At 45.8% G+C, this 1,141,424-nt stretch overlaps 37 protein-coding genes, 8 long non-coding RNA genes, 2 other non-coding genes and 7 pseudogenes across 120 annotated transcripts; 25 read left to right on the top strand and 29 right to left on the bottom strand.

The window, feature by feature from the left end:
- Positions 1-24,243: 24,243 nt before the first annotated feature.
- LOC123579506 lies at positions 24,244-24,364 on the bottom strand. The gene has a single exon (XR_006702808.1). It is a non-coding gene; the product is annotated as a U5 spliceosomal RNA (small nuclear RNA).
- Positions 24,365-66,178: 41,814 nt separating this feature from the next.
- On the bottom strand, positions 66,179-81,864 carry DUXA (double homeobox A). The gene is made up of 5 exons (XM_045441321.1): positions 81,840-81,864; positions 72,219-72,373; positions 71,623-71,725; positions 71,055-71,200; positions 66,179-66,280 (listed from the first exon to the last, which is right to left on the bottom strand). Exons 1-5 carry the CDS (start codon positions 81,862-81,864, stop codon positions 66,179-66,181), a joined length of 531 nt encoding a protein of 176 aa, XP_045297277.1.
- LOC123578431 lies at positions 68,907-69,582 on the top strand (annotated as a pseudogene).
- Positions 81,865-92,412: 10,548 nt separating the features above from the next.
- LOC123577971 lies at positions 92,413-96,731 on the bottom strand. The gene is made up of 3 exons (XR_006702182.1): positions 96,369-96,731; positions 92,600-92,711; positions 92,413-92,502 (listed from the first exon to the last, which is right to left on the bottom strand). It is a non-coding gene; the product is annotated as an uncharacterized LOC123577971 (long non-coding RNA).
- On the top strand, positions 96,704-115,907 carry LOC123577878 (zinc finger protein 264-like). Of its 2 annotated transcripts, none has more exons than XM_045440240.1 (4): positions 96,704-97,062; positions 98,661-98,787; positions 108,374-108,469; positions 113,480-115,907. In XM_045440240.1, exons 1-4 carry the CDS (start codon positions 97,033-97,035, stop codon positions 115,111-115,113), a joined length of 1,887 nt encoding a protein of 628 aa, XP_045296196.1. In that variant the 5' UTR covers positions 96,704-97,032; the 3' UTR covers positions 115,114-115,907. The 2 variants fall into 2 exon arrangements, with proteins under 2 accessions (XP_045296196.1, XP_045296195.1); XM_045440239.1 differs by lacking the exon at positions 96,704-97,062 and adding an exon at positions 98,160-98,337.
- Positions 115,908-128,617: 12,710 nt separating this feature from the next.
- On the top strand, positions 128,618-132,241 carry AURKC (aurora kinase C). 2 transcript variants are annotated; one of them, XM_045440372.1, is made up of 7 exons: positions 128,618-128,930; positions 129,012-129,051; positions 129,262-129,453; positions 129,803-129,941; positions 130,885-131,033; positions 131,600-131,774; positions 131,948-132,241. In XM_045440372.1, the coding sequence occupies exons 1-7, from the start codon at positions 128,867-128,869 to the stop codon at positions 132,116-132,118; spliced, it is 930 nt and encodes a 309-aa protein (XP_045296328.1). In that variant the 5' UTR covers positions 128,618-128,866; the 3' UTR covers positions 132,119-132,241. The 2 variants fall into 2 exon arrangements, with proteins under 2 accessions (XP_045296328.1, XP_045296329.1); XM_045440373.1 differs by having other exon boundaries at positions 128,619-128,930; positions 129,015-129,051.
- A 3,115-nt stretch (positions 132,242-135,356) lies between these two features.
- Positions 135,357-154,618, top strand: LOC123577879 (zinc finger protein 805). Of its 3 annotated transcripts, none has more exons than XM_045440243.1 (4): positions 135,357-136,021; positions 137,909-138,035; positions 142,865-142,960; positions 151,397-154,618. In XM_045440243.1, the coding sequence occupies exons 1-4, from the start codon at positions 135,989-135,991 to the stop codon at positions 153,013-153,015; spliced, it is 1,875 nt and encodes a 624-aa protein (XP_045296199.1). In that variant the 5' UTR covers positions 135,357-135,988; the 3' UTR covers positions 153,016-154,618. The 3 variants fall into 3 exon arrangements, with proteins under 3 accessions (XP_045296199.1, XP_045296200.1, XP_045296197.1); XM_045440244.1 differs by lacking the exon at positions 135,357-136,021 and adding an exon at positions 137,152-137,276; XM_045440241.1 differs by lacking the exon at positions 135,357-136,021 and adding an exon at positions 137,548-137,585.
- A 17,548-nt stretch (positions 154,619-172,166) lies between these two features.
- LOC123577867 (zinc finger protein 543-like) lies at positions 172,167-191,318 on the top strand. 8 transcript variants are annotated; one of them, XM_045440197.1, is made up of 6 exons: positions 172,167-172,536; positions 172,685-172,776; positions 173,753-174,161; positions 174,996-175,122; positions 181,419-181,514; positions 186,988-191,318. In XM_045440197.1, the coding sequence occupies exons 3-6, from the start codon at positions 173,973-173,975 to the stop codon at positions 188,832-188,834; spliced, it is 2,259 nt and encodes a 752-aa protein (XP_045296153.1). In that variant the 5' UTR covers positions 172,167-172,536; positions 172,685-172,776; positions 173,753-173,972; the 3' UTR covers positions 188,835-191,318. The 8 variants fall into 8 exon arrangements, with proteins under 8 accessions (XP_045296153.1, XP_045296155.1, XP_045296157.1 ...); XM_045440199.1 differs by lacking the exon at positions 172,685-172,776; XM_045440201.1 differs by lacking the exon at positions 181,419-181,514.
- Positions 191,319-204,457: 13,139 nt separating this feature from the next.
- Positions 204,458-778,340, top strand: LOC123577872 (zinc finger protein 304-like). 6 transcript variants are annotated; one of them, XM_045440217.1, is made up of 3 exons: positions 204,458-204,643; positions 774,509-774,635; positions 775,929-778,340. In XM_045440217.1, exons 1-3 carry the CDS (start codon positions 204,629-204,631, stop codon positions 777,419-777,421), a joined length of 1,635 nt encoding a protein of 544 aa, XP_045296173.1. In that variant the 5' UTR covers positions 204,458-204,628; the 3' UTR covers positions 777,422-778,340. The 6 variants fall into 6 exon arrangements, with proteins under 6 accessions (XP_045296173.1, XP_045296169.1, XP_045296167.1 ...); XM_045440213.1 differs by lacking the exons at positions 204,458-204,643; positions 774,509-774,635; positions 775,929-778,340 and adding exons at positions 223,022-223,457; positions 225,101-225,227; positions 227,299-230,751; XM_045440216.1 differs by lacking the exon at positions 204,458-204,643 and adding an exon at positions 223,303-223,457.
- LOC123577942 lies at positions 205,385-210,203 on the top strand. 2 transcript variants are annotated; one of them, XR_006702131.1, is made up of 3 exons: positions 205,385-205,511; positions 206,545-206,666; positions 207,331-210,203. It is a non-coding gene; the product is annotated as an uncharacterized LOC123577942 (long non-coding RNA). The 2 variants fall into 2 exon arrangements; XR_006702130.1 differs by having other exon boundaries at positions 206,545-210,203.
- Positions 242,686-256,919, top strand: LOC123577893 (zinc finger protein 547-like). Of its 3 annotated transcripts, none has more exons than XM_045440288.1 (5): positions 242,686-242,945; positions 244,663-244,911; positions 246,762-246,888; positions 248,039-249,515; positions 256,192-256,919. In XM_045440288.1, exons 2-4 carry the CDS (start codon positions 244,879-244,881, stop codon positions 249,484-249,486), a joined length of 1,608 nt encoding a protein of 535 aa, XP_045296244.1. In that variant the 5' UTR covers positions 242,686-242,945; positions 244,663-244,878; the 3' UTR covers positions 249,487-249,515; positions 256,192-256,919. The 3 variants fall into 3 exon arrangements, with proteins under 3 accessions (XP_045296244.1, XP_045296243.1, XP_045296245.1); XM_045440287.1 differs by having other exon boundaries at positions 242,687-242,945; positions 248,039-249,511; positions 256,188-256,919; XM_045440289.1 differs by lacking the exons at positions 242,686-242,945; positions 244,663-244,911 and adding an exon at positions 247,310-247,439 and having other exon boundaries at positions 246,784-246,888; positions 248,039-249,511; positions 256,188-256,919.
- On the bottom strand, positions 242,895-250,777 carry LOC123577968. Its single transcript, XR_006702179.1, has 3 exons — positions 250,311-250,777; positions 247,286-247,294; positions 242,895-242,905 (listed from the first exon to the last, which is right to left on the bottom strand). It is a non-coding gene; the product is annotated as an uncharacterized LOC123577968 (long non-coding RNA).
- LOC123577875 (zinc finger protein 548-like) lies at positions 274,018-283,434 on the top strand. 3 transcript variants are annotated; one of them, XM_045440226.1, is made up of 5 exons: positions 274,018-274,390; positions 276,595-276,636; positions 279,163-279,289; positions 281,108-282,173; positions 283,006-283,434. In XM_045440226.1, the coding sequence occupies exons 1-5, from the start codon at positions 274,100-274,102 to the stop codon at positions 283,019-283,021; spliced, it is 1,542 nt and encodes a 513-aa protein (XP_045296182.1). In that variant the 5' UTR covers positions 274,018-274,099; the 3' UTR covers positions 283,022-283,434. The 3 variants fall into 3 exon arrangements, with proteins under 3 accessions (XP_045296182.1, XP_045296180.1, XP_045296181.1); XM_045440225.1 differs by lacking the exon at positions 283,006-283,434 and adding an exon at positions 275,441-275,576 and having other exon boundaries at positions 274,279-274,390; positions 281,108-282,794; XM_045440224.1 differs by lacking the exon at positions 283,006-283,434 and having other exon boundaries at positions 274,021-274,390; positions 281,108-282,794.
- LOC123577896 (zinc finger protein 501-like) lies at positions 287,881-308,355 on the top strand. 9 transcript variants are annotated; one of them, XM_045440294.1, is made up of 7 exons: positions 287,881-288,107; positions 294,512-295,029; positions 298,175-298,608; positions 302,610-302,778; positions 304,036-304,192; positions 304,410-304,536; positions 305,304-308,355. In XM_045440294.1, exons 5-7 carry the CDS (start codon positions 304,076-304,078, stop codon positions 306,614-306,616), a joined length of 1,557 nt encoding a protein of 518 aa, XP_045296250.1. In that variant the 5' UTR covers positions 287,881-288,107; positions 294,512-295,029; positions 298,175-298,608; positions 302,610-302,778; positions 304,036-304,075; the 3' UTR covers positions 306,617-308,355. The 9 variants fall into 9 exon arrangements, with proteins under 9 accessions (XP_045296250.1, XP_045296256.1, XP_045296253.1 ...); XM_045440297.1 differs by lacking the exons at positions 287,881-288,107; positions 294,512-295,029 and adding an exon at positions 297,017-297,920; XM_045440298.1 differs by lacking the exons at positions 287,881-288,107; positions 294,512-295,029 and adding an exon at positions 297,017-297,920 and having other exon boundaries at positions 298,172-298,608.
- LOC123577947 lies at positions 307,910-309,685 on the bottom strand. The gene is made up of 2 exons (XR_006702153.1): positions 309,561-309,685; positions 307,910-308,569 (listed from the first exon to the last, which is right to left on the bottom strand). It is a non-coding gene; the product is annotated as an uncharacterized LOC123577947 (long non-coding RNA).
- Positions 322,177-329,498, bottom strand: ZNF772 (zinc finger protein 772). 5 transcript variants are annotated; one of them, XM_045440327.1, is made up of 5 exons: positions 329,399-329,498; positions 328,560-328,598; positions 327,086-327,212; positions 326,622-326,729; positions 322,177-326,029 (listed from the first exon to the last, which is right to left on the bottom strand). In XM_045440327.1, the coding sequence occupies exons 2-5, from the start codon at positions 328,572-328,574 to the stop codon at positions 324,822-324,824; spliced, it is 1,458 nt and encodes a 485-aa protein (XP_045296283.1). In that variant the 5' UTR covers positions 328,575-328,598; positions 329,399-329,498; the 3' UTR covers positions 322,177-324,821. The 5 variants fall into 5 exon arrangements, with proteins under 5 accessions (XP_045296283.1, XP_045296279.1, XP_045296280.1 ...); XM_045440323.1 differs by having other exon boundaries at positions 329,209-329,449; XM_045440324.1 differs by having other exon boundaries at positions 327,086-327,206; positions 329,209-329,449.
- On the top strand, positions 334,283-347,127 carry LOC123577911 (zinc finger protein 773-like). Its single transcript, XM_045440346.1, has 4 exons — positions 334,283-334,540; positions 338,558-338,684; positions 339,189-339,287; positions 344,904-347,127. The coding sequence occupies exons 1-4, from the start codon at positions 334,508-334,510 to the stop codon at positions 345,998-346,000; spliced, it is 1,356 nt and encodes a 451-aa protein (XP_045296302.1). The 5' UTR covers positions 334,283-334,507; the 3' UTR covers positions 346,001-347,127.
- Positions 355,237-369,387, bottom strand: LOC123577912 (zinc finger protein 805-like). The gene is made up of 3 exons (XM_045440347.1): positions 369,177-369,387; positions 364,780-364,906; positions 355,237-358,535 (listed from the first exon to the last, which is right to left on the bottom strand). Exons 1-3 carry the CDS (start codon positions 369,324-369,326, stop codon positions 357,499-357,501), a joined length of 1,314 nt encoding a protein of 437 aa, XP_045296303.1. The 5' UTR covers positions 369,327-369,387; the 3' UTR covers positions 355,237-357,498.
- Positions 370,967-371,140, top strand: LOC123579502 (annotated as a pseudogene).
- Positions 377,403-379,707, bottom strand: LOC123578430 (vomeronasal type-1 receptor 1-like). Its single transcript, XM_045441313.1, is given in 2 exon segments — positions 377,403-378,295; positions 379,698-379,707. Coding segments are annotated over 2 exon segments (903 nt in total).
- LOC123577972 lies at positions 395,210-399,627 on the bottom strand. Its single transcript, XR_006702184.1, has 3 exons — positions 399,456-399,627; positions 397,314-397,464; positions 395,210-395,314 (listed from the first exon to the last, which is right to left on the bottom strand). It is a non-coding gene; the product is annotated as an uncharacterized LOC123577972 (long non-coding RNA).
- LOC123577888 (zinc finger protein 211-like) lies at positions 404,238-429,016 on the top strand. 5 transcript variants are annotated; one of them, XR_006702111.1, is made up of 5 exons: positions 409,868-410,208; positions 411,027-411,065; positions 413,779-413,905; positions 415,339-417,003; positions 428,871-429,016. XR_006702111.1 is itself a non-coding variant. In XM_045440272.1 (4 exons), exons 2-4 carry the CDS (start codon positions 411,045-411,047, stop codon positions 416,700-416,702), a joined length of 1,512 nt encoding a protein of 503 aa, XP_045296228.1. In that variant the 5' UTR covers positions 404,238-404,357; positions 411,027-411,044; the 3' UTR covers positions 416,703-418,041. The 5 variants fall into 5 exon arrangements, 3 of the variants coding, with proteins under 3 accessions (XP_045296228.1, XP_045296229.1, XP_045296227.1); XR_006702110.1 differs by having other exon boundaries at positions 428,868-429,016; XM_045440272.1 differs by lacking the exons at positions 409,868-410,208; positions 428,871-429,016 and adding an exon at positions 404,238-404,357 and having other exon boundaries at positions 415,339-418,041.
- On the top strand, positions 439,867-443,574 carry LOC123577952. 3 transcript variants are annotated; one of them, XR_006702161.1, is made up of 3 exons: positions 439,867-440,375; positions 440,540-440,649; positions 442,765-443,574. It is a non-coding gene; the product is annotated as an uncharacterized LOC123577952 (long non-coding RNA). The 3 variants fall into 3 exon arrangements; XR_006702162.1 differs by lacking the exon at positions 440,540-440,649; XR_006702160.1 differs by lacking the exon at positions 439,867-440,375 and having other exon boundaries at positions 440,382-440,649.
- Positions 445,176-454,719, bottom strand: ZNF550 (zinc finger protein 550). 13 transcript variants are annotated; one of them, XM_045440338.1, is made up of 6 exons: positions 454,476-454,719; positions 453,430-453,519; positions 452,761-452,858; positions 452,189-452,315; positions 449,982-450,077; positions 445,176-446,471 (listed from the first exon to the last, which is right to left on the bottom strand). In XM_045440338.1, the coding sequence occupies exons 3-6, from the start codon at positions 452,782-452,784 to the stop codon at positions 445,459-445,461; spliced, it is 1,260 nt and encodes a 419-aa protein (XP_045296294.1). In that variant the 5' UTR covers positions 452,785-452,858; positions 453,430-453,519; positions 454,476-454,719; the 3' UTR covers positions 445,176-445,458. The 13 variants fall into 13 exon arrangements, with proteins under 13 accessions (XP_045296294.1, XP_045296293.1, XP_045296290.1 ...); XM_045440337.1 differs by having other exon boundaries at positions 453,430-453,507; XM_045440334.1 differs by having other exon boundaries at positions 452,761-453,549.
- Positions 465,827-475,320, bottom strand: LOC123577933 (zinc finger protein 416-like). Its single transcript, XM_045440383.1, is given in 4 exon segments — positions 465,827-467,018; positions 467,021-467,419; positions 472,236-472,362; positions 475,066-475,320. Coding segments are annotated over 4 exon segments (819 nt in total). The 5' UTR covers positions 475,099-475,320; the 3' UTR covers positions 465,827-466,758.
- LOC123577929 (vomeronasal type-1 receptor 1-like) lies at positions 478,597-479,848 on the bottom strand. Its single transcript, XM_045440374.1, has one exon. The coding sequence runs from the start codon at positions 479,727-479,729 to the stop codon at positions 478,812-478,814; it is 918 nt and encodes a 305-aa protein (XP_045296330.1). The 5' UTR covers positions 479,730-479,848; the 3' UTR covers positions 478,597-478,811.
- Positions 545,837-547,858, top strand: LOC123577913 (zinc finger and SCAN domain-containing protein 4-like). Its single transcript, XM_045440348.1, has 3 exons — positions 545,837-546,298; positions 546,734-546,899; positions 546,991-547,858. Exons 1-3 carry the CDS (start codon positions 545,903-545,905, stop codon positions 547,731-547,733), a joined length of 1,305 nt encoding a protein of 434 aa, XP_045296304.1. The 5' UTR covers positions 545,837-545,902; the 3' UTR covers positions 547,734-547,858.
- Positions 563,083-567,385, top strand: LOC123578429 (vomeronasal type-1 receptor 1-like). The gene is made up of 2 exons (XM_045441312.1): positions 563,083-564,109; positions 566,941-567,385. Exons 1-2 carry the CDS (start codon positions 563,226-563,228, stop codon positions 567,383-567,385), a joined length of 1,329 nt encoding a protein of 442 aa, XP_045297268.1. The 5' UTR covers positions 563,083-563,225.
- ZNF530 (zinc finger protein 530) lies at positions 572,646-592,071 on the top strand. Of its 4 annotated transcripts, none has more exons than XM_045440291.1 (6): positions 572,663-572,915; positions 573,531-573,569; positions 575,512-575,638; positions 577,102-579,685; positions 580,869-580,908; positions 590,947-592,071. In XM_045440291.1, exons 1-4 carry the CDS (start codon positions 572,883-572,885, stop codon positions 578,484-578,486), a joined length of 1,584 nt encoding a protein of 527 aa, XP_045296247.1. In that variant the 5' UTR covers positions 572,663-572,882; the 3' UTR covers positions 578,487-579,685; positions 580,869-580,908; positions 590,947-592,071. The 4 variants fall into 4 exon arrangements, with proteins under 4 accessions (XP_045296249.1, XP_045296247.1, XP_045296246.1 ...); XM_045440290.1 differs by having other exon boundaries at positions 580,866-580,908; XM_045440293.1 differs by lacking the exon at positions 573,531-573,569 and having other exon boundaries at positions 572,646-572,915; positions 580,866-580,908.
- Positions 601,906-602,091, bottom strand: LOC123579500. Its single transcript, XR_006702804.1, has one exon. It is a non-coding gene; the product is annotated as a U2 spliceosomal RNA (small nuclear RNA).
- LOC123577921 lies at positions 603,296-609,721 on the top strand (annotated as a pseudogene).
- LOC123577932 (vomeronasal type-1 receptor 1-like) lies at positions 613,438-622,049 on the top strand. Its single transcript, XM_045440381.1, is given in 4 exon segments — positions 613,438-614,712; positions 615,975-616,155; positions 621,188-621,490; positions 621,493-622,049. Coding segments are annotated over 3 exon segments (834 nt in total). The 5' UTR covers positions 613,438-614,712; positions 615,975-616,049; the 3' UTR covers positions 621,918-622,049.
- On the top strand, positions 628,254-635,312 carry ZNF134 (zinc finger protein 134). Of its 6 annotated transcripts, none has more exons than XM_045440354.1 (4): positions 628,272-628,535; positions 630,766-630,847; positions 632,803-632,902; positions 633,536-635,312. In XM_045440354.1, the coding sequence occupies exons 3-4, from the start codon at positions 632,863-632,865 to the stop codon at positions 634,768-634,770; spliced, it is 1,275 nt and encodes a 424-aa protein (XP_045296310.1). In that variant the 5' UTR covers positions 628,272-628,535; positions 630,766-630,847; positions 632,803-632,862; the 3' UTR covers positions 634,771-635,312. The 6 variants fall into 6 exon arrangements, with proteins under 6 accessions (XP_045296307.1, XP_045296310.1, XP_045296309.1 ...); XM_045440355.1 differs by lacking the exon at positions 628,272-628,535 and adding an exon at positions 630,065-630,371; XM_045440353.1 differs by lacking the exon at positions 630,766-630,847.
- Positions 648,504-650,293, bottom strand: LOC123577924 (annotated as a pseudogene).
- LOC123577889 (zinc finger protein 211-like) lies at positions 667,639-699,575 on the top strand. Of its 2 annotated transcripts, none has more exons than XM_045440274.1 (4): positions 667,639-668,223; positions 668,800-668,838; positions 669,438-669,564; positions 677,204-680,677. In XM_045440274.1, exons 1-4 carry the CDS (start codon positions 668,191-668,193, stop codon positions 678,670-678,672), a joined length of 1,668 nt encoding a protein of 555 aa, XP_045296230.1. In that variant the 5' UTR covers positions 667,639-668,190; the 3' UTR covers positions 678,673-680,677. The 2 variants fall into 2 exon arrangements, with proteins under 2 accessions (XP_045296230.1, XP_045296231.1); XM_045440275.1 differs by lacking the exon at positions 677,204-680,677 and adding an exon at positions 699,470-699,575 and having other exon boundaries at positions 667,940-668,223.
- LOC123577914 (zinc finger and SCAN domain-containing protein 4-like) lies at positions 699,577-701,513 on the top strand. Of its 2 annotated transcripts, none has more exons than XM_045440350.1 (3): positions 699,577-699,969; positions 700,574-700,655; positions 700,747-701,513. In XM_045440350.1, the coding sequence occupies exons 1-3, from the start codon at positions 699,577-699,579 to the stop codon at positions 701,487-701,489; spliced, it is 1,218 nt and encodes a 405-aa protein (XP_045296306.1). In that variant the 3' UTR covers positions 701,490-701,513. The 2 variants fall into 2 exon arrangements, with proteins under 2 accessions (XP_045296306.1, XP_045296305.1); XM_045440349.1 differs by having other exon boundaries at positions 700,490-700,655.
- On the bottom strand, positions 701,957-712,090 carry LOC123577970. Its single transcript, XR_006702181.1, has 3 exons — positions 711,986-712,090; positions 705,066-705,157; positions 701,957-702,104 (listed from the first exon to the last, which is right to left on the bottom strand). It is a non-coding gene; the product is annotated as an uncharacterized LOC123577970 (long non-coding RNA).
- LOC123577900 (zinc finger protein 154-like) lies at positions 711,932-718,436 on the top strand. The gene is made up of 3 exons (XM_045440307.1): positions 711,932-712,199; positions 714,835-714,961; positions 716,284-718,436. Exons 1-3 carry the CDS (start codon positions 712,167-712,169, stop codon positions 717,654-717,656), a joined length of 1,533 nt encoding a protein of 510 aa, XP_045296263.1. The 5' UTR covers positions 711,932-712,166; the 3' UTR covers positions 717,657-718,436.
- Positions 736,147-745,389, top strand: LOC123577883 (zinc finger protein 551-like). Its single transcript, XM_045440252.1, has 3 exons — positions 736,147-736,382; positions 739,156-739,279; positions 740,814-745,389. The coding sequence occupies exons 1-3, from the start codon at positions 736,350-736,352 to the stop codon at positions 742,481-742,483; spliced, it is 1,827 nt and encodes a 608-aa protein (XP_045296208.1). The 5' UTR covers positions 736,147-736,349; the 3' UTR covers positions 742,484-745,389.
- On the bottom strand, positions 753,633-760,356 carry LOC123577899 (zinc finger protein 154-like). 2 transcript variants are annotated; one of them, XM_045440305.1, is made up of 3 exons: positions 760,110-760,356; positions 757,108-757,234; positions 753,633-755,785 (listed from the first exon to the last, which is right to left on the bottom strand). In XM_045440305.1, the coding sequence occupies exons 1-3, from the start codon at positions 760,140-760,142 to the stop codon at positions 754,413-754,415; spliced, it is 1,533 nt and encodes a 510-aa protein (XP_045296261.1). In that variant the 5' UTR covers positions 760,143-760,356; the 3' UTR covers positions 753,633-754,412. The 2 variants fall into 2 exon arrangements, with proteins under 2 accessions (XP_045296261.1, XP_045296262.1); XM_045440306.1 differs by having other exon boundaries at positions 757,108-757,229; positions 760,110-760,335.
- Positions 774,535-795,210, bottom strand: LOC123577973. Its single transcript, XR_006702185.1, has 3 exons — positions 795,198-795,210; positions 791,572-791,577; positions 774,535-774,642 (listed from the first exon to the last, which is right to left on the bottom strand). It is a non-coding gene; the product is annotated as an uncharacterized LOC123577973 (long non-coding RNA).
- Positions 795,211-812,132: 16,922 nt separating this feature from the next.
- Positions 812,133-837,660, bottom strand: LOC123577907 (zinc finger protein 530-like). 2 transcript variants are annotated; one of them, XM_045440329.1, is made up of 6 exons: positions 837,397-837,660; positions 837,002-837,215; positions 822,474-822,555; positions 817,349-817,791; positions 815,659-815,785; positions 812,133-814,797 (listed from the first exon to the last, which is right to left on the bottom strand). In XM_045440329.1, the coding sequence occupies exons 4-6, from the start codon at positions 817,379-817,381 to the stop codon at positions 813,512-813,514; spliced, it is 1,446 nt and encodes a 481-aa protein (XP_045296285.1). In that variant the 5' UTR covers positions 817,382-817,791; positions 822,474-822,555; positions 837,002-837,215; positions 837,397-837,660; the 3' UTR covers positions 812,133-813,511. The 2 variants fall into 2 exon arrangements, with proteins under 2 accessions (XP_045296285.1, XP_045296284.1); XM_045440328.1 differs by lacking the exon at positions 837,002-837,215.
- Positions 837,661-843,588: 5,928 nt separating this feature from the next.
- Positions 843,589-858,393, bottom strand: LOC123577936 (zinc finger protein 211-like). Of its 4 annotated transcripts, XM_045440393.1 has the most exons (6): positions 858,033-858,393; positions 857,399-857,437; positions 854,184-854,271; positions 853,452-853,613; positions 851,896-853,069; positions 843,589-845,176 (listed from the first exon to the last, which is right to left on the bottom strand). In XM_045440393.1, exons 1-5 carry the CDS (start codon positions 858,188-858,190, stop codon positions 852,851-852,853), a joined length of 666 nt encoding a protein of 221 aa, XP_045296349.1. In that variant the 5' UTR covers positions 858,191-858,393; the 3' UTR covers positions 843,589-845,176; positions 851,896-852,850. The 4 variants fall into 4 exon arrangements, with proteins under 4 accessions (XP_045296349.1, XP_045296352.1, XP_045296351.1 ...); XM_045440396.1 differs by lacking the exons at positions 843,589-845,176; positions 853,452-853,613; positions 854,184-854,271 and adding an exon at positions 854,333-854,459 and having other exon boundaries at positions 852,353-853,069; XM_045440395.1 differs by lacking the exons at positions 843,589-845,176; positions 853,452-853,613 and having other exon boundaries at positions 852,353-853,069.
- Positions 858,394-887,395: 29,002 nt separating this feature from the next.
- LOC123577857 (zinc finger protein 418-like) lies at positions 887,396-909,344 on the bottom strand. 2 transcript variants are annotated; one of them, XM_045440163.1, is made up of 3 exons: positions 908,759-908,990; positions 905,077-905,203; positions 887,396-891,660 (listed from the first exon to the last, which is right to left on the bottom strand). In XM_045440163.1, the coding sequence occupies exons 1-3, from the start codon at positions 908,789-908,791 to the stop codon at positions 888,857-888,859; spliced, it is 2,964 nt and encodes a 987-aa protein (XP_045296119.1). In that variant the 5' UTR covers positions 908,792-908,990; the 3' UTR covers positions 887,396-888,856. The 2 variants fall into 2 exon arrangements, with proteins under 2 accessions (XP_045296119.1, XP_045296118.1); XM_045440162.1 differs by lacking the exon at positions 905,077-905,203 and having other exon boundaries at positions 908,759-909,344.
- Positions 909,345-911,430: 2,086 nt separating this feature from the next.
- Positions 911,431-919,061, bottom strand: LOC123578446 (annotated as a pseudogene).
- A 2,380-nt stretch (positions 919,062-921,441) lies between these two features.
- Positions 921,442-950,535, bottom strand: LOC123577861 (zinc finger protein 256-like). Of its 2 annotated transcripts, none has more exons than XM_045440174.1 (3): positions 950,262-950,535; positions 932,677-932,803; positions 921,442-926,478 (listed from the first exon to the last, which is right to left on the bottom strand). In XM_045440174.1, exons 1-3 carry the CDS (start codon positions 950,292-950,294, stop codon positions 924,161-924,163), a joined length of 2,478 nt encoding a protein of 825 aa, XP_045296130.1. In that variant the 5' UTR covers positions 950,295-950,535; the 3' UTR covers positions 921,442-924,160. The 2 variants fall into 2 exon arrangements, with proteins under 2 accessions (XP_045296130.1, XP_045296129.1); XM_045440173.1 differs by lacking the exon at positions 950,262-950,535 and adding an exon at positions 934,685-935,265.
- On the top strand, positions 929,596-930,377 carry LOC123578329 (annotated as a pseudogene).
- Positions 950,536-959,016: 8,481 nt separating the features above from the next.
- Positions 959,017-960,808, bottom strand: LOC123577926 (annotated as a pseudogene).
- Positions 960,809-974,369: 13,561 nt separating this feature from the next.
- Positions 974,370-986,640, bottom strand: LOC123577856 (zinc finger protein 814-like). Its single transcript, XM_045440161.1, has 3 exons — positions 986,403-986,640; positions 983,836-983,962; positions 974,370-980,093 (listed from the first exon to the last, which is right to left on the bottom strand). The coding sequence occupies exons 1-3, from the start codon at positions 986,433-986,435 to the stop codon at positions 976,933-976,935; spliced, it is 3,321 nt and encodes a 1,106-aa protein (XP_045296117.1). The 5' UTR covers positions 986,436-986,640; the 3' UTR covers positions 974,370-976,932.
- A 16,928-nt stretch (positions 986,641-1,003,568) lies between these two features.
- LOC123577863 (zinc finger protein 345-like) lies at positions 1,003,569-1,013,182 on the bottom strand. Its single transcript, XM_045440175.1, has 3 exons — positions 1,012,960-1,013,182; positions 1,010,393-1,010,519; positions 1,003,569-1,007,129 (listed from the first exon to the last, which is right to left on the bottom strand). Exons 1-3 carry the CDS (start codon positions 1,012,990-1,012,992, stop codon positions 1,004,893-1,004,895), a joined length of 2,397 nt encoding a protein of 798 aa, XP_045296131.1. The 5' UTR covers positions 1,012,993-1,013,182; the 3' UTR covers positions 1,003,569-1,004,892.
- Positions 1,013,183-1,013,421: 239 nt separating this feature from the next.
- LOC123577859 (zinc finger protein 814-like) lies at positions 1,013,422-1,046,478 on the bottom strand. Of its 3 annotated transcripts, XM_045440170.1 has the most exons (4): positions 1,043,864-1,044,384; positions 1,043,631-1,043,757; positions 1,014,835-1,014,913; positions 1,013,422-1,013,689 (listed from the first exon to the last, which is right to left on the bottom strand). In XM_045440170.1, exons 1-4 carry the CDS (start codon positions 1,044,029-1,044,031, stop codon positions 1,013,656-1,013,658), a joined length of 408 nt encoding a protein of 135 aa, XP_045296126.1. In that variant the 5' UTR covers positions 1,044,032-1,044,384; the 3' UTR covers positions 1,013,422-1,013,655. The 3 variants fall into 3 exon arrangements, with proteins under 3 accessions (XP_045296126.1, XP_045296125.1, XP_045296124.1); XM_045440169.1 differs by lacking the exons at positions 1,013,422-1,013,689; positions 1,014,835-1,014,913; positions 1,043,864-1,044,384 and adding exons at positions 1,035,430-1,039,187; positions 1,046,198-1,046,478; XM_045440168.1 differs by lacking the exons at positions 1,013,422-1,013,689; positions 1,014,835-1,014,913 and adding an exon at positions 1,035,430-1,039,187.
- Positions 1,046,479-1,064,603: 18,125 nt separating this feature from the next.
- Positions 1,064,604-1,073,132, bottom strand: LOC123577864 (zinc finger protein 345-like). The gene is made up of 3 exons (XM_045440176.1): positions 1,072,717-1,073,132; positions 1,070,150-1,070,276; positions 1,064,604-1,066,881 (listed from the first exon to the last, which is right to left on the bottom strand). Exons 1-3 carry the CDS (start codon positions 1,072,747-1,072,749, stop codon positions 1,064,645-1,064,647), a joined length of 2,397 nt encoding a protein of 798 aa, XP_045296132.1. The 5' UTR covers positions 1,072,750-1,073,132; the 3' UTR covers positions 1,064,604-1,064,644.
- A 69-nt stretch (positions 1,073,133-1,073,201) lies between these two features.
- Positions 1,073,202-1,106,363, bottom strand: LOC123577858 (zinc finger protein 814-like). Of its 3 annotated transcripts, XM_045440167.1 has the most exons (4): positions 1,103,881-1,104,401; positions 1,103,648-1,103,774; positions 1,074,595-1,074,673; positions 1,073,202-1,073,446 (listed from the first exon to the last, which is right to left on the bottom strand). In XM_045440167.1, the coding sequence occupies exons 1-4, from the start codon at positions 1,104,046-1,104,048 to the stop codon at positions 1,073,413-1,073,415; spliced, it is 408 nt and encodes a 135-aa protein (XP_045296123.1). In that variant the 5' UTR covers positions 1,104,049-1,104,401; the 3' UTR covers positions 1,073,202-1,073,412. The 3 variants fall into 3 exon arrangements, with proteins under 3 accessions (XP_045296123.1, XP_045296122.1, XP_045296121.1); XM_045440166.1 differs by lacking the exons at positions 1,073,202-1,073,446; positions 1,074,595-1,074,673; positions 1,103,881-1,104,401 and adding exons at positions 1,095,447-1,099,204; positions 1,106,241-1,106,363; XM_045440165.1 differs by lacking the exons at positions 1,073,202-1,073,446; positions 1,074,595-1,074,673 and adding an exon at positions 1,095,447-1,099,204.
- A 542-nt stretch (positions 1,106,364-1,106,905) lies between these two features.
- Positions 1,106,906-1,140,801, bottom strand: LOC123577860 (zinc finger protein 256-like). 2 transcript variants are annotated; one of them, XM_045440172.1, is made up of 4 exons: positions 1,140,319-1,140,796; positions 1,137,751-1,137,877; positions 1,108,128-1,108,206; positions 1,106,906-1,107,008 (listed from the first exon to the last, which is right to left on the bottom strand). In XM_045440172.1, exons 1-4 carry the CDS (start codon positions 1,140,349-1,140,351, stop codon positions 1,106,975-1,106,977), a joined length of 273 nt encoding a protein of 90 aa, XP_045296128.1. In that variant the 5' UTR covers positions 1,140,352-1,140,796; the 3' UTR covers positions 1,106,906-1,106,974. The 2 variants fall into 2 exon arrangements, with proteins under 2 accessions (XP_045296128.1, XP_045296127.1); XM_045440171.1 differs by lacking the exons at positions 1,106,906-1,107,008; positions 1,108,128-1,108,206 and adding an exon at positions 1,129,715-1,133,543 and having other exon boundaries at positions 1,140,319-1,140,801.
- Between the last annotated feature and the right edge of the window lie 623 nt (positions 1,140,802-1,141,424).

The raw sequence follows: 1,141,424 nt of genomic DNA, 5'->3' as shown, positions 1-1,141,424 counted from the left end.
TCCATCCAGTACAGATGTGTCCTAAGCTCTGAGCCACAAGTTTACTCATTAGCCTTTGAGAAGAACAGTACCCACAAGGTTGCCCTGGAGATTCACTGAGATGTGCTTGAAAAACCCACAGGAGTTTAGAATCCTGGTTGACGGTGCTGCTCGGAAAAACACATTTGGCTGCCGTCTGATTTTCACCGACAGGATTCTTCTGATAAATAGAAATGAAGATGTTTCTATTCTGGTACAGAGACGAGCGACCTTACACTTTTTTGCCCCGAGACTGGGGCAGATTTTCTGTGCTCTGATAATGTCGTGTGGTAGAAATTTATCAGGGTCGTTCTTTGGGGTGCAGGCATGAAGTCAGCATTTATGAAGGGCCTACTGCGCGCTGGGCCCTGATCTCACGCCCACGCCCCTGAGAACCTGAGGTAGGGGAGGAAAGATGCTTCCCTCGCCCCCGGTGGTCAGCATTAGTGATGGCTAATGACAACGTGATAAAACCCGAAGCTTCACCTGAGCCAGGAGGCTCTCCCCTGTCCCGGCCGGTCCTGGGCCTGGAGTGACAGACGCTCATGGCTCACCTGCTCCTGTGGTTTGCCGTGACGTGCATGCACACCGCGCCCTGAAGCACCGCCCAGGAGAGGCCCTGCGTGACCCCCAGCCCACTCGGATAGCCAGCAGTGCAGACCCCAAGCTCCCACCCCGACCTAGTTTACTACCTCATGCCCCGCACGTGTGACTCCTGGGAGAAAGCAGGGAGGAGCGGCTCAGACCTGTCAGAATCTGGGGTCTCCACACCTCACTTGGGGCGGGGTGGGGGGACTGACCGCAGAGCACCCAGTGCTTGGACAGAGAAGCAGGCCCCGGGGAGAAGAGATGGGGTGTGACCACTGCGGCCTTGTTGGGGCGCCTCCCGCCTCCCACGAGGTCCAGCCGCTCTGGGGATGGGTAAGGACACATGAGTACCTTCTGGAGGCTCTGCTTCTGGGCGGATCAGGGACGTCAGGAACTCAAATGCCTTCAGCTGGTGTCAAACTGGCATATTTTGGGAGTGGGGTCCCCAGCCCCAGGGGGTCTGGGGGTTTGGGTCCCCAGCCCCAGGTATCTGCTTGACACCTACTGGGTGTCAGGCACAGTGCTGGGCCCTGGAGTTGCTCACGGGACCCGTCTCTGCCTCATGGGGCTGGTGAGCTGTTTCGAGATAGATGTCATGGACGGCGGGTGGGAACAGGAAACGGGAAGCAGGGGCTAGAGCCCACGTTTGCACATCGCGTTCAGAGTAGTAACCGGGGGTAATGGGGGCCAGAGGGGCGGTGGCCAGAGCAGCGGTATCCACAGGGGCCAGAGGGGGCAGTGACCCAGCCGTCCATCAGCAGGTGAGCCCACAAAACCCCGACACATCAAGACAGAGCAATGTTATTCGGCTGTACAAAGGAGTGAGGTTCTGGGGCACCTGGGTGGCTCAGTCAGTTAAGGGTCCAACTTTGGCTCAGGTCATGATCTCACAGCTCATGAGTTCGAGCCCCACGTCGGGCTCTGTGTTGACAGAGCCTGGAGCCTGGAGCCCGCTTCGGATTCTGGGTCTCTCTCTCTCTCTCTCTCTCTCTGCCCCTCCCCTGCTCATCCTCTGTCTCTCTTTCCTTCAAAGATAAATAAACATTAAAAAAAAAAAAAAAAAAAAAAGAGAGAGAGAGGAGTGAGGTTCTGATACAGGGCACTAGGAACCTTGAAAACGTTGTTAGTGAACAGGCCAGGCACAAAATGACACGTGTTGGCTCAGTGGATTTTCACGTGGTCTCTACAGCAGGAAGAAGGTCCAGAGAGACAGGAAATGAACAGTGGTTACCAGGAGTCAGGCACGGGAAATAGGGACTCATTGCTTCTGTTTGGGATGATGCAAAATTTGAAAACGGAGAGTAGCAGGGCACCCGGGTAGCTCAGCGGGTTGAACGTCCAACTCTTGATTTCAGCTCAGGTCAGGGTCTCACGGTTGGTGAGTTCGAGCCTGCATCGGGCTCTGTGCTGACAGCGTGGAGCATGCTTGGGATTCTCTCTCTCTCTCTCTCTCTCTCTCTCTCTCTCTCTCTCCCTGCCCCTCCTGCATTCACTATCTCTCTCTCAAAATATAAGTAAATAAATATTAAAAAATTACAAAAAAGAAGAAAATGGGTAGTAGTGATGGTTACACAATGTCCCGAATGTACTTAACCTGCTACAGTGTATGCTTAAAACTGGCTAAGACGGTAACTTTTGTGATGTGTCTTTTACCACAATAGAAAATTCGTAATTTCAATGTGAATTTAAATAAATTAAGTAATATAAATAAAATTTAAATAAATAAAATTAAATAAATAAAATAAAATAAATAAATAAAATAAATAAAATTTAATTTTAATGTAAAATGTAAAAAAATGTAATATAAAAAATGTAAACAATAATGTGGAACTTCTCATTCATCCATATGAATTTCATTCATCCAGATGCTAGTCATTCATTCATATGAATGAGAAATGCCACATTACTTTTTACATTAAAAATTTTTGAAGGGCACTTGGGTGGCTCAGTCGGTTAAGTGTCCAACTTTGGCTCGGGTCATGATCTCATAGTCTGTGAGTTCGAGCCCTGCGTCGGGCTCTGTGCTGACAGCTCAGAGCCTAGAGCCTGCTTTAGATACTGTGTCTCCCTCTCTCTCTGCCCCTCCCTCTCTCTCTCTCTCTAAAATGAATAAAATAAATAAATAAATAAATAAATAAATAAATAAATAAATAAATAGAAATAGAAAAATAAATAAATCACATGGCAACACATCATCAAAAAAAATGAATAAACATTAAAAACCTTTTTTTAAATTTTCTATCGTGGTAAAATATACATCTATATATATTAACGTAAGCTCTACTGCACCCAACGTGGGGCTTAAACTCACAACCTGGAGATCAAGAGTCACATGCTCTATTGACTGAGCCAGCCAGGCACCCCATAATTTTGCATATTGATCAGATATTAAAAGGACAATATTTAGTATACGGTGGGTTAAATAAAGAATATTATTGGGGCGCCTGGGTGGCTCAGTCGTTTTAAGCATCCGACTTTGGTTCAGGTATGATCTCACGGTTCGTGGGTTCGAGCCCCGCATGGGGTTCTGTGCCGACAGCTCGGAGCCTGGAGCCTGCTTTGGATTCTGTGTCTCCCTCTCTCTGCCCCTCCCCGGCTCGTGCATTTAAAAAGAAATTTTAAAAAAGCTGTATAAAAAAAGATCATTACTTAAAGAAGTTTTGAAACCTATACATGAATGCCTACACAGCAGCTCTATTTATAATAGACGAAAAAACAACCCAGATGCCCTATAACTGGTAAATTGGTCGCTAAACCTTAGTGTGTCACTGGACCGCTACTTGGCAATAAAAAAACCCGGCAGATTATCGGAAGAATCTCCAGGGTGTTATGCTGAGTGAAAGAAGCCAGACTCAAAAGGTTACACACTGATTTCATTTACATCACTTCTTGAAAAGATAAAACTATGGTGACAGAGAACAGAATGGTGGCTCCTAGGGGCTGGCGTAGGGGACATGAAACTGAAAATGGGCACCATGAGGGGCTTCTTAGGAGACAGGAAACTGTCCCATGTCTGGATTGTGCTCCTGGCTACATGAATCTGTGGCCGGGTTAAAACTCAGAACTGCACTCTCAAAAGAGGTAATTTGTACTGTGCTTTAATTTTAAAAATGAAACAAGAGCTTGGGAGACTCAGGGACCCTTGGTTCTTCCGCGGGTTGAGAGGACAGGACAGCCGTGCGGTGCAGCTGTGGGGCACAGACTCCACAGGCTGAGGGCACAGGACCGCCCTCACTTCAGAGGTCAAAAATAAAATACGAAACCCACGGGAGATCCAGGAGCTCCCTTCTGCTCTTGAACTAAATCTCCCCATGGAGGTAGGCTTTGACTCATCTGCTGGCCACAGGCTTCCCCTATCACCTCCTGCTCCACTGCCCCCCTTTCACTCTTGAACCCTCGGGCTCGCTCCTGCCCCAGGGCCTTTGCACTCCCTCTGCCCACAACTGTCTTTCACCCGGACTCCCTACTGATTCAGAGCTCCCAGGGCTGGAACATTCCGCATGTCAGGTAGTGTGCATTTATGCATCCTCAGAGCGGAAGTGCCAAGCAATTACAGTGGGAGTCCCCTCATGGACACAAGGAGCACTTTGGGGTACACACCATATGCATCAGTTCCTCATTTCGCATCTGCCTGGCTCAGAGAGCTGCTCCGAAGATGTGCTTATATGGAGGACATGGGGAGGGACAGGCCGCACAGACCACTGGTGTTTACAGCACAAACATGGCTTGGAGACATCTCCAGAGCTCTGAACAGGGCTCGTGGCTTCGGAGAGAACCGGCCTCCTCCCCGCTTGGAGGCCGTGTCCGTGGCGGGGCATCCAGTGTGTGGCTGGAGGTCAGAGGCCACGGTCAAATTCCACATCTGCTTCTCCTCAGGCACAAGAAAGCCCCCCCCCCGCCCCCCGCATCTCCCTCTTCTTGACAACTTATTTCCGCTGCTGGCTTCCTCCCTGCTCCTCGGCTAACCCGCCTCCTCTCTGCCACCCCCTTGGCCCCAGCAGCACTGGCTCCTGCCTGGCTGTGGGCCCCAGCCTCCCCTCAGTGCCCCCTTTCCCCTTGAGAGCGAATACGAGGTTTTCAATTGCATTGTTCTGCTGTTTAGTGGATCATTCCCACAATAGACACCCTCCCCTGGCAGGGCCCACACGGGGTCTGACCTTCTGGCCTGGGCTGACACCGCACCCCACCCCACCCCCCGCCCCAGCCATGATCGGCACTCTGAGGGCCAGAGGGCAGAGGGCAGCAAGGGTTTGGGGAACGGGGGACAGGGGAACCAGTGGCCCAGAACCTGCCCCAGGGAGGCAGGACGGCTCTGGAGGTGATGCCCCAAACAATACTCCCTGCACTGTTGACTCCACTTCTAAACAGAAATCCAGAGATAAAATGAAGACTCTTATGATGATGACTGCAGAGCAATAACCCCCCAGCACAGGGTCCCCTTGGGGGGCCCAGTCACCCTGGTTTTCAGCTCCCTGCTGTCCCCTTCCTCCCACGCACTGCTCCAGGAGGAGCCTCCGGCCTTCGCTGCCTGTTTTGCTTTGCACATGCTGTTCCCTCTGCCGGGAACAGCCTCACTGAGGTGTTCACTGAGTCCTCAGACGCCTGGGTGCTGGGTCCCGGCAAGGGCCCCGGGTGAGATCAAAAAGTAACAGAAGTTGGGGCGCCTGGGTGGCTCAGTCAGTTAAGCATCTGACTCTCGATTCGGCTCAGGCCATGATCTCACGATTCGTGAGTTCGACCTCCCATCTGGCTCTGCACTAATGCACAGAGACTGCTGGAGATTCTGTCTCCTCCTCTCTCTGCCCCTCACCTGCTCCTGCTTTCTCAGTCTCTCAAAATAAATAAACTTAAAAAAAAAAAAAGGAATTTATGTTAAAAAAAATAAGAGAAAGTAATAGTGGAATTTGTATCATCGCTTATTTTGTGCATTCTGGCCACGGTTCCCAGCCTCAGATGGTTTCCCCCCGCAGGGAGACAGAGGCGATATCTGGGAGTATTTTCTGTTGTCAGACCTGGGGAGGGAGTCTGGGCTCCTGACAGCAAGCTGGGGGGAGACCAGGAACACTGCAGGGCACAGGACAGCCCCCACAGCAAGGTAGGGTCCTGTTTGACGTGTCAACAGGGCTGAGGCTGAGAAAACCCATGTATGGCATTTCCCTCACCCAGCACATCTCAGGGTAGGTCTGCAGCAGGGCACAGGTGAGGCCAGCTGCGTGCCAAGGCCCCTCCAGGCAGGTAGGACCAGAATCCTTGCCGTCAGATCCTGAGGACAAAAGACAGCTGACCCCAGGAAATCAGGGGCGAGGTGGCTGCGGACAGCGTCGGGGGACGCAGTCTGCGGGGCAGACAGCTGCAGTTTGCCCTGGCCCTGACAGGCCCTCTGCCTGGCTGGCGGGCCTCTGCCTGGAGCTGTGGAAACACAGACAGCCCCTGGCCCTCCGCCTCACTTGCAGCTCACGACCCTGGGAGAATCCAGTGGGGGGGGGGGGGGGGGCGCGGTCCCCGAGCACAGCCTTTGTCTTTGTCTGAGCCTGGGTGTTCTACCTTAGCATTCTGGGTCAGAGAGCCTCAGGGCACCTGGGGGCTCGGGTCATGATCTCACCATTCCCATTCGTGAGTTCAAGCCCCACGTCGGGCTCGGTGCTGACAGCTCAGAGCCTGGAGCCTACTTCGGATTCTGTGTCTCCCTCTCTCTCTGCCCCTCCCCTGCTCACGCTGTGTCTCTCAAAAACAAATGAACATTAAAAAATTTAAAAAAAAAAAAAAAAAGGAAGAAAAGAAAATGTATGTTCCAGATGAGGTGCAAGGGCAGGGAGGGACCCGCCATAATCAAGGCTGGTGGTGAGCTTTTCTCAAGGGCTGTCTGACCATGTGATCACCCAGCACAAAACCCCCAGTGGGTTCCCAATGTTCATGCAACAAAGAGGAAGATCGTGTCTTGTGGGTGGTGGGGGCTACAGAATTTCCTCTGGGGTGGGAGGACGTGGGGGAGGCCACATTTTGGAAGAAGTGGGGAGTTGGGAACATATCTTGATGTTTCATTTGCTTTACCTTTTCGACTCCTGCCGCATTATTGTAAAAAAGCAAACGGATGATTTTATTACTGTGTGTGTATCTGTGAAAAATGAAATATTCCCATTGTTTTATACTTTTCATTTAAGTGGGGGATATTTTTCAGGAAACCATAGCAAAGAACATGTAGGGATCACTAGTTACGTGCTGGACATTGTCATCAGCGTCCAGGATCCCAAGCCATTGCATTAAAAATGAAAGGGCAGATTTTCAGCCTCGGAAAAATCGAGGAATAATTACAGCCAGTGGTACCCATGGAAACAATCGGAAAAACAATCTTAATGGATTCGGACACCTTTCTCTCTTTCTTTTTTAACCATGATATGGTAAAAGGCATCTCTTGCATACAGAGTATATTGTGCCGTATCTGAGAAACCCACCTTGTTTTCCTGTTAATGAAATAGCAATGCATACGCAGGGACAGACTGGGTCCCCCAATAGGCATTAATCGTGAATTTGGGGAGCGTTTCATGTCACAGCTTGGGTCAAGGTCCCCTGTGTACACGCTTGACCTGGGGCAATGTTGTACTCAGGAAGGGATTTCAGCCCGCAAATTCTGCTTTATTTGGAACCTCTGTGATCCCGGATCATCTGTGTCTCACTGAAATCCACCAATGAGGGCTGTTTCCATGGCAACCCTGTGCAGTCTCAGGCCATCTTCCCTCTCCAGGCGACTCGCGTGGCCCCCAGGGCATCTCCCTCGTGGAATCCTGCCATGTCCCCTCCTCTGCACGCACACAGCAGCCTGTCGGCCGTGCCCCTGCCCTGCTCTCCGTCCTCAGACCCTGCCCTCAGCCCGCGTGTCTAGCCAACTAACAAAATGGACAATTTTCTCTTGCTTCTGATGCGGTCCCTCCTCTTAGGAGATAAACACATTTGCAGGACGTCTCTTGAATAGGAATCCCATTTCAGTTACTTCTTACTTAACAAAAGCAGGAGGTTTTTCTGTTGAAATAACTCATTTGCCCCACTCGGACCCACTGCCCTGGACTTCACACTGTCTTCACCGGGACTGGGCCGTGAAGTGAAGCCGCAAAGCCCCCGGGGGTCTGTGAGGTGTGCGTTCAGAAAGCTGTGGTTCTTCCCTCTCTGGCTGTGTGATCTTCCTTCCTGGCTGTCCTGTCTCTTACCCTCCATGCGTGTGCTGACATCCAGACTTTCGATCCCCCCTCACCATAACGTGACGTGCCTGGAGACAGCCAGCTCGGTCCCTTTCGCTGTTTCGCCCTCAGTTTTCATCGCAAAATTACTTTGAGCAAGTACCATCTTTATTTTTGTAAAAGCCAAACAACACTGCTTTGTGTTAAAAAAAGGGGGGAAAAGGAAAATCCTTTATCGTGGCAGAATGGAAGCAGTATTGTAAAGAATATTTTCAATATTTTCCCTAGAGACCACTCTTTTGGAATCACTCGGGCAGGAGAAGCAGCTGGCTAACGCCACAGGAGGCCCATGGAGGCGGGACGTCCCTGGCTCGATGGCCCCCTTCCTCTCCTGTCCACGGTTCTCTTTCCCTTTGCCTCATTTCCTGACTTTCGTTGCAGCCATCAGTGTCAGAATGTGTATTCATTTGCTTGTGTGTGTGCACTGGCCTCCTGTCAGGGCCCCAGGGTCAGCATCAGGCCCCGGGCACCGAGATCCTTGCCTGTCCAGTTCACGTCTGCCTTTCCCAGACCCGAATGATGCTGATCTTTCCCGATGCTACTTCTAGAATAGATCTCGGATATATGCCAAATACTGTAACAGATGAAGTGATTTTCTGTGGCTTTTCTGGAACCAGAAAGCAGTGGAAAAAACTTGGTTGTCCATCGCAGGGGAACTGCTTACGTCAGTCTTGGTGTCTTCATACTGTGGGAGATTCTGCGACAGTCCAAAGAGAATGAAGGTGATCTTGACGTACGGATGGGGAACACGGCCCAAGGTGTTTTGTCACAGGAAGAGGACACGTGCCCAATTGCATAGACTATAATTTTGTGTATTATGCAAATATGGGAATATAATCATGCATAACAACATATGAGTGATAATTTTGCATAAATATATGTAAAACTTGGCTTTGAGGTGAGGCATAAGAAATTAGTCTTACGCGGGGCGCTTGGGTGGCGCAGTCGGTTAAGCGTCCGACTTCAGCCAGGTCACGATCTCGCGGTCCGTGAGTTCGAGCCCCGCGTCGGGCTCTGGGCTGATGGCTCAGAGTCTGGAGCCTGTTTCCGATTCTGTGTCTCCCTCTCTCTCTGCCCCTCCCCCGTTCATGCTCTGTCTCTCTCTGTCCCAAAAATAAATAAACGTTGAAAAAAAAAAAATTAAAAAAAAAAAAAAAAGAAATTAGTCTTACGGGACTTGCCACCAGAGAGGCAGAGGTGGGAGAGGGATTTCTTTCTGTTCTGTCCATTTAGCATTTTCGTGCTTGCCTTCAAAATGAATTGTCAATAGCAGGCATAATTGAAGACATAACTGATGACCTCTGTTTTATAAGCTGGGCCAGAGGTTAACATTTATATGATATGTGCAGTAAGGCTTTCCAAACGATTGCAACAGAGCCAGGAAAGGAAAAAAAAAAAAGATCAATAAATGGGGTGCCTGGGTGGCTCGGTTGGTTGAGCGTCTGACTTGGGCTCACGTCATGCTCTCGTGGTTTGCCAGTTTGAGCCCCATGTGGGGCTCTGTGCTAACAGTGCGGAGCCTGCTTAGGATTCTTTCTCTCTCCCTCTCTCTTTCTGCCCCTCCCCTGCTTGCTCTGTCTCTCTCAAAATAAATAAAAATTTTTTTTAACTTTTAAAAAATAAAATAACAAGGTAAAAATAAGCTTTTATTTATTTTTTTTAATGTGATTTGTTTTTAAGGTTCTAAGTAATCTCTACACCCGATGTGGGGCTTGAACTTACAACCCTAAGATCAAGAGTCACATGCTCCAAGGACTGAACCAGTCAGGTGCCCCAAAAGTCACCTTTTATTTATTTTTAGATTACGTTAAAAATTTTTTTTAATGTTTATTCATTTTTAGAGAGAGAGAGAGAGAGAGAGAGAGAGAGAGAGACAGAATCCCAAGCAGGCTCCAGGCTCTGAGCTGTCAGCACAGAGCCAGACTTGGGGCTCGAACTCATGAACCATGAGATCATGACCTGAGCCGATGTCGGTTGCTTAACCGACTAAACCACCCAGGCACCCCTTAAATTACATTTTTTTAAAGTCGCATTTTAAAATAACATTGTTCCCTGGGATAAAATAGTCACAGGGGTTGATATCCCTAATGTACAGAGAATCCTTAAAAGCTGTGAAGCAGAAGACCAACCACTCAAAGACGTGGACAGATAGTTCACCGAAAAACGTATGAAAATGATATAAAAATAAACAAAACTAAAACTGAAAATAAAAGTAATGAATAAAATAAAAAATACATCAAAATGAATGTAAAATGCTCAAACTCTCAACGAGAAAAATGCAAATTGAAGCAATCCTGAGATGCCTGTCCTCACCTATCAGACCAAAACCCCTTTATAACATATAGCTATATGGACAAAACAAATATATGGACAACCAAGCATATAAATATATATGTGTGTTGGTGAGGAAACAGGTCTCTCTTTTTTTAAGTTTATTTATTTATTTTTGAGTTGGGGGGGAAAGGGCAGAGAGAATCGCAAGCAGGCTGCACGCTCAGTACAGAGCCCGACTCTGGACTCGATCCCACAACCGTGAGATCATGACCTGAGCCGACATCAAGGGTTGGACGTTCAACCAACTGAGCCATCCAGGCACCCCGGAAACAGGTTCTCTTATCTGCTGGGAATGCAAAGTGGTACAATCCTTCAGAGGGAAAGGACACATGTGTGTTTTCCTTTCAACTCAGCCACTTCTGGAAACCTACCCTGAAGGGACAGCCCCAACAGCAAGAAAATGACATTGGCACAAAGTAATTCCTCGTAGGATAGTTTGCAATTGTAAACGATCAGAAACTCCTTAAACACCCCACTTTGGGGGGGGGCAGGGGAAGCAAACCCCCAAACTCAAAGGGGTTCCATTGATAAAGTCAGAATTATCCATTCTGCCCCATGGCAAATTATCTCAGAGCTACTGGCTCTAAGGGTGACCTATAAACACCCTCCTTGGCAGGGGGGAGGGGGACCCGACAGTCATTCAATATCACAATATTCACGATATCATTTGTGAGGTATTGATCTGTCTCCAACTATATGCCAGGCGCTGTTTATTGCCCACACCCCATGGGACAAATAGAGCCAATGGATTTTGCATTGTTGGACTGTCTAAATCTTAATTTTTTGAATAGTTAATACACTGAGTTAATACGTAATAGGAAACCCGAATAATGTAAAAGGATAATTATTGCAAAGTTTCCTTCCCGTCCTTCATACCCCCAACTACCGAATCCCCCTCTTTTGAGGCTGCCAGAGTTACCATATTTTTGGTGTATCCTTACAGACATTCCATGTGTGCAAAACAAATGTTTTCTATTTCTTCTCTCCTTAACACAAAACATGATGTTATGTTTGTCAAGATTTGTGTTTTACTCCGCCCGCCCACAGTGATGCAGAGAAATTGACTTCCTTTCTTTTCACAGCTGTATAGTATTCCACCACTTCCTACGCCACAATTTATTGGATTTGTCACCTGTGCCTGGATGTTTAGGTTGTGTCTAATGTTGCTGCAAATTCTGCTGGTGTGAATAAGCTTGTTGGTGAAGGTTTAGGTGTGGGCATAGCTGTGCAGAGAGATGCTCGCCCATGGCATCCTGTCGCCTTGTACCCAGAGAGTGTGGGCACCGCACACCCAGGCCATCTCAGGAATTCCTGGATATGTCCGGATCTCTGCCTTCTGCTTTCTGTCAATCTCTCAACTGCCCCTAAAGCTCCTCGACTCCCTTTTGAGATAATCTATCTGATCTGCTCAGGGCTACAACATTTTAGATCCAGAATGTGACGAACATTGCCCTGATTCTGGACTGTTTATTTAAATAAATGAAAGCCTATTCAGTATATTGAGAATATATACTATTTGATAAGGCAGATGTTTGCAACCCCATGTACTGTTCCCATCCACCTCTTTCCTGATTTTGTAGGTGGTGGGCATTTTCCATCCCAGTAATTGTTTTACTGTGCCTTCCTGTCTCAGGGGCTGACATTTAAGTGATAAATGTCATGTCTCAAAATCCAGCATGAAAACACATTTCTGCAGCACGGCTAAGAGCTGTTTTCACTTGCAAATTTCCAACCTGAGCTGATCTCTCCCAGTGCTCTCATTACTCATACAATTTGGGAAATGACTCATCAGCAGGGAGTCGTGATTCTCTGCAGGGCGCGATCTCTAACGTTGCTGCAAAACAGAAGCTCTCTACATCTTTCCAACAAGGCAAATATTCACCTTTTTCATTTTCTTTCGGGTATTACAGGATTGTCTTTTCTTACAGCAAGGGACCACTCAGTAATTTTTAAAACTTTCCACAGTATTTTTCATGGTGAGTTACACAATACAGAAAAAAGGTTCATCTAGTGTATTTGTACAGATTAACATATGATTGGAGCCATTTCCCGGGTTAATGAGGCAGAGCTGGCTTCCCAGAAACCCACCCCCCTCCAGAGATAACCACTATCCCTGCCTTTCCTAATAATAATTTCGTTGCTGTCCTTGATGGTTTCACTGCTTGGGTAACCCATTGCTTATTTTCGTCTTTAAACTAGCAATCTTTTTATTTGTTAGGATTTGGGTGATTTTTGTTTCCTTTTCTTTTTTTCCCCCCTACTTCTCCACATCTCCTCCCTCCCATTTATGGCCCATGAAACTGGTTTGTTTTCCAGTCTTTTGTGGGGATGTGAGAGTTTCTCCTTCTCGATTTTTAAAAAAAATTAACTGCAGAGGCACCTGGGTGGCTCAGCCAGTTAGGCATCCGACTTTGCTTAAGCTCAGGTCATGATCTCGTGGTCCATGAGTTCGAGCCCTGCGTCAGGCTCTGTCCTGACAGCTCAGAGCCTGGAGCCTGCTTCAGATTCCGTGTCTCCCTCTCTCTCTGCCCCTCCCCAACTCGTGTTTGCTCTCTCTCTCTCTCTCTCTCTCTCAAAAATAAATGAAAATAAATAAACACTACAAAAAATAAAAGTTGAATTGTGGCAAAACACACGTAAGTAGAATTTACCTTCATAAACACTTCAAGGGTACGTTCTGGGGGCATTCAGTACATCCATATCGTGGTACAACCATCCCCACCTGCATCCATAGTGCTCTTCACCTTCCCCAGCTGAAACTCTGTCCCCATTAAACACCATGTCCCCATCCCCCACCCCCAGTGCACGGCCCCACCATCTTTCTGTCTCTATGAATCCGACAACTCTAGGGACCTCGTAGAAGTAGAACCATATCACGTCCTCAGGGCTCAGCCACGTTGGGATGCGTGTCTGTGTGAAGGCTGATAATACCCCGCCGCGCGGACACTCAGTTTGTTTATCTGGTCATCCGTTGACGGACACCGGGCTGCTTCCCCCTTTTGGCTACTGGGAACAAGGGGCCACTCGCAGCTGGTTCCTGGGACACATGAGTGCAGAGCCCACAGGAAGCCGTCAACCGATATTTGTATGATGACAGAAAGAATGAAGGAGTACATCAGTGCAGGGCAGGGGACAACTGTCGAGCCTCGACACTCGTACAGCTGCCGGCGGCTGTGACCCTCGAGCCTGCGAGGCCAGACTAGCTCCGACTCTGCCCTTCTGTGAGGCTCTTGTCCAAAGACAGGATTCAGCATGCAGGAAACACAAGCCCAAGCCAGCGATTGAAGTCCAAGTGAGTGCCTCTCCTCTGCCCGCGCCACCCCCCCCCCACCAACCGTCAGGCCACTTTGGGGTCCCTTTTTCCAGCGCCCACATCCCTCCAGAGCTCTCAGAGCTGTCGGTGATGGGAGCAGACTCAGGTGGTTGCCATGGAAACTAGCATCCTAGGGAGCTGAAGTGTAAAAGCCAGGTCTTAAATAGTAGATGTGATGATGCTATTACTTGCTGTAGAAAGTACAAAGAAGTGTGGTTGGAGATTCTCTCTTTCTCTCTCTCTACACAAAGAGGTCTGGAATGGCAGACAGACAAAAAATTGTCGGTGGGGATGAGTGGGAAGGAAGGCAGTAGAAGGAAAAGTGCGCAGGTGTGGGAGTAGATTCGTTCCCACCCCTTCTCTCCTGTTAGTGTGCAAATGCACCATTTTCCCTGAACACTAAAAATGACACAAGCAAGAACATCCAGAAAATTTTAGCCACTGACATAAAATCCAGTTACAGCCAGTTTTCAGCTTACACCGACATTACTTCCAAATGAATTAAAGGCAGACACTGTGGCCATTAAAACAACAAATCAACCAAAACAAAACAAAAAAAGTTTTAATTCTTGGGGCACCTGGGTGGCTCAGTCGGTTGAGTGTCTGACTTCAGCTCAGGTCATGATCTCACCTCACAGTCTGTGGGTTCAAGGCCCATGTTAGGCTCTGTGCTGACAGCTCAGAGCCTGGAGCCTGCTTGGGATTCTGTGCCTCCCTCTCTCTCTGCCCCTCCCCCGCTTGCACTCTCTCTCTCTCAAACAAAAATAAACATTAAAAAAAAAAAAAAAAAAACAGGGTGCCTGGGTGGTTCAGTCGGTTAAGCGGCTGACTTTGGCTGTCGTGATCTCGCAGTTGGAGAGTTCCAACCCCGTGTCAGTCTCTGTGCTGACAGATCAGAGCCTGGAGCCTGCTTCAGATTCTGTGTCTCCCTCCCTCTCTGTCTTTCCCCTGCTTGTGCTCTGTCTCTCTCTCTCTCTCTCTCTCTCTCTCTCTCTCAAGAAAAAATAAATAAATAAATAAAATTAAAATTAAAATTAAAAAAAAGTTTTAATTCTTGGAAAAAATAAACCAGGGAGAAACCTGATCAACATACTTAAAATATCCATTGTAAAACATATAAGAAACAATTAATTGCCTTAATATATAAGGAACTCTAAAAAATCAACTATGTCCATATATCTGTCAAGAGAAGAAAGGGGCGCCTGGGTGGCTCAGTTGGTTAAGTGTCCCACTTCGGCCCAGGTCATGATCTCGCGGTCTGTGGGTTCGAGCCCCGCGTCGGGCTCTGTGCTGACAGAGAGCCTGGAGCCTGTTTCAGATTGTATGTCTCCCTCTCCCTCTTCCTCTGACCCTCCCCTGTTCATGCTGTCTCTCTCTCTGTCTCAAAAATAAATAAATGTTAAAAAAAAAATTTTTTTTTTTTAAAGAGAAGAAAAAAACTATGTCCATATATCTGTCAACAAGTTAATCCTAGGAGAAATGCAAACACAGTGGAAACCCCCGTGAGCAATGGACATAATAAAAATGTGTGTGTTCTGTCCCCACCCCCCTGCCAAATTCATATGTTGAAACTCCAGAAACCCCAATGTGATGGTTTTCAGAGGCGGGATCTTTGGGAGGAAATTAGGTTTAGATGACATCATTAGGATTGGGTCGCCATGATAGGATTAGTATCCTTGTAAGTAGAGATGACAGAGAGCAAGCTTTCCTCCTCTCTCTCTCCACCTTGTGAGGACACACCAGAAGGAAGACAGTCTGCCAACACCTCGATCTTGGATGTCCAGCCTCAAAACCACAAGAAATACTGTTTGCGCTGCCCAGCATGTAGTATCTGGTTACAGCAGCCCAAACTGGAGGGTCAGGGGAGACAAAACGGGGTGCTCATGTATTTCCATGGAGGTCCACTGGGGTAGCCCCCACTGAGCGGTGATTTAGTAGACGGACCAACTGCGCCCAACGAGAAAATGATTTTGTGCAATATGACTCAGCATTTTTTCCTCAGGAAAGAACCATCTGCGTGCACAAAGATGTTCGTTGTGTCTCCAGTAACATAGAAAGGAATTGGAAAGAACTCTGTGGCTGGCAGAACGACCACCCACACTGATGTCCACATCCTAATCTCTGAAACCTGGAAATACGGTGCCCCCCAGGGGAGAAGGGGTTCTGCAGGGTAGTTCAATTATTTGGAGGTGGGGACAGGATCCTGGATCATAAGGATCCCCAGGGAGGCAAGAGGAGATGGGACACGGGATTGGAGGTTGGATGGACAGGGGGTCACAGCCCAGGGATGCGGTGCCTGCAGAAGCCTGAAAAGACAGGGACGGATCTCCCCTAGATCCTCCGGGAGGAACGCAGCCATGGAACATGCTGATTTTAGTCAAGGGACCCATTCAGACCGGTGACTTCTGGGGCTGTAAGATAATAAAGGTGTGTTTTAGAGCCACCGAGTTTGTGGTACTCGGTGACAGCAGCCTCGGGACATTTGTACAAGCCCAAGTACCCGTGAATGGAGAAAAGGGTCACTACCTTCAGGGATGTTTTCCATGTATGTTTACTGATATGGAAGCAGGCCTGTAAATACAACATAAGTATGGAAACTATTGTGGAAATAAATAGGTAATATACGCAGTTTGTTTTCAAGCCTCCTTGAGTGGCGGGGGTAGAGTGGGCTCAGAAGGTGCCATGGGAATGGCAACCAGGGGCAGGGAGGGGCTGAGGAAGGGGCAGAGAGAGCCCTGGTGGCGACCGGAAGATTCCGGGGGCTCCAAGGTCAGACAGGACACGGAGGGTTCATGTTGGGACTGCATGAGCAGACGCACGTGCATTGTGCATTCGTGCACGGCCTCTGGCCTCCTTTACTGCCGCGTCTCAGGTTGGGGGAGTGACCTTTTCTGGCTCGTTGTGTTGTTTCGAGAAATCTGATGCTGTGTGCAGAGTTTGTGGCCCTTTTGTGGGATTTCCATCGTGACAGGTAGAAACACACAGCATGTGAGTCACCTGTGTGGGAGGAGGGCTGGGTAAAAGTGCAGATTCCTGGGGCTTAGCTCAATCCCGTGAAGAAAGTCTCTTAGTTAGAAACCTGCACATCCTCTCCCAACACAACAGGAATCTGTTGGAAGTGATGAATCAATAAATTCTGCTCCTGAAAACCAAGATCACACTATATGTTAACTAACTAGAATTTAAATGAAAACTTGAAACATGAAAAAAAAAAAAAATAATAACAGGAATCTGTTAGTCTGCTCCTTCCTTCCTTCCTTCCTTCCTTCCTTCCTTCCATTACACCCATCCCTCTATTATCTAGACATCCATCCATCCATCCATCCCTCTTTCTGTCATGTCTCTTTCCATCCATCCGTCCATCATCTGTCCAGCTTCCTTCCTTCCTTCCCTTCTTCTGCTTTCTTTCTTTTGCTTCCTTCCTTCCTTTCTTTCTTTCCATCCATCCCATTATCTAGCTAGCCATCCATTCATCCATCCATCCATCCCTCTTTCTATCCATCGTTCATCTTTCTTTCTTTTTTTCTTCCCTTCCTTTCCCTTTTCTTTTCTTTCTATGTATCTATCTAGGTATCTATGTATCTGTCTGAATACATACAGGGATTCTTTCATTCTCTATTATTAGCTGAATTACCTTTCTTCTCTCCTGTTAACTGCCACTCTCCATCTACTCCAACACGTCCCCTGAAAGCAGAGATCTTTCCATTGTCTACATTCCTTTAATTGATGGAAAATTGTTACTCTGGTTGAGTTGCACCTCCCCCCAAATGCACATACTGAAGCCCTAACCCCCAGCACCTCAGAATGTGATTATCTTCACAGACAGAGTCTTTAAAGAGGTGATGAGGGTAGACTGAGGTCATCGGGGTGACCTTAATTCTATGTGACCAGTGTCCCCATTAGAAGGAGATCAGGACACAGACACGCACACAGGGAGGTCTACCTGAGGACATGGGGACAAGCGGAGGAGAGAGGCCTCAGGAGGAACCAGCCTGCCCACACCAGATCTCAGACCTCCAACCGGCAGGACAGGGAGAGAGTAAGTGTCTGCTGTTCAAGCCGCCCAGGCGGGGGTGTTCTGTCATAGCAGCCCCAGCAAACTCACACAGTCACCTGTTTGGTTTTGGTTTTTGTTTCTTACGTTACATTTAAAAAGCAAGAAACAGTCTGGAAACATGTGCCTGTGATCGTTACAAAATGACTAATTAGTTAACGTATTAGAAACTCTTTTTAAAAAAGAAAGAAAACGTGGGGCGCCTGGGTGGCGCAGTCGGTTAAGCGTCCGACTTCGGCTCAGGTCACGATCTCGCGGTCCGTGAGTTCGAGCCCCGCGTCTTGCTCTGGGCTGATGGCTCAGAGCCTGGAGCCTGTTTCCGATTCTGTGTCTCCCTCTCTCTCTGCCCCTCCCCCGTTCATGCTCTGTCTCTCTCTGTCCCAAAAATAAATAAACATTGAAAAAAATAAAATAAAAAAATAAAAAAGAAAGAAAACAGACACCAGAAGTGATTAAATGTGACCCTGGAGAGCAGCAGGGAAATCCTGAAACACAAGCTAGGGATTGCGTTCATCATTCTTGGTTTTTAGTGAAAATCTACCCAAAACTCCTGGGACATTCAGCTGTCCCTCAGGGGTGTGGGCAGAGACTCAGAAGAATGAAAGTGTGGGGCAACCCGGGTGGCTCAGTCAGTTGAGGGTCCGACTTCGGCTCAGGTCATGATCTCACGGTTCATGAGTTCGAGCCCCACACCCAGCTCTGTGGTGACAGCTCAGAACCTGGACTCTGCTTTGGATTCTGTGTCTCCCTCTCTCTCTGCCCCTCCCCTGCTTCTGCTCCGTCTCTCTCTGTCTCTCAAAAAGTAAATAAACGTTAGAAAAAAATTTTAAGTGCCACCTGGGTGGCTCAGTCAGTTAAGCGCCCGACTTCAGCTCAGGTCATGATCGAACACTCCGTGAGTTCGAGCCCCGCGTCGGGCTCTGTGCTGACAGCTCGGAGCCTGGAGCCTGCTTCGGATTCTGTGTCTCCCTCTCTCTCTGCCCCTCCCCCACTCTTTCTCTCTCTCAAAAATAAGACATTAAAGAAGAAAAAGGAGGAGGAAAGTGTCTGGCACTGGGGGGGTGGGTGGGAATGCACCATCGCACCTGCCCCATTCTCCCCTGCGGCACCTGAGCCTCCCGCGCTGCCTACAGGAGAGGGAGGGAGATTTTAAGTCGTCCGTCCCCTGCCACTGGACTTCCCAGTTCCCGGTGGCCTCCGCTGGACTCCGAACGAAATCCAAAATCTTCACGACAACCCCCAGGAGAAGGGATTGACAAACATCTGGAAAATTCACACAGGGCAGCCCAAGGCTTAACCCAAATGCGAACACATAACCTCGAATCTGCAGCGACACCCACACGTGAGAGCAGGACTCAGGTGAAGTGACCCGTGTGTGAGGACACCGCTCACCGCACCACGGGCCCGACTGTTCTTACTGTGGAACAGAAACACAGCAGAAGCTCATCAGGGACCCGGTCTGTGAAATCGTGGGGAATCTGCACACCAGCGGCCCGTGACCACATCCATAGGAATGCGCGGTGTCTGTGTGCGTTAGTGTGGGGTCATCAGCAGGCCGCGGCGTCTGGGAGGAAAAGCAGAGCAAGAGACAATGGCGTGCGGGGGGAAGAGCAGACCCAGGCCGGCGGACTCCATCTCGTTCTGTATCCTCCATAGTGAGTGACTATGTCCCCAACGTGGCGGCAGAATGCAGTTCCCGCTCAAACCTCAGACCACGCCTCCTCCCCTTGAGTAACTTCCGGCTCACCCGTTCAACATGAGTTGGGGCCTAGGCCTAGATCTGTGGTCAGGGAGCCATCCTGAGGATGCACAACAGGTGGAGGAAAGCCTTGAGTTTCCTTGTTTCACCTGGGGGTGGGCTGGGATGAGTCACTGGGGAAAGGAGAGCTCAGATGAAGGTGGAAAGATGGCAAGATGGCAAGAGAACCCTACAACCCAGCACTTACTCTCTCTGCACCCCGGAGAAAGAGGCTGGGGGACCTGAGGGCCTGACTCTTCCGATTTGGGGGGGCAGGCCCAAGACCACTGACACTGTGAGAGCAGGAGCTCAAGGACAGGAGGGGGATGGGCTTTCCTCTTTGTAATCACTCTTCTTTAAACCTTTCAAACCACGCTCGGCAACCTGCCTGACGGGACTCTGATCCTTCCCCAGGCAACTGGCTGAGGCCACGACCCTTCCCCAGCCAACTGCTAAGGCCATGATCCCTATATAACCTTTGTGCTCTTGAAACCCACTCTCTCTCTTTCCAGTATCTCACCACTGAGTAGGTGCAGGTTGGGGATTGAGCTCGAGCTAGCTCGAATAAAGGCTCTTTGCTTTTGCATCGGACTCGGCTCCCTGGTAGTCTTTGGGGATGACGAATTCTGGCCATAACACGGGCTACTCCCGTCTGTAAAAGGGACAGGAGTGGAGGGAAGGATGTGTATTGGGGCCGATCCACCTGTCCAGTAGCTCTGCAAGGATCCAGAGGACTCGGGAATGGGGTTTGCCTCTAGAGCCAGAGTAGGGAAAATGTTTCTCTACCCAGCCCTGCCACCGGGGGATTGGAAGGAGCCTCAGACAGTTCGTGAGGAACGGGCATGGCTGTGTCCCAGCAGAGGTTCATTTATAAACACAGGCAAGCCGGAAGTGGCCAGTAGGGAGGACCGTTTTCTGATCCCTGCTCCACGGCGTGGATCTGGGGGGGATGAGGCTCAAGCCTGAGAAAGACTCATCGCCTCCGTTCCCTTTCGCAGATTTCATCGAGTCCTCCAACAACACCTATGTGAGAGCGACTGTTTTTATCCCCAATCCACACATTTAGACGCCACTCTTCACAAAATCGCACGGGAAGCCAACCAGGACACGGAAGAGCCAAAATGCACACCCCCACGTCCAGTGGCTGCCGCGTGTTATCACACCACCTTCAGAGAGGGACTGTTCCTTCGCTTTTACCCAGGAGGGGAGCAAAGCACAGAGAGGTTGAGTAAGCATCTCCAGGAGGCACAGCCAGTAGGGCGTCACACCCGGCTCTCCCTTCAAAACATGGACATCAGTCGCCGTGTTTTTCCTCTATTTCTGTCGATAGCACCTGGTTATGTCCTCAGGTATCCCCCCCCCCCCCCATCTTGACTGACTTGTCCCTGTTCAGTCATTTTACACCCACCGTCCGCCTGGGGCCAGACACAGCAGCATCCCCTGCAAACACAAGGACCTCACACGATGATCCTGCTCCGTGTCCCTCTCTATCCCGCCTGCCACCACAGCCTGTGGGCTCCATCTCCAGAACACCCCAGATACATCGGTCCCCCGGCCAGGCCTCCGTGGACATACCAACATCTGCTCCCGTACCAGCCTCTTAACTATCTTCTTTCTTTTAAAAAACAGGGGCGCCTGGGTGGCTCAGTCGGTTGAGCGTCCGACTTCAGCCAGGTCACCATCTCGCGGTCTGTGAGTTCGAGCCCCGCGTCAGGCTCTGGGCTGATGGCTCGGAGCCTGGAGCCTGCTTCCGATTCTGTGTCTCCCTCTCTCTCTGCCCTTCCCCCGTTCATGCTCTGTCCCTCTCTGTCCCAAAAATAAAACGGTAAAAAAAAAATTTTTTTTTTAAATAAAAATCATCTATCTCACACCGTCATTTAACCGAAGACACCCAAGTACGGTAAAACCTTGTTTTGCGAGACACCCAAGTACGGTAAAACCTTGGTTTGCGAGCATAATGCGTTCCGAAACACGCTTGCCATCGCACTCGTACTCGCATATCAAGGCACTCGCATATCACTCACTTTGCTATCACTCACTTTTATAGCACTCGCATATCAAAGCACTCGCATATCAAGGCGAATTTCAAGAGCCATTGGTTGTGTTGTGATCATGTGCCGTTGGGCGTCTCGCGCGACTGGTATCACAAGACCAGTCGCTCGTTGATCAAGTTAAAATGGATTAGAAATGTTGGCTCGTCTCGCGGAACCCTCCCTCTCCGAAGAGGTAACTCGCAATCCAAGGTTTTGCTGTATCACCTTTTCGAGACCTAATCCACGTCGCGGTGATGAACAGCAGAAATTACATTGTCTGCTTCCTTCTGTGTTTCCAAGCCTAGTGTGTGTTTCACGGCTGCAGCTCAGAGTTAATTTCACCAGATATGCTTGGCGTCCGTGAAGCTTTCGTGGGATGTATGGTTTCACACCTTGGAGCATCCCTGTAACCAGCCGAGTGTCCCCTGCACTGGTGACCTCCTCTCTGCTCCCTGGGTGTTCGGACTCCTGCAGATTCCACACCCTGCTGGGACGATGCGCCGGGTTCCCTGTGTGCCCGGCGTGCCCGCTGAGCAGCGTGTCCTCTGGGTTCATCCCTGCCACCTCGGAGGGAAGGATCCGCTTTGTAGCGGCTGAATCACATTCCCTAATACTTACACCCCACAGTTTTTTTATCTAGTTATCCGTCTGTGTGTACCCTTGGGTTGTTCGAGTCTTTTGCCTGTTTCCTGACTGTGTCATTTGTCTTTACCGCGGGTGTTTAAGTCCCTATCCCACTGCTGATTCTACAAAGGGAGGTAGCAGAAGCACAGAGAGGTTAGGTGACTTGCCCAAGAATGCACAGCTGGTAACTGGAAGAGCCAGAAAACAGGAACCCAGGCCATCTCATTGGTGGAAAGGAAGCAGAGAGGCCCTCGCCCCTTTGGACTGATATTTAAGCACCTACAGTCATTCTGGGTTCTGAGAAACAGCTCCAGACCGCGTTCCAGAATCTGATCATTTAAGGATCTCCAAGTGGCCTGGCTTGTACCCATCTCTGGGCCTCTGCACCCACTGTTGCCCCAAACAGGACAGTCCTTCCCCGAGACGAGGTCCCAGCCCTAAAACCCTCGCCTCAGAGGGCCATTTCCACAGTCGCTCTCTGAAATCATGCCTGTGGTTTGCTAACTTGTTGGCTGCCTCTTCCTGCCAGGGGGATTTAAGCTCTGGGGATCAGCTGGCTTTTCTGTGCTGGGGTGGGCCTCCACCGCACCCCCCACGCCCAAGCCAGCCCCGGCTCCCACACCCGCCTGAGCCCTCTCTCTGGCCCCTGAACACTTCTCACGTCTGCAAACGTACCACTGTCCCTCTGTCACTGTGCCGCCAGCACAAGGGATAAGCAACACACACTCATTGAAGGAAATAATGAAAACAGCAAAAGCAGGAATCTGGAGATGGACTGCTTTTTAAAAAAAAAATTGGCAGCCCGCAGATTAGAATCATGGAAATTGTCTTCTCCTGAGAAAACAGATGTTCTTTCTTCTTGCTCACGTTCTTATTCTTCTCTGGTTCCAGGAAAAAATTCCCTGTACAATATCAGGTAAGTGAGAGGCTTCCTGCACCCCGACAAGGAGTTGGGGTACAGGGACCAACCCCCAGGATGGTCCCCTAAGACCCTGGCCAACGGGTGCTCATGCCCTTATAGTTCCTCCCACATTGAAGGGGGGGGGGTGCTGTGTGACCAACAAAATGGCAGAAAGGACCGTGTGTGAGCCATCCTCTCTTTTGGGCCACCTGCTCAGAAGGAACCCAGCTGCCAAGCTGGGGAGCCTTCACCCTAGAGCCAGCAGTGACTCACCAGCCATGTGCGTGCGCCATCTTAGATGTGGATCCTCCGTCACCAGACGAGCTTTCAGATGACCACAGTCCCAGCCTACATCTTAACTGGAACCTTATGAGAGACCCTGAGCCGGAACCACCCAGCTGAGCCACTTTCGTATTGCTGATGCGCAGAAACTAAGATCACGTTTGTTGTTGTTCAAGCTGCTAAATTTTGAGGAGCTTGTTATTCGTGGCGGGCACCAACATGCTGGGCTACCTCAGTAACCTCCAGTATTGCTCTTCTAAGCCTCCAGCGAGTCTGCATCACTGGAATAAAAAGCAAAGTCCTTCCGTGGCCAGCAGGACTTTCCATGACCCCAATCCCTGCTACCTCTCCCCTTGCATAGTCTACCCTCCTCCCCACACCTGTGTGAACATCCAGGCATGCTCCCCTGAGAGGACTGGACTTTGCCGTGCTCCCAGCTTGGAGCACCATCCCTGAGATGGCCTCATTTCTAGCCCCTGACTCCCTTAAAGACTCTCTGCTCAAACTCCCCTTCCCCAGACAGACTTGCCTCCCCCAGCCCCTCTGTCCCCCACCTCACTCTATTCCGCCTTCTTCCTGATCAGTACCCCATGTGGCACACGCATTTGTTTACAAGCCACAAAAAGGCATGAAGATTGCCTATGGGCTTCACTGCCAACACACAACAGCCTGAACAGTGCCTGGCACACTGAAAAATTATTGGCTGAATGTTGTGGAGGAAGAAAGGCCACACATTTCTGACTGCTCAAGGAGTGGCATCTGTTTACGTGGCCTTAAGATACCTTGCAGCTTCCTTTTTGCTCTTTGAGAGCCCCTGAGGCCGCCATGCCGTGAGGAAGCCAATCTAGCCCGCGGAGGAGGAGAACTAAGACCCCAGCAGAGAGCCAGCACTGTGGCCAAACACGAAGGGAAGCTGTCTGGGACCTCCTACCCCAGGGGATTCCCCAGCCAAACGAGGCCACACAGGTGCAAAACCCAACCACAGAACTCATGGAACTGTGAGAAACAATGAGCTGTTGTTTCTTTCTGCCCTTTCTTTCTTTTGTTTTCTTTCTTTCTTTCTTTCCCTCTCTCTCATTCTCTCTCTCTCTCTCTCTCTCTCTCTCTCTCTCTCTCTTTATCTCTTTCCCTTGCAAACACAAGGTCTCAAGAATTTGGGTAAATGCTCAGAATTGTTCCTCTCCATGGAAATCTTTATTTTAGTAGAAGGCAAAAAATGTATACAATCTGAAGAGAAACCAGAGGATTATAAACTGTTGTTTCTGTACAAGATTGGGGGCAGCTCGTTACTCAGTGATAGGTAACTGATACACTCAGTAAAGCACCAGCTCCCTAGCAGACCCTCTTCCCTCTACCCTTGGCCCCTGTAGCCCCTCTGCACACAGCAGCTGGAACCATATCCTGGAAAACACAGCTGCTAGTGTCACCCCTCACCTCACTTAAAGCAATTCCCTGTCACTTTTAGGATAAAGAGAAACAGCCAGAGATGATGAGGCTTTGCGGGCTCCAGCCTCTCCCATTGCATCCGACCTCATCACCTTCCACCCCACACTCCAGGCCCTCTGGAGTGTAATTAGCTTCCTAATTTTTTTTCACATGCCACTCATGTGCCTCGAATGCCCTTCCCCATGCCCATCCCTGGTAACACCACCCATGCAATCTTGAGATACCAGCTCCAGCATCATTTGCGCAGGAATGCCCTCCTTGATTTCTCCGAGACCATCCTGCTCTGAGCTCTCAGAGCTCTTCCCTCTGTTAACACTTGCCATAGGCTATGATTTTTTCTGATGCACGTATTAGTCAGGGGTCACCAGAGAAACAGCGACCACAGGATTATGGAGTCTGGCAGGTCCAAAATCTGCAGGATGGGGCCAGCAGGCTGAAGACTGAAGGTACAGCTCATGTTGTGGTTCAGGTCTGAGAGTCATCTGCTGGCAGAACCCCCTCTTGCTTGGGGAAGGGAGGTTAGTCTCTGTTCTGTTCAGGCCTTTAACTGATTGGGTGAGGCCCAACCACATTAGGGAGGATGATGTGTTTGACTCAAAGTCCACCAATTTGAATATCAGTCTCATACCAAAAACAACAACAACAAAAACCAAAACAACAGCAACAACAACAACAACGAAAAAACACCCTCAGAGAAACATCCCGAACGACGTTGGAGCAGATGTCCGGGCACTTTGGCCCAGCCAAGCTGACACATCAAGTTAACCATCACAACCTCTATCTCCCTTGCCAAGAGGTAAGTCCCATGAGGGCTGGACCGTATCTGTATTTTCTCTCTCTGCACCCCAGCACTGGAGGCCAGGATGGTGACTGACACATAGCAGGTACTCGGTCAATGCTTGTCATGTAAAACTGATGATACCCCTGCCACTTCCTCCTCTCAGGGTCTCAGCAACCTCTTCCCACACCCGGGATTCCTGTAGCATCTCCTTTGGGGTCTCATAGCCGCCATATTCCTCTTTTCTAGTCTAACCTCCAAGGTGGTTTTCCAAAACAGAAACGTCAGCAGCAGCAACAGTTGATCTGACCGTGAACGTCTTTTACTTAAACACTCATGCCAGATCCCACACTGTCTACAGAATGAAGCTTAGCTCGGCCCAGAAATCGCTCTCATTCTGTGGATTCTACGATGGTCCCCAAAATTCTCACTCACTGTGTACACACCCTGTGTAATCCTCCTCAGTGGGGCCATGAGATCTTGTTCCTGTGATTCCATTATGTTCTACAGCAGTAGGGAGATCACCCTGGGTGGGCCTGACCTAATCAGGTGGGCCTTTAAAGGACAAGCAGAGGACGCCAGAAAGATATGTGACATGTTGTGACTTGCCCACGGGAGGCATGGGGCAAGGAATGGGGGCAGCCTCTGGGAGCTGAAAGCGGACCCCCGCTGACAGCCCATGAGAAAATGGGGTGGTTTCAGCCATACCATCGAAAGGAAATGGGCCCTGCCAACAGTCTTGCTGTGTGTGTGTGTGTGTGTGTGTGTGTGTGTGTGTGTGGTGTGTGCACGCACGCGCACACACCACACACACACACGCGAGTGCTTGGAAGAGTTCCCTGAGCCTCAGATAAGACCACAGACCTGGATAACACCTCGATTTCAGCCTGAGGAGACCCTGAGCAGAAGGTCCAGCCTGAATTTCTGAGAAGAAAAACTGTGAGATAATAGGTTTGAGCTGCAGAGAAGGGGGATTTGTTACACAGGAGCAGAAAACAAATACGCCTTCCACTGGTGGCTCCGAAATGTGTCAGATGCTGGCACAGGCCGGGCCCAAGGACCACCGCGCCAGGATGGAAACGGAAGGTCCAGTGGTCTGGGACACAGCCCTCTCGCCCGCAGACCCTCGCAATGGAGGCTCCAGCTAGAACACCCATTCGGGGGCCTTCTAGCAATGTTGGTGTCCCAAGGACCTGCCAGGGCCGAGCTGTGCATCTTCTGGCTGGTGTCAGAACCTCTCTGATCCCAAGCTATTCGACCGTAAAGTAGGGATGAGCACCCTATGAGGGTTTCAGAATTGAATGATCGGATTCCCACCTAAAGTACTTGGCACAGGACCCGGAAGCCGTGTGCACGAGCACCAGACAGGCCATCTGGACTCATTGTAGCCGGTCTGTGACCGTGTGCGTAAGGGCACACACACACAGTGGGGCTCCCACACAGACAGAAGCCCTTCCTGTCCTCATACCTGTACCAGTGGAATTTGTTCAGTAAGCATTTAATGGACACCAGCTGGCTTCACAACACCACGAAGGGTCCCCAGGACAGAAAGCTGCTTCCTTAGAAAACAACGTTGCAAAACAACCAGTTCTCAGAATTGCAGAGGGGGAAGCTGGTTAGAGAGGGAACGTGGTGACAGCAGTTTGCCAAACAGATGGTCAGTATTACTCTTTCCTTCGTGTTTTGGAAAGGGGTGTCTCCCCTGTGCTGTCTGTACCGAGCACGGTCCAAGACGGCCATTCCTGCCCTTAGTTACATGGACGTGTCTGCTGCTTGGAATCCAGCCTGGCCCTTAGCTCGATGGAAATTCCATGGGATTCTGGAAAGCGGAGGGTCCGTCTTGGCTACTCGGCCTCGTGTGAAAATTCTAACAGCCTCTCACCGGAAAGCATTTCTTGCATCTGTCCCCATTCACCAGGGCCAGGACTGAGGTGAAGCGGGGGTGGGGAGGCTCTCAGCTCCAGTACATAATCGAAGCGTGGGATTTCAGGAGGCGCCAACATCGCATTAAGAGAAACAATATTTTAATGCAACGTTTCTTTAAAATTCAAAGTTAATGCAGAACAATCGGCCGTGAACAAAAAAAAAAAATCAACATTTTAACTAAACACAGGATCTGATGGGATCGGGAGGGGGGTCGGGGTGGGGTGAGGGAGCTGAGCCGCACAAATTGCACAGTCAGGTCCCGTCTTGAGTAAGAATTTAGGTGTTGGGTCCATCGTGGGTTATTTCTGCATTTTTATCTTAAAACGTATTGCATTTTGGGGGCTCCTGGGTGTCTCAGTATGTGAAGCATCTGACTGTTGATTTTGGCTCACATCATGACCTCAAAGTTTGTGGGATTGAACCCCACATCGGGCTCTGTGCTGACAGCTCAGAGCCTGCTTGGGATTCTCTCTCTCTCCCTCTCTCTGCCCCTCCCCTGCTCGCTCGCTCTCAAAATAAATAAACAAACATGAGGAAAATACCACATTCACATTTTATCTTGATTATCGGGCCCCAGGTGGATGCCTCCCCTGGTTACTCTGCATTGTTTCCTTTGAAACTACTTTGGGGACACCTGGGTGGTTCTGTCAGTTATGCATCCAACTCTTGATTTCAGCTCAGGTCATGATCTTACAGTTTGTGGGACCGAGCCCCACATTGGGCTCTGTGCTGACAGCTCAGAGCCTGCTTGGGATTCTCTCTCTCCCACTTTCTCTGTCCCTTCCCCATGTCTCTCTCTCTCTCTCTCTCTCTCTCTCTCTCTCTCAAATAAATAAGCATTTTTAAAAGATGAAACAATGTTTTGGTTTTAGTCATTTTATTGCCATACTTTTTTCACTTTTTAATGTAAATTTGTATTGACTCCAGAATAACATGATGTGACTGCAGTTGCCTTAAGACTGAACATTTCTGAAAGCTAAAAACACTGAGAATAAAAACAGGCAAACATAAAACAAATACAAAAATAAATAAACGGCTCTCAAATCTTTCCCCCTTCCCCAGTGCCACCACCCTTCGTCCTCGCTGCCATCACATGAAGCTTGAACAAGTGTACCAACCTCCAAACCATCCTGTCCGGTTCTGGGGCTTGTCCACCTCTGAAATGTCACCATCACTTCCCAAGGCGCTCAAGCTAAAATTTGGGATTAAGTCTTCCTTCATGCCTTTCCCCCATCCACATTCCCTCCAGCCACGAGTCCTGCTGATCCCACCTGTGTCCCCCACTGTCTAGAAATCTCTAAATGCTGCCCCCTGTCCCCACGCCGTCACCTTTGGCTTGGGTTATGACAACTGACTTCGAACTATTTTCTTGCCTGCCTTACTCTCCCCGCCCAGAGTCTCCCAGGATGTGGGATGGATTGCCCCTCTGTGATGTCATGTGATGTGATGATTCAGCTTCGGTCACGATTGAATTTCACCGTCAGTGCTGTGGACACAGCCTTGTGGTGGGACCGTCTTATGTACTATGCCTGGTCTCTGCCCACCCCCCCCCCCCAGATGCTAGTCGTGTATGCCCCTCCCTATGTTGTGACCATTGAGGTCGTCCCCAAGCAATGCCGGCTGTCCCGTGGTGGACAAAGTCACCCCTGGTTGAGAACCACTGATTTAGCCACACTCATTCACATTGTTTTGTTGCCATTGCGTTTCCTTTAAAAAACAAAACAAAAAAACCTTCTTTTTTGTAAACATTTTTTAACGTTTTATTTATTTTTGATAGAGTGCGAGCAGGGGAGGGACAGGGGATCCCAAGCAGGCTCTGCGCTGAGAGCAGCAAGCCCGATGCAAGGCTTGAGCTCATGAACTGTGAGATCATGACCTGAGCTGAAATCAAGAGTCAGACACTCAACCCACTGAGCCCCCCAGGTGCCCCTAAAAAACCTTCCTTTTTAAAGGACAGTTTCAGGCCACAGTAAGATTGAAAGGAAGGTACACAGATTTCCCGTGTGCCCCCTGCCCCCACTCACGCACAGACTCCCCATCATCACATCCCCCATCTGAGGGCACGCCTGTTACCGCGGATGAGGCTGCACAGACACGTCATCACCACCTGGAGTCCACACGTCACATCGGGGCCACTCGTGCTGCCTCGTGCCTTCTCTGGGTTCGGACAGATGTATAGTGAGCTGCGTCCCACCTTGGAGATCACATCAAGCATTTTCACTGCCCTAAAAGTCCTCTGTGCTCCGTCTCCACTGCTCCCCCACCGCAGCCCCTGTAACACCCCACACACATGGGACACAGACACGACACAGACCCTCGTGTGCTCACACACACCCACTCAGGCCCTCGCACACTTTGAGACCCAGAGCCGTGGGCTGTTTGCTGAGCACCTCCTGGTCCTCATTTAGCTCTGGAGGTGGGGACCACGCTTTCCTGTCTGAGGTGAAGACACGGGGGCCCCGAAAGTCAGCGAGCGTGGCTGAATTCCTCACGCGTGTTTCCGATGTGGCATACGGACATTTAGGCACGGATGGGACGTTAGCATGAACGGTGAGTGGGGCACAGCGGCTGGAAGAACACGCAAAGAGAGAAAAATCTGTTCTTCCACCATGAGCCATTCTCGGTGCCGAACTCCTGCAGACTTTCGATCTTGTTTCGTTTGGACTTTTTTTTAAGTTTGGTTTGAGAGAAAGAAAGAGCACGAGTAGGGGAGGTGCAAAGAGAGAGAAAGAGAAGCCCAAGCAGGCTCCACACTGTCAGCAAAGAGCCCAACGTGGGGCTTGACCCGACGGACCATGAGAGGAGCCGAAGTCAAGAGTCAGAGACGACTACTGAGCCACCCAGGTGCCCGCGGATTTTGTTTCTTTTGTTGTGTTCTGCTCAGACACCTTCGGTCCTGCAGAAAGGACACCTAGAGGCTTCAGTCGAGTCCTAGGACTCGCTATTCAGAACCTGAACCATGTCCCGTTTTAGGAAAACCCAGGTGTGTGCTGTAAAGCCATCGTGGCAGATGGGACAGTTGGGTACAGGGCACGTTGGAGGGCGATCAATGGCTCTCAAACTCTTGCTCCCCACGGGAGTGCCTCTCAGAGTCATGCGACAGGGTGTGTGGCCACCGCGTCCACCTGTGACCCATTCGGTGTAGCTCAAGGTTACAAACAGCAGCCCCTCGGCAGTTCGGCCGCAGCTGCTGGTGGTCAAGGCACTCAGGCCGCCCTCGGCCTCCTCCGCTGGGCCCCACGTGCTGCTCAGAGTCAAGGGCCAGAGCAGCTGTCGGGGGGATTAGCTGTCAGGAAAGCCGATCCCATGACAAACGTTTCAGGTATGTCCGCCCCTGGGAGGCGCGAGCTCCAAGGTCTGTACTATAGAACTCGCTGGCGTCGGAAGACGGAGAACATGTTTGTTTTCTGAGTCCTCAGAGGCCCGTGATGGGGACATCCCTGAACATACCCAGAGGATCGGAACATGCAGGCTGCACACACCATAAAGAAGGGGCCATTTGGGGGTCTCCGCATGGAGCCCCCTTTCGGTGGTTTGCTCAGAATATGTTGCTGTTGTTTTCTGAGATGTTATGTTTCTTGCTCCTGATTCCAAAGGGGGGCGCTTTGCGGTGAAAGGATTATAGGAGGGAGTGCCCTGTGCTCCTCACCGAGGGAAACATGGGGCCAGAGGCTTTATCAATATTTCATTTTCTCCCTGGGAAACGGATAAGCCCCAAAGCCCTGGGTGTGGTGGGAATGAGGCAAAATTAAGAGTAAAGATTATTGGGGCGCCTGGGTGGCTCAGTCGGTTGACTGTCTGACTCTTTTTATTTTAAGCTTATTTACTTATTTTGAGGGACAGAGAGAGAGAAGAGGAGGGGCATGGAAGAGAGGAGAGAGAGAATCCCAAGCAGGCTCGGCACTGTCAGCGTAGAGCCCCACACAGGGCCCCAACTCACAAGATCATGAGGCCATGAGATCCTGATCTGAGCTGAAAGCTGAAATCAAGAGTCAGATGCTCAATGGACCGAGCCCCCCGCCCCCTCCCCAGGCACCCCAAGTGCCCAACTCTTGGTTTCGGCTCAGGTCATGATCGCGTGTTTCATGGGATCAAGCCAAGCCTCAAGTCGGGCTCTGCATTGACAGCATGGAGCCTGCTTGGGACTCTCTTCCTCTCTCTGCCCCTCCCCTGCTTGTGCGTGCCTGCTCCCTCTCAAAATAAATAAATAAACATTAAAAAATAATTTTATTTTTATTTATTTATTTATTTATGTATTTATTTTTCAACGTTTATTTATTTTTGGGACAGAGAGAGACAGAGCATGAACGGGTGAGGGGAAGAGAGAGAGGGAGACACAGAATCGGAAACAGGCTCCAGGCTCTGAGCCATCAGCCCAGAGCCCGACGCGGGGCTCGAACTCACGGACCGCGAGGTCGTGACCTGGCTGAAGTCGGACGCTTAACCGACTGCGCCACCCAGGCGCCCCAAAAAATAATTTTAAAAAGATTAAAGATTATTAGTCTGTAAAATTAAAGAGCACCTCTTTTCCGACTCTTTTCAGGAGGGCAGTGGGGTTGGAAACAGGACAGTGAAATGGTCAAATACGTGGTTCAGAAAGACCCGTTTGGCTCTGAATTTGGGATGTGGCGGGGGGAGGGGGGGCGGTGGGCAGCGTGTTGAAAAGCTTGAGAATAAACAAAAGTGGACAAAAGAGCAGTGTTTCCTCTTACGCTCGTGGTTTCATAGATGATCAGCTCACACCCCCCAGCCTCCCATCACACCACCTGCAATACTTTTAAAGCAACTCCCAGACACGATATCATTTCATCCATAAATAGTTTAGTGTCTGGGTCCTCAGGAGAAGCCCTCCTGCATACAACTGACTTTTGAACCCACGCAGGGTGATTTTCACTAAATACGGGGAATGCGTTTTACAGACGCGTGTTAAGGTTTGCATTTTCGTCGGGATAACTCCTGCTGGTCTCCATGGTTCACATTTCATTTGAGGGGTCTGGGGTTTTGTTTTTGTTTGGCTTTTTTTTTTTTTTTTTTTTAGAGTTTCGTATATGTTAAATAATCAGTTGTTTTCATATCAATTATTTTTTAAATTTTTTTTAACGTTTATTTTTGAGAGAGAGAGAGAGACAGAGCATGAACAGGGGAGGGCCAGAGAGAGGGAGACACAGAATCTGAAGCAGGCTCCAGGCTCTGAGCTGTCAGCACAGAGCCCCACGCGGGGTCAGACTCATGAACCAGGAGATCATGACCTGAGCCGAAGCCGGACGCTTAACAAACTGAGCCAAACCCTGTTTTCACATCAATTATATAGGAGTGTTTCCAGAATGTATTTTTGCTTTAATTTTTTTTTAATTTTCCTTTTTATTTTTTTAAGAAAAAAATATTTTTTAAATTTTTAAAAAAATTTTTTTTAATTTTCCTTTTTATTTTTTTAAGAAAAAAAATTTTTTTTTTTTATTTTCAAGAAAGAGAGCGAGTGAAAGGACACACGTGTATGGGCGAGTGGGGAAAGGGCAGAGGGAGAGAGAGAACCTTAAGAGAGAGAATCTCTAGGCTCAGCATAGAGCCCGACTCAGGGCTCCATCCCATGACCCTGGGATCATGACCTGAGCTGAAATCAAGAGTCAGACGCTCAACCAACTGACTGACTGAGCCACCCAGGTGCCCCTATTTTTGCTTTTTAAATGTAACTTTTTTTGGTTGAGTGAATGATTGTATGAGTTTGCTATGGCTGCCATAACAAAGCAGGACAGCCTGGGAAGCTTCCCAGACAGACGATTATTTTCTGACGATTTCCCGGAGGCCTTTCTCCTTGGCTTGTACACGGCTGCCTGCTCCCTGTGTCCTCACATGATTTCCTTCTGTGCATGTCTATGTCCTGATCTCTTCTTCTTCCTCTTCTCTTTTTTAAGATGTTACTTTAAGTAGGCTCTACACCCAACATGGGGCTCGAACTCACGACCTCAAGATCAAGAGTCACGCATGCTTTTCCGACTGAGCCAGCCAGGACCCACCCTAACCCTTCATTTGAACTTAATCACCTTTTAAAGACCCTGTCCTCGAATACAGTCGCATTCTGAGGCCTTGGGAGTTAGGACTCCAGCACAGGAATTTTGGGAAGACACCACTTGGCCTATGAAAGCTGGAGCCCAGGTGGACGGGCAGTGGGGAGATGGGCCTGGAGGGCTTGCTAAGGGCCGGATCTGGGGATGTGTTTTAGACCTAGGTCAGCGACTTGGATTTCACCCAGGTTTCAGGAGGGAGCCCCTGACAGACATCGGGCAAAGGAGGGCCACGGTCCGACGTGCATGTGAATAATATGACCCTGGCTGCCTGTGGGGCACTGGGGCTGGAGACCGTGGGGAGACCCAGGCAGAGAAACTGGACACCTCTGGGGTCGGGGGGCCGGACAGGCACGGGCAGAGGGAAGAGATTTGGATCCAGGTCATTAGGCGTGAATGTTCTCAGCAGCTCCCACCTCCCCAGCAAGAGGAGACACAGACACAACAGAAGGCCGAGGCCGGGCTTCTCCTTTCTGCTGCCTCTTCACCCTCCACAGAGGAGGGTTGACGGAGCCTGTGGCCAGAAGCCTCTTTCTTTCTCGGGCTCGGCCAATTCCTTCCATTTGGGTAGTTTTAAAGGGACTCCGTGATATTCTCGGACGCCCTCTGCTGCCCATTTTCCTCAGCACATGATAACGGTCTGCCCCGGGCAGTGCGATGGGGGTGGGGGAGGGGGGCACCAGCCGTGGGTGACTACAGAGCGCTGGAGGTGTGGCCAGAGCGAACCAGTGTGTAAAACCCACAGTGGATTGTGAAGATTATGTGTACGAGAAAAGGAGGGTGAAATACCTCGTTGACAATGTCTTCTACTGATTCCATGTTGATTATGCGATAACATTTTGAATATATTGCATTAAATAGATACGATTTTAAAATCAATCTTAGGGGCGCCTGGGTGGCTCAGTCGGTTAAGCGTCCGACTTCGGCTCAGGTCATGATCTCACGGTCCGTGAGTTTGAGCCCCGCGTCGGGCTCTGGGCTGACAGCTCAGAGCCTGGAGCCTGTTTCAGATTCTGTGTCTCGCTCTCTCTCTGACCCTCCCCCGTTCATGCTCTGTCTCTCTCTGTCTCAAAAATAAATAAACATTAAAAAAAAAATTTTTTTTAAATCGATCTTAGAAAAAATTGTTTCTTTTTCTGTCTTTTCAATGAGGATGCTATGAAGTTTTAAATTACATATGTGGTTTGTGTTCTATTTCTTTATTTCTCACTGGTGTGCACTATTATGCATGTATGGGGATATCAAGCAGGTTTTCTCAGCCTTGGTACCACTGACATTTGGGGCTAGGTCATTCTTTGTGTGGGGGCCATCCTGTGCTCTGTAAAAGGTTGAGTGGCATCCCCGGCCCCCGCCGTCTAGATGGTGGTAGAGCCCCCTCCCAGCCGTGACAACCAAAAATGTCTCCAGACATTGCCAAATTGTCCCCTGAGGGACAGAATCACCCTCAGTTAAGAACTATTTATGTATGATTCCACATATATGTATGTGTATGTATATATCTGTATACGTAATCATTTAGAGAGAAATATGTTGATATTAATTACATTATTATATATGAACGTATATGTATTTATGGAGTAAAAAGTATGTATGAAATTTACCTACATGTGATACTTTCTGAGCCCCCACTATATGCAAACTTTGTGTGGAGCGCTCACACACATTTTCCCTTTTGATCCTCACAATGACCTCACCAGACGGGCATTATTAGTGTTCCCGTTTTTCAGGCGAAGAAGCTGAGGCACAGGATGGTTAAGTGACTGCCCCTGAGGTGCACAGCTAATTAACCTGGATTCCAGTCCAGGCATCCCATTGGTGGAAGGGAAGTAGGAGTGAGCCCCACACCCATGGGTTGACCTATAGGAATCCAGAATCTGCATCTGACATACAGCAACATGACTGTAGTTAGCAACGCTGAGTTGTGTATTTGCTAAGAGGGTAGATCCCAAGTGTTCTCATCATACACAAAGAAAAGAAAAAAGAAGGAAGGGAAAGAAAGGGGGAAGGGAGGGAGGGAGGGAGGGAGGGAGGATGGAAGGAAGGAAGGGAGGGAGGAAAAGAGAAGAGAAGGAGGGAGGAAAGAAGTTAGAAAAGAGGAGGGAGGAAGGAAGTTAGAAAAGAGAAGGAGGGAGGAAGGAAGGGAGGAAGGGAACTACGTGAGGAGGCAGACACTTGACCGTGATGATTGTTTCACCAGGTACATGTCTATCATATCAGCACATTGTACACCTTAAATGTATACAATTTTAACTCGTCAATTATACTTCAACAAAACTGGAACGACAACAAAAATAATTCTGGGTCTGCATCCGGTGCTCCATGGGCCCCATCCCTGTCCTGGAATCAGTCCTCCCATTGGAGGGGGCGTTAAGGAGGTGAGAGCCAGGACTACAACATGCGCCCCCACCCTGCCCCAGGAGGCCAGAAGAATCCAGAACATAGGCTCCAACGCAGTCACCCCCATGAGACTGTGGTGTAACAAGACAGCACAGATTCACACATTCATCCGTCGTCCAGGCGGGGTCACCTGAGCTGCAGGCCTACTATGCGCCCCCCAAAGGCAGGGGGTCCGGAGGTAACTCACCGCCGGGGTGAGCTCGCAGGGATGCACTCTTCCTGAGCGGCACAGGGACCACACAGTAGGAGCAGACAAAGAATAAGATTGCAGACGAAGGCGATATGGGGAAATCAGACAGGAAGATGATTGGGGCGAGGTCAGTGGGAGATTCTAGAAAGTGGTTTTCTAAGGTGGAGCCCACAGGCCTGCATGGGGAGCCCCCTAGGGAAACACCTGCCAGGACTCTGGCCAGGGTGGGAGTGGGTCTGAGGTGGTTCTCTCCTGCCCCTGACCCCAGGATCCTCTGCACCAGGCAAGGGGGTGCAGGCTGCAGGGAGAGAAGCCACCTGCCCGCCCCCCCTCTCAGTGACCCCTCCACCAGCTCCGCGGGGCCCCTCCTGGAGTCTGGGCTGGGATTTGAATGTGCCGGTGCCCACAGTCTAAGTCCCGAGCATGGAATTTTCCAGGCTCCTCATCCCTCCCTGGACCCCTGAGCAGCCCCCTCCTCATGCCCAGCTGGCTGCCGTTTCTACGGTTCCACGTTTCCACGGCAGCAGTGGTCGTAGTCGCCAGGTGGGAGGTGGGGTGCAGGCGCCAGCCTGCAGGGGGGCCGGGTTCCCATTAGCAGTCAGCTAGCAACTTCTGTGTAATTAAAATGCATCCTCAGACTGGGTCGTTGCAGAAGGGGAAAAACAGGTCTCTGCAGCTCGGTTGGAAATCCCAAAGCGCCCCAAAGAGCAGGTGATATAAACCTTATCCGTCCTCCAACTCATTCATTGATTCACCAAACCACTAGTTTAGTTCACAAACATTTACTCCTTTAAATAGACGATGAACATAGATGACTCTATGAATATACTAAATCCACGCCTATTTTAAGCTCCAGGCTTTGTTCTAGAGATGAAGGAAAAGCCTAAAGGGCCTCCTTTCCTGATGCTTATTCTGTGCCCACACGGAAATAAGCATATAATATGATGGCAGGCACTGGTAAGTTTTGAAAGACAAAGCCATCAATATTGCTTTCAATTTCGGGGTGCCTGGGTGGCGCAGTCGGTTAAGCGTCCGACTTCAGCCAGGTCACGATCTCGCGGTCCGTGAATTCGAGCCCCGCGTCAGGCTCTGGGCTGATGGCTCAGAGCCTGGAGCCTGTTTCCGATTCTGTGTCTCCCTCTCTCTCTGCCCCTCCCCCGTTCATGCTCTGTCTCTCTCTGTCCCAAAAATAAATAAACGTTGAAAAAAAAATTTTTTTTAAAAATATTGCTTTCAATTTCATTTTCTCCCTTTTTAAACCGTAGCATATTTTGAGTGGTGGTTACATCTTTTTTTTTTTTTTAATTTTTTTTTTTTTAACGTTTATTTATTTTTGGGACAGAGAGAGACAGAGCATGAACGGGAGAGGGGCAGAGAGAGAGGGAGACACAGAATCGGAAGCAGGCTCCAGGCTCTGAGCCATCAGCCCAGAGCCCGACGCGGGGGTCAAACTCACGAACCGTGAGATCGTGACCTGAGCTGAGCCGAAGTCGGTCGCTCAACCGACTGAGCCATCCCGGCGCCCCCTGTGGTGGTTACATCTTAACTCAGTGAACATAATAATCGTATGGGGGATGTTGTGCAGTAAAAATTCCACCTTCACATCTGTTACACATTCTTTTTTTTTTTAATGTTTATTTTATATTTAGAGACAGAGAGAGCACAGCAGGGGAGGGGCAAAGAGAGAGGGGGACAGAGGATCCAAAGGGGACTCTGAACTGTCAGCAAAGAGCCTGACATGGGGCTCAAACCCACAACGCCGTGACATCATGACCTGAGCTGAGACCAAGAGTCGGATGCTTAACCGACTGAGCCACCCAGGCGCCCCACACGTTCTTTAATGTGTAATTCCAAGCACAAGGCATTGTCAACCCCCACTTTTTTTTTTAACAGAATAGTAATTTTTGCCATTTTTCTCCAACTTCCTATTTTCCGCTTCATGTGAAGACAGCATGGCATGGTGGGTAAAAGCGTGGATTGAACCCACTTATCCACTTGCTATCTCGGGGCTCTGCCTGGCTCCTCAGCTCTAAAGTGGGGATTGTCCCGGGGAGAGCATGGGTAGAGGGTGTCTACTAAGATACATGTACAAGTTAAATAAAGTAGATAAATCACGGAGATCATTCCATACGGCACGGAAGCAACTTACTCCTTATTCGTATAGATTCGGAGTATCCGGTGACATGGGTGTTTTCTGGCTGATTTAACACGTCCCCTCCTCATGGAGACTGAGGTTGTGTCCAGTCCTTTGTGATAACCGATGCTGCCGTGAGATCCAGTGTGCACACGCGTGTGAGGGCAGCTGTGCGATATAGTCCTCGAAGTGGGATTTCTGGCTCAGAGGGTGCAGCGTTCCGGTCTGACCTCGAGAATGCCCAGTAGCCGCCATAAAGGTTGTGTCCGTTTCCACACCCGCCAATAACGGATGAGCGCCGAGGAGGGTCCAACATGAAAAGACGGTTTTCCAATTTCTCCGGGAAATCCGGAAGGGCTGAACAATGTTGGGTTCAACTTCACGCATGGGAGCCATTGCACGGGTCTGGAGGCCCTGTCCATTTCAGAAAAACAGTCTCTCCTCTTTACCACACTCCCCACCATGCTCTATTACCCCAGCGTCCAGATGCCCTCAGTGTCCAGTTTGCTTTGTGCTGGAGGCAGTGGTTCCCTTTCCAGAGGAGACATTCCTGGGTGCCCTTGAGGGTCCTTGAGGACACCGAGGCCAGACTGACAGGATCACTTATTTTTGAGAAAATGCCAGACCTTTTCCAAAGCGGTTGTGCCGTTTTACGCTCCCACCAACAGCACACGAACCTTTCCGTTCATGGTTCCACATCCTCACCCGCACTTGATGTTGTCAGTCTCTTTCTTTTCCCCCATTCTGGCGAGTGTGAGGTGGTGGTCATGTTTTCGTTTTTGTTTTACGAGTCGGGGAAGGGAGGACTCATCTTTACAGAAAAGGAAGAGTATTCCAAGCTGCTAGATGTGCTCGAGCCACGTCTGCTTCCCTCCCTCTGTGGCCTGGAGAGCGTTTGACGTGGAGGCTCCACTGTGGACGTCAGAGGTGCCTGAGAGCTCGGGAGGGAAGCACCAACCCGATATCCATGCTCCGTGGATTGGTCTCCCCGCTCCACCGCTCCCTTCTCTCGATTCTCCTCCTGCCCCAATACTGAACGCCAGCCTCGCCCCCTCGCCCGGCCTGCCTTCCTCCGTGGTGTTCCCTCCACAGAAGCATCCTCTGTCCCACCCCCCCTCCATTTCCAGGTCATTCTGCCTCTCATAAACCTTTCCTCCCTCCAAACAAGTCACGGACGCTCCCACAGATTTACAAACATTCATGCGTGAAGCACCTACTGTGTGCCAGGCCCTGAGCCGGGCTGGGGGTGCAGGAGGAGACCAAGAAAGGCAGAATCCCCCTTCTTCTGGAACAGAACTTACTCCAAAGTGAGGGAAAGACAGTGGAAAAGAAACGGGGGTGCGGAAAATGGGGAGATGTTGGTCAAAGAGCACAAAGTTTCGGTCGTGCGGGTTGAGTGAGTTCCGGGATCTGATACGCAGCATGAGTGACTCCAGTTAACAGTACTGTATTGTGTCCTTGACTTTTGCTACGTACACACGCGCTCATGCACGAATCATCATCACGTGAGCTGATTGGTATGCAGCAATTAGCTTCATTGTGGTGATTGGTTCGCCGGGTATATGTGTGTCCAAACATGTATCGAAACACTGTAAATGGACATACAATTTTTATTTGTCAGTTATACCTCAGTAAAGCCGGGAAGGGGGAGAAACAGGCTAATTTCCGGTGCTGAGATGACAGGCATTAAATAAAGCCAGTGGGGGTAGAGTAGAAGTGAGGGCGGGGAGAAGGGGGATGGGTTCTTCTGCTATTGCTGGTCTGGAGGGCAGCCCAGGACTCTGCATTTTTAATCATGTGCCCGTCCCCTACCCATACACACACACACACACACACACACACACACACACGTATTCTGATGCAGAGCAAGTCTGCAACACAGGTTTTAAAAATCCCAGCCACATCATGACAGGCACGCTGCCACATAATTAACAAGCAGCCCCTATTATAACCCTCAGCCCTGTCCAGGGCTCCGGGCAGGACAAAACTCCCCACTTTTAGAAGAGGAAACTGAGTCCCAGAAAGGTGAAGTCTCTTTCCCACGACCCTGTGTTTTCATCCAACCCCCACCCCTCACAAATATTCACTGAGAGCCATTAGTATGGCAGGCTGGGATTCTAACCCACACACAGTCTAGAAAGTTCCATTCTCTGAGTGTCTTTTAGCCTCCTCCCCATCACCACTCTGGCTGCGGTTTCCATGGCGACAGGCAGAGCCTGCCCGCATCATCGAGGCCTGGCGAATTCTCTTAAGGGCCAGGGCAGAGCACTGGATGCCAGAAGAGTTGAGTTGGTGGGTTGGGGGGGAGGTGGGCACAGACCTGAGGTACCCCCATCTGGGTACATCTGGGATTGGAGCACGTCTTTGGGGCACATCACAATTTGAAAATGGGCACCTTTAAAATGGTGTCTTTGCAGAAGGGGGCAAAACGAATCTGGCTGTGTGCGCCTTTGCAGATAGAAATCACAGGTGTCTGTTCCCTGGCAGCTCCCGGCACTGATGTAAACGGCCTTTGTTCTTACCAATACTAATTCGTTATTTGACTGATTTGTTCATTCAACAAGAATTTAGATTTTCCGGGACCCAAAGTTAGCAAATCGGATGAGATCCAGGTTTAGCCAGCAGAAGAATGCCAGAAAAAAAGAGGCCCCTTTTGTTGGAGGAAAACACCCCCCCCCCACCCCCCAGCTGATCAATGGAGGAGAGTTTTCTTCCGTGACTTTCTGTCAGGTATCAGCCCTCTTCCCAAACATCTACTTGATCTCTCAAGCAGTCATTAAACAGATACATATCGGGGACTAGTTATGTGCATTTAATTGTCCTAAGCTCTGGGAATGCAGGATAAACAAGATAGAGAGAGAAGGTCTTTACTTTCATGGAATGTTCACCATCATGTGGGATGCAGAAAGCAAACGAGTAAGAAATAAATATAGCGAGACCATTTCGCACTCTGAAGCAGGTTCTAAAACCGTGCCATGGAAATATAATGCGAGCCTTGAATGCACACCGTGCATTTTTCACTTAAAATTTTCCAGGAGCCATGTTTAAAAAGGTAAGAAGACAGCGATGGAATTAATCTTAACAGGTTTTACTAATCTTAACAGGTTTTATTTAACCCAGTATATGCAAAATATTACTGTTTAAACCAATGATACCAATGCAATAAAGTGATCAATGAGATATCCATTTTTTATTAGATTTTCCAAATCTGGTGTTTAGGGGCGCCTGGGTGGCTCAGTCGGTTGAACGTCCAACTCTTGATTTCAGCTCGGGTCATGATCCCAGGGCTGGGATCCTGGGATCCCATGATCCCCTGGGATCGAGCCCCATGTTGGGCTCTGTGCTGAGCATACAGCCTGCTTGAGATTCTCTCTCTCTCTCTCTCTCTCTCTCCCTCTGCCCCTCTCCTCTGCTTGCACTCTCATTTTCTCTATATATAAAAGAAAAGAAAAAATTTAACCTGGTGTTAATTTCACATGTGCAACATTTCTCAATGAGACGAGCCACATTTCAAGCACTCGGTAGCCAGAGGTTGTGGCTACTGTATTGGAAGGCACAGATGTACACACCGCTGTGAGGAAGTCATCAGGGTAAAGAGGAATAGAGTGATGGGTTTGAAGGCGGATGGATACTTTGGACAAAATCCTTCGCCTCAGGAAGTCTAGAGAGGAGCCCGGGAATTTGCAACTCCGCACGCCTGCACCTGCCCAGGTGATTCTGAGCCAGGTGGTCCCCAGGGCACACATGGGTAGGAAAGGCTGGGTAGGCCGGAAGTGACGGAATCCCGCCAACAACAGTCCTTAGGAGGAAGAATGATGATTATGCCCGTTTGTGAAGAACAGACTGAGGCTTCAGAGAGGTGAAGTTATTACCATGTCTTTCACAAATAGTAAATACGGATGTCTATCGACCACCTGCTCTGTGCTGAGACAGGATCTCGCATCCACACACCGTGTGTCTTGCAGGACCGGAAAATTCCAGTCTCCGAGTCCCTCACTGTATCTTGCTCACACCCCTGCCTCCCCCTCCAACGGTGGTTTCCACGGCAATGGGCTGTGCCTAACATCAGCTAAGTACCCTTGAGGGAATGGGCGACGTCGCAACAGCCTGGGCTGGGGATGGTGTGGCTGGTGGGGGGATGGGGGGCGGTTAAATCCCGCAATCCGTACCCCACCCCACATTACTGGTCACTCAAGCCTTTGGTGCTCATTAAAAGGTCTCTTTAGATGGGGTCACTGCAGAAAGAAAGAAAGAGAGAAAGAAAGAAAGGAAGGAAGGAAGGAAGGAAGGAAGGAAGGAAGGAAGGAAGGAAGGAGGAAGGAAGGAAGGAAGGAAAGAAAGAAAGAAGGAAAGAAAGAAGGAAAAGAAAGAAAGAAAGAAAGAAAGAAAGAAAGAAAGAAAGAAAGAAAAGAAGGAAGGAAAAAATTGGCCAAGCAAGTTGCTGCTTCGTCTTGAAGAGATCACAGGTCTGCAGCAGCTGTGGGTGTTAGCAACATACCCATTACCTGTTCTCCCCGCTCAACAGCATCTCATTCTTCCTTCCACACGAGTTGATTGAGTGCCCGGAGCACTGTAGACACTTGAATATAGTTACACACACAAAAAAGTGAGGAATGGAAACAGAGCTACAAAAGCTTCAAGGATCTTTCTCTCCTTGAGAGAAAGGGCGAGGGTTCCATTTATCCTCCTTTCAAAGGACGCTGGGCCCATTTTCTAGCACTGCCAGCACACAATCGCCCCTGAGAAACAGTAGCTTGAATAAAACCGAAGAAGCAACCACAACTCAAAACCCAAATGACATTACTTTCAAGGTCAGTGGAAGGGGAGGGGGTGGGGGGCTTGCGATGGAGATTGTTTGGGGCAGGGCTTTCAGAAATTGATTGCTCCTGAGGTGCCTGGCCGGCTCTGTCCGTGGAGCGTGTGACTCTTGATCTCAGGGTTGTAAGTTCGAGCCCCATGTTGGGTGTGGAGATTACTTAAAACTAAAACCTGTCAATTAAAAAATAAATAAATAAATAAATAAATAAATAAATAAATAAATAAATGCTATTAATTTCAAGATGCTGCTCTTATGTTATAGGCATGATTTAAAATCTCAGGACAAAATGAAATAAAATAGAATAAAATCTCAGGACAGGGGCTTCTCAGTGGCGCTTTGGGTGGCTGGGAAATTCTCAGTAAATTCGTGCCTCAGGAAGGGAAGCAGACGGCTGAGGGACAAAGCCTTGAACATCTGCTTGAGCTAGTGTTGGCTTGTTTTTGGCCGTGAAACTATAGAAACTGCTAGTGTTTTCTTCTAATAATTATGGGTCTTTTCACAGATGTTGTTTGTTTCAAAAGCATGGCCATTCGGGCTCTGAAGTATCATGGTCCTCAGTAAATGACGGCAGTTTAGAAGGAAGGATAAACTTAAAGTGTTTATCTTCACGATCCTAAGCAGAAGGGACAGAGAACGAAGAATTTGGAGATTATGGCAAACACCCCTGCAGGCAGATATCCTGAAATACACAGAGAAAGAGGGAGTTGGTGTTAGCCAGAGACACTGAAGCATGTTAATTATTCCTGTGGGCATCCTCTGCTTGGCCATCCACAAACTCAAGTTTTTACCAACTCCAGTTTGCGTTGTAGCATAGCTGGTAATAACGCACTTTGGAAACAAGCAAATTCAGTGTTCTTCAAGAAGGGACTGGCTAAATTCTCCTTCTTCTTTCTCCTCCTCCTCCTCCTTCTCCTTCTGTAGGCTCCACACCCAACACAGGGCTTGAACTCATGGCCCTGAGATCAAGACCTGCCATCAAGAGTTGGATCCTCCATGGGAGCCACCCAGGCGCGCCCTGGCTAAATTGTAATGAACGCGTTCAATGGAATTCTATGCAGCTGTGTAAAATTCTAAGGATATTCTTTATGGACTAAAGAGCAAAATACACAGTGAAGGGAAAGCAAGGTGTGTAATAATGGGAAGGGTGGCCACCATTGTGTAGAAAAGGGGGAAAGGAACATATATAAAAAAAAATATATATATATATATATATATATATAATGCAACACAATGTATTGAATATGCATATGTATATGCATTGTATATGTATTGCAATACATAAAATATATGGAATAGAGATGCCTGGGTGGCTCAGTCAGTTGAGCATCCAACTCTTGATTTTGGCTCAGGTCATGATCTCACGGTTCAGGAGTTCTAGCCCCATGTCAGGTTCTACGCTGTCTCCCTTTCTCTCTGCCCCTCCCCTGCTGGTGCCTCTCTCTCTCTCTCTCTCAAAAATAAACATTTATATAAAATATAAATATAAAATAAAAATAAAATATGTGTAATAAATAATGTATAAAACATGCATTATATAATAATATACAAAATATATAAAAATAAGTATATGCATAGACTATGTTTGTCACACCATGTGGAAGGCACTGGGTAGCTGGTGGACCAGGGTGATGTCCTTGGTTGATGGGATAGACTGAACGCTGTATCCTCCCAAAATTCATATGTTGAAAGCTAATCCCCAGTGTGATGGTATTTGAGGGTGGGCATTTGGGAGGTGATGAGGCTGTGAGGGTGGAGCCCTCACTCACGGGGTCGGTGCCCTTGTAAGAGGTGAGGATAGTTAATAACACCACATTACATATTTGAAAGTTAATAAGAGAATAGATCTTAAATGTTCTCATCACAAGGAAAAAAAAGTGGTGACCCTGTGTGGTGACAGATGTTAGCCAGACATATTGTGGTGATCTTCCCACAGCATAAGAAAATAGGAAAGCATTATGTTGTACACCTGAAAGTAATATAAGGTGATATGTCAACTATACCTCAATGGAAAACAACCAAGAGGGGTGCCTGGGTGGCTCAGTCGGTTGGTTAAGTGTTCGACTCTTGCTTTCAGTTCAGGTCATGATCTCAAGGTTTGTGAGTTCAAGCCCCGTGTTGGGCTCTGTGCTGACACCATTGAGCCTCTTGGGATTCTCTCTCTCTCGCCCTCTCTCTCTCTCTCTCTCCCCTTCCCCTGCTCACACCCATGTTCTCTCTCTCTCTCAAAATAAATAAATGAACTTTAAAAAGAAAACAACAGAGAAGTCCCAGAGAGCCTCCTCACGCCCTCTGTCATGTGATGGCGAGAAGATGGCCGACTGGGAGCCAGGACGAGGGCTCTCCCCAGACACCAAATCTGCCGGTGGCTTGATCTTGGACTTCCAGCCTCAGATGGTGAGAAACTAGTTACTGTTGTGTATAAGCCACCCCGTGTGTGTGGCTCTGACACAGCAGCCTAGATGGACCAAGACGGCTGGACTCCCCAGAAAGAGCTTCAGATCTGTGCGTGATTCTGAGACAGGAAGAAGACGGATGCATCAAACTCTTTTTATTTTTCTTTTTTTCCTGTCTGGTAAGTCAGCTAGGACATGATGTGCATCCTTTTATATACTGTTGGGTATATAAATTTGTTTAGAACTTTTATGTATCTATGGTGAGACAGGCCTGCCATTTGCCTCTCTAATGACATCTCTGACAGAGCAAAAATATACATTTTGTTTCTAATGGGATGACGCCCAAATGAATGATCTCGATGGGACCAAAAGAGACTGATTAATGCAAAAGTGGCCATGTTGGGAGGCCCGAAGCAAGGGTGCCAGCCTGGTTCCCAGGCCCGAATTGCTGGCGATCTGGTCTAGGGGTGAGAAACACATTCGCAGTACATTGATGGGGTGTGCAGGCAACGGGGGAGGGTGCTGGCTCAGCGGGGCCGGCAGGTGGCTTGGCCAAAGGGGTCCCGGAGAAGGAGACCAACGGGGGATTTCTTCTGGGTTTTCATCCTGAGAGGCTTGGTGGATGTCAATGGCTCTTGCCAGGGGGGGCCAGCCTGCAACACAGGAGGGAGAGATGGGGGTAGGTAGGCCAGTCATTGAGGATATAGGGAGGCTGGGGGCAGTGGGAATGGGGAGAGCATTGGAGGGACATTAGAGAGAGACAGCGGGAGAAGGATAAAGGCATTGAGGGCTCGCGCTCGGGGAGAAAAGATAGCGAGGACGTTTACTGCCTCTCCCACAGCCAGATGACAATCATCAACAGAATTTTCCATTGAGCTAAAGGCCAGGCGGGATTCCAAGAATTAAATGCATCCCATGTAATCAAGGATGGGGAAGGTTTCTCTTAGACACAAAACAGTGTGGACGGCATTCTGGAGACATCTGTTTAAAATCACATGTGTCTGAATACCCACTTTGTTGAGCAAATTACCCCCGGATTCCGTCCTCCAGCAGCTTTCATCCAAATGTTAGGAACTGACAACCCTGGGCTTTGTGTTCTGAGCGCTTTATTTATTTGGAAGAGTTTACCATGGTGTCTGGCACCCAGTCAGTGCTCGACGAAGCTCTTCTGGAATCAATTTCTCCAACGCAGTCAGAAAGCATGGAACGTTCCACGAGAACCTAACGTGTCCGCTCTTTTTAAAAACCTGGAGATATAATTTGTATTTACCCAAGTACATGTCTATATGGGCGTATATAGAGGCATATCCATAAAGAAGATTGAATTGGTAAATTCAGGTGGAAGTTGACTCCACGGTTTGGGGTCTATACCCGATGTGATGACAAATGCTTGATCCAGCGCAACTCACTTCCCCTCCCAAAGAGCCCAAGGGGCGGCATGAGTGTAATCTCCACTTTAACAGATGGGAAACTGAGGCACAGAGAGACATAGCTGTCACACAGCAGGAATGCTGCCAACCACTTTGCCCCAACAGGGAACATCCAGACACCCCCCGCTGGCCGTGGCCCCACCTCCTGCTTGTTAACCGCGCTCGCTTCCTTCGCAAACATGCCAAGGGCACCAGAATCCATATCTGGGTTAGAGAGAACGGAACAGAGTTACCAGAGTTCACAGATGAAAATACAGGACGCCCAGTTAAATATGAATTTCGGACAAACAACAAGTAATTTTTTAATGTTTTATTTATTTTGAAGGAGACAGAGACAGAGCATGAGCCGAGGAAGAACAGAGAGAGAGGTGGACACAGAATCCGAAGCAGGCTCCAGGCTCCCAGCTGTCAGCACAGAGCCCGACATGGGGTTTGAACTCACAACCCGTGAGATCATGACCTGAGCCGAAGTTGGATCCTTAGCCAACTGAGCCACCCAGGCACCCCAACAAGTAGTCTTTAATACGTGTGTTTGTTTTAGAAAAGATTTAGATTGGGAGAAACGTTACAAGCTAGCACCAAGATTTCCCGCTATACCCCACACCTGGTTTCCTCTATTCTTAGCCCCTTAAATTAGTGTGATTTGTCGCAATTAATGAATTAGTGGCAGTATCTTGTTGCTTGAACGAGGATGGGCCGTGATCTTCTGACTGGCAATGAGAAGTGAGAGGAGTCAGCATCCTCCCAGGTGCTGGGGCCTGGGCAGCCGAGGAGCGAGATGCCTTTCTGGGAATCCTGCGGGAGTGGCTGGCTGGGTGGGTGAGGGTGCATACCAGTGGCTTAGATTTTGGTTTGTTATTTTGAGATGCCTATTGGACGTCCAATATTGGGGACGTCAAAAATGCCTATAGATAAATGGGGCTGGGGCATGGTTGCCAAATGAAATGCAGGATTTCATTTAAGTTCGATTTCAGATAAACAACATGTAACTTTTTCGGGTAAGTTTGGCTCAGACATTACATAAAACATGGTTATACTTAAAAACAGTTCTTAAATTTTTTTAAACATTTATTTATTTTTGAGACAGAGAGAGACAGAGCATGAACGGGGGAGGGTCAGAGAGAGGGAGACACAGAATCCGAAACAGGCTCCAGGCTCTGAGCTGTCAGCACAGAGCCCGACACAGGGCTCGAACTCACGGAGTGCGAGATCATGACCTGAGGTGAAGTCGGCCGCTTAACCGACTGAGCCACCCAGGCGCCCCTACTTAAAAACAATTCTTAGTGGGGTGCCTGGCTGCCTTGGTCAGTAGAGCATGTGACTCTTGACCTTGGGGTCATGAGCTCAAGCCCCACGTTGGGCCTAGAGCTTCCTTAAAAATAAATAAATAAATAAATAAATAAATAAATAAATAAATAAATAAATAAAATAAAATAAAACAATTATTAGTTTTGCAGGGGGAAACGAGAAATTTCCCATACAGAAAAGCTCCAAGCAATTTTTTTTAGATTCTCCGCCCTCAAGTAGCTGGAGCGTAACTTTACTCTCAGGTGTGGGCTGTGCCTGGTGGGCCCCGTCTATAGAGTACGAGTGGGAAGGGGAAAAAAGAGTAATTTTATGGGAGAGAAACCTGATAAACAGTATCTCTCTCCCTCTCTCTCCCTCTCTCCCTCTCTCTCTCTCTGCCCTTCCCCTCTCTCTGCCCTTCCCGCACAATCTCTCTCTCTCAAGTAAATAAACTTAAAATAGATATATATTCAGGGCACCTGGGTGGCTCAGTCAGTTAAGCATCTGACTCTTGGTTTCTGCTCGGGTCACGATCTCACGGTTTTGTGAGTTTGAGCCCCACGTTGGGCTCTGCGCTGGCAGCACGGAGCCTGCTTGGGATTCTCTGTCTCCCTCTCTCTCTGTGCCTCCCCCACTTGTGCTGTCTCTGTCTCTCTCAAAATAAATAAACTTAAAAAATACATATGAAACTTCAACAACCTCGCACCGTGCCCATGGTGCATGCCATCAACAGCCCTCAACGGAGTGATTGCGATCCGTTCGCCCAAGCCCCGTCCTTGCCCCCGAGACTAGTCTCCACACAGCATCGTTATCCCTACTCTCCTAAACGTAAATCAGAGCACGTCCTTCCTGGTTAAGATGCTCCCATGGTTCCCGTCTTGCTCACAGTGAAGGTTGCTGCCCTGAGGGCTGAGACCTCTGCCTTCCGTGCCCCCCCATGTGGGCTCTCCACACGCCGCCCTCTCCTCCTCTCCACGGGCCTCCGGCAGGGTGGGCACCACCTCGCGCCCCTCCCCTTCCTCTCCCAGGAGCACAGCGAGGCTCCCCGCCTTCCCTAGACCCCCACCTGCAGTGTCATCCCCCCTGCACCCCAGGTCCCCCTTCCGTGCTTTCCATTCATTGCTCCTGGGGAGGAGGAACGCAGCCCTGACTCCAGGAGGAGCCGGCGGGCCCGTCCGCGAGCCCAGAAAGCCCAGCCTCCGCGTCCTGTCACACGTCAACCCTTAATAGTGTCCTCGCAGAACGTCCGCCTCGGAAGAGGCCACTCAGTGATCCCGAAGGGTCGGGACAAGAACACACCCACTGCTGGAAGCCGAGCTATCCCAGCCTGAGTGGCAGGGCCCGGGCTGAGGACGGATTGGTGACTGCAGGGAGGCCCGCCGACAGTGAAGCTTCTCCCGCTTTTGGGTAATTCAGCCTTAAAACTACCTGGGGTATTGTCTGTTGGGGAATTGCCCTCGGCAGGCCCCCTGGGAAAAGAACCATTAGGGAGGAAAATAAGGCTCCGCAAGAAATTGAGCGGCCTTCCGTTTAGCCCTTGCCATCCCCTATGGAGACTCCTCTACCTACAGGAAGGATAGCCTCATGCCTTTGCCAGCAAAGAGGGCCTGTAAAGGAGAGACATATGGATTTGAAAGCCCCACTCCGGCAACTAAGGAGTGTATCTCTGGGCACAGGTGACTTCAGCCCCTAGGCCCACCTGGCCCCCCGGAGGCATTCCAGATGATGACTGAACCTAGTCGCTTAGGCTACGGAATGGTTCATTGGTTCCTAGGTGCATGCACCTAGGAGAATGTGTCTCTCTGAGAATGTGTGAGGCATGGTTTCTAAAGGCTTTTTCGGCCCCTTTGTCGCACCTCCGACCGAGGCAGACACATTGTTCTTCTGGCCTCATGTGGTTAGGAGGTCATGTCCCCGTAACTCTCCCACTTGAGGTGTTGAGAAACGGAGGGCCTTTCACGAGAACAGCAAAGCAATTGCTTTGTAGGTTATAGATAAACTCAGATGCATAATGGAATAATGTAAGAAATTAATCTCTAATCAAAGGGTATGCGGGAAAGTTAGGGGAAAATCACCATGTCATTTTTTTTTTTTTCAACGTTTGTTTATTTTTGGGACAGAGAGAGACAGAGCATGAACGGGGGAGGGGCAGAGAGAGAGGGAGACACAGAATCGGAAACAGGCTCCAGGCTCTGAGCCGTCAGCCCAGAGCCCGACGCGGGGCTCGAACTCACGGACCGCGAGATCGTGACCTGGCTGAAGTCGGACGCTTAACCGACTGCGCCACCCAGGCGCCCCTCACCATGTCATTTCTTAAAGGTCGTTTATACATAGGAACATTTTCAAAATTAGGTGATGTGAGAAAAACATGGATGACGTATGTTACAAGGAAATCACCAGCAAATATAATGCCACGTTTACTGCAATCAATCGGCCAGTTCAACACACCGCTGCTGTCTGTGTCCATTTTTATTTTAGTTTTAGTTTTTTATTTTAGTTTTATTTTCTTTTCACCGACGCCGTTCTTCCTTCGGGAACCCCCGCACCTGCTGAAGCTGGACTCCGGCAACCCACTTTCTAACCGGGTCCGAACCCAGACCTGAACGTCGCCCGAGACTCAAAAGCGGACAAGAAGTCCCCTGTCCTGGCCAGCGCTCTTCGCCAGTCCCAGCTTCAGCCCTGCTCCTGCTCCGGATGATGGACAGGGACTCTCGGTCACCGCATCACCCTCCGTTCCTGGTCACATCCAACCTAGAACAAAGCCCGGCTTCCTGAGACTCTTCCCCAGAAACCCCCAGAGCAAATCCAGATTCTAGAATAGGTTTTTCCCAAAGCCAGTTTCTTTTTTTTTTTAATTTTTTTTTTAATTTTTTGATTTTTTTAATTAATTTTTTTAATTTTAATTTAAAAATTTTTAATTTTAATTTTTAAATTTTAATTAAATTTTTTTATTTTTTTAATTTAATTAATTTTTAATTTTTTTAATTTTAATTTTTTTTTAATCCGAGCCATCAGCACAGAGCCCGACGCGGGGCCCGAACCCACGGACCGCGAGATCATGACCTGAGCCGCAGTCGGCCGCCCAACCGACTGAGCCACCCAGGCGCCCCTCCCAACGCCAGTTTCTACCGCACCTTCCTCCGCGCTGGCCTCCTGCTATGTGTCTTCTCCCGCATTTCAAACCAAACCGTTCTATTTAACCCAAGGTGTCTTCCTGGACACCCCTTAGTATTTGACACTAACACCCTATATATTTTACCCTGTCACCACGTTCACCGTCTGTCGCCCCATCAGGACGCAAATTCTTAGAGGGCAGAAATTCTGCCTGGCACCGTGACCGGCTTGACGAGCGCATCTGGGCAAGGGCACACGGTCACTACGCCGTGGAGCCGGTTGTGAAGCCGACTTTGGGAGCCCTTGCTCCCGAGCCCGGCTGCTGGGTTGGGACCAGGACGCTGGGGCGTGGGTGCAGTTTGCTCCCCTGCCTTCCCCCTCTCCAAATTCACCCGTTTCCCCTCTGGGGAGGTAGTTCCCTCTTTGGGGAAAAAAGTGGATTGAAATGAATCTGAAGCAACGAGAGCCTTCGTTTTCTTCCCCGACTGAGGACGTTTTAGACAATATTCCAGTAGCGCCATCTTTTGACAACTGGCCTCAATCGCTGGCGAGCGTCTGGCACCCGTGTGCGAGGTCTTAACCCAAAGCAACTGAACCAAGAGATGGGGAGAGGGCAGTTCTGTCTGTGAGCTGCCAGCCCCCGGGCCTTTTGACACGTAGTTCCTGCCCCGCCCCCCAGAAGTAACCGACAATCTGTGAGCTCACCCCACAGAGGACGGCACCTCCAATGGTCCGTCTCCCCACCTGCTGTCCCCACCGGCTAGTTCCGGTTTGGATGGAGACATTCTGTCAACAGGAGGCTCCGTCCCCTCCCTCTTTGCTGCAGATCTCCAGCCTCTCCGCGCCTCCCCCTCCCCTCCTTTGACTTTGGCATCCCATGGATCCGCCCTCCTTAGAGGGACAGACCCAGAGAGAGGTCACACCACAGGGCAGAGGGACAGACCCAGAGAGAGCTCACACGACAGGACAGAGGGGCAGATCATTAGCAGATTTTAAAAAATCATTACGGATATGGACACACACACACTCTGAAGAAAACGAGGCAGGGTGATGTTTCAGAGTGAACTGAAGTCCAAAGGTTTTGCTTCCTTAGTTTCGGGGGCCCCGAGATTCTGTGTTTTTAACAAGACCCTCCAGCCGGGCACTCCGAGGCGTGCGGTCTCTGGGCCCCACTTTGAGAAACACAGGCCGAAAGAAGTCAGATCTGGTGCTGAGCACTTTACAGGGCAATGTGCTTTACGTCCTCGCCCACCCTGGGGTCCGGGAGTGCTTATAACTGGTGTTCTAGAAGAGACTGGGGCGTGAGGAGGAGAGATCACCGGCCCAGGTTCCACGTTTTTTCCTGTGCGGCTGGGTCGGAATCTGGATCCCACACACGGGCCAACTGCAAAGCCTGGGAGAGCTCGGCCTCTGGGCACCGTCCCTTCTCCAGCCACCCCCGCCCCCCCCCCCCCCCCGCCCTGCACACACCCCGCCCTGCCCCCCCCTCCGTTTCCATGGCAACAGCCTGAGCCGCCTCCTTCCTCACACAGGTGGGAGTCCCTGTGAAGGGAAGAAGGGCGAGGGTGTCTTTGTCACCGGGCTGCTGTCACAGAATTACACAGATGGGGCGGTTTGCATCTCGCAGTCTTGAGGCTGAAGTCCAAGAACAAGGCGCTGGCAGATGTGGTGTTTAGTGAGAACCTGCTTTCCGGTTCACAGACTGCGTCTTCTCTGTGTTCTCGCGTGGGGGACAGGGGGAGGGGGCCCCCTGGGGTCCCTTTAATGAGGGCACTGGTCCCCGTGTGAGGGCTCACCTTCGAGAGCCATCACCTGCGGGTTAGAGTTCAACAAATGAGTACGGGACACACAGACATTCTATCCGTTGCAGGCACGGATGCCAGACCAGTGTGGCTGGCAAAGGAAGGGCTGAGCGAGGGCTCCAACCTCCAGTTGCCCCAAGAAGTCTGTCAGGTACGTTTTTTGCCGGGATTAAAGTGGAAACTTGAGAGTCCTTATACAAGGACAAAGAAAGAGAATGGCTCTGTGGTCTTTTGCAGGTGCCTAAAGAAACCCCAGGTTCTAGGCAGCCCTGTTGAAAGAGCCAGTGGCTGAAGGTATAATTATTTATATGATTAAAAATAAAGCATATGATGGGATACTAGGAGAAAGGAGAGAGTCTTGCCATTTGTAGCAACGCAGAAGAACTTAGTGTTATGCTAAGTGAGAAAAGTCAGAGAAAGACAAATACCACAAAATCTCACTTATGTGGAATATTTAAAAAGAAGAAGCCGGGAGGAAGAGGAGGAGGGGAAGGAAGGGGGGAGGAAGGAGAGGAGAGGCAGGAGGGAGAGGAGGGGAGGAGGAGGAAGGAGAAGGAGAAGAAGAAGAAAGAGTCAAACTCACAGATTGGTGGTTACCAGGGGCTGGAGGTGGGGGAAACGGGCAGATGTTGGTCAAAGGGTAAGAGCCTTCAGTCTTAAGGTGAATAAGCTCTGGGGATCTAATGTACAGCATGGTGATATTGGGGAAGAAAATTTTTTTCTACCCTTCAAGATTCTTCCAGCTGGTTTAAGAATGGAATTGACGGGGCGCCTGGGTGGCTCAGTCGGTTAAGCGGCCGACTTCGGCTCAGGTCACGATCTCACGGTCCGTGAGTTCGAGCCCCGCGTCGGACTCTGTGCTGACTGCTCAGAGCCTGGAGCCTGTTTCGGATTCTGTGTCTCCCTCTCTCTGACCCTCCCCCGTTCATGCTTTGTCTCTCGCTGTCTCAAAAATAAATAAAAGTTAAAAAAAAAAAAAAAGAATGGAATTGACATGAGTCAAAGGAGGAAAAAACACCAAGTTTAATTATGTGCACACAGAGGAGGCCCAGTAATGAAACTGAGACCTCCCCCCAAAATGACCAAAACAAGCGGTTTTTATGCCTTTTAGGCAAAGTGACAATAAATCTGTGGGGAATCGGCAGGACCGAGAAAACTTATGTTTGGGAGTTTCAATTAGTAAAGGATTCTAAACAGGATTTGAGCTGAGGTAGTAAATTAGTAAAAAGTAATAAGGGAGGTTTATATACAGACTTCTTGGCTCTACGTTTTCTAACTCTGGTGATAAGGATGTCTCTTTACCCCCTGGCAGACGGAGGGTACCTTTCACATGAGAGATTTATTTCCTGTTTTCTGGAGATAGAGGGAGGTCGGAGTGTTTGGGCTTTTTTTGTTTTTTACACCTGCTGTTGCTTAAGAACTTTTAACTTGGAATAATCAATATGCCGGGCACCTGGGCAGTCAGTCAATTAAGCGTCTGGCTTCGCGGGGGTAATGATCTCATGGTGTGTAAGTTTCAGCGCTGCCCTGGGCTCTCTGCCGACAGCCTGGGGCCTGCTTCGGACTCTGTGAGTGTGTGTATGTGTGGTGTCTGCCCCTCCCTCACTCGCACTCCCTCGGTGTCTCAAAATAAATGAAACCATTAAAATAAAACAAAACTATAAATCTAGAGGGAAAATTACTATAAATCAGAGCATCTGACTGGCTCAGTCGGAAGAGCGTGTGACTCTCGGTCCTGGGGTTGTAAGTTCAAGCCCCACGCTGGGTATAGACGTCACAAAAAAATAAATAGATACACTTGAAACAATGACCATGATAAAATTATCAGTCTGAGACCGGCTCGCAATTGAGCGAGAGCTGCAAAGGCCCGGGGGTTGGGCGTCTGGGCAGCAAGAGCTCTTAGAGCAGCGGTACCAACCGCTCCCAGCTGGAGCCCAGGTCATTGGTCAGGGTCTCCTTGGGATTGGCCGGCGCCCTGTCAGTGAAATATTCGGAATATCTACCGTGCCTGTCAGAGTTGGGCACAGGGAGCAGGAGCACAGGGACGAGTCAGGCTGGAGGAGGGAAGGGGCGGTTGGAGGGCAGTGGGGGAAATGCCAGACTGTAACGTGGGGTTTCTCAGCTTGGCCACAACTGGCATTTGAAGGTTGGTAATTCCTTGTTGTAGCCGGATGTTCTGTGTCCTGGCTTCTACCCACTAGATGCCAATAGCACCACCTCCTACCACGCACCCGCACCAGTCGTGACAACCAAAATGTCTCAGGACATTTGCAAACGTCCACTAGGAGGCAGAGTCACCTCTGGTTGAGAACCCCTGCTCTAAACGGAAGGACTCAGCCTTGAGCCTGCGACAGAATCCCAGGGAGGTGGTGGGGGAAGGGGGGGGGCGCGTCTGGGCCCCACCTCTCGAGTTTCTGGTTTAGGAGGTCTGGGAGCCATACCTGGAGAAGCCCCTGCTCTAAATAAGCAAGATTTCTCTGACTCCTCTTTGGCTTTTCTTCCCCTTCCCCTCCTCCTCCTCCTCCTCCTCCCCCTCCTCCCTCCCCTCCTCCCTCTCCTCCTCCTCCCCCCTCCTCCCCCTCCTCTTTTTTTTTTTTTTTGACGTAAAGATTTATTTCACGTTGCAGGGAAATATTAACGCCATCAACACACATGGGAGTGAGTGGCGAGCCCAGCGGGACGTTTGCATTGTGTTAAGCCTTAAGGTACGTGCAGCCCATGAGGGAGCAATGACTCTGCATTCCTAGGGACACAAAGGCGTCCTTGGGTTTGTTTCGGGACTTTGCTGTGCACCTGCGAGCCTGTGCCTGTAAATTCCTGTGGCAGTTGCTACGTGTAGCCACTAGATGGCGCTGGAAGCCAAGTAATAAAATGGTCGCTCCCGCTCCATCTCCGCAGAAACTAGATTCTGGCGGGGGGCGGGGGGGGGGGTGCCTTTTTAAGGAGACATTCCCCGTTTAAATCAAGAACACCCAGTACTGAGACACTCCAGTTCCACCGCCGCAAGGTTTTCCACATTATCCAGCTCTGCCTGACAGCTTTTCTTTAAATAGATTTTTTAAAGACTTTATCTTTTAAGTAATCTCTACACTCAGTGCGCGGCTTGAACTCACAACCCCGAGATCAAAGGTCGCGACTGAGCCAGCCAGGCGCCCCTCTTTAAGTAGATTTCAATGCATTTTCAAATATAGACATTTTAATGCAAGTTGTACATCACTTTCAGTGGGGAGCTGACAGCGCCTCTGAGAAACGCAAGATTAAAGCCAGAAAGAGGGGGTGAGGAAGGGAGGGGGAGGGGGAGGGGGAGGGGAGCATGCTATTAGAAGATTCCCAGAAAGGGGCCTTGAAAGGGAATAATAACAAGTAAATGGAAAATAATACTAAGTGGGTAATTATTAGACATTTTAACAACATACCGACACCAACTTGAGCCTTCTTTTTGATGCAGTTAATATGATTTAATAATACTATATGGTTTGTCCGTATATGGCCTTAAGCTGGCTTTCATGCTGGGGCGCCTGAGTGGCTCAGTTGGTCGAGCGTCTGACTCTTGATTTCAGCTCAGGTCATGATCCCATGGTTCCTGGGTTTGAGCCTTATGTCAGGCTCTGCACCGACAGTGTGGAGCCTGCTTGGGATTCTCTCTCTCTCTCTCTCTCTCTCTCTCTCTCTCCCTCTCCCTCTCCCTCCCTCCCTCTCCTCCTCCTCCTCCTCCTCCTCCCCTGCTTGTGCTCACGCTCTCTCTTTCTCTCTCAAATAAATAAACTGAAAAGGTCCATACAAGAGATGATCGGAACTTGGTAATGGAAAGCGAGAGGGGGTGACTAACGAGAGAGGAGCTTGGAGGGAGAATAACCAGCACTTTCTGGCAGTGAGGAAGTAGCGTGTGGGAGAAGCCAAGGTTAAGGCGCAGGGTCCTATCCCCGGCCTCGGGTACGATGGACAGAACGGGGACCCTGCAGGTTATAGGGTGTGCACTAGGGGTGTTCTGTGGTATCAGAACTAGTCTGCTTTTTTAATGTTCTGGAACATTTCTATTTTTTTTTTTTTTTAATTTTTTTTTTCAACGTTTATTTATTTTGGGGACAGAGAGAGACAGAGCATGAACGGGGGAGGGGCAGAGAGAGAGGGAGACACAGAATCGGAAGCAGGCTCCAGGCTCTGAGCCATCATCAGCCCAGAGCCTGACGCGGGGCTCGAACTCCCGGACCGCGAGATCGTGACCTGGCTGAAGTCGGACGCTTAACCTCCTGCGCCACCCAGGCGCCCCTGGAACATTTCTATTAACTACACGTTTCTCAAGTATTTGAAAATTTTACCCAAAGAACTCTGCTCAGCCTTTGCTAGAAAAGCACTCATCTGAGGTTTTCAAAGACATTACCATAAATTAGCATACACTGTCTCACCCTGGGAACCTGATGCGTATATGTGGCTGCTTCTGGGTCATTTAAGACTCTGATCCTGTGCGTGTTCTGTCTTTTTTCCCTCGTTAGGCTTGCCGACCGCTGGACTACTTTCGAGGTTCAGTCTCTGATATTTGTATATCCATGCCTGTTCCTTTCTATCTTCTGCTTACCTGATTGCTGCTTTTATACTTATTGGTGATGTTTGCCTTATATTTTCTTCCTAGATTTAAAAAAACTTTTACAAGCTTAAAAAGTTGACCTACAACAGATGAGTCATACTTAAAGCAAACAGTTTGATGCTTTGTGAGAGATGTATACCTGTGAAACCGTCCCCGCCATCAAGACAGTGAACCTATCCATCACTTCCAAACGTTTCCTTCTGCCCCTTTTTAAAAGTCCCCCACCATGGGCCCTGTTGCTACAGATTCATTTGCATTGTCTAAAGTATCATATAAGTGCGATCATCCAATATTTACATTTTTGTGTCTGGCTTCTTTTCTGCATCCTATGATTTTGAGATTCATCCATGTTGCTGTAAGTAACACTGGTTCATTCCTTTTTTTGCTGAAGGAGTATTTCCTTGATGGCTATCCCACAATTTAGTTGTCCATTCGCCAGTTGATTGCCATTGGGTTTGTTTCCAGTTTCTTGTAACTGTTCTGGGTCTGTAAGGGGGAAAAGGTGGATGTAGTAAGACTTGTGTAAAATCCAAGGGAGAGAAAATTGCAGTGTGGAAAAGTGATCAGATTCTGGATATATTGAAAACGGAGCCACTGGATTGCTGACCAGTTCAAGGAGCATATAAGATTGCGCAAATTTTCCATTAGAACTCCTTTCTCTTTGGATAGGATACAATTGGATAGAACTGAACCTACACCTAAGAATGTTCTTTTCTCCAGGCGCCTGGGTGGCGCAGTCGGTTAAGCGTCCGACTTCAGCCAGGTCACAATCTCGTGGTCCGTGAGTTCGAGCCCCGCGTCGGGCTCTGGGCTGATGGCTCAGAGCCTGGAGCCTGTTTCCGATTCTGTGTCTCCCTCTCTCTCTGCCCCTCCCCCGTTCATGCTCTGTCTCTCTCTGTCCCCAAAATAAATAAACGTTGAAAAAAAAAATTAAAAAAAAAAAAATGTTCTTTTCTCTTTTTGATTTTTAAAAACTTATTTAGGGGCGCCTGGGTGGCGCAGTCGGTTGGGTGTCCGACTTCAGCCAGGTCACGATCTCGCACTCCGTGAGTTCGAGCCCCGCGTCGGGCTCTGGGCTGATGGCTCAGAGCCTGGAGCCTGTTTCCGATTCTGTGTCTCCCTCTCTCTCTGCCCCTCCCCCGTTCATGCTCTGTCTCTCTCTGTCCCAAAAATAAATAAACGTTGAAAAAAAAAATAAATAAATAAAAAAAATAAAAACTTATTTAAATTCAAGTTAGTTAACATAAAGTGTAGTATTGGTTTCGGGAGTAGAACCCAGTGATTCCTCTGTTACGTGTAACACCCAGCGCTCATCCCAACGAGTGCCCTCCTTAACGCCCATCATCCATTTAGCCCATCCCCCCTCCACCTGCCCTCCAGCAACCCCCAGTTTTTTCTCTGCATTTAAGAGTCTCTTATGGTTTGCCTCCCTCTCTGATTAACTCTAAGAATGTTCTTGTGTCTAACTAGTCAGTGCAACCCCCACCCCCCTCCATTGCAACCACCAAAGTTGGTACATATCCCACGCAGAGCCAGTGAGAACACAGGAGACATTTACTAGGGTTTCTGGAAAATAGATGCTTGCTCTCTTGTCCCCTAGATAATATGGTATGTTGCTGCTCGGAAGACAGAGCCTGGGGCACATGGGAGACCACCAGGTAGAGACTGAGGATCAAGTGAACACACTGAAAGTAGCATGGACGGATAGAGAAACTGGGTTACTGTCAACATTATTTAAGCTGCTGGATAGAGCCTCGCCTGATTCCCACGTGTCAGCCCTCCCTCTGACATCTCTATTACGTGCACCCATGAATTCCTATTATTGTTTGTTTTTTTTTTTTTTTCGTTTATTTATTTTTGGGACAGAGAGAGACAGAGCATGAACGGGGGAGGGGCAGAGAGAGAGGGAGACACAGAATCTGAAGCAGGCTCCAGGCTCTGAGCCATCAGCCCAGAGCCTGACGCGGGGCTCGAACTCACAGACCGCGAGATTGTGACCTGGCTGAAGTCGGACGCTTAACTGACTGCGCCACCCAGGCGCCCCCCTATTATTGTTTAAGCCAGTCTGAGCTCACTTAGGAGACACTGAACAAAGGAGGTGGTGCTCTGGATGAGCAGTGTGTCCTGAGGTGATAGAGTTGCAGGCCAGGCCAGCAGCTGTTCACGGGTGATGCGAGAGAAGGGGGATCCATGAGAGTGCTCCCAGCTATCTGGTTTTACAACCCACTGAAGGGAAGAGGAGACAGGAGAGTCCTGCGGTAAATATTGGATTCTTGAAATTTAGGTGCCGCTCAAATAGCCGGAGAGATGTGGTATTTGAACGCATGGGTGTGTATGTGTGTATTATGCGCTCAAACAGCACATCTCTCTGGCTATTGGGGGTATTTTGGCTTCAAATCTCTATCTGTCTATGAGATATATTATATTATATATATTATATATTATATATTATATATAAATGTGTATATATTATATATATTATATATAAATATAAATTATATTATATATCATATATATATCATATATATATATTACATATAAAATGTGACATTTTAATCACAGATATATATATATAGAATTTTATATACATAGGAGCACCTGCGTGGCTCAGTCTGTTGAGCGTCCGACTTTGGCTCAGGTCGTGATCTCGCGGTCTGTGAGTTTGAGCCCCACGTCAGGTTGTGTGCTGTCTGTGAAGAACCTGCTTCAGATCCTGTCTCCCTCTTTCTGCCCCTCCTCCACTTGCACACTCTCTCTCCCAAAAATAAACAGTAAAAGAACTTATTTATGTATATATTATATATAAAATTATATATATAATATGCGTTATATAAATTGTGCATGTGTGTATGTGTATGGGGGGCGTAAAAATTGCCAAAAGCTGTTTTCTTATTTTTTTTTTTAACGTTTTTATTTATTTTTGAGACAGAGAGAGACAGAGCATGAACGGGGGAGGGGCAGAGAGAGACGGAGACACAGAATCGGAAACAGGCTGCAGGCTCTGAGCCATCAGCCCAGAGCCTGATGCGGGGCTCGAACTCACAGACTGCGAGATCGTGACCTGGCTGAAGTCGGACGCTTAACCGACTGCGCCACCCAGGCGCCCCGACTCAATTATTTTAAGGAGGCCCTGCCTCCAAACCACCCAGGTTGTTTGATCTTTATTAAGTGTTTATGCTTTTGCTTTATTTAGTTAGTTCGTTTTCTGACTTCTGGGTTCTATGCCAGCCCCACCGTCCCTAATATTCATGTCCTCTTTTTAGGTGCCTTAGTGCAATATTTTAGGTTTTTTTCATTTGGGTCATGTACACTTTATTTTATTTTTTTTCACCTTGTAATCCCATAGGTTTTTAAAAATTTTTATTTTGGGGCGCCTGGGTGGCTCAGTCGGTTAAGCGTCCGACTTCAGCTCAGGTCACGATCTCACGGTCCGTGAGTTCGAGCCCCTCGTCGGGCTCTGGGCTGATGGCTCAGAGCCTGGAGCCTGCTTCCGATTCTGTGTCTCCCTCTCTCTCTGCCCCTCCCCCGTTCATGCTCTGTCTCTCTCTGTCTCAAAAATAAATAAACATTAAAAAAAAAATTTAAAAATTTTTATTTAACTTATTTTTTTTAATTTACATCCAAGTTAGTTGGCATATAAGTGCAACGATGATTTCAGGAGTAGGTTCCTTAGCCCATCCCCCCTCCCACAACCTCTCCAGTAACCCTCTGTTGTTCTCCACACTTAAGAGTCTCTTATGTTTTTGCCCCCCTCCTGTTTTTATATTATCTTTGCTTCCCTTCCCTTGTGTTCATCTGTTTTGTGTCTTAAAGTCCCCGTATGAGTGAAGTCATATGATGTTTGTCTTTCTCTGACTGACTAATTTCACTTAGCATAGTACCCTTTAGTTCCATCCACGTAGCTGCAAATGGCAAGGTTTCATTCTTTTTGATTGCTGAGTAATACTCCATTGTATATATATACCACATCTTTTCTTTTAAATTTTTTTTAATGTTTATTTATTTTTGAGAGAGAGAGAGAGACAGAGTGTGATCCGGGGAGGGGCAGAGAGAGAGGGAGACACAGAATCTGAAGCAGGCTCCAGGCTCTGAGCCGTCAGCCCAGATCCCGATGCGGGGCTCGAACTCACGGACTGCGAGATCATGACCTGAGCTGAAGTCGGATGCTTAACCGACTGAGCCACCCAGGCACCCCTAAACCACATCTTCTTTATCCATTCATCCATCGATGGAGTTTTGGGCTCTTTCCATACTTTGGCTATTGTTGATAGCGCCGCTGTAAACATTGGGGTGCATGTGCCCCTTCAAAGCAGCATACCTGTATCCCTTGGCTAAATACCTAGTAGTGCAATTGCTGGGCCGTAGATTACATTTTCTTAAAATGTATCCTTATAGTTTGGGTTCTGTAACTGAACCCAAGTCTGTCTGCCTGGTGTGCAGCAAGTTACCGAGACACCAGGCTTGGAAGCAAGGCAAGACACCAGGCAGCAAGGAAAGGGTTTATTCCAGACACAGTGAGATAGACAAGGAGGCAAGAGGGCAAGCCTCAAATCTGCCTCCCACAAGGGGAGAGAACAAGGTTTTTTATAATCACGGGGTGAGGTCACGTACATATTGATGGAAAGGGTGGGGAAACATGACTTTTCATGAGGAAAGATGGAGTGTGTGTACCGAGCAAACATATACAGCACATACATCCCATGTTCATTTCTTAGTAAAGACTCAACACCGGAACGAAGCAAAACCCAGCACGTGATGTCAGGTGTATCTTAGGATAAGGGGAGGCAGCTGTGGGCATGCTCCAGGAGCTGGCATAAACTGGATGGGACTTTGGGCTCGTTTTCTTGAGTGAGGAACACAGGGCCTTGCTTGTTCCCAGGCTAGATCCATATCGGTTGACCCTGAGCCCAGGCTTCTGTAGAAACAACTAGTGATTTGTGAGTAGGGTCTGAAAAGGCTCAATAGCTGACTGGGGGGGGGAACGTTCCCTAAAAACCAAGATTAACACTTTCTTCTAGTTTTAGCCTCATTAACCCATGGGGCATAGTTTCAGTTTTGCTGTGATAAAGACAGTTTTACATTATTATACTTTCTAACCTACAATACTGTCAAATAAACAGGTGCTACTTTTGGAGGAGCACATCTTTAAAGTTGAAAAGATGCTACCAATGTCATGTTGAGTGAAATAGGTAACAAAACACTTTCTAGATCTGCACCATTCAATAGGGTAACTGCTAGCCACATGTGACTATATACATTTGAATTAAAATAAATTAAATTTAAAAGGCAGTTCCTCTGGGGCACCTGGGTGGCTCAATCAGTTGGGCGTCTGACTTCAGCTCAGGTCATGATCTCACGGTCCATGGGTTCGAGCCCCACATCCGGCTCTGTGCTGACAGCTCAGAGCCTGGAGACTCCTTCGGATTCTGTGTGTGTGTCTCTCCCTCCCCCTCCCCCACTTGTGCTCTGTCTCTGTCTCAAAAATAAGTAAACATTAAAAAAAATTTTTTTTAAAGCAGTTCCTCTGTCGTACTGGCCATACCATATTTCTACTACTCAGTAGTCAACTGTGGCCTGTGGCTGTTATATTGGACAACGCCAATGTAGAATATTTCCATCAGTGCAGAAATTTCTATTGGATTGTACTGACCTAGGACGTGAACTTATTTAAAAATAAAGTACAGCCAACATCTTCATGTGTATGTGTATACATCAATTAAAGATTTTCCATCTAGTATATAAGTTCTTTACTTTTAATTTTTATGGAATGCAACTATTCACTGGGCATGAAATTTTAGAATATTTAAAATTACCACACTGGGGCGCCTGGGTGGCTCAGTTGGTTAAGCGTCCGACTTCGGCTCAGGTCATGATCTTGCAGTTTGTGAGTTTGAGCCCCGCATGTGGCTCTGTGCTGACAGCTTAGAGCCTGGAAACTGCTTCCAATTCTGTGTCTCCCTCTCTCACTGTTCCTCCCCCACTCATGCTCTGTCTGTCTGTCTCTCTCTCTCCTTCAAAAATAAATAAAAACATTAGAAGACATTTAAAAAAAGAATGAAATCTTACCATTTGCAACAACATGATGAATCTGGAGAGTATAATGCTAAGTATAATAAATCAAAGGGTGCCTGGCTGTCTCAATCAGTAGGGTATGCAACTCTTACTTAGTTATTGATTCATTCATTCATTTATGAGAGAGCAGGAGAGGGGCAGAGAGAAATGGGGACAGAAGATCTGAAGCAGGCTCTGTGCAGACAACAGAGACCCCAACGTGGGGCTTGAACTCACGAACCTGAGCTGAAGGCAGCCACTTAAACAACTGAACCACCCAGACGTCCCATGTTGGTGCATATCTTGATCTTGGGGTTGTGAGTTCCAAACCCATGTTGGGGGTAGAGACTCCTAAAATAAATTTTTAAAAAATCACATGCAGGGGTGCCTGGGGGGCTTAGTCAGTTAAGCACCCAACTTTGGCTCAGGTCATGATCTCACAGTTCTGGGTTCAAGCCCCGCGTGGGGCTCTGTGCTGACAGTTCAGAGCCTGGAGCCTGCTTTAGATTCTGTGTCTCCCTCTCTCTGCCCCTCCCCTGCTTGTGCTCTCTCTCTCTCTCTCTCTCTCAAAAATAAACATTATTTTTTTTTTTTATCACATGTTAAAATGTGACTCAGTAGGGGCGCCTGGGTGGCGCAGTCGGTTGAGCGTCCGACTTCAGCCAGGTCACGATCTCACGGTCCGTGAGTTCGAGCCCCGCGTCAGGCTCTGGGCTGATGGCTCATGATGGCTCAGAGCCTGGAGCCTGTTTCCGATTCTGTGTCTCCCTCTCTCTCTGCCCCTCCCCCGTTCATGCTCTGTCTCTCTCTGTCCCAAAAATAAATAAACGTTGAAAAAAAAAATTAAAAAAAAAATGTGACTCAGTCAGTTGAGTGTCCGACTTCAGTTCAGGTCATGATCTCATGGTTCGTGGGTTCGAGCCCCGTGTCAGGCTCTGTGCTGACAGCTCAGAGCCTGGAGCCTGCTTCAGATTCTGTGTCTCCCTCTCTCTCTCTGTCCCTCCCCCACTCTTGCTGTGTCTCTCTTGCTCCCAAAAATAAACATTAAAAAAATTAAAAATAAGTAAAAAATAAAGCAGAGAAAGACAAATCCCATGATTTCACTCATACGTAGAATTTAAGAAACAAAACAAATGAACAAAGGGAAAAAGGCAAGCCAAGAAACAACAGACTCTTAAATATAGGGAACAAACTGTTTATTACCAGAGGGGAGGCAGCGGGGGGAGGGGGGATGAAATAGGGGAAGGGGATTAAGAGCATACTTCTTATGAGCACTGAATAATGTAAAGAATTGATGAATCGCTGAATTGTACCCCTGAAACTAATAACACTGTATGTTAACTATAATGGAATTAAAAAATAAATAAATCATTGGCCATTGGCAATTGACTCAACTTTCATCCCCTCTCTCCTTCTTAGAGGTTCAGGAGGATTGAAAATGCCAATCCTCTCATTTCTGTCATCACAGGAAACTCCAAAAGTTTCAGAAGCTCTGTGCTGGGAATGGGGATGAAGACAAAGTAAATGTCTCTTATTAAAAAGCACAACTGGGACGCCCAGCTGGTTCCGTTAGTGGAGCGTGCGACTCTTGATCTCGGAGTTGTGAGTTCAAGCCCCATGTTGAGTGTAGAGATTACTTAAAAACAAAATCTTTCTTAAAAATCACAATGACTATGATGCTTGAAAAATGATATTAATAAGCTTATTCTCGTTGTCCTCAAGATCCGCTGAACTCTGGATCCAGGACCGGTCGGTAGGGTGTGGCACCATGTGTCTGTCTCCGCCTCCTAAAGTCCTGTTGAGTGTCTCCGGCAGGCTCAGCTCTGGAAAAGCTGAAGGTATATTTAGGAAAACATGTTTCCAAGACAAGTGAGAGAAATGTAGAGCCCAGGCTGAAGATATCAAATACACTGAATGTCTCTGTCTATCTTGCTCTGGCTCTGGAGAAATAAGACAGCTGATAGAAAGACTGGGGCCATTTTGTGTAGCTTCTATGCCTAAGGAGGAAAGAAAAATGGAAGAAGCCAGTTTGTACATTCAAACATGGAAGTAAACTCGTTCCCGCCTTTCTAGTCTGGTGTAGAACTTACTACCTCCTGGGAAAGCCATGCGCTAGCCGGCCTTTGGCAGAACAAACCTAAGGACTGATTCCTCCATTATTTCAACCATACCTTCCACAAAGTCAACAGATTGTTTACTATGTACCAGGTACCGGGAAGACATCGATTAAAAAGAGAGAGAGAGAGAATGTGAATTTTGTTCAAGTAGTCTTCATGCCCAGCACAGAACCCAATGTGGGGCTTGAACTCATGACCCTGAGATCAAGACCTGAGCTGAGTTCAAGAGTTGGAGGCTCAACTGAGCCACTCAGACACCCCCCTCCAAATTCACATTCTAATGGGGTTTATGGGCTCCAGCTAGAAAGTGGCCAGTGGAATTCTTTTGGGTGACCACTGACTTGGGAAGAGTCTTCAGGAACTATAACTAATCCCCTTACTCCATGGAGTCTGATAAGGCACTTGAGTAGGAGGTATCCCAAGAGATGGTTGGAGTTGACTCCATCATGTGGAAGGACTGGGCACTCAGGAGGCTCTGCTCTGTGAGCCAACATGAGAACAACAGAGTGATTACCTTGAACTCTCTCATCTCAGAGATCCTGTTCCTGGTCTTGTCTCTGTTCTAAGTCTCCATCATCAGGTTCTCTTTTTCTCTGGGCATGGAATCTGGATCTCCGATTTTGAAACCAAATCTAAGTGGGTAAAACATCAAGAATTAATTCAATCAAATGATGTCATGCAAGCTTCACCATTGCTTTCACAAGGCAAAAGGAAGAGAGAGGGGGTTGGTTCTAGGCCTAATTCCAAAATCACCAGCCTTCCATATGACAGCTAGGACGGTCTATCAAGTCTGAAGATAAAGCCCCAAATTCGGAACCTCACACCTAGTGCCTTCATGATGGGTTTCATATCCTTAAGTCCCCACGGTCGCCTCATTACCAGTGCTGGTTTTCCCTAAAGTGCCATGCCTATACTGACACTCTTACCTCTGCCTGGAATTCTTTTCCCATCTTTCTTTTCCTTCCTCTTCAAAATGCTTATGTTTCTTCCATGACCCAGGATAGTATATTGTCTGTCTAGGGAGATATTTTTCATCCCACAAGACATAATTGTTACCCCTTGCCTCTGCCCATAAGTTACACACATACATGCACATTATATGTATATATATATATATCAAGTTTATGTATATATTATTTATAATAACATAACTTCAGAAAAACGTATATGTATTTATATACTACGTACACACACACACACACACACACACACACACACACTCACATTCCACAACTACTACGTTTGGTTTTCACAGAGGTTGCAAATAGAATAGGCACAGATCTGGAGTCCAAAAACCAGGCTTTGGAAAAGTCACGTAATACCATGAAAACGTTCATGTCCTTCCTGAAGGTATAGACCACCCTGCAGGTGAATGATTGTTTTGGGGAACTGCACATATGCAACCCTGTGTTCGGTTTCTACACCTGAATCATACATTTTCTCCATCTGCCTTGCTTGTGGTACCTATGAGAACCAGTGCCCTGTTGATAAAGTCATTCAGAGATTCCTCATTATTTCTGCACCTACCAAGATCTATTTTTTATAAATGTTTATTTTGAGAGAGAGAGAGAGCAGGGGAGGGGCAGAGAGAGAGGGAGAGAGAAAATCCTAAGCGGGTGCCCCTCTGTCAGTGCAGAGCCCTACACGGGGCTTGATCTCACAAACCACGAGATCATGACCTGAGCCAAAATCAAGAGTCGGACACTTAGCCGACTGAGGCACCCAGGTGCCCCACAATATCTTGAATTTAAGGAAAAATATATTCAGCTTTGAATTCTGAGGAGAAAACTAGCCCAAAGAATGTTGGGATGGCTACATTAGGACAAGATTAGCTTCGTACTTCATCACCAGCTTCTGTTTTCTTCTCTTCCAACTCACACGCTCCTTCAGAATCACACCAAACCATTTACTCAAAAAAATCAGTCTTCCATTTATATCCATCCTCCCCATAGAATCTCCCAGCCCTCACCGAGGCACATCCTCCTCTAGAACCCAATCCTCCTGCTGGATAACACCAAGATTCGCCATCCATCCAAGCTAGACCCACCACGTCTTCCTGGTTATCTCATCTCTTTCCCTCTCCACGCCACCCCTGTCCTCCACACCCCATCCATGCATTGCTATCAGTCTGTGTCCGTGCTGTTTCTCACACAGCACTCATTTCCATGTCTCAGCCTCCTTGACCTCTCACTGATTGTCAAACTTACTTCCTGTTTCCATAGTGGAGTCCATTCTTCACTGGAGGAAGAGGAGCTATTTCAAACTGTAACTAGAGCATGCTTTCTCCTCTGTCTTAATTCTTTGAGCATGTCTCTACCACACAAAGGATAAAATATAAACTCTTATAGCAACTATTTCCAAGTGTCTTATCCACTTGAAGACTTTTGAGCTCTGTTGAGCATACAGGGGTTAATCAGAGATGGGCCCCCTATCACAGCTCACAGGCTAATGGAAGATGGTGTCCACAAACCCTGAACACAACAGCTTAATCAACTGGTCACAATTGGTCTAGACTTGAGGCCTCCTTAAGTATATTTATGTCACCCTAGTTCACCAGCCCATAGACAATTCACAATGTTCTGGAAGCCACAGGACTGCTGCTAGGAATCCAGTCTACCACAACTGCGGCCCTTATTAACCCCCTCTCTTCTGGTCTTCCTCCATGGGATCTCTCTCTGCTTTGCAAGCCCCAGGTCAAGTTTTCCTCTGTGAAACTGTTTCTGACCAAACACCAAACACATTGTTTGCTCCTATTTGTCTAGGAGGTAAATTTGTGTGACATTTAATCATACTATTGGAATTATCAGATTACTGGAAAGAACACTGTTGTTTTTTTTTTTTTTTTAGTATTATTTTGAGAGAGAAAGAGAATGAGTGGGGGAGGGGCAGAGGGAGAGAGAGAATCCCAAGCAGGTTCCTTGCTGTCAGCACAGAGTCAACCTGGGCTCGATCTCATGACCCAAGGCAAAATCAAGACTCAGATGCTTAACCGACTGAGCCACCCAGGCACCCAAGGAGCACTGGTCTAAATGCACACACAGAGCACACCACTCTGACAGAATTCTGTTCCATCTGGATCCTACATTTCTCTGAATTAAATGTTAAATCTCTAAATTAGACATAATAATTCCAACCTCATGGGATAATTAGGAAGACTGAAAACTGTAATAGATGTAAAGACTTTAGGCAAATGCCTGGCTCATATTGCATGTAAAGAAACATTCCTTCCTTCATTCAACAAATTATTCCTTGTGTCAGGCGCTATTCAGAAGACAAAGGTAGAAAACAAGCCCTTCCTCAGTCACTGCTCTCCAAATCCCACCGCAGCCATTGCCGCCATAATGCCAAAGCGCAAGATGCAGAATCCCAAGCAACAGCTCCCCCTGCCAGAGCAGGAGGAAAGAGACCAGAAATGAGAAGGATGGGAGTCCCTTTAGACCACCTGGCCTTCTGATCAATGGAAAGCTTGATGACCCCAATCAGCTCTTCATGGAGGTCCTCCAGAATCAAGAAGACCAATGACTCCACAATGCTGAGTGCCCCACCTCCTCCCCTGGGCAGAGGCCCAATTCGGGGAGGCCCAGGCCCCAGATGAGGCCCAAATAGTTGTGGTTGGTTGGGGGAGGGCGTGGGCAATGCTGAACCCTGTTCTCCCAGACCAGGCCATGGGAGTCCCTCCAGGGGAGGCTTCCAACAAAGAGCAGAGAAACTCTTGAAGCTCAGAAGCTGGTCTCTTATCAAGAATACCTCCCTGCCCAAGGATGGACTCCAGGTTATGGAAGACAAATCCAACTGTCCTGTATGCAGACACTTTGCCAAAAAGGGCCAGTGTCAATATGAGGACCTCTCTGTCTTCTATCACCCAGGTATCAACAGACCACCCTGTGAGACTGTATCTTCCCATCCAGGCGGGGAGGAGCCTCCTGTGACCTGAAGGCCACATAGTCCCCTGTGGCTCTGTGATGGCTACTTTGAAGCTGTTCCACCCACCACCCTCCGTCAGTGACACCCACCCCCCATTTTGGTCCAGAGTTGTGTGTCATCACGGGTGCCCAGTACGTGGTCTTTCTTCTGATCCAGCCTCCAGAGACTCATGTTCAGGACCCCATCTTTGTTCCCTTCATCTGCCTCCTGGGTCATCATCCCCTGTGCCAGCTGGCTGCTATACAGGAAACCTCTTTGGTTCTGTTGCTTGGGCACCTGTCCACCCAGCCCCCAGTACTGCCCTCGATTCCCTGGAGCAGTTTCCGATCATTCCCTCCTTCCAGCTGCTTGTTTTAAGTCCTTTTTACGTGACACCCTCTGCCCCCAGTGTCGCCAGCGGCTCTGCGAAATTCACCAGGTTGTGTGACCTGGGGTCAAGTCTGAATGACAGGTGGAGTTACCTCTGAAAGGCCATTCCTGTGCTTATGAAACTGTGCATCCCTCTGTAGCCTTTTTCAATGTGGTTGGTTTCTTTTTGATGTCCTAACGCTAGAGTTGAGTTTCTCTGCCAAAATGAGTGAGGCTCTTGGTGACCTCTAGACTTCCTGTAACCTCCCAACATGGGAGAATTGTGGAACTTTCCACAAGACTGCCCCCCTGGTCCTCCCCATTCTTCTCCTGGTGTCAGTTCTTCTGGGTTTGACACAAGATTTTGAGGTGTTCTCTAAAGCCTCTGGTGGGCTACCCTATTCTCCTCTCCAGCCCACTTTATTTGGACTAAGTCACTGCAAGGCCACCAGACTTTTTGACTGAATTCTGTGAATCTCCACCCAGCCAACCTTAGGATGGAACCTGGACAGTACTGTTGCCTTCTTACAACCTTCTTCCCTGACATCCCTGGCACTGGTTGCTTTCTGTGAAAATAACAGCAGACAGGTTCGGTTTTCAACCTGTCCTGAGGAAATGCATGAGGAGTGTGGGCAAGAAGGAGGGAAGAGGGCCATTGCAGAACTGAGAAAGAATTTTTTTTTAATATTTTTAATATTAGTATTAAATGCAGTGAAAATAAAGAAAGAAAACAAAAAATAAAACACTGGTTACAGCAAGAAAGAACTGAAGGGGGTGAGATAGCTGGCCCTAGGGCAACCAGATGGAGGGCCGCCTGGGTGGCTCAGGTGGTTACGCGTCTGACTCTCGGTTTCAGCTCAGGTCATGATCTCATGGTTCGTGGGATCAAGGCCCACATCAGGCTCTGTGCTGTCTGCAGGGGGCCTGCTTGGGATTCTCTCTCCCTCTCTCTCTGCCTCTCCTCTACTCGTGTTCACTCTCTCTCTAAATAAATAAGCCTCAATAACCTACTAGATGGAGAGAATAGCTCATGAGAGGCCCTGGGGTGGGAATGTGCCTCACATGTCTGTCCACAGGGCTCCCCATCTCCCAAATCTCCATCCTAGGAGATGGGGCAAATTCTTTATCACTTACTTGGACTCTTGACTCGGGAACACCAATTTCTTTAGCAAGTTGCTCTCTGGAATCAAAGCCAGGATAAGGATTGTTCGAAAATGCCTCAATGAGGGCGTGTAATTGCAAGGACGTATAGTTGGTACGACTCCGTCTGTCTTCTCTACCTAGGATAGGTATAAGACTGAGGGTCATGGAACATTTCAGAGGTCAGTTGACATATTCCCAAACAAGGAACCCAAACCTGTCCTACACTGTCTCCATCTAATACATTGCATCTCCTTAAGAGGGACTTGCCCTGGCTTATTCCAGGCAGAAGGTTCTAGAAGAGACACAGTATATGGCTAGGTTGCTGGTTCTTTCCAGTAGAAAGCAGGTAAGCAGAGCAAAGTCTCAAAAGGTCCATGAACCATGCAGGAAAGAATTTCCAGGGGCCATATTGGACCCATTGCTACCAGAAGACCTTGAACAGGAGGCCCTGAGAGAAAGAACATTCCTCTCCCACTCAGAGTAGTAGTTAGCTCCAAGTAGAGAGGACCTTGTGTACCCAAGGAGCTCTTTTGTGGAAGGACTGGAACAGACTATTTACTTTGAATCTCCTCTTCAAGGTGATCTTGGTCTTGGCTTGATTCTAAGTCCTCATCTGGTTCTGATTTCTTCTGGTGCCTAGCTCTTCGATTCTGAAACCAAATCTTGAGTGAGGAAAAGAAAATGAGAGAATTAAGTATGTCTAGGTCATCTCACCCTATTACTGCCTGTCTTCAAAGGGTGTGATTCTTTTACGTCTAAGCTCAGTACTGTTACAGATACCTGTCACATTCGACTAAGTCTTAGGTCAAGGTTTGGCATTTAGCATCTTCACAATCTGGTCCCAACATGACTATAGTAATCTTTTTAAGTTAATAAATAGATGCTGCAATTATTATGCATTTACCAACCAGCTCAAGTATTTCGTCTTCTCTGAAGAAGCACCTGCACATGCCGTTGCCACTCCTAGACACTCTTTCACCCTCAGTACTCACATTTGTGAAGTGAGACAAAGAGCAGCATCCTTGTGACTTCATTCTGGGTGTCAAGTTACTTCACGCAAAGCCCTTAGCACACTGGCACATAATGTGCTCGATTAACAGTTTCCTTGCCTCCTTGTCTACTTTTAGTCTTGGAGATACAGAATTTGTAACTTACCTGGATTCGAGACTCTTCAGTATTGACTTCTAAAGCAAGTTTTTGTTTGGTAGCGTAACCTGGGTAAGGGTTTTTATCAAATGCTTTGATGAGGATTTTCAATTGATCTTGTGTGAATTTGGTGCGGCTGCGTCTGTGATTCACTGGTGTGGTCTCTGTGGAAAGATTAAGAGAGACGAAGCATTTAATAGGCCAGCTTATAAATTTCAAACTTCAGGCTCAAGCTAGTGTTTGATTTCCTCTTTTCCTTTGTAATCCACCAGAATCCAGTAGGAAAGACCTCTGACACAATTATAAAGCCCTTAAATACACAAGGGTGATTCTTTTTTTTTTAAACATTTATTTATTTTTGAGACAGAGAGAGAGCATGAACGGGGGAGGGTCAGAGAGAGAGGGAGACACAGAATCTGAAACAGGCTCCAGGTTCTGAGCTATCAGCACAGAGCCTGACATGGGGCTCGAACTCATGGACCACGAGATCATGGCCTGAGCCGAAGTTGGACGCTTAACCGACTGAGCCACCCAGGCGCCCCGCACAAAGGTGATTCTTGAACTTCTCTATTTTATCTGAATGCCATGCCTGGGAGTCGAGGTCTTCTATTTTTCAAAAACCATGAAAAATGTATGTGTTCTGTTCATATGGATTAAGAAGAATGAGTCAAGAAAAGGCATGTAATAATAGGTCATTACAATCGTGAATACTCGAAACCATAGAAATGAAGAGCAAATGAAGTACCATTAAGTCCCTTTCAGTTTTTCTGGTTTAATTTCCGGGTAAAATCCATTGCCCTCAATAGCAGATAAACAGGATCACTTTCCAAAATGTTTTGAAAAACACTATGGGGAGGATCATTTGGTTCTTATAGCAACATGCAGAAGAATGAACCCGGACCACTTTCTTACACCATACGCAAAAATACTCAAAGTGGATGAAAGACCTAAACATAAGACAGGAAACCATCAAAATCCTAGAGGAGAAAACAGGCAATAACCTCTTTGACCGTGGCTGCAGCAACTTCTTACTAGACTTCTTGTCTCCAGAGGCAAGAGAAACAAAAGCAAGAATGAACTATTGGGACCTCATCAAAATAAAGAAGTGTCTGCACAGCGAAGGAAACAATCAACAAAACTAAAAGGCAACCGACAGAATGGGAGAAGATATTTGCAAGTAACATATCGGATAAAGGGTTAGTATCCAAAATATATAAAGAACTTATCAAACTCAACACCCAAAAGACAAATAATCCAGTGAAGAAATGGGCAAAAGACATGAATAGATACTTTTCCAAAGAAGACATCCAGATGGCCAACAGACACATGAAAAGATGCTCAGCATCACTCATCATCAGGGAAATACAAATCAAAACCACATTGAGATACCGCCTCACACAGGTCTTAGTGACTAAAATTAACAACTAAGGAAACAACAAGACTCAAAAAAGTCAAACTCCACATTTATGCAAAAAAAAAAAAATCCAGTCAAAACTCTTAACTACGGCAAAATAAAGAATTCATTGGGATTCCCAGACCACAGGGATGCTTTTTTTTCTTTGATCCTTGAATGTTTGTCCCTCCTACAAGTTTAAATCTTCATTTGCATACCAGTCTACTACCTCCTGGTCTGTTGTACTTCATTGAAAGAAGGCTAACATTTTATTTATTTATTTATTTATTTATTTATTTATTTATTTTATAAATTTTTTATTTTTTTAATGTTTATTTTTCAGAGAGAGAAAGAGAGAGTGTGTGCATGTGCCTGAGCAGCACAGGGACAGAGAGACAGAGACAGAGGATCTAAAGCGGGCTCTGTGCTGACAGCAGCAAGCCCGATGCAAGGCTCAAACTCACGAACTGTGAGATTATGACCTGAGCCAAAGCCAGAAGCTTGACTGACTGAGCCACCCAGGTGTCCCTAGAGTTCTAAATTTTTTTAAGTAATCTCTACACCCAACTTGGAGGCCAGCTTACAACCCTGAGGTCAAGAGTCACATAATCTACCAACTGAGAGAGCCAGGCACCCTGAAAGGAGAAGATTAACTTTACTATCATTCTCAAGTCCTCTTGAATCTTACCATGTTGATCAGGCCCTCACCAATATTTTTGACCTAGTCACATATAATGACTTCCTTGGCCTTATACCTTGGAATAAATGTGTCCCTCTAGCCACTACCACCAACTTTCTGTCCCACAACCAGGCCAACTTCCTTCTACTCCAGAACTTGGTACTTGTTCTTCTCTTCCTGCGATGCCCTTCATGTGATGAGGGACTAGATTGCTCCTTTATGACAGGTTCCAGCTTGAGCACCACCTTCTCAGAGTCCTTCCCTGACCCTCCAGTCTAAGGCCCACACTCTGTGCTCCAAATAGTCATGACTGAATTTTTCTGATGGCAAAGTAATCTTCTCTGAGGTTGGCCTTAGGTTAAAAAGCCCTCACAGGACCCTACCCACCTTATACCTTCAAGTAGGTTCTTCTCTGTGCACGGATCCTTGACTGCATACATTCTTAAAAGGAAAAATCCTTGGGGCGCCTGGGTGGCGCCGTCGGTTAAGCGTCCGACTTCAGCCAGGTCACGATCTCGCGGTCCGTGAGTTCGAGCCCCGCGTCGGGCTCTGGGCTGATGGCTCAGAGCCTGGAGCCTGCTTCCAATTCTGTGTCTCCCTCTCTCTCTGCCCCTCCCCCGTTCATGCTCTGTCTCTCTCTGTCCCAAAAATAAATAAACGTTGAAAAAAAAAAAAATTTTTTTTTAAATAAAAAAAAAAAAAAAAAGGAAAAATCCTTTACAGTAAAAAGCTCAAAGGAAAGCTTAAGCCCTGAAGTAGATATAGAGGAACTTCTAACTAACCCAGATCAACTCCCTAGGGAATGAGGGGGGCGGGGATAAGCAAATTAGGGCCTCCTGCCTAATTCCTACACTGACAGGTAGAGGGTGGGCAGGGAGGAACAGGAGACGAAGAGCTAAAGTAAGATGAAGGATAAGAAAGGAGGAAAGCAAAGAGAAAAATCTGAGGAAGATCTCTTTTATCAACCTAGGAGCATGTTATAGCCCAATAAGCTAATGGTTCCTAGAGATCAGTATCAAGATGGTTCATCTCTGACTCTGGGGGGCACAAAGCTCCAGACCGTTACAGCTTGGAAATTCCCTTCCTGAGTCTCTATCCTAGAGGAACGGACACGTGTATGTCTGGGTAACACACATGAATATTCACTGCCATTTTGTTGGTAGTAGTGAACATTCTGTGTATTAACAGGGAATTAATTGCATTTCCAAACAAAAATACCAACAGGATATTTGAAGTAAACCTTATTTTAGGATGTTCAGATTTACAGAGAAGTTACAAAGCTGGTATGAGGAGTTCCCATATCTTCCATTCCCAGTTTCCCCTATTATTCATTGTATTTTTTTCTAGGTAATCTCTACACCCAAGGTGGGGCTCGAGCTCATGACCCAGAGATCAGGAATCACATGTTTGGGGCACCTGGGTGGCTCAGTCAGTTAAGAATCCACCTTTCAGCTCGGGTCATGATCTCACAGTTGCTGAATTCGAGCCCCACATCAGGCTCTGCACAGACAGTGTAGAGCCTGCTTAGGATTCTGTCTTTTTCCCACTCTCTGCCCCTCCCCACTTGTGCTCTCTCTCTCTCTCAAAATAAATAAGCTTAAAAAAAAAAAAAAAAAAAGAGCCACATACTCAGGGGCGCCTGGGTGGCTCAGTTGGTTGAGCATTGTACTCTTGATTTCAGTTCAGGTCATGATCATAGGGTCATGGGATTGAGCCCTACAGAGGGCTCCGTGCCCCCGCCAAGGGGGAGTGGGGCATGGAGCACGGAGCCTGCTTAAGATTGCTCAATCTCCCACTTTCTCTCTATCCCTCAGCCCCTCTCCCCAGTTCTCAGAAAAAAAAGAGTCACATGCTCTCCCAACTGAGCCAACTAGGTACCCCTCCCCTATTATTAACATATTACCACAGTACATTTCTCACAATGAAGGAATTGATACTGATACATTGTTGGTAAATAAAGCCCATACTTTATTCATATTTTCCAAGTTTTTATCTAAAATTTTTTTTATCTAATATCCTTTTTCTGTTCTCGGATGCTATCTAAGGTACCATATTACAATGGGTCCTCAGATCTCCTTAGGCTCCCTTTGGCCCTGACAGTTTCTTAGACTTTAGTTTTTCATGATATAGACAGTTCTAAGGAGTACTGAGCAAGTGTTTTGTAGAACCTCATTGGAGTTTATCTGATGTTTTTCTCATGATGAGAATATGGCTGTTTTCTGAGAAGAGACCAAACAGGATTTTGAGGGCCACCTAAAACACTACGGGGAGAATACAAGCCCACAAAGTAGATTATACATTTTGTTTAAAAAGGATAAAGATGATGCATTTAATTATCCAGATAAAATAGAGTAGTAAAAGCTTTTTCTTACCGTACTCATGCAGAAACAGAACAGTAGACAAATGGAACCCAACAGGAAGCCGAGGAACAGAAAGCCTGTTCTATATAGAACTTGGGACAGCCAGAGCCTCCAAAATCAGTGGGAAAGGGTAGTGTTGGGTAAAGAAAATGGCTTGCTGTATGAAGAAAAATGAAGTTGAGCCATGATACACAGTATATTTCAAAATGCCAAATTAAAGACCTGTGAAATGTAAAAGTAAATGGAAAATCATGTACGAAAGAATCCGTGTCACATTGAGATAGAAAAGAGTTAAATAAGTTATTTAATCTTCCCAAAACACAATGGGAAATTTTTCTGGAACCAAAGACATAACTGAAAACTGCAGTTCAAAAGTTAGAAAATCAGATAAAGTCAGATGCTTGCAATGATGGGGGTGGGGTGGGGAGATGGAAACCCTTCTGGAGAGCTGGTTGGAATGTACTTTATTCTAGATCGTGGGTGGGGCAATTGGGCTATGCTTGTTTAAATTATGTGCAGTAATTATAATGCCGTCATTTATTTCCCACTCAAATCTCCATGACATATTTTTCAGAATGCTGTTCATATTAACAGTTGGAGCAACCTAAATGCCCATGGCTACACGAATGGGTAAGTAAAATGTAAGTAATATCCCCGTGATGGAATTTTATGCCTTAAGACCAAAATAATGAGAAAAAAAAAAATGACAAGGGAAACAAGATCGATAGGTCTCAAAGGCACAGAATTAAGTCAAGAAAGGAAGGCACAAAATGGAGTTTATACAGAGCAATATTTCTATGTAGCAATTATGTATATACCTACATGGGTGTACACATAAATTAATCAAATTGTACACATATGATTTGCATTTTACCATGTGCAGTTGTACTTCAATAAAAAGCTGGAGAGAAACAAGTGATTCCAGTAAAGATCAACTAATCTAAATAAGTTACGTTCCACCAAAACAATGTTGTGTATTTGTGAAGGATATACACATATCACAAGACACCTGTCTCTAAATGGCATGAAATGCACTGGATGGAATAGATGGATGGCTGTGCACGGGGAGGGGAAGCAAGTGTGTGTTGCCGAGGAGCAGTAACCTATCAATTGTGCGTTACTAAGAAGACAAGAAAAAGAAAAAAAAATCTTGAAAATTATTGCACAATTTTTTTTCTCTAGAAAGTATTCCTAGATCACTACATCCCAATGTTTTTGGGTTCAGGACCCATTTGCACTTTTAAAACTGGATATCCAAAGACCGTTTGTTTTACCTTATTAAAAATTAAAAGTGTGGGGCGCCTGGGTGGCTTAGTCGGTTGAGCGTCCGACTTCGGCTCAGGTCACGATCTCGTGGTCTGTGAGTTCGAGCCCCGCGTGGGGCTCTGGGCTGATGGCTCAGAGCCTGGAGCCTGTTTCCGATTCTGTGTCTCCCTCTCTCTCTGACCCTCCCCCGTTCATGCTCTGTCTCCCTCTGTCTCAAAAATAAATAATAAAACATTTAAAAAAATTAAAAAAAAAATTAAAAGTGAGAACATTGGTTAATCCATTTTATTTAAATTTTTTTGTTTATTTATTTTTGAGAGAGAGAGATAGAGTGTGAGCAGGGGAGGGGCAGAGAGAGAGGGAGACACAGATTCTGAAGCAGCTCCAGGCTCTGAGCTGAGCTGTCAGCACAGAGCCTGACATGGGGCTCAAACCCACAAACCCCAAGATCATGACCTGAGCTGAAGTCAGATGCTTAACCGACTGAGCCACCCAGGCACCCCTTGATTAGTCCATTTTCAAATGTCAACAAACCCATTACATTTTAACAAAACTAACATTTTTATTAAAAAATTATCACCTTGGAATAAAAATGATTACTGAGGTAAGTGGCATTGCTTTACATTTACGGAAATTACTTTCATGTCTATACTTAGCCATATAGGAGAGAGCTGGATTCTTTTTTTTTTTTTTTTTTTTTTTAATTTTTTTTTTCAACGTTTATTTATTTTTGGGACAGAGAGAGACAGAGCATGAATGGGGGAGGGGCAGAGAGAGAGGGAGACACAGAATTGGAAACAGGCTCCAGGCTCTGAGCCACCAGCCCAGAGCCTGACGCGGGGCTCGAACTCACGGACCGCGAGATCGTGACCTGGCTGAAGTCGGACGCTTAACCGACTGCGCCACCCAGGCGCCCCGAGAGCTGGATTCTTATAGCTGCATCTGATCTCTTGTGATACGTTCTTTTTAGCTCAATCATGACATATACAGCCTCAGACAGGTGTATACAGTTGGGCGCAGAGTTGTACTTTAATAGCCTTTCAGATAATTAAAACTCCACCGAATTAAAAACCCGCTATAACAAGTGGCATAAACTTTCTTAGATATTAGCTGCCACGAGGAGTCTGAAACCATTTCAGTGAACTGTGTTGTATGCTGTATTATACTAAGAGACACATGTCAATTGGATTTTTTAAACTTTTTAAAAAATGTTTATTTGTTTTTGAGAGAGGGGGCAGCAGTGGGGGAGAGGCAGAGAAGAGAGGGAGACAGAGAATCCGAAGGGGCTCTGTGCTAACAGCTCAGCTCAGAGCCTGGAGCCTGCTTGGGATTCTGTGTCTGCCTCCCTCTCTGCCCCTCCCCCACTTACGTGCGCGTGGGCTCTCTCTCTCAAAAATACATAAACATAAAAATTTCTTTTTAATTTTTTTAATTAATGTTTTTTATTTATATTTGAGACAGAGAGTGACAGAGTATGAGGGAAGGAAAGGCAGAGAGAGAGGGAGACACAGAATCCGAAGCAGGCTCCAGGCTCCAAGCTGACAGCACAGAGCCCGACGCGGGGCTCGAACTCATGAACCGAGATCATGACCTGAGCCGAAGTCGATGCTTAACCGACTGAGCCACCCAGGCGCCCCTAAACATAAAAATTTTTTTTTAAATACAGGAGGAGGGAAAAGAAAGAATACATGGGATGAAGTCACAATTTTAAGCGAAGTAATTAGGGAAGACTTCACGTAGAAAATGACTTGATTCGGGGCTCCCGGGTGGCTCAGTCGGTGGCGCTTCTGACTCTTGGTTTTCGGTTCAGGTCACGTTCTTGCAGTTCGTGAGTTCCAGCCCTGCATTGGGCTCTCTCTGTCAGCCTGTCAGCACAGAGCCGGCTTTGGATCCACTGTCCCCCTCTCTCTGACCCGCCCACCCCCACTTGCACTGTCTCGAAAATAAACAAAACAGGGGCGCCTGGGTGGCTCAGTCGGTTGAGCGTCCGACTTCGGCTCAGGTCACGATCTCGCCGTCTGTGGGTTCGAGCCCCGCGTCAGGCTCTGGGCTGATGGCTCAGAGCCTGGAGCCTGTTTCCGACTCTGTGTCTCCCTCTCTCTCTGCCCCTCCCCCGTTCATGCTCTGTCTCTCTCTGTCTCAAAAATAAATAAACATTAAAAAAAAAAAATAAGCAAAACATTGAAAATGTTGAAAGGAAGAAAACAAATGACTTAAGCAAAGACTTGAAGCAAATGAGAGAGGGACCCATGCTGACGTGAGGAGACCCACCTTGCAGGGACTGGGGATGGCAGTTGGAGCCTGCCTGGCCTCTTTAAGAGAGAGCAGAGGGCTACACAGTCTGGAACAAAGCAGAAACAGGTGAGGTCCCAGATCTTGGTGGGGGGGGGGGGTAGAAGACAGATTGTATAGGGCCTTGCAGGGCCGTGTGGGGATGGACCAAGAAATGGTCAGATTCCTAAAATATTTTGAAGTTAAAATCAACAGAACTGCCAGGCTGATTAGATATAGGTCATGAGAGAAAAGTAGGTCAAGGATGTTCCCTAGAGTTTTTAGCATGAACAGCTGACATGTCCTCAGTGAGGATAAACTCTGGGGGGGAGAGTTTGGGTGTAAACATGGAGTCCAGTTTGGGACACGCTGAGTTTGGGACACTTGTTAGACAAACAAGTGAGACCGATGAATCCAAAGTTCAAGAGTAAAGTTCAGTCTTGAGAAAGAAGTCCGGAAGTTTCTTTCCTTCCAAAGATATTCTGGTCTATGAAATTTCTCATGCCTCCCATTGTTTTTTTCTTAAACAATTTTTTTTTATTAATGTTTATTCATTTTTGAGCAGGGGAGAGGCAGAGAGAGAGGGAGACACAGAATCAGAAGCAGGCTCCGGGCTCTGAGCCGTCAGCACAGAGCCCGACACGGAGCTCGAACCCACGAACCGTGAGATCATGACCTGAGCTGAAGTCAGACACTTAACCGACTAAACCACCCAGGTGCCCCAATTTGTTGTTGTTGTTGTTTTAAGTTTATTTATTTATTTTGAGAGAGAAAGCGGGGCGCCTGGGTGGTTCAGTCGGTTAAGCGGCCGACTTCAGCTCAGGTCATGATCTCCAGGTCCGTGAGTTCAAGCCCCGAGTCGGGCTCTGTGCTGACAGCTCAGAGCCCGGAGCCTGTTTCAGATTCTGTGTCTCCCTCTCTCTGACCCTCCCCCGTTCATGCTCTGTCTCTCTCTGTCTCAAAAATAAATAAACGTTAAAAAAAATTAAAAAAAAAAAAAAACAAGAGAGAGAAAGCACACAGAGGAAGGGCAGAGAAGGAGAGTGAATCCCAAGCAGGCTCTGTACCAGCAGCTTGGAGCTCGATGTGGGGCTCAAACTCACTTACTGTGAGATCATGACCTGAGCTGAAATCAAGAATCGGATGCTTAACCAACTGAACCACTCAGGTGCCCCCCCTCTTTTTTTTTTTTTTTTTTTACCACAGTTCCTTTAAGTGTATCTCTCTCTCTCTCCTTCCTGAAGCAAAAATCTTCTATTTTGTTTAATTCATGATTGCCTGTATCTTTCTGAAATTCCCAATGCACAATACACAGAAAACAGCATATTTTCATATCATATGAGAGAAAATTTTTCCCAATCCTAATACAGTTATTTTAAAATTTAAAAATGGGGCTCAGTTAAGCATCTGACTCCTGATTTCGGCTCAGGTCATGATCTCACAATTAGTAAGATTGAACCCCAAGTTGGGCTCTGTGCTGGCAGCCTGAAGCCTGCTTGCGATTCTCTCTCCTCCACCCCCCTCTTAAAAATAAATAAACGTTAAAAAAAAAAAGGTTTAAAATGGAACTCCCACAAGTTGTGGCAAGCCCATAAGTTTGTAGTCAATTTCCTCCCAAACCAACGAAACAGAAACCTCAGTCAGGTGTGCGGGGAACTTACTGTTTGGAGAATTATCTTGAGCCATGTTGGTGGAGTCCTGAGGTTTTAGGGTTAATTCGGGAAACAGTCTGCCTCAAGGACAGTTTTATATCATCAGCCTGGATGGCCCCACCTGTTTGTTTAATCTTTCGTGCTTCTGAAGTTTTATCTTTACCAATTGCATCACTTCTTACAAACAGACCCTCCTGATCTAGGAAGGGCTAGATAAGCCCCCCATTCTTCCATTGATAGATTTAATAATTTCTACTAATCTCTACCGCAAAACCATCACAAGAGCACTTCTGAGTGCTACTGTATTCACACATCTTCTTGTTTTCAGTGTTTATTCTATACCTATGTATTTTTTTAACTGCTTTTTTTTTTTTTTTTTTAATGCTCTACACTTATCTTTTGAAGTGGTGACCTTTACTTATATTAAAAGGGTTCTTGGGAAGCACCTGGCTGGCTCAGTCGGTAGAGCGTGCGACTCTTCGGTGTTGTGAGTTCAAGCCCCATGTTGGGCGTAGAGCTTACTTTAAACAACAAACAAGCAAAAACAAACAAAAATCAAAAGAGTTCTTTTTAATTAGTTCCAGGATTAGGGTGAGGAAGATGTAGCTGTCACCACGGGAGCTATTTAAGGGGGTGCAAAAACTGCTGTGATCAAAATAAATAATATTTGAATGCAATGTTTAAACAAATAAAAATTAACTGCAAAAAGTCCACATTTATAAAGATACAAAAATGTAACTAAAAACAAGATCCTGCCCCCACACTGGCAGGAGCAGTTTCAGGTGACGTTTCACGTGCAGTGACTCTCGGGGTCTCTCCCTGGCAATTTCCTCTCGGGGTCATTAATCAGCCTTGATGGAAGTTGACAGATTCTTTTAATTGTTCACAGCTGTAATCCACAGTACTACAGGATAAAAGTGAAAGTTTTGCTGCTTTTTTAAAGTTTTTTTTTTAATCTCTATTTTTGACAGAGAGAGAAAGAGAAAGAGAGAGAGAGGAAGCGGGAGAGGAACAGAGAGAGGGAGACACAGAATCCGAAGCAGGCTCCACACTCTGAGCTATCAGCACAGAGGCCTACGTGGGGCTCAAACCTGCGAACCGTGAGATCATGACCTGAGCCGAAGTTGGACACTTAACCAACTGAGCCACTCAGGCGCCCCTAGGAAAGTTTTGTTTTGTTACCCATATATGTTTGTGTGATCTTAAAAGATTTTTAAGGAGGGGGGGGTCCCTGGGTATGATTAGATTTAAATTCACTAAGGACTATATTTCCAGTAGTAAAGGGAGCAGATAGTCTATGGGGTGAACTGTTTAGTAGATATGCAAAACATTGGTTGCTGGTACTCAACCACCTAGAGGAAGCGAGGAGCTAAGTGATCCTGCATATGATACTTCCAAACATTTTTGGAAAATTAAGGACCATGGTGATGTTGGTTGGTTGTTCCTAATGTTGCTTGACAAAGTGGTGAAAGAAAAGGGGGGGCTCAGGAATTTGATTTCCCGGCTCACACATCACATAAATGACCCAAGGCCTTCCACGTGTGCCCTGTGGGAGACCCTTATCTCCTGCAGATACAGGGCTAAAATTGCCAAAAAATCAAATACAAAACCTCATCCTGTGATTGGCTGAGTTACAACACAAATTGAACTCCCAGCCTCACAGGGCGTCTTCTGTCAAACCGAGGGCACTGAGAGGGAAAGAATGGGATCCTGTAAGTTGGGATGGGATGTGTGGGAAGACCTTGATGAAAATGCTATCACTGAGATCCTAAATTCGGATGAGTCTTCTTTGCCAGTGGTAGAGGTCTTTTCTTCTCTAGAGGAAGTGGCAGGGGCAGTGGCATCCCCACCCCCAGTGGCATCCACCTTTGAGGGAATTAACAGCATTGCCTAAGGAAATGGTGATGGCCTTCCCTGAGGCCGTTGCCATGCGAGCCAACGGCTGACTCTCCTCAGGACCCACCTCTCTGCTTTTAGACTCGTAATTAGACTCAAATGTCAGCAGGCTCCTAAAGGTAAGATGACAAAATGTCACCCAAGAGGAGGTGTATTACATTCCAAGAGAACTGCTTGAGTTTTCTAAATTACACAAGTGGAAATCAAGGGAACGTGTGTGGGAATGAAAACTAAGGGTGTGGAATAACGGTGGAGGGATCACAAATTTGTGTCAGGTAGAATTTTTAGATATGGGCCCATAAAACAGAGATTCTACATCTAATTGCTTCTGAGTTGCATCTGTAACTCAAGGAGTTAGCCCTCTAACAATTTGGTTGGTTGGTTGGTTGGTTGGCTGGTGGCTGAACCTTGGACCAAAAGGTGGCCTACCGGGAAAGAACTGGGAAAGCCCAACTTCCCATGGTTTACTGTAGAGCAAGGGATTCAAAAGCTTAGGGAGATTTGGATGTTAGAGAGTGTTTGTCATTTAAGATCTATTTACCCACACTAGGCAGAGGGGCCGTAAGATAACCTTTCACCAATACTTTGGGAAATACAGTTGTAAGAGAGGCCCCAGTATCCTTGAAGGGCTCCATGATCGTTCTTCTCTGTCAGCCACACCTTACAGGGGGAACTGTAGTCACTCAATTGGAAAACTTAAATGCAAGGAGAGTAATTGGATCTTGGGGTGGCAGGGGCCAAGCTGAGCCGGGAGGAGCAGGAAGGGCTCAAGTAGAACAGGGAAGTGAAAAATTACAATTTGTCAGGCGCTGTGTCTGATAGCTGGCAGTTATCAAAGTTAGAATTCTGTCCTTCCACAGAGACTGGAAGACGGAGGCCCTAAGCTTCCTGAAGATGACATTTCAAAGAAATGGCTTTTATTTTATTTGTTTTGATACGTCAATATCATTACTTTTTTCTTTTTTTTTTTAATGTTTAGTAATTTATTTTTGAGAGAGAGAGAGAGAGAGCGAGCACAAGCAGGGGAGGGGCAGAGAAAGAGGGAGACACAGAATCCAAAGCAGACTCCAGGCTCTGAGCTGTCAGCACAGGGTCCAAAGAGGGGCTCGAACCCACAAACTGTGAGATCATGACCTGAGCTGAAGTCAGACAATTAACCAACTGAGCCACCCAGGTGCCCCCAAGAAATGGCTTTTAGATCCTTAAGAAAGACACCCCAGGGGCGCCTGGGTGGCTCAGTCGGTTAAGCAGCCGACCTCAGTTCGGGCCATGATCTCACGGTTCGTGGGTTCGAGCCCCACATCAGGCTCTGTGCTGACCAGCTTGGAGCCTGGAGCTGCTTCAGATTCTGTGTCTCCTTCTCTCTCTGCCCCTCCCCCACTTGTGCTCTGTCTCTCTCTGTCTCTCAAAAAATAAATAAATGTTAAAAAAAATTAAAAAAAAAGAAAGACACCCCAGAGTTGTAGGAAATACATACACATCTCAAAGGGACAGAGGAAGAATTCAAAATTATAAGCCCTTTTTAGTAAATACTCAAAGAAAGGGAGGTTAGGGACCTGTCTCAGGTATTGGCAAGTAAGTTCTCCTAGGAGTGTTGACCTTTGCCAGGCAGGCATTTTAAGGGGGGAACTGGGATCATGCTGAGGACACAGGTCTTATCTACCAGAAGCTAAGCTAAGAGTTTGGTCAAGTCTCTTGGTGCAGGGGTTTGTTTGCTGGGAGTTCTGTAGTTCTCACTAGATAGGTATATAGTTTGCTAAGCTATTTTTCATATATCAATATATTGAACACTCTTATTATCAATAAATATATGTACAATATTAATAGCTTTCTTACAATAATATATACGTATTTCTACAATATTAATAGCTTTCTCATAAAACTAGCTCACAATATATCACATAAAAACAGATCACATCCATATCAGTAATAAAGTTTTTTAAATCCTTGGAATTTAAAGATAAAAATAAAATATTTTATAATTATGGGAAAATATTTGTAACACTAGGGAGACAATATAGTAAAGTGGTTATGAATATAGATCCTGGAGCCAGACACAAGGTTCTGAATATTAGCTTTACTACTTAAGTTCTGTATGACTTTGGAAAAATTACTGAACTTTTCTGATAGCCTTCTGAAAAGCATCACTGATTAAATGGTCAATTTGAATGCATTAAAAAATTTTTTAATGTTTATTTATTATTTTGAGAGGGAGAGAGAGAGGCAGAGAGAGGGAGACACGGAATCCGAAACAGGCTCCAGGCCCTGAGCCATCGGCACAGAGCCCGAAGCGGGGCTCGAGCTCACAAACCTTGAGATCATGACTGAGCCGAAGTCGGACGCTTAACGCACTGAGCCACCCAGGTGCTCAGTATATTTTTAAAAAACACTTATTTTATTTTTTTATTTTAAAAACATGTTTATTTATTTTTGGGACAGAGAGAGACAGAGCATGAACGGGGGAGGGGCAGAGAGAGAGGGAGACACAGAATCAGAAACAGGCTCCAGGCCCTGAGCCATCAGCCCAGAGCCCGACGCGGGGCTCGAACTCACGGACCGCGAGATCGTGACCTGGCTGAAGTCGGACGCTTAACCGACTGCGCCACCCAGGCGCCCCCATGTTTATTTATTTTGAGAGAGAGAGAGAGCAGGCAAGGATCAGGGAGAGAGAATCCCAGGCAGGCTCTGTACTCAGTGTATCATGTATCAATCAGATACATAATCAATGATTATGATTAATCAAATTCTATGTCCCTGTGGCTATATTAAAAGCATAATATTATTACCGCTTATAAGAAGGATTTCTTTCTTGCATTCTCATAGAATGCCTCTTTGCCAGTATTTTAACTTTTTATTGAAGTATAATGTAAATGTTGAAAAGTACACATAGTGTGAGTATAAAGCTTGATAAATTTTTACAAACTGAACCACCCTATCACCTGGCCCCAGATCAGTATATTTTTCTTTCAACAAATTGTCATATTCATTGTTTTTAGATTTTAATTTAAAAATTTCCCATTTAATTTCAGGAAAAATGTAATAGGCAACTTCCATTTTGTTCATATTTTCTCTCTTTTTCTCATACCTGCTCACACACTACGTTATCAGTCTTCCAATCACTGTAAATCTTAGAGTTGGAAACAATAGTATCTCGTTGCTTTATTTGTAACTTGTTTGAGAACTAGTGTGTTTGAACACTTTTAACTAAATGTTTTGGCTCTATTTTTAATAAATTTTTTTTTCAACGTTTATTTATTTTTGGGACAGAGAGAGACAGAGCATGAACAGGGGAGGGGCAGAGAGAGAGGGAGACACAGAATCGGAAACAGGCTCCAGGCTCTGAGTCATCAGCCCAGAGCCCGACGCGGGGCTCGAACTCACGGACCGCGAGATCGTGACCTGGCTGAAGTCGGACGCTTAACCGACTGCGCCACCCAGGCGCCCCTATTTTTAATAAATTTTTATAAATTGGCCATATTTTTCTTTTTTTTCCTTGATGATCTTTTCAGATTCTTGGTTTATGCAGAAGAGGCAAAATTTTACCTTTACCCTCTTAGGAGCTCTGGCTGGGCTTGAGAATTAAATTGATATAAAACAGATTACCAGGATAGAAGTTTATAAATTTATTTAATGTAAGTTTTGCCTGATACACGAAGCTTCATAAGGAAATGAAGACCCAAAAAAGTAGCAAAACCTAAGTGCTTATATGTTAGATTGAACGAAGAGAGGTGATTTTAGAAAAGTAACTAAAATACATGTGGAAACTAAAGGAAGATAAAAGTTATCTTAACAAGGTTTGCTTGCACAGAATTTTTTTCTTAGTTTTGGCTCCTCATCTCCAGCGATAAGAATGTTTCTTTCCTCCTAGTGTAGAAAGGGCATCTTTGATATGGGAGGTTTGTTTTTTTTTTTTTAAGTTTATTATTTTCAGAGAGAGACAGAGTGTGAGTGGGGGAGGGGCAGAGAGAGAGAGAGAGAGAGAGAGAGAGGGAGACACAGAATCCAAAGCAGGCTCCAGGCTCTGAGCTGTCAGCACAGAGCCCCACATGGGGCTCGAACCCACGAACTGTGAGATCATGACCTGAGCTTGGTTGGTTAACTGACTGAGCCCCCCAGGTGACCTTTTCATATGGGAGTTTTACCTTCTATTTTCCGGGAGTAAAAGGGGATGTCAGTGGGCCTTTCTTGTCCCTTTATCTCAAAACAATCCTTATGCCAAAGTGGCATATGTTGGGGGGGGGGGGGCTGTTCTGAGCTCCTTTGCGTCTTAGGTACAACATTTTTTCTTAATAACTTGTACATTAAGCTACATTTGTCCTATGTCTTGCAAGTACATTTTCTGAATTCATTACTTTAAACTAATCCTTTTGTTTTATATCTATATACTGTCCTCAATTGGTTCTTTTTCCAATTTAATTTTCTAACTGGTCAAGGTACTGGTCATGGTCAAAGTATTGATGCTGGTTAATGACAAGGAAGAAGTATAATTTTTGAAAATGGAGAAGATGCAATGAGTTTTATTTTATTTATTTATAAGATGCAATGAGTTTTAATCAAGAAACACCGTTATGATCCCATTTTCCACTATATACTGGGAATTCTTAATACTTATACCTAAAAATGTGGATTCAGTCGTGGGGCGCCTGGGTGGCGCAGTCAGTTGAGCGACCGACTTCTGCTCAGGTCTTGATCTCATGTTTCATGGATTCAGGCCCCATGTCGGGCACTGTGCTGACAGCTCAGAGCCTGGATCCTGTTTGGATTCTGTGTCTCCCTCTCTCTCTCTGCCCTTCTCCCCCCTCGTGCTCTGTCTCTCTCTTTCTCAAAAATAAAAAAATAAGCATTAAAAAAAATGTGGATTAAGCCGCGAGGAACGGCGTAGCGCGTGAAAAGTGGTCACCTCCAGAGGCAGCAATCAGAAGTAATAAAGTTTTAAATTCCTGCTCTCCATTTTCTGACATTCGTACAATTCATGAATATACCTGTGTTGGACAAGTCAAGGATACAAACAAACTCTGCCGGTGTTCCCCGCCCCGGGATTTATTTATTATTTTTTTTTTTTCTTCCTCTTAATGACTAGCGGGATTCCGTTTTCTCGCTTTCAACTTTTCAACACAGACGGTTTCCCGCGGTCTTTGCCCTGTTTCCCGCCTCTTCTCCGGGCCCCTCGGGGGCCCCCGCGCGGCCGTCTCCAGACACTCAGAGCGCAGCCTCCTCTGCGCACGCGTTCTGCGCCGCCGCCGTAGCCACGGTTTTGCAAACTTCAGCGCTCGCTGGGGCGGATCCGGCCTTGGAGCGGGCGCGGCGGCGCGTGCACAGTAGGGTGTACGAGGCAGACGCCTGGGCAGGGCCTTTCCGAGGGCCCGCGTTCCCCGTGGGCGTCCTGGGCGGGAGGGAACGCGTCCGAGATGCTTAAGGGGCAAGCTGGTGCTCGGGTTGGGGGGCCACGGACGTCGGGGACCTCCTCCCGTGGCTGTGACCCGTCTGTGCGGCATGGCCTGAAACTGGCCGGCAGGGCGGGAATAGCCGCATCCCAGGTGGCCCCGGGCCGCGACGTCGTCTCCTGGTGGTCTCCCGATGTTGATGCGGAGGAGGGCGCCGACCTCCTGGGTCTGGTTCCGTGCCTTTCTCACGCCTTCACTTTTTCTCCGCGTCTCTTCCCAATGAATCACAGAGCTCCAATCTTAGGCCCCTCAGTGGGTCAGCTGGGTGGAGCCTGGTGCCCCAGGAAGGACCGCAGGGTAATTCTCTGGGCCAGAATCTGTCCGTGACCCTGGTGCCCAAACACAGGAAGACTTCAGTGATGTCTCCACCTCCTGAGAGCATGAGCGACTGTGTAAGGATGGGGGGATTTGACCCAAATGTTGGTTGGGCTGAGTAAGGATAACGCAGGACTGGAGTAGGTAACGAGCACTGGTCCTTCCAGGAAAAAGAAGAGGCAACAGCCACAGCTAAGAAAATTATCTGAACCCCCTCCATCACTGGGCCAGCTTTCCCCTTTACACATTCACCCTCCCATGTCTAATTCCTCCTTGTCCCCCTCCCTCTGTCAGTGTGGCCAGGATAATAATGAAATACACATCCAGACTCTTATCCAAAACCGTGGCATGAAAAATATCCTGTGATCGAACATGTTAGTGTTTTCCTCAGGCCTTTGTATCTTCATGCTAGCCAGGTGAAGAGAGACCTTATGTAGCTGCTGGTTAGTTCATTCTACCAAAACGCTTTATTCCAAATTTATGAGGAAACTTTCAGCTCTCGCACCATTTTTCCTTTGGAATTGCAGGTAAATTGTCGTGGGTTTGTAATAGCTAACATTTATTGAGCCCTGATTATACCTTCGGAACTGAACTAAGTTATTAACTGTATATTCTCATTTTGTATTTGTTACAACTGAGTAGGGCAGGTACTAGTATTCTTCCCAGATTTTTAACGTTTTAGGAAACAGACCCAGAAAGATAGGTAATTTGCACAAGGTCAGACAGTCAATACATTGGAGTTTGGGGGGCCATGTTTTGAATTTAACAAACTTTATACCTATTCCAGAGTTTCAACAACAGCTCGGGGAACACACATTAACTTTCCCCCAGAATCATTACTATTTGGATTATTATTATTTAGATTTATTATTTAGATTTTGCCACATTTAATTTTTAATCTCTTATCTGTGCGTGTTTGTATGTCTCTCAATTTTGGATTGTCTGACGTTTCCTCATTTGATTCTGGTTACACAGTTTGGCAGAAGCCCCATAGCAGTGATGTTGCGCCTTCCTATCAGGAGGCACCTGAATATCGGTTCTTCACATTTGGAGACTCTGAACTTTGCTTGGTTGAGGCGGTACCTGCCGGATCTCTCCACCTTTCCCTCTCTGCAATTAATGCGGAGCCATTCTTGGAGATAGCTCCATAATACCCAGTTCCCCCACCACACTTCAACTACTGGCTTCAGCCTCCACTGAATTACAGACTCTTGCCTGAATCTACACTTGGTATGATGTGAACGTTCTATTTCTGTCATTCTACTCCCTTGCACATTTCTGAGTGGGTCCTCTTTTGTAAAGAACTTTTCCCGCCCTGCCCTTTTGAAATTGGTTAATTCACTTGGATGACATATGGACTCAAGGACCCATGTTTTATCTAACGTGTTGTAATCCATTTCTGTCATCATTTTGGTGCTCATTATTCAGAGTTAGTCTCTCCAGGCTGAAGTGGGCTTGGCTATGGCAGCGGTAAGTCAGACCAGGCATTAAGAGGAGAGAGGCATGAATAATAGGTAGAACACAGATGTTTGGTTTTTTGTGTTTGTGTTTGTTTTTGTGTTTGTGTTTGTTTTTGTTTTTTTGTTTGTGTTTGTGTTTGTTTTTGTTTTTTTGTTCCGTTTCATTTTGTTTAGGGCAATGTAACTATTCTGTATGATATAACGGTGGATACATGTTATTAAACATTTATTAAACCCATGGAATGTACACCAAGAGTAAACCCTATTGTAAGCTGTGGACTTTGGATGATAATGACATGATGTATAGTCTTCAGTTATAGCCTGTACCAGCGTGGTGTGGGTATGTTAGTGGGAGGGGTTTTGAACGTGTGGGGATGGGATACATGGGAATATTACTTTCCATTCATGCTGTGAACCCAACGTTGCTCTAAAAAAACCAAGTTAGATGTTTCCGATTCTGTGTCTCCCTCTCTCTCTGCCCCTCCCCCGTTCATGCTCTGTCTCTCTCTGTCCCAAAAATAAATAAAAACGTTGAAAAAAAAAATGTAAAAAAAAAAAAAAAACCAAGTTAGCTATTTTTTTTGAAAAAAGGAATTGAAGGTCTAGCAAAAAGAAAGATCATGGCAAATTGTAAAACCCAAAAGATATTTGCTGTTCACTTAAATGAACAATAATGGTCATGGTCTTTGTTTACCTGAGCAGTCTTTAGAATCCTTTTTCATAGTGGCCGTGTACAGGTAGAACTCCCTGGATGCACTTCTGGCTAACAGATTTATTAAGGCTTTGGGTTTTTTATATAAGTTTTTTTTTTACATTTATTTATTTTTGAGAGACAGACTGAGACAGAGCACCAGTGGGGGAGGGGCAGAGAGAGGAGACACAGAATCTGAAGCAGGCCCCAGGCTCTGAGCAAGCGTTCAGCTCAGAGCCTGATGTGGGGCTCAGACCCACAAAGCATGAGATTGTGACCTGAGCCAAAGCCAGTCTCTTAACCGACTGAGCCATCCAGGCACCCCAATGTATTAGGGCTTTATACCTATGAGAAAAGAAAAACAATTAAATACTGTTACCATAGTCATGCATATTAAATAGAGAAATCAATCAGAACAACAGACTTTTCAGAGGTCAGGCATTATTTTTCCAGTTCATATGTAACTCTTTTCTAAACATTTGCTTCTACAAAGTTAGCTATGACTACATCTGCTTCCCTTGCAGCTGCGGGAAACCAGAGAATATTGTCTGCTTCTTATCTTGCAGACTCCTTCTGCAGAAGTTTAAAGGGCTTATAGCTTTTAAGAACAATGTAGACACCCTTCATATACTGGCATGGAACTATCTCTGGGATATAGTGTTAGGCAAAAATACATAAAGCCCAAGACTGGATATGTCATGCTACCCTTTGGCTAATAAATGGGGAAAACTCTGATGTACATTTGTCTTTGTCTAAAGCAAAGCCATTCAATTGCTTACTTGTGAATCAAGGAATAGGTAGGAATAAAGCTTCTCACTGCTAATCTTGTCCTATCATTTTGGTTTTGTGCCATATGCATCCATTTCCTATTCAAAAACAAATTGTAGTTTAAAAAACCAACTGCATTGCTTTAAAAAAACATAACTTTTCAAGATTATGATTCAATGTTCCATTATATCTTACTGAAACGTCTATGATGTGTCTGCTTTGTGCTAGACATTTTTAGAAGTTGGGGGAGGGGATACAGCAGTGAGCAGTGAAGAAAACGAAGACCTTTGCACTCATGGAGCAACAGCTAGAGGGAAAAATAGTAAATAAACAATAGTTAAAATAAACAAAGTATCAGAAGTTAATCAGTGACACACACAGAAACATATATACTTTTATTTGTAAATAATTTCAAAAGTACAGAAAAGTTGCAAGAGTAGCATGAAGAAACTCTGTATACTCTTCACACAGAAATTACCAATTCCCATTTTTGTCACATTTGGTTTATCATTCATCCTTTTCCCTGCCCGCTATCCATCAATTTATACTTTTCTGAACCATTTGAGAGCTTCATGTCTCATATTTGTATTTTCTGAGAACAAAGATATTATCTTACACAACCAGAAGACAATTTCTAATGTCAGAGAAGTTAACATTAGATCAATACAGGGGTACCTGGGTGGCTCAGTTGGTTGAGCGTCTGACTCTTTGATTTTGATTCAGGTCATTGTCCCAGGGTTGTGGGTTCGAGCCCCATATTGGGCTCCACACTCAGTGTGGAGCCTGCTTAAGATTCTACCTCTCTCCCCCACAACCACCTCTCTCTCTCTGTCCCCTGCTCATGCTTTCTCTCCCCCCTACGTCTCATATACACAAACACACAAATTAGATCAATAGATTAATTTAGATCATATTGCATTCATCATATAAAATCCAATGGACCAATACCAGATTTGATCTAGTTAGACAGAAGTATGTCTTTTTTTTTTTTTTCACCATTTTTATTTGGAAATTATGTATGGTTTAAGGAGATGCATCTGGGTGCCAAGTTGACAAGAAGTAGAATGTGATGGCTAGTTGTTTTTTTTTTAATTTTTTTTTTCAACGTTTATTTATTTTTGGGACAGAGAGAGACAGAGCATGAACGGGGGAGGGGCAGAGAGAGAGGGAGACACAGAATCGGAAACAGGCTCCAGGCTCTGAGCCATCAGCCCAGAGCCCGATGCGGGGCTCGAACTCACGGACCGTGAGATCGTGACCTGGCTGAAGTCGGACGCTTAACCGACTGCGCCACCCAGGCGCCCCTGTGATGGCTAGTTTTATGTGTAAACTTAGCTAGGCTATACTAGCCAGTCATTATTGGATCAAACACTAATTTGGTGTTGCTGTAAAGGTATTTTATAGATGTGCTTAATATCTACAACCAATTGGCTTATTTAAGCAAAGGATTTTATTTTCATAATGTGGGTGGGTCTTACCCGATCAGTGAAAAGGCCTTAAGGATTTAAGTAAGAGTTCCCTGAGGAAGAGGTTCAGCCTCCGGGAGCCTCCGGGAGTGGCTCAGTGGGTTGAGCATCCAACTCTTGATTTCAGCTCAGGTCGTGGTCCGAGGGTCATGGGATGGAGCCCTGCTGCTGGCTCTGCACTGGGTGTGGAGCCTGCTTGAGATTCTCTCTCTCCCTCGCTGGGCCCCTACCCTGCTCTCATGTGTGCATAAGTGCTCTCTCGTTCTCTCTCGAAATAAATAAATATGAAAAAATTTTAAAAGGAAAGACATTAGCCTCAAGACTGCAGCATTAGCTCTGGCTGGAGAGTTTCCAGGCCACTCACTAGCCTACCCTCTGCCCTCTGGATTTGAAACTTGCTATGCCCCACAATCACATAAGCAAATTTCTTGAAATAAATCTCATATATACATATTACAACTACATATGTATATGCGATACACACATATACACCATACACATAGTTATAAAAGATGTATACATGTCAATATTTATAAAACATATCTTACTAGTTCTCCATAGAACTCTTCATACGTTCTTCATTCCTTGACCTAATTAACTTATTGCTATGCTTTTGTCTCATCTTAGAAATATTAAATCTGAAGTGCATTTCTTTTTTTTTTAATTTTTTTTTTTAACGTTTATTTATTTTTGGGACAGAGAGAGACAGAGCATGAACGGGGGAGGGGCAAAGAGAGAGGGAGACACAGAATCGGAAGCAGGCTCCAGGCTCCGAGCCATCAGCCCAGAGCCTGACGCGGGGCTCGAACTCACGGACCGTGAGATCGTGACCTGAGCTGAAGTCGGATGCTTAACCGACTGAGCCACCCAGGCGCCCCCTGAAGGGCATTTCTACACTCTCTCATTCCAGTTCTGAATCTGTACCCATCCTCAAATCATCAAAGATGCATTTGATTCTCTCAGCTCCACAGTTATGAAAAAAAAGTCACCAATGGTGACTTCTTAGATTGCTTAACGTACCTCTAGGTGGACATTAGAACCCCTAATGTGAGTTTGTTGGTTTCTTGACATCAACAACTTAACAAAGTCAGGTTGGCCCAGGGTTCATGCTCTGTCCATTCTCTTCTTCAATCTACACTCATTCCTCTGTTGGTCTTACCTAGCGTCATGACTTGGAATAGCAGTGTAAGCTAACAACTCTCAAATACATGGGAGTGTCCACAAAAATGAACAAACCTTTTTTAAAATTTTAAAGAGAAAGGAAGAGGGTTTTATTTGAGCTCATGTTAAGACAGCTACCTAGGATACACAATCTTCACAAAGCAAAGAAGAGGGTGCTCTGGGGAAGGAACGGTTGGTACAGTGCTACACACACACACACACACAATGAATTGTAACTCTTTATTAATTAACATTATGACCCAGGACATTCCAAAAATTCAGACTTTGTCTTACGTTTTTAGTATGTGCAAATACATATGACTAATCTTAGGGGAACCAGGGAGGTTTTTTTCTTTTTCTTATATTTATGTTTGGAATGCTACATTCTCGTTCTTTTTCTTTTCTAAGTTTATTTATTTATCTTGAGAGAAGAGAGAGAGAGAGAGAGAGAGAGAGAGAGAGAACACGAGTGGGCAAGGGGCAGAGAGAGAGAGGGAGGGAGAGAGAATTCCCAAGAAGGCTCTGCACTGTTAGTGCAGAGCTGGATGTGGGACTCAAACCCACGAACCATGAGATCTTGACCTGAGCTGAAATCAAGAGTCAGGTGCTTAACCGATTGAGCCACCCAGGTGCCCCTGTTATTTTTATTTTTATTTTCAGTGAAGCAGATGTACAACATGTGCTTGGGGCAGAAACAGAGCCCATGCCAAGCCATTTTGACCTTGGTAAATGTTAAAGTATAATTTCCCCAGAAGCCCAAGAGCAAAGCCCACAAACGTGAAAAGCTGAAAATTTCCTTTATATTATCAAAGCTGAACTCTTTTCCAATGTTGTCATTGAACTGCCTATGTAACACATGCCTCGTGGTCTCATGGACATTTCAAATTGACCATGCTGGAAACTGGAGTTCTAAATTTCCCTCTAAGCCTCCTCTGTCTGCTCCTCCCCACCTCACAGGATGCCAAATCCATTCTTCCGTAATCTGGGCCAACTACACGACTCAGAAGTTCATTCATCTTATGAAAAAGGCCCTAGGCTAAATAAGTCCCTGGAGAGTGTGCAATCTGTGAATCCTCCTTGGGAGGAGGTCCTCCTTGGGAGGTTCAGTGGTGGTTGTTTTTTCCTTTTTTGAGACAGCACGAGTGGGGACTGGGCAAAGAGCAAGGGAAAATCCTAAGCAGGCTCTACACTGTCGGCAGAGTGTGAAATCATCACCTGAGCCTACATCAAGAGTCAGATGGTTAACCAACTGAGCTGATCAGGCGCCCCCTCCTTGGGAGGATTTTTAAGCTACTTTTTGGTCTTTTCCCCTAGAAGAGGATCGAGGAAGGTGGTACCGAAAAAAGGAAGTCACCAGGCCAGCTGGGGCAGAAGGCCAGTTCTTCGCCTTTTCATATGCCTCCACCCTGACAAATGTCCGTCGCCGGAGCCTCAACTTCCCAGGCACAGAGTGGAGGCTTCACCCCTGCCCCTTGGTCCTCCGAGTTGTGGCCACTTAAAAAGGCAGATCGGTTGCTCGCTTGCTTGTGCTCCCTCCCCTCGGAGGAAGACGCCTGGTTAAGTCCATCCTGCCCGGTTGGATTCAGAGGAGGGAAACCACATTACCCAGAAGGCATCTGAGGCCAATGCCTGCCAAGAACAGGGGCGCTTCCTGCGGCTCACGTACGTGGGCGGGGCTTCCGGGGTTTTCACCGCCGCCGCCATTTGCCTCAGCCGTTTGCCCTGGGACGGCCTTGACCTGCCGCGGGCTGTGCCTGCGCCGCTCCTTAGGCCTTTCGTGGGGACCAAACAGGGAAGGAGGCTAGGCTTCACCTTCGCGCTTCGCAGGGGCCGCGACTCCCTGCAGCGGGTGTGCCCCCTGGCCGCTCGCCGGGCCGCGGCCTCTCGGCCGCCCTCATCCCCTCGGTCGCCGAGGGCGGCGCCCCGAGTCGTGGTGTCTTTTACGCCGAGGCCGCCCGGGCGCTCGCCTCTTTTCGCCTTGCTCTACCCGCGGGGCCCACGATGGCGGCGCCGCCGACCGGCCCGACCCAGGTCAGTGGACGTTGGCGTCGGAGTTGCTGCGTCTGTGCGAGGGCGGAGACGGGCCCCCGGTGGGCCGGGAGCCCCGACGTCCGCTGGACCGATCTCCGCACTCGCGGGGTGTGGAGGGTGGGGCTGGCTTGCGGCTTAACTGACCCCCGGTTCCGCGGAGTGCTTGGTCTCGGGCTCGCCAGTAAGTTGTGGAAAGAACGAATGATGCTTCCGCCTGGGACTCCCGTCAGTCTTAGGGTAAATCCCGCCCCCAACGGGACCTGGGAGGACCCACGCTGCCCCACCTGCCGTCTTCTAACAGGGGACCTTGGGCGTCGGGCGGAGGGGGCCCGCTTTCCGGGCAGAGACAAGTTCAGGGGCCCGGGCGGGGCAGTGAGGTTGCGGTGGTCCCAGCGGCTGGAGTGGGGGGCGGGATGCTCCACCCCTCCTCCGCCGGCACCGACTTGGCGGCCAGTCAGAGGCTCTTCTTCCCGTGGCCAAAGCCTGTGTTCTCCGTAGCCATTTGTGCTCCCTGGTCCCGAAGTGTCCTGGCCTCGGGGCAAGTGCTGTCAGAGCTCAGGAAGAAGGAGGCTCATGGTTCCTGGTGGAATCTCCCCGGGAGTGAGGTGCGGAGCGGGCGGCGCAGGTCCGGTCCCTGCCGGTTACCCAGGGAGGCGCCAGCCCTCCAGGTGCCGTTCTTGTGAGGTCAGTGCCGAGGGCTCTGCTCCTCTGCCCACGTTCACGAAAATAGTTTCAGGATTGATGGAAATGTATTTAAGGACAAAAGTTGGGGCACATGCTTCCCAATGTCAGTACGTTGTAATCACTGTGATTACGGAGGAATTCCCGATGCCCTCTCTTCCTCCCAGTACAAGAGTAAGCAGCGGTTAACATGTTGCCTCTGGTTTGTGAGAGGCAAGGCTTCGGGTGAATTGGGGGAACTCCCTTAGCCTTTCGGGGACTGGTTGGAGGTGATGAGATGTTCCCCCCGCCCCCGCCCGGGGAGGGGGGCTGTGGGAGAAACGAGAACCCAAAGAGGCTGAGCTGAGTCATTTCCATGTAAGTCTCACGGCTGTGACCAGTGAAGCGGGAACTATTATTGTATTGATCCAGAAACAGACGCTCAGAGAAATGAAGTGATGTCTTCAAGGTTAACACAGCTGGCAAGTGTCGGCTTTCAAGAGTTTGGATTCCAGCCACAGGAGACTGACTTACGGACTGGGGACTTGTAGTCGCTTTAACCAGGATGTGCCCCTCAGCATGGGGCAGGCAGCGAGCAGGACCAGTGAGGCTCAGGTACTGCCGTTGTCACCAATGCTGTTATTGTCATTATTCACTCATTCCTCTGACGTCCTGGGGCCCATGGTGTCTGCATCTCCCAGTCCACCCGTCGCTTCCATTGTCTTGTGTGACCTTCCGGTGGCTCCCGTGGAGGAGGCTTCTCCCTTACACTGCTGTGTCCGCCCCCACCTTGAGCCCGGCACGGAGCTTGGCGCTCACGAGGTTCTTGGCGATTCGAGCCTTGATCACTCTGTGCCTTTATCAGGGATGTAGGGATGAGGCCCGATCCCATCCAACACCCCGACACCAACACGCTGCTACCTCTGTTTGACATCCAGGTATCTGTGACCTTCGACGATGTGGCCGTGACTTTTACCCAGGAGGAGTGGGGGCAGCTGGACCCGGCCCAGAGGACCCTGTACCAGGAGGTGATGCTGGAAAACTGTGGACTTCTGGTGTCTCTGGGTAAGTGCTCCCCACTCCACCCTAGGGGGGGGACCTGCCACCTCGTTGTCAGAGGACCTTCTGTCTCCAGGCGTGGCCCCCAGGTTTCGCACCTCTGCGTCTTTGCCTGTTTCTGTTGTTTCTCTTCCTTACTCTGCTGCGGGGCTGTGTGGGGTGTCCTTGAGGCAGAAATGGCCACCTGAGCCCGAGCTCCTCTGGACCTCTGACCCCAGTGCCCGGGACAGACTGGTCTCCATCCGAGGTCCTCATTTCACATTCCAGAGGGGGAGCTGACGGGCTGAGCCTGGTTGGCTCAAGTGTCCTCAGCAGGGCCAGCAGGGCAGGGAGTGATGGGAAGTTCTCCGGGAAGGGAGGGAGTCGGGCCCCCCGGAGGCCTTTGCCTTCAGCACCGACAGGTATTGTTGTAAACGAGGTGATCCCAGTGACGGGGCTTCTCTGTGCTCACGTGCCCTCGTGGCTGTCACTTGTTTCCAGGGCCGGGATCGTCTGCCGGGACGAGAGAGGCGGTTAGAGTAGTGCCTCTCGGCGGGTGGCAGTTTTGCCCCCAGGAGCCATTTGGCAACGTCCGCGGGCACTCTGGGTTGTCGCGCCTTGGGTGTGGGTGGAACTGGCCTCTGGTGGTTAGAGTCCGGAGATGCTGGAGACCTCCTTCGATGGACACGACGGGCCCCTCAACAAGAATGGTCCCGCCTGCAGAATCCAGGGTGCCCAGTTGAGAAACGCCAGCTTAGATGTTTCTCTGCTTGAGGTTAGTCACCACGAGGCCATTCGATCTGAGACCCCAGAGCTTAGGGGAAGACGTGCCGATTTTTGGAGAACTGGAGTTAGGTCTCAGTAAGAAGAGGCAAAAACAAAATTAGAGAAGTTTGATACATTAAATATTTTGTAACAAAACGTTTACAAATAGAAAGTGCAGGGGTGCCTGGGTGGCGCAGTCGGTTAAGCGTCCGACTTCAGCCAGGTCACCATCTCGCGGTCCGTGAGTTCGAGCCCCGCGTCGGGCTCTGGGCTGATGGCTCAGAGCCTGGAGCCTGTTTCCGATTCTGTGTCTCCCTCTCTCTCGGCCCCTCCTCCGTTCGTGCTCTGTCTCTCTCTGTCCCAAAAATAAGTAAACGTTGAAAAAAAAAAAATTAAGGGGCGCCTGGGTGGCGCAGTCGGTTGGGCGTCCGACTTCAGCCAGGTCACCATCTCGCGGTCCGTGAGTTCGAGCCCCGCGTCGGGCTCTGGGCTGATGGCTCAGAGCCTGGAGCCTGTTTCCGATTCTGTGTCTCCCTCTCTCTCTGCCCCTCCCCCGTTCATGCTCTGTCTGTCTCTGTCCCCAAAATAAGTAAACGTTGAAAAAAAAAATTAAGAAAAAAAAAAAAAAAAAACAAATAGAAAGTGCCTTTTGGCCCTGCTGAGCTCTTCTCTCCCCTTCCGTGCTCTCCCTGAGCTCCCCCTGCTCTGGCTGTGCGGGGCGTCTGGTGGTTTCCTGCGCACACACCTGGCTCGGGCCTCAACTTGCTGTTGTGTCTGCCTGGTGAGTGTTCGTGGACATTTCAGCTTCTCAGACGGTGACCCTTCTGTGCGCGGTCCCCGCCTCCTCGCCAGCAGTGTCCTGACCACCAGATCTTATGCAGGGCCCTCCCCCATCCCTGTCGCTTTCTCTCATCATCCCGGTTATGGCCTTCTAGGTTAGCGGTCTCAAGCAGGGACGATGTCGTCCCCGAGGGACACTGGGCAGTGTTTGTAGACATTTTGGTTGTCGCCCTGGGATGGGGCTGAGACAGGCACCTGGTGGGTGGAGACCTGGAGTGCTGCCAAACATTCTTGTAACGCACAGGACAGTTTCCTCCCTGTCTTCCCTGCAAAGAAGTGTCTTGACCTAAATAATCATGCCCGTAACCCACATAATTATGTCAGGTTGAGAAACCTTATTTCAGAGAGTGTAAGAACATGAACTGGCCTTGAGAGACACCCTGATATGATGATTGCGTTATTTCTTCTCTTTTCCTGCCTCTGATTGCTTTTGATGGCAAGTCTGGATTTAGTGCTGAATCTTTTTTTTTTTTTTCTTCTCAAGTGTTTACTCATTTATCTTGAGAGAGGGGGTTAGAAATAGAGGAGGAGAGAGAAAGAATACAAGCAGGGGAGGGGCAAAGAAAGAGGGAGAGAGAATCCCAAGCAGGCTTCCCACTGTCAGCACAGAGCCCATCCTGGGCTCAATCCCACGAACCCCAGGATGATGGCTTGAGCTGAAACCAAGAGTTGGATGCTTGACCCACTGAGCCACCCGGGTGCCCCTAGTGCTGAACCTTAATACATCTTCTTTACTACCCCCACCCTCCAGTTGTTGGCACTTTTCCCTTTAAAACAGAAGGAGCCTTGAGCCCACAGCCATGAATAGGCAGCATGAGCTTACTGGGACTTAACAGCATTTTGATGGCATTGCTGAGTTTTTGTGGTGATCTTCCACTAAGGGTAGACTCTAGGTTTCTCATTTACCAGAATGATGCAGGATTCTTTCTTTGAAGAAAATAAGAAAAATTCAAAATGGGTCACGTTTGGGGCGCCTGGGTGGCTCAGTCGGTTGAGCGTCTGACTTCGGCTCAGGCCATGATCTCATGGTCTGTGAGTTCGAGCCCCGCGTCGGGCTCTGTGCTGATATCTCAGAGCCCGGAGCCTGCTTTGGATTCTGTGTCTCCCTCTCTCTCTGCTCCTCCCCTGGTCATGCTCTGTCTCTCTCTGTGTCAAAAATAAATAAAACATTAAAAAAAAATTAAAAAAAAATGGGTCATGTTCAAAAGCAGTTAACAATCACAGATCCCCTGAGCACTGACTGCGTGGGGCTGTTCAGGCTTATTCATGCTCCACTCATGTAAATTGTCACAGCATTCCCCCCCCCCCCCCCACCGTATGAATTTGCACCTGCAAGATTTGCATTTGTAGAGGTGACTTAGTGACAGATGATGTAGAGAGCTTAATGCTGTCATGTATTTTACATGTTTCTATGTGTGCATTTACATACATATGTACACGCCTGTGCACGTCTGTACATACACGCCCATGTGTGTGCTAGTTGTGTGTAAACGAAAAGAATCTCTTTTTCCTCTACTCAGTAACACTTCTGACACAAAAATCTTGTTTTCGACCCCACGCAATTCTGCCACACACTAACTGGAGTTCGCACAGATCCCGCAGGTTAAAACGGGCTCAGTCTCTTAGGACAGCCCCTCCCCCTCCCACACATCCACTTCAGGTGCCAGTCACAAGTCCAGGTCGTCACCTGTCTGGATCACCTGGCTATAACTCAGGTATGACCCCCTCCTCAGGTTTGATAATTTGCTAGGGTGGCTCACAGAACTTAGGAAAGCACCTTACTTAATATTACCCAGTTATTGTAAAGGATCAAATTCAGGAACAGCCAAATGGAAGAGACGCAGAGGACGAGGTGTGTAGGACAGGCCACTGAGCTCCCATGCCCCCTGTGTAGGCTTGCCACCCTTCCTGCACCTCGATGTGTTCACCAGCCTGGAAACTCACTGAACCACGTTAGCTAGGGCTGCTGATGAAAGCTTCATGACACCGGCATCATGGAGGAAATCACTGGCTATTGGTGATTGAACTCCATCTCCAGCCCCTGTTGCCTGCTCAGAGGTTGGGGGGTGGAACTGAACGTTCCAGTGCTATAAGCACGTGTTTGGTTCCCCTGGCCCCTCCTTAGGAGTGTTCCAAAAAGTCACCTCAAGAACATAATAGAACTCCTAATAGAAGAAAGCAAAAAGGTTCTGTGTCTACTTTCGGTCTTAGGAGAGGCAGTCTGGACACATGCTGGGGCGAAGGTTTTAGTGTTGGCGTGGAGTTGTCGTTGTTGGAGTGTTGGTCTGGGTCGGTGTTGTCCACGTGTGGGACTGGGGTATCCTTTGCGAGTGAATGCCCGCTCAAGTTGATGGGCACCTCCTGTGTTTGCCGCGTTTGGTTGAAACAGTGGTGTTAGTGTGGGGTGTTAGGCCAAGAGGCCTTTTGTAAGGCAAGCTAGAGACCCACTTGGGTTTATTTGTCACACTGGGATTTGAAAAGGAGTTATTCAAAGTGATAGTTATGTCTTCTACTTAAGCCAGCAATTTTGGGCATGTTTGGGCCGCGAAAGCTCTTGAATGTCCCTCTCTTCCCAGAGCCCAGCATTGTGTAATTGGAGAAGTGAGGTGTGTGTCCATTACGAGTATCGCCTGCAGCTCTGAAGGGAACGAGGAATGCCTGGCCATGCCTTGTATCGTGGCCCTTGTATGTGTAGAGATGCGTGGTTTTGACTTATTTTGGGGGTGTCTGTGAGACGGGAGGGTCTTGTTCTTTCCCCTGAAGGAGTCCATTTTTGGGCAGTGGCCCAGCAGTTTATAATGAATGTGGAGATGGGACCGTTTGTTGATCTGGGCATCTGGTGTGAAAATAACCCCCTGAAGTTTGGCCAAGCGATGTTTCTTAGGTCCCGTTTTTATTTAGAACGTTCTGGCTAAGGGCTAGAAAGCAGCAACACTCCACTGAGACCCCTCGGGTGTGATGGAAAGCAGTCTCTCTTTTACAATCCCCAAACTCCCCTAACTATTGCCTCTGTTACTCCCAGGGGTTTTCTGGGGGCCTGGGGACAGGTGACCTCCTCCAGCAGCAGAGCATGTGGCTGGGAACTGCAGACAGGAGAAGCCGCCCCACAAGGGGAGGATGCCACGGGGCCCAGGCTGGGCTCCAGCCTGTCTCAGGGAGTCGTCGGTGGCGGTGCCAAGCTTGTGCCATGCTGTTTCTGTGACCCAGGGCACGGTGGGCAGCTGGGCGTGGAGGTTGCAGGCTCCTGTCTGTGAGAGCGGCTGTTTTCAGGAGGGTCTAGTGTGTGGTCAGTCACTGTGGTTTTAACAGTGTATTGCTCAAGGCTGGAACTGGGGACGGTTTGTCCCATCAGAAGCCCTTGTGGCCATCGTTGGTCATTCAGAGACTCCAGGAGGCTTGAGGAGAAAGAGGTTGTCCAAAGCCTCTGTAGTGAAGGGGTCTCTGAGGGCGCCCACCGGAGCGTCTGTTAACAGTATTGTGAACAGATCTTGGAGTCTTGGTTGGAGGAAGCCTCATTTAAGGTGGGCTGACCTGTAACTGTCAACACCGGTGAGGTTAAATAAAATGTGTAAATGAAGAATGTAGTAACCAGATCCCAGATAATGCTGAGTAGTGTTATTATCTAAAACTAATCCCCCAGGGGCGCCTGGGTGGCTCAGTCGTTTGAGTGTCAGACTCTTGGTTTCGGCTCAGGTCATGATCTCACGGTTTGTGTGGGTTTGAGCACCACATTGGGCTCCGAGCTGACAGCTCAGAACCTGCTTGGGATTTTCTCTCTACCCCCCTCCCACTTACCTGTGCTTGCGTGCACGTGTGTGCGTGCTCTCTCTCTTTATAGTTACATAAATAAACTATAATATAACTAATCCCACAAAGGGACTAAAAGATGTTGGGTTGTGTTTATCCATAACCGAGTGTGTCAGATGGCCTTCCGTGGTCAAGGTCGTCCTCGATGTACCGTCACACGTGTGCTCCTGGAGAAAGTGGGGGCACTTAAAATCTCGTCTGCAGAGATGGGTGCGGGTCAGAGTTGTTGAGCCACCCTCCCCGGCAGCCCAGGAGAGAAGAAGGGTTTCCCTGCGGGGGAAAGGCAGGCTGGCAGAGAAGGGGCAGAGCAGGCACCGGGCAGCACGGTTAGCCAGAGCTCTCAGCCCAGAATCAGCGGGGTGTGGATTGAATGATGTCCTTGATTTCTGTTGGATGTTGGGTGTGTGGATCGTGTGAGTCCGCTCTGGCTGCCACACTGTGTGGCTGAAACAACAGCTTTATTTCCACATCATTCTGGAGGCTGGACGTTCCAGACCCGAGGTGCCGGCAGAGAGGTGTCTGATGGCAATCTCTTCCCAGCTGCCACTTCATGCTGTGTCCTCATGTGTCCTTTCCTCAGGCTCAGAAAGGCTGTCTCTTCCTCTTCTTTAAAGGACACCAGTCCTACCAGATTGGGGCCCATCCCCTGACCTCATTTAACCTTAATTCCCTCCTTAAAGATCCTATCTGGAATTCCAGATACGATCACATTGGGAATTTGGGCATAATGACATTGAGGGGAGGACACGCTGCATTCCTAGCAGGGACCCTCAGTGGTGGACCAGAGTATTAAGATTGTAGTCACCCCCATGAGGTGCCCTTCATTTGTCCCAGGTTCAGGCACAGACACAACTGGGCTGTCAGGTGGAGCAGCAGTGGGACGGTCATTCCTTTATTGATCGGCTTTTATGTGATAAAAGGCTCCTTTTCAGCTTCTACTGGGCTGTATTAACTATTTTAATTGGGGTCTGCGGGCCCCACTTTACCAAGCCAGTTTGTAAGCGCCAAAAATGTATTTTAATTCTGTGATGTGTCAGGGCACCCGTGCCCATAGGGCATAATTTAGGACAGTGGGCGCTGGGACGCAGGGAGTTGTAGGCAAATCTGCAGTTAAAGTGAGACATACCTGTTCTTCCCCTGTACTAGCTACTGAAGTTTGGGCAGCGCTGTGTTTAAATTTAGAAGAATTTCCAGGTATAACTAGGATTTGAGCCCCAGTATTGGTTAAATTTAAGAAGTTTTGTCAATTGGTGCATTTTAGCAAATCCTGAAGTTAATTCAGAACCTATATTGTAGAGTCAGAAAAACCAGTCAGTGCCCGGTTTTGTTTTGGTAATATAATTTTTTTGGAATATAAATTTTGTTATGCTATACAGAATTATTATACAGAATAATTATGCTATACATTATTATTATAATTTGTTATCTTAACTTTTAGCATATAAATTTTGCATTTCTAATCGCACCAAACTGTAGGCAGTGTTTTAGTTGTATACTGTGCATTTAGTTATTTTTTATTTTCTTCCTGTGTATCTAGGGGTTTCTTTTTGTTACTGGTTTTAAATCAGTATGTAGTTTAGGATGAGTGTTGTTTTCTAAACCTGGTATTCGCTTGGTACATGAGTTTTAAAGCACCCCTCCTACTCCTGCTTCATTTTCTTGGGCTTTTAGCTGCCTGCAGCCCCGTATTGAATTTGTCTCCTGCTGGTGAGAGGGGTGGGGAGGGCGTGGGGTCTCTGGGCAGCAGCCTCCCTGGGATAGCCCTGGTCCCCAGCATAATTGTTTGTTGTCACCTCTCTGTCCCTGGTCATTTTCCTTTTCTTTGGGTATTTACCTGATGAGCTCCCGGCAGTCCCAGGTGGCCCCTGTTGAGTGGCAGTCTCGTCTGTAGGGTGCCCTGACAGCCGCAGAGGGCCGGGGCTTACGTCTAGGGCAGCATGGTGGCGGCATCGGCATTCTGATTGGGTCAGTGTGATTTTAAGGAGGAGACTCTGGCATGCTGCTGGGCAGCTGCGGTCGGGGGAGCCCGGATGCACTGGCCGGTGCCCTGACATTGGTTGTGCAATCTGGCGTAAGGGGAGATGCGTCCTGAGGTGTCCTCGCAGGAACAAGATACCCCATACACTTTTTTTTCTCCCTTATACATTGAACCATGGGTCTCCAAGAATGGGCTGTCCCATCCCTGCTGGGTTGGGGGACGGACTACGACAGTAAGGCCGGCAACAATGGCGGGATTTGCCGTCGAAGCAGTTGAAGCCTCTTGTGCCACATCATCTGAGGAGGGCGCCCCACGCTGTGTGGCCAGTAGATCCCTCATATCACACAGGGGACCAGTGCTGGGACTGGTCTTGATGCGCCTTGAAAAGGGCGATCCTGTGCGATCAGTCCCTCGGGGAACCTGGCTGAGCAGCCCAGCACTGAGTGTTGCTGGCCCACTGGGCATACCTGCACCCCAGCACGGTAGTCTGGGGGGACCTTGGCCTTGCACGACAGCCACTTACCCTAGTTGTCCCTGGGGCACGCACCCAGAGACTTGACCATGGAAAAACAGATGAATGAGATGGGTTTTTGCCGATACAGGGGCAACTAGGGAATTAGCCCTTGCAGACCTAGGTTATCACACCTGTAAACTACAGAAGGATTTTGCTTAGGATCTAAAAAAAGACTCAGGTCAGTAAAGATGCAAACTTTGTTTTGAATGGAGAGAGTCAGTGTTTTAAATATATCAGTTCTTTAAATTATCCCATAAATTTATTTCCACTTTAAACATAACGTATTTGAGGGGTGCCTGGGTGGCTCAGTCTGTTGAGCGTCTGACTTAGGCTCAGGTCATGATCTCGTGGTTGATGAGTTCGAGCCCCGTGTTGGGCTCTGTGCTGACAGCTCAGAGCCTGGAGCCTTCTTCAGATTCTGAGTCTCCCTCTCTCTCTCTGCCCCTTCCCTGCTCATGCTCTGTCTCTCTCTGTCTCAAAAATAAACATTAAAAAAAATTAAAAAAAAAAAAACAAAAACCATAACGTATTTGAATTGCTTGCCGCAGTCCCTGGGATATGGTTATACCCTATAAATGCTAGTTTTTCATTTATTGTTAGGATGAGAAACTCCACAACAACGTGGCAGATTAATGAAGCCATGCTTCAGCGAAGTCCTGTCGGGAAGTAACGTGGGAGCCGAGACCGGAAGAGTTAGAGTTCTCTAGAGGCACAAGGTGGGAAGAGAGAACAGCCTGCTAGGTAGTAGGGCCAACACATGCAAAGGCCCTGGGGTCACAGGACGCATGGCTCCTGAGAGCTGAAGGGAAGTCTTACTCCCGTTTTGACACCCGAGCTGAGCCTGCAGCAGATGCAAGTGAGGTTTGCGTAGTGACCACTGATACTCTCCGTCTGTGGCTCTGTATCTGTCAGCACAGCCTTCCGTGGGTCCTGGTGCCTCTGCCATTGACTTCTCTGCAGTCCTGTGTCTTTTCCCTGCGTCTGTGAGTAGCTACATGACAGAGCAGCTCAGTCTTCACCCTGAGGGACGTTCATTCTCTCGTCTCGTAAGTTCAGAGGTGATCCCAGCTCCCCGCTTGGCGAGTGACAGCCCAGCTGTGTGTTTCTTTATCCCCTTTCTGGTCTAGGGCTTTGAGGCAGGTTCCCTCATAAAAGTCCCAGGATGCCACCCACACAGCCGTCCTGGCTCCTACCAGGTTGTGTACTTATGTACCTCTAATGATTGGTGATGGGGCATAGGCACTTGCAGGTTGGTAGAGAGTGGTTTTTCGACCTTCCTTTGATGCCAGAATCCGCTGGGAAGGTTTTTAAATCTCCCGATACCCAGGCCTCGCCTACAGAGGTTTGCGTTCGTTGGATGTGAGGCGGACGTGCCGGGAGGTGTGGATGGATGCACACGTGGGTGAGACTCACTTGCTCGGAATAACGAGAAAACACTCTCTGGAAGGAGGGGATCCTCTTCCCTGGGATTCTGTGAGCTGGAAGTCAAAGGAAACAGGTGCTGTCTACACAGCCAGCACTACTGTCTCAAGTCTTTGGATCCCAGCAGTGGTGTTTGTGCCAGTTTGCAAGTGACGAGTCAGTGTCCGTGTGGATGGGAGCAGCTTCGTTCTGAAGTCATATCCATATCCGGAAGTCCCACACTAGATTGAGAGGTTTAATTTGTTTTCCCAAAAATCCCAGTGTCTTATTTCTTTCTCCGTGACCAGGGTGTCCCGTCCCCAGACCGGAGCTCATCTGCCAGCTGGAGCGCGGGCAGGAGCCGTGGACGGCGAAGAGAGGCCTCTCCCAGAACACCTGTCCAGGTAGGAGCCAGGATGCGGGCGCGCGGGAGACCCTCCAGGCTGGAGACCAGGAGGGGACCGCGGGCCCTGGTTCCCCGGGAAGCTTCTCGTTCTGGCCTCTCTGGTGGTTCGGAAGCCGGGGAACCCTTTGACCCAGAGTCCGCGTGCCCGGCCAGGGACCCGTAATGTCTCTCCCTCCGTCCACCTGCCAAGTTTCGGTGGCAGGTTGGGGACCGGACACGGCCTCAGAGAGCCGCTCAAGCCTCCCCCCGCCCTCAGTGCCTCTCTCTGGCCGGCGTCCCCAGGTCCTGTGCAGCCGTGTCCCGCCCGGTGCATCTCCCGACTCGGTTCCCGTATGCCACCGCCTCCATCAGCCCCGCCCCCACGCTCCCTGCTCACTCCCATCATCTTCCCTGGGGGGGCCGCTGGCCTCCCCACCGCTCTCCACGTCTGCGTGGTGCCTCTGGTCGGCTCGGCTCCAGGTCCTGCCTGCGCTTCCCCAGGTGCTCAGACTCTGTTCCAGACGGCTAGCACTTCCCCAGCCACGGACGTGTCCCCGTGTGACCGAGGCGTTGACAGTGCATTGCGCCTCCTCCCCCGCTTGAGCCTCGACCCTTCCACACCCACTCGGGCGCTCGAGTCTGCAGCTGCGCCTTCCGTCCAGCGGAGGGGGTCTTGCCCTTGGCCCTGGGGCCGCTTCCTGAACCGGAGTCCAGAGCACCTTTCCAGGGGAATTATTTCCTCCTTCGTTTTGTTTGTTGTGTAGCGTAACTTCATCCTTTTTGTACTCAACATAAAAATATGCTCAAGGTGCATAAAAATATGCTCAATACACCTGGGTGGCTCAGTCAGTTGAGTATCCAACTTCAGTTCAGGTCATGATCTCACAGGTCATGAGTTCAAGCCCCGCATCAGGCTCTGTACTGACAGCTCGGAGCCTGGAGCCTGTTTCAGATTCTGTGTCTCCCTCTCTCTCTCTCTGCCCCTCCCCTGCTCACACTCATATTCTGTCTCTTTCTGAAAAATAAATAAACATAAAAAATATATATATCAAGCTCCTTATGGTTAAAGAAGGTCAGTAAGTTCCCAGCTCACGTAGCCCCCATCCGCTCCCCGTGCACTCACGTACTCACTGCTCAGGCAGGCGCTGCCCGGAGCCGCCCCGAAGGTCATCCTGCATGTGGTTACAGCGTCTTTGATGTTTCTTGGAGTGAGGTAGATGGATTCCAGGCTATGCAAACTTTAAAGTTTTTTACTGGGTCGTTGCCACTGTGTTCTTTTTTTTTTATTTAAAAATATTTTTTTTTTTGTTTTTTTGTTTTTATAAAAAAAAATTTTTTTTTTTTTAACGTTCATTTATTTTTGAGACAGAGAGACAGAGCATGAACGGGGCAGGGTCAGAGAGAGGGAGACACAGAATCTGAAACAGGCTCCAGGCTCTGAGCAGTCAGCACAGAGCCCGATGCGGGGCTTGAATTCACAGACCGCGAGATCGTGACCTGAGCCGAAGTCGGACGCTTAACCGACTGAGCCACCCAGGCGCCCCTGAAAAAATGTTTTTAATGTTTGTTGCTTATTTTGAGAGAGAGACATTTGACATTTAACCTTTCGATCCAAGGTGGAACTGGAGTCTGTTGTGAGATACGAGTACAGTTTTGCATTTCCAGTGCGACACCAGTCTTTCTGGCTCCGTTTACTGTGTTTCCCCTTCTTCAGCCCCCCAGCTTCTCTGCCCTCTCTGCCGTCCGCCAAAGCTCCCTGCGTGTGTTTCCCAAAGTCTCTTCTTTTTCCATTGCTCATTTGTCTTCTCTGTGTGCCGGTACCACAGTGTGTGAGCCTGTGATTCCGTGGCAGTACTGTCATCTGGGATGGTAGGTGTCCTTCTCTTTATTGTTGCCTGTTTGACCCTTCATACAAGTCCTACCATCAGACTGTGAAGTTCCTTGATGGCCCAGTTGGCATTTTATGGGGAATTGTATTGAATTTTTTTTTTTACTCATTTGGGTAGAATTGTCAGTTTTATGTGATTAAGTTTTATTCCCCTGGTTTTGTCAAGTAGTAATGGACCCACATCACCGTACGGGTTTCCCCACCATGTGAAAGTAGAATGTTCCTGTGAAACTTTTCATTAGCCAAAACGGCATTTATTTATATGGGATTTTTTTTTTTTTTTTTTTTTTTTTTACTATTTCTATACTTAAAAATCATCTCTCTCAGGGTTTTCTGATGCCCTAGGACACATCTTGCTGACAGATGCCCAAAATAAGTGGAGAGAAAGCACAGGTGCTCGCAGACACAGTTCAGAGCTGTGGCGGCTCAATGTCAGGGACTGTTCTGGTGAAGGAGCTCGGTGGGCCACCTCTGCCACCCAGGGGGCCCACTGCCTCTGTGACGGCTCGATGCGACAGACGCTGAACACCATTTTTTGCTTTTTGTGGTTTTCGTACGAGTGAAAATCTTTGAATTTCTTTCAGTTAGTGGAAACAGGTCCTGATGTCAGTGTAAGTAAAGGAAGGAGGAAAATTAAAAAGGAAAGAAGGTTTCTTCTTGTGGTGAGAACTGTTGCAATTTACTCTCTCATCTCTGCTCTGTGTCACGGCAGGCAGGAGTAGCCAGGGCCCTCGTGTGGTACGTCCCGTTCCTAGCCCTTGACCTTGGAACTGGAAGTTTGTCCCTTTCAACACACCTTCCTCTGACTCTTCTGACCCCCACATCGTACTCTTCATTGACCCAGCTCTTCCTTCATGTCTTCAAGTAAAGTATTATCATTTTCTCCTCTAGATCCATGTGTATTTTGCTGGTCTCTTCCCCAGACTCAGTACGTGCAGCCCAGTCCTGCTCACTTCCTGCCGTGTCCTGGGAGTCTTCACTGTCCCCTTCCCGCCCACTCCCCCCCGCCCCAAGAACCTTGGGAATCCTGTTCCCTTGTCTCCTTTCTGTCCCTGCGTCCTCATCAACACCATCCTCAAACTCTTGGTCCCCTGTACATTCTGTCCCCCGAGGCTACTGTACCCTCGGTACTTCCTCTCTGGGGCGACTCCTGTGCTGCCAGTGGGACCCCCATCGTGGGCACCTCCTACTGGAAAACTCTCTTGATGTCTTTCTGAACCCAGCCAAGCTCAAGGCTAAGAACACAGAACTCCCGAGAATGCCAAGTCTTCCCAGGTCATCCGAAACCAGTGGGAGTTCAGAGATTTCCCACAACTATCCTTAGATTTGACACACTGTTAGAAAGACTAGAAAAACTTCCTAAAATCTGTTCTTACTCTGCCCTCAGTGTTTTTTTGTTTGTTTAGGTTTTTGTTGTTGTTTTAATTTACATCTAAGCTAGCATACAGTGCAACAATGATTTCAGGAGTAGATTCCTTAATGCCTCTTACCCATTTAGCCCATCCCCCCTCCCACAACCTCTCCAGCAACCCTCTGTTTATACTCCACATTTAAGAGTCTCCTTTGTTTTGTCCCCCTCCCTGTTTTTATATTATTTTTGTTTCCCTTCCCTTATGTTCATCTGTTTTGTCTCTTAAAGTCCTCATATGAGTGAAGTCCTATGATATTTGTCTTTTTCTGACTAATGTTGCTTAGCATAATACCCTCGAGTTCCATCCACGTAGTTGCACATGGCAAGATTTCATTCTTTTTGATTGCCATGTAATACTCCGTTATATATATGTGTGTGTGTATGTGTGTGTGTGTGTGTACATATACACACATGTATATACATATGTATATATACATACATATATACACGTACACATAACATATACGTACACCACATCTTCTTTATCCATTCATCCATCGATGGACATTTGGGCTCTTTCCATACTTTGGCTATTGTTGATAGTGCTGCTACAAACATGGGATTACATGTGTCCCTTTGAAACAGCACACCTGTATCCTGTGGATAAATGCCTAGTAGTGCAATTGCTGGGTCATAGGATAGTTCTATTTTTAGTTTTTTGAGGAACCACCATACTGTTTTCCAGAGTGGCTGCACCAGTTTGCATTGCTACCAGCAGTGCAAAAGATCCTCTCTCTCTGCATCCTCGCCAATATCTGTTGTTGCCTGTTTTTTTTTCTGTTTTTTTTTTTTTAAAGTTTATTTTTGAGAGAGAGGGAGAGAGTGAGAGAGAGTTTGAGCAGGGGAGGGGCAGAGAGGGAGGGGGACAGAATCCAAAGCAGGCTCCTGGCTCTGAGCTGTCAGCACAGAGCCCTACGCGGGGCTTGAACTCACAAACCTCGAGATCATGACCTGAGCCAAAGTCGGGAGCTTAACCGACTGAGCCACCCAGGCGCCCCTGCCTTCAGTGTTTGTTACAGATTAAGGGTACAGCTTACAAGCAGGGCCAGAGGTGTTCAGACACAAAACTTCCATGTCTTCAGTGACTTGTTCCCTCCTGGCATCCGTGTATGACAATAACGTGCACAGATATGGCCAACTTGGGAGATTGGCCAGAGCGTCACTATTTCTATTTTTATTGAGCCTTCGTTACATACGCGCAATTGAGTTACTCTCCGTGGGACTCAGGCTCTAGCTCTTTTTCCTTTTCCAGAGGTCCAGCTGGTATCTTGTGGCTCAAAGTCCCAACTTTCTAATTTCAGGGTAGGATTTTCTTATGTGGCGGGACACCTTGCCTCGAGTTATCTCTTTAGCACAAACTGGAGGCCTGTAATGAGTTACCTGCCGTCCCAAACTAAGGGATACATTCCTAGGTGCCCATGCGGGATGTCCACGCATAGAGGTATCTTGAAGCACACAGCACCATAATTAGACTGCAGACGCATGCACAATGGGATTGTTGTAGTATTTCCCCTCAGACCTCCTGTCCCCTCGCCTGGCTTCTCCTGGGTCTCCCTTTCAAAAAGGCAACATTCCAAGATCCACGGGTAAAAATCCTGAGATTCAGAGGTAGTAAAACATAACAGAGATGGGCCCTGTTTTCATCTTCATTTCTTTCGCTGAAACGCTAGTTTTATTTTTCCCATGTTGTCATTATTCACAGGGCTTTTTGTGTATTGGGTTTCTTTCAGGTGACAAGGACAAACCCAAGACCATGGAACCCACCACTTGTGATCCAGCCCTGCCTAAGGGGGCCTCGTTCCAGGAACTAAGACGTGGTGACCCAGGGAACTGTCAGCTGGGCCAAACCAAGGATCAGCATGGACCGTCAGAAATGCAGGAAGGACACTCGAGACCAGGGTTCGAAGCCCAGAGGGAGAAGCTCCCTGAGAAAATGACCCCTGAACATGGTGGTTTAGGGACAGCTGATGGACCGTGTTCGCGGATTGCACAGGACCTGGTCCCCCTAGGCGGTGCCATCCGTGACCGTGACTCATGTGGATCAGGTAAAGATCCCATGATTCAAGAAGAGGAAAATGCCTTTAAGTGCAATGAATGCGGGAAAACTTTTAATAAGAAGCACCTTCTTGCTGGACATGAAAAGATTCACTCTGGAGTGAAGCCCTATGAATGCACTGAGTGCGGGAAAACCTTCATTAAGAGCACACACCTCCTCCAGCACCACATGATCCACACGGGGGAGAGGCCCTACGAATGCATGGAGTGTGGGAAGGCCTTCAACCGCAAGTCCTACCTTACACAGCACCAGCGCATTCACAGCGGGGAGAAGCCTTATAAGTGCAATGAGTGTGGAAAGGCCTTCACCCACCGCTCCAATTTTGTCCTGCATAAGAGGAGACACACTGGTGAGAAATCCTTTGTGTGCAAAGAGTGTGGGCAGGTCTTTCGACACAGGCCGGGTTTCCTTCGACATCACATCATCCACACTGGCGAGAATCCCTACGAATGCTTCGAGTGTGGCAAGGTCTTCAAACACAGGTCCTACCTCATGTGGCACCAGCAGACTCACACTGGGGAGAAGCCCTACGAGTGCAGCGAGTGCGGGAAGGCCTTCTGTGAGAGCGCGGCCCTCATTCACCACTACGTCATCCACACGGGGGAGAAGCCCTTCGAGTGCCTGGAGTGCGGGAAGGCCTTCAACCACAGGTCCTACCTCAAGAGGCACCAGAGGATCCACACCGGGGAGAAGCCTTTCGTGTGCACCGAGTGTGGAAGGGCCTTCACCCACTGCTCCACTTTCATCTTGCACAAAAGGGCCCACACTGGAGAAAAACCTTTTGAGTGCAAAGAATGTGGGAAAGCCTTTAGCACTAGGAAGGACCTCATCCGACACTTCAGCATCCACACCGGGGAGAAGCCCTTCGAGTGCTCTGAGTGTGGGAAGGCCTTCAACCGCCGCTCGGGGCTCACGAGGCACCAGCGGATTCACAGTGGAGAGAAGCCCTATGAGTGCATGGAGTGTGGGAAATCCTTCTGCTGGAGCACAAACCTCATCAGGCACGCCATCATCCACACCGGGGAGAAGCCCTATAAGTGCAGCGAGTGTGGAAAGGCCTTCAGTCGTAGCTCCTCCCTCACTCAGCATCAGAGGATTCATACTGGGAGACACCCCGTCAGGGGCAGCGCAGCAGAAGTGGGGAGACCCTTCACGAGCGGGCAGTCCTCGGTCACCCTGCGAGAACTCCTTCTGGGGAAAGACTTCTTGAATGTAACCACCGAGGAAAACCTTTTGCCAGAGAAAACATCTACCATGGCGTCTGATCGAACATACCAAAGAGAGACCCCCCAGGTATCTTCGCTGTGAGAAAACCATCCATCCCAGGCCATCAGGAGTCGTGTAGAGATGCAGTTAGAGATTGACCCGGCCCAGAGCCTTACTGTGCATCTGAGAGTTCATCCGGGAGAGACCGGTGTTGATTATGCAGGAAGTAAAATGTTCAGCTACTTTTTTCTTAGTTTACACTGCAGCGTTATCTCAGGAATTTTTATAAAAAGAAGGTGGAGATTAGAAGGGCAAATGAAATGAAAAGTTTGTGAGGCTTCTCTGTCAAGCTTTGTCAAGCACTTTGTCATGGATTCCTTTGTTTACTTGGGGCAGGGGGCGTGTTTCAGAGGCCATGGGCCTTGATCCTTTATGTGTCTCGTATATACATTCATTACTGTTCAGTGGCAGGAGAGTTAGACAGATGAGGTAAATACACACATAAGAATGGGCACATTGTCTTGCACCACTTAAGACGTTAAGACTTAACAGTTTTAGAAAACAAACTTTTTTATTTGGTTTTAAACCCCAAACACCCAGACTTTTTCTTGATCCCATCTATTTACTTAGTTTCCGTAGCTATACGGTAAACCTCAAAATTAGGTAAAAGTGATTTCTATTACTTAAATTGATTTAGTTTTCCTAGTTCCTTTGACTTTTCATATAAATCTTAGGGTGCAGAAAATCGTGTTTGCATTTTATAGGAATTGGTTTGTAGATCTGTTGAAAAGCAGCATCATGAACATCGTACATGCTATGATACTTCACTTATTTAATTCTTGGTATTTCATTACTGTTTTATAATTTTCAATACAGGCTCTGTATATTTTTGTTAAGATTTGCAAGTAGGTGTTTTGTTTTTTGAGTGTAAATGGCGTTGATTTTTACACTTTGATTTTCCATATGATCTTCAGTAGTATGCAGAATGATCATTGGTTTGGGGGATGATATTTTGGTAACCTGCACCCTTGCTGAACTCATCACATTATTTGTAGCCATTTCTCTGGGTAGAATCCTTAGGATTTTCTGCAAAGGTACATCAGCTGCAGATAGAGTTTTATTTCTTCCTTCCCATCTGTTTATCTATGACTTTATTTTCTTACTGCTCTAGGTGTACTTCCAATGTGATGTCAGATAGGAGTAGTAAGAAAGGATGCCCTTGACTGATTCCTCAAATGAGGCGGGAAACTTTCAGTTTTTCATCAAATACAATGTTAAAAGTTCTTTTTGGAGTTTTCTTATCAAGTTTAGAAAATTTCCATCTATTCCTAATTTACTGAGTTTTGTTTTTTTTTTAATTATGAGTAAGCGTTGGATTTTGCCAAATGCTTTGCCTCCATCAATTGATGTGATTATCTGATTTTTCTTTTATAGTTTATGGATATATTGTGTATTAACTGATTAGTTTTGAATATTGAACCAGTCTTGCATCCTTGGAATAAATCCCACTTGGTTGTGGAGTATAATTTTTTTTTACATATTATGTATTGAAACATTCCATTTGATTATATTTTGTGGAGGAAATTTTCCTCTAATTTCTTGAATTCAGAATAATTTTTATATTGGATACATCGGATAGTTTTAAGATTGGCATTTTCAAGGAATTGTTCCGTTTTATCTAAATTTTCTAACTTGTAGACTTGTAGTATTTCCTTATTACCATTTTAATGGCAGCAAGATCTATACTTCTGCCCCATTTGATACCTGATTTTGGAAATAGGTCCACTCTCTCTATCTTTGTCCGTCTTCTTAGGTATTTATCAGTTTTATTGATCGTTTGGAAGAACCATCACTTAATTTCATTTGTTTCTATTGTTTATATAATTTCACTAACATCTGTTCTGATCTTTATTATATCCTTTCTTCTACTTGCTTTGGTTGTCTTTTGCTCCTCATTTCTTTTCTGATTTAAGCACTTAGTACTATAAAGTTCCCTTATAGCATTGTGACAGCTTCATCCCACAAGTGTTTTTTTTTTTTAGTTTATTTATTTATTTTGTGTGAGGAAGAGAGAGAACGCGCATATGTGTGCCCAGGAGAGGGGCAGAGAGAGAGGGGGAGAGAGAGAGCATTCCAATTCTGCTGTCAGTGCAGAGCCCGATGTGGGGCTGGAACTCACCAACCATGAGATTATGACCTGAGCTGAAATCAAGAGTTGGATGCTTAACTGAGCTGCCCAGGCATCCCCCACCGCAGCTAATTTTAATTCCAGTTTCTTCAGCTCCTTAAGAGACTACTAGGTTCATGGATTATTGTTTAGTTTTCTAGTAGAGTATTTTCTTTATCTTTTGTTACTGGATTTCTAGTTTGTTTCACATTTGGCCTGTTTAAATGTATTGTGTGTTTATGACCCAGTCTGTCTTCTTGAATGTTCTAAAAGGCCGCTTGAAAAGAATGTGTTCTGTCATTGGGTGGAATTTCTGTGAATGCCTGCACAATCCTCTTGGTTGGTAGTAGTATTCAAATTTTCTGTATCCTTACTGACCTTCTGTTTAGTGTTTCTGTCAATTGCACAGAGAGGATGGTGAAGTCCTGAAGCATTATTGTCTGTTCATCTTTAAATTCTATTATTTTCTGCTTCAGGTATTTTAAAGCTCTTTTGTTTGGTGCATTCACATTTAGTATAGATATGTTATCTTGGTTATTGACCCTTTAATTATTTAATGTCCCTTTTTGCCCATGTTCATTTTCTTGACTTTGAAGCATACTTCAGTAATATTAATATAGTCCCTACTGCATGTTTTTTTTTAATGTTTATTTTTAAGAGAGAGTGGGGAAGGGGCAGAAAGAAGACAGAGGATCCCAGGCAGGCTCTGCACTGACAGCGGAGAGGCCAACACAGGGAACTCACGAACCTTGAGATCATGACCTGAGCCGAAGTCAGACAACTGAGCCCACCAGGCGTTCCTCCCTATTGCATGTTTTGATTAATGTTTGCATGGTTTATATTTTTCCATAGTTTTATTTTGAACCTTATCTGTGTCACTACATTTGAAAGAAGTTTCTTATAACAGCATATAGTTAGGTCATGCTTTTTTATCCCTTCTACTTTCTGTCTTTTAATTGGTAGAGTCACATCACTTAAATTGAAAGTAATTACTGGTGTGTTAGGGCTTAAGTGTTCCATTTTTTAATTTTTTGCTGTGTTCCCTTCACATTGTTTCTCATTTTCTGGTTGTTTTTGTTATTTTCTTGTTCTGTTTTGTGTTGTTTTGCATTCCTGTGGGTTACTCCCAACAATTTTTAGAATTCCATTTGATACACCTATGATGTTTTGAGTGTTGTCTTAATTTTTGTACTGTAGGCATTGTATATACATAACTTATCAGTCTGATATTATCAGCATTTTAAGCACTTTGATGTATACAAACCTTGGGGCGCCTGGGTGGCGCAGTCGGTTAAGCGTCCGACTTCAGCCAGGTCACGATCTCGCGGTCCGTGAGTTCGAGCCCCGCGTCAGGCTCTGGGCTGATGGCTCAGAGCCTGGAGCCTGTTTCCGATTCTGTGTCTCCCTCTCTCTCTGCCCCTCCCCCGTTCATGCTCTGTCTCTCTCTGTCCCAAAAAAATAAATAAACGTTGATGTATACAAACCTTAATTCCATTAGGTTCCTTTGCATTTTCCATTTTAAATCTAATTAGGTATTTCCCTTCTTACACCAAGCACTATGTTGGATGTTGTAATTTGTGCCTCAGCTGTCAAACATTTTTTTAAACAAAACTCACGAAAAGAGTGGTCTGTTTATCTCTACTTTTACTCATTCCATCTCCATTGTTCTTTCTCCTTTCTTGAAGTTCCAGACCTTATGTTAACATATGCCTTCTGTTTGGTAAAGTTCCTGTAGTCTTTCTTCTGGGGTAGGTGTGCTGTTGACAAATGATTTTGGTTTCCTTCATCTAAAAGTGTTTCTCTGTCCCCTTCATTCCTGAAGGATGGTCTCATGGGATAAAAGATTTGAGGTTTACGGTTCTTTTAGTACAAGAAAAACATATACCTCTTTGTGTCCTCCATGGTTTCAGATGAGAAACCTACTTACTGCCGTTCAACCCATTGTTGCCCTGTCTGTAGTTTTTCCTTTCCGTGAAGGGTGTTTTTATCTATAGTATTTGTAAGTTTGATTACAATGTGTCCTGGCGCAGAATTTTTGGAGTTTTCCTGTTTGGTATTTGTTTAACATTTTAAAGACCTACGTCTTTTGCCAAATCTGAGGATTCAGTAATTATGTTCTCAAATAGTTTTTCAGTCCTACTCTTTCTCATCTCATTCAGGGACTCGAATTAAATGAGTTCCTCGGATTTTTTTGTTTATCTAGTCTGTATTCTCTCTGTTACTTAGATTTATCAATTTCTGTTGATCTTTGAGCTCACTGATTGTTTTGTCTCTCATCTCATCTCCTGTTGAGCTTACTCAGTGAGTTATCGCTTTGGCTTTTGTGGTGTTGGGGTTTTGGGGTTGTTTTGTGTTTTTCCAGTTTAATTTCTACTGGCTCCTTTTTTACGTTTTCTAATTCCTTGCCTAGTTTATAATACCAAAGAAGGACTCTTAGAAATAAAACAGGCAAAACTATGTAGTCCAAAGTCCTGGTACTCTGGTGGCTTATCTTGATATTGGAATAAAAAGCCTAAAGTATCTAGAGAAATGGAAGTCCTGTTATCCACAGATATTTCTAAAAATGGATCTTAAAACCGAAGATCTGCAGATTATTCAGGGTTATAGTCTCCAAGATTCGTGTGTAAAAGTTCCCAGCTCTGTAAACCTTGTTAGATAGAGCCCCAGAGGAGAAGGGGTCCCTCCTCTCCAGGGGTCACTCTTGGTCTTCGTGGTTGGACACATCCTCCAATCCCCAGCTCGTCTAGGACCTGTTCGAATTTAGACCCTCACCGCTTGGTCTTTAACTTCTCCCTCCCAATCCCTTTCTATCCTCTTAATCCATGCCTGTGTTCCAGTCTCTAGTCTCACCCCCCCCCCCCCCACACCCACTTCCTGCCCCACGCGCCCGGTGAGCTCCGCCCTTCTCCTCTCTCCCAGACACACCCCGTGCAACAGTTCTGTCCGCTGTCTGGCCTCCACCACTGGCACCTGACTGAAGCAAGTCTCACAGGGTTCCCTCTTGTGCTCCCACGCTTCCCCCCGCCCCCAGTCTGTTATTGGGCCTTTTACTGCTGCCCACCTCTTTGACTTGAAGGCACTTTCCTGGTTTCTGTGACTGCCTGCCCTTCTTCAGAGGCCCTTTGTCTTCTTCCGTCTATTAAACGGTTGTGCTTCTCAGGATCCGTGCGTCGCCATTGCTTTCTCGCTTGTGAGGGGATCCCTGAGTGAGTGAACCCCCCGCCCCCGAGGCATTTTACTCTCAGTGATCACAGAGTTCCCCCCACGTCCTTGTCTCCAGGTTGAATGTTTCTCTCTGGTCATCGTTCCACACCTTGTCGGTATTCCTACCTACTGAGCCGGTGTGCGTGTGTCACGCGGCCGTGACCGTCACCACGAGGATGCACCCATAATGATCCTGACGGCAAGCAGACATGGTGTGTTCCCGTGTATCAGTCATCGTTTGCAGTGTTTGACACACAGCAACTCTTAGCCTTTGCAACAGGTCCGTGGTAGGTGATGTTCTCCCCATTTTGCAGATCAGAAAACTGAGGCACAGAAGGGTTAAAACATCTGCCAAGGCTTCACAGTTGATCAGGAAGTGCGGGACTGGGGATTGGAGCCAGGTGGGCTGGCTGCAGAAGCCATGCCCTGAGCACCTCGCCGCCTCCCATAGGCCGGTCTGTGCACCACTGCGCCATAGAGCGGACCATTACCGTTTGTCTGCAAGTCACCTTCTCATGTGACCGTTCAGGAGACAAACCACACTCACTTTTTAACGGCTGTATAATCTGTTGCAACTGTGCGGAGAGTACAGACAAGGGGGTTGAGGTGGCGCAGAGGTAGACAACGGCCGAGGCAGGGGTTGGGGCTTGGGGTGGTGTGTGTGAGGTGCCCCACATCTCCCTGAAGGTCACTGTCGTCTGCCTTCTTGCCCACGTCAGACACCTTGCAGCCATTTTGTTCATTTCTCCTTTCTCTCCCCCTTACAGATCCTCAGTATATGTGTGTCTTCTAGTTCGGGCCCCTCTCAGAGTGCTCACACAGAGCTGTTTATGCGGGGGACACAGTGTGTGGCATGTGGCTCTTGAAGAGAATCTGCACAGGCCTGTATGGCCAGATGGTTAAGGGCGTCAGGACCATCCTGTTTCAGTGTTTTGCTAGCAAGACTCACAGGACTCCACATTTTGTCATACTCGGGGGCAGGCTGTGATTGATCGCAGCACACGCAGTCGAGGAGAGGCACCAGGAATGGAGAAAGCCAGAGGCCGTCAGAGACCAGCTTCAAGGGTCCTGCTTCCGGGAAGGCACACAGGACACATTTAACTTAAGCTCCGTTAAGGAGTTAAGACCGTGATTTTCAAAGTTCACTAGGGGACGCCCGGGTGGCTCCGTTGCTTAAGCGTCTGACCCTTGATTTCGGTCAGGTCATGATTTCCCGATTCCGGAGTTCAAGCCCCACACTGGGCTCTGCGCTGACAGCACAGACTGCTTGGGATTCTCTCCCTCCCTCTGTCCTACCCCCACTTGCTCGCTCTCTCAAAATAAGTAAACAAACACATTTTAAAAAATCCTAGGGAAGTTCATCAGAGACCCTTGGTCTTTTGGAGAGAGAATATGTATGTGCAAAAGCACACACCAAGTTCTAGATTTCCAGAAGGATAGCAGGTTCAGTGTGAGCCACATTGTTTACACAAGAAACTTAGGCACTCTGAGCCATTTGTTCCTGGAAGTGGTGGGAAACCTGCCATCATCCGAGGTCACAAACCCCGGCCACGGGCAAACCCTGCAAGCTCAAAGGATGGGAGTTCCCAGGCCTGCTGTGTAACTTCCTTACAGTGACTGAAAGGTACTAAAATGCTGGTTAAATTTCTGTACATAAAGCAAATACAGTTACTTTAAGAGTCACAACTTTGAAGGCTTATATAAGCAGAACCACTGTAACCAAAAAAAATCACCAAGTCACAGTAGAACTTAGAAACTAGCCAGGATTTGGGACACCTGGGTGGCTCAGTTGGTTAAGCGTCCGACTTCGGCTCAGGTCATGATCTCACGGTTCGTGGGTTCGAGCCCCGCATCAAGCTCTGTGCTGACAGCTCGGAGCCTGGAGCCTGCTTTGGATTCTGTGTCTCCCTCTCTCTCTGCCCCTGCCCTGCTCGTGCTCTGTCTCTGCCTCTCAAAAATGAATAAACGTTAAAAAAAAAAAATACGAAGAAACTAGCCAGGATTTAATTTAGTGATGACAAGGTTCAGAGATGCTGGTGAGAAAGGACTTTGCTTCTTCCAAACACTGGTGTTTTGTGTGTGTGTATGCGTACATGTACACATCACTTAGGACTCTCTCCACGTGTATGTATATGCCTAATAGAGGTACGTGTGTTACCTATACGTGTGTGTCAGGATATATGCCTTCCAGTGGTCTGACTTGCACATGTACCACTTACTTACCTCTGTCTATAAAAACGTGAGGGCCAGATTGACGTGTGTTTCTGCAGTACACATCAACAGTTTTTAATCTCGTTATTCCTGCTGTTCATACCTCTGGCTTCAACAAACAAAACTAAGCGCATCATTCAGTGCACTTAACTTGAAATTAGCGGCTTCGTCAAGGTGACGTATGTGTCCGTGTGAGTGGGAGGCGCTGGGAGCCTCGGGCTCCAGCTGGGAGGGCGCCCTACAGGCCTGATGCTGGAGACCTTGGGAAGCTGGCCTCGGGGGCCTGTGCGGCTCCCTCTGTTCTCACAGGCGGCCTTTCCTGTCTCCGCTGTGGGATGCGGGGCGGGGGTGCCTCTGGAATGCTCCACGATGTCACCCTTGAGTTGTGAGGGCCAACGACCTGCTTGCTCACAGGTAGGTTACACGTGTCACAACTGAAGGGTCTGCGCTAGACTGTGAACGGGCGAGTCGTTTTGTCCTCTTGGGGCGGAGTCCAGGGCCTGGGCCCTCTAGCAGGACTGCCTGCTGCGCCTCCTGACCTCGCTCTTGGCGCTGGGTGACTAGTTTCGAGGCCCTATTTATTCCGCTTCCGTTTCTGGTATCCGTGTGTCGAGCGCGTGTCTGCGCTGTGAAGTCTTCCCGCCGGGGAGCTCGTGGCTCTGCGATCCGCTGCCTGCAGCCTGCTCCCGGCAGACGTCACCTGACCCCTCGGCTCCTGCTTTTCCAGCTGGGTCCACCTGTGTCCTCGGCGATCCGTTGTCCACACTGACGCCAGAGATCCGGCTCCGATTTGGTCACGGGCTGCTCCCCCGCCCCCTCCCCCGAAAACGTTCCGCGACTCCCCTCCACTCCTGGGGTAAACCCCGAATCCTTCGCGTGGCCCATCCACGGGGCCTTCCCTGGTGGGGGACGGGCCTCATTTACTACCTCTTGCACGACGCTGGCCTCTTTTCACTCCCTGTCTCCCTTCACTCCTCCGCCTGCCATGGGCTCTCCCTCCCCACTTTGCCCAGTGAGGGCACGCCTATCCCTCACCTCTCCTCTCAAATAGCATTTCCTCGCGAGCCTTGACCGGAACGTGCTTCTAGATCATGGCACGGGTCCACACTGTTCTCTGCTCCCCAGAGCCACCTTCAGGCTTGATGGCGTGCTAGGAGGATGTGCTTCACTCAGAACAGCTGTAACACGGGTCCTGCCTGTGACAGCGCGGGACACAGGCCAAGGTCACTAAAGGGTAAGGTCCAGGGAGACTGAGCACCAGCGTTCAGGTGTCCCGTCCCGGCACAGTCACACAAGGCTTAATTCTTTCGGCAGAGGTGTGACAGTATGTTCAGGCATCGCCAATGAGGGAAGCTCACCGAAGCTTTAGTGTCGGGGTTTCTTACCGAGGCACGCCGCACCTTCGCGACTGACCGTGGGTACTCCGGGGGTCCGCAGAAGGCAGAGATACAGTGTGTCCCAGAGCCTCAGGCCTACAAAAGCCACCATTCCCCGTGAGTCGCACCGTCCGCATCAATCATCTGGTCCAACGGATGCAGCGAGCGGGGCCTGCAGATTCAGGCGTAAGGTCACTTCCCAGGCCGGATGTTAAGCACTTCGATTGTCTTCCCAGAGCTGGTCAGGGGCCGGTCCTTTGGGATGTGTAGCACTTGAGCAGCCAAAGCCTGTTCAGCTGGCGCATTTCTGCTCAGTCCGCCCTGCTGGCCCCTGGCCTAGGCTCTGTGACAGCAAAACGGTGCTATCAGCCTGAGCATCTCTATGTAGTAAAGTATTTCTGTGACAGGAAAACGGTAGTGTCATCAGAAATGTGCTAACCTCTTGGGGCGCCTGGGTGGCGCAGTCGGTTAAGCATCCGACTTCAGCCAGGTCACGATCTCGTGGTCCGTGAGTTCGAGCCCCGCGTCAGGCTCTGGGCTGACGGCTCAGAGCCTGGAGCCTGTTTCCGATTCTGTGTCTCCCTCTCTCTCTGCCCCTCCCCCGTTCATGCTCTGTCTCTCTCTGTCCCAAAAATAAATAAACGTTGAAAAAAAAAAATTAAAAAAAAAAAAAGAAATGTGCTAACCTCTTAAGGGGCGCCTGGGTGGCTCAGTGAAGCGTCCCACTTTGGCTCAGGTCATTATTTCACAGTTCGTGGTTTCAGGCCCCACCTCAGACTCTGTGCTGACAGCTTAGAGCCTGGAACCTGCTTCAGATTCTGTGTCTTCCTCTCTCTCTCTCTCTATCTCTCAAAAAAAAAAAAAAAATCTGGTTACCATTTAAATGAGGCAGAGTGGGTTATGGGTTGATTAAAATAACAACTCATATTGTGAAACCATTATATTCATGTTCATATTTTTGTACTAATTTGATTACTGTCCCTTCTGATCAATTGTTTGTACTTTGTGATAAACCACTTTCCTCTGTCACTAAGTTTAAGTCCGTGTCCTCCGCCATCTGGAAAACAGTCGAATAGATCTTCTGTCTTGCCCCTCCTATAGTCTAATTTCCACACACTACTCAGATTGATCCTTTTAATTCACAAATCAGATTACATTACCATTCACCTGAAAACCTCCCCAGGTGGTCGTCTATTTCACAGTTCACTAACTATATATTTTTAATTTTCTGTGTCCTGGCATTTGGAGTCTTGCTGACTGGGGAGATTCTGCCCCTCCCAGGACCAGCCAGTTATTAGAGACCAACCACTAACAACTTCCCCGGGACCTCGCTTTTCACATGCAAACGACCCACCTGTCTGTCTTCTTAAAGCTCTAGGGCCCCGTACTAGAAGGGAGTGACACTTAATGCTCCAAAGCCCTACCTTATTATTCAAACCAGTCAATCGTAAACTGTTTACCTGTCCCGCCTTGCCTTCTCCTGCCGTAGACACGACACACGTGGTGGGCGGTGCTTTCTCCGTCACTGCTGCCTCCGACCCACCCTGGTGCTTCCCCCGCTCCTCCGCTCCGCCGTGTACGTCTGGGAGAACAGGCGGTTCGGAGCTGGAGGCTAGGGTGCTGATAACTAGGTTACACATTAGCAGCCTCGGGTCACACATGCTGACCGCCTTCCAACACGCCGGGGCTGACAGACCAGGAGCCCCGGCGCGGAACACGCATGCTCCCGCCTGTGCCGCAGGGCCATCCATGCCCAAGGTCATGCCTGTGCGCTGCAGCGTTGCCCCCTCCCCCGTGGGAAGGCTGCCAAGATGGTTCCGGTAGGAACACGGTGGGCTTGATCAGAGACTCCCCTCCCGACCAGTGACTGGAAGGAGCCTCTATGAGAGACCACCCCGTCTATGACCCATGAAGAGAAAAGAGCCCTGTAGCTTCAGGGCAGTGCCTCGCTTTCCCACCTTGAGAACGGCCTGTCCTTAAAGGGCTTTGTGCTTTGCTACCTTCCTTCTGGCTGCCTTTCCCCGGGAGCCGGTCCTCACGTAAACCTTCTGTGGGGAGTCCGAGAACCGAGACCTCCATCCACACGGCGCAGAGTCTCCCACGGGTAAATTACAGCCTCCTTACAAGGGCTGACAGGGTTCTACGCAATTTGTCTCCATTTATCTAACTCCCCTGGTCCCGCTTGAACCCCTGCCACACAGTTGTAGCTCCACTAGCCTTCTCCTCAGGCCCCCGGTGCGCTCCGACACCCCCCCCCCCCCAGGAATGTCTTAAAAGACTCAGGAGCCATCTCTTTGAAATGCAGAAATCAAGGGAGATGTTATCTCTATCACTCAGCTTCTCTGGGAAGACAGCCTCTCTGGTGGGCATCTGGCTCCAAGTTGCAAAAGGGAAGATTCACGAAGGAAGCCTCGTTAATTTACAACAGAGTTGGGAGGCCAGAAGGCAGAACTCTCACGAAACCACTCCAAGGCAATCACAGGAAGAATCGTGAATTCCAGGCCCCAACTGGAAAAGATGGACCCTACATCTCCTGCAAGAAATCAAGCATCCCTGCAACTCAACCAATGAGAGACTTCCTTCATCTTGAACTGTTGCTTTCCTCCAATGGAATTTGTTGAAAACGACCCTGCCAACTCCCTCCTCCTCCATAAAATAACTTTTGTTTGTTGGATTTGTCTGTGGCTTTATTGTAGTTTGCGTGTCTCTATGGCAATTCTGTGCTATTTCCAAATAACACTTTTTTGTGGGTAAAATAACTTTTATTTTTAAGGTTAACACCGCTTTCTATCCTCAAGAAATGAGACGTTTGTTTTCCTTTATGGAAAGCCAATGTAGGAGCAGACAGCCACCCCAATTACCAGGTAGATTTAGGATGACTCTGTGTAACAAATGGTGCTGTCATGTTTTCTTATGTGAGGACTAATTATTGTTTGTGATGAAGCTATGTAATGGGAGACACTGGGAAAGCCAATGTCTGCTTGGCTTTACGAAATGGCATCTTTCTCACTTTCCATCTCTTAGCAATTATCTGTGATACGGCATTGCATTCAGTTTAAGGTTTATTCAGTAATAAACTTTTATTTATGTTTTTACTATCTTTGTGAGGAGGTTTTCTGAGTTGGGAAAAGATTTTTTTCTTTCTAAATTACATTCCTCCAAGAATTTATATTGTTACTGTGGTAGGGTCCCCTCCATGAGGAATGAAAAAAAAAAAAAAAAAACAAAAACACAAAAAACCTCAAGCAACCTGGCTATACATGTGACAACATCCCTCTCGACCTTGTAACATGAGACCACTTAATCAGACTCCGTTTGTGTGTTATCATTATATGGGAGACAAAGAAATAGAAAATGTATTAAAAACTATGCCACGTGGCATTTGTTCAGGGCTCAATTCTTCAGGTAGGAACCCAACTGAGCCGTGCTGGCAAGAATAAAGTTGCTTCCTGGAAAGAAAAGCCTCAGTGTCAGACTCTCTGCAAGAATCCTGCTGCATTACCTGTCTAAAAGAATGCAATTTAAATTTTTGGTAACGCCTGTATATGCCACACAAACAGACATGTGGGCTGAGTTTACTATTTGAGACCCCCAAATGCAAAATGCAGACAGTGTCTGTGAAAATTAATTAAAGGAAGCTTCAGTAAAATGGAGCCAGGAGGCCAGACGGGGGCTGTCACATCCTGACTAGGGATGTCAATTGCAGACGCTGGCAGAAGAATGCTCAACAGTAAAGAATCATCAATTATAGGCCCTAAGGAGAAAAGATATACATTGCGTTTCCTACAAGAAATTGACCACCCCGGCAACTCAACCAATGAGAAGGTGTCTTTTACTAAACTGTTGCTTTTCTCCAATGGACTTTCCTTCGAAACAAGCCCTCCCAAACTTCCTTCTCCATAAAACAGCGTTTTTGCTGCATCTTCCTTGTCCCTATATTGTAATTCTCTATTTCCAAATAAGCCCTTTTTTCTTTTTTTTTTTTTTTTTTGCTGGTTAAAAATAACCGAATGTTAAACACAATGAATGTATTATTGTATTTTTAAGGTCAAGAGTCCAGCAAATACACAGCTCATGGAGGCAAAGGGCGAGCGGTCCGTGCCATTGCGCCGAATGGGCCTACAGTCCCAGGCTGGGGGAGGCTGCAAGGGCTGTGGGGTGGAGTGGAGAGAGCAGGGGCTGCAGGACACCCCAGGACAGAGGCAGAAACTTCGGGAAGCAAGACGAAGGACACCCCTGGGGAGTGGCCTGAACGGGACACGACCTCCCAGCGGGGGCCGGTTTGGTGCGCAAACCGGTTTGGTGCGTAGCTTGGGAGTTTGCCGACCTTAGAGCCACCCCCACCCCCGGCAGCTTCCTGTGGTTGGTGTCTCATCATTCACAAGCACACGGTGTCAGTTCATTAATGCATTCGCGCACTCTCGGAGACTCAGGCAGGAATTGGTTCACCGAGACCCTTTGCTTCGCCTCCCATTCCCCCAGGTTCCCCCAGCTCACGGGGGCCCCCCGAGTCTGCCCCGCCGCAGCGCCCGGGTCTCCGCGCCCTGCCACCTCATTGGCTCAGCGTGGGCGGAAGCTCCCACTTCTGTCTTTTCTATTGGACACGCTGCCTGCGCGCCCAGAAGATCCAACCAATGGGAGCCGGTCAGGAACTGTGGCTCAGCCAACGAGGGGGCGCAGACATAAAGGCCCCAGCGCTGGCTTCCCGGGAGTTCCTTGATCTCCGGGGGTGCAGCTCCGCGCGCGGCGCTGAGGGTTCGTGGGGGGCCGTCGGCGTCCGAGGCGCCTCAGCCTGGTTGTTGCCTACCCTCACCCCTTTTGAGGACAGTTCCAAAGGGCTCGGGAAGGCGTCCTGTCGCCGCCGTGCCGTCTCCTGGGGAGCCACCCAAACGCTGCGATGCAGTCGGGCAGCGTGCAGCCCGCAGACGAAGAAGAGGAGCAGACCCGAGACCAGGGAACAGGTGGAGAAGGACTGGCGTCAGTTGCTGGGGGCGGGGGTGGGGTGCAAGAAGCGCGTGTTGACCTCTGCCTGTCTGTCTAAGAAGCTGCAGCAGGCCTCGTGGAGCTCGGCATGCCCCCCGTGTGAGTGTCTCTGGAAGGAAGCGGAGCGGGACGAGAAATGAAGACCAGCTGCACGTGGGAAGTGTTGGCTCGTGGGCCAACCAAACAGCCCGGCTGCGCCCTTGACCAGGGGAAGGGGCACGGGGGCGGGAGGCGAGAGGTGAGGGAGGTTCGAGTCCGTCACTGCCCGCCATCTTCTTCCCCAAACTGAGGCTCTGTTCTAACTTTCAGGAGGCGCCTCACGATTGAGGACTTTGAAATCGGGCGTCCTCTGGGCAAGGGAAAATTTGGGAACGTGTACCTGGCTCGGCTCAAGGAAAGCCATTTCCTTGTGGCCCTGAAAGTCATCTTCAAGTCCCAGATAGAAAAGGAAGGACTGGAGCACCAGCTGCGCCGGGAAATTGAGATCCAGGCGCATCTACAGTAAGGACGGGCTGCAGGAGCATCCCGCGCCAGCTTCTTCCTCTTCATCTGTTTCCTCTTCCATCCCTGGCATCTGAACCCAGCACTCCCCCCAAATGACCCTCCAGCAGGCCACCTTGAGTCCACCTTGAAGACTTTTTCTGCAGTTCACTCCACTTACACCGTGTAAACCTCCTCCCTGTTTCAGACCCCCCAATCCTGATGCCTCCTCTTGCTCTCCCCTCACACACTCCAGTATCAGACCATTATTCTGGTCCCAGCGCAATTTGTCCTTTGTCCCACCGATCACTTTTAGTAGCATTGGGAGTTGGGTCTCATGAGTCTGACCCTTCCTCCGTCTTTTCTCCAGGCACCCCAATATCCTACGCCTATACAACTACTTCCATGATGCACGCCGGGTGTACCTGATTCTGGAATATGCTCCAAGGGGTGAGCTCTACAAGAAGCTGCAAAAGAGCACCACTTTGGATGAACAGCACACAGCCACGGTGAGGTGGGAGGGCTGGCGGCTTTGGGCCTGTGAGTTTACTCTGGGCTGGTGGGGATCACTGCTTGTGGCTATCATTAGTGTCCAGCTTCTTTTTTCTTTATTTCTGAATTCTGTTACCTTTTATGTAGTGACACATACATCCTATAACTTCACGTGTTGATACCCTAGTTACCCAGAATATTAATAATTAGTGTGTATGAATTTGGATTCTTTGGTTGTAAGCAACAGAATCTCCACTACCTTATGTGAAGAAGCATGTTGAAAGCCTATGAGTAGAACTGGCTTAGAAATAGAAAGCAAGAGATTCTACAGAGCCTCAGATGGGGAATCAGAGCCTCAGTTATCCCAGCAGGAAGGGCTGGGTCATCTTGCTGTCAGAATGAGTGATCTTCCAATTTTCCTCCTATTTTTGAATCATTTCTTCAGGACTCCAGTCCTGTGGGCGATCCTCTGATTGGCTCAGCATGGGCCCTGGTCCAGCTCCTTGCTGTGCTAGGGCAAAAGAGAGGCTCCGTCCACTTTAGCATCCCTCCTTTAAGACCACATAAAATGGGGAGAGGCATTCCTCCCCCACCAGTAATTAATTGTGCCATTAAGGAAGTAATGGGGTTGGTAACTAGGACATAAAAGATTCCACTACAGGGGCGCCTGGGTAGCTCAGTCAGTTAAGGGTCCTACTCTTGGTTTCCGCTCAGATCATGATCTCTCCGTTTGTGAGTTGGAGCCCTGCATCAGGCTCTGCACTGACAGTACAGAGCCTGCTTGGGATTCTCTCCTTTTTCTCTGCCCCTCTCCTGCTTGTGTGCTGTCTCTTTCAAATTAAAAAAAAAAAAAAAAAAAAAAGATTCCACTACAATGATAAAAATGTATGAGGAGTATTTTATCTCACATGGAAAACTGGCTGGCTTCATTTCCAGACTGCTTTTTCTCTGCTCACTCAGATAATGGAGGAATTAGCAGATGCTCTGACATACTGCCATGAGAAAAAGGTGATTCACAGGGATATCAAGCCGGAGAATCTGCTGCTGGGGTTCAGGGGTGAGGTGAAGATTGCAGACTTTGGCTGGTCTGTGCACACCCCATCTCTGAGGTAGGTCACGTGGTGGTGGCATGGGCCCTGGGTGCCAGTAAGGAATGATCCAATTTAACCCATTGCACGTGTAAGACTGGGATAAAACCCCGGGTTTGTATTTGAGCACTGTCTTTTTTCATATGTATATATTTAATGTGCATCTGTAGATGGAAAGAATGGCTGAACCACATCTTTTATCTTTTGATCTCTGTTAACATATAACTTTCCCCAGTAAGTTTCCATGTAAATAAGAATCATTGCTCCATAATTCCGGAAATTTTACTTGGTCTCTGTTGACGCACCTTCAGTTGGTTCCAAATCTCTATTGATGCCCAGAATATTATGAAAACATCCTGGATCGTGAGCTAAATGTATAAGTAATTCCAAAGTATGGAATTGGTGGGTCCCAGGACTTGCCTTCCCTAAACCTCGATCCTTATTAAAACTTGGTGTTCCCAGACTTCCAGGCTTGGGAGGGGACTGCTCAGGCCTTTCTAGCATCTCTCATCTCACTGGAATCTAGAAAAGGAGGGTTGCCCTGTGTGGGGCCTCTACACAGGCCTCCCTTCTCTGCTGTCCTCTAGGAGAAAGACCATGTGTGGGACTCTGGACTACTTGCCCCCAGAAATGATAGAAAGGAGAACATATAATGAGACGGTTGATCTGTGGTGCATTGGAGTGCTCTGCTATGAGCTGCTGGTGGGAAATCCACCCTTTGAGAGCCATTCCCATAATGAGACGTACAGACGTATCCTCAAGGTGGGATGGTCACATTCTGGGAATTCGTGGGGGCGGGGTGCTACAGAGCCTGGGCTGCACATAAAGGTTGTCGAATAAGATCCAGAAGAGTGCCTGGAAGGGACTCAAGGAACATAAAACATGGAGCGCAGAAATTAACCATCCTTTTCTTTTTTCTTGTCTGGCCTCATCAGGTGGACATCAGGTTTCCTCCGTCAATACCTTTGGGGGCCCGGGACTTGATCTCCAAGCTTCTCAGATACCAGCCTTCGGAGCGGCTGCCTTTGTCACAGATCCTGGAGCACCCCTGGGTCCGGGCCCACTCTCGGAGGGTGCTGCCTCCATCTGTTCAGATGGATTCTTGAGCCCTGTCCGCACCTGTTTCATTGCATTTGTCCAGGGAGCTCTCCTGGCTCTACTAACTTGTCTGTCTTTTGTTTCTTCTAAGATGCAAGATACTAATGAATAAAAGCTGAGTCATTTTTTTTTTACCAGGTCTTTATGGTTCTGTGAGTTGGTGTCTGATGGGGTAGAATCTTTATTTCTTGTAGAAACTCTTTCCCATGAGAGCGTCCCAAGATGATGTCCCTCCGGGTCCCCGGGGTGGTGACTCAACCACTCACCGTCAAAACTAGTTCCTATTTTCATTCAGATAACCGCCTTGGTGCATACCCTATCCCCCATCACAGTTGCTTCTAGACTCAATTTACTATTTCCCATCTTCTCAGGAGCATGGATCTATAAAACAGTACACAGGTCAACCCAGAGGTCCACCGTCTTTATACTGACACGAGCATGCTACCGTCTGATAACATGTCTCACTGAACATCAACTGCCGCTCAATTCTCAAATGGATTCACCAGTATCTCTGTGATGTGTCATATTCTGATTGCATCAACTAAATCACCCCTAATAATAGACGGACCGTCACCTCTTCTGAAATCACATCCTCCACTTGGAGCAATTTAGGGCTCTTCCAACCTTCCCCTGTATCCTTCTGTCCCACTGTCATGTGTCAGCCACTCCCTCTATCCACAATAAGCTGACTGACCCAGAATAAACATCTAGACACAGCTGGGAGCTCAAAACATGGTTTTTGCTCATTTTTGCAGGCATCGCTTTCCCCGCTGCGTCACCTGACTTACAAACACTACGTATGGAGCTTGCCTCGTTCATGTTACTCCCTTCACCGTATTCTAGGCAGTCTCCTCATGTGAAATGTCCCGCACGTGTAGGACCACGGCTCCATGTGTGACCAGACCCATTATACAAGGAACTCGGCTACTCAGACGGACAGCCCGCAACCCCTGCTGCAGATGTATGATTTAAAGGCTCCAAGATACTGGCTTGTGGCTTTTCATCTGCACCTCCAGTGCCCACATCTCTGTGCTTTCTAGCTTTGTCCTATCAGTGCTCTTGAAGTAATACTTCAATTAAACACCTTGAAATTCCTAATAAACTAACTGGTTTGTACATAGGAACCCTGCAATATTACTCGGTTCTGGTGCTAGACAAATTCACATCACCGGGTGCATTTTGGGGGAAGTAGGTAAGATAAGCATAGGAAAGGAAACTAGGGCGTCCACGTTGACTACCCGGGGATATGTGTCTAAATCATGCAAACTCTCTGACATGCTTTGCAGCAGGGATTTCCAATAGCTATATAGCTTTCCCCACCACTGATTCCAGACATTCTGCCTCTCGTGACAAAGAGAATATAAAAATCTTTAATATCTGACTGACATTCTAGCCTCAAATCACTTAATTTAACTGTGTCAACTACATGTGAAGAGAAATACGCTGTTTCCAATTTGGTCAAGTTATTATGGCCAATGATGGATCACACGCTAATTTAGCCATATTTCTCCACAATCTTCTTTTAAATTTTTAAAAAATTTTTTCCTTAGTTTTGGGAGAGCACAAGCGGGGAGGGGCAGCAGGAGAGGACAGAGGATCTGAAGCAGGCTCTGTGCTGACAGGCTGACAGCAGTGAGCCTGATGTGGGGCTTAAACTCAGGAACCATGATATCATGACCTGAGCTGAAGGTGGACACTCAACCAACTGAACCACTCAGGTGCCCCCGCCCTTTTTTTTTTAATATGAATTTTTATTTATTTTGTTTCAGGGAGAGGGAAAGGGGCAGAGGGATCCCAAGCAGTATCCCCTGCTCAGCATGGAGCATGATGTGGGGCTTGATCCCAGGATCCTGAGACCATGATCTGGGCCAAAATCAAGAGTCGATGCTCAACCAGCTGAGCCACCCAAGCACCCTTCCACAACCTTTTATAAAAAACATCTTCCTCTAGAAAATTAACTCCACCTTAATCCTTGATTCCATTAACATCCTGTTACTATGCTTTTCTCCACTTTTAAAATTAAATCTCTCTTTTTCTTTTTAGTTTTTATTTAAAACCCAGTCAACATACCATGTAATATTAGTTTCAGGTGTACAATACAGTGATTCAACACTTCATACAACACCTGGTGCTTATCACAAGTGATCCCTTATTTAACGCCCCCCTCCACCTTCCCTCTGGTAACCATAAGTGTGTTCTCCATAGTTAAGAGTCTGTTTCTTAGTTTTCTTCTCCCTCCACCCCCGCACAATCATTTGTTTTGTTTCATAAATTCCACATATGAGTTAAATCATATGGTATTTGTGTTTTTTTCTGACTGACTTATTTTGCTTAGGATAATACTCTCTAGCTCCATCCGAATTGTTGCAGGTGGCAAGATTTCATTCTTTTTTATGGCTGAGTAATATACCATAAAACTAAATCTTTTGAGGGCATTTTCTGCACACTACATTCCCATTTGCATAACCATATGTATTCTGAACTCATTAGAAACGAGATCTTATTCTCTTACACTCACAGTTATGAGAAGAAAACAAAAGTCACTGATGGTGACTTGTGAGACTTTATGTAATAGAATTCTAAAAAGATTGTGAGGATTCTCAATACGACTGTTGGTTTCTTGTCTGAACCTATTTTTTTTTTTAAAGGTTTATTTATTTTTGAAAGAGAGAGACAGAGATAGAGCGAGGGGAGGGGCAGAGAAAGGCAGACACAGAATCCGAAGCAGGCTCTAGGCTCTGAGCTGTCGGCACAGAGCCCGATGTGGGGCTTGAACTCACGAACCTCGAGATCATGACCTGAGCCGAAGTTGGCCATTTAACCAACAGACCCACCCAGGTGCCCCTTGTCTGCACCTATTTAACGCCGGGTTGTTCAGGGTTCGCCCCTGCCCATTCCTTTCTCCATCTATTCTCAGGCTTCTCTTCAGACTGGAGATAACCCCGTTCGCGAACAACTCCCCAACATGCAGATCCACGCAGGACCCCTAGTCCGGCAATCAGACACAGGATGCAGCGCCCGTGCTCCACCCCGGAGTCCCGACCTCCCCCAGCCTCGCTCACCAGCGGGCGTCAAGGCCTGGCAGCACGTGCAGCTGATGCTGGAATAGAGCCCGCGAGGGGCCGGGCGGTGCGCATGCGCCGCGTGGGAGGGAGGGCTTCCGGCGTCCGTGTCCTGGCGCTCGCTCTCCCTACCGCTCGTGTGCCCAGCTCCCTCCAGGAAGATCGCGAGGAGGTGAGACGCACGGGGAAGTCGCGAGCCCAGCCTAGGGCCTGACCCTAGGCGGACAGGTGACGCGTGCCCCGACCCCAGGCGGACGCTCCCGCCTTCGGAGCCTCGATTTCCCGGGGCATGTGATGGGCATCCATTCTCCTCGGCCCCCCTAGGTTGTGTTCACGGTGAAGAGGCGGGCCTGACAGGGGAATCTGGGCCTAATCAGTGTTTTACCACGAGGAAGACTGGCTCTGGAACGCGTTCTTCTGGGACTCGTTTTTAGAGGAAAAACTACATTACCCAGAAGGCTGTGCACGGGGGTGTCCGCGGCAGTATCGGGGCCACTGAGTGACAGGACAGGGGCATTTCCTGCGGCTCGTTGACATGGGGGCGGGGCTTCCGGCCTCCTGGAGGCATACGTCATTTGTGTGCGACGATTCCGTCCACGCCAGCTGTGGGGAGGGGTCGCTGTTCTGTGGCCGCTTCCAGTGCAGCTCATCCAAAAAGGAGAAGGGGGGTTGCGACTCACCTCCGCGCATTTGAACGGGCCGTGAGCCGCGCGGTGACCGGGGAGTGCGAAAGTCAGCCGAGGTCACCCCTCCCAGGACAGGGAAGAGGTGGCGGTCGGCCGAGCCCGCGGGACCCGTCTCTGTCCACGGGGTCCCATGATGGCGGCGGCGTGGATGGACCCTGCGCAGGTGAGTGGACGATGTTTTGGGCATTGCTGCCTCTCTGCTGCGGAGAGGGCTCCTGGGCAGCTGGAAGTGGAGGGAGAACTCGATTTCTGTTTGCAGCTGTGTTTGTGTAGGACGAGTGGAGAGGGCTTGTCACTCACTTGATCTCCAGCCTTGTAACATGGGAGACAATATACAGAGGGACAAGTGGCAGAACGTACGTAAAAGTAGAACTTTGACCCAAACTTGCAGCCACCTGCCCAGGGAACTAACCCCGTATCCATCGTAAACAACCCAGGAAACCGGCCCGCTCCAAGTCACACTCGCCGGAAGCCAGATTACTAGCTCTAGTGACCATCCAGAAAGCTGAACAATGACTTCTGTAACTGTCGGCCCTAAATGGCCAGGATGTGACTAATAAGTGACGCTCTCTAATTTTTTTCTGCATTTCCAACTTCAGACCGACCAGAAAAACCATATATTTGCCTCTCACCAACCATATATATACGTACGTTATGTGATTGCATGTCGGAAAGTTTTCATAACTCACGCATATATCACCTGGGAATCAATGTGGAGGCCGTAGTTAACCCTTCTGTGCGTGTCTACCTGCCCAACAGGCTCCCAATGATGTGAGTTTATCCAGCACCGGAACCGAGTCATGATGCAGGGTTCCTGTGTGCCAACCAATTAGTTCATTAGGACTTTCCAGATGTTTAATTGAATATTAATTCAAGAGCACTGATAGAGTGGACAAAGCTAGAAAGCACAGAGATGTGGTCTCTGGAGGTGCAGATGGAAAACCATAAGCCAAGGTCTTGGAGCGTTTAAATTACAGACCTACAGCTGTGGGGCTGTCCATCCGAGAGTGGAGTAGCTGTGTTACTTATATTTAATTTGTGGATCTGATCTGGTCACACGCAGAAAGGTGGTCTTGTATGTGTTGAATGTCTCAGAAGACTGTAGAATATGGTGATGGAAGTAACATTAACAAGGCAAACTACATATGCAGTGTTTTTTGTTTCTTTTTTTTTAGATTTATTTATTTTTGAGAGACAGAGCACTAGTGGGGGAGGGACAGAGAGAGAGAGAAAGAGACAGAATCCAAAGCAGGCTCAAGGCTCTGAGCTGTCAGCACAGAGCCCTACGCGGGACTTGAACTCACGAACTGTGAGATCATAACCTGAGCTGAAGTTGGACACTTTAACTGACTGAGCTACCCAGGCGTCCCTCCATATACAGTGTTTTTAAGTCACAAGACCACATTAGTGGAAACAAGGTGAGTTAAGAAGTGGGGACTTGAAAAAAATTTTTTTTAAAAAGGTGGGGCAGTTGGGTGGCTTAGTAGGTTAAGTGTCTGACTCCTGATATCAGATGTGAACTCACAGTCGTGGAATTGAGCCCAGTGTTGGGCTCCTCGCTGAACAGGAAACCAGCTTGGAATTCTCTCTCTCTCTTTGCCACTCCCCCCCTCCCCCGCCCCAATAAATAAACATTAAAAAAAAGAACTGGGTACTTACAGTCACCTTAACGAAGATGTGAAGCCCTCAGCATGGGGCACGCAGCGAGCAGGACCAGTGAGGCTCAGGTACTGCCGTTGTCACCAATGCTGTTATTGTCATTATTCACTCATTCCTCTGACGTCCTGGGGCCCATGGTGTCTGCATCTCCCAGTCCACCCGTCGCTTCCATTGTCTTGTGTGACCTTCCGGTGGCTCCCGTGGAGGAGGCTTCTCCCTTACACTGCTGTGTCCGCCCCCACCTTGAGCCCGGCACGGAGCTTGGCGCTCACGAGGTTCTTGGCGATTCGAGCCTTGATCACTCTGTGCCTTTATCAGGGATGTAGGGATGAGGCCCGATCCCATCCAACACCCCGACACCAACACGCTGCTACCTCTGTTTGACATCCAGGTATCTGTGACCTTCGACGATGTGGCCGTGACTTTTACCCAGGAGGAGTGGGGGCAGCTGGACCCGGCCCAGAGGACCCTGTACCAGGAGGTGATGCTGGAAAACTGTGGACTTCTGGTGTCTCTGGGTAAGTGCTCCCCACTCCACCCTAGGGGGGGACCTGCCACCTCGTTGTCAGAGGACCTTCTGTCTCCAGGCGTGGCCCCCAGGTTTCGCACCTCTGCGTCTTTGCCTGTTTCTGTTGTTTCTCTTCCTTACTCTGCTGCGGGGCTGTGTGGGGTGTCCTTGAGGCAGAAATGGCCACCTGAGCCCGAGCTCCTCTGGACCTCTGACCCCAGTGCCCGGGACAGACTGGTCTCCATCCGAGGTCCTCATTTCACATTCCAGAGGGGGAGCTGACGGGCTGAGCCTGGTTGGCTCAAGTGTCCTCAGCAGGGCCAGCAGGGCAGGGAGTGATGGGAAGTTCTCCGGGAAGGGAGGGAGTCGGGCCCCCCGGAGGCCTTTGCCTTCAGCACCGACAGGTATTGTTGTAAACGAGGTGATCCCAGTGACGGGGCTTCTCTGTGCTCACGTGCCCTCGTGGCTGTCACTTGTTTCCAGGGCCGGGATCGTCTGCCGGGACGAGAGAGGCGGTTAGAGTAGTGCCTCTCGGCGGGTGGCAGTTTTGCCCCCAGGAGCCATTTGGCAACGTCCGCGGGCACTCTGGGTTGTCGCGCCTTGGGTGTGGGTGGAACTGGCCTCTGGTGGTTAGAGTCCGGAGATGCTGGAGACCTCCTTCGATGGACACGACGGGCCCCTCAACAAGAATGGTCCCGCCTGCAGAATCCAGGGTGCCCAGTTGAGAAACGCCAGCTTAGATGTTTCTCTGCTTGAGGTTAGTCACCACGAGGCCATTCGATCTGAGACCCCAGAGCTTAGGGGAAGACGTGCCGATTTTTGGAGAACTGGAGTTAGGTCTCAGTAAGAAGAGGCAAAAACAAAATTAGAGAAGTTTGATACATTAAATATTTTGTAACAAAACGTTTACAAATAGAAAGTGCAGGGGCGCCTGGGTGGCGCAGTCGGTTAAGCGTCCGACTTCAGCCAGGTCACGATCTCGCGGTCCGGGAGTTCGAGCCCCGCGTCGGGCTCTGGGCTGATGGCTCAGAGCCTGGAGCCTGTTTCCGATTCTGTGTCTCCCTCTCTCTCGGCCCCTCCTCCGTTCGTGCTCTGTCTCTCTCTGTCCCAAAAATAAGTAAACGTTGAAAAAAAAAAAATTAAGAAAAAAAAAAAAACAAATAGAAAGTGCCTTTTGGCCCTGCTGAGCTCTTCTCTCCCCTTCCGTGCTCTCCCTGAGCTCCCCCTGCTCTGGCTGTGCGGGGCGTCTGGTGGTTTCCTGCGCACACACCTGGCTCGGGCCTCAACTTGCTGTTGTGTCTGCCTGGTGAGTGTTCGTGGACATTTCAGCTTCTCAGACGGTGACCCTTCTGTGCGCGGTCCCCGCCTCCTCGCCAGCAGTGTCCTGACCACCAGATCTTATGCAGGGCCCTCCCCCATCCCTGTCGCTTTCTCTCATCATCCCGGTTATGGCCTTCTAGGTTAGCGGTCTCAAGCAGGGACGATGTCGTCCCCGAGGGACACTGGGCAGTGTTTGTAGACATTTTGGTTGTCGCCCTGGGATGGGGCTGAGACAGGCACCTGGTGGGTGGAGACCTGGAGTGCTGCCAAACATTCTTGTAACGCACAGGACAGTTTCCTCCCTGTCTTCCCTGCAAAGAAGTGTCTTGACCTGGGGTGCCTGGGTGGCTCAGTTGATTAAGTAGCCAACTCTTGTTTCCGGCTCAGGTCATGATCTCGCAGTTCATGAGTTCGAGCCCCACATCGGGCTCTGCACTGACAGCGCAGAGCCTGTTTGGGATTCTCTCTCTCTCTCTCTCTCTCTCTCTCTCTCACTCTCACTCTCCCTCCCTCCCACCCTCCCTCTCTCCCTCCCTCTCTCATGCTCATGCTTTCTCTCTCAAAATAAATAAACTAAAAAAAAAAAAAAAAAGTATCTTGACCTAAATGTCCATTGTATAGAGGTGGAAAAACCATGTGGTTACAGGGTGCATGGACACTTCATCAGCTGACATTGAGGGACACCCTGACATAATCATTTCATGGAATGATTAATGCCTCCTGATTATTGTTGAGGAAAAATCTGGGTTCAGTGCTGAATCTTAATGCCTTACCTGCAATTGTTGCTCATTTCCCTTTTCAACAGAGTGAGCACGCAGCCTCGAGTAGGCAGCATGAGCTCACTGGGAATTAAGATGGTTTTGGTTTCATTGCTGCGTCTTCAGGGTGACCTGCCTTCAAGGCCAGTGACTCCGGTTTCCCACTTACTAGAGTGATACAGATTCCCTTGTTGAAGGAATCTAAGCAAAATAAAAAGTGGGTCACTTTTAGGAAAAGTGAATAATAATAGTCACAGCCTGTTCAGGTCCTTGGAGCGCTGTCCCAGGCACTGTTCCTGCTTCACCCACACAATCTTATGGCATCGCAGTCCTCTGGAAGTCTTGGCCACTACAGTGAGTCCCTCAGACAGCTTAATTTACTCAGTCTGGAACGAACTTCATTTTATGAAGCTGTTCTCTATTTTTTTTTTAATTTCTTAAAATTTACATCCAAATTAGTTAGCATATAGTGCAACAATGATTTCAGGAGTAGATTCCTTAATGCCCCTTACCCATTTAGCCCATCTCCCTTCCCACAACCCCTCCAGTAGCCCTCAGTTTGTTCTCCATATTTATGAGTCTCTTATGTTTTTGCCCCCCTCCTTTTTTTATATTATTTTTGCTTCCTTTCCCTTATGTTCATCTGTTGTGTGTCTTAAAGTCCTCATATGAGTGAAGTCATACGATATTTGTCTTTCTTTGACTAATTTCGCTTAGCATAATACCCTCCAGTTCCATCCACGTAGTTGCAAATGGCAAGATTTCATTCTTTTTGATTGCCAAGTAATACTCCAGTGTGTGTGTGTGTGTGTGTGTGTGTGTGTGTGTGTGTGTGTGTATAACACATCTTCTTTATCCATTCATCCATCGATGGACATTTGGGCTCTTTCCATACTTTGCCTATTGTTGATAGTGCTGCTATAAATATGGGGGTGCATGTGTACCTTTGAAACAGCACACCTGGATCCCGTGGATAAATGCCTAGTAGGGCAATTGCTGGGTCATAGGGTAGTTCTATTTTTAGTTTTTTGAGGCACCGCCATACTGTTTTCCAGCGTGGCTGCACCAGTTCGCATTCTCACCAGCAATGCAAAAGAGATCCTCTTTCTCTGCATCCTCGTCACATCTGTTGTTGCCGGAGTTGTTCATGTTAGTCATTCTGACAGTTGTGAGGTGGTGTCTCATGGTGGTTTTGATTTGTGTTTCCCTGATGATGAGTAATGTTGAGCATTTTTTCATGTGTCGGTTGGCCATCTGGATGTCTTCCTTGGAGAAGTGTCTAGTCATGTCTTTTGCCCATTTCTTCCCTGGATTATTTGTTTTTCGGGTGTTGAGTTTGATAAGTTCTTTATAGATTTTGGATACTAACCCTTTATCTGTTATGTCATTTGCGAATATCTTCTCCCATTCTGTCGGTTGCCCTTTAGTTTTGCTGATTGTTTCCTTCGCTGTGCAGAAACTTTTTATTTTGATGGGGTCCCAGTAGTTGATTTTTGAGCTGTTCTCCATTTTTTGTTGTTGTTGTTGTTGTTTTCTGTAGTAAAAATCCTTTTTGCGTTTAATGTCGATGACAGTGTATGATATTTGATGTTTCTGTAAAGGTCATATGTGATAGTATCACTGCGTAGGATTTTCAGTTTTATTATTTTTGAGTAGTTCATGTAATGTTGAAGTCTAGAGTCCCTGAGTCTGTCCTTCCCTTGGCCCCAGTTCTCTGAGGACGACCTCACCTCCACCCCCATTTGGTCTGGGGCTGCTGGCCACACACAAGGGTGTTGCCGTTTCCTCCTTAGTGTTGTGTTTAGGAGACAAAGGCCCAGAACCAGACCCCTGATGTTCAATCCTAGCTCTGCCCCTTAAAGCTGTGGCTGCAGGCACATTACTGCACCTGGGTGTGCTCGCTGGTAACATGTACATACTTCCCCAGATACTCACGTATGTACTTCCCCGGACTGTAGCAAGGATGAATGGGTAACTTGTGAACAGAGCTCAGAACAATGCCTGGTGTGAGCAGGTGGTGTGCAGGTTAGCAGTTAAGAACCCCTCTGACAGTGTCATATCTCTCGTGATCCTCATCATCCTCACACGGGGACTCAGCACTTCCGGAACGGTGTTGTGTAGCTTTGTGGTAAAACGGCATAGAGAGCGGATATGGCTGGACTTGGGTGTCCGTTTTGGCCCAGCCATTCACCATGATTTGCCACCAAATCCCATGATTTGCCTGAGCGTTAGTTTCTTCATCTACAAAGTGGTGCTGGTTGCAATTTGTACTTGCTGAGAATGCTGTGAGGAAATCCTGAGATAGAATCCTCATATGGTCCGTGGCCTATAGGAAGAACAATACAAAACTTTGCTTAGGATTTAGAAAAAGACCTAGATCAATGAAGAAAAATAGCTTGTTTTGAATAAATAAGTCAATATTTTAAATATGTCAGTTGTTTCAATTACTCCGTAAATTTATTTCAGTTTTGAAATGACATAATGCATTTGAGATGCTTGACACAGCCCCTTATGATTATGTTTATGATTACACTTTATATTTTGACATTTATGATTAAACTCTATATATTGGTTTTTGACTTACTGTGAGGGAAAGAAATCTCCCTGGCAGTATGGCCTGCTTTTGGTTTCTGGGTTTGCATGTTAGCGTTTTGTATGGATGGAAGGAGCTTTATTCTAAGGTCTTCTTTACAGACTAGATTGAGAGGTTTAATTTGTTTTCCCAAAAATCCCAGTGTCTTATTTCTTTCTCCGTGACCAGGGTGTCCCGTCCCCAGACCGGAGCTCATCTGCCAGCTGGAGCGCGGGCAGGAGCCGTGGACGGCGAAGAGAGGCCTCTCCCAGAACACCTGTCCAGGTAGGAGCCAGGATGCGGGCGCGCGGGAGACCCTCCAGGCTGGAGACCAGGAGGGGACCGCGGGCCCTGGTTCCCCGGGAAGCTTCTCGTTCTGGCCTCTCTGGTGGTTCGGAAGCCGGGGAACCCTTTGACCCAGAGTCCGCGTGCCCGGCCAGGGACCCGTAATGTCTCTCCCTCCGTCCACCTGCCAAGTTTCGGTGGCAGGTTGGGGACCGGACACGGCCTCAGAGAGCCGCTCAAGCCTCCCCCCGCCCTCAGTGCCTCTCTCTGGCCGGCGTCCCCAGGTCCTGTGCAGCCGTGTCCCGCCCGGTGCATCTCCCGACTCGGTTCCGTATGCCACCGCCTCCATCAGCCCCGCCCCCACGCTCCCTGCTCACTCCCATCATCTTCCCTGGGGGGGCCGCTGGCCTCCCCACCGCTCTCCACGTCTGCGTGGTGCCTCTGGTCGGCTCGGCTCCAGGTCCTGCCTGCGCTTCCCCACGTGCTCAGACTCTGTTCCAGACGGCTAGCACTTCCCCAGCCACGGACGTGTCCCCTTGTCCCCTTGGCGACCATGGCGTTGACAGTGCATTGCGCCTCCTCCCCTGCTTGAGCCTCGACCCTTCCACACCCACTCGGGCGCTCGAGTCTGCAGCTGCGCCTTCCGTCCAGCAGAGGGGGTCTTGCCCTTGGCCCTGGGGCCGCTTCCTGAACCGGAGTCCAGAGCACCTTTTCAGGGGAATTATTTCCTCCTTCGTTTTGTTTGTTGTGTAACGTAACTTCATCCTTTCTGTACTCCGTGTAAAAATAGACCCAAGCTCCTTACCGTTGAAGAAGGTCAGTAAGTTCCCGGCTCACTTGGCTCCCATCCGCTCCCCGCGCGCTCACGTGCTCACTGCTCACACAGGCGCTGTCCAGAGCCGTCCAGGTCCCCGGAGTCGTCCCCGCAGCGGTCCTCCTGCCTGTGGTTACGGCATCTTTGATGTCTGCTGGAGTGAGGTTGATGGATTCCGGGCTATGCAACTTCCACGTTTTTCCTGGATAATTGCCAGTGTGTTCTAAAGGGCACGCACCAGTTTACACTTCCACCGGGAACGCATGGAAGCTCCTTCCACCCATACCTTGCCCAGGACCCGATTCTCTAAGGCTCCTCAATTTTTGACACTCAGATGAGTGCAAAACTGTGTCTCCCGTGGTCTCCATTTATTTCTCTTTCATTGCGGAGGAACTTTAGCACCCGATCATAGGATTATTGGTCAATCTGTATTTTTTTTGAAATGTCCTTTCATGATAAATACCTATTTTTCTATTAACTTGTTTGCATTTTCTTTTTGATTTGTAGGGATTTTTTGTATATTTCTCATTTTATCCTTTTTTTGTAGTAAAATATCCATAGCGTAAAACTTAACATTTTATCATTTTTAAATATACAGTGGTGGCATTAAGCACGTTCATAATGTGGTGCAACATCACCACCTCTATCTCCAAAGCTCTTCGTTGTGTAAAATTGAAAGTCCTTCCCCATCACACAATAACCGCCCCCAACCTCTCTGCCCTAGCCCCCGGCAACCACAATTTTACTTTCTGTGTCTGATTTTGACTACTGTAGGTACTTCATATCAGTGGAGTGATACAGTGTGTGTGTGTCTTTATGACTGGTTTATTTCACTTAGCGTAACGTCCTCAAATCTCATCCATGTTGTAGCGTGTGTCACAATTTCCTTCCTTTCTAAGGCTCGGTGACATTCCACATCCCACACTTTGCTTATCCATTTATCACTCGTTGGACACTTGGTGGCTTCCATATTTTAGCTATTGTGAATAATTCTGCTGTGACATGGGTGTACAAGTATCTTTGAGAACCTGATTTTAATTCTTTTGGCAGATGTCAAGAAAAATCGCTGGATTGTCTCGTAATTCCACTGTTTAACTTTTGGAGGAGCTACCGTACCGTTTCCACAGAAACTATGTGATTTTACATTTCCACCAACATTGCGCAAGAGTCCCCATGGCTCTACACGCTCCAGTATTTGTTATTTTCTGATGTTTTGATAACCATCCTAATGAAGTCGAGATGATAACTTATTGTAGTTTTGATTTGCATTTCTCTAATGATTAGTGATGTTGAACATCTTTTGTGCTTACTGACCGTGTGTGTATCTTCTTTGGGGAAATGTCTAGTTCAGGTCCTTTGCCCATTTCTGTCCTTGGGATTTTTTTGTTTTTGAGTTTTAGTTCTCTGTATATTCTGGATATTAATCCCTTGTCAGATATATGATATTAATCCCTTATCAGATATATGATGAGCAAATATGTTCTCTCATTCTTTGGGTTATCTTGCTCTGTTGATAATATCTTGATGCAGTTTTTTAATTTTTATGAGCTCGAATTTGTTTCTTCTTTTGTTGCCTACCCCTTTGGTGTCATATCTGAGAAATCATTGCCAAATCTAGTGCCATGGAGGTTTTGCTCTATGTTCTCTAAGAATTTTATAGTTGTAGGTCTCACATTTAAGTCTCTGATCGATTTTGAGTTCATTTTTGTATATGATGTTAGGTAAGGGTTCAATTTCATTCTTTGGCATGTAGATACTTAGTTTTCCAAGCACCGTTTGTTGTAAACAGTGTCTTTTTCTCCATTGAATGGTTTTGACACCCTTAATCAAAAATGATTTGATGATATATACTAGCGTTCGTTACTGGCATCTTGATTCTGTTCCCTTGGTCTATGTCTGTCTTCATGCCAGTACCATACTGTTTTGATTACTGTAGTTTTGTAGTAAGTTTTGAAATCAGGAATTTAGAGTCCTTCAGGTTTGTTCTTTTTCAAGATTGTTTTGGCTATTCAGGGTCCATTCTGATACTATATAGATGTTATGATGGATTTTTCTGTTTCTGCCAAAAATGCCTGGGATTTTGGTAGGGATTGCATTGAATCTGTAGATCCCTTTGGATTATATCAATATCTTTAAAAAAATTTTTTTTTAATATTTGTTTTTGAGAGAGAGAGAGGGAGACAGTGTGAGCAGGGGAGGGGAGAGAGGGAAACACAGAATCTAAAGCAGGCTCCAAGCTCTGAGTTGTCAGCACAGAACCTGACGTGAGGCTCAAACCCACGGACTGTGAGATCATGACCTGAGCCGAGTCAGACACTTATATCCATATCTTAACAATACTAAGACTTCCAGTCCAAGAATATGGTATGCGTTTCCATTTATTTACATCTTTAATTCATTTTAGCAACATTTTGTAGTTTTCATTGTATCTCTTTTACTTTGTCGTTTAGATTAACTCCTAAGTATTTCATTCTTTTTGATGCAGTTGTAAGCAGGCCTTTTTTGTAATTTCGTTTTCAGATAGTTTGTTATTAGTATATAAAAATGCAGCTGATTTTTCTGTGTTGACTTTGTATCCTGCTACTTTGGTGAGCTCATTCTCACAGTTACTGTGTGCGGCATCTTTATAGTTTTCTACATATGAGATCATATTATTTGCAAACAAAGATAATTTTGCTTTTTCCTTTCCAATTTTGCTGCCTTTTATTTCTCTTTCTTGACTAATTCCTCTGCCTAGAACTTCCAGTTACGTTGAATAGAAGTGGTGATAGCGTACATCCTTGCCCTGTTCCTGATCTTAGTAGAGGAAAAGCTTTCAGTCTTTCACCATTGTGTATCATGTTTGCTATGAGTCTTTCATTTATGACTTTCATTGTATTGAGAAAGTTTCCTTGTATTCCTAGTTTGTTGAGTGTTTTTATCATGAAAGGAAGTTGAATTTGTCAAAGGCTTTTCAGCATCGAGATGATTGTTTGGGCTTTTCCCTTCATTATATTAATGTGGTGTATTCACATTTATCAGTTTTCATATGTCAAATTGCTCTTGCATTACAGGAATAAACCCCACTTGGTCATGGTGTGCAGTCCTTTTAATATACTGCAGTTTGTTGATATTTTGTTGAGGAATTTTTGCATCATTGTTCATAAGGGATATTAGTTTGTAGTTTTCTTGTAATGTCTTTGGCTTTGGTGTCAGGGTACTAATGGCCTTAATGAGTTAAGAAGTGTTTCTTTCTCTTTAATATTTTCGAGGAGTTTGAGGATTGCTATTCATTCTTCTTTTAAAATGTTTGGTAGAATTCATCAGGGTAGCCATCAGGGCCAGGGTTTTTCTTTGTTGGTAGATTTTTTTTACTACTAATTCGGCCTCCTTACTAGTTATAGGTTTATTCAGATCTTATGTTTCTTCCTGATTTAGTCTTCATGGCTTTTGTGTTTCTAGGAACTTGTCCATTTCATGTAGGTTAAACAGTTTGTTGATGTACAGTTCATAGTACTCTCTTATAATCTTTTTCAAAAATACTTCTGCAGGGCACCTCAATGGCTCAGTCAGTTAAGCGTCCGACTTTGGCTCAGGTCATGATCTCAAGGTTTGTGGGTTCAAGCTCCACTTTGGGCTCTGTGCTGACAGCTCAGAACCTGGGGCCCACTTCAGATTCTCTATCTCCCTCTCTCTCTGCCCCTCCCATGTTCTCTTTGTGTCTCAAAAATAAATAAACATTAAAAAAAACTAAACATTTCTGCAGAATTGATAGTAATGTCCCCAGTTCCATTTCTGATTTAGTACTCTGAATCTTTTTTTTTTTTTTTCAGTAGCCAAAAGTTTGCCAATTTTGTTATCTTTTCAAAGAACCAACTTTTTGTTTCATGGATTTTCTCTATTTTCCTATTCCCTATATCAGTTCTCTTTAATCTTTACTATTTCCTTCCTTCCCCTAGCTGTGGTTTCAGTTTGTTCTTTTCCTACATCCTTAAGTTGTCTTTAGTTTGATTTGAGATCTCTTTTGTTATTTAGCATTTATAAGCTATCAATTTGTAAGCATTTATGGCTATAAATTTCCCAGTTAATGCTGCTTTCATTGCATCCCATAAGTTTTGATATGTTAAATTTTCATTTTCAGTAGAAATGAATCATAGTTTATGTGTTATCTTTTTAAACCTATTGAGACTTAATTTGTGGCCTAACATGGTCTGTCCTGGAAAATGTTGCATGTACACTTGAGAAGAATGTGTATGCTATTGTTGTGGGGTAGAATATTCTGTATATGTCTGTTAGCTCTAGTTAGCTTATTATGTTAAGTCCTCTATTTCCTTACTTCTAGTTTGTCTGGTTGTGCTATCCATTATTGAGAATGGGGTATTGAAGTTTCCATGTATTACCGTAGGATTGTCTCTTTCTTCCTTCATTGTGTTGCTTTTTGCTTCATACGTTTTGATGGTTTGACATTAAGTATATGTCTACAATTGTTATAGCTTCTTGCTATATTATACTTTTTATTAAAATATAATGTCCTTTATTGTCTTTTGTAATCTTTTCTGATTTAAAGTCTATTTTGTTTGATAATAACATAGCCACTTCTGCTTGCTTTTGGTTTGTATTTCCATGTAATATCGTTTTCCGTTCTTTCACTTTTAATCTATTTGTGTCTTTAGATCTAAAGTAAGTCTCTTGTAGACACATGTACTTGGATCACGTGTTTTATCAATTCTGCCAATCTCTGTTTTTTATTATTATTTAAAAACTTTTTTAAATGTTTAATTTTTTTCAGAGAGTGCATGAGTGCGGAAGGGGTAGAGTGGGGGGGGACAGAGGATCTGAAGCAAACTCTGCCCTGACAGCAGCGAGCCTGATGTGGGGCACAGACTCACAAACCGTGAGATCGTGACCTGAGTTGAAGTTGGACACTCAACTGACTGAGCCACCCAGGCACCCCCAATCTCTGTTTTTTAATTGGAGAGTTTAATGCGTTTACATTTAAAGTAATTACTAATACAGAGAGGCTTCTGTCATTTTGATATTGGCTTTTTATATGCATTATAGATTTTTTTTGTTTCTCATTACTGTCTTCTCTTGTGTTCAGTTGACTTTCTGTAGTGAAATGTTTAAATTCCTTTCTCATTTCCTTTGTGTATATTATCCCTAGCTGATTATTTGTGGTTTCCATGAGGATTACATTTAATATCTTAAATTTATAACACTAATTTGATTTTATATCAGGAGAAGTTCTCCTTTACAGTTCTGTTCTCACCTCTTTTAGTTGGTCATGTTACCACATTACGTCTTTATATATTGTATGCCCTCAATCTTAATAACTCTTTTAAACCCATTAGTCTCTTGAATTATGTAGGAAACTAAATGTGGAGTTATAAACTGAAGTTATAGTAACACTACCTTTTAGATTAATACAGTTTTTTTTAAACTAGTCTCCTAAATCATGTAAAAAACAAAAAGTGTAGTTATAAACCCTTGTTAAAATAATAGTAGCTTTTATAATTGTTCATATATTTACCTTTATTGAGATCTTTATTTTTTAATATGGCTTTGAATTGCTGTCTAGTGTCCTTTCATTTCTTTCTTTCTTTTTTTTTTTTTTTAAACGTTTATTTATTTTTGAGACAGGGAGAGACAGCATGAACAGGGGAGGGTCAGAGAGAGAGGGAGACACACAGAATTTGAAACAGGCTCCAGGCTCAGAGCTGTCAGCACAGAGCCTGATGCGGGGCTTGAACTCACAGACCGAGAGATCATGACCTGAGCTGAAGTCATATGCTTAACCGACTGAGCCACCCAGGCGCCCCGTAGTGTCCTTTCATTTCACCCTGCAGGATTTCCTTGAGAATTTCTTGCAAGACAGATCTAGTGATAACAGACTTCCTCAGATTTTATATATGGGAATGACTTAATTTCTTTCATCACTGTTAAAAGAGTTTTGCCAGGGGGCGCCTGGGTGGCGCAGTCAGTTAAGCGTCGGACTTCAGCCAGGTCACGATCTCGCGGTCCGTGAGTTCGAGCCCCGTGTCGGGCTCTGGGCTGATGGCTCAGAGCCTGGAGCCTGTTTCCGATTCTGTGTCTCCCTCTCTCTCTGCCCCTCCCCCGTTCATGCTCTGTCTCTCTCTGTCCCAAAATAAATAAACGTTGAAAAAAAAAATTAAAAAAAAAAAAAGAGTTTTGCCAGATATATGATTTTTTTTTTAAGTTCATTTATTCATTTCGAGAGAGAGGGAGAGCAGGGAAAGGTCAGAGGGAGAGAAGGAGAATGAGCATTCCCAAGTAGGCTTCATGAGATCATGACCTGAGCTGAAATCAAGAGTCGGTTGCTTAACTGACTGAGCCATACAGGTGCCCCTGGATATAGGATTTTCGGTTGACAGATTTTTTTCTGTTTTCTGGCCTCCCGAGTTTCTGATGAGAACTCTGCTGATAATCTTATTGAGAATTTCTTGTATGTGACAAGTTTCTTCAAGCTTGCTATCAAGATACTCTGTCTTTGGCTTTCACAAGTTTGATTGTTTTATTGGTGTGAGTCTATTTTAGTTCATTTTTCTTGGAGTGCATTGATCTTTTTGGATATTTAAATTGATGTCTTTCATCAAATTTGGGACATTTTCAGCCATTTATTCAAATATTTTCTTTCACTATTTACTGGGAATCCCACAGTGAGTGTATTGGTTCCCTTAGTGGTTTATCACAGTTCCATTAGGGTATTTTCACTTTTCTTAAATGTTTTTCTTTTTTATTTCTGTGTTTGGACATAATTTCCATTGTCCTATATGCTGATTCTTTCTTCATCCTACTGTAATCTTCCTTTGAATCCCGGTAGTGAAGTTTTCATTTCAGTTATTGTATGTTTTGGTTTCTATTTAGGTTTCTTGCTCTTTGCTGATACTTCCATTTTGTTTATATATGGTTTTCTTGACTTTCTCTATATCTTACTTTAGCTCTTTGAGCTTCTTTAACATAGTTGTTGTAAATCATGTCCAGTACATCTGCATCAGGTGTATTTTAGGACCAGTTTGGGGAGGGGTTCCAAACATGAGCTACTATGTCCTCGGGGACTTGTTACCCTTCTGGCATTGATGTAGAGCAATACATGCATGAAGTATTGGCAGCCTAGGAATTTCACTTGGCTTGAGGGTCCAGAGTTTTATTCACTGCCATTACATAAACATAATTGATTGGATCATTTCCTACCTGACTCCTGCCCCTCCCCATCTCTTTCCAGAGGCCTAGCTGCTATCTTCTAGCCCAAAACACAAATCCTCTAATTACATGGTTGGACTTTTCTCGTGTGGTCAAGCATTGCCCTGAATCATCTCTTAAGCGAACTATCTGAGGTCCTATATAAGTTATCCATTTGCATAAATATCCAATCTGGAATTGACTGTGTCTCCCCTCCAGCACTTTGTCTTCTAATCCAGCCATTCCCCTGGGTCTCTCTCCCTTTCATGGTGTCAACAGTCCGAGGACCAGGAAAGAAATTGTTATCCTGGGATTCAGAGGTGGCAAGACACAGAGACACTATTTTCATCTTCATTTTTTTTCTGTTCATTTCACTGAAATGCTTGTTTTTCTCCTATGTTGGCATTACCAACAGACCTATTTGTGTATTGGATTTCTTTCAGGTGACAAAGGAAAACCCAAGGCCACAGTATCTGCCATTGGTGAGCCAGCCCTGTCTGAGGGCGCCCCCGTCCAGGAACAACTAATACAAGGAATTGCAGGAGACTCCCAGAAGCGCCAAACCAAGGATCAGGATGGGTCATTGGAAATGCAAGAAGGACATTTGAGACCAGAGATAGATCCCCAGAAGGAGAAACTCCCTGGGAAATCAAGCTCTGAAGATGGCACCATAGGGACAGCTGATAATGTGTGTTCAAGAATTGTACAGGAGCCAGTCCCTCTGCGAGGTGCTGTCCATGACCATGACTCGTGTGGATCAGGTAAAGATCCCATGATTCAAGAAGAAGAAAATATCTTTAAATGCAACGAATGTGGGAAAATTTTTAACAAGAAACGCCTCCTTGCTCGACACGAGAGAATTCACTCTGGAGTGAAGCCCTATGAATGCACTGAGTGTGGGAAAACCTTTAGTAAAAGCACTTACCTCCTCCAGCACCACATGGTCCACACCGGGGAGAAACCCTATAAGTGCATGGAGTGCGGGAAGGCCTTCAACCGCAAGTCACACCTTACACAGCACCAGCGGATTCACAGCGGGGAGAAGCCTTATAAGTGCAACGAGTGTGGAAAGGCCTTCACCCACCGCTCCACTTTTGTCTTGCATAACAGGAGCCACACTGGAGAGAAACCCTTTGTGTGCAAAGAGTGTGGAAAAGCCTTCCGAGATAGGCCAGGTTTCATACGTCACTACATAATCCACAGTGGTGAGAATCCCTACGAATGCTTCGAGTGTGGCAAGGTCTTCAAACACAGGTCCTACCTCATGTGGCACCAGCAGACTCACACTGGGGAGAAGCCCTACGAGTGCAGCGAGTGCGGGAAGGCCTTCTGTGAGAGCGCGGCCCTCATTCACCACTACGTCATCCACACGGGGGAGAAGCCCTTCGAGTGCCTGGAGTGCGGGAAGGCCTTCAACCACAGGTCCTACCTCAAGAGGCACCAGAGGATCCACACCGGGGAGAAGCCCTATGTGTGCACGGAGTGTGGAAAGGCCTTCACCCACTGCTCCACTTTCATCTTGCACAAAAGGGCCCACACTGGAGAAAAACCTTTTGAGTGCAAAGAATGTGGGAAAGCCTTTAGCAATCGTGCAGACCTCATCCGACACTTCAGCATCCACACCGGGGAGAAGCCCTACGAGTGCATGGAGTGCGGGAAGGCCTTCAACCGCCGCTCGGGGCTCACGAGGCACCAGCGGATTCACAGTGGAGAGAAACCCTATGAATGTGTCGAGTGTGGGAAAACCTTCTGCTGGAGCACAAACCTTATTCGACACTCCATCATCCACACCGGGGAGAAGCCCTATGAATGCAGCGAGTGTGGAAAGGCCTTCAGTCGTAGCTCCTCCCTCACTCAGCATCAGAGGATTCATACCGGGAGACACCCCGTCAGGGGCAGCGCAGCAGAAGTGGGGAGACCCTTCACGAGCGGGCAGTCCTCGGTCAACCTCCAAGAGCTCCTGTTGGGGAAAGACTTTTTGAATGTAGCCACTGAGGAAACCTCTTACTCAGAATCTGATCATTCATACCAAAGAGAAACCCCTCAGTTTTCTTCCCTGTGAGAAACCCTTCTGTTGCAGGATATCTGCTGTCATCTAATGAGTCATACTGGAAATTCATCCAGCCTAGAGCCTTATTCTACAACTGAGAACTCGTCCAGGGAGAGACCCAGCGGTTATATGCATGTAGGAAACCCTTCAGCTGTATCTTTTCCTTAATTTACACTGCAGTGTTATCTCAGGAATTTTTTTTTCCTTTTTCTTTTTTTTAAGGAGACTTAGACAATGAACTGCAAACACATTTTCTTTCAGACTTCCTTGCCAAGCCTTTGGCACTTTGTCATGGATTCCTTAGTTTACTTGGCAGGAGGAGGGTTTTGTTGAGAGGGAAAGGACTTAGACTTTTTATATGTCTTGTATATACATTCATTGCTGTTCAGTGTCAAGAGAATTAGTTGAGGGCAGGTTTGGAAACTTTCATGAATGTCTTCTCTGTTCTAAAACATTGTCTCTGTTCATAAGGAGCTTAATTTTTGTGAGAAATGTAATGGCTAAAGCCATCAAACACTTTTATATTTGAGGAGATAAGAATACACCTATGAATGGGCAGATTTTATTTTACCAGTTAAGACTGTTTAAGGCTTTGATTTTTAAAAAACAAACATTTTCTTCATGTGGCTTTAAGGAGCTGATACTCAGACATTTTCTTGGTCCTGTACTATTAGTTTACTTGATTGCTGTAATTAGGTGGTAAATATTTTAGTTGCATAAAATGATCTCTCTTTATTCTTCTTATTTAAAACTGATTTAGCACTCTCATTACTCTGAATTTTCACATAAAGTTTTGGAGAAGCTTGTCTATTTATGAAAAAAAGTATCAAATTTTGATAGAAATTGAGTTAAATTGTCAGATTAGTTTGTTAAGAATTGTCTTCTTTATGGTGTTGTATCTTCCAGTTTATGAACATGGTATGTCTGTACACTTATTTAAGTATTGCTTGATTTATTTCATCACTGTTTTATAAATTTCAATAATAGGTCCTGAATGATTTTTATAAAGATTATATCTAGGTGGTCTTTTTTCTTTATGATAAATGGATTGATTTTTAACTTGAAGTTTCCACCCAAGTTTTGGTAGTATACAGAATTGTAATTAATTTTTAGATGTCAGTTTGGTATCCTACAATCTTTCTGAACTGTAGGCATTTATTTGTTCTGATAGACTGCTTGGGTTTTTTTACCTAGAAATACCATCTGCAAATAGAGGTAGTTTTATTTCTTCCTAACCATCTGTCTACTTCATTTTCTTTTCCTGGACTAGCTAGGGTTTCCAATACAATGTTGAATACTAGTAGTAAGAAAGGCTATCCTTGTCTGGTTTCTGATATTAGGGGGGAAACATTCAGTATTTTGTCAAGTATGATGTTAGTATAAGGTTTTCTTCATAGAAGTTTCTTAATCAAGTTTAGAAATTTTCCCGTATTCCTAATTTGCTGTGGGGTTTTTTTGTTGTTGTTATTGTGAATGGTGTTGAATTTTGTCATACGCTTTTTCTCTGCCAATTGATACAATCATATGTTTTTTTCTTCAGCTTGTTGATATGATGTATTACATTGATTTGAGTTTTGAATGTTGAAGCAGCTTTGTATTCTTGAAACAAGTCCTACTTGATTGTAGAGTGTAATTATTTTTATATATTGTATTGCAGTATTCAATATGCTAGTATGTTGAGAAAGTTTTCCTCTAATTTCATGAGTGATAATGATATGTAGTTTTCTTTCTTTTGTTCATTTTTGTTTCTTTGGTTTTTGTCTATGTTTGGTACTGTCATTGGTTTTGGTGTCTAGATGATAGTGGCTTCCCAGTATGTATTGGGAGTGTTCTTTCTTCTGTTATGTGGAAGATAGTGCATAGAATTGGTTTTATTTCTTCCTTTAATGTTTAGTAGCATTCTCCAGTGAACCATTTACGCCTGGAGATTTTTCTTTTGGATGCTTTTTAATTATGTATTTATTTTATTTAATATGTATAGAGTTGTTCAGAATATCTATTTCACATTGGATGAATTTTTTTAGTTGTCTTTTTCTAGGAATTGTTCCATTTCATCTAAATTTTCTTTTTTGTTTCAAGTATTCCTTTATTATATTGTTTATGATGGAAGAATCTGTACTTATATCTCCTGTTATATTCCTGATATTGAAAATGTGCCGGTTATTGTTATTTTTGTTAATCTCAGATGTTTATCAAATTTTTTTAATCTTTTTAAAGAAGCAGCACTTTATACCACTGTTTTTTCTCTATTATCTTTTTGTTCCTAATTTCACTGATACCTCTGTATCGATCTTTATTATATCTGTTCTTCCACCTGCTTTGGTGGTATTTTCCTCTGTAGTTTCTTGAGACGGATGTTTTGAATACTGATTTGAGATTTTTTACTTTTCTAATGTAAGCATTACATTCTATAAAGTTCCCTCACAGCACTTTCCTTACAAGTTTTAATATATTTTAATATCATTTCATTTGGTTCTAAGAATTTCTTTAGTCAAGACTTCCTCTCTAACCCATAAATAATTTAGAAGTATGTTGTTTAATTTCCTAGCGTTTGAAGTATTTCATGCTCTCTTTGTTAATCACATCTAGTTTGTTTTATATTTGATTTGGCTGTTTAAATTTGTTGAGGTTTGCTTTATGACCCAAAATATGGTTTATCTTGGTGAATGTTATATAAGTTGGCTTGAAAAGAATGTGTATTCTACTGTTGTTAGGTGGAGTTTGTATAAATGTCCACATGATCCTGTTGGTTGATGATGTTATTCAGATTTTCTAGGTCCCCGCTCATTTCTGTTTAGTATTTCTATCAAGAGCTGAGAGAGGGATGTTGGCAGTCCTGCAGTATAATTCTGGAATTGTCTTTCTCCTTTTAAGTTCTATCAGTTTTTGCTGTATTTGAAAGGTCTGTTGTAGGTGCATACACATTTAGGATTGCTAAATCATCTTAGTGTATTGACCCTTTTATCATTATGTAATGTCTCTTTTTGCCCCTGTAACTTTTCTTTGGAATATACTTTATCTGATTTAATATAGTCACTGTTGCATTTTTGGGTTAATATTTTGCATTTTTTGGTTTATATTTTTCCATAATTTTATTTTCAACCTTGTCTATATCATTACATTTGAAGTGAGCCTCTGTGAATAGCACGTATTTGGGTAACGCTTTCTTTTTACCCATTTTCCTGACTTCTTTTTTTAATTGCTATATTTAGACCATTTAAATTTAAAAGGATTATTGATATGTTAGGGCATAAGTCGGCTAGTTTATGATTTGGTTTTTCTTTGTTGCCTGTTTACTGTTCCTCTGTTGTTTTGGGGTTATTTTTTGTTTTGTTTTTTGCTTTGCCTTCCTGTGGGTTACTTTAATTTTTAGAATTCTAATAGATATATCCGTGATGACTTTGAGTATAAGTCTTTGTATTTTACTGTTTTTTTAGGTATTGTTTCATATATATGTAATTTATCACAGCCTACAGTATCAACATCTTAGCACTTTGATTGTAGAAACCTTAACTTTCATTGGGTCCTTTTACAGAAGTATTTCCTCTTCATACACTGAGCATCATATTGGATGATGTTCGTTTTTGCTTCAACTATCAAACAATTTTTACACAACCCATGAGAAGTGTAACGTGTTTACCTATATTTTTATCCATTCCATTGTTCTTCTTGAAATCTCAAGGTATTTTTTTTCCTGTTAAATTTCTTTTTTTGCAAACTCCTATACGGATCTTCCTTGACTTATGATGGAGTTACATGTCAGTAAACCCATCGTAAGTTGAAAATACCATGGTTAAAAATGCATTTAGTACACCTAACCCACTAAGCATCACAGTTTAGCCCAGCCTTTGTTAAACATACTCAGAATGCTTACGTTGGCCTACAGCTGGGCAAATCATTTCACACAAAACCTATTTTATACTAAAGTGTTGAATATCTCATGTAATTTATTGAATACTATACTGAAAGTGAAAAACAGTGATTGTATGGGTACTTAACATACACAGCCCAAAGTACACCAGGCCTAAAGAATGTGTGAAATGAGGAACTAAAATTAATTGCTGGGTAATGGGGGTGCTAAGGTGACGGGATCATCAGTCTCTTTTTCTTTTTTTTTTTTTTTTTTTAATTTTTTTTTTTTCAACGTTTATTTATTTTTGGGACAGAGAGAGACAGAGCATGAATGGGGGAGGGGCAGAGAGAGAGGGAGACACAGAATCGGAAACAGGCTCCAGGCTCTGAGCCATCAGCCCAGAGCCCGACGCGGGGCTCGAACTCACGCTCTGAGCCATCAGCCCAGAGCCCGACGCGGGGCTCGAACTCACGGACCGCGAGATCGTGACCTGGCTGAAGTCGGACGCTTAACCGACTGCGCCACCCAGGCGCCCCAATCAGTCTCTTTTTCTTATGAAAGAGAGTAGCTGGTAGAAGGCACCAGGGCATCAGCGTTTGTTGATGGTGTAGCCAGTATCATGTTCCTTAGGAAGATAGCAGGTTTTGACTGTGCAGTTTGTTTCTTCTTTTCATTATATATTTCTCTGTAGCAAGCAAGACTACCCTGTATCAGCCTGTCAGCTCTTGTTAATGTCTTGTAACTGACATCCATTTCTTCTAATATCCCTACCCACTGCTGATAGTAGCAGTTACCTCTATCCGTTTGTTTGCTGTGAACTTTCTTGGTGCTTCATGCGTAACTTATTCGGCCTAAACTTCTTTCTTTCTTCCCCCAGTCTGATTAGCTTCTCAATAGAAAGCTTTTCAGCCTTGAGGCGCCTGGGTGGCTCGTTAGTTAAGCGTCTGACTTCATCTCAGGTCATGATCTCACCTTGCGTGAGTTCGAGCCCCACGTCGGGCTCTGTGCTGACACCTCAGAGCCTGGAGCCTTCTTCAGATTCTGTGTCTCCCTCCCCCCCTGCCCCTCCCCTGCTCACGCTCTTCTTCAAAAATAAATAAACATTAAAAAAAAGTTTAAAAAAAGAATAGAAAGCTTTTCAGCCTCAATGCCAACAAGCTCAGGAATATCCTCATTATCAGTGTCCAATTCTGGCTGTTACCCAAGCACTAATATCTTGTTACTTATTATTTCTTCAACAGCAGAATCTTTAAAGTCTTTGAATGTGTTCACATATCTTCAAAACTTTCTTCTTTCGTGCATTGCTATGTGACTCTTCCTGTAGTGATGTTCTGGATAGCATTTAGAATGTGAAAAACCTTCCCCAAACTTGGCTAGATTCAGTCACTCAACAGCCAGCATAAATGACATAAATAGTATACTTTGAACATAGCTGTTTAACCTTGGTTCATTGATTGACTGCAGTTGTGTTTGGTGGCAGATACACAACCTTTATACCAGGATGCATGTCCCTGAAATATCGGGGATGACCTCAAGTATTAGATCAGAAGAATCTTGAATGGGAGCGATGTTGTCTTGCCTACAATATTCTCTTGACTGTGGAATAAAGCAGTTCAAAAACCAGTCTTTAAACACTGCTAATGTGATCCAGATTTTCTTGTTATGGTGATAATAAATGGGAAGCATATACTTGCTCACATTCTTGAATACTCTAGGGTTCTCTGAGTGGTAGAGTAGAAAAGGCTTTTAATTTGAAATCTGCAACATTAACACCCGAAAGCAGCATTACATGGCCTTGCAGTGCCTTGAATCCCAGCACTGTCTCGGGCTTTTGACGAATGTATGTGTGCCCCAGCACATACTTCCAGAACAAGCTCGTTTTACTGACATCAAATATTTGTTCTGGCAAGTATTTCTTATCCACAAGTATCTTATGCAACTCTTTCTTAAAAGCTTCAGCACCGTGAGTAGTGGCGCTTGCTGCCTCACTGCTGACCTAAATATTATGAAAATTATGGTGACTCTTGAAGCATTGGAACTCTTATGACTTTCTGTGAACATGTGCATGTGTAGGACCATTAGCATGCTCTTCTAGTGGATTGAAAAGACTTCTTGCATTAGCCTGGATTGGCAGTGTCAGCAGTTTGCGCTTCTGTATTTGGTCTTCTATCCATGTGACAAGTAATTTCTCCATGTTACCAGTTGGCCCCTCTCTTTTCTTTGTGATGACAATGGATTTAACCAATACTGACCATTAGCATGGCTGACTGTTGATTGAGAAAGTCCTAACACATACGAAGACTTGCTTCATGCTAGGCAATTATATGGAGTTTCATCTCAAGAGTAATTGCCTTCCTCTTCTCGTAGAGTAATTGCCTCCCAGAAGCGGGAGACACAGATGGGTGTTTTGTAGACATGATGGGATGCGAAAACACAAAACACGATGTCCCCAAACGCCGGCAACACAGTATGATGTAGAGTTTCATTAGTTTACCCTTGTGATTGTAGGGCTGACTGGGAGATGTGGCTGCTCCCAGCACCAAAAGAAAGTATCACACTGCATTTTGTTAATCAGAAAAAAATCAAAATTTGGATTTGGAAGTACAGTTTCTGCTGAATGCGTATTACTTTCACAATATCATAAGGTCAAAAAATCATGAAACCATTGTAAGTCAGGGATCATCTGTAATCAGGTAGGTCTTCTAATGACAAATGTTTTTGTTTTCCTTTTTCTATAAATGTCTCAGTCTCCTTCATTCTAGTAGGATATTTTTGTGGGATATAGTATTTGGAGTCAGCACTTTTTTAGTACTTGAAAAACATGTTATTTCCTTCTGTTCTTGGTTGCAGATGAGAAGTCTGCCATTTTGACCCATTGTTCTGTCTGTAATGCATCTTTCTGTCAAGCTGTTTTCAGAGTGGTTTTTTATTGCATATAGAGTTCAGAAGTTTGATTATGATATGACCTGGCATGAAATTTTGAGGGGTTTATTCTGTTTGGTGTTTGCTTAGCTCTTTGAATCCAATGACGTATATGCCCTTTGCCAGTTGGCAAGATTTTTAGGTATTAATTCTTCAAACATTTTTTCAGCCACACACTTTCTCCTCTCTTTTAGGACTCTAATAACATGAGTGGTAGATCTTTTATTCTTGTCCCAGAAGGTCCTCGGACTCCTACTCCCTCACCGCACTCTGCTTTCTCCTTGTTGCTTAGGTTGATTAATTTCCATTGATCTTTTTGAGCTCACTGAATCTTTCCTCTCTCCTATCTAATGTACTATTGAGCTCACCCAGTGAATTTTCATTTTGGTTTTTGAATTTTTCAATTGTTTTCATTTCTCTTTGTTTCTTTTATACGTCTTCTATTTCTCTGCCTAGTTTATAGTACCAAAGAAGGACTCTGAGAAAATAGGCAAAATTGTGTAGTCCAAAGTCATATTTTCTGGTGGTTTATCTTGAGTTGGGATAGAAATCCCGAACTGTATGGAGGAAGGAAAGGCCTGCAGTCTTCTGTGCTGGTTTCCATAAATATTTCTGAGAACAGACACTGAAACATAAGAGTGAGTGATCTGTATAATGTGAAGAAGCAATTACCATTAATTTATATGGAAAAACATTTTTAGCATTCCCAGACCCCAAAAATAACTCCTCTTAGGCTTTTCTTAGGACATCTTGGTCACAGATGCACAAAATAAATCGAGATAAAGCCGGGATGCTCACAGACACAGTTCACAGCTATGGTGGCTGAATGCTGAGATGGCATAGTTCCTGGGGAAGGAGCTTGGTGGTTCCAGTCTTGCTGCTCGGGGTGTGTGCTGCCTCTACAAAACGAATGCTTTTTACCTTTTCCGGTAAAAGTGAAAGTCCTTGTTGGGTTTCTTTCGCTTAGTGAAAACAGGTTGCTAATGTAGGTCTTTTGTAAAAGCAATGCAGTGTAAGTGAACTTCTGAAAAGCAGGAGATACCTGCATAGCCTCAAAGGGGAAAGAGGTCTCTTCTCTCCAGGGGTCACTCTTGCTCTTCGTGGTTGGACACATCCCCCAATCCCCAGCTCGTCTAGGACCTGTTCGAATTTAGACCCTCACCGCTTGGTCTTTAACTTCTCCCTCCCAATCCCTTTCTATCCTCTTAATCCATGCCTGTGTTCCAGTCTCTAGTCTCACCCCCCCCCCACACACCCACTTCCTGCCCCACGTGCCCGGTGAGCTCCGCCCTTCTCCTCTCTCCCAGACACACCCCGTGCAACAGTTCTGTCCGCTGTCTGGCCTCCACCACTGGCACCTGACTGAAGCAAGTCTCACAGAGTTCCCTCTTGTGCTCCCACGCTTCCCCCCGCCCCCAGTCTGTTATTGGGCCTTTTACTGCTGCCCACCTCTTTGACTTGAAGGCACTTTCCTGGTTTCTGTGACTGCCTGCCCTTCTTCAGAGGCCCTTTGTCTTCTTCCGTCTATTAAACGGTTGTGCTTCTCAGGATCCGTGCGTCGCCATTGCTTTCTCGCTTGTGAGGGGATCCCTGAGTGAGTGAACCCCCCGCCCCCGAGGCATTTTACTCTCAGTGATCACAGAGTTCCCCCACGTCCTTGTCTCCAGGTTGAATGTTTCTCTCTGGTCATCGTTCCACACCTTGTCGGTATTCCTACCTACTGAGCCCGTGTGCGTGTGTCACGCGGCCGTGACCGTCACCACGAGGATGCACCCGTAATGATCCTGACGGCAAGCAGACATGGTGTGTTCCCGTGTATCAGTCATCGTTTGCAGTGTTTGACACACAGCAACTCTTAGCCTTTGCAACAGGTCCGTGGTAGGTGATGTTCTCCCCATTTTACAGATCAGAAAACTAAGGCACAGAAAGGTGAAGGAATTTACCCAGAGTTCTACATTCAGCTAGGAAGTATGAGATTAGAGATTTGAGGTCAGTTAGGGTGTCTGTAGGGTCCATGTCCATATCCTTTCCTATATTCCTTCTTACAGGATAAGTCTTTGTTTTCCTGGTCATCATTTTTACTAAATGGATCAAATTATGCTCAAAATCCCCTTTTCTCTTTTGACTGTACACCTTGGCCATCCCTTCAGGTTGAGTGAGATAAACCAAACTTATTCTTATCGGCTGCATAGTCTATCATAGGAAATGACAGAAAACCTCTGGGTTTGCGGTGGCAGGGACGTCGAAGAGGGCTACGGGAGGCACTTCGTTTTGCACATCGTGTTTCAGGTGCCTGAGAAAGATCTCTGTGAATCCCACTGTGTTCTGTCCTCTTGCCCGAGCCGCTTACATTGTAGCCATTTCCCTTTCATCATCCCGGTGTCCAGCCACTGTCTCGTTTTGTTGTCTTTACCTCTTATTTTCCTTAGTAGACACTTAATGTACGTGTGTCTTAGTGAATGGTCACACACAGCAGTGTATCTTTATTTCAGTGTTTGGGTCCCTCACACAGTGTTGATACAAAGCTGTGTGTATAGTTGGCACAATATATAGCATACGTTGACCTCGGAGAGAACCCACATGGGCCTTTACGGCCAGATCTCTAAGACTTGAAAAGTCTGAATGAATGGCGGTGCTGAAAGTCCTGCGGACTACCCCGGGGGTGATGATTTATTAGGAAGGACTCAGCATATACTCAACGGCTACAGTTTATTACAGCAAAAGGATATACAGCAAACTCAGACAAGGGAGAAGGACTAAAGTTCCTCGGGAGTTCCAGTGCACTCACGTTCCATCAATGAGTTATGACAGCATCTGTGAAATGTCTACTAGGGAAGCACATTAGAAAGTCCATGCCTAGGGTTTTCATTGGGCACTCTTTCTCTAAAATGTAGCCCAAATTCTAGACCTGCAGAAGGATAGCAGTTCACCAGCATAAGCCACATTGTTTACACCAACCACAGGCACACTGAGCCACCTGTCATTTCTGTGAATTCTAGGAAACCTGAAATACAAGGTCCCAAGCTCCAGTCAAGGGCAAACTTTGGCAAAGTTGTCCTTTGACAAAGTTTTCCTTTGACTAAAGGACAGTGGCCTTGGGCCTGTTCTATTAACTCTTCTTCACAGTGATATGAATGGTACTAAAAAGCTGAGTAAACTCAAATACCTTTTATAAGCATTAAATACAGTGTGCTGCAATGAAGTCCTAGCTTTGAGTTGAAGGCTTATATACATATAAACGAAGTCACAGTGGATATTCTCACAAAGGAGGGTTTAATTTAGTGATTACAAAGTACAGAGACTGGTGAGAAAGGCTCTTGTCTCCGTATAGATATGGTCTCAGGTGATATGACTTACAAATATTCCCTCTTTTGCCTTGATTTCAACAAAGACCTGATGGCCAGGTCAATGCTATGTATTTCTATTGCACATACGTCAGTGATTTCATATTTATTCTTTGTTCCCGCTGTTGAAACTTGTAGCCTTTGGCTTCAAAAAGCAAATCAACTATGTGGTCATGAATTTCTGCATCATTAAATGTGCATAACTTGAGATTAAAGACTGTGGTGTTGGCAGGCTTCGTCAAGGTGACGTATGTGTCCGTGTGAGTGGGAGGCGCTGGGAGCCTCGGGCTCCAGCTGGGAGGGCGCCCTACAGGCCTGATGCTGGAGACCTTGGGAAGCTGGCCTCGGGGGCCTGTGCGGCTCCCTCTGTTCTCACAGGCGGCCTTTCCTGTCTCCGCTGTGGGATGCGGGGCGGGGGTGCCTCTGGAATGCTCCACGATGTCACCCTTGAGTTGTGAGGGCCAACGACCTGCTTGCTCACAGGTAGGTTACACGTGTCACAACTGAAGGGTCTGCGCTAGACTGTGAACGGGCGAGTCGTTTTGTCCTCTTGGGGCGGAGTCCAGAGCCTGGGCCCTCTAGCAGGACTGCCTGCTGCACCTCCTGACCTCGCTCTTGGCGCTGGGTGACTAGTTTCGAGGCCCTATTTATTCCGCTTCCGTTTCTGGTATCCGTGTGTCGAGCGCGTGTCTGCGCTGTGAAGTCTTCCCGCCGGGGAGCTCGTGGCTCTGCGATCCGCTGCCTGCAGCCTGCTCCCGGCAGACGTCACCTGACCCCTCGGCTCCTGCTTTTCCAGCTGGGTCCACCTGTGTCCTCGGCGATCCGTTGTCCACACTGACGCCAGAGATCCGGCTCCGATTTGGTCACGGGCTGCTCCCCCGCCCCCTCCCCCGAAAACGTTCCGCGACTCCCCTCCACTCCTGGGGTAAACCCCGAATCCTTCGCGTGGCCCATCCACGGGGCCTTCCCTGGTGGGGGACGGGCCTCATTTACTACCTCTTGCACGACGCTGGCCTCTTTTCACTCCCTGTCTCCCTTCACTCCTCCGCCTGCCATGGGCTCTCCCTCCCCACTTTGCCCAGTGAGGGCACGCCTATCCCTCACCTCTCATCTCAAATAGCATTTCCTCGCGAGCCTTGACCGGAACGTGCTTCTAGATCATGGCACGGGTCCACACTGTTCTCTGCTCCCCAGAGCCACCTTCAGGCTTGATGGCGTGCTAGGAGGATGTGCTTCACTCAGAACAGCTGTAACACGGGTCCTGCCTGTGACAGCGCGGGACACAGGCCAAGGTCACTAAAGGGTAAGGTCCAGGGAGACTGAGCACCAGCGTTCAGGTGTCCCGTCCCGGCACAGTCACACAAGGCTTAATTCTTTCGGCAGAGGTGTGACAGTATGTTCAGGCATCGCCAATGAGGGAAGCTCACCGAAGCTTTAGTGTCGGGGTTTCTTACCGAGGCACGCCGCACCTTCGCGACTGACCGTGGGTACTCCGGGGGTCCGCAGAAGGCAGAGATACAGTGTGTCCCAGAGCCTCAGGCCTACAAAAGCCACCATTCCCCGTGAGTCGCACCGTCCGCATCAATCATCTGGTCCAGCGGATGCAGCGAGCGGGGCCTGCAGATTCAGGCGTAAGGTCACTTCCCAGGCCGGATGTTAAGCACTTCGATTGTCTTCCCAGAGCTGGTCAGGGGCCGGTCCTTTGGGATGTGTAGCACTTGAGCAGCCAAAGCCTGTTCAGCTGGCGCATTTCTGCTCAGTCCGCCCTGCTGGCCCCTGGCCTAGGCTCTGTGACAGCAAAACGGTGCTATCAGCCTGAGCATCTCTATGTAGTAAAGTATTTCTGTGACAGGAAAACGGTAGTGTCATCAGAAATGTACTAATAACCATCTGAAGGAGGCAGTGTAGGGTATGGATGGGTTAAAATAACAATCCATACTGTGAAACCATTATGTTCATGTCCATATTTTTAAAAAGTGTTTTTAATTTACATCCAAATTAGCATATAGTGCAACAGTTATTTCAGGAGTAGATTCCTTAATGCTCCTTACCTATTTAGCCCATCCCCCCTCCCACAACCCCTCCAGTAACCCTCTGTTTGTTCTCCATACTTAAGAGTCTTTTATGTTTTGTCCCCCTCCCTGTTTTTATATTATTTTTCTTCCCTTGTGTTCATCTGTTCTGTGTCTTAAAGTCCTCATATGAGTGAAGTCATATATTTGTCTTTTTCTGACTAATTTCGCTTAGCATAATACCCTTTAGTTCCATCCATGTAGTAGCAAATGGCAAGATTTCATTCCTTTGATTGCCGAGTAATACTCCATTGTATATATATATACCACATCTTCTTTATCCATTCATCCATCGATGGACATTTGGGCTCTTTCCATACTTGGGCTATTGTTGATAGTGATGCTATAAACATTGGGGTGCATGTGTCTCTTTGAAACAGCATACATGTGTCCTTTGAATAAATACCTAGTAGTGCAATTGCTGGGTCATAGGGTGGTTCTATTTTTAATTTTTTCAGGAACTCCATACCGTTTTCCATAGTGGCTGCACCAGTTTGCATTCCCACCAGCAGTACAAAAGAGATCTACTCTGTCCGCATCTTTGCCAACATCTGTTGTTTCCTGGATTGTTAATGTTAGCCATTCTGACAGGTATGAGGTGGTATCTCCATGTGGTTTTGATTTGTATTTCCCTGATGATGAGTGATGTTGAGCATTTTTTCATGTGTCGGTTGGCCATCTGGATGTCTTCGTTGGAGAAGTGTCTATTCATGTCTTTTGCCCATTTCTTCCCTGGATTTTTTGTTTTTTGGGTGTTTGATACATTCCTTATAGATTTTGGATACTAACCCTTTATCTGATATGTCATTTGCAAATATCTCTTCTCATTCTGTCGGTTGCCTTTTAGTTTTGTTGATTGTTTCCTTCGCTGTGCAGAAGCTTTTTATTTTGATGAGGTCCCAATAGTTCATTTTTGCTTTTGTTTCCCTTGCCTCTGGAGACATGTTGGGTAAGAAGTTGCTGTGGCCAAGATCAAAGAGGTTTTTGCCTGCTTTCTCCTCGAGGATTTTGATGGCTTCCTGTCTTCCATTTAGGTCTTTCATCCATTTTGAGTTTATTTTTTCTGTATGGCGTAAGAAAGTGGTTCAGTTTCATTCTTCTGCATGTTGCTGTCCCGTTTTCCCAGCACCACTTGCTGAAGAGACTGTCTTTATTCCATTGGATATTCTTTCCTGCTTTGTCAAAGATGAGTTGCCCATATGTTTGTGAGTCCATTTTTGGATTCTCTATTCAGTTCCATTAATCTGAGTGTCTGTTTTTGTGCCAGTACCATACTATCTTGATGATGACAGCTTTGTAATACATCTTGAAGTCCAGGATTGTGATGACTCCTGCTTTGGTTTTCTTTCTCAAGATTGCTTTGGCTATTCGGGGTCTTTTCTGGTTCCATACAAATTTTAGAATTGTTTGTTCTAGCTCTGTGAAGAATGCTGGTGTTATTTTGATAGGGATTGCATTGAATACGTAGATTGTTTTGGGTAGTTTTGTCATGTCCATATTTTTGTACTAATTTGGTTACTTTTCCTTTCTGATCAAGTGTGTGTGATAAACAACCCCCGCTGTCACTACCTTACATCATCATCCTTACCCACGGGGAATGCAGTGAGAACTTAACCAACAGATCTTCCCCCTCTCCTCCCCTTTCCATAGCCTAACTCCCATGCAGCACCCAGAGTAATCTTTTTGCAACATGAATCAGATGACATCAATACTTTACTTAAAACCCTGCCATAACTACCCATTTCACAGCGGGGATTTGCTTGTCTGTATTCTTGATGCTCTAAATTTGGGGCCTTGCTCATGGCAGGCAGGCGGCCTCCTCCCAGGATAACCAGTCCTCAGAGGTAGCAAACTACGGGTGTGGACTTGTCTTTCATACGCAAATTAGACAATACAAAGATACTAAGGGGAACCACCTCCTCCTGGCTCTTTCACTTCAGGAAACAGTATTCTGTGTGGACCATCCCAGATCCTGGGACCAGACAAATCAGGACAGCCCTCCTGCTCTAAAGCCTACTAATAGTATTCAAACTAGCCAATCCTAAGCTGTCTCCCCTGCCCTGCCTTGCCTTTGTGCAAAATACAAAAGCTCGGAACCACATTTTGTCCTCCACTTCTGCCTCCTGACCCATCCTGGTCTCCAGGAGACCCTGAATCGTGTGCCCTGCATCCTGAGCCTATGGATCTGTAGGAATAAACTTCCTTCATGATAATCATTTTCAGGTCTGTGTATGCTACTGCACGAGATCAACCAGTCCCTGGGTACATTCTAGAGCACGCAGGAAGTGTATTCCAACCTCCTGTGTAGTCCAAGGCACCACAGGGTCTCCATTTCTCTCTCTGGCTCCTCTCCTCTCACTCGAACCCCTGCAGGTGCAGCTCTGGCCACATTCTTGCCCCTCTTCAGGCTCCCAGGGCTCTCCCCCTTCAATTTCCTTGTCGTAGGTGTTCTCTTTGTAACACCCTGTTTCTTCAGATAAGGGCTCCTTCCCTCCTCAGAGTCTGTGCTTAGATAATAAATGTCTCATTAGACTTGTCCCAACCATGTTACTTAGTGCTGCAAAACTGCTTTCATTCTACTCTCCCACGATTTCTCATCTGCTCTACACTTTCCTGTTTCCACAGCACTCCCCCCGTCCAACCTATATTGTTTAGGTTTTTCATTGTTCTTGTTTTTAAACTATTAGTGGTTACGATGAAAGATCCTCTAGAACAGGAATGCATTATTTTTTGGTATATATGTGTCCCCATTGTGTAGGGCAGTGCCTGTCCAAAAAATGGGCACTCAATAAATATTGATCAAATATATGTCTATATATATATATTTTTTTTTTTTCCAAATCGTTATGAGGGACAAGAGAGAGAGAAGAGTGATGTTGGGGTGGAGGACTAATTTAAAATTGAGAGATATGGAGAAACCTCTGGGAGGAGGTAATGGTTGACATGAACTGAGTCTCATCACCCTAGACCATCTGTCTACAATCCAGGGGTGAGTGACTCAACACTATATCCTTCACAGCATTTTGCAAAGTGCCTTCTCTCAGCTTCTCTTGGAAGTATCTGTAGAGCAAATGTTGAGTGGATTTTACCATTAGGCTACTAAATGCCCCTGGTCCCTTGGCACCATTGTTAGGACTATTGGTTGTTGATCTACTCGTTCCCTTTCTATGCTCCCAGGAACTAGCCTGTGACTCACAGGGAACTGTAGTCCCTGGGTAAGAGTCATTGTTTGAGAGTAAGGTATGTGTGTGCTCCTGGGGCACCTAGCTGGCTCAGTCAGTTAAGCGTCCAACTTCAGCTCAGGTCATGATCTCGCAGTTTGTGAGTTCAAGCCCCACATTGGGCTCTGCCGACAGCTCAGAGCCTGGAGCCTGCTTTGGATTCTGTGTCTCCCTCTCTCTCTGTCCCTCTCTCAAAAATAAATAAACATTGGGGAAAAAAAGATATGTTTGTGCTCCTGGTTTCAAGAGAACAGGAGAGATTCTACAAGGAATGGAAGGAAGAGCTGACTGGAGTGGACACCTGTTAGAGGACTATTCCCCCTAAAATGACAGGGGGCGAACATGAAGCAGATTACAGAATTCCAGGGTCATGGCACATAACACATTCCTGGCCAGGAAAAATCTGGGAGTTGGTGAGTTTTTTCACCGACAGAGAGCTAGAGAGACCATTCACGGGGTTCAAGGACAGAGTTCCAGAACTGCTTTCAGCAAAGTTCTGGGGGAAATTGCTCTACAGCCTGAACCAAAAGTATTCAAGCTTCTTGGGTTCCTATGTTGTTGGATATTTGTTCTTCCCCAGGCTGGCTACTCCCAAATTTCTCTTCCCAGGTTCTCTGCTTCCCCAGAGCAAAATGACTGAGTCAGCACTCTTGAACTGGGAGTGGGGACAATGTCCCACTTCTGTCTGACATCCCCATTTGAGGTGGGGTGCGTGGGAAGTAGCCTCAAGTCTTTCCAGCTGCCGTCTTGAGTGTGGAAATCCTTCCGTTCAGCTGGCGCAAAAATGAGAGTGGACCAGTGTTCTCAGAAGCATGGTGCCCAAGGCGGAACCTCCAGCCTAGAAGCGGTGACCTGCTAAAAGAGACCTCTGGGGACCATAGTGGCCAGGAACTTCACCTTAACAACAAGTAGCTGGGGGCAGGATGAGAGATGCTGACCTCCTGGCCCTCCTGGCAGATAGCTCTCCGAGTGGGAGTTGGGAGTGAGGGATCCCTGCACTCTCATCTGCACCACTGTCGTGGATTTTCTGTCTCCCTGAACTGGGAAGGTTGAAGGAGATTAAATGTCTCATTTCAAAAACCGCAAACACGGGGCGCCTGGGTGGCGCAGTCGGTTAAGCGTCCGACTTCAGCCAGGTCACGATCTCGCGGTGTCCGTGAGTTCGAGCCCCGCGTCGGGCTCTGGGCTGATGGCTCAGAGCCTGGAGCCTGTTTCCGATTCTGTGTCTCCCTCTCTCTCTGCCCCTCCCCCGTTCATGCTGTCTCTCTCTGTCCCAAAAATAAATAAACGTTGAAAAAAAAAATTAAAAAAAAAAAACAAAAACCGCAAACTCGCACTGTTTTTACAGAATTACAGATCATCTTGAATAAATGTTCTTCATTCATCGTATAACCTTGTTGTTGTACATCCATTTCCAGAGATATTAAATCTTGTATGTTTTGGTTTTTGTTCACTTAAATTTTTTCCACCAGTTTCACTAGGGAATGAGTCCACATAACTACTCCTGTTGTCAAGCTAGAAGTCCCTCCTTGCTCTTTTTTATTTTTAAATTTTTATTTTTAAATAATTTTAGATTTACTGTAAAGTGACAAGTATGTATTTCCCATTATATATAACTTTCACCCCAGCTTCACCTCATGTATTAGGCAGATATATGGTACATTTGTCAAAGCTAAGAAATTGACATTGATATAACATTGTTTACAAATTATTTGGATTTTACCATTTTTTTTCCTCCACTAATGTCCTTGTGTTGCAAGATCCCATTCCAGGACACCAGGTTGCACTTAATCAAGTTACTTTGTTACACTTGTTCTTCATGATCCCAACACTTTTGATGAGTTTTCATTGGATATTTTATACAATGTTCCTCAATTTGCACTTATCTGATTTTTTTATGAGTAAAGTGGTGAGTCTGGGGGAAGGACATCACAGTAGTGAACAGTTTTGTTGCATCATACTATGTAGTACATGGTGTCAGCAGGACATCACTAATGCTGCTAACCTTGCTCACTCGGTAAGGGCGGTGTCTACCCATTTCCTCTGCTGTCAACTTACCCTTTTCTTCTTTTCATCCTTAGTCACTAAGTCCAGCCAATTCAAGGGAATCAAACTCCACCATCTGAAATAAGGCGATCTACATGTTACTCGGAATTCTGTAGGAAGCTTTCTCTTATCTCCCTGTACCCATTTCTGTAAGAGCACTACTGATTCTTGTTTCTTTAAAAAACAAATAAGGGGCGCCTGGGTGGCGCAGTCGGTTAAGCGTCCGACTTCAGCCAGGTCACGATCTCGCGGTCCGTGAGTTCGAGCCCCGCATCAGGCTCTGGGCTGATGGCTCAGAGCCTGGAGCCTGTTTCCGATTCTGTGTCTCCCTCTCTCTCTGCCCCTCCCCCGTTCATGCTCTGTCTCTCTCTGTCCCAAAAATAAATAAACGTTGAAAAAAAAATTAAAACAAACAAACAAACATAAGTACTTACAAGAAATATGTGTGTTGGGGTGCCGGGGTAGCTCAGTCGGTTAAGTCTCTGGCTGGATTTCGGCTCAGGTCACGATCTCTTGGTTCGTGAGATCAAGCCCCGCACCGGGCTAACAGCACAGAGGGTGCTTGGGATTCTCTCTCTCTCTTTCTGCCCCTCCCTTGCTTGCTCTGTCTCTCTCTCTCTCTCTCTCAAAAGTAAACAAGCATTTAAAAAGAAAGAAATCTGTGTGTTGTGATTCCCTTTTTTACACATGGAGGAAAAATAATGTGGAGGTCTACTCCTTGGTGATGTGTTTAGTAATTGTGACAGAACAGCAGGGTCAAATACACACCCTGTTTCCATTTTTATAACTGTGTGTATATTCATTGGAAGCTTCGTTTTATTTTCTCACCTTGTCACGAGAAAACACACACACACACACACACACACACACACACAAATAAGTAACCAACGATGACTTTTAAGTTTTTTGTAATATATCCTCGCAGGATTGTTAGCATTCCTACATGACTGTTGGTTTCTTGTCTGCACCTATTTAATGCCGGGTTGGTTCTGGGTTCGCCCCTGCCCATTCCTTTCTCTATTCTCAGGCTTTTCTTGAGACTGGAGATAACCCTGTTCGCTAACAACTCCCGAATTTGCAGATCCGTGCACGACCCCTGGGCCAGCGATGAGACACAGGTCAAAGTGCCGGTGCTCGACCCCTGCGTCCACCTCCGGCCTCGCTCACCAGCGGGCGTCAGGCCCCACAGCACGTGCAGCTGGTGCTGGACAGAGCCCGCGAGGGGCCAGGCGATGCGCATGCGCCGCGTGGGAGGGAGGGCTTCTGGCGTCCGCGTCCTGGCGCTCGCTACTCTTAAGGCTTGTGTCCCCGGCTCCCTCCAGGAGGATCGCGAGGAGGTGAGGAGCACGGGGAAGTCCAGAGCTGAGCCGAAGACCTCGGTCCCCGACGTGTCACGTGCCCCGACCCCCGGGCGGACGTCCCGGCCCCCGGAGCCTCGATTTCCCCGGGCACGTGAGGGACCGTTTCGCGCCCGTCCCTCGGCCCCACTGTGAAGATGCAGGTCCGAGGCGGTCCTCGGCCTCGCGCACTCTTCCACTGGAGGAGACAGGCTCGGGAAGCTCCCCACCGCCGCTGCTTTCAGGGACAAAACCACAATTCCCAGAAGGCTGTACACCGCGAGTCCGCGCGCGCGCTGGGCCAATGACAGCCCAGGACAGGGGCGTTTCCTGCGGCCCGCCCCGGCGGGGGCGGGACTTCCTGCTCCGTGGAGGCGAACGTCATCCGCCGGTGCCGGGTGGGTCGTACCGGTCTGTGCGGCTTCGAGCAGTGGTGGGCAGGGCGCCTTTATGAGGCGCGAGCGGAGAAGGCGGTGTGGAGCGTGGGTCTTACCTCCGCGTCCTTGTACGAGCCTGATACCCGCCCCTCATTCTCTATAACGGGGTGTCACGTGAGCGCCTGCTGTCCCTGCAGCCCTGGACCTCGAGCGCGCTTCAGAGCGGGGAAACTGAGGCTGGGAGTGAGACCGTCAGCCGAGGTCGCCCCGCTCTGGGGCCCCTCGGCCGCCACCCCCTCCCCGGGCCCCGCTCTGTGCACAGGGTTCCACGATGGCGGCGGCGTGGATGGCCCCTGCGCGGGTGAGTGGGCGACGCTGTGGGTATTGCAGCCTGTCTGCTGCGGAGAGGGCTCCTGGGCAGCCGGAGGCTAGGAAGCCGTTCGCTTGCCTTTTCTCCCTGTCGTTTGTGTACAGCGCGCGTCGCTAGCTTGTCGTTTTATTGTCCGTAGTCCTGCGGCAGTGCCGGAGTTCCGACAAGTGTTTGGTCAGTGCCGGGCGGGCGTCCGTCACTCACAGATCCAGCCCGCCCGGGGACCTGCAGGTGCCCACCCGGCCCTCCCGCCGACCTCCTCGACCTTGCCTTCTTCCCCGGGGGCGCGGTTCTCCGGACACACCAGCCTGACCATGCTGAATTCATCCCCCAGCCCTTGTCCTTGCCCTGCCCTGTGCCCGCGATTCTGCCCCTTTGACTCTGGCGGGAGGGAGGGGGGGTCTTCCTCTCACATCCTTCTGGCCTCTGCTCAGATGTCACGCATTTGGACAGAACTGTCCCAGCAGTTCAGGCCGAAGTGGCCCCTTCCCTGCTTGCCCATCATCTGGCATTTTTGTGTAGGAAACCTGGCAAAATTAAATAAGGGTTCCTGGTTGAATATGTCTGGGATGTTGTGGGAGCAAAGAGAAAACAGTGGCAGAGGAACCATAATCGCTGGCCTTGGTTAATTTTTGCTGTGGGTTGAAGGGCAGACCTAACATTTCACCTCTTTTAATCCTCACCTCCTCTGTGTTAAGTTCTGTTATTATTGCTGTTTTGCATGAAAACAACTTGAGGCTTAGAGAGTTCAGTTATCTGCCCAAATTCACTGCAGCTCTTTTTTCTTTTTAATGTTTTACTTATGTTTGAGAGAGAGAGAGAGAGAGAGAGTGCGAGCCAGGGAGGGGCAGAGAGGGGGACAGAGGATTCGAAGTGGGGTCCGCGCTGACAGCAGCAAGCCAGATGTGGGGCTCAAACTCACAAACATTGAGATCATGACCTGAGTTGAAGTCAGACACTCAACCGGCAGACACCCAGGCGCCCCTCACTGCTGCTCTTAAGTAGCAGAAACAATCAGTGTGTCAGCCACCACAGCCTGTATTTGTGCCCCCTTCTGTACAAAACGCATATAGGGATACCTGGCAGTGACACGGAAACATTGCAAGCCAAGCAGGCTTCCTTGGAGTAGGCAGTTTGGGCAGAAGGTGGGAATATGGCACTTCAGCAGGTGGAAGCGTGTGGACAAAAAAAGGTATATTTGTTTCAGGAGTCCCCAGAAGACCTGTGTGATTTCCATGGCCCCCCGTCCCCATCTGTCGAGACCTACCCTGGGAGGGCCAGCCTCTGTGATCATTTGCTGACTGTTCCATCATACACTCTGCCAGGACAGACAGTAGTATATCGGAGGCTGTTCTCATGGCCGCAGCCTGCTTGCATCGTCCTCAGCAGCTTCCGTTCTCCGGGCCTGAAGTAGTCTTTCCTCAGGGATGGGCGCCGTGAGGACCCAGGCAGGCGGGTTTGAGTTCCGGCAGAGTCGCCAAAGGAAAGGAAAGAAGACTCCAGTAGGAAAAAGAAACAGTGGCTCATTGTGGATTCTCCCTGGCAGTCTGAGGAGCAGAAGGCATTGGCACCTGATCCAGGCCCTGCCACTTCCCAAGCAGGTGCCACCACCTCAGGTGACTGTCCTGTAAGGTGGCTGATGATGAGCTCGCTCCTCTGCCCTTGTCCACAGAAATTATGTTCAATGTTTGCCGAAATGAGTGTGACTGGGTATTTATGTGAAATGCTTCACATCTGCATTAACTCCTTTGCTAATGGAGGAGTGTCAAGATTGTGCAGTTAGACCCTAGACCAGAGGGACCTCAGTTCAAATCCTGCCTCTGCTCATACCACGTGTAAACTTAGGGCCCCGACTGGCATGAGGGTGATAATGATACGACCTCAGGCTGTGGTCAGTCGTCCAGTGCTTCTTTTACGAATATCTTTTTTTCATTAATTTTCAAAACTACTACCACCGAGTGATAATTACTGTATTGACCCAGGAATTGAGGCTCCCAAGTTCACATGCCAGGCAAGTGTTGATTTTAAGAGGATTCACACCTCAGGAGTATGACCTGTCCTTTAAGGAGACAGGCAGAGCGTCTGCACGAGGCAGGCACACTGTGGAGACCAGTGAGTCTCGGGGATTATTCTGTAACTATCATTGCTGCTGTTTTCAGTGCTCTCTCCCATTCGTCTGGCGTCTCGGAGCCCTTGCCATGCTGTGTCTCACAGTCCACACAGGAAGGTCCTGACCTTGCGTCATTCTCCCTGGGCTCCCACGTGGGAGGCTCCTGGCTCCCGCGCTGCTGTAATCAAGGCAAAGCAGCATCTCGGAGTCCTTGAGGCCAGCACAGAGCTCAACCCTCAGCGGCCGTTTGGTCTCTCTGCTCCCTTGCCATCAAGAGATGGGCTCTGGTTCCCGTCAGCAGCCGTAGGACAAACACAGCTGCCTCTATTTGACTTTTCAGATGCTGGTGACCTTCGATGATGTGGCCGTGACTTTTACCCAGGAGGAGTGGGGGCAGCTGGACCCGGCCCAGAGGACCCTGTACCAGGAGGTGATGCTGGAAACCTGCAGGCTCCTGGTCTCTCTGGGTGAGGCCTCCCTCCTCCTGCCGTGTGGGAGACCCATCACCTCCTTCCCTCCACTCTCTGGCTCTAGGCCTGGCTGGTCGAGAAGGCCTCTGTAGCCTGCCTCCCTCCTCCCCACAGCTTCGGTGATTTTCTAGACTCCCCTCTTCCTGCCTGCTCTTCTGTGTGGGAGGGAGGGTGAGGCGAGAACATAGTTGGCTTTTGGTCACAGCCAAAGAATGGTGTGTTGGGAGGAAATGGGGCTGTCTCACGGAACCCACAGGAAGGAATGCCAGCTGGGCCCCTTGAGGGACTGATCCAGCAACCTCAAGAAGCACAATTATGCCCTGGCTTCCGGGGCTTTCGTCCTGACCTCTCCGTGGGTCTGCTTGTGTCTCTGTCTTTTCACGGTGGTTTTTTTCTGCCACAGCTGTTTGGCAGCAGGAAGCGGTCGCCCAGTCCTTGCGGTGTGAGGCCCCATGTTCCGTGTCTCTGCTCTTCTTGTATGCGGATACTGTTCCTCTTCATTCGTTTAATTCTCCCGACATGCCATCTTCGGCAAGTGAGGAAAATAGGGCCACTGCAACGAGTCCCTCTAAAGCTTAATCTGTTCAGTTTAAAAGACCCCTCTTTGTTGCGAAAAGCTCTCCTGCAGTTTTTGGTGGCACAGGTTCTTTCTTTTGTGAAATGTTGAGGAAAATAGATGCCGTTTATGTCTGTGCAAGCGTCCCTATTTGACCACACGACTGAGTGGGAGTCCCAATTTTTTGTTTTTAGTGGTTCCTGAAGCGCTGTCTAGCGTCATCAAGTCTGTCTCTCTCTCTGGCCCGTGTTTCCTGAGGATTGAGGCCTCCTGCTCACATCCCCCTGTCACTGTTTCAGCCTCTTTGGGCTGAGGTTGCTGGCCCCACACGGCTGCTTCCTTCTTCGTATAGTGCTTAGGAGACCAGGGTCTGGTGCCAGACCCTTACTGTTCAGTCCCCGCTCTGTGGCTTATGAGCTCTGTGTTTCTGGACCGGGTACTGAACCGCTCTGTGCCTCGTAATCTCAGCTGAAATGAAGTAATATAGCACCTCTGCTTCACAGGGCTGTCGTGAAGGTCAAATGGCTCAGAACAGTGTCTGGTGGTATCTTGCGATGTGCGGCTTTAGCGATCGTGACCCTCGCTGCCGCCAGTACTGTTCTCGTGTCATCATCGTTCCCCTTGTCTGGTCTTCACCCTCATACTTGGACTCGGCATCTTCTGGAACAGTGTTGTATAGCTTTGTGGTCAAAGAGGCCAGATGCCAGACATGACTACACAGACCCTGATCCATGTTGGCTCAGCCATTTACCAGTTCCACGGTTTCAGCAAATCTGCCTGGGCTCGGTCTCTTCATGTATAAATGGTGCCAGTCGCAGTGTTACTTCCTGTGGAGGCTGTAAGGAAACCCTAAATTAGCGTTTTTTATGTTCGCTGGAAGAACAACAGAATCCTTTGCTTAGGACCTAAAAAAGACTTCGCTCAATGAAGACACTTTTGAGTGAAAAGCCTCAATATTTTGTTCTATCTTTTTGTGAAGTTTATTCATTTATTTTGAGAAAGAGAGAGAGCACAGGAGGGGCAGAGAGAGAGAGGGAGAGAGAGAGAACCCTAAGCAGGTTGGAGCCCGACGTGGAGCTCAAACTCACGACTGGTGAGATCATGACCTGAGCCGAAATCAAGAGTCAGACATCCAACTGACTGAGCCACCCAGGGACCCAAGGCTCAATATTTTAAATATGTCATTTATTTTCTAAGTTAGTACATAAATTTAATTCTCTGTTTTAAGACATACTGCATTTAAATTGCTCGGCACAGTCCCTTGGGATATGGTTACATCCTATAAATATTAGCGTTTTGTTTTAAGTTTATTTTGGAGAGAGTTGGGGAGGGGCAGAGAGAGGGAGAGAGAGAGAATCCCAAGCAGGCTTCACACTGTCAGCATGGAGCATGATTTGGGGCTCAAACTTGAAAACCGTGAGATCATGACCTGAGCCACAATCCAAAGTCAGACACTTAGCTGACTGAGCCACCCAGGTGCCCCTAGTTGGTTTTTTTTTTTTTTTTTAAGACTTTTTAAAGAGCAATTTCAGGTTCATAGCAAAATTGAGAGATTCCCCATAAACCCCCTTCCTCCACACCTGCACAGCCTCCCACATTATCAACATTTCTCCCAGAGTGGTGCTTTTGTTACAGTCAGTGAACCTACACTGACCTCATAGTCCCTGAAAGTCCATAGTTTACATTAGGGGTCACTCCTTGTGTTGTGCATTCTGTGGGTTTGGACAAATGTGAAATGACACGTTTCCATCATTATAGTATCATGCAGAGTATTTTCACTGTGCTAAAAATCCTCTTTGCTCTGCCTATTCGTCCCTTCTCCTGCTCCCCTTCATTAACCCCTGATCTTTTTACTGTCCCCATTTGTGTTTTCCAGAATGTCTTGTAGTTGGAATCATACAGTATGTAGCCTTTTCAGATTGACTTCTTTCATTTAGTAATGTGCATTTAAGGTTTCTCAGTGTCTTTCTATGGCTTGACAGCTCATTTATTTTTAGTGCTGCATACTCCATTTTCTAGATGTACCACAGTGTATCCATTTACCTGCTGGAGAAAGTCTCAGTTGCTTCCAAATTTTGGCAATTAACTATAAAGCTGTTGTAAATATCCATGTGTAAGCTTTTATGTGGACTTTTGGGGAAATACCAAGGAGTGCAATTGCTGGATCTTATGGTAAAGTTATGTGTACCTTTTTTTTTTTGTCTTACTACATTTTCTTGTCACATTACCTAATACTTCCAGTATTTTTGTAGATGTTTATCAAGTTGAGGAAATTTCCCTCCATTCCACTTTTGCTTAGAGTTCTTTTTTTTTCTTACGTATTTTTTAAAATTTATTTATTCATTTCGAGAGAGAGAGAGAGCACGAGTGGGGGAGAGAGACAGAGAATCCCAAGCAGACTCTGTGTTGTCAGCACAGAGCCAGATGCAGGGCTCGATCCCACTAACTGAGATCATGATCTGAGCCAAAGTCAGGAGTCAGACACTTAACCAGCTGAGTCACACAGCCTCCCCAGAGGTGTTTTTTTGTTTTTTTTAACTCTGAAACATGAATGGATGTTGGATTTTATCAAATGCTTTTCTGCATTATCAATATGATTGTGTGATTTTTCTTCTTTAGCCTGTTGCTGTGATGGATCATGTTAATTGACTTTTAAATTTTGAGTCGGGTTTGTATATCTGGGATAAATCCCACTTGGTTGTGATATATCATCTCTTTATACACTGTTGGGTTTGCTTTGTTAATATTTTGTGGAGGATTTTTTTTTTTCATCTATGTTCATGAGACATATTGTGTATACTTTTCTGTGATGTCTTTATTTGATATTAGGTAATGCTGGCCTTACCTATTGAATTAGGAAATATTCCCTCTGCTTCTGTCTCTGGGAGAGATTGTAGGGAATTGGTATAATTTCTTCTTTCAGGTTTTGGTAGAAGTCACCAGTGAACCCAACTGGGCCTCGTGCTTTGTTTTTTGGAAGGTTATTAACTTTTGATTCAATTTCCTTAATATATTATACACCTACTCGGATTGTCTGTTTCTTCTTGTGTGAGTTTTAGCAGATTGTGTCTTTCAAGTGATTGGTGCATTCATCTCAGTTATTGAATTTGTGAGCATAGAGTGGTTGATGGTATTCTTTTAAAGTCCTTTAAAAAAATTTTTTTTCATGTTTGTTTATTTTTGAGAGACAGAGACAGAGCATAAGCAGGGGAGGGACAGAGAGAGAGGGAGACACAGAATCTGAAGCAGGCTCCAGGCTCCAAGCTGTTAGCAGAGCCCAATGTGGGGCTCGAACTCACAAAGCACAAGATCATGACCTGAACTGAAGTCAGACGCTTAACTAACTGAGCCACCCAGGCACCCCTTTTAATATCCTATTAATGTCCATAGGATCTGTAATTTGTGTTCTGTCTCATTTTTTTTTTTTTTTTTTCAGTTAGCCTGGCTAGAGGCTTATCCATTTTAATGATCTTTTTAGAGAGCCAGATTTTTGTTTTGTTGATTTTCTCTATTTTCTGTTTCATTAATTTCCGCTCTAATTCTTATTTCTTTTGTAGTGTTTACTTAGCACTTAATTTGTTCTTCTAGTTTCCTAAGGTGGAAATTTATATAATTAACTTTAGATCTTTCTTTCTTTCTTTTTTTTTTTTTTCAACGTTTTATTTATATTTGGGACAGAGAGAGACAGAGCATGAACGGGGGAGGGGCAGAGAGAGAGGGAGACACAGAATCGGAAACAGGCTCCAGGCTCTGAGCCATCAGCCCAGAGCCTGAGACGGGGCTCGAACTCCCGGACCGCGAGATCGTGACCTGGCTGAAGTCGGACGCTTAACCGACTGCGCCACCCAGGCGCCCCTAGATCTTTCTTTAAAAAAGATATTTCTATGTTATAAATTTACTGCTAAGCACTGCATTGCTACGTTCCACAATTTTGCTAAGTTGTATTTTTTATTTTTTTATGTTTATTTGGTTTGAAGTTTTTTGTTGTTTTTTTTTTTCTTCAGTAATCTCTACACTCAACATGGGGCTCAAATTCATGACCCCAAGATCAAGAGTCACATGCCCTTCCAACTGAGCCACAGAGGCATCCTCTATTTTGGTTTTCATTTAGTTCAAAATATTTTTTACTTTCTTGAGATTGCTTCTTAGACCCACATGTTATTTGAAAATGTGCTGTTTAATCTTTACCTATTTGGGGGTTTTCCAGTTATCTTTCTGTTATTAATTTCTAGTTAATTACTTTGTGGTCTGAGAGCAGACATTATATGATTTCTGTTCTTTTTAAATTTTGGTTAAGGTGTGTTTTATGGCCCACAATATGATCTGTTATGGTGAATGTCCCATGTGAGAGAAGAATGTGTATTCTGTTTTGGGATGCAGTAGTCTACCGATGTCGTTATATCCAGGTAATTGATGGGATTGTTCAGTTCAACTATGGCATTATTAATTGTCTGCCTGCTGGATCTGTCCATTACTTTTTTTTTTTTTTAAGTTTATGTATTATTTACTTTGGGAGAGAGACAGCGGGGCAGAGAGAGAGGGAGAGAGAGAGAATCTGAAGCAGGCTTCACACTGGCAACGCAGAGCCTGACACGGGGCTCAAAATCATGAAACTGCGAGATCATGACCTGAGCAGAAACCAAGAGTCGGACACTCAACCAACTAAGTCACCCAGGCGCCCTGGATCTGTCCATTTCTGGTAGAGGAGTAGTGTAGTCTCCAGCTTTGATAGGGGATTCATCTATTTCTCCTTGTCATTCTATCAGTTTTTGCCTCATATAGTTTGATGGCAGACACATACAGATTAAGGAATTTTATGTCTTCTTAGCAAACTAACCTGTTTATCATTACATAATGCTTTCTTCATCCCTGGTAATTTTCCTTGCTTTGAGGTCTGCCCTGTCTGAAATTAATACAGGTCTGCCTGCTTTCTTTTGACTAGTGTTAGTGTATTCTGATAACGTATTAGTATATTTTCCTCCATCCATTTACTTTCAACATGTATCTTTTTATTTACAGTGGGTTTTTTATAGACGATCTATAGTTGGGTCTTATTTTTTTATCCATTCTGACCATCTCTGTCTTATAATTGGAGCATTTAGAAAAAAAACAGACGTTCCAAGTGATATTGATACAGAGGGGTTGATATTTACCATATTTGTCACTGTATTCTATTTGTTATCCTTGTTCCTGTATTTGCATTCTAGTCTTTCTGCCTGGAATAACCTATCTCTCTGCTCAGAGTACCCAGCCACTCTGCCTACCTGACTGTCTATGATCAGAGATGCCACTGGTGAAATGAACCTACTAGGTGGGGTGCCATCATCCTGGGAAGTGTTTAAAATCTCCTGATGCCCAGGCCTCACCCCAGATATTTTGTGTAAATTAGGTAGTAGTAGCAGCGAAGCTCACCAGGTATTGGCTGACGCACAGGGAGGTCGAGGCCCCTGACTGGATTAATTAGAAAGCACCTTCAGGAGATAGGTCTAAACAGCGTTGCGATTCTACAGGATGGGGATCAAAGGGAATCGGTGCATTCTGTGGAGCCGATGCTAATGTCTCCAGTCTTTGGGGCCCAATGACAGTGTTTTATGCAGCTGGTTTCCAGGTCACATCGTTTTATTTGCATGGATGGGAGCAGCTTCATTCTGAGGCCTTCTCCAAATTCTGATGTCCCAGTCTAGATTTATTTCTTCTCACCAGAATCTCCACGTCCTCTTTCTTTCTCCGTAAACAGGCTGTCCTCTACCCAAACCAGAGCAGATCTACCCACTGGAGCGGAGCCCAGAGTTATGGACACTGCAGAGAGGCCTCTCCTCTAGCAACTGCCCAGGTGGGTGCCAACAGCTGGCCAAGTGGGGGTCCTGGCAGCTTGTAGACGGCAGAGTAGACTCCCTGGAGTTTGTGGAAGTTTTACTGTTGTGGCCTCTCTCAAGGCTTAGGATGCACGGAGCCTTGTAACCTGAGGTCTTTCCACCCGTTCCCGGCACCCCATCACAATGTCCAGCACTCCTGGGGAGGTGTGGGGCCTATTAAGTCAGAAGTTCGGGCTCTTGGCTCTGGTTGCTTGGGCTTAAAAACTAGCTGTGACACGCCACGACCCTGTGGCCGCAAGAAAGGTGCGTCATCTCACAGTGCCTTCGTGTAAGTTCAGCCACTGTAACCCAGCTGCTCTAACAGGTGTATTCCAGAATCTTGGGGGCTCGGCATATGAAAAGTACTTTTCTCACTGAAGGACTGTGTGGGTCCACCTGTAGCTGTGTGCCGCACGGATACTCAGGGACCCAGCTACCTCCTGTCGTCAACATGAGACTTGCGGGTTGTCCTGCCTCCTTCCAGCTAGCAGAGGGGAAATCAGAGAAGAAAGGGAGGTGTCATACCCACTATTTCTCCTCACATTCGGTCTGGCTGCACTTCGGTGCCTGGCTCTGGGAAATGAGGCTGAGCTGTGTGTCCGTGGAGAGGAGCCAATGGTTTGGTGAGTGTAGTCTGCTCCTGAAAACTGCTAGCAATAATAGTTTCTATATCACTGGATTGTTTGAGGACGTACCAGATTGCATGTGACGCTGGTTCACACTGGCCCTGACCTACAGGGCACGAATGGCTCAGCAAAGGTAAGCTGTTAGTGCTACTTATGTCACAGTATGAGTCCTCGTGAATAATGATAGTAGTTCAAGTTGCCTTCTGAAGTGCAAGGAGACGAGCTGTCCTCTGCGTCTCACCCTTTCCCACCTTCTCCACCATTCTCCAAGGGTCCGTTAGACACTCAGAAGCACTCCTGGGCTCCATATCTTAGCACCCCTCCTGTTCGCTTAAGCTTCAAGGTAACACTTCACCAACACTTCACCTTCTCTTCCCCAAATGTGGGCCGCCGAGGCCCTCGGGACATCAGGTGTGCTGACTGGTGCCACCGCAGAGCCAGGCTCTCCCCTCTCGTGGTCCCTCGGTCTATTCAGCCCTTCAGAGTCTGTTCCACACCTTCGCCCTTGTCCCCGGTCTCACGTCTGCGAATGTGCAAAAGACACTTCAGCTCACCATGCCTGAGAGGGAGCTCGTGATTTTTCCCTCTCCTCCCACCTCCCGTGCAGGTCAGAAGGCTGGGTGCCACTTTAAGTCACTCCTCAACCCTTCCGTCTCCACCAGCCCCCACATCCAGACATCCTGTCCATTTCACGCACGCGTCTCCACTGCCTCCCCTGCTACCCCTGACCTGTCCCCACACACCTAAGTCCAGCCGGTCTCCCTGCGTCTGCTGCATGCCTCTGATCTGTGCTGCCTCCCACACTGGCTCCCCCAGCCGCTTGGACCTTGTTCTAGACCTTCGCCGGCCCCCCCACCCACCAGTGATGTCTCAGCACATTTTCATGGTGAAAGTCGTCTGTGTTCTTCTGTTGCTTGATCTCCAACCCTTATACGTGGATAGAAATCTCTGTGTGAACCTCCCCATCCAGCCCCCTCGTGGAGCTCGACCTTAGTTCCTGCACTAAGTCCAGATCACACCTTTTTAGGGCACTTGCTTCTTCACATATTTTCTGCCTCTTCAACTTTATCTAATCTCTGCTCAACATAAAAATATGCTCGGTTGCCTCACACTTAGGGAAAGTAAATTACAAAGGCTTATGCCTCTCCCGTGTCTGCACACTGGCATCAACTTCACTTTCCCTGTATAACCAATCTTGGAAAAGTTGTCTCATTCTTTTTTTTTTTTTTTTAATGTTTATTCATTTTTTGAGAGAGAGAGAGACAGAGCACGAGCGGGGGAAGGGGCAGAGAGAGAGGGAGACACAGAGTCTGAAGCAGACTCCAGGCTCTGAGCTGTCAGCACAGAGCCTGACATGGGGCTCGAACCCATGAACAGTGAGATCGTGACCTGAGCCAAAGTCGGATGCTTAACCAACTGAGCCACCCAGGTGCCCCAAAGTTGTCTCATTCTTGCGAGAGATGTCTACATTTTTGTTCCGTACCTCCCATTAATGATTATTTTCTTGAACTTTTTGAATGAGATATAACTCATATGCTGTGTTGCTTAAAAGCCTTAAGAGGTCAGCTTGACGAATCTTTGTATATGTATAAACCCACATCACCACTGTTACGTTAATATATACCACAGTGCCCCTGATCTGTGGTTTTGCTTTCTGCGGTTTCAGTTACCCGTGGGCAGCCACGGTCCAAAAGCAGGTGATGGTCCTTCTGATATATCAGCAGAAGGTCAATAGTAGCCTAATGCTGTGTCACACACCTGCGTCATTCACCTCCCTTCGTCTCCTCATGTGGGCGTTTTATCATCTCACAGCACCACAAGAAGGGTGAGTGGCATACAATAAGATATTTTCGGATAGAGACCACATTCGTGTAACTTTTATTCCAGCGTTTGTTAAAATTGTTCTATTTTATTATTAGTTTTTTTGTTAATCTCTTATGTGCCAAATGTATAAATTAAACTTTAGGTATGTATGCACAGGGACAAAACATAGTATATACAGGATTGATACTACCCGTCATTTCAGGGACCCACGGGGGGTCTTGGTACAAATCCCCCGCAGATAAGGGGGGCCACTGTAGAATATCTCCAGCACCTTGTCAGGGTCTCATGCCCTCGACAGCCCCTTCCGTGAGGTAGCCCCTGTTAGACCATCAGCATAGATTTATTTTGAGTGTTGAACCCACTCTGTGCTGTCGGTATATCTGTCTCTTGATCATCATTATGTCTGTGAGATTCTTTTCATGTGGTTGCATATAGTTGGAGTTTTTCACAGTCGATACAGTGTGATGTCTCACTGTGTGAAAAACTGCCGTTGATTTATCCCTTCCCCTCTTGACAGGCATTGCTGTTGTTTTCAACTTCCTGCTGCCGAGGATATTCTTGTCATGTGTTTCGGTGCCGAGAGGCACTGATTTCTGTGAGGAACGGACTCTGGTATGTTTCTGGGTCAGGTTGGCTCAATTGGAAACTGCCAGGCAGTTCTGCAGAATGGTGCCCCCTTTCATGTTCCCGCCATTCGCGTATGAAAGTGCCGACATTGTCCTCTTCGCTCTTTGAGGCCCCGTGGGGGGTTCCTCTGAACCACAGCACAGGAAAATGTTCCTTAGGAAAATATTCCTTACACGGTCACTGCTTTGCTCCCAGTTTCCAAATACGGCAGCGACCATCAGGATAATGGGTAACGGCCCGCAGTTTACTGAACGCCCCGCAGGGGCCGGCATTTTGCCCAGCGTTTTACAGGTCTTGTCTCAATTCAGCCTTCAGGGCGGACTTTGAGGCAGAAGCTGAGCCTGTCAGTGCTTTAGACGAGATTGAGATGGGAGCAGCTAAGTAACTTGTGCCGTATCTGCTCACTTGGTGCAGGCAGGACGTGAGCCAGGATGTGAGCCAGGCGTTCCGGCTCCAGAGCAGACACTTAAACTCCATACCGTGTGAGCTCGTCGTGTGGCACAGTTTTGTGATTGTGTCGTGGGCATCCGGCCTTCTTGGGGTCTCTGCCCCTGATCTCCCGGGACCTCTCTTGTCTCCTTACTCTGGTGGCCTCTTTAACGTTGGCTCATTACGCCTCTCATGGACCGTGCTCCCCGCACCCCCAAGTGGGGAAGGGACAGAGAGAGGGGGGGACAGAGAGCTAAAGCAGGCTCTGTGCTGATAGCAGAGGGCCCAGTGCAGGGCTCGAACTCACAAACAAGATCATGACCTGGGCCCAAGTCAGACACTTAACTGACTGAGCCACCCGGGTGACCCATGGACCGTTCTTTTTATTCTTCAATATCCTCCAGGGTTAACATGTACATTCTTACACTGTCAGTTTACATACTTCCTAGTTAGGTCCCAGATGAATGTTATGGGACTAACCCATGATAAACAATTAGAGCTAACGGGGGTTACGTTTTGCTCAGTGTCTGGCACCAGACTGAACACGGTCCACATAGCAAACATGGCAAATGCAGGATTTCACTCCATCCTCATGGAGTCCTACAGTCCAGGCTCTTTTTTTAGCTTTATTCTTGAGAAGACAAAATGAGGGCTGAAGGAATTTGAGTGCCGTGGGAGGTACCACGGAGCTAATACTGAGTTCCTGTGGGGCTTGGGCCTAGGGTTTCTGTGGTCCAAGACCATGATCTTTTTTTTTTTTTTTTTTTAATGTTTATTTATTTTTGAGAGAGAGAGCATGAGTGGGGGGAGGGCGGGCAGAGAGAGAGAGAGGGAGACACAGAATCCGAAGTAGGCTCCAGGCTCTGAGCTGTCAGCACACAGCCCAGTGCGGGGCTGGAACCCACGAACTGAGATCATGACCTGAGCCAAACAAAGTCAGATGCCCAACCGACTGAGCCACCCAGGCGCCCCCCCAAGACCATGATCTTAACCGTAATATTGCTGTGATCTCTAACTTTTGTTAAAGTGGACCTCAGGTACAAATTGCAATTAATCCTAAACCTTGGCTTATGACACACTGTCCTCACTGATTCATGAATGACCTTGATTAATTGATGTATTACCCAAGGTATTTGCTCATTCATTTCTTTTTGAAAATAACGTACTTAACATCACTGAACTGAAGAACGAGAACATTGCTCACACCTGCTGTCTAGGCGGTCTGCACTGCTGTAACGAGAATGCCACAGACTGGCAGCTTTAACAACAAACGTTTGTTATCCACGGTTCTGGAGGCCGGAAGTTTAAGATCCCGGTGCTGGCAGGTCTGATGTGTGGTGAGGGCCCTCTTCCTGGTTTGCAGATGGCGGTCTCTCTGTCCTCACACGGTAGACGCTCTTGTGTCTCCCCTTGAGAGGACACCAATCCCGTGTCGGGGGCTGTACTCTCACAGGCCCCTCTCTGGGCCTGCTGCACTCCCTGAGTCTCGGAACACTCTGCCTTTGTTCATTCTGTTAACCGAGGCCGAAATGGTGTTCCCACTCGCTCTGTCCAGCAGCTTCTAGCTCTCCCTGTGCAGGAAGCTTCCCTGACCTCTTCCTGGCTGCTGCATGGGCTGCCTCAGGTGCTCCTATCCTGGCCCCTTATAGCACCTGCAGACGTTCTTGCTTGGAGCAAACCCAGCACACACGCGACATTCCTCTGTCTGCCCGTCCCTAGTCTCCAGACACTCTGTCCCCCATCGGTTCTCTCCCTCTGGATTTCCTCTCAAAGGTTTCAAGAGTTCAGGATCCAAAAAGAAAAATTGTAAACGGGGTTTCCAAGATTGGAAAACATGGGAGGTGCTGAGCCACTGTTTCCATTTTCTTATTCCCACTGAAATGGCAATTTTGCTTTTCTGTGTTGCCATCTCTAATAGGCCCTTCTGTGTATTGTATTCCCTTAGGTGACAATAGAAAACCTGAGACCACCGAGCCTTCCCCTTCTCACCTTGCCTTGTCTGAGGAAACCTCACCACGGGAGCAAATGACTTCACGAGCCCCAGGGTACTCCCAGCTTGGGCAAGGCAAGAGTCAGGATAGGCCATCAGAAATGCTGGAAGGCCAGTTGGAACCAGGATCAGACCCCCTGATGGAAAAGCTCCCTGGAAACATGAAGCCCGAACATGATGGTTTAGGGACAGATGATAGTCTACACTCAAGGATTGTACAGGAGCTGATCCCTGTGGGACATGTCCTCCATGAACGTGACTCACGGGGACCACTGAAAGATCCCTTGATTCGTGAAGGGAGACGTCCCTACAAGTGTGCGGAATGCGGGAAAGTGTTTACCAAGAACTGCTTTCTTGTTCGACATGAGCAGGTTCACACTGGAGTGAAGCCCTATGAATGCACCGAGTGCGGGAAAACTTTTAGCAAGAGCACACACCTCCTCCAGCACCACATGATCCACACGGGGGAGAGGCCCTACGAGTGCATGGAGTGCGGGAAGGCCTTCAACCGCAGGTCGCACCTCACGAGGCACCAGCGGATTCACACTGGGGAGAAGCCTTATAAGTGCAGTGAGTGTGGAAAGGCCTTCACCCACCGCTCCAATTTAGTCTTGCATAACAGGAGCCACACTGGAGAGAAACCCTTTGTGTGCAAAGAATGTGGAAAAGCCTTCCGAGATAAGACAGGTTTCCTTCGACACTACATCATCCACACAGGAGAGAAGCCCTTCGAGTGCCTGGAGTGCGGGAGGGCCTTCAACCGCCGCTCACACCTCACGTGGCACCAGCAGATTCACAGTGGAGTGAGGCCCTTTGAATGCAACGAATGTGGGAAAGCCTTTTGCGACAGCACAGACCTCATTCAGCACTATGTCATCCACACGGGGGAGAAGCCCTACAAGTGCCTGGAGTGTGGGAAGGCCTTCTACCGCAGGTCACACCTCAAGCAGCACCAGCGGAGTCACACCGGCGAGAAGCCCTATGTGTGCACGGAGTGTGGAAAGGCCTTCACCCACTGCTCCACTTTCATCTTGCACAAAAGGGCCCACACCGGAGAAAAACCCTACGAGTGCAAAGAATGTGGGAAAGCCTTTAGCAATCGGTCAGACCTCATCCGACACTTCAGCATCCACACTGAGGAGAAGCCCTACGAGTGCATGGAGTGCGGGAAGGCCTTCAACCGCCGCTCATACCTCACGAGGCACCAGCGGATTCACAGTGGAGAGAAGCCCTATGAGTGCGTGCAGTGTGGCAAAGCCTTTTGCCAGAGGGCAAACCTCATTCGACACGCCATCATCCACACCGGGGAGAAGCCCTATGAGTGCAGTGAGTGTGGAAAGGCCTTCACCTACTGCTACACTTTCATCTTGCACAAAAGGGCCCACATTGGAGAAAAACCTTTTGAGTGCAAACAATGTGGGAAAGCCTTTAGCACTAGGAAGGACCTCATCCGACATGTCAGCATTCACGCCGGGGAGAAGCCCTTCGCGTGCTCTGAGTGCGGGAAGGCCTTCAACCGCCGCTCGGGGCTCACGAGGCACCAGCGGATTCACAGTGGAGAGAAACCCTATGAATGTGTCGAGTGTGGGAAATCCTTCTGCTGGAGCACAAGCCTCATCCGACACTCCGTCATCCACACCGGGGAGAAGCCCTATGAATGCAGCGAGTGTGGAAAGGCCTTCAGTCGTAGCTCCTCCCTCACTCAGCATCAGAGGATTCATACTGGGAGACACCCCGTCAGGGGCAGCGCAGCAGAAGTGGGGAGACCCTTCACGAGCGGGCAGTCCTCGGTCACCCTCTAAGCGCTCCACAGGGGAAAGACTTTTGAATGTAGCCACTGAGGAAACCTCTCATTCAGAATCCGATCGTTCATACCAAAGAGAAACCCTTCTGTTGGAGGATATCGGTTGTCATCTGAGGAGTCATACTGGAAAGCCACCCAGCCTAGAGCCTTATTCTACATCTGAGAACTCCTCCAAGAGCATGATCCAGTCATTCTCGTGCACTTAGCATAACCATTGGCCCCATCGTCTCAGTTTACACTGCAAAATTATCTCAGGGATATTTAAACAAAGGAGGAGGAGATACAAGAGAAACACAAGCACACTTTCTTTCATATTTCTGTGACAAGCCTATGGCAGCTTCTTGTTCCTTATCTTATGGGGGGGGGGGGTTTCAGAGATCAGAGAGCCTTGTCCCCTTGCCTTGTATGTACCTTCACTGCTGCCCATTGTCAGGACAGTTGGGACGGTTGAGGGTGTATTGAAAACCTTTATTTTTTTTATTTTTATGTGTATGTTTTTTCACACTCACAGATGGCTTTATTCAGCCGTCGCCCATAGGACAGAGTGCCTCCCAGACCCCACAGTCCCTTGAAAACCCTTATTGAAGGCCTTTGTTCTACAGCATCATCCCTACCTTTGAGTAGCATAAGTCTTAACAAGAAATATGAAAACTTGAGTTATGAAAGACTCATATTTCAGGAGATAAAAATGTACATATGAATGGGCCCACTGTAGCACATTCTTAAGACTTTGATTTTTTAAAAAGCAAAAAATTTTTTTCAGGTGTACTTAACCATCCGTTTATACGTGCTCTTGATCTACTTGTCTGTTGTTTTTTTTTTTGTATTTTTCTGTACGACGAGGATGGCAGTGTAGCTGCGTTACCTTCTCAGATGAATCCTCTGATTGTGGTTCCTGAGCTTCTCCAATCCTATTTAGAGAGGCTTCTCCCCAGTCCACCTCACTTGTTTTCTATGGGTCAAATTAGAGCCAAAACAAAAGAAAACACATAGCTAAATTAAGCTAAAAAAATAAAGAGAAACTCCAAAAAGCAGAGAGAAAGAATCCCATTTTTAATCCTAGGAAAGGTGGTGTGAGGGTTCACTGTTGAGGAAATTGACTAGAATATTAACAGATGAAATGGGCATGTGCACATGCAGGGGTGTGTGAGTTTCACTGTGGTTTCCATGGCCTTGGTTTCCATTGTAGTAACAGTACCTTTATCAGCGTCTTTTGGAATTCCTTCTTTGTTTTTTTGTGGGTTTTTTTTTTTTTTATTTGCTTTGCTTTGCTTTGACCTACCTGTGATAGTATTACCTCACATTAAGAAATATGCTGTACAGAAAGATGTAAAAATAATCACGCATTCACTTTGAACCCTCCTCAGGGCCTCCTAAATCACCGCAGGTGTACTTTTGTATTGCCATTATAGACCAAGCCATTTTTGTTACATTGATTCATGGCATTATTGTGAAGGCACCTCTTAATCCTTTTCGGGTCATGTCTAAGAAGTCTTAAGGAAGCTCTCTGTCCTGAATACTTTCTCCTGTGTTTTCTCCTAAAAGTGTTATCGTTTTTGCATATAAATCTCTGATCCATGTCAAGTTAATTTTTGTATTACCACGTGAGGTTTAGGTTGAGTTTCTTTCTTGTATTTTTGCTTAAGGATGTTCAGTTGACTGGCACCATTGGTTGAAAACTAGACTACAGTACTATGCCTCCACTGAATCATGTTTATTCCTTAATCAAAAACCTGCTGGGCATATTTATGTTGGTCTATTTCTGAGTCTCTGTGTTATCCCACTGATTTGTACATCTAAACTTCTGCCAGTACCAAACTATCTTGATTACTGCAGCTTTTAGTAAATCTTAAAATTGGGTGAAGTGATTTCTCCTTTATTCTTTTTTAAAATTGATTTAGCTTTCCATATCAAATTTTTTCCCTTGGCTTTCTGTAAACACTTTATCATGTGCTTGTCTGTATGTAGGAAACATCTTGCTGGGAATTTGATAGACACTACATTAGTCTATGGATCATTTCTGTGAGATTTGGCATCTTTATTATTTTGGCTCTCACACCACGAACATGGTATGTCTCTTCATTTATTTAGATCTTTTTTGGTTTATTTCACTAGCGTTTTGTAATTTTCCACTTGTAAATCCTGAACATATTTTGTTAGATTTTTACTTTGGCACTTTTTTTGGAGTCACTGTATGTTATTTGGAGGTTTTAATTCCAGTTTGTACATGATCATTACTGTTACAGAGAAATATGACTAATTTTGATACGTTGACCTTGTCTCCTGCGACCTTGCTGAATACTTTTTCTAGCAGAATTTTGTGTAGATTCCTCAGGATTTTCTTCATAAACAATAATGTTATCAGCAAATTGCAAATATCTTTTGTCTTCTTCGCAATCTGTATCCCTTTCATTTCCTTTTCTGTCTTTATTGTACTAGCTAGAACTTGCAGTACAATGTCAAATAAAAGGGTGAAAGAGGACATACTTGCCTAGTTTGTAATGTTAAGAAGAAAGCATTCAGTGTTGATTATTAAATATGATGGCTGTGGGTTTTTTGTTGTTTTACTTTTTAAAAAATTTTTATTCCAGTGCAGTTAACAAACAGCAGTATATTGGGGCGCCAGGGTGGCTCAGTCAGTTGAGCGTCCAACTTCGCCTCAGGTCATGATCTCACGGCTTGTAAGTTCAAGCCCCACGTTGGGCTCTGTGTTGACAGCTCAGAGCCTGGAGCCTGCTTCGGATTCTGCTTCAGATCCCACTCTCTGCTCCTAACCCACTCACATTCTGTCTCTGTCTCTCTCGAAAATAAATAAACATTAAAAAAAACCCAAAAACAAACAGCATTATATTAGTTTCAGGCGTACAGTATAGTGACTCAGCAGTTCCGTATATTACCCATTCCTGGAGATAAGTGTACTCTTAATCCCCTTCACCTAATACATCCTTCCCAACCACCTTCCCTCTGTTAACTATCTGTTTGTTGTCTATAATTAAGAGTCTATTTTTCGGTTTGTCTCATATATATATATATATATATATATATATATATAGGTGTTCTCTGTCTAGTTTGGAAAGACATCCTCTTAATTTACTAAGAGCTTTCATTGAAAGGGTATTGAATTTTGCCAAATGTTTTTTCTCCTTTGGCTGATGTGACCATGTGATTTTTCTTCTGTAGCCTGTTGATATGACAGATTGCTTTGACTGGTTTTGAATGTTGAACTGGCCTTGCCTCCTTGCTTCCTTGCAGTAAACTGCACCAGGTCATGGAATATAAATATAGTGTAGCAGCATTCTGTTTGCTAATCTTTTATTGGGGAATTTTGTGTCTAAAATCATAAGCATATTGGTGTATAATTTTTTTGTACTAATATCGGTGTCTGCGGATTACGTGCCTCCCAAAATGAACTAGGAAGTGTTCCTCCTCTTCTTTTCTTTTTCTTTTCTTTCTTTTCTTTCCTGGATGAGATTTCATAAAATTGGTGTTATTTCTTACTTAAATATCTGGTAGAATTCTCCAGTGAAATCATCTGGGCCTGGAGATTTCTCTTTGGGATACTTTTTTTTTTTAAAGAATTTTTTTTTAATGTTTATTTATTTTTGAGAGAGAGAGAGAGACAGAGACAGAGCACGAGCAGGGGAGTGGCAAAGAGAGAGGGAGACACAGAATCCGAAGCAGGGCTCCAGGCTCCGAGCTGTCAGCACAGAGCCCGACACGGGGCTTGAACCCACAAGCTGTGAGAGTATGACCCGAGTCGATGTGGGATGCTCAACCGACTGAGCCACCCAGGTGCCCCATCTTTGGGATACTTTTAATAACACATTCATTCAACTTAATTGGTAGAGGACTATTGAGAGTTGTTATTTTATATCAGGTGGGTTTTGATAGAACTCTGGAGTTGTTCCATTTCATCTAAGTCTTCTAACTAAATTGTGGAATTGTTTGCAGTATTCCTTTATTATTATTTTCATGATAGGAAGACCTATGATTATATCTCCTGTTTTATTCCTGATATTAGAAATGGATATTTGTTCTACTTATCTTCTTAGATTTTATCAATTTTATTATTTCAAAAAACTAGCTTTTTATATCACTGATTTTTTTCTATTTCTATTCTCAGTTTCTTCTCTGGTGTTTATTATTCTACTCTTTCTGGTTTTATTTAGCTCTATGTAGTTTTTTGAGATGGTAGGGTTTGTTTTTTCTTTTTTAATGTAAGAAGCCTTTGGTTCTGTGAATTTCCTGCATCACTGTTGGGAGTTTCAGCCCAGAAATTTTCATATGTTTTGAATTCACTTTCATTCAGTTTAAATAATTCTTGATTCTATTGGATACTTCCTCTGTGACCCATGGATTATTTAGAAGGGTGCTCGTTAATACCCAAGTGTTTGGAATATTTTATTATTTTTCTGTTATTTCTAGTTTCATATGTGGTCTGAGTGATTTCAGAACATTTACATTTGTTGAGGTGTATTTTATGACCCACAAACAGATGAGCCATAAACAACATTCTTGTTAAATGTTCCATGGGTGCTTGAAAAAGATAGATCTATATCTATAGGTAGCTATAGATATAGATACAGATATAGATATATTCTGCTGTTGTTGGGTGGAGTGTTCTATAAATGTGAGATTCTGCTGGTTATTGGTGTTACTCAGATTTTCCATATCCTTGCTGATTTTGTGCCTAGTGTTTCTATCAGTCACTGAACAAGGAGCATTGAAATCCTCAACTATAACTGTGGAATTGTCTCTTTCTTTCTGTTCTGTTACCTTTTGCTTTGTGTGTTGGAATGTTTTCTTGTTTGGTGCATATACATTTATGATGGCTCTATCTTTTTTGGTATGTTGACCCTTGTATCATTATGTAACTTATATCCCTCTTTGTCCCTGTTAATTTTCATGGCTGTGAAGTATACTTTATCTGGTATTAACATGGCCACTGCTGGACTTTTATGACTATTTATATGGTTTATATTTGTGCATCTCTTTTATTTTAACGTACCTATATTGTTACATTTACAATGATTACATTGTAAATTTTTTGTGGGTAGCATACGAGGGATCCTGCATTTTTTCCCCTACCACTTTGACAGTGTGTCTTTTAATTGGCATGTTAGACCATTTATACTTGAAGTCGTTACTGACATGTTGGGACTAAATGTCATTTTTCTTCTTCGATTTTTAATTTTTCCCGTTTCTTGTTCCTGTTTTGCTGTTTTGGTATTTGTGGGGGTGGGCAAAGGGTTCCTTGCCTTCTTTTAGGTCCCTGGACATATTTTAGAATTCAGCTTTGATTCACATATAGTGGTTTGGGGGTATATTTCTTTTTTCCTTTTTATTTTTAAGTCGTTGCTCTAGGTGTTAAAATGTACATGTGCAATTTATCACAGTCTCCTCTCAACAACATTTACCAGTTAAGTGCAACGTAGAAACCTTAGTTCTATTAGGTCCCTTTACGCTCACTATTCTTTTAGTTGTCTTGGGTGTTTACTCTTCCCATGTTGAGGACCATATTGAATGATGTTACAATTTTTGTTTCAGTTGTCAAACATTTTTATTTTAATATTTTAATTTTAGTTTTTCAGTTAATTCATTTATTATTTCCGTGAGAGAGAGAACGCATACGCGCACACAAGTGGAGGGGGAGGGGGGGAGAGACACAGACAGAATCTGAAGCAGGCTCCAGGCTCTGAGCTGTCAGCACAAAGCCCCACACGGGGCTTGAACTCAAAAACCGCGAGATCATGACCTGAACCCAAGTCCAATGCTCAACTGACAGCCACCCAGGGGCACCTGTCAAAGATTTTTAAAAGCTCATGAGTAGGGTAGTCAGTTTACCTGTTTCTTACCCTTTCGTTAAAGTTTCATTTCCTTTCTGTTTGGAGAATTTCCTGTAGCCATTCTTTCAGGGTAGGTCTCCTGGTGACACACGTTCTTTGTTTTCTTTCATCTGAGAATGGCTTTATTTCCTCATCCTTGACGGAAATTTTGATGTAATATAGGGTTCATGGTTGGCAATTCTTAGTCCTTGAAAAATGTTACTTCACTACCTTCAGACCTCCAGTGGTTTCAGGTGAGAAATCTGCCATTCTGTTCCCCTACAGATAATATGTCATTTCCCTCTAGCTGCTTTTAAACTGTTTGTCTGTCTTTAGTTTTGAGAAATTTAATTATTTTGTGTCCTGGTGTAGACATTTTTTGTTCATCCTGTTTGGGGTTTCTTTAGGTTTTTGAAATTGCCTTTTGCCAATTTGAGGGGATTTTCAACCTTTATTTATTCCAGTATTATGTTTAGCTCCACACTCTTTCTGCTTCCTTTCTGGGACGTCAGCAATATGAATGTTACTTTTTTTCATTATCCCCACAGGTCCCTGAGGCTCTGTTGTTTTTAAATTTGTTTTATCCAGTCGTTTTATGTCTGTTGGGCTTGAGTAATTTGTCGACCCGTCTTTGGGGAGGGGGCAGGGAATGAAGTGCCAGCCACTCTCATTGCTTCCGGATGCAGTTGGAAGATTAGCTCCTCCCCTGGGTTTGCATGACACTATCCTGGATGTGGAAGCAGAACCCCACCTCGGATCACCTCCTTGGGCTTTGGTACTAGGTGAGGGTGCGCATTTAGCCCCCCCCCCCCCCCCCGCACAAAGGGAAGGAGCCTATGGGCTTTTTTATCAGGTTCCCCAAACTGGGGGGGGGGGGCGGGGGTGCAGAAGGGGACAGTGGGGATCAAAAGTGGGCAACAACCAAACATCAAAAGTGGAACTAGACTCTTGCCCCTTTGGTTGGCTAGTTGATTAGGAAAAGCCCAGGCCTTGGTTACAAATGGATCTGCTTCCTCTTTGGGGGCGAGTGGGAGGTCGGCTGCAAAGGAACTGGTGATCACATCTCACTTAGAGTGGCCCCGAAGGATACTGGTGTGGAGAAGTCCTCTCTGTGGCCAGATCTTGGACCAGGACAATTGGGTATCATTTTGCATTAGGACAGGTGGCCTGAAGTAAGGCAATATGTGTACTTTTGTGGCAGATGGCTTGTCTGGTTGTTGAGCAGCACTGAAGAATCAAGAGTAGCAGACAAGTGATATGTTTGTACGGAACAGGAGCACGCAGTTACTAGAGGGGGTGCAGTGAAGGGATACGTGTGTTCCCCATCAGCGCCTGCAGGCACCCATTGCAGAGTAGTCGAGGTTAGCCAGGCTCAGCCCTCAGCCTTCCCAGTCTTTGCACCTTGGGGTGGCGGAAATGGAGCTTTTAGGTGAGCCCTGCAGCATGGCGTCCGCCTCCCCACAACTGAAATAGCCACTTCACTAACTGAACCTCTGACGTGCCAGTTACAAAGACCGACGCTAAGATCATGATACGATACGTTCTCTAGGAGACCAAACTGCCACTTGGTGGCAGATTGCTTACATCAGGTCTGTTTCTTACTGTGGGGAAGTGATTCGTCCTTACTGGGGTTGATAGTTATTTCTGGGTATGGTATTAACTTCTCTGCCAAAAGGGCCTCTGCAGATACCGTTATAAAGGTGTATTGATTACTTGATCTGCCAACACCAGCTGGCCATCACACTGAAGATGCGATCCCAGTGTAGACACAAATGGACTGAGGTCTTGCAAGGGAGTTTCTGTAGCCAACACTGTTGGTTCCCCCGTTCCCTATATAACCCACTTTCCCACAAGTCTTACCAGAGGGTCCCCGCAGGAAGGAGCCACACTTGCCCATGACGTCAGCCCCCTCACTAATGGAAACCGTAGGGCCTTCCCCCTTGTCCGTCTCCCTGCCTGCCCTCACTCCTGTGCATTCCAAGCTCATGTCTCAGGTATACCCCCAGGCCCCAGTAATCCTCTCACGGTTTTCTGCCATAAAATATCTAAAGGAACAAGTTCTGTTTCCACATTTGCTGTCCTCCCCCCGTTTTCGTTTTCCCACTCTCACGTGTAGATACTACTCCACACTCCCCCAAAGGCCCCCTGATTGCCCCATTCTGTGGCAGCAGCCATACCAGACCCTAGACCCAGGGTAATTGTAAGCCCCACATTTTGAGCTGCTTCAGGCTGTGGGGGAATTCTGGAAAAGCCTGGATCCCCATATGCCCCACCCCACAAACCTCTGCCTACTCCTCACTTCCAAGTGTGTTCATGTTTTTCAGCATCATTTTAGCCTTCTCTCGGGGTTCCAATTTTTATATTTACTGCTTGAACATACTTGCTTTCTCCACCAAATACCTGCCCTTATCATCATCTTTTCTGACCCATTTTCTTCGAGCAGCTCTTCTCTACACGGGTGAAATCCTAGATGTTCGTAAAGTAAGCTAAAATATCTGAAGAATTCAGCTATTCAGATGAACACTATTTTCTGGCTTTGTTATCACCATTTCTGGACCTCCACTCCACTGCTTCTCACTGATGAAAGGAACCTCAGGTGAAATTTTGTGTTATTCTTCCTACAACATGGCAACCCCAGTGTGCACTTCCCCGTGGGTTCTGTGCTACCTGCCCCCACACCATGGCTCTCTGCAGCTTTCCCCTTGTGATGTTAATATGTTCAGCCTATAAAATGATATGCCATTTTCTTTTCTTTCTTTTTTTTTTTTTTCTTGCCATTCTCTTTTCTAAGTCTTTCTCCCAAAATTTTCACCTACCATAGAACAAAATTTGTACTGCTTTCTTGCATACTTTCTTTACATTCCTTCCTTGTTCTTTTGGACAAGTCTAGGGAAGTATCTGAACTGAATCATGTTATCTTAAACTTTAAATATCCCTTATTTATTTAAAAAATGTATTGAAGTATAATTTGCATTTAATCATCTCACTTTTAAGAATATATCTTGGGGCGCCTGGGTGGCTCAGTTGGTTAAGCATCCATCTCTTGGTTTTGGCTCAGGTCATGATCTCACAGTTTGTTGAGTTGGAGCCCCACATCAGGCTCTGTGCTGACAGCTCAGAGCCTGGAGCCTGCTTTGGATTCTGTGTCTTCCTCTTTATCTCGATTCAGCCGTGTTGTTTCTATTTCTTTTACGTAAAACCGAGTAGTCTCTTGTTTTCTGTATGTGCTATAATTTCTTCACCCATTTCCAGTTTATGGAAAACATTTCCATGTTTTGGACTATTGTGAACAAAACTTCCCTGAATATTTCAACAGATGTTTGGAAGGAGACATTTTCACTTGCATAACTGGAGGAGTACAGTGTCCTGTAGCACGTGTACAGCTGTCTGTGTAGGGAACTGCCAGTCGTTCTCTGAAATGGCCGTCCCAGTCGGCGTTCTCGCCAACAGTGTATGGGAATGCTAGCTGTTCTGCATCCTCAGCAGCACTTGGTATTGTCGGTCTTTTTAATTTTAGCAATTCTAGCAGGTGCTTCATTACTGTAGTATAGTTTTAGGTGGCATTGCCAGAATGACTCATGATACTGAGCACCTGTTCAATGATCATTCTAGATCTTTGGTTGCTTGATCAAATCCTTTCTTTGCCCATTAGAAAATTTTTTCCAGGGGCGCCTGGGTGGCTCAGTCGGTTAAGCATCCGACTTTGGCTCAGGTCACGGTCCCACGGTTCATGGGTTCAAGCCCCACATCAGGCTCTGTGCTGACAGCTCGGAGTGTGGAGCCTGCTTCTGATTCTATGTCTCCCTCTCTCTCTGCCCCTCCCCTGCTCAGGTGCGCACGCTCTCTCTCTCTCTCTCAAAAATAAATAAATGTAAAAAAAAAATTTTTTTTTAAATAAAATTTTTTTCCAGGGCACCTGGATGGCTCAGTCAGTTACGCGTCCGACTTCGGCTCAGGTCACGATCTCACGGTTCATGGGTTCAAGCCCCACGTCAGGCTCTGTGCTGACAGCTCAGAGCCTGGAGCCTGCTTCAGATTTTGTGTGTCTCTCTCTGTCTCTGCCCCTCCCCTACTTGTGCTCTGTCGCTCTCTGTCTCTCAAAAGTAAGCAAACGTTAAATTTTTTTTTTTTTCTAACATGGTTTGTCAGAATTTGTTTTAATATTCTGGATGCTACTCCTTTATCAGATGTGTGTTTTGCAAGTAGTTTCTCTCAATTGTTGGCTTATCTCTTTGTTTTAGTAGTGTCTTTTGATGAACAGATGTTTTTAACATTAATGTAATCAATAATTCATTGTTTTTTGTTTGTTTGATGTGTCCTTTTTGTGTCAAACTCTCTAATTTTAGGAGCTTGTCCAATGCAAGGTTGCAAAACTTTGAGTTATGCTTTCTTCTAGACATCTTATGGTTTTCATAATTACGTTATGGTCTAGGCCCATTTTGAGTTAATACTTATATATGGTCTGAGGTAAAGATTTTACAATACTTTTAAACATTTTATAACCAAGCTAATCACTTTGGGGCATACCCATTAGGAACAAGTGCTTTTTACACCAAAATGCCTATACACAAAAATTTGTAACAATTTCATAATCACGAACTGGAAATAATTCAGATGACAGTTATCTCTAAGGAGCTTAATTTCTCCCATTCATTCATTGGAGGGAAGCACAGAGATTAAGACTGCTGCATCCACGCAACAATGCTCGGAGGGGAGATGCACATTGGACACGAGGTAGTAATCCTGCAGAATTCTGTAGATGGGTTCATGACCAGGAAAACCTAATCCATGGTGACAACATACTAGCGGTCATGTTTGTGTAGTCTTAGGTGAGGCCAATACGTGCTGAGAAGTTACGGGGCATGCTCTCTCTGCCCCAGGGTGCACCAGGGGCTGCACATGAAACACAAATGAGACTTCAAACTACACTTTAAGGTTTGCCCATTTAATCTCATTGAATTACACATGTATGAAAAAGAGGAAAAAATATCAATGCAATAAATTAATACTAATGCATCCCCTCCCCCCAGTGAAAAATGGAACATGGCAATCTTCGCATGCCAGGTATGAACCCACGAGATTGCAAATCCTGTCCTTCATTTCAGAGAACACCATCCGGAATTTTGCTTTACTCATTCTCTTTTCTTTGTAGTTTGACAACTTAAATGTGTATTGCAAATGGTGTTTGTTTTTGTCTGACTTTGAAATGTATATGAATGGAATAATGCTTTACAGATGCTTTTTTGTATTACCTGGATATATTATTCTTTTATTTTTAAAGATTTGGGGGATGAATGTATATCTGTCTCATCATCCTTTCATTATACACATTAAATGGTGTTCCTTTTAATGGAATTCATTAATTGCACCTCATGAGAACATGTAGGAATGTCATCATTTTTGGTATACTGTAAAGTAAAGCTTCGAGTTGAATATTCTATACTAATTTTATATTTTTTAATATTGATTTTTGAGAGAGTGCAAGTGGGGGAGGGGCAGAGAGACAGCGAGAATCCCAAACAGGCTCTTGTGCTGTCAGTGCAGAGCCCAATGTGGGGCTTGATCTCATAAACCTGAGCCAAAACCAAGAGTTGGCTGCTTAACTGACTGAGCCATCCAGGTGCCCTCTGTTCTATAAAAATTTGAAAACAAAAGTATGCTTTGAATAATAGACATTGAGCATCTTAAAGAACCATAGAGACCCCTTCCACGTGATAAGAAAACTTAAGTGCAGAGAAGTCCACTGACTAACCCAAACCCATACTCAAGGGTAGACCCCATCTATTTCTCCTAACTTGTCTGAATACTGTTCATCAGACTACTTACAAAAGTTCTGTCAAGATGGCACTGGGGATGTCCTTATTTTCAAAAAATATAGTTCTGTTTGTATTATCTTTCCACTCTTTAGGCATGGGGTTATTTAGTATTTTGGAACTTAATTTTCCAAGCACATGTTTAAATTTTTTCAGATATTTTCTACCCTGATTGCATTCTTTATTTCACTCCATGCAAGTTGAAGAGATTTTTTTTTTAATTACGCTATATAGTCAGTTGGTTTTTCTCTTAATTTGCAATAGAGAGTGTGTGCACAAGTGGGGAACGGGCAGAGGGAGAGAGAATCTCCCAGTGTAGGGCCCCACGTGGGGCTCGATCTCACGACTGTGAGATCATGACCTGAGCCTAAATCCAGAGTTGGATGCTTAACCAACTGAGCTACCCAGGGGCCCCTGTATCGTCAGTTTTATACACCCTTACTTTGTGCTAAAAAGCAAACATCCTGTAGTCTGTGTCTGCAGTTCTTTATGTATCCATCAGGCCAGATTTGTCCACCTTGGTGTGTAAATCTAAGGCAAACTTACAATGTTACGCCTGCCTTTTAAAAATCAGTTACTGAGATAACGTAGGAGAATATCCAAGATTTAACTCTATTCTTACAGTACGATTGTTGTTTCAAACTATGTAGTTTGAAATGATGTTAAGAATTGTATACAGGGGCGCCTGGGTGACTCAGTCAGTTAAGCGTCCAACTTCAGCTCAGGTCATGATCTCATGGTTCATGAGTTCGAGCCCCACATCAGGCTCTATGTTGACAGTGCAGAGCCTGCTTGGGATTCTCTCTCTCTCCCTCACTCTCTGCCCCTCCCCCCCTCACTTGCGCTCTCAAAAATAAACTTAATAAGAAAAATTTTAAATAATTTAAAGTATGTCTCCCAGTTGACGTTTTTTTCTTTGTATCTATTTTTCAGATACAAACACATTTTTTGTATGTTTTTAACTTAATAATTGTAAGGTATATATTTCCAAACTTTTATTTCACCTATCTCTATAACATCTTATCTTACAAGTATGACTTATAAACTGAATATTGCCAGATATTTCAACCCACTAAAATTACTAATTCAAACATTTATTCCATACTCCTTTCATGTGATAGCTGGTATGTTTGGGTTCAAATTCATCTTCCTATTTTGTGCTTATCTTTGCTTCAGTTCTGTTACTTATACTTTCTTTTAAAAATTTGTACAGACTATTTGCATTCTAAACTTTGCTTTAAATTTTTTTTTAATGTTTGTTTATTTTTGAAGGAGAGAGAGTGAATGGGGGAGGGGCAGAGAGAGAGGGAGACACAGAATCCAAAGCAGGCTCCAGGCTCTGAACTGTCAGCATAGAGCCTGACGCAGGGCTCGAACTCACAGACTGTGAGATCATGACCTGAGCCGAAGGTGGACACTCAACCGACTGAGCCACCCAGGTGCCCCTAAACTTTGCTTTCAGTTGGGAATGTATCTGGTCCTATTTTATTCGTCTTTAAGCTAAAAATTATAAAACACGTCTGTAACAACAGAATATAGCATTAATACATTTCCCCTTCTCTTGCACAATATAAAGGATATTATTGAGGATTGCATTGTCATTCTATCATTTTACTCAAAAAGGAGATGTTGTTCATGTGTTATACAGTTAGTGAGTAATTGTATTAATTCACAGATCATCTTTCTCCTGGATCTTCATTCCTTTTGTCAGTTCACACCTTTCACCTGGCATCACTTTCCTTTGATCAAACTTTAATGTTTCTTTTTTTTTTAAGAGTTTATTTTGAGACAGAGAACAAGAAAGCAGGGAGAGGGCAGAGAGAGAAGGGGGCTCTGAAGCAGATTTCGCACTGTCAGTGAGAGCCAGATGCAGGGCTCGAACTCAAGAACTGTGAGATCATTCTTGGTTGGGATTCTCTTTCTCCCTCCCTCCGTTCCTCTCTCTCTCTGCCCCTCCCCACCTTGTGTGCCATCTCTCTCTCTCTCTCTCAAAATAATAAACTTTAACAACAACAACAACAAAAAAACCTGTGAGATCATGACCTGAGCCAAAACCAAGAGTTGGATGCTTAACTGATTGAGCTACTCAGGTGCCCCCTTTGATCAAATTTTAAATGTAAACTTCAAGATTCATTTTGTGTGGGTTAGTTTTCTATTAAATTTTTCATTTTAGGCCTCATACAGTCTTATTTCAGGCTCTTTCTTGAAAAACACTATTGGGAGTATAAAAATCTATGTGGATGATTGTTTTTGGCACCTTCACTGTGTCTTTCCATGTGTTCCTGACCCACCATACACTGGATGTGAGTGGAAGTAATTTACTTTGTGTGGATAGTTTCCTGGTGTTAAGGAATAGTGTTTGAAACTGATGCAAAGAACAACACACAGTAGAGAGTGTATCAGTGAGATGGTTTCAGTATTTAGATGGGGTTTGAGTTGTTGGAATAATAAAAGAGTGACAGTATAGAATGCATAGGAGCAATATAAAAATATGTATCTGGTGACCAAACTGATGGGTTGTGACAGAAGGCGGCTGGATGCTGACTAATCCCATTTTTTCTGCCTGGACACCTGGGATGTATCTTAGCTTTCCTTACACTTATGTTGGGACCATGTGAATGAGCTGTGACCAACTGAATATACACAGAAGCGACTGTGAAATCGTTCTCACATTTGTGCACAATTCTGGGGATATCCTCAGGGGTCTTATATTTCACACCTCCCCAGGATTTAGTGCTCCTTTGGGAACTGCAAGTTCAGGTGATGGGCTGCTGGTGAGGATGTTTTGATAAGGACCTGAAGCCTTTGAGCTTCATAATCATATCTGTACCTGGGCCTACCTGCCCTGAGTGTCGGAAGGGCACAACGGGGGAGAGACAGAGGTCCTGGGTACTGTGAACTAGATGAAAGTCACGCCACAAACGTGAGACCATGTCATCTCCGCCCTCCACTTAGGCCTGACAGCAGTGGGTCATGATGTTCCCTAGATCTGAATCATGAGACCTGTAATAATGCGCGTCTTGGGCAACGTGCCTCCCTGTAGTTTACGAAACCCTCCTGCCGCGTTCTTTAAAAAATAACGAAATAAGCCAAATAGTTCAAATCTGTGCTTTTATGTAAAATTTGTCATCAGGACCTGTGAGGCTGCTTTGCGAGTCAAGAAGTCCTTCTATTTTCTGTTTCCATGAGCAATGCCAAGGATCCTACGAAGAGGCGACCCCGACCGCGCCTCCCTCTGCAGCGTGTTAATGGTAACGACAATGACAATACTAAGTACTTACTGAGCACTAACCGCGTGACAGGCACTTCAAGTTCCGAGAGACTTAGTGCCCAGTCTCGTCACGGTAGAGCTGTGGTTCTCAAATCTGGGCACCGCGGCAGGATCCTTAAGACAAAGCTGATCCCCGTTCGCAGTTTCTGACACATCGGGTCGCGGCGGGCCACAGAGAGGTCCCCTGGTCCCGCGACGCCAGTTCCTGGGGACGAGGCTTCGCCCCTCGCCCACAGGAATTGGTGCGCTTTTCTTTACTGGGAAACCTGGGGCTCTATTCCCGGCGCGTTCCTGCAGGCCCTTGTCGTTGCCGTGGGGACAGGAAGTGGCGCGCGCGCGCAAACTACGTTACCCAGAAATGGGTGCTGCGCGCTTCCGCCCTGGGAAAGGGGCCGCAGAAGCCCGGGAGGGGCGTTTCCTGCGGGGTCGGGGCGGGACTTCCGGTCGCGCCGCAGGAGCGCATCCCTTAGTGAGCGGCGGCTGGTCGGCCCACGACCACGTGGACTGGGGTGCACGCCGGGCCACTCGGGGCCGCGCCGGGCGGTAGAGTGACGTTGCGGGGACCGCCCCCGCGCCCTGTGCGAGTCGTGACGCCCGGGCGTCGGCTCCATCTCCCCTAGACTGTGCCCGGCTGTGGGACGGGCGCCGCAGGGACTGCGCCTTCTCCGGCCCCCGCCCCCGCGCTCCGTCGCCGAGGTCCCCGAAGGCGGCGGCCCGAGCCTTGCGAGCACTTACACCGTCGTCTAGCGAGGCTCGGAGCGCCACAAGCAGCTGCAGGTGACCCCGCCCAGGCTAAGCCTTCGGGACCCGCACTGGTCACCCGCCTCTCAGGGTCCCGCTTGGCCCACTCGGTCCCCCGGTGGTGTCAGGGGCGGCAGCACGGATGAATCCGGCGCAGGTGAGTGAAGGGTCACCCTCACGGTCACCGCTCCTCCTTGTGGCCGATGGTGGCGGTGAGGCTCTGCCTTATCTCCCCCGGTTCTCGGTCGTGGAGTCCCTGGAGGAGGGCCCTCTGGCCCAGGATCCTGATCTAGGGCGCGTGTGTTCCGGTTACGGACGGCCCAGGGAATAACACTGGAAGGGCGACCCAGTTACGGGAGCAGGCGCAAGGGAACGGGGAACTTGGACGTGGGGTTGAGCTGGGAGTGAACAGAGCCTCCGTTGTGTCTTTTGGGATCAGAGAGTAGTGGAATGGCAGGCCGGGAGGCTGCGCCTCTCTGCTGCAAGTTTGGAGCTGAGGAGAGGGGGGCTGACGCAGACGTCACTCGATGGTGGAGACTGGAAGTGAGAGAAGAAATGAACTGAGAGCCCTGAGGCCCTAGTAGTGGGGGCTTCTGGGAGAAGGCTGAGCCCAAGTTTGGTTGTGTCTGGGAGGCATGGTCTGGAGGACACCGGGAGAACCGGCCAGCACGAGTGTTTGGCGTCCAGAGCTTGCCCAGTACCCACCTGCCCACCTGCCTGGCTCTGCTCTGCACCCAGTGCTCAGAGGGACGTGAGAAGAGAGCAGGCACTAGTGGCGCCAAGACCTGGTGTCTCCTCTGAGTCGGGAGCTGGGAGGAGAGGGACCGGGGTGGTCGTGTGAGTGGATTGACTGGGGAGTCCTCTTGCCTGTGGCTCAACTGTCCCCCCATCACGACAGGGCTGTGTGACCTTTGAGGATGTGTTCGTGTACTTCTCCCGGGAGGAGTGGGAGCTCCTTGAGGAGGCTCAGAGACTCCTGTACCGTGATGTGATGCTGGAGAACTTTGCACTTGTGTCCTCACTGGGTAAGGTCCTGCTGTGGTTATCTGTTGCTATGTGGCAAATTATCCCAGAGGTTAGTGGGATGACGACAAATGTGTATTATCTCACAGTTTCTGTGAGTCAGAAATCAGGCATATCTCACGTGGGTATCTTTAGCTCAAGGTCTTTCATAACCTTGTTGTCAGACTCTCCAGGGCTGCTGTCTCATCTGAAGGCTCAACTGGAGATGAACCTCCTGTCAAGGTCATGCACACGAGCAGGAGGCTGTTGGACTAATTAGTCATTTTCTTGTTGGCTTTTGTCCCGAACCCTCCCTCAGTCTCTTGCTATGATGTCTTCTCCATAAGTAGATCACCACAGAGCAGCTGATTCCCATGAGCAAGAGACAGCATCCAATATAGAGGCTGGTATTTTTGTAACTTATTCTCGGAAGTGACATCCTATCATTTTTGCCATAATCTGTTCATTAAAAAGGAATTTTTAGGTTCAGCCCCTGCTCGGCTAGAAAGACTTAACAGGGACGTGGATACCTGGGGGTAGGTATGATTCCCAATTTCCTGGGCTGAGTTTTGCTCTTCCCTTTTTCCCCAGAGGGCAGCTTTCTGTCTGACAGTACCATCATGGCATGATCCCTTTCCTTAGCTCCCTGGACTAGGTGGTATGGGTACCAGAGCTGGGCAATGAACACTGTTTCCTCTTCTCTTCGAGCAGCCCCAGCCTCTTCTGTCCCAAAGCTTTGAAATGAAGGATTTGGGGGTGAGGAGTCTTGTATTCTGCCCAACAAATATGGCCTGGCCACACCTTGGCCGGGTGATTACCCAAATCCCTGATCTCTCAGGGTCTGCCCAGAGTCTGCCCGCTTCCTCTAATTGACATATCCTGGGGCCTGACTCTTCAAGAATCGCAGGCCCCGTGTGGTCACTCCTTGTGAAGAACAGTGAGCTGTTCCTGCAAGACTGTGTCGAAGCTTGTTTTTTAAATACTTAATTTTCTTCCTTCTGGAGAGGGTCACCGTGGGTACTGCTAGCCACTCAACCAGCTCTTCTTTCCCCGTAGGGCTTGCAGTTTCCAGAACCCATGTTGTTTCCCAAATGCAGCCGGAGGGGAACGCAGGGTGCCTGAGAAGGTAGACGCAGTGGCAACTACAGCAGAGAAGACCTGAAGGAGGCCCGGCCCCGGTGAGTGGAAGCCACGGGAATGGTCGCGTGAGGGCTGGCTTCGCCTTCTACCAGCAACCTGTGCTGTCTCTCCTAGCGTCCTGATGCCACAACCAGCGGCTGACCTCATCCCACTTTTTCTTCCCCGTTTGTGACACTTTGCCCACTTATCACTTTTACTCTGTCCTCAGTCACCTGTTGGTCCCCCGCCCTTCCCATCTCCACACCTTTTCCCCTCTTGGTGCTCCATGCAGTGCTTTGCGGCATTGGCTCTTTTTTAACAGGTCGTGAGTTGTGCTCATATCCTTCAGTTTTCCTTGAAAACAAAGTATTCCATTCCAACCAGAATTTTCTGGCCCGGGACAGACCCTTTTGCACGGCACTCACCGTCACAAGGAACAAGGCCTTGCCGGACGACCACTGGCAGGGGAGTGGTTTGGAGCCCCTGCCTCTCCTTATCCTATACTCCATCCATCCTTGTCCCCTCTCCCTGTGTGGTCTCCTTCATTCTCTGACCTTTAGAGACCCGCGGCACACAGCTGCCCTTCCTGATCCTGATTCTGGCTCCCCTGTCGTGCCAGCGGCCCCATGGACTACTTCCTGGTTGCATCAGACACACATTTGTTATGGGGTGCCACAGGCCACCCATTAAACCTGCACTTCACCGGCATTTATCTTCCATCAGGCTGTCGGCATGCAGTGAAGGATGAGGCTGCACCTTCTGATGCTCCCCATCAGTGGGTGTCACAGATGAGAACTCCCCAGGCAGGTCCTTCCCCCCGAAAGGCTCACCCCTGTGACACACGTGGCCCATTCTTGACAGACATCTTTGCACCTGGCTGAGCCACGGGGAACACCATCTGGGCAACACGGCAACACCAGCGCAAGAGTCCCTGTAGGAGAGACTTCTGGGTAGTATAAATCTTGACCAGATGCAGAAGCAGTGGAGTGGAGAAAATTTTTTTAGAAAGTAAGGAGCCTGGCCTGATTTGTGAAGGTCAGCAGATGCCATGGGGCGAAGAAGGCCCGTACCTGCAGGGAGGGTGGGAGGACCTCTGTGGTCAGCTGTGGACTTGTCCAGCACCAGGCCCTTCACGGTGGGGAGAAACCACACTAGGCCCTGAGCGTGGGGGTCCTTTTGTGTATCCGATTTCCTTTAGGCAAGAAAGCACAACCTGAGACCATAAAGCCTTCCGCTTGTGGGAGGCAGCCTCTCTCCAGGCTTGGTTGACTCAGAGCATCTCATGGGGCTCATGGTTGGGGTGAACCGGGAACAACGAGGGCCAGCGGAGAGGTACTTGAGCCACACGGAGAGTCTCCCGGGGAAGGTGAGCTCCGAGCACAGCTGATCTGCCTTTGAGGCTTTCACGGGAGCAAGTCTCAGTGGGGCGCCTTCCGTGAACCACTCACACAGTCCACGTAAACCATCGGTGGTCTATGGGAAGAATCTACGAGAGGAAGGTTCAACAGATGGTGGCGTGTTGTTTGGCAACAGCAGTTGTGCTGAAGGGAAGCCCGGGACTGCCCTGAACGTGAGAAAGCCTTTCTCGAGAAGGCAGGCCTCAGTGAGCACGTGAGGGTTTACCTCAAGTGAAGCCATGGGAGAGTTTCCAAGTGCAGTAGGGCTTTCGGCTGCGGGCCAGACCTCCCGTGGCACAGGCAGATTCACGCTGGGAGAAGCCTTACGAATGCCAGGAACGGAGGAGAATCGGGGACAGCTCCGCCTTTGTCCAGAATAGTTTTGCCCACCCAAGAGAAAGTGTCTTCGAGTACAAAGTGAGGGGGTAAGCCTCTTGTGACCGCTGTTCTCTTGCTGATCGCATAAGTGTTTTCCCAGGAGAGAAGCCCTGAATGCAGTGCTGTGGAAAGGCCTCCAGTCACCGCTTTTATTTCTGGCATGATAGAGTCCACACTGCAGGAGAACCCTTGGAATGAGAAGAAGATCCGAGAGCCTTCTGTGACCTCTTTTCCCGAAGTCAGCACAAGGAGTCACAGTGGGGAAAACCTTGTGAACACAGTGAATGTGGATGCACGCTCAGCCTTCATTCATCGCTCCCCCCGCCCCCTAAGTATTCGTATTGGGGAGAAACCCTGTGAGCGTCAGACATGTGGGAAAGCCTTTTGCAAATGGACTTCCCTCAGTCAGCACCAGAGAACTCATACTGAGGAGAAGCCTTTTGAATGTAAGTCCTGAGGAAACTTTGCCAGAGGAAACCTCCTGCCAAGCATCTGAAAAATTATACCAAAGAGAAACCCCGTAAGTGTCATCGTTGTGAGAAGATCTTCTGAAGCGGTTCATCTCTTACTGTTGTATGATCCACCCGGCTAGGACCATACTCTATGAATAAGAACTTACAAAGGAGAGAAAACCAGCAGTTGCTGTGTAATTACAAAGCCTTCAGCCCTAGCTTGGTTTCAGTATGCCCTGAAGAGTGATTCCAGAGTATTTTAAAAAAGAGAGCAAAGGCATAAGGGAAGAGGAAGAAAAGAGGTAGATGTGACAGAAAAAGGAGTACATGTGGTTTCTTTCAGGTTTCCCTGCCAAACCCATGACAATTCGTTAGCAGTTTAAGGGGGGGGGGGGCAGGTGGGAGCAGTATGGGCGAGGTGAAGGGGCCTCCCCCCGCCACCTGACTTAATACATTCCCGGCCATTCCGTGTCAGGAGAGCTGGACACTTGGTGCAGCTCTGCAAATATTTACTGAAATCCTTTTTTGTTAAAAAAACAAAACAAAAAAAAAAACCCTACTTAATCATTAAGGGTCATAAGTCTTTGTGATAAATGTGAAGTCTTGATTTATGAAGCACTTAAAAACTTAAAAGAAATTAGAATACTAAAAATATTGTTACCTAAAATTATCTCATATCTAAGGAGCTAAGAACAAATATATGAATGGGTACATTTTACTGCACCATTTAAGACCATTTAAGGTTATTTTTTCATTTATTCTGTATTGAGATATAATTGACAGATCACATAATTGGCATATAACATGTAAGTTTAAGGTGTTCAACATTGATCTTGTTGAATTTATATTGCGACGTGATTGCCATTGTAACATTAACCTCTGTATCCTGGTGGTATCCTGTATCCTGTGTTCCTAGTGGTGGGAGCAGTTCACATCTAGTCTCTTGCCAAGTTTAATGTTTGTAATACAGTTTTGTTCCTTGTAACCCCTGTACCGTGTGTTAAATCTCCAGGAGTTACTTAGTAGCTGCAATTATGTGCCCTTAAACAACATCTCCCTGTCCCCTGCCAAGCCTTTGGTAACCCATCATTCCACTCTCTTATTTGAGTTCAGAGTTTTTTGTTTTTCTTTTAAGAATCTTCGTATAAAAAATACAGTATTTGTCTTCCTGTGTTTGACTTATCTCACCTAGCGTAACGTCCCCAAGGCCCATCTGTATTGTCAGAAATGGCAGCATTTCCTTTTTTCTAATGGCTGAATAACATTCCACTGTGAATAGATACCACATCTTCATCCTTTGATGGACACTTAAGCTGTCACTACACCTTGTCTCTCGTGTACAATGTTAATAAACATGGGAGTACAGATATCTCTGAGATCTTGTTTTCATTTCCCTTCGTTATGTATATACCCAGAAGTGGGACTGTTGGACCCTATGGTGGGTCTGTTTTTAAAGTTTTGAAGAAGCTTCGTACTGTTCTCCAAAGTGACCAGACCAGTTTACAGTCCCACCAACGGTGCACAAATGTTCCCTTCTCTCCACATCTTTGCTGACATTTAATCTCTTGTCCTCGTGATACTAGCCTTTCTGACAGGTGTGAGGTGATACCACATTCTGGTTTTGATTTGCGTTTCCCTGATGATTAGTGATAACGGGCACCTTTTCCTGTACCTGTTGGCCATTTGGATGTCTTTGCAAAAATGTCTGTGTGGTTCCTCTGCCCACGGTTTAATCAGATTTTTTTTGTTACTGAGTTGTAGGAGTTCTTTTTTTTAATGTGTTTATTTTTGAGAGAGAGACAGATACAGAGCACAAGCAGGAGAGGGCCAGAGAGAGACACACACAGAATCTGAAGCAGACTCCAGGCTCTGAGCCATCAGTACAGAGCCCGACATGAGGCTCAAACCCACTAACTGTGAGATCATGACCTGAGCCTAAGTCAGACGCTTAACCAACTGAGCCATCCAGGTGCCCCAAGTTATATGAATTCTTTGTAAAATTTTGGACATTAACCCCTTGTCTGTACATGGTTTGCAAATATTCTCTCCCATTCCATAGGTTGTCTTTCTTGTCTTTCTTTATTTTTTTAGATACTTCTTTTGCGATGTAGAAGCTTTTAAATTTTTTTTTTTTTTTTTAATTTTTTTTTTCAACGTTTATTTATTTTTGGGACAGAGAGAGACAGAGCATGAACGGGGGAGGGGCAGAGAGAGAGGGAGACACAGAATCGGAAGCAGGCTCCAGGCTCCGAGCCATCAGCCCAGAGCCCGACGCGGGGCTCGAACCCACGGACCGCGAGATCGTGACCTGGCTGAAGTCGGACGCTTAACCGACTGCGCCACCCAGGCACCCCGAAGCTTTTAAATTTGATGTAGTCCCACTTGTTGCTTTTTTCTTTTCTTTGTGCTTTTGGTGTCATAGCCAAAAAAATCACTGCCAGAACCACCGTTTTGGAGCTTCCTTTTTCTTCTCAGAATCTTGTAGCATCAGGTCTTATGTTTAGGTCTTCGATCCATTTCAAGTTAATTTTTGTGAGTGGGGTAAGGAGTCCAATTTCATTTTTCTGCATGGAGTTATCCAGTTTTCCAATACCGTTTGCTGGAAAGACTCTCTTTTCCCTATTGGATGTTCTTGGCTCTCCTCAAATATTAGTTGACCACATCTGTGGGATTTTGAATCTCTTCTGTTCCGTTGGGGTGGGTCTGTTTTTCATGCCAATTCCATACTGTTCTGGTTACTATAGCTTTGTAGTATAGTTTGAAATCAGGAAACGTGATGCCACCTGCTCTTTCTCGTGATTGCCTTGGTTATTAGGAACTTTTGTGGTTCCATACAAATTTTAAGGTTGTTTCTTCTGTTCCTGGGAAAGGTGCCATTGGAATTTTGATAGGGATTGAGTTGAATCTATAGATAGCTTTTGGGTAACATGGACATTTTAGCAGTATTCTTCCAGTCTCTGAACACTGTCTTTCCATTGGGTCTTACTTCTTCCAATAGAATCTCATAGTTTGGTTGTACAGATCTTTCATTTCCATGGTTAAACTTATTCCTAGGTATTTTATTGTTTTTGATGCCATTTAGAATGAGACAGCTTTTTATTTCCCGAGATGTTTCACTGTTATCATATAAAAAATGCAACTGATCTGTATGTGTTGATCACATCCTGCAACTTTACACTGATTAGATCCAACAGTTTTTAGTTGAGTCTCTGGGATTTTCAGTGTATAAGAATCTATCATCTGGGGGCGTGAGTCGGTTAAGTGTTGGTCTTGATCCCATCATATATATATATATATGTGTGTGTGTGTGTGTATGTATGTATATGATGACAGTTTTATTTTCTTTTCACTTGGATACCTGTTAATTTCTTTGTGTTGCCTAATTGCTCTAACTAGGACGTCCAGTACTATGTTGAGTAAGAGTGGTGAGAGAAGATTCAGTTTAAAGAAAAAAAAGCCTTTTCTTCATGTCATTTTATTTTTTTTAGTGATTTTTTTTTTCCACGTTTATTCATTTTTGGGACAGAGAGAGACAGAGCATGAACGGGGGAGGGGCAGAGAGAGAGGGAGACACAGAATCGGAAACAGGTTCCAGGCCCTGAGCCATCAGCCCAGAGCCTGACGCGGGGCTCGAACTCACGGACCGCGAGATCGTGACCTGGCTGAAGTCGGACGCCCAACCGACTGCACCACCCAGGCGCTCCTAGTGATTTATTTTTGACAGAGAGAGAGACAGACAGACAGAGAGAGAGAGAGAGAAAGAGAGTATGAGTGGGGGAGGGGCAGAGAGAGAGGGAGACACAGAATCCGAAGCAGGTTCCAGGCACCGAGCTGTCAGCACAGAGCCCAATGTGGGGCTCGACCTCACAGACTGCAAGATCATGACCTGAGCCGAAGTCATACGCTCAACCGACTGAGCCACCCAGGCGCTCCTTCTTCATGTCATTTTAGACATCTATTCTGCTCACTTTCCCTTGATCCCCATCTGTTTTACTTTATTTTCTCTGAGGCACGATGGGGATCATACAGCTGTGCGGTCTTCCCAGGTGAGTCTTAATCGTTTCCTCTGACTGGGTTTTTCACTTTTTTAAAAAATCTCTTTGAGGGCCTTCTCCAGGTCCACCTCAGCAGTTTTCTAAGGGTTGGCTTAGGTCTAAAACAAACAGGAAAGCCACACGTTCAAGTTAAGCTCATGACAAACTGAAAAAACAAACATGGTTAAGGAATCTTACTGTTTAATGTTAGGAGAATGTGCCCAGCATTGTTATAAAGAAAAGTGGGTGGAATTTACCAAAGGGATGAAGATGTATTCATGCAGGCACGTGTAATTTCACATCCTGCCCGTGGACTGACTTCCACTGTGCTCTCATCAGGTGGGGCACTTTGGACAATCTCCTTCCTTCGGGATTGTCCTTGAGGACAAATGTTGAACTATAGGAGATGATCATTGCTACCTCATTAAAAAAATTGTGCAGTTTTTAATACAAATACAACCATATTCTCCCTTTAAGCCCTCCTCAAAACCTCTGCAATGACCACAGGCCTAAGTTTGCATCTCCACTGAGGGCTGAAACCATTATGCCATGCTTTACCGCGTTTCTCAGTCATGCCCTTTGCAATGAGTCAGCAGTCACAATGCTTACAATTTTTTTAAATGCTTATTTTTGAGAAAGAGAGACTGTGAGCGGGAAAAGAGAAGAGAGAAAGGGGGATAGAGGATCCAAAGCAGGCTCTGCTGACAGCAGTGAGCCTGATGTGGGGCTCGAGCTCATGGACTGTGACATCATGACCCAAGCTGAAGCCAGATCCCCAACTGACCGAGCCACTGTGGTGCCTCAATAGTTATAATTTTTTTTTTAATGTTTATTTTTGAGAGAGAGAGAGAGAGTGAGTGGGGAAGGGAAGAGAGAGAAAGAGACACAGAATCTGAACCAGGCTCTGAGCTGTCAGCACAGAGCCCAACACGGGGCTGGAACTCAGAAACCATGAGATCATGACCTGAGCTGAAGTCAGACGCTTAACCGACTGAGTCACCCAGGTTCTCTGGTTATAATTTTGTAATGACAGCATGTATAGTTTTCTATGACTTGGGAAAGAGAGTTGCCTCCCAAGGGCCCCTTCCTCCTCTGGCCTCTCTTAGGGGAGCTTATCTGCACAGTGGCTGTGGCTGTGTCTATAGCTGAGCTCCTGGGTCTGTAAGGGTCGACGAAATACAGAGAATTTGTCCCCCCCCCCCCCCCCCGGAAGCTCTGGTACCATGCAGTACATTCAGACACCTGGGCCCACGTTCGTCCCAAAGCTGTGGTGACTTGCCGTCTCAGTGATGAAGGACTGAGGTTTATCCCCTCGTCTCCCATTTCTTCCCATCTGGCCTTCACTTCCACGCTCCATCAGCCCAGCTGCAACCTTACTACCATGTGGACAAGAATGACGGGACCGCATGCTTCAGTCGTGGCACGTCCTGTGGAGTTAGGACACGTGGGTGACTGAGACATGGGCCCTTCCCTTGAGCTCAGGTGAAAAGTATATTAAACAGGTGGAGTAAAGTAACTCTGGCTGTGACACCAAAGTGTCTGGGAGCCCCGGAAGCATGCGAGAGGGACTGAAACATGGGGGTGAGAGGACAGGTGTGGAGGGGCAGGGTGGCACACGGGCTCAGAGCTTAGAGTTGTGATGGTTGGGATTCCAGCCTGTCTGCACCGTGACCATCGCCAGCCACATGACTTTGGTCCCGCTCCTTGTCCTTGGAGTTCCTTGTCTTTGTGTATAAAATGCGAAGGTGGACGTCGAACTAAAGTGCGCAGAGCCGAGCAGGCCCTGGAACGATGCAGGACCCTCAGGCGGGGTTGGAGTTGGAGGGCGTCTACAGAGGTGACAGCGTGTGTCAAGGCGCAAGACTGAGAGGTGTGGGTCTGGAGGAGGGCTGCTGTGGCTGCGGTGGGAAGGGTGGAGGTCAGTGAGGTGGAGTGGGCGGGGCGACATGAGGCACTGGCTTTGTGCCCGCTCATTTTGAACTGTCCATCAGACATCTAAGCGGGGACATCGGTATCTCACTGGATGTGCGCGCCTGGAGCTCAGGGGAGCATTTGGTCTACGGATACGTGGTGCCGGTGCCCGCCGGCACCGGAAGTGCCCACAGTGAGGCCTACTGGTGCGCTGCCACATGGGCTGTTGCATGCTGGGAAATGTGCGACACTCAGGAAGTGGGTTGGGGGGATGTCTTCTGCGCTCTGGGCGTGTGCTCAGTGATTTGTAGGAGGTTTAAGAAAGTGGAAATTTGATCTGAATTGGATGTTATCAGGAAATGGGGTTGGTCCTATGATTGGATATCCTGAAATTTAAAAAAATTTTAAAAATATTTATTTAAATATTTTTGAGAGAGAGAGACAGAGAGTGCAAGCAGGGGAGGGGCAAAGACAGAGGGAGACACAGAATCCGAGGCAGGCTCCAGGCTTGGAGCTGTCAGCACAGACCCCCAGGCGGGGCTCGAACCCATGAACTGCGAGATCATGACCTAAGCAAACGGAGGACGCTTAACCAACTGAGCCATCCAGGCACCGCCTCACTACAATTTTTTTAATGCTTATTTATTTTGAGAGAATGTGAGCAAGGGTGGAGCAGAGAGAGAGGGAGAGAAAGTCCCAAGTAGGCTCCAAGCTGTCAGCACAGAGCCGGGCGCAGGGCTGGAACTCACGAACCATGAGATCATGACCTGAGCCAAAATCAAGAGTTTGGATGCTTAACTGAGTGAGCCAGCCAGGCGCCCCTGAAATATTTTATCTTCAAGGCGGGGGACGGGAGTGGCACTACAGCAGCTGGTGGACAGTGTAGCTGTCACTCAGGTCACACAGGAGAGGGTGGGCACCTGGTCATTTCCATTGTTTGCACAGGGTTCTTGTTTTTTGTCCATGCTCTGACATGGTGACGGCGTGGTTTTTGACCTTATCTCAGTCTGTCATGGTCACTGAGGTCAGTGTTCGTGAACTTGCTCATGTCCAACAGGAGAATCCCAGAGTCTAGAGCGGAATGCCAGACCAGCTACTGAGAACACCGTAGCCTGGCCCCCAGGCCTATCCCTTTCCAATCATGACCCCTCCCGCGGCCAATTTCAACCTGTAATACAGATAGAAATTAGCCCCACACAGAGAGATCTAGGCAGAGGGAACATTACACACAAAGCTGTGAGCGTGTGAGGATCCTGGGCACTGGAGGGAGTGGAAGTTCAGGGTGGGAGATCTGAGGCCAGGGCTTGGGGACTGGCCCCCCTGAGGGGCTAGTCAGAGAGGCCTCGCACAGGAGGGAAGTTCTGAATGGGAACAGGCTGAGGGCACAGATATCCCGGTGGGGACATTGTTCTCAAGAGCCCGGCTGCTGGTGGGGCCTTAGTGGCACTCAGAGGGCCCCTAGACGTGACTGGGCTAGAGTGGAGCAAGGGACTTGGGGCCGGTGTGGGCGGTTGGTCAGGGGCACCCAGAGGCAGATGCAGGCAGGGCGCTCACACCACGGAACCTACACAGTTTGAGCAGACTCCACAGCATCATCACACACACTACCCAAAAGTGTATTGACAGATGTGCACACCCAGGGACACACACGCAGGACACAACATCCTGTGCAGGTGCACACACAGATACCCACCAGGACACAGACACAGGCATATACCCAAAGGTAGACTTATTTATACAGCCACATTGATAGACACACGTGTCCAAATGGTCACACATGTACAGATGTAGCCATCCAGACAGAGGCACGCACACACGATCTCACTCACTCACTCAGACACACAGTCGCACAGACCTTCCCTAATGATAATCAGATCCACATCCATAGGGATGTGGTCGTAAATGTGTAACATCTGCTTCTGCGAGAAAAGGGCATTTGGACTATATAAGTTCATTACAGACTTTACGGATATAAAGGATGTGCGATTTACAGATGATAATATATACAGTGGTCTCTATTGTAAGCCTCACATAGCCAATGGATTCTCAAAGAATGCTTCTGTTAATTTTTGCTCTAACTCCTTGATGTGTCAAGATCTGTACAAAGCTTCAACATATTTATGTATTGTAACCAAGCAAATCCAATTCTGCGTGTATACCCAATAGAAATGAGGGCATTTTTCCTCCAAAATATACACAGTTGACCATTGAACGCCACAGATTTGAACTACATGGGTCCATTTATACACGGGGTTGTTGTATGAAACAGTACCGTACTATGAATGTATTTTCTCTTCTTTATGATTTTCTTAATATCATTTTCATTTCTCTAGCCATGTAAAATATGTGCTAACCAACTGTTTATGTTCTCAGTAAGGCTTCCTGTCCGTAGCAGACTATTATTTTAGTTAAGCTTTTGGAGAGTCCAAAGTTATATGCGGATTTTCAACGGACCAAGTGTCAGCACACCCAGCCCCCGTGTCGTTCAACGGTCAGCTGTAGGATTATAGGCTTATAAGCAACTTGATTGATCATAACCAAGAACCCAAAACAACCCACAGAGCTATCAGTGGGGACATGCCTAAATAAATTACACGGTCACAGAATGGAAGAAAACACAGCAATGAAAACTGCTGCTTCATGCAACGTGGATGAATCTCTTAGAAAAAGAAGTGGGTGACACTGATACAAGTCAGAGACAAATCAGTATGGGCTGTAACCTCAGCTAGAAGGGTTAAAAAAAAAACAAAAAACAGTGAACCTAATATATAGTGAAAAAGGACAGTAATGGTTACCTTTGTGCAGGGCTTTGTTCTAGGACACGTATGGGTGAGGTTTAATGGATGTTGACAGGCAAATACTCATGAAGCCATGCTCTTAACATTTGTCCGCTTCATCTTATTGACATTACACATATAGAAAAAAAGATAAATAAAATAAGTACCAGTGCACACCCCACAGAATAAAAAAGCACAGCAAAATTAGAATTCCTATATGAACCTCACAGATTGCAAATCCCACTTTACAGCTCAGAGGAATCCTTTACCCAGAAATTTTGCTTTACTAATTCTCTTTCTTTTTAATTCATGGTTTGACACCTTACAAATGTCACTAATCACAGATACATTTTATGCTTGTTGTGAAATCCATATGAATGAAATCATTAGTGTGCTTTTCTCTACTACGGATTTTTTTTTCTTTTAGTATTTGCAAGATGAATGTATCACTTGTTAATTATCCTTTATTTATAATATATGTATTTTAAACTATTCATGTACCTATAGAATTTTATTAAACACATCACTCAAGAATATGAATGTATCACTTGTGAATCATCCGAATGTATCACTTGTTAATTATCCTTTATTTATAATATATGTATTTTAAACTATTCATGTACCTATAGAATTTTATTAAACACATCACTCAAGAATATGTGGGGATGTCATTTAGTCAAAATATTTACACTTTTTATTATCTTTATGTTACATGGTTATTTAGTATTTTATAACTTAATTTCCAAACATGCCTTTTAATATTTTCCATTTACCTCTGTTGTTGATTGATGTCTTGATTGTTTCCTTGTCTTATTTCACTCCATACAAATCAAAGATATTTTTCATGGTTGTCTATACTGTAAACATTCAGTTTGTACTAAATATAAACATCCTTTACTTGTATGTAAATGTATGTGTCAGGCCAGATTTGTCACTCTTGATGTGTGGATCCATGAGAACCTTAACAATTTTATATTGGCTGTTTCTACTAATTTCTGAGATGGCTGATATAAAAATGCCTGATATATTTGTGGACTGGCATCTTTATCCTTGCTGTTCTCAAACTGGCTTTATGTAATTTAAGTCAGTATCATAAGTTACATACATATTCTGTTATATCTTCTTGGTGATGCTTTCTCACTGTAAATTATTTCTTTCTGATATAAATACATGTTAAGCATGTGTTCGTGTCTTATTTAATAATTATAACAGGTATATTTTTCAAAACCTGTTTCATATATTTATATTTTAGATGTGTCCCTTGTATCCATGTTATTGTTGAATATTTTTAATATATCAAAAATTACTGGCTGATGATCTGAGCATTTACTCCATACTCATTTCATGAGATGGCTCATATATATTTAGGTTTAAATACATTCTCCGTGGATATGTGTGTGCTTTTCTTTGCCTCACTTGTTCTGTACATTTCCTTTTAAAAACTTTCTATTGAGGGACACCTGGGTGGCTCAGTCAGCTAAGCCTCCAACTTTGGCTCAGGTCATGATCTCACAGTTTGTGAGTTCAAGCCCTACATCAAGCCCTCCCTGCTTGGGAATCTCTCTCTCTGCCCTGCCCAACTTGCACGCACGCATGTGCGTGCACTCTCTCTTTCTCTCTCAAAATAAATTAATTAATTAAAAAATAAAAACTTGCTATTGGTTATTTCTGTACATTTCAATTTTTCCTTCTTAATATTTGTGGGTTGTATACACTGATTCTGTTTATTAGTATTTAAGCTGAAAATGACAATGCACTTATTTAACACAATAAAGTAGAGATAAAATCTTTGCTCTCCTGAAAAATATAAGATTTAAATATTAATTTGCTTATCTCAGTTTATGTGCTATTGAGTCTATACATGGTAATCCATCACTCTGTCTTCAAAAAGGAAATATTAATGTCTTATACAGAGAATGTTTGTATTAATCTACAAACACACCCCTCTCGTAGATCCTCATTCCTTCTACCATCACAGACCATCTGGGATCACTTTCCTTCAACCTTAAATAGAATCTTTAAAGTGTTCTTTATGTCAGTTTTTTTTTTTTCATTAAATTTCTCATGTTTGGTCTCAAATAGTCTTATACTGTTTCTTTGAAGATGCATTTGTTGTATATAGAAACTTGGTGGTGGTTATCTCTCCCACAGTTTCAGTATGTCCTTCTATTGTGTTCTGGACACTAATATTATACTGGGTGTAAGTGGAGACATTGTGTGTATAAGCCATATATAAACATATATAGCTCTGAGAGACAGTATTTGGACCTGAGTTGCATAAGACTTCACCCAACGATCCTAACATTGAGATGCAATCAGTGAATGGATGAGGTTTTAATTTTGGTTGTCACATTAACAAGGGCGTAAGAGGGTAAAATGTAGATGATGGATAATAAAATGGGTATCGGTGATCAAATTGATGGATTGTGCTAGAAATGGTCTAGGTGTTCACCAATACTATTCTTTTGGACTCCTGAGAGGAAAAGAATGTCCTCGCTTCCCTTACACTTAACTTAGGACCATGTTAGTGCTAGGTATGCCATTCAACTTGTTTTGAAGTCAATGAGGAAGCACCTTCACCTTTGGCTACTTGAGCTCAACAGGCCAGCTGCTCTGTTTATTATTAAATTTCCTGGACATTCCGGACTCAACTCCCTGGAGGCCAAAGTAATCCACCTCACTGATATTTCTGCCAAATGGTTCTCTCAAGGAGACCCAAGAGCCAAACCTCTGTCATCGTCAAAAAGAATGTTCTCGCACATGATAATTTGGAAGAATTGACCAGAGACACCCAACAATTGACCCCCCCAAAGTAAAAACAACACTGGAAATTTAATAATTGTTGATCTGATAAAAAGAGAGAATTCTTATTTGGACTAAATGACAATATGGCCCTACCAGAAATTCTAAAATTCCCACCATTTACCAATGTACAACTATTGGTCTACTGACAAAATGATAGTGTTTATGAACCAATATTGGTGAGGAAAATATTAATGAGGCCACAAAAGTGCCTACTTCACTTGTCCTGTTTGTCCAGTGGTAAAAGGAAACGTGTTCATACTGCTCCCAGACACTTTGAACTGCCCAATGGAACATTTGAGGTTTGGCAAATGAATTTCATACAGCTTTCCCTGTCTCATGGATATAAATGTGTTTTAGTCATGGTTTATACGTTGTCTCACTGGACTAAAGCTTTCCCTTGTAGACAGGCCACTGCTTCTTCTGTGGCTAAAACTCTGTTAGAAAAGATTATCCCTACCTGAGAAACACCTCTCAAACATCATGGTGGTTGGGTAACCCATTTTACCCATAACATGCTTCAACAGTTCTGTTTGGCTGGTTTTATACTTTGATTGTGTGTGTCATCCTCAGTCCTCAGGGTTAGTTGAACACACTAATGGCACTGGTAAGACTCAATAGGCAAAATGTGTAGAGATCTTCTATATACATTGTTCAAAAATATTGCCATCAGTCTTAATTCTCAGATCTCCCACTGTCCATAGATTCTCACCCTTTGAGATAGTCACGGGACTTCTAGTGCACTTGGCCCTGCCTCCTCCGACCCACAGTTGATAAAGTAGATAATCCTTCAAAATTGTAAAGGCCTAATTGCTCAGTAAAGGCACCGAGGGACAAAAGGCCACTGAATTAAGAAAAAACTGACTCTTGATCAGCAATGCTTTCCGAGAAGGATCCTGATCAAAAGGGAGGAATGGGAAAATGAATAAAGGACAACCTCACTAAAATGGAGTTGGGAGGCCAAAAGGAAGAACTCTCACCCAGTACTACTGGAAATCAAGAATTTCCAATTACCAAGACCAACAGAAGAATCAACAGGGAAGAATCATTAACTACAGACCCTAACAGGAAAAGATGTGCACTGCATTTCCTACAAGAAATTGACCATCCCAGCAACTCAAACAAAGAGAAACCACGTTCACCCTGAACTCTTGCTTTTCTCCAGTGGACTTGCGTTCAAAACAATCCTTCCCAACTTCCTCTTTCTTCTCCATAAATAAGTTCCTTACTTTTGTTTGCTGAACTAGTCTATGGTTTTTGCAATAGATTACTTGTCCTGAATTGCAATTCTCTGCTCTTTCAGAAGAAACCCATTTTTGCTAGCAAAATAACTGATTTGTTTTTAAGGTCTGCCATATGAAACCATGTTAAGTCCCCACCTACTTAAGCCTAAGAGCAATTAGTCTTGATAGTCCTAACTTTTGAATCATATGGCCTGTAGGAATGTGTCCGTTGCACAACAGACCTACCTGTGCTTTGTGAAACCTTCCTATATAAGATTTTTTTTTTTTTTTTAATAAAATGCACCTCAGGGCACCTGGATCGCTCAGTCGGTTAAGCGTTGGACTTCGGCTCAGGTCACGATCTCCTGGTTCATGAATTCAAGCCCCATGTTGGGCTCTGTACTGACAGCTTGGAGCCTGGAGCCTGCTTCAGATCTGCGTCTCCCTCTCTCTCTGCCCCTCCCCTACTCGTACTCTGTCTCTCTCAAGAATAAATAAGCATTAAAAAAAATTTAAAAATTTAAAAATTAAATGCACCTAATGGTATACACATGTGCTTTATGCAAAAATTGTCACCGTTATTTATGATGCTGCTTGCTGACTCAGAGTGGTTGTATTTTGTGTTTGAAAACAAATCACCAGTGATTCTGCAGAGGGGTCCCTGACACCCTCCTACATCAGTATATGTACCAACCTTGTGATGATAACAATAGTAACAATAAGAGCCTATATTTAACGCTAGGCCCTGTGTTAAGCACTTACCATCTCATTTTCCATGAAGTAGGTTGTAGTACGTTCCCATTTTAGTTATTAAATCTTGGGGGAAGGAGGGAGGTCATAAAAAGAGTTCCACTTCTCCAGGTTACGCTAGGGCCCCTCCCCCAGGTATTATATATCAGAAGGTGTCTTTTGGGTCCGATAACTTTGATTTTCAGTAAATTCACAGGTGATGATGTCACCGCCGTCTCAGGGATTTAAATTTGGGAATTAACGAATTGGAGTAACATTTAATGGTACTACACAAAGTCCCCACCAGCGGGACATATTCACTGTTCAATTTAAATCTCAGTCCCCAAAGCTGAGAGGTGAAACAGCTCCCCCAGTATTAAAGACTGGATCACGCGCTGGAGACCTCTGAGGACATGACTTTGCCCCAGGTGACCACAGAAATATGGGTGCGTCGCCTTTAAGAGGAGCTTTGGCACTCCAAGACCCTCTTTCCCCCGCATCTTTCTCCTCCTCGAGGCCTCCGCCCCCGGCGGCCAGGCGGTTGCCAGGAAGACCAGGAAAGATGCCCACTGCCTGGTTGGATGCAGGGCTCCAACTACATTACCCAGAAGTATGTGCCGCCGCATCGGCGTTGTGCTCAAGACAGCCCAGAAGATGGGCGTTTCCCGCCGCCCGGAGCGGCTGAGGCGGGACTTCCGGCGTCGCCAGCGTGACGTCATTTGCCTGTGCCGGGATTCTCCACACGGGCCGTTGAGGCCCCGAGTCTGGGGCGGGGCGAGCTTCCTGCGCGGTTCTTCGGAACCGAACCCGGAAGGACGGTACTGTACGCGCCTTTGTTACTCTCCATGAGCCCCATCGTGGGACCGGCGGCCTTGCGCGGAGGTGTCGGCTGGAGCTGCGCCCTTCCCGGGGCCTTCGCACATGCGCGCTGCCCTCGGACGCCCCGGCCGCGGTACCCTGAGCTGTGCGCGTTTGTACCCGGGGGAGACGGGCTGGGAGCGCGACAGTCGGCCCGCGGGCATCGTGCCTAGTGGAGCTTTGGGGTTCCGGCTGAGCCCGCAGGGCCTGCCCGCTTTGCCCGCTTCTCACCACCCGGTTCTGCTCACGGGATCCCATGGAGGCTGCGGCGCGGACGGACAGGGCTCAGGTGAGCGGAGGGGCGGCTTGTTCTAGGACCTTCCTCACTTGGCCTTCATCGCTCCCTCTGAGTGCAAAGGCGGCGGAGGGCACTCACTCCCCGCGGGTATGTGCCGAGGTTCCGGGTATCAGTATCGGCGGGATGAGGTGTGCAAGGGTTTCCAAGGCGCTGGCACAAATACTTGGAGGTGGAAATGAGTTAGAAGTGCCCCGGGAACCGTTGGTCCCTCTTAATCGGGTCAGAGCAGACGGCAGGTGGTCAGGGGTCGAGCCTGGAGTGGCCGCCTGAGGAGCTGGGCCTCTGTTCCAAGGGTGGTGAAAGACGTGGCAGATTTGGAGTAGGAGAGGTGACCCGACCCAGATCTTAACGGGCTCTCTCTTTGGCTGCTGCCTGGCTGAGAACAGAGCATGGGCATGAGTGGGGAGCCTGCCAGTAGTCTGTGAGTGTTGACGGCAGCTGGCCCAGAGAGGAGGCTGTGGAAGTGAGAGATGGTGGTGGATTTTGTATCTGGGCGTTTTGTTTTAGGTAAATATATATTTTTGAGAGAGAGATTGAATGCACAAGCAGGGGAGGGACAGAGAGAGAGAATCCCAAGGAGGAGCAGGCTCCTCGGTCTCTGTGGTCTCAGCACAGAGCCCGATCTCACAAGCCGTGAGATAGTGACCTGAGCCGAAATCGGGAGTCTGTCACTTAACTGCCTGAGCCACCCAGGCACCCGTTATATCTGTTTTTTTAACCAGAGTGACCGGATTTTCTTGTGTGAAGGGTGAATAAGAGAAAGGAACGAATTGTGGATTACTCTAAGGTTTTTGTTTTTGTTTTGGGCTTTCTTTACCTGGTAGAATGACGGAGATGCCATCAACTGAGATAGGGAAGCTGATAGCAGGAGTAATTTTCAGTGGTAATATTGGGAGTTAGGCTGTTGTCATGTTTAGCTTAAGAAGTCCCAGAAACTCCTTAGTTGAGACCTCGAGCTGGATGTGGGTCTTAGTTCTGGGGAAGGGTACTGGTTGAAGAAGTTCAAAAGGTGGTGGCCGGTATGTTGAATGCGGCGGAGCTACGGGTTAAGTTTAGGAGGGAGTATCTTCAGGTCATGGTGGCAATGCAGTTAATGACAAGAAAAGTTGAAACTTGGGACTGAGGACTGGGTCTCTCGCTTAGGCACCGGGTGACAGTGTACCTGTCACAAAGATACATGAGCACTTCCTGGACACCACGTGCAGAGCAGCATGGGGTGGGAGGTGGTTTGCCCTGTGGGTGCATATGGTGTGATCCAGAAAGTTGGTAGTGGAAGTGGCAGTCCCAGATGGGGAGGAGGGGTGGTTCAAAGAGTGATGTACATGCGAGGAGAAGTGTGAAGTGATGGCGTTAAGGTTGTGTCTGGGAGGCATGGTCTGGAGGACACCGGGAGAACTGGCCAGCACGAGTGTTTGGCGTCCAGAGCTTGCCCAGTACCCACCTGCCCACCTGCCTGGCTCTGCTCTGCACCCAGTGCTCAGAGGGACGTGAGAAGAGAGCAGGCACTAGTGGCGCCAAGACCTGGTGTCTCCTCTGAGTCGGGAGCTGGGAGGAGAGGGACCGGGGTGGTCGTGTGAGTGGATTGACTGGGGAGTCCTCTTGCCTGTGGCTCAACTGTCCCCCCATCACGACAGGGCTGTGTGACCTTTGAGGATGTGTTCGTGTACTTCTCCCGGGAGGAGTGGGAGCTCCTTGAGGAGGCTCAGAGACTCCTGTACCGTGATGTGATGCTGGAGAACTTTGCACTTGTGGCCTCACTGGGTAAGTCCCTGTTTTATCTGTGAGTATATAGCAAATTACCCCAAAACTTAGTGTCTTAAAACAGTAAAAATTCACTATTTCAGTTTCAGTGCATCAGGAATCTGGTCACAGCTTTCCTGGATGCTTTTTGCTTAGGCTCTCTTACGAGGTTTCAGTGAAGGAGTCAGCCAGGGCTGTGTTCTCATCCGAAAGCCAGTCTCTCGAAGAAGCCACTTACAGGCTCACTCATGTGATTGTTCCCAAGAATTAGTTTCTTGTGGCTTACTGAACGTGGGAATTAGGTCCTCTCTGGCTGTTGACCTACAGCCTCCCTCAGTTCTCTGTCCTGGTAGCCTTTCTGTGCTGTGCCTCGTAACGTGGAAGCTGCCTCCTCTCTGAGCAAGTGAGCAGAGAGTACCCAAGATGGAATCCAGCCTTTTCCCAACCTGACCTTGAAAGTGACATCCCCTTTTTCTGTTCCTTAGAAAATGGGTCGGTCAGTCTAACCTACAGTCCAAGGAAGAGGCTCACACAGGAGGCAGGCATTCTTAGGGTCATCTTAGAGGCTGCCTTCCACAGGCCCTCACATTCACTCCGGTGTCCCTGGGGTTTGGTTCCCCTGTTTCCTAGAGGCATCTCTTTCTGTCCAGCCACCTCAGTGACTCCCTCCCCTGTTTGGGTCCCAGAATAGGTGCTGTGGGTGCCGGGGCTGGGTCATGTGCAGTGTCCCCTCCCCTGCTGAACACTTCCAACACTTTTTGCTCAAAGTCTTGCAGGAACAGGTTAGAGGTTCAGGGCCTTTTTAGTCTGCTCAACAGATTCAACATGGCTGTGCGCTTCCTGGCCAGGTATCTGTCCAGATCGACGGTACCTTGGTGTCCCAGGCTCTGCCCTCGCCATCCAGCTGACATTTCCTGGGGCCTGAGTATGCCAGGAATTACAGGCACTGACATGGTCACCGCTCATGAATGTCTCAGGGCTGCTCTGGCAAATCTTTCTTCAAGGATTTCCATTTTTAACGTTCCATTTTCTTTCTTTTTTTTCTTTTTTTTTAAAGTTTATTTTTATTTTTTGAGAGAGAGATAGAGAACAGGCAGGGGAGGGGCAGAGAGAAAGAGAGGGAGACAGAATCCCAAGCAGGGTCTACACTGTCAGCACAGAGCCAAATGCAGGGCGCAAACTCATGAACCACGAGATCGTGACCCTAGCTGAAATCAAGAGCCAAAGGCTCAACTGACTGAGCCACCCAGGCACCCCTAACGTTTCATTTTCTTCTCTGTGAGGTGGGTCTACCTGGGCCACTCTTGTGCCCTGGGTTTTCTTTACAACTTCATCTTCCAGATCCCATGTAGTTGCCCGTGGGGGGAGGGGGAGAAAGCCCTGCTGTCTGACGGGGCTGACCTGACTCTAGCCACAGTGAGTGAGAGCCGCAGAGGGCCTGGCCCTGCAGACTGAGGACCGGAGGAGAGCCGTGTCAGTGCTGGGTTCCGGTCAGGCTTGCAGCCTACTCTGTGTTCACCAGTGTTTTCTTGCCAGGGCCTACAGCGCGACCTCCTTCCTGCCTTGCCTTCCCCACTCCTGGCGCTCCGTGCACTTGTCTCTTCTCTTCCGTCTTCCAGCCCGGACCGTTTCCTCCTTTCTCTGGTGTCCTTGTCTCATTCTTCTCTGTCCCCTCTGCCACACTCCGCAACACCGGCTGCTTTAATGTGCAGTGAGTTGTGCACATCTCCTTAAACAGCCCTTAAGAAGCAGCTACTCACCGCAGTCAGATTTTCCTGGGTCTGGACCCAGCCTTCTGCGCAGAGCCCTCCTGGAACCAGCCGCCGAGGCCCTGCTCCGTGGAGGAGTGAGCTGGAGACCTCTCCTCTGCTCCCTTTACCGTGCACCACCGTCACGCCTGCTACCCATTCTTTCTCCTTACTGTGACTGCTAGAGGCCCAGGACCGACACTGGGCCTGCTGGCTCCCTTGTGCCAGCGGCAAGTCAGGGCACTTGTTCTTTGGTGCGTCACACACATGGATGTGATGCGGCCGCTGCTGTCCACCACAGCCCACGTGTACCTCACCTCTTTTCGGCCTCTTTTCGCTTTCAGATTGTTGGCGTGAAGCAGACAACGAGGACACGCCTGAGCAGAACGTTTTTGTCGGCGTGTCGCAGCTCAGGACTCCCGAGTCAGGTCCGTTCATCCAGAAAGCCCACCCGTGTGAGGTGTGTGATCCACTCTTAAGAGACATTTTGAACTTGGTGGAACGCCAGGGATCACCCCCCTTGCAGAAGCCGTACACACGTGGCCCGTGTGGGAGAGGATTCTTACTCAGTGAGGACTTTAACCGGCACCAGAAGCGATGCAGTGGAGAGGATCTCTTCGGAGGGGACGCTGATGGGGCCTCATACGTGAAGAGCTATGCAGTCCACGTGCCAGGGAAACCCTGTACTTGCAGGGAGGAGGGGATGGACTTTCTGGGCAGCTCTGGCCTCTTCCAGTGCCCTACCACCAGCAATGGGATGATTCCGTACAAAAGGACTGAGTGCATGGAATCTTTCCCAGCCGGCTCCAGTGTCGGCCGGCAGCAGACAGACCATGATGGACTGGTGCTCTTCAGTTGCACCGACAGCGAGAAAGCCTTCCTGAACACCTTTACTCTCCTCGGCAGCCAGGGAAGTCAGACTGAAGTAAGACCCTTTCGATGCCCGCCATGTGGAAATATGTCCAAGGAGAAATCAGCTCTTATCAATTACAGAAAAATTCACAGCGGAGAAGCATCGCATGTGTGTAAAGAGTGTGGAAAGGCCTTCATTCACCTGTCTCACCTAAAAATGCACCAGAAATTTCACACTGGAAAAAGACATTACACATGCAGTGAATGCGGGAAGGCCTTCAGCCGCAAAGACACACTTGTTCAGCACCAGAGAGTCCACACTGGAGAAAGGTCTTACGACTGCAGTGAGTGTGGAAAAGCCTATAGCAGAAGCTCCCACCTTGTTCAGCACCAGAGAATTCACACCGGAGAAAGACCTTACAAGTGCAGTGAGTGCGGAAAAGCCTTCAGCCGGAAAGACACACTTGTGCAACACCAGAGGTTTCACACTGGAGAGAGGCCTTACGAGTGCAGTGAGTGTGGGAAGTTCTTTAGCCAAAGCTCCCACCTTATCGAGCACTGGAGAATTCACACTGGGGCGAGGCCTTATGAATGCATTGAATGTGGAAAGTTTTTTAGCCATAACTCAAGCCTCATCAAACATCGGAGAGTCCACACGGGAGCAAGGTCTTACGTGTGCAGCAAATGCGGGAAAGCTTTCAGCTGCAAAGACACACTTGTTCAGCACCAGATAATTCACACTGGAGCCAGGCCTTATGAGTGCAGCGAGTGTGGGAAAGCCTTCAGCCGTAAAGACACACTCGTGCAGCACCAGAAAATCCACACCGGAGAAAGGCCTTATGAGTGCGGTGAATGTGGGAAATTTTTTAGCCATAGCTCCAACCTTATCGTACACCAGAGAATCCACACTGGAGCGAAGCCTTATGAGTGCACAGAATGTGGAAAATGCTTCAGCCACAATTCCAGCCTCATTCTGCACCAGAGAGTTCACACCGGCGCAAGGCCTTACGTGTGCAGCGAATGTGGAAAAGCCTACATCAGCAGCTCCCACCTTGTTCAGCACAAGAAAGTTCACACTGGAGCCAGACCTTACGAGTGCAGCGAATGTGGGAAATTCTTCAGCCGAAACTCTAGCCTCATTCTCCACCAGAGGGTTCACACTGGAGAAAAGCCTTACGTGTGCAGCGAATGCGGGAAAGCCTACAGCAGAAGTTCCCATCTTGTCCGGCACCAGAGGGTTCACACTGGAGAAAAGCCTCACGAGTGCAACAGTTTCGGTGCTCCTTCAGCTACACCTCTTAAACTTGTTTAGCGTGAGAAAGTTCACGCTGGAGAAAGGCCTTATGAATGCAGAAGATGTGCTGTCTCCTTGTTCGACCTAATAGGACTCACACCAGAGAAAATCTCTGTGAGTACCCTTTGGGAGGGAACCATCAGCCATCGTTCGTACATGTGTCATGAGGACGTTCCCGGTAAGAAGCATGGAGGTGGGAAGCTGTCATGAGGTACACTGCCCTTTGTAGACTACCCAGGGCTCTTGACGGAGTTCTGTCACTGCCAGTGCCTGTGGCAGAAGCCACCTCTCTGCTGCCAGCTGTCAAGGTCCCACAGCGAGTGCCAGTCACTCTGATATGCTCAGGGAACGCAGACGCCTGGGCTCTCTCTCCTGTTCCCTGGAGGGAATCATGAGTGTTCTGAGCCCTGGGAGGTGCTCACTTCCTCCCCCACGGCTGGATTCTGAGTGGACGTGATCCAGCTCTGGCGAAAAGGGTTTGCACTGGAGTCTGCTGGGGATTTCCAGACAGGATTTCTCTTCATGAGCAATGTTGACTGTAAACACAATAACCAGGACCCCTTCGTCCTGCTTCCACATCACCTGACTTGAGAACTGCTTGCCTCACGCTGGTCTCATCTGCAGTGATACTCGTATGTGTGTGTGTTGGGGGAGGGGGGGTCTCTTTACCGTGTGCGAGGGACTGAGAAAAAGTTGGGTTCTTCCAACATGAAGGGAGGAACACCTTTTGTCGGCACCAACTTTATGTGCCTCAGAAGGGTCAACAGGATGGCAGAGAAAAATCTCAGTCTCGGCCTAATTTCCATTGTTGCTCAAGGCTTTGCTAGAAAAGAGTGAAGAGCTTTGGGTGCCTCATCTTGTGGTCTGGAAGGCAAGTTTCCTGTGAGCCCAGAGTTCATTTTGAGGAGGGCATAGTTGGTGTGATAATCCCCAGGGCTTCTGGAAACCATACGAAGTGGGTCTCTTGTTTCTAGGGAATTTCGCATATTCCCCAGGACTTTTCAGGGATTTCTGTCTCCTGGATCAGCCAGTCCCTGATGTCCCTGATATCCAGAATCCCACAGGCAAAGTGTTCTTGCCTGGAAGGCCCACAGGGCAAGGCGGGGATCAAAACAGGTACAGAAACACTGAGATAATGGAGTGGAGGTGAATGTGGCAAATGAGAGGATATGCATCTCTTCTCCAGGAGGCATCTACAGATGCCCATATGATTGTTGAGGGATGAGAGTATATAGAACTTCTTAGGATCTTCAGACATCTGTATCTCCTGTGGCCGAGGCTACGGTCAGTGTCTAAAGGTTTGTGGATTCCTGTACCTCCCTGGGCTGTTGAGGTTGTGGCCATCACTACACAGGCAGGAACCTCAGCACTGACAAAGGAGAGCTCCAAGCATAGGGCTTCTCTGACTCAGCTGGCACTTCTAGTGCCTGAAGTGGGACATGGATTTCACTGCTCTCCAGTTTTTGCTGACATTGAGGCAGGTCTCATCCCCCTAAACCGGGGAGAGGGATGTGGTAGAACCAAAATAGTTGGCAGATGTGACTTTCCGAGAGGGACAGTCAATATGAACTTTATGGGGAACACTTAATTCTCAAAAACTTTGTTGAGGTATGATTGACATGAAATAAACTGCACATATTAAAGTATGAAATGTGTTTCAGCATGTGTATATACCTGTGAAACCATCACCGCAGTCAAGATAATGAACATACGCAACACAACCCCAACATCCCTTGTATCCCTTTATAATCCTTTTATCGCAGTCTTTTTAATACCCTTTTCCACAATTCATAGGGAACAGCAAGCATTTTCTAGAATTTTATCCTATCCTATGGTATATACTTCCTGGGAGTGGGGACTCTAGCCCTTGTCACTATCCATAACTATTTTGGGATTAATCCATCTCATTGTGTGTATCAATAGTTCGTTCATTTGTATTCAGTATTATTCCACTGTATGCATATACCACAGTTGGTTTTTATCCATTCAGCTAGTAATGGGTGTTTGGGTTGTTTCCAGTTTGGGGCCGTTACAAATAAAGCTGCTCTAAGATGTGTACAAGTTATCGGTTAATAACATTTCATTAGATAGATATAGCACAGTTTACTCACCTACCGAAGGACTTCCTGGTTGCTTCCAAGTTTGACAATTATGAGAAGCCTGCAATATGTATTTGTGTGTAGGTTTTGTGTGGATGTAAGTTTCCAGTTCTTGGGTTCAAGCCAAGGAGTGTGATTTCCTGGATCATACAATAAGAGTATGTTTAGATTTGTAAGAAACAGTCTTCCAAAGTGGCTGCCCCATTTTGCACCCCCACCAGCAGTGAATGAGAGTTTCTGTTGCTCCGCGTCCTCATCAGCATCTGGTGGTGTCAGTGTTTTGGAATTCATCCATTCTAGCAGGTGTGTAATGGTGTGGCGTTGTTGCTTTCATGTGGAATTCCTTAATGACGTGTAAGTATCATTTTCATATTCCTTTAACACTGTTTTTTGCCGAGCAGAATTTTAATTTTAATCAAGTCCAAATCACCCAGTTTTTCTTTCAAGGATTGTCTTGTTAGTGTTGTATAAAAAGGCATTGCCAAATCCAAGATTCAGTGTCCAGTGTTATCATCCTATAGGTGTTCTGTGGTTTTGTGTTTTGCAGTTAGGTCTCTTATCCATTTTGAGAAAATATTTGTGCAAGTATAAATTCTATATCTCGATCATTTTCTTAACCATCAGGATGTCTAGGGGCTCCTGGGTGGCTCGGTCGGTTAAGCATCCCACTTTGGCTCGGGTCATGATTTCGCAGTTCATGGGGTCAGGCCCTGCGTCGGGCTCTGTGCTGACAGCTCAGAGCCTGGAGCCTGCTTCCTATTCTGTCTCTGTCTCTTTCTCTGCCCCCTTTAACTATTTGCTAGAACTCCTTAGTGAAGGCACTTGAGCCTGCAGTTTTCTTTTGGGAAGACTTTAAATCGATTTCAGTCAGAATTTACTTAGTATAGTCCTATATAGATTTTCTACTTGTGTCAGTTTGGGATAATTGGTGTCCTTTTAGGAATTCTTCCATTTCAACTAAATTGTCATAATTTGGGAGGATAACGGTTTTTATAATATTCCCTTAGGATACTTTTAATGTCCGTAGGGTCAGTAGTGTCTTCAGTCCCACTGTAGTTAATTTTTCTCTTTGCCTATCTAAAGTTTTGTCAATTTCATTGATCTTTTGAACCAATTTTTTGTTTCATTTTTAAAAAATTAAAAAAAAAAATTTTTTTTTAACGTTTTATTTATTTTTGAGACCGGGAGAGACAGAGCATGAACAGGGGAGGGTCAGAGAGAGGGAGACACAGAATCTGAAACAGGCTCCAGGCTCTGAGCTGTCAGCACAGAGCCCGACGCAGAGCTCGAACTCATGGACCACGAGATCATGACCTGAGCCGAAGTCAGCCGCTTAACCGACTGAGCCACCCAGGCGCCCTAAAAAAAATTTTTTTTAATGTTTATTTATTTTTGAGAGACAGACAGTGTGAGCTGGAGAGGGGCGGAGAGAGAGGGAGACAGAATTTGCAGCAGGTTCCAGGCTCTGAGCTGTCAGCACAGAGCCTGATGTGGGGCTCGAACTCACAGACCGTGAGATCATGACCTGAGCCAAAGTAGGACACTTAACTAACTGAGCCACTCAGGCGCCCCTCATTTATTTTTTTAATTGAAGAGTAATTGACATACAATATATTAGTTTCAGGTGTACAATATACTTATTCAGTATTCATATACATTACAAAATGGTCACCACAAGTGTAGTTACAAATGTCATTGTACAATGTTGTTAAAATGCTACTGACTGTATTCCCTATGCTCTAGATTGCATCCTGTGTTTATTTGTTTTATAGCAGGAAGAAGATTGTACCTCTTAATCCTCTTGCCTGTTTCATCTGTCCTCACCCCCTTTCTGTCTGACAGCCATCAGTTTGTTCTCTGTATCTATGAGTCTCTTTCTGTTTTGTTTGTTCATTTGTTTTGATTTTTAGATTCCACATATAAGTGAAATACGGTATTTTTCTTTGTGTGACTTATGTCACTTAGCATAGTACTGTCTAGGTCCATCGTGTCACAGATGGCAAGATTTCATTCTTTTTTATGGCTGAGTAATAATGTATTTCTCTCCATATAGATAGGTGGATAGATATAGATATTCATATAGGGAGATCATTAGAGAGATAGTGATAGATAGATGTATATCTTCACACACATACCACATCTTTATCCATTTGTCCATCAGTGGACATCCAGTGTGCCTCCATACCTTGGCTATTGTAAACAATGTTGTGATGAACGTAGGGAAGCATATGTCTTTGAAGTCGTGCTTTCACTTTCTTCAGATAACCTAGAAGAGGAATTGCCAGACTTTATGGTATTTCTGTTTATGATTTTTTAAGGAAGTTTCATACAGTTTTCCATAGTGGCTGTACCAATGTGCATTCCCAGTAGTGCACGAGTGTTCCCTTTTCTCCACATCCTTGCCAATACTTCTTTCTTATCTTTTTGATAATAGGTATTCTGACAGTGTGAGTTGATCTCATTGTGGTTTTGATTTGCATTTCCCGGGTGGTTAGTGGTGTTGAGCATCTTTTTATATGCCTGTTGTCTGTCATCTTTGGAAAAACGTCTTCAGGTCCTCTGCCCATTTGTAAATCAGGTTGTCGTTGTTGTTTGATAGTGAATTTTATGAGTTCTTCGTGTGTTTTGGATGTTAACCCCTTATTAGATATATAATTTGTAAATATCTTCTCCCACTCCGTAGGTTACCTTTTTGTTGTTGATGGTTTCCTTTGCTGTGCAAAAGCTTTTTAGTTTGGTCTCTCTCTTTTTTTTATATTTTTTAATGTGTATTTATTTTTGAGAGAGACAAAGCCAGAGCGCGAGCTGGGAGAGGCAGAGAGCACAGGAGACACAGAATCCGAAGGACACTCCAGGCTGTGAGCTGTCAGCACAGAGCCCGACCCGGGCTCACAAACCGTGAGATCATGACCTGAGCTAAACTCAGATGCTTAACTGACTGAGCCACCCAGGTGCCCCAAGTTTGGTGTCTTATTGATATTTGCTTTTGTTGTCCTTGCTTGAGGAGACATTGAAAAACATACCACTAAGACCAGTGTCAGCAAGCTCACTGCCTATGTTTTCTTCAAAGAGTTTTATAGTTTCAGGTCTTATATTTAAGTCTTTAGCCCATTTTGAGTTTAGTTTTGTATACAGTATAATAAGGTGGCCCAATTTCATTCTTTTTCATGTAGCTGTCCAGTTTTCCCAACACCATTTATTAAATAGGCTGTCTTGTCTTCATTCTCTGTTCTTGTCTTCTTTGTCATAGATTGACTATATAAGTGTGGGTTTACTTCTGTGGTCTCTATTCTGTTTCATTGACCGATGTGTCTGTTGTTGTGTCAGTACCATATTATTTTGACCACTTTAGCTTTGTACTATAGTTTGAAGTTTGGGAACATCGTATCTCCAGCTTGGGTCTTTTTCAAGATTGCTTGGCTATTTGGGGTCTTTTATGGTTCCATGCAAGTTTGAGGATTCTGTGAAAAATACCATTGGTATTTTGATACAGATTGCATTGAATCTGTAGATTGCTTTGAGTAGTATGGACATTTTAACAATGTTAATTCTTCTAATCCATGAGCATGGATTATCTTTCCATTTATTTGTATTGTCTTTAACTTCTTTTATCGGTGTCTTGATAGTTTTTAGAGTATAGGCTTTTCATCTCCTTGGTTAAATTTATTATTTTATTCTTTTTGATGCAATTGTAAATGAGATTATTTTCTTTCTGATAGTTTTTATTAGTGTATACAAATGCAATGCAACATATTTCCGTATATTGATTATGTATCTTGCAAGTTTACCGATTTCATTTATTAGTTTACTAGTTTTTGGGTGGAGGTTTTGCGGTTTTCTGTATGCAGTTTGCCATCTGACATACTGACAGATTTACTTTCTTTCCAATTTTCATGCCTCTTATTTCTTTTTCTTGTGCAATTGCTGTGGCTAGGACTTCCAATACTACTTGACTAAAAGTGGCAAGAGTGGACATCCTTGTCTAGTGCCTGATCTTAGAGAAAAAGCTTTCAACTTTTTACTGTTCAGTATGATGTTAGCTGTGGGTTTGTCATCTATAGCCTTTAATATGTTGAGGTACATTTCCTCTACATTTACTTAGTTGAGAGTTTTTGTCATAAATAGATGCTGAACTTTGTAAAAAGCTTTTTCTGCACCTATGAGATGATCATAGAATTTCTGTCCCTTATTTTGTTAATGTGGTGTATCATGTTGATTGATTTGCTGATACTAAACCCTCCTTGCATCCCACTTGATCATGGTGCATGATCCTTTTAAGTTATTGTTGAATTTGGTTTGTTTTTTGTTGAGGACTTTTGCATGTATGATCATCAGGGATATTGGCCTATAATTGTCTTTTTTGTAGTGTTTTTGTCTGTTTTAGTTATCAGGGTTTTGTGTGTCTGTGTTTCTATTTTCTATTTTCAGTGGATTTTGTTCTCATCTTTATTATTTTCTTTTTTATCTTTGGTTTGGGGTTAGTTTGGTCTTATTTTCTTATTTTTTTTTTTTTTTTAACATAGAAGCTTAGGTTATTGACATCTTTTTTTTTTTAATTTTTTTTTTTTTTTTTAACGTTTATTTATTTTTGGGACAGAGAGAGACAGAGCATGAACGGGGGAGGGGCAGAGAGAGAGGGAGACACAGAATCGGAAGCAGGCTCCAGGCTCTGAGCCATCAGCCCAGAGCCTGACGTGGGGCTCGAACTCACGGACCGCGAGATCGTGACCTGGCTGAAGTCGGACGCTTAACCGACTGCGCCACCCAGGCGCCCCTTTGTAATAAGCTTCTTTTCTTCTTTTGTAATAAGCTGCTTAAAGTTACACATTTACCTCTAATCATTTACTTTAGCTGTGTCACATTGATTTTTATATGTAGCATTTTTACCTTTATCTAGCTCAGGATATTTATGTCTTTTAAAAATCCCTTGTAGGGGCTCCTGGGTGGCGCAGTCGGTTAAGGGTCCGACTTCAGCCAGGTCACGATCTCACGGTCCGTGAGTTCGAGCCCCGCGTCGGGCTCTGGGCTGATGGCTCAGAGCCTGGAGCCTGTTTCCGATTCTGTGTCTCCCTCTCTCTCTGCCCGTCCCCCGTTCATGCTCTGTCTCTCTCTGTCCCAAAAATAAATAAAAAAAAAAAAAAAAAAAAAAACGTTGAAAAAAAATAAAATAAATAAATAAAAATCCCTTGTAATTTCTCCATTTACTGATAGGATATTTGATAATATATGGTTTAAGAAGTTCCTATTAAATTTGTAGGGCTGCTATCACAGAGCAGAAAGAATGCTTTTAATTTTTCAGTCAAGGGCCCAAGTGTTATAATTAAGGTTTGAAATGGGGGAAATCTATTGGCTATTTTAGATATCTTACATTCTGAGGAAGAGACCAAGCAAAGCTGTCAGTGTTTAATGTAGAAGGAGTAACCCCCATTATCAGTCAGGAATTGGTGAGGATGCCCATTGGTATGAGTGCTTAAGGCAGGCTCTCAGGCACTTTTTCCTTCCTCAGAGCACCCTCATTGACAGTGCTGACTTGAGGGCATTTTCTTTGTCTTGGGTTTTGTTTCATAAGATAGGACAACCTTTTTTTCCAGTGTTCATTCTATTTACGGTATCTACAAGTGACTTTGTCAGTAGATGGTTGATTGGGAAGTGGGCCATCAGCTGTTTGACCCACAGAGACACGATTTACATCAGGTCCTGTCTTGTTTTTATTCTAAAGCCCTTTCAAAATGGACTGTTGTAGTTCAGCTAAAGGGACTATTTATTATTCTAATTTCTGTTTTCAGATTAGGTCTCTAACTTTAAGTTTAATGCCATTGATAAAATGACATCGTTTTACATTAGCTGTTACGTCACCACCGTAACTCCCAAATGTTGTAAGAAGGTATTTTTCTAGTCTGTATTGAAAATCTATAGCTTCATCTTTTTCAAATAATTTTGGCTCGATGATTAAATTACTGTATCATCGACTTTTGTTATAAATACTTCAGGTATGGGTTTTAGGAGACTTGGACCTCCTTTTCTGGCCATTTCATGACCCTTTGAAACAGGACTCCTGTTACTCCTTATACACCGTATAAGTTAGGTGACCTTGGTTTCTAAGCACTGTGAAGAATTCTAAGTTCTAAAAAAAAAAAAAAAAAAAAAAAAAGCTAAATTATTTTATGAATAGTTGGTGGTCTTATTTGGGTCGGAGGGAATCTTTAGTTTTACCTAATTCCGCTCAAGTCCAAGGCTTAAATTTTATAGTTTCCTGCACGCCTGACTCATGGGAAGGGTGGATGTTTAGCAGTAGCTGGCATTTGGGGTTTTCAGGGAGTTGTTGGGAAAATGTGTGGGCCCTGGACAAAGGGGACAGGAGGGGGAAGAGGTGCCAAAGGAGAGAAATCAGAAGGATAAGGGGGAAGGGAGAGCTGGATATGGGGAAGCAACTGGAGGACAAGGAGGGAGGATTTACGAAGGGAATGAGTCTCCTTTGCTACTGCTGAAGTTCAGCAAATTGCTCATTAGTTTTGCCCAGAATCTTTTAGTGATGCAACTTTTGAGTCAGATTTTATTTGGAGGCATCTGCGTACTCATAAAAACAACACAGTCCGTTGGGCCTGAGAAGTGTTCTTAACACATCAAATGTCCCCCCACAGTGACCACTGAAGGCCCAAATTCCCCATGGTGCAGTTATAGTATTTAGAAAGATAGGCTCAAGAATTAGGATTGGAACGGGAATGCATATAAAATGCAGGGGTTTTTCATGGCAGAGGAGAGGATTTAGACCTAGAGCACCCTATGAGAGCAGACAATGGCTGGTAGGAATAGAATACTTGTGGACCTCTAACCCTCAACCTAATGATTGGCTGCTTTAAGCCACAGGCTCACAACCTGTGCCCCTGGCATGTGGATAACCAGAGAGAATTCTTTCTCTAGATTATAGTCCAGCTCTCAATACCAAAAAAAAAAAAAAAAAAAAAAAAAAAAAAAGGTGTAAGGAGACCGCACTTGCTTTATTGGTTACCCACAGCAAAGTTTGTCTAGCTAGTTGCCAGTACAGTGGGATCTGCAAACACACTGCACACTGGTCTGTGAGGCTGGCTTGAAGCACAGGCTTGCCAACAATATGGCAATGCCTGTATTCTACCCTATGATTCAACTTATTAGGATAACAGACTTTTAGCACAGAATTTAAAAAATCGCTCAAAAGACAGCAAAAAGGTATGAAGAGGAATGGCCTGATCCACCAAGGATCCCAAACCGCTGGGAACTAACAACAAAACCCAGGTATCAAACAGAATGAAAAGCCCAGAAACTCAACCCAAAGAGAGCAGATTTCCCAAATCTTCAAGGACTTGACTTGCCCTTAACAAGGTGCAAGGGACAAATATGTGGTATGGCACTGGGTAGGAGGCTGGGATCTGCTAGGGCCAGCAACGCAGAGCAGATCTCAGCAGGACTTTCATGATAAACATCCTAGATGAAACAGCTTCTGCAGTGAGCACATCCAGTTTACCCTGTTCCTCTGTCCATCAAATATTGACTAGTGAGACACATGTTCCGCAGAAGTGTGAGCTGGGGGACTAATCACAATATACAATGTGGAAGCTCTTACAACCTCTCCTGTAGTTGTTTTCTTAATCTGAATTTCTCTGAAAAATTTTTCACTCACTTTGATATTAGTTGAACTCACACCCCTCATGCTTAACTGTGAATAATGTTGATTTACATCTATCCATTTTCCATATTAAATGAACAATTGCATATCACACAAAGACCTTGAAGAGGCTTCTCACCACATTTAATACATATCCGCTCTTCAGGAAATTCATCACAAAATTTATGCTTCCATTTGGGCATTTTTGTATTCAGTATACACCCAAAAGTGGGTAATAGCAACTTGGGTAAGAATAGAAAACCTTGCCTTCTCAATCTCAAAGTCCGTGCCAATTTGTTTGTCGTTCATAAGTCCAAACTCATAACGAAGTGTATGTTACAAACAGGCTGAACCCTTGAAAGGTTTGCAAACCTGTGAATTAACAATGAATTTCACTCGGTATGCAATGCAAAAAAAAAAAAAAAAGAAAAAGAATTTTCTATGTGCCTGCAAGGGAGAGCTTCTAGTCACCTCAAAGAAAACCAGAGCTGCTCTCATCTAGTTTTTGGTAAGTCTGGCATTCAGGAATTGGTAGACTTTCAGAAACAGGCGTGTTTAAGAACTGATGGGCTCTTCAGTTGTGACTGTGGTACCTACTGTTGACCAACTTTCAGAAGCAGGGTCACTGAAGGGAGGCCCTTGCTGATGGACTGCTGCCCATGCCGGGGGCTGTCACAGATTGGCTGTCTTTCAGGACTGGGGCTTGAACGGATTGACTGAATTTTGGAAGCTCAGGATGATCAATGATCTACTAATTTTCAGAAGCTGAGTTGCTGGGGTGAGGCTGTTGTTGACTGGCTGGCATTCAGAGGTCATCTGAAGTTATTTCTAATAAACTTTGGTTTCTTGTTCACGACTTTGGAATTTGGCCAAAGAACACTCTTTTCCTTCCCTGAATATGAAAAATAAGCACTCCAAATCTTAGTCCCCTCTTTGGTTCTTCCTCAGCTAAACCAGCAGGAGAGACCATAAGCCATTTTCCAGAAGGTCACTTATGGGGCTCTGATTTTGAGCTAAGGTTGCCACTAAGTAATTTAACTGCCAATTACAGTGCGAAAAATAGCTATAACTGCTGACTTTTTGTAACGTATTGTAAAAAAGCTAAGTACGGAATATGTATGGCATCCTGACAGCATTGACACAGGACAAAGGACGTGTGCTGTATACACAGCCGCAGGCAACTCTATCCCTTTTGTGTGCCACACACTATGGTACCTGCAACCCTTTATGTGCTCGTTGAACATTTGCAGATCAGTAAATACACAACAGCACAACTTCCCCATTCCTTTTTACCTTTGTGGCAACTCTTTTTCAATATTGTGTTTTCCTCTCCCCACAGGCTGTAAATGCACAATATTTTCAAATATTAAAAATCGGGGCACCTGGGAAGTTCATTTGGTTAAGTATCCGACCTGGGCTCAGGTCATGATTGTGGGGAATATGCTTAGGAATCCCCTGAGCCTGCACTGATGGGTTAACAAGGCATAAAGAATTACAAAGCCAAAGGATGCTCACACCCAAGTTTGGGTAAACGAGATTAAGTAAATAGGTATAGAGGGGGCAGGGCAAAGGCTCCAGTATAGAACAAAGGTATAGGAGGTAAACAAGACCAGGTATTCAGGGTGAAAACACCACCCCCCCCCCCCCATTTAGTACTATAGCAGAAAGCTGCTTTCACAGGAAGGAAGTAGCAAATTAGGTGAGCAGGTAAATAGGGCTATAGACCACTGCAGGGCAAAGTTGTCCAGAGCGGAGCTAATTAATAAAAGAAAGGTACCTTGTTAACCCAGAGGTTACACATTCTATCTGTCTTATCCCCTAGGCTACCTAAGATAAACAGACACAGCGTCTCGTGTCTGCGGTTAACAACCATCTGCCCGTTGTGAGGATTTTGTTTTATATTGACCCAAACCCCTAACACCATATATCTTCAAACCCCCCTTTCCCTCATGCCCATATGTTAATGTTCACAGATTTATTGTCTCTTTGCGCACGTCCATCACCATATTTGTAAGCCTTCTGATCCTAATAAAAATGAAGCAAGGACCCTTAATCAGGGCTCTTGTCTTCTCCTGGACATTAGCCATCTCTCACATTTTAATCCTGCATCCTGCTTTCTTGCTGGCCAAGAAAGAACTCTAGACCCAGAGTCTAAGACACATGATCTCACGGTTCGTAAGTTCAAGCCGTATGTCAGGCTGGGTGCTGACAGTCTGGTGCCTGCTTAGGATTCTCCATCCATCCTTTATCTCTGCCCCTCCCCCACTCGTGCTTTCTCTCTCACAATAAATAAATAAACTTTAAAAAAATCACATTTTGGAGCCAAACCATGAATGTAGCCAACGTTTCAGCAAGCTACAGTCTCAGCTTCATTCTCTGACCTCTCAACTCAGTGTCTCCTGCTCAAACTTCACTGAGATCTTAACTTTCTCCCCCACTTGTCACAGATATATTTCTCTAGAATGATTTTTGCCACTCTCCTTGAAAAATTACAAAACCATTTTTAATAGCATTCAGTAATATCCATTTCACAAGTGTTTTTCCAGAGGTAATATCAACCCCCTGTGCATTCACTACTGCTGCAATTACAGATGAAATGATACTCACTTCCCAGCAAATAGATGAGATTGTGGATACTCAAATCTTCATCTCAGGGATAAGATGCCCCTTTGCACGCACGATCAACTTGTCAAGAAGGCACACACTGTTCAGGCAGAAGTTGGCACGTGGTAAGTCTTTCTCTTTTCAGATAGGTTTCAGATCTTAAAAGAAATGTAACATATCTCAGAAATACAATAATAAATATCTGAATGAAAGTACTGGAACACCATCACTGACTATACAGGCAGGACAAATGCCTTCTGTGGGAATTAGAGGCACATCGCCCTCCTTTCTTTAATTTTTTTTTTTTAATTTTTTTTTCAACGTTTATTTATTTTTGGGACAGAGAGAGACAGAGCATGAACGGGGGAGGGGCAGAGAGAGAGGGAGACACAGAATTGGAAACAGGCTCCAGGCTCTGAGCCATCAGCCCAGAGCCCGACGCGGGGCTCGAACTCACAGACCGCGAGATCGTGACCTGGCTGAAGTCGGACGCTTAACCGACTGCGCCACCCAGGCGCCCCTTTAATTTTTTTTTTAATGCTTATTCATTTTTGACAGAGAGAGACAGAGCATGAGTGGGGGGAGGGGCAGAGAGAGAGGGAGACAGAATCTGAAGCAGGCTCCAGGTTCTGAGCTGTCAGCACAGAACCCCACGTGGGGCTCAAACCCACAAACAGTGAGAGCATGACCAGAGCCGAGGTCGGACGCTTAACCGACTGAGCCACCCAGGCGCCCCCATCGTCACTCTTTCTAACTACCTTAGTGCCTCCTGACACCCCTCCTCCAACTTCCCCATCACAGTCCTGTCTGAAAGCTTTCTTATTGAAACTGTTAAAGGCTATAAAAGGAACTCCAAAGAGTCAGTGTACACGTCCCTTGAAAGCAACAAGATAACTGAGAGGTACGAGGGGACGCCGAGGAACTTTACGGCATGCTGTGTCCCTTCCTATGTGCAGCCTTTTGGGAATGTGCTGTGATTCACGGAGTCTGAAACAACAGGCCCCTGGACATTTCTGAGTCGCCCCACGCTGCACTCCGGGGACAGTTGGGTATCGCCCTTTAAGAAGCAGCAAGCCCCATCCCCTGAAGAACACGGAACTCCATTTCCCAGAGCTCCTCATAGTCTTTCAGGGCCTTTAATCTGTCAGGAACGACCTACGTCCTGAATCCGCGCAATAACGGCGTTGAAACTACATTACCCGGAAGCCCGTGCGGCGTAGCCAAGGGCCGTTTTAGAGAGTGCGCGTCTCGTGGGGGCGGGACTTCCGGGGGCGCCTTGGTGGTGTTTGAGTTCTCTGTCGTTCCCGGGACTGTTCCGTGGCTTAGTGCGTCCGGAATCCTCAGTCCCGACCGACGTGAATGGAAAGCGCGAAAAGAGGGCCTGTTCCCGCCGCAGTGGCGGCTGCGAGGTGCCCTCGCCCCCGCCCGGTCGCCCGCCGCGTCCCGCCCCGCTCTTCCCACTGGTCGGAGACGGAGGCCGCGCCGGTGAAGCCGGCGCAGGTGGGTGCTGCGACCCCCGGGCCCTCGGCCGCCCGCCCCGCCCCTCCTCTCCCCGCCCGCTCGGCTCCCCGCAGTCAGGCCTCCGGGGCGGGAGCAGAGGGCGTCCTGGTTCGGGGTCCCGGTCCCGCCCCTGCGGTGGGGCGTAGGAGGGCCCGCAGGGGCTCCTGAGTCGGGGCCGGGGGCCCAGGGGTCGGGGCGGAGTGTCGCCTGCAGGGTTGGCGTGCGCGGTTGGGATCTTCCGGGGTCAGGGGTCCAGGGCGGGGGTGGGAGGTGCGGGCCCAGAGATAGGTTAGGATAGGGGAGAGCAGGACGGGAGGCTGCTGAGGAACCACCCCGGGCAGTCATGGTGGAGGTTGGGCCAGGGCGGTGGCCGTGGAGGGAGATGCGAGGAGATTCTGCAGAGTCGGGCAACAGAGCCGACGGGGTTTCCTGCTGCGTCGCCTGTGGCTGTGAGCACAAGTGGGGAGTGAAGGACCAGGTCAGGGCTTCCTTGCCTGAACATCTGAGAGAACGGAGGTGGGGAAGCGAGCCCAGCGGGCAGGTTTCGGGGAGATCATGAGTTCGGTTTGGACATGTTGGTGCTGAGATATCTGAGGGTGGAGACATGACGTGGGTCTGTAGAAGTGAGGGTCTGGAGGACGGGGAAGGGAGCTGGGCTGGAGCTGTCCGAGGTGTGGAGGGTGTACACTGCTCCAGAGCCTGGCCTGAGGACCCGACCAAGGAGGGGGTCTTAAGGTCGTTATTACTGGTGGGCTCCGCAGTGAGCGTCAGGAGGGCTGAGGTGTGGAGTGCCCCGGGGGATTCAGCATCCCTGATGCTCCCTCCCTAAAGGAGCGTACCTGATGTAGAAGGTATTCTGACCTGGGTCTAGAAAAGAATGCCTGGATGTGGTAAGTTTGTTGGCCTGGGTGGAGACGGAGGTAGAGACTCCCAGTCCTGCAGGTCAGGCGATCGTGGGAGACAGTCCCTGTGGGACAAAGAAATAGCCAGACTTTGGAGCCGTTGGGTCCCAGATGAGGCCACTGCTCTCTCACCACCTCCACCCTTGGGGGCAAGAGGAAGGCAGGAGTGCTCTAGTGAAGGGGTCCTGCCAGCGCCCTGCAGGGGGCCACGCAGCAGGTAGGCTTGTTTGCTGAAAGGAAGAGTAGCTGAGCTGCCCGCTCAGACTCTCCCTACAACTCATTAAATTCGGAACGTATGAAACACTTATTGAGACATCAGCTAACCAACATTTATGTAAATACGTACACATGGAAACTAGAAATGAATGCATTCGATAAATGAAGAGCAACAACACTTAATGAAAATTGCAAAGTTAACTTATGTGTGGTATTTGCTAACAACAGAACGTTGTATAGCACATCTTTTGAAAATCGTAAGCAGAAATAACACTAATCCAAATTTTATGAACCCTGTCCTTTATTTGCAATGGAAACGTACAGGCTTCTTAACTCTGTGGGTAGTGTGCATCAGTTCTGTTTAATACTGTTATCAGCTCTGTGAGGTGGGGGCCAGGAATTGAGGCTCGAGACGTTCATTCCTCCTACAGAACCACATCGCTGGTAAGAGCAGCACTGACGTCAGAGGGGCTGAGAGCTTAGGTTATCAGGCTGGGAGCACTTTGCTCCAGGGCAGGGCAGGGGTAGTGGGGGTCCAGTTCAGTCTGTTGGTTGCCTACCATGGTTGCCCCTTTCTCATGGCCTCCCTCTTCCCACAGGTTCCCATGGCATTTGCAGAAATGCTTATGGACCCTGTACAGGGGCATGGAGGATGTGACAGTTGGAGGACACCCCAGTTGTCCCCCTGATGGTTTTGCCACTCCCATATAAAGGATGATGGTGTCCTGAGATTGCTCACCTGTTCTCCCTCCCTTGGGTCTAAAGTCCCTGTGGTCTCATCAAAGCCCAGGGTCTTGAACTCGTCCCTGGATTCTATGGAGCATTGCCCATGTGTGACAACCAATGGGGTAAGATGTGGAAGGGTGTTCTGGGCACAGGATCCAGAATGTTCAAGTGATGGGGGTGAGAGTGAGTTGGAATGATCAGGGAACTGCGAGGCTCTTACCTACAGTGGGAATATGGGGCAGCGGGGGGAGTGTTGGGGGGCACATAGTTACCAGGTCCACAGTTACAGCCCGAGGTGGTGAGCCTTTAATCTGAAGGAAGTAGGAGAAGGTTCTGAGCTGAGGAGCCAGGTGACCTGATCTTCACAGGCTGTGTGCAGCTGCAGTGTGCGGGAGAGCCTCGACGAAGGTGGGGGTAGTGGGGGGCCTCCTGGGACTGCGCAGGTGACCTCTGCTGATGGCTGCACAGGGCTGGTGGCTGTGGAGGTGGAGGACCAGCTGCCTTCTGGATGTGTTCCAGACGGAGTAGCCCATGTTCAGTGATGTGGCGAGCAAGGGTGTGGGGGGACGAGATGGAAGGGGGCGTCAGGGGCAGCCCCAAGGATCTTGGCTTTCTCTGGAAGAATGGATGTCCTGTCAGTTGAGACGGGGAAGTCAGTAGTCAGTTGGAATAGGAAGTCAGGTTTCGCCACTGATGTCACATGGTCCAGAGACTCCCGACTAGAGGCACCCACTTAGCAGTTGGACGCACAGGTCTGGAGTTCAGGGGAGGCTTCCAGGTTGCAGACAGCCAGAGACCGTGGCCGGCATGTGCACTGCGGTATAGCCGGGCATTAGTTTCCAGAGGGGCCATCGTTAGGTTGTGGAGGCAGGAAGGGGAAGAAGGCGATTCGAATCTCTTCTCGGAGCCTGGTTGGTGGTGGTGGACGTCACAAAGGCAGATGAAAACGCAGAGTAGCTGTGGGGGGCGTGCCCGTGTGGGATACAGGTGAGGAGTCTGAAGGCTTCCGAGGGGTCAGGGGTGTGCAGTGGGTGTTGAAGCATCTCCACGAAGGAGGTCAGGTGTTAGTAAGCTCAGGCCAGGGCGCATGATCTTTCCATGGAGTCCTCAGTGTTTGGTGGTGACATTGGGTCAGGCCCGTGTTGCTTCGTTGAGGCTGATAGACCTGGTAGGTTAGTTGAGGCTAAAACAAAGCAGCCAGGAGCATTGCTGGGCCTTGGGTGCGGAGTTCAGTGTCGCTGGGCTTCACATGCGGGTCAGGTAAAGGCAGGCTGTGACTGCTTGTAGGACAGCAGGGTAGTGATGATGCAGCAGAGGGCTGGGAGTCTGTGAGGTGCTCACGTTAGGTTTGGGAGGGGGAGTATGACACGGGTGGCACGTGGGGAGAACCACAAAAGGACCCTGGCACCCGGGAACTTGGGTTTCTGGGGCAAGATGGGGCAAAATAGGATGCTGATTCCACTTGCACACTCCTGCCTGGATTCTATGTGCAACAGCGGTGTGTTGGGAAGGCACAGAAATTACCCGCAGAGTGGGCTGCAGTCTCAGTAACCAAGTTGCAGAAGTGGAGGGACCAGATATGGAGAGAGGTTCAGACCAAGAATGATGGGCAGGTGAGGAGGAGGAGGGGCGCTTATGTGGGAGAGGTAAGTTCAAGTTGTGTTGGCCGGGACGTAGGATCTGGGGGACCTCAGCATAATTTACTGCTGAAAGAGACAGAGAGCCCCCACTGCGGGCCCAGAGCCTGGGTGGGGCTTTCCTGCACCCTCCTCACTTCTTTTACCCAGTTCTGGACACAGCAGTCAGTGGCAGTGAGGAGAAGGGAGGCGCCAGTGCCACCAGACCCTGTATCTCCTCCACACTGGGAAGTCGGGGTGGAGGGCAAGGGCAAGGAGGGGATGGGAGGAGGTGGCAGTATGAACATTCCGGAAAGAGAAGCTGCACATCGATTGAAGCCTCCCTGTTTTGGCAGGGGTTTGTGGTTTTTACAGACGTGGCCGTGCGCTTCTCCCAGGAGGAGTGGGGGCTCCTCGATGAGGCTCAGAGACGCCTGTACCACAGTGTGATGCTGGAGACCTTTGCACTTTTGTCATCACTAGGTAAGGCCCTCGCATCCACTCCAGCGTCCAGGGCTTAGCTCCGGCTTTCCCCTTCCCTCGGGGTCAGGAGCTCTGGCTTTCCCACAACCACAGGTTTAAGGGGGCCAGGTCCGGGCTGCGTGCCCCTCTGCTCCAAGCTTGTCTGAGAAATCCCAGTGGCCTTGCTTGTCCCTGGTCAGGTTATTCTGTTCAGAAGCACGGAGCCTCTGTGCTCAAGGCCTTCCCCTCCTTGCTGACGTTTCTTAGGGGCACCCCTGTGTTGGAACTTCCAGCCACCAACGTGCTCTCTACTCGTAGAGACCACTGGTTCTGTGAGACCCTCCTCTGAGGTTCTTTTGGTTTTAGAATGTGGGATGTCATGTGTTGGATCACTGACTCTGGGGGCCATGCAGTCTACTCTGTCTTCCTGTGTTTCATCTAGGGGGACCCGTTCCAGGTCCCATGTAAGTGCTCATCTTGAAGAGGTGGAGGGGCCTTGGTGCCTGACAGCATGGACCTTACTCCATCACCAGCTACAGGAAATGGCCCTGGGGCTGCAGAGTTGGGAATGGGTGTGTTGTCACAGCTGGCTTTACCATCGTGTGATGCCAGGGAGCGTGGTCATACCTTATTTCTACCTGTTCTTTCCCGTCATCATGTCTAACCTTGCACTTCCCAGCTCCCCCACTTTTGTGGCTTCCCTCTATTATCCTTTCACTTCTGCTCCCTTTGCAGTACACTTGAGATATGACCTACCCTTGAGGTATTGTGATGGCTGCACCTATCTTTAAGTAGTCTCTAAACACCAGCTGCTGTGTTGCAAGCACACATTTCTAGGTGTGAACTCAGTCTTCCTACCCAGTGCTCACCAGTCATCGGCAGCCGTGGCCTTGTTGAAAGTCATTTGCAGAGGAGAGAGTTGGGGAACCCCCCTGTCCTCCCTGAACTCACCCTGCCCTGGTATCCTTCCCCAGAGGCAGGGCTGTCCCATCATGGGTGCCGGCCAGGGTGAGCTCTGCATAGAAGGCCTTCCTTTCACCGTCTCAAGTTCCCCTGGCCTGTGAGCAGTCCCCTGGCCTCATCCGTGGGCGTGTCCGACACACATTCCCGAGGAGGCTGCCTCGTCCCAACAAGGTCAGCGTGCACTTGACCAGCATTTCTCTGTTTACAGGTTGCTGGCATGGAGCCCGGGACGAGGAGGCCCCTTCAGGGCACAGTGTTTCTGTAGGAGCATCACAGGTCAGGACTCCAAAGCCAGGCCCATCCGTCCAGGAGGCCCAGCCCTGTGAGACGTGTAGCTCACTCTTGAAAGACCTCTTGTGCTTGGCTGAACAGGACGGTATACACCCCGAGCAAGGCCTGTACGTCTGTGGGGGAGAGTGTTGCCAGCACCAAAAGCATCAGATTAGAGCGGAACTTTCCAGGAGTGATGAGGGGAGGTCTTCATTTGTGAAGAACTGCAGAGGTCACATGGCAGAGACGACCGTTACATGCAGTGAAGATGGGAAGGACTTCCCAGCCAACTCAGGCCTTCTCCAACAGCAGGTTCCTCAGCTTGTAGGACGGCCACACTGGGGCACAGCTGGTGGAGAGGACTTTCAAAACGAACAGAATTATTATAAATGTACTCAGTGTGGGAAAATCTTCAGTCATAAACATATACTTGTTGACCATGAGAAAATCCACACTGGAGAAAAGCGTCATGAGTACAGAGAGTGTGGGAAGGCCTTCCTTAGAAAGTCCCACCTCCATCAGCACCAGAAAGGCCACGATGAAGGTCAGTTTTATGAGAACCCAAAATGTGGAGGATGTCTTACACGCATACCTGGCCTTGGTGACCACCAGGGTATTCACGCCAGGCCGAGGCCTTTTGAGTGCAGCCAGTGTGGGAAGGCTTTCCTTAGACTGTCCCAACTTGTTGGTCACCAGAAAATCCACACAGGAGAAAGGCCTTATGGTTGCAGTGAATGTGGAAAATTTTTTAGGAATCGCTCTACACTCATTAGACATCAGAGAGTTCACACTGGAGAGAGGCCATATGAGTGCCTTGAATGTGGGAAAGCCTTTACCCGCAAACATAAACTTGTTGAGCATCAGAAAATCCACAGCGGTGAAAAGCCTTATGAATGCAGAGAATGTGGGAAAGCCTTCAGCCGCAAAGACAAAGTTGTTGAACACCAGAAAATCCACACCGGAGAGCGGCCTTATAAGTGCAGTGAATGTGGGAAAGCTTTCAGCCGCAAACATAAACTTGTTGAGCACCAGAAAATCCACACTGGAATAAGGGCTTATGAGTGCAGAGAATGTGGCAAATTCTTTATGGACAGCTCCTCGCTCATTATTCATCAGAGAGTCCACACTGGAGAGAGGCCTTATGAGTGTGGCAAATGTGGGAAGTTCTTTAGGTACCGCTTCACACTCATTAGACACCAGAGAACTCACACTAGAGAAAGGCCTGATGAGTGCAGCAACGTAGGAAATCCTTTAGTTGCAACTCCAAACTCATTAGACGTCAGACAAATCACAGCAGAGAAAGGCCTTATTAGTGCAGCTAATGTGGGAAATTTTTGTGTTACAACTCCAGTCTCATTACACAACAGAGAGTTCACACTGATGTGAGTCCTTATGAGAACTGGGAATGTGGGGACTGTTATGCCCAGAATTCGTGATCCCCAAAGACCACCAGGGAGCCGAGTCCGATGCAAAAGCAAAAGAGCCTTTATTCGAGCTAGCTCGAGCTCAGTCCCCTACCTGCACCGATGCAGCAGTGAGATACCAGGGAGGTGAGATACCAGGGAGAGAGAGCGAGTTTCAAAAGCACAAAGGTTTTATAGGGGTTTAGGGGCAGCCGATTGGCTGGGGAAGGGGCGTGGCCTCGGCCGATTGGCTGGGGAAGGGTCAGAGTCCTGTTATGCAGGTCGCTGGGCGCGTTTTGATCAGGAAGTTTGAATGGGTGAGCAGGAGGTTACTCAAGGGGAGGAGGCAGTGGTCTAGGTGAAGGACACAGAACAAGATGGAGTCGGCCGGCGTAGGCCTGCCCTTTCATTACCCCCTTGTCATGTAGCTTACGGACCCAATCATGGGACCGGCTGCATTTATGGTGACAAGGGGAACAGAGTTTGGAGGTTTTACGCTAAGTTCTGGGAAGCATGTGTCCCTGGGGTGGCTCTGGGAGGTCTGATTAAGTATTGTCCCCGAGCTGGTGTCTGTGATCTGCCAGGCGATGCTCTGGGGGGCGTGGGGACTCCCGGCAGCATGAGCAATGACAAGCAGAGTTGACAGAGTTACCAATATTAGGTGGGTCGAATTCGCTGTAGCTTGAGCTTGAGCGGGTTGTGTTGGTCCTGACTGATGGCCCATCGCGTGATGAAGTCCTTCCGGATCGAGGAGGGGTCCGCTGGCCAAACGTGGGTGTGATGGACCCAGGTCGTGATGCCGTCTACTTTGAGAGCGGTGGGGGTTGTCAGCACCACGATGTAGGGTCCCTTCCAGCGCGGCTCGAGGGTCTCTCGGTGGTGCCTCTTGACATAGACCCAGTCTCCCAGCCTGTACCGATGAGGTGTCGGGGTCGGGCCAGCCTCGAAGATGGCACGGAGGCGCAGCCAAATGTCCTCATGCGCCCTCTGGAGCCCTCTCAAGGAAAGAAAAAGTTCTTGATCTTTAAACTCAGCAATAAGTTCAGCTCGAAGGCTGGGAATAACAGGGGGTGGCCTGCCAAACATGATCTTGTAGGGAGTAAAACCCAGAGTGTAAGGGGTGTTTCTAACCGGTAAAGGGCGTATGGTAGGAGAGTCACCCAGTCCCCACCAGTCTCCATGGTTAATTTGGTAAGGGTCTCTTTTAGGGTTCTATTCATTCTTTCTACCTGTCCTGAGCTCTGGGGCCTATAAGCACAATGTAATTTCCAGTTTCCCCCCACCGCCTTGGCTACTGCCTGTGTTACCTGCGAGATAAAAGCTGGTCCATTGTCTGATCCTACCATGGCAGGAAAACCATACCTGGGTAAGATGTCTTCTAGTAGCTTCTTAGCCACCGTCTGAGCTGTTTCATGCTTGGTTGGGTATGCCTCCACCCAGCCAGAGAAGGTGTCTGTAAATACTAAAAGATATTTATAACCATACTTTCCTGATTTGACTTCAGTGAAGTCGACTTCCCATTGGGCTCCCGGTCTGGTGCCTCTGAGCCTGGTTCCTTTTTTATTTGATGTGGCTCTTGCGTTGGTGAGTTGGCAGGTCTTGCAGGCAGACACAACTTGCTCTATTTTGGTGTCCTGTTGGTGAATCTTGATTCCGGCATGTCGGATTAAGTCTTTTAATTTTCGGGCCCCCATGTGAGTAGACCAATGCATGTGCTCTAATATTGAGACTCCGAGCTGGTCTGGCAGCACGAGCTCCTTGTTAGGTGTATACCACCATCCCTTTATCTCCTGGGCCATGGGGAGTTTCTTGATCCGCTGTAACTCCTCCTGGGAGTACTTGGGCTGGTCTGGTAAAACTGGGTCTCCCGGGTCTGGTAGTTGTATGGTCATGGTGGGGACTGGAGTAAGGGCTACTGCCTTGGCTGCCTGGTCAGCCTTTTGATTACCTCTAGCTACTGGGTTATCAGCTTTTTGGTGCCCTTGGCAGTGGATAATGGCTAGCTTGGCAGGAAGCCATAAGGCCGTAAGCAGGTTAAGTATCTCCTGCTTATTTTTTATAGCCCATCCTTCTGCCGTCAGTAACCCCCTCTCCTGATAAATTGCCCCATGAATATGAGCTGTGGCAAATGCATAACGGCTGTCTGTGTAGATGTTAAGCCGTTTTCCAGCTCCCAGCATCAGCGCCTTGGTGAGGGCTATGAGCTCTGCTCGCTGGGCTGACGTTCCAGAGGGTAGAGCCTCCGCCCATACGGTGTCCGTTTCGGTGACCACCGCTGCACCCGCATACCTGTGTCCGTCTTGCACAAAGCTGCTGCCATCAGTGAACCAAGTAGCCTCGGCATCGGGGAGGGGCCGGTCGGTCAGGTCCGTCCAGAATCCATGTACTTGTTCCAGGATTCCTGCACAGTCATGTAGTGGAGCACCTAGGTCAGGGTCGGGCAGCAGGGTTGTAGGATTGAGGGCTGCACTGGGGTGGAACCGCACTCGTGGAGGGTTGAGTAGGAGGCTCTGGTAATGAGTCATACGTGTATTGCTCATCCATCTATCCGGAGGCTGTTTCAGGACCCCTTCAATGGCGTGTGGGGTCATGATCCAGATCTCCTGTCCTAGGGTCAGTTTGTCTGCATCCTTGACTAGGAGTGCTGTCTCCGCAATAATTCTTAGGCATGGCGGCCAGCCGGCAGCCACTGGGTCTAGTTTCTTAGACAGGTAAGCCACTGGGCGGTTCCAGGGGCCTAAGACTTGAGTTAGAACCCCTTTTGCTATTCCCTTATGTTCGTCTACAAAGAGGTGGAAGGGTTTCATAATGTCTGGTAGACCCAGGGCTGGGGCACTTAAGAGGGCCTTTTTTAACTGATTAAAGGCAATTTCTTCTTTTTCAGTCCTTTTAAATGTTTTCCCCTCTTTGGTAGCTTCATATAGGGGCTTGGCAATCTCAGCAAAACCTGGAACGCAGAGGCGGCAGTAGCCAGCTGATCCTAGGAATTCCCTCACTTCTCTTCGGGAGGTGGGAGTAGGGATCTTTAGGACAGTTTCTTTTCTGGCATCTGACAACCGCCGCTGTCCACCCTCCAGGATATATCCCAGGTAACTCACCCTCTCCCTGCACATCTGAGCCTTCTTCGCGGATGCCCGGTACCCCAAGGCCCCCAGGGTAGCCAGCAGGTCCTGGGTCCCTCGCTCACAGTCTTGGCTGTGTCGGCAGCAATCAGGATGTCATCTACGTACTGTAGGAGGGTGTGGCCAGGGTGCTCCCTTCTGTACTCACCCAGGTCCTCGTGTAGTGCCTCGTCGAAGATGGTGGGTGAATTTTTGAATCCCTGAGGTAGCCGTGTCCAGGTGAGTTGCCCACTGTAGCCCTCCTCCGGATCATGCCACTCAAAGGCGAACAAGGGTTGGCTCTGGGTGCCAGCGGCAGACTGAAGAAGGCATCCTTTAAATCTAGTACAGTATACCAGAACCTGGAGGGTGCCAAGGAGCTCAAGAGAGTATATGGGTTGGGAACAGTTGGGTGTATGTCCGCGACCCTCTTATTTACTTCCCGGAGGTCTTGTACCGGTCGATAGTCGTTTGTGTGAGGCTTTTTGACCAGCAGTAGGGGGGTGTTCCAGGCAGACTGGCAAGGAACTAGTACTCCTAGGCTTCGTAGTCTCTGGATGTGTGGCTGGATCCCCTTCCGGGCCTCCTGAGACATGGGGTATTGTTTGATCCTTACCGGACTCTCTCCTGGCTTGAGCTCTACCAGGACTGGGGTCCTGTGAGCGGCTAGTCCTATCCCCCCCCCCCCCCCGTCTCTGCCCAAACCGAGGGGAATTCTTGTAGCCATCTGTCTATATTATCCTCTCTCGGGAGCGCCTCCTGGTGGAGGAGGTATTCATCCTCCAGTTTCACGGTCAGTACCTGGATGGGGTGGCCCTTGCCATCGGTGACCTGAGGCCCCCCGTGTCTGAAAGTTATCTGAGCTCCAATCTTGGTCAGTAAATCCCGTCCTAACAGCGGGTAGGGGCATTCTGGCATTACCATAAAGGAGTGGGATACCTGGCCCATTCCCAAATCTACTGTTCTTCGGGTAGTCCATGAATACTGGCTCATACCAGTTGCCCCTTGTACCCAGGACTTCTTGTTGGCTAGTTTTCCTTGTGGGGTGCGGAGGACCGAATGTTGTGCTCTGGTGTCGACAAGGAAGTCAATAGGGGTCCCCTCCACTTTAAGAGTTACCCTGGGTTCGGGGAGAGGGTCCGAACCCTGACTCCCCTAATCACTTAGTTCATCTAGCTCTAGGACTTTTACTTGATCAGTCTTGCTTCCCTTCCTGCCGGCCCTTTTTGGACAATCTCGGGCCCAATGCCCTATCTCCTTGCAGTATGCACACTGATCCTTTTGCAGCCTCTGTTTCCCCCCCTTGGTGGTTCCTTTACCTTTTCTTGCGTCGTCTGCCAGCTGCCGGAGACGGCGGTCTCGTTCCTCGGGGAAGTCAGCAGTGGTAGCTAGTAGTATTCTGGCCAGGTCTCAAGTCTGCTTACTGCTGGCAGCCGCCATGGCGTGAGCCTGCTTGTCCTCAGGAGGCTCCCGGTTATTATGTACCTTTTCGGCTACCACCAGTAAGTCCTGCAGACTTTTTTCTCCTAGTCTATCTATTTTCTGTAATTTTCTCCTAATGTCTATGGCCGATTGGTTTACAAAGGCCATGATAACAGCTGCCTTGCTTTCCGGAGCCTCTGGATCCATGGGGGTATAGGTATGGAATGCCTCCATGATCCGTTCTAAAATGGCAGCCGGAGATTCATCTTTTCCCTGCTGTACATTTCCTACCTTGGCCAAATTGGTTGGCTTTCTAGCAGCCATTCGGAGACCCCCCATTAGAGTCTGGCGGTAGATCCGGAGCCTCTTCTTACCTTCTGCCGTGTTGAAATCCCAGTGGGGCCGAGTTAAGGGGAAGAAGGCATCTATCTGAGCCTGGTTGGTGGTGGGATTCCCGTCTGCGCCCAGAACTAGTTTTCGGGCCTCATTGAGGATTCTTTCTCTTTCTTCAGTCGTGAACAGGACCTGCAAAAGCTGCTGGCAATCATCCCACGTGGGCTGATGGGTAAAAAGAACAGAGTCGAATAAATCAATAAGCCCTGCCAGTTTCTCGGAAAACTTCGGATTCTGAGCTTTCTAATTGTAGAGGTCACTAGTGGCGAAAGGCCAATAGTGATGGGGCTGATTCCCCTCCGCGTCTGGGGGTCCGGTGGCTCGCAGGGGCAGAAGAGTGGAGTCGGCGGTGGAGGCGGATTGCTCCCTCTGAGCCCTTTGTCTGGTAAAGGGCGGGCTTCCCACTGGAGCGTTTCCGCCTCCCGCTCTCGGAACAGCGTCTGCCTCCCCCGGAGGGGGAGGATGGTGTTCTTCCGGCATCCTAGAGGGGTTATACGGGGGAAGAAAAATTAATTCTTCTTCAGTACCCCCCTGTAAGACAGGGTAGAGGGGTGCTGAAAGCTGGATAAGACTTTTCTTCTTCTTTGTCCCCTGCAAAGCAAGAATGGGTTTTGGCTCCGGAGGGAGCGGGGCTAGGAAGGGCTTAAGCCAAGAGGGTGGGTCTTCTACGAGGTCCTGCCAAGTGATAATGTAAGGGAGCTGATCAAGATGACCCGTCTTAGGCCGAGAGATGATACTCCTGACTCGATGGATGGCAGGGAGGTCGAAGGTCCCCTCTGGTGGCCATCCGACATTGAAAGTTGGCCACTCGCTAGAACAAAAAAAACTGCAACCAACCCTTTCGGACTTCCACACTGAAGTTGTTAGCTCTTCCCCTCACATCCTTAAAGTGATCATTCATAATACTTAGAGGAGTAGTCTGAGTCTTTCCCATAACGTCCGTCCAGTAAGTCCACAGAACAAAACAGAGAAACACAAAAACAGACAAACAGAGGGCCCCTAGAAAGTCTTCCAATTCCATGGAAGCAAAACTGCAAGCTAGCTTAGACCTTTGAGGGGATTCCATGTCCCTCCAAAACCGATGAGGGGATTCCACGTCCCTCCGAAACCGATGAGGGGATTCCACGTCCCTCCAAAGACGACGGCCTCACGCCGACCAGCGGGAGCGACCCGCCTCGTCTCAGACCTTTGAGGAGATTCCACGTCCCTCCAGAAGGGAGAATCGGAACATCTTCCGAAACTCCCGGCCCGTGGTCCTCCAGTGCATCCACTTAGACCGCGTCGGGCACTACCAGAATTCCAGAAATGAGCTCACACAGAAAAGACAGAACAAATGGACAGACACTAACCGTGGCCAGTCAGGCTCTCCGGGTCGGGGGTCCCTCGGGGGTCTTGGGGATCCCGGACGAGCCCCCAAACGTTATGCCCAGAATTCGTGATCCCCAAAGACCACCAGGGAGCCGAGTCCGATGCAAAAGCAAAAGAGCCTTTATTCGAGCTAGCTCGAGCTCAGTCCCCTACCTGCACCAACGCAGCGGTGAGATACCAGGGAGAGAGAGCGAGTTTCAAAAGCACAAAGGTTTTATAGGGGTCTAGGGGCAGCCGATTGGCTGGGGAAGGGTCAGAGTCCTGTTATGCAGGTCGCTGGGCGCGTTTTGATCAGGAAGTTTGAATGGGTGAGCAGGAGGTTACTCAAGGGGAGGAGGCGTGGTCTAGGTGAAGGACACAGAACAAGATGGAGTCGGCCTGCGTAGGCCTGCCCTTTCAGGGACATCTCTACCTACGTCTCTGGCCTTGTTAAACATTGGCAGATTTCCAACAATGGAGAAATGCCTTATGAGTGCAATGAATGCGGGAGAATCTGTTAATTTGATTTATGTCATTATATACTAATTTGCATTTCTTTAATTTTTATGTTCTTGGAATCCTGCAGTATACTGTTATGTGACTGCTTTTCCTTACATTTTTACATAAAAATCCCAAAGTATATCCTTGTGTGGCTGTTTAGAGATTTATCCCTATTGTATTCATTCCTCTTTATTGCTGAGTCATATTCCATTGGGTATATGTGCCACAGTGTGTTTATTAATGGACATGTAGGTTGCTTCCAGTGTTTCCAATTACCAAAAGAACTGTGAACATTCATATATAAGTAAATACCTGAGAGTGGAGTGTTGATCACTGATGAATGTTTAACTTTTTACGAATTGGCCAAACTGATTTCCAATATGAGAGAGATTGCAAGCGGGGGAGGGGCAGAGAGAGAGAGGGAGAGAGAATCCCAAGCAGGCTCCACACTGTCAGTGCAGAGCCAGACATGGGACCCAATCTCACAAAACGTGAGATCATGACCTGAGTCAGACGAAATCAAGAGTTGGACACTTAACAGACTAAGCCACCCAGGTGCCTCTATAGTTATTTCGAGTTGAAATCCTCATTAATTTCTATGGCTCTACTGTTGTCCTTCTTATTTTTGAATAAAATTTATATGCATACCTTATAACTTTTAATCAATTCTAAAAAATACTTTTAAGTGGTTTATATTGTAAATTTTATAATGGATTTATAATGGATTTACTTCTTTGGTTCCTACAATCCTTCTTCTATGATCCACTGGGGGAATATCTGTCCAGTCATATGCTGAGGATAAGATTGAGTTCAGGCCTTAATTTTTGCCCCTTGAGTACGGTTGAAGCTGGCAAGAATAAATCCCTCACAAACCAACACTTTTGGTAACAGCACTCACTTCCATCTTCTACTTCCAGGCAGAACTTTCTCTGTTCAATTAAATTTTTTTTAATGTTTATTTTTGAGAGACAGAGTATGAGCAGCAGAGGGTCAGAGAGAGAAGGAAACACAGAATCTGAAGCAGGCTCCAGGCTCTGAACTGTCAGCACAAAGCCCAGTGCGGGGTTCCAACTCAAGAACCGTGAGATCATAACCTGAGTCGAAGTTGGACGCTTAACTGACTGAGCCACCCAGGTGCCCCTCTCTGTTCAATTAAAACATTTTTTTAAAAAATTCCAGTGTAGTTAACATACAGTGTTAGTTTCAGGGGTACAATATAGCAATTCAACAACTCAGGCAGAAGTTTCTCTTAACTTTAAATATTTGGAGACTAATGAATATAAATGCAGAACTCCTCAACAAAATCCTAGCAAACCAAATTCAGCAGCACCTTAAAAGAATTACACATTATGATTAAATTGGATTTATCCCTGGGGTACAAGGATGCCTCAACTTATATAAAGCAGTAAATGTAATACTCCACATTAACAAAGGATAAAAATCATAGGCTCATCTCAATGCAGAAAGAGCTTTTGACAAACTTCAGCCTTTCATGATAAAAATTTGTGACAAATTAAGTAGATAAGAAATTTACCTTAATATAAAAAAAAAAGACAGGGGCGCCTGGGTGGCGCAGTCGGTTGAGCGTCCGACTTCAGCCAGGTCACGATCTCGCGGTCCGTGAGTTCGAGCCCCGCGTCGGGCTCTGGGCTGATGGCTCAGGGCCTGGAGCCTGTTTCCGATTCTGTGTCTCCCTCTCTCTCTGCCCCTCCCCCGTTCATGCTCTGTCTCTCTCTGTCCCAAAAATAAATAAACGTTGAAAAAAAAAAATTAAAAAAAAAAAAAAAAGACATATACTAAAAACACATAGGTAACATCATACTCCATGTTGAAAAGCCAAAAGCTTTTCCCTTAAGATTACAAACAAGACACTCTCTACTTTTATTTAGCATTGTGCTGCAAGTCCTAACCAGAGCAATTAGGCAAGAAAAATAATTGAAAGGCATCCAAAATGGAAAGGAAGGAATAATGTCTCTGTTTGCAGATGAACTGATCTTAAATGTAGAAAACTTGAAAGGCTGTACCAAAACAAACTGTAAAAACTAATAAATGAATTCAGTAAAGTTTAGGAATACAAAATCAACATACAAAATCTGCATTTTTAACTCTAACAATAAATTATCTAGAAAAGATATTAAAACAATCCCCTTCACAATAGCAACACAAAGAATAAAATATTTCAGAATAAATTTAACAAAAGAGGTGAAAGATCTGAACACTGAAAACTATAAAATATTGATGAAAGAAGCCACAGGCACAAATATATGGAAAGATATCCCATGTTTGTTGATTGGAAGAATCAATTCGTTAAAATGTCCATTCTACCCAGAGTAATCTACAGATTGAATGCAATCCCTATCAAAATTCCAATGACACTCTTCACAGAAATTTTTTTAAAAATCCTAAAATTTTTATGGAACCACAAAAGACACTCACCTCAATTTGAGAAAGGAGAACAAAGCTACAGGCTATAAACTTCCTGCCTTCTACTACACTACAAAGTTATACTAATCAAACCAATAAAGCACTGGCATAAAAACAGACGCATAGACCAGTGAAACAGAGGAGAGAGTCCAGAAGTAAACCCACACAAATGAAGTCAACTAATTTTTGACAGGCACCAAGAATATCCAGTGGGGGAAAGGATAGTCTCTTTATTAAATGATGTTGGAAAAATTGGATATCCACATGAAAAAATTAAATTGGACCCATGTCTTACACCATATCCAGAATCAATTCAACATGAATTAAAGACTTAGAAGATCTGAAACAGTAAAGCTATAAGAAAACATAAAGAGAAAGCTCCATGGTGTGTGTGTGTGTGTGTGTGTGTGTGTGTGTGTGTGTGTGTGTGTGTATTTATGTATTTCTAATACCAATCAACATCAAAAACACAGGAAACAAAAGCAAAAATAAGTGGGACTACATTAAACTAAAAAGTTTCTGCACAACAAAGGAAACAAAAAGGCAACCTATGGACTGAGAGAAAATATTTGCCACACACACACACACACACACACACACACACACACGAGTTAATATCCAAAATATATAAAGAACCATAAGACTGGTGTCCTTTATTTGTGGGGGGTTGATTTTCAACAAGTGCTGTCATTTTGTGTTTTCATTGCTAAGTAGAGTAGGAGAGACATAGCTCTAAATGCCACTTCTTGTATTAAAAAAAAAAAACAAAACCAAATATAGGATTTATGATCTCTTTACAAGATAAATACAGGACCCAGAACAAAGTCATTTAATACAGGACATGCACAGTATACACAGAGCAATCCTATTCCCCACGTCCTATGTATCTGCTCTTGTGTCTAAAACCCAAATGGTGATTATTGAATATTTGTTAGAGCAGCACATGACAATACAGCTTCCCTATTCATTTTTATATTTCCAGAAACCGTAATTATTTCTACTACCAAGCTGTTCATGTTTTCAAATTTCAAAAAGAGCCGCATTTTGGAGATCAAACCCTGAGTGTGGTCCAGGTTTCAGCACAGCTGTGGGTTCAGCTTCATTCTCTGACTTCTCCAACTTCACTGCCTCTGGCTCAATCTTCACTGAGATCCTAACATTTTTCCCCTGTTACAGATCATTTTCTCTATAACTATTTATACTAGATTTCTTTGAAAAGTAATCATTATTAATAGCTTTCAGTAACTACTATATCACAGGTGTTTTGCGGAGATCATCTCAACTCCCATTGCTGATACTGGGGCAGCAATTACATCGGAAATGATAAATCTCTTACCAACAGGGATAAAGGATCATGGATTCCTCAACCTTTACAACGGTAATAAGTTGCTCCCTTTGCCATATGGTTGGACTATTAGAATAGAACACCCCGTCCTGGCAAGAAATGTAGTATGATAAGTCGCTTTTCTCTTCAGATAAGTTTTAGACTTTATTATTTTTTTTTTAATGTTTATTCTTGGGACAGAGACAGAGCATGAGCAGGGGAAGGGCAGAAAGAGAGAGACAGACAGACAGACAGAATCTGAAGCAGGCTCCAGGGTCGGAGGCTGCCGCGGGGCTGGAACTCAAAGAATGCGAGATCATGACCCGAACCGAAGTCAGACACAACCGGACTGAGCCACCCAGGCGCCCCTAGCTTTAGACTTTAAAAGGAGAGAAACATATTCCACATACGGAGTAATAAGTATTATATGAATAATAATGTTTCTTACTATCTTGGAACACTATCACTGATATACAGGTAGGAAAGATGTTTTCAGTGGAAAGGAGGTACAGCGTCACCCTTTCTAACCAGTGCCTCTCCTGATATCTCTCTTCTCACTTTCCTGTCATGACCATGTCTGGGGTCTTTTCTTATTGTCCCTGACCAAACCTACTGAAGGCCATAGACATGACTCCAAAGTTTCAGTCTACGTGTATTGACAAGAGAACTGACCAGGATGAGCGGACGCCAAGTGACACGATGGTATACGGTGTCCACTGTGTGTATACCCTTTGGAAATTTGCTCCGATTCACACAATTGGAAAGAATGGGTTTGTAAACATATCTGTGACGTCCTAGACTGCATCCCAAGGACATCCGGTAGGGCTCCTTACAGCCCCATTGCCGCCCTTCCCAGTTTACAGCCCCGGAGCTCCATTTCCCGGCGCCGCTCATGTTCTGGCTCTTCATCCCCGAAGTCTGGGAAGACCTTCATTCTGAGGCAGCGCGCTCCACGGGCTCCCAAACTACACTACCCAGAAGGCGCCGCGCGGTGGCGACCAAGTGAGCCAATGAATGCGGACACGCTTGTGCGCGTGCGCACTGCCTGGGGCGGGACTTCCGGCGGCGTCCTCGTGGTGCTGGGTATCCGGATGAGGAGGGTGAGTGTTAGGGTTCCGAAGGGCCCTGGGGAGGGAGGGAGGGGCTGACACTGGATGAGACGAAGGAGTTGGGCCTCCATGCGTTCTTCACGAGGGAGCGGATTTGCCCTAGGAGGAATTCTGGACTGTGTCTGTAGTAGGTGGGGTGGTTCAGAAGTTGTGTGTGTAGACACAAAAGTGTGAGCTTGTGTAGACTCTGCCCTGCAGGTCACCATACCCTCCGGGTCACTTCCTGTGGAATGAAAGCTAGGTTAGCGGAGCTGGGGCAGGGGGCGGGCCCTCCCCTCCCCCTGCCGGGCCGCCCTCGCCTGTCCAGGCAAGAGGAATGGTCCACTGCTACAGCCGAGGACCCCCCGTCAAGTTCATCCCTGAGAGGATTAGGGAGCAGGCAGGTGGTTTACGTGCCTGCTTAGCTCCTCCAGACAACTCATTCAGGTAAGTTGCTATTGATTTAGCTATTGAAATAGCTATTGATTTAGACACCAGGTAACCAGTATCCCCCTGTAAGATGTCCATAGAGGGCCGCTTAGAAACGTATTCATATGCATATTTGGATGTGCAAACCGTTTATGATTGGCTGAAATGTTCGTTTATGTGTATTTGCTTACAGTGGAAAACTATATGTGGCGTCCTCTTGAAACCTTTAAAAGTAGGAGCATTTACAGTTTCAAACCCGGGGCACCTGGGTGGCTCAATCCATTAAGCGTCTGACTCTTGATATCTGCTCAGGTCATGAGCTCCTGGTTCATGAGTTTGAGCCCTGTGTCAGGCTCTGCGCTAACAGTGAGGAGCCTGCTTGGGATTCATTTCTCTCTCTCTCTCTCTCTCTCTCTCTCTCTCTCTCTCTCTCAAAAAATAAATGAACATTTAAAATACATTTAAAGGGGTGCCTGGGTGGCGCAGTCGGTTAAGCGTCTGACTTCAGCCAGGTCACGATCTCGCGGTCCGTGAGTTCGAGCCCCGCGTGGGGCTCTGGGCTGATGGCTCAGAGCCTGGAGCCTGTTTCGGATTCTGTGTCTCCCTCTCTCTCTGCCCCTCCCCCGTTCATGCTCTGTCTCTCTCTGTCCCAAAAATAAATAAACGTTGAAAAAAAAAAATACATTTAAAGTTAAAAAAAAATTTTTTTAATGTTTATTTTTGAGAGAGAGAGAGAGAGTGTGAGCAGGGGAGGGGCAGAGAGAGAGGGAGACACAGAATCTGAAGCAGGCTCCAGGCTCTGATCTGTCAGCATGGAGCCTGACGTGGGACTGGAACCCACAAACTGTGAGATCATGACCTGAGCTGAAGTCCGATGCTTAACCGACTGAGCCACCCAGGTGTCCCTAAAAAATATTTTTAAAAACGTTTCAAACCCTGCTTCCTCATTTGTACTGGACACGCGTCCAAAACTTTATCATGTAGCCCATACAGTTCATACATAGCATGTATTACCTATATTTGATACCAACATCAGCCCTTTTCTTATCCACGTCTTACAGATAAAGTGTTGAGATTTAAGGAGGTTCAGTTCTTCCTCAGATTCACAGAGCAGGTAAGAGACAGCTTTTAGCTGCCAGGAGCTGCATTTAGACCCTCTGGCTCAGGTCAGCTTGCTCCAGGGCAGGGCAGAGGCTGCAGTGTAACCCAGGCTGTAGAATCCTGTCCTGTTTACCTCTTACCCTTGGCCTCCCTCTCCTAGGGCCCTGTGGCATCGACAGGAATGCTTCTGGCACCTGCAGAGGTATGTGAGGGGTGTCCCAGCCTTCATGGTCTCTAGTTGGCACCATGATGTATGATTGGTGTGTCCTTAAGAAATTTGCTGTGATTCACACATTTTGAAAGAATGGGTTTGTAAACATTTCTTTAATTTTTTTTAATGTTTATTTATTTTGAAGAGAGAGACACACACACAGAGCATGAGCAGGGGTGGGGCAAAGAGAGAGGGAGACACAGAATCTGAAGCAGTCTCCAGGCTCTGAGCTGTCAGCACAGGAGCTCGAACTCACCACAAGATCATGACCTGAGCTGAAGTCGGACTCTTAACTGACTGAGTCCCCCAGGCGCCCCTGTGAACATTTCTGTGACATCCTAGACTGCTCCTCAAGGAAGTCCGGTAGGGTTCCTTTTGGACCCATCACAGCCCCTCCTAGTTTGGAGCCCAGGAACCCCACTTCCCAGCGCCACTCCCGTTCTCCTGAGACTCTGCCCCTACTGTTCTGCTTCCCTGGGTCTGGAAAGCCTGTGGTTTCACCAGACTCAGGGTCTAAATTCGGTGCTGGAGTATATGGATCACTTCCTGTCTGAGGACAGATGGGGTAGGATTTGGAGGGGTGTCCTGGCACAGAATCCAGAATGTTGAAACGATCAGGGCGAAGGTCTCCGCATAGCTGGGCTCTGAGTGGAGAGAATGGACAGCATTTGCGGCACAGAAGGATGAGAGGCCGAGGGTCTGTGAGGTCCTCGTGTAGACTTCGGAGGGTGAGGGTGAAGCAAGGAGCAGGGCCAGGTGCTTTCTGGTCCTAGGAGACTGGTGATCTGGGGAAGAAAACTGCTGAGTGCGTTTGTCGTGCATTGTCTGGATGTCACGTGCCGAGTGGCCTCTTAACCATAGCATGGAAATGCATGGAGCGCCAGCCGGAGCGCGTGGGAATAGGTACAGCAGGGGAGGGACGGGAGACGTGCGGGAGGTACAGTCCATACAGTGACGAGCAGCCTAGGAGGAGTGTGAGTGGTTGGCTCTAGGTCCCGTGCTGGTCATTTATGGCAGACAGATGACTCGGACTTTGGCTGTCTGCGAGGCCAGATCTGCGAGACCCCCAAGGGGTGGGGCTCCCCCGTGCTTGGCCCAGAGCTTAGCACTTGCTTTCCTGTTCCCTTTCCAGCTGTTTACTTTGTGCCAGACACAGTGGGAGGGAGTGAGCAGGCCCAGTGCCAGCCGGCCCGGCACCTCTTCCGCTTTGGGACGGTGGGGGGAGGGTGCGGAGGGGGGAGGACTGAAGACCCTAGACGCAGAGGTTGCATGGACTGAACTGGCGCGATTGCCGAGGGCTGTGTGGTCTCTGCCGGATGTTTCTCCCAGGGGGAGTGGGGCCTCCTCGATGAGACTCTGATGCCTGTACTGCTGTGTGATGCTGGAGAGCTTTGCACTTCGCACATGACTAGGTAAGGCCCTCAGATGTGCTCCTGAGCTGGGCATTGCTCTGTCCCCCTCTCCCTCCAGGGCTCATCGGGGCTTATCTTGTCAAGGCTGTGGGTACTGTTTCCTTTCCTGGCACGTTTGTTGTGGGTGCAGGGCTGGGCTGTGAGCCCTGTACCACCTTTCCCCACGTGCCCCGTTCTCCGCTGCCCTGAAGCCTCAAAAAGTATGGCTTAGGAGTCAGAAATCATAAAGTCTGTCAGGGACACTGCCGTGGCCTCTCCTGTCCCTTGTCTCGTTACTCTCTCGAGATGAGTGCAACTTCTGTGCCCGAGGTCATCCCCTCTCTTTATGATTCTGGGGGCCTCCGTGTGCCAGGAATCTCAGCCACAAATACGGTCATTACTTGTGCAGACCCCTGGCTTGATTCTGCACGACCCTCTTCTGAAGCTCTGGTAATTCTGGAATGTAGGAAGGCATGGATTGGGTCATGTGCCGTCTTTCCCCAAGCTCTGATCTCTGCCGGGTCGCACGTAGCTGGTCACCTTCAGTAAGAGGGATGGCCCTGTGTGCCTGAGGGCCGGACAGGACACGCTCAGCCAGACGTGGGCCTTGTGCATCAGAGCTGTGAGGGTATATGTTGAAGCTGGATTCAAATCACATTGGGAAGCTGTCTGGTGTCCCCCACTTTTTTTTTTTCAACGTTTTTTTTTTTAATTTTTTATTTTTTTTATTTTTGGGACAGAGAGAGACAGAGCATGAACGGGGGAGGGGCAGAGAGAGAGGGAGACACAGAATCGGAAACAGGCTCCAGGCTCTGAGCCATCAGCCCAGAGCCTGACGCGGGGCTCGAACTCCCGGACCGCGAGATCGTGACCTGGCTGAAGTCGGACGCTTAACCGACTGCGCCACCCAGGCGCCCCATGGTGTCCCCCACTTTTGATCCAGGGTCAGTGTCCACACCTCATGTACACCCTTTCTTCCACATTGTTATTTCTACTCTGACTTCCAGCTCTTGGTGTCCCCCATTTGCTCCTTTCTGTGTCCTCCACCTGTCACGCATCCCCTTCTGTTGCCTCCTCGAAGGGCTCTCCAAGACTTCAACTATGCTTAAGATGGCCTGCAAGTCTGCACATACCCTTAAATGGTCCTTGAACATTTCTGGGTGTGGACACAGTCTTCTGCCCAGGGCTCACCAGTCACCGGCAGCCATGGCCTTGTTGAAAGTCATTTGCAGAGGGAGAGTTAGGGAGTCCGCCTCTCCTCCCTGCACTCACCTCTCCCTGGTGTCCTTGCCCAGAGTCAGGGCTGTCCCTTCATGGGCGTTGGCCAGGGTGAGCTCTGCACAGAAGGCCTCACTGTCTCGAGTCCCCCTGGCCCGTGAGCAGTCCCCTGGCCTCATCCGTGGGCGTGTCCGACACACATTCCCGAGGAGGCTGCCTCGTCCCAACAAGGTCAGCGTGCACTTGACCAGCATTTCTCTGTTTACAGGTTGCTGGCATGGAGCCCGGGACGAGGAGGCCCCTTCAGGGCACAGTGTTTCTGTAGGAGCATCACAGGTCAGGACTCCAAAGCCAGGCCCATCCGTCCAGGAGGCCCAGCCCTGGGAGACGTGTAGCTCACTCTTGAAAGACCTTTTGCGCTTGGCTGAACAGGACGGTATACACCCCGAGCAAGGCCTGTACGTCTGTGGGGGAGAGTGTTGCCAGCACCAAAAGCATCAGATTAGAGCGGAACTTTCCAGGAGTGATGAGGGGAAGCCTTCATTTGTGAAGAACTGTAGAAGTTACATGACAGAATCTGTATCTGCATTGAAAATGTGAAGGGATCTAGGCAGCCCAGGTGGGCTCCAAGAGCAGGCCCTTCATAATGAGTGGGAACAACACAGGGACTCGGTGGGTGCAGAGAACTTTAGGAGGGAACAAAATTGGGGCACCGGGTTGGCTCAGTCAGTAAGGCATGCAACTCTTTTTTTTTTTTTTTTTTAAGTTTATTTTGAGAGCGAGCGTGTGCTCACGAGCATGTGTGCGATTGAGCCTGGGAAGGGCAGAGAGAGAGGGAGGGAGGGAGAATCCCAAGCAGGCTCCACACTGTTAGCACAGGGCCTGACACGGGGCTTGATCCCATGAACCATGAGGGAAATCAATAGTCAAATACCGACTGAGCCACCCAGGCGCCCCAGAGCATGTAACTCTTTTTTTTTTTTTTTTTTTTTTTAAGTTTATGTATTTATTTTGAGAGAGAGAGAGAGAGCATGGGAGGAGCGGAGAGAGAGGGAGAGAGAGAAAACCCAAAGCAGGCTCTGAACTGTCAGTGCAGAGCCTGAAGTGGGGCTTGAACCCATGAACCATGAGATCATGAGCTGAAATCAAGACTCGGACGCTTAAGTGACTGAGCCACCCAGGTGCCCTGAGCTTACAAGTATAAAAAAAACTTTTTTTTTTTAATGTTTATTTATTCTTGAGAGAGAGAGAGAGAGAGAGGGAGGGAGACGCAGAATCCGAAGCAGGCTCCAGGCTCCGAGCTGTCAGCACAGAGCCCAACGCTGGGCTTGAACCCATGAACCATGATATCGTGACCTGAGCTGAAATCAGACACTTAACTGATTGAACCACCCAGGCGCCCCCCCCAAGTGTGCAGCTCTTGATCTCAGGGTTGGGACTTCAATCCCCACCTTAGGCATGGAGCTTATTTAAAAAAAAAAAAAAAAAGTGGACAAAATTCTTAGAAATGTGAATGTGGGAAAAGCTTCAGCTACAAATGTATGTTTGTTGATTGTGAGAAAACCCACACTGGGGAATGGCTGTATGAGTGCAGTGACTATAGGAACGCCTTCTTCCTCAAACATAAACTTGTTTGAGGAAGTCAAACTGGATAAAGGCCTTAGGTGGAAAATTCCATGGGTGCATGCCAATCTCATTAAACAGGAGAGTTTCCCTGGAAAAAGGCCTTCTGAGTGCCCCAAATGTGGGAATGCTTTTAAGTATAGCTCTAACCTCAGTGTGCGTGAGTTTACACCGGGGAATGGCCTTAGGCGTGTTGGAGATTCCTTGGGTGTTCACATTCACTAGACCCTGGGGAATTCACACTGAACAAAGAAAGTCCTTTGGAGTTTAGCCATCCTGGGAAGTTCTTGAGATGCAGCTCCACGCTCCTGGGCATTGAAGAGTTCATACTGGAAAAGAACTTACCGCAGTAATTGACTGTTACGTATAATATTATGAGCGTGAGTGTACCAAGGTCCCTTTGAGACCGTTTGAGACTCTTCCATTCTTTATAGGTAAATACTCAGAAGTGAAAGTGCTGGTTCGGTGTAAATATTTTGCAGAACTGTTACATATTTCTGTACCCATTTCATATGCCCACCAGGAGTACGCAGGATTCCAGTTTCTCCAAGTCTTCGGATTTATACTTTTATTATTGTTATTAGTATTATTATTATGACTTTGATATCCACTATGGTAACTCTGTTTTTAGTTTTTCTGAGGAACATCCATCATGTACTCCATAGCAGCTGGACCACTTTGTGGTCCCACCGACAGTGTACAAGGGTTCCGCTTTCCCACGTCATTGGCAAGACTGTGTTTTGCTCTGTTGCTAATAGTTGTCCTGTCACATGTGAGGCGATAGCTCATTGCAGTTTTGATTTGCATTTACTCGATGATCAGTGGTGAGGAGCATTTTCTCACGTACCTGTTGACCATTTGTATGTCTTTGGAGAAATGTGTGTTCAAGTCCTTTGCCCATTGAAAAAATCCAGTTATTAGGGGCGCTGGGTGGCTCAGTCGGTTAAGCCTCCGACTTAGGCTCAGGTCATGATCTTCTTCATGGGTTCAAGCCCTGCGTGGAGCTCTGTGCTGACAGTTCAGAGCCTGGAGCCTGCTTGCACTCTGTCTGTCTCTCTCAAAAATAAATGAATATTAAAAAAAATTTTTTTGGGGGGCGCCTGGGTGGCGCAGTCGGTTAAGCGTCCGACTTCAGCCAGGTCACGATCTCGCGGTCCGTGAGTTCGAGCCCCGCGTCAGGCTCTGGGCTGATGGCTCAGAGCCTGGAGCCTGTTTCCGATTCTGTGTCTCCCTCTCTCTCTGCCCCTCCCCCGTTCATGCTCTGTCTCTCTCTGTCCCAAAAATAAATAAACGTTGAAAAAAAAAAATTAAAAAAAAATTTTTTTTAATCCAGTTGTTAGCTTTTTATCATTGAGTTGTAGGAGTTTTACAGATTTTGGAGACTAACCCTGCAGCAGATGGATATATAGGTTGCAAATATTTGTTCCCATCCTGGGTTGTCTGTTCCCTCTGTAACCACTGATCTTTTTTATTATCCACAGTTTTGCCTTTTCTGGAATGTCCTGCAGTTGGAATCATCTGCTCCACGTAGCCTTTCCAGTTGGCTTCTTTCATTTAGTATTATGCATTTAAATTTCCTCTGTGTATTTTCAAATTAACAGCATATTTTCTTTAATCACTGAATAATCTTGCTTGTATGAATGTACCAAAATTTGTTTATTTATTTCCTTTGTAAAGACATCTTGATTACAGGTTTGGGCATTTATGCATAAACATGTTGTACATCCAAGTGGCGGTATTGTGTGAACGTAACTTCTCAGCTCATTTGTGTATATGCCAAGAAGCATGATTCCCGCATTCCATGGTCACAGTATATTAGGTTTATGAGAAACTGCCAAGCTGCACTCCGGAAGTGCTGTGCTATTACTGTTTTCCACAAGCAAGAATAAGAGTTTTTGTTTCCAGGCATTGATGATGTCATTATTTTCGATTTTAGCCATTCAAGTAGATACATAATGGAATGTAATTTTTAAAATTTTTTTGTTTTTTATCTCATTTTTCTTTTTCTTTTTTTTAATGTTTTTATTTTATTTTAAGATAGAGATAGAGCATAAGTGGGGATGAGGCAGAGAGAGAGGGATACACAGACTCAGAAGCAGGCGCCAGGCTCTGAACTGTCAGCACAGAGCCCGATGCGGGGCTCATACTCATGAACTGTGAGATCACGACCTGAGCCGAAGTCGGACGCTCAACTGACTGAGCCACCCAGGCGCCCCATCTCATTTTTCTAATGACAAATGTTGAGCATTTTTTCATATTCCCCTAACTTTGTCTTTTATGGAGAAGACTTTTTTTTTTTGAGAGGGAGGGAGAGAGAGGGAGCGCACTAGCAGGGTAGGGTAGAGGGAGAGAGAATCTTAAACTGGTTCCACACACAGTACGGAGCCTGAAGCCAGGCTCCATTGAGGTCCATCTGATGACCCTGGGATCGCCACCTCAGCCGAAATCAAGAGTTGGATGTTCAACCAACTGAGCCACCCAAGCGCCCCATGAAGACATTTTTTTTAATCAACTGCAGCTTATCCCATTTTTGTTAATAAATTGTGATTTTGGTGTCGTATCTCAAAATTTACCACCAAGCATAAGGGCACGTGTTTTCTCCTATGGTATCTTCTAGGGGTCATAAAGTTTTGTATTTTAAACTTAGATCTATAACCCATTTTGAGTGAAATTTTGTGAAAAGTGAAAGTTCTGTATATGGATTCATTGTTTTTACTTGTGGCTTTTCACTTCTAGCACCACACTTTGAAAAGATTATCCTTTCTCCATGGAGTTGTCCTTGCTTCTTTGTCAGAGATAGGTGGATGGTATTTGTGTTGACCTATTTCTGGGCTCTGAGTTTCAATTTTTGCATCTGTGGAGATGATCATGTATGTGGTGGGTTTTTTTTTTTTTTTTGTCTCTTATTCTCTTCATATGGTGTATTCCATTGATTAATTTTAATTTTCAGATGTTAAATCAACCCATCTTGCATTCCCCAGACAAATCCCACTTGCTCATGATGTATTATTCTCAAGATATGCCTCAAAATCAGATTTTCTGATAATTTTCATACATTTTTTAATGTTTATTTATTTTGAGAGAGAAAGAGAATGTATGAGCAGAGTAGGATGAGAGAGAGAGGGAGAGAATCCCAAGCAGTCTCCAAGCCCAGCATGGAGTCTAGTGCAGGGCCTAATCTCATGACTGTGAGAGCGTGACCTGAGCCGAAATCAAGAGTCAGATGCTTAACCTACTGAGCCACCCAGATGCCCTTTTCTGATAATTTTCATGTATCTGATATCTTTATAGATAAGGGTTAATTGGTCTGTAGTTTTTTGTGTTGTCTCTATCTCACTTTGAGATCAAAAGAATCTTAACCTCATAGAATGAGTTGGGAAATGTTTCTTCTTTATTTTCTGGAAGGATTTGTGAAGACTAGTGTGGGGGGCCGGGCCCCGGTGCCAGGCTGAGACCGGGTCGAGCAATATTCCCCGTTGACTCAAGCTAACCTGGTGGTTCCCCCTCCCATTCATGTGGGAGGCCGGCCGCGGCGTCAGGCTGAGACCGGGTCGAGCAACGTTCCCTGTTGACTCAAGCCAACCCGGTGGTTCCCCCTTCCATTCCCCCACTTTCAAGGGCATACGAAAACCTTGTCAAGGCTGAGAAAGTTAATTCCTGAAGACTGTGGTCTGCAGGTGTTGGCAGCAATGCTACCTCCCTTTTTCTACCCCGAGTCAGATAGAAACAAACATGGGAATTGTGTTTTGCTAGCAATCTTATCAACAAGGCCCGTCTAGAAAATGCACAAGAAACATAGAACTAAATGTTTTGGTTGGCAGCAATTATGTGAAACCTGTTTATTCTTAGAATGACCTAACCCATAAGAGTCTGGTTATAAAAGATTGTGTACAGCAACAATAAAGCCGTCACTTGGGCCATCAGCCCAGGGGACCCTCCTGTTCCCAAACTTTCTCTTCTCTCTTTTTTTCTTGCATTCCCCTACCCTCAGGACCCTGACCTCGGTGTTTGTTGCGCCGGCCGCGACAACTAGTGGCATTTCTTGTTTTAAATGGTAGAATTCCCTACTGAAGGCATCTGGGCTTGGGATTTCCTTGTGGGAAGATTTTCAATTACTATTATTTTGTGTAGTTCTTTTTAGATTTTCCTCTTATGTCATATTTAATCATCTTTTAAGGAATTTGTACATTTCCTGTAAATTGTTTAAATTTGATGGGTAAAGTTGCCCATGATATTTCCTTATGATGCTCTTAATCTCTGCAGGGTCAGTAATCATATTTCCCCTTCATACCTGGTTTTCTTAGTTGCTCTTATGTTCTTGACCTACCTAAAGTTATCAATTTCAATAATTTTTTGAAAGAACCATCTTTTTATTTTCATCAATTTTTATAGTGTTTTTTTTCTTTTTTTTTTTTAGTTAAAAAAGTTTTTTTTTAAGTGTTTATTTTTGAGAGAGAGAGACAGAGTGGGAGTAGGAGACGGGTAGAGAGAGAGGGAGACACAGAATCCGAAGCAGGCTCCAGGCTCTGAGCCGTCAGCACAGAGCCCAACCCGGGGCTCCAACTCACAAACCGTGAGATCATGACCTGAGCCGAAGTCGGACGCTTAACTGACTGAGCCACCCAGGTGCCCCTCTAGTGTTTTTCTTTTTTCTATTCCAGTGACTTTTGTTCTAATCTTTATAAATAATATCTGTGTGTTTACCATCTCCTGCTTTTGGGAGAAAGTTAGAGGCACACAGAAGAGGGGGAATGCTCTGTAATGGAAAAAAGGTAAGGTTTCAGGAGTGCCCTGGTTGTAGGATGCTGGTGTGAGGGTGCAGTGGCAGGGTGGGGGTGGGGTAAGTAGAAGTGGGGATCCTGTGTGATTTGTTAAGTGTACATATTTGACTTTCTCTGGTTGCTCTTAAGTGGGAAGTTTGAGCAAAAATTACAGAAGATGCTAGTAACTAATCAAGTTCCTAACTACTGACTTTTTTAGTAACGTATTGTAAAAACCTGAATACAGGATATTTAGGGTGTCCTGACAAAATCAGTATAGGAATCAAGACCAAATCATTAAACACAGGACATGTCTTTGAATTGCGCCAGGGTCTTTATTTATAAAGGTGACTGAGTGCAACATGGAGAGGTCGATGCCATTGGAAGGCAAGTTGTGCTACTCAACAGTCTCCTGTGTTGTGACTGGTAGATTAACATTTATTAAGTACCGCACAGGGTGCTGAATGGTGGGGTCATTACAAGGGCCTTTGGGAAGTCCTGTCAGGAACTTACATTTGCTTGTGACTCTTCAGGCTGTAATCTAGGGCATGTACTTCCATGAGGAAGTGGATGTCAGTGTAAAGTCCCCTGCAGGCCGCTTGGCCAAACAAAATGGATGCTGAGACAGTGACACCAGGAAGTAGCTTAGCTACACTCTACATGCCCAGAAATAAGAGGCCTGGCACACCTCGGAGGTCCGCACAAAACCATGTCACCTGCAGGAAGGGCGGGAGGGGGCACTGAGATTATGCCTTTATGACTGATGTGTCAGGGAGTCCCCAGGTGGGGACATGCTTTGTGGGGCAGGAAGCAGAAACACACATTAGGGCTGGTTCTTGAGCTGTTTGTAATAGGAGCTCTGCAAGCCTGTAAAACTGACTAGGAAGAGAGGAGTACACACCTTTGTTAGTTTGGCCTTCAGATGAACGCTAAAGAGACCGGGATACAGAGAGCGGCTGGCAGCTCTCTCCCCGATGTGTCCTGTGCACCTACTGGAGAGCCTGAAACCCAGTGGGCGCATACTGTGCATCTCAGATACGTAAATACACCCCCCACAGCACAGTTTCCCTGTTCATTTTCACCATCTAGGCAAGCCTTTCAAAATAGTGTCTCTCTCTCTCTCTCCAAGCAGTTAATAGCCTCGTTTTCAAGTATAAAAAAGACAAAAACCTGAGTGTGGCCAGATTCAAGCAGAGCCATAAGCGTAGCTTCATTCTCTGGCTTTTCAGATTTCACGTTCTGCAAACTTCCTTAAGATCTCAACTTTCCTTTTTTTTTTTTTTTTTTTTTTTTTTAATGTGAACAAGTTATGTCTCCCCAGCTGTGTTTCTGCTACTCTCTTTGAATAACTGATCATTATTAATACCTTTCAGTAATTTCCGTTTCACAAGTGTTTTTCGCAGATGATTTCGACGTCCTGTAAGGACACCAGTGGTAGAATTTCAGGTGAAATGAGAATCACTTCCCAGCAAGGACAGGAGAGTGGATTCGTCACCTTTGTCTGTAGGACAGGCTGCTCCTTTCTTACAGGTGCCTCGACTTACGGAAGGGGACACACCGTCCTGGCAGAAGATGGCGTGTATTAAGTTACTATTCTTTCCAGATTTCAGATTCTTAATCTGAAATTGAAAAATGTCTCAGAAGCAGTAGTATTTGAAGAACTGTGTTACTCACTGGGTTCAAACACAACCAGTGACTGACTGCACAGGCAGGAAAGAGGTTTTTCCAGGAAACCGAGGCAGAGCTTGGCCCTTTCTCCCCACCTGGGCGCTGCCCCATCATGCTGCCCCCACCTTCCCCTCCATGGCTCTGTCCGAAGCCTTTTCTTTCTTGTCCTGGGACAAATACAAGGCTCATTAAAACAGACTCCAGAGATTCAGCCTGTATTTGAAAAGCGACGAGGTAGTTGGCAGCGCTGAATGGATCCGTTGTCCTGATGTGGTGTGTCCCTTTGCATTGTAGCTTTTGGGAACCTCTCTTGCATCGTAGCATATGAAGTAACAGGTCCCTAACCTTTCTGTGACTGCCGGACTGTGCGCCGAGAAATCTGGGTCCGTCCCCTTTAAAAGCAGGCGAACACACCTTCCCCCTTCCCCCGCCTTCGGAGCAGCGGAACTCCATTTCCCAGCGCCCCCCACTAGCCTCCGGCACTTGGTCCGCTAGCAGGGAGGAGGGCGTTAGTCTGCGCGGTGGGAGTTGGTGGTGGCGGCGGATAACCACATTACCCATAAGTCTGCGGTGCGCGGCGGCGGCGGCTGAGCCAATGAAGACACGAGAGGGTGACGTTGGCATGCGTGCGCACTGGGTGGGGGGCGAGACTTCCGGCGTCCACTCTCAGTGTCGTTTTAGTTGCTCTCGGTGTCACGGGTTCAGGGATTCTCAGGCGCGCTTGGTTGGCGCAGAGGTGACGGAGTGGGAGAGCGCGGAGAGAGTCGCTGTCCTCATCGCTGAGGCCACTGCGAGGCGCCCTTGCCCCCGTCCGGTCGCCCGCCGCGTCCCGCCCCGCTCTTCCCACTGGTCGGAGGCCGAGGCCGCGCCGGTGAAGCCGGCGCAGGTGGGTGTTGCGACTCCCGGGCCCTCGGCCGCCCGCCCCGCCCCTCCTCTCCCCGCCCGCTCGGCTCCCCGCAGTCAGGCCTCCGGGGCGGGAGCAGAGGGCGTCCTGGTTCGGGGTCCCGGTCCCGCCCCTGCGGTGGGGCGTAGGAGGGCCCGCAGGGGCTCCTGAGTCGGGGCCGGGGGCCCAGGGGTCGGGGCGGAGTGTCGCCTGCAGGGGCGGCGTGCGCGGTTGGGATCTTCCGGGGTCAGGGGTCCAGGGCGGGGGTGGGAGGTGCGGGCCCAGAGATAGGTTAGGATAGGGGAGAGCAGGACGGGAGGCTGCTGAGGAACCACCCCGGGCAGTCATGGTGGAGGTTGGGCCAGGGCGGTGGCCGTGGAGGGAGATGCGAGGAGATTCTGCAGAGTCGGGCAACAGAGCCGACGGGGTTTCCTGCTGCGTCGCCTGTGGCTGTGAGCACAAGTGGGGAGTGAAGGACCAGGTCAGGGCTTCCTTGCCTGAACATCTGAGAGAACGAAGGTGGGGAAGCGAGCCCAGCGGGCAGGTTTCGGGGAGATCATGAGTTCGGTTTGGACATGTTGGTGCTGAGATATCTGAGGGTGGAGACATGACGTGGGTCTGTAGATGTGAGGGTCTGGAGAACGGGGAATGGGGCTGAGTTGGAGCTGTCCGAGGTGTGGAGGGTGTGCACTGCTCCAGAGCCTGGCTTGAGGACCCGACCAAGGAGGGGGTCTTAAGATGATTTCAGATGATGAGGGAGTTGAGGGCTGAGAGTTGGCGGGTAGGGCATGGGAAGCAGGCGTTGGCATCCCTGATGCTTCCTCCGGAAAAGAGATTTGCTGTAGGAGAGATCCTTCTGCATCACTAGGAAGGGACGCCTTGGTGGGGTGAGGAACTGCCCTTCGTGGGGCAGTGTGTGTACTGGTGTAGACTCTACACCTGTGGGCTCAGCCGACCCTCAGGACCACTCTCTGTGGAGTAAGGGAAATGTCCTCCAGGCTGATGGAGTGGCGGGGTCCCACACAGGGCATGCTTGTCACCCCTACCCCTCAGGGCCAGTGGGATGAGCCGCTGTCCGGTCCAGGGCCTCCAACAAGCCCCCTTCTGAGGATTAAGTAGCAGCAGTTCTTGTCGCTGTGTGGACCAGCAGCTTGTCTGCGTACCCAACCTTTTCCTACAACCGGCCAACGTAAGAATGTATAAAAAATTTGTTGACTTAAGCACTAATTAGTATTCTTCTAAATATGTATGGGGCACTTGGGTGGCTCAGTCGGTTAAGCATCCAACTTCGGCTCACGTCATGATCTCGCGGTTTGTAAGTTCCAGCCCCCTGTCGGGATCTGTACTGACAGCTCGGACCCTGCAGCCTGCTTTGGATTGTGTCTCGCTCTCTCTCCTCCCCTCCCCTGCTCACTCTCTCTCTCTGTCTCTAAATAAAACATTAAAAAAATTCTTCTAAATATGTATACATGGGTAGATAATTAGAAATGAACCTATTCAACAAGTTAAACTTATGCAAACACTTCGTAATTTATTTGAGATTAATTTTAATTTGTTTACAATATAAAGTTTGATGTACATTTGCTGAAATCGTAAAAAGCAGTAAACATAAAGACCTTAAATTTCAAAATCCTAGCACTTCATACTGGATTCTACGGACAGTAAGATCTGTTATAGTATGTACTCCTGATGTTTCGGTACCAATATGAACCCAATGAGGTTGAAAGCATTCTTTTTTTTTTCTTTTTTTTTTTTTTTTCAACGTTTATTTATTTTTGGGACAGAGAGAGACAGAGCATGAACGGGGGAGGGGCAGAGAGAGAGGGAGACACAGAATCGGAAACAGGCTCCAGGCTCTGAGCCATCAGCCCAGAGCCTGACGCGGGGCTCGAACTCACGGACCGTGAGATCGTGACCTGGCTGAAGTCGGACGCTTAACCGACTGCGCCACCCAGGCGCCCCGAGGTTGAAAGCATTCTTATCCCCATAAGCACTTTTCCCCCTTAGGCTCAGGGATGCTCAGGGTTTCCCGTGGATGCTCAGTTACCCCATCCATAAGAGGCAACCTGTTTTTTGAGGAGCTGAACTTAGACCATGAGGCTGAGATCACTTTGCTCCAGGGCAGGGCACAGCTGGTGGTCCAGCTCAGTTCATAAGATCCTTCCACAGTTACCCATTTTTCATGGTCTCCTGTCTCCTTCCCATAGGGTCCCATGGCAGTGGCAGAAATGCTTATGGACCCCGTGCAGGTGAGTGGAGGGTGTCGCACCTTTCAGCCATCCCGATTGTCACCCAGGTAGTTTTGGCATGCTGTGTATATGCCCCCAGGGAGGGGCAGTGTCCTGTCACAGGAGCCTTCTCCTCTCCTCGCTCTCTTGAGCCTGAGGACCATGTGCTTCCCTCAGACCCGGGATCCTACATTTGGTATTAGATTGTATGTGGAGGGGTTCCCGTTTCTAACAAGTGATGTGGTAAGACGTGGCAGGGAATCCTGGCCGCAGGATTCAGAATGTTCCTATGCCTGTAGGTGCGACTTAGCTGGGATGTTGGGGAAACTACAGGTCTCTCATATCTGGTAAGAATGGGAAGCCAGGTTGGGGGTAGGTAGGGGTGCACGGGTACCAGACCTTCAGTGACAGCCTGGGGTTTGGGGTCTCCAATCTGAGGTTGGTGGGAAGCAGGGAAGGTTTGAAACAGAAGAGGACGGTGGTGTGACCCCAATTTTAACAGGCTCCCTTTGCGGAGTGGAAAACACAGGGGGGAGGGGGTGTGGGTGAAGGTAGGGAGGCCCGGGCGACAGTGCGGGTGAGTGTTGTGGCTACATGGGAGCGGTGGCTGTGGAAGTAGAGGAGTCGCTGGTTTCTGGGTGTATTTTGAATCAGGGCGGCTCATATTTTGTGATGGAGAGACTCGGGGAGATGAGGAGGTGGGATAGAGGGAAGGGTTGGGGTGCCCCGGGTTTTTGGCCTTGTTTGCAAGGATGGGTGCTTCAACTAAAATGGAGGAAGTCAGCTGTATGAGGACTTTCCAGGTGGAATGTGAGGACTCCGTTTTTCTCTAGTCTCAGATATTCCAGGGGCCCCAAGGGGAGGGGTCATGTGGGCACTTGGACACGGAGGTCTGGAGCTCCAGGGATAGATTCAGGTTGGAGGCAGCCGCAGTGTGGGGGCTGGGTGTGGGCTCGGAGGAGCTGTGGACCAGCTCCGGGAGGTAGCATCACTAGGTCGTGGGGGCGATGCCATTAGGGGAGCAGGGATGGGACAAAGGGTGTGGCCTGAGTACGGGGTTCCTTGATTGGGCACCTGGGTGGGGTTCCAGGCCCCCTAAAGCTGAGGAATCCGAGTGTCTGTGTGTGAGTGTGTGTGAGAGACAGAGACAGAACAGAGAGGGAGAGATGGTGGGGTAGGAGCGAGAAAGTCTTCTGAGACCGGCGTGCACATGAGCTAGATGTTAAGGGGGCGGTGGATCAGCTTGAAGAGCTGCCAGACCTAAAGTGGATGGGTGTGTGGGTGCGACATGAGTGTCCCTGGCCTTCAAAGGAGACGGGGAGGTTCTGATTGCTTATGGGACAGTTGGTTATGGGGCGGTGGGTGGAATAGAGAAGGTGCAGGGGCTGAAGGTATGTGAGGTCCTGACGTGGGCAGGGTGGCTGAGGATGAAGCAAGAAGCAGGGCCTGGCAGGGGGACCTTCAAAGCAAGGCTGGAGGCTGGCCTGGCGCTGGGGGACCTGGGGACTCCCTGTGTTCAGGGGCAGAACTGGGCCTGAATTGGATCCTGGATGCATCTCCATGCACTGCCTGGGTTCCATGTGCAGAATGGCCTCTGGCGAAGTGAAGGAAATGCCAGCGTGGGCCCGGGGTGTCTGTGGGGTGTCTGTGCAGGGGTCAGCGTCGGGAGGGAGAGGAGTCCCAGGAGCGATATGCAGGTAAAGAGGAGTGTGGATAGCTCCAGGTGCTTAAGGGAAAGGGGCGAGTCCGAGTTCACTGGAGAGTCAGACCCGGGGAGCCCCAGGGAAACTGGCCAGCGGGAGATGGGGAGAGGCCCACATTGCTGAGCCCACAGGCTACGTGGGGTCTTCCTCCCTTCATGCTGTGCTCTGAACACAGCGATCAGTGGTAGCGAGAGCAGGCGCCAGTGCCGCCAGCAGTTGGTGAGTCTTCGACGTTGGGAAGTCGGGGAGGAGGGTGAGCAGGGATGGATGTGTCGGGGGTGGACCGCAGGTCCAGGGGAGAGAAGTGTATCAGGAATGGCACTCACAGGATTTCAGTTCACGAAAGCGGGCGAGCGATGATGTGGAGACCGATGACGCTGAAAGGTTTTTTATTCTATTTGTCGAGGAGGTGGGAGCACACCGTGTAACACAGGGCCACACGGGAGCATCAGATTTGGTTAGGAGGCATAACCACCAGCAAAGGGAATCATTTTAGCAGAGTTTATTTGACTTTGTGGGAGAAATGCAGGAAGGGTTGGGCGAAAAGCTTAGGGATGGCTATTCTGTATAATTTTAGTGTATCTGGGGTAGAAGAGATGGCCCTGGTTGTCTGGTACCTGGCCCTGGTTGATTTAGGGCGGGGGGCAGGGGTGGTGTTGACTTGTGTGAGTCAGTGAAGGAGGTGTTTCAGAGCGTGGGCTCTGGGTATCAGAGGAGGTCCAAACAGATTTGACCGTCAGTTTAGCCCTGTAATTAGTGGATGGCCAATAGATAAATACAGAATTCTCAGGACACAGTCAACATAAGAAGCTGTTCATGAGCCAAACCGATCCAATTCTGGCAGAGCCGCGTGGTCTTTGAGGACGTGGCCATACACTTCTCCCAGGAAGAGTGGGGCCTCCTTGATGGAGCTCAGAGACTCCTGTACCGTGCTGTGATGATGGAGAACTTGGCGCTTCTGTCCTCCCTAGGTAAGGCCCTCACACTGAGCCCCGCGTCTTGGGCTGGGCTCTGTTCTGCCCCTTTTCCCCAGGGGTAGCTCTGTCCCTCCCACAAGACCAAGGGTCCTTCTTCCTCTCCTGGTCTCCTGGCAGGACTGGGCTGTGTGCCCTGCACCCGCTCCTCCCCAGCAGGTCCCAGGGCTCAGAAGTCAGAGATGTTCACGTTTGTCTGAGAGATCCCTCAGACCTGGCTTGTCCCTGATGTGGTCACTTAGTCTAGATGCTTGGAACCGCGGTGCCCCAGGCTTTCCCCCTTCCTCCTGCTGACGTTTCTTGGGTCCTCCTGCCTGTGCCAGGAATGGCAGGCACCAACCTAGCTACTAATTTGAGGGCACACTGGGTTGTTTCTACAGTGTCTCCTGTGAAGTTCTTGGAATTTTAAGATGTCACATGTCCTGTGTTGAGTTGCTCTGGTCGTGTGCTGGCCATTCCTTTTCCTTTCTTTCACTGAGGCCTGGCCTGTTTCAGGTGCCACATCAGTGCTCACCTTGAGCCATGGGGAGGACCCTGGGTACCTAATAGGCCGGCATTACTACATCAGTGGCAAGAGGCACTCAAAAGCACGTGGCCCTGGTGCCATGGGGCTGGGGAAAGATGTGTGTCAGAGCTGGGAATCTGTCCTTTGTCCACCATCGTTTGGTGTCAGGACAGGCCAGACTTCATTTCTTTTCTTTTCTTTTCTTTTTTTAACATTTATTTATTTTTGAGAGAGAGAGAAACAGAGTGAGAGCAGGGCAGGGAGAGGGGGAGACAGAATCCGAAGCAGGGTCCAGGCTCTGAGCTGTCAGCACAGAGCCCGACACTGGCTCAAACCCATGAAGTGCAAAATCATGAACTGAACTGAAGTTGAACACTTAGCCAACTGAGCCAACCAGGCGCCCCACCAGACCTCATTTCTACCTTTTCTTTCCCATTTTCACTTCTACTCTGAATTCTGATCCCCTTTCTGCCACAATCCAACACCTGTTAGCCTTCACCTCTAATTCTGTCTCATCACTGCCTTCACAGGCTCTCCAACATCTGACTGTTCGTAGGATATTGTGAGGTCTGTGTGTATCCTTAAATAGTGTTGAATTACAGTGTCTCTGTTGTGGTTAGGTAGGTATTTCTAGTCTGTCTACCGTTTCCTACACGGTGCTCACCAGTCACCAGCAGACATAGCCCTTTGCCCAGGAGTGACCTGAATCCCTGCCTCCCCTCCCTACACACCACCTGCTGTGTTTTAAGTGTTTGTGCTCTCACCCCCCAACCACTGATTCCTGTGTTGCAAACCTCGTGCCCAGCGTGGTGGTGCTAGGAGATGGCGCCCTGGTTGTGAGGGCAGAGCTCTCGTGGGTGGAGTTAGTGCCCTTGTAGAAGAGACCCCACCGACCCCTCAGCCCCTTGAGCTATGTGAGGACACAGTGAGAAGTTGGCAGCCCGGAAGAGGACCCTCACCCCACCATGCTGGCACCCTGATCCAGCCTCCAGGACTGCGAGAAATAAATCGCTATTGTTTATAATAAGCCACCCAGTCTGTGGTGTTTTGTCACAGTAGCCCACATGGACTGAGACAGCGCCCCCCCCCCCCCCCCCCCGTTGTGTCCTTCCCCAGAGTCAGGGCTGTCCCATCGTGGGCGCTGGCCAGGCTGAGCTCTGCACAGCGGGCCTTCGTCTCACCGTCTCGAGGCCCCTTGGCCCATGAGCAGTCCCATGGCTTCATTCGTGGGTGTGTCCGACACGAATTCCCGATGAGGCTGTCTTGTCCCAAAGTTGGCCTGCGATTGACCAGCATTTCTCTGCTTACAGGTTGTTGGCATGGAGCACAGGACGAGGAGGCATCACAGGTCAGGACTCCAAAGCCAGACTCTTCCGTCCAGGAGGCCCAGTGTGAGAAAGACATGTTGCCCTCGGCTGAGCAGGGTGGAATGTACTCTGATCAGGAACTATATATTTGTGGGGCAAACCAAAAGGAATGGATTGAAGACCAGTTTTCTAGAAGGGAGGAGGGGAGGCCTTCCTCTGCAACGAACGACAGTGTTCACGTGGCAGAGAGTAGCTGCACGTGTTGCAAAGACGGAAAGGACTTTCCGGCCGGCACGGGCCTGCCCCAGCCCCTGACCCCTCGCAGTGCATTGAAACCACACAGGGACCCCGAGTGCGGGGAGGCCTTTGAAAGCGGACAGAGTGATTACAAGTGCATTCAGTGCGGGAAGGCCTTCAGGCAAAAACAGGTACTTGGTGAGCACCAGAAAATCCACACTGGAGTAAGACCTTACGAGTGCAGCAAATGTGGGATGGCCTTCATTAGAAAGTTCCACCTTGTTCAGCACCAGAAAATCCACACTGGAGAAAGGCCTTTTAAGTGCAGTGAATGTGGGAAATTCTTTCGGTACAACTCCACACTCGTTAGTCACCAGAGAGTTCACACTGGATTAAGCCCTTATGAATGTAGCAAATGTGGGGAATTCTTTAAGTACAATGCCAACTTCATGAAACATCAGAAACTTCACAATGGAGAAAGGCCTTATGAATGTAGAGAATGTGGAAAATTCTTTAGGTACAACTATAGACTCATACGACACGAGAGGGTTCATACTGGAGAAAGGCCTTATGAATGCAGCGAGTGTGGGAAATTTTTCAGGTACAGCTCCACGTTCATTAGGCATCAGAGAGTTCACACTGCAGAAAAGCCTTATGAGTGCAATGAATGTGGCAAGTTCTTTAGGTACAATTCCACACTCGTTAAACATCAGAGGGTTCACACTGGAGAAAGGCCTTATGAGTGCAGGGAATGTGGGAAATTCTTTAGGTACACCTCTACGCTCATTAGACATCAAAGAGTTCACACTGGAGAAAGGCCTTATGAGTGCAGCTTGTGTGGGGAATTCTTTAGGTACAAGTCCAAACTCATGAAACATTGGCAAAATCACACTGGAGAAAGGCCTTATGAGTGCAGCGAATGTGGGAAATCCTTTAGGTACCACTGCAGACTCATTAGACATAAGAGAGTTCACACTGGAGAAAGGCCTTATGAGTGCAGCGTGTGTGGGAAGTTCTTTCGGTACAACTCCAACCTTATTAAACACTGGAGAAATCACACTGGAGAGAGGCCTTATGAGTGCAGTGAATGCGGGAAAGCCTTTAGCCACAAGCATATACTTGTTGAGCATCAGAAAATCCACACTGGAGAAAGGCCGTATGAGTGTGGCAAATGTCAGAAGGCCTTCATTAGAAAGTCCCACCTCGTTCATCACCAGAAAATCCACAATGAAGACAGATCTATGAGCACCATAAATGTGGAGAAGGCTTTAGATACAACTCCAACCCATTAGTGGAGAATTACACTCAAAGCAACTTGTAAATGCAGCGAATATGGTGAATCTTTTAGGTACCACTTTAAGCTCATAACCCTGGAGAAGCACCTTAGAAGTACAGTAAAACCTTGGTTTGAGAGTATAATTCCTTCCAGAAACATGCTTGCAATCCGGAGCACCCGTATATCAAAGCGAATTTCTTTCTTTTTTTTTATTTTTTTTTATTTTTTTTTTAACGTTTTTATTTTATTTTTGAGATAGAGACAGAGCATGAACGGGGGAGGGTCAGAGAGAGAGGGAGACACAGAATCGGAAGCTGGCTCCAGGCTCAGCCATCAGCCCAGAGCCTGATGCGGGGCTCGAACTCACGGACCGCGAGATCGTGACCTTGGAGTGTGGTCTTTAGGTGCAACTCCAGCCCCATTCCACTTCAGAGAATTCACAATGGAAGAACACCTTATCTGTGCAACAAATACGGGTGTTTGTTCATCTAAAAGTCCAACCTCTTTTGGCCCCAAAAAGTTAGAAAACATTGCAAAGGGGGAAAGACTTCAGCCAAATACCGGCTCTCATTTATCCCTGGGAACCACTGTAATATAGTTCTTTATTTTACATGTGTGTTGTGCACACCTAGCACAGCTTCCCCTCTCTCTGTGCACTTAGTAGTGTTAAAAATTTCACACATTTGTGCAACCTATTTCCAGAATTCCTTTCATCTGGCAAAATTGAAACTAGACCCACGAGACAAGCTTCCACCCGCCACCCACCACATCTGGCAGCTCTGTTTTTATACTGTGTCTCTATGGATTTGACTGCTCTGGAGACCTCATGTAAGTGGAATCATACGGTATTTGTCTTTTCGTGACTGGCTTATTTTGCTTAGCATCGTTTCCTCATTTGTCAGCATTTCCTTCTGTTTGGAGAAAGAGTCCGAGTTAATAAGATATTGGGAAGGGTGTCAATGAAGTCAGTACAGCTTTGCCAGATTTGATATTTCGAGAGGAAGAGGAGATCCAGATTTTATGTGGTGTCTTTATTTCTTAACAGCTTTATGGAGGTATTGGCATACGTTAAACTGCATTTATTGAAGGTGTAGGATAGATTTTCATATGTGTATGCACAATGGGAACATTGCCAGAGCCATGATAATGAATAATCCATAGCCCCTATATATAGTTTCCTTCGGCCCCTTGTACTCTCTCCCAGTCCTACGCAACTTGCTATCGCCAGGTGGGCACTGTCATTTGCATTTTCTAGAACTTTATATAAATAGAATCCTACGCTTACTCTTGTATAGCTGTGTTTACTAAGCGCATATACGTATTTTTAGTATTGTCCATGTTGTGTGTGCAGAAGCATGGCACTGGATAACCAGCAAGGCTCTGTGTCGTGTATTAGAGCTGCACTGTTCATAAACAACAAAGGTGCTAATGATCACTGAGCGTAAGAGTTGTTTAGAATGGAAAATGAAGTTTAGATAAAATAAATTTAAATTCCGTTTCATATGAATTCATTATCAATAAAACATCTTGAACCATCTGAAACACCTTTCTTGGAAAATTCTTGTTTGCCTTCTTTTTTTCTAGTAGTGTCTTTAAGCTGTATCTTTGTATCATAAAAGTTTCTAAAGCACTTAAAAATTTTTTTGTGTAAAGTACACATAAAATTTACTATCTTGCCATTTTTAAGTGTTCAGTTCTGTGGTGTATTGGGCTCTCCAGAGAAGCATCAGGGTGTGTGTGTAGAGAGAGGTGTTGGGGGGGCTGGGAGTGGATATGTGTTTTAAAGAATTAGCTAAAGCATTTGTGATGGCCCGGCAAGTGGAAAATCTACGGAGCAGGCCAACAGGCTGGGGACCACGGAAGAGTTGCAGTTCAGGTCCAAAGGCAGTCTGCTGGTAGGATTTCTTGCTTGAGGTCATCTTTTCATCATGTAATCTTCAAACCAGGTGGCTCAATGAGAAATTTGAAGTTTACAAAGGGTAACAAGCATTATAGAATAGGAAACAAAGAAAACAGTTTGGGAGTGATACGTGGGAAGGAAATGATTCAAGACTCCACTCTGTATCTTTCAAACCTCACCATGTACAAAAGAATGCAAAAATTAACGTAATTATATATAAATTTATGTTTACATTGAAAACTTTGTTTCGTAAAGCTCACGACTATGGAACAACTGAAAAAGTGTGACAGGTACATAATGACGATGCCAGAAGGAAAGAAAGACCGAAAGGAATGGAAGTAATGCTTGAAACAATAGCGACTGATAATTTCCCCCAATTTTACCCAAATTTAGACATCCAGGTACAGATCCAGGAAGCTAAGAGAACACCAAGCAGGAAAGATGCTAAAAGAAAAAACTACACCCAGAAATAGTATTTTCCAACAACAGATAATAGAGATAGAAAACAAAAAACAAAACTCTGAAACAAGTCAGAGAAAGGAAACACTTTATTTCTAGAGGAGCAAAGATAACGACATCCAGTTTCTCAGAAACCATGTAAGAGTGGAGTGCAGTATTTAAAGTGTTGAGAGAGAAAAAAACCGCAAATCTAGAATTTTGTACCCTGTGAAGTTATCCTTCAAAAGTGGAGAAATAAAGAATTTCTCAAGCGAAAATGGAGAGTTTATTGCTAGTAGACCTGCCTTGAAAGAAATGTTAAAAGTTCTTTAGAGAGAAGGAAAATGGTATATAGCTCAGAATCTCAGATCTACAAAGAAAGGAAGAGCATCAGAAAAGGAAGGAGTGAAGGTAAAATAAGAATTGTCTTGGGACACCTGGGTGGCTCAATTGGTTGGGCGTCACTTCAACTCGGGTCATGATCTCAGTCTGTGAGTTCGAGCCCCACATCGGGCTCTGTGCTGACAGCCCATAGCCTGGAGCCTGCTTCAGATTCTGTGTCTCTCTCTCTCTCTCTCTCTCTCTCTCTCTCTGCCCCTCCCCTGCTCATGCTCTGTTTCTGTCTCAAAAATAGATAAAAACATTTTAAAAAATTAAAAAAAGAATTGTCTTATTAATTATCTAACATTACAATTTGTCAAAAAATAGCAACAATGTATTAGAGTATATATGTGTGTGAATATATTAAAATGAGTAACAGGAACGATGCAAGGAAGGAGACAGAGGAATTAGTATTATTTTGTTATATTGAGGCACACACACTCCCTGTGAAATGGTAGTGTTATCTGAAAGTGGATTTAGATTAGCTGTAGATGTATACTGTAAGCTCTAGGGCAACCACCTAAGTAAACAAGTACAACTGTTAAGAGAGGAGAGAAAATGGAATGCATAAAATGCTCAATTAAAACTACAAAAGGGAGGGGTACCTGGGTGCCTTAGTTGGTTAAGCACCTCACTCTTGATTTCAGCTCAAGTCATGATCTCACGTGTGGTGAGTTCAAGCTCTGAGTCGGGCTCTGTGCTGAGCCTGCTTGGATTCTCTGTCTCCCTCCCTCTGCCCCTCCTCTGCTTGCTCTTTATTTCTCTCCCTCTCTCAAAACAGATAAACTTTTTTTTTTTTAACTACAAAAGGGAGAAAATGGGTGGAAGGCAAAAATAGGAACAAAGTACAAGGGCAACAAACAGAAAACAATAACCAATGTGACAGATTATTAATCCAACTATATCAAGACTTACTTTGAATGTCAAAATGCACCAATCAAGAGAAAGATTGTCAGAGTGGATCAAAACCCAAGACTCAACAATATGTTGTTTACAAGAAACCCACTTTAAATATAAAGACATATCTGTACAGATTAAAAGTATATGGATGAATGAGGCGCCTGGGTGTCTCAGTCGGTTAAGCATTCGACTTCAGCCCAGGCCATGATCTCACAGTTAGTGAGTTCGAGCCCCGCTCTCACTCTCACCACTAGTAAACTCACACCCAACAAGAAGAGTAAAGGTGGATCCTGCAAGTCCAGTCCTCTTTACTATCCCATCAGGCAGAAGAAAGATTTCTTCCTCTACTCCCACCCTCAACAGCCCAGCCAATGAGAGGCAGTCATAGCTCAGATAATGAGAGGCCATTACATTTATAACTCCCAGTTTACTCCGATGGACTTTTAGTTTATAACGTCTCCGCCCAGCTCCCTTCCTCTGTAAAAGAGAGGTTTCCTTCTTTGTTCTCCAGACTTGCCTATGGCTTTGCCAAATCTTGCTTGTACCAGGTTACAATTCTCAGCTGGTCTCAAACCCATCTTTTGCTGGCAAAATAATTGGCACTTTTAAGGTTAACAAAAGAAATGGAACATATCTAAGAAATGAAGTATTAAGTATTATCTCAATAAAAGTGTTACTTGCTAGGTTGGAACACAGTCTGAACACTGATTATCCAGGCCAGAGAAATATCCCTTCTCCAACTCCCCATCATGCCCTGTCTAGGGTTTTTTTCTTTCTCGTCCCTCACCTTGCATATTGAAGGTCATAAAACAGTTGACATGTATTTGGCAATCAATATGAGTGGCTGCTGATTATTATGAAGTTAAAAAGAAAATCACAGACCCAAAATGGTGCACGTAGGCTGAGTCCCCAAACTGGGGCTTAATACCTAATCTAATTGCAATTTCAACCTCCTCCAGAAATGTAGACTTAACCAGTCAGGAATTTTCTGATCAGTGCTGATGTAGTAATCCGCTACATGGGCCCTCATCCATGCTGCAAGGAAGATGAAAGTCATCTGCATGCTGTCCCCCTAAGGAAAAGCAACCTTGCCTGAAAATCCTTTTGCTAATAACTTTCTGCCCCCAACCTCCTCCCTATAAAATCTTCCATTTTGTACAACTCCTCGGAGATCCCCTCTACTTGCTAGATGGGACGCAGCCTGTTGATGAGGTATTTAGTAAAGCCAATTAGATTTGCAAAATTACTCGTTGAATTTTATTTTTTAACAATAGTCTGGTGTGTCCCTTTGGTGGTGTAGCCTTTGGGAATTTCCTGTGCTTCTCAGAGTCTGTAGTAACAGACCTCTATTTGGGACACTTGGCCTAGACTGCACTCAGAGGAAATCTGGGTATACGCTGTAAGAGTCAGCGACCCCATGCTGCATCACAGGAATCCAGGAACTCCATTTCCCCGGGCAGGCTCACGTTGTCCCGCGGCGTCCATCCCGAAATCAGGAAGGACCTCATTCCCCACGACTGGGCGGGGAGCCGCCAGGGAACCACACGCTACCCAGAAGCCTCCGCGGCAGGCCATCGTGAGAGCCGAGCCAATGAAAACGCAGCATGGATTCCGGTAGCGGCGCCTGTGGGCGGGACTTCCGGTGGCGTTCCCCTGGTGTTGCGCGTCTTCGAGTTCTTGGGCCGTTTGACTGGTGCAGGGTCTTGGGGACGCTGGGTTCCTTCGAAGCGGATGCAAGGTTCCAGAGGAGGTGATGTTCCCACCGCTGAGGCGGCTACGAGGCGCCCTCGTCCCCTGCCGTCGCCTGCCGCGTTCCGCCCCGCTCTTCCCACTGGTCGGAGGAGGAGGCCGCGCGCGTGAAGCCAGTGCAGGTGGGTGCTGCGACCCCGGGGCCCACGGCCGCCCGCCCCCGCCCGGAGGGCCGAGGCCAGAATGGAGGAGCGCCCGGTTAGCTCCCCGCAGTCAGGCCCCCAGGGCGCGAGCAGAGGGCGTTCTTGTTCTGGTCCCGGTCCCGCCCGCCCGTAGGGGCTGCTGAGTCGGGACCCGGGGCCGAGGGGTGAGGGGGAGGGTCGCTGGCAGGGACCGTGAGCTGCTGAAATCCGTGAAGGGGCGGGGATGGGAGGGGCTGCGATTTGCTGACTTAAAGAAATACGTATTTGTTAAGGTGACCAAAATGTATTTCTGCTATATATCTGGTCTTAGTGCATAGTTCCTGGCTCATAGCTTCCAAAACTGTTGGAATTTCCTAAGTTTTGACAGTGGTAAAGTTGTGTTTTGTCCTACGAATGGGGTGAGTTTTGGAAGCACCTAAGCTGGTTGCCTGGAGAACCAACCTGGTGATTAGAGGGTTGTAACTTTAAGTCCCTCCCCTCCCCCCAACCTGACCCCACCCCACCCGACCCGACCCGACCCTACCCGACCCCACCCGACCCTATCCGACCCTACCCGACCCTACCCTACCCTACTCCTTGGTAGAAGGGAGATGGGCTGGAGGTGGAACCAATAGCCAGTGGCCAGTGATTGAATGAGCCATGGTTATATGATGCAGCCTCCAAAGTACCCTTAAAGGACAGGGTTCAGAGAGCTTCCGGGTTGGTAAGCACCTGGAGATTTGAGGAGAGTGGTGCACCTGGAGACTGCAAGGATACTCTGTGCCCTGTTTTCGTACCTTGCCGTGTGCGTCTCTTCCATTTGGGCTGTTTCTGAGTTAATACCCTTTTGTAATAAATCGGTGATCTAGGAAGAAAAATGTTTCTCTGAGTTTTGTGAACCATTCTAGCAAATCAGTTAAACCTGAGGAGAAGGGGTCTTGGGAACCTCTGATTTATAACCAGTCAGTGGGAAGCACCAGTAACAGCCTGGGCTTGCAGCTGGCATCTGAAACGGCAGGGGGTTGAGGGTGGGGGTACCGTCCTGTAGGACTGAACCCTTAACCTGTGAATCTGATGCTAATTCCTGATACATTGTGTCAGAATTGAATTCTTGGACATCCTTCTGGCTTGTAAGAATTGATGTTGTGTGAGGAACCCCAGGGACCTCCCCCCAACTCCACACACACACACACACACACACACACACACACACACACTTGTTGGCATTGGTTCCAGGGACCTAATTTAGGGGCATATCCATATTTGAAGTTTAAAATTATTGAAAAGGGAATGGGAAACTAGCGAGGAGGACAACCCGGCAATAGACTCCAGGAGATTATATGGTGGGGGCTGGACCAGAGGAGCGGCAGTAGAGGAGAGATGTGGTAAGAATTTGGATAGATCAGGGACACCTGGGTGGCTCAGTTGGTTAAGCATTCGACGCTTGGTTTCGGCTCAGGTTATGATCTCATGGTTCTGAGTTTAAGAACCACACGGACAGTGTGGAGCCTATTTGGATTGATTCTCTCTCCCCCTCTGTACTCTGTCTCTCTCAAAATAAATTAATTAATTAAATAAAAGAATTTGGGGGGCGCCTGGGTGGCGCAGTCGGTTAAGCCTCCGACTTCAGCCAGGTCACGATCTCGCGGTCCGGGAGTTCGAGCCCCGCGTCGGGCTCTGGGCTGATGGCTCAGAGCCTGGAGCCTGTTTCCGATTCTGTGTCTCCCTCTCTCTCTGCCCCTCCCCCGTTCATGCTCTGTCTCTCTCTGTCCCAAAAATAAATAAACGTTGGGAAAAAAAAAAAATTAAAAAAAAAAAAAAAGAATTTGGGTAGATCATAAAGTTAGAGTCAACAGGATTTCCTGCTCCATCCAGCATGTCTGTGAATAAAAGGGAGTGAAAGACCATCCAGTTTTTATTTTTGCCTGGACATTTGAAAGAAAGGAGGTGGGGAAGTCCGTGCAGGGAGCAGGTTTCACAGAGATTTTGAGTTACATCTTAGACATGTGATTCTGAGAGCTCTCAAGATGGAGATGAGACTTCTCATGATAGGTGGGCTTGAAGGTTTAGAGGTGAGGGAAGAGGGCTGGAGATAAATGTTAGATGGTGGGGACCTCGGACTGGATCAGGTCAGAGCCTGGGGATCAGATTGAAGAAGGAGGGTTTTGAGGCTCTTTCAGATGGGTCCTGCGGTGGGGTAGGGAAGGCCTGGGACCCATGTGTATCGCTGATTCTCTTTCAGAGATGAGGTGAATTCTGGCCTGTGTGTGGAGAGAGGGCAGTCCAGATGAGGTGAAGTGTTGGCAGGATGACTGAGGTGTGAATTGGTGTGGCTCCTCCCCTGCAGGCTAAGCAGCCACTCGAGACCACTCCCTGTGGAACAAAGCCAAGGTCAGCTGAGCCCCAGACCAGGGCACTGCTGCCTCCCCTCCCCTCTGCTGTGCAGTCCAGGGCTCCCCACATACTGTCTTCCGAGATGATGGCACGAGAATTAGTAGTTTTCAGCGCTCCCCTTAACTTTAGAACGTATGAAACAGCTACTGATTTGAATACTAACAAAGCAGCATCCTTCCAAATACATAGGCATAGGCAGGCAACTAGAAATGAGCGCAGTGAATTACTTAAATTTATCCACACACTTATGATGTAAGTTTCATGCATCACATCCTCTTAAAAACTTACAAAGTGGGAAAAATACACTCCCAAACTTTTAAAGTCCTACCACTTCCTTTGTACTGAAAACAGACAAAACCCTGGATGCTGTGGACTGTAAGCTGATACATAGTGTGCTACTGATGTGTGATATCAGTATCACCCTGTGAGGGGGGAATAGTCTTATTCCCATTGTATGGGATAAGGACACAGACCTCCCTGAGGGTCAGTCTTTCTCCAGAGTCACATGGCTAGTAAGAGGCAGCAGTGAGCCCTGAGGAGCTCGGTTTGGACCAGCAGACTGACATTGCTTTGCCGGAGGGCAGAGCAGGCCTGGTGGTTCAGCTCAACTTGTAGGACCTTAACCGTGGTTACCCATTTCTCATGGCTTCCCTCCTTCTGCACCTGCACCAATGGAGGGAGGCGTGTGGACCCCAGTAAAGCTGTGCTTCTGGTTTCGTACGGGGCATCTTTGTGTTATGGTGGCAGTGCCATTGGGGATCAGGTAGGGGAAGGAGGGGCTAAATCTGTGTCTCAGGTGGGTGCCAGGCTGGTGGGGGTGGGGATCACAAACACGGGAGGAACTGGAGGGCTGTTGGGGGGGGGTGTGCATGTGAGGTGGAGGGTCGTAAAGCCTTCTGAGGAGGCAGTGGACATAAGACGGTTGTTGAGGTGCCCACAGTGAAGGTCAGACACCAGGGCGGGCGGGCCTGTTACCCCTCTGTGGCCTCGGCAAGGTTTTCTGGTGACCCTCACCTGGATTGTTTATTTGGGCTGGTAGATTAGTTGGGTGGGGGAAATGGGATCGGCCAGATTCATTGCAAGTCTGGGGCTTTGAACGAGAGGTGGTGAGAGGTCAGGATCGCTTCTGAGATTGTGAGACCCTCACACAGGTCTCTGTGGCTAAGCTAAAGCAAGAAACAGTTGGGCGAGGATACTTTGGTGTTATGATAGAAGACTCTGGCAGATTAGGAGGCCGGCTGCATTTGCACTGCCTGGGTTCCGTGTGCGGACTGGGCATGTTGGAGGGTCAAAGAAATGCCTACCGTGTGGTCCTGGGGGCTACGGCGGCATTGTCTTCCCTGTCCGAGGTCAGGTACCCCAGGCCTTCCTGTCCTCTTGCTCACGTACATGGGGCCTGCCTATGCCAGCAACTTCAGGCACTGATCGTGTCATCACCACTTGTAGGGACCATTGGGTTTAAGACTTTCCTCTGAAGGTCTCATAAATTTAGAAGGTGGGATGTTGATGTGGTGTGGGTCACTCTGGGTGGATGTCCGGTACTCTCTTTCTCTGTCTTTTCCCCTGGACACGCCTCTTCCAGGCCCCGGTGGTTGCTCGCACTAAGCAATAGTAGAGCCCCAGGCATCTGACCGAGGAACGTTACTTCCGCAACATCAAGAGATGCTCAAAAAAAGGTGGCCCTCACAGGGAGCATCTGTTCTGTGTCCATCACTGTATGATGCCTGGGGCAGTGGCCGCCTTATTTATACCTTTTCTTTCCCACTAACATTTCAGTTCTGACTTTCGGCTCTCATCCTTTCCCTTCCACTGCTTCCTTGGAGGACTAACGTTTCAGATGGTGTGAAGTCTGCACATATCCTTAAATGGTCCTTGAACACGAGCTACTGTAATGCAATCTTTATTTCTTTTAATTTATATCCAAGTTAGTTAGCATATAGTGCAACAGTGATTTCAGGAGTAGATTCCTTAATGCCCCTGACCCATTTAGCCCATCCCCCCTCCAGTAACCCTCTGTTCTTCATATTTAAGAGTCTCTTCTCTTTTGTCCCCTCCCTCTTTTTATATTATTTTTGCTTATGTTCATCTGTTTTGTCTCTTATGCTATTGGTCTTTCTCTAATTTCGCTTAGCATAATACCCTCCAGTTCTTCCCATGTAGTTGCAAATGGCAAGATTTCATTCCTTTTTTTTTTTTTTTCAACGTTTATTTATTTTTGGGACAGAGAGAGACAGAGCATGAACGGGGGAGGGGCAGAGAGAGAGGGAGACACAGAATCGGAAACAGGTTCCAGGCTCTGAGCCATCAGCCCAGAGCCCGACGCGGGGCTCGAACTCACGGACTGCGAGATCGTGACCTGGCTGAAGTCGGACGCTTAACCGACTGCGCCACCCAGGCGCCCCATGATTTCATTCCTTTTGATTGCCAAGTAATACTCCATTGTATATATATATATACCACATCTACATTATCCATTCATCCATTGATGAACAGGGCTCTTTCCATACTTTGGCTATTGTTGATAGTGCTGCTGTCAACATTGGGGTTCATGTGTCTCTTCGAAACAGCACACCTATATCCTGTGGATAAGTGCCTAGTAGTGCAATTGCTGGGCCGTAGGGTAGTTCTATTTTTAATTTTTTGAGGAACCTCCATACTGTTTTCCAGAGTGGCTGCACCCGTTTGCATTCCCACCAGCAGTGCAAAAGGGACCTTCTCTCTCTGCATCCTCGCCAACATCTGTCGTTGCCTGAGTTGTTAATGTTAGCCCTTCTGACAGGTGTGAGGTGGTATCTCATGGTGGTTTTGCTTTGTATTTCCCTGATGATGAGTGATGTTGAGCATTTTTTCATGTGTCGGTTGGCCATCTGGATGTCTTCCTTGGAGAAGTGTCTAGTCATGTCTTTTGCCCATTTCTTCCCTGGATTATTTGTTTTTTGGGTGTTGAGTTTGATAAGTTCTTTATAAATTTTGGATACTAACCCTTTATCTGATAGGTGTTTTGCAAATATCTTCTCCCCTTCCGTAGGCTGTGTTTTAGTTTTGCTGATTGTTTCCTTCACTGTGCAGAAGCTTTTTATTTTGATGAGGTCCCAAGAGTTCATTTTTGCTTTGGTTTCCCTTGCCTCTGGAGACATATTGAGTAAGAAATTGCCATGGCCGAGGTCAAAGAGGTTGTTGCCTGTTTTCTCCTCGAGGATTTTGATGGCTTCCTCTCTGCATTTAGGTCTTTCACCTATTTGGAGTTTATTTTTGTGTATGGTATAGGAGAGTGGTCCAGGTTCATTTCTCTTCATATCGCTCTCCCGTTTTCCCAGCACCATTTGCTGATGAGCCTGTCTTCTTTATTCCATTGGATATTCTTTCCTGCTTTGTCAATCTTGATGATTACAGCTTTGTAATTCATCTTGAAGCCTGGAATTGTGATGCCTTCAGCTTTGGTTTTCTTTTTCAACATTTCTTTGGCTATTCGGGGTCTTTTCTGGTTCCATACAAATTTTAGGATTGTTTGTTCTAGCTCTGTGAAGAATGCTGGTGTGATTTTGATAGGGATTGCATTGAAAAATAGATTGCTTTGGGTAGTATTGGCATTTAAAAAATATTTGTTCTTCCAGTCCATGAGTATGGAATCTTTTTCCATTTCTTTGTGTCTTCTTCCATTTCTTATAAGCTTTCTATAATTTCCAGTGTGCAAGCACACATTTCTGGGTCTGGACTCAGTCTTCTACCCAGCGCACACCAGTCACCAGCAGCCGTGGCCTTGTTGAAAGTCATTTGCAGAGGACACTTGGGGAGCCCACCTCTCCTCCCTGCCCTCACCCCTTTCTCATTTCCTTGCCCAGAGTCCCATCGTGGGCGCTGGCCAGGCTGAGCTCTGCGCAGAAGGCCTTCCTCTCACCGTCTTGAGTCCCCCAGACTTGTCAGCAGTCCCCTGGCCTTATCCGTGGGTGTGTCTGACAGGCATTCCGGACAAGGCTGCCTATGCTTGACCAGCATTTCTCTGCCTACAGGTTGCTGGCATGGAGCCCGGGACGAGGAGGCCCCTTCAGAGCAAGGTGTCTATAGGAGCGTCACGGGTCAGGACTCCAAAGCCAGGTCCGTCAGTCCACGAGGCCCAGCCCTGTGAGATGTGTGTCCTGCTCTGGAGAGACACTTTGCACTCGGCTGAGCAGGGTGGAACCTACCCTGAGCATGGCCTGTACACTCGTGGGGCAGACCTACACCTGCATCAGACGAAGCAGAATAGAGATAAGCTTGGCATAAAGGACGAGCCGAGCCCTTCATTTGTTAGGGGCCACACAGTTCATCTGACCTTGGCCTGGAGGGAGGGTGGGAAGGACTTCGCAGTCTTTCTCCTGCCCCCGGCCACGCAGTGGGTAGCCACACGGGGACACTGATGCAGGGAGGCCTTTGAAAGTGGACAGAATGGGTGTCTGTGCACTAAGCATGGGAAGCCTCAGCCACAGCACATACTGTGGAGCAGCCACAAGTCCACCCTGGATGAGACCAAGGAGACCAGCGAGTGAAGGTAGGACGCTTTGTAGGCGCAACTCCAACTTTCACACAGATTTCTTCGACACCTTGCTTTCAATTCCTTTTGCACCTACCCCAAAAAAGTAGAATCGTTGATTCATGTGATATTATGGTCATGTTTTGAGCAATTGTTTTCCATAATACTGGTACCATTTTATGTTCCTGTGCACCTGCCCACCGTGTGTGAAGTTTCTAGTTTCTCTTCATCCTTTGCAACATATAGATTTTTTTTAATATATATATAATAGCTATTCTAGGGATATATTTTGTAGTTTTAGTTTTCATTTCTCTAATGATTAATTTGTGGTCGTTGAGCATATTTGTTTTGGAGAAATATCTATTCAAGTCCTTTGCTCATGTTTTAATTGGATAATGTATTTTCTTTGTTATTGAATTAGGAGTTCTTTATACAAGTCCTTTGTATATTCTGGATATTAATCCCCTATCAGATTTGCAAATATTTTCTCCCCTTCCCCCATTCCGCATGTTGCATTTTCACTCATACGTGCATTTCCCATATGTTGATTGTTTTCTTTGGTGCACAGGCATTTTAAATTTTGATATAGTCCACTTTATCAATTTTTATCTTTCATTGTATGTGTGCTATATGTCTAGGAAATCATTGTCAAGTCCAGTGTGAGAAAGCTTTCTTCCCTTCTAAGTTACATGGTTTGAGAACCGTGTGTAAGTCTTTAATCCGTGTTGAGTTCATTTTTGTATAACGCTATAATGTAGCCCCAGTTTTCACATGTGGTATGTCCAGTTTTCCCTGCGCCTTTTCAAATGACTGGACTTTCCCTATTGAAGTCCTTTACGGCCGTGTCCAAATCATTTGACCATCTGTGAGAATTTATTTCTATGCTCTGAATTCTATTTCATAGGTGTATGTGTATCACTGTCTCACACCAGAATCACAGTGTTTTGATATATACTTTTATAAAATACTGTCTTAATTCCACTTTGAGGCCTGGCATGAAGCCAGTCAGCTCCCCTTTTGGAGTATCTGATTAATTCCACACCCCCAAATACTCCCCCTATCAGGCTCTCACCCATACCAGTCCTGATGGCCTTAACACCTCAGAACCAGGTACCGGACAGCTAAGGATGCCCCTGTGCCCTGGAGTCTAAGAAATTATTCAGCCCACACGGATCCTGGGAAACCTACCTTGCTATGCATACACTGCCCTTCCAGCTCCAGCTTGCTGTCACGCTGCCCCTCACTACAAGCCTCTGTTGGGTTCTGTCTGACCTTCTCTTGTTCCCAGCTGTAAGTTACAAAGAGCTTTGCCTTTTATCTATGTGAGTGGTATTTGTTCTCACCTGCCATCATCATCCTCAACAACACAAAAATTTTTTTAAAGACCTTTCAGTCTTACACAACACCTACACACCCAGAAGAGTACTCTGTGTGTGGTGAATGTTGTAAAGTTTTCAGCCAGTAGCCTGTCTTCTTTGTGCAGCAGGAAGTTCACAATGTCAGCATCGTGAGAGGTTAGTCAGCCAGAATTGCACCTCCCGGGCTAAATATGTGGGTTGGTTTCATGAACTCTTCCACCTTCAGAGCTGCTTGGGGTGGCACTGCCACCGTCTATCCGAGAAGCCATCCCTCTTCTACCAGGTGTCAGGGAGCCCAGCAGATTGCTGTGCTCTCTTCATCTGGAGTAGTCACCAGGGTTGGGGAGGCCTCATTCCTTACACCTTACCTCCTATCAGTTTGGGGGGGGGGACATCACCCAACTTCAGACAAGGGGACTTGAGCTGGCTTCACCTCCCAGCTCACAGAGGTTTCCCAGCGTTTCCCTTCTTTGGGGGCATTGTCTCTGTCTCATGAGACTTGTAATGGATTTTTCTAGCCACTAGGTTACCCCACACAGGAACTCCCTGGTCACCCCACTGGCTTTTGTGATAATAAGTGTTTTTTTTTTTTTTTTTTTTTTTTAAACGTTTATTTACTCTTGAGAAAGAGCAAGACACAGAATCCGAAGCAGGCTCCAGGCTCTGAGCTACACCACAAGATCATGACCTGAGCCAAAGTCAGACACTTAACCAACTGAGCCAACCAGGTGCCCCTAAAAGTATTCTTTAAACTATATTTACTGTATTCGCTGTGGGTGAGAACAGAATTGGACTCGGATGGAATGAAAGAATGAACGGGTTTTGGGGGGCCTCTCCTTTGTGTGTTTCAGAGGAAATAGGAGGATAAAGAAGAACTCTCAGTCCAGATTTGGTTCAGTTTGCATTGCTACATGATGCATCCCGGGAAAGTTTATAGGACTTCTGTACTCGGGGTGCAAAGAATATCTGTAGTAATCCAGTCTGCTAGTCTACTCGAGGGTGGGGTAGGGCAGTCGCCCTGGCAATCCTTGCATTCAGCAGCAGCATGAGTTGGGTCATTTGTACTCAGAGGCTGTCCCATATTCCAGGCATTGCTGAGGAATATAGCTCCTCAGTCTCCCCTGACGTACAGGCACTTACGGGGTATTTGTTATGATGTACAGAACCTCAAGTGCAAAGCTATGTCTTCACAGCTTCATTGAAGCTGGTATTTCTCAGTGATTTTTAAATACGATAAAAAGAAGTCCCAGTTTAGTCATAACCTCTGATTTCCTTTGTAAGCCTGTGCTCACCTTAATTCCCTCACTTCTCAGACTTCAGTGAGATCTAACCTCGTGCAGATGGCCAAGAGCTATTTTGGCCACGGGTGAATAGCTACATCATCATTGATTTCAGTAGTTTCATTTCTTCTGGGATAGTCTCAAGTGCCCATGCATTGTCACTGCAGTCGCACGTGGAATTATATTTACTTCCCAGTAAGGAAAAAAGATCACAAAATCCAATCCTGCCGCTTCTCTGTCTCCCTGTTCAGAAGCCCGCTGTCCCAATGTGGTAAGTCGCTCCCACTTTTGAGATAGGGTGTTAAATTCTTAAAAAGAATGGAATGCATGGAGTTAAGAGTCGGACATCACTAGCCCTTTTTTCTAACAGTGAAACTCCTACAATTGATTCCAAAGTTTCAGTCTAACATGAAAAGCAGTAAGATGGTATTTTAGATCCCAGCTCTGGGTGGACGTACTTTATGTCTGAGTGACAATTGCGTTTGCACTTTGGGGAACATCTGAAATAATTTCTGTGATCAGCAGACATTCCATGAAAATCTGGGTGTGACCCCCTCCAAGAAGCCGGAGCCCCCCTCAGAACGTTCAGACACCCCTTCCCAGCACCCCTCCTGGTGCTGCGGGACAGCTGCCGGAGGTCAGGATGGAGACCCGTGCGGAGGTTGGCGTCTCCATCAGGACTACGTTACCCAGAAGGCAGTGCGCCACACTGGGCCAGTGAGGGCTCAAGGAGCGAGGCACTTCCGCCCAGCGGACGGCATGTAGGCGGGCCTTCCGGCGTCGGCCTCCAGCGACATCTTGTAAATTTGGTTCTGTCCAGCGCTCGGAAGCTCAGGTTGCTGGGACTGCCCAAGGTGACGGAGCGGGGACGCGCAGGGCCGGCTGCTCGGAGACTCAGCGTGGCTGTCGTGCGGGCTGAGCACTGCGGTGCCACGGTCGCCGTGGCGGTTCCCATCCAGGTAAATGCTGCGTTTCTCTGGGCCCTCACCCCCTCAGCTCTTATTGATTGAAATTTCATATTTTTGTTCTTACGACGGTCCTGTTTACCTTGGTCTTCCGAATTCTGGAATGTCGCCTGCCCGAGGAGAGTGGCACAGAATACGTGTGCAGCTGAATAGCCGGCTGTAAGATTAGTGCTAACCTCCTGCACACGGCCAGGAGCTTATTGCTTGTACTCGTTGCTGTTAACCTCTTACCTTTGGGTTTCTTCCCGAGTAGCACGAGCGTCGCGGTGCAGCTGCGCTCGCCAAAGCCTGATCCGTTCCAGGGAGAGGGAAGCCGTCAAGGGCTGTTCTAAACATTAGCCCGCTGGGGCAAATGGAGTGGCTGCTCGTGGGCCGGGCTGGGGCTGAGGGTGGTAGCTCTGGTCGCGGCCACCGTCTTCCTGCGAATTGGAGGACAAGGTGAGCGAGGGTGTGAGCGCGCCCCCTGCCGGCCGACCGCTCCGTTCTCGCGTTCCCACTGGCCGGGGAAGAGCTGGGGTCTAGACAGCACCCCGGCACCCAGCTCCGCGGTTCTTCCGCGGCCACCATGGCCCTCTCCAAGGTTAAGCTGTTGTCTGATGTCTCAAGCAAGCACCCTTTATTGTTCGAGAGCTTCAGCATCTCTGTGGGAAGTCCTCAGCATCGTAGTTTAGATGAAAGATTGATGGGTTACTGCAGTCACAGCACCGTACAGTAACAGACTGTACTGTTACTGTACAGTTTCTGCCCGTGGTTTTCTACATTTATAAACACTGGTACTGTAGCCACATGTTTTGGGCTATACAAGCATACAGTTGTCTAACATTCTGTATTAAAGATAGCCCACTTTCCACAAGTAGTCGTAGGTTTAAATTTATGATTCCAGGGGCACCTGGGTGGCTCAGTTGGTTGTGCATCTGACTTCGGTGCAGGTCATGATCTCGCGGTTTGTGAGTTTGAGCCCCACATCGGGCTCTGTGCTGATAGCTGGGAGCCTGCTTCAGATTCTGTGTCTCCCTCTCTCTAAAAGAATGTAAAAAAAAATTTTTTTAATTTATGATGCCAGACTGGTTTTCAAAACATTGCCAATGTACATACATATAATAGTTTACAATATTTAGCTAATTTCTATAGTGTTACTAGCAGTGGGCAACGTCAGGCTTGTGATGTCAGCCTTACTGAGTTGGGTTTTTGGGTTTTTTTTTTAACATTTATTTATTTTTGAGACAGAGACAGAGCACGATGGGGGAGGGGCAGAGAGAGAAGGAGACACAGAATCTGAGGCAGGCTCTGAGCTGTCAGCCACAGTCTGACCAGGCACCCCACGCCTTACTGAGTTTTGCTTTATTTTTGTTCGTTACTGTTAACTTTACATTTGCATTTTTATTATTTTTTTTTTTATTTTTTTTTTATTTTTAACGTTTATTTATTTTTGAGACAGAGAGAGACAGAGCATGAACGGGGGAGGGGCAGAGAGAGAGGGAGACACAGAATCGGAAACAGGCTCCAGGCTCCGAGCCATCAGCCCAGAGCCTGACGCGGGGCTCGAACTCACGGACCGCGAGATCGTGACCTGGCTGAAGTCGGACGCTTAACCGACTGCGCCACCCAGGCGCCCCTACATTTGCATTTTTAAAAAGTGCTTACTGGAATTCTCACTTACATACACAAGATTTTTTAATTCACTAAGTATTAAAATTTTAAATAATTTAACGATTACGGAGGGTTCACGAATTTGTGTAATTTTTGCTCAACTGTGTAACTGGTCATTTCAGTTTTTATGACAAAATGTAACAGGAGCCCCCAGGAGCCCTTTGGTTTGAGAAATCTGTTCTTCTGTTAACTTGTAAGAGACATAATTTTTTGTCTTCCAAGTTAAGCCTATCCAGCTGAAATACGTCATTTTTTAAAAAAGATTATTAGGCTCCATACCCAACTTGGGGCTTGAACTCAAAGAGTCACACCCAACTGAGCCAGCCAGGTGTCTCTGTGTGCATTGTTTAAAGTAGAGGTGTAAATTTTTATGTTGCCACACAACAATTTATAAGCTGCTACTATTTTAATGCTCTGTAGCACCGCTAAAGCATGCAGATCCATGCACATATGCATGACCCGCTTCATGATCTCTGTAGTTTTTCCAATCTAAATCCTATGACAATTGTTTTCTTACTAGAACAGCTTTTTAATGTGCTAATCTCTTTTGGAACAATTACTCTTGTATGTTAAAGTGATGTTTAATGTTTATTCTTATTTACGACAATCTTGTCACTTTAAAAAAAATTTTTTTGAGAGAGAATGAGAGCTCAGGAGGGCAGACAGGGACACAAAGGATCCGAAGGAGGCTGTCGGCACAGAGCCTGACAGTAGGGCTCTAGCTCACGAACTGCGAGATCATGATCTACCAGCTGAGTCACCCAGGCGCCCCAGCCTTGTCACTTTTTGGAAATAGCTTCTCACGTTCTAAAACACTTGGGATTTTTATGTTTGCAGCTATGACTTGGTCTGCTCCCAGGAAAACTCAAGGATTTTAGCAAAACTGTGTAGTCCTTTTGTATTTGCAGTAACACCAAGCATGTGTTTATAACATGCGTACTATCAAGGTTTTGGCTTTGCTCTGAATCTTTTAGTACTATTGGGTTTGCAGTTGTAATGAAATCTAGGGGTGTTGTCTTTTCTCCACATTTTCTTTCTTTTTCTTAGATGCACATTGTCCAGATTTATTCTTCCCTCATCATTGATCTCACCCTTTATGGGGCATCTGGGTGGCTCCGTCAGTTATGCGTCCGACTTGGGCTCAGATCATGATCTCGCGATTCATGAGTTCAACCCCCGTGTCAGGCTCTGTGCTGACAACTCAGAACATGGAGCCTGCTTCGGATTCTGTGTCTCTTTCCCTGTCTGCTCCTCCCCTACCCATGCTCTGTCTCCTTCAAAAGTAAACATTAGGGGAAAAAATTTAGTGTTACTCTTTAAGCATATAGTCATTTCTTTTGTTTGTAGTTTTTGAGATTCTGTCTCATGATATAGTTTTCTTAAATTGTGATTTATATTTGTTAAAATTAATATAAAATTATTGTTCTTAAACTAACATGTTCACTTTCTGATCTTATTTTGTGCCCCATTACTAGTTTTACATTAACATTCCATAAACCTTTTAGAGGCTACATGCCCACAAGGTTTGTGGTCTTTTGATTGGTTATCCTCCTGTACCATCTTCTGGTAGTATAGGAGGGAAAATGATAGGATGTTTCAAGTAAGATACTTTGCTAAAGTAGGCAGGAATTCGTCATTGTAAGGATAAAAGGTAACGTTTCAGCGTCAGCAGTTTTATAGAATGGGGATGGAACAAAAACTAGGCCTTAGCTTCTTTCCTTTCTCTTAAGTTGAAACGGTCAGAAATGCAGTTACCCCAGCCTACTGGAGGCCGAGCACCCTTACTGGGTTCCCAGCACCAATTCCTTTATCAGAGCTTCATTTTGGACACACAATCACGTAAGCGGTGGTTTGATATGTTACCTTACCCAGTGGAGAGAATATATCTGCACCATTTGTTTCTGAACATTTATGGAAAAACTGGAAAAGGAAGTGTAAAGAGTCACATTCGTGACCAGCTATTAGGGCTAAACCAAACTACAAGATACAGGAAGAGAAGAGTGTATTTTGGGCCCAGGAAGAAGCAGAATACGAAGGAATAAAATGGAAGGGTCGGAAACACACTGAGACACGGACATAATTTATCCCTTATTCTTCCTGCTCGCTGGCCTGAGGGCAGCTACTCCAACACAACACGACCCCATCGGCCCTTTCACTCCTTTCTTCCCTCTCCTGGAAAGTCAAGATGCACGTGCTTTGGGCACAACCGAACACTCTCTGCCTTTTTTTATAAAGGCTGGATTTTCCCCCTTTGGCTTTCCTCCGTACCTAAAAATACTGTGTTTCACTTTTCTGTCTACACCCGCGATGGGACTTAAACTAACGTGGCCCTGCTCTTCCTGCAGGTTCTGCTTTCAGCAGAAGCACTTATGGACCCTGCACTGGTGAGTGTCAGGTGTCCTGGAACTCCTGCTGCCACCCTTCCTGCCCTTGGTGTCTAGAGCCTCTAGCTAAGCCCTCAGTCCAGGTCAGAGGTTCTATGCAGAGGGATCCCCCCTTGTGGCAAGTCATGGGGTGAGTGTGACAGGGTGTCTTAGGTTTAGGAATCGGTGCCATGGCTTTGGAGGACAGACAGAGATGAGAGTGGTTGGGGGAATGTTCTAGGTCTGCTAGGACTGTTACATCTGGTGAGAACAGAGGACAAGGAGGCTAGAGTCAGGCCTGGGGTGTAGCGTAGCCTGAGCGGGGGTTCTGTTCTGAGAGTGAGGGTGATGGCCACACAGTTCTGGAGTAGAGGAGAAAAGCAGCTGGCTCAGGTCTTCAGAAGCTGCCCCTGGCTAGAGTGCACTCCACAGCAGGGGAGAGGGAGACAAGGAGACGATGAACAAAGCTCATGTAGTCAAAGCTCTAGATCGGCCAGTACTGGTTGTAGCTGGGCCAAATAGCTGGCAGATGCAGAGGTAGGAGGTAGGAGAAGGATTTGGCTTCACCTAGGGCTGACCAGGGGCACCTGGGTGGCTCGCGTTGGTTAAGCATCCGACTCTGGCTCTGTCGTGATCTCACGGGTTGTGGGTTTAAGCCTTGTGTCGCGCCCTGTGCTAACAGCTCAGAGCCTGGAGTCTGCTTTGGGTTCTGTGTCTCCCTCTCTCTCTGCCCCTCCCGCACTTGCATGCACCGTCCCCCTCTCTCTCTCTCAAAAATAAACATTAAAAAAAGTTGTAAGTAAAGTAGGGCTGATCAGATTTTCTTTTTAAAAATATATTTATTTATTTTAAGAGAGAGAGAACACAAGCTGGCCCTACACACCCAGTGGGGAGTCCATCGTGAGGCTTGAACCCACAAACTGCAATGCAAGATCATGACCTGAGCAGATTTTCTCATGTGGAGGGGTCACAGATGACTCCATGGTTTTTTGTAGGAGTAGCTTTTGTAAGAATATGAGGAATTCTCTTTTGGCCATGTTGATTCTCAAATGTTTCAGAGACTTCCACGTATACGTTGACCACTGGAGAGCTGGTCCCCCACTTCTCAGGACATCCACACCAAGGCTGAACTCTGGATCTGATATGGTGGGGGCATGTTGCAGTCATAGTGGCATTGCCCTTGGGGAACAAGGGAGGAGAGCTGTGGACAGTGCATAGACAAGACAGCGTAACAGTTGTTACCAGGAATGTAGAAGGAGGTATGGGGAGGGGAACAACAGGTGGCCAGATTTTCATGGGGGTGGATATGAGATCAGAGCAATAATGGGGGTGAGTTGACAGAGTAGACTGGTACTTGTTCACCTGTGTACGCACCCCTCCAACCAGGCTCTTGTGGTGGTTCTCTCAGAGGGTCATCACATGAACTTACAGGACCTCCCAGGACCTAAATGACTGCCGAAGAGACACAACATAACTATAGAAGCAGAATGTTACCAAGGGTATTTAGATCTGCATGTGATCTAAACCAGCACCAAGGTCAAGTGGGGAAGGCCCTTCCCTTGGAGGTTAGGATCTATGATGCTGCTTCCATCTGGGAGGCAGGATGCTGGGGACTCAGACGTCTTGCAGGAAAGGGATGGGAGTCCTGCATCTCAGTGTGGGGGAGGGGGAGTGGGGGGTCAGGAGCAGGGAGTGAGTGAATCTGGAGGTCGGGGTTTGGGGCAGTTACCGGGTCCCGCCGGGAGAGGCTGCTTATGGACGCAACTGTCCCCATCATCACAGGGCTCCATGACCTTTGAGGACGTGGCCGTGTACTTTTCCCAGGAGGAGTGGAGGCTTCTTGACGAGGCTCAGCGACGCCTGTACCGGGACGTGATGCTGGAGGTCTTTGCCCTTGTTGTGTCATTGGGTAAGGCCCTCCCCCCAACCCCCACATCCTGGGCTGGCCCCTGGCTTTCCTCTTCATTCTGGGCACAGAGGCTGGGGCGTGGAGATAACCTCACAAGCAGCCCCAACACCAGCTGTTCAGAGGGGCCCTCGGTCAAGGTTTCTGGGACATTTTTGTTTCCTGAGGTGGTTTGGGGGCTGGTTGCCTTGGGCCTGCTGACCACTTAGCTGTCCCAAGTTTGCCTTAAGGACTTGCATCTTCTAGGTCCCCTGTTATCCAGCTGGAGCTGGGAGAACACGGGGTACATGACCAAGTGGGTACGCCTCCCAGTGGGGGACACTTGCACGTGGACGTTGGCGACAGGGAGAGGATGTGAAATGGCTGGGGATCCTGACAGGAACATGTCCCGGGCTCACAACACTGCTCTGATGCCAAGGTCAGAGGCTCTCCTGTCTTCCCTGCCCTTCCGTGACACTCTGCCCCCTTCCCTCACCTGTCTTCTACCCTTCATTGGGATCTCCCCCAGATCACTGCTCTTTCTGCTGTGCTCACCACCCCCGGCCTGTCTGTGCCCATATCCTCAAAATAATACTTGAACGCCAGTCGCCAAGGCCCTGGTGAAAACACACTCCCCGCCAGAAGTGAGTTGTGGACCCAGCCTCTCCTCCCTGCACCACACACCGTCCTCGTCCTCGTGTCTTCACCTGCTGAGTCCCCTCTGCCGTGTGAAGCACAGAACTGCCTCCTCCGGCTGCCGGAGCTGCTCAGCGTTTCTTCTCTGCTTTCAGGCTGCTGGCACACAGCAGGGGCTGAGGAGGCACCTTCAGAGCAGAGTGTCCCCAGAGGAGTGTCACAGGTCAGCATCCCGAAGGCAGATCTGTCCCCCAACGAGGTGCACAGCCCAGACTCCGAAGGGGATTTGCATCCGGCCAAGAGCCTGGGAGCAAGCCCTGGGCAGAAAGTGTGTGGGACAGGGGGGAAGCCTCAGGAGCGGCGGGAGCAGCACAGTAGAGAAAGACGCCCACGAAGGAGCACGAAGGGCCATGCCACCCACCCCCTACCACAGAAGCCCGTCCCTGCTGGCCCAGGCCTTCTCCCCCAGCTCGCTCACAGTCGGGGGACACCCACTGAGGACACCAGCTGTCCAGAGCCCTTTCACCACAGACAGAGGCGCTACAAGTGCGGTGACTGTGGGAAAGCCTTCTGCCGGAAATACAGACTCACCCAGCATCAGAGAGTCCACACGGGAGAAAGGCCGTACGAGTGCAGCGAGTGTGGGAAAACCTTCAGCTACAAACACATACTCGTCCAGCACCGGAGAGTCCACACGGGAGAGAGGCCTTATGAGTGCGGCGCGTGTGGGAAAGCCTTCAGTAACAAACCCACACTCGTTCGGCACCAGCGAACTCACACTGGAGAGAGGCCTTATGAATGCGGTGAGTGCGGGAAATTCTTCAGCCAAAGCTCCAGCCTTAGTGAACATCAGAGGATTCACACTGGGGCACGGCCTTATAAATGTGGTGAGTGTGGAAAATTCTTCACCTCCAACTCCAACCTGATTAAACACCGGAGAGTCCACACCGGAACAAGGCCTTATGAGTGCAGCCAATGTGGGAAATTCTTTAACCAAAGCCCCAGCCTCATTAAACACCAGAGAATTCACACTGGCGAAAAGCCTTACGCATGTAGCGAATGTGGGAAACTCTTTAGCCAAAGCTCCACCCTCATTAAGCACCAGAGAGTTCACACCGGGGCAAGGCCTTACAAGTGCAACGAATGTGGGAAACTTTTTAGCCAGAGCTTTGGCCTCACTCAACACCACAGAGTCCACACAGGAGAAAAGCCCTACGCGTGCCGTGCCTGTGGGGAATCCTTTAGCCACAGCACCCAACTTACTCAGCACCGGAAAGTTCACACCGCGGAGAGCCCTCCCCAGTGCAGGAGCTGTGGAGAAGTCTTCCGCCACCGGTCGGCTCTCATCGACCACCAGAAACTCCACAGCCCCGCTCGACCTCATGAGTGCACTGAATGTGGGAAAGCCTTCAGCCGCAGGTCTAACCTCCTGCGACACCAGAAAGTTCACAGGGGAGGAGGGCCTTAGAATGGGCGGGGGCTGCACCATGTCAAGAGCCCGTGGGGCATAGGGGGCTAGGCTGTACTTTCTAACCTGTCCAGAACCCTCGTGTTGGTCAGTGCAGGTTTCTCCCACGTGTGTCCCAAACACTGTATGTACCTCAGTGTGGATGGTTTCATGGCACAGGGTAGCTCTCCCTCTAGAGGCCTCCTACGATAGAATGAAGGGCAGTCCCAATTTTTGGGGACTAATCTTGTGTCCCAGATGTACGGGTTTGTGGTTGAGTCTGGAGGTTTCCCTGAGAGGAACCGTGTGGGTTTCTTTTTTTTTTTTTTTAATGTTTATTTTTGAGAGAGGGCATGAGCGGGGGAGGGGCAGAGAGAGGGAGACACGGGATCTGAGCTGTCAGCACAGAGCCCCATGTGGGCCTCAAACCCATGGACCATGGGATCCTGACCTGAAGCCAGACGCTTACCCAACTGAGCCCCCCGGCGCCCCAAGGCTCAGCTTCTCTTTCTCACACAGGATGTCACAGTGCCCCAGCGCTGTTGAGAAGTAGTGCTCTAGGGCCCAATGCAGAGCCCTGTGGCCTCGCATCTGCTGGGCTGGTATCATGGATTCCGGGCACCAGGTAGGAGCCATCTGTGCGGTACAGACACACTGAGCCAAATGGTGGGGGACTTGCAAAGTGGAGGGGCTGCGCTGCCTACGCCAATGCCCTGGGGGCTGTGGCCAATTTCAGGTAAGGGCCTTGTGGACGACATTCTGAGGCCCTATAGAGCTGACAGTGCTCCTGTGGCCGGGGTTCTATTGCGCTACAGTTAAGGTGTTGGGGGCAGGGGGAGGGTTGAAAACCAAACTCCTGGAAATGCAGACACGAAGGCAGCAGGCACAGGGTCTTTCTGACCCACGGAGCGTAGCTTGTAAACTCCGGTGCGGTTGCTGGCCAGCAGGATGCGGAGCTGTGTCCTGTGGGGTGGCCAGATTTCAATTTTCCAAGGTTTTCCCGATGTCCAGATTTTTCCGCAAAAGCATTTCCACTCAGCCTGCGATAGACTTCAAGTGTACTTGAAAACCGAAAACTGCTGCTGGTAGACTTTACTGGATGTGCGCTCATGGAACCATCGTACTCCACCACAGGTCCTTTGTCTTGTAACCTCTGCCTGGATTCCCACACAGACCGTCACTTTCTTTCGTACCTTCGCTAGTGTTCTCTAGAATTTTACATGTTGGAATCTTACTGTGGCTCCTTTTTACGGGTACATAATAGTACATAATTACTTCGACAATCACCAGTGAATACTTGGAATTTTTTTTTTCTTTAAACAAGTGGAAGACACCATTATTCACTCATCTACTCATCTAACAAAAAGGACGACGAGGGTTCGGGGGTTGTTGCCAGCCTGGCCGTCACAAGGCACAGTTGTGCCAGATGTACATCTCCATCCCCCTGGCAGTGCGAGGCCTGAGTCCCAGCGAACTGAAACAGGCCAAGCTCTCCCCAGGGGAATATGGTTGCTCTGAGTTCTGCCGGCATCCTCACCAGTAGGAGCCTGGTCAGATTTGTTCCGTCTTTTCCACGAGTGTTTTTCAAAGGTGTGTGAGTGCAATCTCCCCCTGCTCGAATCGTGCATTTCCCCTCAGAACTGTGTGCCACCCGTATATGTGTGTATTTGCCAAGTCTACTTGCTGTGGGTGCTGATGAAAAGTAAAGCATTGGGACCTCACGCTAGTGCAATAAAAATATTAAATGAAAACGTTTAAAATGTTCTTACACGCATTTCCTCCCTCGTTTGTGCTGTTGACCGTGTGTTGGCCACGTACACCCTGCACTTGAGGGTGTGGTTCTCTGTTGAAAGGAGCATTAGTCCGGCCATCGTAACCTTTCCCCGCCGCTAGCTGCAGACATGAAAGTTGCCAACCAGATGTGCTGCCTTTGAGAAGAGAGGCAGTAAAGGTCTGTTTTCCCAGCAATACTCACTGTACAGGAATAGGAAAGGACACGTTTTAAATATTACTACTACCCTGCAGTAAAAGAGTAAATCAGTTTAAACTTCAAAATCAGTTTAGTTCTCCCCCTTCCACAGCACTGCCTGATAAACACTGCCTTTGTCTACTTGGGGCCTGGGGCCCCCTATCAGATTGTGCTAAATAATGTGACTTCCAGGTGGTGGAACAGCTGGAGACTAATGTCAGCCCCACAAGGGCTCCTTGCCCCAGGATACCGATAAACAACAAAAACCCAGAGAATTAAGCACTTTGCCACATACTTCCTATTCTAAGCAAGATTTTGTCCTTAAAACTTAATTATGTAAGTTTATTTAAATATATAATTACATATGATGTAAAACCCCTAAATCAATATTCCATCCTTGTTTTCTTCTTGGGTCTTTTCTATCCACCCCACCTCCACCCACAGCCAACATACATAGATGGATCCTGAGGGACATCCTATCAATGTCACTGAATTCTTAAAATTGGAATGTTTTTCAAAATGCATTTCATGGGGCCCACGTAGGTGGCTCAGGCTCTTGACTTCAGCTCAGGTCACATGGTCTGAGGGTTTGTGAGTTCAAGCCCCACAATCAACCCTGGGCTGACAGCACAGAGCCTTCTGGGGATTTTTTCTCTCTGCCCCCCCTCAACATAAATAAGCAAACCTAAAGAAAACAAAAACATGCATTTCATTATTCCATCACCAAAACAAGTATAAATTGTATTACTTCTCTATCTAGAAGCTGCTGAAAACAGTTACTGCAGCTTTTTGGTGGTATAAGACCATCATTACCTGGTCTTAATGATTCCAAAGGTCAGAACAGTCTGTTCACATAAGGGCAAATCTACACATCCCTCCCTCCCTATGGGGGCACAGGCCTGAACACAGTTTTGGGGTTGAATGCTCATCCTCTACCTTTCCCCCAAGACCTGCCTCCTTTCCTGCTCCTTGACCGAAGATCACTTCTGCACTTACCTTCATAGGCAGCAAGGCATCCGTGGAGCATCTTTGTCTCGGGTCATCAAATAGAACTTCCTTATATGGCAGTAATCTCCCCCTCCTCTTCCTACAACTTGTAGAAGGACGCCTCTCTCTGCTTCACCGGCATAAAGAGAGAAAAAGCTCATCTCATCCAAAAAAAAAAAAATTCCACATTTGCCAAAACGTGTGTCAAAGGGAACACTTAGGTGTGGTCAAGGAATGAGGACACACCTTCCAGGGGCCGTTAGAACAGCTGCCACCACCTCACAGTGTTTTTAGGCCTAAGAAGGTCCTTAAAACGTTCACCTATATGTAAGATATAATAAGTATATATAATATAAAAAATAAAACATATATATGTAATATATATAAAGCTTGGTCATTCTAATTTGAAGTTACTGCCAAATTATCTACGATGTCCCCCATTCTAAAACTCACTCATTGCAACTCTGCCGATAGTGTTAGGGGTGCTAACCCTTGTGGGTTCTACCACCTCAGAAACTTCCCCCATACACCGAGGTAGTCAGAGGGAACCACTTTATTATTCTAGAACTACAGCAGACAATAGAGACGGCCTATTGGCTCTATGGTAGACAATATGATAGACTACGCACGCGTTCTCAAGATCAGCAGCAAAACCTGGGTCTTCGCAGCGAGACCCCTTCTCCTTGCCCCTCGATCCACCCTTGCTTCACAGCGTTTACCCTGTGATCGCACCTGGTAATCTGGGTCCCCTCTGGGGTTGGCCCTTCACCACTTCTATCCGAAGGAATGGAACCCTTCCTCGGTCTGCAACTGGGCAAGTTACAACTTACAGCCAGACGCCACATTAAGCCGCTCAGAGACGAGGGGTTCCGCCGCTTCTCCGAGGCTTAGTTTTCATGGAAATGGCACCAGGCTTTGAACAGCTTTCTTGGCGTTGTTTTTCATTCCTTAGCGGCCGCTCGGCTTGCCACTCCCACCACCTTCTTGTCTCCGGACTCCCAGAGCGAAAACCAGGCCAAAATCGTTGGTTTCCCAGCAGATGGGTTCCTCGAGTGGTAGCGGGAAGCTGGGCGCGCGGGAGGAGGCACCATGTCTGCGCTTGCCCGGGGATGACCACCACCCTGTGGCACGACCATCCACCAACAGGAGTGCGGGGTGCACAAAGCGGCAGAACGGCGGGTCCCAGGGAGCCCCTGGCGAGCACCCTGAGGCACCTGCCTGGAGGACTGATCACCAATCACCTGGAGGATTACGCAGTCCAGGGCCGGAAGTTCGCCTGAGGTGTCAAGGAGGATTGGGGCGCGCCTGGGTGGCTCAGTCGCTTAAGCGTCCAAACTTCAGCTTCAGCTCCGGTTACGATCTCAGGATTTGTGAGCTGCCAAGAGGCACCCACAGGGGGCTCGGGGTGCTGGAGACGGCCCCTAGGTCTCAGAAAAGAGCCCGCATGCGTGCCCGCGCCCATCGCCGGACCGCTGTCGGACCCGCCCCTGCCTCGGAGGCTATCGCACGGCTCACGACGCGGGAAGCGGTGCTCGGCCCCACGGAGAGACCAGGGGGCTCCACGCCGAGGGGAGGGCGCTGGGACGCCTGGCAAGGGCTACTCCGCTCGAGAAATGAGTGGCGGCAGGGCCGTCGGGGGAGAGCCTTGATCGCAGAAGTTCGTTCCCCCAATCCTGGCCCGCCGGGGTTGCAGAGATGCCCGACACGCGGGCAGTGGCTTGGAGACGAAGGGAAGCACAAGGCTCCTTGAGCAGCCACTGGTCGGCCTGGGAGTCTGCGCTGCTCCGGGACGCACCGCTGCGATGCATCACAGGTTCAAACCCCCACCGTCGCTGTCGGGCGCGCCTCCCTCCCCCATCCGACTCCTCACTCCACCCGGGCTCCTCGGGCGCACTTGGGTGGACGGACGCTCAGGGGCCAAGGCGAACCCGCTCTTGGGGGCTGACCTCGAGTGGTCCGGGGGCGCACAGCGCGGAGGGACGGCCTCTCCACTGCGGGGAGAACCGCTTACGAGGCCGCGGAGAAGGAAGGAGGGTCCGCTGGGCCAGCGGCCCCGGCCCAAACGGAGCCGTGGAGCAGGGCGAGGCCAGGCGGGTTCCGCATCCCTGCCTGCGCACCGCGCACCCGCCTGCAGGGAAGGAGCTAGTGGAGTGGGAGGAGCGGCTCCCCGCACCGGAACATCCGTCTTGGGTCTGGTTGCAGCCGAGCCCAGCGCGGGAGAGCGGGCTCACCACGAAGTTCGGCTCAAGGAGCTCCAAGGGGAGCCTGCACGGACAACACCTCCGGGCCTGCTTTGGACCCCCGGCCTCGGCCGCTGCCTGGTCCCTGCGGCGGGGGTCACACGGGCCAGAGGACGCCCTTAGGCGCCGGAGGATTGAAGCAGCCTCGAGGTCGGGGCTCGCGCGTGCGCGGTTACTGCCGCAGAGACCCAGGGTTCCAAGCGAAGGAAATTGCGTTACCGTCCACAAAGCAACCTTCTGAGCTAATCCGCACGCCCACTTCAAAGCACGGGGGTTGGAAACCTTGCCAGCCCTTTCCTGGCAGCAAAAATAAATAAAATAATTAAAATTAAAAAAAGGCTAGCCTTCGAGTGAAAAAATTACGGGTCCGGATAAGGACTCTATCTACGGATCATGGGAGCCTCCTGGGTTCGACTACCGGCCCCCCAACACGATCCCATCGCTGCCACCCCGGAGCTCCTGGGGCCACCTGGCCGACTCAACGGTCGTGTCTGCGCGGCGCTCGGAACGCGCGGGGGCCGCCGCGGGCCGGCTACGTCCTCCCGTCTGTCCGCACGCGCAGCTGCCCGTCCGGGACAGAAGACTGGGGCTTGTTAGAAACTTCCGTGGAGTCATCTCCGACCGCCGGGCCCCGTGGGGAACCGCGGCCAGGCCCTGAGCACCTTATCCCCGCCCCCCTGCACGTTCCGTGACGCTCCTCACCTCCGGAGCAGGATTCCGAAAAATCGAGCGCAAGAAACCACGGAAACACAAGTGCAGCCGGGGTCCGCCCTCCCCGGCCCCCCGGGCGCGGCCGGTGCATCCACGTCTATCGTTTGGGACTTGGGAGAACTTCGGCGGAGGCGCCTCCGACCACCGGACCCCACGAGGAGCCGCGGCCGGCCCGAGCACCTTACCCCGGCCTCCCCGCACGTCCCGGGCCGGCCTGCCCCTCCGGAGCGGGCCGGCTTCTAGGCGCGGGGGCACCCTCTCCCTTTCCCCCGCGGCGCCACACTGGGTTCCCGCAGGCAGAGACGCACCAGCGGGTGCCGGTCGACCGTTCCCCCTTCCCTGGGAGGGCCTACGAGCCACTCCCTAGTAGAACGGCGCATTCAATCTCCAGCGAACTGATGCGCGGCGACGCGCCGGCGACCCCGGGATGATCCCGCCAGCGCCCCCGGCCTCCTGGAACCCTTCCTCGGGTACCGCCGCCAAATCCCACCCCTTGTCGATTTCGCCGGAGCTCCGGAGGGAGGAACGTCTAAGAGGAGCCACCAGATGGCGCCCGACAACCGGCGCGAACGTCCCCAGACTCATCTGGATCGCGGCCGTCGAGGGCGCGCTGCCTGCCGCCTCGACGTCCAGGCTTCGCCCTCCCCACCTCGGACTCGCAGACTGTGCGATGTGAGATTTTGCCTCCTGCCAAGTAGGGGGCATTCCCGCCTACCTCCTTCCCGAGCACCGCGTCTTGGCCTAGTCCCAGCTCCTCTCTTTCTGCTTCCGCATCCTGCATGTGACCGGCTTCGTGCGCCCTGGATGGCGTGGAAGTGCACCTCCTTTCCAGGGGGTCTGCGAGTAGTAAGAGGTTAAGGCATTAGCCTTTCTTGTCACTCCGTTACCTCCGTAAATTAAAATCCCGCGGGCACATTTTTACACACTGGTAAGGCTGGCAAGAAGCTTACTTAGCTTTTCAGAAGACTTACCATTAGAAGTTCGCCAAGGGAAATGCTGTTGCATCCACACGACTCTTGACACAGAATGCTACGGGCACCGGTGACAGTCACAACAAAGTTTACTGCAATGAGAGTCAAGGCCGACATATCGGGACCAACACTCTTGATAAGAGTGCGGCCTCGAACAGCTGGCGTACAGAGTTTTTATGGCCGATCACATCGTTTTATCATCACCTGGGAACAGAACAGAGAAACAGTTCCCAGATGAGTTAGAAACAGTTGCCAGATGAGTTAGAAACAGTTGCCGGATGATATGATTATTTTAGACAGTCTGCCCCCAAGTTGCAACCAGTGGATCTCCTTGACCTTGCCTCTGATGCTCTTTTCTTTGAGCTTTTGTTTCCTTCGTTGGTGAAGCCTGATTTACAAGAGTATGAAGCATAATTTACAAGAGTAAAGCAAGGCTGTTATCTCTTGACCTTCAGTGTCAGAACAAAGCTGTTATTTTACAAGCTAGGTGTTAGCCCTACACTACACTTTAATCCTTACGTTTCTCCCTTTTCTTGTCAGTGAATCAATCCCTTGATTCATCATTAGGAACTAAGGGGACGTAGTTGGACCTAATCATCATAATTTTTATTTCACCAACTCGCCTCTTGACATACTGTACTAACCAATTGATAATGCATGGGCCGATAGTTAACCCGAGAAGTAACAATAGCAGTGGCCCAGCTATGGTGGTGAGCAGTGATGTGAGCCAGGGGGACCAAGAGAATAAATTCTGATACCAATTATTACCGGCCTTTTCCTTCACATTCGACCTTTCTATTTGCAGGGCAACTGTATAACCCTGGTATGTTAGCCAATTTTTGTTCTTGATCCCTGTGTCCACATCCATAGGTAACCATACAGGGGTTTTCGGGGACCGGAGGAGCGAAGCCCGTTGGCTGTTTATAATTAGTAATTAAAAGTCCCCCATGAGTCCCTCACCAAGTCGCATAAATCAAACAAAAAACAAGGCACAGTGGAAGAGGTATTAGATGCTATCACCTTCCCCGTGACAGTGTCCCTGAGTTCCCATTGGTATGGCCAAAAAGATAGGGGATGCAATTCCGTACAGTCCCCCACGCTTATCATTATACAAACCCAGACAATTATTATTATTATGCCCGCATCAGTCTTACCTTTAAAGGATCCTCTGAGTGCCTTCGGACCTTCCATTGCTGTTCATTATCTGGTTCCGTATCAGTCTGGGGTGTTCCTGCCTTCACACAGTTTTTTTTTTTTTTAACCTGAGAGTGATGAATCCAGATTCGGACACCATCTACCTTCACGGCCGTGGGTGTAGTCAGGATCACGGCATGTGGTCCTTTCCAGAGCGGCTCCAGGGTTTTAAGCTCGTGCCTCTTGACCCAGACTAAATCTCCTGGTTGAAAGGGGTGGGGAAGAACAGGAGGATGAGCGAAGGATTCTTTTAAGGCCCTGGTTATTTCCTTTTGTACATGTTGCAGGGCCACGAGTGAAGCCAGCAAGCGGTCCTGTTCCAACTGTTCCATTACGTCGCCTCCTAGCCTCGGCAGGATAGGTGGAGGTCTGCCAAATAAAATTTCATAAGGGGGAAATCCCTTGACAAATGGAGTACAACGCGCTCGCAAAAGGGCAAAAGGCAGGACGTCAACCCAATTTTCGCCCGTCTCAAGGGACAATTTGGTTAAGGTCTCTTTTAGGGTCCGATTCATCCTTTCTACCTGACCCGAGTTCTGAGGTCTATACGTACAATGTAATTTCCAATCTATTCCCAATGTCCGGGCTAGACCCTGGGACACCTGCGCCGTGAAGGTCGGGCCATTGTCCGATCCTATGCTCAGAGGCAGCCCGAATCTAGGAATTATTTCATTTAATAATTTCTTAACTGTCGCCTGAGCCGTTTCTGATTTAGTGGGGAACGCCTCGACCCACCCAGAGAAGGTGTCTACAAAAACAAGCAGGTATTTGTATCCGTATTTCCCTGGTTTAATTTCAGTAAAATCTACTTCCCAAAACCGGCCTGGCTCAGTTCCTCTGTCTCTTTTAGCTTCTGAAACCTTCCTACTTGCACCCTGATTTACTTGGGCGCAACTTGCACACCTTTCAACCACCTCTTCAATCTCTTTTCCCAGCCCTTGCGCCCGGAACTTCTTCCGCACTAATTCCGCCATCTTCGTTTTTCCCAGATGAGTCCCTTGGTGGAGCTGACACACCATGCGCCGCCCGAGTGCCGCGGGTAAGAGGATCTTACCTTCAGGATCCTGAGACCACTTTTGTCCCGGCATCACACTTCCCCCTTTTCTTGAAACCCACTCCAAATCTTTAGGAGTGTAACTGGGCTCCCTCGGTCAAGATCGGTAGCTCCAAGGCACTTTTACTTTTAGTTGGGTCAGCTTCTTGGGCTGCTGCATCAGCCAGGCGGTTTCCGACTGCTTCCAGGGAGTCGCCTTTCTGATGTCCCGGGCAGTGAATGATTGCCCGCCTCGCAGGTTCCCAGATGGCTGCTAGAAGATCTAAAATTTCAGCTTTAGTTTTGATGGCCTTGCCTTCCGCCGTGAGGAGACCGCGCTCTTGATAAATGGATCCGTATACACGCGCGGTTGCAAAAGCATAGCGGCTGTCTGTATAAATATGAACTGCTTGTTTCTTCCGAGTTGGAGGGCTTTTGTTAGAGTGATGAGCTCTGCGTGCTGGGCTGAAGTTCCCGGGGGAAGGGTCTGTTGCCATAAAACCTCGCGGTCCGTCGTCACTGCAGCGCCGGCGTGCCTTTGCCCTTGAAACACAAAACCACTGCCGCCTGAAAACATGCTGATATCAGGGTCCTGTAAGGGAATGTCCGTAAGAGTGGAGCGGAGGGACGAGATCGTCGCCAAGGTTTCTGGGCAGGAGTGCAGAGGGGGACCTTGTCCTTCGGGCAGCAGAGTGGCTGGGTTTAAGGCTGCGGGGGCACAAAAACGTATTCGGGTCTGGTCGAGTAGCAACGCTTGATATTGGGTAATCCAAGCATTTGACAGCCGTCGCTCTGGGGGAGCCCGCAGTAAAGCCTCCACTTCGTGGGGCCTGGTGACAGACAGTGCCTGCCTCAAGGTTAGTTTGTCTGCGTCTTCAACTAAGAGCACGGTGGTGGCAATTTGTCGAATGCGTGGGGGCCACCCGGAAGCAACTGGGTCCAGCCACATGGATAAATAGGCCACCGGTCGGCACCAAGGTCCCAGGCGCCGAGTCAGAACTCCCTCGGCTACCCCCCCCCCCCCCCCCTTTCGGCTACAAACAAATGGAATGGCTTGGTGGGATCTGGCAGGGCCGAGGCTGGTGGGGTCATGAGAGCCTCTCGTAAGGCTTGGAAGGCTTTAGTTTGAGTCTCCCCCCACGTGAAGGACTCCGGAGACCCCTTGAGAGTGGCGTACAAAGGGGCTGCCAGTTCAGCAAAACCAGGTATCCATACTCTGCAGTAGCCTGCTGCCCCCAGAACTCGCAAACTTGTTTGCGAGTTTTAGGCTGAGGAATATCGAGTATAGCCCGAATTCTTTTTTCACCAAGATAGCACTTCCCTTTTTAAGGTTGTAACTTAAATAGGTCACTGCAGTATGACAGATCTGCGCTTTTCTGGCTGACACTCGGTACCCCAGTTTTTGCAGAAGACTCAAGGGTTCTCTGGTGGCACTCAGGCATTCTAAATGAGAGGGGGCCGCCAACAAGATATCCTCGACACATTGCAATAGGGTTACCTGCGGGTTGGAGATTCAAAATGGCTCTAAATCCTGGTGCAAGGCATCATTAAAAAGAGGAGAATTTTTAAATCTTTGGGGGAGTTGCCTCCAGGTGAGCTGTCCCTTTTCAGGATCAGTCCATTCAAATGCAAATAGTGGCTGGCTTTGTGGGGCCAGCGGGATGGCAAAGAAGGCATCTTTTAAGTCCAGAACTGTATAATACGCCTGAGAAGGGGGAAGCAAACTAAGCAGAGTATAAGGGTTGGGTACAGTGGGATGAATGTCCATTTATAAGTCTGGGGCTGCCTGTGAGACGAAGGCCAGATTTAATGCCCTTCTATTTTTAGGTACCTCAGGGTCTACAGGGGTAAAGGTGCGGTACACCTCTATGAGCCTTTCTAAGAAGGCTGAGGGGCTTTCCTCGGTCCCCTGAATTACTTCTGTTACCTTAGACATGTTTGTGGGCCGGCGGGCGGCCGCTCGGAGACCTTCCGGTAGAGTCTGGTGAAATAGGGTCAATGATCGCCTACCGTGAGGAGCGTTTGGGTCCCAATTTTCAGGATGCGAGGAAGGAAAAACTTCCTTGAATCCAGCGGGATCCTCGGTGGGTTGCCCGTTTGGCCCCATCACTAATTTCCGGGCCTCGCGACGGATCTTATCCGGCTCCTCAGTGGTGAAGAGAACCTGCGAGAGCTGCTGGCAGTCATCCCAGGTTGGCTGATGGGTCACAAATAGAGTTCCAAGAAGAGAAATTAATGCTTGGGGTTTCTCTGAGAACGAGGGGTTTTGAAGCTTCCAGTTATAAAGGTCACTAGTGGAGGAAGGGTACATAAGTCATAAAGGGTCAGACATCACCCTGCAGGGGTGGCCCTGGAAGAAGGGATAGGGCAGCGGGAGGGGGATGGAAGGGAGTCCCTGACCGGGTGTGAGACGGGCTCAGGGGAGTGTCCCGACTCGGGCTTGTCTCCAGATCTGAAGCATCTTGACCTGTATTCTTTGGGGAGAACTATAGGGCAGTGGGTGGTAAGTTCCTTTTTTTTTTTTTTACCCCCCTCCTGTGCAGGTGATAGAGGGGGTGGCCGCTTAGTCTCGTCAAGATTCTTATTCTGAGCTCCAGATGGACGACCTTTGAGTGGCAAAGCCTGTACTTTAGGGAGGCGAGGGGGAAGGGGAAGAAGTTTTAACCAATCTGGAGGGTTTTTGATGAGGGTTCGCCTTGCCCCAATGTAGGGGATTTGGTCTTCGTGCCTAGAAAAGACAGTATCACGAACCTTATATACCAAAGTAAGGTCAAAGGTCCCCTGTGGAGGTCATTCGACCTGAAAGCTGGTCCATTCCACCTCGCAGAGTTCGAAGGACTGGCTTCTTAACGTGGAGGCCGAAAACTGAGGCAGCTCTCCTATAGTCCTGGAAATGGGTTAGTATGAGACTCAGCGGGGTGGGGGTAGTCTGAATCTGACCGATGACAAAGATAGGCAAAACTGACAAGGACGCACAGCCAGTCAACAGGAAGAAGACAATTAAGACACGAAGACAACACAAGTTCGAGATCTCAAGGCCAGTAGGCCGTCGCAGCCACCTGAAAATAGGATCCTTCTTGACAAAAACCAATCTAATGGGGTCCACCGGCGTCCCGGTAGGATGCCTGACTCTGGTTCTATAGCTGCGTCCGGCAGACCCTCCTGAGTCATTCAAATGGCGCGCCCCAAGAATTCCTTACCTCTCCCAATCCCGAGCTTCCTCCCAGGGGTTGGCGGAGCAATCCGAGGAAAGGGCCCTGTTTCAGATCTTTAACTTTCCCAATCAATGCACCAAATGTTGCATCCACCCGACTCCTGAAAGAGAATGCTACGGGCACCAGTGACAGTCACAACAAAGGTTACTGCAATGAGAGGCAAGGCCGACCGATCGGGACCAACACTCTTGATGAGAGTGCAGCCTCGAACAGCCGGGGTACAGAGTTTTTATGGCCGATCACATCGTTTTATCATCACCTGGGAACAGAACAGAAAAACAGTTCCCAGATGAGTTAGAAATAGTTCCCAGATAAGTTAGAAACAGTTGCCGGATGAGGTGATTATTTTAGACTTTCTGCCGCCAAGTTGCAACCAGTGGATCTCCTTGACTTTGCCGCTGATGCTCTTTTCTTTGAGCTTTTGTTTCCTTGGTTGGTGAAGCCTGATTTACAAGAGTATGAAGCATAATTTACAAGAGTAAAGGAAGGCTGTTATCTCTTGACCCTCAGTGTCAGAACAAAGCTGTTATTTTTCAAGCTAGGTGTTAGCCCTACACTACAGTTTAACCCTTACAATGCTCTAAGGGAAGACTAGGGAAGTCTCTTCCCTTTTTTTGTACCAAGGAGAATTGGTTTCTTTTTTTTTTTCTAAATTTTAATATTTATTTATTTACTTTTGAGAGAGGGAGGGAGAGGTGCACAAGCAGGGGAGGCACAGAGAGAGGGGGAAACAGCATCGGAAGCAGGCTCCAGACTCTGAGCTGTCAGCACAGAACCTGATGAGAGGCTCGAACCCGTGCACTATGATACCATGACCTGAGCGAAGTCCCACACTCAACCTACTGAGCCACCCAGGCGCCCAGGGTTTCTTCTTAATTTGCTTTTACTCCTACACACCTTCCTCTGTATTTCTTGTAAAGTAGGTATTTGTGAGACGGGTATTTCAGGTCTACGCCAGGTGGACAGTTGTGCAATGTGACACTCCCGGAGATACGTGGAGTGTGACACGTGTGAGATTAGGACACCCCTCAGCAGAACCCGGAAGCCCCTACATACATCCCAGGGACCCTGTACGACCAGCGAGGAGTGCTGGTGCCCTTCAACAAGCCCACACACACGCATTATACCGTGCCCTGGCAGAAAACAGGTGCAGTAGACAAGGGACACACAGCCGGCTTGTGGAGTTTGCACCAGGGGCTTGTGCCCCAGAGGGCGGTGCCAACGCGCCCTCGCAGATATGAGGACACGAATGCACAAATACTCTGGGGAGACTTGTGAGACAGCCACGGCACAGGGACACCCAAAAGCCTGGTATGCAGATACACACGCACAATCACACAATCCCCATGGGCTGAGGGTGACGAGGTGATTTCCACCTGGCTTGGAGAGAGTCCCTCGTCCCCCCCCCCCCCCCCACCCATCCTGGCCCCATCCCCGCAGGTTTGATGATGCTTTGCTGCTGGTCAGAACGGGGAGCTGGATGAACACCTTGGCACAACGTGGAGACTCACCCAGGTTTGAATCCTGAATGTGAACACGGAAGGATACATGATGGGAGCAAATCAGCCCGAGTGCAGGTGGCAGAAAACCTAACTTGGAAATGCCGCCAAGAAGGCCCAGGAGTCAGTGCGAAGCTGGCAGGGGGCAGGGGTAGAGCGAGGGGCGGGGGGTGGTTACAGACTCTGCTGGAGGGGTCGGCGTGCCTGAGTTGGCTTCAGGGACAGTGGACCTAGAGTGGTTTGGGGAGGGGGCCATTTTGGTGGATGCTTAGCTATTGTTTGGGTGATTTGCATTTCCCCCAGAGTCTTGGGGAGGACCCTGCAGTTCCAGCCTTGCCAGGCAAGTCAGGATTCTTTCCTCCTCCTGGTGTTTCTGAGGTGCTTTACTCCTGAGTACACGGGGGGCTTCTAAGTCAACCTCAGCAGTTTTCCAGCTGTCAAATCACAGCTACAACCACCACAATGAAACACATAGCTGAGCAAGGTTCCCGATAAACTCAAAACACAAACATGGAGAAGAAATCTCATCGCTTCATTTCATCAACTTTTTGTGAAGTGTTGCGAAGCTCCTGGGACTCTCACAGGCAAACCACTGTGCGTGGCCACAGCTAAGCGTGGGCTTCCCAGGTACCACCATACACTTATTCTCAAGATGCTATCATTGGGGTGCTTCGAAAGTCCTCCTGGGGAGCCTGGGGCGGGGGGGGGGGGGGCTCAGTTAAGCATCCGACTCTTGATTTCAGCTCAACTCATGATCTGGTGGTTTGTGAGTTCAGGCCCGAGTCTAGCTCTGTGCTGACAGCTCAGAGCCTGGAGCCTGCTTTAGATTCTGTCTCCCTCTCTCTCTGCCCCTCCCCCACTCATGCTCTCCCTCAAAAATAAAGTAAAACATTAGAAAATATTTTTTAAAAAGGCAAAATCTTAAAAAAAAAAAAAAGACCCCCGTCCTTTCTCCCCATCAAGCACTGTGTTCTGGAGAGCGGGAGGATGTGGACAGAGCTCTGGGTCCTACATTGCCTGGGGAAGGGCTCATCGTTAAGTGTGGTAAACATACATGAAAACACAGGGGCACGATGAAACAATTCTGCTGCTCTGAACATATCCAGAGTTCATGAGAGAGAGAAGGGTCAGATCTTGGGGTCATGGTACAGGTAAGCAAAGGTAGTGTTCCCTGGTGTCTGAGAGCTTTGATCCTGGAGGGAGAGAGGGGAATTTGGACACTTTTAAGCACTGCTGATAATCGGGGGTGGGTGGGTGCCATGAACTCTTAGTTGTGCTTCAAAAAAAAAATAAAGACTGCTACAAATTCAAGTACCCCAGGTGCCTTCAGCCCTCAGTCAGCCTTTCCAATATCTTCCTAATTCTCAGTGATGGGGGTCTGAGAAACCACAGGGGCTCTTCCCAACTGTCCCTCTCAATCAGCTTGGAGAAACCCCTCTCCAGGTTGGAAATGAAGCTCTGCCAATGACATGAGCTAGATTTGCAGTGTTTGGACCCACTGTTACAAAGCAGTCCTTGCGTCAGAATACTAGAGCGGCTCAAGCAGTAGGCGTCTCTAGTAAACTCCAATTGGTCCCTGGGTCTGAACCTATTCCCGTTTGTCTAGGCCCTTTGAGATACTCACTCTTTTTCTCCTTACTCTGCCCCTATTCATTTATTGGGTTGAGATTTCTTAGAGAAGAATCATGCCAGACTTTCTCCCAAAAAGGGGTGAATCTTTCTAGAATTTTACAGCAATAATCACAAGAGCCAACCAGGGGAATTAAGAGACCATGTGACATCTTTTATTCGTTGTCTCTGACAGCACTATAGCAGACTACGGAGAGCTAATCGTTTTGTTCCTATTGTATCAGCTACCATCCTCTTTATGGGCAAGATCCTCAACTGATATTGGCAAAATCCACTACGCTTGAGCCCACGCGACTTCGTGATCTCAGCAGGCGGAAGATCTCTTCCTCCCCTGGCAACAACCCAGCCAATGAGAGATGGCAACAGCTCAGCCAGTGAGAAGCCACTATACTTACAACTTGCAGTTTACTCCAATGGTCTTTCAGTGTATAAAAGCTCTTCCCAACTTCCCCTTTCCTCAAAAAAAAAAAACATTTCTCATCTCTGTTCTCTAGACTTGCCCATGGTTTTGCTGAAACTTGCTCGTCCTGGATTGCAATTCTGAGTTATTCCTAAATAAACCCATTTTCTGCTGGTAAAATAACTAGAAGTTTTATTTTTAAGGTTAACATAGGAGTAAGACAGGTGGCATCACTTAAGATTCTATAGGTACTAAAATAATGAGAATAGTTTGAAAGTTTTGACTACTTGAATAAACTGAATTCCTTGAATGACACAAATCACTAATGCTCACTCTAGGGGCAAAAAGGTAACGTCTATAGATCTATATCCACTATGAAAATTAAATTTGTAGTTGTAAATCTTCCCATAAACTCCAGGCCCAGTTAATTCTCTGGTGAATTCTACAAAAGAAAGAAACAATACCAATTCTTCAAAAACTGTTCCAGAAAATTAAAAATCAGGGAATACTTAACCAACTTAATGTGTAAAGGCAGCATTATGGTGATACCAACTAAACCCAGGCATTAGGGAAAATTAGAGACTAACATCCCTCATGAGCATAGATGCAAAAATCCTTAGGAAGAGAAACACAACAAATAAATGCAACAATACATAAAAAGAATACATTGTGACCAAATGGGGCTCACTGTAGAAATGTAAAGTGGGTTCAGCTTTTGAAAATTAGTCAATGTAATTAATCATTAAAAGACTAAAAATGTAAAGAAAAAAAAAAACTTTGATTGTGGTAACCAACATACAAGAGACTCTGAAATCCCTACCTCCTTGTATTGTCAAGGGGCCCCCTTCTACTTATACCAGGATTAGTCTGTGTTACCTAGAGAATAAGTCATTTCCTGAAAAAGAAAACAATTACTTCTAGAAAAAGACTAATGAACGACAAAAATAATTATGCAGAGTTAAATAAAGCCATATACACAAGAGCACATATTAAAGTGTTACCCGTAGACGTCTATTTTTCCATATAAAATCCTAGGAAATAAAATCTGCATTGACAGAAAGCAAGATGGGTGGTTGCCTAGGAATGGGTAAGGGGGAGAGGGATTGGAGGGCAAATCAGAAAACTTTGCTTTCACAGGTGCAAACATGTTATCAAAACTAACCGAATTGTATACTATAAATAAGTACAGTTTATTGCAGAAAATGTAGGTTGCTGACAGTGACAGTAGCCATAAGAGACACAAATACGGGAATCCTGAGAATCTCCATAAGCCCTCATACCGAAGCCACAGGGATGGAATCATGTGGATATACCTTTACAAGAGTCACATTCCCTACAGTTTGCTCCCAATTCCCTATTAATCAGTGTCCCCGTACCAATCAGGATTCCTACCTAGTCTTTTTAGGGGACAGGGACATCTTCCTACTAACAGTAGATTTCAGGGCCATTCGCAGGTCTCAAGGGGCCAAGTTCTCCTCAAGAAAATATGGGAACGTGGAACATCCCTCTGGAACAAGGGAATCAATTCAAAGCGCTCCCAGAACGCCAGAGACTGTCACAACAACTGCCCACTACGCGCGGTGACCTTGATCACACAAATAATCTTGGAATACAGGCCAAAATATTAGACCCACCAAGATCAGTATTCTTTCCTAGACAGCCTTGAGCAGTGATGCAAGTTAGACTAAAACTACAACGACAGCTGTTCTTTGCCTTTCTGCTGCCACCACCACCGAGACGCATTTGGAGTTCTCACAAAACCTGTTCCTCCCTTCATGCCGGCAGAGCCCCATCCTGTTCTCAGTACAACCCACAGAGTGAACAGAGTCCCCAAGACTAAAGGTAGTTGGAAAACTAAGGTATTGCTTGCAAAAACAGAACAGGGTGAGGCAGGCAATTCCCAAAGTAGGTGACTTGGAGACTGGATAAATCCATCGTTAAGTGCAAAATGGGACTAACGAAGTCCATGAAAAATGGAAACCCTCCCTGCAAACAGCCAGCAGAACAAAGCATGCAAGCTTATGGCCAAAACTGAGTCATGTCCTTGCTTAAACCAGCTGATGGAGGCAAAGGCAGGAAGGAGTGAGGATTTTTAATGGGCTCTACTACTGATGATTCCCTCTAGGAAAGGGAGGAGCAGCAGAGACCTGCCTATTAGAGCACGTCGGGGTGACTTGTGCAATGTGGGGCTCTGCCCTTCCATACATGGCTGGTTTTTCTTCAGAGACACTGGTGGCCACAGAATTCTGGCAAAGGTCCTGGGCATGTTATAAAGTACAACACTGCACCAGAAAGCTTCTGACTCAACCTCCCCAGGGTGGATGTTTAAACGTATGAGGTTCAACTTCCAGCTGATGGCTACTCACGGAAGGCTAATCTCAGGGCTTCTCTTTAGTGTCAGTCGCTATGTTGCACGAGGAAACGGTATACTCCCTACTATACTGAGGCCTTTCTCCAGTGTGAACTTTCCAATGTCGGATGAGGGAAGCCCTTTGCCTGAAGGCCTTCCCGCACTCACTGCACTTATATGGCCTTTCTCCAGTGTGAATTCTATGATGCTGAACAAGTACATGTTTGTGGCTAAAGGCTTTTCCACAGTCGCTGCACACATAGGGCTTTTCACCATTGTGAACTCTCTGGTGCGCAATAAGGTCAGAGCTCTGGCTAAAGAACTTCCCGCAGGCAATGCACTCATAGGGCCTTGCCCCAGTATGGACGCTCCAGTGTTTAATGAGTCTGTATTTGTGACCAAAGTATTTCCCACATTCGCTGCACTCGTAAGGCCTTTCTCCAGTGTGTATGCTCTCATGCTGAACAAGTGTGGATTTGTGGCTGTAGGCTTTCCCACACTCGCTGCACTTGTAAGGCCTTGCTCCAGTGTGGACTCTCTGGTGTACAATAAGGTTGGAGCTATGATTGAAAACTTTCCCACATATGCCACACTCATATGGCATTTCTCCAGTGTGGATCCTCTGGTGCTGAGCAAGTATGGGCTTGCGGCTGAAGGTTTTCCCACATTCGCTGCACTCATAAGGCCTTTCTCCAGTGTGGACTCTCTGATGCTGGACAAGTGAGTCTTTGCGGCTGAAGACCTTCCCACATTCGCTGCACTCGTAATGCCTTTGTCCACTGTGAAAGGCCTCCACACATTTGGCGTTCCCGTTTGGCTTCCAATTGCTATGAGGGGCACGGTGCTGGAAAATGCTTGAGCTAGTTGGGAAGTCCTTATAACCCTTCCCGGTCATAAAAGGCATCTCCAATGGTTCGACAGGGCAGCTGTTCACAAGCAAGGTACCGCCCTCGTTCCCTCTGAAGGGTTCCCCTCCACTGTGTTGCTTCTGGTGCTGAAGGTTTGCACTGAACCAGAACTGTTTCCCACACGCCCCACATGTGTATGATTTCTGCCCAGGGTGTGTTCCCTGGGGCTCAGCCAAGTGCAAAATGTCTTTCAAGAGTGGGCCACAAGTCTCACAGGGGTGGGCCTTCTGGGTAGAAGGGCCTGCCTTGGGAGTCCTGACCTGTGACACACCCATAGAAATGTTCTGCTCAAAAGCTGTCTCCTCGTCCTCTGTTCCATGCCAAGAACCTGAAAGCAGACAAATGCTGGTGAAGTACAAACGGACACTGATGGGAAGGGCAGCCTCATTACAAATGTGTGTCTAACAGAAATAAGATCAAGGTCATAGGACTGCTGTCAGAACAAGAGGCCCAAGCTCCAGATGAATAAAGAGCTGCTAACCAGCAGTTAGTATCTAAAGATCATAGGACGGAAGAGGCCTTGGCTGGGACAGAACACAAATGTAGGGTACAAGCCAGGAAGAGCATTTCAGGGTTTCAGTGAGGCTTTGGCTGCTGGGGACAGTGAGAGCTGTGTAGAAGGTATGTCTACTGAATAGCTACCACTGAACACCTGATATTTAAGGACTATTTGGCGTATGCGCACATCTCATAACCACTAAGTATAGGCCAACGCTGGGGAGCAGTGCAGAGGAACAGGTGAGATATGGAGACAGAGGTGGCGAACAGACAGAGGTCAAAGTTCAGAGCATAAGACAAGTGTGTACGTGGGAAACCAAAGACAGAAAGAAACAAATGTGGGAAGAGAGGGTAGGGAATGACCAGAACCCAGCCCTGACACCACATCCTTCCCCGCTCCCACTCCCCAGGGCCACACCCACCCTGAGCCTCTCTGGTCCTGGCTGGAGTAACGTCTGCCCAGTCAGATACCCAGGGCTTGCCGCCCAGCTCCAGTGAGGCAACCCCGAGGGGCATGGAAGATTCATATCCTAAGAAGAAGATGAGACGGGTAAATGGCCAGCACTGGTCTGGGTAACCCACCACTCAGAGAAGAAAACTAAATATTATAAAAATAACCTCAAAGTAGGGCCTTACTAAGAATAGCTCAATGGGCTCGGCTAGTAGTGACCACACTGGTCCCTGCAGTTCCTGGCCCAGGCAGGCTACTGGAAACATCAGCGAGAGGAAGCAGGTAGAAACTGGAACACAGGGGTGCTTGGATCTGGAGAGGGGTACTCAGGCAGAGAGAGGACAATCTCTGATACAGGAAGAGCTAGACGCCCTTGGGGAACAGGGGAGCGGCAGAGCCCAGTCCAGAACACTGGGGTGGTGTGGGGGGCCTTACCCAGTGAGGCCGTAAGTGCCAAGTTCTCCAGCATCACATCGCGGTACAGGAGCCTCTGAGCCTCATCAAGGAGCCCCCACTCCTCCCGGGAGAAGTACACGGCCACGTCCTCAAAGTTCACCTGCCCCTGCCACAACGGCGAGAGCCAAGTCCATGAGCAGCCTCTCTCCCGAGGACACGCATCGAGGTCCCCACAGATCTCCCCCCAAGTTCCTTCCTACCTAATTCCTCAACTCAGAGGAAGTAACGGGGACTGGGTGCCAAAGGTGCCTGCTCTCTCCTAAAGTCCCTTTGATTACTGTGTCCACCCAGGGCAGCAACAGGCAGGTGGTCAGAGAGGCACCATTGAAGCTCTGGGCCTGGTCTGTGGAGCTGCAGTCCCCTCCCCCACCTCCCGCCAGCTAGTTCTCCGGTGGCTGCTACCATCATGCTACCGGACAACCAAAGCTGGACTCACCTTTGTCCTCTAAGTCCCCAGTACCAGGGCCCAGGAGCCAGCGGTTCACACTCCTTTCCACATGCACACTATTCATAGGGTCTCTCACAACTCTGGCCCCCCACCCAGACACTGGCCTCCACCATTACTTTCCTGGCTCGCTAACCACACTGTTGTGCATATTCCTCCTCTCAAGCCCACCTACACACCCACTTTTATTCCTTAGATGTCTCCATCCTAACGCCCTCCACCGAAGTCCAGTCCTGTCTTCAGCAGCTCACCTGACACCTCCACTCAGTGTTCTCTGGCACACGTTACGACTCGTCACCGGGCCACAAGTAAAATCCCGAAATCTGATCTGAGTTACGTCTATCACTGACATGTCCATCTTGGCTGATGGAACATCTACCCTTCCAGGTGACAAGACCTAAAGCCTCAGGGTTCTCTCTCTCACTTCAAAAAATCTGATCCAATACTTCTCCCATCTACACAGCTCCCCTGTGGCCCGTCCATTACTACCACTCACCTAGAATGCTGAAGCGCCCTCCTCCCTGGTCTCCTCGTGGCTGCCACAGCTCCCTGTACCCTCACCACACACAGTCTGTTCTCCACCTGGCATCCAGAGGGGGCCTGCTAAAACCTGGATCAGATCACCTCCCTCCTCTGCTCCTACCCCACGGCTACACAACCCTCAGAACGGAGGCCCAGCCTGTCAGCGGGCCATCTCAGACCGGACTCCTGCCCACCTGCTCCTGATTCCTACCGCACGTGGTGGAGACCTGCAGTTTCTTGAAACCTTTCATCTCAGTCTCTCCTCCCTGTTGGTTTCCGGTACCTGGAACAATGTTCTAACAGTCACCCAATATAGGAACCCTCCCATATAACCCCCGGCCTGGACCTATAACTCTGGGCTGAGGATTTCTCCAGGGTCCTCAGACTCATGCGCTGGGGCAGTGTAAGCAAAGTGTCGTAGAACACCACAATCCTGGAGACCATGTGGATGGGGTGGGATCGAGAGCACAGACACCCTTCCCTCACCTGCACAGGGTCCATAATTACTTCTGAGTTCGTGGGAACCTGTGGGAAGAGGAGGCTGTGAGAGACAAGAAACCACGAAGGAGCCCCAAAAGCTCACGGCTCCCCCCTACTCCTGCCCCAACACAAAAGACCTGGGGCTGACTGTCCACCCTCTGTGCCTCAGTCTTTAGGGCCACCTAACAGCTGTGTAAACTCGGACTAGGTCTGTCTGTCTGTGCCTCACTGTCCTCATCATCTCCTGACCTCCACCCCAAGTTTGTTCCATAATCAGTCTATGAAATACTTTGAAAAGCTTCAGATCGCGTCCCTCCCGTTAGAACCTTCCATGGCTCCCGGGGCGCTCAGAATGAAGGCACAGCCCCTCTGAATGTCGCTGCAAGTGTAACTCCTCACACTCCCTGACCCTTTCACAAACCAACGGCCCCAGGTATCCCGCAGCCTCCGGCTGTTGCTCCTCTGAGCCTTCGCACATGCTGGGCCCTCCCTGCATCGTCCTTCCACACCCCACACACCGGCTGTCAGAAACGGGACCCAACCGCCCCTGCTGTCTGGACACAGGGGCCTAACCTGCAGGGACCTGAAGCAGCCCTCATTCGAGCTCGGGTTCAGAAAGGGAAGTCGGGGGAGGGCCCGAGAGCGCAGCACCCACCTGCGCCTCGTCCGTCAGTGGGGCCGCCTCCACCCGAACCTGCGGACCCGAGAAGGCGCAGGGAGAGGAGAGGGTCTTTAACGATCGGCGGGTGCGAGGACGCGACCCTCAGGCCCGCCTCAGCTCAGCGGAGACAACGCCTCCTCCAGTGTTTTCCCTCTGGTGTCACCTCTCTGCGAGATGGACCAACCTGGTGGGTTAATCCAAAAGCAAACAAAATGTCCGCTCTGGAAGGGAACGGAAGTCCCACCCTGACGTCTCCCGCACCAACGGAAACGCCACTTTCCCACGCATTCATTGGCCCGGCACCACGGAGGCTCCTGGGTAACGTAGTTTCAGTTTCGGCAGCAGCTACACTGGAAAGGAGCATCCGCGCCACCTCCAAAGCAGAAGCCTCCATAGAGCTGGTGGCGCCTAGAAATTGCGTCATCTTGAGGCCTGGTCAGAGCTTCGCTTTCCCTTAAAGGAACCGTTACCATATTTCCCATCAGTGTAGTCTGCCACACGTTTGGAGATACTCTCTTTAGGCATAGAATGCTCACCCAAAACTCAGATGGACACCTTGTATGCTAATGTCACTCATATTTTTAGAGCTGGAAGCTAACACTTGTAGCCTGCAGTTCTAGAGTTAGTTTTGTGAGACCCAGCATTTTGGGTCAGAAACAAGAGAAGGAAAGACTCCAGACAGGGCCAGGATGGGCAACAGGCAGAGGGTTATTGGGCGCCGCTGAAGCACGCGGGCAATATTTGTGTCTCTGGTTGCCTCAGAAATCATTCCTCCTGCCTGTATAATCAGTGATTGTGTCGAACACAGGTCTAATACTTTTTTTTTTTTTTTTTTTTACAAGATATTTCTTACTCTGTATACAGAGATGTATTCAATTCCATTTTGGTATCTTACAAATGTCTGAGAGAAAGGCGATTTAGCAAATGTCATTGGCAGTTAGGAGGGCAAGAAGAACAGCTTCTGTGCGTAGGAATTAGCCACAGAACTAAATTTGTATAGGGACACCTGGGTGGCTCAGTCGGTTAAGCGTCCGTCAGACTTCAACTCAGGTCATGATCTCACGGTTTGTGAGTTCGAGCCCTGCTTGGGGCTCTGTGCTGACAGTTCAGAGCCTGGAGCCTGCTTCGGATTCTGTGTCTCCCCCTCTCTGTGCCCCTCCCTTGCTCACATTCTGTGTCTCTCTGTGTCTCAATAATAAATAAATGTTAAATTTGGATACACAGTAAAAAATGTCGTTTAAGTGAGTGTGACATAAGAATATTTGAGGCCCAGGGGCGCCTGGGTGGCGCAGTCGGTTAAGCATCCGACTTCAGCCAGGTCACGATCTCGCGGTCCGTGAGTTCGAGCCCCGCGTCAGGCTCTGGGCTGATGGCTCAGAGCCTGGAGCCTGTTTCTGATTCTGTGTCTCCCTCTCTCTCTGCCCCTCCCCCGTTCATGCTCTGTCTCTCTCTGTCCCAAAAATAAATAAACGTTGGAAAAAAAAAATTAAAAAAAAAAAAATATTTGAGGCCCAAAGTGATTCATGTAATGGAAAGCAAACCCACAGGCAATAAATTTCTAAACAAAATATTCAAGTCCAAAAAAGCTTGATCTCAGATGAAAGGTCTGCAATGAGAGAAGGAACGAGGATCGAGAGAGATGTGCATCTTTTGATTAAAACAAATGTTCAGGGGCGCCTGGGTGGCTCAGTTGGTTAAGCGGTCGACTTGGGCTCAGGTCATGACCTCGCGGTCCATGAGTTCCAGCGCCACGTCGGGCTCTGTGCTGATGGCTCGGAGCCTGGAGCCTGTTTCGGATTCTGTGTCCCCCAAGTCCTTTTGGGTCTGCAATTGACTACAAGTGAGAGAGAGAGCGAGAGCTCCCCCTGTGGAAACCTCTTGACTCCTTTTAGTGAGGTTTCCCATTAACTAATTTTCACAACTCCAATGTATTAATGTATCAAATAGATATTTGTGATTTTTAGCTTAAATATGATAAATAGGATCAGAGCATATATTTTTTTAGGCTAGAAGAGGAAAAATTTGGAATATAACTTGTTGACCAAGAAAGAAGTCACTGACAATGAAAAACAACAGAGTCTTATTTGGCAATTAGAATTGCAATTCAGGAGACACAGATTCAGGTAGAAACGTGGATAGTGTTCTGAGGAAGACAAGGAAGTGGGCAGAGTTATAGAGAAAAGTTCAAGAGGAGGCGCCTGGTGGCTCAGTCAGTTAAGCATCCCACTTGAGCTCAGGTCATGGTCTCATGGTTTTTGAACTCGAGACCCATGTTGGGCTCTGCACTGACAGCTCAGAACCTGGAGCCTGCTTGGATTCTGTGTCTCCCTCTCTCTCTGTCTCTCTCAACAATAAATAAATATTTAAAAAACATTAAAAAAAGATAAAAGTTCAAGAGTATAGTTCCCATTTTCCTCCTGCATATCTTATGTCCCAGTGATTGGCTTTGCTGCGCATCAGGTAAACAGATTTGGATTCGGTCCCACCCCAAAGTCCTGCCCAGCCTACCTGAGGTCGACCGGGACATGTAGCCTATGTTCTCTGCTGTACTGCTCTCCTTGAGGGGAGCGGAGACCTCTTTCTCCTTTTCAAAGTAAACAAAACATTGACAGCTTTCAGGAATGGGACTGTAGATTTCACCCAGAAGGAGTAGCAGCTGTTGAGTCCTACTGACTATATCCCAGAGTCCGCTAAAGTTATTCAAACTATCCAATCCAAGCTTTGCTCAGTGTACCTACCCTGCCTGGCTTGTCCTTCCCATGAGAACCCCAGTAAAGACTCTGGGCCATCTTTCACCTCTCCTTCTCTGCCTCCTGATCCACCCTGGTACTTCTCCATGTGGCCCTACATTGCATGGCATGCCTCTTGTTTCTAAGGATTGGCGTGATGGCTTCTTCCTTTCCGAAAATAATTTCTGTGTCTGTATGTCTTACCACAGCTAATTAGAACTAATCCCAGTTACGTTTGGAGACAGTAGATAATCATTTTACCTAAACTAAATGATTAAATTGCCTGTTCTGTCCTCACTGATCCAGTGATCAAATTCCACATCCTTGTGTGGCTGTTTCAGGCTGTTGAGATCATCCATTTGTTTATTCCTGTGACAAAATTAAACTATCTACATAGCCTTTTCTCTTTCTTTACTTTAAAAACTGCTATACATTCAGTTGAGTGTTAATAAGAGATGTACAAATTGTGCTTTTTCTTTTCTTTTCTTTTTTTTTTTTTAGGGAGCAGGGAGAGGGGCAGAGGGGGAGACAATCTTAAGCACACTCCATGTTGAGTGGGAGCTCGATGTGGGGCTCGATCCCATGACCTTGGGATCATCACCTGAGCCAAAATCAAGAGTTGGACAGTCAACCCTCAACAGACTGAGCCACCCAGGTGCCCTTCATGCTTTCTTTTTTAAGTTTATTTATTAATTTTTGAGACAGAGAGAGAGTGTGTGTGTGAGAGAGCCACGGAGGGGCAGAGAAAGAGGGAGAGTCCCAAGCAGGCTCCATGCTGTTAGCACAGAGCCCAATGCGGGGTTTGATCTCACAAACCATGAGATCATGACCTGAGCCAAGACCAAGAGTTGGATGCTTCATGGACTGAGTCACCCAGGAGCCCTGTGTCTTTTCTTTCATAAAGACCACACCTATAAAACTATCACCCAATGTAAAACAGAATATATCATGTTTCTTAGGCATTCCTTGTCCCTTGCTCCCTTTACATGACCCTGAGGCTCCCTAGAGTTCATCTGACATTTTGATTATCATGCTATTGATATCTTTATAGTTTACCACTTATGTATATCTCCCTAAATGATAGTCTAGAGTCACATGCCACATTGTGGCCTGATTTAATAACTAATGCTACTTGAGTCTCTATCATTTCCTGTTCTCAACTCCGATATTGACTCTAAATTCCTTTCCAGAATCACCTAGCACTTAACACCTACTTCCAGAAAGTCACAGGAAGGAGAGAATGCTTCATCATCTTTTGTTCTCACGAGTGATTCCAAGGCAGTGATGGATTTAGTCACTGCTCAGCCTACAGATGATAGGGACAGGAGAAGAATTGGGGAAATGAAGACTGGGTCCAAAGAAATGGAACCAGCGGTGAGGGAGGTGCCGGGAGTCCACATACTAAACTGGTGGTGTTTCTTTTACCAGTGCTGCCTGGTGTCAGTAATAGTTCAGCATCCTTCCTACCCGCAGGGAGTTTGCTTTGTCTGTGGAAATGAAAGGGCAGTGGGAACACGGAATAGAAAGGGATGAAGGGGAGAAATCTGGGAGTGAGAGGAGTGTTGGCTTATGGGTTTGAAGCCTATTGTCCTACTTGAACACCAATGTTGGGCCCTTAAAAAGGGAAAGGGCGGGCACTTGGGTGGCTCAGTAGGTTAGGCATCCGGCTTCAGCTTAGGTCATGGTGTCCTGGTTGGTGAGTGCCAGCCCCACATCAAGCTCATGCTGTCAGCTTGTCAGCACAGAGCCCGCTTCGGATGCTCTGTCCCCGCCCCCCCTCTGCCCCTCCCCTGCTTATTGTCTCTCTCTCAATAAATAAAATTTTAAAAACATTACAAGGGGGGGGGGGTGGGGAGACACACACAGATGTGTGGGGTGAGGCAGGAAGGTGAACACCTGGGATCCCCGACTACCTCCCCACCTACGTTCAGAACTAAGCCATTTCTCCTCACACAACAGGCGTTGCTTCACCATCGCTGTCTTTGATATCGGGCATCCCCTTGGCAAGGGAAGTCTGGTAATGTACCATTGGTTCATTCCGAGGAAACCGCTTTACTGTGAGAGTCGCTTTCAGTCCTTCACGAGGAGGAACGCCTGTGGCACCAGATGCTCGGGGAAACTGAAATCCAGGCCCAGCTACACTCCTCTGTTGGAGAGTCTGGGACAGTTCTTGACCCAGATTTCTCCAGCCAGCTCTCTGAGCCTTGGCCGCTGCCTCCCCGGTGGGGCGGTGGAAACTACATTACCCAGGAGGCGCTGCGCCCCGCGGCATTCACGCTCGGCCAATGAAAACTGGCGTTTCCCCGCGTGGGGCACGCGCTGGGCGGGACTTCTGGCGCGGCCGCAGGGGCGGGCGTTTCGGGGTGTCTAGGGCCGCTGGGTCTGATCTGAGGCTCCCGGAGGCTGCCCTGGGGCTGGGACAACGGGAGCGGGAAGCTGCGAGAGGAGCCCGGTCCGAGGCTCGCCAGCTGCGTCCGGGGGTGACCCCGATTCTGGATCGGGGTCGGGGGTGCGCGGGGCCCGTGCTGGTCCTCCTCTCCGGACGCCGTTCCGCCCAGAGTCCGATGGCGGCGGCCGCGCGGAGGGGCCCGGCTCCGGTAAGCGCTGGTCCCCGGGTCCTCCCCGCACATGCCGAAGTCCGAAGGGGCGGCCCACGCTCACGACCCTGGGTCGGGTCCCCATTTCTGTCAGCCAGTGTGATGCGGTGTGGGAGGGTCACAGGCAGAGGAGGGTCACAGGCAGAGGGACAGGGCCTGGGGTTTGTTCCCAGGGAACAGCTCGAGAGGGGACGGGTCACGAGTGGAAAGGCAGCCTGAGCGGCTGAACCTTCGCTCTGAGCCGTTGGTGGCCACGGAACGCTGTGCACAAAGGAGGGACCCCATGTGTTGCTCAGAGTTTTCAAAGGCGTCTTAGTGAGGAGGGCGGAGCAAGTCCGTTCAGTGGACAGCTAGAGGGTTGTGGCCGGGGCTGGGCCGATGGCAGGGGAGGGGATGCACCGATAGGTCTCAGATGGAGTTTTAAAACTGGACAGAATTTCCTGCTGCATCAGAAGTGGCTGTGAGAGGAAGAAGGGAATGAAGGACCATCAGTGTTTTTGTTTGCTTTTTTCTTTTTTTCCCCTAAATGTTTCCTGAAAATCTCGGTAAGGATGGAGATGGGGAAGTTCGTGCAGGAGCACGCTTCAGGGAGAAGAGTAGGAGTTGGATTTGGGACAGGGTAATCCGAGATTACCGAGGTTACCGTGTGGCGTGCAGGTGTCACGTGGGTAGCTTGCTCACTCCCGTCTCAAGTTCTGGGGAGAGGTCTGTGTGAAACCGAGGGCTGGTAGGCATTGTCCTGAACCAGGGCAAGGCCTGGGACTCCTATTTAGGAAGAAAAATTGCCAAGTTCATATTTCAGATGGGCCTGGAGGCGGGGCTGCTTCCAAAGTGGTGGATCCCGTGGTCCCACGTGGTTCTGGTGGGTGTGTGAGTCAGTGGAGGGTTATAGGGTGTAAGGACCCAGGACTGGAAGGGAGACCGAGATGGTTGCCATTCCAGCCTCAGCAGGACCCCCGTGTCCGCTCCTTGTGGAGGAAAGGAAAGGCCAGTCCGGTGCGTGGAGCAGCCCCTCTTGGTGCTTAAGTTTCCATAGCCTTCAGGGCTGGAGGGCTGAGTCTCTGGAAAGGCGGCATCAGGACTGCCCTTAGGGGAGAGCACAGCAAACAGCCAGGGGCCGCAAGGGCTAGTATCTACTCCATTTCCTCTGCCCGAGCTCCCAGTTTATTAACTTGTGACTTTATGTGAGTAAGTGCTTATTTAAACATTAATTGATAAAAATACATACATATGTGTATATATGCATGTGCATACACGTGTACACATACACACATGTGTGTATACGCATACATACATCGGCAATTAAAAATTTAATGAGCTAAGTTGATGTAAGCCCTTAATAACTGACGGTTTGTTTTTTTTTAATTTTTAAATATGTTTATTTTTGAGAGTGAGCTAGAGTGCAAGTGGAGGAGGGGCAGAGAGAGAGGGAGACACAGAACCCGAAGCAGGCTCCGGGCTCCGAGCTGTCAGCACAGAGCCCGACGTGGGGCTGGAACCCACGAACTGTGAGATTGTGACCTGAGCTGAAGTCAGACATTTAACTGGCTGAGCCACCCAGGCACCCCAATAATTGAGGTTTTAATGTACTGCTAAGCATCTGATTAAAATCAAATGTCTCGAATATCACATTCTATTAGTTAAAAGGCATGTACAAAATACACTTTCAATATTGTCAGTGCATTTTCACTGAAAATGTTGACAAAAGGGGGTTCCTGGGTGGCTCAGTTGGTCAAGCGTCCGACTCTTGGTTTCAGCTCAGATCATGATTTCATGAACCTCAGATCAGGTTCATGAGTTCAAGCCGCAAATCGGGCTCCACACTGACAGCGCGGAGCCTGCTTGGGATTCCCTTTCTCCCTCTCTCTGTCTCTCTGTCTCCCTCCCTTCCTCTCTCTCTGCTCCTCCCCTGTCTGTGTGCTCTCTCTCTCAAAATAAATAAACCTAAAAAATGTTGATAAAAGTGTTAATTATGAGGAGAGTAAGAGTCACTACTCAGTACTTGACACATAGGGATGAGTTTGATATAAACGGTTGCCCCACTGGATGGACCCCACTGTTATTCCCATTTCACAGATGCCAACGCTGAGGCACAGGGTGGTTGAGTATTTGTCCAAAGTCACGCAGCGGGTAAGACGCATCCCTGAGGACCGAGGCCCGGGTGGTGTGAGGCCCTTGAGCGGCCTTTGTGGCCCAACACTGTTGCCTGCCTCTCCCGGCCTTGCTTTTCTGTAGGCTCCTGTTGGCTGCAGATTTGCTTCCAGACCGTGCAGAGGGTCGTGAGGGGTGTCCCTGCTCAGTTCCCATCTACGTGGGCTCCGGGATTCTGTGACTCTTTCCCCACTACTCTCCCCACCCCTCCATCCTAGATCCCTGGACGGTGATCACCTAAGGTCGGGGGCCTGAGTCCAGACCGGGAATTTTACGGATTGGTTCCCATTCCTGGCAACCAGTGGCATTAGGTGTATAAGGCATTACATTCACAGTGAGAAACATTGGAAAATGCTAGAGGTGAGGCTGGGCCAGGAACGCTCACACAACTTTAGGTCTCTGTTGTGTGTGGTGGAAACAGCAGGAAATAGAAATTGGAGCTGGAGTAGTGGCCAGGAGCGGACGTGGGAGGTGGCAGCCACAATAGTCAGGTGAGTGTTGGTGGCGGCTGCAGAGGCGGGAGATATACTGGAATCTGTGTCTGCTTATCAGTAGGTCTGAGCAGACTTTGTGACGTGGAGGGCGGGAGAAAGGAGTACAAGAGTCCGCGGTGGCTCCGAGATGTTTGGTCTTAGCAGCTAGAAGCGGGCACGTAGCACCAGGGCCGACTCGGTGGTAAGAGTCATTTTCGGCGGGAATGCCAGGAGTCGGGATTGGGCTGTGTCGAATGAGATGCTTCAGGGACCCTCGAGTGGATGTGTCGAGGGGGCGCCCAGACACGCAGGTCTGGAGCTGAGGTGAAGCGCTCAGATTGGAGACGCCCGTGGTACGGACGGTGCGTGGATCAGAATGGAGCCGTGGATCAGATTTGGCAGGAGCATCTTCAGGCCCTGGTGGCGATGCCGTATGGTAACAAGGGAAGGGGGGTGTGGGGCCAAGGACCAAGCCTTGCTGGACACCTGGGTAGGGGTGGTAGGCTTCGCAAAGACTCCTGAGGGAGAACAGTGTCCGTGGGGACCGGGTGTAGGAGTGTGGAGGGTCTGGCTGGTGGCCCGTGGCCATGAGATGGATGTGGAGACGGGGCAGTGAGGTGACAGTGAAGATGGCACCTCTGCTTGTTCATCCAGCTCCGGGCTCCCCAGGCTCCTGTTCGGACCTTTGCTGGGACCAGGAGATTAGCTCAAGATCACACGGGGTCTTCGGGGAGAATTGGCCAGCCTCGTGTGAGAGACGGGTGGGCTTCGGCTCACGGAAGTGTCAGAGGAAGCTGAGACGGGTGAGGGGACCCCTTTGCACCACGGCAGTGGAGGAGAGCCGAGGGCGTCTGACATCTGTGTGTGGTTCCTGGTGGCTGAGGATGAAGCGAGGACAAGGGCCAGGCAGGAAGGCCTCGAAAACAGGCCTGGGGGTTGCCTTGGGAAGTCCGGGATAGGATGGGGTCCTGATTACATGTGCCAAGGCACACAGTGGCATTTGGTGAGGCCAGGGAGATGCATGGCGTTGGGGGGGGGGGGCGGAGATACAAAGGGAGGTGTGGCACAGTGACGTGCGTGTTGGGATGGCTCCAGGCCCTTGTACAGGGGCTGAAGGGAGCACAGTGGCCCCAAGTTAGTTGTGTTTGGGAAGCACAGTCTGGGGGACTCCAAGTGAATTGTCTGGCAGAAGGGTGACGCTCTGCATGCCAGGCCCAGAACTCAGGTGGCATTTTCCTGCCCACCTGTTGTTGCTGAGGTCTGAACAGTGCTTATCGGGACAGTGAGGAGCAAGCAGGCATCAATGGCTCCTCTGAGGTGAGGACGTTTGTGGGGATGCCTGGAGTCCTGGGAAAGGAGGGTACACATAAACTCAGCTGCCCCATCTTGACAGGGCTGTGTGACCTTTGAGGACGTGGCTGTCCGCTTCTCCTGGGAAGAGTGGGGTCTCCTTGATGAAGCCCAGAGACTCCTGTACCGCGATGTGATGCTGGAGAACTTTGCACTGATGGCCTCTCTGGGTAAGATCCTCACAACCCAGTGCCGTGTCCTGGGCTGGGCTCTGCTCTTCCCCTTTCCCTCACGGGCTGGTTTGGCCTTTCCAAAGCCAGACCGTGGGCACTTCTTCCCTGTGTTCTTGAGTAGGTGCTCTGACGGCCTGGGCTCTGTGCACTACCCCTTCTGTTCTTGAGCTGCCTGAATGCTCGCTGCTCCAAAGCCATGCAGGAAAGTTTGGGGATCAGGAGTCTTGCAGTCAGCCTAATGGGTCACACCCTGTCGCCCCTCCCTGGCCCAGGGATGCTGTGAAGGTCCATGGCCGCTCTGTGCCCCGGGCTCTGCCCTGTTCTCTGGCTGACGTGTGGGATGTGCCTATAACAGCAATTGAGGCACCGACAGAGCCACTGCTTGACTGGGCTGTTCCTGCGGGAGTGTCTTCTAAGATTCTTCTGTAATATTTAGTTTTCTTTCCTGTGGTCTGTCATGAGGTGGGTCGCTTTGATCTACCTGTCTTATCTCTCCCTTAGGACTCGCGTCTTCCAGGACTCATGAAATTACCCAGTTGGAGTGGTGGAGACAGCCCTCCTTGCCTCCCCGTGGAGTCATGACTGCAGCCATGCCAAGAGGTACTTGGAGGGAGGGGCTGGGCAGATGTGAACTCAGGGACGGGCTCAGGTCATACCAGGAGTCCTTGTACGGGACCCTGGTGGTTGGGTGCCGAGGCCCAGGCCACAGCTGAGTTCCAGCTTTTCCTTCTCAGTTGTGTTTTTACCACGTCTACTCTGATTTCTGACTGAGGACCATCCCCTTCCCTCTGCCCGTCCTCCGGATCTCACCTGATCTTCCCCACTGCTCCCTCTGCAGTGCTCCCCAACAGTGGCCTTGTTTTGTGTTTTATGAGATGGTCTGTTGGGCAGGGCCACAAGAGGAGAGTCAAGAGCAGCTCAGGAAAAAGCAAAGTTTATTATGTGCAGCATGGGGCACCTGGGTGGCGCAGTCGGTTGGGCATCCAACTTCAGCCAGGTCACGATCTCGCGGTCCGTGAGTTCGAGCCCCTCGTCGGGCTCTGGGCTGATGGCTCAGAGCCTGGAGCCTGTTTCCGATTCTGTGTCTCCCTCTCTCTCTGCCCCTCCCCCGTTCATGCTCTGTCTCTCTCTGTCCCAAAAATAAATAAACGTTGAAAAAAAAAAAAAAAAACTATGGTTATTATGTGCAGCAGGTCCAGAGAGACAGTCACGACACGCTGGGGGGGTGTGGGGAGGGGTTCGCGTGGGAGGGAGCACTTGGGGAGTGGGCTCAGCCAAGTAGGGGGAAGCAGAGAGTGAGTGAGGACCCGTGGGTCAGGGGGCGGACGCAAGAATAGGTGTGAGCACATGTCATTTGGAATATTCGAATGTCACTAGGTCACAAGAGAGGTCAAGAAGGGGGACTTGTGACAGGACATCACTTGGGTAGACTGGTCACCTGGGTGGAGTGCTCACAGCCTGTTTGTGGGGATGTTGAGGCAGCAGGAAAATATAGAAGTTTAAAAGGGTACAGTACAATTGAGCCTGTGGTGGCTCAACCCCATTGGCAGGATGAGGTGGGACGGCTCACACTTGCCCCCTGGGGGTGAGGATGTTAGAGGTGCCTGGCGTAGCTTGGTCTAGCCACCCAAGGCAAGCTCTGATGTAGACCGCGGGGAGGGGTCCTAGGCACACGGTGAGGGCTTGAAACCCAGGCCTTGGCCAGACGCTTGGAAGGTTTTGGTTACATTATGAAAGATTTTTTTTTTTTTAATGTTTATCATTTATTTTGAGAGACAGAGCGCGCATAAGCAGAGGGAGGGGCAGAGAGAGAGAGAGGAGAGAGAGAATCCCAGGCAGGCTCCCTGCTGTCAGCAAGGCTCGAGCCCACAAACCGTGAGATCATGACCTGAGCCCAGATCAAGAGTCTGACGCTTAACCGGCTGAGGCGCCCCTGAAAGATTTTTATCTCTTGGCCTAATCTTCAAAGCTCGGCTTATAGCTATCTAGAATTAGTGATTTACAGTCAGCAGGAAGTACCCCGAGGAACACGAACACCTCCTCTCCTGGCTGGTAAACAGTTGTAAGCCAGTCTGTTATCCGTGGCCACGTGGGCTTAGAGACTCGTGGGCTTGCTGCACACAGAACAGTGTTTAGTACAGCCTTTGTCTGTGACCTTCAGAGGCCGCCAGAAGGTGCTAGTGGGCAGTCATGCCGTAATCCCACTTGACAAAGGCTGCTGAACTGGGGCCAGCTCTGGTGTCTCCCGTGCTATGGCCAGGCCTACTCAGATGGGAATAAATGTTGCCTGTTTTGCCTGGGGTCGATAGCAAAGGGGGTGGGTACCCGGTGGATGAAGAGCTGTGGGGATCCCCAGTGTGAGCACCGCACACGGGCCTACAGACCCCTGGGGTCAGCAGCGGAAAGTACAGAAAGTGGTGTACCCCTGAGTTTGGGTTGTGGTGGAATCCAGAGGTGCTGTTACTTGAAGGCTAATGTGCCCGTGAGGAGGCAAGAGCCCTAACGGGGGCATTGGTCAAGCGTGGCTGGTTCCTGGGCACAAGTGGAAGGCCTGTGAGAGGGATGTCATTGTAATGTGCAGCCACTCCCGGGGAGTATAGTTGGGGACAAAGGCAGGTGGTGTAAGCAGACAAGGTGCTCTGGGGGGACCCTTTCTGGGTCCTGAGAGATGGTGGCCGGTGGCCGGGCTAAGTCACTGGTGGACAACTCAGTAAATGTGTGTTGGGTTCCTTGAAAGGCAAAGGCACGCGGGCTATGACTGGTAGTAGGTACTGAATAAAATACACTGCCCAGATCTACCACAGCAAAATAGTCCCTGGGCACCCTTTAGTTCAGTTGTGTTAGGTATTAGAGCCTCGATGGGGGGAACTTAAGCGATCGTTAAGTGGCACCGTTGGTAGAAGCCTTGATGACTGGCCAAACAGGGTTACTGAAAGAGGAAATGAGAAGAATGGCCCCTTCCTTTAGTGGATCTCGAACAGCCCTCTGAAGGCCCCCTTGTTTCAGGTGATACTGTGGTGTATTTACTGCCTTCACCAGCAGGGGCGCCCCCGGCTCTCACTTGGTGATTCTTACCGGCAGGGCCGGGGACTATGGCTTGTCCAGCTTTGTACACGGCCTGCAGTGCTATCTCTGTCTACAGCAGGAAGACTCAAAGCATTAGGGGCCACTGTGACAGGCAGCCGTTTAATGAGGGTTGTTGCAGTACTGGCAGCAAGTGCACTCTTGTTGCCATGAATTGTTTACTGGCATTACCCTGTAGTTTAAAAGGGGCACCTCCTTTAAATCTGAGTTGGGTTGCTTGGAATGATGGTAGCTTGGGCTCCTGCAGTCTGTAAAGTTAGGAAATGTTTACTTTTAGAGTTCCAGTGAACTACCAGAGTTGTATATGGGTGATTGCCCTTGGGGAGTGTGACCGGGCCTGAGGCCCCGCTGAATCCTCACTGGAGAGGCCTTGGCGGCTGCCATTTTCGGAGCTGGAAGCATCGTTGGGTGGTTCCAGAGGAGTGGTTCCCTAAGCCTACAGACCTCTGGGTAATAATGGGTGAGGCTCTTTTAATCTCCTTTAGTTGTTATAATTTGGGGATGGCTTGACTAGTAGTTCATAGGGTGTCTCAGCTGTCAGTAAATGAGGCAAAGCCACATCGCCCAGAAGCAGCATCAGCAAATTGGGAAGGACAGAGCAGGCTGAATAGTGGGGGGGGGGGGGGGGGGGGGGTGGCTGCATCCTAGGAGGCGGAGTGTGAAAAGTCAGACTTTGTGAGGTGAGTCATGGCAGGTGGAGCCCTTATGGCCTGTCGGGAAATCCATTCCATCCTGCTTGGCGTGGACATGCCGATAAAATTAAGCAGCTCTGCTGTGAATTGGGAAGGGTGCCTTCAAGAACAACTCCTAGACTCCGTGACAAAGAGTCTCCTCTGGATTGTTCTTGTCTGAATGTTCAAAGCACTGATAGGTCCACTGAACCTTTCTGATTTTTGCGGAGGAGCATGAGGGCATCCCTGGTAGTGGGATGGTTTTCTGTCAGCCATCTCCAGGCCGTGGAAACCCAAGTCCACGGAGGCAGGGCTTCTGAATCCTGAGGGGTGGGAGAGGTTTCAGATTCCTCACCTGAGGCTTTGATATAACCTCAAAAAGTTCTAGCCTCTGTCACCCCTGCGCTGACATTGGGGATACCCTATGTCCTCCTTGGGTGCCTTCAGCCCCAAATACCATGTGAGATTGGCCTTGGTGAGCCAGAGGATCCTGAAGTAGATGATGCATCTTCAGCTCTTTGAAGTGATGCCAGCAGCTGCCTCATCTCTGGGGCTCTGTGAACAAGAGCTGCGTGCCCGTAGTAAATACTCTCGGTAACCACTGAGCTCCTTCCCCGCTCCGTCTCTTTGCACAGAATCTTTAATAGTTTGGATTTCCAATCTTGTGAAGTTATGAATTTTAGCTTCTAGTTCCCTGTGATCTCCTGTGTTCTTGACCTGCTGGGTCTGAAAGACCTTGGATGCTTCCTTCCTGTGGCCCCATCTCTGTGGGTGACCTCAGCTGGGTTGGAATCCATTGAGGACAGCTGTGGTGGCCAGATGACCTTTGGGGGGGGGGGGGGTTGGTCCTATCCCTTGGGAGCAGAGATCGCAGTTGGCAGGCAGCAGCACTAATCAGAACCCAGAAATGTTTCAAAGTTGTTTTACCTTTCTTGAATCATTGGCTCACCTCCTCTGATTATTGGGAGGTGCTAGAATTGAATGTCCCTGCCGAGATCCTGGGCCTAATATTTTGAGCTACTTACCTCCAGGGACGGGACCCATTGATACCCATGGGTCTGGGAGACAAATAGCAACAGCAGCAACACAACACGGTGGAGAAGGGGGTGCCCGCAGTACTGACCCTCACGGGGGGCCACGGTAGACTCCCATTGAAGGGGTGCAGATCGGTGGTTGGGTCTGAGGAGGAACACGGACTTGAGTGGGAACGTGAGGAACCTCCCCTGCTGGTGCCGCAACACACGGGAGGCATCTCCCGAAGGTCACCCAGCCCTCCTCTGTTGACAAGCAGCTAATGGCCCACGCCTGACATTCAGTGTCTTTGCTGGCTGCGGGGAGCCTGCCCTTCCACCCTCACCCTCAGTCCCCGAGGAGACTTCATAGATGTTTAGCCAACTATACCCGTCTGCCCCTTAATCAGGGAGCACTGGACACTCACCCAGCCCCCAGCCCCACCACCCTGTTGAGTCAGGCCTGGCAATAAGTGAAGTCTCGGGGTATTTTAGGAGAATGAACTCCACAATTTAGTGTGGAAAGCCTTGGCAGTGCCTGAGAGGCGACACAACAGCTCAAACCAGCACATAGGAGCACTGCACTGCCTCCCCGGGGGGTGGAGCCCGTCTGGGACAGCGGGTTAATAAACCAGGCAGTTCCAGACATTTCCTAAATCTTCGCCCTGTGGCCAGACCATCCTGTTTGTGACGCCAACCATTTTGTATTCGCTTGTGGGGCAGGGGCAGGAATAAACACAATTTATACTCCGCTGGGAGGGAGAGCACAGGGAGGAGGCTCAGCCAGGCTGGCACGTAGAGGCGACCTGTGGGCAAGTGCTTGAACTGGGAGGCGGGGGGGGGGGGGGGGGTGCACAAGCAAAGGAGTGAGGGAATTTCATTGGTGTGTTTGAATGGCACCAGGTCCCAGTCAGGGGCGGGCAGGAAGGGGGCCTTGTGGCAGGGCCCTACCTAGTCATACTAGTGCACGTGGTCACATAGCTCACAGCCTGTTGGTGGGGATGTAGAGGCAGTGGGAGAATATGGAGTTTTCAAGGTTACAGTACAGGCGTTCACCGAGTGTGTCATGAGGCATGCACGTATCCTTAATGGTCCTTGAACACCAGCTGTTCAGTTGCATTTGATTTCTTCTGGGCCTGGACACACCCTTCCGCACGGTGTTCCTGTGCCCTCAGCGGCCTTGCTGAAGGCCATTTGCAGAGGAATGTGTTGGAGACCCAGCCTACACCCCACCCTTGTGTCCTTGCTGCTCATGAGGCCCCTCGCCAGTGTGCGAGCCCACCAGGCCCGGCACTGCACAGCAGGCCCTCCCTGGCCCCAAACCCCGGGCCCGATTCTGCCGGCAATACTGTGGACTGATTCCTGGGTGGGTCGGACACATCTGTAAGCGTGCTCCCCCCTCCCCTGCACGGAAGCGCACACACACTTCACCAGCATCTCTTTGCTTTCAGGTTTGCGGCGTAGAGCAGAGGTCGAGGAAGCGCCTTCTGGGCAGAGTGTTTATGTAGAAGGAGTGTTCAGAGCAAAACTTCAACAGCAGAAGCTGCACTGTGGAGAGAGATCTTTAAGGAGAGAAGAGGGCGGGGAGGGTGGGAAGGACTTCCCAGTTAGTGCTGGTTTTCTTAACCATCAGGTGACCCGCAGTGGAGGGAAGCCACATAGGAGCACCGAAGGTGGGGAGGCCTTCCAGCCTGGAAAAAGGCATTACGAATGCAGTGAATGTGGGAAAGCCTTTGGTCAGAAATACTTACTTGTTCAGCACCAGAGACTACATACTGGAGAAAAGCCTTATGAGTGCAGTGAATGCGGGAAGTTATTTAGCCATAAATCAAACCTTTTTATACACCAAATAGTTCACACTGGAGAAAGGCCTTACGGGTGTAGGGAGTGTGGAAAATCCTTTAGCCGCAATGCCGACCTCATTCAACACCAGAGAGTCCACACTGGAGAAAAGCCTTTTACATGCAGTGAATGTGGAAAAGCTTTCAGGCATAATTCCACGCTGGTTCAGCATCACAGGATCCACACTGGAGTGAGGCCTTATGAGTGCAGCCAATGTGGGAAATTCTTTAGCTTTAACTCAAGCCTCATGAAACACCAGAGAGTTCACACTGGAGAAAGACCTTATAAGTGCAGTGAATGTGGGAAATTCTATAGCCACAAGTCAAGCCTTATTAATCACTGGAGGGTTCACACTGGAGAAAGGCCTTACGAGTGCAGCGAATGTGGGAAATTTTTTAGCCAAAGCTCTAGCCTCATGCAACATCGAAAAGTTCACACTGGAGAAAAGCCTTTTAAGTGCAACGAATGTGGGAGATTCTTCAGTGAGAATTCCAGCCTCGTTAAACACCAGAGGGTTCACACTGGAGTGAGACCTTATGAGTGCAGGGAATGTGGGAAGTTTTTTCGCCACAGCTCCAGCCTTGTTAAACACCGGAGGATTCACACTGGAGAAATGCCTTATGAGTGCAGTAATTGTGGGAAATCCTTTAGCCAGCGTTTCAACCTCATTCAACACCAGAAAGTTCACAGCGGAGAAAGGTCCTGAATGCAACTAATGTGGAAAAGCCTTTTACCAAAGGTCTGCTCTGGTTCAGCAGTGGAAGCTTCAGTCCAGATAGGCTGATGAATACAGTCAATGTGAAGAGTCTTTTGGCTTCAGCCACAGACTTAACCTTGTTGGGCATCAGAACGTTCACACTGGAGAGAAGCTTTAGGAGTGCAGTGCACGTGTGGTCTCACGGGCATCCTGACTTCAGACAGAGGAGCTCTGCACGTAGCCTTTGTGAGGGAGCCGCAGTGGACCATCGCTCATCCAGCTATGCTGACATAGTGCCTCCTGAGAAGGTTGGCCTCTGCCTCGGAGCTCCAGGAAGAGGGAGTCCCGTGTTCCTGGATGTATCCATTTGGAGCAGAGTTTCTACCTCTGTCACTGGAATGGGGAGAGGTAATGGTCTTGGTTCAGATGTGACTGGCTCTTGCTGTTCTCACTGAATGTTAGGTGTTCTTGAGGAAATGTTTCCTTGTTTGCAGTATACCCTTAGGACCATTTCCAGAGACTTTAAGTTGTGTTTTTATAATCTTCCCCAATTTTAATAAGCAGGCCCACAAAGTTCCTCACACTGTCATGCAGGAAGTTGATCTATTTAACTTTGTAAGAACTTGCCAAGTGGTGTCCTAGATAGCTGTGACATTTCATATTTCCTCCTAGAGTATATTCGATTTCCAGTTTCTTCACATTATTGCTGACCTTTGTATGTAAGACACAGGCCCTTTATTCATTTCAGCCACTCCAGTAGGTGTGTGGTTTTGCCTTGCATCTCCATAGTGAGTCAGTGTTGAGCATTATTCTCCGTGTTTATCTGCCACCCATGTATCTTCCTTGGGGAGTTGTCTGTGGTTTTTTGCCTACTTTTAAAAAATTGGTTGGTTTCTTACTATTTTGTGATTTGATATATTCTACATAGATAGAAGTTCCTTATTTGGTGTATCTTTACCAGTGTTCTCTCACAGTCTGTGCCTTTGATTTTCATTTCTTAACAGTCTCTTCCCTAGGGCAGAATTTATTAATTTTCATGAAGTTCAATTTCTTTGTTAGTGACTGCACGTTTGGTATTCTCTTCTTTTTCTTTTATGGTACTATATCTTGTCTGTAAATAAAAGTCTTTCTGAGTATACTGGAGTCTTATCAGTCTTTATCCAATCTTGTGAAATCTTTGTAGGTTTAAATGTAGATGAAGAATTCAATGTGTGTAGACGTACCTGTGTACATAACCCCTATCTCTTCTCGGCCTAGAAAGCAGTGGCACTGCAGTAGACATCAGCATATTTAGTGGCCAATTATTGTCTTGTAAATGTAATTTTTCAATAAAAAGAGCCCACACTCGGAAAAGAGGCTATGTTCAGGTTGGGGGCAGGAAAGGTACGTGAGCCTAGGAAATATTCTTCAATTAGCTAAGAAATGCTCACAGAATGATGTTGATGTATTAGCTTTCCATTGCTGTCCTAACACATCACCACAGACCTATGGCTTAAACCACACAAATTTATTATAGCATTGTGGGTTGTAAGTCCTACCCAGGACCTACACAGGACAGGTCTCAATGGGCTAAAATCAAGGTGTTGGCAGGGGATGTGTTCTTTTCTGGAGGCTCTAAAACAGATTGTTTCCTACTCTTTTGAGTTGTTGGACAATTTAAGTTCCTTGTGGTTGTAGGACTCCTGTCCCTGTTTTCTATGTAGCTGTCAGCTTAGGGTCAGCCCTGGAACATTTTAAAACTTTTACAGCATATGTAAAGCTGAAACAATACCAATTGTGCACAAGTCTTCCAAAACAAGGTTCATACATTTCCCAACTAATTAAGTGAACCCAATAATAACATGATACTACATATGGAGAATGATACTAAGACAAATTACAGAGCCAATACCCACATTAACATAGATACAGCAAAACCTTAACAAAAATATTTTGGGGGTTGGGGAGAGGATGATGTGGCAGAGTAGGAGGACTCTAGGCTTGCCTTGTCCCACGAATACAACTAAATATCAAATCATCCTAAATACTCCAGAAATCAACTTAAAGACTGGCAGGCAGAACAAACTCCACAACTGAAGGTAGAGAAGAGGCCACATCAAAGAAGGTAGGAAGTGTGGAGATGTGGTCTGGGAGAGAAATGGATCGTGGCTGACATTTGCAGGGAGAGAGCCATGGTCACAGAGAAGGGCAAGAGACAGACTAGCACATGGGAAAGCATGGGGAAAATGAATCCCCATAGCAATTAGCTTGGAAAGCAAGAGGGGCCAAATTTCATGAGTACTTGCATCCAGTAGGGCTTAAAGCCTGGAGTTCTAAAAGTCAGCAGGATCACATAGAGACACGAGGCCTTGGGGCTGCTTTTGGAGAGAAGGCAGAGCAAACAGCCTGTGGACAGTGATCCGAAGAATGCCCGGGGCACAGAGTGGGGAGGTTATTTGCTCATCTTGTAGTGTGTCCCAAAGAGGCAGAATTCATGGAGAGATCCCTGCAGGAACAAAGGAACTGGTAGATGCCATTTCCCTCCCCCACCCCTCGACATAAACACAGGGACACCTGTGGGAACCAGCATAGCACAGACACTTGCTCACTTGCTGCCTAACTTGTTTACACCAAGCTCAGCACCCTCCATGGTCTGGTAGAACTACCCTTCCTAGTCATGACTGCCTTAATCCTAGTGGAGTGGGCCCCCTCCCTCAGAAGACTGGCCCACATCCCTGCCAATACTGCATCTCCCAACCTGGGAATTTTGCAGGGCCTCCGTTCCAGTGACAGTGGTGACAGGTCTTATTTCACAGGCAGACGAGAGCACATCTAGTTAAAATGTGCTACATTCAGGCCAAGGATAAAACATTACCCACAACAGGCAAATAATCTGCAGACGACTAGCTGGAAGGATAAAGCATCCAAGAGAAAACAGCAGAACACATACAGCACATATGAGGAACACTCAGAAGTACCAGGCCCTGGGGGAAAAGGGGACGCTATGCAGCAGGGCACTACAAGACCTCTTACTTATAAGGCCCTCAAGAGCAGGAGACCTAGTCGACTTTCCTAACAAACAGAAATAGGCACAGAGACCTAAAATGAGAAGAGGTACCAAATGGAACAGGATGAGGCCACAGACAGAGATCTAAACGAAACAGATATAAGTAACATGTCTGATGGAGTATTTAAAGCAATGATCATAAGGATACTCACTGGACTTGAGAAAAGAATGGAAGACATCAGTGAAACCCTTAATACATAGATTAAAAAAATGATCAGAAATGAAGAGTGCAATAAATGAGATTAGAAACATGCTTAATGCAATGAACAGCAGGCTGGAAGAAGCAGAAGAAGGAATTGACCACCTAGAAGAGTAATGGAAAGTAATCAAGATGGACAAAAGAGAAAAAAAAAAAAAAAGAAATATGCAAAATGAGAATAAACTTAGGGAACTCAGTGACTCCATCAAATGTATTAATATTTGCATGGGAGGAGGAGGAGAAAGGAGAAAAGGGGGCAGAAAAATTATTTGAAGAGAATAAGGCCATATATGACAAGCCCCCTGCTATCATACTCAACAGTGAAAGCTGAAAGCTTTTCCTTTAATGTCAGGAAAAAGAACACCCACTCTCACCACTTTTATTCAACATAGCATTGTAAATCCCAGCCAGAGCAATCAGACAGGAAAAAGAAGTAAAAAGCATCTAACTTACAAAGGAAGAAATAAAACTGTCACTATTTGCTGACAACATGATTTTATATATAAAAAAAATCCTGAGGGGCACCTGAGTGGCTCAGTTGCTTAAGTGTCTGACTTTGGCTTGGGTCATGAGCTCACGGTTCATTAATTTGGGCCCTGCAGTGGGCTTTCTGCTATTAGCACAGAACCTCCTTCAGATCCTCTGTCCCCCCTCCCTTTCTGCCCCTCCCCTGCTCACATGTGGGGTCTCTCTCTCTCTCAAAAATGAACATTTTAAATCCTGAAAACTCCATCAAAAAAAAAAAAAAAAACCTGTTAGAATAAACAAATTCAAATTTGTTAAAGTTCAGCAAAGTACAAAATCAATATACAAAAAAGTCGTGTTTTTATACACTAATAACAAAATAGAAGGAAATTTAAAAAGCAATCCCATTTATAATTGCATCAAAAATAATAAAATACCTAGGAATAAACTTAACCAAGGCAGTAAAAGACCTATATACACTGATTACTATATAGGACTTTGATGAAAGATGAAAGAAGACATAAATAAATGGAAAGATATTCTGTGCTCATGGATTGGAAGAAATAATGCTGTTAAACTGTCCATATTACCCAAAGCAATCTACAGATTGAATGCAATCCCTATCAACATTTCAATGGCATTTTCCACAGAATTAGAACAATCCTAAAATGTGTACGGAGCCACAAAACATCCCAAATAGCCAAAGCAATCTTGAGAAAGAAGAACAAAGCTCCCTGATACCAAACTATTACAAAGCTATAAGTAATCAAAACAGTATCAGGGGGCATAAAAACAGACACATAGATCAATGGAAGAGAACAGAGGCCAGAAATAAACCCACATACATATGGTCAATTAATTCACAACAAAGGAGCCAAAGAGATTGAAAAAAATATCTTCAATAGTGTTGGGAAAACTGAACAGCCACATGCAAAAGAGTAAAACTGGATCACTACCTTACATGATACATAAAAAATAACTCAAAATGGATTAAAGACTTGGCTGTAATACCTGAAACCATAAATCTAGAAGAAAACATAGGTGGCAAGCTCCTTGACATCAGTCTTGATGATGATTATTTGGACCAGACTCCAAAAGCAAGAGAACAAAGACAAAAATAAACAGGTGCAACTGCATAAAACAAAAACGCTTCTGCACAGCAAAGGAAAGCATCAACTCAGGTGAAAAGGCAACCTACTAAATGGGAGAAGATATTTGCAAATCGTATTTTTTAGTATGGAAAATACATAAAGGACCCCCTACGAGTCAACAATGAAAAAGAAACCAAACAATCCAGTTAAAAAAAGGGCAGATGTGAATAGACATTTTCCCAAAGAAGACATACACGCTCAACCTCACTCATCATCGGGGCAAGGAAATGCAAATCAAAACCACAATGAGCTATTCCTTCTCACCTGACAGAATGGCTGTTATAAAAAAAGACAAGACATAATAAGTGTTGGTGAGAATATGGAGAAAAGGAAATCCTTATGCACTGCTGGTAGGAATATAAATTGGTACAACCACTATGGAAAACAGTATAGAAGTTCCTCAAAAATTAAAAATGGATTCACCATATAATCCAGCAATTCCACTTCTATTTATCTGAAGAAAATGAAAACACCTATTTGAAAAGATACATGCAACCCTATGTTCATGGAAGCATTTACAATAACGAAGATGTGGAAACAAACTGTGTCCATTGATGGATGAACGGATAAAGATGTGGTATGTATACACAATGGAATACTATTCAGCTATAAAAAAGAAGGAAAGCTTGCCATTTGCAACAACATGGATAGACCCTGAGTGTGTAATGCTAAGTGAAATAAATCATAAGGACAAATCTGTATGTATGATCTCACTTATATGTGGAATTAAAAAAAATGAACTCATAAATACATAAATTGGTGCTTGCTAGAGGTGGGGGTTGGGAGGGTAGGCAAATGGATAAAGAGAGTCAAAAGGTACAATCTTCCAATTATAAAATAAATCATGAGGATGTAAGGTACTGCATGGTGACCACAGTTAACACTGTATTACATATTTGAAAGGTGCTAAGAGTATATCTTAAAAGTTTTCATCACAAGAAAAAAATGTTTTGTAACTGAATGGTGAAGGGTGTTTATTAGACTTCCTGTGTTGAACATTTTTCAGTATATACAAATATAAAATCATTATGTTGCGCACCTGAAATTAACTCGTGTCAGTTATATTCCAATAAAGAATAAGGTTGTAATTACCCATTGGTAATGATTGTCTACTCTGAAAAAGAAAAAATAAAAGCAACAATAGTTAAGCAAAATCAGCAAGCTTACTTATACATATATAATGTTAACTCATTTCAATACAGAAAATTCTGTATAACAGAAACAAAAGCTTTAAAAATGTATTTAAAATAAAATATGCCATTTAAAATAGCAAAATATGAAGAATTAGGAGTAATCAGACAAAAACATGACTATGACCTTCAAATGTTCTTACTAAGTCATAGCGTACTTGCTTAAGGTTTATGATACATGATTTGTATCTGTGCAATTATCTAATTGTTTGCTTTGCTTAAGGTTGGCTGTCACCCAAATAAAACTTTCTCCACATCAGGAACTGTGCTTTCCATGTGTCACACTATCCTATTCACTAGTGTGCAATACTAAGATATTTAAAAAATGAAGTGATTTTGAGAACGTACCAAAAAAAAAAAAAAAAAAAAGCCAACACACCACTTACATCAAACCTTCATGAGGACAAGAAACAAAACAATTACAGTAGAGACCTAATTAACACAGGTGAATGAAATCAGTAATAAAATATATGGCAAATCCCATCCAGGAAAAAGTAAGACGAAAAAAGGTACATATGAGTCACTGGGTTTTGTCAGAAGAAAACTAGGCTGGATTAACATTAGGGAAACAACCCGCACCTGCACAGTTGCTTTTCCTGTGTGCAGACGTGAGGAGCCTGTAAAGACTTGAGTCAGAGGACCTCCTTCCACGGCTCCCATCACCCTCAGAATAGAGATCCAGCTCCTCACGGGCCATTCCACTGCTGATTCCTGTCTGTCTGCTCTCCTGTTGCTGCAGGCATAGCATGGATCTGATGTCGCGAAACATTCCTAGTTTAGTACCACATCCAAACCCCTGTTCTTGCCAGTCCTTGTTCCTGGAAACCGTCCTTCATCTTATTGGGTCCCAGAAACGGGAGGACACACAAGGCCCAGGGTGTCGCCTCCAGGCACCTGGAGGAAGGAGGACCGGTGCAGGTCCAGGAGAGGCGCGGCCAGGTGAGGGTCACGGCTCACCCAAAGACACAGAGATGGGTCCCATTCTCCTCCCCTTCCTTCCTCCCTCCGCCAGCCTTCGTGGAAAGACCGGCCACAGCCTCTACGATATCATCATAAGTGTCACCCCCACTTCCGCAGGAAATGCCATTCTCCTGTGTTGTTATTGGAGGGGTCCTTACTGCCCACACACAAGGCACAGCCTTCTGGGTAATAATTTCCGTCCTGCACATCACCAGCTTAGGATGGGCGGTTCCCATTCTCCAGGAAGTTGGCAAACAGCCCCACAAGGGATACTGGGAAATAATGCTCTATGGCTCCAAATACAGGGACCAGGCCCAGATTTCTGTGGCCACCTTGGGCGAAGCCCCATCCTGGGATAGCTGTGACAAGAGACTTCTACTTATGTGGCCTTAGGCAAGCCTCCTCAGCCGCCTTCCAGGAAAAAAATATAATTAAAAAACCATACAATAAGTCCTGGGGATGAAATACGCAGCATGGTGACTATGGTTAACAATACTATATAAAATAAATGAACAAGTTTTAAATTAGGTGATAAAAAGATAACTTGCTTGCAGCATCATTGTGTACTAACATTAAGTGGTGCTCTAATCCAGTGGCTCCCAAACCAGCAGCATTAGTATCACACAGGCCTATATTAAAAATGCACCTGGGGCGCCTGGGTGGCGCAGTCGGTTAGGCGTCCGACTTCAGCCAGGTCACGATCTCGCGGTCCGTGAGTTCGAGCCCCGCGTCAGGCTCTGGGCTGGTGGCTCGGAGCCTGGAGCCTGTTTCCGATCCTGTGTCTCCCTCTCTCTCTGCCCCTCCCCCGTTCATGCTCTGTCTCTCTCTGTCCCAAAAATAAAATAAACGTTGAAAAAAAAAAATTAAAAAAAAAAAAAAAAATGCACCTACCAGGGCCCCAATGCACCCTCAGTCCATGCCTGAACCTCAGCTCTCAAGAGAGCGCTAAATACTGGAGGGGGGGCCGGTGTGCAAACTGAAATCACTGAGGCTGGAGAAACTATCCCTGTGGAGGAGCACAAAAGAGAAAACACAACAAAGATATATATTCCAAGGCCCCTAATATTTCTATTCTTAAAACCATACACAAAGTAGGGGTACCTGGATGGTTCAGTCGGTTAAGTGTTCCACTTCTGGTCAGGTCATGGTCTCATGGTTCATGAGTTTGAGCCCCAGGTCAGGGTCTACGCTGACAGTGCTAAGCCTACTTTGGGTTCTCTGTCTCCCTCTCTGCCCCTCCCCTGCTCTCTGTCTCTCAAAAACAAACATTTAAAAAAAAAAATTTTTTTTGTAACGTTTATTTATTTTTGAGACAGACAGAGACAGAGCATGAATGGGGGAGGGGCAGAGAGAGAGGGAGACACAGAATCCGAAACAGGCTCCAGGCTCCGAGCGGTCAGCCCAGAGCCCGACGCGAGGCTCGAACCCACGGACCGCGAGATCGTGACCTGAGCTGAAGTCGGACGCTTAACCGACTGAGCCACCCAGGCGCCCCAAAAACAAACATTTTTTTTAAAAGACCATACACAAAGTATACTTGTTGCCAGTCACTCCCAATATAATTATGATTCTAGAACAAAGTGGAAGGACTTCTTCAAGGATGTGCTAAAGAAAAAAACCCATGCCAACCTAGATTTCTATATATGGTAAAACTGTCAAGAAAGAATACAAAATAATAGTATTTCAAGCCAAAAATGAAGAATTTAATGGAAGATTAACACACATAAAATGAAATCCTAAAGGTTATGTTTAAGAACATTGGAAAGTAATCTCTGATGAAACACTTGCAATTACAGAAGGAATGAGGACCCAAGAGGGGAACGCATACTCATCTGGCTCGTTACTTGCCTTAAACAAGAATAACATTTCCTTGTGGAGTTAGACTGATAGAGTTAACATGCATAATCTCAACACACATATGGAGATGGAACATGCTAGCTCATCTTCTAAGTCCCTTATATTGCCTGGGAAGACAGAAAAGTATTTATAATTCTGTCATCTACTGTTGTGTTTGTAAATTTTAGCTTAAACAATAACAAACAATATGCTTTTTAAACTAGAATTTAAAAAAAATCTGGATTGTGAGTAATAGTTGTTTTTTTAAAGGATCAGAAAAAGAACAAGGGAGACAAAGCCATAAAATAAGAGGATATATTAATCCCAAATATATCAAATATTACATGAACCATGAAATAAATTAAATTAGTAGTCTTTTTAAATTTTTTTTTAAAACTTTATTTATTTAAGTGATCTCTACACCCAATGTGGGGCTTGAACTCAGGACCCCGGGATCAATATTTGCATGCTCTTCCAACTGAGCCAGCCGGGTGCCCCATTAGTCAGTACTTTTAGATGGTTCAAACCTCCCTTCACAAGGTACTTAATTTTCACCCATAAATTTCAAGTGCAAGTTTTGAATTTCCATTAAAGCAAAACTAACATTCTGTGGCATCCTCAGCCACCCCATCTCCACCAAGAAAAGAAACCAGGGGGCGAACACTGTCCTGGATTTGGTTGGTGGGGAATCAAGACCTCATGCCGAGGTTCACCAGAATCTATGAACAAGTTTCTTAAGGCCTAAAATTAGCTGAGATGTTCTCGGGACCTGAAGTATATTTTTACCAGCAAATCCCATCAGCACATCTCCCGATGAGAAAAGAATAGGGTGGCACAAAGGGGTAACACTTCAGTGAAAACAATTTTAACAACCGTGAACATTTAAGAACACCCGCAAAGCTGACACCAGGTACTTCACACTATCCTTTAACCTGAACAACCACCTGGTGAAGTGCATCAGTCAACACTCTTGTTTCACAGATACCGAGGCTGAGGCTTATTAGATCCCCATTTACAGAGGAGGAAACTGAGAACCCCCCAAATTCCTGAATGGCCCTGAGCCCTGGCCACTGGTAAGAAGCACTGCATGGAGAGGCAGGCGTCATCCCTGCCCTGCACGGCTTCCTGTGCAAATCTACGTACCTAGGGCCCCTCTCCACCAGAGAAAAAAGGTCATGGTAAATTCACCGCCCATGTGACCATCATGGGGACAAGGAGTCCTGCCAGTTTTCTGTCTGAGAAAGGGAGTCTTCAGCTTCACCTGCTCACTCAACACACTAGGTACTGACTGAAGACCAGAACACGAGGACAGGCCCCACGTCACATTCCATGGACGCAGAGGGCTTCCTCTTGAGGATCGAGGAGGGAAAGTCATTCCTCGGGGCTCATTCATCATCCCAATGATGCACATGTCCTGTGCGCTCTGCCTCCTAACACATCCCAAGTCATCCTCTCCCCACCAATTCCAATGCCACCATCCTGGGTCAGGCAACGCCAACGAACTCCTGGGTTACATGGTGGCCTCGTCTCTCTCCCACATCAATTCTCCCTTCTTCAATTCGCTCTCTACACAGCAGCCAAGGGGGAACTCAGAAGCAAGAACATGCCACTGCCGTGGTGAATCCCTTCCTCAGCCCGCCAACACCGCATCCGCCCCTGTTCTTCCATCTCACTGTCCACCACTCATTTCCTCCGGACACACTGGCCTTCAGCTGCTTCCACTAACAAGGCCAACTCTCCCCTGCCTCAGGGTCTTGGCACATGCTGTTCCCTTTACCACAACATTCTTCCTCATCTTCGAACATGGCTGGGGCTCCTCCATTCCTCATGGGTATGTGTGATCTCACCTTTGTATACTGTCTGCTCCTCTGCCCATGCTTCACAGTTTAACATGGATCTCCCCACTTTTGTAACAAGAGGCGTGTGGGGAGATGACATAACCAAGGTCACCCAGATGGCGATGGACACAGCTCGGAAGTGCTCGAATTCCAGTATCCCGAGGGTCCAAAACCTTCACCACTGGACCACTCTTCCCAAAGGACATCTGCCCTCCTTGCCAAAGTTTTGACCTTGATCTTCATTGCCACATGGGGACCACAGGCACATTGCTGCCACAGCATCAGAGTGGCCAAACTACACCTCTACACCTCTGTGTTATCACGCGTGTCTCCCTTCTAGACAGCAAGGCCCACGTCTCAGTCACCCATGTATCTCCACGACACCAGGCACCGTGCAGGATAATGGGCGTGAAGGATAGGGTTCTCGTGACTCCTGCCCATTCCACAGCAGGCCCCTGTGAACACATAAAGTTCCAGGGGGAGATGTGGACAATGAAGGGAGAGGGCCCTCTGTCCACTGCAAAGCACATCACTTGTGCTTTGGGACAAACAGGCCCAGGCCTCTTTGCAGGCCACGTGACAGCAAAGCACTCTCACGTGTGGGAAGAAGGTCCCTCTCCTAAGAACCAAGTCGTGTTTGGGAGCCTGGCCTCCGGTCTCTGAAGTGCCAGGGCTCAGCCACAGGTAAAGGTAATGCCGTAGCCCCAGCAGGAGCCGTGCACACGAAGGAGGACACGTACGCAGGGAAGCCTCGGGTACAAACTCTCAGATGCCAAGCCAAGTAACGCTCTCCCGGTCAAACGATCCGCCACAGTCGTCACTTTAAAAAGGTCTCTTTCGGAACTCAGTGTGAGTTCTCTGATGTTGACTGAGGCCCGTCTTCCGGTAAAAGGCCTTCCCACATCTCTTACACTTATAGGATTTTACTCCACTGTGGATCTTTTGATGAGTAGCGAGGGTCGAGCGGTAGCCGTAGGTCTTTCCGCACTCGCTGCACTCATAGAGCTTCTCCTGAGAATGACATGTCATGTGTCGAGTTACAGAAAAGCTGTTACAAAAGGCCTTCCCACACTCTTTGCACTCAAAGGGCTTTTCTCCAGTGTGGGTTCTGTTATGCCGAATAAAATCAGAGTGGCGGGCAAAGGCCTTTCCGCATTCGCTGCACATATACGGCTTCTCTCCGCTGTGAATCCGCCGGTGCTCTGTGAGGTGTGACCTGCGGCTGAAGGTCTTCCTGCACTCCATGCACACAAAGGGCTTCTCCCCAGTGTGAACCCGCTGGTGCTCTGTGAGGTGTGACCTGCGGCTGAAGGCCTTCTCACACCTGATGCACTCATAGAGCTTCTTCTCCATGTGAACGCTGTAGTGTCCAGTGAGCTCTGCCTTCCCGAGAAAGGCCTTCCCGCACTTTTTGCATGTATAGTGTTTTACTTTAGTGTGAATCCACTGATGCTGGAGAAGGAAGCGATTCTTCTTAAACCCTTTTCCGCATTCCTTGCACTTGTACGAGTTCTTCCCTCCATGAATCGAGGGGTCTTTCCTTGATCCACGTGATTCATACTCATGGAGAGCATCTCCTGCAGAGACTTGCTCCTGTAAGTCCTTTGTACACAGATTTTCACCTGTTCCCCAATGACCACACTCGGGGTTCATCTCTCCAGGGAGAGTCTCCTTGAACGGGACTATCCCTGTCTTCACGGGCCCTCCCTGTTTTTTGGATGGTTCTTCTTGTTCCCTGGCCTCTCCCAGCATGGAAACACCGGAGTCTTCCTGAGTCGGTAACCTGTGGGATAAGCATCCCTCAAACACGGCTGACTGAGAAGCAGAAGGCTCCGTGGTCCTGGTTTTTGCTTCATCACCTGAAGAGAATCCAATACACAAAAGAGGCCCATTAGCAATGCCAACATAAAGAAACACGATCGCCAAGCCAGCGGGAAAACAGTGCCACTGATAACTGTTCACATCTCTGAAGCTCAGGTTTGTTGTTGTTGTTGTTGTGTGGTTTGTTTTTTGTTTTTTGCTGGTCCCTGGATTCTTGACACCCTTAGAGGGACAACCCTGAGGAGAATTTGGGGCAGGGTCCAGAGTGGAATCCCTTTCTCTCTGTCCAGAGGGGAGAGAAACGAAGACACCACAGGCTGTGTTTGTTCTAAGAAAGGACGTCACACGTTGTTACCAGGAACACAGGGAAGGAAGGGGACATCTAACACAGTCCAAATGAGAGAGAGAGAGAATTTGGGAGGTGTCTTGAGATCTGAGTTGTGAAGAAGCAGGAGCCAGCACATACAGAAAGTAAGAGGGCACTGCGCCCAAAAGGAGGCAGAGTGCACAAGGTGCCAAGTCGAGAGAGAGTCCTGATGCCTAGGGAGCTGCAGGGCACGAGGATGGCAGAGATGCGGACGGTGCCACAAACAGGGTGCCGATTCCAGAGTCTGGAGGGCTGAGAGTAAGGGCAGCCATCGCCACTCCCAGGACAGTGCCCACAGGGCTCAAGGTGAGGAACAGTGCGGGGACTAAACAATGGAAGAAAGCTAGTAGAGAAATCTGAAACATTTCAAGATATTAAAGAGATCTATACACATGGAGAAATTAATAACAAAGTTGTAAATTCTCCTCAAATCTATCTTTAAGTTCATTACAATTCCAGATAACATGATTTGCCATGAAACTCAACAAGGTGATTCTAGAATTTCCTAGGAAGAGTTAAGGGCCAAGAATATCACTGAAACAAAAATAAGGCGATGGGGCTTGCCCTCCCAGTCCTGGGGTTATGATGAAATTACAGGCCTAAGAAAAACTGGCAACAGGAAGTAATAGCCTCATGAACAGACACAGCTTTCACACACCGCAGAGATGACACAGCAGGTCACTGGTAACAGTGACAGACAACAAGGGGGGCTAGAAAACTGGTTTCCCACATGCAGAAAAAAGTTATTCCATTTCTACCGCATATCACACACATCATTAATTCCAGATTAGCAAGCAAAAGAAAACGAGTATGTTTTTGACCTTGGTGTAGGGATATTTCCTAGCGAGACATGAAAAGCAGTAATCATAAAAAAAAAAAAAAAAGAAATTGACCGCAGTAAACAAAATATGAATTTATATTAATCAAAAGATACTTTAAAGAATATTTTTTAAAAGCTAAACTCTAACAGAATACAACTGCAGCCCACAGTATGGGTCAAAGATTAGTATCAGGAATATACAAAAAAAATCTGGCAAATCAAAAAGGGAAGAGCAACCATCTTCACAGAAAAATCAGAAAAAAAATCATGAACTGACATTAATAAAAGATACACATGGCCACTAAACGAATGGGGAGTGTCATTCCACTTTCTTAGTAATGAAGGGCTGCAAAACAAAACTACACTGAGATATTTTTTATACTCATTTGACTGACAAAAACTAAGGAGGCTGGTAATAGCAAATACTGGAGAGGATGTACATCCATGGAATCTCTCAACTATTGCTGGCCAAAGTCAAAATTACTAGAACCACTTCAGGAAACAACTGGGTGCCACCTTAACATGCCAAATCCCTAGTCACCCAAAATTCCACTCCCAGGAACGTTATCATGAGAAACTCACACACATGTGCACAAGGACACACGCATAAACATTTTCATGGCAGCATCGTGTGCAAGAGGGAAGAGCTGGGAAAAAGTAAATGTCTAAAAGAACAAATACTTTGTGGAATATTCATGCAAGAGGTTATTTCCCAGGCAAAGAACACGAGTGAACTACAGCTATATATGACATGTAATATGTAACATATAATATATAAATATATGTTATAGACAATAACGTAATACTGAATAAAAAAGCCAGTCCCAGATGACTACAGAGTACCCTTTCATTTTCTTTTGAGAGAGAGAGAGAGAGAAAGAGAGAGAGCGCACACAAGCACACAAGCAAGGGAGGGGCAGAGAGAGAGGGAGAGAGTCTTAAGCAGGCCGAATGCCCAGTTCAAGTCAGGCTCAATCTCAGAATCGTGAGATCATAACCTGACCACAAAATCAAGGGCTGGATGCTTAACCGACTGAACCATCCAGGTGCCCTAGAATACCCTTCTGATAAAGTTTAACAAAAGGCCTACACAATATATTTTCCAGGTATGTATACACACATACACACACACACAGGTATGATAAAATGATTTTAAAAGTACTGGCTCAAACATTCAGATGACACAGAACTACTGGAAGACACAACATACCAAAACTGAGAAAAGAGTAAAGAGAAAATCTGAATACCCCGACATCCATAAGGAAACAGATCTTGTAATGACATAACTTCCCACAGAACAAGTAATGAATAGTAAGTGTGAATTCCGGAAAATGGTGATCTCTGTGCTGGAGGAATGGGGATCAGAGAGAAGCGCATCGATTTCAGTGCTATGTTCCTGGGAGTCCCCTCTAAAGTGCATCCCATTACAAAGAGTAATGAGAGGACACCAAGCACTGACAAGAATGTGGAGCAACAGGAACTCACAAACGGGGCTGGTGGTGTGTGGGATGATCAATCATGCTGAAAATTGTTTCATAATTTCTCTTAGAGCTGAATATACACCTATCCCATGTCCAATCCAGTCCAGTCCTGGGTATATGCCTAACAGAACCTCTCACAGCAGTGATGTTCATAACATCCCCACCCCAAAAGAAACAGCCCAGATGTCCGTCAACAGGAGAATGGATAGACTGCACTATATAACTACAATGGGATATTATATAGTATGAAAATGTCAATCTCCAAACATTTGCATCCATACGAATGAATCTCACCACATACTGATGATCAACACAAGAGAGGCAGAAAACATACCGTGAGGCTCCATTTATATCCATTCAAGAAGTGAAACTCACCGATGGTGTTCAGGTATCAGCGGTTACCTTTGTAGGAGGTGACATAGACTAGTAGGACTAGTAGGGCTTACAAGGCACCTCCTAAGGTCTGTATCTTCACCTGAATGGTTACTTGGATTTATTCATGTGCAAAAACTCATCAAGTTAAATCCTTAAGATTCATGCACATCAATATGTATAAATTATACTTCAGAGAAAGAAAGGAAGGGGGGAAGGAGGGAGGGAGGGAGGGAGAATGGGATATATGGAAGCTCAGTGTAGACATTTCTCCCTAGAATGCAACATCTCCTCTAAAAAGTTGGTTGTACACATAGTCACACCAATCAGTCAATTCTAGAGCTAAAGGAGCTCCCAAGAAGGCAGGAGAGGGTGTGACCCAGTCCCTGGCGCAGGAGCTGGTCATAGCTGGGGGTGAGACCGCTCCCTGGTGGGGGGAGGTGAGAACAGAGGCTGGAGGCAGCAATCAGATGCAGACGAGTCTGAAAGGGTCGAGAAGCAAGAAGAAGTAAAGTCTTTATTTCTGACATGAGTCTGGCCGTGGACTGAGCCTCGGTGGCTGAGGGTGTGGTGAAGGCTTAGAATCGGGTGGGCGGCTGGGAGAGCTGGTGCAGAGGACAGCTGGGCAGAGGCACAAGCAGACGGGGAGACCACAGGTGCGTTAGCAGCGTGCAGATGAGAGAGGACAAGACAGGCGGACCAGGGTGTCAAGGCTGGAGCTCGGGGAGGGGGTGGTGGGGACAGACTCAGGAGATAAGGGCAGTGGGAAAGGGGCAGGACCTGAGGATGGCTGCATGAGGGGTCTGATGGAAACAGGTGCTGAGGAGTTGTTTTCTGGCCTTTTCAACTCAAACGGCAGGGCTGTTCACTAAAACTGATGCCCCCAGGGAGGGCCCAACAAGAAGCTGCCATGGAATTTCTGAGCAGCTGTGTTCTAATGGCTCTGAGTCTGTGGGTCTCACCCTACCTATATCTCTACAGGGGAGGCCTGGTTCTCACCACAGGTCAGTTCAAACCAGAACTCTGGGGTGAGGCCTGGGCGTCAGGAGTTTTCCAAGCTCCCTGGGTGATTCTGGTGTCCAGGGAGTGACGAAAGTCCTAGTCTGCGTCAATCTGCAAATGGTACCCTCATCATTGGCCATCTGAGAAAGACAGGTGACTTAAGCCGGTTGCGGGTCAGGAGAGATGACTGCAGGGGGAGGAAAAGGGAGAACAGGGGGTCAGCCTCAGTAACTTGCCACAGTCCACAGGAAGCCAACCTGGGATTTGACTCCGGGCCACCTAGGTCCAAAGCCCAGCCTGCTGAGCACTGCACTGGGGACAAAATGGCTCCTGGCCCTTACGTGGGGCCAGCAGCTGGGAGAAAGTGGGCTGTTCAAGTGGGAGGGGGGATGTGAGTGGGAGGTTTTGACTGTGGGGAGCCAGGGATGGTGGGAGGTGCTGACCCGGTGATTCCCAGACTGGCACGTTGCAGGAATGTAAGGAAACTCACACAGTGACCTGGGTGAATGAGGACATTTACACCGACATCAACCAGCATCTCCTCTCGGTGTCATTTCACAAAGGAAAGGGCCTTTACCACAGGGGGAACAGGGTGGCATTTGACCATTAAGGGCCATCTTTTACATTAAGCTTAAGTTTTAACATTTTGGCTTCCTGACAAGCTCCCTGCAATGGTGGTCTTTTCCTTACACGGTGGGGCAGGGGAGCCTGCTGGGGGCTGGGAACACTGCAAAGGTTGACCCAGTGGAAGTCACACCAGTAGGTAAATGAGTAAAACATGCACTGGGCTGGATACTTCATACTGTGTACTTCACACATGTTGCACACCCACGCCTGTGCGCTGAAATAATATTAGGAATATGACAAGATCACTGAATAACACGTAAGTGTATTAAACTAATCACAATAAATTGTTGGCTCCAAAATCTGATGACTGCCTTTGGGCAAGAGGTCCCCAGTGGGGAGAAAACTGGGTTCAAAGTCAGGCAGTTCTGGGGAAACATCTCACCTCCCAGGGATATTGTGAGAATTCAATGAATGGAGCAGGGCAAGTGCCGAGAAAAGGCCAGACACGTGTCAGTGCTCAGGGGACATTGGCCATGACAACTCATTACTAATGGCTTCTCTCGAAAGCAAACCATTTTTCATTTCTTGTAAATTAATGTCTTCAAAGGGGATCTCACATTACTCCAGAAAATGGAAAATCTTCCTTGCCACGGATGAAAGGTTACAATCAAAACACAATAAAGAAATCAAAATAACGATAACAGGTCCCAGCGAGCTCAGCAGCCTGCTCGGGGCTACGAGCTGGAGACTGTTGCCTCTGCTGAAAATGGACACTGGTGACAGTCGTGACAGGCATGAACGACTCAGCATTAATAACTCAGCACGAACTGAGACATCTTCCTGATGAGAATCAAGAGGGAAGTGGCTTTCTCAGGGTGTGCATCTGTGTCGTCTAAAACTATCTGCCACCCCAGCACAGTATGGCCCACACCAGCAAAGGATGGTCTAGGCCCAAGCAGCCTTTTCATTGAGTTTGTGTTGTTTATAAATGGGCGGGCGACACTGAGGGCAAACATCCACTGGGGCCCTGCCTCACTCTCCCCCTTCTTGGAGAATCAGCCCACGACCATGCTAACATGCTGTGGGGTCACCTGACTCAGACAGCCGGGCCAGTCAGCAACCTCTGGCGGGAATCTTTAGCAGGCGCCCCAGGTGGAGCCTGTGCGGGGCACTGGGCTGAGAGGGTGAGGGGAGCGTGGGCTCCAGGGGTTGCTTCCCGCTACACAAACACAAACACCTATGCAGAGAAGGCAGGACACGAACACACAGACAAGAATGGAGATGAGAAATCCAAGGGGCTCACAGAAGAAGAATGAGGTGCCCACTCCCACCAAAAGCTGCTGTGAAAAGACAGTGGTGTGTGCAGACCCACAGAGAGAAGCCAGGACGAGAGCCCCGGGGCCGCGGAACAACCGTGCTTCCTCCCACGTCCTGAACCCGTTCTCGGGGCACCCCAATCCCAGGTTCTGCCAGGCACCTCACTTCCATCTGCCAGGGGAACTAGGTTTCCTGCCTAGTGATTCCTGGTGGAGACAAAAGGAGAGTGGGCAGGAGGAGGTGGGCCCAGCACACGGCGAGCCACTCGGAGCCCTTCTCCACCAGCTGGGCCTCAGGAGAGAGGAAGGAACCCAGGAGGCTGCAGGCCCCCGCGTGGAGGTGAGGAGAAGCCTTACCCAGCGAGAGCAGGAGCCCACAGGTCTCCCTCATCACCCTCCAGTACAGTGTCCTCTGTGGCAGGTCCAGTAATTCCCACTCCTCCTGGGTGAAGGTCACGACCACGTCCTTGAAAGTCACTGGTGCCTGGAAAGTCACACACAGTAGCGTTAAGTGCACCGGGGCCGTTGGGAGGAATCAAAGCCTGTAACTTAGTTACCGGTGAAGGTGCACGGAGACCCAGCCCTGAACTGAGGCCTCTGGAGGGCTGAGCTCTGAGCTGGGTGTAAGTGGGGGGCAGACACGGCTGACAGAGAAATCTTCAATGGCAGATGCCATGGAGAATGACACAGACAACGGCGTTCCCGTGAGGACCTTGGGGGCAGAAGGTAAGTGGTCTGGGACGTCAGAGGACCGGGGAAATACTCATGAAGACAATTCCAGCCCTGAGAACAGAGGTAGCAGCAGCTGGTCCTCCCCGGTCCTCCCCGCATGCCCGCCCCTAGCCGAGGGCTTCACGTGCTACGGCTACGGCTCCCCAGGTCTGGAGCACACTCCCAAGCTTGAATTCAACCTTGAATCACCACTTGCCTGCTGTCTACCTTGCGGAAGCCACTTCATTCCTCCGAGCTTCCGTTTCTTCCACCAGTACAACAACAACTCTCCCACTTTATCAGATTGAGAAGTCGAGAGAAAACATTCATAAAGCCAACACTAGAGTCTCTGGCTCATGACAGCGCTCTGTACATTTTGTTAGTGAGTCACCCTGAGAGTCCCCAGGCTACATAGCAGAGGTGGGACCTGAACCTAGGACCCTCTGGCGAGGGGCCGTGGCAACGCTTACGCCCCTCCATCACTACAGGTGAGGCACTGCCAGGAACTGTTGCTGTTTATCTGCCTCCGCCATCCCTGACCATACATCCGCGGACATGGGCAGAAGAATGGAGCCGTCCTCTTCCACCTCACGGGAGGCACCATCCTGGGAGCGGCAGGGCCTGGACCAGCTCCCCACACCGGCGTGGGGCCCCCAGCCGTTCAGACCCCCACAAGATTGCACAGTGAGGTATCGGTCAGTTTTCCCTTCCAGAGTCCTGACGGGATATATCCCTGAGGCACGAATACCGTGAGAACCAGGGAACCCAAGCGGGTGAGAATAATGCCCTTGTGGCCGTAAGAACACAGGCAGCAGTGTCTGACTGGCTGTGATGTCTGTCCTGGGCAAGGGCCAATGACCACGCGTGCTCCCTCCTCGAGACCCATCTTAGCAGGTGGGGGGCACATGGCAATCACAATCTCGGGCCTCCTCGAACAACTCTATCTTCGCGGCCTCTGTCCACAATGTTCCCTCTGTCTGGGATGGCCCCTCTTGCCTTCCTTGTTTCCAAGCTCACCTGCAGGAGAAATCTCTACCCCCCTCACACAGATTAATTTAGGTGTCATCCTCAGGCCTCCCCAGCCCACTGTGGTTGGGAACTGGCTCTGGCAGCCAATGGACAATGTGTGAGTTTCAACTACTTAAAAGCTGTGTGACCTTGGGTAGGTAACTTAATGTCTGTGAGCCTCAAGTTCCTCTTCTGTAAAGCAGGGATGATAACAGAACCTAACTCTGAGGAGGTAGGAACTGAATGAGCTGAAACATAACTGTCCCTCAAACCAAATCGAGGGCCCAGTGGAAGTCCGCTATTATCGCTGCTTCTTTTTATTTATTTATTTATTTATTTATTTATTTTTAACATTTTTTATTTATTTTTGAGACAGGGAGAGATAGAACATGAACGGGGGAGGGTCAGAGAGAGAGAGGGAGACACAGACTGAAACAGGCTCCAGGCTCTGAGCTGTCAGCACAGAGCCCGACGCGGGGCTCGAACTCACGGACCGTGAGATCATGACCTGAGCCGAAGTCGGACGCTTAACCGACTGAGCCACCCAGGCGCCCCTATCACTGCTTCTTTTGATTATTTTTCCTCTTTGCACCTCAAGCACCCTGGAGAATCTCAATCCAACACTCGACTCTGCACAAAAATGCCAGCGCCCGAGCACGTTGATCAGGGGGTACTTTAGCGAGAACCTGAAAGACAGAGGTGGCATTTGAGCAGAGGCCTGAGGAATGCACAGGGCTGCCCTGCAGAGCTCCGGAGACAGGATCCAGGGCAGATGGCACTGGCAGGGCAAGGCTGGAAAGTGAGGAAGAGCTGGGCAGGTGGAGGGTGGCATGGCTGCAGGGCAGTGGGATGCAGAAAGGAAGGGAAGACACGTGTGTGCACACAGAGCAGTCGCACTGCACCAGGCCACGGTGGGGGTTCAAACACAGATTCTAAGTGGGATGAAAGCCCATCCGGGAGTCTCGCTCATTTTCCAACCAGCTACTGAGGTCCTGTGACAGCTATGGCCCCATCAGAGGCCTGGCGCCACAGCAGCAAACAGGAATCCCAGTTCCCACTGGAGAAAGATCCCAAACTAGAAACTAAATAACTGAGCGAGACGATGCAAATGGCCCTGCAGGTTCTGAGGCCAAGAAACAGGTGAAAAGGCTAGAGGTGCCTGGGCGGCTCAGTCAGTTGAGTGTCTGACTTCGGCTTAGATCACAATCTCACAGTTTGTGAGTTTGAGCCCCGCGTCAGGCTCTGTGCTGACAGCTCAGAGCCTGGAGCCTGCTTTGGATTCTGTGTCTCCCTTGCTCTCTGTCCCTCCCCTGCTCGCACTCTGTCCCTCTCAAGGATAAATAAGCATTAAAAATTTTAAAGATAAATAAATAAATGCACATCATGCTCCCGCACACTGCCAACACTGAATCTTTAACGCACATACTTTTCACATAAGAGTAAATGTCTTCAGGGACGCCTGGGTGGTTCAGTCGGTTAAGCATCTGACTCTTGATTTCGGCTCAGGTCATGATCTCACAGTTGTGAGATGGGAGTGTTGGCTCTGGCCTGGGAGTGGAGTCTGCTTAAGATTCTCTCTCTCTTTCTCTCTCTCTCTCTCTCTCTCCCCCGCTCCCCTGTGTACTCTCTTTCTCTCAAAAAAAATTTTTTTTAAATAAAGTATCTTCAACAGAAAAATAAGCTTACCACTGTAAGTGGCAAGCCAGCATTGCTTGTAATAAACAGACGGCAACTATAAACATGAACCCAGTGACCTTCCTGGGTGCCCAGCCTGCCCAAGGGCCCTTTTCATGCCAGCAGGGAAGCAAAATTCCAAAAATACTGCTCCCACCGTGAGTCTTCCCCTAGGCTCTCTCTTCCCCAGTTCTCAGCTGAGACAGGGGAAACCCTGGGGCAGGATTCCACTGGGGTGAGCCCCGAAGACCATCAGAGGACAAGGGACTCTGCTCCCTGAAAACAGTGTCCAGGGTGATGCTACCTGGGCAGTGTTGAACTGGGGTACACACATCACACACATGCCCTCTGATCCCCTCAAGCCATGAGGAGGAAATGTTGATATTCCCATGGATCCCCAGAGATGGAAGCCAGAGCACTGACCATACTCCTCGAGGTCATGGCCCTGGGAAAGGTATGGCCATATGGCCCCTAAAGTCTCTACCCTGCTGCATGAGCTCTTTCCTGAAGCACAGTTCACTCAGACGGTGCAGGGATGGGGGAATTCTGAGAAGCATCATTTCTCTCTCACTTGCCCTGCCATGAGGACAAGGTCAGGAAAAAGGCCTCCTTGGATCCCAGAGATCACAGAAATGAATGGCCACAACCGGCACTTCCTGGGCATTCCCTAGGCGGGCTGTGCCACATTCAGTGCCTCCCACATCTGCCTCCAGGACCCCGGAGGGAAGACCTGCAATGAACCCCATTTCATGGCCAGGGAAGCAGACTATCCCACGGCGGGGCAGGGGCAGAACCTGGAGATGAACCCAGGCGGTAGGCTTTGGAGCTTGTTCTGCACACCACGACACACGCTCTGGCTGGGAGGATGGCTGAGGGTGACGGGGGAAGGCAGTTCCGGGTACTATGTGGGGGGTTGCAGGGAGCCTCCACTCACCCCGAGCCTACTCTCCCCTCCAGAGCTAGAAGAAGCCTATTAAAACTGGACTCCAAATCCTCCGTGGTCCCCACCATGGCCTCAAAAGAGGCCGATTCCTCAGCCTGTTACTCCAGACCCGATTCCCAACCTAGTGCTGTCTGTTCCCACCGGACAGATTACGCCCTGCTCGGCCTCACCTCCCCGCATCTGCACCTCATGGTGCGTGTGCCCGGGACACCCCTCCACACCTCACTGATTAGGTGACGGAGTGGGGGACCCTTCCACAGGAACCTGGCCTGGCTTCGGGACACCAGGGTGGCCCCCAAACACAATGGCGTAGTTAGGGGAAGCGACGAGACCCAGGACACCACCACCCTGGATGTGGAGGTGCCACGACTGCGTGGTTGGGGGTCCACAGGGCCTGAGGGGGGGGTCACCCACTCACCTGTGCCGGGCCCATCTGCGCCTGTGCAGCCGCCGCGGGACCCTGTTCATGGACAGTGGGCCGCAGTAGTGGGGAGGCCGCGGGGGGTCCCAAGGGCTCCTTTGACCCATCCCACGCACCCTCAGCCCTGCCTCGGTGCAAAGGGGACATGACCCCTCTCCTCACGCCTCCCAGGTCCCGCGGTCTCAAGCCCGCCGAGACTCCTGGAGCTGCGACCCGGTGAACAGACGCAGAAGCACCCAGGACGACGCCCACGAGGACGGCGCCTTGAGTCTCGCGTGACGTGGAATCCCCGCCCCGCGCTGCCATTGGCCCAGCCCTACCGCCTCTTGGCGCTGAGCCTGCCGGGTAATATGGTTCCCGCAGCTCCGCCTGCTGCCTCAAGGGGCGCCCTTCTGGAAATCTGAAAGGACCAGCGGAGCCTGCGTGAAGGCCTCTGGGAAATGATGTCACCAGACGCTGGGGGAGGGGCGCGGTTTCTTCCCTTCTGAACCCGCTCCCGCGCGGTTTCTGCAGCGTGGCTTCTGCGATCAGGAGAAATGCTCGCGCCCGTGGTTTCATGTGTGCCCAAAGGCTGGGCTCCTGAAGGGACACACCAGACCGTGGTATTACTCAGAAAGGGAGTCTGCCGCTCAATTAGCCTTAAGTCACGTGACCAGGGCGCTGTCTCCTTTTCCCTCGGAAAACAGTGTTTTCCCTGCCGGTAAACTCACGGATTGTATCCATATCCGATCCAGCCACAGCACTGTCTCATCACTGGGGTGTTTCTTAATCCACATTCCAAGACATATCCCATTTCTTTCCTACTGTGAAACCTGAGATCTATTTGAAATGAAGAGATATTTGCCAAATTTCATTTTCTGCTGGGACGGTGACTATAGTGGTCATGGCCAGAGGGTGTGTACAGAGTGGCCATCTGGGGACACCTGGGTGGCTCGGTCAGTTGAGCTTCCGACTCCTGATTTGGGCTCAGATCATGATCTCACCGTCATCCGATCGAGCCCCACATTGGACTCCTTGCTGAGCTGGAGCCAGCTTGGGATTCTTTCTCTCCCTCTCCTCTACCCCCACCCGGCCACTCTTCTGCACATGCCTTTGAGAGCTCTCTCTCTCTCTCTCTCTCTCTCTCTCTCTCAAAAAAAAAAAAAAAAAAAAAAAAAAAGAAGAAGAAGAAGAAGAAGCCATCTGAACCCCAAGATAAATGTTTGATCTCAGTCTGTTTGCTGTAATTGCAGTGATAGAATCTGCCAGGGAGATTGACATTACTTCTGAAAACTATTTGTGAAAAGTAAATTCCTCCCTGTCAATTTTCATCTGCTAGCAAGATTATGCACTATGTTACTAATTACCTCATACTATGCATTAACACTTGTTCAATAAAAACTCACTTTGAGAAGGCGCATTGTGGTTTCATTATATGGCATCTATATTACTGAGGAGCTGCACATGATTGTGGTTAATGTCCTCAGATCAGGATGTGGCTTCTCCTCCACCAGTCAGCTTATATGTGTCATGCTTAATCAAGGATGACTCAGGGGTTGTGTCCCAGCTGGAAGGATGGATTTGTCACTAACTAAGATGGGAAGGGGTGGTGGTAGGCAGATGAAAGAGCTTGGAAACATGAGGATCTCACTTTTGAACATATTTTGTTTTATTAGAATCTATTAAACCTCCAAGTGAGGCAGACTGTGAACATTTCAACACAGAACTCTAATTATTTTGTAAAAAAAAAAAAAAAGTCAGCATTTTTGAGTTCACTGATAGACTGACTTCTAGAATGTCCATAGCTCATCGCTTCTCGGCCTTTTGGCTAAGATCAAGTGTAGAATGTCCATAGCTCTACAATCCAGACTCCCCCACAGAAGAAGAAATTAATTTTCAGAAATAACACAAAGTAAAATGTGTCCTACATGGATTTATGCAGTTACAGATAATTCCAATGTTTAAGAAAAAGTAAACACAGAAGCAGTCGAAAGCTGGAGAGTATTTAAAGACTGCTTGACCTCGAGTAACAAAAGGTCTGCACCTATGTTTCAAAGTAGGACCACCTACTTTGAGTGTAACATTTACACTCCACGCAGGATCAGGCTGGCAGATTTCAGATGAAGCCACATCCTTGTGTGGCTCCTTTCCTTGCCTCATTCTCTGCCCTTCCTTTTTTCCTGATAATTTCTCCTCAATAAATCTCATGTCATTGAACCCTGTGCCAGTTTCTGCTTCTGCAAAACCCAACCTCAGGCAGGACGCATTTGGTCAAAACCTAAAATATTAAACATGTGAAACATATCCAGGATGTTAATGTTTCTTTTCCATAATAAGATGAGCAAAGGAGAGCAAGAAGAATTGCTTAGATGTGTCCTGAGGGTTAGAATGTGACGGTGAATCTCTTTGTGGGGTGGGGGGGAAGGGGTGTCCTTCCCTAGTCAATACCTGATGAGCACGGGACATGGTGTTCTCTGCTGTGTGACTTTATGTCTGGGATGGATCTCAAATCCTTAGTAAAACAAACTTTTTGGTAACAGCAAAAGGATTAGGGAAGAAACAAACACCCAATGATTTGTAAAATCTAAATAGATAGAACATAAATTGTGAAAGTTAGTAGTATTTTCTTGAATTATACTGAAAGATGTTTTTTTTATTATGTACACATAATCAAAATGAGTCATTTTATTAAATTTATTTTAAGTTTATGTATTTATTGTGAGAAAGGAAGAGAGCAGGGGAGGGGCAGAGAGAGAGGGAGAGAGAGAATCCCAAGCAGGCTCTGCACTGCCACCACAGAGCCCGAGGTGGAGCTCAAACCCACGAACCTCGAGACCATGACCTGAGCTGAAACCAAGAGTCAGATGCTTAACTGACTGAGCCACCCAGGCGCCCCGAAAATGAGTGATTTAGAGCTTATTTTATCCAATTAAACCTCCTTTGCGGGTGCCTGGGTGGCTCAGTCAGTTAAGTGTCTGAGTTCAGATCAGGTCATAAGCTCATGGTTCATGAGTTTGAGCCCCACATTGGGCTCTCTGCTGTCAGTGCAGGGCCCATTTTGGATCTTCTGTCTTCCTCTCTCTGCCTCTCCCCCACTTGCATGAGCCCTCTCTCTCAAAAATAAACATTAAAAAAAATCCTTTGCATCAGAGTAACAATTTATTATTTATATAAACAATAACTATTGTTTATATAAATAATATTCATTTTTATTTATTAAAAATTTACTATTTTCTTAAACCTTCAAATAATTCTATCATGTAAATCAGCTTATCTCTCAAATTATTTACAACATAGGCAGTTAGTTCATCCAAGGAGACTTCAATTCTTTTACGGTAATATTAATGCTGAAATGGCAATTATTTCACTCTTATTTTAAGTTTATTTATTTTGAGAGAGAAAGCAAGCACACAACTGGGGGAGGGGCAGAGAGAGAGAGAGAGACAGAAAAGGAGAGAGAGAGAAGCCCAAGCAGGTTCCACAATGCTAGCACAGAGCCCTATGTGGGGCTCAAACTCATGAACCGCGAGATCATTACCTGAGCTGAAGTTGGACATTTAACAGACTGAGCCACCTAGGTGTCCCTCACTCTTACTTTTTTTTAATCTTTATTTATTTTTGAAAGAGAAAGAGAGAGAGATGGAGAGAACGAGTGGGGGAGGGGCAGACAGAGACAGGGGACAGAGGATCCGAAGCCAGTTCTGTGCTGACAGCAGCATGCCCAGTGCAGGGCTTGAACTCAAACCGAGAGGTCGTGACCTGAGCCGAAGTTAGACCCTCAACCCACTAAGCCACCCAAGCGCTCCTTCACTCTTATTTTTATTTGGATTGCTTCATTATCCCACAATAGCCAAAGTGAAAACAGTTTATCCTTCCAGATTTGATGTCTGGGTGTTTTGAGTTTAACAAGTCATTAGGTCATGGTTTTCATTCCATTCAGGTAGCTGAATGGACAGATTTGTGCTGAATGGCAGCTTACATCCTCCCATTAATATGTTTCTTCTAGGCAGGGGCACCTGGGTGGCTCGGTCAGTTAAGCGTCTGACTTTGGCTCAGGTCATGATCTCATGGCTGGTGAGTTTGAGCCCCACATTGGGCTCTGTGCTGACTACTTGGAGCCTGGAGCCTGCTGCAGATTCTTTGTCTCTTGCTCGCTCTCTCTCTTCGCTCCTGTCCTGCTCACGCTCTGTCTCTCTCTCTCAAAAATAAACATTGAAAAAATTTTTTTAATATTTTTATTCTAGGCAGGATTGCCAGATCTCAAATGGCTGTGTCCCACCCTAGATAGTTCTTTAATTTTGGCATTTCCTTCTAGGGCAGGTGTTCTCAAACTTTAGGGACACATCAGAATCACTGAAGAAGTAGGAAAGAACACAGAAGCCCCTAGGCCATGGAGTGAAGAAAGGATCTAAGCATTTGTGTTGACAGCAAGTTGCCTAAGTTATTTCGAAATGACATGGTTTGAGTACCTCGGCTCTGTGAGGATGACAAAGGAAGAATGAGGATTAAATGAGTGAAAACACATAGAGTTTTTAAAACAGTACCTGAAGTTTCTGAAAGTCCTTATTGCTGTTAACGCAGTAATAGAAGACTCTGAAGGTGGTTACAAATAGGAAAGCGCTCTATAGATTGTCAGCTTGCAGCCTATATTTCCCAGAAGGCTTATTGCAAGTCCAAAAGAAAGCACAGGGTGGAGGATGAAACCTCTAACCCAGGTAAAGGAAGGAAGAAAGTCTTACTTCTTGAAGCAGCAAGGTACCACCCTAGACAGGTCTCCTGGAGACAGGGAGATTCTTTTATAAAGTGAAGTCACAGACAAGGATGAACTTCTATCATCAGGCCAACTTCCTCTATAGACAGTGATTCCACTTCCTGTCGGGTACTTGAGTTCCTAGCGTTAGAAACATGCTGAATGAGGGGCGCCGGGGTGGCTCGGCCTGTTAAGTGCCTGCCTTTGGCTCAGGTCATGATCTCATGATTTGTGAGTTCCAGCCCTGCATCGGGCTCTGTGTTGTCTCTCTCTGCTTCTTCCCCACTTGCACTCTTGTCTCCGTCTCTCTCTCTAAAAAATAAACACTAAAAAAAAAAAAAAAAAAAAAAAAAAGAAATATGCCAAATGGGAGAGAGCTGAATTTCTGAGGCTTGGAAAGGAACTTCAGGACTACAAAAGTGGTTTGCATTGCATTGCCAGGGATACATAGTTTCATTGTTGACTAGACACCCAATTACGGTCATCAATTGTGAAGTGGCACCATATGAAAGAATTCAAAACCAGCCTGACTCCTGAAGGTTAGTGGAGAGAATGTCAGATATCCTGAATATACGTCTTTCTACCTCACACATTCTCCATCTGCCCCTTTCCTTTCTTCTTCTTTTTAAAAAATGTTTATTTATTTATTTTTGAAAGAGAGAGAGAGCGCACAAGCAGGGGAGTGGCAGAGAGAGAGAGAGAGGGAAACACAGAATCCGAAGCAACCTGCAGGCTCTGAGCTGTCAGTGCAGAGTCCGATGCAGGGCTCGAACCCACAAACTGTGAGGTCATGACCTGAGCTGGAGTCGGACACTTAACCGACTGAGCCACCCAGGCGCCCCCCTCCATCTGCCCCTTTCTTTTCTTAAGGACCCAGTTCTGGCGTCCAGCCTGCACAAAAGTCCCAAACCCACAACATAATTCCCAAGCCCAGGGTGATATCCTTGGCTGTTGTTGGCCAAGGATAGCCACTGATAAAAGAGAAGTCAACACTTAATCCTATGACCACCTCTGACCCCCTAAATTCCCACAATTGACTCCATTCCTTTCATGTGATCCTTGATTTCCTTGATTCTTCCCTTGCCCCTTCCCCTATTGGCTGAGCACTGACTGACCATCACAGCTTTGATGTGATGTGTGAGGAGAGGGTTGGGAAAAAGAAGAAAGACCCAGGGCCACAGTTAGTTCCTCAGTAGAAGCTGCTGGAGGTGGGAGTATTTGGCCCCACTGGCAGAGACTATGTCATCCACGGATACTGATTAGTCAATTCCACAAGGGGAATTCAGAGAAAAATTTTGCTCAGCAGGAGGTCAAGCAGAGGGGAGTTAAGAGAGACCTTGCACAATATTTGTAGTTAAATTATAATCTTCTGGGAAGAGTCTTCATCCCTTGTAGATAGCGTTCCTTCCCTGGATTCAGGGGAGGGGGTGGGGGAAGCAGAGTAGTGTGTCAGTATGAATATTCACTTTCACTGTGTATATATATGAGTCAATTCAAAATAGTCATAGAAATATCATTTTAATTTATCACTTACAAAATTAAATTTATGAAATCACTAGTGTAATAAAAATAGATGATAGAACTAGAACAAAAAAGCAAAACACTAAGAGAAAGGAGAAAGGGAAGAACTGGGAGTCACAGGGAAAATAAAATGATTTTATTTATTTATTTATTTATTTATTTATTTATTTATAAAGGTTTATTTGAGAGGGAGAGAGAGAGTGTGGAAGGGACAGAGAGAAAGGGGAACAGAGAGAATCCCAAGCAGGCTCTGTTCCATCAGCACAGAGCCCGATGCAGGGCTCGAACCCATGAGAACTGTGAGATCATGACCTGAGGCAAAGTTAGACACTTAACCCACCAAGCCATCCAGACGCCACCATAAAATGATTTTAAGTAAGAGACAGTAAGTATATCAATAGATATACGGCAATTTCTTCCATCAATTTCTTTTCATCGTCGTCTTATAGATCTCAGTGCACAGGTCTTTCACCTCCTTGGTTAAATTTATTCTTAGGTATTTTATTCTTTTTGATGCAATTTAAACTGTAATACTGGGGCGCCTGGGTGGCGCAGTCGGTTAAGCGTCCGACTTCAGCCAGGTCACGATCTCGCGGTCCGTGAGTTCGAGCCCCGCGTCGGGCTCTGGGCTGATGGCTCAGAGCCTGGAGCCTGTTTCCGATTCTGTGTCTCCCTCTCTCTCTGCCCCTCCCCCGTTCATACTCTGTCTCTCTCTGTCCCAAAAATAAATAAATGTTGAAAAAAAAAATTAAAAAAAAAAAAATAAATAAATAAATAAACTGTAATACTATTTAAAGAACTATTAAATTTAAAATTAAATAATGTATTAATAATTTCAAATAAGGAGAACTGACATTTTTACCATGTTTGAACACCTTAACTGACCTGTCATTTTTTATTTTTATTATTTTTTTTAAATTTTTTTATTAAAAAAATTTTTTTTAACATTTATTTATTTTTGAGACAGAGAGACACAGAGCATGAACAGGGGAGGGTCAGAGAGAGAGGGAGACACAGAATCCAAAACAGGCTCCAGGCTCTGAGCAGTCAGCACAGAGCCCGACGCGGGGCTTGAACTCACGGACCGCGAGATCATGACCTGAGCTGAAGTCGGACGCTTAACCGACTGAGCCACCCAGGTGCCCCTGACCTGTCATTTTTTAAAAAACAAATGTTTGGCTTCCTTGGCCTGTCCGACATGCTCACTCTGAACCCTCTGTCACCATCCTTTCTTACTTCATAGTCTGCTTCTCTCCTCACCACTTGACAATCTAAACACACAGGATTTCTCCCAGTCCTTTGAGGCTCCACGGGATCTTTTCAGGTGATTTTCCTTCTGTAAGAAAGAACTGGACTGGACCCAATTATGTTTCCAAAATATGTTTAAAGAATACTTTAAAGACTGTTTAAATACTTCCATGTATTTTCATAAGACCCAAGGTGAGAGATTTCCCCAAATTCCTTAAACTTAGAAATGTCCTTCATTTACACTATTTCAAAATGCTCTGCACTTCTCTGAAGATCCTAAAACAGAGAGAGTAATATTTGTATACTTAAGTATGTGATGTTCATATTTACCTCTATTATAAGACCACGGGCTATTACCGGCCTTGTTTGCCATGACATTGTCTATCACACAATAGTTAATAAAATGCTAACAAATGTTTATATATTTTTTAATGTGCTTTTTTTTTTTTTTTTTTTTTGAGAGAGAGTGAGAGACAGAGCTCAAGCAGGGGAGGGGCAGAGAGAGAGGGAGACACAGAATCTGAGAAGCAGGCTCCAGGCTCAGAGCGTCAGCACAGAGCCCAATGCGGGGCTTGAACTCACGGACTGTGAGATCATGACTTGAGCCGAAGTTGCACGCTTAACCGACTGAGCCACCCAGGCACCCCAAGGTTAACAAATGTGCAAATAAATGATTAAATCCCATTAGAAATCTCATAGCACTGAAGCCAGATTGGGACAACAATTCACCTTTCCCTACAGACAAAGCAGAATTGAGAGACTCGAGTGTCACTGACCATGAGCACAAAGGGGCTGAACGCTGGAAAACATGAGGAGACAAACCCAGTGCTGTTCACCATCCACTGGCCTGGATTTGCAACCAGACTCATCCAAACAGTTGAAATAGCATAGATTGAATAAAAGGTAACCAAGAAACTCACCAGGACCAAGATGGTGTGTGTGGCTCTGGCCTCGTGGGAAGATCTGGGGGAAAGGCTGTTGCTGTGAATGTGTTGGACTTGCTACTTGTGCTTGAGCAGGACAAAGACCATGGAGCCACTGACCCAGACCATGAAGCTCAAACCCATATAAAAATATATGACTGCAAATAATATGTTAAATCTCCCTACCCCATTCCAGGAACTTTATCCATTTCTTGTCACACTAAGGTTTTTGTTATTGGATGGACCGTTTACTATTAGAGGAATAAATGAATTTATCCAGAGATGTAGCGTCCAGCAGAGGAAAGAGCAGAAACCAAGGAACTTTGGGGATCTAATCTTGAGCTCCATCCACCTACACATACTAGGGTTCAGCTTAATAGCTTCGAAGTCATTGAGGAGACATATAGTGCTGGAGGAAACCCCTGTGCTCACTCTGTAATAATAAAAGACAAGTTTACATGCAGCAGCATCCAGGAAATTTGGGGATCCAAAAGCCACCATTGTTTGAGGGATCCCTTTGGAGAAAAGGATGATGGAGTTGGCTAGGACCAGTTGGTTGAAAATCAGGTCTGTGGGTCTCAATTTGTGTCCAGTGAGCAAAGAGAAGGTATAAAGACCAAGGAGGGATGAATTTCCTAGGATCCCATCTGCAGTCTGAGTGACGAAGATAATCCCCAATTCCAATGTGCCAGCACCTATTGCATCAATATCTAGGGATGGATCTTTTTTTTTTTTTTTTTAATTTTTTTTTTCAACGTTTATTTATTTTTGGGACAGAGAGAGACAGAGCACGAACGGGGGAGGGGCAGAGAGAGAGGGAGACACAGAATCGGAAACAGGCTCCAGGCTCTGAGCCATCAGCCCAGAGCCCGACGCGGGGCTCGAACTCACAGACCGCGAGATCGTGACCTGGCTGAAGTCGGACGCTTAACCGACTGCGCCACCCAGGCGCCCCACTAGGGATGGATCTTAATTGAAGTCAGAAGAATGAGAGCAAAGACAGTAGCAATAAATGCCTTGCCAACACTATGCAGAGTACTTTTCATCACTTATCCTAAAACTTATTTCTCACTTTAAGTGGGTATTAACATTTTATGCTTTGTGTGTATGTGTGTGTGCGTGCATCAGCATGCAATTAACTGATGAACTAGATTAGAAATAGCCTCTTGTAATCATCAAACTTGCTAAGAGATTCTAACTTAATTATTCTAATGACTAAAATGAAAGGATAATGGTGCAACACGATAGAGGTGCCCATTACCACTACAGTGGCAATCATATTACAATATACAAATGTATCAAATTAACATATCGCACACATTAACTTGCACAATGTCGTATGTCACACACATTTCAATGAAAAAATAAAATCCATTAAAATAGAAAGAGAAAGAAAACTCTGCCGAGTGAGCACAAATGAACAAATAAATGAAAGAAATAGCCTCAGCGTCCATCTATAAGTTTCTGGGTTCATGAATGAGGGCAAGGACATTCAGTTCTCAACAGCTATGGGGGTGAGGCCAGGAGATCTTTGCATTGTGAGCCAGTCGGCATTGTTTCAATCTTTATTCCAACATGATCGAGAAATTGGGAAATTTTTGAGCATAAAGCAAATTTTATGTCTGTTTACAGGTGTTTTTCACCTGCAAGAAAGACAGGATGAATGCAGAAAACTGCCCTCTGTTGGAGCAAGCCACGTAGGAATGCAGAAATGGACACCAAGACACAATGCAAACGTCTAGCAGGCACCTCAGTTCACTGTGGAGTAGAGCCTCGTACATCCACGTCCAGCGCTCCAACTTTCTGCCTGATTTTATTTACGTGTTTTTTAAAATGAGGTGTAATGGGGCGCCTGGATGGCGCAGTCGGTTAAGCGTCCGACTTCAGCCAGGTCACGATCTCGCGGTCCGTGAGTTCGAGCCCCGCGTCGGGCTCTGGGCTGACGGCTCAGAGCCTGGAGCCTGTTTCCGATTCTGTGTCTCCCTCTCTCTCTGCCCCTCCCCCGTTCATGCTCTGTCTCTCTCTGTACCAAAAATAAATAAACGTTGAAAAAAAATAAAAATAAAAAAATAAAATAAAATGAGGTGTAATTGTTACCCAACATCATATTGCTTTTGGGCGTACAGTAAAATGATTTTATATTTGTACGTATTGCAAAATAATCACAATGAGTGTAGCTACCATCCCTCACCATACATAGTTATGAATTTTTTCTGTGATGAGAACTCACGAGATCTGCTTTCGTAGCAACTTCCAAATGTACAATATAATATTATTAACTGTAGTCATCATGCTGTACATTAGTTCCCCATGACTTATTTTGTAACTGGAAGTTTGTTCCTTTGATTTCTCTTCACCCATTTTCTTTTTATTTCTTTGTTAACTTTTTTTAAATATTTATTTTTGAGAGAGAGAGAGAAAGAGAGAGAGAGAGGGAGAGTGCAAGCAGGAGAGGGGCAGAGAGAGAGGGAGACAGATGCCCAAGCAGGCTCCAGGCTCTAAGATATCAACATGGAGCCCGACTCGGGGCTCAAATCCACACACCGTGAGATCATGACCTGAGCAGAAGTTCGAAGCTCAACCGACTGAGCCAGCCAGGCACCCCACCCATCTTTTTTTTTTTTTAACTTTATTTTTGAGAGAGAGAGAGAGCAGGGGAGGGGCATAGAGAGAGGTGAGGAGAGAGAGAATCCAAGAAGGCTCAGCACTGTCAGTGCAGAGCCCGATATGGGGCTTGAACTCACGAACCGTGAGATCATGACCCGAGTGGAAGTCAGGCACTTAACCTCCTGAGCCACTAAGGTGCCTTCACCCATTTTGCCCATCCCACACCCACCACTTCACAATAACTCAAAAGCCGTAATCCTTCTGACCTGACTTCCACATGCAAACTTCAGCTTTTTAAAGTACAGTGTCGTATTTATTACAGTATTTGTGGTATTTCTTAAATATTTAAAATGTGTACAAGTGTTGCTATATTTACTAGCCTTCTATGTTCTTTTTTACACCGATGACATTTTTGAATGTCCCAATAAGCTCTCTGATTTTATTTTAGATTCTGTATATCTTAGTGGTTTTCAGGAATATATGCATGCATCAAAGCAGAACTGAGGGGCACCTGGGTGGCTAGCCTTTTGAGCAACTTCCGTTTAGGTCATGCTCTCACTGTGAGTTCGAGCGCCCCCCACCTCCCCGCGTTGGGCTCTGTGCTGAGAGCTCAGAGCCTGGAGCCTACTTCGGAGTCTGTGTCTCCCTCTCTCTCTGCCCCATCCCCCACTCTCTCTCTGTCTGTCTCTCTCGCTGTCTCTCCCTCCCTCAAAAATAAATAATAAAAACACTTAAATTTTTTTTAATGTTTATTTATTTTTTAAGAGAGAGAGAGCGCGGGAGCAGGGGAGGGGCAGAGAGAGAGAGAGGTAGACACAGACTCCGAAGTAGGCTCCAGGCTCTGAACCGTCAACACAGAGCCGGACATGGGGCTTGAACTCACAAACTGTGAGATCATGACCCGAGCCGAAGTCAGACGCCTAACCGACTGAGCCACCCAGGGACCCCAGTAATAAAAATACTTTTAAAAATTAAAAAAAAAAAAATAAAATAAAAGGCAGAACTGATTCTATGGAGTTTTCTCCAGGATATATTCTTAAGGGAAAAAGTCATAGTTCAGAACAGTGTGCAAAGTATGCTATATTTTTTCAACCAAGTAGGAAATTTTAAATAAAGGAAGAATGTAAACAGGGTGGAGAAGCAGAAATGAAAGCTTATGAAAGTGTCCTGCATTTTATCTTACACTTCATGGACAAATTTAAATATTTTTACATTGTTTTTATTCAATGTCAAATCAAAATGATTATCTAAAAATCCATAAAATGAGGGGCACCTGGGTGGCTCAGGTGGTTGGGCCTCTGATTTCAGCTCAGGTCACAATATCATGGCTCATGAGGTCGAGCCCCTTGGCAGGCTCTTTGTTAACGGCTCAGAGCCTGGAGCCTGCTTCAGATTCTGTGTCTCCCTCTCTCTCTGCCCCTCCCCCACTCACGCTCTCTCTCAAAAATAAATAAACATTAATATAATTAATGTTATTATTAATGTTATTAATACATAATAATATTAATAAAATAATAAAAATCCATAAAATGAGAGGCAAAATGAAAGAAAAAGTAAGCTTTATTGTGTGTTGGACTTGTGGCCGAACCAGACAAAGAAAAAGCTTTCAAATGGCTTTAAATCCCAGAGACACACACACATACACACACATGCAGGCACACACGAATCACCTGAGTAAAAGCAGTGAAATCTGAATAAGATCAGAGCATACTATCATTGTTATCCAAAATGCTACCATTGGAGGAAACAGTAAAGTGTACTTGATCTCTCTGTATTATTTCTTACAACTGTATGTGTATGACGAGTTATTTCTATAAAAATTTCAACTGATAAAATCCCTGAGGGAGACAAAGAATGCAAAAATACCTGCAATTTTTAATCTTAAAGCCCTGTCCACGATCATTTATTGGCAAAATCCATTGGTATTGAGAGGTTACAAAAAATCTATATATTAAAATTTGGCAAAATTACATCAATATTATGTAACTAAAAACATAGAAGCAAAATTTAAAACTCTATTAAAATATGAAGAAATAAGTAATATCAGAGAGAAGTGGTAGCCCAAGATAATATTCATAAAGATACTTTGCAATGTTATACTATGGTTCCAATCTTATTGGGAATATTTCTAACATTTCTCAAGTTGTTATCCAATATAAAAATAAATAAAAATGAGAGGAGAATGAAGGTGGTGTACCTACAAACGCTTTATGCCAAAAAGCAAAAGTCAGAACATGGCACAAAACAGGAGGCATAATAAATAAATACATAAATATGGAGATACATGTATTTTTCCTGATCAATATAATCCATTTCTGGGGAAATTATATATTTATTACATGATATTAACTTATCTGGAAATAGAAATAGAGGTATTTTTTTTTATTTTTTTTAACGTTTTATTTATTTTTGAGACAGAGAGAGAGAGAGAGAGAGAGACAGAACATGAACGGGGGAGGGGCAGAGAGAGAGGGAGACACAGAATCGGAAACAGGCTCCAGGCTCCGAGCCATCAGCCCAGAGCCTGACGCAGGGCTCGAACTCACGGACCGCGAGATCGTGACCCGAGCTGAAGTCGGACGCCTAACGGACTGAGCCACCCAGGCGCCCCGAAATAGAGGTATTTTGACCTCACAATTAGAACTAAATATTTAATTTGTAAAGAATGTATTTAATTCTTTTATATATTTAAGATGTAAAGAATGACAGGGGCGCCTGGGTGGCTCAGTTGTTTAAGCATTCAACTTCGGCTCAGGTCATGATCTCGCCATACATGAGTTCGAGCCCCATATCAGGCTCTGTTCCTACAGCTCAGAGCCTGGATCCTGCTTCAAGTTCTGTGTTTCCCTCCCTCTTTGCCCCTCCTCTGCTCACGCTCTGTCTCTCTCTTTCTCTCTCAAAAATGAAATAAACATTAAAAAAATTTTTTTTAATGCAAAGAATGACAAATCCTTTAGGTAAAAATACTGGAATGTATTTTTTTTTTAATTTTTTTAACGTTTTTATTTATTTTTGAGACAGAGAGAGACAGAGCATGAACGGGGGAGGGGCAGAGAGAGAGGGAGACACAGAATCGGAAGCAGGCTCCAGGCTCTGGGCCATCAGCCCAGAGCCCGACACGGGGCTCGAACTCACGGACCGCGAGATCGTGACCTGGCTGAAGTCGGACGCTTAACCGACTGCGCCACCCAGGCGCCCCTGGAATGTATTTTTATAATACAGGTTGGGAAATCATCACAGTACATAGTCCAAGCAGATGGCATTTTAATTTTATAATAATAAAATAAAATATTAGAAGATATTAAGCAAATTAAAATTAAGCAGGGGAATATTTAATTAGTTAAAGCATGTAAGAGGAAATATCAACCATAAGCCAGTAACAATACTAGTTAGATTACTAAGACCAAAAGCAATTGATTGCAATGTATATAAACAGGCAGTCCTCGACAGACGCATTCAGACACAAAATATGTTCGTCTCATACATGATCATAAGAATGCTAATGAAACTGAAAAGGACGATTATCAGCTCTAATATATATCAATTTGTCAAAATCATTTTTCTCTGATCCAAAATTTTACTTTTCATTCCTATCACAACTCATAATTAATTAAATATGATCTAAGAATTGGAGTTCATTAAGGTGCTGGAAAATCAGAAGGCATTTAAAAACTTTTCGTACTTTCTTTCACCTTATCCAGTTTGACTCACACCCTTTACCTCAAAAGCAGTCTTTTTTTTTTTTTTTTTTTTTAAGAATCTAAAAAGTTATTTTTCCCAGAGCAATTTCTTTTGGCTCAAGGGAATTAAGGTCTAATTTGTTTTAATAATCTTATTTCAGTTGCCTTCCCCATAATAAATACATTATGTAATTAAAGTCATTAGCGTTTGGGGAAGGAAACTGAATGAACAAATGTACCAACCGATTGGGGACTTCTGATCTAGCGATCATGTGTGTCCCACTGATGTCCCATTGAGAGAAGGAATTGGCACAAGGCCAGTCAGGGGGTCATCCTCAGAGACCTCAGTGATTATGTCCATACAAATGAGGATCTGGAAGGAGTTTCACGAACCGGTAGTAATGTTCTTTCTAAGTGTTAAGGAGTATGGGAGGGAGGAGGGAGCTGGTGTATCAAAGTGGATATTTAATTTTATACACATATGGATTTGTTCAAAATATTCATATGAAAATTATAGTTGCATGACCCCATTTAAGGTTGAAATGGAAAACACAGGAAATCACTAGTGTAGTGAATATAGTTTCATATAAGGGCAAGTGCAGGGATAAAGGAGAGAAACAGGACTCATATTCAAAAAGAATCACAAAATGAAGTGAAATAGTAAAAACATGTGTCAATTAAATATACTGTGGGAGTTTCAAATGTGTGCACAAAACAGAGAACCTGACAATTATGACATTGCTGAGTTATAATAGATCCCTAGGGCCCCTGAAGACCCTCAGGGATTTGAAAGCAATAAAGACTCGTAATTTCCCCCAACCATAGGGGTTCTGTGGACACTCCAATCATAGGGAGGGTCTAAATTAAGGTCTCCTGCTTTCCGCCCCAAAAAAGAAGTATCTTTTATTTATTTTTTTATTTTTTATTTTTTTTCAACGTTTATTTATTTTTGGGACAGAGACAGAGCATGAACGGGGGAGGGGCAGAGAGAGAGGGAGACACAGAATCGGAAACAGGCTCCAGGCTCTGAGCCATCAGCCCAGAGCCCGACGCGGGGCTCGAACTCACGGACCGCGAGATCGTGACCTGGCTGAAGTCGGACGCTTAACCGACTGCGCCACCCAGGCGCCCCAAGAAGTATCTTTTAAATGGGACATATATATGGGTGCAACCATACTATAGCTAAGAGATTTCACGGGGGCGGGGGGGGGGGGGGGCCGGGGGAGGGCAGAGAGATACAGGAATGGGTCAATCCACAAGGGTAGCCCTTGGGGGGGGGTGTGTGTGTAAAGAGTGTCAGATTAGCATGACAAAAGGACAATTAAGGTGCTTGAAAAATCTGTTTAAATGGCAGGATAACATTCACATTTTGAGATTTAAAGTCCTAATTATTCTTTTTTCACATCCCCACAATCTTTCTGCCCTAGTCATCTTTACACAGTATTTGCACCTTCTGCACAGATTTCCCTGCCTAAAAGAGAGATATGGTTCACAATCTTCCACTGATGATACAGATTTAGAGACGCCATGAACACTCCATTTAGCACACCACGCCCCTGCTCAAACAAAGCGCACAACCACACGCACATGCACACACTGGCGGCGGATATCACACAAGACACGAGGTATCCACTCAGAGTGGGAGCCTGTCTTCTTTACTTTGTTACTCACAGTTCTGTATCTTAAAACCTTTAGAGGGGGGCGCCTGGGTGGCTCGATCGGTTAACCCTCCGACTTCAGCTCAGGTCACGATCTCGCGGTCCGTGAGTTCGAGCCCCGCGTCGGGCTCTGGGCTGATGGCTCAGAGCCTGGAGCCTGCTTCCGATTCTGTGTCTCCCTCTCTCTCTCTGCCCCTCCCCCGTTCATGCTCTGTCTCTCTCTGTCCCAAAAATAAATAAACGTTGAAAAAAAAATTAAAAAAAACAAAACAAAACAAAAAAAACCTTTAGAGGGGGGCGCCTGGGTGGCTCGATCGGTTAACCCTCCGACTTCAGCTCAGGTCACGATCTCGCGGTCCGTGGGTTCGAGCCCCGCGTCGGGCTCTGGGCTGATGGCTCAGAGCCTGGAGCCTGCTTCCGATTCTGTGTCTCTCTCTCTCTCTCTGCCCCTCCCCCGTTCATGCTCTGCCTCTCTCTGTCTCAAAAATAAATAAACGTTAAAAAAAAATAATAATAATAAAAAGAAGTTATTTTTCTGGTATTGTTGTAAGTTATTAGAGAAAGGATTCTTTGAAAATATATAAAAATTCTTTTCCTCATTGTTTTGTATTCTTTTAAGAAATGGTCCATCAGGTGTGGCCACAAGAGGAAACAGAGAAAGGCTCAGGAAAACAAAGTTTATGACACTCACACGGTCTAGAAACAGGACCGGGCCCCTTGAGGCGTGCCACAAGGGGTTACATGGGCAAAACACCAGGGTGGTCAGGAAGGAAAAACAGGAGCAAGAGGAAGAGCTAGGGCACGACCTTTCTAGGGGTTTCCGGGGGGAAAGGCCAGGCAAGCCAGGCACGCGGCTTAGGACTGGCCAGTGTGGATGAGTTCGCGCTTTGGGCTTTCCAAGTGGCGCCTAGACGCCTCTGCTTCCGTCTGGAGAAGCATATGCAATGGCTCCTCTTGGGTCACTGGGCGTGCTCTTTCATCCATGTTCCCTAGGGTGCCGTCTTGCCATCCAGTGGATTTGTTTTATCCATTTTTCTACAGGACACCTGGGCGGCTCCGTTGGTTACGCGTCTGACTTCGGCTTGCGTCATGATCTCACAGGTCGTGAGTTCGAGCTCTACATCAGGCTCTCTGCTGTCAGCGCACAGAGCCTGCTTGGAATACTCTGTCTCCTGTCTCTCTCTCTGCCCCTCCCCTGCTCGTGCTCTCTCTCTCTCTCTCTCAAAAATAAATATTTAAAAAAATAGTTGCATTTTCCTAAGCTGTATTATCTGTTCAGGCTGCTTGCCACCCATCTGTGAGTAGGGTTAAATAGTGTCTTTCTGGGGCGCCTGGGTGGCGCAGTCGGTTAAGCGTCCGACTTCAGCCAGGTCACGATCTCGCGGTCCGGGAGTTCGAGCCCCGCGTCGGGCTCTGGGCTGATGGCTCAGAGCCTGGAGCCTGTTTCCGATTCTGTGTCTCCCTCTCTCTCTGCCCCTCCCCCGTTCATGCTCTGTCTCTCTCTGTCCCCCCCAAAAAAATAAATAAACGTTGAAAAAAAAAATTAAAAAAAAAAGTGTCTTTCAAAAAAGATGATGTCCAAATCTTTATCCCAGATACCTGGGAAATGACTTATTTGCCAATAGGTTCTTTGCAGATGCATTTTATTTTATTCTTTAAATTTTTGTTTTAGAGAGAAAGAGCAAGCAGAGGAAAGGGGAAGAAGGACAGAGAGAGAATCTTAAGCAGGCTTCATGTGCAGCAGGGAGCCCAACATGGGGCTCGATCCCACAACACTGGGATGACCTGAGCTGAGATCAAGAATCTGACGCTCAACCGACCGAGTCACCCAGGCACCTCTTTGCAGACGTGTTTTAACTAAGAATCCTGGGGGAAAGATCATCTTGTATTTAGGGTGAGCCTTAAGTCCAGTGACTGATGTCCTCATAAGAGAAAGGAGAAGAGATTTGACACACTCAGAGACACAAAGGGAAAGACCACGTGAAAATGCATACAGAGACTGGAGAGATGTATCTGCAGGACAAGGGATACCAAGGATTTCTGGAAAATACCAGAGGCTAGGTGAGAGACATGGAACAGATTCTCTCTCAGAGCTTCCAGAAGGAACTGACCCTGCCAACCTCTTGATTTCTAGAACTTGAGAGAGACTTCTTTTGTTTTGAGCCCCCTACTTGGTGGAATCTGTTACAGCAGCCCCAAGGAAGATAAGGAACCTTTTCTCTTCTTCCCGGAAAACGCACACTGTGGTGTGGTCAGATGGCCAATGAATATTTCTCCTCAGTATCTCTCTCCTCAGGGAAGACAGACTCTGGTTCTGTCAGGCCAGCTAGACCCATGACCAGTTCACATAGGGTTCTTTTAGACCATTTTGGTCACCGATAGTTTGGCCACCAGATCTGTTTTTGCTATAGACTGTTTATTGCTGAGGTGATATTTGAGTACATTTTATGGGCCTAAAATGCTCAATGTTCTTAGGATGTCATGTGGGAAGCGGTCACCCCTAATTCTACCTTAGTTTGCATATGCCAATAAGCTTCTCATAAGTATGCACATAAATGGGCCACTATGGCTATGGTCACTAAGCACAGGAGCCCACATAGCCTCTGACGCTATTTGGCGAGTGTCGTTGTCCGTGTTCCTCTATCCACAAAACATGGACTAAAGCCATTAGGGCACATACTGCCTCAAGCCAGACACAGAGAGGATTTTATATCCAGTGTATCTGGGTACCTTTTTCAATGGCTCCTCCCTTTGGTTGTAAATGCCACAGTGACCTCTGGTTATTGTTGAACACAGTACTTCTTGGGTGTGATGGAGAGGCAAAAGTTCCTGCATACTACTTCCTAAAAGGGTTCTCTGAAATAGACATAGCCAGAAAAATGGGTATTAAAAACAAAACAATATTAGAATTATTTCACATTTTAATCTGTTAGTATCAGAGGCACATAATATAGATGAATCCAGATTGTATGCATCTTAAGAACATTGGGATCAGTACTGGCCTTTCAGCTTCAAGCAGATGAGAAGATACCTAAGGACAAATAGTTTCACCGTTATGATCACCTGAAGATCAAAGCGAAGGTATAATATTATTCTCCAGCTCTCAGCCTCTCACAAGGCACCAAATTAATGTTAGCTGTTTTCCTTTTTGCAGATTTTCAGGTCATTCTTTTCCAAAATTTCAGTAAGAGAATTTCTCAGTTAAGTATTAACACCCATTACGATAAAGCGTTTGGGTAAGGGTGAAGCAACATAATTTTCATCCCAAAATTCCTACACTGAACCATGATTTCACCTGCAAGCCACCTAGAGTTTCATTATCATATACCTTGTTATGTTGTCTTTTTTTTTTTTTTTTTTTTCAACGTTTATTTATTTTTGGGACAGAGAGAGACAGAGCATGAACGGGGGAGGGGCAGAGAGAGAGGGAGACACAGAATCGGAAACAGGCTCCAGGCTCTGAGCCATCAGCCCAGAGCCTGACGTGGGGCTCGAACTCACAGACCGCGAGATCATGACCTGGCTGAAGTCGGACGCTTAACCGACTGCGCCACCCAGGCGCCCCTGTTATGTTGTCTTTTTAAAAAAGTGTTTTAAACGTTTATTTTTGAGGGAGAGAGAGAACGCGAGAGAGAGCGCGCATGAGCAGGGAGGGGCAGAGAGAGAGGGAGACACAGAATCCGAAGCAGGCTCCAGGCTCTGAGCTGTCAGCACAGAGCCCAACGTGGGATTTGAACTCAGGAACCTTGAGATCATGACTTGAGCTGAAGTCGGACGCTTAACCGACTGAGCCACCCAGGCACCCCTGTTATGTTGTCTTTTAAAATTTTGTCAAGACTATTTTTTTAGAGCAGTTTTAGGTCCACGGCACAGTTTGGTGCTGTCAGTGTTCTGGATTTGAATAGGTATCTAGTGGTATCTAGATGCTTGATGTGCATTTCCCTGAGACATATGACAGGGAGCATCTTTTTGTATGCTTATTTGGCATCTGTGGTATCTTCTTTGGTGAGGTGTCTGTCAAGGTCTTTGGCCATTTTTTAATCGGACTTTTAACTTTCCATTAGCTAGTTAAATTATGGCAATGCACTGAGAATCGGTGTCCATGATTCCTAAGGAAGTTTCTTCACTACCTACAGGCCATTTTTCCCATAAAAAAAGAAAGCAACCTTAGGTTGATGGGGTGGTTCCAAAAAACCCTGGTTCTCCCTTCGTTCTTAATTCTCTCCTTTGCTTGGCAATGTTTAATCAGAATTGATTCTAAAGGGATTAGAGATTTCTCCTTTGTGTAATCATCACATTTTAAAAATAGATCAAGGATGCAATAAATGAAGGCTTTCCTTCCTGGTCCTTTGACAATCTGAAAAGTTGGTTGGACAGCCAGACCACCGATTGCTTACAGTGATACATTAAAATTTTTATTTTTTAATGTTTATTTATTTTTGAGAGAGACAGAGGGAGAGAGAGACACAGCATGAGTGCAAGTGGGTGAGGGGCACAGAGGGGAGGGGGACAGAAGATCCGAAGTGGGCTCCGCGTTGACTACAGTAAGCCAAATGTGGGGCTTGAACTTACAAACCTCAAGATTAAGAACTGAGCTGAAGTTGGATGATCAACTATCAACTGACTGAGCCACCCAGGAACTTCTATGCATTAAAAATTTGAAAGCGAGGGGCGCCTGGGTGGCTCAGTCCATTAAGCGTCAGACTTCAGTTCAGGTCATGATCTCATAGCTCATGAGTTTGAGCCCTGCGTTCGTCTCTTTGCTGACAGCTCAGAGCCTGGAGCCTGTTTCAGATTCTGTGTCTCCCTCTCTGTCTCTGCCCCTCCACCACTCTCTCTCTCTCTGTCTCTCTCTCACTCTCTCAAAAATAAAATAAACATTAGACAAAAAAATCCCACCACCCTATCTCAACAAAGAGTCAAAGCCAGACATCCAGAATTCCTACACATAGGACTGAACTTTTCCACTCCAAGGAAATAAACGATCTTATGCAAAATAAATACACAGTATGTTAAAATTTGTGGGATGCTGCTAAAGCAATTCTCTGCAGAGGAAGCTATTCTACCAAAGGTTTTAGCTAGATTAGTCAAGGTAGAAAAAGGGACACAGAGTATCCAGTTTAGAAACAAACAAGTAATACTGTGTCTATTAACAGAGGACATCATAGTCTATGGAAAGAATCCTATGGGACTTACAAAACCCTAGAAACCAAAACATAAAAGGAAACTGCTAGAACTATTAAGTGTTATTCTATGTAATGGGTATGCACAACTGCTAATTTAAAAAACACTGCAGTCTCTAATAGCATCAGATATACAAATACTTAGAAATAAGATGTGTAGGGGCACCTGGGTGGCTCAGTCTGTTAAGTGTCCAACTTCGGCTCAGGTCATGATCTCGAGGTCCATGAGTTCAAGCCCCGCATCGGGCTCTGTGCTGACAGCTCAGAGCCTGGAGCCTGTTTCAGATTCTGTGTCTCTCTCTCTCTCTCTGACCCTCCCCCACTCACGCTCTGCCTCTCTGTCTCTGAGAAATGAATAAACATTAAAAAAAAAAAAAAAAAAAGAAAGAAGATGTGTAACTTCTTAGAGATGGTCAAGTAGGATAGGGAGGAAAACAAACAAAAAGTAGCAATTCAGGGTTTATTCACATCCTTGGGTAATAAACAAGAAGCCAGGAACAGAAAGAAGGGGCAGGCTCCTTCCATGTCTCATTTTACTTCCCAGAACTGGACCAGGTGAGGGTCAGATGGTTAGTGCAGACAGGGGATCTCACTGCCAGAGAGCCCTGAACAAGAATCCTGCTGTTGGGACACCTGGGTGGCTCAGTCGGTTGAGTGTCCGACTCTTGGTTTCGGCTGAGGTCATGATCTTGTGGTTTCGAGAGTTCGAGCCCCGGGTGGGGCTCTGCACTGACAGCATGGAGCCTACTTGGGATTCATTCTCTCTCTCTCTCTCTCTCTCTCTCTCTCCTTCTCTCTCCCTCCCTCCCTCCTTTCCTCTCTCTCCCTCTCTCCTCCACTCATGCTCTGTCTCTCTCTGTCAAAAATAAATAAAAATGTTAATTTTTTTTTTTTAAATAAAGACTCCTGCTATTTAACAGACCCGGTGGATGGAGGAGGAAGAGGGTATGGGCTAGGAGTACTAGGAGTGCTGACTACTAAGTCAGAGTGGGTAAAGGGTCTTCACCACCCCCTACCCCCATATAAGGGAGTTTTGGTAGAGATGCCTGAACAGTATCTCAGTGGAGTCCTGTCTTTCCTCGCACATATAAAAAGGCCTCTGAATGGAGGTGCCTAGGCTAGGAATGCAGATACACACAAGAGCATGGCTGGGGGTGCAGAGAGAACGATGCCTTGACTGCAACTCTGTCCAGAGCCTGCAGTGAACTGAGTATGCACCTGTTGTGGGGAGGGCAGCTTTCTCCTGTGAGGCTTTCTGGGTGTAGTCTCTCTAACTGCCTGTAGTTTGGCCTGGAAAATCACACATAGGATTTTGGCTTGGAGTTAAGCTACTCAAGACCAGAATAAAAGGAGAGGTATACCATATTTATGGATGGGAAACATCCTATTAAGATATTACTCTCTCTAAGGCAACTGGGTGGCTCAGTTGGTTAAGCATTTGACTTTGGCACAGGTCATGATCTCATGGTTCATGAGTTTGAGGCCTGCTTTAGGTGAGCCCTGCTTCTCTTTCTCTCTCTCTCTGTCCCTGGAGGGATTCTCTCTCTCTCTCCCTCTCTCTGCTCCTCGTTCATTTGCACCCTCTCTCTCAAATAAATAAATAAAAAATAAAATAAAATAAAATAAAAATCCTCTTCCCTTAAAAAAATTGATCACGGGCGCCTGGGTGGCTCGGTCGGTTAAGCATCTGACTTCAGCTCAGGTCACGATCTCACGGTCCGTGAGTTCGAGCCCCGCGTCAGGCTCTGGGCTGATGGCTCGGAGCCTGGAGCCTGCTTCCGATTCTGTGTCTCCCTCTCTCTCTGCCCCTCCCCCGTTCATGCTCTGTCTCTCTCTGTCCCAAAAATAAATAAACGTTAAAAAAAAAAAATTGATCACAGGAGCGCCTGGGTGGCTCAGAGGTTAAAGAGTCTGACTTCGGCTCAGGTCATGATCTCACAGTTCGTGGGTTCAAGCCCCACGTCGGGCTCTGTGCTGACAGCTCGGAGCTTCGAGCCTGCTTCAGATTCTGTGACTCCCTCTCTCTCTGCCCCTCCCTGCCTCACACCCTGTCTCTCTCTCTCTCAAAAATAAATAAACATTAAACATTTTTTAAATTGAAAACAAAAAAAAAAATCTTCCTCTCTCAGAGTGAGCCTATAGATGAAATGCAATCCATATTAAAATCCTGGTATATTTGTTTTGGTAGAAATCAACAAGCAGATTCTAAAATTTATATGTAAATGCAAAGGACAGAAGATGACCAAAAGAACTTTGAAAAAGAACAAAGTTAGAAGAGAACGCGTCCAACTTTGGCTCAGGTCATGATCACTGGGTTCATGAGTTCGAGCCCGGCGTTGGGCTCTGTGCTGACAGCTTGGAGCCTGGAACTTGCCTGGGATTCTGTGTCGACCTCTCTCTCTGCCCCTCCACCACTCACACCACATCTCTCTCTGTGTCTCAAAAATAAACATTAAAAAAAAAGGACTTATTATACAAACACATTCATTAGCACATGGAAGTATTGGAATAAATACAACAAATGGGTAAATTTGGCAGAACAGAAAGATTTAACTTTTAGCTCCATCTGCCCAGAGAAATTGGGGCAAAGCTTCGTATCTTGGAAGCCACTGAGGGGGCAGGTGGTGCTGAATAAAACTGCCTCACCCATTCTGCACAAATAGGAGACACATTTACGTTTAGCTTCATCCAGGGAATAGTCCCACCCAAATGTTGCCATTGTGTCTTTTTTTTCAATGTTTATATTATTTTTGAAAGAGAGAGAGAGAAAGAAAGAGAGAGAGAGAGAGAGAGAGAGAGAGGGAGAGATGGAGCGGAGGAGGGGCAGAGAGAGAGCGAGACAAAAAACCTTGAAGCAGGCTCTAGGCTCTGAGCTGTCAGGACAGACCCTGATGTGGAGCTCAAACTCAGGAACCCTGAGATCACAACTGAGCCAAAGCCAGACACTTAACTGACTGAGCCACCCAGGTGCCCCTGCCATTGTGTCTTTTTGCAGAAGAGTACCAGGGGGTTGACTGAGACTAGTTCGACAAGAATACGGACCTTGGAGGGGCACCTGGGTGGCTCATTCCGTCGAGCTTCGGGCTCTTGATTTCGGCTCAGGTCATGATCTTGCAGTTTGTGAGTTCGAGTCCCGCATTGGGCTCTGCACTGTAGTGCGAAGCCTGTTTGGGATTTTGCCTCTCTGCCCTTCTCCTGATCTTGCCTGCATGAGCTCTCTCTCTCAAAATAAATAAACACCAAAAAAAAAAAAAAAAAAAGAAGAAGAAAAAGAATATGGACTATGGGTCTGAGGTTATGCCCACAGAGCAAAGTGAAATTGAAAGGAAAGGGAAAATGACATTTTCTAGGATCCCAGCCTCCATCCTGAGCTGGACACCCATCACATCAATACCTAGGGAGCATGGCTTTCAATAACACTCCAGAACCAAGGGGAAAATAAAAGTATGTGTCATCATCTTCACGATTCCCTCGGGATGTAATGGAACCCACATTTCCCACATAGAATAAAGTATAAAAGTATATTATTAAGCATGAAAGAACTTATTAATTGAAGCAGTAATCCAAAACAAAATTCAAAAGCAAAGCAAAGCGAACTGGGAACCAAACAAGAAATAACTTGTTGAATAAAAAAAGGCTAGGGGTGCCTGGGTGGCTCAGTTGGTTGAGCGGCCGACTTCGGCTCAGGTCATGATCTCGTGGTCCGTGAGTTCGAGCCCCGCGTCAGGCTCTGTGCTGACGGCTCAGAGCCTGGAGCCTGTTTTGGATTCTGTGTCTCCCTCTCTCTGACCCTCCCCCGTTCATGCTGTCTCTCTCTGTCTCAAAAATAAATAAACGTTAAAAAAAAAAATCTAAGAATAAAGAAAGGCTCAACCCACCCACTGTACTAGTAACTGATTGTAAAAAGTCAACAAGTGGGTGTTAATATACTCAGGAATATTTTCTACAATTTTCTATTGCTGTAAGAAAGAAGTATATGCGTTTATGTGTTTGTGCGTACTCACATAAGAAAACAGTTCAAAGTTAAATGAAAACCATGGGGCGCCTGGGTGGCTCAGTCGGTTAAGGGGCCGACTTCGGCTCAGGTCACGATCTCGCGGTATGTGGGTTCGAGCCCTGCGTCGGGCTCTGTGCTGACTGCTCAGAGCCTGGAGCCTGTTTCAGATTCTGTGTCTCCCTCTCTCTCTGGCCCTCCCCCGTTCATGCTCTCTCTCTGTCTCAAAAATAAATAAAGGTTTAAAAAAAAAAATTAAAAAAAAAAAAAGTTAAATGAAAACCAAAGGAACAGATTTGTTAGTGAGGAAGAGAGAAACTTTTGAAGGGATGCATTTGAAAGGCTGACTTTTAGGAAGCAACGTTATTTTGCAATTTTCATTTTGCAATGATATAATAAAATAAAACTGACCTACAGTTGGAAATAAAAACAGATCCATGATATGAAGCAGAATTAAAAAAAAAAAAAAAACATGTCATCAAGACAATTTTCCTCAAACATCCAGAGAAATTCTGGCCTTTTATCTCTGATGTGGATTCCAGCTTCCGATGCAGGCCATGGAGGGAGAGCTTGAAGGGGCATCACTGCTGCGCTGTAATGAAAAAGAACTTGGTCTGCACCAAATCCATGACGCGGGGCTCAGCTGAGCTGTCCCAGGACCGCAGGGGCCCATGCGCTCCTTCGTGGGAGCTGGGGACGCCCCCACGCCCATCTGTCCTGCGGACCATCTCACAGGAGTGCAACCTTCAACCAGGGTCGATCAGCTCACACAGCGTCAGCACAGGTGAGGGTCGTGCCCCAAGCCCTCTGGCACCCAGGCCCCTGCCTGCATGGTTCCCCCGTTTGAGGAGAGTGGTTTCGTGGGCTCTTCACCTTCCTGGCTCCCACTTCTAGGTCTGGGGGCCTTGGGAGGCTCTCCTCCGCCCAGATTCCTGAATCCTGAATCCAGTCCAGGACTTGTAGGATAAAGTCCACATTTCTGGCAACCAACACGAGGTGAGCCCAAAGGTTGTCCCTGGGATGGGAGGCAGCATCTGCAAACGCTTGGAGGTGAGTCTGAGTTGAGGGTGTTCAGGGAACAGCAAGTCTGCTTTATATATGGGGAGAATGCGGAGGGCAGGGGGGCAGGATTCAGGACTAGAACTGCTGGCCGGGCAGTTGGGCATCTGTTCTGAGGGTTTGGGGAACCATGGAAGATTTGGAACAGGAAAGGGAGGTGATCTGACTCATCTATTAACAGGCCGTCTGGGAATTCAGAGTGGAGGAGAGATTTTGGGGTGAGGGAGGAGATAATTGTAGTAGTCTGGAACACCGCTGAGGATGGATGGACCAGAGAAGGGCCTGTTGTCATGGGGGAAGTTGGTTGGATTCTGGATTCTGGGAGCTGGATGACTGTTGGGTTTTGGCTTTGGCACCTGCAAAGAATGGAGACATTGTCAACTGAGATGGGGAAGTCAGGCGTAGGACTAACTCTCAGAGGTGGTATTCGAAGTGGGTCTGAGATATTCCAGGATCTCTGAGTAGAGGTGTCAGGTTGGCAGTTAGAAACACATCTGGAATTTAAAGGAGGGATTGTTTGAAGATCTTTGTAAGTAGGTGGCTGGAATATGGAATATGTCTCCTCCTTCTCCTCCTCCTCGTTATTATTATTATTGTTATTATTATTATTTTAGAGAGAGAGAGAGTGAGAGAGCAGGAGAGAGGGGCAGAGGGAGAGAGAAACAGAATCCACACAGGCTCCACACTCAGTGCAGAGCCAGACACGGGGCTTAAGCCCATGACCTGGGGTTATGACCTGAGCTAAAATCAAGAGTTGGTCACTCAACTGACTGAGCCACCGAGGTGCCCTGGAATATGTCAGATTTCTAGGGGGGCATATTCAGATCATGGTGATGATGCCATTAGGGGAAAGGATGGGGTGGGTATTCTCCGAGGACTGGGCATCTTGCTTGGGCACCTGATTTTTTTTTTTTTAACATTTATTTATTTTTGAGACAGAGAGAGACAGAGCATGAATGGGGGAGGGTCAGAGAGAGGGAGACACAGAATCCGAAACAGGCTCCAGGCTCTAAGCTGTCAGCACAGAGCCCGACGCGGGGCTCGAACTCACAGACCGTGAGATCATGACCTGAGCCGAAGTCGGCCGCCTAACCGACTGAGCCACCCAGGCGGCTTGGGCACCTGATTAATGGGGGCAGTCTTTATCAACAGAAGTTGGACTGTACCACCATGGGTGTGTGTGGTGGGGAGAGGAGAGAGTGCTGGCTAGTGGCACAGGCTTCCAAGGGGAAGTGGTTATGAGATCTGTTCAGGGTCAAAGCAGTAAAGGAAGTCAGATGATGCAGAGGTCAGGGTTGGTGCTTCTTCTTCCCTCTCCAGGCTCAGACTTTTTTGATAACTCTTGGTGGAGACAGAGAAATTTCAGACAAGCTGACAGATTAGCTTGGGAGCAAATGATATCTTATGGGAGAGTCATTGGCATGTGGTGGGAACAGATGAGGTTGGGCTTTGAATGAGTGTAGGTGGAGAGAAATGTTATTAGTGTACGTAGAGCACATGTGACACTGAAAAGGAAGAGGAGGTTAGGCTACCTGGGATCCATAGAAGGTCTGGATGGCTGAAGTTGGGACAGGAAGCCGGACCATGGGCCATGTGGGGAGAAAGACATTTTGTACCTAGCTGAGCACAAAGGAACGCATGCTGGGCTGAAAGCATACACTCGTGGGTCTTGTGGGTAGTAGTCTGTGGGATGAATAAATAAAATTCGATTTTATATTCTCCTCTTGAAAGTTTTCATGTGTTTGCTTGCTTCTTTCTCTGTGTTTTTGGCAGTTATAGCACTGCTACTTAACGTGACTGCCATGTTTTCTGGTTTATTCACTGGCTTATGCAGTGCATATATCAACAGGAAGAATTTTTTCATGTAGACATAGGTTTAAGTGTAATGTATAATACCAAACTCTTCTCCAAAATAATTATAATAGATGCTCAATGATAGTTTGTGATATTTACTAATGTTTTCAGGATCAGTACTGTCAGACTTACTGAGTCTCACCAATCTGATGTTTCATCTCCTGATTGCCAAAGATTATTTAAAAAAATTTTTATTTGCCTTTTGTAATTCTAATTTAAAGTGGTACGCAAGAGTTTTGCAGTTTCTGGCTTTAAACATTTTTCTTATTAATTTGTAGAGGGCTCATTAAATGTATTTATTAGTTATATGTTAAGTCTTTAAAAATTATGGATGACTCAATATCCTCTCACTTGTGTTCTTGTTATTTCAATTTTTGTGTGTTTTTTTGATAATAGAAGTGTGTTGTTTTCATATAGTTTGTGTATATGTTTTGATAATTTTTATACTTGGCTTGAAAACTCCTGCTCTTTTTCTTCCATGATCTTTTAAGTTACATATTTTTATTACCACTTAAACCTTCCTTATCTGAAATTAATTTCTGTGTATGATTAAGAGCAGAGATGAAAACTGGTGTTCAATTTGGTATTGGTATAATTGGTATTATCCCATGAATAATTTTTTTAGGCAGCCACTTTCCAATGTTCTGTAGCATCACCATAGCCCATAGATTCCATGAGGAATCTAAATATGTGAGCACCTCTTTATAAACTTTACAGTTTGCTAGTTTTGAACTTGAATTCTATGCCATTATGCCAATAAGACACTGTTTCTTATTTTAAATTTATGACCTGAATTAATCTTTTAGGAAAATTACTCCAACTTTTTATATTAAAATAAATTTTGCATCTTCTATACATATTGAATTATGACATTAATGAATAGCTTCTCGAATTCCAAAACGGTGTTGGGATTTTTACACTTGTAACTATTATTATCAACACCTGACCTCACCACTAACCCCCCAAATAGTATTTTAGCACAATCTCTTAGTGGTTTTGCCTTACACCACTACCAATCATGGCAAGTTAGCAAATACTGTCAACAATAGGTTTGTGTCATCTAATTTTATGTATTTACTTTTTAGCCAATAATGAAGCATACAAGGGTATTTTGTTGCATATAATTCACATTTTTTTTTATTCCAAATCTTAGTGACTTGATTTCTCTTACTTAAAAATCCCTCCAAGATTTTTGTCTTAACAGTCTTTCAGAAAGAAAAAAATATCTTAAAAAACCCCACAAAAGTTAAGGACTGTGTCATGTCTCGGTGTTTTGTTTTGTTTTTGAAGTTTATTATTTTGAGAGAAAGCGAGCATGAGCAGAGAGAATCCCAAGGAGGCTCCATGCCATCAGCACAGAGCCCGGCTTGGGGCTGGAATCCACAAACCAGGAGTCCATAAACTGAGTCCAAATCAAGACCCGGAAGCTCAACTGACTGAGCCACGCAGGTGCCCCGTGCCTCAGTTTTTTAACACTTTGAATGCATTGTAATCCTGCATCAACATTTATGTTGAGAAATCCAAGTTAAATTGGATTCTTTTAAAGTTTATACTGGTATGAAAATTAATAACCAAAACCTCATTAAAAATGTCGTCGGGAGGTTTCAGCAGAGGCCCTACCACTCCTAGTCAATTGCAGACTGAACAGGAAGAGAGAGACTTGACCTAGTAGATGGATACGGATAGGAAACTTTCCGTACCCCCCATACGGATAGGAAACTTTCCTTATCCCACTCTGCTCAGCCAATGAGAAGCCACTATAATTCAAACTCTCAGTTTATTCTAATGGCTTTTAATTTATGACAGCCTTCCCAACTTACCCCTTTTCTCCATAAAACTGGGTACCTCTCCTTTGTTCCTCGACTGCCTACGGCAGTTTGTTCATCCTGGATTACAACTCTCTTTTATTCCCCAAACCTATCTTTTGTTGGTAATAACTGGCAGCTGTATTTTTAGGTTAACTTAGGTTTTTCTGACTCTAATTTCATGTATTTCTAAAATTTTTTTTTTCAACGTTTATTTATTTTTGGGACAGAGAGAGACAGAGCATGAACGGGGGAGGGGCAGAGAGAGAGAGGGAGACACAGAATCGGAAACAGGCTCCAGGCTCTGAGCCATCAGCCCAGAGCCTGACGCGGGGCTCGAACCCACGGACCGCGAGATCGTGACCTGGCTGAAGTCGGACGCTTAACCGACTGCGCCACCCAGGCGCCCCTAATTTCATGTATTTCTAATTCCTCCTTTCCTAGGAACCACCTGGCCATCAGTGTGAGGGCTGATGGCCACCGACGGACTTCGCAGCAATCCCTGGCATGAGAGGAACTAGGTTACCCAGAAGACTGTGCGCCAGCTTCTGGGCCACGCTGACCAATGAGGGCGTTTCCAGGAGCGTGCAACGGCCAGGGAGGCGGGACTTCCCGCCTGTTCCGCGTGGAGCCCGGGTTTCGGATCCCGGACTCAATAGGCGGAAGGATGTCTCGACTGAACTCACTAGGTGAGGCGCTGAGGTTCGGTGTGAGCGCGGCTGCGGTGGGGGGTTCCCGCCCGTCTCCGCCTTTATCACACGTCTCCTGGCCGGGATGAACCCGCAGGGTCCCATGGCGACGGCCGGGCTAACGTACCTGGCTCAGGTGAGAGAGTGTGTGTCCCGGACCCGTGTAGCCCGAACCCCAAGGGGGGGGGGTCTCCTGATGAATACACTGCAGTCCAGGCGCCTGCCCGCAAAACCTGGGGCGTTCGTGGGCGGGAGCCCCTTTCTGGCCGGCAGTGGGGCGAGTGTGGAAGCGATGAGTGTGGAAGGGATCAGCGTCTGCGAAGTCGTGGGGGCGCGCGAGAGCATTCGGGAGAGCGGCGGTCCGCCCTCCGTCTGCAGGGAGCAGCTGGGCCGCCCGGGGTGAGGGCTCTGGGGGCCTTGGAGGGTTGGAACAGAGGAGGAACTCTGAGTTATGGTCTTAAAAGTATTCCAGGTGTTCCCCGGGAGAACAGACGGGGGGGGGGGGGGAGGGGGGGGGGGTTGGGAGGGGAGTGACGAGGGTCGAGGCAGGGAGAGCTTCCAGGAGACCGCTGCAAAAGACTCTCAACAATGATGCTGGGTTTGGGCCGTAGAAGGAATGTAAGTAATAAGATTCCTGATAAATCTTAGAGGTGAAACCGGCCGTATTTCCTCTTAGCCAGTGTGGCTGTGAGCAAAAGCACAGGATGAAAGATTACCCAGTCGTTCTTTTGGCAGAGTGTCTGGAAGCACCGAGACGTGGAAACTGGTGAGGAGCAGGTTTCAGAGAGAGCCCAGGAGTTGAATTTTGGACATGCTGTTTCTGAGATAGAGGTGACATATAGGCAGCTGGAATCTCTGGTCTGGAGTAGGGGGCGAGCTGGTTCAGTGATGTGCATATCGTGACAGCCTAAGTCCTGGACCGGGACTCAGCCTGGATCTCACATTTAGGATGGAAAATATGAGTACTTCGTTGAGATAGGCCCCGAGATGAAGGCAGATAGAGCTGGGGCTGGAGGGCAGGCGGTGTGCCTGCAGATGAGAGGGTCCTGTGGTTCAGGGCTTTGGGGGGGTGGGGGAAGGGTGTAATGATTAAGGAGCCTGCTGGGATGGAGGGGGAGAGGTGAGGGGGTGTAGATTCTCTGCTCTGAAGACTCAGCAGACTGTCTACTCCCTGTGGAGCCAAAGAAGGGCCAGCCAGGCTGGAGGAGCAGCCCAGGCTCAGTCAAGGTCATAAGTGTCTCAGCTCTCCCAGGGAAGTACAAGTTCACAACGGTACAGCTGTAGCAAGTTAAACTTACGCAACCAAGTAGTAATTGACTGAAATGCCAACATAGCTCTGCGATAAAATATATATATATTTGAATTTTGTCATGGACTCTTGCTATAGAGCTCCTAAAACCCTTGGAATTTCCTGGGTATGAGGAGTTCTTTTTTCTTCATAAGTGTCCCCTTTTATCACAAAGGAGTTTATTTTAATGAACTTATTTAGGGCGGGGGCCCTAGATAGCTTCAAGTTGGGGCTGGTCACCAGAAAGACCAGGTGATTAGAAGTTTAAACTTTCGGGGCACCTGGCTGGCTCAGTTGGAGAGCATGTGACACTTGACTTCAGGATCGTGAGTTTGATACGTTGGGTTTGGGGATTACTTAAAAATAAATAAATAAAATGCTTTTTTAAAAGAACTTTTTTTTTTTTTTTAATGAGGCTGATTTTATTTTTATTTTTTTGAAGGGATGGGGGGGAATCCCAAGCACCGTGAGATCATGACCTGAGCAGAAATCAAGAGTCGGACGCTTAACCGACTGAACAACCCAGGCACCCCCCACCAAAAAAGAACCCCCTACCTCCCAGATGGGAGGGGAGCTGGAGGTATAAAAACTGTTGAGCAGTTGGGGCGCCTGGGTGGCGCAGTCGGTTAAGCGTCCGACTTCAGCCAGGTTACGATCTCGCGGTCCGTGAGTTCGAGCCCCGCGTCAGGCTCTGGGCTGATGGCTCAGAGCCTGGAGCCAGTTTCCGATTCTGTGTCTCCCTCTCTCTCTGCCCCTCACCCGTTCATGCTCTGTCTCTCTCTGTCCCAAAAATAAACGTTGAAAAAAAAAATTAAAAAAAAAAACAAAAAACTGTTGAGCAGTGAGATCCAGGGAGCCTCCAGGTTGGTGAACGCATTGGAATAATAGAAGCGCTGGCAGGGTGTGCTCACTGGCTCTGATCCCTATCCCCATGGTCCTGGCACATAGATAAAGGAGAGAGTGGTGTCCTGACACTCTCTGTCCTTACTTCTGTGCCCTGGGGTCATCTCAGGTCCTTAATCAAAGTCATAAGTTCTGTTCAAGTGTCCCGTTTCTCTAGTCAATAAGGTGAAGGGATGAACGGCTTCCTGGCACAAGAACCAGGACCCTTGCATGTCCACATGGGAGTGTTCAGTGACCCACAGGACTCTGTTCCGTCTGCTGGGAACAGAGATTGAGGGCAAGAGTCAGTCCTCGAGAAGCAGCCTGAGGTGCTGGGCCTCTGCTGAGGGGAGTGGGTCCCCGGAAAGTTTGGAGCAGAGAAGGGAAGCGATCTGAGTCACGTCTAAACAGTCTACTCTGCCTGCAGAGTGGAGGCAGGGAGACCCCAGCGGAGGCCACGGTATCGGGAAGGTTAATGGGAGCTACATCACAGCCCTGGCTCTGTGGATGGAGACAACTGTTTTGTTTGTAGGCTGCTTTGTAAGTAGGGAGGATTTTCTGCCTTGCAGGGTGAGAGAGCCTGGCATCACTCCAGGATGTTTGTTTTTAGCTGCAAGTGTATGAGTGCCGTCGCTGAGGTGGAAAGTCCAGAGCAGGAGCACTTAACAGAAGCAAGTCTCTGGAGTTAGGTTTTTGCATGTTGCATCTGAGATATTGCAGGGACCTCTGAGAGGAGGTGGCAAGTGCGCGTCTAGAAGCACATCTGGATTTTAGGGAAGGAAGGGGTTCGGGTTTGAGGATACCACACCCCTCAGCAGCAGCCGGTGTGCAGACGGTGTCACAGGTAAGAGGATGCCCTCAGCACATCGGGGTGGCGGTGCCAGTACAGGGGAAGGATGGGGAGGATATCCGTGGACCGGCTCACTTGCTTCGGCACCCGGATGGGGATGGCCGTCATCACTAAGACGTGAGGAGGTACGGTGACCACGAATGTGTGTAAGAGAGAGAGTTATGAGGGTACGGGCCTCAGGTGGGGGTCCAGGTGGTGGCATGGGATTCCCAGGGGCCGGATGTGATCTCCTGAGAGGCAGGGCAGTGATGGAGGTCCGGTGACACTGAGGAAGGCATGGTACTTGTTCCCCTCTGCAGGTTTGGGCTTGTGCCAGCTCCTGCTGGGGCCTGAAGAGTGTCTGACGGGATGACAGATTCATTGAGGGGTAAAGGAGGTCCGCTGCAAGAGTCTCTTGGGTCGTGGCGGGAGAAGCGGGCCTGGGCTTTGAATGAGGAGGTGGAGAGGGACAGGTGTGACTGGAGAGGGGACAGTGCAAACCATGCTGAGGAGGAGGAGGGCTCAGGGGGTCTGATCTCACACACGCTGGGGTGGCTGATATCAGGACAAGGAGCCAGGCCAGGCGGGGAGGTCCTCAGAGCAGCGCCTGGGGTGGCCCTGGGTCCTGTCGCGTTCGGCAGGCACTGCCTGGGTGCCACATGCAGAGTGGCCTATGGGGAGCCAGAGAGATGCCTGTGACACGGGCTGGAGGCGGCAGTGGTGTCGTGGGTCCCGTGGTCACGGCCTGGCATGTGAGGGAGGAGTGATCCCGTTGTGCTGTGCGAATGGGGAAGGGGGTGTGAGGATGCACTCAGCCCCCTCGTACTCAGGGTTTAAGCTGGAAGGCTGAGCGTGAGTCCATGTGGGTGTGATCTTCGTGATCCCAGGAGAGCTGACCGTGAGGGAAGCGGCCTGGAGCACAGATAAGACCGCCCCCTCCCCATCCGTTCTCACCGACAGTTGGCAGCAGTGATGAGCGGGCGCGAGGAAGAGCGGGTACCAGTGGACCAGGGCCTGGTACCTCCTCTGAGTGAGGGAGCTGGGGAGGAGGGCCATGGCCTTGGGATCCTGCTTATGAACTCTTCTGCCCCCATCATGACAGGGCCACGGGACCTTTGAGGATGTGGCTGTGTACTTCTCTCAGGAGGAGTGGGGGCTCCTGGGCGAGGTTCAGAGACACCTGTACCATGATGTGATGCTGGAGAATTTGGCCCTTATAGCCTCGCTGGGTAAGGACCCTCCCTCCCAAACCATTGCCCTGCATGAGGCTGTGATTCTCTTTTCCCAAGGTTCTCTGCCCCTCCCAGAGCTGGGCCATGGGCCCTGCTTTCTTCCCTGGTTCCTTGGCATGGGTATGAGACACCAACACGTTCTGCTGTGAAGTCTCTCACAGAAGGGCTTGGCTTCTGACTCCTGTACCTGCCTGATCAACGCTCGCTGATTAGCTCTGCCCGCCCCTCCCCCTTACCATGTTGACTGTTGACCTCTGTGAAGCATCCCTGTCCCCGCTTCTCTTCTGCCCCCTTCTGTTTGGTGTGTCGCCTGTCTCGGGAATTACAAACATTGACGTGGTCAGTATTTGCAGGCAACCCTAAATGATTTTTGCAAGACTGTCCTCAAAATTCTGGTAATAAATTTCTTGCCTGTAGTCTCTCAGTGGTTGGGTCGCTCTGGGCCAGTGATGTTCACTTGACTGCCCTGTTTTCTCTTGAGGACTTCAGTCTGCCAGGTCCCACGTAGTTGGCGAGGTTGAGCTGAGGAGTAGAGGAGAGCCCTGGGGACCTGACGGCTCAGACACCTCTCTTACCACAGGAAGGGGGGATTCATGGGATCCTGGCCATGGGCAGGGTGGGTGGGAGCGGTGGGCAGGCATGGTTTCAGGACTGAGTACAAACCGTAGCAGGCAAATGTCCTTTGCTCCCTGCTGTTTGAGCACCAAGGCTCATGCCAAACCTCATTTCTGTTCCTCCTCCCCATCCTTGACATTTTGCCTACTTGTCATTTCTGCTGTGACTTCTGGTCCCTGGCTGTCCCCTTCATCCATGTCCCCCACGTCTTTCCCCTTCCTTTCTCTCTGCAAATGTTCTGTCACATAGCCTGTGTTCCATGTGTCATGTGATGTGTGCATATCCCTACGTGGCTGACTACCTGCTACCCAGAGGCGATTGCCTTTTCCTGGCATGGGACACACATTCCACACAGCATGAACTTGTCACCAGCACACAACCACTGATTTCAGCCACTGCTGAAAGCCACTGGCAGAGGAGTGAGCGGAACCGCGTCTCTCCTCCCGACACAGCACTGGATCCTCCTTTCTCAGTGGTTGTGAGACTCCTCCTCCTCCCCTCCCCTGCCCCCTGCCCCAACACACCGTTCTGTAGCCGTCAGTGCTACACAGTGTCCCTTTCCTCCATCTGACCCTGGCTCCCTTGTCCCAAAAACAAAGCCATGGACTCAGTCCTGGTTGTGTCCTGCACACGTTTGTAATGGGCCGTCCTGTCCCACTAATGTCTGCGGACACCTCACCACCATTTTCCTGCTCTCAGGTTGTTGGCATGGGATAAAAGCTAAGGAAGCCTTTTCTTTTTTTTTTTTTTTTTTTAAATTTTTTTTTTTAATGTTTTTATTTATTTTTGAGACAGAGAGAGACAGAGCATGAACGGGGGAGGGGCAGAGAGAGGGGGAGACACAGAATCGGAAACAGGCTCCAGGCTCTGAGCCATCAGCCCAGAGCCCGACGCGGGGCTCGAACTCACGGACCGCGAGATCGTGACCTGGCTGAAGTCGGACGCTTAACCGACTGCGCCACCCAGGCGCCCCAAAGGAAGCCTTTTCTTTTTTTTTTTTTTTTTTTAATTTTTTTTTTCAACGTTTATTTATTTTTGGGACAGAGACAGACAGAGCATGAACGGGGGAGGGGCAGAGAGAGAGGGAGACACAGAATCGGAAACAGGCTCCAGGCTCTGAGCCATCAGCCCAGAGCCCGACGCGGGGCTCGAACTCACGGACCGCAAGATCGTGACCTGGCTGAAGTCGGACGCTTAACCGACTGCGCCACCCAGGCGCCCCAAAGGAAGCCTTTTCTGAACAGAGTTTTTGTGGAAAGAGTGTCACAGGCCAGGATACCAGATCCAGGCCTATTTGTCCCCAAGGCTACTTCCTGTGATAACATGTGTCCCAGTGAAGAAAGACATCTTCAACCCGGCTGAGCGTGAAGGGACGCACGCTGGGCTGAAGCCATGCGCCTGTGGGCCTTGTGGGAAACGGCGCTTGCTCAGTTCACACCTCCACCAGCACTGGAGACAGAGCCCCGGAGAGAAGGCCCTCAGAAGGGAGGAGAATGGGGCTCTGTTTGTGAAGAGCAGGACCCCCGTGTCAGACAACATTTTCCCCAGTGGAGAGGCCAAGGAGGATTTCCTGGGCGGCGTGGACCTTCTCCAGCACCAGGCCATCCCCAGTGGAGAACGTCCGCACAGAGGCAGGGGGAGCAGGGTGGTTTCTTGCCCTCGGCAAGGGCAGTGCGGCGCAGCGAGCATGGGCAGCCCTGCCACTGAAAGGTTAAGTTCACAGAGCAGCAGAGTGCTTATGCCGGAGAAGGCCTTCGTAAGTGTGGGCAGTGTGAGAAGTCCTTTGTCCACAAAAAAAGGCTTCTCGAGCACCAGGGAATCCACGCTGGAGGAAAGCCTCGTGCGTGCAGCAAACGTGGGAAGTCCTGTAAGTACAGATCTAGTCTTAATCAACACTGGAAGGTTCACACTGGAGAAAAGCCTCCTTGTAAGCGCAGCGAATGTGGGAAATCCTTCATCTTTAGAAAGAGGCTTCTCGAGCACCAGGGAATCCACGCTGGAGGAAAGCCTCGTGAGTGCAGCAGATGTATGAAGTTCTTTAGACACAGCTTCACCCTCATTGGACACCAGAAAGTTGACACTGGAGAAAGCCATCTCAGTGCGGTGAATATGGAAATCTTTCATCCACAAAAAAAAGATTTCTTTTGCACCAGAGAATCCACATTGGAGAAGAGTTCTCTGAATGCACCAAATGTAGGAAAACCATGAAAAGGTTGGAATTCAGTGAGCACCTGAGACTTCACCCTGGGGAAAAGCCGTATGAATATAATGAATGTGGGAAATTCTTTAGACACCAATCCCCTCATATTCAGCACCATAAAGTTAATGGTGGAGAGAGGCCTGGAATGAGTGTTCTGAATGTGGGAAGTCCTCCATTTACCAAAGAAAGCTCGAGCAGAGAGAATCCACACTGGAGAAAGACGCTTTGAGTATAATGAACGTGGGAAAGCCTTCAGCCTCAAGGATAGACTTGTTCAGCACCACAGGGTCCATATTGGAGCAAAGCGTTTTTGTGTAGCAAATGTGGGAGATTTTTCCGTCAGAGATACTGCTTCATCAGGCATCAGAAAAGTTCATAGTAGAGGAAGTCCTTGGCCACTAATGGAATGCACTATCACCACGTTAAAAACGACACTCCAGAGTGTAGACCTTCCATGGGATTGATCAGCTGAACCTTTTACTTCTGAGGATTCACAGTTCATTACAAGTATCAGGTGCTCGTGACTGTTTCTTGAGCTGACCTGACTTTCTAATGTGCCTAGTGCCCTGTGGCAGAAAGTATCTCATCACTACCATGTGGCATGTCCCCACAGGGTCCATCATCTCTCTGTGTACAGGGGCGTAGACCTCTGTGCCCCAAGCCCTGAAGGGAATTCGGTGTAACAAGTGCTTGTACATAGGGTGTGTGTGTGTGTGTGTGTGTGTGTATGTGTGTTCTGGACCATAGTTTTTTACTCAAGAATATATTCTGGAGAAAAGTCCACAGAGTCAGTTCTGCTGAAATAGAATGTATGCATTTCTGAAAATCACCAAGCTATGCAACATCCAAAATAAAAATCACCAGGGCTTATTGAGATCCTCAAAATGTCATCAGTAGAATGTAAAAAAGAAGATAGAATCCTAATAAATGCAGTAACACAGTTTCACACATGTTAAAAGTTTGAGAAACACATAAATACTGTAATAAATGCAGCACTTAACCTTAGCCTGGAATTTGTTTTGTGGAAGTGGGTGTCAGAGGGTTGCAACTTATGAATTATGCTATGAAGTAATGGAAGGATTACCTCAAAAGTCAGTTGCCTAAAATTCCCCCACCAGAAGTGAACAGGTTTGGCTCATAACACATGGTGAACTGGCATATCTGGTAGATGTTTGAGTTGTGTCCTTACAACTATATTGTAATATCACAACAGTGAAATTGGCATTGATCCGTCTGGATTTGCTGAGTAGGTGGATAGAGGTACCAGTCAGTTCCTGGAGGTGGTGTGATATATAGATGCAACTTTGGTGTCCCAAGTAGAGAGAGAATATCAGATACGAGACTGGTTGAGGTTCCTGATGTTAGTGAGTGTACATAGAAAAGAAGTGAGATCAGAGGTTTGAGCCTTGGGCTCACATTTGTACTCCTCATGTTCCTCCTTTCCTGCCTCCCCCCTTGCCCTTTTCTGGCTACTCCTTCCACCTCACCAGGCTTTTTCTTATCTCCTCTTTTTGGCACTTAAAAAAAAATGTTTATTCATTTATTTGTGAAAGAGAGAGAACACGAGCAGGGGAGAGGCTGAGAGAGGGAGACAGAGTCCTAAGTAGGCTGATGCAGAGCAGGCCCAATGCAGGGCTCAGACCCACAAACTGAGATCATGACCTGAGCCAGAATGAAGAGTTGGTCGCCAGCCAACAGAGCCACGTAGGCGCCCCTGGCACTTTATCTACTTTCATGTTGGATTGGTTTAACCTGGCTCTCCCCAGGAGAGGCTTGTCCTCATGTGTACTGTCAGTCTCAACTTAGGTATCAGCTGCACAAAGTGCCTGCCCACACCCAGAATACAGAAAGGAGCATGTTTCCCTTCCTTCCAGTTTAAACATTTACCCAGCTGCTTTCTCAAGTCAACTTTTATTCCCTTCTGTCTCCGTCCTCTCCCTCATTAGTTTCAGTGATACATTTAGAGCAACAGGAGAACAAGAAGCATATACTTTGTTAGTAGGTCACTGGGTGTAGTAGTGAGTGAGTTGTGCCATTATCATTTCATAAGAGGAATTGAATATATTTCAGGATATGGAGTAAAAAAATGATACGGATAAAACTGTGGCTCACTGGGTTGGATACAATTACGGTAATTTAAGCAGAAAAGATTATTTTCTGAGGGAACTGGAGCCTGGCTTACCCTTGTCCACCTGCTTCAGAGTGGCCAACATCCATTCCTCCTCTACGTTCATTGCCATGAACCTATCCGGAGTCTTTTCTCCCCTGTCCCTGACCTAAAATTCTGAAACTAACAAAACCGACTTCAACGCTTCAGGGTACATTCCTTTAAAAAGCAATAGCATGATGTTTATTAGCTTCCAGCTGCGGAGTGAACACCTTTTGTACCAAGTGACGACGGGATGAGATGTCCATTTGGATTTGTCTCTTTGGGGGCATCCGAAGTAATATTGCTAGCCTCCGAAGCAAGCTCAGCTTCATTGGGTCTAACATGTTTCTAAACACTCTGGCGACCAGTTCCAACAACGAACCCAGAAGTATGGGTGTTGCCCTTCCTCAAGGAGTGGAGCCCAGCCCCGCGGTGGCGAGGCCACTTCCCAGCGACCCTCGCGCTGCCGCCGCACTTGGCCGGGAGGTAGCTGTGGAGACACCCCTCGCGGAGCCCACGGAGCTGCAGAAATTACACTACCCAGAATGCTCTTCCTGCGCGCCGGGCTGCGCCGAGCCTAGGAAGGCTCAGGAGAGGGCACTTCTGGGAAAGCACGTGATGCCGGGGCGGGACTTCCGGCGTCCTCTTCTTGGCGGTCATTTTGGTTTCTCGGAACTTATATCGGTGTAGAGGTGCTGAAGCACTGGTTTGGGAGCGAGGTGATGGGACCGAGAAAGCGCAAGGGGAGGCGATGTCCCCGCCGCGCAGACTGGCGTCCGCGACTCGCCGGGCTGCCCCGGGCTGCCTCGCGCCGAGGTCGGGACAGGGACCGCCGGCCCCGGTGTCCGCTCCGCCCACAGAGTCCGCGCAGGGACCCGGCTGAGGTAAACGCGCGGCCCCCGGACCCTCCCCGCCCTCCCCGACCCAGACCCTTCAGGCCCGAGTGCGGGGCGCCTGCTCGCGTCTCTGCGGCCCGGGTCCCCATGTCCGGGCCCGGGAGGCGCTCGCGGGCGGGGACCCCGCGTCTGAGCGCCGGCGTGACAGGGTGCGGGAGCGGGCTGCAGGGGGCGCCGAGGGGGAGGAATCGGAGGGGGTGTGGGGTCCGCCCTCTGCCCTCGGGAAACAGAGGGTCTGCGGCGGGGGCACTGGCGGGCTGGAGGGGTTGTCCCTTCATGTGCGGACTCTAGATGCGAAAGAGAGTTTTGGCCAAAGGAGGAACACGATCTCTGGGATTTAAAAATTTCCCAAAGGTTGGGGCGCCTGGGTGGCTCGGTTGGTTAAACCTCTGACTTCGACTCAGGTCATGATCTCACCTTTCCTGGGTTCAAGCTGACAGCTCAGAGCCTGGAACCTGCTTCGAATTCTGTCTCTCTCTCTCTGCCCATCTCCTGATCGCTTGCGCGCGCTCTGCCTGTCAAAAATAAACATTAAAAGAAAATAATAATAGTAATAACAACAATAATTAGTAAAAGTTTCCCAAAGGTTGCTCTTAAAGAGAATAGATTGGAAGCGGGTTGATGAGGACAGTGGGGGGCCGGGAGGTTTCATCTTGAGCAAGGTCACACCCCTGGTAAGAGTCTCAGGCACAAGGGTTTGACAGCTGAGGTCACCTGGCCCTTGAGCGGGGCAGGGGTACAGGGTGATCTGAGCCCATGGAGTCTGGCCATGGTTACCTTCCTCTAAGGCCTGCCTCTCTTCACAGGTTTCTGTGGCTGAAGAAATGCTCATGAGGCCAACACAGGTCAGTGGAGGGAGTCTCCGTCCTGGGGTTAAGGTGTCCTGGGACTCTGCCTGCCATTCTTCCAGGTCTTGGGTCTAGGGGACCTTGGAGGAACCCTGAACATGGCGTCCTGAGGGGTTTTTGTTTCTGGCAACCAGAAACAAAGTTATCCTAGGAACAGGTACTAATACGTGCAAATACTTGGAGGCGTAATTTAGCTGGGAACGTCCAGGGAACTGAAGGTTTCCTTTTTTTCCCTCATGGAAGCGAGGGGACAGGAGGCAGGACTGGAATGGTTGCCTTTGAGGTCAGGTGTCTATTCTGGAGGCAATAGGAGGTTGATTAAGAGCAAAGTGATCTTGGGACGCCTGGGTGGCTCAGTTGGTTAAGCGTCTGACTTCGGTTCAGGTCATGATCTGGCAGTTTGTTTGAGCCCTGTGTCAGGCTCTGTGCTGACAGCTCAGAACCCAGCACCTGCTTCGGATTCTGTGTCTCCCTCTCTCTCTGCCCTTCCCTGACTCACTCTCTGTCTCTGTCTCTCTCTCTGAAAAATAAATAAACATTAAAAAAAAAAAAAAATAGCCATTCTGAAATGGGCCAGGGCTACTGCTTTAAAAAAAAAAAAAAAAAGAGTCAGGTGATCTTATCCAGGTCTTAACAGGCTTCATCTGGCTGCACAGTGGAGGACGGATGCTGGGATAAGGGAGGGAGAAGGATGACCCAGAAGAATGCTACTGTAATAGGCTGGCTAGTTGAGTGTTATCAGATGTAAACAGTGGCCCTCGAGGTGGGAGAAGTGGTTGGATTCTGGATTCATTTTTTTTAAAGTAGGGCCAACTAGACTTTCGGTTGTGAAAAGTGAAGGAGAGAAAGGAAGGAATCAGGGATGACCCTAAAGTTTTTGGTCTCAGCAGCTGGAAGGCTGGAAGCTCCGTCAATGGAGATGAAGTGGTCAGTGGTGGAAACAGTGTTCAGTGGGGATATCAGGAGGTTTGTTTCAGCCACATGCAGCCTGAGATGTTTCAGAGACCGCTGAGTAGAGGCATTAAGTGGGCAGTTGCACGCACACTTTGGTGGTGGGGGGCAGGTATCAGGCTGGAGCTATCCCGCAGGTGATTGCTGCTGTGTCAGCCTAGGTGGAGCTGTGGTTTACACTGAGGAGGGGGGATTTTCTTTTTTTTTTATTTTTTTTATTTATTTTTTTTTTTAATTTTTTTTTTTTTTCAACGTTTATTTATTTTTGGGACAGAGAGAGACAGAGCATGAACGGGGGAGGGGCAGAGAGAGAGGGAGACACAGAATCGGAAACAGGCTCCAGGCTCGGAGCCATCAGCCCAGAGCCCGACGCGGGGCTCGAACCCACGGACCGCGAGATCGTGACCTGGCTGAAGTCGGACGCTTAACCGACTGCGCCACCCAGGCGCCCCTCAGTGGTGGTACTCTTAACCGTCCAAGAGGATGGTGTGGGCGAAGAACTGGGTCTCTTGCTTGGGCACCTTGTTGAAGGTAGTCGGTGTTGGGGACACAGGGGAGGGAGAAAAGTGGCCATGAGGAAGGTGTGGGCAAGAAGGATGATCTGGCAGGTTACCAAGGTTTCCAAGAGAGAAGTGGACATGAGAAGCATGTGGAGGCAAAGGAGTAATTGAGGCTGGAACTGGTGCTTTTTCACCTTTCTGTGGATTCCCCAGGATTTCGTGTTGACCCTTGGGTGGGACATGAGATGTTTCAGTCAGGATGGTAGGTTATTTCAGAGTCCACTGTGGTCATCTGTGAGTTATTAGGCCTAGGGTAGAAGAGCACTGGGGCTGGGTTTTGAATAAGGTTTAGGTGTGACTGGAGGGGACAGGATGGGCAGCACACAAGGGGATATCTGAGATGTGGGTGTGGTTCTGGTTGGTGAGGTTGAAGCAAAGAACAGAGCTAGCTTTCTCCCTATGAAGGGGAGGCTTTCCCAGCAGGATTCTGGACTGTGCTTAATAGTAGAAGCCATCAGAGATTGAGTAGTTCTGGATCCTACTTGAGTTTGCTCAGCAAGCAGTGTCTTGTGATGCCTTGTGCCAAGTGACGAGGGGAGAGTCCAGGGGGAAGCCTGTGCTGTCGGGCGGGGAGGTAGTTGTGGTGGTGGAGGGAACGCATCTGTGGGCTCCAGAGATGTAAAAGAGGTGCAGTCCACAGAGTAATGTGCCTGTGAAGAGGGAGTGTGAACTAATGGCCCCAGGGTCCTGATACTGAGGACTTAAGGTTGAAGGGAACGCCCAGATTTGGTTGTCTGGGATGCACAGTCAAGAGGACAACAGGGGTATTGGCAGGAGGAGTGGGGCCCTGTGTACCAGGCCCAGAGTTTAGATGGTGTTTATCTGATGATGTGCTGTGGTTGCTGAGGGCTGAACAGCAATTAGGAACCATGAGGAGAGAGCACCAGTGGTGCCCATGGGGTAGGGTTTTTTAAGTTTTTTTTGTTTATTTTTGAGAGACAGAGACAGCTGTGAGCGGGGGAGGGGCAGAGAGAGGGAGACACAGAATCGGAAGCAGGTTCCAGGCTCCGAGCTGTCAGCACAGAAGCCAACGTGGGGCTCAAACTCACAAACCATGAGGTCACGAACTGAGCCGAAGTCAGACACTTAACCGATTGAGCCACCTAGGCGCCCCTAATGGGGCGGTTTTGTTGGGGGACGAGACTGTGGATCTTTGGGAGAGGGGCTATTTGTGGTTTCATCTGTCTCCATCCTGACAGGACAGTGTGACATTTGAAGACGTGGCCATGTACTTCTCTTGGGAGGAATGGGGTCTCCTCGATGAGGCTCAGAGATGGCTATTCCACAATGTGATGCTGGAGAACTTTGCACTTGTGACCTCCCTGGGTAAGGCCCTCATTCCTACCCCAGGGACCTGGGCTAAGCTCTGCCTTTCTGTTTTTATCCCAGGGGTAGCTGGGTACTTGTCCCATCAGAAACACGGGCGCTGCTTCCTTCCCCATTTCCCGGTTACCTGTTGTTAGGGTTGGGCTGAGTGCACTGCCCCAGGGCCTCACTGGGAAGGATTCACGTGACCAGTAGTCTTGCAGTTATGCTACTGGTTTCCACCTTGCTTGCCCTTTCACTCTCTGGCTGACTCTGTCCAAATCCACACCACCTCCCTGCCCCAGGTTTTGCCCACTTCCTATAAGTGAGGACATTCCCTTGTCCCTGCCTGTGCCAGGAACTGTGGACGCTGCCATGGTCAGTTCTCACGGGGACTATGGCAGTTCTTGCAGGGTCCTCCTCTGAGGATTGTTTTGGTAATACTGATTTTCTTTCCTGTGGTCTCTTATGTGTTTAGTTGCTCTGGGCCTGTGCGGACCACTCATCTATCCTGCCTTTCCCTTAGGACTTGAATTGTGCAGGTCCTATTTAGTTCCTGAACCCCAGGTTGGGGAGGAGAGGCCTGGGTGCTTCACAGGATCAACGTGACTCCAGCCATGACAAGATGGGCTCATCAGGGCTGTGTTCAGATGATACCAGAAACCTGTCCTATTCCGCTCAAGTCCTGGTGCCAGTGGCCACCTCATTTCTACTTTCTTCCCCATTCTTAAATTTTTTTTTTTTTCGACATTTTATTTATTTTTGGGACAGAGAGAGAGACAGAGCATGAACGGGGGAGGGGCAGAGAGAGAGAGGGAGACACAGAACCGGAAACAGGCTCCAGGCTCTGAGCCATCAGCCCAGAGCCTGACGCGGGGCTCGAACTCACGGTCCGCGAGATCGTGACCTGGCTGAAGTCGGACGCTTAACCGACTGCGCCACCCAGGCGCCCCTACTTTCTTCCCCATTCTTGACACTTGCTGACTTGTCATTTCTGCTCTGAATTTGGTTCATTCCCCCTTCTCTGAGCCCCTCTCTTATTGCTTCCTCTGCAGCACTCTGTCACGTCGGCCTGTACATACCATATCGTGGGGTGTGCACGTATCCTCATGTGGTTCTTAAACACCAGCTCTCTTACACTTGGTTTTCCTGGGCCCAGGTGCACCCTTCTGCACAGTTACGGGCAAGGATTTACCGAGAGCCATTAGCAGAGGAGTGAGCTGTGGATCCTACTGCTCCTCCCTGTGCCATGCCCCCACCATGTGTTCTTCACCTGGTGAGGCCTCCCCACTGTGTGACCTTTAGAAGCAGCTTCTTGACCCTGACCCCAACTCCTTTGTCCCAGAAACAGTGCCATCAACTCATCCACTGGTGTATTGGACACATGTTAATGATGGTGCTGCCTCTTCCCACTTCTGCGTCTGTGTATTTCACTAGAATTTCTCTGCTTGCAGGTTGTTGGCATGGAGCAGGGGATGGGGAGGCACCTTCTGAGCAGAGCGCTTTTGTAGGAGCGTCTCGGGTTAGGACTCACCAGGCAAGCCCAGATCCCCAGAAGGCACGCCCCTGTGAGATATGCGGTCTGGTCCTGAAAGACATTTTGGGTGTGGCTCTGCATCAGAGAACACATCCCCAGCTGAGACCTCGCACATGTGGGAGACGGACCAGTTTCATTGCAAACCTTCACCAGCACGGGAAGCAGTGCAGTGTAGAGAAACCCCTGAAAAGGGCTTCACTTGTGAAGAGCTGCAGGTTCCATGTGCCAGGGGAGTCCTTCACCTGTGGGGAAGTCGACAAGGACTTCCTCGCCGGTTCGGGCGAGCACCAGCACCAGGCCAGTCATGATGGACAGAAAGCTCACAGCAGCACCATGTGTGGGGAAGCTGTTCACAGTGGGAAAAGCCATCACAGTTGGTGTGAAGGCAAGAAAGCCTTCAGCCACAAATACTCTCTTGCTCAACACCAGAGTGTCCATGCCCAAGAAAAGCCTTACAAATGCAGTGAATGTGGGAAATCCTTCACCCGAAGGTTTAACCTCTTGCAGCATCAGAAGGTCCACACTGGAGAAATGCCCTATAAATGTAATGAATGTGGAAAATTCTTCACCAATATCTTCGGTTTCATTCAGCACCAAAGAACTCACACTGGGGAAAAGCCTTACAAGTGCAGCAGATGTGGAAAATTCTTTGGCCAAAAGTCTACTCTTACTGTACATGAGAGAATTCACACTGGAGAAAAGCCTTATGGGTGCCGTGAATGTGGGAAATTCTTTAGACATAGCTCCAGCCTCATTAAACATCAGAGAGTTCACACTGGAGTGAGGCCTTATAAGTGTGGTGAATGTGGAAAATGTTTTACTGACAACTCCTGCCTCATTAAACACCGTAGAATTCACACTGGGGAAAGGCCTTATGAGTGCAAGGAGTGTGGGAAACTTTTTAGCCAAAGTTTTGGACTCACTCAACACCAGAGAGTTCACACTAGAGAAAGACGTTATGAGTGCAGGATATGTGGGAAATCCTTAACCCGCAAGTCCTACCTCATTCAACACAACAGAGTTCACGCTAGAGACAGGGCTCCCGAGTGCAGGGAACATGGGGAATTCTTCAGTGACACCCAGTTTGCTCAACACCAAAAAATTCACATCAGAGAACGGCCTCATGAGTGCGACAAATGCGCAAAAGTTTTCAGCCGAAGGCCTAACCTCATTCATCACCACACAGGAAGTCTGTATACATGCAGCAAATGTGGGAAAGTCTTCAGTCAGCGGCCTGCTCTGATCGAGCACCAGAATGTTCACCGTGCAGGTGGGCTTTAGGAGTGCACTGAATGTGAGAAAGCCTTCAGCCAGAGATGTGACCTCATTTGACACAAAAAAAGTCCCCACTGAAGAAAGACCTCGTTGAGTGCAGTGAATGTGGGAAAGCCTTCAGCCAGAAGTCTCCCCTCATCAGGCACCGGGAAGTTCACACAGAGCAAAGCCATGGCCGTGTAGGGAACAGGCTGTTTACCTGTTTGATATAAAGACATTGGAGGAGAGCCTTCTGAAGGAGACATCTTCCTGAAGTTGAACTCCTGCGTCTTAAAACACCACAGGGAAGATTCCCTGTATATTCCAGGTATGTGGGAAGCTTCCAGGAGCCACTCTTCCTAGCCTGGGTGGGGCCCTTGCCGAGATTGTGTCAACTGCCAGTTTCTGTGGTGTAAGTCCTCTGAACTCTACTGTCTGAAATGCCCAGGCTCCCGTGGTATTTACGGAAGTAGACCTCTGATTTCTCTGGAGAAAATGAGCAACTTGAGCCTTTAGGGGGACATCATTACCTTCTCTTTAATTCGTCACATTCTTGACCCAGTTTTCTCCCAAAAGACCTTATTTGTGTTCTGTTGGTGACTTGAGGAGGAAATTTGTCTTCATGGACATTGTTTTCATGACACTTGTGATGGATTTTCCAGTCTCCATGTCACCAACCTGTACACAGGTTCACCTTGCTATGGTTTGTGCAGTTAAAAAGGCCTTATTGTTCAAGCCACCTTTTGTCTTGGGGGTTGTATTCACTAACAGGTGCTTTGAAAACATGCAGGGGTGAACAGCTTGTGTGGGAGTCCCAAACTTTGGTGCGCCTTAGAAGAGACCGTGTAATGGCAGAGGACGGCTCTTCAGTTCGGCCTTGGCCTCCAAGGAAAGACTGTAGGCTTTGTACAACTGATTGGCAGCCTGAATGCCAAGGTCTTTTTGCAGACCCAGAGGTCACGCTGACGAGCACTGGGCACTGGTGACCGTATCCGGTGCTCCCGGGACTAGTTTCTTTGCTTATGGCGCATATTCTGTGATGACCGCATGGTGAAGAGGAGTTTTCTTCCCCAGGTCCTTCAGAGGAGCCACGTGCCCTGATGTCTAGAGTTTTGTAAAGTAGTGTCACTGATCTTAAAGCTGTAGGGCCCAGGGAATACCGTCATTGGTGCACAGACGTCGCGTTGACAGGGAGAGGTAGAGCCTGCAGCGAACAGGTGGACCGTGCCTCTTCTAAAAGTGTACCCATAGCTACTGCAGTGACTGTGGCTGTGGCTGTGTTGGGTGGGCACGTACCTTCGGGCCTGTGTGTCTTGAGTAGCTGAGGTCATTTGCATAGAAAATAAAGGTTTTGTGGATTCTTGTGGCTTTCTGGGCTGTTGACCTTAGAAGACTTACTACACATGCAGGAGAACAAGCATAGGGACGGGAGATCTCACAGTCCAGTGGTACGGCCTCTGTGACTAAGGTGGAAACATCCTTCATTGCTCAACAGTATTTGCTATTCCTGAGGTAAGGCATTCCTCCTAAAGCGTTAGCAGAGAGTGATGGATGGGGCGCCTGGGTGGCTCAGTCAGTTAAGCATCTGACACTTGATTTCAGCTCAGGTTATGATCTCACAGTTCATGAGTTTTGAGCACCATGTCGGGCTCTGCTGTAACAGCGCAAAGCCTGCTTGGGATTCTCTCTTTCTCTCTCTCTCTGCCCTTCCCCCATGGTTGCTCGCTCTCTCAAATATAACATTAAAAAAAAAAGAGGAGGTGATGGAGATAGTAGAGGGTTGACAAACCTGATTTTTTATGAAGAGGGGGAGATCCATACTTTATTTTGAATGATTGCTTAACCATTAAGTTATTGCACATGAAGTACATTGCACGTATTTAAAGTGTGTAAATAAATAAGTTTTTGACGGGGTGCCTGAGTGGCTCAGTCGGTTAGGCCTCCGGCTTCCGCTCGGGTCACGATCTCATGGTTCATGAGTGTTCATGAGTTCGAGCTCAGCGTCAGGCTCTGTGCTGACAGCTCAGAGCCTGGAGCCTGCTTCAAATTCTGTGTCTCCCTCACTCTCTGCGCCTCCCCTGCTCATGCTCTCTCTTTCTCTCTCCAGAATAAATAAACATTAAAAAAAATAATAAATAAATAAATAATAAGTAAATAAGTTTTTGACAAGTATAATCCATGAAATCATCATAATTGTGATAATAAACATAAGTCCCACACATCTTTAACTCCTGCTTGTTATTTTTTTTTTTTTTAATTATTATTTTTTTTTTCAACGTTTATTCATTCTTGGGACAGAGAGAGACAGAGCATGAACGGGGGAGGGGCAGAGAGAGAGGGAGACACAGAATCAGAAACAGGCTCCAGGCTCTGAGCCATCAGCCCAGAGCCTGACGCGGGACTCGAACTCACGGACCGCGAGATCGTGACCTGGCTGAAGCCGGACGCTCAACCGACTGCGCCACCCAGGCGCCCCAACTCCTGCTTGTTATTAATCTCTTTCCCTGCCCTCTCTGGTCTCTGGGCAAACCTGAATTTACTTTCCTTTACAATAGATTACATTTTCTAGAATTCTAGATGATTGGAATTTTTCTGGTTTCATATATGCTGCATAATTAGAGATTCAAAAAAATAGTTTGTTCTTTCACTGCTGAGTAGTATTCTCTGGTGTGAATCTACTGCTGTCTGACGTTCTGTTTCTCTGTTAATTGACATCTGGGTTTCCAGGTTTGGGCTGTTACAAATAAAGCTGCTATGAAAATTCACGTATAAATCTTTATACAGATACATGTTTCATTTCTCTTGTGTTAGTTCCTCTGAGTGCAATGCTTGAAGCATAGGGTAGGTAAATGTTTAACTTTTTAAGAAATTGCCAAACTGGTGTGAAATGGTTATTTCTTTTCATATTTCCTACCATCAGTGTATGAGAGTTTCACTACCTTCCTGGTTCCTGTGAGGCATGGAAATTTCCACTTAATCTTTCCCTCCCTAGGGTCCATTTGCAAGATTGTAAAACCACTCATTCCAGGCTTGAGTCGGCTCCTCAGCAACAGTACCACTACACATGCTGCCTATAATCTGGTCCCTTTGGTTTGGTGGTGTCCTATGTGACAAGCATAGCAGGAGGTGACAGAATGTTTGCCAGCTTTCTTACGCTATCTATGTGAGGAGTAATCTTTCTCAATCCGTTTGGCCTTGTGGTTTCCTTACTAGACAAGGCTATGGCAGATTGGCAAGCAAAACCTAGCAGCTGCTACTGCAGAAAGATTACTTGACTGTTGGACACCCCCCTTTTCATTACCTGACTTCCTGGTTTCTTCATATCTAGTGAAGAAGGCATTGTTTGGCCTTACCTTTCAAAGTTACTTGTAACCAAAACCATTGTAAAAGGGGCTACCTATAACACTGGAAAAAACGTATGTTGTAAAAGACTAAAATGTCTCTAAAGTAAAATGTAGTAGTGGTTTTCAAAGTGAGGAGGATATTAGTAATATAGTACAATATAAAAGTTGTGATAGTTGGGTCACCTGGGTGGTTCAGTTCGTTAAGCATCTGACGTGATTTTGGCTCAGGTCATGGTCTCACAGTTGTGAGATCGAGCCCTGTGTTGGGTTCTGCGCTGAGCATGGAACCTGCTCAAGATTCTTTCCCTCCCAATGCCCTTCCTGCGCTCTTGCAGGTGCATACTCTCTCTCTCAAAAACAGTAAAAGTAAACTTTAAAAGTTGTGATATGTGGAAACATTGGATGTCGAATACAATGGTTTGGTAAAGAACACAATATAGATAGGATAAATGATAATCCCTATACAACTAAAAAATAGCAGGGATGTCTGGCTGGCTCAATGGGTAGAGCACGTGACTCTTCATCTTAGGGTTGTGAGTTCAAGCTCCACATTGGGTGTAGAGCTTAATTTAAAAAAGAAAGAAATACCAGATGGAGGAAATCTCAAAAGCCGTTGGAAAGGGGTAAAGCCATTGGAAATTTTAAAGGAAAGCCAAACATCTTAAGACATGAAAGGAGAAGCAGACCTATAGGTGATGAAACACAAAGAAGGAGGAAGTTACCGAGGGAGACTGTTTACAAAAGGGAAACGTGCTGTTTAGACCCATTGTAATAAGGAGAATCAAGGACAGGAGAAAGTTATGCACGTGTACAGTAGGAAATATAGAGGAACACGAATCTTTTTGAGCTCTTCCCTTTCCACAGTTAGTGAATGCAAATGTACCATGAAATAAATGTTTTTAAAATATTGAAGTAAAAATTATGTGTATCAAGAATATCCTCAGCCAGCCGACAGACACATGAAAAGATGCTCAACATCACTAATGAGTGATGTGCAAATCAAAACCACAATGAGCTATCACCGTACACCTGTCATAATGGCTAAAATCAGAAACGCAAAAGGCAACAAGTGTTGGCAAGGATGTGGAGGAGAAAGGCACCCTCCAGCACTCTTGGTGAGAATGCAAACTGGTGCAGCTGTTGTGGAAAACAATAGGAAGATTACGGAAAATATTAAAAGCAGGATTACCGTATGATCCAGTAATTCCACTACTGGGCATTTACTCAATACGAAAACATGAATTTGAAAAGATACAGGCATCCCTATGTTTATGGCAGCATTATTTACAATAGCCAAGATCTAGAAATAGCCAGTGTCCATCGATAGATGAATCAATAAAGATGTGTGTGTGTATACAATGTGTGTATAATATGTATGTGTGTGTATGTACATCTTCAGGATGTATTGGAATGTTAGCCATAAAGAATGAAATGTCATTTGCAACAACATGGATGAATCTGAAGGGTATAATTCTAGGTGAAATAAGTCAGAGAAAGACAAATACCATTTAATTTCACTCATGGAATTTAAGGAACAAAACGGGTCCCTGGGTGGCTCAGTTGAGTAAGCATTCAACTCTTGATTTTGGCTCAGGTCATCATCTCATGACTCGTGAGTTCGTGCCCCTCATCAGGCTCTGCACTGACAGCACAGCGCCTGCTTGAGATTTTCTCTGCCCCTTCCCCTCTCACACGTGCTCTCACACACTCTGTATTTAATGTTTAAATAAAACATTAAAAAATATAGAGAACTGCTGAATCACTGTATTGTACACCTGAAATTAATATAACACTGTACCTGAATTACACTGGAATTAAGTTAATTGAAAAAACCTTAAAATATTTTGAAAAGATAGAATGGGCTAAGTAGTAAATAAAGTTTCAAAAGAAATGTCCTCAGCCAATATGCATGCCATTTGAAAGAAAAAGCAATCAAAATATTTGTGGGCATAAGGGTGCCTGGGTGGCTCAGTCAGTTGAGCATCAGACTCTTGATTGCGGCTCAGGTCATGATCTCACGGTTGGGGAGTTCGAGCCCCACATTGGGCTCTGCACTGATGGTGCAGAGCCTGCCTAGGATTCTCTTACTCTCCCTCTCATTGTTCCTCCTCTGCTCACTCCCTATCTCTCTCTGTCAAAATAAATAAGTAAACATTTAAAAATATATGTATTTGTGGGCATATTAGACCTCGGAATTTTTTTTTTTTCCAAACTAGGAATCTGCCATAATGACTCTTAAAAACTAATATTCAAATTAAAAAAAAAAAAACAAGCAGGATGGTGAAATGGGGCTGGGATGTAAGGATAATCCATATCCTGATAATGTTTTCTACTATTTAAAAAAAAATAATTTTGCAGACATACACAAAGTAAATTCTGGTATGGTTGATAGTTTTTTTTTTTTTTTAATTTTTTTTTAACGTTTATTTATTTTTGAGACAGAGAGAGACAGAGTATGAACGGGGGAGGGTCAGAGAGAGAGGGAGACACAGAATCTGAAACAGGCTCCAGGCTCTGAGCAGTCAGCACAGAGCCTGACGCGGGGCTCGAACTCACGGACCGCGAGATGGTGACCTGAGCCGAAGTCAGACGCTTAACGGACTGAGCCACCCAGGCGTCCCTGGTTGATAGTTTTAAGAGAAAGAGTTGCAAGTGCTGAAATGCTTATTTTAAGTTTTTATTTTGTTGACTCTTGTTACTCTGGTTGAAGTTGACAGTTGGTTTTTTTTTTTTTATTTTTTTTTTTTTAACGTTTATTTATTTTTGAGACAAGAGAGAGACACAGCATGAACGGGGGAGGGGCAGAGAGAGAGGGAGACACAGAATCGGAAGCAGGCTCCAGGCTCTGAGCCATCAGCCCAGAGCCCGACATGGGGCTCTAACTCGTGGACCGCGAGATCGTGACCTGAGCTGAAGTCGGACGCTTAACCGACTGAGCCACCCAGGCGCCCCGACAGTTGGTTTTTAAAACTTACAATTCGGGGCACCTAGGTGGCTCAGTCGGTTAAGCGTCCGACTTCAGCTCAGGTCATTATCTCACAGTCCGTGAGTTCGAGCCCCGCGTTGGGCCTGGAGCCTGCTTCGGATTCTGTGTCTCCCTCTCTCTCTGCCCCTCCCCTGCTCATGCTCTGTCTCTCTCTGTCTCAAACATAAATAAAAACATTTAAAAAAGAAGTTAAAACTTACAATTCACAGGAAAAATAATCATCAAGACACATTTAGAAGGTAAAGAAAAGAAAAGATAAGGTGGATTGTTCTTCAGAAATTAGGGCTTGTTATAAAACTAAAAATGACAGTTTGGTATTCGATATTTGCAGAGTTACACGTACAGATCAGTGGGAACCATGTAGAGTTTAGAAGGAAATCCACATACATCTGGACAATCACTTGATTTATGATAGACTATGTTACAGAACCTGGTGTGGGAAGGAACTTCTCTAAAGAAATATGTTCCAACATGCATCAAAACATGGACAAAAACTTACACAGCCGCATTGTTACTCCCAACACGTGAAAGCAATACAAAGGTCCATCACTGTAGCATAGAAATCGTGATATGGTGTAATGGGCCCTCAGATCAGTGTGGTGCTTAAAACATAATATTGGAGGGGGGCGCCTGGGTGGTGCAGTCGGTTAAGCGTCCGACTTCAGGCAGGTCACGATCTCGCGGTCCGTGAGTTCGAGCCCCGCATCGGGCTCTGGGCTGATGGCTCAGAGCCTGGAGCCTGTTTCCCATTCTGTGTCTCCCTCTCTCTCTGCCCCTCCCCCGTTCATGCTCTGTCTCTCTCTGTCCCAAAAATAAATAAACGTTGAAAAAACATAATATTGGAGGAAAACATTAACTAGAACTATACGATAAACAATATAGCTCTAAGAAAAACATCTAGTGAAATGTCTCTCTGGGGAGGCGGTTGATGTTGCTGAAGCCAAGCAGCTGGGGACGCCTGGCCCGCTCAGGGTGGACAGCCGCCTGCTGCTTTTGCTCATACTTCTCCGCCTTCTCAGAGACCATGACCACCTGTTACTGGTCTGATCAGATGTTTTGATTGTGCCTGCTCAGCCATAGATTACTCCCGCTACATGCTTCAACAAGCTCTGTTTTCCCCCTGAGAAAACACTTTAAACAGTGTAATGAATTGTGATGTCTATTGATGATTGATATGATTTTCCCAATAAATACGAGAATGAGGAGTTTGGGGCAACCATCCTTCCAAACTGTCGTCCCCTGCTCCCTTTCTCTTGCAGCTGACTTGTTTCTGCCTCATTTTTGTCCCGTGTGCCGTTAGGAAAGTGGAATGTGGTGCCCTCAACAGCAATGAAAATGGATGATACAGACACATTGAACAGCATAAATGAATCTTACTGACATGGGTTGGGCAAAATAAATGCATAATATATGATTTCACTCATATAAATGTCAATAATATACAAAAACAAACTATAGTTTTAGAATTTATGCATAGTAAGGAAACTATTGAGAAAATCCAAAAGGGGCATCTGTGTGGCTCGGTTGGTTAAGCTTCCAATTTTGCCTCAGGTCATGATCTCAGTTCATGAATTCGAGCCCCATGTCGGGAGCTGTGCTGACAGCTCAGCCTGGAGCCTGCTTCGGATTCTGTGTCTCCCCCCCCTTCCCCCCCGGCCCCACTCCCAACTTGCACTGTCTCTCAAAAATGAATAAGCGTTAAAAATTTCCTTAAGTCCAAAAAATGCCGACTTTAAAAATCTGGATGTTGCTTTCCTCTTGGAGGAGGTGTAGACCGTGTCTGGGATGGAGCACTTGACATGGCAGGGCACACTACAAGTATACTTTGTATTTCCCTCAGTGGCAGATACAGAAGTATCTATTTTAGGAACATTTGTTAAATTCTAAATATATATATTTAATATATATACATATATAATATTCTAAATATACTTAATATATATACATATATATATATAATATATGTATAATAATTCCCTGTAGTAATGTTACATTTCACAATAAAAGTGTAAAGAAAAAAATGGGGTAAACATAAGTGTGGTCCTTAAAGTATAGCACCAAAAAACATAAATAAAATGTAAGAATTTAATGGAGATGAATTATACATAACCTGCACAGAGCTGAAAAGAGAAAAAAAAAAAAAGGAAATGGGAAACCAAAAAGGTTGAATGTTAGATTTAACTAGCAGGTTTCTCTTGAGTGAAACTTCTGTCATGAGGGGCAAGGCATGAAACATAAACACAATCAGTATCCCTATCAGTGTTTACAGACCCAGAAAGTGATTGCTTGGCTGAAAATCAGGTGAAACACAGATCAGTCCATAAAATGCAAAAGAAACACCTTTCCCCAAATGATTCATTCAACTTCAGAAACAGGATGATCAGTTACTTGGAAGCAAAGTATTTCCATTAAAAACAGGGTCTGGAACTTGGACAAACAAGGTTGAGTCGAGTGGTGCTGTGGAATGATGGCTGGAGTTCATAGGCTGTAAATGTGTTTTCTCATCTTCCAGATGGACATGAGGATAGTTAGCTTGTATGTATGAGCAAATTGTTAGTAAACCCATAAAGATAAAATAATTTCAGGCGCACTGTTAGAAAATATGAAATCTGCCATAGAGCATACAGACCAGTAAGGTCAGGGGACAGACATGCAGGTAAGGAAGGAACTGAGGGCGGCGGGCATAAGCACAGGTCTCCGAGAGCTCACTGGGGGGGTGGGTCTGCCTGAGTCAGAGAGGTGGGGTCATCACAGATAAGGAAACTGCTGTATCTTCTGTGGCTTCGTTGATCAACTGTATGGATTAGGTGTCCTTGGGCTAAGGCTCAGTTATAGATACAATGTGTTCTCATCAACTATTCAGGAATTAATTGGTCTAAGAATTACCTTAGGACTAGAGAAGACAGAAGTTAGTGGTGACTGGCAATTAGAAAGCATTTCATCAGGGTGGTTTAGAGAAACACACCCTGACCTGATATTGGGGACTGTGTGAATGGATATAATGGGAACGATAAGGCCTCATCAGAGACTATTGTGCAAACTTGAGCTCAAGAAAGAGTTGCACAGTTCATGAAATTTTTATAAAAATTAATTGGACTTAAGGAGGCCTTTAAATGTCATTTTCTGTGTGCAAATAAATAAGGTTATACTTTCTCGAAGACAGCATTCAGTCCTGGGATTTATCAAAATTAACTATAAAATACAGTAAAACCTTGGTTTACGAGTATAATTTGTTCCAGAAACATGCTTGTAATCCAAAGCACTTGTATATCAAAGTGAATTTCTCCATAAAAAATAATGGAAACTCAGATGATTCATTTCAGAACCCAAAAATATTCAAATAAAAATGATTACAATACTGTAATATAATACAAAATATAAAGAAAAATAAATTAACCTGCACTTACCTTTGAAAACCTTCATGGCTGGTGTGAGGGAGATGAGAGGAGAGTTATTGTGTAGGACAACTTTCGTTATAACAGAATCACTGCTGTCTGTTGGCTCAATGGAATCTTTTTCTGCACGGGGGTCATTGTATATGCTTGCGTGGATATTGACTGCAGTATAATGTTAATACACTCTTGTCATATACTATGTTACATTAAACATATAAGGCAATATGGCAGCAGAGGAAAGGGTCTATATCTGCAGGCAGCCTGACCTAGAATGAAGCAAAGCCTTCCTAAGCTTTCTCTTGTATGGAGAAGCAAAGGACTGTCCACAGGTGCTTTGAAGTGACAAAAAATACACTAGTACCAGTTGTAGGCAACTTCCAGCATTCTGAAAAATCACTGATTTCTGCCAAATACCATGCCCTGAGACTGAGCATCTGAGCATGGGAGACAATCACCCACAATCCTGCAGAGAGAGAGGGAGAGGGAGAGAGAGAGAACCATTGGTTCAGTTGTAATCATGTAACGTTTGGCATCATGTACTACTCGTATTGCAAGACATTGCTCATTTATAAAGTTAAAATATATTAGAAATGTTTGCTTCTTTTGTGGAACACTCACATAACAAGTTACTCACAAACCAAGGTTTTACTGTAGTTGTAAAATTGCCTGGACTCTTCAGCAAAATTAAAAGATTGAATTAAAATCCTAAAGACACGGGGCGCCTGGGTGGCTCAGTCAGTTAAGCATGTGACTCTTGATTTCAGGTCAGGTCATGATCTCATGGTTTGTGAGTTTGAGCCCCGTGTCAGGCTCTGTGCTCACAGTTTAGAGGCTGCTTGGGATTCTCTGTCTCTCCCTCTCTCTCTGCCCTCCCCCCAGCTCTCTCCCTCTCTCTTTCTCTCTCAAACTAAACTAAACTAATATAAGATAAAATCCTTAAGGACAATATGAACAGCGTGAATTAAATAGAGAAAAATAGGCCAGTGGGGGAAAAAAGAACTCTTACATTTGATACTAAATGTGAGAAATAGAGTGAAAAATGCTTAAGCTCTTGAAATTTTGTCTTTTGTTTGTTTATTTTATTTTAGGGGGAGTGCAAGCAGGGGAGAGAGGTGGAGAGAGAGAGAGAGAGAGAAAGAGAATCTTAAACAGGCTCCACGCTCAGCACAGAGCCTGATGCAGGGTTCGATCCCACGACCTTGGGATCATGACTTGAGCCGAAATCAAGATGGGATGTTCAACCGACTGAGCCACCCAGGTGTCCCTGCCTTTTGTATAAAATAAATGCCAAAGACTGAAGGTTGGAAACGCACTAGGTTTGAGAACCATTAAACCATAATATTTTAACCAAAATTGGGAGTCAAATGGAAGTTTATTAAAATGAAACACATTTTATTATGTATGTACTAAATGACATCTAAAAAGCAAAGGTGATGATTCACACATGTTCCTACACCTCTTCATTGACCTTTGTCATTGTTAGGACAAAGTTTAGAATTTTTCTCTGATCTGTGGTATTCTGCCACAAACACTACAGTTTTGTTGTTTATTAAAGTTGTGTGTACAGGGGCGCCTGGGTGGCGCAGTCGGTTAAGCGTCCGACTTCAGCCAGGTCACGATCTCGCGGTCCGTGAGTTCGAGCCCCGTGTCGGGCTCTGGGCTGATGGCTCAGAGCCTGGAGCCTGTTTCCGATTCTGTGTCTCCCTCTCTCTCTGCCCCTCCCCCGTTCATGCTCTGTCTCTCTCTGTCCCCCAAAAAATAAATAAACGTTGAAAAAAAAATTAAAAAAAAAAAAAAAGTTGTGTGTACAGGGGTGCCTGGGTGGCTCGGTCTGTTGAGCGTCTGACTTTGGCTCAGGTCATGATCTCGCTGTCCGTGAGTTCAAGCCCCGCATCAGGCTCTGTGCTGACACCTCGGAGCCTGGAGCCTGTTTCAGATTCTGTGTCTCCCTCTGTCTCTGCCCTTCCCCTGCTCACGCTCTCTCTCTCTCTGTCAAAAATAAATAAACAATAAAAAAAAAAAAAAGGTTGCATGTACATTCCCCATATGGGCCATTCCATATCTTTTCCCTGATAGATACAGTCTCATTCACTTACGTTTAGGGAAAAAACATATTACAACTATTGAGAAGCCCTTACTAGATATAGGTGACATTTTACTTATGTTGGCAAACTTGGTAGTTCTCATACACTATACTCTGTAAAGGACCTTAAACTTCTTAGTTGAGGAATACAGCCTGTGTATGTTAAGTAATAACTGCATATTGTATAAATCTATTTTGGCTCTACTATGCCTGTATGAGAGTGGGGTGTTAATCACTGGATATCACAGATTCCTAGAATTGTAACTAGCACCAAATAGTCACGTATATTTTAATGAAGGGTGAAACTAAAAACAGATTTATCTGCACAGATCAAAAGATATACAACTGTTTTACCAGATTAAGGAAATTGTTTTCCTTGTCCAGCAGGCAGAGCAGAACCGAGAGACATGCACATCACTGCTGATGAACACAAATGGGCTGAATGTTGGAAAACATGATGCTGCAAACACACTGATGTTTACTAGCCACTCGTTTGGACTCCGAATAAATGCTATGCAAAGAGACAAAATGGAAGAGAGACAGTAACAGCAGACGAAGGAGCTCACCAGCATCAGGATGGTTTGTGTGGCTCTGGCCTCGTGGGAGGGTCTGGGGTAAAGGCTGAGGCTGTGAATGTGTTGGACTCGCTGCTTGTGCCTGAGCAGGACAAGGACCATGGAGCCACTGGCCCACACCATGATGCTCAAAAACACAAAGTCAAAATAAAAATATATGACAGCACTTAGTGAGTCTCTAAGTATATCTTGTGGTAGTTTAGAACAGTAGACAAATAGATTTTTTAAAGTAAGGTTTTTGCTGTTCACTGGCCCAGTCATTTTCATTGGAGTGTAGATATTTAACAGGAGATGCAAGATCCAGCAGAGGAAACAGCAGAAGCCAATGCATTTTGGAGATGTTCTGAGCCCCATCACCCCAGAGATTTTAGGATGAAGCTTACTGGCCTGGTAGCCACTCAACAGGCAGGTGATGCTGAGGGCAACTCCTCTGCTCACCCTGTGGACATAGAAGACAACTTTACATCCAGGGTCATCTAGGAGAGATTTCCATCCAAAAGCTGCCATGGTCTGAGGGATCCCTTTGGAGAAAAGCACCAAGTTGTTGGCTAAGACCAGTTGGTTGAGAATCAAGTCTTTGGGTTTCAACTTGTGTCCTGTGAGCAAAGTGAAGGTATAAACACCAAAGAGGAGGGAATTTCCCAGGATCCCCACTGCTTCCTGGATGAGGAAGATAATCCCCATTTCCAAGTTGGAAGAGCCCATCAATTTCAAGTGGAAATTGGTCTTAACGGGTAGAAGATCTGGAGGAAATCCAAAATATATGTATTACTGTCTTCATGTTTCCTGTAGGGCTTTCCATAAACCACATTTTTTCTGCATAGAGGACATTCAGAATATGTCCTTAAAAGCAACAAAAGGGTCAGATAGTGGTTATTTAAAGGAGATTTTACTGCGTCACTGTAGATAAGATGTTTCTCCAAGGATACACACCAATTGACAGCAACCTTTAGGCCTTGGGTTATTGAAGGAGGAGGGAGTCGTGGCATATTTAGACATAAACATTCACATCAACTTTATAGGCAGATGGATTTGTTTAAAATGTTTAGATGCAATTGTAATTTTTATAACAGCAATTAAAATTGAAGGGTAATTTTAAGAAAATGTAGTACAATATACATATGAACTTTATCAGAGAAGAATTTTAAACCAAGGGAAAGTTCCATAAATAACTTTGAAAAGGAAACATGTAATGAATTTAATTCTCCAACAAAGATGTCATTTTATGTGGAGTGAGAATTTACACAGTTTCTGTAAATCAGAGTCAACTTGGAGGAGTCTCTGACTACTTAACACCTGTGATCACCATGGGTCACTCCTGTTTGAACTGTAGTCGTTCAAGGGCAAAAGAGACTCATTCTATTCCCTTAATCAAAAGGGAATGGACGCCATGGAGACATGGGTAGGGGCTAAATTATGTGCACTGTGCTCTCAGAGAAAGAATATTGAAATCTCCATCATTATGCTCCTTGAGTAGAACTTTATCTGCCGGAACAAACCATGCTGTTAAACGCTACACGTCTGTGAGGGGTGACCACATTAAAAATTCCTACTGATCAGGGGATCGTGAGGTCCTTGTTGGGTAGGAAGAGTTTCAGATTTGGAGGATCATTCGAATGTCACAGTAATTTTGAAATCTGGTTCCAGGTCAGGGTAACATTCAGAATCTGAGAATATTGAAGTCCCCGATGATCTCTGCTCTCTTAAATGTGGAATCTCTAGTTCTTTTTTCTTCAGAGTCCTATCTCCACATGGGAGTTGGAGGTTTATACTCTTCCACCAATCGTTAGATATTTTAGATAAATGTAATTACGAATTCCTTTTTTTTTTTTTTAACAGCTTTATTCATTTTTTGAAAGATAGACTGTGAGTAGGGGAGGGGCATAGAGAGAGGGAGACAGAATCTGAAGCAGGCTCCAGGCTCTGAGCTGTCAGCACAGAGCCCAAACCAGGGCTTGAACCCATGAAATGTGAGATCGTGACCTGAGCCGAAGTGGGACGCTTAACCAACTGAGCCACCCAGACGCCCCAAGAATGACTCATTACTTTTAATCTCAAAGTGACTTTAAAACATGTTTGCATACCTATATAACCCTTATTATGTGAGAAGTTTATGACCAATCCATACAAATAATAACTTTTGAGAAACTAAAAAAAAATAATTGTGTCTGTTGATTTTTATCAGGGTGTATTCAAACAAAACACCAAAACTATCAGCCAAGATTGTGAACTGGTATCCAATATCGTATTTTTAGTAAAATCATCAATTTTTTTAAATGACTGAATAAGAATATTAATGTGATCCATGTAATTGAAAGAAGTCAACATTAACCAATGTGTATTTGACTTGAAATGTATAGAGAGATAGATATAGTTTTTTTAACTGAACAGGTTCAGATATTGTGATCAACTTCCGAGCAACTACCACCTCTGTTCTCCAGATTGTGGCCTCTAAATGCAACTTCTCACAGGGGCACCTGGGTGGCTCAGTCCGTTGAGCATCCGACTTCGGCTCAGGTCGTGATCTCACAGCTCATGGGTTCGAGCCCCGAGTTGGGCTCTGTGCTGAGCTATAAAAAACTTATAAAAAGCTCATATAAAAAGCTATAAAAAACTTCTTTGAATGGGAGGCAATAAGAAGGAACTGTACTACCTCTGAAGTGTTCTTCACAATAAACTGAACTAGAACTTGAGTAAGCCACTAGCAAAAATTATACCTTTAGTGTGACTGACTGGGACAGCATATGAAGCAGTATCAGTAGGATGTAATAAGTTGATAGAACATCTTAAATTATTCTAGATAAATGATCCATTTTTTTATAAGAATAAGAAAAAGAGGGGGACTTATTAATTGCCAAACTCTTAATAGAAAAACACAAATTATATGGGGGTGAGTAAGGGAAACATGAGCTCTTATTGTTATTTAATGATATTATTGAGTAGTTATTGTAGGTATTAGAAAGGTACTCAGGTCCTCCTTATGAAGGAATCCAATCTTTACATCCCATGTCATTGTGTAGGAGTACGTTCTTGATTATTTACTTGAGAATATAATTATACATATGATTATTTTTGTTAAATAATCTGGTGTGGATAACGTGGGTGACAGTATAGATGAAATGAAATGACTGCGTGCTGGTAATTTAACTGTTTAAGGTGGTGATAAGTCTGTGGGCCTTATGCTGTTATCTTTCACATATATTTGAAATATTCCATTATACCAGTTTTCAAAGACATTTTCTTCTGTTAATAATATTTTCTAAGTTTTGTGTCTTTAAGGCAATATTTTTCAACCTAGACAATACACATTTTATTCTTAGCATTTCATTGTTAAATTACTTTATTCTTACCGTACTTAATTTTTTTTTCTGTCTTTAGACAGGACTCTTAAAACCAAGTGACATCTGTATCCAGAGGGAACAGATAAATGAGCAGTTTGGAAACTAAAGAAGGTAAAACCCGCCTAAAATACAGATGCTTATAAGCTTGTCAGTTAATGAAATGTATCAGATTTTCCCATAATTCTAAATGTAAGGGATCTAGCTTAGTATATAAATCACCATGATACTCAAAAGAAAGGAATCACATTAGGGAAACTCTTTGGGGCAGGTATCCAAACCAGGTCTATTTTGTATGAACCTTTGTGGAAAGTCAGTGCTTTCACTCAGATAAAAAACCTTGTCAGTGATGGAAAAAGAGGCAGAGATCTGAAGTAAATTAATAGAAAATTAAATTCAACAAGATTTTAAAGGGAGACTTCCATAAGAAGAATGCTCTGTCTTTAAGAAATACTCTGTTTGGGAGCACCTGGGCGGCTCAATAGGCTAAGCATCAAACTCTTGATCTCGGCTCTTGTCATGATGTCATAGTTCTTGAGATTGAGCCCCACGTGGGGTTCTGCACTGACAGCATGGAGCCTGCTTGGGATTGTCTCTCCATCTCTCTTGGCCCCACCCCCCTCTCTGTGTGTCTCTTAAAATAAATAAATAAACTTAAAAGAAGAAGAAGGAGGAAAGGGAGGAGGAGAAGGAAGAGGAGAAGAAGGAGTAGGAGGAGAAGGAGGATAGGAAGGAGGAGAAATAATGCTCTGTTTGGGGTGTCTGGGTGGCTCAGTCGGTTAAACATCTGTCTCTTGATTTCGGCTCAGGTCATGATCTCGTTGTGAGATCCAGCCCCAAGTCAGGCTTCATATTGAGCATGGAGCCTGCTTGGGATTCTCTCTCTCTCTCTCTCTCTCTCTCAAAATAAATAAACTTAAAAAAAAAAAGCTTAAAATCAGTAGTAAACAAATAGCAGAGATAGACTTATTTCCAAGACAGAAAGTCTAATATTGTAAATGATTTAATTAACACAGTGTCTTTTTCATGTAATTCAAGTGAAAATTTATAAATTTTTCTTTTTTTTTCTTTTTAATTATTATTTTAAGTAGTCTCCATGCCTAATATAGAGCTTGAACTCACAACCCTGAAATCAAGAGTCAAATGCTGTACCGAGTGAGGCAGCCAGGCACCCCTACGTTTTTCTAATACTACAAAACAAAAAATGTAAACATACCCAATTATATACTATATATTATATACATTCCATATTACATAATGTATTATATACCTTCTATAAATTTACACTTAAGTTCAATGAAGAGAACTTGCTGTGTTAGATACAAAGACCATTAACCACAACTTGTCATTGCTGAAGACGTACACGGATCAATAGCACAGATCAGAGTCAGTAAACCAAAAACTGTGTTGGATGAAAGTAAATCATCAAATATTTGGGAAAATTATTTATTTAATACATGGTTAAACTACTTGGAGATTTATTTGAAATAGTAGAGGTAAATTTATGTTTTTAAGAGGTAAATTTCTTGCTCTCATCTTAGAATTAAATTATACCCTATATCTTAACATAAAGATGTCAAATCTGCCATGTAAAAATATTAGAGTATATTTTTATAAATCTGTTTTGACACATCATTACCATGCGTAGCCCAAATCAGAGGCCATTTTTTTCATTAACATGAAAGTCGAGATAAGTAAAGATGTACCAGCAATGAATTAAACTTAAATACAAAGAAATTATTTACCTGTGTAGATTATAAGGAGGACAAATAGCATGATCTCTCTATAGATATTAATCATTTAGATAATCTATTTTAAAAATGCTGGCACTGTGTATGAACAGGTGATACTCGGAAGTAAAAACATAGTAAAATAATGAAATGCTTGTTTCTAAAATAATAAAGTGAACTCAATTGAAAATGACATTCCATTATTTTCAGGCGTAATCGTTTTTAAGTTTATTTATTCATTTTGAGAGAGAGAACACATGAGGAGACAGAGAGAGAGCATGAGGAGGGAGGGAGAGAGAGAAAGGATTCCAAACAGGTTCCACACCGTCGGCAGATGCAGGGCTCAACTCCTGAACCTCCAGACCATGACGGGAGCGAAACCAAGAGCCCGGTGCTTAACCCACTGAACCATCCAGGTGCCCCCCAAAGCTGGTGTCTTTGACACAGGGTCCTTCACGGTGTCCCTCAGCTTAATGATATTTGTCCCACCATGAAGCTTCTCCAGAACCCTAACCTCTCCTTTTATCTTTTTTCTTCACTGGCTTGAGAATTTTTACAACCACTGCCTCGCTGTTGGTGATATTAATGGCCTCAAATACTTCACTATGCTTTCCCGGACCACGTTTTCCAACCAGTTGGTAATCATCTTGGTGACCTAAGCTCCGGAGGCATGCCTCCTAGTCACGGTACTCGTGGCTCCTCCGGCTTTGCCCTTGGCCTGGACCCGGCCCTGCTTTTCGCATCGGGTGGGGCGTGGTGGACGGGACTAGGGGCGCCGCTGGGCCCAGAGGGCAGCATCTCACGGTGGCGCAGGGCAGGAGGCCACGCCAGGCCGCGCCTACAGGGCCAGGACGGGGTGAGAGCGAGGGGTGGGCTCCCCCAGCGGCAGCGGCAGCGGCAGCGGCAGCCGGGAAAGGGGCAGAGCCAGGGAGCAAAGAAGGACTGTTTTTTTCTTTTATTATAATTATTATTAAAAATTTTTTTTTAAATGTTTTGAGACAGAGGCAGAGCATGAGCAGGGGAGGGGCAGAGAGAGAGGGAGGGAGACACAGAATCCGAAGCAGGCTTCAGGCTCCGAGCTGTCAGCACAGAGCCCACACGGGGCCCCAATTCACAAACCACGAGATCATGACCTGAGCCGAAGTTGGACGCTTAACCGACTGAGGCACCCAGGCGCCCCGATATTTTTTCTTTTTAATAAGAGATCTAGGGGTGCCTACATGGCTCAGTCGGTTAAGCGTCAGACTTCAGGTCATGATCTCAGGGTTGTGGGTTCGAGTCCCGCGTGGGGCTCCGTGTTGACAGCTCAGCCTGGAGCCTGTTTCAGATTCTGTGTCTCCCTCTCTCTCTGCTCCTTCCCTGTTCGTGCTCTCTCTCTCTCTCAAAAATAAATAAACATAAAAGAAAGAGAACAGAAACACACGAATCTTCAGATCAGTGTGATTATTAACCACTCCAGCCCGATAAAATTGTAGCAATGCACAGGGCAATAATGGCTCACAACGTCCACCTGATCATAGTGGCTTTGTGAGTCACAGGGAGAATCTCAGTTTAGTGCCCTTGCTCTCAGAGAGGGGAAGGCAAGCCAGCCTGCCACTGAAGAGTCTCTGGCCAGAATTATTTTCTCTTTGAAAATAACAGCGTATAAAATGAGGTAGGTGGGTAAGTGGATGGGGTGGCCACACACTATGTATGTATTTAGATAGAAAGATAGATGATAGATAGATAGATGATAGATGGATAAGAATGGATCCAAAGAACAGCTGAGGTCCCTAAAGGGTAGAAAGAACGTCAGATTTGTACAAGGACAAGACTATTGAAGCACCTTTAAAATCTGGAGACCTGTTGGAGTAACATTTGTGTTTTGAGACTACTACAGTCCTGAGTATTCCTCTTGTCTGTCCCCCACAAACTCTTTTTTAACGTTTATTTATTTTGAGGGAGAGAGAATGCAGGGGAGGGGCAGAGAGAGAGAGTCCCAAGCAGCCATTCTCATCACGGAGACGGACATGGGGCTTGAACCCACAAACTGTGAGATCACCACATGAGCTGAAATCAAGAGTCCGAGGCTTAACCGACCACCCAGGCGCTCCTGTCCCCCACAAACTTGTGGCCACATTTTTCTTACCATAAGATGTTTGTTTCTATCATGAAAACAAATGAGACCTTATTTTCTGTAAATGAGATATGAATTTTTACAAACGAGAGAAATTTGGACACAGATCATTGGGCTTTAGTCAGCACCACATGCCTTTCCCCTTTGCAAAGCAGAGCAGCACCCCCAGAAGCATTGGGGCGTCCCAGCAATGGCTGCTCAGACACTCACCGTCTGGGAACTCATCGTCTCTCACTGCCGATCACATGCCCCTGCTGTGACGGCTCCAGGGTGCAGCCTGTGAGTCAGGGCTGCAGACAGGTGAGAGCCCATTTCACAGGGGGCTGGAACTGACGGCTGGAGGGAGCACCCGGGGTGGCCCTGAAGCAGGTGCACGAGGGTGGCAAGGGCCTCTCCTTTCCTCAGCTGGTTCCGGAGCAGATGTCTCCCCACGGCTGGGTTTTGTATGTTTCTGCTTGAGAAAACCTACTGCTTCTGGGAGAACGGTTATCCCTGGCTTTCCTGAGATAAACTCCTTATAATAATGAAGAAGTTAATTGGGGAAAAAAAATAGCTACTAACCCAGTTGGAGTTTGCTGTGAGGGCAGTGGCTGCGGTGATGGAACCTGTGCAGGTGCGGAAAGGGGAATTTTGAACCCTGAGATAAAGGTTTTGAGGTTCTGTGATCTCATCTGCTTGCTGGGAAGTGATTATCATTTCACCTGTAATTGCACTGACAGTGTCTACTGGGGATTGAAGATTATTTGTGGAAAACATTTGTGGACTGTGCACACCCCCAAATGCTATTAAAAGTGATTAACTGAGATACGTAACAGGAGCGTCAGGACAGGATGGGGAGGGCAAAAATCCTCATGCAAATTGAACAGAAGGCACTGAAATCTAGTAAGTGAGAGAACTAAGCTGAGCACATCCTATCCACTTGGTCAATCCAAAATACCATTTCTTTCCTTTCCTGAGAGATCTGAGGGTACTGAAATTGAAGGGAGAGACTGTACTGGGTGGGTAGAGTTGGAAACAACACACAGTGTTGCAAATGAACAGGAATTCTGTGCAGGATATTTGTTTAGTGCTTCAGCAGACATGTACCTTATGTGGGTCAGGCACATTTCTAGGTATATGATGTATGAGTGCACAGAACATAAACAAGGAATGTTTCCTTATGGAAATTGCATCCTCATTAAGGGACACAGACAATAAGCAATGAGTCTAAGGTGTTGAGTTACGTGGTATCTTAGAAGGTAATAGGTCTGTCTTTTGGAAGTAGAAAAGAACCAGAAGGAGTGAAGAAAATTACAGGGGGTAGGGAAGCATTGCAATAGTGGATTGGATCTCCAAAGAAGGACCCAGTGCAGATGTTATTTAGGGAAAAAATTTAAGGTGGCTAGTGATAAATTCCTTATTTATTCCTTTCCAAATGTTATATATTCATTTTCTTGTTTTATTGCACTAGACAAAACACCAATATTAATATTGAATACAAGTGCAGAGTAGGCATTGTGTTTTGTTCACAATCTCAGGGGAATACTTTTTTTAATGGACAAAGAGGCATGGCATTTGCAATAGCACTTTTATAGAAGCTCTTTAGGAAGATCCCTTCTATGTTTGATGACTCTCTCTTTTTGTCACATACACACACCAAAATAAATTTTTAAAAATTGCTCTAAAATTATTTTGAATGGAATGGGGAAAAAAAATTCCTCAATGTAAGACAATTTGTGGAAGCCTTCTAAAGCAGCTCTTCAAGGAAAGTTGATCACATTAAACACTTATAGAAAAAAAAGGTCTCAAATCAAGGACCCCAGCTTTCACCTTTAGAAACTAGAAAAGAAGAGAAATGAAATCCTGAGAAAGCAGAAGAAATAATAAAGATCAAAACAAAAATGAATGCAATAGAAAATGAGAAATTGTAGAGAAAATTAGTGAATTCCAAAGCCTTAATATCAGTATAATTGATGAACCTCTACCCAAACTGATCATACAGAAAAGATGGGAATACACGAATTTCCAATGTCAGAAATGTTAGAAGTGACATCACTACAGATTCTATAGGCATTAAAAGGATAATGAGGGAATATTATGAGTCCCTTTATGCCAATAAATTCATACATATATTTCATACTGTTATGAATATTGACTGATATTTTCATTAACAACAACAAAAAAAGGTTTTTGTCAAACATTTGTTGGAATGTAACTCCTTCATCAGACGACATGACTCATTTGCTAAATATGGTAATCGTTTTTAAATACTGAAAGAGTATGTCATTTTTTGTGCTATTTACAACATAAAGCTACAGACACATGTTTAATTCTGCATTGTTACTGTTCTTTTTCATTACTTTAAGTCTGCACAGTCAACAAAACAATAAGGCAAACTTTGAATTGTATTTAGAAATTTCGCTAATGTAAACACTCCCACCATGGCCAACTTCATGGTGAATGTTTGGACCAAGTGGAGGAAGCCAAATATACACCCCTAATAAATCACATAAGACACCCAAATTCTATCTGGCCCTCCTCCACTTTTCCTGTGCTAACAGCCTCCAGTCCTGGGACATCTGAAGCCTTCCCATTTTTTCCAGCATAGAGCTTTTCCACTCCTTTGCTGCCTTGGAGTCACTCCCCAAAACAATTGATAATGAGTAACTCCCTTGCTTTACAAGGTCAGAATAAGTATCCTTCCCTTGTTCCCATCTGAGTGGTCTTTACTTCCATAGTTATCATGGAGGTTCCACTGAGATAGTCTGCATTTTTCTTGACCAGCTTTTCTGTCTGTGGAGATTGGTCAGTGGCCAGACTACCAGTGTATAACCCTGAGTTTTCTGTGGCTTTGAAGAAGTCCTACAGGAACCAAATGATGATGGCAAGTCCTGAACCAGGCTCCACTAGACAGCCGGACCAGCCACGATGCCTGCAAAGGAATGCAATGTGGCCTTTAAAAGAAGGTGGGTAGCTTTAGGAATACAGGGTTCTTAATAAGGAAGTATGAGGTATACAATGAGGAGGTGGCTTTAGAATGTCCAAGATAAGTGGGAAAAGCAAACTGCAGGTCGGTGTACAAAAAGTAACTTTATACGAAGAAAAATGATTTGTATAGAAACATTTGAACACACACACACCCACACACACAGTGTCGCACACAATCTCCAGGACGTTGAATTTTTAGAGACTTTTTACTTTATATTTTATAATGCATCGTGTAGTACTCCTTAAAAAATAGGAAATTGGACATCCATTAGATTTTAAGAATAGGAAAATGAAGGTACACAGCTTTTTTCAATCTCACTGTGAAACTGCCTCGGTTTTAGATGAGATTCCTACTACTCACAAGAGACATGTGAACCCCATGCCCAGGAATCACGGCACAAAGTCGTAATTTCTTTGCACGTGCATCGAAGTCACTCGGAAAGCTTGTTAATACACAAATTCTCGGGCTCAACTCCTGAGTGTGTAATTCAATAGGTATCTGGACTGAGAATTCGCATTTCTAACGAGTTCCCGGGTGATTCTGACGATGCAGGGATCAAACCCAAGAGCCAGTGTGGTAGAAAAGGCGAGTCCGTGACTCGGCCGAGCCCAGAGAGGTCTCCCCGGCATCTCTGCAGGGAGCCTTCTAGGCTGATGGGAGGCCGACTAGGTTGGGGCCCCAGGCCTCCCAGGCCCCGCTGGGCGCGGGAAAAAGCCCCCAACCCACGTCCAGCAAGTGGCTACGCAGGCCGCTTCCCAGGTGGAGGAGGCCGGACCCGAAGCCCTCCGGGGTGAAGACCGCACTTGCCGCGCAGAAGCGACCCCCACCAGGTCGGGAGGCGAGCCACCCCCCCCCCGACTCCCAGAAACACCCGGGCCTCCGCCTAATACTCTACATCTCACCTGGCGCCGCCCCTTCCTGCGGACCTTACCTCTTATTCCCGCCCCTTCCTACCTCTGAGCCAATCGCTCTCTGCCTCTCGCACAGGCTCTGTTTCCTCCTCTACTACTGGGCACTTTCTTCCGTCAGTCTCAGAAACTCCAACCAACGGGAGCCAGTCAGGAGCTCCGCACTCAGCCAATGGGGACTGAGCGGGAAGTAAGCAGAGCCCCGCGCTGGATTGAGGGCGCTCTTCCTAGCTGGCTCCGGATTCTTGGGCCGTCAGGTGAGGCAGTGGCTGGACTCCCACCCCAAACCCCCACTCCCGAGGTACTTCCCGGTGAGGTGCCGGCCCACGCCCTGCCCCAGGGCCTCCGTGGGAGCAGAAAAGAGTTATGAGACCTGGAGCCCGAGTTCCCCTTCCCTCCCTCCCGCCTCATTATTTCCAAGATGAGCTTGGCCCAAACACCGGTTTCCGTGGGTTCAAGACATGAGTCGTCGTCTCTTGTTATGAGCCACCTCGGGGCTGTCATGGATTCGGTCAGTGATAAAGCGCACAGGTGCGTGAGACAGATAAGGATAAGGGCAATGAGAAGTGTCAGGGCTGTAGTCCGGGAACTGGGGGACCCGGCGAGGGGCACCAGGAGCTGTTTTATCACCAGCTGCTCCGGGCCACCAGCAGCCCAACCAATGAGTACGGCTCTGGCTTCGTTATCTGAAAACAGAAATGCAGGGGGAGGCGTCCAGATGGAGGGGAGAGTCGATTCGTGACGTCGGGAGCCACCTGACTGAAGCCCCAGGCTGGGACTTGAGAAGGGAAAGATCTGCGAGAGGCCGACACTGCAGCTCACCCAGGGAGACCTCCAAAAGCTCAGGGTCCTCAGGGTGGCGCGGGCACCGCTGCGGCTTTCATGAGTTGCTGTTTAGGGATGGCTTCTGGGCCTGAGTGGTCTGAAGAAAGACGGAAGCAGCCTTATCAAGTCCAGCACAGCTTCCCATATGAACTCAAGGAGCGGGGAGAGCACTGAGCAAAGAAATCACGCTTATTTTTCTCTTCCTCTGACTGCATGAGGGCACGGGAGTTTCCCCACCGATGCCCTGACTCTCTTCAGTGTCTGTGTTTGGACGGCATTCTGCAGAGAGACTCCAAAGCAGATCTCCCTCCACCAGCCCCACCCAATCCAGTGGGAAATGTGTTTGGTTCTTTTTTCACGATGTAGCACGAATCAGAACACTATCACCCCCCACAGTTACCCCCCCTTTCACCTGGATTACTGCGCTGGCCTCCACAGTTAGTTCTCAACCCAGCAACTGGCTTGGGAACAATTTACTGGGGTCCTGTCTCCCTCCTGTTCAGTTATCTGTCACGGGATACACCTCATATAAGATGGAAAATCCTCACCATTGCCCTGTCTCATGCGGCCTGGGCCACATGCCGCCCTGACCTCCCTGCCCCCTCTTCCTTCCTTTCCTGCTTCCACCCTGTGAGACTCCTTGCTTTGTGAAGGCTATTTCTTGTGCCTGGAAATTATTCTCAAAAATACCCACAAGGCTCAGTATCTCCCCTCCTTTGTTTGCTTATTGCTCTTATTTAGGAAGACTATTATCGCACTTGTAACGTTACATCCCTTCCCCCGTCTTTCCAGTACCCTCATCTTTCCTTCTTTCCGTTGTGCCTGACATTATAACATTTTATGTAATTTAGGGGCCCCTGGATGGCTCCATTGGTTGAGTGTCTGACTCTTGATTTTGGCTCAGGTCATGATCCCAGGGTCGTGGGATCAAGCCTAAGTTGGGCTCTGCGTCGAGTGTAGAGCCGGCTTAAGACTCTCCCTCTCCCTCTTTTTCCCTCTGCCCCTCTCCCCTGCTGGTGCTCTCCCTCTCTAAAATGAAATAAAAACTTTGACATACTATATAATTTATAAATTTGTTTTCTGTCTTCCTTGATTAAAGAATAAGGTCTACGAGGGCATAGGTCTCTGTCTCTCTCTCTTTTTAATGTTTATTCATTTTGGGGAGACAAAGAGAGACAGTGTGAGCAGGGGAGGGGCAGGGAGAGAGAGGGAGACAGAATCTGAAGCAGGCTCCAGGCTCTGAGCTGTCAGCACGGAGCCCAATGTGGGGCTTGAATCCACGAACCAAGAGATCATGACCTGAGCCAAAGTTGGATGCTTAACCAACTGAGCCACCCAGGTGCCCCGTAGGTCTTTGTCTCTTGTTTCCTGATGTCTCCTATGTACCTATGATAGTGCCTGAAACCCACTAGTTGTTCACTGAACATTTGTTAGGTTTGCAAATAAACAGGATTGCCCCAACGTTTTTCTTTTTTTAATTTTATTTCTTCCCTCCCTCCCTCCCTCCACTGTTCTGACAACTCTTTCTAAATAGCCTCTATACCAATTTCTTGGCATGGGTATTCCTTGTTGGTTTCAGAATTAAAAGGAATCACATTTTTGAGACAAAAACCTGAGGGTTGCCAAGGCCCCATCATGGCCATGTGCTCAGCTTCATTCACTGCCCAGGCTTCAGAGTTCCCAATGACCTTTGTCATAGATGTGTTTTCCCTGAGGTATCTCCACCATTAACTTCTCATAGTGACATAATCCTTAGTAATAGCATTCGGTAATTTCCACATTTAACAAATGGTTTTCTGACAATCTGCACTCTCCTTGCAGACACTGTCGGTGCAATTACAAGTGAAATGGTAATCACTTCTGAACACGAAGAGATCATGGAAACCCAAACCTTGTCTTGAGTTCAGATGCCTGCCTTCTGCACCTGCATAGGCTGCCCCCACACCCACTGTCCTGACAGCAGATGCCCCCTGGGTAAGTAAGAGAAGTTTAAATTACTCAAAGAAAAATACCTGAGTAAATCCAGTCATAAATGTTCTCTGTAATTTCTGCTTTCTGGTTTTGAACACAAAAAAAATATTTTTGTATATATAGGACAGGAGTTTGCTCAGAACCATAGGCATATTGCCACCCTTGTCTCCCTGTATTGGGACAGCTTAATGTCTTCCTTTCTGCTGCCCTGTCATGGCAGAGAGAGAGAGAGAGAGAGACAGAGACAGAGAGACAGACACAGAGATGGGAAAATACATCACTCCTGCTTTGGGACAAAGTGGGGTCGGCGTCCCAGGCATGCAAAGACCGCTTTGATGAAAACCAAGATGTTTCTAGAGGACTTTCTCCAACTCTCTCAAACCCAATGCTCAGCCACAAGTACAGTCACAGCTACAGTACATACCACCCTCCAGAGAGAGGGCAGAGGAGGGTGGGGTGTTCAAGAGTCAGCTCTCCTTTCCAAAGAACAGAAAACTGTGCACGCTATCCTGAAAACAAACAAAAACTAGACGTCTTATGAAGTCATCACGAAGTGCAGTTGTACTATGCACGACAGACACGTGTGTGCTCACTGTGAAAACGTGACCTGTGTGTAGCCTTATAAAGGTGCGGAGGAAGCTCCGAGTGAGGAAATGATCATTTTATATTCTCCTGTACGTTTTTTAGCCTGTTAACGTTATCGTGTGTGCCTTGAAAACTTTCGAAGGAAAGTCCACAGGAAGAATTGCAAATGACCAAATCCGTTGCCAGCACCAAGGAAGTCCAAGGTGGCAACCACAAAGCCCACACAAACCCGACACCTGTATGTACACAAGCAGACTGTCCTTTTAAAGTCCCTGGCCCTTTATTTCGTAGCACAACTTCACACAACCCTTTGTAAGATCAGACAGTGAGGATACTCGGGTGTTTGTTTCCTGGGCTCATTGTGAATCTGCCCCAGCAGTGTGTTTTAGGTCAAGCCCGGGACAACTGGAGGGGATGTGGGAGGGAGGGCCCAGTCCCTCGAACCACCAGGCGAGGTGGGAATTAGGACCCCCCCCCCCCAGAAGGCCACACCATACTGTCAGGGGAAAAGAAAGAAAACAAAGGAGCAGAATGGAGTCAAGAAAAAGTGAGGGAGAGGGGCGCCTGGGTGGCGCAGTCGGTTAAGCATCCGACTTCAGCCAGGTCACGATCTCGCGGTCCGTGAGTTCGAGCCCCGCGTCGGGCTCTGGGCTGATGGCTCGGAGCCTGGAGCCTGTTTCTGATTCTGTGTCTCCCTCTCTCTCTGCCCCTCCCCCATTCATGCTCTGTCTCTCTCTGTCCCAAAAATAAATAAAAACATTGAAAAAAAAAAAAGGAAAAAGAAAAAAAAAAATTTTTTTAAAAAAAGAAAAAGTGAGGGAGAGAGAACGTCGAGAATTTAAAAACCACACGAACAGAAGCTTTACTTCGAAGTATCAAAGCCATAAATGGTCTTGAGGGGGCATGTTTCAATGTGACACCGTGCATGGCTTCCTTCTCTCCGACAGTGTGGGTGTAAGTGGCGCACGGTGTTATTTTCAGAGTTCTAACTTGAAGTCCAAGTGTCTTGTGACTCAGCCTTCACGTTTCTCACAAAGGACTACGTTCCTCATGGGTGGGGATGATTGTAACACAGGCTTCCAGCAAACTTCTGTAGAGTTGCCCTCACTGTCCCAACTTTCCTGACACAGGGTGGCAGTGAACACACAGAAAAACAAAGGGCGGGGGGCAGGTCGGTGGGTTAAGCCTCCAGCTCTTGATTTCGGCTTAGGTCATGATCTCATGGTTCTTGAGTTCAAGCCCTGAGTAGGGCTCTGGGCTAACAGCTTGGAACCTGGAGCCTGCATGGGATTCTCTCTCTCTCCGTCCCTCCCTCACTCTCTCTCTAAAAATAAATACAAATAAACTTAAAAAAAAAAGGGGGGGGGGGCTAAGACCCTTCCTCTCAAATATACCCCCCACCAAAACATTAAAACTGATGAAAAACTGTAGTAGGTTCGGCAGGAAACGTGAAAGAGTTTGTAAAGACATCCGTTCCTTCCATTTGAAGTCTGTGTTTCCACCCCTTCTTTTTATTCTTTTAAAAGTAATGCGGAGGTGGCTAGATGGCAGACCTGTGGCCGACGTCCGTGTAAGTGCACAGTACCCCCTGTCCTCTGCCTCAGCCGTTTCACGGGCACCGGAGGGCCCCCGCACTGTCCGCTCCGCGTGACTCTCCACCTGACCGTAAGCGCCCACGTGTCATGGGTTTTCTCACAGCAACGACACTGACATCTCCCGTTCGTTCTGAATTCGCCAACGGCGGGGAAGGCGCCCCTTCTGGCTAGAGGCCCCTAGGTTGTGCCAGGAACATCCTTCCGCGGTGCGTCCCCGACAGGGGCGGCCCGAGTGCCCTGCCCCCCACAGTTCGCCGCTCGAGTCCGATGGTGGGGGGCCGCTCACGCGTCCGAGGGCCAAGCAAATCTCCCCGCCGTTCTGCACGGCGGCGAGCGGCGCCGGGGGAGGGCGCGAGGGGCCCCCTCAGGGGTGCACCCGCCGGTGCTGCAGCAGGTGGGAGCGGCGCTTGAAGGCCTTGCCGCACTGGGGGCAGCGGTGGGGCGCCTCCGCGGCGTGGACGACCGAGTGCTGCAGGAGGTAGGTGCTGCGGTGGAAGGCCTTCCCGCACTGGGCGCACGCGAAAGGCCTCTCCCCGGTGTGCACGCGCCGGTGCTGCAGGAGCTCCGCGCCGCAGCGGAAGGCCTTGCCGCACTCGGCGCACTCGTACGGCTTCTGCCCCGTGTGCACCACGTAGTGCTGGATCAGGTGCGCTCGGTTGCCGAACGACCGCTCGCAGGCCCTGCACGCGAAGGGCTTCTCTCCCGTGTGGGTGCGGCTGTGCCGGACGAAAGTGGAGCGGTGGGCGAAGGCCTTCCGACACTGGGCGCACTCGTAGGGCTTCTCCCCGGTGTGGACCGGCCGGTGCTGCAGGAGGTAGGACCTGCGTTTGAAGGCCTTGCCGCACTCCGGGCACGTGTATGGTTTCTCCCCGGTGTGGATGAGGTAGTGCCGGATCAGGGTCGAGCTCTGGCTGAAGGCTTTGCCGCACGCGTTGCATTCGTAGGGCTTCGTGCCGGTGTGGACCCGCTGATGCCGTGCGAGGTACCACTTGCGGTTAAAACCTTTCCCACACTGCTTGCATTTGTAGAGGTCACCCCCCGCACGAAGCGCGCAGCCTCTGTCCGGTCCCTGTGGGTCCCGCTCACGGAGCACCTCTCCCGGAGAGACTCTCTTTTGCAACACCTGGAGGTGCAGATCGTCCTCTGTCCCCAAACCGTCATCTTCAAGGTTCATTCTCTCAAGGTGGGTCTTGTGAGCGTCCCTCCCAGGCGTCAGTCGACCTTTCTGCGTTTCCAGATGCCCTTCCCAATCCCTGGCCTGCACCAACCTGGAGACCCTTGAAGGTCCCTGGGCCGGGCTTCCCCGGAGCCAGGCTCCCGCAGACAAAACCGGCTGACAAGCGCTTGGGTCTCTGGTCCGACGTCTGGCGCTGTCACCTGAAGAGAATCCGACACACAAAGGGGGGCTTTTAGTGACACAGTATAGGAGAGACGAAATCAACGCTGCAGGGGGCAACCGAGGCTGATCTGGCACCACTGACAATGGCTGCGTTTTACATCTCTAGAACCTGGGTTTCCGAGGACCGTTCCGGTCCTTGTACCCTTGACACCGTTAAAGGGAAAATCCGGAGGGCGGGCGGAAGGAGGAGACAGAGGGTCTGGAGTGGACACCCCTCCTCACGGTCCAGAGGATAGGACGGGGGACAGTTTTGATCATTCGCTCCAACAACAGATGTCCCTTGGTGCTAGGAGCGCATGGAAACAGCGCTGAACAGGACGGGGAGGAAAAAGAGGAGGTGTCCCATGAGCTAGGTCCTAATGGAGAAGCCAGAGCCTCCAGAGAGAGGAAGAGGGAGGGGGCACGTGTGGGCAGAGTCCCTCCTGGAAGAGTGCTGAACAGTTAAAGGAAGGAAGGGCCCCGGAGGCCTGGTGAGGCCAGGCCACCACCGAAGGGGATCGCAGTCAAAGGAAGAGAATCAAGACTGAAGAAGAGGAGGGATGGAGGAACATTCGGGGTCCAACAGTGTAAAAGACAAGCTTCTGCTCTGCTGGGAGGCATCACGTGGTGGTTAAGGGGGCTCTGGAGCCGGAAGCCATTCGTCAGTCCCGCCTCCACCAAGTGTGATCCTGGTAGATGGGCTACGGTCTTCTTCAAGGCAAGGTTTCCATCTGAGAGACCAGGAGGTCTGTTGTGAGGGTTCAATAAGAAAAGCGCTCGGCACGGTTCTTGACGCAGTGTGTTTACTCCACTGGGTCATTCTCTTGATTACCTGTGACGGTTACCTTTATACATCAGCTCGGCTAGGTCTGGTCCGACAGTTCTGGCTGAGCTACTTTTTAGATGTGATTAACATTTAAACCAGCAGACTTTGAGAAAAGATCATCGTCCACAATCTTTCAAAGAGAGTGGGCCTCTTTGACGGCGGGCCTCAGTCAGTCAACTGAAGCCTTAAGAGAAAAGACTGAGCTCCCCTGGGAGGGCAGGAATCCCGCCTGCAGACGCCTTCAGACTCAGGCCGTGACATCACCTCTTCCGCTTCCTGGCCTGATTCTGCCTCCTCCTGGTTGCAATTCTCTGGAGAACCCGACTGATATGCTGTCATTCTCACTGCCGCACCGGGCAGTTAGGATGGCAGCAAAGGCACCAGCGAACACAAGCAAAGCTTGCCCTACAAGCCCAAGAAGGGGGCACCAGCAGAAGCCGACTGCACGGACACCACAGTGTCGGACTCCTAGCTTCCAGAACTGTGAGAAAATAAGTTTCTGTTGTTCAAGGCACAAAAAGGGGGGTGGGGGGTGGGGGGTGGGAAAGCCCCCGATAAAACCCATCCACAGTGACAGCATGGAGACAGTGGTTTCCACTGTAGTATCATGAGGATGGGGCACCAAGGACCCGCTAGTGTGCTGGAAATATTCCAAGTCTGGACTGGGGTGAGGAATACCTCAGTACACACGCAAACACATAAGCCTGACCCTTAAGATTTGTGCACGTCACCGTACACTTCTGATGTTAAGGGAAGACGACCAAGCAGAGTTTAAGCAAAAGGTAAGGAAGTCAAGTGTAGACGTTTTTCCTAACAAATGAGACAGCTCCTTCGAGGAGCTTGGCTTTATAAGGAGAGTCGACACTGGTTGCGGGCTAGTCCAGATCTGCAAACGCTTGTGTTTGCTCTATGTGTAGACTCCCGGAGCACATGTGTGTGTGGAGCAGACAGATGACGACGATGCAGCCAGGCCCGAAAGGAAGCGAGGCAGCAAGCTTCCTGGGAAGGCAAAGGTACGGCCAAGGCCGTGACCAGAGGCACAGCATCTTCCACAGAGGATGAGAAGGCCACGGGTGCGAGACAGGCATGGACGAGTCGCTCCGGATTGAGGAGCAGGCGGCAGAAGTCCACAGCCTTTGTTCCCAACGTGATGCTGAGTGTGTGCCAAGACTCGGTGGCGGCGGAAGTGCTGAAGCCCTGGAAGGTGTCCGGGTGGCTACGGGAGCCAGTGCGGGAGAAAGGGCTGCCCGGAGGCAGGCGGCAGATGCTAGGAGGCTCGGCATCATCCGAGCAAGAGACGATGGAAACCCAGACTAGATGCTGGAGATGGAGCCAGGGAAGGCGGTGGGGGTGATGGATTCGGGGGACACGGGTAATGTCGACCGGGCAGGACCAGGCATGGGTCGATGGGCTGGACGGAGACCGAGATGCTGAGGTGCTGTCTGAGGTATTTCCAACTTGTCACCTGCCTGGAATAGCAGGACACTCTGACCCGGGATGGGGGAGAGTGGGCAGGACGGTGAGCGGCTAAGGCATGACGGGCCCGAGGTGCCTCTGAGACACGTAAGTGGAGGTGTGGATCAAGGAGCTGGGAGAGCGGCCAGAGACAGGCCGGCCGAGAAGCCTGAAGGACCGCCAGAGAGGAGGCCACGCCTCACTGTGATGGCCCCAGCGATTCCGCAGCACAGACGTGGGGCTGAAAAGGCCCACTGTCGCTGTGTTTTTCAGGGCAAGAGAGGAAGGAGGAGCCAGCCAGTGCAAGGGGCTGCTTCTGATGGATAAATGGGGCTGTATGAATGGATGGAGAGGGTGGGAGACAGTGGGATACGGAACAAAGTGAAATTTACAGAGTAGAGACAGTGCTTTCAAGGGCAAGAAAGGCCCCTTGAGTCAGAAAGAAATGAGTGACATCACTATCGCCCACTAGGACTACAATTATTACATGGATACACTAAGAGCTGACTTCTGCAGGGCCCCTGGGTGGCTCAGTTGGTTAAGTGTCTGACTTTGGCTCAGGTCATGATCTTATGGTGTGTGAGTTCGAGCCCCATGTAGGGCTCTGTGCTGATAGCTCAGAGCCTTAAATGTAATAAAAAATAAACAAACCAACCAACCAACCAACCAAAAAACAAAAAACCTGACTTCTGTTGGCCCTTCCACAGGCCGGGCAGGGTACTAAGCAGTTTGGTGTGCTGGGTCATCACCACCTCAAACAACGTAATCACAGAAACTATCGTCACTCTGATTTTCCAAGTAGGCTGAACACAGGCAACTGAAAGGACATAAACCAAGCGCGCTGGCTCTTTTCCTCGGACACATGCAGCTCAACACTCCCCGGGCCTGAGCACCCAGGTGTGGCCAGGTGCCTATCTCTCCTCCAGGGAACACGGGTGGAAGTGATATCGGGGTGCCCGTGGGTGTGCCTTCTCCCCGCCCCCCCGCATTGCCCTTCCACCAGCTGGATTAGGCCAGAGAGCGCACCTAAGGCTACATGCTGACACTCACAGGCACCAGGTGTGCAACGCTGCCCTTCCGAGCCGGCCTGCAGATGCAGTGCTACACCTGGTGTGAGAAACCACCGGAACCCCCAGGAGGTCACAAAGAGTCTCACACAGGTTCAGGGGCACTGGACCCTTGCGTGCTGGAGGCTGCCAGGGCCCCCCGCGCAGCTCCCTGCTCCTACCTGGGCAGGTGCTCCACGAGAGGCCTCCCTTTCCAGCCCACAGCTCCCGCCCATGTTCCAGCAGGTGCGTCAACTCTGCTTCGGGGACTTCGTGCCCTGTTGACAGAGAAAGAAACAAGTCCTGGTGTATGAGGAGAAAGCAACGTCTCCATCCCATCTGGGACTTAATGGCAGAGACAAGACCCGAGTGAAGCTGCTACTGACGTGAAGAACGTGCTGACCTGTGCACAGGTCCCTTTCTTGGGCTGCAACTACTATAGAGGATGGTGCTGTCTCTGCACAACGCCAGTGTCCTTGAACTTTATCGGTGGAAGCCAACCCTCCTTGGGGGCACAGCGCTTTCACACACAGCCGTGGGACCCTGGGAAAGTGAGCCCCTCCTTCCAGAAGGGATTCTGTAATTAAGTCGCTGGTTCTCAAACACCCTGTGCTTTGGAACCACCTAGGGGTGCTCAATTTCGACCTCAAGCCAAAAGGAACACAATTTCTTCCAGTGAGGCCTAGCGACCACTATATCTGAGCTCTCCCCAGGGGTTCTGGTGCCCAGAACGCACTGAAAACTGAGGGGGAAGAAGTCGGTGAATGGCATCCCTGAGCACTGTAATCGGAGGCAGGCAGGAACCTGAGCTGGATGCTCGTTCCGAGGACGAAACCTGTATTCGCGAGGCGAGGCTGCAGCACCCCACAGGCCCACAAGGGGGCGAGCCTGAGGAACAGGGAGATGCTCGGTCCAGGGAGAGGAGCAGAGAGAATCTTCTCATCCCTGAGGATGGAACTGTGTGGCCACATCCTCCAGACCAGGCCAGCCCCACCCTGGGGCTTCTCAGTAGGTGAGGGGGGAAACTTCCTCCAGGGGAAGCCAGTTTAAGCTGCTCTTCTGTTACGTGCAGCCAGATGCATCTCCACAGAGACAGGCGGTTCTGCACAGAAGCCCAGTGACTGAGGTACCAGGACCCACTGAAGTTTCAGCTGTCAGATTCTGATCGTGAGCCCAGGATTCATTTGGACGGGTCTCGGTAACGGTCACTGTTGTGTGCTATGTGCAGGCGCCGAGCTCACGGAGGGGTGGGAGAAAAGGTGAACCAGATGTTCCTTTGGCTCGCCGCTTTCTCTCACCTCAGGGCCTTTTCTTGTACTGGTTCCTCCACCCACAACCTCTCCTTCACCTCCCCTCCAAGCTTCAAGCCTCAGTTTCAGTTACTTCCCGAGATGCCTTCTTTTTTTATTATTATTATTTAGAAGTTAGAATTTATTTTGTGTTTTGTTTTTTTATTTAAAACATTTTTTTTAATGTTTTTTGTTTTTGAGAGAGAGAGAGAGAGAGAGAGAGCAAGTGGGGGAGGAGCAGACCGAGAGGGGGACACAGAATCTAAAGCAGGCTCCAGGCTCTGAGCTGTAGGCACAGAGCCTGTTGTGGGGCTTGAACTCATGGACTGTGAGATCCTCAGCCGAAGTCAGACGTTTAACCGCCTGAGCCACCCAGGCACCCCTATTTTGTGTCTTTTTGTTTGTTTGTTTGTTCATGTTTATTTTTTCAAAAAAAATTTTTTTCAACGTTTTTATTCATTTTTGGGACAGAGAGAGACAGAGCATGAACGGGGGAGGGGCAGAGAGAGGGAGACACAGAATCGGAAACAGGCTCCAGGCTCTGAGCCATCAGCCCAGAGCCTGATGCGGGGCTCGAACTCACGGACCGCGAGATCGTGACCTGGCTGAAGTCGGACGCCTAACCGACTGCGCCACCCAGGCGCCCCTGTTCATGTTTATTTTATTTTTTTTATTTTTTTATTTTTTTTAAATTTTTTTCAACGTTTATTTATTTTTGGGACAGAGAGAGACAGAGCATGAACGGGGGAGGGGCAGAGAGAGAGGGAGACGCAGAATCGGAAACAGGCTCCAGGCTCCGAGCCATCAGCCCAGAGCCCGACGCGGGGCTCAAACTCACGGACCGCGAGATCGTGACCTGGCTGAAGTCGGACGCTCAACCGACTGCGCCACCCAGGCGCCCCTGTTCATGTTTATTTTTGAGAGAGAGTGAGCACATGAGCAGGAGAGGGGCCAAGAGAGAGGGAGACACAGAATCCGAAGCAGGCTCCAGGCTCTGAGCTCTCAGCACAGAGCCCAACGTGGGGCTTGAACTCACACAGTGAGATCATGACCTGAGCCAAAGTCGGGGTGCCCTATAGAGGTGAGAGGTGAGCCCTTACCCAGTGAGACCAGAAGCCCACAGGTCTCCAGCATCACCTCCTGGTACAGGGCCCTCTGGTCCAGTTCCAGCTGTCCCCACTCTTCCTGGGTGAAGGTCACAGCCACGTCCTTAAAGGTAACCAAAACCTGGAAAGTCAAACAGAGGTAGTGGCCTTGGCCTTGTGCTGTTGGATGGGGTCAGACCCTGTTACTCAGCTGCTGGTGAAGGTGCAGAGAGACCCAGGGCTCCTGAGGGCAGGGCTCCGTGCTGGGCTCAAGGGGGAGGTAGAGGCAGCCTTTGTACGTAGTGCAATTAGGGCTCCGAGAAAGGCCTCCCCTGGGCTGGCCGCTGGAGACGACAGAGGGTGGTGTTCCTATGAGGACAGTGGGGGCAGTAAGTGATCTGGACATGAGAGGAACGGGGAAAAGGATCATGATGATAACTCCCAACAATGAGAACCGCAGCAGTCGTAGCCGAGGTCCTCCCCGCGTGCCCGCCCCCAGCAGAGAGCTGCTTTACCACTGAGGTAAAGTGTGACTAAAAGTCCCTTGTTCTGGAGCCAGATTCCCAGAGACTGAATCCCACACTTGCCAGCTGTGACCGTGGGGAGGACATCACATCATTTCTCTAAGCCTTGGTTTCCACATCGATACCATAATCATTCCCACTTCACCAGGCAGTTCTGAGAACTAAAACGAAAAGGTTTACATGTGGACACTCGAGTGCCCAGGGTCGAATGTGTCCAATGTATTTTGTGACTTTTCCTAATCCTCCCACAGCCCACAACGTAAATGTCACTATCACGTCCATGTCACAGCCCGCACCCTGGGGCTTAGGCAGCTCTAGAAAGCCCGCAATCTCACATTAGAGACAGGATCAGAACATCTGGCAAAAGATGACACTGTCTCCAGAAAACAGGCAGGTAGGGGCCAGGGGCACCTTCGCCAGAATTAAAACAACCAGGAAAAGGCTCTTGTAGTAGGTGACACTGATGCACAGGAGAGACAGCCCTGCAGAGGCCTGTCGGATGAAGGGAAGTGCAAGGAGGAAGGCTGCAAAATGGGAAAGACTTTGCAAGTTCAGCACCACCCAGCCGGGTGCGCTGAGCAGGAGAAGGGAAGGGGAGGAGCCGGGAGGTGTCTCCCCTGCGGATCCAGCACAGCCTTGAAGGCCACGGTGGGTTTGTGTGCATTTAGTACAAGTTTGATGGGAGCCCCTGAGTGGGAGACCCATTCACTCATTCAACCATTTATTGAGTACCTTTTACAAGCCCAGGCCGTTCTAGGTCTTGGCACAGAGCAGCAACAGGCGCTCACGATCCGGGGCTGGAAACAGATCCTGAACAAGCAACTAAAATCAGCAAGACCATGTCAGAGGGCCCTAAAGATTCCAAAGACAAAACAATGGAGCAAGAAGACTGAAGAGATGATAGTGAACTTCGCACGGGGCAACAGGGTGGGTCTGAAATAAAAGTGAGGGGCGGCGCCCTGCGGATGGGAGGAAGACGTGTGCTGACAACGGTCTAGGCCATGAAGGGGGGGCTTGGGGCGACTGCTAGCGTGTCCCCGGAGCTCCCTGTGCATGTGCGTGCAAGGGGACATCCCACGCCCGCACACGACTGGCACCGACCGTGTGGATGGACTCCCTGGTCAAAGCTAACTGAATGTCTTCGATAAGAAAACAGGTCCGCTACTGTCAGGGAAAGCCGGTTCCGTGTGCCGTGAACGGAAACTCCTAGGCCGCCCTGGCTCTCAGCCAGGAGAGGCTTCCACCTCTCCGCCCAAGCACAGCGGCAATTCCAGAAACTGCGTCCGCATCCTCCACCCCCGCCCCAGCCTGGTAGAGGCTAGAGGCCGGCAAGGCGCAAGAGTCGGACTCCCGCCGGGTCGCGCCTCCGCGATCAACACAGGCTCAGGAGGCATCTCCGTGGAAAGAGCCCCCAGAGCCCTGCGGGGCACCGGGGGACACACGTCACCCACGTAGGCTTTCCAGGGCCCTCAACCCGGACGAGGAACCGTTAATACTACTTCACCTGCGGGAGCACATGGGCCCAGCGGCGCAGGGGACTCGCTCAAGGTCACGGCCTTGGGAAGGGGCGCGGCCGGAACCCGCTGTGAGGTCTCGGGAGTGCCAGTCGTTCTCCGCACCCGGCGAGGACCGAGGGGGAATTCCAGAAACCGCACCTGTCCCTTCCACACAGCGTCCCGCTGGATGCCAGAAACGAGCGCTTCTCCACGTGGCCCCGGCCGCCTTTCGGGGCCGGGAAACTGAGGCACAGCACGCCGCCGCTCCCCACGTCCACTCACCTGGGCCGGGTCCACGCGCGCCGCCATCGGGCCGTGGGGACCGCAGAGCCGCGCGTAGGCGCCGAGGGTCCCTGCGGGCTCAGCCGACCCCTCCCTGGGTCCCACAGAGGCGGAGGGGGGGCCCCTCGCCGGCGTCCCCCCTATCGTCCAGACGAGATGCGGGGAGCTCACCATCCGCGGGCACCGACCCGCCACATCACAAACCTACGCCCACCCGCGACACCGGAAGCCCCGCCCCTGCCATTGCGAGCCAGTAACACCCCCTTCCTGTGGCACAGCCCTCTGGGTAATGTAGTTCTTGTCCTGCCTCCAGCCACTTCTAGCAATGCTCCTCTCTTTCTAGGGCCCAGACGCCTGGCAGGATATGGGCACCCGGAAAGGGCTTGCGAGGAAGGGTTCCTGGAGGCTCCGATGAAGAAAGGGGCGGCATCGGATACTCCTAAAGGGGATGCACCCAAATTTACACAATTTCCCAAATTGTGTTTACAGCATCTTTTTTTTTTTTTTAATTTTTTAAATTTATTTTTAAAATTTACATCCACGTTGGTTAGCATATAGTGCAACAATGATTTCAGGAGTAGATTCCCATCCCCCCTCCCACAACCCCTCCAGTAGCCTTCAGTTTGTTCTCCATATTTAAGAGTCTCTTCTGTTTTGTCCCCCTCCCTGTTTTTATATTATTTTTGCTTCCCTTCCCTTATGTTCATCTGTTTTGTATCTTAAAGCCCTCATATAAGTGAAGTCATATGATATTTGTCTTTCTCTGACTGACTAATTTCGCTTAGCATAATACCCTCTAGTTCCATCCACGTAGTTGCAAATGGCAAGATTTCATTCTTCTTTTTTTTTCAACGTTTATTTATTTTTGGGACAGAGAGAGACAGAGCATGAACGGGGGAGGGGCAGAGAGAGAGGGAGACACAGAGTCGGAAACAGGCTCCAGGCTCTGAGCCATCAGCCCAGAGCCTGACGCGGGGCTCGAACTCACAGACCGCGAGATCGTGACCTGGCCGAAGTCGGACGCTTAACCGACTGTGCCACCCAGGCGCCCCATGATTTCATTCTTTTTGATTGCTGAGTAATACTCCATTGTATGTATGTGTGTGTATATATATATGTGTGTGTGTGTATATATATATATGTGTGTATGTGTGTATATATATATATATATATATGGAGTATATATGGTAATACAATACAATGGTAATACTCCATTGTATGTATGTGTGTGTATATATATATATGTGTGTGTATATATATATATATATATATATATATATATATATATATATGTATGTGTGTATATATATATGTGTGTGTGTGTGTATATATATATATATATATATATATATATATATATATATACACCACATCTACATTATCCATTCATTGATGGACAGGGCTCTTTCCATACTTTGGCTAGTGTTGATAGTGCTGCTATAAACATGGGGGTGCATGTGTCCCTTCAAAACAGCATACCTGTATCCCTTGGGTAAATACCTAGTAGTGCAATTGCTGGGTCATAGGGTAGTTCTATTTTTAATTTTTTGAGGAACCTCCATACTGTTTTCCACAGTGTCTGCACCAGTTTGCATTCCCTTGCATTCTCTTGCAAGAGATCCTCTTTCTTTGCATCCTCACCAACATCTGTTGTTGCCTGAGTTGTTAATGTTAGCCATTCCTACAAGTGTGATGTGGTATCTCGTGGTTTTGCTTTGTATTTCCCTGATGATGAGTGATATTGAGCATTTTTTCATGTGTCAGTTGGTCATCTGGATGTCTTCTTTGGAGAAGTGTCTATTCATGTCTTTTGCCCATTTCGTCACTGGATTATTTGTTTTTTTGGGTGTTGAGTTTCATAAGTTCTGTATTATAGATTTTGGTTACTACCCCTTTATCTGATGGCATTTGCAAATATCTCCTCCCATTCCGTCGGTTGCCTTTTAGTTCTGCTGATTGTTCCCTTCGCTGTGCAGAAGCTTTTTATTTTGATAAGGTCCCAATTGTTCATTTTTGCTTTTGTTTCCCTTGCCTCTGGAGACATGTTGGGTAAGAAGTTGCTGTGGCCAAGATCAAAGAGGTTTTTGCCTGCTTTCTCCTTGAGGATTTTGATGGCTTCCTGTCTTACATTTAGGTCTTTCATCCATTTTGAGTTTATTTTTTCTGTATGGCGTAAGAAAGTGGTTCAGTTTCATTCTTCTGCATGTTGCTGTCCTGTTTTCCCAGCACCACTTGCTGAAGAGACTGTCTTTATTCCATTGGATATTCTTTCCTGCTTTGTCAAAGATGAATTGGCCATGTCTGTGGGTCCATTTCTGGGTTCTCTATTCTGTTCCACTGATCTGTTTTTGTGCCAGTACCATACTGTCTTGATGATGACAGCTTTGTAATATAGCTTGAAGTCTGGGATTGTGATGCCTCTTTGGTTTTTTTTTCAAGATTGCTTTGGCTATTCGGGGTCTTTTCTGGTTCCATACAAATTTTAGGATTGTTTGTTCTAGCTCTGTGAAGAATGCCTGCATATTTTAATTTTAGAAGCTCCTAAAGGGGCATGTGGCCACACTGTGTTGTAAATTTTTAAAATCACATTTTCCTGCTGCCTCAGCATCCTACAAACAGGCTGTCAGGACCCCACCCACGTGAGCAGGTACACCAGTGTGATGATAAGGCTAGCCCCTATCCAAGCCCCTTTTCTTTCCTCCCCTGTGATGTAGCAACATTCCAGCGGATTAATAAATTCCCTTTTGTTATTTGTCTGCGGACTCCCCACAGATTCGCAATAATGAGACTTGCCCAGGGCCCCCCCCCTCCCCCCGCCTCGGCTCCTCACCTGTTTGACTGAGCCAGTTCTTTTGCTCCATGTGGCCTCCCATCTGGACCCCTGTTTGAGGCGTGGTGCCTCCTTCTTCTAGGAGCTTTGAATGTTATAGATCCTTTAATTTCAGATACTCTTGAGAGTATAATTTACATAGCTTTGTAGTGTTGCTTAAAGACTCCACAAGGGGGACATACTCTCCCATTCACCGTATGGGAGAGTAATACAAGAAAGATATCATAATGTTATAATGCTACTTAGGTATAAAGTACCTTCCTCATAACTTCTAAGTAATAAACATCATGTTGTTGCTCTTCAGATACACTCAGACTGAAGCTTTAGCGTCAACTTTGTGAGTCTCAGTATGTTGACTCAAGGTCTAGAGAGAAAAGACTTCACACAGGGCCATTACTGGGACATTGGAGAGGAAAACGTGTGTCCCTGAAACGGAGGAATAGTGAAAAATTTGTTTTCTATACATTCTAAAATAAATTTATGGATTCCTTCAAATTTTATGTGGAACATATAGAGGAGATTGAATTTACCTAACATGAGAGGTTTGACATAAAGTCGAATTTTAAGCTTATTACCCAAGTATTTATATATTTATTATACCCCTTCTATTTTTAAAAAATGTATTCCCTAAAAGTAAGACAAGATATTATAGATTCCATTCAGCAGAACAGAAGCCCAAAGCAACACTTGAATGCACACACTGCAATGTCAGTCATGAAGCGCATGCTTTCAATACTTGGGCAACTAACTAATATTCTCACTCTCCAATTATATGCTGATCAAAGAAAGCTTCATAGTCAATTTTTTAGGGTTTGGCAAACCCTAAGCCTTGTCAAGGGACAAGGAAGAAGAGAGTTCATCTAGGGTCGTGACAAGGGAAACGGATAAGGAGTGTTACAAGGAAGCAGATGATGTGGCCTTTTGCCGAAATTCTTCCCTGCGTGGGTGTCTCGGTATTCTAACCCCAGCAATCCTACCTGTTTTTCTTCTCATAAGTTTCTAACTGAATTTCCCGACACAGATACTGCTATGGTCTGAATGTTTGTGTCCCCTTCAACTCCTAAGTTGAAAACCTAATGCTTAAGGTGATGGTATTAGGAGATGGGACCTTTGGGAAATGATTAGGTCATGAGGGCTCTGTCCTAATGAATGGAATTAGTACCTTTATAAAAGAGACCCCAGAAATTTCCCTTGCCCCTTCCACCATGTGAGCAAGAAGAAGGCTGTCTGTGAACTGGGAAGTGAGCTCTCGCTAGACACCAAATCTGCCAGCACCTTGATCTTGGCCTTCCAGCCTCCAGACCTGTGAAATAAATTTCTGTTGTTTATAAGCCACTCAGTCTGTGGTTTCCTTATAGCATCCCTAACAGGCTAAGACAGATACAACTCATTTAAAATCTTAGACTTACCTGAAGAAAAGAGCCCCTTGCCAAATGTTTCTTCCTGCTGTGATAGCGGCCACTACGATTACAGTCTGAGCACGTGTGCAGAGGGGGCGTCTTATCTCTGAGATAAACGTTTGGCTATTGTTTGAGGATGATGTTAGTGATCCAAATAGTTATTCTGAAAATAACTAAATAGAGCAAAGGTATCAAGCTATTTCTTCCCTTTACTGCACAAACTGTATTTTGAGGTAACTGAATATTGTGGCAAATTCCTTATTCTTCTTTAGAATTTCTAGCTAATGAATGCAGAAATAGCAACAGAAGTAGGGTACAAATGTCTCAACTGTGTGCAGTCAACTACCCAATGGTTATCGTTGCATGCTGACCTGGTAGAAGATACACGGAGAATTGGTATTGGATAGAAAGCACTGATAATATTAGGACTCATCACAGAAGAGAGACACCCAGACATCAGAGCAGACTTACTTGAGGCAGTCAACGTGTCAGCACTGTGTGTGGAGTATTGTGGCCAGAGGCCGAATCTGGATTTCAAACTTGTTTGTACGTTAAGACTATTAACTGAAGTTGGGGATGTTGGGATATGAGCTCAAGGTGCATTTGAGACATTCAAGCAGAGACACTGGGATTGAGGATATAGGGGTACGTTTGGAACAGATTCAGGAACTTAGTTGTGGTTGGATATGGGCGCTTACTGGCTGGCTGGGCAGCCTGAAGGATGAATAGAGGGGAGATACCACAACGTGGCAGTGAAGCAATCCGTTCAGATGGCTCCAGCTGCCTCTGCAGTCAGATGTGAAATAGACAAGGCTAGATATCATATTGTGTTTTGAGGACACAAAAGCCAAGGAGACACAGTGCAAAGGAATTCCTTTGAGAGTCTGGTGAGCAAAGAGGAGGGTAAATAAATGAATGGAGAATGTGAGAAAGGGTGGGGTGCAGAGTATAGTAAGACAGTAATTTCAAGAAGAAATATCTTTTTTCCTAAGTTGGGAAAACAGTCTATAAGAGAATGTATATTGTTATGATTAATAATATTGCGTCAATAATTCTAAAGTCTATTTTGTCTGATACCAGTATTGTTAACCCAGCTTTCTTTTTGCTTCCATTTGCATGTCAAATGCCTTTTCACCCCTTTGCTTTTTTTTTAAAGATTTTTTTTTTTTTTTTTACATTTCTTTATTTTTGAGAGACAGGGAGGGACAAAACACAAGGGGAGTGGCAGAGAGAGAATGAGACACAGAATCTGAAGTAGGCTCCAAGCTCCAAGCTGTCAGCACAGAGCCCAATGTGGGGCTCGAATTCACAAACCGTGAGATCATGATCTGAGCCGAAATCGGATGCTCAACCGATCGAGCCACCCAGGAGCCCCCAACTCCTTCACTTTCAATCTGCAGGTGCCTTTAGGTCTGACATGAGTCTCTTGTAGGGAGCATATAGATGGGTCTTGCTTTTTGTATCTGTTCTGTTACCCTACTTTTGATTGGAACATTTAGTCCATTTACATTCAAATTAATTATCGATAGGTATGTACTTACTCCTATTTTGATACTTGTTTTATGGTTTTTTTTTTTTTTCCCCTGTTCCCTTCTTCTCTTGTTCTCCTCTCATGGTTTGCTGGCTTTCTCTAGTGATATAACTAGGTCCCCTTCTCTTTATTTTTTGCGTATCTACTACCAGTTTTTGATTTGTGGTTACATTAGGCTCGTATATAATATCTCATGCATAGAGCAGTCTAAATTAAATTGATGGTCACTTAAGTTTGGACCCATTTAAAAGCACTAGTTTTTACTCCTCTCCCCACTAACAATTTAGGTATATGGTGTCATACTTTACATCCTTTTGTTTTGTGAATCCCTTGACTGGTTTTTATAGATATACTTCATTTTACTACTTTTGTGCTTCCTATTTTTACTCTTGCTTTTTTCCTTTCCACTCTAAGAATTCCCTTTAATATTTCTTGTTAAGGCTGGTTTAGTGGTGATGAGTGCCTGTAACTTTTGTCTGGGAAAATCTTCTGTCTCCTTCCATTCTGAATGATAGCCTTGTTGGGTAGACTACTCTTGATGCAGGTTTTTTCTTTCAGCACTTTTGAATGGATCACGCCACTCCCTTCTGGCCTGCTAAATTTCTGCTGAAAAATCAGCTGATGGCCGTATGGGTTTCTCTTATATGTAACTCTTTTCTCTTGCTGCTTTAAAATTTTTCTCTTTACCACCACTTTTTGCCATTTTAGTTACTCTGTGTTCTGGTGTGGACCTCCTTGGGTTGATTTTGATGGGGGCTCTCTGTGCCTCCTGGGTCTGGATTTCTGTTTCCTCTCCCAGGTTCAGGAAGTCCCTGACAAATCCAAAACATGCAAATTCTGAAAATTGAGAAACTTCAACAAACATATAGTCTAAGAATTAGACAATGAAGTGATTCTTATAAGTTAGTAGGGACCAGAGACATCTAGTAAAAGCCATATAGACCCATTTTGGATCTGAATGCCTTAAAGAACAAACATTTTAGGAAAATTGAGAAAATAGAGCATTAACAATATATTTTATGATACTTCAAATATTTTGTTTGAAAAAGAGTTATTAGGATTGTAAATGAGTCCTTACATTTTGGAAATGCACTCTGAAGAGATTAGGCACTGAATGAGAAGATGTTTGGATTATAAGGACAACAACCCAGTAATGTGAATGGGGATAGAGGAAACAAAACACCCAAGAATTTATCAATGATGAAAGACTAGGCTTCGGATCATGGAGCTCATGACACATATTCTTTTATGTATATATTTGAAAATATCCATTGCAAAGGGTAAAATATGTCTATCATTTTTACGTTAGGAAGGATGCGTTAAAAAGAGCAGAGGAGGGGTGCCTGGGTGGCTCAGTTGGTTAAGCGTCTGACTTTGGCTCAGGTCGTGATCTCACAGTCCGTGAGTTTTAGCCCCGCGTCGGGCTCTGTGCTGACAGCTCAGAGCCTGGAGCCTGCTTCAGATTCTGTGTCTCCCTCTCTCTCTGACCCTCCCTCATTCATGCTCTCTCTCTCTCTGTCTCAAAAATAAATAAACATTAAAAAAAATTTTTTTAAAGAGCAGAGGAAACCTCTGATTTCAGGGGGTAAGCCAGCATGTATCAAAACACCAATTGTACACTTTAATTTTTTTTTTAATGTTTATTTGTTTTTAAGAGAGACAGAGCACGAGCAGGGGAGGGGCCGAGGGAGGGAGACACAGAACCCAAATCAGGCTCCAGGCTCTGAGCCCTCAGCAGTGCCCGACATGGGGCCCGAACCCATGAACCATGAGATCATGACCTGAGCTGAAGCCGGACGCTTAACCAACTGAGCCACCCAGGTGCCCCTAAAACAACTTTATTTAACTTTTCTTTATAGCAAAGTAGGAACACTTCAGATATGAATATTAACACCCTTTTAGGTTACATATTAAGCTAATGTTCAACTTTGTCTAAAATTTCTTGAAATATTTTCCTGTATAATGTTAACACAATTTAAAGACTGAAGTCCACAGCTGAATTTGAATTTAGATTCTGAAGCTTAACTGTTAGTCTTTGGGCTAGTAAAAAGAGCTCTGGTTTCCTAGTTTATAAGATGGATATGGTAATAACCTAGTTTTGGAGGTCATTTTGAGGATTAAGTGAATTAATGTGTATCAATTGCTTATTCAGGGATTTATATGTATTTAATAAGTTATAACTATTATAATATTCTAAGGGATGAGGTAGGAAAGAAGTGTTTAAATACGCTATTTATTGCTACTTGGACATTTAATAGCAAAATTTTAATGTGTTAAATGACATAGTTCATTAAGGAAAAGTTTCATTTAATTTCTGTCAAGCCATGTTATACATGAGTGGTTATTCACGTCATAAATTCTTCAGGGTAGATGACAGGATAATAAAATTAATGGGAAAATTATGCTGTGTTTGAATGTTTTCCATTCTTTTTGATCTTTGTCACTCTAATAGTTTAAAAACCTTTACTCCTCATTTTAATTTGTACTGTTTTGATTACTTGCGAAATTCTAAATTTACCAAAATATATCTGTTTATAAAAGCAGAAGAGACGGCTCTTCCTTATAGTAAAATTCCAATTAATAAATGTGGGCGGACTGATAGAACTAGAAAGCTTAAAAATAAGCAAATGGTGTTAACAGTCATTTCATTAAAGAAGTTACACAGTGGCAAACACACATGAAAATCCTCAACATCATGAAACATCAGAGAACTGCAATTAAAACCATAGTGAGTTGCTATTACACTCCTGTTAAAACAGCTAAAATTTAACGTTTATTTATTTTTGAGACAGAGAGAGACAGAGCATGAACGGGGGAGGGGCAGAGAGAGAGAGGGAGACACAGAATTGGAAGCAGGCTCCAGGCTCCTAGCCATCAGCCCAGAGCCCGACGCAGGGCTCGAACTCGCGGACCGCGAGATCGTGACCTGAGCTGAAGTCGGACGCTTAACCGACTGAGCCACCCAGGCGCCCCTAAAACAGCTAAAATTTAAAAAGACTTGTGGGGCACCTGGGTGGCTCAGTCGGTTAAGCATCTGACTTTGGCTCAGGTCATGATCTCACGGTTCGTGGGTTCAAGTCCCCGCGTTGGGCTCTGTGCTGACGGCTCACAGCCTGAAGCCTGCTGTGGTTTCTCCTTTCTCTGCCCCTCCCTGTCTTGCACTGTCTCTCTCTCTCTCTCGAAAATAAATAAGCATTAAAAAAAATAAATTTAAAAAGACTGACAATACCAAGCATTGGCAAAATGTGGAGGAACGGGAGCTTATGTACTATTGATGGAATACAGACGGGTATAACCAGCTTAGATCACAGTTTGGCAGTTTCTTAAATATTGAAACATTCACATTCTCTGACCTACTGGCCTAAGAGAAACAAAACACACATTCATATAAAGAATCATATGCCTATATTCACTGAAGCTTTATTTCTAACAGCACTAAACTGGAAACAATCCAACTGCCCATTAACAGATGAATGGATAAAACAAACAGTGGCAAATCCATAAAGTAGAATACTATTCAACAATAAAAAAATAAACGTTCATATAAGCAACACTGAGGAGTCTCAAAATAATTATGCACTGTGGAAAATCTCAGAAAAGAGTAGACATTTTATGATTCTATTCATGTAAATTCTAGACAATGCAAACTAGTATGTTAAAGACAGTACATCCCTGGATCCCTGTAGGTCTGATAAGAACAAGGAGAAATTATAAAAGGGCATGAGGTACATATCACGGTTGTTCATTGTCATGATTATGGTGGTTTCATGGGTTTATACGTATGACAAGAAATTTCAAATTGTACACCTTAAATATGTATAGATTATTGCATGTCAATTATGCCTCAAAATTTCTAAAAAAGTAGTTCAGGGGTGCCTGGGGGGCTCAGTCGGTTAAGCGCCTGACTCTTGATCTCAGGTCAGGTCTTGCTATCAGGGTCATGAGTTCAAGCCCTGCTTTGGGCTCCATGCTGAATGTGAAGCCTTCTTAATACATTGTTCAAAATAAAAAATCTGAATTGCCCACTTTTTGGAAACCAGCAGGTTTACCAACCTAATACTCCAATGGACAATCTCCATTCTTTCATTTCTCTGCCTTTAGAACAATGGACGGCCCTTGAGGGCAACAGCTCAGGAAGACAATGAGAATTCAAACTCTGGATTATTTGCTCTAACAATGACTTCAGCTACAGAAGACACACAGCTGTGGTGGTCCTGGAATTCCTCACAAGCATAGTCACTGGAACATGGAAGGATGCGCTTTTAGAAGAGGCATACACCATCTGGTTTGCTGCAGGCCCCTCCCCTGCCTGTTAATCACATCAAGAATATTAGTACCAGTTATGGTTGAAGCCTGGCTCCTGTTGTCTGACAGTGATGCCAGTCTTCAGAATTATAAACATCAGGACACTGACTCCTTTGTAGAACCTGGTGAAAAACTTCCCCTCAATAGCACCCTCCAGGAGCAAGAGAATAGATTCACACCATTCCTAAAGGCACCGGAGCTTGGCAAAACAAGGGACCCCTCCTTAGAGTGTCCTATGGTCTCAGCAAGTATAGAGTCCACAAATTAGGACTATGAAGCGCTGCACTGGTTCCTAGGTCTTGTGCAGCAATGCACATTAGGCTAAAACTGGAATGAGAGCTACTCTCGGTCTTTATGTCATCCCTGCTGAGGTGCACAAAGCTGGGGCCCCCACAAAAGCACATCCACAGAGCACAATTCTGTTTTCCACCCACGCCAAACAGTGAACACCCCCCCCCCCAAGATTAAAGGTACATTAAACAACAAGGCCTTTATTACTGCACAAACCAGAGCAATGAGGTAGATAGTTACTGGTTGATGACCTGAAGACTAGAAAAATCAATTACAAGTGTCATGTGAAACCAACAATTTCCATGAAGTAGGTAAGCCTTCCCTGCAAGCTTCCAACAGAGCCCACTCTTGGCCCAAACTGAGTCATATTCATACTTAACCAGAAAAGGGAAATCACTGTAAGGGCAAAGACTACTCAAGATTTCCTCCAGGGAATGGGAGAGGCCATAGACATTTGCCTTGCCTTAGGCACACTGGGGTGACCGATGAAGCAGTGTACAAGGTAGTAAAGTGGGATGGCTTCTACTGGAAAAACTGGCAGTGGTGGCATTCGGGTAAGGGCCCTGGGTGGTCTGGACCGTGCAGTGCAGCCCCTGTAAGCCTCACACATGCCTATAAACTGAGGGGATGTTTCGCCCCCCTGGATGCTTGGAGGTATGAGGTTCAACTTCAGGCATGTGGCTCCCTCACACAACTATTTAGGGCCGTTAGAGTGAACAGGGAGACGGCATGTTTCCTTCAAATCTAAGCCCATTTTCAAATGTGGACTTTCTTTTTTTTTTTTTCCAACGTTTATTTATTTTTGGGACAGAGAGAGACAGAGCATGAACGGGGGAGGGGCAGAGAGAGAGGGAGACACAGAATCAGAAACAGGCTCCAGGCTCTGAGCCATCAGCCCAGAGCCTGGCGCGGGGCTCGAACTCACGGACCGCGAGATCGTGACCTGGCTGAAGTCGGACGCTTAACCGACTGCGCCACCCAGGCGCCCCAAATGTGGACTTTCTGGTGTTAAACAACATTGGAAGTTGGAATGAAGGATTTCCCATATTTCCTACATTCACGGGCCCTCTCCATGCTGTGAAATTTCTGGTGGAGATTGAGGCTAGAGCGTTGGCTAAAGGATTTGCCACATTTGCTGCATTCGTAAGGCCTTTCTCTAGTGTGAACTACCTGGTGTTGAATGAGAACAGATTTTTGCCTGAAGGATTTTCCACATTGGCCACACTCATAAGGCCTTGCTCCTGTGTGAATGTTGCAGTGTTGAGTAAGGCTGGTGCTTCGACTAAAGGATTTCCCACATTCATGACACATATAAGGCCTTTCTCCAGTGTGAATTCTTTGGTGTTTAGTGAAAATAGCTCTTCTGCTAAAGCGTTTCCCAAACTGGCCACACTCAAAAGGCCTTGCTCTGCCATGAATTCGCTGGTGTTCAACAAGGCTGTAGCTTTGTGTAAAAGATTTCCCACATTCAGCACATTCATAAGGCCTTTCGCCAGTGTGACTTCGGTTGTGCCGATAAAGTTTGGATTTGGACCCAAAGGCTTTCCCACATTCTCCACACTCGTAAAGCCTTTTACTGGTGTGAATTCTCTGGTGTCTAGTGAGAGCAGCTCTTTGGCTAAAGGATTTCCCACACTGGTCACACACATAAGGGCTTGCTGTGGTGTGAATTCTCTGGTGTCGAACAAGGGTGAAGCTTTGTCTGAAGGATTTCCCACATTCACTGCACTCATAAGGCTTTTCTCCAGTGTGTGTTCTCTGGTGCCTCACAAGATTGGATTTGCACGCAAAGGCTTTCCTGCATTCCTCACACTCAAAAGGCCTTTCTCCACTGTGGATTCTGCAGTGTTCAATAAGGTTGGAACACTGACTAAAGGATTTCCCACATTCACCACACTTATACGGCTTTTCTCCAGTGTGAACTCTCTAGTGTATAATGAGGGTGGCCCTTAGCCTAAAAGATTTTCCACATTCGCTGCACTCGTAAGGCCTTTCTCCAGTGCGGGATCTCTGGAGCTGAACAAGTGAGTACTTGCAGTGAAAAGCCTTCCCATATTTGCTAGACTCATAAACCCTTTTTCTAGTAGAGACTCTTGGGTGGTGAACAAGGCTGTGTTTGTGGCTGGAGGCTTTCCCACATTCACATGATTTGTAATGACTTTCTCCACAAGGAAAGGCCTCCCCCACTTGGTGATTTTGTTTCGCTTCTTACTGTTGAGAATGACCTGGTGCTGGAGAAAGCCCAATGTGTCCGGGAACTCCTTTCCAACTTTCCTCCAGGTGAAGGGATTCCCTGACACATGGAATATGCAGCTCTTTATAAATGAAGCCCTGCCCACATCCCTCTTCTCTGCACTGTGATGCTCCCGAAGCTGGTACAGGTCTGCACATGCTCCATCTACATACATTTTCTGCCCAGGTAGATGGGCCAAGTGCAAAATGTCTTTCAGGATTGGGACACATTTCTCACAGGGGTGAGTCTTCTGGATGGAGGCACCTGCCTTTGGAATCCTGACCTGTGACAAAACTTCTATGGAAACACTCTGTTCAAAAGGTGTCCCTTCATCTTCCATTCCATGCCAACAAACTGAAAAAGGAGAAATACTGATGAGTCATGCTGACAATGGTGGGAAAGTATTAATCATGTTTGTTTTTTTTAAACTTTATGTATAACATGACGTTTTCTCATTTTACAAAACATTGATGGTAGAAAAGGTAGTGGACCTGAACAACACTACAGACCAAATGGAGCTAACAGACATATGCAGAACATTCCAATGAACGGCAGAATACACATTCTACTCAAGAGTGCAGAGAACATTCTCTAGGATAGATTATATGATAGCTTAAAAAAAGTCTTAACAAATCTAAGAAAACTGAAATCATATCAAGTATCTTTCCTGACCAAAATGCAACAAAAAGTAGAAATTAGTAACAGGAGGATAACTGGGAAATTCACAAATATGTGGAAATTAAAGAACATACTCTTGCACAACCAGTGATTCAAAGATTAAATCAAAAGGGAAATCAAAAAATATCTTTGGGCTCCTGGGTGGCTCAGTCGGTTGGGCATTCGGCTTTGGCTCAGGTCATGATCTCGCAGTTTTTGAGTTCGAGCCCTGTGTCAGGCTCTGTGCTAACAGCTCAGAACCTGGGGCCTGCTTTGGATTCTGTGTCTCCCTCTCTCTCTGCCCCTCCCCTGCTTGTGCTCTGTCTCTTTCTCTCTCTCAGAAATAAACATTAAACATTTTTTTTAAATAAAAAAAAAAATATCTTGAGACAAATGAAAATACAAACAATATACCAAAATTTATGGGATCCAGCAAAAAAAGTTCCAGAGGGAAGGCTATAGCAGATACATATCTATATTAAGAAAAAATGAAAGATCTTAAATAAACATTCTACCTTTGCATTCAAAGAACTAGAAAAGAACTAAGCCTGATGTTAGCAGAAGGATGGAAATTAAAAAGGTCAAAGTGGAAATAAATAAAATAGAGACTAGAAGGACAATAGGAAAGATCAAAGCTAAGAATTTTTTTTCCCAAAAGATCAAATTGACAAACTTTTAGTTAGACTAAGGAAAAAAAAGAGAAGACTCAAACAAAACTAGAAATGAAAGAGAGGACATTACAATTGATACCACAGAAATACAAGGATCATAAGAGATGACTATTAACCACTATACATCAACAAATTGGATAACCTAGAAGAAATGGATAAATTCCTAGAAACATACAACTACTAAGACTTAATCATGAAGAAATAGGAAATCTAGACAGACCGATAATGAATAAAGACATTGAGTCCGTAATCAAAAACTTCCCCTTTAAAAAACAAAACAAAACAAAACCAAAACCTTCACCCAAAAGAGAAGTGCAGGATTTGATGGGTTCACTGATGAACTCTATGAAACATTTAATGTCATTCCTCATCAAACTCTTCCAAAAAACTGAAGGGAGGGAATACAACCAAATTCATTTTACAAGGCCAGCATTACCCTCAGACCAAAGCTAGATAAGGATACTACAACACAAGAAAATTACAGACCAGTATCCCTGATGTACCTAGATGCAAAAATCCTCAACAAAACATTAATAAACCAAATTCAACAGCACATTAAAAGGATCATACGCCACATCCAAGTGAGATTTACCTCTGGGGTGCAAAGATGGTTCAACAAACACAAATCCATAAATGTGATATACTGCATTAACAAAATAAAGGATAGAGATCATATCATCATCTCAAAAGATAGAAAAGCATGTAACAAAATTCAGCATCCTTTCATAAACAAAAAAACTCTCAACAAATCAGGTATGGAAGGAATGAATGTACCTCAACATGATAAAGATCACATATGACAGGCCCACAGCCAACATCATACTCAATGGTGAAAAGCTGAAAGATTTTTGGTGAAGATCGGGAACAAGACAAGGATGACCACTCTCACCACTTCTATTCAAATTTTTTTTTTTCAACGTTTATTCATTTTTGGGACAGAGAGAGACAGAGCATGAACGGGGGAGGGGCAGAGAGAGAGGGAGACACAGAATCGGAAACAGGCTCCAGGCTCTGAGCCATCAGCCCAGAGCCTGATGCGGGGCTCGAACTCACGGACCGCGAGATCGTAACCTGGCTGAAGTCGGACGCCTAACCGACTGCGCCACCCAGGCGCCCCTCACCACTTCTATTCAACATGCTACTGGAAGTCCTAGCCAGAGTGATTGGGCAAGAAAAATAAAAACTTGTTAAAATAAATTAATTCAGTAAATTACGTTGCAGGATACAAAATCAACACACAAAAATCACTTGCATTTTATACGCTAACAAGGAACTGTGCAAAAAAGAAATTAAACAATCCCTTTTACAAGAGCCTCAAAAATAATAAAATACTTAGGAAGAGATTTAATCAAGGAGGTGAAAGATCTATACGCTGAGAACTATAAAACACTAATGAAAGAAATTAAAGATACAAATAAATGGAAAAATATCCCTTGTTCATAAATTGAAAGAATTCACATTCTCAAAATGTCCATGCAACCCAAGGCAATCTACAGATTCAATGCAATCCTTTTCAAAATACCAAGGGCATTTTTCACAGAAGTAGAAAAACAAGCAAAATTAGGGTGGAACCACAAAAGACCCTGAATAGCCAAGGCACTCCTGAGCATGAAGAACAAAGCTGAAAGCATCACACTTCCTGATTTCAAATTATATTACAAAGCTATAGTAATCAAAACAGTATGGTACTGGCATAAAAACAGACACATAAGCCAACAGAACAGAATAGAGAGCACAGAAATAAACCCCTAAATATATGACCAACTAATCTTGACAAGGGGGCCCTGGGGAAAGAGGAAATGGAGGAGTGATGGTACAAAATTTCAATTATTAACATGAGTAAGTTCTGGAGACCTACTATACAGCAGTTTATAGCTAACAGTACCGTAATGTGCAATAGTTCTCCCTTATCTTTGAGGGATACACATTCCAAGATCCCTAGTTGAGACGTGAAGCTGCGGATAGTACTGAACTCTGTCTACATTACACTTTTTCGTATACATGCACACCTATGATAAAGTTTAATGTATAAGTTGGGCCGAGTAAGAAATTAACAATAGCTAATAAGAAAGTAGAACAATTACAATAACATACTATAATAATAAGAAAGTAGAACTATAATAATATACTATAATAAAAGTTATGTTAATGTGGTCTCTCTCAAAATTCCTTACTCTACCATACCTTCTTGTTGTAAAGGTGTGAGATGATAAAATGCCTATGTGATAGGATAGATGAATGACACAAGCACTGTGACTTAGCGTGAGGCTTCTACTGACCTGAAGATACATCAGAAGGAGGATCATCTACTTCCAGACTGCAGTGGACTGTGGGTAACTAAAACCATGGAAAGAGAAACCATGGGTAAGGGGGGACTACTGTATATTTAAAATTTGCTAACACACTCACACACACATTCACACACAAATGATCAAGATAATAATAAAGGGTTGGGAGGAAATTTAGGGAGGGATGGATATGTTTATGGCTTTGCTGATGGTAATGTATTTACAGGTATATACTTATCCCCAAACCCATCAAATTGTATCCATAAAATATATACAGTTTTTAGACATGTCAATAATTCCTCAGTAAAGTGGTTTAAACATCATTTACTAAAAGGCACCAAAGCCGAAACCTCATCAACCTAATCATTACTGGGGCTCAAACTGTTATCTGGGGAATCCCACTACTTTTACACACTGTACTCCTATACTCAGGAAAGTAACCAGATATAAAACAGAAACAGATATGCCTCATTTGAACACTAGCCTTCCCTAAATTTCCCAGTGTCTTAAGACCCAGAAATATCCCATATTGGGCACAGATGCTCTAACATGATGAATACACTTAAATTAATGCAAGTCTCTGACAGAGATGGGCTCAATAAAATGAGATCCCATAGCCCCCCACCTCCAACCCAGGTAAAATGTTAATATGGCCCAATGTAAGTTAAAACAGGGCCTCCAGGGATTAAAACTTGCTATATAAAATCTAATAAATAAAAGAGAGTATCCTCACTACTCCTCTGTCCTACAACTCGATTGTACCTGTTCTTAAATCTAGAAAAATTAAAGGGTACCTCATGGTGGGCTACTGTAACCTAAATGTTGTTCTATCCACCAGGACCCCATATCCAACATCAATATCATTTGCCCTGTGTTTCACATTTTATAGTCATTGACAAAGGAATGATTACTAACTAAAGTCCACAGTTTACATTAGGGTTTATCCTTTGTGTTTTACATTTTACCAACATCAGTATTATTAAAACCACTGACTCTATCCGTAATTAAGCACTTGGAACACAAGGTGCCATGGACACAGTCATCTTGCCAGGGAGAGAGCAAACAAGGTTACGGTGCGTTAGGTGACAGCAAGACTCCTGAATCCCAGACCCTTCCCTGAATGCCTGGAGCAATGGGACTTAGGTCTTCTCAGGGCAGTGCACACAACTATGGTCAGCCATATGACACGTGTGCCAAGAAAATGGCGAAGCGAGGGGCGCCTGGGTGGCGCAGTCGGTTAAGCGTCCGGCTTCAGCCAGGTCACGATCTCGCGGTCCGTGAGTTCAAGCCCCGCGTCGGGCTCTGGGCTGATGGCTCAGAGCCTGGAGCCTGTTTCCGATTCTGTGTCTCCCTCTCTCTCTGCCCCTCCCCCGTTCATGCTCTGTCTCTCTCTGTCCCAAAAATGAATAAACGTTGAAAAAAAAAAAAAATTTAAAAAAGAAAATGGCGAAGCGAGCAGGACCCATGGTTTGGCTGCAGAAAGGGCAGAGCTGCCCGGGAGGTAAAAGACAATGGACAAAAACCAGGATACTGGGGTGCGTGTGAAGGCCTTACCCAGCGAAGCTGTAAGTGCCAAGTTCTCCAGCATCGCATCGTGGTACAGGCGTCTCTGAGCCTCATCAAGAAGCCCCCACTCCTCCTGGGAGAAGTCAATGGCCACGTCCTCAAAAGTCACACAGCCCTGCCGTGATGGGGACAGATCATTCCTTGATCAGCTTTTTTACGACTCTGAGTTTCTTCACCCCGACATTCATTCCATGCCCCCTCTCCTTCCAGCGGTCCCCACTATGGAAGACATATCAGGTCCTGGAGCCAGAGAGACCTGCTCTCTTCTCACAGTATCATGATCATTGTCACTGCCCACAGCAACAACCGGCCTGTGGGCAGGGAGGTGCCATCTAAATATTGAGCCTGGCATTAGGACATACGTCCTCTTGTCTGGGGTCTCCCAGATTGTGCCTCCGAGACACAACCAAACACGGGCTCGCTCTCCACCCTTACGTCCTCAAAGTCACAGCCCTAGGTCCTTCAGTTCACGCTCTCTCTCCATGAAACTACTGCCACCACACCTCTCTCATAGTCTTGCTCTGGAAACCACTTCTCCCCTCCTACCCAGAAGCATCACCCTGGTAATGGCAAGCATTACCTGCTTATGACATCCAGGTGGTGTTTGGCAAATTCCAAAAGGACCCAGCGCTACCCCAGACTTCCACTGATCCCTGCTACCGGAGGGGACAAAACCCACTTGCAGGCCTCTCCACCCGGTTCTGCTCCTTGCTTCAACCCCAGCCACCAAGAACCACCTGCAGACCTCAGGACCCCAGGGCTCCCTTCCACTCGTGGTGCATGTGATGTCCCCTCACCAGTCACTGCCTTCCTATCCATCAAACCAGCAGTCAAAGCCCAGCCCCGGAGGTCTCTTACCCCAGCCCCAGCGACGCTCCTAGATGATACTTCTGCCCCGGTGGTAATTTGCCAGCCTGACTGCAACAGCTAGGATACACCAAGAGACACAATAAATTCCTGGTAAGTCCGCAGTACGAATAAACACTAGTGTGGGCCTCAGTGTCGTCTTGCCTCACTTACTCTTGTGCGCCCGCATTCCCCTTATGTCCACGCTTCCTGTGGAAGCCCTGGCCACCTGACAGGTTGTCCTCTCCCACAACCTTCCCACAGCCATTTCTCCCTCTCAGCTGTGTTTATGAGGCCCAGCACCCCACCCAGATGCCCAGGCATGACAGTCACAGCTCCCAGCTCCCCTTGCTGTGACCTTTATCATGATGACAAGGATCCCCCTCCTAATTGGGACCCAAGCTACCCCCGGTGCAGACACCACCACCTTCTGGACGTCTCCCTATTGAACCCCTTCTCAGAGTTCCAGACCTTTGTGGCCATCTACTAATTGTTCTCCACACGTGTTTCTCTGAAACATCTCCGAGTCTTAAGATAGCCAAAAACAAAACTCATCTCCCCAGTGAGAATTAATCTTTCTACCAACTTTAATATCTTGGTTAAGGGAGTTTCCACCCTTCCAGCTGCTGAGCCCTACAACTCTTTACCTTTTTCTCTCTCTTTCTCAAAATCTGAAATTCTGGCCAGGCCTAATTTAAAAACTGATCCAGAATCCAACCAGCTCTCCCACTTCAACAGCCAGCACCCCGGTACAACCACCAGCACTCACCTCAAGGACTGCAAGTTACCTGTTTTTCCCATCATCCCTGGCCCCCCAAGAGTATCTGCTCTCGCTTTTCCAGGCTGCAGCCTCAGGGGTCCTGATGAGACCGAGGTCAGATCACCTCCCTCTGCTCCAAACCTCCTATTCTCCCCATCACCTCCAGAAGAGACACCCAACTTTTCATGGAGCCATTCCAGGCCCGACCCCTTCCCATCTGCTCTCTGTTCTCTCTTCTCTCTCATGAGAAGAAGAGGAACTGCAGTTCCTTGAACTAACACACCTTCACCTCCTAGCATGAACATATTCCAATACCTCTGTCTAGAACAATCTTTTACCTCACTGTATTGGTTGCCAGCAATAGGGACCTCTCCATATAACTTCCAGCCTGGATTTATGACCCTGGGTCTCCAGGCCCAAAAAGAGTGGAAGAGTGGCGGGCAAAGAGACTCAGGACACAATTCCAGAGACCAAGATGGGGGCTCAGGACCATTGAGGGCCTGGGATATCCTTCGCTCACCTTCCTACAGTCCATAAGTGCTTCTCTGGTCTTGGTAATCTGTGCAAGGAGGAGGGTCACCCGAGGGATGTAACCATGGCAGGGCTCCATGGGCTCCCCTGCACCCCTGCCCGGCCCTGGAGCCAGGTGACCTGGGATGACTACATTCTCTCTGAGCCTCAGTCCCCAGTGCTGACTCTTACAACTGCGTGACCTTGGCCAAGGACTCAAACTCCCTGTGCCTCGGAATTATCATCTTCTTTCCGGTCTGTTCTAACTCTGAATAACTTTTTGAAAACTTTGAGAAGCCTAATTCAGATCTTGTGCCTCTTCTATTCACAACCCTCCATGGCTCCCGGCATCCTGAGAATTAAGTTGAAACTCTTCATCTAGGCACTACAGGAGCATTTGCTCCTGGATCAATTGCCCCTGCAAACCAGTCTCTCTGCCTGTAACACTCTCACATCTCATCAACGGTGGCTTTCAGAAACGGGGACGAAGAAAAGAAAAAAGAAAAGAAAAGAAAAGAGAAGAGAAGAGAAAAGAAGAGAAGAGAAAAGAAAAGAGAAAGAAATGGGGACGTCACACATTATCTCCCCACTGACCCGGACCCCTGGGCCTGGGCCGTAGGGACGCGAGCAGGCACCTCGTGTACGGGCCTTTAGGGCCTGGGTGGAGGAAGGGCGGGGAGGACCTGGAGGCCGCGCGTTTACCTGAGTCGGGTCCCGGGGCGCGGCCGCCGCCATCCGACTCTGTAGGTACAGAGGGGTCCTAAGAGGTCGGCGACAGAGACGGGACTCGTGCACAGTTGTCAACCACCGCCTCCGACCCTCAGACCAGCTGCTGTGCAGTGGGGACAACCCCACCCCTACCGCCTTCTGGCTCTCACCACCGCGGACCCGACTGCACGCTCCTAAAGGTCCCAGATCCCGCCTGCGCGCGAAAGCAAAGTGACTGCAGCCTCAGGGGTGCCGGAAGTCCCGCCCCGAAGCTCCACTTCCACACGCGGAAACTCCCCTATTTCTGCGCGTTCATTGGCTGCACGCTCTGGGCACGCGGCACTGGCAATTATGGGTAATGTAGTCCCCACGGTGGCGCTCAGCACGAGGTTCGCGGAGGCCCGAGGCCACGTTTGCTCGCGGAGTACAGACACCGTCTAGGAAGGTGTGAGGAGAGGCCCCGGGACGGTCCCCTCGCGGAAGCTCGACCCGCACCCGGGCGCCCCTCGGCTGAGCGGGGTGGTCGTGGGCGACGTGGTCGTGGGCGACGTGGGAGGTCTCCCCCGGGGAAGCGCCCAGTGCCGGACGTGCCTACCCCCTCCCCAGTCCCGGAGCCGCTCCCCACGCGCCCGGCCCCGCGTCTCAGAACGAGTTAAAGACCCGGATCAGGCCCGGAGGCACTGTGTGCGCTTCCCGCGGGTCGCCCACAAAGGTCGAGATTTGGCCTCGGCGGGCACAGGTGCGCACTTTTCCCCACGAGCCGCGCGGACGCGTCGCTGGCGGCTCAGGTCTGCGGCCCGAGGCGGGGGCGTTTTGCCCCCGGGATCCGCGGCGGAAATCCGGCGCCTGGAGCCTGAGGGCCCCAGGGGAGCCCTGTCGGGAGGAGCCCGACACCCAGGAACATCAGCGCGCGCCCGCAACTCTCCGCTGTCCTTTGGGGGGCCCTCGGCGGCAGCTCGCGGCCCTCACCGCTCCCGGGACCCGGGCGGGCGCCCCCGGAAGCCCCTTGGGTGGAAAGGGGGAACTCAGACTCGGGGGCCTCTGAGGAGGTGCCCACGCCCTCTAGGTGTGTCCCCGGACCCCCGCGCTGCCCAGCCCTCCACCCGAGCTTCCATGGGGCCCACCGGCACCTTGGGGTCTGAAGTTCCATCTCCGCTGTGCCCAGCCCACGCTGTCCCCGGTCAGATGCGACCTCAGATCACACCTGGCCCGCTGACCTGATGAGCATGTCTGTCTGCGGAGGGAAAGAATTAACCAGGTTCCCTCAGGGAAACAGATGCACTGAGAGCCCCAAGCGGAACCTACCTTCAGCGTGGGCTCCTGCTGCCTCCAAGACCCACCTGCCCTTGAGCCTAAGTCCATGCAAGCAAGGCCCCAGCCGGGACAAGTCCCCGCCCCCCGTGCGGCTTCCCGCAGGGGTGTCTGGAAAGCAACCCAAAGCAATGGTGAATGCTTTTAAAACAGAAACTTGAAAAATACTTGATAAGTCAAAGGGTGAGAACCGCTTGTGGGGTAGTAGAATGGGGTGGCAACCTGAGTGGAAACAGCAGGGGGGTCATTGTTGCCTTTGTTCCCTGCAGGGTTCTAATAGCACCCTCACTGTGTGGCCTGTGCCATCTGCAGCGGTTCCTGCCCCAGCAGTAGTAGTTCTTTGCCCAGCCTTGTGAAGTCTCATCCAGCACCTGCACAGGTTAGTTTTTTTTGTTTTTTTTTTTTTTTTCCAGACACCTTGGCGACCCCACGCAGATTACTGAGGTTTCTTCAGTGCCCATACCCCGTTCTCTGTTGGGCTTACGTAGGGATTCCAGACTCCTCCTCACCCTGAGCTCTGAGTACATGGAAATCCACAGAGTACAGCATGAAACTTCTAACCTATTTAAGGGCTGGAAGAAATCTTACTTGAAGTAGGAGCCGCTTCTAGAAGTCTTACTTGAGTTAGGAAGGTTATCTTTTGAGTTGAATAAAGGAGGAAGAAAATCCCAAAGTAACGGGCTCAAGCCATATATTACCTTTATTTCTAACAGGATGTGTCTGTTTCCTGTTGGATATGTATTTTGCTATGTGTAGTTTACTCACACTGGAAGAAAGATGGGTTTCCTTGACTTCATTTGGGGAATGGAAAAGAGAGTGGAGGAGGGAATTTAATGTGTGGGCTGCAAGGTTGATTGGGATGGGCAGTGGGGAAGATGATTCTGGAGCATCAGGAAATGGAATAGAGCATTAAGGAGGTGATAGAAGCAAGAAAGGTTTCCTTCTAGGTGTTAGTCCCTATTTATATACTGATGGAAGGTCAGTAGATAGGGGAAAATAGGTGAGGAAAGGGATCGTGGAAAACAGCAGGTGTGAGTTACTTAAAATGTTAACAGAATGGTTCATTAGGGAAATTTTATCCAAAACCATGATGAGGTATCACTCCACATCTACCAGGATGGCCGTGGGGCAGAAATGGTATTGACAAAGCCTTAGAAAAATTGGAGAAATTGGAGCCCTCATCTGTTGCTGATGGGAATGTAAAATAGTGCAGTGTGAGATTGAACAATGTGAAAACCAGTTTAGCTGCTCCTCAAAAACTTGAGTGTGGAAATACCATTGGGCCTAGCATTTAACACTCCTGGTATCCAACCCAAAGAATGGAAAGCAGGACTCAAACAAACACTTGTACACCAATGGTCATAGCAGCACTCTTCACGATATCCAAAAGGTGGAAACAATCCAAGTATCTGTTAACACAGGAAAGGATTTTAAAAATGTGGTATTTTATACAATGGAATATTATTCAGCCACAAAAAGGAATGAAGTTCTGATACATACAACAAGATGGGTGAAACTTGAAAACATTATGCTAAGTGATTAAAGCGAGACCCAAAAAGATAAATATTATGATTCCATTCATAGGAAATACCCAGAGTAGTCAAGCTCATAGAGACTGAACATAGGTTAGAGGTTAGCAGGGCCTAGGTAGAGAGGGAAATGGGAAATTATTGGTCAGTGGGTACATATTTTCTGTTTGGTTTGATTTTTTTTTTTAAGTTTCACGTGTCCAGCTATAAAATAAATAAGCCACAGGGACAAAGATACAGCATAGGGAACAGAGTCGATAATATTGTAATAACCCTGCATGGTGATAGATGGTGGCTGCACTTATGGTGAGCGTTGTGTAATGTATAGAGTTGTCGAATCACTATGTTGTGTACTTGAAATTAACACAACTTTATATGTTGTATTATTTTCATATATAAATTGTATTTTCACACATATATGTGAACTAGAAACAGATAGTGGTAATGGTAGTAGACACAGAACACTGCAGATTTACTTAATGCTACTGAATCGTATACTTGAAAATAATTAAAATGGAAAACTTTATATTACATATAATTTACTGCTATATATACACCAAAACACCTGCAAAGTGAGAGATTTTGTCTAAATCCCCAAACTCACAATTTTTCCCCTGTTCTACTATTTCAAAATTTCATGGATCTTTCTATGGATGAAGCTAAAACAATTTGAGTAATGTTTGTGTAAACAACTTACATAATATTCACGTGCTCCTATTATAGGGTTCATGAGTTCTAGGACCTAATTGTTTCAGTCTACACAGCATAATACTTTCTTATCAAAAATCTGAAAATTATTGATCCCTAAGTATTAGCAGATGATGGAAAGAATGATTGAATTTCCCGTAGAGAACAGAGTCTTATGGTCTCAGCCAAATTAGCAAAAGCTGTTTACCTCGCCTAGCCAATAAAACAGAACCGGTTTTGCAGTTTACCAGTGACACGAGTATCACTGAAAATGAGCACAAAGGGACTGAATGTTGAGAAACATAAAGACAAAAATATAGAGGCGTCCACCAGCCACTGGCCTGGAATAACAAATAGAATCATCCAAACAGACAAAAGAGAAGACAGTGAGTAAAAAGAGAGAAAGCAGCTCACAAGGATCAAAATGGTGTACGTAGCTCTGGCCTCAGGAGAAGGTCTGGGAGAATGGCTGTTGCTGTGAATATATTGGACCTGTTGCCTGTGCCTGTGTAGGAAAATAACCATGGAGCCACTAGCCCAGACCATGAAGGCCAAACATGCGAGGTCAATTGTAGAAAATAGGGCTGTCACGATAAACTTTAAAAATCTGTCTGGATTTAATGGGGAGCAGTATCCATAATTTATCTTCACACTAAGGTTTTTACTGTGCGTTGGACCAGCCATTTTAACAGAAACAAAGATGCTTACCAAGAGATGCAGGATCCAGCAAAGGCAACAGCACAAGTAAATGCACTTTGAGGATCTCCTTCTGAGCTCCATCGAACTAGAGACATTGAGGCGAAGCCTAACGGCTTGGAAGCCACTGAGGAGGGAGGTGGTAGTGAGGCAGAACCCCCTGGCTACTCTGTGGAAGTAGAAGAAAAACTTACATCCAGCCTCATTCAGGAAATATGTTGCTCCAAAAGCTGCTGTTATATGAGGGATCCCTCTGGAGAAAAGCACCAAGGAGTTGGCTAAGACCAGTTGATTGAGAATCACGTCTGTGGGTCTCACCTTGTGTCCAGTGAGCAGAGTGAAGTTATAAAGACAAAGAAGGGAGAAGTTTCCAAGGATTCCCACTCCCAGCTGAGTGACTAAGGTAATCCCGATTTGCCACTTGACAGAAGCCATCACGTCATCTATGGAACATTGGTTTGAGTTGCAGCCAGAGGAATGCAGTTTGACAAACAAAAAGAAATATTTACCACCAAACCCAGTAGCCTCCAGCGCTAAGCTTAGCACATTCTTTCTAAATTTAAATAAACACTATAGGGGCGCCTGGGTGGCTCAGTCGGTGAAACATCCAACTTCAGCTCAGGTCGTGATCTCACGGTTCATGAGTTCGAGCCCAGCGTCTGGCTCTGTGATGACAGCTCGGAACGGGGGGCCTGCTTCAGATTCTATGTCTCCCTCTCTGGCCCTCTCCTGCTTGCGCTTTGCCTCTCTTTCTCTCTCAAAAATAAACAAGCATTAAAATTTTTTTAAAAAGAAAAAAATAAACATTATATATGTATGCTTATGGGTACAGAGTCTATTCCTGAAGGTTCCACTTGGAAACAAATGTCTGTTCACTGGAACATGGTGAGTGATTTATGGCCCATCTGCACAACAGAGTTTTCCACACCTGTGAGTTGAGTGAGGAGGATCTCTAGACTCTGATCTGCAGTTATGAACTGTGTGTATTCTGAAGTGAGAAGCAAGGTACAAAACTGTGTGTAACATGCTAAGGTTTCCCCAAGTGTGTGGAGGAGTGACAATATGGACACAGAACATATATAGGATGGGGCTAATTTTAAAGCTAGACTTGTAAGGAAGAAATGTTGTCATAGTGCCTTATATGTACAAATGTACATATTTCACATAATTATTAAATAATGTTAAATTAATTGTTTTAAAAGCACTGAACTCAAATGTTACAAAATTTGATTGGCTATCCACGTGGCTGTCCCTGTATGTAAAGGAAATATGAATAGGGAAATACATTTCAAGTGAATTGAAAATTAGAATTTTGAGTGTATATCCTGAACGGGGATAAATGGAGGCAAAACTATCTGCCCAAATCTTGACTTTTGTCTACATATTTTACTATAATGTATTTGTATGGTATTTTGGGAACAAACATATTCGTATAAATGGGAAATAAATCTTTCCCTGTAAGACAAAACAAATGCACATATGAAACCAAAGACTGAGTAAAAGTCTAAAGCCTACATTTGACAGAAATAATACCAACTCCTATAGTATTGGTTTTAACTTGCGTGTATTTCATTTTTCTTTTCATTGAAAAAAATCTAGAAATTATAGACAACTTCACGACAGTGCCTACTCTAGCGCCCAGTTTATGGACACCTAATACGGTTTTTCCGTATAAGAAGCAGTGTGGTTTAGGAAAAAAGAAAAAACTGACATATTCCACATCTAGGGCAGGAACCTCCAAAGATCATCCCAAAACTTCTTGCTTGGCAAGGGAATAGAGGAAACCATCAGTGCTAAGGGTTACTTTGGGAGGTGGCAAGGTCTGTCCTGAAGAAGCTGTCACTGCCCCACTTCGGTGCAACGGTTACTTGAAAGGATTGACATAGATAAACCAAAGGCACATATAGACAAGTAATGCAAAGGTTAATGCCGGAAGATGTTAGGGAAACAACTAATTATTCTGAAAACTGGTAAAGGGTGACTATCAACCATTACCCCTGCATTAGCTGAACAGCCTGCGTTTTGCATTAAGAAATGTCTGTGGAGGCACACAAAAAAATGGCCTGTTTGGATAAGACCTGTGGATGTCAGACAGAAATATTTCATCATGGGAAAAGATTCAGAGATACGAAATTAAATAGTAAAAAATAAATTCAACGACATTTGAGGAGAGATTTCCTCATGAGGACAATCCCTTCTTCCAGACTCACTGATGTTTCAGTCTTGGTTGATGAAGTATGAAGACTTCTTCAGATTGCGAAGACACAAAGCCAGCATGCTGGACAGCAATTTACGGAGTCACGGTCTTCCTGGCATGGATTAAGGAGCGATAGCTGTAAGATAGGTTTCAAGTTCCATGATTGAAAACTGAGATGGTTATACACTCGAGAAACATCGGAATTGTTATTAGGATAAATCACATAATTTAGAATAGTCCCAAATCAGGACAGTTTAAATTTTCCTTTTTAGGCAATAGCATTTTCCAAGGTGTCAGTGGATAGTGAAAGACTAGTGGAATTTTGGAAAACAACATTAAAATAAACTAATATGAGGGGAACATTGATTGAAAACCAGAAACTGTACTTAAGTCATACGATTCATTTTGAATAACAACAAAGAAAACCATCATCCTAGATGGAAATTTTTGGAATGTTAACAATAAAATTCACACTAAGAAGTATGTTACTGAATAAAATTCCAATGAAAATGTTAACATTTCTCTTTTTTTTTTATTTAAAAAAAAATTTTTTTTTCAATGTTTATTTATTTTTGGGACAGAGAGAGACACAGCATGAACGGGGGAGGGGCAGAGAGAGAGGGTGACACAGAATCGGAAACAGGCTCCAGGCTCTGAGCCATCAGCCCAGAGCCCGACGCGGGGCTTGAACTCACGGACCGCGAGATCGTGACCTGGCTGAAGTCGGACGCCTAACCGACTGCGCCACCCAGGCGCCCCATTTTTTTATTTATTTTTGAGAGAGAGAGAGAAACGGGAGGGGCAGAGAGAGAGAGGGAGACACAGAATCCAAAGTAGGCTCCAGGCTCTTAGCTGTCAGCACAGAGCCCAATACGGAACTTGAACCCATGAACCATGAGATCATGACCTGAGCTGATGCTGAATGTTTAACTGACTGAGCCTCCCAGGTGCCCCCAAAATGTTAACATTTCAAAATTTTCTCTATTAACATCAAACGTATGCAAAATTTTAAATGTTTAATGAAAAGAACTTTCCTTACTATATATAAAGTAAATAATAACTATGAGTTACTACTGGCAAAAACCAAATATGGAATAGAATAAGGAGATTACAAATTATCTATGTTTGCTGGTATTTATGAGATAAATTTATAGAAGTTTATATATGATAAAAGTTAATGCTGGGGCGCCTGGGTGGCGCAGTCGGTTAAGCGTCCGACTTCAGCCAGGTCACGATCTCGCGGTCCGTGAGTTCGAGCCCCGCGTCGGGCTCTGGGCTGATGGCTCAGAGCCTGGAGCCTGTTTCCGATTCTGTGTCTCCCTCTCTCTCTGCCCCTCCCCCGTTCATGCTCTGTCTCTCTCTGTCCCAAAAATAAATAAACGTTGAAAAAAAAAATTAAAAAAAAAAAAAACCTTTAAAAAAGTTAATGCTGAATTATTTTGGAGAAATGAGTTTTTTAATATGGTAGTAAAATATTTGGAGACTTAGTTAAGACATCACAGGTATATTTTTTGAGCTTTAATCTTAAGAAAATAAATAAATACTGGATCTAAACCTAAGAAATGTCTAATCTCTTAGCTAAAAATATGTTCTCTTTTTGAATTTATTTTTTAAAATATTTTTTAAAGAGAGGGAGTGTGTGTGTGAGAGAGGGAGAGAGAGACAGAGAGAGAGAGAGAGAGAGAGAGAGAGAGAGAGAGATTGAGAGAGAGAGATTGAGAGAGAGAGAATCTTAAGCAGGCTCCATGATCAGAGCAGAGTCTGGCTCAGGGCTCAATCCCATGACCCTGGGATCATGACCTGAGCCGATATCAAGAGTTGGGCACTCAGCCGACTGAGCCACCCAGATGCCCTGGTAGTAGTATATTTTCATAATTTTGGCTGAGCCAAGTATTACTAAGCGTGCACCAAAACTGAGGATTTAAAACATTTGTAGCACATTTGTATTTATGTATAGTTAAGGGGCCCCTGGGTGGCTCAGTTGGTTGAACGTCCAACCCTCAATTTCAGCTCAGGTCATGATCCCAGGGTCGTGGGATTGAGCCCTGCATCGGGCTCCTTGCTGAGTGTGGAGCCTGCTTAAGATTCTCTCTCTCTCTCCCTCTGTGCCTCTCCCCTGCACGCTGTCTCTAAAATAAAAAAAGATAATAATTAAAAGTGTTTTCATGCTTGTACTGTTTTTTTACTGAAAGACCCCTCAAACAAATAGAAAAATGAAACTCAAAGAAAGCATTTGAATATGTAGAAGAAGCAATTATAATAATCTCGGTGTTTCTTTGGCAATGTAAATGAACAGGCAACTCTTAGAAAAGAAAGCATACATTATAAAATGTGTTTTTCTCACAAACATCAGAAAAAAACAAATTACACTAAAAATGACATTGTACTTTTTAAATGCACACACAATCTTGCTGAAATTTCATTAGGGTCGGTTTCCTCTAGAAAAATTGCATCATTTTTTTTTTTTCAACGTTTATTTATTTTTGGGACAGAGAGAGACGGAGCATGAACGGGGGAGGGGCAGAGAGAGAGGGAGACACAGAATCGGAAACAGGCTCCAGGCTCTGAGCCATCAGCCCAGAGCCCGACGCGGGGCTCGAACTCACGGACCGCGAGATCGTGACCTGGCTGAAGTCGGACGCTTAACCGACTGCGCCACCCAGGCGCCCCTAAAAATTGCATCATTTTTATTGCATATCAGAAAAGATACACAATTTGGAGTTTTCTTATTGGCCTGCTGTGTTATACATTTTAAAATGTGTAACTGACTGTGACCTCGGGATATTCAGATGCGCCCGTGGAATCCCCTTTCACTGTCTCCTGTGTACTCCACCCTGACCCTCAATAAAGGCGCTTGCCTAGAGGTCCTCCTCCATTTCCTCTTCCATCCCCCACCTTCTCCACCTGCTTGGTTGAGTCAACCCCCTTGGCTCTTCCACCAATGACCCCCTGGTGGTGTGCCCGGACTCTGTCTCTGTAGGACCCTGACTATAATAAACTTTTTCTGGCCCTCTCTTGTGTCTGGCTGAACCTGACACACCATGTCATGACAGATACAAAACAGCTGCAGATTTAAAATGTTTTGAAAATCATTTAGAATACTGAATACATAAAATTTTACCTGATATAGGTTTTTCTCTTGTTTTCTGGAATGATTGTGCAATTTGAGATTAAAGTAAATGCTGTGTAAAATACATTTCAATTCTATTTTAGTAACTGAAATAGAGCAGTTTGTATTTAAGTGTGGGGGAGACACCTCACGCTTGGTAAACAACCTAATGGACTAGTGATAAGAGAGTCCGTGGGGTGAATAGGAGGAAAACACCTCACTAGTACGTATCAATCATATTCCTTGGACATTGATTAATATGTTTCATAAAAGAATGCAGAAGGTGAATTCACTCAGCCGTAAATCAGCAGATGTGACTTAAGAGAGATCTTAGTGACTGAATATAAATTGGTCTAGAAGGATCCTCAACAAGTGAAGCAGGGTTAACTGTCTGGGCTGGGAAGGAGGAAAGGGGCAGGGGAGGGGGTGTCAGAGTGGAAATCCACCTGAAATTTATGCATGAATTGATTTCCTAAAAATTTCATGGTGAAATTCATAGTTTTTAAATTTAAAATTTTATAATTAAAAAAAGTTTGTTTATTTTAAGGGAGAGAGAGAGAGAGAGAGAGAACAAGGCAAGGGAGAGAGAGAATTCCAAGGAGGCTTGGTGCTGTTAGTGCAGAGCCTGACATGGGGCTCGATCTCATGAACGATGAGCTCATGACCTGAGCCCAAATCAAGACTTGGAGGCAAGGGAGGGGGGATGCCTGGGCGGCTCGGTCTGTTAAGCATCCGACTCTTGATGTTCCCTCTCTCTCTCTGTGTCTCAAAATAAATAAACATTTTTTTAAAAGCCCACACGAGAGTCCTATAAATCTGAAATTGCCGTGGTTACTGATCACTCCAGCCCTTAAAGACTTCAGGAGTACAAAGGCAATAAAGGATCATGACATTCCCATAATCACAGGGTGTTGGGCAACAAAGGGAGGATCCAAATTGAGTGACTCCTGGTCTTAGCGAGGGGGCGTGAACTTCCCCGTCAAACAAGTTCTCCAGTCAGAATTTTATTTTATTGTTTTATTCTTATCTTTTTAGTTTGATAAACATACATCTTGGAGGGTAGAGAGAGCAATAGGTTAATGGCAGAAGAAGACTAGCAAGGCATTTTTACCATCCGCTGGATTACACAGCAGGGTAATACTACTATCAGAAGACTACTGAAGTCTCTGATTATTCCTCCCTCCCTGCTCCAGCCCCAAATCCTACAACCATTAGGCACAGTGTTCTTCAAATAATAATCTCTCTTAACTGGGGGATGAGATTGGTCTTTTAATTCTGTAAACAGAAGATAAATATTAACACTCTTCTGATGACAAAGTTTCAACCTTTGTCATCACAGCTGCAGTTAGTACAACAGGCTCACCAGAAAATCTAACAAGTAAATTCGTGTTCTAGCACCTGTCACGCAGACCCCAGGCAACTACTCAGAGGCTGGAGTTCATTGTCATTATCTAACTGTTGGGCACATATCTACTGTGTGAAGTCTTTAGAGCGTGTCCTATGATGTTCAGGATCTTCAGAGAGAAATGAAAGATTTCATAGAAGCTGTAACTCTGAGGAGAGAGGAGAAATGCCAGGTAGCCGTAAAGAAGGTGGGTAAAGGCGGGACGCCTGGGTGGCTCAGTCAGTTAAGCATCTGACTCTTGATTTTGGTTCAGGTCATGATCCATGATCTCATGGTTCATGGGTTTGAGCCCCTAGTGGGACTCTGTGCTCACATTGCAGAGCCTGTTTGGGATTCTTTCTCTTTCCCTCTTTCTCTGCCCCTTCCCTTCCCTGCCTCCTCTCTCTCTCCCCCCCTTCCTCTCTCCCTCTCTGAAAATAAATAAATAAACATTAAAACAAAAAAGAATGTGGGCAAGGGGGTGGTAGGTGTCAGATGTTCTCAGGAAACGTCATTTTTCACTAGACACAGAAATATGTTTGTGTTTCAACCCATAAAACATAGAGCAAGAGAGAGCATGTGTGCACTTTATATCTGTGTTTTTTACTGGATTTTTTGTGATATAACTCTCCTATGAATCTCACACTTATCTAAAAGAAACAAAAACAAAAAAACTAGACACTTACCCCAAATAACATTTGGAATCAGGACAGTAGGTGTTCGGGAAGCATCTGTGCAGAGGTGGAAAGGAGCATCCGAACCCAGGATAAAGGTTTGGGACTCCATGATCTCATCTCCATGGTGTAAAGTAATTATCGTGTCACCAGTAATTTTGGTGACAATATCTGCACAGGGAGTTGAGATTTTCAATGAAAAACATTTGCAGGTTGTACAATTACTGAAAGCAATTAATGTTGAATTACAAAGTTTTCTATCAAAAGTTTCAGGGATAACTAAGGAACAACTTAATTGTGAAACATTTAAAAAATAAATCTCAAGGAACACTAAGGAGGCCAGACAACATTGGGATCTCTTAAGTTGGAGAATGAAACCGAACACTTCATTATGCAGGATTATTAATCATTTTGGAAGTTTGTCTGAAAATATGATTCCTTTCCATTCCTGAGCTCACTGTGGGTACTGACTGAAATGAGTGGAGATTAAAAAAAAAAAAAAAAAAAAAAAAAGCTGGGTGGTTCAAATAAACAGAAATCTGTGATGTTACATTCATTAAGTGTTTTCCAAGATATTTATCAGAGTTCTTATGTTGGTTGGGCACTTTGGTGGCTACACTGGACCATCATTGTACAAAACACAGAAACTAACTTCTTTAAAAAGTGTTTTTAATTCATTTATTTTGAGAGAGACAGACAGCACGAATGGGGGGAGGGACAGAGAGAGGGAGAGAGAGAATCTCAAGCAGGCTTTGCACTGTCAGCATGGAATGGAACCCCACACGTGACTTGAACTCATGGACCATGAGATCATGACCTGAGCCAAAACCAAGAGTCAGATGCTTAACCGACTGAGCCACCCAGGCACCCCAGAAACTAATTTCTTTTAGAAAAACAACATTAAATAAACCAAGCTTTTAAATTCTTTTTTTTTTTTAATTTTTTAATGTTTATTTATTTTTGAGAGAGAGACAACATACAACTGGGGTAGGGGCAGTGAGAGTGAGCGGGAGACATAGAATCCGAAGCAGGCTTCAGGCTCTGAGCCATCAGCACAGAGCCCCACGCAGGGCTTGAACCCGCGAACCATGAGATCATGACCTGAGCCAAAGTCAGATGCTTAACTGACTGAGCTATCCAGGCGCCCCTAAATTCTTTAATTTATGATAGGTCATTGTGTTCTATGGAAAATGGAAAAGAGCAGAGCATGGGTGATGAAAAGTTCAGTGGTCAAGGAAGGGTGGCAACATTAAGTAGGATATTCATAGTAAGACTCTTAGAGAAGAAAATATTTTAATTTTTTTTTCAACGTTTATTTATTTTTGGGACAGAGAGAGACAGAGCATGAACAGGGGAGGGGCAGAGAGAGAGGGGAGAAGAAAATATTTTAAAGAGGTAAGGGGGCAGGATTGATTCTTCCTTTTAAATCTTTCAGTGCAATGTTTTCCCTTGCATTAGTGTAGCCACCCAGGTGCTCCTCCAGCTATTTTCTTTATGGTGAGGTCAGTTATGTTAAGTTATATTTAAACCTCTATTGAACTTTTGTGTGCTACTTCTCTTTCTTGCTGAAAAGACCATTTGCATGGATTGGCATTTCTAACTTTTAATTTTGATGCAATTTGAAACGTACAGAAAAGATGCGGGCAAGGGAAAGAGAAAGTTTCTGTGCTCTTTAAGAAGATTCATACTGTACCTTGGGGCGCCTGGGTGGCTCAGTCAGTTGAACACTGACTTTGGCTCAGGTCATGATCTCACATCCGTAGGTTGGCTCTGTGCTGACAGCTCAGAGCCTGGAGCCTGCTTCAGATTCTGTCTCTCCCTCTCTCTCCCTGCCCCTCCCCTGCTTGTGCTTTGTCTCTCTCTGTCTCTCAGAAAATAAAAATAAAATGTTAAAAAAAAAAAAAAGATTCACATCCTAGGGGTACCTGGATGGCTCAGTTGGTTGAGCATCTGACTCTTGATTTTGGCCCAGGTCATGGTCTCATGTTTTGTAAAATTGACCCCCACATTGGGCTTCAGGCCGGCAGCATGGAGCCTGCTTTGGATTCTGTCTCCTCCATTCTCTGCCCCTCCCCTGTTCATGTCCTCTCTCTCAAAATACATAAATAAATAAATATTAAAAACAAAAAGACTCACACCCTCCTACTCCTACACTTCTCTCTTACTTCCCTTCATATTTTTCCAGCTTTATTGAGATTTAATTGACATATAACATGTAATTTTAAAGCGTACGATGTGATGATTTGATACATTATATATTGCAACATGATGAACAAAATAGCATTAATTAACACCTCCATGACCTCACATAATTACCTTTTTTTTGCGTGTATGTGTGGTGAGAACATTTAAGGTCTACTCTCGTAACAACATTCAGGTATGTAATATAGTACTGTACATGGGGTCCCCATACTGTACCTGGGGTCCCCAGAACTCATTCACCTTAAAACTGGAAGTTTGTACTCTGATCAGCACCCGCCCCCTTCCCTCACCGCTCAGTTTGTGGCAACCACCATTCTATTGTTTCTGTGAGTTCAGCTCTGTTAGGTTACACGTGTAAGTGAGATCCTGAGGCATTTGTCTTTCTATGTCTGACTTATTTTACTTAACATAATGCCCTCAAGTTTCATCCATGTTATTGCAAAATTTTCTCACAGCTGGTTTTCCACTATATATATCTCTTTGAGATTCTGATTTCACTTACTTTGAATATATACCCAGAAGTAGCATTGCTGAATCACGTATTTTAAATTTTTTGAGGAACCTCCGTACTGGTATCCATCGCCACCCACAGTGCACAAGTATCTCTTTCTTTCTTCTGCTTTATCCATTCTGTTGATGGTCTCTAGAGCATATTCATTCATTCATTGTATTCTTCAGCTCTAGAGTTTCTTTTTGGTTCTTTGTTTAGGATTTCCATCTTGTTAAACTCCTCATTTTCTTCATATATTGTTTTCCTGATTTCATCGAATTGTTCTTTCTGTGCCATCATATACATCATTGAACTTCCTTAAAACACCTGTTTTGGATTCTTTATCAGATAAATCACAGATCTCCATGTCTTTGGGGTCAGTTATTGGAAAATTACTGTGTTCTTTTGGGGATGTTATGTTTCCTTGATTTTTCATGTTCCTTGAAGTCCTGCATTGTTATCTTCTCATTTGAAGTAGGAGTTACCTCTTCCAGTCTTTACTTGCTACTCCAGGAAATAAATACCTTCTGTCAGCCCTGCTGAGGATTCTGAGGTTTTCTCAGAACTTCTATAGGTACAACTCCCAACTCCTCCACACTTCTTGCCTCCTCTTGTAGCAGAATACTTAAACTTGTATGCCACCTCTCCAGCCTCCGTAGCCAGGCCAAGGTGCTCACAGCCTGCCTTTCGTTTTTGTTTTTCCAAGAGTTGTGCTAAATGCTCAAGGTTGTGGTCTCTCCTAGACCCACAGATTCACTGGCTTTCTGCTTGCATTCACTAGCGATCTGCAAAAGCTCACTCTTTCAGTTGTTGAGAGTGTGGCTCTCAGGGATGTGGCTTCAGGGTGAAGGTGTGCAAGTGAGACATGTGGATTGCTGGGGGTGGCTGTGGGTCAGTTGAAGGGCTCTTCAGACAAGGCATCCCCAGCAGCTCATGGGAGGGCCTATTAATGAAGTCCAGGCTCAGTAAGGTCCCTGTCCCTCTTATACGTTCTGTCCTGACCCCATGACCACTCTTCTCCCAAACTCTCACCACCCTCCAGTAGTGTGACTCATAGCTCAGTCCTCCGGATGGGGTGAGGGACAGATGGGCCTCTTTGGCAGCATTCTGCACAGCTGTGGAAGCCAGGCACTCACGCATGTGCTCTCACTTCCCCCCATGGGAGAAATAAGGACCAAGAAGGGCTCTCTTGGCACTCAGCTGTGCCACCTGTGGGGAGGAGTGACACAGATTCAGTCAGTGTTCCTCTTACCCTATCCAGTGACTCCAATGCCAGATTTTCTTTTTTTGGCTCCGATAGTGTGCTAGAACTTCTTCACTGGACCCCTGGACTTTTACAAAAGCTATCTCCTCCACATGTGGTTGTATAAATCAGTGTTCTCCAGGGGTTCCCAGACCATAGCCAACAGGGAATGAAGCCAGTTCATGGGCTACTTCAGGGTCCACAGTGAGACCGAGGTCTGTAAGCCCAGTGTACCAGTGGGCGAGACTCTGGTTCCCTTGGTGTATAGTGCTGGTGATGGAATCAAAGCTGAACAGGGCTGTAGCTGCATCTCCAAAGCTACAAAGCTGTTTCTGGGTCTGTCTCCAGGACCATCGTTGATAAGTCAATTGCCCATGTGGGGCTGTCTCCTCTAACTGGCTCTCCTCATTCCTGGACTGCACTGGATTTCTCAGTCTCCTATCTGAATCCTACAGTTCCCACAAAGACACTTTTTTTCCATGGATGACCACCAAATTGTTGTTGAGGGGGCAGACATGAGGTGGGGATGTCTCATTCTGCCATCTTGCTGACGTCACTTGCTCCCTTACATTTATTTGACATTCTCATCCATGAGAAGCTAAAAGAATGCTGGCTCGGGGCACCTGCGTGGCTCAGTTGGTTAAGCATCCAACTTCGTCTCGGGTCATGATCTCGCAGTTCGTGAGTTCAAGCCCTACATCAGGCTTTGCACTGGTGTTGCAGACCCTGTTTGGGATTCTCTCTCTCTGCCTCTTCCCCACTTGAGCTCTCTCTGTCTCTCTCAAAATAAATAAATAAAATTTAAAAAAGAATGTTGGCTTATTTCATTAAGCTTTATATTTTAGAGCAGTTTTAGATTTACAGCAAAATTGACAGGAAGGTACAGACGTGTCCATTATACAGCCCCCCCCCACACACACACACATCTGCACAGATCCCCCATAGTCAAAATCCTGTCCCAGAATGGTACTTTTGTTACAACAGATAAACCTACATTGACACATCATTACTAACAAAATCCAACAGCTTACATTAGGGTTCTTTTTCTTCCTGGATGCCTTTCAGCATTGACTTCTGACAACTTCATTATAGTGTGTTTTGGAGACGTTCTTTTTGCATTGAGATGGTGAAGTGATCTATTACCTTTGTGAATGTGTCTATCTAGTTCTTTCCTGAGGTTTGGGAAGTTCTCAGCTATTATTATTTCTTTAAATAACCTCTCTGTCCCCTGTTCCTTCTGTTCTCCTTCTGGTATACTCATTATTTTTATGTTGGCTCTCCTAATGGAGCCTGATAGCTCTCAAATGGTTTCTTTGCCTTTTAAAAAATCTTAGAACTTGAATAATTCCAACAGTTCCATCTTCTAGATTGCTTATTCTCACTAAAATGAACTATTGGGACTTCATCAAAATAAAAAGCTTTTGCACAGAGAAGGAAACAATCAGCAAAACTAAAAGGCCGACAGAATGGGAGAAGATATTTGCAAACAACGTATCAGATAAAGCGTTAGTATCAAAAATCTATAAAGAACTTATCAAACTCCACACCCAAAAAACAAGTAATCCAGTGAAGAAATGGTCTAAAGACATGAATAGACACTTCTCCAAAGAAGACATCCAGATGGCCAACCGACACATGAAAAAAAAATGCTCAACATCACTCATCATCAGGGAAATACAAATAAAAACCACACTGAGATACCACCTCATGCCGGTCAGAATGGCTAACATTAACAATCCAGGAAACAGCAGATGTTGGCAAGGATGCGGAGAGAGCGGATCTCTTTTGAGCTGCTGGTGGGAATGCAAATTGGTGCACCCACTCTGCAAAACAGTATGGAGGTTCCTCAAAAAATTAAAAATAGAACTACCCTAGACCCGTCAATTGCACTACTAGGTATTTATCCAAGGGATACAGGTGTGCTGTTTCGAAGGGACACATGCACCCCAATGTTTATAGCAGCACTATCAACAATAGCCAAAGTATGGAAAGAGCCCCAATGTCCATCGATGGATGAATGGATAAAGAAGATGTGGTGTCTATATACAATGGATTATTACTCGGCGATCAAAAAGAATGAAGTCTTGCCATTTGCAACCACATGGATGGAACCGGAGGGTATGATGCTTAGCGAAATTAGTCAGAGAAAGACAGATATCATATGACTTCACTCATGATGACTTTAAGACACAGAACAGATGAACCCAAGGGAAGGGAAGCAAAAATAATATAAAAACAGGAAGGGGGACAAAACATAAGAGACTCTTAAATATGGAGAACAAACAAGGTTACTGGAGGGATTGTGGGAAGGGGGATGGGCTAAATGGGTAAGGGGAATTAAGGAATCTACTCCTAAAATCATTGTTGCACTATATGCTAACTAACTTGGATGTAAATTAGAAAAATAAATTAAATTAAAAAATAGATTGCTTATTCTCTCTTCCTGCTGATCGGATCTTTTCAAATGCATTCTTCATCTCATGTATTGAGTTCTTGAGCTCCAGAATTTGTTTGGTCCTTTTTTTTTTCTTGAGAATTTCAGTATCTTTGGCAAAGTACTCCTTTTGTTTAATTTTTTTTTTTTCCAGAGGTCATTGAATTTCCTTTCTGAGCTCACTGAATTTTCTTCATAACAGCTATTTTGCATTCTCTATCAGTCAGATCCCAATTTCTGTGACTTTGACTTTTGGTTACTGGAGAATTGTCATTTTCTTTTTGTGATACCATATTACTGTGATTTTTCATAGTGTGTGATAAAATGTGCCTTTGCCACCGCATTCGAAGTAGCAAACACGTTCGTCACAAGTAAAGTTTTGTTTCCTTTGATTTAACAGTTCAACAGGTTGGTAATTAGAGGCCTTTCTTTTGTTTTCCAGCAGGTGACGATATAGCACAAGTTTTTGGTTTCTCCTAACTGAGCTGCCACTGGGCTATACAGTAGACCCTTGAACCATTCTGGGGGTGGGTGTTAGGGGTCCTGACCCCCACTCAAAGATTCACTTATAACTTTGAACTCCCCCAGAACTTAACTTTTCTGATAGCCTACTGTGAGCCAGAAGACTTACTGGTAACACAAACAGCTGATTAACACATATTCTGTATGTTTTAAGTATTATATACCCTATTCTTATAATAAAGTAAGCTAGAGAAAAGAGGTTATTAAGATCATAAGGAAATACTGTATGGTATTTATCAAAAAAATTCTGCACAGAAATGGATCCATGCATTTCAAACCTGTATTGTTGAAGGGTCAGTTGTATTTGGTAGTGTGCCCTTTTCCACCCTCCATCCACTGTGCCGGAGGGGTCACAGGCACTGCCACTGCTCCTGGAACGTGCCTGGATCACGGGCACCAGCGACACTACTCCCCCGTTTCTGCCGCCTCCATGAAGTCCAGTCCACCCACCTTCAAAGGTACAGATGTGTGAATCTCTCTGGCATGCTGCTGGGCCATGCAGGGGAATCCTGAGTTATGGGTGAACAACTGGTTGTCAATTAAAGGGGAAAGACATGGGAATGGCTAATGCTTCTGTGATGCCAACTCATTCCCCAATTTTCTTTTTTAGTCTCTAGGTTCCTCTGAGTCAAATAAGAACAACCTCTGACATCTCTAAATTGATGAAATGGTTTCTAGTAATATAAGTTTGGCTCTTATTTTCCTCACTCAGAATGGAGCTGGGATCCTTGGAAATTCTTTACTCCTTTGTCTTTATATCTTTACTTTGCTCACTGGGCGCATGTTGAGACCCACAGACTCGATTTGTTTGTTTGTTTTTTAATGTTTATTCATTTTTGAGAGAGAGGGAGCATGAGTGGGGAAGGGGCACATTGAGAGAGAGGGGGGCAGAGTATCTGAAGAGAGTTCTGCGCTGACAGCAGCGAGCCTGATGTGAGGAACAAACTCACGAACCATGAGATCATGACCTGAGCTGAAGTTGGACACTCAACCGACTGAGCCACCCAAGTGCCCTGCCTCAGTCTTGATTCTTATTCAGCTGGTCTTAGCCAAAAATTTGGTTCTTTTCTCTAAAGGGATCCCTCAGACAGTGGCAGAGTTTGGATGGAAAAATTTCCTGAGTGATGTTGGATGTAAACTTATTTTCTATTCTACAGAGTGGGTACAGGGTTTCCCCTCAGTACTGCCTGCCTCCTCAGTTGTTTCCTGGCCACTGAGCTGTGCCCCAGTATCTCTAGATGGATGGAGCTCAGAAGGAGATCCCCAAAGTGCATTGACTTCTGCTGTTTCCTCTACCAGATCTTGAATCTCAGGTTAAATACTTTGGTTGCTATGAATGTTACTGTCCCAAAGAAAAACAAAAACGTGAGTATGGAGAATATTTAGGGATACCGAGTGTCACCATTCCAGAGAGGTTTATAGCATCACTACCCACAGTTACATTCTCCGGATGTACTATGTTTGGGCCTCATGGTGTGGACCAGCAGCTCTGTGGTCCGTGTCCTGCACAGGCACAAGCAGCGAGTCCAACACGTTCACAGCCTTTCTTCTAAAACTTCCCGTGAGGTTAGAGCCGCACGTCCCTTCCTGGCCTGGTGAGCTCCTCTGTCTCATTTTACTGTCTGTCTTCCCTTCTGACACATTCATTGGCCCTGATCGTAAATCCAAGCCGGTGGCTGTTGCCCATTTCTGTTCTGGTGTCTCCAAGATCCCCAGCGTTCAGCCCCTTTGTGCTCACCACTAGTGACACACGTGCCTCTCGGTTCTGCTTTGCCTGCTTGGCAAGGAAAACCGTTCTGGTTAGACGCCTATAGGTTTTCTAAGCTCCGCATTTGGATCCATTGTCAATCATTTACAAAAATATTTCCAGTGAAACCTAGGTACCTAAAATCAGGCTACAAGTCTGTTATTCTGTGACAAATAAGAGCAATTAGCGGGGCGCCTGGGTGGTCGGTTGGTGAAGCGTCTGATTCTTGATTTGGGCCCAGGTTGTGATCTCACATGTGTGAGATCGAGCTCTGCAATGACAGCTCGGAGCCTGCTTGGGTTTCTCTCTCTCCCTCTGGCTCTTCCCCTTCCAAAATAAATAAATAAACTAAAAAAAAAAAAAAAAGAAAGAAAGAAAGCAATTAGGGGTGCCTGGGTGGTTCAGTTGGTGAAGCCTCTGCCTCTTGATTTTGGCTCAGGTCATGATCTCACAATTTGTGGGATTGAGCCCTGTGCCCAGCTCTGCACTGACAGCGCAGGGCCTGCTTGGGATTCTCTCTCTCCCTCTCTCTCTGGACCTTCCCCACTTCTACACTCTCTCTCTTTCATAAATAAATAAATAAATAAATAAATAAATAAATAAATAAACAAACAAACACTAAAAATAGAAGAGCAGTTATATTCATGCCATCTACAACTCAAAGTAGAGCCGTCAATGAAATCTTCTACACCAGTCGATAAAACTAACCTGTCTCACTGTGCTATCGTATTCAGTATGGGAGCTTTGGATATATTTGAGATCATGTAAAGTATGATTTATTTATTTCACATAAACATAAATTTATTTATTTCACTGCAAATTCTTGCAAATTTTGGTGGAAAGAGTTGAGTTCCATTGTGTATTTGTTTTCCTTTTTTTTTTTTTTTCCATGTTGTTACCTGAAAAAATTATGACTTTTTTTTACCCCAAGTGGAGTCTAGCTGTTCCAGCAGATGGAAGATTGCCTGAACTGATGCCTGCTTTGGAAGTCGTGTAGAGTCCTCAAGGAACATTAGAGATCCAATGTTTTAGGGGTACTGATAGTGAGGGGAAAGAGGCAGGGGCACAGTCGGGCATGTAGCTCCATCAGATGCTGTGGTAGGGTGAAGAACTGGAAAGTGCATCCTAAGAAATAACAGGCCAGTGTCCGGATTTGGTCAAGCGGGTGACACAGTGTGTTCTGCTTATTGTACGTGACTCACACAGTCAACTGGAGTAAATTAAATTCTTTTATAAAAATGGGACGCCTAGGTGGCTCACTCAGTTAAGCGTCTGACTCTTGGCTTCAGCTCCGGTCATGATCTCATGGTTCATGAGTTCAAGCCCCGTGTCAGACTCTGAGCTGATGGTGCGGAACCTGCTTGGGATTCTCTCTCTCTCTCCCTCTGTCTCTCTCTCTGTCCCTCCCACGTGCTCTCTCTCTGTCTCAAAATAAATAAACTTAAAAAAATTATTTTATAAAAACTCATATTTTCCAAACATTCAAATTCAAAGTCAAATGCTTTCATATTAAGTACAGTTTGAAAATGCTATATTTTCATTTTGTGATGGTGAGCTTAGGTGAACTTTTATATATTTATTCCTGATCTTATACACTGAAGGGCAAAACATCGAATGCACTTAAATTTCATTTTCCTTTCATCCTTTATTTGTAGAACCACAGTAAAAGCTGGTCTTTGCCTGGTTACTAATTGTATTCTAGTCCAGGCTTTCTTCACTTTGGCATAGTTAAGCAGTCAAGCGGTCTCCAAGCAGTATGCTAGTTTGGCCACTCTGCCGTAGATGTCACCAGTAAAAAAGCAACAAAGCACATGAATTTATTTATTTATTTATTTATTCATTCATTTATTCATTTATTTTTTCAATATATGAAATTTATTGTCAAATTGGTTTCCATACAACACCCAGTGCTCATCCCAAAAGGTGCCCTCCTCAATACCCATCACCCACCCTCCCCTCCCTCCCACCCCCCCATCAACCCTCAGTTTGTTCTCAGTTTTTAACAGTCTCTTATGCTTTGGCTCTCTCCCACTCTAACCTCTTTTTTTTTTTTTTCCTTCCCCTCCCCCATGGGTTTCTGTTAAGTTTCTCAAGATCCACGTAAGAGTGAAACCATATGGTATCTGTCTTTCTCTGTATGGCTTATTTCACTTAGCATCACACTCTCCAGTTCCATCCACGTTGCTATAAAAGGCCGTATTTCATTCTTTCTCATTGCCACGTAGTATTCCATTGTGTATATAAACCACAATTTCTTTATCCATTCATCAGTTGATGGACATTTAGGCTCTTTCCACAATTTGGCTATTGTTGAGAGCAAAGCACATGAATTTAGACTTCATTACTTTCATAGACAGCATAAGCAAGGCCAGCATGTTGTCAGTTTCCCATGACCCTTATGTCACAAGATGACACCCAATCAAAGGGACCAGATGATGGTGGTCTGATGAACAAATGAGCGATGGGGACAGTCTGTCATTGAGGAGCCTTTTCTATACTTAAAGTATTTCCAACTGCAGCTGTACAATAAAAGAAGGAAACCAGGCAGGCAGAAGAGGGCCTGTTCCATGACCAGTCCCAGGGTGAGAAATGGCCTTGTGACAAATCCTTTCAAGACTGTCTTTCCATGGTGCTGGAAAGATCACAAGGTTTTTAGTCAATATGTGGGTGAGACTGCTGTTGAGTCTTTTCTAATGGGCTATGCAGATCTGTATAAGTTTGCCAGGCTGCCATGGTGCCACCACTTCTCCCAGACATTGTGTCCATTTGGGGATGGATCTTTTTTTTTTTTTTTTTTTTTTTTTTTAGCCTCTCTTGTGCACTGTAGAACGTTGAACAGCAACCCTGGCCTCCATGCACTAGATGCCAGTAGCACCACCATTCACTTGTGACAATCACAGTTGTCTTTGGGTGGCCCCTGCAAGTGGGGGCAAATTTTCTCCAAGTTGAGAACTCCTGCTCAAGTTAGTTAAGGCTCCTCATGCCTTCTGGAGGATTTTCAATAGAGTATAATTTTCATAAATGTCACCGTTATTTTATGCTACTGTTTTGGATTCCTGCATAAAGTACGTGTTTTATTTATTTCACTGTCGTAGACTCTAAGTCTAAAGTTCTCTCTTGGCCAGCAAGAGAGCGGGATGCAGGATGAAAAACGAAAGATAACTAATGTCTGGGAAAAGACAAGAGCCCTGAATAAGGGGCCTTGCCCCGTTTTTATTAGGATCAGAAGGCTTACAAACATGGCGGTAGACGTACACAGAGAGACAATGAATCTGTGAACATTAACTTGGGGACGTGAGGGAAAGGGGGTCTTGAAGATTTGGGGTTAGGGGTTTGGGTTAATACAAAACGAAATCCAGGCACTGGGCAGCCTGGCGGAAGGTTGTTTACAGGGGATGCGAGGCAGCACCTCTGTTATCTCAGACTGGGGGATGAGACAGGTAGGACACGTGACCTCAGGGTTGACAAGGCACCATTTCTTTTGTTAATCATCTCCGCTCTGGGCAGCTTCACCTGCAGCACACTGCAGTGGTCTATGGCCCAATTTGCTTGTTTACTTAACTTGGTCCTTCCTTCCTGTGAAAGCAGGTTTCTGCTATGGTATTCGATAGGCGGACGTTTTTGCCCTGAACGCCTAATCTTGCTTACCTCATATACCTTTGTATTGGATGCCTTTGCACCCCCTGTCTATTCTTGGTGCCTCTGCACCCCCTCTCTATTCTGGGTGCCTTCGCACCTCCCTATTCTGGGGTCCTGATCTTGTTTACCCAAACTCGGGTGGAGCATCCTGTGGCTTTGTGCTTCTTTATGCCTTGTTAACCCATTGGTGTAAGCCCGGGGGATTCCTAAGCTTATTCTCCACATTTCACCAACAGTTTGAGCTTATTAATTTATTGATGTCTAAATATTTTTTCTAATTTATTGATGTCTTATATTTTCCTTGGGTTTTCAATGCTATAATTAAAAAAACTTTATAGGGGCGCCTGGGTGGCGCAGTCGGTTAAGCGTCCGACTTCAGCCAGGTCACGATCTCGCGGTCCGTGAGTTCGAGCCCCACGTCGGGCTCTGGGCTGATGGCTCAGAGCCTGGAGCCTGTTTCCGATTCTGTGTCTCCCTCTCTCTCTGCCCCTTCCCCGTTCTTGCTCTGTCTCTCTCTGTCCCAAAAATAAATAAACGTTGAAAAAAAAATTAAAAAAAAAAAACTTTCTATATTCTGTAAACAATTATCGTGCTCATGTTTATGGATTATATTGTAAGGGAATCCTCTTTCCATGACCTCAATTCTCCCAAGATTTGGAAGGACAGTGAACTTTTTTCCTAAGTGTAAGTAAAGCTCATTACAAAGCCAAGCCAGATGGGTATAATGATCAGCTTCTGCCTATTATAAATAATTTGGTAAATGTTCAGTTAAAATGCACTATCTAACTTAATAAAATTTACACTTCTCAATACTTAATTTTACCTTTAATTATTTTTTTAATTTTTAAAAAATGTTTATTCATTTTGAGTGAGAGACAGGGACAGAGCAGGAACAGGAGAGGGGCAGAGAAAGCAGGAGACAGAGAATCTGAAGCAGGCTCCAGGCTCTGAGCTGTCAGAACAGAGCCTGATGTGGGTCTCGAATTCACAAACCACGAGATCACGACCTGAGCCAAAGTTGGATGCTTAACCAACTGAGCCACCCAGGCACCCCAGTTTTACCTTTAGTTATTAAAATTTAATAGCTTATGGTCCTCTAAGAGAACTCATTCTTATTCCATAATGATTAACTTTTATTACCTAAATTTAAAATATTTTTGTCTTTGCTCAGATCACTTAACTGCAAACGTGAATGGTCCTATTTTTTTCCCCAGTTTTTATCATAGTAAACATTATTTCTATTTATCCGACTATTATCCTCCTCTTATTTTAAGGATGTTATAACAATTTTAAATTTTCCTTGCTACAACAGTAGTTTTATGGAAATGTGTAGTTCATATGACACCTTGAATATTATTTTATTTCCAGAGAATGAAAAACCATATGTATTGTACCAAATTCCTACCTTTTTACCCCTTGGCCAAATGCTCTCCTTACTCCCTTCTCAGTTATTTTGTCACATATGGATCTTGGTTCCATTGACTCTGTGATGATCCCATCGTAGTGACACCATTCCTTCACAGAGCTGAGATTTCATGTTGCACCACTGTAATGATTGCCTTGGAAAGAGACTCTAGAACCTTTGTCTCCCACTTAAAAAAGTTTTGGTTAATCATATCTCAATCCTGTTGGACATAAACTCTCTGCTTCTTCTACTGCCATGGTAATAATGCTGTAAATAAACAGGCACCAGACTGCCTGGTTTTTTTTTTGTTTTTTTTGTTTTTTTTAATTTTTTTTTTTTTCAACGTTTATTTATTTTTGGGACAGAGAGAGACAGAGCATGAACGGGGGAGGGGCAGAGAGAGAGGGAGACACAGAATCGGAAACAGGCTCCAGGCTCTGAGCCGTCAGCCCAGAGCCCGACGCGGGGCTCGAACTCACGGACCGCGAGATCGTGACCTGGCTGAAGTCGGACGCCTAACCGACTGCGCCACCCAGGCGCCCCTCTCCTTAATTATTTTTATATGCTTATTTTAATTTCTTCATTATTATTTTCCTCCCTTTGTTCCAAGTAGGATGTGTTGTTTAATATGGACTTTTTTTGGATTGTGCACTTCCTCCGTCTCTAGTTACTTACCCTGGTTATATGAAATCCTGTCTCCTGTGTGTACACAGGAAGGAATACAGTTCAGCGTGTGCTCTGTTAGATCTGGCTAGTGCGTAGTGACAAGGGGATCAGGGAAGACAATCCAGCTCCCTCCACACTGGGTGGCCCGGCTGCTCAATTTTCATCTTTACGTGGCCCCAGGGAAGCAGCACTGGGCACAGGTGTGTCCAACCCACGGTCATAGTCACCCGAGTCAGCAAGCTGAGTAGGGATAGTATGGTAGCCCGGGGGCCACTGATCACTTTGACTTGCCGATATCCTCACACCCCCTCCACATCACCATCTAGTCCAGCAGTAAAAGAGGTAGCTGCTGCCCCAAGGTGATTTAGGTGAGCAATTAAATTGAATTAAAGTGATTTTCTCAATTCCTCCCTTCCCTGAAGCCTTTGGCTTCTGTCCTTTGACTTTGATTTCTAGCTAGGCTTTGATTTCCCCCAGGGCTTTCTCACAGGGCTTCTCTAGTTTCTAGAATCTGAGTGTCCACTAGCTTCTCATTTCTCTGTGGTGATTTGGGGACATAGCCAGTCGCCCATGTGTCACTTCCCTGCAGCTCTCTCGAAATACCTACTCCATAATTCCCTCTGGTCCAGTCTGATTCTCCCCTCCCTATTGCTGCCATACCATTTGGGGGAGGCTTTTCACCTTCTCTTGCTGGAATATGCGTCTTAATTGGACACATACTGAATAAGACCTCCCGAGTGCCAGTTCCGTGTAGACTGCTGATAGATCTAGTGGGCAACATAACAGATGAAAACCCCCACCCTCTGTTTGACGAAATCCCATGGTGGAGGTAGGGGAGTGATAAACAAAAAATAAGAGAAATGGGTAGAATGTTGAGCTTGCCCAGCGGAGGTAAGGGATAAGGAGAAAAATCAGTGGATGGGGGAAAGGGGACTTTCAGGGCTTAGCTGCAAGTTTTAGAAAGCATGTCCAGCCCGTGAACAAAGACCTGGCAGGAATGCAGGAGGGCTGGGTGGGGACGGTGCACCCAGCAGAAGGAAGAGCTAATAGAGGCCAGCGATGGGAGCGGAGCTGCTGGATCCTGGACCCCGTGTGTACCCGGTGAGGCTCAAGCAGAGCAAGGGGGCCAGAGGAGGGGCTGAGTTGGACAGGGCATGGGGCCAGGTCACCAGGGTCTCCAGGCTACTGTTAGGAATCTGGCTTCTGCTCTAAGTCAGTACTCCTCAGAATGTGGTCAGAGGACACAGCCCATCTCCACTCTCTTCTGTCTGCAGCAAGGCTGGTGCAGAAATGGTGACCAATCATTTAGACATCGTTAGAGCAAGTTGACCTTGTGTTACATCTAAAGACATCAAAGGCCTTCCATTGTGGGTGATGGCTTTCTTGTTAATTTTATATTTCTAGTAAGTTATTTAACTGCATCTTGTGAAAGTGAGTCCATGACAGATGGGAAGGAGTCCCACCAGGAGTCCCTGGTGAAGGAGGGGGGCAAGTCCTTCACTGCAGGCGGTTGGGAAGTTCCACAATGATAGGAGGAGCCAGTCAGACTTGGTTATAACAGGGTCTCTCTGGTGGCTGTTTGGAGAATGGGCTGAAGACAGGCTGGAGGAGAGGCCGGTGGGGAGCTGACCTCAATAATCCAAGAGAAAAGCGTAGGGGCTGGGCTGAAGGTCCTGGCTGTGAAGGGGTTAAAAGTCGCTTGATTCTGGATACAACTTGAAAGCAGAGAGAAGATGGCAATGATTACGTTGCCGCCCCAGTCCCTTGTGGAACCCAATCCCTTTTGCTACCCAAACTCTCCCTCATCTTCTACGAGATGGTCTCGTTCCATGTGAGTCAGGAAGTGCCGAGTTTCATAGAATCTCTTCTGTCGCCTTTCTTCCTACCCAGTGCAGGACAGACCCCACCAGCCAGATTTTCCAACCAGGAGCCTCACACCAATGTAACTTCCCCTTCACACTGTCCTGACACGAAGTCTCTCAAATATGGTGTACTTTCTCAGCAGAAAATAAGCACCTGTCTCTCCCTTTCCACTGAGGTGATTTTTGTTTTAGTCCTGTGGTCTCTCTGCTGCACTAGGAACCCCACTTCTGGGGTCCCAGAGCACCCTCTGATTCACTAGCCTGGGATTGACATAGGGAGGGAGAATATTAACCTTGTTCTCCGCCCTACTTGCAATCCACAAATCTCATAAAATTAGGAAGTATTAGGGGCACCTGGGTGGCTCGTGGGTTAAGTGTCCGGCTTCGGCTCAGGTCATGACCTCACGACTCCTGAGTTCGAGCCCCACGTTGAGCTCTGCGCTGATAGCCCAGAGTTTGGAGCGTACTTCAGGTTCTGTCTCTGCCTCTCTTTCTCTGTGTCTCTTTCTGTCTCTCTCAAAAATAAACATTAAAAATTTTTTTAAGGGGCGCCTGGGTGGCTCAGTCGGTTAAGCATCCGACTTCGGCTCAGGTCATGATCTCACGGTCCGTGAGTTCGAGCCCCGCATCGGGCTCTGTGCTGACAGCTCAGAGCCTGGAGCCTGTTTCAGATTATGTGTCTCCCTCTCTCTGACCTTCCTCCGTTCATGCTCTGTCTCTCTCTGTCTCAAAAATAAATAAACGTTAAAAAAATAAAAAATAAAAAAAAAAATTTTTTTTTAATTAGAAAGTATTAGCAAGTTTGTAAGAGACTCCCTTAAGACTAAACTTGGCCAGAATTTATGTGAGATTAATGTTAATTTTTTTTTAATGTTTATTTACTTTTTTTTTTTTTCAACGTTTATTTATTTTTGGGACAGAAAGGACAGAGCATGAACGGGGGAGGGGCAGAGAGAGAGGGAGACACAGAATCGGAAACAGGCTCCAGGCTCCGAGCCATCAGCCCAGAGCCCGACGCGGGGCTCGAACTCACGGACCGCGAGATCATGACCTGGCTGAAGTCGGACGCTTAACCGACTGCGCCACCCAGGTGCCCCAGTTTATTTACTTTTGAGAGAGAGAGAGAGAGTGCAAGAGGAGGGAGGGGCAGAGAGAGAGAGGGGAACAGAGAATCCAAAGCGGGCTCCACGATGACAGCAGAGAGCCCGAAGCAGGGCCCATCAAACTCATGGATTGGACCGTGAGATTGATGAAGTTTGGGGTGATGGGTTTGTGGGGTCCGGGGCCGACACCCAAGAAAGATTTTTTTAAAATTTTTTTTTTAACATTTATTTATTATTGAGAGGCAGAGAGACACAGAGTATGAACAGGGGAGGAGCCGAGAGATGGAGAGACACAGAATCTGAAGCAGGCTCCAGGCTCTGAGCTGTCAGCACAGAGCCCGACGCGGGGCTTGAACCCACAAACCGTGGGATCGTGACCTGGGCTGAAGTCGGATTAACGGACTGAGCCACCCGGGCGCCCTGTGAATGCTCATCTTTGTACGCCCACTCAATTGAGAGTATTGTTACATTTCACTGCAGAAATATTAGTGTGTTTGGTGGTGGCCAATTGCCCCACCCCCAGGGGTGTTGTGTAATAAGGTATTGGAGAGGTGGAGCTTAGGTCAGATGAAAATTCCATCAACAGGACGGATTTTATCCAATCACGTCTGTAAATGCATCACTGACCCCAGACCCTATAAAAGGGAGGAGAGTCCGGAAGGCCCGTCAGATGAGCCCTGTGCAGAGTGTGAGTCACACCACAGCTCAGCGTTTAGCCCAAGCTCGCCGGGTTTGAAGTTCAGTCTTCCTCAGGAGGTGAGTTCCAGAATGAAAGGGGAATTTCCAGTTTTGTGCATGTGTATGTGGGCATAATCACTGGGGAAATAATTCCTAGGTACAAAAATACAGGACTTCTTCAGGCATTGGGCATGGTCTATTTTGACAGTTGCTCTGGCTCAATAAGGGCTTGATATTGTGAGTCTATGAAAGCCTGGTTTGACTGAAAGAGAGTTCTTCCTGGAGAAAGTCTTTTTGTATGGCTGTTGTCTTGTTAATTTTGTTTCTAGTAAGTCGTTTTTATGGCATCTTGTCAAAGTGTTGGTCCGCAGCACATGGGGGTGGGGGCTAAAATGTAAAGCGCAGCTGTCAGCTGTTTAGCTGACCTTACTGAGTACTTCCCTCTTGCCGGGGGCTGTTCACGTGTTCTCCATATATCGACTCACTGAGCTCCAGTGACAACTCTAAGAGAATTTTTTTAATGTTTATTTTGAGAGAGTGCATGTGTGCATACCCCTACCCTGAGCCGGGGAGGGGCAGAGAGAGAGGGAGGAAAAGAGAGAGTTCTCAGCAGGCTCTACACCCAGTGGTTCCATCTCACGACCATGAGATCATGACTTGAGCCTAAATCAGGAGTCGAAGGCTTAACTGACTGAACCACCCAGGTGCCGCAGTATGAATTTTTTTTAAGATACAGATCTTTGGGGGCGCCTGGGTGGCGCAGTCGGTTAAGCGTCCGACTTCAGCCAGGTCACGATATCGCGGTCCGTGAGTTCGAGCCCCACGTCGGGCTCTGGGCTGATGGCTCAGAGCCTGGAGCCTGTTTCCGATTCTGTGTCTCCCTCTCTCTGCCCCTCCCCCGTTCATGCTCTCTCTCTCTCTCTCTGTCCCAAAAATAAATAAACGTTGAAAAAAAAAATTAAAAAAAAAATAATTAAGGAGATAAGGAAAGGGAAAAGTCACCAGAAATAAGAAGATATGTTTTTTAAAAATGCAGAAAATGTTACTGAGAATAATATGATATGTCTAAAGACAATAAAAAAAGAGAAGGAAAATATTTTTTAAAAATTTTAATTTTTATTTCGTTGCAGGGAGGAGGGGCAGAGAGAGGGAGAGAGAGAGAGTCCCAAACAGAGATGCCGGGCTAGATCTCTCATGAACCATGGGATCGTGACCTTAGCCCAAATCAAGACTCGGGAGCTTAACCTACTGAGCCACCTAGCTACACCTTAATTATTTTTTTTAAGTAGGCTTCACACCCAGTGTGGAGCCCACTGAAGGGCCTGAACTCACAACCCTGAGATCAAGACCTGAGCTGAGATCAAGAGTCAGATGTTTCACTGACTCAGGTGCCCCTATTTTTAAGGTTAGTAGCAAGATAGATGATCAGATTGAGGAGAACACCTAAAAATCAAAGGAAACAAAAAAGAAACAGCACAAAACAGCCAAAAACATAACCTGCCATAGGAAGACATATTTTTAAATCTTTATATCCCTAAAAGTAGCACCACAACTGTAACTGGTGCTCAATAATGATTGTGCAATGAGAAAGAAGATAGAAACAGAGGGAGCACAATATGGTCAAAAGGAGTCCCAAAAGGCAGGCAGGCAAATTGGGATGACCTGGGAAGGGGGTGCATCCGGGAAGGGAGCAGCCAGCCTATGACAGGAAAGGCTATGATGTTCTCAGGTGTTCAAGCCCTCCAGTGTGTGGTAGGAGGTGAAGAAGTTCAGGGACCAGGCAGGAAGACCCAATGGTGGTGAGACAGGGGGATGAGGTGGGTGAGGACAAGGCAGGCAGAGTGTCTGGTATCTGGCTGGGAAAATGTTTGCATGTCTGAAATCTGAAATGCCTAAATTTCAGGCTCTAGGTTCTTCTTCTCTCTCTGCCCCTCCCCTGCTTGTGCTCTCCCTCCCCCACCCCCTAAAATAAACAAACAAACAAACAAACAAACAAACTGAAAAAAAAGAACTCGGCTTATTTGTTCACTGTGGAATCTCCAGGGCCGGAATATAATCCGGAATGTAATCATTCAATAACTACCTATTCAATAAATGATTAAGCAAATAGAAAAGATATTTTTTAAAGGCAGAAGATAATTTGTGTAAGATTTTCTTGAACAGGAGGAGTTTGAATTTAGTTCTAAGGGTAAAGGGCATTCAATTTGTAATATGGTGTCAAGCTTACAAAGAATGTTACTTCTGCTGAAGACCTGTTGAGCAATAAATTGGTGTAACCATAAATTAGGGAATGAGCATATTCACAATAAAGGACACAGACCTCCTTGGAGTGGGTAGTGGAAGAAGAGACAAGAAATGGCCACTCTCCAGTACAATTTTTGCTATGATGAGAAGTAGGGGAAGGACAGTGTCAGCTGGAGGAAGTTAGATATCCATGTAATGTTTTGTACTGGTGATGCAACCGTTTTAACATTGTCAGGAATAATCTGGAAGGAGGAAAAAATGGTTAACGGTACAGAGAGAAGGTAACTAGCTGTAGGTATAAAGTCCTTGAGAGGCCAAGATCTTGATCACAGAAAGATCTATTTTCTGCTGTAACCAAAGGAAAGACAGAGAATGTGGGTAGAGGTAAGTTGTCAATTGGTGGTAGAAACACATGGGAAAATCCTATCTTTCTGCTTTTAAATCCTCAAAGAATTATCAGATCTTGATATCACTACAGCATAAGGGATAGACGTCTGGAATATAAAGGGAGTGGTGAGAGTAGACCTGAGAAGACTTTCTTAGAATATCTGATGTCAAACATTTCAGGGAAAGCTTTCAGGTGTGCGGCACTTACGATACCACTTGATATCTAGCTCCATAAATTTATATCAAAACCAGGCAGTCTGGGGGCGCCTGCGTGGCGCAGTCGGTTAGGCGTCCGACTTCAGCCAGGTCACGATCTCGCGGTCCGTGAGTTCGAGCCCCGCGTCGGGCTCTGGGCTGACGGCTCGGAGCCTGGAGCCTGTTTCCGATTCTGTGTCTCCCTCTCTCTCTGCCCCTCCCCCGTTCATGCTCTGTCTCTCTCTGTCCCAAAAATAAAATAAACGTTGAAAAAAAAAAATTAAAAAAAACAAAAAAAAAAACAAAAAAAAACCAGGCAGTCTGGTGCCTGTTTATTTACAGCATTATTACCATGGCAGTAGAAGAAGCAGAGAGTTTATGTCCAACAGGATTGAGATATGATTAACCAAAACTTTTTTAAGTGGGAGACAAAGGTTCTAGAGTCTCTTTCCAAGGCAATCATTACAGTGGTGCAACATGAAATCTCAGCTCTGTGAAGGAATGGTGTCACTACGATGGGATCATCACAGAGTCAGTGGAACCAAGATCCATATGTGACAAAATAACTGAGAAGGGAGTAAGGAGAGCATTTGGCCAAGGGGTAAAAAGGTAGGAATTTGGTACAATACATATGGTTTTTCATTCTCTGGAAATAAAATAATATTCAAGGTGTCATATGAACTACACATTTCCATAAAACTACTGTTGCAGCAAGGAAAATTTAAAATTGTTATAACATCCTTAAGATAAGAGGAGGATAATAGTCGGATAAATAGAAATAATGTTTACTATGATAAAAACTGGGGAAAAAAAATAGGACCATTCACGTTTGCAGTTAAGTGATCTGAGCAAAGACAAAAATATTTTAAATTTAGGTAATAAAAGTTAATCATTATGGAATAAGAATGAGTTCTCTTAGAGGACCATAAGCTATTAAATTTTAATAACTAAAGGTAAAACTGGGGTGCCTGGGTGGCTCAGTTGGTTAAGCATCCAACTTTGGCTCAGGTCGTGATCTCGTGGTTTGTGAATTCGAGACCCACATCAGGCTCTGTTCTGACAGCTCAGAGCCTGGAGCCTGCTTCAGATTCTCTGTCTCCTGCTTTCTCTGCCCCTCTCCTGTTCCTGCTCTGTCCCTGTCTCTCACTCAAAATGAATAAACATTTTTTAAAAATTAAAAAAATAATTAAAGGTAAAATTAAGTATTGAGAAGTGTAAATTTTATTAAGTTAGATAGTGCATTTTAACTGAACATTTACCAAATTATTTATAATAGGCAGAAGCTGATCATTATACCCATCTGGCTTGGCTTTGTAACGAGCTTTACTTACACTTAGGAAAAAAGTTCACTGTCCTTCCAAATCTTGGGAGAATTGAGGTCATGGAAAGAGGATTCCCTTACAATATAATCCATAGGGGCGCCTGGGTGGCGCAGTCGGTTAAGCGTCCGACTTCAGCCGGGTCACGATCTCGCGGTCCGTGAGTTCGAGCCCCGCGTCAGGCTCTGGGCTGATGGCTCGGAGCCTGGAGCCTGTTTCCGATTCTGTGTCTCCCTCTCTCTGCCCCTCCCCCGTTCATGCTCTGTCTCTCTCTGTCCCAAAAATAAATAAAAACATTGAAAAAAATTAAAAAAAAAAAAAGATACAGATCTTTGAATAACTTACTATATATAAAATTGAAAAGGACAGAAAAATAGACAAATTACATGGAAAATAGATTTATTTTTTTAATGGGGTATAATTGAAGATTTACTCTCTCAGCAACTTCAAAATGTGCCCTATGATATTATTAACTATAGTCACCGTGCTGTATGTTATATCCCCATGACTTATTTATAGCTGGCAGCTTGTACTTTTTTTTTTTAATTTTTTTTTTTTTTTACGTTTATTTATTTTAGAGAGAGAGGGAGACACAGAATCTGAAGCAGGCTCCAGGCTCTGAGCTGTCAGCACAGAGCCCGATGAGGGGCTGGAACTCACAGACTGTGAGATCATGACCTCAGACAAGTGAGCCACCCAGGCGCCCTGAGGCAGCTTGTACTTTTTGATCCCTTTCATCCATTTTGCTACCCCTCACCCCTTCCTTCTGGCAATTACCCATCTGATCTTTATGACCTTGGGTTTTTGTTTTAAAATGCCACATACAGTGAGATCGCATGGTATTTGTCTTTCTGTCTCAGTCTGACATGTTTCATTTAGCATAATTCCCCAAGTCCCATGCGTTTTGTCGCAAATCACAAGATTTCATTCTTTGTTATGGTTGAATAGTATTCTGATTATGTATATTTATATGTAAATATTATAAGTAAATGTAAAATAAAAATATAAATGTATGTATCACATGTTTATCCACCCCTCCTTTGACACGTAGGTTGCTTTCACATCGTGGCTGTTGTAAACAGTGCTGCAATGAACATGGCAGTGCAGATACCCTTTAGAGTTAGTGCCTTCGTTACGGCCCCTTAATTTTTTTAGGGACCTCGCTACTGTTTTCTGCAGTGGCTGCACCACTTTACATTCCTACCAACAGTGGACCTTTTTTCCTCGTCTTCTTGACTCCATCTTCCAAGCATCGTGCCTATAGTTGCCCATAAAATGTGGTTTGCAAATAGAAATAAATGTCAAGTAACAGCAAACTCAGTTTCATCTGTACTGGCTTCCACATTCCATTGGGAAAGGGCAGGGATTAGAAACACAGATAAACATAAATTTGTAGCTTTGGTAAAAAGCGGTGAAGCAGAGATAAATGTTCACAAGGAACAGTAACTTTATAAAGAAAAAAACCCCAGCAAATGTAATAAGGGAAAGTTTCCTAAGGGATGTATCGTTGGACTGACACGATGGTGTAGCTAGGGGTGGCCAGACAGACCGTCTGTGCATAATGTAGGAATTTTCAGCATGGGAGGAGTCATTTCTATGGATTTCAACCGATCTCTTTTTTTTCCCCAAAATTTTATTTAAATTTTTTTTAATTTTATGTTTGTTTATTTTTGAGAGGGAGAGAGACAGAGCATGAGTGGGGGAGGGGCAGAGAGAGAGGGAGACACAGAATCGGAAACAGGCTCCAGGCTCCGAGCTGTCAGCACAGAGCCCTCTGTGGGGCTCGAACTCACAGACCGTGAGGTCATGACCTGAGCCAAAGTCGGCCGCCCAACCGACTAAGCCACCCAGGTGCCCCTCTTTCAAAATTTTAAATTCCAGTTATTTAACATACAGTTAGTTTCAGGTGTGGAATGTAGTGACTCATATAACACCCAGTGCTCATCACAAGTGCCCTCCTTAACACCCATCACCTATATAACCCATCTCCCCCACCCACCTCCCTTCTGGTAACCATCAGTTTGTTCTCTACAGTTAAGAGTCTGTTTCCTGGTTTGCCTCTCTCCCCCCACCTCTGTGTTCATCTGTTTTGTTTCTGAAATTCCACATAGGAGTGAAATCATATGGTATTTGGCTTTCCCTGACTGACTTATGTCACTTAGCATAGAACTCTCTAGCTCCGTCCACGTCATTGCAAATGGCAAGGTTTCGTTCTTTATGGCTGAGTAGCATTCCATTATATATATATATATATATACACACACACACCCACACACCACATCTTCTTTATCCATTCACCAGTCAGTGGACATTTGGGCTCTTTTCATATTTTGGCTATTGTAGATAGTGCTGCTATAAACACCGGGGTGCATGTAACCCTTTGAATTAGCATTTTTGTATCCTTGGGGCCTTTGGATAAATACCTAGTAGTGCAATTGCTGTATTGAAGGTAGTTCTATTTTAACTTTTTTTGAGGAACCTCCATACTGTTTTTCAGAGTGGCTGCACCAGTTTGTACTGCCACCAACCACAGTAAGAGGGTTCCCCTTTGTCCACATCCTTGCCTGTGCTGTTAATTTTAGCCGTTCTGACAGGCATGAGGTGATATGTCATTGTAGTTTTGATTTGTCATGATGTTGAGCGTCTTTTCATGTGTCTCTTAGCCCTCTATGTCTTCTTTGAAAAATGTCTGTGTCTCCTGCCCATTTTTTAACTGGATTATATGGTTTTTTGGGTGTCACTTTTACATGTTTTTAAAATATATTTTGGATACTGTCAGATATGTCTATTTACAAATATCTTCACCCATTCTGTAGGTTGCCTTTTAGTTTTGTTGATTGTTTCCTATGCTGTGCAGAAGCTTTTTATTTTGATGAAGTCCCAATAGTTTATTTTTGCTTCTGTTTCCCTGGCCTCAGGAGACATTATCTAGTAAGAAGTTGCTACAGCTGATGTCAAAGACTTTACTGCCTGTGTTCTCCTCTAGGATTTTGATGGTTTCCTGTCTCACATTTAGGTCTTTCATCCAGTTTGAATTTATTTTTGTGTGTGGTGTAAGAATAGTCCAGTTTTATTCTTTGGCATGTTGCTGTCTAGTTTTCCCAACACCATTTATTGAAGAGACTGTCTTTTATCCACTAGATATTCTTTCCTGCTTTGTTGAAGGTTAATTAACCATTTAGTTGTGAGTTCATTTCTGGGCTTTCTGTTCCATTGATCTATGTATCTGTTTTTGTGTCAGTACCGTACTGTCTTGATTACTACAGCTTTGTAATGGAACTTGAAGTCTGGAATTGTGATGCTTCCAACTTTGCTTTTTTTTTTTTTTTTTTTTTTTTTCTTGTTTAAGGTTTTTTATATTTAAGAGAGAGAACGCACACACGAACCGGGGAGGGGCAGAGAGAGGGAGACAGAATGCAAAACAGGCTCCAGGCTCTGAGCTGTCCGCACAGAGCCCGATGTGGGGCTTGAACCCACGAACCACAAGATCATGACCTGAGCTAAAGTCGGATGCTTAACCGACTAAGCCACCCAGGCGTTCCTGCTCTCTCTGTTCTAATCAAACTGTGCCACAGGCTGTTCCCCACACTTGCCCAGTTCCGTCCTCCATGCCATTTGCCCTGTCCCACGTGGCCTTGGCAAAATCTAAACCATATTTAGAATCCATGTCTGGGCTCATGTCTTCCTCAGTTCTGTCTTAATGCCATCCCTACCATCTCTGGCATCGTCTTTTTCATTTTTTAGTTCCCATAGTACTTTGAATTGAATTTGTATACAGTCTAGACTACAGAAGGTGGGGGGGAAATTTTTTTTTTAACGTTTATTTATTATTGAGAGGCAGAGAGACACAGAGTATGAACGGGGGAGGAGCCGAGAGATGGAGAGACACAGAATCTGAAGCAGGCTCCAGGCTCTGAGCCGTCAGCACAGAGCCCGACGCGGGGCTTGAACCCACAAACCGTGGGATCGTGACCTGGGCTGAAGTCGGATTAACGGACTGAGCCACCCGGGCGCCCTGTGAATGCTCATCTTTGTACGCCCACTCAATTGAGAGTATTGTTACATTTCACTGCAGAAATATTAGTGTGTTTGGTGGTGGCCAGTTGCCCCACCCCCAGGGGTGTTGTGTAATAAGGTATTGGAGAGGTGGAGCTTAGGTCAGATGAAAATTCCATCAACAGGACGGATTTTATCCAATCACGTCTGTAAATGCATCACTGACCCCAGACCCTATAAAAGGGAGGAGAGTCCGGAAGGCCCGTCAGATGAGCCCTGTGCAGAGTGTGAGTCACACCACAGCTCAGCGTTTAGCCCAAGCTCGCCGGGTTTGAAGTTCAGTCTTCCTCAGGAGGTGAGTTCCAGAATGAAAGGGGAATTTCCAGTTTTGTGCATGTGTATGTGGGCATAATCACTGGGGAAAAATTCCTAGGTACAAAAATACAGGACTTCTTCAGGCATTGGGCATGGTCTATTTTGACAGTTGCTCTGGCTCAATAAGGGCTTGATATTGTGAGTCTCTGAAAGCCTGGTTTGACTGAAAGAGAGTTCTTCCTGGAGAAAGTCTTTTTGTATGGCTGTTGTCTTGTTAATTTTGTTTCTAGTAAGTCGTTTTTATGGCATCTTGTCAAAGTGTTGGTCCGCAGCACATGGGGGTGGGGGCTAAAATGTAAAGCGCAGCTGTCAGCTGTTTAGCTGACCTTACTGAGTACTTCCCTCTTGCCGGGGGCTGTTCACGTGTTCTCCATATATCGACTCACTGAGCTCCAGTGACAACTCTAAGAGAATTTTTTTAATGTTTATTTTGAGAGAGTGCATGTGTGCATACCCCTACCCTGAGCCGGGGAGGGGCAGAGAGAGAGGGAGGAAAAGAGAGAGTTCTCAGCAGGCTCTACACCCAGTGGTTCCATCTCACGACCATGAGATCATGACTTGAGCCTAAATCAGGAGTCGAAGGCTTAACTGACTGAACCACCCAGGTGCCGCAGTATGAATTTTTTTTAAGATACAGATCTTTGGGGGCGCCTGGGTGGCGCAGTCGGTTAAGCGTCCGACTTCAGCCAGGTCACGATATCGCGGTCCGTGAGTTCGAGCCCCACGTCGGGCTCTGGGCTGATGGCTCAGAGCCTGGAGCCTGTTTCCGATTCTGTGTCTCCCTCTCTCTGCCCCTCCCCCGTTCATGCTCTCTCTCTCTCTCTCTGTCCCAAAAATAAATAAACGTTGAAAAAAAAAATTAAAAAAAAAATAATTAAGGAGATAAGGAAAGGGAAAAGTCACCAGAAATAAGAAGATATGTTTTTTAAAAATGCAGAAAATGTTACTGAGAATAATATGATATGTCTAAAGACAATAAAAAAAGAGAAGGAAAATATTTTTTAAAAATTTTAATTTTTATTTCGTTGCAGGGAGGAGGGGCAGAGAGAGGGAGAGAGAGAGAGTCCCAAACAGAGATGCCGGGCTAGATCTCTCATGAACCATGGGATCGTGACCTTAGCCCAAATCAAGACTCGGGAGCTTAACCTACTGAGCCACCTAGCTACACCTTAATTATTTTTTTTAAGTAGGCTTCACACCCAGTGTGGAGCCCACTGAAGGGCCTGAACTCACAACCCTGAGATCAAGACCTGAGCTGAGATCAAGAGTCAGATGTTTCACTGACTCAGGTGCCCCTATTTTTAAGGTTAGTAGCAAGATAGATGATCAGATTGAGGAGAACACCTAAAAATCAAAGGAAACAAAAAAGAAACAGCACAAAACAGCCAAAAACATAACCTGCCATAGGAAGACATATTTTTAAATCTTTATATCCCTAAAAGTAGCACCACAACTGTAACTGGTGCTCAATAATGATTGTGCAATGAGAAAGAAGATAGAAACAGAGGGAGCACAATATGGTCAAAAGGAGTCCCAAAAGGCAGGCAGGCAAATTGGGATGACCTGGGAAGGGGGTGCATCCGGGAAGGGAGCAGCCAGCCTATGACAGGAAAGGCTATGATGTTCTCAGGTGTTCAAGCCCTCCAGTGTGTGGTAGGAGGTGAAGAAGTTCAGGGACCAGGCAGGAAGACCCAATGGTGGTGAGACAGGGGGATGAGGTGGGTGAGGACAAGGCAGGCAGAGTGTCTGGTATCTGGCTGGGAAAATGTTTGCATGTCTGAAATCTGAAATGCCTAAATTTCAGGCTCTAGGTTCTTCTTCTCTCTCTGCCCCTCCGCTGCTTGTGCTCTCCCTCCCCCACCCCCTAAAATAAACAAACAAACAAACAAACAAAGAAACAAACGAACTGAAAAAGAAGAACTCGGCTTATTTGTTCACTGTGGAATCTCCAGGGCCGGAATATAATCCGGAATGTAATCATTCAATAACTACCTATTCAATAAATGATTAAGCAAATAGAAAAGATATTTTTTAAAGGCAGAAGATAATTTGTGTAAGATTTTCTTGAACAGGAGGAGTTTGAATTTAGTTCTAAGGGTAAAGGGCATTCAATTTGTAATATGGTGTCAAGCTTACAAAGAATGTTACTTCTGCTGAAGACCTGTTGAGCAATAAATTGGTGTAACCATAAATTAGGGAATGAGCATATTCACAATAAAGGACACAGACCTCCTTGGAGTGGGTAGTGGAAGAAGAGACAAGAAATGGCCACTCTCCAGTACAATTTTTGCTATGATGAGAAGTAGGGGAAGGACAGTGTCAGCTGGAGGAAGTTAGATATCCATGTAATGTTTTGTACTGGTGATGCAACCGTTTTAACATTGTCAGGAATAATCTGGAAGGAGGAAAAAATGGTTAACGGTACAGAGAGAAGGTAACTAGCTGTAGGTATAAAGTCCTTGAGAGGCCAAGATCTTGATCACAGAAAGATCTATTTTCTGCTGTAACCAAAGGAAAGACAGAGAATGTGGGTAGAGGTAAGTTGTCAATTGGTGGTAGAAACACATGGGAAAATCCTATCTTTCTGCTTTTAAATCCTCAAAGAATTATCAGATCTTGATATCACTACAGCATAAGGGATAGACGTCTGGAATATAAAGGGAGTGGTGAGAGTAGACCTGAGAAGACTTTCTTAGAATATCTGATGTCAAACATTTCAGGGAAAGCTTTCAGGTGTGCGGCACTTACGATACCACTTGATATCTAGCTCCATAAATTTATATCAAAACCAGGCAGTCTGGGGGCGCCTGCGTGGCGCAGTCGGTTAGGCGTCCGACTTCAGCCAGGTCACGATCTCGCGGTCCGTGAGTTCGAGCCCCGCGTCGGGCTCTGGGCTGACGGCTCGGAGCCTGGAGCCTGTTTCCGATTCTGTGTCTCCCTCTCTCTCTGCCCCTCCCCCGTTCATGCTCTGTCTCTCTCTGTCCCAAAAATAAAATAAACGTTGAAAAAAAAAAATTAAAAAAAACAAAAAAAAAACAAAAAAAAAAACCAGGCAGTCTGGTGCCTGTTTATTTACAGCATTATTACCATGGCAGTAGAAGAAGCAGAGAGTTTATGTCCAACAGGATTGAGATATGATTAACCAAAACTTTTTTAAGTGGGAGACAAAGGTTCTAGAGTCTCTTTCCAAGGCAATCATTACAGTGGTGCAACATGAAATCTCAGCTCTGTGAAGGAATGGTGTCACTACGATGGGATCATCACAGAGTCAGTGGAACCAAGATCCATATGTGACAAAATAACTGAGAAGGGAGTAAGGAGAGCATTTGGCCAAGGGGTAAAAAGGTAGGAATTTGGTACAATACATATGGTTTTTCATTCTCTGGAAATAAAATAATATTCAAGGTGTCATATGAACTACACATTTCCATAAAACTACTGTTGCAGCAAGGAAAATTTAAAATTGTTATAACATCCTTAAGATAAGAGGAGGATAATAGTCGGATAAATAGAAATAATGTTTACTATGATAAAAACTGGGGAAAAAAAATAGGACCATTCACGTTTGCAGTTAAGTGATCTGAGCAAAGACAAAAATATTTTAAATTTAGGTAATAAAAGTTAATCATTATGGAATAAGAATGAGTTCTCTTAGAGGACCATAAGCTATTAAATTTTAATAACTAAAGGTAAAACTGGGGTGCCTGGGTGGCTCAGTTGGTTAAGCATCCAACTTTGGCTCAGGTCGTGATCTCGTGGTTTGTGAATTCGAGACCCACATCAGGCTCTGTTCTGACAGCTCAGAGCCTGGAGCCTGCTTCAGATTCTCTGTCTCCTGCTTTCTCTGCCCCTCTCCTGTTCCTGCTCTGTCCCTGTCTCTCACTCAAAATGAATAAACATTTTTTAAAAATTAAAAAAATAATTAAAGGTAAAATTAAGTATTGAGAAGTGTAAATTTTATTAAGTTAGATAGTGCATTTTAACTGAACATTTACCAAATTATTTATAATAGGCAGAAGCTGATCATTATAGCCATCTGGCTTGGCTTTGTAACGAGCTTTACTTACACTTAGGAAAAAAGTTCACTGTCCTTCCAAATCTTGGGAGAATTGAGGTCATGGAAAGAGGATTCCCTTACAATATAATCCATAGGGGCGCCTGGGTGGCGCAGTCGGTTAAGCGTCCGACTTCAGCCGGGTCACGATCTCGCGGTCCGTGAGTTCGAGCCCCGCGTCAGGCTCTGGGCTGATGGCTCGGAGCCTGGAGCCTGTTTCCGATTCTGTGTCTCCCTCTCTCTGCCCCTCCCCCGTTCATGCTCTGTCTCTCTCTGTCCCAAAAATAAATAAAAACATTGAAAAAAATTAAAAAAAAAAAAAGATACAGATCTTTGAATAACTTACTATATATAAAATTGAAAAGGACAGAAAAATAGACAAATTACATGGAAAATAGATTTATTTTTTTAATGGGGTATAATTGAAGATTTACTCTCTCAGCAACTTCAAAATGTGCCCTATGATATTATTAACTATAGTCACCGTGCTGTATGTTATATCCCCATGACTTATTTATAGCTGGCAGCTTGTACTTTTTTTTTTTAATTTTTTTTTTTTTTTACGTTTATTTATTTTAGAGAGAGAGGGAGACACAGAATCTGAAGCAGGCTCCAGGCTCTGAGCTGTCAGCACAGAGCCCGATGAGGGGCTGGAACTCACAGACTGTGAGATCATGACCTCAGACAAGTGAGCCACCCAGGCGCCCTGAGGCAGCTTGTACTTTTTGATCCCTTTCATCCATTTTGCTACCCCTCACCCCTTCCTTCTGGCAATTACCCATCTGATCTTTATGACCTTGGGTTTTTGTTTTAAAATGCCACATACAGTGAGATCGCATGGTATTTGTCTTTCTGTCTCAGTCTGACATGTTTCATTTAGCATAATTCCCCAAGTCCCATGCGTTTTGTCGCAAATCACAAGATTTCATTCTTTGTTATGGTTGAATAGTATTCTGATTATGTATATTTATATGTAAATATTATAAGTAAATGTAAAATAAAAATATAAATGTATGTATCACATGTTTATCCACCCCTCCTTTGACACGTAGGTTGCTTTCACATCGTGGCTGTTGTAAACAGTGCTGCAATGAACATGGCAGTGCAGATACCCTTTAGAGTTAGTGCCTTCGTTACGGCCCCTTAATTTTTTTAGGGACCTCGCTACTGTTTTCTGCAGTGGCTGCACCACTTTACATTCCTACCAACAGTGGACCTTTTTTCCTCGTCTTCTTGACTCCATCTTCCAAGCATCGTGCCTATAGTTGCCCATAAAATGTGGTTTGCAAATAGAAATAAATGTCAAGTAACAGCAAACTCAGTTTCATCTGTACTGGCTTCCACATTCCATTGGGAAAGGGCAGGGATTAGAAACACAGATAAACATAAATTTGTAGCTTTGGTAAAAAGCGGTGAAGCAGAGATAAATGTTCACAAGGAACAGTAACTTTATAAAGAAAAAAAACCCCAGCAAATGTAATAAGGGAAAGTTTCCTAAGGGATGTATCGTTGGACTGACACGATGGTGTAGCTAGGGGTGGCCAGACAGACCGTCTGTGCATAATGTAGGAATTTTCAGCATGGGAGGAGTCATTTCTATGGATTTCAACCGATCTCTTTTTTTTCCCCAAAATTTTATTTAAATTTTTTTTAATTTTATGTTTGTTTATTTTTGAGAGGGAGAGAGACAGAGCATGAGTGGGGGAGGGGCAGAGAGAGAGGGAGACACAGAATCGGAAACAGGCTCCAGGCTCCGAGCTGTCAGCACAGAGCCCTCTGTGGGGCTCGAACTCACAGACCGTGAGGTCATGACCTGAGCCAAAGTCGGCCGCCCAACCGACTAAGCCACCCAGGTGCCCCTCTTTCAAAATTTTAAATTCCAGTTATTTAACATACAGTTAGTTTCAGGTGTGGAATGTAGTGACTCATATAACACCCAGTGCTCATCACAAGTGCCCTCCTTAACACCCATCACCTATATAACCCATCTCCCCCACCCACCTCCCTTCTGGTAACCATCAGTTTGTTCTCTACAGTTAAGAGTCTGTTTCCTGGTTTGCCTCTCTCCCCCCACCTCTGTGTTCATCTGTTTTGTTTCTGAAATTCCACATAGGAGTGAAATCATATGGTATTTGGCTTTCCCTGACTGACTTATGTCACTTAGCATAGAACTCTCTAGCTCCGTCCACGTCATTGCAAATGGCAAGGTTTCGTTCTTTATGGCTGAGTAGCATTCCATTATATATATATATATATATACACACACACACCCACACACCACATCTTCTTTATCCATTCACCAGTCAGTGGACATTTGGGCTCTTTTCATATTTTGGCTATTGTAGATAGTGCTGCTATAAACACCGGGGTGCATGTAACCCTTTGAATTAGCATTTTTGTATCCTTGGGGCCTTTGGATAAATACCTAGTAGTGCAATTGCTGTATTGAAGGTAGTTCTATTTTAACTTTTTTTGAGGAACCTCCATACTGTTTTTCAGAGTGGCTGCACCAGTTTGTACTGCCACCAACCACAGTAAGAGGGTTCCCCTTTGTCCACATCCTTGCCTGTGCTGTTAATTTTAGCCGTTCTGACAGGCATGAGGTGATATGTCATTGTAGTTTTGATTTGTCATGATGTTGAGCGTCTTTTCATGTGTCTCTTAGCCCTCTATGTCTTCTTTGAAAAATGTCTGTGTCTCCTGCCCATTTTTTAACTGGATTATATGGTTTTTTGGGTGTCACTTTTACATGTTTTTAAAATATATTTTGGATACTGTCAGATATGTCTATTTACAAATATCTTCACCCATTCTGTAGGTTGCCTTTTAGTTTTGTTGATTGTTTCCTATGCTGTGCAGAAGCTTTTTATTTTGATGAAGTCCCAATAGTTTATTTTTGCTTCTGTTTCCCTGGCCTCAGGAGACATTATCTAGTAAGAAGTTGCTACAGCTGATGTCAAAGACTTTACTGCCTGTGTTCTCCTCTAGGATTTTGATGGTTTCCTGTCTCACATTTAGGTCTTTCATCCAGTTTGAATTTATTTTTGTGTGTGGTGTAAGAATAGTCCAGTTTTATTCTTTGGCATGTTGCTGTCTAGTTTTCCCAACACCATTTATTGAAGAGACTGTCTTTTATCCACTAGATATTCTTTCCTGCTTTGTTGAAGGTTAATTAACCATTTAGTTGTGAGTTCATTTCTGGGCTTTCTGTTCCATTGATCTATGTATCTGTTTTTGTGTCAGTACCGTACTGTCTTGATTACTACAGCTTTGTAATGGAACTTGAAGTCTGGAATTGTGATGCTTCCAACTTTGCTTTTTTTTTTTTTTTTTTTTTTTCTTGTTTAAGGTTTTTTATATTTAAGAGAGAGAACGCACACACGAACCGGGGAGGGGCAGAGAGAGGGAGACAGAATGCAAAACAGGCTCCAGGCTCTGAGCTGTCCGCACAGAGCCCGATGTGGGGCTTGAACCCACGAACCACAAGATCATGACCTGAGCTAAAGTCGGATGCTTAACCGACTAAGCCACCCAGGCGTTCCTGCTCTCTCTGTTCTAATCAAACTGTGCCACAGGCTGTTCCCCACACTTGCCCAGTTCCCTCCTCCATGCCATTTGCCCTGTCCCACGTGGCCTTGGCAAAATCTAAACCATATTTAGAATCCATGTCTGGGCTCATGTCTTCCTCAGTTCTGTCTTAATGCCATCCCTACCATCTCTGGCATCGTCTTTTTCATTTTTTAGTTCCCATAGTACTTTGAATTGAATTTGTATACAGTCTAGACTACAGAAGGTGGGGGGGAAATTTTTTTTTTAACGTTTATTTATTATTGAGAGGCAGAGAGACACAGAGTATGAACGGGGGAGGAGCCGAGAGATGGAGAGACACAGAATCTGAAGCAGGCTCCAGGCTCTGAGCCGTCAGCACAGAGCCCGACGCGGGGCTTGAACCCACAAACCGTGGGATCGTGACCTGGGCTGAAGTCGGATTAACGGACTGAGCCACCCGGGCGCCCTGTGAATGCTCATCTTTGTACGCCCACTCAATTGAGAGTATTGTTACATTTCACTGCAGAAATATTAGTGTGTTTGGTGGTGGCCAGTTGCCCCACCCCCAGGGGTGTTGTGTAATAAGGTATTGGAGAGGTGGAGCTTAGGTCAGATGAAAATTCCATCAACAGGACGGATTTTATCCAATCACGTCTGTAAATGCATCACTGACCCCAGACCCTATAAAAGGGAGGAGAGTCCGGAAGGCCCGTCAGATGAGCCCTGTGCAGAGTGTGAGTCACACCACAGCTCAGCGTTTAGCCCAAGCTCGCCGGGTTTGAAGTTCAGTCTTCCTCAGGAGGTGAGTTCCAGAATGAAAGGGGAATTTCCAGTTTTGTGCATGTGTATGTGGGCATAATCACTGGGGAAAAATTCCTAGGTACAAAAATACAGGACTTCTTCAGGCATTGGGCATGGTCTATTTTGACAGTTGCTCTGGCTCAATAAGGGCTTGATATTGTGAGTCTATGAAAGCCTGGTTTGACTGAAAGAGAGTTCTTCCTGGAGAAAGTCTTTTTGTATGGCTGTTGTCTTGTTAATTTTGTTTCTAGTAAGTCGTTTTTATGGCATCTTGTCAAAGTGTTGGTCCGCAGCACATGGGGGTGGGGGCTAAAATGTAAAGCGCAGCTGTCAGCTGTTTAGCTGACCTTACTGAGTACTTCCCTCTTGCCGGGGGCTGTTCACGTGTTCTCCATATATCGACTCACTGAGCTCCAGTGACAACTCTAAGAGAATTTTTTTAATGTTTATTTTGAGAGAGTGCATGTGTGCATGCCCCTACCCTGAGCCGGGGAGGGGCAGAGAGAGAGGGAGGAAAAGAGAGAGTTCTCAGCAGGCTCTACACCCAGTGGTTCCATCTCACGACCATGAGATCATGACTTGAGCCTAAATCAGGAGTCGAAGGCTTAACTGACTGAACCACCCAGGTGCCGCAGTATGAATTTTTTTTAAGATACAGATCTTTGGGGGCGCCTGGGTGGCGCAGTCGGTTAAGCGTCCGACTTCAGCCAGGTCACGATATCGCGGTCCGTGAGTTCGAGCCCCACGTCGGGCTCTGGGCTGATGGCTCAGAGCCTGGAGCCTGTTTCCGATTCTGTGTCTCCCTCTCTCTGCCCCTCCCCCGTTCATGCTCTCTCTCTCTCTCTCTCTGTCCCAAAAATAAATAAACGTTGAAAAAAAAAATTAAAAAAAAAATAATTAAGGAGATAAGGAAAGGGAAAAGTCACCAGAAATAAGAAGATATGTTTTTTAAAAATGCAGAAAATGTTACTGAGAATAATATGATATGTCTAAAGACAATAAAAAAAGAGAAGGAAAATATTTTTTAAAAATTTTAATTTTTATTTCGTTGCAGGGAGGAGGGGCAGAGAGAGGGAGAGAGAGAGAGTCCCAAACAGAGATGCCGGGCTAGATCTCTCATGAACCATGGGATCGTGACCTTAGCCCAAATCAAGACTCGGGAGCTTAACCTACTGAGCCACCTAGCTACACCTTAATTATTTTTTTTAAGTAGGCTTCACACCCAGTGTGGAGCCCACTGAAGGGCCTGAACTCACAACCCTGAGATCAAGACCTGAGCTGAGATCAAGAGTCAGATGTTTCACTGACTCAGGTGCCCCTATTTTTAAGGTTAGTAGCAAGATAGATGATCAGATTGAGGAGAACACCTAAAAATCAAAGGAAACAAAAAAGAAACAGCACAAAACAGCCAAAAACATAACCTGCCATAGGAAGACATATTTTTAAATCTTTATATCCCTAAAAGTAGCACCACAACTGTAACTGGTGCTCAATAATGATTGTGCAATGAGAAAGAAGATAGAAACAGAGGGAGCACAATATGGTCAAAAGGAGTCCCAAAAGGCAGGCAGGCAAATTGGGATGACCTGGGAAGGGGGTGCATCCGGGAAGGGAGCAGCCAGCCTATGACAGGAAAGGCTATGATGTTCTCAGGTGTTCAAGCCCTCCAGTGTGTGGTAGGAGGTGAAGAAGTTCAGGGACCAGGCAGGAAGACCCAATGGTGGTGAGACAGGGGGATGAGGTGGGTGAGGACAAGGCAGGCAGAGTGTTTGGTATCTGGCTGGGAAAATGTTTGCATGTCTGAAATCTGAAATGCCTAAATTTCAGGCTCTAGGTTCTTCTTCTCTCTCTGCCCCTCCCCTGCTTGTGCTCTCCCTCCCCCACCCCCTAAAATAAACAAACAAACAAACAAACAAACAAACTGAAAAAAAAGAACTCGGCTTATTTGTTCACTGTGGAATCTCCAGGGCCGGAATATAATCCGGAATGTAATCATTCAATAACTACCTATTCAATAAATGATTAAGCAAATAGAAAAGATATTTTTTAAAGGCAGAAGATAATTTGTGTAAGATTTTCTTGAACAGGAGGAGTTTGAATTTAGTTCTAAGGGTAAAGGGCATTCAATTTGTAATATGGTGTCAAGCTTACAAAGAATGTTACTTCTGCTGAAGACCTGTTGAGCAATAAATTGGTGTAACCATAAATTAGGGAATGAGCATATTCACAATAAAGGACACAGACCTCCTTGGAGTGGGTAGTGGAAGAAGAGACAAGAAATGGCCACTCTCCAGTACAATTTTTGCTATGATGAGAAGTAGGGGAAGGACAGTGTCAGCTGGAGGAAGTTAGATATCCATGTAATGTTTTGTACTGGTGATGCAACCGTTTTAACATTGTCAGGAATAATCTGGAAGGAGGAAAAATGGTTAACGGTACAGAGAGAAGGTAACTAGCTGTAGGTATAAAGTCCTTGAGAGGCCAAGATCTTGATCACAGAAAGATCTATTTTCTGCTGTAACCAAAGGAAAGACAGAGAATGTGGGTAGAGGTAAGTTGTCAATTGGTGGTAGAAACACATGGGAAAATCCTATCTTTCTGCTTTTAAATCCTCAAAGAATTATCAGATCTTGATATCACTACAGCATAAGGGATAGACGTCTGGAATATAAAGGGAGTGGTGAGAGTAGACCTGAGAAGACTTTCTTAGAATATCTGATGTGAAACATTTCAGGGAAAGCTTTCAGGTGTGCGGCACTTACGATACCACTTGATATCTAGCTCCATAAATTTATATCAAAACCAGGCAGTCTGGGGGCGCCTGGGTGGCGCAGTCGGTTAGGCGTCCGACTTCAGCCGGGTCACGATCTCGCGGTCCGTGAGTTCGAGCCCCGCGTCGGGCTCTGGGCTGACGGCTCAGAGCCTGGAGCCTGTTTCCGATTCTGTGTCTCCCTCTCTCTCTGCCCCTCCCCCGTTCATGCTCTGTCTCTCTCTGTCCCAAAAATAAATAAACGTTGAAAAAAAAAAAATTAAAAAAAACAAAAAAAAACAAAAAAAAAAACCCGGGCAGTCTGGTGCCTGTTTATTTACAGCATTATTACCATGGCAGTAGAAGAAGCAGAGAGTTTATGTCCAACAGGATTGAGATATGATTAACCAAAACTTTTTTAAGTGGGAGACAAAGGTTCTAGAGTCTCTTTCCAAGGCAATCATTACAGTGGTGCAACATGAAATCTCAGCTCTGTGAAGGAATGGTGTCACTACGATGGGATCATCACAGAGTCAATGGAACCAAGATCCATATGTGACAAAATAACTGAGAAGGGAGTAAGGAGAGCATTTGGCCAAGGGGTAAAAAGGTAGGAATTTGGTACAATACATATGGTTTTTCATTCTCTGGAAATAAAATAATATTCAAGGTGTCATATGAACTACACATTTCCATAAAACTACTGTTGTAGCAAGGAAAATTTAAAATTGTTATAACATCCTTAAAATAAGAGGAGGATAATAGTCGGATAAATAGAAATAATGTTTACTATGATAAAAACTGGGGAAAAAAAATAGGACCATTCACGTTTGCAGTTAAGTGATCTGAGCAAAGACAAAAATATTTTAAATTTAGGTAATAAAAGTTAATCATTATGGAATAAGAATGAGTTCTCTTAGAGGACCATAAGCTATTAAATTTTAATAACTAAAGGTAAAACTGGGGTGCCTGGGTGGCTCAGTTGGTTAAGCATCCAACTTTGGCTCAGGTCGTGATCTCGTGGTTTGTGAATTCGAGACCCACGTCAGGCTCTGTTCTGACAGCTCAGAGCCTGGAGCCTGCTTCAGATTCTCTGTCTCCTGCTTTCTCTGCCCCTCTCCTGTTCCTGCTCTGTCCCTGTCTCTCACTCAAAATGAATAAACATTTTTTAAAAATTAAAAAAATAATTAAAGGTAAAATTAAGTATTGAGAAGTGTAAATTTTATTAAGTTAGATAGTGCATTTTAACTGAACATTTACCAAATTATTTATAATAGGCAGAAGCTGATCATTATAGCCATCTGGCTTGGCTTTGTAACGAGCTTTACTTACACTTAGGAAAAAAGTTCACTGTCCTTCCAAATCTTGGGAGAATTGAGGTCATGGAAAGAGGATTCCCTTACAATATAATCCATAGGGGCGCCTGGGTGGCGCAGTCGGTTAAGCGTCCGACTTCAGCCGGGTCACGATCTCGCGGTCCGTGAGTTCGAGCCCCGCGTCAGGCTCTGGGCTGATGGCTCGGAGCCTGGAGCCTGTTTCCGATTCTGTGTCTCCCTCTCTCTGCCCCTCCCCCGTTCATGCTCTGTCTCTCTCTGTCCCAAAAATAAATAAAAACATTGAAAAAAATTAAAAAAAAAAAAGATACAGATCTTTGAATAACTTACTATATATAAAATTGAAAAGGACAGAAAAATAGACAAATTACATGGAAAATAGATTTATTTTTTTAATGGGGTATAATTGAAGATTTACTCTCTCAGCAACTTCAAAATGTGCCCTATGATATTATTAACTATAGTCACCGTGCTGTATGTTATATCCCCATGACTTATTTATAGCTGGCAGCTTGTACTTTTTTTTTTTAATTTTTTTTTTTTTTAACGTTTATTTATTTTAGAGAGAGAGGGAGACACAGAATCTGAAGCAGGCTCCAGGCTCTGAGCTGTCAGCACAGAGCCCGATGAGGGGCTGGAACTCACAGACTGTGAGATCATGACCTCAGACAAGTGAGCCACCCAGGCGCCCTGAGGCAGCTTGTACTTTTTGATCCCTTTCATCCATTTTGCTACCCCTCACCCCTTCCTTCTGGCAATTACCCATCTGATCTTTATGACCTTGGGTTTTTGTTTTAAAATGCCACATACAGTGAGATCGCATGGTATTTGTCTTTCTGTCTCAGTCTGACATGTTTCATTTAGCATAATTCCCCAAGTCCCATGCGTTTTGTCGCAAATCACAAGATTTCATTCTTTGTTATGGTTGAATAGTATTCTGATTATGTATATTTATATGTAAATATTATAAGTAAATGTAAAATAAAAATATAAATGTATGTATCACATGTTTATCCACCCCTCCTTTGACACGTAGGTTGCTTTCACATCGTGGCTGTTGTAAACAGTGCTGCAATGAACATGGCAGTGCAGATACCCTTTAGAGTTAGTGCCTTCGTTACGGCCCCTTAATTTTTTTAGGGACCTCTCTACTGTTTTCTGCAGTGGCTGCACCACTTTACATTCCTACCAACAGTGGACCTTTTTTCCTCGTCTTCTTGACTCCATCTTCCAAGCATCGTGCCTATAGTTGCCCATAAAATGTGGTTTGCAAATAGAAATAAATGTCAAGTAACAGCAAACTCAGTTTCATCTGTACTGGCTTCCACATTCCATTGGGAAAGGGCAGGGATTAGAAACACAGATAAACATAAATTTGTAGCTTTGGTAAAAAGCGGTGAAGCAGAGATAAATGTTCACAAGGAACAGTAACTTTATAAAGAAAAAAACCCCAGCAAATGTAATAAGGGAAAGTTTCCTAAGGGATGTATCGTTGGACTGACACGATGGTGTAGCTAGGGGTGGCCAGACAGACCGTCTGTGCATAATGTAGGAATTTTCAGCATGGGAGGAGTCATTTCTATGGATTTCAACCGATCTCTTTTTTTTCCCCAAAATTTTATTTAAATTTTTTTTAATTTTATGTTTGTTTATTTTTGAGAGGGAGAGAGACAGAGCATGAGTGGGGGAGGGGCAGAGAGAGAGGGAGACACAGAATCGGAAACAGGCTCCAGGCTCCGAGCTGTCAGCACAGAGCCCTCTGTGGGGCTCGAACTCACAGACCGTGAGGTCATGACCTGAGCCAAAGTCGGCCGCCCAACCGACTAAGCCACCCAGGTGCCCCTCTTTCAAAATTTTAAATTCCAGTTATTTAACATACAGTTAGTTTCAGGTGTGGAATGTAGTGACTCATATAACACCCAGTGCTCATCACAAGTGCCCTCCTTAACACCCATCACCTATATAACCCATCTCCCCCACCCACCTCCCTTCTGGTAACCATCAGTTTGTTCTCTACAGTTAAGAGTCTGTTTCCTGGTTTGCCTCTCTCCCCCCACCTCTGTGTTCATCTGTTTTGTTTCTGAAATTCCACATAGGAGTGAAATCATATGGTATTTGGCTTTCCCTGACTGACTTATGTCACTTAGCATAGAACTCTCTAGCTCCGTCCACGTCATTGCAAATGGCAAGGTTTCGTTCTTTATGGCTGAGTAGCATTCCATTATATATATATATATATATACACACACACACCCACACACCACATCTTCTTTATCCATTCACCAGTCAGTGGACATTTGGGCTCTTTTCATATTTTGGCTATTGTAGATAGTGCTGCTATAAACACCGGGGTGCATGTAACCCTTTGAATTAGCATTTTTGTATCCTTGGGGCCTTTGGATAAATACCTAGTAGTGCAATTGCTGTATTGAAGGTAGTTCTATTTTAACTTTTTTTGAGGAACCTCCATACTGTTTTTCAGAGTGGCTGCACCAGTTTGTACTGCCACCAACCACAGTAAGAGGGTTCCCCTTTGTCCACATCCTTGCCTGTGCTGTTAATTTTAGCCGTTCTGACAGGCATGAGGTGATATGTCATTGTAGTTTTGATTTGTCATGATGTTGAGCGTCTTTTCATGTGTCTCTTAGCCCTCTATGTCTTCTTTGAAAAATGTCTGTGTCTCCTGCCCATTTTTTAACTGGATTATATGGTTTTTTGGGTGTCACTTTTACATGTTTTTAAAATATATTTTGGATACTGTCAGATATGTCTATTTACAAATATCTTCACCCATTCTGTAGGTTGCCTTTTAGTTTTGTTGATTGTTTCCTATGCTGTGCAGAAGCTTTTTATTTTGATGAAGTCCCAATAGTTTATTTTTGCTTCTGTTTCCCTGGCCTCAGGAGACATTATCTAGTAAGAAGTTGCTACAGCTGATGTCAAAGACTTTACTGCCTGTGTTCTCCTCTAGGATTTTGATGGTTTCCTGTCTCACATTTAGGTCTTTCATCCAGTTTGAATTTATTTTTGTGTGTGGTGTAAGAATAGTCCAGTTTTATTCTTTGGCATGTTGCTGTCTAGTTTTCCCAACACCATTTATTGAAGAGACTGTCTTTTATCCACTAGATATTCTTTCCTGCTTTGTTGAAGGTTAATTAACCATTTAGTTGTGAGTTCATTTCTGGGCTTTCTGTTCCATTGATCTATGTATCTGTTTTTGTGTCAGTACCGTACTGTCTTGATTACTACAGCTTTGTAATGGAACTTGAAGTCTGGAATTGTGATGCTTCCAACTTTGCTTTTTTTTTTTTTTTTTTTTTTTTTTTTTTTTTTTTTCTTGTTTAAGGTTTTTTATATTTAAGAGAGAGAACGCACACACGAACCGGGGAGGGGCAGAGAGAGGGAGACAGAATGCAAAACAGGCTCCAGGCTCTGAGCTGTCCGCACAGAGCCCGATGTGGGGCTTGAACCCACGAACCACAAGATCATGACCTGAGCTAAAGTCGGATGCTTAACCGACTAAGCCACCCAGGCGTTCCTGCTCTCTCTGTTCTAATCAAACTGTGCCACAGGCTGTTCCCCACACTTGCCCAGTTCCGTCCTCCATGCCATTTGCCCTGTCCCACGTGGCCTTGGCAAAATCTAAACCATATTTAGAATCCATGTCTGGGCTCATGTCTTCCTCAGTTCTGTCTTAATGCCATCCCTACCATCTCTGGCATCGTCTTTTTCATTTTTTAGTTCCCATAGTACTTTGAATTGAATTTGTATACAGTCTAGACTACAGAAGGTGGGGGGGAAATTTTTTTTTTAACGTTTATTTATTATTGAGAGGCAGAGAGACACAGAGTATGAACGGGGGAGGAGCCGAGAGATGGAGAGACACAGAATCTGAAGCAGGCTCCAGGCTCTGAGCCGTCAGCACAGAGCCCGACGCGGGGCTTGAACCCACAAACCGTGGGATCGTGACCTGGGCTGAAGTCGGATTAACGGACTGAGCCACCCGGGCGCCCTGTGAATGCTCATCTTTGTACGCCCACTCAATTGAGAGTATTGTTACATTTCACTGCAGAAATATTAGTGTGTTTGGTGGTGGCCAGTTGCCCCACCCCCAGGGGTGTTGTGTAATAAGGTATTGGAGAGGTGGAGCTTAGGTCAGATGAAAATTCCATCAACAGGACGGATTTTATCCAATCACGTCTGTAAATGCATCACTGACCCCAGACCCTATAAAAGGGAGGAGAGTCCGGAAGGCCCGTCAGATGAGCCCTGTGCAGAGTGTGAGTCACACCACAGCTCAGCGTTTAGCCCAAGCTCGCCGGGTTTGAAGTTCAGTCTTCCTCAGGAGGTGAGTTCCAGAATGAAAGGGGAATTTCCAGTTTTGTGCATGTGTATGTGGGCATAATCACTGGGGAAAAATTCCTAGGTACAAAAATACAGGACTTCTTCAGGCATTGGGCATGGTCTATTTTGACAGTTGCTCTGGCTCAATAAGGGCTTGATATTGTGAGTCTCTGAAAGCCTGGTTTGACTGAAAGAGAGTTCTTCCTGGAGAAAGTCTTTTTGTATGGCTGTTGTCTTGTTAATTTTGTTTCTAGTAAGTCGTTTTTATGGCATCTTGTCAAAGTGTTGGTCCGCAGCACATGGGGGTGGGGGCTAAAATGTAAAGCGCAGCTGTCAGCTGTTTAGCTGACCTTACTGAGTACTTCCCTCTTGCCGGGGGCTGTTCACGTGTTCTCCATATATCGACTCACTGAGCTCCAGTGACAACTCTAAGAGAATTTTTTTAATGTTTATTTTGAGAGAGTGCATGTGTGCATGCCCCTACCCTGAGCCGGGGAGGGGCAGAGAGAGAGGGAGGAAAAGAGAGAGTTCTCAGCAGGCTCTACACCCAGTGGTTCCATCTCACGACCATGAGATCATGACTTGAGCCTAAATCAGGAGTCGAAGGCTTAACTGACTGAACCACCCAGGTGCCGCAGTATGAATTTTTTTTAAGATACAGATCTTTGGGGGCGCCTGGGTGGCGCAGTCGGTTAAGCGTCCGACTTCAGCCAGGTCACGATATCGCGGTCCGTGAGTTCGAGCCCCACGTCGGGCTCTGGGCTGATGGCTCAGAGCCTGGAGCCTGTTTCCGATTCTGTGTCTCCCTCTCTCTGCCCCTCCCCCGTTCATGCTCTCTCTCTCTCTGTCCCAAAAATAAATAAACGTTGAAAAAAAAAATTAAAAAAAAAATAATTAAGGAGATAAGGAAAGGGAAAAGTCACCAGAAATAAGAAGATATGTTTTTTAAAAATGCAGAAAATGTTACTGAGAATAATATGATATGTCTAAAGACAATAAAAAAAGAGAAGGAAAATATTTTTTAAAAATTTTAATTTTTATTTCGTTGCAGGGAGGAGGGGCAGAGAGAGGGAGAGAGAGAGAGTCCCAAACAGAGATGCCGGGCTAGATCTCTCATGAACCATGGGATCGTGACCTTAGCCCAAATCAAGACTCGGGAGCTTAACCTACTGAGCCACCTAGCTACACCTTAATTATTTTTTTTAAGTAGGCTTCACACCCAGTGTGGAGCCCACTGAAGGGCCTGAACTCACAACCCTGAGATCAAGACCTGAGCTGAGATCAAGAGTCAGATGTTTCACTGACTCAGGTGCCCCTATTTTTAAGGTTAGTAGCAAGATAGATGATCAGATTGAGGAGAACACCTAAAAATCAAAGGAAACAAAAAAGAAACAGCACAAAACAGCCAAAAACATAACCTGCCATAGGAAGACATATTTTTAAATCTTTATATCCCTAAAAGTAGCACCACAACTGTAACTGGTGCTCAATAATGATTGTGCAATGAGAAAGAAGATAGAAACAGAGGGAGCACAATATGGTCAAAAGGAGTCCCAAAAGGCAGGCAGGCAAATTGGGATGACCTGGGAAGGGGGTGCATCCGGGAAGGGAGCAGCCAGCCTATGACAGGAAAGGCTATGATGTTCTCAGGTGTTCAAGCCCTCCAGTGTGTGGTAGGAGGTGAAGAAGTTCAGGGACCAGGCAGGAAGACCCAATGGTGGTGAGACAGGGGGATGAGGTGGGTGAGGACAAGGCAGGCAGAGTGTCTGGTATCTGGCTGGGAAAATGTTTGCATGTCTGAAATCTGAAATGCCTAAATTTCAGGCTCTAGGTTCTTCTTCTCTCTCTGCCCCTCCGCTGCTTGTGCTCTCCCTCCCCCACCCCCTAAAATAAACAAACAAACAAACAAACAAAGAAACAAACGAACTGAAAAAGAAGAACTCGGCTTATTTGTTCACTGTGGAATCTCCAGGGCCGGAATATAATCCGGAATGTAATCATTCAATAACTACCTATTCAATAAATGATTAAGCAAATAGAAAAGATATTTTTTAAAGGCAGAAGATAATTTGTGTAAGATTTTCTTGAACAGGAGGAGTTTGAATTTAGTTCTAAGGGTAAAGGGCATTCAATTTGTAATATGGTGTCAAGCTTACAAAGAATGTTACTTCTGCTGAAGACCTGTTGAGCAATAAATTGGTGTAACCATAAATTAGGGAATGAGCATATTCACAATAAAGGACACAGACCTCCTTGGAGTGGGTAGTGGAAGAAGAGACAAGAAATGGCCACTCTCCAGTACAATTTTTGCTATGATGAGAAGTAGGGGAAGGACAGTGTCAGCTGGAGGAAGTTAGATATCCATGTAATGTTTTGTACTGGTGATGCAACCGTTTTAACATTGTCAGGAATAATCTGGAAGGAGGAAAAATGGTTAACGGTACAGAGAGAAGGTAACTAGCTGTAGGTATAAAGTCCTTGAGAGGCCAAGATCTTGATCACAGAAAGATCTATTTTCTGCTGTAACCAAAGGAAAGACAGAGAATGTGGGTAGAGGTAAGTTGTCAATTGGTGGTAGAAACACATGGGAAAATCCTATCTTTCTGCTTTTAAATCCTCAAAGAATTATCAGATCTTGATATCACTACAGCATAAGGGATAGACGTCTGGAATATAAAGGGAGTGGTGAGAGTAGACCTGAGAAGACTTTCTTAGAATATCTGATGTGAAACATTTCAGGGAAAGCTTTCAGGTGTGCGGCACTTACGATACCACTTGATATCTAGCTCCATAAATTTATATCAAAACCAGGCAGTCTGGGGGCGCCTGGGTGGCGCAGTCGGTTAGGCGTCCGACTTCAGCCGGGTCACGATCTCGCGGTCCGTGAGTTCGAGCCCCGCGTCGGGCTCTGGGCTGACGGCTCAGAGCCTGGAGCCTGTTTCCGATTCTGTGTCTCCCTCTCTCTCTGCCCCTCCCCCGTTCATGCTCTGTCTCTCTCTGTCCCAAAAATAAATAAACGTTGAAAAAAAAAAAATTAAAAAAAAACAAAAAAAAACAAAAAAAAAAAAACCCGGGCAGTCTGGTGCCTGTTTATTTACAGCATTATTACCATGGCAGTAGAAGAAGCAGAGAGTTTATGTCCAACAGGATTGAGATATGATTAACCAAAACTTTTTTAAGTGGGAGACAAAGGTTCTAGAGTCTCTTTCCAAGGCAATCATTACAGTGGTGCAACATGAAATCTCAGCTCTGTGAAGGAATGGTGTCACTACGATGGGATCATCACAGAGTCAATGGAACCAAGATCCATATGTGACAAAATAACTGAGAAGGGAGTAAGGAGAGCATTTGGCCAAGGGGTAAAAAGGTAGGAATTTGGTACAATACATATGGTTTTTCATTCTCTGGAAATAAAATAATATTCAAGGTGTCATATGAACTACACATTTCCATAAAACTACTGTTGTAGCAAGGAAAATTTAAAATTGTTATAACATCCTTAAAATAAGAGGAGGATAATAGTCGGATAAATAGAAATAATGTTTACTATGATAAAAACTGGGGAAAAAAAATAGGACCATTCACGTTTGCAGTTAAGTGATCTGAGCAAAGACAAAAATATTTTAAATTTAGGTAATAAAAGTTAATCATTATGGAATAAGAATGAGTTCTCTTAGAGGACCATAAGCTATTAAATTTTAATAACTAAAGGTAAAACTGGGGTGCCTGGGTGGCTCAGTTGGTTAAGCATCCAACTTTGGCTCAGGTCGTGATCTCGTGGTTTGTGAATTCGAGACCCACATCAGGCTCTGTTCTGACAGCTCAGAGCCTGGAGCCTGCTTCAGATTCTCTGTCTCCTGCTTTCTCTGCCCCTCTCCTGTTCCTGCTCTGTCCCTGTCTCTCACTCAAAATGAATAAACATTTTTTAAAAATTAAAAAAATAATTAAAGGTAAAATTAAGTATTGAGAAGTGTAAATTTTATTAAGTTAGATAGTGCATTTTAACTGAACATTTACCAAATTATTTATAATAGGCAGAAGCTGATCATTATAGCCATCTGGCTTGGCTTTGTAACGAGCTTTACTTACACTTAGGAAAAAAGTTCACTGTCCTTCCAAATCTTGGGAGAATTGAGGTCATGGAAAGAGGATTCCCTTACAATATAATCCATAGGGGCGCCTGGGTGGCGCAGTCGGTTAAGCGTCCGACTTCAGCCGGGTCACGATCTCGCGGTCCGTGAGTTCGAGCCCCGCGTCAGGCTCTGGGCTGATGGCTCGGAGCCTGGAGCCTGTTTCCGATTCTGTGTCTCCCTCTCTCTGCCCCTCCCCCGTTCATGCTCTGTCTCTCTCTGTCCCAAAAATAAATAAAAACATTGAAAAAAATTAAAAAAAAAAAAGATACAGATCTTTGAATAACTTACTATATATAAAATTGAAAAGGACAGAAAAATAGACAAATTACATGGAAAATAGATTTATTTTTTTAATGGGGTATAATTGAAGATTTACTCTCTCAGCAACTTCAAAATGTGCCCTATGATATTATTAACTATAGTCACCGTGCTGTATGTTATATCCCCATGACTTATTTATAGCTGGCAGCTTGTACTTTTTTTTTTTAATTTTTTTTTTTTTTAACGTTTATTTATTTTAGAGAGAGAGGGAGACACAGAATCTGAAGCAGGCTCCAGGCTCTGAGCTGTCAGCACAGAGCCCGATGAGGGGCTGGAACTCACAGACTGTGAGATCATGACCTCAGACAAGTGAGCCACCCAGGCGCCCTGAGGCAGCTTGTACTTTTTGATCCCTTTCATCCATTTTGCTACCCCTCACCCCTTCCTTCTGGCAATTACCCATCTGATCTTTATGACCTTGGGTTTTTGTTTTAAAATGCCACATACAGTGAGATCGCATGGTATTTGTCTTTCTGTCTCAGTCTGACATGTTTCATTTAGCATAATTCCCCAAGTCCCATGCGTTTTGTCGCAAATCACAAGATTTCATTCTTTGTTATGGTTGAATAGTATTCTGATTATGTATATTTATATGTAAATATTATAAGTAAATGTAAAATAAAAATATAAATGTATGTATCACATGTTTATCCACCCCTCCTTTGACACGTAGGTTGCTTTCACATCGTGGCTGTTGTAAACAGTGCTGCAATGAACATGGCAGTGCAGATACCCTTTAGAGTTAGTGCCTTCGTTACGGCCCCTTAATTTTTTTAGGGACCTCTCTACTGTTTTCTGCAGTGGCTGCACCACTTTACATTCCTACCAACAGTGGACCTTTTTTCCTCGTCTTCTTGACTCCATCTTCCAAGCATCGTGCCTATAGTTGCCCATAAAATGTGGTTTGCAAATAGAAATAAATGTCAAGTAACAGCAAACTCAGTTTCATCTGTACTGGCTTCCACATTCCATTGGGAAAGGGCAGGGATTAGAAACACAGATAAACATAAATTTGTAGCTTTGGTAAAAAGCGGTGAAGCAGAGATAAATGTTCACAAGGAACAGTAACTTTATAAAGAAAAAAACCCCAGCAAATGTAATAAGGGAAAGTTTCCTAAGGGATGTATCGTTGGACTGACACGATGGTGTAGCTAGGGGTGGCCAGACAGACCGTCTGTGCATAATGTAGGAATTTTCAGCATGGGAGGAGTCATTTCTATGGATTTCAACCGATCTCTTTTTTTTCCCCAAAATTTTATTTAAATTTTTTTTAATTTTATGTTTGTTTATTTTTGAGAGGGAGAGAGACAGAGCATGAGTGGGGGAGGGGCAGAGAGAGAGGGAGACACAGAATCGGAAACAGGCTCCAGGCTCCGAGCTGTCAGCACAGAGCCCTCTGTGGGGCTCGAACTCACAGACCGTGAGATCATGACCTGAGCCAAAGTCGGCCGCCCAACCGACTAAGCCACCCAGGTGCCCCTCTTTCAAAATTTTAAATTCCAGTTATTTAACATACAGTTAGTTTCAGGTGTGGAATGTAGTGACTCATATAACACCCAGTGCTCATCACAAGTGCCCTCCTTAACACCCATCACCTATATAACCCATCTCCCCCACCCACCTCCCTTCTGGTAACCATCAGTTTGTTCTCTACAGTTAAGAGTCTGTTTCCTGGTTTGCCTCTCTCCCCCCACCTCTGTGTTCATCTGTTTTGTTTCTGAAATTCCACATAGGAGTGAAATCATATGGTATTTGGCTTTCCCTGACTGACTTATGTCACTTAGCATAGAACTCTCTAGCTCCGTCCACGTCATTGCAAATGGCAAGGTTTCGTTCTTTATGGCTGAGTAGCATTCCATTATATATATATATATATATACACACACACACCCACACACCACATCTTCTTTATCCATTCACCAGTCAGTGGACATTTGGGCTCTTTTCATATTTTGGCTATTGTAGATAGTGCTGCTATAAACACCGGGGTGCATGTAACCCTTTGAATTAGCATTTTTGTATCCTTGGGGCCTTTGGATAAATACCTAGTAGTGCAATTGCTGTATTGAAGGTAGTTCTATTTTAACTTTTTTTGAGGAACCTCCATACTGTTTTTCAGAGTGGCTGCACCAGTTTGTACTGCCACCAACCACAGTAAGAGGGTTCCCCTTTGTCCACATCCTTGCCTGTGCTGTTAATTTTAGCCGTTCTGACAGGCATGAGGTGATATGTCATTGTAGTTTTGATTTGTCATGATGTTGAGCGTCTTTTCATGTGTCTCTTAGCCCTCTATGTCTTCTTTGAAAAATGTCTGTGTCTCCTGCCCATTTTTTAACTGGATTATATGGTTTTTTGGGTGTCACTTTTACATGTTTTTAAAATATATTTTGGATACTGTCAGATATGTCTATTTACAAATATCTTCACCCATTCTGTAGGTTGCCTTTTAGTTTTGTTGATTGTTTCCTATGCTGTGCAGAAGCTTTTTATTTTGATGAAGTCCCAATAGTTTATTTTTGCTTCTGTTTCCCTGGCCTCAGGAGACATATCTAGTAAGAAGTTGCTACAGCTGATGTCAAAGACTTTGCTGCCTGTGTTCTCCTCTAGGATTTTGATGGTTTCCTGTCTCACATTTAGGTCTTTCATCCAGTTTGAATTTATTTTTGTGTGTGGTGTAAGAATAGTCCAGTTTTATTCTTTGGCATGTTGCTGTCTAGCTTTCCCAACACCATTTATTGAAGAGACTGTCTTTTATCCACTAGATATTCTTTCCTGCTTTGTTGAAGGTTAATTAACCATTTAGTTGTGAGTTCATTTCTGGGCTTTCTGTTCCATTGATCTATGTATCTGTTTTTGTGTCAGTACCGTACTGTCTTGATTACTACAGCTTTGTAATGGAACTTGAAGTCTGGAATTGTGATGCTTCCAACTTTGCTTTTTTTTTTTTTTTTTTTTTTTTTTTTTTCTTGTTTAAGGTTTTTTATATTTAAGAGAGAGAACGCACACACGAACCGGGGAGGGGCAGAGAGAGGGAGACAGAATGCAAAACAGGCTCCAGGCTCTGAGCTGTCCGCACAGAGCCCGATGTGGGGCTTGAACCCACGAACCACAAGATCATGACCTGAGCTAAAGTCGGATGCTTAACCGACTAAGCCACCCAGGCGTTCCTGCTCTCTCTGTTCTAATCAAACTGTGCCACAGGCTGTTCCCCACACTTGCCCAGTTCCGTCCTCCATGCCATTTGCCCTGTCCCACGTGGCCTTGGCAAAATCTAAACCATATTTAGAATCCATGTCTGGGCTCATGTCTTCCTCAGTTCTGTCTTAATGCCATCCCTACCATCTCTGGCATCGTCTTTTTCATTTTTTAGTTCCCATAGTACTTTGAATTGAATTTGTATACAGTCTAGACTACAGAAGGTGGGGGGGAAATTTTTTTTTTAACGTTTATTTATTATTGAGAGGCAGAGAGACACAGAGTATGAACGGGGGAGGAGCCGAGAGATGGAGAGACACAGAATCTGAAGCAGGCTCCAGGCTCTGAGCTGTCAGCACAGAGCCCGACGCGGGGCTTGAACCCACAAACCGTGGGATCGTGACCTGGGCTGAAGTCGGATTAACGGACTGAGCCACCCGGGCGCCCTGTGAATGCTCATCTTTGTACGCCCACTCAATTGAGAGTATTGTTACATTTCACTGCAGAAATATTAGTGTGTTTGGTGGTGGCCAATTGCCCCACCCCCAGGGGTGTTGTGTAATAAGGTATTGGAGAGGTGGAGCTTAGGTCAGATGAAAATTCCATCAACAGGACGGATTTTATCCAATCACGTCTGTAAATGCATCACTGACCCCAGACCCTATAAAAGGGAGGAGAGTCCGGAAGGTGGGGGGGAAATTACCTAAGACGTACAGTTGAACTGAACCTTTTAATTTATATACTACTAATTCATTACTGTGAGAGATTTGAATAAAGTCAAGTAGGTGCGTGAATAAGCAGATGATGAACTGTGCTTGCGTGTGGGCTTCCTTCAGGTTCTTCGTACCATGCTCCTGCCGTCACCCAACACGCACCCTATTTTAAGGGCACTGCCGTTGTCAACGGAGAGTTCAAAGACCTAAGCCTTGATGACTCTAAGGGGAAATATTTGGTGCTTTTCTTCTATCCTTTGGACTTGTAAGTATAATTTCTGTGATGCTTGATGTCATTCTGAGAGCAAGCAAAGGTCTCTGCTTCCCCCTGACATTTCCTATCTCTGGTTGCTCTTCTGGTCAAGGGACGGGTTCTTTGGGTTGTTTATCGCCAGTGGCCTTGCTGTGAGTACAGCTTGCAGCTGCAGCTAATCTGACACCTATTAGCATTTCAAAGATGATGATTTCTCCGTAGGCTCAGCCACTCTGATGGCACAGGGGCTGTCGGCAGCGGTAGACCTTTGCTTTTCTTTTTCAAGATTGCTTTGGCTATTCAGGGTCTTTTGTGGTTCCGTAAAAATTTTAGGATTGTTTTTCTAGCTCTATGAAAAGTGCTGGTGTTATTTTGATAGGGATTGCATTAAATGTGTAGGTTACTTTGGATGGGAAAGACATTTTCACAATATTTGTTCTTCCAATCCATGAGCATGGAATATTTTTCCACTTCTATGTGTCTTCTTCCATTTCTTTCACCAGAGTTTTCAGAGTACAGATCTGTTATCTCTATGGTTCTTATCCTTTCTTTTATTAATGTGGTGTATCATGTTGATTTGTGAATATTAAAACACCTTGCAACCCAGGAATAAATCCCACTTGATCGTGGTGAACGATTCTTTTAATGTGTTGTTGGATTCAATTTGCTATTTGAAAATTTTTGCATCCATGTTCATTAGGGATATTGGCCTATAGTTCTCTGTTTTAGTGGAGTTTTTATCTGGATTTAGAATCAGTAATGCTTGCCTCATAGAAGAGTTTGAATTTTTTCCTTCCATTTCTGTTTTTTGGGATAGATTGAAAGGAATGGGTGTTAACTCTTTAAATGTTCAGTAGAATTCCCCTGGGAAGCCGTCTGACCCTGACTTCTGTTTGTTGGGAGATTTTTGATTACTGTTTCAGTTGCTTTGTGTTATTGGTCTGTTCAAGTTTTCTATTTCTTCCTGTTTCAGTTTTGGTAGTTTGTACATTTCTAGGAATTTATCTATTTCTTCCAAGTTGTCCAATTTGTAGGCATATAATTTTTCACAATATTCTCTTATAATTGCTTGTATTTCTGTGATGTTGGTTGTTATTTCTCCTATCATTTGTGATTTTATTTATTGGGGCCCTTCCTCTTTTTTTGATAAATCTGGGTAGGAGTTTATCAATTTTATTAATTTTTTCAAAGAAATCAGTTCCTAGTTTCATTGATCTGTTCTAATTTTTTTTTTTTTTAGTTTCTATATCATTTATTTCTGATCTAACCTTTATTATTCTCCTTCTGCTGGCTTTAGGCTTCGTTTGTTCTTTTTCTAATTCCCTTAGGTGTAAGGTTAGGTTGTTTATTTGAGGTTTTTCTTGCTTCTTGAGGTAGGAGTGTATGGCTATATACTTCCCTCTTAATACCACTTTTGATGCATCCCAAAGGTTTTGGACCATTGTATTTCATTTTCATTTGTTTCCACGTATTTTTTAATTTCTTCTTTGATTTCCTGGTTGATCCATTTGTTGTTTGGTAGCATGTTGTTTAACCTCCATATATTTGTGGTTTGTCCACTTTTTCTTGTGGTTGACTTAAAGTTTCATAGTTTTGTGGTGGGAAAACATGCATGGTATGATCTCAATTGTTTTGTACTTCTGAAGCCTGATTAGTGACCTAATATGTGACCTATTCTGGAGAAGGTCCCATGTGCACTTGAAAAGAATGTGTAGGGGCACCTGGGTGGCTCAGTCAGTTAAGCATCCAACTCTTGATTTTAGCTTGGGTCATGATCTCATGGTTCATGGGTTTGAGCTCTGTGTCGGGCTCCCACACTGAAAGTGCAGAGCCTGCTTGGAATTCCCTCTCTCTCTCTCTCTCTCTCTCTCTCTCTCTCTCTCTGTCTGCCCCTCCCATGGTCAAATAATCTTTAAAAAAAAAAAAAAAAAAAGAATGTATATTCTACTGCTTTAGGATGGAATGTTCTGAATATATCTGTTAAGTACATCTGGTCCAATGTGTAATTCAAAGCCATTGTTTCCTTGCTGATTTTTAGCTTAAGTGGTCTAAATGGGATATTAAAGTCCCTTACTATTTTATTATCATTTCATTCCTTTATGTTTGTTTTTAGTTGTTTTATATATTTGGGTGCTTTCATGTTGAGGATATATTGTTACTCTAGGTTTCTTTTGATGTCCGTTTGCATGATAAATGTTTCTTCATCCCCTCGATGTGCAGGTATCTTTAGGTTGAAAATGAGTCTCTTGTAGGCAGCATATCAATGGGTCTCATATTTTAATCCATTCTGATACCTTTTGTCATTTGATTTGAAGCATTTAGTCCATTTACATTCCGAATAATTGTTGATATGTATTTAGTGCCATTTTATTCCTTTTTCTCAGTTTCTGAAGATTTTCCCTGTTCCTTTCTAGTCTTTGTCACTTTTGATCTTTCCCACTCAAGGAGTCCCCTTTAATATTTCTTGCAGGACTGGTTTAGTGGTCATGAACTCCTTTAGTTTTTGTCTGGGAAACTCTTTATCTCTCCTTCTATTTTGAATGATAGCCTTGCTGAATGGAGTATTCTTGGCTGCATAATTTTCCCATTCAGGAGTATTCTTGGCTGCATGATTTTCCCATTCAGTACATTGAATATACACTACCACTGCCTTCTGGTTTGCCAAGTTTCTATGGAGAGATCTGCAGGTGGCCTTATAGGTCTTCCCTTGTGAGTTAGACTCCTTTTGTCTTGCTACTTTAAGGATTTTTTTCTTTATCGCCGTATTTTGCAAATTTAATTACAACGTGTGTTGCTGTTGGCCTGCTTTTGTTGATTTTGATGCAAGTTCTCTGCGCCTCATGGATCTGGATGTCTGTCTCCTTTCCCAGATTAGGGAATTTTTAAGCTGTTATTTCCTCACACAAACCTCTTGCCTCCTTTTCTCTCTCTTCTTTGGGACTCCTATGATATGAATGTTATTACGTTTGATGGAATCACTGAGTTCCCTAAGTCTATTCTAGTGATCTGTAGTTCTTCTCTTTTGTACTGTTTCTTTTTTTTAATTTTTTTTTTTTTTCAACGTTTATTTATTTTTGGGACAGAGAGAGACAGAGCATGAACGGGGGAGGGGCAGAGAGAGAGGGAGACACAGAATCGGAAACAGGCTCCAGGCTCTGAGCCGTCAGCCCAGAGCCCGACGCGGGGCTCGAACTCCCGGACCGCGAGATCGTGACCTGGCTGAAGTCGGACGCTTAACCGACTGCGCCACCCAGGCGCCCCTCTTTTGTACTGTTTCATTATTTTTCATTATTCTATCTTCTATATTACTTTTCCCTCTGGTTCTTCCATTCTTGTGGTCATTACATCTAGATTGTTTCAAATCTGTTACTGTGTTTTTCATTTCTGTTTTTTTTTTTTTTTAAACGTTTATTTATTATTGAGACAGACACAGAGCATGAGCAGGGGACCGGCCAAGAGATGGGAGAGACACAGAATCTGAAGCAGGTTCCAGGCTCTGAGCTGTCAGCACAGAGCCGGATGTGGGGCTTGAACTCACAAACCGCGCACAAACCACGAGATCATGACCTGAGCTGAAGTCAGACACTTAACCGACTGAGCCACCCAGGCTCCCCTTTAATTTCTGTTTTTTAACTTTTATCACTGTGGTAAGGGCTTCCCTGAAGTCTTCCATTCTTTTCTCGTGCCTAGCAAGTATCCTTGTGTTTGCTGCTTTAAATTCTCCATCAGGCATATTACTTATATCTGTTTCAATTAGGTGTCTGGCCATGAACTTTTCTTACTTCATTTGGGATGAATTACTTCATCTTGGACATTTTGTCTATGTCTCTGTCTCTGTGTGTTAGAAAAGCCTGTTTTGTTTTCTGGTCCTGAGAGTAACAGCTTTATGATAAAGAGGCTGTTTGGTGTCCAGGGGCTGACGCTTCAAAGAGTGTCCCTGGTGTGTGTGTGCACTCTGCTGCTGTGTTTTGGCTGCTCTGTCCTTCAGTCCCGTCATCTGCAGATGCTCTCCTTGCCTGCGGTGGGCAGTGTTTGGGCTTTGGCCAGAGTGTGGGGGAGTTTTAACTAGGTGTGTTCTGGTCTGATTGTTAAATGAGACCTGATGCTACTTCCACTAGAACTGAAGCCTTGCAGAACTTTCTGGTTGGGAATCATGGTGTGGGCAGGGGTTTCTGCTGGTCTTCTGGGGAAGGGGCCCACGTGGCTGGCCCTGAGGCCCACTTGCCTGAGAAGGCCAATGCAAGCAGAACACAGTGGGGCAGGACGTGACGTAAGTGTGTTAGGCAGCCAGTGTCAGCATTGTCTGGGTTACTGAAGTTGGCTTATGCTGAGGGGCAGGGGAGGGAAATGGGCCAGTTCCTTTGTCCCTGGAGAGGGGTCTCCGCGTCTGCTGCTCTTTTTAGGAAGCACTCCCAGAAGGCTGAATAATTTCCCTTCATGCATCCCAGTCATTTTTCAGATTGCTGTTTTCATACCGTCAGTCTCAAGGTTGCTTGCCTGCCTGGGGCCGCGCGGTGTGCTTCCGGGCTCTATCCCAGCCAAGCCTGCTGACTTTTAAAACTCCAGACTTTAGGGGCGCCTGGGTGGCGCAGTCGGTTAAGCGTCCGACTTCAGCCAGGTCACGATCTCGTGGTCCGTGAGTTCGAGCCCCGCGTCGGGCTCTGGGCTGATGGCTCGGAGCCTGGAGCCTGTTTCCGATTCTGTGTCTCCCTCTCTCTCTGCCCCTCCCCCGTTCATGCTCTGTCTCTCTCTGTCCCAAAAATAAAATAAACGTTGAAAAAAAAAAAAATTAAAAAAAAAACAAAAAACAAAAAAAAAAAAACTCCAGACTTTAGCGACCTGGTATGGCGGGGTCCTGTGCTGGTCTTCGAGGGGCGGGTCTTGCCATGTGGGGACTGAGGGAGGCTTGATGGAGGACAGGCTCAGCAGAGTGCTGCTATGTAGAATTTGGAGCAAAGCAGGCTAGACAGCCAGCGTCCGGGTTAGTCACCCTCAGCAGGTGACTATGCTGCGCCTATGCTGAGGGGCAGGGGAGGGAAATGGTGCCTGCCAGCTCTTTTGTCCCCAGAGAGGCATCTCTGGGAATGCCATCTCTCACGGATGGGCCCCAGGATGCCTGCCTTCTCTCCAGGAGTAGGGCAGCGCCCTCAGATCTCTATCCCAGCCAAGCCCACAGACCTCTAAAACTCCAGCCTTCGAGCCCCGCTGGTTGCAAAAACACAAAAATCAGCCCCTCCCACTTTCCCAGCCGAAACAGCTTCGGGGAAGTGTTGTCCTTGTGCACGTGCGCTCCACTCTTTCTTCTGCTCTCTCTCCGTGACCGGGAAACCACAGCTCTGTACTTCCTACTTCCTGATGTGGCCTCCCCTCTCCCTCTAGTTGTGCAGTTTGTTCTTGCAGTCCTCAGGTCAATCTCTTGGGTATCCAGAATGACTCGATAAGATCCTCCTCCTACTTTGCCATCTTGGCTCCCCCACTCCTCAACCCATCTCATTTTATTCACCTTCTTTACTTTTCCTAGTACCTTATTGTCTAACAATAATTGAAAGAACATGCTTTATACTAGATCATGGCCCTCACGTAATTATTGTCACGTCAGTGTCATTTTTCACAAATCAAGTAACTGAATACATCTCAGTATTGGACACTATTCTGTTACTTTAAAAAAAATTTTTTTTAGCATTTTTTTTTTTTCATTTTTTTGAAAGAGACAGAGTGCGAGCAGGGGAGGGACAGAGAGAGAGGGAGACACAGAATCTGAATCGGGCTCCAGGCTCTGAGCTGTCAGCCCAGAACCCAGTGCGGGGCTCAAACCCACGAACTGTGAGATCACGACCTGAGCCGAAGTCAGAAGCTTAACCAACTGAGCCACCCAGGCGCCCCTGTTCTGTTACTTTGTATCTGTCTATCTTTGTGCCACTATGCCACCATCTTAACTATTATAGTCTCATAATAAAATGTTATTTGGTTGTGTAAATCCTCCAAATTTATCCTTCAGAAATAAGTTGCTGATATATTAAATTTTTGCCTGTTGGTGTCCATGTCATTTTAGAATTGCTTTGTCATTTTCTCTCTCTCTCTCTCTTTCACATACACACACGTACACACACACACACACACAACATATTTTGGATTTTCCTTGAAATTGTATTGAATATATAAATCAATTTGGAGAGAACTGATATTTTCTATAATGAGTCCTTCAACCAATCCATATTGTTTTGTAGTATGTGTGTAGAGGTTTTAAATATCTTTCATTACATATGTTCATAGGTGTTTGATGTTGGTCATTGGAGTGATAAAATTTTTACTTTAATTTTATCTGCTGTCTTATTAATAGAAATTTATTTTTGGAATATCGGCCTTGTATTGGGAACCTTGCTAAATTCACCTAGTCTAATATTCGTAGAATATTTTGGATTTTTCTTCAAATAAAATCAGGCCATCTATAATAGTTGATGTTGTTTCTGATCTTATTTCACTGATTAGGTACCAGTCAAATGTTACAAAGAGTTAATGATGGGCTTCTATTTCTCAATCTCAAGGGCAAAACTTTTAAGAGTAATTTTTGCTGCAGTTATGTTGTAAATGGTTTATCACACAATGGAAGTTCTCTTCTACTCCTAGTGTACTAAATATCTTTCTCAGGATTGAGTGCTGACTTTTATTACTTGTTTAATGTATCTACTACTAAGATGATAGCATATTCTGTAAATTCAATGGTGTGATAAATTACATTCCTTTTTGAGATTTAACCCAAATTGTATATAAAAGCTAAAATCCACCAATTCGTGATATATTATTTTCCTTATATATGACTGAGTTTGATTTGCAGATATTAAGGATTTTTGCATCTATGCTCAAGAGAATTATTGGCCGGTAGTGTTTCTTTCTTTAATGTACTCGTAAGGTTTTATTATCAGCAAGGTTAATTAACTTCATTAACTAAAAGAGAAGTGTCTTTTTCTATGATTTTGGTAAGACTAGCATTATTTCTTTCTTAAATGTCTCAAAATTCACCTATGAAGTAATATGGGCCTGAAATTTATACTTTTTTTGTTAAAATTATGCCAGTGATATGATTAAATATATATCTCTTGTATTTGTAGCTTGCGGTTTTTAAACATCCGCCACTATGTAACATTTGACTGTTAGCTAACTAGCAAAATAAGATGAGAAAATGTATCAAATATTATAGATGTCCCGATTTTGTCTTGAAACAGATCTCCAGAAACACAGGACTTCACAAACTGAATCCAGAAAGTTGAGTCTCTGATAAATATTACTAAGAATGGATTTAGATTTCAGAACCTCATTTCTGTGTGACCCATCCATGGATAACCTTGGATCAGGAAATAAAGACTTTAAACCCAGCCAAGGACCTGCTCTCCAAAAGGCAGAGGAGATCTCTGAGCTCCAGGACACCCAGCACAACTTATTTCAAAATGGCAACAACTCATTTGCAAAGCAGGAACTGCAAAGACTCTATAAATCATTTTACTTGTGGCTGCAGCCAGAAAAATACAGCAAAGATGAAATTATTTTTCAAGTGGTCCTGGAACAGTTTATGATCAATCGACACTGCAGTGATCGGTCTACATTGAAGGAGAAGTGGGAATCAGGTGGCAGAAACCTGGAGAAATTCATGGAAGGTCTGAGTGATGGTTGCCTGAAGCCACCTGGCTTAGTGAGTACAAAGTTCTTCCCCCTGGAGTGAGGGTCCAAAAAGAGTAAGGAATAAGCAGTAGACGACAGCTGGAAGTAGAGAAGAAAGGTATTGTAGACCCAGTTATTAGTCAGATCACACTCTTCCTCACCAAGGGGAATCTTTACCAACCTATGTGAGCAAAATAAAAAGTGTTGCAGTCATTCCTTGTGGGACATATAGGAACCAATATATTAATTTATTTAATTGCATGTTATTGATGAGGTGGTAGGAACTCACTGAGAAGTTATCAGTTGGGAAAAAACCTCAAAGTTGAGGAGAAATGCCTTGACAAGAGCTGCCTCTTCCCACAGAAAGCCTTAGTATTCATCTTTTTCATTAGGGAAGACATACTAATGAAGATTATATAACAGTGATCATTGGTTTTTTTTTTTTTTGTTTTTGTTTTTGTAACAGGTCCACGTCCACATGCAGGGACAGGAAGCCCTCTTTTCTGAGAATATGCCCTTAAGAGAAGTCATTGTTCATCTCACCAAACAGTTGTCAGCAGGAACCCCAACAGGAGAGAACATGGGGACACCGTCCTGTACTCCCCAGGATACTTCCCTGGCAACGGGACGAGGTGAGTGGGGCAGGCCAAGGTACCGGAGGAATGTTCTGTGTGGACTTCTTCCTGGCTACAACTTCACTGAGTCACATTTTTGCCCTCACAGGAGATAAAGATAAAGAAAATGGTGGCAACATTGACCAAGTAAATGACGGTATTACTAGTCAAGGCAATGAAACCCCTTCCCTACTCATTATCCAGGAAGAGGGCTGTCCTAGGCCTGAAGACGACAGTGTTTCTTTGAAGAATCCAGTCAGCTCTGGAAGAGCAGGTCTAGCTATCTCCGGGTCCCAGGAGGGGTGCCCAAAAGGACTCCCTTATCAAGATATCCTTATGGAGGTGGGACCAGGGTTTCTCTCTCAGCCAGTCAAGGTCACCCCTGAGCCTGTTCCTACCCACCAGAATGAGGGAATCTCCACACGTGAGGGACTCCAAGAAAGATCCCATGAAGCCCCCAAACCATATGGATGTGAAAAGTGTCCCAAGATCTTTAGGTATTTCTCTCAGCTAAAAGCCCATCAGAGAAGACACAGTAATGAGAGGACATTTATTTGTGCCGAGTGTAACAAAGGCTTCTTCCAAGCATCAGACCTGCACGTGCACCAGATGACTCACGCAAGAGAGAAGCCTTTCACGTGCAGCACGTGTGAAAAGTCCTTCAGCCACAAAACCAACCTCCAGGCTCACGAGAGAATCCACACGGGAGAGAAGCCCTACGCGTGTTCCCTTTGCCGGAGAAGCTACCGCCAGTCATCCACCTATCACCGCCACCTGAGGACTCACCAGAAAACGGCCTTCAAAAGTGCTCCTTCCACACCAGAAGCTTCCTCGGCTGCAGCCCCAATGTAATGTACACCAATGTATATGCAAGTATGTATATTTCCATCGTACTTCTCTGTTTGGAAGATAATTTCTAATTTCCTGAGCGTATTCTCCATTTCCTGTCTTACTCCATTAAAATATAACTTTAAGGAGGTCAGGGAATTTGTTTGTTCACTGAAGTATTTCTGGTACCTAGAAAAATGGCTGCCACATTTCAAATGACCAAGGACCATCTATTGAATGAATGTGTAATATTGGTGTTTATTCCTTAAAATCCAAGAATGTTCAGCCCCGGCGGCTCCCATTGGTCAAGTGAGGCTTTCCCTCCTGCTCCCGTCCTCTGTCCACACTCTTCATCTCTTGTGGGCTGCATGCACCTAAAGACACTTTCCAGTGTGAAAGTGTACTTTTATATTTAAGTTATATAATCAGTTAATTTACTGGAAATGTTAATGGCTAAATGGACCTGCATAAGACTAAAAGTTGCAGAATGGTATTTTAGTGATAGAAACCAGAAAGGTAGAATGTTTTCCCCTTCATTTCTTCCAAAGATAGCAGGTATGGGGGGATAGGGTGGGGGTTATTTTCAGACCAGGTTTGAAAGTGTGGTTTGGGTAATAAGAAAGCTTTTTGTGCAACACTGAAGCAAAGTGCACATGGTGACACGTTATTTAGGATACTTCTGTGAGCTGTCGTCCTCCTGGAAATTGGAGTTTGGTACCCAAAGTGGGCCCGCTCCATGGTGACTTAGAGAGTACACACGGTGGAGTTGCCACACATGGTCAACTTTATTTGTACAAACACGGACAGATCGACAATGATCCTCAGGTGTCCACCCAGCGTTTCTAGCCAGAGCTCGCGGTTAAGGCTTTCAGGGAATCTGTTTCTACCCAAGTCTTTGTAAATTTGGCACCGAAGGTTCAATTCCCTGCGTGAAAAGGTCAAAACGAAGAATTATGGGAGTTGTCTAGCCTGCGGCCCGCGGTGCTCTCTGGGAAGCTCCCTCCTCGGTAGCAAAACCTGCGCAGGGACGGGACCTCTTTGGTTTGCGGAGGAAAGGGCACTCAAAGTGATTCCCCAGGTGGCAGCGAGCAGGGGCGGGGCTGGAGGCGGTGGCTGGAGGCCCCGCGGAATCTGGGGGAGGAGCTGGCCGGTGAAAGCCGAGGCAGCACCAGGTTCTCCGAAGACTTCTGGGACTTGTAGTCCTGACGTCCAGCCGCGCGCTGCGCATTAGGTACTGTGGTCTCCGGTGAGTTCTGCGCAGGCACGCGGTGGCTGTGGCTGGGAATCTCCGCCCCGAGGGTGGGGGGTCCCGGTCTGAGCTCCGGGTTAGCCTGTGTCTGGAATTTCTGTCTTCAGAGAAAGTCCCCTGGGTGTTTGGCGGCAAGGTAAAATTAGGATGTGCAGTGCGCCCGTCCGCAGGTCCTCAACTCTTTGCAAGGCCAGAGGTCCCACTCCTTGAGAGTGACCCGGTGCCCCCCACCCTCACGATTCCTTCCCTGGAGGCAGCCCTGACTCCAGGAAGACTCACAGGGCACAGGTCCACGTCCCCGGGAGGGCCTCGCTCCCCAGGTCGGGGCCCAGGAGCCGCGGCCCGTGTGGGCTCTCCTAGAGAGAAGCTCGTGAGGTCTTCTGCACAGACGGCCTGTGCTTCAGGTCCCCGCAGCCACGTGGGATCCGAGGTCGCACGTTGGAGGCGACAGCAGAGGAAGGGGCAAAGTCAGGTCGGCGGCACGGGGAGAGTTTGGGAGTACGGACCAGCACAGCCCGGATTCCAGAGGCCACGGTGCCACAGCACGGACCGCAACAAGCAACCAGGGGAGATCCACAGACCGGAGGAGAAGCTTGGATGGTGTTGGTACGCAGCGCGGAGCTCCTAACAACGGCCCGGGAGGCTCTCTCCCTGCCACTCCCTGAAGAGGTAATTCATAGTGAGTGGGGAAGACGGCAGCCAATGACCGAGGACATAGCTCTTCTAAAGTTTGCATCCATGAGTATTCCCAAGTATATGGGTGTGCATCTTGACAGGGGACAGAGTTTCAGAAGGTCCAGCTTTGTGTCCCTTATGACTCCGCCCACCGCCAGAGAAAATACTGTCGAGATTTTCGGAATGCCTATACACTTATGCTTGATGCTGGTACAAGCAAACGGATTGAGAGGAGAGAGATCACATATTTCAGGGATATGCCCTTTATGACCCAGCTTTCCTTCCTGGTGACTGGAGAATATGATCTTTTATTTATTATTTATTTATTTATTTATTTATTTATTTATTTATTTAAATTCAATTTTATTTGTTTTATTATTTTATTTATTTTATTTTGTTATATTATGTTATGTTTATGTTATGTTATGTTATTGCCACTAAGCCAGGGCTTCTTCCAAGACCTGAAGAGAGGGATGGTGAAATAAATGTAGCACTTTCAGGGGCGCCTGGGTGGCTCAGTCAATTAAGCATCTGACTTCAGCTCGGGTCATTATCTCACAGTTCATGAGTTCAAGCCTGGCGTCGGGCTCTGTGCTGACAGCTCAGAGCCTGGAGCCTGCTTCAGATTCTCTCTCTCTCTGCCCCTGCCCTGCTCACACTCTGTCTCTCTCTCTCAAAAATAAATTAAATTTAGGGGCGCCTGGGTGGCTCAGTCGGTTGAGTGTCCGACTTCAGCTCAGGTCATGATCTCACGGGATCTCACGGTCCGTGAGTTTGAGCTCCGCGTCAGGCTCTGGGCTGACGGCTCAGAGCCTGGAGCCTGCTTCCGATTCTGTGTCTCCCTCTCTCTCTGCTCCTCCCCCGTTCATGCTCTGTCTCTCTCTGTCTCAAAAATAAATAAACGTTAAAAAAAATTTTTTTAAATAAATAAATTAAATTTAAAAAAATGTAGCACTTTCAGATCTTCTGGGTTCCTAAGAGATATGGGAAATCCAGAATTTTATGTGCAACTAATTATTTCAGAGCTTTATTGAGGTGAGATCGACAGGCAATAAACTTCATATATTTTATTGTGCAATTTTATATACATACAATGGTGAAACTATCCCCATGATCATTATGAACATCTATCACTCCCAGAGTTTCACCTGGCTCCTAGATAATCCGTCTCACTGTGCCTTCCATGACCACCCTTCCCTGGACAATCATTTGCTTTATTTCAGTATAAATTAGTTTGCCTTTTGTAGATTTTTTTTACAAATCATAATTACTTCTCTTTCGTGGTTTATTTCATACCACATAATTATTTGAGATTCATTCTTGTCATTTGTGTGAGTGTGGGTTCCTGGGGGTCTACAGGAAGCCCAATCCATCTGTAGCATAGATTTGTAAGTCATTTTGAAACAACTCCTATTGTGCCCCTGTGCCACAGAAGGGAACGAATGCTTCACTATGGTGCATCCGGTCATCATGCACATGGAATTGCCCGTTGCAAGCAGCATTCTCTTCAACCAACTCATGAAGTCCAAAGGCCCTTGCTGTATTCCACTGTAAATTTAAAATGTACAGGTGGGGGGCACCTGGGTGGCTTGGTCAGTTGGGCGGCCGACTTCAGCTCAGGTCACGATCTCGCGGTCCGTGAGTTCGAGCCCCGCGTCGGGATCTGTGCTGACTGCTCAAAGCCTGGAGCCTGTTTCGGATTCTGTGTCTCCCTCTCTCTGTGACCCTCCCCCGTTCATGCTCTGTCTCTCTCTGTCTCAAAAATAAATAAAACGTTAAAAAAAATTAAAAAAAAAATGAACTTAGTACACAGGGACACCTAGGTGGCTCAGTGGGTTAAGCATCCAACTTTAGCTCAGGTCATGATCTTGTGGTTTGTGAGTTCACACTTGATCTTAGCCAAAAGGCCGAGAAGCGATTGTGGTTTGTGAGTTCAAGTCCCGTGTCTGGCTCTGTGCTGACAGCTCAGAGCCTGGAGCCTGTTTCTGATTCTGTGTCTCCCTCTCTCTCTGCCCCTCCCCCGTTCATGCTCTGTCCCTCTCTGTCTCAAAAATAAATAAACGTTAAATTAAAAAAAATATATACAGGTGGGATTGAGCCAGATGAGCTTCAGAAGACACAGCAGGCTGCACGATCAGGTACTTAAGACTTGCTGTAATCCACCGCATCAGTGATAACACATGCAGTTGCCTCTCCTGGATGTCCTGGACAGCCCGAAGAAAGAAAAGGAAGCCCTGACTCTGTTGCTACATGTGTCATTTTGGCTTATGAATAAACATGGATACTGACTGCATCACACGCAATAGGGATATCTCTGAATGATGGGGCAGGGCTGCAGAGGCCTCTGTGGATTCCAACTGGACCTCTTCCATGGCTTGAGGAAGACTCCTCACTGCCCTTGGCTTCCACCACCTCCAGTCTGAAATGGGAACATTATCATTATCTCCCCTGTACTGAGGGAATTGGAGAGAGCTCAGTTACGATGTGTATCCCCAGTGACAAGCATCTCAGTGCCTCTCTTGTGAGGTGGGTGAGGACAGTTCCAATCCTCTGCCCGTGTTCCCAGAAATAGAGTCTGCAGTTGCTAAAATGGAGCTAGCAGTGACAATTATCAGATATACTTCACATCCTGGTTTCTGTGGATTCACTGGGATGATGGAGGACCATGAGATGAGATACTTGTGCACCACTGCAGCCCGCCCTGTCCAGCCAGGGGGAGCTGGATTTAACCAAAGGGATCTGAGTTTAAATCCCACATCAGCTTCTTAGACTGGGCACTCTGTGTGACTTGATAGTCTGCTTGAGCCTCTGGCCTCGCATGACTGACATGGAAATTACATTGGTGTTGACTGTGGGGGCTGTGGGCGGATTAATAAAGATAATCACACTGAGCATTTGTCTTGGCCAGGCACTCCAGCATTTGCTTTTTCAACATTTAAATTTTTTTAAATGTTTATTTACTTTTTGAGAGAGACACACACACACAGAGTGCAAGCAGGGGAGGGGCAGAGAGAGAGAGGAAGACACAGAATCCAAGGCAGGCTCCAGGCTCTGAGTTGTTGGCGCAGAGCCAGACGTGGGTATAGAACTCATGAACCGTGAGATCATGACGTGAGCTGAAGTCAGATGCCTAATGAACTATGCCGCCCAGGCGCCCCTGAATTTTCAACATTTTAAAATTCTCATAACACCCTGATAAAGTGAGAACTATTGTTATATTCATGAGGAATCATGGCTGAAGAAAATCAAGTGACTTAAGGTGACGCAGTAGCTGAGTGTTTAGAACAGATTCAAACTGCAGGAGTCTGGCTCCAGAGCTGAACACATTGATCCCTTTACTACAGCATGTGAAGTCTTTAGTCTGTGAGGCTTGGCGAGGACCAGGGAGGCTGAGCTACCATTGCTGTGGTTCTCCTTGTTGGAATTATCATAATCATATTCCCTGTCCCTCTGATGTCCCAGATCACTTATTGTCTGCCCCCACAATCCTCATAGGAATGCCACTGTCCTCTCCAGTGGATTCCCCAGGGGAGGGTTTTCTCTCAGCCACAACTGCATTAGGTCTGAAGTCTGTGTCCTTCCCCAACATAGGCCTTGGTGATCTGAGGCTGGGTCTCTCTACCCCTTCACTCGAGACTGACAGGCTCTGATCCCCATCCAACAGCACAAGGCCAATGCCACTACATCTGTTTGACTTCCCAGGTTTTGGATACCTTCAAATATGTGGCCATAACCTTCACCCAGGAAGAGTGGGGACAGCTGGACCTGGACCAAAGGGCCCTGTACCAGGAAGTGATGTTGAATACCTGCGGGTTTCTGGTCTCACTGGGGAAGGGCTCACCTCTCTACCCCTGGGTGGGGGGACCCCAGCCTTCTTGATTCCTGGCTGATAAATGTCACAGGAGCCACCCTCCCTCCTCTCCAAAGACCCTGCAGTTTTCTGGCTCCTTCTCTTCCTACCTGGTCTTTCTGTATCTGCATCAGGGATCATTGGGATAGAAACAATGTCCTTCTAAACACCAACCCTCACCCCAGTGCCCAGCATGCTCAGGCCTCAGTGTGCAGTCCATATTCTAGATTACACAGGAGGGAAGCTGACTGGCCCAGCCTGGTTGGGGCCGGCGTCCCAGGACCCAGTTAGCAAGGCTGCGAGTGATGGGCTGTTCTCAGAAAAGAACAGAGGACTGGGTGGTGAGGGAGAATCTAAAGACGTATCTCTGAAAACTCTTGAATAACAAGATTTAGAGACCTGAGCTGGTGAACACGATTGACTTTCTGGGAGGGTGGTGTGCCCAGGGAGGGCCATCCCCCCATAATTTGCCTAATGCCTTGCTTCCATCTGGCTGTTCTTGAGTTGTAGCCTTTACAATAAGCCAGTAAATATAAGAACAATTTTTTCCTGAGTTCCATGACCCAGTCTCAAAAATTACCAAAATTGAGAGGCAGGTCATAGGAACCCTCAAATTTGTAGCTGGGTTGGAAAAATGTGTGGGTAGCCTGGGGACTCAGGCTAGCATCCACAGTGAGAACAGTTTGACTAGCATCCACGGTGAGAACAGTTTTGTGAGACTGAGTCTTTAAACCTGGGAAGTCACGCTGACTCCAAGTAGTACCAGAATAGGATTGACTTGTAGGACACCCAGCTGGTGTCAGAGAATTGTCAGCCAGCAAAGTCACTTCCTAAGGAGGTGCCAGATCCAATGGCCTGTTGTGCTTCTTGTGCCTCATCAACTGCTCTTGATTAACCAAAACTAGCCGCTTGGTCTATGGATGGCAGTTCCAAAGTAAACAGCATCCTTTTTAGAAGGTGGCCGCTCTGATCGAAGACAGAAAAATCGGTGCACTAGGCTAAATTGCATGCTTTGTGCTTCTATACTTGGGCTTTTACCAATTCATGGGTGTGACCAATGGCATGATCCGCTGGCCTGGCCTGACCAGGCAGAAGGGCAATGGAAACATATCCTATTGAAGTGATTCCCTTATGGAGCACACACTTGTGGTAATCTGCTCCGGACTGATTGTTCCTGCCCCCGAATTAGTAATTGAATAGTTTAATATCTAACCACCAACGTGGCTGTGCAGAGAGAGGGCCTCTTCGTAAACGTTAAGCAAGGCCATAAGGGTGGGACACTGGTATGATAAGATTCCTGTCCTTATAGGAAATGATACCAGAAAGCGTACAAGTGCTTTCTGCCCACCTCCCCACCCCCTTCGTGTCTAGAGAACCACCATAGTATTCCTATCAGTTGTGGTGACATCTACTGAACTAATGGAATTTAAAAATGAACACATAAAGGTTCAAGAGGGTGGCCCCTCACCTCTTTAAAATATTTGCTTCAGTATCATCTTCCCTACGATTCTTACTATGAACATCAGATTTAATGTTGCAACCCTTCCTCGACCACCAAAGTTTTCATCATTCGGGCTCTGCGTTATTGTTTTCATTTTCTGTAGAACATAACACCTTCTAATAAACTAAAGAATTTAACAGCTTATTTTTTTTAATGCTTTCTTTCCCTCCACTAGAAGATGGGTTCCATATTTGTGCACTGACGCTCCAGCGTAGCCACCAAAGTGACCAACAGACATAAGAACCTCAGTAAATATCTTGGAGAATGCTTAATGGATAGAACATCACAGGTTTCTGCTAATTTGAAGCACCCAGCTATCCTTTTTATCTCTACTCATTTGCTGCTCTCCCTTCAATTTCAGTACCTGCAGTGAGCTCAAGAATGGAAGGGAATTGGGGCGCCTGGGTGGCGCAGTCGGTTAAGCGTCCGACTTCAGCCAGGTCACGATCTCGCGGTCCGTGAGTTCGAGCCCCGCGTCGGGCTCTGGGCTGATGGCTCAGAGCCTGGAGCCTGTTTCCGATTCTGTGTCTCCCTCTCTCTCTGCCCCTCCCCGTTCATGCTCTGTCTCTCTCTGTCCCAAAAATAAATAAACGTTGAAAAAAACCCGAAATATTAAAAAAAAAAAAAAAAAAGAATGGAAGGGAATTATATTTTGAGATAAATTTTCAAAATGTAGAACAATCCTGGATAAGAAGGTGCTCAATTTCATTCTCTAACTTGTCAGATCCTAATGTTTTCTGGCATTCTCGGTGTTCCTTGAGATTTTTTTTTAACATTTCAGAGGCAAATTGTTCCTTAGATATCTCTGCAACCTTCAATAGAAAACCTTCTAATTAAACATGATCTCCTTCGATAATTTGTACAATCCGCAGATGTTTTTGAAAGATAATCTCAACTCCCTGTGTAGGTGTTGTCACTGAAATTACAGGTGAAAGGATAATAATTATCCACCAAGGAGGTCAAGGAGATGAGATCACGGCACCCCAAGCATTAAGATCAGGTTCAGACGCTGCTCTCCACACTGGCACGCATTTTGCTGCAGCACCCAGCGTCCTAATTGCAAATGTCATCTGGTAAGTGTCTATTTTTTTCTTTTTTAGAAGAATGTCAGATTCATAGGAGAATTCTACAAAGTAGAGGGAAAACCAGAGAACAATGTGTATGTGTACATGTATGTATGTTTTCTGGGATTGAAACAGTTTTGTATAGAGCGAGCAATGATTCTTTCTGAGAACATCTACACACCATCCTTTTGCTCGCCTTCCGTAGGGCTGCCTGGCATCTTTCCTCTCTCCTCACAGTTACAGCTTTTGTGAAATCTTTTGTTCGTCCCTGCCCAAAGAGACTAAACCTCACTGTGTTCACTCTACTATTTCCCAGTGCAGACCTATGACCAGAGAAGAGATGATAAGGCTGAGCTCCCTGCCCTGAGTTGTTAACTGCAGTCTGTGTGCCAGGAGCTAGCACATTTAATTTTGTTATATTTTGTTGTGAGCCTGTTGTGCTAAATGGATGCGTAGTAACATAGGTCTAAACTTTCTGACATCGGTAAAAGAGAGTAAACATTTATCTTCTTTTTTTTAAATTCAAGTTATTTTTTTAATGTTTATTTTTATTCTTGAGAGACAGAGTGTGAGCAGGGAAGGGGCAGAGAGAGAGAGAAAGACAGCATCTGAAGTAGGCTCCAGGCTCTGAGCTGCCAAGAACAGAGCCCGATGTAGGGCTCTAACTCATGAACCATGAGATCATGACCTGAGCTGGTCTGATGCTTAACCGACTGAGCTACGCAAGTGCCCCACATTTATCTTCCATTTACAGAACTAAAAGAAATTGAAGATTTCTGGAGGGGAGCTAGGTGGGGGATGGGTTAAAAGGGTGATGGGCAGGGACACTTGGGTGGTTCAGTCCGTTGGGCATCTGACTTCGGCTCAGGTCATGATCTCGAGGTTCATGGGTTCCAGCCACATGTCCGGGCTCTGTGCTGACAGCTCAGAGCCTGGATCCTGCTTCGGATTCTGTGTCTCCCTCTCTCTCTGCCCCTCCCCTGCTCATGCTCTGTCTCTCAAGAATAAAATAAAACATTAAAACAAACAAACAAGGGTGATGGACATTAAGGAAGGCACTTTTCGGGATGAGCACTGGGTGTCAAACATAAGAGGTGAATCACTGGGTTCTACTCCTGAAGCCAAGACTATACTGTATGTTAACTAACTAGAATTTAAATTTAAAAAATAAAAAATAAAAAAAGAAATTAAATTATTATTTGAAGAACACTGTGCCTAATGGTTGTAGGATTTGGGGCTGGAGCAGGGAGGGAGGAATAATCAGAGACTTCAGTAGTCTTCTGATAGTAGTATCACCCTGCTGTGTAATCCAGCGGATGGTAAAAATGCCTTGCTAGTCTTCTTCTGCCATTAACCTATTGCTCTCTCTACCCTCCAAGATGTATGTTTATCAAACTAAAAAGATAAGAATAAAACAATAAAATAAAATTCTGACTGGAGAACTTGTTTGACGGGGAAGTTCACGTCCCCTCGCTAAGACCAGGAGTCACTCAATTTGGATCCTCCCTTTGTTGCCCAACACCCTGTGATTATGGGAATGTCATGATCCTTTATTGCCTTTGTACTCCTGAAGTCTTTAAGGGCTGGAGTGATCAGTAACCACGGCAATTTCAGATTTATAGGACTCTCGTGTGGGCTTTAAAAAAAATGTTTATTGGGACGCCTGGGTGGCGCAGTCGGTTAAGCGTCCGACTTCAGCCAGGTCACGATCTCGCGGTCCGGGAGTTCGAGCCCCGCGTCGGGCTCTGGGCTGATGGCTCAGAGCCTGGAGCCTGTTTCCGATTCTGTGTCTCCCTCTCTCTCTGCCCCTCCCCCGTTCATGATCTGTCTCTCTCTGTCCCAAAAATAAATAAACGTTGAAAAAAAAAAATTTAAAAAAAAAATAAATAAATAAAAAATTAAAAAAAATGTTTATTTATTTTGAGACACAGAGAGAGAGAGGGAACATCAAGAGTCGGATGCTTAACAGACCGAGCCGCCCAGGCATCCCCCCTCCCTTGCCCCCAAGTCTTGATTTGGGCTCAGGTCATGAGCTCATCGTTCATGAGATCGAGCCCCATGTCAGGCTCTGCACTAACAGCACCAAGCCTCCTTGGAATTCTCTCTCTCCCTTGCCTTGTTCTCTCTCTCTCTCTCTCTCTCTCTCTCTTAAAATAAACAAACTTTTTTTAATTATAAAATTTTAAATTTAAAAACTACGAATTTCACCATGAAATTTTTAGGAAATCAATTCATGCATAAATTTCAGGTGGATTTCCACTCTGACACCCCCTCCCCTGCCCCTTTCCTCCTTCCCAGCCCAGACAGTTAACCCTGCTTCACTTGTTGAGGATCCTTCTAGACCAATTTATATTCAGTCACTAAGATCTCTCTTAAGTCACATCTGCTGATTTACGGCTGAGTGAATTCACCTTCTGCATTCTTTTATGAAACATATTAATCAATGTCCAAGGAATATGATTGATACGTACTAGTGAGGTGTTTTCCTCCTATTCACCCCACGGACTCTCTTATCACTAGTCCATTAGGTTGTTTACCAAGCGTGAGGTGTCTCCCCCACACTTAAATACAAACTGCTCTATTTCAGTTACTAAAATAGAATTGAAATGTATTTTACACAGCATTTACTTTAATCTCAAATTGCACAATCATTCCAGAAAACAAGAGAAAAACCTGTATCAGGTAAAATTTATGTATTCAGTATTCTAAATGATTTTCAAAACATTTTAAATCTGCAGCTGTTTTGTATCTGTCATGACATGGTGTGTCAGGTTCAGCCAGACACAAGAGAGGGCCAGAAAAAGTTTATTATAGTCAGGGTCCTACAGAGACAGAGTCCGGGCACACCACCAGGGGGTCATTGGTGGAAGAGCCAAGGGGGTTGACTCAACCAAGCAGGTGGAGAAGGTGGGGGATGGAAGAGGAAATGGAGGAGGACCTCTAGGCAAGCGCCCTTATTGAGGGTCAGGGTGGAGTACACAGGAGACAGTGAAAGGGGATTCCACGCGCGCATCTGAATATCCCGAGGTCACAGGAAGACGACTTCCACAAGACAAGGAAGTTGTGGCAGGGCCCAGCCTTCAACTGATGCACCCAGTCACCTGGGTGGGGTGTTCGAACCCTGGTTGTGGAGATGTTGAAGCAGCAGCAAAATATTAAGTTTTAAAATTTACAGTATAGCAGACCAATTTTAAAATATCCATTTGTGAATCTTTTTTGCTATGAAAAATGATGCAATTTTTCTGTCAGAGGAAACTTATCTTAAAATGAGATTTCAGGGGCGCCTGGGTGGCGCAGTCGGTTAAGCGTCCGACTTCAGCCAGGTCACGATCTCGCGGTCCGTGAGTTCGAGCCCCGCGTAGGGCTCTGGGCTGATGGCTCCGAGCCTGGAGCCTGGAGCCTGTTTCCGATTCTGTGTCTCCCTCTCTCTCTGCCCCTCCCCCGTTCATGCTCCGTCTCTCTCTGTCCCAAAAATAAATAAACGCTGAAAAAAAAAAATTAAAATGAGATTTCAGCAAGAGTATATGTATATTTGAAAATTTCAGTGTCATTTGCACTGTAATTTGGCCTTTTCTGATACTTATGAGAAAAATACATTTTTTTTTAATTTCTTTTTCAACGTTTATTTATTTTTGGGACAGAGAGAGACACAGCATGAACGGGGGAGGGGCAGAGAGAGAGGGAGACACAGAATCGGAAACAGGCTCCAGGCTCTGAGCCATCAGCCCAGAGCCTGACGCGGGGCTCGAACTCACGGACCGCGAGATCGTGACCTGGCTGAAGTCGGACGCTTAACCGACTGCGCCACCCAGGCGCCCCAAAAATACATTTTTTAATATGTGTTCTTTTCTCAGAGTTGCCTGTTCTTTTACGTTGCCAAAAGAAGCACTGAGATTATTATAATTACCTTTTTTATGTTCTACATGTTTAATTTTTTAAGTTTTATTTTCTATTGGTTTTAGGAGTCTTTCAGTAAAAGATACTACAAAAATGAAAAGGCTTACATTTTTAATTAAGAAGCGTGATAAGGGGCTCCTGGGTGGCTCGGTCAGTTAAGTATCTGATTCTTGACTTCGGCTCAGGTCATGATCTTACAGTTTGTGAGTTTGAGACTGCTTGGGATTCTCTCTCTTTCCCTCTCTCTCTGCCCCTCCCCTGCTTGCTCTCTCTCAAAATAAATAAACTTTAAAAAAGTGTGATAAAAATGTTTTCAGTTCTTAAGTTTGAATACATGCTTGGTAATTTATTCAGGCAAAATTAATGCAAACATATTATATTTTTTCTAAGAGATTTACATTCTTTATGTTTAGATGTAGTATTTATTTTCTCTAAGATTGAAAGCTAGAAATATCTTTAAGACTTCACCAAATCTCCAAATATTTTAATACTGCATATAAAATACCACTTCTCCCAGCTAATTCATCATTTCGTGTTATCATACATAAGCTCCTATAAACTTATTCTATAAAAATATTTGCAAACATAATTTGCAGGTTCCTTGTTCTATGCTATGTTTGGTTTTCGTCAATAGAAACCTCTGGTTATACTTTATATACTAAGGCAAGTTGTGTCATTAAATTGTGTGTATTTTTGACATTTGTGGAGGAAATTTAGAAATGTTAATATTTCTTTGGAATCTTATGAGACAACATACTTAATAGTATGAATTGAATTAGTAAGACTGGAAAAATTTTCATCTAGGACAACAGTCTTCTGATACTAAATGAATACTATGATTGATTTAAAATACAGTGGTTTTCATTCAGTGTTTTCCTCAGATACTTAGTTTTTAATATTGTTTTCAAAATTCCATTTGTCTTTCACTAATGCATTTTTGCTTATACATTTAAGAAGACCGTTGCCTATCTTAAGGGGAAAAAATGGCTGTCTTGATGTGTGACTATTCTAAATTATATTATTGATCCTAATAACAATTTCTGTGTTTCCAGAGTGTTTCTCCAGTGTGTAACCATTTCAGTTCTTGATCATGGAAACTGAAATACATCTCACAGCTGTTATTCCTGCCTTGTTGAAACAACCATGCCAGGAAGATGGTGACTCATTAAGGTGCTCTACATCATGAACAGATTTTCATGAACATGGACACATTCTTCTACTTTGTCATCCAATATTGAAACATTGCATCTGGAAGAAGGAATTGTTCTTGTGAGGAAGTTTCCCCTAAACTATTGTTGAGTTTTCTATTATTTTGTTTTGTATCTATTTTTACCATGATGGAAAATGTTTTCATTGACATTAATAAGTATCATTTAAAACAGACAAGTTTGGGGGGACTGCCCAGAGATTTCTTACTGTGAAACATAGTCCGTACTGCTATTGCAGGAGAAATAGTTGATATTCCCCTTTATCCGTTTTCCAGGAATTAACTGCTTCCTCAACATCTTCCAGCAGTTTTGCACTTATTTTTATGTCATTTATGTGGATTTGGTTTACATAAATCAACCATTTGGAGTTACACTGTTGTACCAAAACTTTGCAAGGGCACCTTCGTCAGGTGGGATCCTGTGACCTCTAAAAAGTGACCTCGGTGTTCTTTCCTTGCTTCCCTTTTATGACAAGAAGTTTCAGTTGTATCTTGGAAAGTTCCTGCCCTAGACCGCGAATAAGCCCCTCACTTCCCTCAAGACACTCTTTACGTACACAAGAAAATGGATTAAGAGACCATAAACTGGGTGCTAGAAGTAGGCATTGTTACAGCATTGTCCATAATTTCTAATTTTTTTTCAGTTTGCGGAAAAAAATGCATATATGTTTAAAATCAAATACTATATGAGTTAATATCAATTGTTCCTACCAAATACATGTTTTAGTTTTGTTCAAGTTCTTAGGTTATATATTTATTTTTTTCTGACATAGAAAGCTTTATTTTCCATTCATAGTAATATATTTGTTTCCAAAATAGCATCCCAATACTTTTTAGTAAAATACGTACACAGACTTCAAGATTTCCTTGCAGGTAGTTTTACCTTAATAGAACTTCCTAGGAAAATAAAGCCAATCCCATATTTTCGAGTCACTCAAAATGTCTCTTTGACATAGAAAGAAAGCCAATGGGGTATTCAGTTACTTCTTAACCTTTGAATTTTGTATTTTAAAACATTAGTTTGCCTTAAAATTGTTTAATAATTATATGATATGTGTACATTTGTACAAATAAAACAGTATAACAAGATTTTTCTCTGAAAACTAGCTTTAAAATCTGCCCCATTCCTATGTATGTTCTGTGGCTACATTTTCATTCCTCCATATACATGGGAAAAAAACCTTTAGCATTCTCTACACAGAGCTCTCCATCTAGCTTTTCATTTCAGAATACATGCAGTTTATAACCGTAGGTCAGACTGTAGAGATCCTCCTCACTCAATTTGCAGGCATAGAAAACCCTATTGTGCACGTGAGCCTTGATGTGTTTACTCGGCTCCTGTAGGTAGACCTCCAAAGTGTTTTCAAGTGATGGTGATGGTCACATACTTCATTGTTTTAAGACTTTCTTTCTTTTTTTTTTTTTTTTAGGAGTTTTCAGTTCACAACAAAATTGAGGAAAGCACAGATATTTCCTTTGTATCTCCTGCCTCCTTACATGTATAGCCTCTTCCATTATTAGCATCACTTACCAGGATGGTACTTTTTTTTTTTTTTTTACCAAGGATGACACTACCTTGATACATTATAATCACCCAAAGTCCAGAGTTTACTTTAGAATTCATTCTTAGTTTTGTAAATTCTGTGGGTGGATGATCCATTACTATAATATCCTACAGTAATATCTATTATCATAATATCACACAGCATATTTTCACTGCCCCCCAAATCCTCTATGCATGCCTATTTATTATCCCCTCCCCTTCCTCTCCAATCCTGGTCGACCACGGATCTTTTAATTGTCTGCACAGTTTTGCTTTTCCAGAGTGTCACATAGTTGGAATCCTACAGTGTGTAGTTTTTTTTTGGAATGGCTTCTTTCACTTAGTAATATGCATTTGAGTTTTCTGCGTGTCTTTTCATGGCTTGATAGTTCAATTCGTTTTAGTACTGAATAATGTTCCATTGTCTGGATGCACCACAGTTTATCACAATGTTTTTTTTTTGTTTGTTTTTCTTGTACTGCCATTCATCTGGCTTCAACTAAAATCAATGTCTCATAGATATTGATGCGATGGCTGCCACCAAGTGGGAAATAGGAATCCTCTTCCTCACCCAGCTGGGAGTGGGAATCCTTGCAAACGCCTCTCTCCTGTGTCTTTATAACTTCACACTTCTCACTGGACACAAGGTGAGACCCACAGACTTGATTCTCAATCAACTGGTCTTAGCCAACTCCTTGGTGCTTTTATTGAGAGGGATCCCTGAGGCCATGGCAGCCTTTAGATCAAAATATTTCCTGAATGAGACCGGATGTAAACTTCTTTTCTATTTCCATAGAGTGGCCAGAGGGGTTTCCCTCAGCACTACCACACTTCTCGGTGTCTTTCAGACCATTAAACTATGTTCCAATTTCTCTAGGTGGCTGGAGCTCAGAATAAGATCCTCAATGTTCATTGGTTTCTGGTGTCTCCTTTGCTGGATTCTGCATCTGTTGGTAAATATTTTTGTTCCTATCAAAATGATTAGTCCTATGAGTGGCAAAAATTTTAGTGTGAGAGTAAGTTATGGATACTGTTCCTCACTCAATCCAGACAGATTTCTCCAATTTGTGGTTGTAGCAATATTCTTCATAACTGATTTTATGTGTTTGAGTCTCATGGCCTGGGCCAGCGGCTCAGTGGTCCTTTTCCTGCTCAGGCACAAACAGCGAGTCCAACACATTCACAGCCACAGCCTTGCTCCCAGACCTTCTCCTGAGGCCAGGGCCACTTGTACCATCTTGATCCTTGTGAGTGCTTTTTTCTTCTTTTACTCACTGTCTTCTCTTTTGTTTGTTTGGATGACTCTATTTGCTATTCCAGGCCAGTGGCTGGTGGATGCCTCTATGTTTTTGTCTTCATGTTTCCCAACATTCAGCCCTTTTGTGCTCATTTTCAGTGATACTCGCATCTCTTGGTTTTGTTTCATATCTTGGCAAGGAAAACATATTTTCTAATCTGATTGTGACTATATGACTCTGTTCTCTACATGAAATTAATCATTTCTTCCACCAGCTGTTAATATTTAAGGGACTAAAAATTTTCAGATTCTTGATATAAATTTATTATTCTGTGTAGAGTGGGGCAGTTAGATCCTGGAAACCACAATCCTATATGAGTCCTAACACGAACATTATTTATGTGCTTACACAAAGAGTATACTGTTTTAGCTTCATCAGTGGAAAAGTTGATGACATTCTGAAATAGTATAACAGAAGGAAAATTTTGAACTTGGGAAGTGGATAAAATCACTCAGTTTGGGTATTCTTGAGAGGGATGGGAGAGTCGTAAATTTTATGTGATAGTAACTTTGCCATGTAAATAATTTTCAAGTATATAATTCAGTAGCATCAGGTAAATTTGTAATGCTGTGTATCTACTGCCACTATTTCCAAAGTTTTTTTTTTTTTGTAATTTCAAACATAAATTGTGTATCCAGTAGGCAATAACTCCCCATTCACCCTTCACTCCAGCCCCTAGGAATCTCTCATCATTCTGTTTTTATGAGCTTGTTTATTCTAGATATTAGTATTCATGGAACCATATCTTTATCCTTCTGTGCCTGGCTTATATCACTTAGCGTAATGTTTTCAAGGTTCATTCATCTTATGGCATGTTTCAGCATTTTATTGCTTCTTACCACTGAAAAATATTCCATTGTTTGGGCATGCCACATTTTATCCATTCATCTATTGACGGACGCTGGGTTGTTTCCACTTTCTGGCTGTTGTGATTAATGCTGCTATGAACATGGGTGTACAAGTATAGATTTGAGTCCCTGCTTTCCATTTGTTGCAGTATATGCCCAGGAATGGAATTTTTTTGGTCAGATGACCTGTCTCTATTAAGCTTAATGAGAAGCCGTATTCTGCCTTCTCACTTTGCAACATTTTATATTCTCATAAGAAGTGTACAACGGTTCACGTTTCTCCACGGCCTCGGCAACAACTTGTTATTTTACCCTTTTGAAAATAGTCATCTTGGTAGATGAAGATTGGTATCTCGTGGTGGTTTCATTTGTATTTCCTTAATGACCTATGGTGTTGACATCTGAAGTAATTTACTTCTGCTGTTTCCGTTGTCCTTTTCCTCATTTGTTTTCCCTCTCTTCTGTGTAACTGTATAAACTGTATAAACATGTACTGATACCTACTCCGCTCAGATGAAACTCTGCCTCCTTTCACTTCCTGAAAGCTCTATCCCATTTCTCAAAATGTCCCTCCCAGTCAGGTTTGCAGCACACACGTTAAATTCCTTTCCCCACTCTCTCTTCTGTTCTCCAAATGAAGTCAGGGAAACCCATCGTTCTTCCAGTGAGTAAACTCCACGCGGTAAAACAGATATCCAGCAGAAAGCTGACGCCCTCTATTGGAAATAGAGGTAATCTATAAAATGAGTGGAGGCTGTCATTTGGGGATTTTTCTTCCCTCTCTTTCAGCTCCCAAAATAACTTCCCTAACTCAAGTGAGTCCTGTTATAGAAGGGGTTCCTCCTGCTTTACATAGGATTTTCCTTCTGCTTTAAATCAGGTCTGAGGGGCGCCTGGGTGGCGCAGTCGGTTAAGCGTCCGACTTCAGCCAGGTCCCGATCTCGCGGTCCGTGAGTTCGAGCCCCGCGTCGGGCTCTGGGCTGATGGCTCAGAGCCTGGAGCCTGTTTCCGATTCTGTGTCTCCCTCTCTCTCTGCCCCTCCCCCGTTCATGCTCTGTCTCTCTCTGTCCCAAAAAAAATAAATAAACGTTGAAAAAAAAAATTTAAATCAGGTCTGAGATTTCATGCTATATGGTTGACCCTTGAACAACACAGGTTTGAATTGCATGGGTCCAGTTACATGTGAATTTTTTTCAATACATACGTACAGTGCTGTAAGTGTATATGTATATTTGTTTCTTGTTCATTACTAACATTTTTTTCTCTACCTTAATTGGAAGAATACAGTATATAATACAAACAAAAAATGTAATCAACTGTTTATGTTATTGGTAAGGATTCTGGTCAACAGTAGGCTATTAGTAGTTAAATTTTGAGGGAATCAAAAGTTATAGGGATTTAAACTGCTGTGATTGGAGAGGTGGAGAAAGTTGAGGGGCTGGGGAAATGGGAGTTGGGGGTGTCAGCGCTAACCCCTCCTCATTCAAGAGTTAAGTCACTCTGGAATTCCTGTGTGGTCCTGACAAAGTGGGGTATGGGCAGAGAAGAAGCCTTAGAAACCTGCATGAGGTCACAGAGAATTTGGCAGAAAACTAAGGTGCAGGGCAAGACTGGAAAAGGATAGAAAACAGCTGGCAGGGTGCTGAGAACAGGCTGGAGGATGCACAGGCCTCACAGTGCGGGTAATATTAGAATCCTGACCAGCCAGAGGGGAGACACCCCCCTGAAACACTCTAGACGGTCAGTGGAGACCCTAGAAAGGCCGCACTTTAGGTGTAACAGGGTGCCCTAATATTTATTTATTTATTTATTTATATCATATATGTCATATCATCTATCGTATATCATATGTATCATCCCTTAATCTGAAGTAAGTGCTGGGCTCTCACTGATCCCCCTTTCCTGAGGGAACCTGATTTATTCTTTCCCTCCGCGGACAGATATTCTCATCGGTCAGTGGGTCAGGTGTGATCTGAGGTCGCATCTGACCGGGGACAGCGTGGGCTGGGCACAGAGGGGGTGGAACTTCAGACCCCACAGCGCCCGCTCCCACCCCCCCCCCCCCCACCCTCCGCCAGAGTTCCCCCTTTCCACCCAAGGGGCCTCCAGGGGGCGCCCGCCCGGGTTCCGGGAGCGGCGCAGGCCGCGAGCTGCCCCGAGGGCGCCCCGAAGGACAGCAGGGAGCTGCGGGGTCCTCCCGGCAGGGCTCCCCCGGATCTCTCAGGATCCAGGCGCCGGGTTTCCGCCGCGGATCCCAGGGGCGAAGGCCCCTCCCACTTCGGGCCGCATACCTGGCCTGTGTGCGCGGAGGCCAAATCCCGATCTTTGCGGGCGACCCGCGGGAGGCGCCCTGTTGGCTGGGATCCGGCGAGTTCTCGGCCCCTGTCGGCGGGAACGGACTGTACACTTTGCCTAAGGCTTCTTCGAGCCTTGGTGCTCGACTCACAGGGGTCGTTTCCGGCCTGGAGGCTGTTCTCTCCCGTCCTGACCCCAGCCCCTAAGCGCCCGGGACTGACTCTGATGCATCGGACTACGGCCACATGACGCGCAATCACACGACAGTCGCTTGCCGTTGGGTCCGTGTGCACCTGCAGTCCCGGGGAGCATCCGAGCCCGGTGGAGTCTGGAGAAATACACGTCTAAACACTTCGGTGATCACCTGCCCACAAGACTCGCAGAAACTGGGTTTCAGCCCACTTGGGGAGCGGAGCTCAGCCTCTGCCCTCGGACAAAGCAGCGCTACTTCCCAGAGACCCTCGCGGGGCCGGTGACCTTTGCTCCGCCGTGACAAGTGCGGAGCGCCCCTCGCGGAGACCAGCAGTGGCCCTACACCATCCGAAAAAGCCTTCTGCCCAGCGGAGACGCTAAGCCAATGAGCGTTCCGGATGGAGTGCTTCTGGGTTAGACGTAGGCTGGGGGCGGGGCTTCCGGCGTCGCTACCGTGGTGTCCGCCCGCACACGGCCTGCGGAGTGTGGGGTCCCGCCCAAGGTGATGAGGCCTGAAGACCCGAGTCGGACTTAACTGACTGAACCACCGAGGCGCACCGAAGGCACAAACAGGTTTCTAAATCTCCTCGTGTCTTAAGACTTGTGTGGCATAAGTGCCTGACAGTAAGCATGAGGATTATAATGCAGGTTAAGCTTTTGATTGCCAAGGCATCCGTTGCAAAGAGACCCATCTGAAATACACATATTGCCTACCGTACAACACAGCTACTAACAAAACAACTAAGTTCCTCCTTTAGAAAGCCATGAATAGGGGCGCCTGGGTGGCGCAGTCGGTTGAGCGTCCGACTTCAGCCAGGTCATGATCTCGCGGTCCGTGAGTTCGAGCCCCGCGTCGGGCTCTGGGCTGATGGCTCAGAGCCTGGAGCCTGCTTCCGATTCTGTGTCTCCCTCTCTCTCTGCCCCTCCCCCGTTCATGCTCTGTCTCTCTCTGTCCCAAAAATAAATAAACGTTTGAAAAAAAAAAAAAAAAAAAAAAAGCGCCCGAAACAGATGACTCTGCTCGGGTGCTATATTAAAAAAAAAAAAAAAAAAGGGGGCGTCTGGGTGGCGCAGTCGGTTAAGCGTCCGACTTCAGCCAGGTCACGATCTCGCGGTCCGTGAGTTCGAGCCCCGCGTTGGGCTCTGGGCTGATGGCTCAGAGCCTGGAGCCTGTTTCCGATTCTGTGTCTCCCTCTCTCTCTGCCCCTCCCCCGTTCATGCTCTGTCTCTCTCTGTCCCAAAAAATAAATAAATGTTGAAAAAAAAAAAAATAGAAAGCCATGAATAACCTGGAGAACTGATTGCCTTTGGGACCTCACTTTTCTCTCTTGAAATCCTAGTGTCCAGCCCATTCTTCTTCTTTAAATCCACCTGCAAAACCTGGGCACCCCGCCCTTGGGCACCAATAAAGGCAGAGCCCGGGTCGGAGCTTCCTCTCTCCCTCTCTACCCTTGACCCGTTATGTGGCCCTTGGCATGACTTGTACCCTCTGGGACCTGTGAGGAAGAAATCTTGTCCTTTGAAGTTCCCTCATGGTTTTTGCTGAAGCGCAACTTGCAGTCATAATAAGAACTGTAAGAGCCAGTCCACCTACCAACATTGGCTCCATGGGGCTCACCACCAGTACGATGGCCCAAGCAAGGACCTCGGGCATTAATAGCAGTAGAGTCACTTTTATAGGCTGAGACAGACATAAGAGACTTGTGGCTGTCCAACTGAGAAATAGTTGGTAATTTTCAAATCTCTTTCTCTGTTTCTCCTTTCCACCCAAAATTAGTGTTGGGATTTCCCTGCACACCGGTCAATTTTCCTTTCACCTACTCTACCCGAAGTTACCCCCTTGGTCATCTCATCCAGTCTCATCTTTTCGATACTCCTAGAAGCTTACAAACTAACAGTGTTCAGAGTTAATCCTGACAACACTGCTCTCGAAAATTCTCGAGATTTGCCTGCCGACGTGACAGCTATGTTCACATGCTCAACAGGCATCTTGTACTTACTATGTTGGTGTCTGAATTCCCGATCTTCCCTCCTGTTTCTACTGCTTTCCCACAATCTCAGCTGATGGCAAGTCCCTCATTCTACTACTGTTCATGTATGAAGTTTGGGGGTCATATTCTGTACCGTTCCTTTGCTCATGCCAATTGAGCAACCCAATTGAAAATCCCTTAGGGATGAAAAGAAATAACTTCAAAACACATTGAGTACCTAACGATACTGTGTCCAGTACTGCCCCAACTTTGATTGCAGACCTCATTACCTCTCACCTAGATGTCTGTGATAAGTCACCCGGCTAGTCATCTATCTGCTGCTAACCTTACCTCTTTTTAGGTTCCCAGCCTGCCTTCTCCTCATTTCTCATTCAGACACTTAGCATGATGTTCCAGTCCCTGTCATGATTCCTCTATCAAGCAGGATAAAATGGAAAGTTCTTCCAGTGATCTACAGTGCCTTTCATGATCCAACTGTAGCTTTTACCAAGCCGTTCCTCACTCACATGCTTTCAGTTGCATTATCTTTCTTACTCTGACTGGAACATGAAAGGTCAGCACTGGCCCAAGACATCTGTTCTAGCTGTTTCCTCTATGGAACACAAGGCTATACACAGAGTTCACTCCACGGTCTTCAAGGCATTCCTTAAATATGCTTTTATTAGTGGAGCATCCCACTCAATTCTCTTTGTCTCCAGCTTTATTGAGGAATAGTTGACAAACCCGCTTCGATATCACAACCCATCTGCAGTCACTCTCTTGCACTTCTCATCATTGTTATCTTTTTTTTTCTGTTTCAAAGCACCTGTTCACTTAAAAGATAGTATGTTGTTTATATTTATTTTTATTAATATCCTTAATATGATTATAAGCAACATGAAATATGGTTTGTTATCTCATTTGTTTCCTGACACATTATGCACACCCAATAAAAAGATTAATGCACCACATATACTCAGTAAATGTTTCTTTAATGTTTACTTATTTATTTTGAGGGAGAGAGAGAATCCCAAGCAGGCTCCATGCTGTCAGCACAGAGCCTGATGCAGGGCTTGAACTCACGAAGCATGAGACCATGACCTGAGTCAAAATCAAGAGTGGGACGCTTAACCGACTGAGGCACCCAGGCGCACCACAATAAATGTTTATTGAAATAACAAAAATGTGTACCCCTCAAATCTGGTATTTTTTTAATGTTTATTTTTGAGAGAGAGAGAGAGAGAGAATGCACAAGCAGGGGAGGAGCAGAGAGAGACAGGGAGACACAGAATTCAAAGCAGGCTCCAGGCTCTGAGTTGTCAGCACAGATCCTGATGTGGTCTTGAACTCACAAACCATGAGATCATGACCTGAGCTGAAGTCGGACGCTTAACTGACTGAGCCACCCAGGCACCCCTGAAATCTGCTATTTTTAAGTGTCCATGGGAATTTTAAAATATCACATTTGGAGAAGCCCTCAGGATGGCAGGAACCCAGAATGCAATCTGCTCACTATTTTACCTTGTTTCATAGAATGGAAGGTCCTTTGGTCACCTGCTATTGATATTTATCTCAATAATACCGGGGAGAATACATATCTTTAATTACTGAGATATGCAGTCACATCAGTTAGAGGTGAAATGATAATAACTTCTCAGAAAGAGATGAGATGACAGATACACAGGCCTTTATTTCAAGGCTCATAGACTTATTTTTACAGGTATGTGGATACCACCATGACAACCACCATCCTGGCAGCAAATGGCGATGTGGTAAATACGATTTCCAGATAAGTGTCAAATTTAAGAAAGAACATATTACGAAAATAATAAAGAAATACTGTCTTGAAAATCAATACTTCTTGCTTGAGTTGGGACATAAATACAAGGAGAGGCACGTGGATGGTGTCTGAGGGACCCAGAGACATGTCATCCTCTTCTACTTGCTTTAGGGCTACCTACTTTTCTGTGTTCTCTCTGATAGCCTGAGTTCATCTTTTGTCTCTGTCCAAACTGACTGATCCTCACAATATCCACTCTGAAGCCTTCATTATGCATGAAGTGAGGATCAGTAAGAAAATGTGTTTAACTCACAGCTGCTCTATAGCCATTGTTGGCATATACATGTTTTTCTTTTCCGGGCATAATTTGCTAACGGAAGTTGGTAGGAGTATTAACTTTTTTTTTCTTTTTTTACCTTTTACTGATATTTTCCCAGCGCTATCCTGCCACTATCCCTGAAGGACTACATAACCATTATTAATGGGTTTCAGTGATTTTCATTTCACAACTGTTTCTGAGATCATCTCAACTCCCCATACAGACACCATCCCTGCAGTAGCAGCAGGAACGATAATAACTTCCCGTCAAATGGATGAGATCTTAGTGTCCCAAACCTTCACTTCAGAGTCTGGTATCCTCTTTGCCCACGTGCTCCTATATTGGCGAACACTATAGACACTGTCCTTTTCCAAAATGACATTTGGTAAGTGGCTCTCCTTTTTATTATTAATTTATTATTGTTCTTAAGTTTATTTATTTTGAGAGAGAGAGAGAGCATGAGAAGGGGAGAGGCAGAGAAAGGGAGAGAGAGAGAGAATCCCAAGCAGGCTTCGCCCTGTCAGCACAGTTGTCTCTTCTTTTAAATACTCGCCAGATTCCTAAAAGGAATTAAATGTGGCTAAGGATAGGGAGTAACAGATATTATGGATACAAACCCGTGTTCCTCAGTGAGTTGGACACAGTCACTACCTATACGGCCAGCAGAGAGATTTTCTGTGGGAACCAACAACAGAGTTCACCTTTGTCCTCCTGCTCTACGGCAGTCTAACACTTTGTTTCCTCTCTGTCCTGTCGCTGTGCGGAGTCTTTTTCTTTTGTTCCTGACCCAGCGTACTGAAACTCACAAAGCTGACTCTAACGTTTCGGGCTAGAGGCATTTGAAAAGAAAGAAGATAAACTATTAGGCTCCACGTTTTGTGTCTGCACGACTCTGTGGAATGGACTGAGTCACTGGGAGCATCTGAAATAATACTTCTAGAATCCGAGAAAATGCTAAGCTTCAAGGAGTCCGAAATAACTTCTCTAAACACCTAGGTGATCAGTGGCACACGACACTCCTCAGAAATCTAAGAGCAGCCCCTTAAAGGAGCGAGGCCCCTCCCCCGCCCTTGGGAGACGGAGACACCACCTCTCAGCACCTCTCCCTCCTAGTCTGCGGGGCTAGGAAGCCAGGGCTTTTCGTGCTGTGAGAACTACACTACCCAGAGGACGCTGCGCCGGGCGTCGTCGTCGTTTAGCCAATAGAGGCTCACGAGAAGGGCAATTCCGTGTGTTCCCATCGTGTCGGGGCGGGACTTCCGGCGTCCTCCTCGAGGCGGTAGTTTTGGCTGCTCTAAGCTGTATGTGCTGGGTCACGGACTCCTGAGGTCGGGTGGAGACTGAGGGGACCGAGAAGGCGCGAGGGGAGGCGCTGTCCCCGCCGCGCAGACTGGCGTCCGCGACTCCTCAACGCCGCCCGGGCTGCCCCGTGCCGGGGCCGGGACGGGGACCGCTGGCCCGGGTGTCCGCTCCGCCCAGAGTCAGATGGCGGCGACCGCGCGCAGGGACCAGGCTCAGGTAAACGCGCGCCCCCCGGGCCCTCTCCCCCCGCCCCAGACCCTCCAGGCCCGAGCGCGGGGCGCCTGCTCGCGTCCCTGCGGCCCAGGTACCGGTGTCCGGGCCGGGGAGGCGCTCGCGTGTGGGGACCCTGTGTCTGAGCGCTGGCACGACAGGGTGCGGGAGCGGGCTGCCGGGGAGGGGCCGGCTGGTGCAGGGCTGCAGGGGGCGCCGAGGGGGAGGAACTGAGGGGTGTGGGGTCCTCCCTCTGCCCTCAGGGGAACAGAGGGTGTGCGGCGGGGTCACGGGGGGACTGGCAGGTGGCCATCAGAGGCTGGGAGCCATTGAGAATTGTGAACAGGAAAGGCCTCACCTGAATTAGCCTTTTTAAAAAGTTTTTACAAGGTGCTAAGGGGACCAGACCGGAGGAAGGATGATAATAGGAAGCACAGGGAGGATTTGGTCCCTGTCCAAGGTCATACAGTTGTAAGACTCAGCTCTGGGGACTGAGGATCAGAGAGACTGTAGTTATCCCAGGTCACCTGGCTCCAGGGCCGGGCAGGGGTGCAGGGTAGCCCGGAGCCCATGGAGCCCTGCCATGGTCACCTGCCTCTCTGAACTTTCCTCTTCACACAGACTGTTATCAGTACAGAAGCACTTAGGAACCCTGCAGAGGTGAGTGAGTGGATGGTGTTCCAGAACCTCACTGGTCCTGATTCCTCTCTTTATCTCTGTGATTGTGGTGCCCTTACACTCTTCATTTGTCATTCTTCCAGGCCTGGGGACTGGGAACAGGTTCTAAGCCCAGGGTCCTCAGACCAGGCTGGGGGTTCTGTGGAGTGGTTCCTGTTGCTGGCAGCCAATAGAATGAGGTGTGGAGGACGGTTGCCCCAGTATTGTACCAGTGTCTGCAGGCCTTTGGAGGGGAGACTGAGCTGAACAAGGGTCGCTCAGTGTCCTTTCTCATGGGAACAGAGAGCACAGGGGCAGGAGTCAGACCTGGGATGGCCCCCTGAGAAGTTGGGTGTCTACTCTGGAGATGGTGGGAACAGTGGGAGCTTTGGAGCAGAGGAGGGATCTGTTCAAGCTCTTATGCTTCCTGCGGCTGCAGCACAGAGAACAGACTGGGCGAGTGAGCGAAGTGGCAGGAAGACCAGGGAGGAGGGTACTGCAGTAGTCCAGTGAGCGCTGATGATGTGGACCAGTGCGGTGGCCTTGGAGTGGGTAGAGATGGATGGATTCTGAATCAGGTTTTTTCAGTAGACCTGTGATTTTCTGATTTTGAAGGTGAGAGAGAAGAAAGTAGAAGGGTTTCTTAAGAGGGTCCCACCCTCCTGACCTAATCAAAATCTGATCACCACCCCAAAAGGCCCCACCTCCAAATCTCCAAATTCCATCACACTGGGGGTTAGGGCTCCAAACATACCACTTTTGGGAGAATGCGTACATTCGGTCCGTAACACAGTGGGTCACGTTGAGGAGGGGTAATCCCAGTCATGATGATGTTAATAGTAGCCTCGGAAGGGGTGAGTGAGGTCAGAGGCTGGGTCTCGTGCTTGGTCACCTAGTTGGGGGGGTGCAGACCAGTGTCTGCGTGTGGGTCAGTGAAAGAGAGGAGTGGTGGGAACAGTGCGGGAGAGTGGATGACCTGATGGGAGCAAGGCTTCTGAGAGGTGGGTGCACATGAGATGATGCAGGAGTGTGGGAGTAATGGAGGCAACATGGTGGTGAGGCCAGGACTGGTGCTTACTCACCGCTCTGGGGTCACCAGGACTTTGTTGTGACCTTGGTGTGCCTGGGGACTTACGGTCGGGCAGCTGGATTAGCTCGGGGGCCAAGTGCTCATGTAGGAGAATCTCTGGACCTGGGGTGGAAAGGCTCTGGGACTGGCTCTGGATGAGGGTTGGACAGAGAGAAGAAGGCTTGACCGGTGAGAGCCGATCAAGTGCAGCATGAGTGGAGGAGGGTCATGAGTGCTGAGATCCACAAGTGGTTCCGTGTGGCTGCGGTTGAAGCGAGGAGCTGTCAGGCAGGGAGACCTACGGAGCAGGACTCTGGGCTGCCTCTGGCAGTGGGGACCATTGGAGGTGTGCTGCTGTAGTTCTGGGACGTGTTTGAATTTGCCAGACTCTATGCCATGGAAGAAGGATGGGGGGTGCCTGTGGTACAGAGCAGGGAGAACTAGGAGAGAGTGGGAAGTGAAGGCCCGAGGGCCCTGGCCTTGAGAACATAAGAGAGAAATGGGAGCCCACACGCTTGGTTACGTCTGGGACATCTGATCTGGAGAATTGCTTAACGAGAGTGTGTCCCTCTTGGGGAACTTGGCAGGGCGGTCTCAGAGAAGGCCTGGCCTGGTGAGTGGCAGCTGCTGGAAGGGGCCTGACATCAGAGTTTTGGTATCGTCCACCTGCCCACCTGCCTGTCGTTGCTGTGGGTGGACATGGTGATCAAAGGGACCAGAAGGAGACAGTGTGCATCGGATGCCCCAGGGCCTGGTATCTTCTCTGAGATGGGGACGTGGGGCGGTGGGTGAGCAGGGGAACGATGAGTGGGTGGATGAACTTGGGAATCCTAGGGGAGAAGCTGATTATGGAATGAACTGTCCCCACTCTGGCAGAGTTGTGTGACTTTCGAGGACGTGGCCGTGTACTTCTCCCAGGAGGAGTGGGGGCTCCTCGATGAGGCTCAGAGGTTCCTGTACCACGACGTGATGCTGGAGACCTTTGCACTTACAACATCCCTGGGTAAGGCCTTCATCTTCCTCTCAGTGTTGTGAGCTGCTCTTTCTCCCTCTCCCAGCGCTAAACCTTGGCCTCTGCTAACTTCCCCACTTCCTTGGCATGTGTGCTGTGGGTGCCAGTGCTAAGCCATGTTCACTGCCCCAAGCAGTGCCCTCAGCAAGCCGCCCTAATACCTGCTACCCCACCGTGTGCCGGGAAGGGTCTGGGAATCTGGGAGTCCCACAGTCACCCGAATGGATCTCACATTGCTCACCCTCTCCCTGGTGGGATGACTGTGTCCAGATTCGTGGCATCTTGTGCCCCAGGTTCTGCCTCCTCCTTTTTTTTTTTTTTTTTAATTGAGATATAATTGACATGCGACATATTGGTTTTAGGCATACAGTGTAATGATTTGATACTTGTATATGTTGTAGAATGCTTACTACATTACGTATAATGAACATTCATCACCATACAGAGTTGCGATATTTTTTCCTTGTGATGAGAACTTTTAAAGATTTCCTTATGATTGCCTATATCAGGAATTGTAAACATCGTCATGGTCCCTACTTATGTGGTCCTTAGACCTTTCTTGAAAGACCGTCCTTTGAGATTTTAATTGCAGTGTTCCTTTCTGTGGTCCAATATTTCCTAGTTGCTCTGGGCTGGTGCTGACCCCTCACCTGTCCTGTCTTTCCCTAAGGACTTGCCTCACTCAGGTCCTACGTAGTTCTCCAACTGGGAGTCTGAGGAGGGTGCTGGCTGCTTCGCAGGGTGGACTTGGCCCGGCGGTCTCCGAGAAGGCCTGGCCTGGTGAGTGGCAGCTGCTGGAAGGGGCCTGACATCAGGGCTGTGTTTAAAGTATACCAGGAACCCGCCCTGTGTTCACCAGCATTTCAGTGCAGGTGCCACTGGACACATCATTTCTACACCTTTTTTCTGCATACTCTATGCTTTTCTGACTCTGAGTCACATTTCATCTGTGACTTCTATTCCTGGCTGTCCCCGGCTTTCTGACCTCCATCACTTGTTCCTCTCCACCACGTGGTCTGCAGTTCTCCTGTACATAATGTGTTGTGACGTGTGCACATATCCTTAAATTGTCCTTGAACACCAGATACTCAGTTCCACTGGTATTTCCCTGGGCCTGGGCAGAACCATCGTTCTCAGTAGCATGGACTTGTCCCCAGACAACAAGTTCCTGCTGAAGGCTGTTGGCATAGGAGTGAATTAGTGATCCTGCCTCCCCTCCCTGTGTGGCACCCCCTAGTTGTGCCCTTTGTCCCAAAAGGTCTCCCTCATTCTGTCATCTTTAGAGGCCCAGTACTGCAAAGCAGCCCTCCCTTCCAATTGGTGCCCCATTCTGAAATTATACCCGTGGATTCTGTCTTTGGTTTGAATGTATATTTTTGACACACATTTTTGATGGGACTTCCCTCTCTTCCTCAGAGGTAAAGTATACTTTATCAGCATTTCTCTGCTTTCAGATTGTTGGTGTGGAGCAGAGAATGAGGAAGTACCTTCTGAGCAGAGTGTTTCTGTAGAAAGAGTGTCACAGGTCAGGACTTCTAAGACAGGTTCGTCAATCCAGAAGACTCACCTCTGTGAGAATTGTGTCCCAGTCTTGAAAGACAATTTGCAACCTTCTGAGCTCCGAGTGGCATCTTCTGGGCAGAAATCATACTTGGGTGGGGCGACCAGAGGCTTCTGGTTTGATGCAAACCCTCACCAGTATCAAAAGCATGACAGTGGAGAGAAAATGTTCAAAATGGATATGGACAGTGCCTTGTTAGTGACGAGCTGCAGATTCCACGTGTCAGCGAGGCCCTTCGCCAGTGGGGAAGGTGGAAAGGACTTTCTAGCTCCCTCAGGTCTTCTCCAGCACCTGGATATGCCCAATAGCGAGAAGCCCCAGAGCAGCATTGAGTGTGGGGAGCCCTTTACCAGCGGAATAAGTCACAAGTGGATCAAATGCAGGAGAGCTTCCAGCAACACTCACACTCTTGACCACCAGAGATTCCATGATGGAGAAGGTCTTGACGAATGTAGCAAATGTGGAAAAGACGTCAGCTGCGAATACAGACCTTTTCAGAACCAGAAAATTCACACCGAAGAAAGATCTTACAAGTGTAGTGAATGTGGGAGGTTCTTTAGTCGCAAAACCCATCTCATTCGACACTGGAGAGTTCACACTGGAGCAAAGCCTTATGAGTGCATAGAATGCGGCAGATCTTTCAGCCAGAAATCTGACCTCATTCAACACCAAAGAGTTCATACTGGAGAGAGGCCGTATGAGTGCAGTGAATGTGGGAAGTCCTTTATCCAAAAATCTATCCTTATTAAACACCTGAGAGTTCATACTAACGAAAGGCCTTACAAATGCATTGAATGTGGGAAATCATTTACCCAAAGTTCTGGCCTTCTTCGCCACCAGAGAGCTCACGCTAGAGCAAGGCCTTATGAATGCACTGAATGTGGGAAATCATTTAGTTGTAAAACCCACCTCATGAGACACTGGAGAGTTCACACTGGAGTAAGGCCTTATGATTGCATTGAATGTGGGAAATCTTTTAGTGAGAAGTCTGTCCTCATTCAACACCAAAGAGTTCACACTGGAGAAAGGCCTTATGAGTGCAATGAATGTGGGAAATCCTTTAGCCAGAAATCTGTCCTCATTCAACACCAAAGAGTTCACACTGGAGAAAAGCCGTATGAATGCAGCGAATGTGGGAAATCCTTCAGCCGTAAAACCCACCTCGTTCGACACCAGACAGTTCACTCTGGAGCAAAGCCTTATGAGTGCAATGAGTGTGGGAAATCCTTTAGCCAGAGCTCTGGCCTCCTTCGACATAGGAGAGCTCACCTGCAGTGAATATGAGAAATCCTTTAGCTGCAAACTGAGCTCAGTCAACACCAAAGAGTTCACACAAAGTGAAACAGAGATGCAGAGAATGTGCCCTTTCCTTACTTAGTTTAATTGTGGTGGAGGAAAGCCTCTTGAGCCATCTGCCTGAACTGAATTTTATAGATCTGAAAACATCTACAGACTGGAGATTTCCCTGTACGTTTCAGTTATGCGGGAAGCATGTACAACCTGTCCAAGCTCCTTGCCAGGTTGATGTCACTGCCAGTTTCGGTGGCAGCAGCCACTTCAGCTCTACCACGTGACCAGTCCCCACGGTGTGTGTCAGTCACCTTGGTCTGCTTGTCAAAGCTGACCTCTGCTCTCCCATGTGCTAGAGGAAATCAAGAGTATCCTGAGCCTTACGGGATCTTCATTCCCTTCTCTCTTGACAAGTTAGCACATGGACTTGACCCTCTGTTGGCCTCTAGAACACTATCTGGGTTCTGCTGATGGCCTGCGCAGAAGAACTAGCTTTTTGAGAGATCTAACTGGTCTCAGGGAGTGCTCTTGATGAGGTTTTCCAGCTTCCAAGTCATCGAACCGGAAACTGTTGCACAGCTTTGGCTGGTTTGTGCAATAATAAAGGCCTTTCTGTTTAAGCACCTTTAATCTTAGAAACTCTGTCCACAGCGTAGGGTAGCTTGAAGGACTGCCAACTTGAAGTGGAAAGTTGTGAGGGGATGCAAACGTTGGGTGCCTCAGAGGGGACAGTGTGATGGTGGAGTGTAGTGCTCTCCAGTTGTATCATAGTCTGCGTTGCTGCCAGGACCTCCTAGGAAAGACTGCTCTGTGGTCCAGAGTTTTTGCCTGGATGCCAGAGGTCACCCTGAGTAAGGGGCAGTTGTGACAACACCCGTGCTTTTGGAGACAACATGAATTTTTCCTTGTTCACGGGATACCTCAATGCCCAGCAGTGCTGAGGAAAATCAGCCCCAGGTCCTGCAGAGGAGCTGTGCACCCTGATACCCAGAGCTCAGTAGGCCAGTGTCGCTGGCTGTAAGACTGCAGGGGCAAGGGAACCCATAATTGGCACAGAAACACTATCAACAGAGCGTGGGGGAGACTGCCGCGGGGTACATGGAGTGCGCCTCTCCCGGGTGTGCACCCACAGGCGTTTGGGTGACTGACTGCAGGCTGCGAGTGTACAGAAATCTCAGGATCTCCAGGTGGGTTTATCTTGTGTAGCTGAAGTCACTGGCAGACAGGGGTTTCGTGGGTTCCTGTAGCCAATCTGAGCTGTTAACCTCAAGGCTGTTGCTGTACAGGCAACAGAAGAAGGCAGGGGAGAAGGGAGATCCTGTACTCTGGGGATATGGCTATTGTGACCCAGCTAGCAATGCCCTTACTCGGGTGGAAATGGCTTTCACTGTTGGCCAGTATTAACTGCCACTGAGGAAAGGCTGACCCTCAGGCATGAGTGAGACCGTGGAGTCAATACAGAGTTCCCAGACCTGATGTTCTGAAGGGTGGGAGATTTGGATTTTTATTGTGAACCACTTCTGAAAGCTGTATTAAGTTAAGGCATAATAAACATAGACTAAATTGAACGTATTTAAAGCATTACAACATGGTAAGTTTTGACCTGTGTACACTTAGGAAACCGTCACTGTTAGCAGTGATAATGAGCATGTCTGTCACCTGCATGTTTTCCTTTCTCCCTTTTATAATCTCTCTCTCAGGCCCTCCAGGCAACCATTGATTTGCATTCTTTTAAAATTGACTGCATTTTTTGGGGCGCCTGGGTGGCTCGGTCAGTTAAGCGTCCAACTTCGGCTCAGGTCATGATCTCACGCTCCATGAGCTCGAGCCCCACGTCGGGCTCTGTGCTGACCGCTCAGAGCCTGGAGCCTGCTTTGGAGTCTGTGTCTCCCTCTCTCTCTGCCCCTCCCCTTTTCATGCTCTGTCTCTCTCTGTCTCAAAAATAAATAAACGTTTAAAAAAAAAAATAAAATAGAATTGATTGCATTTTCTAGAATTTTATGGTTAACCGTAAAGTGTTTGCTCTTTTTTTCTGTTTTCTTGACGCGGCGTTGAGAATCCTAAATGGCGCCTGTATGAATCATTTATTCTAATTTCTGAGTAGCTTTCTCTTTGATGTGTCATCAGCTGCATTTATCCGTTCATCTGTTGATGGATATTTGGATTATTTCCAGTGTTGAGTTTTTGCAGATAAAGCTGGTGTAAACATTTGTTTATAATTCTTTATATGGATATGTGTTTCATTTCTCCTATTTTAATGACTCCTAGTGCACTGCCTGAGTCATGGGGTAGGTAAATATTTAACTCCTTTTTAAAAATTGCCAAGCAGTGATCTAAAATGGTTGTGTCTTTTTGCATTTCCACCAGCAGCGTGTGAGACTTCCAACTCCTTCACCCTTGTCAGTGCCTGGTAAGATTGACTTTTTAATTTCACCTTTTTAAAATAAGTATTGTTATCTCATTTGTTTTCATTGTATTTCCCTAAGGATTTATGGTGTTGAGCATTATTTCATGTGTTTGCTGTTTATCTTTTTTAGTAAACTGCCTCTTCTTACCTGTGGACTATTTTCTTTCTTATGAAATTTGGTTATTTTCCGTTTAATAACAAATAAGATGAAACAAAACAGACTTAGGTTGGAATATTCTTTGTTCTTCAGTAATGTGGGCAACTTCTTTGCTGCATGGAATAGTTGTTTTTGAGTACTCGAAGAATATTCTGTCATTTTTTCTTTATGGGTATTCTCTTTGGGGGGATATGCACAAGGTAGTGGCCACCTATACGATTTATTAGCATACTTTCCATCACTTTTTAAAAGATTTATTTTATTTTTATATATATTTAAAAAAAATTTTTTTTTTTTTTAGCGTTTATTTATTTTTGGGACAGAGAGAGACAGAGCATGAACGGGGGAGGGGCAGAGAGAGAGGGAGACACAGAATCGGAAACAGGCTCCAGGCTCTGAGCCATCAGCCCAGAGCCTGACGCGGGGCTCGAACTCACGGACCGTGAGATCGTGACCTGAGCTGAAGTCGGACACTTAACCAACTGGGCCACTCAGGCGGCCCTTTATTTTTAAAATTTTTTTTTTTTTTTTTTTAACGTTTATTTATTTTTGGGACAGAGAGAGACAGAGCATGAACGGGGGAGGGGCAGAGAGAGAGGGAGACACAGAATTGGAAACAGGCTCCAGGCTCTGAGCCATCAGTCCAGAGCCCGACGCGGGGCTCGAACTCACGGACCGCGAGATCGTGACCTGGCTGAAGTCGGACGCTTAACCGACTGCGTCACCCAGGCGCCCCTATATTTTTAATATATTCTCGAGAGAGAGCTCATGCACATGTACAGGGGAGGGGCAGAGAGAGAGTGGGGACAGAGGATCTGAAGCGGGCTCTCTGCTGACGGCCGGCTGACAGCAGAGCGCCCCGTGGGAGGCTCAAACTCACGGACCGCGAGATCATGACCTGGGCCGAAGTGGGACGCCTAACTGACTGAGCCACCCAGACGCCCCTCCGTCACTTTTCTAGGCGTAGACATTCCATATATTGTATTCAATAATATGATAAATTAAGCCTTAGTTTCTAGCATTTGCTGACTTTATTGGTGTAAGTTCTCCCAGGATGACCAATTTCAAACTGCCGACATGATGTCCCCAAACGGGGTTGGGAAAAGTTGGCAGTAGCACGCCATTCTATTTCTACCCTACTGATAGAGTACCCACAGATGGCCTCCAGACCGTATATGATACGAAAACAGTAAAGTGATCAGGGAGTGACACTATTTGAGTATTTGTGACTTCAAGTTTGGCTGATGTATAATTGACTAAAATGCGCATGTTTAAAATGTGTATTTGGACGTTTTGATTCATAAAAACAAAAGCTTCCTTGTGCGCTTTTAAAATTCATTCTCCTCCTCTCTCTCTAAAAAAAGGAAAAAAAAAAAAAAGATAAACCAGGGGTACCTGGGTGGCTCAGTTGGTTGAGTGGCCAACTCTTGATTTCAGCTCAGGTCGTGATCCCAGGGTCATGGGATCAAGCCCCTCACTGGGCTCTGTCCTGAGCTTGAAGCCTGCTTAAGATTCTCTCTCTCCGCACCGCCCCCCCACCCCTCTCCCCAACTCACATGTGCATGCTCTTTCTCTATCCCTCTCTCTCTAAAATAAAATAAATTAATTAAAGATAATCTTCCCAACATAGAATTACTAATACAAGGACGTATTCAACCCTTTTTAATGGCTACTTTCAAATATACACAGAATGGAAAAGATTATGGACCCTTAGTCTTCCATCATTATTTAGGGTCATTCTTGTTTCATCTCCCTTCATGTATATCAGTGAGTTATTTTACCCACTAAACCCAGACATCATGGTGGGGTTTTTTGTTTTGTTTTTAATGTTTGTTTATTTCCGAGAGAGAGAGGGGCAGACTGTGGGCAGGGGAGGGACAGAGAGAGAGACAGAATCCAAAGCAGGCTCCAGGCTTCGAGCTGTCAGCACAGAGCCCCACATGGGGCTCAAACTCACAAACCGTGACATCATGACCTGAGCTGAAGTTGGACTCTTTTTTTTTTTTAATTTTTTTTTTTTAACGTTTATTTATTTTTGAGACAGAGAGAGAGCATGAACAGGGGAGGGGCAGAGAGAGAGGGAGACACAGAATCTGAAACGGGCTCCAGGCTCTGAGCGGTCAGCACAGAGCCCGACGCAGGGCTCGAACTCACGGACCGCGAGATCATGACCTGAGCCGAAGTCGGCAGCCCGGTTTGGAAGGAACAGCTCCCTCCTCTGTCACTGCAGGTCTGACAGTGCGCTGATGGGAGCACAGCAGGTGCCTGTACAGTCATCCCTGTTTCCTTAAGGCCCGGGCCACAGTCCTCCACGGGTACGGGGGGTGCTTTTAGAGGGCGCACGGACATGTCTTCACGTGGCATGGGTGGGCACTCCTGCAGCCAGCCCTCTCCGTTGTCGTTCCCCCGATTGGCCTCAGGAGAAAGTCTGGGTTTAGTGCTGAGTCTGCGTACCCCTCTACACATTACTAATTTCCGTTTCTGCAAGCTGGGAGCAGTCCCGAGGAGACCCCATGAGCTTGCTGGGACATAGTAGCATTATTTTGATTTTATTGTTGTGTTTTCATGGCAACTTATTCTTTATGGCAAGGAAAATTTTTTCCCATTTACCAGAGCTCTGGAAAGAATATAATAATTTAGGAAAAATAAAATATGTGTCACTTTCAAGAGATAAATTAGTAAACACAAAACAATAAAACAACAGCCAGAGCTAACATGTCCTAAACACTGACCACGTGCCTGTCCTGTTCCAGGCCCTGGGATGTCTCGCTCAGTTTTTTCTCCCCATATCTGCTGCTCAACAAAGTAAGCAAAATGTGCCCGCTGCAGGGAGTGCCTCACAAAGCTGAGCTCACTCACAGTAGGTGACCTGCCTACTTGGTGGCAGCTGTCCTCTGGCTTTGATGGTCAGGATTCTTTAGGACTGTTGGAAATGTTTTTAGAAATGTTGGGGAGTGGACAATACTTGGCGTCTGGGTAAATGTGCTTATTTTATTCAGTATAGAGGAGTTTACCTTTTTTTAGAATTTCATATAAATCGAGTCCTTTCTTAGGTGGTTTCTTTTATACGGCACAATTGTTTTTTGATGTTTATCTCTGCTGTGTCAAGAATAGTCAGATTTTGCTTTTCTTTTAAAAAAATTTTTAATGTTTATTTTCGAGAGGGAGGGAGAGTGTGAGTGGGCGAGGGGCAGAGAGAGAGGGAGACACAATCTGAAGCAGGCTCCAGGCACGGCTGTCAGCACAGAGCCCGACGCGGGGCTCGAACCCACGAACCGCAAGATCATGCCATGAGCCAAAGTTGGATGCTCAATCGACTGAGCCGCCCAGGCGCCCCGGTATTGCTTTTCTTTTGAGTCGTGTAGCGTATAGGTTGACATTTTGTACTCTGCGGATATCACGCCATTTGTGCATTCGTCTGTTCATTAGCATTTGGATTGTTTTCAGTCCCTGGCTCTTAAGATAAAGCTGCCACAGACATTTATGTGAAGTCTTCATGGATATATGTCTCATTTCTTTTGAGTTCATACCTAGGAGTATTGTGCCTAAGTCAGAGGGTAGTTGGATATTTGGGGTTTTTTTTTTAGGAAGCTGCCGACTGTGTTCTAAAGCGGGTATGTAATTTCACACCCCCACCAGTAGCGTGAGTGTCTTTTCCCTACAACCTCATCAATATTTGGTATAATTAGTCTTTTTAACAACATTAGCCATTCTAATGTTTCTTGAATCCTTGTAAAAGGGGAGAGGGGGAGAGAAGCCCAGGGCTTGTTAGGCTTCTTTGATTTTGAGAGAGAACTTTTCCTCCACCAGGAAGGAGGACTCCTCACCCACTGGGGCCACGAGAGGTGGCCAGCATTGGGATCCTAGAGTGCCCATTCCTGCCGCTTGGGCCACAGCATTCGGCGGACCTTTGATGTCTCCTCATGTTCCCTCTGCAGGCTGGGTGGATTGCCCTCCCTCTTTGCTGACCAAACACACTGAACTTGACAATGTCCACTCGAGCTTTGCTCCCTGTGAAGGACGTGGAGACTTGTACTCACAGCTTCCCAGCGGGCACTAAGTGTCCCTGTAGCTCGTGTTTCTGTGTGCATGTTTTGTGGTCTTTTGCGTGTGTGGTTTGCAGTGGGATGTGTAGGAGCATTTCACTAAAGCGGACTGTTCTCCTTCCCCTCAGATAGCATTCTGTACCCGAATTTTCCAAGTTTCTCTGGAGATATGCATACTCAGCATCACTGTGAAGGCTAAAGGAGTGAATTTCGGTGATAAAGTTTATCCAAGAGGAGTGACGCTGTTGTATTAATCATTATTTTCTGTACGTTTTGATATTTTTATGTCTTAAATAACCTTTTGGCTGGGGCTGGCCAATTCTTGGTGATTCCAGAGGGCCCAGCCGGGAGCGTGTCTCTGCTGTGCAGACGGACCAGTCTAGAGCCACACCTCCTCCGTGTGGCCCACGCACCCCACCAGGCAGTATTCCTCGGCCTGGGTCACTCCAGGACCAGGTGCCAGGCAGGTCGGGACCATTCCTGGGCCTGAAGCCTGCTGAGGTGACTCCAGCCAGCCAGTCCTAACCTGCTCCCCTGGCCTTGCCTCGCCTTCTCAGAAACCCCGGGAAAGTCTTCTGGCCCAGGTTCTCCCCTGGCTCGTGCTTCTTGACCCAAACCTGGTCTTCCTTCTGTGGCTCTGCCTGGCTCTTCCTTCAGTGGTGCTGACCTCTGTCACTACTCGGGCACCTTTGTACACGGAACAGGTGCAGTGAGGGCCGTGGCTGCCCGCCTGGACATCCCAGGCTGCAGATGCTTCCCTCGGGAGGGCGCAGCTAGTCGCCGCCACTGCTGCCTTCTGTGCCTGCCGTGTGCCGCCGTGACGTTCCAACCTGAACCGTAAGAGAACCTTGGAGGCGCGCGGCTCTGGGGTCCGCTCGTGTCCTAGGTGATGGGTCCAGGTTGGCGGTGGCTGTAGTTCCTTAGGTTGGCGCCTTACCTTGAGCATCATGGTCTGCTGGGCCAAACCTCATTTGACCCTGAGTTCCTGGCAGTGACCTGGGGTATTTGGGTGTCTGGCAAAGGCTCCCACAAGGAAGCGAGGACAGGCTTCCTCCAGTGGGGCTGTGTTGGGGTTGAGTCTGGTCAGCCTGCCCACCAGTGCTGAGGTCTGCAGAGGGCTCCTGGGCTTGCCCTTCTCAAGGGCATTCCTTGCGGGGAGTCTGGGTATTGGTCCCCATGAGCTATAGATCTGCTTTCAATCAGGCATGGGTCCCTGGGATTTGCAGGGGTCTGCTGGGGCTGCCTAGCACCGAGGGCTGTCCTCCTCATGGGAAGCCAGAAGTAAATGTTTCAAAGGCACATCCCTTGTTGCTTGCTTTACTGTTGTCACGATCCGTCCCCCAACCAAGTAGGATATAAGGGATCCCATCCTTGGACACTCGTGACTCCTGTTAAATTTTCAAAAGGTAAAAAGAAAAACCAGCACTCCCCCTTAAGCACCTGAGGCTTCTCTGCTTGTTAGAGACGACAGATGTCCCTGTCACTGCTGGGGCCCTTGTAGGTGCCGCTGCCTGGTAACGAGCTAGGAGTCTCCGTAAGCCAGAGGTCCCTGAGTCAGGATGCTGCCCACATTGCTCTTTTGCATGTAGACCCCCGGCCCCTCTGAGGGCGATTGGGACCACCAGGAGCTGGGCCGATAGACACCCAAAAGGGAAAAAAGGCAAACACTGGGGGACATACAGGAGACAAAAGGGGAAATTGGGTGGGGAGTATAGACAGCTGCCTAGAGACAAAGTCATTCTAAAAGATTTTGCCTAAGGGAAAAAAAAATGAGGGGGCACAGGATGGCTCAGTCTGTTAAGCATCTGACTCTTGTTCTCAGCTCAGGGCTTGATCTCAGGGTTGTGAGTTCAAGCCCCGCATTGTGTTTGTTCTGTGCTGGGTGTGAAGCCTACTTAAAAAGAAAATGGGGAGATGAGCTGTCCAGGGGAGAGTTGGCCTGGGAGCACCAGGCCCCTTAGCTTACCCCCATGCCCCCTTTTTTCTTGTAAGCCCGAGACACAAAGTAAAGAAGTCACCTTCAGGCAGCTCAAAGCGTGAATCAGAGGTAGAGACAAAGGAAAGAGGAGTAAAGATTGCTCTTGAGGCAGCTGCAAGCCCGAGTTCGGGGGACTCAACCCTATGTGCTGAGCAGATGCCAGGACTAGTAGCAAACAGTGCCAGCCCTCAGTGACTTGTTTAAGAAACACACCCTGAGATAATGGGGAAAGAGAGTAATAATGTACACTTATGTTTAATACTCTAACATTCATATATAATAAGTTGTGTGTTCATATATGTTATAGCAAAGTGCTGCAATGTGACCCCATTTAAGAATTAAAAACCTCAAAAAAAAATTAAAAATCCAGAATTTATACACTAACAAATTTCTGTAACAAAAAGGTAAAAAAAGAGACTGGGTTTTGTGCCTATAAAACCTAGATTCTTTTTTTTTTTTTTTTTTAATTTTTTTTTTTTTCAACGTTTATTTATTTTTGGGACAGAGAGAGACAGAGCATGAATGGGGGAGGGGCAGAGAGAGAGGGAGACACAGAATCGGAAACAGGCTCCAGGCTCTGAGCCATCAGCCCAGAGCCTGACGCGGGGCTCGAACTCCCAGACCGCGAGATCGTGACCTGGCTGAAGTCGGACGCTTAACCGACTGCGCCACCCAGGCGCCCCTAATGCTTTTTATTTTTGAGAGAGACAAAAAGTGTGAACAGGGGGAGGGCAGAGAGAGAGGGAGACACAGAATCCGAAGCAGGCTCCAGGCTCTAAGCTGTCAGCACAGAGCCCGACGTGGGGCTCAAACCCACGAACCGTGAGATCATGACCTGAGCCGAAGTCGGACGTTTAACCCACTGAGCCACCCAAGCGCCCCATAAAACCTAGGTTCCGAAGGGACTTTAACATTTGCTAAAATGCACCAAATGACAACTTCATGGACTTAATTGATACTGTTATTTAAGAATATTCTGGTTACATCTGAGGATCCCACTAAATTTAAACGTTGTGCCCTTTGTCGCCTTAGAAAGTCAATAAACAAACAAAAAGTAACCATAAAATTGGAGGAAAAGCGAGTATGCCTTGGTAGCCTTGCCTCGATTTCCCATAGTCATAGGACCCATTGCTTTAAAATCGGGTATGGATGCTCTGACAAAATAATGAATTAAAGCCTTTAACAGTTCCAAATTGATTTGATAAAAGGAGACACCATAATGCCTATTTGGAATATTAACATGGCCCAATGTAAGTTAAAATAAGACCTTCAAGGGTTAAAACTTACTGTGTGAAGACTAGTTGATAAGGGGGTGGTTTCCCCACTGTTCCACCACTTGACAGCCCAATTTTGCTTTTTCTGGATTCTGGAAATAACCGGGTTCCTCGTGATTAATTTCTACGGCCGGGTTGCTGTGGTCCCATCCGTGAAGGCCCCATGCCCAATATTATTAAAATTACTGATTCTGTTCATCGGTAACTGATCAGTATTTTGTGCTTGTAGAATTGGCTGACGTGTTCTGTTTATTTCAGCCTATTTTAACCGCCTCTCAAACGCAGTTTGTTTCCACTTGCAACGGGGACACAAGACTCTTTTCCCAGTTCACACACGGGCTACAATGACAGCTTTGCCATCAGTCTGCACACGTCCACCTTTCTCCAAAAGCACAGGTGTGACACTGCATTGATGCTGTCCTCCTCCAAGGAGACTCACTTGACACACTTACTGAGACATGGAAGTCCAGCGTTGTTTAGTCCTTTGGGTTCTAGTGCTGACATACTCCTCGTTACAGATCTCACTTCCAAATTCAGATCAGCAGGCATTCCTGCTGCCGCCCTCGTAAACTCATTTCCTTAGAGGCTTTGGCAGCCTCGCGCCTCCTGGGGTCTAATACTTTGGATGGGCATTAGTTGTTCGAGGGCTTCTGCCACAAGAAACCCCCTCTCCACCTTGTGCTGTACACCATTAAAACCACAACGGGGGTGGTGGGGGAAGCCACAAGTGACTGACTATGTACCGGGCCATTCTGGAAGTGGAGGTTCACATAGACCCTGAGCTTGTGACCCTTCACACCCAGTTGCCCGTTGCATTTTGGGTCATCGAAACACCACCCCACAGGCTCCTCTGTTTGTATGTGAACACCAGGAGGCCATGTTCCTCAGCCTCGGTCATCCCAGGGCCAGTCCGCCTGGCAACTCAAAGACCACCCTTATGATTCAGAACCCGCCAAAATTATGCAGACTAGTCATTCCTAAGGTGTTCACCCTGCCATGCCTTATGTTTTCTTCAGAAACCCCCAGTAGAGTCTTCTGGCCTAGGCTCTCCCTGGGCTCCTACTTCTGTTTTATGACCCAAATCTGGTGTTCCTTCTGTGAATGCATGCCCTGCCTCCCACTTCTAGGGGAGTTGTGAGGGACATGAACGTTTTCTTTCGGTGGCATTGACCTCTCGTGTCATCACTTATACATTATGCTTTTATACCTGGCACAGAACTACTGTCAATAGGTATTTTATTAATCTCTATAGAGTTAATGAAATTACAGTTAAAATTCTTAAATTTTTTTTTTCCCCAGGGGAGTTGAAAAGCTTACTTGGAAACTAGTATTAAAAATAAGCATATGGCCAAGAATAGTCAAGACATGTAACGAGGGCTAATCATGTATTTTCTGTGGTTTGTTATTATGACAGGATATTATATTTATATCCATTAAGGCAGAACAGATTCTTGGGTCCTACTAAATGTACCCCTACCCCTTCCCACCTCCCCGCCAATCTAAAAACTCCCTTATTCCTACATAGAGATAAGGGAACATATTGAACTTATACCAGAGTATCCTGAGGAGTAAACTGAGATACTTGAAGAAACTAGTGATAATAGAAGCAGAAGATTAAAGCATTTTAATACTTTCTTGCAGGAAACATTGTTCTTATATACTTTTTAATGTTTATTTATTTTGAGAGAGAGATTCCCAAGCAGGCTCCATGCTGTCAGAGCCCAATGTGGGGCTTGATCTCATGAACTGTGAGATCATTACCTGAGCTGAAATCAAGAGTTGGACACTTAACCAACTGAGCCACCAAGGCACCCCTGTTCTTATATTTTCTTCTAGAAAAGTTTCAGACATCTAGAAATGTCATAATACTTCAGTGAACACCAATATGCCCTTGAACACCCGTCACCTAGTGTTTATACATTAGTAACATGCTCACTCCCATCTAGCACCGCATAATACTTTTATGTTTATCATCTAAGCATCATAGCAACCGTGTTGCTATCAAGTTTAGGAAATTTAACATTGATAAATGGTATCAAATAAACACTTCCATTTTTACCAATTGCTAGAGATATTTTTGTTGTAATCTTTTCTGATCCATGATCCATTCTAGAGTCATAGATTTTGTTATGTATCTCAGCCTCTTTCAATTTGGAGCACTTGAACCTTTGTCTTTCATGGAACTGCCTTTTTGAAAATTAATGGTTATGGGGCGCCTGGGTGGCCCAGTCGGTTAAGAGTCCATCTTGGGCTCAGGTCATGATCTTGCGGTTCGTGAGTTCAAGCCCCTTGTCGGGCTCTGTGCTGACAGCTCAGAGCCTAGAGCCTGCTTTAAATTCTGTGTCTCCATCTCTCTGCCCTCCTCCCACTCACATTCTGTCTCTCTCAAAAATAAATAAATGTTAAAATTTTTTTTTCAAAGGTACAGAAAGAGTACCATAAAGCCATCTAAATAATAGTCCAGAAGGGACATCATTGAGCACCAGACTAAATGAAATGAGGGCAAAGAAAAGACACTCATGTTCTAAATTTCTATTATTTTCCCACTTTTAATCATGTTTTATAACATCTCCTTTTCATCCTGAGATGCCATGAAAGCATGGTGTCCACAGGACCCGAGACGGCTTGAGTCCAACCGTTCTATACAAGCTTCACCAAGACTCTGGAAAAATCAAGGTTATGTGAAATGATTTTGGGAGAAGTTGACCATGCAAAGAGAAAGACATTAGGTGAGGCAGCCAGAACTGCAGCCAGTGGAGAGAAGAGAGAAAAAAGGGAGAAAACCATGCTGGCCAAGAATGAGTCTCACAGAAGAAAGAGCTCATGAAAATGGTCTGACTCTTACAGAATCAAAGAGTGGAAGAAAAATAGGAATGCTACACACCACGGAGGGTACTATTGACACATATATACTGATTCAGTGGCGTCTTCAGTCAACTGAATAAATAATAAAAGTGAGATTCTAGTGATTGATAACACGGTTATCAAATGAAGATTCAAATACAGAGACCAACAAGACTTTAAAGGAGGAAGAGTAAAGGTCAAGTGAAATATCCTGATTCCAGGATGGAGAATATGAACAAAAGACCAGACGTGGACAGATGAGGAAACAGACTGAACAAACAGATGACCGTCCACAACAGCAAAAGACCTCAGCAGTCAACACAGAGCAGAAGATGGATGTAAAATGGACACATCCCGTGTGATTCTTAGAAGGAATGAAGTATACAGAGGAAACCCTCCTACTAAAGGCTTCTTTTCTGAGGACTGATTCTGAGAGAGCTTAGGTGAGGAGCATTAAGGAGGAGAGAATAGGTTCAGAAAGAAAAGTTGCAGAAGAATTGAGACACATGAGAATCAGCACAGCCGCAGCCTCCTTAAGGGGGTTACAGTAGCATCACTATCTTTACTAGAGTTTGTGATCCCACGTACCAGAGCTCTGACATCAGTCACCCTCATGAAAGCTGTTTCTCATGCACACTTCACAAATTGCCCAGTCCCACCTAGCTCAGCACCAGGTTTAGGTGGCCCCTTTCCCTTCCAGCCATCCCAATCCCACTGGAGCACAGGGAACATTGCAGGGACACATATATGGAGTTTCTGACTGGATTGCAACCACGAGCAAACCCAACTTTGAAATTCCACTCTTCTGTTCAAATATTGTGTGATGCCCCATGACTGTTCTGAAGGTATCATCAAACAGCTAGCTTACTTCTGCAGTTGTGTTTGGAATTTATTTGAGGGCATCCAAGTGGCACCAAACACTTCTGGACTCAGTGGCAACAACTTGAGACCCAAGTGACTTAAGTCTTCTCTTAGTGAAACTGCAGGGGGAGTGGGGGGGAGAAGCTTTATCGTAAATGTATTCCAGGGTTCAAACAAAGAGCAGTAATGTCTACATTTTGATGACTGTCACTCAAGTACATAGCGGGTGCCTGTGATCAGAGAACTTACCAAGTGTCGTATCCCTCATCACACACATGGAGGTAACAATAGTATGACTCCTGCTGATCCTTAAAGCGGAGACTGAAATTCTAACTACAGAATTACCATCTAGTAACTAGATGCCTTCCTTGCCAACCAGTGACACTGATGATCACACCAACTGAAAGAGGAGGAGTCAGAGATGGACGTAGGATTTCTTAGCTGCCGCTGTGTTCAGAAGTGTGGTTCATGCCTCAGAAAATGTCCTATCTCTATGTGTGGAAGCGTGTGTCAATACCAGTACCTACCCTGATAAGCAGAGTTACTTTGCAGACGTTACACGTTGATACTCCAATACAGAGACCTTTTCTTCTGAGCCTCCGTCTCAGACTGGTATACAGAGAGTCATCCACAGTGTTGCCTTTTTTTTTTTTTTTTTTTTAAAGGAGGCTGGACCTGTGGTCTGTGGTGACAGTCACAACAATCAGAGGATGGGTGGTGGGGAATCAGTAAATCCCTGAGGCATAATTTGAAATTCTCTGATCTCACTTCACGTTATCCAATCACCTGGTGCAGTGACGGCAGTGCCTGTCTGGGAAGTTGAGAATGACTCTGGAAAGCTTTTTGTCTGTTCTGTCAATTAACAGGGACAATTCATAGTGGTTAATGCCCTCCCGAGAAGGGAAAGACATTAGTGAGAGAAACTTTCCTGTGATCTGTGGAGACTGACAATCTGTCCCCAGAGGGGGGGCAATGAATAGTGAGATCTAGGTCAGGAGATGCTGCGGACCGAGGAGAGAGTCTGACTGGACTGTGTCCTTCCATGATAAAGTTTGTTCCAAATTTATCATTAATATTAACCATTCTTTGGACCTCAGAGAAGCATCCTTATTCATGATGTGAATAACAGAAATAACTTACAAAAGAACCAGAAAATGAGTTGTTGATAAGGGGAAAAAGGAAAAATGAGAGAATATGGGATTGATTTCAAGAAAAGAGCCTAAGGCATCAAAAATACTAGAGTGGCTGTAGAAGATACTAGAAGGCTGGGAAGTGACCATAAACGTTCGCCGGCTGTGCTAACACTACTGCCACAGGAGTTGTAGGTAGAAGCCTATTGGCAGTAGGCGGCCTGCAATGAGAGAGAGAATGGAATGACAGGGTGCAGGAAACCATTCTGGGTTACTGAAGGAAAAGACCTAAAAATCTCTTCCTCTCCTTCGACCCCGCCCATACAACTAATTCAAGTGCACGAGAAGTGCAGAGAGAAAAACAAAAGGGCCAACTCTCTCAACTCCTCAGTCGACATTACTAGTCAACGTATGAGTCAGAGCATGTCAGTCTTTTGGTTAAAACCCGGCAGCGTTTCTCAGTTTTTCTGAGAAAAGGCAAAATGCTTGCAGAGGCCTGGAGAGCCTCGCGGGACCTGGCCCCGTGTCGCCCTGTGACCGCTTCCCCGACCGGCTCCCTCCGCGCTCCCGGTCCCGTGGGCACGGGCTGCCGGTTCCGCCCAACACACTGGCGCCCGGTGCCTCTGCTTTGATCACACCTCCTCAGCTGCCCACCGGAGCACCCCCTCCTCTCTTTTCGAGGCCTCCCCTTACCACCCTGCTGAATAGCTCGTCCTGTCCCCACCCCCGCGCTACTCTCTAGCTGGTCGGGGCCGGTTTCTGGTTTCCTTCTGTGGTCTTTCTCACACACACAGAAGAATGGGCGACCTGTTAGGTGCTTCACAGAGTTGAGTGAACCGTGCCTGAAGGTTTCTCCACTTCCTCCTGGCTCGTTTGGAACACTGGCAATTCCTTCTCCTCTCCCCCTCGTTCTTCTCCTCTTCAAACCTGTCACTGTATGTGGTTCCCGGAAACAAAAGGTAACCGTAGTTGGGAGATGCGACCCTCAAGTTGGCTGCAAACGCAGCCCTACCTTGTTCTCAGCGTCCATCCCCCCTGCCCAGACCTCACTGCCCTCACCTCCCCTGTCGTCTCCTTCTGGCCCTTTCAGGCCTTGTGGTTATGCTTGCCCTCGCTGCTCCCGCCTCCACTCTCTCTGGACAAATTAGTACTGATTAACAGGGTATAGCAATTGAAACACTTCACAAACTTTCTTCGGAGACAACCTCAAGTCCCTGTACAGGCAAGGTCAGTGCAGTTACGGATGACACGAGTCACTTCCCAACAAGGGGCTGACCTCCTGGAGGCCCGAACCTTTACCGTGAGGGTAAAATGCCCCCTTTCCGTATGTGCCCTATGACCGTGATGGCCACTGTCCCTCCCAAGGAAATGATGTAATTTGGTAAATAGATTTTCTTTTTTGGCAAAACACAGAAATAGAAGAATATTTATTAGAAAACCTAATATACCTGAAACTAATATAATACTGTATGTTAATTATACTGGAATTAAAAAAGAAAACCTAATAAATACCATGCGGAAATTTAATTATCTTGCTTCTCCTGAGGTTATAATATGAGCCCTGATAATTATGGATAAGAGGCATATCTTCTGAGGGTTCCTGAAATGTTCAATCTTTCTCACCTTCCTGTCCCAGGGGTGCCTGATATTAACCCCTGTCTTGTCTTCTTTGCTGCATCTGGAGTCTTCTTCCTAAGTAAATACATTGAACTCAGTGTTTTCATCTTCTTACATGTAAGACATGTAAGAACGTGCTCAGCTCATAACTTCTGAGTATACACCTATTATCTCAGGACAGGTGAATGATTCATTGTGCGTGTGCATGTTGTAAATGGGGGAATGAGTTCCCTTGTGGGAACTTTAAGAATCGCTCAAACAGGGATGCAGAAATTACACTCACGGAGGCATATGCAATAAAGGGTTTGTTATATTCACATATCCTAGACAAGGGAGACCCCATACCCCACTCAAGGAGCCATATTGGAAGTGTGCCCAGGGTTAGGGCTCAAGCAAGTATGTGGGGAGCCCAGAAAGAGAGTGAGGACCGCTAGGCAAGTGTCTTTACTGAAGGAAATGGGGGGATACAGAAGCAAAAGGCATGAAGGGACTTTATTGATGTGATTGAATGTCCCTAGGTCACAGTCAAGGGAGGGCAAGAGGAGGGACGTGTGGCAGTGACCAGTGATCACACTGTATGTACAACTGGTCATCCAGTGGGGTGCTCATAGTCTATTTGTAGGGATGATGAGGCATCAGAAAAATTTGAAGTTTTATCAGTTTACAACACAATCTATTTTGTGATGCCTCAACATCATTAACAATACTAACTAGGATGGGTACCGCTTGTCATCTGGGTTGTGGAGATATTAAGAGTCAGTGATATTGCTTGACTTAGCCACATAGACAAATTTATTGATAAGGGTGACAACAAGGAAAAGTCCTATGAGGCATCTGAGGAAGGTTTGGAACCAGTGGATGAAGAACTGTGGAAATCCTCAGTGTAACCATTGCACACTGGTGTATGGTTTCATTAGGGAAAATATATTGGGGGGGGGGTGTCAGTACATAAATAAATAAATAAATAAATAAATAAATAAATAAATAAATAAAATAATCTTTTAAAACAAAGTGCTGTGCCTGGGGTTTGGGGCTTAACAGAACCCACAGTTGCCATTATTAGAGTATAATGTACCCATGAGAATGTGTTGTTGTGCTTAACCAAAGGGAAGGAATGGTTGTGTGGTCATGGTTGTAGATTATGGTAGAAAACTGAAGGAGTATGGTAGGAAATACATCAAAGAGTGGGGGACTTGTTTGAATGATATGAGGCAGGTACCTCCTAGGGGAAGCAATAATTTCTCTTAATTTTAGGAAATTGCGTATGTAGTAGTAATCTCTACCAAATTTCCCATTGGGCACAGGAGCATAGGCATGTACACTTTAGTAGAGAGCAAAGAATATACCAGGACCAAGGGCCAAGTGGATAGCAAGCTCAGAAGATAATAGCATCCCTAATATCAAAGAAAGGAAAGCAATAAATGTCTTGTGTCTAGTTTGTGCTCTAGGAGATGCAATTTCTAGGTGTTGCTGGAGGTTTTAGTGCCTGGGTGTAGCCATCTTTGATGCAGGGGTGAAGTCATTTCCAATAGAGAGGCCTTAGTTTTGGCCCATGTCATCTGAGACAGTGTCATCTCAAGTGATGAGATTTGGGGTCAGAGTGATGTGGGATGGGGGTATCATTTCCCAGTGGGTACCCACTCAGTAGATGTGGGTCCCAGCATTTGCCACATTGAGCTGAAGCAATGGCTTGTTTTGTGGTCTTGGGCCTCTGGCTTGTGAATTAATGAAAAGTAGACCAGTAATGATAAGACCGATGTCACAAGAATGGATTGTAAACAAATGAAAGCACCCAAAGCAGAGTAAGAGGATCCATGGTTAACCAGTGATGCCCATCTGTACCTGACAAGGTTTTGTAGTGGACTTTTAGGTTCAAATGGGTCCCATTTCTAATGGGAATCTGCCTGGCCTGTGGGATCTTCTGTGGTTAATTTGTCCCAGGAAAGTATGGGTCCTCCATCTGGCCTTCAATGCTTATGGATAAATAGGTTAAGGACCAGAGCAAGACAGAGAATATTAGGGGTGTAAACCTAATATTGGGTTGGACTGGAATTTGAAGAAGAGTTGTCTGAGGAGACCACTCTGGCTCTCAGTTAAGCCAGTTATCTGGGAACTATTAGGGACATGGAAGTTCTATTGACTGTCTGTTACAAGAAGCCAGCATTACGTATTTTGAGAAGTGAAAATGTATGTCTTGCTTACAAGTAGTACAGTGATGGTTTTAACTGTGGATGGAATAAAGTATTCTGGCAATGCCTTGTATTGTGGCCTTAGGATATATAGAGGCATGTGTGACTTTGACTTCTATTTTGGGCATCTGTGAGTCAGGAGATAGCCAGAGTTATTTACCTTGAAGGGAACATTTTTTAGGTAATAGCCCAATCATTTATAATAAATATGAAGAGGGGCCATTGCAGGCCAGGGCCGCTGGTACTGAGATAACTACCTGATATCTGGCCAGATGTGCTGTTTCTTGGGTCCCACCCTCATCAGGGACATCCTAGCTAAGGGATGGAAAGCAGCAACACTCCATTGGGCTCATCACCTATGATGGTTAGCGATGTCATTTACTCCTACATCTGTTCATTCAGTTAATCCCAAGGGGTTCCCCGTGTAGCCAAGGGGTCTGGGGGAGGGTTAACCACCTTCACCCTGGCATCCGGAAAGGGACTGAGGGCAGCAGAGGTCACCTCCTCCAACAGATGGAATATGCCATAGGGCCTCGGTTTGGTTCCATCCTGTCTTAGGGAGGCCTCGGTAGCTGTGCGATGCCTTTGGGGTGCTGTTTCCATGCCCCACAGCATAATGGGAAGCTGGAGGTGGAGGGCCACAGGCTCTCTGCTGAGAGTCTCCCCTTCCAGCAAAGCTTGGTGTGTGGCTAGTTATTTGTTGTTTTAATGATGCACATACCAAGGCTGAGAGGGGTAGTTTTTTGCATCAGAGGCACTGGGGCAGCTAATGGCTGTCATACTGGTCCAGACACACCAGGAGGCAGGAGAAGAGGTTGCCAAAGCCTCTTAGTGAAGGAGTTTCTGAGGACACCAGCAGAAGTGGCTGTTGAGTTTAATTTATAAGTAAAATTTGTAAATGAGGACTATGTTGCCACCAAACCCCAAGGACTAAATGTTGGACTTTTTTTAAACTTTTTTTTTAAGTTGATTTATTTATTTTGAGAGGGAGCATGAGAGGGAGTGGGGAGGGGCAGAGGAGAGAGGAATAGAGAGAATCCCAAGCAGGCTCCACACTGTCAGCGCCGCCCCACGTGGGGTTCGATCCCATGAACTGTGAGATCATGACCTGAGCCGAGATCAAAAGTCAGAAGCTCAACCCCCTGGCCACCCACGTGCCCCTAAATGTCAGACTAAATATGTGCATCAAATGAATCTCCTTGAAAGAGGATGTCATCAATATAATGTCACAACCATGCTTTTGGAGGGAGGTGGATGTCGTCAAGAACTGTGTGCAAATTGTGTGTGATGGCAAAGCTGTTGGGATAGCCCAGGGATGGACTAGCAAAGATTTATTGTGTCCCTTTGGAAATAGAAGCAAACTGCATTTGGGGGCCTGTTAAAATAGGCTGAGCTGAACAGAACATGTTAGCCAATCTATAAGTGCAAAATATTTGCCAGTTATTGATTGAGTAGAATCAGTACTTTTCATAATCCTGGGTGTCAGATATGGGGTCTTGATGGATGGGACCACAGCAAGAAGGTTGTAGACATCCACCAGGCGTTGTCTCACCACCCCCAAGATTTAAAAACAGGCAAAACTGGGCTGGAAAAACAGATGATCACCCCTTTGTTAATTGGGTTTCATATAATAACGTTTTTAAAATTTTTTGTTTATTTTTGAGAGAGAGAGACAGAGTGCCAGCAGGGCAGGGGCAGAGAGAGAGGGAGACACAGCATCTGAAGCAAGCTCCAGGCTCTGAGCTGTCAGCACAGATCCCAAAGCGGGGCTCGAACTCACAAACCATGAGATCATGACCTGAGCCAAAGTCCGCCGCCTAACCGACTGAACCACCCAGGTGCCCCTCACGTGATACGTTTTAATATTGAAGGTCCTGGTTTAACTTATACTGGGCCATATTAACTATTTTAGCTGGGTGTTCATGGGGTCTCATTTATCAAACCAATGTGCAAGTGTCAAAACTTCTTTAATTTCATTATTTATTATGTAGAGCATCTCTGCCTAATATGAATATTTTAGGGCAACAGCTACTATAACTATGGGAAAGACTACAGTTAAAGTGAGGCATAACCATTAAAAAGTTTTCCATTTAGGGGCGCCTGGGTGGCGCAGTCGGTTAAGCGTCCGACTTCAGCCAGGTCACGATCTCGCGGTCTGTGAGTTCGAGCCCCGCGTCAGGATCTGGGTTGATGGCTCAGAGCCTGGAGCCTGTTTCCGATTCTGTGTCTCCCTCTCTCTCTGCCCCTCCCCCGTTCATGCTCTGTCTCTTTCTGTCCCAAAAATAAATAAACGTTGAAAAAAAAAATTAAAAAAAAAAAAAAAAAAGTTTTCCATTTAGTCACTTACTTTAGGTTATAGGGGGGGGTGCATAGATAAATTGAACGGGGTCCTCTGTTGAAACAACGCTTTGAGCCCCAGGATTGATTAAGTGCATAACATTTTGTCTGTTGGTGCATTTCAGCACATGTTCATTTTGTAGAACTAGATTGCACAGGCAGGAAAGCCAGTTAGTGCCACTTTGATCTTTTTTTGTTATAGAAATTCTTCAGTGTATAAATTTTGGATCCTATTGGATCAGATTACGGAACTTGTTATGCGTATGCACACCAACACACACAATTTGTTTGATCGCCTTTTCTCTTTCTTCACCTGTATCTAGGGGTCTGTTTTTAAAGCAGTTAGTAGTCTAGAGCTAGCATTAAGTTTGCCACACCTGGCATTTGCTTAGTGCCTAGGGTTTGTAAAGTTCTATTTTCCCCTCCATCTTGGGCTCATAGTCCCTAAAGTGGCACACACACCAGCACCCCCACCCCCCACCCACCCCCCTTTTGGTTTTTTACTCTGCTCCTGTCTCTGGTTGATAAGCTGAGAGGGGAAGAGGGAGGAGAAAGGGCCCCAGTCTCTCTGGGCAGCAGCCTTCCCTGGGAAGGCCCCAACCGCAGGATAATCTGCCCTTTCTGCCTTTTTTCTTTTTCTTTTTCTCTTTTTCCTTTTCTCTTCCTGCTTCTCCTCTTGGCAAAACCTTTAGAATGGCTCTTCTCTGTGGGTGGCTAATTGATTCCCCCCTCGATGGCTGTCCACCTGACCATGTTCCCTTGGTTCTGAGTGGCTCCCCCTCCAGCAGGGCGTCCCCAGCAGCCTCAGAGGTGTTGGGGGCCACGAGCGACCTTGGGAGGGATGCGGGGTCGGGTAGGGGTAGTCTGGACCCTTTCGGAGGGGCTGGGGAGGGCTGTCCAGGGACGGGCCACCTGTCCCCGAGGGCTGCTGCAGGCACCGAGCTGGGCGTACGGGTCCCCCGCCCTGCAGCGCTCTGGGGAGGTGCGTGGCTCAGTGGCCGGGGACCTCCTGACATCGCCGTCACCAGAGGCGCGCTGAGAAGTATCGCTTCGCAAGCCGGGTGGCTGGGCGTCCACATCCCGGTGCATTGTGGGGACAGGGACAGGGCGACTTGGCTGCATGCGGAAGGCAGGGGCAACAGGGCAGCAGAGCAGCCCCGAAAGCCAACTGGGGGATCTTCCCGGGGGGATGGGGGTGGGGGGAGCCAAGCAGTAAGTGCGTGGGCAAGGGCATCTCTTGGGGACTTCTCCGAGTTCCGATCATCCCCTCCTTGTGGGCCAAGTGGAGGAGTAACCCCCCCTTGTGGGGTCTTCAAGGCTCACTCCCACACGGCAGCAGAAATTACTCTTGGGGAGGTACGAAATTAAAGAATTTTATTATACTCACAGGTCCTAGAAGAGGGAGGCCAGGTGCAGTGGCAGAGGCCAGATGGGAGGGGAGCAGAAAGGAGACAGAGACTGAGACACAGAACGAAGAGAGACAGACAGGAGTCAGAGACAGGGAAAGCAAGAAGGGGAACTTGTGGCGCAGGCCACTCTGGTGCATTTGGTCACCTGGTGTTCACCTGGTGTGGGGATGTTGGAGCATCAGGAAAATATAAAGTTTAAAAATGTTAGCGGATTGTGTGTGTGTGTGTGTGTGTGTGTGTGTGTGTGTGTGTGTGTGTGTTGTTCTTGTTTGATGGTTTTATCTTATGGACCATGCTCTGTTTGGGTGTCTGTAATAGCATTTCTCTAAAAACAGTGAGTGATAAGCATGAAACTGAAAACCTCCACCTTCTTTCTGTTTTATTTCTGGGTGCAGGATTCTCTTTATTGGGCCTGTGACATTACATTTGTAGTAAATATCTGTGGCCAAAGCAAAGAAGGTTAAATTAACTTCCATCTCCTATTTAGAGAAATAGAAGTCATGTTAAATAAGAAGTGATATGAAGGTTGCAAGAGTTGGAGAGCAAGAAGGACCAGGAATTGCAGATGGGGTTTGGTCTATGTGTGACCCTGACATATAGCCAGATGTAAAAGTGCTTTGATATATTCCGAACTAGGGACTTGCTTTGGATCTGGTGAATTTATTGGGATTTCTAAAGTTTTCATCCCTCTCAGCCTTTGATCAGTGATAACTTAGTCTGTTCTACCTGCTTAAATCCCAGCCAGAAAAACTGTGTGGTGGGCATTTTCCTCTTACTGTCCCTGAAAGAAAGATACCCCTAGCTTAGTCCCTAATTCTGTCTCTACAGTAAGTACTTTGATCAAGGAAATGAGATAGGACTTGATTTGTCCATGAATGACTGCAGTTCTTAAATGGCATGTTTGTCTAGAATTCACCAATATTCACAGAACTTTTATAGACTCAATTCACCTTTTTTATTTAAAAATTTTTTGTGTCTTTCATCTCACACAGATTGTACATTTTTACATACTCTCTAATTATTTTTAGATTCTATTTTTGGCATTGCTTACTAAGTGCCATAATTCTTGTAAGAAATACACACAGTTCTAAGTGGTTTATTTGTGTGTTCAGTACACATTTGTTAGAGCAGTGAGTAAACATGACCCCTGAAATTCTGTTTATGTTTATTCTTTTTTTTTTTTTAACCAGGTCAATGTGTGAAGTGGGCGGGGCAAGCTCCTATTCCATCTCCGTGCTCCAAAAATTCATTTAATATGTTGTCCTCCGATAGAGGACGTATCAGATATTAAACTGATTAGAACAGATACTACACTTGATCTTAGCCATAAGGCTGAGAAGCAATTTAGTTTATTCTTCTAGCTACTCTCAATGACCTCTTTAAGTCTCCAAGCCGGTATCGCTCAATGTGCTCATGAATGAAAAAGAATCACCTTTTGGAGACGATATCTTTTGAGTGACCAAGGTTCCAGCACAAACACACGCTCAATGGATTCTAGCTCTTCTCAGACTTCAATGAGTTGCTAAATTTCATTAAAGTCTGAAATTTTTGCAACCTTCACTGATGGTTCCTGTCACTAACTTTTAAGAACTACATAAACATTATTAAAACTCTGTAATTTCTATTTCACTACTGTCTTTCTGAGATAATCTGAATTACACTTGCAGAACTTTCCCTTCAGTAATAGCAGAAATGATCGTCATTTCCCAGCAAGGCGATGAGATCATGAAGTTCAGGTGCTCCCTTCCTCTTGAGATTCAGATACCCCCTTAATATTGGGTTTCAGATGGCCCCCTTTGCACTCGTGCTCCCAGTGTGAAATTAGTCGCTCTCCATTTGAGACACACGGCAGATTCCTGAAAGGAATTGAATATCTTGGAATATGGGGAAAGAAGTATTCTACGGATTAAACGCTGTTCTGCACTGGATAGGACACAATCACAATATACAGGTGGGAGAGACGTTTTCCGTGGGATCTAGAGGCAAAGCTTCACCCTGCGCAGTTTCTTCAGGGCAGCCCCACATCCCTCTTCTGTCTGTTATGAACCCGTCCACTCTTTTCCTCTTCTTCTTGACCAGATGCACTGACACTCACAAAAGTGACGCTAATGCTTGAGGTTACATGTGTATGAAGAAGAATACGATAATGTCGATTACTTTACAGCTAAGAATGTACATATTTTTATGTCGAAATGACTTTATGGAATGATATGTGCATTTGTATCAGTAACAGCCTTTGGTAGCACCTAAAATACTCTTTTTAGTCTCGGGAGCCTGCTGAGCTTCATGGGGTCTGAAAGCATGCTTCTGAGAACTTTTGGAGATCGCTTGCAGGCAGCACTCCCCACAAATCTGCGTAAATCCCTTAAGGAAGCCTCCGGGACCTTCGCATTCCCCGCGGAAGCTAAGCCTCTGGGACTGTTCTGGGGCGGAGCATCTTCGCCAGCGCCTCTACTACATTACCCAGAGGGCTCCGCGCCGAGAGGCAGCGGGCTGAGCCAATGAAGGCCCAAGATAAGAGCTCTTCCGTGCGCTTACAGCGCTTCGGGCGGGACTTCCGGCGTCCTGGTTGTGGCGGCCGTTTTGGGTGTTCCCGTGTTTTTTCCGTGGCGACCGACAGGGAAGCGGCGGGAAGAGGCGCCGTCCCCGGCGCGCCGACTGGGGTTCGTGGCTCGGCGACGCCGCCTGTGCTGCCCCGCGCCGGGCCCAGGATCGCGGGGCCGGGACAGAGTCCAATGGCAGTGGCCGCGCCCAGGGACCCGGCTGAGGTAAACTCGCTGTCCCCGGGCCCTCCCCGCCCTCCCCCCGGGCAGACCCTCCAAGCCGGAGCGCGGGGCACCTGCTCGCTCCCTGCGGCCCAGGTCCCGGTGTCCGGGCCCGGGAGGCGCTCGCGGGCGGGGACCCCGCGTCTAAGCGCCGGCGTGACGGGGTGCGGGAGCGGGCTGCAGGGGAGGGGCCTCTCGGTGCAGGGCTGCAGGGGGCCCCAAGGCGGAGGATTCAAGAGTGTGGGGTCCACCTTCTGCCCTCGGAGAACGGAGGATGTGCGGCGGGGTCACGGGGGAACTGGCGGGCTGGGGCGTGGTAGGGGCGCTGCGACCCATGGATGGTTGTGAAGACAAGAGGGACACGGTCTGATTTAGGGGTTTAAAAGTTTTCCAGGAGCTGCTCAGGGAGAACCGACCGGAATGGGGGTGATGAGGACAGCGAGGCACAGGGAGGTTGGGTCCAAGCGCAGAGAACTGGCAACGGGGAGCGCTGAGGACTGAAATTCAGACTTTAGTGTTTCAGCCCTAGGTCTGGCCTCCAGGGCTGGAAAGATGCACGGGAGGTTCGGGCCGGTTGAAATACACCGCGGTCCCCAGCCTCTGTGGCCTCTATGGCCTGCTTCTGCCTGTAGGGCCCGGTGGCTGAAGTAGCACTCGTGGAGGGTGTCCCTGGGCCTCGCTGGTTTGGATCTTGCTCATATCAACTTTGGGATTGTGGTGTTCTGGGACTCTTCACCTGCCTCTCTGCTAGCCCTTTTGGTGTGGGGATCTGGGAGAAATCCCACCGCCAGGAAGTGATCTAGACTCGTCCTGAGTCCAGGCTGAGGGTTGTATGCAGGAGTTCTTGTTTCTGGAATGGAAGGAGGTGTAGAAGGTTATCCCAGGAACAGGTACCAGCGTGTGCAGGTGCTTGTTAGTGTGGGAACAGGGCACAGCATGTCTTCTTTCTCTTAGGAACAAAGAGCAGGGGACTGGAGTTAGTCTTGGAAATGGCTGCCTGAGAAGTTGGGCGACTATAATGGACGTAATGGGAGATTGGGAGCGGAGGAGGGAGATGATCGGACCCAAGTGCAGACAGGCTCCATCGGGTTGTAGAGTGGAAAACAGACTTTGGGGCGAGGGAGGAGGATGGGTGACCAGGGAAGAGGGTACTGGCATAGTCCAGGTGAGTGTTCATGGACCAGAGTGGGAGCTGTGGAGGTGGGAGAAGTGGTTGGTGTTCTGGATGCATTTTTCAAGAAGGGCTGATTTTAGGGGCGCCTGGGTGGCGCAGTCGGTTAAGTGTCCGACTTCAGCCAGGTCACGATCTCGCGGTCCGGGAGTTCGAGCCCCGTGTCAGGCTCTGTGCTGATGGCTCAGAGCCTGGAGCCTGTTTCCGATTCTGTGTCTCCCTCTCTCTCTGCCCCTCCCCCGTTCATGCTCTGTCTCTCTCTGTCCCAAAAATAAATAAACGTTGAAAAAAAAAAAATAAAAAAAAAATAAAAATTTAAAAAAAAAAAAAAAAGAAGGGCTGGTTTTGAGGGTGAGAGAGAGAGAGGAAGGAGTGAGAGATGACACTAGAGTGCTGGTCTGAGCAGCAAGAAGGGTGGAAATTCTCTCAGCTGAGACTGGAAAATCCGTGGTCGTGGTTTTCGCTGGGGGGTGGCAGGAGCTCAGAGAACAGACGACTGTGGCATCGAGCGGGCAGCTGGACACGGGTCTGGAAATCTGGGGTGGGGCTTAGGATGGAGACACCCAAAGGGGTGGCTAGCATGGGTACCAGGCCGTGGATGATACTTAGAAGATGGAATTCAGGTCATGGCAGTGGTGTTATCAGCAGGTCAGAAAGAAGATTAAGAGTTCTGAGGACTAGCTCTATTGCTTGGGTACCCGGTTGGGGGTTAGGAGGATCATAAATACAGATGTAGGAGAGAAGTGGCCACGAAGGGAGTATGTGGGGAGGATGGTCTTGGCAGGTGACCAAGACTTCCGAGGGAAGAGCGGACCGGAGACAGATTTGGAGGCGTCGGATTAATTGAGATAAGATGGGTTTACTATGACTTTGTGGTAAGCTTTGGTGGGTTCTGGGGGTTTTGCTGGTGGGTAATGTCTGGGGCAAATGTGGTTGTCTGTGAGAATTACTATGCCTGGTACCGGGATGGCTGGGCTTTGAAGGAGAGTAGGTGGAAGGAACATGGTTGTGGCTGCTGAGGGGACAGCAAGTGCAGCACAGAAGTGGGAGAGGGTCACGGGCATCTGAAATTCACATGGGGTGCTATGTGACTGACGTTGAAGCAAGGACTGGAGACAGGCGGAGAGGCCTTCAAAGCAGCATCCAGGGCTACCCCTGGTGTTGGGATTCATCAGAGGTCTGGGGTAGTACTGGATCCTATTTGGATCTGCCCAGTTCTTTCTGGATGCCACGTACCAGGTAACCTGGTGCAAGTCCAGAGAGAGAGATGCATATGGTGTGGGGCAGGGAGTTGGTGGTGGCTGTGGGGATGCAACTCTGGGGTCCGAAGGCGTGAGAGGGGTGCATGTGGAGAGAGGGATATGAATTGATGGTCCTGGGCCCTGGTACTGGAAACTTAGGGGTGATGGGTGACCCCAAATTTTATTGTGAGTCATGATAACAGAGGACTCCAGGGAATCGCATGGCAGGGAGAGATGCGGTCCTGGAATCCTCGGGTGTATTCCTGAGTGTAGATGGTGTCTCTCTGCCTACCTGCCTGCCCTTGTTGAGGGCTGGGCATTTGGTTAATAGAACCATGAAGAAAGAGTAGAACCAGCAGAACCGGGTTTCTCTGCTGAGGTGGGGAGCTTGGGAAGAGGATGGGCATGGGGTAGACGTGTGGGTTTGGATTGCGGGTCCTCAGGAGGCTGTGGTTTCATCTGTCCCCAACATGACAGGACAGTGTGACTTTGGAGGACGTGGCCGTGTATTCTCCTGGGAGGAATGGGGTCTCCTTGATGAGGTTCGGAGACACCTGTACCACAATGTGATGCTGGAGAACTTGGCACTTATAACCTCCCTGGGTAAGGCCCTCACACCCACCAGTGACCTGGGTAGTGACTTTGCCTTTCTGCTTTTCCCGAGGGGCCGCTGTGTCTTTACATCCAGACCATGGCCACCGCGTCCCTCCTAGTCTCCTGGGTAGGTGCTGTTGTTGCTATGACCGGGCGGTACTGCCGTCTTCTCTCCCTGCTACCCCAGTACCCGCTGCCTTTCCTGGTAGGAAAGGGTTCTGGGGAATCCTAGGCAGTCTTGGCCATCAGCCAAATGGACCCCACCTGGCTTGCCCCCTCCCTAGCTGCGTGGCTTCTGCAGACCCCTGGTACCTACTTACCTCAGGTTTTGCTCCCTCTGACAGTCCTGCACGCCTGCACGTGCCAGGAATTGCCGTCACTGACACGGACACCGCTTACATGCACGATGAGCTGTTCTGTGAGACCTTTGTCTGAGGTTCTTTTTGTAACGTTCAGTTTTCTTTGCTTTGTCATGTCATAAGCTGGGCTGGTACAGGCTACTTACCTGTCCTGTCTTTCCCTTAGGACTTGGTTATCCTAGTCCTGTGTAGTTGCTCCGTTAGGGGTGTCGGGGAGAGTTCTGGCTGCTTCACAGAATAGATACCACTCCCGCCATGGGACAAGGGGCTGGAGGGGGCCTGGCCCTGCTGAGTGGCAGCTGAGGGAAGACATGACATCGGGACCGTGTTCACATCATACCAGCAATCTGTTCAAATCAGTGTTTTGGTGCCATTTCCGCTGGCCACACCTCATTTCCACCTTTTCTTCCCTGTTCTTGCCGCTTGGCCAGTTTGTCCTTTTTACTGACTTCTGGCCCCTAGCCGCTCCCAACTTCCTGGCATCTGTCTGCTGCCTGCTCCTTTCCACTGCTGCCTCTGCAGGGCCCCCGGCATTGGCTCGTGTGTAGCGGATGGTGAGCGCGTATCCTCAAATGTCCTTGAACACCAGTTACTCACTAGCAATCTGACTTTTCTGTTCCTGGACCAGAGCTTCTTCACAACACTCACGTGTGAGCAACAGCCCTCCTGGGGGTCGTCCTCAGAGGAGCAAGTCGGAAACCCCAGCTGCCTCTCTCCACTGTGCTACATCTCATTCCTCCTCGTTCCGCCTTGCGAGGCCTCCCTACTTCCGTGACCTCTTAGAGTCCAGTACTACAAAACAGCCCCTTCCTCACCTTGCCTCCCAGCTCCCTCATCCTGAAAACAGCTTCACGCATTCATTCCTGGGTGTGTCAGGCACATGTTTGTAACGTGGCTGCCACCCGTCCCCACGTGTACTTGACTAGCATTTCTCTGTTTTCAGGTTATTTTTGTGGGATAGACAATGAAGAGGCCCCTTCTCACAGAATGTTTCTCTGGGAAGAACACCACCAAGCAGGACTTCGGGGCCAAATCTATCCACCCAGAAGCTTCATCTCTGTGAGTTGTGTGTTCCTGTCATGAAGGATATTTTGTACCTGGCTGAGCTTCAGGGAACACATACCAGGCAGAAATCCTACACACGTGTGGCACGTGGGAAACGATTCTGTTTCAGTGCAGATCTTCGCCAACACCAGAATGAGCACGGTGGGAAAAAGCCCTATAGCAAGGACGTGGACAGGGCTTCCTTTGCGAAGACCTATAGAGGCCATTCGTTAGGGAAGCCTTTCACCTGTGGGGAGGTTGAAAAGGACTTCCTGGCCAGTGTGGCCAGTGCCGTGAGTATACACAGCAGTACTAAGTGTGAGGAAGCCTTTCTCAGTGGAAAAAGTTCTTACAGATGTGGCGAATGTGGAAAAGCCTTCTGTCGTAAACGTACCCTTGTTCAGCATCAGAGAATTCACACTGGAGAGGGACTGTTTAAGTGCAGTGACTGTGGGAAAACCTTCAGCTCCAAGCATACGTTTGTTCAGCATAAGACAGTCCACGCTGGAGTAAAGCCTTTTGAGTGCAGTGAATGTGGAAAGGCCTTCAGGTTTAAGTATAAACTTGTTGAGCACCACCGTACTCACACTGGAGAAAGGCCTTATGTGTGTAGTGAATGTGGGAAAGCTTTTGGGTGCAAATCCAAACTTGTTCGGCACGAGAGAATTCACACCGGAGCAAGGCCTTATGAGTGTGCTGAATGTGGCAAATTTTTTAGACAAAGCTCCGGCCTTGTTCAACATCGGAGAATTCACACTGGAGCAAAGCCTTATGAATGTGGCGAATGTGGAAAGTCCTTTAGCCAAAGCTCTATCCTCATCCAGCACCAGAGAGTTCACACTGGAGAAAGGCCATATGAGTGCAATGAATGTGGGAAAGGCTTTAGACAAAGCTCCAGTTGCATTCAGCATCGGAGAGTTCACACGTGAAAAAGGCCTTATGAATGTAGTAAATGTGGGAAATCCTTTAGCCAAAGCTTCAGCCTTATTCTACATCGGAGAATTCACACTGGAGAAAGGCCTTATGAGTGCAATGAATGTGGAAAATCCTTTAGCCAAAACTACAGCCTCATTCAACACCATAAACTTCACACTAGTTAAAGGCCTCAGGAGTGCAGCCAGCACAAGAAAGTTCATTAAACAGTCTGCTCTGATTTAACACCAAAACTTCACGACCCACGTTAGTTTTATGAATCCGCAAATGTGGAAAAATGTTCAGCCAAAGATCTAAACTCATTGAGCATGAGAAAGAAATTCCACTTAAGATGGTGGCCTTAAACCTTCAGCGAACGTGCTCTTTGTTCAGCGTAACAACACTAGAGAGCATCTGTGCAGAGCCATCTGCTGTGTGTTCCAGTTGTGAGAAGTTTTCAGGAGCTGCATTTCATATTCTGACCTGCGCAGACCTTGCCAGAATTATGTCACTGCCAGGTGGTAGTAGAAGTCATTTTGCCTCTGACACCTGGCAGGTCCTTACGGCACGCATGTCACCTCAGCATGCTTAGGGAAGACAGATGTTTGCACTCTGTCTCCCATCCTCTAGTGAAAATCATAATCTGATCCCCTGGGGGTTCTCATTCGCTTTCTTCTGACTAGTATGGCAGGGACCTGACCCACTTTTTGCTGAAAGGATCCAGGCTAAGAACTGCTGAGTTTGTAAAGTTTTACCTTCATGGTGTTAATTGGTCTCATGCAATATTTTTTTTAGGTTTTCCAGCCTCCAACTCACTGATCTGGGACCTGTGTGTCTCACATTTGCTCTGGTTTGTGCAATAAAAAAGTCTTATTAAGTGACCTTTAATCTTAAGATTTTTGTTTATTGTGTGGGGTGGGTTGAAAACAGAATTGGGCTCTGCCATTGTGGAGAGGTGGACAGCTTTCTTGAGACATCATGGGGACAGTATGACATCACAGACTACCCATTCACTATAGTTTTTACCTTATCTGCCTTCCTGTCTGGTTTAAAAACAAACAAAATAATAAATATTTGGTGTTTGTCCCTACTTCCTAGCACAGAGATTCTAAAACCGTTGGGATTTCCTGAGTGATAAGACTGTCTTTTGTATGATAGTGAAATGACTCAAGATGGAGGCCAATAAAGGAACTTCAGGATCGGGGCTGGTCACCAGACATTAGAAGGTTTGAATTTTAAGCCCTACCTTTGACATCTGGGGAGGGGAAGGAGTGAGAGATTGAGTTCATCCACCAATTGCCAGTGATTTAGTCAACCATGCCTATATAATGACACCTTGTTAAAAACCTCTAGACAATAAGGTTTCACGCTATCCAGCCAGGAGGGGAGTGCACACTGATTCCACTGGGATAGAGGTTCTTGTGCTTGGGGTTCTTATGGAATTCACCCTGTGTACTTCTTTATCTGGTTGTTAACGTGTGTCCTTTATAGTAGACTAATAGTAAATATAGCATTTTCCTGAGTACTGTGAGTTATTCTAGCAAATTATCAAACCTGAGTGGGGACTCAAGGCAACACTAAATTTGTAGTCAGACTGGCAGAAGTGGGGTTAACCTGGGACCCCATTTGTGGCTGCCATCTGAAGAGACAGTTGTGGGATGGAGTCCTTAACTGTAGGATCGAGTGGGGATAAGTGTCAGAATTGAATTGAATTGAACACCCAGTTGGTGTTAGAATGACACATTTGCTATCAGAAAAAGCCAGATAACTGCATAAGGCCTTCTAAGAAAGGTCTGTGGTCCTAATTTGTGACCTGAGTGCCAGGATTTTTTGTAGGACCAAAGATTGCCCTGAGGAGGGCACAGTTGTGACAACCAACAATGCTTTTGGAAGTGAAAAGGCTAGGACGTCATAATTTCGCCCAGTCATAGTGATAGAAATCAGCAGTGTTTGAATTATGCTTGAACCTGACATTAAGGCCCGATTCTCTAAAATGAATTAGAAAGGGACACCTGGGTGGCTCAGTCGGTTATGCATCCGACTTCGGCTCAGGTCATGATCTTGTGGTTCACAGGTTCGAGCCCCATGTCAGAGCCTGGAACCTGCTTCTTGGATTCTGTGTCTCTCTCTCTGCCCTTCCCATTTGTACTCTATCTTGATCGATCTCTCTCTCTCTCTCTCTCTCTCAAGAATAAAACATAAAAAGTTTTTTTAATGAATTAGGAAAATACAAAGTGCTTAATCTTTCTCTGACTGAAATCACTGAGATATATGAGTATTAAAACCAGTTTTAAAAGTTCTCATCAATAATTACCATTAAGCTTAGAGTTCAACTTAAGGCTTATCTCTGCATGGAAATTTGATTGAGACCATTGATGGTGACTTCCTAATTGCACAACGTCCACCTACATTTTTATCAGCCCAGAGAAACTTTGCATTCTCCGTGTTCCATTTGCTCAGACACCATATCAGAAACAAAGCCTCACTAGTTCTCTTTTGTTTTAAGTAGAACACATATTACAAAGCTAAGCTAGGAGTCTAAGGTGTTTTGTTACTGGTTTTTTACCCCAAATCTGCAATCTTTAAGGTGACATCCACATGCTAAGGGCTTCTTGAAATCTTATTTTTGCTTTGTCACTAACCCCACTTCAGTTGGGTGGACTCAGTAGCATCTTCAGGGTGCGTCACAGGCTATTTGTAGCAGAGTACCTGGTTCCTATTTAGGGTTCCAATGGGAACTTTCCTTACAGCGAAACCACTAGATCCAAACAATTAGGGAAGCATACTTGCCCCCTACCCCAATGACCGTTGGCCCAGTGGCACATGGCAGCCATTTATATCACAGAGCATACGCTGGCCACAGATAGAGGGGAAAGCCAGATCCACCATCTGGGGTCACAAACACGTTCTCTACCATTCAGAGCCTTGTAACTCCCTACACCACAGCAATCAATGCTCTAACATTCCACCGTTGCCATCAGCTAAAAAAGACTATATTTTGATTACTTACTAGGCTTGTTGCCACTACCTTCAAACCTCTCATCCCTGAGTTGGGGAATCCAGATAATCCAGGACCTCTGTTTATCCTGCATTGTCCTAATAATTACCTGTAAAGAGGTCAGTCTACTCAAAGACGTGATGTTATGATCTGTCACTTAAAAGCTTCCCAAAGCCTGATCAGGACCTTACCCGAATCCTCCAGCTGTCCTCTCTTCCAGCAGCTCCTTTCCCTCTCCCGTTACTTGCCTGTCCACCTTGGTGTTCCTAGCTCAATATATTCATGAAAATCTCAAGAATGCCAAATAAATCAATTTTTAACTTTGTAACGTTCTTCCAGGATTACTTCTGTCTATGTTAATATTCTGCCACCTTTATACAGGGATAGAAAATCATTATTTGGGGGGCACCTAGGTGGCTCAGTCCGTCAAGCGTCCGACTTGGCTCAGGTCATGATCTCGGGGTTCATGAGTTTGAGCCTCGCATTGGGCTTTGTGCTGACAACTCAGAGCCTGGAGCCTGCTTTGGATTCTGTGTCTCCCTCTCTCTCTCTGCCTCTCCCCCACCTGTGGTCTCTCTCTGTCTCTAAAATAAATAAACATAAAAAAAAAATCATTATTTGGTATCATTTGACAACATCTTCTGCCTTGTAAATCTAAAACAATTCTCTTATGGGCTCCCTGTGTTGAAACGGAAATGATGCCTCCCTTCAATGTAGGGTCAATTCCTTGATTATTGACACTTAAAGATGACCTCCCCATGTCTTAACTTTTAAGGGGTTTTGTTCTTGGTCTATCAGATCTCTTGACTGACAAACCCACCCCTCACTGATCTTCAGTCTCTTAATCGCCTTTACAAAAAGTACAAAAGTACAAAAATCAGTAAGTCTGTGTACTTCATAAAATAACTACCCTTCACTCTGATCTAGTACATTTTCTTACCTAGCTTTGCTCTCCCTCACTCTCTATGGCTAAATTTTCACAAGCACTTTCTCTCTCTTTTTGTTTTTTGTTATTTCAACTCCTATGTGTTTCCTACTCATTTGTATGAAAGTTTGTCTTCACAGCTACATCATCATCAATGAGCTTATGAACACATTAATGACATTAAAATTTTTCCTTAAAGTTTTTTTCAGCGGCTTTTGGCACCACGGGTTTTTTGTTGTTGTTCTGTACTCTTTTTTTTTTTTTTTAAATAATGTTTATTTTTGAGAGAGAGAGAGACAGAGCATGAGCATGAGCAGGGAGAGCCAGAGAGAGAAGGAGACACAGGATCTGAAGCAGTCTCCAGGCTCTGAGCTGTCAGCACAGAGCCTGACGCAGGGCTTGAACTCACAGACCGCGAGATCATGACCCAAGTCGAAATTGGATGCTCAACGAACTGAGCCACCCAGATGCCCCTGTTGTTTTGTATTCTTAACTGAATATGCTGGCTCGAGAAGAAAAAAAAAAATATATTCTCTTAGTATTGTAATGAATGAGGGTCCAATTAACAGTCATCTCTTAATCTGTATATACTTTTTGGTGATCTTATGCAATGGCATGATTATAAATAATATGATAAGCTCAAAACTTTAAAGTGTGTATCTCCATTGAAAAATCCAGCGATCAGCTATCTAATGATCTATTTGCAACCTATTTCTGGACATCTGGTAGACATGACAGACTCCACACTTAAACTTCTCTGAACTCTCTTTAAAAAATTTTTTTTAAATAAACTATTTTTTAAAGAGTAGTTTTAGCTTCATAGCCAAATTAACAGGAAACTACAGAGATTTCCCATATATCCCATGCCCTCACATACACATAGTCTGCCTCATTATTAACCTCCAGCACAACAGTGGTGCAGTTGTTATGATTGATGAACCTACAAAGGCATGTTATCACCCAAAGACCATGATTTACATTAAGGTTTCCTCTTGTACATTTTATGGGTTTGGATAAATGTATAATGACATGTGTCCACCATTATAGTTATACAAATTAGTTTCACTCCCCTAAAATTTCGGTTTACTGCCCTAAAAATTCTCCACCTAATCGTCCCTCCCTCCTGCCTAACCTCTGGCAACTATTGATATTTTTATTGTCTCCATAGTTTTGCCTTTTCAGAATGTTATACAGTTTGTAGCCTTTTCAGAATGGCCTCTTTGACTTAGTAATATGTGTTTAAGTATCCCCCACTGTCTTTTCATGGCTTGACAGTGCTCGCTCTCTCTCGTTCTAAGTGCTGAATAATACTCCATTGTCTGGACAGAGCACAGTTTATTTATCCATTCACCTAGTGAAGGACATCTTGATTGGTTCCAAGTTTTGCCAGTTGTGAATAAAGTTGCCTGTACACATCTGTGTGCAGGTTTTTGTGTGGATGTGTTTTCAACACATTTGGGTATATACCAAGGAATGCAATTGCTGGATTGCCTGGCAAGCCTGTCAGTCTTGTAGGAAAGTGCCAGACTGTCTTCCAAAGTGACTGTGCCATTTTGCTTCCCTGCCAGCGATGAATGAGAGTGCCCATTGCTCCACCCCCTCACCAGCGTTTGGTGGTGTCTGTGTGAGCTTGCTTTTCACTCTGCTCTGACCGCAGCTGTCCCACTCTCAGTTGATAGCGACTCTGTCCTTCCAGCTGCTGAGACTGAAAATCCAGGGCTCGTTCTCGACTCACTCCTTTTCCAGTCCTACGGGAAATCTGATTGGGTCTACTTTCAAAACAGATCATGAATCTGACCCCTTTTCACCGCCATGCCTGCCCTCAGCCTGGTGAGAGCCACCATGCTCTATCTGAATTTCTGCAGAGGTCATCCACTGATCTTGATCCTATGCTTTTTCTTTCCAAGTCTGTTGTCAACGCTTCAGCCAACGTGACCCTTTCAAAGTATGAATCAGGTAATGTCCATATTTGAGCAAGATCCCAGAAGCCCTCCTCATTTTACTTGGAGAAAATTCAGAATTCTTACAAGAGCTTGAGGAGCTACACAGGTCTTTAGCCCATGTTTCTCTCCGACCACTTTTTTTTTTTTTTTAACGTTTATTCATTTTTGAGAGACAGAGAGAGACGGAGCATGAGTGGGGGAGGGGCAGAGAGAGGGAGACACAGAATCTGAAACAGGCTCCTGGCTCTGAGCTATCAGCACAGAGCCCAACACAGGGCTCGAACTCACGAACTGCAAGATCATGACCTGAGCTGAAGTCGGACGCTCAACTGTCTGAGCCACCCAGGCGCCCCTCTCTCTGAGCACTTTAAAACCCTGTGGCTCATTCATCTCATTCCATAGGCATCAGTACCAGACTTTGCTCGACACAATGACACTGGCTGATACCTGTGCTTGGGTCATATGCTCAAAAATGCTGCATGGATTACTTCATCTTTATTCAAGTGTTGCCTGAAGTTTCCATTTGTCATCAGGTCTCCCTTACTACTCTACCCTCTCATTCCCTGCTCATCCCCCAACTCCAGCTTACTCCCCTTCAAGGCACCTGTCATCATATAGCATACTGAATATTTACTATTTATTAGATAATATTAGATATTAGATGTTATCTAATATCTGTTTCAATACAGGTAAGTTCTCTTCTACCGTCCCCCTTCCTCTCGCCCTCTATAGATCACTTACACCAAGGATAATGTATTATCTACATTTCAGGTGCTTAACCTCTGTTTATTGAAGTAATGAATAACAGCTGCTTTGGGAGTGCCTGGCTGGCTCAGTCAGTAGTGCATATGACTCTTGATCTTGGGATTGTGGGTTCAAGCCCCATGTTGGGTGTAGAGATTATTTAAAAATAAAATCTTTTTAAAAATTTGCCTCACTTTCTTCATATTCATTTTTAATACTTTAGTAATTTTTACTTAATGGTTCTTTCTTTTCCTCTTTCAGAATATGGGCAGTGTAAGAATCATATTTGAGAGGTAACATCCTCGGGTTGGCCAGAAACACAGACCAGCCTTGAATGAAGCTTCCTTCTGTCACTTCACACACACACACACAAGATGAGCATCCTCATCTCACCTGTCATTTCCACCTGATACTTTTCAGAAAACTTAGCTTTGTTTTCCCGTGGCTGTTACTGCTTTTTCTTTCTTTCTGAAATAATTAATCACTACTAATAGCTCCTAGTAATTTGTAGCTTTTACTTTTTTTTTCCAGAGATAATTTCAACTCTCCATGCAGACACTGTCACTGCAATTATTGGTGAAGTGATCATCACTTCCCAGCAAAGAGATGAGATCATGGTGTCCCAGACCTTTACCTCGGATAAGATACCACCTTTGCACACATGCTCCAGATTGGACTCTAAAATCTGCTGGTTGTTGGGGAATGACATTTGGTAAGTAGAACTTCCTTTTAGATCAAGAGAGAGTCTTAGAGAAAAATGATACTGCTAAGAAAACTTTTTAAGAAATATTGTATGTGAATATAACTTATTTTTCTGGGGAGAGAAAATGGGCACAAATATATACATAAGGGATATTTTCTAAGGGTTCCTGAGAAGTAGAGACCCAGCATTCCTGTCTGGAAGCTGTCTGATGTCTGTCTTCTGCCTTCTTGGTCATAGCCCTCTGAATTTTTGGGATTTGGGAGCAGAAATCATCAGGTAATATTACTGCGTTAAAGTCTACATGTGACCCTGACATTTAACTAGAACTTTCCCTGAACTTTATCAGTTGCTTTGAATCCATTGTGGTTTCAAAAGTCATTACTCAGACTCAACCTCCCAAGCAATAATAAATTGGTCTGTTCTAACCACAAAGATCCTAGTCAGGGGAGCTGTTAGTAAGATTATCCTGCCACTTTCCCAGGAAGTAAAATGTGTCCCATACAGTTCCTAATTGTGCCTCTACAGAAAGCAGTTTGCTCAAGGAATGAGATGGGGTTTTATTTGTACATGAATGTCTCTGTTTTTTAAAGGACATGTGGCTCCAGTATTCATAGAACATTTGTGCTACATTATTTACCCAAACATTGTTCTCCTCACTCCTACTCAATTGAAATATTTAATTATTGTTGAAATTCATTTTTATGATTTATTATAAATAAAACTTTATTATAATTATGATTGAAGGGCAACCCTATCTCTTTCTCTTTGTATTTGTTAATTTCAAATGTGTATTTTATTTAATTTTACCTGTGATTTCCTAAAATTTTCAGCTGGAGTTATAAACCCTACTACCTTTTTCCCAAGAAATATTTGAACAAGTTTATATGCATACGCATAAAATAAATGTTCTTTTCTTCCTCACTCTCCCTCTTCCCTAAGCTCACATGTCACTGGGTTTATGATTTGTTATCAGTTATTGTGTATACTTCCAGAAATGCTTTGATTCATTAGCATGTACTTTCTTAGATTCCAGTGTTTCCCAAACTTTAATGTCAGTTACATAATGAATTTTAATTTGACAAATTATTGCCTATTAATGTAAATAACAAATATTATTTGTTAAAGTTTATTTATTTATTTTGAGAGAGAGAAAAAATGCACGTGCATGTATGAGCCAGCAGAGGTGCGGGGGGAGAAAGAGAGAGAGAGAGGGATAATCCCAAGCAGTTTCCATTCTGTCAGCGCAGAGCCCGATGTGGGGCTTGAACTCACAAACCCATGAGATCATGACCTGAGCTGAAATCAAGACTTGGCCACTTAATCAACTGAGCCACTCAGGCGCCCCGATATCAGAAATATTATTGAAAAACTGAAGACCACTCTTGTTTGATGTATCCTAATTTGATTCTCTGGAAACATCTAACATTTAGAAGGTTATAAAAAATTGCTATCTAATTAAATGTGGATAATAGAACTGAACATTTTTACCTAATAATATTTTATATATAGAAAGATCCTACTCCTATACCATTATACAAATTTTTAGACTGAGAAACCGTAATTAATTAATTTAATCTTTATCTAGGTGAGGTTATGTGAGATTACAATATGATAATGTAAAGTGAAGATGTGAATGTGAATTAAATATTTGGCACAGGAGTATATTTCTGCATATAAATGGTATCTCCTTTTAAATTTATTATGCATTTACATGATAATTTCTAAGAAAAAACATTAAAATTTTTTAAAAATAAGAAATTCTTATTTATATAACTTTCAATGTTAGAAAATATATGATCATATATCTCATGATTAGAGGGGGCATCTAGAATGTTATTAATTGCCTCTTCTTTCCATTATTCTTAGGTAAAATATTTTCTATTATTTTGTTCTTCATCTTTATATTTTAATTTAATCATGCCTTTTATCTTATATAAATTGTACATTTTCACATATTCCAATAAGTTTAAATTACTAGGCTTCTGTAATATGGATTGCTTACTACATACATATTTATCACAAGTCATTATTTTAAAAAAATATATACATCCTATATGGTTTATCTGTTACGTTTAGATTTTTTACTTATATATATGTTTTTATTTAATTAATTAATTAATTAATTAATTTTTAAAGTTTTAATGTTTATTTATTTTTGAGAGAGAGAGAGAGAGAAACAGAGCAAGAGGGGGAAAGGGGCAGAGAGAGGGAGACACAGAATCCGAAGCAGGCTCCAGGCTCTGAGCTGTCAGCACAAAGCCTGATGTGGGGCTCAAACTCACGAACCACGAGATCATGACCTGAGCTGAAGTTGGATGCTTAACCGACTGAGCCACTCGGGCGCCCCTACATGTTTTTATTTTTAAAATATTAAGACATTTAGGGTGCATCTGGGTGGCTCAGTCAGTTAAGTGTCAGGCTTTGGCTCAGGTCATGATTTGGAACTCCATGAGCTGGAGCCCAGCATCAGGGTGTGTGCTGATAGCTTGGAGCCTGGAGCCTGCTTCAGATTCTGTGTCTCCCTCTCTCTCTGCCCCTCCCCTACTCACACTCTGTCTCTCTCTAAAAAATAAATATTTAAACAAAAATTTTTAAGTTAACATTTAAGAAACGTGTATATACATGTTTATTATTTGTATATAACGTGTATAAATGTGTATATACATGTTACATAGCATGTAGTAGAAATGTAGGTTTCTTTTTCCACATAACTATGCAGATATCTTAATAATATGTATTGAATAAACTTTTCTTTCCCTATTGATTTTTATTTATTTTTATTTATTTTTATTTTTATTAAAAAAAATTTTTTGGGGTGACGGGGTGGCTCAGTCGGTTAAGCATCCGACTTCGGCTCAGGTCGTGATCTCACGGTCCGTGAGTTCAAGCCCCGCGTCAGGCTCTGTGCTGACAGCTCAGAGCCTGGAGCCTGTTTCAGATTCTGTGTCTCCCTCTCTCTCTGACCCTCCCCCGTTCATGCTGTCTCTCCCTGTCTCAAAAATAAATACATGTTACAAAAAAAATTATAAAAAAAAAATTTTTTTTAATGTTTATTTTTGAGAGAGAGAGAGAGAGAGAGAGAGAGAGAGAGAGAGAGAGCACGCGAGCATGAGCAGAGGAGGGGCAGAGAGAGAGGGAGACACAGAATCCAAAGCAGGCTCCAGGCTCTGAGCTGTCAGCACAGAGCCCGATGCGGGGCTCTAACCACAAACTGTGAGATCTTGACCTGAGCCAAAGCCGGAAGCTTAACCGACTGAGCCACCTAGGCGCCCCTCAGAATAATTTTTAATACTTAACCACTATAATACAAAAATAAAAAAGGAAAGAAAGGCAAAAAATCCCAATATCCAGTAATTTTGGAAAAAATTAAAGCTGTGCTTGAGGCAGTATCATCTTTTTTTTTAAGTTTATTCATTCTTGAGAGACAGAGCATGAGTGGGAGAGGGGCGGAGAGAGAGGGAGACACAGAATCTGAAGCAGGCTCTAGGCTCTGAGCTGTCAGCACAGAGCCTGACTTGGGGCTCGAACCACAAACTGTGAGATCATGACCTGAGCCGAAGTCGGACGCTTAACCTTGAGGCAGTACCTTCTTAATACACTGCATCTTTATTGCTGAGGCCCATGATTGGCAGCCCAGATGTTACTCCTAAACAATAGATGTGTTTTGGGGCACCTGGGTGGCTCAGTTGGTTGAGCCTCCGACTTCAGCTCAGGTCATGATCTAATGGTTCATGGGTTCCAGCCCCACATCAGGCTCTGTGGTGACAGCTCAGAACCTGGAGCCTGCATCGGATTCTGTATCCCTCTCTCTCTGTGCTCCCCTGTTCACACTCTGCCTCTCTCTCTCAAAAATAAATAAACATTAAAAAATTTTTAAACAATAGATGTGTTTTGCTTGCCTATATCGTGTTTTCATTGGAAGCTTGTTTTTATAAAAATTGAGAATATTGCAGAAACCAGCCTGGGTTTGTTGATATGGTAATACCAGTTAAAAATTGGTCAGAGCTCAGAAATACCAACCCACTTGGTTGGGTCTTGCATTTTTCACTTTACAGCTCTACCTATGTGGCTGGCTTTGCTTTTTTTCACTTTCCTCTCTTCATAATGAGGGCACTTAAATTGTTGGTGCTGGCTTAGGAAAAATACTAAGAGAAAGAGTAAGATCAATAGATTTCAATGAACTCATATCTGAAAGTGACAGGGTAAATATGCAAAATAAGAAAGCATGGTGCTGTAGACAATGAAAGAACAAAATTGGAGCAAACAACAAACCTAGTATTTGCCAGTTATTACAACAAATCCTTTCCAACTTTAATATAGACCTTTTCAAACATCTGCCCCAGAGAAGAAGGTAATGATAGGAACCAGCAGAAACCGTCCAGGGTCACACTCATTTCATCTGCAAACCTGCCCGGTCTTCCCTCCAGCAAAAATTCAGAGGCCCTTGTATTGCCCTCTGGACCCATCCATTATGACAGGTCCTGCCACCTCAGGGGTCCCACAGTCATTAATGAATATTGCCTCAATTTAGGTGGCATTCCACTCTGTCCCCCTTTTCTTTTATTAGGTTAAAACTTCTACAAAAAGAGAGTGTAGATAGCAAAAAAGATCTTACTCCTTTCCCTTTATTTTCTCCTTTTCAGTATGTTGGTCTTCTATCATCCTCCAACTGTAAGGTTATTTTTTAAAGCAGTGATAAAAATGCATTTTAAAAACATATTTGTTTTAATTTGTTACGATTACTATTTGGAAATAGTAATAGCTGGAAATATCCCACACTTTGTCATTGGGAATCCTTCCTGTTAACTCTTGGCATCCTGTTTACATAATCTCAGTAGTTTGGGGTGGCTCTTTTGTTTTCTTCTACAATAGGAAGTTCCGAGATAGTTTCTGTAACTTCTACCCCAGATGTGGATTCATTCATTTCTTCAGGAAGTTCTAATTATCTTTTAATAAAATGTTATGCATACACTGTATATATACACAGACTTGATTCTCATCCAGCTAGTCCTAGCTAACAACTTGGTTCTTTTTCATACAGGAGTTCCTCAGACAATGGTAGCATTTGTGTTGAAATCTTTTCTGGATGATGCTGGATGTAAGCTTGTCTTCTATTTTCACCGAGTGGCCAGAGGGGTTTCCCTCAGCACCACCTGCCTGCTCAGTGGTTTCCAGGCCATTAAGCTCAACACTAACACCTCCAAGTGGTTGGAGCTCAAGGTTACATTCCCAAAGTGCTTTGGCTTCTGCTGTTTCCTCTGCTGGATCCTGCATCTCCTGTTGAATATCTTTATTACTTTGCATGTTACTGGACCAAGAAAGAACAAAAACATGAGTGTGGAAAAATTTATGAATACCGTAATTCACCCATTCCAAACAAATTTGTTGTTTTACTACATGCAGTCATGTTCTCCTTCATTGGTGTCACTTGTTGGGGCCTCATGGCCTGGTCTAGTGGCTCCATGGTCTCTGTCCTGCTCAGGCACAAGCAGCAAGTCCAACACATTCACAGCAACAGACTTCCCCCCAAACCTTCCCACGAGGCCAGAGCCACGCACACCATCCTGGCCCTGGTGAGCATATGCATCTCCTTTTATTTTGTCTCTTTCATTTTGTCTTTGTGGGTAACACTTATTGTGAACCCAAGCCACTGGCTGATGAACATCTCTGCCCTGGCATCTTCAGGCTTCCCGACCTTCAGCCCCTTCATGCTCCTTGGCAGTGATACCCGTGCCTCTCAGTTTTTCTCTGCTTCTAGGGAAGAAAAATAATTTTTCCAAGTATGGTCTCTAAAACAGTAAGTTCCCTATAGGACATCCTATCATTTATTTACTCACTTTTCTTTTGCCGATTTAAAAAAAAAAATGTATTCATTTTTGAGAGAGAAAGACAGAGTGCAAAGAGGGGAGGGACAGTGAGAGGGGGAGACACAGAATCCAAAGCAGACTCCAGGCTCTGGGCTGTCAGTACAGAGCCTGACACAGGGCTGAAATCCACAAACTGTGAGATCATGATGTGAGCCAAAGTCAGATGTGAGCCACACAGGCGTCCCTATTTAATCACTTTTTTGTGTGTTTGCATGCTCGTGTTTAATGCCAGATGATCTATTATTACATAGGGACTCAGTATGGAATAACAGCAAAAATAACCCTGGCCTCATACCGCTTATAAGATTTCCAAAAAATGAACATGGTATAAATAATATCTCAGTGATGACTTCCTAAAACTGTAGGGTGCCTGGGTGGCTCAGTCGGTTAAGCATTCGACTCTTGCTTTTGGCTTAGGTCATGATCTCACGGTTTCGTGAGTTTGAGCCCCACATCGGGCTCTGCACTGGCAGTGCAGAACCTACTTGAGATTCTCTCTCTCTCCCTCACTCTCTGCCCCTCCCTCACTCACTCTGTCTCTGTCTTTCTCAAAATAAAATTTTAAAAAACTTAAAAAAATAAAATTATATAATGCTATTCAATGGAGAATATCAGGTTATGCTGATAATGACATGGGGATTTTTGTGTTTAGTTCTGTTGATTCAAACTTTGAAGTGACATCCAGAAGATTCATTGCATTGTCAAAGCATATTGAGTGAAAAGTGTTTCAAGTGAGAAGAAAATGACTGGGAATACCCCAAATTGGTCCAACACAGGTGGACTTAAAAGGAATTAAAAGAAGTTTATGAGGTTTAGCAGAGTGTGACGAGGGAGGAAGGTAGGTGGTATCTTCTGGCAGGGATTGGAAGTGGTGTCAATGATCAAAACGTTTCATAGGAAAGATCATGGGTCTCTGAGAATTTTTGTCCACTGAAAGAATCAAAATGGTGATAAAAAATAAAAATAATATCAGGTGCCTGGGTGGCTCAGTTGGTTAACTGTCGTAGACTCTAAGTCTGAAGTTCTCTTTTGGCCAGCAAAAGAGTGGGATGCAGGATTAAAGCAAGAGATGACTAATGTCCGGGAAAATATATGAGCCCCAAATAAGGGTCCTTGCCCTGTATTTATTAAGATAAGAAGGCTTACACACGTGATGGGCAGGTACAAAGAGACAAACTGTGAGCATTAACTTGGGGATGTGAGGGAAAAGGGGGGGTTTTGAAGATATACAGTGTTTGGGGTTTGGGTCAATATAAAACAAAATCCTGGCGCCAGGCAGACATGAGACCCCGTGTCTGTTTGTTTATCTTAGCTAGCCTGGGGGATGAGACAGATAGGGGGAATAACCTCAGGGTTAACAAGGCGCCTTCTCTTTTGTTAACCATCTCCGCTCTGGGCTGCTTTGCCTGCAGCACAGCAGTCCATAGTCCGAATTCACCAGTTTACCTAACTTGGCCCCTTCCTCTTGTGAAAGCAGCTTTTCTGCTATGGTACTAAATTGGGGGGCATTTTTGCCTTGCATGCCTAATCTTGTTCACCTTATATACCTTTGTATTGAGAGCCTTTGCACCCATTCCTATTTTGGGACTTTGCCCCTCCTCTATTCCGGGGGCTCTGCACTCCCTTCTATTCTGGGGTGCCTTTGCATCCCCTCTATATTCTGGGGTGCCAGTCTTTTTTACTCGAACTTGGGCGTGAGCATTCTATGGCTTTGTATTTCTTTATGCCTTGTTAACCCATTGGTGTAAGCCTGGGGATTTCTATGCTTATTCTCCACAGTTAACCATCCGACTTCAGCTCAGGTCATGATCTCACAGTCTGTGAGTTCGAACCCCATGTCGGGCTCTGTGCTAACAGCTCAGAGCCTGGGGCCTGCTTTGGATTCTCTCTCTGCCTCTCCCGGCTTGCACTCTGTCTCTCTCTCTCAAAAATAAATAAACATTAAAATTTTTAAAAAGTAAAAAAATAAAAATAAATAAAAATAATTTAATTAAAATAATTTACTACAAATTATTGTTTAGCACTCTTTTACCTTAGTTTACAGTATATTTTTTCTCTTAAATAAATAAGTGATAAAACAATGCATTTCCAATTCAGCAATATTTAGGGGTCAGAGCTGACAACGAGTCTCTCCTTGACCAAACTTTAGTAGGCTCCTCAGAATCCTATTCCCAACTAGACCTCAACGTTTGGACTTCTGTGCCCATCTTTGCATTGCCCAATTGTAGCAAGAATCCAATTAAGTTGATGTAGGCAGAATCCACCTCTGCTTAAAAGCTCCTTGAATATCTCATCAAATTGCTCATCCCACCATCCCCCAGTTGGTACTGATCACCATGGCCTGCTTTCAGCAAGAATCCCCCTTACCCATGAAGTTTCCCCTTAGTACCTTTCCATCCACTGACTCCCACACTGCTTCTTGGCTATGAACCCCTAGTTGTTCATGCTGTATTTGGAATTGAGCCACTTTCTATACTGAGGTCTCTTTCCCCCCATTACAATCGTTCCTTATTAAAATCTGCGTATACTGCTTTAACTACTGTTCAGCTCTGGTTTTCTTTAATTTTTTAATGTTTATTTAATTTGGAGAGAGAGAGAGAGACAGAGCATGAGTGGGAGAAAGGCAGAGAGAGAAGGAGACACAGAATCCGAAGCAGGCTCCAGGCTCTGAGCTATCAGCTATCAGCTTGGACTCACGAACACTGAGATGGTGACCTGAGCCAAAGTCGGATGCTCAACTGACTGAGCCACCCAGGTGCCCCTGGTTTTCTTTAACAGACCTAGAAAATTATTATTTTTTGTGAAATAAAATTAATTTTTAGAAAATTTTGTCAGTTGTTGGTACTTAAAAGAAACTTTCAAAGAGTTTCATTTCATTTCACTTTTATTTTACATCTTTAATCACTTGACTTTTATGATGACTAACTTCATAAACATAATACTTGGTAATTAAAAAGTATATGTGGGTAAATGTACAATTCTGCATTTCTATGATGTCTATAACTAAAATTGTATTAAAATTAATTTTATTTGTTGTATTTTTGAGACTGCCTCGTGTAAAATACAGTTTAATGTATGTAAAAATAAAACCTGTGCTTAAATTATATAAATAAAATTTTTTAAAGTTTATTTTGAGAGACAGGGAGAGAGAGTGAGCAGGGGACAGGCAGAGAGAGAGAGAGAGAGAGAGAGAGAGAATTCCAAGCAGGCTCCACACTGTCAGTGCAGAGCCCGACATGGGGTTTGATCTCACCAACCAAACTGTGAGATCACGACCTGAGCTGAAATCAAGAGTCAGACATTTAACCAACTGAGCCACCCAGGCACTCCTAAATAATCATTTTAGTCCAATATATTTAAGCAACATATTTTTTATGTATGATAAATGATGATACCTTTCTGGCCTCTAGTAAACTCAAGAGAATTATTGTGCCTCAAAAAAAGAGCTGTTCTTTTTCTTCATTAGCCCATCGTCCTCTAATTGAAAATCTGCACACTCTCTTTAAGAAGTTTAACTGTGTTGGGGCGCCTGGGTGGCGCAGTCGGTTAAGTGTCCGACTTCAGCCAGGTCACGATCTCGCGGTCCGTGAGTTCGAGCCCCGCGTTGGGCTCTGGGCTGATGGCTCAGAGCCTGGAGCCTGTTTCCGATTCTGTGTCTCCCTCTCTCTCTGCCCCTCCCCCGTTCATGCTCTGTCTCTCTCTGTCCCAAAAATAAATAAAAACGTTGAAAAAAAAAATTAAAAAAAAAAAAAAAAGAAGTTTAACTGTGTTTATATTTTTCATGGGCTCAGGTTTTATAAAAGCATCCAGTGGCTTACCTTGAATGGGGGATTCCATTACCTAGGAATGTTGACTCATTTAAGTGTTTCCTGAAGAAAATTGCATGCCCTAAATCATCCCAGGGCTAGGTATCAGGCAACTAGAGATCACCCCTATAACCTGAAGTCCACTGGAATTGTTCAAAGTAGCCAATTCTCAGCTGTTTGCTCTGCTCTGCCCTGCCTTTCCCATGGAAAACACAATAAAGTCTCTGGGCTAGGCCTTTCCTTGGCTCCTGCTTCTGCCTCCTAAACAAATCCCAGCGTTCCTTCTGTGACCTTTCGTGGTATGCTGTGCCTCTCATTTCTAGGGACACAGTGAATAACATTAAACTTTTCTCTCAATGTCATTGACCTGTCCATGCTGTCACTTAAGTCGCCTTTATAAAGTAAGACCTGGGCCCAAATCAGCCTCCCTCAGCTGTATAATACTACATCTCATGACCCATTTCTTGGCACCCTCATCTTCTCTCTTTTTCTATTGTGCCTAACACATTCCAACATTGTACATAATTCATTGTTTTTTTTTCATATTTCATATTTCTTCCCGTCTTTCATGAATACTGTAGAGTGTAAGCTTCTTGATGGCTGAGGTCTTTGTCTCTTGTTTTCAAATTTGTTCCATGTACTTAAGATAGGGGTTGAAATGCAGTAGGTGTTTATCGAATGTTTGTTAGAGCCGTGAATAAGCATGGTATTACAGTATCCTTGTTCATCTTTCTAAATGTTTTCATTCTCCCTCAGAGTAGATAATCAGAATTTTCAAGATTGGAAAGCAATTACATTTTGGAGACTAAACCCTGTTGTATTCAGTGTCTCAGCCCCACTGTGTGCCCAGCTTCATTTTCTTACCTCTCAGACTTCAGTGTTTCCAGCTCAGTTTTGGCTGCCATCTTTCGCCTGTCACAGGTATGTCCCCCAGAACCATTTTTGAGTATATCTGTGAACTACAGAACTATATCAATAGCTTTCAGTAGTTTAAACTATTCATGTTTCTTTTTTTTTCTTCCTTTCCTTCCTTTTTTCTTCCCATCCTCCCTTCCTTTCTCCTTCCCTCCTTCCTCCTCTTCCTCCACTCACCCTCCCTCTCCTCTTCTTCTTCCTTTACCATAAATAATCTGTACTCCCAATTCAGACACTGTCCCTGTAATTGCAAGTGAAGTGAAAATTGATGTGGGAAACAAAGGCAAGAGAAAAAAATTAAATTTCCTTACTGTCTACAGCCCATTGACAAGTCCTTGAAACCGACAGTGACCTTCCACTAGGCACTCAGCTCCCTTGATGTTGATACTTTGCTAAAGTTACAAGGCAATCTTAGCTTAACATTATCCCAACCTCAAGGATCCTGTGAGGCTACTGTAAGCATTTAGAAATTCCTATGGAAATTTTTTTTACCCCTACCCCCCAACATATATGTTGGCAGTCATACTCCAAGCATACACCTACTGATAACATCTGAAGGGTCTCATGACTGAGATTTTACTAAACAGTAATAAATGTAACAAGGTTTCTAACAGCGGCTAGCCCCTCAGGGCCCTGGAAACATGGTGTATATAATCATCACCTGTCACATCCCCAATGCAGCTCTTTCTGCCCCTGAGTCCTGTTCCTGTGCTTTAATAAAACCACCTTTTTGCACCAAAGACATCTGAAGAATTCTTTCTTGGCCATCAGCTCTGAACCCCAACATTTCCACATCAGAAATCACTTCCTAGCAAAGAAATGAGATCATGCTGTTCCAAATCTTTATTTCTGGGTTCAGTCACTTTCGCACATTTGCTGCCACCAGGACCGCGTCAGCCACCGTCCTGGCACATTGAAAAGCATTTATAATGGTCCTTTCCAGATGGGTGGCATATTCCTAGAGGGAATCAGTATATCAGCTTTTGGGCTAAGAAGGATCATTTGAGTTAAAGGGTGCTGCTGCCTGGGTTGCCCTCCATCAGCACCCCCACCTGCAAGAAAGTGCCTCCCTGGACACAATAACCCTCCTGCCTCCTCCCCAGAGGCAATCTGCAGATGTGACCCCTGACCCCTGACCCAGCCAAAGCACCCAAACTTAAAATTTTCATCTACACGGATTTAAAAACCAGCAAGTAAATACGAGTGCACTGAGTGGACTCGAACTGACATTTGATGTGTCCACGTGGTTTTGTGGCTTTGGGAAATAGCCACAAGAACGTTTCCAAACATTTCTTTGACCTCCGCATAATACACCCGGCTCCTTTGAGGAGCGAAGCCCCCGTTCCATCCTCGGAGCTTCCAGGTACCATGTCCCAGCGCCCCTCGCGGGACCACTGGGCCCCACCCCGGCCGGGAGCGAGTCCGCGGGTGTCTGGGGCCAATTGTTCTGGAGAACCACATTACCCAGAAGCCTCTGCGCCTTGCTTGGTGGCACTCTTAAAAGCGCGCGGAAGGCGACTGGGCGGGACTTCCGGTGTCTTCCCCGCGGCGGACATTTTGTCCGCTCTCGGTGGGCCGCTCGGACTAGAGCCTCGGGATCGCTGGTTCGGCCCGGAGTGACGGAAGCGGGAGGACACGGGAGGAGACTCTGTGCTCGCCGCAGGGAGGGTCGGCGGTGGCAGCGCCCGCGAAGGCTCCGCTGCCCGCGACGGCGGCGCGCGGGTCCCGACCTGGGACTCCTCACGGCCCCGTATGGTCCTCCAGATTGTGATGGCGGCCGCGGTTGGTGGATCCGGCCTAGGTGGGTACTTTGTTCCCCGGACCTTGACGCGTTTCGTCCCTGCGCTCGGAATCTCGAAGCCTCGAACGAAGGGTGTCAGTTGAGGCGGTTGCGGCCCCGCCTCCAGTGCTCTGGGCCGCGGGGGCCCGCAGTGGGAGGAGCCCCCGTTTGTCACCGCCGTCGAAGTGGTCCTGGCCGAGCGACCGGCACGCGCAGAGGCTTGGAGGGGCGATGAGCCGCGAGGGCCGGGGAAAGTGGGGCCGTTGTGTTTGCGGGGGGGGGGGGCGGGTAGCGGTCGAGCGGAAGCCTTGCGTGGACTGGCCGGGGGAGCCGCGGAGCAGCGTGAGGCGATCTGGGCTCCGGGGGACCGGTGAGGAGCCTCGGACTCCGGGAGTGTTGTGGCGGCTGGAGAGGTTGCAGGTGGAGACGTGGTTGGCAGGGTTTCCTCAGTGTCGGATGTCGGATGACGGCTGCTCTGAAAGTAGGAGTCAGGGGCTGTCACAGGCCCGTGTCCGGTTTTTCTCCCCGGAGGTCCGAGAGAGTGCGGCAGAGAGCTGCCCCGCAGGAGTCGGGAGTTGCGCTCGGGACGTGGCAAAGCCGAGGCGCCTCGCAGGGGAGGTGTCCCACGGGCGTCTGGGGAGGGGGCTGGGGTGGAGACCCCTGAGGGATGAGGCCTCGGGTCGGGAGGCCAGATTCGGGGGAAGAAGATTAAGGATGTGTTTGTCGTGTGTGGTCCTTGGGGTGAGAGATCCGAGGGCAGGGAGGAGGGGGTGGACACCCTCAGTCCCTCCAGGGAGAGTCCCTGCTGGAGGAGGAGAGGGCCGGAGGGTGTGAGGAGCCTGGCCTGCGATGCAGGGGCAGGTGTGAGGCGCTCCAGATTGGCCGGCGTGTGGACCCAGCAAAGGTTCTGCGCCTGGAGCAGGGGAGAGTCAGCCGGGCGGGGGGAGCCGCCGTAGCCCAGTCCAGGGCGCTGGTGCACCAGCTCCCCAGCTGTTCAGGTAAGGAGAGACCGTGGACGTCTTAGAGGGGCGGCCCGCAGACTCTGCAGAGGAGGGTATACCAGTAGGCCGGTTTGGTGAAGGGACACGGGTACACCTGGCTCGCATGAGCAAGTGGGCGAAGACTAACGTGTGTAGCTGTAAGTGTATACTGATGCCCAGTGACGGGTCAAAGCGCCTGCCTCTGTCTGATTATGATGGAAAGACTTAAGTATCACGTTTTCTGAAACGCTGAAAAAGAAGTCCCCAATTTAAAAATCCCATCACTTCATTTGCACCAAAACCATTTGGATAAAAAGCCAATTCAAAGATCTTTGATCTGGGGGCGCCTGGGTGGCGCAGTCGGTTAAGCGTCCGACTTCAGCCAGGTCACGATCTCGCGGTCCGCGAGTTCGAGCCCCGCGTCAGGCTCTGGGCTGATGGCTCAGAGCCTGGAGCCTGTTTCCGATTCTGTGTCTCCCTCTCTCTGCCCCTCCCCCGTTCATGCTCTGTCTCTCTCTGTCCCAATAAATAAACATTGAAAAACAAAATTATTAAAAAAAAAAAAAAGATCTTTGATCTGTGTTAATGTGTGTGACCCAAACAGCAGCCCTGTTTAGGTGGGTACCACCACTGTCTGCTTTACCGGTGAGGACGTGGGGACACCGGTCTTCGTTCGCACAGCTGGGCGGAGGCGGCACTAAGGTCTTAGTATCTGAGGTGAGACATTCAGAAATCGTGGGCGCGGAAGGGCAGGGCAGGGGTTACAGGAGTCATTCAGTCGGTGGGGCCCCATGTGGTGGCCTGCCGTCCTCAGCCCCCTCTTCCCGCTTACTGCCGGGTTGCTTTGACGGTGGAAGCACTTAGGATCTCTGCATAGGTGAGTCCTCGGTCCTCAGTCAGTGCACTTGCCCATGATCTTGGTAACCCAGTATGGCAAATGCTGGTGTCTTAGCAATGTTCACCTCCCTTGTATTTGCCTTTGGGTGTGGGGATGCTGGGGTCACTAACGGTCTGTACCTTGAATTTGGTGCAGTGGGGTGAAGTGTGGAACGGTGTCCAGGTATAGGAACAAGCTTGGGCAAAAACATCCCTGGAGGCTGAACTGCGAGTGTTCAGGGAGCCTCAGGTCTCCGTTATGTTTGGTGTGATCAGCGAGCAGGGGACAGAATTCAACTCTGGAACAGGAGCCTATGGAGCTGGGCTTCTGTTTTGGGAGTGGTGGGAGCCATGGAAGGTTTAGAGCAGAGGAGTGATCCGATTGGTCTTCACAGGCTTCCTCTGGCTGCACAGTGAAGGAGATTGGGGTGAGGAAAGAAGACTGTTGATGGCTGGACTAGGTTGGTGGTTCTGGAGGTGAGGGACGGGTGCTGGATTCTGGGTTTGTTTTTTGTGTCTCTTTAAGTAGGGCCAACCGGACTTTCTGATGTGGATGGCGAGGGAAAGGAGAGGACTCGGGGATGACCTCACAGCTCCCACAGTTTTTGGCGTGAGAAGGTATAAGGATGGGAAAATTCTCGATTGAGACAGCGAAGTTGGTGGTGGGAGTAACTTCCGGAAATAATATCAGGAGTTGGGCTTTGACCATGTTGAGTCTGTAGCGTCTAAAGACATCTGAGTGGAGGTTTCAGGTAGGCAGCCAGACGCACACGTTTGGATCTCACAGGAGGGATCCAAGTCCACAAAGTGGCAGCCAGTATATGGATTAGAGTAGAGCTGCGTGTCAGATTTATAGAGAGAATCTTTTTGTCACAGTGGCAGTACCGTTAAGGGTCTGGAGGGGGGTGGACACGGCAGAGAGGGAGTCACTTAAGAGACAAAGGGAGTGTAGTGTCCATGGTGGGGGAGGTAATAGGGTCTGGCGGGGTGGGGGGAGTCTCCCAGAGAGGGGAGACAGGAGATGAGTGCTGGGGCGTAGCAGTAACAGAGATGAGATGAAAGTGAGGCCAAAGCAGGCACCCATTTCCTTTCCTGGGTGCTTCCCAGGCTTTCCTGGTGACCTGTAGTGGAACCTAGGGAGTTTCTGCCAAACTCAGAGGTAGATCAGCTCAGAGGCTGATTGGGTCAGCTGGCAGAGTGACTGTGCTTGGGGTGCAAGGCCAGTGGGTGCGGGCTCTGAACGAGAACGCAGTGTCAAGTGTTAAGCCCGACTGATGAGGATATGGCATCCTTGGTATCCAGCGGCAAAGTGGGAAGGGGCTGGGCTTATCTGATGTCTGTATGTGGTTCCGGATTGCTGAAGTTGAATCAAAGAATAGGGCCCGGAAGGGAGGATTTAAAAGCTGGGTTTAGAGATACACGGCACTGGGAACCATCAGCTGGCGCCAGATGTGATCTTGGCTGCAATGACCAAGAATTCTGTGGATGCTGTGTGCACATTTGCACGTGGGAGGCACCTGTGTTGTGGGTATCCATAGACCTGAGGGAGGTGTGGTCTAAAGAGTGATGTGTACTGGAGATGGAATCTGAGTTCACAGCCTGGGGGCTTTAGAGGAGAATTCTGAGCTCACATTTGTGTGTAAGAGGCGTGATCTCCGGACCAGGGGAACTAGCTGGCAGAAGTGTCTGTTTGTCCCCCACCTGTTGTTCTGGGCTGGACAAAATGATTACTAGGAAATGAGGAACGAGTGAGCCGGCACCGATCACACAAGGGCCTGGTATCCTGTCTGAGTTGGGGAGCTGAGGAGGAAAGCAAAGGTGGATAGACCAGGAGTCCTGGGGAGAGCTGCTGCCCCCGTGTTCAGTTATTGATGTCAGTCAGGGTCATGTGACTTTGAAGGATGCGCTTGTGTGTTTCTCTTGGGAAGAGTGGCCCAGAGACTTGAGTCGCACGGTCTTCCTGGGTAAGGCCCCACATACCCCAGTCTTCTGGGCTGTGCTCTACTGTTTTCCCTCAGAGGTTGCCATTTTCTTCCCAGAGCTGCTGTGGGCACTGCCATTTTCCCTCAGTAACACAGGTTTTCTGGGTGCCGGGGTTCAGCTGTGTGAACTGCCTCCTTCAGTCCCTGTGGTCAGTCCCGTGGACTACCCTGCTTGCCGTTTTCCTGGCTGTATGTGGCTCTGTCCACATTCGTGATAACCTCTGTGCTCCAGATTCTACCCTTTCCTATAATTGGCATTTCCTTGGGCCTGCCTGTGTCATGAATTGTCATCACAGCCACTGCCTGTGGGGCCCATGGTGCTGATCTGCAAGACATTTCTGGTGTTCATTTTGCAACATTTAATTGTCCTTTAATCTCTTGTGGGCAGGCTGCTCTGGGCCACTGCTTTCCTACTTGCCCTGTCTTTCCTCTACGACTTGTTTCTTCCAGATTTTTTGTGGTTGCTGAACATAGCAGGGGAAAGAACTCTGAGCGCCTGACTGAGAGGTCATGACTCTAGCCATGGCTGGAGGGACGTGGACAGGCCCTGGTGAGTGGGAGCGTGGGGAGGGAGCTTCAGGGCTGGCTTCAAATAGCACCAGAAACCTATCCTGGGCACCACTCCTGTTTGGTGCCCAGGTTATAAACCACACCTATTTCTATCTTTTTCTCCTCGTTCTGGACACTTCTTTATCGTTTCTGTCCAGACCTCCAACCCAGGGCTGTCCACGCCCACTCACCAGTGCTCTCTGCTGCTCTTTCTGCAGTGCCGTCCTGTGTTGGACAATGCTGATGTCTGAGACATACATCTGTTCTTAAATTGTTTTTGAACACCAGTTGCTCATTTTAAGTCAGATTTTCCTGGGCCTAGACGTACATTTCTGTGTAGTGCCCACCAATAGCTAAGGCCCTTCAAAAATCATCTGCAGAGGAGTAAATTGGATATCCTACTTGCTGGTTCTCCCTGACCTACACCCTGTCCTTGGGTCTTTGTCCCTTGTGAAGGCTTCCTCATTCTGTGACCCTTTGAGGCCCAGTATTGCACAGCGGCTTTTTCTTTAACCTGATCCCACATCTGCTGTCCTACCGACACCCCCATGGGCTAAATACTAGACACGTTTGTGACGGGGTTGCCCCTTCTCCAAAGTCCCCATTCACTTAAAGAGCATTTTTCTGCCCGCAGGTTATTGGTGCGCGGCAAAAGATGAAGAGGCACCTTCTGAGCACACCGTTTCTTTAGGAGTCTCCCATGATAGCATTTCCAAGGCAGGTTCATCAACCCAGATGGCTCACCCTTGTGACATTTGTGGCCCCATCGTGAAAGACCTCTTACACCTGGATGAACACCAGGAAATATGCCAAGGACTGAAACCTTACACCTGCGGGGCATGTGGGAGACAGTTCTTGTTCAGTGCAAACTTTCACCAGCATCAGAAGCAGTACAGTGTAGAGAAACCTGTCAGAAGAGACAGAGGCAAGACCTCATCTGGGAAGAACTGTAGGGTTTGTGAAGAACCTCACCTGTCGGGAAAGCCCTTTCTGTGTGAGGAGCAGTGGAGCCTCCAGGCCAGTCTGGGCAGTCACCAGCGACAGGCCACCCACAGCAAGAAGAAGAGGAGGACTGGGAACGGGGAGGCCTCTCACAGCGGACAGATGCAGTACAGCTGCAGCGAATGCGGGAAGGCCTTCAACCGCAAAGACACGCTTGTCCAGCACCAGAGAATCCACACCGGAGAAAGGCCCTACGAGTGCAGCGAATGCGGGAAGGCCTTCAGCCGCAAAGCCACACTTATCCAGCACCAGAGAATCCACACCGGAGAAAGGCCTTACGAATGCAAAGAATGTGGGAAAGCCTTTAGCCGCAAAGACAATCTTACTCAGCACAAAAGAATTCACACCGGAGAAATGCCTTACAAGTGTAGCGAGTGTGGAAAATACTTTAGCCATCACTCCAACCTCATCGTACACCAGAGAGTTCACAATGGAGCGAGGCCTTATAAGTGTAACAACTGTGGGAAAGTCTTCAGACACAAATCCACACTTGTTCAGCATGAGAGCATCCATACTGGAGAAAATCCTTACGTTTGCAGTGATTGTGGGAAATCCTTTGGCCACAAGTACACCCTCATTAAACACCAGAGAATCCACACTGAGGCAAGGCCTTTTGAGTGCATCGACTGTGGGAAATTCTTTAGTAGAAGCTCTGACTTTATTGCACACCAGAGAGTTCACACAGGGGAAAGGCCATTTGTGTGCAGCAAATGTGGGAAAGATTTCATCAGAACATCCCACCTTGTTAGGCACCAAAAAGTTCACACTGGAGAAAGGCCGTACGAGTGCAACGAATGTGGGAAAGCCTATAGTTTAAGCTCCCACCTCATTCGGCACCAGAAGGTTCACACTGCAGGACGGCTTTAGGAGTGCTTTCAACACAACAGGACTTGTATGGAGAGGGGCTTTGTGATTGCCCTTGGAGAGGAAGACACCAGTCAGATGTTGAACCTCACGTATCTGAACATTAGCACTGGGGAGAGACCTTAAGGATGCCAGGTACAGGGACACTTTCATGGGTTGCGTTGCACTTGCAGACCTGCTCAGGTTCCTTGCCAAATTTGCCACCCAATGTCTGTGGCAGAAACCATCTCAGTTCTACCAGCTTCGTTTCTGTATGTCCTCAGGGACACCTCCAGTCTCTGGAGGAAATTATGAGAATCCTGAATTGAATGGGGTTCCTCATTCCCTCCCCACTGACTGGTAAAGGTGTGGACCTCACCCATCTTTAGCCAAGAGGACCTGAGCTGTGTTCTGGAGACTTATAGAAGAACTTTACTTTCTTCATGGACATTGTTGGCCTCATGTGGTACATGTGACACATTTTTCTCCGAGTCACCCCACCTGGAGAACCACTTGTTTTCTGTTGCTCTGGTCTCTGTGATAATAAAGACATTATTTAAACCATCGTTAATCTTGGACGTTCTTTTTACTGTTTGGATTGGTTTGCAGACAGTAGGCCCTGCCAAACGGAAGCGGTAAACGATGCTTGTGGGGGCCTCCAGCTTCAGGTACCTCAAATGGAAGAGCAGGCTGGCAGAGAACCACTCACAGTCCAGTTCTGGTGTTGCTGACACGAGCTTTTTAGGTGAGAGGTCAGGGGTTTGTGGCCCTGATTTTGTCTGGATTTCAGTGTAATTTGAGGGTGGTGTTGAGGAAGGTTGGGGCAGCCTTCGCGGTGTTTGGGAGCGGCGTGGATTGAGTGTCTTATTTCCAGCATAGGTGCCACGTTTCCCAGCACTGTTAGGGGAAGCTGTTTCTGAGGACCTGCCAAGTTCCCGCTGCCCTGAAGGCCAGAATCTGATCTGCTGCCCAAGTCTCTGGCTGCAAGACCTACCATCCCAGGAAGGAAACAAAAATAAATTTCGCCCTGGGTGTGAATAATTGGAATTGCGGAGACTGCAGCAAGTGAGAGTGGATGTGCCCATTTTAAAAACGTCCACAAACATTCCAATCACTGTGACTGTATGAGATCGGGATGCGTGGAAATTCTTAGGATCTCCAGGGCTGTGTCACTCTCTGACCAAGGTCAGTGGCCAAGCAAAGAATGTAAAGTTTACCTTGATACTTGTACCTCCCTGGCTCTTTACCCAGTGTCTTTGCCGCATGGGCAAGAACCGGCACAGACGTTGTGGTCCAAAGTTGTAGTTTTTGTGACCAGCCAGAGCTTCTGGGGACTCCCTTGCAAATAGCCTTCACTGCTTGCCAGTTTTCCTTAGTGCTGAGGAAGAGGCTCTCTTCACAGGGCATTTGGAGAGAGAGGGTAGAGTCACTATATTGGTGCTCGATCTGGTGTTCCAGTAGAAGTACAAGACCCGGATGTTAGTGGAATCATTTTTTATAGTTTCATTGAGTTGTAGTCCACATACAGTATACTGCACACACTTAAAGCGTACCATTTGGTAAGCCTTAACATATGCACAAACCTGAGGATCACCCAGCCATGTTCTTGGACATACCTACCCCCCAGAGTTACCTCATGCCCCTTCCTAATACTTCCCGTGTCTTCCCTAGGCAACCGTTGATTTACTTCCAGTACAGATAAATGTGTCTTTTCTAGATTCTTCTTTATAGTGGAACCTTAGAAGTTTGTTATCATCTGCTGTCTTCCATGCAGCCTTATTTTAAGAATCACTCCTGTTGTGTGTATAAATAGCTCGTTCTCTTCATTGCTGAGTAATGCTCTGATGGGATATACTGCAGTTTATCCCTTTATCTTAATTGCCTTTTGTTTTTTTCCCCCCAAATTCTGAGTATTCAAAACAAAGCTCCTGCAAATGTTAATATAAGGTCTTTATATGGACATTTTGAGCTGAGGAAATTTCTAAACAAAGTGTTGAATGTGTGGCCTTGTCTCTTACCATTTATGGTAAAATGTAATAGGGAAGAGATAAATGTAGGGAAGAACTATTAAACAGAAAAGACCCAAGATTTGATGATTTGGGAAATTCTTTTTTTTTTTTTTTTTAATTTTTTTTTTTCAACGTTTATTTATTTTTGGGACAGAGAGAGACAGAGCAGGAACGGGGGAGGGGCAGAGAGAGAGGGAGACACAGAATCGGAAACAGGCTCCAGGCTCTGAGCCATCAGCCCAGAGCCTGACGCGGGGCTCGAACTCACGGACCGCGAGATCGTGACCTGGCTGAAGTCGGACGCTTAACCGACTGCGCCACCCAGGCGCCCCAATGATTTGGGAAATTCTTATCCTGTCTTAGTTGCAAAAGACATTGAAAGGAAGTGATTCATGGTGAGAAAAGCATGTTCTGGAGAACTAGCCACAGGTGTTGCTGTACAACCTTTTGTAAGATCTCAGCAAGATCAGAAGAACAGTATGCGGGCACATGACATTTCTTTGAAGAGATTGTGACTAAGCAGGCCCCTCTGCAACCCGAGAGCACCTAAGAAGCTTAAAGGTATCCCACGGCCAGCTCAGCAAAAGTCAAAAATAGATAACGGGATCATTCAGGGGGGATGTCTGTGGACCAACCTCTTGTGTAATGGAGTCAATCTCTGGTAGATACAGAAGAGCCACAAAGCTCTCAAGAAATTCATTCTAGTAGAAATAACATTGGATCTCAAAGGGACAGAGTACAAAATTAGGACTTCCAATATTCTACACACATGAAACTGGCTAAGCAAATTTCTAAACTGTAAACCTTTGTTACCTGTGATGGGAAAGGAGGACTCCGAGGGCAGAGTAGAACCCAGGGTGGGGAGCTGTGAGCCCAGTGGCCAGAGGCCTGAACCACAGAATACATTCCCAGGCCTTGGTACCTAATGTAGTTTGCTAAACTTGATTTCAAATTTTCTTGGGACTTGTGGCTTTTACTTATTTTTTCATTTTCTCCTGTTTTGAAACAATGCGTATACTGTTATCCTATATCTATTCCACCATTTTATTTTTGGAGCAGTTACCTTGTTTTCTAATTTTACAGATCCACAGATGGAGAGGATTTGAGCCCCGGGGTGGATTATATCCAAACCCTCACCCATACCTGATTTAGACAATTTAGATGATGAGATTTGGGTGTTAGAGTTGATACTGTAACAGAATGAGACTTTTTGTGATCTTGGGATGGGCATAATATACTCTGCAAGTAGGACACATAACGAATCTGAGGACCAGACAGTGAACTGTAGTGGATGGAATCACTGCTCCCCAAAATGTCCATGCCCTAATCCCCAGAACCTGTGAATGTTCCTGCAGATGGCCAATGGGACTTTGCATGTGTAATGTAATGCAGTTTTTGGTGAGACTTAACCAGGTGGGCTCAATGTAATCACACGAGTCTTTGAAAATGGAACCTTTCCCAGCTGCAGGGAGACAGAGGCAGACGGAAGAGTCAGATAGGCCTGTCTAAGGCCCTTTGACGGCTCATTGCTGGTTCTGAGAAAAAAGCTAGGAGCCAAGTTGAGCATCACACATCTGATAGCCAGCGTCTTCAGTCTTGATTCAGCAAGATCAGGCCAGAGTATTGAGTCACAGAAAGAGCTTTTTGAAGAAATTATATGACTTTGCAGATCTCAACACAACCAGAAAGCACCTTGGAAGCTTAGAGATCTGTTCCACAACCACAGGGAACTAAACTCTGCCAACAGCCCACACAAGCAGGAATCTGATTTCCCAGAGCCTCCAGAAAGGAACACAACCTGCCAACTTCCAGGCACAGCTGGAGCCCCAGGGCCTGGGGGAGAACCTGGCCAGTGCACTGCATTAGAGGTATGAATGCCAGGGTGGGACTTGCCTGCGGACAGGCTTTGGTTCAGAGAGGAAGGAAGCCGGAGCCTCTAAGTGCCAAACTGCTGGCTTAGGGGTGGGGTGTCAGGTGGGCACCCTGCCAGAGGCCAGGGAGAGCTCTGGTCTAACTGGCTGTACCTCTCTGGGCTCTCTGGCCTCCAGGTGTACGGCCCCCCGCCCCCCGCCCCCGCAATCCCTAGCAGTCCAGCTCTGGGGCTCTCCATGTGCCCTATTGGCCCAGCCTGGAAATTCTCTTCTCGCCTAATGGCTTCTTGGCAGCAGCTTTGACTCCTTGGCCCTCCTGCACTTTTGAGACGCGCAGCCCCGGTGGCTGCCCTGGCCCTGTTCTGCACCCTTGGCAGCCTGCTCCCTCCGTGGCCCAGCCTCCAGGCTGGCTCCTGCCCCACTGTCCCCACACTACTCCCACCTTCCCCCTGCGTCCCTAAGGCTGCTTCCCTCACCTACTCCCGCACCTACTGTCTACTGCACCCCGGTGTCTATAACCCACCTTCTACCACCTGGTCTTGAGTTTGGCTGGGTGCTGTAGGCCCCTGTGCCATCCCTGGCACCTCAAGGTTTTAGCTTTTCTCTGCCTCCCGAGCCTGCTGCAAAATCACTCCCTCTCCCTCACCCTATGCCACAGAGGAAACCCTGAAATAAGCGTAGTTCTATCAGATCTGGGTGAGAGGAAGTGGTCCAAAGGATCCAGAAAGCTGTGGACCTCCTCTGGGTGGTGAGATCATTCTGAGGTTTGACGGAAACCCTGGGGTTTGCAGTACCAATGTGAACAAGAGGGCTGCTTCCCATTCGAGGGTAATAGGGGCTTTTTCCATCACAGGTGTACCTAAATCAGGGTCTTTTACTGGGCACCTATAAGTGGTTCCCTAGGAATAAGTGAAGATCCATCCTCTGGTCAGATACTCAAGTCTTTCCATCAGAAAGACTGTTCTCACATGGTGACAATTTCATTCTTTGATTTTCAGGTGTTTTTCGTTTTTGTTTTTTTTTTCCTGCCTGGCAAAGACTCTCCATTGGATGTTCTTTCCTGCTTTGTCAAAGATGAGTTGGCCATACGTTTGTGGGTCTAGTTCTGGGGTTTCTATTCTATTCCATTGGTGTATGTGTCTGTTTTTGTGCCAGCAAAGACTCTCATTTATTTTCTTTCCTGTTTTCTGGTCAATTTCTCTGGTCTTTGTTTCCGGCTGTTCAGCGAATCTTAAAGAATTCTTCCAGAAATTCAGGGTAGCCACTGGGACACTGCTTCCCAGTAGGGAAACTGGAGTGGAGCCCTCTGATTTCCCTCCCTTAGAGCCTGGAGACAAAAATCAGGGTACAAGACTAATGTGACTAGAATTTAGTTATGAAAGGGTAGGGAGCTAGAGTTGGGGGATACAGGGAAAGAGGAGAGGCAAAGAATTGAGGAAAGATCCACTGAAACTGTTGACCATGTCCAGATCTATACAAGTGCAAGAGTAAACTATGTGAGGTTTAGGAAAGTACCCCTAGAAGGCAGTATACTGAATAATTCCTGCAGCTCCTGGAGGGCTGGGAATCATTTATGTTCTCATCTGCCAACATGGAAACATCCATTATACAGTGTACAGAACAACAGGTAGAATCCTCAGAAGTTTATCACCTAGATAGTGAGACTTAGTTCAACACAGACTAAATTTTGCTCTGGACTCACACTGAAAAGAATTAAAAGCAAACATTCGAAGGAAAAACAGCTACCAAGTACTTTTAGTGAAAGCCATGACAAAATCTGAGACTATTTAAAGGGACACAAGCAAATGCAACACTTACCAATGTAACGTTGATCTTGTCTGGCACCCAGTAAATTTATCATGTACACAAAGGAGCAGGGATGTAAGACATATAGCATATTAGCATAAGAAGAAAATAGAAACAAACACCAAAAGTGACTGAAATGATAAAACTAGACAAATATGTTAAAGAGCTTTTATAAATATACTGCATTTGTTGTTGGAAGCATAGGAAAACCAATAACTTGATTAAAAGAGAAATAGATTAAAAACATACAAAAATAGATCTATGTGGAATTTATGGGGAATATATCTAACAAAAAATACACTGCATGGTATGAAAATCAGATAAGATATTGGAGAAGAAAAGATCAGTGAGTTTAAAGATGTAGTTACAGAAATTATGCAAAATGAACCACATAGAAAGGAAAAAAATGAACAAACAGCAAAAGTGACTTGTAGAAAAATATCAAGTGGTCTAATACACTATATTTGGTATACTAGAAGCAAGAGCATACCAGGGAGGGAAGGAAGGAAGGAAGAAAGGAAGGAAGGGAGGAAGGAAGGAGGGAGGGGGGTGGGGGAGAGAGAGAGAGAGAGAGAGAGAGAGAGAGAGAGAGAGAGAGAAACGAAGGGAGGAAGGAAGGAAAGGAAAAAAAAAAACAACTGAGTCATGCCTCTATAAAACTAAAAAACCAGAGACTGGTTTTTATGCCAGTACCACACTGTTTTAATTACTACCACTTTGTAGTATAACTTGAAATCTGGAATTGTGATGCCTCCAGTTTTGTTTTTCAAGATTGCTTTGGCTATGCAAGGTCTTTTGTGGGTCCATACAAATTTTAGGATTGTTTGTTCTAGCTCTGTGAAAAATGTTATTGGTGTTTTGATAGGGATTGAAGTAAATGTGTAGGTTGCTTTGGGTAGTATAGACATTTTAACAATATTTGTTCTTTTGATAGGGATTGCAGTAAATGTGTAGATTGCTTTGGGTAGTGTCGACATTTTAACGATATTTGTTCTTCTAACCCACAAGCATGGAATGTCTTTACATTTCTTTTCATCATCTTGAATTTCTTTCATCAGTGTTTTATAGTTTTCAGAGTACAGATCTTTCACCTGTTTGGTTAGGTTTATTCCTAGATATATTATTGGTTCCGGTGCAATTGTAAATGGTATTGTTTTCTTAATTTCACTTTTTGCTGTTTTATTATTAGTGTATAGGAATGCAGCAGATTGCTGTACATTGATTTTGTATCCTGCAACTTTACTGAATTCATTTTTCAGCTCTAGTAGTTTTTTGGTGGAGTCTTTAAGGTTTTGTATATACAGTATCATGTCATCTGCAAATAGTGAAAGTTTTACTTCTTCCTTACCAATTTGGATATCTTTTATTTATTTTTGTTGTCTGATTGTTGTGCCTAGGACTTCGAGGACTATGTTGAATAAAAGTGGTGAAAGTGGACATCCCTGTCTTGTTCCTGACTTTAGGGGAAAATCTCAGTTTTTCACCATTGAGTACAATGTTGTCTATGGTTTTTTTCATATAAGGCTTTTATTGTTGAGATATGTTCCCTGTAGATCTACTTTACAGAGGGTTTTTTTTTTTTTAAATCATCAGTGGATGTCGTAGTTTGTCAGATATTTTTTCTGCATTTATTGAGATGATCACATGGTTTTTATTCTTCTCTTATTGATGTGACAAACCACGTTGATTGTTTTGTGAATATTGAACCACCCTTGCATCCCAGGAATAAATCCAACTTGATCATGGTGTGTGCTTTTTAAAAATATATTGTTGGATTTGGTTTGCTAATATTTTGTTGAAGATTTTTGCATCTATATTTATGAGAAATATTGGTCTGTAGTTCTCTGTCTCTTTTTTGTGGTATCTTTATCTGGCTTTGGTATCAGGGTGATACTGGCTTCATAGAATGAATTTGGAATTTTTCCTTCTTGTATTTATTGGAGTCATTTGAGAAGAATGGGTATTAATTCCTCTTTAAATGTTTGATAGAATTCACCTGTGAAGCCATCTCTCCTAGGCAGCATATAGATGGGTCTTGTTTTTTTATCCACTCTGTCACCCTATGTCTTTTGATTGGAGCATTTAGTCCGTTTACATTCAAAGTAATTATTGATAGATATGTATTTATTGCTATTTTGTTCCTTGTTTTGTGGTTGTTCCTATAGATTTTCTCTGATCCTTTCTTTTCTTGCTCTTTCATGGTTTGTTGGCTTTCTTTAGGGACATACTTGGAATTCTTTATTCTTTGCATATCTATTACTGCTTTTGATTTGTGGTTACCATTAGATTGGTGTAAAACATCTTATTCATATAGCAGTCTATATTAAGCTGATAATCACTTAAACCATTCTTTACTGCTCTCCTCATATTTTGGGTATATCAGCTCATATTTTGCATCCTTTTATTTTATAGATCCACGGACTGATTTTTACAGAAATATTTATTTTTACTGCTTTTGTGTTTTTTACTTTTCATACTCTTATTTATGGTCTTCCCTTCCACTCAGAGTCCCTTTAAAATTGCTTGTAGGTCTAGTTTAGAGGTTATGATCTCCTTTGGTTTTTGTTTAAACTCTTTATCTCTCCTTCTATTCTAAATTATAGTTTTGCTGGATAGAGTATTCTTGGCTTAGATTTTTCCCTTTCAGCACTTTGAATATATCATGCCACTCCCTTCTAGCCTGTGAAGTTTCTGCTGAAAAATCCTCTGATAGCTTTATTGGATTTCCCTTGCATGTAACTACCTTCTTTTCCGACTGCTTTAAAAATTTTTTTTCTTTATTGCCACTGGTGACAAAACACAAGAAACAACAGGCATTGACAAGGATGTGGAGAAAAAGGAACACTCCTGCACTGCGGGTGGGAATGCAAATTGGTGCAGCTACCGTGGAAAGCAGTGTGAAGTTCCTCAAAAAATGAAAAATAGAACTACTCTACAATCCAGGAATCACACTACTGGGTGAAAGAGTACACTTATCACGATGAAAAAAATTCAGTGATTAAAAAATACATCAGAAGCTAGGAAGAGGCAAGGAAGGAATCTTCCCTAGAGCTTTCAGAAGAAACATGGCCTTACTAACATCTTGATTTCAGACTTCTAGCCTCCAGAACTGTGATAGAGTAAATTGCTGTATTTTTAAGCCACTCAGTTTGTGATAACTTGTTTCATCAGCCATAGGAAACTAACACATCAACCAACTTGGTCTAATTGATATTTAGAGAGTCTTTTCCAACAACAGCAGAACATATTTTAAGGTCCACAAAGGATGTTCATCAAAATAGACCATAGCCCATAAAATAAATGTCAATAAATGTAGAATGATTAAAATCATGAAACTATATACTCTGACCATAAGGGAATTCAACTAAGACTTCATAAAAGAATACTCTGAAAAAAGCCCCCACATATCTGGAAATTAAAGAAAACATTGATAAACGATGTTTGGGTCAAAAAAGAAACCACAAGAAAAAGTAGATAATATTTTGAACCAAGTGAAATGAAACCCAATATTTCAAGATTTACTATCACTGAGATTAGAAGAAAATGTATATATATATATATATATATATATATATATATATATATATATATATACATACATATATAATTTTTATTTTTTCAGTGCAAAAATGTGGTTTTATTGAAGCACAGGGACAGGATCCATGGGCAGAAAGCTGCATTGGGTTTGTGAAGAACAACTGATCAAGTACTCATTTTGTAAATTAAAAAGATAAGTAAATACTTTCAACATTTAAGTTAGGACACTAAATATAAAACAATTAAAAACAAAGTGGACAAAAGAAAATAAATATTAAAGAGCAGAAGTTAATAAAATAGATGATAAAAATAGAGAAAATCAATGAACCCTAAAGCTGTCATTTAACTAGATCAATGTAGTTGATAGATCTCTGTGTAGATTGTTAAAAAAAAAAAAGACATTACCAATATAAGCAATGAAAGATGGTATAGCACTAGATATATTAAAGACATTAAGAAGATTATACATGATATTTTAAATAACCCAACAACTTTATGAAAACTAGAAATTGACAAAAAAGAAAAACTTTCTTGAAATACTTCAGCTACTCATGGTCACTGAAGAAATGAGTAATCTGAAATGCCCTCTATTATAGACATTGAACTGGTAGTTTTAAATTTTTCCACCATAATTTCATGCCAATATGGCTTCACTAGTGAGTTCTTTTAAATATTTAAGGAATAATTCCAATTCTACTAAAATTAAAAAAAAAAAAAAAAAAAAGGATGGAACTCTTCCCAACTAGTTTTATGATTTTAACTTTAACTTGATACCAAAACCAGGTAATACTATGAATAGAAAGCTGCTGGGGTGCCTGGGTGGCTCAGTCGGTTAAGCAACTGATTCTTGGTTTTCAGCTCAGGTCATGATCTCATGGTTTCATGAGTTCGAGCCCCGCTTTGGGCTCCGTGCTGGCAGTGAGTCTCCTTGGGATTCTCTGTCTCCCTCTCTCTATGCCCCTCCCCAACTTGCACTGTCTCTGTCTCTCAAAATAAATAAATAAAATAAAATTTAAAAACAAAAATAAAAAATACTTGAAAGAAAGCTGCAGACCAACACCATACAGACTATGCAAAACATCCTTAAAATTTTAGGAAATAGGATATAATGATGATACATAGATATAAATTACATTACAACTCTTGTGAGGTAATGTGTATATATATATATATATATATATATATATATATCACTATAGTTGTAATACACACACACACACACACACATGTATATACATATATAAAAATATTTCCTAAGTAAATGGAAACTATCTCTCATAATGTCGATATAATGATCAAAATGAGAAAATTTAATGGTGATCCAATAGTATGTGTTTCAAAGATGATATTAAAATGTCAATTATCTTAGTTTTTCAAGGCCAGAATGCAATCCACCACCATTAATTATATTTTTTTCTCATTTTACTTTAGATAGATAGACAGATTTATCCTAGAAATTAAAAAGAAAAAAAACAACAAGATTTTCAGGCATTATTTAAATGATTACTATTATTTACCATGATTATTACTGTGATTATTATTCACATTGCTTACTATGATTAAACATTTCCTAGAGCTGATGAAGAATTAAATGCAAAATTATGAAAGCAAAACAATTCTAATAAAAAACAACAAAGTACACTGAAAGACACACCCATATCACATTGCTCCCCAGTGAAAAGAAAAGGAAGATTGAGAAATAGCCAGGAAGGAAAGATAGATGACCTAAAAAGGAATGTCCTTAAACAGAGAATAAAATTTTAAAAGAAATAATGGAAAATAGGGGAGAATCACATAATGTTTTGAAGATGTAGAAATAAAATTACTGGCAACTCAGGGTTGCATATCATTTTAAATAATCCTACAAGAACGGGACCATCGTGAAAATATATGCAAATAAACACTCAGCGTCTTACTACCAGCAATGCTATCAAAATGGATTTCTAAATTTGTACTGGAGAAAGAAAAGTTATCCTGGACAAGAATGGGATGTGCAAATGAATAAAAGCATTTGAAATAAAAGCATTCTAAAGCTTTGAAGAGTTTGGGGAAAGGGACTAAATAATTTTATTTTTTAAAGATTTAGTTTTTGGGGGGGCGCCTGGGTGGCTCAGTCGGTTAAGCGTCTGACTTCGGCTCAGGTCATGATCTCGCGGTTTGTGCGTTGGAGCCCCACGTCAGGCTCTGTGCTGACAGCTCAGAGCCTGGAGCCTGCTTCAGATTCTGTGTCCCCCGCTTCCCTTCTCTCTGCCCCTCCCCAGCTCACGTTCTGTCTCTCTCTTAAAAATAAACTTAAAAAAAAAAAAGATTTAATTTTTTTAATGTTTATTTATTTTTGAGAGAGAGCGAGAGAGACAGTGCGAGCACGGGAGGGGCAGAGAGAGAGGGAGACACAGAATCTAAAGCAGGCTCCAGGCTCCGAGCTGTCAGCACAGGGCCCGACACAGAGCTCAAACCCACAAACTGTGAGATCATGGCCTGAGCCAAAGTCAGAGGCTTAACCGACTGAGCCACCCAGGTGCCCTTGAGTAATCTCTGCACCCAATGTGAGGCTCAAACTCATCACCCTGAGATCAAGAGCTGCACGGTCCACCAACTGAGCCATCCAGGCACCCCAATAATTACTAATTTTAGATTCTGACACAACAGTGATGAAAGTGAAACTCTACAAGGTAACCTCCAAGAAAAGTGAGAAAAGGATCTTCTATACAAGTGGGGGTTGCATTCATTTTAAACAACTCAAAGGAGGGGCGCCTGGGTGGCGCAGTCGGCTAAGCATCCGACTTCAGCCAGGTCACGATCTGGCGGTCTGTGAGTTCGAGCCCCGCGTCGGGCTCTGGGCTGATGGCTCAGAGCCTGGAGCCTGTTTCCGATTCTGTGTCTCCCTCTCTCTCTGCCCCTCCCCCGTTCATGTTCTGTCTCTCTCTGTCCCAAAAATAAATAAACGTTGAAAAAAAAAAATAAACAACTCAAAGGATAGAAAGAAAAGACAGAGGTACATTAGTTTATGATTATTAAAAAATAAAGTTAGAAATTAATCCAACCCATAAAATTTAAATTTGAAGTAGAATGACTTTTTATTTTAAAAGTTTCTTGTTAGACTTGTATAGATAGGGGCAGTCAGGGTTTAAATCTTTTTTTTTTTCAACGTTCATTTATTTTTGGGACAGAGAGAGACACAGCATGAACGGGGGAGGGGCAGAGAGAGAGGGAGACACAGAATCAGAAACAGGCTCCAGGCTCTGAGCCATCAGCCCAGAGCCCGACGCGGGGCTCGAACTCACGGACCGCGAGATCGTGACCTGGCTGAAGTCGGACGCTTAACCGACTGCGCCACCCAGGCGCCCCGGGGCAGTCAGGGTTTAATTGCTAAAGAAGCCTCACAGGATTCTAAATGACTGAAATCCAACTGCAGTTTGTCGCAAGGAAAAGAATAGAATATAGCAAAAACATTTAAGTAAGAGTATCTATTCCAAGCAAGGCCTGCCTCACAGAAAAAGCTAGAGAAGTCAGATGTAGATCCAGTGGTGTTCCCTCTGTAAGTAGCTCTGCATTACTTTACTCTCAGTTCAGGAGCCACTAGTGTAGACAGAACACCTGGGAACCAGGGAACTCAAAATGAACTTTGCACGCTTCTGGTCCTGGAGGCATGTTCCCTCTGTATAATCAGCCTCAGCACTGGAGAGCCTCAGGCACTCACAGACCCCAGGTGAAAACATATTAGTAAACAACATCAATAAACTTGTGTGAACTGCCCCCATACTCGCCTTGAATTTATAAGTACAAAGCAATACCAACCATCAGTACGCGGCATGCTTTGACCATGAGTCAGTGTTGTGTACTGTTTTCAGCAAAACCGCTCAGGCTAGTTTCAGACCAGCTGGACTGAACTCAGAATAGTCTACCCCTCTAAGCATTGGCCTTTTCATGACCAAGACAATCATTAAAAAAAAAACCCACAGGGGCGCCTGGGTGGCGCAGTCGGTTAAGCGTCCGACTTCAGCCAGGTCACGATCTTGCGGTCCGTGAGTTCGAGCCCCGCGTCGGGCTCTGGGCTGATGGCTCAGAGCCTGGAGCCTGTTTCCGATTCTGTGTCTCCCTCTCTCTCTGCCCCTCCCCCGTTCATGCTCTGTCTCTCTCTGTCCCAAAAATAAATAAACGTTGAAAAAAAAAAAAAATTAAAAAAAAAAAAACCCACATTATTTCAAGTTCCTTTTTTTAAAGTAGGCTTCACACCTAGGGTGGGGCATGAACCCACAGCCTCCCAGATCAAGACCTCAGCCGAGAGCAGGAGTGGGTGCCCAACTGACTAAGCCTACCCAGGCACCCCTCAAGATACTTTATTTTTAAAACAGGTCACAGCACTAAGCTTTCGGCCCATTCTGCCGACGCACAAGCTACAAACGCTTGCTCAGCAGCTGAGGGGCATTCTTCAGTGAAGTGAATAAAAAAATCCATATAAAACAAATATTCAAATAGTTTCCATAGAAACACAGATAATGACCCCTCTCCTAGTCTTCCGTATTGTTGCATCCGTGCCAACCCTACTCACAAAGACATTTCAAAACTAGTGGTAATTAAGTGAAACGGTCCCCCCAAATCCCATAATTCAAGCTAGACTCGAAGTTAACAGCTCCAGGAGCGGCACCTACACGTTAATGCTAGGCGTTGGCGCAGACGGCCAAACGGGGTGGGGGGCCGGGAGGGGGGGCGCTCCATCCTGCTCTCCCAAGCACAGGCCACAAGTCGCAGGCAGACTGCTGGCGTCCTGCTCCTCCACTTCCGGTGGGAAGTCGTGGTTCCGGATTTCCTGCATCAGTTGCCATGTTGACCCGACATCACACGGTAGACAGTTGGCCTCTGGGCCGTTGAAAATAGAAACAGCAGCAAGTGTTAAGCACCCATGTTTTCAAAGAGCGTCCAATCGCTGGCATGCATCTCGGGCAAGCCACAGCAACGGTCCCCATATGCTGCTCGAATAATACTTCTCATCTGGTTTGGGTCTGTTCTGCAGAAGGGGCTTCATGTGTGCATGATCATAAAGGATGCAATTAAATGATCCAGATACTCCATCATTCATGTAATGCATAAAGATTTGTTCACGCGACTCCTCATCAGAGCGTGTCTGTTCGTTTAATAGGAGGTTTTTTTGTTGTTGTTTTTTGTGTTTTTTTGGCAATGATATTAACTGTAAGCATGAAAGCTGATGCAACATCGCATCTGCCGGGTTCATCCCCGAGTCTGATGGGAAATACTTGTTCAGTGCTGGGATGATAACACTGGTGATCTCTTCACACTTAAGCTCAGGTCCAGGAAAGCCACACCAACATCAAGCAGATTCGTGTTGACACCAATCTCAGCTCCCATATCAAAGACACAGTGGGCATCAGAGATGGCCTGCACGAAGGTCTCAAGGTCGGTACAGCTGCTTCCCACACAGAAGCTGCCACCGATGACATCAATACTTAGCCCTCTTGCCGGTTCCCAAATAAGCCTGCTGGTTTTGAGTGTGGCAGCAGATTTAACACTGAGGGGACGGACTGCTTTGGAATCATCACTGGCAACCCGCAAAACCAACCTTGCCTTTGGATGTTCCCTGGCAACCTTCATCATTCAACTTTACTAATGAAAGTCATCATCTGGACTCCATTACTGGCAGTGCACTTAACCTGAGTCACTTGTTTAAAAGGATTTCTCTAGATAATCCTCCCTAGAGCCATCCCGAGACTCTGTACCAATTGTATTTCAGTCTTGCACAAATTCTGTCCCAATGGCAGCTAGCTACAGCTTCACTGTGGTTCTGCTATCATTGCATTTGACTTGTGTAAAAGGCCTGAGCTGCCGAAGAGCTTTTAACCACCTCAGATGTTTCTTTAGGATGTCTCCCAGGTCTGCGACAAAGAAGGCATCGTTATCATCAGAAGACGAAACTTCATTAATTTTTTGGTCCAGAATGTCCTTGGCAGTAAAGCCTTCCTCAAGGAAATGGCGGTCAAACTCTGCATTACTAAAGCTGTTCATTGTTTCTTGATGTTCCTATGGAAAACTGAGAGATGGAATTTAAAGAAACTATTGCCAGTTTTTCACAGAGGCAATTCTCTGGAATTCCAAGTCCCACTGAAAATGTGTGTGCCCTCGGTGCAGCAGTGGAAATGTTCTGATAAACACAGAATTTCTGTCTTAGAGGGCACAGGCTCCGTGGGCCAACCCCATGGAGATGTCGCCACCAGGTATGCAGGCTGCCAGCCTGAGGCGACTCCACAGCTCTGGCAGAGGGGAGGATGAGAGGGCTGACCAACCACATAACTGGACAATTAAAGGCACAGACTAGGGGCGCCTGGGTGGCTCAGTCAGTTAAGCGGCCCACTTTAGCTCAGGTCACGATCTCGCGGTCTGTGAGTTCGAGTCCCGCGTCGGGCTCTGGGCTGATGGCCCAGAGCCTGGAGCCTGCTTCCGATTCTGTGTCTCCCTCTCTCTCTGCCCCTCCCCCATTCATGCTCTGTCTCTCTCTGTCTCAAAAATAAAAAAAACGTTAAAAAAATTTAAAAAAAATAAATAAAGGCACAGACTATGCATCATATAATAAACAGTGATTGGTACGGGTTTAAGCCGAAGCATCGAATATCACCAGCAAAAGCGTCTTCCATATTTTGTTCCAATTTCACAATTACTTTGGCTGCCTTGGTCTACGTCTGTCTGTACCTTAGAGTATGCATATGTTGAACAGTTAAGAATTGTAACCGATTTATTATTCATCAATTTTAAATCTACAGGCCAATTCTACCTAGAGATAATACCCTGTGAAATGAGAAATAGAAAGCATAACCACATTAGTATGTCCCATATAGTCATAGTCCAATCAAACAAAAACTGTCCTATGAGTTTTGAAAGATACTATTAAGCATGAAGGTGGGGGAATCATAAAGCTAAAGGATGGAAATATCTTTACCAGGTAAATATTTATCAGAATATAGCTGTAATATTTCAAAAAAGAAAAATCCTTCTTTATTATTTTTTTTAATGTTTTATTTATTTTTAAGACAGAGAGAAACAGAGCATGAGTGGGGATGGGGCAGAGAGAGAGGAAGACACAGAATCTGAAGCAGGCTCCAGGTTCTGAGCTGTCAGCACAGAGCCCGACGCAGGGCTCGAACTCACGAACCGTGAGATCATGACCTGGGCCGAAGTCGGACGCTCCACCGACTGAGCCACCCGGGCGCCCGAAAAATCCTTCTTTAAAAGCCATGTCGGGATATGGGGGCACCTGGGTGGCTCAGCGGTTAAGTGTCCAACTCTTGGTTTCAGCTCACGTCATGATCTCACAGCTTCATGGATTCAAGTCCCACATCGGGCTCTGTGCTGGGAGCACGGAGCCTGCTTGGAATTCTCTCTCTCCTCTTTCTCTGCCCCTCCTCCACTTGTGCTGTCTCTGACTCTCTCAAAATAAATAAACTTAGGGGCGCCTGGGTGGCACAGTCGGTTGAGCGTCCGACTTCAGCCAGGTCACGATCTCGCGGTCCGTGAGTTCGAGCCCCGCGTCGGGCTCTGGGCTGACGGCTCAGAGCCTGGAGCCTGTTTCCGATTCTGTGTCTCCCTCTCTCTCTCTGCCCCTCCCCCGTTCATGCTCTGTCTCTCTCTGTCCCAAAAATAAATAAACGTTGAAAAAAAAATTTAAAAAAAAAATAATAAAAAATAAAAAAAATAAATAAATAAACTTAAAAAAAACTTAAAAAAAAAAGTCCTGTCAGGATAGAGATGGTTGCTCTCAAGTGATTAAAGATTCAATTTGCTGTGAAAACATGATAATAAAATAGCTGCATGCAGCCAGACAGTGTCATGTGGGAGCTGCACAGGGGATAAAACTTCCAGGAGGAAATGACCCATCTGCACCCAACCCTGGGGTTGGTCAAATCTCTTGTTTGGTTTGAGCTACTGATGCTGTACTTTTCTTTCACAAGCTGCATTTAAATACTGTCTTTCCCATAAGTGATAGCCCCCACTCACTCTTTGGGCCAATACCATTCCTCTTCTTCCACATCTCTTACTTTTTTTTTTTTTTTTTTAAACAGACTCTTTTTTTTTAACGTTTATTTATTTTTGAGACAGAGAGAGACAGAGCATGAACGGGGGAGGATCAGAGAGAGGGAGACACAGAATCTGAAACAGGCTCCAGGCTCTGAGCTGTCAGCACAGAGCCCGACGTGGGGCTCGAACTCACAGGCTGCGAGATCATGACCTGAGCCGAAGTCGGCCGCTTAACCGACTGAGCCACCCAGGCGCCCCACCACGTCTCTTACTTTTGTCTAACAGTCTCTCAAGGGTATTTTCTGATATTTCCCTCTTTCCATGTCCCGAGCTCATATTTCATTTCTGTGGGATCTCGCCCTGTCTTATAACTGATGCACCATCTGAGAACCAACCGTCCTCAAATTGATGCGTTCAGCCCAGGTTCTACTCCCAAATTTCAGACTTAGCGCTAATTCCTTACTTGACATTATCCTTAAAGGTCTAGTAGGCACCTGAGACTGAACAGGTTCATAACCAAATTCCTGACATCCCCTAAAAACCTACCCCAACATCACCCTTCCCTATTCCTTTTGATAACAACTCATATTCCAGTTGCCCAGGCAAAAATTCCCAGACTCACCCTTGGATCCTCACTTTCTCACCCTTCACCTCTGTCCCATAGGCTTCAGAATTTACCCAGGTTTGACCACTTAACGAACTTTTTTTTAATGTTTACTTATTTTTGAGAGAGATGGAGAGACAGAGTGCGAGCAGGGAAGGGACAGAGAGAGACAGAGACACAGAATCCAAAGCAGACTCCAGGCTCTGAGCTGTCAGCACAGAGCCCGATGCGGGGCTCAAACCCACCAACCAGGAAATCATGAACTGAGCTGAAGTTGGACGCTTAACCGACTGAGCCCCCGGGCGTCCCCAGGTGTGACCGCTTTTAATCACCAACCTCATTCCCTCCAAGTTGGCGCCCTCACCATCTCACACTCAGAACCTTCTAAATGGTTCTGTGCCTCCAGCCCCTTCCACATCCATCCCCCACAGAGTGGCTGTGCACCGCTTCCGGTCAAGGCCTTGTACGGGCTGTGGCTTCCCCTGAGGTGCCCACACACTTCAGTGGTGTGGCCCCTCTGACTCGGTCTCTCCACCCTCTCCTCCGAAATGGCCTGGTTTTGGCCGCCTCACCCTGCTCGCCCTTCCCTGGACACACCACATGGGCTCTGGCCTCTCTGGGAGTTTGTGCTGGCTGCTTCTTCTGCCTGGAAACAAGGCATACACCTGGCTCAACCCCTCCCCCTCACCTCCGGGTCTTTGTCAGATGTCGTGTGATCCGGGATACCCCTCCCCTCCTATTCTAGTTACAACAGCCGCACATGCCCGCCTCCCTACGGCACTCACCACTCGCTCCATATTCATTGTCCATAGCAATGAATGATCACCAAATGACCTGTGTTTGTTTCTCATCCTCAAGCAGAATGTAAGCTTTATGAGGGATTCTTTGCCTAGTTGGTTTCCTTGTACATCTTGATGGTTTAGAAAACTACCGGGCACAGAGGAGTTACACGTGTGTGCTAAACCACACATGTGCTAAACCACACGTGAGTGGCTTGTGGCCTCTGGCAACTTGTCCCTGCTGCTTCCTCTCGCTCGCCTCAAGGCCATTGTGTGGGTTTCTTAGTGACAAGTGATAATTTTGGAGAATGGAATAAAGACAGTAATCAAGCATTGTATTCTGCTTCATTCTCTTCCTTCTCAGACTTCAGGGTCTTCTGCTGACGTCCCATGAACGCCTCATCATCTTTGAGACACCTAAAGTAAGACTTCCCTCTAGTTGTTTCCGTTCACCTCACCCTCTTGGGTAACTTTACTGATAAACATTAAGAGCTGTCAGTGCTGCGCACAAACCACAGATGTTTTTCAGAAATAATCTCAGATCCCTCGGCAGAGACCATCCGCGCAACTACAGATGAAATGATGGTCACTTCCCAGCGAGGAGGTGAGCTCACTGAGTCGCAAACCTTTATCTTAGTGTCCGGATGACCCCTGTCTACACCTGCATGGATCCTGCCCCTGCAGTCACTGGCATCGAACAACAATTTGGTAAGTAGCTGTTCTTTTCAAATAACCGTTAGACTCTTAGAAGGAAGAGAATGCACCTCATCATCTCATATTTATAGTAGGAGCAGTGCATGAATGCAACAGTTCTGCCTGCTGGGTTCGGAGTGTGAACACACATGAACAGAGGCAGGAAGGCGGTGTTCTGAGGGATTCTGAGAAACGCTGTTGCCTGTGGCCAGCTCCTCCGCGACTGGCTGGCATCACCGCTCCGCCTTCTCTGTGCCCTGAAATCGCTCCCTTGTTGCTGACGAACCCACTGACCCTGAAGATATTTCCTCTAATCTTCTTCTCTGTAGACACATGAAGGGCGATGAGATAATGCTTGTCAGCTCCCACCCCTGGGTAGACGCCTGGCGCCCACTGGTACTTGGTGGTGCTGGCATCTGGTTGCTTCATCTCTGGGAGCCAGGGCCTGATTGGTCCGTAATAGAGCATCTCTGGAATTTCTACCCTCAGCGGACGATAATACACTCCCAGCTCCGTCGTACAGAAATAAGTCTCTTTAAAGGAAAAGTGACTCCAAGACTGCAGTTTTTAAAGGTGCTTTGATATTTCTATTCATTTAGGAATGTGTTAACCTGTCTGTGCTCAGAGGGCCTCCCTATCATCAGAGGGGACTCTGGGTGTCCCCCTACCTGTCCAGATGGGTTTATTATTCCAGCATTCAACATTCTAACCAACTGGGTGCTTTCCCCTCTCCTGAGAGCAGGATACTTTTATTTTTTTATTGGAGAGAGAGAGAGAGACAGAGAGACAGAGAGAGGGGCAGAGGGGCAGAGGGAGAGAGAGAGAATCTTTTTTTAAAATCATTTTAATTTTTTTAACTTTATTTTTTTAATTTACATCTGAATTAGTTAGCATATAGTGCAACAATGATCTCAGGAGTAGATTCCTTAATGCCTCTTACCCATTTAGCCCATCCCCCTCCCACACCCCCTCCAGGAACCCTCAGTTTGTTCTCCATATTTATGAGTCTCTTCTGTTTTGTCCCCCTCCCTGTTTTTATATTATTTATGCTTCCCTTCCCTTGTGTTCATCTGTTCTGTGCTTAAAGTCCTCATATGAGTGAAGTCATATGATATTTGTCTTTCTCTGACTGACTAATTTCGCTTAGCATAATACCCTCCAGTTCCATCCACGTAGTTGCAAATGGCAAGATTTCATTCTTTTTGATTGCTGAGTAATACTCCATTGTGTGTGTGTGTGTGTGTGTGTGTGTGTGTGTGTGTGTGTGTGTATACCACATCTTCTTTATCCATTCATCCATCGGTGGACATTTGGGCTCTTTCCATACTTTGGCTGTTGTCGATAGTGCTGCTATAAACATGGGGGTGCATGTGTCCCTTCAAAACAGCACACCTGTATCCCTTGGATAAATACCTCGTAGTGCAATTGCTGGGTCATAGGGTACATCTGAGCTGGGGTCCCAATCCTGAGAAGCATTTTTTTGAGACAAGTCCTGCTGTCTGGACATGGCAGAAAATGCTGTTTTGCACAGGCTGGGATGACCAAGAAGGTTTATAGACTATGAGGCAAAATGGAAAGTTGATTAGGGCTGAAAATAACACTAAAATCTCATTACATTTTAGTTTCCTATGACATGGACAACAAAATTTATGAACTCTTCCTCCCCTATATTAAATAAAAGTTCAGATTTTGCACAGCTGTTCATAGCATACGTCATACCGTCATCAGGCACAAAGGGAGATCCACAGATCTGATTCTTATTCAATTTGCCTCAGCCAAACCTTCAGGTATTTTCTCAAAAAGGACCCCTCAGACAATGGCAGCTTTTGGATCAAAATACTTCCTGGGAGACAGTAGGTATAAACTTTCCTTCTATTTTCACAGAATGGCCAGATGGATATCGCTCAGCACTTTCCACATCTAATGTGGCTTCCAGAGACAGACACAAGAGACCCCAATCCCCTGTTTTAGGACATCATTTACTGGATTTGCCCAATAGCTTTCCCTACAATGTGTAAATCTCCAACATGTAGCTTAAATTTTCCTGGAATCATATCATATGGGCTCTGTTTGGCCTTACTTCTTTTGCATGATAAATGTAAGATTGATCGACATTGTTTCATGCTCTCTGTCCTACTCATTTTCAGTGCTCTTAAGAATTTTGTTGTCATAATTCATCTAGCCATTCTCCCAGTGTTGAGCCTTTGGATTGCTTCCAGTTTGGGGCACTTACAACAGTGCTATTATACAAGTTCTTGTCCATGTATGCTGACGCATATAATCACATATCATTCTAGGCTAGAGGTTCTCAAAACTTTTGGTCTCAGGACACTTTTACTCTTAAATGTTACTGAGAAATTCAAAGAGCTTTTCTTTATCTGAATTCTATCACTTGAGAGTCTTTCTCATTTTAAGGATAAATCCGTCTAGAATCCATATGGAATCCATCTGCAATTGATTACTTTTTATTGTGAAAGTTTTCAAGTAAACAGCAAACAGAATGAATTTTACAAGGGACAGCTGTAAGTCCACTGTGTACGTACGATTTCCTATGCAGGCATTAATCCATCTTAATTTTTAAACATTCAAAGTAAGTTACATGCATCTGCACACTCCCCCCCCCCCAAAGAATCCAGCGTGCATATCATAGAGCTCAAGATTTACTCACAGTTTATCCTCTTGATGTAAAATTTAGATACAGTGATGGGGGCGCCTGGGTGGCTCAGTCCATTAAGCGTCCAACTTCGGCTCAGGTCATGATCTTGCCCCGAGCCCCACGTCGGGCTCTGCACTGGCAGTGCAGAGCCTGCTTGGGATTCTCTCTCTCTCCTCCTCTGTCTCTGCTCCTTCCCTATTTGTGCCTTCTCTCTCTCTCGAAATAAATAAATAAACTTTAAAGAAAAAAAAAAAGAAAGTTTCACTTTCTAGAAAAAAAATAGATACAATGAAATGCAGAAAAAACAGAATGAAAATTCCTCAAAAAGTTAAAATAGAACCACCCTACAACCCAGCAATTGCACTGCTGGGAATTTATCCAAAGAACACAAAACTGCTGATTTGAAGGGGCACATGCACCTTGATGTTTATTCTCAACAATAGCCAAATTATGGAAAGAGACAGTGGACTCTAAAATACGCACTGTATGTTAACTAACTAAAATTTAAGTAAAATAAAATATGCTGCATGGGATGGGCAGCAGATAAAACAACTTGTAACAAAAGATCAGTGAACCTGTAGCTGTGGACGTTACAGGGAAAGAACCACAGGGAAGGAGAGAGAGAGAAAAAAAAGACTGTAAATGACTTGTAGAAATATATAAATAGACACATTTGGGATGGCAGAAGCAGAGGGGTAAAAAAACAAAAAACAAAAAACAAAATTAATACAAAAGGGCTGAAACTTTTTTCCAACTTGTTGGAAACTAAGAGCTCGAGAAGTCCCAGTCAGAATAAAAGAATTCCACATCGTAGCTCAGCACGATTAAGCGGCTGACAACTCACGCTTTGAAAACAAAACCTTCTAAATGATGAAGGATCCAACAGAGAAATTTGCTCAACCGCATTCTCTCCTTTAATAGATTTCAGTGTTCGCTGTGCGTCTGCCTTGCCGTCCCTTTTTACTCCCCTCCCCCCGTATTTCCCAGGTAATACCTTTCTCGGATATTTTGCCACATCTGTTGGCAATCTTTATTATTAAATGTTAATAGTGTGTGGTTCTATATACACAATTCACAAGTGTTTTCACAGATAATTTCCTCTCCCCTTGCAGACAATCACAACTGTCACCTGCAATCACAGGTGAAATGATAATCCCTTCCCAGCAAGGAGACGCGATCGTGGCCTCCCCAACCTTTATCCTGAGGTTCTGTTCCCGAACAGACATCCACTGTCCTGACCACAGATGCCAGCTGGGGAGGTAGCAATTCTTGGCATATAAGCAACATTCTTAGAAGTATTTTATATCAGGAAATCCAGAAATAACTATTCTCTGTAGAATATTTCTGCTTTCTGGGGTCAGAGAATACGCATTTCTTATATATTTAGGAAAGATGTTTGCTGAGAGAACCAGAAGCCGGCCTCCACTCTTGTCCGCTGGCCCTGGCACTGCTCAACACCCCCTCTCTCGTCCTGGCGATACCCTCTTTGTAATCTTCTCTTCCTTTTCCCTGCCCGCACGCCTGGACCCACCAGCTTCGCACCACAGGCAAGTGGGGAGTAGCAACATAAGGAAGGGGACTGCCAGCCACTGAGCAGAGGCCTGGTGCCTGAGTTTCAGGCTGTTGTGTGCATTTCTTATGGTGGCAGAGGATGTTGGGCTGAAGAAAGTCTGTAATAACATGTCTCTGCCTTTCTCTCCTGAGTGGAGGCTGTTCACATGACCCTGCCATTCAGAGGAATGAAAGTCTGACTTGGTCTCCTGTTTATAGGCATTCAAATCACACATAAAAGTAAAATACTGCTGAAGATCGTGATAAGGAACAATCAGGAAGTTTAAAACACGTCCCTCTCAATTACATTTTTAAATACCTTGCCGTTGTCATTGAAGCCTCCAAATTTCGGAATCAATCTCTCTCTTTCTCTTCCCTCTCCTCTCTCTGCCACTCCCACACTTACCCAGTTTAGGAAATTTCTTTTTCCATAAAAAAATTTTGACCGGAGACCTTGATTGACAGGCAAGTTCATCTGCCTGCCCTTGAGAGCAGGAGGCACTTAACTGAATCCTCCCTGTGTCTCCACAGAACTCCTGTGATCAGGGGAAACTGAGGCATGGTCGCCTGTGAATCACCACAGTTCTTCAGGGGCTGCAGGCTCAATAACCACAGCGATGTGGTCTCTGTGGCTTAAGGAAACGGGTCATTCCATCCCAGGGCGATTGACCTGCATTTTGTGCTTCACATCCATTTTGTGATTTCTCTTCAAAATGAGTCCTAGTCTTTCCCCTTCCCCCTGCTCTTATCTCCAGTTCTGTGATATATTTTTGTTACAGCTGAGAGTTCATGTCCATGGACCACAGGGGATGAGTGCTGGTGGGGTCAGCACGTCCCCTGCCCGGCACTGACACTCCCACGGGCCCACGAGCATGGTTATGAAGGGACGGTTTCTTCCCCTGAACCACAATGCTCATTGTCCTCTATTATAATTACATTGTTGACAATGTAATCGAAACTACTGAAATATGATTGTGAAAGATGATCCTTTTTTCTAAAGTGCCAAATTAAATGCCTTTTAAGCTAAAAATCGTTGGCTGTTAAATGCCATTGAGGTAAAAATGGATGATAAATCTCTACAAGATTAAATATAGAAATCTATGATTATTCTATACTCAGATTTTCAACATTTTTATTTTTTAAGTATTTTGTATTATTTATTTTTTAAAATATTTGTGTATTTATTTTTAAGAGAGAGAGAGAGCACGGGGAATGGGCAGAGAGAGAAAGAGAGAGAATCTCAAGCAGGCTCTGCAATTTGAACGCAGAGCCCAACGTGGGGCTCGAACTCATGAATTGTGAGATTATGGTCTGAGCCTAAATCAAGAGTCAAATGCTTAACTGACTGAGCCACCCAGGGGCCCCAGATTTTCAACATTATTAAACATTAAAGCTGTTTTGTTTTGTTTTGTTTTATTTTATATTTTGTATTTTATTTTATTTTAAGTTTATTTATTTTTGTTGAGACAGAGAGAGTCAGAAAGAGGGAGAGAGAGAATCCCAAGCAGGCTCTGCTCTGTTAGTGCAGAGCCCAGTGTGGGACTCAAATTCACGAGCTCTGAGGTCATGACCTGAGCCAAAACCGAGAGTTGGATGTTTAACCGACTAAGCCACACAGGCACCCCAACATTCAGGTGATTTTAAAGGCCTTCCAATTATTTGGTTATTTGTGGTTTTGTTAATTATACCTTATGGTAGAAAAGGTAAAAATGTAAAACTCCTGTTGGAGAAATTTGACTCATAATAAAACTCAGACAGGGGCGCCTGGGTGGCGCAGTCGGTTAAGCGTCCGACTTCAGCCAGGTCACGATCTCGCGGTCCGTGAGTTCGAGCCCCCCGTCGGGCTCTGGGCTGATAGCTCAGAGCCTGGAGCCTGTTTCCGATTCTGTGTCTCTCTCTCTCTCTGCCCCTCCCCCGTTCATGCTCTGTCTCTCTCTGTCCCAAAAATAAATAAACGTTGAAAAAAAAATTTTTTTTAATAAAAAATAATAATAAAACTCAGACAAGTGAATATGTGTCATAATTTAAAATAAGAGAATATTATTTTGATTTCATTACATTTGTGATCATTTGTGAAACAAATCTTTTATTAACTTCTACTTTTTCATACATTTGGTTGGCATTTTTTCATCATTTATCCAACTGATTAATATCAATACTGAGTTATTAATTATTTTCCAATTCTACATATTTACTTACTGTATTCTGGTTTAATTTTAATTTTAGTTAAATTTTTAATTCATTTATATGAAATACAATGGCTTCTGATCTGTGCCATATGTGATCATGATTCTCCCTATCCAAAAATATTAAAAATATACACATAATTATTTGACTTACAGTATTTGGCATTCTTTAATTTAGGATCTTGTCTTTAAAGCTCTCTGATGTGTGAGGTCAATGTTTACCTCTATTTTACCAACCAAACCTCAAATTTTTTAATTGATATAATAAGTTATCTTCACAAATAATTAAATTTTAGTTGACCTTATGTGTGTTTGTTTATGTGTGTGCATGAGGGTTTATAAATATCCTGCTATGTTTTGTTGAACTAACTATAGATTTCTATATCACTGAAAGGTGCTGCTAATACAATTTATCTTTGTGAGAGAAAATTCTCTGCATTGCATGATTTAAACATACTCATTTTTATTGCCCAAATGCCATGAAATTATTAGAATTTAAATTACTGTTTAATGGGTATTGTATAAATAAGATACATGCTTTATGAATGAGATTGTTTACAGTTTTCAGTTTTCTCTCTCAATCTACAGTCTCTGCTATTTTAGTTTGATATATTTTTTTAAATGTTTATTTACTTTTGAGAGAGAGGGAGAGCGCGAGCAGGGGAGGAGCAGAGAGAGAGACACATAATCTGAAGCAGGCTCCAGGCTCTGAGCTGTCAGCACAGAACCCCACACGGGGCTCGCCAGCCCTCGGACCACAAGATCATGACCTGAGCCGAAGTCAGACGCTTAACCGACTGAGCCACCCAGGCACCCCTGGTTGGTTTTTTATGTATATTTATTTACTTTGAGAGAGAGAGAGAGCATGAGCAGGAGAGTGGCACAGAGAGAGAGAGAGAGAGAGAGAGAGAGAGAGAGAGAGAGAATCCTAAGCAGGCTCCACTGTGTCAGGACAGAGCTGACATTGGACTCGAACTCATGAACCATGAGATCATGGCCTGAGCCGAAATCAAGAGTCACATGCCCAACCAACTGAGCCACCCAGGCACTGCAGTTTGATCTTAAGAATTTAAGAATTTTTACTTTTGGGGCGCCTCGGTGGCTCAGTCGGTTGAGCGACCGACTTCGGCTCACGTCATGATCTCACGGTTTGTGAGTTCGAGCCCCGCGTCGGGCTCTGTGCTGACAGCTCAGAGCCTGGAGCCTGCTTCGGATTCTATGTCTCCCTCTCTCTCTGACCCTCCCCCATTCATGCTGTGTCTCTCTCTGCCTCAGAAATAAACATTAAAAAATTAAAAAAAAAAAAAAAGAATTTTTACTTTTGTCTCATCATTCCACACAATTCTTTAATTTTAGTGCTACTTTGCAAAGTTGTAATTACTCATATTCACAATAATCTCCATTCTAGTTTTAAAGATAATATTCCTGAGATGCCTGGGTGGCTCAGTCAGTTAAGAATCCAAATATTGGTTTCAGCTCAGGTCATGATCTCACGGTTTGTGAGTTCAAGCCCCACATTGGGCTCTGCCCTGGCAGCACGGAGCCTGCTTGGGATTCTCTCTCTCTCTCTCTCTCTCTCTCTCTCTCTCCCTATGCCCCTCCCCTACTTGTGCTGTCTATGTCTCTCTCAAAATAAATAAATAAACTTAAAAAAAAGATAATATTCCTGTAGACATGAAATCTGTTGATTTCTGATTTTTTCTAGCGAGTATGTGTATCATAAGCTATGCTATTAAATCCAATAATGTTTTCTATACTTCTATACTTTTTCTGGATTACACAATCATCTCAAATCTTGACATGAACACTTAAAGTTTTCATTTACAGTAACATCATCTCGCAGTTACTCTCATTTCAACATGGAAATATCACAATAAGAAATTAGCAAGTCGGCTTACTGGTAGCTGGCATGCTGGTCTGTCCCCAGTCCACTTGAGAATATCACTATATTTCAACATTCAGTACTGAACTATCTGTGCATTTCTGAGAGAAAGAAATGTTCTTCAAGAGGATCTCTCCTTAAATATTGTTAAATTTACTATTTTCTTATTTTCTTTTGTATGTATGCATTTTTATCATTGACTAAAGATGCTTTTATTTAATGTAACACACTGGCCATCCTTAGATCTCCTCCAAAGCAGAGCAGTTTTGTGTGCCACACAGAGAGTTTTCTTTTTTTCTTTTTTTAAGGTTTATTTATTTTGAGAGAGAGAGAAAGTGTCAGAGGGGGAGGGGCAGAGAGAAAGGGAGAGAGAGAGAATCCCAAGCAGGTTCTGTGCTCTGAGCGCACAGCCTGACGCAGGGCTCGATCTCCCAAACCGTGAGGTCATGACCTGAGCCGAAATCAAGAGTCGGTGCTTAACTGACTGAGCCACCCAGGCGCCCCCAGAGTTTCATTAAGGTAGACTTTCCACATTTCAATATTGGGACGTTTTTTGTAACAAGATAGATTCTTCTCTTATTTTGGAAGATGTGGTTATCTAAAAAACATATCTGAATAACTGGCTGAGCTTAGAAGGGCCTGTAGATTAGGCGGGAGTTACTGTCTCCAGATGGCACAGTGCCCATGTCTCTGTATTTCTGAATATGGAACTCACTTGAATCTGTGACTCCAAAATTTAATAAAACACTTACAAATATTTTAAGAATAAAATACTGGAACAAGAAAAACAATGAATTAAAATGTACTGTCTTAGAATGAAACATGAGTGGGAAAAATTCATGAAATTATTTTTGGCAGGAAAAATTTATGAAAGCTGCTTTATATAGCTGTTTTACGGTGCAAAATGTCTCTTATACCCAAGAAGAGAAGAGCGTAATAAACCCCATAAAAGAATTATGAGGCTCAAAAATGAAATATTGACTCATAGCCTTCCCATTTAATCTATATCTCACCCATGTTCCTCTGATGGATTATGGAAAGTCCCAGGCATGTCATTATACACAATAATAAATAATTATTAATATATCTTTAAAACATGGAATTCATTCCTGAGCAGAATATGTATATGATTTTAACACCTGCAAAAATAACAATAACATCAAATACACAGTCACATTTCACACTTTCCCAATTTTGTCAAAAGAGATATGTTTTAAAGATTTAGACCATTCGAATCAGGATTTCAACTTTGTCCCTGAAAGGCATTTACCCGTTTTGTCTTTTAGGCCTCTCTTAATTAATATCTCTCCCTCTTTTATTTTCCTTACTTTTTCATTTTTATGAAGAATATGGATCATCTGTTTAGAAACATTTGCATCATTCTAGCTAATTGTGCCAATTTGATTTTGTCTAACATATTTTCTTAAATTGCCAATAAATGCATAATTAGCTCTAGAGGATAATCAAATTCAGGTTCAGCTTTTCCTCAAGGATACTTGCAGGGCGGTGCAGTGTCCTCATTGTCCACAACTGGGTGCCATTATGACAAGCTGTAACCCCTTCTGTGATGTAAGGATTGATTAACATGTCCATGTGTATAAGCAACTGTCAATATCAATTTCCCACCAGCCTGGCATCCATTGGCTTCAGCTGCTATCTGGTGATCATTCCGCAGATCTATTACCATATTAGAAGAAGGAAAATGTTAATATCCTATTACTACTTCTGCATTTTCATTTATTTTTTTTTTAAGTTTTTATTCAAACTCCAGTTATTATACAATGTAATATTAGTTTCAGGGGTACGATACAGTGATTCAACACTTCCTATAACATCCGGTGCTCATCACAGTAAGTGCACTCCTTAATCATTTTCATTTAGAATTCTCCACAAAGAATTTTTCCTCGTCCTCTCTTTATTACCCTGGGACAATTCGTACTGAAAGGATAGGAGAAATGATTCGTATTTCCCCTCCCTTTTTTTCCGGCTCACCGAATAACTAGTCAGTTCCTTAACTTTCTCAAAGCTTAGCCACTGTGGCTTTCTATCACTGGAAGTAGGTGGATATTTAAAATACTTGCTGTGTTTAAATCTTGTCGAGGTACTTTTCTTCAATGCTTAATGTGTGGGATTTGCTTCATTTGTGTGGAGTGGGATTCTTTTCAAGTTGAATCCTGTGTCATCCTCACCTTAACGTGACTCTGGTCATATGAGAGAATTTCCTTATGTCCTGGTTCGAACAGATGTTCCATCTCAAACAGTTCCTGCCCTAAATCTGGAATTGGCAATTTTTAAATAGACACTAATCTTTTAGTGAGGAACTGCATTTGGAGAACATAGCTTAAGTAACTGGGATGCTAATTACTCAGGAAAGATTACTCATCTGTAGATCTGTTTAATGAAAAGAGATAGAATATACAAACATGGTTTGAATCAAATATCGGGCCACTTAATGTTTACTCTTCCAAACAAATTTAAAATTACATAATTTTTACCTAAATTACTTTCCTTTTATTTTCCCTCTTTGATCAAAGCATCAGTTCTTTCTTAAATAATATGCTTACTTATTAATATAAATATGAATATCAATATTTTATTAAAATATGATTATGAGGGGCACCTGGATGGCTCAATCAATTGAGTGTCTGACTTCGGCTCAGGTCATGATCTCATCATTCATGAGTTCAAGCCCCGCATAGGGCATGCTGTTGTCAGCTCAGAGCCTGCTTTGGATCCTTTGTCCCCCTCTCTGTCTGCAACCCCCCCCACCAAAGTAAATAAATAAACTTAAAAAAATTGTTTTTAATGTTTATTTATTTTTGAGAGAGAAAGACAGAGCATGAGCGGGGGAGGGGCAGAGAGAAGGGAGACACAGAATCTGAAGCAGGCTCCAGGCTCTGAGCTGTCAGCACAGAGCCCGAGGCGGGGCTTGAACTCACAAACTGTGAGATCATGACCTGAGCCAAAGCTGGTCGCTTAATGGACTGAGCCACTCAGGCGCCCCAATAAACTTTTTTTAAAGTGTACTTTTTAATGTACTTGAAGTACTAATATTTTGTTCAGATGGATTATAAATTTATTACACGGTCTGCTTTATGTATCTTGTCTCACATTTGTCATTGAATTTGATTGTTTCAATTTCATTTTGATATAATATGTAAAAGTATTTGTATTCGTCCAAAAGTCAAACCTATAACTAAATTCAGTTATGTCTAGTTTTGATTTATGTCCCTTCATACTATTTCATCTCTGCCCCTCTATATCATCATTCTTATGTTTCTAATTCATTCTTTAAGTTTTAATGCAGTTGTATAAACAATGTGTATATACTTATTTATATTCTTATTCCTTCACAGTCATCAAAATAATTGTAGAATACTAAAAACCCTGTAACCCACCTGCCCTTTTTCCCTTACAAATATGTCCTGCAGGTAACTTCAGACATGGTGGAAATAATCTTCATTTGATTTACGGCTCTAAGGAAATATATTGTATGAATGGTTCATTTATTCAAACAGCCTCCTTTATAGGGACATTTAAATTGATTCTACTATAAACCTTAACCACCATAACCATAAGCACATATTCTTAAAATCCATTTAAAGTAAGAAAATGTATTACTGAAAGAGGGGAAATGTGTGTGTTACATAGTAAAACAGTAGATACAGCTGAGCAGAAACATGTTTGTTGTTGTTGTTGTTGTTGTTGTTATTGTTTTATCTTTATCCATTCATTTCTGTCTCAAATTAAAATCAGTATCTTCTGGATATGAAGGTGCTGGACATGCCAACTTGGAGATGGGAATTATCTTCCTCAGACTGGAGCTGGGATGCTGGGAAGTTCTGCCCTCCTTTGCCTTTATAACTTCACTTTGCTCACTGGATACAAGTTGAGACCACAGCTCAGATTGTCAACCAACTAGTCTTAGCCAACAAGACTAAGAGCCAAAGACTGCCTCTTTTCAGAAGGATCTCACAGACAATGGCAGCTTTTGGATTGAAATATTTCCTGGGTGATGCTGGATGTAAACCTGTGTTCTATTTACAGAGTGTCCAGAGGGGTTTCTCTCAGAATGACCCGCCTTCTAAGTGGCTTTTATTGTCTTTCTTCCATTTTGACTTTAATTGTGAATCCAAAGCAGTGGCTGGTGGACACCTCTGTGCCGACAGCTTTATGTTTCCCAGCATTCAGCCCCTTTGTGCTCATTAGCAGTGACCCCCATGTCTCTCTGTTCTTCTTTGACTTCTGTACCAGAAATTTTTTTCCTAATCCAGTTAAACTCTTCTGTTCTGACTTCTGCAAGTGGATCAATTATATCTATCTATATCTATATCTATATCTATATCTATATATCTATATCTATATCATTAGGTGATTATCAGGTACAAAGTATTCTTCTAGAATCAATGATATAATGGTGAACAAGAACAACTTGTTAACTAAGCAAAGCAAGCCTCAGTTTTATGCACAAAGTATGACAACTTGTAGGAATACATAGGAATGCATAGGCACACAGAGGGGTGTATCCATGTGCAAACAGAATTCTAAAAGGATACCATCCTGCAAACATTGCGTTTCTCCAGGAGGTAGAATTATCATAGACTTTCCACTTTTATTTTATAAATGTACATACAGTAGTGCTCCTTAATAAACAATAGTTAGGGGCGCCTGGGTGGCGCAGTCGGTTGAGCGTCCGACTTCAGCCAGGTCACGATCTCGCGGTCTGTGAGTTCGAGCCCCGCGTCGGGCTCTGGGCTGATGGCTCAGAGCCTGGAGCCTGTTTCCGATTCTGTGTCTCCCTCTCTCTCTGCCCCTCCCCCGTTCATGCTCTGTCTCTCTCTGTCCCAAAAATAAATAAACGTTGAAAAAAAAATTAAAAAAAAATAAAATAAACAATAGTTAATTTTTTATTTTATGCATTAATAATGTAAATGTGTATTGGGGGAAATGTGCATGTATAAAAGTTTTATGTTTTGTAGATAAAAGTGTTTCTCATTGAGTTGGGCACAAGCACTGACTAACAGGAAGAAGTGACCAAGGACCAGAGGCCCAGAGCCCACTAGGATAACCAGCTTCAGAGCTGCCCAGTACCCTTCCTCTATTTTCTCTGTCCTGGTCCTGTGTGTCTTTTTGTTTTTTTGTCCCTGACCCAAGCCAGTGAAGCTCACAAAAATGACCTTCCCACCTCAGGCTGCAGGCATGTAAAGAGCAGTAAGATAATGTTTACTCGCTTCCAGCTACCAGCGATGATCACTAGAGTTGCCTTCATAGAGTCTGAAATAACGTGGAAACACTTCAGGGATCGGTAGCCCTGACCTTAAAGTGCAGTTAACACTCCCAGGAATTGGCCTGCCACTGTTAAGAAGAAATGAAGTCGCTCCTCGACCTTAGAAGTATATGGGGGGGGGGGGGGTGTCACTTCCCAGAGGCCTCGCGACGCTGCTTGACCCCTTCTCCGAGACTTTCTGGGGTTCGGCAACCCCTGCCCTTGGGACTACATTACCCTGAAAACTCTGCTTTGAAGGGCAGGGGCAATAACCCAATGAAAGTCCAGAAAAGGGACACTTCCGGCAGGGCGTAGCACCTTGAGGCGGGGCTTCCGCCTTTTCCGTGGCGGTCGTTTTAGCGGTTCTGGGGTCTCCGGGCTCGGTCGGAAGGTGCAGAACACCGGCTTGGGACCCAGGCGACCGACACAGGAGGCACGAGAGGAGGCTTCGTCCTCGCTGTACGGAGGCTGGTCTGGGGTCGGGGACTTCGCTGCCTGCGAGCCCGGCCTGGACATTGCGGAGCCCGTGACCGTCCGGGTCGCTCAGCTGTCATCTCTTCACTTCGCCCACAGAGTCGGATGGCGGCGGCCGCGCGCAGGGACCCGGCTGAGGTAAACACGCGGCCCCCGGACCCTCCCCGCCCCCCCCCCCCCAACCCAGATCCTCCAGGCCCGAGCGCGGGGCTCCTGCTCGCGTCCCTGCGGCCCGGGTCCCCGTGTCCGGGCGGGGGAGGCGCTCGCGGGCGGGGGCCCCGTGTCCGAGCGCCGGCGTGACGGGGTGCGGGAGCGGGCTGCCGGGGAAGGGCTGCAGGGGGTTTGAACGGAAACACCCGGAAACCTGGGGTCCATCCTGCTGCCGCAGGAGACGGTTTGGGTTGAGCCGCACCTGCAGTGGCAGGCTGTGGGGTTGAAGCTCCTTTCCTAGAGCCCTGAGAGCAATGGAGAATCGCGAGGAAAAGAGAGACGTGGGTTCGAGATGTTCTCCAACGTCTGCTCAGTAGAACGGGTTGTAGGGGGCGAGGAGGGCACTGAGGCAGAGGGAGGTCTTTATCCGAGGACACACAGCCGGCGAGAGCCGGCCCAGAAGCCGACCAGTCAGCCCGGGATAGAAAGCCCCTCCCCCCCCCCCCCCCCCCCCCCCGGAAAATCGCCAGCTTCCGTCCCTCAAAGACTCGCCTCTTCCCACAGGTTTCCGTGGTTGCAGAAGTGCTTTGGGAGCCTCCACAGGTAAGTGCAGGTGTATCAGTCCCTCACGGGCCCTGCCGCACATTTGGTCCAGATTTGTGGTGTCCTGTGACTCTTCACCTGCCATTCCCCCAGCCCTTGGGTTGGGGACCCTGAAGAATTCTAGCTCAGGGTGGCGCCTAGGCCGGGGTTTATATGGTGAGATTCCCATACGGGGCCATCCAAGGAAAGAGATGCGGAAGCTCATTAGGAAACAGGTGTCACGATGTGGAACTGCTTGGAGGTGAGGCTCGGGGAATTAGGCTCCTCCTTTCTTTCTGGTGAGAGCCAAGCGTGGCAGGCCGCCAGTCAAGCTTGAATGACTGCCTGCGAAGTTAGACATCTATCTGGAGGAGATGGAAGGACTGGCATCTAATCTAGGTCTTAACACACTCCAGCTGGTTGCAGAGTGGGGCGCAGAGTGAACACAACGATTAGTGGGAGTATAAGGAAGAAGCAGACAGCAGTGATCCCAGAGTCTGGTATCTCGTCTCATTGTGGATCTTGGGAGGAGGGTGAACATGGGATAAATGTGTTGGGATGGAGATTACGGGTCTTCAGGAGTGAGGCCGTTTGTGGTTCATCTGTCTCTATCTTGGCAGGGAAGTGTTACTTTTGAGGACGTGGCCCTATATTTCTCCTGGGAGGAGTGGGATCTCCTGGATGAGGATCAGAGATGCCTGTACCACGATGTGATGCTGGAGAACTTTGCGCTCACATCCTCACTAGGTAAGGCCCTCACACCCACCCCTGTGCCGTAGGCGGGGCCCTGCCTTTCTCCCTTCCAAGCGCAGCTTGGTCTCGCATCTGAGCGATGGGTACTGGGCCTTCCCGATTCCCTGGCTGGGTGCTGTGGTTACTAGAGCTGGACTGAGGGCATACCCATTTCTCTTCCTTTATTGCCCCAATACCTGCTGCTTTAAACCCTCACAGGGAAGGATTCAGGATCAGTAGTTGTGATGGTAGCCTCATGGATCTTCCCCACTGAATGGTCTAGAATGGTCTTGGCCTCCTTGTGGAAAATCGGTTGACCACATGTGCAAGAGTTTATTTCTGGAGTGTTTATTCCACTGGACTGTATTTGTCTTTATGCCAGTATCACACTGTTTTGACTACTGTAGCTTTGCCGTAAAATTTTAATTAAGAAGTATGACTCTGCCAGCTTTAGTCTTTTTTAAGATTGTTTTGGCTGTTTGGTGTCCTTGAGATTTTTTTTTTCTTTTTCGTTTATTTTGAAAAGTTTTTATTTATTTATTTGAGAGAGAGAGTTAGGGTGTGAGTGGGGGAGGGGCAGAGAGAGGGGGAGAGAGAATCCCAAGTAAGCTCCGTGCTGTCAGCACAGAGTCCCGTGCCGGGCTCCAAGTCACAAACCATGAGATCATGACCTGAGCTGAAATCAAGAGTCAGAAACTTAACTGAGCCACCCAGGTATTGCTCCATGTGAATTTTTCCATTACTACAAAAAAAATTGGAATTTTGATAGAGATTGCATTGACTCTGTAGATGGTTTTGAGTAGTATTTGACATCTTAACAGTATTAAATCTTTAATCCATAAATATGGATGTATTCCCATTTATTAATATTTTCTTTAATTTCTTTTACCAGTGTTTTGTACTTTATTGTGTTCAAATTTTTTACTTCCTTGGTTTAGTTAATTTCTAAGTATGTTATTCTTTTGATACTATTATAAGTGGAATTGTTTTCTTAGTATCCTTTTTAGATTGTTTATTGTTAGTGTATAGAAATACAGCTGGATTTTTTTATGTTCTATTTGTGTCCTGTTGTTTTGTCGAATTCATTTATTCTGAACATTTTTTAAACCTTTAGGCCTAGTTTTCTGTGTATAATGTACTCATAAGCAAAGATAATTTTACTTCTTCCTTTCCTTTTGGATGACTTTCCTCTTTTTTTTTTCCCCTTCCGTCTAGAACTTCCAATACCATTTTGTATAATTTTCTTCTTCCTGATCTTGGAGGAAAAGCGTTCACCATATTAGCCATGGGTTTTAATCTTTTTCTTTTATTATGGTAAGGTAGTTTTCTTCTGTTCTTAGTTTGCTGACTGTTTGCATCGTCAAAGGGTGTTAAAATTTTGATAGATGCTTTTTGTGCATCAGTTGAGATGATCATATAATTTTTTCCTCATTCTGTAATAGGATGTATTTTAATGATTAATTTTCGTATGTTGAACCATCCTTGCATTCTAGAAATAAGTCCCAGTAGGTTGTGGTGTATAATCCTTTACTGTGCTGCTGAATTCAGTTTGCTAGTATTTTGTTAATGATTTTTTTTGCATTGATGAATCAACTATATTGGTCTGTAGTTTCCTTGTAGTGACTTTGTCTGTTTTTGATAAAGATAGGTGTTATTTCTTCATTAAGTGTGGTTGGTAGAACTCACCAGTGAAGCCATCAAGTCCAGGACTTTTCTTTGTCAGGAGGTTTTTGCTTAGTGATTCAGTCTCCTTACTAGTACTCTTTTATAATCTATTTTATTCCTGTTGAACTGGTAATAATGTCCCCGTGATAATTTTTTATTTTACTATTTTCACTCTTCCTTTTTTTTTTCTTTCTTTTTTGCCATTCTAGGGTAAAGTTTGTCAACTTTTAAAGATTTTATTTATTTAGTTAGTTATTTTTTTTAAGTTTATTTATTTATTTTGAGAGAGAGAGTGGGGGAGGGGTGGAGAGCGAGGGAGAGAAAAAATCCCAAGCAGGTTTCTTGTTATCAGTACAAAGCCCAATGCGGGGCTTGATCTCATGAACTATGAGATCAGGACCTGAGCCAAAATCAAGAGTCAGATGCTTAACCAACTGACCCACCCAGGCGCCCCTTAGATTTTATTTTATTTTATTTTATTTTATTTTATTTTATTTTATTTTATTTTATTTTATTTATTTATTTTTTCAACGTTTATTTATTTTTGGGACAGAGAGAGACAGAGCACGAACGGGGGAGGGGCAGAGAGAGAGGGAGACACAGAATCGGAAACAGGCTCCAGGCTTTGAGCCATCAGCCCAGAGCCCGACGCGGGGCTCGAACTCACGGACCGCGAGATCGTGACCTGGCTGAAGTCGGACGCTTAACCGACTGCGCCACCCAGGCGCCCCTAGATTTTATTTTTAAGTAATCTCTAAACCGAGCATGGAGCTCAAACTCACAACCCTGAGGTCAAGAGTCACTTGCTCCACCTGAGCCAGCCACGTGCCCCATTTGTCAATTTTGATAGCATTTTGAAAGAACCAGCTTTCAGTTTTGTCAATTTTTTTTTCTTTCGTGTGTTTCTTATCTCTATTTATCTCAGCTCTAATCTTTATTATTTCTTTTTTTTTTCTGCTAGCATTGGGTTTCTTTGCTCTTTTTGTAGATCTTTAAGTTGTAAAGTTAGGCTGTTGATTTGAGATCTTTTTTTTTTTTAAGTGTACTTTTTTGAGAGAGAGAGAGCATGTGAGCTAGTGGGGGAGGAGCAGAGAGAGAAGGAGAGAGAGAGACAGAGTCAGAAGCAGGCTCCAGGCTCCGAGTTGTCAGCACAGAACCTGACACAGGGCTTGAACCCACAAGCTGTGAGATCACGACCTGAGCCAAAGTGGGATGCTTAACCAACTGAGCCACCCAGGTGCCCCTTTCTGCTTTTTTAATATAAGTGTTTGTAGCTATAAATTTCCCTCTTAGTGCTGCTTTTGCTGCTTCACATAATTTTTGCTAATACTGTGTTTCCATTTTCATTTGTCTCTGCATATTTTCTGATTTCCCTTGTGATTCTTCTTTCACCCATTGGTTGTTTAAAAATGACTTAATTTCCATAGGTTAGTGAAGAATGTATATTCTATTGCTCTTGGGTAGTGCATTCTGTATATTCTGCTAGATCTAGTTGGTTTATGGTGTTGTTCACGTCCTCTATCTCCTTACTTCTGTGTGTTTATTCTATATTATCGAGAGTGGGCATTTTAATGTCTCCAACTATTATTTTAGAACTGTCTATTTCTCTTGTCAAGTGTCAGTTTTTACTTCATAGGTTTTGATGGTCTGTAATTTAGCAGAGATCTTTATTTGGTCATAGGTACATAAATGTTTATAATTGTTACATATTTGTGTTTTATTTTCTTTAAAAAAATTTTTTTAATGTTTACTTACTTTTGAGAGAGAGAAAGAGACAGAGGTGTGAGCGGGGGAGGGGCAGAGAGAGGGAGACAGAATCCGGAGCAGGCTTCGTGCTCTGTGCTGCATCTCAGCAGGCAGCAGCTCTGTGCTGACACGTGGCTCGAACTCACAGACCGTGAGATCATGACCTGAGCCGAAGTCAGACGCTTAACCAACTGAACCACCCAGGAGCCCCTATTATATTTTCTTACGTATTGAATCTTTTATTAATACAGTGTCTTTCTTTGTCTTATAACCATTTTTGATGTAAAGTCTCTATTTCTGGTATTGGTATAGCCACCCCTACTGTCTTTGGATTACTGTTCACATGGAATGTGTTTTTCCAAGGTTTCACTTTCAACTTTTATTCATGTCTTTGGGTGTAAAGTGGGTGTCTTACGAGCAGCATATAGTTGGATCATGTTCTTATCCATTCTATCAATTTTGTCTTTTGTTTGCAGAGTGTAATCTATTTAGATTTATAGTAATTACTGATGAGGAGGGACCTCTGTCATTCTGCTGTTTGTTTTCTGTATGCCTTATAGCTTTTTTGTCCCTCATTTCCTGCATTACTTACTCTTTTTTCTGTTCAGATGATATTTTTGTAGTGAAATATTTTAATTTGGGTGTTCTGTGTGTGTGTGTGTGTGTGTGTGTGTGGGTGTGTGTACTTTCTGGACCTCTCTCTCTCTCTCTCTCTTTTAGTTAACCATGGGGTTATATCTAATGTGCTAAAATTATAGCACAGAGTATGAATTTATGTCAGCTTAGCTTCAATCATATTTTTTAAAATTCTTCTTCTATACAGATTTGTCCCTGGTAGTTGTTGATGTCACAGAATTACATCTTTATATGTTGTATGTCCAAAAACTTAGACCAGTAATTATTATGTATGGATTAATCTCTTAAATGTTAAGTTACAACACAATTAGCTTTTGTAATTGTCTGTATTTAATTTAACAGAGATCTTGATTTGTTCAGATGGCTTTGAGTTACCATCTAGTGTCCTTTCATTTCAACCTGAAGGACCACTTCTAGCATTTCTTGCAGGACACATCTAGTAGTAAAGAACTCCCTTGGCTTTTATGTATCTGCAAGGTCTCAATTACTGTGTCATTTTTGGAGGATGTTTTGCTGGTTATAGAATTCTGGTTGACCACTTTTTATTTCAACACTTGAATATAGCAACCCACTGCCTCTGGCCTCAGTGGATTCTGATTAGAAATTTGATCATCTTATTGGCGATCCCTTGTATGTGAGAATCACTTCTATATTGCTGCTTTTAAGATTCTCTCTTTGCCTTTGGCTTTTGACACTTTGTTTATTTATTTTTTTTTTTAATTTTTTTTTTACAACGTTTATTTATTTTGGGGACAGAGAGAGACAGAGCATGAACGGGGGAGGGGCAGAGAGAGAGGGAGACACAGAATCAGAAACAGGCTCCAGGCTCTGAGCCCTCAGCCCAGAGCCTGACGCGGGGCTCGAACTCACGGACTGCAAGATCGTGACCTGGCTGAAGTCGGACGCTTAACCAACTGCGCCACCCAGGCGCCCCTGACACTTTGTTTATAATGAGCCAAGTGTGAGCCTTAGAGTTTATCCTGGTCGGAGTTCACTGAGCCTCTCAGATGTTAATATTTGTCTCTTCCATCAGATTTGGGAAGTTTTCAGGGATTATTTCTTCAAATAAGCTCTGTGTCCTTTCGTTTCTCTCTTTTTCTTCTACACTAATACATTGCATATATTGGTCTAGTGATGGCATCCCACAGGTTCTTTTGTTCTGTTCACTCCTGGTCGATGCTTTTTCTTTCTTTTCCTCAGATTCACTATCTTCAGGTTCACTGTTTCTTCTGCCTACTCAGAGCTGCTTTTGTATCCCTATAGTGACTTCTTTCATTCAGTTATTCTACTTTTAAGTCCCAGAATATCTTTTTGATTGTTTTTTATGTTCCCTATCTCTATTAATATTTCTGTTTTGGTCATGCAACATCTTCTTGACATTGTCCACATTTTTTTTTTTTTTTTTAGCTCTTTGAGCATGTTTTAGACAGTTGTTTTGAAGTCTTTGTCTAATTGCGGCACCTGGGTGGCTCAGTCGGTTAAGCATCCGACTTTGGCTCAGGTCATGATCTTGTGGTTCGTGGGCTCAAGCTCTGTGTCAGGCGTTGTGCTGACAGTTCAGAGCCTGGAGCCTGCTTTGGATTCTGTGTCTCCATCTTTCTCTGCCTTTCCCCTGCTTGTGTGTGCTTGTGCGCTCTCTCTCTCTCTCTCTCTCTCTCTCTCTGTCAAAAGTAAATAATAAAAACATCAAAAAAAATTAAAGTCTTTGTCTAATAAGTACACAATGTGGTCTTTCTCAAGGACAATTTCTCTTGAAATTTTTTTTCCCTTAGAATGTGCTAAACTTTCCTGTTGCTTTGTATGTCATGTGATTTGTTATTGTTGTTAAAAACTGGACATTTGGAGGTTGCTTGTTGTTTGTTTAATGGTTGTGGGGTGTCTGTGCTGGAGATCAGTCTGAGGTATAAACTTAAGGTCTTCTCTGTTTTTTTCTGAGACTGTGCCTTTCCCTGGGCATGTATGATGATTTTCCGTATTCCCCCATATATGTGACTGATTTTGAACATCCTAGTCCATGAATTTTTGCTTCCCAAAAGGGGAATAAGAGAAACATGATGAAGGGAGGGGAGTAGAGGAGATAGATGTCTGTCCTTTAAATCCCCTGTAAAATCATTTTAGCCAGTGAGGGAGAGGCTTTGCAACAATGGTTGCCCATCTGTCGTCGCACCTCCAGTCATTAGAAGCAGTTTGGGCACAGATCTGTGGTGCCTGGAGGAAGGGGTCCCTATTGCCCACCCTGGCTCTAGCAAGCTGCTGCAGAATATGTGTATGGCTGCCTGCTCTGAGGCTCAGACCTGGAGGAGTTGGGAGGTGGATAACCTACACAATGCTAAGAGCTGAGATTGAGCAATTAAAGCAACTTAGCATATTGTAAGCCTTCAGTAGACTCTAGAGTTGCAATATAGTTATATCGGATTGCTTCTGTCAGTGCCTTTGTGGTCCAGTGAAGAGACAGGTTCCTGGTGCTTGTTGTCCCACCATCTTCCCTCTAGCTGGGCCTGCAGGTACTTTTTGTAGTATCTTTCCTGTGACCGGTTGTGTGCCGAGTTGTTCCAGGCCGGTATTGGCCACTGACCCGTCCTGTCTTTCCCTTAGGATTTGGATCTTCTAGGTCTCTTGCTGGGCTCTTCCAGGTCTCTCACTCAGCTGGGGCTAGGGGAGGAGTCCTCTGTGCTTCCCAGGATGGACATAGCTCCAGTCTCCATGAGATGGGCCCAGAGAGGGCCTGACTCAGTTGAATGACAGCTGGGGGAGAGTGTGATATCAGAGCTGTGTTCAGATGACACCAGGAACCTATCATATTTGACTTGTGTTTTGGTGCCATTGCTGGTGGCCACAACTCACTTCCATCTTACCGTCTCCATTCTTGACCTTCGCTGATGTCATTTTTAAAAATGTTTTATTTATTTTTGAGAGTGAGAGAGACAGAGTGCGAGTGGGGGAGGGGCAGAGAGAGAGGGAGACACAGAATCCAAAGCAGACTCCAGGGTCCCAGCTGTCAGCACAGAGCCCGACGTGGGGCTCGAACTCACGAGCTGTGAGATCATGACCTGAACTGAAGTCAGACTGACTGAGCCACCCAGGCACCCCTGCTGATGTCATTTTTATTCTTTCTTCAGTCCTCGGCTAATGCCCACTTCTCTGGACCTTTTTTCTCACTCATTCTTCACACTCGTCTCTCCAGTGCTTTCCAGCATTGTCGTATTCTAAAGTATGCACATATCTTTTAATAATTCTTGAAAACCAGTTACTTTCTTCCAGTCATATTTTCCTACGTATGGACATAGACCTCTGCACAGCATCACGTGTCCCCAGTAGATGTAATCCAGCTAAAAGACATTGACAGTAGAGCAAGTTGTAGAACGTGTTTCACCCCTGGCCCAACCCTTTCCTTATATGCTGTGCCTAGTGAGGCCTTCCCAATTCTGCGACCTTGGCATTCCAGTAGTGCAAAGCAGCTGTGTCCAAAACCTAATCCCAACTTCCTTTGCCTGAAAAGAGTTCTGTATTCTGGTTCTTTAGTGTGTCAGATGTGCCTTTGTGATGGGTCTTCCTCCTTCCCAGTAATGTCAACTTGTACTTCATCAGAACACTTCTGTGCTTTCAGGTTGTGGGCACGGAGTGGACGATGAGGATGTACCTTTGGAAGAGAGCATTTCTGTAGGAGTGTCACAGATCAGGACTCTTGAGGCAGATTCATCTCCCCAGAAGGCCCAGCCCTTTGAGATGCACGGTCCGATCTTGAGAAACATTCTGCGCTTGGCTGAGCACCAGGAAACTTATCCTGGGGAAAAACCATATACATGTGGGAAACAATTCTGTTTAGCTGCCAACCTTCAACAGTACGAGGGGCAGCACACTAGAGAGGTTCCCTTCAGAAGTTATGTGGACAGAACCTCGTTTATAAAGAGCTGTACAGTCCATATGTCAGAGAAGCCCCTTACCTGTGAGGAGACAGGGAAGGACTTCTTAACCAGAATGGGATTTCTCCAACAACAGGTCACTCACACTGGGGAGAAGCTGAACAATGAGTGCGAGGCTATCTCTCACAATGGAAGAAGTCGTCACCACTGTGGAGAATGCAAGAAAGCCTTCAGCTGCACAGACACACTTGCTCAGGATCAGAGAGTCCTCACTAGAGAAGGGCTTTATGAATGTGGCAAATGTGGAAAAGCCTGTACCCGAAGATGTAATCTCATCCAGCACCAGAAAGTCCACACTGGAGAAAGACCTTATGAATGCAGTGAATGTGGGAAATTCTTTACCTACTACTCCAGTTTCATTATACATCGGAGGGTTCACACCGGAGAAAGGCCCTATGAGTGCAGTGAATGTGGGAAATCCTTTAGCCAAAGCTACAGCCTCAATAGCCATAGGAAAGTTCACACTGGAGAGAAACCTTATGAGTGCAGGGAATGTGGAAAATCCTTCAGTCAAAGGTCCAACCTCATTCAACATCAGAGAGTTCACACTGGAGAAAGGCCTTATGAGTGCAGTGAATGTGGGAAGTCCTTTAGCCAAAACTTCAGTCTCATTTACCACAGGAGAGTTCACACTGGAGAAAGGCCTCATCAGTGTGGCGAATGTGGGAAATCCTTTAGCCGAAGCTCCAGCCTCATTCACCACAGAAGACTTCACACTGGAGAAAGGCCTTATGAGTGCACTAAATGTGGGAAATCCTTTAAGCAAAGTTCCAGCTTCAGTTCACATCGGAAAGTCCACACGGGAGAAAGGCCTTATGAGTGTGGGGAATGTGGAAAATCTTTTAGCCATAGCTCCAACCTCAAGAACCACTGGAGAGTTCACACTGGAGAAAGGCCTATTGAGTGCAGTGAATGTGGAAAGTCCTTTAGCTGTAAATCTAACCTTGTCAAACACCTGAGAGTTCACACTGGAGAAAGGCCTTATGAGTGTGGGGAATGCGGAAAATCCTTTAGCCAAAGCTCCAGCCTCGTTCAACACCGGAGAGTTCACACTGGCAAGAGGCCTACTGAGTGCAGGGAATGTGGGAAATCCTTTAGCTCCAAATCTGACTTCATTCAACACCAGAGATTCCATACTAGAGAAAGGCCTTAGGTGTACAGGGACATGTGGTTTCCTTTTAGATAATTACACTGGCGGAGGGAAGTTGTGAAGAAGCCATCTGGCAAATTTAAGCCTATATGTCTGAAAGTTCATAGTGGGGAGCTCTAAGTATGTGAGAATCTATAAGGAGCTGTGTTACACTTTCTAACCTGTCCAGGGCTTTTGCCACATTTATGTCACTGCCGGTTTCTGCGGGAGAGTTTTGTCCTCTCTACCACTCAGCAGGTTCACACAGGGTGCATCAGTTACCACCACAGTGTGCTCAGGGAAGCTCCCCCCTTTGCTGGAGGAAATCATGATTAGTCTTAGCCCTTATAGGGTCTTCATTCTCTTCTCTTGTAGAAGTTAGGGCACGGCCCTGACCCAGTTTGGGCCCAGTGGACCCAATCTGAGTTCTGCCAGTAACTTGCCGAGAAGGACTGCATTTTCAATGCGTTAGTTTTGTGTGACACTCACCTTGGATTTTCCTATCTTCCAAGTCACCAACCTGGGAATTCCCTGTCTCATACTGCTTTGAATTTTGCAATAATGAAGACATTATTGCTGGGGCGCCTGGGTGGCTCAGTTGGTTAAGCGTCCGACTTCGACTCAGGTCATGATCTCGCGGTTTGTGAGTTCGAGCCCCACATCAGGCTCTGTGCTGACAGTTCAGAGCCTGGAGCCTGCTTCGGATTCTGTGTCTCCCTCTCTCTCTGCCCCTCTCCTGCTCATGCTCTGTCTCTCTTATGTCTCAAAACTAAATAAAACATTAAAAAAAAAAAAAAGACACTATTGCTTAAGCCACCTTTGATCTTGGGGTTCTATGCACTGCATGAGGTGATTTGAAACACCTGGGCTCTGCCAGCATTAAGGAGTGAACTGCTTTCGTGGGGTTCCCAGTACTTTGTGTGCCTCAGAGATGACAGTTTGATGAAAGAACATAGCTCTCTTTCCAGCTTTGGCCTAATTTATGCTGTTGCCCAAGGTCTCCTAGGAAAGACTGCAGGGCCTTGTCTTAATTTGGGGACTGGGTATCGGGATTTTTTGGTGGGCTCAGAACACTGAAGAGTCAGGAAGTTCACAGCATCCAGTGCTTCTGAAAACAACATGAATTGTTTTTCTTTTTCACGGTGGATGTCCCATAATGCTCAGTGTTGATGGAATTCTCTGCCCCAGTCCTACAAAGGAGCCATGTGCCCTGATACCCAGAATTCACTAGGCTAGTGTCATGATAAGAATACAGGGCCCTGGGGCAACTGTAATTGGTATAGAAACACTGCATTGGAGGGGACTGCAGCTAAGTAGACAGGACGTGCCTCTTCTAAAATTGTATCAGAATGCTCCGATGACTGTGAATCTGCAGTGTTAGTGTGCACAAATCCTCAGGACCTCCAGGTACATGCATCTTTGCAGCTGAGGTCTTTGTCAAAGAAAAGCTATTGGTTTTGTGGATTCCCATAGGCGTTCTGGTACGTTCACCTGAAGGCCATTTCTACGCAGATAGGAAAATAGGCATACAGAGAAAGGAGATCCCTTAATCTGTTGTTGTGGCTCAGTGACTGAGCCAGCATTCTTGTTGACTCAGGTGGAATAGATTTAACTGCTCATAAATATTTGCTACCACTAAAGGCAAGTCTGCTTTTCCAAGGTCATCAGGCAAGAGATAGAGTCAACATAGGGCCGCCAAACCTAATTTTATGAAAAAAGTGGAAGATCTAAGGGTGTTTTTTTTTTTTTTTCAACTCTTTTGTAGAACTTTATTCAGGTATAGTTGACATGCAATATATTGCACCTATTTGAGGTGTACAGTTAAGTTTTGACATACGCATAAACCCACAGAACCTCATCATAATCATAATGAACATGTCCATCAACCCTAATGTACCTCATGTTTCTGATCTGTCTTTCCCCTGTCCAGGCAACCACTGACTTCCCTTCATTTATAATAAATTAGTTTGTATTTTCTAGGATTTTCTATTATCTGAGTCATAAAATGTTTTTTTTTTCTTGTTTGATTTATGATTTGTAATTATTTTGAGATTCTTCAGTGATGTTTATATAAGTATTTCACTCTCTTTATTGCTGTGTAACATCTTTTCTATGGATATACCATTTGTTTATCCATTCATCTTTCAGGAGTCTTTTAGGTACCTCGTTTTACCTATTGAAAATAAAACTGCTGGAACATTTGTATGTATGTATGTATGTATGTATGTATGTATGTATGTATGTATTTTTCACTTCTCTTGTGTTAGTCACTCAAAGTAAAATGCCTGAGTCATAGGGTAAGTGAATGTTTAACTTATAAAGAAACTGCCAGACTGATCTAAAATGATCGTTTGCTTTTGCATACCCACCAGGAGTGCATGACAGTCCCAGTTCTTTCACATCCTTGCCAGTACGTGGTATCAGTCTTTTCGTTCAGTCTTTGGAATTTACCCATTTAATAAGCAAGCAGTCATTTTAATTGCATTTCCTTAAGGATTTATGATGTTGACCATTTTTCTCTTGTATTTATTTGCAATCTGTAGATCTTCTTGATAAAATGTCTGTTTGTATCTTTTGCTTGTTTTTGTTCCTTGGGTGCTTTCCTGCTGTATACAATGTAATGACCACCCCCCCCCCCCCCACACACACACACTTTTTAAGTTTAATCTGCATTATTCACCTATTCTCCAACATATTCTTCAATCTAGGCTTTCCATAATACAGCGTAGTCCTGGTTCGCAGTGTCTTTCAAGTTCTCTGGGGTAAGTACTCCCACTGTGGCTGATTTCAGACCGCCAGTGTGATGTCACCGAGCACAGTCGGGGAGAGTTGCTAGAGGCGCAGCATTATTTCCGCCATCCTGAGCCAGCGGCCGCATGTAACCTGTAGAGCACTGATGATAATAAAACACAGTAAAACGATTTAGGAAGCGACAGGTTTGGAAGACTTGTTTAATAGAGGTGTCATTGGCAACACATAAACCGCACATAGTTCAGAATATACTTTAATGTTTTGATACATGCTTAACATCCCTAAAACCAAACATTTCATTGGAAACATAACAGAAGATGTATCATATTGACGATAGTGCAGTTAGATACTTCAGTTGTTCAAGAAACAAAGCAGGAAAGATATTTGAAGTACAGGAAATTCTTGGAAAAAAGTCAAACTTTGAAAATGTTTTCTCACAAAGGATCAGAAAGAATGCAAATTAACAGTTGAGATGCAATTTGCCAACGGTTTATTTCAGGGTCAAAGCCTGTTTTTATTTTTTTTTTTTAATTTTTTTTTTCAACGTTTATTTATTTTTGGGACAGAGAGAGACAGAGCATGAACGGGGGAGGGGTAGAGAGAGAGGGAGACACAGAATCGGAAACAGGCTCCAGGCTCCGAGCCATCAGCCCAGAGCCTGACGCGGGACTCGAACTCACGGACCGCGAGATCGTGACCTGGCTGAAGTCGGACGCTTAACCGACTGCGCCACCCAGGCGCCCCTAAAGCCTGTTTTTATTCTAAACCCTCTGGAAGCTTGTATGTTCTTGTTGACAGAAAAACTGTAAGTAATCCAATGTAATTCTCAGCTTCGGGTTCTATAAAATGATTGGAGAATTTCAACAAATTTGAAAACATTCAGAGGAAATGTTTATAGTTGAAAGTGTTACTATGCTCCCCACATTCTTGATATTATCACCCATATTTAACTGAGGAGCAGACCTTAGCCCCTAATTTCTAAAGTTTTACAGTGCATATAAACTTAAGGTTTATTGCAGTCTCTCACATCTCAGTTGTCTATATTTGGTATGTTTTGTAACAAGAAGAAGTACAAGTAGCACTGATGTTTGGAGAAGATAATAGTCTGTTGTCCCCTTACCTCCGGCACAGGGGTGGAGCTCAGGGACCAGATCTTTCTAGCTATAATCACGGCTCTCTGCAGGCATCTGGCAGGGGTGAAATGTATTTGTGTGATGATCCTCATGTATTTGAATGAAAATTTTAAAGTAAGTTCAAAGATGAAATAAGAACGAAAGGAGGGGGTAGACAAGAGTCAATAGGCAAAACAACAATTGAATCAACTAAGTAAGAGAAAATAAACTGGTAAGGGGCCAGAAATCATTTTGAAGATCTATCAAAAAATATGTTTACTATACAAATTAGATACGGTTCATTGACTTGGAGTAGGAAGTAACCAATTTTGTTTACATCTGAGAAAGCCCAGTAGATACTTAAGAGTCCTCAGGGGTGGGGGGGGGGCAGGGTAGCTCAGTCGGCGAGGGTCTGACTTTGGCTCAGGTCATGATCTCAGGGTTTGTGAGTTTGAGACCCACATCGGGCTCTGTGCTGTCAGCGCAGAACCTGCTTTAAATCCTCGGTCTCCCTCGCCGTCTGCCCCTTCCCCACTCATGCTCACTAGTTCGTCCTCTCTCTCTCTCTTCAAAAATAAACGTTAAAAAGGGGCTCCTGGGTGGCTCAGTCAGTTAGGCGTCTAACTTCAGCTTGATCATGATCTTGCAGTATGTGGGTTTGGGCCCCGCATCAGGCTCTGTGCTGACAGCCTGGAGCCTGCTTCAGATTCTCTCTCTCTCTCTCTGCCCCTCTCCTGCTCTCTCTCTCAAACTAAACATTAACTTTGTTTTAATTAATAAAAATAAATTCAGATCTAATTCACACCAAAAAAAAAAAAAAAAAAAAAAGCCTGTTTAAAGTGTAGTTCAGGGGTGCCTGGGTGGCTCAGTTGGTTAAATGTCTGACTTCGGCTCAGGTCATGATATCACATGACATATCGTGGCTTCGAGCCCCATGTCAGGCTCTGTGCTGACAGCTCAGAGCTTGGAGCCTGTTTCAGATTCTGTGTCTCCCTGTCTCTCTGACCCTCCCCCACTCACACTCTGTCTCTCAAAAATGAATAAATGTTAGGGGCACCTGGGTGGCGCAGTCGGTTAAGCGTCCGACTTCAGCCAGGTCACGATCTCGCGGTCCGTGAGTTCGAGCCCCGCGTCGGGCTCTGGGCTGATGGCTCAGAGCCTGGAGCCTGCTTCCGATTCTGTGTCTCCCTCTCTCTCTCTCTGCCCCTCCCCCGTTCATGCTCTGTCTCTCTCTGTCCCAAAAATAAACGTTGAAAAAAAAAAAAACATTAAAAAAAAAAAAAGAATAAATGTTAAAAAATAATAAATTATAAATTATAAAATAATCCTCACAGGTAGGGCATCTGGGTGGCTTAGTCAGTTAAACATCTGATCTGATCTCCACTCAGGTCTTGATCTCAGGGTCATGAGTTCAAGCCCTGCGTCGGACTCAGCACTGGGCATGAAGCCTACTGTAAAAAAAAAGAATGATCAGAGGAATGGCAGCTCATGGTAGGTTACTGCTACCTTGGTCCCATCCATTAAAGCCCCTATACTCACGTAATTGAAATGAATGAAGCCATTCAGTTGTCCACTGGCAAATGTTTTGCCGTTCTATATATCCTATTCAGTGTCTATTTCAACAACCTTTCAATCACATCCACCCAGAAAGGTGAATTCAACAGTTAATCACTTTCAAAGGAGCACAATACACCTTTACTCAGTTGCCCATGGGATATCTTAGAAGTTCAACCATCACACATCACCAATACTGGCAGAACTCTAATTGGACTCGGCTGTCCCCAGGCACCCATTTATGGCACTACACTGACAACCTGCTCCTGTGAGGGAGCATACTAGACACACAGGGCATGCAAATGATCATTGTCGCACTTACAGAAGAAGAGGGGCTGTTGCCCTCCCCCATAAAGTTCAGGGTCATGCCACCTCAGTGGAAGTCCTGGATTCATCTAGTGTGCCTAAGAGCCACTGTCTTCCTGACATAGTTATAAGGCAACTCCCAATTTTGTCAGTTTGGATCAGTCTCAAGCCAAACCTAGTGACACCTCTTCTTTTCATCTGTCCTTGTCGGTCTTGCCCCAACCCTGACTGGGATGGAGGCCAGGTCAAGGCTCGAGTTTTTGTTGTGACAAATGATCCTCTCACCATCAAATGCCCCTCTGGCTATCTGTCAGAGTTATTTGGTACCTTGATAAATGTTGATTTGCTTAGCCTACACCACAAGCTTTGCCAAATATTCCTGGCTATAAAGGATACTTAATTTCTAATGCCTGTGATAATCTCACTCAAAGTAGAGAGATCGTGGCTCCAGGACTTACACCCACAACAGTGTGAGTAGCAGAGTGGCCGACAAAGACTAAAACTGGACTGACCCGACAAGAAATTCCACTAAGGAATGCAGGTTCCCTCCAACCACACAGCCACCCAGTCCACACTAAGCCGACGTGGTCCGCGCGCGCTCAATGCCTTTAATTATAGCACTCGCACAGAACAAATGCTATTGCCCGGCCTTCTGGCTTCTCATAGTTTGGCTATACCTACTTGGGATACATAATAGCATGTCCCTGGAACACTGCAGGCCATGAGCAGACTCCATCTGGCAATGCAACAGCCATCTAGCTATATTTTGGCACACTGACACCCATAGTTAAATGGCCTTTTAAACACCACTGCCATAACCAACCACTAGTTAGCACCATAATTTTGTTCCCATCACACTGGCAAAATTCTGTATAGCAGGACATGTCATAAGTTTCCCTCTCAACTGCCTGGCCATGTTGAAGCCTATTCAGATGATCTTAAAGAAACTTTGGCCATAGCACTATCCACAACCTATTGACCTATTTGGCTGGACACATTTCCAAATCTAAACCTCGATTGTTCTCCTGGCCTTCCCTTTAAAAACTAACTCCAAGGACGCCTGGGTGGCTCAGTTGGTTAAGTGTCCAACTTGATTTTGGCTCAAGTCATGCTCTGTGTCAGGCTCTACACTGACAGCATGGATCCTACTTGGGATTCTCTCTCTCTCTCTCTCTCTCTCTCTCTCCCCCCCTCCCTCCCTCCCTCCCACTTGTGCTTGCTTGCTCTCTCCCTCTCTCTCAAAAATAAATAAATAAATGTAAAAGAAAAGAAAAGAAAAGAAAAGAAACAACTCCCAACTAGTCAGGATGATCACTATAAAGTCCCGACCAAAATGCTTCCTGATAGCATAGAAATTCTTGGTTCTCAGGTCAAATGCTAAGACCAAGATTGTAGCCCCAAGGACCATTTTTCCAAATACACCTCACTTCTGTAGGCATATTTGCTCCACCTCAGACTTCTCTTAATTTGACCTGCCCCATCACCATTTGGGGGCTAAACATCACCTTTTGACCTTCTTCCAAAAAAAAAAAAATGTTCTGGGTCTTGCTTGTGGTTGTAGTTACACAAATCTACCCATGTGATAAAATCACACAGAAACACACACACACACACACACACACACACACACACACATATACATGTAAAATGATAACTCTGAAAAAAGTCTGAAGATTGAACCAATGTCCAGTTCCTGGGTTTGACATAAAGATCATGTCAGATGTTACCAGGGGGAAACTAAGCAAAAGGTACTCTGCACTGTGTTTGCAACTTCTCGTGAATCTATAATTATTTCAAAATAAAACATTTAAAAAAATCATGTGTTTGTCTTGCTGAATCCCTCCCACAACTTCCCAGAATAGTCAGAATAAAATCCAAATTTCTAGTCATAGCTTACAAAACCATGTTTATCTGCCCCTTTCCCCTCATCCCTCCATCCATCACTCTCTTCCTTTACTGGCCCTACTGGCCTTCACCTGATTCCACCACCAAGCCAAGCTCTCACTAGCCTCAGGGTCATGTACATGCTTTTCTCTTTGCCAAGAATTTTTCCTCATCTTTGCCCCTGGATGGGATCTTTACTGGGCTCCATAATATCTGTTATTTAGTGTCTGCTTCCCTTTCTGTGCTGTACAGTTTAATGCCCATTTTTCCACTTTTGCAGACATGAATCCTGAAGCCTGGGGACAGTGGACATGACCAAGGTCAGCCGGTTGGTAATGGGCACAGCTTAGATGATTTAGAGTCTTGGTCTGTCCCGAGTCAAGCACTTAGCTACTTGCCCACCTTACCCCTCTTCACATGTGAACCGGAAGGAGATAAGGGGATAAAGAGCCAAATTGAAGAATCAATCTCCTTTTCCCGCCTGTCCTGTCCCAGACCCTGCCCCGTCTGCTTCATTTTAAATGAGCTTCACCATTTCCTGGTAAGGAAATTCTGGCCTTTCTTTGAAGTTCCTACCAGCCTCCATACATCTGCCCTCCGGTCACATTGTTGTTCCCCCAACAATGGTCACCTGTGCATCCTTCTTCTTGTCCCTTGACTTACCCCTGTGTGTATCTTTCTGCCTCATCCCTGAACTTCACCTGCCATCTCCTGTCACATGCCTCAGAGTCCAGTAACCTCAGGATCTCATGTCCATGCCTGACTGAGGCCGCTGAAGCTGCCACCCATGCATCTCCTGCTGGGTCATCACATAGATTTCCCCTCTTTGGGGACTACAGGAAAACCTTGGATTGCAAGTAACTTGTCCTGCAAATGTTCCACAAGATGAGCCAACATGTCTAAGAAATTCTAACTTGATAAACGAGTGATGTCTTGCAATACGAGTAGTCCATGACACTGAACATTACATGATCACAACTGCGCTGATGGTTCTTGAGATTCGCTTCGACATTTGGGTGCTTTGGATTACAAGCGTGTTTCCAGAACGAATTATGCTCGGAAACCAAGCATACTATACTTGTATCTAGATCTTGATACTCTACGTTCATTTTCTGTATGTATTCGATGATGATGTTTAGTGGCATTATGTGTTACTCACAGTTTCAGAAACACGAAGCAGAAGAATATCCTTGCCTACAGGCGGGTCATGACCTCAGCTCTTTTAAGCTTCCTACTGCATTCTTGGATCCTTTGTCTTTCAGATGTCATCTTCAGTCTGTCATCTGACTCACTAATTCTTTCAATATTTCATTCTCCTATTTATTCTACCCAGTCCTATCTTTATAAACACTTTCCATGATTGATATTTTCCCAATTTTTGTTAGCATATCTTCTTCCTGTGGCCTTTGTCTTTCCTCATCTCCTTGATTATTTTACCTTCTTATTTGAATTTCTTTGTACTTCTCTTCCATCCCTGTTTTCCAGATGTCATATGTCGTTGACTATGATCTTTGTGATTTTTGTGATTTTTCCATATCTAATTACTTTTCCCAGGATGTGTGCATTGCCCTGTCTCACGTGTGTCTGGAGGAAAGGCCAAGGTCCGTGTGCTGATGCAGGGAGTACGAAACAAGGGGAGGGGGCCAGGGAAGGGAGCCCAGCTCCCGCTACACTAGGCAACCAGGAGTTTGCATCTCAACCCGGCCAGGGTGGAGGCATCATCCAAACTGTCCTCCCAAAGGTTAGGGGAATGAGAGAGGGTGGACAACAGCACAGGGACAGCTGGACAGCCTGACTGACGGCTCCTGAAGTCCTCTTGCCTGGTGTCAGTGCCTCTTCCAGCACCACAGAGGGAAGCTGCTACAGGAAGGTAACGGCTATCCCGAGGCCATGAAGGTGGGAAAGGAAACCACTTTTGTTTCCTTTTTTTTTTTTTTTTTAATGTTTATTTTTGAGAGAGAGAGAGCAGGGGAGGGACAGAGAGAGAGAGGGAGAGAGAGAATCCCAAGCAGGCTCCATGCTGTCAGCGCAGAGCCCAATGTGGGGCTTGAACCCATGAACCGTGAGATCATGATTTGAGCTGAAGTCAGATGCTTAACTGACTGAGCCCCACAGGCGCCCCTAAAGACACCTTATTTCATATATATTGTTGATTTCATTAACCCAGGCACCCCAAAAAACGCTTTTCTTTAACTCGTCATCCCTGCAGCTCTGTGCTTGATCTCCCCATGTTGTGGAACAGGACTCTGAAAGTTGCTGTTCTCTGTGCTTCCCTCTAACTTCTCATTTCTCTACCTCGATTTGGGGGGAGGGCAGCAGCCCTTGCAAGGTCCCCACCTCTGCTGGCCCCTGAGGCTGTCTTGACGTGTCTACTCTATAAACCCTTCTGTGGTTCATTTGACTCTGTCCTCCCTGCGGCTGCCGGGTCAGTTTAGCTCACACCCTCTCTCACCTGGAATATTCATTTCAAACATGCATAATTAAGGAGAACTTACAAGTGTCCAGCTCTACATAAACCACTCGGGATGCAGTGCAGGAAAAAAAAAAAATTCTGTCTGTGAGTTGGTTCAATTCCAGAGTGACAGATAAGAAGACAAGTGGGAAGAGTATAGTTTGCTGGAGATCGTTGCTATGGAGAAAACTGAAGCAGAGGGGTGACCAAAGACCGCCTGGTGGGAGGGGGTCCCGAGACGCGAGGAAACGTGTCCAGCGCAGCCTAGGAGAGAAGAGCGGAGAGCTGTGGGTCCCTCTCCCAAGGGGCAGAGGGAGGGGACAATGAAAGACCCACCGTGGGAGTGAGGCCACCAGGTCCTGGAACTGTGGGGGCCTGTGAGGCTTTGGCAGAGCAAGCAAAGGGGCAGACAGGCCACTGGAGCCAGAGCGACAGGGTCTCCAGGCCACTGTCAGGACGCCGGTCACACTGTGTCCGTGACCCTCAGAATGTGGTCTGAGGGTGCCACCGTCCTCCACACTGGCTCCTGTCTTGGGCTCCTGTCTACGCAGAGAGTAAGTGTATAAACTCAGGGCGAGGTGACACACGTTTTCTGTCTGTTGAATCTGATGACATAAAAGCCCCTGTATTTCGTGTGCCTTTGTTTTCGTGTTGGTTTCGCATTTCTGTTAATTCATTTTTCTTGCATTTTGTGAAACGGTGGGTCTGTGACATGTTGGGGCGTGGGGAGGTCTTTTACCTTCACCGAGGGCAGTCTGTACCCTGGCAGATTGATTCTGGAAGCCATCGGGGAGCTTCAGCAGAGGGGGGACGTGGTCAGGTGGTTATAGAGGGTCCCCGGAACGGCTGCTTTGAGGAGAGAAAACTGGCAGGTGGAGAGGAGGCCAGACAGGAGCCGATCCCCGCCACTGAGGCGTGATGGGGGCTGTGCAGCAGTCGAAGTGGTTTGGCTCCGGAAATGACTTGAAAGTGGAGGACAGACGGACGATGTTTGGACTGCCTGACAGGTACCTTCTGTCAAAAATCCATTCCATCTGCTTCCCTGAGTCTCTCTCATCTTGTACGGGGTGTGGTCGCTTCCTCTACAAAGAGTTGGGACACAGAAGAGCCCGGTTTCCCCAAATCTATTGCTGCCACTCTCCCCTCCCCCTGCCCCCCAGGGGGTACACGGTGCCCTTCCCAGCCACATTTCAAACCAGGGGCCTGTCACTATTGTTAACCCCGCCCTCTCTGACGGTGAGTCTCAGCCATGCTGGGCTTTCTCAACATAAAATAAGAACCCAGCTCCCTTCCTGCTAAAATAATGTCTGTTTCAGTCCCTGTGGTTTTTTTGCTGAACTAGGAACCTCTCCTCTGGAGTCCTGGGCACCCTCTGACTCACTGCCTGGGATTGACACAGGAAGAGAGAACGTTAACCTTGTTCTCTGCCACACTTGCAAGCCACAAATCTAGACAATTAGAAAGCATCAGCAACTTTGTGTGAGACTTGCTTAAGACAAAACTTGGCAGGAGTTTATGTGAGACTAAGGTGAATCTTTGCATATTCCCCACTCAGTGTGTGTTGTTACATTTCACTGCAGAAATACTAGGATTTGATTGTGGCTGGTTGTCCCAGCCCCAGGGGCGTAACCTAATAACGTATCAGAGAGCTGGAGCTGGGGCTGGAGCTGGGATTCCTTCGGCAGGCAGATTTTATCCAATCACATCTGGAAATGCATCACTGACCCCAGACCCTATAAGAGGGAGGAGCCTCCGGAAGGCCCGTCAGATGAGCCCTGTGCAGAGTGTGAGTCACACCGCAGCTCAGCGTTTAGCCCAGGCTCGCCCGGTTTGAAGTTCAGTCTTCCTGAGGTGAGTTTTCAGAACAGAAGGAAATTTTCTGATTTTGTGTGTGGGTGTGCCCGTATGTGTACATAGGCATAGCTCGGGGGCTGGGGGGAACATTCCTAGGTGCAAAGTTATGGGGGGTCCCTTAAGTGTGAGGGATGGTCTATTGTTTCAACAGTTCTGTGTAAAAACCTGGGTGGATTGGGGCGCCTGGGTGGCTCAGTCGGTTGGGCATGTGACTTCGGCTCAGGTCATGATCTTGTGGTTGACTGAGTTCGAGCCCCGTGTCCGGCTCTGTGCTGACAGCTCAGAGTCTGGAGCTGCCTCGGATTCTGTCTGTCTGTCTGTCTGTCTGTCTGTATCTCTTTCTGCCCCTCCCCCACTCATGCTCTGTCTCTCTCGCTCTCAAAAATAAACAATAAAAAAAAAAAAACCTGGGTGGATTGCAGGATTGCAGGAGACTTCTCCTGGGAAAGTTTTTTTTTTTTTTTTTTTACGTTTATTTATTTTTGAGAGAGAGGAAAAGCTCAAGCATGAGCGGGGGAAGGGCAGAGAGAGAGAGAGAGAGAGAGACTGGGAGAGAGAGAATCCCAAGCAGGCTCCATGCTGTCAGTGCAGAGCCTGCTGAGGGGCTCGAACCCACAAATCTTGAGATCATGACCTGCACCAAAGTCGAGAGTTGGATGCTTAACCGACGGGGAGCCACCCAGGCGCCCCTCGTGGGAAAGTCTTTTTGTGTGGCTCTGTTACCTTGTTAATTTTATGTTTCTTGGTAATTTACTTTTATTACATCTTGTGAACGTGTTGGCTCACGGCAGATTGGGATGAATAGGTTGGAGCTGAAATTTAAAGGATGGGTGTCATAGGGTGCCTGGGTGGCTCAGTCAGTTAAGTGGCCACCTCTTGATCTCCGCTCAGGTCTTGATCTCAGGGTCACAAGTCTGAGCCCTGAGTTGGGCTCCGCACTGGGCGTGGCACCTACTTAAAAAAAAAGGAAAGGGTGGGTACTAGGTATTTAGCAGACTTTTACTGAGTGCTTATCATATGCCAGCAAATGCTCTATTATGTATTAACTCTTTTAGCTCCCATGGCAAGTCTGGGTGCTGGGTATTATCAGAGATCAGAGTCCTCATGACACAGACAAGAACCTGATGGGTAATATGTCTGGGGTCACACAGCTTGAAAATGCCCGATTCCAGATTAAGAACCCTGGCAGGATGAGCACCTGGGTGGCTCAGTCAGTTAAGCATCTGACTTCAGCTCAGGTCATGATCTCCTGGTTTGTGAATTGAAGCCCCTCTGTGCTGACAGCTCAGAGCCTGGAGCCTGCTCCGGATTCTGTGTTTCCCTCTCTATCTGCCCCTCCCCACCGTTCATGCTCTGTCCCTCTGTCTCTCTCTCTCTCTCTCTGAAAAACAAAGAAAACATTAAGAAGAAAAAAAAAAAAAAAAAAAAGACCCCTGGCAGGCTGGGGTTTGTTTTGTTTTAAGATATAATTGATGTATAACATTATGTTAGTTTCAGGTGTACAACATATGATTCGATATTTGCATACACTGCAAAATGATCACCACAGTAAGTCTTGTTAACATCCATCCCTTTCCATAGTGTCAATTTTTTTCTCTTATGATGAGAACTTTTAACATGGCAGTCAGGGTTTTAATTCCAAAGTCTTAGCCACAGTAGTGTTCCACAGCTGTGTCCGTGCAGGATTGAGTGCATGTCTACAAGTGTGAGCGTGTGGTCCGTGTGTGCCTGGGATAATCAGGAAATGAAACTTGTGGGGAGGCCCAGAAGAAGAAGGGGGCGTGGATTCTACGGGAAAAAAAAGAGAGAGGGAGGGAGGCCAGTGTACCTGGGTACAGAGAACCAGCCACCACACCTAAGGTGGGGCTGGAGGGTGAGATGGCCCAGGCAAGGCCTCCTGAGACCAGGAAGGACTTGGTACTTTTCCTGAATGCAACAGGTAGGCATAGAAGGAGTCAGGTGGAGTGTGACCTGAGCATATGGGCATTTAATAAAAGTTGACCAGAAGCTTTGTGATAAACGGATTAAGAAAAGACAAGAATGTATTCACCGTTCTATGCGGTTTTCCCCAGAATCCTCCTGGCCTCATTAACTAACAGGATCAGGGTGGCTAGTCTGATTAGAGCTTGACACAAAAGCACAAAATGGCATCAATGAACAGAAATTAATCAGGTCTTTGTGTGCCCACATACTAACCCTACCACTCATTTTCTGAATTTGTGGCGTGAAATTTGCTGTTTTAAAAAAATACAAATTTGGGGGGGGGGGGTCGCCTGGTGGCTAAGCGTCCGACTGGTCGGACTGGTTGCCTGGTCGGTTAAGTGTCCGACTTCCTTTCCGGTGATGATCTCAAGGTTTTGTGAGATTGAGCTCTGAGCTGGCAGCACAGAGCCTGCTTGGGATTCTCTCTCTCTACCCCCCTCTCTCTGCCCCTCCCTCACCTGCACTGTCTCTGTCTCTCTCAAAATAAATAAGTAAACTTTTTAAAAAATATAAAAATACAAGTCTTTGAAATTTTAACTATCCATAAAATGGGAGGACACAAAAATAGAGCAACAATATGGACGTAGAATTAAATCTTTCATTCAGCATCCCAATGATGTGGCTACAGTTACCCAGATAATGTGATTTGTAGCCAGAAATCAATATGGAGAAATGCAAACTCAATTTCATCTCTGCTGGATCCTACCCTTGGGTGGAAGAGAACAGGAATCAGAAATAGATCAACATAAAATTGTAGCTCTGAGAAAAGCAGTGAAGGAAAGAATGTTTTTCATAAGAAAGGGGAATCATTGATAGGGGAAAAAACCAGTAAAGAGAAAGTTTCCTAAGGAATGTATCTTTTTTTTTTTTTTCCACGTTTTTATTTATTTTTGGGACAGAGAGAGACAGAGCATGAACGGGGGAGGGGCAGAGAGAGAGGTAGACACAGAATCGGAAACAGGCTCCAGGCTCCGAGCCATCAGCCCAGAGCCCGACGCGGGGCTCGAACTCACGGACCGCGAGATCGTGACCTGGCTGAAGTCGGACGCCTAACCGACTGCGCCACCCAGGCGCCCCCAGACTGCCTGGTTTTGATATAAATTTATGGAGCTAGATATCAAGTGGTATCGTAAGTGCTGCACACCTGAAAGCTTTCCCTGAAATGTTTGACATCAAATATTCTAAGAAAGTCTTCTCAGGTCTACTCTCACCACTCCCTTTATATTCCAGACGTCTATCCCTTATGCTGTAGTGACATCAAGATCTCATAATTCTTTGAGGATTTAAAAGCAGAAAGATAGGATTTTCCCATGTGTTTCTACCACCAATTGACAACTTACCTCTACCCACATTCTCTGTCTTTCCTTTGGTTACAGCAGAAAATAGATCTTTCTGTGATCAAGATCTTGGCCTCTCAAGGACTTTATACCTACAGCTAATTACCTTCTCTCTGTACCGTTAACCATTTTTCCTCCTTCCAGATTATTCCTGACAATGTTAAAACGGTTGCATCACCAGTACAAAACATTACATGGATATCTAACTTCCTCCAGCTGACACTGTCCTTCCCCTACTTCTCATCATAGCAAAAATTGTACTGGAGAGTGGCCATTTCTTGTCTCTTCTTCCACTACCCACTCCAAGGAGGTCTGTGTCCTTTATTGTGAATATGCTCATTCCCTAATTTATGGTTACACCAATTTATTGCTCAACAGGTCTTCAGCAGAAGTAACATTCTTTGTAAGCTTGACACCATATTACAAATTGAATGCCCTTTACCCTTAGAACTAAATTCAAACTCCTCCTGTTCAAGAAAATCTTACACAAATTATCTTCTGCCTTTAAAAAATATCTTTTCTATTTGCTTAATCATTTATTGAATAGGTAGTTATTGAATGATTACATTCCGGATTATATTCCGGCCCTGGAGATTCCACAGTGAACAAATAAGCCGAGTTCTTCTTTTTCAGTTCGTTTGTTTCTTTGTTTGTTTGTTTGTTTGTTTATTTTAGGGGGTGGGGGAGGGAGAGCACAAGCAGGGGAGGGGCAGAGAGAGAAGAAGAACCTAGAGCCTGAAATTTAGGCATTTCAGATTTCAGACATGCAAACATTTTCCCAGCCAGATACCAGACACTCTGCCTGCCTTGTCCTCACCCACCTCATCCCCCTGTCTCACCACCATTGGGTCTTCCTGCCTGGTCCCTGAACTTCTTCACCTCCTACCACACACTGGAGGGCTTGAACACCTGAGAACATCATAGCCTTTCCTGTCATAGGCTGGCTGCTCCCTTCACGGATGCACCCCCTTCCCAGGTCATCCCAATTTGCCTGCCTGCCTTTTGGGACTCCTTTTGACCATATTGTGCTCCCTCTGTTTCTATCTTCTTTCTCATTGCACAATCATTATTGAGCACCAGTTACAGTTGTGGTGCTACTTTTAGGGATATAAAGATTTAAAAATATGTCTTCCTATGGCAGGTTATGTTTTTGGCTGTTTTGTGCTGTTTCTTTTTTGTTTCCTTTGATTTTTAGGTGTTCTCCTCAATCTGATCATCTATCTTGCTACTAACCTTAAAAATAGGGGCACCTGAGTCAGTGAAACATCTGACTCTTGATCTCAGCTCAGGTCTTGATCTCAGGGTTGTGAGTTCAGGCCCTTCAGTGGGCTCCACACTGGGTGTGAAGCCTACTTAAAAAAAATAATTAAGGTGTAGCTAGGTGGCTCAGTAGGTTAAGCTCCCGAGTCTTGATTTGGGCTAAGGTCATGATCTCATGGTTCATGAGAGATCTAGCCCGGCATCTCTGTTTGGGACTCTCTCTCTCTCCCTCTCTCTGCCCCTCCTCCCTGCAACTAAATAAAAATTAAAATTTTTAAAAAATATTTTCCTTCTCTTTTTTTATTGTCTTTAGACATATCATATTATTCTCAGTAACATTTTCTGCATTTTTAAAAAACATATCTTCTTATTTCTGGTGACTTTTCCCTTTCCTTATCTCCTTAATTATTTTTTTTTAAATTTTTTTTTCAACGTTTATTTATTTTTGGGACAGAGAGAGAGAGAGAGCATGAACGGGGGAGGGGCAGAGAGAGGGAGACACAGAATCGGAAACAGGCTCCAGGCTCCGAGCCATCAGCCCAGAGCCCGATGCGGGGCTCGAACTCACGGACCGCGATATCGTGACCTGGCTGAAGTCGGACGCTTAACCGACTGCGCCACCCAGGCGTCCCAGGAATGTATCTTTGGACTACACAGAGGGGATACGTGGAGGGAAGGAGGTGGAGAGGGTGGGTGAGTGGGTTGTGCAAATGTCTGTGTCTGATGTAAGAGGAGTTTCCAACACAGGATGAGATCATTTGTATGGATTCCTATCTCTTGTATTTCATTCGCTTTATTCTCAACTTTTTCTAATGTTTTGTTATTTATTCTGAGAGAGAGAGAGAACAGGCAGAGGAGGAGCAGAGAGAGAGGGAGAGAGAGAATCCCAAGCAGGCTCTGTGCTGTCAGTGTAGAGCCCAAGGAGGGATCGAGCCCACAAACTGTGAGATCATGACCTGAGCGGAAATCAGGTGGAATGCTTAACTGACTGAGCCGTCCAGGTGCCCCTAAAATTGAACATTTTTATTGAAGTGTAATGCACATACAGAAAAATGAAAAAGTGGAAGTAGATAGCTTGGCGGATTTTTACAGAGAAACTCTCGGGGCGCCTGGGTGGCTCAGTCGGTTAAGCGTCCGACTTCAGGCAGGTCACGATCTCGCGGTCTGTGAGTTCGAGCCCCGCGTCGGGCTCTGGGCTGATGGCTCAGAGCCTGGAGCCTGCTTCCGATTCTGTGTCTCCTTCTCTCTCTGCCCCTCCCCCATTCATGCTCTGTCTCTCTCTGTCTCAAAAATAAATAAAAATGTTAAAAAAAAAAAAAAAGAAAAAAAAATTAAAAAAAAAAAAAAAAAAGAAACTCTCCTGCATAAACGACCTCCAAGATCAAGAGGTGGAGGGGCACCTGCCTGGTGCAGTCGATAGAATGTGTGACCCTAATTTCAAGGTCATGAGTTCAAGCCCCAAGTAGGGTTTGGAGCCTACTTAAAAAAAAAAAAAACAGACCAAGAGGTGGAATACTGCCAGCGGAAACTGTGAGTAGAACATCTCACAATTCTGTTTAGTTCTGGGATGGGGTCCTCCTATGCAGCCCTCCATGTGTGTACCTATCCCAGTATCTACTGTGGTTCCCCAAAGTAACCGACATCCTAAATAATATTGATAGTATTATGCTTTTTTTGTTTTGTTTTTAGTTTATTTATTTATTTTTGAGAGAGAGAGAGAGAGTGAGCAAGGAAGATGCAGACAAAGAAGGAGAAAGAGAAAGAATCCCAAGCAGGCTCCGCACTCCAAGTGCAGAGCCAGACACCGGGTTTGAACTCACAAACCGTGAGATCATGACCTGAGGCCAAGCTGGATGCTTAAACCGACTGAGCCAACCAGGCGCCCTTTGTGGGTTTTTTTTTTAATGTTTATTTATTTTTGAGAGAGTGAGAGAGAGGCAGAGTGCAAGCAGGAGAGGAGCAGTGAGAGAGGGAGACACAGAATCCAAAGCAGGCTCCAGGCTCTGAGCTGTCAGCACACAGCCTGATGCGGCGCTTGAACCCACAAACTGTGAGTTCATGACCTGAGCCGAAATTGGCAGATTAACCCACTGAACCACCCAGGGCACCAATTGTTTTGTTTTGTTTTGTTTTGTTTTTTAAAGTAAACTCTGCACTCAATGTGGGGTTTGAACTCATGACCCTGAGATCAAAGGCTTCATACTCTACTGACTGAGCCAGCTAGGCACCCCTTGTATGCTTTTGAAATAACATAAATGGGAATAAACAAAATGAATTTTTTTGTTTCTGCATTATTTCATTCAACATTATGGTTGTGGTTATTCTGTTGCATTCATTTACATCGCTATCAAATATAACTCTGTGATTTAATGATAATCTATCCTCTTTAATGTTGGACACTTAGATTGTTTACAACATGGGAATATTGTGAATTATGATGACATAAACACTCTCATATATGTCTTTGATGCACACGAGTAGACTTTTCTGTTGAATATACGCCCTGGAGTAATACTGGTGAGCTGTATCATGGAGAATACATAAATGCACATTTTGTAGATACCAGTCAAAACTTGTCCACAGTGAGTACTCACCAGTAGAGATTGAGACTTCTAGGCATTCCAATCCATGCTGACAGAATGATTTTTCTCATTCTGGCAGATATTTCTTAGAGTGTTACTGTAGTTTTTTTTTTTTTTTAAGTTTATTTGTTTTTGAGAGAGAGCATGTGTGTGAGCTGGGGAGGGGCAGAGGGAGAGGAAGAGAGAGAATCCCAAGCTTTCCTGCTGAGTTCTTACTGTATTGTATTAAAAATATTTTTTTACTACAGGTTCTTAAATATATTCTTCCAGGCGGTCTTCTAGAAGCTTTATTTTACATTTCAGAGATTTAAAAAACTCATCTAGAACTAATTTTTGTAAATGGGGTAGGACGGGGGTCAGGATTAATTTTCCCCTTTCTGAATATTCAGTTGACCTAACACCATTTATTGAAGAAAAAAAAGGCTTTCCTCTCTGCACATGCATTTCAGTGTCGTGTTGTATAGAAAGCAAGTGACAGTATAGATGTCGATCATATCAGGATAACATTCTGTTCTGTTTCCTTATCTGTCTATCTTTGTGCCATGATCATGGTCTTAATGAATATAATCTCATAATCAGTTTTGTTTTGTGGTTATGTAAATCCTGAAATATTATTATTCTTCAGAATTGTCTGGGCTATTTTTAGCCTGTTTATGTCTAATTTTAGAATCAGCTGTCAATTTTCACACATACACACAAACACAAGCCACTTGCTGGATTTCCAATGGTATAGCATTGAGTTCACAGAGAAACTTGGGGATAATTGATGTTTCCCAATTGGAATTGGGTCTTGCCATCCGTGAACATAGTTGTCCTTTATGCCTATGATATTTATTGATATTGTGTATTTCTGTAGAGGACTTGTACATTTTCACTGGAGTTTTTCTTAGATATTTCATGTTTAATGGTAATATATATCATTGAGGTTTTTTTTTTTTTTATTTTAAGCTGCTTGTGTTATTATACAATCCAATTGATTTTGGTAAGTTGGTCTTGTATCAGACATTTTGCAAAAATTCATTTTGCAAAAATTGTCTAAGATTTGTAGAATATTTGATCCTTTGTTGGAAACAAAATCAGGAAATGTATAAGTAATGATATTTGATACATTTTCTTGCCTTTTTTACCAGTAAAAGAGTATTCCAATGTTGCATAGAGTTGAAAGTGGCCCTCCACCTCTCAATTTCAAGGAAAAAACTTTTAAGGATAATTTTTGCTGTATTTTGTAGAACTTTATGATATCAGGGATGTTCTCTTCCTTCCTAGCTTACTAAAGGCCTTTTTTGGTAATGAGCACTGACTTTTATGAAGCACTTTTAATGTATCCAAGAAGATGATTATATTGTATTTTCCTAAATTCTATTCATGTGGTAAGTTACATCAATATTTTTTTAGTTTAACCCAACTTTTCATTTAGAAAGTTAACCCCACTTGTTTTGTGATCTATTATTCTCTTTATATGTCACTGAATTTGATTTACAAACTTTGTTTTCCGTGAGATATCCTGATCTGTAGTGTAGTTTTCTTTAATGCACTTGTAAAATTTTGTTATCAGGGAGCTGCTGAACTTATTAACTAAAAGGGGAGTGTTCTCACTTTTTTATGCTCTGGGAGAGTCTGTGTAGGATTAGACTTCTTTCTCTCTTAAATGTCTAGTAGAATTCATCCATAAACTCCTCTGAAACTGAATTTTTTTTTTTAATTATGGCGGTGCTGAAATTAATTATATACCTCTTCTATTTCTAGCTGGCACTCTTCAAGTATCTACCAGTTGGTGAAACAGATCTTCAGAGAAACAAGTCAGTACGAATTGAATATCCAAAGTTGAATCTCTCTGAGAATTCTTGTTAAGAATGGCTTTAGATCCCAGAATTTCATGTCAGGGAGAACCATCTAGGAATGTCCCTGGGTCAGAAAACCTAGAGCATAAGCCCAGCCAAGGACCAGCCATTCAGGGGGAAGAGATCTATGAGTTCCCCAGCACTCAGCTCAGTTTATTTCAAAACAGTAATAACTCATGCGCAAGGGAGGAACTGCAAAATCTCTACAACTTATTTCACTCATGGCTGCAGCCAGAAAAACACAGCAAGGATGAAATTATTTCTCGTTTGGTCCTGGAACAGTTTATGATCAATGGCCACTGCAGTGACAGGTCCGTGTTGAAAGAGAAATGGAATACAAGTGGCAGAAACATGGAGAAATTCATGGAAAATCTAACTGACGATGGCATGAAACCACCTGCATTAGTGAGTAAAGGGTTTTGACTCCTGGGGTGAAGGGCAGAGGTGTGTAAGGATTAAGTACAACCTGTTGGAGTTGCCTGGAAGAAGAGACAGGAGAGTCATTGTAGACCCACTTACTAGTTCTCACCAAAGAGACGCTTTACCATTGCTAAGAAAGCAAAAATGAAAGCAGATGTTTTATAGGCATCTAGTCAGGAGGAAATATAAGAGCCACTATCTAAATTGATTAGAGCCAGTGAGATGGTAGGAAGGCTCACTACGAAGTTGACGATAGAGCAGAAACCTCAAGAATGGGGAGAAGTACCTTAACACAAGCTTGCTCTCCCCTCAGAAAGCCTTAGTATTAGGCTTTTCTCATTGGGAAAGGCACAGTAGCGAGAAATTACCATGAAATTTAAGGCCGGCAGAGATAAGAGCAGAGCAGTGGGTGTGGCAGCACACAGTAGAGGGATCCTGGGAAACTTGATGAGTGCAGGTCTTCCACGAGATCTATTTCCCCACAGTAATCAGGCTTTGTTTATAGGTCCACGTCCACATGCAGGGACAGGAAGCCCTCTTTTCTGAGAATATGCCCTTAAGAGAAGTCATTGTTCATCTCACCAAACAGTTGTCAGCAGGAACCCCAACAGGAGAGAACATGGGGACACCGTCCTGTACTCCCCAGGATACTTCCCTGGCAACGGGACGAGGTGAGTGGGGCAGGCCAAGGTACCGGAGGAATGTTCTGTGTGGACTTCTTCCTGGCTACAACTTCACTGAGTCACATTTTTGCCCTCACAGGAGATAAAGATAAAGAAAATGGTGGCAACATTGACCAAGTAAATGACGGTATTACTAGTCAAGGCAATGAAACCCCTTCCCTACTCATTATCCAGGAAGAGGGCTGTCCTAGGCCTGAAGACGACAGTGTTTCTTTGAAGAATCCAGTCAGCTCTGGAAGAGCAGGTCTAGCTATCTCCGGGTCCCAGGAGGGGTGCCCAAAAGGACTCCCTTATCAAGATATCCTTATGGAGGTGGGACCAGGGTTTCTCTCTCAGCCAGTCAAGGTCACCCCTGAGCCTGTTCCTACCCACCAGAATGAGGGAATCTCCACACGTGAGGGACTCCAAGAAAGATCCCATGAAGCCCCCAAACCATATGGATGTGAAAAGTGTCCCAAGATCTTTAGGTATTTCTCTCAGCTAAAAGCCCATCAGAGAAGACACAGTAATGAGAGGACATTTATTTGTGCCGAGTGTAACAAAGGCTTCTTCCAAGCATCAGACCTGCACGTGCACCAGATGACTCACGCAAGAGAGAAGCCTTTCACGTGCAGCACGTGTGAAAAGTCCTTCAGCCACAAAACCAACCTCCAGGCTCACGAGAGAATCCACACGGGAGAGAAGCCCTACGCGTGTTCCCTTTGCCGGAGAAGCTACCGCCAGTCATCCACCTATCACCGCCACCTGAGGACTCACCAGAAAACGGCCTTCAAAAGTGCTCCTTCCACACCAGAAGCTTCCTCAGCTGCAGCCCCAATGTAATGTACACCAATGTATATGCAAGTATGTATATTTCCATCGTACTTCTCTGTTTGGAAGATAATTTCTTTTTTTTTTTTTTTTTTTTTTTTTTTCAACGTTTATTTATTTTTGGGACAGAGAGAGACAGAGCATGAACGGGGGAGGGGCAGAGAGAGAGGGAGACACAGAATCGGAAACAGGCTCCAGGCTCTGAGCCATCAGCCCAGAGCCTGACGCGGGGCTCGAACTCACGGACCGCGAGATTGGGACCTGGCTGAAGTCGGACGCTTAACCGACTGCGCCACCCAGGCGCCCCTGGAAGATAATTTCTAATTTCCTGAGCGTATTCTCCATTTCCTGTCTTACTCCATTAAAATATAACTTTAAGGAGGTCAGGGAATTTGTTTGTTCACTGAAGTATTTCTGGTACCTAGAAAAATGGCTGCCACATTTCAAATGACCGATAAGTAATCTGTTGAATTAATTAATAAAGGTGTAATGTTGGTGTTTATTCCTTAAAATCCAGGAACGTCCAGCCCTATGACACAAACGGCACTTCCCAGAGGTCAAGTGAGGCTTTCCCTCTGCTCCCCTGTCCTCTGTCCACACCCTTCACCTTCAGTGGGCCGCACGTACCTAAAAAGGTGGCGAGCAGAGGCAGAAACTCAGAAATCGGACTGAGGCTTTGAAAGGGAAACTTTATGTTCAAGTGATAGATTCCTTTAATTCCCTGGGAACATTAACAGCTAAGCTGACCTGATATGATCGGTGATGGAAAGTTGCCGAATGCTCTTTTATTGACAAATCATTACCAAAAAAGTCAACTATTTTGCATTCCTTTCTTCCAGAAACGGAAGGTATGGGGGGATGGGGAGTCTGTTTGCAGAACTAGTTTGAAAGGGCAGTTTGGGGAGAAGAAAAGATTCTGGGCACAGCTGAGGCAAAAGCACATTTATTGGTTATTTGGAATATACTCGTGAGCCGGTTTCGACCAGGTATTGGGGCTCCATCGCACTGAGAAACCAGAAGGTACATGTAGAAAGGGCTTGAATCATGGAAGGGGGTACTCTGTGGGGTAAACCGTGACATTTCTCTCGGTGCATCTATAGCACAGAAAGCTACGTGGCCACAGATAGTGGTCTGCTGTGTGGGAAGCCCATTCACCCGTCCTCTTTCCCGGGCTGTCTCCATGGGTTTGCTATTGTCAATATTCTTGCACATACCTCTTGGTGCAAGGGAAAGCTTTTGTTCGGGAAGACCTCTGTGAGGCGGGTTATGAAATAATACAAAATACATATGCTGGGGGCTGCCTGGGTTACGTGGCCAACTCTTGATTTCAGCTCATGGTCTCACAGTTCGTAAAATCAAGCCCACTGTTAGGTTCTGTGCTGACAGCATGGGACTTGCTCGGGATTCTCTCTCTTTTCCCTTCCCTCTCTGCCCCTCTCCCACTTGGGCGTACATGCTCTCTCTCTCTCTCTCTCTCTCAAAATAAATAAACATTAAAAAAAGAAGAACCTATGCTTAAAAAAAAAGAATACTGAAAATATATATGTTTGTCTCTGCTCCCCAGTTCCTGGCACAGAGCTCCTAAAACCCTTGTTATTTATTTTTTGTCTTTAATTTTTAAAATGTTTCCATTTATTTTTGAGAGAGAGAGCGTGCACATAAGAAGGGGGGAGGGGCAGAGAGAGGGGGGCAGAGGGTCTGAAGCAGGGTCTACACTGACAGCAGAGAGGCCAATGAGGGTTTCGAACTCATGAACCATGAGATCGTGACCTGAGCCCAAGTTGGATGCTTACCCGACCGAGTCACCCAGGTGCCCCATCTTTGTAATTTCTTAAGTGATAACAGCACTAGAAGCACCTTTTGTTCTAATATTTGGCCTTTGACCCTGGTTCCTGATACAGAACCCCTAAATCCTGTGGAATTTCCTTGGTGATAGGAGTGTCTTTCATTTCAGTGATGCAACTCCTGAGTAGCTTCAGGATGGGGCGTGGTCACCAAAAAGACCAAGCCATGCATAGAAGCTTGGAACTTTCTACCCCATCCTCCAGACGTGGAGAGGGGCTAGAGATTGAGTTAATGATCAATCGTGCCACACAAAGTTTGGGGAACTTGGTGAACAGCCACGTGCCAGGAAGCTGGTGTACCCCCAAGTCCATGGGGACAGGACCTCCTGTGCTGGGGACCCTTCTAGATCTCGCCACAGCCTGGCAGCTTACAGATGCACCGGTACTCACAGAGACTCAAGAGACAGGCATGTCCTAGGGACGCCCAAACAACATACAGGACTGCACGGTCCCCCAGGACCAAGTGTGATGAGGGGGATGGGTGTGAAGAGAGTCTGGCTTCGAGAAAACAACCTATCCCATCTCTGCAGATGTGACGATGCACGGGTGGAAGAACAGAAAATTGGGTGCACACCTTGGTACAGCCCAGAGTCCCACACAGACGTGAAGACTCACGGGTGGTCAGGGAGAAACCAGCTGGGGCCTAGAAGTCTACACAGAAATGCTTGCCCCCAGGGCCGAGAAGCCTCACCCCAGCTGGGACAGGAAGGTGGGAGAGTTGCGGGCTTTACAGGAGGGGTGGGAACTTTCTAGCGGGTCAGCAGTCATCGTTTGGACGATTTGCAATTTACTAACCATGGTGAGGAGGAGCTATCAGGGCTAAGGTTTCCGGCAAGAGCTACAGGCAGGGAGGTACGAAGGCTTCAGCGGCGGCTCTCAGTCCTTCAAGGCCTCACAACCTCCACAATACTGACAATGATAACCGGGTGACAGCTCATATGGGGGCACAGAGTGGAAGTGTCACCCAGAAGCCATATTTAGGCTTTCTCCCTCTGAGGGGAGAAATCGTTACTGATGATGGTGAGGGGGCAAGATGGCCCGCGGGGACACCGATGACCTGGAAAGCCTCGGGTGGAAAGCGTCTCAAGCAGGCTCTGCTCCGCCAGCACAGAGCCCGACTCAGGGCTCGAACTCGCAACACGTGACATCACGACCTGAGCTGAAATCAAGGGTGTAATGCTTAACCGACGGAGCTGCCCAGGAACCCTCTCTGTGCCTTTAAATTGTGGGTCCAGCTTTGTTTCTACCATTGCTGTGTCCAAGGACCCCAGTCTGGCAACATCATAATGTGCTCTCTGAATCAAATGAACTTTCATAATTTCCATACCACATCTGCCGATTTCTCTCGTTATTTCAATTCATTCTATGATTTCATTTCCAACTTGGTCCTCCAATTTCCCTTTCCCCTTCTTTTATTTTGCTTCACTCTTCTAGTCTATTACATATTTCATTCCACTCATGATTTCTTCAATGTCTCATTTCAATCTTAAGTGGGTTTATAAAATGTTAGACAAATTCATTCGTGTATAGCTTTGAGGTTTTGATCTGTTACATAACAAAATTCAACTGAGTAAGTTTTAAAGATCTTACTGGCTTTATTCAGTGATTCATGAGTCAGGCAGGATCCCATCCAGTAAATAGAAAGGAGCTCCAAGGAGCTGTACAAACTGGAATACTTTTATAGGCAGAAGGGATAGGACAAGGAAGTTACTAACAAAAAGTAGATTGTTTCAGGCAAGGTTACCTTCCTTTGGGGGACAGTAGAGCTCTATCAGGCAGATTACCTCACTAGTGCCGACCAGGTAATTCCAGATTGACCAGCTTAAGATTCCACACCTGGGAGAGGTTGAAACCAAAATTGAGTTAGGTATTAAGTGTTAGTTTGATGACACGGGCTTAGGACAAGTGACTCTATTTGGGGCTCCTTGTCTCTTTTCTTTTTTAAAAAATTTTTTTTTCAACGTTTATTTATTTTTGGGACAGAGAGAGACAGAGCATGAATGGGGGAGGTGCAGAGAGAGAGGGAGACACAGAATCGGAAACAGGCTCCAGGCTCCGAGCCATCAGCCCAGAGCCCGACTCGGGGCTCGAACTCACGGACCGCGAGATCGTGACCTGGCTGAAGTCGGACGCTTAACCGACTGCGCCACCCAGGCGCCCCCCCTTGTCTCTTTTCTTAACAGTTCCCTCTGGTATACTCACCCACTCCTCCCTTCAACCTTCCAACCCAAGGCAATGGACACTTCTAAATTCGTAAGGATCCACAAGACACATTTCACCCTCAGTTATAAATTTATAAATATTTATAAATATTCAGTAAAATTGGGGCTCCTGGCTGGCTCAGTCAGTTAAGACTACAACTCTTGATCGCGGCTCAGGTCATGATCTCACAGTTCTCAGGATGGAGCCCTGAGTCAGGCTCTGCACTGAAAGCACAGAGCCTGCTTGAGATTCTCTCCCTCTCTCTCTCTTTGCCCCTCCCCTGCTCGCTCTCTCTCTCTCTCTGTTTCTCTCAAAATAAAGAAATAAACTTTAAAAAACATCAACTCTTTAAAAAAAATATTCAGTGAAATATCCATTGACTTGCCTTTATCTAACCTGTTTGCTGGATTGAGTATTGGTTCCATTTGTTTTAAAAATCTTACTAGTCAATATGCACGGTATATGGAAGGTCATTGCTAGTGGGATATGTTCTGCCATATTTACAATTCTGTTCCCATGGTTACTTATCAAAAGACACAGTCTCTTTATTTTGGTTATTTATTACATATAATATACTGAAAATAATTGAAATATAAGTTCAAGAAACCCCTAGTGCTTTGTTTCAATTATTTCTAAATTTAATATCCTGGAAAAACATGTTTAAAATGTTACTGAGTCTGGGGTGCCTGGGTGGCTCAGTCGGTTGAGCGTCCAATGTTGGCTCAGGTCATGATCTCATGGTTTGTGAGTTCGAGCCCTGCGTCAGGCTCTGTGCTGACAGCTTGGAGCTTGGAGCCTGCTTCGGATTCTGTGTCACTTTTTCTCTCTGCCTCTCCCCCACTTGTGCTCTGTCTCTATCTCTCAAAAAAAATAAATGTAAAAAAAAATTTTTTTAATGTTACTGAGTTTAAAAAGGACAATAACATAAGATTAGGTAATTATATCGTATGTATTTTTATGTATTCTGCTCTCTGAGTGTTTTTCAAGCACCTTTAAATTTTCTGGACACTTTTAGTACTGCAAATTACAGATGATATGTGATGAATTGTTGTTCCTTTATTTTTGAGGCAAGAATGTTTGTGCACAATTTCTTTCAGAGGAAACTTACCTTTAATAGAATTTCAGTAAGTGATACATGTTATATTTAAAACATACAATGTGGGGCGCCTGGGTGGCTCAGTCGGTTGAGCGTCCGACTTCGGCTCAGGTCATGATCTCGTGGTCCGTGAGTTTGAGCCCCGCGTCAGGCTCTGTGCTGACAGCTCAGAGCCTGGAGCCCGTTTCAGATTCTGTGTCTCCCTCTTTCTCTGACCCTCCCCCGTTCATGCTCTGTCTCTCTCTGTCTCAAAAATAAACGTTAAAAAAAAATTTTTAAAAAGGAAAAAAAAATAAAACATACAATATTATTTTCACTCTAATTAGCATTTCTTAGACATTTTTCATGTGTTTATCATTATTTTTCCTCTAAGCATTACCATTCACAGGGTACACCTGGATGGCTTGGTCGGTTTGATGAGGGACCATAAGGCAAGCTGAAGGCCAAGTACAAGCTAGCACAACCCCACCCCCACTCCCAGGTGGGATATGTGTGACATTCCTCAGGCCCTCCTGGTTGCCCAAGAAGAAAGGAAAGAACAAAAAACAAACGCTTAAACCGATAGAGTCTCCATCACTTTACAAATATCTCATCAATGGCCTAATCTCTAGGAACTCCCTACTGTCTTAATGATAATGCTTTGCTAGAGGGGAAAACAATCTTAGCTTGACAATAGCTGGGATTCCCCTAATCTGTAAATCCTCTTTAGCATATGGAAATACCTTTAAGAAACTCCCTCTTGGCTTTACCTCCCCCAACTCCACAGTATAAAGCACTCTGCACAGTCCTGTCACCGTGTTTTAATAAAATCACCTTTTTGCACCAAGGACGTTTTCAAGAATTCTTTCTTGGCCATCGGCTCTGAGCCCCACCATCACCCCCAAACCCTATCAGGTTGAGCCTCTGACTTTTTTTTTTAAGTTTATTTCTTTATTGGGGGGGAGGGACAGAGAGAGAGGGGGAGAGAGAGAGAGAGAGAGAGAGAGAGAGAGAGAGAGAGAGAGAGAGAATCCCAAGCAGGCTCCACTCGGTGCACAGCCTGATACTGGGCTCAATCCCACGACTTTAAGATCACCACCTGAGCTACGATCAAGAGTCAGACACTTAACTGACTGAGCCACCCAGGCACCCCAAGCCTCTGACTCTTGATTTCAGCTCAGGTCATTCGTTATTCCTAGGATTGTGGGATCCAGCCCTGAGTTGGGCTCTATGCTGGGCGTGGAGACTGCTTAAGATTCCCTCTCTTCCTCTACCCCTCTCCCCTGCTCACACTCTTGCTCACTCCCTCTCTCTCTCTCTCAAAAAAAAAAAAAAAAAAAAAGAAAGAAAAAGAAAAAAGATTTACCATCCACATACATTGCCAGTCTTATTTGGTGTTTTACCAATGTGATTAGTTACAGCTCTGAGATAACACAGTCTGTTATGACCTCTCACACATACATTTTATTTATTTATTTTGACAGAGAGTGAGAGAGAGACAGATCGAGAGATAGAGAGAGAGAGAGAGCATGAGCAGGGCAGGGGCAGAGAGAGAGGGAGAGAGAATCCCACGCAGGTTCCACACTGTCAGCGCAAGGAACCCAACAAGTGGCTCTATCTCACAAGCGGTGAGATAATGACCTTGGCAGAAATCAAGAGTCGGATGTGTAGATGACTGAGCTACCCAGGTGATCTCACACATAATTTTTTTACATTTTTATTTTTAATTTGTTTTTGTTATGTTTTGTTACATTCCACTTTTAAGCAAATTTTTACTTTTATGGATTTGAATATGCCAATTATTATTATGTCTTCCTATTCACACTTAGAAAAATTTTAATGTTTATTTTTGAGAGAGAGAGAAAGACCATGAGCAGGGAGGGGCAGAGAGAGAGGGAGACACAGAATCCGAAGCAGGCTCCAGGCTGGGCTGTCAGCACAGAGCCCAACTCAGGCCCAAACTCATGAGCCTTGAGATCATGACCTGAGCCAAAGTTGGAAGCTTAACTGACTGAGTCACCCAGGCGCCCCTATTCCTGTTCACACTTACTGATGGTTTGTCCAGTTCAAGATTATAAAAACCTACTATAATACATTTATATCGGAGATTTGTTTTTCCTCACATTTGAATCTTTATTTACTAGTTCTAAGAGCTAAAAATGTTTCTACTTTATATTAAGCTCTAAGATGGGAGCTGAAATTTTCCTTTAATGTTTTCAGTGAAATCTCCAAATATTGTAATACTCTTATGAAAAAAAATTTTCCCCAACTAATTAATAACTGATATCAATTCCTGATTTGATATCTGATATCTGATATCAATTCCTAGCGCCCCTCCATTTCTTTTTAAAACTTTTTTTTAAGTTATTTATTTATTTAGTTGAGAGAGAGAGAGAACGAGCAGTGGGAGACTAAGGAGGGGCACAGAAGATCCGAAGCAGGTTCTGTGCTGACAGCACTGAGACTGTTACAGGGCTGGAACCCAGGAACCATGAGATCATGACCTGAGATGAAGCCAAATGCTTAACCGACTGAGCCACCCAGATGCCCCCCCTCTATTTCTTAATTGTATTGAAATTTAACCCATGGTCTAATAGATATATAAAAGGGAATATATAGTTTTCTAAAGTCCTGATAGTTCCTCCAAACCTCCTCTATACTCAGTCTCAACATCTCAGCCAAGAGCAAATCCATCCTTCTGGTTGCTTGGGACAAAATTTTTGAGTCATCCCATCTCCTGTTGTATTGTGACCCAATGAGGATGCTCTTTGAGAGTGAGCCGGAAAGGAGAGTGAGGAAGAAGAAACCAGTCTCTATCCTTTTGCAGGACCTGGGTTGGATTCTGCTCAGGCTGTGCCACCTGTTCTGGTTGGCCCCTCTGACCACTAGTTCCTGTGGCTGCAGTGGCACTGATACATCGGGGCAGGCAAGTGGAGGGTTTCCAGGGCCATTTTCCATTAGACCCCCAACCCTACCCTCATGTATTTAGTGTCCTAATATAGAGGAGGGTTTTTCCTGGAAACTTCGTCTTCCTCTAACCGTTATGTTAAGTCTGAGGGCCCTGGAGGGTCACTCCCAACCTAAAGTCCTGAATCCAGGCCAGAGATCATGTGCTAAGTTCCCAGTGAGGAATCCAATGGGACACAGTGTGGAAGTATGAAGTGCAGTTTCTCCCAACCCCACTGTCCCTGTGTCATCTGCATGGAGGGAACCGCAGAGAAGCACACAGCTGCAGAGATCAGAGACCTCAGTGTGCAATCCGCCTGAGCCCTTCACTGGGGCTGTGACCTGAAGCAGGTCCCCTCACTGCCTTGCTATTTTATTGGGAATGCTAGCAATCTCCCTCCCTGGGTGTCATATTGGAAACTAGGAGAGTTCTCGGGCCCTAAAACCTCAAGCACCAGCTGGTGCTGGGCTCTTGACTTCCTGGCAAGAAAGAATTCAAGGGCGAGTGAGAGTAAACAACAGAAAAAGTTATTGCAAGGTGAAAAGTACCACCTCAAGGACGAGGGAGAGCATGTGCAGTCAGGAGGACCGGAGTTCCGCCGGGTGTATATGGGGCTCTGATTCTGAAAGGTGGTTATAATTTGGGCACTAAATATTCAAGTGAGGTTCTGGGAACATGCGTGGATTTCCAAAAACTCTACGTATCATTGCACATACTCTAAGGTAACGATTATGCGCAGGCACAGCCTGATTTCAATATGACTAGGTCTTTGTACACATGCGAGCCAGGGCTGGTGCAGCAACTTCACTTAGTCAAAAGCAGTTGGATTTGAAATTGCACCAAACCAGTACATGACAATCCATTTCTCTGGTTAAGGCAATTAGTTAATTTTGGAAAGTGAATCCGTTAAACTATTTGGCCATGATAATTGCAGAAATGAGGTGTCCTTTTGGATGTAAACACCCAAGAGGCCCTGTGTTTTCTCTCATTGTGGCGCTAATCACTGTCAAGATTTGAATGTTTTATTCATTTGTTGTCCACATGGCCCCTCCTGAACGTTATTCCAGATTCACTGCATTATCCCCTCCTCTTAGAGCCCTTTCTGGGTTGCCCAATCTAAAGTTGCCCCAAATCCTAGTGTCTTCCCTCTGCTTTTTGTTTTCAGGGTCCCTAGGGCTCTTTGACATTCTCTTCACCATTTATGTAGTTCTTTTGTGGAGCTCTGACTCCACCAGTGGAACTAGAGGTCCTCTTCCCATCACTCCACAAAATCACTCAACATGGAATTATTCTGAACTAAGGCAATTAAGATGCAGTAAAAACGAGAGGGGGGGCCTGGATGGCTCACTTGGGCTTCTGACTCTTGATTTCAGCTCTGGTCATGATCTCATGGTTCATGAGATTGAGCCCTGAGCCCCCTGTAGGGATCTGCGCTGACATCGAGTGCAGTGCAACTGGAGGAGAGCCACGGGTATCTGAACTCTGATTTAACTGTTGGTAATAAGGTTGAGGCAAGGAACATGGAGGGAGGCCTTCATAATAGGACTCAAGGCTGCCTCTGTCAGTGGGGACCATAATAGTCTGGGATCCTCTTTCAAACTGCCAAGCATTTTCTGGGCCACATATGCTGAGTAACAAGTAGGGAGGCCAAGAAGATGACTATGGTAATGGGTAGGATGGGGCTGTAGTGTGGCAGCACAGTTGTGAGACATGTGGCAAAAAAGAGTGATGTGGACATGGAGAGGGAGTGTGGAAGCACGACCCAGGGCCTTCGTAAGAGTAAGACTGAGCCAAGTATGGTAGTGTCTCGTAAAAGTGATCTGACCAACTCCATGGTCATGGGTTGTTGTGGCCATGCATGGCAGGTCAAGAGCGTAGGGGCTGTCTGCTCACGTGCCTATTGTTCAGGGGTAATACAACGAACAGTGGGACCATTATGAGACAGTGAATTGAAATAGGATACTGTTTATTAGCTTCCACTGGTCGTGCACACATCTTTCATCTCAAAGACTCCATGGAACAACTTGTTTATTTTCCTTGTAGCCCTCGAAACATCGGCAACGATGTATTAGGCTCCGGGAGCAGGCTGAGCTTCGCTGGGTGTGAAAATTGTGTCCAGACACGTAGGTGATCAGCAGCAGAGAGCCTTTGCAGATATACGATTACATTCTCTCAAAGGAGAAGAGAAGCCGAGCAGAATATGCCTTTTCCCTTCGCCCCTCCAAGCAGGGACCTTGGTGGCTCTTTCCCTAAGAGGCCCTTGATCCGCGGGCTCGGAATTGTGGAGACTACTTTACCCAGAAAGCCCAGAGCCTAAGCGGCAGCGTCGCTCTCCAATGAGAGCTTCAATACAGGAGACTTCCCGTGTAGCCCGATCGACGGGGCGGGACTTCCGGCTGTCGCTGAGGGCGGCCATGTTGGCGCTCTTAGTTTTGCTCACCTGGTAACAGGTTCCGGAGTTCCGCTTCCACACTGACATAACGGGCCCAAGAAGGTGCGAGAGGAGGCGCCAACCCTGCTGAACCGTTAAGGGTCGGGGTCGCCACGTCTCCCGGGCCACCCCGACCCGAGAGGGACAGGGACCGCCCGCCCGGGTGACCACCGCCCACCCACAGAGTCCGATGGCGGTGGCCGCGCCCAGGGACCCGGCTGAGGTAACCGCGCGGCCCCAAGAGCCCTCCCCGCCCTCCCCCACCCAGACCCTCGAGGCCCGAACGCGGGGCGCCTGCTCGCGTCCCTGCGGCCCAGGTCCGGTGTCCGGGCCGGGAAGGCGCTCGCGGGCGGGGGCCCCGTGTCTCAGCGCCGGCGTGACGGGGTGCGGGAGCGGGCTGCAGGGGAGGGGCACGTAAAGAGGGGCGATGCAGAGCACTGAGGCACAGAGGCTGAACTGCCAGCCGAGTCGAGTCGTAGTCTTCAGGGCCGGCAAGAGTTCGGGGAGCCTTGATCCCTGGAAGCCGCCGTGGCCTCCCGCGTCCAAGGCTGGACACGCCCCCATGTCCCGGGGCCGCAGGGGCGTTTTTTGGAACCGACACGAACAGGTGGGCGGGGCCCCAGTCCCTCATTGGCCCCGCCCCCCGCCCCCTTGTCCGGGATTGTCGTGTCCCCGGGACTCTTAGGTGCCATTCCGCAAGTTTGGGGTCTGGAGACCCTGGAGAAACCCCAGGCCCGTGCCAGGAGTTACACGAAGGTGTTTCCGTTTGTGGTAATCGGTGTGGGGACGGTGGTCCCAGGACCTGGTAGCGAGGTGTGCCCACGCTGGAGTTAACACCCAGCCGGAACTATTCAGGAAACGAGCGGTCCCTTTGTTTCGGCTGGGAACAAGGAGCAGGGGCACGGGAGTCAGGACCGGAACGACCGCCTGAGAAGTTGGGTGTCTCTTGTGGTGGGAATGGGAAGCTTGGAAGTGAGCAGGGACGTGACATCACCAAGGGCCTCATGGGATCCACCCCGCTATGGCATGAAGTGTAGACTGCGGGTTCAGGGAGGAGGCTACTGTCATAGTCTCGGTGAGGGTTATTGGACCGGGGCCCTGGCTTACAGGTCGTTGGAGTCGGGATGTGTGTTTTAAGAAGTGACAACTCTATTTTCTAATGTTTCACCCTGTCACGGGGTGAGACGAGGATTCGGGGATACTTCCAGGGTTTTGTTCACATGGACGTGGGGATGAAGCTCAGCCAACGGAGATGAGGAAGCTGGTAGTTTGAGTGATGTGTGGGCGGGAGATGTTTAGGGAGCACTGCGTGGACGCATTAAGTAGGCAGCCAGCACACAGCTCCGGAAATCTGGGGAGGGGTTCAGAAGGGAGACCTCTACAAATATCGTGGCTGCTGTGTGGGCCCAGGCGAGTGAGCTGGGGGTCACATCTGCGAGGAGCAGTCTTCTGGTTATGCTGGTAAAGCGATTATGGTGCCAGGAAGCAGGGGGGAGAAAGGGAGTTCGGGCTCGATACTTGGGTGATGGTGTGACTTGAGAGATGAGAGATGTAATGGCCGGGAAGGGAGAGTGCGTGGGGACAGGAGGCGCGGGCAGGTGGCCACGGTTTCTGGCAGAAGAGTAGACGCGAGAGGGATGCAGAGGCTGAGGAGTGACAAGAGCAAGAGGACAACAGTCAGGCCTGAGCCCGTGGAGCTTCTCCACTCTGCGAACTCTGCCAGGATGTGTGAGGACTTTGGTGCGGCCGGGGCGAGGGGGGAGGGTTCGTTCATGCTGGAGGGTAAGGTCGCCTGTGACCTGCTGACCTGGTCACCTGTGACAGACACTAGGTCCTGCCGGTCTGAGGCAGGGTGGCCTGCACAGACGGATCTTGGGGCCGCCACCACTAGTGGCAACCACGGCAGGTCTAGAGTGGCGTTGGATCCTGTTTGTCTCTACCGAGCACGCTCTGGAAGCTGGTGTTCACTGTGGTGTGAGGCCAAGAGCGAAGACCCCGTGACGCCCCATCTCTGTGTGTGCCACACGGCCTTCCGGACCACACAGCCTTCTCCTCGAAGGTGCGTGTGCTGCTTAGCCCTTCGTGTGGGTTTCAGTTCCCTGCCAGCCCGTGGAGGGACTCAGACGGGCCAATCACGTCCTCTGGCAAAGCAGGAGGCACCCCACCCTCTCTATCCAATGAAGCCTGCATCCCTCAGCTCCTGGTTGTTCGCTCTTTCAGAACACAACAACCACGCTCTGGGCCCGTCTGGGTGCAGTGTCCTCCTGTCCCAGGCGGTGAATACCTGTGGGTAATAAAGTGCTGTCCGTCTCCTCTGTACGGGGTCGGGTGCCGTGTGTTTAGTCATCCCATTGCCCTAAGATGGGACGCCCGCCCTCACCAGTGGGATGAAGAGGAAGTGATTACAATACAAGTCACATATGGGGAGGCCGGAGACCTTTCTGCGGCGTGGGACACTGAGGCGGTGTTGACCATGGGCATGGGGTTGTGAGATCCAGTTTCCAGAATTGTGTGTAGTTAGGGAGGGAATACGCCTGATGGCCTGGGGACCTGGTATCGAGACTTATGTGACCGTGGCCGCCACAGAAGAATAGCCTGGCGTGAGTGGGTGGAACCTCTCTGCCAGGTCCACCACTCGGAATCGTACTTGTCCACGTGCCTCTTGTGTCGGCAGAACCCTGTGATCAGTGGGCCCATGAGGAGGGAAGAGCGCCTTGGCTGCCAGCACTGGGGCCTGGGTCCTCCTCTGAGTTGGGAGAATGGGGGAGGATGGGCATGGATTAGGGGTGGGTGGGGGAAGGGATTGTGGATCTGGGGAAAGGGGCTTTTTGTGGTTTCATCTGTCCCCATCATGCCAGGGCAGGGTGACCTTTGAAGACGTGGCCGTGTACTTCTCCGGGGAGGAATGGGGTCTCCTGGACGAGGCTCAGAGATGTCTGTACCAGGATGTGATGCTGGAGACCTTGGCCCATATAACCTCCTTGGGTAAGACCCTCGAACCCACCCCTGTGCCCTGGGCTAGTCTCTGCCCTCCCCATGTCCCCGGCAGCAGTCTGTCTTTACTTTGGGACCACGAGCACTGCTTCCTTCCCCAGTTCCCTGGGTGGGTGCTGTAGTAGGTAAGGCTGGGGTCTGTGCACTGCCCTCCTTCCTGGAGTGGGACCGGCTTTCCTGCTGACGTGCAGGGAAGGGGGTGGAGTCTCGCGGTGGACCTAATGGACACCAGCTTCACTACCCTCCTCCTGCCTGGGTGACTTCGTCCACGTGCAAGGCATCTGCATGCTCCAGGTCAGCTGCCTTCTCTAGCTGACGCTTCGCCGTGCCTGCCCGTGCCCGCAATTGCTTTCTCCGCCAGAGTTACTGCTTCCACGGACCACGGGCTGTTCTCACGAGACCCCCTTCCAGAGTTGTCCGGGGACTCTTTAGTTCTCTTTCCCATAGGCTGTCATGCGCTGGGCTGTTCTAGGCTGCTGGTGGCCACTCACCGGTCCGCTCCTTCTCCTTAGTACCTGTATCACGAAGGTGCCATATCCTTGCTCGTGGTGGGAGTGGGGCTGGATCGGGGAGCCTGTGGTGGGTCACAGTAGGTCCGGTGACCCACCCACAGGATGGCTCAGAGGCAGCCAGGCCCTGCAGAGTGGCACCTGGAGGAAGACGACGTCAGTGTTGGGTTCAGATTGCCCCCAAAGCCTATTCTCTTTGACTAGTACTTTGAAGCCAGTGGCCGTACTTCATTTCTGGCCTTCCTTGCCCTTTTATGGCGCTTTGCCGAATGTCACCCCTGTTACTTGTCACTTCTACTCTCACTTCCAGCCCGGGGTGAGCGTCACAGCTCTGGGCTCCATATGGCACCGGTTTTTCTCACCACTCCACCTGCAGCACTCTGCACAGTGGCCGCTGTGTATTCTGTCATGAGGTGTGGCCGTGTTCTTAAGCTGTCCCTGAACACCACCTGCCCTGTCACAGTCCTGTTTCCTTGAGCCTTGACACACCCTTCTGCACGGCATTGGTGTCACCACGATAAATTCCTTTGGAAAGCTGTTTGCAGAGGACTGAATTGTAGACCTTGTGCCTCCTCTCTGTCCCGCCGCTTGCTTGGCCTTCATCTCGGAAGGCCTCTCTCATTCAGTGTTCTTTGTGCCCACTACTGCTAAGCAGCCCCGTCCTCCACCTCCGCCAACCCTGTGGTCCTGCAGACAGGCCCGTGCATGGGTTCCCGGGTTTGTGGGCCTCACATTTGTAGCTCGTGTACGAGCCTCCCTCCCGTCAAAGTCAGCCCGCGCTTCACCAGCATTTCCTGCTTTCAGGCTGCTGGCATGGAGCAGGGGACGAGGAGGCACCCGAGCAGAGCGTTTCTGTACAAGGAGTGTCACGGGGCAGGACTTCCCAGGCGGCTGTGTCCTCCCAGAAGGCCCCCCCTCGTGAGGTGTGTGTCCCGGACTTGAGGGAACTTTTACATTCGACCGAGCACCACGCGACGCCTGGTGGACAGAAACTGCACAAGATGGGGGCGTGTGACAAGCAGGGGTATTTCGACACAGACCTTGCGCACCAGCAGCAGCGCACTGGAGAGAAATGCGTCGGGAGCAACAGGGGCGGAGCCTCTTCTTGGAAGGACTACACGTTCTGTGTGTCCGGGAAGCCCTTTTCCTGTGGCGAGGTTGTGAGCTCGAGATTCCTCCAGGATCGGGCCACACACACCAGGGTGAAGTCAGACAGGAGAGCTGAGTGCGGGGCGGCCTCTCGCGGAAGGAGAACTCCGTGCACCTCGGGAGAGGGCGCCAAGGACCTCACTTGCAGACACACCCTTGTTCGACACCACAGACACCTCAGCAGAGAGAGATGCTTCATGTGCAGTGAATGTGGGAAATCTTTTAGCAAAAGCTACAGCCTCAGTGACCACTGGAGAGTGCACACTGGGGAAAAGCCTTATGAGTGTGGGCAATGTGGGAAGTCCTTTAGGCAAAGCTCCAGCCTCATTCAACACCGGAGGGTTCACACTGGAGCAAGGCCTCACGAGTGTGACGAATGTGGGAAATTATTTAGCAACAAGTCCAACCTCATTAAACACCGGAGAATTCACACTGGAGAACGGCCGTACGAGTGCAGCGAATGCGGGAAGTCCTTCAGCGAGAGCTCTGCGCTCCTTCAACACCGGAGCGTGCACACTGGAGAGAGGCCTTACGAGTGCAGCGAATGCGGCAAGTTCTTTACCTACCACTCCAGCCTCATAAAACACCAGAGAGTTCACTCAGGATCAAGGCCCTACGAGTGCAGCGAATGCGGAAAATCCTTTACTCAGAATTCCAGCCTCATCGAACACCGAAGAGTCCACAGCGGAGAAAGGCCTTATAAGTGCAGCGAATGTGAGAAATCCTTCAGCCAAAGCTCTGCGCTTCTTCAACATCGGAGAGTTCACACTGGAGAGAGGCCTTACGAGTGCAGCGAATGTGGGAAATTCTTTACTTACAGTTCCAGTCTCCTAAAACACCAGAGAGTACACACTGGATCGAGGCCTTACGAGTGCGCTGAATGTGGAAAATCCTTTACTCAGAACTCTAGCCTCGTTAAACACAGGAGAGTTCACACTGGAGAAAGGCCTTATGAGTGCAGCGAATGTGGGAAGTCCTTTAGCCATAGCTCCAGCCTCATTAAGCACCGGAAAGTGCACACCGGGTAAGGGCTTGAGGAGTACGGTGAATTTGGGAAACGTTTACCCGTGTCTTCCATTTCAGTGACCGTTCAAATACTCACACCAGGAAAAAGGCTTTATGAGTTTTGAAGGTGGGAAATATTAACGTCCGTGTCCAAGCTCCTAAAACACCACAATGTCACGTCAGATGAAGGCCCGGGAATGTGGCCGATGGGAGAAGGGGCTGACTGAAGTCTAGCCTCGGTGCACTCCAGAGAACTCACGCTGAAGAATGGCCTTAGAAATGCAGTGACTGTGAGAAAGCCTTCAGCCAAAGGACTTACCTCATCCGAGATGACAAATTGCAAATGGGAGACCTACCTGAAATGTGCAGGTATACAGCATTTAGGTGTTCAGTGTGACAGCGCTGGAGGAGAGCCTTTCGGAAGGTGCCATTTGCCTGTGTTGAACCTCATACATCTAAACATCCACAGGAACCCCAGGGATGTGGCAGCTGCAGTGTACTTTGTGAACCTGCCCAGGGCCATGCTCCAGTGGCAGGGCAGGTCCCAGATGACCATGAACAGCCCCAGTATTGCTCCTTCCCCACTTTTCCTCTCTGAGGAGGTAGGGCATGGATCTCACCCAGTTTTGGCCTAGAGGACTGTTGGTGCATTGAAAAGGTGGACTGCATGTCTCAGGGCTGTTATTGTCCTCGTGACTCTAGAGATGGAAATCCCAGCCTCCCAAGTCACCAACCCAGCAGTCACCCTCCCATTGCTCTTGTTTGTACCATAATAAAGGTCTTACTGTTTAAGTCACTGTTAATCATGGGGATTCCATTCACTGTGTGCGTGCATGAAGTTAACTGTGTTTGCTAGCATGAGCATGTGAACAGATTCGTGTGCCTTAGAAGGGACAGTGTGACGGCAGAAGGTGGCTCTCCAGTCAGAGTTTAGTTTGTATGGCTGCTTGAAGACTTTAAGGGAAGGCTGAAAGACTCTGTGATCCTAATTTATAGTTGGATGCCAGGATATTTTGTAGGGTCAGAGTTTTAACCCGAAGAGCGGCAGTTGTTGGCTGTTAGGACAACCTCTAGGGCTTCTAAGCAACATAAAGTTGTTGTCTTGTTCACAAGGGATATTGATGGTATAGTGAGTGTCCGGTGCTCTTGAAGGAAATCTATTCCCCAGGCCTGGCAGCACAGCCACAGGCCTTGACGTCCTGAATTCTGTAGGTAGCATCACTGGTTTTAAGAGTATAAGGGCCATGGGCATGATCACTGTGACACAAATTGGATTAATAGAGAGTGCAGGAGACCAACAAACTGGAGTGATCCTCTCTGAAAAGGGCATCCACAGTATTTAGGCACTATGACCTTGAAGGATGAGCAGGTACAGAAAATCTCAGGACCTCCAGAAGGGTCTGTCTTGTGTAGCTGAGGGCCTGTCAGAAAAAATAATCTCAAGGTTTTGTGGATTCCTGTGTCCCCTCTGGGCTGTTCACCAAAGTCTGTTATAGATGGCAGCAAAATGAGGACAGAGACAGGAGAGAGCTCTTAGTTCAGCAGTGAGGCCTTTTTGACCCAGCCAGTGTCTTTGTTGAATGACACGGAAACACCTTCATTGCTCACCTAATTTTCCTGCCGCTGACACCTATGTCTTCTGATGAGGACACACATGGTGGAGTCCGTATGGTGGCCCAACTTGCTATCTGAGGTGTAGGCAATCCAGACTTTTCTTTCTTTTCTTTTCTTTCCTCTACTTTATTTTATTTTTTAAATTTTATTTTTATTTTTAAAAATCTACATCCAAATTAGGTAGCACATAGTGCAACAACGATTTCAGGAGTAGATTCCTTAGTGCCCCTTACCCATCTAGCCCATCCCCCCTCCCACAACCTCTCCAGCAACCCTCAGTTTGTTCTCCATATTTAGGAGTCTCTTCTGTTTTGCCCCCCTCCCTGTTTTTATATTATCTTTGTTTCCCTTCCCTTATGTTCATGTGTTTTGTCTCTTAAAGTTCTCATATGAGTGAACTCATATGATTTTTGTCTTTCTCTGACTAATTTCACTTAGCATAATACCCTCCAGTTTCATCCATGTAGTTGCAAATGGCAAGATTTCATTCCTTTTGATTGCCAAGTAATGCTCCATTGTATATATACACCACATCTTCTTTATCCATTCATCCATCGGTGGACATTTGGGCTCTTTCCATACTTTGGCTATTGTTGATAGTGATGCTATAAACCATGGGGTGTATGTGCCCCTTCGAAAAAGCACACCTGTATCCCGTGGATAAATGCCTAGTAGGGCAATTGCTGTGGGTCGTAGGGTTGTTCTATTTTTATTTTTTTGAGGAACCTCCATACTGTTTTCCAGAGTGGCTGCACCCGTTTGCATTCCCACCAGCAGCGCAAAAGAGATCCTCTTTCTCTGCATCCTCGCCAACATCTGTCGTTGCCTGAGTTGTTAATGTTAGCCATTCTGACAGGTGTGAGGTGGTATCTCATGGTGGTTTTGCTTTGTATTTCCCTGATGATGAGTGACGTTGAGCATTTTTTCATGTGTCGGTTGGCCATCTGGATGTCTTCCTTGGAGAAGTGTCTATTCATGTCTTTTGCCCATTTCTTCACTGGATTACTTGTTTTTTGGGTGTTGAGTTTGATAAGTTCTTTGTAGATTTTGGATACTAACCCTTTATCTGATATGTCATTTCCAAATATCTTCTCCCATTCTGTCGGTTGCCTTTCAGTTTTGCTGACTGTTTCCTTCACTGTGCAGAGGCTTTTTATTTTCGTGAGGTCCCAGTAGTTCATGGCAATCCAGACTTTTAATGTGAACCTTATTTTTAAAGCTTCAGTAAGGTACAAATGACATGCAGTTTCCATCATTAAATTATGCAGTTTGATGTTTTGACATTCATGTAACCCATGAAGCCATCGATCATGACCATAAACCTTCCCACACCCCCATATTTATTTGTGTTCCCTGATAATCCATCCTCGAGGCAGCCATTGACTTGTCATTATAATAGATGAGTTTGCATTTTCTAGAATTTGTATGATTGAAGTCTTAAAGTCTTTAGTCCATTTCCTCGGGTGTCCTCATGTGGCACTTATTTTGGAATTCATCAGTGGTACCTGTACGAGCAGTTCATTTTTATATCACTGAGAAGAGTGTCCTATCGATACAACACTATTTACTTATTTATTCCGGTTAATGGATATTTGTTTCCAGGTTCAGCTACTGCAAGTAAAAATGCTGCAGAAATTGGATACAGTTCTTCGTACTGACAGGGTCCTCTCTGTTGTGTTAATCCTGGAGTCAGCGTGTGGGGGAATGCAGGGCCTCTAAGGGACCCCAGATTGTCATCTAAAATGATTCTTCCTCTTGTATTCCCACTAGCAGTGTATGAGAGTTCCATTTCTCTGGTATCTCTGCTAGGAGTGGGTACGGTTAGTCTTTTTAAATGTGAACCCAGTTGGTACACGTGTAGCAGTATCTCACCGTGGTATAGGTGCGTTTCCCTCATGTTGCATGATGTTGAGCCAAGCTCTTGGACTCGAAATACAAAATACGGGAGGAGGCTGGGCATGGAGTCAAGAAGCCGCATCTACACTGTAGCAAATTCGAATAGACAAAAGGCCGAGCACTTTATCAAGTGAACAATAAAAGCTAACAAATGGTCGTGGTACATATAGGTTAGAAGCCTTGCAGATTTACCTAATACTTGCCTAAGGCTAAATTTTCCATCCTGATTGGAACCAATCTGCATTAAATAAGGAGCACAACTGACAAACCCCAGCACTTAAAATGATATATCATAGTTTCAAATATTTTGATTGTGTGTAATAAAGTTTTTGGAGTCATACAAGGGCATTTCCATCTTAGAAACACATTCTGAAGGGATTAGGTGAGTAATGACATCACGTCTGGGATCAAATTTAAACTCCTAAGTGGATGAGGGTAGATGAGTGAAGAATGACCATAAAATGATAGCCTTCTCCGTTTGGGGAATATACTTGGAAATGCCATTATAATGGGTAGAATATGTCATGTTATGAGTAATATCATATGGTGAGGAGGATAAACTCAAAAGGACAGAAGGAAGCTTTTAATACGGTAAGCATGAAAAGGACAAAACATACGTTCTAGATATGAGCAGTTGAGGACAGTTATGCCTGAATTAAATTGTTTAAAAGATATTTAAAACGTAAAACTTTCTTGTCTTTTTAAGTAGCCATTATTAATGTGTGTGTTATTCCATTTTATTTGATGTAGTAGACAAATGCTACAAAGATTGAGATAGGCCTTTGTAGCTTTAAAGTAGAAACAATTAGTATTACCACAGAAAGAGGGAACGCAAAAAAGCCTTGAAAAAAACACAAGGCCTACTTCCTTCCTTTGCAGATAATTAAATTAGGGCCCAAGAAGCGGAAGTGACTTGCAGGATGGGAAGTAAAATCCAGGGCTACTAACTGTCACTTCAATGTGTTGTTTCATGTTTACTTGTTTTTGGTTTAAAATTTTTTTTTCAACGTTTATTTATTTATTTTTGGGACAGAGAGAGACAGAGCATGAACGGGGGAGGGGCAGAGAGAGAGGGAGACACAGAATCGGAAACAGGCTCCAGGCTCTGAGCCATCAGCCCAGAGCCTGACGCGGGTCTAGAACTCACGGACCGCGAGATCGTGACCTGGCTGAAGTCGGACGCTTAACCGACTGCGCCACCCAGGCGCGCCTTGTTTTTGTTTTTAATTTAAAAACTTTAGGGGCACCTGGGTGGCTCAGTCAGTTAACTGTCTGACTCTTGATTTCGGCTCCAGTCATAACCTCACTGTCGTGAGACTGAGCCTTGCGTCCGGCTCCGTGCTCAGGGTGGAGCCTGCTTAAGATTCTCTCCCTCTGTCCCTCTCCCCTGCTCACATGCTCTTTCTCTCAAAATAAGTAAATGCAAACACATAACTATTTTTGCTGGTGCCTGGCTGGCTCAGTTGGAAGAGCACGTGACTAGATTTCAGGTTCCTGTATTTGAGCCTCACACTGAGTGTAGAGATTACTTAAAAACATAAGTAACTTCCAAAAAAGCTTTCATTTGTTTAGAGCACTTCTAGGTTTATAGGAAAATTAGGAGGAGGGTAGGCATCTCCCGCGTATCCCCTGCCCCCACACATGCAGTGCCTTTCCTCCTCCATTATCAAGGGCCCCCACCAGAGTGATACATTTGTTATCTTTGATTATCATTATCACCCAGAGTCCATTGTGCATATGAGGGTTCACTCTTGGTGTGTACATTGGAGTCTGAACAACTCGTAATATATAACACAGTATCACATAGAATATTTTCACTGCCCTAAAAATTCTCTGATTCCTTCTATCCATCCCTCTCTTGCTCACACATTGCCCAGGAACCACTGATCCTTTATTCTGTAAATAATGTTGCCCTTTTCACAATGCCATATAGCTGGAATCCAACAATATGAATCCTCTTTGATTATTTTTATTGTTTTTTTTAATTTATTTTTGAGAGAGAGAGAGAGAGAGCGCGCGTGTACGTGAATGGGGGAGGGGCAGAAAGAGAGTGAGACACAGAATCTGAAGCAGGCTCCAGGCTCCGAGCTGTCAGCACAGAGCCTCACAGTGGGGCTTGAACCCACGAACTGTGAGATCATGACCTGAGCTGAAATCAGACTCTCCATCAACTCAGCCACCCAGGCGCCCCCAGTATGAAGCCTCTTCAGATGTCTGTTTTCACTTACGCACTTAATATGCACTTTAAGATCCCTCCATGTCTTTTCATGGCATGATAGTTTATTGCTTTTCATAACTAGATAATATCCTTGTCTGCACATATCAATGTGTTCCATTCACCCACTAAGGAGACATCTTGATTGCTTCCAAGTTTTGGCAATTTTGAATAAGATGCTAGAAACCATTACTGGCAGATATTTGAGTGGCCCTGTTTTCTTTCTTTCTTTTTTTAGTTTTCTTTAATGTTTATTTATTTTTGAGACCGAGAGAGACAGAGCATGAACGGGGGAGGGGCAGAGAGAGAGTGGGAGACACAGAATCTGAAGCAGCTCCAGGCTCTGAGCTGTCAGCACAGAGCCCCACATGGGGCTCGAACTCACAGACTGTGAGATCATGACCTGAGCCGAAGTCGGAAGCTCAACCGACTGAGCCACCCACGCGCCCCGAGTGGTCCTGTTCTCAACTCCATTGGGTAAATACGAAGGAGCACAGTTGCCAGGTTGTATGGTAAGAGTAACTTTAGTTCTGAAAGAAACCCCCCAAGCGTCTTCCAAAGTGGCTGTGCTGTTGTCACCAGCAAGGAATGAGAGTTCACAGTGTCCCCCATCCTCACCGGCATGTGCTGTCATCAGCATTCCCGTTCCTCACTCTAACAGGTGTGTGGTGGCATCCCGATGAGGATTTTTTGCATCTGTCTTCATGAGAGACTGGGTCTATAGTTTTCTTCGTTGTCACAGCTTTGTTTGGTTTGGGTACTGGGGTAATGCTAGCCTCTTAGGAGTTGGGGCTCATTCCCTCTGCCTCTCCCTCTGAAGAGATTGTAGAGAATTGGTACAATTTCTTCTTTAAATACTGAGGAGAGAGCATCAGTGAAGCTATTTTAGGGTGCTACGTTCTGTTTGGAAAGCATTCCAAAAAGAGACTGATTCAGTTTCAAGACTGATGCAATTTGGATTCAATTGAAATTCTTGATTCAGTTTCTTCTGTCCTGTATCTCTTTGTTCTATTATTCCTGGAACTGGTAATTGACAGCTTCTGTGGTTGTCCTACAGCTGTGTCATCTGTTTTCTCTTCCAGGCTTTTCTGTTTGTTTTTTCCCAGTTTTGGAGGTTTTTCTGAGATATCTTCAAGTCAGATTCTTGGTTAGCTACGTGCAGTCTACTGATAAGCCCACCAGAGCATTCTTCATTTCTGTTACACTTTTGATCTCTAGTATTTGTTTTTTGGGGTGGGGGTGGGAGGGTTGTTCGTTTGGAATTTCCATCTCAGTTTACATAACCCGTCTGTTCTTGCATGCTGTCTACTTTATCCAGTACAGCCCTTAGCATCTTAATCACAATTGTTTTAAATTCCTAGTCTCCTGGGGCGCCTGGGTGGCTCAGTCGGTTAAGTGTCCGACTTGGGCTCAGGTCATGATCTCACGGTTTGTGAGTTCGGGCCCCGCGTCGGGTCTGTGCTGACAGCTCAGAGCCTGGAGCCTGCTTCGGATTCTGTGTGTCCCTGTCTCTCTGCCCCTCCCCTGCTCATGCTCAGTCTCTCTCTGTCTCAACAACAACAACAACATTAAATTCCTAGTCTCCCACTTCCACATCCCTGTCTAGTGTGAGCCTGGTTCGAAGGCTTGCTTGGTCTCTGCAGACTTTTTACATTCATCACGCCTTGTGATATTGTCTTGAGGTCTATGTGTGAAGTACTCCATGAATGGGACTGGTGTAGACAGGAGCGGCGTTAGTGTGGGGAGAAGGGGACTGTTACGTTGTCTGTGACTAGGGGTCTGTTTGGTTTTGTCTTGTTTTATGCCTGGAAGTGTGTTATGATTTGTTCGGCACAGAAATTTCCTCTTTAACCTTTGAGTTCCTTATGAGTGGATCTTCACAGTGTCTGACATTAAGAGGTTTTGTTTGTAGGTTAAAGATTTATTTTATTATTTTTAAAAAATTTTTAATGTTTATTTATTTTTGAGAGACAGAGAGACACAGCATGAGCATGGAACGAGCAGAGAGAGCGGAGGACACAGATTTGGAAGCAGTCTCCTGGCTCTGAGCTGTCAGCCCAGAGCCTGACATGGGGCTCAAACTCACAAGCTATGAGATACTGACCTGAGCTGAAGTCGGAAGCTTAACGGCTGAGCCACCCAAGTGCCCCAAAGAGTTATTTTCTTTTATGGAATGAATTTACTGACATAAAATAGAGGTCTCAAGTCTTATAGTGAGCTTGTGCTTCTGCACTGTGCCTTGTCAGTGTCCCCCCAGACCTTGGCTGGGACAGGATGGATCGAGTGGCCTGGAGGTAGGTAGATTTCCCTTCCCTCTGTTCACCTAGGCTCTGGTAAATCCTGAGCAACTTAGGCTCTGCTCAGATAGTGTGCATATTGGTTCGGTATGATTTAGAGCCATTCGTTGATGACGAAAATGAATCTGTTTTTAGAAGTCACGTGTTTTGACAAAAGAATGAGGTTACTTGCATCAAGACGTCACCAACTCATCTCTTCTCACCAATAACAACTCAGTAGCCCAGGTGCTGAGGGTTCCTGCCGGGACTTCGCAATAAAAACATAGGAAGGAGCAAATATGGCTAAGGGCCATTTAGACCAAAACTCCTGAGAGTTGGTGAAGACCATCCCAGAGTGCTGGGTTGGGCAAGGCTAACTGCTCATCTGAATAGCTCTCCAAAGACCTTAGGGCATTCGCTCCTGCCATAGTAAAGGCCACTCTTTTACACCAGTGGGGAAGACCACAGTGGCCCTGGAAGGAGATCCACTAGCCCATCAACACTGGCATCATCGTTCCCTAGCAACGTGTTCTAGGAACAGGGGACTTCCCTTTGCGCTGGCGGCTGGACGTCAGCTATGGGTTTGCCGTCTCTCCATAGTACTAACTCAGAAAAAGTTTTGCTTCCACTACATGTGGACGTTACTCCTTTCATCTCCTTCTGCCTGCTACGATAGTGTGATTAATTGACTGTTGATTTGGATATGTTATTTTCTTCCTTGGCTTATTAAGAAATTACCTCGTATGTCACTAGCTTGTGAAATTCCCACCGTGAACCTCTGTTAAATAAAGACAAATTCAGTCTCAGAGCATTAATTTGCCTCAAATCAAAACAAACCGTTTTTTCTGCAAGCAGACTTTGCAGAGAACCATGCTTTGGCATATTTGAAGATGGTTTCTTTGGGGGAATCTGGCTGGCTGCGTCAGTAGAGCACGTGGCTCTCGATCTCAGGCTCATGAGCTCAAGCCCCACCTGGGACACAGGGCTTACTTAAAAAAGCAAACAAATGAACACACAAAGAAAACAGGTAACATTCAAAGAAAAAGAAGAGGAAAATGGTTTCTTTTCCTTTCTGCTGTTGGAGCACAGGATCTTCTCCTGTCACAGAAGATCACAGAACATCACGGGATACTCACTGCGAGAATCAGGTAGAACTCTACAAGTGTGTGGGAGCTCTCCACAGGGCTGGGTTCCCCAGGAAGTTTTCTCTCTCAGGCTCGTTTCCACTGAGACTCCAGCAATTGGGCAAGCACATTTCAGTCTCCCTACCCCTGCACGGGCTCCCACTGATTCCACATGTGCATTTCTGCTTCAGTATATTGTGATCTCTGTATCTGCTGGTCTCAACCGGGGCACAGCAGTTTTCCCTGTGACCACAGTTATTTTTGGAACCGAAGAAGAGTTTGTTAGTTTGTTCAGCTTTTTCCTTGTTAGGATGGAGAGGCGACTTCCAGTTTCTTACACGCTAGGCCAAATCCACAAGTACCCTGTTACCCTTTTGATTTCTTCCTTCTGAAAAGATAAAATTACCGACACAATGGCACTGCTATGGGTTTGAATCTTTGTGTTCCCCCAAATTTCATATGCTGAAATCCTACAGCATAGAAAGGTGATGGTCTTAGGGGGTGAGGCCTTTGGGAGGTGCTTAAGTCACGAGGGTGGAGCCCTCCTGAATGGGATCAGTGCTCTATGGGAGGCTGCAGAGAGACCCATGGCCCCTTCCACCATGTTGAGGATGCAGAAAACGTCAGCACCCCAAGGAGAGCCCTGGCCCACCATGCTGGCACCGTGGTCTCCAACATCCAGTCTCCAAGACTGTGAGAAATAAATTATGTTGTGTATAAGCTACCCCGTCTGTGAAAATTTCTTACAGCAGTCTGAACGGACCAAGCCACATTTTATCATTTCTTCTGGCGATATGCAACCATACACCAAACAGGAAAACACTGTGTAATGAAGCAAAATGAAACTTCCCCAGTCTTCCACCGTTACTTATCATTTCATAGCCATTTTTGTATGATCTGTCCTCACATATACCGGTACGTTACTTAGACATTACACTTAATGCAGAAGAACTCATGGAGGATGTATTTTCAACAGGTTCATAATCCCTATAGACATCAGACAACACATTTTTTAAATCTGGCAAATATGTTCTTGGGGCGCCTGGGTGGGTCAGTCAGTTAAGCGTCTGACTTTGGCTCAGGTCATGATCTCACAGTTCATGAGTTCAAGCCCCACGTCGGGCTCTGTGCTGACAGCTGGGAGCCAGAGCCTGCTTCGGATTCTGTGTGTGTGTGTGTGTGTGTGTCTCTCTCCCTGCTCCTCCCCCACTCACACTCTGTCTCTCCTTCTGTCTGTCTGAAAAATAAATAAAACATTTTTAAAAATCTGACATATTCCTAATGGTCAATTTCCTCAATTGTGTCACAAATGTTGTTTCTTAAGCCATATTTATTGCAGCTAGGACCCAGAACGTATCCTGATGCCCTACAGTCGCTCTCTCAAAAGTTATGTTAACCCACAGGTCCCACTTGCCTTCTTATTAATTGTTGAAGTTGCTGAGGGGTTTGTTCATTAGAGTTTGCCATCTCCTGGGTGCAGCCTAGTGAGTCTCTGACGCTGTCCAACCGGTCACACTGGCCCATAATCCTGCACACTAGATAGTGGTGACACAGGTGATGAGGCTTTTCTTCTGCAGGCATGTGTGATGGTGACTGGTGGGGACATACAACAATCTTCCCCCGCCTGCAGATCCACTCCGCGCTCGTATTTGATATGTGTATTCATCAACACTGCCAAGGAATTAATTCTGTCTCTATCTAGCTGAAGATTCTACCAGATCCCACAGGACTGTGCCCCTCAGATGCCAGTCTCAAATCCAGGTTGTCACCTGTGCTGCACAGTGACTGGCTGTAAATGAGCAGATCCCCTGACCCCTCCTCTTGCTGGATTGTCTTGCCAGGGTGGCTCACAGAACTCAGGGAAATATGTTTAGAGGCAGATGAAGTACATAGGGGGACCCAGAACGTATCCCGACGTCCTATAGTCGCTCTAGGGGGGACTCACAGGGGAGGTGCAGTAGGGTCCCCAGTGCAGGAGCTTTTGTCCTCATGGAACTGAGGTGTGCCCCCCTCCAGGCATGTTTACAGACCTGGAGGCTCCTCACGTCTCCTTTTCAAGAGTTTTTACAGACCTCTATACCGAAAAAGATATATAGATCTTTTTTATCCTCCAGCACACTCTCCTGGAGATTGGTGGGTGGGGCTGCAAGTTCTAACCCTCTAATTCTCATTTCTGATGACCATTCCCCATCCTGACTGTATTTAGGGCCCCCACCCCAACACAAGTCTTTAGCGTAAATTAAGGGGTGTTCACAAGGGAGCTCCGTTATGAATGACACAAGATGCTTCTATTACTAACAAGTGTTGTAGGAGCTCTGTGCCAGGAACAGTGCGCAGGGAACCAAGACCAAATAGATTTCTTCATATACCACATTATTGAATAAGTTAAACTGGAATGTGATGTGCATCACAAAAAATTAGCTTAAGAATTACAAGGACATGTAGAAAAAATCTTACTCTGTTATAGTGATGAGCAGACAGAACCCCTCTGATCATTGCATATTGTCATCACATGCATGTGTTCAAGATAAACAGTTCTGGTCCTCAAGGAAGGGCACTTGACAGCATCATTTGGCCCATAGTTTATCCCAACTTTGCCCTTGTAGTTTGAGTGACCGTGTATGTTAGTTTGTTGAGTTTATGCAGAGGAAAAACAAACTTTGTTTTATCTGTATGACAAGAAGTAGTTTTTGAAACGTAACAAGGCACCCACCAAGGTTAGGGTCCTCTTTTTCCCGGGAACTGAGAGATAGGCCAAATATCTCCCTTGATGTCTGTATTTCAAAATGACAGCTCTCAAGATCTTTCCATTTTTTTTTTAAGTAGGCTCCATGCCCAAGGTGGGGCCCGAACTCATGACCCCAAGATTAAGAGTTGCATGCTCTACTGACTGAGCCAGCCAGGAGCTCCAAGATCTTTCCATTTTAAAGAAATGGCTCCCACATGCTGAGGAAAGACAATCCTGAGGCTTTCTGTGTGTTCATTCCTTCATTCATTTATTTTTAACAGAGTCTCAGAAATTCAAATCCCAAATAAAGTGTTTTGACTGACTAATCTAGTTTATTTGGTTTATAAGCATTGTCAAACAACTAATGATAAACCTCTTTAGATAATATTATGTGGGTAATATAACTGTAAGTCTTCAAGGAAATTATAGGCAATTCCTAAAGTTTCAATATGTCTTGGTACATTGTCATCATCTGACGTTCAAATTGTTAAAATGCTGTGTGTCACAAAAATAATCAAAATTTCTTATCAACTACATTATACCTGAGCTCTCCTCAGGTCTTTAGCCATGGCCATTTTTGCCTCGTGTCATTTACAGTTATTGTTCTGACGCTCTTGCAAAATATGTTTCAGCTTCAAGGAGATTCAGGAAAAGGACTTTTGAGAAATACAGGTTTCTGGTAACCTTAAGATCATCAGACTAAACTATGAATTTCCAGAACTAATGAAAAAGCTACATTTAAACAGAACAAAAAGTAACAGCATGGAACTTAATCAATTAAGGAAAATGATGATCTTTTTTAATGACTCTTGCTCAAAGCATTGCTGGTTCTCTAATGTTTGCTTTCCCAGATTTAAGGAAACTTTTTCTCTTAAGAGATCCACAACTTACAGAAATTTGTAATCAAATTAACATATTTATCTTTTCCTCCCTACCTGTAACCCTCCAGAATTCAGAAGCTCTCAGTGAGTATTCTTTCTTTTATGGCAATTATAAATTATTTGCATAAGTTCAATGAGAATCTGTTCTTGCAACAAGACACCATTGGAAAGATTGGTTATATTACCAAGGCTTGGACTGGAATGTCAAAGCCTTGACTGGAATGTCAGTTTTTTAAGCTATTGTTTTTAAGTCATCTCTAAAACCAACGTGGGGTTCTCACTCATAACCCCGAGATCAAGACTGGTGTGCTCTACTGACTGAACCAGCCAGGTGCTCCGGGAATGTCATCTTTTTTTTTTTTTTTTTTTTTCAGCGTTTATTTATTTTTGGGACAGAGAGAGACAGAGCATGAACGGGGGAGGGGCAGAGAGAGAGGGAGACACAGAATCGGAAACAGGCTCCAGGCTCTGAGCCATCAGCCCAGAGCCCGACGCGGGGCTCGAACTCACGGACCGCGAGATCGTGACCTGGCTGAAGTCGGACGTTTAACCGACTGCGCCACCCAGGCGCCCCAGGAATGTCATCTTTAAGAGAGACACACATAGACTCAAGTATGAACAGACAGCTTTAAGAAACTCAGATTGGCCTTATGGAGCGAATGAAGCCTCTTGGGAATGTTGGCCTGATATCTTGCTTATAGAATTCCTAACAGCCTTACCAGATGAGTAAAGAATGCCACTTCCTGGCAGATGCAGGGACCTCAAGAAATTTGGGTGACCTCAAGAAGAGAGGAATTCACCCAAATCTACAGGTATTGCAGGTGAATCTGATGGCAAATATTTGGCTTGGTTCTTGGCTTTAGAAAGGCTATTAAAATTCCAATCTAAAATTCTTTACAAAAAGTTCCAGCAAAACAGATTTAAAAGAAGGAAGGAAGGGGAGCGCCTGGGTGGTTCAGTGGGTTGAGTATCTGACTCTTGATTTCGGCTCAGGTCATGATCTCACAGTTCGTGGGCTCGAGCCCCACATCAGGCTCTCTGCTGTTAGCTCAGAGCCCACTTCAGATCCTCTGTCCCCCTCTGTATCCTCCCCTCCCCTGCTCCTGCGCTCTCTTTCTCAAAAATAAACATTTTTTAAAAACGAAAGAAAAAATTAAATTATATACTGTTTCCAATGATGCACAAACTAAAGCATTAATCAAATTTGAGAGTAGTATGATGAAAAAAAGAACTGGCAGCCAAAGTGCAAGTGGGTCACCAGCCAGACATTCCTTTCCAGGCACTGCAGGCTGTTTGATGGTCCAGTTAGTAACCCAAGGACAATTACTCCTTGGTGTGCTCCTCTGTGGAACGCTGAATCAGTCACCACTCTCCCCACACTGTCCCATTATACCCACAGGGTTTTAATTTATAGAGGTGACGGGATGGTGACACAAATAGGTTAATGCCTCTGTAAGAAGTTATTATAATTCTCAAGAGCAGGAGGGGCCCTTGGGTGGCTCAGTCAATTAAGCGTACGGCTGTTGATCTCAGCTCATGTCATTATCTCAGGGTCATGAGTTCAAGCCCCACATTGGGCTCCGCGCTGGGCCTGAAGCCTACTTGAAAAAGAAATTCTCAAGAGCAGGAACATGCCATGCCACACATGGCCACATGGGGTAGCAACAGTGTTGGTCAAAAGGAACAAAGGCATGAAGACAGAACATGGGCGCAAACCTCTCATTTGGTTTCCATGCGAAAGGCAAGGCAGGATAGGGTGAATCACTTAGGATTGGCTAGTTTGAATAATTCTATCAGGCTTTGGGACATAGGGGTAGTCCCTAATTGTCTGTTACCGGGCCTTGCATTGATACAGAGCAAGGGAAGTATTGGTGTGATGTTTGAGAGTTAGATAAAGGAAGTGGTTGGGGCTATGACTTTGGACTGGTTGGTTTGCATATGAAAGGCATGCTCTCCGAACAGGTTGTTTCGTATCTCTAGGAATTAGCTATCCATAGGAGAGGCAGTCTCTTCCAAGTGTGTAGGGCTCTTAAGTTGTCGACATTATAAAACACAGAAAATAAAAAGAACATGATTAATATAGATGTAGATGTACATCTTCCACATGATCTATCCAGTCCTATCCCTAAGCCTTTCAATTTTGTCTTGTATATAATGCCAGACTAACTCAGGCATCTCAGCCTCCTTAACTATAGGCTACCACTGAATCCAAGCCAGTCAATCCAACAAGTAGGATATTAGAGTCACCTCCAGCTGCAAGAGGTAGCACACTAAATCCAGAATCTCTAGTAACTGCACCATATCAATGACTTTGGTCCGATCTGTTCATATATTCCACCCCCCTTGGTCAAATAGTCCTAGAACCCATACCCACACTTGATCCCCAGGTTTCTGATAGTATATACTAGCAAAATATCACAATCCATCTTGGTCCATTATTTCCTCTTATTTCCTTGGATCATGCTCAGTTGATACTAGTTTTAGGTTGTTGTGGTGAGTCTTGTAGAGATTTGGCATTCCTTTATAGGCATCTGCCCAGGTGATATTAACAGAGGAAGGCTGGTCTCTTCACACACCTGGTAAAAGAGACTCAGATTGACTTAGGGTTCCAAATTGTTGGTTTCTTTGCATCCAACCAGATGGCCCCGTTCCAAGAGTCAGAATCCCACTTTATCAATCAATGACCTAACTTTCACATGAGAAACATTGTGAAACTGTGTATTCAAAAGTCATTGTAATTCAGCAAGCCCTTAATTTAATACTTTGATTTTCAGCAATAGGAATGCTGCAGCTACAGAAATCGGGGCTTCTTTTCGGGCTACCCTAAAAATTTTCTCTTTCTCATATTGGGAATTGAGTTGAGAGATAATGGTCTTGAGCTTACCATTTTCTCTTTGTAAGCAATAACATGAACTTGAATCCTTCCCAGACCATAGTCTTTGTAGTTACGATCACTGCCTTAATACTCATTGCAGCACCCACTTGATCTCAAGGCATGCGCTGCAAGGCATGTGCTGCCTCTTCGTCATAATCAACACTAGGTAATGGATTCATGATGATGTCACTGCACACCATGGGTCATTAGCATCCCATTTCCTACTGGCTAGGTGTTCAGCACTTCATTCAAGCCCAAGGGCTTGGCCGAACCAACTCCCAAATTGCATCCTCATGGGTTTATCTACTAGGGCTACTGACAGAACCAATTCATTAATAGTTAGGATTCAATCAAGGGAAATAACCTCCACATTAATTTGAATAGGGAAAATTTAATAAAAGGATTATTAACCAAGACATTGGAGTATTGAGGAATTGCTAGGAAAAGTAAAGACAACCCTAAAAACACTGGAACAATTCAAAATAAAAATGCTCAACATCACTCATCATCAGGGAAATACAAATCAAAACCACAATTAGATACCACCTCACAGCTATCAGAACGGCTAACATTAACAACACAGGTAATGAGAGATGCTGGTGAGGATGCAGAGAAAGAGGAAACTTTTTTTTTTTTTTAATGTTTATTTATTTTTGAGAGCGAGCGAGCTGGGGAGGGACAGAGAGAAAGGGAGACACAATCTGAAGCAGGCTCCAGGCTCTGAGCCATCAGCACAGAGCCCGAGGCAGGGCCCGAACTCATGAACTGCGAGATCATGACCTGAGCCAAAGTTGAATGCTTAACCGACTAAGCTGCCCACGCGCCCCAAAGAGGAACCCTTTTGCATTGCTTGTGAGAATTCAAACTGGTGCAGTCACTCTGGAAAACAGTATGGAACTTCCTCAAATAATTAAAAATAGAACTACCCTACATCCCAGTAATTGCACTACTAGGTATTTACCCAAAGGATACAGAAATGCTGTTTCAAAGGGGCACATGCACCCCAATGTTTATGGTAGCACTATCAACAATAGCCACAGTATGGAAAGAGCCCAAATGTCCATTGACAGATGAATGGATAAAGAAGATGTAGTGTAGGGCGCCTGGGTGGCGCAGTCGGTTAAGCGTCTGACTTCAGCCAGGTTACGATCTCGCGGTCCGTGAGTTCGAGCCCCGCGTCAGGCTCTGGGCTGATGGCTCAGAGCCTGGAGCCTGTTTCCGATTCTGTGTCTCCCTCTCTCTCTGCCCCTCCCCCGTTCATGCTCTGTCTCTCTCTGTCCCAAAAATAAATAAACGTTGGAAAAAAAAAGAAGATGTAGTGTATATACACAATGGAGTATTACTCGGCAATCAAAAAGAATGAAATTTTGCCATTTGCAAAAATGTGGATGGAACTAGAGTGTATTATGCAAAACGAAATTAGTCAGAGAAAGACAAATATCATATGACTTATATGTGGAATTTAAGATACAAAACAAATGAACAGAAGGGAAAGGAAGCAAAAATATATATAAAAAACAGGGAGGGGAACAAAATATAAGAGACTCTTAAATATAGACAACAAACTGAGGGTTGCTGGAGGGATTGTGGGTGGAGGGATGGGCTAAATGGCCAAGGGGCATTAAGGAAGACACTTGTTCAGATGAGCACTGGGTGTTGTATGTAGGGGATGAATCATTGGATTCTACTCCTAAAATCATTATTGCACCATATGCTAACTAACTTGGATGCAAATTTAAAAACTGCAACACAGAATGGTAGAAACATGTTTGTGAATATCTAACCTGAAGGACTATACACAAAAGAAATCATAGAAATCAATTAGAAAAAAAGACAAAAAATAAAATAGGCAACATATTTGAACAAAATATTCATTAAAGAACATATATCAATGGTCATTAAGCCTAGAAAAGTTATGCAACTCTAGTCATTATGAAATTATAATTTAAAACTACAATGAGAAAGGCTACAGTCCACCAAGACAAAACTGATTAAAAAGAATCATGATGCCAAGATTGGGTTCAGCTTAACTCTTTTTTTTTTTTTTTTTAAATCAGATCCTTCCTTTGCATATGCACTCTGAGAATGCTATAACAACTATCACATAACAAAACAGAATTTAATAAGTTACACTTCCTTTGAGATAGATGTCAGAGTAGTAAAGGATTTGACTATATCTTAAGAAATGAAGAAATACTAAATGGATAAACAGTGTTGCTTTGTGATTTGGACACAATCACTGAAAATGCAGGCAGGAAAGATGTTCTCTGTGGGAACCAGTTGCAGAAATAACTCCTTGTCCCCTACTTCCAGGGAAGCCTAAACATCACTGTTTCTTTCTAAGTCATGGCCCTGACTATAGATACATAGTTACAAAATCGACTAATCCTTCTGACTACATGCGTTTGGATAGCAAGAAAATGTTTATTACATTGTTGCTAAGAGTGGATGCATTTTGAGTCTGAAAGAGACTGTGTATATTTAAATCTGTAGCATTTGAGAATAATTGAAAAGTTGAGATCAGGTCAGGATCTCAGGGTTGGTGGGTTGAAGCCTCTTCTCGGGCTCTGCCCTCACAGTGCAGAGCCTCCTTGGGATTCTCTCTTTCCCTCTCTCTGCCCCTCTTCTGCTCTCTCTCAAAAGAAACAAACAACAAAACAAAACAAAAATTTAAAGGAATAAACAGCTTCCGTTCCCTGAAGGCTAAAGTCCTCTTATTTCTGAGACACTCGTGGTACCGGGAAAACTTTACTGGCGGAGGTCAAGAACTAGACACTCTAGCTGAGGAAACTCCATTACCCAAACGGCAATGCGCATAAGAGTTGCGGAGTTGACCCAATGAAAGCCCAGAACAGGTGCATTTCCGTGCGACGCATCAGATTAGGGCGGGACTTCCGGCGTCTGCCTCTTGGCGGTCATTTTGGCTTCCTTCGAGTTCACTCAGAGGCTCCGGAGAACTGGGTCGGCGCCGCATAAGGCAAGGAAGACGTTCTCTCGGCTGCAGAGACGCGGCTCTGAGCCTTGGAGACGGCGGCCTCGGGGTGACCCGCAACGGCCTGGGGTCGAGATCTCCGCGCGCCACAGCTGCGCTCCGCCTACAGAGTCCGATGGCGGCGGCCGCGCGTAGGGACCCGGCTGAGGTAAACGCGCGATCCCCGGGCCCTCTCCGCCCTCCCCCACCCAGACCTTCCAGGCCCGAGTGCGGGGCGCCTGGTCGCGTCCCAGCGGCCCAGGTCCCGGTGTCCGGGCCGGGAAGCTCTCGCGGGCGGGGACCCCGTGTCTGAGCGCCGGCGTGACGGGGTGCGGGAGCGGGCTGAAGGGGAGGGGCCGCTCGGTGCAGAGACTTAGAGGTGCGACCGGGCCGGGAGCACTGGGGAAGCCCAGGCTCTGTTTTGTGTCTACAGGCAACAGAGTGTGAGGCGAAGGCCTTAGGAGTTGTACCTTCTTTCTCGGGACGCTGGGGGCCACGAAGAGTTGGGGACAATAGAGGGACGGTGTCCGAGATCGGGTTCTAACAGGTTTCCTGCAGCTGGTCACAGGAGGGACAGACGGGAAGAGGGATGATGATAGGAGCAGGAAAGTTGAGTTCTGTAAAGATCGCCTAAGTGGCGACAGTGCACTGAGAACAGGAGCCCGGAAGTAGCGCGCTCGTCTTGTCTCCGGATCCTGCGCTGGGCTAAGGTACTTAGCCACCTGAGCCCGTGGATCCTGGCTTAGGGGTGCTGGGTTGTGGAGCTTATTCTAGGGCGTCCCTAGACCCCACCCCCGCACGTGCTTTGGGATAATGGTGTGCTGTGACTCTTCTGCCAGTCCTCCAGTCGCCGGGTCTGGGAACTTGGGGGAGACATCAAGCGCAGGGTCCTAACTCCAGGCCCAGAGTTACAGAGTGGTTCCTTTTTTTGGCAACCAGTGCAGTGAGATATGGAAGGGGTCCCAGGCATAGGTACTAGGACGTGCAAAGGCTTGGAGAGTTCGGGAACCTGCGGGTAACCTTTGTTTCTCATGGGAGCTGGGAGGAGTCAGGTCTGGACACCCAGGTGTCCGGTGCTGTGGGAGGGATTGGAGCAGTGAAGGCAGGTGATCTCCCTGCGGCGGCAGCATGGAGAGGAGTGCAGTTGTGATGGTGGTGCTGGGAAGGTAAGGGAGGAGGCTACCGCAGTAGTCTGGGCCGGTGTGATGGTAGCCAGAGCAGGGTGGTGGCTGTGGAGGTGGGAGAAGTGGCTGGATTCTGTGTCAGTGTTGAGGTGTGGCTGCCTGGGTTTTCTAATTTTGAGGTACGGACAGAGAGGTAGGGCTCAGAGGTGACGAAGTTTTGGCTTTGGCAGCTGGGAGAATGGAAGCTCCATCAGCTGAGATGGGGAAGCTAGTAAGAGTAATTTTCATTGGGGACATCAGAAGATTTCTTTTCGGTCTGTTAAGGGTATGAGATGTTTCAGGACAGGTCAGGATGTAGGCTTCTCCAAAAGGTGGTGGAGAGTGCAGACCAGGGAGGAGCTGTAGGTTACTTAATAGGAGGAATCCTGGGGCACCTGGGTGACTCAGTCGGTTAAGCACCGGACTTAGGCTCAGGTCATGATCTCTCGGTTCATGAGTTCCAGCCCCGCGTCAGGCTCTGTGCTGATGGCTCAGAGCCTGGAGCCTGCTTCGCATTCTGTATCTCCCTCTCTCTCTGCCCCTCCCCCCCAGCGCTCTGTCTCTGTCTCTCTCTCAAAAATAAATTTAAAAATCATTAAAAAAAAAAATATGGGGATTCCTGGTCAGGATGACAGTGGTAATAGTAGCCCAGGAAGAAGAGGGTAGGCCTGAGGACCAGGTTTCCTGCCTCGCTCACTGGTTGTGGGATGTGGGTGCCACAACACAGATCGGGGAGAGAAGCGATCATAGAGAGGGCAGGGGAGGCTGCATGGTTTGGGATGTGGCCAGGGACTCCAGGGGAAAAGTGGACATGAGATAGATGTGGAGGCATAGGAGTAATTCAAACAAGGTGACATTGAGATGGGGGCTGGTGCTTATTCACGTCTGCAGACTCACCAGGATTTCGTTGTGTCCGGTGGGGGCTTAGGTGTTCAGGTGAGGCTGGTGTATTTGCTTAGGAGCACAAGTGGTCATTTATGAGACTCACTGGGCAGCTGAGTCTTGAATGCAGGTTAGACGGAGAGAAGAAACATGTGACTGGAGAGGGGACATAAAGCGCATGCCGGACAAGTGGGGGAGAGCCATGGGTATCTGAGATCTGCTTTCATTTTTAGGTAGTGGGGTTGGAGCAAGGAACAGGGAGGGAGGCCTTCGCAGTAGGACTCAAGGCTGTGTCTGTCAGTGGGGACCATCAGAGTCTGGAGTAGTATTTGATCCTGTTTGAAACTGGGCCACATATGCTGAGTGACAAGTAGAGGCCAAGGAGATGACTATAGTGATGGGTAGGAGTTGTGGGAGTGCAGTTGTGAGAGGTGTGCCAAGAGTGACGTGCACATGGAGAGGGAGTGTGGACGCATGACCCCAGGGCCTGGAATTGAGGTCGTAAGGATGAAGGATAATGCCACAATTTTTCTGTCTTGGAGGGATGATCCAGAGGACTTCAGCGGTATTGCCTGATAAGACCAGAGTCACAGCATTCACACCCTCCTTGTCTAGCCAACTTCTCTCCCTAACCTGTGTTCATTTGACACCAACTACTTTGACAAGAGGCAAGGTGGCTACCATGCCAGGTCCACAGTTCAGATATCCTCTCTCTGCCCATCTGCCTGTTGTCGTGAGAAGACAGAGTATCAGTGGGAACGTGAGGAGAGGCCTGATATTTCCTCTGAGGCGTGGAGTAGAGTGAGCCAAGGATGGATGTGGCGGGCGGGGGGCATGATGAACTTGGACTCCTAGGAGAGATGTTGATCATTGAGTGAACTGTCCACATTATGACAGGATGTGAACTTTGAGGATGTGGCCATTGACTTCTCCCAGGAGGAATGGGGGCTCCTTGACGAGACTCAGAGACTCCTGTACTGCGACGTGATGCTGGAGACCTTTGCCCTTGTAGCATCTTTGGGTAAGACTGTTACATTGCTCCTGGTGTTCTGAGGTGATGTCGTGCCTTCCCCCCCACCCCGAGTTAGCTCTGTCTTTCCCACAGCTGGATCATGGGATCTGATTTCCACACTTTCTTGTTATGTGTGTGGTGGGTGCCCGCGCTGAGCTGTGTATAGTGACCAGAGCAATGGACTCCCTAATCATCCCTCACACCTGTTGCGTCAGAAAGTGCAGAGGAGGGTCTGGGAGTCTGGAGTCTTGCAGTTAACTTAATGGATCCCACCTTGCTTGTCTTGTCCCTGGCAGGTGACTGTTTCCAGATCCATGGCCTCCAGTTTTGCCCCCTTTCTCTAGCTAACAGTTCTGTGTGACTGCCTGTGCCAGGTCATGGCCGTTACATGAACCGTGGGCTATTCTTGGTTACATGAACCATGGGCTAAGACCCTCCTTCAGCTGTATTTTGTAGTATTTTTCTCCTGAGTATTACTGCATGACAAGTTGCCTGGGGCCAGTGGTGGCCACTCACCGTGCGTCTTTCATTAAGACTTGCATCATTCAGGTTCTAAGGAGTTACACAGTGGAGAGTGCAGGAAAAACACTGCTTGTTTCACAGGGTGGACATGGCAAGATGGTCTCACAAGAGGCCTGGCCCTGGTGTGTGGCAACCGGGGGTGGGCATGACCTCAGGGCTGTGTTCAGATCGTACCAGGAACCTGCCATGTGTTCAATGGTATTTTGGTGCAAGTACCACTAGCCACATATTGTCTCTACCTTTTCTTCTCCATACTTAACACTTTGCTGACTTGTCATTTCATCTGAGACTTCTGGCTCCTGGCTCCTTCCACCTTTGTGGCCTCCATGGGCCACCAGTTCCTCTGCACTGCTCCCTCTACAATATTCTCCAACATTGACCTGCACATGGTGTCGTGAGGTGTGCACATATCCTTACACAGTCCTTGAACCAGCTACTTAGTTCTGGGGGGGATTTGGAATTTTGGGGGGGACAGGACACAACCAGCCCTCCCACACAGCATGCCCACGTCTCGAGCAGACAAGGTCCTACTGAAGGAGGAGTGAGGAGGCAGGAGTTTCTCCTCCAGGTGGTGCACCCTATGCTTCTGTGCTTTGTCTGTTGAGGTTTCTTCTGTTCAGGTTTCTTCAGAGGCCCAGTACTGTCAAGCCGCCCCTACCTCAGCCTGCCTCCAGCTCCCTTGTTCTCACAGCAATTTCATGGACCCAACTTGTGTCTGGTGCACCTTGGTCATGGAGCTCTCTCCTCTCACCAAGTCAGCACCTCGTCAGCACCTCTGTGCTTTCAGGTTGTCGGCATGGGACGGAAGATGAAGGGGCCCCTTCTGAGCAGACTGTGTCTGTAGGAGAGTCCCAGTTCAGGGCTTCTCAGGCAGGTCCATCCACCCAGAAGATCCACCCCTGTGAGATGTGTATCCCAGCCTCGAAGGATATCTTGCACCATGCTGAGCCCCAAGCAAGATGTCCTTGGCAGAAGCCATGCGTGGGTGGCACGTGTGTGAGATGTTTCTCTTTCCATGCAGACCATCACCAGCAACAGAGGCATGGCAGTGGGGAGAAGCCCTGGAAAAGGGATGTGGACAGAGCCTCGTGTTTGAAGAGCTGCAGCATCTTTGTGTCAGGACAGCCTTTCACCTGTAGGAAGGTTGGCGAGGACTTCCCAGCCACCTCGCGACTTCTGCAGCACCAGACCACTCCCAACAGTGAGGAGCCACACAGGGGCAACCAGAGTGGGCAGGCCTTTCACAGTGGAAAAAGTCACTACAGCTGTTGTGAATGTGAAAAAGCTGTCTGCCACAACCATGCACTGGATCAGCATCAGAGTGTCTGCTCTGGAGAAGGGCTGTATGAGTGTGGCAGGTGTGGGAAAACCTTCAGCTGCAACTACAGATTGGTGCGGCACCAACAAATTGACAGTGGACAAAGGCCATATGAGTGTGGTGAATGTGGGAAATGCTTTAGCCAGACTTCTGACCTCATTAAAGACTGGAGAATTCACAGTGGTGCGAAGCCTTATGGATGCAGAGAATGTGGACAACTAATTACCCATAACTTCAGTCTCAGGAAGCACTGGAGAATTCACACTGGAGAAAGGACTTATGAATGCAGTGAATGTGGAAAAGTCTTTATCCACAAACCCAAACTCATTCACCACCAGAGACTGCACACTAGAGGAATACATTATGGGTGTGGTGAATGTGGGAAATCGTTTAGCTACAAATCCAACTTCATCGAGCACCATAGAGTTCACACTAGAGAAAGGCCTTATAAATGCAGTCAATGTGGGAAATCCTTTAGACAAAGCTCTAGCCTTTTCCGACACCAGAGAGTTCACACTGGAGAAAAGCCATATAATTGCAGCAAATGCGGGAAATCCTTTAGACAAATCTTTAACCTCATTCGGCATAGGAGAGTTCACACTAGAGAAATGCCTTATGAGTGTAGTGACTGTGGGAAATCTTTTAGCTGCAAATCTGAACTCGTTCAACATCAGAGAATTCACAGTGGAGAAAGACCTTATGAGTGCAGTGAATGTGGGAAGTCCTTTAGACAGTTTTCTAACCTCATTCGACACCGGAGTGTTCATACTGGAGAAAGGCCTTATGGGTGCAGTGTTTGTGGGAAATCCTTTAGCCGCAAATTTATCCTTATTCAACATCAGAGAGTTCACACCGGAGAAAGACCTTATGAGTGCAGTGAATGTGGAAAATCCTTTACCCGCAAATCTGACCTCATTCAACATCAGAGGATTCATACTGGCACAAGACCTTACGAGTGCAATGAATGTGAGAAATCTTTTAGGCAACGCTCTGGTCTCATTCAACACCGGAGAGTTCATTCTGGAGAAAAGCCATATGAGTGTGGGGAATGTGGGAAATCCTTTAGCCAAAGTGCAAGCCTTATTCAGCACCAGAGAGTTCACACTGGAGAGAAGCCTTATGTGTGTATCGAATGTGGGAAAACCTTTAGCCAAAGCTCTAGCCTCATTCAACACCAGAGAGGTCACACTGGTGAAAGGCCTTATGAGTGCAATGAATGTAGGAAACCCTTTACCCACAAATCTGACCTCATTCAACATCAGAGAGTTCACACTGGAGAAAGGCCTTATGAATGCAATGAATGTGGGAAATCATTTAGCCGCAAATCTAACCTCCTTAGACACCGGAGAGTGCATACTGGAGAAAACCCTTAATTGTGCTGGTTATGTTTTATTTCTTCATTCAGTGTACAACACTAAAGGAGACTGTGTGTGAGAGACATTTTCCTGAATTTAAACATCTTTTATCTCAACATAAACTTTGTGAGATTCCTCTTAAATCTGAGATACATGCAAGACTTTCGGAAGATGCATTGTACGGTTTCACCTGTCCAGCGCTACTGCCGTATTTTTGTCACCGCCAGCTTCTGTGGCCGAGGGCATTCACCTCTACTACCTGGCCCATCTGCACAATGTAGGTCAGTCATCATCCAGAGTACGCAGAGAAGCTAGCCCCTTCCGTTTTCCCATTTGCCTGAGGAAACTGTGAATAGCCTGAGCGCTTAGGGGGAGCCTCATTCCTTTCTCTCTGACTTTAAGGAGCGGACCTGACCCAGTTTTGGTCCAGAGGACCCATCCTCACCTTGCTAAGAAGGACCTATTTCTTTTCAGGAACGCTGTTCTCACATTATGCTTGTGATGAATCCTTCCCGGTTCTAATTCACCAGCATGGGAACTGCTTGCTACACATTGGGTTGGTTTATGTTCTTTTGGTCGAGGTCTTTGTTTCTGCACCTTTGATTTTGGTGGTTGTATTCACTGTGTGAGGTGATTTGAAAGCAGAATTGTGATCTATCAGCAGGTAGAGACCAGCAAATTTTGTGGGGATCCCATACTTCCTGTGTTTCAGGAAGGACGGTATGATGGTGGAAAATAGCAGTTGTCCAATATTGGTCTAGTTTGCATTGGTGTCCAGTGCTTTGAAAGAAAGACTGCAGGACTTTGTGGTGCTTAGCAACTTGGTGCCGAGATTTGGGGGGAGGTCAGGGGTCACCCGAAAGAGGAGACCTTTGTGGTAACAACCTCCCTGTGCTTCTTTGAACAACATAAATTATATTCTCTTGTTTGCTGTATATATCACATAATTCCCACCAATATTCAGGGGACTTCTTCCCCAGGTCCTGCAAAGGAGCCATGTGCCACGATGTACAAAATTTCAGTGTCATTTGCTGTAAGACTAGAAATACAGGTGGAACTATAATTGGAACAAAAACATGGATTCATAGGGCATAAAGGAGACTGCAGTAAATTAGATGGAATGTGCCTTACCTAAAAGTTCATTTCTAAACATTCCAGAACTGTGACTTATATGATTGATGTGTACAGAAATTCTCAGGACCTCCATAACTATTTCTTGTAGCCAAGGTCATTGATGAACTAAATATTCTAAAGGTTTTGTGGATTCTCATAGCCTCTCTGGGCTGTTCAACAGGTCGTTGCTCTAGAGTCAGAAAAACAAGGATAGAGAGAAGGCTGAGCCTGCTGTCCAAGGATGTGTCTTTCGTGACCCAGCCATCATTCTTGTAGATTCAGGTGGGAGCAGTCTTCATGCTGCCAATATTTGCTACCACTGAGGGAAGGCTGCCCCTCCCCGGGCATGAGGGTACAGATGGTGGAGTCCATATAGGGTTGCCAACCTAATTTCCTAAAAAAGGATATCTGGGCTTGTATTTTGGACCACTTCTTAAAGCTCTGTTAAGGTATAATTTGTATAGTTGACACTCAAAAAAATACACTTATCTAATGTTATCAATTTGGTAAACTCTGACATATGTATAAAGTAATGAAACCATATTACTCATGAAAATGCACATATTTGTCATGATATATTTACTTTGTGCTCATATAGTGTCTCTCCCTGCCTTATCCAGCCTTCCAGGCAACCATCGATTCTCTTTCCTTTACATTAGGTTAGTTTGTATTTTCTATAATTTAAATAGGCATTATTAAGTATATGCATATTTTTTGTACTAGTTTCCTTCATTCTGCATACTTATTGAAATTCAACAATGATGCTTATTTTTATTGCTGAGTAGCGTTCTGTTCTATGAATAATGACTTTATCCATTTATCTGTTCTGGACAGATAGGTTATTTCTGGGCGTGGGGTGTTTACAAAAAACGCTGCTATGAATATTTACATTCAGTTCTTTATGTGGATATATGTTTTATTTCTCTTGTTATAACTCTTGTTATAGTAACTAAAACTGTTACCGTGTAGGTGAACGCTTCGTGTTTTAAGAAATGTGAAACCGTGTTCTATAATGGTTACCTCTTTTGCCTTCCCGCCAGTAGTACATGAGAATTCTAGTTCTCTGGGAACCTTGACACTAGATGTGGTCTATCTTTTTAAATTTTAGCCCTTGAGATAAGTGTGTAGCCATAAGCCACTTTGGTTTTAATTCCATTTCCCAAAGTATTTCATGATGTTGAACATTTGTCATGCATTCTTTTTATCATCTGTTTATCTTCTTTGGTAAAATGTGTGCTTGTAACCTCTTAACCTATTTTCTTTTCATGTACTTGTGTATTTATCACATGGAACAATTGTTTTTGAATACCAGATTTTTCTCCCTCAACTTTTTGTCATAATTGAAAAGCCACATGCACTAGATTTATACGTTTAATCTGCATTAATACATCTCTGCTTTCTTAACTCCGTGACACATTAAATCAAGCCTAGGTTTTAGCCTTTGGCAATCCCTGGCGTAGACACTCCCCTCATGGTAAATACAAATCGCCACAATGGTGTCACTGAACATGGAGTTGGTAAGATATTCCTAGTAACCTCTCATTATATTCTGTTCCCAAAGTACTGATACAGTATCCACTAATCTCTTCAGGAACATAGGTAATAAAACAATAAGAATGACTAGTAAGTGGCAAGTTTTAAACACATGTTTTGCAAAAAGAGTTTAAGTATGATTAACTTAAACTGCACATATTTTAAATGTACATTTTGATATTTTCATATGTACTTACATCCCATCGTAAATGGCTGTTTACAATATGTCCGTGGATAAGACTGATAAGTCCCATTAAACCTGTCACAATCCTCCATCATTATTTATCATTTTCATCGTCGTTCTTCTATTTATCCCCATGCATACTAGTGGGTTATTTTACTTGTAATCCTAACAAGTCAGTGCATAACCTCTTAAGAATTTCCCAAATTTTGTTTGCTGAAAAATTAGTCACAGTGTTAATATTTTTATATAGTTTAATATTACTTCTATAATTGAAAATCATGAGTTGCCCTTGAATAATTCAGATGTGTACAGTACAGACATGTACATAAACTATACTTCTTGATGCTTAACACAATTAGACTTCTCTAACTTCCATCTGTCAAAACATTGTTTCAAAGTTATTTCTTCAGCAGTTTACAAATTCACATGTCTCTGTTTTTAAAAATTTAAACTTGGGGCGCCTGGGTGGCGCAGTCGGTTGGGCGTCCGACTTCAGCCAGGTCACGATCTCGTGGTCCGTGAGTTCGAGCCCCGCGTCAGGCTCTGGGCTGATGGCTCAGAGCCTGGAGCCTGTTTCCGATTCTGTGTCTCCCTCTCTCTGCCCCTCCCCCGTTCATGCTCTGTCTCTCTCTGTCCCAAAAATAAATAAACGTTTAAAAATAAATAAATAAATAAACAAATAAATAAATAAATAAAAATTTAAACTTTTCTAATAGGAAGTTGAAATCTGCAAATCAAAAGCCTCAGTCTTCCCTTCTCAGTGTGTACGTATATCAGATCATCACTTTAAATATAATTTTATTTGCCAGTTGTACTTCTATACAGGTAAAAAAAATAAAAGATTGAAATCATGCAAAAAGCCTTATCTGAACTAACATTGAGAAATAGAGCAATGGAAGAGGATCTTTTAATTCATCACATGGAACAAAAATACAGAATATGTTTATTAATTTTTCTCTGAAGACAACACACTTTGTGTTTGGAGACATAAAAGATTATTGTGAGTTTCTATATTCCTTTAGAATATAAGGGTCAGATATTGCTGCCAGGGACCATCAGGAACACACTAATCTTACCAGCTCTTTTAACTATAGTCCAACCCTTTGGCCTTAATTTGAAGTGTAGCCATTGTCTTTTTATAATTTTCATGACCATCAAAGAAAGTGGGCCATTCATCTTGATGGGTTAAACTATTGCCAGTGTTATAATACAGCCTTTTGGATTTCCTGCTAACTCAGCTTCACCAAGGAATACATTCACTGAAGTTATGCCAGTTCCTACTGGAATCCCAGTCACAAAATACAGAATGTCACTACATTAAAAAAGTGCATGCGGGGCGCCTGGGTGGCGCAGTCGGTTAAGCGTCCGACTTCAGCCAGGTCACGATCTCGCGGTCCGTGAGTTCGAGCCCCGCGTCGGGCTCTGGGCTGATGGCTCAGAGCCTGGAGCCTGCTTCTGATTCTGTGTCTCCCTCTCTCTCTGCCCCTCCCCCGTTCATGCTCTGTCTCTCTCTGTCCCCCCAAAAATAAATAAACGTTGAAAAAAATTAAAAAAAAAAAAAAAAAAAGTGCATGTTGTAGGGACACCTGGGTGACTCAGTCGGCCAAGCCTCTGAATTCAGCTCAGGTCATGATCTCCTGGTTCATGAGTTCGAGCCCTGTGCCAGGCTCTGTGTTGACAGCTTGGAGCCTGGAGCCTGTTTCGGATTCTGTGTCTCCCTCTCTCTCTGCCCCTCCCCCACTCGCACTCTGTCTCTGTCTCTCAAAAGTAAATAAACATTAAAAAAAAAAAAAAAGATAAGGGGCACTTGGGTGACTCGGTTAAGCGTCCAACTTTGGCCCAGGTCATGATCTCACAGTTCATGGGGTCAAGCCCCGTGTCAGGCTCTGTGCTGACAGCTCAGAGCCTCGAGCATGCTTTAGATTCTGTGTCTCCCTCTCTCTCTGCCCCTCCCCTGCTCGTTCTCTGTCACTCTCTGTCTCTCAAAAATAAATAAACGTTAAAAAATTTAAAAATCTATCCCAAATACATCGTAGCTTTGGCATAATTTTAAAAAATAGTTTATCTAGTACAGAGCCTGTAAGCATACATCTATACAAATTATTACAAAATGTAAATTAATATAACTGCTGGAAGGTCGACTGGGTGAATATGATAAAGTACACCCAGTGGAAGACCAGGTCTCAAAGCTCAAGGAAACATTCCTTGAGAATATATTTTTATGTCTGGAATGAATACTGTGCAGTGACTTACTAAGTGTAGAGTGTTGGGAAGAATATTCCAAAGAGAAAGTAGGTGAGAAGGGATCATGCTTGTCTAGACCTAGAAGTCAAGGCCATGGTTCAGAATCACAGCTTAACAATTTTGGGGTTTTGTTTGTTTGTTGGTTTGTTTTTGGTAAAACAACTATGAGCATGATTCTGTTTGTCAGGGTAAAGAGCTCATCCCTTGTAAAGCATGACAAAATTAATACTTCCCTTTCTGTTACGCTATGTTAAGACAAATCATTTCTTTAATATCCTATAGTATCAGTAAGCAGACTTTTGAAATGTATTATAGTCTTCATTTCTTCTTAAGCCTTAAATTTTCCATATTTTTATGTCCTTTTCAGATCAGGTCTTTAAATTTATTCCAACCATGTTTTTGCATCTCTAGGTTCAATCAAAGATGGAGAGATTGATTCTGTAGTATGTGTGTAGAGCACAAGAATGAATGATTCACAAAGTTTTCCCAGATGGTATTTGAGAAGTCATTGACAATGCCACAGATTTCTTTTAAAGTTTTTTTATTATTATTATTTTAAAATGTTTTATTTATTTTTGAGAGTAAGACACAGCACAAGCAGGGGAGGGGCAGAGAGAGAGGGAGAAACAGAATCCGAAGTGGGCTCCAGGCTCTGAGCTGTTAGCACAGGGCTTGAACACGTGAACTGTGAGATCATGACCTGAGCTGATGTCGGCCACTTCCCAGGCACCCCTATTTATTTTTTATTCTCAAGTTAGTTAACATACAGTGTAGTTTTGGCTTCAGGAGTAGAAACCAGTGATTCAACACTTACATATAACACCCAGTGCTCATCCCAGCAAGTGTCCTTCTTTTTTTTTTAATTTTTTTTTTTCAACGTTTATTTATTTCTGGGACAGAGAGAGACAGAGCATGAACGGGGGAGGGGCAGAGAGAGAGGGAGACACAGAATCGGAAACAGGCTCCAGGCTCTGAGCCATCAGCCCAGAGCCTGATGCGGGGCTTGAACTCATGAACTGTGAGATCATGACCTGAGCCAAAGTCAGACGCTTAACTGACTGACCCACCCAGGCGCCCCAAGAACATATTTGCCAGATTTAAAAAATGTGTTGTCTGATGGCTGTTGGGACTAGAACCTGTTGAAAATACATCCTCCATGAGTTCTTCTGCATTAAGTGTAATGTCTAAGTAACGTACCGGTATATGTGAGGACAGATCATACAAAAATGGGTATGAAATGATAAGTAATGGTGGAAGACTGGGGAAGCTTCATTTTGCTTCATTACACAGTGTTTTCCTGTTTGGTGTATGGTTGCATATCGCCAGAAGAAATGATAAAATGTGGCTTGGTCCGTTCAGACTGCTGTAAGAAATTTTCACAGACGGGGTAGCTTATACACAACATAATTTATTTCTCACAGTCTTGGAGACTGGATGTTGGAGACCACGGTGCCAGCATGGTGGGGCCAGGGCTCTCCTTGGGGTGCTGACGTTTTCTGCGTCCTCAACATGGTGGAAGGGGCCATGGGTCTCTCTGCAGCCTCCCATAGAGCACTGATCCCATTCAGGAGGGCTCCACCCTCGTGACTTAAGCACCTCCCAAAGGCCTCACCCCCTAAGACCATCACCTTTCTATGCTGTAGGATTTCAGCATATGAAATTTGGGGGAACACAAAGATTCAAACCCATAGCAGTGCCATTGTGTCGGTAATTTTATCTTTTCAGAAGGAAGAAATCAAAAGGGTAACAGGGTACTTGTGGATTTGGCCTAGCGTGTAAGAAACTGGAAGTCGCCTCTCCATCCTAACAAGGAAAAAGCTGAACAAACTAACAAACTCTTCTTCGGTTCCAAAAACAACTGTGGTCACAGGGAAAACTGCTGTGCCCCGGTTGAGACCAGCAGATACAGAGATCACAATATACTGAAGCAGAAATGCACATGTGGAATCAGTGGGAGCCCGTGCAGGGGTAGGGAGACTGAAATGTGCTTGCCCAATTGCTGGAGTCTCAGTGGAAACGAGCCTGAGAGAGAAAAGTTCCTGGGGAACCCAGCCCTGGGGAGAGCTCCCACACACTTGTAGAGTTCTACCTGATTCTCGCAGTGAGTATCCCGTGATGTTCTGTGATCTTCTGTGACAGGAGAAGATCCTGTGCTCCAACAGCAGAAAGGAAAAGAAACCATTTTCCTCTTCTTTTTCTTTGAATGTTACCTGTTTTCTTTGTGTGTTCATTTGTTTGCTTTTTTAAGTAAGCCCTGTGTCCCAGGTGGGGCTTGAGCTCATGAGCCTGAGATCGAGAGCCACGTGCTCTACTGACGCAGCCAGCCAGATTCCCCCAAAGAAACCATCTTCAAATATGCCAAAGCATGGTTCTCTGCAAAGTCTGCTTGCAGAAAAAACGGTTTGTTTTGATTTGAGGCAAATTAATGCTCTGAGACTGAATTTGTCTTTATTTAACAGAGGTTCACGGTGGGAATTTCACAAGCTAGTGACATACGAGGTAATCTCTTAATAAGCCAAGGAAGAAAATAACATATCCAAATCAACAGTCAATTAATCACACTATCGTAGCAGGCAGAAGGAGATGAAAGGAGTAACGTCCACATGTAGTGGAGGCAAAACTTGTTCTGAGTTAGTACTATAGAGAGACGGCAAACCCATAGCTGATGTCCAGCCGCCAGCGCAAAGGGAAGTCCCCTGTTCCTAGAACACGTTGCTAGGGAACGATGATGCCAGTGTTGATGGGCTAGTGGATCTCCTTCCAGGGCCACTGTGGTCTTCCCCACTGGTGTAAAAGAGTGGCCTTTACTATGGCAGGAGCGAATGCCCTAAGGTCTTTGGAGAGCTATTCAGATGAGCAGTTAGCCTTGCCCAACCCAGCACTCTGGGATGGTCTTCACCAACTCTCAGGAGTTTTGGTCTAAATGGCCCTTAGCCATATTTGCTCCTTCCTATGTTTTTATTGCGAAGTCCCGGCAGGAACCCTCAGCACCTGGGCTACTGAGTTGTTATTGGTGAGAAGAGATGAGTTGGTGACGTCTTGATGCAAGTAACCTCATTCTTTTGTCAAAACACGTGACTTCTAAAAACAGATTCATTTTCGTCATCAACGAATGGCTCTAAATCATACCGAACCAATATGCACACTATCTGAGCAGAGCCTAAGTTGCTCAGGATTTACCAGAGCCTAGGTGAACAGAGGGAAGGGAAATCTACCTACCTCCAGGCCACTCGATCCATCCTGTCCCAGCCAAGGTGTGGGGGGACACTGACAAGGCACAGTGCAGAAGCACAAGCTCACTATAAGACTTGAGACCTCTATTTTATGTCAGTAAATTCATTCCATAAAAGAAAATAACTCTTTGGGGCACTTGGGTGGCTCAGCCGTTAAGCTTCCGACTTCAGCTCAGGTCAGTATCTCATAGCTTGTGAGTTTGAGCCCCATGTCAGGCTCTGGGCTGACAGCTCAGAGCCAGGAGACTGCTTCCAAATCTGTGTCCTCCGCTCTCTATGCTCGTTCCATGCTCATGCTGTGTCTCTCTGTCTCTCAAAAATAAATAAACATTAAAAATTTTTTAAAAATAATAAAATAAATCTTTAACCTACAAACAAAACCTCTTAATGTCACAAACTGTGAAGATCCACTCATAAGGAACTCAAAGGTTAAAGAGGAAATTTCTGTGCCGAACAAATCATAACACACTTCCAGGCATAAAACAAGACAAAACCAAACAGACCCCTAGTCACAGACGACGTAACAGTCCCCTTCTCCCCACACTAACGCCGCTCCTGTCTACACCAGTCCCATTCATGGAGTACTTCACACATAGACCTCAAGACAATATCACAAGGCGTGATGAATGTAAAAAGTCTGCAGAGACCAAGCAAGCCTTCGAACCAGGCTCACACTAGACAGGGATGTAGAAGTGGGAGACTAGGAATTTAATGTTGTTGTTGTTGTTGTTGAGACAGAGAGAGACAGAGCATGAGCAGGGAAGGGGCAGAGAGAGAGGGACACACAGAATCCGAAGCAGGCTCCAGGCTCTGAGCTGTCAGCACAGACCCGACGCGGGGCCCGAACTCACAAACCGTGAGATCATGACCTGAGCCCAAGTCGGACACTTAACCGACTGAGCCACCCAGGCGCCCCAGGAGACTAGGAATTTAAAACAATTGTGATTAAGATGCTAAGGGCTGTACTGGATAAATTAGACAGCATGCAAGAACAGACGGGTTATGTAAACTGAGATGGAAATTCCAAACGAACAACCCTCCCACCCCCACCCCAAAAAACAAATACTAGAGATCAAAAGTGTAACAGAAATGAAGAATGCTCTGGTGGGCTTATCAGTAGACTGCACGTAGCTAACCAAGAATCTGACTTGAAGATATCTCAGAAAAACCTCCAAAACTGGGAAAAAACAAACAGAAAAGCCTGGAAGAGAAAACAGATGACACAGCTGTAGGACAACCACAGAAGCTGTCAATTACCAGTTCCAGGAATAATAGAACAAAGAGATACAGGACAGAAGAAACTGAATCAAGAATTTCAATTGAATCCAAATTGCATCAGTCTTGAAACTGAATCAGTCTCTTTTTGGAATGCTTTCCAAACAGAACGTAGCACCCTAAAATAGCTTCACTGATGCTCTCTCCTCAGTATTTAAAGAAGAAATTGTACCAATTCTCTACAATCTCTTCAGAGGGAGAGGCAGAGGGAATGAGCCCCAACTCCTAAGAGGCTAGCATTACCCCAGTACCCAAACCAAACAAAGCTGTGACAACGAAGAAAACTATAGACCCAGTCTCTCATGAAGACAGATGCAAACATCCTCACCGGGATGCCACCACACAGCTGTTAGAGTGAGGAACGGGAATGCTGACGACAGCGCATGCCGGTGAGGATGGGGGACAACGTGAACTCTCATTCCTTGCTGGTGACAACAGCACAGCCACTTTGGAAGACGCTTGGGGGGTTTCTTTCAGAACTAAAGTTACTCTTACCATACAACCTGGCAACTGTGCTCCTTCGTATTTACCCAATGGAGTTGAGAACAGGACCACTCGGGGCGCGTGGGTGGCTCAGTCGGTTGAGCTTCCGACTTCGGCTCAGGTCATGATCTCACGGTCTGTGAGTTCAAGCCCCATGTGGGGCTCTGTGCTGACAGCTCAGAGCCTGGAGCTGCTTCGGATTCTGTGTCTCCCACTCTCTCTCTGCCCCTCCCCCGTTCATGCTCTGTCTCTCTCGGTCTCAAAAATAAATAAACATTAAAGAAAACTAAAAAAAGAAAGAAAGAAAACAGGGCCACTCAAATATCTGCCAGTAATGGTTTCTAGCATCTTATTCAAAATTGCCAAAACTTGGAAGCAATCAAGATGTCTCCTTAGTGGGTGAATGGAACACATTGATATGTGCAGACAAGGATATTATCTAGTTATGAAAAGCAATAAACTATCATGCCATGAAAAGACATGGAGGGATCTTAAAGTGCATATTAAGTGCGTAAGTGAAAACAGACATCTGAAGAGGCTTCATACTGGGGGCGCCTGGGTGGCTGAGTTGATGGAGAGTCTGATTTCAGCTCAGGTCATGATCTCACAGTTCGTGGGTTCAAGCCCCACTGTGAGGCTCTGTGCTGACAGCTCGGAGCCTGGAGCCTGCTTCAGATTCTGTGTCTCACTCTCTTTCTGCCCCTCCCCCATTCACGTACACGCGCTCTCTCTCTCTCTCTCTCTCAAAAATAAATTAAAAAAACAATAAAAATAAAGAGGATTCATATTGTTGGATTCCAGCTATATGGCATTGTGAAAAGGGCAACATTATTTACAGAATAAAGGATCAATGGTTCCTGAGCAATCTTCGGATTGAAACTCTGACCCTACAAAATATCCTGGCATCCAACTATAAATTAGGATCACAGAGTCTTTCAGCCTTCCCTTAAAGTCTTCAAGCAGCCATACAAACTAAACTCTGACTGGAGAGCCACCTTCTGCCGTCACACTGTCCCTTCTAAGGCACACGAATCTGTTCACATGCTCATGCTAGCAAACACAGTTAACTTCATGCACGCACACAGTGAATGGATCCCCACGATTAACAGTGACTTAAACAGTAAGACCTTTATTATGGTACAAACAAGAGCAATGGGAGGGTGACTGCTGGGTTGGTGACTTGGGAGGCTGGGATTTCCATCTCTAGAGTCACGAGGACAATAACAGCCCGGAGACATGCAGTCCACCTTTTCAATGCACCAACAGTCCTCTAGGCCAAAACTGGGTGAGATCCATGCCCTACCTCCTCAGAGAGGAAAAGTGGGGAAGGAGCAATACTGGGGCTGTTCATGGTCATCTGGGACCTGCCCTGCCACTGGAGCATGGCCCTGGGCAGGTTCACAACGTGCACTGCAGCTGCCACATCCCTGGGGTTCCTGTGGATGTTTAGATGTATGAGGTTCAACACAGGCAAATGGCACCTTCCGAAAGGCTCTCCTCCAGCGCTGTCACACTGAACACCTAAATGCTGTATACCTGCACATTTCAGGTAGGTCTCCCATTTGCAATTTGTCATCTCCGATGAGGTAAGTCCTTTGGCTGAAGGCTTTCTCGCAGTCACTGCATTTCTAAGGCCATTCTTCAGCGTGAGTTCTCTGGAGTGCACCGAGGCTAGACTTCAGTCAGCCCCTTCTCCCATCGGCCACATTCCCGGGCCTTCATCTGACGTGACATTGTGGTGTTTTAGGAGCTTGGACACGGACGTTAATATTTCCCACCTTCAAAACTCATAAAGCCTTTTTCCTGGTGTGAGTATTTGAACGGTCACTGAAATGGAAGACACGGGTAAACGTTTCCCAAATTCACCGTACTCCTCAAGCCCTTACCCGGTGTGCACTTTCCGGTGCTTAATGAGGCTGGAGCTATGGCTAAAGGACTTCCCACATTCGCTGCACTCATAAGGCCTTTCTCCAGTGTGAACTCTCCTGTGTTTAACGAGGCTAGAGTTCTGAGTAAAGGATTTTCCACATTCAGCGCACTCGTAAGGCCTCGATCCAGTGTGTACTCTCTGGTGTTTTAGGAGACTGGAACTGTAAGTAAAGAATTTCCCACATTCGCTGCACTCGTAAGGCCTCTCTCCAGTGTGAACTCTCCGATGTTGAAGAAGCGCAGAGCTTTGGCTGAAGGATTTCTCACATTCGCTGCACTTATAAGGCCTTTCTCCGCTGTGGACTCTTCGGTGTTCGATGAGGCTGGAATTCTGAGTAAAGGATTTTCCGCATTCGCTGCACTCGTAGGGCCTTGATCCTGAGTGAACTCTCTGGTGTTTTATGAGGCTGGAGTGGTAGGTAAAGAACTTGCCACATTCGCTGCACTCGTAAGGCCTCTCTCCAGTGTGCACGCTCCGGTGTTGAAGGAGCGCAGAGCTCTCGCTGAAGGACTTCCCGCATTCGCTGCACTCGTACGGCCGTTCTCCAGTGTGAATTCTCCGGTGTTTAATGAGGTTGGACTTGTTGCTAAATAATTTCCCACATTCGTCACACTCGTGAGGCCTTGCTCCAGTGTGAACCCTCCGGTGTTGAATGAGGCTGGAGCTTTGCCTAAAGGACTTCCCACATTGCCCACACTCATAAGGCTTTTCCCCAGTGTGCACTCTCCAGTGGTCACTGAGGCTGTAGCTTTTGCTAAAAGATTTCCCACATTCACTGCACATGAAGCATCTCTCTCTGCTGAGGTGTCTCTGGTGACGAACAAGGGTGTGTCTGCAAGTGAGGTCCTTGGCGCCCTCTCCCGAGGTGCACGGAGTTCTCCTTCCGCGAGAGGCCGCCCCGCACTCAGCTCTCCTGTCTGACTTCTCCCTGGTGTGTGTGGCCCGATCCTGGAGGAATCTCGAGCTCACAACCTCGCCACAGGAAAAGGGCTTCCCGGACACACAGAATGTGTAGTCCTTCCAAGAAGAGGCTCCGCCCCTGTTGCTCCCGACGCATTTCTCTCCAGTGCGCTGCTGCTGGTGCGCAAGGTCTGTGTCGAAATACCCCTGCTTGTCACACGCCCCCATCTTGTGCAGTTTCTGTCCACCAGGCGTCGCGTGGTGCTCGGTCGAATGTAAAAGTTCCCTCAAGTCCGGGACACACACCTCCCGAGGGGGGGCCTTCTGGGAGGACACAGCCGCCTTGGAAGTCCTGCCCCGTGACACTCCTTGTACAGAAACGCTCTGCTCGGGTGCCTCCTCGTCCCCTGCTCCATGCCAGCAGCCTGAAAGCAGGAAATGCTGGTGAAGCGCGGGCTGACTTTGACGGGAGGGAGGCTCGTACACGAGCTACCAATGTGAGGCCCACAAACCCGGGAACCCATGCACGGGCCTGTCTGCAGGACCACAGGGTTGGCGGAGGTGGAGGACGGGGCTGCTTAGCAGTAGTGGGTACAAAGAACACTGAATGAGAGAGGCCTTCCGAGATGAAGGCCAAGCAAGCGGCGGGACAGAGAGGAGGCACAAGGTCTACAACTCAGTCCTCTGCAAACAGCTTTCCAAAGGAATTTATCGTGGTGACACCAATGCCGTGCAGAAGGGTGTGTCAAGGCTCAAGGAAACAGGACTGTGACAGGGCAGGTGGTGTTCAGGGACGGCTTAAGAACACGGCCACACCTCATGACAGAATACACAGCGGCCACTGTGCAGAGTGCTGCAGGTGGAGTGGTGAGAAAAACCGGTGCCATATGGAGCCCAGAGCTGTGACGCTCACCCCGGGCTGGAAGTGAGAGTAGAAGTGACAAGTAACAGGGGTGACATTCGGCAAAGCGCCATAAAAGGGCAAGGAAGGCCAGAAATGAAGTACGGCCACTGGCTTCAAAGTACTAGTCAAAGAGATTAGGCTTTGGGGGCAATCTGAACCCAACACTGACGTCGTCTTCCTCCAGGTGCCACTCTGCAGGGCCTGGCTGCCTCTGAGCCATCCTGTGGGTGGGTCACCGGACCTACTGTGACCCACCACAGGCTCCCCGATCCAGCCCCACTCCCACCACGAGCAAGGATATGGCACCTTCGTGATACAGGTACTAAGGAGAAGGAGCGGACCTGTGAGTGGCCACCAGCAGCCTAGAACAGCCCAGCGCATGACAGCCTATGGGAAAGAGAACTAAAGAGTCCCCGGACAACTCTGGAAGGGGGTCTCGTGAGAACAGCCCGTGGTCCGTGGAAGCAGTAACTCTGGCGGAGAAAGCAATTGCGGGCACAGGCAGGCACGGCGAAGTGTCAGCTAGAGAAGGCAGCTGACCTGGAGCATGCAGATGCCTTGCACGTGGACGAAGTCACCCAGGCAGGAGGAGGGTAGTGAAGCTGGTGTCCGTTAGGTCCACCGCGAGACTCCACCCCCTTCCCTGCACGTCAGCAGGAAAGCCGGTCCCACTCCAGGAAGGAGGGCAGTGCACAGACCCCAGCCTTACCTACTACAGCACCCACCCAGGGAACTGGGGAAGGAAGCAGTGCTCGTGGTCCCAAAGTAAAGACAGACTGCTGCCAGGGACATGGGGAGGGCAGAGACTAGCCCAGGGCACAGGGGTGGGTTCGAGGGTCTTACCCAAGGAGGTTATATGGGCCAAGGTCTCCAGCATCACATCCTGGTACAGACATCTCTGAGCCTCGTCCAGGAGACCCCATTCCTCCCCGGAGAAGTACACGGCCACGTCTTCAAAGGTCACCCTGCCCTGGCATGATGGGGACAGATGAAACCACAAAAAGCCCCTTTCCCCAGATCCACAATCCCTTCCCCCACCCACCCCTAATCCATGCCCATCCTCCCCCATTCTCCCAATTCAGAGGAGGACCCAGGCCCCAGTGCTGGCAGCCAAGGCGCTCTTCCCTCCTCATGGGCCCACTGATCACAGGGTTCTGCCGACACAAGAGGCACGTGGACAAGTACGATTCCGAGTGGTGGACCTGGCAGAGAGGTTCCACCCACTCACGCCAGGCTATTCTTCTGTGGCGGCCACGGTCACATAAGTCTCGATACCAGGTCCCCAGGCCATCAGGCGTATTCCCTCCCTAACTACACACAATTCTGGAAACTGGATCTCACAACCCCATGCCCATGGTCAACACCGCCTCAGTGTCCCACGCCGCAGAAAGGTCTCCGGCCTCCCCATATGTGACTTGTATTGTAATCACTTCCTCTTCATCCCACTGGTGAGGGCGGGCGTCCCATCTTAGGGCAATGAGATGACTAAACACACGGCACCCGACCCCGTACAGAGGAGACGGACAGCACTTTATTACCCACAGGTATTCACCGCCTGGGAGAGGAGGACACTGCACCCAGACGGGCCCAGAGCCTGGTTGTTGTGTTCTGAAAGAGCGAACAACCAGGAGCTGAGGGATGCAGGCTTCATTGGCTAGAGAGGGTGGGGTGCCTCCTGCTTTGCCAGAGGACGTGATTGGCCCGTCTGAGTCCCTCCACGGGCTGGCTGGCAGGGAACTGAAACCCACACGAAGGGCTAAGAGGCACACGCACCTTCGAGGAGAAGGCTGTGTGGTCCGGAAGGCCGTGTGGCACACACAGAGATGGGGCGTCACGGGGTCTTCGCTCTTGGCCTCACACCACAGTGAACACCAGCTTCCAGAGCGTGCTCGGTAGAGACAAACAGGATTCGACGCCACTCTAGACCTGCCGTGGTTGCCACTATTGGTGGCGGCCCCAAGATCCGTATGTGCAGGCCACCCTGCCTCAGACTGGCAGGACCTAGTGTCTGTCACAGGTGACCAGGTCAGCAGGTCACAGGCGACCTTACCCTCCAGCATGAACGAACCCTCCCCCCTCGCCCCGGCCGCACCAAAGTCCTCACACATCCTGGCAGAGTTCGCAGAGTGGAGAAGCTCCACGGGCTCAGGCCTGACTGTCGTCCTCTTGCTCTTGTCGCTCCTCAGCCTCTGCATCCCTCTCGCGTCTACTCTTCTGCCAGAAACCGCGGCCACCTGCCCGCGCCTCCTGTCCCCACGCACTCTCCCTTCCCGGCCATTACCTCCCTCATCTCTCAAGTCACACCATCACCCAAGTATCGAGCCCGAACTCCCTTTCTCCCCCCTGCTTCCTGGCACCATAATCGCTTTACCAGCATAACCAGAAGACTGCTCCTCGCAGATGTGACCCCCAGCTCACTCGCCTGGGCCCACACAGCAGCCACGATATTTGTAGAGGTCTCCCTTCTGAACCCCTCCCCAGATTTCCGGAGCTGTGTGCTGGCTGCCTACTTAATGCGTCCACGCAGTGCTCCCTAAACATCTCCCGCCCACACATCACTCAAACTACCAGCTTCCTCATCTCCGTTGGCTGAGCTTCATCCCCACGTCCATGTGAACAGAACCCTGGAAATATCCCCGAATCCTCGTCTCACCCCGTGACAGGGTGAAACATTAGAAAATAGAGTTGTCACTTCTTAAAACACACATCCCGACTCCAACGACCTGTAAGCCAGGGCCCCGGTCCAATAACCCTCACCGAGACTATGACAGTAGCCTCCTCCCTGAACCCGCAGTCTACACTTCATGCCATAGCGGGGTGGATCCCATGAGGCCCTTGGTGATGTCACGTCCCTGCTCACATCCAAGCTTCCCATTCCCACCACAAGAGACACCCAACTTCTCAGGCGGTCGTTCCGGTCCTGACTCCCGTGCCCCTGCTCCTTGTTCCCAACCGAAACAAAGGGACCGCTCGTTTCCTGAATAGTTCCGGCTGGGTGTTAACTCCAGCGTGGGCACACCTCGCTACCAGGTCCTGGGACCACCGTCCCCACACCGATTCCCACAAACGGAAACACCTTCGTGTAACTCCTGGCACGGGCCTGGGGTTTCTCCAGGGTCTCCAGACCCCAAACTTGCGGAATGGCACCTAAGAGTCCCGGGGACACGACAATCCCGGACAAGGGGGCGGGGGGCGGGGCCAATGAGGGACTGGGGCCCCGCCCACCTGTTCGTGTCGGTTCCAAAAAACGCCCCTGCGGCCCCGGGACATGGGGGCGTGTCCAGCCTTGGACGCGGGAGGCCACGGCGGCTTCCAGGGATCAAGGCTCCCCAAACTTTTTTTTTTTTTTTTTTTCAACGTTTATTTATTTTTGGGACAGAGAGAGACAGAGCATGAACGGGGGAGGGGCAGAGAGAGAGGGAGACACAGAATCGGAAACAGGCTCCAGGCTCTGAGCCATCAGCCCAGAGCTCGACGCGGGGCTCGAACTCACGGACCGCGAGATCGTGACCTGGCTGAAGTCGGACGCTTAACAGACTGCGCCACCCAGGCGCCCCAAGGCTCCCCGAACTCTTGCCGGCCCTGAAGACTACGACTCGGCTCGGCTGGCAGTTCAGCCTCTGTGCCTCAGTGCTCTGCATCGCCCCTCTTTACGTGCCCCTCCCCTGCAGCCCGCTCCCGCACCCCGTCACGCCGGCGCTGAGACACGGGGCCCCCGCCCGCGAGCGCCTTCCCGGCCCGGACACCGGACCTGGGCCGCAGGGACGCGAGCAGGCGCCCCGCGTTCGGGCCTCGAGGGTCTGGGTGGGGGAGGGCGGGGAGGGCTCTTGGGGCCGCGCGGTTACCTCAGCCGGGTCCCTGGGCGCGGCCACCGCCATCGGACTCTGTGGGTGGGCGGTGGTCACCCGGGCGGGCGGTCCCTGTCCCTCTCGGGTCGGGGTAGCCCGGGAGACGTGGCGACCCCGACCCTTAACGGTTCAGCAGGGTTGGCGCCTCCTCTCGCACCTTCTTGGGCCCGTTATGTCAGTGTGGAAGCGGAACTCCAGAAGCTGTTACCAGGTGAGCAAAACTAAGAGCGCCAACATGGCCGCCCTCAGGTGACAGTCGCCACGTGCCGCCCCTTGGTATTGTCTACACGGAAGTCTCTCCTCTCGCTCTCACTGGAGGACGACGCAGCCCCTTGGCTCAGGGCTTTCTGGATCAAGTAGTCTCCACAATTCCATTGCGGCGGACAGGGGCCTCTTGCAGTAAGGAGCCAAGGTCTGCTTGGAGGGGCGAAGGGAAAAGGCACACACGGGCAGGCTCCCCTCCCGTTTGACAGAATGTAACCATGTCCGTGTGCACGGCTCTCTGCCGCTGATCACCCAAGTGCTTGGAGACTTATTTCAGACCCAGAAAAGCGCAGAATGCTCCTCGAGGCTGAGAATATTGTTGGTGATGCTCCCAAAGGCTACAAAGCAAAGAAACACATCGTGCTATTGAGTGTTTTAGACACAAAATGTGTCCACGCCTAGTGGAAAGTAATAAACAGTATCTTATTTCAGTTCAATTGTGTGCACTCCAGAGCATTAAGTTCCCTTGGTCAAGAGAGAAAATACTCCAGATTGTGCCACATTAGTACAGATAAGAGGAAGGATGTTGAGCCGCCAGAATCCCAAGTACACAGATGTGACTGTCTCTCGTTGCATAGTATTTAGTTAGGACACTGTACACTTTTTTTTTTTTTTTTTTTTTTTTTTACTAGATCCAGGCCTTGGCAGGAACGAGAATCCTTTTCAGTTGGTTTGGCAAGAATCTCCCCTCCTGAATATCTGATCACCATTGATACCTGATTAAATTTCCTCGATCCTCGGCATCACACAGGTGATCTCTCATTATAGTGACCTGCTTACAGCTAGTATCTTTTAGGTCAGTTTAGGAGGAATTTCCCTAATCTAGTAATTTTTTTTTAATGTTTATTTTATTTTTGAGACGGAGACAGACAGAGCATGAACGGGGGAGGGTCAGAGAGAGAGGGAGACACAGAATCTGAACAGGCTCCAGGCTCTGAGCTGTTAGCACAGAGCCTGACGCGGGGCTCAAACTCACGGACCACGCGATCATGACCTGAGCCAAAGTCGGGCGCTTAATCAACTGAGCCACCAAGGCGCCCCTTAATGTAGTGATTTTCTATCACTCACCCTCCCACACACACCTGAACCGTGCTCTTTGGCATAAATACCAACTTTTAAAACAATGTGAAGTTGAGTCCAATCTCTCTTGCCTTTACTGCAAGTTCCCATTGTCCCTACACCTGTGGGAATTGTCCTGACTGAAGTTTGTATTACTGTTTCAACAAGTGTCTGAATAATTCTTCTTTAACAGATCTGTGTATTCCCAAGAAAACATCTCTCCTGCCTGTAGAATCAACTGTTCTGTCCCATTCACTGAGAAACACTTTTATCCATTTCATATGTCTTATTTGATATCCTGAATACCTTCACTTCCTTTTAGGAGTCTAACATCAATCTCAAACAGAGATCCATGAGAGAAAATGCTACTTTGATTTGGTACAGTGGCTGCACTCTTCCAAGCTGGAGCTTGTATGCAATATCTACCTGAAGATACTGAGAGTATCTTAAATCCATGATTTCACTGCTGAAAAGTGTTATCCTATCTTTTGTGATGCGAGGACTGTTTTGTTTGAAGAATTGATATGATCTCAGGAGAACATTTATAAAATTCAAATTACAAAGAGCTATTATTAATGTGTGTGTAGTGACTCAACAGGGGTGGCAGAAATAGCCCTGTTGAAACATCCGTTGAAGGTCAGAAAAGGTAATGTCTCAGAGAAATTTTAGCAGTGATGTCTCAAAACCGAACGAATCAAGTTGAGCATGGGACCAGAATGGTCACTCTGAAATTTTGTCTCCAAAATACAAATCTCCGCTCTTGAAAAATTTGAGCAGTACCAAGCATGGAAAAAGTTAAAGGGGGGCATTTAGAGTAACCAGAACTGTAACAAATATACAGGGAAATTGAGATGTCATGTTTATTCCCTTGTCTCCTTCATGATCTGTGAACAAATGTTTGGTTTTAGGCACTTATTTTAGTTTCATGGGAGATATTAGGTCGTAAGATAGATAAAGACCCTTGCAGTCACGGGAGCCGTGTTGTATTCAAGAAAGAAAGACCAGGAACAAAGCGAGTAACTTTGGAAATAGGTACTACGTTAGAATGTAGAATGTAGTATTACTCAGCCCAGTAAGGGAGGCTTCCTTCATAAGAGGAGAAAACACTTGCAATTGTGAGGGATGAACTGTATGGATACGTTTGCGATAAGTTCTAGGCAGAGTAAGCAGTTGCTGGATAATCAGTCAGTGCAGGCTTCGTAGATCTCAGCAGTGGAGGGCCTGGGACTCATGCCCAGCTGGTCATTCCTTTACTTGGCTCACTACAGACACACTCAGGGCGTGTGGGTGAGAAATCTTGGCTCTCCCTCTCCGAACCTGCAAATCTCCATCGTGGTGGACTGGGGCCTGGAACCAGTCAATGCCACTTTTCCTAGACCTTTGGTTTTCAGAGTTTGATCCCTGGACTTCACCCACAGTGTCACCTACGATCTCGTTTGAAATGCACATTCTTTTTTTTTTTTTTTTTTTTTTAATTTTTTTTCAACGTTTATTTATTTTTGGGACAGAGAGAGACAGAGCATGAACGGGGGAGGGGCAGAGAGAGAGGGAGACACAGAATCGGAAACAGGCTCCAGGCTCCGAGCCATCAGCCCAGAGCCTGATGCGGGGCTCGAACTCACGGAGTGCGAGATCGTAAAATGCACATTCTGAATCCTGAACCACATCTACTGAATCAGGCACCCTGTGGATCAGGCTCAAGAATGTGTGTGTGTGTGTGTGTGTGTGTGTGTGTGTGTGTTGATGGGTTGTTTTTTTTTTTTTTTTAAGTTTATTTATTTATTTTGTGAGAAATAGCAAAACAGAAGTGGGGAGAATAGAGAGGGGGAGAGAGAGAGAATCCCAAGCAGCTGGGCTTGAACTCACGAAACCACGAGATCATGACCTGAGCGGAAACCAAGAGTTGGATGCTTTACCGACTGAGGCATCCAGGTGCCCCAGGAATGTGTGTTTTAACAAGCTTCCAAGCTTCTGATACATATTGAAGACATTTCCACCATTCTGCTGTGTGTTCTGCCAGAACATGTACCTACATTTCTCCTCATTAACAGACATTCTGTCTACATCTGTAGGTCTTTTATTTATTTTTTTTTTTTAATTTTTTTTTCAACGTTTATTTATTTTTGGGACAGAGAGAGACAGAGCATGAACGGGGAGGGGCAGAGAGAGAGGGAGACACAGAATCGGAAACAGGCTCCAGGCTCTGAGCCATCAGCCCAGAGCCTGACACGGGGCTCGAACTCCCGGACCGCAAGATCGTGACCTGGCTGAAGTCAGACGCTTAACCGACTGCGCCACCCAGGCGCCCCTCTGTAGGCCTTTTAAACTGAAGTTGGTGGGGTGCCTGGATGGCTCAGTCGGTAAAGCATCTGACTTTGACACAGGCCATGATCTCATGGTTCATGAATTCAAGCCCCACATCGGGCTCTGCGCTGACAGTGCCAAGAGCCTGCTTTGGATCCTCTGTGTCCCTCTCTCTACCCCTCCCCCAGTCACGCACAGTCTCTCTCTGTCTTTCTCAAAATAAGTAAACATTAAAAAAAAACTTAAAAAAAGAAACCGAAGTTGGCAAAAACAAAGAGAAAAAAACAAAAAACGGATATGTACATATTTGTTTTCCTAATACAAGAAAGTATAAAATATTTTCTATCTTTTATTGAAGGAGCCCTATACCATATATAATTATAAAGTAGTATGTCAAAAGTCTCAGATAATTAAATCTTCCGGAGCAAAAAATGTTTTAAGCATAGTATCCTTTTATTTTTTTATTTTTTTTTTAATTTTTTTTTCAATGTTTATTTATTTTTGGGACAGAGAGAGACAGAGCATGAACGGGGGAGGGGCAGAGAGAGAGGGAGACACAGAATCGGAAACAGGCTCCAGGCTCTGAGCCATCAGCCCAGGGCCCGACGCGGGGCTCGAACTCACGGACCGCGAGATCGTGACCTGGCTGAAGTCGGACGCTTAACCGACTGCGCCACCCAGGCGCCCCCATAGTATCCTTTTAGAATGGCTTGTGCACGTGGATTCCTCTGTGTATGTCTGTATGTTAAAATATGTACAAGCTGCTTTCCTTAGTAAAAGTAAAGTCATGTTTTGTGTATAGATCAGTATTTTGTCTCCCTTAACAATGTATCTTGCATTGGGGTGCCTGGGTTGCTTAGTCGGTTAAGCGTCAGACTTCAGCTCAGGTCATGATCTCACAGTCCGTGAATTTGAGTCCCGTGTCTGGCTCTGTGCTGAGAGCTCAGAGCCTGGAGCCTGCTTTGGATTCTGTGTCTCTCTCTCTCTCTGCCCTTCACTTGCTCATGGTCTGTCTCTCTCAAAAATAAACATTAAAATGGGGCGCCTGGGTGGCGCAGTCGGTTAAGCGTCCGACTTCAGCCAGGTCACGATCTCGCGGTCCGGGAGTTCGAGCCCCGCGTCAGGCTCTGGGCTGATGGCTCAGAGCCTGGAGCCTGTTTCCGATTCTGTGTCTCCCTCTCTCTCTGCCCCTCCCCCATTCATGCTCTGTCTCTCTCTGTCCCAAAAATAAATAAACATTGAAAAAAAAAATTAAAAAAAAAAAAAACAACATTAAAAAATAATTTCTTCTAGGGTGCCTGGGTGGCTCAGTCGGTTGAGCGTCTGACTTCGGCTCAGGTCATGATCTCACACTCTGTGAGTTCGAGCCCTGCGTCGGGCTCTGTGCTGACAGCTCAGAGCCTGGAGCGCGCTTCAGATTCTGTGTGTCTCCCCATCTCTCTGCCCCTCCCCTGCTCATGCTCAGTCTCTCTCTGTCTCAAAAATAATAAAGACGTTAAAAAAGTTTAAAAAAAAATAATCGCTTTAAAAAAAAAAAAAACAATCTATCTTGGACAACCTACAGCTACTTCAGGCTTTTATACCTGATACCTCCTAAAGGCCACACTTAGTAGACCTGAAGCTGCCTCTTAAAAAACTGGTTGCCTTTCATTGTCTGCATGCTCCGTGGCTGCCCAGCTACACTGGAGGAGCTGGGCCTACCTACTGATCGCCCCTCGGTCCTTCCAAAGTCCCTCCTCAAAGGCCATGGAAAACTTTGTGCAGGCACTTAGGGTCATTCCTTGTTGCTAGAGAAGTGGGATTTGTGAGAATAGCCCTGGCTCACAGAAACATGTGGCTTAAGGAAATCAAAGATGTAAGGGCAGAGGTCAGGAAACTGATTCCTGGGGGCCACCTGGTTACCCATTGTATGGAGCAGCAGCTGTGTTCTGCTCAATTACTAAGGGTAAAAGCTACCAGTGGAATTTACAAATGGATCCAACTCTAAGGGTGCCTGGGTGGCTCAGTCAGTTGAGCGTCCAACTTTGGCTCAGGTCATGATCTCACAGTTTGTGAGTTCGAGCCCCACATCGGGCTCTGTGCTGACGGCTCAGACCCTGAAGGCTGCTTCGGGTTCTGTGTCTCCCTCTCTCTGCACCCCCTCTCCCTGGCTTGTGCTCTATCTCTGTCTCTCAAAAACATACAAATGTTAAAAAAAAAAAATGGATTCAACTCTTGGAAACTTGGTTTTGTAGATGTATAAAAACGTGGAAACGAATTTAAAAAAAAATAAAAACATGCAATCCCTTGTTTATTGCTATGGGTAATAGCTAAAATGTAATTAAAAGAGAGGGCTCTGACAGAGGGAAAGCATGGAAGATGAGGTTGCACATCCTTCCATCTTCCTTTCAGGGCACTACCCAAAGCTACACATGGATGTGGAGCCCAGAGAGCAGAGGGTGGGGGAAACAGAGATCTAGGCTGAGGGATATGAAGGCAACAGGAAATCCTGCTGCTTAGACCTTAAGGGAGGGGATCTCCCTGGACAAGGCTGATCTATGGCCTCAGTCTGGGCTCTTTAGGTCCCCGTCAGCCCAGAAGCAGAGAGCATCACTCTTTCCCAGCAGAGGTCAGGTGCAGACAGGTGATACCATCCACTGAATCCCATGCTCCTCTTCCAGAGGCTGAGTCCTCACTTCTCACTCGAGTCTAACTCCCAACCTTTGCCACCTGGACAATGACCCTGCATGTAGGGGGACAATCTTGGTTGAAGTCAGCATCCATCTTTCTGACAAAAGAAGGTATGGTGCAGCTCATATTGTCCCCATGCACAGCTGGACTGGCCATGGAACACATAGATGCAGGCCCAAGACATAGGAATGTCTGCTTACCATTCAAAGGAGTACAAGGGGATGCAACCACACTAGCTTATGCACATACAAGTAGTTAGTTCAGGCAAGTATGAGCAGCTGATCAGCACTATCCTAAACACGTAATCACCTGATGTACCTGGTGAAATCTGTAACGTAAGAAATGAATCCATTTTCTATATTTTAAATCTCATGAGATAGAACAGACCTCCGTGGGACCAGATGAAAGGGCGCCGGAAGTAAGTAACCTCTGTTAACACGACTTCATGGACTTTCAATCAATAGCATCCACCTTTTCCAGAGATCCCTTGCCCCATTAGGAAGTGCAGGACTTTGAGCAGTAGCTCCGTGTTTCTGGGCGCTGCCACGCCAATAAATAGCCCATCTTTCTTCACTTCGAAAGCTGGGTGTTAGTCCTCTCTGGCTTGCTGTGCATCTGGCAGACGAACCCTCCTGTGGTTCAGCTACACCCTCTTACGGGCAGGAGGCAGCCAGCATGATGTGGCCCTTGCTTCTGCCTTCTGGATTCTGAGGAGGGCGCCAAGACCCCACAGCACCCCAACCACAGGGATCTGGAACCTAAGTCTGTGTCAGTGTCACCAGCCTCCTTCCTGGCCTTAATGCCCTTAATGCCCAGGACCAGTTCTCAGTACAGGGGACTCCTGAGAGTGGCCGGGTGGACAAGGGACTACCCTAGAAGTCTCTACAGTTTTCTGTGGGCTTGGAGGAAGGGCACTGGGGGTACACAGGAGAAATCTGTAGGCTGGGCCAGCCAGTCAGCCGTGGAGCAGGAGGACCATGAAGTGCACAGCAATCTTTAAAAAGAATCAGGTTTACAGGGCACCTGGGTGGCTCAGGTGGTTAAGCGTCTGACTTCAGCTTAGGGCATGACCTCACAGTTTGTGAGTTTGAGCCCCGAGTCGGGCTCTGTGCTGACAGCTGAGAGCCTGGGGCCTGCTTCGGGTTCTGTGTCTCCCTCTCTCTCTGCCCCTCACCTACTCTGTGTGTGTGTGTGTGTGTGTGTGTGTGTGTGTCAAAAATAAAGAAACATAGGGGCGCCTGGGTGGCGCAGTCGGTTGGGCGACCGACTTCAGCCAGGTCACGATCTCGCGGTCCGTGAGTTCGAGCCCCGCGTCGGGCTCTGGGCTGATGGCTCAGAGCCTGGAGCCTGTTTCCGATTCTGTGTCTCCCTCTCTCTGACCCTCCCCCGTTCATGCTCTGTCTCTCTCTGTCCCAAAAAAAATAAATAAACGTTGAAAAAATAAATAAATAAAAAAAATAAAATAAAATAAAGAAACATTAAAAAAAAGAATCAGGCTTAGGTCTAGTAAATGTGGAAATAAGAAGCAGTGGGTGTCAAATGAGGAAGTGGCTTTAGGTTGTCCAAGATATTTAGTTAAGTGAGAAAAGCATAGTGCAAATGTGTATACAAAGTATGTTTTTAGGGGGGTGTAGCTCAGGGGTAGAGCATTTGACTGTAAAATATATTTTTAGTTTTACCACAACACCTTTTATAGAAACCACTTTGAATCCACGGATGCCAACAGAATGACACACATATGAGCAGACACAATTCTAAAAGGATAACACTATACAGTAAGCCTCAGCTTCTCTGTTCATTTTTACAATTCTGTCTACTCTGTCTACATTGTTTCTTACCTGCACTGATAATGTACAATGTTTTCAAGAATGAAGAAAGAGTTCATTTTGGAGAAAACCTTCAGAGTGACCATTCTGGTTATGTTTTCAACCTAATTATTCCTGTTCTCAGACACAAATGCTGAATCTTCCCTAAGGTCTTGGGGCGCCTGAGTGGCTCAGTCGGGTAAGCATCTGACTCTTGATTTTGGCTCAGGTCATGATCCCACAGTCGTGAGATGGATCTCCACATTGGGCTCCACACTGGGCATGGAGCCTGCTTGGAATTCTCGTGCGCGCACGCTCTCTCTCTCTCTCCTCTGCCCCACTCACGCGCATGCTCTCTCTCTCTAATTAAAAAAAAAAAAAAAAAATCTTCTCTGAGGGCTTAACTTTTTCCCCATCCACTGATGTTTCACCAGAGTTCTGTCTGCCACCACCCCTAATTACTACATAGTCATTGGTTAAAAACTTTTTGTAATTTGCATTTTGCAGCTATGATTCTGCGATAATGCCAAATCCCCATACAGAACAATCTCTGCAAGAGAAATGATAATCACTTCCCAACAACGAGGTGAAATCATGGTTTTAAGTACCCAGGTACCTCATGGTAGAGGACAGCCTTTGCCTACATGTTCCATCTTTGAGCACTGCAGCCACTGTCCCCTCCCAAAATAACATTTATTACATTGTCCTCTTTTGAAGATGTTAGATTCCTAAAAGGAACTGGGTTTATGCCAGGATATGAAGATATTAAATGGATAAAAGTATTGTTCAATGAATTGGACACAAAAAAAATTAATGATCAGACTAGAGAGGTGTTTTCTATGGATGCATTAAAAACAAAAAACAAAACGAAACCAAACCAAACCAAAACAAAAAACTCTTATTTCAGGGCGCCTGGGTGGCTGATTCCGTTGGGCAACAGTCTCTTGATTTTGGCTCAGGTCATGACCTCATGGTTGTTCAGTGGATCCTGTGTGGGACTCCCTGCTGAGTGTGGAGCCTGCTTAAGGTTCTCTCTCTCCCTCTGCACCTCCCCTGCTCACTCCCGCTCAAGCTCTCTCTCTCTCTCTCTCTCAAAACAAAAAAAAAATCTCTTACTTCACAGTGGCCTAACATCCATCCTGTGTCTTCTCTGTCATGGCCCTATATGGAATATTTTTACCTTGTCCATGACCAAACATACAGATTGACAAAACTGTCTGTAATGGTTCCGGGTGTAAGTATTTGACTTGTAGGATGATAAGGTTTACTAGGTTCTGCTTCCAGCGACGTATTTTGTATCTAACTGACTCTAGGGAATATTATGTGCATTTGGATCTGTAGCCTTTGGGAACATATGAAATATTGTTTTTAGTTTTGGGACCATGGTGAGCATCAGGGAATCCGAAATAACGTCTCCAAACACTTGGGTGATCAGTTGCAGACGTCACTCTCCAGAAATCTGGGTATGGACCCTTTAAGAAGAAGCGGAGCCCCTCTGGCCTGGGACGTAAGACCCCGATTTCCTGAGCCCTCGAGGGGGAGCGGCCTTTCCTCTGGGAGGTCCATAGGAGTGTTTTAATCCTGGCGCTGGGTGCCTGTGAACTACATTACCCAGAAGAGCGCGCGCGGATGGACGGCATCTCTGACCAATGAAGACAGAAAAGAGAGTCGTTTCTGGGTGTGCGCCTAACGTCGGGGCGGGACTTCTGGTTTCATCCCCCTGGCGGTATTTTTGCCTCTTTTCATTAGTCTTCACCCGCTAATGTTCGGGACCGAGGCGACTAACTGACAAAGCCCGAGGAGAAGCGGTGTCCCCGCCTCGCAGACGGCTCCACGAGTCGGCGACGCCGTCCGGGCTGCCCCGTTCCGGGGTCGGGACAAGGACCGCGGGCCCGGGTGTCCGTTCTCCCAGGGGGTCCGATGGCGGCGGCCGCGCGCAGGGACCCGACTGAGGTAAACGCGCGGCCCCAAGGGCCCTCCCCGCCCTCCCCTACTCAGACCCTCGAGGCCCGAGCGCGGGGCGTCTGCTCGCGTCCCCTGCGGCCCAGGTCCCGGTGTCCAGGCCGGGGAGGCGCTCGCGGGTGGGGACCCCGAATCTGAGCGCCGGCATGACGGGGTGCGGGAGCCGGCTGCAGAGGAGGGGTCGGATGGTGCAGGGCTGCAGGGGGGTCTCAAGGGGGTGGAATCGGGGATGTGGGGTCCGCCTTCTGCTCTCTGGGAACAGAGGGTGTGCGGCGGGGTCACGGGGGTACTGGCGGTCTGGAGGGTTGTCCCTTCATGTGAGGACTCTAGACGCCAAGGAGAGTTCTGGCCAAAGGAGGGACACCATCTCCGTTTGGGATTTAAAAGTTTCCCCAAAGGGGCGCCTGGGTGGCTCAGTCGGTTGAGCGTCCGACTTCGGCTCAGGTCATGATCTCGCGGTTTGTGAGTTCAAGCCCCGCGTCGGGCTCTGGGCTGGTGGCTCAGAGCCTGGAGCCTGTTTCCGATTCTGTGTCTCCCTCTCTCTCTGACCCTCCCCTGTTCATGCTCTGTCTCTCTCTGTCTCAAAAATAAATAAAGGTTAAAAAAAATTAAAAAAAAAAAAAAAAAAAAAGTTTCCCCAAGGCGGTTCAAAGGAAGAGCGGGCCGGACAGGAGTGATGAGGACATCGAGGCATCGGGAGGTTGGATCTTAGTTCAGGTGACACAGCTGGCAAGAGGGGACACAGCATTGAGGCACAGACGTTAGACAGCCAGCATGAAGTCAGCCGACTCCAGGGCCAGGGTGTACGGGAAGTGTGAGCCCGTCGAACCCAGCCGCGGATTCTATTTTTCTGTATTTCTATTTCCTCTATTTCCAGCCTCTCTGCACAGTTTCCCGTCGCGGCAGAAGCGCTGTGGACCTTACGCAGGTCATTGGGGGGTATTTCAGCCCTTCGCTGGCCCTGACCGCCCACCTCCATATTCTCTGGACGTGGTGTCCAGGGGCTCTCAAGTGTCATTCCCCCAGGCTGGGGTCTGGGGGCCCTGGGGAAACCCCCAGCAGAGGATCCTAAGTCCTTGTCGGCCTTTATGTAGAAGCGTTTCCATCTGTGGCAACGGACCTAAACAGGTGTGGAGAGTTCTGCCAGGAACCGGTTCTAAGATATGCAGGTGCTTAGGGGTGTAACCTGCTGAGGGTGTTCAGAAAACCACAGCTGCCCTTCTGTGTGGGAACAAGAGCAGGGGGACAGGAGTCACGGCTGGAACAACGGAGAAGTTGGGTGTATATTCTGGAGGTGATGAGGAGGTGTGCATCAGAGGCACAAAGCGATCTTTAAATTTTTTTTTTTTTTTCAACGTTTATTTATTTTTGGGACAGAGAGAGACAGAGCATGAACGGGGGAGGGGCAGAGAGAGAGGGAGACACAGAATCGGAAACAGGCTCCAGGCTCTGAGCCATCAGCCCAGAGCCTGACGCGGGGCTCGAACCCACGGACCGCGAGATCGTGACCTGGCTGAAGTCGGACGCTTAACCGACTGCGCCACCCAGGCGCCCCACAAAGCGATCTTAATAAGGCCTTCCCAGACTCCATCTGGCTGCAGAGTGGAGAGCAGACCGTGGGACCGAAGGAGCAGGAGGGAAGATGGGGCTGCAGGATATGCCAACGTCCAGGTGAAGGTTAGCGGACCAGGGTTGTGGCTTGGGAAAAGTGGTTGGACTCTGGATGCATGTTTGAAAAGGGGCAACTGATGGGGCGCCTGGGTGGCGCAGTCGGTTAAGCGTCCGACTTCAGCCAGGTCACGATCTTGCGGTCCGCGAGTTCGAGCCCCGCGTCGGGCTCTGGGCTGATGGCTCAGAGCCTGGAGCCTGTTTCCGATTCTGTGTCTCCCTCTCTCTCTGCCCCTCCCCCGTTCATGCTCTGTCTCTCTCTGTCCCAAAAATAAATAAACGTTGAAAAATAAATAAATAAATAAAAATAAAAATAAAAATCAGGGGAAGGGTTCAGAATGGAGGCATCCAAAATGAGGTGGGTACAGGTGTGTGAGCCATGGTCACGTTTAAGGGGAGTGATCTTCGGTCGACCTGGGTGGGTCAGTCGGTTGAGCGTCCAACTCTTGATTTCAGCTCAGGTCATGGTATCAGGGTCGTGGGATCGAGCCCCCTGTCGGGCTCTGTGCTGGGGGTGGAGCCTGCTTAGGGCTCTCTCTCTCTCTCTCTCTCTCTCTCTGCCCCTGCCCCCCTCGTGCACATGCACGCATATGCCACCCCCCCTCAAAAAATAAGAAATAAAAGGACGGGTAATCTTCAGGTTATGACTGTAAAGCTGCCAGGGGACCAGGTAGAGGAGGGTGGGGGCCATGGGTGAGTCTCTTGCTTGGGTACCTGGGCGATAGGTTAAGGCTTCACAAACACAAATGAGGCAGGTAAGTGGTCCTGAGAGCAGTACATGTCGGGGACAGGGTAGTCTGGCAGGTGGCTAAGGCTTCCAAGGCAATGGTGGACATGAGGTGGATGCAGAGACAAGGGATAGATAAGCGAGGCAAGATGTCACGCAGACTAGCGCAGGTGTTCATTCACCACTCTGTGCACTCACCAAGATTTTGTGAGGACTTTGTTGGGGCCTCGGGTGCTTCATTCAGCCCGGAGGGTAAGGTCAAGGGCAAATGTGGTCATTTGTGAGCGTCAGTAAGGTGGGCCACTGATGGAGCCGGGCTTTGGATGAGGGTTAGGTGGACCCAGGAAGGTTGTGGTTGCTTTGGGGACAGGAAGTACAGCACCTAGTGGGACAGGGCTGCGGGTATCTGAGACCCCCAAGTCTGAGGCCAGGAACAGACCCCAGCAGTGAAGCCGTCATAGGAGGATTAGGGCCTGTGACTTTGTGCGAGTCCTGGGAAGTCAATAGCAGTATTCAGTCCTGTTTGAATTTGCAGAGCATCCCGTGGATGCTGTCGTCGGTTGTGGTGCAAGGCCTGAATCTAGGATCCAATACTGTGTGCTGTGTCCAGGAACCATGGGGGCCTCAGACGGCCAGCGTGCTGCTTCCCCTCCCCACTCTGCTCCCACAAGTAAGATCTCCCAACCAAACAGCGTTTTTATCCAGGGATCAGGAGCAGTTCCTGTGTAGCCCTCTAGTTGGTTTCAGTTCCCTACCTGCCCGTGGAGTCACTCAAATCAGTCAGTGACCTCTTCCCACAGGAAACAGGGCACCTCTTTCTACTGCTGTAACAAAGCTTGGATCTCACAACCACTGGCTGTTGGCTCTTTCCCAGAGTGCAGCCCCCGTGTGTCGCGTTGTTGCATCCACACGACTCCTGAGACAGAATGCTACGGGCACCAGTGACAGTCACAACAAAGTTTATTACAATGAGAGGCAAGGCCAACCGATCGGGACCAACACTCTTGATAAGAGTGCGGCCCCAAACAGCCGGGGTACAGTTTTTATAACCGATCACATCATTTTATCATCACCTGGGAACAGAACAAAGAAACAGTTTCCAGATGAGTTAGAAACAGTTGCCTAATGAGGTGTTTACTTTAGACTTTCTGCCTCTAAGTTGCAACCAGTGGATCTCCTTGACCCTGCCTCTGATGCTCTTTTCTTTGAACTTTTGTTTCCTTAATTGGTGAAGCCTAATTTACAAGAGTATGAGGCGTCGTTTACCAGAGCAAAGCAAGGCTGTTATCTCTTAACCTTCAGTGTCAACACAAAGCTGTTATTTTTCAAGCTAAGCATTAGCCCTACACTACAATTTAACCCTTACAGCATGTGGCGGCCCCCTCTCCCAGACTGTGACTGTATATGGTTAGAAAACTGTAGGTGTCATCTGTCCGGTGGTAGGCGCCCTGTGTTTGCCATCCCCATAACCCTAGCACACAACCCCGTGGTGGAGATACCGTAATACACAGTAGTGAGGCCAAAGAGACGCCTAAGGTGTGTGGGGCAGCAAGCCGGTGGTGGCTGTGTCTGGGAATGCGAGGGATGTGCAGCCTCGAGAGTGATGTGTACTTGCAGAGCGTGTATGCCTAGTGCCCCAGGGCCCTGGTATTGAGAATTACCTGATTTGTCCGTATCAGGGGACTGCTTAGCAGAAATGAGTGAATGCTTCTGTGCCAGACCCTTGTTTGCTACTTTTTTATCCTCATCTGCTCATCGCTGGTGCCTGTAATCACTGGGCCTGTGAGGAGACAGTGGCACCAGCGGTGCTGGGGCCTGGCTTCTCTTCTGTGTTGGATGCTCGGGAGGAAGATGGGTGAGGGGTAGATGTGTGGGGGATGGATTGCCATCTTTGGGGGAGAGGCTGTTCATGGTTTCATCTGTCTCCATCTTGCCAGGGCACTGTGACCTTTGAGGATGTGGCCGTGTACTTCTCCAGGGAGGAATGGGGTCTCCTTGAGGAGGCTCAGAGACGCCTGTACCAGGATGTGATGCTGGAGAACTTGGCACTTGTAACCTCCCTGGGTAAGGTCTGCACACCCCCCTCTGCCCTGAGCTAGCCTCTCCCTTTCCCTTTTTCCCCCAAGGGCAGGTCTGCCCTCCCATCAGGACCACGACCGCTGCTTCCTTCCCCACTTTCTTGAGTAGGCAGTGTGGTTGGCTGGGCTGAGGTATGTGCACTGCCTACTCCTTGAGCAGCCCCAACACCTGCTACTGCTAAGCCTCTCAGGGAAAGAACCAGGGTCAGGAGTGTTCCAGTCACTTTGCTTGCCCTCTCCCTGCCAGGTGACTCTTCTAGTTACAAAGCACCTGAGAAGCCCAGGTTCTGCTTTTTTCTTCTGGCTAACATTTCCTCATTCCTGCTTGGGCCAGAGGTTGCCATCACTGACCTCATCGCTGTTACGTAGGCCATGGTGTGTTCTTGCAGGACCCTCCTTGGAGGTTCTCTTTATGATGCTTAACTTTTCTTTCCCTGGTGCTGCTGTGCACTGAGCTGTGCTTGGTCAGTGCTGGCTGCTCACCTCCTGTCTTCCCCTCGGTACTCGCATCATCCAGGTGCCACATAGTTGCCCATCTTAGGGGCGGGGGAGGGGCGGGAGAGCCTGTTGTGGTTCACAGAAGAGATATGAACCCAACTAAAGCAGGCTGGGCTCAGAGGGAGCCTGGCTGTGAACAGTGACACACCTGGGAAAGGACAGGACCCCAGGGCTGTGTACATGTCATACCAGAAACTTACTCCGTGGGACTGGTCTTTCGTTGGTAATGCCAGTGGCACCCACACTTCCTATGTGCCTTTCCTTCCCCATTCTTCACACTGAGGTGACTGGTCAACTGCTACTCAGCACTATACTCTTGCTTCCCACCCCGGGCTCATCTGTACCTCTCTGGACTCCTCATCTTGACCGGTTTTGTCACTGCTCTATTTGGGGTGCTCTCCATATCGGTTCCTGTGGACCGTGTCCTGAGGTGCACGTAGATTCTTCAACAGCCCTTGCATGCCAGCTTCTCTTTCACTGTTGAGTTTTCCTGGGCCCGAACACACCCTTTTGCCCAGCAGACTAGGTCCTGTTGAAAGTTATTTGTAGACCCTGCCTGTCCTCAGTGTTGTTGATTTCACCTCATGAGGCCCCCCCCACCCCCATTTTGTGATCATTAGTGGCCCGGTACTGCTAAGCGGCCTCATCCTCAGCCTGAACTTGAACCTCTTGTCCTATGAGCAATCTCATGGACTCGTGTCTGGGTTTGTTAGACACACATGTGTGGGGCTGCCCACCCACAAAAGTCACTGTGTGCTTCACCAGCATTTCCTGCTTTCAGGCTGTCAGCATGGAGCAGAGAATGAGGAGGCACCTTCTGAGCAGAGCGTTTCTGTAGAAGGAGCGTCACATGTCAGGACTCCCAAGGCAGGTCTTTCTCCCCAGAAGGCCAGCCCCTGTGAGGTGTGTGCTCCAGTCTTGGAAGACAGTTTCCAGTTGGCTGAGCACCAGGAAACCCAGTTCGATGAGAAATTGTACACTGCTGGGACACATGGGAAAAGAGTCTATTTCAGCGGAAACCTTCAGCAGCAGCAGAAGGAGCACACTGGAGATCAGCCCTTCAGAAGCAGCGCGAGTGGAGCTTCGGTGGCAAAGAGCTGCAGACGGCATGTGTCAGGGAAGCCCTTGATCTGTGGGGAGACTGAGAGGGACTTCCTGGTCAGCTCGGGATTCCTCCAGCAACAGGCCACACACACCGGGGAGAAGTCAAACAATGGAACTGAGTGTGGGGCAGCCTTCCACAAGGGAAAAACTCAACACCACTGGGGAGACTGCACAGAAGCTCTCAGCAACCAACACACATTTGTTCATCACCAGAGAGTCCTTCCCGGGGAAAGATGTTACATGTGCAGTGAGTGTGGGAAATCTTTTAGCCATAACTCTAGCCTCATTAAACACCAGAGAGTTCACACCGGAGAAAGGCCTTATGCGTGTGGGGAATGTGGGAAGTCCTTTAGCCAAAGCTCCAACCTCTTTCAACATCGGAGAGTTCACACTGGAGAAAGGCCCTATGAGTGCAGTGAATGTGGGAAATCTTTTAGCCAAAGTTACAGCCTGAATAACCATCGGAAAGTTCATACCGGAGAAAGGCCTTTTGAGTGTGGAGAATGTGGCAAATCATTTAGTCAAAGATCCAACCTCATTCAGCATCGGAGAATTCACACTGGAGAAAAGCCTTATGAGTGCAGTGAATGTGGGAAGTCCTTTAATCAAAGCTCTGCACTCCTGCAACACCATACTGTTCACACTGGAGAAAGACCCTATGAGTGCAGTGAATGTGGGAAATCCTTTACCTACAGTTCCAGCCTCTTAAAACACCAGAAGGTCCACACTGGATCAAAGCCTTATGAGTGTAGTGAATGTAGGAAATCTTTTAGCCAAAATTGCAGCCTTGTTCTACATCTGAGAGTTCACACTGGAGAAAGGCCTTATGAGTGCAGCAAATGTGGGAAATCTTTTAGCCAAAGCTCTGCGCTCCTTAAACACCAGAGAGTTCACACTGGAGAAAGGCCCTATGAGTGCCGTGAATGTGGGAAGTCCTTTAGGCGAAGCTCCAACTTCAGTGACCATCGAAGGGTTCACACTGGAGAAAGGCCATATAAGTGCAACCAGTGTGAGAAATCCTTTAGTAAAAGCTCTGGCCTCACTCGACACCAGAGAGTTCATACTGGATTGGGCCTTATGAGTGTCTTGAATGAGAAAGCCATTAGCCAAAGGCCTTACCTCATTGATTACCACAAAGTGCACATGGCAAAAAACAACTTAGTTGTGTAGCAAATGTGGTTCCTTGTTCAGTGTAACAGCACTCGAGGCGATCTCTTTTGAGGGTGCCATCTGCCTGTTGAGCCTCATGCATCCAGACATCAGAATAAATGGCGGGTATGTGGGAGCTGCATTGCATGTTTCAGCGTAGGCCCGTGTCAGGTTTTTATTACTGTTGATTCTGTAGCAGCAGCCATTCACCCCCGCCACATGGCAGGTGCCACATGTGTATCATTTCTCCATCTTGACATGTTCAGAGAAGTAAACCTTCCTGTTTTCCCATTTGTGGTAAATATGTGAGAAGCCAAAGTACTCATTCCTTTCTGTCTGATGACCCAGTTGTGGTCCAGAGGACTCCATCTGACTTTCCAAGTCACCTTTTTAGGGATGTTGTTGGTCTGGGGACTCTTGTGGAATTTTTAGCCTCCAAGTCACCAACCCAGGAACAGCCTGCCTCCGTCATTCTGGTTTGTGCTATAACAAAGGCCTTATTGTTTGAGTCGCCTTTATCTTGAGGGTTAGACTTACTCTTATGGGGTGGTTTCAGAACAGTGGAATGTTTGTGCACTTCAGGGGGATGGGATGACGGTAGTCCTCTCTCTAGTTTGGTCCTTGTTTGCATTGCTGCCCAAGACCTGTAAGGAAATTATGTCAGGTTTTGTGGCTGAATTGTAGCCTAGATATAGGACATTTTGTGGTGTTGGAGCTCACCCTGAAGAGGGGGCAGTTGTGACAACCTCTGGTACTTCTTGGAACCACATAAAATTGTTCTCTGCTTTGCAGGGGATACTGTATCGTGCTCAGCACTGGTGCAGGAATTCTGTACCCAGGTCCTGCAAACGAGTGACGTACCCTGATGTCCAGAATTCTGTGTGGTAGTGTCACTGGCTGAAAGACTATGGGGAAATTATCATTGTATACAAACAGTGGGTAAATAGAAGAGTGCAAGAGACTGCAACATCTGGTTGGAATGAGCCTCTTTTAAAAGGGCACCTGCCATTGTTCCAGGGACGCCTGGGTGGCTCAGTCAGTTAAGCGTCTGACTCTTTTTTTTTTTTTTTTTTAATTTTTTTTTTCAATGTTTATTTATATTTGGGACAGAGAGAGACAGAGCATGAACGGGGGAGGGGCAGAGAGAGAGGGAGACACAGAATCGGAAACAGGCTCCAGGCTCTGAGCCATCAGCCCAGAGCCCGACGCGGGGCTCGAACTCAAGGACCGCGAGATCGTGACCTGGCTGAAGTCGGACGCCTAACCGACTGCGCCACCCAGGCGCCCCAAGCGTCTGACTCTTGATTTCGGCTCAGGTCATGATTTCATGGTTCATGAGATTGAGCCCCGTGTCAGGCTGTGTGCTGACAGCAGGGAGCCTGCTTGGGATTCTCTCTCTCTCTTTCTCTCAAAAACAAAAACAAAAAGATGAAAAAATAAAAGGGTGCCTGCCATCATTCCAGTTGGTAAGGCTGTGAAGGATGAACAGGAACAGAAATTCTCAGATCCTCCCCGGGTAGGAGCACCTGGGTGGCACAGTCAGTTAAGCGTCCAACTCTTGGTTTCTGCTTAGGTCATGATCTCGTGGTTCGTGGGTTCAAGCTCCGCACTGGGCTCTGTGTTGCTGGTGCAGAGCCTGTTTGAGATTCTCTCTCCTCTCTCTCTCTCTGCCCTTCTGTGCTCTCTCAAAATAGATAAACTTAAAAAAAAAAAAAAAAGAAAGAAAAAGAAAAAAAATTCTCAGATCCTCCTGAAGTATGAGTCTTGTGTAGCTGAGGGCCTTGTCAGAAAATAATCTAATGGTTTTACAGATTCCTGTAGTTTGTCTGCATTGTTCACCTTAAAGCCATTGCTGCACAGGAGGGAAAACAAGAATAGAAAGAAGGAAGATCTCAGTCCAGCATTGTGGGCTTTGGTACCCAGCCTGCATTCCCGATCACTCAGGTGGAAATGGCTTTCGTTGCTCACTTATATATGTTGCCACTGAGGCAAGGTGCTGATCCCAAGGCATTACAAGGGATATGATGGGGTCAATATAGGTTGGCCAAATTTTATTTTTGGAAAACAGAAAGAAATTTTTTTATTATACTGTTAATGCCTTTTAGGTATGGTTAATAAACAATTGTCCATATTTAAAGTGTACCATTTGGTAAGTTTTGATATTCATATAAACCCATGAAACCATCATCACAATCATAACATTGTACATATGCACCACCCCATATTCATTCATGTCCTTTAATTATCTCTCTCTCTCCTCCAGGCAAACATTGGTTTTTACTTTCTTTTACAATAGATTCATTTGTATTTTCTGTATTTTATGTGATTGAGAATAAAATGTTTAAATTTTTTCCTCTGGGTGTCCTCATTTGGTATATTTATTTTGAGATTTGTCAGTGGGTCTGTGTAATTAGTTTTTTCTTTTAAGGGTCAAGAAATGTAATGTTCAGTGGACAAACCACTATTTCTTTATTCATTCATCTGTTTTAGATATTTGAGTTGTTTCCAGTTTTTGGCTTTATCGGTTGTTATAGACATTTGTTTGATTCTTACAGTTATGATTCTTTATACAGTATGTTTCATTTCTCTTGTGATAATACCTCAGAATGCAATGTGTGAGTTACAGGGCTGTGATTTTGGGGCTGTTAAATGTGGTCACTCTCAGGAGAACTCCTAAGTGTTAGCTCCCGATGAAAAGATGTGTTAGTTATGGGCTGAATTGTATGCTCCGAAGTTCATGTTGAAGTCCTAACTTCCAGTACCTCAGAATGTCATTGTATTTGGAAATAGGTCTTTTAAAAAAAGGTAAAATAAAGGCAATACGTGGACACTAATTCAGTGTGATGGTGTCATTAAGACTGGTGTAATTAGTACACAGGGGGAATACCATGTGAAGACACGGAGAAAATGCCACCTCTAAGCTAAGGAGAGAGGTCTCAGGAGACATCAATGCTGCTGACACCTTGATCCCAGATATCTAGCCTCCAGATTTGTGAAAAAATACATTTCTATTGTTTAAGCCACTCAGTCTGAAGTAATGCGTTATGGAGGCTTTAGAAAAGTCTTATGGGGTCCATCAGCATCTCAGAAGGAAAGGGTCTGCAGGTCTGTGCCCTAAGGACAGAGGGAGGAGGTGGATTAGGATCCTTAGAGTAGTTGGAACCAGAGGGAGGGGTGTGCTTGGGTTGGAACTAGGCCAGGAAGCAAGGAGGGTGCCGGGGGCCAGACTTCCTGAGACGCTGTGCCATGGGCTGCGAATTCCTCCATCCCCACCTTTCACTGGAGGTCATAAAGAGAAACTTTCTGTCCAGCCTCCCCCCAGGTTCAGTTTCCAGCCAGGTAAAATGGGGACAGTGAGCAGACCTGCCTCAGTGGCTATTTGAGGATGTAGAGAACTCATGGCCTAGGGAAGGGGCTCAGATGGAGAATCTGTTAGAGTGATGACTGTCCTAAGGGGTGGGGAGCAGAGGCAACAGTGCCTTTGGAGAGAGGGGCAGCAGACCGCTGCGGGAGAAAGTTGGGCAATTTATAACTGAGGGGTCTTGCAGGGGCTGAGGTTGAGGTGAAGGAGTAGGTGAGGTTCCCACCTGGCTCTCCTTGAAGCTCTGATCCCTACTAGATGGTCCTAAGCCACTGGGGACAAATAGGGACATGCAAACATCACCGTGGGGTCCTAGATAAGTGGTAGCCACACCTGAAGGGCCTTTGAACACCTTCAAGTGGATTTTAGTCAGCTTCTGCCCTCTGTGGGACTTGAATATGTTTTAGTTATTCTGTCTATTCGCAGGGTGGGTTAAAGCATTTCTTTGCTGAAAAGCTGATAGATTTTGTTTCCAACCCTGGGTTATCCCAATGTTTACATCTACATCAGATGATCGTGTCACACACTTTACAGGAACCATTATACAAGAACTCTGTAAGGCATCAGCCCTGACTCAGAAACAACAGTCTTTATCACTCACAATCTGGAAAAGTTAAAGGACCACTAGCATCGTTAACGTCAGCAAAACTTTCAGAACCTTTGAGCTCCCTTGCCAAAGGTATTCCCTGTAGCCCTTAGGGCCATGTAGTCCGCTCACTCACTTATCTCCCTATGAATTACTAACTAGAAGACCCATATGTCTAGGGATTTCACTCCCATCACTGGTTGCTGCTCTGCTATTTGCAGACACGGCAAAATATTACCAGGGACTCAGGTACTATATCCAGTCTTATCACCAACTCATTAAGGCCACCATCTGAAGATATGTTTTAAACAGCTTTTTCATGATCTTCAACTAATAGATTCCATCTATTGGAATAGACCTCAGAGAGTAACAGTTCTTGAATCTCATTGGAAGGAACCTATCAGGTGCTGTTAGCAACAAATAGAGCAATTAGGGGTGATTGGATGGCTCAGTCCATTAAGCACCTGACTCTTGGTTTCAGTTCAGGTCATGATCTTACAGTTTGTGGGCTCAAGCCCGGGTCAGGCTCCATGCTGACAGCATAGTGCCTGCTTGGGATTCTCTCTCCCTCTCTTTCTGCCCTTCCCACACACACACACATGCACGTTCTCTCTCTTTCTCTCTCAAATAAGTAAACTAAAAAAAAAAAAAAAAAAATAGAGCAGTGAAACTCCAGGGAGTCACTCTGGTTTAAGTTTCACAACTAAAGAAGAAATCCAGAATTCCACACAATTGGAAGGCTACTACAATCAGGACCTCAAACAGGATTTTAAGCTGATCTTCAGAAGCAGACAGGTGACCCAAGACCTTCAGAACAAACAAATGACTCCTTCCACTCAAGACCTCAGAGCAAGATATCTGCCAAATTCCTGTTTTGTTTTTTTAATCTGCTTGCCTATAATTGTTCCACTTCTCATTTTCTACAGACCCTTGTTGTCATCACCATTAATGGCCCTTTTACTCATTTCTTCCTTCCTATTATAAGCGTTAGGCCAGAACATACTCATTCTAACACCGATAATAGATTATCCCTAAAAGTAGCTACTGTCCTCAGTTTTACTGCCGGATTTGGCATTCATCACCATCCCACCATGATAAAACCTCTGGGCCATGCTGAAGTCTTGCCTTTTTAGACTGTAAGGCTTTACAACTCCTCTGCCTGCCTTTGAGAATATGCCAAAATGTGAGTGATGGTGTCTGACAACCTTGTTGCAGCAAGATCTGAATAGACGACCTTTGAGTATTCTCATTTGGCTGGTCTTCATCTATTTCCACAGCTCTTAGGATGTCTTCTTTAAACTGCTGTGTTTTAAATTGATTTGAAATAATTTTGTGTGATTTTACAAGGATTTATTAGTTCTAGTGTTAAGTTTACTTGTTGCATTTCATTTCCCATCTTAGGTTATTGACATTACAGCAATTGATGGATTTGCCTAAGAAGATACCCATATCTAAACATCTCTCAGGGAAGCAAGTTCCAGTCTAAATCACTTTAGAGCCTCTCCATATCAAGTATAGAAAGAGGGTCATTGGGGGCGCCTGGGTGGCGCAGTCGGTTAAGCGTCCGACTTCAGCCAGGTCACGATCTCGCGGTCCGTGAGTTCGAGCCCCGCGTCGGGCTCTGGGCTGATGGCTCAGAGCCTGGAGCCTGTTTCCGATTCTGTGTCTCCCTCTCTCTCTCTGCCCCTCCCCCGTTCATGCTCTGTCTCTCTCTGTCCCCAAAAAATAAATAAACGTTGAGAAAGAGGGTCATTGGTAAATCAGAACTGTACTTCCTTTTTGTCCTGCAAATAAACAGTATTGCAGGGTCCCCTTAAGAACTCTGGCATTGGGTAATTTATGATAAGCTTAAAACTTCCTCACTGGTGAATCCTCCTTAACCCTGTCCCTCTTTGCCCTATTTTTAGCCCTTCTTTCCTTTCTTTTCCTTCCCTCCACAGTATTCTGAGTTGGCTGAAATGCCTTTGTATCCCTGGAGTTTGTAACTTCCTTGTAGAGGAGAGACGTTTCTGGAAAATGGACATTCGACCTGGTTGTGTTGAAATCTGTGGCATTGGCAAAGACTTCCCAAATCCCAGATGGAAAAAGAAAAGTTTCTAAGTCATTTATTCTTCTCCTGTGTAAACATTCTCCAGGAATCAGACTATCTTTTGATTGAGCCAAGAGATGCAAAAACTGGTTGGAAAGAGTCCAGTAGACCTGAGTTAAAAATATTTCAAAATTAATGAAATTTTATTGTTTAAAAAACAAAAGAACTGAAAATGTTTTGAAACCTTTACAAAGGATACTTGATAATGTAAGAGAAAATTATTGTGCAAATGTAGCATAAAGGAAAGATAAATATTAATCTTCTAATGTTTTGAAAATGGTTGGCTCTTTATATTACTAAACGTAACCATGCTCAAAGCAGTTTTTTTAAAAAAATTGCTAAATTGTGATTTTGAATAATGACCTTGACCCCTAGGTTACCAAATAAGAAACAGGAGATCCTCAGAGCCTTTGTATAATATCACGTGATTTTATACATTGGTTAATGTATGTAGATGTTTACAAATTATATATTTTTAAAAATTCAGGGGCGCCTGGGTGGCTCAGTCGGTTAAGCGACCAACTTCTGCTCAGTCATGATCTCACGGTTCCTAAGTTCGAGCCCTGCGTCGGGCTCTGTGCTGACAGCTCAGAGCCTGGAGTCTGCTTTCGATTCTGGGTCTCCCCCTCTCTCTGCACCTCCCCTGCTCGTGCTCTCTCTCTGTCTCTCAAAAAATAAATAAATGTTAAAAAAATTTTTTAAGTTCATATATCCATATCAATTTGACTTTTTGAATCAATTAAACTGATTTAAAATTTTTATTTTTAGAAAAGGAACTACATGGGGTGCCTAGATGGCTCAGTCGGTTAAGCATCCGACTTTGGCTTGGGTCATGATCTCACGGTTCATGAATTCAAGCCCCACATTGGGCTATGGGCTGACAATGGAGGTTGCTTCGGGTTCTCTCTCTCATTCTCTCTGCTTCTCCCCCATGTTCTCTCTCTTTAAAAATAAATAAATAAACAAAAAAAAAAAAAAAAAAAGAAAAGGAACTACATCTTTTCACTGATTTTTACCAGGTAAAAAGTGTCACTGTATTGCAATCTATAAGATAAAGTTTAATTCCTAATGATTTCAAATATATAAATTACATCCACTGGGTTTAGGAGTCAATAAGTTATCATTTTCACAAAGTATTCTATCCTTCCAGTTCAGTGTCTGCAGATGAAGTATACTTCATTCTGTTCAGGCTTTTCTGTTTCCTGAATGGAAAACATGGAAAACATTTCCTCACATGGATTCCCAGGACCATTCCTGGTCAGACACTCCTGGAATACTCTTCCCAACACTCTACACTTAGTAAATCACTGCATAATAATCATTCCAGTCATAAAAATATATCCTCAAGGAATGTTTCCTTGAGCCCTCAGACTAAGTCAAGTACACTGGTTGTACTTTATCATATTCACCTAGTTGACCTTCCAGCATTCATAGTAATTTAAATTTTGTATTGATGTATGCATATAGACTGTGTACTAGCTAAACTATCTTTTTTGTTTGTTTTATTTTTTAATTTACATCCAAATTAGTTAGCATATAGTGCTATAATGATTTCAGGAGTACATTCCAGTGATTCATCCCCTATGTATAATACTCAGTGCTCATCCCAACGAGTGTCCTCCCTAAGGCCCTTACCCATTTAGCCAATCCCCCACTGAAAACCCCTCCAGCAACCCTCACTTTGTTCTCTGTATTTAAGAGTCTCTTATGTTTTGTCCCCCTCCCTGTTTTTATATTATTTTTGCTTCACTTCCCTTATGTTCATCTGTTTTGTATCTTAAATTCCTCATATGAGTGAAGTCATATGACATTGTCTTTCTCTGACTAATTTCGTTAGCATAATACCCTCTAGTTCCATCCATGTAGTTGCAAATGGCAAGCTTTCATTCCTTTCAATTGCCGAGTAATACTCCATTGTATATATATATACCACATCTTCTTTATCCATTCATCCACTGATGGACATTTGGGCTCTTTCCATACTTTGGCTATTGTTGATAGTTCTGCTATAAACCATGGGGTGTATGTGCCCCTTTGCAACAGCACACCTGTATCCCGTGGATAAATGCCTAGTACGGCAATTGCTGGGTCGTAGGGTAGTTCTATTTTTAGTTTTTTGAGGAACCTCCATACTGTTTTCCAGAGTGGCTGCACCCGTTTGCATTCCCACCAGCAGTGCAAAAGAGATCCTCTCTCTCTGCATCCTCACCAACATCTGTTGTTGCCTGAGTTGTTAATGTTAGCCATTCTGACAGGTGTGAGGTGATATCTCACTGTGGTTTTGATTTGTATTTCCCTGATGATGAGTAATGTTGAGCATTTTTTCATGTGTCAGTTGGCCAGATGGATGTCTTCTTTGGAGAAGTGTCTATTCATGTCTTTAGCCCATTTCGTCACTGGATTACTTGGTTTTTGGGTGTTGAGTTTGATAAATTCTTTTTTTTTTTTATTTAAATTTTTTTTTCAACATTTATTTATTTTTGGGACAGAGAGAGACAGAGCATGAACGGGGGAGGGGCAGGGAGAGAGGGAGACACAGAATCGGAAATAGGCTCCAGGCTCTGAGCCATCAGCCCAGAGCCCGACGCGGGGCTCGAACTCACGGACCGCGAGATCGTGACCTGGCTGAAGTCGGACGCTTAACCGACTGCGCCACCCAGGCGCCCTGAGTTTGATAAATTCTTTATAGATTTTGGATAGTAACCCTTTATCTGATACGCCATTTGTAAATATCTTCTCCCATTCTATTGGTTGCCTTTTAGTTTTGCTGATTGTTTCCTTCACTGTGCAGAAGCTTTTTGTCTTTTTTTTTTTTTTAATTTTTTTTTTCAACGTTTTTTTATTTATTTTTGGGACAGAGAGAGACAGAGCATGAACGGGGGAGGGGCAGAGAGAGAGGGAGACACAGAATCGGAAACAGGCTCCAGGCTCTGAGCCATCAGCCCAGAGCCTGACGCGGGGCTCAAACTCACGGAGTGCGAGATGGTGACCTGGCTGAAGTCGGACGCTTAACCGACTGCGCCACCCAGGCGCCCCAAGCTTTTTGTCTTGATGAGGTCCCAATAGTTAATTTTTGCTTTTGTTTCCCTTGTCTCAGGAAATGTGTTGAGTAAGAAGTTGCTGCAGCCAAGGTCATTGAGGTTGTTGCCTGTTTTCTCCTCTAGGATTTTGATGGCTTCCTGTCTTCCATTTAGGTCTTTCATCCATTTTGAGTTTATTTTTGTGTATGGTGTAAGAAAGTGGTCCAGGTTCATTCTTCTGCATGTTGCTGTCCAGTTTTCCCAGCACCACTTGCTGAAGGGACTGTTTTTATTCCACTGGATATTCTTTCCTGTTTTGTCAAAGATGAGTTGGCCATATGTCCGTGGGTCCATTTCTGGGTTCTCTATTCTGCTCCACTGATCTGAGTGTCTGTTCTTGTGCCAGTACCATACCGTCTTGATGATTACAGCTTTGTAGTATAGCTTGAAGTCCAGGACTGTGATGCCTCCTGCTTTGGTTTTCTTTTTCAAGATTGCTTTGGCTATTTGGGGTCATTTCTGGTTCTATACAAATTTTCAGATTATTTGTTCTAGCTCTGTAAAGAATGCTGGTGTTATTTTGATAGGGAGTGCATTGAATATGTAGATTGCTTTGGGTAGTATCGACATTTTAACAATATTTGTTCTTCGCATCCATGAGGATGGGATATTTTTCCATTTTTTTGTGTCTTCTTCAATTTCTTTCATAAGTTTCTGTAGTTTTCAGTACATAGATTTTTCACCTCTTTGGTTAGGTTCACTCCTAGGTATTTTGTGGGTTTTGGTGCAATTGTAAATGTGATCAATTCCTTGATTTCTTTTTCTGTTGCTTCATTACTGGTGTATAGGAATGCAACTGATTTCTGTGCATTGACTGGATATCCTGTGACTTTGCTGAGTTCATGGATCAGTTTTAGGAGTTGTTTGGGATGAATGTTTTGGGTTTTCCATATAAAGTACCATGTTGTCTGCAAAGAGTCGAAGTTTGCCTTTCAACTTGACAATTTGGATGCCTCTCATTCCCTTGTGTTCTCTGATTACTGAGGCTAGGACTTCCAATACTATGTTAAACAACAGTGGTGAGGGTGGACATCCCTGTCGTCTTCCTGAACTAGGAGGAAAGCTCTCAGTTTTTCACCCTTGAGGATGATATGAGCGGTGGGTCTTTCATATATGGCTTTTATCATCTTGAGCTATGATCCTTCTATGCCTACTTTCTTGAGGGTTTTTAATCAAAAACGATGCTGTATTTTGTCAAATGATTTCTCTCATCTATTGAGGGGATCTTGTGATTCTTTTCCTTTCTTTTATTGATGTGATGTATCACATTGATTATTTTATGGATATTGAACCAACCCTGCATCCTGGGTATAAATCCCACTTGGTCGTGGTGAATAATTCTTTTAATGTATTGTTGGATTCGGTTGGCTAGTATCTTGTTGAGGATTTTTACATCCATGTTCATCAGGGAAATTGGTCTGTAGTTCTCTTTTTCAGTGGGGTCTTTGTCTAGTTTTGGAATCAAGGTTAGGCTGGCCTCATCGAATGAGTTTGGAAGTTTTCCTTCCATTTCTATTTTTTGGAACAGCTTCAAAACATAGGTGTTAAATCTTCTTTAAATATCTGGTAGAATTCCCCCAGAAGGCCATCCAACCCTGGATTCTTGTTTTTTGGGAGATTTTTTCATTACTAATTTGATTTCTTTACTGGTTATGGGTCTGTTCAAATTTTCTATGTCTTATTGTTTCAGTTCTGGTAGTTTATATGTTTCTAGGAATTTGTCCATTTTTTCCAGATTGCCCAATTTATTGGCATGTAATTGCTCATAATATTCTCTTATTATTGTTTGTATTTCTGCAGTGTTGGTTGTGATCTCTCCACTTTCATTCTTGATTTCATTTATTTGGGTCCTTTCTTTCTTCTTTTTGACCAAACTGGCTAGGGGGGTTATCAATTTTGTTAATTCTTTCAAAGAACCAGCTCCTGGTTTCATTGATATGTCATACTGTTCTTGTTTTTGTTTGTTTGTTTGTTTGCTTGCTTGCTTATTTTCGATCACATTGATTTCTGCTCTAATCTTTATTATTTCCTGTCTTCTGCTGGTTTGGGTTTTATTTGCTGTTTTTTTTTGTTTTTTGTTTTTTTTCCAGTTCTTTAAGATGTAAGGTTGGGTTGTGTATCTGAGATCTTTTTGCTTTGTTTAGGAAGGCCTGGATTGCTATATACTTCCGTCTTATGACTGCCTTTGCTGTGTCCCAGAGGTTTGGGGCTGTGGTGTTATCATTTTCATTAGCTTCCATGGACTTTTTAATTTCCTCTTTAACTCTTGGTTAGCCCATTCATTTTCTAATAGGATGTTCTTTAGTCTCCAAGTATTTGTTATCTTTGCAAAGTTTTTCTTCTGGTTAATTCTGAGTTTCATAGCATTGTGGTCTGAAAACGTGCACGGTATGATCTCATTCTTTTTGTACTTGTTGAGGGCCACTCACTCAATTTGTGTCCCACTATGTGATCAGTTCTGGAGAATGTTCCATATGCACTGGAGAAGAATGTGTATTCTGCTGCTTTAGGGTGAAATGTTCTGAATGTATCTATTAAGTCCATCCGGTCCAGTGTGTCATTCAAGGCCGTTGTTTCCTTGTCGATTTTCTGTTTAGATGATCTGTCTATTGCTGTAAGTGGGGTGTTGAAGTCCCCCACTATCATGATATTATTGTCAATGAGTTTCTGTATGTTTGTGACTAATTGATTTATATATTTGGGTGTTTACACGTTTGGAGCATAAATGTTTACAGTTGTTAGATCTTTTTGGTGGATAGACCCCTTAAGTGTGATATAATGCCATTCTTCATCTCTTGTTACAGTCTATATTTTAACATCTAGATTGTCTGATATGTCTACTCCAGCTTTCTTTGATGACTATTAGCATGATAGATGGTCCTCCATCCCCTTACTTTCAATCTGAAGGTGTCTTTAGGTCTAAAATAGGTCTCTTGTAAACAGCATATAGCTGGGTCTTGTTTTCTTGTCCATTCTGTTATGCTGTGTCTTTTTATTAGAGTGTTTAGTCCATTAACACATATAGTGAGTACTGAAAGATAAGAATTTATTGCCATTATGATCCTTGTAGAGTTGGAGTTTCTGGTGGTGTTTTCTGGTCCTTTCTAGTCTTCGTTGCTTTTGGTCTTTTAATTTTTTTTCTTTTCTCCCCTCTGAGAGTTCCCCTTAACATTTCTTGCAGGGCTGGTTTAGTGGTCATGAACTCCTTTAGTTTTTGTCTGGGAAAATTTTAATCTCTCCTATTTTTTTTTTTTAATTTTTTTTTTCAACGTTTATTTATTTTTGGGACAGAGAGAGACAGAGCATGAACGGGGGAGGGGCAGAGAGAGAGGGAGACACAGAATCGGAAACAGGCTCCAGGCTCTGAGCCATCAGCCCAGAGCCCGACGCGGGGCTCGAACTCACGGACCGCGAGATCGTGACCTGGCTGAAGTCGGACGCTTAACCGACTGCGCCACCCAGGCGCCCCTAATCTCTCCTATTTTGAATAATAGCCTTGCTGGATAAAGAATTCTTGACTGCATATTTTTCCAATTCAACACCTTTAATATATCCTGCCACTCCCTTTCTGGCCTGCCAAGTGTCTGTGGGTATGTCTGCTCTGAACCTGATCTGTCTTCCCTTGTAGTTTAAGGACTTTTTTCCCCTTGCTTTTATGATTCTTTCCTTGCCTGAGTATTTTGTGAATTTGACTATGATATGCCTTGTTGGTGGTTGGGTTTTGTTGAATCTAATGGGAGTTGTCTGTGCTTCCTGGATTTTGATGTCTGTGTCTTTCCCCAGGTTAGGAAAGTTTTCTGCTATGATTTACTCACATAAACCTTCTACCCCTTTTTCTCTCTTTTCATCTTCTGGGACCCCTATGATTTGGATGTTATTCCTTTTTTAATGAGTCACCGAGTTCTCTAATTCTTATATTGTGCTCTTTTGCCTCTTTTTTTCTGCTTCATTATTCTCCATAATTTTGTCCTCTATGTCACTGATTGACTGCCCTGCTTCATCGATCAAGCCACCATGCCATTATAGTATTTTTAATTTTATCCTGAGTAGATTTTACTTCTCATATATCCACGGAGAGGGATTCTATGCTTTTTTTCAACCCCAGCTAGTATTCTTATTATCATGATTCTAAATTCTGGTTCAGACACCTTGCATGTATCTGTTTTGATTAAGTCCCTGGCTGTGATTTCTTCCTGTTGTTTCTTTTGGGGTGAAATCCATCATTTCATCATTTTGAAGGAAGATAAAGAATTTTTAAAAAATGAAAGTTAAAAACAAAACACACAAAAAATCAAATAAAGGATACTAGCTCCCAGGTGTGTTTTGGTCTGGTTGTTGAAGGAACCTTGATAGAGTAGAGAAAAAAGGGAAAGAAAAGAAAAGGGTGGAAAAGAGGAAAAAAAGGAAAAGGTTTGAAAATTTTTAAAAATGAATACAATAAAAACAATAAAATGTAATTATGAAACTAAAATAGAATTTAAAACATTTACAAAAAAGTTTAAAATATAGTAGGAAAAATTATGTCTTTTTTAAATAAAAACAGACGATGAAAATAAAATTTTTCTCTTTATGTATTCAAGAATAAGAAAAGGAAAAGAAAAAAATTGAATAGATGGACCAGTGAACAGACTGAAATACCATTGAAATTACATCGATTTCTCCTAGAAGTCAAACTGTGAAGCACTTTATAGTCTGTAAACTAAGCAGGTGGAGAGACTCGTGTTCTTGAAGAGCTCGGTTGGCCCAATTGGGTGGGGCCGAGTGTAACAGCTTCATTCTCCCCACTAGATGGCGCTGCTTAGCTGATTTTTGTGGCGGACGTAGGCGTGCGCGTGCGCGCGCCCGCGCGCATGCCCGGGAGGTGCGAAAATGGCGTCACCCAGATTTCCAGTCTCTAGTATCAGAAGTCTGTGCTTTCGCCTCCTGGCAATTAAGTACTCCTTTGTTTCCTGCATCCGTCCGCTGCCCGCTTTAACGCTGTCCGTGACCAAGCCATCAGGCTGCCAGGCGGTACTTCCCTCCTGAGTTTTATCTCAGATGCAGCTTTTTCCCGACCCCTCACTTCTGAGGGACTGTGGCTTTGACCCGCTCAAACCTTCTGGGGGAGCGTCTCACCGAGCAATGGCCAGTGCCGGCCACACCCAAGAACATTCGTGGGACCGTGCCACTGCCAATGCCCAGAGACTGTGGCCTGGTGCCAGGCCGCCCCAGAAAAAGTTCCCGTGCTTGTGCAGCAGCAACGTTTCAGGGACTATGGGAACTTACAACACACATCTGGTACCAGGCTTCATTCACCCTTAACGGCCTTGTTGCAGCACCAGCAAATGTGGCTGTTCTCCCGGGTCTGCAGGCACCTTTGCCTGTGGGGAGTGCTTCCAGCAGGGGAAACGTCTCCCATGTGGCCTGAGGACCCTCCCTGGATCTCACTCTGCTCCTGGGGATTCACCCTTCCCACCAGAACACCGCCAGGTAACGAGCTGATGAGTTTCACTCTGCGCTCCCCTGTTTATAGCATCTTAATGGAATTTAAGCCCTCTCCTTTCTCCTTTTTTGCTTCAGTCCCTTGCAGTCCCTTTCTCCTTTCTTTTTTCTTTCCGTCCACCTGCTTTTTATGGGGGGGGGGAATGCTTTTCCTGTACTCTCTCCCTGTCTCTGTCCTCTCTCCACAAAAAGAGCTCCCTACCCTCTTCGGCTTCTCTCTCCCCCAGTTCACCTCTCCACACCACGTACCTGTTGAATTCAAGTTGTGCAAGTTGTGTTAATCCTCACATCAGTTTTGTAGGTGTGCAAGATGGTTTGGTGTGGATCTAGTTGCATTTCGGGGAGGAGAGATGCAAAAATAAGTTCCACGCTGCTCCGCCATCTTGGCCCACTCATGTGTTGCACTTTCATACTTGGTTAAGATTTAAACTATCATTTTAAAAATTAATACAGGGATGCCATGCTGGCTCAGTCAGTGGAGCATGTGACTCTTGATATCAGGGTTGTGAGTTCGAGCCCCATATTGGGTGTATAAATTACTTAAAATAAATGAAGAAAATGTTTAAAAAAATTTAATGTATTTATTTTATTTATTTTTAATTTATCTACTAATATACATCCGAGTTAGTTAGCATATAGTACAGCAATGATTTCAGGAGTAGATTCCTTAATGCCCCTTGTCCATTTAGCCCATCCCCCCCCCCCACAACCCCTCCAGCAACCCTCTGTTTGTGTTCTATATTTAAGACTCTCTTATGTTTTGTCCCCCTCCCTGTTTTTATATTATTTTCGCTTCGCTTCCCTTATGTTCACCTATTTTGTATCTTAAACTCCTCATGTGAGTGAAATCATATGATATTAGTCTTTCTCTGACTAATTTAGCTTAGCATAATACCTCCACCTCCATCCACGTGGTTGCAAATGGCAAGATTTCATCCTTTTTGATTGCCGAGTAATACTCCATTGTATATATATACTACATCTTCTTTATCCATTCATCTGTCGATGGATATGTGGGTTCTTTCCATACTTTGGCTATTGTTGATAGTGCTGCTATAAACATGGGGGTGTATGTGCCCCTTTGAAACAGCACACTTGTATCCTGTGGATAAATATCTAGTAGTGCAATTGCTGGGTTGTAGGATAGTTCTATTTTTAATTTTTTGAGGAACCTCCATACTGTTTTGCAGAGTGGCTGCACCTGTTTGCATTCTCACCAGCAGTGCAAATGAGATCCTTTTTCTCCGCATCCTCACCAACATCTGTTTTTGCCTGAGTTGTTAATGTTAGCCATTCTTACAGGTGTAAGGTGATATCTCATTGTGGTTTTGATTTGTATTTCCCTGATGATGAGTGACATTGAGCATCGTTTCATGTGTCTGTTGGCCATCTGGATGTCTTCTTTGGAGAAGTGTCTTTTGCCCATTTATTCACTGGATTATTTGTTTTTTGGGTGTTGAGTTTGATAAGTTATTTATAGATTTTGGAGATTAACCCTTTATCTGATATGTCATTTTCAAGTATCTTCTCCCACTCTGTTGCCCTTTAGTTGTGCTGATTGTTTTCTTTGCTATGCAGAAAATTTTATCTTGATGAGGTCCCAATAGTTGATTTTTGCTTTTGTTTCCCTTGCCTCCAGAGATGTGTTAAGTAAGAAATTGCTGTGGCCAAGATCAAAGAGGTTGTTGCCTGTTTTCTCCTCTAGGATTTTGATGGCTTCCTGTCTTATGTTTAGGTCTTTCATTGATTTTTTTTTGAGGGGTGTGTGTGTGTGTGTGTGTGTGTGTATGGTATAAGAAAACTGTCCGTGTTCATTTTTCTGCATGTCACTGTCCAGTTTTCCCAGCACCATTTGCTGAAGAGACTGTCTTTATTCTATTGGATATTCTTTCCTGCTTTGTCAAAGATGAGTTGGCCATCCAATTGGGGGTCCAATTCTGGGTTCTCTATTCTGTTCCATTGATCTGTCTTTTTTTGTGCCTGTACCATACTGTCTTGATGATCATAGCTTTGTACTACAGCTTGAAGTTCCGGATTGTGATGCCTCCTGCTTTGGTTTTCTTTTTCAAGATTACTTTGGCTATTTGGGGTCTTTTGTAATTCCATACAAATTTTAGGATTGTTCCTTTTAGCTCTGTGAAGAATGCTGGTGTTATTTTGATAGGGATTGCTAAAAAATTGTTTTAATTAATCCAGGGCTCAGATGCCACCAATTATAAAAGAGACCATTATTTTATAGGAAACTCAGAAAGAAAATTGCTGTGATGAGGTGTCTTCATGATAGTTTTACTGATGCAGAAGTCAGCTACAGTCTAACGTTACTTTCAGATTGCTTACTTTTTTAAGGACTTGACACTTTCTCCCTTTGTCATGTGTCTCACATGGAGCAAAGGACTGAGTCAAAACTCAGCCACAAGTGCAAGATGCTATTTGGTATATGATGCAGCCCAATTTCTGAGTTGTTAGACTATGTGTGTGTCCTAAGATCATTGCAATGTATGTCAACCCCTGGAAAGACTGGGGCCCCTGGTCAGTCAAATGTATTGCACCATTGAATTACCTAGAAGTCCCTGTTCATAGTAGAGGCTTAGCCTTACATAATGGATGAATGGACATATGCATGTGTTGCAGAGAATCCAAACCACCGGACCTCATGAGAAATGTAGAGAAATTACCTTTTGCCCCAGCAGGGAACAGCCAGGGTTGTTGTTCCTGATGAGCACAAAGAGGCTAACCATGTGGAGGAACATGTTTCCTTAAGTGCAGTGGTGTTTATCAACCAAACTTTGGGTTATCAAATAGCCCCTTATAAACTACCAAGATGGAAGACAGGGGGAAGGTGACAGAGATGCACACCAGCGTCCAGATGGTTTGGTTGGCTGTGGTGTCAGGGGAGTGTCAGGTGGCATGAATACATTATTCTTGCCTCTTGTGCCCAGAGTGGGGCTCGCCATGGAGCCACTAGCCCAGGCCATGAGACCCAAAGACACAACATCAATGAAGCAGAGCATGAACACATAATGTATTTTTATGTAATAAGGAAAGAACCATTTTCCCTGTCGAAGGAGGGAACCAAAGTATTTCACCCCAAAACAAGCCACTTTGGCATATCGAATTTTTTAAAATTCTTTTAACGTTTTCTTTATTTTTGAGGGAAGAAACAAAGTGTGAGTGGGGGAGGGGCAGAGAGAGAGGGAGACACAGAATCGGAAGCAGGTTGTCAGCACAGAGCCTGAAGCGGGGCTCAGACCCATGAACCATGAGATCACGACATGAGCTGAAGTCTGACACTTAACCGACCAAGCCACCCAGGCGCCCTGGTATATTGATCATTTTTCATTCAAAGCACTTAAGAAACAATGGGCACAAGGACACTGACTCTTCTGTTAATTCCCTGAAAGAAGGTAAAACTCCCACGCAGAAGGTGCCCTCTCTGGACCAGGAAGAAAGAAGACATTCTCATCGACCCAGAGAAGGCACCAGAACACCTACCCACAAGACTTCACTACATTAGTCTCCTCCCATGTTTCCTTTCTCACAAATGCCAGCCCTGGAACCCTAAAACTGCTCCTTTTTCTCTCATCATTTCACTACAGCATTTTCATTCTGTGTTGATGCTACAGAAGCTGGAATTTGAGCTGCCATTTTGAGTTACTTCTGGTTTAGATTTCCTCTGGCAATGTGCTCTGAATGCCGTAATAAATTTACCTGTGTCCCTCTCCCCCTCTCCCCACTCCCCACCCTGTCTGTCTCCCTCTCCCTCTCCCTCTCTCTCCCTCTCCCTCTCCCTTCCTCCCGCAGATCTGTTCCATGGATCTCATCTGAGAACACGGGAGGGGGATAGAGGGAGCATCATTTTTCTTTCCCTACACCTGCTGAGTGCAGACGTACACACCAGAAGTCTTCCCCACCCCGTCACCCTTTCTGTACATCCTCGGACACACACAGCCCACCTCCATGAGCCCTGACCAAAGACTGGACGGCAGCTTTGGTTGCTCTGCAATGTTTTGATGCACTGTGTTATCCTGCAAAGAAATGACACATAATTTATAATGTAAATGCAGTGAAAGGTGATGGAGTATGCTTTTAAATGTCAGAAATTCTCCCTGCCTTTCCTTTTCAATTACAGGAACTACACCTACTGTCATTCACAGTTTTAATTCACCTTGAGAGGAAGAAAATTTTCCACGTTGCTGAACCCTGGTTTCTCACACTGACAGTGACCCTCTCTGAGAGGACTCCAGAACTCCCTTACTCCAGGTCAAAGAGAGGGTGTTCTTTTGGCTTTTAAAATTGTGGTAAGAATAGATATCACATACAATTTATCATTTTAGCCGTTTGTAAGCATTCAGTCCAGTGGCATTAAGTAAATTCACATCCTTCTTGTATTAACTCTTTTAAACAACTGTTACGGTTAAAACAGCCATTAGAGTCACAATTTGCCCAATGAGTGTCCTCTCTTCATTTGGAAGTTCCACATATGGGGATTCAATAAAGAAACCAAAGTATTTATTGAACTATAGACACTTAGAAAAGCCCCCCCAAACATCAGGTGCCTGAATGGTGCACTCACCTCCCCCTTTTTCCTTCCTGAAAACAGGAGATACCACCCTTTCTATGGAAGATGTCCTCCCTATGCCAGAAGGAGAGTGACATTCTTGTCAAGGACAGGAAGCTGAGGATAAAAAAAGTTCTGTACAGATTTTGTTATAAGTAATTATTATCTTCTTATAGTCTCTGCACAGTTTAGTTACTTTCCTCCAACCCCACTCTGTTCCACCCAATATAAATGCATTTAGGTTTTGCCACTTCTTTGGGTCTTTGTTTCCTTAGGAGGGCTCCCATGTCATGTAAAAGTTATAGGAAATAAATGTGTACGTTTATCTCTTAATCTGTCTTGTGTCCATATAGTTCTCAGACCCAGCTATAACCTTAAGAGGATTGAGGAATGGTTTTTCTGCAATGACATCTTTAAGAGGGTTGAGGTGCGGTTTTTCTGCAATGACATCTTCTTTTTTGGCATCTTGGAATTCTACCTCCTTCATTGGCTTGATTCTTCCATCTGCTGGCGTGGTCTCAGCGACCATCTTAAGAAAGTCTATGAATATTTGCAGTGTCTTTCGAAATACAACATACTCTTACCGTAGGATCCGACAATAAATCGGTATTTATTGACGCAAATGAGTCAAAAACTTATGTGCACACAGAAAGCTGCACGCTGATGCTTAACACAACTTTATTCATAACTGCCAGACCTTGGTTGGAGGCAACCAAGATGTCCTTCAGGAGGAACCAACACTGCTTTGGTGCAGGATGTTGATAGGATGGGGGTGGGGGGCAGGGTTCTGAGTGCCTCTATGTCTGTGTGTGTGTGTGTGTGTGTGTGTGTATGCTTGCGGTGGGCAGGGAGCAGTAAAGGCAGAGCAGAGGGCATATGGGAAATGCCTGTACTCCACTCAGTTTTGCTGTAAACCCCAAACTCTTAAAACACACACACACACACACACACACACACACACACACACACACACCTATTTTTTTAAAGAATATATTCTTCTGTGACTAACTTGTCTTTTCAACACGCATCCTTCCAACCTCTTCACCTCACATCTGCTCTTTACTTCACTGCAGTCTTAAATCATCCCCCAGATTGCTCCAAAACTACTCTGTCTTGCTGTGGACACCGATGAGTTCTGTGGTGAACATCTAATGCCCACTTTCTATCTTCCGTCTTCCTGCACATTCTGGCACCCGTGCGAGGAAAATGTCTCCTCTGCCCTCTTGGACTTTGGCTGGACCTGAGATAGAAACTGACTTAAGACAGATTAACGGGGGGCGCCTGGGTGGCTCAGTTGGTTAAGCGTCCGACTTCGGCTCAGGTCATGATCTCACGGTCCCCGCGTCAGGCTCTGTGCTGACAGCTCAGAGCCCGGAGCCTGTTTCAGATTCTGTGTCTCCCTCTCTCTGTGACCCTCCTCCGTTCATGCTCTGTCTCTCTCTGTCTCAAAAATAATAAACGTTAAAAAAAAAAATTAAAACAAAAAAAAAAGACAGATTAACGGGAGAACACATTTTGTTGAGTGTTTACAGGTACACAGGAGCCTTCACAAAGGAATGAAGACCTCAAGAAGTGACCAGAGCAGGAAAGAATCAATAAATTTGTGAGGAGATGACAAGACAAGGGGTTTGGGTTGGAGTAGTTCATGGTGAAGAAGTAACTAGGAAGGTAGAGGTTAGTTTAGTAAAGTTTGTTGGTATGGATTGCTTGCCCCCCCTGTTCCTGCTCCCATCTCCCATCTCTGGTGACTAAAATGTCTTCTTGTGGTATGTGGAGGGCCCCTGATCACAGCATTCTTCTTGCATCTGCTGTGTCTTAAGGGTCATGAATGTGAAATAATCAATGTGCCGGGGGCACTTGGGTGGCTTAGTTGGTTGAGCATCTGACTCTTTTTTTGTTTAATATAATTTAAACAAATTGGTTTCCATACAACACCCAGTGCTTATCCCAACAAGTGCCTTTCTCCCTGCCCATCATCCACTTTCCCCTCTCCCCCACCCTCATCAACCCTCAGTTTGTTCTCTGCATTTAAGAGTCTCCTATGGTTTGCCAACCTCTCTCTCTGTTTGTAACTTTTTTTCCCTTCTTCCCTTCCCCCATGGTCTTCTGTTCAGTTTCTCAAGATCCACATATGAGTGAAAACATATGGTATCTGTCTTTCTCTGACTGACTTATTTCACTTTGCATAATACCCTCCAGTTCCGTCCACATTGCTGCAAATGGCATGATTGCACTCTTTCTCATTGCCAAGTAGTATTCCATTGTATGTATAAACCACATCTTCTTTATCCATTCATCAGTTGATGGACATTTAGGCTCTTTCCATAATTTGGCTATTGTTGAAAGCACTGCTGTAAACATTGGGGTACATATGCCCCTATGCATCAGCATTCTTATATCCCTTGGGTAAACTCCTAGTAGTGCTATTGTTGTGTCATAGGGTAGTTCTATTTTTAATTTTTTGAGGAACCTCCACACTGTTTTCCAGAGCGGCTGCACCAGTTTGCATTCCCACCAACAGTGCAAGAGGGTTCCCGTTTCTCAACATCCTCGCCAGCATCTATAGTCTCCTGATTTGTTTCTTTTAGCCACTCTGACTGGTGTGAGGTGGTATCTCAGTGTGGCTTTAATTTGTATTTCCCTGATGATGAGTGATATTGAGCATCGTTTCATATGTCTGTTGGCCATCTGGATGTCTTCTTTGGAAAAGTGTCTGTTCATGTCTGTTGCCCATTTATTCACTGGATTATTTGTTTTTTGGGTGTGGAGTTTGGTGAGTTCTTTATAGATTTTCGATATTAGCCCTTTATCCAATATGTCATTTGCAAATATCTTTTCCCATTCCATTGGTTGCCTTTTAGTTTTATTGATTGTTTCCTTTGCAGTGCAGAAGCTTTTTATCCTGATGAGGTCCCAATAGTTCATTTTTGCTTTTAATTCCCTTGCCTTTGGAGATGTGTCAAGTAAGAAATTGCTGCAGCCGAGGTCAAAGAAGTTTCTTCTCCTGCTTTCTCCTCTAGGGTTTTGATGGTTTCCTGTCTCACATTCAGGTCTTTCATCCATTTTCAATTTATTTTTGTGTATGGTGTAAGCAAGTGGTCTAGTTTCATTCTGCATGTTGCTGTCCAGTTCTCCCAGCACCATTTATTAAAGAGACTGTTTCTTTTTTTTCCATTGGATACTCTTTCCTGCTTTGTCAAAGATTAGTTGGCCATACATTGGTGGGTCCAATTCTGGGTTCTCTATTCTATTCCATTGGTCTATGTGTCTGTTTTTGTGCCAATACCATACTGTCTTGATGATTACAGTTTTGTAGTAGAGGCTAAAGTCTGGGATTTTGATGACTCCTGCTTTGGATTGCTTCTTCAATATTACTTTGGCTATTCATGGTCTTTTGTGGTTCCATACACATTTTAGGATTGTTTATTACAGCTTTGAGAAGAATGCCAGTGTAATTTTGATTGGGATTGCATTGGGGTGCCTGGGTGGCGCAGTCGGTTAAGCGTCCGACTTCAGCCAGGTCACGATCTCGCGGTCCGTGAGTTCGAGCCCCACATCAGGCTCTGGGCTGATGGCTCAGAGCCTGGAGCCTGTTTCCGATTCTGTGTCTCCCTCTCTCTCTGCCCCTCCCCCGTTCATGCTCTGTCTCTCTCTGTCCCAAAAATAAATAAACGTTGATTGGGATTGCATTGAATGTGTAGATTGCTTTGGGTAGTATTGACATTTTAACAATGTGTATTCTTCCAATCCATGAGCATGGAATGTTTTTCCATTTCTTTGTGTCTTCTTCAATTTCCTTCATAAGCTTTCTATAGTTTTCAGCATACGGATCTTTTACATCTTTGGTTAGGTTTATTCCTAGGTATTTTATGGTTCTTGGTGCAACTGTAAATGGGATCAGTTCTTGATTTCTCTTTCTGTTGCTTCATTATTGGTGTATAAAAATGCAACTGATTTCTGTACGTCGATTTTGTACCCTGGAACTTTGTTAAATTCATGTATCAGTTGTAGCAGTCTTTTGGTGGAGACTGTTGGGTTTTCCATGTAGAGTATCATGTCGTCTGGGAAAAGTGAAAGTTTGACTTCTTCTTTGCCCATTTTGATGCCTTTTATTACATTTTGTTGTCCCATTGCTGATGCTAGGACTTCCAACACTATGTTAAACAGCAGTGATGGGAGTGGACATCCCTGTGGTGTTCCTGATCCCAGGGGGGAAAGCTCTCAGTTTTTCCCCATTGAGGATGATATTAGCTGTGGGCTTTTCATAAGTGGATTTTATGATATTTAACTATGTTCCTTCTAAGATGATGTTTAAGTATCTTCCTTCCCGACTTTCTGATGGTTTTTATTAAGAAAGGATGCTGTATTTTGTCAAATGCTTTTTCTGCATCTGTTGACAGGATACTATGGTTCTTATCCTTTCTTTTATTAATGTGATGTATCACATTGATTTGCAAATATTGAACCAGCCCTGAAGCCCAGGAATGAATCCCACTTGATTATGATGAATAATTCTTTTTATATGCTGTTGAATTCAATTTGCTAGTATCTTGTTGAGAATTTTTTCATCCATGTTCATCAGGGATATTGGCCTGTAGTTCTTTTTTTGCTGGGTCTCTGTCTGGTTGGGAATCAAAGTAATGCTGGCTTCATAGAATGAGTCCGGAAGTTTTCCTTCCATTTCTATTTTTTGGAACAGCTTGAGAAGGATAGGTATTAACTCTGCTTTAAATGTCTGGTAGAATTCCCCAGGGAAGCCATCTGGTCCAGGACTCTTATTTGTTGGGAGATTTTTGATAACTGATTCAATTTCTTCACTAGTTTTGGGTCTGTGCAAATTTTCTATTTCTTCTTGTTTGAGTTTTGGTAGTGTGTGAGTGTTTAAGAATTTGTCCATTTCTTCCAGATTGTCCAGTTTGTTGGCATATAATTTTTCATAGTATTCCCTGATATTTGCTTGTATTTCTGAGGGATTGGTTGTAATGAATCCATTTTCATTCATGATTTTATCTATTTGGGTCCTCTCTTTTCTTTTCGAGAAGCCTGGCTAGAGGTTTATCCATTTTGCTTATTTTTTAAAAACAACAACTCTTAGTTTCATTGATCTGTTCCACTGTTTGTTTGTTTGTTTTTTGGATTCTATATTGTTTATTTCTGCTCTGATCTTTATTATTTCTCTTCTTCTGCTGGGTTTGGGGTGTCTTTGCTGTTCTGCTTCTTTTTCCTTTGCTGTTCTGCTTCTATTTCCTAATCTTCTGTTTGAGTTGTATTTGGTATTTTTCTTGTTTCTTGAGATAGGCCTGGATTGCAATATATTTTCCTCTTAGGACTGCCTTCACTGTATCCCAAAGGGTTTGGATTGTTGTGTTTTCATTTTCATTTGTTTCCATATATTTTTTAATTTCTTTTTTAATTGTCTGGTTGACTCATTCATTCTTTTTTTTTTTTTTTTAACGTTTATTTTATTTTTGAGACAGAGAGAGACAGAGCATGAACGGGGAGGGGCAGAGAGAGAGGGAGATACAGAATCAGAAGCAGGCTCCAGGCTCTGAGCCATCAGCCCAGAGCCCGACGCAGGGCTCGAACCCACGGACCGTGAGATCGTGACCCGAGCTGAAGTCGGACGCTTAACCGACTGAGCCACCCAGGCGCCCCCATTCATTCTTTAGTAGGATGTTCTTTAACCTCCATGCATTTGGAGGTTTTCCAAACTTTTTCCTGTGGTTGATTTTAAGTTTCATAGCATTGTGATCTGAAAGTGTACATGGTATGATCTCAACTCTTTTATATTTATTGAGGGCTGTTTTGTGACCAAGTATGTGATCTATTTTAGAGAATTTTCCATGTGCACTCGAGAAGAAAGTATATTCTGCTGCTTTAGGGTGAAAAGTTCTAAATAAATCTGTCAAGTCCATCTGGTCCAATGTATCATTCAGGGCCATTGTTTCTTTACTGATTCTGTGTCTAGATGATCTGTCCATTGTTGTAAGTGGAGTATTAAAGTCCCCTGCCATTACCACATTCTTACCAATGAGATTGCTTATGTTTGTGATTAATTGTTTTATATATTTGGGTGCTTCCAAATTCGGTGCATAGACATTTATAATTGTTAGCTCTTCCTGATGGATCGACCCCGTAATTATTATATAATGCCCTTCTTCATCTCTTGTTACAACCTTTAATTTAAAGTCTAGTTTGTCTGATATAAGTGTGGCTACTCCAGCTTTCTTTTGACTTCCAGTAGCATGATAGATAGTTCTCCATCCCGTCACTGTCAATCTGAAGGTGTCCTCAGGTGTAAAATGGTTCTCTTGTAGACACCAAATAGATTGGTCTTGTTTTGTTTTTATATCTATTCTGATACCCTATGTCTTTTGATTGGAGCATTTAGTCCATTTACCTTCAGTGTTATTATTGAAAAATATGGGTTTAGAGTCATTGTGTTATCTTAGATATGCTTGTAGTGGTGTCTCTGGTATTTGTGGTCCTTGCAACATTTCATTCACAGAATCCCCCTTAGGATCTCTTGTAGGGCTGGTTTAGTGGTGATGAATTCCTTCAGTTTTTGTTTGTTTGGAAAAACCTTTATTTCTCCTTCTACTGTGAATGACAGGCTTGATACATAAAGGATTCTTGGCTGCATATTTTTTCTGTTCATCACATTGAAGATTTTCTGCCATTCCTTCTGGCCTGCCAAGTTTCAGTAGATAGGTCTGCTACCACCCTTTTGTGTCTACCTTTGTATGTTAAGGCCCATTTATGCCTAGAAGCTGTCAGAGTTCTCTCTTTATCCTTGTATTTTGCCAGTTTCACTGTGATATGTCGTGCAGAAGATCGATTCAAGTTGTCTGGAGGGAGTTCTCTGTGTTTCTTGGATTTCAGTGTCTGTTTCCTTCCCCAGATTGAGGAAGTTTTCAGCTATGATTTGTTCAAGTACACGTTCAGCCCCTTTCTCTCTCTTCTTCTTCTTCTTCTAGAACTCCTACAATACAGATATTGTTCTGTTTCATTGAATCACTTAGTTCTCTAATTCTCCTCTCATGATCCAGAATGTTTTTGTCTCAGCTTTTTCTCAGCTTCCTCATTTTCCATAATTTTATCTTCTAATTCACCTATTCTCCCCCCTGCCTCTTTAATCTGTGCTGTGGCTGCCTCCATTTTATTTTGCACCTCATTTATAGGATTTTAAAATTCATCATTACGATTTTTCGTTCCTTGATCTCTGCAGCAATAGACTCTCTGCTGTCTTCTATGCTTTTTTTCAAGTCCAGTGATTAATCTTATGACTATTATTCTAAATTCTTGTTCAGTTAGGGGCATCTGGGTGGCTCAGTCGGTTGGGCGTCCAACTTCGGCTCAGGTCATGATCTCGCAGTCCATGAGTTCGAGGCCCACGTCGGGCTCTGTGCTGACAGCTCAGAGCCTGAGCCTGCTTCGGATTCTGTGTCTCCCTCTCTCTGACCACCCCCCCATTCATGCTCTGTCTCTATCTCAGAAATAAACATTAAAGTCTCGTTCAGTTATATTGCTTATATCTGTTTTGATCAATTCTTTAGCTGTCATTTCTTCCTGGAATTTCTTTTGAGGAGAATTCTTCTGTTTCATCATTTTGGCTAGTTTTCTGTCCCTTATGTGTTTTAAAAGCTTGTTATGTGTCCTGCACCTGCGAACACTGCTATATGAAAGAGGGGCCATACGCTGTCCAGGGCCTGGCCCTTCAGGAGGTGTTTTTTGGAGAGTGTTACTTGCTCTCTGTTGTGATTTTGGTTATTTTATTTCCCTACTCATAGTGATGTTTTGGACCCTCCACCAGGTGTGCTTTCCTTTGTCCCTTGAAGTAGCCTGGGAAAGGAAAACAAACAAACAGAAAACAAAAACACACAAACACACAAATAAAAAAAGAAAAAAGAAACAAACTAAAAGCAAAAAACCAGAAACATCAGCTACAAGTAAAGAACCAGGTAGAAGCAGTGCTGATGAAGCTGGCGTATGCTGAGCATACAAAGAGAGAAATGACAGGGGCGGAGGGGAAAAGAAAAAATAAATATTGACCAGGCAGAGAGACTAACTGACTTAATCCAGAGAGAGAGAAAGGAAAATAAAGAAGGAGGCAGGGAAAAAGAAAATAAGATAAAGTTGCCCAGACAGAGAAACTATATGGCTTGATTATTCTGGAAAGAGAGAAAGGAATGTGAAGGAGGAGGTGTAGAACATGTATGAAGAGAATGGATTAAATATGTCTGTTTAAACAAACCAATAAACAGAGTAACCAGCCTTGAGTTGAAAAGAGATAAGGAGGAGAAATGGGGGGAGAGTATATCTACATAGCAAGAATTGTCCTAGAATTAATCCAGGCAATGCAGCCGCGCTGGTCAAGCGGAGGGGTCTGCCTGGTTCCGCAGAGTCTATTCTGCTCCAGTAGATACACATTTACCCGGTGCGGAGGGGCATGGTTTCGTGTATGTGGGTCCCGACTCCACTGTGGGCCCTGCGGACCCATCCCTGAGGCCCTGCCTTGGTGGTGGTGGGGACAAAAATGGCGACCCCCCAGTCTCTCCTCCACGTACCGGTGTCCCAAATCACTGTGTCTGAGCCCTCCTCACCTGTGCCACAGGCACAGATGAGGAGGTCTGTCTCACTCCGCCGACTCCCACGCCCCGGTGCTTGGCCGGGATTAAAACTCCGTGCACCCTGGTACCAGGGAGGTGCAGTTCCACACGCCCAATATGTGGTCCAGCTCGTTTTGTCCTATCTTGCAGCACTCCGGGAAGGGGAGCGCTTTGCCCGCAGACTGAGCCCCTGACCTAGCCACCAAGCCCAGGGCTGGCTCCCCTCCTCTCCAGGTGTGCGATCCGGCAAGCTGGCCCCGGTCCGGAGAAAGCCCTGCAGTTAGAGATTGGGTCTTTTTTCATCCCAGTCGGAGGTTTTCCTGTTGTCCACACATAGTCCTGTGCTTCCCCGGCTGCTCTTTCTCTTTCCTTTGTCTCTCCGCAGAACGGGATCCCTCGTTTTCTCTCTCCCAGTTCGCAGTCACGCACCTGTGGCCCGTCAGGTTGTCTCGGTGTATCCCTGGTAGCTGAGTCGTCTCTTTTCCTCCCAGACTTTTGGGATTCAAAGTCCTTTGGCTTCAGCGCTTCTGTGTTTAAGAGACGTGGGAAGTTCGGATTCGCCTTCTTCTCTGCCATGTTCTGTGTCTTATACTGAGCATCTGACTCTTGATCTCAGCCTGCGTCTTGATCTCAGAGTCGTGGCTTCAGGCCCTGCACTGGGCATGAAGCCTACTGAAAAAAACACAAACCCACATACCAAAGAGGCATCTTTTTGGGGTGTCGTGTTCTGGTTTCCTTCAGAGGAGTCCAGGTAAGTGGCCTACTTATCATTGTTCCACAAGACACTCTCATCTCTGGCTCCTGACAACCAGAAGGTTCTCCCTTCATTCCTACTTTTCCTGACGGCCTCCACGGCACCGTTTGCTGGCACAGGCTCCACTGCCTGGGTGTTAAACTTTGAAGCGCACCCTTTGCACAACCCAGGGCCCTTCAGAGTCCGCCATTGTTAATGATTTTTTAAACCAACCTCTGTGTGATCTAGTCCACTTGTAAGACGTTAATTGTGAACTCTATAAACACTAGACTTCATCTCCATCCAGATTTGGATATACAACCACCTAGTTGGTTTTCTGAATCGGATGTCTCATAGTACATCATACTAAAAATGGTTTGGCCATAAAATCTTGACCTTCTTCCTTCCTTGCGTTGGCTGTGCCCACAGACTTCCCACGTGAATGGATTTTATCATAATTTACCTACTGCCCCTGTTCCAAACTCTGGAAGCGTTTCCTTATCCTGTATCACCCCGCACAATAGACAGTCTGTTGTCCAGTCATGGCCATTCTCCCCCTTGATACGTGTATCCACACGCTTTATTTCCATTTCCGTAACCACTCTCCCCACTGTTTGTTTAACCACGTGTTCCTTGAAGGACATCATTGTTGATTCCAGTTCAGGGTTAGGATGACCAGAGCTGCTAACAAGATTCATGTCCAGGATTTTCTCCGAACATGTGTCATCGGGCCCAGGGAGGGGTCCTCCCGTCCACTCTTGGGTTTGATGCCTCACTTCCTAGAAGGACTTACAGGACTCTACAAAAGCTGACTTCCTGGAAGTCAAACTGGTACATGGCCCAGGGCCCCCCACCATAAAAGCACATTGTTAGCCTTAACTACCCAAGGGCTTAGAGGTTTCCTCTCTAAGAGGAGTGAGATCAGACCTTTCTTTGGAATATGTAGGTTCTGAGTATTCTAGACATGCTCAGTCAACCCTTCACTGTACGTGTTTTCATTTGTCTGGGACAGAAGCCCAGGTTGAGGTTCTGGGTTGTAAGTTATTTACAAGTTTGTCGTTTTTGTTTTTGTCGCGTGTTCAAAACTGCCACACTTTCCAGAGCAGGCGTGCCATTTTACATCACTAGCGATGCATGAATGGCCCAGTTTCTCTACGAGCCCGCAAGCATTTGGATGCTGTTCCCCACCTATCCTGATACCTGCTGGGATTTACTTGCGTTCCCAGGAAACAGCTCACAGCTTTTCATGTGCTTACCTGGCATCCAGCGGCGTCTCTCCCCCTCCGTGAAACGTTCTGCGTGTTTTGTCTCTTTCGCTTTTGGGTGATTTTGTGTATTGGAGGTAACATTGTTGCATTTTGAGAGCTCTTTACACATTCCTCTTGGATGTTTGGCCTTTGTCCTTTGTGGTTTTGTCTCTGTGGCGGTGTTTTATGGGGGGTGGGGAAGGGCGGGGTGGGGGGGGCGCCTTTTCCCGGCAGCACAGTTGCATTCCAATTGTTCCTGCCCGGCCTTTCCACGTTGCACCGTGCTCTCCGAGCTGCCCTGCCGGTCCCTGCGCGCACTTTCCAAGCACGCCAGACCGAGCAGCCCCGCCTGCTGCCGGAGCCAGTTCTGCCACATGGGTGTCGGCCCAGCCCCCACCCCCTCCCCCCGCTGTCGGTGTCCCAGGTGCAGGCATCCTGCCTGAGCTGCAGACCAGGGGCGGCTGGGCGTGGGCGGTTGTGGGGGCGGAGCCTCAACGGGGATAGGGTCGTCAAAGGCCGGTGGGCATTCTGGGTTCCTGGGGTGTCTTCTCCTGGCCGCCAACTTGCAGCCAAGATGTCCCCGACCCCAAGGTCCCTTGCTGCCCCTGCCGTGTGGTGCCCACCCCGTCATGCTGTCAACCTGGGGCCGCGCTCGCCAGGCCCCTGTGGCTCCCTCCGTGTCCAAGCTGCGGCTCCACAGCAGTGGTGTGTGTGGGCCAAGGTGTGTCCCGGGCTGCTCCTTATTCTGACACCAGAACCTGGGTCAGGTCCCGTCTAACCTGACCTGTGGCCCTGCTCTTCCAGGAGCAATTGCTGTGATGATGGGGACCCCAGGGGTTGGGAAATCTGGGTACAGTTCTGGAAAGGGAGCCTGAGAAAGGACTACCACGTCCAGGGAAGGCAGCAGGCACCCAAAGCACCTGCTGGGGCCACAGACTATGGTGAGAAGTGATACAGGATGCTCCCCGGGGCCCTGGCCTCAGAACGAGTCCACTCCAGGTCCTTAGCGCGGACCCACTGGAGGGTGAATCTGGTGCCAGCAGCCGTGGGAACCCCAGCTCCAGGAGAGGGTATTGTTGATAAGTTGGCTCTTGGGAGCAGGTGGTCACTTGGCCCTGGGGGTGGTTGCTGCTGCTGCCCTCAACAGTTGAGTGTCCTTACTGGCCTGGAAGCAGTTACTTTGAAATTGGATACCACAGCTGGGTATTCATGAGCTGTGGGACCATGGCTCTATGTGGTTCGTTTGCTGGTTATTTAAGTAGGCTTCACGTCCACCTGACCCTCAGATCAAGACCGGAGTGTGAGGATCCAGTCGGTCGCTTAAGTAACTGAGCCCCCAGGCTCCCCCGTGTGGTTCTTTTCTGGACTTGAGGCCATGACTCGGGAGGGATGGATTGGGGCCCTCCTCCTCTGCGGGCGGAGGTGGGCTTCTTGGACGCGTGCAGGTCAGCAGTTTGAGGACCTGGTGCCCTCTGTGCTAGGTCTACCGCATGCTGCCTCCTGACCACGGGGGGGAAGCTGCGTACATGGAGTCTGCGTCTCGGAGGCGTGCGGCCACTCAGCTGGAATTGGGACCAGAGCAGTGCCGGGAGTGGAAACTGCAGGGTCATCGGTGAGGGCGGCGGCAGCTCCGAGCGAGCACTGGGTCGTCCCCGAGGTCACCGTGTGAGGGGGTGCTCCGGGCCTACCCACCGCCTGTGGCGTCCCCCTCCCACCACGCGTGTCACGGGTCCCACCTTTGCTTCCGCGTGGAGCTACCTTCGCCCTCGTGGTGCAGGGTCTTTGGCCCTGTGCCCAGATCCCACCCCCGAGGCTCTTCCCCCCCACACCCCACCCTGGCCCTGAGCCTTGTGTGTGGCTTCCCGCCCCGAGCCCTGTGTGCCCTCGGTGGTGAGGGGAGCAGGTGCAGAGAGGGATTGGGGGTCGGACCCCAGAAGCTCTGGCATGGTTCGGAGTAGGAGGCCCGGGCAGCTCGTACTGGCGTGGAGACTTAAAGGCCCTTGGGGATCCCCTGTCCACCTCGGGTTGGGGTGCCCGCGGACAGTCGGGAGGCCCCGTCCTCTGCCGGACTGTCCCCCAGGTCAGGGGTGACACCACTGAGCACACGGACACTGCGCTCTGCGGGGGGGGGTGGGGGGGTGGGGGGGTGGGGGTGCTTCCGAGCTCGGGCTCCCGGTTAAGCCTTCTGACCTCTGGGGTCTGATCTCGGCGGGGGTCCTCTCTGGGGATGGGCTTGGGGCCTTTCCACCCGGGGTGGGGCGGGGGGAGGGGGCTACCCATGAAACTCCCGCGGCTGTTAGGGTGCAGCGGAGGGTGGAGTGAGTTGCAGGCCACGTTGATCGTGGACCCTTAGAACGTGCTCCCACCCCGGGCTGCACCCCCTCTACCCCCGGCCCTGCTGGAGAGCTGTGTCCGTGGCCGAGCCGTGCGTGGGCCTGCGCCTGGGTATGTGCGTCCTGCGCCCGCGGTGGTGGCGCGGCAGGGTCTGCTGGTCATGGGGACCCCTGGCGCACGTGTCGGGGCGATGGGCGGGAGGCCGGAGTCCTGCTCCACACCGTGTATGGTGCCGTCCTTTCCCCCGCAGGAACTCCCGGTCCGGCCGGCTCGTGACCGCCTGTGTTCCCTTCTCCCTCAGGGCATGGGGGGGGGGGGGGTGAAGATGGGCGTAGACGGTGGCCCGGTGCCCGGGTCTCCTCTGGCTCTCTGCGGCGTCTCTCCCTGCACTGCCGGCAGTTGATCACGGTGGCCCGGACTCCCAAGGGAAGTGGTAACCCGCTGAATTTGAAGCACGAAGTCGGTCTAACGATGAGAGACCAGGGAGGAGCCTGCCTCCGGGTGGGGCGCGGCGAGTGTGGCGTCGGGAGGCCCAGTCCCGGGGCCGCTGGGGCCTCCTGGCCAGTGGGGCCTTCCCGGTGTCAGGTCGCTTGGGACGCAGAGCGCCTGGTTAGGGTCCGCTTGAGGCTCAAGCCGGCGTGGGGCCGACCGTGGAAAACAGGTGCGGAAGTTGAAAAGCACTCGGGAAGGGCACCGGAGAGGACCCGAAGCGCGGCGCAGGGAAACGAGAGAGTGCACAGCCCGCCCGGCGCATCCCTCCCGCCCAGGTGCGCCCCGCCCTGGTGGTGGCTGAACCGCGCGGGCTGTCGTGCTGTTCCCCGAGGGGCGCCCGAGGCGATTGGTGCCGCGTGGAACAGGGAAAACTCTAGAGCCGAGTTTTCGGCTGCTCTGGTTCCTGTGTTTTGGTGTTGGTGTGGCTGGCTGTGAAAAAGACTTTGCTGTGTGTAATTAATAAGGACCGATGAGAGCCAAGAAGGTTTAGCAGTAAAGGTCATCCTCGATTGGGTTAGGGTTAGATGTGCCATCTCAGTATGAATACATGCGGCAATCCCTACTTAATCCAGACGTCCCCTTCCTTGGGGACAGGTTTAATAAAGCTGTTCAAGGGGTGCCTGGGTGGCTCGGTTGGGAGTCCAAGCCCTGATTTTGGCTCAGGAGCCTGTTGAGGATTCGTTCCCTCCCCTGCTCTCCATCTCTTAAAACAAACTTTTAAAAGAATAAAAATGATCTGTCCGAAAGTAAAAAGGGAAAGGGTAACGTACTGAGCCTGAACCACCCATGTTAACCCAGCGCTTGGGGCCAAGACCAACTCCTTTTGTGATTTCACTTCAAAAAGAAGTATGTACACCTCCGTGGACGTAATCTTGTGGAGGGGCATTTAAGTTCCAAGTGCATATTCAATTGTGCTCAGAATTTGTTAAAAGTGGGTGTGCGCCGTGAGTCCATTCTTAACACACTGCCTAATTTATAGTTGTGATACCTCTGGCCTGGTGGTTCTTTATGATCTTGTGGTGCGCTCACCCAAAAACCATTGGCGGGGGGGAGGTCAGAATAGGATTTGTATGACTCAGTGTGACTCGTGGTATGGCTCACAGCATAGCGGCAGGGCTCTGAGGGGGGTCTTGGGTTTGGTGGGTTTCACTTGTCACTGGTAATTTCAGGGAGAAGACGGGGTATCTGCCCACCAGAAGTGGGCGTGTGGGTCTGTGGGTCGCCAAGGTGTTTGCTGGCAGAAAGGATGCTATTGACAGCTCTTATACAGGGGTAGCAGCTTAAAAAGTAAGCATTAAAGATTTTGTACCTAAGTATTACGATTGCAAGAAAGAAGGTATGCCTTATTGGTTGTTCTTGCCACTGTTGGAAACAAGCAAAACCGGCCTCAGAATTCGAATTGAAGGTTATAATCACACTGTGTGAACAATCCGGTGAAGACAAACAGGGGAAGAACTTGCTGCTGTGAAGGGGCTGAATTTAGGAACCGGTAACAGATCATAAGCTTCTAGTGTTGGAATCATGTCCACATTGTTCCTGAGTTGATGAATCCCATTTTGAGTGCGATTTTCCTGGTGCGAAGCCAGGGAGTAAGGAAGGGAGTGAGGCAGGCAGGCAGTCTGCTGCAATGTTATTTTTCTTAGTTTTAAAAAGGCCATCATGTATACAGAAATCCCAGTGGGAAACCGAATGCTAATGCGTTTCTTGCAAGAATTCCCTGGTGTGTGTGAAATTTTTTTCTTGAATATGCTTACCAGTCTTCCATTTCATGGTTTGGGGATAAGAAAGAATTTCTCGGGGCGCCTGGGTGGCTCATTCAGTTGAGTGTCAGACTTCGGCTCTGGTCTGGATCTCACTGCTCGTGGGTTTGAGCCCTGTTTTGGGCCTTGTGTTGTCAGCTGGGAGCCTGCAGCCTACTTCGGATTCTGTCTCTCTCAAATACATATAAACGTTAAAATTTTTTGTTAAGAATTTCAGGTTTTTACCTAAGACAGTAGTAGTTCTGTGGGTAATCTGTTAAAGTCTACAGTATTTTTAGTGGCAACATTGCTGCCTAGAGTCTCCACTGACTTTGAAATGATTTTTTCGTGGTGGTAATGGGCTGCAGGGTCAGTAATATAGTAGGAGCAAGGCAATAAACGAATGGGGAAGGTTCAAAGAGGTTCAGCAAAACGTACATCTGAAGTTTTATTTGTGGTGATCAGCAAGCGCGTAGGTAAGTGGGGTAAGCAAAATCATGGTACATCCATACAGAATAGCATTCAGCAATAAAAAAATGTGCTCTCTCAAAATTACTCAGCATAAAGGAAACCACAATTTAAAAAAGTAAAACATTTGACTCTAATCATGTAAAAAATACAAAATAATTTACTGTGCAGGGTAGAGGTTTAAAAAGGGCACAAAATAAAAGGAGTTATATAGATTTATAACCACCCATGGTTTTGTATACAATTTAAATATGTGCAGTTTTACAGCATGTTAATTATACCTCAATAAAGCTTTTTTTAAAAATCAAATAGAGGTCTGGGTCCCCTATGTTTTTGCACAAGAGTCCGCCATCCTTCCTGATGCCTGGGGAAGGGATGCCCTGCATCAAAGAAGAGTTTCAAGGTCATTTCTATCTGGGTCAGCAACTGGTCAGAAAAGCTACAGATCTCAGTGGGATTTTCTAATCCTATTGCCATTTTCTTGCCTACGCAGCAAATATCTGTGAGATGGGCTAAAAATTAAGATTGGCACGATGGCCTCGATTTCCACAACTACAGGAGGAACACTGGTGTGGAGTGTACAAACCAGCATGTCAGTGGACGCAAGTTTTGTTAGATGTTTACATATCCTAAGTCCTGCCATCTTCTGTTTCTGTACAATCACGGGTTTTCAACCTGGCTCCTATCGTAGTTTTACAACCAGCCAATGACACCAGAAAGTGAACTTTACACATGAAGGCACATGATTCCTTTGCAGTGCTCGGGAACAGCTTCCCCGTGATAATGCTCGACATCGTGCGACAGCCCTGGGAAAGAGGAACCACTCTCGCGGGAGCCCTACAGGTGGTCAGAAGAGAAATACGATGTCCTCGTGGTGCACTGCAAGGAGGTCTAGAAGGTAAACAGTATTTTCATTTCAACCCCTTGGCACTGTCAAAACTGGGTCAGAACCCGAATGAGGAAGAAGGGACTTGCTGTGTTACATGCCCCCCCACCCATCACTGACAGTGGCTGAGAAAGGACCTCTGCCCTGAATGAGGAACCTGGCAGAGCACAGTAAGAATACGCAGGGCTCCCGGAAGCTTCCCCACAAACCTGGGGGTTTTGGGGGATCTCCCCAGTGTGGACGTTCACACGTGTGTGACGTTCAATTGCCAAGAGCTGGCTCCCTCACAAGGTCTCTAGTTCTATGAAATACCATATTCTGGGCAGGACCTTCTGGGGCCCAACAAGGCCGGACGTTTCGATGAAGGCTTTCCACCGACATCTGCTGCACATATGTAACATATATGTAGCTTACGAGCCATTTCCCCACAGTTGTTGAGCTCATGAGGTTATCTGGTGTGAAGTTTTCGGTGCTGAATGATGTGGGAGCTTTGGCTGAAGGATTTCCCACATTCCCCACACTCATAAGGCTTTTCTCCTGTGTGGACTCTCCGGTGCTGAATGAGGTTGGACTTTTGGCTAAAGGATTTCTCACACTCATTGCACTTATAAGGTCTGGCTCCAGTGTGAATTCTCTGGTGTTGATTGAGAGTGGACCTGTGGCTGAAGGATTTCCCACATTCACCACACTCATAAGGCCTTTCTCCGGTGTGAATGCGCAGGTGCTGAACAAGTTTGCATTTGTAGCTGAAGGATTTTGCACATTCGTTGCATTTATAAGGCCTTGCTCCACTGTGAATTTTCTGGTGTTGAATGAGGTTGGAGCTTTGGCTGAAGGAATTCCCACACTCGCCACACTTGTAAGGCTTCTCTCTCGTGTGAACTCTCTGGTGTTTAATGAGGGTAGAGCTGTAGCTGAAGGCTTTCCCGCATTCGCCACACACATAGGGTCTCACTCTGGTGTGAATTTGCAGGTGCTGCACAAGCCTGAATTTGAAGCTGAAGGCTTTTCCACATTCGCTGCACTTGTAAGGCCTTGCGCCAGTGTGAATTCTGTGGTGTTGAATGAGGTTGTAGCTTTGGCTGAAGGATCTCCCACATTCGTTGCACTCGTAAGACCTTGTTGCTGGGTAAGCTCTCTGGCAATTACTCAGGATGGAGCTTTGGTTAAAAGGTTTCGCACAGTTCTCCCAGGCATGGGAACTTTCTCTAGGGTCAAGCTGCTGAGGCTGGAAAAGTTTATTATAGTCACAGCTGAATGATTTCCCATAGTCGCTGCATGTGTGTGGACTTTTTCCGCCCTGAAAGGACTCCCCGTGCTCGAAGCTGCTGTGTGGTTTTGCCCCTTTGAGAGTGGCCTGATGCTGGAGGAGACTCAATATGGCCAGGAAGTCCTTCCCTATCTCCCCGCAGGGGAAGGGCTTCCCTGACACGTGCAACTTGTAGCTTGTCACAACCTCCATGTCCCACCCGAATGGCTTCTCTTCGTTGTGCTTCTGGGGCTGGTGAAGGCTTGTGCTGAACCACAACTGCTTCCCGCATGCCTCACAGGTGTAGGATTTCTGGCCCGGATGCGGTCCTTGGTCCTCTGCCAGGTACAGAATATCTCTCCCAACCAAGACACACTTCTCGCAGGGATGAGCTTTCCACACGGGTGGACCTGGATCTGTAGCCTTGCCCAGTGACATTCGTGGCACAGAAAGTGCCTCCTCGTCCTCCATTCCGTACCAGCAACCTGAAAGCCCAGAGACGCTGGTGTGAAGTGCATGCTATCTTTGGTGGAAGGGGAGGGCTCAACACAAATGTCTGTCGGGCACACTAAAGAACGAGTCCACTGGATGTGTTTTCAAGATGAGGGTGCTGGGGTCGGGTTGGTAAAAGGGTTGCAGTCCTGAACTCTAATGTCACAAGACTGGGGGCCGGGGGGCAGCAGCACAGGAAGAAGCAGGTTCTCCAATGCACCCCTGCCACTGGCCTGCAGCTGGGAGTGCTGTGTGGGAGTTTATGTCCAGGCACCAGAACATCTGGTTGCAACTGACTAGATGGTATTCAAAGACTAAGGACCCATAACCTAACACTGGGAACAGTAGAGAAGAAAGGTTGATGTATGGAAGACGGAAACAGCAAGGGACAAAACCTGAGGAAGGGGGAAGGAAAGACAGAAATGACGTGTGCGACCACTGGCATAAATACACCGGTGGGCCATCCTGCTAAGACCCTGGACTCTTCTAAACCCCGGGTGAGTGAAGCAGGACTTGGATGACACAAATCCCTGAGGCAAGGACAGGCAGGGACTAGCAATGCCCCAGAGCAATTCTGCACACGACCAAAAACTGGCAACAAAAATAATACTGTGTGTACAAACAGTCCCTGGTCCTCCAAGCAACTGCTGCCAGAGACCAGAAGAAACATGAGCTAGAAGGAGGGGAAAAACCTGGGCAGGGGCCACGGATGTGGACAACAGTGCTGGACGCTGATGTTGCGGGCTCAGCAAGAGGGCAGTTGCTGAGCCCGGCCCTGGTGATGGCAGTCCCTACAATCTCTACAACCCAAACGTGAGGGGCAGGATACCACGGAGTGGGGGTGAGGGTCTTACCCAGTGAGATCACAAGTGCAAAGTTCTCCAGCATCACATCGTGGTACAGGCATCTCTGAGTCTCATCAAGGAGACCCCACTCCTCCCAGGAGAAGTACACGACCACGTCTTCAAAGGTCACAGTATCCTGTCGTAATGGGGGAGAGATGAAACTACAAACAGTCCCCTCTCCACAGGACCCACACATCTATCCCACACTCATCCTCCTCGCAGGCCGCCCGACTGAGAGGAGATACCAAGCCCTGCTGCCAGTAAATCACTATGTCCAACCCTCTACAAGAACAAGGAGGATGTGGGCGGACAGACATAATCTTAAGCTCGGGTGGGCAGGGCCTCTCCAGCCCCCAACCAGGCAATGTCCCTGAAATCCTCCACAGCGTACCGGCCAGGTACAACCAAAGATAGACTCCACCCTCCCACCTATGTCCCTGATACTGAAGGGCGGGGGGCGGGGGGGGGGGGGGGTCCCTCAGTTCACACACCTCTTTTACCCCGTAAGTGCCTCTCCCTAGTACTGAGCCCACAGCATCAAGAGTGCTTGGCAAGATGGACCCCACTTTCCAGGGCAACCTCAAATCCACTACGAAGACCTGCCTTGCATTGTATGTGTTCCAATTTCCTCTTCTTTTAAGGATACTACTAATCATATTGGATTTAGAGCCTCACTTTATAAGGTCTTTAAAGACCCTATATCCAAATACTGGGAATTAATGATCTTTGCCCCTGAGCTCACCCACCAGGCTCCATGAGAGCTTGCCACAAATAAGCAGCAGCCTGCTCATGTCCACTCTTCCCCTGAAAGTCTTCTGTCCCTTACCCGTGTTTGAGAGGCCACTTGCTCCAAGAAACAGGTTTGAACTCAGTGCCAAAATTCCTGGCCTCTTAATGTTATTGCCATAATCAGAATTTCCCTTCCTAAATGCAACACAAAGCGCCACCTACACATCTAATGTTGAACCACCTCAAATTTTTAGACTTTATATCCAGCTGCCCACTTCGTGCCTGCACTCAAAGCTTTCTGAGACAAAGAGACAGGGGTGGCCCCTAGGGCTTTATTCTAACTCACTCTCCACAGGAGAAAATCAGATTGGTTCTACCTGAAGAAGGAAGTTAAAATCCAACAACTCCCCTTACCTCCATGGCCACAATTTACATCTACGTAGCCTCCCCGCTAACCTTCCCAGTATGTTTTCTGCAGCTACGAAGCATGGGTAAGAGAAGATCCAGACCATCAGAACGAAAGAACATTTGCATTTCTCTGAATACTCACAGCTCCGGCAAACGGGTAGCTGTGCCCCAGGACAACCTCATCTTACTGACCGCTAGAATGGAGAAGGCCTCCCCCCACATAACCTCTAGTCTAATGTCTCTCCAGGGTCCTGAACACCCTCCTCTTACTTCGATAGGTTCTAAAAGTGCTTCATCTGTAGAGGGTGGGGCTCAACGAGATCTGGTCTCCACTGTTCCTCTGACCCCCCACTCCCACCCCTGGCCTGTAAGTCTAGGCATGACTCTGCCTCATGTTCTGCTTACGCACGCACAAAACTCACACCTCGGTTTGGAGCTTGCAAGCAGGTGCTCAGACACGTGGCCCCCGCCCACGAGCGCCTCCCTGTCTGGGACCCCGGGGTCTGGACCGCAGGGAAGCCAGCGGGTGCCCAGAGCTCAGGCCCAGGGGCTGTGCATTTACCTGAGCTGAGTCCCTGGGCGTGGCCGCCGCCATCGGACTCTGTGGGCAGAGCAGGGCTGGGAGCGGTCCGGCGTCTCAGACCCTCCTCTGAGCAGTGGGGACACCTCCTCTCGGGCCGCTGCAGTCCTCACCTCGTCTCGACCCAGCACTCTGGAGCCTCTGACCAGGAAATGGATTCGAGAGCTGCCAAAATGACTGCCACCAGGACCCCGCAAGTTCCACCCTGAGGAGTCGGCACACGTGGAAACGCCCGTCTCCTGGACCTTCATTGGCTCCACGCTGACGTCGCTTGGTGCAGGGTCCTCTGGGCAGTGTGGTTCTCACAGCTCGGTGGGCCTCTGCAAAGGGCACCGCACATCAGAACCTCCTGGAACACGGGTGAAGCAGCTTCGCTCCTCAACAGGCCAGGCCAGGTTCCTGGGGAGTTGCCGGCAACTGCTCACCTAAAGGGTTAGCAACAATGATGCTGCTTCAGACTTCATCAAGTCCATGTGCTCCCAGAGTTCTATCCCAGATGCCCCCCAAGGTTACAGATCCAAATGCACACAGCATTCCATTGTCACTCACATAGCGTGTGGGACCTCATCTGCCATGGTTTTGTTTTCTCAAGGGTCACCGCCCAGTCAGTGCTTTTTTCCAACACCCGAAGGCCATGGATTCTGGTATTTGGTCCAGTTTTACAGCCACTTACAGAGGAGTATGACGGAGACCATTATAGCCTCACACACTTGGAAATGAAAGGGATTCCAAGGCTTTCCAAGCCCAATTCTCCATGCAGAACTTTCTCCACACTCTGCAAATGTTATTAGGGTTCTCAAGAGATGTGGGTTATAAAACAGAAGGCTCCAAAGCGAATTCTATGTCACGTTAGAGATTTGACCAACACCAGTTGTGCTCACTAGCTCCTACGGCTTTACGTAGCACCTACCGTAAGAGGATTACCTATGCAAGGACTGAGAAGAGAGAACAGAAAGACAGGAGCACCGTGCACGAGTACTCACTTCTGTAGAGGTAGTTCTGAGTTACTCCATGTGTCTGAGAAAGCAGCAAATAAAACTGTATATTTTATCTATGTAGGGGGCTTAAACAGATGAAGATATAGACTCATTAAGGATATTCTGATGTATATACTCCTGAATCGAGTTGGCAAAGAACATGATTTGTGATTTGATAGTTACATTTTTTTAATGTTTCTTTACTTTCAACATTTATTTTATTTTTGGGACAGAGAGAGACAGAGCATGAACGGGGGACGGGCAGAGAGAGAGGGAGACACAGAATCGGAAACAGGCTCCAGGCTCTGAGCCATCAGCCCAGAGCCTGACGCGGGGCTCGAACTCACGGACCGCGAGATCGTGACCTGGCTGAAGTCGGACGCTTAACCGACTGCGCCACCCAGGCGCCCCTGTTTCTTTATATTCAAGACACAGAGACAGAATGTGAATGGGGGAGGGGCAGAGACAGAGGGAGACAGAATCCGAAGCAGTTCCAGGCTCTGAGGTGTCAGCACAGAGCCTGATGCAGGGCTCGAACTCACAAACCAGGAGATCATGACCTGAGCCGAAGTCAGACACTTAACCAACTGAGTCACCCAGGTGCCCCATGATTTGCTACTTAAAGGATATGGTATGAAAGGCTGAGAGAAACCTGTTGTGTTGATGCTAAGAGTTTCTCACAGTTCCAGGGGAGTAGGGGACACACAGTACATGCACCAAGAATAATCTTTTTGGACATTCAATTAGAAAACATCCTAAACCTCATGACTCTCTTGTGAAATACTTAACAGGTTTGGGATTTGCAGGTAATGAGGCCCTATTCAAAGGGCCACCTAGAATTTATAAATGCTGTGGTATTTGTTCTGACTGCTCTACCCTCAGGCTTCCTTATTGAGACACAATATTGAAACTATCCCAATTAATAATCCTACAATAGCTTCTAGATGAAAAGAAGAGTTGTAAGTCTCTCTCATTGAAATCATAAGCTAGAAATGATTAAGATTAGTAAGGAAGGTATGTTGAAAGCCGAGACAGGCCAAAAACTATCCCCATAGCCAAGTTATGAATGCAAAAAACCCACAAAGTCTTTAAAGGAAATTAAAAGTGCTATTCCAGGGGCGCCTGGGTGGCTCAGCTGGTTAAGCATCCAACTTCAACTCAAGTCATGATCTTGTGGTTTGTGAGTTCGAGCCCTGCATCAGACCCTGCGCTGACAGTGCAGAGCCTGCTTTGGATCCTCTATCTCCCTCTCTCTCAAAAATAAGCACTTAAAAAAAAAGTGCTACTCCAGCGAACACACAAATGATAAGAACACACAACAGCCTTACTATGGATACAGAGAAAGTTTTAGTGCTCTGGAGAGAAGCTCAAAGCAGTCACAACATTCCCTTAAGCCAAAGCCTAATCCAGAGCAAGGCCCTAACTCTCTCCCTTCTATGAAGGCCAGGGGAGGTGAGGAAGCTGCTGAACACAAGTTTGAAGTTAGCAGAGGTTGGCTCGTGACACTGAAGGAGAGAAGCCGTCTCCTACCCGCAAAGGACCAGATGGGGCAGCAGGTGCTGACGCAGAAGCTGCACCAAGTGCTCTGGTAGCCCTCGCGGAGATCGGAGATCGTTCGTGAAGATGGTGACACTGAACCACGGATTTTCCAAATGCAGACTGAGCAGCCTTCGACTGCAAGATGGCCATCTAGCACTTTCATAGCTGGAAAAGTCAAGCTTGTTAGGGCCAAGGCTCACGTATCATTCTGAAAAGCCCAGGGCCCTTAGGAATTCTACTCTGCCCGTGCTATAAATAGAACAGCAAAGTCTGGATGACAGCACATCTGTTTATAATATGGCTTACTGAAGAATTTTTTAAAAAATATTTATTTACTTTGGGGAGAGCACAAGTGGGGGAGGGGCAGAGAGAGGGACAGAGGATCTAAGGAGGCAGGCCTCTGCACTGACAGTCTGACAGCAGTGAGCCTGATGTGGGGCTCAAACTCACAAACGGCGAGATTACGACCTGAGCCGAAGTCGGACGCTCACTGACGGAGCCACCCAAGTGCTCCTGGTTTACTGGATATTTTAAGCCCATCGCTGAGACACGGTGCTCAGAAAACAAGATCTCTTTCAATATATCACTGCTCATGGGGCGCCTGGGTGGCGCAGTCGGTTGGGCGTCCGACTTCAGCCAGGTCACGATCTCGCGGTCCGTGAGTTCGAGCCCCGCGTCGGGCTCTGGGCTGATGGCTCAGAGCCTGGAGCCTGTTTCCGATTCTGTGTCTCCCTCTCTCTCTGCCCCTCCCCCGTTCATGCTCTGTCTCTCTCTGTCCCAAAAATAAATAAACGTTGAAAAAAAAAATTAAAAAAAAAAAAAAAAAAAAAATATCACTGCTCAGTGACAAAGCATCCTGATGGAGATGTATGAGGAGACTAATGTCTCATGCCTGCTAACACGACATCCATTCTGTTGCCTGTGGATCAAGGAGTAATTTTGACTTTCAAGTCTTAAGAATATGATTTGTAAGGCCAGAAAAGTAAACTGAAATCCTTCTGGAATTCCATTTAGCTGCCATTTATCGGTAGCAGGAGTTTGGAAGAAGTCACTGCAGATGCGCTGGCAATGGCAAGAGAACTAGAATTAGAAGCAGACAAGATGCGGGGCGCCTGGGTGGCTCAGTCGGTTAAGCGTCCGACTTCGGCTCAGGTCATGATCTCGCTGTGCGTGAGTTCAAGCCCCGCGTCGGGCTCTGTGCTGACAGCTCAGAGCCTGGAGCCTGTTTCAGATTCTGTGTCTCCCTCTCTCTCTGACCCTCCCCCATTCATGCTCTGTCTCTCTCTGTCTCAAAAATAAATAAATGTTAAGAAAAAAAAAAAAAAAAGAAGTAGACAAGATGTGACCAAATTGCTGCAAGGGACAAGCTCACAATAAAACCGGAAGTGGATGACCAGAGAACTGGTTGCTTGAGGGGGAACCTACTCTGGGGAGAGGCCTGAAGACTAGAGAAATCCAGTTGGTGGATAAGATGCTATCAAACAGCATCGTGTGCTTTGGCAAAATTGTGACAGGAAGATCCACTGATATGGCAACTTCACTGCCTTATTTTAATAAACTGCCATAGCCACCCCCACGTTCAGGGTCATAAACAAAAAGATTATGACTCACTAACAGCTCAGATGAGGGTTAATGTTTTTTTTTAGAAGACAGTATTTTTCAAGGTATGTATACTGTTTTTAAGACATAATGCTATTATATACTGTAAAGACAACAGTTATGTATGTACTGGGAAACCAACGACTCATCTGACTTGCTTTATTGCAGTGGTGTGGAACCAAATTTGTACCCAAAGTGTTTCTGTTGATGGCCTAAAATAAGCTACTTTGGCGTAAGAATCAACATAGGCAGAAAGAAGCCTTCCTGAGCATCCATCTGATAAAAGCAGAAACTTTTTAGAAATGAGTAGTGTTCTCAATCCACCCTCCCTCAGAAGAAAGTTGGAACTGAGCTCAAACTACACAAACCAACCTCTAGCTTTCTCACATTTTTACCTTCTTCTGCTAAGAACATAAAGGGAAACAGGTCCCTACACAAGACACGTGGCCTTTTCTGCATCATTCATAGCATTAGATTAAAATACTATTTAGTCAATTTAGACATTTATACTCCTCAAGGTCCACATGCACTGTCCATACCTTCACACAAAACATTTTTCACCCAATGTTTACAAAATAAACATTTTGGGCGTTAGCTTAAAATTCAGATCAGCATTGGATTCCTACGGTTAAACTCTCAAAATCTGAAAAAGACATACATTTACATTTTCATGAAATTCTGTCTTTGGATAATTGCTCATACAACAGCTTCTTTTGTATCCTACAATGGCTATTCAACACTGAAAGCAAAATTCCCAGCAGCTCAAATGACAGTTTATATTCTGGAAGGAACTTAGAGCCCAGAGCCTGTATTTGGAAAAAGATGTTTTCCTTGCCCTCAAGGAGAACTGAGAAACAAGTTATCACTGCTAATGAGCACAATGGGAGGAAATGCTGAGAAGCATGCAGACACAAGAGAAGAGAGGTGTTTGCGAGTCAGGGTTACCCAAAAGGAAAAAACACAAGTAAATGCGTAAAAAGAGTCAAACATACCAGGATCAGGATGGTGCATATGGCTCTGGCTTCACAGGAAGAGAGTCCACTGCTGAGAAGGTTCTGAACCCACTGCTTGGACCTGTAAAGAACAAAGACAATGTGGAGTCAAAAGCCCAGACCACGAAGCTCAAACACATTACATTAATATCACAGATGCTGACTAAATTTCCTCTGCCTCCTAAGCCTTCCAATCTGCAATATCCCAGGAAAAATGTATACATTCCCACCCCCGCCCCCCACTCCTGTTTCTGCTCAACAAACTGGCACTCTCATGGGAATGTCAATATTAAGTCATAAAATTATAGAGAAAACTGCAAGGAATTTCCAAAGATATCAACTCTAGTCTGAATGAGGAAGACAATATTTAAGTTAAAAGAAACTACTTTATCAACCAATTTAGAGAGTGTGCTAGAGGCTGATTTAATTGAATGAGAAGACTCTGGTGACAAAGAAGGAACACTGGGTCGTTATACCAGAAAATTTCTTTGCTCACATAACAAGTTGTTTCAATTTAGTAATAATCATAAGACCAAGTCTTTCATAATTACAAAGCTATTTTATGTACATTGTTTTTTAATGACAAAGATGAGAATCACAGAATCAACCTAACATCTATCAACTGGGAATTGAATAAATCCTCATGGAGCATTAGATAGTTGTGGATGTGATCGGTAACTTTCCCACTGCTGAAACTTCAGGTCATAATCTTCTATTAAGTAAAGCACGAGAGGGGGGTGTGTGCATGTTTGTGTTTGAATATTTGTGGTTGGGTAGGGCATGGGAAAGAGACAAGTAAGGGGTGTTTCTGGGTGCTCCTAACGCTGATCAAACTGTGATTCATAAACGATTTGATTATTCTGACACTCAGTAGTGCATCTGCATACCTGTATCAGGGCCCCAGAATGTTCTCCAAGTCACTCACAAGGTTCTCCTAATAGCCTGAAGCTAACTGGACACTTTTGTGTACACTTTCAGATCTTACCCTAGGTTATCCTACCAGCAGTCAGCTAAGTAATAAATGCATTTGTTTTATCCTTCTTCATCACAAAGAATAACCAGGATTCTTAAAATAGCAAAACATGCTCACAGTGCTTTCTAATATATCTAGAATTCCCTAACAGAATAGGATACCCAGTTTAATGTGAATTTCAGATGAGTAATGAACAACTTTATAAGGTCTATTGCATGGGACATACTTATAGTAAAAAATATATATATTATTTATTTTCTAAATCTGGCAACCCTAAGTATACTGATAATGCACAGTTTCAACTGGGTATCATTTTAACATGTGAAACTGGCCTTTTGACTTTTTTGTTGCTGCTTAAACAATACAAACATTGAATTACAGTTCTGGAAGTCAGAAGTCCACAACGGGTCTCCACTGGAGTCAGCAAGGCTGCCTTCCTTTCTGGAGGCGCTAGGAAAGAATTTATTCTTTCGCCTTTTCCAGTTTCAGAGGCCACACACAGACCGGGGCTCATGGCCCCTTTTCATCTCAAAGCCAGAAACGGCCAGCTGAGTCTTTCTCACCCTGCATCACTTGAACTTTTTCCATTTTCTGCCTATCGTTTCCCCATGTAAGAACGCTTACAATCATACTGGGCAGGCTCAGGTAATCCAGCATAATCTCCCTATTTCTAGGTCAGTGGATTAGTACTCTTAATTCTACCTACTACCTTAATTCTCCTTTGCTGGGTAATCCGACATTAAGACATAGACATTTAAGGGACACCTGGGTGGCTCAGTCATTTAAGTATCTAACTCTTGGTTTCGGCTCAGGTCACGATCTCCGGGTTTGTGAGATCGAGGCTTGAGTCGGGCTCCACGTGCTGACAGTACAGAGCCTGCTTGGGATTCTCTCTCTGCCCTTCCCCAACTTGTGCACGTGCCCTTTCTCTCTCTCTCTCAAAATAATAAATAAATAAACCTAAAAAAGACAAGGACATTTAAGTGGGGCAGTTTTCTGCCTATCCCATTGGCTTAAAAATGACTATAATTCCCAAAATCCAGCACAAACTTCCCTCTCATTAGGAACACTGGGTTATATGGTTTTAGGAGTATCTGGTGCCGGATCCCCCTCAAGCCCTAATGGTATGATATTGACTCCAACAACTCTTATCTTTTTAGGGGGGTTTCTGCTTTATCCTTAACTGCATACTGATACCACTGGGCAGAGGAAGAGAAAGGAGAAACAAATGCAGTTTCTTCTTCAGGATGTGATGCTGGTAGCTACGGTTTCTTCTCCTTATTGCTTTCACTCCAACCATTCTCCTCAGATGCATTCTTTATTTTGCTAGAAGCAAAAGTATTTTTTATTTATCTGTATTTTCGTGGCTTTATTGAATTAGAATAACCGAATACAGTTAAAGTGTACAATGTGGTGAGTTTTAACGTAGACCTACACCACTGAAACCATCACCACAATCAAGACAGGAAACCTATTCATCACCATCCAAAATTTTCTTACAACCCTTTCCACTACATCTCTCCCCCATTCAACCACCATTCTCAGGAAACAACTGATCTGCCTGTGTTACAATGCATTAGTTTGCATTTTCAAGAATCTTAAACAGAACCATGCTGTGTGTTCACTTTGTCTGAATTTTTCCACTCAGCATAGTCATTTAGAGATTCATCCACGTTATTACATATAGCCACATTTCATTCCTGTTATGTAGTGGTTATGTGCCCCCCAGATTCATAGGCTGAACCCCCAAACCCAATGTAGTAGAATTAGAAGGTGGCGTACGGACAGGTAATTATGTTAGATAAGGTCATGTGGCTGGGACTCTCCTCAAGAGATTAGTGATACCACGTAAGAGACAACAGAGGAAGGTGGCAGAGCAGCATGGCTCACCTCCTCCCACAAACGCAACAAGCCAACAACTAAGTATAACACAACTCACTCTGAAAATGACTTTAAGGCCAGCAGAACACTTATTCCACGGCTCAAGACAAAAAGCCAAATCGAGAAGGGCAGGAGGAGCAGAGATATGGTCCATAACCAAACCCCAAGCATGGCAAGCCACAAGCAGGAGGGATACCACAGGCACAGAGGTCCTCTCTGAGGAATGAGAGGATCGATCCCCACATCCGGCACCCCTGGTCCTGGGGACCTGTGCAGGAAGATGAGCCCCACAATGTCTGACTTTGAAATGAGCAGAGCTTAACTCTGGTAATGGGAGAGCCAGAAGGCTATATAGGAAACTGAGATTCTGTTCTTAAAGGGCCAGCATACCATAACACTCAGGCTGAAACCCAGGACAAAAGGCAGAAGTTTGCAAAATAACTCTATTACATATGAAGATTTACTGACTAATTTTAGAGCATATGCCAGAGGAGCAAGGATCTGTAGAAGCCTTTTTAAGGAAGAGAAGTGCTGGCAGGAGCCATTTTTCTTGCTCTCCTTCAGCCTAGCTGACTGGATGCTTGCGGGAGTCAGTTTGGACCGTCTGTCAGTGCTACCTTGCTAGACCCTCCCCCCTTCCTGGCATCCCCCTGCAAACCCACTCGACCTAAGCTACTCACCCCATCAGGTGCCCGTCCAAAGCAGCTCCTGCCCTGCCTCAGCCGGCAGACAGCCCCAGACAGGCACCTCTCCAAAGCAACTCCTGTCCTGCCCCAGGGAGGAGAGATCGGCCCCCTCACCAGCATACCAGCAGCAGCTACAGCTTGGCCTCTCAGCCAGCCACACCAGGGACCAGCCCTGCCCACCAGTATGCTTGTAGTAGTCACGGCTGGTCACTGCACACAGATGGGCTGAGGGCCAGCCCCACCCACTAGCATGCCCACAGCAGTCCTGGCCCAGTTACAAAAGAGCTCATAAAGCACACACAGGGGACACACCCTGCAGCAACTGGTCCTGGTGACTGGGGGACTGGGCTACTGGGCCCCACAGGATGCCTTCTACATAAAAGGTCATTCTTTTCAAGACCAGAACCCCCGTAGCTGATCTACTAATACATACAGATGAGACCAGGCGCATTCAGGGTGGTATGGCTGTACACTCTACCTGATACATACAAACAAACACAAGGAGTCAGACAAAATGTGAAAAGAGGAGGAGTATGTTTCAAATATGAAACACAACAAAACCTTGGGACAAGAACTAAATGAAACGATCTACCTGATAAAGAGTTCAAAGTAACGGTCATAAAGATGCTCACTGGTCTTGGTGGAAGAGTGGATGAATTCAGTGAGACCTTCAATAAAGAGATATAAAAAAGAACTAGAGCTGAAAAATACAATAACTGAAATGAAAACTATACTAGAGGGAATTCACAAATTAGAAGATGCAGCAGAATGGATCAGTGAGCCAGAAGATAGGCAGTGGAAATACAGCAGTGCAAAGCACTCAAGCTGAATAGCAAAAAGAAAAACGTATTTTTTAAAACTGGGATAGGTTAAGGGACCTCTGGGACAACCTCAACTGTACCAACATTTGCACTGTAGGAGTCTCCGAAGAAGAGAGAAAATGGTGTAAACTTCCCTAACCTTGGGAAAGGAAACTGATGACCAATCCCAGGAAACACAGAGAGCCCCAAACAAGATGAACCCAAGCAGGTCCACACCAAAACACATAACAGTTAAAGTAGAAACAAAATCTAAAGAGATGATCTTAAAAGCAGCAAAAGCAAAGCTAACAGTTACCTACATACAATGGAGACTCCATAAGGCTATCAGCTGAATTTTCCGCAGAAACACTTCTGGCCAGAAGGGAGTGGCATGTGGCATGATACTGAAAGGAAAAAAACCTACAACCAAGAACTTTACCAAGCAAGGTTATCATTCAGAATTGAAGAAGAGATAAAACTTTTCCAAACAAACAAAAGTTAAAGTTCATCACCACTCATCTGGCCTTACAAGCAATGTTAAAGGGAATTCTTTAAGCAGAAAAGAGAAAAACATATAACTAGAAGAAAATTATGAAAGGAAAAGTTTTACTGGTAAGACAAGTATATAATAAAGGTAGTGGATCAATGACTTATAAAGCTAGTATGAAGGCTAAACAGCAAAAGTAGTAAAATTTTGCTTTTATTAATTTTCTTTTACAAAAATTGGTTAAGCAATATATACAAAAAGATGTAAAATATGACATCATGTACATAAAACTTCGTGCGGGGAGAGAGTAAGAAATGTAGTGCTTTTAGAATTTACATGACCACCAACTTAAAAACTTGTAATACTAAAGAAAGCCAACAAATCACAAGGGAAGAGCACAAAAGAAAAAAAACAAAATGCAGTTAGGTACATACCTACCAATAATTACTTTAAATGTAAATGGACTAAGTGCTCCAATCAAAAGATGTAGGGTGACTGAATGGATAAAAAAAAAAAAACAAGACCTATCTATACGCTGCCTACAACAGACTCACTTCAGATCTAAAGACATACACACTGAAAATAGAGGAATGAAAAAACATATTCCATGCATACCGAGTGAAAACAAGCTGGGGTAGCAATACTTATAATAATAAAGTAGACTTTAAGACGTGGACTGTTAAAGACAAAAGTCATGCATAACTATAAAGGAATTAATCCAACAAGAGAATAGAATAACTGTAAATATCTATGAAACCAACATAGGAGCACCTACAAATATAAAGCAAATATTGGCAGCCATAAAGGGAGAAACTAACAATACAGTAATAGAAGGGGACTTCGGGGCTCCTGGGTGGCTCAGTCGGTTGAGTGTCTTGACTTCGGCTCAGGTCATGATCCCGCGGTCTGTGAGTTCAAGCCCCGTGATGGGCTCTGGGCTGACAGCCCAGAGCCTGGAGCCTGCTTTGGATTCTGTGTCTCCCTCTCTCTCTGACCCTCCCCAGCTTGTGCTCTGTTTCTCTCTGTCTCTCAAATATAAATAAATGTTTAATTTTTTTTTTCTTCTTAAAAAAGGGGCTTCAATGCTCCACTTACATCAATGGACAGATCATCCAGAGAGAAAATCAATAAGACACATTAGACACATAGACTTAACAGATATACACAGAACATCATTTCCAAACAGAATACATTCTTTTCAAATGCATCTGGAACATTTTCCAGGATAGATTACATGTTAGGCCACAGAACAAGTCTCAATAAATTTAAGATTGAAATCGTATCAAGTGTCTTTTCCAACAACAACAGTACGAAACTAGAAATCAATTACAAGAAAAGAAAATGGAAAACACAAACACGTGGAGGCTAAACAACATGCTACTAAACAACCAATAGGTCAAAGAAATTAAAAAACAGCTGGAGACATATAAAAATGGAAATGCAACAGTTCAAAATCTTTGGGATGAAGCAAAAGCTGTTCTAAGAGGGAAGTTTATAGCAATACAGACCTACCAAGAAACAAGAAAAATCTCAAACAATCTAACCTTGTATTTAAAGTAACCAGAACAAACAAGGTCGAAAGTTAGTAGAATGAAAAAAAAAATAATAAAGATCTGAGTAGAAAGAAATGAAGACTGAAAAACAATAGAAAAGATCAGGGACACTAAGAGACAGTTCTTTGAAAAGATAAAAGAGATAAACCTTTGGACAGACTCATAAAGGAAAAGAGAGAGGACTCAAAGTCAGAAATCAAAGAGGAGTCACAACTAACACCATAGAAATATAAAGGATTAATTATATGCCAACACATTGGGCAACAGAAGAAATGGATAAATTCCTAATATATATATATATATATAAAACCTTCCAAGACTGGATCACAAAGAAATAAAAAATTTGAACAGACTGTTTACTAGTAACAAAACTAAATCAGTAATCAAAAACCTCACCACAAACAAAAGTCCAGGACTAGACGGCTTCACAGGTGAATTCTACCAAATATTTCGTTTAGGGTTAATACCTATCCTTTTCACACTACTCCAAAAATAGAAAAGGAATGCTTCCAAACTCATCCTCAAAGCTAGCATATACCTTGATACAAAACCAAACAAAGACACCACAAAAAATGAAAACTACAGACCAATATCCCTGATGAACGCAGATACAAAAATCCTCAACAAATTAGGAAACTGAATTCAACATATGAAAAAGGTCATTCACCACAACAAGTGGGATTTATTTCAGGGATGTAAGGATGGTTCAATATCTGCAAATCAATCAACATGATACAATATATTAACAAAATGGAAAGTAAGAATTATATAATCATCTCAATATATGCAGAAACAGCATTTGACAAAATTTAACATCCGTTCATAATAAAAACTCTCAACAAAGTGGGTTTAGAGGGAAAATTCCTCAACACAATAAAGGCCATATATGAAAAAACTCACAGCTAACATCATACCCAATGGTGAAGAGCTGAAAGCTTTCCTCACCATCTACTCTCACCACCTTCATTCATTTCAGATAATAAAAAGAACTAAACAGCATCCGAGTTGGAAGAAAAATGTAAAACTGTCACTATTTGCAGGTGATATGCTATATACAGAAAACCCTAAAGACTCCAACTAATAAATGAATTCAGTCAATTTGCAGGATATAAAATTAATATGCAGAAATCTGTTGTGTTTCTACACACTAATAAAAACCCAGCAGAGAGAGTAATTAGGAAAACAATTCCATTTATAATTGCATCAAAAAGTGTAAAGTACCTAGGAATAAATGTAGATAAGGAGGTGACTTGTTTTCTGAAAACTATAAGACACTGATGAAGACAGCACAAATAAATAAAAAGACATACCATGTATCATGTTCATGGAATGGGAGAATTAACATTGTTAAAATGTCCATACTACCAAAAGCAATCCACAGATTCAATGCAATCCCTACCAAAATACCAATAATATTTTTCACAAAACTAGAACAAGGAATCCAAAAATTTGTATGGAACCACAAAAAACCACAAATAGCCAAAGCCAGCTTGAGAAAGAACAACAGAGCTGGAAATATACAACACCAGATTTCAAACCATACTACAAAGCCATAGTAATCAAAACAGTATGGTACTGGCACAGAAATGGAACAGAATAGAGCTAAGAAACCTATGCTTATATGGTCACTCTGTGACAAAGGAGGCTAGAATACACAGTGAAGAAAAGTCTCTTCAATAAATGGTGTTGGGAAAACTGGACAGCTACATACGAAAGAACGAAATTGGACCACTTTCTTACACCATACACAAAAATAAACTCAACATGGGTGGGGGGCACCTGGGTGGCTCAGTTGGTTAAGTGTCTGACTCTTGGACTTCAGCTCAGGTCATGATCTCATGGTTCATGAGATCAAACCCCAGAGTACATGCATACACTCTCTCTCAAAATAAAACAATAAAACAGAACAAAACAAACTAAAAACTCAAAATGGATTAAAGACTTGGATGTAAGTCCTGAAACCATAAAATTGAAAGACATATGCAATAATTTCTTTGACATCAGCCTTAGCAACATTTTTCTGGATATGTTTCTTCAGGGAGACAAAAGCAAAAACAAAAGTAAAAGGGACAAAAGGGAAACAAAAGCAAAAATAAACAATTGGGACCACATCAAACTAAAAAACTTTTGCAAAGCAAAGCCATCAACAAAACAAAAAGGCAACCTACTGAATTAGAAAAAATATTTGCTAATGATACATCCAAAAAATATAATATATATATGTATACATAATATATATAACATATATATTATACTCCAAATACCCCAATACTTAATATCCAAAATATATAAAGAATTCACACACCTTAACACCAAAACACCTGAAACAATTCAATTAAAAATTAGCAGAAGACCCAAATGGGCATTTTTCCAAAGAAGACATACAGATGGCCAACAGACATGAAAAGATGCTCAATGTAATCAGGGAAATGCAAATCAAATCCACAATGAGATATTACCTCACACCAGTCAAAACAGTATCAAAAAGACAAGAAATAACAAGATGATGAAATAGAGGAAAGAGAACTCTTGTGCACTGCTGGGTGGAATGTAAAGAGGTGCAGCCACTATGGAAAACAGTATGGAGGGTCCTTAGAAAACTAAAAATAGAAAAACCATATGATCCAGTAATTCCACTTCTGGGTATTTACCTGAAGAAAATGAAAACACTAATTCAAAAAGATATATACATCCCTGTTTACTGCAGCATTATTTACAATAAATAGGATATGGACACAATCTAAGTGTCCACTGATATATAAATGAATAAAGACATGATACACACACACGGGAATATTGGCCATTAAAAAAAAAAAGAAATCATAGGGTGTCTGGCTGGCTTAGCTGGTAGTGCAACTCTTGATCTCCAGGTCACGAGTTCAAACCCTATACCGGGCATGGAGATTACCTTTAAAAAAAAAAAAAAAAAAAAAAAAAAAAAAGGAATCTTGACATTTACAACAAGGATGGACCTAGAGGGTATTATGCCAAGTGGAATAAGTCACAGAAAGACAAGTAAGATAGGATTTCAGTTATCTATGGAATGTAGAAAACAAAACTATCAACAGCAATAACAGAGGCAGACTTATAAATACAGAGAACTAACTAGTGGTTGCCAAAAGGGAAGAGTGTGGGGTGATGGACAAAACAGGTGAAGTAGATTAAGAGGCACAGCCTTCCAGCTCTAAAACAAGTTACAAAGGTGAAAAGTACATTATAGAGAATAGTCACTAACATTGTAATAACTTTGGTGAGAGATAGTACACTTATAATGAGCATTCTGTAAAGTATGTAATAGTTAAATCATTATGTTGTACACCTGAAACTAAAATTAATGTCAACTATACTTCAATAAAAAAAGAGGGGAGTGGGAACACCAGAGAACTGTCACTCCCTGTCTTTCCATCATGTGAAGACACAAGAGAGCCATCTGCAAACCAAGAAGAATCCTCATCAGGAACCAAAGCAATAAGCACTTAATCTGGACTTCCTTCCCAGCTTCCAGAACTCTGAACAATACATTTCTGTTCTTTAAGCCACCTAGTCTATGGTATTTTGTTACAGCTGACAAAGAAAATTGTTTATTCCTGAGTGATATTCCATTATATAGAAGTATTACAATTTGTTTATTCATTCAACTGTTTTTGATGGACTTTGAGTTTTTTCCCCCTTTTCCATTAAAAGTAAGCTGTTTTAAACATTTGTTCACAGGTCTTTGCATAAACATATGTTTTTATTTCCTTCGGATAAATACCTAGGAATGGGACGACTGGGTTGTATGAAAGCTGTATGTTTAATTTTATTTATTTTTTAAAAATGTTTATTTAGGGGTGCCTGGGTGGCTCAGTTGGTTAAGTGTCCAATTCTTGATTTTGGCTCAGGTCATGATCTCAGTTTGTGAGTTTGAGCCCCACATCAGGCTCTGTGCTGACAGCAAGGAGCCTGCTTGGCATTCTCTCTCTCTGCCCCTACCTGACTCATGCTATCTCAAAATAAATAAACTTTTTTTTTTTAATGTTTATTTATTTTTGAGACAGAGAAAGACAGAGCATGAACGGGGGAGGGGCAGAGAGAGATGGAGACACAGAATCGGAAGCAGGCTCCAGGCTCTGAGCCATCAGCCAGAGTCCAACACGGGGCTCGAACTCACGGACCGCGAGATCGTGACTTGAGCTGAAGTCGGACGCTTAACCGACTGAGCCACCCAGGCGCCCCTCAAATAAACTTTAAAAAAATGTTTATTTATTGGGACACCTGGGTGGCTCAGTGGTTAAGCATCCAACTTGATTTTGGCTCAGGTCATGATTTCACAGTTCATGAGTTCAAGCTCCACATCAGCCTCTGCACTAATGGTGTGAAGACTGCTTGGGATTCTTGCTCTCTGCCCCTCCCCTGCTCACACATGCATGCATTCTCTCAAAAATAAACTTAAAAAAATGTATATTTATCTTGAGAGAGTGTGTGCACCAGGGGAGGAGGGGCAGAGAGAAGGAGGGAGAGAGAATCCCAAGCAGGCTCCATGCTCAGCACAGAGCTCATTCGGTCTCACGACCCGACATCAAGGGTCAGACACTTAACTGAGCCACCCAGGCACCCCTGTATGTTTAATTTTAAAGATGCTGCCAAATTGCTTTACAAAGTGCTTGTACAATTTCCCTTCCTACTATCAGTGGATGAGAGTTCCATTTGCTCCACATGCTTAACAAAAGATGGTATGGCCAGTTTTTAATGTTACCGATAGGGAAAAATCTGTTATAAGATGGCCAACAGGACTGATAGGGAAATTCTAGTCCTCGACTGAAGACTTCCCTTCCGGGTTCTTCTTCCCACCCCACTTGCCACGCTCACAGACACCAAATTACTACTAATGCGGAATGCAGAAGTAACAAACTATAAATTATTCCCTCTGCTTATGCTCGGGGCTCAGACCTCTGGAGAGGGATCTCCTCTGAGCCTGCCAGCATAAAATAAACCTCCAGCCTTCCAACATCTCGGAGTGCTGCTTGGTTCTTCTGCCGGGTGATCCAGAACAGGTTCCGTGACATTATCAATTCTAAAAGTGCACAGTGGTTAAGTCATTATGGGTTTTTCATTTTCCTAATGACTCTTTCCAGCATCTTTTTATGTAAATTTTTGCCAAACTTTTTTTTGAAACATCTGTTCAAATCTATTGCCTGTTTTTAAAAACTGTTTCTAACTATTGAGTTATAAATGTTCTTTATGTATTTTAGATACTTGTCCTTAGATACGTTTTGCAAATAAAGTCCCTCTCTTCTCCTTCTGGGCCTGCCATAATGCATATATGGGTCAGCTGCTAGTATCCTACATGCCCCTTAAGCTCTCTTTACTTTTCTTCTTCTTTTTTTTTGCTCCTCTGACTTGACAATTTCAAATGACCTGTTTTCAAGTTTGTAGATTCTTTACCTGATCAAGTCTGCTACTGAACCTCTCTAGTAAAGTTTTCAGCTTAATTGTTTTTCAGCTCTAAAATTTCTGGTTGGTTCTCTCTTACAGTCCCTATCTCTTTATTGACATTCTCACATTGTGCATGAATTGTTTTCTGACATTGTTGTTTGTGTTCTCTTAAGTCACCGAGCATCTTTAGCACAGCTGTTTTAAATTTTTGCCAAGTAATTCAGAGGCCTACATTTCTATATGGCCAGTTTCCAGACATTTATTTTGTTCCTTTGGTTGGGCCATGTTTCCTTATTTCTTTGTATGCTCTGTGATCTTTTGTTGAGATGTAGGCATTTGAATTTAAAAAATAAATAAATAAATAAATAAAAGCCAACTTTTCCAGTCATTAAGAACTGGCCCTGTGCAGGGGAAGACCTTCACTAATCTCCTTACCTCAGAGGTTCTGGGATCACTCAAATCTTTTCTGGGAATGCATATTCCCTGTGTTTGAGTGTGTGTGTTAGCTACAGCATATATGATTGCCTTTAAATACCTTCATTTCCTAGAGAGGTTCTCCCTTGCTGCTTCTTAGAAGCCACAGCCACTTCGTGCTCCACAGGAAGGTACAGGCATCTCCCTGGCCTCCCCATGTTACTTGCTGCATGGCACCCAGAGAGTTTTTTGTAAATTCAATCAAGATTCAATTGATCCTCTGATGATCCTCACTGCCAGAGGCAGCTGTGAAGCCTGGTATGTAGTCCTTCCTGCTTAACTTGGTCTCTTGCTACAACCTCCACAACCCAGACTGACCTGCAGATTGCAGATACCCATGGCCTCATTCCATTTCTGTGCTGCCCTTGCTGTGCCCTCTGCAGTCAGAACTTTCTGATTTTGACTTAACCCCTCATTCAAAGCCCAGCCCTTCTGGTCAGCTACCTGAGTCCCAGTGTTTCTCCCAGATTTGCCCCTAATCTTATCCTCCATACTGAATGAAATATCCCAGGCCCCACCAAAGTTGCCACAAAATCCATGAAGTCCCTTAAGTGGAATAAACACTAGCTCCAAGGACTGAGTATTAATGGGCCAACTCCTATGCTTCTGTGTCCATCTCATGTCCACTCTTCTCCTGGTACCCTTCATTGGCTATGAGTCTACGCCATCCTCAATGTGTTCTCCCTTCATGTTACTCACTTCTGTTAACTTCAGTATGTAAAACTCAATGCCATCAACCAGATATCCAAGCAAGAGGCCCAGTCCTCGGCTACTTCCCTTTCCTAGTCTGAAAATGGTTTTACCATCATAGCCTAGAGACTGCTTCTTGTAATCACAGCTCACTTACCTGGACATATACAGTAGCCACAATATTTTGGATGTCTCCATCCCGAAGCCCTCCCCAGATTTCCACACATGGGTGTTCAGCTGCCTACTTGATGCTTTTACCCAGTGGTGTCTGAAACACCTCAGATCTTAAAATAGCCACAACAAAGTTCCCAATATCCCCAGTGAAAATTACTCTATGACCAATTTTCCCATATCAATTGATGGAATTTTCATCCTTCCCGTTGCTTAGATCAAAACCCTAGGGTCATCTCTGAAAGTGCTTCACTTTCCCACTGTTATAGAATGTTTATGTCTCCCACCCCAATTCATGTTTTGACATTCTACCCCCCACAAGCTGATGGTATTAGGAGCTGGGGCCTTTGGGCTGAAATTAGGAAGCAGGCCCTCACCAGACACAGAAACTGACCAGCCTGATCTTGGACTTCTAGCCTCCAGAACTAGGAGAAATAAATCTCTGCTGTTTATAAATCACCTAGTTTATGGTATTTTGTTACAGCAATAGCAGCAGACCAAGCATGCGACTTCCCTTCCACATTAGGAAATCTAGTTGGCCCTTAATAAAAACAGATCCGGAATCCAGCTACTTCTCCTAAGCCACCACTCTGTTCTGTGAACCCTGAACTGGAATGTTACACTGGGCCCCACCTTAGTTTTCCTTCCTCTTCCCTCATCCTCACGATCTTTTCTCCACAGTGAAGCCAGAGGAAGACCTGGGTAAGATCATCTCCCTCCTCTAATCCAAAGCTCGAGTCACCTCCAGAACAGATAAGCAACTTCTCGGGCAGCCATTCCAGTCCTGAATCCTGTCTCACTGCTCTTTGTTCCCACCTGAAGGAAAAGGAATCTGTGGTTTCCTTAACGCTCCCAGCTTCCCTAAAGCTCTGAGCGTTCTTGTGTGCCAGTATGGAGATAACCTTTCCTCGGCTGTTTCCCTCAGGCGCACAAAACGGAAACACCTCTATATAATCCCTGGTACGGACCCAGGGCGGGGGGGAAGCCTGGGGTTTCTCGAGGGTCCCTCTACCCAAGGGCTGGAAGGTCTGCAGGAACGGCACTGAGAGTCCCCAGGCACTACGAGACAGAGAACACAGGAGGGGGAGGAGCCAGTGTGGGCCCGGGACACCGTCCACGGACCGGTGCAGGTTCCAGGAGAGCGTCCGTAGCCATGTTTTATCAGGCAGGTTCCAGAGGAACAGGGCCACGTCAGGTTGAGGGCGCTCAGGCTGCCATGTGAGCCAGGTGAATCTGGGACTGGATGCCTCCCCTCTGTGCCTCAGGGTTTCCTCTTCCTAGCTGTGCGTCCTTGAAGAGTCAACCTTCCAGGGCCTCAATGTTTCCACCACCCTCCAACCAACTACCTTTGAGAAGCTCTTAAAGCCCTGACGTAATTCGTGTCGCTCCTTTCTTTACCGTTCTCCACAGCTTCCAGAATCCCGAGATGCAGGTAGAACCCTCGGCCTGCTATTCCAGGTGTGACTCCGCCTCAAACACTGTTCCTCGCAGGCACACCGGACCCCAGCTTTCCCGAACGCTGCCAGCGGAGTCGCACCTCCCAGCCTCGGCACGGGTCGGCTGCTCTGCCCGCAACACTCCCCCGCTCCTCATCACAACCACAACAGTAAAGCTGAACAGAGAAGCGGAGATGTCATGTTTGTTCACGGCCATTGTCAGAAACGGGACCCCACCTACCCGTGCCCTATTGTCCCAGACAGTCAGGCCTGGGACGTGAGGACGTGAGCAGGCGCCCCTCCGCCGGCGCTTTAGGACCTGGGGGGCGGTGAGGGGCTGGGGAACGCAGCGTTTACCTGAGCCGGGTCCCTCAGCGTGGCTGCCGCCATCCGGGCCTGTGGGCGGAGCGGGGCGGGGAGCGGGCAGGCCCTCGTGCGGGGCGCCCCGGGCGGTGTCGCCGAGCCTCAGACCCGCCTCTGTGCGGCGGGGACTACGGCTCCTCCGACTCCTTCTCCGGCACGTCACCTCCGCGCAGACCCACCGCTCCGGAACTTCTGCCCGGATGAACACAGGGGAGAAGCCAAAATGACCGCCCGGAGGAGGACGCCGGAAGTCCCGCCCCGCGCTAGGTGTCACACACGGAAGTCCCCTGTGCTAAGCCTTTATTGGCTCGGCGAGGGGGCCGTTAGGCGCGGAGCCTGCCGGGTAATGTAGTTCCCACGGACTCAGGTGCCTCGGACAAGAGCGCTCCGCAGCCGACCTGCGGGCGAATTTAGAGCCGCGAGCTGCCCTGGGGGATGGCGTCTGCGAGTCCAAGGGAGTAGAAGGGTCTTTGTCCCTTCCTCAAGGAGCAGAGCTCAAGTTTCTGGGGCGTGTCGTGTGTTGTCTGCAGCTGTTCACCCAAGCGTTTGGAAAAGTGTTAACTTCGGACTTCGTGAAGTTCAGTTTGCTCCCAGAGGCTACAGATCCAAATGCACTTATCCGTAGTCATTCAGACAAAATGTGTCCACTGGTAGCAGAAGCTAACATGTCACGTTGCAGTTCAAATGCATATACTGTGCAGTGTATGAACAGTCGTTTTATCGGTCTATGTTTGATTAGGGACAAGAGAAAAAACAGGTTGCGCCATGACAGGAAATATTGTAGAGGGAGGCTGGGCTACCCTGAAGCAGGAATAAAAGGTGAGCTCTGTAATTACTACAGAAAATGTCTCCCTTGACTGTGAATTATTGTGTCCAACCTAGTGAGCGACATGTTTACCTCTTTTTAAAAATCTATTTAATAATCTTTTTGGATAGCCCGATAGTCATTTTCAAAAATGAAAATAGTCTCAAAAATAGAACTGTGAAGAACCTGCTGCTTTGATAGCTTCAGTGGCTTGTGTTCACAGGTGTAGCATGTATGAAAAGGGTGTTGTGAACTTCAAAATGTAGGGAGCAACTTAAATCCATGATTTCATCTCATTACTGGAAAGTGGTTATCATTTCCCCTATGATTACAGGGAATATTCTGCATGAGGAATTGACATTATCTGAGAAAAACAGTTGTGAAATGCAAATTACAGAAAGCTATTAATAGTGGCTATGTAATGATTCAGAATTTGTGTCAGAATTGTGATATTAATGGAAATATCAGTGGATGGCAAAAAGATCTCAGAGAAATTCTATCAGTGTTGTCTGAGAAGAAATACAATTAAGCTGAGCATGTGACTGTAACATTCTGAAGACTTTGTCTCCAAAATTTGATTCTTACTCATTCTTGAAATGAAGCGATATTGGCATTCAGGGAAAGCTAACAGGCACACGAGGAGTAGGCAGAACTGTACAACTATAAAGGGAAGCTAAAGTGTCGTGTTTTTTCTGTTCTAACAAATGATCAATGAGTATTTGGCTTCAAGAACTTACTGTACACGCATAGGAGACATTAGGACACAAAAGGGACAAAAGATTTCTGTCCTCCTGGGGGCTATATTATATACAAGGAGGTCACAGAAATCATGAAAGAAGAAATACTAAATCATACGGCATGTTAGAATGTGGTAGGCACAAGAAGAACATAAGGTGAATGTGCTTAGAAGTATGGTATGTGTATTACATCGGGCAGTAAGGCGGGCCTCTCTGGAGGGTCACTGAGCAAAGACTTGAAGGATAATATATGAGGGATAACTGGGTGGGCATTTTTGGAATAAGCTCGAGGCAAAATACACAGGTGGTGAGATGGCTTTGGTGGGTAAAGCACTCAAAGGGCTCCACAGTGAAGGACGCTAGCCAAGCAGGCCATTAGCCTGACTTGCTCCTGCACAGATGCTCAGGGGATGTATGTGAGAAACCTTGGCTCTGCTTCTGGGAGCCTGCATTTCTTCATGGTGGTGGACTCCAAGGCCTGGAACTAGGCAGCCTCGTTTTTCATAGAACCCTGTTTTTCAAGTTTGATTCCTAGACCTTCACCATCAGTGTCACCTGGTGACTTGTTAGAAATGCTCATTCTCAGGGCTCAGTCAGTTAAGCGTCCGACTTTTGGTTTCAGCTCAGGTCATGATCTCATGTTTTGTGGGTTTGAGCCCCACATTGGGCTCTGCACTGATAGCACAGAGGCTTCTTGGGATTCTCTCTCTCTCCCCCTCACCCTGCACTTTCCCTGCTTGCTCTCTCCCAAAATAAATAAATAAACATTAAAAAAAAAAAAAGAAAAGAAAAGCTCACCCTCATTTCAGAAACTAACCTAGTGAAATAGAGATTCTGGGGATCAGGACCTAGAATTTGTGGTTTAACAATTTTCCAGGTGATTCTGATACATTTGATAACATTCCACTGTACTGTTGTGATTTTCAGGTCATGGTGTTTCTCACAGTAATTGGAGTCCTCTCTAAATCTGCAGGATTTTTGAAAAGGAGGAGGGAGAGGGGGAGAAGAAGAGATCAGTACAGGTTACTTTCCCTAATACAAAACATTATATACAATTATAAAATAGCATGTGAAGAGTCTGTGACAGTTCTCCCTCTTGGAGAAAAACACGTGCAGTAGAGCATTATCTTTTCAGAATTGTATCTGCACGTGTGTGTCTGTGTTCCAATGTATGCCTGTATCAACTGTTTTTCTCAGGAAAAACTAAGTCAGACTTTGTACACTGACCCGTGTTTTGATTTTCTCACTTAATACATCTTGGACAACCTAAAGCTACTTTCTCATTTTACACCCATTACCCGATACTTCCCTCTCTTGACACCTTGTAGACTGAAAGCTGCCTTCTTTTAATTTTTTCATAAAATTTTTTAAATGTTTGTTTATTTTTAGAGAGACAGAGCGTGAGCAAGGGAGGGGCAGAGAGAGAGGGAGACACAGAATCCGAAGCAGGCTTCAGGCTCCTAGCTGTCAGCACAGAGCCGGATGTGGGTCTCGAACTCCTGAACCATGAAATGATGACCTAAGCTGAAGTCGGACGCCTAACTGCCTGAGCCCCACCCCCCCAGGCGCCCCTAAAGCTGCCTTCTTTTAAAGACTGTTATGCATTTTGTGCACTGCATGTACTAAACCCGGCCAGCTGCTGTGAGGAAGCAGGGCTTGTGGCTATCCGTCACCTCCCAGTCCCGGCAGGACCCCTTCTCTAAGGCCAAAGAAAACTCCTCTGTGAGGAGAGTCCTCAAGGGCTGGTCAAGCCCCTCTGCAGCTCCCCATGGGAAGAAAAACCAGACCAAGTAACGACAGCATGAAGGCCTAGAGGCTGGCAACCATGTCCCAGGGCTCAGGGTCACCTGAGATTCCTGATGCAGAGTCTCCTGACCCAAGGGCAGGTCCCCAAGATTGCATGAGCACATGTGCAAGAGAGGCACCAGCACTGCTTGGTTGCCACAGGTGGGGCATCACCTTCTGGAGTAGGAGGAAGTGGGGCCCCGGCTTCTGAGCCTGAGGCGAGGACACTGCCTCTGTAGGAGGAAGCCGGGATGCAGCGGCTGGTGCACCTGACCTCTGATGCTAGCCTCGGGGGCTGAGGTTTAAGGGCGGCCAGCCTGAGGTTTCAGATCACGCCTGTCTGGGTAGGACTCTGCGGAGAAGACACAGACACAGAATCCAGAACTAAATAAATGGAGAGACATACCAGGTTCATGAACAAGAAGACTCAATATTGTCTAGATGTCAGTTTTTCTCAAATTTATCTACATATTCAATACACTCTTAGTAAAAATCCCAGCAAGTTATTTTGTGGATATCGACAAACTGATCCTGAAGTTTGTATGGAGAGGCAAATGAACCAAAGTAGCTAATTAATTCAATATTCAAGAAAAAGAACAAAGTCGAAGGCTGACACTACCCAACTTCAAGATGACTACAGCAACAGTGACAGGGGACGCCTGGGTGGCTCAGTCGGTTAAATGGCCAACTTCCTTCAGCTCAGGTCATGATCTCACAGTTCATGGGTTTGAACCCCACGCTGGGCTCTCTGCTGACAGCTCGGAGCCTGGAGCCAGCTTCAGACTCTGTGTCTCCTTCTCTCTCTGCCCCTCCCCCATTCAACCTCCGTCTCTCTCAAAAATAAACATTAAAAAAAATTAAAGCAACAGTGATCAAGACAGTGTGTTGCTGGCCAAAGAATCGATAAAAAGATTAATGGAACAGAATAGTGAGCTGAGAAATAGACCTATGGTCAAATGATCTTTGACAGAGTAACAAATGCAATGCAATGGAACACAGATAATCTTTTCCTTTTCAACAAATACGCTGGAACAACTGAACATCCAGATGCAAAAAAAAAAAAAAAAAAAAAAAAAAATCTAAACATAGTCTTTATTCCCTTTACAAAAATGAACTCAAAGTGGATAACAGACCTGAATGCATAACAACAACAACGACTATAAAATTCCTAGAAGATAACATAGGAAAAAACTTAGATAACCTTGGGGACAGTGATAACTTTTTCAATACAAAACTAAAGGCACAATACATTATAGAAATAATTGATAAGCTGGGCTCCATTAAAATTCAAAACTTCTGCTCAGCAAAAGACAATGTCAAGAGAATAGAAGACAAGCCACAGACCAGAAAAAAACATCTGCAAAGGACACATTTAATCAAAGACTGTTATCAAATATATACAAAGAACTCTTAAAACCCTACAGAAAACACTTGATTTAAAAATGGGCAAAAAATACCATTTAAAAAATGGGCAAAAGACCTTAACAGACAGCTCACCAAAGAAGATACATATATCACCACCAAGCATATGAAATGATGTTCAACATCACGTCATTAAGAAATAGCAAATTAAGAGTGAGATACTACTACACACCTAACACAATTGCCAATATCCCAAACCCTGACAACATCAAATGCTGGTGAGAATGTGGAGCAGGAGGAACTCTCATTCACTTCTGGTAGAAGTGAACAGTTGCAGAAGACACTTTGGGATACAGTCTGACAGTATCTAGCAAAACCAAACATACTCTTACCACACAATCCAGTAATCACACTCCTTTGTATTTACTCCTATGGGTTGAAAACACATGCGCACAAAAACCTGCACACAGACGTTCATAGTAGCTTTATTCATAGTTGCCAAACTGAGAGGCAACCAGGATTCGCTTCAATAGATGAACGGATACATAAACCCTAGTACATTCATACAATGGAATATTATTCAGCACTAGAAAGAAATGAACTTTCAAGCCATGAAAAAGACACACAGGAACCAAAAAAATATATTACTAAGTGAAAGAAAATAATCTGAAAAGGCTACATACTGTGTGATTCCAATTATATAACATTTAGGAAAAGGCAAAACTTTGGAGACAGTAAAAAGATCAGTGGTTTCCAGGGGTTAAGGCACGGGGTGGATGAATATGCAGAGCATGAAGGACTGTCAGGGCAGTAAAATTATTCCATATATTATGATGATGGATACGTATCATTACACATGCACCAAATCCATACAATGTGCAACACCAAAAGCAAACTCTTAACTTAAACTATGAAAAAAAAATGAACTATGAACTTCGGGTAATAATGATGTGTCAGTTTAGGTTCATTGATCGTAACAAATGGGCATCGCTAATATTGAATGTTCATAGTCAGGAGGCTGTGCATCTGGGGACAGGCAGGCAGTATACAGGAACTCCTCGAACTTTATGCTTTATTTTGTCTTGAACCTAAAACTGCTCTAAAATAAATTTATTTTAGGGGTGCCTGGGTGATTCAGTTGGTTAAGCGTCCCACTTTGGCTCAGGTCACGATCTGGCAGTTTGTGGGTTCTAGCTTCGCGTCGGGCTCTGTGCTAACAGCTCAGATCCAGGAGGCTGGCTTCAGATTCTGTCTCTCTCTCTGCCCCTCATGTTTACACTGTCTCTCTCTCAAAAACAAACATTAAAAATTAAAAAAAAAAAACCAGATAAGTTTGTTTTGATGGGATGCCTGGGTGGCTCAGTCGGTTGCACGAATGCACGAATGACTTTTGATTTCGGCTCAGGTCATTATCTCACAGTTTGTGAGATCAGGCTTCATGCTGACAGTGTGGAGCTTGCTTGGGATTCTCTCTCCCTCTCTCTCAAAATAAATAAATAAACTGTAAAAATAAGTTTATTTAAAAATTAAAAAGAGATCATCACAGTTTTAATTAAAAGCTTTTACACATTTAAATGGGGAAACGTACACATTTAGGGGCATGGAATACATGAGTGTCAGTAGCTCTTCTTTCCCCTTTGAGCTCTAGGTGAAAGTCGATATGAAAAATAGGTTTATAATAAAAATGTCCTGCAGCTAGTTACTGGAGAAAAAAATTTTAGGCACTCTCTACATACGTTAGATTGTAGGCTGTGAGGGCAAAAGTCTTCACTGCTTATTCTTAGCTCCTGACAGTTATTCAGAACCTTGAAAGTAATTCTAGATTCTAGAAACTGATCGATGATGAATTCTCATCCAACTGTATTCTGAATCTGAGTTTCAGGACATTAGCACATGATTCTAGAAGATGGGAAAGGGTCCCAGTCACATACATACAGATCTTCAATGCACAGCTGTACCATCTGTTCTCTAACAACAGAAGCTTGGACGTTATCCTGATGAGAGGGGGAGTGCCGGGCTCAGAACCCAACAGAGACTAGGCCTCAGAAAGGAATACCCCAACAAGCAGCACAGCATCCCAGGGCACTCCTGTAACTGCTGTCTGAATGCATGCTTTCCTTTGCGAATCCACTGTGCTTCCAAAAACCGTTCCTACCAATTCTTTTTACATAGGGGCACGGAGACACTTTGCTGGCTCGGCAAAATAAATCTTTATCAGAATTCTGTATTGATTTGTCTCCGTTTAAGTCCATTTCAATTGTTAGAACATGTACTTTCGTTCAGTTCCTGAGACACAGTCCTTTTCGTCACTACTGAAGACTTATCTGTCCCATCTGTCCCATTTTCCTAGAACTGTGCCACTTTCTGCTATTTTTTTAATCTTTGGCTTCTAACATGATTCATCTCTTGTTCTCTCTTCCCCTCCCTCTTCTCTCGCCTCTGTCTGCTGTATCACTCTCTCTTGCTTTACCCTATGTGTCTGTTCTCTAGCTCTCTGATCCAAGATCACACCTGGCCACGCGTAACTTACTAAATGTATCCACTTGTAAAAGTGTACTAAACTTCCAGAAACCGGGACACAGGAGAACGATGAGCCGTCTGGAAAGGCTCCTCAGACTTGGAATATTCTTCATATGGCTTTATTCCTGACAAATGAAGACGAAATGTTATGGAGTTGAATTTAGGACAGCTCCTAGATGTCGGACATCTTTTGTTTTTCATACGATTTGGTAGAATCCTCAAGAATGGAGTGTAGTTTTGATGTAGTTATGAAACCTCATCTTTACAGTGCAATCAGATCGCATCTGTCTTCCGTCTGCTGTTCTGTCTGCCGTTTGGAAACTTCACGTTGCCCGTTCCCGCTGCAGAGCCGCGGCCGTGTCTGTCACGTACTCTCACAGATGAAGGGAAGATGCACAGTGTGTGGGAAGCTCCCAGTCCAGGCAGAGGCTCCACATCTCATGACACCACCTGGATTATGATGAATGCTTCTGTAGCTGGCTGAGAACATGCTTAAGAAATCAGGATTGTGCTTCCATAGGAAAAAACCCTGTGACCTGCAAAAGAGAAAAATCTGCCCTCCCCCCTTAAAGGGAGAAAACATGAATTTCAGGAAAAGACTGAGTTACTTCAGAGAGCAAAGGTTTTAAGTGATTTTATGAGTTTCGAAATTCAAATGTTTCCCTAAGATGTTTTTCCTTACGTAAGCAGCTTTCATCTAAGCTCATCCTGTCTCTCAACCCCTTTGTTCTTTGCATTCCTCCTACTCACAAATGTCTCTGCTTTAGGGAAACCTTTTAAATCCTATTTGTGGTCTGAGTGACTGGATTCCAGGGATGAGGCAAATGGTTTGCTATGAGTTCATTTGTGTTACAAATGGGTAGGTGGTCATGAATTATGAATTAAAAATCTTGTAGGACTTCCGTGTTTGAGAGAAGAAATACTGTTTCAAATGAAACAAAACCTAACACCAAAGGGACTGTGGAATTCTGTCTTGACAGAATGTACAAGAACACACACGTCATTTGTGATGTGGAGAGCTCTCTTCCCAGATTCCGAAAAATATGTGAATGTTTGGTTTTCTCCCTGTAACTAGAATTTCAACAGCTCTCATCTAGGGCACAAGGACAGTTTTTCAGTCATTGCTGTCACCAGATGGACCTCAAAACCCCAAACCTTACTGCTTCCGTCTTTTTTTAATTTTTTTTTTTTTAACGTTTATTTATTTTTGAGACAGAGAGAGACAGAGCATGAACAGGGGAGGGTCAGAGAGAGAGGGAGACACAGCATCTGAAACAGGCTCCAGGCTCTGAGCCATCAGCACAGAGCCCGATGCGGGGCTCGAACTCACGGACCGTGAGATCATGACCTGAGCCGAAGTCGGACGCTTAACCGACCGAGCCACCCAGGCGCCCCGCTGCTTTCGTCTTCTTACTCAGTGCTCTATACTTGCTCACAGTAGTCTTGTGATCCTTTTATTTCTGTGGTATTAGCTGCAAAGCCTCCACTTTTTATATAATTTTAATTCAATCCTGTTTTTTATCTCCGCTAATCTAGCTAGTTTTGTCAATTTTGCTTTTCTTAAAACAATTTCTCTCTCTCAAAATAAATAAATAAACATTAAAAAAAAAAAGGAGGGGCACCTGGGTGGCTAAGTCGGTTAAGTGTTCAGCTCTTGATTCGGCTCAGGTCGTGATCCCATGGTGAGATTGAGCCCCACAATGGGATTTGCACTGACAGCACAGAGCCTGCTCGGGATTCTCTCTCTCCCACTCTCTCTGCCCCTCCCCTGCTCCCTCTCTCTCAAAATACATAAATATTTAAAAAAAATTATTCGTTTCATTGATCATTTCTGTTGTTTTTCTAGTCTCTATTTCATTTATTTCTGCTCTAATCTTTACCATTTATTTTCTTCAACTAATTTGGGGCTTATTCTTCTAATTCCTGGCAGTGTAAAGTAAGGTGGTTTCTTTGAGATCCATCTTTTATCTTAATGTAGGCATTTAGATCTATAATCTTTCTGTGTAACTGCTTTCCCTGCATCCAATATGTTTTGGTATGTTATGTTTTCATTTGTTTCGAGAGAGAGAGACAGAGCATGAGCAGGAGAGGGGCAGAAAGAGAGGAAGACACAGAATGCGAAGCAGCCTTCATGCTCCGAGCTGTCAGCACAGATCTGGACATGGGGCTCGAACCCACAAACCATGAGATCATGTCCTAAGCTGAAGTGGGACACTCAACTGACTGAGCCACCCAGGTACCTCTAACCTTTTTTTATTTTTTTATTTATTTATTTTTATTTATTTATTTTTTTTTTTTTTCAACGTTTATTTATTTTTGGGACAGAGAGAGACAGAGCATGAACGGGGGAGGAGCAGAGAGAGAGGGAGACACAGAATCGGAAACAGGCTCCAGGCTCTGAGCCATCAGCCCAGAGCCCGACGCGGGGCTCGAACTCACGGACCGTGAGATCGTGACCTGGCTGAAGTCGGACGCTTAACCGACTGCGCCACCCAGGCGCCCCTCTAACCTTTTTTTAAAAAAAGCAGGTAAAAGATATGAACCAACATTATACCAAAGACGACATGTATCTGGCAAATATACAAATGAAAAAATGTTCAACATCATGAAACATCAGGGAAATTCACCTAAAACCACAGTGAAATACTGCTAAATATTCATTAAAGGGGTCAAAATTTTTAAAAACTGTATCTACTACTGGCAAGGATATAGAGGAACCAGAACTCTCATACACCGCTAGTAGAACCATTTTTTTTTTTATTAAAAATTTTTTTTTCAACGTTTTTATTTATTTTTGGGACAGAGACAGAGCATGAACGGGGGAGGGGCAGAGAGAGAGGGAGACAGAGAATCGGAAACAGGCTCCAGGCTCTGAGCCATCAGCCCAGAGCCCGATGCGGGGCTCGAACTCACGGACCGCGAGATCGTGACCTGGCTGAAGTCGGACGCTTAACCGACTGCGCCACCCAGGCGCCCCGAGAGAACCATTTTTTTAATGTTTATTGTTTGAGAGAGAGACAGAGACAGAGCACAAGCAGGGGAAGGGCAGAGAGAGAGAGGGAGACACAGAATCGGAAGCAAGGCTCCAGGCTCGGAACTGTCAGCACAGAGTCCGACGCAGTCCCACGAACCGCAAGATCATGACCAATGCTCAACCGACTGAGCCACCCAGGCACCCCGAGAGAACCATTTTAGACCAGTTTTGACATTTCTTAAAAAGCTAAGACATTCACCTAGCCTATGACTCCAGCACTGCACTCTGAAGTACTAACACAAGAGAAATGAAACACAGCCACATAAAGAATTGTATTAAAACGTCTAGCAATTTTATTTGTAACCACCCAAACTGGAAAGAAGTCAATATCCATAAAGAGACGAATGAAAATACAAATAGTGGTAGTTCATAGAACATCATACTCTCAGTAATATAAAAATAATGAACGATCATGTAAGTATCATTGCTGAAAATAAACATTCTGCAGAGGGCATCCATGGCAGTAAAAGAAAAAGGGTAAACAATGTATTACTTCAATCATGTAGAATTGCAGACAATGCAAATTAATCTGTTATAAAGGAAAGTAAACCAATGGTTGCCTGACAGGCAGGCAAGCGAGAGAGAGAGAAAGAGAGGAGGAGAGGGAGAGAGAGAGAGAGGGAGGGAGGGACGGAGGGAGAGAGAGAGAGAGAGAGAGAGAGAGAGAGAAAGGCATCATTATAGATATGGGCGTGATGGGCAGGTCCATTATCATGACAGTGAGGGGTTTCTTGGGTTATTTAGTTGTACAGTTTACTGCATGCCATCTACACCTTATCAAAGCTTTAGAAACATGGTTTGAAATAAAAATCTGGACTTCCTACTATTTTGTAAGATCCTCCAATATCCATTCCACCATCTCTCCTCATGCTCCAGGAGCAGATGCCCTCCTCAGTGATAACAAATATTGGTGAGCAATGAAAGCCATTTCCACTTGATTCAAAAGGACTGCAGTCTGAGGCACAAAGGCCACATCACTGACCAAGACATCTTTCTCTCTACCCCTCCCTGCCCCCAGTTTTCCTCCCTGCACAGCAACAGCCTTGAGATAGCCCAAAAAGAGCTGTAAGATTCGTAAAACCTTCAGATTATTCTTTCTGACAGGCCCTCAGCTACACAAGATATACTCTTCTGGAAATCCTGAGAATTTCGGATTCTCATCCTTCACAGCCACAGGAACTAAACGTCGTGGACGCCCTTTTAGAAGAGGCACAATCCAACCAGTCTGTTGTAGTCTCCTCACTCCCTATAAGTCCAGTCTTTTATAATAATTATGAGTACCCCTATAATTTTTCTTTAAAATGTTTATTTACTTATTTTGAGAGAGAGAGAGAATCCCAAGCAGGCTCCACGGTGTCTGTGCAGAGCCCGATGTGGGGCTATATCCCACAACCATGAGATCACGGCCTGAGCTGAAATCAAGAGTCAGATATTTAACCAACTGAGTCACCAGGAGCCCCATCACCCTATAATCTTTCAACCGGTACCACTAACCTAAAGAATTCTGGACACCAGGGCACATGCTCCTTTGCAGGAATCTGTGGAACAGATTTCCCTTACCAGTGCTGAGCAAAGCGCAACATCCCCTATGAATGAGTAACAGAATACTCTGTTACTCCCACAAACACCAGGCGTTGTCACAATGGTCTCTTCCTCAGGCTGACCTCTGAACCGACAAAACACCACAACATCGAAGCTACATATAAGGACCACAAGGCCCTGCAGTCTTTCCGGGAGGTTAAGAGCAGCAACACAAACTAGGCCAAAATGAGAGAGCTACACGTATTCTGCTGTAATATTATCCCATCTAAGGTGCACCAAATTTGGAATCCCAACAAAAGCCGGTCACACCTTCATGCTAGCACAACTCAACTGTTCTCAGCAGAACAGCTCAAAAGGTTGTTTTCAAGCCGCCACAAACACAGGGACTGGAACCCCCAAGATTAAAGGTGCCTGAAATAAGGCCTTCATCACACAAACCAGAACAGTGGAAGGCAGGCTGTTCCCAGGTTTGTGCTTTGGAGGCTGGAAAATTCCATCACAAGAGTCACATGAAGGGGACACGTGGGTGGGTCAATTGGTTGAGCAACTGACTTCAGCTCAGGTCACGATCTCACGGTTCCTGAGTTCGAGCCCTGTGTAGGCTCTCTGCTGTCAGCACATGGCCCTCTTCAGATACTGTCCCCCTCCCTTTCACCGCCTCTCCCCAGTTTATGCACATGCACTCGCTCTCTTTCCCAAAAATAAACAAACACTGGCACAAAAACAGACATTCAGATCAATGGAACAGAATAGAGAACCCAGAAATGGACATACAAACATATGGCCAACTCATCTTTGACAAAGCAGGAAAGAATATCCAATGGATTAAAGACAGTCTCTTCAGCAAATGGTGCTGGGAAAACTGGACAGCGACATGCAGAAGAATGAACCTGGACCAGTTTCTTACACCAGACACAAAAATAAACTCAAAATGGATGGAAGACAGGAAGCCATCAAAATCCTTGAGGAGAAAGCAGGCAAAAACCTCTTTAATCTTGGCCGCAGCAACTTCTTACTCAACACGAATTCAGAGGCCAAGGAAACCAAAGCAAAAATGAACTATTGGGACCTCATCAAATAAAACACTTCTACATAGTGAAGGAAACATTCAGCAAAACTAGAAGGCAACTGACAGAATGGGAGAAGATATTTGCAAATGACATACCAGATAAAGGGTTAGTATCCAAAATCTATAAAGAACTTATCAAACTCAACACCCAAAAACCAAATAATCCAGTGATGAAATGGGCAAAAGACATGAGTAGACACTTCTCCAAAGAAGACATCCAGATGGCCAACCGACACATGAAAAAATGCTCAACATCACTCATCATCAGGGAAATACAAAGCAAAACCACCATGAGAAACCACCTCATACCTATCAGAGTGGCTAATATTAACAACTCAGGCAACAAAAGATGTTGGAAAGGAGAAAGAGGATCTCTTTGGCATTGCTGGTGGGAATGCAAACTGGTGCAGCCACTCTGCAAAACAGTATGGAGGTTCCTCAAAAAATTAAAAATAGAACTACCCTACGACCCAGCAGTTGCACTACTAGGTATTTATCCAAGGGATACAGGTATGCTGTTTCGAAGGGACACATGCATCCCAATGTTTATAGCAGTGCTATTGACAATAGCCAAAGTATGGAAAGAGCCCACATATCCATCGACAGATGAGTGAACAAAGAAGATGTAGTATTTATATACAATGGAGTATTACTCGGCAATCAGAAAGGAATGAAATCTTGCCATTTGCAACTACGTGGATGGAACCAGAGGGTATTATGCTAAATTAAATTAGTCAGAGAAAGACAAACATCATATGACTTCATTCATATGAGGACTTTAAGACACAGAACAGATGAACACAAGGGAAGGGAAGCAAAAATAATATAAAAACAGGGAGGGGGACAAAACAGAAGAGACTCTTAAATATAGAGAACAAACAGAGGGTTACTGGAGGGGTTGTGGGAGAGGGGATGGGTTAAATGGGTAAGGGGCATTAAGGAATCTACTCCTGAAATCACTGTTGCACTATATGCTAACTAACTTGGATGTAAATCAAATAATAATAATAATAAATGATTTAAATAAATAAATAAATAAGCATTAAAAAAAAAAAAAAAAAGTCATGTGAGACCAATAACATCCCTGAAAAAGGAAGTCTGTTTTCAAGTCATGAGCAGAGTCTTCCAGGCCCAAACTGGATCAGATCCATGGCCTAAATCATCAAAGAGAAGGAAATGAGAAAGGAATGAAAGCTCAGGCTTCTCAGACACCCTTCCACCAACAGGAAAGTGCTACTTCCCTGAACACAATGTAGTTAGTGAATGATACATACCGTGGGCACCTTCCACAGGGTAGACGTAGAACAGGTTCAGCAACAGAACTGGGGGGCATAAATCTGGCAACGGCCAATTTTAAAACATACCTCTCCCAGAGGTACCTGGGTGGCTCAGTCATTTAAGCATCTGACTACGGCTCTGGTCACAGTCTCACGGCTGGGGAGTTTGAGCCCCACATTGAGTTTGAGCCCCACATCAGGCTCTGTGCTGACAGTTCAGAGCCTCGAGCCTGCTTCAGATTCTGTGTCTGCCTCCCTCTCTGTCCCTCCCCTGCTGGCACTCTCTCTCTCTCAAAAATAAAATAAACATTAAAAGTTTCTTTTCTTTTTTAATGAAAAAAGAAAACATACCTAGCACATACCTGGAATTTGGTGGCTGTTCAGATGTAGGAGTTTAAATTCAGGTGGAATTTAGATCCCTCACAAGGGACCACCTCCAGGGTTCTCAGCAGTACAGAGATCGCACATCCCCTGCACATCTACGGTAATGACCTAAGTTTCCCATGTGACTTTCTGGGTGCTCAGTGAGACGGGGCGTCCACCTGAGTACTCCGCACACGCAGGAAGCCTCCAGCCAGTGTGAGCTTTCTGATGCTGAGGGAGCACAGAGCTTCAGTTAAAGGATTTCCCACATTCCCTGTCCTCGAAGGGCCTTCTCCAGCATGAATTCTGATGCTGAAGGAGCACAGAACTCTGGCTACAACATTTCCCCCATTCCCCGCACCGGTGAGGCCTGGATTCAGTATGAAACCTCAGGTTCAAGAGACTGGATCTGTAAGTAAAGAGGTGCCCACATTCCCTGCACAAACAAGGCCTTTGTCCAGTGTAACCTCTGTGATGCTCAGTGAGGTTGACCTTGCTAAATAATCTCCCCCGTTCCCTGCACCCCTGAGGCCCTCTTCCAGTGTGACCTCTCCAATGGTGACTGAGGCGGTGCCTTCTGTTGCAAGACTTCCACACATGGAACGCGCACCACACATGAAAGGTCTTCCTCTAGAGCGGTGTCTGGTGTTGGACAGATGCGTATCTGTTCTTGAAAGCTTTCATGCGTCCTCCGTTTCGAATGAGTTTTCATACCACGTGAGGCCACTGCACACTCGGTACTCTCTTGGGCTTCTCCACAATGGGAGGGACTTACATCGCAGAGACACTGAGCTGCTCAAGAAGTCATTCCTGAGGTCCTTCCCGACCCCCCCCCCCCCCGCCCCGCCTCGCCCTGCCATGTAGGTAAAGCACTTCTGGGACACAGAACCTGTAGCTCTTCACAAATGAGACTCTGCTCGGCAAGTGTTTCTCTCCAATGTGCTGCTTCTGGTGCTACAGGAGGTCTGCAATAAAACATTCGCTGCCCACCTGCCCCATGGGTGTACAGCCTCCACGTGGTATGTGCTCCCTGGTGCACATAAATGTCCCTCGAGACGAGGCTTCGTATCTCCTAGGAGCAGGCCTTCTGGGCAGACACACCTGCCTTGGCGTCCTCACCTGTGGCACGCCTACAGAAATGCTCCTCCTCGTGGTCTCCTCCACACCAGCCACCTGAAAGGAACCAAATGAGGAGGATCCATGCTGACTGTGGTTGGGGGGACCGCCCACGCACAAGAATGTGTTTGACAAACTCAGGACAAGTCCAGGGATTGTCTACAGAACCCCAATCGGCTCAGGCTGAGGACAGAGCTGCTCTGTTGCAAGGAAATAAAGAGCAGAACACGGGGAAGGGGTCCAATGGCGAGGGACATGGCTACGACGTGTGACGTGCAGGAGAGCAGGGTCTATAACCGGTTTCTCCGCAGAGAGCTTCAGCAGGCCCTTGTTACCAGTGACATGTCGCCCCTATGAAGAAGGGTACGTCCAGGACCAAGAAACTCCAACCGCGACAGAGCAGCTCATGGTCAAGTACTACTTGAAGACACATGCACACCTCATGACACAATACGGAGCAGTCGATGCCGCGAAGCACCGCAGAAGGGAGCAGCGAGGGAAGTCGGTAAGACATAGAGTCCCAAAAGGGACAGATTGGTCCCGCACAGGACGTGAGAGCGGAAGTGACATGCAGAGCTGACAAGGAGGCCAAGCATCGAGACTGGGGAAGAAACAGCAGACATGAGAAGTACTCGCCGGCACCAAAACACCAATCACAGAGCATAGACTCTTGCTGCAGTTTCGGCACAGCCCCGGTGTTATACCCTCACCCAGGCACCCCCACTCAAGATCAGGGTCTCCCTGAACCCATGTTGCTGTGGCTGAACAGCCATCTGTGAACCGCTTAAAGGTTCTCCACCCTCCCCAGATGAGCAAATACATGGCACCTGTGTAACGCAACTACGAAGGGAAAGACCTTACAAAAGAGCAGACAGTACTGGGCCACAACTCAGCATGTGATAGACCACAGGGGGCGAAACCGATTACAGAAAACTTCAGAAGAGTGTCTCGCAAGACAGCCGTAACCGTGTCAGTGTTAGCAATTCCTGGCACAGCAGGCATGAAGAAATGTCAGCTAGAGGAAAGAAGCAGCCGCTGGTGTATTCCGGTGCCTTGGATCTGTACAAAGTCACGGGCCAGGAAGAGGGCAAGCGAAGCAGAATCAACTACAGTGACGGCTAGATGCCTGACCCCAAGCTGGGACTGCTGCAGGAGAGGGCAGTGCACATACCTCAGCCTTACCGGCCACAGCACATACTTGGGGAGCTGGGGCAAGAAGCAGTGTCCATGGTCCTGATACCGGAAGGACAGACGAGCCCCTGGGAAAAAGGGGAAGAGCAGAGAACATCCAAGGGTGCAGGGGTGGTGTGAGGGCCTTACCCAGAAAGACTGTAAGTTCAAAGTTTTCCAGCATCACATCGTGGTATAAGTGTCTCTGAAACTCATCAAGGAGACCCCACTCCTGCCGGGACAGGTACACAGCCACGTCTTCAAAAGTCACAGTGTCCTGTCATGATGGTGACAGATGAAACCACCAAGAGCCCTTCTCCTGAGTACCCAATCCCTCCTATACACATCTACCCCAAGATCACCCTCCTCCCAAGCCTCCAACCTAGGAAACAAACCAGGCCTTGGGACAGCTCGCACTGCTGGTTACTCGTGGGCTCATGAGTCATGAGGTCCGATCATCAGCAACAACACACAGGTGAACAGATGTCTGAGCTGTGGTCCTGGGTGGATGAATGCACCCACTTCTGTCAAGCTACTCCTCCACCCTGATATGATCTGTCGTGTAAGTGTCATTCCTAGGGCCCTGGGACCTTCAGACATACTCCCTCTCCAAGTATTCTTCAGAATGCACAGCCTCATGTTCCTGGACACTGGTGGCACAATGCCACGTGGCACAGGCATCTCCTTGGCCTCCCTATAAGTCACTTTTGTTTGAGAATTCCTGTCCTAGGCTTATGGGGACGGCCAAACACAAAGTACCGGACACTGGACAGATGAGATCAACAGCAGTTTACTACATATATTCACAGCCCAGAGGGGAGGACACCACACGCCCTACAGGGCCATGTGAATGTTGTATACTAGAAAAGAGTGACCGACCAGGGGCTGTGAGATGCAAGTCTCACAAGATCAAGAGTTGGGGTACCATCTGGTTCCCACAGGATGATGTGAACGGCTTGTGTGAATAACTCCATGGGCCGGTAGACAAGTGAAGCCCACTTCAAAGGCTGAAGCAGGAAGTGCTCTGGTCCTCTCAATGAAAAGGGATGCCTGGCTAGGACACTTTACCCAAGAATACACTCTTGGCCACATCAGCCACTTGGGGCTTCAACAGGTGTCAAGGCAGCACATAAAAATGGGCCTTCATTTTAAGCCATAAAATGAACTTAACAGAAAACATCCAGAGCTACTTGGAAAATTCTAACAGAACCCACTACAAGCCAAGAATGCCCATGGCTCCCACTAGAGTTGGAAACACCTAATCCTTCTATGAAGGCCTCCCTACTGAGACTCAGCCACACAGAATCAGTTGTGGGTCTCAATACCCAGGGGCCTCTTCCAGTTCTGTGCTGCACAGGCTGTCTCCTCGGCAATGACAACCTTCTGTGTCCACCTAACCCTCATTCAGAGCCCACTCCATGTATCACCCACCCCAGTCCTACTGATTCTCACAGATGACCATATATTTGCCCCTGAACATACCCACCAGGCTGAATGAAACATCCCAGCCCCCCACCAAATCCTCACAAATCTTGGTGGATCCACAGAGACGTGAATAAACAAGAGCTCTGGCCTGAGTGACATCTTGCCTCAATTACCCCTTCCCGCTACGTCTCTCATGTCCACTCTTACCCTGGAAGCCTCAGCCACCTGCTAGACTAGTCTGTCTGATACACCCTACCTTAAGTGCCACATACCTCCCTCACCTGCATTTAAGAATTCCAATGCCGGGGCGCCTGGGTGGCGCAGTCGGTTAAGCGTCCGACTTCAGCCAGGTCACGATCTCGCGGTCCGAGAGTTCGAGCCCCGCGTCGGGCTCTGGGCTGATGGCTCAGAGCCTGGAGCCTGTTTCCGATTCTGTGTCTCCCTCTCTCTCTGCCCCTCCCCCGTTCATGCTCTGTCTCTCTCTGTCCCAAAAATAAATAAACGTTGAAAAAAAAAAAAATTTAAAAAAAAGAATTCCAATGCCATCACTCAGGTCCCAAGCAAGAGACCTAGTGCTCAGTCTCTACCCTCCACCTCCTGGCCCATAAACAGCTTCATGACCATGAATATGAAGACTATATCTCCTAAATGTAACCACAGGTTACTTACTTGGGCCCATAGAGTAACTACCACATTTTGAATGTCTTCAGTTTGAACCCCTCTTTTGATTTCCCAACTTGCGTTTCTAGATGCCAATTCGATGCCTCCACTAAGTGATCTCTGAAATACCTCAGACTCCTAACGTGGCCAAAACAAAGCTCCTGATATCCCCAGTGAATATTATTCCTACTACCAACTTCCTCATCTCAGTTGGAACTTCCATCCCTACAGGTGCGAAGATCAATCACTCTGGGGTTATCCCTGATACCTCCGTTTGCCTCCCTCACCACCCACATGAGAAAACCCAGTTTCCCTGTTTTGTTTTGTTTTTTTTTAATTTTTTTTTTCAACGTTTATTTATTTTTGGGACAGAGAGAGACAGAGCATGAACGGGGGAGGGGCAGAGAGAGAGGGAGACACAGAATCGGAAACAGGCTCCAGGCTCTGAGCCATCAGCCCAGAGCCCGACGCGGGGCTCGAACTCACGGACCGCGAGATCGTGACCTGGCTGAAGTCGGACGCTTAACCGACTGCGCCACCCAGGCGCCCCCCAGTTTCCCTGTTTTAAAACTTGTATCCCATGGCCGCATCCAGAAATGCAACCACCCTAAACCACAGCCCCGGTCCATTAGCCCTCACCTAGACTATAGTAGTAGCTTCCACCCTGGCTTTCCTTGCTCCTCTCTCATTCCCACGGTCTGTTCTCCACTTTACAGCCAGAAGGAGACTGTTTCCACCTTGCTGACATTACCTCTCTCCTCTGGCCCAAGCCTCCCACGACCTCCAGAATTCACACTCGACTTTTCAGACAGTCATTCCCATCCTGACACCTGCTCTTTGTTCACATCAGAAAAGGAGACACGTGGTTCCTGAACACCCCGACCTCAGCTTTACCTTTATGTATTTGCACTTCCTGGTACCTGACCCTGGGTTAACTCCACACACTGCTTCATGTTAGCTGACAGGAATGGAACACCTGCGCATAACCCCTGGCATGAGCTCAGGACCTTGAGATGGGGTTGCTCTAGGGTCCCCAGACCCAAGGACTAGGAAAATGGCACATAAGAGTCCCAGGACTGCCATCTGAGTGGCATGCAGGGACAGTAAGGGATCAGGGCCCCCTCTACATACCTGTGTTGGTTCCCTAAGTATTTCTGCAGTGCTGGAACTCTGCGGGAAAAGGCAGGTGTTCTGCGACGGTGGTGGAAAGGGAGGTGGATGGGCTCATGCCCTTCTCTACCCCTCCCAGGTCCTGAAGCCAAGTGACCTCAGACTGGCTGTCTAACCACTGGGCGTCAGTGCTCAGTATGGCCTTTTAGCAGCTGTGGGACCTTGCACCAAGATCCACCCTCCCAGGGTCTCAACGACCCTCCTCCAATCTGCTCTTCCTTTGAACTGCCTGGGGGAGTTTTAAAACCCTAATGGAAATCATGTCCCTCTGGCCAGAACTCTCCTTGCCGTCTAGAGTCCTCACATAAAGGGACAACCCTCCTGACCGCCGTGCCCCCGCCGCACACCCTCTGTTTCCCCGAGGTTACAGGGCGGACCCCCCACACTCCCGAATCCTTTCCCTCGGCGCCCCCTGCACCAGCCGACCCCGCTCCAGCAGCCCGCTCCCGCACCCCTTCACGCCGGCGCTCAGACGCGGGGGTCCCTGCCCGCGAGCACCTCCCGGGCCCGGACACCGGACCTGGGCCGCAGGGACGCGAGCAGACGCCCCGCGCTCGGGCCTGGAGGGGGGAGGGCCCGCGGGCCGCGCGTTTACCTCAGCCGGGTCCCTGCGCGCGGCCGTCGCCATCGGACTCTACGGGCGGAGCGGACACCCGGGCGGGCGGTGCCTGTCCGGGCCCCGGCGCAGAGCAGCACGGGCAACGTCGCCGAGCCGCTAGCCCGCGTCTCGGCTGTGAGCATGGCTCTCGCCATGCCTACTCCGTTCTGTCGTGCGCGTCTCAACGCTGCGCCGGGGATCCCCAAGAACCGCAAAAACGCGGGCAAGGGGCCGGAAGTCCCTCTCACGCGATGCGCACGCACGGATATGCTTCGTCCTGGTCGGTCATTGGCTCTTCTTGACGCACGATCTTCTGGGTAATGTGGTCCTGGAGCTCGCGAGGTGGCGGGAGAGCGCGTTCTCTATCCTGACCCAGAGCCTTGGCTGCGCGACGCTGCGAGGGAAGCTGGAAAATGGGACTCCTACTTCAAGGGACGAAGAGGTTCGCCCGTTGTCAAGGCGGAGGAAAAACATCGTTTCAGACTCCATCAAATCAGCAGGCTCCCAGAGGTTAAAAATCTCATGTGAGATGCTCCCAGATCTACTTAACATAAATGGCCTTATCGTCCCATAATCATTCAGTCATAAAATGGTCCTTGAATAGCTGGAAACGTTATATTATTGCTCTTCAAATGCTGTGGCCTGAAGCGCTATTCGGTGTTGTTTCATTAAGTTTGGACAGGAAGCCTAGAAAGACTCCATAGACGGTCGTGATGGGGGTCGTGACGGGGAAGGAAGAAGGATGTCAGACTGAAGCCGGTGGACAAACAGGAGCTCTGCGCCTGGATCCCTCAGAAAACTCCCTTGCCTATATCATCAGTGATTGTGTCCTACACACTGAAAAACACTTGTTATCCATGTTTTACCCCATAGACTAAGATATACTCAATTTCTTTTAGCAATTTGAGAAACATCTCAATATGAAAGCAACTTAATGAATGCTATCTTTGTGTGTGTGTGTGTGTGTGTGTGTGTGTGTGTGTAATAGGCTTTATTTTTTTATACCAGTTTTAGGATCATAGCAAAATTGAGCAGATTTCCCTTATATCTCTGCATTCCCTCCAAAGGTCCCCCATTACCAGTATACCCCTACAAGAGTGGTACATTTGTTACAATTTATGAACCTTCGTTGATATATCATTATCATCCAAAACCCATAGTTGTGTAAGGTTTCACTCTTGGTGTTGTACATTCTATAGGCTTGGACAAATGTATAATGACAAGTATCCACCATTATAATATCATATAGAGAAGTTTCACTGATCTAAAAATTCTTTGTGCTCCACCTAGTCATCCCTCCCTGTAGTGTAAGGGACTGACAATAAGCTTTTGATCGCCAAGACATCAATTTCAAACACATGCATCTGGAAAGTGTATTGCCAGCTATATAACAGCTACTAGTAAAACAACTGGTATAAAGCCTCAGGTAACCTAAATAACTGACCATTGAAGTGACCCTGTTTTTCCCTTTGTGCCCTCATTCCCACTCTTATGTTTTAACTTCTCCAATAAAGAGGGAGCCTGTGAAACCCTAGGCAGCCCGCTCATGACCATAATCAAGGCATAGCCCCAGGTCCAAACTCCCTCCTTCTCTCTAATTACGACCTCCTTGTGTGGCCCTTGGGTGTGCTTTGTATCTTTTGCGACCTGTGAGTAATTAACCTTGGTTTTTCAAAGTTCCTTGATCGTTTTCCCTGATTGCATCCTGCAATCATAATAAAAAGCATGAGGTGTGGTCCAGCCATAACACTGGCTCCAGGGAAATATCTATGGGGGCTCGCCACAAGTGATACCAAACCTCAGGCATTCCTAGCTGATTGCATCATTATTGATAGGCTGAGAGCAACACAAAACCCTCTCTCTCTTACCCCAACTATTGCTATTTAGTAAAGGTCAAGGTATAAAGGGAGCATCTGAACTCTGAGATGGGGCATTTGAGTCCCATGATCTCCTCTCTGTGCTGCAAGGTGATTATTATCTTCCAGTAATTGCAGGGACAGTTCTGCACAGGGGATTGAGGTTATCTCAAAAGTGTTTTAAAATGCAAATTTCAGAAAATTAGTTGTAAAGCTTATGCAGTTATTCAAGACAGTATCAGACATAGCTCTGGGGAAATATCAGGGAACTTTGAAGAACGTTAAGATATTAGAGAATTTTTATCAGGGCTTTTATTCTCAAAAACATTAAGCGATACCAGCTCGGTCAGAAGGAGAGTTGAAGTGGATATTTACAGTAGCCAGATTTGTAAAAATGAACACAAAGCTGAGGTGTCCTGTTTATTCACAGCTTTAACAAATGTTCGTTGAGCAAATGCTGTTTCAGGTAGTATTGTAGGTGAATGGGAGACCTTGGGACACAAGAGAGACATTGTCTTCATGCAGCTAACATTCTTCAAAGAACACAGGCAGGTAATATGAAAGAAAATCATGAAGTTACACAGTAAGTTAGCATGTGGTAAAACAACGAAAACAAGAAGACAATGGAATATATTACATAGCACAGTAAGGGGGAAGGAGGTTCTCCTTAATTAGAGGTCCATTGAGATAACACTTGAAAGAGGTAAAGAATGAGCCATACGGGTATTTTTGAAGTAAGTTTTGAGCAGAAGAAGCAAGTGATTAACTGGCTTTGGTGGGTGGAGCCCTAACGGGGTCCAACAGCAGTGGGGGGGTGTGGGACTCAATCCCAGATGGCCATCCATCTGCTTTCCTCACCGTAGAGACACTCAGAGGATGCGGGTAAGAAAACTTGATCTATCCCTTGGAACCTCCAATTCCCTCCCTTAGTGGACTCTGGCCCAGAACTAGGCTGGATTTCGTACAACACTGGTTTTCCTAGTTTGATCCTTGGACCTTCACCTTCAGTGTCACCTGGGGACCTCCACAGGAAATGCATCTTATCAGTCCTGAATGCAGACCAACTGAGTCAGGCACTCTGGGAGTCAGGTCCCAGAATCTGTCTTAACAAGCTCCAGGTGATGTCGATGCATGGGAAGAACAGTCCATCCTTCTTTTGTTAAGTCCTGTGGACAGGGTGCCCATGTTTCTTGTAATTACTTGGAATCCCTTATAAATCTGCAAGATTTCGGCACTGAGTCTGCAAAAATGCATCAGTATATTTGTTTCCCAAAACTTTAAGAAGTATATAAAATGGCAAAATTTCAAGTTTTTATTAAAGAGGTATCGTGTTATATACATTTATAAAATATAACACGAATAGTTTCTGATCAATCTAACTCCTGGAGAAAAGCAAAGTTTACAGTAACAGGTTTATCCTTTTAGGATCGTGTCTGCACATGTGCGCATCAATCTGTGCGTATGTCTGTGTTCAAACATATTCTAATACATGTTGTTCTTCTTAGCAAAAATCAAGTCATGTATTGTATACTGATCCATACATTGACTTTCTCACTTAATATATCCGGGACAGCCTACAATTACTTCCTCATTTTATACCTGGTACCTTCTTATCTCCATATTTTGTGGACCTAAAGCTGCCTCTTTGTGAAAACTGCCTTCCATTTTGTTTCTGCATGCCCCAGCTGGACCCAGCCTACCAACAGCCCCTAGGTTCCCACAGGGCCCCTCCTCCCAGGCCACAGAAACTCCTAGAGTCCTTCAGAATCTTTCCTTCGTGGTCAGGATGCTCTCAAGTGTCACTGGGGCTGAGAAGTAGGGCCAGGGAGTGTCTCATGAAGGCCAGGATGCTGGTGATGCCATACTAGGCCTGCAGAACCAAAACTGTCACATGCTGCTGGTTGGGGTCAGGTTTGGCTTTATTGCCCAATGCGGTGTCTAGGAAGGCCACATGGTGCCAGCTGTATGTTGCCCTGCAGATTGACACATGGAACTAACACTACTCAGGTGCTAAAGGTGGGGCATCAGACTCTTGAGGGAGAAGTGGGGACTCAGCCTCTGGTGTCAACAGTGAAGACACGCCCTATGGAGGAGGAAGCTGGGATTCAGTGGCTGCGGGTACCTGTGTGCACCTGCGTCCTGATGGATGAGAGAAGGAGGGTCTCCACCTCTGCAGGGAGGACCAAGATAGCCTGGTCTAAAGGTCCAGATCTTCCCCAACACTTTCCCAGCAGGGACCCCGAAAGAACTCAGCTGCAGGATTTCCTGTTGCCCGCCCAGCCCTAAGCTGCATGAAGAGAAGACTAAGCTGGGGGTGGGAGTTGGGAATCTGGGGTCTACATTCTGCCTGCAGGGAATGGAGTGTCTGATGCTGAATTAAGCCTGCAATAGCAGGCAGAAGGTTATCCTTCATTGTGAGGACTCTAGATGCTGTGGAGAGTTTTGGACAAAAGAGGGACACAATCTATGTTTGTGTTTTAAAAGCTTCTTCAAAGGAAACTTCAAAGGAAGAACAGACCAGAGAGGAGTGATGAGGACACAGAGGCCCTGGGAATTTGAGCATCTTTGCTCAAGATCACACAACATAGTTGGTAAGAGGTGACATTGAGTACTGAGGCACAGAGGATAGAAGCTAGCCTGAGGTCACCTGACCCCAGGACCAAGCAAAGGTTGAGTGAGACATGAACCCATTTAACCCTCCCATGGACACATTCTTCTAAGGCTTGCCTCTTCCCACAGGCTCCCACCACCGTAGATGTACCAATGGAGCCTACACAGATAAATGGAGGGTGTTCCAGTCCCTTAATGGCCCCAAAGTCGTCATTATGTTCTGTCAGTTGTGGTTTCCTGGGAGTCTTAAGTGCCATTCCTAATGCCAATCCTAGGGTTGGGAACTCTGAGAAACTCAAGCCCAGGGTCCTAAGTCAATTCCACAGGTTATATGGGCTTGTGGCAATTAGTGTAAGCAGGCATGTTAAATTATCCCAGAAATTGGCACTAGTGTGTGCAAATGCTTATAAACACGATTGAGCTGAGAGTGTTCAAAACCCACAGGTCTGTCTTCAAGTGGGAAAGAACAGCAGATGATCAAGAGTTGGGACTGGAACACCTGGTTGAAACCTGGGTGTCTATTCTGGAGGTAAAAGGAATCTGATATCAAGGTCTCAGTGAGCTACATCTGGCTGCAGAATGGAGAACAGACTGCAAGGTTGAGGGAGGAGGAAGCAAAATTACAGTGGAGGCTAATGCTGTGTTCAGGTGAGGTTTAACTTGTCAAAGTCATGGCTTAGGAGATGTGGTTGGATTGTGGATACATGTCCTAATAAGGGGTAACTAGATTTTCTAACGTGGAAAGTGGGGTAAAACTGGATTCAGGGTATTTGTTCACAGCAGCTCTAGAGATGGAAACTCCATCGACTGAGACAAGTACATTGAGAGTAGGAATAATATTACCTGAGGTTATCAAGAGCTTTGCTTTGACTACAACAGTCTCAGACATTTCAGAAACTACTTAATGGAGCCTCTTCTTATTAATGGACCAACACAATTCCTTCTTATTCCTCTGTAGCACTTTTCAGTTCCAGGCCATGGAATTACTTAACCCACTCACATCCTTCTGCAGAAACCAGAGAACACCACACCTCTTGATCCTATAAGGTTTGTATTTCACCGCTCTTGGTTGTTCTCTGTTCTCCAGAGTAAAACCTCCATGTGGATGTGTGTAATGTCTCCTCACTGTAGGCTGTGAATATATGTGATTAATGATAATGTTGTTGATCTCACCCATTCCTTTTCAGGAATTGTCTATTTGGCCATCCCCATAACTCTTGAGTGAGAATCCTACCCTTATCTATAGTGTAAAGAAAAGGTGATTAAAATACAAGTAATGTGTGGAGAGGCTAGAGAGATGCCTATGGAATGGGGCAGGTAGGTAGCGGCAGGCATGAGCATCTGGCTATGAGATCCAGTGATGTGAGAAATGTAAAATTAAAATGGTGTGGGGTGCCTGGGTGGCTCAGTCAACTAAGCATCTGACTTCATCTCAGGTCATGATCTTATGGTTTTTAGGTTTGAGCCTACGATAGCGCTGCTATAAACTTTGGGGTGCACGTGCCCCTTCGAAACAGCACACCTATGTCCTTTGGATAAATACCTAGTAGTACAATTACTGGGTCGTAAGGTAGTTCTATTTTTAATTTTTTGAGGAACCTCCATAGTGTTTTCCAGAGTGGCTGCACCAGTTTGCATTCCCACCAGCAGTGCAAAAGTGTTCCTCTTTCTCTGCATCCTCACCAACATCTGTTGTTGCCTGAGTTGTTAATGTTAGCCATTCTGACAGGTGTGAGGTGGTATCTCATTGTGGTTTTGATTTGTATTTCCCTGATGATAAGTGCTGTTGAGCATTTTTCATGTGTCTGTTAGCCATCTGGATGTTTTCTTTGGAAAAGTGTCTACTCATGTCTTTTGCCCATTTCTTCCCTGGATTGTTTGTTTTTTGGGTGTTGAATTTGATAAGTTCCTTATAGATTATGGATACTAACCCTTTATCTGATATGTCATTTCCAAATATCTTCTCCCATTCTGTCAGTTGCCTTTAGTTTTGCTGATTGTTTCCTTCACTGTGCAGAAGGCTTTTATCTTGATGAGGTCCCAATAGTTCATTTTTGCTGTTGCTTCCCTTGCCTCTGGAGACATGTTGAGTAAGAAGTCATTGTAGCTGAGGTCAAAGGGGTTTTTGCCTGCTTTATCCTTGAGGATTCTGATGGCTTCCTGTCTTACATTTAGGTCTTTCATCCATTTTGAGTTTATTCTCGTGTATGGTGTAAGAAAGTGGTCCAGGTTCATTCTTCTGCATGTCATTGTCCAATTTTCCCAACACCATTTGCTGAAAAGACTGTCTTTACTCCATTGGATATTCTTTCCTGTTTTGTGAAAGATGAGTTGGCCATCCGTTTGTGGGTCCATTTCTGGGTTCTCTATTCTGTTCCATTGATCTGAGTGTCTGTTTTTGTGCCAGTACCATACTGTCTTGATGATTACAGCTTTGTAATATATCTTGAAGTCCAGAATTGTGGTACCTCCAGCTTTGGTTTTCTTTTTCAGGATTGCTTTGGCTATTTGGGGTCATTTCTGGTTCCATACAAATTTTAGGATTGTTCTAGCTCTGTGAAGAATGCTGGTGTTATTTTGATAGGGATTACATTGAATATGTAGATTGCTTCGGGTAGTACTAACATTTTAACAGTATTTCTTCTTCCAATCCATGAGCATGGAATGTTTTTCCATTTTTTTGTGTGTGTCTTCTTCAATTTCTTTCATAAGTTTCTGTAGTTTTCAGTGTATAGAATTTTCACCTCTTTGGTTAGGTTTATTCCTAGGTATTTTAAGGTTTTTGGTGCAATTATAAGTGGGATCGATTCCTTGATTTCTCTTTCTGCTGCTTCATTATTGTTGTATAGGAATGCTACCGATTTCTGTGCATTGATTTTATATCCTGCAACTTTGCCTAATCCATGGATCAGTTCTAGCCATTTTTTGGTGGCATCTTTTGGGTTTTCCATATAGAGTTATCATGTTATCTGTGAAGAGTGAAAATTTAACTTCCTCCTTGCCAATTTGGATGTTTTCTATTTCTTTGTGTTGTCTGATTGCTGAGACTAGGACTTCCAATACTATGTTGAATAACAGTGGTGAGAGTGGACATCCCTGTCGTGCTCCTGACCTTAGGGGGGAAGTCTCAGTTTTTCCTCATTGAGGATGATATGAGTGGCGGGTCTTTTGTATATGAACTTTATGATCTTAAGGTATGATTCTTCTATCCATATTTTCTTGGGGGTTTTATCAAGAAAGGATGCTGTATCTTGTCACATGCTTTCTCTGCATCTATTGAGAGGGTCATGTGCTTCTTGTCCTTTCTCTTAATAATGGAATGTATTACACTGTTTGACTTGTGGATATTGAGCCAGCCCTGCAGCCCAGGAATAAATCCCACTCGATCGTGGTGAATAATTTTTTTAATGTATCTTTGGATCTTTGGATCCGGTTGGCTAGTAACTTGTTGAGAATTTTTGCATCCATGTTCATCAGGAAATTTGGTCTATAGTTCTCCTTTTTAGTGGGGTCTTTGGTTTTGGAATCAAGGTAATGTTGGCCTCATAGAATGAGTTTGGAAGTTTTCCTTCCATTTCTATTTTTTGGAACATCTTCAAAAGATTAGGTGTTAAGTCTTCTTTAAATGTTTGGTAGAATTTCCTTGGAAAGCCATCGGGCCCTTGACTCTCTTGTTTATTGGGAAATTTTTTATTCTAATTCAATTTCTCTACTGATTATGGGTTTGTTCAAATTTTCTATTTCTTCCTGTGTCAGTTTTGGTAGTTTTATGTTTCTAGGAATTTGTCCATTTCTTCCAGATTGCCCACTTTATTGGTGTATAATTGCTCATAATATTCTCTCATAATTGTTTGTATTTCTGCAGTGTTGGTTGTGATCTCTCTTCTTTCATTCTTGATTTTATTTATTTGGGTCCTTTCCTTTTTCTTTTTGATCAAACTGGCTAGGGTGGTTATGAATTTTGTTAATTTTTTCAAAGAACCAAATCCTGGTTTCATTGATCTGTTCTACTGTGTGTTTTTTTATATAGAATTGATTTCTGGTCTAATCTTTATTATTTCACATCTTCTGCTGGCTTTGGGTTGTATTTGCTGTTCTTTTTCCAGCTGTTTAAGGTGTAAGGTTAGGTTGTGTATCTGAGACCTTTCTTCCATCTTTAGGAAGGCCTAGATTGCTACATACTTCCCTCTTATGACCACCTTTGCTGCATCCCAGAGATTTGGGACTGTGGTGTTATCATTTTCATTGGCTTCCATGTGCTTTTTAATTTCCTCTTTAATTTCTTGGTTAGCCCATTCATTCTTAAGTAGGATGTTCTTTAGTCTCCAAGTATTCGTTGTCTTTCCAAATTTTTTTCTTGTGGTTGATTTCGAGTTTCATAGCATTGTGGTCTAAAAATATGCATGGTATGATCCCAATCTTTTTGTATTGGTTGAGGGCTGATTTGTGTCCCACTATGTGATCTATTCTGGAGAATGTTCCATGTGCATGGGAGAAGAATGTGTATTCTGCTGCTTTAGGATGAAATGTTTTGAATATATCTGTTAAGTCCATCCAGCTCATTCAAAGCCATTTTTTCCTTGTTGATTTTCTGCTTAGATGATCTGTCCATTATTGTAAGTGGGGTGTTGAAGTTCCCTACTATTATGGTATTATCAATGAGTTTCTTTATGCTTGTGATTAATTGATTTATATATTTGGGTGTGCCAGGTTGAGAGCATAACTGTTTATAATTGTTAGATTTTCTTGGTGGGTAGACACATTAATTATGATATAATACCCTTCTTCATCTCTTGTTACATTCTTTATTTTAAATCTAGATTGTCTGATATAAGAATGGCTACTGTGGCTTTCTTTTGGCGACTATTAGCATGATAGATGATTCTCCATCCCCTTACTTTCAATCTGCAGGTAGCTTTAGGTCTAAAATGCGTCTCTTTTAAGCAGCATATCTATGGGTTTTGTTTTCTTATCCATTCTTATACCCTATGTCTTTTGATTGAAACGTTTAGTACATTGACATTTACAGTGAGTACTGAAAGATATGAATTTATTGCCACTTTGTTGCCTGTAGAGTTGGAAGTTTCTGGTGATGTTCTCTGGTCCTTTTCGTTTTTGTTGCTTTTGGTGTTACTGGTTTTGTTTTGTCTTTTCTCCCCTCAAAGAGCCCCCCTTAAAATTTCTTGCAGGGCTGGTTTAGTGGTCACAAACTCCTTTAGCTTTTGTTTGTCTGGGAAACTCTTTATCTCTCCTTCTATTTTGAATGACAACCTTGTGGATAAAGAATTCTTGACTGCATATTCTTCGAATTCAGCATGTTGAATATATCCTGCCACTCCTTTCTGGTCTGTCAAGTTCCTGTGGATAGGTCTGCTATGAGCCTGATCTCTCTTGCCTTATATGTTAAGAACTTTTTTTCCCTTCCTGCTTTCATGATTCTTTCCTTGTCTGTGTATTTTGTGAATTTGATTTTTTTTTAACATTTATTTATTTTTGAGAGAGAGAGATGGAGCATGAGCGGGGGAGAGGCAGAGAGAGAGAAGGAGACACAGAATCTGAAGCAGGCTGCAGGCTCTGGGCAAGCTGTCAGCACAGAGCCTGATGCGGGGCTCAAACCCACAAACTGTAAGATCATGACCTGAGCCGAGGTCGGATCCTCAACTGACTGAGCCACCCAGGCGCCCCTGAATTTTATTTTTATATGCATTGTTGATGGTTGGTTTTTGTTGAATCTAATGGTAGTTCTCTGTGCTTCTTGGGTTTTGATGTCTGTGTCTTTCCTCAGGTTAGGAAAGTTTTCTGCTATGATTTGCTCACATAAACCTTCTACCACTTTTTCTCTCTCTTCATCTTCTGGGACCCCTATGATTCAGATGTTATTCCTTTTAATGAGTCACTGAGTTCCCTAATTCTTATACCATGCTCTTTTGCCTTAGTTTTCCTCTTTTTTTCTGCTTCATTATTGTACATAATTTTGTTTTCTATATCGCTGATTCGCTGCTCTGTTTCATCCATCCTTGCCTCCGTGGCATCCATTCAAGATTGCATTTCAGTTATAGCATTTTTAATTTCATCCTGACTAGATTTTAGTTCTTTTATCTCCACAGAAAGGGATTCTATGCTTTTTTTCAACCCCAGCTAGTATTTTTATTATCATGATTCTAAATTCTAGTTCAGACATTTTGCTTTTATCTGTGTTGATTACGTCCCTGGCTGTCATTTCTTCCTGTTCTTTCTTTTGGGGTGAATTCCTTCGTTTTGTCATTTTGGAGGAAGAAAAATAATTAATAAAATAAAGTTTAAAAAGAGCACAAAAAATCAAATAAAGGATGCTAGTTCCTAGTTTTTTTGGTCTGGTTATTGAAAGACACTTGATAAAATAGAGAAAAAAGGAAAAGAGAAGAAAAGGTTTAAAAATTAAAACATATGTACACAATAAAATAAAGTGAAATGAAGAAAGTAAGAATAAAAAATTTTTCAAAAAATATTGTAAAGATATTTTTTCCCATTTTTTTGTAAAAACAGAAAATAAAAATAAATTTTTTCTTTCTGCATCCAAGAAGAAAAGAAAAAGGGGGCGACTGGGTGGCTCAGTTGGTTAAGCGTCCAACTTTGGCTCAGGTCATGATCTCACAGTTTGTGGGTTCAAGCCCCGTGTCGGGCTCTGTGCTCAGAGCCTGGAGCCTGCTTCGGATTCTGTGTCTCCTCTCTCTCTGCTACTCCCCTACTCATGCTCTCTCTCTCAAAAAATAAATAAACATTAAAAAAATTTTTTAAAGAAAAAGAAATAAATAAAAAATGAATAGATAGACCAGTGAACAGAGTGAAATCCAAATGAAATTACATTCAGTTTCCCCTAGAAGTCAAACTATGAAGCACTTTATAGTCCATACACTAGGCAGGCAGAGAGACTGTGGTCCTCTAGGGCTTGGTTGGTGTGGTTGGATGGGGCTTGGTGTAAGAACTCCATTCTCCACTAGGTGGCACTGCTTACCTTACTGGGATGGATAGGTGTGGCATGCGTGGGAGAAGTGAAAATGGCTTCACTCAGCTTCCCAGTCTCTTGGCACAGGAACACTACACTCTCATCAATTGGCAACCAAGCACCCTTCCTTTATCTCCGACTTCTGTCCACTCCCTACTTTTACACTCTCTGTGTCCAAGCCATCAGTCTTCCAGGCAGCACCTCCCACCCGAATTTTATCTCAGATGGGGCTGTTTCCAAACCCCTCACTTCTGAGGACCCTGTGGCTTGGACCTGCTCTCACCCTCTGGCAGAGGGTCTCACCAAACAATGGCCAGGTGCCAGCCTGCTCCAGAAAAAGTGCATGCAATCCCACAGCAGCAGAAGTTCAGGGATTATGGTAAATCACAACACACAACCAATGCCGGGTTTCACCACATCCTGGCATCTTTGTTTCAATACCAGCAAACATGGCTGTTCTCTAGGGTCCACTGGGACCTTTGCCTGTGGGAAGGCCATATTGGCCCCTACCCAATACTCTCCAAGCAGGGGAACCACTTCTCTCTTTGTGGCCTGTAGACCTCTGGGACCTTGCTGCCTACTCCTGGGGATTCACCCTTCCCACCAGAGCACCACCAGGTATTGAGCTGAGGAATTTCTGAGTCCCCTCTCGCCTGTTTGTAGAGTCCTAATGATATTGAAACCCTCTCCTTTCTCCTTTCTCCCTTTCTTGTTCAGTCACTTGTGGGTGTTTCCACTCTTTCTCTTTCTCTTCAGCTACTTTCAGGAGAAGTGCTTTTCCTGTACTCTCCCCCCTTTCTCTGTCCTCTCTCCACAAAAATAGCTCCCTACTCTCTGCAGCTTCTCTCTCCCCTAGTTCACCTCTCCATGCCATGTACCTGCCAAATTCTGTGGCTCAAGTTATGCAGATTGTTGTGTTAATCCTCAGGTCAATTTTTTAGGGTGCAAATGGTTTGTGCTAATCTAGCTGCATTTTAGGGATGAGAGAAGCAGAGAATTTTCATGCTGCCCTGCCATCTTGGCCCTTCCCCCCAAGACTCTTAAATACAGAAAATAAACTGCAGGCTGCTGGAGGGGAGGTGGGTGGGGGATGGGTTAAAAGGGTGATGGACATTAAGGAAGGCACTTTTTGGAATGAGCACTGGGCATCATATGTGAGATGAATCACTGGGTTCTAGTCCTGAAGCCAAGACTATACTGTATGTTAACTAACTTGAACTTAAACAAATAAATAAATAATAAAGAAAGAAAGAAAGATATAAAGACAGAAAGACAGACAGAAAGACAGAAAGACAGGCCAAAAAACACCTTGGCCACCCATGTTGCACGAGCTTAAGGGTCCATCACCAAAAAGCTCGCCCAGGACCTGATGTCTCAATTGTAGTCATTTGGGGCATGGAGAAAAAGGTTGTCCTGAAAGGTCTTGTATTAACCCAAGTTCATCTTGAAGAATTTGAGTGGCTTCTGTGGGTAGCACTGGGTAGACTGCCTAGCATAATCAATGTACTTTCTCAATAGCTGGTACCGAATGGATCTGTTGTTGCTCCAGGAACCACCTTTAATCTTTCTGATAAGGGTTACAGAAACCACTTCAAGTGCAGAAGTATTTCAATCTTGACTATTCATGTAAGGTACCATAGCACCGCTGACAGTTCTTTGCTTTCTATATCTTACTGCAATCACCAGTTCAGAGAGTAAGTGGTCATGACCCTTATTTGGGGTGTCATCTGCATATTTTTGGCTTCCTACAAATAGCACTAATACCAACCTGCTTTAACAAATTCATGACCAAAAATGATGGTGAACTGACAAATAAGTCTAAACATGTTTTCTTCAGCTTGAATCTCTTGGATGGCATAAAGGTTTTTAAGGGACAATTCCATCAATGATCCATGCATTTATCCATCCTTGGAAGCCTTTGTTTTCTGTCCTTTCCTATTGATAACAGAATATGCTTCAATGTACAAAAGGAATCTTCGTTATTTGACACTTTAACTACTCATCTTCCTTAATTCATTCAGTTCCATGCCTGTTTGAATGCAGTTTTCCCATTAGTCCTGGAAATTACCAGAGACCTGTAGTTGTCAAAATCCCTTCTATGAATCTCTTTAAAGTTGAAACACATTTGCAAGAGCATCAGAGCACAACAATAACTGTAAATGACAAAAAAAAGGGGCCCAAAATGGCCATAGTTCATTACAATGCCATTGACAAGGAAATTTGGTTATTTCTCTGACACACAATGCTTCAATAGTTACTTTAGGACATATCAAAATGTTAGGAATTTCTAGAATAGTTACAGCATTCACCCACACAATATAACCTATGAAGGTTTATCATCACTTTTTTGACAATGCTTTGCATATAATTTGACATTTAACCTACCAAATAAACAAGCCTAATTAGTTAAAAAGACATCATTTAGAAGGTAAATTTTAGGAAGTGTGTCAGAAAAATCAGAGGTTTTAAAGCACATGCCTAAGTAAGATTACAGGTCATTACAAAACTTAATTATCTATTATGCCAAGGTGACAATAAGAGATTCTAAAGGCAAATGCACAGGGTTACATAGTTGTTTAAAAAAACATATCTCTTTTAATATTGAGAAGATTCAACTTTAATCAAAGACCAAATAAAGACAAAATATTAAAACCTTGTTTTTACAAGCAGATTACAGATAAAGAAAAATTTCTGTTTACAATTTTGACCAGTAATCTAAGAAAACTCATTTTAACAGAGAGAAAAGCCAAATTCCAATTTTTTACTGGTGTACTTCTGATATTAAAACTCATTTATTCCAATAAGATCAACTTTATTTTTTAAATTTATGCAGTCCTTCCTTTTTCTTCATTGTCATCTTGCATGTTGATACATACACTTATTGAGGGAAGGACATCCGGAGCACTGCATGGATCTCAGTTATTGTGGGGGATGCTGTGATGTGCCAACTAGAATGTTCACCATGAGTGAAGGACCCTCAGCTGTTGGAATGCTGCCAACAGTTCTCAATGTCAGACACCATCAGATTGCCTGGCTGAAGATAGCTGCTTTGCATGCTCTCTTCCTGGGTGGTCACATGCAATGACTGTTATGAAAGCCCATTGCTTTTGCCCCAATTTAGGATGGGTCTGAAGGGTAATCCAACTTTTGAGATTCCTCAGAGAATCAGCTTAGGCTTCTGTTGATATTGTATCACTGCTCAACTTCTCTCTCACTACCCTTTCTCTTCCCCAGGTAGTGGTCACTCCCTAGTAAACTTTTTTACACACCATTCTCCATAATCTCAGCCAGTCCTGACCAGGCACAAAATTCCTTTCCAAAGATTCACTTCTCATAAACCTTCTACAACTTTCCATTTTACATCATTCAGATTTTTTCCTAAGCTTTCCCTCTTTAGAGGAGAAAGTTTTTCCTACTTCCTTGCATATGGAATTTCCCTTATTATTTCCAGTAGGCTTTCTTTTAAGTTTACTTATTTTGAGAAAGAGAGAGAGAGAGAGAGAGAGAGAGAGAAAGAGAGAGAGAGATGAAGAAAGAGAATGAGTGGAGGAGGGGCAGACAGAGAGGGAGAAAGTGAGAATCCCAAGCAGGCTCTCCACCACCAGCACAGAGCCCAACAAGGGGTTCCATCTCATGAATTTCAAGATCATGGCCTGAGCTGAAATCAAGAGGTGGATGCTTAACCAACTGAGCTACCCAGGCACCCCTCCAGTAATATTAATTACTACTTGCTCTTGGATTACTCATAAAACTTCACAAAGCATTAGATAAAGTTTAAAGTTTTTTTTTTCTTTTCTAACAAATTTTCCAATGGAAATAACATCAACTTACTTGAGTTTTAGTAAGTATAGGCAGAATAAGTTTTATATGTAATGTTGATAACCCTAAAGTCATGTCCATTTTTTTAAAAATCTTTTATTTATTTTTGGGAGAGAGAGACAGAGTGTGAGCAGGGGAGGGGCAGAGGGAGAGGGAGACACAGAATCCAAAGCAGGCTCCAGGCTGCAAGCTGTCAGCACAGAGCCTGATGCGGGGCTCGAACTCACGAACTGCGAGATCATGAACTGAGCCAAAGTCGGATGCTTAACCGACTGGGCCACCCAAGTGCCCCTAAAGTCATGTCCATTTTAATTAAACCAACAACTTTAAATTAGCTTTAATACTGGATATTATCCAAGATCACAGGAAAAACATTTGGATTAGTTTCTTTCTGAGTTTTAGAATGCCTAACTCTTTTTTATTAAATATATTTATTTTAATTCAAGTTAGTTACCATACAATGTAGTATTGGTTTCGGGAGTAGAACCCAGTGATTAATTGATCATTTACATATAACACCCAATGCTCACCTCAACAAATGCCCTCATTAATGCCAATCATCCATTTAGCCCACCCCCCACCTTCCTCCCCTCCAGCAACCCTCAGTTTGTTCTCTGTATTTAAGAGTCTCTTATGGTTTGCCTCCCTGTCTGTTTTTATCTTATTTTTCCTTCCCTTTCTCTATGTTCATCTGTTGTGTTTCTTAAATTCCATATATGAGTGAAATCATATATTTGTCTTTCTCTGCCTGTCTTATTTTGCTTAGCATAATACATTCTAGTTCCATACACGTTGTTGCAAATGGCAAGGTTTCACTCTTTTTAATCATTGAGTAGTATTCCATTGTGTGTGTGTGTGTGTGTGTGTGTGTGTGTACACCACATCTTTGTCCATTCATCAGTTGACGGACATTTGGGATCTTTCCATAATTTGGCTATTGTTGACAGCCTAATTTTTACAAGAACTTACATTTAAAACAACTAAATAGAACTCCTTTACAAATAAACTTTAGCAAGACCATCTGGAGGTAGAGAAAATATTTCATATTCACAACATACTTGGAAACACATACAAGATGCAAACAAAATCTTAAAGGTTCTATTTCCAAATATCTCCCTTTTACAAGAGAAACTTAACTGCAAGACAGTATTATAATATATGGATCCATTAATTGGTAATTTTTTGAGAGGTGGGGAGAGAGAGAGAATAAGCGGGGGGAGGACAGAGAGAGGGAGACACACAATCAGAAGCAGGCTCCAGGCTCTGAGTTGTCAGTGCAGAGTCCAACGCAGGGCCACAATTCAGCAACCTCAAGATCATGACATGAGCTGAAGTCCAACATTTAACTGAGTGAGCCATCCAGATGCCTCTAATTGGTCATTTTTTCCCAGAGTCTAATGAATATAGTGGCCAAGCAGTGTTCCAAAAACTGATTGCTCAATTTTGGAGAATAAACCTGAAGGGCTGTATGTGGGGATCAAATTATCATTTCCCATTTTCCAATTAGGACACAGCTGGTTTTATTCAAAGATACCAAAGCCTGCAGCAACAAACAAACCAAATGAAGCCCAGAATGCCTCTGTGAGCATGGGTTTCTCTCCAAAAGTCAAGACTTCATCAACTGAACCAAACAGCTTCCTCATCAGCCTTTTTCCCCCTGTTTTATACAAATTAACATTCAATCAAACGGAATCTTCCCCAAATAGATGGGGCTCCAGGGGGCCCTCCAGTAAACTACATACAGTAATACCCTTAAACAGCCAAGGGAAAGCTGAATTTAATGGAAAGCCTTGACAAATTCTGGTACGTACTGGGGTTACACTGTCTACTTTAATTCCCACTCTCATAGGCCAACAACATCTCTAGGAGTGAAAAAGTTTCCATAGAGGGATTGTCTCATAAAATTCAGAGAAAATTTCTATACCAATCAGTACAAGTGACTCTAGGGTCTTTCAATGAAAAACATTCCATTTTCCTGTACGATACAGCCCCAATCAATTAGGCAGAGATCTTTCTAAATTAAAAGGGCTAATCTGTTGCCTTCAGTGGAGCTCTCACCTTAGTTTCCTGACTGACCTATACCCATATTCTTTATAATTTTCTTTGATATAGAAGAGGAAAAATTCCAACAATAGTTCTCTAATTTAATCGAGGTGTTCAAAAATCTGACCCTTCCAATGCTGACTAAAGAGAATAAAAAGTGTAAAGCCTATAAGAATTCAGATAGATGTAGGGCACCTGGGTGGCTCAGTGGATTGAGCATCCAACTTTGGTTATGGTCATGATCTCCTGGTTCCTGAGTTCAAGCCCCACATCAGGCTTTTTGCTGTCAGTGCAGAGCCCACTTCATATCCTCTGTCCCCACTCTCTCTCTCTTCCCCTTCCCTGCTCTCTCTCTCTCTTAAAAATAAACCAACATTAAAAAAATCCTCTTAACTCTGAATTAATTTCTCTGCACGCAGAGTAACCTGCTTTCACCACCTAACACTATAATCTTACTAATCCTGCCATGTCACTACCTCTGATGAAGGTGAGTCCCATGACTGTGGGGTAATAATGTCCCATTTCATATACCACATCCTGATTTGAGACATCACATTAATTAATTCTGATCTATTTTTGTTTGTTGGTGGGTCACACTGTAAAAAAAAAAAAAAAAAAAAAAAGATAATTTCCAGGTTGGTTATGCTGTTATCACCCAATATGAACTACTTGGGAAGAAAAATCTCCTACAGGCTAAATCAGCCCAACAAGCAGAGCCCTATGGCCTTATCAGAGCATGCCAGTTATCAAAAGGCCAAATTGCTAATATTTATACTGATAGCCAATATACCTTTGGGGTCATCCGTAATTTCGGAATGTTATAGAAACAAAGGGTTTTCTTACAACCACTGGGACCCCAATAAAAAATGTACATGTAGGGCACCTAGGTGGCTCAGTTGGCTAGGCATTTAACTCTTGATTTTGGCTCAGGTCATGAGCTCATGGTTCATGGGTTCGAGCCCCACATTGGGCTCTGTGCTGACAGCGACGAGCCTGCTTGGGATTCTTTCTCTCTCCCTCTCTCTCTGCCCCTCCCCCACTTGTGTGCACCCTCTGTCTCTCTCTCTCTCTCTCTCAAAATGAATTAAAAACTTTAAAAAAAAAATGAATGGGGCGCCTAGGTGGCTTAGTTGGTTAAGCATCCAAGTTTGCTTCAGGTCATGACCCCATGATTCATAAGTTCAAGCCCCGCGTTGGGCTCTGTGCTGACAGCTCAGAGCCTGGAGCCTGCTTCAGATTCTGTGTCTCCTTCTCTCTCTGCCTCTCCCTCTCTCTCTCTCTCTCTCAAGACTAAATAAACATTAAAAAAAAGACTAAATAAACATTAAAAAAATTTTTTTTAAAGGACATGTAAATGACCTTCTTACTGCTATTCTCCTACCTTCTGAAATTGTTGTCATCAAAATTAAGGCTCACATTAAACAGACTACACCTAAGTACCAAGGAAATGTCCTAGCTGACTGTCATACAGAGGCAGCAGCAATAGAATCTGTAAAAGTTGCAATTATCCACATGTGGATTAAGGCCATTCTCCAACAACAAAAAATGACCTCTTGCTGCCAGAGTTTTGCCATCCTGATGTCCCTGTGACATGACAATAGTCTGCTCCCCGATCAGAAAAATTAAGATAGAACAATGGTTGCAAATTCAATAAACAGTTAGGGCCATGGGAACCCAAGACAGCTGTTTGGTTCTTTCCAGCTCCATGGCAAATCCTTTTATTTGTTTTTACATTCCTTCATCAGCCAAGGTGTGTTCAAGATGACTCAGTTATAAGTAAACATCGGTGGGTAGACTTCTACAAAATTGCAAAAACAGTTTACCATCAACATCTAATACTGGACAAACTATTTTCCCCCCAGAGGCCTCAAACTCCTCCCTCTATATCTCTTGATTACCCACAGCTGGAGTTCATTAAATTGCCACCTAGTATGGGTTATCAATATGTCCTTATTATATGTATGTTTTCCAAATGGGTTGAAACCTTCCTCTGCCACAAAGCTGATGCCCTTATAGTGGCAAGGAAACTGTTAGAAAATGTTTCCTACATGGGGTATACCTTCCATAATTTCCAGTGACTGAGACATCCACTTCACTGGGAAAATCTTATAAGCTTTAATGAGTGCCATTCAAACCTTCTGGAGTTATCACCATACATCAGGCAACATTGAGAGAACTAATGGAATCCTAAAACTTAAAATATCTAAGCTTGCTGAAAGTACCGGACCCCCGTGGCCTAAGGTATTGCCTCTGGCTCTGCTGACTATTTGCAGTACCCCTTTTGGAAAACATAGACTCATTCCATAGGAAATAGTCACCAGTAAACCAGTGTTTATTGGCTGATCCCACATTCTGCTGATCCCTTGTTATCTCATACTAATATAACCAGTGATTCTAAGTTTTTCGTGTCTTATGCTAAAACCTATCACCAAAAGGTTAAAGAATCTTTCCCTGTTTCTAATTCCAATGATCCTGTTAGTCATAGTCTGGAGCCTGGTGACTGGGTATTTGGAAACATCACAAATGTTTCTCTAGAGAAAAACAGCTCTAGAGACCCATTGGAAAGGACCTTTCAAGTGCTCCTGACCACCAACACTAATTCAAAACTAGTTGTAATTGAGCCTTAGGTACACATCTCACAGCTAAAGTCACCAGCTGACATCTGGTCCTATACAGACGCTGTAGACCTCCAAATAAAATCAACAAATAAGAGAAGCAGCTGACATTGAAGCAGACTGCTTCCATCCAAGATGCTGGATCAAGACTTCATACTTTAAGCACGAAATCTTTTATTCTTCACTTTTTTTCCTTTACTCTGGCATTGACCTGGAAAGATAACACGTTTATTAGTAACTCCCAGGCCACTGCTAAGGTTGGGGGGAGGGGTGACTTTTTCAGGCTGCTGGATTTGTCATCAAAGATACCAATCTTCCCATGACACTAGAGACCTCCTAGTTCCCCCTGTGACCAATTACTCTTCTATTCTATTTGTAAATGCAAACTACAATCAACCCCCCTCCACCCCTACTGCCCCTTAAGAAGTCTCTTACCAAATTCCACTTTTGTGTAAAGAAAAACCTATGCCTTGTTTTTACCTTCCTTCAATTATAACTGTATGTACCAAATTAGGCACAAATACTTTATATAAATCTTAGTATGTTTGTACCATCACCTTCCCTTGATTATCTGTCAGATCTGCCCCTACTCACTAAAAGATCTCACCAGCAGTAAACATCCTTGCAAGGTATTTAGAAGGACTCACTCTTTTAGGCTAGATTTTCTTTCCATATGTGCTAAATGGCTCCTGGGGCATCTGGGTGGCTAGTCGGTTAAGCATCCAGCTCCTGATTTCAGCTCAGGTCATGATCTCACAGTTCATGGGTTCAAACCCCATATCGGGCTCTGCTCTGGCAGCATGGAGCCTGCTTGGGATTTCTCTCTCTCTCTCTCTCTCTCTGCCCCTCCCCTGCTCACATTCTTTCCCTCTCTCTGTCTCTCTCTCAAAATAAATAAATAAATAAACTTAAAAAACAAAAACAAAAACCTAAATGGCTTCCTGGCTTGAATGGGTAGACACAGCAATCCCTACAAATGAATCCATGAACAGTACCACTTTTTTTTCCCAAATTTTTATCTAAATCCTAGTTAACATACACTGAAATATTGTTTCAGTAGAATTAACTGATCACTTACATATGACACCCAGTGCTCATCATAACAAGTGCCGTCCTTCATACCCATCACCCATCTAGCCCATCTCCCACCCACTGCAGTACACTTCAAAGAGAACAGTTTGTGCGCTGACAGGGTTTGTCTTTCCCTGTGAATGTTATCATTCTCCTTGGGCCTATGAACGCCTAGATAGCTAGCACACAGCAGGGCAATCCCTCTTAGGCTATCTAACTGCTTGTTTTCACAAGCAAACTAAGGCATCTTATTGATCAACTTCCTTGGCTTCACATTGTCAAGACAGACCTACAAGGAGGTATTCATGACTCAGGATTTGCTTCATTTGGCAGGGCCATACTTCCCTGGGTAGGAGTAAATGTAAAGGCAAATGTGATCAGAAAGCCCTTACCTCTGGTAGATATTATAGAATTTGTGCTAAGACAATGGCTTCTGAAAAAGATCTTCAGACTCTCTAACCAAAGTTGTTCTTAATAATAAAAGAGCTCTGGGCGCCTGGGGGGCTCAGTCAGTTAAATGTCCAACTTCGGCTCAGGTCATGATCTTGCAGCTCATGAGTTTGAGCCCCACATCAGGCTCTGTGCTGACACAGAGCCTGGAGCCTGCTTCGGATTCTGTGTCTCCCCCTCCTCTCTCTCTCTGTCCCCTCCCTCACTCTCTCTCTCAAAAATAAACATTAACTTTTTTTTTTTTTTTAATAGAAGAGCTCTTGATTATCTTCTACCTGAGCAAGGAGTTGTCTGTGCTGTGGCTAACACCACCTACTATAACTGGGTTAACACCTGCAGAAGTTGAACTCAATTAGTTAACTTCAAAGAACAAGCCACTTGGTGGCTTAAAAGGTGATTCCTTCCACAAGGCCTTCCTCTGACTTATTTTGGTTGGCTTGGTGTTAGGGACAGTGGCTCCAAAGTGCACTCCAAACAATGGGTATTATCCTGCGTATAATAATCTCCCTGATATGTTGTAGTCTCTCAAAATTATGCCTTCACCGCAGTTAACAAGAAGCAATTCTTCTTCTCTCTAGGTTTCCAGGATCCCTTAGGGAGCCGCATTGCATTCTCTGGTCAGCATGGAGAAAATCTCTGCAGCGGTCTCCACGGGCCCCCAACTACATTACCCAGAAGACCGCGCGCGGAGTTACGGAAGCATTTCCGCTGAAATTCATCGCTTATGTCGGGACTTCCGGTCTCCTCCCAGTGGTGTTTGCTTTGCTGCTCTAGGGTGTGTTCCGATTCTCCTGCTCCAGGATGGGACCAAGGTGATGGAAGAGAAATGGGCGCGTGGCAGAGAGGCGGGTTCGCGACTGGGCGACGCCGCCCGGGCTGCCCACTCCGGCCCGGGTGTCTGACTGCCGGCCCGGGTGTCTGCTCCGCTCACAGAGTCCGATGGAGGCAGCCGCGCAGGGACCCGGCTGAGGTAAACGCGTGGCCCTCGGGTCCTCCCCCTCCCCCCAGACCCTCCAGGCCCGAGCGCAGGGCGCCTGCTCGCGTCTTTGCGGCCCAGGTTCCGGTGTCCGGGTCGGGGAGGCGCTCTTGGGCGGGGGCCCCGTGTATGAGCTCCGGCGTGACGGAGTGCGGGAGCGGGTTACAGGGGGGCCGTCGCATGAGGAATCGGGGGTGTAGGATCCACCCTCTGCCCTTGGGGAACAGAGGGTGTGCAGCGCAGTCACTGCTGTAGTGGCAGGCCGAGGTGTGGTACCTACGTCCTGAGGGCGCTGAGACCAATGAAAGATCGTGAACAGGAAGACTCAAGTCCAGCCTTCCAAAGCCGCTCAGAGACCCCACTGGCATGTTCTCAGGGTTGTGGTTCCCTGTTAGTCTAAATTCCATTTTCCCAGTCCTTGAGTTTGGAGATCATGGAGAAACCCAAAGCCCAGGGACTGAAATCCATGTCAGGTTTTATATATATATTACCATTTCTTGCAACCAGTGCAAACAGGTGTGGAGGGTACTATGGGAGGTGTACCAAGATGTGTAAGTTCTCAGGTAAAACTGAGCTGGGAATGGTCAGGAAACCACTAGCCTTTCTTTTGTGTGCGAACAAAGAGCAGGAGTGCAGAAGTCACAACTGGAATGGCTACCTGAGAAGCTGTGTGTCTGTCTACTCTGGAAGTGGTAAGAGATATGGATCAGAGGATGGGTGGTAAGATATGTCTGGAATATTTAATGCCCTAAGGCTGGGGGCATATTTATGAATTATACTTAGAACAAATGACATTTCTATAGCCGAGAATCCTTTTAAAATCATATGAAATATTAACATGGAAATGCAATAAAGTAAAAAATCAATGGTAATCCTGTAGGAAGCTTTCTCCCATCTAAACATTTAGAGAAAATATCTTAATGAAATATAAATAAAAAATTGAAAAATAAATACTAAGAAATGTGACAAAAGAATTGAAAGAAATTGGGGCGTCTGGGTGGCTCAGTCGGTTGAGCATCCTGCAACGGCTCAGGTCATCTCATGGTTCATGACTTAGAGTCCCCTCATTGGGCTCTGTGCTGACAGCTCAGAGCCTGGAGCCTGCTTTGGATTCAGTGTCTCCCTCTCTCTCTGCCCCTCCCTGCCTCACGCTCTATCACTCTCTCCCGAAAATAAACACTAAAAGCTTTTTTTAAAAAAAATGGAAAAGAAACCTAAAAACTTATGGGAATTGTGAAAAGCAGACCTAAATAAAAATAGAGATAAGCCATTTTTGATATAGGAAGATTAGATATTATAAATAAAATTACTAAAAGACAATTCAAACAAAAATGCTAATATTCCTGAGGTTATTAAGTAAAATTGGGAGCCCAGAAATAAACCCACACTTATCTGATTAATCTATGACAAAGGAGGCAAGAACGTAGTATGGGGAAAAGACAGTCTCTTCAATCAATGGTATTGAAAATGGACACCTACATGCAAAAGAATGAACCTGAACCACATTCTTTCACCGTACAGAAACATAAACTCAAAATGGATTAAAGACCTAAACAGAAGACCTGAAATCATGAAACTACTAAAGGAAAACAGGCAGTAATCTCGTGTACATTGACCTCAGCAATACTTTTCTGAATATGTCTCTGTAGATGAGGAAAACAAAAGCAAAAATAAATAGGACTAAAACTAAAAACCTTTTGCATAGCAAAGGGAACCATCAACAAAAATGCAAAGGCAAGCTACTGAATCAGAAAAGACATTTGCTAATGATATATCCAATAAGAAGTTAATATCCAAAATTTGTAAAGAACTCACATACCTCAACACCAAAAAGCTCCAAATCAATTAAAAATTTCCAGAAGACCTGAATGGACAGTTTTCCAAGAAGACATACAGATGGCATGGGGCACCTGGATGGCTCAGTTGGTTAGGCATCTGACTACGGCTCGGGTCATGATCTCATGGTTTGTGAGTTCGAGCCTCGCGTTGGGCTCTGTGCTGACAGTGCAGAGCCTAGAGCCTGTTTTGGATTCTGCGTCTCCTCTCTTTCTGCCTTCCCTCCCTTGCTCGCACCCTCTCTCTCTCTCTCTCTCTCAAAAATAAATAAACATTTAAAAAAAATTAAAAAGTAGACATACAGATGACAAACAGACACATGAAAAGATGTTCAGTATCACTCATCATCGGGGAAATGCAAATCAGAACCACAATGGGACATCACCTCACACCAGTCAGAATGGCTAGTATCAAAAAGACAAGAAGCAAGTGTTGGTGAAGATATGGAGAAAAGGGAACGCTCATGCAGTTAATGGGAATGTAAGTCGGTGAAGCTACTCTGGAAAGCAATATGGAGGTTCCTTGAAAAACTAAAAATAGAACGATACAGTCCAGTAGTTCCACTTCTGGATATTTACCTGAAGAAAACAAAAGCACTAATTCAAAAAGATCTGTGCACCCCTGCATTTATTGCAGCATCATTTACAATAGACAAGATATGGAAGTAACCAAAGTGTCCATTGATAGATGAATGGATAAAGATGTGGTATATGTACACAATGGACTATTACTCAGCCATAAAAAAAAAAAAAAATGGAATCTTGCCATTCACGACAGTGTGTATGGATGTAGAGGGCATTATGCCAAGTGAAATAAGTCAAAGAAGGACAACTACCATATGGTTTCACTTATGTGTGGGATCTAAAAAACAATACAACAAAGGAGAGAAACTGAATCATGGAAAACTAGTGGTTGCCAGGGAGGAAGGAGAAGAGGGATTTGCAAAATAATTGAGGGGGATTGATTAGTACAAACTTCTCATTGTAAAATAAGGAAGTCAGAGACATGAAAATACAGCATGGGGAATACAGTCAATAATATTGTAATGACTTCGAATGGTGACAGATGATAACTACACTTATGGTGAGCGTTTCATGATGTATGTGTCAAATCACTATGTTGTACCTCTAAAACTAATATATTACATGTCAACTATACCTCAATTAAAAAAATTTTTTAATGTATTTTAATGGGTAATAAATGGGGGTACCTGGGTGGCTCAGTTGGCTAAGCGTCTGACTCTTGATTTCAGCTCTGGTCATGATCTCACCTCATGGTTGGTAGGTTCAAGCCCTGTGTCAGGCTTCGGGCTGACAGCACAGAACCTGCTTGGGGTGCCCTTCCCCTGCTTTCTCTCTCTCTCAAAATACATAAATAATAAATGTAACTTTATTGAGAAACCTTACATTTATATCTAGAAACTTATTCTAGAAGGAAAACCAGAATGGGTTAGTGGTACACAGTAGACAGCCTGGGAACACCTCTGACATCTACATACTGGTAAACGTTTAGAGACATACACGTATTAAATTTGATTATCAATTTGTAGAGAAAATAATGAAATAAATATTAAGATGGATTTTGCAAATGAGAAGAAAAAAATCTCAGTTTATATCTCAGTTCAAATAGAAAATTAACTGCACCAATCCTAACATGAAAACAAAAAGCCTAAGATTATTTAAAAATTTTTTAAACAAAACTGCACTTGAAATGTTCAAGTCATGGGGTGCCTGGGTGGCCAGTCGGTTAAGTGTCCGACTTAAGCTCAGTTCATGGTCTCACCGTTGGTGAGTTCAAGTCCCACGTCAGGCCCTGTGCTGACAGCTCAGAGGCTGGAGCTTGCTTTGGATTCTGTATCTCCCTCTGTCTCAGCCCCTCCCCTGCTCACACTCTGTCTCTCTCTCTAAAATAAATAAACATTAAAAAAATTGTTTTAAATGTCCAAGTCATTACAAAACAAGATCTCAATTTAAAGCCACAAAATATGCTTTTCACTTTTTAAAAATAAAAATATATGCAAAATACAAAAATACAACTAAAAATTAATCACACAAATAACACAGAATGTAAAACAGAACTGATATTTTCAGTATTCACACAAGCCATAAAATATTAGGCAAAATTTTAAAACAATTTTTGTGGAAACTATCCAATATATGAAGATACACACACACACACACACACACACACACACCTATACAAAAATTTCATTTTTATTTCATTTTGATTTAAAAACTTCCCTTTAACCCATTCAGAGCTAAAGTAGACTGAAAATTTTAAATGTTTCAAAAACATCCTAATTGTAGAAAACTTATAGAATACTTAATACTTTATCACTTACACTTTTACCAGCCACATTTCACTGAATTTTTAAAAAATGTATTTGGAAGCTTTCCAGTGCACTCAAATGAATATTCATTAAAATAAGAATGCTTTTTGTTTTTCCAACTATCATCTGTTGTTTACATCATATTAAACAATATAAATTTTAAATAAAACCTGCATTGAATTTTTAGGAAAGAAAAAAAGTGATCCTTAATGAACCCAGAAGGTAACTATGAAAAGAATCTCTGGTGTGGAATAACACACCTTTATAATAGTACTCATCATTTTGCATTTAAGCATCATGAATTTGTTTTAAGAGGGTGTGAGGAGAATTAATTCAGCAGTTAGGGCAAGTAGAGGTCCATAAGAGCTCTCCCAGTATATATGAAAATGAATCAAAATATTTCTGTGATAATCCACCAATTGACAAGCATGCTCTTGGCTTCAGTTATAGAGTGATTCAGAAGAGAAAATAAACTAGGTCATATATAGATGGATTAGTCAAAGTTCTACAGTAAACATTGATTTATGAGGCACTCTATAGAACGAACAAAACTAGGGTATTACTAATGCAATATAAATGCCAATAAATCAGAGTTAAGCACAGTGAGAGAACTGTGAAAAAGGAAAGTTATGGGAATATTTATATTAAAAACTTGATATAAAACATCATATACAAGCTCAAAGTCCTATGGGCTTCCAGCATAAGTGCTCAGTGTTTTGTTACGTTTATTGATGCTCCCAGGAGCTCAAGTAAACCCCATCATCGCTTCTATGTCATAGTCAGCAAACAGGCTCAGGGGGCCCTAGCTAGTTGCTGAGATATTCCTAGCTGGGGAATCCACACCAAGACCTTGGTATTGTGCAGACCCTCCTCCCTACAGGTGGTTTTTGGGGACTGATTTGGATCAGGGGCTTCTGGGCTTCTGAGACGCCCCATTTCTTTCCAGCACACACGTGGGAGCATAGGCGTCTGGTGGTAACTGGGAGAGCTACAGGTGCCTGGCCCTAGGATGCCCCCTACAGGTGGAGCTATACAGGAATGGACACAGCTCTTCACATCTTCCAAAGGACCAGGGGTGGGGCAGCTCCTAATCCCCATTATACATAAGAGAAAACTGAGGCCCCCAATGGGCGCATTTGCCTGTGGGTCTTTATTATGGCCAGGAATCCAAGAATTAAACATAGGCAGCTTGGACCAGGACCTGGGGAGTGTGATCAATGACCTCTACATCACCACCACCCCACCCTCCACCCCGCCAGGTTTTGGGACTCAAAGTAAAGTCTAACCCAGCCGATCCTGATGCAATGTTATCGCCCACCTGCTCCAGCCCACCAACCAATGGTCACCGATGGTGACAAAGCAGGAAAATGGGTAAACCACTACAAAGAAAGGCTTTATTGTATTCCTCAATGACTGGACTTAAGAATGTGATGGAGAATATGTTAATAATGCAGAAAAAATTTAAAAGGGTACAGCATAAGTGTCCATCCCATTGTGAATTGTGCACACACACACTTGTTTCACTGTCCTGTTTCTTTTTTTCTTTTTTTAAAAAAATTTTTTTTTTTCCAACGTTTATTTATTTTTGGGACAGAGAGAGACAGAGCATGAACGGGGGAGGGGCAGAGAGAGAGGGAGACACAGAATCGGAAACAGGCTCCAGGCTCTGAGCCATCAGCCCAGAGCCCGACGCAGGGCTCGAACCCACGGAGCGCGAGATCGTGACCTGGCCGAAGTCGGACGCTTAACCGACTGTGCCACCCAGGCGCCCCAATTGTCCTGTTTCTTAAAGGAAATAGTCAAAGCTCAAAGAATAGGAAAAAGATATGTGCAGACATGTTACCAAAGATGTAGAAAGCAAATGAATGTTGGAAAAAATGCCCATTGTGAATCCTTACAGAAATGCAATTTAAACAGAAAGTGAGATAACACTAATAAAAGGACTAAAATTAAAACGATTGGCCAAACAGAGGAAATGGAACTCTGAGACACTGCTGGGAAGATGCAAAATGTAGAATCAAAAGTAAAACATTTACCTACCCTGTGACCCAGACATTACACTCTAAGTTACTGACAGAAGATCAAGGAAACATACATTCACATAGAGAGCACTAATGTTTATACTAGCCTTATCTTCAGTAGTCAAAATCTAGGAAAAAAAAAAATCCTCGCACGCTGATAAATGGATAAACTGGTATATCCAAAAATATTACTTGGCAAAAACGAATAAAACCCACTACTCACATAGTATCATTGATGAGTCTCAAAGTAATTGTGACACATAAATTCCAAACATAAACTCAATCTGTCTATTGTAGGAGAAACAAATGGTTACCTACAGAGGTGGGAGATGCAAAGATTATAAAAGGACCTAAGTAAACATACTGTGACAGATATGGTTATTATCAGGACTACGATGATGGCTTTAGAGGTTCAGAACTATGTCAAAACTTATAAAATTATACTTTAAATATATGCAGGTTAGTACATGTAGGCTATATCTTGAATAAAGCTCAAGATAGACTGTCCCACGCTTTTTGGAAAACAGGTTTGGCAACCTGTTTGGCACACTGACTCCATCAATCTTCCCCACACCTATGGGGGTATCACCTCAGTGGCAGCAAATGTGGAGAACAGTGAAGAATATTTCCATACAAGTCAACAGGAATGCTCCACATCCCAGGAATATAGATCCTCCTTTATCTTTTTTTTTCTTTTCCTGTCTGTGTGATAACGGCTTTGAGGCAAACATCACAGAATCCACAAAACCTTTTGATTATTTTAATTTTTATTTTTTTCTCTGACAATTACTTTAGCTACATAAGATAAATGTGCCCAGAGGTCCTGAGATTTGTGTACACACTGATCCTGCAAAGTCATGGTCACAGAAACTTTCCTGGACACATTTTTAGAAGAGGCACATTCCATCAAGTTGGCTGCAGTTTCCTCCACTCCCTATTAAGCCAGTGTTTCTTTATGAATTATGGTTTCCCCAGATGCCTGTGGTCTTACAACCAGTGACCCAGGCCCAATGGATTGTGGACATCAGGGCACATGGCTGTTTGCAGAGCTGTGGAAGAAAACACCTCAACAGTACTGACATCCCCTGTGATAGCTCCTCTGAGTAAGGGAAAAATTCATGCTGCTTTCAAAAGCCTCTGAGGGTCTCACACTTGTCCCCTGCTTGTCCCCTGCTTGGGGTCATCACTGAGACTCCTACAACACAAAGCATCCGGACCTCAAATGAAAACCAGAAAGCCCTGCAGTTTTTCAGAGGTTGTGGGGCAGTGATACAGATTTGAACAAGGCTGGCAAGCTACTTTCTGCCATCATCCTCTCCCTCCTCAGGCATGGACAATTTGAGACTCCTAAAAAGTTCACCCTCTGATGGCTGTTCAGCCCAAGTCTGTTTATAAACTACCCCACAGAGTAAGTAGAACATTCAAGATTAAAAAGGATTTAAAAAGTAAAGCCTCGAGGGGCACGTGGGTGGCTCAGTTGGTTCAGCGTCTGACTTTGGCTCAGCTCATGATCTTATGGTTTGTGGGTTTGAGCCCCACATAGGGCTCTGTGCTGACAGCTCAGAGCCTGGAACCTGCTCCAGATTCTCTCTCTCTTGGCCCTCTCCCACTCATGTGTGCTCTAAAAAATAAACATTAAAAAAAAAGGGCCTTGATTATTGTTTAAGCCAAAGCAATGTGCAGCAGACCACTCTCAAGTTTGTGACTTGGAAACTGGAAAAACATCTCACAAGTATCACAGGAGACCATCGTGTCCCTGAAAAAGGTAGTTATTCTCTGTAAGCTGCCAGCCAAACTCATATTCTCTGGGTCATCAATGATTCAGGTTCAGGCTGAAGGTAGTCAAGATGGGGAAGCTGACCCCTAAGGGCTCAGGTTACTCCTAATTTGCTCCAATTCATGAGAGAACAAAGGTCAGCCTCCCTGAACACACTGTGGTGGTGAACTAATGCACACCTTGGGGACCTGCCAGGCGGTAGAGGAGAACAGGCTTTGGGCACAAGATCTAGCTGTGACCTAAGTCTGGAAAGAGCCCTGAACAGTATGGAAAGTGCAACATATTTACACAAGCTTACCAAGTCAATGAAACTTACAAGGGATCTCCCCACTGAGCATGTTTAGATGTCTAAGATTCAGTCCAGATAGAGGACTCCTCAAAGCTCCCTCCAGAGTTGTTACAGTGGATAGGAAATTGAACATTCCCCGCATACCTAAGGCCTTTCTCTAGTGTGAACTCTCTGATGTTGAGAGAGTGTAGATTTTCGTGTAAAAAATTTCCCACATTCACTGCACTCATAAGGCCTTTCTCCAGTGTGACCTCTCCGGTGTTGACTGAATTGGGAACTATCCCTGAAGGATTTCCCACATTCGCTGCACTCGTAAGGCCTTTCTCCAGTGTGAACTCTCTGATGATAACGTAGCTTGGAGCTAGAGATAAAAGATTTCCCGCATTCACTACACCCATAAGGCCTGTCTCCTGCATGAACTCTTTGATGATAACGAAGAGTGGAACTGGAAGTAAAAGACTTCCCACATTCACTGCATTCGTAAGGCCTTTTCCCCGCATGAACTCTCTGATGGTAAGAGAGGGTAGCGCTACTGGTAAAAGACTTCCCACATTCACTGCACACATAAGGTCTTTCTCCTGTGTGGACTCTCTGGTGTCGAATCAGTATGGAGCTGTTGGTAAAAGATTTCCCACATTCACTGCACTGATAAGGCTTTTCTCCTCTATGAACTCTATGATGGTAACCAAGGCCGGAGATAGATGTAAAGGATTTCCCACAAGCACTACACTCATAAGACCGTTCACTATTATGAATTCTCTGGTGTATCGACAGGGAAGATTTTTGGCTAAAAGTCTTCCCACATTCACTGCACTCATAAGGCCTTTCTCCCGTGTGAGTCCTCCGGTGTTTATTGAATTGTGATCTATCCTTAAAGGATTTCCCACATTCACTGCACTCGTAAGGTCTTTCTCCACTGTGCACTCTGTGATGATAACGAAGGCTGGCACTAAAGGTAAAAGATTTCCCACATTCACTGCACTTGTAAGGCCTCTCTCCTGTGTGAACTCTCTGATGGTAACGGAGGGTAGAACTGGAGGTAAAAGATTTCCCACATTCACTGCACTCATAAGGCCTTTTACCTTCATGAACTCTTTGATGGTAGCAAAGTGTGGAGCTACAGGTAAAAGATTTCCCACATTCATTGCACACATACGGTTTTTCTCCTGTGTGAACTCTCTGGTGTTGAATCAGGGTCCACCTATTATTAAAAGATTTCCCACATTCACTACACTTGTAAGGCCTTTCTCCTGTGTGAACTCTCTGATGTAAAATAAGGTTATTTCTCCGGATAAAGGATTTCCCACATTCACTACACTCGTAAGGCCTTTCTCCAGAATGAACTCTATGATGATAATGGAGGTCAGATCTAGAAATAAAAGATTTCCCACATTCGTTACACTCATAAGGCCTTTCTCCAGTGTGAACTCTCTGGTGATAACGGAGGGCAGAGCTAGTAGTAAAAGATCTCCCACATTCACTGCACTCATAAGGCCTCTCTCCAAGGTGACCTCGATGATGATACTGGAGGGTGGAGCTACAGGTAAAAGATTTCCCACATTTATTGCACACGTACGGCTTTTCTCCTGTGTGAATTCTCCGGTGTCGAATGAGTGTCCACCTATTGTTAAAAGATTTCCCACATTCACTACACTCATAAGGTCTTTCTCCAGTGTGAACTCTGTGGTGATAACGCAGGCTGGAACTAAAGGTAAAAGATTTCCCACATTCACTACACTCATAAGGTCTTTCACCTGAGTGAACTCTTAGGTGTATAATGAGGTTATTTCTTCGGGTAAAGGACTTGCCACATTCACTGCACTCATAAGGCCTCTCCCCAGTGTGAACCCTGTGATGATAACGGAGAGCAGTACGAGTGATAAAGGATTTCCCACATTCACTGCATTCATAAGGCCTTTCTCCAGAATGAACTCTCTGATGATAACGGAGGTCAGACCTAGAGATAAAAGACTTCCCACATTCACTGCACTCGTAGGGCCTTTCCCCTGTGTGAGATCTCTGATGATAACTTAGGGCAGAGATAGAGGTAAAAGATTTTGCACAGTCACCACACTTATAAGGCCTTTCTCCAGTCTGAACTCTACATGGAATCAACACTGAGCTCTGACTAAAAGATTTTGCACATTCACCACACATATAACTGTTTTCTCCACCGTGCCATCGCTGGGGATGAATGAGAATGGATTTGTGGCTTAAAGATTTCCCACATTTGCTGCACTTGTATTGCCTGGATCCGGAGTGAGTCTTTCCATGCTGACTGAGGGTTGAGCTTTGCCGAAGGGATTTTCCACATTCATCAAACTCGTGATGCCTTTTTCCAGTATGCAATCTCTGGTGGATAACAAATGAAGATTTGTACCTGAATGTTTTCCCACATTCACTGCACACAAAACACTGGTCCTGAGAAAGCGTGTGTTTGGGACCAAAGGCTTTCTTGCATTCTCCCCAGGTGTAATGACTTTTTCCGCTCTGTATAGTTGCCCTGCACTGGCTGATTGTGTTTAGCTTTTCTCCAGTATGAATGGCCCCTTGTTGCAGATGCCCTGAGCCAGGCAGGAAGTCTTTCTCAATCTCTCCACAGGTAAAGGGCTTTCCTGAATCATGGAATCCACAGCTCTTCACAAAAGAGGTCTTGTCCACACTGCTTCTGAATGGTTTCACCCCCGTATGCTGCTCTGGCTGCTGCTGAAAGTTTACGCTGAAATAAAATCGTTTTGCGCATGCCCCACACCTCAACAGTTTCTGGCTGCTTGGCTTTCCCTGGTGCTCAGCCAAGTGGAAAATGTCTCTCAAGACTGGACCACACATCTCACAGGGGTGGGTCTTCCGGGAAGACAGAGCTGCCTTGGGCGTGCTGGCCTGTGACACACCTACAGAAACGCTCTGTTCAAGGGGTGCCTCCGCATCCTCTGCTCCACAGCAGCAACCTGAACGCAAAGAAACTCTCATGAAATACATGGTGACTATAGTGAAGGGTAAGCCCGTCACGCATATGCACCTGTCTCGTGTAGGCACAAGTTTATGGGATGCTTTTCCAAACACAGGAGTTGGAATTCAGTTGTGCATTACTGGGATCCTAAGGTCACAGACTGGTGGATAACCCACCAGGGAAGGAAACAAAGACAGCATATGAGACAAGGAAGAGAGATGAGGACTACAACTCGTTTCTCTGCCAACGGTTATTGGCAGGACCTTTGCCACTGCTGATGAGATGCTGAGTAGAAGCATGCATCCAAGCCCACTAAAATCCAACTGCAACAGATTAGCTGCTGTTCCATGTCATTGTAAGGACACGTGAATATCTCATGGCTAATGCTGGAGCACACAGAGAGAACACTAAGAGAAATGGGTGAGATGGGGAGTCAGAGAGGTGATGATCATCACTGCACTGAAAGTCATAGTAGAAACAATGAGAAGAACCAAGAAATTGGCAAAGTGTCAAACCAGAGAAGAAAAAGGTAGCAATGAAGTGCGGCCAGTGGAAATGACATGAAAAGTGGGGGTGAATAAAGACAGGTTTCTGGTGTAATCTGAGCACATCCCTGATGACACACTCTCTCCAGCCATTCACCAGGACCAGCCCATCCCTTCTCCCGCTGAGTCCACCTTGCCACATCTGGAGTCATGTCCATCTTGTAATACGCAAGGACTCTTCTCTGTAAGCCCTGAGCAACTACATGGGACATGGATGATACAAGTCCTAAGGGAAAAACAGGACAAATGAATAGCCAGCCCTGTCCCAGGGCTGTCCAGCACACAAGAGGCCTAGAAAAAAGAGCAAGGTAGATGATGTCAGCATGACAGCAGAGGAAACCAGCCTTTGACCTTAGCAGGCTTAGGAGTCCAATTAAGACGGGCGGCTGGCTATCAACAATATCCAAATTATGGAAAGAACCCAATGTCCTTCGACTAATGAAAGATGATGTGGCATGTGTACGTATGTACATACATGTGTACACACACACACACACACACACACACACACACACACACACAGAGGAATATTACTCAGTGATCAAAAGGAATGCAATCTTGCCATTTGCAATAATGTGGATGGAATTAGAGTATATTATGCTAAGTGAAATAAGTCAGAGAAAGACAAATATTCTGTGATTTCATTCATATGTGGAATTTGAGAAACAAAACAGATGAACATAGGGGAAGGAAAGGAAAAATAAGTAAGATAAAAACAGAGAGGGAGACAACCATAAGAGACTCTTAAATACAAAGAACAAACTGAGGGTTGCTGGAGGAGAGGTGGGCGAAGGGTGGACTAAATGGGTGATGGGCATTAAGGAGGATGCTTGTTGGGATGAGCACTGAGTGTTATATGTAAGTGATAAATCACTAAGTGATAAATTCTACTCTTGAAACCATTATTACACTACATGTTAACAACCTTGGACTTAAATGAAATTTTTAAACCTTTTTTAACAAGAGGGGCACCTGGGTGGCTCAGTTGGTTAAGCATCCGACTCCTGATTTCAGCTCAGGTCATGATCTCACAGTTCATGGGACTGAGCCCCACGTTGGGCTCTGCACTGACAGCGTGGAGCCTGCAGGGGATTCTCTACCTCTCTCTCTGCCCTTCCCTTTCTTGCTTTCTCTAACACATTAAAAAAATATTAAAAAAGAGTCCAGTTAAGACACAACAGCAACACAAGGGAGCACACAAAAAGGAGAATAACCACAAAAAGGATCGATGGGGACACTGGCTTAGTGAAGACACCTGGAGAGACAGAAAATAAGGGTGGGCACTATATGTGTCAGCCAAAGGGGTGATGCCACTGCATTCTGCAGTGGCCTACTCTACAGGGGACCCCAGCAGCCACTGCTGCGAACCTCAACAAGTCCCACTACAGCTGTGGACTATCACAGGTTACACAACAGAAGTGTCCAGGTGTTTGTAGACATGGACCCCAGATGTCTGCTGTGCAGAAGACCCTGGCAGCTTCTGCACTAACATGACCGACAGCTGACACCATGGGGACCTGCCAGGGAATAATAACTGAGCTGCCCCCTCTGCCAAAAAAGGAGCTACTGCTCCACCCCGGGAGCAGAGCTGGCACTCACATCAAACCCGCACACACCCTGGACCCAAGAGATGCAACTGCTCCGTGGTTGCCCATATTCCATAACCTGACTCCATGGCTGTCACCTGAGTGCCCAAGCCTCAAGTACCAAAGCCATGGCCACTGTGGGCTAGCCAGCTCCTCAAAACCCAGAGACACTGTCTAAATGTACCCATGCTCCTGTCACAGGTTCCATCAATGCTCAGTGTCCAACCGCATCTCACATAGCACACCCAACACTGCTGCAGACTATTTGGCATCTGGGACCCTAGAACTGCTAATGCTCTGTGTCAGTTCACACCCTAGAAACCAGACCTGTACCTGCTCCACAGGTGCCTGCACATCAGTCACCAATGATACCACCATCATGAAGACACCCAAGAGCTGGACTGGGCATCAAGATGGGAACCCCATGGCCAAAATACTTCCTGTGGGAGAAAGTGTTTCTCTACTACTATGGACACACACAGCCTTAGCTATTGAGGACTCCTGCAATCTTTCTAACATTGATCTCAGATGACAGAGCTGCAGACACTAAGCCTCTTGGCCATCTTGTAGTGGGAACTGCCACACACAGGTAAAGATCTTCCCCACTAAAACCTTTCTGTAAAGTCTAGAAGTGACTACTCCATGAAATGTACAGACATCAATGCAAGGCTACAAGAAACACAAAAAAATCAAGGAAACAGAACACCCCCAAAGGAACACAGTAATTTATCCATCACCCTAACAAAATGCAGATCTAAGAACTGTCAAAGAATTCAAAATAATTGTCTTAAGGGAGTTCACTGAGCTACAAGAAAATACAATTTAATGAAATAAGGAAAACAATTACAAAAGATTTTCGACAGATACAAAAATATAAAAAAGAACCAAACAAATTATGGCATACTATATTGTACACCTGAAACAAATATAACACTGTATGTTAACTATACTGGAATTTAAATTTAATAATAAAAAAAGTTAAGGTGAAGAATACAATGAATGAAACAAAAAAATACAGAAGAGAGAATCAGCAGCCAACCTGATCAATCAAAAGAATGAATCTGAAAAGAAAAAAAAAAAAAGAAAATCTGAAACTGAAGATATTTTTGAAATTATTCAAATTAGAAAAAAGACAACAAAAAAATGAATAAGGGAAGTCTGTGTGGATTATACATCATAAAACAATATTTGCATTATGGTGGTCCTGAAGGAGAAGACAGACAAGACAGAAAGGGACAGAAATCTGATTTAAACAGTCACAGATTATAAAATAATGGATGAAAACTTCCCAGATCTGGGGACAGACATGAACATACAGGTATATGATGCTCATAAGTCCCCAAAAAGATTCAAACCAAAGAGGACTTTACCAAGACACATTACAGGGGCACCTGGTTGGCTCAGTCAGAAAAGCATGAGACTCTTGATCTTGGGGTCATGAGTTCAAGACACATGTTGGATACAGAGATTACTTAAAAATAAAATCTTTAGGGGCGCCTGGGTGGCGCAGTCGGTTAAGCGTCCGACTTCAGCCAGGTCACGATCTCGCGGTCCGTGAGTTCGAGCCCCGCGTCAGGCTCTGGGCTGATGGCTCAGAGCCTGGAGCCTGTTTCAGATTCTGTGTCTCCCTCTCTCTCTGCCCCTCCCCCGTTCACGCTCTGTCTCTCTCTGTCCCAAAAATAAATAAACGTTGAAAAAAAAAAAATTAAAAAAAAAAAAAAAAAAGAAAAAAGAAAAAAAGACGACACATCACAGTCACCCTTAAGAACAACATGGGTTCAGGGGCGCCTGGGTGGCTCAGCCGGTTAAGCAGCCGACTTCAGCTCAGGTCATGATCTCGCGGTCCGTGAGTTCGAGCCCCGCGTCGGGCTCTGTGCTGACAGCTCGGAGCCTGGAGCCTGTTTCATATTCTGTGTCTCCCTCTCTCTGCCCCTCCCCCGTTCATGCTCTGTCTCTCTCTGTCTCAAAAATAAATAAATGTTAAAAAAAAAAAAATTAAAAAAAAAAAAAAAAAGAACAACATGGGTTCGAACTGTGTGGATTAATTTATAAGCAGACTTTTTCCAGTAAATACAGTAAAATACTAGAAATGTATTTACTCTTCCTTATGATTTTAGCATATTCTTTTCTCTGGCTTACTTTAATGTAAGAATACAGTAGATGTATAATGTACAAAATATGAGTTAATTTATGTTATTAGTAAGGCTTTGGTGAAGAGTAGGCTAATAGTAACTAAGTTCTGGGAGAAGTCAAAAGTTATACATGCATTTTTGGCTGCATGGGGGTTAGCGCCCCTAATCCCTGTGTTGTTCAAAGGTCAACTATATGGGGCACCTGGGTGGCTTCGGTTAAGAAGGCTCAGGTCATGATCTCAGTTTGTGAGTTCAAGTCCCGTATCGGGTGAGCTGGAGCCCTGCTTGAGGTGAGCATGAACCCCAGGTGAGCCCCAATTCTCTCTCCCTCTCTCTCTATGCCCCTCGTGGGATTCTCTCTGCCCCTTGCTCACTTGTGCCTTCTCGCTCTTAAAAAAAAAAAAAAAAAAAAAAAAGTCAAATATATAATAAAAATCGAAATATAATGACAGAGAATTTGAAAGCTGTGGGAAGAGAACTCACACAAGGGAACCTCCCCCCCAACCTCCATTAGGGTATGAGTAGGTGTTCTTAGCTGTAACACTGAATACTAGGAGAGTGGCATGGTGTGTTCTATAAATGCTGAAACAAAGAAACTGCAAACCAAAAATACTTTACTAGCAAAGTTGTCATTCAGAAATAAAGGAGAACTGCTTTCCCAGACAAACAGAAGCTAAGGGAGTTCATCACCACTTGATGTACCCTACAGAAGATGCTACAACAGTTCTTCAAGCTGAAATGAAAGTATGCTAATTAGTAACATGAAAATATAGAATACACTGGTAAATGCAATTATATAGTCATAGTCAAAATACAGGAGTCCTCATCCATTTCACTTTCCATGGTTTCACTTACCCATGGTCAACCATGGTCCAAAAGCAAATGGGGGCACCTAGGTAGTGCAGTCAGTTAAGCGTCTCTTCATCTCGGCTTAGGTCATGATCTCACAGTTTGTGAGTTTAAGCCCTGCATTGGATTCTGTGCTGACAGTACGGAGCCTGCTTGGGATTCTGTCTCTCCCTCTATCTGCCCTTCCCCATTTATGCTATCTCTCAAAATAAATAAACTTAAAAAAAAAGTTGCAAAAGTAAATGATCCTCCTTCATTATAACAGTTCAGAGGGTCTCTAGTAGCCTAATGCTATGTCACAATGCCTATATCATTCACCTCACTTTATCTCATCATTCTTGATGAGGCATCTTTTTTTCGTTAAGTTTATTTATTAAGAGACAGAGACAGAGAGAGAGAGCGCGCGCACATGTGAGTGGGGGGAGGAACAGAAAGAGAATCCCAATCAGGTTCTGTGATGTCAGTGTGGATCTCAATGCGGGGCACAAACCCACAAACCATGAGATCACGATGTGAATCAAGAGTCAGACGCTCAGACTTGAGCCACCCAGCTGCCCCGAGATTATTTATGTAAGCCTCATGGTAACCACAAAGCAAAAACCTATAGGAGATACAAAAGAGAAAGGAATGGAAGCATAAGACCACGGGAAATCATCAGATCACCAAGGAAGACAGCAAAAGATGAAGAAGAAAGATACTACAACACTCTGAGATGATAATTAACATGGCAACAGTAGGTCCTAATAGAATTCTCCAATCAAAAGACAGAGTGGCTGAACTCAAAACAAAACATGACCCAACTATATGCTGCCAACACTAGAGTAACTTCAGCCTTAAGGACACACAGAAGCTGAAAGTGAAGGAATTGAGAAAGATAGTCCACACAAATAGAAACCAAAACAGAATAGGGGTAGCTATACTTATAGGAGATACAACAGACTTTAAGTTAACAACTGTCAAGAGACAAAGAAGGTCATTACATAATGATAAAGGAATGAAATCATAAAGAGAATGCACGAATTTTATGTATATATGCGTCACACAAAGCATCTAATTTAAGTATTAAGCAAATTTGACTAGATCTGAAGACAGAAAAGACAGCAATCAGATATTAATTATCAATATCCCCCTTTCAACAACAGGCAGATATCCAGACAAAAAATACTAATAAGAATATATCTGATGGGGCGCCTGGGTGGCGCAGTCGGTTAAGCGTCCGACTTCAGCCAGGTCACGATCTCGCGGTCTGTGAGTTCGAGCCCCGCGTCGGGCTCTGGGCTGATGGCTCGGAGCCTGGAGCTTGTTTCTGATTCTGTGTCTCCCTCTCTCTCTGCCCCTCCCCCGTTCATGCTCTGTCTCTCTCTGTCCCAAAAATAAATAAACGTTGAAAAAAAAGAATATATCTGAATTGAACATTCTCGTCCAAATGGATGGAAAAGACATATATAGAACATTCCATTTCACTATAGCAGCATACACACTCTCAAGTGACACAGAATATTCTCTAAGATAAATCACATGTCAAACAAGTCTTAACAAATTTCAGAAGACTGAAATTCTGTCAAGTACCTTTTCCTAACAATGGATGAAACTAGAAATCAGTAACATGAGGAAACTTAACAATTCAAATATGTGGACATTAAACAACACATGCCTATCCAATCAGTTGGCCAAAGGATAAATCAAAAGCAAAATAAAAAAGTATCTTAAGAAAAACAAAAGTGGAAACAAAATCTATGGAATGTGAGGGGTGCCTGGGTGGCTCAGTCAGTTGAGTGTCCGACTTCGGTTCAGGTCACGATCTCACAGTTCATGAGTTCAAACTCCGCATTGAGTCTGATGCTGTTAGCACAGAGCCTGCTTCTGAACGTCTGTCCCCCTCTGTCTCTGCCCCTCCCCCCGCTCACGCTAAATAAACATTTAAAAGTATCTATATGGAGGGCACCTGGGTGGCTCAGTTGAAGTGTCTTCCTTCCGCTCAGGTCATGATCTCGCAGCTTGTGAGTTCAAGCCCCACATTGGGCTCTCTGCTGTCAGCATAGAGCCTGCTTCAGGTGCTCTGTCCCCCTCTGCCACTGCCCCACTCACACTCTCTCTCTTAAAAATAAACAAACATTAATAAATAAATAAATACATACATGCATACATACATAAAAATATCTATATAGAATGTGAAAAGTCAGTTCTAAGAAAAAAGTTTAGAGCAATAAATGCCGGCTCTTAAAAAAAGAAAAGAAAAGATCTCCAAGAAACAACCTAACTTTACACCTTAAGAAACTAGAAAAATAACAAACTAAGACCAAAGTTAGAGAAACAAAGGAAAACACAAAGATCAGACCAAAAATAAAATAGAAACTAGAAAAATAAAAAGATAAACAATACTAAGAGCTGGTTTTCTGAGCAGAAACTTGAAAAACCTTTAGCTAGACTTAGAACAAAGGCAAGACTCAAATAAATTAATGCAGAAATATAAGAGGAGAAATTGCAAGCGAGAGCACAGAAACACAAAGGATCGTAAAACGCTACTATGAACTATATACACCAACATATTAGATAACATAGAATAAAGTCCTACAAACATACAACCTACCAACACTGAATTGTAAGACATAAAATCCAAATGACAAGGAAATTGATTCAGAAATCAAATATCTCCCAACAAAGAAAAGGTCATGACCACAAGATTTCTATCAACATCTTTTTTTTTTTTTAATATGAAATTTATTGTCAAATTGGTTTCCATACAACACCCAGTGCTCATCCCAACAGGTACCCTCCTCAATACCCATCACCCACCCTCCCACCCCCCATCAACCCTCAGTTAGTTCTCAGTTTTTAAGAGTCTCTTATGTTTTGGCTCCCTCCCTCTCTAACCTTTTTTTTTTTTTCCTTCCCCTCCCACATGGTCTTCTGTAAGTTTCTCAGGATCCACATAAGAGTGAAAACATAAGGCATCTGTCTTTCTCTGTATGACTTATTTCACTTAGCATAACACTCTCCAGTTCCATTCACGTTGCTACAGAAGGCCATATTTCATTCTTTCTCATTGCCACGTAGTTCCATTGTGTATATAGACCACAATTTCTTTATCCATTCATCAGTTGATGGACATTTAGGCTTTTTCCATAATTTGGCTATTGTTGAAAGTGCTGCTATAAACATTGGGGTACAAGTGCCCATATGCATCAGCACTCCTGTATCCCTTGGGTAAATTCCTAGCAGTGCTATTGCTGGGTCATTGGGTAGATCTATTTTTAATTTTTTGAGGAACCTCCACACTGTTTTCCAGAGTGGCTGTACCAGTTTGCATTCCCACCAACAGTGCAAGAGGGTTCCCATTTCTCCACATCCTCGTCACCATCTAGTCTCCTGATTTGTTCATTGTAGCCACTCTGACTGGCGTGAGGTGGTACCTGAGTGAAGGATTAAACTCTCAAGTTCTTCCAAAAATTTGAAGAGGAAGGGATCATTTTCAAATTCATTTTAGAAGACTAGAATTAGGACACCAAAGCACCTTACAAGAAAACAAAATTACAGGCCAACATCTCTAATGAACATAGATGTAAAAAAGCGCAACAAAATCCTAGCAAACCAAATTCAACAGTATATGAAAAGATCATAAACTGTGGCCAAGTGATATTTATCCCTGGGATACAAGGGTGGTTCCTCATAAGTAAATTGGTAAATGTGTTCTATCTTATAAAAGAGTGAAGGCCAAAACTCATATGATCACATAAACAAATATTAAAAAAAAAAAAAAAAAAAAGCATTTCACAAAATTCAGAATCCTTTTATGATAAAACTCCCCAAAATTAGGTAAAGAAGACATACACCACAATACACAAAGGCCACATATAAGCCCACAGCTAAAAGCACATTCTACAGTGAAAAGGTAAAAACTTTTACTCTATGATCAGGAATGAGACAAGGATGTCCACTCTCATAACTGCTATTCAAAATTGTACTGGAAGTCCTACCTGGAACAATCAGAGATGAAAAAGAAAGGCATCCAAATCAGAAAAGAAGTAAAACTGTTTGTAGATGACATAGATCTTGTATAAAGCAAACCACAAAAAGTCCACCAAAAAACTGTCAAAATGAATAAATAAACTCAGTAAATTTACAGGATAAGAAATCTACATACAAAAATCAGATATGCCCATTACTAACAATGAAATATCTCGAAAGAAATTAAGAAATCAATTCCATTTACAATAGCATTTAAGAAATAAAACACTTAGGAATACATTTAGCCAAGCAGATGAAAGATCTGTACAATGAAAACTGTAAGACATTAATGAGAGAAATTGAAGACACAAATAAATGGAAAGATATCCTATGTTTGTGGACTGAAAGAATCACTATTAAAATATTTCTACTACATAAAGCAACCTAAAATTCACTACACTCTACCAAAATTCCAGTGGGATTTTTTACCAGAAACAGAACCAGAATCCTAAAATTCGAACCACAAATGACGTCAAATAGAGAAATCTTGATCACAAAGATCAAAGTTAGAGGAATCACATTTGTAATTTCAAACTATACCAGAAAACAATAGTAATCAAAATATTATGGTACTGGAATTAAACAAAACAAAACAAAACAAAACATGCAGGGGCCCCTGGGTGGCTCATGGTTAAGCATCTTACTCTTGATTTTAGCTCAGGTCATGATCTCATGGTTCATAAGATGGAGCCCCGAGTTGGGCTCTGTGCTGACAGTGCAGAACCTGCTTGGGATTCTCTCTCCTTCTCTCTCTGCCTCTCCTCCACATGCTTGCTCTCTCTGTCTCTCTCTCTCTCTCTCAAAATAAAATAAACAAGCATTTATAAAAGTGCTACTCCAGGGGTACCTGGGTGGCTCAGTCGGTTAAGCATCCTACTTCGGTTCAGGTCACGATCTCGAGGTTCGTGAGCTCGAGCCCCGCATCCAGCTCTATGCTGACAGCTCAGAGCCTGAAGCCTCCTTCAGAGTCTGTGTCTCCCTCTCTCTCTGCCCCTCCCCCACTCACATTATCTCTCTCTCTCTCTCTCTCTCTCAAAAATAAATATATATATATATATATATTTTTTTTTTAATTAGGATAGGGCACCTGGGTGGGTCAGTTGGTTAAGCGTCCAACTTCGGCTCAGGTCATGATCTCACGGTCTGTAAGTTCAAGCCCAGCGTTGGGCTCTGTGCTGACAGCTCAGAGCCTGGAGCCTGTTTCAGATTCTCTGTCTCCCTCTCTCTCTGACCCTCCCCCGTTCATGCTCTGTCTCTCTCTGTCTCAAAAATTAATAAAAGTTATATTTTTAATTAGGATAAATTATTTAAAAAAAAAAAGTGTTACTCCAGCGAACACACAAATGATAAGAACACACAACAGCCTTACTACGGATACAGAGAAAGTTTTAGTGCTCTGGACAGAAGCTCAAAGCAGTCACAACATTCCCTTAAGCCAAAGCCTAATCCAGAGCAAGGCCCTAACTCTCTCCCTTCTATGAAGGCCAGGGGAGGTGAGGAAGCTGCTGAACACAAGTTTGAAGTTAGCAGAGGTTGGCTCGTGACACTGAAGGAGAGAAGCCGTCTCCTACCCGCAAAGGACCAGATGGGGCAGCAGGTGCTGACGCAGAAGCTGCAGCAAGTGCTCTGGTAGCCCTCGCGGAGATCGGAGATCGTTCGTGAAGGTGGTGACACTGAACCACGGATTTTCCAAATGCAGACTGAGCAGCCTTCGACTGCAAGATGGCCATCTAGCACTTTCATAGCTGGAAAAGTCAAGCTTGTTAGAGCCAAGGCTCACGTATCATTCTGAAAAGCCCAGGGCCCTTAGGAATTCTACTCTGCCCGTGCTATAAATAGAACAGCAAAGTCTGGATGACAGCACATCTGTTTATAATATGGCTTACTGAATATTTTAAGCCCACTGTTGAGACGTAGTGCTTTCTTTTAAAATATCACTGCTTAGTGATAAAGCACCCGTGAGCTCTGATGGAGATGTACAATGAGCTAATGTCTCATGCCTGCTAACACAACATCCATTCTGTAGCCTATGGATCAAGGAATAATTTTGATATTCAAGCATTATTTTTAAGAAATACCATCCTGTAAAACCAGACAGAGCTGCCACAGTGATTTTTCTGATGGATCTGGGCAAAGTAAATAGAAACCTTCTGGAAAGGATTAATCATGACTTTGAAGGGTTCAAGACTTCCTTGGAGAAAGTAACTGCAGATGTGGTGGGAATGACAACAGAACTGGAGGTGGGGCTAGAAGATATGATTGAATTGCTACAGGCTCATGATAAAACTTGAATGGAATGGATGAGGAGTTGCTTTATATGGATGAACAAAGAAAGTAGTTTACTGAGATGGAATCCAAAATTTAGAAAATATAAAAACACTGTATTTAACTATCCTGGAATTAAAATTTTTAAAAATTCAAAACATGGCCACCTGGGTGGCTCAGGTGAGCATCCGACTCTTGATTTCAGCTCAGGTCATGATCTCACAGTTCATGGGCTCTGCACTGATAGAGCAGAGCCTACCTGGGATTCTTTCTCTCCCTCTCTCTCTCTCTCTCTCTCTGCCTTCCCCCACACATGCATTCATTCTCTGTCAAAATAAAATAAAATAAAATAAATTCAGACAGGGGCACCTGGGTGGCTCAGTCGGTTTAGCATCTGACTACAGCTCAGGTCATGATCTCACGGTTCGTGGGTTTGAGCCCCATGTCATGCTCTGTGCTGACAGCTCAGAGCCTGAAGCTTGCTTCCGATTCTGCGTCTCCCTCTCTCTCTCTGCCCCTCTCCTGCTCATGCTCCGTCTCTCTGTCTCTCAAGGATAAATAAACATTAAAAATTTTTTAAAAAATCAAAGAGATGAAATCTGCTCCTGGTGAAGATGTTAAGACTGTGGAAATGACAACAAAGAATTTAGAATATTACATACGCTTAGCTGATAAAGCAGCAAAAGGGTTTGAGAGGACTGACTCCAGTTCTGAAAGAAGTTCCACTGTGGGTAAAATGCTATTAAACAGTATCGCATGCTATAGAGAAATCACTCATGAACAGAAGAGTGAACCAATGCAGCAAGCTTTGTTGTTGTCTTATTTTACGAAACTGCCACAGCCACTCACCTTACAAACCACCCTGGGCAGTCAGCAGCCATGAACATCAAGACAAGACCCTTCACCAACAAAAAGATGACTGGCTGCAATTTCAGATGACAGCAGCGAACTATTTTTAAATCAGCTACATTGTTTTTGAGACACCATGCTACGACAGAGTTAATAGACTACAATATGCAAACATAACTTACGTGCACCAGGAAAACAAAAAATTCATCTGACTTGCTTTATTGTGATGTTTCTACACTGCAGTGGTCTGGAGCCAAACCAGCAATACCTCCAAGGTATGCCTATAGAATGCCAGAAGCCGGGGTGTGGAGGAAATGGGGAGATGTTGGTCAAATGGTACAAACGTTCAGTAATAAGATGAAAAGTTCTGAGAATGTAACATACAGCATGGTGACTGCAGTTAATAATGATGCTGTATACTTGAAATTTACTGAAAATACTAAAAGTAGATCTTAGGTATTCATACAGAAAAATAATGTAATAACTTTATAAGAATGGATATTTAATTAACTTCAACTGTGGAAATTATATCACAGTGTATACATATATCAAATCACTACAGTGTACACTTGAATATATATAATTTTGTATCTCCAGAAGGCTGGGGGGAGAAAGAAAATACACCTAAAGTACAAACCTTGCAGGAGTCTGTTGAAAAGTAGCCTGTGATTCAGCTAAGTAGTCTGACAATGTCTGCAAACCCAGCACAAGGAGACAGGAAGACATGTCAGCTAAAAGAAGGGATCAAAACCTGGGAAACAGGGGAGCCTGGCTGGCTCACTTAGTAGAGCATGCAATTCTTGATCTCAGAATTCTAAGTTCAAGACCCAAGGCTGTAGAGCTTACTTTAAACAAACAAAACCCCTGGGATACAGAAGTGACATGGATCTGTACTCACGGACCCAAACGAAGAGAGCAAGCATGGTGGAATCCATTACGGTCAGTAAAAATCGACTAACTTTGAATCCTTCCCTATGAGGGTTTTAGTATAGCAGGTACTGAGGCTGCAGGGGCGGGGAGAAGAGGGCAGTGCAAACAAACCAGCCCTATCGACATGGCAACTACCCAGAAAGCTGAGAACCCACAGTGCCCATGGTCCACACGTAAGAGAGACTGAGAAGGGATGGGTTGGGGGAGAACAGGACCTAGTTCAGGCCACTGGGGAGGGAGAGGGCCTTACCCAGTGAGGATATAAGTGCAAAGTTCTCCAGCATCACATCGTGGTACAGGCATCTCTGAGCCTCATCAAGGAACCTCCACTCCTCCCAGGAGAAGTACACAGCGACATCCTCAAAGGACACACTATCCTGTTACGATGGGGACAGATGAAACCATGAACATTCTGAGATCCCACAATCCATCTCACCATACATCTCACCACACTCCTCCTCCTCCAGAGCTCCCCACTCCCAGAATTCCAGGCCTATGTGCCACTAGCACCGCCCCTCCCTTCCCCACCCCCCCCCCGCCCCCCCATCCTCAGGGTCTCTTTATTCACTGAGTTCAGCCCTCAGCAACATCAGGCAGGGAGACAGAGATGTCATCCAAATTCATCCTGGCCTGGGGCGCCTGGGTGGCGCAGTCGGTTAAGCGTCCGACTTCAGCCAGGTCACGATCTCGCGGTCCGTGAGTTCGAGCCCCGCGTCAGGCTCTGGGCTGACAGCTCAGAGCCTGGAGCCTGTTTCCGATTCTGTGTCTCCCTCTCTCTCTGCCCCTCCCCCGTTCATGCTCTGTCTCTCTCTGTCCCAAAAATAAATAAACGTTGAAAAAAAAAAAAATTTTTCAAATTCATCCTGGCCTGTAGGGTCCCAACCATACAATTCCCTAGGGCCTCCATTTTGAGACTCCCAAGACACACCGAAATGTGGGCTCATGCTGTACCCTTCAACCTCCAATACCAGGGCCCTGTGGCCCTGAGCACACACTTCCTCTTGATGTGCACACTGCTCTGCAGACTCTCCTCTCTCACCTCTCCAGTCCCTACAGCTGCACTCCCACAAACTCTACTTTGGGCAAAGCCCTGAATTCTGCTCTGAAGTCCTCCTCTGTGCCTCTGATCTTTGCTTCAGTGTCAGCCGCCCAGAAGCACATGTGCATTAGATGGCTATGGCCCACTTCCACTTCTGTGCTGGACTTGCTGTCGTCTCCGTGGTCACAACTCCCCACCTCTCCACTCAACCTTCCTTAAAACCCCAGCCAGGCATGATGACTCTCACAAAGGACTACATTTACCGGATCTTATCCACCAGCAAGACCCGAACACCCCAGACCCCATCAAAGCCCCCCCCCCCCAAAATTCTGGTGAATCCATACAGTGGTGAATTAGCAGAAGCCCTGCCTTCAGTGTCATCTTGCCTCAATTACTCCTCCGAAGCCATCTCGCAGCCACTTGTGCCATGGAAGCTTTAGCCTCCCTGGTCATCCTCTCTCCCACACCATTCACACCATCGTTTCTCCCTGTCGCCTGTGTTTCTCATACTTAGAATGTCAACCAGGAGCTAAGCAAGAGAAGCAGCTCTCAGCATGCACCCTAGTCTTTCTGACCAGCTAACAGCATTACCACTATAACCTACATTACACACTTCCTAAAGTGTGACCCACAGTTCCATCCTGGTCCAATAGCCACCGCTTTTGAAAGTCTGCCCCAGACCTCGGGGCGCCTGGGTGGCGCAGTCGGTTGGGCGTCCGACTTCAGCCAGGTCACGATCTTGCGGTCTGTGAGTTCGAGCCCCGCGTCAGGCTCTGGGCTGATGGCTCAGAGCCTGGAGCCTGCTTCGGATTCTGTGTCTCCCTCTCTCTTGGCCCCTCTCCTGCTCATGTGCTCACTCTCTCTCAAAAATAAACATGAACAGGGGCGCCTGGGTGGCACAGTCGGTTGAGCGTCCGACTTCAGCCAGGTCACGATCTCGCGGTCCGTGAGTTCGAGCCCCGTGTCGGGCTCTGGGCTGATGGCTCAGAGCCTGGAGCCTGTTTCCGATTCTGTGTCTCCCTCTCTCTCTGCCCCTCCCCCGTTCATGCTCTGTCTCTCTCTGTCCCAAGAGTGAATAAACGTTGAAAAAAAAAAAAATTAAAAAAAAAAAAAAAAAAAAAGAAAGTCTGCCCCAGACCTATGCACCATGAAGACTGAACACCACAAACCCCACTGCAGCTCACCACAAAATTCCCGTGAAACTGCAATAGTGAGTAAGCAGGAGCCTGGCCTCAGTGTCCTCTTGTCTCAATTACTCCCGTGCCTCCATGGCCTCCACTCCACAGGAGCCTTCATCACCTGCCAGATCATCCTCTCTCCCATGTGTTCCCCACCATCACGTCTCTGCTTCACCCGTGTTTGTGTGCCCAGCAACCCTGATCAGGTGCACAACAAGAAAATCACTCCTTACCATGCGCCTCCCTCTATTTGGCCAGCTAAGCACTGTCATAATGACCTGCATTCCCCAACCTAAACACAGTCCACAGCTCCTCTCTGGTCTACACAACAGCCACCACTTCTGGATGTCTTCATCCTGCACCTCCTCCCCAAATCTCCAGACCGGCAAATCCAGCCATTCACTTGCTGTCTCCTCGAGCTGTGCCCTGAAATATCTCCTAACAGGATTCGTAACAGGACCAAACGAAACTCCTGGCAGTCCCAAAGAAAATTAACCTACCGTCAACCTCCCCACCCCAGGTGATGAAACTTCCATCCCTTCAGCTGCTAGGACCAAAATCCCTGGGGTCATCCCTGACTTTTTTCTCTCCCTCACCTACAACATCAAAAAATCTACTTTACCCTTCTTTTAAAAATGGAAGAGTCCAACTTTTCACCTACCCCTATGGCCATTGCTTTGGTTCATCAGCACTCATTTGGATTGCAGCAGCTGCCTCCTCCCCTACCCCCAAGGTCTGTTATCTTTTCTACAACCGGAAAGAGCCCATTAAGACTTCGGTAAGACCAGCCCCTCCCCCTCTTATCCAAGCCTCTCATTGCCTCCAAAAGAGGTGCCCAAATTCTCAACAGCCACATTACAGGCCTCATCCTTGACCCTCTGCTTTGTTCCCGACAGGGAGAATGGACGCAGGTCGTACCTGTCCAAGCATTTGCACACTCTGATATCTATTTCTGGGATAGCTTCTCACACCTGTTTATATGTAACCCTTGGCCTGCACTCAGGAGCCTCGGCTTGGGGTATCCTCAGGGACCCCACACCCAGCCGTTGGAAAAATAGCACGGGAAGGGGCTCAAGACACCACAATCCTGGACACCTTACTGGCGATGTCAAGATCAGTGAGGGACTTGCGCAGGTGCCACATGAGCTTTCACAACCTTCAGAACTTGTGGTTGAGTGAAGGCAACCAGGGCTGGGCTCTACCAGGTCAGGCCTCCCCTGCATCCCGCCCGGCCCTGGAACCCAGGGACCTCGGGATGACCAACCTCGGTGCCTCAGTCCTCCTACCAGCTCTGTGACCTTCGACAAGAACTGCACTCCCGGGGCCTCCTTGTCTTCATCACCCCCATTCACCTCTCTCTTGAGAAGCTTTCGGAAAGCTATTCACACCCAAACACGGACCGTGTCCCTCTTCGGTTCACGACCCTCCAGCGCCCTCAGAACGGAGGTACCACACCCCAGCTCGCCAGTCCCCCCGTGATCCCGCCGCACACCCTGTGTCCCTGAGGGCAGACCCCACACCCCCGAATCCTCCCCCTCGGCGCCCCCTGCAGCCCGCTCCGGCACCCCGTCACGCCGGCGCTCAGACACGGGGCCCCGCCCACGAGCGCCTCCCCGGCCCGGACACCGGACCTGGGCCGCAGGGACGCGAGCAGGTGCCCCGCGCTCGGGCCTCGGGAGTCTGGGTGGGGGAGGGTCCGGGGGCCTCGCGTTTACCTGAGCCGGGTCCCTGCGCGCGGCCGCCGCCATCGGACTCTGTGGGCGGAGCGGGGCCCAGAGCGGCGAAAGAGGAGCAGACACCCGCCGCGGGACAGCTCGGGCGGCGTCGTCGCCGAGCCGCGGACCCGCCTCTCCGCCGTGGGGACAACGACTCCTGAGCCTTGACAGTTCCGTCACTTCGGTCCCGCCCCGGCACGCCCGAGAGCAGCAAAATGGCCGCCACAAGGAGGAGGCCGGAAGTCCCGCCCCTACGGGATGAATTCCCGCGGAAACGCTTCCATTGGCTCAATTCCGCGCACGGTCTTCTGGAAAATGTAGTTGGCGGATCCCTAGAGGCAGCAGCGAGGGTTTTCTCCATTCTGATCTGAGCATTGGCCAGGCTGCTCTCCAAGGGATGCTGGAAACCTAGAGGGAGAAGGAGTTTGCTCCTTGTGAACTGCGATGAACAGGCATAATTTCATACTCCGTGATTGCCAGCCTCTTCCCAGAAATGAGATGTTCCCAAATCCAGTGATCTAAATGGTCCTATCATTCCATAGAACCATTCAGACATAAAATAATCCACGCATAGCTGAAGGCAGTATGTTACTCCTCTTCAAATGAATGTAGCTGATGCTTTTGTCATCACTTTGTGAGTTCTATTATGATTGACTAAGAGCAAGGGAAAAAACTTTACACAGGGCCGTGACTGGGAATAAAGAGAGATGTTAGGCCAGAACAAACAGGATCTCTGCCTCTGGTTCCCACAGAAAATTTGTTCCTTGCCTGTAGGGTCAGTGATTGTGTCCTGCCCATTTTTAACTACCTAGTATTCTTACTCAGTGTTCTAAGATACACTCAATTCTATTTCGCAAAGTGACATCTACCTCAAACAGAGACCAACCTTAGTGCTATTTTAGTTTGGGTCAGTGGCTACAACTTTAACAGTTGCAGAATGTCTGATGCAGAGTGTCTGAACCTCCAGATAAAGGGTGTAATTGACCCCCATGATGTCATGTCCTGACTGGTAAGTGACTATGATATTCCAGTGATTGCAGGTACAGTTGTGCATGGGGAACTGAGATTATTTCAGAAGAGTAGTTTGGAAATGCAAATTCAGAAAATTAGTAATAATGTTTTTGTTCTTTTTTTTTTTTTTTTAAGGTTCTCTTTTAAGTAATCTCCGTATACAACTTGGGGCTCAAACTCACAGCCCTGAGATAAGAGTCACATGCTCTTCTGACTGAGCCAGCCAGGTGCCCCAGTAATAATGTTTTTGCAGTTTAGAGATAGTGTTAGAAATAGCTCTGGGAAAATACCAGGGGATGTTGAAGAAAGTTAAGATGTTAGAGAACTTTTAGCAGAGGTATTTTTCTTGAAAATATTAAGCAATACCACCTTGGAGGGAAGAGTGGAAGTGAACATTTATAGTAGCCAGATTACTAAAAATGGACAAGACACTGAGGTGTCCTGTTTATTCACAGCTCTACCGCTGTGCACTGAGCAAATACTCAGTTGCAGGCACTTAGGCACTTTTGTAATGTGAATGGAAACATTAGGGGATGCATGGGTGGCTCAGTAGGTTAAGCATCAGACTCTTGATTTTGGCTTAGGTCATGATCTCACCATTTGCAAGCTCAAGCCTCACATTGGGCTCTCTGCTGTTAGTGCAGAGCCCGCTTCAGATCTTCTGTCCCCCACTCTCTCTCTGCCCTTCCCCCAGTTGCTTGCTCTCTCTCTGTCTCAAAAATAAACATTTTAAAAAAGGTTAAAAAAAAGAAACATTAGAACACTGGAAAGACAAATACTCATGCAATTTACATTCTTCAAAGAACACAGGTAGGTAGCAATCCCTATCAAAATAATACCAGCATTCTTCACAGAGCTATAACAAGCAATCCTAAAATTGGTATGGAACCAGAAAAGACCCCGAATAGCCAAAGCAATCTTGAAAAAGAAAACCAAAGCTGGAGGCATCATAATCCCAGACTTCAAGATGTATTACAAAGCTGTAATAATCAAGACAGTATGGTACTGGCACAAGAACAGACACTCAGATCAATGGAACATAATAGAGAACCCAGAAATGGACCCACAAACGTATGGCTAACTAATCTTTGACAAAGCAGGAAAGAATATCCAATGGAATAAAGACAGTCTCTTCAGCAAGTGGTGCTGAGAAAACTGGACAGTGACATGCAGAAAAATGAACCTGGACCACTTTCTTACACCATATACAACGATAAACTCAAAATGGATAAAAACCTAAATGTAAGACAGGAAGCCATCAAAATCCTTGAGGAGAGAGCAGGCAAAAACCTCTTTGACCTTGGCTGCAGCAACTTTTTACTCAACACGTCTCCAGAAGCAAGGAAAACAAAAGCAAAAATGAACTACTGAGACCTCATCAATATAAACAGCTTCTGCACAGCAAAGGAAACAATCAGCAAAACTAAAAGGCAACCGACAGAATGGAAGAAAATATGTGCAAACGACATATCAGATAAAGGGTTAGTATCCAAAATCTATAAAGAACTTATCAAACTCAACACCCAAAAAACAAATAACCTAGTGAAGAAATGGGCAAAAGACATGAATAGACACTTCTCCAAAGAAGACATCCACGTGACTGACAGGTACATTAAAAAATGCTCAACATCACTCATCATCAGGGGAATACAAATCAAAACCACAATGAGATACCACCTCCCACCTGTCAGAATAGCTAACATGAACAACTCAAGCAACAACAGTGCATAAGAGACTAGAATGTGGATTCATTTCTGCTTGCTTGTTGATCCTTATATTCCCTTATGCTGGCCTCAAATTTGTCCAGCCCATGCTGGCAGACATTCACAAGCCCTGTCAAGCCTCTCTGAAGCTGCTCAACAGCTGGAAGAGCACCTCAAGTCTGAATGCATAAATTAATTTTGCTCTCTGAAGGATGGGTTGTAGTGTAACCACAAAATTCCACTTCTGGGTTCTTCATGATCATGTAACGAAGAGCATTTCTTTGGGTATGGTCCTCCTCCTTGTGCAACAAAAATGTCACACAATTGTCACACATTTCCAGGGCTGTCTTCTTCTCACCTTCAGCCACTGAGGTTCAATCCAGGTATTTTTCCCTCCAGCTCCTGGTCCTCTTCTATCGTGGGGGCGGCTTCCTGAAGCCTCAGGTGGTGTAGGAGGGTCGGAGGCTCTGAGGCATACCGCAAATGGTGAGGGCAAAGCAGGAAGGAAGGAACGACCTATGCAAGGAGCCAAGGACAGAAGCAAAAATGAATAAACATTTTAAAAATAGAAGAAGATTCTCTCTCTCCCTCTGCCCCTTCCCTGCTCTCTTTCTCTCTCAAAAAAAAAATTAAAAACTTCAGAAGCCGATTTAAATTATTGTGGCATTTTTAGAATTCTACCAGGTGTGTCCCCAACTACATCTTTTGGGTGTGGAGCCTCGTTATTTATGTCTTTGGCAAAGAGAACACGTGAAGTGAGAGCTGTGTTAGTCTGCCGGGGTGGCCACAACAAAACACCACAGACTGGGTGGCTTCAACAACAGAATGTATTTCTCACGGTTCTGGATGCTGGGAGTGTGAGATGGACGGGTCAACAGGTTCGGTGATCTATAGTCTCTCTCCTTGGCTTGTGGATGGCTACCTTCTAGCTGTGTCCTAATGGGGCCTTTTCCTCCTGGCGAGCAGTGTTGGTGTCTATTCTTCTTAAAATGCAGCCAGTTTGGGGGCGCCTGGGTGGCGCAGTCGGTTAGGCGTCCGACTTCAGCCAGGTCACGATCTCGCGGTCCGTGAGTTCGAGCCCCGCGTCAGGCTCTGGGCTGATGGCTCAGAGCCTGGAGCCTGTTTCCGATTCTGTGTCTCCCTCTCTCTCTGCCCCTCCCCCGTTCATGCTCTGTCTCTCTCTGTCCCAAAAATAAATAAACGTTGAAAAAAAAAATTAAAAAAATGCTGCCAGTTTGAATAGGGTAGGACCCCACCTTAGTGACTTCATTTAACCTTAGTGACCTCTTTAAAAGTAGTCGCTTAGGGGTTAGGGCTCCAACATATGAAAAATATTCTATTAATGTTTTAGTGGTAATAGAAGGCAAAGGAGTTACTAAAGTTAGATGATAGACAAAGACCATTCAACTATTTGAAAGTATCTTCCCGTTGCCAGTGGCTCACAATAACTTCTAAAAGTGACTTTTATGAAAATGCAATTTCCAAAAGGTGCATTTAGTGATATTTACTTCCAGTATCCACTGTAAATGCATTGCTTCTTTTTGTTTGTTTGTTTAAATTTACATATTTATTTTGAAAGAGACAGAGACAGTGCACATGGAGGAGGGGCATAGAGAGAGGGAGAGAGAGAGAATCCCAAGCAGGCTCCACATGGACAGCATGGGGAGTTGTGGGGTTCAAACTCACAAACTGTGAGATCATGACCTGCGCTGAAACCAAGACTTGGATGCTTAGCTGACTGAGCCACCCAGGTGCCCTTGTAAATGCATTATTTCTAAGAACTACTTAAAGAAAACAGGGTGCCTAGGTGGCTCAGTCACTTAAGTGTATGACTTCAGCTCACATCATGATCTCATGGTTCGTGAGTTTGAGCCCTGCATCAGGCTCTGCCCTGATGGTGCGGAGCCTGCTTGGAATTCTGTCTCCGTCTCTCTATGCCCCACCCCCCCCACCCCCCTCCCCCCCGCAAAAGAAATAAACTTTAAAAAATTCAAATACTTAAGAAAATAAAGCAAATATTACCAAGTGCTAAAACATAGAGTTTAATAAAGTAAAATACATTTCTTTCAATTGAAACTTAGTATTTTGTGATGATGGAAACAAAGGCAAGAAAAATGTAGCTTAAATTAAATCTCTTTCCAGCTTGCAGTCCACTGACAGACACCTGAAACACGCAGAGCGTGACCTTCCCCAAGGAACTCATGGCTGCCTTAGTGACTTTATGTTTATATTTTATTAAAGTCTAAAAGTAACCTTAACAGCTAGCCCCTCAAGGTCCTGAAAGCCTTGCTTCAAAATTTCTCTATCCCCACTCCCTCTGCAAACTTAAAAGTATATAATCAGTCACTCCTCACAACCCCAGGGCAGCTCTTTCTGCCCATGGGTCCTGTCCCCGTGCTATAATAAAATCACCTTTTTTCTCCAAAAATGTCTCAAGAATTCTTTCTTAGCTGTTTGCTCATGAACCCCACTTCGAATTTCATCATTTTGTATCATAAGCAACGCTGATTATTTATGCAGCCTGATTAAACCCTCACAAACACATCATCTGGCCTAAGAAAAGCTCTGAACATTTTGGTCTTTGCGGTGTCCTCAGATACCTGGCATGAAAACCCTTCACCTACTTTCTGGGCTTCTTTTCTCGCCCCTGTCTCCATCATACATTTTTCCACAGAGGCAATGATCTTCCTTCAGTTTTTTAAATTCCACATGCGTCTCTCCAACTTAGAGTACTTCTGGCTTTCCTTCTCTCTGATCAAAACATTTGCCCCCACTATGCTTTGTAAATTTAAATATATCTATATATAGGTGTCTGCATAAATTTCAAATCAGAAGTGTTTTCTACCCCAAACTCCTAAATCCTGAACATTCTGTGAAAGGATCTCAATTTAAAATGGAACCAGAAAATATGAAATGGAGACTCTCACACACAGACTCTCAGAAGAGTGGAACTTGAGAACTGAGAGTCTGGGGCTCCTGGGGGGTGCAGTCAGTTAAGCATCTGATACTTGATCTCATCTCAGGTTGTGATCTCATGATTCATGAGTTCAATCCCCACATCAGGCTCTGCACTGATGGTGAGGAGCCTGCTTGGGATTCTGTGTTTCCTTCTCTCTGCCTGTACACCACTTGTACTTTCTCTCTCTCTCTCTCTCTCAAAATAAACAAATAAACATTAAAATATTAAAAAAACAAACAAACCCGGGGCTCCTGGGTAACTCAGTCAGTTAAGCATCTGACTTTGGCTCAGGTCATGATCTCACGGTTCGCAAGTTCAAGCCCCACATCAGGCTCCGTGCTGACAGCTCAGAGCCTGGAGCCTGCTTTGGATTCTGTATCTCCTCTCTCTGCCCTTCCCTGCTCATGCTCATGCTCATGCTCTGTCTCTCTCTTTCTCTCTCTCAAAAACAAATAAACATTCAAAAAAATTATTAAAAAAACAAAAAAGAACCGAGAGACTGATTTGCTGTAAACATTTGATTTGCAGAAGACTTGTCACCTGACCAATGAACATCCCCCAAGAATCTCCATCCTCAAGACAATGAACTTCCTGCTTGGACTTGGGCTTGACTCCTCTATCTTTGCACTGCAAGCCCTAAATACAGCCTGCTTGAAACCCCCATTGGACTTGCCTGTATCTTTCTACATTATATGTGCTGAATTGCAATTTCTCTGTCATTCCTAAATAAAATAAATTTCTGGTAATTCAAGCTTGTTCCAGTTTACCTCCCTACTTAAGGTGACAATTCCCTATATTATACTATCATAAAATTTCCTGAATATCTCTAGTGATTAACAGTATTCAATTTTAGAAAATTCTTTAAAAATAATTATCAATAGCGTTCCTGTTTTCCATACACTATAAGCAATCCAAAGCAGAGTTATTATCATTGTTACTCAATTTGAATCAAAATGTCCTGGAAGATTAAATGGTATACAATGAGAGCCTACAAATACATAAAGTTGACTAAATAAATGATCGGATGTTTTAGAGAGGACTTCTAGCCCAGAAACTGCATTTGGAACATTTGGGGTTTTGCCCAGTGGGCAAAACAAAACAGAGACCTGGGTTTCACTGCCAAAGAGACTGAAAGGATGACTGTCAGGGACCCTGAAGACACCCATGCAGAGGCATTCATCAGAGGTGTGGCTTCCTAATCCCATAATCAGGGGTATGTGAAAATATAAAATAGAAGGCAGAGTAAAAGGAGACAAACATTCACCAGAACAAGAATTGTGCTGAGGGCTCTAGCCTCGTGGGAAGGTCTGGGGGAAAGGCTGTTGCTGTGAATTCGACGGCCTTGCTTCCTGTGCCTGTGTAGGTCAAAGATCATGGAGCCACATGGCCAACCATGAGGTTAGGACACATAACATTAACGAAGAACAACATGAACGTGTGTACTGGGATGGTCCATCTTTCTGGAATGTCTGAAAGACAGTATCTATGAATATTTTTCTGCGGTTGTTTTTCCTCTTTCTTGGTCCAGTCTACTCATAGCAGGAGAGGAATTTAGCAGGAGTTACAGGGCCCACCAGAGGAAAGAGCAGAATCCAAGGCACTTTGGAGACATCATTCCTTAGCTCCACCCACCTCAGAATCCTGGGGCAAAGTGTATTGGCCTAGAAGTCACTTGAGAGAATGTAGTGCTGAGACAGATCCTTCTGCCCCTCTGTGAAAATAAAGGACAAGTTTATGTCCAATGTCACCTAGAAAATATTTCCTTCCAACGCTGCCCTTGTCTGAAGGAACTCTTTAGAGAGAAGCCCCAAGGAGTTGGCAAAGACAAGTTGTTTAACCATATCTCTTAACAGATATTCTCCCCATCAGTACTATTCAGTCTCTTTGAGTCTCTTTTTAAAATATCTCTTTAAATGTTGTACACGTTAAAACAATTATAGTTTCACTCTTCCATCCAGTACATTTCTTGTTTCTACCTGTTAGTTCATAATTTGGGGAGCTTCCTGGGTATCATCTGAAACTGGCCCTTGTACACAGAGGACAGAGGCAGACCGCTCCAGATTGCTAGGTGGCAGAATTAAGCAAGGAAACTTATGTGTGAGGCTTACCTTGGGTGACTGTAAGATAAACAGATCTCTGCATCTGCCCGCCGGAATCTTAAAATATAGAAACCTTCACTGGGTTCAGCTGCATATACCATCCGGATGGTATCAACAACACTTAGTATCGCAAGGCTGTGTCCTCGGGCAGCTTCTAGTGCAGGGAAGGCAAGCAGAGTGGACATTCCCAGGACAGGGGAGGGGTTTGGAGCCTCTGACTGCCCAGGCCCATCTCTTCACTCAACCGATGGTGACTTCTTGATGACTTCCTCTAATACTACCGTTTCTCATTCACATCTGAAATAATATATATCTGTCCCTGGTTCCTGATGCAAACCTTCTAAACCATTATAATTTTCTGGTGATAGTCACCTTTTCACCTCTCTGGCAAAACTGAGGCTTAACAGTGAATGCAGATGTATCACCTGGTGTAAAGCCCTCTACTTCTGCATCTTTGTAATTTTCAAAGGATTGAACAAATGAGTTATGTAATGAGGGAAATCCAAAATTGCATTAATGCCTAGGGGGCGCCTGGGTGGCGCAGTCGGTTGAGCGTCCGACTTCAGCCAGGTCACGATCTCGCGGTCTGTGAGTTCGAGCCCCGCGTCGGGCTCTGGGCTGATGGCTCAGAGCCTGGAGCCTGTTTCCGATTCTGTGTCTCCCTCTCTCTCTGCCCCTCCCCTGTTCATGCTCTGTCTCTCTCTGTCCCAAAAAAAATAAATAAACGTTGAAAAAAAAATTTTTTTTTTCAAAATTGCATTAATGCCTCGAAAGGGGCTCACAGAGAGATGGAACACAGGTAGGTGAGAAGGACATGTGACAACATGGGCTTGCGACTGGTATCTGAAGTGGGGGAGGGGCAGCAGTCTTGTAGGACTGAGCCCTCAGCCTGTGGGATCCCTGCTATCTCCAGGTAGATAGTGTCAGAACCGATTTCAATTGTAGGACACCCAGATGGTGTCAGAGACTTACTTGGTGTGCACCCCCCACGCATACCCCCAGTACCACTGACACTGGACAAGAGTGCAGAACCTTCAGGCAGGAAGCACAGAACATTGAGTTCTAAGGTGTAAAAGAATGAAGTTGAACCCACGGCTACACTGGAAACTTGGCTAGCAGGAAATTCTTCTTTCTAAAAAGCGTGTTGTTTATTTTTTTCTCACTTTGAGAACTCTGAGGAAAATTACACTTAGAGGGAAGGAAATAATCAAGTGAGAATAGAAATACATGGAAAAGTGGAAGGAAAGCTATATAGCTTTGTGCTGTTTCATTGTTTCAAAAACGTTCACTCAACATCTTACCTGGTTCAGAGACTGGTCTAGATATGTTACACATACAGTAAAGAAAGAAATGTGTCCTACCGTAGCCTGCATTCAAAGTTATTGAGGGGAGTGACCAATAAGCAGTGAAGAGACTATTCTATATTATACTAAATTATAAGGTGGCAGGTGCTGTGGAAATATGAAATAAGCATTACCAAGTAATGGCAAGGATGTGGATTCAGGAGGAATTCGATAGGAAATAGAGGGGCCAGGGTTGCTCTCATAGGGAGATATTTGACCACACAATTAAAGGAGGGAAAGGAGAGATTTGGAATCTTGGGGAAGATGTTCCATGGAGAAGAAATAGCCAGCACGATGTCCCAGGACCAGGAGCTTGCCTGGAGTATAAGACAATTGATGTGATTGTTGTTTGAATTGGTTGGTAAATTTCAGTAAGCCAGACAGAAATCTCCCTCCTGTGTGCAGACTTCTGTAAGTACATCTGCATGTCTCTACTACAGACCCCCTGGTTTCCAATCTTCTTCACTCTTCCTTCTTCACCAGGGCGGATCACTGGCTCCTACCTGGAATCTACATATATTATCAGCTTGGGATAATAATGGTTCCACACAAAGTGGACGGCCAGACCAAAGCATAGGTAAAATGCTGCTTCTTCGTTGTCTTTCAGGGACACCTTGAATATGGCTGTGATGCAGCTACCATTGATTTTACTTGCAACCATAAACCAAAATGAGGCAAGCAGAACCCAAGCTCAAGCCCTTAACGCCCAGTACAGCCATTATAGTGAGCTATTGCCACATTGGTGGGTTCTCATGAAGCCCAGTTGTGTTCTCTAGATCTGATTTGGCTCAATCCTGACTGCACATTTCTACCTTCTAATTAAATACACCAGAGTCCTTTGACTTTATAATTTGGTCGGTCCAAGAGAACTCTCCTCATAGTGGGTTGTTCTGGATGCACAGATATTTATACACCCTATTCACTGTTCAGTTCTTATTTGGAGACAATGACTCAACAGGAATGGTGTCAAAATGATGTAGAAGTCTGTACTACAGACACATAGGCTTCCTCCAGAGCCCTGGGGGACTGTCTTGTGATTCTCTGGCTTGGACTTACTCAAACCCCACACTGCATGTTGCCTACCAGGTGGGCTGCTCAATTTTGTGGCCCAGTGGACAGGACTGCTCCCACCACAGCCCAGATCTGCTGCACAGCTCTTTCCCACAGGACCCCGTCCATGGCCTCCATATCCTCTGGCATAGGACAAGTGTTACTAGTTGAGGAAATGTTGCTTCTTAAAGACAAAGAAGCCTACCAGGTGCCGTGCTCCACATTTTTGTAAGGAGATCCAAGAGACAAATATCAGAATGGCTAACACTAAAAAGATCGATTACAGCAAGGGTTGGTGAGCATCTAAAGAAACTGAAATTCATAGGCTACTGTTGGGCAGGAAGCTAGGCATGCGCAACAGGAGGACGGACCTTAGATGTCCTGATGGAGAGCCCCAACCGAAGGCCACCTGGGGGGAGGGGGAGCTTTGTCTCCCTCGGAGTGTACTTTAGTAACACTTTGCTCACCTTTACGTTCATTTTGCTGTCCTGTAATTTTTTCCTGTGGCAGCGAGAACTGAGGCTTCTTTCCTTTTCCATCAAATTCTCAGTAATACTAGTGGTGGAGATGTAGAACCCTGTAACCAAGATGGAAAGCAGTTTGGCCATTCCCCCTCTCCCCTCCCCCCTTCCCCCCCTTCTTGTGAACTCCTTTGGGTCAGACACCAGATCTTAAAAATTGTAGCAAAAATGAAAGCTAATACCGATTTGGTACTTTGGCAGCCATTATCTCCTCTTTCTCATAATGGCCACGTAAGGTAGGCGGGGCATAGGTTATAACCTCCACTGGGCAGATGAGAGGCTATCACACAGCAGGAAGCAGCAGGGCAGGGAGGGCCTGGGGCTTCTGCCACCTGATTCTATCCCTGTTCCACTACGCCTTGCAGCCTCCCTTGTGCTCTTCTGATTTCCCAAACCCTCTCTAAGGCAAGCGATGGCCAATATTTGTCGATTTTATAACCTCCAACTTTACCCCCTGGCTGTCATCCTGCTGCCGTAGTGGCCTGGTGTTCGCCTGCTGGTACAACTTTGTTCTCCATGTCCCATGTCGGTGTCACAGGCTCCGAGAAGCAAGAGGATAACCGATGGCGGACCCTCAGAAGCAGCTGCCGGCAGGCCTTCATTGGGCCAGGTGTGTGTGTCAAGGTCACACAGCTAGGGAGACAGAGGCTGCATTGGGACCTGGCTCTTTCCAGAGCTCAGTGTTTCCTCCTATGGGAAAAGCAGAGATGCAGCAAGGGAGAGAGATGATGCTTGGGGAGGTGAGCCCTTACCTAGCAAGACCAAGAGTCCAAAGGTCTCCAGCATCACCTCCAGGTACTAGATTCTCTGGGCTGTGCCCAGCCCACCAGAGTGAAGGTCATAAACACCTGGAAGTCAAACTAAGGCATCACATTGACCTTCGGGTTGGTGAGTGGGATCTGAGCTTATCACTCCATTGCTGATAAAGATAGAGAGACCCAACTGTGAATCACGAAGGTGTCTTAAGGTTTGAGCTCTGGGCTGGGCTCAAGGAGGAGGCTAATGCAGTCATGTACATAATGCTACTGTGACTGAGAGAAAAGCCCTCCCTGGGGAAGGCCACTGGAGATGAAAATGGCCTCCCCATGAGGACAGTGGGGGCAGAGGACAAGTGGGAAAACAGTCATGACCATTCCAAGGAGAACAGCAGCAGCAACAGCACCTCCTTGGTCCTTGCTATGCACCTGCCCTGGGCTGAGGGCTTCATGAACTGTGGTACAGGGGTTACACACACCCAGGGCCGGAGCTAGTTGTTCAGGTTTGAATCCAGTCTCTCAAATCTGACACTTGTCTGTTATACGACCTTGAGGAACCAACTCCATCTTTCCAACCCTGGACTTCTCTGGAAATACAAAAATCATTGTCACCTCCTCAGGTTGCCATAATTAGAGATGCTCACAATGCAAGCCCGCAAGTCCTGACACTGATAAATGCTCAGGGTGCGAGTCTTAGTAATTCTCACAGGGGCCAAGGTAAGCACCATCACTGCCTCCCTGTCAGTCAGGGAGCTGAGACTCCGGGAGCAATAACGAGTTGCCCAGATTCCCAGGTGAAGCCCCGCTTCCCCCGCAGGCAGGTTAGCAGGTACTGGAAGGCCCCATTTCTTTCTCAAACACACCAAGGGATAGAGGGCTGTTGGGGCACTGGAGAAACATTGCCTGGCCCAGGGGTGCCACTGCAGGCAGAAGTTGGAGTTGCTCAGGGCTAGATAGGCCGCAGGTGCCACTGCACAGCAAATGACCTCCACATGCTCAGGAGCAGCCTACACCTTACACGCCTTTTACACAAGAGGAACCTGAGGCCCACAGAAGATGGGAATGTGTCCTGGGGATCTGGGGTTCAAACCCAGGGCTTAGGGATCCTGATCAGTGCCTTATATCCTCTCTGTTGGGCTTTAGGACTCCAAAAACACCTTCTCCATCCTGAGCCCACCTGGTGCCCCGAGAGTCCTGCTCCAGCCTACCAACCTCCATAATGACAGACCAGGAAAATGGGTGGACACTACAACGCAAGGCTTTATTGTATTATTAAATGTCTGGACTTTAGAAAGTGAAGGAGAATATATTAATGTAGATTAAAAGTGTTTATGTGTGTCCATTATGCATAGCATTAAAAAACTGAAAACAATGAGAACATATACTTTCAGTATTAAAAATAATTATCCCACAAAGGAAAAGTCACAAAATGAAATTCCAACATACATCTGTTGTTTCACATCCTTTTGTAAAAGGAAAATAACCAAAGTTCATAGAATAGGCAGAAGATATGAACAGTTTAGCAAAAATATAGATAGCAAATACACATCAGAAAAAAATGCTCATCATGACTCCTCAGGAAAATGCAGTTAAAACACTGAGACTGCACTATAAACTTATAAAAAGGATTAAAGTTAAGAATGACCAAACCAAACAATTCACTAGGATGTGGAGGAAATGGAACTCTCATACACTGCTGGTAAGAGTACAAAAAGGTATACCATTTACATCACAATATGCTAAATTCTTTAAGTTAAACATTTACCCTACGACTCAGACTTTCCACTCTGAGTTACAGACAAAAAATAAGTGAAACACATATCCATATAAATAATTACACATGAATGTTTATACCAACTTTATTTTCCATATGCAAAAATTAGAAATACCCAAATGCCTGTAAACAAATTAATGGGTAAACTAAGAGTGGTATAACTCAAAAGAATATTTCTCAGCCAAAAAAAAAAAAAAAAAAAAAAAAAAGATCACCTACTTATACATCATTGATGCATCTACAATTATTTATGCAACACAAAAGTAGGAAAAAAGGGGGGGGCACCTGGGTGGCTCAGCTGGTTAAGCATACAACTTGATTTTGGCTCAGGTCATGACCTCATGGTTCATGAGTTCAAGCCCTACATCATGCTCTGCGCTGCCAGGGCAGCGCCTGCGTGAGTTTCTCTCCCTCCTTTGCTCTCTTTCAAAATAAATAAAATTTTAAAAACTTAAAAAAAAAACAAAACTTTGATTCCCACTATATAAATCCTAGAAAATAGAGGTTTTTTTTTTTTTTTTTTTTAATGGAAAGTAAATCAATGGTTACTTGGAGTGCTGTGAAGGCAGATAAAGGACATGAGGTAAATATACAATGACCGATATGATCACTATAAGACCACGATGTTTTCTGAGGTTTGTAAGTATGTCAAAACTTACTAAAGACTACATTTCCAATATGTACAGTTTATTACATGTAATTATACCTTAATAAACCTTTCTTAAATAATTTAAGATAAAAAATCTGTTTGTCCAACTCTTTTTGGAAAATAGGTTTTGCAACCCTACATTCAACACACAGTCTCACCCCGCGGAGGCTAGTTTTGCTGTGAAAGCAAATATAGCTATCAACGAAGGACTCTCCATGAGAGTCAAGAGGACTGCTGGCTGGGTCACAAAAGCCGCATCCCCAGACTACAGATCCCCCTTTTCTCGATCTGTTTTCCTGCCTGTGCAGCAGTGGTCTTGAGATGAACATCACTAAGAGGCTGCAGGAATCCACAAAACCTTTCAATTATTTCCAATGGCAACGATGTAAGCTACACCAGATCCATCCACCCGGAGGTCCATGGACTTGCGCACACCCCAGCTCTGCACAGCCTCTGCTGCAGGAGTATATGTGGGCACACTTTTAGAAGAGGCACGTTCTGTCTAGTTGGCTGCAGTCTCCTCCACTCCCTGTTAAGTCAGTGTTTCTATAGCAGTTCTCGTCTCCCCTGAACCTTATGGCCTTACAATCAATGACAAAACACACGATATCAGGACACATGGCTCTTTGCAGGACCTGGGAAAGAGGTGTCCCTCAACAGTGCTGACATCCCCTGTGCTATCCCCTGTGGAAAAAAAAAAAAAATCATGCTGCTCGCAGAAGCACCTGAGGTTCTCACACCTGCCCCTCCTCAGGGTGACCTCTATGCAGTCTTTCCTAGGAGGTCACGGGCAGTGCAAATTTGGCAAAAACTGGTAAGCTCATTTCTGCCACCATACTGTCCCCTTGAGGCACAGAAATTTGAGACCCTCCCCCATGAAAGCTGTTCACCCCTTCATGTTTGTAGATCGCAAAATGTTTATAAACCACCACACATGGTAGATAAAACACACAATATTGAAAAGGACTTAAACATGGACTTTGTTACTGCACAAACCAAAGCAACAGGGGCTAGCAGTTCTTGAGTGAGTGGCTTGGAAGCTGGAAAAATTAATCACAAATGTCTCTGGAGACCATGTCCCTGCAAATGCTCGTCCTTCTCTGCAAGCTGCCAGCTGAACTGATTTGATGTTCTCTAGGACAACATTGGCCAGGTCTATGCCAATTAGTCAGAAAGAAGGAAATGTGGGTCCCCCAGAGACTCAGGTTACTCCTAATTTCCTCCAGCAATGAGAACAGAGGTCAGCTTCCCTGAGCAGAGTGGGGTGATGACTGATGCATGATGTAGAGACTTGCCAGGGGAGGAGTAAATAGCTTTGGCCACAGACTGGCAGTGAAATGTATCTGGAGAAAGCCCTCAGCAGTTTAGAAACTGCAACATAGCCACACATGCTTCAGCCACATAGCTGAAACTTATGAGAAACCCCTCTACTACTGGCATTTAGATGCAGTAGATTGAATTCAGGCAAATGGTGCCTTACAAAGAGTTGCCTCTGGTATCATTACACCGAACAAGGAAACTGTATGCTTCTTACCCATCTAAGGCCTTTCTCCGGTGTGAACCCTCTGGTGCTGAGAAAGGTTTGATTTTCGGCTAAAAGATTTCCCACATTCATTGCAGTCATAAGGCCTCTCTCCTGTGTGAACTCTCTGATGATAATGGAGGGTAGAACGAGAGGTAAAAGATTTCCCACATTCACTGCACTCAAAAGGCCTTTCTCCTGTATGAACTCTCCGGTGAATAATGAGGTGAATTCTTTGGGTAAAGGATTTTCCACATTCACTGCACTCATGAGGCCTTTCTCCTGTGTGAACCCTGCGATGTCGAATCAGTATGGAGCTATTGGTAAAAGATTTCCCACATTCACTACACTCGTAAGGCCTTTCTCCAGTGTGAACTCTCTGATGATAACCAAGGGCAGAGACGGAAGTAAAAGATTTCCCACATTCACTGCACTCGTAAGGCCTTTCTCCAGTGTGGACTCTCCGATGTTTAGAGAGATATGAGTTCTGACTAAAGGATCTCCCACAGTCACTACATTCGTAAGGCTTTTCTCCAGTGTGAACTCTCTGGTGTTGATTCAATTGGGAACTATCCCTAAAAGATTTCCCACATTCGCTGCAGTCAAAAGGCCTTTCTCCTGTGTGAACTCTCTGATGACAACGGAGAGCAGAGGCAGAGGTAAAAGACTTCTCACATTCTTTGCACTCGTAAGGCCTTTCTCCGATGTGAACTTTTTGATGATAACGGAGGGCAGAGCCAGAGGTAAAGGATTTTCCACATTCCTTGCACTCGTAAGGCCTTTCTCCTGTGTGAACTCTCTGGTGTATATTGAGGTGATTTCTTTGGGTAAAGGATTTCCCACATTCATTGCACTCGTAAGGCCTTTCTCCCGTGTGAACTCTACGGTGTCGAATAAGTATCGGTCCATTGGTAAAAGATTTCCCACATTCACTACACTCATAAGGTTTTTCTCCAGTGTGAACTCTCTGATGATAACAGAGGGCAGAGCCAGAGGTAAAGGATTTTCCACATTCACTACATTCATAAGGCCTTTCTCCCGTGTGAACTCTCTGGTGTTGAGAGAGGTAAGATTTGTGGCTAAATGATTTCCCACATTCACTGCATTCGTAAGGCCTTTCTCCTGTGTGAACTCTTCGGTGTATAATGAGGTGATTTATTTGGGTAAAAGATTTCCCACAATCATTACACTCATATGGCCTTTCTCCTGTGTGAATTCTCTGATGGTAACGGAGGCCAGAGCTAGAGGTAAAAGACTTTCCGCATTCACTACATTTATAAGGTTTTTCTCCAGTATGAATTCTCTGATGATAACGGAGGGCAGAGCTAGAAGTAAAAGATTTCCCACATTCACTACATTCATAAGGCCTTTCTCCTGTGTGTACTCTCCAGTGTTCAATGAGATCGGATTTTCGTCGAAACGATTTCTCACATTCAGTGCACTCATAACTCATTTCTCCAGTGTGAATTGTACGTTGTCGAATAATGATGGAGCTCTGACTAACAGATTGAGCGCAGCCACGACACACGTAACAATTTTCTCCAGTGTGACTTCTCTGAGGATAAGGGAGGACAAATTTTTGGCTAAAAGATTTCCCACATTTGCTGCACTTGTACTGCCTTGGTCCAGTATGAATTCTTCGATGTTGACTGAGGGTTGAGCTTCCCGTAAATGATTTACCACAGTCACTACACACATGAAGCTTGTCACCAGTGTGGATTCTCTGGTGAATAGCAAGTGAAGATCTGTACCTGAATGTTTTCCCACATTCAGGACACACAAAACACTGTCTTCCAGTGTGGATACCCTGGTCTTGAACAAGTGTGTGTTTGGGACCAAAGGCTTTACCGCATTCTTCCCAGGTGTAATGACTTTCTTTGCTTTGAAAAGTCATCCCACACTTGGTGATTCTGTTCTCTCCAGTATGAGCTGCCTGTTGTTGGAGATGTTCTGAGGTGGTCAGGAAGTCCTTCTCAACCTCCTTATAGGTAAAGGGCTTTTCTGAATCATGGAAATTGCTGCTCTTCACAAATGAGGCCCTGTCCACACTGCTTCTGAAGGATTTTTCTCTCATGTGCTGCTTCTCATGCTCTTGAAGGTTTGCACTGCAATAGATTTGTTTCACACATGCCCCATACTTGAATAGTTTCTGGCTACTTGGCTTCTCCTGGTGCTCAGCCAAGTGGAAAACGTCTCTCAAGACCGGACCACACATCTCACAGGGATGGGTCTTCTGGGAAGACAGAGCTGCCTTGGGCACACTGGCCTGTGACACACCTACAGAAATGCTCTGTTCAAGGGGTGCCTCCGCATCTTCTGCCCCAGAGCAGCAACCTGAACGCAAAGAAACACTAGTGAAATACACGCAGACTTTATTGGAAGAGGGCAACCCAATTACAAATATGCAAATAAAAACCAAAAAAGAGCAAGGTCTGGTATAATGATAAAATAGTTAATTTATCAAGAGGATAGAATAATTAATTACAAGTATATAGGTGCCCAATATCCAAGCACTTAAATATATTAAGCAAATACAGATCAGAAGGCAGAAATAGACAGCAATGCTATAATAGTAGGGGACTTCAATATCCTATTATCAACAATCAACAGACTATGCAGACAGAAAATCAGTAAGGAAATGTTGGATTTGAACTGCACTTGATACCAAAGAGACCTAACAGACATACACAAAAGATGCCATCCAACTGCAGCAATAAACTGTACATTCTTCTTTTTTTTTATTTTAAATGTTTTTTTTAATTTATTTTTAAGACAGAGACAGACACAGCATGAGTGGGGATGGGGCAGAGAGAGAGGGAGACACAGAATCAGAAGCAGGCTCCAGGCTCTGAGCTGTCAGCACAGAGCCTGATGTGGGGCTTGAACTCACGAACCGTGAGATCATGACCTGAGCCGAAGTTGGACACTCAACCGACTGAGCCACCCGGGAGCCCTAACTGTACATTCTTGTTAAGCACACATGGAACATGTCTAGGACTCTCTCACATGTAGATCACAAAAAAATTCTTAACACTTAAGAAGACTGAAAACATACCAGGGATCTTTTTCAACTATGTGGTATGAAACTAGAAATCATTAATAGAAGAAAAGCTGGAAAATATCACAAATATGTGGAACTTAAACAACATTATCCTGAACAATGGGTCAAAGAAGAAATCAAGAACTATATTCAAACAAATGAAAATAGAAACACAATACATTAAAACTTATGGAATGTAAGAAAATCAGTTATAAGAAGGAATAAAAATTATAGTAGAAATAATTGAAACAGAAGCTAGAAAAATAGAAAGACCAATGAAACTAACAGTTGGGTTTTTGAGATGATAAACAATTTGACAAATCATTAGTTAGACTAAGAAAAACGTGAGAAGACACAAAACCAGAAATGAAAGTGGAAACATCACAAGTGATACTGCAGGAATATAATCAAACAAAAGAGACTACTATGAACAATTACATGACAACAAATTGGCTAACCTAGAAGAAACAGATAAATTCACAGAAACATACAACCTGACAATACTAAATACTGAAGAAATAGAAAATCTGAACAGACTCATAATTGGTAAGGAGAGTCAATCAGCAATAAAAAATCTTCCAACAGGGGACATGGGTGGCTCAGTCAGTTAATCTTCTGACTCTTAATTTTGGCTCAGGTCATGATTTCACGGTTCGTGGGCTCAAGCCCTGCATCGGACTCTGTGTTGACAGCACAGAGCCTGTTTGGGATTCTCGGTCTCCCTCTCTGCCACTCTCCCACTTGCTCTCTCTCAAAAATAAATAAACATTAAAAAAAAAAAAATCTCCCAGGGGTGCCTGGGTGATCAGTCAGTTAAGCTTCCGACTCTTGATTTTGGATCAGGTCATGATCTCACACTTCATGAGTTCAAGCCCCACACTGGGTTCTGCACTGGCAGCACACAGCCTGCTTGGGATTCTCTCTCTCCCCCTTTCTCTGCCCCCCCCCCCCGGCTCTCTTTCTGTGTGTCTCAAAATAAATAAATAAACTTAAAAAAAAAAAAAAAAAATCTCCTAACAAAGAAAAGCCCAGAACCGGACAGAATCACTGGAAATTCCACTACATATTTAAAGAATCAACGCCATCCTTCTTAAAGTCTTCCAAAAAACTGAAGGAACACTTCTAAAATCATTTTATGAGGCCAGTATTACCTCAAAGGTAGTACAAGAGAAGAAAAGTACAGGCCAATATCCCCAATGAACATGAATGCAAAACTCTTCAAAAAAAGAAAAAAAAATACTTGCAAACCAAATCCAAATCCAAAAGCACATTACAAGGATCATACACTACAATCAATCAGGATTTATCCCTGGGATCCAAGGATAGTTCAATATGTGCATATCAATAAATGCAATACACCACCTTAATGGAATAAGAGTTTAAAAGGTAAAAATCATATAATCACATCAATAGATGTAGTAAGTTTATTTATTTTGAGAGAGTGTGAGTGGGGGAGGAGGAGGGAGGGGAAGGAGGGAGGGAGAGAGGGAGAAAGAGAGAAAGAGAGAGAGGGAGAGAGGGAGAGAGGGAGAGAGGGAGAAGGAGAATGAATCCCAAGCAGGCTCTGCACTGTCTGTGCAGAGCCTGATGCAAGGCCCAATCCCACAAACCATGAGATCACGACCTGAGCAGAAATCAAGAGATGGACATTCAACTGACTGAGCCACCCAGGTGCCCCACCTTCACTTTTATTCAACCTAGAACTAGAAGTTCTAGCTCCAAGTAATTAAGGAAAAAAAATAAAAGGCATCCAAATCGGAATGAAAGTAAAATGGTCTGTTTGCAGGTGATACAACCTAACATACAGAAAATCAAAGAATACACCAAAACACTGTTAGAAGTAATTAATGAATTCAGTAAGGTTGTAGAACTAAAAAAAAAAATCAACATACAAAACTAAATTGTATTTATATACACCAATAATAAACTACCTGGGGAAAAAAACTGAGAAACAATCCCACCTAAAATAGCATCAAAAAGAAAACAATATTCAAAATAAATTTAACATAGAAGGTGAAAGATCTGTATCTTGAAAATTTTAAGAAATTGATGAAAAAAATTGAAGACACAAATGGAAAAACATCCTGTGTTCTCAGACTGGAAGAATTAATAGTTAAAATGTCCATTTTACCACAGCAATCTACCCAAAGCAATCTACAGATTTAATGCAATCCATAACAAAATCCAATGACATTTTTCACAGAAATAGAAAAAGAATTGTAAAATTCATATGGAACCACAGAAAACTCCAAATAGCCAAAGCAATCTTGAGAAAAAAGAGCAAAGCTGGAGACATCACACTTCTTGATTTCAAAATATTCCAAAGCTATAGTAATTAAAACAGTATGGTACTAGCATAAAAACAGACCAATGAAACAGAATAGAGAGCCCAGAGATAAACCTTTGCACACATGGGTCAACTAATCTTTGATAAAGACACCAAGTATGCATAACGAGGAAAGGACAGTCTCTTCAATAAATGGATATCCACATGGAAAAAGAAAAAAGACCTCCACCTTGGGTCTTAAAATAAGATGGGAGGCATGGGGAGACTTTGCAAGCCTGCCAGCTGGTTTGAGAAGCCAGACTAGCTGTCGGTGAATGTGGACATTGCGGGCTTTTGTCCACTCCCTACCCCAAGTTCTCCATATGTAATTTGGGTGCCAGCAGCACTGTGATGAGGCCAAGGCTGTGGATATTCCCTACATGGATATTGAGGCACTGAAGAAACTCAACAACAATAAAAAAATCAGTCAAGAAGCTGGCCAAGAACTAGGATGCCTTTTTGCTTTCAGAATCTCTGATCAAGCAGATTCCACAAATCCTGGGCCCAGGCCTGAATAAGGCTGATAAGTTCCCTTCCTTGCTGACCCATAATGAGAACACGTGGCCTATGTGGATGAAGTTCACAATCAAATTCCAGATGAAGAAAATGCTGGGTCGGGCAGTGGCCATTGGCCATGTGAAGATGACAGATGAGGACCTTGTGGACAACATCTACTTAGCTGTCAATTTCCTGTTGTCAGTGCTCAAGAAGAATTGGCAGAACACCTGGGTTTTCCATGTTAAGAGCACCATGGGCAAGCTCCAGTGCCTATCTACACTAAGGCACAGCTTAATAAACCCTAAGGCTACCAAATACAACAAAAACAAAAACACTGGACCTGTATTTTACACCACTCACAAAAATTAACTTGAATTGGATTTTTTTAAAAACTTAAAACATAAGACCTAAAATTATAGAAGTTTTAGAAGAAAACATACAGAAAAAGCTCCTTGACATTTGTGTTGCCAATGATTTTTTGGATAGGACACCAACAGCAAAGGCAACAAAAGCAAAAATAAATAAGTGGAACTGTATCAAACCAAAAACTTCTTCATAGCAATGGAAATAATCAACAAAATGAAAAGACAACCTAAGAAATAAGAGAAAATATCTGCCAAGAGATTAATATCCAGAATATATCAAGAACTCATAAAACTCAACAACAAAACCCAAATAACCCAATTAAAAAGGAGCAAAGGACCTGAATAAACATCTATCCAAAGACATATAAATGGCCCACAGGTACATGAAAAGGTGCTCAACATCACTAACATCAGAAAAATGCAAATCTTAGTTACAATGAAAAATCACCTCACACCTATTAGGATAGCTCTTATCAAAATGCAAGAGAGAACAAGTGTTGGTAAGGAATGTGAAAAAAAGGAAATCATCACAGTTGGTAAGATAAATTGGTACACACATCGGTACAGGATGGAAAAGCTTTCAAAAATTAAAAATAGCAGCACCAGGGGCGCCTGGGTGGCTCAATCCGTTAAGTGTCCAACTTTGGCTAGGTCATGATCTCAAGGTTCATGGGTACGAGCTCTGCATCCAGGCACAGAGCCTGGAGCCTGCTTCAGATTCTGTGTCTCCCTCTCTCTTTGCCCCTCCCTTGCTAGCACACTCTCTCTCAAAAATAAATAAAAACGTTAAAAAAAAATTACAAAAAAAATAGCAGTGCCTGTTTCAGTTAGAAGAGCATGAGACTCTTGATCTCAGGGTTGTGAGTTCAAGCCCCACTTTGGGTATAGAGATTACTTTAAAAAATAAAACCTTAAAAAAACTGAGTATCTCAAAGAGGTATTTGTACTCCTGTATTTATTGCAGCACTGTTCACAACAGCCAAGGTATGAGAACAAGGTAAGTATCTATGGATGAATGGATAAATAAACCCTGGTGTATATCTATACAATGGAGTATTGTTCAGCCATAAAAAAGGAAATCATGCATTTATGACAACATGAATAAACTTGGAGAGCATAATGCAAAGTGAAATAAGTCAGACAGAGAAAGACAAATACTATATGGTATCACTTCTATGTGGAATCAAAAAAAGAAAGGAAGGAAGGAAGGAAGGAAGGAAGGAAACAAAGAGTAGAATGCCAGGGGCTGGAGGCTATGGGAAACAGGGAGATGTTGGTCTGTTACAAACTGATCAAGTTCTGTGAATCTAATATGCACCGCGGTGATTATCATTAATAATGCTGTGTTGTACACTTGAATTCGCTAAGAGAATAGATCTTAAGGGTTCTTATACTCACAAAAAATATGTAAAGTGATGATATGAAATCAATTGTAGTAACCATTTCATAATATACATGAATATCAAGGTCATAACACTATACACTATAAATATAAATATGTACAAAATTATTGGTCAATGATACTTCAATAAAGCTGGCAAACAAGAAAAAGAAAAAAGAAGTCTGAACACTATAAATAGAACCGGGATGGTCTTGAAAGACAGTCCATGGTCCATGTAAATAATGGTCATGATAATGCCTGCAATTCCCAGCACAGGCAAGCACAATGAAATCTCAGATTAAATAAGCAAACAAAACCAAGGACACAGAAGAGCCACGGACCTAGACAGACGAACTGGCCAGGGAGAGGACAAAGAAGATGCCATCCATTAGCCTTACTGCACAACTACTGAAATCAAATCCTTCTTGGAAAAGTTCAGTAGGGACAGTGCTGGGACTGTGGGGAGAGAAGAGGGCAGTGCAAAAACACAGCCCTACCTAGGACAGCAACTATCCAGGAAACGGGGAAAGCCAGCTGTACCTATGGTCTATATGTTGAAAAGGACAGAGAAGGGGCGCCTGGGTGGCGCAGTCGGTTAAGCGTCCGACTTCAGCCAGGTCACGATCTCGCGGTCCGTGAGTTCGAGCCCCACGTCGGGCTCTGGGCTGATGGCTCAGAGCCTGGAGCCTGTTTCCGATTCTGTGTCTCCCTCTCTCTCTGCCCCTCCCCCGTTCATGCTCTGTCTCTCTCTGTCCCAAAAATAAATAAATGTTGAAAAAAAAAAAAATTAAAAAAAAAAAAAAAAAAGAAAAGGACAGAGAAGACCGCGGGGGCAAGAGGGACAAGGAAAAAAAAAAAAGGAAAAGAGGGTTATGGATGGTGAAGTGCAAAACCTAGTCCACATCACCGGGGAGGATCTTACCCAGTGAGGATGTAAGTGCAAAGGTCTCCAGCATCACATCGTGGTACAAGCGTTTCTGAGCCTCATCAAGGAGCTTCCACTCCTCCTGGGAGAAGTACACGGCGACATCCTCAAAGGTCACACCACCCTGTCAAGAACAGGACAGATGAAACCATGAACATTCTTTCTCTGAGAACACAATCCACCTCCTACACATCTACTCCACATCCATCCTCTTCCAGAACTCCCCACCCTAGAGGAGGTACCGGGCCCCAGTGCCACTGACAGCGGTTCTCAGCAACAACAAGCAGCAGTGCACATGATGTCAAGGAAGCTCTGGGACTAGCCCTCAGGGGGCCCCATCCCTCTTACCAAGCATTTCTCCTACATCTCACAGATCATACATACAAGATATGGCCACATGGGCTCATGCTTCACCCCAAGGTCCCCAATCCCAGGGCCGGAGGGCTCTCAGCTCATACTTACTCTTAATGTGTACATCATTCAGTAGACCTCTCTCACATCTACGGATCCCTCAAATGCACTCCCAAGCTGTACCATCTCCCTGCCCCGCACCACAGGCATCTCCCTGGACTCACCCACGTACTGGGCACACCGCATCCAGTGTGCTTGAAAGTTTCAAACATGACCTGGTATAACCCCCGTCCTTTGATGGGATCCCAACGACAAAGAAACCCCAAGTGCTGCTTTGAAGGCCTGCCCATCTCTCTGCCTGGGATCTCTGCTTCAGTATTAGTCACCCAGAGCCACAAGCGAATCTCATGACCCTCTTTTACTTCTGTGCTGCCCTTGCTGTCCCCATAGCAGCAGCAACCCTCCTTTCTCCACTTAACTTTCATTAGAAGTGCATCAAGGGGCACCTGAGTGGCTCAGTCTCTTAAGCGTCCGACTCTTGATTTCAGCTCATATCTCACAGTCATGAGATTGACCCCCATATCGGGCTCTGCGCTGGCATTTCAGAGCCTGCTTGCCATTCTCTCTCTCTGCCCCTGCCCTGCTTGTGCTCTCTCCCAAAATAAATAAACGGAGGAAAAAAAAAAGTGCATCAAAACCCCACTGGTCTCCATGCCAGGCACAGTGACCCTCACAAATGAACAGATTTGCTCCAGACCTTATCCACCAGTAAGACTAAAACACCACAGATGCCATAAAAGCTCACCACAATTCTGGTGAATCTGCACGGTAGCGAATAAACAGGCCTCACTGTCATCCTGACTCAACGACTAGTTCTGCCTCCGCAGCCGTCTCCTGTCCACTCCTCCCAGGGAAGTCTTGGCCACCTGCCAGATGGTCCTCTCTCCCACACTGTCAGCAGGCACCCTCTTCTTTCCAGCCCACCAACAGCACTGCCACCACGCTGCCACCACCTGCGTCTCACCCCTCCTATATGTGATCCAAAGCTCCACCTGGTCCACACAATAGCCAGAACTCTTGGATGTCTCCATCCTGGACCTCTCCCAGATTCCAGACCTGAGTGTCCAGTGGCCCATTTGACGCTTTCACTCAGTTCTCTGAAACTTCTCACACTCTTAACAGGGCCGAAAAACTTAAGACATTCACAGTGAAAATGAGCCCACCGCCAACGTCCCCATCCCAGTTGATGGAACTTCCGTAGCTTCAGCTGCTAGGACCAAACCCTCCCCCCTCTGCTAGGCCAGAACTCTCCCTGGCGTCTAGAGTCCTCACATGAAGGGGCAACCCCTCCGGCCCGCCAGTGCCCCCGCCGCACACCCTCTGTTCCCCGAGGGCAGAGGGCGGACGCCACCCCCCCCCCCCGATTCCTCCCCCTCGGCGCCCCCTGCAGCCCTGCACCAGCCGACCCCTCCCCTGCAGCCCGCTCCCGCACCCCCTCAGGCCGGCGCTCAGACACTGGGACCCCGCCCGCGAGCGCCTCCCGGGCCCGGACACCGGGACCGGGGCCGCAGGGACGCAAGCAAGCGCCCCGCGCTCGGGCCTGAGGGTCGGGGGTCGGGGCGGGGAGAGGAGGGTCCGGGGGACGCGCGTTTACCTCAGCCGGGTCCCTGCGCGCGGCCGCCGCCATCGAACTCTGTGGGCGGAACGGACACCCGGGCGGGCGGTGCCTGTCCCGGCCCCGGCGCGGGGCAGCACGGGCGGCGTCGCCGAGCCGTGAATCCCGGTCGGCGCGCCGCGTACGGCGCCTCCTCCCGCCCTTTCTCGGTCAGTCATCCACAGTCCGAACCCGGAGCTCCGGAATTTGTGTGAAAGAACGTGCCAAAAGGACCAGGATGACGGCCCCGGAAGTCCCGCCCCGAGACGACGCGCACGCACGGAAATGGCCCCTCATTGGCTCCTGACTGCGGCCGCCCAACGCAGGATCTTCTGGGAAACGTAGTAGTAGCACAGGGTCCGCAGTGTCTACCAGCAGGTGGGCCACGCGGCACGCAGGCAAGGCTAGTGACGCATCAGAGTCAGTGGGGAGAAGGGGTTTTTGCTCATTGTTAAACGTGGCTTAGAGACATTATTTTGGCTCTATAAAGCTCAGCCTGCTCCCTGAGGATAAAAATATTATTTTAAATGGGCTCCATGCCCAACATGGGGCTTGAACTCACGACCCTGGGATCGAGAGTGGGATGCTCTACCAAATGAGCCATCCAGGTGCCAGAGATGCCATTTGGATAGAGGATTTGGGCGCATCTCAAATAATATTAATTTTAGGAGCGCCAGGCTGAGCTTCTGGCTGGCTCAGTGGGTTAAGCGGCCCACTCTTGATTTCAGCTCAGGTCATGGTCTCAGGGTGGTGAAATCGAGCCCCACTCCTGGGTCCGCAGTATGTATGGAGCCTACTTGAGATTCTCTCTCCCTCTGCCCCTCCCTGGCTCGCTCACATGTGCTCACTTGCTCTCAATAAACAAACAAATTTTTAAAATGGCATCTGATTCCACACATCATTAAAATATAAAAGAGTTCACACATAGCTGGAAACATTACGGTATTGCTCCTCAAATGTATATGGCCTGAAGCATTACTCAGTTTTGTGTGTGTGTTTGTCAGGAAGAAGAAAAAAGACTCCACACAGGGCCATCACAGAAAAGCAAGAAAAGGCATATTACACCACCCTGACACAGGTGGACAAAGAGGAATTGTTCTGGCTCCCACAGAAAACTTCTCCCTTACCTGTATCATAAGTGATTTTGAGAAGTGGAAGCAAAAATCAACAGAAGTGGAAGTAAAATTGTAAAAGCTCTATACTAAACCCTCTATATTTTGTAAAAGCTAATGTATAATTGTGTAGCCTTACTTTTCAAAAAAAAATTTTTAAGTAATCTGTACACCCAAGGTGGGGCTGGAACCACAGCCTCGTGAGATCAAGAGTTACATGCTCCACTGACTGAGCCAGCCAGGGCAGGTGTAGCCTTTTTAGAATTGTGACAATTGTGTCCCCTAACTGTATCTTTTTGGATGTCCAGCTTATTTATTTTTTTTTGGTGAGAAGAACACATTAAATGACAATTGTGGTAGCCTACTAGGACTGTCATAACAAAACAGTATGGACTGAAGCAGCTTGAACAGAAATTTATTTTCTCAGCGCTCTGGATGCTGGAAGTTGAAGATGAAGGTTTCTCCTAAGGCCTCTCTCCTTGGCTTGTGGATGGCCATCTTGCTGTGCCCTCACAGGGCCTTTTCCTCTCTGTGACCATACTCCTGGTGTCTATTCTTATAAAGAAATCAGTCCTAATGAAGTAGTGCCCCATCCTTATGATGTCATTTTACCTTAATTGCCTCTATGAGTGCTCTTTCTCCAAATACATATTCTGGCTTAGGATTTCAAATATTAATATTACATTAATAAACGTTTTAGTGGTAACGAAAGGTAAATGGCTTACTAATGATATGTAATAAAGAGAAAAAGAGCAACTTTTTGAAAGTATCATCCAGGTGCCAATGGCTCACAATAATTACTAAAATTGACTTTTATAAAAACAATTTCCAAAAGCTTCATACTAAGTACTGTAAATGCACTTATAAGAACTATTTAAAACAAAAAGCTTTCAATTAAAACAAATATTAAAAGGTGCTAAAATGTAAAGTTTAATACATTTATTTGGATACTTAAAATGTTATCATTGGGGCGCCTGGGTGGCGCAGTCGGTTGGGCGTCCGACTTCAGCCAGGTCACGATCTCGCGGTCCGTGAGTTCGAGCCCCGTGTCGGGCTCTGGGCTGATGGCTCGGAGCCTGGAGCCTGTTTCCGATTCTGTGTCTCCCTCTCTCTCTGCCCCTCCCCCGTTCATGCTCTGTCTCTCTCTGTCCCAAAAATAAATAAACGTTGAAAAAAAAAATTAAAATGTTATCATTAACAATACTATTGATCCCATCTGATTAATCCCTCACAAACCCATTATTTCCCTTACCCAAAGTTCTATCATTCTTACAGTTCAGGTGTCCTCTGATACCTCGTAGACAAAGCCTCACCCACTTTCTATGCTGCTTTTCTCACCACAGTCCCCATCATACCTTGTACTAAACACCCATTGATCTTCCTTCAGTCTTTTGAATTCCATGTGCCTTTCCATCTCAGAGCATTCCCAGGTCTTTTTTTCTCCAATTGAAACACCCCCTCCCCTGCCACTATGCTTTGTTAATTAGAATCTTTTAAATGTCAGCATAAATTTCTAATCAGAAGTGGTTTTATACTCTCAACTCCTATATTCTGAACATTCCCACTGTTAGATCATAAAATTACCTGAGCCTCTAGTGAACTACATCATACAATTTTAGAAAATTACTTTTGAATGAGTGGCATTCATGTTTTCCACAATATAAGCAATATAGAACAGAGTTTTGATCTTTGTTATTCACCTTTGAGTCAAAGTTTCTCAGATTAAATGACATAAAATCTGAGCCTACAAACATGTAAAGTTTATTTAAAGAAATGGTGAGATGTCCTAGAGAGAACTTAGAGCCCAGAAACTACACTTGGAACATATGTTTTTCTTGCCGAGCCGGCAAAGTATAACTGAGAGACCTGGGTGTCACTACCAACGAGCACAAAGGGATGAATGTCAGGGAGCCTGAAGAAATCAGTGGAGAGCTATTCATCAGACCATGGTGTACGTTCATATTCTGAAAGATAAAAGAGAACAAAAGGTGACAAACGTATTCACCAGGATGAGAATGGTGAATGTGGCTTTTGTCTCACCAGGATAAGAATGCTGCTTACGAGAAAGTCTAGGGGAAAGGCGGTTCCTGTGACTGTATTGGATTCTCCACTTGTGTCTGCGCCAAAGTCCCTTGGAGCCACTTGGTAGACCATGAAGTGAGAACATACAATGTGAATGACGAACAACATGAATTCATGTACTGGGACTATGTATCTTTCTGGAATGCCTGCATAACAGTTTCCATGAATTATTTTTTTTTCTGGAGTTGTTTTTCCTTTTTATTGCTCCCGTCTATTCATGGCAAGAAAGGAATTTAGCAGGAGTTACAGGGCCCACCAGAGGAAAGAGCAGAGTCCAAGGCACTTTGGAGACATCGTTCTTAGCTCCACCCACCTCAGAATCCTGGGGCAAAGTGTATTGGCCTAGAAGTCACTTGAGAGAATGTAGTGCTGAGACAGATCCTTCTGCCCCTCTGTGAAAATAAAGGACAAGTTTATGTCCAACGTCACCTAGAAAATATTTCCTTCCAAAGCCACCAGTGTCTGAAGGTACTCTTTAGAGAGAAGCTGTAAGGAGTTGGCAAAGACAAGTTGTTTAAATCTCTTAAAATAACTATGTTGGGGGTGCCTGGCTGACTCAGTTAGAAGATCATGTAACTCTTGATCTTTGGGTTGTGAATTTGAGTTCCATGTTGGGTGTAGAGATTACTTAAATAAAAACTTAAACTAACTTCGTTGGACACCTTAAAACAATTATACTTCACTCTTCCATCCAGTACATTTCCTGCTTCTACCATTTCTCACTCACACCCTTTACAACTCAACTTTTTAAGAGTGTTTTTTGGGGCACCTGGGTGGCTCAGTCGGTTAAGCATCAGACTTTGGCTCAGGTCATGATCTCACAGCCCATGAGTTGGAGCCCGAGGTCGGGCTGTGTGCTGACAGCTCAGAGCCTGAAGCCTGCTTCAGATTCTGTGTCTCCCCCTCTCTCTCTGCCTCTCTCCTGCTCATGCTCTGTCTCTCTCTGTCTCTCAAAAATAAATAAACTAGGGGCGCCTGGGTGGCGCAGTCGGTTAAGCGTCCGACTTCAGCCAGGTCACGATCTCGCGGTCCGGGAGTTCGAGCCCCGCGTCGGGCTCTGGGCTGATGGCTCAGAGCCTGGAGCCTGTTTCCGATTCTGTGTCTCCCTCTCTCTCTGCCCCTCCCCCGTTCATGCTCTGTCTCTCTCTGTCCCAAAAATAAATAAACGTCGAAAAAAAAAATTAAAATAAATAAATAAATAAATAAATAAATAAACTAAAAGAATTAAAAAGTTAAAAAAATTTAAAAAAAAAACTATTTGAGAGAAACAGCCAGCCTATAACATATCTAAAATGCCTGGAAAACACCAGGTAAAAACGACAGGCAAGACAAGGTCTAATCATTGAGAGAAGACAGCTAAGACGGCAGATGTGTTTACTGGGATGTGTTTTTGGTCAACCCAAGTGTTTCACCTAAAAATATATTACTTTAGGGGCGCCTGGGTGGCGCAGTCGGTTGAGCGTCCGACTTCAGCCAGGTCACGATCTCGCGGTCCGGGAGTTCGAGCCCCGCGTCGGGCTCTGGGCTGATGGCTCAGAGCCTGGAGCCTGTTTCCAATTCTGTGTCTCCCTCTCTCTCTGCCCCTCCCCCGTTCATGCTCCGTCTCTCTCTGTCCCAAAAATAAATAAACGTTGAAAAAAAAAATTAAAAAAAAATATTACTTTAAATTTCTGTTATTTGTGCATCATTGCAGCCTGCTAGAAGATGAAAATAAAGAAGTAGGAAAGATTTCACATTCTTACAAATGAACAGGGACAAGGTAGGTATACTTTTATTGACTGCTTCAATAGGTACATGTTAAGCATGCAATGTGTGTCACACCCTATTCTTGTATATGAGAAGTAAGAGGAAGAAAATGTCTGGCAAAGAACCTGCCTCTATTAAGCCAATGTTACCATCAGGAAAGATAAACTTCAAACAAAACAAATAGCTAAAATATGCAATATATTTTCAGATGAGAAGGGCACAGTCAGGGATTCCACAGACAGAGGAAATTCTGTCTCTAGACTGGCTTCAGACTAGCGCTGAACATCCACTATTCCCTGGATCTCCAGTTTAGATCTCAGATCTAAGATCTTAGACTTTTCCAGCCTCCACATTTTTGTGAACCAGTTCCTTTAAAATCTCTCTCCTTTCTCTCTCGTGTCTCCATTAAGCCAATATTACCGAGGAAAAAACGAATATGACGTTTCTCTCTCTCTCTCTCTTTCTCTCTCTCTCTCTCTCTCTCTCTCGGTTCTGTTGCTCTGGAGAGCCCGATGAATGAATAGTCTTTGAAAACTTTCTGTGATCAGTTACAAAACTGCACACCCCATGTACTTTATTACTGGTCCTGGGGAGCTGGGTGCACATTATTTCATCTGTATTTTATGTCTATAGCAAATTTCTGGGATCAGCACAAAGAAAGTGTTACTGAACCCAAGTTTGGCTGGCAGTCGCCTGAAAGATCATTACTCAAGAGACCAATTTTAATTGGAAAGGAATTTGAACTTTATATACAAGGCCGGCAACCTGGGGAGAAGAGGACTCTTGTCCAAACGCCAACTCTGAGGTTTCTACCTGGCCCAGGGGTTGGTAAAGGGGTTTGGGACAGCTACTCAGCAAAGGGAGTGCCGTGACCTGCCACATTTCTTGGTCACGGGCAAACTCGGTGGTGCCAGTTATAGATGTTGTCTCGGTGCTTGGTAGTTGTGCGGCGGGGTCCTGGTTATGTGCTGTGCAGGAGGACTCTGTTCTTTCTGCAAAGGAGGGCAAGAAGGGAGGATACAAGGGAGGGCAAGATACAAAAAGGGAGGTGAGGAAAAACATTTCTGTGACCTAAAAAAAAAAAAAAAAGTTTTTCTACAAAAAAAAAAGAGAAAAGAAAATTGCTAGGCTAATCAGAAAGCCGAGGTGGCTTCAAACAGATCTGCTGGCCTCTGTGGCCTGGGAAAGTTCTAGTTCCTCACACCTCAAGACAGGTGGTCTGCAAATCTCAAAGAGAGTATAAATGAGCTGTTATAGATCAAGGACCTCAGGTCAGCAAGTAAGGAGCGTGTCAACTAGAAGCAAGTTAACCTTGAAAACCAGCCGGAGTGCTGTCACAAGTGTGTTCTCACTCAGAATAAACACCTCATTGGATAAGAGAAAGAACAAGTGAAAGATCACCGAGTGCAGAGGCCAGGAATCACAAAGGTGTATGACGGTGTCAAGGCCCAAGTGTTTCTCTGGCACTTATATGGCCCCTGGATATCAGCACCTGCTCCAGATCTGCAAGGATTTCTAAAGCAGCTGCCCCACTCATCCTCTGAGCAGTGACAACTTGGTCTGATCTGACCTCTAGAATTTAAGACACAGAGCTGTGAGGTGGGGAGTCTCCTGTTACTTCTCCTGAAAATAAGATGTGCCAAGTTAGTCCCTAAGTGTCCTTCTACAGAAACTATGTGATAAAAGACAGGACACAGGCTTGATTTTTTTCACAAATGACTATAGTTCTTAGTAGGAGTGAGACAGATAACCACAACTGGTCCAGGACTCAAAGATCTTTTGTGATCTCTTTATGTACCCAAATCTTGTGGTTCTGACTCCCACTTACATGTTACATCTGATTATTATTTAAATTCATTTCATACTTTTTCTTTATTACAATTCCTTTATAATTTTCTATTATTTGTATTTATTGATTAATTTCACGCGCACGTGCGCGCACACACAACACACTTTGTTTGTTCTAGTTTATTACTGTTTTCCTTACTATTTTTTCAATATGTATACAACCTTTTTGTTTAGAAAATTTTGAGATTTATGTGCATACACATACAATACCTAGTATTTCCTCTTTCTCCTACTTGACGCCCTATCTCCTATAACGCAAGAGTTAAGTTCTGTCATCAATTGTTGTGCATCCCTCCAGAAATACTTATTTGTTAGCATACATTCGCGGTAACTAACCTGTAGTTTACCAAACATCTGACGGTCCCTGAAGTCTAATTCCAATTAATAATTTACTGTTATTTAATAACTTATGGACTATTAATGTAAACAAATAAAATATTATTATGGATTTGAAGTAAGTGATGCTGTGATGAATCCTAATTTGAATTCTCTGGGAGAATCTCAAATTTGGATGGTTTAGGTGTCGTTAACTTAATGTAGCTAATAAAACTGTTTTTTTTTTTTAACATAAATGTGAACAGATACTTCACCAAAGAAGACAGATGGATGGCAAGCGAGCATATGAAAAGATGCTCAACATCATTTTATTATTAGAAATTGCAAAATAAAACAATGAGATATAACTAAACATCTAATAGAAATGGCCAAAATCCAGAACACTGATGACAACAAATGCTCACAAGAATACAGAGCAATAGAAACTCTCATTCATTACTGGTAGGGATGCAAAGTGGTACAGCCACTTTGGAAGATGGTTTGGTGGTTTCTTACAGAACTAATCACACTCTTATCATACAATCTGGCATTGTGCCCCTTGGTATTTACCCAAAGCAGTTGAAAATGTATGTCCACATAAAAACCTGAAGATGGACATTTTTAGCTGTTTTATCCGTAACTGCCCAAACTAGGAAGCAACCAAGGTGTTCTTCAATAGGTGAATGGATAAATTATGTCCTATCCAGACAATGGGATATTATTCAGCACTAAAAAGAAGTTATCAAGGGGCACCTGGATGGCTCAGTTGGATAACATCAGATTTTTGACTTCAGCTCAGGTCACGATCTCATGGTTCGTGAGATTGGGCCCCACATCGGGCTCTGCGCTGACAGTGCGGAGTCTACTTGGGATTCTCCCTCCATCTCTCTCTGCCCCTCCCTTGCTCATGCACATGTGCTCTCTTGCACTCTCTCTCAAAATAAATATATTTTTTAAATTATTTAAAAAAAGAAGTTATCAAGTCATGAAAAGGCATATTACTACGTGGAAGAAACCAATCTGAAAAGGGTACATACTGTAGGATTGCGAGTATATGACATTCTGGAAAAGGTCGAACTATGGAGATAGTAAAAATCCACAGAATGCACAACACTAAGTGTGAACCCTAATGTTAACTGTGGACTTTGAGTGAAAATGATGTGTCAGTGCAGATTCACAGATTGTGAACAAACATATCACTCTGACGTGGGATGTTGATAGCAGGAAGTGTGTGCTTTTGTGGGGGAAGGCGTATACGGGATACCTCTGTAGCTTCCACTAATTTTGCTGTGAACTTAAAACTGCCCTAAAATCATAAAGTCTAATTTAAAAAATAATAATCTGGGGCGCCTGGGTGGCTCAGTCGGTTAAGCGTCCGACTTCAGCTCAGGTCACGATCTCACAGTCCAGGAGTTCGAGCCCCATGTTGGGCTCTGGGCTGATGGCTCAGAGCCTGGAGCCTGTTTCCGATTCTGTGTCTCCCTCTCTCTCTGCCCCTCCCCTGTTCATGCTCTGTCTCTGTCTCAAAAATAAATAAAATGTTAAAAAAATTTTTTTTAAATAATAATCTGGATTTGATGACCTGCTTAACAAGTAAAAAACTGATCATAAATACAAAATAACAGCTAACTTAGTGGGGTCTTCTCTTCTCCAGTATGCAAGCTCTACCCACATGGCTGACCTTACTCCTTTCACTGACCTCTCCTCCCAACGTAGAAAGCATATAAATTATTGATTCTTGCTTAGGAAAAATGATGAGAAACGGAGTAACAGAAAGAGACTTCAATGTAATATTCTCAAAATTGAAGGCTAAATAATGCAATATAAGGATGAATGGTGCCCTAGAAAATAATGATTTTAGCAAATAGAGGAAAAATATTTTTATCTGTATTTAATTATTGAAATAATGACATTTTAACAATAACTTTAAATTTTCAGACATCTACAAAAGAGAAAGGTTAATAAAATGAACCATGTGAACCCATAACAGTTTCACAGAACCTACCCACTGCCAAACTCATTTCACTTATAAACCCACCCAACTTCCCTCCAAAGCCAATTCATGTTAAGGGTAATTTAAGAAGCCATATAATTGTGCCTCTAAACACTTATGTGAATATTTATAAAATAATGTTTTTTATAAAAGAATATTTCATTTAACATAAAGTATTTTTATTACATGTAAATTAAATAATAGTTGCTTAAAATCATCAATTACCAAGTCAATATTCAATTGTGATGTGTTGATTAAATATTTAGAGTTGTTTGTTGGAATCAGCACTCAAATATTTTTCTGACCATTGTATCATATTTATATGTTCTCTAGATTTTATTATATTCTACAGATATCCTATCCCTTTTATCTTAACATATTACATTTTATGAAAGGGTTCATATATCTTATAGAATTTCACATATATTAATTTGGCTTACTGCTTACTCATAATGTATTTTAATATAATCTTCGATGCCCCGTTGTTCCTTTAAACAGTCACTTAAAATCAATGGGCGGGATCAAAATTAGATTTGGTACTTGGGTAGAATTATTCATATGGGGCCATTGCCATTGCTACTTTTCTCTATATGACATTCCAAAAAACATACTATCTCCTTATCTCTATTTTCATCAAGTCAGTATCAATATATTCAGTAAGTTCTTACTTAGGAGCCAATCAGCTCCTAATGACACTCAAGAGAAACAAACAAACAAAATTTTCCTTCCATTCTTAGAAAAATACAGCTACCTGCACAAAATATTATGACACCTTCTTCCTCTTCTTTTTCACCTAACAGTATGTTCCAGAGCTGTAGCAGTTGGGAGAACTTCCTCCAAAGCTAATGCTCCATCTTGGTATCCGTCATGATTTATTCAATCTTCCATTGACAGACATCAAATTAGTTTCAATCTTTGGTAGTATTAAAAAACCCTCCAGGGGCGCCTGGGTGGCGCAGTCGGTTAGGCGTCCGACTTCAGCCAGGTCACGATCTCGCGGTCCGTGGGTTCGAGCCCCGCGTCGGGCTCTGGGCTGATGGCTCGGAGCCTGGAGCCTGTTTCCGATTCTGTGTCTCCCGCTCTCTCTGCCCCTCCCCCATTCATGCTCTGTCTCTCTCTGTCCCAAAAATAAATAAAAAACATTGAAAAAAAAAAATTAAAAAAAAAAAAAAAAAACCCTCCAAAAATTAAATGTGTGTGTGTGAAAGACCTGATGTTAATGTTTATGTTATATTGAGCTGGAAAAGTCGGTTACATGAAAAATGACTTCTGAGTGTAAAGATAATAAGCCTTATTTATTTATCAAACTCACAACCCTGACATCAAGAGTCACATGCTCCACCAACTTCCAGGTGCCCCAATCCAATTTTATTTTAAAGTTTACATATTTCTCTGATTCAAGGAAAATCAAACCGCCCAAGTCCTCTAAATTGATAAAATGGTTTCTACTAAACTTTGGATATTATCTTCCTCAACCATACTGAATGTGGGATCCTTATATTATCTTTATAATTTTACTTTTCTCACAGCGCAGAAGGTGTTATTGACAGACTTGAATTTCAACCAACTTATCTTTAAACTCAATAAAGCTTCCCTCTAATGAGATTTCTCAGCCAATGACAGCTTTTGGAAGGAAATGTTTTCTGGAATGATGTTGGATATTACCTTGTCTTTATTTTCACACAAGGGGCAGGTTTTTCTCAGCATTGCCTCCTTTCTGAGTGGCTTTCAGAACCTTAAGCTTTGCCATAATACTTTGCAGTGGATGGAGCTTAGAATGATGTCTCCAAAGTGTCACTGGTTTCTTCTCCTGCAGCCTGCATCTGCATTAAGTAACTTTACTGCTATGAAAGTAAATGGCCCCAAAATAAATAAAAACTACTAAAAAAATATATAGTAGTATTCATTGGATATTCTAGAAATATCACCTCACTGCATGTATGCATGTTGTCATCCACTGACATTGTGTGCTCTGGCCTCATCTACCAAGTGGCTCCATGTCCTTGTCCTGATCGGGTACAAGCAACAAGCCCACCATGTTCACAGCCACGGCCTTTCCCCCAGACCTTCCTGTGAAACCAAAGCCCCAAACTCTATTCTCATCTCAGTGAGACAAGAGCCATGTCTCATCCTAATGAATATGTCAGTCGCCTTTTACTTTCTTCTTTTATCACGCTTCATCTTTTTGAATAACCCTGATTATGAACCTACAACATAGTCTGATGAACACCTCTACACTGGTCTCCTCAGCCTCCCCAACATTCATCCCTTCATGCTTTCTGACAGTGACATGTGGGTGTCTCAGTCCTGCTTTACCTGCTGGGCAAGAAAAACAAATGTTCCAAGTATAGTCTCTAGGCTTTAAGTTCCCTCTAGAACATCTCATTATTTATCTAATCAACTTTATATATTTGTAAGCTCACATTTCATGTCATTTAGTCTTCCAGGATATTTTTATTCAAAATTCAGTAACAGTGATAGTAAGTCTGCTTCATCTTGCGTATAGTGTAGACAACTATAAGCTACATCTTCAAAGGTCACACTGCCCTGCATGATGACAGATAAAACTACATTCTACTTCTGAGAAGCCACAATCCTTTCCCCCGCACATCTCCCTATGACCATCCATCTCCCAAGCTTCCCAACTTAGAGGAGAAATCAGGCCCTGGTACCACTGGTGTTATTGTCTCCTCATGGTCCCATTGGCCACTGGGTTCAACCACCAGCAATAAAAGACAGGCAGAAAAATATATATCTGAGCTGTGGGCCTGGCACGCAGGGATCCACAACCTCCTGACAAGCAATTCCCCTGGTATGGTCATTGTCATGTAATTAGCAACGCAGGGCCCCGGGATCATCTGACATGTTCCCTCTCCAAACCCACATCTTTCTTTAGGCTGCACATCCCTTAGTGCCCGTAACCCACAGTCAAATTACTGTGGCTGCCACCGCCTCACTGTCCCACTCCAAAGACAGCTCCCTGACCTGCCCAGGAGTTACCTATATTTAAACTGCTTCCTCCTCACCCCACCCTCAGATTATGGTGATGGCTGAACACATAACACCTAAGACTGGACAGATGTGACTGACAGCAGTTTATCACAAATTCACCCCTCTGAGTACAGGATACTACTCACCATAAAGGCCCACATGGGGGCTGCATTCTGGAAAAAAGTGAGAAAATAGGGGCTGTGAGATGCTATCCTTGTAGGATGAAAAGGTTGGGAGCCCTCTGAATCCCATAGGCTGTGACTGGCTTGTGTGAATAAGTCTGTGGGCTGGGAGGGGACTGAAACCTGCTACAAAGAGAGGAGCAGGAACCGTGCCCTGTTCCCTTTATGAAAAGGCTTGTTAGGCTAGGAGACATTATCCCATGAAGCAATGTGGGAAGGAGAATTTGCACTCAGGCCATCTGAGAGCACTAGGTACCTCCACACGTCAAGGAAGCATATCATACAGGGTTTAGGCCTTATGCCACAATTTGGCACACAGCACCCACAATTCAAGTGGCAAATTCAAACAGGATCCTGTAAGACCACTAACCTCATACGGGTCCCAACAGCAGTGCTATTCCAAATCATTTTATGGCTCTGATCATCCTGTGGCTCTGATCCCTGCCTGACTTAGACACACAGAACCATGGGCAGATCTCACATATCCATAGGCCCATCCTATTTCCTTGATGCACTTGCTATCACCTCAGCAAATAAAAATTTTCTCTGTCCCCCTAACCTTCGAGACCAACTCCATTGATTGCCCACCCCAGGCCTAGTGATTCTCACAGGTGACCCTATTTTCCCTGACCAGGCTGAATGAAACACATCAGGCCCCACCAAAGTCCTCACAAAATCTTGCTAAGTCTAAAAAGTGGCTAACAAATACCAGTTCTGGCCTGGGCGTCATCTTTTGTCCCCTACCTCTCGTCTCTGCATCCACTGCAAATCCACTCTTCCCTTGGAAGCTCTGGCCATCTACAGACTATTCTGTCTGATACACCAAACCTCATGTCTACTTACCTGCATCTGTGCAGCCCGAAACCGTCACCCAGGTATCCAAGCAAGAGACCCAGTCCTGGACCTCACCCTCCACACCTGGCCCCCAAATAGTTTTGCCACCACGACCTCAAGTTTGCCTAATTACGACCCACCGCTCAGTCCTCTAGTTTCCACATTTTGGATGTTTCTAACCTGAATCCCTCCCCAGATTTCCCGACCTGTAAGCTGTTCATTTGATGCCTCCAGTCACTGATTTTTGAAACACCTCAGACTCTTCACATGGTCAAAACAAAGCTCCTGATATCCTCGGTGAATACCAACTTGCTCATCTGAATGTGCCACCAGCTAGATCCCAAGACCTTCCCTTTACTTCTCACCTGCTTGTATCCACCGACCTTTGTCCCACATTTTTCTTAGGCTCTTCTTTCCAGCTTATCTCCTAACTCAGGCCAAAGACCCGAGAGGCAGAGCGTCCCATGATGGAAACCAAAACTACCCCTCGAGCTATCACGACTGCCTGGAGGAAGAGCTCTTGCGGCCCAGACCAGTTGGAGCTTAACCCCTAACTCACACCAGCACAGATGGATCATGGAGTGACCAAGAGTTACCTTTAACTCACTACAATGTTGAAAATCACGCCCAGAGGTGGAGGCTTAACTGCAAACAAAACACCCAATGTATGAAGAAGCATGTTCTGTCAACTGCGCCTGCGTGCCCAATTCCTTGTATTTCCCCACCCCTACATGCTTACACGTCACTCCTTTTCCGCCCTAGGTCCTTTAAAATTCCCTATTTTTCAGAGAGCCAGTCTAACACCTTTGTTGTGACTGTGTTTCCATTCAGTTACAGCTGTTGCTCCAATAAAGCTTTGTCTGTATTTTTAGATCGTGGGTCCAGGTTCATTTCTACTCTCACTGGGTCCAAGGACTGGAGTTCGGTAACACATTGATGCAGCTTCCCTTCCTACAGCTGCTAAGACCAAAATCTTTGAGGTCATCACTGATTAGCTCTTTCATTTTCTCACTGTCCACATCAGAAAGTCTAGTTGCCCCTTTTAAAAACACACAGGGGCACCTGGGTGGTCCAGTCAGTTAAGTGTCCGACTTCAGCTCAGGTCATGATCTCGCGGCTTGTGGGTTCGAGCCCCATGTCAGGCTCTGTGCTGACAGTTCAGAGCCTGGAGCCTGCTTCAGATTCTGTGTGTGTGTCTCTCTCTCTCTGCCCCTCCCCCGCCTAGGCTCTGTCTCTCTCTGTCTCTCAAAAATAAATACAAAAAAAAATTTATTTTAATAAATAAATACAAAATAAAAAATAAATAAAGACACACAGGGCACTTGGGTGGCTCAGTCTGTTAAGCGACCAACTTTGGCTCAGGTCATGATCTCATGGTTCATGAATTCAAGCCCCGTGTTGGGCTCTGTGCTGACAGCTCAGAGTCTGGAACCTGCTTCAGATTCTGTGTCTCCCTCACTCTCTGCCCCTCTCCTGCTCGTGCTCTGCCTCTCTCTCTCTTTCAAAAATAAAACATTAATAAAAAAATTTTTTTTAACCCACAGCCAGAATACAACCATCTCCTAAGCAACAACCCTGGTCCATTACCCCTCACCTGGACTATAGCAGTAGCCACCACAATGATTGTCCTTCTTGCTCCCTCAAGCTCATAGTCTGTTTTCCACTCTGAAGCCAGATGAAGTCTTCTAAGACCTTGGTAACATCACCTCCTTCCTGTGATCAAAACCTCTCGTTACTTCTAGAACACACAGCCAGAAGCTCAGGCAGTCACTCTTGTCATGACACCTATCCACTTGCTATTTATTCCTACTTGAAAGAAACGGAGACCTGTGGTTTTGAACATTCCTGACTTTAGTTTTACCTCTAGGCACTTGCACATCTTGGTACCCAGTCCTGGGTTAACCTTCCACACCTGCTTAAAACGGTCGCCATTAAAGGGAACATCCACATATAACCCCTGACATGGACTTAGGACCTCAGCCAGCTGACCTCAGGCTGGCTTCTATTTTTTGTGCCTGAGTACTCAGTTTTGCCTTTTACCAGGTGTGACCTTGAACAAAGACTCAACCTCCCAGGGCCACAAGGTCTTCACCACCGCTCACCCCCCACCCCTTACGGAGATCGTGTCCCTCCTTTGGCCAAAACTTGGCGTCTAGAGTCCTCATGTGAAACGACAACCCTCCAGCCCGCCAGTCCCCCCGTGACTCCGCGGCACTTATGTTCCCCGAGGGCAGAAGGAGGACCCCACACTCCCGAATCCTCCCCCTCAGGTCCCCCTGCAGCCCTGCACCAGCCGGCCCCTTCCTTGCAGCCCACTCCCACACCCCGTGACGCCAGCGCTCAGACACTGGGCCCCCGCCCACGAGCACCTCCCCGGGGCCGGACACTGGGGCCTGGGCTGCAGAGACCCGAGCAGGTGCCCCGCGCTCTGGCCTGGAGGGGCGGAGGCGGGGGCCCGGGGGCCGCGCGTTTACCTCAGCCGGGTCCCTGGGCGCGGCCACCGCCATCGGACTGTGGGCGGAGTGAAGTGATGACAGCTGAGTGAACACGACGGTCACGGGCACAGAAGTCTCCAGGCCGGTCTCGCTGGCGACGAGGTCCCCGCCCCCAGACTCGCCTCCGTACGGCGGGACAAAGCCTCCTTTCTCGCCGCGGCCCGGCCCTCCGGAACGTCTCACAAGGCGAAGACACCTGCAGACAGCCAAAACGATGGCCACAGACTGGACACAGGAAGCCCCGCCCCGACCCTTTGTGCTCAAACGGAAACACCTCTTTTCTAAGCCTTCATTGGCTCAGCGATGCCGTCCTTAACGCTGGGCGTTCTGGGAAATTTAGTTCCCACAGATTCCCAAGGCCTAGGAAAGAGGGCTCTCCACCTGACTCCAGGAGAAAAGGCCAAGATTTACTGAGAGGGCCTCTGGGAATGGAAGGCCCTTGTTCAAGGGTAGGGGTTCGGCGGTCCTTCTTTAAGGAGGCCATGTGCGGATATCTGGAGACTAATCACCCTGGTGTCCAAGCCATGAATTAGAATAACAAATCTTTGCCAAGAGGCTATGGGCAGCGATGCAAATTTGCCCAACACTGAGGTGCCATTTCCTCCCATACTGTTCCCTTAGAGGCACACAGAGTTCGGGAATCGACAAAAATTGTAATGCTTGCAAAGCCCAAATCTATTATAAACCACTGCATAGTAGCTAGAAACCCCAAATTTAGAGAGTATTTTAAAAATAAGGTCTTTCTTATGGTACAAACCAAAGCAATATGTGATCGGCAGTCCCCAAGTTGGAGACTTGGGAGTGGGAAAAATTAATTGCAAGTATCGCGTGAGACAAACGTACCTGAAAAAGGTAGCTCTTGGCAAGCTGCCAGTAGAATTCATTTGCTTTCCTCTGGGACAACACTAGGTGAGGTCCATGCCAACTAATCAGAGAGAAGGGGATATGGACCTTCTAAGGGCTCAGGCTACTACTACTTTTCTCCAATACATGGCAGAACAGATGCCAGCTTCCCGGAGGGGAACCTCCCAGGTAGTTGAAATGAAGTGGCTTTGGCCACAGAAACTGGCAGTGACATGAATCTGGAAAGAGCCCTGGGCTGGTTAGAAAGTGCAACATAGCCACATACGCTTCCCACATAAATGAAATTTATGGGGCATCTTCCCTTTATGGAGGTTCAGATGTATGAGATTCAAAGCAGACAGATGGATACTCACAGAGGCTTTGATCCATTTTTGTTATACTGAACAAGGAAATTTCACATTTCCTCCAAACTATGGTCTTTCTCTAGTGTGAACTCTCCATTGATAATTGAAGGTGAGGCTATCGCCAGAAGATGTCCTATATTCACTATACGGTAAGGATTTTCTTTAGTGTAGACACCCTGATTCTGAGCAAGTGTGTCGGTGTAGCTGAAGGCTGTCTTGCGTTCTTCCCAGTTTTAATGACTTTTTCTACCAACCCACACTTGATGGTTTTGTTTGCTCTCTCCCTAGTATAAGTGCCCTACTTATAAAAATAGTCCAAGGTGGCCAGGAAGTCCTTCGTCACCTCCCCACGGGTAAAGGGCTTCCTTAACACATGGAACTTGCATCTCTTCACACATGAGGCCCTTTCCATGTTTCTTCTGAAATTTTTCACCAAAATGCTGCTCCTGGTGACACTAAGGGTTTGCACCAAAATAAAATTGTTTGGTACATGCTGTTCTCTTGTAAACAGTTTCTGTCCATGATGCTTTCCATGGTGCTTAGACAACTGTAAAATGTGTTTCAAGATAGGGATACACATATCACAGGGGTGGATCTTCTGGATGAAGGGACCTGCCTTGAAAATCCTGATCTGTGCTACTCCTACAGAAACACTCTGTTCATAAGGTACCTCTTTGTTCTCTGATCTGCACCAATAACCTTAAAGCAAAGAAGTAACAGTGAAATATGTGTTGACATTATTGGAGTAATGTGTCTACACTGACTCAATGAATCACATCCAGTTGAATTACTCAATTGAATTGCAACCAGGAATAATTCAGGGGATGCTTTTGAGAAATGGGAGTGGGGTTCTGGTTGCAGATGTGGCTGCTAAGCATTACTGAAACCATAAGGTCACAGAATAGTAGAGGCTTCACCAGGAGGACATGGGACAGGGTGTGGCACAGGGAAGCAAAGCAGATGTACATCTTCTTCTTCCACCAAAGGCTTTCAGCAGGAACTTGTCTGCTGGTGACATTGAAGGTCATGCAGAGGCATGTGAGAGCCCAGGAAAATCCAATTGCAACAAATGAGTGGGAGTTCAAGGCCAATGTCAGGATACTGTACACCTTCGGGTACAACATAGGCAGGTCAGTGTGGCAGAGCACTTAAGAAAGATTGTTGAGAGGGATGGGTAAGATGTGGAATACAGAGATATTCAAGATTTCCCCTGAACTTCAACAAGTCAGCACAGTACCAACAACAGAAAGATAGAAATGGGGTGTGGCCACTGGCAATGGCACCAAAACCCTGGTTGGAAAGGACAGGTTGCTGGTGTGATCCGAACATAGCCCAGACATCACACACTCCCCAGCTGCCATCCACCAGGGGCAGGCCCCCTCTGAGCCCACCCTGTCACAGCTAAGGTCATGTCCATCCTGTGATGCAGAAAGGACTCTTCTGAAGCCCTACTTGAGCAACTACATGGGACATGGAGGATACAAGCACTGAAGGAAAAAACTGTCAGGTGAGTGGTCACTACCGGGCCAGGGCAATTCAGCACACAACAGACCACAAAAGAGATCTCCACACTACAAAGAGAACTGAGCAGGAGGCTTGAAAAACAGCTCATGGTCCAGGTAAGTAGAGGCCATGAGAATGCAAGGAATTCGTGGCACGAGCCTGCACAAGGAAATGTCAGTTAAAGTAAGGGAGTAAAACCTAAGGTACAGAGGTTCCATGGACCTAAACACAGTCACTGGCCAGGGAGAGGGCAAGCAAGTGAGATCCTTGGGCTCACTATAAGAGTACTGACCCTGAATCTTTCCCTATGAGGCAGATGTTGGGGCATGAGGAGGGAAGAGGTCAGTGCAAACAGTCCAGCCCTATCAACCACAGCACCTGCTCAGGAACTGGGGACAGAAACAGTGTCCATGGTCCTGATGTGAGAAGGACAGAGCACCATCTGGAGAAAGCAGGGTTGGAGAGTGGGGATACAAAGCTTAGACCAGAGCACTGGGGAGGGCATGAATGCCTTGCCCAGTGAGGATATGAGCATATAAATGCAAAGTTCTTCAGATTCACATTGTGGTACAGGAATCTTTGGAACTCATCCAGGAACCCCCACTCCTCCCACAAATACAAAAGCATGTCCCCAAATGTCATAGTGCCTGTCATTATAGGGACAGCTGAATTCAGGAGTAGCCTCTCTGAGGTCCCACAATACAAACTCATCTTCCTCCAGAGATCCACATCTCAGATTAGATACCAGTCCTTGGTCCCACTGATGACTATGCTCTCCTCTTTGTCACAGTAATACTGTTCAGACCTCACTAACAACAGGCAGGTGGGGAGATAGACCCCATCTAAGCAGTGAGCCTGGCCTGCAGGGTGCAAACTCTCCTGCCAGGCAATAACCCTGGGCCCCCCAAGATCATGACTCCCAGATAAAACCAAACCTGTCTTCACAATTCTACCTTCAGTCCCCATAGCAAGGCCCTGGAGCCATCAGATCACACTTCCCCCCTATATGCACATCATTCTGTGGACCGTACTCTCACATCTCCAGACACCATAGTCACCACCCACCTCCCTGCCCCCCTTCACAGGTATCTCCCTGGACTCACCCAGGTACCGGGCACATGGCATCCAAAGAGTGCTTGACCAGTTCAAACATGATCCAGCACAACCCCAGACCTCTGATGGATCCCACAGTCAGGAAAAGTCCCAAATGCTGCTTTGAAGGCCTCACAGCCTACCTCTGAATCTTTCTTCAATATTAACCACCCAGAACTACAAGTGAGTTTGAGACACACATGGCTTTCTTGCACTTCTGTGCTGCACTGGTATCCCCTCAGCAGCCATTACCCACCATTCTCTACAAAACTTTCATTAAAATCCCAGCACTACTGGTCCCCCATGCCAGGCATAGTATCTCTCACAGATGACAACCTTTGCTCCAGATCTTATCCACCAGCAAGACTGAAAAATCCCAGACCTCACCAAAGTTCATCACAAAATTATGCTGATTCGGTATAGTAGTAAGAATAAGCAGGAGCCTTGCCTTCAGTGTCATCTTGACTCAATTACTATTCTGTCCTCACATCCATCTCATATCTACTCATCCCAGGGAAGCCTTGGTCACCTGCCAGACCATCCTCTCCTCACCTTTGTGCCCTCCACACTCAACAATGGTGCCCCATCCTGGGTACCATCTTCCTAACCTATTAAGAGCATCACCACCATAACATGAATTTCCCCCTCCTACATGTGATCCAAAGCTCCACTCAGGTTCACCACTTTGGATGTCTCCCTCTTGAACTGCTCCCCATATTTTTAGTCCTGTGTGTCCAACTGCCCACTTGGTGACCTCACTTAGCATTCTATGAAATATCATAGACTCTTAACAGAGCCAAACAAAACCCCTGATAGTCCCAATAAAAATTAATCTTCCACCAACTTCATCGTAGTTGATGGAGCTTCCATTGTTTCAGCTGCTAGGACCAAAAACCCTAAGGTCTTTTCTGACTCCTCCCTTTTCTCCCTCACCTACATCATCAAAATGTCTACTTGGCCTTTCCTTAAAAATAGACCCATTCTCTCTCCTTCTTCCTCTCCAATTGTGTGAAATAAATAAATAAACAATAAATCATAAAATGGACCCAGAAACCAACCACTTCTCCCACCTCTACAGCCGCTACTCTGGTTCACCAACACTCACCAGGACTATTGCAGTAGCCTCCTTCTGTCCTCCCTCCCTCCTCTCTTAACCTCATACATAATCTGCTCTCCACTGTGCAGGGTGTGATTCAGATCGTGTAACTCCATCATTACTAGAACCTACAACACATTTATAGAAAAGAAAAGTGATTCTGAGAGTTTCATAAACCAATTTTTCAAGTGGAGCTTTGTTTACACTGAGACAAATTGGAGTTAAGTTTTGGATTCTTTTTTTCCCTAAGATTTATTTAAGTAATCTCTACATCCAACGTGGAGCTTGAACTCATGAGATCAAGAGTCGTATGTTCTACCGACTGAGCCAACCAGATGCCCCAAGTTTTGGAATATAACAGACAAGGTGCATAGGCACAAAAACCCTCATATAATATATGTACTTTTGAAAAATGCAATACATGAACTTTTGAAAAATGCAATACATGAACATGTAATTTGAGTGTCTTGCATAAGGCCAGATTTCAAAGTCAGTATTTGTGAAAACAATGGAAAGATTCAACATTTCAAAATAATTGCATCTCATTCAGATGACATCTAGGTAAGCCACTGAGCATTTACTAAAAACTCTTAGACTGTGAAAACTATTAAAACATCAAAGTAAATGGGGCGCCTGGGTGGCGCAGTCGGTTAAGCGTCCGACTTCAGCCAGGTCACGATCTCGCGGTCCGTGAGTTCGAGCCCCGCGTCGGGCTCTGGGCTGATGGCTCAGAGCCTGGAGCCTGTTTCCGATTCTGTGTCTCCCTCTCTCTCTGCCCCTCCCCCATTCATGCTCTGTCTCTCTCTGTCCCAAAAATAAATAAACGTTGAAAAAAAAATTAAAAAAAAAAAAACATCAAAGTAAAAACTTCAAAAGAAAAAAGTTTCAAGGAAATCATGCAGTTTCTTATTTTCTATTAGAATATAGACTAATGTTGAAAAGAAACAACTCTTCCTATGGAAATTTATGTTGTTATTGAGTTTATTAGAAATACTAAATATAACTTAAATCACCATGATTTATCATTTATAACACCCATGTTACTTAAATATATTGGATTAAAGTGCTATTTAGGCAAACATGTGCTTCATATTTACTTAAACAGTAATTAAATACTAAAATTCAATCAATTTTCAAATCGATTTTTTTAAAGCAGATATCACAGAACTACATTTAGCCACAGATAAGACTATTTTTCAATGACCAAGAATTATTTTTATGTTAGTCATCATAAAAGACAAATGGGAGGGGGGGCACCTGGGTAGTTCAGTCAGCTAATCATCTGACTTTGCTCAGGTCATGATCTCATTGGTCCGTGAGTTCAATCCCTGAATTGGCTCTGTGTTGACATCTTGAAGCCTGGAACCTGCTTCGGATTCTCCCTCTCTCTCTGCCCCTCCCCTGCTTGTGCTTTGTCTCTCTCTCTCTCTCTCTCTCTCTCTCTCTCTCTCTCTCTTTATTTATGTAAATAAATACACAAATACTAAATTTTTTAAAATAAATAAAAGACAAATGGTTATGAAATATAGACAATGAGGAAATGAAAATCCAGGTCTTTGAAAGTTGCCATTATGCACCAGTGACCACCAAATATTTCTAAAAGTTGTTTTCATTTCATAAAAAATTCCAAACTATTCCTTTAGTATTTTTCCTGGTTCGTTGGTGGTTAAATGTAACAGTCAATAAAGTAAATTTATTTAAATTTTTAAAGAAATATGATCATTTCACCTATGCGAATAAATGCTTATTGACCCATCATGTCCCCTCTGTAAAGATTCTCATCTTTGGCATATCCATCAAGACCTAACAGAAGAAATGATCAATACTTCCTCTGCTTTGTCTTATATGCACTCAAATACTTCTTAAATTCCCTTCAGTTTTTCTGAAGTCTTTATTATAAGCCTCCATAATCTGGATATTCCCATGACTTTTCTCTCCATTTGAAAGGAACTTCACCCTATATGCTTAGAAAATGTAAATAAATCTTTTAGTCATTAGTTTAAAGTTCAGATTAGCAGTGAGTTTTGTAAGGGTAAATATAAATCTAAAAAAGAAAAAAAAAAAAACCTGAGGTAAGAAGAGAAAGAGACTCCATCTATCCATCACTTTTCTTAGAGTATTTGCTTTAGAAAACTTATAATCGTGAATTCTTCCTTTGCTCTTTGAAATGTAGGTAAATATTTATAAAAGTTAGATAAGCCCCATGCCAGTTTTAAAACCCAGGATTTTTTTTTTCTTGAAGATCTGAAGGGCATCTCTTTGAAATGATATGGAGAAAACTAAGATACCATCTCCTAGATTCCAAGGGAAGATAGGAGCCTGGGTCCAAGTTACAAAATTCCTTCCTGCCATAAAGATACAAGAAATTTATTTTTCCTTAGGATAAGGCAATCAGCAAACACCAACAGCCATTCTAACTGTGAAGTGAGTTTAAGATGGATTTTGTGCAACAAATGGTGCTATGAAGTCATCTTACTTGACATCTAGTTATTGTTTATCTTAAGAACATGGAGGGGCGCCTGGGTGGCGCAGTCGGTTAAGCGTCCGACTTCAGCCAGGTCACGATCTCGCGGTCCGGGAGTTCGAGCCCCGCGTCGGGCTCTGGGCTGATGGCTCAGAGCCTGGAGCCTGTTTCTGATTCTGTGTCTCCCTCTCTCTCTGCCCCTCCCCCGTTCATGCTCTGTCTCTCTCTGTCCCAAAAATAAATAAACGTTGAAAAAAAAAATTAAAAAAAGAACATGGATGTCTTAGGTTGTATTTCTTTGACCTATAAAAGGCAGAGAGTTCTTATTGATTTTATTGTCTTTTTAGTGGGTAGTCCCTGATGCACATTACATCCTGTTCAAGAATAAGACTGTTGTCTGCTAGTGTGGAGAAGTTTTCTGGGTCAGCAGCAGATTTTGTTGATAATTATATTTCCCCAACAGTTTCCATCTCAGAACTCCAGAACACTGAAAATTCCATCCACAGCATTATCATGAAACTCTCAAATTTCAGTAGTGAGTGATACTACCATTTGAGAAAGCCACCTTTGAGTATTTTTACATTTTTATCGTAGTAAAATAGACATAAAATTGACCATCTTAACCATTTTATTTTTTTACTTTTTTTTTTTTTTAAGAAAAAGAGGGAGAGTGCATGAGCAAGGGAGAGAGACAGAGAGAGAATCTTAGCAGCCTCCCAGCTGAGCATGGGGCTCAATCCCACAACTCTGGGATCATGCCCTGAACCAAAATCAAGACTCAGATGCCCAACTGACTGAGCCACCCATGTGCCACTTAACCATTTTATATATTAAATTTTTTTAACATTTATTTATTTTTGAGAGACAGAGAGAGATGGAGCACAAATGGGGGAGGGGCAGAGAGAGAGGGAGACACAGAATCTGAAAAAGGCTCCAGGCTCGAGGCTGTCAGCACAGAGCCTGATGCAGGGCTCGAACCCACAAACCGTGACATCATGACCTGAGCCAAAGTTGGACTGAGCCACCCAGGCACCCTGTTATATTTTTAAAATAATCTCTACACCCAAAGTGGTACTCAAACTCAAGAACCTGAGATCAAGAGTCACATGCTCTACTGACGGAGCCAGCCAGGTGCCCTTAGCTATCTTAGCCACTTTAAGTGTACAATTCAGTCGAATTAAGTACATTCACATTGTTGTGCAACCACCAGCAGCATTAAGTCCACATCATCACATTGTCCACGTTCATTACATCATCCCAAATGGAAACTCCATACTGAAGAAACAAAAATCTCCATTCCCTACTTCCCCCAGCCCCTGGTAATGAATACTCTACTTTCTGTCTGAGTTTGGCTATTCTAAATATCTCATGTAAATGGAATCATTCAGTATTTGTCTTTTGTTGTCTTGTTTATTTCACTAAGCATACTTTCAAGATTTATCCATGTTGTAGCATGTTTCAGAATCTAATTCATTTTTGAGGCTGAACGATATCGTATTGTATGTATATACCATATTGTATCTATTCATCATCCATCCATGGACATTTGAGTTGTTTCCACCTTTTCACCATCATGAATAATGTTCCTATGAACACTGATGTACAAATATCTGTTGGAGTCCTTGCTTTCAATTCTTTTGGGTATAGTGGAATTGTTAAATAATATGGTAATGCTACATTTTTAAGGAGGTAATGCTATTTTTTTTTAAGGAATTGCCATACATTTGAGTTATTATTTATGCCATGTTCATTTCTTGGAAGTCCATTAAACAATGTAAAATCAAAATTTTTATTCAACACAATCTCAGAGTTTTTGCATAGAAGCCCACAAATGTTGCATAAAGTAATCAAATTAATGGTGGGATGTTCTGGAAGAAACTTATGGCCCAGAGACCATCCTTAGAGCATTTGTTTTCCTTGTCCAGCCAACAAAGCAAAACTTTGAGATTTGGATATCACTGAAAATGAACAGAAAGGGGCTGAATGTTGGGAAGCCTAAAGACACCAATCTTTAGTGCAGAGGCGTTCCTCAGCCAGTGGCTTGGGTTCACAGTCTGGGTTATCCAGAATGATAAAATAGAAGATAGAGACAAACATGCTCACCAGGATCAAGATGGTGCATGTCGCTCTGGTTTCAGGGGAAGGACTGGGGGGAAAGGCTGTTGCTGTGAATGTGTTGGACTCTGATTGTGCCTGAACAGAACAAGGACCATGGAGCAGTTAGTCCACATCATGAGGCTGAAACACACAATATCAGTGAAGGTGTGAACAACTGCAGTTACAGAGAATACCAATCTCTCAGGAATGGGTGGAGGAACAGTATCTATAAATGTTTTCCACACCCATGTTTTTGCTGTTCTTTGGGCCAGTTACATTCATAATAATCAGCATATTTAACAAAAGGTGCAGAATCCAGTAGATGAAAGAGCAGAAGCCAATGTACATTGTGGATCTAATTCTGAATGCATCTACCCAGAGAAACTGGGGCAAAGCTTAATGCACTGGAAACAACCGAGGAGGCAGGTGGTGCTGAGGGAAGCCCCTCTGGCCACTCTGTATAAATAGAAGTCCAATTTACATCCAGCATCATCCAGGAAAGATTTTAATACAAAAGCTGTCAGTGTCTGAGGGACCCCTTTAGAGAAAAGAACCAAGATGTTAGCTAAGACCTGTTGGTTAAGAATCAAGTCTATGGGTCTCAAGATCTGTGCACTGAGCAACATAACATTATAAAGACAAAGAAGTGAAGAATTTCCAAGGATCCCAGCAACAATCTGAGTTAGGAAGGTAAGACCCCAGTTTAAGTTAATAGAAATCAATCCATCCATTCAGAAGAGATGTTACAGTTTAATTTCATTTGAGTCAGAGGAATATGGAGACTGAAAGAAAATTTGGTTACTCTCATCACATCAAGAAAGTGTCTTTCCTCAAAAACAAACAAACAAACAAACAAACAAAAACAAAACAAAAAAACCCCACCATTATTCCAAGAGAATATGAACATGATGGATGACTTCTAGTTTCTGGTTAAACTCATAAGGAAATTGGAAGTCACCACTACAACCTCACCACGAATAAAAAGCTGAGCAGGCTGAAAAACTAATAACTCTCTTTGGATCCGTAAGGGGAGGGGCGCAGGGTAACCTGGTGCCCTAGATCAGAGAGACAGACAGGTGAATATAGAAAGTCACCCCTTAGGGGCGCCTGGGTGGCGCAGTCGGTTGGGCGTCCGACTTCAGCCAGGTCACGATCTCGCGGTCCGGGAGTTCGAGCCCCGCGTCGGGCTCTGGGCTGATGGCTCAGAGCCTGGAGCCTGTTTCCGATTCTGTGTCTCCCTCTCTCTCTGCCCCTCCTCCGTTCATGCTCTGTCTCTCTCTGTCCCAAAAATAAATAAACGTTGAAAAAAAAAATTAAAAAAAAAAAAAAAAAAAAAAGAGAGTCACCCCTTGCTGCAGCAGAGACACTCATGAGCACAAACCACCACGAGAACCAGTGTCTGGGTAGAAAAACCCACACCGTAATTGATGAATTGCTGGATGCACAGTGTGGACAATTCCGAGCTGAAAACTCCAGGGGACCCAGTCACAGCAGGACCCCATAAAATTGTGAAATTATCTCCAGGAACTTGGCCAGATTCACACAGTAAATACTGAAACAACAACAACAACACCCAACAAACAAAAAACCATCAATCTCAAGATTCCTGCAGGAGGAGGGGAAAAAGAACCCTTCTGAAATAAGCCAGAACAGTTCATTCTTCTCAACAAGGCCTGCACTCAGGAGAAACTACTTAACCTGAACCTGACTTGCTGGGTTTTATTAGAGCCAAACTAACCCCAGGAAAGGCAAATACCCAACTCCAGCCCATTCTAGCCATTCATCCGTCCTATCTAAGGGAGGAGAAAAATATAGAAACACTTGTGAAGTAAATAGTCCAGAAGCACAGGTTCACTAGAACACTCAGACCTAATCTTAGAATTCCCCTCCTCCACACCTCACTACCACACAATGAAAGGACTAAATATAGTAGTTCCTTTTACCCATACATCATGCCTGGCTATCAAGAAAAAAATTACAAGGTACAAAAGGCAAAAAACCCACAATTTGAAGAGACAGAGCAGGCATCAGATCCAGACATAGAAAGGATGCTGGAATTATCAGACCCAGAATATAAAGCAACTATGATTAATATGCTAAAGGCTCTCATGCATAAAGTAGACAGCATGCAAGGACACATGAGCAATGTAAGCAGAGAGATGGAAGCCCTAGGGAAGAACCAAAAATAAATGCGGGAGATCAAAAATATTGTAACATAAATGAAGAATGCCTTTGATGGACTTATTAGTAGACTGGACACAGCTGAGGAAAGATTCTTTGGGCTTAAAAATATATTGATAGTGGGGCACCTGGGTGGATCAGTTGGTTGAGCGTCTGACTTTGGCTCAGGTCATGATCTCAAGGTTCCTGAGTTTAAGTCCCACATCGGGTTCACTGCTGTCAGCGCAGAGCCCGCTTCAGATCCTCTGTCCCCCTCTCTCTGCCCCTCCCCTGTTTGTGCTCTCTCTCAAATATAAATAAATAAATAAATAAATAAATAAATAAATAAATAAATAAAACATTACAGAAAGATATCAACAGAAACTTCAGAAACTAAAATGCAAGGAGAACAACGATTGAAAAAAAGGGAAAGAATATCCAAGGACTGAGGGGCAGCCACAAAAAGTGTAACATATACACAATGGAAAGACCAGACAGACAAGGGAGAGAGGAATAGAAGAAATTTTTGAAACAACAATGACTAAGAATTTCCCCCGAATTAATGTCAGACAGCAAACCACAGATCCAGGGAGCTCAGAGAACACCAAACAGGACAAAAACAAAACAAAACAAACCACCACTACCACCACCCACAACAAAAGAAATACCACTAGTAGGCATATCATTTTCAAATTATGTAAAACCAAAGATAAGTAAAAACAAACCATGAATAATGCTGGAGTGAAAAACACCTCACCAATAGCAGAGCAACAAATAAGAATTACAACTTTTCTTCAGAAACCATGTAATCAAGAGAGGAGTGAAACATTGAAAATGTTGAGAGAAAACCCTCACCAAACTATAATTTTGTACCCTGTGAAATTATCCTTCAAAAGTGAAAGAGAAATAAAGACTTTCTCAGACAAACAAAAATTGAGGGAATTTCTTGCTATTAGACCTACCTTGCCAAGAAATGTCACAAGATATTCTTTAAAGAAAAGGAAAGCAAGTTCAGAAACTCAGATTGACAAAGAAATGAAAAGCATCAAAGGAATGAGTGAAAGTAAAATTAAAACTCTTATTTTCTTAAAAAAAATTTTTTTTAATGTGTATTTATTTCTGAGACAGAGAGAGACAGAGCATGAGTGGGGGAGGGACAGAGAGAGGGAGACACAGAATCCGAAGCAAGCTCCAGGCTCTGAGCTGTGAGCACAGAGCCCCACGCAGGACTCAAACTCATGGACCGTGAGATCATGACCTGAGCTGAAGATAGTCGCTCAACTGACTGAGCCACCCAGGCGCCCCAAAACTCTTATTTTTCTTATTCAATCGATCTAACAAAATAACAACAATGTCACAAAAGTAGACAAGAATATAGAATATTTTCTTTCTTCCTTTTTTTAATGTTTATTTATGAGAGAGAAAGAGAGAGAGAGAGAGAGAGAGAGAGAGAGAGACAGGGCACGAGCAGGGGAGGGGCAGAGAGAGGGAGACACAGAATCTGAAGCAGACTCTAGGCTCTGAGCTGTCAACACAGAGCCCGACGTGGGGCTTGAACTGACAAACTGTGAGATCATGACCTGAGCTGAAGTTGGACACTTAACCAATTGAGCCACCCAGGTGCCCCAGAATATTTTCTTTTTCTAATGTATTTTTTTAATGTTTATTTTTGAGAGAGTGTGTGTGTGCATTCGTGTGCACAACAGGGAGAGGGACAGAGAGAGAGAGAGAGAAAGAGAGAGACAGGATCCAAAGCCGGTTCTGCACTGACAGCAGAGAGTCCGATGTGGGGCTTGAACTCACAAACTGTGAGATCATGACCTGAGCCAAAGTTGGATGCTCAACCAACTGAGCCACCCAGGTGCCCCAGAAATATATAATATTTTCATGTTATGCAAAAAGAAGTAGACAGAAGTAGACATGAACACCTGTGAATGAGTCTACTGAATGTCAAATTAGATAGAATAATTATCTGTAAAAGGAATTACAGGGCAGAGAGTCACATCAGAAGCCAACTTAGAATAAGGTGAATTCCACATGATAAATGACCTCTTTCTGAATAATGATTTGATACTTCACGGTATTGAAGAATTAATATGTTTATGGATGGAAAGATATTGTAAATAAGAGGAAAGGGGTTTTTGTCTTTTTAAAAAAATTAAAAAAAATTTTAACGTTTATTTATTTTTGAGACAGAGAGAGACAGAGCATGAACGGGGGAGGGGCAGAGAGAGAGGGAGACACAGAATCAGAAGCAGGCTCCAGGCTCTGAGCCATCAGCCCAGAGCCCGACACGGGGCTCGAACTCACGGACCGCAAGATCGTGACCTGAGCTGAAGTTGGACACTTAACCGACTGAGCCACCCAGGCGCCCCTAAAAAAATTTTTAATAAGGAGCCTCCACGCCCAATGTGGGGCTTGAACTCATGTCATGACCCCAAGATCAAGAGTCAGATGCTCTGCTGACTGAGCCAGCCAAGTACTCCAAGTGTCTGTCTTTCAAAGTGATGTATTTATAGATGCAATTATATGGCTTCTAGGATTTGCTTTTAAGTAGTTCCTGGAGAATATGGGTGCAATTATACATGAAATGAGTTTAGCCATGGATTGATCCTGGAATAGATGTGTAATAGATTCACGTGGTTTATTATACTGCCTCCTCATCTTTTGTAGATGTCTGCAAATTCATATATCAATGTTTTAAAATTCTTATTTGAATAACAAATATTAGAATTTGTTTTCTATTTGGGACATTTATTTTTTTCTCCTGAGCACTGTAATTTTTTCACTTTGTATCAACTGGCCTGCAATTTTCAGAGTATTATGTTGAAGTCTCTTTATCTTACTCTATTTCTTTTTTTTTTTTTTTTTTTTTTTAATTTTTTTTTTTTCAACGTTTATTTGTTTTTGGGACAGAGAGAGACAGAGCATGAACGGGGGAGGGGCAGAGAGAGAGGGAGACACAGAATCGGAAACAGGCTCCAGGCTCTGAGCCATCAACCCAGAGCCCGACGCGGGGCTCGAACTCACGGACCGCGAGATCGTGACCTGGCTGAAGTCGGACGCCCAACCGACTGCGCCACCCAGGCGCCCCTATCTTACTCTATTTCTATTATTTTTCTGAAGTCTCATTTAAAAACTCTAATGCCTTTACTGTTCAGAGTCACATCAAAGGAAAGAGGCCAGCTATGTGGAAAATGGAGAATATGGAAAGTGGAAAATGGAGAATATGATGCCCAAGGGAATAGGTTGTCATGTCCCAGTTCTAACTTTTTTTTTTTTTTTTTCCAACGTTTATTTATTTTTGGGACAGAGAGAGACAGAGCATGAACGGGGGAGGGGCAGAGAGAGAGGGAGACACAGAATCGGAAACAGGCTCCAGGCTCTGAGCCATCAGCCCAGAGCCCGACGCGGGGCTCGAACTCCCGGACCGCGAGATCGTGACCTGGCTGAAGTCGGACGCTTAACCGACTGCGCCACCCAGGCGCCCCTAGTTCTAACTTTCTTTTGATGTTGTGTTCTGGTGTCATCAAATATCACCTGTTTTTAAAAATGCATCCTTGATTTTTATCAGAAAACAAAATTTCAATTAAAAGCCAAAACACTTGGCTTAGTCAGTGGTGCATGTTATTCTTGATCTCGGGGTTCTGAGTTCAAGCCCCATGTTTTTTGTACAAATGACTTAAAAATAAAATCTTAGGGTCGCCTGGGTGGCCCCATCAGTTAAGTGTCCCGACTCTTGGTTTTGGCTCAGGTCATGATCTCACGGTTTTGTGAGCTCAAGCCCCACAGCAGGCTCTGCACTGGCAGCGTGAAGCCTGCTTGGGATTCTCTCTCTCTCACCCTCTCTCTCTTTCCCCCTCCCCCACTTGCACTCTCTCTCTTTCTCTCAAAATAAATAAACTTAAAAAAAATAAATAATAAAGTCTTTTTAAAAATCAAAGCACTCAAACAAATACGTACATTTTTTGGGTGAGACTTCCTGACCCCTACTTCTAGACCTCAGGAATGTGGACCAGTGGTTTATTAATAGAGCACTGCCTCTTGTATGATTTTAATTTTTTCCATATTAAAGAGCATCCTTTATTATTATTAGAGCAGTTGTAACCAGCAACATATGAAAAAATTTCAGAAATATGATAAGGCTGAAATCCATATCTCTAGCAAATATAAGGCAAAAGTATAATGATACTGAATTTCTTGGCATCACAAGTTTACCTTTTAACTGGTGGAGATGATACAGTTGAATACTTGCTAAATAAATAGGTAATTAGTAAATGGAAAAAATGAATTATTATGAATATTTATGAGTTTAGAAAATGTACAAGTGCTACGGTAAAATGAATAATTTGTAGGTGGTTCTGTGTAGATATAGATTGTATTTGAAAATATGATGGGAAAAAAGTGCTTTGATAAAATGTGTGTAAAGGTACAAAACCAAAGAATTAAATACAGAATAAATATTTCAAGAAAATAACTTAGGGGCGCCTGGGTGGCGCAGTCGGTTAAGCGTCCGACTTCAGCCAGGTCACGATCTCGCGGTCCGTGAGTTCGAGCCCCGCGTCGGGCTCTGGGCTGATGGCTCAGAGCCTGGAGCCTGTTTCCGATTCTGTGTCTCCCTCTCTCTGCCCCTCCCCCGTTCATGCTCTGTCTCTCTCTGTCCCAAAAATAAATAAACGTTGAAAAAAAAAATTAAAAAAAAAAAAAGAAAATAACTTAAAATAAGATTTAAAGGAATGCACAAATAACTACCTTGCATGAAATGCCTCAATATTTTAAATAATTTGATCAACTAAATATAAGTGTGTATAAACAACATAAGTGGTAACTAAGTGGAACACAATCACATATCCTGCACTGGAAAGGGGAGGAGGAAGAACAGGAGGAATAGAAGGAAACTCAGAGAACACTAAGCAAGATAAATGTCAAAAAAAAGTTACATGTAGGTATATTTCAATTTATAGAAACTTGAAAGATAAATAAGAAAACAATCCTGAAAGAAAAAAATACCTTACCTATGGAGGAACACAGATTAAGAATTACATTCATCTTCTCAGAAACCATGCAAGTGAGTAAGAGGGAGAACAATAAAATTTTGGTAAATATTTTCAAACAAGAAAATATTTGAATCCTGGGCCAGCTGTGGCTATGGATCTGGGTGCGTTCAAGAATGGTAGTCATTCATGGAAAAGCAAAAACCCTTCTCCCTTATTTTATCAAAGTATTTTCTATGGAGGAACAGTTAGGGATTAAATTGGGCACATTTACTTCCTGGCACAGTGACAGGAAAATACCCGCTCCACAGGTGTTCTGGCTTGGAACAGGTAAAGTTTTCACTACTTGATGACTGAGTGGGGTGACAACTTCCGAAATCTCAACGGATCTGGTGCAGATGCAGAGGTCTGAGGACTATCAAAGCATTTTTAAATCTTTAAATGTCAGAGTGGCATTAAGACATTAACACATTTTCATGGTGCCTGGGTGGCTCAGGTCATGGTCTTACAGTTCATGGGTTCAAGCCCCACATCTTTGTGCTGACAGCTCAGAGCCTGGAGCCTGCTTCGGATTCTGTGTCTCCCTCTCTCTCTGCCCCTCCCCCACTCACTCTCCCTCTCTCTCAAAAGAAAAAAATTAAAAATTGTTTGAAAAAGACTTTAACACATTTTAATCTCTGATTAATCCTGCTGATTAAACCTGGCAATCTCTCTGAGAGAGAGAAAGAGAGCGATTGATTTGTATTTCACTAAATGGGAGATATAGTCTACCTTCTTGACACTGATCCCACAAATTTTCTGTAGCAATGAAATACTGGTTCAGTAAAGTGCATCCTGCTCTCCAGAATCCATAATAAAGGATATGGAGGATCGCACTGGTCACAGAAAGTTTTCACAGACATACTGTCACAGCCAATCAGAGCACAATATATACAGATGTGTAAAAGGATGTCGCAGGTGCCTAAGCAGAAGCCAAGAGCTAAACACACTCATACCAACCATGTAAGTAGGGGAGTGAGGGCTGTGAGGGTGTACGTGTTCACTCAGGGAGAGGATTGCAGATGGGGCTGTGACAAAGAAGATGGACAAGAGATGTCAGGCAACTTTGAGCTAGGAAGGCTGGGGTGGCTCTGTGCCTCAGGAACCCTCAGAAAATATCACCACTTCATATATTTTTCTTGGTTCAGTTTCAACCACGGGGGGAGGGGAAGAAGAAAAGATGATATGTCCATATTTCTTATGAGCTTTCGAAAGAAATATTCTACTTTTCTAAGTATCTATCTAGAAAGAAGGTCCACTTACCAAATGCCTTTTCTTGCTGAGACAGTAGCTACCATGACCACAGTCTGAGCGCAAGTGCAAAGGGAGCATCTTATCCCCACAATAAAGGCTGGGGACAATATGATCTCCTCTCTTGCTGGCAAGTGATTATCATTTCACTTGTAAGTTTAGTGACAGTGTCTGTCTGGGTAGTGGCAGTTTTCTCAGAAAGACAACTGTGAATGTGAAAATTACTAAAAGCTAGTAGGAGCAATTTGCAATGATTAGTCAATTATATGGTCAGAGAGAGAGAGAGAGAGAGGCCAGAGAAAACACATCTCAGAAGCCTGGAAAAGACCAGGTACAAGGGACAGGTGAGAGAAGGACACTGGGGTCTAGAAAGTGAGAGAAGGAAGCTGAGAACAAGGCTGGGCTTTGTTTCTTGCCAACCTGAGGCATTTTGCTTTCCAAATGTGATTATTTTTCAATTCTGATAACTTTGCACCATGGAAGCCTGAAAGGGAGAAGAAAAGAATTGATTAGGAACAAATTGCCTGAATGTCAGAAATGAACTGGAAAAAGTGGATAGACTTTTACTCACTGCTTCAATAGGCACAGGCGAAGCATCACATGTCATTATTATTAATTTTTTTTGATGTATAAGAGGTACCAGGAAAAAAAAAAAACTTGTGAAGAATCTGTCTCTATCGAGCCAGCATTACAGTTAAGAAAGATGGACAATAACAAAATATTGAATCTAAGATGACAGTTCCTTGCACGAAAAAAAAGACGGTTTGAGGGATGATCAGGGAACGAAGGAAGATGCAATATAAACTGGGTAGTAATGGAGAACCTCATTGACAAGATCATTACAGGCAGTATTTGAAAAAAGATGAACGACTAAGCTATGCAGATATGTTGTATATATTATCTAAACACAGGAAGCCACCAGTGTCCTGTCCCAGGCAAAGCCAAGTGCCAGTGCACCCGGAACTAGATGTGGGGCAGAGTTTAAGGAGGCGGTCAGAGAAAAACATGGAAGAACTGTAAGGCTGTCTAGGTTTCTGTAAGAATTTTGAATTTTCTCTAAATAAAATGGGAGCCGTTACAGGGTTTGGCCCAAACACAGACACTATCTGCTTTGTACACTGAAAGGCTCATGTTGACTGGTGGGTGGAGACTACACTGAAAATAAAGTTAGGAAGAGGAAGAACAGTTACACACCCAATGGGGAAACCCAGGTAAAAGATGCTGGCTCTGTCCAGGCTAGCTGCAGAGAAAACAATGGAAAGTGTTCACATTGTTGACAAATTCTGAGACAGAGCAAGTAGGATATCCAGTAGGAATGGATATGAGGAGTGAAAATAAAATGAATCAAAGATGGTCCCTAGATTTGTGGGCTCTGCAACTGGGAAGATGAAGCTGGCATCATCTGAGGTCAGGAAGGCTGGCCAGAGCAGGTCACATTTCTGTGAAAAATCACACAACATAGTGAAAAATACTACCCAATTTGGATACATGTTTTACTACTGATTTAAACCATAGGAATTGTATAGTGTCCCATTTAAATGTAATATTGTATTATGAACATCTTATCTTATAATTCAAAGTATTATCAATATGTGATTCTATTATTTTGTAAATGGTAAGGCATTGTGTTAAGCTTCTGTCTGCAGCTTCAGCCCTCATTAACCCTCTCCCTGCACAGAAACTTTCAGCCTCATTAATCTACTTGCCTTCCTGGAATATCCTATACATTTGTACTTCTGTGCATCTTCCTAACTGCTTTTCTTTTCTCATGAACACTTAGTGAACAAATGACAGGTGTGAAGCTCTATGGATGCAGCATGGGTGGAACAGACACAGAGCCTTTGCTCAAATGGACCTTGGCTGCTAGAGGAAGAGGCAAGTATCACAAAACTGATGCCTGCCCTCGATTCTTCACTGAGGCATCTCACCTATCCTTCAAGGCTACCACTAAGGACCCTTTCCTAATACCCAACAGCTTCACTAACCCTTGTTTGTCCTCGATATTCTCATAACATCCCAATCTTCATCATTTAGTGTGGCATCATAGAAGGATTACTTTGGCTTTCCTACCTGCAGGGCTTTGGCTAATACATCAGTGTCCCCATTGCCACAGAACTCCCAGCATGAGCAGGGGAGGGGCAGAGAGAGAGACACACACAGAATCCAAAGCAGGCTCCAGGCTGTCAGCATAGAGCCCAATGCAGGGCTCGAACCCATGAACCATGAGATCATGACCTGAGTTGGACGCTTAACCGATTGAACCACCCAGGTGCCCCAAGTGTTCGTGGTATATTAAGGAAGACAGCAAATTCCTTGCTATTCCTTCCACTGAAAAGTGACTCTATTTCAACTTACCTCAAAACTGGATGATTTGTTTGACTGAAAGAACTGGTGGATGCATTTTTTTTCATCTCTGAGAACAAGACACAAAGAGTTTGCAGCTTCTCTGTGAGCTTCTAGATACACCTGGACTTCCATGTAAGAAGTTTGACCATGTGTATGTGAATGCTCTAGTTCAAAGTTCCTGCTGAGCCCACCTTTCCAGCCATCTATTAAGGCAGCACAGGAATGTGGGTGAATCATCCCAGGCTCCCTAAACCAACCCACCCACTACCTGAATGTCTCTAAGTATAATTTCTGTTGATACAGTGAAGAGAATTACCCAACTGAAACTTGTTCAGTTTTCTGACCCCCAAAACTGAATTAATGCACTATTTTTTTGTTTATTTATTTTGAGAGAGAATGTGTATGCAAGCAGAGGAGGGGCAGAGAGAGAATCCTAAGCAGGCTCTGTGAAGTCAGCACTAAACCCTGTATGGAGCTCGATCTCATGAACCCTGAGACCATGACCTGAGCCAAAATCAAGAATTGGATTTCTAACCAACTGAGCCACCCAGGTGTCCCCATTATTTGCTATTTTAAATCACTTAAGTTTGGGGTCATGTTTTTACACAACAAAAGACACCTGCAAAAGTATTTCATTCTTTTCACCCACCTAATTATTAGCTTCCTCCAAGGACAAGTAGAAGCCTCACCCTCTATTTATAAGTTCTTTCACATACTCATTCTTCCCTCTTGGGATCTGTCATGGTCCAAAGAACTCACAAAAAATGAAGAACTTATCTAAAAGGTGAGGTTCTCTCCTTAATAAATCAAGAAGAAAGAAAAATTCTAACTTGGATAAATGAAGATGTTTGAACTCTCCTCTTTTCAGTGCCCCCTTAGACCTCAACATCTTTGAATATATTCAAGATTCTCTCTCTCTCTCTCTCTCTCTCTCTCTCTCTGAGTGATTGGAGACCAGCCCTGGAGCCAGGTAAAAGAATCGTGGGGGATGACTGTCCTTTCCTCCCCACCCTGGCAGGTGGAGCTTATCCTCAAGACAAAAACTACTGGACAAGTCAACCAGCAGTTCAGATATCATGGTCACCTGGAGGTGAATGTGAAGAGCTGCCCTGTGGTCTCTGACCCAGAACCTGTCTTTTGAGGATGTGCCCATGTTCATTCAAGGAAGTTGGATGGAGCCTTCTTAAAAAAATTTTTTTTAATGTTTATTTATTTTTGGGGAGAGAGGAGACACAGAATCTGAAGTAGGTTCCAGGCTCCCAGCTGTCAGCACAGAGCCCAAAGCAGGGCTCAAACTCAAACTGTGAGCTCATGACCTGAGCCGAAGTCAGATGCTTAACCAACTGAGCCACCCAGGCGCCTCAGAGCCTTTATGTGGAAGACAGGGGTGTAAAAGAAACCCTGCTTGTGTGTCAGGCGACCTGCATTCTGGCCTCAGGTCTGACATAATTTTTATTACGTTGGGGAAGATCCTTTCCCCATTCTCCCAGAGAAAGGTATACCTCTGTGTCCCATTTTGTACAAGATGGCTAGGCTGTTGATCCTAGGGACCATTTAAACAAGCTAGTGTTTTCACACTTCATTGAAGCACAATTTAAACTGTTAAAAGTGTACCCATTTAAAATATACAATTGGGGTGCCTGGGTGGCTCAGACGGTTAAGTGCCTGACTCTTGATTTCAGCTCAGGTCATGATCTCACTGTTCATGAGTTCAAGCCCTATCTCAGGTTCTACACTGACAGCACATCACCTGCTTGGGATTCTCTCTCTCCCCTTTCTCTCAAAATAATAAACTGAAAAAAGTAATAAAATATACACGTCATTGAGTTTTGACAAATGTTTGTACCTGTTTCGTCACCACCATATATTTGGTATCAAATCGAAAAAAAACAAAAAAACAAAAAAACAAAACATTACCAAGACCAATTTCAAGATTACCCCTATGTTTTTTCTAGATTTATTGTTTCAGGTCTTACATTCAAATCTTTCATCCATTTAGAACTTATTTTCATTTGTGGTATAAGACTGGTGTCCAGATTCATTCTTTTGCATGTGATTGCGCAGTTTTGCCAACATAATTTATTGGCGACTATCCTTTCTGAATTATATATTCTTGGCTTTGTCTTTATAAACAGACAAACCCATACATGCATGGGTTTATTTCTGGGCTCCCTATTCTGTTCCATTGATATTTGTGTGTTTCTATGTCAATAATGAGTTACGAAGGCTTGCTTAATTTCAAACGCTTATATTCCTGGAGTATGATTTCATATTTATAAAATTCTACACATTGTGTGTTTATCAGGTTAATTTCATACAATATTCTGTGATGAGGCTGTATCCTTCCAATACCTCCCCATTCTCAGAACTTCACAATCAGATAAAGGGTGTTTCGTTAAAGCACAATGACTTAAATGCTTTCTAACTAGCTAAACAGGTCACCAACTGACTTTTGCACTCTATAATCCTAAGGTCATTTCTGACCCAGTCATACCTGCATAATTTTATGATAAAACATCAATATAAAGTTATACCTTTGCCTGATGACAGTTAATGGGTACTGTTAAGCAATGAAGCCACAGTAAATAAAGCAGTTTACTTACCAACACTGATCCTACCATGTCACACAGAGGGAGAAGCTTCATAAAGTGAGCCCTCACTAACTTGCTCTATGTCTTTCTCAATCATTCATTTCTCCACATGTCTGTTCCTCTATCCATTTTCTATTGTTCCTGTAATAGATTACTACAAACTCAGAGGTTAAAACACTGCATATGTATTATCGCACAGTTTCTGTAGACAATATATAGTAGGATCTTGCTTTGGGGCCCATTTTGAAAATATTTTAATTAGTTTTCTACCATTCAAAGTGATTATTGATAAAGTTAGATTAACATATACCATATTTGCTACTGATTTCTATTCATCACCCTTGTTCTTTGTCCCAATTTGTCTTCCACTCTTTTCCTGCTTTTTATGGTTTTAACTGAGTATTTTATGGTACTCCATCTTCTTTTGTTCCTTAGCATATCAGTTATACTTTTTGTTGCCCTCGAATTTGCAATAAACATTGACAACTAATCCAAGTCTACTTCTTTTTAATGCTGATTTTATTTTTGAGAGAGAGAGAGAGAGAGAGAGAGAGAGACAGTGTGCACACATGCTCAAGGAGAGGAGGGCCAGAGAGAGACAGGATGTAAAGCAGGCTCTGCACTAACTATGGGACTCAATCCCATGAAACGTGAGATTGTGATCTAAGCCTAAGTCAGACGCTTAATTGACTGAACCAACCAGGAGCCCTTCCAAATCTACTTTCAAATACTACACCACTTCAAGGATATTATACCTTATCATAACAAAATAATCTCAATTCTTCCTTCCAGTCCCTTTTATCATTGACATCATTCATTCTATGAATATCAAAGCCTAATATCTGCACACACACATTAAGATAATCATAAATAACAGAATATATTGTTGATGTAACAACTGTTTGGCTCAGTTGGCAGAGCATGCAACTCTTAATTTTAGGGCCATGAGTTTAAGCCCCTTGTTGGGTGTGGAGCATACTTAAAAATTGTTAAATAATAATATTAAAAAGAAAAATATATTAAAAATTTTTTTAATATTTATTTTGACAGAGAGACAGAGACCGAGCAGGGGAGGGACAGAGAGAGAGGGAGACACAGAATCCAAAGCAGACTCCAGGTTCTGAGCTGTCAGCACACAGCCCAACGTGGGGCTCAAACTCACAAACTGTGAGGTCATGACCTGAGCCCAAGTCAGACGCTTAACTGACTGATCCACCCAGGTGCCCCAGAAAAATACTTTTTTTACGTTGTTATTCTTCCTGCAATACTCTTTCTTTCTTTATGTAGATTTAAGTTTCTGACCCATATCACATTCCTTGTCTCTAAAGTTCTTTTCACAATTCTTGCAAGCAAGATCCTATGGTCACCCCCCTTCCCCAAATTCATGTGAAAAAATCCTAACCCCTAAATATGACACTTTTGGGAGGTGCTTAGGTTATAAGGTTAGAGCCCTCATGAATGGGCTTACTGCCTTTATAAAAGAGCTCCACGAAGATCCCTTATTTCTGGGGTGTCTGGATGGCTCAATTAGTTAAGCATCCAACTCTTGATCTCAGGATCATGAGTTAAAGCCCCATATTTGGCTCCATCCTGGACCTGCAGCCTACTGAAAAAAAAAAAAAATCCCTAATTTCTTTAATCATGGAAGAATGTAGCAAGAAAAGCCAACTAGGAGCCAGGAGGAGGATCTTGACCAGAGAACTCACCCATGCTGGCGCCTTGACCTTGGGCTTGCCAGCCTCCGGAACTGTGAGAAATGAATGTTTATCTTTCTATAAATTACCCAGCCTGTAGTACTTTGTCATATCACCCAAAATGGAATAAGATGGCAGGTTTGCTGGCAAAACGTTCCCTAGTTTTTCTTTCAGAAATGCTGTTTGCCCTGCACTGTCGAAGGATAATTTTGCCGGGTAGACAACTCTAGCCTGATGAGTTCTTCTCTCAACACTAAATATTTCATTCCTCTTCTGTCTTGCTTGCATGATTTCTGAGAAAATGGATGTTAAGTCTTTGTTCTTCTGGAGCTAAGGTATTTTCTTCCCTCAGGCTTCTTTAAAAACTTTATCTATGATTTCAAGTAAGTTGAAAATAAAACACCTACATGTGGGTCTTTTTTTCTTCTTCTTGCATTTATCCTGTTTAGTGTACTCTAAGCTTTCTGAATATGTGGTTCGTTGCCTGATATTAATTTGTCCTTAACAATTTATTTCAAAAAATATAATCACTATGGAGATTGAGTCCCTCACTGGCACCACAGACTTGTACATGCCATTGCACAGCATGTACGTATGAGTTGGGTCAAGGACCTCTGGGCCACATAGACTGTGAGGTGTCCCTCAGGGAACTACTGGGAAAAGAGTGGCTAGAGCAATAGGCAGGTCACTGTCTTAGGGACCCACAGTGGGAAATCCATGTCCAGGGTGAAAAATCCATGTCCAGACTCAGCCCATAGAGTCCTACCTAAATAGCACTGCTGGGTGTGCCACCCCCTCCCGGTGTCTCACCCACTCCTTGCATGTCAACCCAGCCCTCCAACCTGGCACAGTGGTCCCCTGGCATGCCCCACACTGCTGTCCACAAGGCTCAGCCACTTCCTCCAAATCATCTCTGAGATGTTACCACACTCACACCAGGGTCTGCAAAGGAAAAGACTTCACCATGTTGCTGCACAGAACGCTACCTCTTGCCTCTTCCTTCTGGACGAGGCCTTGCCCCACATGACCAGTTGGGCATCACAAGATGGTAACGTCCCTAAGATGAGTCTTTCTCTGCAAGATACCACCAAGAACTCAGATCAGGTGCTGTGGATAAACAATGTGTCACATCCACATTCTAACTGAGAAGGGAATGAGAAGTTCCAACAATCCATAATTCCTATCGCCAATGACAAACCACAGAGACCAGCTTGCCATAGCATATTGGGGTGGTGACTGATATATATTGTGGGAACCTGCCAGGTGGCATTGGTGAAATGACCTGCTACAGAAACTGGCAGTGACTTCAATCTAGCAATGACTCTGGACACATCTGAAGCACAACACAGCTCCTCAAGTTTTCCCAAATAGCTGGAACTGAGGGTAAGTCACTCCACTGCGGACATTCAAGTGAACAAGGTTTGTTCCAGCTAAGTGGCTGCTTCACAAAGGCACTCCTCCACTGTGATTACACTACTCAAGGAAATACCACCTGCTCTGCTACCTTAACGCCCTTTGGCAGTGTGAACTCTAAGTGTGCCATGAAGACAGAGGACTGGCAAAAGGAATTGTGTCATTCCCCTCACTCATGAGGCCTTACCCAGGCTAATTTCTGATTTTTATGAAACTGTATCCTTCGCCAAAAGACTGCCCACATTCTTCACATGTCTTAGCTCAGGCTGCTCTAACAAAGTACCACAAACTAGGTGACTTGCAAACAACACAAACTTCTTTCTGGAGGCTGGATAGCCAACCTAACATTCCCTATAGGGTCCGGTTCCATGTCTGGTGAGGAGCAACTTCCTGATTTATAGATGATCTTCTCAAAAGGGTCCTCACATGGTACACAGAGGAAGCAAGCTCTCTTAGAACTGGTATGAAGACAATAAACCCATTCATGAGGGCTCCATCCACACTCATGACCCATTCTGATTCAAATTACCTCCCAAAGACATCATCTGCTAATCCTGAATAGAGGATAGGAAGAGAAATACAACTTCTAGTGAACATAAACAATTCATAATTGATCACTCAGAAGGGCTTCATCTACTATACTTTATGTTGTTGAGTGAGACTGGAGCTTTGGCTGAAAGACTGCCCACATTCACAGCACTCCTAAGGCCTTTCTCCAGTGTGAACTCTTTGGTGATAACTAAGAGCAGGATGACTGATAAAAGATTTCCCACATACAGTGCACTCATAAGGCCTTTCTCCTGTGTGAATTCTCTGGTGTTGAATGAATGTTGCCTTCCACTTAAAAGATTTCCCACATTTATTACAATTGTAAGGCCTTTCACCCGAGTGAACCTTTACGTGTACATTGAGGCTATTTCTTCGGAGAAAGGACTTGCCACATTCACTGCATTCATACGGTCTTTCTCCAGTGTGAACTCTCTGGTGAGCATGTAGGACAGAACTAGCCGTAAAAGATTTCCCACATTCATTGCACTCATATGGCCTTTCTCCAGTGTGAACTCTCTGGTGAGATCGGAGGGAATAACTACAAGCAAAAGATTTCCCACATTCACTACACTTATAAGGCCTTATTCCAAGGTGACTTTGATGATGATACTGAAGGGCATGGCTACGACTAAAAGATTTCCCACATTTATTGCACAGATAAGGTTTTTCTCCTGTGTGAATTCTCTGGTGTTCAAGGAGTTTTGACTTGCAGGTGAAAGATTTCGCACATTCATTGCACTTATAAGGCATTTCACCAGAATGAACCTTTCTGTGTACTTTGAGACTATTTCTTTGGATAAAGGACTTGCCACATTCACTGCATTCATAAGGCCTTTCTCCACTATGAACTCTCTGATGATAAAGGAGGACAGACCTAGTGGTAAAAGTTTTCCCACATTCACTGCACTCATAAGGTCTTTCTCCAGTGTGAACTCTCTTGTGATTACGGAGGATAGAGCTAGCAGTAAAAGTTTTCCCACATTCACTGCACTCATAAGGCCTTTCTCCAGTGTGAACTCTCTGGTGAGAACGAAGGACAGAACTAGTGGAAAAAGGTTTCCCACACTCACTGCACTCATAAGGTCTTTCTCCGGTGTGAACTCTCTGGTGTTCAATGAATGATGACTTACACTTGAAAGATTTCCCACAATCATTACACTTGTAAGGCTTTTCATCTGAGTGAACCTTTAGGTGTACATTGAGGTTATTTCTTCGGGAAAAAGACTTGCCACACTCACTGCACTCATAAGGCCTCTCCCCAGTGTGGACTCTGTGATGATAATGGAGGTCAGACCTAGAGAAAAAAGATTTCCCACATTCACTGCACTCATAAGGCCTTTCTCCTGTGTGAACTCTCTGGTGATAATGGAGGGCAGAAGTGTCAGCAAAAGATTTCCCACATTCAGTACACTCATAAGGCCTTTCTCCAGTGTGAAATCTCTGGTGATAACGAAGGCCTGAACTAGTGGTAAAAGATTTCCCACATTCGCTGCACTCATAAGGCCTTTCTCCAGTGTGAACTCTCTGGTGTTGAATGCATGCTGACTTACACTTAAAAGATTTCCCACATTCATTACACTTGTAAGGCCTTTCATCTGAGTGGACCTTTGCATGTACATTGAGATTATTTCTTCGGAGAAAGGACTTGCCACATTCACTGCACTCATAAGGCCTTTCTCCTGTGTGAACTCTATGATGACAATGGAGGTCAGACTTAGAGAAAAAAGATTTCCCACATTCACTGCACTCATAAGGCCTTTCTCCTGTGTGAACTCTCTGGTGAGAACGGAGAGCAAAAGGAGTAGTAAAAGATTTCCCACATTCCCTACAGCCATAAGGCTTTTCCCCAGTGTGAACTCTCTGGTGATAACGAAGGGCAGAAGTATGAGTAAAAGATTTCCCACATTCACTGCACTCATAAGGCCTTTCTCCAGTGTGAACTCTCTGGTGAGAACGGAGGGCAGAAGGAGTAGTAAAAGATTTCCCACATTCACTGCACTCATAAGGCCTTTCTCCAGTGTGAACTCTCTGATGACAACGGAGGGCAGACGGAGTAGTAAAAGATTTCCCACATTCACTGCACTCATAAGGCTTTTCTCCAGTGTGAACTCTCTGATGATATCGGAGGGCAGAAGTATCAGTAAAAGATTTCCCACATTCTCTGCATTCATAAGGCCTTTCTCCAGTGTGAACTCTGTAATGGTAACGGAGGCCAGTTCTGGAGATAAAAGCCTTCCCACACTTAGTGCACTCATAAGGCCTCTCTCCAGAGTGAACTATGTAATGGTAATGGAGGCCAGTCCTGGAGGTAAAAGACTTCCCACATTCACTGCACCCATAAGGTCTTTCCCCTGTGTGAGATCTCTGATGATAAGTGAGGGCAGAGATAGAGGTAAAACATTTTGCACAGACACTACACTTATAGGGCCTTTCTGAGGTTTGAACAGAATGTATAATCGAAACTGAACTATGGCTAAAAGATGTTGAACATCCACTGCAAACATAATCATTTTCTCCACTATGCCCTCTCTGGGGATGAATGAGCACAGATTTGTGGCTTAAGGATTTCCCACATTTGTTGCACGTGTATTGCCTAGACGCAGTGAGAGTCTTTCCATGTGCAGTGTGAGTTGACATCTGCCTTAGCAATTTTCCACATTTGTTAAGCTCATGATGTCTTTCCGCAGTATGGAATCTCTGGTGTATGGCAAATAAAGATTTGTGCCTGAATGTTTTCCCACATTCACCGCACATAAAACATGGACTTCCATTTTGGACACCCTGATCCCGAACATGTGTATGTTCGGAACAGAAGGCTTCCTTGCATTCTCCCCGAGTGTAATGACCTTTACTGCTCTGCAAAGTTGCCCTGCACTGGCTGATTGTGTTTGGCTTCTCTCCAGTTTCAGTGGCCTCTTGCTGCAGATGCCCCGAGCCAGGCACGAAATCCTTCTGAACCTCTGTACAGGTAAAGGGCTTTCCTGAACCATGGAGTCCATATCCTTTCATAAAAGAGGCCGTGTCCACACTACTTCTGAATGGTTTCTCTCCCGTGTGCTGCTCCGGCTGCTGCTGAAAGTTTATGCTGAAGTAAAATCGTTGTGCGCATGCCCCACACCTCAACAGTTTCTGGCTGCTTGGTTTTCCCTGGTGCTCAGCCAAGCGGAAAACGTCTCTCAAGACCGGACCGCACATCTCACAGGGGTGGGTCTTCCGGGAAGACAGAGCTGCCTTGGGCGTGCTGGCCTGTGACACACCTACAGAAACGCTCTGTTCAAGGGGTGCCTCCGCATCCTCTGCTCCACAGCAGCAACCTGAACGCAAAGAAACTCTCATGAAATACATGGTGACTACAGTGAGGGGTAAGCCCATCACATATATGCATCTGTCTCGTGTAGGCACGAGTTGAGTAGATGCTATTCCAGACACGGGAGATGGAATTCAGGTGAAGGAGGGTCTGCTCTGCGTTACTGGGCCCCTAAGGTCAATGCACTGTGGACAGCTCATTGGAAGGACAGAAAACCAGGGTTTGATGGAAGGAAGAGAGCCAGGGTCTACAACTTGTTTCTCTGCCCACAGCATTGGCAAGGTTCTTTTCTGCTACTGACACCTGGCTGAGTAGGAGGCTGCTGAAAAATCCAATCAAAAGAAATCTGTGGCTGTTCAAGGTCACATTAAGGATACACGAACATTTCTGGCAAATGGGTGAAGGTGAATGTTGGACTAGCCAGGAAGAGCAGTGAGAGAAATGGGTAAGATGTGGAGGCCTGAGAAACAGCAATTACCCCTGCGCTGGAAGTCACAGGACTACCAAAGGAGTAGAACCCACAAGTACACAAACTGTCAACAGTGAAGAAGGAAAGACAGGAACGAGGTGTGGCCATTGGCATGGCACCAAACTCTAGTTGAACAAAGGTACCTACTGTGATCTGAACAAAGTCCTGATATCACACCTCCCCCAGCTGCCATTCACCAGAAAAAGGCCCCTGTGAGCCCACCTGGTCATGTCTGGATCAGGTCCATTGTATGATACAGTCCATGTATGGACTCTTCCCTGTAAGCTCCAGGTGAGCAACTACAGGGCACAGGGAGGCTAGAAATACTGAAGAAAATTGGTCACGCTGGATGGCCACGACTGTCCCAGAGCTACTCAGCACACAACAGACTCAGAAAAGCATCCTATGTGACTGATGTTGGCAGGATGGTAGAATACGGGATCCCAGCCTTTACCAAAAAAAAAATCAATTCAACAGCTATTCATGAATCATAGTAGCCTCAGAGGGCTCAAGAGTCCAATCAAGACTGACTAATACACAGTGAAGCATAAAAGAGAGCACAAGCACACAGAAAGGATGGCTGGAGACAATATTAGCAGAGACATGGGGGGACGGGTAGAAAACAGGGGCTGGGGAATCTCTGTCAGCCACCAGGTGGGTGCTACTGAGGTCCCTGCTCAGCAGGGACTCCTACTGCCTGCTCCACAGAGGACACTGGCACCCCTGCCACTGGGTCTCCTAAAACAGGAAGCAAAGAAATCTTGGAAACAAAAATCAAAACTGAAGGCAGCACATTTCTGATTTCAAACAACATTACAAAGCTATATAATCAAAACAATATGGCACTGGCATAAAAAATAGACCAGTGCACGATCTCGCGGTCCGTGAGTTCGAGCCCCGCGTCAGGCTCTGGGCTGATGGCTCAGAGCCTGGAGCCTGTTTCCGATTCTGTGTCTCCCTCTCTCTCTGCTCCTCCCCCGTTCATGCTCTGTCTCTCTCTGTCCCAAAAATAAATAAAAACGTTGAAAAAAAAAAATTAAAAAAAAAAAAAAAAAATAGACCAGTGCAATTGAATAAAGAGCCTAAATTCTAACTACACATACATAATTAACTGATTTTTGGCAATTATGCCAAGAATACTCTGTTGAAAAAATAATCTCTTAAAAAAATTTTTTTTAACATTTATTTATTTTTGAGACAGAGACAGAGCATGAACGGGGGAGGGTCAGAGAGAGAGGCAGACACAGAATCCGAAACAGGCCCCAGGCTCTGAGCGGCCAGCACAGAGCCCGATGCGGGGCTTGAACTCACGGACCGCGAGATCATGACCTGAGCTGAAGTCAGACGCTCAACCCACTGAGCCACCCAGGCGCCCCGAAAAAATAATCTCTTTAAGACTGTTGTCAAATCTGATATTCCAAATGAAAAAAAATAATGTACAGGATCTCCATGTTACAGGTCTCATGGAAATAAACTTGAAATTAATTAAAAATTTCAGCACATGACATCAAACCCTAAAACTCTTAGAAAAAAACTAGGGAAAAGTCTCCTTAACCTTACTATTGTCAATTTTTTTTTTTAATATGACATCAAAAATACATACAACAAAATCAAAAAGAAACAAGTAGGATTATAGCAAATTGCAAAGTAGCAGCAGAACCAGACACACAGAAGACAGTGAAAAGGAGACACAATTGGCCAACAAGGGCTTGGAGCACTAATCATCAGGAAACGCAAATCAAAATCATAAGTTATGTGGGGTGTTGGGGGGCTCAGTCGTTTTAGGCATCTCTTGATTTCTGCACAACACTCGGTTTGGAACCTGCTTAAGATTCTCTCTCTCCCTTGCTTGCATGTGCTATCTCTATCAGTCTCTCATTCAAAAAAACAAAACAAAACAAAAACAAAAAACAAAAACACCCCCACAAGATATCACCTTATACCTGTTAAATTGGCTATGACCAAAAATCAAGAGGTAACATGTTGGTGAGGATGTGGAGAAAAAAGAATGGCTGAACACTGTTGCTGGGAATGTAAATCAGGGAAGTCATTATAGGAAATAATAGGGAGGAGTCACAAAAAAAATTTTAAATCAAACCGCCACATGGCCCACCATTGCCATTTCTAGGTACGTATCCCAAGGAAACAAAATCAGAATCTACACGAAGTGTCTGCACATCCACATCCACTGTAGTATTATTCACAACAGTCAACATAGGGAAACATGATTAAGTGTGCATGAGCTGATAAGTGACAACACTTAGTACACACACAAGCGTAGGAATATTCAGCCATAAAAAAGAACGTAAAACGGGCACTTACCACAATACGGATGAACACGGAAAAACTTACTCTAAGTGAAATAAACCACACAGGACAAGACAAATACTGCATGGTATTTTATTTGGGTATTCTTACAAAATATTCGAACTCATAGAGACAGAAAGTAGAATGCCAGAAGCTCTGGACTGGGGAAATGGGGAGATGATGGTTATGAGTACACACTTTCATTTAGAAGATGAGTAAGTTTGAGGATCTAAAGGACAGCATGTTGACTACACATGTTAATACTGACTGTACTGTAACTTAAAATTTGCTGAGAGTAGATATTAAGCTTTCTCACCACGAGCCTGAAAAAGGTAATTATCTCAAGTAATCAGTGTGATCACCTTCATTTTGGTAATAATTTCATAATGTTTAAGTATATCAATTCATCTTGTAATATACTTTCAATAATACAATTTGGTCAATCAAACCTTAACAGAGCTGAATGGAGAAGGGCAGGTATACGAAAAATGTAAACACTACAAGAAGAACCACATAAGATAGTCTTGAGAAGTAGCCCATAGTCCACTTGAGTGTGACCAAGCCAATGCCTGCAATTTTTGGCACAGGCAGGCACAAGTACACATCACTGAAGGGAAGAGATCAAAACCTGGGCCACAGAAATGGCATAGATCTGGATACACTGACCCAGCGAAGGAGAGGGCCAGCAAGGTGCAATCTGTCAGCTTCAATTAATGACTACCGCCCAAATCTTACCGTATGAGGGTTCAGCACAGAGGGCCCTGGGCTGCAAGGAGAGAGAAAGGGGCATATGGACAACCCAGACCCAGCAACAAATGCAACCACCAAAAAAGCGGGGAAGGCAGGCAAGTCCCACATCCACACCTGAGAAGGAAAAAGCATCGCTGGAGGAATGGAAGGAGGAAGAGGGGGTAGGAAGGTAAATGAGAACACAGAGCCCAGGCCAGGTCACTGGGGAGGGTGAGGGCCTTACCCAGGGAGGATATAAGTGTAAAGTTCTCCAGCATCACGTCATAGTACAGCCGTCTCTGAGCCTCATCAAGAAGTCTCCATTCCTTCCAGGAGAAGTAGATGGCAATGTCCTCAAAGGTCACACCACCCTGTCATGAAACGGACAGATGGCACCATGAACATTCTCTCTCGGGGAACCCACAATCTAAACCCTGACACATACACCCCATTCTCCCCAGCCACCCCAGCTCCTACCTCAGAATAAATACCAGGTCCTCGTGTCATTAATGCCACCGTCTCCTCACCATCCCACCGATCCCTGTGTTCGGTCCTCAGCAATAACAGGCAGGGGGTGCATACATGCAATCTGCGGGGGCCAATCGGGGTTTGGCCCCCCAAGCGCCATCCTTTCTGCCTGGACATTCCCGTGGAGTCTCCCCGAATGTGCCCTCAAACACAGACAATTATGGACCCACCTCGACCAGTCACTCTCCAGTCCCAGGGCCCTGAGACCCTAAGCTCACACTCACACTCCCTCTCCGAGTGAACATGACCCTGTAGTCTGCATCTCCCTCACACCTTCAGACCCCACAGTTGCGCCCCCACAGCTTCCTGCCCCACACCAAAGGATGCCCCCTTGACTCACACTGGTACCTGTCACATGACACCCAAAGGATGTGTCACAAATTCAAACAGGTGCCACTACAACCCCAGCACTCTCATGGATCCCACCACAGGGAAAGCCCCAAATGCGGCCGAGAAGTCCCCCTCGCCTGCCGGGGACCCTGCGTCAGGGACACACACCCACAGCCACGTAGCCGTTTCAGATACTCCCAGTCCCTCTAACACTTCTGTGCTGCCCATGCTGTCCCTCCAACAGTCACAACCCTCCACTCTGCACTGGACCTTTGTGAAAAGCCCAGCCCTAAAGGTCTCCCTGCCAGGCACAGAGACGCACAAGTGACCACACTGGCCCCACACCTTATCCATCAGCAAGACTGTGAAACGGCCCGGACACCAGAAAAGCGCACCACAGAGTTCTGGTGAAGCCCTACACCACGGAATAAAGGGCAGCCCCAGACTCCCTGTCACCTTGCCGCAATTACTCCTAGCTGTCCTCAGCCATCTCTTGTCCCATCATGCCACGGAAGCCTTACCCACCCATCCATCTGCCACATCTTTCTCTCTCCTTCGCCTGTGCCCGCACTGCCCAGCAGCCCCAACCAGGCGCCGAGCCAGGGAACCACGCTTCAGCACACCTCACTAAGGCCCTCTGACCTACTAACAGCATTGCCCCCCTACTCTGCACCCCCTCCTCAATGTGACCCAAACCTCCGCCGGGGCCACACTACTGCCGTCACTTTTCAAAGTTTCCATCCCGAAACCTGCCCCGGTTTCCCGGGTTTCCCTGACCCGCTGCCCACTGGATGACGTCACCCACGCCTCTCTGAACACCTAAGACTCAACGACGTCCAAGCAACTTGGGAGATCTCCAAGGACCATCAACCTACTGCCACCTTCCGTCCAGCTGATGGCAGCGTCCACCCCTTCCGCTGCCAGGACCGCTGAAAATTAATAACGGGAAACCTCACTAAAAGGGACTCGGGAGGACGCAGCTGGGGGAGCTCTCGCGCACTACCGCCACGATCAGTGCAGACCCGGCAGGACGACACACTTGAACTTGGGGACTGGGAAGCTACCTCCTCTACTAGCCCAGAGGGGAAAAGACAGGCTTTCGGGACCACCCCGCCCACAGCTCAGCCAATGGGAAGCCACTACACTTTCAATTCCCAGTTGACTCTCAGGGACTTGCAGATTTTAACAGCCTTCCCAACTTCGCCCCTTCCCCTTTAAAAACGCCTACCTCTCTCGTGTCCTCCACACTGGCCTACTGTGGAGCCTCAGCGTGCTTGTTCCAGACCGCGGTGCTCTTTCGTTCTCCAGCAAACTCACTTTTGCCCGTCAAATAACTGGCAGATTATACTTCAAAGGACCCAAGCCCCCAGGCACTCCGGGACCCCTCCCTTTCTCCTGTCACCTGCAACACCCCAAATTTGCCTTGGCCCTTCTCAAACCCGGGGCCAAAATGCAACCGCTTCTCTGACATCCACGGTGACCGTTCTGGCCCGTCAACGATCACATGCACTGGCGGAGGCACCCCCTCCTGCGCTCCCTGCCCCCTCTGCCCCCCACCCCTGCAATCTGTCCTCTCCGCAGCCAGATCGGGCCTATCTATTTACACCCGGGTTACACCGCCTGGCACACCGCCAGCATGGATGGACTGGTCAGGCAGCCAGGAGACAGGCCTCACGGGCGCCGCTGCACCTTGCGTTCGCTGAAACAACCGAGACCTGCCGGGCCCCGCTGGTGGCGCAGGCCCCCTGCAGCCCTGCACCAGCCGGCCCCTCCCCTGCAGCCCGTTCGTTCCCGCACCCCGTCACGCCGGCGCTCAGACGCGGGGAACCCGCCCGCGAGCGCCTCCCGGGCCCGGACACCGGGACCTGGGCCGCAGGGACGCGAGCAGGCGCCCCGCGCTCGGGCCTGGAGGGTCAGGGGCGGGGCGGGTGGGCCTGGGGGCCGCGCGTTTACCTCAGCCGGGTTCCTAGACGCGGCCGCCGCCATCGGACTCTGTGGGAGAACTGACACTCGAGCCCGCGGTCCCAGTTCCGGCCCCGGCGGGGAGCAGCCCGAGTGGCGTCAGCGAGTCGTTATCTCCAGTCTATGCGGCGGGGACGTCGCCTCCCCTCGCGCTTTGTCAGTTTGTCACCTCGTCCCCGAAAGCCCGCTCCGGAACCTTAGAGGTTGAGCAGACCTGAGGAAAGGCCAGAAGTCGTCCGAGGGGTGAGGCCGGAAGTCCCGCCCCCCGCGGCTGCGCACGCCTAGAAATCCCTTTCCTGTTCCCTTGTTGGCTCCTCGCTCTGTCCTCTGTGTCCAGTGCCTTCCGGCTACCTTAGCTCCCAGCGCAGTAGTTGCCACCAGAAGTAGGTTTTGCACCCTGGAGCTTTGGACACGCCGCACCCCGAGGGTTAGTGGAAAGTGCTGCTCCTACCCACGGGGAACTGCTTTGCACATTGTTAAAGACAGAGAAGAGCCCTAACTTCACACTCCATGAAGCTCAATCAGCTTCCAAAGGAGAAAATTATTATTTTATATGCTCCCACGACCTCTTCCTGAGGTAAAGGACACATCATTCAAATGTGTCCAGCGCTTCAGAAATCAAAGGAGTGTACACAGCTGGAAAGATGTTGCTCTTCAAACACTTGCACCGTGAAGCGTTAGAGTCAGTTTTGTAATTGGTTTGGAACAATAGAAAAGTTTCTTTAAACAACAAAAATTCAGCCCAGTACATTTTAACGGTCTTTTGCCTTTATTCGTTGATTCGTGAATTGGTCAGCATCACATCTAGCAAGTAGTGGGAAGCTCCAAAGGGCTACAGAAAGGGAAAGGTTTTTTTGGTGTTGGTTTGTGTTGTTTTGTTGTTTTGTTTTTAGGAAAAGCTTTTTAAAGGTAGGACAAAAACATCATAAACAGAAAAAAAGGATTATGTCAGTTGAGGTCATCTTAATTGGGGGACAAATGGGTCTTATTAGAGAAATACCTCATCTTCCTTTGGGTGATGGGAGTGGACCCATCCATGTAGCTGATTACCTTTTTAGTGCTGACCACAAAATTCCTCAGTGGCCAGTGGAAACTAAATTTCTGGGGGTGGTTGAAAGTACAATGAGTTTAGGTATTATGCCCAGGTTTGGTGACATGACCTAGCAGAAGGGACTCCATCTGGGGCCTGTGGTTTACTTTGTTACACTCCATACATGTCTGTGACAGGGAAGAAGGAAGATGAATGGCAAGCCACCCTGAGTTAGGTGGACAATGAGGAGGTCAGCCTCTGGTTCCACACAAACCTTCACTTGCCTGTATAGTGATTGTGTCCCATCTATTGAGGAACACCTTTATCCATATATTTCTTACTCCATATTCTCAGATATACCCAATTCCTTATAGGAGTTTGACATCAATCTCAGAGAGCAACTTAACTGATGCTATATTTGGTACCGAATACGTGTTGCCATTTCCATTTGGAGCATGTGTGCAAAGGGAGAATCTGAACCCAATGATCTCATCTCCTCGCTGGGAAATGATTCTCATTTCTGCAGGTACTGGCAGTAGGAACTGAAATTATCGTAGAAAATCAGATGTGAAATGCCCATTTCAAAAAGCAGTTCATAACGTTTATCTAGTGGTTTAAAGACAGTAACAGAAATACCTAAGGGCAAACCCACATCCCATATTCCTACACATCAGTAAAGACCAAAAAACAGTAGAATTCACAGAACTTTTCTTTTTTTAAATGTTTATTTATTTTTGAGAATACAGCCAGGTGAGGGATAGAGAACCAGGGCGGGGGGGGGGGGGGGGGCGGGGGGGGGCGGGGAGGGAAGTGGGGGAGGCAGTGGGCAGGGGATCTGAAGCAGGCTCTGTCCTGACAGCAGTGAGTGCAGTGTGGTGGTGGAACTCAGGGATCGCAAAACCATGACCTGGGCTGAAGTTGGACACTCTAACAAGTGAGCCTTGGAACTCACATAAATATTAGAAGAAGGCTCTAAGTAGTCTGAGAAAGGATACAATGAAACAGAGCATGTGGCTGTGCCAGACCAATGTGCTTGGTCTTTGTGAGACTTTTATCTGCAAAATGTGAAATTTTCATTTCTGCAAACATTGAGCAATACTTTCCAGCTTAAAAATAAACAGCCAGTTATTTTACTAGCAAACTGAGTTTATTTAGGAATAACAGAGGAATTTTAACTGGCAAGTGTCCACAGGCAAGTGTTAAGAGACACAGGTAAAGTCAGTTTTTATGAGGTTTTAGGAGGAGATTGGGGAGTGCTGATTTCAATGAAAGTTCACTGAGGAACAACAGTGTGAGGCTGTGGCAGATATTCAGTGGCTGCATGCCTTCATTAGTGTGTCCTTGGTGGGGCAAGGAAAGACCATCCTTCTTTTTATTAAAGGCAGGAGACTAAATTCCTACCCAGAATGCATCCTCCTTTGTCAATATAAAAATTATATTCCTTGGGAATGCAAGCTGGTGCAGCCACTCTGGAAAACAGTATGGAGGTTCCTCAAAAAACTAAAAATAGAACTACCCTACGAATCAGGAATTGCACTATTAGGTATTTATCCAAGGGACACAGGTATGCTGTTTCGAAGGAACACATGCACCACAATGTTTATAGCAGCACTATCAACAATAGCCAAAGTATGGAAAGAGCCCAAATGTCCATTGATGGATGAATGGATAAAGAAAACGTGGTATATATATACAATGGAGTATTAGTCGGCAATCAGAAAGGAATGGAATCTTGCCATTTGCAACTACCTGGGAAGAACTGGAGGGTTTTATGCTAAGTGAAATTAGTCAGAGAAAGACAAATAGTATATGACTTCACTCATATGAGGACTTTAAGAGACAAAACAGATGAACGTAAGGGAAGGGAATCAAAAATAATATAAAAACAGGGAGGGGGACAAAACATAAGACACTCATAAATATGGAGAACAAACAGAGGGTTACTGGAGGGGGAGTGGGCTAAATGGGTAAGGGGCACTAAGGAATCTACTCCTGAGATCATTGTTGAACTATATGTTAACTAATTTGGATGTAAATTTAAAAAATAAAATAAAATAAATTATATTCCTTCCTCCTGCAGATTATGTCCTACCAGCCTAAGAGCTCCCTCATTTCAGCCTCCTGACTCCATTTTTAAAGGAGATTTCCTTTACTAATTTTCACACTACTTTGAAGAGAGACTTAAGGAGGACATTTAGGGTGCCTGGAATAGTTTAAATGGGAAAGAACTTGAAATGTCATGTTTAGGGTCACCTGGGTGGGTCAGTCAGTTAAGCTTCAGACTTCTGATTTCAGCTCAGGTCATGATCTGAGGGTTCATGAGATTGAGCCCCACGTTGGACTCTGCACTGACAGTGCAAAGGCTGCTTGGGATTCTCTTTCTCCCTCTATCTCTGCCCTGCTTGCTCTGTGTCTCTCAAAATAAATCAACTTTAAAAATTGTCATGTTTATTCACTGTCTTAACAAATTTGCATTGTGCACATACTGCCTTTTCAGGAACTTTTTGTAGATTCACGAGAGAAATGGAGAGAGAAGACAAGCAGTCCCATATTCATGTGGCTTTTATTATGTTCAAGGAAAACACAGGAAACATGAAAGCAGAAATACTGTTATATTGTACGTTAGAATGTGGCAGGTACAATGAAAAAAAGGAGAGGTGATTTTGTGAGAAAATGGGATTGGATGTAATATTACATTGTGTAGTGAGGAAGCCCTTTTTTTAAGTTTATTTATTTTGAGAGAAAGAGTTGAGGAGGGGCAGAGAGAGAGAGGGAGAGAGAATCCCAAGCAGGCTCTGCACTGACAGACTTGGGTCTCAAACCCACGAACCGTGAGATCATGACCTGAGCAGAAATCAACAGCTAGATGCCCACTGGACTGAGCCACCTGGGCACCCTATGCAAGGAAGCTCTTTTTAATAAGAGCACTACTGAGCAAGGATGAGTCATGTGGGTTTTATTTATTTATTTTTTTAGTTCTTTTAAAAGATAAAGTTGAGGTGGTTTTGGAGTGGTGGTGAGGGTCCAGAACGAATGGCCAAGAAAGAATTCTTGAGACCTCTTTTTTGCAAAAAGGTGATTTTATGAAAGCATAGGGAGAGGGCCTTTGGGCAGAAAGAGCTGCACTGCGGTTGTGAGGAGTGACTGGTTATGTACTATGGAGCTGGGGGAGGTAAAGGCAAAAGGGAGGTTTCCAGAAGGACTTTCATATTCTAAAGAAGACGCATAAGTTATGAGAGGCCTAGCTATTGTCAAGCTAAGGTTGTTTTTTCCTCACGAAGGCATTAAGACAGTAGGGAGTTCCTGTAGGAATGTTTTACTCTGCCTGTCTCAAGTTTTTGTCAATGGGTGCAGGTTATAAAGAAATTTAATTTTATTTGCCATTTCCTTCCTTCCTTGTTTTTGTTCCCCACATCACTATGAAAGGGAGGGTGATGTTGGGGCTCCAGGAAACTGAGTATATGGGTTTCTGGAGGCTGGACCATTGATAAGATTGCCTGTTTCTTGTAATTGACTAAGACATTTGTAAACTGATGAAGACTTGCATCCTGCATAACTATCATCTCTGTCAGTTAGCCATTTGTTCTCTCCTTCTCTTAGCTTATGACATTCAGGAATGCCTGAGGAATGTCACATATATCCCAATGAGGTTGGCTCGTTGGCAGGTTGCTGGCTTGTGGTTCGCCCTCTACTTGCCTTTGGCTCCCTCACCAAATTGATGAACATCAAAATTTTGAAGACCATATTTGAGCAAACAGCAAATACATTTGGGCAGCATCAAACCAAACTCAGGGGAAAGGCTTTTTTAGACAAAAGTGGAAAGCAAAGCAAAGAAGTTACATGATTCGCTATAGCTTAAGGAATTGCCTTATTTGGGAAAGCCTAGTTAGCTGTTTGTGATTGGGTGTTTCGATTGGGTGTTCTTAGGTTTCGATTTCTTATCCTAGCAGCCCTCCTTGCCCCCCCACACCAGGTAGGATATGTGTGACATTCCTCAGGCACTCCTGCCTACCCAGGGACAAAGGAAAGGAAAGAAGACAAATGGTTAAACTGATCGAGTCTCCATCAGTTTACAAATATCTTAGTAAATATCGTAGTATTGTGGGGAACAAAGGCAAAAAGGAAATGGTGGATAAAAGCAAATTTCCTTATAACCTACAGCCTATTGACAAATACTTGAGGCTTGCAGAATAAAATGTTTCTCCAGGAACTCCTTATTGTCTTAATGCTTTGCTAGAGGGAAAAAACAATCTTAGCTTGACAATAACTAGGCCTCCAGTAATCTGTGAGTCTTTAGCATATGAAAGTCTCTTTGGAAACTTCCCTTTTGATTTTACGCCCCCCCCCCCAAAAAAAAATGCAAAGTACATAACCAGTCATTTACACAACCCCAGTGCAGCTCTTCCTGCCCATGGGTCCTGTCCCCATGCTTTATAAAATCACATTTTTGCACCAAAGACGTCTTCAAGAATTCTTTCTTGGCCGTCAGCTCTGGACCCCATGAACCCCACCATCACCCCCAAAACCTCATCATATGGCGTCCAATGTGTGGGGCTATGAGTCTTTTCAACTGGACTCTGAGCTTCGGTGCAAACTTGGTGAGTACTTTCTCTTTTCTTCCTTTACTCTCATTTCGAGGGCCTTTCAAGGAGTATGGTCTTATTGGAACATTTTCTGGTCAATTGTTCAGGCTGCAATCCTCTAGCCCATGGCTACTCTACATGGAGGAGAAAGCCTGACTTTTGGCTAGAAGTTAGTACCTTGGCCAGAATAGTAATAAGACCCAGAAACTTGACGCCCTCTCTTTATTCCTGTCTTTATAAAAAGTTGTATGTCTTGGGCACAGGACAGCCACCCAAGTCACCAAGATGGTTGCCAATCTTAAGACTCCAGTATAAGGTTTCCTCCTCATTGGTCTAACATGATCCCCTCCACATCCCTGGTCTAGCCACTTCTGGCAGGGGGACCTGCACCGGGACCCGGCCAAAGCCAGTACCCAATTGAATTAAAACCCAACCAGGGACCATTTCCTAGGAAGTTGGCTGTAAAAACTATATGTGTTGGAATGTCGCTTAGATCATGATGGATTTCTGTCTTTACTGTTTTTGGTCAATGGGCTCTACTAACTACTACTTAAATTACAAAATTGAGTAATTCCTCCATGTAACATTTTCCCAATATTTTCCATGGGTTAAAAACAGTGGTTTCTTGGGGGTGCCTGGGTGGCTCAGTTGGTTGAGCATCCAGCTTCGGCTCAGGTCATGATCTTGTGGTTGATGAGTTTGAGCCCCGCGTTGGATCTGTGCTGACAGATCAGAGCCTGGAGCCTGCTTCTGATTCTGTGTCTCCCTCTCTCTCTGCCCCTCCCCTGCTCATGCTCGGTCTCTCTCTGTCTCAAAAATATAACCATTAAAAAATTTAAAAACAAACAAACAAACAGTGGTTTCTTGGCCTTCTCAGCAAGGCAAACTTGGTCCATATACCGGCACCCATTTGTAGCCAGGGTGCAATGGGGAAGTGGGGGGGGGGGGGAATGCTACCATCCCTTTTTCAGGGGTCTTGTTTGGCTGGTTGGTCATCATAGTGACTTCATTTGAGGGATGTCTCAGTTCGTTTTGACACCAGGAACCTCTGACATATACGGTGCATGAAACACCACCTGGGCATCTGGGGGGGATCTTCGTGGTAATGGACCTTCTCTACTTTTCTCTCTCTAGGAGCCTGGGAGCTTCTCTTCCATCCCTAAGGACTCTCCCTTGGGATGCCTTTTTAATTCATTGAAAACAATTTGGATTGCAAGATTTAGGAAAGGATTGATGTCCTGTAACACTGCAAGGCCTTAGTAGAATCTAACAGATCTCTTCTGCAGGCAATAGGGAAAATCGACAGAGGTACCCTAGGCCCAGGTCTTCATGGCTCTAAATCAGGACCCAGACCAAAAGGCCTCTTGCAGAATGTGTTTTACCAAATGTGTTTGGCTACTAAACTCCCTCCTGACAAATTGGATGTCTAAACAGGCCTCCTCCTGCTAGAACTCAGTTGCTGGAGGAAACACAGGCCATCCCTAATGAAAGGGTCACTGACTCTCTCTGTTCCTCCTCGTAATAGATGTGAAGGCGTCTCCCTCAATCATTTCCCAGGTTAATGGCTATAATTGAAACTAACTGTGGTTAGTCTACCTTGGGACAGGGACTTTAAGGAATATTCCCAAGCAGCTGCTGAAACTCCATTTGTTTCAGGGAAATTCTCTGTCTTCTCCGGCCTGATATGGACTACCTAATTCCAATAGTTGGTGGGGGGCAGGGGAGAGAGAGGGGGAGAGAGACAGATAGACAGAAATGGCATCTGTTGCTCTGTCCAAGGTGACAAGGTTCAGGACTGGGAATTCCCTTTGTCTACCTTCTGTTGGCAACTCGCTTCTTACTTCCCCTCCCCCTCTTCCTCTTTCTGCACCATCTTGGTTGTGGCCTGCAGAAATGGTTCCTATACATCCTCAGTGCCTCAGGCACCATCAACTCCTCCTCCCACCCTCAAAGTCAGAGAAGAAGAGCATCCCCCACCCATGGAATGACCACTTCAGATTTTCCCACCAGTGTTCCAGGTTAAAAAATGGACAATGGGGAAAAATTTGTCTTAACTGGACCCAAGTGAAATATATTTGGTAAACTAATTTAAATTCTTTGGTTTAATTAAGATAGACCTGTATTTATAGTTATCAGCATTAAATATGGAACTCATCTATCTAGGCTTGCTGAAGGTCAAGTAAACTCATATTATCTCTCCTGGAATTTGTTAGCAAAATATGACTTAAAATATTGGTTAATTTTGTCTGCCCCAAAGTTTTCATGGGTAATTGTTAAGATAGCTTTCAAAGCCTTTGGTAATCTGAAACTTTAAAGTTTCTCTCACACACATTAAATGCGATTGAAATCATTGGATATCTAATGAGATAAAATACTAAAGCATTGATTACTAAACATAGGTTTGTGCTTCGACTTACTGCAGAAAAACTAAGGCTATTGGATCTGTTGGTAAACATGCTTTGTGCTTAACTGGTTTATAAATTTGTCATCTAAAGAATTCTGGTGTAACAGGTTACAGTTGGTTACTGTTTTCACTGGAGACTAAGGTTTCTGAGTTAAAATTCTGCAGAAGGTAGTTAAGACTAACAGATATAAGAAAAGCAACTCTGTATGTAAAATGGAAATACAGTTTTGTTGAAGGTAAAAGAAAGTAATTTTGTCCTAAATGAGATTGGTTGTTTGCAGAGAAACGGCTTGGGACAAAAGTACACTGGTATTAGATTAAAATTCTGCTTTTTTCTCGGTTCAAAAGACAAAGTTTTCTTGGACTATTGATCTGCTGTTAAGAATAATGTAAACAATAGCTTTTTCTCTTTTGTCCGCCAGGAAAACCAAAGCTTTATGTTTTGTCTTTATCAGGTCTTTGATTACTTAAAGTTAAAACTTCTCAATGTTAAACCAGCGAAGTTTTGCTAACAACTATATAACCCTACATATTTGCCTTTGGAATCTCTTATTGCCACCTTGGTTAAACAAATAAGATTCGTAATGATCTGTAATCCTATTTAGGACATGCTTTATAACTTTGTAAGGTTTTAACAAACTTCCCAGGATTTAAATTGTAAATGAAGTCCTTTTGACCATTCAGACTTATTTGTTATGTTAAGTTACTTGGAAAAGCTCTCCCAAATAATGGTAAACCTTAGGTTGTATTGCATAAGTAAATGCTATAAATGCTCAAATACATATGCAACTCCTAAAATTTTAATATGTTTCGGTAATAAGGTAATCACCTGATATTCTGATCATTAAATGTTACGTGTCACAGAAATCACTGAATTTCCCTGTCAATTGCATATAAGGAACTCTCATAAGATCTTTAGCAATATCCATTTCTGAGATTGTGTCATTTATAATTGTTCTCATTCTCAAAACATATTTCATCTTCAAGAAGATTCATAAAAAGGACTTTTAGGACAAACACAGGTATTTGACATCTTTAAAAATCCTAAAACTAAAATGGGTAAGAATTTCCAGAATGAAAAAGCTGCATTCAAACTGAACAAGAATTAGGAACATGGGACTAAATGAACTCAGAGGAAGATTATAGTTTTGTGATTCTTGTTGGAAATATTGTTGGATCTCTAATATTTGCTCACCCAGATTAAGGAGACTTTCTCTTAAGATATCTATGATATACAGGAATGTGATAAAGTATTCATTTGTCAACAAACTATAGTATTGAACTTTTCTCTCTACCTAAACCCTCTGAAATTCACAAACTCAGTGAGTGTTCTTTCTCCATGGCAATCATACTTACTTGCATAAGTTCAATAAGAATATGTTCACCTTGTAACAGGATGCCATTGGAAATACTGGTTATTTTACCAAGGCTTTGACTGGAATGTCATATTTGAGAGACATGCATAGACTCAGATATGACCACACAGCTCTAAGGAACTAAGGTTTGAAAGAGCAGACCTAGGCCGGCCGACTCCATTTTGTTCTGTGTCCTCCATCTTGTTCTGTGTCCTCCATCGTAAGTGACTATGTCCCCGACATGGCCCCCTTTCCGGGAAAACCGCAGAAAGAAATTCCTGCTCAAACCTCAGGCCACGCCTCCTCCCCTGGAGTAACTTCCCTCTCACCCATTCAAACTTCCCGTTCAAACCACGTCTGGTGACCTGCGCAATGGGACTCTGACCCTTCCCCAGCCAATCGGCTAAGGCCACGACCGTTACCCCACCAACCACCCCTAGATCCCTATGAAACCTTTATGCTTTTGAAAGTCGCACTCTCTCTCTGGCATCTCACCACTGCGTCAGTGAAGGTAGGGGATTGAACTTGAGCTAGCTCGAATAAAGGCTCTTTGCTTTTGCATTGGACTCGGCTCCCTGGTTGTCTTTGGGGATCACGAATTCTGGGCATAACAGGTTCACTTTAAGAAACATGGAGGCATAAATCCCCTTGGAAATGTTAGCCTGATACCTTGCTTACAGAGTTCCCAGCAGCCTTACCAGGTGAGTAAAGAATGTCACTTCCTGGCAGGTGCAGGAACCTCAGGATATCTTGGGGACCGTGTGAGGAGGAATTTGCATAATTCTATAGGTATTGCAGAACTGTCTGATGGCAAGTACTTGTCTTGGCTTCTGGTCTTGAGAGCCTACTAAAAGTTCAATCTGGAGATTCCTTACAAAAGTTTCCAGCAAAGCAAACTTTAAAAGATCTACATGAGAAATTGCTGTTCTTGCTGAGCTTATGTAAATAATTAGGCCAAGTTTGTTAAAACTTGACTTGGTCTACAAATGAATTAATCTTGATTTGGCTATCCCTGGAAATGAGGGTTCTTAGAAAAACTATGTTTCAATAATGCACCTTTATGGATGTTAAACTTTAGTTTTCATTGTCTTTAAATGTTATTTGCCTAAACTAGACAACTTGAGGTAAACTTCAGAAAAATTGTCACAATGGCACAGGTGTGGACAATTTTTTGCTTCTTGTTCTGTGGGGGTAATAATAAGACCCCATGGGCATATGCTTATTTAAACGACTGGAAAGTGGGATGGATTCCCCCAACAATTGTATGTAAAGACTTTTATCACTGTAAGCCTATCAATAGATAAGGACTATAGTACTTCATTAAATTATTCACTTGAGGCCGGGTTAATTCATAAATCTCTAAGTGAATATGCAAACCATATCCTCCCTAAACCTGATCTGACAGCTAATAGAAACCCATACCATTTAAACCCAAAGACCTGGTTTATTAAAAAGATTGAAAGTCTAATACAGCAGCAGATCTAACTCCAGAATGGAAGGGCCCCTATGGGGTCATATTGAGTACTCCCACTGCAGTAAATTAGAGGGACACTCTTCATAGGCTCCTGTATCTCAAATAAAACCTGTATCCCCTTAAATCAATGAGCAAACTAATGTGCCTTCTCATTCCTGTGAGCCTCAAACTTCTCTTATGGTGGTTGTACCTTTCTTTTTCATTATCCTTTCCCCAATTTATACTAACAATTCCTTCTTACAATGGGCCATTCAAAAGGATCACCACAGACATTTGAGTTACAAACCAGAAAGACCAATCTGATTCCTGCTGCCTGTTTCCACTCCATCTGAGGATGCGTCAAGCCTGACATCTAAAAATCTCACTGGCAGCACTGGTAGACACTGGGTTTGTAATTTTCTCTATCCATTAACCTTTATTTTTGTTATAAAAATGTCTTTTTAAAATTACCTGATTGCTTACTAAACAGGAAAGCACCTGTTGGCTAAACACCACCTGTTACACAGTTAAGGTATTAAAAAAATTTTTTTTGATGTTTATTTATTTTTGAAAGAGAGACAGAGTGACAGGCGGAGGGGTAGAGACAGAAGGAGTCACAGAATCCGAAGCAGGCCCCGAGCTGTCAGCACAGAGCCCGACGTGGGGCTTGAACTCACGGAGTATAAGATCATGACCTGAGCTGAAGTCGGACACCTAACCAACTGAGCCACCCAGGCGCCCCACACAGTTAAGTTCTTAAATGACTCTTAAAATAACATTATATTATTCAATGCTAAAATAGCCCAAATGCATAAAACAGTTCTACAAAAAAAAATGGGATTAAATGTTTTAGCTGCTACTTAAAGTGGAACTCGTGCTCTCAAACAAACAATGCTGTATGTGCATTCCAGATTACCACAAAAATATTTCTGGATTTCTAACTGACATGAATACTCAAACTGGTGCTTTAAACAATCCCTCTCTTTCCTTTAGTGATTGGTTAACCTCCTGGACTAGAGGATTTTTGTCAACTACTCTGGTGCCCAGAGTCCACCCCCTGCAATAACTTCAAAACAACAGATGATCTTTTCTCCTCAAGGAGGTTCATACCTGTTGTCCACGTTGGATCCAGTGGCCTCCACCATTTGCAACTCCCCCATACATTTCCCACCTGATCAATATTGACCCATAGGTAGGGACATCTCTACACCCCTACTCAGCAGGAAGAAGCTACAGAAGATGAGACCTTCCACTTTTAACAACCTTAATGACTTCAGGATCAAAACTGTTCAGGGGATATGATGAGGGAGGGTGGGGCAAGCTGAGGGCAAAGTACAGGCTAACAGCAAACCTACCCCTCCCCCCAGTGGGTTATGTGTGACATTCCTCAAGCACTCCTGGCTGTCCAAGAACAAAGGAAAGGGAAAAACAAATGGTTAACTGATAGATATTGCAGTCATGCAAGATATGAGTCTCCATCAGTTTACAAATATCTTAGTAAATTACAAGAAAAAGGCAACCTTCTCAATAGCCTAATCTCCAGAAATCTCTAGCTCCAAATTCACCCTTCCCTCCATAGTGATGTGGGGAACAATGGCAAGAAGGAAATGGCAGATAAAATTAAATTTCCTTTAACCAACAGTCCATTGTCAAATACTTGAGTCAAACACAGATCATAACATTTCTCCAGGAACTCCCTATCCTCTTAATGTGCTGAAGGGAAAAACCACATTAGCTTGACAATAGCTGGGCGTCCAGCAATCTGCGAGTCTTCTTTAGCAGATGAAGATCCTATCAGAAACATCCTCAGGACTTTATCTCCCCCAGGTCCCTGTATATAACCAGTTAACTCTCTTCACAATCCCAGTACAGCTCTTTCTGCCCCTGGGTCCTGTCCCCATGCTATAATAAAATCAATTTTTGCATCAAAGTCATCTCAAGAATTATTTCTTGGCCATCACCTCTGGACCCCCATCACTCCAAAACCCCATCATGTGTCTATGTGTCTGTTAATTCCTGTTCGTACATTACCAAAGACAAAGTTCAGCTGCCCATTGCTCCAAAAGCCAATATGCAAGAGACAAGTGTTCCATGGAAAGGAATATGAGCTTTATTCAAGAGGGTGATCACCTGAGGAAGGTGGGGCTGTTGTACAAAGGCCAAATCCAAGGTCTGTGTGTAGCCCAGGGTTTTTTTTGTTTTTTTGTTTTTTTTTTTAACGTTTATTTTTGGGACAGAGACAGAGCATGAACGGGGGAGGGGCAGAGAGAGAGGGAGACACAGAATCGGAAACAGGCTCCAGGCTCTGAGCCATCAGCCCAGAGCCCGACGCGGGGCACGAACCCATGGACCGCGAGATTGTGACCTGGCTGAAGTCGGACGCTTAACCGACTGTGCCACCCAGGCTCCCCAGCCCAGGGGTTTTTAATGGAGTTTAGAGACGTTAACTGGTAAAGGGAGTACAGTGGTCCATAAGTTTCTTGACTGCATGCAGACTCAATAGTCGCAGCTATAGATGTTTTCACAGTGCTGGAAGGTTGTGAAGGGGGTCTGATGACTTAATGCTAGGGGTCAGGTTTGTTTTGTGACATGCAGAAGTGCTAAGTTCTTTCCATGAGACAACGCCGGATCTTTGGATACACAGAAAAAGCTTAATCAATCATGTGGGCTAAAGGTGTTTGTTAAATTTTCACAATTACTAGGTTGGCTGGAGGGCCCAAGGTAGATTTCCCATACATCCTGTTTTTTTAGTACTGAAAGAGGAACTCAGCTGCCCCCGTTTTGACCCCAAACTTTCTCATTGGATTCTTGAGCTTGTCTCTTGGCTAAGGAAGACCTTGATGGCAAGCATTCCCAGATGAGAACCAAAATGACCCCTTCAAGCAATAAAGAGTGCCCTGAACAGCAAGACCCCACTCATGAGTGACTCCATGACAATGATCTTGTCTCACTGCCTCCCTGCATGTACCCACCCACCTTTGCTGACATTTTTCTTATATAAACCTAGAAGTGTTTTCACCACTTTGGAATCAGTCTTTGAGAATTTAGTCCACTGTGTTCCCTATGTTAGCCTCCCTGAAAGAGATTCCTTTCCTGTTTCACCCCCACTGGTTCCTCTGCCTTGGGATTTTGTCACCGCTGAGCAGCCAAACCTAGTCCACTTGGGACCCCCAGGCTTGGTGCTCTTACATCCCTGTACCCCACAGTACAACAAACTCATAATTTGTTGACCAACCTGTGCCTGAAGTTATTTCCTTTACATAATCTTGGACAACCTAATCCAATGAGTTTAGCCCAGATGTCACACCCTGTCGCCCTGAGGAGCTGCCAGAGTGGGCACAATTGTACACATGGAAAGGAATCAAGAACTCACCTGTGGACCGGGCTGTGTCCTCAGGTGCCTCCCAGGTCAAGAATGGCCAGGGCTCAGGGCAATGTATTGCATTAAGGATCCACAGTGGGACCTTGAACTCCACAGGACTAACGGGGACTCAACCCAGCAGGTCCTTCCAAAGTCACCTCCGGGGGGTGCCATTTTCCTCCCCTGTCCCTGTGCCACTCCTGACCTGCGACCCAGCACCTTTTTCTCCCTGCAGGCCCCTTCCTGGCTGATGCTCTGAGATGACACCAGCGTCACGTGTGGGTCCGAAGAAAAAAGGTCTCAGCGGGTTCCTACACTAAGGCCACTGACCTCTCCTGGGAGTCGCCTTCCTCTGCCTGCCCACTGGCTCCCAGTCCTCCCTGGAGAGGGGGAAGCCAGAAATGGCCGCAGTGCCCCGGCCAGCAGTCTTCCCCTGAGTGGGAGGGCTGGTAAGGCAACCTAGATTCAGGGTGAGATGCACCAAAGCCATTCATTTTTGGGGAATGCACTCAAGTATTACAGAAAGAAAGAGTCACATCACATGGAGGTGATCACTAGAGGGTGAGAAATCCTTCCAAGGTACTGGATGGGATCCGAGGAAGCTTTCTGAACCCAGTGGGTTTGCCCAACAACCTGGTCACCGCTAAGGTGAGGCCAGCCATATTTTCACTCACCCATCAGGGTGTTTAGGGAGGTCCCTCCCCTCTGGCCAATCAGGATTAACATCTTCTCCTGAGGCTTGTGCAGACCTGCAGCTGGCTCACAGCACCCCCACCTCCACCCCCACCCCAGCTCCTGTCCGCCTGGGATTGTAAAGTCTCCTGCACACGCCAAAGTTTAGTCTTCCACCAAACACCCAAGTGGGATTTTTCAGCGCCTTCTCCCAGCATATCCCGCTCTCATGATGGGAGAATTTTCACTTTGGAAATTGGCCAGCACTACAAAGCAGGGCTGCAGTTTGGTATTTCTGAATGCCTGGATGTAAGAAAGTGAAGACATAATGGTAAGAATGCACACTAAACTTACACATGTATGGTGTTCTGGGCCGTCACGTGTGCAGGACACAAGAGCAGCTGAGTGAAAACAGTGAAGAAATAGCCTAACACTGTTACTATGACTGCATACAGCAAAATGTCACACCATTTAAGAATGAGGAAAATTCGAATACATACCATTGTTGTATGCGTTTCTTATTTGTAAATGAAAATGGAAATAGCCATAACTCATCGGAAAGATAATGGGCAAACGATATGAACAGAAATTGTACCAAAGGAGATAGACAGGTGGTAAATAAACACACGAAAAAACACTCAAAATCAACACCCCTAGGAAATGCAATGGCAGCAGCACTACACACTTATGACATGGGCTGACATTACAGACTGGCACTATCAAGTAGTGGCAGGGACTGGAGGCACTGGAACTCTCATACATGCTGGTGGGAATGCAGAACTGAAGTTTAGATCACATTTTGGCAGTGTCTTAAAAATATCAGCACTAACCTACCTGTGACGGGCATTGCGCTTTGAGTCACACCACAAGAGAAAGGAAACCTCTATCCACATAGAGAACGGTAATGAAAATTTTTAGAGAGCACTTTGTTTACAAACGCCAAAACTCTAAGTAACCCAAATGGTCCAAACAGACGAATGGGTAAATAGTGGTATACTTCCAGAGAAGAAACTAGTAGTATTGCCTGGAAGGGATGTATACGGAAAATGACCTCCAAACCTTAAGCAAGGGAAAAGGTTGAGAAGTCCAGCTTGAGGAGAAATGGTTTATTTACGGACTCAGGGACAGAAGCGTGACTTTGGCACCCATAAGAGGAGTCGGTCCCTGCACCACCAACTCCAGGACGACCAGTTTTTACAGCCAAGGAGGCTGGGGAGTACCTGGGAGACTACTTGGGAGGTGAATGTTTCAGAACAAGCATCTGCCACAGGCACAGCTGGTACCAACAACAATGCTGGCTAGGCGTGTCAAAAAAGCTACCTCTCTGGACAATCAACCACCCTTGTCTTGTATCCTCTTCCTCTCTCGCACGATGGCCTCGAGACGTAAACACCAGAGAGGATATGCGAGTTCAGACACCTTTGGATTATTTTATGACAGTGACCTCTTGGACACAGGACACATGTGTGGATAGTGAAGAATTTCTGTACACACTGATCCTGCCCGGTCACTAGAACACCCGTGGATACATATTTATAAGAGATACACTCCACTAAGTGGCTGATGTCTCCTCTATTCCCTCATTGCCCTATCTTCTAGATTACCGATTACAGTTCCCTTGCCCCCGTGGTGTAACACACGAATAGTGTGCATCAGGTCACATGGCTCCTTTGAAGCTTTTGGGGTAGATATTCCACTCAACAGTGCCTGGCAGCATGTGGTATCAGCTGTGGACAAGCAAAATATTCATGTGGTCTCCACAACCACTGGAGATGGTTTCATAACCACTGGAGATGCTCCCTCTTCAGGGTGACCTCTGAGCACAGGAAAAATCCTGGCATCCAGACCACAGAATCCAGATACAGAACACAGGGGACTCTATTAGCTAGAACTGCCATAATAATGTGCCACATGGGTGATTTGACATCGGAAATTTACTTGCCCACAAGTCTGGAATCTAGAAACTGGACATAAATCAGCAGGGTTAGTTTCTTCTCAGGCCTCTGTCCTTGGAGAGAGATGGGGATGGCTTGGAGATGGGGATTTCCCTGTCTTCAAATGGTCATTCTTCTGGTCCTCTATCCTCAGCTCCTCTTCTTATAAGGACACCAGTCATACTAAAAGTCCATCCTAACAACCTCATTTCAACTTCATTATATCTTTAAACATCCTGTGTTTCACTATAGTCCCATTCTGACATACTGGGGGCCACAACTTCAACATAGGTATTTTGGATTCACAATTCAGCCCATAAGAAAGGTAGTGGGTCATAATGCAAATTCACACCCAAGCTGGAGAGTGCCCAGGTACATATTATTTATTTGCAATTATCCTCTCCAGGACACAGCAAGCTTGGGATGCAATGAAATCTGTTCACTCCTTACTGCTGGAAGAGCCTAATTCTGCTTTCAAATAACCCATTAGAATACAACACCTAAGACTAAAGTTATTAAACAAAAAAGGCATTTATTAATGCATAAACCAGAGCAACATGTGGCAGCAATTACCTGTGTTGGGACTTGGATGCTGCATAGATTTATCACAAGCATCACAAGACCAACAATATCCTAAGACATTTACTCTTTATCTGCAAGACACTATCCAAATCTCAGATCAGTTACTGTGAATAAACACTGCATCACATCCATGTCCTAACTTAGAAGGGAATGTGAAGTTCCAATTATCCATAATGTCCATCACCAATGACAATGTGCAGGGGTAACATGCTTAAGCATGTAGACGGTGATTGATACACATTAGGGAACCTGTCAGGAATCAAAGTGGAGTCATTTGTAATAGAAACTGGCAGTGACTTCAATCTAGCAATGACTCCGGACACATCTGAAGCACAACACAGCTCCTCAAGTTTTCCCAAATAGCTGGAACTGAGGGTAAGTCACTCCACTGCGGACATTCAAGTGAACAAGGTTTGTTCCAGCTAAGTGGCTGCTTCACAAAGGCACTCCTCCACTGTGATTACACTACTCAAGGAAATACCACCTGCTCTGCTACCTTAACGCCCTTTGGCAGTGTGAACTCTAAGTGTGCCATGAAGACAGAGGACTGGCAAAAGGAATTGTGTCATTCCCCTCACTCATGAGGCCTTACCCAGGGTAATTTCTGATTTTTATGAAACTGTATCCTTCGCCAAAAGACTGCCCACATTCTTCACATGTCTTAGCTCAGGCTGCTCTAACAAAGTACCACAAACTAGGTGACTTGCAAACAACACAAACTTCTTTCTGGAGGCTGGATAGCCAACCTAACATTCCCTATAGGGTCCGGTTCCATGTCTGGTGAGGAGCAACTTCCTGATTTATAGATGATCTTCTCAAAAGGGTCCTCACATGGTACACAGAGGAAGCAAGCTCTCTTAGAACTGGTATGAAGACAATAAACCCATTCATGAGGGCTCCATCCACACTCATGACCCATTCTGATTCAAATTACCTCCCAAAGACATCATCTGCTAATCCTGAATAGAGGATAGGAAGAGAAATACAACTTCTAGTGAACATAAACAATTCATAATTGATCACTCAGAAGGGCTTCATCTACTATACTTTATGTTGTTGAGTGAGACTGGAGCTTTGGCTGAAAGACTGCCCACATTCACAGCACTCCTAAGGCCTTTCTCCAGTGTGAACTCTTTGGTGATAACTAAGAGCAGGATGACTGATAAAAGATTTCCCACATACAGTGCACTCGTAAGGCCTTTCTCCTGTGTGAATTCTCTGGTGTTGAATGAATGTTGCCTTCCACTTAAAAGATTTCCCACATTCATTACACTTATAAGGCCTTTCACCCGAGTGAACCTTTATGTGTACATTGAGGCTATTTCTTCGGAGAAAGGACTTGCCACATTCACTGCACTCATACGGTCTTTCTCCAGTATGAACTCTCTGGTGAGCACGAAGGACAGAACTAGCTGTAAAAGATTTCCCACATTCATTGCACTCATAAGGTCTTGCTCCAGTGTGAACTCGTTGGTGAGATCGGAGGGAAGAACTACAAGCAAAAGATTTCCCACACTCATTACACTCATAAGGCCTTATTCCAAGGTGACTTTGTCGATGATACTGGAGGGCGTGGCTACGACTAAAAGATTTCCCACATTTACTACACAAATAAGGCTTTTCTCCTGTGTGAATTCTCTGGTGTTCAATGAGTTTGGACTTACACTTAAAAGATTTCCCACATTCATTACACTCATAAGGCCTTTCACCCGAGTGAACCTTTATGTGTACATTCAGGTTAGTTCTTCGGGGAAAGGACTTGCCACATTCCCTGCATTCATAAGGCTTTTCTCCAGTATGAACTCTCTGGTGGTAACGCAGGACAGAACTAGTGGTAAAAGTTTTCCCACATTCACTGCATTCATAAGGCCTTTCTCCTGTGTGAACCCTCTGGTGATTATGGAGGACAGAGCTAGCAGTAAAGGATTTCCCACATTCACTACACTCATAAGGCCTTTCTCCGGTGTGAACTCTCTGGTGAGAACGAAGGACAAAACTAGTGGTAAAAGATTTCCCACATTCACTGCACTCATAAGGCCTTTCTCCTGTGTGAATTCTTTGGTGTTGAATGAATGAAGACTTACACTTCAAAGATTTTCCACATTCATTACATTCGTATGGCCTCTCACTTGAGTGAACCTTTATGTGTACATTGAGGTTATTTCTTCGGTGAAAGGACTTGCCACATTCACTGCACTCATAAGGCCTCTCCCCAGTGTGAACTCTGTGATGATAATGGAGGTCAGACCTAGAGAAAAATGATTTACCACATTCACTGCACTCATAAGGCTTTTCTCCAGTGTGAACACTCTGGTGAGAACGGAAGCCAGTACTGGAGATAAAAGACTTCCCACATTCACTGCACTCATAAGGTCTTTCCCCTGTGTGAGATCTCTGATGATAACTGAGAGCAGAGATAGAGGTAAAACGTTTTGCACAGTCACCACAATTATAAGGCCTTTCTAAGGTTTGAACAGAACGTGTAATCAACATCTGGCGATGGCTAAAAGATTTTGCACATCCACTGCAAACATGATTACTTTCTCCACTATGCCATCTCTGGGGATGAGTAAGTACTGATTTGTGGCTTAAGGATTTCCCACATTTGTTGCACGTGTATTGCCTAGACCCAGTGTGAGTCTTTCCGTACAGACTGTGAGCTGACCTTCGTCTAAGGGATTTTTCAGCTTCGCCAAACTCATGATGTCCTTGTGCAGTATGGAATGTCTGGTGGATAGTGTATAAAGATTTTTGCCTGAATGTTTTCCCACATTCACTGCACACAAAACATGGACTTCCAGGTTGGACACCCTGATCCTGAACATGTGTATATTTGGGACCAAAAGCTTCCTTGCATTCTCCCCGAGTGTAAGGACCTTTACTGCTCTGCAAAGTTGCCCTGCACTGGCTGATTGTGTTTGGCTTCTCTCCAGTATGAATGGCGTCCTGCTGCAGACGCACCAAGCCAGGCAGGAAGTCCTTCTGAACCTCTGTACAGATAAAGGGTTTTCCTGAATCATGGAATCCATATCCCTTCATAAAAGAGACCGTGTCCACACTACTTCTGAATGGTTTCTCTCCCGTGTGCTGCTCCGGCTGCTGCTGAAAGTTTACGCTGAAGTAAAATCGTTGTGCGCATGCCCCACACCTCAACAGTTTCTGGCTGCTTGGTTTTCCCTGGTGCTCAGCCAAGCGGAAAACGTCTCTCAAGACCGGACCGCACATCTCACAGGGGTGGGTCTTCCGGGAAGACAGAGCTGCCTTGGGCGTGCTGGCCTGTGACACACCTACAGAAACGCTCTGTTCAAGGGGTGCCTCCGCATCCTCTGCTCCACAGCAGCAACCTGAACGCAAAGAAACTCTCATGAAATACATGGTGACTACAGTGAGGGGTAAGCCCATCACATATATGCATCTGTCTCGTGTAGGCACGAGTTGAGTAGATGCTATTCCAGACACGGGAGTTGGAATTCAGGTGAAGGAGGGTCCGCTCTGCGTTACTGGGCCCCTAAGGTCAATGCACTGTGGACAGCTCATTGGAAGGACAGAAAACCAGGGTTTGATGGAAGGATGAGAGCCAGGGTCTACAACTTGTTTCTCTGCCCACAGCATTGGCAAGGTTCTTTTCTGCTACTGACACCTGGCTGAGTAGGAGGCTGCTGAAAAATCCAAAGAAATCTGTGGCTGTTCAAGGTCACATTAAGGATACACGAACATTTCTGGCAAATGGGTGAAGGTGAATGTTGGACTACCCAGGAAGAGCAGTGAGAGAAATGGGTAAGATGTGGAGGCCTGAGAAAGAGCAATTACCCCTGCGCTGGAAGTCACAGGACTACCAAAGGAGTAGAACCCACAAGTACACAAACTGTCAACAGTGAAGAAGGAAAGACAGGAACGAGGTGTGGCCATTGGCATGGCACCAAACTCTAGTTGAACAAAGGTACCTAGTGTGATCTGAACAAAGTCCTGATATCACACCTCCCCCAGCTGCCATTCACCAGAAAAAGGCCCCTGTGAGCCCACCTGGTCATGTCTGGATCAGGTCCATTGTATGATACAGTCCATGTATGGACTCTTCCCTGTAAGCTCCAGGTGAGCAACTACAGGGCACAGGGAGGCTAGAAATACTGAAGAAAATTGGTCACGCTGGATGGCCACGACTGCCCCAGAGCTACTCAGCACACAACAGACTCAGAAAAGCATCCTATGTGACTGATGTTGGCAGGATGGTAGAATACGGGATCCCAGCCTTTACCAAAAAAAAATCAATTCAACAGCTATTCATGAATCATAGTAGCCTCAGAGGGCTCAAGAGTCCAATCAAGACTGACTAATACACAGTGAAGCATAAAAGAGAGCACAAGCACACAGAAAGGATGGCTGGAGACAATATTAGCAGAGACATGGGGGGACGGGTAGAAAACAGGGGCTGGGGAATCTCTGTCAGCCACCAGGTGGGTGCTACTGAGGTCCCTGCTCAGCAGGGACTCCTACTGCCTGCTCCACAGAGGACACTGGCACCCCTGCCACCGAATCTCCTAAAACAGGAAGCAAAGAAATCTTGGAAACAAAAATCAAAACTGAAGGCAGCACATTTCTGATTTCAAACAACATTACAAAGCTATATAATCAAAACAATAGGACACTGGATAAATGGAATAAACAGACCAGAAATAAATATATACAAGCAACTAGTATTTGAAAATTTCCCCAAGAAAATACACTAGGGAATGAACAATCTCTTCAATGCTGTTTTGAAATCTGAATATCCAAAAGAACAAACAAGGAAACTTGACCCACATCTCACAGCACTCATGGAAATGAACTTGAAAGTGATTCAAAACTTCAACTTAAGACCTCAAACCCTGAAACTTCAAAAGCATATACTCCAAAAGGAAAAAAAAAACCACACAGGACTATATCTAATTGAAAAGTTGTAGCAGAACCGTAGACACAGAAGTAAGTGAAGATAGATACACATAACCAACAGGTAATCAAGGCACTGATCATCAGTAAATGCAAATAAAAAATCACAAATATCACCTGCTACCTGTTAAAATGGCTATGACCAAAAAGACAAGAGGTAACACGTTGGTGAGGATGTGCACAAGATAGAACCCTTGAACACTGGCTGGGACTGTAAATCAGGGAAGTCATTACGGAAAATATTACAGAGGCCTCTCCAAAACTTTAAACAGAACTACCATATAGCCCACCATTGCCATTTCTATGTATGTATCCCAAGAAAAGAAAATCAGTATCCACACGGTGTCTGTGCATACACATCCACTACAGTATCATTCAGAAAAATTAATATACAGGGGCGCCTGGGTGGCGCAGTCGGTTGAGCGTCCGACTTCGGCCAGGTCACGATCTCGCGGTCCGTGAGTTTGAGCCCCGCGTCGGGCTCTGGGCTGATGGCTCAGAGCCTGGAGCCTGTTTCAGATTCTGTGTCTCGCTCTCTCTCTACCCCTCCCCCGTTCATGCTCTGTCTCTCTCTGTCCCAAAAATAAAAGTGAACGTTGAAAAAAAGAAAAAAAAAAAATTTAAAAAAGAAAAATTAATATACAGAAACATGAATAGGTGTGTGTGAGAAGATACAGTGAGAAACATTTAGTACACACATATATAGTAATAATTGGTGATAAAAAAGAAAGGAAAATGGACACTTGCCACCACATGGATGAAATGGAAGACATTACCCTAAGTGAAATAAGCCACAAAGCAAAAGAAAAGTGCTGCATGGTATTTCTTATTCAAACTAATAAAGACAGAAACTAGAATGCCAGAGGCTAAGGACTGGGAAAAATGGAAATGCTGGGAATGGATACACAATTTCATTTATAGGATGAATGTGAGGATCTAAGAGACAGCATGTTGACTACACTTGTGAATACTGTACTGTACACTTACAATTTGCTGAGAGAGTAGATATTAAGCTTTCTTATCACTAACCATAGAAAAGGTAATTATGTCAAGTAATTGTTAGGTTGATTACCTTCATCTTGGTAAAAATTTCATAAAGTGTAAGTGTATCAAACTATAATGTAATAATACACTTTCAATAACATAATTTTATTTGTCAGTTGTACCTTAACAAAGGTGCAGGGAGTAGTGGGAGGTAGGAATAAAGATGTAAACACTATAAAAGCACCACACTGGATAGTCTTGAGAAGTGGCCAGAGTCCACTTAAGTATGACCAAGCCAATGTGTGCAATTTCTGGCAAAGGCAGGCACAAGTACTGGCTTCAAGAGGAAGAGATCAAAACCCGGGCCACAGAAATGGCAGTGATCTGAACAAACAGACCCAGCCAGGGAGAGAGCAAGCAAGGTGCAATCCATTATCCTCAAGGCATGACTACTGACCTTGAATCTTACTCTATGAAGGTTCGGCACAGAGAGCACTGGAACGGCAGGGGAGAGAAAAGGGCACACCAACAACCCAGCCTTAGCAACAAATGCAACCACCACGGAAGCTGGGGGAGCAAGCAGGGCCCACAGTCCACACCCAAGAGGTACAAAGCATCCCCTAGGGAATGGGCAGCTGGGGGCTAAAGCGGGAATACAGAGCCCAGGCCAGGTCACTGGGGAGGGTGAGGGCCTTACCCAGGGAGGATATAAGTGTAAAGTTCTCCAGCATCACGTCATAGTACAGCCGTCTCTGAGCCTCATCAAGAAGTCTCCATTCCTTCCAGGAGAAGTAGATGGCAATGTCCTCAAAGGTCACACCACCCTGTCATGAAACGGACAGATGGCACCATGAACATTCTCTCTCGGGGAACCCACAATCTAAACCCTGACACATACACCCCATTCTCCCCAGCCACCCCAGCTCCTACCTCAGAACAAATGCCAGGTCCTGGTGTCATTAATGCCACCGTCTCCTCACCATCCCACCGATCCCTGTGTTCGGTCCTCAGCAATAACAGGCCGGGGGTGCGTACATGCAATCTGCGGGGGCCAATCTGGGTTTGGCCCCCCAAGCGCCATCCTTTCTGCCTGGACATTCCCGTGGAGTCTCCCCGAATGTGCCCTCAAACACAGACAATTATGGACCCACCTCGACCAGTCACTCTCCAATCCCAGGGCCCTGAGACCCTAAGCTCACACTCACACTCCCTCTCCGAGTGAACATGACCCTGTAGTCTGCATCTCCCTCACACCTTCAGACCCCACAGTTGCGCCCCCACAGCTTCCTGCCCCACACCAAAGGATGCCCCCTTGACTCACACTGGTACCTGTCACATGACACCCAAAGGATGTGTCACAAATTCAAACAGGTGCCACTACAACCCCAGCACTCTCATGGATCCCACCACAGGGAAAGCCCCAAATGCGGCCGAGAAGTCCCCCTCGCCTGCCGGGGACCCTGCGTCAGGGACACACACCCACAGCCACGCAGCCGTTTCAGATACTCCCAGTCCCTCTAATACTTCTCTGCTGCCCATGCTGTCCCTCCAACAGTCACAACCCTCCACTCTGCACTGGACCTTTGTGAAAAGCCCAGCCCTAAAGGTCTCCCTGCCAGGCACAGAGACGCACAAGTGACCACACTGGCCCCACACCTTATCCATCAGCAAGACTGTGAAACGGCCCGGACACCAGAAAAGCGCACCACAGAGTTCTGGTGAAGCCCTACACCACGGAATAAAGGGCAGCCCCAGACTCCCTGTCACCTTGCCGCAATTACTCCTAGCTGTCCTCAGCCATCTCTTGTCCCATCATGCCACGGAAGCCTTACCCACCCATCCATCTGCCACATCTTTCTCTCTCCTTCGCCTGTGCCCGCACTGCCCAGCAGCCCCAACCAGGCGCCGAGCCAGGGAACCACGCTTCAGCACACCTCACTAAGGCCCTCTGACCTACTAACAGCATTGCCCCCCTACTCTGCACCCCCTCCTCAATGTGACCCAAACCTCCGCCGGGGCCACACTACTGCCGTCACTTTTCAAAGTTTCCATCCCGAAACCTGCCCCGGTTTCCCGGGTTTCCCTGTCCCGCTGCCCACTGGATGACGTCACTCACGCCTCTCTGAACACCTAAGACTCAACGACGTCCAAGCAACTTGGGAGATCTCCAAGGACCATCAACCTACTGCCACCTTCCGTCCAGCTGATGGCAGCGTCCACCCCTTCCGCTGCCAGGACCGCTGAAAATTAATAACGGGAAACCTCACTAAAAGGGAGTCGGGAGGACGCAGCTGGGGGAGCTCTCGCGCACTACCGCCACGATCAGTGCAGACCCGGCAGGACGACACACTTGAACTTGGGGACTGGGAAGCTACCTCCTCTACTAGCCCAGAGGGGAAAAGACAGGCTTTCGGGACCACCCCGCCCACAGCTCAGCCAATGGGAAGCCACTACACTTTCAATTCCCAGTTGACTCTCAGGGACTTGCAGATTTTAACAGCCTTCCCAACTTCGCCCCTTCCCCTTTAAAAACGCCTACCTCTCTCGTGTCCTCCACACTGGCCTACTGTGGAGCCTCAGCGTGCTTGTTCCAGACCGCGGTGCTCTTTCGTTCTCCAGCAAACTCACTTTTGCCCGTCAAATAACTGGCAGATTATACTTCAAAGGACCCAAGCCCCCAGGCACTCCGGGACCCCTCCCTTTCTCCTGTCACCTGCAACACCCCAAATTTGCCTTGGCCCTTCTCAAACCCGGGGCCAAAATGCAACCGCTTCTCTGCCATCCACGGTGACCGTTCTGGCCCGTCAACGATCACATGCACTGGCGCAGGCACCCCCTCCTGCGCTCCCTGCCCCCTCTGCCCCCCACCCCTGCAATCTGTCCTCTCCGCAGCCAGATCGGGCCTATCTATTTACACCCGGGTTACACCGCCTGGCACACCGCCAGCATGGATGGACTGGTCAGGCAGCCAGGGGACAGGCCTCACGGGCGCCGCTGCACCTTGCGTTCGCTGAAACAACCGAGACCTGCCGGGCCCCGCTGGTGGCGCAGGCCCCCTGCAGCCCTGCACCAGCCGGCCCCTCCCCTGCAGCCCGTTCGTTCCCGCACCCCGTCACGCCGGCGCTCAGACGCGGGGACCCCGCCCGCGAGCGCCTCCCGGGCCCGGACACCGGGACCTGGGCCGCAGGGACGCGAGCAGGCGCCCCGCGCTCGGGCCTGGAGGGTCAGGGGCGGGGCGGGTGGGCCTGGGGGCCGCGCGTTTACCTCAGCCGGGTTCCTAGTCGAGGCCGCCGCCATCGGACTCTGTAGGTCCAGCGAGCGCGGAGCTGCCCGGACGGCGTCGGGCACTCGAGGGTCCCAGTCTGTGCGAAAGGACAGCGCCTTCCTTCGCTTGGTGTCACTTTGTCACCAAGATCCAAAGGTGGGATCTCTAACCTCTGAGGGTAAACAAACCTGAGGCCAAAATCGTCCGCCGTGAAGAGGCCGGAAATCCCACCCCCACGCGCCGCGCATGCTCACAAATGCCTCGTCCTGCTCCGTCATTGGCTGCTGCCTGCGTCCTGTATCCCCACGCTTTTCCGGGTACCATAGATCTCAGAGTTACAGCGGCCCCCGAAGGGGCTTCTGCCCCAGGGACTTCCAGAGTTCGGCCAGCTGTCCCCGAGAGTTCCTGCAAAGTGCTGCTCGTACCAGAGGGAGCGGCTTTGTTGGTTTAAGGTCCAAAGCCTAAAACTAGTAGTTTAGTTGCTCCCACTTCCTCTTCCTGAGGTAAATGACACATCATTCAAATGTGTCCAGCACTTAAGAAATCAAAGGAGGCCGTGCACTGCTGGAAAGATGTTGCTCTTCAAATGCTTGCAGCCTGAAGCGTTAGAGTCAGTTTTGCAATTGGTCAGGAACAATACAAGAGTCCTCGTTACCATAAAAATTCAGCCCAGTGCATTTTGAAGGTCTTCAGGATCAGTCACTCATTTGTGCATGGGCAGCATCACATCTAGCAAGTTGAGGGAAGCAACAAAGAGCTACAGAAAGGGTAAGATTTTTTTTTTTAAATTTTTTTCAACGTTTATTTATTTTTTGGGGGACAGAGAGAGACGGAGCATGAACGGGGGAGGGGCAGAGAGAGAGGGAGACACAGAATCGGAAACAGGCTCCAGGCTCTGAGCCATCAGCCCAGAGCCCGACGCGGGGCTCGAACTCACGGACCGCGAGATCGTGACCTGGCTGAAGTCGGACGCCTAACCGACTGCGCCACCCAGGCGCCCCAAGGGTAAGGTTTTTAAAGGTAGAACAAGAAGTTCATAAACAGAAAAAAGGATTATGTCAGGCGAGGTCACTTTGTTAGGGGACAAAAAGGTCTCTTCAGCGGAATACCTCATCTTTGGGCGACGCAGAGGACGCATTCGTGTGGCCGATTACCCTTTTGGTGCTGACCACAAAATTCCTCACTGACCAGTGGAAACTAAATTTCTGGGTAGTGCTGATGTTGTAGGAGCTTAGGTATTGTGCCCTGCTTTGGTGACATGACCCAGCAGAAGTGACTCCATTTGGGGCCTGTGGTTCCCTTTGTCACACCCTATACAAGTCCGTGACAGGGATGGTAGGCCACCCTGAATTAGGTAAACTGACAACGTCAGCCTCTGGTTCCACACAAAACTTCATATGCCCATATCGTGATTGTTGTCCCATCTTTTATTTATTTATTTATTTATTTATTTATTTATTTATTTATTTAATTTAATGTTTATTTACATTTGAGAGAGAGCCAGAGTGTGAGTGGTGAAGGGGCAGAGAGATGGAGACACAGAATCCAAAGTAGGCTCCAGGCTCTGAGCTGTCAGCACAGAGCCTGACGTGGGGCTCGAACCCCCGAACCGCGAGATCATGACCTGAGCCAAAGTTGGACCCCCAACCGACTGAGCCACACAGGCGCCCCATGTCTTCCCATCTTTTAAGGAACATTTTTATCCATCTTTACTTACTCCACATTCCCAGATATACTCAGTTCCTGCCAGGAGTTTGACACCGATCCCAAACAGAGAGCAAGTTAACGGATGCTATATTTGGTACCAAACACGTTGCCATTTAGTTGGAGCGAGTGTGCAGAGGGAGAATCTGAACCCTGAAGTAAAGGATTATCTGAACCCAATGACCTCATCTCCTTGCTGGGAAGTGATTCTCATTTCTTCAGGCACTGGCAGTAGGAATTGAGTGTATCCTAGAAAATCAGATGTGAAATGCCCATTTCAGAAAGCAGTTCACAACGTTTATCTAGTGGTTTAAGACAGTGCCAGAAATACCTATGGGCAAACCAACATTCCACCTCCCTACACATCAGTAAAGAGTAAAAAACAGTTACAAACTAACAGAAATTTTAGAAGCAGGCTGTAAGTCTGAGAAAAGATAGAACCAAATGGAGCATGTGACTGTGCTAAACCAATACTTGCTTTTTGTGAGGGTTTTATCTCAAGAATGTGACGTTTTCATTCCTACAAGCATTGAACAATACTACTGTCCAGCTTAAAAATAAATAGCCAGTTACGTTACTAGCAAACTGAATTTATTCAGGAATGACAAAGGAATTTCAACTGAGGATAACCACACCATGGCGATCCACAGGCAAGGTTCAAGAGACAGAGGGAAAGTCAGCATTTAAAAAAAAATAAAGGTCCAGAGCTACTTTCACAAATGTTTACTTATTTTTTAGAGAGGGAGAGCAAGTGGGAGAGGGGCGGGGGGCGGGGGGCGGGCACATTGGATCCAGAGCAGGCTCCTGGAGACACCAGATAGCCCAATGTGGGGCTTGAACTCATGAACCATAAAAAAATGGCCTGAGCTGAAGTTGGAAACTCAACCAAGTGAGCCACTTAGGCACCACAAAAGTCTGGGTTTAGTAGGTTTAAGGTGGAGATTGGGGAGAGTTGCTTTCAACAAAAGTTCACTGAAGAACAAGAGTTTGAGGTTGTGGCGGGTTTTCACTGGCTGCATGCCATGGTTAGTGTTTCCTTAATGGGGCAAGGAGAGATCATCCTTCTCTTTGTGAAAGGCAGGAGATTAATTTCCTACTGGGAATGTGTCCTCCCTTGTCAAGACAAAAGTTTTCTCCCCTCCTCCTGCTCTTTATGCATGCCATGTCTGCGTGAGAGGTCTCCCTCCAGGGCCTCCTGAATCCGTTCTAGTAAGATTTCATTTACTAATTTTCACACTAATTTGGAGACTTAAAGAGGACATTTAGGGTACCCAGAATAGTTAAAATGAGAGGTAAATTCAAATGTCATGTTTATTCACTGTTCTAAAAAATGTGCATTGAGCACATAATGTGTTTGCAAGAACTTTTGGTAGATGCATGGGAAAATTCAGTTACAAGAGAAGCAGTCCCGTCTTCATGTGCCTTTTATCGTGTTCAAGAAAAACACAGGAAACATGAAGCAGGAATACTAAGTCCTATTGTACGTTAGAATGTGGCAGGTGTGATGGAAACAACAAGAGGTGATTTTGTGAGAAAAGGACGTTGGAGGGGCGCCTGGGTGCCTCAATGGGTTAAGTGTCCTACTTTGGCACAGGTCATAATCTCACAGTTCATGAGTTCGAGCCCTGTATCGGGCTCTGTGCTGACAACTCAGAGACGGGAGCTTGCTTCAGATTCTGTGTCTCCCTCTCTCTGCCCCTCTCATTCTCACACTCTGTCTCTCTTGAAATAAATAAATAATTTTTAAAATTTAAAAAAAAAAAAAAAGAAGAGGACATTTTATGTAATATTACACAGGGCTGTGTGGCAGCCCTCATTATTACGTGCACCATGAGTAAATGTGAGTCCTGTGGGTTTTTACTTTTATTAGTTTTGTTTAAATAAAGTGAGGTACATTAAAATTTAGAAGTGCCTGTTTGAGCAAACACCAAATCCAATCAGGCAGCCCCAAACCCAACTAGGGGAAAGGCTTTTGTAGAGCAAAATGAGAAGAAAAGGAAACACGTTACATGACTGGCTATAGCTTCAGAAACTATCTTATATGGGAAAGCCTAGTTGCCTGTCAGAGACAGGGTACGCTTGGGTTTTGAATTCTGACCCTTGAGGCATTTCCAAGAATTTGCTTGAAGTGAGGTGTAGGTGGCTAAGGCATTGGAGCCACCTGAGTCTAATGGCCTTCTTGTGGATGTACAGTTTCCAGCAAAAGAAACACGTTGGTGGGTGGCTTCAGTGTGTGGACTCCTTGGCATCGGAGCCCCTGGAACTCCATTCATTTAAGCCTTTAGATTGCTTGGCTCACTGCAGAGAAACTCAGGAGGTGTCCATTAGACATCTTTGGACTGGGGGAGGGGAGGAGCTAAGATACTGGCAGAGTAGGAGGATCCTAGGCTCATTTTTTCCCTTAAACACGACTAAATAACTATCCAATCACTCTGAATACCCATAAAATCAACCTGGGTTCAACAGAACAAACTGCACAACTAGAGGGAGAGAAGATGTCACATCAAGGGAAGCAGGAAGTGCAGAGATGGGGTTTGGGCAAGAAACAGATTGGGGGGCTGCAGAGGGCTGGGATCCCTGAGAGATGAGAGACAGAGAGAGACAGAGAGAGAGAGAGAGAGAGAGACAGAGAGAGGGAGGGAAGGAGGGAGGCAGGGAGGAGACCACAGGGGATTGCACTAGGAAAACACTTCCCCAAAGCCATTCGCTGGAGAAATGAGAGGGCCTGACACCTGGCAGCTTTTGCAACCAACAGGGCTCAGAGACTAGATTCTAAATGTTGGTGGGTTTCACTGGGATGCAGCCCTGAGCATCTGCCCTACTCCTCTAGAGAAGGCAGGCAAGCAACCTGGAGTCAGAAGGCACGATCTGAAGAACACCTAGGGACCACAGGGCAGACACTGTTCACTCCTCTTGGAGTGCATCTGTGAGAAGTGTGTTAGCAGAGATGCCTCCCTGGGAACAAAAGAACCAGCTGCACCATTTCCCTCCCATGCCCCTTGGCATAGATGCAGAAGAGCTGCTGAGGGTGGCTCAAGCTGACACTGGCTGCCTAGCCTGCTTGCTCCAAGTCCCAAGGCCCGTGCTCTGGGACAACCGCCCCTCTCGGTCAAACACGCATCAGCCTCAGGATGGAGAGACCCTATCCCAGGTAATCAGCACAGGCCCCTGCCACAGCATGTCCCTAAATTTTTGAGTTGTAAAAGTCAGCATACTGGGCTGGGATAGAGCCCAAAGCACTGCTCCTGGCAAGCAAACATCCCAGAGACAGACAGAGTGAAAACGGCTCTCTGTAAACTGCCTTGGATGCATGGGGGATTATTCACCCTTCTGGGAGCGCTTCCCTGAGAGCAGTAAGCATGGAGACCCCTCTCCAGGATCAAAGGGGTTGGCTGGTGCCATGTTCCTCCACTGCCCCTCAGCAAAATCCAGCTCCAGTAAACAGCACAGGGGAACACTGGTTTCCTAACCTGCATACACCAAGTCCCACCCACCTGCACTCTGCCAGCACTGCCCTTCTGGGCCACGTGGGCTTAAGTCCCACAGCTGTGGGCCCATTCGAAAGATGACCAGCAGAAACCCTCCCACACACCACATCTCCTGACCAGAGAGTTCTGCAAGGATTCAGTTCTAGTGGAAGTAGCATCAGGTCTCATTTAACAAGCAGGCCTGAGACACCTAGTTAAAATTTGCCACATTCAGGCCAAGGACCAAACAGTGCCCACTGTGGGCAAGGAGAACCTCTGCAAGCAACTGGCCCGAAGGATAGAGCAGCAAATCACAGCCGTAGAGTACACACAGTACACACAACAGACACTCCCTGAAGCACCAGGCCATGGACACTATATGACTTCTCCTTAATAAAGCCATTACTCTCAGGAAAAGAAAATTTGATGGGCTTCTCTAATATACAGAAGAACACAGAGACCTAAACAAAATGCCCACAAGGAGGAATTCTTCCCTAAAGGAAGAACAAGACAAAATTACTGCCAGAGCGCCTCAGACGGTTGAGCATCCAATTCTTGATTTTTGGCTTAGTTCATGATCTCACGGATTATGAGATTGAGGCCCATATCGGGTTCTGTGATTAGGCAAGAAGCCTGCTTGGGATTTTCACTCTCCCTCTCTCTCAGCCATCTCCTGTCTCACTCTCTCATTCTCTAAAAATAAATACATACAATTCGAAACAACAACAACAACAACAACAACAACAGTAAAATCACAGCCAGAGATCTAATTAACACAGATCTAATTAATATACTCATGGAGAACTTAAAGCAATAATCTGAGGATACTTGCTGGGCTTGAGAAAAGAAGGGAAGACATCTGGGAGGTCTTTACCAGAGAAACAAAACAGTTAAAAAACAATCAGGCAGGAATGAAAAGTGCAATGACTGATATTTGAAACACATTGGATGTAATGACAAGGGTGGAAGAAGCAGAGGAACAAATAAGTCATATAGAGGATAGAATTAGGGAAAATAATGAAGCTGAACAAAAGAGAGAAAGAAGACAGAGGATCATGGGGATAGACTTAGGGAACTCGGTGATTCCATCAAACATAATAGCATTCGTATCATAGGAGTCCCAGAAGAATTGGAGAGGGAAAAGGGGATAGAAAGTTGATTTCAGGCCATTATAGCTGAAAACTTCCCTTATCTGAGAAAGTAAATAGACATCCAAATCCAGGAGGGAAAAAGAACTCCCAACAAAACCAACAAAAGCAAGGCCAGCACCATACATATTATAATTAAATTTGCAAAATATACTGCCAAATCAAAAATCCTAAAAGCACCAAGACAATAGAAGCCTCTAACTAACAAGGGAAGACCCATCAGAATAGCTGCAGATCTCTCCATAGAAACTTGGCAGGCCACAAGGGAGTGGCATGATATATTCAACGTGCAGAATGGGAAAAGTATGCAGCCTAGAATAGTCTATGCAGCAAGAGTGTCGTTCAGAATGGAAGGAGAGATAAAGAGTTTCCCAAAAAACAAAAATGAAAGGGGCTCACGACCACTAAACCAGCCCTCCAAGAAATATTAAAGGGGACTCCTAGAGTGAGAAGGAAAGACCAAAAGTGATAGAGACTGGAAAGGAACAGAGAAAATCTCCATAAACAATGATAAAACGAGTCATAAAATGGAACTAAATTCATTTTCATCAATACTTACTCTTATCAGTTCAGGTCTTGATCTCTGCATTTGACTTTGAGCACTGCATTGGGCTCTGTGCTGGGTGTGTAGCTTACTTAAAAAGAAAACACTCTGGGAGTGCCTGAGTGGCTCAGGTAGATGAGTGACCAACTCTTGGTTTAGGCTCAGGTCATGATCTTATGGTTCATGAGTTCAAGCCCTGTATCAGGCTCTGTACTGACAGTGTGGACCCTGTCTCTGTCTCTGTCTCTCTCACTCTAACTCTCTCTCCCTCTCTCACTCTCTCTCTCACACTTCTTCTCTCTCTCTGTCTCTCTCTCTCCCCTTATCTTTCTGCTCCTCCTGCATTCTCTGTCTCTCACTATCTCTCAAAATAAATAGATAAACTTAAAAAAAATTATTCTGAATGTAAATGGACTAAACGTTCCATCAAAACACATAGGGTGTTACAATCTCTAAAATACCAAGACTAATCCCCCCACCCAATAAACCAGCAAGAAAACAAGACCCTTCTGTATGCTGCCTCAAAAAGAGTCCTTTAAGACCTAAGACACCTGCAGATTGAAAGTGAGGGGATGGAGAATCATCTATCATGCAAATGAACATCAGAAGAAAGCTGGAATAGCAAGACTCATATCAAACAAGATTTTATTTTATTTATTTATTTTTTAATTTTTATTTATTTTTGAGACAGAGAGAGACAGAGCATGAACAGGGGAAGGTCAGAGAGAGAGGGACACACAGAATCCGAAAGAGGCTCCAGGCTCTGAGCTCAGAGCCCGACGCGCGGGGCTCGAACTCACGGACCGTGAGATCATGACCTGAGCCGAAGTCGGACGCTTAACCGACTGAGCCACCCAGGCGCCCCTCAAACAAGATTTTAAACCAAAGACTATATAACAAGAGTTGAACAGGACACTATATCATAATAAAAATAACAATCCAAAAATAACATCTAACAATTGTAAATACTTATGCCCTGAATATGAGAGTACCCAGATATATAAAACAATAAATAACAAACATAAAGGGAGCTATGATGGTGGAGTAACAGAAGGGCCTTCCCTATACAGTCCTCATCTCCTGAAGACAGCTAGATAAATATCAAATCATTCTGAACACCCAGGAAAACGATCTGAAGAGAGACATGACAAACTGCACCGGTAAAGAAAGAGACAAGAGGCCACACCGTGAAAGTTAAGGGAGGTGGAGATATGACTTGGGGGAGGAAAGGGCCGCGTATGCTGCAGAACAGAGGGAGCCATGATCACAGAGAGATGACACACAAAGAGAAACGTAAAGGGAAAGGGGAAAGGGGAAAGTGAAGGGGAAGGGGAAGAGAAGCAAGAGGGGGAGGAGTAGGGAGAGGGAGAGGCAGAGAGACATAGCAGGAGAGAGGAAGAAAGCACACAGAACCCAGGGGATTGCACAAGGAAAACACTTTCTAAAGCCATTCACAGGGAAAACAAGAAGGGCTGATTATCGTGAATTTTTAGAATGAGTGGAGCTCAGAGATCCTCATATTGGCTGGGATGGATCCTGGTGGCTGTGTAGTGCTCATGTGGAAAGAGAGGGCAGGGCCCTGGAGCACACAGCATGATCTGAGCATCCCCTGGGGTGCACTGGGAGAGATGTTTTCCCCTTCCTGGGGTGCATCTGGCAGAGGAGACATTGTCTCTCACTGGTCCAAACATTTGGCAGGTGCCATTGCACACACCCACCTCTTAGCACAAGGGCAGAGACACCTGCTGAGGGCAGCTAACCTAGACGCCGGTTTTTGCTGCACTTTACCCCAAACTCCAAGCTCCTGTGCACTGGTGCAACTGCCTTTCTAGGACACACCTGCATCAGCACCAGCATGGCAAAACACACCCCCCACACCACTCCAGAGGACCGGTGTGGGTCTGCACCACGACAGGCCCCTAAACTTTGGAGTTTTAAATTTTTTTTTTTTCAACGTTTATTTATTTTTGGGACAGAGAGAGACAGAGCATGAACGGGGGAGGGGCAGAGGGAGAGAGACGCAATATTGGAAACAGGCTCCAGGCTCTGAGCCATCAGCCCAGAGCCTGACGCGGGGCTCGAACTCACAGACCGCGAGATCGTGACCTGGCTGAAGTCAGACGCTTAACCGACTGCGCCACCCAGGCGCCCCAAAACTTTGGAGTTTTAAAACTCAGCCAGCCTGCCTGGGATATAACACAGGTGCACTGCACTGCCAGATGGGCAGACAGCCCAGACACAGATGCCGTGAAGCCAGGGATCTGTGGGACACCTGGGCCACATGCAGGGAGATGATTCACTCATCTCTGAGGGTTTCCCAGACACCAGCCGGCATGAACTTCCCTCTCGGGAATGAGAAAGAGGGCTGGTGCCATTTTCATCGCCCACTCATCAGGATGGACTGACTTCAGTGAGCAGCACAGCGCAAACAGTGGAGTCCAGAACTGCTTACACCAAGCCCCACCAATCTGCACTCTGCCACTGCCTCTTTACTAGGGCAAGCGTGCCTGAGAACCAGAGCAGCATGCCCTTCCCACTGAAGACCAGCACAAACACCCCGCACATACAAGACTACGGACCACAGAGTGCTACAAAGCTTCAGTTAACTGGAAATAGCATCAGGGCTCTTTCATCAAGCAGATGAGAGCACAGCTAGTTAAAACTTACCACACTCTAGACAAGGTGCAAAAACTCCCCGGTGGTGAAATGGAGAAACTTTGCTGAAGAGTGACCTGAGGGAAACAGCAGCAAAAACACAGCAGCAGACTGCACACAGCACACACACAGCATATACCTGGCACCTGAAGCACCAAGGCTCTGGTCAGTATTATGACCTGTTTTTAACAAAGCCATTACTCTCAGAATCAGGGAACATAGCAGGCTTTCCTAACACAGAGAAGAAGACAGAGACCTAGACAAAATACAAGAGGGAGGAATTCATCGCAAAAGGAAGAGCAAGGAGAAGTCACAGATAGGGATTTAATCAAAAGAGGTATAGGTAATATGCTTGATATAGAACTTAAAGCAACAATCATAAGGATGCTACCTGGCCTTGAGAAACCGCAGAAGACAGCAGGGACTTCCTTACCACAGAAATAAAAGAACGAAACACTAGTCGGCCTGAAATAAAGAATGCCAAAACCGAGAAGTGAAACTGATGGATTGTAATGACAACAAGGTTGGAAGAAGCCGTGGAATGAATGAGTGATATAGAAGATAAAATTATGGCAAATAATAAAGCTGAAAAGAAGAGGGAATGAAAAATATTGGATCATGAACGTAGAACTAGGGAACTTAGCGACTCCACAAAATGTAGTAATACTCATATCATAGGAGTCCCAGAGAAAGAAGAGAGAGGAAAAGGGGGCAGGCTTATTTGAGGAAATTATAGCCGAAAACTTCCCTAATTCAGGGAAGGAAACAAACGTCCAAATCCAAGAAGCAGAGAGAACTCCCATCAAAATCAACAAAAGCAGTGGACTTCAAGCTGCATTACAAACCTGTAATCATCAAGACAGTATGGCACTGGTGTAAGAACACACACTCAGATCAGTGGGACAGAACAGAGAACCCAGAAATGGACACAGAAATTATGGCCAACTAATCTTTGGCAAACCAGGAAAGCATATCCAGTGGAATAAAGACAGTCCCTTCAGCAAGTGGTGCTGGGAAAACCGGACAACGACATGCAGAGAAACGATTCTGGACCACTTTCTTACACCATACACAAAAATAAACTCAAAATGGATGAAAGACCTAAATGTAAGACAGGAAGCCATCAAAATCCTTGAGGACAAAGCAGGCAAAAACCTCTTTGATCTTGGCCACAGCAACTTCTTACTCAACAAGTCTCCAGAGGCAAGGGAAACAAAAGCAAAAATGAACTATTGAGACCTCATCGAAATAAAAAGCTTCTGCACAGCGAAGGAAACAATCAGCAAAACTAAAAGGCAACCAGTGGAATGGCAGAAGATATTTGCAAACGACATATCAGATAAAGGGTTACTATCCAAAATCTAAAAAGAACTTATCAAACTCAACACCCAAAAAACAAATAGTCCAGTAAAGAAATGGACAAAAGACATGAATAGACATTTCTCCAAAGAAGACCCATGAAAAAATGCTCAACATCACTCATTATCGGGGAAATACAAATCAAAACCACAATGAGATACCACCTCACACCTGACAGAAGGGCTAACATTAACAAACTCAGGCACAACAGATGTTGGCGAGGGTGCTGAGAAAGAGGATCTCTTTTGCGCTGCTGGTGGGAATGCAAACGGGTGCAGCCACTCTGGAAAACAGTATGGAAGTTCCTAAAAAATTTGAAAATAAAACTACCCTACGACCCAGCAATTGCAGTACTAGGTATTTATCCGAGGGATGCAGGTATGCTGTTTCGAAGGGGCACATGCACCCCAATGTTTATAGCAGCACTATCAACAATAGCCAAAGTATGGAAAGAGCCCAAATGTCCATCGATGGATGAATGGATAAAGAAGATGTGGGGTGTGTATGTACACACACACACACACACACACACACACACACACACACACACACTGGAGTATTACTCGGCAATCAAAAAGAATGAAATCTTGCCATCTTGTAACTACATGGATGGAACTGGAGGGTATTATGCTAAGCGAAATTAGTCAGAGAAAGACAAATATCATATGACGTCACTCCTATGAGGACTTTAAGACACAGAACAGATGAACACAAGGGAAGGGAATCAAAAATAATATAAAAACAGGGAGGGGGACAAATCATATGAGACTCTTAGATATGGAGAACAAACAGAGGGTTACTGGAGGGGTTGTGGGATGGGGAGTGGTCTACATGGGGAGGGATGTTAAGGAATCTACCCCGGAAATCACTATTGCACTATATGCTAACTAACTTGGATGTAAATTTAGAAAAAGAAAAGAAAATCAACAAAAGCAGGCCAACACCATGACATATCATAGTAAAATTTGCAAAATATAGACATAAGGAAAAAATTCTAAAAGGGAAAAGGGAAAAGAAATCCATAACCTACAAGGCAAGACAAATAAGGTTAGATCTTTCCACAAAGACCTGGCAGACCTGAAGGGAGTGGCATGAATCACTGTGCTGAATGGGAAAAATCTGCAGCCAAGAATGCTCTATCCAGCAAGACTGTCATTCAGAAGAGAAGGAAACATAAAGAGCTTCCCTGACAAACAAAAATTATGGAGTTTGTGACCACCAGATGAGATCTGCAAAGAATATTAAAGAGAACTCTTTGAGTGGGAAAGAAAGACTGAAAGTGACAAAGATTAAACAGGAACAGAAAAAAATCTTCAGAAACAATGACTTAACAAGTGATACAGGGGCGCCTAGCTGGCTCAGTTGGTTAAGCGTCCTACTTGGCCCAGGTCACGATCTCATGGTTCATGGGTTTGAACCCCGTGTCGGGCTCTGTGCTGACAGCTCAGAGCCTGGAGCCTGATACGGATTCTGTGTCTCCCTCTCTCTCTCCCCCTCCCCTGCTTGTTCTCTCTCTCTCTCTCTCTCTAAAAGAAATAAACATTAAAAAAAATTTTTTAAAACAACAAGTGATACAATGGCACTAAATTCATAACTGCCAATAATAACTCTAATGTAAATGGACTAAATATTCCAATCAAAAGACTTAGGGTGTCAGAATGGATGAAGAAACAAGAGCCATCTACATCCTGTCTACAAGAGACTCACTTTATATTTTTTTATTTTTAAAAATTTTTAAATACTTATTTTTCAGAGAGAGACAGAGAGGGAGAGCTTGTGGGAGGGACAGACAGAGAGGGAGACACAAAATCCGAAGCAGGCTCCAGGCTCTGAGGTGTCAGCACACAGTTCAACACAGGGCTGGAACCCACAAACTGCAAGATCGTGACCTGAGCTGAAATTGGTCGCCTAACCAACTGAGCCGCCCAGGCCCCTCAGGAGACTCACTTTAGACCTAAAACACCTGCGGATTGAAAGTGAGGGGATGGAGAAACATTTATCTTCTTAATAGATGTCAAGGGAAAGCCAGAGTAGCCATGCTTATATCAGACAGACTAGCTTTAAACCAACGACTGTAACAAGAGTTAAGAATGGCCCTATATCAAAATAAAGGGGTCTATTCGCCAAGAACTAACAATTGTAAATATTTATGCCCCCATCTTGGCGTTCCCAAAGATATAAATCAATTAATAACAACATAATGAAGCTCATTGATAATAATACAATAAAAGTAGATGGCTTTAACACCCCATTGACAGCAATCCACAGATCATCCAAGCAGAAAATCAACAAGGAAACGATGGCTTTGAATGACACCCTGGACCAGATGCACGTAACAGATACAGTCACAACATTTCACCCTAAAGAAGCAGATACACATTCTTATCAAGGGCGCATGGGACATTCTCTAGAATATTATTACACAGTGGGTCACAATTCAGGCTTCAACAAGTACAAAAAGATTGAGATTACGTGATGCACATTTCCCACCATGACACTGTGAAACTTCAGGTCAGCCACAAGAAACAGTTTGGAAACACCACAAATACGTGGAGACTAAAGTACATCCTACTAAAGAAGGAATGAGTCAACCAGGAAATGAAAGATAAAAAACTCATGGAAACAAATGAAAATGAAATGAAAATTAAAATATGATGGTACAAAACCTTTGGGATGCGGGGTGCCTGGGTAGCTCAGTCGGTTAGGCGTCTGACTTGGGTTCAGTCATCATCTCGTGGCTTGTGATTTCGAGCCCCGCGTCAGGATCTGTGCTGACAGCTCAGAGCTTGAAGCCTGCTTTGGATTCTGTGTCTCCTTCTCTCTCTGCCCTTCCCATCCCCCCCTCTCAAAAATAAATAAACATTAAGAAAAAAAGTTTTTTAAACTTTGGGATGCAGCAAAAGTGGTTCTAAGAGATAAGTATATGGCAATACAGGCCCACCTCAAAAAGAAGAAACGCAAACCTAACCTTATACCTAAAGCAGCTAGAAAAAGAAGAACAAATGAAGCCTAAAGCCAGCAGAAGGGAAATAATAAAGATTAGACCCGAAATAAGTGACAGAGACAAACAAGCAAACAAAAACAAAAATGAAAACAAAAATAGAAGAACAGATCAATGAAACCAGGAACTTCTTCTTTGAAAGACACAATAAAAGGGATAAACACCTAGTGAGACTTATGAAAAAGAAAAGAGAAAGCACTCAAATAAATTAAATCACAAATGGGAGAGGAGCGATCACAACCAACAGCCCAGAAATACAAATTCAAGAGAATATTATGAAAAATAATATACCATCACACCAGGTAATCTTGAAGAAATGAAAAAAAAAAACCTAGAAACATATGAACGACCAAAACTGAAACAGGAAAAAATAGAAAATTTGAACAGACTGATAACCAGCAAAGAAATTGCACCAGTAGTCAAAAATCTCCCAACAATAAATCTCTAGGGCCACATGGCTTCCCAAATTTTAAAGACGAGTTAATACTTATTCTTTTCAAACTATTCCAAAAAATGGAAATGGAAGGAAAACTTCCAAACCAATTCTATGACACCAGAATTACCTTGATCTGAGAACCAGACAAAGACCACACTAGAAAAAATAATTACAGGCAATATCCCCGATTAACATGGATGAGAAATTTCTCAACAAAACAGTAGCAAATCAAATCAAACAGCATGTTAAAAGAATCATTCACCATGAACAGACGATTTATTCCAGGGTTGCAAAGGTGATTCAATATTCACAAATCAATCGATGTGATACACCACATTAACAACAACAACAACAGCAACAACAGCAACAACAACAACAACAACAAAGGATAAGAACAATAGGATCCTCTCAATAGATGCAGAAAAAACACTCGACAAAGTACAGCATCCATGCTTGAGAAAAACCCTCTAAAGTACGAATAGAGGGAACATATCTCAACATCAAAAGGCCAAATATAAAAGAGCCAAGGCTAATATAATCTTCAATGGGGAAAAATGAGCTCTTCCTCTACAGTCAGGAACAAGACAGGGATGGCCACTCCCACCATTGTTATTTAGCATTGTACCAGAAGTCCTTGCTTCAGCAATCAGACAACAAAAAGAAATAAAAGGCACCCAAATTGGCAAGGAAGAAGTCAAATTTATACTATTTGCAGATGACATGATGCTCCATGTGGAAAACCTGAATGAGTCCACCAAAGAATTGCTAGAACTGATACCTGAATTCAGTAAAGTTCCAGGATACAAAAGCAATGTACAGAACTCTGCTCCATTTCTATATGCCAATAAAAAAACAGCTGAAAGAGAAATCAAGGAATCGATCTCTTTTACAATTGCCAACAAAAACCATAAGATACCTAGGAGTAAACCTAAACAAAGAGGTAAAAAACTTTGTACTCTGAAAACTATAGAGCACTTATGAAAGAAATTGAAAATGACACAAACAAATGGAAACACATTATGTGTCCATGGGTTGGAAGAACAAATATTGTTAGAATGTCTATATTACCCAAAGCAATTTACACATTTAACGCAATCCCTATCAAAATACGACCAGCAGTTTTCACAGAGCTAGAACAAACAATGCAAAAATTTGTATGAAAACACAAAAGATCCCAAATGTCCAAAGCAATCCTAAAAAAGAAAATCAAAGCTGGAGGCATTACGATTCCAAAATTCAAGTTATATGACAAAGCGGTAGTGATCAACACAGTTGCACAAAAACAAGAAACATAGATCAATGGAACAGAGTAGAAAACCCGGAAATGAACCCACACCTATATGGTCAAATAATGCCCGACAAAGCAGGAAAGAATATCTAATAGAAAAAAGACAGTCTCTTCAACAAATGGTATTGGGAAAACTGGATAGCAACATGCAAAAGAATCAAACTGGACCACTTTCTCACACCATACACAAAAAGTAAATTCAAAATGGATGAAAGAAGGGTGCCTGGATGACTCAGTCAGTTAAGCGTCCAACTCTTGATTTTGGCTCAGATCACGATCTCACAGTTTGTGAGTTCAAGCCCCACATCCGGCTCTGTAATGCCAGCATGGAGCCCACTTGGGATTCTCTCCTCCCTCCCTGTTATCCCCTCTCCCTCTCGTGCAGGCATGCACATGCATACTCTCCTTCTCTAAGTAAATAAAAATAAAAAAATTTTTTTAGTGGATGAAAGCCCTAATATATATGTATGTATGTATGCGTGTGTACATATACATATACATATATATAATGGAATACTACTCAGCCACCAAAAAGAATGCAATCTTGCCTTTGCAACGACATGGATAGAGCCAGAGAGTATGATGCTAAGTGCAATGAGTCAGTCAGAGAAACACAAATCCCATAGGACTTCACTCATATGTGAAACTTAAGAAACAACACAAATGAACATGGGGGGGGGGGGAGGCGGTGAGGAGAGAGGCAAGCAAGAAATAGACTCTTGTTAGGTGCTTTTTGCTTTTTGGTTTTTTTTTGGTTTTTTTGAGGGGGGAGGAAGAGCAGAGAGAGAGGGCGACAGAATCCCAGGCAGGCTCTGTGTGTCAGTGAAGAGTCTGATCCGGGGATCGACCCACGAACTGTGAGATCACAACATGAGCTGAAATCAAGTTCTGGATGCTTAACCAACTAAGCCACCCAGGCTCCCCAAGAAACAGATTCTTAACTATAGAGAACAAACGCAGGGTTACTTGAGGATAGGTGGGTGGGTGGGTGGGTGGGGGATGTGTTAACAGGTGATGGCTATCAAGGGGTGCACTTGTCGTGATGAGCACCAGTTGTTGTAAGTAATGAATCACTAAATTCTACACCTGAAACTAATACTGCACTGTATTTTAACTAGCTGGAATTTAAATAAATCCTTGGAGGAAAAAAGTATTCTGCTGTCCTCTGAGTCTACAGAGCTACAGTCCGCAGGTACTGCAGCCTGGAGGGAGGGAGCCTGGCCCTCCCTAAATGCTTGTTCTCACAGTATCATCTCTGCACTGACCCTCTCCGTTAGCATCACCTACCAACTCACTAGAAATGCTCATTCTCAGCCTATACCTTAGACTGACTGACTCAGACACTTTCCAGGTGATTCCAAGAAGCAGTGCTTTTGTTTTGTTTTGTTTTGTTTTGTTTTGAGGTTTATTTATTATTGAGAAAGAGAGTGTGAGTGGGGGAGAAGCAGAAGGTCCAAAGTGGGCTCTGCACTGAGAGGGGAGAGCCCAATGCAGGCCTCAAACTCACAAACCATGAGACCATGACTTGAGCCTAAGTCAGATGCTCAACCAACTGAGCCATGCAGGCGCCACTAAAGAGCGGTGTTTTAAGAAGTCTCCGGGTGAAATAGACACAGAGTTAAGTATTCCCTCCACTTACTTGTTCCTGAAGACAGTAAACCCAATATGCTTGTGTTTAACATGAATCTTCTCTAAGGCTGCAGGATTTGAGAACCAAGCCTGCAAAATTTATCAGCACACAAATGTTTCCTTCGCTAAAAAGTAAGGTCTACAATAGCTGATTTTCTATTGTTTATTAATGGATTACTACTCCTTTATGAACATACAACGTGAAAAGCCTTCAATCACTCTCCCTCATACAGAAAAACGGTATTTGCATACCGTACTGGTATCCTATTACCGTACTGGTATCCAACTGCTTTGGCACTTGGATGCACATCTGTGTATCTATGTTCAAATACATTCCTACATTACCAAAACTCAAGTTCTGCTGCCCATTGCTCGAAAACCCAATACTCAAGAGACAAGTGTTCAATGGAAAGGAACAGGAGCTCATTCAGGCGGCTGGCCACCCGGGGAGAAGGCGGACGTTTGTACACAGGCCAACTCCCAGGTCTCTGCCTCCCTCCAGGGTTCTTAAGCAGTTTAGGGCAGTTAACCAGAAAAGGGAGCACAGCGGTCGGGAGCATCTCTTGACTACATGCAGACTCTTCTGGTGCTAGCTATGGATGTTATCACAGTGCTCAAAGGTTTTACAACAGGTTCTGGTTCCCCAGTGCCTAGGGGTTGTGCAAGAGGGTCTGCTTTGTGTTGTGGCATGCAGAACTGCTCCGCTCTTCTAGGAGAGAATGCCTGATCTACAGAGAAACATCCGCAGAGAAATCATGGGGACGAAGGATGCTTGGGAAACCTTCAAGATGACTGGATTGGCCATAGGGTTTGAGATGGCTGCACCCCTACATACTATTTTTGTTAGTAGTGAAAGAGGACCTCAGTTGCCTCTCTTTTGACTTCAAACTTTCTCGTTGGGTTCCTTCCAGCTTGTCTCTTGGCTAAGGAAGACCCTGCTGGCAAGCGTTCCCAGATGAGAACCAAAACGACCCCTTCAAGCAATAAAGAGTGCCCTGAACAACAAGACCCCACCCGTGAGTGACTCCATGACAATGATCTACTTGACTCACTGCCTCCCTGCATGTACCCACCCACCTTTGCTGACATTTTTCTTATATAAACCTAGAAGTGTTTTCACCACTTTGGAATCAGTCTTTGAGAGTTTAGTCCACTGTGTTCCCTATGTTAGCCTCCCTGAAAGAGATTCACCCCCAACTCGTTCCTCTGCCTTGGGATTTTGTCACCGCTGAGCAGCCAAACCTAGTCCACTTGGGACCCCCAGGCTTGGTGCTCTTACATCCCTGTACCCCACAGTACAACAAACTCATAATTTGTTGACCAACCTGTGCCTGAAGTTTTTCCTTTACATAATCTTGGACAACCTAATCCAATGAGTTTAGCCCAGATGTCACACTCCGTCACCCCAAGGAGCTGCCAGAGTGGTCACAACTGTGCACGTGGAAAGGAATCAAGAACTCACCTGTGGACTGGGCTGTGTCCCTCAGGCGCCTCCCGGGTCAAGAATGGCCAGCGCTCGGGGCAATGCATTGTATTAAGGATCCACAGTGGGACCTTGAGCTCCACAGGACATACGGGGACTCAACCCAGCAGGTCCTTCCAAAGTCACCTCCGGGGGGTGCCATTTTCCTCCCCTGTCCCTGTGCCACTCCTGACCTGCGACCCAGCAACTTTTTCTCCCTGCAGGCCCCTTCCTGGCTGATGCTCTGAGATGACACCACCGTCACGTGTGGGTCCGAGGAAAAAAGGTCTCAGCGGGTTCCTGCACTAAGGCCGCTGACCTCTCCTTCTGGGAGTGTCGCCCTCCTCTGCCTGCCCCACTGGCTCCCAGTCCTCCCTGGAGAGGGGGAAGCCAGAAATGGCCGCAGTGCCCCGGCCAGCAGTCTTCCCCTGAGTGGGAGGGCTGGTAAGGCAACCTAGATTCAGGGTGAGATGCACCAAAGGCATTCATCTTTGGGGAATGCACTCAACTATTACAGAAAGAAAGAGTCACATCACATGGAGGTGATCACTAGAGGGTGAGAAATCCTTCCAAGGTACTGGGTGGGATCCGAGGAAGCAATCTGAACCCAGCGGGTTTGCCCGACAACCTGGTCACCACTAAGGTGAGGCCAGCCATATTTTCACTCACCCATCAGGGTGTTTAGGGAGGTCCCTCCCCTCTGGCCAATCAGGATTAACATCTTCTCCTGAGGCTTGTGCAGACCTGCAGCTGGCTCACAGCACCCCCACCTCCACCCCCACCCCAGCTCCTGTCCGCCTGGGATTGTAAAGTCTCCTGCACACGCCAAAGTTTAGTCTTCCACCAAACACCCAAGTGGGATTTTTCAGCGCCTTCTCCCAGCATATCCCGCTCTCATGATGGGAGAATTTACACTTTGGAAATTGGCAAGCACTACAAAGCAGGGCTGCAGTTTGGTATTTCTGAATGCCTGGATGTAAGAAAGTGAAGACATAATGGTAAGAATGCACACTAAACTTACACATGTATGGTGTTTTGGGCCATCACGTGTGCAGGACACAAGAGCAGCTGAGTGAAACCAGTGAAGAAATAGCCTAACACTGTTACTATGACTGCATACAGCAAAATGTCACACCATTTAAGAATGAGGAAAATTCGAATACATACCATTGTTGTATGTGTTTCTTATTTGTAAATGAAAATGGAAATAGCCATAACTCATCGGAAAGATAATGGGCAAACGATATGAACAGAAATTGTACCAAAGGAGATAGACAGGTGGTAAATAAACACACGAAAAAACACTCAAAATCAACACCCCTAGGAAATGCAATGGCAGCAGCACTACACACTTATGACATGGGCTGACATTACAGACTGGCACTATCAAGTAGTGGCAGGGACTGGAGGCACTGGAACTCTCATACATGCTGGTGGGAAATGCAGAACAAGTTTAGATCAAATTTTGGCAGTGTCTTAAAAATATTAGCACTAACCTACCTGTGACGGGCATTGCGCTTTGAGTCACACCACAAGAGAAAGGAAACCTCTATCCACCTAGAGAACTGTAATGAAAATTTTTAGAGAACACCTTGTTTACAAACGCCAAAACTCTAAGTAACCCAAATGGTCCAAACAGACGAATGGGTAAATAGTGGTATACTTCCAGAGAAGAAACTAGTAGTATTGCCTGGAAGGGACGTATACGCAAAATGACCTCCAAACCTTAAGCAAGGGAAAAGGTTGAGAAGTCCAGCTTGAGGAGAAATGGTTTATTTACGGACTCAGGGACAGAAGCGTGACTTTGGCACCCATAAGAGGAGTCGGTCCCTGCACCACCAACTCCAGGACGACCAGTTTTTACAGCCAAGGAGGCTGGGGAGTACCTGGGAGACTACTTGGGAGGTGAATGTTTCAGAACAAGCATCTGCCACAGGCACAGCTGGTACCAACAACAATGCTGGCTAGGCGTGTCAAAAAAGCTACCTCTCTGGACAATCAACCACCCTTGTCTTGTATCCTCTTCCTCTCTCGCACGATGGCCTCGAGACGTAAACACCAGAGAGGATGTGCGAGTTCAGACACCTTTGGATGATTTTATGACAGTGACCTCTTGGACACAGGACACATGTGTGGATAGTGAAGAATTTCTGTACACACTGATCCTGCCCGGTCACTAGAACACCCGTGGATACATATTTATAAGAGATACACTCCACTAAGTGGCTGATTTCTCCTCTATTCCCTCATTACCCTATCTTCTAGATTACCGATTACAGTTCCCTTGCCCCCGTGGTGTAACACACGAATAGTGTGCATCAGGTCACATGGCTCCTTTGAAGCTTTTGGGGTAGATATTCCACTCAACAGTGCCTGGCAGCATGTGGTATCAGCTGTGGACAAGCAAAATATTCATGTTGTCTCCACAACCACTGGAGATGGTTTCATAACCACTGGAGATGCTCCCTCTTCAGGGTGACCTCTGAGCACAGGAAAAATCCTGGCATCCAGACCACAGAATCCAGATATAGAACACAGGGGACTCTATTAGCTAGAACTGCCATAATAATGTACCACATGGGTGATTTGACATCGGAAATTTACTTGCCCACAAGTCTGGAATCTAGAAACTGGACATAAATCAGCAGGGTTAGTTTCTTCTCAGGCCTCTGTCCTTGGAGAGAGATGGGGATGGCTTGGAGATGGGGATTTCCCTGTCTTCAAATGATCATTCTTCTGGTCCTCTATCCTCAGCTCCTCTTCTTATAAGGACACCAGTCATACTAAAAGTCCATCCTAATAACCTCATTTCAACTTCATTATATCTTTAAACATCGTGCGTTTCACTATAGTCCCATTCTGACATACTGGGGGCCACAACTTCAACATAGGTATTTTGGATTCACAACTCAGCCCATAAGAAAGGTAGTGGGTCATAATGCAAATTCACACCCAAGCTGGAGAGTGCCCAGGTACATATTATTTATTTGCAATTATCCTCTCCAGGACACAGCAAGCTTGGGATGCAATGAAATCTGTTCACTCCTTACTGCTGGAAGAGCCTAATTCTGCTTTCAAATAACCCATCAGAATACAACACCTAAGACTAAAGTTATTAAACCAAAAAGGCATTTATTAATGCATAAACCAGAGCAACAAAACTGCCGGCATCCACCACAGAAGCCAGATATACGACACAGGGGGCTGTATTATCCAGAACTGCCATAACGGTGTCCGACACACGAGGTGATTAGACAACAGAAATTTACTTCCACACAAATCTGGAGTCTAGAAATTGGACATAAGGTACCAGCAGGGTCAGTTTCTTCTGAGGCCTCTCTCCTTGGCCTCAGATGGGGATTTCTCGGTCTTCAAATGGCCATCCTTCCGTACCACTATTCTCAGCTCCTTTTTCTCTAAGGACACCAGTCATACTAAGAGTACTAAGACTCCATCCTAATAACCTCATTCTCCTTAAACTTCAACTTCATTCTCATGAAACATGCTATGTCTAACTACAGTCACATTCTGACATACTGGGGGTCACAACTTAAACATAGGAACTTGGGGTACACGATTCAGCCCACGACAAAGGTGTTGGGTCACAATGCGAATTCACATCCAAGCTGCACAGTATGTGTCGTAGTTATTTTTTTATTTACAATTATCCAAGACACAGTAAGTTGGGGATGCAATGAAATCTGTTCACTTCTTCATGCTGGCAGATGCCAATTCCACTCTCAAACAACCCCTTTGAGTGAATACAACACATAAGGTTAAAGGTAATTAAACAAAAAAGGCATTTATTAATGCATAAACCAGAGCAAAACGTGGCACCAAATTCCTGTGCTGGTGACTTGGGTGCTGCACACATTGATCACAAACATCAGGAGACCAACAACGTCCTAAGAGACTCAGCCTCTGCAAGACACCACCCCAAACTCAGTTCAGGTAGGAGGGTCAACACTGGGTCACATCCACGTCCTGACTTAGAAGGGAACAAGGAGTTCCAATTACCCACAATGTCCGTCGCCAATGACAAAGCGCAGAGGTCAGCATGCTTGAGCACGGTGGGTGGTGGCTGATACACATGATGGGAACCTGGCAAGTGGCAGGAGTGAAGTGCCTTTTGCTTCAGAAACTGGCAGTGATTTCAATGGAGCAAGGACTCCAAACACAGCAAAGCACAACGCAGCTTCTGTATTTTCCTGAAATAGCTTCAAATTATGGAAGTCACTCCCCTCTGGACATTCAGGTGAACAAATTCAACTCAGGTAGGTGTCTACCTCGCAAACAGTTCTCCTCCACTGTGATTACACGAAGCAAGGAAAGATCACCTTCTCTGCTACTTTAAAGTCTTTCTGCAGTGTGACCTCTGAGCGTGGAATGAAGACAGATCACTGGACTAAAGGAATGGTCACGTACCTCACCCATGAGGCCCTGCTCCAAGGTGAATTCAGATTTCAAAACTGTATCTTTGGTCAAAAGATTACCCATATTCTTCACATTTGTCTCAGCTCAGGCTGCTCTAACAAAATATCACAAAGGAGGGGGCTTGTAAAGAAACAAGAAGTTTCCCAGCTGTGGAGGCTGTATATCTGACCTACCATTCCGCATATGGCCTGGTTCTGGGACTGGTGCACCAGCTTCCTGATTTATAGATCATCTTCTCAAGGGTCCTCACATGACTGATAGGGGAAGGAAATTTGCTTTAGAGATATTATGATATTAACCCCACTCATGAGTGTTCCACACTCCTGACCATTCTCAACTGAAATACCTCCCAAAGATATCACCTGTTAATACTATTCCATCAGAATGGGTATTCAACATAGAAATTTTAGTGAACATGAGCATTCAGGTCATCATGTCACCAATAAAGACATTTTCTACTGTGTAGTTTCTCATGTTGAGTAAGTCTGGAGATTTAGCTGAAAGATTTTCCAGATTCAGAGCACTCCTAAGGCCTTTCTCCTGTGTGCACTCTTGCGGTGATAAATAAGAGCTGGATGACTGATAAAAGCCTTTCCACATTCACTGCACTCATAAGGCCTTTCTCCTGTGTGAATTCTCTGGTGTTTTATGAATGTCGATCTATACTTCAACGATTTCCCACATTCATTACACTTATAAGGCCGTTCAGCTGAGTGAACCTTTATGTGTGCATTGAGCGTAGTTTTTCGGGGAAAGGACTTGCCACATTCACTGCATTCATAAGGCTTTTCTTCAGTATGAACAATCTGGTGAGAACGGAGGAGAGAACGAGCAGTGAAAGCCTTCCCACATTCACCGCACTCATAAGGCTTTTCTCCAGTGTGAATTCTCTGGTGTGACATGAAGGAAGAATTAGAAGTAAAAGATTTCCCACACTGACTACACTCATAAGGACTTCTTTCAAGGTGACAGTGACGATGAATCCGTAGGGCACGACTATGACTAAAAGACATTCCACATTCATTGCATAGGTAAGGCTTTTCTCCTGTGTGAATTCTCTGGTGTTGAATGAATGTCGACTTATAGTTCAGAGATTTCCCACATTCATTACATTTATAAGGCCTTTCACCTGAGTGAAGTTTTATGTGTACATTGAGGCTATTTCTTCGGAGAAAGGATTTGCCACATTCACTGCATTTATAAGGCCTTTCTCCAGTGTGAAGTCTCTGGTGACACTGGAGATCAGACCCAGAGAAAAAAGATTTGCCACATTCACTGCACTCGTAAGGCCTCTCTGTAGTGTGAACTCTCTGGTGATAACGGAGGGCAGAAGTAGCAGTAAATGATTTCCCACATTTACTGCACTCATAAGGCCTTTCTCCAGTGTGAACTCTCCGGTGTTCATGGAGGACAGAACTAGTGGTAAAAGATTTCCCACATTCACTGCACTCATAAGGCCTTTCTCCAGTGTGAACTCTCTGATGACACTGAAGGGCAGAACTAGTGGTAAAAGATTTGCCACATTCACTACACTCATAAGGCTTCTCTCCAGTGTGAACTCTCTGGTGATAGTGGAGGGCAGAACTAGCAGTAAAAGATTTGCCGCATTCGCTGCATTCATAAGGCCTCTCTCCAGTGTGAACTCTCTGGTGATTATGGAGGACAAAACTAGTGGTAAAAGATTTCCCACATTCCCTACATTCATAAGGCCTTTCCCCAGTATGAATTCTCTGGTGAGAACGAAGGACAGAACTTGTACTAAATGATTTTCCACAATCACTGCATTCATAAGGTCTTTCTCCTGTGTGAACTCTCTGGTGTTTAATGAATGTCGCCTTACACTTAAAAGATTTCCCACATTCATTACACTTATAAGGCCTTTCACTTGAGTGAATCTTTACGTGTGCATTGAGGACGTTTCGTCGGAGAAAGGACTTGCCACATACATTGCACTGATAAGGCTTTTCTGTACTGTGACCTCTGTGATGATAATGGAGGTCAGAAGTAGAGAAAAAAGATTTGCCACATTCATGGCACTTATAAGGCCTTTCTCTAGTGTGAACCCTGCGATGATAACGGAGGCCAGTACTGGAGATATAAGACTTCCCACATTCCATGCACTGATAAGGTTTTTCCCCTCTGTGAGTTCTCTGATGATAACTGAGAATAGACATAGAGGTGAAACATTTTCCACAGTCACCACACTTATAAGGCCTTTTTCTAGGTTGAACCCTGTGACTATTTAAAACTGAACTATAGCTAAAAGATTTTGAACATCCACTGCAAACATAAACATTTTCTCCACTGTGCCCTCTCTGGGGATGAATAAGCACAGATTTGGGGCTTATGGATTTCCCACATTTGCTGCAGGTGTACTGCCTGGACCCAGTGTGAGCCCTTCCATTTTGACTAAGGACAGACCTTTGCCTAATGGATTTTCTACCTTTGCCAAACTCCTGATGTCCTTCTGCAGTATGGAATCTCTGGTGGATAGTCAATAAAGATTTGTACCTGAATGTTTTCCCACATTCACTGCACACAAAACACGGTCGTCCAGGCTGCATACCCTGATCCTGAATAGGTGTATGCTCGGGACCAAAGGCTTCCTTGCATTCTCTCCAAGTGTAATGACCTTCACTACTCTGTAAAGTTTCCCTGCACTGGCTGACTGTATTTGGCTTTTCTCCAGTATGAGTGGCTTCTTGCTGCAGATGCCCTGAGCCAGGCATGAAATCCTTCTGAACCTCTATACATGTAAAGCGCTTTTCTAAATCACGGAATCCATATTCATTCACAAAAGAGGCCGTGTCCACACTACTTCTGAATGGTTTCTCTCCCGTATGCTGGTCCGGCTGCTGCTGAAAGTTTACGCTGAAGTAAAATCGTTTTCCACATGCCCCACACCTCAACAGTTTCTTGCTGCTTGGTTTTCCCTGGTGCTCACCCAGGCGGAAAACATCTCTCAAGACCGGACCGCACATGTCACAAGGGTGGGTCTTCCGGGAAGACAGAGCTGCCTTGGGCGTGCTGGCCTGTGACACACCTACAGAAACGCTCTGTTCAAGGGGTGCCTCCGCATCCTCTGCTCCACAGCAGCAACCTGAACGCAAAGAAACTCTCATGAAATACATGGTGACTACAGTGAGGGGTAAGCCTGTCACACATATGCACCTGTCTTGTGTAGACACGAGTTGAATAGATGCTGTTCCAGACAGTGGAGTTGGAATTCAGGTGAAGGAGTGCCTGCTCTGTGTTACTGGGCCCCTAAAGTCAAAGGATTGTGGACCGCTCACTAGAAGGATACAAATTTAGGATGTGACACAAGGAACAGAGCCGGAATCTAAACCTTACATCTCTTCCCACAGCTTTGTGTAGGACCTTTCTGGCTGCTGATGTTTCGCTGAACAGAAGAGTGTGAGAAAATCCATTCATAAGACATTTGCTGCTATTCACGGTCAGTTTAAGGACACTGAACATCTCATGGCAAAATGTTCAGGGGTGAATATTACGGTAAACAGAAAGTCCAGTGAGAGAAATGGGTGGGATGTGGAGCCCGAGAAACAGCAATTACCCCTGCCCTGGAAGTCACAGGACTACCAAAGGAGTAGAACCCACAAGTACACAAACTCTCAACAGTGAAGAAGGAAAGACAGGAACGAGGTGTGGCCTTTGACAATGGCACCAAAGTCTGGTTGAACAAACAAAGCTGCCTAGTGTGAGCTGAACAGAGTCCTGATATCACACCTTCCCCGGCTGCCATTCACCGGAAATGGTCCCCCCGTGAAGTCACATGGTCATGTCTGCATCATGTCCGTCCTATGCTACACAGAACACTGTTTTCCTGTAAGTGCTAAGTGAGCAACTACAGGGCACAGGGAGGGTAGAAATAATGTAGGAAAAAAAGTAGATGGCCAGGGGTATTCCAGAGCTGCCCTGCACACAACAGACTCAGAAAAGTATCCTATGTGACTGATGTTGGCAGGACTGTAGAATAGGAGATGCCATCTTTCACACCAACAAAAATCAATTCAACAGCTGTCTATGAATGACTTTAGACTCATAGGGCTCAAGGGCCCAATTAAGAGGGACTACTATACTGCGCAGCATAAAAGAGAGCAGGAGCACGAAGAAAGGATGGCTGGAGACTATTATCAGAGACACGTGGAGATGGGTAGGAAACGCTGGGGCATCTCTATCAGCCACAGGGCAGATGCTACTGCAGTCCCTGCGCAGGAGATGCCAGCTGCCTGCTCCAGGGGACACTCGCACCGAGTTATCCAAATCCTCAAGGCCAAAGCACTCTTGACAAAGAAGTTCCAAGCTGAAGGCAGACATCTGTGACTTCAAACTCTATTACGAAGCTGTAGTAATCAAAACAATATGCTACTAAAACATAAAACAGCACTAAAGCATAAAAACAGACCAGTGCAACGGAATAAAGAGCCCGGAAGGAAACCCACACATCTACAATCCATTAATCCTTGACAATTATGCCAAGAATACACTGGGGAAAGAATTCTCTCCTCTCGGGAATCTGAGTATCCAAATGACAAAACAATGAAACCGGACCCTCATCTTCCAGCACTTGTGGAAATGAACTCTAAATTGAATAAAGACTTAAACGCAGGACATCAAAACCTAAAACTCCTAGGAAAAACGTATGGAAAATCCTAACTTAATTCCTGTCAATGAGTTTTTGAATGTGACATCAAAAGCATAGACAAAAAGCAAAAACAAGTACCACTGTACAAAATTCAAAAGTTGCAGCAGAGCCAAAGAAATACACAAGAGGGGCACCTGGGTGGCTCAGTAGGTTGGGCGTCTGACTTCAGCTCAGGTCATGATCTCACAGCTCGTGAGTTCGAGCCCCATGTCAGGCTCTGTGCTGACAGCTCAGAGCCTCAAGCCTGCTTCAAATTCTGTTCCTCTCTCCCTCTCTGCCCCAACCCACTTGCATTCTGTCTCTGTGTCTCTCAGAAATAAATAAACAGTAAAAGAAAAAAAAGTCAAGAGGTAGCATGTTGGTGAGGATGTGGAGGGAAAACAACCCCTTGAACATTGTTGCTGGGAATATAAATAGGCAAGTTATGGAAACTATTAGGGAAGACCCACAAGAAAATTAAAAACAGAACTACCATATGGTCCACCGTTGCCATTCCTAGGTATGTATCGCAAGGAAACAAAATCAGAAAGTCCACAAATGATCTGCACTTGCACATCCACTGCAGTATTATTCACAATAGCCAATATATGGAAACACCACGAAGTGTGGTGAGTGTTGTTCTCTTTAAGGTTTATTTATTCATGAGACAGAGAGAGTGTGAGTTGGGGAGGGGCAGAGAGACGGAGGGAGACACAGAATCTGAAGCAGGCTCCAGGCTCTAAGGTGTCAGCACAGAACCTGATGCGGGGCTTGAACTCACTGACCGCGAGATCATGATGTGAGCTGAAGTTGGAGGCTTAACTGAAGGAGTCACCCATGCGCCCCTAAGTGTGGTGAGTGTTCAAAGTGACAAAGAAGGGGCACCTGGCAGGCTCAGTGGTGGGGTACAGGACTCTTAATCTCAGGGTTCAGAGTTCAAGCTCCACTTTGGGCACGGAGCATACTTTTAAAAAACTAAAATACGGGGGCGCCTGGGTGGCGCAGTCGGTTAAGCGTCCGACTTCAGCTCAGGTCACGATCTCGCGGTCCGTGAGTTCGAGCCCCGCGTCGGGCTCTGGGCTGATGGCTCAGAGCCTGGAGCCTGTTTCAGACTCTGTGTCTCCCTCTCTCTCTGCCCCTCCCCCGTTCATGCTCTGTCTCTCTCTGTCCCAAAAATAAATAAACGTTGAAAAAAAAAATTTTTTTTTAAAAACTAAAATACATAAATAAATTCTATTTTAAAAATAAACGAATACAGTGACAAAACATTTAGGACACACACATACGTAAATAATAGGTCATAAAAAAAAGAAGGCAACACTGCCACTTGCCACAACATGGATGAACCTGGATACATTATGCTAATCAAATAAGCCATACAGCAAAAAACAAATCCTGTATGATATCACTTACAGATATTCTTTAAAAAAAGAAAAATCAGGGGCGCCTAGGTGGCTCAGTTGGTTAAGCATCTGACTTTGGCGCAAGTCTAGATATCAGGGTTCGTGAGCACAGCCCCACTCATCAGGCTCCCTGCTGTCAGCAGAGCCCACTTGGGATCCTGTCTCCCTCTTTCTTCGCCCATTCCCTGCTGGTTCTCTCTCTCTCAAAATAAATAAATAAAAAAATTAAAAAAAAAAAAATCACACCCCCCAGAAGGTAGAGAGCTAAAAGCTAAGGAATGGGGGAAATGGAGAGATCCTGGTCAGGGGAACGCATTTCCCTTTATAAGATGAGTAAGTTCTGGGCGTCTGGGTGGCCCAGTCTGATAAACATCCCCCTCCTGATTTCGGCTCAGATCATGATCTCACCTTGGCTCAATGCTAAGCATGAAGCCTAGCTGAGATTTTGTCTTCCTCCCTCAGTCTGGCCCTCCCCTGCTCACAGGTTCTCTGTCTCTCAAAATAAATAAAAAACACTAAAAAAATTTTTTTAAAGCTAACTAAGTTCTAAGGACCTAACAGCATGTTGACTACACTTGTGAATACTGTACTCTACGCTTGGAATTTGCTAAGGGAGTAGATATTATGCTTCTCACTAACCACAAAAGGTAATTATGTCAACTAATCGGTGTGTTGACTACCTTCTATTTGGAACTAGTTTCCTAATGTATAAGCAGATCAAATCCTCATGTAACACACTTTCGAAATGGAATCTTCCTGGTCAGTTCATACCTCAACGAAACGGAAGGGATGGGGGCAGGTAGAAGAAGAGATGTAAACACCACCGAAAGAACCATACAAGACAGTCTTGAGAGGTAGCCCACAGTCCTCCTAAGTACGACCCAGTCAATCCTTGCAATTTCCGGCAGAGGCAGGCAAGGAAAGGTCAGCCAAAAGAAGGTATCAAAACAGGGGCCACTGGGGCGCCTGGGTGGCGCAGTCGGTTAAGCGTCCGACTTCAGCCAGGTCATGATCTCGCGGTCCGTGAGTTCGAGCCCCGCGTCGGGCTCTGGGCTGATGGCTCAGAGCCTGGAGCCTGTTTCCGATTCTGTGTCTCCCTCTCTCTCTGCCCCTCCCCCGTTCATGCTCTGTCTCTCTCTGTCCCAAAAATAAATAAAAACTTTGAAAAAACAGGGGCCATAGAAAAGGCATGCATCTCAACAGTGACCCGGTGGGTCAGAGGGTAAGTAAGGCACAATCCATTAGGGTCACTGACTGACTACTCTTTTACCCTATGAGGGCTCGGCACAGAGAGCACTGGAACGGCAGGGGAGAGAAAAGGGCACACCAACATCCCAGCCTTAGCAACAAATGCAACCACCACGGAAGCTGGGGGAGCAAGCAGGGCCCACAGTCCACACCCAAGAGGTACAAAGCATCCCCTAGGGAATGGGCAGCTGGGGGCTAAAGCGGGAATACAGAGCCCAGGCCAGGTCACTGGGGAGGGTGAGGGCCTTACCCAGGGAGGATATAAGTGTAAAGTTCTCCAGCATCACGTCATAGTACAGCCGTCTCTGAGCCTCATCAAGAAGTCTCCATTCCTTCCAGGAGAAGTAGATGGCAATGTCCTCAAAGGTCACACCACCCTGTCATGAAACGGACAGATGGCACCATGAACATTCTCTCTCGGGGAACCCACAGTCTAAACCCTGACACATACACCCCATTCTCCCCAGCCACCCCAGCTCCTACCTCAGAATAAATACCAGGTCCTGGTGTCATTAATGCCACCGTCTCCTCACCATCCCACCAATCCCTGTGTTCGGTCCTCAGCAATAACAGGCAGGGGGTGCATACATGCAATCTGCGGGGGCCAATCTGGGTTTGGCCCCCCAAGCGCCATCCTTTCTGCCTGGACATTCCCGTGGAGTCTCCCCGAATGTGCCCTCAAACACAGACAATTATGGACCCACCTCGACCAGTCACTCTCCAATCCCAGGGCCCTGAGACCCTAAGCTCACACTCACACTCCCTCTCCGAGTGAACATGACCCTGTAGTCTGCATCTCCCTCACACCTTCAGACCCCACAGTTGCGCCCCCACAGCTTCCTGCCCCACACCAAAGGATGCCCCCTTGACTCACACTGGTACCTGTCACATGACACCCAAAGGATGTGTCACAAATTCAAACAGGTGCCACTACAACCCCAGCACTCTCATGGATCCCACCACAGGGAAAGCCCCAAATGCGGCCGAGAAGTCCCCCTCGCCTGCCGGGGACCCTGCGTCAGGGACACACACCCACAGCCACGTAGCCGTTTCAGATACTCCCAGTCCCTCTAACACTTCTGTGCTGCCCATGCTGTCCCTCCAACAGTCACAACCCTCCACTCTGCACTGGACCTTTGTGAAAAGCCCAGCCCTAAAGGTCTCCCTGCCAGGCACAGAGACGCACAAGTGACCACACTGGCCCCACACCTTATCCATCAGCAAGACTGTGAAACGGCCCGGACACCAGAAAAGCGCACCACAGAGTTCTGGTGAAGCCCTACACCACGGAATAAAGGGCAGCCCCAGACTCCCTGTCACCTTGCCGCAATTACTCCTAGCTGTCCTCAGCCATCTCTCGTCCCATCATGCCACGGAAGCCTTACCCACCCATCCACCTGCCACATCTTTCTCTCTCCTTCGCCTGTGCCCGCACTGCCCAGCAGCCCCAACCAGGCGCCGAGCCAGGGAACCACGCTTCAGCACACCTCACTAAGGCCCTCTGACCTACTAACAGCATTGCCCCCCTACTCTGCACCCCCTCCTCAATGTGACCCAAACCTCCGCCGGGGCCACACTACTGCCGTCACTTTTCAAAGTTTCCATCCCGAAACCTGCCCCGGTTTCCCGGGTTTCCCTGTCCCGCTGCCCACTGGATGACGTCACTCACGCCTCTCTGAACACCTAAGACTCAACGACGTCCAAGCAACTTGGGAGATCTCCAAGGACCATCAACCTACTGCCACCTTCCGTCCAGCTGATGGCAGCGTCCACCCCTTCCGCTGCCAGGACCGCTGAAAATTAATAACGGGAAACCTCACTAAAAGGGACTCGGGAGGACGCAGCTGGGGGAGCTCTCGCGCACTACCGCCACGATCAGTGCAGACCCGGCAGGACGACACACTTGAACTTGGGGACTGGGAAGCTACCTCCTCTACTAGCCCAGAGGGGAAAAGACAGGCTTTCGGGACCACCCCGCCCACAGCTCAGCCAATGGGAAGCCACTATACTTTCAATTCCCAGTTGACTCTCAGGGACTTGCAGATTTTAACAGCCTTCCCAACTTCGCCCCTTCCCCTTTAAAAACGCCTACCTCTCTCGTGTCCTCCACACTGGCCTACTGTGGAGCCTCAGCGTGCTTGTTCCAGACTGCGGTGCTCTTTCGTTCTCCAGCAAACTCACTTTTGCCCGTCAAATAACTGGCAGATTATACTTCAAAGGACCCAAGCCCCCAGGCACTCCGGGACCCCTCCCTTTCTCCTGTCACCTGCAACACCCCAAATTTGCCTTGGCCCTTCTCAAACCCGGGGCCAAAATGCAACCGCTTCTCTGCCATCCACGGTGACCGTTCTGGCCCGTCAACGATCACATGCACTGGCGCAGGCACCCCCTCCTGCGCTCCCTGCCCCCTCTGCCCCCCACCCCTGCAATCTGTCCTCTCCGCAGCCAGATCGGGCCTATCTATTTACACCCGGGTTACACCGCCTGGCACACCGCCAGCATGGATGGACTGGTCAGGCAGCCAGGGGACAGGCCTCACGGGCGCCGCTGCACCTTGCGTTCGCTGAAACAACCGAGACCTGCCGGGCCCCGCTGGTGGCGCAGGCCCCCTGCAGCCCTGCACCAGCCGGCCCCTCCCCTGCAGCCCGTTCGTTCCCGCACCCCGTCACGCCGGCGCTCAGACGCGGGGACCCCGCCCGCGAGCGCCTCCCGGGCCCGGACACCGGGACCTGGGCCGCAGGGACGCGAGCAGGCGCCCCGCGCTCGGGCCTGGAGGGTCAGGGGCGGGGCGGGTGGGCCTGGGGGCCGCGCGTTTACCTCAGCCGGGTTCCTAGACGCGGCCGCCGCCATCGGACTCTGTGGGAGAACTGACACTCGAGCCCGCGGTCCCAGTTCCGGCCCCGGCGGGGAGCAGCCCGAGTGGCGTCAGCGAGTCGTTATCTCCAGTCTATGCGGCGGGGACGTCGCCTCCCCTCGCGCTTTGTCAGTTTGTCACCTCGTCCCCGAAAGTCCGCTCCGGAACCTTAGAGGTTGAGCAGACCTGAGGAAAGGCCAGAAGTCGTCCGAGGGGTGAGGCCGGAAGTCCCGCCCCCCGCGGCTGCGCACGCCTAGAAATCCCTTTCCTGTTCCCTTGTTGGCTCCTCGCTCTGTCCTCTGTGTCCAGTGCCTTCCGGGTACCTTAGCTCCCAGCGCAGTAGTTGCCACCAGAAGTAGGTTTTGCACCCTGGAGCTTTGGACACGCCGCACCCCGAGGGTTAGTGGAAAGTGCTGCTCCTACCCACGGGGAACTGCTTTGCACATTGTTAAAGACAGAGAAGAGCCCTAACTTCACACTCCATGAAGCTCAATCAGCTTCCAAAGGAGAAAATTATTATTTTATATGCTCCCACGACCTCTTCCTGAGGTAAAGGACACATCATTCAAATGTGTCCAGCGCTTCAGAAATCAAAGGAGTGTACACAGCTGGAAAGATGTTGCTCTTCAAACACTTGCACTGTGAAGCGTTAGAGTCAGTTTTGTAATTGGTTTGGAACAATAGAAAAGTTTCTTTAAACAACAAAAATTCAGCCCAGTACATTTTAACGGTCTTTTGCCTTTATTCGTTGATTCGTGAATTGGTCAGCATCACATCTAGCAAGTAGTGGGAAGCTCCAAAGGGCTACAGAAAGGGAAAGGTTTTTTTGGTGTTGGTTTGTGTTGTTTTGTTGTTTTGTTTTTAGGAAAAGCTTTTTAAAGGTAGGACAAAAACATCATAAACAGAAAAAAAGGATTATGTCAGTTGAGGTCATCTTAATTGGGGGACAAATGGGTCTTATTAGAGAAATACCTCATCTTCCTTTGGGTGATGGGAGTGGACCCATCCATGTAGCTGATTACCTTTTTAGTGCTGACCACAAAATTCCTCAGTGGCCAGTGGAAACTAAATTTCTGGGGGTGGTTGAAAGTACAATGAGTTTAGGTATTATGCCCAGGTTTGGTGACATGACCTAGCAGAAGGGACTCCATCTGGGGCCTGTGGTTTACTTTGTTACACTCCATACATGTCTGTGACAGGGAAGAAGGAAGATGAATGGCAAGCCACCCTGAGTTAGGTGGACAATGAGGAGGTCAGCCTCTGGTTCCACACAAACCTTCACTTGCCTGTATAGTGATTGTGTCCCATCTATTGAGGAACACCTTTATCCATATATTTCTTACTCCATATTCTCAGATATACCCAATTCCTTATAGGAGTTTGACATCAATCTCAGAGAACAACTTAACTGATGCTATATTTGGTACCGAATACCTGTTGCCATTTCCATTTGGAGCATGTGTGCAAAGGGAGAATCTGAACCCAATGATCTCATCTCCTCGCTGGGAAACGATTCTCATTTCTGCAGGTACTGGCAGTAGGAACTGAAATTATCGTAGAAAATCAGATGTGAAATGCCCATTTCAAAAAGCAGTTCATAACGTTTATCTAGTGGTTTAAAGACAGTAACAGAAATACCTAAGGGCAAACCCACATCCCATATTCCTACACATCAGTAAAGACCAAAAAACAGTAGAATTCACAGAACTTTTCTTTTTTTAAATGTTTATTTATTTTTGAGAATACAGCCAGGTGAGGGATAGAGAACCAGGGCGGAGGTGGGCAGGGGGGGGAGGGGGGGAGGCGGTGGGCAGGGGATCTGAAGCAGGCTCTGTCCTGACAGCAGTGAGTGCAGTGTGGTGGTGGAACTCAGGGATTGCAAAAACATGACCTGGGCTGAAGTTGGACACTCTAACAAGTGAGCCTTGGAACTCACATAAATATTAGAAGAAGGCTCTAAGTAGTCTGAGAAAGGATACAATGAAACAGAGCATGTGGCTGTGCCAGACCAATGTGCTTGGTCTTTGTGAGACTTTTATCTGCAAAATGTGAAATTTTCATTTCTGCAAACATTGAGCAATACTTTCCAGCTTAAAAAAAAACAGCCAGTTATTTTACTAGCAAACTGAGTTTATTTAGGAATAACAGAGGAATTTTAACTGGCAAGTGTCCACAGGCAAGTGTTAAGAGACACAGGTAAAGTCAGTTTTTATGAGGTTTTAGGAGGAGATTGGGGAGTGCTGATTTCAATGAAAGTTCACTGAGGAACAACAGTGTGAGGCTGTGGCAGATATTCAGTGGCTGCATGCCTTCATTAGTGTGTCCTTGGTGGGGCAAGGAAAGACCATCCTTCTTTTTATTAAAGGCAGGAGACTAAATTCCTACCCAGAATGCATCCTCCTTTGTCAATATAAAAATTATCTTCCTTGGGAATGCAAGCTGGTGCAGCCACTCTGGAAAACAGTATGGAGGTTCCTCAAAAAACTAAAAATAGAACTACCCTACGAATCAGGAATTGCACTATTAGGTATTTATCCAAGGGACACAGGTATGCTGTTTCGAAGGGGCACATGCACCACAATGTTTATAGCAGCACTATCAACACTAGCCAAAGTATGGAAAGAGCCCAAATGTCCATTGATGGATGAATGGATAAAGAAAATGTGGTATATATATACAATGGAGTATTACTCCGCAATCAGAAAGGAATGGAATCTTGCCATTTGCAACTACCTGGGAAGAACTGGAGGGTTTTATGCTAAGTGAAATTAGTCAGAGAAAGACAAATAGTATATGACTTCACTCATATGAGGACTTTAAGAGACAAAACAGATGAACGTAAGGGAAGGGAATCAAAAATAATATAAAAACAGGGAGGGGGACAAAACATAAGACACTCATAAATATGGAGAAAAAACAGAGGGTTACTGGAGGGGGAGTGGGCTAAATGGGTAAGGGGCACTAAGGAATCTACTCCTGAGATCATTGTTGAACTATATGTTAACTAATTTGGATGTAAATTTAAAAAATAAAATAAAATAAATTATATTCCTTCCTCCTGCAGATTATGTCCTACCAGCCTAAGAGCTCCTTCATTTCAGCCTCCTGACTCCATTTTTAAAGGAGATTTCCTTTACTAATTTTCACACTACTTTGAAGAGAGACTTAAGGAGGACATTTAGGGTGCCTGGAATAGTTTAAATGGGAAAGAACTTGAAATGTCATGTTTAGGGTCACCTGGGTGGGTCAGTCAGTTAAGCTTCAGACTTCTGATTTCAGCTCAGGTCATGATCTGAGGGTTCATGAGATTGAGCCCCACGTTGGACTCTGCACTGACAGTGCAAAGGCTGCTTGGGATTCTCTTTCTCCCTCTATCTCTGCCCTGCTTGCTCTGTGTCTCTCAAAATAAATTAACTTTAAAAATTGTCATGTTTATTCACTCACTGTCTTAACAAATTTGCATTGTGCACATACTGCCTTTTCAGGAACTTTTTGTAGATTCACGAGAGAAATGGAGAGAGAAGACAAGCAGTCCCATATTCATGTGGCTTTTATTATGTTCAAGGAAAACACAGGAAACATGAAAGCAGAAATACTGTTATATTGTACGTTAGAATGTGGCAGGTACAATGAAAAAAAGGAGAGGTGATTTTGTGAGAAAATGGGATTGGATGTAATATTACATTGTGTAGTGAGGAAGCCCTTTTTTTAAGTTTATTTATTTTGAGAGAAAGAGTTGAGGAGGGGCAGAGAGAGAGAGGGAGAGAGAATCCCAAGCAGGCTCTGCACTGACAGACTTGGGTCTCAAACCCACGAACCGTGAGATCATGACCTGAGCAGAAATCAACAGCTAGATGCCCACTGGACTGAGCCACCTGGGCACCCTATGCAAGGAAGCTCTTTTTAATAAGAGCACTACTGAGCAAGGATGAGTCATGTGGGTTTTATTTATTTATTTTTTTAGTTCTTTTAAAAGATAAAGTTGAGGTGGTTTTGGAGTGGTGGTGAGGGTCCAGAACGAATGGCCAAGAAAGAATTCTTGAGACCTCTTTTTTGCAAAAAGGTGATTTTATGAAAGCATAGGGAGAGGGCCTTTGGGCAGAAAGAGCTGCACTGCGGTTGTGAGGAGTGACTGGTTATGTACTATGGAGCTGGGGGAGGTAAAGGCAAAAGGGAGGTTTCCAGAAGGACTTTCATATTCTAAAGAAGACGCATAAGTTATGAGAGGCCTAGCTATTGTCAAGTTAAGGTTGTTTTTTCCTCACGAAGGCATTAAGACAGTAGGGAGTTCCTGTAGGAATGTTTTACTCTGCCTGTCTCAAGTTTTTGTCAATGGGTGCAGGTTATAAAGAAATTTAATTTTATTTGCCATTTCCTTCCTTCCTTGTTTTTGTTCCCCACATCACTATGAAAGGGAGGGTGATGTTGGGGCTCCAGGAAACTGAGTATATGGGTTTCTGGAGGCTGGACCATTGATAAGATTGCCTGTTTCTTGTAATTGACTAAGACATTTGTAAATTGATGAAGACTTGCATCCTGCATAACTATCATCTCTGTCAGTTAGCCATTTGTTCTCTCCTTCTCTTAGCTTATGACATTCAGGAATGCCTGAGGAATGTCACATATATCCCAATGAGGTTGGCTCGTTGGCAGGTTGCTGGCTTGTGGTTCGCCCTCTACTTGCCTTTGGCTCCCTCACCAAATTGATGAACATCAAAATTTTGAAGACCATATTTGAGCAAACAGCAAATACATTTGGGCAGCATCAAACCAAACTCAGGGGAAAGGCTTTTTTAGACAAAAGTGGAAAGCAAAGCAAAGAAGTTACATGATTCGCTATAGCTTAAGGAATTGCCTTATTTGGGAAAGCCTAGTTAGCTGTTTGTGATTGGGTGTTTCGATTGGGTGTTCTTAGGTTTCGATTTCTTATCCTAGCAGCCCTCCTTGCCCCCCCACACCAGGTAGGATATGTGTGACATTCCTCAGGCACTCCTGCCTACCCAGGGACAAAGGAAAGGAAAGAAGACAAATGGTTAAACTGATCGAGTCTCCATCAGTTTACAAATATCTTAGTAAATATCATAGTATTGTGGGGAACAAAGGCAAAAAGGAAATGGTGGATAAAAGCAAATTTCCTTATAACCTACAGCCTATTGACAAATACTTGAGGCTTGCAGAATAAAATGTTTCTCCAGGAACTCCTTATTGTCTTAATGCTTTGCTAGAGGGAAAAACAATCTTAGCTTGACAATAACTAGGCCTCCAGTAATCTGTGAGTCTTTAGCATATGAAAGTCTCTTTGGAAACTTCCCTTTTGATTTTACCCCCCCCCCCAAAAAAAAACTGCAAAGTACATAACCAGTCATTTACACAACGCCAGTGCAGCTCTTCCTGCCCATGGGTCCTGTCCTCATGCTTTATAAAATCACATTTTTGCACCAAAGACGTCTTCAAGAATTCTTTCTTGGCCGTCAGCTCTGGACCCCATGAACCCCACCATCACCCCAAAACCTCATCATATGGCGTCCAATGTGTGGGGCTATGAGCCTTTTCAACTGGACTCTGAGCTTCGGTGCAAACTTGGTGAGTACTTTCTCTTTTCTTCCTTTACTCTCATTTCGAGGGCCTTTCAAGGAGTATGGTCTTATTGGAACATTTTCTGGTCAATTGTTCAGGCTGCAATCCTCTAGCCCATGGCTACTCTACATGGAGGAGAAAGCCTGACTTTTGGCTAGAAGTTAGTACCTTGGCCAGAATAGTAATAAGACCCAGAAACTTGACGCCCTCTCTTTATTCCTGTCTTTATAAAAAGTTGTATGTCTTGGGCACAGGACAGCCACCCAAGTCACCAAGATGGTTGCCAATCTTAAGACTCTAGTATAAGGTTTCCTCCTCATTGGTCTAACATGATCCCCTCCACATCCCTGGTCTAGCCACTTCTGGCAGGGGGACCTGCACCGGGACCCGGCCAAAGCCAGTACCCAATTGAATTAAAACCCAACCAGGGACCATTTCCTAGGAAGTTGGCTGTAAAAACTATATGTGTTGGAATGTCGCTTAGATCATGATGGATTTCTGTCTTTACTGTTTTTGGTCAATGGGCTCTACTAACTACTACTTAAATTACAAAATTGAGTAATTCCTCCATGTAACATTTTCCCAATATTTTCCATGGGTTAAAAACAGTGGTTTCTTGGGGGTGCCTGGGTGGCTCAGTTGGTTGAGCATCCAGCTTCGGCTCAGGTCATGATCTTGTGGTTGATGAGTTTGAGCCCCGCGTTGGATCTGTGCTGACAGATCAGAGCCTGGAGCCTGCTTCTGATTCTGTGTCTCCCTCTCTCTCTGCCCCTCCCCTGCTCATGCTCGGTCTCTCTCTGTCTCAAAAATATAACCATTAAAAAATTTAAAAACAAACAAACAAACAGTGGTTTCTTGGCCTTCTCAGCAAGGCAAACTTGGTCCATATACCGGCACCCATTTGTAGCCAGGGTGCAATGGGGAAGTGGGGGGGGGGGGGAATGCTACCATCCCTTTTTCAGGGGTCTTGTTTGGCTGGTTGGTCATCATAGTGACTTCATTTGAGGGATGTCTCAGTTCGTTTTGACACCAGGAACCTCTGACATATACGGTGCATGAAACACCACCTGGGCATCTGGGGGGGATCTTCGTGGTAATGGACCTTCTCTACTTTTCTCTCTCTAGGAGCCTGGGAGCTTCTCTTCCATCCCTAAGGACTCTCCCTTGGGATGCCTTTTTAATTCATTGAAAACAATTTGGATTGCAAGATTTAGGAAAGGATTGATGTCCTGTAACACTGCAAGGCCTTAGTAGAATCTAACAGATCTCTTCTGCAGGCAATAGGGAAAATCGACAGAGGTACCCTAGGCCCAGGTCTTCATGGCTCTAAATCAGGACCCAGACCAAAAGGCCTCTTGCAGAATGTGTTTTACCAAATGTGTTTGGCTACTAAACTCCCTCCTGACAAATTGGATGTCTAAACAGGCCTCCTCCTGCTAGAACTCAGTTGCTGGAGGAAACACAGGCCATCCCTAATGAAAGGGTCACTGACTCTCTCTGTTCCTCCTCGTAATAGATGTGAAGGCGTCTCCCTCAATCATTTCCCAGGTTAATGGCTATAATTGAAACTAACTGTGGTTAGTCTACCTTGGGACAGGGACTTTAAGGAATATTCCCAAGCAGCTGCTGAAACTCCATTTGTTTCAGGGAAATTCTCTGTCTTCTCCGGCCTGATATGGACTACCTAATTCCAATAGTTGGTGGGGGGCAGGGGAGAGAGAGGGGGAGAGAGACAGACAGACAGAAATGGCATCTGTTGCTCTGTCCAAGGTGACAAGGTTCAGGACTGGGAATTCCCTTTGTCTACCTTCTGTTGGCAACTCGCTTCTTACTTCCCCTCCCCCTCTTCCTCTTTCTGCACCATCTTGGTTGTGGCCTGCAGAAATGGTTCCTATACATCCTCAGTGCCTCAGGCACCATCAACTCCTCCTCTCACCCTCAAAGTCAGAGAAGAAGAGCATCCCCCACCCATGGAATGACCACTTCAGATTTTCCCACCAGTGTTCCAGGTTAAAAAATGGACAATGGGGAAAAATTTGTCTTAACTGGACCCAAGTGAAATATATTTGGTAAACTAATTTAAATTCTTTGGTTTAATTAAGATAGACCTGTATTTATAGTTATCAGCATTAAATATGGAACTCATCTATCTAGGCTTGCTGAAGGTCAAGTAAACTCATATTATCTCTCCTGGAATTTGTTAGCAAAATATGACTTAAAATATTGGTTAATTTTGTCTGCCCCAAAGTTTTCATGGGTAATTGTTAAGATAGCTTTCAAAGCCTTTGGTAATCTGAAACTTTAAAGTTTCTCTCACACACATTAAATGCGATTGAAATCATTGGATATCTAATGAGATAAAATACTAAAGCATTGATTACTAAACATAGGTTTGTGCTTCGACTTACTGCAGAAAAACTAAGGCTATTGGATCTGTTGGTAAACATGCTTTGTGCTTAACTGGTTTATAAATTTGTCATCTAAAGAATTCTGGTGTAACAGGTTACAGTTGGTTACTGTTTTCACTGGAGACTAAGGTTTCTGAGTTAAAATTCTGCAGAAGGTAGTTAAGACTAACAGATATAAGAAAAGCAACTCTGTATGTAAAATGGAAATACAGTTTTGTTGAAGGTAAAAGAAAGTAATTTTGTCCTAAATGAGATTGGTTGTTTGCAGAGAAACGGCTTGGGACAAAAGTACACTGGTATTAGATTAAAATTCTGCTTTTTTCTCGGTTCAAAAGACAGTTTTCTTGGACTATTGATCTGCTGTTAAGAATAATGTAAACAATAGCTTTTTCTCTTTTGTCCGCCAGGAAAACCAAAGCTTTATGTTTTGTCTTTATCAGGTCTTTGATTACTTAAAGTTAAAACTTCTCAATGTTAAACCAGCGAAGTTTTGCTAACAACTATATAACCCTACATATTTGCCTTTGGAATCTCTTATTGCCACCTTGGTTAAACAAATAAGATTCGTAATGATCTGTAATCCTATTTAGGACATGCTTTATAACTTTGTAAGGTTTTAACAAACTTCCCAGGATTTAAATTGTAAATGAAGTCCTTTTGACCATTCAGACTTATTTGGTATGTTAAGTTACTTGGAAAAGCTCTCCCAAATAATGGTAAACCTTAGGTTGTATTGCATAAGTAAATGCTATAAATGCTCAAATACATATGCAACTCCTAAAATTTTAATATGTTTCGGTAATAAGGTAAACACCTGATATTCTGATCATTAAATGTTACGTGTCACAGAAATCACTGAATTTCCCTGTCAATTGCATATAAGGAACTCTCATAAGATCTTTAGCAATATCCATTTCTGAGATTGTGTCATTTATAATTGTTCTCATTCTCAAAACATATTTCATCTTCAAGAAGATTCATAAAAAGGACTTTTAGGACAAACACAGGTATTTGACATCTTTAAAAATCCTAAAACTAAAATGGGTAAGAATTTCCAGAATGAAAAAGCTGCATTCAAACTGAACAAGAATTAGGAACATGGGACTAAATGAACTCAGAGGAAGATTATAGTTTTGTGATTCTTGTTGGAAATATTGTTGGATCTCTAATATTTGCTCACCCAGATTAAGGAAACTTTCTCTTAAGATATCTATGATATACAGGAATGTGATAAAGTATTCATTTGTCAACAAACTATAGTATTGAACTTTTCTCTCTACCTAAACCCTCTGAAATTCACAAACTCAGTGAGTGTTCTTTCTCCATGGCAATCATACTTACTTGCATAAGTTCAATAAGAATATGTTCACCTTGTAACAGGATGCCATTGGAAATACTGGTTATTTTACCAAGGCTTTGACTGGAATGTCATATTTGAGAGACATGCATAGACTCAGATATGACCACACAGCTCTAAGGAACTAAGGTTTGAAAGAGCAGACCTAGGCCGGCCGACTCCATTTTGTTCTGTGTCCTCCATCGTAAGTGACTATGTCCCCAACATGGCCCCCTTTCCGGGAAAACCGCAGAAAGAAATTCCTGCTCAAACCTCAGGCCATGCCTCCTCCCCTGGAGTAACTTCCCTCTCACCCATTCAAACTTCCCGTTCAAACCACGTCTGGTGACCTGCGCAATGGGACTCTGACCCTTCCCCAGCCAATCGGCTAAGGCCACGACCGTTACCCCACCAACCACCCCTAGATCCCTATGAAACCTTTATGCTTTTGAAAGTCGCACTCTCTCTCTGGCATCTCACCACTGCGTCAGTGAAGGTAGGGGATTGAACTTGAGCTAGCTCGAATAAAGGCTCTTTGCTTTTGCATTGGACTCGGCTCCCTGGTTGTCTTTGGGGATCACGAATTCTGGGCATAACAGGTTCACTTTAAGAAACATGGAGGCATAAATCCCCTTGGAAATGTTAGCCTGATACCTTGCTTACAGAGTTCCCAGCAGCCTTACCAGGTGAGTAAAGAATGTCACTTCCTGGCAGGTGCAGGAACCTCAGGATATCTTGGGGACCGTGTGAGGAGGAATTTGCATAATTCTATAGGTATTGCAGAACTGTCTGATGGCAAGTACTTGTCTTGGCTTCTGGTCTTGAGAGCCTACTAAAAGTTCAATCTGGAGATTCCTTACAAAAGTTTCCAGCAAAGCAAACTTTAAAAGATCTACATGAGAAATTGCTGTTCTTGCTGAGCTTATGTAAATAATTAGGCCAAGTTTGTTAAAACTTGACTTGGTCTACAAATGAATTAATCTTGATTTGGCTATCCCTGGAAATGAGGGTTCTTAGAAAAACTATGTTTCAATAATGCACCTTTATGGATGTTAAACTTTAGTTTTCATTGTCTTTAAATGTTATTTGCCTAAACTAGACAACTTGAGGTAAACTTCAGAAAAATTGTCACAATGGCACAGGTGTGGACAATTTTTTGCTTCTTGTTCTGTGGGGGTAATAATAAGACCCCATGGGCATATGCTTATTTAAACGACTGGAAAGTGGGATGGATTCCCCCAACAATTGTATGTAAAGACTTTTATCACTGTAAGCCTATCAATAGATAAGGACTATAGTACTTCATTAAATTATTCACTTGAGGCCGGGTTAATTCATAAATCTCTAAGTGAATATGCAAACCATATCCTCTCTAAACCTGATCTGACAGCTAATAGAAACCCATACCATTTAAACCCAAAGACCTGGTTTATTAAAAAGATTGAAAGTCTAATACAGCAGCAGATCTAACTCCAGAATGGAAGGGCCCCTATGGGGTCATATTGAGTACTCCCACTGCAGTAAATTAGAGGGACACTCTTCATAGGCTCCTATATCTCAAATAAAACCTGTATCCCCTTAAATCAATGAGCAAACTAATGTGCCTTCTCATTCCTGTGAGCCTCAAACTTCTCTTATGGTGGTTGTACCTTTCTTTTTCATTATCCTTTCCCCAATTTATACTAACAATTCCTTCTTACAATGGGCCATTCAAAAGGATCACCACAGACATTTGAGTTACAAACCAGAAAGACCAATCTGATTCCTGCTGCCTGTTTCCACTCCATCTGAGGATGCGTCAAGCCTGACATCTAAAAATCTCACTGGCAGCACTGGTAGACACTGGGTTTGTAATTTTCTCTATCCATTAACCTTTATTTTTGTTATAAAAATGTCTTTTTAAAATTACCTGATTGCTTACTAAACAGGAAAGCACCTGTTGGCTAAACACCACCTGTTACACAGTTAAGGTATTAAAAAAAATTTTTTTGATGTTTATTTATTTTTGAAAGAGAGACAGAGTGACAGGCGGAGGGGTAGAGACAGAAGGAGTCACAGAATCCGAAGCAGGCCCCGAGCTGTCAGCACAGAGCCCGACGTGGGGCTTGAACTCACGGAGTATAAGATCATGACCTGAGCTGAAGTCGGACACCTAACCAACTGAGCCACCCAGGCGCCCCACACAGTTAAGTTCTTAAATGACTCTTAAAATAACATTATATTATTCAATGCTAAAATAGCCCAAATGCATAAAACAGTTCTACAAAAAAAAAATGGGATTAAATGTTTTAGCTGCTACTTAAAGTGGAACTCGTGCTCTCAAACAAACAATGCTGTATGTGCATTCCAGATTACCACAAAAATATTTCTGGATTTCTAACTGACATGAATACTCAAACTGGTGCTTTAAACAATCCCTCTCTTTCCTTTAGTGATTGGTTAACCTCCTGGACTAGAGGATTTTTGTCAACTACTCTGGTGCCCAGAGTCCACCCCCTGCAATAACTTCAAAACAACAGATGATCTTTTCTCCTCAAGGAGGTTCATACCTGTTGTCCACGTTGGATCCAGTGGCCTCCACCATTTGCAACTCCCCCATACATTTCCCACCTGATCAATATTGACCCATAGGTAGGGACATCTCTACACCCCTACTCAGCAGGAAGAAGCTACAGAAGATGAGACCTTCCACTTTTAACAACCTTAATGACTTCAGGATCAAAACTGTTCAGGGGATATGATGAGGGAGGGTGGGGCAAGATGAGGGCAAAGTACAGGCTAACAGCAAACCTACCCCTCCCCGCAGTGGGTTATGTGTGACATTCCTCAAGCACTCCTGGCTGTCCAAGAACAAAGGAAAGGGAAAAACAAATGGTTAACTGATAGATATTGCAGTCATGCAAGATATGAGTCTCCATCAGTTTACAAATATCTTAGTAAATTACAAGAAAAAGGCAACCTTCTCAATAGCCTAATCTCCAGAAATCTCTAGCTCCAAATTCACCCTTCCCTCCATAGTGATGTGGGGAACAATGGCAAGAAGGAAATGGCAGATAAAATTAAATTTCCTTTAACCAACAGTCCATTGTCAAATACTTGAGTCAAACACAGATCATAACATTTCTCCAGGAACTCCCTATCCTCTTAATGTGCTGAAGGGAAAAACCACATTAGCTTGACAATAGCTGGGCGTCCAGCAATCTGCGAGTCTTCTTTAGCAGATGAAGATCCTATCAGAAACATCCTCAGGACTTTATCTCCCCCAGGTCCCTGTATATAACCAGTTAACTCTCTTCACAATCCCAGTACAGCTCTTTCTGCCCCTGGGTCCTGTCCCCATGCTATAATAAAATCAATTTTTGCATCAAAGTCATCTCAAGAATTATTTCTTGGCCATCACCTCTGGACCCCCATCACTCCAAAACCCCATCATGTGTCTATGTGTCTGTTAATTCCTGTTCGTACATTACCAAAGACAAAGTTCAGCTGCCCATTGCTCCAAAAGCCAATATGCAAGAGACAAGTGTTCCATGGAAAGGAATATGAGCTTTATTCAAGAGGGTGATCACCTGAGGAAGGTGGGGCTGTTGTACAAAGGCCAAATCCAAGGTCTGTGTGTAGCCCAGGGTTTTTTTTGGTTTTTGTTTTTTTTTTTAACGTTTATTTTTGGGACAGAGACAGAGCATGAACGGGGGAGGGGCAGAGAGAGAGGGAGACACAGAATCGGAAACAGGCTCCAGGCTCTGAGCCATCAGCCCAGAGCCCGACGCGGGGCACGAACCCATGGACCGCGAGATTGTGACCTGGCTGAAGTCGGACGCTTAACCGACTGTGCCACCCAGGCTCCCCAGCCCAGGGGTTTTTAATGGAGTTTAGAGACGTTAACTGGTAAAGGGAGTACAGTGGTCCATAAGTTTCTTGACTGCATGCAGACTCAATAGTCGCAGCTATAGATGTTTTCACAGTGCTGGAAGGTTGTGAAGGGGGTCTGATGACTTAATGCTAGGGGTCAGGTTTGTTTTGTGACATGCAGAAGTGCTAAGTTCTTTCCATGAGACAACGCCGGATCTTTGGATACACAGAAAAAGCTTAATCAATCATGTGGGCTAAAGGTGTTTGTTAAATTTTCACAATTACTAGGTTGGCTGGAGGGCCCAAGGTAGATTTCCCATACATCCTGTTTTTTTAGTACTGAAAGAGTAACTCAGCTGCCCCCGTTTTGACCCCAAACATTCTCATTGGATTCTTGAGCTTGTCTCTTGGCTAAGGAAGACCTTGATGGCAAGCATTCCCAGATGAGAACCAAAATGACCCCTTCAAGCAATAAAGAGTGCCCTGAACAGCAAGACCCCACTCATGAGTGACTCCATGACAATGATCTTGTCTCACTGCCTCCCTGCATGTACCCACCCACCTTTGCTGACATTTTTCTTATATAAACCTAGAAGTGTTTTCACCACTTTGGAATCAGTCTTTGAGAATTTAGTCCACTGTGTTCCCTATGTTAGCCTCCCTGAAAGAGATTCCTTTCCTGTTTCACCCCCACTGGTTCCTCTGCCTTGGGACTTTGTCACCGCTGAGCAGCCAAACCTAGTCCACTTGGGACCCCCAGGCTTGGTGCTCTTACATCCCTGTACCCCACAGTACAACAAACTCATAATTTGTTGACCAACCTGTGCCTGAAGTTTTTTCCTTTACATAATCTTGGACAACCTAATCCAATGAGTTTAGCCCAGATGTCACACCCTGTCGCCCTGAGGAGCTGCCAGAGTGGGCACAATTGTACACATGGAAAGGAATCAAGAACTCACCTGTGGACTGGGCTGTGTCCTCAGGTGCCTCCCAGGTCAAGAATGGCCAGGGCTCAGGGCAATGTATTGCATTAAGGATCCACAGTGGGACCTTGAACTCCACAGGACTAACGGGGACTCAACCCAGCAGGTCCTTCCAAAGTCACCTCCGGGGGGTGCCATTTTCCTCCCCTGTCCCTGTGCCACTCCTGACCTGCGACCCAGCACCTTTTTCTCCCTGCAGGCCCCTTCCTGGCTGATGCTCTGAGATGACACCACCGTCACGTGTGGGTCCGAAGAAAAAAGGTCTCAGCGGGTTCCTACACTAAGGCCACTGACCTCTCCTGGGAGTCGCCTTCCTCTGCCTGCCCCACTGGCTCCCAGTCCTCCCTGGAGAGGGGGAAGCCAGAAATGGCCACAGTGCCCCGGCCAGCAGTCTTCCCCTGAGTGGGAGGGCTGGTAAGGCAACCTAGATTCAGGGTGAGATGCACCAAAGCCATTCATTTTTGGGGAATGCACTCAAGTATTACAGAAAGAAAGAGTCACATCACATGGAGGTGATCACTAGAGGGTGAGAAATCCTTCCAAGGTACTGGATGGGATCCGAGGAAGCTTTCTGAACCCAGTGGGTTTGCCCAACAACCTGGTCACCGCTAAGGTGAGGCCAGCCATATTTTCACTCACCCATCAGGGTGTTTAGGGAGGTCCCTCCCCTCTGGCCAATCAGGATTAACATCTTCTCCTGAGGCTTGTGCAGACCTGCAGCTGGCTCACAGCACCCCACCTCCACCCCCACCCCAGCTCCTGTCCGCCTGGGATTGTAAAGTCTCCTGCACACGCCAACGTTTAGTCTTCCACCAAACACCCAAGTGGAATTTTTCAGCGCCTTCTCCCAGCATATCCCGCTCTCATGATGGGAGAATTACACTTTGGAAATTGGCCAGCACTACAAAGCAGGGCTGCAGTTTGGTATTTCTGAATGCCTGGATGTAAGAAAGTGAAGACATAATGGTAAGAATGCACACTAAACTTACACATGTATAGTGTTTTGGGCCGTCACGTGTGCAGGACACAAGAGCAGCTGAGTGAAAACAGTGAAGAAATAGCCTAACACTGTTACTATGACTGCATACAGCAAAATGTCACACCAATTAAGAATGAGGAAAATTCGAATACATACCATTGTTGTATGCGTTTCTTATTTGTAAATGAAAATGGAAATAGCCATAACTCATCGGAAAGATAATGGGCAAACGATATGAACAGAAATTGTACCAAAGGAGATAGACAGGTGGTAAATAAACACACGAAAAAACACTCAAAATCAACACCCCTAGGAAATGCAATGGCAACAGCACTACACACTTATGACATGGGCTGACATTACAGACTGGCACTATCAAGTAGTGGCAGGGACTGGAGGCACTGGAACTCTCATACATGCTGGTGGGAATGCAGAACTGAAGTTTAGATCACATTTTGGCAGTGTCTTAAAAATATCAGCACTAACCTACCTGTGACGGGCATTGCGCTTTGAGTCACACCACAAGAGAAAGGAAACCTCTATCCACATAGAGAACGGTAATGAAAATTTTTAGAGAGCACTTTGTTTACAAACGCCAAAACTCTAAGTAACCCAAATGGTCCAAACAGACGAATGGGTAAATAGTGGTATACTTCCAGAGAAGAAACTAGTAGTATTGCCTGGAAGGGATGTATACGGAAAATGACCTCCAAACCTTAAGCAAGGGAAAAGGTTGAGAAGTCCAGCTTGAGGAGAAATGGTTTATTTACGGACTCAGGGACAGAAGCGTGACTTTGGCACCCATAAGAGGAGTCGGTCCCTCCACCACCAACTCCAGGACGACCAGTTTTTACAGCCAAGGAGGCTGGGGAGTACCTGGGAGACTACTTGGGAGGTGAATGTTTCAGAACAAGCATCTGCCACAGGCACAGCTGGTACCAACAACAATGCTGGCTAGGCGTGTCAAAAAAGCTACCTCTCTGGACAATCAACCACCCTTGTCTTGTATCCTCTTCCTCTCTCGCACGATGGCCTCGAGACGTAAACACCAGAGAGGATATGCGAGTTCAGACACCTTTGGATTATTTTATGACAGTGACCTCTTGGACACAGGACACATGTGTGGATAGTGAAGAATTTCTGTACACACTGATCCTGCCCGGTCACTAGAACACCCGTGGATACATATTTATAAGAGATACACTCCACTAAGTGGCTGATGTCTCCTCTATTCCCTCATTGCCCTATCTTCTAGATTACCGATTACAGTTCCCTTGCCCCCGTGGTGTAACACACGAATAGTGTGCATCAGGTCACATGGCTCCTTTGAAGCTTTTGGGGTAGATATTCCACTCAACAGTGCCTGGCAGCATGTGGTATCAGCTGTGGACAAGCAAAATATTCATGTTGTCTCCACAACCACTGGAGATGGTTTCATAACCACTGGAGATGCTCCCTCTTCAGGGTGACCTCTGAGCACAGGAAAAATCCTGGCATCCAGACCACAGAATCCAGATACAGAACACAGGGGACTCTATTAGCTAGAACTGCCATAATAATGTGCCACATGGGTGATTTGACATCGGAAATTTACTTGCCCACAAGTCTGGAATCTAGAAACTGGACATAAATCAGCAGGGTTAGTTTCTTCTCAGGCCTCTGTCCTTGGAGAGAGATGGGGATGGCTTGGAGATGGGGATTTCCCTGTCTTCAAATGGTCATTCTTCTGGTCCTCTATCCTCAGCTCCTCTTCTTATAAGGACACCAGTCATACTAAAAGTCCATCCTAATAACCTCATTTCAACTTCATTATATCTTTAAACATCCTGTGTTTCACTATAGTCCCATTCTGACATACTGGGGGCCACAACTTCAACATAGGTATTTTGGATTCACAATTCAGCCCATAAGAAAGGTAGTGGGTCATAATGCAAATTCACACCCAAGCTGGAGAGTGCCCAGGTACATATTATTTATTTGCAATTATCCTCTCCAGGACACAGCAAGCTTGGGATGCAATGAAATCTGTTCACTCCTTACTGCTGGAAGAGCCTAATTCTGCTTTCAAATAACCCATCAGAATACAACACCTAAGACTAAAGTTATTAAACAAAAAAGGCATTTATTAATGCATAAACCAGAGCAACATGTGGCAGCAAATACCTGTGTTGGGACTTGGATGCTGCATAGATTTATCACAAGCATCACAAGACCAACAATATCCTAAGACATTTACTCTTTATCTGCAAGACACTATCCAAATCTCAGATCAGTTACTGTGAATAAACACTGCATCACATCCATGTCCTAACTTAGAAGGGAATGTGAAGTTCCAATTATCCATAATGTCCATCACCAATGACAATGTGCAGGGGTAACATGCTTAAGCATGTAGACGATGATTGATACACATTAGGGAACCTGTCAGGAATCAAAGTGGAGTCATTTGTAATAGAAACTGGCAGTGACTTCAATCTAGCAATGACTCCGGACACATCTGAAGCACAACACAGCTCCTCAAGTTTTCCCAAATAGCTGGAACTGAGGGTAAGTCACTCCACTGCGGACATTCAAGTGAACAAGGTTTGTTCCAGCTAAGTGGCTGCTTCACAAAGGCACTCCTCCACTGTGATTACACTACTCAAGGAAATACCACCTGCTCTGCTACCTTAACGCCCTTTGGCAGTGTGAACTCTAAGTGTGCCATGAAGACAGAGGACTGGCAAAAGGAATTGTGTCATTCCCCTCACTCATGAGGCCTTACCCAGGGTAATTTCTGATTTTTATGAAACTGTATCCTTCGCCAAAAGACCGCCCACATTCTTCACATGTCTTAGCTCAGGCTGCTCTAACAAAGTACCACAAACTAGGTGACTTGCAAACAACACAAACTTCTTTCTGGAGGCTGGATAGCCAACCTAACATTCCCTATAGGGTCCGGTTCCATGTCTGGTGAGGAGCAACTTCCTGATTTATAGATGATCTTCTCAAAAGGGTCCTCACATGGTACACAGAGGAAGCAAGCTCTCTTAGAACTGGTATGAAGACAATAAACCCATTCATGAGGGCTCCATCCACACTCATGACCCATTCTGATTCAAATTACCTCCCAAAGACATCATCTGCTAATCCTGAATAGAGGATAGGAAGAGAAATACAACTTCTAGTGAACATAAACAATTCATAATTGATCACTCAGAAGGGCTTCATCTACTATACTTTATGTTGTTGAGACTGGAGCTTTGGCTGAAAGACTGCCCACATTCACAGCACTCCTAAGGCCTTTCTCCAGTGTGAACTCTTTGGTGATAACTAAGAGCAGGATGACTGATAAAAGATTTCCCACATACAGTGCACTCATAAGGCCTTTCTCCTGTGTGAATTCTCTGGTGTTGAATGAATGTTGCCTTCCACTTAAAAGATTTCCCACATTCATTACACTTATAAGGCCTTTCACCCGAGTGAACCTTTATGTGTACATTGAGGCTATTTCTTCGGAGAAAGGACTTGCCACATTCACTGCACTCATACGGTCTTTCTCCAGTATGAACTCTCTGGTGAGCACGAAGGACAGAACTAGCTGTAAAAGATTTCCCACATTCATTGCACTCATAAGGTCTTGCTCCAGTGTGAACTCTTTGGTGAGATCGGAGGGAAGAACTACAAGCAAAAGATTTCCCACACTCATTACACTCATAAGGCCTTATTCCAAGGTGACTTTGTCGATGATACTGGAGGGCGTGGCTACGACTAAAAGATTTCCCACATTTACTACACAAATAAGGCTTTTCTCCTGTGTGAATTCTCTGGTGTTCAATGAGTTTGGACTTACACTTAAAAGATTTCCCACATTCATTACACTCATAAGGCCTTTCACCTGAGTGAACCTTTATGTGTACATTCAGGTTAGTTCTTCGGGGAAAGGACTTGCCACATTCCCTGCATTCATAAGGCTTTTCTCCAGTATGAACTCTCTGGTGGTAACGCAGGACAGAACTAGTGGTAAAAGTTTTCCCACATTCACTGCATTCATAAGGCCTTTCTCCTGTGTGAACCCTCTGGTGATTATGGAGGACAGAGCTAGCAGTAAAGGATTTCCCACATTCACTACACTCATAAGGCCTTTCTCCGGTGTGAACTCTCTGGTGAGAACGAAGGACAAAACTAGTGGTAAAAGATTTCCCACATTCACTGCACTCATAAGGCCTTTCTCCTGTGTGAATTCTTTGGTGTTGAATGAATGAAGACTTACACTTCAAAGATTTTCCACATTCATTACATTCGTATGGCCTCTCACTTGAGTGAACCTTTATGTGTACATTGAGGTTATTTCTTCGGTGAAAGGACTTGCCACATTCACTGCACTCATAAGGCCTCTCCCCAGTGTGAACTCTGTGATGATAATGGAGGTCAGACCTAGAGAAAAATGATTTACCACATTCACTGCACTCATAAGGCTTTTCTCCAGTGTGAACACTCTGGTGAGAACGGAAGCCAGTACTGGAGATAAAAGACTTCCCACATTCACTGCACTCATAAGGTCTTTCCCCTGTGTGAGATCTCTGATGATAACTGAGAGCAGAGATAGAGGTAAAACGTTTTGCACAGTCACCACAATTATAAGGCCTTTCTAAGGTTTGAACAGAACGTGTAATCAACATCTGGCGATGGCTAAAAGATTTTGCACATCCACTGCAAACATGATTACTTTCTCCACTATGCCATCTCTGGGGATGAGTAAGTACTGATTTGTGGCTTAAGGATTTCCCACATTTGTTGCACGTGTATTGCCTAGACCCAGTGTGAGTCTTTCCGTACAGACTGTGAGCTGACCTTCGTCTAAGGGATTTTTCAGCTTCGCCAAACTCATGATGTCCTTGTGCAGTATGGAATGTCTGGTGGATAGTGTATAAAGATTTTTGCCTGAATGTTTTCCCACATTCACTGCACACAAAACATGGACTTCCAGGTTGGACACCCTGATCCTGAACATGTGTATATTTGGGACCAAAAGCTTCCTTGCATTCTCCCCGAGTGTAAGGACCTTTACTGCTCTGCAAAGTTGCCCTGCACTGGCTGATTGTGTTTGGCTTCTCTCCGGTATGAATGGCGTCCTGCTGCAGACGCACCAAGCCAGGCAGGAAGTCCTTCTGAACCTCTGTACAGATAAAGGGTTTTCCTGAATCATGGAATCCATATCCCTTCATAAAAGAGACCGTGTCCACACTACTTCTGAATGGTTTCTCTCCCGTGTGCTGCTCCGGCTGCTGCTGAAAGTTTACGCTGAAGTAAAATCGTTGTGCGCATGCCCCACACCTCAACAGTTTCTGGCTGCTTGGTTTTCCCTGGTGCTCAGCCAAGCGGAAAACGTCTCTCAAGACCGGACCGCACATCTCACAGGGGTGGGTCTTCCGGGAAGACAGAGCTGCCTTGGGCGTGCTGGCCTGTGACACACCTACAGAAACGCTCTGTTCAAGGGGTGCCTCCGCATCCTCTGCTCCACAGCAGCAACCTGAACGCAAAGAAACTCTCATGAAATACATGGTGACTACAGTGAGGGGTAAGCCCATCACATATATGCATCTGTCTCGTGTAGGCACGAGTTGAGTAGATGCTATTCCAGACACGGGAGTTGGACTTCAGGTGAAGGAGGGTCTGCTCTGCGTTACTGGGCCCCTAAGGTCAATGCACTGTGGACAGCTCATTGGAAGGACAGAAAACCAGGGTTTGATGGAAGGAAGAGAGCCAGGGTCTACAACTTGTTTCTCTGCCCACAGCATTGGCAAGGTTCTTTTCTGCTACTGACACCTGGCTGAGTAGGAGGCTGCTGAAAAATCCAATCAAAAGAAATCTGTGGCTGTTCAAGGTCACATTAAGGATACACGAACATTTCTGGCAAATGGGTGAAGGTGAATGTTGGACTACCCAGGAAGAGCAGTGAGAGAAATGGGTAAGATGTGGAGGCCTGAGAAACAGCAATTACCCCTGCGCTGGAAGTCACAGGACTACCAAAGGAGTAGAACCCACAAGTACACAAACTGTCAACAGTGAAGAAGGAAAGACAGGAACGAGGTGTGGCCATTGGCATGGCACCAAACTCTAGTTGAACAAAGGTACCTACTGTGATCTGAACAAAGTCCTGATATCACACCTCCCCCAGCTGCCATTCACCAGAAAAAGGCCCCTGTGAGCCCACCTGGTCATGTCTGGATCAGGTCCATTGTATGATACAGTCCATGTATGGACTCTTCCCTGTAAGCTCCAGGTGAGCAACTACAGGGCACAGGGAGGCTAGAAATACTGAAGAAAATTGGTCACGCTGGATGGCCACGACTGTCCCAGAGCTACTCAGCACACAACAGACTCAGAAAAGCATCCTATGTGACTGATGTTGGCAGGATGGTAGAATGCGGGATCCCAGCCTTTACCAAAAAAAATCAATTCAACAGCTATTCATGAATCATAGTAGCCTCAGAGGGCTCAAGAGTCCAATCAAGACTGACTAATACACAGTGAAGCATAAAAGAGAGCACAAGCACACAGAAAGGATGGCTGGAGACAATATTAGCAGAGACATGGGGGGACGGGTAGAAAACAGGGGCTGGGGAATCTCTGTCAGCCACCAGGTGGGTGCTACTGAGGTCCCTGCTCAGCAGGGACTCCTACTGCCTGCTCCACAGAGGACACTGGCACCCATGCCACCGAATCTCCTAAAACAGGAAGCAAAGAAATCTTGGAAACAAAAATCAAAACTGAAGGCAGCACATTTCTGATTTCAAACAACATTACAAAGCTATATAATCAAAACAATAGGACACTGGATACATGGAATAAACAGACCAGAAATAAATATATACAAGCAACTAGTATTTGAAAATTTCCCCAAGAATATACACTAGGGAATGAACAATCTCTTCAATGCTGTTTTGAAATCTGAATATCCAAAAGAACAAACAAGGAAACTTGACCCACATCTCACAGCACTCATGGAAATGAACTTGAAATTGATTCAAAACTTCAACTTAAGACCTCAAACCCTGAAACTTCAAAAGCATATACTCCAAAAGGAAAAAAAAAACACACAGGACTATATCTAATTGAAAAGTTGTAGCAGAACCGTAGACACAGAAGTAAGTGAAGATAGATACACATAACCAACAGGTAATCAAGGCACTGATCATCAGTAAATGCAAATAAAAAATCACAAATATCACCTGCTACCTGTTAAAATGGCTATGACCAAAAAGACAAGAGGTAACACGATGGTGAGGATGTGCACAAGATAGAACCCTTGAACACTGTTTTTGGGACTGTAAATCAGGGAAGTCATTATGGAAAATATTACGGAGGCCTCTCCAAAACTTTAAACAGAACTACCATATAGCCCACCATTGCCATTTCTATGTATGTATCCCAAGAAAAGAAAATCAGTATCCACACGGTGTCTGTGCATACACATCCACTACAGTATCATTCAGAAAAATTAATATACAGGGGCGCCTGGGTGGCGCAGTCGGTTGAGCGTCCGACTTCAGCCAGGTCACGATCTCGCGGTCCGGGAGTTCGAGCCCCGCCTCAGGCTCTGGGCTGATGGCTCAGAGCCTGGAGCCTGTTTCCGATTCTGTGTCTCCCTCTCTCTCTACCCCTCCCCCGTTCATGCTCTGTCTCTCTCTGTCCCAAAAATAAAAGTGAACGTTGAAAAAAAGAAAAAAAAAAAATTTAAAAAAGAAAAATTAATATACAGAAACATGAATAGGTGTGTGTGAGAAGATACAGTGAGAAACATTTAGTACACACATATATAGTAATAATTGGTGATAAAAAAGAAAGGAAAATGGATACTTGCCACCACATGGATGAAATGGAAGACATTACCCTAAGTGAAATAAGCCACAAAGCAAAAGAAAAGTGCTGCATGGTATTTCTTATTCAAACTAATAAAGACAGAAACTAGAATGCCAGAGGCTAAGGACTGGGAAAAATGGAAATGCTGGGAATGGATACACAATTTCATTTATAGGATGAATGTGAGGATCTAAGAGACAGCATGTTGACTACACTTGTGAATACTGTACTGTACACTTACAATTTGCTGAGAGAGTAGATATTAAGCTTTCTTATCACTAACCATAGAAAAGGTAATTATGTCAAGTAATTGTTAGGTTGATTACCTTCATCTTGGTAAAAATTTCATAAAGTGTAAGTGTATCAAACTATAATGTAATAATACACTTTCAATAACATAATTTTATTTGTCAGTTGTACCTTAACAAAGGTGAAGGGAGTAGTGGGAGGTAGGAATAAAGATGTAAACACTATAAAAGCACCACACTGGATAGTCTTGAGAAGTGGCCAGAGACCACTTAAGTATGACCAAGCCAATGTGTGCAATTTCTGGCAAAGGCAGGCACAAGTACTGGCTTCAAGAGGAAGAGATCAAAACCCGGGCCACAGAAATGGCAGTGATCTGAACAAACAGACCCAGCCAGGGAGAGACCAAGCAAGGTGCAATCCATTATCCTCAAGGCATGACTACTGACCTTGAATCTTACTCTATGAAGGTTCGGCACAGAGAGCACTGGAACGGCAGGGGAGAGAAAAGGGCACACCAACATCCCAGCCTTAGCAACAAATGCAACCACCACGGAAGCTGGGGGAGCAAGCAGGGCCCACAGTCCACACCCAAGAGGTACAAAGCATCCCCTAGGGAATGGGCAGCTGGGGGCTAAAGCGGGAATACAGAGCCCAGGCCAGGTCACTGGGGAGGGTGAGGGCCTTACCCAGGGAGGATATAAGTGTAAAGTTCTCCAGCATCACGTCATAGTACAGCCGTCTCTGAGCCTCATCAAGAAGTCTCCATTCCTTCCAGGAGAAGTAGATGGCAATGTCCTCAAAGGTCACACCACCCTGTCATGAAACGGACAGATGGCACCATGAACATTCTCTCTTGGGGAACCCACAATCTAAACCCTGACACATACACCCCATTCTCCCCAGCCACCCCAGCTCCTACCTCAGAATAAATAGCAGGTCCTGGTGTCATTAATGCCACCGTCTCCTCACCATCCCACCAATCCCTGTGTTCGGTCCTCAGCAATAACAGGCAGGGGGTGCATACATGCAATCTGCGGGGGCCAATCTGGGTTTGGCCCCCCAAGCGCCATCCTTTCTGCCTGGAAATTCCCGTGGAGTCTCCCCGAATGTGCCCTCAAACACAGACAATTATGGACCCACCTCGACCAGTCACTCTCCAATCCCAGGGCCCTGAGACCCTAAGCTCACACTCACACTCCCTCTCCGAGTGAACATGACCCTGTAGTCTGCATCTCCCTCACACCTTCAGACCCCACAGTTGCGCCCCCACAGCTTCCTGCCCCACACCAAAGGATGCCCCCTTGACTCACACTGGTACCTGTCACATGACACCCAAAGGATGTGTCACAAATTCAAACAGGTGCCACTACAACCCCAGCACTCTCATGGATCCCACCACAGGGAAAGCCCCAAATGCGGCCGAGAAGTCCCCCTCGCCTGCCGGGGACCCTGCGTCAGGGACACACACCCACAGCCACGTAGCCGTTTCAGATACTCCCAGTCCCTCTAATACTTCTGTGCTGCCCATGCTGTCCCTCCAACAGTCACAACCCTCCACTCTGCACTGGACCTTTGTGAAAAGCCCAGCCCTAAAGGTCTCCCTGCCAGGCACAGAGACGCACAAGTGACCACACTGGCCCCACACCTTATCCATCAGCAAGACTGTGAAACGGCCCGGACACCAGAAAAGCGCACCACAGAGTTCTGGTGAAGCCCTACACCACGGAATAAAGGGCAGCCCCAGACTCCCTGTCACCTTGCCGCAATTACTCCTAGCTGTCCTCAGCCATCTCTCGTCCCATCATGCCACGGAAGCCTTACCCACCCATCCATCTGCCACATCTTTCTCTCTCCTTCGCCTGTGCCCGCACTGCCCAGCAGCCCCAACCAGGCGCCGAGCCAGGGAACCACGCTTCAGCACACCTCACTAAGGCCCTCTGACCTACTAACAGCATTGCCCCCCTACTCTGCACCCCCTCCTCAATGTGACCCAAACCTCCGCCGGGGCCACACTACTGCCGTCACTTTTCAAAGTTTCCATCCCGAAACCTGCCCCGGTTTCCCGGGTTTCCCTGTCTCGCTGCCCACTGGATGACGTCACTCACGCCTCTCTGAACACCTAAGACTCAACGACGTCCAAGCAACTTGGGAGATCTCCAAGGACCATCAACCTACTGCCACCTTCCGTCCAGCTGATGGCAGCGTCCACCCCTTCCGCTGCCAGGACCGCTGAAAATTAATAACGGGAAACCTCACTAAAAGGGAGTCGGGAGGACGCAGCTGGGGGAGCTCTCGCGCACTACCGCCACGATCAGTGCAGACCCGGCAGGACGACACACTTGAACTTGGGGACTGGGAAGCTACCTCCTCTACTAGCCCAGAGGGGAAAAGACAGGCTTTCGGGACCACCCCGCCCACAGCTCAGCCAATGGGAAGCCACTACACTTTCAATTCCCAGTTGACTCTCAGGGACTTGCAGATTTTAACAGCCTTCCCAACTTCGCCCCTTCCCCTTTAAAAACGCCTACCTCTCTCGTGTCCTCCACACTGGCCTACTGTGGAGCCTCAGCGTGCTTGTTCCAGACTGCGGTGCTCTTTCGTTCTCCAGCAAACTCACTTTTGCCCGTCAAATAACTGGCAGATTATACTTCAAAGGACCCAAGCCCCCAGGCACTCCGGGACCCCTCCCTTTCTCCTGTCACCTGCAACACCCCAAATTTGCCTTGGCCCTTCTCAAACCCGGGGCCAAAATGCAACCGCTTCTCTGCCATCCACGGTGACCGTTCTGGCCCGTCAACGATCACATGCACTGGCGCAGGCACCCCCTCCTGCGCTCCCTGCCCCCTCTGCCCCCCACCCCTGCAATCTGTCCTCTCCGCAGCCAGATCGGGCCTATCTATTTACACCCGGGTTACACCGCCTGGCACACCGCCAGCATGGATGGACTGGTCAGGCAGCCAGGGGACAGGCCTCACGGGCGCCGCTGCACCTTGCGTTCGCTGAAACAACCGAGACCTGCCGGGCCCCGCTGGTGGCGCAGGCCCCCTGCAGCCCTGCACCAGCCGGCCCCTCCCCTGCAGCCCGTTCGTTCCCGCACCCCGTCACGCCGGCGCTCAGACGCGGGGACCCCGCCCGCGAGCGCCTCCCGGGCCCGGACACCGGGACCTGGGCCGCAGGGACGCGAGCAGGCGCCCCGCGCTCGGGCCTGGAGGGTCAGGGGCGGGGCGGGTGGGCCTGGGGGCCGCGCGTTTACCTCAGCCGGGTTCCTAGTCGAGGCCGCCGCCATCGGACTCTGTAGGTCCAGCGAGCGCGGAGCTGCCCGGACGGCGTCGGGCACTCGAGGGTCCCAGTCTGTGCGAAAGGACAGCGCCTTCCTTCGCTTGGTGTCACTTTGTCACCAAGATCCAAAGGTGGGATCTCTAACCTCTGAGGGTAAACAAACCTGAGGCCAAAATCGTCCGCCGTGAAGAGGCCGGAAATCCCACCCCCACGCGCCGCGCATGCTCACAAATGCCTCGTCCTGCTCCGTCATTGGCTGCTGCCTGCGTCCTGTATCCCCACGCTTTTCCGGGTACCATAGATCTCAGAGTTACAGCGGCCCCCGAAGGGGCTTCTGCCCCAGGGACTTCCAGAGTTCGGCCAGCTGTCCCCGAGAGTTCCTGCAAAGTGCTGCTCGTACCAGAGGGAGCGGCTTTGTTGGTTTAAGGTCCAAAGCCTAAAACTAGTACTTTAGTTGCTCCCACTTCCTCTTCCTGAGGTAAATGACACATCATTCAAATGTGTCCAGCACTTAAGAAATCAAAGGAGGCCGTGCACTGCTGGAAAGATGTTGCTCTTCAAATGCTTGCAGCCTGAAGCGTTAGAGTCAGTTTTGCAATTGGTCAGGAACAATACAAGAGTCCTCGTTACCATAAAAATTCAGCCCAGTGCATTTTGAAGGTCTTCAGGATCAGTCACTCATTTGTGCATGGGCAGCATCACATCTAGCAAGTTGAGGGAAGCAACAAAGAGCTACAGAAAGGGTAAGATTTTTTTTTTTTAATTTTTTCAACGTTTATTTATTTTTTGGGGGACAGAGAGAGACGGAGCATGAACGGGGGAGGGGCAGAGAGAGAGGGAGACACAGAATCGGAAACAGGCTCCAGGCTCTGAGCCATCAGCCCAGAGCCCGACGCGGGGCTCGAACTCACGGACCGCGAGATCGTGACCTGGCTGAAGTCGGACGCCTAACCGACTGCGCCACCCAGGCGCCCCAAGGGTAAGGTTTTTAAAGGTAGAACAAGAAGTTCATAAACAGAAAAAAGGATTATGTCAGGCGAGGTCACTTTGTTAGGGGACAAAAAGGTCTCTTCAGCGGAATACCTCATCTTTGGGCGACGCAGAGGACGCATTCGTGTGGCCGATTACCCTTTTGGTGCTGACCACAAAATTCCTCACTGACCAGTGGAAACTAAATTTCTGGGTAGTGCTGAAGTTGTATGAGCTTAGGTATTGCGCCCTGCTTTGGTGACATGACCCAGCAGAAGTGACTCCATTTGGGGCCTGTGGTTCCCTTTGTCACACCCTATACAAGTCCGTGACAGGGATGGTAGGCCACCCTGAATTAGGTAAACTGACAACGTCAGCCTCTGGTTCCACACAAAACTTCATATGCCCATATCGTGATTGTTGTCCCATCTTTTATTTATTTATTTATTTATTTATTTATTTATTTATTTATTTATTTAATTTAATGTTTATTTACGTTTGAGAGAGAGCCAGAGTGTGAGTGGTGAAGGGGCAGAGAGATGGAGACACAGAATCCAAAGTAGGCTCCAGGCTCTGAGCTGTCAGCACAGAGCCTGACGTGGGGCTCGAACCCCCGAACCGCGAGATCATGACCTGAGCCAAAGTTGGACCCCCAACCGACTGAGCCACACAGGCGCCCCATGTCTTCCCATCTTTTAAGGAACATTTTTATCCATCTTTACTTACTCCACATTCCCAGATATACTCAGTTCCTGCCAGGAGTTTGACACCGATCCCAAACAGAGAGCAAGTTAACGGATGCTATATTTGGTACCAAACACGTTGCCATTTAGTTGGAGCGAGTGTGCAGAGGGAGAATCTGAACCCTGAAGTAAAGGATTATCTGAACCCAATGACCTCATCTCCTTGCTGGGAAGTGATTCTCATTTCTTCAGGCACTGGCAGTAGGAATTGAGTGTATCCTAGAAAATCAGATGTGAAATGCCCATTTCAGAAAGCAGTTCACAACGTTTATCTAGTGGTTTAAGACAGTGCCAGAAATACCTATGGGCAAACCAACATTCCACCTCCCTACACATCAGTAAAGAGTAAAAAACAGTTACAAACTAACAGAAATTTTAGAAGCAGGCTGTAAGTCTGAGAAAAGATAGAACCAAATGGAGCATGTGACTGTGCTAAACCAATACTTGCTTTTTGTGAGGGTTTTATCTCAAGAATGTGACGTTTTCATTCCTACAAGCATTGAACAATACTACTGTCCAGCTTAAAAATAAATAGCCAGTTACGTTACTAGCAAACTGAATTTATTCAGGAATGACAAAGGAATTTCAACTGAGGATAACCACACCATGGCGATCCACAGGCAAGGTTCAAGAGACAGAGGGAAAGTCAGCATTTAAAAAAAAATAAAGGTCCAGAGCTACTTTCACAAATGTTTACTTATTTTTTAGAGAGGGAGAGCAAGTGGGAGAGGGGCGGGGGGCGGGGGGCGGGCACATTGGATCCAGAGCAGGCTCCTGGAGACACCAGATAGCCCAATGTGGGGCTTGAACTCATGAACCATAAAAAAATGGCCTGAGCTGAAGTTGGAAACTCAACCAAGTGAGCCACTTAGGCACCACAAAAGTCTGGGTTTAGTAGGTTTAAGGTGGAGATTGGGGAGAGTTGCTTTCAACAAAAGTTCACTGAAGAACAAGAGTTTGAGGTTGTGGCGGGTTTTCACTGGCTGCATGCCATGGTTAGTGTTTCCTTAATGGGGCAAGGAGAGATCATCCTTCTCTTTGTGAAAGGCAGGAGATTAATTTCCTACCGGGAATGTGTCCTCCCTTGTCAAGACAAAAGTTTTCTCCCCTCCTCCTGCTCTTTATGCATGCCATGTCTGCGTGAGAGGTCTCCCTCCAGGGCCTCCTGAATCCGTTCTAGTAAGATTTCATTTACTAATTTTCACACTAATTTGGAGACTTAAAGAGGACATTTAGGGTACCCAGAATAGTTAAAATGAGAGGTAAATTCAAATGTCATGTTTATTCACTGTTCTAAAAAATGTGCATTGAGCACATAATGTGTTTGCAAGAACTTTTGGTAGATGCATGGGAAAATTCAGTTACAAGAGAAGCAGTCCCGTCTTCATGTGCCTTTTATCGTGTTCAAGAAAAACACAGGAAACATGAAGCAGAATAGTAAGTCCTATTGTCCGTTAGAATGTGGCAGGTGTGATGGAAACAACAAGAGGTGATTTTGTGAGAAAAGGACGTTGGAGGGGCGCCTAGGTGCCTCAATGGTTTAAGTGTCCTACTTTGGCACAGGTCATAATCTCACAGTTCATGAGTTCGAGCCCTGTATCGGGCTCTGTGCTGACAACTCAGAGACGGGAGCTTGCTTCAGATTCTGTGTCTCCTTCTCTCTGCCCTTCTCATTCTCACACTCTGTCTCTCTTGCAATAAATAAATAATTAAAAAAAAAAAAAAGAAGAGGACATTTTATGTAATATTACACAGGGCTGTGTGGCAGCCCTCATTATTACGTGCACCATGAGTAAATGTGAGTCCTGTGGCTTTTTACTTTTATTAGTTTTGTTTAATAAAGTTAGGTACAGGGCGCCTGGGTGGCGCAGTCGGTTAAGCGTCCGACTTCAGCCAGGTCACGATCTCGCGGTCCGTGAGTTCGAGCCCCGCGTAGGGCTCTGGGCTGATGGCTCAGAGCCTGGAGCCTGTTTCCGATTCTGTGTCTCCCTCTCTCTCTGCCCCTCCCCCATTCATGTTCTGTCTCTCTCTGTCCCAAAAATAAATAAACGTTGAAAAAAAAAATTAATAAAAAAAAAAAATAAATAAATAAAAAAATAAAGTGAGGTACATTAAAATTTAGAAGTGCCTGTTTGAGCAAACACCGAATCCAATCAGGCAGCCCCAAACCCAACTAGGGGAAAGGCTTTTGTAGAGCAAAATGAGAAGAAAAGGAAACACGTTACATGACTGGCTATAGCTTCAGAAACTATCTTATATGGGAAAGCCTAGTTGCCTGTCAGAGACAGGGTACGCTTGGGTTTTGAATTCTGACCCTTGAGGCATTTCCAAGAATTTGCTTGAAGTGAGGTGTAGGTGGCTAAGGCATTGGAGCCACCTGAGTCTAATGGCCTTCTTGTGGATGTACAGTTTCCAGCAAAAGAAACACGTTGGTGGGTGGCTTCAGTGTGTGGACTCCTTGGCATCGGAGCCCCTGGAACTCCATTCATTTAAGCCTTTAGATTGCTTGGCTCAATGCAGAGAAACTCAGGAGGTGTCCATTAGACATCTTTGGACTGGGGGAGGGGAGGAGCTAAGATACTGGCAGAGTAGGAGGATCCTAGGCTCATTTTTTCCCTTAAACACGACTAAATAACTATCCAATCACTCTGAATACCCATAAAATCAACCTGGGTTCAACAGAACAAACTGCACAACTAGAGGGAGAGAAGATGTCACATCAAGGGAAGCAGGAAGTGCAGAGATGGGGTTTGGGCAAGAAACAGATTGGGGGGCTGCAGAGGGCTGGGATCCCTGAGAGATGAGAGACAGAGAGAGACAGAGAGAGAGAGAGAGACAGAGAGAGGGAGGGAAGGAGGGAGGCAGGGAGGAGACCACAGGGGATTGCACTAGGAAAACACTTCCCCAAAGCCATTCGCTGGAGAAATGAGAGGGCCTGACACCTGGCAGCTTTTGCAACCAACAGGGCTCAGAGACTAGATTTTAAATGTTGGTGGGTTTCACTGGGATGCAGCCCTGAGCATCTGCCTTACTCCTCTAGAGAAGGCAGGCAAGCAACCTGGAGTCAGAAGGCACGATCTGAAGAACACCTACGGACCACAGGGCAGACACTGTTCACTCTTCTTGGAGTGCATCTGTGAGAAGTGGGCTAGCAGAGATGCCTCCCTGGGAACAAAAGAACCAGCTGCACCATTTCCCTCCCATGCCCCTTGGCATAGATGCAGAAGAGCTGCTGAGGGTGGCTCAAGCTGACACTGGCTGCCTAGCCTGCTTGCTCCAAGTCCCAAGGCCCGTGCTCTGGGGCAACCGCCCCTCTCGGTCAAACACGCATCAGCCTCAGGATGGAGAGACCCTATCCCAGGTAATCAGCACAGGCCCCTGCCACAGCATGTCCCTAAATTTTTGAGTTGTAAAAGTCAGCATACTGGGCCGGGATAGAGCCCAAAGCACTGCTCCTGGCAAGCAAACATCCCAGAGACCGACAGAGTGAAAACGGCTCTCTGTAAACTGCCTTGGATGCATGGGGGATTATTCACCCTTCTGGGAGCGCTTCCCTGAGAGCAGTAAGCATGGAGACCCCTCTCCAGGATCAAAGGGGTTGGCTGGTGCCATGTTCCTCCACTGCCCCTCAGCAAAATCCAGCTCCAGTAAACAGCACAGGGGAACACTGGTTTCCTAACCTGCATACACCAAGTCCCACCCACCTGCACTCTGCCAGCACTGCCTTTCTGGGCCACGTGGGCATAAGTCCCACAGCTGTGGGCCCATTTGAAAGATGACCAGCAGATGGGGCACCTGGGTGGCGCAGTCGGTTAAACGTCCGACTTCAGCCAGGTCATGATCTCGCGGTCCGTGAGTTCGAGCCCCGCGTTGGGCTCTGGGCTGATGGCCCAGAGCCTGGAGCCTGCTTCCGATACTGTGTCTCCCTCTCTCTCTGACCCTCCCCCGTTCATGCTCTGTCTCTCTCTGTCTCAAAAATAAATAAAAACGTTAATAAAAAAAAAAAATTAAAAAAAAAGAAAAAAGAAAGATCACCAGCAGAAAGCCACCCACACACCACATCTCCTGACCAGAGAGTTCTGCAAGGATTCAGTTCTAGTGGAAGTAGCATCAGGTCTCATTTAACAAGCAGGCCTGAGACACCTAGTTAAAATTTGCCACATTCAGGCCAAGGACCAAACAGTGCCCACTGTGGGCAAGGAGAACCTCTGCAAGCAACTGGCCCGAAGGATAGAGCAGCAAATCACACCCGTAGAGTACACACAGTACACACAACAGACACTCCCTGAAGCACCAGGCCATGGACACTATATGACTTCTCCTTAATAAAGCCATTACTCTCAGGAAAAGAAAATTTGATGGGCTTCTCTAATATACAGAAGAACACAGAGACCTAAACAAAATGCCCACAAGGAGGAATTCTTCCCTAAAGGAAGAACAAGACAAAATTACTGCCAGAGCGCCTCAGACGGTTGAGCATCCAATTCTTGATTTTTGGCTTAGTTCATGATCTCACGGATCATGAGATTGAGGCCCATATCGGGTTCTGTGATTAGGCAAGAAGCCTGCTTGGGATTTTCACTCTCCCTCTCTCTCAGCCATCTCCTGTCTCACTCTCTCATTCTCTAAAAATAAATACATACAATTCGAAACAACAACAACAACAACAACAACAACAGTAAAATCACAGCCAGAGATCTAATTAACACAGATCTAATTAATATACTCATGGAGAACTTAAAGCAATAATCTGAGGATACTTGCTGGGCTTGAGAAAAGAAGGGAAGACATCTGGGAGGTCTTTACCAGAGAAACAAAACAGTTAAAAAACAATCAGGCAGGAATGAAAAGTGCAATGACTGATATTTGAAACACATTGGATGTAATGACAAGGGTGGAAGAAGCAGAGGAACAAATAAGTCATATAGAGGATAGAATTAGGGAAAATAATGAAGCTGAACAAAAGAGAGAAAGAAGACAGAGGATCATGGGGATAGACTTAGGGAACTCGGTGATTCCATCAAACATAATAGCATTCGTATCATAGGAGTCCCAGAAGAATTGGAGAGGGAAAAGGGGATAGAAAGTTGATTTCAGGCCATTATAGCTGAAAACTTCCCTTATCTGAGAAAGTAAATAGACATCCAAATCCAGGAGGGAAAAAGAACTCCCAACAAAACCAACAAAAGCAAGGCCAGCACCATACATATTATAATTAAATTTGCAAAATATACTGCCAAATCAAAAATCCTAAAAGCACCAAGACAATAGAAGCCTCTAACTAACAAGGGAAGACCCATCAGAATAGCTGCAGATCTCTCCATAGAAACTTGGCAGGCCACAAGGGAGTGGCATGATGTATTCAACGTGCAGAATGGGAAAAGTATGCAGCCTAGAATAGTCTATGCAGCAAGAGTGTCGTTCAGAATGGAAGGAGAGATAAAGAGTTTCCCAAAAAACAAAAATGAAAGGGGCTCACGACCACTAAACCAGCCCTCCAAGAAATATTAAAGGGGACTCCTAGAGTGAGAAGGAAAGACCAAAAGTGATAGAGACTGGAAAGGAACAGAGAAAATCTCCATAAACAATGATAAAACGAGTCATAAAATGGAACTAAATTCATTTTCATCAATACTTACTCTTATCAGTTCAGGTCTTGATCTCTGCATTTGACTTTGAGCACTGCATTGGGCTCTGTGCTGGGTGTGTAGCTTACTTAAAAAGAAAACACTCTGGGAGTGCCTGAGTGGCTCAGGTAGATGAGTGACCAACTCTTGGTTTAGGCTCAGGTCATGATCTTATGGTTCATGAGTTCAAGCCCTGTATCAGGCTCTGTACTGACAGTGTGGACCCTGTCTCTGTCTCTGTCTCTCTCACTCTAACTCTCTCTCCCTCTCTCACTCTCTCTCTCACACTTCTCTCTCTCTGTCTCTCTCTCTCCCCTTATCTTTCTGCTCCTCCTGCATTCTCTGTCTCTCACTATCTCTCAAAATAAATAGATAAACTTAAAAAAATTATTCTGAATGTAAATGGACTAAACGTTCCATCAAAAGACATAGGGTGTTACAATCTCTAAAATACCAAGACTAATCCCCCCACCCAATAAACCAGCAAGAAAACAAGACCCTTCTCTATGCTGCCTCAAAAAGACTCGTTTAAGACCTAAGACACCTGCAGATTGAAAGTGAGGGGATGGAGAATCATCTATCATGCAAATAAACATCAGAAGAAAGCTGGAATAGCAAGACTCATATCAAACAAGATTTTATTTTATTTATTTATTTTTTTTAACTTTTATTTATTTTTGAGACAGAGAGAGACAGAGCATGAACAGGGGAAGGTCAGAGAGAGAGGGACACACAGAATCCGAAAGAGGCTCCAGGCTCTGAGCTGTCAGCACAGAGCCCGACGCGCGGGGCTTGAACTCACGGACCGTGAGATCATGACCTGAGCCGAAGTCGGACGCTTAACCGACTGAGCCACCCAGGCGCCCCTCAAACAAGATTTTAAACCAAAGACTATATAACAAGAATTGAACAGGACACTATATCATAATAAAAATAACAATCCAAAAATAACATCTAACAATTGTAAATACTTATGCCCTGAATATGAGAGCACCCAGATATATAAAACAATAAATAACAAACATAAAGGGAGCTACGATGGTGGAGTAACAGAAGGGCCTTCCCTATACAGTCCTCATCTCCTGAACACAGCTAGATAAATATCAAATCATTCTGAACACCCAGGAAAACGATCTGAAGAGAGACATGACAAACTGCACCACTAAAGAAAGAGACAAGAGGCCACACCGTGAAAGTTAAGGGAGGTGGAGATATGACTTGGGGGAGGAAAGGGCCGCGTGTGCTGCAGAACAGAGGGAGCCATGATCACAGAGAGATGACACACAAAGAGAAACGTAAAGGGAAAGGGGAAAGGGGAAAGTGAAGGGGAAGGGGAAGAGAAGTGAAAGGGGGAGGAGTAGGGAGAGAGAAAGGGAGAGAGAGAGAGAAGGAGAGAGAGAGAAGGCACAAAGAACCCAGGGGATTGCACAAGGAAAACACTTTCTAAAGCCATTCACAGAGAAAACAAGAAGAGCTGATTATCGTGAATTTTTAGAATGAGTGGAGCTCAGAGATCCTCATTTTGGCTGGTATGGATCCTGGTGGCTGTGTAGTGCTCATGTGGAAAGAGAGGGCAGGGCCCTGGAGCACACAGCATGATCTGAGCATCCCCTGGGGTGCACTGGGAGAGATGTTTTCCCCTTCTTGGAGTGCATCTGGCAGAGGAGACATTGTCTCTCACTGGTCCAAACATTTGGCAGGTGCCATTGCACACACCCACCTCTTAGCACAAGGGCAGAGACACCTGCTGAGGGCAGCTAACCTAGACGCCGGTTTTTGCTGCACTTTACCCCAAACTCCAAGCTCCTGTGCACTGGTGCAACTGCCTTTCTAGGACACACCTGCATCAGCACCAGCATGGCAAAACACACCCCCCACACCACTCCAGAGGACCGGTGTGGGTCTGCACCACGACAGGCCCCTAAACTTTGGAGTTTTAAAACTCAGCCAGCCTGCCTGGGATATAACACAGGTGCACTGCACTGCCAGATGGGCAGACAGCCCAGACACAGATGCCGTGAAGCCAGGGATCTGTGGGACACCTGGGCCACATGCAGGGAGATGATTCACTCATCTCTGAGGGTTTCCCAGACACCAGCCGGCATGAACTTCCCTCTCGGGAATGAGAAAGAGGGCTGGTGCCATTTTCATCGCCCACTCATCAGGATGGACTGACTTCAGTGAGCAGCACAGCGCAAACAGTGGAGTCCAGAACTGCTTACACCAAGCCCCACCAATCTGCACTCTGCCACTGCCTCTTTACTAGGGCAAGCGTGCCTGAGAACCAGAGCAGCATGCCCTTCCCACTGAAGACCAGCACAAACACCCCGCGCATACAAGACTACGGACCACAGAGTGCTACAAAGCTTCAGTTAACTGGAAATAGCATCAGGGCTCTTTCATCAAGCAGATGAGAGCACAGCTAGTTAAAACTTACCACACTCTAGACAAGGTGCAAAAACTCCCCGGTGGTGAAATGGAGAAACTTTGCTGAAGAGTGACCTGAGGGAAACAGCAGCAAAAACACAGCAGCAGACTGCACACAGCATACACACAGCATATACCTGGCACCTGAAGCACCAAGGCTCTGGTCAGTATTATGACCTGTTTTTAACAAAGCCATTACTCTCAGAATCGGGAACATAGCAGGCTTTCCTAACACAGAGAAGAAGACAGAGACCTAGACAAAATACAAGAGGGAGGAATTCATCGCAAAAGGAAGAGCAAGGAGAAGTCACAGATAGGGATTTAATCAAAAGAGGTATAGGTAATATGCTTGATATAGAACTTAAAGCAACAATCATAAGGATGCTACCTGGCCTTGAGAAACCGCAGAAGACAGCAGGGACTTCCTTACCACAGAAATAAAAGAACGAAACACTAGTCGGCCTGAAATAAAGAATGCCAAAACCGAGAAGTGAAACTGATGGATTGTAATGACAACAAGGTTGGAAGAAGCCGTGGAATGAATGAGTGATATAGAAGATAAAATTATGGCAAATAATAAAGCTGAAAAGAAGAGGGAATGAAAAATATTGGATCATGAACGTAGAACTAGGGAACTTAGCGACTCCACAAAATGTAGTAATACTCATATCATAGGAGTCCCAGAGAAAGAAGAGAGAGGAAAAGGGGGCAGGCTTATTTGAGGAAATTATAGCCGAAAACTTCCCTAATTCAGGGAAGGAAACAAACGTCCAAATCCAAGAAGCAGAGAGAACTCCCATCAAAATCAACAAAAGCAGTGGACTTCAAGCTGCATTACAAACCTGTAATCATCAAGACAGTATGGCACTGGTGTAAGAACACACACTCAGATCAGTGGGACAGAACAGAGAACCCAGAAATGGACACAGAAATTATGGCCAACTAATCTTTGGCAAACCAGGAAAGCATATCCAGTGGAATAAAGACAGTCCCTTCAGCAAGTGGTGCTGGGAAAACCGGACAACGACATGCAGAGAAACGATTCTGGACCACTTTCTTACACCATACACAAAAATAAACTCAAAATGGATGAAAGACCTAAATGTAAGACAGGAAGCCATCAAAATCCTTGAGGACAAAGCAGGCAAAAACCTCTTTGATCTTGGCCACAGCAACTTCTTACTCAACGAGTCTCCAGAGGCAAGGGAAACAAAAGCAAAAATGAACTATTGAGACCTCATCGAAATAAAAAGCTTCTGCACAGCGAAGGAAACAATCGGCAAAACTAAAAGGCAACCAGTGGAATGGCAGAAGATATTTGCAAACGACATATCAGATAAAGGGTTACTATCCAAAATCTAAAAAGAACTTATCAAACTCAACACCCAAAAAACAAATAGTCCAGTAAAGAAATGGACAAAAGACATGAATAGACATTTCTCCAAAGAAGACCCATGAAAAAATGCTCAACATCACTCATTATCGGGGAAATACAAATCAAAACCACAATGAGATACCACCTCACACCTGACAGAAGGGCTAACATTAACAAACTCAGGCACAACAGATGTTGGCGAGGGTGCTGAGAAAGAGGATCTCTTTTGCGCTGCTGGTGGGAATGCAAACGGGTGCAGCCACTCTGGAAAACAGTATGGAAGTTCCTAAAAAATTTGAAAATAAAACTACCCTACGACCCAGCAATTGCAGTACTAGGTATTTATCCGAGGGATGCAGGTATGCTGTTTCGAAGGGGCACATGCACCCCAATGTTTATAGCAGCACTATCAACAATAGCCAAAGTATGGAAAGAGCCCAAATGTCCATCGATGGATGAATGGATAAAGAAGATGTGGGGTGTGTATGTACACACACACACACACACACACACACACACACACACTGGAGTATTACTCGGCAATCAAAAAGAATGAAATCTTGCCATCTTGTAACTACATGGATGGAACTGGAGGGTATTATGCTAAGCGAAATTAGTCAGAGAAAGACAAATATCATATGACGTCACTCCTATGAGGACTTTAAGACACAGAACAGATGAACACAAGGGAAGGGAATCAAAAATAATATAAAAACAGGGAGGGGGACAAATCATATGAGACTCTTAGATATGGAGAACAAACAGAGGGTTACTGGAGGGGTTGTGGGATGGGGAGTGGTCTACATGGGGAGGGATGTTAAGGAATCTACCCCGGAAATCACTATTGCACTATATGCTAACTAACTTGGATGTAAATTTAGAAAAAGAAAAGAAAATCAACAAAAGCAGGCCAACACCATGACATATCATAGTAAAATTTGCAAAATATAGACATAAGGAAAAAATTCTAAAAGGGAAAAGGGAAAAGAAATCCATAACCTACAAGGCAAGACAAATAAGGTTAGATCTTTCCACAAAGACCTGGCAGACCTGAAGGGAGTGGCATGAATCACTGTGCTGAATGGGAAAAATCTGCAGCCAAGAATGCTCTATCCAGCAAGACTGTCATTCAGAAGAGAAGGAAACATAAAGAGCTTCCCTGACAAACAAAAATTATGGAGTTTGTGACCACCAGATGAGATCTGCAAAGAATATTAAAGAGAACTCTTTGAGTGGGAAAGAAAGACTGAAAGTGACAAAGATTAAACAGGAACAGAAAAAAATCTTCAGAAACAATGACTTAACAAGTGATACAGGGGCGCCTAGCTGGCTCAGTTGGTTAAGCGTCCTACTTGGCCCAGGTCACGATCTCATGGTTCATGGGTTTGAACCCCGTGTCGGGCTCTGTGCTGACAGCTCAGAGCCTGGAGCCTGATACGGATTCTGTGTCTCCCTCTCTCTCTCCCCCTCCCCTGCTTGTTCTCTCTCTCTCTCTCTCTCTAAAAGAAATAAACATTAAAAAAAATTTTTTAAAACAACAAGTGATACAATGGCACTAAATTCATAACTGCCAATAATAACTCTAATGTAAATGGACTAAATATTCCAATCAAAAGACTTAGGGTGTCAGAATGGATGAAGAAACAAGAGCCATCTACATCCTGTCTACAAGAGACTCACTTTATATTTTTTTATTTTTAAAAATTTTTAAATACTTATTTTTCAGAGAGAGACAGAGAGGGAGAGCTTGTGGGAGGGACAGACAGAGAGGGAGACACAAAATCCGAAGCAGGCTCCAGGCTCTGAGGTGTCAGCACACAGTTCAACACAGGGCTGGAACCCACAAACTGCAAGATCGTGACCTGAGCTGAAATTGGTCGCCTAACCAACTGAGCCGCCCAGGCCCCTCAGGAGACTCACTTTAGACCTAAAACACCTGCGGATTGAAAGTGAGGGGATGGAGAAACATTTATCTTCTTAATAGATGTCAAGGGAAAGCCAGAGTAGCCATGCTTATATCAGACAGACTAGCTTTAAACCAACGACTGTAACAAGAGTTAAGAATGGCCCTATATCAAAATAAAGGGGTCTATTCGCCAAGAACTAACAATTGTAAATATTTATGCCCCCATCTTGGCGTTCCCAAAGATATAAATCAATTAATAACAAACATAATGAAGCTCATTGATAATAATACAATAAAAGTAGATGGCTTTAACACCCCATTGACAGCAATCCACAGATCATCCAAGCAGAAAATCAACAAGGAAACGATGGCTTTGAATGACACCCTGGACCAGATGCACGTAACAGATACAGTCACAACATTTCACCCTAAAGAAGCAGATACACATTCTTATCAAGGGCGCATGGGACATTCTCTAGAATATTATTACACAGTGGGTCACAATTCAGGCTTCAACAAGTACAAAAAGATTGAGATTACGTGATGCACATTTCCCACCATGACACTGTGAAACTTCAGGTCAGCCACAAGAAACAGTTTGGAAACACCACAAATACGTGGAGACTAAAGTACATCCTACTAAAGAAGGAATGAGTCAACCAGGAAATGAAAGATAAAAAACTCATGGAAACAAATGAAAATGAAATGAAAATTAAAATATGATGGTACAAAACCTTTGGGATGCGGGGTGCCTGGGTAGCTCAGTCGGTTAGGCGTCTGACTTGGGTTCAGTCATCATCTCGTGGCTTGTGATTTCGAGCCCCGCGTCAGGATCTGTGCTGACAGCTCAGAGCTTGAAGCCTGCTTTGGATTCTGTGTCTCCTTCTCTCTCTGCCCTTCCCATCCCCCCCTCTCAAAAATAAATAAACATTAAGAAAAAAAGTTTTTTAAACTTTGGGATGCAGCAAAAGTGGTTCTAAGAGATAAGTATATGGCAATACAGGCCCACCTCAAAAAGAAGAAACGCAAACCTAACCTTATACCTAAAGCAGCTAGAAAAAGAAGAACAAATGAAGCCTAAAGCCAGCAGAAGGGAAATAATAAAGATTAGACCCGAAATAAGTGACAGAGACAAACAAGCAAACAAAAACAAAAATGAAAACAAAAATAGAAGAACAGATCAATGAAACCAGGAACTTCTTCTTTGAAAGACACAATAAAAGGGATAAACACCTAGTGAGACTTATGAAAAAGAAAAGAGAAAGCACTCAAATAAATTAAATCACAAATGGGAGAGGAGCGATCACAACCAACAGCCCAGAAATACAAATTCAAGAGAATATTATGAAAAATAATATACCATCACACCAGGTAATCTTGAAGAAATGAAAAAAAAAAAACCTAGAAACATATGAACGACCAAAACTGAAACAGGAAAAAATAGAAAATTTGAACAGACTGATAACCAGCAAAGAAATTGCACCAGTAGTCAAAAATCTCCCAACAATAAATCTCTAGGGCCACATGGCTTCCCAAATTTTAAAGACGAGTTAATACTTATTCTTTTCAAACTATTCCAAAAAATGGAAATGGAAGGAAAACTTCCAAACCAATTCTATGACACCAGAATTACCTTGATCTGAGAACCAGACAAAGACCACACTAGAAAAAATAATTACAGGCAATATCCCCGATTAACATGGATGAGAAATTTCTCAACAAAACAGTAGCAAATCAAATCAAACAGCATGTTAAAAGAATCATTCACCATGAACAGACGATTTATTCCAGGGTTGCAAAGGTGATTCAATATTCACAAATCAATCGATGTGATACACCACATTAACAACAACAACAACAGCAACAACAGCAACAACAACAACAACAACAAAGGATAAGAACAATAGGATCCTCTCAATAGATGCAGAAAAAACACTCGACAAAGTACAGCATCCATGCTTGAGAAAAACCCTCTAAAGTACGAATAGAGGGAACATATCTCAACATCAAAAGGCCAAATATAAAAGAGCCAAGGCTAATATAATCTTCAATGGGGAAAAATGAGCTCTTCCTCTACAGTCAGGAACAAGACAGGGATGGCCACTCCCACCATTGTTATTTAGCATTGTACCAGAAGTCCTTGCTTCAGCAATCAGACAACAAAAAGAAATAAAAGGCACCCAAATTGGCAAGGAAGAAGTCAAATTTATACTATTTGCAGATGACATGATGCTCCATGTGGAAAACCTGAATGAGTCCACCAAAGAATTGCTAGAACTGATACCTGAATTCAGTAAAGTTCCAGGATACAAAAGCAATGTACAGAACTCTGCTCCATTTCTATATGCCAATAAAAAAACAGCTGAAAGAGAAATCAAGGAATCGATCTCTTTTACAATTGCCAACAAAAACCATAAGATACCTAGGAGTAAACCTAAACAAAGAGGTAAAAAACTTTGTACTCTGAAAACTATAGAGCACTTATGAAAGAAATTGAAAATGACACAAACAAATGGAAACACATTATGTGTCCATGGGTTGGAAGAACAAATATTGTTAGAATGTCTATATTACCCAAAGCAATTTACACATTTAACGCAATCCCTATCAAAATACGACCAGCAGTTTTCACAGAGCTAGAACAAACAATGCAAAAATTTGTATGAAAACACAAAAGATCCCAAATGTCCAAAGCAATCCTAAAAAAGAAAATCAAAGCTGGAGGCATTACGATTCCAAAATTCAAGTTATATGACAAAGCGGTAGTGATCAACACAGTTGCACAAAAACAAGAAACATAGATCAATGGAACAGAGTAGAAAACCCGGAAATGAACCCACACCTATATGGTCAAATAATGCCCGACAAAGCAGGAAAGAATATCTAATAGAAAAAAGACAGTCTCTTCAACAAATGGTATTGGGAAAACTGGATAGCAACATGCAAAAGAATCAAACTGGACCACTTTCTCACACCATACACAAAAAGTAAATTCAAAATGGATGAAAGAAGGGTGCCTGGATGACTCAGTCAGTTAAGCGTCCAACTCTTGATTTTGGCTCAGATCACGATCTCACAGTTTGTGAGTTCAAGCCCCACATCCGGCTCTGTAATGCCAGCATGGAGCCCACTTGGGATTCTCTCCTCCCTCCCTGTTATCCCCTCTCCCTCTCGTGCAGGCATGCACATGCATACTCTCCTTCTCTAAGTAAATAAAAATAAAAAAATTTTTTTAGTGGATGAAAGCCCTAATATATATGTATGTATGTATGCGTGTGTACATATACATATACATATATATAATGGAATACTACTCAGCCACCAAAAAGAATGCAATCTTGCCTTTGCAACGACATGGATAGAGCCAGAGAGTATGATGCTAAGTGCAATGAGTCAGTCAGAGAAACACAAATCCCATAGGACTTCACTCATATGTGAAACTTAAGAAACAACACAAATGAACATGGGGGGGGGGGGAGGCGGTGAGGAGAGAGGCAAGCAAGAAATAGACTCTTGTTAGGTGCTTTTTGCTTTTTGGTTTTTTTTTGGTTTTTTTGAGGGGGGAGGAAGAGCAGAGAGAGAGGGCGACAGAATCCCAGGCAGGCTCTGTGTGTCAGTGAAGAGTCTGATCCGGGGATCGACCCACGAACTGTGAGATCACAACATGAGCTGAAATCAAGTTCTGGATGCTTAACCAACTAAGCCACCCAGGCTCCCCAAGAAACAGATTCTTAACTATAGAGAACAAACGCAGGGTTACTTGAGGATAGGTGGGTGGGTGGGTGGGTGGGGGATGTGTTAACAGGTGATGGCTATCAAGGGGTGCACTTGTCGTGATGAGCACCAGTTGTTGTAAGTAATGAATCACTAAATTCTACACCTGAAACTAATACTGCACTGTATTTTAACTAGCTGGAATTTAAATAAATCCTTGGAGGAAAAAAGTATTCTGCTGTCCTCTGAGTCTACAGAGCTACAGTCCGCAGGTACTGCAGCCTGGAGGGAGGGAGCCTGGCCCTCCCTAAATGCTTGTTCTCACAGTATCATCTCTGCACTGACCCTCTCCGTTAGCATCACCTACCAACTCACTAGAAATGCTCATTCTCAGCCTATACCTTTGACTGACTCAGACACTTTCCAGGTGATTCCAAGAAGCAGTGCTTTTGTTTTGTTTTGTTTTGTTTTGTTTTGAGGTTTATTTATTATTGAGAAAGAGAGTGTGAGTGGGGGAGAAGCAGAAGGTCCAAAGTGGGCTCTGCACTGAGAGGGGAGAGCCCAATGCAGGCCTCAAACTCACAAACCATGAGACCATGACTTGAGCCTAAGTCAGATGCTCAACCAACTGAGCCATGCAGGCGCCACTAAAGAGCGGTGTTTTAAGAAGTCTCCGGGTGAAATAGACACAGAGTTAAGTATTCCCTCCACTTACTTGTTCCTGAAGACAGTAAACCCAATATGCTTGTGTTTAACATGAATCTTCTCTAAGGCTGCAGGATTTGAGAACCAAGCCTGCAAAATTTATCAGCACACAAATGTTTCCTTCGCTAAAAAGTAAGGTCTACAATAGCTGATTTTCTATTGTTTATTAATGGATTACTACTCCTTTATGAACATACAACGTGAAAAGCCTTCAATCACTCTCCCTCATACAGAAAAACGGTATTTGCATACCGTACTGGTATCCTATTACCGTACTGGTATCCAACTGCTTTGGCACTTGGATGCACATCTGTGTATCTATGTTCAAATACATTCCTACATTACCAAAACTCAAGTTCTGCTGCCCATTGCTCGAAAACCCAATACTCAAGAGACAAGTGTTCAATGGAAAGGAACAGGAGCTCATTCAGGCGGCTGGCCACCCGGGGAGAAGGCGGACGTTTGTACACAGGCCAACTCCCAGGTCTCTGCCTCCCTCCAGGGTTCTTAAGCAGTTTAGGGCAGTTAACCAGAAAAGGGAGCACAGCGGTCGGGAGCATCTCTTGACTACATGCAGACTCTTCTGGTGCTAGCTATGGATGTTATCACAGTGCTCAAAGGTTTTACAACAGGTTCTGGTTCCCCAGTGCCTAGGGGTTGTGCAAGAGGGTCTGCTTTGTGTTGTGGCATGCAGAACTGCTCCGCTCTTCCAGGAGAGAATGCCTGATCTACAGAGAAACATCCGCAGAGAAATCATGGGGACGAAGGATGCTTGGGAAACCTTCAAGATGACTGGATTGGCCATAGGGTTTGAGATGGCTGCACCCCTACATACTATTTTTGTTAGTAGTGAAAGAGGACCTCAGTTGCCTCTCTTTTGACTTCAAACTTTCTCGTTGGGTTCCTTCCAGCTTGTCTCTTGGCTAAGGAAGACCCTGCTGGCAAGCGTTCCCAGATGAGAACCAAAACGACCCCTTCAAGCAATAAAGAGTGCCCTGAACAACAAGACCCCACCCGTGAGTGACTCCATGACAATGATCTACTTGACTCACTGCCTCCCTGCATGTACCCACCCACCTTTGCTGACATTTTTCTTATATAAACCTAGAAGTGTTTTCACCACTTTGGAATCAGTCTTTGAGAGTTTAGTCCACTGTGTTCCCTATGTTAGCCTCCCTGAAAGAGATTCACCCCCAACTCGTTCCTCTGCCTTGGGATTTTGTCACCGCTGAGCAGCCAAACCTAGTCCACTTGGGACCCCCAGGCTTGGTGCTCTTACATCCCTGTACCCCACAGTACAACAAACTCATAATTTGTTGACCAACCTGTGCCTGAAGTTTTTCCTTTACATAATCTTGGACAACCTAATCCAATGAGTTTAGCCCAGATGTCACACTCCGTCACCCCAAGGAGCTGCCAGAGTGGTCACAACTGTGCACGTGGAAAGGAATCAAGAACTCACCTGTGGACTGGGCTGTGTCCCTCAGGCGCCTCCCGGGTCAAGAATGGCCAGCGCTCGGGGCAATGCATTGTATTAAGGATCCACAGTGGGACCTTGAGCTCCACAGGACATACGGGGACTCAACCCAGCAGGTCCTTCCAAAGTCACCTCCGGGGGGTGCCATTTTCCTCCCCTGTCCCTGTGCCACTCCTGACCTGCGACCCAGCAACTTTTTCTCCCTGCAGGCCCCTTCCTGGCTGATGCTCTGAGATGACACCACCGTCACGTGTGGGTCCGAGGAAAAAAGGTCTCAGCGGGTTCCTGCACTAAGGCCGCTGACCTCTCCTTCTGGGAGTGTCGCCCTCCTCTGCCTGCCCCACTGGCTCCCAGTCCTCCCTGGAGAGGGGGAAGCCAGAAATGGCCGCAGTGCCCCGGCCAGCAGTCTTCCCCTGAGTGGGAGGGCTGGTAAGGCAACCTAGATTCAGGGTGAGATGCACCAAAGGCATTCATCTTTGGGGAATGCACTCAACTATTACAGAAAGAAAGAGTCACATCACATGGAGGTGATCACTAGAGGGTGAGAAATCCTTCCAAGGTACTGGGTGGGATCCGAGGAAGCAATCTGAACCCAGCGGGTTTGCCCGACAACCTGGTCACCACTAAGGTGAGGCCAGCCATATTTTCACTCACCCATCAGGGTGTTTAGGGAGGTCCCTCCCCTCTGGCCAATCAGGATTAACATCTTCTCCTGAGGCTTGTGCAGACCTGCAGCTGGCTCACAGCACCCCCACCTCCACCCCCACCCCAGCTCCTGTCCGCCTGGGATTGTAAAGTCTCCTGCACACGCCAAAGTTTAGTCTTCCACCAAACACCCAAGTGGGATTTTTCAGCGCCTTCTCCCAGCATATCCCGCTCTCATGATGGGAGAATTTACACTTTGGAAATTGGCAAGCACTACAAAGCAGGGCTGCAGTTTGGTATTTCTGAATGCCTGGATGTAAGAAAGTGAAGACATAATGGTAAGAATGCACACTAAACTTACACATGTATGGTGTTTTGGGCCATCACGTGTGCAGGACACAAGAGCAGCTGAGTGAAACCAGTGAAGAAATAGCCTAACACTGTTACTATGACTGCATACAGCAAAATGTCACACCATTTAAGAATGAGGAAAATTCGAATACATACCATTGTTGTATGTGTTTCTTATTTGTAAATGAAAATGGAAATAGCCATAACTCATCGGAAAGATAATGGGCAAACGATATGAACAGAAATTGTACCAAAGGAGATAGACAGGTGGTAAATAAACACACGAAAAAACACTCAAAATCAACACCCCTAGGAAATGCAATGGCAGCAGCACTACACACTTATGACATGGGCTGACATTACAGACTGGCACTATCAAGTAGTGGCAGGGACTGGAGGCACTGGAACTCTCATACATGCTGGTGGGAAATGCAGAACAAGTTTAGATCAAATTTTGGCAGTGTCTTAAAAATATTAGCACTAACCTACCTGTGACGGGCATTGCGCTTTGAGTCACACCACAAGAGAAAGGAAACCTCTATCCACCTAGAGAACTGTAATGAAAATTTTTAGAGAACACCTTGTTTACAAACGCCAAAACTCTAAGTAACCCAAATGGTCCAAACAGACGAATGGGTAAATAGTGGTATACTTCCAGAGAAGAAACTAGTAGTATTGCCTGGAAGGGACGTATACGCAAAATGACCTCCAAACCTTAAGCAAGGGAAAAGGTTGAGAAGTCCAGCTTGAGGAGAAATGGTTTATTTACGGACTCAGGGACAGAAGCGTGACTTTGGCACCCATAAGAGGAGTCGGTCCCTGCACCACCAACTCCAGGACGACCAGTTTTTACAGCCAAGGAGGCTGGGGAGTACCTGGGAGACTACTTGGGAGGTGAATGTTTCAGAACAAGCATCTGCCACAGGCACAGCTGGTACCAACAACAATGCTGGCTAGGCGTGTCAAAAAAGCTACCTCTCTGGACAATCAACCACCCTTGTCTTGTATCCTCTTCCTCTCTCGCACGATGGCCTCGAGACGTAAACACCAGAGAGGATGTGCGAGTTCAGACACCTTTGGATGATTTTATGACAGTGACCTCTTGGACACAGGACACATGTGTGGATAGTGAAGAATTTCTGTACACACTGATCCTGCCCGGTCACTAGAACACCCGTGGATACATATTTATAAGAGATACACTCCACTAAGTGGCTGATTTCTCCTCTATTCCCTCATTACCCTATCTTCTAGATTACCGATTACAGTTCCCTTGCCCCCGTGGTGTAACACACGAATAGTGTGCATCAGGTCACATGGCTCCTTTGAAGCTTTTGGGGTAGATATTCCACTCAACAGTGCCTGGCAGCATGTGGTATCAGCTGTGGACAAGCAAAATATTCATGTTGTCTCCACAACCACTGGAGATGGTTTCATAACCACTGGAGATGCTCCCTCTTCAGGGTGACCTCTGAGCACAGGAAAAATCCTGGCATCCAGACCACAGAATCCAGATACAGAACACAGGGGACTCTATTAGCTAGAACTGCCATAATAATGTACCACATGGGTGATTTGACATCGGAAATTTACTTGCCCACAAGTCTGGAATCTAGAAACTGGACATAAATCAGCAGGGTTAGTTTCTTCTCAGGCCTCTGTCCTTGGAGAGAGATGGGGATGGCTTGGAGATGGGGATTTCCCTGTCTTCAAATGGTCATTCTTCTGGTCCTCTATCCTCAGCTCCTCTTCTTATAAGGACACCAGTCATACTAAAAGTCCATCCTAATAACCTCATTTCAACTTCATTATATCTTTAAACATCGTGCGTTTCACTATAGTCCCATTCTGACATACTGGGGGCCACAACTTCAACATAGGTATTTTGGATTCACAACTCAGCCCATAAGAAAGGTAGTGGGTCATAATGCAAATTCACACCCAAGCTGGAGAGTGCCCAGGTACATATTATTTATTTGCAATTATCCTCTCCAGGACACAGCAAGCTTGGGATGCAATGAAATCTGTTCACTCCTTACTGCTGGAAGAGCCTAATTCTGCTTTCAAATAACCCATCAGAATACAACACCTAAGACTAAAGTTATTAAACCAAAAAGGCATTTATTAATGCATAAACCAGAGCAACAAAACTGCCGGCATCCACCACAGAAGCCAGATATACGACACAGGGGGCTGTATTATCCAGAACTGCCATAACGGTGTCCGACACACGAGGTGATTAGACAACAGAAATTTACTTCCACACAAATCTGGAGTCTAGAAATTGGACATAAGGTACCAGCAGGGTCAGTTTCTTCTGAGGCCTCTCTCCTTGGCCTCAGATGGGGATTTCTCGGTCTTCAAATGGTCATCCTTCCGTACCACTATTCTCAGCTCCTTTTTCTCTAAGGACACCAGTCATACTAAGAGTACTAAGACTCCATCCTAATAACCTCATTCTCCTTAAACTTCAACTTCATTCTCATGAAACATGCTATGTCTAACTACAGTCACATTCTGACATACTGGGGGTCACAACTTAAACATAGGAACTTGGGGTACACGATTCAGCCCACGACAAAGGTGTTGGGTCACAATGCGAATTCACATCCAAGCTGCACAGTATGTGTCGTAGTTATTTTTTTATTTACAATTATCCAAGACACAGTAAGTTGGGGATGCAATGAAATCTGTTCACTTCTTCATGCTGGCAGATGCCAATTCCACTCTCAAACAACCCCTTTGAGTGAATACAACACATAAGGTTAAAGGTAATTAAACAAAAAAGGCATTTATTAATGCATAAACCAGAGCAAAACGTGGCACCAAATTCCTGTGCTGGTGACTTGGGTGCTGCACACATTGATCACAAACATCAGGAGACCAACAACGTCCTAAGAGACTCAGCCTCTGCAAGACACCACCCCAAACTCAGTTCAGGTAGGAGGGTCAACACTGGGTCACATCCACGTCCTGACTTAGAAGGGAACAAGGAGTTCCAATTACCCACAATGTCCGTCGCCAATGACAAAGCACAGAGGTCAGCATGCTTGAGCACGGTGGGTGGTGGCTGATACACATGATGGGAACCTGGCAAGTGGCAGGAGTGAAGTGCCTTTTGCTTCAGAAACTGGCAGTGATTTCAATGGAGCAAGGACTCCAAACACAGCAAAGCACAACGCAGCTTCTGTATTTTCCTGAAATAGCTTCAAATTATGGAAGTCACTCCCCTCTGGACATTCAGGTGAACAAATTCAACTCAGGTAGGTGTCTACCTCGCAAACAGTTCTCCTCCACTGTGATTACACGAAGCAAGGAAAGATCACCTTCTCTGCTACTTTAAAGTCTTTCTGCAGTGTGACCTCTGAGCGTGGAATGAAGACAGATCACTGGACTAAAGGAATGGTCACGTACCTCACCCATGAGGCCCTGCTCCAAGGTGAATTCAGATTTCAAAACTGTATCTTTGGTCAAAAGATTACCCATATTCTTCACATTTGTCTCAGCTCAGGCTGCTCTAACAAAATATCACAAAGGAGGGGGCTTGTAAAGAAACAAGAAGTTTCCCAGCTGTGGAGGCTGTATATCTGACCTACCATTCCGCATATGGCCTGGTTCTGGGACTGGTGCACCAGCTTCCTGATTTATAGATCATCTTCTCAAGGGTCCTCACATGACTGATAGGGGAAGGAAATTTGCTTTAGAGATATTATGATATTAACCCCACTCATGAGTGTTCCACACTCCTGACCATTCTCAACTGAAATACCTCCCAAAGATATCACCTGTTAATACTATTCCATCAGAATGGGTATTCAACATAGAAATTTTAGTGAACATGAGCATTCAGGTCATCATGTCACCAATAAAGACATTTTCTACTGTGTAGTTTCTCATGTTGAGTAAGTCTGGAGATTTAGCTGAAAGATTTTCCAGATTCAGAGCACTCCTAAGGCCTTTCTCCTGTGTGCACTCTTGCGGTGATAAATAAGAGCTGGATGACTGATAAAAGCCTTCCCACATTCACTGCACTCATAAGGCCTTTCTCCTGTGTGAATTCTCTGGTGTTTTATGAATGTCGATCTATACTTCAATGATTTCCCACATTCATTACACTTATAAGGCCGTTCAGCTGAGTGAACCTTTATGTGTGCATTGAGCGTAGTTTTTCGGGGAAAGGACTTGCCACATTCACTGCATTCATAAGGCTTTTCTTCAGTATGAACAATCTGGTGAGAACGGAGGAGAGAACGAGCAGTGAAAGCCTTCCCACATTCACCGCACTCATAAGGCTTTTCTCCAGTGTGAATTCTCTGGTGTGACATGAAGGAAGAATTAGAAGTAAAAGATTTCCCACACTGACTACACTCATAAGGACTTCTTTCAAGGTGACAGTGACGATGAATCCGTAGGGCACGACTATGACTAAAAGACATTCCACATTCATTGCATAGGTAAGGCTTTTCTCCTGTGTGAATTCTCTGGTGTTGAATGAATGTCGACTTATAGTTCAGAGATTTCCCACATTCATTACATTTATAAGGCCTTTCACCTGAGTGAAGTTTTATGTGTACATTGAGGCTATTTCTTCGGAGAAAGGATTTGCCACATTCACTGCATTTATAAGGCCTTTCTCCAGTGTGAAGTCTCTGGTGACACTGGAGATCAGACCCAGAGAAAAAAGATTTGCCACATTCACTGCACTCGTAAGGCCTCTCTGTAGTGTGAACTCTCTGGTGATAACGGAGGGCAGAAGTAGCAGTAAATGATTTCCCACATTTACTGCACTCATAAGGCCTTTCTCCAGTGTGAACTCTCCGGTGTTCATGGAGGACAGAACTAGTGGTAAAAGATTTCCCACATTCACTGCACTCATAAGGCCTTTCTCCAGTGTGAACTCTCTGATGACACTGAAGGGCAGAACTAGTGGTAAAAGATTTGCCACATTCACTACACTCATAAGGCTTCTCTCCAGTGTGAACTCTCTGGTGATAGTGGAGGGCAGAACTAGCAGTAAAAGATTTGCCGCATTCGCTGCATTCATAAGGCCTCTCTCCAGTGTGAACTCTCTGGTGATTATGGAGGACAAAACTAGTGGTAAAAGATTTCCCACATTCCCTACATTCATAAGGCCTTTCCCCAGTATGAATTCTCTGGTGAGAACGAAGGACAGAACTTGTACTAAATGATTTTCCACAATCACTGCATTCATAAGGTCTTTCTCCTGTGTGAACTCTCTGGTGTTTAATGAATGTCGCCTTACACTTAAAAGATTTCCCACATTCATTACACTTATAAGGCCTTTCACTTGAGTGAATCTTTACGTGTGCATTGAGGACGTTTCGTCGGAGAAAGGACTTGCCACATACATTGCACTGATAAGGCTTTTCTGTACTGTGACCTCTGTGATGATAATGGAGGTCAGAAGTAGAGAAAAAAGATTTGCCACATTCATGGCACTTATAAGGCCTTTCTCTAGTGTGAACCCTGCGATGATAACGGAGGCCAGTACTGGAGATATAAGACTTCCCACATTCCATGCACTGATAAGGTTTTTCCCCTCTGTGAGTTCTCTGATGATAACTGAGAATAGACATAGAGGTGAAACATTTTCCACAGTCACCACACTTATAAGGCCTTTTTCTAGGTTGAACCCTGTGACTATTTAAAACTGAACTATAGCTAAAAGATTTTGAACATCCACTGCAAACATAAACATTTTCTCCACTGTGCCCTCTCTGGGGATGAATAAGCACAGATTTGGGGCTTATGGATTTCCCACATTTGCTGCAGGTGTACTGCCTGGACCCAGTGTGAGCCCTTCCATTTTGACTAAGGACAGACCTTTGCCTAATGGATTTTCTACCTTTGCCAAACTCCTGATGTCCTTCTGCAGTATGGAATCTCTGGTGGATAGTCAATAAAGATTTGTACCTGAATGTTTTCCCACATTCACTGCACACAAAACACGGTCGTCCAGGCTGCATACCCTGATCCTGAATAGGTGTATGCTCGGGACCAAAGGCTTCCTTGCATTCTCTCCAAGTGTAATGACCTTCACTACTCTGTAAAGTTTCCCTGCACTGGCTGACTGTATTTGGCTTTTCTCCAGTATGAGTGGCTTCTTGCTGCAGATGCCCTGAGCCAGGCATGAAATCCTTCTGAACCTCTATACATGTAAAGCGCTTTTCTAAATCACGGAATCCATATTCATTCACAAAAGAGGCCGTGTCCACACTACTTCTGAATGGTTTCTCTCCCGTATGCTGGTCCGGCTGCTGCTGAAAGTTTACGCTGAAGTAAAATCGTTTTCCACATGCCCCACACCTCAACAGTTTCTTGCTGCTTGGTTTTCCCTGGTGCTCACCCAGGCGGAAAACATCTCTCAAGACCGGACCGCACATGTCACAAGGGTGGGTCTTCCGGGAAGACAGAGCTGCCTTGGGCGTGCTGGCCTGTGACACACCTACAGAAACGCTCTGTTCAAGGGGTGCCTCCGCATCCTCTGCTCCACAGCAGCAACCTGAACGCAAAGAAACTCTCATGAAATACATGGTGACTACAGTGAGGGGTAAGCCTGTCACACATATGCACCTGTCTTGTGTAGACACGAGTTGAATAGATGCTGTTCCAGACAGTGGAGTTGGAATTCAGGTGAAGGAGTGCCTGCTCTGTGTTACTGGGCCCCTAAAGTCAAAGGATTGTGGACCGCTCACTAGAAGGATACAAATTTAGGATGTGACACAAGGAACAGAGCCGGAATCTAAACCTTACATCTCTTCCCACAGCTTTGTGTAGGACCTTTCTGGCTGCTGATGTTTCGCTGAACAGAAGAGTGTGAGAAAATCCATTCATAAGACATTTGCTGCTATTCACGGTCAGTTTAAGGACACTGAACATCTCATGGCAAAATGTTCAGGGGTGAATATTACGGTAAACAGAAAGTCCAGTGAGAGAAATGGGTGGGATGTGGAGCCCGAGAAACAGCAATTACCCCTGCCCTGGAAGTCACAGGACTACCAAAGGAGTAGAACCCACAAGTACACAAACTCTCAACAGTGAAGAAGGAAAGACAGGAACGAGGTGTGGCCTTTGACAATGGCACCAAAGTCTGGTTGAACAAACAAAGCTGCCTAGTGTGAGCTGAACAGAGTCCTGATATCACACCTTCCCCGGCTGCCATTCACCGGAAATGGTCCCCCCGTGAAGTCACATGGTCATGTCTGCATCATGTCCGTCCTATGCTACACAGAACACTGTTTTCCTGTAAGTGCTAAGTGAGCAACTACAGGGCACAGGGAGGGTAGAAATAATGTAGGAAAAAAAGTAGATGGCCAGGGGTATTCCAGAGCTGCCCTGCACACAACAGACTCAGAAAAGTATCCTATGTGACTGATGTTGGCAGGACTGTAGAATAGGAGATGCCATCTTTCACACCAACAAAAATCAATTCAACAGCTGTCTATGAATGACTTTAGACTCATAGGGCTCAAGGGCCCAATTAAGAGGGACTACTATACTGCGCAGCATAAAAGAGAGCAGGAGCACGAAGAAAGGATGGCTGGAGACTATTATCAGAGACACGTGGAGATGGGTAGGAAACGCTGGGGCATCTCTATCAGCCACAGGGCAGATGCTACTGCAGTCCCTGCGCAGGAGATGCCAGCTGCCTGCTCCAGGGGACACTCGCACCGAGTTATCCAAATCCTCAAGGCCAAAGCACTCTTGACAAAGAAGTTCCAAGCTGAAGGCAGACATCTGTGACTTCAAACTCTATTACGAAGCTGTAGTAATCAAAACAATATGCTACTAAAACATAAAACAGCACTAAAGCATAAAAACAGACCAGTGCAACGGAATAAAGAGCCCGGAAGGAAACCCACACATCTACAATCCATTAATCCTTGACAATTATGCCAAGAATACACTGGGGAAAGAATTCTCTCCTCTCGGGAATCTGAGTATCCAAATGACAAAACAATGAAACCGGACCCTCATCTTCCAGCACTTGTGGAAATGAACTCTAAATTGAATAAAGACTTAAACGCAGGACATCAAAACCTAAAACTCCTAGGAAAAACGTATGGAAAATCCTAACTTAATTCCTGTCAATGAGTTTTTGAATGTGACATCAAAAGCATAGACAAAAAGCAAAAACAAGTACCACTGTACAAAATTCAAAAGTTGCAGCAGAGCCAAAGAAATACACAAGAGGGGCACCTGGGTGGCTCAGTAGGTTGGGCGTCTGACTTCAGCTCAGGTCATGATCTCACAGCTCGTGAGTTCGAGCCCCATGTCAGGCTCTGTGCTGACAGCTCAGAGCCTCAAGCCTGCTTCAAATTCTGTTCCTCTCTCCCTCTCTGCCCCAACCCACTTGCATTCTGTCTCTGTGTCTCTCAGAAATAAATAAACAGTAAAAGAAAAAAAAGTCAAGAGGTAGCATGTTGGTGAGGATGTGGAGGGAAAACAACCCCTTGAACATTGTTGCTGGGAATATAAATAGGCAAGTTATGGAAACTATTAGGGAAGACCCACAAGAAAATTAAAAACAGAACTACCATATGGTCCACCGTTGCCATTCCTAGGTATGTATCGCAAGGAAACAAAATCAGAAAGTCCACAAATGATCTGCACTTGCACATCCACTGCAGTATTATTCACAATAGCCAATATATGGAAACACCACGAAGTGTGGTGAGTGTTGTTCTCTTTAAGGTTTATTTATTCATGAGACAGAGAGAGTGTGAGTTGGGGAGGGGCAGAGAGACGGAGGGAGACACAGAATCTGAAGCAGGCTCCAGGCTCTAAGGTGTCAGCACAGAACCTGATGCGGGGCTTGAACTCACTGACCGCGAGATCATGATGTGAGCTGAAGTTGGAGGCTTAACTGAAGGAGTCACCCATGCGCCCCTAAGTGTGGTGAGTGTTCAAAGTGACAAAGAAGGGGCACCTGGCAGGCTCAGTGGTGGGGTACAGGACTCTTAATCTCAGGGTTCAGAGTTCAAGCTCCACTTTGGGCACGGAGCATACTTTTAAAAAACTAAAATACGGGGGCGCCTGGGTGGCGCAGTCGGTTAAGCGTCCGACTTCAGCTCAGGTCACGATCTCGCGGTCCGTGAGTTCGAGCCCCGCGTCGGGCTCTGGGCTGATGGCTCAGAGCCTGGAGCCTGTTTCAGACTCTGTGTCTCCCTCTCTCTCTGCCCCTCCCCCGTTCATGCTCTGTCTCTCTCTGTCCCAAAAATAAATAAACGTTGAAAAAAAAAATTTTTTTTTAAAAACTAAAATACATAAATAAATTCTATTTTAAAAATAAACGAATACAGTGAGAAAACATTTAGGACACACACATACGTAAATAATAGGTCATAAAAAAAAGAAGGCAACACTGCCACTTGCCACAACATGGATGAACCTGGATACATTATGCTAATCAAATAAGCCATACAGCAAAAAACAAATCCTGTATGATATCACTTACAGATATTCTTTAAAAAAAGAAAAATCAGGGGCGCCTAGGTGGCTCAGTTGGTTAAGCATCTGACTTTGGCGCAAGTCTAGATATCAGGGTTCGTGAGCACAGCCCCACTCATCAGGCTCCCTGCTGTCAGCAGAGCCCACTTGGGATCCTGTCTCCCTCTTTCTTCGCCCATTCCCTGCTGGTTCTCTCTCTCTCAAAATAAATAAATAAAAAAATTAAAAAAAAAAAAATCACACCCCCCAGAAGGTAGAGAGCTAAAAGCTAAGGAATGGGGGAAATGGAGAGATCCTGGTCAGGGGAACGCATTTCCCTTTATAAGATGAGTAAGTTCTGGGCGTCTGGGTGGCCCAGTCTGATAAACATCCCCCTCCTGATTTCGGCTCAGATCATGATCTCACCTTGGCTCAATGCTAAGCATGAAGCCTAGCTGAGATTTTGTCTTCCTCCCTCAGTCTGGCCCTCCCCTGCTCACACGTTCTCTGTCTCTCAAAATAAATAAAAAACACTAAAAAAATTTTTTTAAAGCTAACTAAGTTCTAAGGACCTAACAGCATGTTGACTACACTTGTGAATACTGTACTCTACGCTTGGAATTTGCTAAGGGAGTAGATATTATGCTTCTCACTAACCACAAAAGGTAATTATGTCAACTAATCGGTGTGTTGACTACCTTCTATTTGGAACTAGTTTCCTAATGTATAAGCAGATCAAATCCTCATGTAACACACTTTCGAAATGGAATCTTCCTGGTCAGTTCATACCTCAACGAAACGGAAGGGATGGGGGCAGGTAGAAGAAGAGATGTAAACACCACCGAAAGAACCATACAAGACAGTCTTGAGAGGTAGCCCATAGTCCTCCTAAGTACGACCCAGTCAATCCTTGCAATTTCCGGCAGAGGCAGGCAAGGAAAGGTCAGCCAAAAGAAGGTATCAAAACAGGGGCCACTGGGGCGCCTGGGTGGCGCAGTCGGTTAAGCGTCCGACTTCAGCCAGGTCATGATCTCGCGGTCCGTGAGTTCGAGCCCCGCGTCGGGCTCTGGGCTGATGGCTCAGAGCCTGGAGCCTGTTTCCGATTCTGTGTCTCCCTCTCTCTCTGCCCCTCCCCCGTTCATGCTCTGTCTCTCTCTGTCCCAAAAATAAATAAAAACTTTGAAAAAACAGGGGCCATAGAAAAGGCATGCATCTCAACAGTGACCCGGTGGGTCAGAGGGTAAGTAAGGCACAATCCATTAGGGTCACTGACTGACTACTCTTTTACCCTATGAGGGCTCGGCACAGAGAGCACTGGAACGGCAGGGGAGAGAAAAGGGCACACCAACATCCCAGCCTTAGCAACAAATGCAACCACCACGGAAGCTGGGGGAGCAAGCAGGGCCCACAGTCCACACCCAAGAGGTACAAAGCATCCCCTAGGGAATGGGCAGCTGGGGGCTAAAGCGGGAATACAGAGCCCAGGCCAGGTCACTGGGGAGGGTGAGGGCCTTACCCAGGGAGGATATAAGTGTAAAGTTCTCCAGCATCACGTCATAGTACAGCCGTCTCTGAGCCTCATCAAGAAGTCTCCATTCCTTCCAGGAGAAGTAGATGGCAATGTCCTCAAAGGTCACACCACCCTGTCATGAAACGGACAGATGGCACCATGAACATTCTCTCTCGGGGAACCCACAGTCTAAACCCTGACACATACACCCCATTCTCCCCAGCCACCCCAGCTCCTACCTCAGAATAAATACCAGGTCCTGGTGTCATTAATGCCACCGTCTCCTCACCATCCCACCAATCCCTGTGTTCGGTCCTCAGCAATAACAGGCAGGGGGTGCATACATGCAATCTGCGGGGGCCAATCTGGGTTTGGCCCCCCAAGCGCCATCCTTTCTGCCTGGACATTCCCGTGGAGTCTCCCCGAATGTGCCCTCAAACACAGACAATTATGGACCCACCTCGACCAGTCACTCTCCAATCCCAGGGCCCTGAGACCCTAAGCTCACACTCACACTCCCTCTCCGAGTGAACATGACCCTGTAGTCTGCATCTCCCTCACACCTTCAGACCCCACAGTTGCGCCCCCACAGCTTCCTGCCCCACACCAAAGGATGCCCCCTTGACTCACACTGGTACCTGTCACATGACACCCAAAGGATGTGTCACAAATTCAAACAGGTGCCACTACAACCCCAGCACTCTCATGGATCCCACCACAGGGAAAGCCCCAAATGCGGCCGAGAAGTCCCCCTCGCCTGCCGGGGACCCTGCGTCAGGGACACACACCCACAGCCACGTAGCCGTTTCAGATACTCCCAGTCCCTCTAATACTTCTGTGCTGCCCATGCTGTCCCTCCAACAGTCACAACCCTCCACTCTGCACTGGACCTTTGTGAAAAGCCCAGCCCTAAAGGTCTCCCTGCCAGGCACAGAGACGCACAAGTGACCACACTGGCCCCACACCTTATCCATCAGCAAGACTGTGAAACGGCCCGGACACCAGAAAAGCGCACCACAGAGTTCTGGTGAAGCCCTACACCACGGAATAAAGGGCAGCCCCAGACTCCCTGTCACCTTGCCGCAATTACTCCTAGCTGTCCTCAGCCATCTCTCGTCCCATCATGCCACGGAAGCCTTACCCACCCATCCATCTGCCACATCTTTCTCTCTCCTTCGCCTGTGCCCGCACTGCCCAGCAGCCCCAACCAGGCGCCGAGCCAGGGAACCACGCTTCAGCACACCTCACTAAGGCCCTCTGACCTACTGACAGCATTGCCCCCCTACTCTGCACCCCCTCCTCAATGTGACCCAAACCTCCGCCGGGGCCACACTACTGCCGTCACTTTTCAAAGTTTCCATCCCGAAACCTGCCCCGGTTTCCCGGGTTTCCCTGTCCCGCTGCCCACTGGATGACGTCACTCACGCCTCTCTGAACACCTAAGACTCAACGACGTCCAAGCAACTTGGGAGATCTCCAAGGACCATCAACCTACTGCCACCTTCCGTCCAGCTGATGGCAGCGTCCACCCCTTCCGCTGCCAGGACCGCTGAAAATTAATAACGGGAAACCTCACTAAAAGGGACTCGGGAGGACGCAGCTGGGGGAGCTCTCGCGCACTACCGCCACGATCAGTGCAGACCCGGCAGGACGACACACTTGAACTTGGGGACTGGGAAGCTACCTCCTCTACTAGCCCAGAGGGGAAAAGACAGGCTTTCGGGACCACCCCGCCCACAGCTCAGCCAATGGGAAGCCACTACACTTTCAATTCCCAGTTGACTCTCAGGGACTTGCAGATTTTAACAGCCTTCCCAACTTCGCCCCTTCCCCTTTAAAAACGCCTACCTCTCTCGTGTCCTCCACACTGGCCTACTGTGGAGCCTCAGCGTGCTTGTTCCAGACCGCGGTGCTCTTTCGTTCTCCAGCAAACTCACTTTTGCCCGTCAAATAACTGGCAGATTATACTTCAAAGGACCCAAGCCCCCAGGCACTCCGGGACCCCTCCCTTTCTCCTGTCACCTGCAACACCCCAAATTTGCCTTGGCCCTTCTCAAACCCGGGGCCAAAATGCAACCGCTTCTCTGCCATCCACGGTGACCGTTCTGGCCCGTCAACGATCACATGCACTGGCGCAGGCACCCCCTCCTGCGCTCCCTGCCCCCTCTGCCCCCCACCCCTGCAATCTGTCCTCTCCGCAGCCAGATCGGGCCTATCTATTTACACCCGGGTTACACCGCCTGGCACACCGCCAGCATGGATGGACTGGTCAGGCAGCCAGGGGACAGGCCTCACGGGCGCCGCTGCACCTTGCGTTCGCTGAAACAACCGAGACCTGCCGGGCCCCGCTGGTGGCGCAGGCCCCCTGCAGCCCTGCACCAGCCGGCCCCTCCCCTGCAGCCCGTTCGTTCCCGCACCCCGTCACGCCGGCGCTCAGACGCGGGGACCCCGCCCGCGAGCGCCTCCCGGGCCCGGACACCGGGACCTGGGCCGCAGGGACGCGAGCAGGCGCCCCGCGCTCGGGCCTGGAGGGCCGGGGGGTGGGGGGGAGGGGAGGCTGGGAGGGCGGGCCGCGAGGGCCCGGGGGCCGCGCGTTTACCTCAGCCGGGTCCCTGGGCGCGGCCGTCGCCAACGGACTCTGTGGGCGGATCGGGAAATCAGGCCTGCATTCTCTGTCCCGACCCCGGCGCGGGGCAGACCGGGCGCGTCGTCGTGGAGCCATGGACCGCAGTGTCCGCGACAGGGACGTCGCCTCCTCTCCTGCTTTGTCCGTTTGTCACCTCGACCCGGAATCTGCACTCTCTAACCTCCCAGGGTAAACAAGCCTGACGCCAAAAGTCGTCCGCCGTGAAGAGGCCGGAAATCCCACCCCCACGCGCCACGCATGCTCACACATGCCTCGTCCTGCTCCGTCATTGGCTGCTGCCTGCGTCCTGTATCCCCACGCTTTTCCGGGTACCATAGATCTCAGAGTTACAGCGGCCCCCGAAGGGGCTTCTGCCCCAGGGACTTCCAGAGTTCGGCCAGCTGTCCCCGAGAGTTCCTGCAAAGTGCTGCTCCTACCAGAGGGAGCGGCTTTGTTGGTTTAAAGTCCAAAGCCTAAAACTAGTACTTTAGTTGCTCCCACTTCCTCTTCCTGAGGTAAATGACACATCATTCAAATGTGTCCAGCACTTAAGAAATCAAAGGAGGCCGTGCACTGCTGGAAAGATGTTGCTCTTCAAATGCTTGCAGCCTGAAGCGTTAGAGTCAGTTTTGCAATTGGTCAGGAACAATACAAGAGTCCTCGTTACCATAAAAATTCAGCCCAGTGCATTTTGAAGGTCTTCAGGATCAGTCACTCATTTGTGCATGGGCAGCATCACATCTAGCAAGTTGAGGGAAGCAACAAAGAGCTACAGAAAGGGTAAGGTTTTTTTTTTTTTTTTTCAACATTTATTTACTTTTTGGGACAGAGAGAGACAGAGCATGAATGAGGGAGGAACAGAGAGAGAGGGAGACACAGAATCGGAAACAGGCTCCAGGCTCTGAGCCATCAGCCCAGAGCCCGACGCGGGGCTCGAACTCACGGACCGCGAGATCGTGACCTGGCTGAAGTCGGACGTTTAACCGACTGCGCCACCCAGGGGCCCCAAGAAAGGGTAAGGTTTTTAAAGGTAGAACAAGAAGTTCATAAACAGAAAAAAGGATTATGTCAGGCGAGGTCACTTTGTTAGGGGACAAAAAGGTCTTATCAGCGGAATACCTCATCTTTGGGCGACGCAGAGGACCCATTCGTGTGGCCGATTACCCTTTTGGTGCTGACCACAAAATTCCTCACTGACCAGTGGAAACTAAATTTCTGGGTAGTGCTGAAGTTGTATGAGCTTAGGTATTGCGCCCTGCTTTGGTGACATGACCCAGCAGAAGTGACTCCATTTGGGGCCTGTGGTTCCTTTTGTCACACCCTATACAAGTCCGTGACAGGGATGGTAGGCCACCCTGAATTAGGTAAACTGACAACGTCAGCCTCTGGTTCCACACAAAACTTCATATGCCCATATCGTGATTGTTGTCCTATCTTTTTTTTTTTTTTGTTTTAATTTAATGTTTATTTACGTTTGAGAGAGAGCCAGAGTGTGAGTAGAGAAGGGGCAGAGAGATGGAGACACAGAATCCAAAGTAGGCTCCAGGCTCTGAGCTGTCAGCACAGAGCCTGACGTGGGGCTTGAACCCATGAACCGTGAGATCATGACCTGAGCCAAAGTTGGACCCCCAACCGACTGAGCCACACAGGCGCCCCGTGTCTTCCCATCTTTTGAGCCACATTTTTATCCATATCTTACTTACTCCACATTCCCAGATATACTCAGTTCCTGTCAGGAGTTTGACACCGATCCCAAACAGAGAGCAAGTTAACGGATGCTATATTTGGTACCAAACACGTTGCCATTTAGTTGGAGCGAGTGTGCAGAGGGAGAATCTGAACCCTGAAGTAAAGGATTATCTGAACCCAATGACCTCATCTCCTTGCTGGGAAGTGATTCTCATTTCTTCAGGCACTGGCAGTAGGAATTGAGTGTATCCTAGAAAATCAGATGTGAAATGCCCATTTCAGAAAGCAGTTCACAACGTTTATCTAGTGGTTTAAGACAGTGCCAGAAATACCTATGGGCAAACCAACATTCCACCTCCCTACACATCAGTAAAGAGTAAAAAACAGTTACAAACTAACAGAAATTTTAGAAGCAGGCTGTAAGTCTGAGAAAAGATAGAACCAAATGGAGCATGTGACTGTGCTAAACCAATACTCGCTTTTTGTGAGGGTTTTATCTCAAGAATGTGACGTTTTCATTCCTACAAGCATTGAACAATACTACTGTCCAGCTTAAAAATAAATAGCCAGTTACTTTACTAGCAAACTGAATTTATTCAGGAATGACAAAGGAATTTCAACTGAGGATAACCACACCATGGCGATCCACAGGCAAGGTAAGGTTCAAAAGACAGAGGGAAAGTCAGCATTTAAAAAAAAATAAAGGTCCAGAGCTACTTTCACAAATGTTTACTTATTTTTTAGAGAGGGAGAGCAAGTGGGAGAGGGGCGGGGGGCGGGGGGCGGGCACATTGGATCCAGAGCAGGCTCCTGGAGACACCAGATAGCCCAATGTGGGGCTTGAACTCATGAACCATAAAAAAATGGCCTGAGCTGAAGTTGGAAACTCAACCAAGTGAGCCACTTAGGCACCACAAAAGTCTGGGTTTAGTAGGTTTAAGGTGGAGATTGGGGAGAGTTGCTTTCAACAAAAGTTCACTGAAGAACAAGAGTTTGAGGTTGTGGCGGGTTTTCACTGGCTGCATGCCATGGTTAGTGTTTCCTTAATGGGGCAAGGAGAGATCATCCTTCTCTTTGTGAAAGGCAGGAGATTAATTTCCTACCGGGAATGTGTCCTCCCTTGTCAAGACAAAAGTTTTCTCCCCTCCTCCTGCTCTTTATGCATGCCATGTCTGCGTGAGAGGTCTCCCTCCAGGGCCTCCTGAATCCGTTCTAGTAAGATTTCATTTACTAATTTTCACACTAATTTGGAGACTTAAAGAGGACATTTAGGGTACCCAGAATAGTTAAAATGAGAGGTAAATTCAAATGTCATGTTTATTCACTGTTCTAAAAAATGTGCATTGAGCACATAATGTGTTTGCAAGAACTTTTGGTAGATGCATGGGAAAATTCAGTTACAAGAGAAGCAGTCCCGTCTTCATGTGCCTTTTATCGTGTTCAAGAAAAACACAGGAAACATGAAGCAGAATAGTAAGTCCTATTGTCCGTTAGAATGTGGCAGGTGTGATGGAAACAACAAGAGGTGATTTTGTGAGAAAAGGACGTTGGAGGGGCGCCTAGGTGCCTCAATGGTTTAAGTGTCCTACTTTGGCACAGGTCATAATCTCACAGTTCATGAGTTCGAGCCCTGTATCGGGCTCTGTGCTGACAACTCAGAGACGGGAGCTTGCTTCAGATTCTGTGTCTCCTTCTCTCTGCCCTTCTCATTCTCACACTCTGTCTCTCTTGCAATAAATAAATAATTAAAAAAAAAAAAAAGAAGAGGACATTTTATGTAATATTACACAGGGCTGTGTGGCAGCCCTCATTATTACGTGCACCATGAGTAAATGTGAGTCCTGTGGCTTTTTACTTTTATTAGTTTTGTTTAATAAAGTTAGGTACAGGGGCGCCTGGGTGGCGCAGTCGGTTAAGCGTCCGACTTCAGCCAGGTCACGATCTCGCGGTCCGTGAGTTCGAGCCCCGCGTAGGGCTCTGGGCTGATGGCTCAGAGCCTGGAGCCTGTTTCCGATTCTGTGTCTCCCTCTCTCTCTGCCCCTCCCCCATTCATGTTCTGTCTCTCTCTGTCCCAAAAATAAATAAACGTTGAAAAAAAAAATTAATAAAAAAAAAAAATAAATAAATAAAAAAATAAAGTGAGGTACATTAAAATTTAGAAGTGCCTGTTTGAGCAAACACCGAATCCAATCAGGCAGCCCCAAACCCAACTAGGGGAAAGGCTTTTGTAGAGCAAAATGAGAAGAAAAGGAAACACGTTACATGACTGGCTATAGCTTCAGAAACTATCTTATATGGGAAAGCCTAGTTGCCTGTCAGAGACAGGGTACGCTTGGGTTTTGAATTCTGACCCTTGAGGCATTTCCAAGAATTTGCTTGAAGTGAGGTGTAGGTGGCTAAGGCATTGGAGCCACCTGAGTCTAATGGCCTTCTTGTGGATGTACAGTTTCCAGCAAAAGAAACACGTTGGTGGGTGGCTTCAGTGTGTGGACTCCTTGGCATCGGAGCCCCTGGAACTCCATTCATTTAAGCCTTTAGATTGCTTGGCTCAATGCAGAGAAACTCAGGAGGTGTCCATTAGACATCTTTGGACTGGGGGAGGGGAGGAGCTAAGATACTGGCAGAGTAGGAGGATCCTAGGCTCATTTTTTCCCTTAAACACGACTAAATAACTATCCAATCACTCTGAATACCCATAAAATCAACCTGGGTTCAACAGAACAAACTGCACAACTAGAGGGAGAGAAGATGTCACATCAAGGGAAGCAGGAAGTGCAGAGATGGGGTTTGGGCAAGAAACAGATTGGGGGGCTGCAGAGGGCTGGGATCCCTGAGAGATGAGAGACAGAGAGAGACAGAGAGAGAGAGAGAGACAGAGAGAGGGAGGGAAGGAGGGAGGCAGGGAGGAGACCACAGGGGATTGCACTAGGAAAACACTTCCCCAAAGCCATTCGCTGGAGAAATGAGAGGGCCTGACACCTGGCAGCTTTTGCAACCAACAGGGCTCAGAGACTAGATTTTAAATGTTGGTGGGTTTCACTGGGATGCAGCCCTGAGCATCTGCCTTACTCCTCTAGAGAAGGCAGGCAAGCAACCTGGAGTCAGAAGGCACGATCTGAAGAACACCTACGGACCACAGGGCAGACACTGTTCACTCTTCTTGGAGTGCATCTGTGAGAAGTGGGCTAGCAGAGATGCCTCCCTGGGAACAAAAGAACCAGCTGCACCATTTCCCTCCCATGCCCCTTGGCATAGATGCAGAAGAGCTGCTGAGGGTGGCTCAAGCTGACACTGGCTGCCTAGCCTGCTTGCTCCAAGTCCCAAGGCCCGTGCTCTGGGGCAACCGCCCCTCTCGGTCAAACACGCATCAGCCTCAGGATGGAGAGACCCTATCCCAGGTAATCAGCACAGGCCCCTGCCACAGCATGTCCCTAAATTTTTGAGTTGTAAAAGTCAGCATACTGGGCCGGGATAGAGCCCAAAGCACTGCTCCTGGCAAGCAAACATCCCAGAGACCGACAGAGTGAAAACGGCTCTCTGTAAACTGCCTTGGATGCATGGGGGATTATTCACCCTTCTGGGAGCGCTTCCCTGAGAGCAGTAAGCATGGAGACCCCTCTCCAGGATCAAAGGGGTTGGCTGGTGCCATGTTCCTCCACTGCCCCTCAGCAAAATCCAGCTCCAGTAAACAGCACAGGGGAACACTGGTTTCCTAACCTGCATACACCAAGTCCCACCCACCTGCACTCTGCCAGCACTGCCTTTCTGGGCCACGTGGGCATAAGTCCCACAGCTGTGGGCCCATTTGAAAGATGACCAGCAGATGGGGCACCTGGGTGGCGCAGTCGGTTAAACGTCCGACTTCAGCCAGGTCATGATCTCGCGGTCCGTGAGTTCGAGCCCCGCGTTGGGCTCTGGGCTGATGGCCCAGAGCCTGGAGCCTGCTTCCGATACTGTGTCTCCCTCTCTCTCTGACCCTCCCCCGTTCATGCTCTGTCTCTCTCTGTCTCAAAAATAAATAAAAACGTTAATAAAAAAAAAAAATTAAAAAAAAAGAAAAAAGAAAGATCACCAGCAGAAAGCCACCCACACACCACATCTCCTGACCAGAGAGTTCTGCAAGGATTCAGTTCTAGTGGAAGTAGCATCAGGTCTCATTTAACAAGCAGGCCTGAGACACCTAGTTAAAATTTGCCACATTCAGGCCAAGGACCAAACAGTGCCCACTGTGGGCAAGGAGAACCTCTGCAAGCAACTGGCCCGAAGGATAGAGCAGCAAATCACACCCGTAGAGTACACACAGTACACACAACAGACACTCCCTGAAGCACCAGGCCATGGACACTATATGACTTCTCCTTAATAAAGCCATTACTCTCAGGAAAAGAAAATTTGATGGGCTTCTCTAATATACAGAAGAACACAGAGACCTAAACAAAATGCCCACAAGGAGGAATTCTTCCCTAAAGGAAGAACAAGACAAAATTACTGCCAGAGCGCCTCAGACGGTTGAGCATCCAATTCTTGATTTTTGGCTTAGTTCATGATCTCACGGATCATGAGATTGAGGCCCATATCGGGTTCTGTGATTAGGCAAGAAGCCTGCTTGGGATTTTCACTCTCCCTCTCTCTCAGCCATCTCCTGTCTCACTCTCTCATTCTCTAAAAATAAATACATACAATTCGAAACAACAACAACAACAACAACAACAACAGTAAAATCACAGCCAGAGATCTAATTAACACAGATCTAATTAATATACTCATGGAGAACTTAAAGCAATAATCTGAGGATACTTGCTGGGCTTGAGAAAAGAAGGGAAGACATCTGGGAGGTCTTTACCAGAGAAACAAAACAGTTAAAAAACAATCAGGCAGGAATGAAAAGTGCAATGACTGATATTTGAAACACATTGGATGTAATGACAAGGGTGGAAGAAGCAGAGGAACAAATAAGTCATATAGAGGATAGAATTAGGGAAAATAATGAAGCTGAACAAAAGAGAGAAAGAAGACAGAGGATCATGGGGATAGACTTAGGGAACTCGGTGATTCCATCAAACATAATAGCATTCGTATCATAGGAGTCCCAGAAGAATTGGAGAGGGAAAAGGGGATAGAAAGTTGATTTCAGGCCATTATAGCTGAAAACTTCCCTTATCTGAGAAAGTAAATAGACATCCAAATCCAGGAGGGAAAAAGAACTCCCAACAAAACCAACAAAAGCAAGGCCAGCACCATACATATTATAATTAAATTTGCAAAATATACTGCCAAATCAAAAATCCTAAAAGCACCAAGACAATAGAAGCCTCTAACTAACAAGGGAAGACCCATCAGAATAGCTGCAGATCTCTCCATAGAAACTTGGCAGGCCACAAGGGAGTGGCATGATGTATTCAACGTGCAGAATGGGAAAAGTATGCAGCCTAGAATAGTCTATGCAGCAAGAGTGTCGTTCAGAATGGAAGGAGAGATAAAGAGTTTCCCAAAAAACAAAAATGAAAGGGGCTCACGACCACTAAACCAGCCCTCCAAGAAATATTAAAGGGGACTCCTAGAGTGAGAAGGAAAGACCAAAAGTGATAGAGACTGGAAAGGAACAGAGAAAATCTCCATAAACAATGATAAAACGAGTCATAAAATGGAACTAAATTCATTTTCATCAATACTTACTCTTATCAGTTCAGGTCTTGATCTCTGCATTTGACTTTGAGCACTGCATTGGGCTCTGTGCTGGGTGTGTAGCTTACTTAAAAAGAAAACACTCTGGGAGTGCCTGAGTGGCTCAGGTAGATGAGTGACCAACTCTTGGTTTAGGCTCAGGTCATGATCTTATGGTTCATGAGTTCAAGCCCTGTATCAGGCTCTGTACTGACAGTGTGGACCCTGTCTCTGTCTCTGTCTCTCTCACTCTAACTCTCTCTCCCTCTCTCACTCTCTCTCTCACACTTCTCTCTCTCTGTCTCTCTCTCTCCCCTTATCTTTCTGCTCCTCCTGCATTCTCTGTCTCTCACTATCTCTCAAAATAAATAGATAAACTTAAAAAAATTATTCTGAATGTAAATGGACTAAACGTTCCATCAAAAGACATAGGGTGTTACAATCTCTAAAATACCAAGACTAATCCCCCCACCCAATAAACCAGCAAGAAAACAAGACCCTTCTCTATGCTGCCTCAAAAAGACTCGTTTAAGACCTAAGACACCTGCAGATTGAAAGTGAGGGGATGGAGAATCATCTATCATGCAAATAAACATCAGAAGAAAGCTGGAATAGCAAGACTCATATCAAACAAGATTTTATTTTATTTATTTATTTTTTTTAACTTTTATTTATTTTTGAGACAGAGAGAGACAGAGCATGAACAGGGGAAGGTCAGAGAGAGAGGGACACACAGAATCCGAAAGAGGCTCCAGGCTCTGAGCTGTCAGCACAGAGCCCGACGCGCGGGGCTTGAACTCACGGACCGTGAGATCATGACCTGAGCCGAAGTCGGACGCTTAACCGACTGAGCCACCCAGGCGCCCCTCAAACAAGATTTTAAACCAAAGACTATATAACAAGAATTGAACAGGACACTATATCATAATAAAAATAACAATCCAAAAATAACATCTAACAATTGTAAATACTTATGCCCTGAATATGAGAGCACCCAGATATATAAAACAATAAATAACAAACATAAAGGGAGCTACGATGGTGGAGTAACAGAAGGGCCTTCCCTATACAGTCCTCATCTCCTGAACACAGCTAGATAAATATCAAATCATTCTGAACACCCAGGAAAACGATCTGAAGAGAGACATGACAAACTGCACCACTAAAGAAAGAGACAAGAGGCCACACCGTGAAAGTTAAGGGAGGTGGAGATATGACTTGGGGGAGGAAAGGGCCGCGTGTGCTGCAGAACAGAGGGAGCCATGATCACAGAGAGATGACACACAAAGAGAAACGTAAAGGGAAAGGGGAAAGGGGAAAGTGAAGGGGAAGGGGAAGAGAAGTGAAAGGGGGAGGAGTAGGGAGAGAGAAAGGGAGAGAGAGAGAGAAGGAGAGAGAGAGAAGGCACAAAGAACCCAGGGGATTGCACAAGGAAAACACTTTCTAAAGCCATTCACAGAGAAAACAAGAAGAGCTGATTATCGTGAATTTTTAGAATGAGTGGAGCTCAGAGATCCTCATTTTGGCTGGTATGGATCCTGGTGGCTGTGTAGTGCTCATGTGGAAAGAGAGGGCAGGGCCCTGGAGCACACAGCATGATCTGAGCATCCCCTGGGGTGCACTGGGAGAGATGTTTTCCCCTTCTTGGAGTGCATCTGGCAGAGGAGACATTGTCTCTCACTGGTCCAAACATTTGGCAGGTGCCATTGCACACACCCACCTCTTAGCACAAGGGCAGAGACACCTGCTGAGGGCAGCTAACCTAGACGCCGGTTTTTGCTGCACTTTACCCCAAACTCCAAGCTCCTGTGCACTGGTGCAACTGCCTTTCTAGGACACACCTGCATCAGCACCAGCATGGCAAAACACACCCCCCACACCACTCCAGAGGACCGGTGTGGGTCTGCACCACGACAGGCCCCTAAACTTTGGAGTTTTAAAACTCAGCCAGCCTGCCTGGGATATAACACAGGTGCACTGCACTGCCAGATGGGCAGACAGCCCAGACACAGATGCCGTGAAGGCAGGGATCTGTGGGACACCTGGGCCACATGCAGGGAGATGATTCACTCATCTCTGAGGGTTTCCCAGACACCAGCCGGCATGAACTTCCCTCTCGGGAATGAGAAAGAGGGCTGGTGCCATTTTCATCGCCCACTCATCAGGATGGACTGACTTCAGTGAGCAGCACAGCGCAAACAGTGGAGTCCAGAACTGCTTACACCAAGCCCCACCAATCTGCACTCTGCCACTGCCTCTTTACTAGGGCAAGCGTGCCTGAGAACCAGAGCAGCATGGCCTTCCCACTGAAGACCAGCACAAACACCCCGCGCATACAAGACTACGGACCACAGAGTGCTACAAAGCTTCAGTTAACTGGAAATAGCATCAGGGCTCTTTCATCAAGCAGATGAGAGCACAGCTAGTTAAAACTTACCACACTCTAGACAAGGTGCAAACACTCCCCAGTGGTGAAATGGAGAAACTTTGCTGAAGAGTGACCTGAGGGAAACAGCAGCAAAAACACAGCAGCAGACTGCACACAGCATACACACAGCATATACCTGGCACCTGAAGCACCAAGGCTCTGGTCAGTATTATGACCTGTTTTTAACAAAGCCATTACTCTCAGAATCGGGGAACATAGCAGGCTTTCCTAACACAGAGAAGAAGACAGAGACCTAGACAAAATACAAGAGGGAGGAATTCATCGCAAAAGGAAGAGCAAGGAGAGGTCACAGATAGGGATTTAATCAAAAGAGGTATAGGTAATATGCCTGATATAGAACTTAAAGCAACAATCATAAGGATGCTACCTGGGCTTGAGAAACCGCAGAAGACAGCAGGGACTTCCCTACCACAGAAATAAAAGAACGAAACACTAGTCGGCCTGAAATAAAGAATGCCAAAACCGAGAAGTGAAACTGATGGATTGTAATGACAACAAGGATGGAAGAAGCCGTGGAATGAATGAGTGATATAGAAGATAAAATTATGGAAAATAATAAAGCTGAAAAGAAGAGGGAAAGAAAAATATTGGATCATGAACGTAGAACTAGGGAACTTAGCGACTCCACAAAATGTAGTAATACTCATATCATAGGAGTCCCAGAGAAAGAAGAGAGAGGAAAAGGGGGCAGGCTTATTTGAGGAAATTATAGCTGAAAACTTCCCTAATTCAGGGAAGGAAACAAACGTCCAAATCCAAGAAGCAGAGAGAACTCCCATCAAAATCAACAAAAGCAGTGGACTTCAAGCTGCATTACAAACCTGTAATCATCAAGACAGTATGGCACTGGCGTAAGAACACACACTCAGATCAGTGGGACAGAACAGAGAACCCAGAAATGGACACAGAAATTATGGCCAACTAATCTTTGGCAAACCAGGAAAGCATATCCAATGGAATAAAGACAGTCCCTTCAGCAAGTGGTGCTGGGAAAACCGGACAACGACATGCAGAGAAACGATTCTGGACCACTTTCTTACACCATACACAAAAATAAACTCAAAATGGATGAAAGACCTAAATGTAAGACAGGAAGCCATCAAAATCCTTGAGGACAAAGCAGGCAAAAACCTCTTTGATCTTGGCCACAGCAACTTCTTACTCAACGAGTCTCCAGAGGCAAGGGAAACAAAAGCAAAAATGAACTATTGAGACCTCATCGAAATAAAAAGCTTCTGCACAGCGAAGGAAACAATCGGCAAAACTAAAAGGCAACCAGTGGAATGGCAGAAGATATTTGCAAACGACATATCAGATAAAGGGTTACTATCCAAAATCTAAAAAGAACTTATCAAACTCAACACCCAAAAAACAAATAGTCCAGTAAAGAAATGGACAAAAGACATGAATAGACATTTCTCCAAAGAAGACCCATGAAAAAATGCTCAACATCACTCATTATCGGGGAAATACAAATCAAAATCACAATGAGATACCACCTCACACCTGACAGAAGGGCTAACATTAACAAACTCAGGCACAACAGATGTTGGCGAGGATGCTGAGAAAGAGGATCTCTTTTGCGCTGCTGGTGGGAATGCAAACGGGTGCAGCCACTCTGGAAAACAGTATGGAAGTTCCTAAAAAATTTGAAAATAAAACTACCCTACGACCCAGCAATTGCAGTACTAGGTATTTATCCGAGGGATGCAGGTATGCTGTTTCGAAGGGGCACATGCACCCCAATGTTTATAGCAGCACTATCAACAATAGCCAAAGTATGGAAAGAGCCCAAATGTCCATCGATGGATGAATGGATAAAGAAGATGTGGGGTGTGTATGTACACACACACACACACACACACACACACACACACACACTGGAGTATTACTCGGCAATCAAAAAGAATGAAATCTTGCCATCTTGTAACTACATGGATGGAACTGGAGGGTATTATGCTAAGCGAAATTAGTCAGAGAAAGACAAATATCATATGACGTCACTCCTATGAGGACTTTAAGACACAGAACAGATGAACACAAGGGAAGGGAATCAAAAATAATATAAAAACAGGGAGGGGGACAAATCATATGAGACTCTTAGATATGGAGAACAAACAGAGGGTTACTGGAGGGGTTGTGGGATGGGGAGTGGTCTACATGGGGAGGGATGTTAAGGAATCTACCCCGGAAATCACTATTGCACTATATGCTAACTAATTTGGATGTAAATTTAGAAAAAGAAAAGAAAATCAACAAAAGCAGGCCAACACCATGACATATCATAGTAAAATTTGCAAAATATAGACATAAGGAAAAAATTCTAAAAGGGAAAAGGGAAAAGAAATCCATAACCTACAAGGCAAGACAAATAAGGTTAGATCTTTCCACAAAGACCTGGCAGACCTGAAGGGAGTGGCATGAATCACTGTGCTGAATGGGAAAAATCTGCAGCCAAGAATGCTCTATCCAGCAAGACTGTCATTCAGAAGAGAAGGAAACATAAAGAGCTTCCCTGACAAACAAAAATTATGGAGTTTGTGACCACCAGATGAGATCTGCAAAGAATATTAAAGAGAACTCTTTGAGTGGGAAAGAAAGACTAAAGTGACAAAGATTAAACAGGAACAGAAAAAAATCTTCAGAAACAATGACTTAACAAGTGATACAGGGGCGCCTAGCTGGCTCAGTTGGTTAAGCGTCCTACTTGGCTCAGGTCACGATCTCATGGTTCATGGGTTTGAACCCCGTGTCGGGCTCTGTGCTGACAGCTCAGAGCCTGGAGCCTGATACGGATTCTGTGTCTCCCTCTCTCTCTCCCCCTCCCCTGCTTGTTCTCTCTCTCTCTCTCTCTCTCTCTCTCTCTCTCTAAGACAAATAAATATTAAAATTTTTTTTTAAAACAACAAGTGATACAATGGCACTAAATTCATAACTGTCAATAATAACTCTAATGTAAATGGACTAAATATTCCAATCAAAAGACTTAGGGTGTCAGAATGGATGAAGAAACAAGAGCCATCTACATCCTGTCTACAAGAGACTCACTTTATATTTTTTTATTTTTAAAAATTTTTAAATACTTATTTTTCAGAGAGAGACAGAGAGGGAGAGCTTGTGGGAGGGACAGACAGAGAGGGAGACACAAAATCCGAAGCAGGCTCCAGGCTCTGAGGTGTCAGCACACAGTTCAACACAGGGCTGGAACCCACAAACTGCAAGATCGTGACCTGAGCTGAAATTGGTCGCCTAACCAACTGAGCCGCCCAGGCCCCTCAGGAGACTCACTTTAGACCTAAAACACCTGCGGATTGAAAGTGAGGGGATGGAGAAACATTTATCTTCTTAATAGATGTCAAGGGAAAGCCAGAGTAGCCATGCTTATATCAGACAGACTAGCTTTAAACCAACGACTGTAACAAGAGTTAAGAATGGCCCTATATCATAATAAAGGGGTCTATTCGCCAAGAACTAACAATTGTAAATATTTATGCCCCCATCTTGGCGTTCCCAAAGATCTAAATCAATTAATAACAAACATAATGAAACTCATTGATAATAATACAATAAAAGTAGATGGCTTTAACACCCCATTGACAGCAATCCACAGATCATCCAAGCAGAAAATCAACAAGGAAACGATGGCTTTGAATGACACCCTGGACCAGATGCACGTAACAGATACAGTCACAACATTTCACCCTAAAGAAGCAGATACACATTCTTATCAAGGGCGCATGGGACATTCTCTAGAATATTATTACACAGTGGGTCACAATTCAGGCTTCAACAAGTACAAAAAGATTGAGATTACGTGATGCATATTTCCCACCATGACACTGTGAAACTTCAGGTCAGCCACAAGAAACAATTTGGAAACACCACAAATACGTGGAGACTAAAGTACATCCTACTAAAGTAGGAATGAGTCAACCAGGAAATGAAAGATAAAAAACTCATGGAAACAAATGAAAATGAAATGAAAATTAAAATATGATGGTACAAAACCTTTGGGATGCGGGGTGCCTGGGTAGCTCAGTCGGTTAGGCGTCTGACTTGGGCTCAGTCATCATCTCGTGGCTTGTGATTTCGAGCCCCGCGTCAGGATCTGTGCTGACAGCTCAGAGCTTGAAGCCTGCTTTGGATTCTGTGTCTCCTTCTCTCTCTGCCCTTCCCATCCCCCCCTCTCAAAAATAAATAAACATTAAGAAAAAAAGTTTTTTAAACTTTGGGATGCAGCAAAAGTGGTCCTAAGAGATAAGTATATGGCAATACAGGCCCACCTCAAAAAGAAGAAACGCAAACCTAACCTTATACCTAAAGCAGCTAGAAAAAGAAGAACAAATGAAGCCTAAAGCCAGCAGAAGGGAAATAATAAAGATTAGACCCGAAATAAGTGGCATAGAGACAAACAAGCAAACAAAAACAAAAATGAAAACAAAAATAGAAGAACAGATCAATGAAACCAGGAACTTCTTCTTTGAAAGACACAATAAAAGGGATAAACACCTAGTGAGACTTATGAAAAAGAAAAGAGAAAGCACTCAAATAAATTAAATCACAAATGGGAGAGGAGAGATCACAACCAACAGCCCAGAAATACAAATATAAGAGAATATTATGAAAAATAATATACCATCACACCAGGTAATCTTGAAGAAATGAAAAAAAAAAAAAAAAAAAACCTAGAAACATATGAACGACCAAAACTGAAACAGGAAAAAATAGAAAATTTGAACAGACTGATAACCAGCAAAGAAATTGCACCAGTAGTCAAAAATCTCCCAACAATAAATCTCTAGGGCCACATGGCTTCCCAAATTTTAAAGAAGAGTTAATACTTATTCTTTTCAAACTATTCCAAAAAATGGAAATGGAAGGAAAACTTCCAAACCAATTCTATGACACCAGAATTACCTTGATCTGAGAACCAGACAAAGACCACACTAGAAAAAATAATTACAGGCAATATCCCCGATTAACATGGATGAGAAATTTCTCAACAAAACAGTAGCAAATCAAATCAAACAGCATGTTAAAAGACTCATTCACCATGAACAGACGATTTATTCCAGGGTTGCAAAGGTGATTCAATATTCACAAATCAATCGATGTGATACACCACATTAACAACAACAACAACAGCAACAACAGCAACAACAACAACAACAACAAAGGATAAGAACAATAGGATCCTCTCAATACATGCAGAAAAAACACTCGACAAAGTACAGCATCCATGCTTGAGAAAAACCCTCTAAAGTACGAATAGAGGGAACATATCTCAACATCAAAAGGCCAAATATAAAAGAGCCAAGGCTAATATAATCTTCAATGGGGAAAAATGAGCTCTTCCTCTACAGTCAGGAACAAGACAGGGATGGCCACTCCCACCATTGTTATTTAGCATTGTACCAGAAGTCTTTGCTTCAGCAATCAGACAACAAAAAGAAATAAAAGGCACCCAAATTGGCAAGGAAGAAGTCAAATTTATACTAATTGCAGATGACATGATGCTCCATGTGGAAAACCTGAATGAGTCCACCAAAGAATTGCTAGAACTGATACCTGAATTCAGTAAAGTTCCAGGATACAAAAGCAATGTACAGAACTCTGTTCCATTTCTATATGCCAATAAAAAAACAGCTGAAAGAGAAATCAAGGAATCGATCTCTTTTACAATTGCCAACAAAAACCATAAGATACCTAGGAGTAAACCTAAACAAAGAGGTAAAAAAATCTGTACTCTGAAAACTATAGAGCACTTATGAAAGAAATTGAAGATGACACAAACAAATGGAAGCACATTATGTGTTCATGGGTTGGAAGAACAAATATTGTTAGAATGTCTATATTACCCAAAGCAATTTACACATTTAACGCAATCCCTATCAAAATACGACCAGCAGTTTTCACAGAGCTAGAACAAACAATGCAAAAATTTGTATGAAAACACAAAAGATCCCAAATGTCCAAAGCAATCCTAAAAAAGAAATTCAAAGCTGGAGGCATTACGATTCCAGAATTCAAGTTATATGACAAAGCGGTAGTGATCAACACAGTTGCACAAAAACAAGAAACATAGATCAATGGAACAGAGTAGAAAACCCGGAAATGAACCCACACCTATATGGTCAAATAATGCCCGACAAAGCAGGAAAGAATATCTAATAGAAAAAAGACAGTCTCTTCAACAAATGGTATTGGGAAAACTGGATAGCAACATGCAAAAGAATCAAACTGGACCACTTTCTCACACCATACACAAAAAGTAAATTCAAAATGGATGAAAGAAAGGTGCCTGGATGACTCAGTCAGTTAAGCGTCCAACTCTTGATTTTGGCTCAGATCACGATCTCACAGTTTGTGAGTTCAAGCCCCACGTCTGGCTCTGTAATGCCAGAATGAAGCCCACTTGGGATTCTCTCCTCCCTCCCTGTTATCCCCTCCCCCTCTCGTGTAGGCATGCACATGCATACTCTCCTTCTCTAAGTAAATAAAAATAAAAACATTTTTTTAGTGGACAAAAGCCCATAATGTGAGAGAAGAAACCATGAAAGCCTAGAAAACACAGGCAGGAACCTCTTTGATATTGGCCTTAACGAGTTCTTACTAGATATGTCTCCTGAAGCAAGGGAAATAAAGCTAAAAGGAAACTATTGGAATAGTTTATTGGCAAAGAAAACAACGAACAAAACTAAAAAGCAACCTACAGAACGGGAGAAGATATTTTCAAATGACATTTCTGAGAAAGGGTTAATATCCACAATTTATAAACAACTTGTAACATTCAACACCCAAAAAACAAATAATTTACTTAAGAAATGGGCAGAAGACACGAACAGACATGTTTCCAAAGAAGATATACACATGACTAACACACACATGAAAAGATACTCAACATCACTCATCATCAGGGAAATGCAAATCAAAACTACAATGAGATACCACGTCACACAACTCACAATGGCTACAGTTAACATCACAGGAAACAACAGATACTGGTGAGGATGCAGAGAGAGGGTAACCCTCTTATGTTGGTGGGAATGGAAACTGCTGCGGCCACTCCGGAAAACAGTATGGAGGTTCCTCAAAAAGTGAAAAATGCTAGTACCCTACAATCCAGTAATTGCACTACTAGGTACTGACCCAAAGGATACAAAAATATTGATGCAAAGGAATACACGCACCCCCGATGTTCATAGCAGCACTATCAACAATAGCAAAATTAGGGAAAGAGCCCAGATTTCCATCGACTGATGAATGGATAAAGATGTGGTAGGTGTATGAGTGTATATATGTATGTATGTGTGTGTGTATGTATGTGTGTATATACATATATATGTATATGTGTGTGTATATATGTATATGTACACATATATGTGTTTATGCATATATATATGTATGTGTGTGTGTGTACATATACATATACATATATATAATGGAATACTACTCAGCCACCAAAAAGAATGCAATCTTGCCTTTGCCACGACATGGATGGAGCCAGAGAGTATGATGCTAAGTGCAATGAGTCAGTCAGAGAAACACAAATCCCATAGGACTTCACTCATATGTGAAACTTAAGAAACAACACAAATGAACATGGGGGGGGAGGCAGTGAGGAGAGAGGCAAGCAAGAAATAGACTCTTGTTAGGTGCTTTTTGCTTTTTGTTTTTTTGGTTTTTTTGAGGGGGGGAGGAGGAGCAGAGAGAGAGGGCGACAGAATCCCAGGCAGGCTCTGTGTGTCAGTGAAGAGTCTGATCCGGGGATCGACCCACGAACTGTGAGACCAGAACATGAGCTGAAATCAAGTTCTGGATGCTTAACCAACTAAGCCACCCAGGCTCCCCAAGAAACAGATTCTTAACTATAGAGAACAAACGCAGGGTTACTTGAGGATAGGTGGGTGGGTGGGTGGGGGATGTGTTAACAGGTGATGGCTATCAAGGGGTGCACTTGTCGTGATGAGCACCAGTTGTTGTAAGTAATGTATCACTAAATTCTACACCTGAAACTAATACTGCACTGTATTTTAACTAGCTGGAATTTAAATAAATACTTGGAGGAAAAAAGTATTCTGCTGTCCTCTGAGTCTACAGAGCTACAGTCCGCAGGTACTGCAGCCTGGAGGGAGGGAGCCTGGCCCTCCCTAAATGCTTGTTCTCACAGTATCATCTCTGCACTGACCCTCTCCGTTAGCATCACCTACCAACTCACTAGAAATGCTCATTCTCAGCCTATACCTTAGACTGACTGACTCAGACACTTTCCAGGTGATTCCAAGAAGCAGTGCTTTTGTTTTGTTTTGTTTTGTTTTGAGGTTTATTTATTATTGAGAAAGAGAGTGTGAGTGGGGGAGAAGCAGAAGGTCCAAAGTGGGCTCTGCGCTGAGAGGGGAGAGCCCAATGCAGGCCTCAAACTCACAAACCATGAGATCATGACTTGAGCCTAAGTCAGATGCTCAACCAACTGAGCCATGCAGGCGCCACTAAAGAGCGGTGTTTTAAGAAGTCTCCGGGTGAAACAGACACAGAGTTAAGTATTCCCTCCACTTACTTGTTCCTGAAGACAGTAAACCCAATATGCTTGTGTTTAACATGAATCTTCTCTAAGGCTGCAGGATTTGAGAACCAAGCCTGCAAAATTTATCAGCACACAAATGTTTCCTTCGCTAAAAAGTAAGGTCTACAATAGCTGATTTTCTATTGTTTATTAATGGATTACTACTCCTTTATGAACATACAACGTGAAAAGCCTTCAATCACTCTCCCTCATACAGAAAAACGGTATTTGCATACCGTACTGGTATCCTATTACCGTACTGGTATCCAACTGCTTTGGCACTTGGATGCACATCTGTGTATCTATGTTCAAATACATTCCTACATTACCAAAACTCAAGTTCTGCTGCCCATTGCTCGAAAACCCAATACTCAAGAGACAAGTGTTCAATGGAAAGGAACAGGAGCTCATTCAGGCGGCTGGCCACCCGGGGAGAAGGCGGACTTTTGTACACAGGCCAACTCCCAGGTCTCTGCCTCCCTCCAGGGTTCTTAAGCAGTTTAGGGCAGTTAACCAGAAAAGGGAGCACAGCGGTCGGGAGCATCTCTTGACTACATGCAGACTCTTCTGGTGCTAGCTATGGATGTTATCACAGTGCTCAAAGGTTTTACAACAGGTTCTGGTTCCCCAGTGCCTAGGGGTTGTGCAAGAGGGTCTGCTTTGTGTTGTGGCATGCAGAACTGCTCCGCTCTTCCAGGAGAGAATGCCTGATCTACAGAGAAACATCCGCAGAGAAATCATGGGGACGAAGGATGCTTGGGAAACCTTCAAGATGACTGGATTGGCCATAGGGTTTGAGATGGCTGCACCCCTACATACTATTTTTGTTAGTAGTGAAAGAGGACCTCAGTTGCCTCTCTTTTGACTTCAAACTTTCTCGTTGGGTTCCTTCCAGCTTGTCTCTTGGCTAAGGAAGACCCTGGTGGCAAGTGTTCCCAGATGAGAACCAAAACGACCCCTTCAAGCAATAAAGAGTGCCCTGAACAACAAGACCCCACCCGTGAGTGACTCCATGACAATGATCTACTTGACTCACTGCCTCCCTGCATGTACCCACCCACCTTTGCTGACATTTTTCTTATATAAACCTAGAAGTGTTTTCACCACTTTGGAATCAGTCTTTGAGAGTTTAGTCCACTGTGTTCCCTATGTTAGCCTCCCTGAAAGAGATTCACCCCCAACTCGTTCCTCTGCCTTGGGATTTTGTCACCGCTGAGCAGCCAAACCTAGTCCACTTGGGACCCCCAGGCTTGGTGCTCTTACATCCCTGTACCCCACAGTACACAAACTCATAATTTGTTGACCAACCTGTGCCTGAAGTTTTTCCTTTACATAATCTTGGACAACCTAATCCAATGAGTTTAGCCCAGATGTCACACCCCGTCACCCCAAGGAGCTGCCAGAGTGGTCACAATTGTGCACGTGGAAAGGAATCAAGAACTCACCTGTGGACTGGGCTGTGTCCCTCAGGCGCCTCCCGGGTCAAGAATGGCCAGCGCTCGGGGCAATGCATTGTATTAAGGATCCACAGTGGGACCTTGAGCTCACAGGACATACGGGGACTCAACCCAGCAGGTCCTTCCAAAGTCACCTCCGGGGGGTGCCATTTTCCTCCCCTGTCCCTGTGCCACTCCTGACCTGCGACCCAGCAACTTTTTCTCCCTGCAGGCCCCTTCCTGGCTGATGCTCTGAGATGACACCACCGTCACGTGTGGGTCCGAGGAAAAAAGGTCTCAGCGGGTTCCTGCACTAAGGCCGCTGACCTCTCCTTCTGGGAGTGTCGCCCTCCTCTGCCTGCCCCACTGGCTCCCAGTCCTCCCTGGAGAGGGGGAAGCCAGAAATGGCCGCAGTGCCCCGGCCAGCAGTCTACCCCTGAGTGGGAGGGCTGGTAAGGCAACCTAGATTCAGGGTGAGATGCACCAAAGGCATTCATCTTTGGGGAATGCACTCAACTATTACAGAAAGAAAGAGTTACATCACATGGAGGTGATCACTAGAGGGTGAGAAATCCTTCCAAGGTACTGGATGGGATCCGAGGAAGCTTTCTGAACCCAGCGGGTTTGCCCAACAACCTGGTCACCACTAAGGTGAGGCCAGCCATATTTTCACTCACCCATCAGGGATTTAGGGAGGTCCCTCCCCTCTGGCCAATCAGGATTAACATCTTCTCCTGAGGCTTGTGCAGACCTGCAGCTGGCTCACAGCACCCCCACCTCCACCCCCACCCCAGCTCCTGTCCGCCTGGGATTGTAAAGTCTCCTGCACACGCCAAAGTTTAGTCTTCCACCAAACACCCAAGTGGGATTTTTCAGCGCCTTCTCCCAGCATATCCCGCTCTCATGATGGGAGAATTTACACTTTGGAAATTGGCAAGCACTACAAAGCAGGGCTGCAGTTTGGTATTTCTGAATGCCTGGATGTAAGAAAGTGAAGACATAATGGTAAGAATGCACACTAAACTTACACATGTATGGTGTTCTGGGCCGTCACGTGTGCAGGACACAAGAGCAGCTGAGGGAAAACAGTGAAGAAATAGCCTAACACTGTTACTATGACTGCATACAGCAAAATGTCACACCATTTAAGAATGAGGAAAATTCGAATACATACCATTGTTGTATGCGTTTCTTATTTGTAAATGAAAATGGAAATAGCCATAACTCATCGGAAAGATAATGGGCAAACGATATGAACAGAAATTGTACCAAAGGAGATAGACAGGTGGTAAATAAACACACGAAAAAACACTCAAAATCAACACCCCTAGGAAATGCAATGGCAGCAGCACTACACACTTATGACATGGGCTGACATTACAGACTGGCACTATCAAGTAGTGGCAGGGACTGGAGGCACTGGAACTCTCATACATGCTGGTGGGAATGCAGAACTGAAGTTTAGATCACATTTTGGCAGTGTCTTAAAAATATCAGTACTAACCTACCTGTGACGGGCATTGCGCTTTGAGTCACACCACAAGAGAAAGGAAAGCTCTATCCATATAGAGAACGGTAATGAAAATTTTTAGAGAGCACTTTGTTTACAAACGCCAAAACTCTAAGTAACCCAAATGGTCCAAACAGACTAAAGGGTAAATAGTGGTATACTTCCAGAGAAGAAATTAGTAGTATTGCCTGGAAGGGACATATACGCAAAATGACCTCCAAACCTTAAGCAAGGGAAAAGGTTGAGAAGTCCAGCTTGAGGAGAAATGGTTTATTTACGGACTCAGGGACAGAAGCGTGACTTTGGCACCCATAAGAGGAGTCGGTCCCTGCACCACCAACTCCAGGACGACCAGTTTTTACAGCCAAGGAGGCTGGGGAGTACCTGGGAGACTACTTGGGAGGTGAATGTTTCAGAACAAGCATCTGCCACAGGCACAGCTGGTACCAACAACAATGCTGGCTAGGCGTGTCAAAAAAGCTACCTCTCTGGACAATCAACCACCCTTGTCTTGTATCCTCTTCCTCTCTCGCACGATGGCCTCGAGACGTAAACACCAGAGAGGATATGCGAGTTCAGACACCTTTGGATGATTTTATGACAGTGACCTCTTGGACACAGGACACATGTGTGGATAGTGAAGAATTTCTGTACACACTGATCCTGCCCGGTCACTAGAACACCCGTGGATACATATTTATAAGAGATACACTCCACTAAGTGGCTGATGTCTCCTCTATTCCCTCATTGCCCTATCTTCTAGATTACCGATTACAGTTCCCTTGCCCCCGTGGTGTAACACACGAATAGTGTGCATCAGGTCACATGGCTCCTTTGAAGCTTTTGGGGTAGATATTCCACTCAACAGTGCCTGGCAGCATGTGGTATCAGCTGTGGACAAGCAAAATATTCATGTGGTCTCCACAACCACTGGAGATGGTTTCATAACCACTGGAGATGCTCCCTCTTCAGGGTGACCTCTGAGCACAGGAAAAATCCTGGCATCCAGACCACAGAATCCAGATATAGAACACAGGGGACTCTATTAGCTAGAACTGCCATAATAATGTACCACATGGGTGATTTGACATCGGAAATTTACTTGCCCACAAGTCTGGAATCTAGAAACTGGACATAAATCAGCAGGGTTAGTTTCTTCTCAGGCCTCTGTCCTTGGAGAGAGATGGGGATGGCTTGGAGATGGGGATTTCCCTGTCTTCAAATGGTCATTCTTCTGGTCCTCTATCCTCAGCTCCTCTTCTTATAAGGACACCAGTCATACTAAAAGTCCATCCTAATAACCTCATTTCAACTTCATTATATCTTTAAACATCCTGCGTTTCACTATAGTCCCATTCTGACATACTGGGGGCCACAACTTCAACATAGGTATTTTGGATTCACAACTCAGCCCATAAGAAAGGTAGTGGGTCATAATGCAAATTCACACCCAAGCTGGAGAGTGCCCAGGTACATATTATTTATTTGCAATTATCCTCTCCAGGACACAGCAAGCTTGGGATGCAATGAAATCTGTTCACTCCTTACTGCTGGAAGAGCCTAATTCTGCTTTCAAATAACCCATCAGAATACAACACCTAAGACTAAAGTTATTAAACCAAAAAGGCATTTATTAATGCATAAACCAGAGCAACAAAACTGCCGGCATCCACCACAGAAGCCAGATATACGACACAGGGGGCTGTATTATCCAGAACTGCCATAACGGTGTCCGACACACGAGGTGATTAGACAACAGAAATTTACTTCCACACAAATCTGGAGTCTAGAAATTGGACATAAGGTACCAGCAGGGTCAGTTTCTTCTGAGGCCTCTCTCCTTGGCCTCAGATGGGGATTTCTCGGTCTTCAAATGGTCATCCTTCCGTACCACTATTCTCAGCTCCTTTTTCTCTAAGGACACCAGTCATACTAAGAGTACTAAGACTCCATCCCAATAACCTCATTCTCATTAAACTTCAACTTCATTCTCATGAAACATGCTATGTCTAACTACAGTCACATTCTGACATACTGGGGGTCACAACTTAAACATAGGAATTTGGGGTACACGATTCAGCCCACGACAAAGGTGTTGGGTCACAATGCGAATTCACATCCAAGCTGCACAGTATGTGTCGTAGTTATTTTTTTATTTACAATTATCCAAGACACAGTAAGTTGGGGATGCAATGAAATCTGTTCACTTCTTCATGCTGGCAGACGCCAATTCCGCTCTCAAACAACCCCTTTGAGTGAATACAACACATTAGATTAAAGGTAATTAAACAAAAAAGGCATTTATTAATGCATAAACCAGAGCAAAACGTGGCACCAAATTCCTGTGCTGGTGACTTGGGTGCTGCACACATTGATCACAAACATCAGGAGACCAACAACGTCCTAAGAGACTCAGCCTCTCTGCAGGACACCACCCCAAACTCAGTTCAGGTAGGAGGGTCAACACTGGGTCACATCCACGTCCTGACTTAGAAGGGAACAAGGAGTTCCAATTACCCACAATGTCCGTCGCCAATGACAAAGCGCAGAGGTCAGCATGCTTGAGCACGGTGGGTGGTGGCTGATACACATGATGGGAACCTGGCAAGTGGCAGGAGTGAAGTGCCTTTTGCTTCAGAAACTGGCAGTGATTTCAATGGAGCAAGGACTCCAAACACAGCAAAAGCACAACGCAGCTTCTGTATTTTCCTGAAATAGCTTCATATTATGGAAGTCACTCCCCTCTGGACATTCAGGTGAACAAATTCAACTCAGGTAGGTGTCTGCCTCGCAAACAGTTCTCCTCCACTGTGATTACACAAAGCAAGGAAAGATCACCTTCTCTGCTACTTTAAAGTCTTTCTGCAGTGTGACCTCTGAGCGTGGAATGAAGACAGATCACTGGACTAAAGGAATGGTCACGTACCTCACCCATGAGGCCCTGCTACAAGGTGAATTCGGATTTCAAAACTATCTTTGGTCAAAAGATTACCCATACTCTTCACATTTGTCTCAGCTCAGGCTGCTCTAACAAAATATCACAAAGGAGGGGGCTTGTAAAGAAACAAGAAGTTTCCCAGTTGTGGAGGTTGTATATCTGACCTACCATTCCGCATATGGCCTGGTTCTGTGACTGGTCCACCAGCTTCCTGATTTATAGATCATCTTCTCAAGGGTCCTCACATGACTGATAGGGAAAAGAAGCTTGCTTTAGAGATCTTATGATATTAACCCCATTCATGAGTGTTCCACATTCCTGACCATTCTCAACTGAAATACCTCCCAAAGATATCACCTGTTAATACTATTCCATCAGACTACTCCTGAAATCATTGTTGCACAATATGCTAATTTGGATGTAAATTTAAAAAAATAAAAAATACAACAAGTTAATAAAAAAAATACCATTCCTTCAGAATGGGTATTCAACATAGAAATTTTAGTGAACATGAGCATTCAGGTCATCATGTCACCAATAAAGACATTTTCTACTGTGTAGTTTCTCATGTTGGGTACGTTTTTAGAGTTAGTTGAAAGACTTCCTAGATTCAGAGCACTCCTAAGGCCTTTCTCTTGTGTGCACTCTTGCGATGATAACTAAGAGCTGGATGACTGATAAAAGCCTTCCCACATTCACTGCACTCATAAGGCCTTTCTCCTGTGTGAATTCTCTGGTGTTTTATGAATGTCGATCTATACTTCAACGATTTCCCACATTCATTACACTTATAAGGCCGTTCAGCTGAGTGAACCTTTATGTGTACATTGAGGGTAGTTCTTCGGGGAAAGGACTTGCCACATTCACTGCATTCATAAGGCCTTTCCTCCGTGTGAACAATCCGGTGAGAATAGAGGAGAGAACGAGCAGTGAAAGCCTTCCCACATTCACCGCACTCATAAGGCTTTTCTCCAGTGTGAATTCTCTGGTGTGACATGAAGGAAGAATTAGAAGTAAAAGATTTCCCACACTGACTACACTCATAAGGACTTCTTCCAAGGTGACAATGACGATGAAACCGTAGGGCACGACTATGACTAAAAGACATTCCACATTCATTGCATAGGTAAGGCTTTTCTCCTGTGTGAATTCTCTGGTGTTGAATGAATGTCGACTTATAGTTCAAAGATTTCCCACATTCATTACATTTATAAGGCCTTTCACCTGAATGGACTTTTATGTGTTCAGTGAAGCTATTTCTTCGGAGAAAGGACTTGTCACATTCACTGCACTTATAAGGCTTTTCTCCAGTGTGAACTCTCTGGTGATACTGGAGGTCAGACCCAGAGAGGAAAGATTTGCCACATTCACCACACTCATAAGGCCTCTCTGTAATGTGAACTCTCTGGTGATGACGGAGGGAAGAAGTTGAGGAGAAAGATGTCCCACATTTCCTGCACTCATAAGGCCTTTCTCCAGTGTGAACTCTCCGGTGTTCATGGAGGACAGAACTAGTGATAAAAGATTTCCCACATTCACTGCACTCATAAGGCCTTTCTCCCGTATGAACTCTCCGATGATACTGAAGAGCAGAACTAGCGGTAAATGATTTGCCACATTCACTGCACCTGTAAGGTCGTTCTCCTGTGTGAATTCTCTGGTGTTTAATGAACGTTGCCTTCCACTTCAAAGATTTTCCACATTCATTACACTTATAAGGCCTTTCACTTGAGTGAACCTTTACATGTACATTGAGGCTGTTTCTTCGGAGAAAGGACTTGCCACATTCATTGCACTGATACGGCTTTTCTGCACTGTGAACTCTGTGATGATAATGGAGGTCAGACGCAGAGAAAAAAGATTTGCCACATTCATGGCACTTATAAGGCCTTTCTACAGTGTGAATTCTCTTATGATAATGGAGGACAGAACTAGCAGTAAAAGTTTTCCCACATTCACTGCACTCATAAGGCCTTTCTCCAGTGTGAACCCTGCGATGATAACGGAGGCCAGTACTGGAGATATAAGTCTTCCCACATTCCCTACACTGATAAGGTCTTTCCCCTGTGTGAGATCTCTGATGATATCTGAGAGCAGAGATAGAGGTAAAACATTTTGGACAGTCACCACACTTATAACGCCTTTCTCTAGATTGAACCTTATGAGTAATTAAAACTGAACTATGGCTAAAAGATTTTGAACATCCACTGCAAACATAAACATTTTCTCCACTGTGCCCTCTCTGGGGATGAACAAGCACAGATTTGTGGCTTATGGATTTCCCACATTTGCTGCAGGTGTACTGCCTGGACCCAGTGTGAGCCCTTCCATTTTGACTAAGGACAGACCTTTGCCTAATGGATTTTCTACCTTTGCCAAACTCCTGATGTCCTTCTGCAGTATGGAATCTCTGGTGGATAGTCAATAAAGATTTGTACCTGAATGTTTTCCCACATTCACTGCACACAAAACACGGTCGTCCAGGCTGCATACCCTGATCCTGAATAGGTGTATGCTCCGGACCAAAGGCATCCTTGCATTTTCCCCAAGTGTAATGACCTTTACTACTCTGTAAAGTTTCCCTGCACTGGCTGATTGTGTTTGGCTTCCCTCCAGTATGAATGGCGTACTGCTGCAGACGAACCACGCCAGGCAGGAAGTCCTTCTGAACCTCTGTACAGGTAAAGGGCTTTCCTGAATGATGGAATCCATATGCCTTCATAAAAGAGAGTGTGTCCACACTATTTCTGAATGGTTTCTCTCCCGTATGCTGGTCCGGCTGCTGCTGAAAGTTTCGGCTGAAGTAAAATCGTTTTCCACATGCCCCACACCTCAACAGCTTCTGGCTGCTTGGTTTTCCCAGGTGCTCAGCCAAGCGGAAAACGTCTCTCAAGACCGGACCGCACATCTCACAGGGGTGGGTCTTCCGGGAAGACAGAGCTGCCTTGGGCGTGCTGGCCTGTGACACACCTACAGAAACGCTCTGTTCAAGGGGTGCCTCCGCATCCTCTGCTCCACAGCAGCAACCTGAACGCAAAGAAACTCTCATGAAATACTTGGTGACTACAGTGAGGGGTAAGCCCGTCACACATATGCACCTGTCTCCTGTAGGCACAAGTTGAGTAGATGCTGTTCCAGACAGTGGAGTTGGAATTCAGGTGAAGGAGTGCCTGCTCTGTGTTACTGGGCCCCTAAAGTCAAAGGATTGTGGACCGCTCACTAGAAGGATACAAATTTAGGATGTGACATAAGGAACAGAGCCGGATCTAAACCTTACATCTCTTCCCACAGCTTTGTGTAAGACCTTTCTGGCTGCTGATGTTTCGCTGAACAGAAGAGTGTGAGAAAATCCATTCATAAGACATTTGCTGCTATTCACGGTCAGTTTAAGGACACTGAACATCTCATGGCAAAATGTTCAGGGGTGAATATTACGGTAAACAGAAAGTCCAGTGAGAGAAATGGGTGGGATGTGGAGCCCGAGAAACAGCAATTACCCCTGCGCTGGAAGTCACAGGACTACCAAAGGAGTAGAACCCACAAGTACACAAACTGTCAACAGTGAAGAAGGAAAGACAGGAACGAGGTGTGGCCTTTGACAATGGCACCAAAGTCTGGTTGAACAAACAAAGCTGCCTAGTGTGAGCTGAACAGAGTCCTGATATCACACCTTCCCCGGCTGCCATTCACCGGAAATGGTCCCCCCGTGAAGTCACATGGTCATGTCTGCATCATGTCCTTCCTATGCTACACAGAACACTGTTTTCCTGTAAGTGCTAAGTGAGCAACTACAGGGCACAGGGAGGGTAGAAATAATGTAGGAAAAAAAGTAGATGGCCAGGGGTATTCCAGAGCTGCCCTGCACACAACAGACTCAGAAAAGTATCCTATGTGACTGATGTTGGCAGGACTGTAGAATAGGAGATGCCATCTTTCACACCGACAAAAATCAATTCAACAGCTGTCTATGAATGACTTTAGACTCATAGGGCTCAAGGGCCCAATTAAGAGGGACTACTATACTGCGCAGCATAAAAGAGAGCAGGAGCACGAAGAAAGGATGGCTGGAGACTATTATCAGAGACACGTGGAGATGGGTAGGAAACGCTGGGGCATCTCTATCAGCCATAGGGCAGATGCTACTGCAGTCCCTGCGCAGGAGACGCCAGCTGCCTGCTCCAGGGGACACTCGCACCGAGTTATCCAAATCCTCAAGGCCAAAGCACTCTTGACAAAGAAGTTCCAAGCTGAAGGCAGACATCTGTGACTTCAAACTCTATTACGAAGCTGTAGTAATCAAAACAATATGCTACTAAAACATAAAACAGCACTAAAGCATAAAAACAGACCAGTGCAACGGAATAAAGAGCCCGGAAGGAAACCCACACATCTACAATCCATTAATCCTTGACAATTATGCCAAGAATACACTGGGGAAAGAATTCTCTCCTCTCGGGAATCTGAGTATCCAAATGACAAAACAATGAAACCGGACCCCCATCTTCCAGCACTTGTGGAATGAACTCTAAATTGAATAAAGACTTAAACGCAGGACATCAAAACCTAAAACTCCTAGGAAAAACGTATGGAAAATCCTAACTTAATTCCTGTCAATGAGTTTTTGAATGTGACATCAAAAGCATAGACAAAAAGCAAAAACAAGTACCACTGTACAAAATTCAAAAGTTGCAGCAGAGCCAAAGAAATACACAAGAGGGGCACCTGGGTGGCTCAGTAGGTTGGGCGTCTGACTTCAGCTCAGGTCATGATCTCACAGCTCGTGAGTTCGAGCCCCATGTCAGGCTCTGTGCTGACAGCTCAGAGCCTCAAGCCTGCTTCAAATTCTGTGCCTCCCTCTCTCTCTGCCCCAACCCACTTGCATTCTGTCTCTGTGTCTCTCAGAAATAAATAAACAGTAAAAGAAAAAAAAGTCAAGAGGTAGGATGTTGGTGAGGATGTGGAGGAAAACAAACCCCTTGAACATTGTTGCTGGGAATATAAATAGGCAAGTTATGGAAACTATTAGGGAAGACCCACAAGAAAATTAAAAACAGAACTACCATATGGTCCACCGTTGCCATTCCTAGGTATGTATCGCAAGGAAACAAAATCAGAAAGTCCACAAATGACCTGCACTTGCACATCCACTGCAGTATTATTCACAATAGCCAATATATGGAAACACCACGAAGTGTGGTGAGTGTTGTTCTCTTTAAGGTTTATTTATTCATGAGACAGAGAGAGTGTGAGTTGGGGAGGGGCAGAGAGACGGAGGGAGACACAGAATCTGAAGCAGGCTCCAGGCTCTAAGGTGTCAGCACAGAACCTGATGCGGGGCTTGAACTCACTGACCGCGAGATCATGATGTGAGCTGAAGTTGGAGGCTTAACTGAAGGAGTCACCCATGCGCCCCTAAGTGTGGTGAGTGTTTAAAGTGACAAAGAAGGGGCACCTGGCAGGCTCAGTGGTGGGGTACAGGACTCTTACTCTCAGGGTTCAGAGTTCAAGCTCCACTTTGGGCACGGAGCATACTTTTAAAAAACTAAAATACATAAATAAATTCTATTTTAAAAATAAACGAATACAGTGACAAAACATTTAGGACACACACATATGTAAATAATAGGTCATAAAAAAAAGAAGGCAACACTGCCACTTGCCACAACATGGATGAACCTGGATACATTATGCTAATCAAATAAGCCATACAGCAAAAAACAAATCCTGTATGATATCACTTACAGATATTCTTTAAAAAAAGAAAAATCAGGGGTGCCTAGGTGGCTCAGTTGGTTAAGCATCTGACTTTGGCGCAAGTCTAGATATCAGGGTTCGTGAGCACAGCCCCACTCATCAGGCTCCCTGCTGTCAGCAGAGCCCACTTGGGATCCTGTCTCCCTCTTTCTTCGCCCATTCCCTGCTGGTTCTCTCTCTCTCAAAATAAATAAATAAAAAATTAAAAAAAAAAAAAAAATCACACCCCCCAGAAGGTAGAGAGCTAAAAGCTAAGGAATGGGGGAAATGGAGAGATCCTGGTCAGGGGAACGCATTTCCCTTTATAAGATGAGTAAGTTCTGGGCGTCTGGGTGGCCCAGTCTGATAAACATCCCCCTCCTGATTTCGGCTCAGATCATGATCTCACCTTGGCTCAATGCTAAGCATGAAGCCTAGTTGAGATTTTGTCTTCCTCCCTCAGTCTGGCCCTCCCCTGCTCACACGTTCTCTGTCTCTCAAAATAAATAAAAAACACTAAAAAAATTTTTTTAAAGCTAACTAAGTTCTAAGGACCTAACAGCATGTTGACTACACTTGTGAATACTGTACTCTACGCTTGGAATTTGCTAAGGGAGTAGATATTATGCTTCTCACTAACCACAAAAGGTAATTATGTCAACTAATCGGTGTGTTGACTACCTTCTATTTGGAACTAGTTTCCTAATGTATAAGCAGATCAAATCCTCATGTAACACACTTTCGAAATGGAATCTTCCTGGTCAGTTCATACCTCAACGAAACGGAAGGGATGGGGGCAGGTAGAAGAAGAGATGTAAACACCACTGAAAGAACCATACAAGACAGTCTTGAGAGGTAGCCCACAGTCCTCCTAAGTACGACCCAGTCAATCCTTGCAATTTCCGGCAGAGGCAGGCAAGGAAAGGTCAGCCAAAAGAAGGTATCAAAACAGGGGCCACTGGGGCGCCTGGGTGGCGCAGTCGGTTAAGTGTCCGACTTCAGCCAGGTCATGATCTCGCGGTCCGTGAGTTCGAGCCCCGCGTCGGGCTCTGGGCTGATGGCTCAGAGCCTGGAGCCTGTTTCCGATTCTGTGTCTCCCTCTCTCTCTGCCCCTCCCCCGTTCATGCTCTGTCTCTCTCTGTCCCAAAAATAAATAAAAACTTTGAAAAAACAGGGGCCATAGAAAAGGCATGCATCTCAACACAGTGACCCGGTGGGTCGGAGGGTAAGTAAGGCACAATCCATTAGCGTCACTGACTGACTACTCTTTTACCCTATGAGGGCTCGGCACAGAGAGCACTGGAACGGCAGGGGAGAGAAAAGGGCACACCAACATCCCAGCCTTAGCAACAAATGCAACCACCACGGAAGCTGGGGGAGCAAGCAGGGCCCACAGTCCACACCCAAGAGGTACAAAGCATCCCCTAGGGAATGGGCAGCTGGGGGCTAAAGCGGGAATACAGAGCCCAGGCCAGGTCACTGGGGAGGGTGAGGGCCTTACCCAGGGAGGATATAAGTGTAAAGTTCTCCAGCATCACGTCATAGTACAGCCGTCTCTGAGCCTCATCAAGAAGTCTCCATTCCTTCCAGGAGAAGTAGATGGCAATGTCCTCAAAGGTCACACCACCCTGTCATGAAACGGACAGATGGCACCATGAACATTCTCTCTCGGGGAACCCACAATCTAAACCCTGACACATACACCCCATTCTCCCCAGCCACCCCAGCTCCTACCTCAGAACAAATGCCAGGTCCTGGTGTCATTAATGCCACCGTCTCCTCACCATCCCACCAATCCCTGTGTTCGGTCCTCAGCAATAACAGGCAGGGGGTGCATACATGCAATCTGCGGGGGCCAATCTGGGTTTGGCCCCCCAAGCGCCATCCTTTCTGCCTGGACATTCCCGTGGAGTCTCCCCGAATGTGCCCTCAAACACAGACAATTATGGACCCACCTCGACCAGTCACTCTCCAATCCCAGGGCCCTGAGACCCTAAGCTCACACTCACACTCCCTCTCCGAGTGAACATGACCCTGTAGTCTGCATCTCCCTCACACCTTCAGACCCCACAGTTGCGCCCCCACAGCTTCCTGCCCCACACCAAAGGATGCCCCCTTGACTCACACTGGTACCTGTCACATGACACCCAAAGGATGTGTCACAAATTCAAACAGGTGCCACTACAACCCCAGCACTCTCATGGATCCCACCACAGGGAAAGCCCCAAATGCGGCCGAGAAGTCCCCCTCGCCTGCCGGGGACCCTGGCGTCAGGGACACACACCCACAGCCACGTAGCCGTTTCAGATACTCCCAGTCCCTCTAACACTTCTGTGCTGCCCATGCTGTCCCTCCAACAGTCACAACCCTCCACTCTGCACTGGACCTTTGTGAAAAGCCCAGCCCTAAAGGTCTCCCTGCCAGGCACAGAGACGCACAAGTGACCACACTGGCCCCACACCTTATCCATCAGCAAGACTGTGAAACGGCCCGGACACCAGAAAAGCGCACCACAGAGTTCTGGTGAAGCCCTACACCACGGAATAAAGGGCAGCCCCAGACTCCCTGTCACCTTGCCGCAATCACTCCTAGCTGTCCTCAGCCATCTCTTGTCCCATCATGCCACGGAAGCCTTACCCACCCATCCATCTGCCACATCTTTCTCTCTCCTTCGCCTGTGCCCGCACTGCCCAGCAGCCCCAACCAGGCGCCGAGCCAGGGAACCACGCTTCAGCACACCTCACTAAGGCCCTCTGACCTACTGACAGCATTGCCCCCCTACTCTGCACCCCCTCCTCAATGTGACCCAAACCTCCGCCGGGGCCACACTACTGCCGTCACTTTTCAAAGTTTCCATCCCGAAACCTGCCCCGGTTTCCCGGGTTTCCCTGTCCCGCTGCCCACTGGATGACGTCACTCACGCCTCTCTGAACACCTAAGACTCAACGACGTCCAAGCAACTTGGGAGATCTCCAAGGACCATCAACCTACTGCCACCTTCCGTCCAGCTGATGGCAGCGTCCACCCCTCCCGCTGCCAGGACCGCTGAAAATTAATAACGGGAAACCTCACTAAAAGGGACTCGGGAGGACGCAGCTGGGGGAGCTCTCGCGCACTACCGCCACGATCAGTGCAGACCCGGCAGGACGACACACTTGAACTTGGGGACTGGGAAGCTACCTCCTCTACTAGCCCAGAGGGGAAAAGACAGGCTTTCGGGACCACCCCGCCCACAGCTCAGCCAATGGGAAGCCACTACACTTTCAATTCCCAGTTGACTCTCAGGGACTTGCAGATTTTAACAGCCTTCCCAACTTCGCCCCTTCCCCTTTAAAAACGCCTACCTCTCTCGTGTCCTCCACACTGGCCTACTGTGGAGCCTCAGCGTGCTTGTTCCAGACTGCGGTGCTCTTTCGTTCTCCAGCAAACTCACTTTTGCCCGTCAAATAACTGGCAGATTATACTTCAAAGGACCCAAGCCCCCAGGCACTCCGGGACCCCTCCCTTTCTCCTGTCACCTGCAACACCCCAAATTTGCCTTGGCCCTTCTCAAACCCGGGGCCAAAATGCAACCGCTTCTCTGCCATCCACGGTGACCGTTCTGGCCCGTCAACGATCACATGCACTGGCGCAGGCACCCCCTCCTGCGCTCCCTGCCCCCTCTGCCCCCCACCCCTGCAATCTGTCCTCTCCGCAGCCAGATCGGGCCTATCTATTTACACCCGGGTTACACCGCCTGGCACACCGCCAGCATGGATGGACTGGTCAGGCAGCCAGGGGACAGGCCTCACGGGCGCCGCTGCACCTTGCGTTCGCTGAAACAACCGAGACCTGCCGGGCCCCGCTGGTGGCGCAGGCCCCCTGCAGCCCTGCACCAGCCGGCCCCTCCCCTGCAGCCCGTTCGTTCCCGCACCCCGTCACGCCGGCGCTCAGACGCGGGGACCCCGCCCGCGAGCGCCTCCCGGGCCCGGACACCGGGACCTGGGCCGCAGGGACGCGAGCAGGCGCCCCGCGCTCGGGCCTGGAGGGTCTGCGGCGGGGCGGGTGGGCCCGGGGGCCGCGCGTTTACCTCAGCCGGGTTCCTAGACGCGGCCGCCGCCATCGGACTCTGTGGGAGAACTGACACTCGAGCCCGCGGTCCCAGTTCCGGCCCCGGCGGGGAGCAGCCCGAGTGGCGTCAGCGAGTCGTTATCCCCAGTCTATTCGGCGGGGACGTCGCCTCCCCTCGCGCTTTGTCAGTTTGTCACCTCGTCCCCGAAAGTCCGCTCCGGAACCTTAGAGGTTGAGCAGACCTGAGGAAAGGCCAGAAGTCGTCCGAGGGGTGAGGCCGGAAGTCCCGCCCCCAGCGGCTGCGCACGCCTAGAAATCCCTTTCCTGTTCCCTTGTTGGCTCCTCGCTCTGTCCTCTGTGTCCAGTGCCTTCTGGGTACCTTAGCTCCCAGTGCAGTAGCTGAGAGTGGGTTCTGTACCCTGGAGCTTTGGAGCAGAAGTAGCTTCTGCACCCGGAGCCTGGACACGCCTCACCTGGCAGGTTACTGGAAAGTGCTGGTCCTACCCACGGGGAACTGCTTTGAACCTTGTTAAAAACCGAGAAGAGCCCTAATTTCACACCCCATGAAGCTCAATCAGCTTCCAAAGGAGAACTTATTTTAGATGCTCCCACGACCACTTCCTAACGGAAATTACACCTCGTTCCGTCGTGTACAGTACTTCAGAAGTCAAATTAATGAAGATTTGGAGTGATGGTGGGGTGGCCTGTAGCTGACGGCCAATAAAGAATTCTTGAAGACATCTTTGGTGCAAAAAGTTGATTTTCTTAAAGCACGGGGACAGGACCCATATGGAGAGACTAGTTATATATTTGGGAATTGGGGGAGGTAAGTCACTGTGAAGTTTCCAGTGAGATTTTCTTATGCTAAAGAAGAGTCACAGGATATTGGAGGCCTAGCTATTGTCAAGCTAAGGTTGTTTTTCCCTCTAGCAAAGCATTAGCATTAAGACAGTAGGATTTCCTGGAGAAACATTTTACTCTGCCAGCCTCAAGTAGTTGTTAATGGGCTGTGGGTTATAAGGAAATTTAATTCTATCTGCCATTTCCTCCTGCCTTTGTTCCGACATCAAAATGTGTCTGTGCACAGCTGGAAAGATGTTGTTGCTCTTCAAATGCTTGCAGCCT

Source organism: Leopardus geoffroyi, chromosome E2 (genome assembly GCF_018350155.1).
Source record: "Leopardus geoffroyi isolate Oge1 chromosome E2, O.geoffroyi_Oge1_pat1.0, whole genome shotgun sequence".
Taxonomy (NCBI): Eukaryota; Metazoa; Chordata; class Mammalia; order Carnivora; family Felidae; genus Leopardus; species Leopardus geoffroyi.
The sequence above is the reverse complement of the archived record's forward strand: the minus strand, read 5'-3'. Positions and strand labels throughout refer to the sequence as shown.

What these genes read in the sequence shown, in the direction of transcription:
- DUXA (XM_045441321.1), bottom strand. Translation starts at nt 81,864, where the DNA reads ATGGCTCAAGATAATTCTCCAAACA. An exon ending in TCAAGATAATTCTCCAAACA is followed by an intron (nt 72,374 to 81,839) that starts GTAAGTTCCCCG and finishes ATCTTTCCACAG; the next exon opens with AGACCACACCAGTGAATCAC. An exon ending in CCTTGAAGAGGAGATTCAAA is followed by an intron (nt 71,201 to 71,622) that starts GTAAATAGTCTG and finishes TACCTATCCTAG; the next exon opens with GTAGAGAAGACAGACGGAGT.
- LOC123577878 (XM_045440239.1), top strand. Translation starts at nt 98,302, where the DNA reads ATGGGGCAGGCAGCGAGCAGGACCAGTGAGGCTCAG. An exon ending in GCAGGACCAGTGAGGCTCAG is followed by an intron (nt 98,338 to 98,660) that starts GTACTGCCGTTG and finishes TTTGACATCCAG; the next exon opens with GTATCTGTGACCTTCGACGA. An exon ending in CTCCCAGAACACCTGTCCAG is followed by an intron (nt 108,470 to 113,479) that starts GTAGGAGCCAGG and finishes GGTTTCTTTCAG; the next exon opens with GTGACAAGGACAAACCCAAG.
- AURKC (XM_045440372.1), top strand. Translation starts at nt 128,867, where the DNA reads ATGCAGTCGGGCAGCGTGCAGCCCGCAGACGAAGAAGAGGAGCAGACC. An exon ending in GACCCGAGACCAGGGAACAG is followed by an intron (nt 128,931 to 129,011) that starts GTGGAGAAGGAC and finishes TGTCTGTCTAAG; the next exon opens with AAGCTGCAGCAGGCCTCGTG. An exon ending in GAGATCCAGGCGCATCTACA is followed by an intron (nt 129,454 to 129,802) that starts GTAAGGACGGGC and finishes TCTTTTCTCCAG; the next exon opens with GCACCCCAATATCCTACGCC.
- LOC123577879 (XM_045440241.1), top strand. Translation starts at nt 137,550, where the DNA reads ATGGGGCACGCAGCGAGCAGGACCAGTGAGGCTCAG. An exon ending in GCAGGACCAGTGAGGCTCAG is followed by an intron (nt 137,586 to 137,908) that starts GTACTGCCGTTG and finishes TTTGACATCCAG; the next exon opens with GTATCTGTGACCTTCGACGA. An exon ending in TGGACTTCTGGTGTCTCTGG is followed by an intron (nt 138,036 to 142,864) that starts GTAAGTGCTCCC and finishes CTCCGTGACCAG; the next exon opens with GGTGTCCCGTCCCCAGACCG.
- LOC123577867 (XM_045440199.1), top strand. Translation starts at nt 173,973, where the DNA reads ATGGGCGCCGTGAGGACCCAGGCAGGCGGGTTTGAGTTCCGGCAGAGT. An exon ending in CAGGCTCCTGGTCTCTCTGG is followed by an intron (nt 175,123 to 181,418) that starts GTGAGGCCTCCC and finishes CTCCGTAAACAG; the next exon opens with GCTGTCCTCTACCCAAACCA. An exon ending in CTCCTCTAGCAACTGCCCAG is followed by an intron (nt 181,515 to 186,987) that starts GTGGGTGCCAAC and finishes GTATTCCCTTAG; the next exon opens with GTGACAATAGAAAACCTGAG.
- LOC123577872 (XM_045440211.1), top strand. Translation starts at nt 223,232, where the DNA reads ATGCGCGCTGCCCTCGGACGCCCCGGCCGCGGTACCCTGAGCTGTGCG. An exon ending in CGCGGACGGACAGGGCTCAG is followed by an intron (nt 223,458 to 227,298) that starts GTGAGCGGAGGG and finishes TTTCGCTTTCAG; the next exon opens with ATTGTTGGCGTGAAGCAGAC.
- LOC123577893 (XM_045440288.1), top strand. Translation starts at nt 244,879, where the DNA reads ATGGAGCATTGCCCATGTGTGACAACCAATGGG. An exon ending in CATGTGTGACAACCAATGGG is followed by an intron (nt 244,912 to 246,761) that starts GTAAGATGTGGA and finishes CTGTTTTGGCAG; the next exon opens with GGGTTTGTGGTTTTTACAGA. An exon ending in TGCACTTTTGTCATCACTAG is followed by an intron (nt 246,889 to 248,038) that starts GTAAGGCCCTCG and finishes CTCTGTTTACAG; the next exon opens with GTTGCTGGCATGGAGCCCGG.
- LOC123577875 (XM_045440224.1), top strand. Translation starts at nt 274,100, where the DNA reads ATGAAGACACGAGAGGGTGACGTTGGCATGCGTGCGCACTGGGTGGGG. An exon ending in CGCCGGTGAAGCCGGCGCAG is followed by an intron (nt 274,391 to 276,594) that starts GTGGGTGTTGCG and finishes TCCTTCCCATAG; the next exon opens with GGTCCCATGGCAGTGGCAGA. An exon ending in GGCGCTTCTGTCCTCCCTAG is followed by an intron (nt 279,290 to 281,107) that starts GTAAGGCCCTCA and finishes CTCTGCTTACAG; the next exon opens with GTTGTTGGCATGGAGCACAG.
- LOC123577896 (XM_045440294.1), top strand. Translation starts at nt 304,076, where the DNA reads ATGACTGCCGAAGAGACACAACATAACTATAGAAGCAGAATGTTACCA. An exon ending in GGAAGGCCCTTCCCTTGGAG is followed by an intron (nt 304,193 to 304,409) that starts GTTAGGATCTAT and finishes CCATCATCACAG; the next exon opens with GGCTCCATGACCTTTGAGGA. An exon ending in TGCCCTTGTTGTGTCATTGG is followed by an intron (nt 304,537 to 305,303) that starts GTAAGGCCCTCC and finishes CTCTGCTTTCAG; the next exon opens with GCTGCTGGCACACAGCAGGG.
- ZNF772 (XM_045440327.1), bottom strand. An exon ending in GGCACTTACGGCCTCACTGG is followed by an intron (nt 326,730 to 327,085) that starts GTAAGGCCCCCC and finishes TCTTCTTCTTAG; the next exon opens with GATATGAATCTTCCATGCCC. An exon ending in CAGGACCAGAGAGGCTCAGG is followed by an intron (nt 326,030 to 326,621) that starts GTGGGTGTGGCC and finishes GTCTGCTTTCAG; the next exon opens with GTTCTTGGCATGGAACAGAG.
- LOC123577911 (XM_045440346.1), top strand. Translation starts at nt 334,508, where the DNA reads ATGGCGGCGGCCGCGCGGAGGGGCCCGGCTCCG. An exon ending in TGCACTGATGGCCTCTCTGG is followed by an intron (nt 338,685 to 339,188) that starts GTAAGATCCTCA and finishes TCTCTCCCTTAG; the next exon opens with GACTCGCGTCTTCCAGGACT. An exon ending in GACTGCAGCCATGCCAAGAG is followed by an intron (nt 339,288 to 344,903) that starts GTACTTGGAGGG and finishes CTTTGCTTTCAG; the next exon opens with GTTTGCGGCGTAGAGCAGAG.
- LOC123577912 (XM_045440347.1), bottom strand. Translation starts at nt 369,326, where the DNA reads ATGTCCCCTTTGCACCGAGGCAGGGCTGAGGGTGCGTGGGATGGGTCA. An exon ending in CGCAGATGGGCCCGGCACAG is followed by an intron (nt 364,907 to 369,176) that starts GTGAGTGGGTGA and finishes GTGACTTTCCAG; the next exon opens with GCACCAGTGACTTTCAAGGA. An exon ending in TGGGCTCCTGCTCTCGCTGG is followed by an intron (nt 358,536 to 364,779) that starts GTAAGGCTTCTC and finishes GATTCTCTTCAG; the next exon opens with GTGATGAAGCAAAAACCAGG.
- LOC123577888 (XM_045440271.1), top strand. Translation starts at nt 410,047, where the DNA reads ATGGGACCGAGAAAGCGCAAGGGGAGGCGATGTCCCCGCCGCGCAGAC. An exon ending in CGCGCAGGGACCCGGCTGAG is followed by an intron (nt 410,209 to 413,778) that starts GTAAACGCGCGG and finishes CCATCCTGACAG; the next exon opens with GACAGTGTGACATTTGAAGA. An exon ending in TGCACTTGTGACCTCCCTGG is followed by an intron (nt 413,906 to 415,338) that starts GTAAGGCCCTCA and finishes CTCTGCTTGCAG; the next exon opens with GTTGTTGGCATGGAGCAGGG.
- ZNF550 (XM_045440331.1), bottom strand. Translation starts at nt 454,649, where the DNA reads ATGGTGAGCTCCCCGCATCTCGTCTGGACGATAGGGGGGACGCCGGCG. An exon ending in TGGGCTTCTGGTCTCACTGG is followed by an intron (nt 450,078 to 452,188) that starts GTAAGGGCTCAC and finishes CTCTGTCAACAG; the next exon opens with GGCACGAAGTCCCCGAAGCA. An exon ending in CTCGTGGAGCACCTGCCCAG is followed by an intron (nt 446,472 to 449,981) that starts GTAGGAGCAGGG and finishes GATTCTCTTCAG; the next exon opens with GTGACAGCGCCAGACGTCGG.
- LOC123577929 (XM_045440374.1), bottom strand. Translation starts at nt 479,729, where the DNA reads ATGGCTTCTGTCAAGTGGCAAATCGGGATTACCTTAGTCACTCAGCTG.
- LOC123577913 (XM_045440348.1), top strand. Translation starts at nt 545,903, where the DNA reads ATGGATTTAGATTTCAGAACCTCATTTCTGTGTGACCCATCCATGGAT. An exon ending in GCCTGAAGCCACCTGGCTTA is followed by an intron (nt 546,299 to 546,733) that starts GTGAGTACAAAG and finishes TTTTTGTAACAG; the next exon opens with GTCCACGTCCACATGCAGGG. An exon ending in TTCCCTGGCAACGGGACGAG is followed by an intron (nt 546,900 to 546,990) that starts GTGAGTGGGGCA and finishes TTGCCCTCACAG; the next exon opens with GAGATAAAGATAAAGAAAAT.
- LOC123578429 (XM_045441312.1), top strand. Translation starts at nt 563,226, where the DNA reads ATGGCTGCCACCAAGTGGGAAATAGGAATCCTCTTCCTCACCCAGCTG. An exon ending in AGTGATACTCGCATCTCTTG is followed by an intron (nt 564,110 to 566,940) that starts GTTTTGTTTCAT and finishes TTTCCACCCAAG; the next exon opens with GGGCCTCCAGGGGGCGCCCG.
- ZNF530 (XM_045440291.1), top strand. Translation starts at nt 572,883, where the DNA reads ATGGCGGCGACCGCGCGCAGGGACCAGGCTCAG. An exon ending in CGCGCAGGGACCAGGCTCAG is followed by an intron (nt 572,916 to 573,530) that starts GTAAACGCGCGC and finishes CTCTTCACACAG; the next exon opens with ACTGTTATCAGTACAGAAGC. An exon ending in CACTTAGGAACCCTGCAGAG is followed by an intron (nt 573,570 to 575,511) that starts GTGAGTGAGTGG and finishes CCACTCTGGCAG; the next exon opens with AGTTGTGTGACTTTCGAGGA.
- ZNF134 (XM_045440351.1), top strand. Translation starts at nt 628,487, where the DNA reads ATGGTCCTCCAGATTGTGATGGCGGCCGCGGTTGGTGGATCCGGCCTA. An exon ending in GGTTGGTGGATCCGGCCTAG is followed by an intron (nt 628,536 to 633,535) that starts GTGGGTACTTTG and finishes TTCTGCCCGCAG; the next exon opens with GTTATTGGTGCGCGGCAAAA.
- LOC123577889 (XM_045440274.1), top strand. Translation starts at nt 668,191, where the DNA reads ATGGCGGCGGCCGCGCGCAGGGACCCGGCTGAG. An exon ending in CGCGCAGGGACCCGGCTGAG is followed by an intron (nt 668,224 to 668,799) that starts GTAAACACGCGG and finishes CTCTTCCCACAG; the next exon opens with GTTTCCGTGGTTGCAGAAGT. An exon ending in TGCGCTCACATCCTCACTAG is followed by an intron (nt 669,565 to 677,203) that starts GTAAGGCCCTCA and finishes CTGTGCTTTCAG; the next exon opens with GTTGTGGGCACGGAGTGGAC.
- LOC123577914 (XM_045440349.1), top strand. Translation starts at nt 699,577, where the DNA reads ATGGCTTTAGATCCCAGAATTTCATGTCAGGGAGAACCATCTAGGAAT. An exon ending in GCATGAAACCACCTGCATTA is followed by an intron (nt 699,970 to 700,489) that starts GTGAGTAAAGGG and finishes CTTTGTTTATAG; the next exon opens with GTCCACGTCCACATGCAGGG. An exon ending in TTCCCTGGCAACGGGACGAG is followed by an intron (nt 700,656 to 700,746) that starts GTGAGTGGGGCA and finishes TTGCCCTCACAG; the next exon opens with GAGATAAAGATAAAGAAAAT.
- LOC123577900 (XM_045440307.1), top strand. Translation starts at nt 712,167, where the DNA reads ATGGCGGTGGCCGCGCCCAGGGACCCGGCTGAG. An exon ending in CGCCCAGGGACCCGGCTGAG is followed by an intron (nt 712,200 to 714,834) that starts GTAACCGCGCGG and finishes CCATCATGCCAG; the next exon opens with GGCAGGGTGACCTTTGAAGA. An exon ending in GGCCCATATAACCTCCTTGG is followed by an intron (nt 714,962 to 716,283) that starts GTAAGACCCTCG and finishes TCCTGCTTTCAG; the next exon opens with GCTGCTGGCATGGAGCAGGG.
- LOC123577883 (XM_045440252.1), top strand. Translation starts at nt 736,350, where the DNA reads ATGGCGGCGGCCGCGCGTAGGGACCCGGCTGAG. An exon ending in CGCGTAGGGACCCGGCTGAG is followed by an intron (nt 736,383 to 739,155) that starts GTAAACGCGCGA and finishes ACATTATGACAG; the next exon opens with GATGTGAACTTTGAGGATGT. An exon ending in TGCCCTTGTAGCATCTTTGG is followed by an intron (nt 739,280 to 740,813) that starts GTAAGACTGTTA and finishes CTTTCCATGCAG; the next exon opens with ACCATCACCAGCAACAGAGG.
- LOC123577899 (XM_045440305.1), bottom strand. Translation starts at nt 760,142, where the DNA reads ATGGCGGTGGCCGCGCCCAGGGACCCGGCTGAG. An exon ending in CGCCCAGGGACCCGGCTGAG is followed by an intron (nt 757,235 to 760,109) that starts GTAACCGCGCGG and finishes CCATCATGCCAG; the next exon opens with GGCAGGGTGACCTTTGAAGA. An exon ending in GGCCCATATAACCTCCTTGG is followed by an intron (nt 755,786 to 757,107) that starts GTAAGACCCTCG and finishes TCCTGCTTTCAG; the next exon opens with GCTGCTGGCATGGAGCAGGG.
- LOC123577907 (XM_045440329.1), bottom strand. Translation starts at nt 817,381, where the DNA reads ATGGCGGCGGCCACGCCCAGGGACTCAGCTCAG. An exon ending in CGCCCAGGGACTCAGCTCAG is followed by an intron (nt 815,786 to 817,348) that starts GTAAATGCACAG and finishes CCATTACGACAG; the next exon opens with GATACTGTGACCTTTGAAGA. An exon ending in TGCACTTGTGATCTCACTGG is followed by an intron (nt 814,798 to 815,658) that starts GTAAGACCCTCA and finishes CTGGGCTTTCAG; the next exon opens with GTTGCTGGTACGGAATGGAG.
- LOC123577936 (XM_045440393.1), bottom strand. Translation starts at nt 858,190, where the DNA reads ATGGCGAGAGCCATGCTCACAGCCGAGACGCGGGCTAGCGGCTCGGCG. An exon ending in TACTTAGGGAACCAACACAG is followed by an intron (nt 854,272 to 857,398) that starts GTATGTAGAGGG and finishes CCTTTTTCCCAG; the next exon opens with GGGCTCGTCTGTCCTTCCGG. An exon ending in GCTCCGTATTGTGTCATGAG is followed by an intron (nt 853,070 to 853,451) that starts GTGTGCATGTGT and finishes GGTTCCTTTCAG; the next exon opens with GTGGCTGGTGTGGAGGAGAC.
- LOC123577857 (XM_045440162.1), bottom strand. Translation starts at nt 909,119, where the DNA reads ATGGAGAAAACCCTCGCTGCTGCCTCTAGGGATCCGCCAACTACATTT. An exon ending in CGCGCAGGGACCCGGCTCAG is followed by an intron (nt 891,661 to 908,758) that starts GTAAACGCGAGG and finishes CTTTGCGTTCAG; the next exon opens with GTTGCTGCTGTGGAGCAGAG.
- LOC123577861 (XM_045440174.1), bottom strand. Translation starts at nt 950,294, where the DNA reads ATGGCGGTGGCCGCGCCCAGGGACCCGGCTGAG. An exon ending in CGCCCAGGGACCCGGCTGAG is followed by an intron (nt 932,804 to 950,261) that starts GTAAACGCGCGG and finishes TGTTCTTGACAG; the next exon opens with GGTGGTGTGACCTTTGAGGA. An exon ending in TGCACTTACATCCTCACTGG is followed by an intron (nt 926,479 to 932,676) that starts GTAAGATCCTCC and finishes CTTTGCGTTCAG; the next exon opens with GTTGCTGCTCTGGGGCAGAA.
- LOC123577856 (XM_045440161.1), bottom strand. Translation starts at nt 986,435, where the DNA reads ATGGCGGCGGCCGCGTCTAGGAACCCGGCTGAG. An exon ending in CGTCTAGGAACCCGGCTGAG is followed by an intron (nt 983,963 to 986,402) that starts GTAAACGCGCGG and finishes GTTTCATGACAG; the next exon opens with GGTGGTGTGACCTTTGAGGA. An exon ending in TACACTTATATCCTCCCTGG is followed by an intron (nt 980,094 to 983,835) that starts GTAAGGCCCTCA and finishes CTTTGCGTTCAG; the next exon opens with GTTGCTGCTGTGGAGCAGAG.
- LOC123577863 (XM_045440175.1), bottom strand. Translation starts at nt 1,012,992, where the DNA reads ATGGCGGCGGCCTCGACTAGGAACCCGGCTGAG. An exon ending in CGACTAGGAACCCGGCTGAG is followed by an intron (nt 1,010,520 to 1,012,959) that starts GTAAACGCGCGG and finishes GTTTCATGACAG; the next exon opens with GGTGGTGTGACCTTTGAGGA. An exon ending in TACACTTATATCCTCCCTGG is followed by an intron (nt 1,007,130 to 1,010,392) that starts GTAAGGCCCTCA and finishes CTTTGCGTTCAG; the next exon opens with GTTGCTGCTGTGGAGCAGAG.
- LOC123577859 (XM_045440168.1), bottom strand. Translation starts at nt 1,044,031, where the DNA reads ATGTCCAGGCAGAAAGGATGGCGCTTGGGGGGCCAAACCCAGATTGGC. An exon ending in GACCTGGTATTTATTCTGAG is followed by an intron (nt 1,043,758 to 1,043,863) that starts GTAGGAGCTGGG and finishes GTTTCATGACAG; the next exon opens with GGTGGTGTGACCTTTGAGGA. An exon ending in TACACTTATATCCTCCCTGG is followed by an intron (nt 1,039,188 to 1,043,630) that starts GTAAGGCCCTCA and finishes CTTTGCGTTCAG; the next exon opens with GTTGCTGCTGTGGAGCAGAG.
- LOC123577864 (XM_045440176.1), bottom strand. Translation starts at nt 1,072,749, where the DNA reads ATGGCGGCGGCCTCGACTAGGAACCCGGCTGAG. An exon ending in CGACTAGGAACCCGGCTGAG is followed by an intron (nt 1,070,277 to 1,072,716) that starts GTAAACGCGCGG and finishes GTTTCATGACAG; the next exon opens with GGTGGTGTGACCTTTGAGGA. An exon ending in TACACTTATATCCTCCCTGG is followed by an intron (nt 1,066,882 to 1,070,149) that starts GTAAGGCCCTCA and finishes CTTTGCGTTCAG; the next exon opens with GTTGCTGCTGTGGAGCAGAG.
- LOC123577858 (XM_045440165.1), bottom strand. Translation starts at nt 1,104,048, where the DNA reads ATGTCCAGGCAGAAAGGATGGCGCTTGGGGGGCCAAACCCAGATTGGC. An exon ending in GACCTGGTATTTATTCTGAG is followed by an intron (nt 1,103,775 to 1,103,880) that starts GTAGGAGCTGGG and finishes GTTTCATGACAG; the next exon opens with GGTGGTGTGACCTTTGAGGA. An exon ending in TACACTTATATCCTCCCTGG is followed by an intron (nt 1,099,205 to 1,103,647) that starts GTAAGGCCCTCA and finishes CTTTGCGTTCAG; the next exon opens with GTTGCTGCTGTGGAGCAGAG.
- LOC123577860 (XM_045440171.1), bottom strand. Translation starts at nt 1,140,351, where the DNA reads ATGGCGGCGGCCGCGTCTAGGAACCCGGCTGAG. An exon ending in CGTCTAGGAACCCGGCTGAG is followed by an intron (nt 1,137,878 to 1,140,318) that starts GTAAACGCGCGG and finishes GTTTCATGACAG; the next exon opens with GGTGGTGTGACCTTTGAGGA. An exon ending in TACACTTATATCCTCCCTGG is followed by an intron (nt 1,133,544 to 1,137,750) that starts GTAAGGCCCTCA and finishes CTTTGCGTTCAG; the next exon opens with GTTGCTGCTGTGGAGCAGAG.